A 1153433-nucleotide genomic window follows, 5' to 3' on the forward strand; every position below is an offset into this window, starting at 1 on the left:
GGGGTATTGCACCTCTGCCAGAGGTGTGGTATGCCACTCCCAGGTAAGGATGGAGTATGGACCAGGGCTCAGTTAGCTACACACATATACACTCCTCATTTCCGGGGGACAGCTCTACGGTGCTCCCATTAGTATGCAGGCACGACAGACCATGTCCCTGGCTGGAGTGGGGAGGGGGGGAACCCTAGTGATGTGGGAGCAGATAGGGGCTGGTTCCTGGGCATAGGAAGGAGCTCATTGGTTGCAGGTCACCTGGGCTCAGACACAGAGGAGGAGGTATATAAGGTGGGCACCATCTTAGTTCCAGAGGAGAAGAGAGGAGAGAAGTTCAGTCTGTGAGGAGAAAGTGAGAGTGGAGGAGGAGGGGAGCAGAGGCTCTGCTGGAGTTCTGCTCCAGAGCCAGGCCTAGGGACACGGGCCGGGCGAGAAGGAGAGAAGGAAAGGAACAGAACAGAAAGAGAAAGGAACCGAAGAGAAAGGCCCAGGAACACGAAGGAAGAAGGGACCCTAAGGACCCAGGAAATTACGGGTGACGGGTCAGGCAAGGAAAGGGTACCGGATCCCACGTTGGTGGAGGCGAATAATCCTCAGCCAAGAACCAGAGGTCGTGATCATATATTGGTGCGACCCTTTGCTAAACCTGGTAGGAAGGCACCATATAGGATAGCGGGAAACAGGGCCCACGTTTGCCCGCATAAATCCGCGGCAGCTGGACAGAAGTTTGGTCACTGGTGGGGCACGAGCCAGAGAGAGGACAGAAGGGGGTCCTGTGCCATGCTCCTGAATTGCCTGGGAGTTGACCGAGCCCCTCACTTGGTGGACGCAGCACGGCTTGGGCAGTCACTACCTGTACAGAAGTGGCTTGGAGTATACGAACTGTGAGTAAAAGACCCTGGACTGCAACACGTTGTCTTTGTGCTTCTTACTTCGCCAGCACTAACGGTACTGGGACTCCCTGCACCATCACCCCCACCATCTACCCCTCGCTGCCCTGAGGCTACACTCCTCCCGTGGGGAGTCATACTATTCCCTGCTGCACCCACAACACCAGCCTCAGTGGTCTACACTGCAGCGGCGGTTAGCCCTGACCGCAATCCACGGGTGGCGTAGTCGGACACTGCAAAACATAGTAGACTACCACTGGTCTGACCACCCTGAGCCACGGACGGGGTTGCCACTACTACCCCCATCACACTGAAGCCCAATTCCGAGTGCCCCGCAGCCCAGGGGGCGAGTCAGATGTATCACATACAAATCGGATTACAAAAATATTTACACACAGGTTGTAATGTAACAGAATAGGTAAAAAGCCAAAGGGGGGTGAATACTTTTACTCAAGCCACGGTATGTAACATATAAGACATCTATGAATTCAACAAAACAGATAGATCAGAGATAGATAGTTGATAGATCTCGGTCGCTCTCAGGGTTAATGTTGGTTCTGACGATACATTATTACATCACGGAACGTTCAGTCCTTCTTCCATAGAACTTATCTGAACTTTCTATATATTTACATGGAGACTTTATTGCGAGCGCCGAACATAAAGCTGTCAGGATGGGCCCGGCCATGTCTGAGCCCCGGCCAGCGTTCTGTCATCATGTCAGCTGTTGGCAGCACAGTCCGCACATTGTTCTCCGTATGTGGCCTCGGATTGTGTGATCCTGCAGATTTCATGTTCTTGTATCACATGAGCGTTTAATGGGACGCACATGTCATGTTCCTGCCATGGAAGGTCAGAAGCATTACGGGGCCACGCCGGCCGGTCACATCAGTTCATGGAGATAATCTGCAGGTGGCTCCACACTGCATTGGCCCAAACTTTCCCCCATTGCACCAAGGACTTACAGACCGTATCTGCCACTGAACAGGGTGGGGACAGTTGTACCTATCTGAAAGGGTTCACTTACTTTCATATCCCTTTTGGACAAGATGAGAGAAGCAGAGCCCACAGGAAAATGAAGATCTCTGGGGAGGTGGAAGGCCCCGGCAGGGCACTACATAGAATTTACTTGTGTACTATCAATAGGACTCTTCATACTTGGGAATAAAAGAAAACTTCCTAAAACAGATGAGTTTTCTCCTAAGTAAATACTTAATTTTTATTACACATTTATCTCCCCTTAAAGGTCAGAGCTAGTGGCAACTATGGGCGCACAATTACGGCATCACACAACCGGGTCACCCCTCCTCAGACCAGACACAAGACTGACGATGAGTGTCTTGGTCGACCATAGATGAGGGGTGTGGGGTGACAGAAGAAGTTTAGCAGTGAATTTACTGGAAAGATTCTTTCATTTCTGTGTTTATTGTTTTTTTTTTTTGTTATTTTTTATGGTTAGTTTGGAGAAATGTCATCTGTAGGAATTTTTTGGGAATCTGAAATCAATAAAATTGTCCGACGTTTACAGTAGTAAAAATTCCAACCTAATAACGAGATCAGTTCATCATCAGGGGGCAGTTTTATTACTTGTATCCCTGTTACATTTCTTCTTTTTTTTTTTGTGGCTATTTTTAAAGAGGATTTGTCCCTTGCCGTAAATCCCCTGGTGTAAACGCCGCCGTTCTCCTGAATCCGATGCTGTATTTCTTTTTTTTCTGCGTCTCTCCGTTCCTGAGATATGGATCCATCTTCTTTTTTATATAAATCTTGTATTGGGAGCCAAGAGGGCATGATCATCTACTCTTTTCTTTAGGCATATCTTGATGGCCACGCCCACTTGGCTATAAGAACAAGATTTATATGCAGGGAAAAGGAGGGCCATATCTCAGGAATGGAGAGGCGTAGAGACAAAAGAAAAACATCGCCAGATTCAGGAGAACAGCGGCAATTACACCAAGAAGTGACAGGCCTTATTAAACATACCTCAAAATTCCAGAACGTGCAAAAAAGATCTGGTACATGACTTTTCTTCAGTGTTGGACCTATTGTTATTCTGTTAAATATAATATCTTAAAATTTTTGATAATGTACTTTTTTTTTTTTTTTCATATCATAATGATCTGAATTAACCCCTTCATGCCGCCGCCTTTCTCCGTTTTTGCGTTTTCGTTTTTTGCTCCTCTTCTTCCATAACTTTTTTATTTTTCCGTTTTTGCGCGCCAAGCTGATGTTTTTATTGATACCATTTTGGAGTACTTACAATGTTTTGATCGCCCGTTATTGCATTTTATTGCAATGTTGCGGCGACCAAAAAAAACGTAATTCTGGCGTTTTGATTTTTTTTCCGTTACACCATTTACTGATCAGATTTATTCTTTTTTTTATATATTGATAGATCGGGCGATTCTGAGAGAAGCAATACCAAATATGTTTTAGATTTGATTTTTTTTTAATTGTTTTATTTTGAATGGAGCAAAAGGGGGTGATTTGATCTTTTATATTTTTTTAATTATTTTATTTTTAAAAAACTTTTTTTTTGCTTTTCACTGGCTTCAGTAATCTCCATGGAGAGAAGCTGCGATCATCAGATTGCCTGTGTGTAGCCGAAATGCTCACATGCTATGAGCGCCAGCCACTGGGTGGCGCTCATAGCATCGTGGCAATGACAACCTCAGGGGTCTCCTGCAAACCCATCGGCGACCCGCGGTCATGTAACACAGGCGCCGATGGGCAGGACTAGTGACGTCCTTCTGCCGCGGCCACGTTAAATGCCGCTGTCAGAGATTGACAGCGGCATTTAACATGTCAACAGCCGCGGGTGGATCGCAATTCCACCTGTGGCTGTTAGGGGCACATGATAGCTGTACAGATCAGCTGTCATGTCCCCGGAAATGTGCGGACTCATTGCCGGATCCTGCGCCAAAGCGGGAGACACGCCATACGCCATACATGTACAGGATCCACCATTCATAATTGATGATGTCACAGCTCACCTCCTCCTCCTGTACAATGACTGATAGCACCTCTGTATACAGTAGATAACACAGGATCCATCATTACTAATAGGTGATGTCACAGCTCTCCTTCTCCTCCTCCTGTGCAATGACTGATAACACCTCTATATACAGTAGATAACACAGGATCCACCATTCACAATAGGTGATATCACAGCTCACCTCCTTCTCCTCCTGTACAATGACTGAGAACACCTCTATATACAGTAGATAACACAGGATCCACCATTCACAATAGGTGATGTCACAGCTCACCTCCTCCTCCTGTACAATGACTGAGAACACCTGTATATACAGTAGATAACACAGGATCCACCATTCGCAATAGATGATGTCACAGCTCACCTCCTCCTCCTGTACAATGACTGAGAACACCTCTATATACAGTAGATAACACAGGATCCACCATTTACAATAGATGTCACAGCTCACCTCCTCCTCCTCCTGTTCAATAGGAGAAAAATTAGCTGCTGGTGTCGGGGGCACATGAGCTGTTGGTGTTGGGGGGGCCCATGAGCTGCCGGTGTCGGGGGGCCCATGAGCGGATGGCATCGGGGGGCCCATGACCTGCCGTCGTCAGGGGGGACACACGAGCTGCCGGCCGTCGGGGGGGACACACGTGCTGGCGGCGTCGGGGGACACACACGAGCTGCCGTTGTCGGGGGGCACACGAGTTGCCGTTATCGGAGGGCACACGAGCTGCCATTGTTGGAGGGCACACGAGTTGCCATTGTTGGAGGGCACACGAGCTGCCGGTGTCGGGGGGCACACGAGCTGCCAGTGTTGGGGGGCACACGAGCTGCCGGCGTCGAGGGGGGCACACGAGCTGCCGGTGTCGGGGGGCACACGAGCTGCCGGTGTCGGGGGGCCCATGAGCGGATGGTGTCGGGGGGCCCATGAGCTGCCGGCGTCGGGGGGGACACACGAGCTGCCGGTGTCTAGGGGGAGCACATTTTATTGATGGTATCATAAATTCACAGATGTACTTCCGTATAACATAATTCAAACCAAGTCTAAGAACAGAGTGAGCGTTTGAAACGTGTTTGGTCCTCATATTGTTTCCCCATGTTCCCACACATCCCCAGATTGTCAGGGTCTTGTTCTCCATTTTTTCTTCTTTTTTAATTGTCTCCAATAAAGAATATATATATTCTTATACGGTCCCTGGACTGGGAGCTGGATCACTCCTGCGTTCTTGGATTCATTGTACACCATGCAGTGGTGTTGATCCCGGGCTTCTATTCTGACTGAACTTCCCAAAAGATGAGTTGGTTCCGTTTTTTCTACTGCTCTATAGTGACAGAGAAGATGCCGCCATCACTCCGTGCTCTTGGTAGACGTGCACTTTTCCCACATGACAATAATACAAAACTCACATCTGCTGCATTTCTGAAGAAGAACCGGTGACAGTGACTCAGTGGCCAAGTGTCTCCTGATCTGACAACTGGACACCTATGGGGGGATTGTGAAGAGACAAGTGGTCATCACTCTCCATCCGGCATCCAGGCTCGTTCTTGGAAGAATGGAGAGAGATCGATGTTGAAATGTCTCACCAGCTTGTTCCTTCCAGGCGTAGAAGACTCGGTGCCGTCCTTACACATCATGGAGGTCATAGAAAATACTACATGTAGTAAAATCTTTGATGTGGGGTGTACTCATTTTTGCATCAACTAATTTGAGTAAAACTAGCGCTTTTGTAATGAAAGTTCTATTATTAACCTCACCGTCATGTTACGGGTTAGAAAATGTTCTATGAAACTCAGAATTGTTAAAATGATTAAAAATTCTTCTTGTGTTCAGTGAGATATTGATTAAAATCTTAATGTTCAAAGAGGGTGTACTCATTTATGCTGAGCACTGTAGCTATAAAACATTTATAAAAATAAGCTTCACTATAGAAATCTTACGAGACGAAGTAACTGATTGTAGACTTGGGACAGACAATGACTTTGAGGGGTTAATCTAAAAAGTAAAAAAATAGTCTCCGAGACTCGTGGCCACTTTTCATTTTTACACTTTTGCCTTTTTCTTCCGCCATAAGTTTTTTATTCATCCTCCGACATAAGCGCATGAGTTCATTTTTTTTTTTTTTTTTTGCTGGCTGAATGTCATCATATAATGTAGTGAAAAATGGAAAAAACAAGTCAAAAAGATCGAAACTGAAAAAAAAAACATCAATTCCGCCGTTGTTGGGTCTTTGGGGTTTTTTTAGTCGTTGTTTTTTTAGAAAGTTCACTTTTCATTAAAAATGACCCGGTAATTGCACTAACTATTTGTGATAAATATGCTGATATTTTATTAATTCGCACAATTACAAAGCATAGCCGGCTGATGGCTCTCTAACAATAGTGAGGGCCGACTGCTTGCCCTTTAAGAATAGAAAGAGCTGCCTGATGACCCTTGATTGCTTCTACAATACACTCAGCACTGTAGTATTGCAGTCTATTATATAATTACCAATCTCCTTCATGGATGTACTTTTACAGCAGACATCGGGGTCTTACGTACGGTAGGTCCTCCACTGCCATGATGACTCATTTGCACACTTTTTCAATCATGGTCTCAGGGACACAGAGTCATCTCTAACAACTGGGATGACAACCAGGTCCCCGTGATGGTGGGAGAAGACTCATGGATTTAATATCAGCATAGTCCATATGTAGAAATGGCGCAGACCTGTGAATGTGACTTGTCCACAGCTGGGAAAATGTTCCCGGGGAGAATCCTGAACATCTGCATCAGCAACCATCACTCAGGAGCTGTCACCAGGAGGAATCTGGAGGAGGTTACCAGAATGTCGCCTTGTGTTCCAGGAATACGGCATCTGCCATGGAAGTATCTGCTTCATTAATTGACGGCTTCCCCTCAATCTGCAAACTACAATAAATCTGGAGAAGGGAATTCTAAACACAATGTCACACGAAGCAATGTGCACAAAACACAAAAATATGGTAACAACATATATAGAATGCCCTAAAGAAATCTAAGGAGCTGCACTCACTATTCTGCTGGTGCAGTCACTGTGTACATACATTACATTTCTGATCCTAAGTTACATCCTGTATTATACCCCAGAGCTGCACTCACTATTCTGCTGGTGCAGTCACTGTGTACATACATTACATTACTGATCCTGAGTTACATCCTGTATTATACCCCAGAGCTGCACTCACTATTCTGCTGGTGCAGTCACTGTGTACATACATTACATTACTGATCCTGAGTTACATCCTGTATTATACCCCAGAGCTGCACTCACTATTCTGCTGGTGCAGTCACTGTGTACATACATTACATTACTGATCCTGAGTTACATCCTGTATTATACTCCAGAGCTGCACTCACTATTCTGCTGGTGCAGTCACTGTGTACATACATTACATTACTGATCCTGAGTTACATCCTGTATTATACTCCAGAGCTGCACTCACTATTCTGCTGGTGCAGTCACTGTGTACATACATTACATTACTGATCCTGAGTTACATCCTGTATTATACTCCAGAGCTGCACTCACTATTCTGCTGGTGCAGTCACTGTGTACATACATTACATTACTGATCCTGAGTTACATCCTGTATTATACTCCAGAGCTGCACTCACTATTCTGCTGATGCAGTCACTGTGTACATACATTACATTACAGATCCTAAGTTACATCCTGTATTATACTCCAGAGCTGCACTCACTATTCTGCTGATGCAGTCACTGTGTACATACATTACATTACAGATCCTAAGTTACATCCTGTATTATACTCCAGAGCTGCACTCACTATTCTGCTGGTGCAGTCACTGTGTACATACATTACATTACTGATCCTGAGTTACATCCTGTATTATACTCCAGAGCTGCACTCACTATTCTGCTGGTGCAGTCACTGTGTACATACATTACATTACTGATCCTGAGTTACATCCTGTATTATACTCCAGAGCAGCACTCACTATTCTGCTGGTGCAGTCACTGTGTACATACATTACGTTACTGATCCTGAGTTACATCCTGTATTATACCCCAGAGCTGCACTCCCTATTCTGCTGGTGCAGTCACTGTGTACATACATTACATTACTGATCCTGTACTGATCCTGAGTTACATCCTGTATTATACTCCAGAGCTGCACTCACTATTCTGCTGGTGCAGTCACTGTGTACATACATTACATTACTGATCCTGAGTTACCTCCTGTATTATACTCCAGAGCTGCACTCACTATTCTGCTGGTGCAGTCACTGTGTACATACATTACATTACTGATCCTGTACTGATCCTGAGTTACATCCTGTATTATACTCCAGAGCTGCACTCACTATTCTGCTGGTGCAGTCACTGTGTACATACATTACATTACTGATCCTGAGTTACCTCCTGTATTATACTCCAGAGCTGCGCTCGCTATTCTGCTGGTGCAGTCACTGTGTACATACATTACATTACTGATCCTGAGTTACATCTTGTATTATACTCCAGAGCTGCACTCACTATTCTGCTGGTGCAGTCACTGTGTACATACATTACATTACTGATCCTGTACTGATCCTGAGTTACATCCTGTATTATACTCCAGAGCTGCACTCACTATTCTGCTGGTGCAGTCACTGTGTATATACATTACATTACTGATCCTGAGTTACATCCTGTATTATACTCCAGAGCTGCACTCACTATTCTGCTGGTGCAGTCACTGTGCACATACATTACATTACTGATCCTGAGTTACATCCTGTATTATACTCCAGAGCTGCACTCACTATTCTGCTGGTGCAGTCACTATGTACATACATTACATTACTGATCCTGAGTTACATCCTGTATTATACTCCAGAGCTGCACTCACTATTCTGCTGGTGCAGTCACTGTGCACATACATTACATTACTGATCCTGAGTTACATCCTGTATTGTACTCCAGAGCTGCACTCACTATTCTGCTGGTGCACTCACTGTGTACATACATTATATTACTGATCCTGAGTTACATCCTGTATTATACTCCAGAGCTGCACTCACTATTCTGCTGGTGCAGTCACTGTGTACATACATTACATTACTGATCCTGAGTTACCTCCTGTATTATACTCCAGAGCTGCACTCACTATGCTGCTGGTGCAGTCATTGTGTACATACATTACATTACTGATCCTGAGTTACATCCTGTATTATACCCCAGAGCTGCACTTACTATTCTGCTGGTGCAGTCAGTGTATACATACATTACATTACTGATCCTGAGTTACATCCTGTATTATACTCCAGAGCTGCACTCACTATTCTGCTGGTGCAGTCATTGTGTACATACATTACGTTACTGATCCTGTACTGATCCCGAGTTACATCCTGTATTATACCCCAGAGCTGCACTCACTATTCTGCTGGTGCAGTCACTGTGTACATACATTACATTACTGATCCTGTACTGATCCTGAGTTATATCTTGTATTATACTCCAGAGCTGCACTCACTATTCTGCTGGTGCAGTCACTGTGTACATACATTACATTACTGATCCTGAGTTACCTCCTGTATTATACTCCAGAGCTGCGCTCGCTAATCTGCTGGTGCAGTCACTGTGTACATACATTACATTACATTACTGATCCTGAGTTACATCCTGTATTATACTCCAGAGCTGCACTCACTATTCTGCTGGTGGGGTCACTGTGTACATACATTACATTACTGATCCTGTACTGATCCTGAGTTACATCCTGTATTATACCCCAGAGCTGCACTCCCTATTCTGCTGGTGCAGTCAGTGTGTACATACATTACATTACTGATCCTGAGTTACATCCTGTATTATACTCCAGAGCTGCACTCACTATTCTGCTGGTGCAGTCACTGTGTATATACATTACATTACTGATCCTGAGTTACATCCTGTATTATACTCCAGAGCTGCACTCACTATTCTGCTGGTGCAGTCACTGTGTACATACATTACATTACTGATCCTGAGTTACATCCTGTATTATACTCCAGAGCTGCACTCACTATTCTGCTGGTGCAGTCACTGTGTACATACATTACATTACTGATCCTGAGTTACCTCCTGTATTATACTCCAGAGCTGCACTCACTATTCTGCTGCTGCAGTTACTGTGTACATACATTACATTACTGATCCTGAGTTACATCCTGTATTATACCCCAGAGCTGCACTCCCTATTCTGCTGGTGCAGTCAGTGTGTACATACATTACATTACTGATCCTGAGTTACATCCTGTATTATACTCCAGAGCTGCACTCACTATTCTGCTGGTGCAGTCACTGTGTATATACATTACATTACTGATCCTGAGTTACATCCTGTATTATACTCCAGAGCTGCACTCACTATTCTGCTGGTGCAGTCACTGTGTACATACATTACATTACTGATCCTGAGTTACATCCTGTATTATACTCCAGAGCTGCACTCACTATTCTGCTGGTGCAGTCACTGTGTACATACATTACATTACTGATCCTGAGTTACATCCTGTATTATACTCCAGAGCTGCACTCACTATTCTGCTGCTGCAGTTACTGTGTACATACATTACATTACTGATCCTGAGTTACATCCTGTATTATACCCCAGAGCTGCACTCACTATTCTGCTGGTGCAGTCACTGTGTACATACATTACATTACTGATCCTGAGTTACATCCTGTATTATACTCCAGAGCTGCACTCACTATTCTGCTGGTGCAGTCAGTGTATACATACATTACATTACTGATCCTGAGTTACATCCTGTATTATACTCCAGAGCTGCACTCACTATTCTGCTGGTGTAGTCAGTGTATACATACATTACATTACTGATCCTGAGTTACATCCTGTATTATACTCTAGAGCTGCACTCACTATTCTGCTGGTGTAGTCACTGTGTACATACATTACATTACTGATCCCGAGTTACATCCTGTATTATACTCCAGAGCTGCACTCACTATTCTGGTGGTGCAGTCACTATGTACATACATTACATTACTGATCCTGTACTGATCCTGAGTTACATCCTGTATTATACTCCAGAGCTGCACTCACTATTCTGCTGGTGCAGTCACTATGTACATACATTACATTACTGATCCTGTACTGATCCTGAGTTACATCCTATATTATACTCCAGAGCTGCACTCACTATTCTGCTGGTGCAGTCACTATGTACATACATTACATTACTGATCCTGTACTGATCCTGAGTTACATCCTGTATTATACTCCAGAGCTGCACTCACTATTCTGCTGGTGCAGTCACTGTGTACATACATTACATTACTGATCCTGAGTTACCTCCTGTATTATACTCCAGAGCTGCACTCACTATTCTGCTGGTGCAGTCACTGTGTACATACATTACATTACTGATCCTGTACTGATCCTGAGTTACATCCTGTATTATACTCCAGAGCTGCACTCACTATTCTGCTGGTGCAGTCACTGTGTACATACATTACATTACTGATCCTGAGTTACCTCCTGTATTATACTCCAGAGCTGCGCTCGCTATTCTGCTGGTGCAGTCACTGTGTACATACATTACATTACTGATCCTGAGTTACATCTTGTATTATACTCCAGAGCTGCACTCACTATTCTGCTGGTGCAGTCACTGTGTACATACATTACATTACTGATCCTGTACTGATCCTGAGTTACATCCTGTATTATACTCCAGAGCTGCACTCACTATTCTGCTGGTGCAGTCACTGTGTACATACATTACATTACTGATCCTGAGTTACATCCTGTATTATACTCCAGAGCTGCACTAACTATTCTGCTGGTGCAGTCACTGTGTATATACATTACATTACTGATCCTGAGTTACATCCTGTATTATACTCCAGAGCTGCACTCACTATTCTGCTGGTGCAGTCACTGTGTACATACATTACATTACTGATCCTGAGTTACCTCCTGTATTATACTCCAGAGCTGCGCTCGCTATTCTGCTGGTGCAGTCACTGTGTACATACATTACATTACTGATCCTGAGTTACATCCTGTATTATACTCCAGAGCTGCACTCACTATTCTGCTGGTGCAGTCACTGTGTACATACATTACATTACTGATCCTGAGTTACATCCTGTATTATACTCCAGAGCTGCACTCACTATTCTGCTGGTGCAGTCACTGTGTATATACATTACATTACTGATCCTGAGTTACATCCTGTATTATACTCCAGAGCTGCACTCACTATTCTGCTGGTGCAGTCACTGTGCACATACATTACATTACTGATCCTGAGTTACATCCTGTATTATACTCCAGAGCTGCACTCACTATTCTGCTGGTGCAGTCACTATGTACATACATTACATTACTGATCCTGAGTTACATCCTGTATTATACTCCAGAGCTGCACTCACTATTCTGCTGGTGCAGTCACTGTGCACATACATTACATTACTGATCCTGAGTTACATCCTGTATTGTACTCCAGAGCTGCACTCACTATTTTGCTGGTGCACTCACTGTGTACATACATTATATTACTGATCCTGAGTTACATCCTGTATTATACTCCAGAGCTGCACTCACTATTCTGCTGGTGCAGTCACTGTGTACATACATTACATTACTGATCCTGAGTTACCTCCTGTATTATACTCCAGAGCTGCACTCACTATTCTGCTGGTGCAGTCACTGTGTACATACATTACATTACTGATCCTGAGTTACCTCCTGTATTATACTCCAGAGCTGCACTCACTATGCTGCTGGTGCAGTCATTGTGTACATACATTACATTACTGATCCTGAGTTACATCCTGTATTATACCCCAGAGCTGCACTCACTATTCTGCTGGTGCAGTCAGTGTATACATACATTACATTACTGATCCTGAGTTACATCCTGTATTATACTCCAGAGCTGCACTCACTATTCTGCTGGTGCAGTCATTGTGTACATACATTACGTTACTGATCCTGTACTGATCCTGAGTTACATCCTGTATTATACTCCAGAGCTGCACTCACTATTCTGCTGGTGCAGTCATTGTGTACATACATTACATTACTGATCCTGAGTTACATCCTGTATTATACCCCAGAGCTGCACTCACTATTCTGCTGGTGCAGTCATTGTGTACATACATTACATTACTGATCCTGAGTTATATCCTGTATTATACTCCAGAGCTGCACTCACTATTCTGCTGGTGCAGTCACTGTGTACATACATTACATTACTGATCCTGTACTGATCCTGAGTTACATCTTGTATTATACTCCAGAGCTGCACTCACTATTCTGCTGGTGCAGTCACTGTGTACATACATTACATTACTGATCCTGAGTTACCTCCTGTATTATACTCCAGAGCTGCGCTCGCTAATCTGCTGGTGCAGTCACTGTGTACATACATTACATTACATTACTGATCCTGAGTTACATCCTGTATTATACTCCAGAGCTGCACTCCCTATTCTGCTGGTGCAGTCAGTGTGTACATACATTACATTACTGATCCTGAGTTACATCCTGTATTATAATCCAGAGCTGCACTCACTATTCTGCTGGTGCAGTCACTGTGTATATACATTACATTACTGATCCTGAGTTACATCCTGTATTATACTCCAGAGCTGCACTCACTATTCTGCTGGTGCAGTCACTGTGTACATACATTACATTACTGATCCTGAGTTACCTCCTGTATTTTACTCCAGAGCTGCACTCACTATTCTGCTGGTGCAGTCACTGTGTACATACATTACATTACTGATCCTGAGTTACATCCTGTATTATACTCCAGAGCTGCACTCACTATTCTGCTGCTGCAGTTACTGTGTACATACATTACATTACTGATCCTGAGTTACATCCTGTATTATACCCCAGAGCTGCACTCACTATTCTGCTGGTGCAGTCACTGTGTACATACATTACATTACTGATCCTGAGTTACATCCTGTATTATACTCCAGAGCTGCACTCACTATTCTGCTGGTGCAGTCAGTGTATACATACATTACATTACTGATCCTGAGTTACATCCTGTATTATACTCCAGAGCTGCACTCACTATTCTGCTGGTGTAGTCAGTGTATACATACATTACATTACTGATCCTGAGTTACATCCTGTATTATACTCCAGAGCTGCACTCACTATTCTGCTGGTGTAGTCACTGTGTACATACATTACATTACTGATCCCGAGTTACATCCTGTATTATACTCCAGAGCTGCACTCACTATTCTGCTGGTGCAGTCACTGTGTACCTACATTACATTACTGATCCTGAGTTACCTCCTGTATTATACTCCAGAGCTGCACTCACTATTCTGCTGGTGCAGTCACTGTGTACATACATTACATTACTGATCCTGTACTGATCCTGAGTTACATCCTGTATTATACTCCAGAGCTGCACTCACTATTCTGCTGGTGCAGTCACTGTGTACATACATTACATTACTGATCCTGAGTTACCTCCTGTATTATACTCCAGAGCTGCACTCACTATTCTGCTGGTGCAGTCACTGTGTACATACATTACATTACTCATCCTGTACTGATCCTGAGTTACATCCTGTATTATACTCCAGAGCTGCACTCACTATTCTGCTGGTGCAGTCACTGTGTACATACATTACATTACTGATCCTGAGTTACCTCCTGTATTATACTCCAGAGCTGCACTCACTATTCTGCTGGTGCAGTCACTGTGTACATACATTACATTACTGATCCTGAGTTACATCCTGTATTATACTCCAGAGCTGCACTCACTATTCTGCTGCTGCAGTTACTGTGTACATACATTACATTACTGATCCTGAGTTACATCCTGTATTATACCCCAGAGCTGCACTCACTATTCTGCTGGTGCAGTCACTGTGTACATACATTACATTACTGATCCTGAGTTACATCCTGTATTATACTCCAGAGCTGCACTCACTATTCTGCTGGTGTAGTCAGTGTATACATACATTACATTACTGATCCTGAGTTACATCCTGTATTATACTCCAGAGCTGCACTCACTATTCTGCTGGTGTAGTCACTGTGTACATACATTACATTACTGATCCCGAGTTACATCCTGTATTATACTCCAGAGCTGCACTCACTATTCTGCTGGTGCAGTCACTGTGTACATACATTACATTACTGATCCTGAGTTACATCCTGTATTATACTGCAGAGCTGCACTCACTATTCTGCTGGTGCAGTCACTATGTACATACATTACATTACTGATCCTGTACTGATCCTGAGTTACATCCTGTATTATACTCCAGAGCTGCACTCACTATTCTGCTGGTGCAGTCACTGTGTACATACATTACATTACTGATCCTGAGTTACCTCCTGTATTATACTCCAGAGCTGCACTCACTATTCTGCTGGTGCAGTCACTGTGTACATACATTACATTACTGATCCTGTACTGATCCTGAGTTACATCCTGTATTATACTCCAGAGCTGCACTCACTATTCTGCTGGTGCAGTCACTGTGTACATACATTACATTACTGATCCTGAGTTACCTCCTGTATTATACTCCAGAGCTGCGCTCGCTATTCTGCTGGTGCAGTCACTGTGTACATACATTACATTACTGATCCTGAGTTACATCTTGTATTATACTCCAGAGCTGCACTCACTATTCTGCTGGTGCAGTCACTGTGTACATACATTACATTACTGATCCTGTACTGATCCTGAGTTACATCCTGTATTATACTCCAGAGCTGCACTCACTATTCTGCTGGTGCAGTCACTGTGTACATACATTACATTACTGATCCTGAGTTACATCCTGTATTATACTCCAGAGCTGCACTCACTATTCTGCTGGTGCAGTCACTGTGTACATACATTACATTACTGATCCTGAGTTACCTCCTGTATTATACTCCAGAGCTGCGCTCGCTATTCTGCTGGTGCAGTCACTGTGTACATACATTACATTACTGATCCTGAGTTACATCTTGTATTATACTCCAGAGCTGCACTCACTATTCTGCTGGTGCAGTCACTGTGTACATACATTACATTACTGATCCTGTACTGATCCTGAGTTACATCCTGTATTATACTCCAGAGCTGCACTCACTATTCTGCTGGTGCAGTCACTGTGTACATACATTACATTACTGATCCTGAGTTACATCCTGTATTATACTCCAGAGCTGCACTAACCATTCTGCTGGTGCAGTCACTGTGTATATACATTACATTACTGATCCTGAGTTACATCCTGTATTATACTCCAGAGCTGCACTCACTATTCTGCTGGTGCAATCACTGTGCACATACATTACATTACTGATCCTGAGTTACATCCTGTATTATACTCCAGAGCTGCACTCACTATTCTGCTGGTGCAGTCACTATGTACATACATTACATTACTGATCCTGAGTTACATCCTGTATTATACTCCAGAGCTGCACTCACTATTCTGCTGGTGCAGTCACTGTGCACATACATTACATTACTGATCCTGAGTTACATCCTGTATTGTACTCCAGAGCTGCACTCACTATTTTGCTGGTGCACTCACTGTGTACATACATTATATTACTGATCCTGAGTTACATCCTGTATTATACTCCAGAGCTGCACTCACTATTCTGCTGGTGCAGTCACTGTGTACATACATTACATTACTGATCCTGAGTTACCTCCTGTATTATACTCCAGAGCTGCACTCACTATTCTGCTGGTGCAGTCACTGTGTACATACATTACATTACTGATCCTGAGTTACCTCCTGTATTATACTCCAGAGCTGTACTCACTATGCTGCTGGTGCAGTCATTGTGTACATACATTACATTACTGATCCTGAGTTACATCCTGTATTATACCCCAGAGCTGCACTCACTATTCTGCTGGTGCAGTCAGTGTATACATACATTACATTACTGATCCTGAGTTACATCCTGTATTATACTCCAGAGCTGCACTCACTATTCTGCTGGTGCAGTCATTGTGTACATACATTACGTTACTGATCCTGTACTGATCCTGAGTTACATCCTGTATTATACTCCAGAGCTGCACTCACTATTCTGCTGGTGCAGTCATTGTGTACATACATTACATTACTGATCCTGAGTTACATCCTGTATTATACCCCAGAGCTGCACTCACTATTCTGCTGGTGCAGTCATTGTGTACATACATTACGTTACTGATCCTGTACTGATCCTGAGTTACATCCTGTATTATACTCCAGAGCTGCACTCACTATTCTGCTGGTGCAGTCACTGTGTACATACATTACATTACTGATCCTGAGTTACATCCTGTATTATACTCCAGAGCTGCACTCACTATTCTGCTGGTGCAGTCACTGTGTACATACATTACATTACTGATCCTGAGTTATATCCTGTATTATACTCCAGAGCTGCACTCACTATTCTGCTGGTGCAGTCACTGTGTACATACATTACATTACTGATCCTGTACTGATCCTGAGTTACATCTTGTATTATACTCCAGAGCTGCACTCACTATTCTGCTGGTGCAGTCACTGTGTACATACATTACATTACTGATCCTGAGTTACCTCCTGTATTATACTCCAGAGCTGCGCTCGCTAATCTGCTGGTGCAGTCACTGTGTACATACATTACATTACATTACTGATCCTGAGTTACATCCTGTATTATACTCCAGAGCTGCACTCCCTATTCTGCTGGTGCAGTCAGTGTGTACATACATTACATTACTGATCCTGAGTTACATCCTGTATTATAATCCAGAGCTGCACTCACTATTCTGCTGGTGCAGTCACTGTGTATATACATTACATTACTGATCCTGAGTTACATCCTGTATTATACTCCAGAGCTGCACTCACTATTCTGCTGGTGCAGTCACTGTGTACATACATTACATTACTGATCCTGAGTTACATCCTGTATTATACTCCAGAGCTGCACTCACTATTCTGCTGGTGCAGTCACTGTGTACATACATTACATTACTGATCCTGAGTTACCTCCTGTATTATACTCCAGAGCTGCACTCACTATTCTGCTGGTGCAGTCACTGTGTACATACATTACATTACTGATCCTGAGTTACATCCTGTATTATACTCCAGAGCTGCACTCACTATTCTGCTGCTGCAGTTACTGTGTACATACATTACATTACTGATCCTGAGTTACATCCTGTATTATACCCCAGAGCTGCACTCACTATTCTGCTGGTGCAGTCACTGTGTACATACATTACATTACTGATCCTGAGTTACATCCTGTATTATACTCCAGAGCTGCACTCACTATTCTGCTGGTGTAGTCAGTGTATACATACGTTACATTACTGATCCTGAGTTACATCCTGTATTATACTCCAGAGCTGCACTCACTATTCTGCTGGTGTAGTCACTGTGTACATACATTACATTACTGATCCCGAGTTACATCCTGTATTATACTCCAGAGCTGCACTCACTATTCTGCTGGTGCAGTCACTGTGTACATACATTACATTACTGATCCTGTACTGATCCTGAATTACATCCTGTATTATACTCCAGAGCTGCACTCACTATTCTGCTGGTGCAGTCACTGTGTACATACATTACATTACTGATCCTGAGTTACCTCCTGTATTATACTCCAGAGCTGCGCTCGCTATTCTGCTGGTGCAGTCACTGTGTACATACATTACATTACTGATCCTGAGTTACATCTTGTATTATACTCCAGAGCTGCACTCACTATTCTGCTGGTGCAGTCACTGTGTACATACATTACATTACTGATCCTGTACTGATCCTGAGTTACATCCTGTATTATACTCCACAGCTGCACTAACTATTCTGCTGGTGCAGTCACTGTGTACATACATTACATTACTGATCCTGAGTTACATCCTGTATTATACTCCAGAGCTGCACTCACTATTCTGCTGGTGCAGTCACTGTGCACATACATTACATTACTGATCCTGAGTTACATCCTGTATTATACTCCAGAGCTGCACTCACTATTCTGCTGGTGCAGTCACTATGTACATACATTACATTACTGATCCTGAGTTACATCCTGTATTATACTCCAGAGCTGCACTCACTATTCTGCTGGTGCAGTCACTGTGCACATACATTACATTACTGATCCTGAGTTACATCCTGTATTGTACTCCAGAGCTGCACTCACTATTCTGCTGGTGCACTCACTGTGTACATACATTATATTACTGATCCTGAGTTACATCCTGTATTATACTCCAGAGCTGCACTCACTATTCTGCTGGTGCAGTCACTGTTTACATACATTACATTACTGATCCTGAGTTACCTCCTGTATTATACTCCAGAGCTGCACTCACTATTCTGCTGGTGCAGTCACTGTGTACATACATTACATTACTGATCCTGAGTTACCTCCTGTATTATACTCCAGAGCTGCACTCACTATGCTGCTGGTGCAGTCATTGTGTACATACATTACATTACTGATCCTGAGTTACATCCTGTATTATACTCCAGAGCTGCACTCACTATTCTGCTGGTGCAGTCATTGTGTACATACATTACGTTACTGATCCTGAGTTACATCCTGTATTATACCCCAGAGCTGCACTCACTATTCTGCTGGTGCAGTCACTGTGTACATACATTACATTACTGATCCTGAGTTACATCCTGTATTATACTCCAGAACTGCACTTACTATTCTGCTGGTGCAGTCATTGTGTACATACATTACATTACTGATCCTGAGTTACATCCTGTATTATACCCCAGAGCTGCACTCACTATTCTGCTGGTGCAGTCATTGTGTACATACATTACATTGCTGATCCTGTACTGATCCTGAGTTACATCCTGTATTATACTCCAGAGCTGCACTCACTATTCTGCTGGTGCAGTCACTGTGTATATACATTACATTACTGATCCTGAGTTACATCCTGTATTATACTCCAGAGCTGCACTCACTATTCTGCTGGTGCAGTCACTGTGCACATACATTACATTACTGATCCTGAGTTACATCCTGTATTATACTCCAGAGCTGCACTCACTATTCTGCTGGTGCAGTCACTATGTACATACATTACATTACTGATCCTGAGTTACATCCTGTATTATACTCCAGAGCTGCACTCACTATTCTGCTGGTGCAGTCACTGTGCACATACATTACATTACTGATCCTGAGTTACCTCCTGTATTATACTCCAGAGCTGCACTCACTATTCTGCTGGTGCAGTCACTGTGTACATACATTACATTACTGATCCTGAGTTACCTCCTGTATTATACTCCAGAGCTGCACTCACTATGCTGCTGGTGCAGTCATTGTGTACATACATTACATTACTGATCCTGAGTTACATCCTGTATTATACTCCAGAGCTGCACTCACTATTCTGCTGGTGCAGTCATTGTGTACATACATTACGTTACTGATCCTGAGTTACATCCTGTATTATACCCCAGAGCTGCACTCACTATTCTGCTGGTGCAGTCACTGTGTACATACATTACATTACTGATCCTGAGTTACATCCTGTATTATACTCCAGAGCTGCACTCACTATTCTGCTGGTGCAGTCACTGTGTACATACATTACATTACTGATCCTGAGTTACCTCCTGTATTATACTCCAGAGCTGCACTCACTATGCTGCTGGTGCAGTCATTGTGTACATACATTACATTACTGATCCTGAGTTACATCCTGTATTATACTCCAGAGCTGCACTCACTATTCTGCTGGTGCAGTCATTGTGTACATACATTACATTACTGATCCTGAGTTACATCCTGTATTATACCCCAGAGCTGCACTCACTATTCTGCTGGTGCAGTCATTGTGTACATACATTACATTGCTGATCCTGTACTGATCCTGAGTTACATCCTGTATTATACTCCAGAGCTGCACTCACTATTCTGCTGGTGCAGTCACTGTGTATATACATTACATTACTGATCCTGAGTTACATCCTGTATTATACTCCAGAGCTGCACTCACTATTCTGCTGGTGCAGTCACTGTGCACATACATTACATTACTGATCCTGAGTTACATCCTGTATTATACTCCAGAGCTGCACTCACTATTCTGCTGGTGCAGTCACTATGTACATACATTACATTACTGATCCTGAGTTACATCCTGTATTATACTCCAGAGCTGCACTCACTATTCTGCTGGTGCAGTCACTGTGCACATACATTACATTACTGATCCTGAGTTACATCCTGTATTGTACTCCAGAGCTGCACTCACTATTCTGCTGGTGCACTCACTGTGTACATACATTATATTACTGATCCTGAGTTACATCCTGTATTATACTCCAGAGCTGCACTCACTATTCTGCTGGTGCAGTCACTGTGTACATACATTACATTACTGATCCTGAGTTACCTCCTGTATTATACTCCAGAGCTGCACTCACTATGCTGCTGGTGCAGTCATTGTGTACATACATTACATTACTGATCCTGAGTTACATCCTGTATTATACCCCAGAGCTGCACTTACTATTCTGCTGGTGCAGTCAGTGTATACATACATTACATTACTGATCCTGAGTTACATCCTGTATTATACTCCAGAGCTGCACTCACTATTCTGCTGGTGCAGTCATTGTGTACATACATTACGTTACTGATCCTGTACTGATCCCGAGTTACATCCTGTATTATACCCCAGAGCTGCACTCACTATTCTGCTGGTGCAGTCACTGTGTACATACATTACATTACTGATCCTGTACTGATCCTGAGTTATATCTTGTATTATACTCCAGAGCTGCACTCACTATTCTGCTGGTGCAGTCACTGTGTACATACATTACATTACTGATCCTGAGTTACCTCCTGTATTATACTCCAGAGCTGCGCTCGCTAATCTGCTGGTGCAGTCACTGTGTACATACATTACATTACATTACTGATCCTGAGTTACATCCTGTATTATACTCCAGAGCTGCACTCACTATTCTGCTGGTGGGGTCACTGTGTACATACATTACATTACTGATCCTGTACTGATCCTGAGTTACATCCTGTATTATACCCCAGAGCTGCACTCCCTATTCTGCTGGTGCAGTCAGTGTGTACATACATTACATTACTGATCCTGAGTTACATCCTGTATTATACTCCAGAGCTGCACTCACTATTCTGCTGGTGCAGTCACTGTGTATATACATTACATTACTGATCCTGAGTTACATCCTGTATTATACTCCAGAGCTGCACTCACTATTCTGCTGGTGCAGTCACTGTGTACATACATTACATTACTGATCCTGAGTTACCTCCTGTATTATACTCCAGAGCTGCACTCACTATTCTGCTGCTGCAGTTACTGTGTACATACATTACATTACTGATCCTGAGTTACATCCTGTATTATACCCCAGAGCTGCACTCCCTATTCTGCTGGTGCAGTCAGTGTGTACATACATTACATTACTGATCCTGAGTTACATCCTGTATTATACTCCAGAGCTGCACTCACTATTCTGCTGGTGCAGTCACTGTGTATATACATTACATTACTGATCCTGAGTTACATCCTGTATTATACTCCAGAGCTGCACTCACTATTCTGCTGGTGCAGTCACTGTGTACATACATTACATTACTGATCCTGAGTTACATCCTGTATTATACTCCAGAGCTGCACTCACTATTCTGCTGGTGCAGTCACTGTGTACATACATTACATTACTGATCCTGAGTTACATCCTGTATTATACTCCAGAGCTGCACTCACTATTCTGCTGCTGCAGTTACTGTGTACATACATTACATTACTGATCCTGAGTTACATCCTGTATTATACCCCAGAGCTGCACTCACTATTCTGCTGGTGCAGTCACTGTGTACATACATTACATTACTGATCCTGAGTTACATCCTGTATTATACTCCAGAGCTGCACTCACTATTCTGCTGGTGCAGTCAGTGTATACATACATTACATTACTGATCCTGAGTTACATCCTGTATTATACTCCAGAGCTGCACTCACTATTCTGCTGGTGTAGTCAGTGTATACATACATTACATTACTGATCCTGAGTTACATCCTGTATTATACTCTAGAGCTGCACTCACTATTCTGCTGGTGTAGTCACTGTGTACATACATTACATTACTGATCCCGAGTTACATCCTGTATTATACTCCAGAGCTGCACTCACTATTCTGGTGGTGCAGTCACTATGTACATACATTACATTACTGATCCTGTACTGATCCTGAGTTACATCCTGTATTATACTCCAGAGCTGCACTCACTATTCTGCTGGTGCAGTCACTATGTACATACATTACATTACTGATCCTGTACTGATCCTGAGTTACATCCTATATTATACTCCAGAGCTGCACTCACTATTCTGCTGGTGCAGTCACTATGTACATACATTACATTACTGATCCTGTACTGATCCTGAGTTACATCCTGTATTATACTCCAGAGCTGCACTCACTATTCTGCTGGTGCAGTCACTGTGTACATACATTACATTACTGATCCTGAGTTACCTCCTGTATTATACTCCAGAGCTGCACTCACTATTCTGCTGGTGCAGTCACTGTGTACATACATTACATTACTGATCCTGTACTGATCCTGAGTTACATCCTGTATTATACTCCAGAGCTGCACTCACTATTCTGCTGGTGCAGTCACTGTGTACATACATTACATTACTGATCCTGAGTTACCTCCTGTATTATACTCCAGAGCTGCGCTCGCTATTCTGCTGGTGCAGTCACTGTGTACATACATTACATTACTGATCCTGAGTTACATCTTGTATTATACTCCAGAGCTGCACTCACTATTCTGCTGGTGCAGTCACTGTGTACATACATTACATTACTGATCCTGTACTGATCCTGAGTTACATCCTGTATTATACTCCAGAGCTGCACTCACTATTCTGCTGGTGCAGTCACTGTGTACATACATTACATTACTGATCCTGAGTTACATCCTGTATTATACTCCAGAGCTGCACTAACTATTCTGCTGGTGCAGTCACTGTGTATATACATTACATTACTGATCCTGAGTTACATCCTGTATTATACTCCAGAGCTGCACTCACTATTCTGCTGGTGCAGTCACTGTGTACATACATTACATTACTGATCCTGAGTTACCTCCTGTATTATACTCCAGAGCTGCGCTCGCTATTCTGCTGGTGCAGTCACTGTGTACATACATTACATTACTGATCCTGAGTTACATCTTGTATTATACTCCAGAGCTGCACTCACTATTCTGCTGGTGCAGTCACTGTGTACATACATTACATTACTGATCCTGAGTTACATCCTGTATTATACTCCAGAGCTGCACTCACTATTCTGCTGGTGCAGTCACTGTGTATATACATTACATTACTGATCCTGAGTTACATCCTGTATTATACTCCAGAGCTGCACTCACTATTCTGCTGGTGCAGTCACTGTGCACATACATTACATTACTGATCCTGAGTTACATCCTGTATTATACTCCAGAGCTGCACTCACTATTCTGCTGGTGCAGTCACTATGTACATACATTACATTACTGATCCTGAGTTACATCCTGTATTATACTCCAGAGCTGCACTCACTATTCTGCTGGTGCAGTCACTGTGCACATACATTACATTACTGATCCTGAGTTACATCCTGTATTGTACTCCAGAGCTGCACTCACTATTTTGCTGGTGCACTCACTGTGTACATACATTATATTACTGATCCTGAGTTACATCCTGTATTATACTCCAGAGCTGCACTCACTATTCTGCTGGTGCAGTCACTGTGTACATACATTACATTACTGATCCTGAGTTACCTCCTGTATTATACTCCAGAGCTGCACTCACTATTCTGCTGGTGCAGTCACTGTGTACATACATTACATTACTGATCCTGAGTTACCTCCTGTATTATACTCCAGAGCTGCACTCACTATGCTGCTGGTGCAGTCATTGTGTACATACATTACATTACTGATCCTGAGTTACATCCTGTATTATACCCCAGAGCTGCACTCACTATTCTGCTGGTGCAGTCAGTGTATACATACATTACATTACTGATCCTGAGTTACATCCTGTATTATACTCCAGAGCTGCACTCACTATTCTGCTGGTGCAGTCATTGTGTACATACATTACGTTACTGATCCTGTACTGATCCTGAGTTACATCCTGTATTATACTCCAGAGCTGCACTCACTATTCTGCTGGTGCAGTCATTGTGTACATACATTACATTACTGATCCTGAGTTACATCCTGTATTATACCCCAGAGCTGCACTCACTATTCTGCTGGTGCAGTCATTGTGTACATACATTACATTACTGATCCTGAGTTATATCCTGTATTATACTCCAGAGCTGCACTCACTATTCTGCTGGTGCAGTCACTGTGTACATACATTACATTACTGATCCTGTACTGATCCTGAGTTACATCTTGTATTATACTCCAGAGCTGCACTCACTATTCTGCTGGTGCAGTCACTGTGTACATACATTACATTACTGATCCTGAGTTACCTCCTGTATTATACTCCAGAGCTGCGCTCGCTATTCTGCTGGTGCAGTCACTGTGTACATACATTACATTACTGATCCTGAGTTACATCTTGTATTATACTCCAGAGCTGCACTCACTATTCTGCTGGTGCAGTCACTGTGTACATACATTACATTACTGATCCTGTACTGATCCTGAGTTACATCCTGTATTATACTCCAGAGCTGCACTCACTATTCTGCTGGTGCAGTCACTGTGTACATACATTACATTACTGATCCTGAGTTACATCCTGTATTATACTCCAGAGCTGCACTAACTATTCTGCTGGTGCAGTCACTGTGTATATACATTACATTACTGATCCTGAGTTACATCCTGTATTATACTCCAGAGCTGCACTCACTATTCTGCTGGTGCAGTCACTGTGTACATACATTACATTACTGATCCTGAGTTACCTCCTGTATTATACTCCAGAGCTGCGCTCGCTATTCTGCTGGTGCAGTCACTGTGTACATACATTACATTACTGATCCTGAGTTACATCTTGTATTATACTCCAGAGCTGCACTCACTATTCTGCTGGTGCAGTCACTGTGTACATACATTACATTACTGATCCTGAGTTACATCCTGTATTATACTCCAGAGCTGCACTCACTATTCTGCTGGTGCAGTCACTGTGTATATACATTACATTACTGATCCTGAGTTACATCCTGTATTATACTCCAGAGCTGCACTCACTATTCTGCTGGTGCAGTCACTGTGCACATACATTACATTACTGATCCTGAGTTACATCCTGTATTATACTCCAGAGCTGCACTCACTATTCTGCTGGTGCAGTCACTATGTACATACATTACATTACTGATCCTGAGTTACATCCTGTATTATACTCCAGAGCTGCACTCACTATTCTGCTGGTGCAGTCACTGTGCACATACATTACATTACTGATCCTGAGTTACATCCTGTATTGTACTCCAGAGCTGCACTCACTATTTTGCTGGTGCACTCACTGTGTACATACATTATATTACTGATCCTGAGTTACATCCTGTATTATACTCCAGAGCTGCACTCACTATTCTGCTGGTGCAGTCACTGTGTACATACATTACATTACTGATCCTGAGTTACCTCCTGTATTATACTCCAGAGCTGCACTCACTATTCTGCTGGTGCAGTCACTGTGTACATACATTACATTACTGATCCTGAGTTACCTCCTGTATTATACTCCAGAGCTGCACTCACTATGCTGCTGGTGCAGTCATTGTGTACATACATTACATTACTGATCCTGAGTTACATCCTGTATTATACCCCAGAGCTGCACTCACTATTCTGCTGGTGCAGTCAGTGTATACATACATTACATTACTGATCCTGAGTTACATCCTGTATTATACTCCAGAGCTGCACTCACTATTCTGCTGGTGCAGTCATTGTGTACATACATTACGTTACTGATCCTGTACTGATCCTGAGTTACATCCTGTATTATACTCCAGAGCTGCACTCACTATTCTGCTGGTGCAGTCATTGTGTACATACATTACATTACTGATCCTGAGTTACATCCTGTATTATACCCCAGAGCTGCACTCACTATTCTGCTGGTGCAGTCATTGTGTACATACATTACATTACTGATCCTGAGTTATATCCTGTATTATACTCCAGAGCTGCACTCACTATTCTGCTGGTGCAGTCACTGTGTACATACATTACATTACTGATCCTGTACTGATCCTGAGTTACATCTTGTATTATACTCCAGAGCTGCACTCACTATTCTGCTGGTGCAGTCACTGTGTACATACATTACATTACTGATCCTGAGTTACCTCCTGTATTATACTCCAGAGCTGCGCTCGCTAATCTGCTGGTGCAGTCACTGTGTACATACATTACATTACATTACTGATCCTGAGTTACATCCTGTATTATACTCCAGAGCTGCACTCCCTATTCTGCTGGTGCAGTCAGTGTGTACATACATTACATTACTGATCCTGAGTTACATCCTGTATTATAATCCAGAGCTGCACTCACTATTCTGCTGGTGCAGTCACTGTGTATATACATTACATTACTGATCCTGAGTTACATCCTGTATTATACTCCAGAGCTGCACTCACTATTCTGCTGGTGCAGTCACTGTGTACATACATTACATTACTGATCCTGAGTTACCTCCTGTATTATACTCCAGAGCTGCACTCACTATTCTGCTGGTGCAGTCACTGTGTACATACATTACATTACTGATCCTGAGTTACATCCTGTATTATACTCCAGAGCTGCACTCACTATTCTGCTGCTGCAGTTACTGTGTACATACATTACATTACTGATCCTGAGTTACATCCTGTATTATACCCCAGAGCTGCACTCACTATTCTGCTGGTGCAGTCACTGTGTACATACATTACATTACTGATCCTGAGTTACATCCTGTATTATACTCCAGAGCTGCACTCACTATTCTGCTGGTGCAGTCAGTGTATACATACATTACATTACTGATCCTGAGTTACATCCTGTATTATACTCCAGAGCTGCACTCACTATTCTGCTGGTGTAGTCAGTGTATACATACATTACATTACTGATCCTGAGTTACATCCTGTATTATACTCCAGAGCTGCACTCACTATTCTGCTGGTGTAGTCACTGTGTACATACATTACATTACTGATCCCGAGTTACATCCTGTATTATACTCCAGAGCTGCACTCACTATTCTGCTGGTGCAGTCACTGTGTACCTACATTACATTACTGATCCTGAGTTACCTCCTGTATTATACTCCAGAGCTGCACTCACTATTCTGCTGGTGCAGTCACTGTGTACATACATTACATTACTGATCCTGTACTGATCCTGAGTTACATCCTGTATTATACTCCAGAGCTGCACTCACTATTCTGCTGGTGCAGTCACTGTGTACATACATTACATTACTGATCCTGAGTTACCTCCTGTATTATACTCCAGAGCTGCACTCACTATTCTGCTGGTGCAGTCACTGTGTACATACATTACATTACTCATCCTGTACTGATCCTGAGTTACATCCTGTATTATACTCCAGAGCTGCACTCACTATTCTGCTGGTGCAGTCACTGTGTACATACATTACATTACTGATCCTGAGTTACCTCCTGTATTATACTCCAGAGCTGCACTCACTATTCTGCTGGTGCAGTCACTGTGTACATACATTACATTACTGATCCTGAGTTACATCCTGTATTATACTCCAGAGCTGCACTCACTATTCTGCTGCTGCAGTTACTGTGTACATACATTACATTACTGATCCTGAGTTACATCCTGTATTATACCCCAGAGCTGCACTCACTATTCTGCTGGTGCAGTCACTGTGTACATACATTACATTACTGATCCTGAGTTACATCCTGTATTATACTCCAGAGCTGCACTCACTATTCTGCTGGTGTAGTCAGTGTATACATACATTACATTACTGATCCTGAGTTACATCCTGTATTATACTCCAGAGCTGCACTCACTATTCTGCTGGTGTAGTCACTGTGTACATACATTACATTACTGATCCCGAGTTACATCCTGTATTATACTCCAGAGCTGCACTCACTATTCTGCTGGTGCAGTCACTGTGTACATACATTACATTACTGATCCTGAGTTACATCCTGTATTATACTGCAGAGCTGCACTCACTATTCTGCTGGTGCAGTCACTATGTACATACATTACATTACTGATCCTGTACTGATCCTGAGTTACATCCTGTATTATACTCCAGAGCTGCACTCACTATTCTGCTGGTGCAGTCACTGTGTACATACATTACATTACTGATCCTGAGTTACCTCCTGTATTATACTCCAGAGCTGCACTCACTATTCTGCTGGTGCAGTCACTGTGTACATACATTACATTACTGATCCTGTACTGATCCTGAGTTACATCCTGTATTATACTCCAGAGCTGCACTCACTATTCTGCTGGTGCAGTCACTGTGTACATACATTACATTACTGATCCTGAGTTACCTCCTGTATTATACTCCAGAGCTGCGCTCGCTATTCTGCTGGTGCAGTCACTGTGTACATACATTACATTACTGATCCTGAGTTACATCTTGTATTATACTCCAGAGCTGCACTCACTATTCTGCTGGTGCAGTCACTGTGTACATACATTACATTACTGATCCTGTACTGATCCTGAGTTACATCCTGTATTATACTCCAGAGCTGCACTCACTATTCTGCTGGTGCAGTCACTGTGTACATACATTACATTACTGATCCTGAGTTACATCCTGTATTATACTCCAGAGCTGCACTCACTATTCTGCTGGTGCAGTCACTGTGTACATACATTACATTACTGATCCTGAGTTACCTCCTGTATTATACTCCAGAGCTGCGCTCGCTATTCTGCTGGTGCAGTCACTGTGTACATACATTACATTACTGATCCTGAGTTACATCTTGTATTATACTCCAGAGCTGCACTCACTATTCTGCTGGTGCAGTCACTGTGTACATACATTACATTACTGATCCTGTACTGATCCTGAGTTACATCCTGTATTATACTCCAGAGCTGCACTCACTATTCTGCTGGTGCAGTCACTGTGTACATACATTACATTACTGATCCTGAGTTACATCCTGTATTATACTCCAGAGCTGCACTAACCATTCTGCTGGTGCAGTCACTGTGTATATACATTACATTACTGATCCTGAGTTACATCCTGTATTATACTCCAGAGCTGCACTCACTATTCTGCTGGTGCAATCACTGTGCACATACATTACATTACTGATCCTGAGTTACATCCTGTATTATACTCCAGAGCTGCACTCACTATTCTGCTGGTGCAGTCACTATGTACATACATTACATTACTGATCCTGAGTTACATCCTGTATTATACTCCAGAGCTGCACTCACTATTCTGCTGGTGCAGTCACTGTGCACATACATTACATTACTGATCCTGAGTTACATCCTGTATTGTACTCCAGAGCTGCACTCACTATTTTGCTGGTGCACTCACTGTGTACATACATTATATTACTGATCCTGAGTTACATCCTGTATTATACTCCAGAGCTGCACTCACTATTCTGCTGGTGCAGTCACTGTGTACATACATTACATTACTGATCCTGAGTTACCTCCTGTATTATACTCCAGAGCTGCACTCACTATTCTGCTGGTGCAGTCACTGTGTACATACATTACATTACTGATCCTGAGTTACCTCCTGTATTATACTCCAGAGCTGTACTCACTATGCTGCTGGTGCAGTCATTGTGTACATACATTACATTACTGATCCTGAGTTACATCCTGTATTATACCCCAGAGCTGCACTCACTATTCTGCTGGTGCAGTCAGTGTATACATACATTACATTACTGATCCTGAGTTACATCCTGTATTATACTCCAGAGCTGCACTCACTATTCTGCTGGTGCAGTCATTGTGTACATACATTACGTTACTGATCCTGTACTGATCCTGAGTTACATCCTGTATTATACTCCAGAGCTGCACTCACTATTCTGCTGGTGCAGTCATTGTGTACATACATTACATTACTGATCCTGAGTTACATCCTGTATTATACCCCAGAGCTGCACTCACTATTCTGCTGGTGCAGTCATTGTGTACATACATTACGTTACTGATCCTGTACTGATCCTGAGTTACATCCTGTATTATACTCCAGAGCTGCACTCACTATTCTGCTGGTGCAGTCACTGTGTACATACATTACATTACTGATCCTGAGTTACATCCTGTATTATACTCCAGAGCTGCACTCACTATTCTGCTGGTGCAGTCACTGTGTACATACATTACATTACTGATCCTGAGTTATATCCTGTATTATACTCCAGAGCTGCACTCACTATTCTGCTGGTGCAGTCACTGTGTACATACATTACATTACTGATCCTGTACTGATCCTGAGTTACATCTTGTATTATACTCCAGAGCTGCACTCACTATTCTGCTGGTGCAGTCACTGTGTACATACATTACATTACTGATCCTGAGTTACCTCCTGTATTATACTCCAGAGCTGCGCTCGCTAATCTGCTGGTGCAGTCACTGTGTACATACATTACATTACATTACTGATCCTGAGTTACATCCTGTATTATACTCCAGAGCTGCACTCCCTATTCTGCTGGTGCAGTCAGTGTGTACATACATTACATTACTGATCCTGAGTTACATCCTGTATTATAATCCAGAGCTGCACTCACTATTCTGCTGGTGCAGTCACTGTGTATATACATTACATTACTGATCCTGAGTTACATCCTGTATTATACTCCAGAGCTGCACTCACTATTCTGCTGGTGCAGTCACTGTGTACATACATTACATTACTGATCCTGAGTTACATCCTGTATTATACTCCAGAGCTGCACTCACTATTCTGCTGGTGCAGTCACTGTGTACATACATTACATTACTGATCCTGAGTTACCTCCTGTATTATACTCCAGAGCTGCACTCACTATTCTGCTGGTGCAGTCACTGTGTACATACATTACATTACTGATCCTGAGTTACATCCTGTATTATACTCCAGAGCTGCACTCACTATTCTGCTGCTGCAGTTACTGTGTACATACATTACATTACTGATCCTGAGTTACATCCTGTATTATACCCCAGAGCTGCACTCACTATTCTGCTGGTGCAGTCACTGTGTACATACATTACATTACTGATCCTGAGTTACATCCTGTATTATACTCCAGAGCTGCACTCACTATTCTGCTGGTGTAGTCAGTGTATACATACGTTACATTACTGATCCTGAGTTACATCCTGTATTATACTCCAGAGCTGCACTCACTATTCTGCTGGTGTAGTCACTGTGTACATACATTACATTACTGATCCTGAGTTACATCCTGTATTATACTCCAGAGCTGCACTCACTATTCTGCTGGTGCAGTCACTGTGTACATACGTTACATTACTGATCCTGTACTGATCCTGAATTACATCCTGTATTATACTCCAGAGCTGCACTCACTATTCTGCTGGTGCAGTCACTGTGTACATACATTACATTACTGATCCTGAGTTACCTCCTGTATTATACTCCAGAGCTGCGCTCGCTATTCTGCTGGTGCAGTCACTGTGTACATACATTACATTACTGATCCTGAGTTACATCTTGTATTATACTCCAGAGCTGCACTCACTATTCTGCTGGTGCAGTCACTGTGTACATACATTACATTACTGATCCTGTACTGATCCTGAGTTACATCCTGTATTATACTCCAGAGCTGCACTAACTATTCTGCTGGTGCAGTCACTGTGTACATACATTACATTACTGATCCTGAGTTACATCCTGTATTATACTCCAGAGCTGCACTCACTATTCTGCTGGTGCAGTCACTGTGCACATACATTACATTACTGATCCTGAGTTACATCCTGTATTATACTCCAGAGCTGCACTCACTATTCTGCTGGTGCAGTCACTATGTACATACATTACATTACTGATCCTGAGTTACATCCTGTATTATACTCCAGAGCTGCACTCACTATTCTGCTGGTGCAGTCACTGTGCACATACATTACATTACTGATCCTGAGTTACATCCTGTATTGTACTCCAGAGCTGCACTCACTATTCTGCTGGTGCACTCACTGTGTACATACATTATATTACTGATCCTGAGTTACATCCTGTATTATACTCCAGAGCTGCACTCACTATTCTGCTGGTGCAGTCACTGTTTACATACATTACATTACTGATCCTGAGTTACCTCCTGTATTATACTCCAGAGCTGCACTCACTATTCTGCTGGTGCAGTCACTGTGTACATACATTACATTACTGATCCTGAGTTACCTCCTGTATTATACTCCAGAGCTGCACTCACTATGCTGCTGGTGCAGTCATTGTGTACATACATTACATTACTGATCCTGAGTTACATCCTGTATTATACTCCAGAGCTGCACTCACTATTCTGCTGGTGCAGTCATTGTGTACATACATTACGTTACTGATCCTGAGTTACATCCTGTATTATACCCCAGAGCTGCACTCACTATTCTGCTGGTGCAGTCACTGTGTACATACATTACATTACTGATCCTGAGTTACATCCTGTATTATACTCCAGAACTGCACTTACTATTCTGCTGGTGCAGTCATTGTGTACATACATTACATTACTGATCCTGAGTTACATCCTGTATTATACCCCAGAGCTGCACTCACTATTCTGCTGGTGCAGTCATTGTGTACATACATTACATTGCTGATCCTGTACTGATCCTGAGTTACATCCTGTATTATACTCCAGAGCTGCACTCACTATTCTGCTGGTGCAGTCACTGTGTACATACATTACATTACTGATCCTGAGTTACATCCTGTATTATACTCCAGAGCTGCACTCACTATTCTGCTGGTGCACTCACTGTGTACATACATTACATTACTGATCCTGAGTTACCTCCTGTATTATACTCCAGAGCTGCGCTCGCTAATCTGCTGGTGCAGTCACTGTGTACATACATTACATTACATTACTGATCCTGAGTTACATCCTGTATTATACTCCAGAGCTGCACTCACTATTCTGCTGGTGCAGTCACTGTGTACATACATTACATTACTGATCCTGAGTTATATCCTGTATTATACTCCAGAGCTGCACTCACTATTCTGCTGGTGCAGTCACTGTGTACATACATTACATTACTGATCCTGTACTGATCCTGAGTTACATCTTGTATTATACTCCAGAGCTGCACTCATTATTCTGCTGGTGCAGTCACTGTGTACATACATTACATTACTGATCCTGAGTTACCTCCTGTATTATACTCCAGAGCTGCGCTCGCTAATCTGCTGGTGCAGTCACTGTGTACATACATTACATTACATTACTGATCCTGAGTTACATCCTGTATTATACTCCAGAGCTGCACTCACTATTCTGCTGGTGCAGTCACTGTGTACATACATTACATTACTGATCCTGAGTTACCTCCTGTATTATACTCCACAGCTGCACTCACTATTCTGCTGGTGCAGTCACTGTGTACATACATTACGTTACTGATCCTGTACTGATCCTGAGTTACATCCTGTATTATATTCCAGAGCTGCACTCACTATTCTGCTGGTGCAGTCATTGTGTACATACATTACATTACTGATCCTGAGTTACATCCTGTATTATACTCCAGAGCTGCACTCACTATTCTGCTGGTGCAGTCAGTGTATACATACATTACATTACTGATCCTGAGTTACATCCTGTATTATACTCCAGAGCTGCACTCACTATTCTGCTGGTGCAGTCATTGTGTACATACATTACATTACTGATCCTGTACTGATCCTGAGTTACATCTTGTATTATACTCCAGAGCTGCACTCACTATTCTGCTGGTGCAGTCACTGTGTACATACATTACATTACTGACCCTGAGTTACATCCTGTATTATACTCCAGAGCTGCACTCACTATTCTGCTGGTGCAGTCATTGTGTACATACATTACATTACTGATCCGGAGTTACATCCTGTATTATACCCCAGAGCTGCACTCACTATTCTGCTGGTGCAGTCACTGTGTACATACATTACATTACTGATCCTGTACTGATCCTGAGTTACATCCTGTATTATACTCCAGAGCTGCACTCACTATTCTGCTGGTGCAGTCACTGTGTACATACATTACATTACTGATCCTGAGTTACCTCCTGTATTATACTCCAGAGCTGCACTCACTATTCTGCTGGTGCAGTCACTGTGTACATACATTACATTACTGATCCTGTACTGATCCTGAGTTACATCCTGTATTATACTCCAGAGCTGCACTCACTATTCTGCTGGTGCAGTCACTGTGTACATACATTACATTACTGATCCTGAGTTACCTCCTGTATTATACTCCAGAGCTGCGCTCGCTATTCTGCTGGTGCAGTCACTGTGTACATACATTACATTACTGATCCTGAGTTACATCTTGTATTATACTCCAGAGCTGCACTCACTATTCTGCTGGTGCAGTCACTGTGTACATACATTACATTACTGATCCTGTACTGATCCTGAGTTACATCCTGTATTATACTCCAGAGCTGCACTCACTATTCTGCTGGTGCAGTCACTGTGTACATACATTACATTACTGATCCTGAGTTACATCCTGTATTATACTCCAGAGCTGCACTCACTATTCTGCTGGTGCAGTCACTGTGTATATACATTACATTACTGATCCTGAGTTACATCCTGTATTATACTCCAGAGCTGCACTCACTATTCTGCTGGTGCAGTCACTGTGCACATACATTACATTACTGATCCTGAGTTACATCCTGTATTATACTCCAGAGCTGCACTCACTATTCTGCTGGTGCAGTCACTATGTACATACATTACATTACTGATCCTGAGTTACATCCTGTATTATACTCCAGAGCTGCACTCACTATTCTGCTGGTGCAGTCACTGTGCACATACATTACATTACTGATCCTGAGTTACATCCTGTATTGTACTCCAGAGCTGCACTCACTATTCTGCTGGTGCACTCACTGTGTACATACATTATATTACTGATCCTGAGTTACATCCTGTATTATACTCCAGAGCTTCACTCACTATTCTGCTGGTGCAGTCACTGTGTACATACATTACATTACTGATCCTGAGTTACCTCCTGTATTATACTCCAGAGCTGCACTCACTATTCTGCTGGTGCAGTCACTGTGTACATACATTACATTACTGATCCTGAGTTACCTCCTGTATTATACTCCAGAGCTGCACTCACTATGCTGCTGGTGCAGTCATTGTGTACATACATTACATTACTGATCCTGAGTTACATCCTGTATTATACCCCAGAGCTGCACTCACTATTCTGCTGGTGCAGTCAGTGTATACATACATTACATTACTGATCCTGAGTTACATCCTGTATTATACTCCAGAGCTGCACTCACTATTCTGCTGGTGCAGTCATTGTGTACATACATTACGTTACTGATCCTGTACTGATCCTGAGTTACATCCTGTATTATACTCCAGAGCTGCACTCACTATTCTGCTGGTGCAGTCATTGTGTACATACATTACATTACTGATCCTGAGTTACATCCTGTATTATACCCCAGAGCTGCACTCACTATTCTGCTGGTGCAGTCATTGTGTACATACATTACATTGCTGATCCTGTACTGATCCTGAGTTACATCCTGTATTATACTCCAGAGCTGCACTCACTATTCTGCTGGTGCAGTCACTGTGTACATACATTACATTACTGATCCTGAGTTACATCCTGTATTATACTCCAGAGCTGCACTCACTATTCTGCTGGTGCAGTCACTGTGTACATACATTACATTACTGATCCTGAGTTACCTCCTGTATTATACTCCAGAGCTGCGCTCGCTAATCTGCTGGTGCAGTCACTGTGTACATACATTACATTACTGATCCTGTACTGATCCTGAGTTACATCCTGTATTATACTCCAGATCTGCACTCACTATTCTGCTGGTGCAGTCACTGTGTACATACATTACATTACTGATCCTGAGTTATATCCTGTATTATACTCCAGAGCTGCACTCACTATTCTGCTGGTGCAGTCACTGTGTACATACATTACATTACTGATCCTGTACTGATCCTGAGTTACATCTTGTATTATACTCCAGAGCTGCACTCATTATTCTGCTGGTGCAGTCACTGTGTACATACATTACATTACTGATCCTGAGTTACCTCCTGTATTATACTCCAGAGCTGCGCTCGCTAATCTGCTGGTGCAGTCACTGTGTACATACATTACATTACTGATCCTGTACTGATCCTGAGTTACATCTTGTATTATACTCCAGAGCTGCACTCATTATTCTGCTGGTGCAGTCACTGTGTACATACATTACATTACTGATCCTGAGTTACCTCCTGTATTATACTCCACAGCTGCACTCACTATTCTGCTGGTGCAGTCATTGTGTACATACATTACATTACTGATCCTGAGTTACATCCTGTATTATACTCCAGAGCTGCACTCACTATTCTGCTGGTGCAGTCATTGTGTACATACATTACATTACTGATCCTGAGTTACATCCTGTATTATACTCCAGAGCTGCACTCACTATTCTGCTGGTGCAGTCATTGTGTACATACATTACATTACTGATCCTGTACTGATCCTGAGTTACATCCTGTATTATACTCCAGAGCTGCACTCACTATTCAGCTGGTGCAGTCACTGTGTACATACATTACATTACTGACCCTGAGTTACATCCTGTATTATACTCCAGAGCTGCACTCACTATTCTGCTGGTGCAGTCATTGTGTACATACATTACATTACTGATCCGGAGTTACATCCTGTATTATACCCCAGAGCTGCACTCACTATTCTGCTGGTGCAGTCACTGTGTACATACATTACATTACTGATCCTGAGTTACATCCTGTATTATACTCCAGAGCTGCACTCACTATTCTGCTGGTGCAGTCACTGTGTACATACATTACATTACTGATCCTGTACTGATCCTGAGTTACATCCTGTATTATACTCCAGAGCTGCACTCACTATTCTGCTGGTGCAGTCACTGTGTACATACATTACATTACTGATCCTATACTGATCCTGAGTTACATCCTGTTTTATACTCCAGAGCTGCACTCACTATTCTGCTGGTGCAGTCACTGTGTACATACATTACATTACTGATCCTGAGTTACCTCCTGTATTATACTCCAGAGCTGCGCTCGCTAATCTGCTGGTGCAGTCACTGTGTACATACATTACATTACATTACTGATCCTGAGTTACATCCTGTATTATACTCCAGAGCTGCACTCACTATTCTGCTGGTGCAGTCACTGTGTACATACATTACATTACTGATCCTGAGTTATATCCTGTATTATACTCCAGAGCTGCACTCACTATTCTGCTGGTGCAGTCACTGTGTACATACATTACATTACTGATCCTGTACTGATCCTGAGTTACATCTTGTATTATACTCCAGAGCTGCACTCATTATTCTGCTGGTGCAGTCACTGTGTACATACATTACATTACTGATCCTGAGTTACCTCCTGTATTATACTCCAGAGCTGCGCTCGCTAATCTGCTGGTGCAGTCACTGTGTACATACATTACATTACTGATCCTGTACTGATCCTGAGTTACATCTTGTATTATACTCCAGAGCTGCACTCATTATTCTGCTGGTGCAGTCACTGTGTACATACATTACATTACTGATCCTGAGTTACCTCCTGTATTATACTCCACAGCTGCACTCACTATTCTGCTGGTGCAGTCATTGTGTACATACATTACATTACTGATCCTGAGTTACATCCTGTATTATACTCCAGAGCTGCACTCACTATTCTGCTGGTGCAGTCATTGTGTACATACATTACATTACTGATCCTGAGTTACATCCTGTATTATACTCCAGAGCTGCACTCACTATTCTGCTGGTGCAGTCATTGTGTACATACATTACATTACTGATCCTGTACTGATCCTGAGTTACATCCTGTATTATACTCCAGAGCTGCACTCACTATTCTGCTGGTGCAGTCACTGTGTACATACATTACATTACTGACCCTGAGTTACATCCTGTATTATACTCCAGAGCTGCACTCACTATTCTGCTGGTGCAGTCATTGTGTACATACATTACATTACTGATCCGGAGTTACATCCTGTATTATACCCCAGAGCTGCACTCACTATTCTGCTGGTGCAGTCACTGTGTACATACATTACATTACTGATCCTGAGTTACATTCTGTATTATACTCCAGAGCTGCACTCACTATTCTGCTGGTGCAGTCACTGTGTACATACATTACATTACTGATCCTGTACTGATCCTGAGTTACATCCTGTATTATACTCCAGAGCTGCACTCACTATTCTGCTGGTGCAGTCACTGTGTACATACATTACATTACTGATCCTATACTGATCCTGAGTTACATCCTGTTTTATACTCCAGAGCTGCACTCACTATTCTGCTGGTGCAGTCACTGTGTACATACATTACATTACTGATCCTGAGTTACATCCTGTATTATACTCCAGAGCTGCACTCACTATTCTGCTGGTGCAGTCACTGTGTACATACATTACATTACTGATCCTGAGTTATATCCTGTATTATACTCCAGAGCTGCAATCACTATTCTGCTGGTGCAGTCACTGTGTACATACATTACATTACTGATCCTGTACTGATCCTGAGTTACATCCTGTATTATACTCCAGAGCTGCACTCACTATTCTGCTGGTGCAGTCACTGTGTACATACATTACATTACTGATCCTATACTGATCCTGAGTTACATCCTGTTTTATACTCCAGAGCTGCACTCACTATTCTGCTGGTGCAGTCACTGTGTACATACATTACATTACTGATCCTGAGTTACCTCCTGTATTATACTCCAGAGCTGCGCTCGCTAATCTGCTGGTGCAGTCACTGTGTACATACATTACATTACATTACTGATCCTGAGTTACATCCTGTATTATACTCCAGAGCTGCACTCACTATTCTGCTGGTGCAGTCACTGTGTACATACATTACATTACTGATCCTGAGTTATATCCTGTATTATACTCCAGAGCTGCACTCACTATTCTGCTGGTGCAGTCACTGTGTACATACATTACATTACTGATCCTGTACTGATCCTGAGTTACATCTTGTATTATACTCCAGAGCTGCACTCATTATTCTGCTGGTGCAGTCACTGTGTACATACATTACATTACTGATCCTGAGTTACCTCCTGTATTATACTCCAGAGCTGCGCTCGCTAATCTGCTGGTGCAGTCACTGTGTACATACATTACATTACTGATCCTGTACTGATCCTGAGTTACATCTTGTATTATACTCCAGAGCTGCACTCATTATTCTGCTGGTGCAGTCACTGTGTACATACATTACATTACTGATCCTGAGTTACCTCCTGTATTATACTCCACAGCTGCACTCACTATTCTGCTGGTGCAGTCATTGTGTACATACATTACATTACTGATCCTGAGTTACATCCTGTATTATACTCCAGAGCTGCACTCACTATTCTGCTGGTGCAGTCATTGTGTACATACATTACATTACTGATCCTGAGTTACATCCTGTATTATACTCCAGAGCTGCACTCACTATTCTGCTGGTGCAGTCATTGTGTACATACATTACATTACTGATCCTGTACTGATCCTGAGTTACATCCTGTATTATACTCCAGAGCTGCACTCACTATTCTGCTGGTGCAGTCACTGTGTACATACATTACATTACTGACCCTGAGTTACATCCTGTATTATACTCCAGAGCTGCACTCACTATTCTGCTGGTGCAGTCATTGTGTACATACATTACATTACTGATCCGGAGTTACATCCTGTATTATACCCCAGAGCTGCACTCACTATTCTGCTGGTGCAGTCACTGTGTACATACATTACATTACTGATCCTGAGTTACATCCTGTATTATACTCCAGAGCTGCACTCACTATTCTGCTGGTGCAGTCACTGTGTACATACATTATATTACTGATCCTGTACTGATCCTGAGTTACATCCTGTATTATACTCCAGAGCTGCACTCACTATTCTGCTGGTGCAGTCACTGTGTACATACATTACATTACTGATCCTATACTGATCCTGAGTTACATCCTGTTTTATACTCCAGAGCTGCACTCACTATTCTGCTGGTGCAGTCACTGTGTACATACATTACATTACTGATCCTGAGTTACATCCTGTATTATACTCCAGAGCTGCACTCACTATTCTGCTGGTGCAGTCACTGTGTACATACATTACATTACTGATCCTGAGTTATATCCTGTATTATACTCCAGAGCTGCACTCACTATTCTGCTGGTGCAGTCACTGTGTACATACATTACATTACTGATCCTGAGTTACATCCTGTATTATACTCCAGAGCTGCACTCACTATTCTGCTGGTCCAGCCGCTCCCTCTCTCCTCACACACATATTATACATATATACAGAATAATAACTACCTACACCATGACATCTGGTCCGGTTACCAAACAAAAAATAACAATATAATAAACAATAACCGACAAATTATATACAAACTAATATATACATTCTTTTTTTTTTTTTTTTTAAATAAATAAAATAAATACTAACTATACAAATATATACAAGACAAAACAAAACCCCCCACACTGGAGCCCACCAGTCCCTCCCCGGCACTGACCTGAGAGCTGGTCCTGCGCCTCATGCCGCAGTCCATGTCCAACGTCCATAGGACAGATCAGGCAGTGCCAGTTTTTCACCCAAATAACCAGTGTCCCACAAGATGAACCCACCTCCCCCCTTTTCCCTCCACCCAACCTAACACCTCCACCCAAACCCATATATACAATATATACAGAAACAAACAATACAATAACCACAACTGACAAAGCCCAAGTTCGGCGCCTGCAGCCCTACATCACTGTCTACTGATCAATAAAACAAAAATCTATGGTGTCAGCAGCAGCCCACCACCAGGAGAGGAGATGACCAGACTAGGACACACTAAAAGAAAAGCCCCTCCAGAGGAGAGCGGCCCTCTGTGTGCCCAGTCTCTCATACTCCAGAGAGCGCACCTTCACCAGGTCACTGAGTATGGTCCTAAACACATAGTCCACTGGGAGGATTTTCCGCTGCGTCGATACTAAGCACCGTGCGTTCCACGTGTGATACCTAACCACTGCGCTAACTAGAAATAAGGTGCAGCGGTTCCGACCACCCAGGTCCCCGAATGCTTCATAGGCCCATTCCGCATAAGAGAGACCGGCCAGCCGGGGCCAGCCAATGGAGGCGCCCACCCTGTTGTACACCTCTGTGTTAAAGGGACAACAAAGCAGGAAGTGGTCCATGCTTTCAAGCATGGTACCACAATGCTCCCGAGGACAGTTCCTGTCCTCAGAGCTCCTACACTTCAGATTGTCCCTCACGCACAGTTTCCCATGGAAGCAGCGCCAAGCCAAGTCCCAAACCTTCGAGGGGATCCTGATAGAATTCAAAAGATGCAGACCCACCCCAAGATCCCGACTTGGGCAATCCCTGAGCGCCAGAGGCCTCTGAAAATGGGTCAACAGAACCCTTTTGTCAAGGAGCTTTCTTAGCAGAGTCCTGACCTCCCACATTCCCAGACCCCACCGGCGAATTACCTTCAGAACCACGGTAGCGTAAGCCGGGAGATGTCCATGCGGTGTGCGGAGATCCTTCACTTGCCCTCCTGTCTCCCATTCCTGGAAGAAAGGCTGAAACCATCCCTTACAGGAGAATACCCACGGAGGAGCCCTCTCTTTCCAGAGGTCTGCAATATTGATCTTAATGAAGGTATTCACAAGGAATACCACAGGGTTGACCATACCCAACCCTCCTAGTCTCCTCGTACGGTAAGTAACCTCCCTCTTGACCAGGTTCAGTCTATTCCCCCATAACAGTTGAAAGAACAAACTGTAGACCCGAGTCCAGAGAGGCTCTGGCAAGATGCACACACTGCCCAGATAGATCAGCAAAGGGAGCAGGTAAGTTTTGATCAGGTTTACCCTTTCCCTTAGGGTCAAAGACCAACCCTTCCATTGGTTCACCTTCTGAGTGGCGATCTCTAGCCTGCTGTCCCAATTTTGTTTGGGGTAATCCCCCTGGCCAAATTCGATGCAAAGAACTTTTGCAGAGACTTTGGGTTCTGGAAGGGTGTCCGGGAGATCAAAACCAGGATCTCCTCCTCCCAGCCAGAGACTCTCACACTTATCCCGGTTGATCTTAGACCCGGATGCCTCCGAGTAGCGATTTACCTCTGACATCAGCCATTCTGCCTCCCCATCAGAGGAAACAAAAACGGTGACGTCATCGGCATACGCCACCACTCTCAGAGTGGCTTCCGGTGCTGCCCAGTCCATCCCGATCCCAGCCAACGGTCCACGCTCCACCCTCCTAAGAAGTGGGTCAATCGCAAACACGTACAGTAGCGGGTTCAAGGGACAACCCTGGAGAACACCACACCCAACCTCAAAAGAGCTGCCAATCCAACCGTTCACAAGTGGGAAACTCTCTGCCCCAGCGTACAAGGTCTTAAGCCAATCAACAAACCCCCCCGGCAGGCCATACCTCAGAAGGATAGACCAGAGGTACTCATGATTAACCCGATCAAACGCTTTTGCCTGGTCCAATGACAGCATGTACCCCTTCCAGTGACCAGCCCTACCCTGCTCCACCGCCTCTCGGACACAGAGTACAGCACTAATTGTACTGCGGCCCGGAACAGAGCAATGCTGGGCCCCCGAAAGGAGCTGGGGTGCAAATTTCACCAGCCGATTAAACAGCACCTTTGCCAAAACCTTCCTGTCTGCATTGAGAAGCGCTATGGGACGCCAATTCTCAATGCAAGATGGGTCCTTACCCTTTGACAAGATGATCAGGGCAGACCTCCTCATTGACTTTGGCAGAGTGCCCGAGGAAAGACACTCATTGAATACCTCAGTCAAGAGGAGAACCAAGGCGTCCTTAAAGGTCTTATAGAATTCAGATGTTAAGCCATCCGGACCGGGAGATTTCTTCTGTGCAAGCCCTTCAATCGCCAACTTAACTTCCTCTTCCCTGATCATCTCTGTCAAAACGCCAAGAGAGGGGTCTACCCCTGGTTCGGGGACGGCTTCAGCCAGAAAAGCCGACATCTCATCCCAATCCAGATCCCTCTTCCCCAAGAGGTGCAAGTAGAAGGATCTGACGACCTCCAGGATCCCTGATCTGGATCTTTTCAGGGACCCTGCAGTGTCAACCAGTCCTGTAACAACTTTACTATTCACTGACATCTTGCAGTTTCTATAAGGGTCGGGCGAGCGGTACTTCCCGTAATCCCTCTCAAAAACCAAAGATGCGTGTCTATCATACTGACACCTCATTAGCAAAGATTTCACTCTGGAGATCTCCTCGCGGCTACCTCCAGTTGAGACAAGATGCTCGAGTTTCCTCCTCAGGCCCTGATACAGGCGGTACCTGTCCAGGCTCCTGAGGCTCGAGAGCTGGCGGAAGAATCTCGCCACCCTTTTCTTGAACATCTCCCACCACTCTGACTTACTACTACAAAGATCCAGTAAGGGTACCTGGCTCTGAAGAAAATCTTCAAAGGACTGTCTTATCTCCGCTTCTTCCAAGAGAGACGAATTGAGCCTCCAAAAGCCTCTTCCCATCCGGGGGGTCTCTGTAACATTCAGGGAAAACAAAATCAAACAGTGATCGGAGAACTCCACCTCAACAACAGATACTGCTGAAGAGACGGCTTCCTCCTTTAAATAAAACCTGTCTATCCTGGACCTACAGTTACCTCTATGATAGGTGAACCCCTCGTGGCCTGCTGTGTGCCGGATGTGGACATCCACCAGGCGAGCCTCACTAGCTATACTATTAAGGGCGACGCTATCATAAGTCAGCTTGTCTCTGGAACCTTCTCTATCCCGGGGCCTCGTGACAGTGTTGAAGTCCCCTCCAAAGACGACCTGCCGACTCGTAAAAAGGTAGGGCTTGATCCTCATAAAGAGACACTTCCAGTCCCATTTAGATTGGGGACCATAGATGTTAATGAGCCAAAGCTCTTGTCCCTTCATGAGGACATCTAATATCAGGCACCTCCCCATTTCTAACTCAATAACCCGTCGGCATTCTACCGGTGCGGTAAAAAGGACCGCCACTCCGCTATACGGCTCGGCCGCAAGAGACCAATAGGAGGGCCCGAGTCTCCACTCCCTCTTAGCTATAAACACCTCTGCCATATTTGGCAGCCTGGTCTCTTGCAAAAAGAAAATGTCAGCTTCAACCAGGCTGAGAAAATCAAAGGCCGCAAATCTAGCCATGTTTGACTTAATGCTGGCGACATTAATGGACGCCAGCGTCAACGGAGTGGGTACCGCCATCATTGGTGATTGAGTTAGATGGCTTTCTTCTTCCCACTCCCCTTATCCTCTGCCTCAGAGGAGGAATCCTTCCCCCTCTTTAATGACACAGAGGTGTCCATTCCCACATTTTTCCTTCTTTTTTCGTCCTCGTCTCCGGACTCTGGGCCAGTCCCTCCCCCCAAGGACCTTGCATCCCCAGGAGAAGGAGACTCGGCGCCCCCTGTAAGCTCCGCTGAAGCCGGAACCTCACCCTCGGCCTCCTCCTCAGAGGAAGAGATGTTATCAAGGGCTTGGAACCGGTTAGAAAGACCAACTAGAGGGGAGTCGGTTTTACCTTCCTTAGGTACCTTGGTCAGAGCGGGAGAAGATGTTTTATCTCCCTTCTTTCTCTTCTTTTTGGTGCCGAGCTTACGCTTGTGCTCTAGCCACCGCTTATTATCCTCATCCATACTTTCATAATGGGAGGATTCTGAAGCAGAGGCAGTTTCCTCCCTGTGGATCCTCCTGACCTCCTCATCCAACTCATCATCCCTCGGGGCCTCAGCAGCAACACTGGCATCCAGGACAGGGGCTGCCCCGGTAGTCTGGGGCTCGCCCCGCTCCCTCTCCTGTCTGCGCTTGTCTAGACGCCTCAGCTGGGCAGGCGTCTTTTTATTGCTTTTCTTCCCTGGCCCCTCAGCTCCCCCACCCCTGCTAGTCCCCTCTCCAGCAGAATCGGCCTCACGGCTTACTCCCACCGGGGTCTCGACTGCATTAGCAAAGGAGCGAGGACAACGGCTGAATGGGTGGCCTAACTCACCACACAGGTGGCACCTAATCTCCACACAAGAGGCGGCAAGATGGCCGACACCCCACACAACGCGCATTTCTGCACGGTGCAGTTTGCACTGAAGTGTGTGGGGTCGCCGCACCTGTGACAGAGCTTCGGTTGCCCCTGGTAGAAGACCAGGATACGATCCCTACCCAGGAAGGCAGACGATGGAATGTGGGCAACCGTACCACCTGAACGCTTAAGTTTTACCATAAACGTCCAGGCCCCTGACCAGATACCAAACTCGTCGCGGTTTTTCTTTGGCATCTCCACCACCTCTCCATACTGACCAAGCCACGTCATGATGTCATAGCAAGAAAGCGACTCGTTACGAGTCATCATGGTCACTTTCTTGATCTGTTTTTGGCGAGACACTGCCTGAACGGCAAAGTCTCACCAGCCGGGCTCATTTTTTGTCAACTCATAATTCGCCCAGAAGAGCTCAAGCCCCTCCGGCCGAACAAAGCTGACATCAAACTCAGGCGTGGAATAGGGATGTATCAAGGCGTAGATGTCAATCGCCTTGAAGCCCATCCTCAGCAGGAGCTCCACAACTTTAGACCTTGGCGGACATGCATCACTGCCCCTCCACCGAAGACGGACCACATTCCTACGCACACTGCCTGGCCCGGCTGTTGGGAGGGACCACACTGTATCTCCCCCTTTTTGCTCTCGGAAGGCCCCGAGGCCATGCCTCTCTATCCAGAAGGATAGATCAACCTCTCGACCCTCTACCATTAGTGATCTCTTCCCCTTCTTTAGAGCCTCCAGAAGTCGCCGTTGCAACATGCCGTCCCCAAAGCCCGGAGACGAGGAGGATGCCCTATTTGCCCCGGAGGTGATACTGGCATAACTCTGGACAGGTGTTGCCACCCCCGGGGGGGCAACAGGACCAGTGACCACATCAGCCCCAACAGTATCACCATTACCCACCTCCATCTCACCCTCCACCAAACCAGCAACCACACCACTAGACAATGAATTATCTTCATTCACCTCCACGACCACATTCATTCCTGCTGGACCAGTAACAATGGCGGATGACCTTTTGACCTCCGCATCAGGCACAAGGGGCTCAGTCACCTCCATAGAACTGGAGGCGACCTCACCCCCGGTCTTATGTGTGCCCTCCACATCATCGGTCGGTAATTTCCGCTGTTTGGCATTTGGTATAATGTGCCAGTGATCTCTAGCTGCAGTTAGGCGCCGCTGATCTTTAGCATCAGGATCTTCCGTACCAGCGACGCCAACAGAAAATAGCACTTTCGTGGGAGGACAGGAACGCTCAAGCCCCAACAGCGCCCCCTAACACTGCCGCCGCTTCTCAACTAAGTGATCAGCGGCAACAGCATTCAGAGGCGCCGAGGCTACCGGAGCTGCCCCCGACACCGGGCTGCTCCCCCCTCCCACTGAGGAGCGCACCACAGCATCGTGGCCGGATGGAACGCCCGCCGCCGGGCCGCCCTCACTGTCCAGCCTCTCGGCTGATGCACCTCCTGCTGCGTCCCCGCTACTACAAGCAGAGACGGAGCTCTGCGCCTCACTACCGCGCTCTGTAATCTCCCCGCGCCTTTGCACCGGATCCACAGCAGAACCCGGGCTGGGCTGGGCAACGGGGCTTATACAGCGAGCTTAGCCTGCCGCTGACTCAGGGGGTACAGGGAGGGGGGCATATACGTATCTTACCGCTTCCTGCAGCTTTGGCTTGGTCTTCTTTGCCTTTTTGTGGCCCCCAGGTGCCTCTTCTGGTAGATCGTCACCAAGATGGAAGTTTTGTAGGCACTCTGGGGACTCCAGGAGCTTAATCTCCGCCATTAGCGCCCCTCCCTGGCCGCTGCTGTCACTGTCCTCCCCAGAGCCGGCAGAACTGTGACCGGATGTCACTGTCGCCTGTCCTGCAGGGAGCTCGCTGCACGTGGCCTGCGGGTGACTTTGCAGGCTGCCAGGTGGGGCTTGCTGCTGGTCATCATCACTCTCATCATCTACCTGGCTCTCAGGCTGCAGCCCTATCTGCCTTTGCTCTCTGGTATCAGCCATTTCTCTGTAGCGGTCTTCATTTATAAGTTTTTCTTTGAAAGGACCACTCTGCTCCCTGATGGTGGCTTTCCTAAGTTCCAGGCGTGAATTTCACTGCTCAGTCTTTTTACCTCGGCTTGGAGTTTTGCCTTCCTTGATTTGGAGGCCCCCGCAGCTTTGGCGCTTGTGCAGCGCAGCTCCTCCCGGAGCCTCCTGATGAGCTTACTGGCATCTTCATACTCACGGAGGCGGATCATGACCCGGGAGAAATAGGTGGACACAGACTCCCGGGGTCCCTGCAGCGCCCATTCCACCTCAGGGAGGTCGGCCTCACCTCCGTGAGCACTCAGCTTTCCTCCGGAAGGAGCGCCATCTTGCACGCCGCTGTCAGGCTTTTCCTCCATGCTGGAAGCCTTGCGGCTTCTGGGGGTCTCCACAATCCCGGGGGGAGTAGGAGCCACATTGCTGCGACTCCTGGTGCAGCGTCTCACCCCCAAGTCCTCTGATGTGCAGGCCGGTTGCTGGTTTCTTCTGCCCCCCGCCGGCCTGGTTCGGGAAGCAGAAGCCTGGGACTTGGCTCCATCACTCATCCCAGAAACCCGCTCCCTCCCTGGGAAAGAGAGAGAGCAGGTCCCCAGGTGGAGAGGTGTTGGTTTCTCAGAGATCAGGAGCTCACAGCAGGATCTGCAGCCACCACACCCATAATCAGCACACTGACTAGCAGCTGATCAGAGCTGCACCCAGTATGCTGCTGGTGCAGTCACTGTGTACATACATTATATTACTGATCCTGAGTTACATCCTGTATTATACTCCAGAGCTGCACTCACTATTCTGCTGGTGCAGTCACTGTGTACATACATTACATTACTGATCCTGAGTTACCTCCTGTATTATACTCCAGAGCTGCACTCACTATTCTGCTGGTGCAGTCACTGTGTACATACATTATATTACTGATCCTGAGTTACATCCTGTATTATACTCCAGAGCTGCACTCACTATTCTGCGGGTGCAGTCACTATGTACATACATTACATTACTGATCCTGAGTTACATCCTGTATTATACTCCAGAGCTGCACTCACTATTCTGCTGGTGCAGTCACTGTGTACATACATTACATTACTGATCCTGTACTGATCCTGAATTACATCCTGTATTATACTCCAGAGCTGCACTCACTATTCTGCTGGTGCAGTCACTGTGTACATACATTACATTACTGATCCTGAGTTACATCCTGTATTATACTCCAGAGCTGCACTCACTATTCTGCTGGTCCAGCCGCTCCCTCTCTCCTCACACACATATTATACATATATACAGAATAATAACTACCTACACCATGACATCTGGTCCGGTTACCAAACAAATAATAACAATATAATAAACAATAACCGACAAATTATATACAAACTAATATATACATTCTTTTTTTTTTTTTTTTTAATAAATAAAATAAATGCTAACTATACAAATATATACAAGACAAAACAAAACCCCCCACACTCGAGCCCACCAGTACCTCCCCGGCACTGACCTGAGAGCTGGTCCTGCGTCTCATGCCTCAGTCCATGTCCAACGTCCATAGGACAGATCAGGCAGTGCCAGTTTTTCACCCAAATAACCAGTGTCCCACAAGATGAACCCACCTCCCCCCTTTTCCCTCCACCCAACCTAACACCTACACCCAAACCCATATATACAATATATACAGAAACAAACAATACAATAACCACAACTGACAAAGCCCAAGTTCGGCGCCTGCAGCCCTACATCACTGTCTACTGATCAATAAAACAAAAATCTATGGTGTCAGCAGCAGCCCACCACCAGGAGAGGAGATGACCAGACTAGGACACACTAAAAGAAAAGCCCCTCCAGAGGAGAGCGGCCCTCTGTGTGCCCAGTCTCTCATACTCCAGAGAGCGCACCTTCACCAGGTCACTGAGTATGGTCCTAAACACATAGTCCACTGGGAGGATTTTCCGCTGCGTCGATACTAAGCACCGTGCGTTCCACGTGTGATACCTAACCACTGCGCTAACTAGAAATAAGGTGCAGCGGTCCCGACCACCCAGGTCCCCGAATGCTCCATAGGCCCATTACGCATAAGAGAGACCGGCCAGCCGGGGCCAGCCAATGGAGGCGCCCACCCTGTTGTACACCTCTGTGTTAAAGGGACAACGAAGCAGGAAGTGGTCCATGCTTTCAAGCATGGTACCACAATGCTCCCGAGGACAGTTCCTGTCCTCAGAGCTCCTACACTTCAGATTGTCCCTCACACACAGTTTCCCATGGAAGCAGCGCCAAGCCAAGTCCCAAACCTTCGAGGGGATCCTGATAGAATTCAAAAGATGCAGACCCACCCCAAGATCCCGACTTGGGCAATCCCTGAGCGCCAGAGGCCTCTGAAAATGGGTCAAAGAACCTTTTTGTCAAGGAGCTTCCTTGGCAGAGTCCTGACCTCCCACATTCCCAGACCCCACCGGCGAATTACCTTCAGAACCACGGTAGCGTAAGCCGGGAGATGTCCATGCGGTGTGCGGAGATCCTTCACTTGCCCTCCTGTCTCCCATTCCTGGAAGAAAGGCTGAAACCATCCCTTACAGGAGAATACCCACGGAGGAGCCCTCTCTTTCCAGAGGTCTGCAATATTGATCTTAATGAAGGTATTCACAAGGAATACCACAGGGTTGACCATACTCAACCCTCCTAGTCTCCTCGTACGGTAAGTAACCTCCCTCTTGACCAGGTTCAGTCTATTCCCCCATAACAGTTGGAAGAACAAACTGTAGACCCGAGTCCAGAGAGGCTCCGGCAAGATGCACACACTGCCCAGATAGATCAGCAAAGGGAGCAGGTAAGTTTTGATCAGGTTTACCCTTTCCCTTAGGGTCAAAGACCAACCCTTCCATTGGTTCACCTTCTGAGTGGCGATCTCTAGCCTGCTGTCCCAATTTTGTTTGGGGTAATCCCCCTGGCCAAATTCGATGCCAAGAACTTTTGCAGAGACTTTGAGTTCTGGAAGGGTGTCCGGGAGATCAAAACCAGGATCTCCTCCTCCCAGCCAGAGACTCTCACACTTATCCCGGTTGATCTTAGACCCGGATGCCTCCGAGTAGCGATTTACCTCTGACATCAGCCATTCTGCCTCTCCATCAGAGGAAACAAAAACGGTGACGTCATCGGCATACGCCACCACTCTCAGAGTGGCTTCCGGTGCTGCCCAGTCCATCCTGATCCCAGCCAACGGTCCACGCTCCACCCTCCTAAGAAGTGTGTCAATCGCAAACACGTACAGTAGCGGGTTCAAGGGACAACCCTGGAGAACACCACACCCAACCTCAAAAGAGCTGCCAATCCAACCGTTCACAAGTGGGAAACTCTCTGCCCCAGCGTACAAGGTCTTAAGCCAATCAACAAACCCCCCCGGCAGGCCATACCTCAGAAGGACAGACCAGAGGTACTCATGATTAACCCGATCAAACGCTTTTGCCTGGTCCAATGACAGCATGTACCCCTTCCAGTGACCAGCCCTACCCTGCTCCACCGCCTCTCGGACACAGAGTACAGCACTAATTGTACTGCGGCCCGGAACAGAGCAATGCTGGGCCCCCGAAAGGAGCTGGGGTGCAAATTTCACCAGCCGATTAAACAGCACCTTTGCCAAAACCTTCCTGTCTGCATTGAGAAGCGCTATGGGACGCCAATTCTCAATGCAAGATGGGTCCTTACCCTTTGACAAGATGATCAGGGCAGACCTCCTCATTGACTTTGGCAGAGTGCCCGAGGAAAGACACTCATTGAATACCTCAGTCAAGAGGGGAACCAAGGCATCCTTAAAGGTCTTATAGAATTCAGATGTTAAGCCATCTGGACCGGGAGATTTCTTTAGGGCAAGCCCTTCAATCGCCAACTTAACTTCCTCTTCCCTGATCATCTCTGTCAAAACACCAAGAGAGGGGTCTACCCCTGGTTCGGGGACGGCTTCAGCCAGAAAAGCCGACATCTCATCCCAATCCAGATCCCTCTTCCCCAAGAGGTGCGAGTAGAAGGATCTGACGACCTCCAGGATCCCTGATCTGGATCTTTTCAGGGACCCCGCAGTGTCAACCAGTCCTGTAACAACTTTACTATTCACTGACATCTTGCAGTTTCTGTAAGAGTCGGGCGAGCGGTACTTCCCGTAATCCCTCTCAAAAACCAAAGATGCGTGTCTATCATACTGACACCTCATTAGCAAAGATTTTACTCTGGAGATCTCCTCGCGGCTACCTCCAGTTGAGACAAGATGCTCGAGTTTCCTCCTCAGGCCCTGATACAGGCGATACCTGTCCAGGCTCCTGAGGCTCGAGAGCTGGCGGAAGAATCTCGCCACCCTTTTCTTAAACATCTCCCACCACTCTGACTTACTACTACAAAGGTCCAGTAAGGGTACCTGGCTCTGAAGAAAATCTTCAAAGGACTGTCTTATCTCCGCTTCTTCCAAGAGAGATGAATTGAGCCTCCAAAAGCCTCTTCCCATCCGGGGGGTCTCTGTAACATTCAGGGAAAACAAAATCAAACAGTGATCGGAGAACTCCACCTCAACAACAGATACTGCTGAAGAGACGGCTTCCTCCTTTAAATAAAACCTGTCTATCCTGGACCTACAGTTACCTCTATGATAGGTGAACCCCTCGTGGCCTGGGGTGTGCCGGATGTGGACATCCACCAGGCGAGCCTCACTCGCTATACTATTAAGGGCGACGCTATCATAAGTCAGCTTGTCTCTGGAACCTCCTCTATCCCGGGGCCTCGTGACAGTGTTGAAGTCCCCTCCAAAGATGACCTGCCGACTCGTAAAAAGGTAGGGCTTGATCCTCGTAAAGAGACACTTCCGGTCCCACTTAGATTGGGGACCATAAATGTTAATGAGCCGAAGCTCCTGTCCCTTCATGAGGACATCTAATATCAGGCACCTCCCCATTTCTAACTCAATAACCCGTCGGCATTCTACCGGTGCGGTAAAAAGGACCGCCACTCCGCTATACGGCTCGGCCGCAAGAGACCAATAGGAGGGCCCGAGTCTCCACTCCCTCTTAGCTATAAACACCTCCGCAATATTTGGCAGCCTGGTCTCCGGCAAAAAGAAAATGTCAGCTTCAACCCGGCTGAAAAAATCAAAGGCCGTAAATCTAGCCATATTTGACTTAATGCTGGCGACATTAATGGACGCCAGCGTCAACGGAGTGGGTACCGCCATCATTGGTGATTAAGTTAGATGGATTTCCTCTTCCCACTCCCCTTATCCTCTGCCTCAGAGGAGGAATCCTTCCCCCTCTTTAATGACACAGAAGTGTCCATTCCAGCATTTTTCCTTCTTTTCTCGTCCTCGTCTCCGGACTCTGGGCCAGTCCCTCCCCCCAAGGACCTTGCATCCCCAGGAGAAGGAGACTTGGCACCCCCTGTAAGCTCCGCTGAAGCCGGAACCTCACCCTCAGCCTCCTCTTCTGAGGAAGAGATGTTATCAAGGGCTTGGAACCGGTTAGAAAGACCAACCAAAGGGGAGTCGGTTTTACTTTCCTTGGTCAGAGCGGGAGAAGATGTTTTATCTCCCTTCTTTTTCTTCTTTTTGGTGCCGAGCTTACGCTTGTTCTCTAGCCAACGCTTATTATCCTCATCCATACTTTCATAATGGGAGGATTCTGAGGCAGAGGCAGTTTCCTCCCTGTGGATCCTCCTGACCTCCTCATCCAACTCATCATCCCTCGGGGCCTCAGCAGCAACACTGGCATCCAGGACAGGGGCTGCCCCGGTAGTCTGGGGCTCGCCCCGCTCCCTCTCCTGTCTGCGCTTGTCTAGACGCCTCAGCTGGGCAGGCATCTTTTTATTGCTTTTCTTCCCTGGCCCCTCAGCTCCCCCACCCCTGCTAGTCCCCTCTCCAGCAGAATCGGCCTCACGGCTTACTCCCACCGGGGTCTCGACTGCATTAGCAAAGGAGCGAGGACAACGGCTGAATGGGTGAACTAACTCACCACACAGGTGGCACCTAATCTCCACACAAGAGGCGGCAAGATGGCCGACACCCCCACACAACGCGCATTTCTGCACGGTGCAGTTTGCACTGAAGTGTGTGGGGTCGCCGCACCTGTGACAGAGCTTCGGTTGCCCCTGGTAGAAGACCAGGATACGATCCCTACCCAGGAAGGCAGACGATGGAATGTGGGCAACCGTACCACCTGAATGCTTAAGTTTTACCATAAACGTCCAGGCCCCTGACCAGATACCAAACTCGTCGCGGTTTTTCTTTGGCATCTCCACCACCTCTCCATACCGACCAAGCCACGTCATGATGTCATAGCAAGAAAGCGACTCGTTACGAGTCATCACAGTCACTTTCTTGATCTGGTTTTGGCGAGACACTGCCTGAACGGCAAAGTCTCGCCAGCCGGGCTCTTTTTTTGCCAACTCATAATTCGCCCAGAAGAGCTCAAGCCCCTCCGGCCAAACAAAGCTGACATCAAACTCAGGCGTGGAATAGGGATGTATCAAGGCGTAGATGTCAATCGCCTTGAAGCCCATCCTCAGCAGGAGCTCCACAACTTTAGACCTTGGCGGACATGCATCACTGCACCTCCACCGAAGACAGACCACATTCCTACGCACACTGCCTGGCCCGGCTGTTGGGAGGGACCACACTGTATCCCCCCCTTTTGCTCTCGGAAGACCCCGAGGCCATGCCTCTCTATCCAGAAGGATAGATCAACCTCTCGACCCTCTACCATTAGTGATCTCTTCCCCTTCTTTAGAGCCTCCAGAAGGCGCCGTTGCAACATGCCGTCCCCAAAGCCCGGAGACGAGGAGGATGCCCTATTTTCCCCGGAGGTGACACTGGCATAACTCTGGACAGGTGTTGCCACCCCCGGGGGGGCAACCGGACCAGTGATCACATCAGCCCCAACAGTATCACCATTACCCACCTCCATCTCACCGTCCACCAAACCAGCAACCACACCACTAGACAATGAATTAGCCTCATTCACCCCCACCACCACATTCATTCCTGCTGGACCAGTAACAATGGCAGATGACATTTTGACCTCCGCATCAGGCACAAGGGGCTCAGTCACCTCCATGGAACTGGAGGCGACCTCACCCCCGGTCTTATGTGTGCCCTCCGCATCATCGGTCGGTAATTTCCGGTTTGGCATTTGGTATAATGTGCCGCTGATCTTTACCTGCTGTTAGGCGCCGCTGATCTTTAGCATCAGGATCTTCCGGACCAGCGACGCCAACACAAAATAGCACTTTCGTGGGAGGACCGGAACGCTCAGCCCCGACAGCCCCCTCACACTGCCACCGCTTCTCAACCAAGTGATCAGCGGCAACAGCATTCAGAGGTGCCGAGGCTACCGGAGCTGCCCCCGACACCGGGCCGCTCCCCCCTCCCACTGAGAAGCGCACCACAGCATCGTGGCCTGACGGAACGCCCGCCGCCGGGCCGCCCTCACTGTGCAGCCTCTCGGCTGATGCACCTCCTGCTGCGTGCCCACTACTACAAGCAGAGACGGAGCTCTGCGCCTCACTACCGCGCTCTGTAATCTCCCCGCGCCTTTGCACCGGATCCACAGCAGAACCCGGGCTGGGCTGGGCAATGGGGCTTATACACCGAGCTGAGCCTGCCCGCGACTCAGGGGGTACAGGGAGGGGGCATATACATAGCTTACCGCTTCCTGCAGCTTTGGCTTGGTCTTCTTTGCCTTTTTGTGGCCCCCAGGTGCCTCTTCTGGTAGATCGTCACCAAGATGGAAGTTTTGTAGGCACACTGGGGACTCCAGGAGCTTAATCTCCGCCATTAGCGCCCCTCCCTGGCCGCTGCTGTCACTGTCCTCCTCAGAGCCGGCAGAACTGCGACCGGATGTCACTGTCGCCTGTCCTGCAGGGAGCTCGCTGCACGTGGCCTGCGGGTGACTTTGCAGGCTGCCAGGTGGGGCTTCCTGCTGGTCATCATCACTCTCATCATCTACCTGGCTCTCAGGCTGCAGCCCCATCTGCCTTTGCTCTCTGGTATCAGCCATTTCTCTAAAGCGGTCTTCATTTATAAGTTTTTCTTTGAAAGGACCACTCTGCTCTAAGATGGTGGCTTTCCTAAGTTCCAGGAGATGAATTTCACTGGTCAGTCTTTTTATCTCTGCTTGGAGCTTGGCCTTCCTTGGTTTGGAGGCCCCTGCAGCTTTTGCGCTTGTGCAGCGCAGCTCCTCCCGGAGCCTCCTGATGAGCTTACTCGCATCTTCATACTCACGGAGGTGGATCATGACCCGGGAGGCATAGGTGGACACAGACTCCCGGGGTCCCTGCAGCGCCCAACCCCCCTCAGGGAGGAGCTTCTAGGAGTCTCCACAGTCCCGGGGGGAGTAGGAGCCACATTTCTGCGACTCCTGGTGGAGCGTCTCACCCCCGAGTCCTCTGATGTGCAGGCCGGTTGCTGGTTTCTTCTGCCCCCCGCCGGCTTGGTTCGGGAAGCAGAAGCCTGGGGCTTGGCTCCTTCACTCATCCCAGAAACCGGCTCCCTCCCTGGGAAAGAGAGAGAGCAGGTCCCCAGGAGGAGAGGTGTTGGTTTCTCAGAGATCAGGAGCTCACAGCTGGTGCAGTCACTGTGTACATACATTACATTACTGATCCTGCGCTGATCCTGAGTTACATCCTGTATTATCCTTCAGAGCTGCACTCACTATTCTGCTGGTGCAGTCACTGTGTACATACATTACATTACTGATCCTGCGCTGATCCTGAGTTACATCCTGTATTATCCTTCAGAGCTGCACTCACTATTCTGCTGGTGCAGTCACTGTGTACATACATTACATTACTGATCCTGCGCTGATCCTGAGTTACATCCTGTATTATCCTTCAGAGCTGCACTCACTATTCTGCTGGTGCAGTCACTGTGTACATACATTACATTACTGATCCTGCGCTGATCCTGAGTTACATCCTGTATTATCCTTCAGAGCTGCACTCACTATTCTTCTGGTGCAGTCACTGTGTACATACTGTAATGCACACGCCCGGGCTGAGCGGCGTGTGCGTGTGATTGTAGTGATTCCACTGTACCGTACCGGAGAGTGCCTGGAGGGGCGTAACTAAGTGTCTGCCCGACCCGACCAAGATCGCACGACGGCATACGACCCCAGTGCACCAGGGAGGAACCGAGCAGAGGTACCAGGGTCTACTCCAGGTCAGACTCCGGACACGGCTGTTGGCCCACACCGGGGAATACAGGAACTGGAAGGTTTAGGCTGGCACACTGGTATGCAGACGGGGAGGTACTGGCAGGTACAACAGGTTGGAGCACAGAGAGGATAGAACCCAGTACAGACTGGGACTTCTGGAACAGAACCGCAAAAGCGGTATACAAACACAGCAGGTTGAGAGCAAGACGAGGCCGCCAGGAGCGGAGCAAAGAGTCAGAGCAGAGCGAGGCTGCCGGAGCAGCGAGCAAAGGGTCTCAGCAGAGGGAGACTGCCGGAGCAGCGAGCAAAGGGTCTGAGCAGAGCGAGACTGCCGGAGCAGCGAGCAAAGGGTAAGAGCAGGGTAGGACTGCCGGAGCAGTGAGCAAGAGGAAACAGAGCGAGACTGCCGGAGCAGCGAGCAAAGGGTCAGAGCAAACTACCGGAGCAGCAATCTAGAGGGAGCAGGGCGAGACTGCCAGAGCAGCGAGCAAGAGGGAGCAGGGCGAGGCTGCCGGAGCAGCGAGCAAAGGGTCAGAGCAGAGTAGGACTGCCGGAGCAGCGAGCAAAGGGTCAGAGCAGAGTAGGACTGCCGGAGCAGCGAGCAAAGGGTCAGAGCAGAGCAGGACTGCCGGAGCAGCGAGCAAAGGGTAAGAGCAGACTGCCGGAGCAGCGAGCAAGAGGGCAGAGAGCAGAACGAGGCTGCCGGAGCAGTGAGAAAGAAGGAGCAGAGCGAGACTGCTGGAGCAGTGAGAAAGAAGGAGAGAGCAGAACGAGACTGCCGGAGCAGTGAGAAAGAGGGAGCTGAGCGAGACTGCCGGAGCAGTGAGGTAAAGGGAGAGAGCAGAACGAGACTGCCGGAGCAGTGAGAAAGAGCAGAGCAGGACGAGACCGCCTGGAGTGGTGAGCAAGAGCAGAGCAGGACGAGACCGCCTGGAGCGGTGAGCAAGAGCAGAGCAGTACGAGACCGCCTGGAGCGGTGAGCAAGAGCAGAGCAGGACGAGACCGCCTGGAGCAGTGAGCAAGAGCAGAGCAGGACGAGGCCGCCTGGAGCGGTGAGCAAGAGCAGAGCAGGACGAGGCCGCCTGGAGCGGAGAGCAAGGCAGAGCAGGGAGGACAGGGCTCTGTTCACACGGAACAGACAGGAAGGGAAAGGCAGAGCCAGATACCCACAGGGTACTTGCAGAGAAGTAGCGAGTGGACCACAAACTCACAAACGGAAGTACAGAGACAACAAGCAGGAGTTAGGTACGAGTTCAGACTCTGCAGAAAAAGGAAAGGAACGGACATAGAGAAAAAACAGGTAAAAGATAGGAGAGAGTTCAGACTGGAACTGAGTGTACGGAGGAGACCGACACTGCAGCGGAATACAGGAGCGGGTCTGGGAATACGGCCCCCAGAGAGGCGGGACGAACAGGCAAGGAGCGTGTTCAGACAGGACAGACAAGATACAGGAGCAGGTCTAGGTAATCGGCCCCTAGAAGGCGGGAGGAACAGGCTAGGAGCGTGTTCAGACGGGCGTGGAAATACAGCCTCCAGGATAGGCAGACAAGAGGCAAGGAACGTGTACAGACTGCAGGTTAGGGTACACAGATAGGACACAGTACAGACATGGGAACAGATACTGCAAGACAGGTAACATAGACAGGACCTGGCATGTCAGAGACAAAAGCCAACTGACAGGGCAAGATGCTCAGGCAGGGATTGATTGGAGCAGCTGGGTTAAATACCAGGTGACAGACAGCAATAGGCTGAGGACGCACAAGGGGTGTGACCCACAGCAGGTACAAAAAGCAGGAAGTGATCGGGCGCCGCCCTTAAGCAGCAGAAACAGACACAAACAGACAGCATGGAGGGAAGCCAGAGAGACATTCTCAAGTGCGCGCTTTTGCACAGTGGGAGATGGACCACTATGCAAAGACGCTGCCAGGTATGTTACACATACATTACATTACTGATCCTGAGTTACATCCTGTGTTATACTCCAGAGCTGTGCTCACTATTCTGCTGGTGCAGTCACTGTGTACACACATTACATTACTGATCCTGTACTGATCCTGAGTTACATCCTGTATTATACTTCAGGGCTTCACTCACTATTCTGCTTGTGCAGTCACTGTGTACTGTGAGTCACTGGTGTTATATACGAGGGGAGATATGTGTCACTTCGGTTGCTAGCCTGTGTGAACTGAAACCTACAAACTTTCTGCCAGCATGTTATATGCTGGGGGTTAACTCACTTAAAGGGTGTGTTTTTTTGTGAATAGCATAGAGGGTGGGAAGCCATTCACACTACCTCCCCTCAGGGTGTGGCTGAGCAAGTTTAAATGCTCGGTCCTGTTTTTTTTCTGTGTTGGTGAGTATGGAGAGACAAGTCTCCAGGCAGTGTAACTTCAGCTCAGAGAGGAGTTGAAGGTGCTGCAAATTGGTGCAGGGCGAACCGGCACACATATGGATTGTGTTACCATTTGTCTTTTGTTTTACCTTTATGCCAGCAAAGCTAAGTTTATTTTTGCTGAAGTCTGCAGTGCTTTATCCTGACATAATAAACCTGCAGACCAAACAGTTCCTGTGTCTACTTCCGACTGCAGCCGAGCGAGTCATCTTGCTACAATACATACATTACATTACTGATCCTGTACTGATCCTGAGTTACATCCTCTATTATACTCCAGAGCTGCACTCACTATTCTGCTGGTGCAGTCGCTGTGTACATACATTACATTACTGATCCCGAGTTACCTCCTGTATTATACTCCAGAGCTGCACTCACTATTCTGCTGGTGCAGTCACTGTGTACATACATTACATTACTGATCCTGAGTTACATCCTATATTATACTCCAGAGCTGCACTCACTATTCTGCTGGTGCAGTCACTGTGTACATACATTACATTACTGATCCTGTACTGATCCTGAGTTACATCCTGTATTATACTCCAGAGCTGCACTCACTAGTGTTGAGCGAGCACTAAAATGCTCGGGTGCTCGAAGCTCAGGCCGAGCTCACCGTGATACTCGGGTGCTCGACCCGAGCAACGAGCCCAATGTTATTCTATGGGAGACCCGAGCATTTTTGCGGCGGCACCCCCGGCAGTCTGTAGAAAGCCTAAAAAGTGCCCAAAACGAGAGTGACAGTGCTCAAATGACATGGGGATAGCACGGGGATCGCCCCAGGAAGCATTTCTGACCCCCAGGTCACTGCTGTCAACAACGTGGTCAGAGGTATTAAGCCACTTTTACGGGCTCACAAGAAAACGTTCAAAGACTTGTGTATAAGGTAAAATAAATAACCAAAAACAAAAATACTCCTCCACACCTTGGGCTATGTTCACAAGTAGCATTTTTCATGCTTTTTTGCACTTTTGTATTGCTTTCAACCGTGACAAATGCATTCACCGGGAAATGTCATTTTAACATTTTACAACCTTATCTGGCCATGTGCTGTGTGCTGAAAAGACATGGGGACAGCATGGGGAAGACCCCTGGAAGCATCTCTGACACCCAGGTCACTGCCTAAAAGTGTGCCCATCAGAAGTGATCCTTGCCGCATCAGAAGATGCAGACTTGCAACTATCCCCGTGCAAGTCCTTGTCCCAGGGCAGTGTTCAATTGTACCTCCCCCATTCCTTGCAATGCAAGCGCAAGTATGCAGCCTGCCCCCCACCCACCCCCAGGCTGCAATACCATACTGCTAGCTTGATTGCACTTGAAATTGGGTCTTTTAGGCATGTGGAGGCGGAATCTGGCCACCACGTCATGGCTGTGTCGGCGGCCTGGTATCCATACTCAGTCCCCAGCCGCCCGGCGGCCGGGTGTCCATGCTCGGTCCCCAGCCGCCAGGGGGCGGCCAAGTGTCTATACTCGGTCCCCAGCCGCCCCGCGGCCGGGTGTCCACACACGGTCCCCAGCCGCCTGGGGGCGGCCGGGTGTCCATAAGCGGTCCCTATTTGAAGGACAGCCTAACCACAAACATGTGGACAAGTGAATGTGGCCAGGGATGGTCCATCTCATGCCTTCACACTGGGTTAATATTGTGGAAGCCGGGACACAGTTGGACACTGGGATACAACACGTCCTCCAGACATAGAGGATTGCGGGTCCTGGGTCAATCAGGCTTCAACACAAAGTTCACAAGGTAGACAGCAGCAGTAGTCGGCCTCCTACACAACGAGTAAATTATTCATGATCATGAGGCCATCCATCTCCTTAGTTTTCTGATCCTTGGAATGCAAGCGCATGTATGTAGTAGCGGTTAGGCCTGAGGTGGTCAGTGTTTTGGCGCATATCCTACCTCCTCCGAGGATTGCTGGATATTTTTCTTGTACTATCCCAGTTCTATGACTCCCGTTAAAACAAAGCTTCAGGTGATGAATGATCGATGAGGTGGTGGCAAAGGAGAAAGAGCAGGAGGAACAGGGACCATTCACATCAATATCAGGCCAGTCAACCACACCTGTCTTGTAGGATATGTTTCTGTACCAAAAGGAGCGGTTCGGCTACACAGTTATAGGGCATACAGTGAGTGCAATGCTTACCAAAAATTTCGAGGCACTCCAATGCCCCTTGGAAGTGACATGGAGGTCAGAGGGCCTTAACTAAACCGCTTTTTCCATTTATAGCAACTGGGTCTCCTGTGCACTGTTGGCCTAAGCAGTGAATGGAAGGCTTTCCAAAAATTATGAGGAACTGCAATGGCCCTTGAAACAGACGTGGATTACAGCAAACTAAAAACCTTCTACCCATTATTGGGGACTGGGTCTCCCTTAGTGTTCGCCTATGCATTGAAAAGCAAAAGCTGACTAAAATTAGGAGGAAATGCAATGCCCGTTGGAAGAGTCATGGAGGTTAGAGTTAATTAAAAACAACATTTCAATGCCCCATGGAAGAGCTGTGAAGTTCAGAATGGTTTAACAAGACGGTTTTAATACCCCCTTGGAAGAGACGTGGAGGTCGCAGTAGCTTAACAAGACGGTTTTAATGCCCCTTGGAAGAGATATGGAGGTTGCAGTAGCTTAACAAGACAGTTTTAATGCCCCTTGGAAAAGTGGAGGAGGTCGCAGTAGCTTAACAAGACGGTTTTAATGCCCCTTGGAAAAGTAGTGGAGGTTGCAGTAGCTTAACAAGACGGTTTTAATGCCCCTTGGAAGAGACGTGGAGGTCGCAGTAGCTTAACAAGATGGTTTTAATGCCCCTTGGAAAAGTGGTGGAGGTTGCAGTAGCTTAACAAGATGGTTTTAATGCCCCTTGGAAGAGACGTGGAGGTCGCAGTAGCTTAACAAGATGGTTTTAATGCCCCTTGGAAGAGACGTGGAGGTTGCAGTAGCATAACAAGACGGTTTTAATGCCCCTTGGAAAAGTGGTGGAGGTCGCAGTAGATTAACAAGACGGTTTTAAGGCCCCTTGGAAGAGACGTGGAGGTCGCAGTAGAATAAAAAGACAATATCAATGCCCCTTGGAAAAGTGGTGGAGGTCACAGTAGCTTAACAAGATGGTTTTAATGCACCTTGGAAGAGACGTGGAGGTCGCAGTGGAATAGAAAGACAATATCAATGCCCCTTGAAAATGTGATGGAGGTCGCAGTAGCTTAACAAGACGATTTTAATGCCACTTGGAAAAGTGGTGGAGGTCGCAGTAGCTTACCAAGACGGTTTTAATGCCCCTTGGAAGAGACGTGGAGGTTGCATTAGCTTAAAAAGACGGTTTTAATGCCCCTTGGAAGAGACGAGGAGGTTGCAGTAGCTTATCAAGATGGTTTTAACAAAAACAGGACAATACAGAGATTTGAAATGTGGAACTGCAAAACCACAGTTATATTTTTCTGGCCTACACCAGACTCTTTTAAACAGATATATTGGTGTCTGAACAGTCACAGACACACTAAATTTTATTTTTTTCTGGCCCCTGAGACCTGGGGATAAGTCTAGCAATTTGACCAGCAGGAGCACACAGGACTGTAATGCAGCGTTTGCTGGTATAACCACTGCGTCTCCTATACAGCCTGACTGCCTGGTATCTGGGATGGATAATAGTCCTGAGAAGGACTGTTTGTTTGATTTGGCAGGCTTTACAGACCCTACACTAACTATTTCGGAGTATAAATCTCTCCCTAGCTCAGCAGCGCTGTCCCTACACTGTCTGATCCGGAGCGACTGTGTCCAAGATGGCGGCGCCCGGTTTTAAATACTCGAGGTGACGCTGTGCGGCCAGCCAATCACTGTAATGCCCACAAAGAACATGGCTGCGGCATTACAGTGACTGGCTGGCAATCCCTGCATGTTCATTGGCTCTGTAAAGAGCGCCAAACATGCAGGGCGGAGACCTGAGCTCCCGCCCGAGTAACCGGGAAATGCTCGGTGCTCGCTGAACATCCCGAGTAGTGAGATGCTCGGGCGAGTAACAAGCAGTGTCGAGCATGCTCGCTCAACACTAGCACTCACTATTCTGCTGGTGCAGTCACTGTGTACATACATTACATTACTGATCCTGAGTTACATCCTGTATTATACTCCAGAGCTGCACTCACTATTCTGCTGGTACAGTCACTGTGTCCATACATTACATTACTGATCCTGAGTTACCTCCTGTATTATACTCCAGAGCTGCACTCACTATTCTGCTGGTGCAGTCACTGTGTACATACATTACATTACTGATCCTGAGTTACCTCCTGTATTATACTCCAGAGCTGCACTCACTATTCTGCTGGTGCAGTCACTTGTTCAGGATCCTCATCTGATTACGAGCTATAAGGAGCGTCTCTCTGGAGGACCTGGCTTCTCCATGCATAGCAAAGACAGTCCGTTGATTTCTAGACATAGTGTGTAATTCTTCACTTCTCCTGCGGAGGTGCTGCAGGATGATTGATCTCTTGCTGCTGAGTTCTTGAATGTGATCAGTGGGATTCCGGAAATAGAACATTCAATGTTCTGCTTCTAATTTATGGACCCTCCTATCAAAAAGGGGATTGGAGCCTCCTTAACTGTTCATTGCCCATACAGTCTCATGAGATACAGAAATATATGGCCCGTACAGCCTTCCCTGGAAGGCGCAGGTTAGGGGGTGATTGTCTCGTTTTCTCTGTAGTGACAGCCCTGTAAACAGGGGCCGATGGCTGTAGAACCGGCATCATGACGGGCAGTTATGTCACTGTAATGTTCCACTTCTAGAACGTTTCGCCTGTCATCCTTGGATCAGAAGTCACCGCTCGGTTATTTCAATTAATCCTTCACTTACTGGTGAGTGCCCGGCGGCTGCGCCGAGGAAATTTTCGCTTACTGTTAATTTCAGAAACAAAACGTGAGAGAAAACGATGGAAATGTTTGGAAATTTATTTAAGTCATTAAACCCCCTGGGGGATCGACGCTGCGGCGAAACCTCCCAGGGAGTAATGTAAAGTAATCCGAAAAAACCCAAGGCTCGGCCTGCACAGCATGGAAGGGGCCTCAGCTAGAGGGCAGGAGACATGTCTGTAATTGCAAGCACCGGTGCTGATGCTGGCTGTCCCTCTGTTACTCCTCCTGGAAATGTAGAAATAGGCTGACAGCTCGGTGTTACAGGAGCTTCTCACAAAATGAAAATATCATTAAAAAGTTAATTTATTTAAATTCTTCAATACAAAAAGTGAAACTCATATATTACCGCATTTTTCGGACTTTAAGACGCACTTTTTTCCTCCAAAATTTTGGAGGAAAGTGGGGGATACATTTTATAGTCCAAACATATTTTCTGTGGGTGGTGGGGGGGCTGGGGGGAGAGGTAGCGGTGGAGGAGCGGGGCACAGGAGGCAGCAGCCACCTGCTGCAGTCTACGCTGTGCCCGCTGCTAAAGAAAATGAATATTCACTGCTCCCCACGCCCATGGGTTATAGTGAATATTCATGGTCTTTAATAGCAGGCACACAGACCGCCGAGCACAGCAGGAGCCGCACTGCGGTACAGTGTGCCGGCTGTTGAAGAGACTGAATGGTCACTGCTCCCCACGCACACAGTCCCAGCGTGGGGAGCAGTGACTATTCCGGCACAGCACTTCCCTGTTTGAGGGCCCTGGCAGGGACACCATGCACGGCTCACACAGTGAGAGTCTCGGCAGCAGAGAGGGACCCAGCGCTAGAGGAGGTGAGGATGATTGTTCATTTTTGTGTGCTCAGTGTGATGGGGATGAGGGGTCCCAAACATACCAGGATGGGGATCAAGGGGTGCCATGCATATGGGGATGGGGACCACGTATAACAGGAAGGAGGGGGGCATGTATATCAGGATGGGGGATATTAATAGAATTGGGGGACATTACCCCTATAACAGTGTCAGCAGCAGACCCCCTCCCCCATAACAGGGCATCATGACCACATTTTTTGCTCAATCTTTTTTTTCTATTTTCCTCCTCTAAAACCTCAGTGCGTCTTATGGTCCGAAAACTACGGCATATAGAGTCATTACAAACAGAGGGATCTATTTCAAGTGTTTATTTCTGTTAAAGGGGTCGTCCGGTACTTTTTTTAAGTTGCCCAATGTATTCAGCATGTGGGCATAAGTATCTCTGTAATTACCCCCTGGTGCTGTTTCTGCCTGTGAGCGGCGCTATCGCTGGCCGCTCACAGGCACGTGGCATCCGCTGACGTCACGACAAGTCCAGGCTGCAGCCGAGGGTCCCTCTTCCACGTTCCATCGGTGGCCGCTGGGCTGTGGGCGGGGTTATTCCCCTGCGTCATCCACCGCGCTCTCTGCCTCTCCCCATTCATTGGGAAAGCGCGCGGTGGATGCTGGGTGTGACGTGGGGGGTAACCCTGTCCACAACCCAGCAGCCACCGCGGGGACACCAGCGCTGAGTCACGCCTCACTTGTCGTGACGTCAGCGCCGGGTCACGTGCTGCTGTGAAGCCCAGCTGTGCTTGGTATCACAGGTCCTAGAAGGGTGTATTGAAGGATTTTTTTCCACAAGAGGCCCCATAATCATTCACACATCTCCGCCTTCCACCTCAGACCACCAGAGGGAGCTCCTTAGGGAGATATATAAGGGAAGGTGGAGCCAGGCAGCAGTTAGTCTAGACTGGAGTTGACAGAAAGCAAGTCTGTTGAGAGAGTTCCTGCAGTGCAAAAGCCTGAGAGAGGCCAGTCTGCAGTGGAGCACGTTCTAGACTCGGTTGCAGCTCAGAGAGGTGAGCTTTAGGTGTGCCGGCGCCATAAGATCGGTGAAACGCGGCATGCTGCCATTAGTGTGAGTAGCCTATTGAGGGTCCGAGTAGGCCGAAGGCGAAGGAGTAGAGAGTTAGTTCATAGGGGGCAGAGGAGCTTAATTAGCTCACCCCGAAGAAGAAGTAGTTACCGGACACCGGGTCCGAAGCTTGCCGGGATCTCCACGACCCAGTAAGATAAACCGGAATCCCTGGAGAACTACAGGTCCCAGGATCGCTAAAGTGCTGATACGTACCAGAGCCAGGAGACACATAGGCCCCGTAGGTCGGGAGCGTGCACTCCAAGAGAAGGCCCTACCACAAGGTCAGCCAGCGCAGGACAGAGACAGAGTTAGGCCTAGCTCCAGGCAGGTCAGAAACTTACTACGCAGCAGCCAGAACCAGGAGGCCCAAAACCTGCTCATCCGGACATACACCCTTCACCCTACAGTGCTCCGGGGAGTGCCTGAAATTCCACCAGTAAAAGGTACTGAAGTGACTATTGTGTCCGTCCCTGTTCTTGTTCTGGCCCGGCGGAGTCTCTTTGTCCTGCATCCCCGTTCTTATACTGCCCTGAGGCCCAGCTTCACCTGTGGGGAGCTATACCATCAAGCTGCCTTATCATCAGCCTAAGTGGACTGCGCAGCGCTGGTGATCCTCACCAGAAGCCACAGGTGGAGTCACGAACTCTTTTATAAATTTAACCAAAAACACCAACCCTTTTAAAGGAGAGGCCCAGGGTACGGGCCCGGGAGCCGACCACCGCGACATCCCTAAAGGCCAGGCTAAAGGCCCGGGTACCGAGTCATCCCCATCCCCCTGGGCTAGTCATCTCTCTACTTGGCGTCACGAATAGGATTGCATGCCCGCTGCAACGATGCCGTGTTTTGCCCATTGCCACCGGGTACTGTGCGCCTTTATTTTGGACTGTGTACGTAAAGTTGTGGTGAAGATAGCCGCCATTGTTGTGCATTTGAGCGAGAAGAAGGGCGTAACCGCGGGAAAATAAGGGGCATACCTGCAAAAGAGCGCGAAGTCCCGGACACGCCCCATGATCGACGTAAAAGCAGGGAGCGCCAGGTCCTGTACGGAGCGTCGCTGAACGCTCTGACGTAGGACGCAAGCGACACAAGGTCCTGAAGGCAACCGTCACCTGCGGAGCTGCGGCCTACCGGAAGAAAAACCAGAAGGTAGGCCACGGTTAACTAGGGGGACGCTAAGATGTCCGTCGAACAGCAGAACGCCGACCTAGCGGTCAACGTCCCTGAAGTCCAGCCCGCGCCCGATAATGGCCAGGCCGAAGCCGCCGCTCCACCAGCAGCGCCTGTAACACCTGTTATTCCTAAGACTTTACCGTACATTCCTGGAGCAAAGTGGCTCCCCCAGTACAACGGCAAACCAGATACCCTGTCTGGATTCAAGCGGAAGATATGTGGTATTTTGGACATGTACTCTATGACCGGCAAACAAAGAGCCGCCGTTGTATTAGGACAACTGACCGGTGCTGCGGAGCGGGAAGTGGAAACATGGTCGGCCACAGACCGGGAGACAGTGTCCGCAATATTCCAAAAACTACAGATTGTATTTGAGGACCTTACTGAGGCGGACCTCCGGATGAGGTTCTACAGCTGCTCCCAACAACCAGAGGACAATGTTCGCGACTATGCCTGGCGTCTCCAAGGGGCCCTGCGGGCTCTGAACCAGGTTAGTCCGACCAGCTTTGAGAGTGAGAACCGAATGCTGAAGGAACAGTTTGTCCGGGGACTGAGGTCTCCAGAGGAGAGCAGGACTGTGCGTTGGTGGTCCCTGGGTCATCCAGATGCCACCTTTGACAATCTTAAGGACATGGCTATAAAAGGACTGCAGCCCCTGGAAGCAAATGCCATCCAGCGTTACCAGGGTGGGGCTACCCCAGAGCCTGCAACACCCACCTTTTCTCCAGTGACTGCTGAAGCCAAAGTTCCAGCAACGTCCCCTAAAGATCTGGACAGTCTGCGCTCTGAGGTGCGTCAGCTGAGCAAAACCCTGACCACCGTGCTGAGTGCTCTGCAGCTGCGGATGGAGCCTGAGGAAGGAGGGAAGATCCTGCTGATGATAGCCCTGAGGATGTCCCCTGGATGCGGAGGAGGAGGAGGCCAACACCACCCTCGCCGAGGACCAGTGACCAACGCCGTCCACCGAGGGAACCAATCTGCTACCGATGTCGTAAGACCGGACACATCGCTCAGAATTGTCCTTTAAACGGGAAAACCCTGGGTCCGAGGGCCGCCACCCAGGAGTAGAGTCACCAGGCCCATCAGACTGGTACAACAGGTTCGTCGGAGGAAGACCTTTCCTGTCCATTGTGTTGGACGGGATCCCGATGCATGCCCTGCTGGACACAGGATCTCAGGTAACCATCATGCCTGAAGTCCTCTACAAGAGGTCCTGGTGCATGGACGATCTACGTCCGCCAGCTCCAAATGTGTCTGTATATGCTTCAAATGGACTCCCCCTTAACCTACTCGGGGTTAAGAATGTGACTGTAAAGGTTGGGAGAGTGGAGCTGAAGGACCAGGGACTAATTGTAGTGGAGACTAACCCTGATGACAGCAACCCATATATGGTACTAGGCACTAATGTTGTTGGTAACTGTTTGGGAGAGATTGTGTTCTTGCTCCAACAGATCACTGACACTGCCAGACCGAGACAGAGGAGGGCACTGCAGAGAGAGATCCGCGTCCTGATGTATCAACAGCAAGTAAGGCTAACAGACGGTGAAATCGGTAACGTGAGGGTAACAGACCCCATACCCATTGTGATCCCCCCAATGAGTGAAATGCTCATCTGGTGCAGAGCTGCCATAGGTCTTAGAGGACAGAGCTACCAGGCGGTAGTAGAACCCCTTTGCTCTGAGCACAGACCCACGCTCTTAACTGCCAGGGGAGTGGTAGATGTACGTAATGGGAGGGTGCCTGTCCGTCTTCTTAACCTAGGGGAAGATGAGGTCAAACTGCCACGTTATGCCACTGTTGCCAAATTACATGCTGTCAATAATAACTGCATCCACGAGGCTTAGTCCTTAACCTCACCAGATGAAGTAGAGGATAATGACCCTGCAACCCAGGTGGAGGATTGGTGTCAACAGCTCCATGTTGGGACAGACACCACTCCTGCCCATCAAAAACAGGGTGTACACCGGGTGGTTCAGGAATACTCGCAGGTGTTCAGTAAACATCCACTTGACTTCGGGAGGGTTAAGGGGGTTCAACATCATATCCCCACAGGCAACCATTCCCCAATCAAAGAACGTTATAGGCCTATACCCCCAGCTCACTACCAGAAGGCAAAAGAAATGCTGCATGACATGAGGAAGGCGGGAGTAATTAGGGATAGTTGTAGTCCCTGGGCAGCTCCCCTAGTGCTGGTTAGGAAAAAGGACGGGAGCATGAGAATGTGTGTAGATTACCGTCAAGTAAATCGCATTACACATAAAGATGCATACCCTTTACCACGCATAGAGGAGTCCCTAGCTGCCTTGAAGTCTGCAAATTACTTTTCTACCCTTGACCTCACTAGTGGGTACTGGCAAGTCGCTGTGGCTGAGGAGGATCGGGAGAAGACGGCCTTTACAACCCAGATGGGACTCTGCGAGTTCAACAGCATGCCGTTTGGACTCTGCAATGCCCCCGGAACGTTCCAGAGATTGATGGAGTGCTGCCTGGGACACCGCAATTTCGAGACTGTGTTACTATACCTGGATGACGTAATTGTGTACTCCAGAACGTACGAGGACCACTTGAAACACCTGGCAGAGGTATTTGAGTCACTGTCCCGGTACGGGATGAAGTTGAAGCCCTCAATGTGCCACCTGCTCAAGAAGAAGGTACAGTACCTGGGGCACATTGTCAGTCCGGAAAGGGTAGCACCAGACCCGGAGAAGGTCACAGCCACCCAGAAGTGGCCGGAGCCGAAGAACCTCAAGGAGGTGCGTCAGTTCTTGGGACTAGTCGGATACTACCGGAGGTTCGTAAGGGACTACACAAAGAAAGCAGCTCTTCTGCAAGACCTCCTGGTAGGGCAGTCCCCTAAAGGCAAAAATCCCCCATTCCACTGGGGTAAGGAGCAAGCGGAGTCATTTCAGGAGATGAAGGAGATCCTGACAGGTGATGAGATCCTAGCCTACCCTGACTACAGCCATCCGTTCCTGCTGTATACGGATGCCAGCAACGAAGGACTGGGAGCTGTCTTGAGTCAGAAGCAGAATGGGCAAGAGAAAGTCATCGCATACGCAAGCAGGAAGCTCCGTCCGACCGAGAGGAACCCAGAGAACTATAGCAGCTTTAAGCTGGAGTTCCTGGCCTTAGTCTGGGCCATCACTGAAAGATTCAAGCACTATCTGGCTTCCAGTAAGTTCACTGCCTTTATTGATAACAACCCCTTGACCCATCTTGAAACAGCTAAGTTGGGGGCTCTGGAACAACGATGGATGGCTTGGCTGTCAAACTACCAATTTACAATTAAATACCGGGCGGGCCGCAAGAACGCCAATGCCGATGCCCTGTCTAGGATGCCTCACCAGTCAGACACAGAAGAAGAAGTGGATGACTTGGAAGAGATTGAGCTACCTGCCTTTCACCGGAATGGGATGATCCATGAGCAATGGGTCTCCAGGAAGCCGCGTGAAAAGACGTTAAACCCCCTTCCTCATCACAGCTGGAAAGAGACCCAGGACAGCGACCCGGTTGTCAGCCGCATCAAACAGCTGATAACCCAAGAAGGTGCCTCCCTGGAGAAAGATGCGTCTCTGCAAGCAAAGCAGCTGTGGAACGAGAGAAGCCGGCTGTTTATCTACCGTGAGAAGCTGTGTCGGAGGTACGTTAATCCAAGAACCCATGAGATGGTATGGCAGATAGTGGTCCCGAAGACAGACATCCAGATGGTATTAGAGGCTTACCACGATCAGGCGGGGCACTTTGGCTGGAAAAAGCTGGAGACCCTGCTGAAATGTCGATTCTACTGGGTAGGAATGCGCAGCTCCATTGAGAGGTGGTGCCGGGACTGTGGACCCTGCGGCCTAAGAAGGAAAGACTTCAGCAGCCAGAAGGCACCCCTGCAACCGATCAAGACGACTCGACCTCTGGAAATCGTGGCCCTGGACCATGTAAAGCTGTCCCCCAGCAGGTCAGGGTACTCCTATGCTCTGACTATGATGGATCATTACTCACGTTTCCTGGTGGTCGCCCCTGTCAAAGACCTGACAGCAGAGACAGCAGCAAAGACGTTCCAAGCGTACTTCTGCAGACCCCATGGATATATGAATATCCTGAGCAAGTATTGACTGACCAAGGCCCGGCCTTTGAGGCTGAATTGATCAAAGAGTTCTGCCATCTCTACGGGTGTAAAAAGATCAGGACTACACCTTACCACCCACAAACTAACGGTCTCTGCGAAAAGATGAACAACATCATCATCGACCTGCTGAAGACCTTACCATTTGAGGAGAGAAACCAGTGGCCATACCTACTACCAGACCTAGTGGATCTGTACAATCATATACCAGTCAGTTCCACCAATTGCACTCCGGCGTATCTCATGCGGGCAAGGCCAGGAAAGCTGCCCATGGATTTGGAGCTTGGTGTTGTAGAACCTGAAGCTGATATGACAACTGAGGACTGGGACACCACCAGACAAGAGCAGTACAGAAGAGTACAAGCTTGTGTAAAGGACAGTCTTACTCGGGTGAGAGAAAAGCAGGAAATGCACTACAACAAAAACGCACCCGCAGAACCTTTCACACCTGGTGAAACAGTACTAAAAAGGAAAAGACGTAACCACAAACTTGATGACCAGTGGGAAAAAGACCCCTATACAGTGTTACCGTCAAGATTTGACAACAAAAAAACAGGCATAATCAGTCGTGATGGAGGAAAAACATCTTCTACAGTGTCCAGGGACAACTTAAAGTTGTGTCCAGACATACTCAAACCCCAAGATGAAGTGCCTCTCACAACCCAGGAAGAACCTAAAGAAAATGTGATCCACACTGACCTAGGAAACTTCCCAGCGGATTGGCCTCAAATAGGAGGTGCAGTAATCATTCCAGTACTCCAATTCTATGAACAACCAGAAAACCCTCCACAGCAAGTTGAACCTGTAAGTGCTGTAGAAGAGACAGCTCAAGAAGCATCCCCGGATGAAGGATCCCGGCAGGAGCAGAGCAAGAGGGCCCAGCCAATGGTACACTTGCCAGTCCAAGAGAGAGGTTAAGGCAGTTTTACAACATGGTTACACGTAGAACTGGTAGAGTAACTGAGGATACAGATACTGACACTCCACCAACCACAGCACTACGTAGGTCAGTACGCAGCACGAGAGGTAAACCCCCTGCTAGGTACACACAGTAGGTGATCAAAATTTCAGAGAATGTAGATAGTTACCCCTGGGGTATTGAGTATTAAATTGTAATGTACTGCATAACTGTTTATTTTCATGCATACGTTCATTAATTTGTGCTTTTTCCTACTAATTCTTTATTTGCATAATGAACTGCGTGGCTGAGGACTGTGTGCAGCCCAAAAACTCTCTATTGTATATAATTGTACTCCCTGGAGTGCCCTTTTAGGTGACCTCAGAAGGAAAACCTGTCTGGAGTGGCTTGTTTGGAGGTCCAACTCGGGATCTTCATGCCCTGCAGCCACCCCAGGGCCTACGTAGAGGGTTTAGGACAGGTCCCTCAAAACCACCAAAGTACTCTACCTTGTGAGATGGACATCCTTATTTGGAACCTCACCATAGGAGACTTGGATCCTGAGGACACTCTGTAATTGTTTTTGTTATGCAACGTTTAAGATTCGTGCCTCCCATAAAGGGAAGAATGTTCTAGTATTGCTTATGTTTCCTATTGTTACTGTTTTTTTATAAAATGTACTTCAGCCCGGGAGTGCTGAGATTAACTAGGGGGGAATGTGAAGCCCAGCTGTGCTTGGTATCGCAGGTCCCAGAAGGGTGTATTGAAGGATTCCTCCACAAGAGGCCCCCATAACCATTCACACATCTCCGCCTTCCACCTCAGACCACCAGAGGGAGCTCCTTTGGGAGATATATAAGGGAAGGTGGAGCCAGGCAGCAGTTAGTCTAGACTGGAGTTGACAGAAAGCAAGTTTGTTGAGAGAGTTCCTGCAGTGCAAAAGCCTGAGAGAGCTCAGTCTGCAGTGGAGCACGTTCTAGACTCGGTTGCAGCTCAGTGAGGTGAGCTTTAGGTGTGTCGGCGCCATAAGATCGGTGAAACGCGGCATGCTGCCGTTAGTGTGAGTAGCCTATTGAGGGTCCGAGTAGGCCGAAGGCGAAGGAGTAGAGAGTTAGTTCATAGGGGGCAGAGGAGCTTAATTAGCTCACCCCGAAGAAGAAGTAGTTACCGGACACTGGGTCCGAAGCTTGCCGGGATCTCCACGACCCAGTAAGATAAACCGGAATCCCTGGAGAACTACAGGTCCCAGGATCGCTAAAGTGCTGATACGTACCAGAGCCAGGAGACACATAGGCCCCGTAGGTCGGGAGCGTGCACTCCAAGAGAAGGCCCTACCACAAGGTCAGCCAGCGCAGGACAGAGACAAAGTTAGGCCTAGCTCCAGGCAGGTCAGAAACTTATTACGCAGAGACAAGAACCAGGAGGCCCAAAACCCGCTCATTGGGGAGGATCCGGACATACACCCTTCACCCTACAGTGCTCCGGGGAGTGCCTGAAATTCCACCAATAAAAGGTACTGAAGTGACTATTGTGTCCGTCCCTGTTCTTGTTCTGGCCCGGCGGAGTCTCTTTGTCCTGCATCCCCGTTCTTATACTGCCCTGAGGCCCAGCTCTACCTGTGGAGAGCTATACCATCAAGCTGCCTTATCATCAGCCTCAGTGGACTGCGCAGCGCTGGTGATCCTCACCAGAGACCACAGGTGGCATCACGAACTCTTTTATAAATTTAACCAAAAAACACCAACCCTTTTAAAGGAGAGGCCCAGGGTACGGGCCCGGGAGCCGACCACTGCGACATCCCTAAAGGCCAGGGTACCGAGTCATCCCCATCCCCCTGGGCTAGTCACTGCCTGTGAGCAGCCAAGGATAGCGCCGCTCACAGGCAGAACCCGCAATGTAAGCTAATTACAAATATACTTATGCCCACATGCTGAATACATTGGGCAATTTAAAAAAAGTCCAGGACAACTTCTTTAATGTTGATGATTATGGCTTACAGCCAATGAAAACACAAAAGTCATTATCTCAGTAAATTAGAATACTTTATAACAACAGCTGGAAAAATGATTTTAAAATCCAAAATGCCCTACTGAAATGTCTGTTCAGTAAATGCCTCAATACTTGGTTGGGCTCCTTGTGCATCAATTACTGCATCAATGCGGCAATGTGGCATGGAGGGATCAGCCTGTGGCTGCTGAGCTGTTATGGAAGCCCAGGTGGCTTTGATAGCCGCCTTCAGCTCGTCTGCATTGTTGGGTCTGGGGTCTCTCATCTTCCTCTTGACAATACCCCATAGATTCTCTATAATAGATTCTCTATGGGGTTAAGGTCAGGCGAGTTTGCTGCCAATCAAGCACAGTGATACTGTTGTGTGTAAACCAGGTATTGGTACTTTTGGCCGTGTGGACAGGGGCCAAGTCCTGCTGGAGAATGACATTTCCATCTCCAAAAAGCTTGTCGGCAGAGGGAAACATGAAGTGCTGTAAAATGTCCCGGTAGACGGCTGCGCTGACTTTGGTCTTGATAAAACACAGTGGACCTACACCAGCAGATGACATGGCCCCCAAACCATCACTGATTGTGGAAACTTCACACTAGACCTCCAGCAGCTTGGATTGTGGCCTCTCCACTCTTCCTCCAGACTCTGGGACCTTGATTTCCAAGTGAAATGCAAAATGTACTTTCATCTGAAAACAACACCTTGGACCACTGAGAACAGTCCAGGTCTTTTTCTCCTTGGCCCAGGTAAGACGCTTCTGGCGTTGTCTATTGGTGATGAGGGGCTTGACACAAGGAATGTGACGCGCCCCCTGGGCCGTGGGGGTACCCGGAGCCGGGCCTGTAGATGCTGGGGGTTGTAGTCACCGTGGCGGCGACCCGGTCCGTGACCAAGGGTGGTCAAACCAGGGGTAGCTTATGTATAGTCCGACTACGCCACCTGTGGAATGCGGTTATTGGGAACCGCCGCTGCGGAGCAGTCCACTGAAGCTGGTGGTATGTGCAGCAAGGTGATGTGACTCCCCACAGGAAGAGTGGAGCTTCAGGGCAGCGTGTATGGATGATGGTGGTGATAGTGCAGGGCGTTCTAGTGCTGTGAGTGCTGGCGCCGCAAGGAACACAGAGACAAGATGGTGCAGTCCCAGGGTCTTTACTCACGATTATAGCAGTTCCAGTTACAGGCGCCAGTGCAAGGCCCACGGCGTCCAGTGTTCATGCAGTGAGGGGCTCGGACGACCCTCAGATATCTCCAGAGTATTTATCAGGACCCCCTTCTGTGTGTCTTCTCTGGCCTCTCTCCTTGTACCTCACACCTAGCGGCACCTCTGTCCAGTGTCCTCGGGCTTTAGCGGGTGACGTGTGTTCCGTCCCCTGGGTCCAGTGTGGCTACTTTCCTAGTGGCTGGTGTGGGCGGCTTGCTTTACTTAAAGTCCTGCAGCCTCCGGTTCCCAGTTGAGCCCTGTAGTCTCTGCTGGTTGGGGGACCCGGTTCCCCTTCTCTGGCCTGACCCCTCTACCTCCTGGTAGCAGCGGGCATACGGGTGGCCTTCTGCACGGCCCGTACCCCTGGGGTCCCTTCTCTTCTTGTCCTGGAGCCTTCCTGCTCCCTCTTTCCTCTCTTCTCTCCTTTCAGGCTCAGGCCTCCTAACTAGGCCTGCCTGTGGAGCAGAGCTCGTACGGAGCCTCTGCCCCCTGTCTCCTCCTCACTACTCCTCCGACTGAACTCCACACCGATCTAAGATGGTGTACTGTTTTATACTCCTACTCCAGTGCTCCCAGGATCTACGTCCTCCACCCATCCACTACATAGTTCCCCCTCTCTAAGTGGTTCCTCCCCACTCCAGCCAGGAATCAGGGACTGTGCTCTCCCGTAGGAGCAATCTCGCCCTGTCCCCCGGAAATGTGGTGTAGTGGATGTAGTGTTAGGGTCCTGAGCCACACTCCATCATTACCTGGAAGTGAGATATCACACCTCTGGGTGAGATGCAGTACCTCTGTGGCGACCGAACCCTCAGGGGCGCCACAAATGCGACACTTGTAGCCCATGTCCTGGATACGTCTGTGTGTGGCGGCTCTTGAAGCAATGACTCCAGCAGCAGTCCACTCCTCGTGAATCTCCCCCAAATGTTTGAAAGGCCTTTTCTTAACAATCCTTTCCAGGCTGCAGCTATCCCGGTTGCTTGTGCAACTTTTTCTACCACACTTTTTCCTTCCACTGAACTTTCCATTATTATGCTTGGATACAGCACTCTGTGAACAGCCGGCTTCTTTAGCAATGACCTTTTGTGGCTTACCCTCCTTGTGGAGTGTGTCAGTGACTGCCTTCTGGACATCTGTCAAGTCAGCAGTCTTCCCCATGATTGTGGAGCCTACTGAAACAGACTAAGGGACCTTTTTAAATGCTTAGGAAGCCTTTGCAGGTGTTTTTTGTTAATTATTGTAATTTACTGAGATAATGACTTTTGTGTTTTCATTGGCTGTAAGCCATAATCATCAACATTAACAGAAATAAACACTTGAAATAGATCACTATGTGTGTAATGACTCTATATAATAGATCGCTCTGTGTGTAATGACTCTATATAATAGATCGCTCTGTGTGTAATGACTCTATATAATAGATCACTCTATGTGTAATGACTCTATATAATAGATCCCTCTGTGTGTAATGACTCTATATAATAGATCCCTCTGTGTGTAATGACTCTATATAATAGATCACTCTGTGTGTAATGACTCTATATAATAGATCCCTCTGTGTGTAATGACTCTATATAATAGATCACTCTGTGTGTAATGACTCTATATAATAGATCCCTCTGCGTGTAATGACTCTATATAATAGATCCCTCTGCGTGTAATGACTCTATATAATAGATCCCTCTGCGTGTAATGACTCTATATAATAGATCCCTCTGCGTGTAATGACTCTATATAATAGATCTCTCTGTGTGTAATGACTCTATATAATAGATCCCTCTGTGTGTAATGACTCTATATAATAGATCCCTCTGTGTGTAATGACTCTATATAATAGATCCCTCTGTGTGTAATGACTCTATATAATAGATCACTCTGTGTAATGACTCTATATAATAGATCGCTCTGTGTGTAATGACTCTATATAATAGATCCCTCTGCGTGTAATGACTCTATATAATAGATCCCTCTGTGTGTAATGACTCTATATAATAGATCCCTCTGTGTGTAATGACTCTATATAATAGATCCCTCTGTGTGTAATGACTCTATATAATAGATCCCTCTGTGTGTAATGACTCTATATAATAGATCCCTCTGTGTGTAATGACTCTATATAATAGATCCCTCTGCGTGTAATGACTCTATACAATAGATCCCTCTGTGTGTAATGACTCTATATAATAGATCACTCTGTGTAATGACTCTATATAATAGATCCCTCTGTGTGTAATGACTCTATATAATAGATCCCTCTGTGTGTAATGACTCTATATAATAGATCCCTCTGTGTGTAATGACTCTATATAATAGATCCCTCTGCGCGTAATGACTCTATATAATAGATCCCTCTGCGTGTAATGACTCTATATAATAGATCCCTCTGTGTGTAATGACTCTATATAATAGATCACTCTGTGTAATGACTCTATATAATAGATCACTCTGTGTGTAATGACTCTATATAATAGATCACTCTGTGTGTAATGACTCTAGATAATAGATCCCTCTGCGTGTATTGACTCTATATAATAGATCCCTCTGTGTGTAATGATTCTATATAATAGATCCCTCTGTGTGTATTGACTCTATATAATAGATCCCTCTGCGTGTAATGACTCTATATAATAGATCCCTCTGCGTGTAAGGACTCTATATAATAGATCCCTCTGCGTGTAATGACTCTATATAATAGATCCCTCTGCGTGTAATGACTCTATATAATAGATCCCTCTGCGTGTAATGACTCTATATAATAGATCCCTCTGTGTGTAATGACTCTATATAATAGATCCCTCTGTGTGTAATGACTCTATATAATAGATCCCTCTGTGTGTATTGACTCTATATAATAGATCCCTGTGTGTAATGACTCTATATAATAGATCCCTCTGTGTGTAATGACTCTATATAATAGATCCCTCTGTGTGTAATGACTCTATATAATAGATCCCTCTGTGTGTAATGACTCTATATAATAGATCCCTCTGTGTGTAATGACTCTATATAATAGATCACTCTGTGTGTAATGACTCTATATAATAGATCACTCTGCGTGTAATGACTCTATATAATAGATCCCTCTGCGTGTAATGACTCTATATAATAGATCCCTCTGTGTGTAATGACTCTATATAATAGATCCCTCTGTGTGTAATGACTCTATATAATAGATCCCTCTGTGTGTAATGACTCTATATAATAGATGACTCTGTGTGTAACGACTCTATATAATAGATCCCTCTGTGTGTAATGACTCTATATAATAGATCACTCTGTGTGTAATGCCTCTATATAATAGATCCCTCTGTGTGTAATGATTCTATATAATAGATCCCTCTGTGTGTAATGACTCTATATAATAGATCACTCTGTGTGTAATGACTCTATATAATAGATCCCTCTGTGTGTAATGATTCTATATAATAGATCCCTCTGTGTGTAATGACTCTATATAATAGATCCCTCTGTGTGTAATGACTCTATATAATAGATCCCTCTGTGTGTAATGACTCTATATAATAGATCCCTCTGTGTGTAATGACTCTATATAATAGATCACTCTGTGTGTAATGACTCTATATAATAGATCACTCTGTGTGTAATGACTCTATATAATAGATCCCTCTGTGTGTAATGATTCTATATAATAGATCCCTCTGTGTGTAATGACTCTATATAATAGATCCCTCTGTGTGTAATGACTCTATATAATAGATCCCTCTGTGTGTAATGACTCTGTATAATAGATCCCTCTGTGTGTAATGACTCTATATAATAGATCCCTCTGTGTGTAATGACTCTATATAATAGATCCCTCTGTGTGTAATGACTCTATATAATAGATCCCTCTGTGTGTAATGACTCTATATAATAGATCGCTCTGTGTGTAATGACTCTATATAATAGATCCCTCTGTGTGTAATGACTCTATATAATAGATCCCTCTGCGTGTAATGACTCTATATAATAGATCCCTCTGTGTGTAATGACTCTATATAATAGATCCCTCTGCGTGTAATGACTCTATATAATAGATCCCTCTGCGTGTAATGACTCTATATAATAGATCCCTCTGTGTGTAATGACTCTATATAATAGATCCCTCTGTGTGTAATGACTCTATATAATAGATGCCTCTGTGTGTAATGACTCTATATAATAGATCCCTCTGCGTGTAATGACTCTATATAATAGATCACTCTGTGTGTAATGACTCTATATAATAGATCCCTCTGCGTGTAATGACTCTATATAATAGATCACTCTGTGTGTAATGACTCTATATAATAGATCCCTCTGTGTGTAATGACTCTATATAATAGATCCCTCTGTGTGTAATGACTCTATATAATAGATCCCTCTGTGTGTAATGACTCTATATAATAGATCCCTCTGTGTGTAATGACTCTATATAATAGATCACTCTGTGTGTAATGACTCTATATAATAGATCCCTCTGTGTGTAATGACTCTATATAATAGATCACTCTGTGTGTAATGACTCTATATAATAGATCCCTCTGTGTGTAATGACTCTATATAATAGATCCCTCTGTGTGTAATGACTCTATATAATAGATCCCTCTGTGTGTGTAATGACTCTATATAATAGATCCCTCTGTGTGTAATGACTCTATATAATAGATCCCTCTGTGTGTAATGACTCTATATAATAGATCCCTCTGTGTGTAATGACTCTATATAATAGATCCCTCTGTGTGTAATGACTCTATATAATAGATCACTCTGTGTGTAATGACTCTATATAATAGATCCCTCTGTGTGTAATGACTCTATATAATAGATCACTCTGTGTGTAATGACTCTATATAATAGATCCCTCTTTGTGTAATGACTCTATATAATAGATCCCTCTGTGTGTAATGACTCTATATAATAGATCCCTCTGTGTGTAATGACTCTATATAATAGATCCCTCTGTGTGTAATGATTCTATATAATAGATCGCTCTGTGTGTAATGACTCTATATAATAGATCCCTCTGTGTGTAATGACTCTATATAATAGATCACTCTGTGTGTAATGACTCTATATAATATAGGAGATTCCCTTTTTGTATTGAAGAACTGAAATAAATTTACTTTTTTGATGATATTCTAATTTTGTGAGAAGCACCTGTATCTCCTTTACTGTACAGTCCAGTCCAATCCTAATGAAATGTGAAATGATAGCGGCCAGGTGTCAATTTTTGTCACACATTTCCAGGATGAATAACTGAGGAGCACCTTGTTTCTTATGAAAGGTGTATTCCATCAGAACATCCCTGACATGGGCCCTATTAAGGCATATAGATGTCATAGAGGGGCCCCAGCATGGAGAAATCAGCTGTGTGACAGGGCATTTGGGAGACTGCCTCAAATGATTAAGGTAGAGCACTATGGAAATTAGATGTTATTTAATAGCCTCCCTAGACCGCCAGGATATTAGATATCACTCCATAGGCTACCTAGGCCACCAGGCATATATATTATTCGGTTGCCTCCCTAGATCACTAAAATATTACATTATTAGATATTATTCTATAGCCTTCCTGACCACCAGGGATATCAGATATTACTCAATAGGTTACCTAGTCCACCAGGGACATAAGATACTACTCAATAGGTCACCTAGACCACCAGGGATATTAGATATTACTCAATAGGTTACCTAGACCACCAGGGATGTTAGATATTACTCAATAGGTTATCTAGACCACCAGGGATATTAGATACTACTCAATAGGTCACCTAGACCACCAGGGATATTAGATATTACTCAATAGGTTACCTAGACCACCAGGGATGTTAGATATTACTCAATAGGTCACCTAGACCACCAGGGATATTAGATACTACTCAATAGGTTACCTAGACCACCAGGGATATTAGATATTACTCAATAGGTTACCTAGACCACCAGGGATGTTAGATATTACTCAATAGGTCACCTAGACCACCAGGGATATTAGATACTACTCAATAGGTTACCTAGACCACCGGGATATTAGCTATTACTCCATAGGTTATCTAGACCACCAGGGATATTAGATACTACTCAATAGGTTACCTAGACTACCAGGGATATTAGATATTACTCAATAGGTTACCTAGACCACCAGGGATATTAGATATTACTCAATAGGTTATCTAGACCACCAGGGATATCAGATATTACTCAATAGGTTACCTAGACCACCAGGGACATTAGATATTACTCAATAGGTTACCTAGACCACCAGGGACATTAGATATTACTCAATAGGTTATCTAGACCACCAGGGATATCAGATATTACTCAATAGGTTACCTAGACCACCAGGGATATTGGATACTACTCAATAGGTTACCTAGACCACCAGGGATATTGGATATTACTCAATAGGTTATCTAGACCACCAGGGATATCATATATTACTCAATAGGTTATCTAGACCACCAGGGATATTAGATACTACTCAATAGGTCACCTAGACCACCAGGGATATCAGATATTACTCAATAGGTTATCTAGACCACCAGGGATATTAGATATTACTCAATAGGTCACCTAGACCACCAGGGATATTAGATATTACTCAATAGGTTATCTAGACCACCAGGGATATTAGATACTACTCAATAGGTTACCTAGACCACCAGGGATATCAGATATTACTCAATAGGTTACCTAGACCACCAGGGATATTAGATACTACTCAATAGGTTACCTAGACCACCAGGGATATTAGATATTACTCAATAGGTCACCTAGACCACCAGGGATATTAGATATTACTCAATAGGTTATCTAGACCACCAGGGATATTAGATACTACTCAATAGGTTACCTAGACCACCAGGGATATCAGATATTACTCAATAGGTTACCTAGACCACCAGGGATATTAGATACTACTCAATAGGTTACCTAGACCACCAGGGATATTAGATATTACTCAATAGGTCACCTAGACCACCATGGATATTAGATATTACTCAATAGGTTACCTAGACCACCAGGGATATTAGATATTATTTCATAGCCTCACTAGACCACCAGGGATATTAGATACTACTCAATATGTTACCTAGACCACCAGGGATATTAGATATTACTCAATAGGTTACCTAGACCACCAGGGATGTTAGATATTACTCAATAGGTTATCTAGACCACCAGGGATATTAGATACTACTCAATAGGTTACCTAGACCACCAGGGATATCAGATATTACTCAATAGGTTACCTAGACCACCAGGGATATTAGATACTACTCAATAGGTTACCTAGACCACCAGGGATATTAGATATTACTCAATAGGTCACCTAGACCACCATGGATATTAGATATTACTCAATAGGTTACCTAGACCACCAGGGATATTAGATATTATTTCATAGCCTCACTAGACCACCAGGGATAGTAGATACTACTCAATAGGTTACCTAGACCACCAGGGATATTAGATATTACTCAATAGGTTACCTAGACCACCAGGGATATTAGATATTACTCAATAGGTCACCTAGACCACCATGGATATTAGATATTACTCAATAGGTTACCTAGACCACCAGGGATATTAGATATTACTCAATAGGTCACCTAGACCACCATGGATATTAGATATTACTCAATAGGTCACCTAGACCACCATGGATATTAGATATTACTCAATAGGTTACCTAGACCACCAGGGATATTAGATATTACTCAATAGGTCACCTAGACCACCATGGATATTAGATATTACTCAATAGGTTACCTAGACCACCAGGGATATTAGATATTATTTCATAGCCTCACTAGACCACCAGGGATAGTAGATACTACTCAATAGGTTACCTAGACCACCAGGGATATTAGATATTACTCAATAGGTTACCTAGACCACCAGGGATATTAGATATTACTCAATAGGTCACCTAGACCACCATGGATATTAGATATTACTCAATAGGTTACCTAGACCACCAGGGATATTAGATATTATTTCATAGCCTCACTAGACCACCAGGGATAGTAGATATTATTCCATAGCCGCAGTAGACCACAAGAGATGTTAGAGATTACTTCATAGACTCCCTAGACCACCAGGGATAATAAATATTACTCCATAACCCCTTTAGACCACAAGGGATATTAGATATTGTAGCCTACACCACCATAGATATTATACACTACTCCATAGCCAACCTAGACCACAAGGGATTTTACATACTATACCTTAACCACACTAAATAATCTGGGATATTAGAGATTACTGCATAGCCTCCCTAGACCACCAGGGATATTAGATATAGCCTAACCCCCCTAGACCACCAGGGATATTATACAGTACTCTATAGCCACCATAAACTACTAGGAATAATAAATATCAGTATTAACCACATCATCACTTAAGACACCAGATGTTACTCCATAGTGCTGAGATCAAGACAGAACCATAATGTTTTTTGCCAATATTTTTGAAAATCACATCACAGCCGCAAGGTGTGAATGGCGCCTACAGATCCTACAGTCTTTTCAATGTGTAGTCACTTTCTCTTCCTATTTCTATGGCTGAGCGGTGACGTCTGTCACTATCCAGAAAGCCTTAACCTAGGAAGCCTGTCTCTTGGGGGTGCATCTGGGATTGGTAAATCCAACCCTACCATTGGGATTACCAGTGTTGCAGAGGTTGTGAATTGTAAAACTGCTTGCTTTATACTGCAGATTGTAACACTATGGCCGGCACCTCTGCAGGGTGTCCTTTTCCCCCTCCATGCAGGGACACTGACATACTCACCACCCCAGGCCTTTCGGCGTGGTCCCCGGCGTGCGTCCTGTCCTCGCTCCCCTGATCTTAAAAGCGCAGTGCACATATAGTTAATGCCCTCAGCTTGTGCTGTGAGGCATTTAGTAAAATTAGTACACCTGCAAGATGGCTACCAGCCAATTGAGAGAGTCCTCCTGTATAAAAGGCTCCCTCCCCATTAGGAGGTCACCGAAATAATAATATTCATTAGTGTTTCGTTTCTTCTACTAGTGAGTTGTTAGGTCCCCTGGTCCCGGTGTAGCCAGTGTCCTGAACCCGAATCCGTGGTCCAAGTGCAGCCAGTGCCTGAACCTGCTCCTCTGGTCCATGTGCAGCCTGAGCCTGAACCTGCTCCCCTGGTCTGTGTGTGGCCAGTACTTGAGCCTGCTCCCCTGATCTGTGTGCGGCCAGTACCTGAACCTACTCCCCTGGTCTGTGTGCGGCCAGTACCTGAACCTGCTCCCTTGGTCTGTGTGTGGCCAGTACCTGAACCTACTTCCCTGGTCTGTATGTGCGGCCAGTACCTGAGCCTGCTCCCCTGGTCTGTGTGCGGCCAGTACCTGAACCTGCTCCCCTGGTCTGTGTACAGCCTGAGCCTGAACCTGCTCCCTTGGTCTGTGTGTGGCCAGTACCTGAACCTACTTCCCTGGTCTGTATGTGCGGCCAGTACCTGAACCTGCTCCCCTAGTCTGTGTGCGGCCAGTACCTGAACCTGCTCCCCTGGGCTGTGTGCGGTCAGTACCTGAACCTGCTCCCCTGGTCTGTGTACAGCCTGAGCCTGAACCTGCTCCCCTGGTCCTTGTGCGGCCTGAGCCTGAACTTGGTCCATGTGCAGCCTGAGCCTGAACCTGCTTCCTTAGTCCTTGTGCGGCCTGAGCCTGAACCTGCTTCCCTGGTCTGTGTGCGGCTAGTACCTAAACCTGCTCCCCTGGTCCGTGTGTGGCCAGTACCTGAACCTGCTCCCCTGGTCTGTGTGCAGATGAACCTGAACCTACTCCCTTGGTCCATGCGCGGCCACAAAACCAGAACCTGCTCCCCTGGTTCATATGTTCCCGGTCTGCTAAAACCAGTCTCTGAATCAGCCTAATCTTAATAGACTGAACAGTGCCCTTTGTCCTTGATCAGTGTCAGCTATCCTGACCCCTGGGGTCAGCAGTGGCAGTACCGGCATCTGCCTAGGAGTGGTGCCTGGTGGCTACCTGCAGCCCAGCCTGTCTCCATCATCAGGAGCTCCAGTGAGCACCAGGTAGCCTCTTAGCTTCGCCCCTACCTAGACAGGCCCGGACCGTGGCACAGTAGGTCCACAAATCCTCTTGCGCCACTGTTGGGCGTAACACAGATGGACGGACCAGTCATATTGTAAAGACCGTTCCATACAGAATCTGTATATGAGCCCCTCAATGATGAACCCCGGGGGGGGCTACAATCCTATAAGAAGGTCCTGTGTCCCCTAAGCCTCAGACAGTGGGAGCAGCTTGACAGGAGCTGGATGACTCGATGGCTGGAGGAAGTCACCAATCTTGCCCCCGGTCTTCCCACCGGCTCTTGCATTGGAACATCTGATGCAGTAATTGTGTTATGTGCTGAGGACGGCACAGTTGTCGCACTCACTCCTAATTAATGGCACACATTTGTGTTTTTCTATAGGCCAGATGTGCATGGGTGAGAAGACATGTCCATCAATGAGTTATTCTACCAGCTGATGGCGGCAGATGGTGAGGTATGCACAGTGTTAATCTCATCCAGACCTCAGCATTGCATAAAACCGAAGAGCAGATTAATGAATGTACAGGACTGATTGTGCCTCAGGCTGATGGATCGTCCTGTGACCATACAGACATCCCACATATGCACAGCATTACTATATAGCAGCTCAGGAGATGACTCCTTATGGTTTATCTTTACTCATTACTTACAAAATTATCGAATTGAGTAATTTTGGGAAAAAAATGATAAAAATATTTTATGCTCACATACCAGTCTGATATGTCCAGGAACCGTCCTGATCTTCCAGCTTTGCAATTTGCCGTCCACGCTTTCTAAAAGGCTGGTTTCTCTTTATAAGTATTCTACCTGCACTTTAGGTGCTGGAACTTCTTTCCCTTCATTCCCCAGCATGCATTGCTTCTTCTTTTTTCCTGTGTCTGCCCCAAACTGAAAGTCCACGTGTCTGTTATGCCTGCATGCAGTTAGACAGCCAAAAGAATAGGAGCAAAGTAGCAAAGATCTGCACCCATTTCCTGTAGAAAGATGAAGACACATCTCGACTGCCTGTAGAGAAACAAAACCCTGCCTCTACTACCTGTAAAGAGACAAAGAACCTCCCCAATTTTCATTTGAAGGACAAAGACTATCCCCCACCTCCTGTAGAAAGACAGACCAGCCCACCACTTCCTATAGAGAAACAAACTCCTGCCCCCACTTTTTGTAGTTACACACAGACCTTCCCCCACTTCCTGTATAAAGACAAAGACCCGCCCCACTTCCTGTATAAAGACAAAGACCCGCCCCACTTCCTGTATAAAGACAAAGACCCACCCCATTTCCTGTATAAAGACAAAGACCAGCCCCACTTCCTGTATAAAGACAAAGACCTGCCTCACTTCCTGTAGAGAGACAAAGACCAACCCCCCTTCCTGTATAAAGACAAAGACTAGCCCCACTTCCTGTAGAGACACAAAGACCTGCCCCACTTCCTATAGAAAGACAAAGACCAGCCCCACTTCCTGTATAAAGACAAAGACCAGCCCCACTTCCTGTAGAGACACAAAGACCTGCCCCACTTCCTATAGAAAGACAAAGACCCGCCCCACTTCCTGTATAAAGACAAAGACCAGCCCCACTTCCTGTAGAGACACAAAGACCTGCCCCACTTCCTGTATAAAGACAAAGACCAGCCCCACTTCCTGTAGAGACACAAAGACCTGCCCCACTTCCTGTATAAAGACAAAGACCAGCCCCACTTCCTGTAGAGACACAAAGACCTGCCCCACTTCCTATAGAAAGACAAAGACCAGCCCCACTTCCTGTATAAAGACAAAGACCAGCCCCACTTCCTGTAGAGACACAAAGACCTGCCCCACTTCCTATAGAAAGACAAAGACCAGCCCCACTTCCTGTATAAAGACAAAGACCAGCCCCACTTCCTGTAGAGACACAAAGACCTGCCCCACTTCCTATAGAAAGACAAAGACCCGCCCCACTTCCTGTATAAAGACAAAGACCAGCCCCACTTCCTGTAGAGACACAAAGACCTGCCCCACTTCCTGTATAAAGACAAAGACCAGCCCCACTTCCTGTAGAGACACAAAGACCTGCCCCACTTCCTATAGAAAGACAAAGACCAGCCCCACTTCCTGTATAAAGACAAAGACCCGCCCCACTTCCTGTATAAAGACAAAGACCCGCCCCACTTCCTGTATAAAGACAAAGACCCGCCTCACTACCTATAGAAAGACAAAGACCAGCCCCGCTTCCTGTAGAGACACAAAGACCTGCCCCACTTCCTATAGAAAGACAAAGACCAGCCCCACTTCCTGTATAAAGACAAAGACCAGCCCCACTTCCTGTATAAAGACAAAGACCCGCCCCACTTCCTGTATAAAGACAAAGACCCGCCCCACTTCCTGTATAAAGACAAAGACCCGCCCCACTTCCTGTATAAAGACAAAGACCCGCCCCACTTCCTGTATAAAGACAAAGACCCGCCTCACTACCTATAGAAAGACAAAGACCAGCCCCGCTTCCTGTAGAGACACAAAGACCTGCCCCACTTCCTATAGAAAGACAAAGACCAGCCCCACTTCCTGTATAAAGACAAAGACCAGCCCCACTTCCTGTATAAAGACAAAGACCCGCCCCACTTCCTGTATAAAGACAAAGACCCGCCCCACTTCCTGTATAAAGACAAAGGCCCGCCCCACTTCCTGTATAAAGACAAAGACCCGCCCCACTTCCTGTATAAAGACAAAGACCCGCCCCACTTCCTGTATAAAGACAAAGACCCGCCTCACTACCTATAGAAAGACAAAGACCAGCCCCGCTTCCTGTAGAGACACAAAGACCTGCCCCACTTCCTATAGAAAGACAAAGACCAGCCCCACTTCCTGTATAAAGACAAAGACCAGCGCCACTTCCTGTATAAAGACAAAGACCCGCCCCACTTCCTGTATAAAGACAAAGACCCGCCCCACTTCCTGTATAAAGACAAAGACCCGCCTCACTACCTATAGAAAGACAAAGACCCGCCCCGCTTCCTGTAGAGACACAAAGACCCGCCCCACTTCCTGTAGAGACAAAGCAGCCTTATCCGTGTGCATGTATACAGTGCCTTATCTATCAGTAGAGCTGTCCTTAATTCCTTCACCCTTTAGTGTCAGGCTGTGTGCCCACAATGCGTTTTTTAAGCGTTTCCGCAGCGGCAAAAACGCTGCAGAAACGCTTAAAAAACTCATGGTAGAAGGTCTGCCAATGATAATCCGCATGTGCTGTGCACATGCTGCGGAAATTTCCGCTGCGGATCATCATTGCAGAAAAAAACGCAGCACTACCAATTATTTTGCGGAAGCACGGCGTTTTCACCGCCATTGACTTGCATTAGACCGCATGGATTACGCATCACTGAATATGTAGATGCGGATTCCACGCGTTTCAATGTGCGGATGGTACCCGGGTCTGGAGGACAGGAGACTCTCCTCCGGACCCAGGTACCATAGAAACTGCGAAAAAAAGAATAAAATAAAAAATAAATATATACTTACCTTCCGGCGGCCCGCGCTGTGCTCCTCCTTGCTTGGCTGCAGTTCGCGATGGAATGAAGGACCAGCGCTGATGTCAGAGTCATGTGACGGGTCACGCGACGCTGACGTCAGAAGGTCCTTCAATCCACCGCTGCCGGTTGCATGGATTTATATAGTGTGAAGTTGTCAAGCACTTTCCAAGTGATGCTAAAATCGCTTGTCAACCCGCATGAAGAAATGCAAGTAGAACGCTTCACATCCGCATGTCCCTGGCAGGAAAAACGCATGGACAATCCGCATGGACAATCCGCATGGACAATCCGCATGTACAATCCGCATGTACAATCCACATGCGTTTTTTCTGCCAGGGAGATGCAGAAACGCTCAGGAAAAAATCCTGAGCATTTCTGCATCGTGTGCACATAGCCTCAGTGAGATGACTCATGCCATACATATCAGAGGAAGATGATGGAAGTGGCCAGCATTGTCCACCTCAGGTGATTGTGGCCTGTGGTTTAATAACGAATGATTGTATTGATCGTGGGATGATCTTGGGCTTCCTGTAAAGCGTCGGATCTTTTAGTTTCATAATTAGTACAGGTTAGATCATGGAATCTAAGTGGGAAGACAAAGTAAAATTAAAAAAAAATACTTTTTTGCCCATACTCATTTTTCATAACTTAACCCCTTCACCCCCGGGCGATTTTCCTTTTTTCGTTTTCGTTTTCTCCTCTCCTCTCCTTCTTCCAAGAGCCCATAACTCTTATTTTTCCAGCCATATGGCCGTATGAGGGCTTGTTTTTTTGCGGGACAAGTTGTACTGTTGAATGACACAATACATTCTGCCGCATAGTGTACTGGAAAATGGTAAAAAAAATTCCAAGTGCTGTGAAATTTAAAAAAAAAAGTACAATTCCTCAAATAATTTTTTTGATTTTTTTATTTTCTATGTTCAGTATATAGTAAAGCTGACCTGGCAATATAATTCTCCAGGTCAGTACTAGAACAAAGATACCAAACATGTGTAGTTTTTTTTATTTAAGTCATGAAAAAAAAGCAGAAATTTGTGAAAAAAACTTTTTTGCTTTTGTCGCCATTTTCCGAGACCCGTAACATTCTCATTTTTTGGGATCTGGGCTGGGTGATCGCTTAATTTTTGCATCCTGTGCAAACTATTTTGGGGTAGATATAACGTTTTGATCACCTTTTATTGCAATGTTGCGGCAGCCAAAAAAACCTAACTCTGGCGATTTGATTTTTTTTTCGTTACGCCATTTACCGTTAGGATTAATTTATTTTATATTTTAATAGATTGAACATTTCTGAATGCAGTGATACCAAATATGTGTATTTTTTTTAATTGTTTTATTTTTAATGGGACAAAAGGGGGGATTTGAACTTTTGTGTTTTTTTATGTTTTTCATGTTTTTTTAAAACTTTTTTTTTTTTTTTTTTACTTTTTATTGAATTTAATAGTTCCCTTAGGAGACTCGAGGCTGCAATTGTCCAATGATCCCCTGTGCTACACATAGCAGGGCTTCAGCTGTCAAGACAACCCTTTGTCACCCTGTGATCACATGACAGGGGCGCCGATTGGTGGGATCAATGACATGCTTCCTGTCTGCGCGTGTTAAATACTGCTCTCAGGGATTGGCTGTTAGAGGCACTTGATGAGCGATTAATAATGATGAGCGAGCACTAAAATGCTCGGGTCGAGCAACGAGCCCAATGTAAGTCTGTGAGAAACTCAAGCATTTTTCTGGCAGCTCCCCCCGGCAGTCTGCAGAGCGCCTAAAAATTGCCCAAGTCGATGGGATTAATAACCAAAAACAAAAATACTCCTTGTCAGGAAAATATTAATGTCAGTAAAAAAATTTGTCAGGAATTCCAACACACAGACGAGACTACACCGGGGAGATCACGCAATATCTCGCCGTTGCTGTCACGCTGTACGTCTTTCGTCCAGAGTACGCGATCCAGACTACTCGCTACGTGGATATCAACAAGCGAACAGTGAGCGTATGGCATCACACCTCGGGGATTCCAAAGCCTTGTAATCCGTGTCCAACACCCTCCGTACGGTCACTGTCAGCTTCACAATAGCCCAATTATTATTAATATTCGCTGCCACCACCGGCCGAGTTTGAAATATAATACAGGCCTGGCCGGACGCCTGCGTTTTCGTAGCATATATGACTTCGGGGAAGGGAACGATTACAGAACAAAAGAAACAGAACTATTACATTTTATATTTAATCCAAAAGGGAGGCAGTGTTTAGGAAAAATATATACAAGGATGTTACAAAGGAGACATTAAAATACATAGGTAGTTATGACTCGCCCCCTGGGCCGTGGGGCACTCGGATCCGGGCAATAGGGGAACGATGGGAGTAGTAGTGGCAACCCGGTTCCGTAGCTCAGGGTGGTCAGGCCAGTGGTAGTCTGCTATGTGCTGTTGATAACGTCCGACTACGCCACCCGTGGATTTGCGGTAATTAGGAACTGCCGCTGCAGGGCAGACCGCTGGGGCTGGTGATGTAGGCAGCTGGGATGGTGTGACTCCCCATGGGAAGAGTGCGGCCCCAGGGCAGTGTAGTGGATGGTGGGAGTGATGGTGGTGAGAGTCCCAGTACCGATAGTGCTGGAGGAGCAAGGAGCACACAGACAACAGGTTGCAGTCCAGGGTCTTTACTAGAACAGGTAAACTGACCCACAAACAGTCCCGGCTAGGAGGGGACCTGGATGTCTGAGAGCAATTGGGAAATTGGCCCTGGTCAGGGTGAGGGTGTAGGCCTACCGTGCTTTCTGTGCTCCTTCTGGCTATCTCCTCCTTATAGGGTAACAGCCCACGTTTCCGAGCTTTCCGTGTACTCTCGCCTGTATGGCCTGCGATGTGGGTTCCTTTCTGCTCCCGGCTTGGTACGACTTTACTGGTCCCTTCTGTTGTGGCAGGGCCTCCAGGTTTCTTAGGCCAAGGAACATACAGTCCCCTGCGGACTGGTTATCTGCTGTGGGATGTGGAATCCTCCCAGCCTCAGACACCAAAGTCTGGTAAATTGTGTTCTTTGTCTGCCAAGACAGGCTCTCTTCGCCTCTTGTCTCTGGCTTGTGGCTCTCCTTCTGCCACACTTCCTCTTAGGTGCAATACAACTGTCTGTCCCTGCTCTGCTCTGGGACAAGTCTCAGTACTGAGACAGGTCGTCCAGTTCTCTCTAACCCTGCCCCCAGTTCCAGCTTTTATAGGGACAGCCTGCTCCCCCTACTGGCCTGTGACAGGAGGTATTGCATGCCAATGTTCCCCTGACTAGAGAACCTCCCCCTTGCTCTCAGACACAGCTTTATTATACTTGTGGCATCCAGGCCAGGGTGACACAGTTACATAAAATAAACAAGGTAAAAAGAAGATAACTTACACTATACGATCATGGAGACGATTCAATATAGGTGGGGGAGGGGCTCCCCAGTTGGATTATGCTGTTATTGAACAGGACCCGTTGCTTATAATTCTTATTCCCCGATGGCAATGAGTCCTCCTGTCTTCTCCATGGGTTCTCTTATACCTAAGGGGAGATCTGGCCACACGCCCCTGGTGGTGACATCATGTGGGCGGGTCTCCAGCCTGTACATTTTTATTAAAAATGCTAACTTCTGCGATGACTTATCGCTCGTTGATCGCAGAAGCTCACATACAGCGCCATTTATTCCCTTATGATTTACCTTTATTTAGAGACCACTCATCACATAGCTGCAGTCTGCTATTCTGGGTTTTTTGCGCTACAGCTCCCTGATTTTGCCTACAGCCCTGGAAAACTATCTATACATTCCTGGGTTGATTTGGTCACTAAACATATGGGTCTCGTTACTGTCGGACGTATGGAACTCATAATATTTCATAGTTCATATCGGAGTCAGCGCGTCTGCAAATTTCCCTTTGAGGCTTGGGAAGCAGCCTCACGGTTACACGCAAATTGGTGCAAGCCTGCGTTTTAATTACCTCCTGTGTCTTTCAGAGACAAGAGGCTTGCTTCCTAATAAAGTTATAAAACTCCTTGCCTGGCATTGTTTGCATAAGCTATTTCTCAGGTGTGTGCTAATTGGGGCTTTTGTGCTGAGCAAAATGTGACAGCTCAGTGCTGAAAAGTGGTAAGGGGAGTAAGGGAGGGGGTGAACATCTATGTCAGGAAAATATGGAAGAACATTTTACTGACATTGATATTTTCCTGACATCTCCCCCTCTTTGACATGGCGTAAGGGATGATTTACAGATCGTCCCTTTAAGCCCACCTCCTGGCCCACCCTTCCTGCTGATCCGACAAGCCGCAGATTCACTTGCCCACCGACCTGAGGGTCCAGCATTCCGATCACCCTGACTGGTTTGGGATACATTTTCTCTACACGTCTGACAGGCTATGGGTACCTTCCTCCTATACTCCTGACAGACAGGGGGACACACCTTCCTCCTACTCTGCCTGGTTATGCGGCCTACCTTTTTACCGGTCATCATTTTTACCTTGGAAGCTGCGCTCCCAAGAGGGGAACTATGACCGGCCATGTCACAGTCCGTCGTGACACTGGTCGTCGGCACGGGACCACTTTTCCTATGATCCCCGTGTTTCTCCCCATCCTTCCACATCACTTGTGGAGCTGTGCTAGTCATGGGGCAGCTACCACCGACCATGTTACCATCTGGCGTGACACTGGTCACCGGCACGAGATGACCTGCTTCCTGGTGTCTGTGCCTGCTCCCCTTGCCCCTAGCACTTATACTGGCTCGCTTTAGGGGATCTTCAGCAGAATCACCCCGCTTAGTGAGGCGGCTGAGTTTCCCTTTACCACAACACACACTTTTTTTAGACATCACCTTGACATTTTTGACAGCGGCATTACATGACATATCAGATCTGCGAGGATTGTCAGAGATGTATTGGGCAACCAACCGTCCCAGTTCAGTTCCCAATAGCACATTAGTGGGGAGATTCTCCAACACCCCCACTTCCCTTAATCCCCTCCCCGCACCCCAGTCCAGGAAAACTCGGGCCATCGGTATGGGACGGCGAACACCCCCAAACCCGGTGACAGTCAGGGTCTTCCCAGGAATGAGTTCCTCTGGTAACACAAACTCAGGGCGGATCAGGGTGCGTTCTGCGCCAGTGTCCTTAAGGCCGACAGTGATGGTGTTTCCCACTGTAACAGGTTGTAAGTTCTCCCGGGCCCAGCCAACCGCCCCACCCACAAAAAGAATGGCTACAGTAGGCCCTGGGGCCTCAGGTGTGGAGTCCATCTTCTGCCTCTCCGGGCAGACAAGGCTGATGTGACCCGTTTGGTCACAAGTATAGCACTTATGGGAGTCAAATGCAATCCAGGTGCTGGAAGATGGAGCAGAACCCACTGAGGACCTGCTGACTTGGACACTGGGGGTGGTTGTAGGCTTACCCCCTTTCCAGCTGGCGATGGCTGACTTCCGCACCTCTGGTGTGCGGTTGGCCTCATAGGTATCTGCGATCTGGACTGCTTTGGCTGCTTTCCTCGTCTCCCTGTCAAGCACAAACTGTCTCACCTCCACCGGGCAAAGATGAAGAAACTGGTCCTTCACCATCAGATCATTCAGGTTCTCGAAGGTTGTGACTGACAGTCCTCAGATCCACTGCACAAAGTTGGTTCTGAGCCCATCCACCAAATCACTGTAGCTATCATGGGGTCCACGTTGGAGGGCTCTGAACTTTTTCCAGTAAACCTCCGGAGTCAGCTGGTACTTTTTAATCAGGGCCTGCTTGACAGCCTCGTAGTCTCCATCTTGTTCCCGAGGGAGAGAAGCAAACACCTCCAGGACTTTTCCTCTAAGCCCGGGAGTCAAGTATCTTGCTCACTGGTCCGTGGGCAACTGGTACTGTCTGCAGGCCTTTTCAAAGCCTCGCAGAAATGTGTCCAAGTCCCCATCCTTTTCCATCACAGGGAAATGTTCAGGACGGGGTTTAAAGCAGTTGGCACTGTTGGACTCACGGGTCTGCATGGTGGATGGCTCCTTCTGAATCTGGGCTAGCTCCAGCTGGTGTTGTCGGTCAGCTTGTGCCTGGTGCTCCTCCCGGTCAGCTCGGGCCTGGCGCTCCTCTCGGTCAGCTTTGGCCTGTTGCTCAGCAGCCTCTCGGTCAGCTTTGGCCTGTTGCTCTGCTCGCTCCTGGAACTTCAGGATCAGCTGCAGTCATCTGTCACGATCATCTGTGGCGAGCTGCTCCAAGGCCATCTGCAGGTGGGGGTCCACACTACCCTGGCTGCGGGTATGGCTGGCAATCACAGGTGGGACCCCAGCAGCAGTGCCATCCGGACCTTGGCTGGCCACCCCATCATCAGGGCTCTGCTGTCGGACAGGCTCTGCATCACCTTGCAACAGTTCAGCAGTCATTTGGGCCTTGGTTTTGCCCGTGGGGTCAATCTGCCTCAGCTCACACAGGGCAGTGATAGTGGTCTTTGCCTGCTGGTGATACCAGGGCTCTCCACGTGTAGTCATTATTGCCAAATAAAAGATAGGACAGAAAAACAAGAGAAGGGAAGGGATGCAACTGCTACAAGTATAGTAATGTCCCAGATAAAAAATATTAAAACGCTGAGTCTGATTTCTTAAAACTTTGCACAGAATTCTCGCAAGAACCATGCAAGTTTTCAGTGACAGGAATGATTGCTCAATCCAGCCACTGATGTTCTGTAATATCCCACCGCTGCCACCAATTTGTCAAGATTTCCCACACACAGGCGAGACTACACCGGGGAGATCACGCAATATCTCGCCGTTGCCGTCACGCTGTCTTTCGTCTGGAGTCACGAGCACACGATCCAGACTACTCTCTACGTGGATATCGGCAAGCGACCAGTGAGCGTATGGCATCAAACCTCGGGAATTCCAAAGCCTGGAATCCGTGTTTAACGCCCTCCGTACTGTCACTGTCAGCTTCACGATAGCCCAATTATTCTTAATATTTGCTGCCACCACTGGCCGAGTTTGAAATATAATACAGGCCTGGCCGGACGCCTGCGTTTTGGTAGCGTATATGGCTTTGGGGAAGGGAATGATTACTGAACAAAAGAATCAGAACTATTAAATTTTATATTTAATCCAAAAGGGAGGCGGTGTTTAGGAAAAATATATACAAGGATGTTACAAAGGAGACATTAAAATACATAGGTAGTTACATAAAATAAACAGGGTAAATAGAAGATAACTTACACTATACGATCACGAAGACGATTCAATATAGGTGGGGGAGGGGCTCCCCAGTTGGATTATGCTGTTATTGAGCAGAATCCGTTGCTTATAATTCTTATTCCCCCCTGGCAATGAGTCCTCCTGTCTTCTCCATGGGTTCTTTTATACCTAAGGGGAGATCTGGCCACACGCCCCCGGTGGTGACATCTTGTGGATCGGTCTCCAGCCTGTACATTTTTATTAAAAACGCTAACTTCTGCAATAACTTATCGCTCATTGATCGCAGAAGCTCGCAAACTGCACCATTTTTTCCCTTATGATTTTATCTTTATTTAGAGACCACACATCACATAGCTGCAGTCTGCTATTCTGGGGTTTTTGCGCTACAACTCCCTGATTTTGCCTACAGCCCTGGAAAACTACCTATACATTCCTGGGCTGATTTGGTCACTAAACATATGGGTCCCGTTACTGTCGGACTTATGGAACTCATAATATTTCATAGTTCATATCGGAGTCAGCGCGTCTGCAAATTTCCCTTTGAGGCTCCGGAAGCAGCCTCATGGTTACACGTAAATTAGTGCAAGCCTGCGTTTTAATTACCTCCTGCATCTTTCAGAGACAAGAGGCTAGCTTCCTAACAAAGTTATAACACTCCTTGCCTGGCATTGTTTGCATAAGCTATTTCTCAGGCGTGTGCTAATTGGGGCTTTTGTGCTGAGCAAAATGGGAAAACTCAAGTGTTGAAAAGTGGTGAGGGGAGTAAGGGAGGAGGGTAAACATCTATGTCAGGAAAATATGGAAGAACATTTTACTGACTTTAATATTTTCCTGACACTCCTCCACACCTTGGGCGATGTTCACACTTAGCGTTTTTGATTCGTTTTTTTGCACTTTTGAATTGCTTTCAACCAAGACAAATGCATTCACCAGGAAATGTCATTTTTTAACATTTTACAACCTTATCTGGCCATGTGGTATGTGACACACCATCAGACACATCCTGTTTCATTTATGATGGAGGGACTCAGAAAGTCACAAAGCCTATTTTTATAGGGCCATCAGGCGGCCCTTACTATCCTTAAAGGGCCAGTAGTTGGCCCTCGCTATTGTTAAAGAGCCATCAGCTGGCTATTCTTTGTTGTTCCCATCATTAACAAGTGGGTCTCCAATAGTGTTATTGCGTATGCAGTGACTGCAAGGGTTGCCAAAAATTTGCAGGCACTCCAATGCCCCTTGGTAGTGACATAAATGTCGGAGAGCTTCCTAAAAACAATGTTCCCATTATTAGGAAGTGGGTCTCCCATAGTGTTTGCCTATGCAGTGAATGCAAAAGCTGCCAAAAATTTGGAGGCACTCCAATGCCCCTTGGAAGAGACGAAGAGGTCGGAGGGCCTCCTAAAAATAATGTTACCATTATTAGGAAGTGGGTCTCCCATTGTGTTTGCTTATGCAGTGAATGCAAAAGCATATTAGCTTCAGCACATCCTGTTGCCGGTTGGCCGAGGCAGTGCTGCAGTGCTTCCTGCAGTGCTTCCAGGGCCCACAATCCTCGGCGTCGGGAGGACGTGTTCCGTCCCACGGTCCGACTGGGTCCCGGCTTCCACTATGTTAACCCAGTGTACCGTCAGTGAGATGTACCGTCCCTGCCCACAAGCACTTGTCCACGTGTCCGTGGCTGGTGGACTTTCCCAGTAACTGCGTTGTTGAGGGCACAGCTTATGTTGTGGGACACGTACTCGTGTAATGCGGGGACGGCACACCGGCAGAAATAGTGGCGCCTGGGGACCAAGTACAGTGGGACGGCTACCGCCATAGACGTTGAGGAAAGCTTCCGTCTCCATGAGCCTAAAAGGCAACATTTTAAATGCAGTCGTGAAATGTGTGAATTTAGTAGTGTGGCATGTGGGGCACTGGCTGCGTATTTGTGCTTGCATTCCAAGGATTGGGGTAGGGACAACTGAACGCTGCGCTCGGACAAGTACGTGGACGTGCTTGCTGATGGTGCTAGTTGAGAGTGTGCAACGACAGGTGCATGGCATCTTCGCAGGCACCATGGACAGAAGATTGGCTTGCATGCACAACAGCGGAAGAACCAGTGGTGCCACCCGCAGACACTGTTCCTGGACCCTGGGGTTCGGCCCACTTAGTCGGGTGCTTTGCTGCCATGTGCCTGATCATGCTGGTGGTGGTCAGGCTGGTCGTTTTGCTACCCCTGCTGATGCTGGTCTTGAAGGTGGTGCAAACGGCCTTTTTGGGGTTTTCGGCAGAGTCTTTAAAAAACTACCAGACTCAGGAAGACCTAACAGTTGTACTGGCAACTTCCTTTGTGTTGGTGTTACGGGAAATGGTTGCCTGCCTTCTGTCTTCGGCCACCACACTGCTTCTTCCTGCCTGTTGGGGTGCTATGCCTCCCTCCCCCTGTGTGCTGCTGTCCTCGCTCTGCATGTCCTCCTGCCAGGTTGGGTCAGTTACTATATCATCCACCACCTCGTCTACCACTTCCGCACCCTGGTCCTCCTCCTGACTTTCTGGCAATTGTGTCTCATCATCGTCCACCTCTTGTGAGAGTTTCCCACCATCGCCTTCATGTGACTGTGGCTGCTCCAATATTTGGGCATCGCTACATGCGATCTCCTCTTGACTCGCTTGAAGCTGGCTGGGCGAGAGGCCCGAATCTATAAATGGAAAGTGAACAGCTCTTCAGAGTGTCCAAGTTTGGGATCAGTTGTTTCCGGGTACTCGGCATGGTGGGAGGAAGGAGGATCAGGGTGAGGAATATGCGGTCCCGACTCACAGCTACTGAGACTTGACCGTGTGGAAGACAGGGTGGTGGTGGTGGCTAAGTGACTGGAAGCATTATCTGCTATCCAACCAATAACCTTTTGACACTACTCTGTGTTTAATAGTGGTGTGCTGCGGTCCCCTATTAATTGGGACAGGAAGGTCGAGCACATAGGCGGATTATAATGAGGTCAATCCGGGCTACCGCCCGGGGCCCTGGGATGCCATGGGGCCCGGGGCTCCCAGGGGCCTGTGGCCGGATTGACCTCATTATAATGTGTGACAGGAGGGCCCGGGAGTCGGAAGATGGAATCTGCTCTGCTGTGTCCGGCGACGTTGCGAGGATGACTCACCAGCAACTGACTGTGTAAGTGCAGGAGAGGAGGCTCCGCCCACCTGCTCCGGCCTCCAGCAGAGCACAGAGCCAGATTACAGCATGGCCACTGCTCTCCCTGCCCCCTACCGGGGTCTGAATGTTACCTCTCCGCTCTCCCCCTCCTGCCCTGCAATTACACCAGAGCTCTGCAGTCGGGCCTCAAGAGGAGGGGAGGCCGCCCCACAGAGAAGATGGAAGAACCTGCATCATGTACAGAAAGGGTAAGTCCATGTGCAGTGTGTGTGTGTTATATGTGTGTATGTATGTATATGTGTGTGTGTGTATGTATCTATATCTATGTATTTGTGGACCATAAGAGGGGCTCACTCGCTGTCGTGGCCCAGGCTGCTTCCCCTGTGCAGGACCGCTGGCACTTCACCTGACATGGCCGTGAGCTGTGCGGCTGTGTCTGGTATTAATGACACTTCAGGGGCGACACTGCGCCTATAATTGTGCTTGTGTATTGCCCCTGCCGCGCCATTACTACCAGACACAACCCCACAGCGCATGGCCATGTCAGGTGAAGTGCCGGCAATCAAGCAGCGCCAGAGGTCCTACACAGATGCCGTAGAAGCAGCCCAGGCCCCAACGGCGAGTGGGCCCCTCTGATGGTCCAGGGCCATGTCTGTGACATGTGACGCGCCCCTGGGCCTGTGTCGCGCAGCGTTGCGCACGCGGGAGCTTACCCGGAGCCGGATCTCTTGAGGGTTGTAGTCTCGTGGCGGTGATCCGGTCCGTGCCCAGGGAGTCAGACTAAGTGGCGCTGTATCAGCGGTAGATGATGGATGACTACGCCACCCGTTGAATGCAGCTATGGAGCTGCCGCTGCAGGGCAGACCGCTGAGGCCGGTGGAAGGATGGTGCAGCGTGGATGGTATAACCCCCAACGGGAGGGGTATGGCCTCAGGGCAGCCGACGTGGATGATGGGGGTAGCAGGAACCACTCAGAGACGATGCGGTGTAGTTCAGGGTCTTTACTGGTGACAAGGATAGACCCTCCCGGAGTACTGGCTAGCGGTTGGGGCCTGGTCAGTCCTTGAGCAGATGGGATCTCCCCTGGCCAGGCGGAGTTGTAGGCCTCCCAAACTAACGATACTCTTCTGGCTACCTTGCTAGAAGCGGGTATAAGTAGCCCACGTCCCTGAGTGTACCGTGTGGTGCTCACCCGTATGGCCGGTGACTCGGGGCCTTCTAGTAGCTTCCGCTCCACGACAGCGGTGCTGGTCCCATGCGTGTGACCGTGCCTTCGGGTTTCTTGGCCAGAGGACCTGAAATCCCCTGCCTGACGGATTCTGCTGCTGGGTAGGAGTTAGTCCCCACAGCCTCGGACTCCGGGTCCGGTAAGAAATCTTCTCAGTCAGGGCGAGCTCTGCAGCTGCCAGCCCCTGACTCTTTGTAACACTGCTCCCACAGAGCTCCTGTTGTTTCTTCCTATGCTGCTTCTCTTCTCTACTTCTGGCATGGCCCAGGAGCTGGGCCCAGCCGGGGCCACAGCTCCCTGTCAGCCCTCCTGGCTGAACTCTCCCTCTGAACTCTCTAACCCTGCCTCCACCCCAGGTTTATATAGAGGAAGTCCTTCCCCTCCCAGGACTGGGCAGGAGGTGTGGCATGCATAGGATTCCTGACCAAGAGACCTCCCACCTGCTCTCAGACATAACATTGCATTACTGTGGAAACCAGACCCCTGGGGTGCCACATTCCCCCCTAGTGAAATTTAGTACTCCGGGACTAAACATATTTTTTTAGAAAGACATAACAGGGTATAACAATAATAATACAATAAGAAAAACACATAAAGGTGGTCACGGCATGTCCGCAACTGGGTGCAGTCTTTGAAGGAAACAAAGGTGTCCATTTCACCAAAACAGGGAGACGTAACCAGGTAGGGGTCTGTCCTGCCCCGAGTCCTTAACAGTCTTTAGTCCATTCCTGGGTTACGCTCCAACCATGTACAAAGGATTCCCGGTAAATCCACCAAAGACTCCCATAAATTACTAGAAACACATAATTATTTACAGGATATGGCCGCTCTCAGTCCTCGGCCAGTGGGGATAAGGATTGGCTGCTCACAGTCCTCAGCCTGGTAAGGGATAGGGGATGGCTGCTCACAGTCCTCAGCCTGGTAAGGGATAGGGACACACGGGGAACAATTCACTAATCCCAACGGGGACCATATTTTAATTAGCAGCAGTCCTTGTACCCTAACGGGTAACTATGTACAGCTCTTTATTCACGCTACTTCCCTTCAGTAGCTATGTCCTCTTTGTGCTCCCTCCTGAGGGTAGTCCTCAGACCCGTCCGGGTCCTCTTGGCTTTCCTCGTATTGGTAGTACTGCAGCTCCTCCTCGGTTAGCTGGGTTAGTATCTCTGCGACAGTCCTCCTCCCAGGTGGCCAGGACTTTACCTCCCTTTGGGCTGCCCCGGTTAATTGGGCCACCAGGATGCTCACTTTTTGCTCCTCTGTGAGGGGGTACACCTGGAAGAGGCTATCCAGCTTTTCTCTAAAGTCATGCAGGGTATGTGACTCCCCTGAGTACTGGGGTAGCCAGGCTGCCCCCGGGATATAGGGCATGGTGAAAGGCATGACCGCAACAGCGGTGGCGCTGGCGGGGGTTGAAGCGGTGAAGCTCTCCTGCGTATCCGGCATCCTTCTCCCCCCTAGTGGACCGTGGCCTACCTTGCGATGATCCTCTTCCGTAGGCCGCGGCTCCGCAGTGGATCGTCAGGGTTGAGGACCTTCCGTCGCGCTCCTGTGACGTCAGCGTCTGCTGGGCTCCTTCCAGGACCTTACGCGACGTCTGGACGTGAGGCGGGGCTTCAGTTCCCGCGCGCTTTTGGAGTCCACGCCCCTCTTCTTCCCGCGCGGCGTCTTCAAGATGGCGTCCAACGGCGGGAAAACTCCACGGAAGGCGGGAAGAAGGCTGAAAATGGCGCCGGATGGCGGGAATCTTCACCGATGGTGGGAAGAAGGTTGAAGATGGCGCCGGATGGCGGGAATCTTCACCACTGGTAAGTTTGAACAGTCTTTTTCAGGCACGCAGTACCCGGTGGTTGCGGGCACGAAATCCTGCCGACTACGCCAAAAGTTGACGCGCCCCTGGGCCTGTGTCGCGCAGCGTTGCGCACGCGGGAGCTTACCCGGAGCCGGATCTCTTGAGGGTTGTAGTCTCGTGGCGGTGATCCGGTCCGTGCCCAGGGAGTCAGACTAAGTGGCGCTGTATCAGCGGTAGATGATGGACGACTACGCCACCCGTTGAATGCAGCTATGGAGCTGCCGCTGCAGGGCAGACCGCTGAGGCCGGTGGAAGGATGGTGCAGCGTGGATGGTATAACCCCCAACGGGAGGGGTATGGCCTCAGGGCAGCCGACGTGGATGATGGGGGTAGCAGGAACCACTCAGAGACGATGCGGTGTAGTTCAGGGTCTTTACTGGTGACAAGGATAGACCCTCCCGGAGTACTGGCTAGCGGTTGGGGCCTGGTCAGTCCTTGAGCAGATGGGATCTCCCCTGGCCAGGCGGAGTTGTAGGCCTCCCAAACTAACGATACTCTTCTGGCTACCTTGCTAGAAGCGGGTATAAGTAGCCCACGTCCCTGAGTGTACCGTGTGGTGCTCACCCGTATGGCCGGTGACTCGGGGCCTTCTAGTAGCTTCCGCTCCACGACAGCGGTGCTGGTCCCATGCGTGTGACCGTGCCTTCGGGTTTCTTGGCCAGAGGACCTGAAATCCCCTGCCTGACGGATTCTGCTGCTGGGTAGGAGTTAGTCCCCACAGCCTCGGACTCCGGGTCCGGTAAGAAATCTTCTCAGTCAGGGCGAGCTCTGCAGCTGCCAGCCCCTGACTCTTTGTAACACTGCTCCCACAGAGCTCCTGTTGTTTCTTCCTATGCTGCTTCTCTTCTCTACTTCTGGCATGGCCCAGGAGCTGGGCCCAGCCGGGGCCACAGCTCCCTGTCAGCCCTCCTGGCTGAACTCTCCCTCTGAACTCTCTAACCCTGCCTCCGCCCCAGGTTTATATAGGGGAAGTCCTTCCCCTCCCAGGACTGGGCAGGAGGTGTGGCATGCATAGGATTCCTGACCAAGAGACCTCCCACCTGCTCTCAGACATAACATTGCATTACTGTGGAAACCAGACCCCTGGGGTGCCACACATGCAGGCGGCCCTGCACTGAGACATGCCTGAGGAGCTGCTGGACAGGACACTGTTATGTGTTTATAAGATATGTACGTATGCATGTGTCTGTGCGCATATCTGCGTACCGTGTACATGTGTGCGCATATCTGCATATCGCGCGTGCGCACGTGTGCTGGCCCGCCGTATCACAGCTAGAAGACACGGCCCTGTGTGCGGCAGTGTCTGCTAGCGTGACGTCATGCAGTGCGCCCTGCACCGCTTCTTACCACCATAGAGGAGCTGGACGACTGGAGCCGAGCAGGGGGACGGTGAGTGATGTGTCAATGTGTGCAGATATCATTGTGTGATATGTCTCTTTATATGTATTTTTGTGTTTCAAATGTGTTTATGGCTATGTGCCCACGATGCAGAAATGCTGCATATTTTTTCCGCTTCTCCCTGGCAGGAAAAACACAGGCGGATTTTACATGCATTTTTCCCGCCAGGTAGAAGCATTTGTCAAGCGTTTTTGCATGCGGGTTATCAAGCACTTTTCCAAGCGATTTTAGCATCACTTGGAAAAGTGCTTGACAACTTGGTCACACTATATAAATCCATGCAACCGGCATATATAGTGTGACCAAGTAATAGTTAAAAAAAAGAATAAGAATGGTAAAAAATAAAGATTATACTTACCTTCCGATGGCCCCCGGTCTCCTCAGCGATGCGTCCGGTGTGTTGGGCGGCTCACGGTGGTGTGAAAGGACGTTTCATGACGTCATTTAGTCATGTGACAGGTCACGCGAGAGCCGATGTCAGCTGTCGTGTGACCTGTCACATGACTAAATGACGTCATGGCAGGTCCTTTCACACCACCGCGACCCATACAACAGACAGGACGTATCGCTGAGGAGACCGGGGGCCATCAGAAGGTAAGTATAATCTTTATTTTTTTATTTTAAATTATTTTTTTTACAGGTACTATGGTACCCGGGTCTGGATGAGAGTCTCCTCTTCTCCAGACCCGGGTACCATCCGCACATTGAATCGCAGAATATCCGCATGTGCACATGTAGTCATACGGATATTAAGCAATTCAATGCAAGTCAATGGCGGCAATTACAGCACATGCGGATTATCATTGGGGACCATGGGGCACGTATTACCAAGCCTTTTTTCAGTGTTTTCGCTGCGGAAATTCCGTGGCAAAAACGCTTGAAAAACGCACAGTGGGCACGCAGCCTATGCGTGTATGTATTTGTCTTTGTATATGTTTGTTTGTGTGTGTGCGGCCTCCTGCTGCATCTGGGGGGGGGGGGGCGCTGTGCATCCTCCGGCTGTATCTGGGGGGGGGCATCGTGCATCCTCCAGCTGTATCTGGGGGGGTGCCGTGCATCCTCCGGCTGTATCTGGGGGGGGGGGTGCCGTGCTTCCTCCGGCTGTATCCGGGGGGGGGGGGCGCCGTGCTTCCTCCGGCTGTATCTGGGGGGTGGGGCCCCGTGCGTCCTCCGGCTGTATCTGGGGGGGGCACTGTGCGTCCTCCGGCTGTATCTGGGGGGGGCACTGTGCGTCCTCCGGCTGTATCTGGGGGGGGGGGGGCGCCGTGCTTCCTCCGGCTGTATCTGGGGGGGGGGCGCCGTGCGTCCTCTGGCTGTATCTGGTGGGGGGCGTCGTGCGTCCTCCGGCTGTATCTGGGGGGGGGGGGCGCCGTGCTTCCTCCGGCTGTATCTGGGGGGGGGGGCCGTGCGTCCTCCGGCTGTAGCTGGATTTTTAGCGCTGTAATATGGAAAGGACCTGGCTGTATTCTGCAGTGACAACAAGCAAATGGCGCAGAAAAACGGTGGATTGCTTATTAAGCAAATAATCAGGATTAAAAAAATTATTCCTGGCCCCTGAGACCTGGGCCTATTTCTAGAAATATCTAACAGCAGCAGCAGGCAGAAGTGTAATGGAGCCCCTTGTGCTATATGCTCTGCAGTCTGCTATATACCCTGCCTGCCTATATACACTGCCTGCCTGATATCTCTGCAGATGGATTAGTCCTCAGAAGGACTGTTAGTTGAGATGGATATGTGTCTATAATATAGTTTGCTATACCTACACTAACTAGAAACAAGCAAATCTCTCCCTAGCTCAGCAGCACCTCTCCCTACACTGTCTGATTGTGGAGTAGACTGTGACGAGCATGGCGGCGCCAGGTCTGATATACACCTGATGACGCTGTGCGGCCAGCCAATCACTGTAATGCCACAACCAACATGGCTACGGCATTACAGAGAGTGGCAGGCAATCCCTGCATGTTCATTGGCTCGCTAAAGAGCGCCAAACATGCAGGACGGAGACCCGAGCTCCCACCAAGCAACCCCGGAAATGCTCGACGAGCTCCGAGCATGTCAAGCAGTATGATGCACGGGCGAGCATTGTGCGGTAGCGGTCATGCTCGCTCATCACTAGTGATTAAATCAGCCATCAAGTGCGGGGAAAGATGCGGGCTAAGCGTGTGAGCCCGCATCAAAGGCAGGGACATGGCCGATGACGTAAATATACACCTTGATTTATGGAGCTCCCCATTAACCCTATATTCACTTTTTTTCTATATTTCTGGTCATCTGCTGCCTGTAAACAGGGGAAAGCCTCCTCTGGTGGAGAGAATGAGGTGGAGACCACCGGTCTTTTGATGTTTCTCAGTCCTGGGCACCATGTCTGATATCTGGCTGCAGTAACCACAAATTAAACAGTGTGAGCATTAGACCCTGCTTCCATTGGATGCGGCGACTTGATGGTATTTTCCTGATCTCGGCCCCTGACTGCTCCGTGGATGTATGTCATTTAATTAATTTCATCTCAATGTTCCATGACCACAATCAGACTCGGCGCTGACATCAATCATCACCTCGATCCAAATTACTCGTCCTTGATGCCTTGCAGTCGTCTGTGTGTCAGAATTCATTATCCAAGAGAATATATAATTACAAGGAAAATAACGAGATTCGGCCAGAATCCTCTTCATTTGAACAAAAGAACATGATCATGTTATGGAAAGCTAAAAAAGCTGACGATGTCTGTAGCCATTGCCCAAATCAAAAATAGTCACCCGAAGCCATTTGACTATCTCCTTTGAAGAGGTTGGAAAAGTCTGAAGACCTCTAAACTTTCCGAAAACTTTCTTTGACAATTGACTTTTGGGAGAGAAGCCACTGACTTGAATCAAGCTTTAGATGGGTATATTATGGCTTAACATCCCCTATGCGTTCTCAGAGAGGGTCCGTAGTTTGCTTGAAGTTTCGGGAACACACTTGATAGATGAGTGCATCTCAAAGACAATGACCATCTGGACACAATGGAATTATAAGCTTTCCAGTGATCTCACCTTGGACTATAGTTGTCGCATGGTGTCCACTGGCCACATGGGGTCAAATGGAAGAGAATTGGATGTGATCAGATGATACCAAGCATGGTCTAGCAGTGACCGTCTTGACTTTGAGATGTCTTTCAGATGAATTGAAGATTTTTGATGATTTTTTTTTTTTTTTATATTTTTTTCAAATTTTATATTTTTAAGAACATTTCTCAGAGTGGGTCCGTAGTTTGGGTCACGTTTCGTGAACACAACTTGATAGATGATTGCATCTCAAAGACAATGTGTTAATCCAGACTATAATGGGGGGCAATGGACCCATGACCATCTGGACACAATGGGAATATAAGCTTTCCAGTGGTCTCACCTTGGACTATACAACCCCTGGCAGAAATTATGGAATCACCAGGCTCAGAGGATGTTCATTCAGTTGTTTAATGTTGTTGAAAAAAATCAGATCACAGACATGGCACAAAACTAAAGTCATTTCAAATGGCAACTTAAGGGCTTTAAGAAACACTAAAAGAAATCAAGATTAAAAATGTGGTACTCAGTAAGGGTAATTATTTTCAGCCGAAGCAGAGGGAAAAAATTATGGAATCACTCAATTCTGAGGAAAAAATTATGGAATCACCCAGTAAATTTTCACTTCCAAAACTAAAACCTGCCTCAAATTAGATCTGCTCATTAGTCTGCATCTAAAAAAGGAGTGATCACACCTTGGAGAGCTGTTGCACCAAGTGGACTGACATGAATCATGGCTCCAACACGAGAGATGTCAATTGAAACAAAGGAGAGGACAACTCTTAAAAGAAGGTAAATCATCACGCAATGTTGCAAAAGATGTTGGTTGTTCACAGTCAGCTGTGTCTAAAATCTGGACCAAATACAAACAACATAGGAAGGTTGTTAAAGGCAAACATACTGGTAGACCAAGGAAGACATCAAAGCATCAAGACCCGAAACTTAAAGCAATATGTCTCCAAAACAGGAAATGCACAACAAAACAAATGAGGAACGAATGGGAGGAAACTGGAGTCAATGTCTGTGACCAAACTGTAAGAAACCGCCTAAAGGAAATGGAATTTACATACAGAAAAGCTAAACATAAGCCATCATTAACACCTAAACAGAAAAAAAACAAGGTTACAATGGGCTAAGGAAAAGCAATCATGGACTGTGGATGACTGGATGAAAGTCATATTCAGTGATGAATCGCGAATCTGCATTGGGCAAGGTGATGATGCTGGAACTTTTGTTTGGTGTCGTTCCAATGAGATTTATAAAGATGACTGCATGAAGAGAACATGCAAATTTCCACAGTCATTGATGATATGGGGCTGCATGTCAGGTAAAGGCACTGGGGAGATGGCTGTCATTACATCTTCAATAAAAAGTTTACATTGATATTTTGGACAGTTTTCTTATCCCATCAATGGAAAGGATGTTTGGGGATGATGACATCATTTTTCAAGATGATAATGCATCCTGCCATAGAGCAAAAACTGTGAAAACATTCCTTGAAAGAAGACACATAAGGTCAATGTCATGGCCTGCAAATAGTCCGGATCTCAATCCAATTGAAAATCTTTGCTGGAAGTTGAAGAAAATGGTCCATGACAAGGCTCCAACCTGCAAAGCTGATCTGGCAACAGCAATCAGAGAAAGTTGAAGCCAGATTGATGAAGAGTACTGTTTGTCACTCATTAAGTCCATGCCTCAGTGACCTCAAGCTGTTATTAAAGCCAGAGGTGGTGCAACAAAATACTAGTGATGTATTGGAGTGTTCTTTTGTGTGTTTGTTTTTCATGATTCCATAATTTTTTCCTCAGAATTGAGTGATTCCATAATTTTTTCCCTCTACTTGGTCTGAAAAAAATTACCCTTACTGAGTACCACAATTTTAATCTTGATTTCTTTTAGTGTTTCTTAAAGCCCTAAAGTTGCCATTTGAAATGACTTTAGTTTTGTGCCATGTCTGTGATCTGCTTTTATCAACAACATTAAACTGAATGCACATCCTCCGAGCCTGGTGATTCCATAATTTTTGCCAGGGGTTGTAGTTGTCATATGGTGTCCACTGACCACATGGGGTCATATGGAAGACAATTGGATTGATCAGATGATACCACGCCTGGTCTAGCAGTGACCATCTTGACTTTGAGATGTCTTTCAGATGAATTGAAGATTTTTGATGTTTTTTTAAAAATTTAAATTTTCCTATTTTTAAGAACAGTTTTGTTTCATCTTGTAATATTGTCTTGCTTCATTTGCTATAAATCTGAGCCCCGGTTACGTCGTAGTAATGTTCTTGGACACGGTGGTTGTGTGTTTTGCGGTTCTCCCGTCCCGGCCACATGTTTTCCATTTGTCAAGCTTCGATGATGGTCGTATAAACAGATGGACAGAAATCCACACACGGAGAAATGAATAGTTTTAAATCCAATTTAGATCTGGGCGGAATGTATTAATCACGCTCTGAAATAAAGCAGGTTTGTCGGAGGAGCTCGATCATTAAATCCAGGTTCAGTTAGAAATTTTACTCGTAGCTTTCAGTTGCACAATGCTTCAGGATGAATCTACGTTCCAGGATTAAAAAATTATTCCCAGAAGAAAAATTAATGCCACCTGCCCCCCAACCCTCCTTCACATATTGTCTTTGTTTTTCTTGGAAAGGTTTTGTTAGAAGAAAATCATCACTGGAGGGCACTGGTCTATACAGCCGACCTAATAAATCTGAGCTATATTGTACCCTACGTACAGCTGCACCATGTGGTGGCTATACCGTGCATTGCTATTCACATAGAAGTGTAACTATAGGGCACAGAGCATGTTTTTCACCTGTTCTGACTCCAGCACTGAGTCCCCCATCTTCCTCTTGCCTCTGCCACCCCCCTCTGTTCCTCTGCGCATTGGATTACTATGTTAACCCGGCACAATCTAGTGCCAACTCACTGCATGACTTGTGCAGGCTCCTGGATGCTGCCTGAGTATTCAGGTAGTTGGCATGGACATCATCAGACGCTGTGTTTCCTCCTTTTTGATGCTCTGCCAGGCCTTCACTGCGGTGGTTTTCAGTTGCTGTTTGTTTGTGGGCCTTTCTGTCTGAAGTTTAGTCTTTAACAAGTGAAATGCTCCTCAATTGGGTTGAGATCATGTGACTGACTTGGCCATTCAAGAATATTCCACTTCTTTGCTTTAATAAACTCCTGGGTTGCTTTGGCTTTATGTTTTGGGTCATTGTCCATCTGTAGTATGAAACGAAGACCAATCAGTTTGGCTGCATTTGGCTGGATCTGAGCACACAGTATGGCTCTGAATACATCAGAATTCATTCGGCTGCTTCTGTCCTGTGTCACATCATCAATAAACACTAGTGACCCAATGCCACTGGCAGCCATGCATGCCCAAGCCATCACACTGTCTCCGCCGTGTTTTACAGATGATGTGGTATGCTTTGGATCATGAGCTGTACCACGCCTTTGCCATACTTTTCTCTTTCCATCATTCTGGTAGAGGTTGATCTTGGTTTCATCTGTCCAAAGAATGTTCTTCCAGAACTGTGCTGGCTTTTTTAGATGTTTTTTTTAGCAAAGTCCAGTCTAGCCTTTTTATTCTTGATGCTTATGAGCGGCTTGCACTGTGTAGTGAACCCTCTGTATTTACTTTCATGCAGTCTTCTCTTTATGGTAGATTTGGATATTGATACGCCTACCTCCTGGAGAGTGTTGTTCACTTGGTTGGCTGTTGTGAAGTGGTTTCTCTTCACCATGGAGATTATTCTGCGATCATCCACCACTGTTGTCTTCCGTGGGCGCCCAGGTCTTTTTGCATTGATGAGTTCACCAGTGCTTTCTTTCTTTCTCAGGATGTATCAAACTGTAGATTTTGCCTCTCCTAATATTGTAGCTATTTCTCAGATGGGTTTTTTCTGTTTTTGCAGCTTAAGGATGGCTTGTTTCACCTGCATGGAGAGCTCCTTTGACCGCATGTTTACTTCACAGCAAAACCTTCCAAATGCAAGCTCCCCACCTCAGGTCAACTCCAGGCCTTTTATCTGCTTAACTGAGAATGACATAACGAAGGGATTGCCCACACCTGTCCATGAAATAGCCTTGGAGTCAATTGTCCAATTACTTTTGGTCCCTTTAAAAACAGGGTGGCACATGTTAAGGAGCTGAAACTCCTAAACCCTTCATCCAATGTTAATGTGGATCCCCTCAAATGAAAGCTGAAAGTCTGAACTTCAACTGCATCTGAATTGTTTTGTTTAAAATTCATTGTGGTAATGTCTAGAACCAAAATTAGAAAAATGTTCTCTCTGTCCAAATATATATGAACCTAACTGTACAGTTGAAACCAGAAGTTTCCATCCACTATATATAAAGACACATCTGCAGGTTTTTCTCAATATCTGACATGAAATTAGAATAAACCTTTCCCATTTTAGGTCAATTAGGATTATGCCATAATTTTTAATATTTGCCAAATGCCAGAATAATGAGAGAGGGAGAAAGAATGTCTTAAGGTATTTTTATTACTTACTGCAAAGTCAGAAGTTTCCATCCATTTCATTAGTATTTGGTCCCATTGCCCTTAAACTGAATGACTTGGGTGAAACGTTTGGGATTTCCTTCCACAAGCTTCTCACAATAGTTGGTCAGAATTTGGGCCGATTCCTCCTGACAAAACTGGTGTAACTGATCCCGGTCTGTAGGTCACCTTGCTCGCAGCCTTTTCAGCTTTGCCCATACATCTTCAATAGGATTGAGCCAGAGGCATAGCTAGGGGTTTTGGTTCAGGGGGGGCAAAACTTCTGAGTGGCCCCTAACCAGGTAACCCTGATTACAGGTATGGTGGCGCACCCAGATAGTGGATGTAGGAGAACTTCAGCAGATGACTGAAAATAATCTCTATACAAAGACCAGCACTGATATTACCGCCATATGGTGACATCAGTCCTGCAGAACATTTAAGAGATCACAGTACAGTTATATATAGTACCTTACAGCTGACGTTCTTTCTGATTAAATTGTTCACTTTTCCCATCTTTTCAATCTGGCCCAGACCGACACGACAACGTCTCCATCCAGGACTCAGAGTCTCAGGTCTGCAGAGATCACAACAAAGACACATTTGACTCCTTATGTGGCGCCCCAAGGGCTCGGTTGCCACAGGGGTATTGCACCTCAACCAGAGGTGTGATATTCCACTCCCGGGTAAGGATGGAGTATGGACCAGGGCTCAGTTAGCTGCATACACACACACCCCATTTCCGGGGGACAGCTCAACGGTGCTCCCATTTATGCAGGCACAACTGACCATGTCCCTGGCTGGAGTGGGGAGAGGGGAGAGAACCCAGTGATGTAGGAGCAGAAGGGGACGGTTTCTGTAGCATAGGAAGGAGCTCATTGGGTGCAGGTCACCTGAGCTCAGGCACAGAGAAGCAGATAAAAGGTGGGAGCCATCTTTAGAGTGGGTGTTGTTCCGAAGGGAGAGAGAGCTGACAGGGAGCCGAGGCTCAGCCTGAGCTCCGCTCCACGAGGCAGGCCTGGAGAGAAGGCCGGGGCCAGAGAGGAGAAGAGAAGAAGGAGAAGGAATGAAGGAGAAGAGACAGAGGAGTAGAAAGGCTCCAGAAACAAGAAGGCAGAAGGGACCCTAAGAGAGCAGAACGGACAGCAACCGTTGCAAACCCGCGTTATATCGGGTGAAGGGTCAGGCCGCGGAAGGGTACCGGATTCCCAAGTTGGTGGAGGTAAATCATCCCTCAGCCAAGAACCGGAGGTCGTGATCATTTATTGGTGCGACCCCCCGCCAAACCTGCTAGGAAGGCGCCATATAGGATAGTGGGAAGCGGAGGCCAACGCTTACCCGACACGGTCCGCGGTAGCTGGACAGAAGTTTGGTCACTGGTGGGGCACGAGAGGCCAGAGAAAGGACAGAAGGGGGTCCTGTGCCACACTCCTGAATTGCCTGGGGGTTGACCGAACTCCTCACCTGGTGGACGCAGCACGGCTTGGGCAGTCATTGCTGACAGAAGTGACTTGGATAACAACTGTGAGTAAAAACCCTGGACTGCACCATTGGACTCAGTGTGATTTCTGCTGCGCCTGCACCATCACCCCCAGCATCCACCTACATTGCCCTGAGGCTATACTCTTCCCGTGGGGAGTTATCCTACCCCTGTGCTGGACACCAACACCAGCCTCAGCGGTCTGCCTCGCAGCGGCGATTATCCTTGACCGCAATCCACGGGTGGCGTAGTCGGACATTCAAAACACTGATAAATAGACTGCCACAACATGGGTCTGACCGCCCTGAGCCACGGGATCGGGTTGCCTCTACTACCCCCAGCATCATACAGAAGCCCGGTTCCGGGTACCCCACGGCCCAGGGGGCGAGTCACTTACATTTCAGGCCCCGTCCCCATCTATTCCCAACCAGCACAAACCCCTCATCCTGCTGATCCCCCAATACTGAGCCGCTGCTGCTGTATGTGTCCCTATTACTGCTCCTGCTGTGTGCCCTCTAGATGGTAAAACAACCCTCTAGAATATAGTAATGCAGTGTGCAAGTGCCCTAGAAAACATTGCCAACATTTTGCCCCCTAGAAAGTAATAATGCCCTCTGTGTGCCCCTCTGACAGTCACAAAAACCTGAGTTCCCCTATAACGATAACTGCCCACTTAAGATTTAATAATGTCCTGAGTCTCCCCCTATGTACAGCTCCCCTCTACACAGTATAATGTTCTCCTATACACAGTATAATGCCCCCTCACTGTATAATACCCAACACACAGTATACTGGCCCCTTAGTAGCCTCCAAACTGATGTCTCTAACACTGTATGATGGTCCCCACTCTGTGCAAAGACCCCACATTATCTCCCAAACTGTATGACCCTAACTGTAATCCCCACACTGTACAAATAGCCTACATATAGTATAATGCCCCCCCATAGGCAGAGTCTGTAGTAAAATGCCCCCCCACAGGCAGAGTCTGTAGTATAATGCCCCCCCATAGGCAGAGTCTGTAGTATAATGCCCCCCCACAGGCAGAGTCTGTAATAAAATGCCCTCCCCCCATAGGCAGAGCCTGTAGTATAATGCCCCCCCACAGGCAGAGTCTATAGTATAATGATCCCCCCTTCCCATAGGCAGAGTCTGAAGTATAATTATCCCCCCCCCATAGGCAGGGTCTGTAGTATAATTATCCCCCTCATAGGCACAGTCTTGTAGTATAATGCTCCCCCCCATAGGCACAGTCTGTAGTATAATTCCCTCCCCCCCCATAGGCCGAGTCTGTAGTATAATGTCGTTGTCCCCCTCATAGGCAGTGTCTGTAGTATAATGCCCCTCCCTCATAGGCAGAGTCTGTAGTATAATGTCGTTGTCCCCCTCATAGGCAGAGTCTGTAGTATAATGCCCCTCCCTCATAGGCAGAGTCTGTAGTATAATGCCCCTCCCTCATAGGCAGAGTCTGTAGTATAATGTCGTTGTCCCCCTCATAGGCAGAGTCTGTAGTATAATGTCGTTGTCTCCCTCATAGGCAGAGTCTGTAGTATAATGTCGTTGTCCCCCTCATAGGCAGAGTCTGTAGTATAATGTCGTTGTCCCCCTCATAGGCAGAGTCTGTAGTATAATGCCCCTCCCTCATAGGCAGAGTCTGTAGTATAATGTCGTTGTCCCCCTCATAGGCAGAGTCTGTAGTATAATGTCGTTGTCTCCCTCATAGGCAGAGTCTGTAGTATAATGTCGTTGTCTCCCTCATAGGCAGAGTCTGTAGTATAATGTCGTTGTCCCCCTCATAGGCAGAGTCTGTAGTATAATGCCCCTCCCTCATAGGCAGAGTCTGTAGTATAATGTCGTTGTCCCCCTCATAGGCAGAGTCTGTAGTATAATGTCGTTGTCCCCCTCATAGGCAGAGTCTGTAGTATAATGTCGTTGTCTCCCTCATAGGCAGAGTCTGTAGTATAATGTCGTTGTCCCCCTCATAGGCAGAGTCTGTAGTATAATGTCGTTGTCTCCCTCATAGGCAGAGTCTGTAGGATAATGTTTCCCCCCCATAGGCAGAGTCTGTAGTATAATGTCCTCTCCATATGCAGAGTCTGTAGTATAATGCTCCCCCCATAGGCAGAGTCTGTAGTATAATGTGGCCCCCCCCATAGGTAGAGTCTGTAGTATAACGTTCCCTCCCATAGGCAGAGTACGTAGTATAATGTTACCCCCCCCCGCCGGCAAAAAATGAATAAGCACAATACTCACCTCTCCCCCTCGCTCCCTCGCTGCTCTGAGTGCCACGCCCGACCCGCACATCTTCAGAACAGCGGGCCGGGCGCCAAGTGATGACGTCGCTGACGTCAGTTGCAGAGGGGGGACTGATGGGAGAGGGAGCGTCGCGCTCCTTCTCTCATCAGTGAACATGCGGTGACGGATGGGGGGCCCAATGCTGCCACCGGGGGCCCCCCTCCTGCTCAAGGGCCACATAGTGGCCACCAGGCAGTGCAGGGACAAAGTCTCCCTGCTCTATCTGGAGTGTAACTGTATCGGCGGGCGTGCTGTGCATGCCAGATACAGTTACACTAGCATAGCTTCAGGTGGGCCCCCTCAGAGCTCTGGGCCTGGGACCACCGCCCCCTCTGCCCCACCGGTAGCTACGCTACTGGATTGAGATCAGGGCTTTGTGATGGCCACTCCAAAACATGGACTTTGTTATCCTTAAGCCACTTAGTTACCATTTTGGCAGTATGCTTTGGGTCATTATCCATTTGGAAGACCCATTTCCGCCCAAGCTTTAACTTCCTGGCTGATGTCTTGAGATGTTGCCTCAGTATTGCCACATAATCTTCTTTTCTCATGATGCCATCTATTTTGTGAAGTGCACCAGTCCCTCCTGCAACAAAACAACCCCACAACATGATGCTGCCACCCCTGTGTTTCACAGTTGGGATGGTGTTCTTAGGCTTCCACGCTTCTACCTTTTTCCTCCAAACATAGCAATGGTCATTATGCCCAAAAAGTTCAATTTTGTTTCATCAGACCACAGGACAGGACAGGTCTTTGTTCCTGTGTGCATTTGCAAACATTAATCTGTTTTTTTTTATGTTTCTTTTGAAGTAATGACTTTTTCCTGGCAGAGTGGCCTTTCAGCCAATGTTGATACAGTACTCGTTTCACTGTGGATATTGACACAATCTTACCAGCCTCCGCCATCATCTTCACAAGGTCTTTTGCTTTTGTCCTTGGGTTGATATGCACATGTCGAACCAAAGCCCGTTCATCTCTGGGACACAGAACCCATCTCCTTCCTGAACGGTATGATGATTCCCATCTTGTTTCTACTTGTGTATAATTGTTTGTACAGATGAACGAGGCACCTTCAGGTATCTTGAAATTGGACCCAGAGATGAGCCAGACTTGTGCGAGTCCATAATTCTCTTCCTGATATCTTGACTGATTTCTTTAGACTTTCCCATGATTGCTACACAAAGAAGCAGTGTGTTTCAGGTGTGCATTAAAATACATCCACAAGTCTCTAATTAACTCAGATGTTGCAGAAGCTTCCAAACACATGACATCATCACATGGGCAGTCCAGAATTGTTTAAAGGCATAGTAATCTTAGCGTATGTAAACTTTTGACTCTGCAGTAAATAATAAAAATGCCTTAAAACATTCTCTCTCTCTCTCATTATTCTGGCATTTGGAAAATATTAAAATTTATTGTAATCTTAATTGACCTAAAACGGGAAAGGTTTATTCAGATTTCATGTCAGATATTGAGAAAAACATGCAGATGTGTCTTTTTATATAGTGTTTGTAAACTTCTGGTTTCAACTGTAACTAAAACTTGGCATGTGCATATGTATTCGCCACTTTTGCTGTGAAGCCACTAAAAATTTCTGGTGCAAGCAATTCCCTTCATAAGTCCCATGCTTAGTGACAGGACGTCCACCTGTGTGCAATCTAATGTCACATGTCTGTCAGTATATACACTTTACCTTTTCTGAAAGGCCACAGAGGCTGCAACACCATTAAGCAAGAGGCACCACTAACCAAACAACACCATGAAGACCAAAGAGATCTCCAAACAACACTATGAAGACCAAGGAGATCTCCAAACACCACCATGAAGGCCAAGGAGATCTCCAAACACCACCATAAAGACCAAGGAGATCTCCAAACAACACCATGAAGACCAAGGAGATCTCCAAACAACACCATGAAGACCAAGGAGATCTCCAAACAACACCATGAAGACCAAGGAGATCTCCAAACAAGTCAGGGACAAAGTTGTTGAGAAGTACAAGTCAGGGTTGGGTTATAAAAAAAATATCCCAATCTCTGATGATCCCCCAGATAACCATCAAATCCATTATCATCAAATGGAAAGAACATGGTACCACAACAAACCTGCCAAGAGAGGGCCGCCTACGAAAACTCTCATCCCGGGCAAGGAGGTCATTAATCAGAGAGGCAGCACAGAGACCAAAGGTAACCATGAAGGAGCTGCAGACTTCCAACTAGAGACTGGAGTATCTGTCTATACCACCACAATAAGCCGTACACTCCATAAAGGAAGCCTTAATGGAAGACCTGTTGTTTTTTTTACACTTGATAAAGATGCCAGTACGGCATTGAAACGCGTAGTGGACAATACAGAACCTTTTAATGAAAGCAAGAAACTTCTTTCCAGTAGCGCAGCCAGTTTTTAAAAGTGTTTTTATTCTGTTTTGGTAATTTCCCTCTGGCGGATATTTCCCCCAGCCACGGGGCAGCGGCAGCTGGCTACCCAAACCTTTATAGTCTTCACACAACCACCCAAGGTGAGCAAACCTATTGTTTTTACTGTCTCCTATATTAGGGTTTTACCCTATTGTGCACTTCTCCCTTCACAATCACTGTTTATTTAATGGAAGAGTGGGCAGGTAAAAGCCTTTAGTTGCATCCAAAAATTGTAAGACTCGCTTTGAGTTTGCCAAAATACATGTGGGAGAGTCCCTAAATGTATGGAGGAAGGTGCTGTGGTCAGATTATGCCAAAATACATGTGGGAGAGTCCCTAAATGTATGGAGGAAGGTGCTGTGGTCAGATGAGACCAAAATTGAACTTTTTGGCCACCAAGGTAAACGCTGTGTCTGGCACCAAACAAACACAGCTCATCACCCCAAGATCATCATCCCCAAAGTGAAACATGGTGGCAGCATCATGCTGTGGGGATGATTTTTGGCAGCAGGGACAGGGAGAATGGTCTGAGTCGAGGGGAAGATGGATTTTGTGAAATACAGGGATATTCGTGAACAAAACCTGTTTCAGTCTGTCAGTGATTTGAGACTGGGACGGAGATTCACCTTTTAACAAGACAATGACCCAAAGCATACTGCTAAAGCAACATTAGAGTGGTTTAAGGAGAAACGTGTAAATGTTTTGAAGTGGCCGAGTCACAGCCCAGACCTAAATCCAGTTCAGAATCTGTGGTCAGACTTGAAGATTTCTATTCACCAAAGGAAACCATCTAATTTGAAGGAGCAGAAGCAGTTTTGCCTTGAGGAATGGGTAAAAATCCTAGTGGCAAGAGGTGGAAAGCTCATCGAGACTTATCCAAAGAGACTTGCAGCTGTAATTGCCTGCCGCAAAAGGAGGCTCTAAAAAGTACTGACTTTAGGGGGGTGAATAGTTATGCACACTGATGTTTTCAGTTATTTTGTCCTATTTGTTGTTTGCTTCACAATAAAAAGAAAATCAAATGTTCACAGTTGTCGGCATTCTCTTTACATGAACTGATGCAAAAAAACTGTGAAATTTTAGGGTGGAAGGTAGCAAAACATGAAAAATGCCAAGGGGGGGGGGGGTGTGTGAATATTTTCGCAAGCCACTATAAATGTTCCCGGTGATTATTCCTTCACATTGGATGGAGGAATTTTAGCTCATTTCTCCCTACAAAACAGCTTCACCTCTATTATATTGGTGGTTTTCCCCCATGATCTGCTCCCGTCAGCTCCTTCCACAACACTTCTATAGGATTACGGTCAGGACTGTAACTCGGCCGTTCCAGACCTTCACCTTTATCCTTCTGTAACCTTTCTTATGTAGAACGACTTGTGTCTTTGGGTTGTTGTCTTGCTGCAGGACCCACGTTCTCTTGAGATTCAGCTCATGGACAGATGTCCGACTCCTGACATTGTCCTTTAGAATTTTCCGAGAACATTCCTAATTCATTGTTCCATCACTGATGGCGTCCATCCTAACCCAGGTGCAGAAAAACATCCCAGACCCTCGTACTAAAACTGCTGCGATCACAGATGTAGGAGGTTTTGTTGTTTTTCACTCTACAACCATAATATTTCTCATTTAAATCAAAAAGCTCCATTTTGGTCTCTTCTCTTCTGGTTTGTTCCGGTGATCTTCAGTAAACTGCAGACAGGCAGCAGTGTTCTTTTGCAGAGCAGTGACTTTCTAGTTGCTGCCCTGCCCTGCACACCATTGTTATTCTGTGTCCTCGTGCTGGTGGGTTCGGGAATATTAACATTATCTAATGTGAGAGAGGCCTTTAGTTGCTTAGAGGTTTCCTTGGGTTCCTTTGTGACCTCACACACCATTATATGCCTTGCTTTTGGAGTGATCTTTGTTAGTCGACCACTCCTTGGGAGGGTAATAATGGTCTTGAATTTCCTCCATTTTTTCACAATCTGTCTGAATGTGGATTAATGGAATCCAAACTATTTAGAGATAGTTTTGCAACCTTTTCAGACTGATGAGCACCAACCACTCTTCTTCTGAGGTCCTCTGACATCTCCTTCGTTCGGCCCTGATACACAATCACAGATGTGTTGTGAAGATCTGACTTTGATAGATTCCTGCTATTTAAATAAAACAGGTCGCCCACTCACATCTGATTGTCATCCCATTGATTGAAAACACCAGACTCTAATTTCACCTTTAAATTATTTGCTAATCCTCACATAATTTTACCAGTCACATGTAATATTGGATCATTTTACTCAATAAAAAAGTGACATAGTCTGATATTTTCTACTCATTGTTTGATTTGGTTCTTTATCTCCTTTAATGTGGTCATAGTGTGACAGGTCCAACACAATGATTTACTAACTGGTTCTAATAGTTCAGTGGGTGGATGTCATTAATTCCTCATGATTCACATGTGTGCCTTTACCTCTGTATATTTAAAACTTTTTTGAATGCTTATTGTAAAATATCTTCAGCCATGACTAAGAACCATTTAATTATATCGGTTCGAAATGCGTAGGATCATGAAGCTATTTTTTTCTATTGGATTTTTTTTTTATCAAATTGAATTTTGATCTTATGAAATAAACTATTCACTAAGCTGCTGGTCACATGGACCCAGGACAAAAACGCAGCGTCGAGGACCTAAAAAACAGGATATGCTGGATGGTAAGCAAACAAGTGAAGCAGCAGGGCTCACTGGGAGCCACAGAGCTAGGAATTTAAACAAACACTAGAGAGCAGGTGAAGGGTTAAATGGCAGGTCTGAACCAGTCCCTAGATAGCAGTTTGAAATGCATGCAGCAAACAATGGGTTAAACGGCAGGTAGCAGTTGGCGCAGAATGCAGAAACCAGAGAAACTTGCAGAGATGACTGCAGGGTAATGTCAACAGTCTCTAAAGGCAGTTTGTAATACTTTCAGCAGTTTATCGGTTAACCAGCAGGTCTGAGGAGCATTACATGCAGATTGCAGAAAACACAGGAGATTACAGCAGAAGATAGACTGAGGTATAACAAGGAAGCAGTGAAACTCGACATGGAGCAGAGCAAAGAGCGTCAGCCACAGGGGAAGGCTCAAACCTTGAGTCAAGACAGGTGTGTAATATTTGACCCCGCTTTAAATTTTTGCAACATTAGACTTTTATTAGTTAATACTGTATGGGTAAACAAGTAGATATATAATTCCTTGCACAAATTCATATCCCTAGGTACAAAGCTGGAATTCAGTTGGAGATCTCATCAAATGGCTGCAGTTCAATAACATCCATCACAAGTCTCCGAAAGAAAAATAAGGCTCAGTATGTCCTATACACGTTCTGCAAGCGACGACAGTGATGTAATTAAATTCGAGTAAACTGTTTTGGAGGTATGACATCCATTGGGGAATTATTTTTTGTAAACCAGCTGCTCCGAGCTGACCACAAACGTCTCACTGTACCCAGAATATTTGGTCACGGTTGGCCAAGCCAAGGAGGCATTAGACCAATAATAACATGCAGATACATCACTGGTACAAAAACATTGCTTACATCTGTTCTATTTTCTGTAAAAGTCTGAGTAGCAAAGAAGGTATTTACCTCGAAGGCCGTGCACTCTGTGGATATACGTGAAATGATAAAATATGCCAAGAGCTTAACATCTGCCACCTTACTATTACTGATGAAAAATGCTTATGCACCAATAATACCACCACACAGTGAGTATATAGCGGTAGATAGCAGCTCTAGACACCATATAAGACATTACCGTACAGGTATATCCATAGAATCACAGATGAAGTCTCCTCTGATTGTAGTTATTTCCTTTCTTTCCATCCAGCCCAGACCTCTATGACAACTTCCTCCAGGAAACACTTGTGTTTGCAATTACCGTTTTCCATCTCCAAACTTCACATCCTGCTGAACACACAATTCTGTGTCTGTTGCTGGCAGCCATAAGTTGCCCACATAATGGCACTTGTCACTCAATAGTTGGCTTCTCAAAAATATCATCACATAGACAGCAGCCCCTATATATAATAGTGCCAAAAAGGGCCAAAGATACTGATTGTGCACCAAACAATAAAAGTATAATGTTTTGTACCCCACAAACTTTTTAATGCCTCTAAACAGTAAATGGTACTATTCTTAATGCCTCCCATAAAAGTGCCTCTAGAAAGTAATATTGCCCCTATGAAGCCTCGAAAAAGTAATAAAGTACCCCCTTAAAGTAACAATTCCCCTATGGGCACTCTGTAAAGTAGTAATTACCCCTTTCTGTCTTCCAGACATTATTAATGTGTAGAGTTTTCCCAATATGGTCTGTAAATGGGATTGGGGTAAGCTTTGGTTGTTGTGTATGTAGCAAACCCCTTTAAAAAGAGATGAAGGAATACCATATTACATAAAATAGGATGTAGTGGCCCTCGATGGTAGAGTGGCTCTCCACTCAGGGATAACTGTCACTGGTGTGTCAGGTCGCTCTTGATCCGGCTGTAGAAGGTCAATGCACTTGGTATTGCAGACGCCTTCTTGATTCCCTCATCTCTGTAGTATAGTTATATACTACTTCTTTTAGGACCCAGAAGCGACTTCCACCTTCTGCTGCTGATTGACACACCCTTGATGGGTAGCTAAATAGTCTCAGTTTCTCCAGAAAGTTGCCAGTGATAGTTCTATGTACCTCTGTGTAGGCTTGGTGCACCAGCAGTCGGCTAGTTTCTTCTCTGGTGACCTTGGAGGACAGTTGGCATTATTTCTTTGGTGTCTGCTCAAGCTAAGTGTATCCCCTTTGTTGTTTACCTTGTTGTCTTTAATTCATAGTAGGGCCTGACTAGTGCTGACTCTGTCCCCTCCCTATATAGGGACAAGCTCTAGGGACATTGAGGGCTTAGGTTCCTGCTCGGCGATAGGTGAGGAACCTATATAGGGACGGTAGGGTAGGCAGGGTGATATTAGATCTGCCTAGGGGTATCCACTCCCCCTTTCCCTAGTGTATGGGCTTCCTCCTCCTCTTCGCTTCGCGTTGAACTTAGTCTTTCCCTCACCTTGCGTGACAATGATGCAAGGATGAAGAAGTGCAAAGAATCGGTTCAACAGCCTCATTCACATATAGGCAACAAACTTGATGGTTACAACCATCTCACAGGAAGCAACAAGTTGATTTGGACACAGATCCTCCTTCTCTTTGTCACTTAGTGCTAATCACCACCTCTCTCACCTCTATTGGCGGCATTGCCCTGCAGGAATTTGGAGTTGTCCACTTTGCATAATCTTGTAGTCCATACTTCAGTTATCATGTCACAATTCTTCTCACTCGGGCACCAGTTTACAAGCCATGTCTGGCCTGAAACTCCTTCTTCCATACTTCATGGTCCTGATTAAACCCTTTAGTGCAGCTCAGTATGTGATGCTACTCATCCCCACTTGCTATCTAGCTGTGGCGCAGGATTTTCCCTCTGCATCGCTTCTCTCGTTTTCCTAAGTCGTTTGAAAGTGTCTGACTTGTACTAAAGTAAATGTTCTGGCTTATAAGCCTTCTGATATTCAACATAGAATATAAGGATACAAAATCCTTTCTATTGTAGACAGCACTGCTGCCAATCATTGAGGTCAGCCGCATGTGCTATCTACATCAGTATAACTGCTCAGCTCATTGATTGGCTGCAGTGCGGTTAACATGCCGTAACCTCTGCAGCCAAAGAACAGAGTCCATGACAGTGATAGAGACAGAGCGCTGGACCGGGAGAGGGTAAGTAGAGCTTAATTTATTAGTTAGTATATAACTGATCCTATGGGCTAAAAATACTCCTCCCCCTGCTTTGTTAAAGTGGTTGTCATCTTTCGAGTAATCAGAAGCTATATTTATTTTGTAGGCAGGACATCTTGTACTAGGCAATGGGCATCTTCGGAGTCGGAGCACAAAATAGTCATATCTTTCCCAGTAAACAAATCAATTTTGGAACAAATCAAGCCAGACATGTCACTCGGAGCAAGGATGACCAAGCTACGACTTGCCTATGTTGGACACATCATATGAAGAGGGCGATCACTGGAGAAGGACATCATGGTCTGAGGAATTGAAGGAACAAAGCGAAGTGGAAGACCAGCAACCCGATGGCTGGATACAATTAAGATAATGGTGGAGAAGACCTTGGTGGACCTATCTAGGCTTGTACAAGATCGATCTTCCTAAAGAGCGTTCATCCATCAAGTCGCCATGGCTCGAGATCGAGCTGAAGGCCATTAAATAATAATGATAGTTTTTCATCCAATGTCTGTATGTAAATACACTAACTGACTATGTGTGATAGAATAAACTCATATAATCACTTTACTTCCTGACTTGTAGATCAGGATGTAATAGAGGCAAATCCAATAACCACTAGACCACCAGGACTAATATGAAAAAAAAAAATGGCCACTGGGTTAAGAACTATCAAGAATGAACGCTGGCTTACTAAAATGTAATACTGAGCAAATGAATCACAAGGTATTGCCACCAGGACACCAGGAATAATAATGATGGGATTACTGGACCACCAGGGATGTATACTAAACTAAATCAATGTAAGTCCATAAAGAAGAGCATTTCTGTCTATGGGCACTAAATATGTGGATCAACAGGGGTGCAAAAGAACCACTCGACCACCAGGAATGGCTGACGTAAGAAGGATACTGTACAACTGGATCACCTGGAAGAAAAGCTATACGATATTTTGCCATTTTACCATTTTGATGAAACAGAAGGATTACCGTAGATACAGCAGTTCGATCTAAATAATGACAGGACAAGGGGTTCATAAAAAATGTTCTTTACTTTATTCCATATAATCACATTATCGCTGCATATTCCTCAGTATATAGTCTCGATTTGGCTCGGAAACATCTTCCCTCTGCACGAGCGACGGAAGTAAAAGACAAAAGAAGCTGTACCACGACCATACGGCCATACGACCATACGGCTGCCCACCACTGCGCCCTACTCCCTTCCCCGCTTGAGATAATATAGTCCTTCTATGGTCTTTGGTTTTCCATTAGTTTTCAATACATGAAAGTCAAAAAAAGAGAAAAGCGCAAAAAAAAAGAAACGTTCCTCAGATAAAACAAGTAGAGTAACTATCTGCTCAGTATTTTTTTGGTTCAGTTTTTTTTATGCATAGTGCTCAGTATTGCTTGCTAGGTTCTTGATAGAGGGGGCGATAAACGTCTTATATGTTGTATTTTACATGTAAATGGCGCTTTTTGTAGCTTAGCGTCAGCACCTCGAACCTCAGCCTTCATCCGTACCGATATAACCCAGTAGGTGCCATAACACTAAACGTGGAGAGGCTCCACCACACTGGGCACCATTGGCCTGGACATGGTTTCCCCAGATAATAGCAATGTGCCCTCTCTGAATATTTCCTTGGCGGCTTCATAAACAATAAATGGGATTGGAAGCGTTGAACGTCTTTGTTTTCCTCCTTATGAGCCTGAAGACAGTGAAGAAGCAAAGTCTCATCCAACGGTCGTCTGTAAAGGTCTCTCCGCGATGCTCGGGCCAAAAGACACAACATAAGATGCGGTGACTCTCCACGATTGGATCTGACGTCTCCATGATCAAGGTTCCAGTGTCTTCCACCTCGTTGCTCACTGTTTGATACAGGTCACACCGGCATCTTCCGCGTGGCCGCAGTTGGTTTTGCCCCAGGTGGAGAAAATGCACTGTAGGAGGGACTCTTCGGTTCCTTTACAGGCAACGTCATCCATCCAGATGCGTCCAGTGCCTACAAAAACAAAAACATAATTCACTGCTTATTCTTTTCTTGATGGTCGAGGGAAAAATACAATAATTAAACATTTTTCAAAAAATCTCTCTAAAAAAATGACTGGACGGATGAAAATCGGGGACCCTCAATGTCCTCTGTAATAAAGCAGTTACTAAAGTGTTGAGAGACGTTAGAAGCTTATTCACCCGTGTACTGACGGCCTGAGAACAAGAACTTATAACACCATTACAACACTTGAGGAATATATTATCCCTGTACTGTGACATCACTGTGTGTATTATCCCTGTACTGTGACATCACTGTGTGTATTATCCCTGTACTGTGACATCACTGTGTGTATTATCCCTGTACTGTGACATCACTGTGTGTATTATCCCTGCACTGTGACATCACTGTGTGTATTATCCCTGCACTGTGACATCACTGTGTGTATTATCCCTGTACTGTGACATCACTGTGTGTATTATCCCTGTACTGTGACATCACTGTGTGTATTATCCCTGTGCTGTGACATCATTGTGTGTATTATCCCTGTACTGTGACATCACTGTGTATTATCCCTGTACTGTGACATCACTGTGTGTATTATCCCTGTGCTGTGACATCGCTGTGTGTATTATCCCTGTGCTGTGACATCATTGTGTGTATCATCCCTGTGCTGTGACATCATTGTGTGTATTATCCCTGTACTGTGACATCACTGTGTATTATCCCTGTACTGTCACATCACAGTGTGTATTATCCCTGTACTGTGACATCACTGTGTGTATTATCCCTGTACTGTGACATCACTGTGTGTATTATCCCTGTACTGTAACATCACTGTGTGTATTATCCCTGTACTGTAACATCACTGTGTGTATTATCCCTGTACTGTAACATCACTGTGTGTATTATCTCTGTACTGTGACATCGCTGTGTGTATTATCCCTGTACTGTGACATCACTGTGAGTATTATCCCTGTACTGTAACATCACTGTGTGTATTATCCCTGTACTGTGACATCACTGTGTGTATTATCTCTGTACTGTGACATCACTGTGTGTATTATCCCTGTACTGTGACATCACTGTGTGTATTATCCCTGTACTGTGACATCACTGTGTATATTATCCCTGTACTGTGACAACACTGTGTATATTATCTCTGTATTGTGACATCACTGTGTGTATTATCTCTGTACTGTGACATCACTGTGTGTATTATCCCTGTACTGTGACATCACTGTGTGTATTATCCCTGAACTGTGACATCACTGTGATTATTATCTCTGTACTGTGACATCACTGTGTATATTATCCCTGTATTGCGACATCACTGTGTGTATTATCCCTGTACTGTGACATCACTGTGTGTATTAATTATCCCTGTACTGTGACATCACTGTGTGTATTATCTCTGTACTGTTACATCACTGTGTGTATTATCTCTGTACTGTGATATCACTGTGTGTATTATCCCTGTACTGTGACATCACTGTGTGTATTATCCCTGTACTGTGACACCACTGTGTATATTATCCCTGTACTGTGACAACACTGTGTATATTATCCCTGTATTGTGACATCACTGTGTGTACTATCCCTGTACTGTGACATCACTGTGTATATTATCCCTGTACTGTGACAACACTGTGTATATTATCCCTGTATTGTGACATCACTGTGTGTATTATCTCTGTACTGTGACATCGCTGTGTGTATTATCTCTGAACTGTGACATCGCTGTGTGTATTATCCCTGTACTGTGACATCGCTGTGTGTATTATCCCTGTACTGTGACATCACTGTGTGTATTATCTCTGTACTGTGACATCACTGTGTGTATTATCCCTGTACGGTGACATCACTGTGTGTATTATCTCTGTACTGTGACATCACTGTGGGTATTATCTCTGTACTGTGACATCACTGTGTGTAATATCCCTGTACTGTGACATCACTGTGTGTATTATCCCTGTACTGTGACATCACTCTGTGTATTATCTCTGTACTGTGACATCACTATGTGTATTATCCCTGTACTGTGACATCACTGTGTATATTATCCCTGTACTGTGACATCACTGTGTGTATTATCCCTGTACTGTGACATCACTGTTTGTATTATCTCTGTACCGTGACATCACTGTGTGTATTATCCCTGTACTGTGACATCACTGTGTGTATTATCCCTGTACTGTGACATCACTGTGTATATTATCCCTGTACTGTGACAACACTGTGTATATTATCTCTTTATTGTGACATCACTGCGTGTATTATCTCTGTACTGTGACATCACTGTTTGTATTATCCCTGTACTGTGACATCACTGTGTGTATTATCCCTGAACTGTGACATCACTGTGATTATTATCTCTGTACTGTGACATCTCTGTGTGTATTATCCCTGTACTGTGACATCACTGTGTGTATTATCCCTGTACTGTGACATCACTGTGTGTATTATCCCTGTACTGTGACATCACTGTGTATATTATCCCTGTACTGTCACATCACTGTGTATATTATCCATGTACTGTGACAACACTGTGTATATTATCCCTGTATTGTGACATCACTGTGTGTATTATCCCTGTACTGTGACATCACTGTGTGTATTAAGTATCCCTGTACTGTGACATCACTCTGTGTATTATCCCTGTACTGTGACATCACTGTGTGTATTATCCCTGTACTGTGACATCACTGTGTGTATTAAGTATCCCTGTACTGTGACATCACTCTGTGTATTATCTCTGTACTGTGACATCACTGTGTGTATTATCTCTGTACTGTTATATCACTGTGTATTATCTCTGTACTGTGACATCACTGTGTGTATTATCCCTGTACTGTGACATCACTGTGTTTATTATCCCTGTACTGTGACATCACTGTGTGTATTATCCCTGTACTGTAACATCACTGTGTGTATTACCTCTGTACTGTGACATCACGGTGTGTATTATCCCTGTACGGTGACATCACTGTGCGTATTATCCCTGTACTGTGACATCACTGTGTGTATTATCTCTGTACTGTGACATCACTGTGTGTATTATCTCTGTACTGTGATATTACTGTGTGTATTATCCCTGTACTGTGACATCACTGTGTGTATTATCGCTGTACTGTGACATCACTGTTTATTATCCCTGTACTGTGACATCGCTGTGTGTATTATCTCTGTACTGTGACATTGCTGTGTGGATTATCCCTGTACTGTGACATCACTGTGTGTATTATCTCAGTACTGTGACATCACTTTGTGTATTATCCCTGTACTGTGACATCACTGTGTGTATTATCCCTGAACTGTGACATCACTGTGTGTATTATCCCTGTACTGTGACATCACTGTGTGTATTATCTCTGTACTGTGACATCACTGTGTGTATTATCTCTGTACTGTGACATCACTGTGTGTATTATCCCTGTACTGTGACATCATTGTGTGTATTATCTCTGTACTGTGACATCACTGTGTTTATTATCCCTGTAGTGTGACATCACTGTGTGTATTATCCCTGTACTGTGACATCACTGTGTTTATTATCCCTGTACTGTGACATCACTGTGTATTATCCCTATACTGTGACATCACTGTGTGTATTATCCCTGTACTGTGACATCACTGTGTGTATTATCCTTGTACTGTGACATCACTGTGTATATTATCCCTGTACTGTGACATCACTGTGTGTATTATCCCTGTACTGTGACATCACTCTGTGTATTATTCCTGTACTGTGACATCACTTTGTGTATTATCCCTGTACTGTGACATCACTGTGTGTATTATCTCTGTACTGTGACATCACTATGTGTATTATCCCTGTACTGTGACATCACTGTGTATATTATCCATGTACTGTGACATCACTGTGTGTATTATCCCTGTACTGTGACATCACTGTTTGTATTATCTCTGTACCGTGACATCACTGTGTGTATTATCCCTGTACTGTGACATCACTGTGTGTATTATCCCTGTACTGTGACATCACTGTGTATTATCCCTGTATTGTGACACCACTGTGTGTATTATCCCTGTACTGTGACATCACTGTTTGTATTATCCCTGTACTGTGACATCACTGTGTGTATTACCCCTGTACTGTGACATCACTGTGTGTATTATCCCTGTACTGTGACATCACTGTGTATTATCCCGGTATTGTGACATCACTGTGTGTGTTATCCTTGTACTGTGACATCACTGTGTGTATTATCCCTGTACTGTAACATCACTGTGTGTATTATCCCTATACTGTGACATCACTGTGTGTATTATCTCTGTACTGTGACATCACTGTGTGTATTATCCCTGTACTGTGACATCACTGTGTATATTATCTCTGTATTGTGACATCACTGTGTGTATTATCTCTGTACTGTGACATCACTGTGTGTATTTTCCCTGTACTGTGACATCACTGTGTGTATTATCCCTGTACTGTGACATCACTGTGTGTATTATCCCTGTACTGTGACATCACTGTGTATTATCCCTGTACTGTGACATCACTGTGTGTATTATCCCTGGACTGTAACATCACTGTGTGTATTATCCCTGTACTGTGACATCACTGTGTGTATTATCCCTGTACTGTAACATCACTGTGTGTATTATCTCTGTACTGTGACATCGCTGTGTGTATTATCCCTGTACTGTAACATCACTGTGTGCATTTTCCCTGTACTGTGACATCACTGTGAGTATTATCCCTGTACTGTAACATCACTGTGTGTATTATAATAATAATAATAATAATAGTTTATTTTTATAGCGCCAACATATTCCGCAGCACTTTACAAATTTTAGGGGGGACTTATACAGACAATACAGAATAAGCATATCTCATATCGAACGGAGTGAGGGCCCTGCTCGCGAGCTTACAGTCTATGAGGAAGTGGGGGAGACACAAAAGGTAAAAAGTACATATATTGTATAATGCAGCCTTGATATACTGAATAGGATAAATAATAATACATGGACTGGTCGCCAGCCAGTATGTGTGCAGTCCTGACAGAGGCTTTTATGTGCATGGTTGGTTTGAACCCGAAGTTGAAAAAGATTTTAATATGGGGGAAAGCTGGGATGGACAGAGTGTGTTTAGGTGATACGCCAGTCTAAAGAAATGTGTTTTTAGGGTTCGCTTGAAACTGTGGGTATTGGTAATTAATCGAACTGTCCTGGGTAGTGCATTCCAGAGAATTGGCGCAGCACGCGAGAAATCTTGGAGACGGGAGTGGGAAGTTCGGATTATGGAGGATTTTAGTTTCAAGTCATTTGCAGAACGGAGGGCACGTGTAGGGTGGTAGACTGAGACAAGGGAGGAGATGTAGGGGGGTACTGAAGCATGGAGCGCTTTGTGGGTAAGCGTGATAAGTTTAAAACGAACTCTATATTGGATGGGCAACCAATGCAATGACTGGCACAGGGAAGAGGCATCTGAGTAGCGGTTGGCGAGGAATATGATCCTGGCTGCTGCGTTCAGGACGGATTGGAGAGGGGAGAGTTTAGTAAGAGGGAGACCGATTAGTAGAGCGTTGCAATAGTCAAGACGAGAATGAATAAGAGCGACAGTAAGAGTTTTTGCCGAGTCAAAGGTGAGAAAAGTCCTGATTCTTGAGATGTTTTTGAGGTGTAGATGACATGAACGAGCGAGTGATTTGATGTGAGGAGTGAAAGAAAGATCTGAATCAAAAATGACCCCAAGACAGCGGGCTTGTAGCTGGGGAGTAATGGTTGAGCCACAAACGGAGATGGCAATATCGGGCACAGGTAGATTAATGGAGGGAGGAAAGACGAGGAGTTCAGTTTTTGACAGATTCAGTTTTAGGTAGAGGGAGGACATAATGTTAGACACAGCAGAAAGACAATCACTGGTCTTTTGTAGTAATGCTGGGGTGATGTCTGGAGCAGAGGTGTATAATTGGGTGTCATCAGCATAGAGATGGTACTGAAAACCGAATCTACTGATTGTTTGTCCAATAGGAGCGGTGTATAAGGAGAAAAGAAGGGGGCCTAGGACTGATCCTTGAGGAACCCCGACAGTAAGAGGAAGGAGAGAGGAGGAGGAGCCGGCAAAAGACACAGAGAAGGAGCGGTCAGAGAGATAAGAGGAGAACCAGGAGAGAACCGTGTCCTTGAGGCCAATAGTGCGGAGCATAGTGAGGAGGAGCTGGTGATCCACAGTGTCAAATGCTGCAGAGAGATCCAGGAGAATCAGCAGGGAGTAGTGACCATTAGATTTAGCTGTTAGTAGATCATTAGAGACTTTAGTGAGGGCAGTTTCAGTAGAATGTAAAGAGCGGAAACCAGATTGTAAAGGGTCAAGAAGAGAGTTGTCTGAGAGATAGCGGATTAGACGGGAGTGGACCAGGCGTTCCAGGAGTTTAGAGATAAAGGGAAGATTGGAAACAGGTCTGTAGTTGGCCGTGCAGTTCTGGTCGAGGGATGGTTTTTTAAGTAATGGTTGTATGCTGGCGTGTTTAAAAGAAGAGGGAAAGATACCAGATGAGAGGGAAAGGTTGAAAATTTTAGTTAGGTGAGAGGTGACAGCTGGAGCAAGGGACTGAAGGAGATGTGAGGGAATAGGGTCGCTGGTGCAGGTGGTAGGGCGAGAAGATGCAAGGAGCCTGATCACTTCATCTTCCGTGACTGGTTCGAAGTCAGAAAATGAGCAAGATACAATGTGGCGGGGGGGAGCATGCATAACATTTGGGGATTGGGAGAAAATTTCCTGTCGGATATGGTCAATTTTTTCTTTGAAATAGTTAGCCAGATCGTCAGCGCTGAGGTCGGTGGTCGGGGCCTGTGCTGTTTGATTGAGGAGAGAATGAAACGTGTCAAAGAGTCGTTTAGGATTATTGGAAAGTGAGATGATGAGGTTGTTAAAGTAGGTTTGTTTGGAGAGGTGAAGGGCAGAGTTATATGTTTTCAGCATAAATTTATAGTGGAGGAAATCTTCGGGCAGATTTGATTTTCTCCACAGCCGTTCAGCGCACCTGGAGTACCTCTGGAGAAGACGTGTTTCAGGCGTGTGCCAGGGTTGTCGCCGTCTATGCCGAATTGTTCTTTGTGTAGGAGGTGCGGCTTCATCCAGGGCGCATAGCATTATTTTGTTATAATGCTTCAATGCAGATTCGGGACATGAGAGGGAGGAGATTGGGGCCAATGATGATTGCAACCTTTTTATAAATTTCTGGGTGTTAATGGCGCGTAAATTTCTATAAGTGTGGACGGTGGGAGTGTCTTGAGTAGAGTCACAGTTCTTGACAGAGAATGAAAGAAGATTATGGTCAGAGAGTGGAAGGGGAGAGTTAGTAAAGTCATGTACTGAGCAAAGCCGGGAGAAGATCAGGTCCAATGTGTTCCCGTCCTCATGTGTAGGAGAATTAGCAAGCTGTGAAAGGCCGAAGGAGGAGGTTAATGATAAAAGATGCGTGGCAGATGGGGAAAGAGGATCGCCAATTGGGATGTTAAAGTCTCCCATGATTATCGTGGGGATGTCGCAGGATAGAAAATTTGTAAGCCAGGCAGCAAAGTGATCCAGGAATTGACGGAGGGGACCTGGGGGGCGATAGACAACCGCCACTCGCAGGGAGAAGGGCCGGTAGAGTCTGACTGTGTGGGCCTCAAAGGACGGGAAGATAAGGGAGGGTACAGGGGGGATAACCTGAAAAGTACATTTTGTTGAAAGAAGCAGACCAACACCTCCACCTGATCTGTTGTCAGGTCGCGGGGTATGAGAGAAATGTAGGCCACCATAGGAGAGAGCTGCAGCGGCAGTGGTGTCCGACTGCTGGATCCAGGTTTCAGTGAGAGCCAGAAGGTTGAGGGAATTAGAGAGGAAAAAGTCATGGATGTAAGAGAGTTTATTACAAGCTGAGCGTGCATTCCAAAGGGCACAGTTGAATGAGACAGAAGATATGCAGGGAATATTAATGAGATTAGCAGGGTTTCTGAATGTAACAGGGAAAGAGTTAGTGTTATTATTACTGGAGGGTCCTGGGTTGGGAGAAATATCACCTGCGACTAATAGAAGGAAGATACAGAGAGTGAGCAGATGATTGAGTGATTTGTGAGAGCGTTTCCTGCGTTGTATGGTGGGAATGAATGGATCTGCGTGGTATAACATTGTGAAGAGAGCATGACAACTGTACATAGGAGAAGAGAGGAGTGAGGGATTAATATGGATGAAGTGTGCCGCATTTGTGGGAGAACGGTGAATGTGGATGATTGTAGCAACCAGAAAATAAATGGCACAGATACAAATGGTGAATACTGTTTGCCAAAAAGATGACCTGTAAGCAAGTTTGTTGGTTTGTCTTGCATGTCTTACCTGTCTCCTGCCCTGTCCAACTGCCATTTTCTAACTGCCAGGGCACTTTGCTAAATTATGCATAAATGCTATATGCATAAATGCTGCCCCTTAACTAAGTCTCAATATATAGGGACGTATCTGCTTAGATCTGCACAGATTTAACTCATTAACAATCAATCACTAGCTTAAAAGACAACAGGAGACCATAAAGTGCAGGGAAAAAAAACAAAACAAAAAACAGACTAGTAAACTCGGCATGGATCAATTATCCCTGTACTGTGACATCACTGTGTGTATTATCTCTGTACTGTGACATCACTGTGTGTATTATCCCTGTACTGTGACATCACTGTGTGTATTATCCCTGTACTGTGACATCACTGTGTATTATCCCTGTACTGTGACATCACTGTGTGCATTATCCCTGTACTGTGACATCACTGTGTGTATTATCCCTGTACTGTGACATCACTGTGTGTATTATGTCTGTACTGTGACTTCACTGTGTGTATTATCTCTGTACTGTGACATCACTGTGTGTATTATCCCTGTACTGTGACATCGCTGTGTGTATTATCCCTGTACTGTGACATCACTATGTATTATCCCTGTACTGTGACATCACTGTGTGTATTATCCCTGTACTGTAACATCACTGTGTGTATTATCCCTGTACTGTGACATCACTGTGTGTATTATCCCTGTACTGTAACATCACTGTGTGTATTATCTCTGTACTGTGACATCACTATGTGTATTATCCCTGTACTGTGACATCACTGTGTATTATCCCTGTACTGTGACATCACTATGTGTATTATCCCTGTACTGTAACATCACTGTGTGTATTATCCCTGTACTGTGACATCACTGTGTGTATTATCCCTGTACTGTAACATCACTGTGTGTATTATCTCTGTACTGTGACATCGCTGTGTGTATTATCCCTGTACTGTAACATCACTGTGTGTATTTTCCCTGTACTGTGACATCACTGTGAGTATTATCCCTGTACTGTAACATCACTGTGTGTATTATCCCTGTACTGTGACATCACTGTGTGTATTATCTCTGTACTGTGACATCACTGTGTATTATCTCTGTATTGTGACATCACTGTGTGTATTATCTCTGTACTGTGACATCACTGTGTGTATTATCCCTGAACTGTGACATCACTATGATTATTATCTCTGTACTGTGACATCACTGTGAGTATTATCCATGTACTGTGACATCACTGTGTGTATTATCCCTGTACTGTGACATCACTGTGTGTATTATCCCTGTACTGTGACATCACTGTGTATATTATCCCTGTACTGTGACATCACTGTGTATATTATCCCTGTACTGTGACAACATTGTGTATATTATCCCTGTATTGCGACATCACTGTGTGTATTATCCCTGTACTGTGACATCACTGTGTGTATTAATTATCCCTGTACTGTGACATCACTGTGTGTATTATCTCTGTACTGTTAGATCACTGTGTGTATTATCTCTGTACTGTGATATCACTGTGTGTATTATCCCTGTACTGTGACATCACTGTGTGTATTATCCCTGTACTGTGACACCACTGTGTATATTATCCCTGTACTGTGACAACACTGTGTATATTATCCCTGTATTGTGACATCACTGTGTGTACTATCCCTGTACTGTGACATCACTGTGTATATTATCCCTGTACTGTGACAACACTGTGTATATTATCCCTGTATTGTGACATCACTGTGTGTATTATCTCTGTACTGTGACATCGCTGTGTGTATTATCTCTGAACTGTGACATCGCTGTGTGTATTATCCCTGTACTGTGACATCGCTGTGTGTATTATCCCTGTACTGTGACATCACTGTGTGTATTATCTCTGTACTGTGACATCACTGTGTGTATTATCCCTGTACGGTGACATCACTGTGTGTATTATCTCTGTACTGTGACATCACTGTGGGTATTATCTCTGTACTGTGACATCACTGTGTGTAATATCCCTGTACTGTGACATCACTGTGTGTATTATCCCTGTACTGTGACATCACTCTGTGTATTATCCCTGTACTGTGACATCACTTTGTGTATTATCCCTGTACTGTGACATCACTGTGTGTATTATCTCTGTACTGTGACATCACTATGTGTATTATCCCTGTACTGTGACATCACTGTGTATATTATCCATGTACTGTGACATCACTGTGTGTATTATCCCTGTACTGTGACATCACTGTGTGTATTATCCCTGTACTGTGACATCACTGTGTATATTATCCCTCTACTGTGACAACACTGTGTATATTATCTCTTTATTGTGACATCACTGCGTGTATTATCTCTGTACTGTGACATCACTGTTTGTATTATCCCTGTACTGTGACATCACTGTGTGTATTATCCCTGAACTGTGACATCACTGTGATTATTATCTCTGTACTGTGACATCTCTTTGTGTATTATCCCTGTACTGTGACATCACTGTGTGTATTATCCCTGTACTGTGACATCACTGTGTGTATTATCCCTGTACTGTGACATCACTGTGTATATTATCCCTGTACTGTCACATCACTGTGTATATTATCCATGTACTGTGACAACACTGTGTATATTATCCCTGTATTGTGACATCACTGTGTGTATTATCCCTGTACTGTGACATCACTGTGTGTATTAAGTATCCCTGTACTGTGACATCACTCTGTGTATTATCCCTGTACTGTGACTTCACTGTGTGTATTATCCCTGTACTGTAACATGACTGTGTGTATTATCTCTGTACTGTTATCACTGTGTATTATCTCTGTACTGTGACATCACTGTGTGTATTATCCCTGTACTGTGACATCACTGTGTTTATTATCCCTGTACTGTGACATCACTGTGTGTATTATCCCTGTACTGTAACATCACTGTGTGTATTATCTCTGTACTGTGACATCACTGTGTGTATTATGCCTGTACGGTGACATCACTGTGCGTATTATCCCTGTACTGTGACATCACTGTGCATATTATCTCTGTACTGTAACATCACTGTGTGCATTATCTCTGTACTGTGACATCACTGTGTGTATTATCTCTGTACTGTGATATCACTGTGTGTATTATCCCTGTACTGTGACATCACTGTGTGTATTATCCCTGTACTGTGACATCACTGTTTATTATCCCTGTACTGTGACATCACTGTGTGTATTATCTCTGTACTGTGACATCACTGTGTGTATTATCCCTGTACGGTGACATCACTGTGTGTATTATCTCTGTACTGTGACATCACTGTGGGTATTATCTCTGTACTGTGACATCACTGTGTGTAATATCCCTGTACTGTGACATCACTGTGTGTATTATCCCTGTACTGTGACATCACTCTGTGTATTATCTCTGTACTGTGACATCACTATGTGTATTATCCCTGTACTGTGACATCACTGTGTATATTATCCCTGTACTGTGACATCACTGTGTGTATTATCCCTGTACTGTGACATCACTGTTTGTATTATCTCTGTACCGTGACATCACTGTGTGTATTATCCCTGTACTGTGACATCACTGTGTGTATTATCCCTGTACTGTGACATCACTGTGTATATTATCCCTGTACTGTGACAACACTGTGTATATTATCTCTTTATTGTGACATCACTGCGTGTATTATCTCTGTACTGTGACATCACTGTTTGTATTATCCCTGTACTGTGACATCACTGTGTGTATTATCCCTGAACTGTGACATCACTGTGATTATTATCTCTGTACTGTGACATCTCTGTGTGTATTATCCCTGTACTGTGACATCACTGTGTGTATTATCCCTGTACTGTGACATCACTGTGTGTATTATCCCTGTACTGTGACATCACTGTGTATATTATCCCTGTACTGTCACATCACTGTGTATATTATCCATGTACTGTGACAACACTGTGTATATTATCCCTGTATTGTGACATCACTGTGTGTATTATCCCTGTACTGTGACATCACTGTGTGTATTAAGTATCCCTGTACTGTGACATCACTCTGTGTATTATCCCTGTACTGTGACATCACTGTGTGTATTATCCCTGTACTGTGACATCACTGTGTGTATTAAGTATCCCTGTACTGTGACATCACTCTGTGTATTATCTCTGTACTGTGACATCACTGTGTGTATTATCTCTGTACTGTTATATTACTGTGTATTATCTCTGTACTGTGACATCACTGTGTGTATTATCCCTGTACTGTGACATCACTGTGTTTATTATCCCTGTACTGTGACATCACTGTGTGTATTATCCCTGTACTGTAACATCACTGTGTGTATTATCTCTGTACTGTGACATCACGGTGTGTATTATCCCTGTACGGTGACATCACTGTGCGTATTATCCCTGTACTGTGACATCACTGTGTGTATTATCTCTGTACTGTGACATCACTGTGTGTATTATCTCTGTACTGTGATATTACTGTGTGTATTATCCCTGTACTGTGACATCACTGTGTGTATTATCGCTGTACTGTGACATTACTGTTTATTATCCCTGTACTGTGACATCGCTGTGTGTATTATCTCTGTACTGTGACATTGCTGTGTGGATTATCCCTGTACTGTGACATCACTGTGTGTATTATCTCAGTACTGTGACATCACTTTGTGTATTATCCCTGTACTGTGACATCACTGTGTGTATTATCCCTGAACTGTGACATCACTGTGTGTATTATCCCTGTACTGTGACATCACTGTGTGTATTATCTCTGTACTGTGACATCACTGTGTGTATTATCTCTGTACTGTGACATCACTGTGTGTATTATCCCTGTACTGTGACATCATTGTGTGTATTATCTCTGTACTGTGACATCACTGTGTTTATTATCCCTGTAGTGTGACATCACTGTGTGTATTATCCCTGTACTGTGACATCACTGTGTTTATTATCCCTGTACTGTGACATCACTGTGTATTATCCCTATACTGTGACATCACTGTGTGTATTATCCCTGTACTGTGACATCACTGTGTGTATTATCCTTGTACTGTGACATCACTGTGTATATTATCCCTGTACTGTGACATCACTGTGTGTATTATCCCTGTACTGTGACATCACTCTGTGTATTATTCCTGTACTGTGACATCACTTTGTGTATTATCCCTGTACTGTGACATCACTGTGTGTATTATCTCTGTACTGTGACATCACTATGTGTATTATCCCTGTACTGTGACATCACTGTGTATATTATCCATGTACTGTGACATCACTGTGTGTATTATCCCTGTACTGTGACATCACTGTTTGTATTATCTCTGTACCGTGACATCACTGTGTGTATTATCCCTGTACTGTGACATCACTGTGTGTATTATCCCTGTACTGTGACATCACTGTGTATTATCCCTGTATTGTGACACCACTGTGTGTATTATCCCTGTACTGTGACATCACTGTTTGTATTATCCCTGTACTGTGACATCACTGTGTGTATTACCCCTGTACTGTGACATCACTGTGTGTATTATCCCTGTACTGTGACATCACTGTGTATTATCCCGGTATTGTGACATCACTGTGTGTGTTATCCTTGTACTGTGACATCTCTGTGTGTATTATCCCTGTACTGTAACATCACTGTGTGTATTATCCCTATACTGTGACATCACTGTGTGTATTATCTCTGTACTGTGACATCACTGTGTGTATTATCCCTGTACTGTGACATCACTGTGTATATTATCTCTGTATTGTGACATCACTGTGTGTATTATCTCTGTACTGTGACATCACTGTGTGTATTATCCCTGTACTGTGACATCACTGTGTGTATTATCCCTGTACTGTGACATCACTGTGTGTATTATCCCTGTACTGTGACATCACTGTGTATTATCCCTGTACTGTGACATCACTGTGTGTATTATCCCTGGACTGTAACATCACTGTGTGTATTATCCCTGTACTGTGACATCACTGTGTGTATTATCCCTGTACTGTAACATCACTGTGTGTATTATCTCTGTACTGTGACATCGCTGTGTGTATTATCCCTGTACTGTAACATCACTGTGTGCATTTTCCCTGTACTGTGACATCACTGTGAGTATTATCCCTGTACTGTAACATCACTGTGTGTATTATCCCTGTACTGTGACATCACTGTGTGTATTATCTCTGTACTGTGACATCACTGTGTGTATTATCCCTGTACTGTGACATCACTGTGTGTATTATCCCTGTACTGTGACATCACTGTGTATTATCCCTGTACTGTGACATCACTGTGTGCATTATCCCTGTACTGTGACATCACTGTGTGTATTATCCCTGTACTGTGACATCACTGTGTGTATTATGTCTGTACTGTGACTTCACTGTGTGTATTATCTCTGTACTGTGACATCACTGTGTGTATTATCCCTGTACTGTGACATCGCTGTGTGTATTATCCCTGTACTGTGACATCACTATGTATTATCCCTGTACTGTGACATCACTGTGTGTATTATCCCTGTACTGTAACATCACTGTGTGTATTATCCATGTACTGTGACATCACTGTGTGTATTATCCCTGTACTGTAACATCACTGTGTGTATTATCTCTGTACTGTGACATCACTATGTGTATTATCCCTGTACTGTGACATCACTGTGTATTATCCCTGTACTGTGACATCACTGTGTGTATTATCCCTGTACTGTAACATCACTGTGTGTATTATCCCTGTACTGTGACATCACTGTGTGTATTATCCCTGTACTGTAACATCACTGTGTGTATTATCTCTGTACTGTGACATCGCTGTGTGTATTATCCCTGTACTGTAACATCACTGTGTGTATTTTCCCTGTACTGTGACATCACTGTGAGTATTATCCCTGTACTGTAACATCACTGTGTGTATTATCCCTGTACTGTGACATCACTGTGTGTATTATCTCTGTACTGTGACATCACTGTGTATTATCTCTGTATTGTGACATCACTGTGTGTATTATCTCTGTACTGTGACATCACTGTGTGTATTATCCCTGAACTGTGACATCACTGTGTATTATCCCTGTACTGTGACAACATTGTGTATATTATCCCTGTATTGCGACATCACTGTGTGTATTATCCCTGTACTGTGACATCACTGTGTGTATTAATTATCCCTGTACTGTGACATCACTGTGTGTATTATCTCTGTACTGTTAGATCACTGTGTGTATTATCTCTGTACTGTGATATCACTGTGTGTATTATCCCTGTACTGTGACATCACTGTGTGTATTATCCCTGTACTGTGACACCACTGTGTATATTATCCCTGTACTGTGACAACACTGTGTATATTATCCCTGTATTGTGACATCACTGTGTGTACTATCCCTGTACTGTGACATCACTGTGTATATTATCCCTGTACTGTGACAACACTGTGTATATTATCCCTGTATTGTGACATCACTGTGTGTATTATCTCTGTACTGTGACATCGCTGTGTGTATTATCTCTGAACTGTGACATCGCTGTGTGTATTATCCCTGTACTGTGACATCGCTGTGTGTATTATCCCTGTACTGTGACATCACTGTGTGTATTATCTCTGTACTGTGACATCACTGTGTGTATTATCCCTGTACGGTGACATCACTGTGTGTATTATCTCTGTACTGTGACATCACTGTGGGTATTATCTCTGTACTGTGACATCACTGTGTGTAATATCCCTGTACTGTGACATCACTGTGTGTATTATCCCTGTACTGTGACATCACTCTGTGTATTATCCCTGTACTGTGACATCACTTTGTGTATTATCCCTGTACTGTGACATCACTGTGTGTATTATCTCTGTACTGTGACATCACTATGTGTATTATCCCTGTACTGTGACATCACTGTGTATATTATCCATGTACTGTGACATCACTGTGTGTATTATCCCTGTACTGTGACATCACTGTGTGTATTATCCCTGTACTGTGACATCACTGTGTATATTATCCCTCTACTGTGACAACACTGTGTATATTATCTCTTTATTGTGACATCACTGCGTGTATTATCTCTGTACTGTGACATCACTGTTTGTATTATCCCTGTACTGTGACATCACTGTGTGTATTATCCCTGAACTGTGACATCACTGTGATTATTATCTCTGTACTGTGACATCTCTTTGTGTATTATCCCTGTACTGTGACATCACTGTGTGTATTATCCCTGTACTGTGACATCACTGTGTGTATTATCCCTGTACTGTGACATCACTGTGTATATTATCCCTGTACTGTCACATCACTGTGTATATTATCCATGTACTGTGACAACACTGTGTATATTATCCCTGTATTGTGACATCACTGTGTGTATTATCCCTGTACTGTGACATCACTGTGTGTATTAAGTATCCCTGTACTGTGACATCACTCTGTGTATTATCCCTGTACTGTGACTTCACTGTGTGTATTATCCCTGTACTGTAACATGACTGTGTGTATTATCTCTGTACTGTTATCACTGTGTATTATCTCTGTACTGTGACATCACTGTGTGTATTATCCCTGTACTGTGACATCACTGTGTTTATTATCCCTGTACTGTGACATCACTGTGTGTATTATCCCTGTACTGTAACATCACTGTGTGTATTATCTCTGTACTGTGACATCACTGTGTGTATTATGCCTGTACGGTGACATCACTGTGCGTATTATCCCTGTACTGTGACATCACTGTGCGTATTATCTCTGTACTGTAACATCACTGTGTGCATTATCTCTGTACTGTGACATCACTGTGTGTATTATCTCTGTACTGTGATATCACTGTGTGTATTATCCCTGTACTGTGACATCACTGTGTGTATTATCCCTGTACTGTGACATTACTGTTTATTATCCCTGTACTGTGACATCACTGTGTGTATTATCCCTGTACTGTAACATCACTGTGTATATTATCCCTGTACTGTGACAACACTGTGTATATTATCCCTGTATTGCGACATCACTGTGTGTATTATCCCTGTACTGTGACATCAATGTGTGTATTAATTATCCCTGTACTGTGACATCACTGTGTGTATTATCTCTGTACTGTTACATCACTGTGTGTATTATCTCTGTACTGTGATATCACTGTGTGTATTATCTCTGTACTGTGACATCACTGTGTGTATTATCCCTGTACTGTGACATCACTGTGTGTATTATCACTGTACTGGGACATCACTGTGTGTATTATTCCTGTACTGTGACACCACTGTGTATATTATCCCTGTACTGTGACAACACTGTGTATATTATCCCTGTATTGTGATATCACTGTGTGTATTATCCCTGTACTGTGACATCACTGTGTATATTATCCCTGTACTGTGACAACACTGTGTATATTATCCCTGTATTGTGACATCACTGTGTGTATTATCTTTGTACTGTGACATCGCTGTGTGTATTATCTCTGAACTGTGACATCGCTGTGTGTATTATACCTGTACTGTGACATCGCTGTGTGTATTATCCCTGTACTGTGACATCACTGTGTGTATTATCTCTGTACTGTGACATCACTGTGTGTATTATCCCTGTACTGTGACATCGCTGTGTGTATTATCCCTGTACTGTGACATCACTGTGTGTATTATCTCTGTACTGTGACATCACTGTGTGTATTATCTCTGTACTGTGACATCACTGTGGGTATTATCTCTGTACTGTGACATCACTGTGTGTAATATCCCTGTACTGTGACATCACTGTGTGTATTATCCCTGTACTGTGACATCACTCTGTGTATTATCCCTGTACTGTGACATCATTTTGTGTATTATCCCTGTACTGTGACATCACTGTGTGTATTATCTCTGTACTGTGACATCACTATGTGTATTATCCCTGTACTGTGACATCACTGTGTATATTATCCATGTACTGTGACATCACTGTGTGTATTATCCCTGTACTGTGACATCACTGTTTGTATTATCTCTGTACCGTGACATCACTGTGTGTATTATCCCTGTACCGTGACATCAGTGTGTGTATTATCCCTGTACTGTGACATCACTGTGTGTATTATCCCTGTACTGTGACATCACTGTGTATATTATCCCTGTACTGTGACAACACTGTGTATATTATCTCTTTATTGTGACATCACTGTGTGTATTATCTCTGTACTGTGACATCACTGTGTGTATTATCCCTGTACTGAGACATCACTGTGTGTATTATCCCTGAACTGTGACATCACTGTGTGTATTATCTCTGTACTGTGATATCACTGTGTGTATTATCCCTGTACTGTGACATCACTGTGTGTATTATCCCTGTACTGTGACATCACTGTTTATTATCCCTGTACTGTGACATCGCTGTGTGTATTATCTCTGTACTGTGACATCGCTGTGTGGATTATCCCTGTACTGTGACATCACTGTGTGTATTATCTCAGTACTGTGACATCACTTTGTGTATTATCCCTGTACTGTGACATCACTGTGTGTATTATCCCTGAACTGTGACATCACTGTGTGTATTATCTCTGTACTGTGACATCACTGTGTGTATTATCTCTGTACTGTGACATCACTGTGGGTATTATCTCTGTACTGTGACATCACTGTGTGTATTATCCCTGTACTGTGACATCACTCTGTGTATTATCCCTGTACTGTGACATCATTTTGTGTATTATCCCTGTACTGTGACATCACTGTGTGTATTATCTCTGTACTGTGACATCACTATGTGTATTATCCCTGTACTGTGACATCACTGTGTATATTATCCATGTACTGTGACATCACTGTGTGTATTATCCCTGTACTGTGACATCACTGTTTGTATTATCTCTGTACCGTGACATCACTGTGTGTATTTTCCCTGTACCGTGACATCACTGTGTGTATTATCCCTGTACTGTGACATCACTGTGTGTATTATCCCTGTACTGTGACATCACTGTGTATATTATCCCTGTACTGTGACAACACTGTGTATATTATCTCTTTATTGTGACATCACTGTGTGTATTATCTCTGTACTGTGACATCACTGTGTGTATTATCCCTGTACTGAGACATCAATGTGTGTATTATCCCTGAACTGTGACATCACTGTGATTATTATCTCTGTACTGTGACATCACTGTTTGTATTATCCCTGTATGGTGACATCACTGTGCGTATTATCCCTGTACTGTGACATTACTGTGCGTATTATCTCTGTACTGTAACATCACTGTGTGTATTATCTCTGTACTGTGACATCACTGTGTGTATTATCTCTGTACTGTGATATCACTGTGTGTATTATCCCTGTACTGTGACATCACTGTGTGTATTATCCCTGTACTGTGACATCACTGTTTATTATCCCTGTACTGTGACATCGCTGTGTGTATTATCTCTGTACTGTGACATCGCTGTGTGGATTATGCCTGTACTGTGACATCACTGTGTGTATTATCTCAGTACTGTGACATCACTTTGTGTATTATCCCTGTACTGTGACATCACTGTGTGTATTATCCCTGAACTGTGACATCACTGTGTGTATTATCCCTGTACTGTGACATCACTGTGTGTATTATCTCTGTACTGTGACATCACTGTGTGTATTATCTCTGTACTGTGACATCACTGTGTGTATTATCCCTGTACTGTGACATCATTGTGTGTATTATCTCTGTACTGTGACATCACTGTGTTTATTATCCCTGTAGTGTGACATCACTGTGTGTATTATCCCTGTACTGTGACATCACTGTGTTTATTATCCCTGTAGTGTGACATCACTGTGTGTATTATCCCTGTACTATGACATCACTGTGTGTATTATCCCTGTACTGTGACATCACTGTGTGTATTATCCCTGTACTGTGACATCACTGTTTGTATTATCTCTGTACTGTGACATCACTGTGTATTATCCCTATACTGTGACATCACTGTGTGTATTATCCCTGTACTGTGACATCACTGTGTGTATTATCCCTGTACTGTGACATCACTGTGTATATTATCCCTGTACTGTGACATTACTGTGTGTATTATCCCTGTACTGTGACATCACTCTGTGTATTATTACTGTACTGTGACATCACTTTGTGTATTATCCCTGTACTGTGACATCACTGTGTGTATTATCTCTGTACTGTGACATCACTATGTGTATTATCCCTGTACTGTGACATCACTGTCTATATTATCCATGTACTGTGACATCACTGTGTGTATTATCCCTGTACTGTGACATCACTGTTTGTATTATCTCTGTACCGTGACATCACTGTGTGTATTATCCCTGTACTGTGATATCACTGTGTGTATTATCCCTGTACTGTGACATCACTGTGTATTATCCCTGTATTGTGACACCACTGTGTGTATTATCCCTGTACTGTGACATCACTGTTTGTATTATCCCTGTACTGTGACATCACTGTGTGTATTACCCCTGTACTGTGACATCACTGTGTGTATTATCCCTGTACTGTGACATCACTGTGTATTATCCCGGTATTGTGACATCACTGTGTGTGTTATCCTTGTACTGTGACATCACTGTGTGTATTAAGTATCCCTGTACTGTGACATCACTCTGTGTATTATCCCTGTACTGTGACTTCACTGTGTGTATTATCCCTGTACTGTAACATGACTGTGTGTATTATCTCTGTACTGTTATCACTGTGTATTATCTCTGTACTGTGACATCACTGTGTGTATTATCCCTGTACTGTGACATCACTGTGTTTATTATCCCTGTACTGTGACATCACTGTGTGTATTATCCCTGTACTGTAACATCACTGTGTGTATTATCTCTGTACTGTGACATCACTGTGTGTATTATGCCTGTACGGTGACATCACTGTGCGTATTATCCCTGTACTGTGACATCACTGTGCGTATTATCTCTGTACTGTAACATCACTGTGTGCATTATCTCTGTACTGTGACATCACTGTGTGTATTATCTCTGTACTGTGATATCACTGTGTGTATTATCCCTGTACTGTGACATCACTGTGTGTATTATCCCTGTACTGTGACATCACTGTTTATTATCCCTGTACTGTGACATCACTGTGTGTATTATCCCTGTACTGTAACATCACTGTGTATATTATCCCTGTACTGTGACAACACTGTGTATATTATCCCTGTATTGCGACATCACTGTGTGTATTATCCCTGTACTGTGACATCACTGTGTGTATTAATTATCCCTGTACTGTGACATCACTGTGTGTATTATCTCTGTACTGTTACATCACTGTGTGTATTATCTCTGTACTGTGATATCACTGTGTGTATTATCTCTGTACTGTGACATCACTGTGTGTATTATCCCTGTACTGTGACATCACTGTGTGTATTATCACTGTACTGGGACATCACTGTGTGTATTATTCCTGTACTGTGACACCACTGTGTATATTATCCCTGTACTGTGACAACACTGTGTATATTATCCCTGTATTGTGATATCACTGTGTGTATTATCCCTGTACTGTGACATCACTGTGTATATTATCCCTGTACTGTGACAACACTGTGTATATTATCCCTGTATTGTGACATCACTGTGTGTATTATCTTTGTACTGTGACATCGCTGTGTGTATTATCTCTGAACTGTGACATCGCTGTGTGTATTATACCTGTACTGTGACATCGCTGTGTGTATTATCCCTGTACTGTGACATCACTGTGTGTATTATCTCTGTACTGTGACATCACTGTGTGTATTATCCCTGTACTGTGACATCACTGTGTGTATTATCTCTGTACTGTGACATCACTGTGTGTATTATCTCTGTACTGTGACATCACTGTGGGTATTATCTCTGTACTGTGACATCACTGTGTGTAATATCCCTGTACTGTGACATCACTGTGTGTATTGTCCCTGTACTGTGACATCACTCTGTGTATTATCCCTGTACTGTGACATCATTTTGTGTATTATCCCTGTACTGTGACATCACTGTGTGTATTATCTCTGTACTGTGACATCACTATGTGTATTATCCCTGTACTGTGACATCACTGTGTATATTATCCATGTACTGTGACATCACTGTGTGTATTATCCCTGTACTGTGACATCACTGTTTGTATTATCTCTGTACCGTGACATCACTGTGTGTATTATCCCTGTACCGTGACATCAGTGTGTGTATTATCCCTGTACTGTGACATCACTGTGTGTATTATCCCTGTACTGTGACATCACTGTGTATATTATCCCTGTACTGTGACAACACTGTGTATATTATCTCTTTATTGTGACATCACTGTGTGTATTATCTCTGTACTGTGACATCACTGTGTGTATTATCCCTGTACTGAGACATCACTGTGTGTATTATCCCTGAACTGTGACATTACTGTGTGTATTATCTCTGTACTGTGATATCACTGTGTGTATTATCCCTGTACTGTGACATCACTGTGTGTATTATCCCTGTACTGTGACATCACTGTTTATTATCCCTGTACTGTGACATCGCTGTGTGTATTATCTCTGTACTGTGACATCGCTGTGTGGATTATCCCTGTACTGTGACATCACTGTGTGTATTATCTCAGTACTGTGACATCACTTTGTGTATTATCCCTGTACTGTGACATCACTGTGTGTATTATCCCTGAACTGTGACATCACTGTGTGTATTATCTCTGTACTGTGACATCACTGTGTGTATTATCTCTGTACTGTGACATCACTGTGGGTATTATCTCTGTACTGTGACATCACTGTGTGTATTATCCCTGTACTGTGACATCACTCTGTGTATTATCCCTGTACTGTGACATCATTTTGTGTATTATCCCTGTACTGTGACATCACTGTGTGTATTATCTCTGTACTGTGACATCACTATGTGTATTATCCCTGTACTGTGACATCACTGTGTATATTATCCATGTACTGTGACATCACTGTGTGTATTATCCCTGTACTGTGACATCACTGTTTGTATTATCTCTGTACCGTGACATCACTGTGTGTATTTTCCCTGTACCGTGACATCACTGTGTGTATTATCCCTGTACTGTGACATCACTGTGTGTATTATCCCTGTACTGTGACATCACTGTGTATATTATCCCTGTACTGTGACAACACTGTGTATATTATCTCTTTATTGTGACATCACTGTGTGTATTATCTCTGTACTGTGACATCACTGTGTGTATTATCCCTGTACTGAGACATCACTGTGTGTATTATCCCTGAACTGTGACATCACTGTGATTATTATCTCTGTACTGTGACATCACTGTGTGTATTATCTCTGTACTGTGACATCACTGTGTGTATTATCTCTGTACTGTGATATCACTGTGTGTATTATCCCTGTACTGTGACATCACTGTGTGTATTATCCCTGTACTGTGACATCACTGTTTATTATCCCTGTACTGTGACATCGCTGTGTGTATTATCTCTGTACTGTGACATCGCTGTGTGGATTATGCCTGTACTGTGACATCACTGTGTGTATTATCTCAGTACTGTGACATCACTTTGTGTATTATCCCTGTACTGTGACATCACTGTGTGTATTATCCCTGAACTGTGACATCACTGTGTGTATTATCCCTGTACTGTGACATCACTGTGTGTATTATCTCTGTACTGTGACATCACTGTGTGTATTATCTCTGTACTGTGACATCACTGTGTGTATTATCCCTGTACTGTGACATCATTGTGTGTATTATCTCTGTACTGTGACATCACTGTGTTTATTATCCCTGTAGTGTGACATCACTGTGTGTATTATCCCTGTACTGTGACATCACTGTGTTTATTATCCCTGTAGTGTGACATCACTGTGTGTATTATCCCTGTACTATGACATCACTGTGTGTATTATCCCTGTACTGTGACATCACTGTGTGTATTATCCCTGTACTGTGACATCACTGTTTGTATTATCTCTGTACTGTGACATCACTGTGTATTATCCCTATACTGTGACATCACTGTGTGTATTATCCCTGTACTGTGACATCACTGTGTGTATTATCCCTGTACTGTGACATCACTGTGTATATTATCCCTGTACTGTGACATTACTGTGTGTATTATCCCTGTACTGTGACATCACTCTGTGTATTATTCCTGTACTGTGACATCACTTTGTGTATTATCCCTGTACTGTGACATCACTGTGTGTATTATCTCTGTACTGTGACATCACTATGTGTATTATCCCTGTACTGTGACATCACTGTGTATATTATCCATGTACTGTGACATCACTGTGTGTATTATCCCTGTACTGTGACATCACTGTTTGTATTATCTCTGTACCGTGACATCACTGTGTGTATTATCCCTGTACTGTGATATCACTGTGTGTATTATCCCTGTACTGTGACATCACTGTGTATTATCCCTGTATTGTGACACCACTGTGTGTATTATCCCTGTACTGTGACATCACTGTTTGTATTATCCCTGTACTGTGACATCACTGCGTGTATTACCCCTGTACTGTGACATCACTGTGTGTATTATCCCTGTACTGTGACATCACTGTGTATTATCCCGGTATTGTGACATCACTGTGTGTGTTATCCTTGTACTGTGACATCACTGTGTGTATTATCCCTGTACTTTAACATCACTGTGTGTATTATCCCTGTACTGTGACATCACTGTGTGTATTATCTCTGTACTGTGACATCACTGTGTGTATTATCCCTGTACTGTGACATCACTGTGTGTATTATCCCTGTACTGTGACATCACTGTGTATATTATCCCTGTACTGTGACAACACTGTGTATATTATCTCTGTATTGTGACATCACTGTGTGTATTATCTCTGTACTGTGACATCACTGTGTGTATTATCCCTGTACTGTGACATCGCTGTGTGTATTATCCATGAACTCTGACATCACTGTGATTATTATCTCTGTACTGTGACATCACTGTGTGTATTATCCCTGTACTGTGACATCACTGTGTGTATTATCCCTGTACTGTGACATCACTGTGTGTATTATCGCTGTACTGTGACATCACTGTGTATATTATCCCTGTACTGTAACATCACTGTGTATATTATCCCTGTACTGTGACAACACTGTGTATATTATCCCTGTATTGCGACATCACTGTGTGTATTATCCCTGTACTGTGACATCACTGTGTGTAGTAATTATCCCTGTACTGTGACATCACTGTGTGTATTATCTCTGTACTGTTACATCACTGTGTGTATTATCTCTGTACTGTGATATCACTGTGTGTATTATCCCTGTACTGTGACATCACTGTGTGTATTATCTCTGTACTGTGACATCACTGTGTGTATAATCCCTGTACTGTGACATCACTGTGTGTATTATCACTGTACTGGGACATCACTGTGTGTATTATCCCTGTACTGTGACATCACAGTGTGTATTATCCCTGTATTGTGACATCACTGTGTGTATTATCCCTGTACTGTGACATCACTGTGTATATTATCCCTGTACTGTGACAACACTGTGTATATTATCCCTGTATTGTGACATCCCTGTGTGTATTATCCCTGTACTGTGACATCACTGTGTATATTATCCCTGTACTGTGACAACACTGTGTATATTATCCCTGTATTGTGACATCACTGTGTGTATTATCTTTGTACTGTGACATCGCTGTGTGTATTATCTCTGAACTGTGACATCGCTGTGTGTATTATCCCTGTACTGTGACATCGCTGTGTGTATTATCCCTGTACTGTGACATCACTGTGTGTATTATCTCTGTACTGTGACATCGCTGTGTGTATTATCCCTGTACTGTGACATCGCTGTGTGTATTATCCCTGTACTGTGACATCACTGTGTGTATTATCCCTGTATTGTGACATCACTGTGTGTATTATCCCTGTACTGGGACATCACTGTGTATATTATCCCTGTACTGTGACAACACTGTGTATATTATCCCTGTATTGTGACATCACTGTGTGTATTATCCCTGTACTGTGACATCACTGTGTATATTATCCCTGTACTGTGACAACACTGTGTATATTATCCCTGTATTGTGACATCACTGTGTGTATTATCTTTGTACTGTGACATCGCTGTGTGTATTATCTCTGAACTGTGACATCGCTGTGTGTATTATCCCTGTACTGTGACATCGCTGTGTGTATTATCCCTGTACTGTGACATCACTGTGTGTATTATCTCTGTACTGTGACATCACTGTGTGTATTATCCCTGTACGGTGACATCACTGTGTGTATTATCTCTGTACTGTGACATCACTGTGGGTATTATCTCTGTACTGTGACATCACTGTGTGTATTATCCCTGTACTGTGACATCACTGTGTGTATAATCCCTGTACTGTGACATCACTCTGTGTATTATCCCTGTACTGTGACATCATTTTGTGTATTATCCCTGTACTGTGACATCACTGTGTGTATTATCTCTGTACTGTGACATCACTATGTGTATTATCCCTGTACTGTGACATCACTGTGTATATTATCCATGTACTGTGACATCACTGTGTGTATTATCCCTGTACTGTGACATCACTGTGTGTATTATCCCTGTACTGTGACATCACTGTGTATATTATCCCTGTACTGTGACAACACTGTGTATATTATCTCTTTATTGTGACATCACTGTGTGTATTATCCCTGTACCGTGACATCACTGTGTGTATTATCCCTGTACTGTGACATCACTGTGTGTATTATCCCTGTACTGTGACATCACTGTGTATATTATCCCTGTACTGTGACAACACTGTGTATATTATCTCTTTATTGTGACATCACTGTGTGTATTATCTCTGTACTGTGACATCACTGTGTGTATTATCCCTGTACTGTGAAATCACTGTGTGTATTATCCCTGAAGTGTGACATCACTGTGATTATTATCTCTGTACTGTGACATCTCTGTGTGTATTATCCCTGTACTGTGACATCACTGTGTGTATTATCCCTGTACTGTGACATCACTGTGTGTATTATCCCTGTACTGTGACATCACTGTGTGTATTATCCCTGTACTGTGACATCACTGCGTATATTATCCCTGTACTGTCACATCACTGTGTATATTATCCATGTACTGTGACAACACTGTGTATATTATCTCTGTATTGTGACATCACTGTGTGTATTATCCCTGTACTGTGACATCACTGTGTGTATTAAGTATCCCTGTACTGTGACATCACTCTGTGTATTATCACTGTACTGTGACATCACTGTGTGTATTATCCCTGTACTGTAACATGACTGTGTGTATTATCTCTGTACTGTTATATCACTGTGTATTATCTCTGTACTGTGACATCACTGTGTGTATTATCCCTGTACTGTGACATCACTGTGTTTATTATCCCTGTACTGTGACATCACTCTGTGTATTATCCCTGTACTGTAACATCACTGTGTGTATTATCTCTGTACTGTGACATCACTGTGTGTATTATCCCTGTACGGTGACATCACTGTGCGTGTTATCCCTGTACTGTGACATCACTGTGTGTATTATCCCTGTACGGTGACATCACTGTGCGTGTTATCCCTGTACTGTGACATCACTGTGCGTATTATCTCTGTACTGTAACATCACTGTGCATATTATCTCTGTACTGTGACATCACTGTGCGTATTATCTCTGTACTGTGATATCACTGTGTGTATTATCCTTGTACTGTGACATCACTGTGTGTATTATCCCTGTACTGTGACATCACTGTTTATTATCCCTGTACTGTGACATCGCTGTGTGTATTATCTCTGTACTGTGACATCGCTGTGTGGATTATTCCTGTACTGTGACATCACTGTGTGTATTATCTCATACTGTGACATCACTTTGTGTATTATCCCTGTACTGTGACATCACTGTGTGTATTATCTCTGTATTGTGACATCACTGTGTGTATTATCCCTGAACTGTGACATCACTGTGTGTATTATCCCTGTACTGTGACATCACTGTGTGTATTATCTCTGTACTGTGACATCACTGTGTGTATTATCTCTGTACTGTGACATCACTGTGTGTATTATCCCTGTACTGTGACATCATTGTGTGTATTATCTCTGTACTGTGACATCACTGTGTTTATTATCCCTGTAGTGTGACATCACTGTGTGTATTATCCCTGTACTGTGACATCACTGTGTTTATTATCCCTGTAGTGTGACATCACTGTGTGTATTATCCCTGTACCGTGACATCACTGTGTGTATTATCCCTGTACTGTGACATCACTGTTTGTATTATCTCTGTACTGTGACATCACTGTGTATTATCCCTATACTGTGACATCACTGTGTGTATTATCTCTGTACTGTGACATCACTGTGTGTATTATCCCTGTACTGTGACATCACTGTGTATATTATCCCTGTACTGTGACATCACTGTGTGTATTATCCCTGTACTGTGACATCACTGTGTGTATTATCCCTGTACTGTGACATCACTTTGTGTATTATCCCTGTACTGTGACATCACTGTGTGTATTATCTCTGTACTGTGACATCACTATGTGTATTATCCCTGTACTGTGACATCACTGTGTATATTATCCATGTACTGTGACATCACTGTGTGTATTATCCCTGTACTGTGACATCACTGTTTGTATTATCTCTGTACCGTGACATCACTGTGTGTATTATCCCTGTACTGTGACATCACTGTGGGTATTATCCCTGTACTGTGACATCACTGTGTATTATCCCTGTATTGTGACATCACTGTGTGTATTATCCCTGTACTGTGACATCACTGTTTGTATTATAACTGTACTGTGACATCACTGTGTGTATTATCCCTGTACTGTGACATCACTGTGTATTATCCCTGTATTGTGACATCACTTTGTGTATTATCCTTGTACTGTGACATCACTGTGTGTATTTTCCCTGTACTGTAACATCACTGTGTGTATTATCTCTGTACTGTGACATCACTGTGTGTATTATCTCTGTACTGTGACATCACTGTGTGTATTATCCCTGTACTGTGACATCGCTGTGTATTATCCCTGTGCTGTGACATCATTGTGTGTATTATCCCTGTACTGTGACATCACTGTGTATTATCCCTGTACTGTGACATCACTGTGTGTATTATCCCTGTACTGTAACATCACTGTGTGTATTATCCCAGTACTGTGACATCACTGTGTGTATTATCCCTGTACTGTAACATCACTGTGTGTATTATCTCTGTACTGTGACATCGCTGTGTGTATTATCCCTGTACTGTAACATCACTGTGTGTATTTTCCCTGTACTGTGACATCACTGTGAGTATTATCCCTGTACTGTAACATCACTGTGTGTATTATCCCTGTACTGTGACATCACTGTGTGTATTATCTCTGTACTGTGACATCACTGTGTGTATTATCCCTGTACTGTGACATCACTGTGTGTATTATCCCTGTACTGTGACATCACTGTGTATATTATCCCTGTACTGTGACAACACTGTGTATATTATCTCTGTATTGTGACATCACTGTGTGTATTATCTCTGTACTGTGACATCACTGTGTGTATTATCCCTGTACTGTGACATCACTGTGTGTATTATCCCTGAACTGTGACATCACTATGATTATTATCTCTGTACTGTGACATCACTGTGTATATTATCCCTGTACTGTGACATCACTGTGTGTATTATCCCTGTACTGTGACATCACTGTGTGTATTATCCCTGTACTGTGACATCACTGTGTATATTATACCTGTACTGTGACATCACTGTGTATATTATCCCTGTACTGTGACAACACTGTGTATATTATCCCTGTATTGCGACATCACTGTGTGTATTATCCCTGTACTGTGACATCACTGTGTGTATTAATTATCCCTGTACTGTGACATCACTGTGTGTATTATCTCTGTACTGTTACATCACTGTGTGTATTATCTCTGTACTGTGATATCACTGTGTGTATTATCCCTGTACTGTGACATCATTGTGTGTATTATCCCTGTACTGTGACACCACTGTGTATATTATCCCTGTACTGTGACAACACTGTGTATATTATCCCTGTATTGTGACATCACTGTGTGTACTATCCCTGTACTGTGACATCACTGTGTATATTATCCCTGTACTGTGACAACACTGTGTATATTATCCCTGTATTGTGACATCACTGTGTGTATTATCTCTGTACTGTGACATCGCTGTGTGTATTATCTCTGAACTGTGACATCGCTGTGTGTATTATCCCTGTACTGTGACATCGCTGTGTGTATTATCCCTGTACTGTGACATCACTGTGTGTATTATCTCTGTACTGTGACATCACTGTGTGTATTATCCCTGTACGGTGACATCACTGTGTGTATTATCTCTGTACTGTGACATCACTGTGGGCATTATCTCTGTACTGTGACATCACTGTGTGTAATATCCCTGTACTGTGACATCACTGTGTGTATTATCCCTGTACTGTGACATCACTCTGTGTATTATCCCTGTACTGTGACATCACTTTGTGTATTATCCCTGTACTGTGACATCACTGTGTGTATTATCTCTGTACTGTGACATCACTATGTGTATTATCCCTGTACTGTGACATTACTGTGTATATTATCCATGTACTGTGACATCACTGTGTGTATTATCCCTGTACTGTGACATCACTGTTTGTATTATCTCTGTACCGTGACATCACTGTGTGTATTATCCCTGTACTGTGACATCACTGTGTGTATTATCCCTGTACTGTGACATCACTGTGTGTATTATCCCTGTACTGTGACATCACTGTGTATATTATCCCTGTACTGTGACAACACTGTGTATATTATCTCTTTATTGTGACATCACTGCGTGTATTATCTCTGTACTGTGACATCACTGTTTGTATTATCCCTGTACTGTGACATCACTGTGCGTATTATCTCTGTACTGTAACATCACTGTGCATATTATCTCTGTACTGTGACATCACTGTGCGTATTATCTCTGTACTGTGATATCACTGTGTGTATTATCCTTGTACTGTGACATCACTGTGTGTATTATCCCTGTACTGTGACATCACTGTTTATTATCCCTGTACTGTGACATCGCTGTGTGTATTATCTCTGTACTGTGACATCGCTGTGTGGATTATTCCTGTACTGTGACATCACTGTGTGTATTATCTCATACTGTGACATCACTTTGTGTATTATCCCTGTACTGTGACATCACTGTGTGTATTATCTCTGTATTGTGACATCACTGTGTGTATTATCCCTGAACTGTGACATCACTGTGTGTATTATCCCTGTACTGTGACATCACTGTGTGTATTATCTCTGTACTGTGACATCACTGTGTGTATTATCTCTGTACTGTGACATCACTGTGTGTATTATCCCTGTACTGTGACATCATTGTGTGTATTATCTCTGTACTGTGACATCACTGTGTTTATTATCCCTGTAGTGTGACATCACTGTGTGTATTATCCCTGTACTGTGACATCACTGTGTTTATTATCCCTGTAGTGTGACATCACTGTGTGTATTATCCCTGTACCGTGACATCACTGTGTGTATTATCCCTGTACTGTGACATCACTGTTTGTATTATCTCTGTACTGTGACATCACTGTGTATTATCCCTATACTGTGACATCACTGTGTGTATTATCTCTGTACTGTGACATCACTGTGTGTATTATCCCTGTACTGTGACATCACTGTGTATATTATCCCTGTACTGTGACATCACTGTGTGTATTATCCCTGTACTGTGACATCACTGTGTGTATTATCCCTGTACTGTGACATCACTTTGTGTATTATCCCTGTACTGTGACATCACTGTGTGTATTATCTCTGTACTGTGACATCACTATGTGTATTATCCCTGTACTGTGACATCACTGTGTATATTATCCATGTACTGTGACATCACTGTGTGTATTATCCCTGTACTGTGACATCACTGTTTGTATTATCTCTGTACCGTGACATCACTGTGTGTATTATCCCTGTACTGTGACATCACTGTGGGTATTATCCCTGTACTGTGACATCACTGTGTATTATCCCTGTATTGTGACATCACTGTGTGTATTATCCCTGTACTGTGACATCACTGTTTGTATTATAACTGTACTGTGACATCACTGTGTGTATTATCCCTGTACTGTGACATCACTGTGTATTATCCCTGTATTGTGACATCACTTTGTGTATTATCCTTGTACTGTGACATCACTGTGTGTATTTTCCCTGTACTGTAACATCACTGTGTGTATTATCTCTGTACTGTGACATCACTGTGTGTATTATCTCTGTACTGTGACATCACTGTGTGTATTATCCCTGTACTGTGACATCGCTGTGTGTATTATCCCTGTGCTGTGACATCATTGTGTGTATTATCCCTGTACTGTGACATCACTGTGTATTATCCCTGTACTGTGACATCACTGTGTGTATTATCCCTGTACTGTAACATCACTGTGTGTATTATCCCTGTACTGTGACATCACTATGTGTATTATCCCTGTACTGTAACATCACTGTGTGTATTATCTCTGTACTGTGACATCGCTGTGTGTATTATCCCTGTACTGTAACATCACTGTGTGTATTTTCCCTGTACTGTGACATCACTGTGAGTATTATCCCTGTACTGTAACATCACTGTGTGTATTATCCCTGTACTGTGACATCACTGTGTGTATTATCTCTGTACTGTGACATCACTGTGTGTATTATCCCTGTACTGTGACATCACTGTGTGTATTATCCCTGTACTGTGACATCACTGTGTATATTATCCCTGTACTGTGACAACACTGTGTATATTATCTCTGTATTGTGACATCACTGTGTGTATTATCTCTGTACTGTGACATCACTGTGTGTATTATCCCTGTACTGTGACATCACTGTGTGTATTATCCCTGAACTGTGACATCACTATGATTATTATCTCTGTACTGTGACATCACTGTGTATATTATCCCTGCACTGTGTCATCACTGTGTGTATTATCCCTGTACTGTGACATCACTGTGTGTATTATCCCTGTACTGTGACATCACTGTGTATATTATACCTGTACTGTGACATCACTGTGTATATTATCCCTGTACTGTGACAACACTGTGTATATTATCCCTGTATTGCGACATCACTGTGTGTATTATCCCTGTACTGTGACATCACTGTGTGTATTAATTATCCCTGTACTGTGACATCACTGTGTGTATTATCTCTGTACTGTTACATCACTGTGTGTATTATCTCTGTACTGTGATATCACTGTGTGTATTATCCCTGTACTGTGACATCATTGTGTGTATTATCCCTGTACTGTGACACCACTGTGTATATTATCCCTGTACTGTGACAACACTGTGTATATTATCCCTGTATTGTGACATCACTGTGTGTACTATCCCTGTACTGTGACATCACTGTGTATATTATCCCTGTACTGTGACAACACTGTGTATATTATCCCTGTATTGTGACATCACTGTGTGTATTATCTCTGTACTGTGACATCGCTGTGTGTATTATCTCTGAACTGTGACATCGCTGTGTGTATTATCCCTGTACTGTGACATCGCTGTGTGTATTATCCCTGTACTGTGACATCACTGTGTGTATTATCTCTGTACTGTGACATCACTGTGTGTATTATCCCTGTACGGTGACATCACTGTGTGTATTATCTCTGTACTGTGACATCACTGTGGGCATTATCTCTGTACTGTGACATCACTGTGTGTAATATCCCTGTACTGTGACATCACTGTGTGTATTATCCCTGTACTGTGACATCACTCTGTGTATTATCCCTGTACTGTGACATCACTTTGTGTATTATCCCTGTACTGTGACATCACTGTGTGTATTATCTCTGTACTGTGACATCACTATGTGTATTATCCCTGTACTGTGACATTACTGTGTATATTATCCATGTACTGTGACATCACTGTGTGTATTATCCCTGTACTGTGACATCACTGTTTGTATTATCTCTGTACCGTGACATCACTGTGTGTATTATCCCTGTACTGTGACATCACTGTGTGTATTATCCCTGTACTGTGACATCACTGTGTGTATTATCCCTGTACTGTGACATCACTGTGTATATTATCCCTGTACTGTGACAACACTGTGTATATTATCTCTTTATTGTGACATCACTGCGTGTATTATCTCTGTACTGTGACATCACTGTTTGTATTATCCCTGTACTGTGACATCACTGTGTGTATTATCCCTGAACTGTGACATCACTGTGATTATTATCTCTGTACTGTGACATCTCTGTGTGTATTATCCCTGTACTGTGACATCACTGTGTGTATTATCCCTGTACTGTGACATCACTGTGTGTATTATCCCTGTACTGTGACATCACTGTGTATATTATCCCTGTACTGTCACATCACTGTGTATATTATCCATGTACTGTGACAACACTGTGTATATTATCCCTGTATTGTGACATCACTGTGTGTATTATCCCTGTACTGTGACATCACTGTGTGTATTAAGTATCCCTGTACTGTGACATCACTCTGTGTATTATCCCTGTACTGTGACATCACTGTGTGTATTATCCCTGTACTGTAACATGACTGTGTGCATTATCTCTGTACTGTTGTATCACTGTGTATTATCTCTGTACTGTGACATCACTGTGTGTATTAAGTATCCCTGTACTGTGACATCACTGTGTGTATTATCCCTGTACTGTGACATCACTGTGTGTATTATCCCTGTACTGTAACATGACTGTGTGCATTATCTCTGTACTGTTATATCACTGTGTATTATCTCTGTACTGTGACATCACTGTGTGTATTATCCCTGTACTGTGACATCACTGTGTTTATTATCCCTGTACTGTGACATCACTGTGTGTATTATCCCTGTACTGTAACATCACTGTGTGTATTATCTCTGTACTGTGACATCACTGTGTGTATTATCCCTGTACGGTGACACTGTGCGTATTATCCCTGTACTGTGACATCACTGTGCGTATTATCTCTGTACTGTAACATCACTGTGTGTATTATCTTTGTACTGTGACATCACTGTGTGTATTATCTCTGTACTGTGATATCACTGTGTGTATTATCCCTGTACTGTGACATCACTGTGTGTATTATCCCTGTACTGTGACATCACTGTTTATTATCCCTGTACTGTGACATCGCTGTGTGTATTATCTCTGTACTGTGACATCGCTGTGTGGATTATCCCTGTACTGTGACATCACTGTGAGTATTATCTCAGTACTGTGACATCACTTTGTGTATTATCCCTGTACTGTGACATCACTGTGTGTATTATCCCTGAACTGTGACATCACTGTGTGTATTATCCCTGTACTGTGACATCACTGTGTGTATTATCTCTGTACTGTGACATCACTGTGTGTATTATCTCTGTACTGTGACATCACTGTGTGTATTATCCCTGTACTGTGACATCATTGTGTGTATTATCCCTGTACTGTGACATCACTGTATTTATTATCCCTGTAGTGTGACATCACTGTGTGTATTATCCCTGTAATATGACATCACTGTGTGTATTATCCATGTACTGTGACATCACTGTGTGTATTATCCCTGTACTGTGACATCACTGTTTGTATTATCTCTGTACTGTGACATCCTCTGTGAATTATCCCTGTACTGTGACATCATTTTGTGTATTATCCCTGTACTGTGACATCACTGTGTGTATTATCTCTGTACTGTGACATCACTATGTGTATTATCCCTGTACTGTGACATCACTGTGTATATTATCCATGTACTGTGACATCACTGTGTGTATTATCCCTGTACTGTGACATCACTGTTTGTATTATCTCTGTACCGTGACATCACTGTGTGTATTATCCCTGTACCGTGACATCACTGTGTGTATTATCCCTATACTGTGACATCACTGTGTGTATTATCCTTGTACTGTTACATCACTGTGTATATTATCCCTGTACTGTGACAACACTGTGTATATTATCTCTTTATTGTGACATCACTGTGTGTATTATCTCTGTACTGTGACATCACTGTGTGTATTATCCCTGTACTGTCACATCACTGTGTGTATTATCCCTGAACTGTGACATCACTGTGATTATTATCTCTGTACTGTGACATCTCTGTGTGTATTATCCCTGTACTGTGACATCACTGTGTGTATTATCCCTGTACTGTGACATCACTGTGTGTATTATCCCTGTACTGTGACATCACTGTGTGTATTATCCCTGTACTGTGACATCACTGTGTATATTATCCCTGTACTGTCACATCACTGTGTATATTATCCATGTACTGTGACAACACTGTGTATATTATCTCTGTATTGTGACATCACTGTGTGTATTATCCCTGTACTGTGACATCACTGTGTGTATTAAGTATCCCTGTACTGTGACATCACTCTGTGTATTATCACTGTACTGTGACATCACTGTGTGTATTATCCCTGTACTGTAACATGACTGTGTGTATTATCTCTGTACTGTTATATCACTGTGTATTATCTCTGTACTGTGACATCACTGTGTGTATTATCCCTGTACTGTGACATCACTGTGTTTATTATCCCTGTACTGTGACATCACTGTGTGTATTATCCCTGTACTGTAACATCACTCTGTGTATTATCTCTGTACTGTGACATCACTGTGTGTATTATCCCTGTACGGTGACATCACTGTGCGTATTATCCCTGTACTGTGACATCACTGTGCGTATTATTTCTGTACTGTAACATCACTGTGCGTATTATCTCTGTACTGTGATATCACTGTGTGTATTATCCCTGTACTGTGACATCACTGTGTGTATTATCCCTGTACTGTGACATCACTGTGTGTATTATCCCTGTACTGTGACATCACTGTTTATTATCCCTGTACTGTGACATCGCTGTGTGTATTATCTCTGTACTGTGACATCGCTGTGTGGATTATCCCTGTACTGTGACATCACTGTGTGTATTATCTCAGTACTGTGACATCACTTTGTGTATTATCCCTGTACTGTGACATCACTTTGTGTATTATCCCTGAACTGTGACATCACTGTGTGTATTATCCCTGTACTGTGACAACACTGTGTATATTATCTCTTTATTGTGACATCACTGTGTGTATTATCTCTGTACTGTGACATCACTGTGTGTATTATCCCTGTACTGTGACATCACTGTGTGTATTATCCCTGAACTGTGACATCACTGTGATTATTATCTGTGTACTGTGACATCTCTGTGTGTATTATCCCTGTACTGTGACATCACTGTGTGTATTATCCCTGTACTGTGACATCACTGTGTGTATTATCCCTGTACTGTGACATCACTGTGTATATTATCCCTGTACTGTCACATCACTGTGTATATTATCCATGTACTGTGACAACACTGTGTATATTATCTCTGTATTGTGACATCACTGTGTGTATTATCCCTGTACTGTGACATCACTGTGTGTATTAAGTATCCCTGTACTGTGACATCACTCTGTGTATTATCACTGTACTGTGACATCACTGTGTGTATTATAAGATAAGATAAGATAAGATATACTTTATTTATCCCGGAGGAAATTGCGGTATCACAGCAGCAGAACACAGATCTCGAACATGACACATATGATAACATAACATTTGGAATGCTTTAGACATTGCTTTTCAGACATTTGTTAAACACCCCCATAGCTGTTGGCACAAACGATCTCCTGTATTTTTCCTTTTTACACCTTAGTTGTATTAGGCGATTGCTGAATGTGCTCTTCTGTTTCGCAAACAGTTCATAAAGCGGGTGTGTGTTGTTGCCCATTATAGCTCTGCACTTCTTCTTAATCCTATCCTCTACCACCTCTTCAAAAGTCCCAAGCTGTAGGCCCACCGTCGCGCTAGCCTTCTTTATAAGTTTGTTGAGCTTGTTGGCGTCAGCAACACGCACACTGTTACCCCAGCAAATTATTGCCGCAAAGGTGGCAGTAGCCACAATGGATTGGTAGAACACCTCAAGCATTTTGCCACACACATTAAAAGACCTTAACTTCCTTAGGAAGTACAATCTACTCATCCCCTTCTTGTAGACCTTCTCCATGTGGCACTTCCAGTCTAGCTTGCTATCCAGGTAAACCCCCAAATATTTGAAACTGTCCACCATCTCCACATCCTGACCGTCAATGGTAACAGGTAGGCATACCTTCTTGCACCTTCCATAGCTCATCACCAACTCCCTGGTTTTCTTAACATTTAGTTCTAGATGGTTAGCCTGGCACCATACTACAAAGTCCGCAACCACCCTTCTATATTCCTCTTCATCCTGGTCCTTCCCAATACCGCCAACTATCACAGAGTCATCCGAGTACTTCTGGAGGTGACAACGGTCTGATTTATACTGAAAGTCAGCTGTGTACAATGTAAAGAGGAATGGCGACAGCACTGTTCCCTGCGGGGCTCCGACACTGCTCAGTACACTATCTGATGTAGCCGTCCCCCACCTAACAAACTGTGGCCTATCCGACAGGTAGTCAATTATCCAATTCACAAGTCCCTCATCCACCGCCATTTTAATCAACTTTCCACGCAGTAAGAGTGGCTGTAATGTGTTGAACGCACTAGAGAAATCAAAGAACAAAGCACGCACTGTGGTTCCATCATTGTCCAAAAAGGAATGTACTGTTTGTAGCAGAGACGCTACAGCATCGTCCACCCCCAGTCCCTGCCGGTACGCAAACTGAAGAGCATCAGTATGCGCCATCACCCTCGGACACAAGTGAGCAAGTACTATTCTCTCCAAGGACTTCATCGCATGCGATGTTAAGGCCACCGGTCTATAGTCCCCCGGGGAAGCCGGGAAGGTAGTCTTGGGAACCGGCACCAGGCAGGAAGTCTTCCAAAGCACTGGTACTCTCTTTGATTGTAAGCTCTGGTTAAAGAGATGCTGGAAGACAGTACACAACTCATTTGCACACACTCTGAGGACACGTGGACTGAGACCGTCAGGCCCTGCTGCTTTGCCAATGGCCAGCTTACTAAACTGGTCCCTCACGTCATTTTTGGAGACCGAGATAGGGATAATACACACAGGGATAATCACTGTGTGTATTATCCCTGTACTGTGACATCACTGTGTGTATTATCCCTGTACTGTGACATCACTGTTTATTATCCCTGTACTGTGACATCGCTGTGTGTATTATCTCTGTACTGTGACATCGCTGTGTGGATTATCCCTGTACTGTGACATCACTGTGTGTATTATCTCAGTACTGTGACATCATTTTGTGTATTATCCCTGTACTGTGACATCACTGTGTGTATTATCTCTGTACTGTGACATCACTATGTGTATTATCCCTGTACTGTGACATCACTGTGTATATTATCCATGTACTGTGACATCACTGTGTGTATTATCCCTGTACTGTGACATCACTGTTTGTATTATCTCTGTACCGTGACATCACTGTGTGTATTATCCCTGTACCGTGACATCACTGTGTGTATTATCCCTATACTGTGACATCACTGTGTGTATTATCCTTGTACTGTGACATCACTGTGTATATTATCCCTGTACTGTGACAACACTGTGTATATTATCTCTTTATTGTGACATCACTGTGTGTATTATCTCTGTACTGTGACATCACTGTGTGTATTATCCCTGTACTGTCACATCACTGTGTGTATTATCCCTGAACTGTGACATCACTGTGATTATTATCTCTGTACTGTGACATCTCTGTGTGTATTATCCCTGTACTGTGACATCACTGTGTGTATTATCCCTGTACTGTGACATCACTGTGTGTATTATCCCTGTACTGTGACATCACTTTGTGTATTATCCCTGTACTGTGACATCACTGTGTATATTATCCCTGTACTGTCACATCACTGTGTATATTATCCATGTACTGTGACAACACTGTGTATATTATCTCTGTATTGTGACATCACTGTGTGTATTATCCCTGTACTGTGACATCACTGTGTGTATTAAGTATCCCTGTACTGTGACATCACTCTGTGTATTATCACTGTACTGTGACATCACTGTGTGTATTATCCCTGTACTGTAACATGACTGTGTGTATTATCTCTGTACTGTTATATCACTGTGTATTATCTCTGTACTGTGACATCACTGTGTGTATTATCCCTGTACTGTGACATCACTGTGTTTATTATCCCTGTACTGTGACATCACTGTGTGTATTATCCCTGTACTGTAACATCACTGTGTGTATTATCTCTGTACTGTGACATCACTGTGTCTATTATCCCTGTACGGTGACATCACTGTGCGTATTATCCCTGTACTGTGACATCACTGTGCGTATTATTTCTGTACTGTAACATCACTGTGCGTATTTTCTCTGTACTGTGATATCACTGTGTGTATTATCCCTGTACTGTGACATCACTGTGTGTATTATCCCTGTACTGTGACATCACTGTGTGTATTATCCCTGTACTGTGACATCACTGTTTATTATCCCTGTACTGTGACATCGCTGTGTGTATTATCTCTGTACTGTGACATCGCTGTGTGGATTATCCCTGTACTGTGACATCACTGTGTGTATTATCTCAGTACTGTGACATCACTTTGTGTATTATCCCTGTACTGTGACATCACTTTGTGTATTATCCCTGAACTGTGACATCACTGTGTGTATTATCCCTGTACTGTGGCAACACTGTGTATATTATCTCTTTATTGTGACATCACTGTGTGTATTATCTCTGTACTGTGACATCACTGTGTGTATTATCCCTGTACTGTGACATCACTGTGTGTATTATCCCTGAACTGTGACATCACTGTGATTATTATCCCTGTACTGTGACATCTCTGTGTGTATTATCCCTGTACTGTGACATCACTGTGTGTATTATCCCTGTACTGTGACATCACTGAGTGTATTATCCCTGTACTGTGACATCACTGTGTATATTATCCCTGTACTGTCACATCACTGTGTATATTATCCATGTACTGTGACAACACTGTGTATATTATCTCTGTATTGTGACATCACTGTGTGTATTATCCCTGTACTGTGACATCACTGTGTGTATTAAGTATCCCTGTACTGTGACATCACTCTGTGTATTATCACTGTACTGTGACATCACTGTGTGTATTATCCCTGTACTGTAACATGACTGGGTGTATTATCTCTGTACTGTTATATCACTGTGTATTATCTCTGTACTGTGACATCACTGTGTGTATTATCCCTGTACTGTGACATCACTGTGTTTATTATCCCTGTACTGTGACATCACTGTGTGTATTATCCCTGTACTGTAACATCACTGTGTGTATTATCTCTGTACTGTGACATCACTGTGTGTATTATCCCTGTACGGTGACATCACTGTGCGTATTATCCCTGTACTGTGACATCACTGTGCGTATTATTTCTGTACTGTAACATCACTGTGCGTATTATCTCTGTACTGTGACATCACTGTGCGTATTATCTCTGTACTGTGATATCACTGTGTGTATTATCCCTGTACTGTGACATCACTGTGTGTATTATCCCTGTAATGTGACATCACTGTTTATTATCCCTGTACTGTGACATCGCTGTGTGTATTATCTCTGTACTGTGACATCGCTGTGTGTATTATCCCTGTACTGTGACATCACTGTGTATATTATCCCTGTACTGTCACATCACTGTGTATATTATCCATGTACTGTGACAACACTGTGTATATTATCTCTGTATTGTGACATCACTGTGTGTATTATCCCTGTACTGTGACATCACTGTGTGTATTAAGTATCCCTGTACTGTGACATCACTCTGTGTATTATCACTGTACTGTGACATCACTGTGTGTATTATCCCTGTACTGTAACATGACTGTGTGTATTATCTCTGTACTGTTATATCACTGTGTATTATCTCTGTACTGTGACATCACTGTGTGTATTATCCCTGTACTGTGACATCACTGTGTTTATTATCCCTGTACTGTGACATCACTGTGTGTATTATCCCTGTACTGTAACATCACTGTGTGTATTATCTCTGTACTGTGACATCACTGTGTCTATTATCCCTGTACGGTGACATCACTGTGCGTATTATCCCTGTACTGTGACATCACTGTGCGTATTATTTCTGTACTGTAACATCACTGTGCGTATTTTCTCTGTACTGTGATATCACTGTGTGTATTATCCCTGTACTGTGACATCACTGTGTGTATTATCCCTGTACTGTGACATCACTGTGTGTATTATCCCTGTACTGTGACATCACTGTTTATTATCCCTGTACTGTGACATCGCTGTGTGTATTATCTCTGTACTGTGACATCGCTGTGTGGATTATCCCTGTACTGTGACATCACTGTGTGTATTATCTCAGTACTGTGACATCACTTTGTGTATTATCCCTGTACTGTGACATCACTTTGTGTATTATCCCTGAACTGTGACATCACTGTGTGTATTATCCCTGTACTGTGACAACACTGTGTATATTATCTCTTTATTGTGACATCACTGTGTGTATTATCTCTGTACTGTGACATCACTGTGTGTATTATCCCTGTACTGTGACATTACTGTGTGTATTATCCCTGAACTGTGACATCACTGTGATTATTATCCCTGTACTGTGACATCTCTGTGTGTATTATCCCTGTACTGTGACATCACTGTGTGTATTATCCCTGTACTGTGACATCACTGAGTGTATTATCCCTGTACTGTGACATCACTGTGTATATTATCCCTGTACTGTCACATCACTGTGTATATTATCCATGTACTGTGACAACACTGTGTATATTATCTCTGTATTGTGACATCACTGTGTGTATTATCCCTGTACTGTGACATCACTGTGTGTATTAAGTATCCCTGTACTGTGACATCACTCTGTGTATTATCACTGTACTGTGACATCACTGTGTGTATTATCCCTGTACTGTAACATGACTGGGTGTATTATCTCTGTACTGTTATATCACTGTGTATTATCTCTGTACTGTGACATCACTGTGTGTATTATCCCTGTACTGTGACATCACTGTGTTTATTATCCCTGTACTGTGACATCACTGTGTGTATTATCCCTGTACTGTAACATCACTGTGTGTATTATCTCTGTACTGTGACATCACTGTGTGTATTATCCCTGTACGGTGACATCACTGTGCGTATTATCCCTGTACTGTGACATCACTGTGCGTATTATTTCTGTACTGTAACATCACTGTGCGTATTATCTCTGTACTGTGACATCACTGTGCGTATTATCTCTGTACTGTGATATCACTGTGTGTATTATCCCTGTACTGTGACATCACTGTGTGTATTATCCCTGTAATGTGACATCACTGTTTATTATCCCTGTACTGTGACATCGCTGTGTGTATTATCTCTGTACTGTGACATCGCTGTGTGGATTATCCCTGTACTGTGACATCACTGTGTGTATTATCTCAGTACTGTGACATCACTTTGTGTATTATCCCTGTACTGTGACATCACTGTGTGTATTATCCCTGAACTGTGACATCACTGTGTGTATTATCCCTGTACTGTGACATCACTGTGTGTATTATCTCAGTACTGTGACATCACTTTGTGTATTATCCCTGTACTGTGACATCACTTTGTGTATTATCCCTGAACTGTGACATCACTGTGTGTATTATCCCTGTAGTGTGACAACACTGTGTATATTATCTCTTTATTGTGACATCACTGTGTGTATTATCTCTGTACTGTGACATCACTGTGTGTATTATCCCTGTACTGTGACATCACTGTGTGTATTATCCCTGAACTGTGACATCACTGTGATTATTATCTCTGTACTGTGACATCTCTGTGTGTATTATCCCTGTACTGTGACATCACTGTGTGTATTATCCCTGTACTGTGACATCACTGTGTGTATTATCCCTGTACTGTGACATCACTGTGTGTATTATCCCTGTACTGTGACATCACTGTGTATATTATCCCTGTACTGTCACATCACTGTGTATATTATCCATGTACTGTGACAACACTGTGTATATTATCTCTGTATTGTGACATCACTGTGTGTATTATCCCTGTACTGTGACATCACTGTGTGTATTAAGTATCCCTGTACCGTGACATCACTCTGTGTATTATCACTGTACTGTGACATCACTGTGTGTATTATCCCTGTACTGTAACATGACTGTGTGTATTATCTCTGTACTGTTATATCACTGTGTATTATCTCTGTACTGTGACATCACTGTGTGTATTATCCCTGTACTGTGACATCACTGTGTTTATTATCCCTGTACTGTGACATCACTGTGTGTATTATCCCTGTACTGTAACATCACTGTGTGTATTATCTCTGTACTGTGACATCACTGTGTGTATTATCCCTTTACGGTGACATCACTGTGCGTATTATCCCTGTACTGTGACATCACTGTGCGTATTATTTCTGTACTGTAACATCACTGTGCGTATTATCTCTGTACTGTGACATCACTGTGCGTATTATCTCTGTACTGTGATATCACTGTGTGTATTATCCCTGTACTGTGACATCACTGTGTGTATTATCCCTGTACTGTGACATCACTGTTTATTATCCCTGTACTGTGACATCGCTGTGTGTATTATCTCTGTACTGTGACATCGCTGTGTGGATTATCCCTGTACTGTGACATCACTGTGTGGATTATCTCAGTACTGTGACATCACTTTGTGTATTATCCCTGTACTGTGACATCACTGTGTGTATTATCTCTGAACTGTGACATCACTGTGTGTATTATCTCAGTACTGTGACATCACTTTGTGTATTATCCCTGTACTGTGACATCAATGTGTGTATTATCCCTGAACTGTGACATCACTGTGTGTATTATCCCTGTACTGTGACATCACTGTGTGTATTATCTCAGTACTGTGACATCACTTTGTGTATTATCCCTGTACTGTGACATCATTTTGTGTATTATCCCTGAACTGTGACATCACTGTGTGTATTATCCCTGTACTGTGACAACACTGTGTATATTATCTCTTTATTGTGACATCACTGTGTGTATTATCTCTGTACTGTGACATCACTGTGTGTATTATCCCTGTACTGTGACATCACTGTGTGTATTATCCCTGAACTGTGACATCACTGTGATTATTATCTCTGTACTGTGACATCTCTGTGTGTATTATCCCTGTACTGTGACATGACTGTGTGTATTATCCCTGTACTGTGACATCATTGTGTGTATTATCCCTGTACTGTGACATCACTGTGTGTATTATCCCTGTACTGTGACATCACTGTGTATATTATCCCTGTACTGTCACATCACTGTGTATATTATCCATGTACTGTGACAACACTGTGTATATTATCTCTGTATTGTGACATCACTGTGTGTATTATCCCTGTACTGTGACATCACTGTGTGTATTATCCCTGTACTGTAACATGACTGTGTGTATTATCTCTGTACTGTTATATCACTGTGTATTATCTCTGTACTGTGACATCACTGTGTGTATTATCCCTGTACTGTGACATCACTGTGTTTATTATCCCTGTACTGTGACATCACTGTGTGTATTATCCCTGTACTGTAACATCACTGTGTGTATTATCTCTGTACTGTGACATCACTGTGTGTATTATCCCTGTACGGTGACATCACTGTGCGTATTATCCCTGTACTGTGACATCACTGTGCGTATTATTTCTGTACTGTAACATCACTGTGCGTATTATCTCTGTACTGTGACATCACTGTGCGTATTATCTCTGTACTGTGATATCACTGTGTGTATTATCCCTGTACTGTGACATCACTGTGTGTATTATCCCTGTACTGTGACATCACTGTTTATTATCCCTGTACTGTGACATCGCTGTGTGTATTATCTCTGTACTGTGACATCGCTGTGTGGATTATCCCTGTACTGTGACATCACTGTGTGTATTATCTCAGTACTGTGACATCACTTTGTGTATTATCCCTGTACTGTGACATCACTGTGTGTATTATCTCTGAACTGTGACATCACTGTGTGTATTATCCCTGTACTGTGACATCACTGTGTGTATTATCTCTGTACTGTGACATCACTGTGTGTATTATCTCTGTACTGTGACATCACTGTGTGTATTATCCCTGTACTGTGACATCATTGTGTGTATTATCTCTGTACTGTGACATCACTGTGTTTATTATTCCTGTAGTGTGACATCACTGTGTGTATTATCCCTGTACTGTGACATTACTGTGTGTATTAAGTATCCCTGTACCGTGACATCACTCTGTGTATTATCACTGTACTGTGACATCACTGTGTGTATTATCCCTGTACTGTGACATCACTGTGTGTATTATCCCTGTACTGTGACATCACTGTGTATATTATCCCTGTACTGTGACATCACTGTGTATATTATCCCTGTACTGTGACAACATTGTGTATATTATCCCTGTATTGCGACATCACTGTGTGTATTATCCCTGTAGTGTGACATCACTGTGTGTATTATCCCTGTACCGTGACATCACTGTGTGTATTATGCCTGTACTGTGACATCACTGTTTGTATTATCTCTGTACTGTGACATCACTGTGTATTATCCCTATACTGTGACATCACTGTGTGTATTATCTCTGTACTGTGACATCACTGTGTGTATTATCCCTGTACTGTGACATCACTGTGTGTATTATCCCTGTACTGTGACATCACTGTGTGTATTATCCCTGTACTGTGACATCACTCTGTCTATTATCCCTGTACTGAGACATCACTTTGTGTATTATCCCTGTACTGTGACATCACTGTGTGTATTATCTCTGTACTGTGACATCACTATGTGTATTATCCCTGTACTGTGACATCACTGTGTATATTATCCATGTACTGTGACATCACTGTGTGTATTATCCCTGTACTGTGACATCACTGTTTGTATTATTTCTGTACCGTGACATCACTGTGTGTATTATCCCTGTACTGTGACATCACTGTGTGTATTATCCCTGTACTGTGACATCACTATGTATTATCCCTGTATTGTGACATCACTGTGTGTATTATCCCTGTACTGTGACATCACTGTTTGTATTATCCCTGTACTGTGACATCACTGTGTGTATTATCCCTGTACTGTGACATCACTGTGTGTATTATCCCTGTACTGTGACATCACTGTGTATTATCCCTGTATTGTGACATCACTTTGTGTATTATCCTTGTACTGTGACATCACTGTGTGTATTTTCCCTGTACTGTAACATCACTGTGTGTATTATCCCTGTACTGTGACATCACTGTGTGTATTATCTCTGTACTGTGACATCACTGTGTGTATTATCCCTGTACTGTGACATCACTGTGTGTATTATCCCTGTACTGTGACATCACTGTGTATATTATCCCTGTACTGTGACAACACTGCGTATATTATCTCTGTATTGTGACATCACTGTGTGTATTATCTCTGTACTGTGACATCACTGTGTGTATTATCCCTGTACTGTGACATCACTGTGTGTATTATCCCTGTATTGTGACATCACTGTGTGTATTATCCCTGTACTGTGACATCACTGTGTATATTATCCCTGTACTGTGACATCACTGTGTATATTATCCCTGTACTGTGACAACACTGTGTATATTATCCCTGTATTGCGACATCACTGTGTGTATTATCCCTGTACTGTGACATCACTGTGTGTATTAATTATCCCTGTACTGTGACATCACTGTGTGTATTATCTCTGTACTGTGACATCACTGTGTGTATTATCCCTGTACTGTGACATCACTGTGTGTATTATCCCTGTACTGTGACATCACTGTGTATATTATCCCTGTACTGTGACATCACTGTGTATATTATCCCTGTACTGTGACAACATTGTGTATATTATCCCTGTATTGCGACATCACTGTGTGTATTATCCCTGTACTGTGACATCACTGTGTGTATTAATTATCCCTGTACTGTGACATCACTGTGTGTATTATCTCTGTACTGTTACATCACTGTGTGTATTATCTCTGAACTGTGACATCGCTGTGTGTATTATCCCTGTACTGTGACATCGCTGTGTGTATTATCCCTGTACTGTGACATCACTGTGTATATTATCCCTGTACTGTGACAACACTGTGTATATTATCCCTGTATTGCGACATCACTGTGTGTATTATCCCTGTACTGTGACATCACTGTGTGTATTAATTATCCCTGTACTGTGACATCACTGTGTGTATTATCTCTGTACTGTTACATCACTGTGTGTATTATCTCTGAACTGTGACATCGCTGTGTGTATTATCCCTGTACTGTGACATCGCTGTGTGTATTATCCCTGTACTGTGACATCGCTGTGTGTATTATCTCTGTACTGTGACATCACTGTGTGTATTATCCCTGTACGGTGACATCACTGTGTGTATTATCCCTGTACTGTGACATCACTGTGTGTATTATCCCTGTACTGTGACATCACTCTGTGTATTATCCCTGTACTGTGACATCACTTTGTGTATTATCCCTGTACCGTGACATCACTCTGTGTATTATCTCTGTACCGTGACATCACTGTGTGTATTATCCCTGTACCGTGACATCACTGTGTTTATTATCCCTGTACCGTGACATCACTGTGTGTATTATCCCTGTACCGTGACATCACTGTGTGTATTATCCCTGTACCGTGACATCACTGTGTGTATTATCTCTGTACTGTGACATCACTCTGTGTATTATCCCTGTACTGTGACATCACTTTGTGTATTATCCCTGTACTGTGACATCACTGTGTGTATTATCTCTGTACTGTGACATCACTATGTGTATTATCCCTGTACTGTGACATCACTGTGTATATTATCCATGTACTGTGAGATCACTGTGTGTATTATCCCTGTACTGTGACATCACTGTTTGTATTATCTCTGTACCGTGACATCACTGTGTGTATTATCCCTGTACTGTGACATCACTGTGTGTATTATCCCTGTACTGTGACATCACTGTGTATATTATCCCTGTACTGTGACAACACTGTGTATATTATCTCTTTATTGTGACATCACTGTGTGTATTATCTCTGTACTGTGACATCACTGTGTGTATTATCCCTGTACTGTGACATCACTGTGTGTATTATCCCTGAACTGTGACATCACTGTGATTATTATCTCTGTACTGTGACATCTCTGTGTGTATTATCCCTGTACTGTGACATCACTGTGTGTATTATCCCTGTACTGTGACATCACTGTGTATATTATCCCTGTACTGTCACATCACTGTGTATATTATCCATGTACTGTGACAACACTGTGTATATTATCCCTGTATTGTGACATCACTGTGTGTATTATCCCTGTACTGTAACATCACTGTGTGTATTATCCCTGTACTGTTATATCACTGTGTATTATCTCTGTACTGTGACATCACTGTGTGTATTATCCCTGTACTGTGACATCACTGTGTGTATTATCCCTGTACTGTAACATCACTGTGTGTATTATCTCTGTACTGTGACATCACTGTGTGTATTATCCCTGTACGGTGACATCACTGTGCGTATTATCCCTGTACTGTGACATCACTGTGCGTATTATCTCTGTACTGTAACATCACTGTGTGTATTATCCCTGTACTGTGACATCACTGTGTGTATTATCTCTGTACTGTGACATCACTGTGTGTATTATCCCTGTACTGTGACATCACTGTGTGTATTATCCCTGTACTGTGACATCACTGTGTATATTATCCCTGTACTGTGACAACACTGCGTATATTATCTCTGTATTGTGACATCACTGTGTGTATTATCTCTGTACTGTGACATCACTGTGTGTATTATCCCTGTACTGTGACATCACTGTGTGTATTATCCCTGTATTGTGACATCACTGTGTGTATTATCCCTGTACTGTGACATCACTGTGTGTATTATCCTTGTACTGTGACATCACTGTGTATATTATCCCTGTACTGTGACAACACTGTGTATATTATCCCTGTATTGCGACATCACTGTGTGTATTATCCCTGTACTGTGACATCACTGTGTGTATTAATTATCCCTGTACTGTGACATCACTGTGTGTATTATCTCTGTACTGTGACATCACTGTGTGTATTATCCCTGTACTGTGACAACACTGTGTATATTATCCCTGTATTGCGACATCACTGTGTGTATTATCCCTGTACTGTGACATCACTGTGTGTATTAATTATCCCTGTACTGTGACATCACTGTGTGTATTATCTCTGTACTGTTACATCACTGTGTGTATTATCTCTGAACTGTGACATCGCTGTGTGTATTATCCCTGTACTGTGACATCGCTGTGTGTATTATCCCTGTACTGTGACATCACTGTGTATATTATCCCTGTACTGTGACAACACTGTGTATATTATCCCTGTATTGCGACATCACTGTGTGTATTATCCCTGTACTGTGACATCACTGTGTGTATTAATTATCCCTGTACTGTGACATCACTGTGTGTATTATCTCTGTACTGTTACATCACTGTGTGTATTATCTCTGAACTGTGACATCGCTGTGTGTATTATCCCTGTACTGTGACATCGCTGTGTGTATTATCCCTGTACTGTGACATCGCTGTGTGTATTATCTCTGTACTGTGACATCACTGTGTGTATTATCCCTGTACGGTGACATCACTGTGTGTATTATCCCTGTACTGTGACATCACTGTGTGTATTATCCCTGTACTGTGACATCACTCTGTGTATTATCCCTGTACTGTGACATCACTTTGTGTATTATCCCTGTACTGTGACATCACTGTGTGTATTATCTCTGTACTGTGACATCACTATGTGTATTATCTCTGTACCGTGACATCACTGTGTGTATTATCCCTGTACCGTGACATCACTGTGTGTATTATCCCTGTACCATGACATCACTGTGTGTATTATCCCTGTACGGTGACATCACTGTGTGTATTATCCCTGTACTGTGACATCACTCTGTGTATTATCCCTGTACTGTGACATCACTTTGTGTATTATCCCTGTACTGTGACATCACTGTGTGTATTATCCCTGTACTGTGACATCACTCTGTGTATTATCCCTGTACTGTGACATCACTGTGTGTATTATCCCTGTACTGTGACATCACTCTGTGTATTATCCCTGTACTGTGACATCACTTTGTGTATTATCCCTGTACCGTGACATCACTGTGTGTATTATCTCTGTACCGTGACATCACTCTGTGTATTATCTCTGTACCGTGACATCACTGTGTGTATTATCCCTGTATCGTGACATCACTGTGTTTATTATCCCTGTACCGTGACATCACTGTGTGTATTATCCCTGTACCGTGACATCACTGTGTGTATTATCCCTGTACGGTGACATCACTGTGTGTATTATCCCTGTACTGTGACATCACTCTGTGTATTATCCCTGTACTGTGACATCACTTTGTGTATTATCCCTGTACTGTGACATCACTGTGTGTATTATCTCTGTACTGTGACATCACTATGTGTATTATCCCTGTACTGTGACATCACTGTGTATATTATCCATGTACTGTGAGATCACTGTGTGTATTATCCCTGTACTGTGACATCACTGTTTGTATTATCTCTGTACCGTGACATCACTGTGTGTATTATCCCTGTACTGTGACATCACTGTGTGTATTATCCCTGTACTGTGACATCACTGTGTATATTATCCCTGTACTGTGACAACACTGTGTATATTATCTCTTTATTGTGACATCACTGTGTGTATTATCTCTGTACTGTGACATCACTGTGTGTATTATCCCTGTACTGTGACATCACTGTGTGAATTATCCCTGAACTGTGACATCACTGTGATTATTATCTCTGTACTGTGACATCTCTGTGTGTATTATCCCTGTACTGTGACATCACTGTGTGTATTATCCCTGTACTGTGACATCACTGTGTGTATTATCCCTGTACTGTGACATCACTGTGTATATTATCCCTGTACTGTCACAACACTGTGTATATTATCCCTGTATTGTGACATCACTGTGTGTATTATCCCTGTACTGTAACATCACTGTGTGTATTATCCCTGTACTGTTATATCACTGTGTATTATCTCTGTACTGTGACATCACTGTGTGTATTATCCCTGTACTGTGACATCACTGTGTGTATTATCCCTGTACTGTAACATCACTGTGTGTATTATCTCTGTACTGTGACATCACTGTGTGTATTATCCCTGTACGGTGACATCACTGTGCATATTATCCCTGTACTGTGACATCACTGTGCGTATTATCTCTGTACTGTAACATCACTGTGTGTATTATCTCTGTACTGTGACATCACTGTGTGTATTATCTCTGTACTGTGATATCACTGTGTGTATTATCCCTGTACTGTGACATCACTGTGTGTATTATCCCTGTACTGTGACATTACTGTTTATTATCCCTGTACTGTGACATCGCTGTGTGTATTATCTCTGTACTGTGACATCGCTGTGTGGATTATCCCTGTACTGTGACATCACTGTGTGTATTATCTCAGTACTGTGACATCACTGTGTGTATTATCTCTGTACTGTAACATCACTGTGTGTATTATCTCTGTACTGTGACATCACTGTGTGTATTATCTCTGTACTGTGATATCACTGTGTGTATTATCCCTGTACTGTGACATCACTGTGCGTATTATCTCTGTACTGTAACATCACTGTGTGTATTATCTCTGTACTGTGACATCACTGTGTGTATTATCTCTGTACTTTGATATCACTGTGTGTATTATCCCTGTACTGTGACATCACTGTGTGTATTATCCCTGTACTGTGACATCACTGTGTATATTATCCCTGTACTGTCACATCACTGTGTATATTATCCATGTACTGTGACAACACTGTGTATATTATCCCTGTATTGTGACATCACTGTGTGTATTATCCCTGTACTGTGACATCACTGTGTGTATTATCCCTGTACTGTTATATCACTGTGTATTATCTCTGTACTGTGACATCACTGTGTGTATTATCCCTGTACTGTGACATCACTGTGTGTATTATCCCTGTACTGTAACATCACTGTGTGTATTATCTCTGTACTGTGACATCACTGTGTGTATTATCCCTGTACGGTGACATCACTGTGCGTATTATCCCTGTACTGTGACATCACTGTGCGTATTATCTCTGTACTGTAACATCACTGTGTGTATTATCTCTGTACTGTGACATCACTGTGTGTATTATCTCTGTACTGTGATATCACTGTGTGTATTATCCCTGTACTGTGACATCACTGTGTGTATTATCCCTGTACTGTGACATTACTGTTTATTATCCCTGTACTGTGACATCGCTGTGTGTATTATCTCTGTACTGTGACATCGCTGTGTGGATTATCCCTGTACTGTGACATCACTGTGTGTATTATCTCAGTACTGTGACATCACTTTGTGTATTATCCCTGTACTGTGATATCACTGTGTGTATTATCCCTGAACTGTGACATCACTGTGTGTATTATCTCTGTACTGTGACATCACTTTGTGTATTATCTCTGTACTGTGACATCACTGTGTGTATTATCCCTGTACTGTGACATCATTGTGTGTATTATCTCTGTACTGTGACATCACTGTGTATATTATCTCTGTACTGTGACATCACTGTGTTTATTATCCCTGTAGTGTGACATCACTGTGTGTATTATCCCTGTACTGTGACATCACTGTGTTTATTATCCCTGTAGTGTGACATCACTGTGTGTATTATCCCTGTACCGTGACATCACTGTGTGTATTATCCCTGTACTGTGACATCACTGTGTGTATTATCCCTGTACTGTGACATCACTGTTTGTATTATCTCTGTACTGTGACATCACTGTGTATTATCCCTATACTGTGACATCACTGTGTGTATTATCCCTGTACTGTGACATCACTGTGTGTATTATCCCACATTTAGACTGATCGAGCAGTTAGTGCGGTGGCTCTTTGAGTTGTAACATGAAGTTGTTGTAAATCATAGTGATTGCTGGGATTTCCATATCCTCCTAGTGATTTATGGGGGCTGCACATGCTCCAGATTTGTAACTCTGAGTTCTAGACTGAGTTCTGTTCATATTGGGCCAAGTCAGGAGGAACGTGTAGAAATATCATGGCTGACAAATTCTCAGACACCATCATTTCCGGTGCTGAGAGATGAACTGGAGGATGTACTGTACATAGCATAGAAGAAGACCGTATAGAAGAAAAAGGACAGGTGACAGAAGACGAGGTTCTCCTGCCCGGAGATGGAGCACATGATGACCCTGCCCCAGAGCACTGGTGGCGAGGACACTTTAATGCCAATGAAGCTTGTCCTTGGGTTCTCGTATTGAACACTTCTAGGGCAATGGACAACTGTGACCCATCTATGTCGGTCATAACTGGTCTGGAGGTTTTATGGTCTACAGTATATACTCAACTCTCCACCCATTATGCTTGTCTCTAGAGAGGGAATACATACTTTCCAAACGCTGAGTGTTCCGAAGTTGTAAGATAGTGTAGTATCATATCCTTAGAGGGTACAATTTTACTGCAATTTATGATGATGACAGGCCTAAGCTTAGAAGAATTGAGAAACACTGGTCTATAGAGCCACACAGGGCTTCGCTAGAAGAGTTGGCAAGATCCATGGTGATCGAAATTATTTTTACCCCCTTGTTCCATTCCATTAGTTCCAGAAATTCTCAAAACATTTGGCTTTTTTATTTTGTCCGGTTTGGTTTCATTCTTCTGATGGAGCTTTTCATGTGTAATGTACACAAACCCTGGCACGTACCCTGGCACACAAGGGCTGTGTTAGCTGGCATCGTTTTGCATTTCGGCACCTCTCTCGGACTGTGGAAGGGCAGAGGGAAACGTGTTTGTACGTGGGATTAATTGAGTCTTTCTTGTTGCCAGATCCTCAGACTAAACACAATTTATAGCAATTATTCTGAAGGAACGTGAGTACGAGAAAGTCAATAGATCCACTTATACAAAGAGCGGCCCGGCAACAGAAAATAATCCTACGACCAAAAATCAGTGTTACCCACCACATTTCATTCTCATGTTGAGATTTCATTTTAGCTGGGTATGAAATATTCCAGCCGAGGTCATGTAATATGCACATACAGTACAGTGAGAAACCCCTCAGAGAGCAAATGAATGGCTCCTGAATTCAGAAGACCCTCGTGGCCAAAAGTATTCATGGAAGTGGCTTCATTCTCCTCTGATCTTAGTGGGCAATTAGTATTTTCCAATAATGACCTGCAGGTATCGGCTCGTGCTTTGTGGGTGATGAAGCTTCAAGATGCCTCCTGTACAGAGAAACTAGTCGCAGGCATTGCTCAGGAGTGATTTTAGCCCATTCTTCCACACAAACACTCTTCAAATCCTGAAGGTCCCATGGTCCTTTTATGAACTATGAGCTTTAGTTCTTTCCATACATTTTCTATTGGATTCAGATCAAGTGATCGGCTCGGCCATTCAAGCAGCTTTATTTTCTTTCTCTGAAACCAATTGAGAGTTTCCTTGGCTGTGTGTTTGGGATCACTGTCTTGCTGAAATGTCCACCATTGTTTCATCTTCATCATCCTGAAAGATGGCAGCAGATTATTATCAGCATTGTCTCAGTGCATTTGTCCATTCATCCTCCCTTCAATCATATGAAGTTTGCCAGTGTCCTGCTGAAAAACAGCCCCACACCATGATGTTCCACCTCCACACTTCACTGTTGGTATGGTATTTTTCTGAAGTGATATGCAGTGTCTTTTGGCCTCCAAACATGGTGTGTATTATGGCATCCAAAGAGTTCAATTTTGGTCTCATCTGACCAGACTATATTCTCCCTGTATCTCACAGGCTTGTCTAAATGTTGTTGAGCAAACTGTAAACGCTCTTGAACATGCTTTTTGGTCAGCAATGGAGTCTTGTGTGGTGAGTGTGCATACAGGCCATGGAGGTTGCGTAGTAAGCGTGCATACAGGCCATGGAGGTTGTGTGGTGAGCGTGCATACAGGCCATGGAGATTGCGTAGTAAGCGTGCATACAGGCCATGGAGATTGCGTGGTGAGTGTGCATACAGGCCATGGAGATTGCGTGGTGAGTGTGCATACAGGCCATGGAGGTTGTGTGGTGAGCGTGCATACAGGCCATGGAGATTGCGTGGTGAGTGTGCATACAGGCCATGGAGGTTGTGTGGTGAGAGTGCATACAGGCCATAGAGGTTGTGTGGTGGGCGTGCATACAGGCCATAGAGGTTGCGTGGTGGGCGTGCATACAGGCCATAGAGGTTGCGTAATAAGCGTGCATACAGGCCATGGAGATTGCGTGGTGAGTGTGCATACAGGCCATGGAGGTTGTGTGATGAGCGTGCATACAGGCCATGGAGGTTGTGTGGTGAGCGTGAATACAGGCCATGGAGGTTGTGTGGTGAGTGTGCATACAGGCCATGGAGGTTGTGTGGTGAGCGTGCATACAGGCCATGGAGGTTGTGTGGTAAGCGTGCATACAGACCATGGAGGTTGTGTGGTGAGTGTGCATACAGGTCATGGAGGTTGTGTGGTGAGCGTGCATACAGGCCATGGAGGTTGTGTGGTAAGCGTGCATACAGACCATGGAGGTTGTGTGGTGAGTGTGCATACAGGTCATGGAGGTTGTGTGGTGAGCGTGCATACAGGCCATGGAGGTTGTGTGGTAAGCGTGCATACAGACCATGGAGGTTGTGTGGTGAGTGTGCATACAGGCCATGGAGGTTGTGTGGTGAGCGTGAATACAGGCCATGGAGGTTGTGTGGTGAGCGTGCATACAGGCCATGGAGGTTGTGTGGTAAGCGTGCATACAGGCCATGGAGGTTGTGTGGTAAGCGTGCATACAGACCATGGAGGTTGGGTGGTGAGCGTGCATACAGGCCATGGAGATTGCGTGGTGAGTGTGCATACAGGCCATGGAGGTTGTGTGATGAGCGTGCATACAGGCCATGGAGGTTGTGTGGTGAGCGTGAATACAGGCCATGGAGGTTGTGTGGTGAGTGTGCATACAGGCCATGGAGGTTGTGTGGTGAGCGTGCATACAGGCCATGGAGATTGTGTGGTAAGCGTGCATACAGACCATGGAGGTTGTGTGGTGAGTGTGCATACAGGTCATGGAGGTTGTGTGGTGAGCGTGCATACAGGCCATGGAGGTTGTGTGGTAAGCGTGCATACAGACCATGGAGGTTGTGTGGTGAGTGTGCATACAGGTCATGGAGGTTGTGTGGTGAGCGTGCATACAGGCCATGGAGGTTGTGTGGTAAGCGTGCATACAGACCATGGAGGTTGTGTGGTGAGTGTGCATACAGGCCATGGAGGTTGTGTGGTGAGCGTGAATACAGGCCATGGAGGTTGTGTGGTGAGCGTGCATACAGGCCATGGAGGTTGTGTGGTAAGCGTGAATACAGGTCATGGAGGTTGTGTGGTGAGCGTGAATACAGGCCATGGAGGTTGTGTGGTAAGCGTGCATACAGGCCATAGAGGTTGTGTGGTGAGCGTGCATACAGGCCATAGAGGTTGTGTGGTGAGCGTGCATACAGGCCATAGAGGTTGTGTGGTGAGCGTGCATACAGGCCATGGAGGTAGCGTAGTAAGCGTGCATACAGGCCATGGAGGTTGTGTGATGAGCGTGCATACAGGCCATGGAGGTTGTGTGGTGAGCGTGAATACAGGCCATGGAGGTTGTGTGGTGAGTGTGCATACAGGTCATGGAGGTTGTGTGGTGAGCGTGCATACAGGCCATGGAGGTAGCGTAGTAAGCGTGCATACAGGTCATGGAGGTTGTGTGATGAGTGTGCATACAGGCCATGGAGGTTGTGTGGTGAGCGTGAATACAGGCCATGGAGGTTGTGTGGTGAGTGTGCATACAGGTCATGGAGGTTGTGTGGTGAGCGTGCATACAGGCCATGGAGGTTGCGTGGTGAGCGTGCATACAGGCCATGGAGGTTGTGTGGTGAGCGTGCATACAGGCCATGGAGGTTGTGTGGTGAGTGTGCATACAGGTCATGGAGGTTGTGTGGTGAGCGTGAATACAGGCCATGGAGGTTGTGTGGTGAGCGTGCATTCAGGCCATGGAGGTTGTGTGGTAAGCGTGCATACAGGCCATGGAGGTTGTGTGGTGAGCGTGCATACAGGCCATGGAGGTTGTGTGGTGAGCGTGCATATAGGTCATGGAGGTTGTGTGGTAAGCGTGCATACAGGCCATGGAGGTTGTGTGGTAAGCGTGCATACAGACCATGGAGGTTGTGTGGTGAGTGTGCATACAGGCCATGGAGGTTGTGTGGTGAGCGTGAATACAGGCCATGGAGGTTGTGTGGTGAGCGTGAATACAGGTCATGGAGGTTGTGTGGTGAGCGTGCATACAGGCCATGGAGGTTGTGTGGTAAGCGTGCATACAGACCATGGAGGTTGTGTGGTGAGTGTGCATACAGGCCATGGAGGTTGTGTGGTGAGCGTGAATACAGGCCATGGAGGTTGTGTGGTAAGCGTGCATACAGGCCATGGAGGTTGTGTGGTAAGCGTGCATACAGGCCATAGAGGTTGTGTGGTGAGCGTGCATACAGGCCATGGAGGTAGCGTAGTAAGCGTGCATACAGGCCATGGAGGTTGTGTGGTGAGCGTGCATACAGGCCATGGAGGTTGTGTGGTGAGTGTGCATACAGGCCATGGAGGTTGTGTGGTGAGCGTGCATACAGGCCATGGAGGTTGTGTGGTAAGCGTGCATACAGGCCATAGAGGTTGTGTGGTGAGTGTGCATACAGGCCATGGAGGTAGCGTAGTAAGCGTGCATACAGGCCATGGAGGTTGTGTGATGAGCGTGCATACAGGCCATGGAGGTTGTGTGGTGAGCGTGAATACAGACCATGGAGGTTGTGTGGTGAGTGTGCATACAGGTCATGGAGGTTGTGTGGTGAGCGTGCATACAGGCCATGGAGGTAGCGTAGTAAGCGTGCATACAGGTCATGGAGGTTGTGTGATGAGCGTGCATACAGGCCATGGAGGTTGTGTGGTGAGCGTGAATACAGGCCATGGAGGTTGTGTGGTGAGTGTGCATACAGGTCATGGAGGTTGTGTGGTGAGTGTGCATACAGGTCATGGAGGTTGTGTGGTGAGTGTGCATACAGGTCATGGAGGTTGTGTGGTGAGCGTGCATACAGGTCATGGAGGTTGTGTGGTGAGCGTGCATACAGGCCATGGAGGTTGTGTGGTAAGCGTGCATACAGGCCATGGAGGTTGTGTGGTGAGCGTGCATACAGACCATGGAGGTTGTGTGGTGAGTGTGCATACAGGTCATGGAGGTTGTGTGGTGAGCGTGAATACAGGCCATGGAGGTTGTGTGGTGAGCGTGCATACAGGCCATGGAAGTTGAGTAGTAAGCGTGCATACAGGCCATGGAGGTTGTGTGGTGAGCGTGCATACAGGCCATAGAGGTTGTGTGGTGAGCGTACATACAGGCCATGGAGGTAGCGTAGTAAGCGTGCATACAGGCCATGGAGATTGCGTGGTGAGTGTGCATACAGGCCATGGAGGTAGCGTAGTAAGCGTGCATACAGGCCATGGAGATTGCGTGGTGAGTGTGCATACAGGCCATAGAGGTTGTGTGGTGAGTGTGCATACAGGCCATGGAGGTAGCGTAGTAAGCGTGCATACAGGCCATGGAGGTTGTGTGGTGAGTGTGCATACAGGCCATGGAGGTTGTGTGGTGAGCGTGCATACAGGCCATAGAGGTTGTGTGGTGAGCGTGCATACAGGCCATGGAGGTAGCGTAGTAAGCGTGCATACAGGCCATGGAGGTTGGGTGGTGAGCGTACATAGAGGCCATGGAGGTTGTGTGGTGAGCGTGCATACAGGCCATAGAGGTTGTGTGGTGAGTGTGCATACAGGCCATGGAGGTAGCGTAGTAAGCGTGCATACAGGCCATGGAGGTTGTGTGGTGAGCGTGCATACAGGCCATGGAGATAGCGTAGTAAGCGTGCATACAGGCCATGGAGGTTGTGTGGTGAGCGTGCATACAGGCCATGGAGGTTGTGTGGTAAGCGTGCATACAGGCCATGGAGGTTGTGTGGTGAGCGTGCATACAGGACATGGAGGTTGTGTGGTGAGCGTGCATACAGGCCATGGAGGTTGTGTGGTAAGCGTGCATACAGGCCATGGAGGTTGTGTGATGAGCGAGCATACAGGCCATGGAGGTTGAGTGCTGAGCGTGCATACAGGCCATGGAGGTTGTGTGGTGAGCGTGCATACAGGCCATAGAGGTTGTGTGGTGAGCGTGCATACAGGCCATGGAGGTTGTGTGGTAAGCGTGCATACAGGCCATGGAGGTTGTGTGGTAAGCGTGCATACAGGCCATAGAGGTTGTGTGGTGAGCGTGCATACAGGTCATGGAGGTTGTGTGATGAGTGTGCATACAGGCCATAGAGGTTGTGTGGTGAGCGTGAATACAGGCCATGGAGGTTGTGTGGTGAGTGTGAATACAGGCCATAGAGGTTGTGTGGTGAGCGTGAATACAGGCCATAGAGGTTGTGTGGTGAGCGTGCATACAGGTCATGGAGGTTGTGTGATGAGTGTGCATACAGGCCATGGAGGTTGTGCGGTGAGCGTGAATACAGGCCATGGAGGTTGTGTGGTGAGCGTGCATACAGGCCATGGAAGTTGAGTAGTAAGCGTGCATACAGGCCATGGAGGTTGTGTGGTGAGTGTGCATACAGGCCATGGAGGTTGTGTGGTGAGCGTGCATACAGGCCATGGAGGTAGCGTAGTAAGCGTGCATACAGGCCATGGAGGTTGGGTGGTGAGCGTACATAGAGGCCATGGAGGTTGTGTGGTGAGTGTGCATACAGGCCATAGAGGTTGTGCGGTGAGCGTGAATACAGGCCATGGAGGTTGCGTGGTGAGCGTGCATACAGGCCATGGAGGTTGTGTGGTGAGCGTGCATACAGGCCATAGAGGTTGTGTGGTGAGCGTGCATACAGGCCATGGAGGTAGCGTAGTAAGCGTGCATACAGGCCATGGAGGTTGGGTGGTGAGCATGCATACAGGCCATAGAGGTTGTGTGGTGAGTGTGCATACAGGCCATAGAGGTTGTGCGGTGAGCGTGAATACAGGCCATGGAGGTTGCGTGGTGAGCGTGCATACAGGCCATGGAGGTAGCGTAGTAAGCGTGCATACAGGCCATGGAGGTTGTGTGGTGAGTGTGCATACAGGCCATGGAGGTTGTGTGGTGAGCGTGCATACAGGCCATGGAGGTTGTGTGGTAAGCGTGCATACAGGCCATGGAGGTTGTGTGGTGAGCGTGCATACAGGCCATGGAGGTTGTGTGGTAAGCGTGCATACAGGCCATGGAGGTTGTGTGGTGAGTGTGCATACAGGCCATAGAGGTTGTGTGGTGAGCGTGCATACAGGCCATGGAGGTTGTGTGATGAGCGAGCATACAGGCCATGGAGGTTGAGTGGTGAACGTGCATACAGGCCATGGAGGTTGTGTGATGAGCGAGCATACAGGCCATGGAGGTTGAGTGGTGAACGTGCATACAGGCCATGGAGGTTGTGTGATGAGCGAGCATACAGGCCATGGAGGTTGAGTGGTGAACGTGCATACAGGCCATGGAGGTTGTGTGGTGAGTGTGCATACAGGCCATAGAGGTTGTGTGGTGAGCGTGCATACAGGCCATGGAGGTTGTGTGGTAAGCGTGCATACAGGCCATGGAGGTTGTGTGGTAAGCGTGCATACAGACCATGGAGGTTGTGTGGTGAGCGTGCATACAGGCCATGGAGGTTGTGTGGTAAGCGTGCATACAGGCCATGGAGGTTGTGTGGTGAGCGTGCATACAGGCCATGGAGGGTGAGTGCATTACTTATAATTTTCTTTAGGAACAATTGTACCTGCTGATTCCAGGTCTTTCTGTAGATCTCCACAGATGGTCCTTGGCTGTTGGACAGCTCTTCTAATCATTTTTTTTATTCCTCTGTCTGAAATCTTGTGGGGAGCACCTGGTCATGGCCAGTTTATGGTGAAATGATGGTCTTTCCACGTCCAGATTATGGCCCCAGCAGAGCTCACTGGAGCCTGTAACCAATGCCATCACTATTCTGGAGGAAATAACGGCACTACTGCTCCTCAAATGTATGCGCTTGAGGAAAGAACCAAAGTCCTGACTTCATGTAGGTGAAAACTTAAGGCCTGAAATGATGATAGAGAATGAAGAACTCGATGCAATAAGTTAAGATTTTATTTTGATCCGAGAAGAAAAGGTCCAATGTTTTGACCAAAAATGGTCTTTATTAAGGACATTTGTATTGCAGAGGAGCCGAGTATCAGGTAAGGTCATCTCGAAATACTAACAAGTATGAATTTTCGGATCCATTCACTGGATCAGGTCATAATAGTTCAAGTATTCACAGGAAGAGGCTAAAGGGGTCTTCCAGCTTCAATATTTGGCCTAACAATTGATACCTTCATGGTCAAGGGCTCCCTGCGGTCAATAGAAGGACTTCTTCAGTAGTTTCTCCAAGCATCTAAAATGTCCCTCCTCCAGAAATAATGTCTCCTGTAGATAGCCCAAGAATCATGACCAATTTATCCAGTCCTCGTAACTACAGAGTAGGCTTCTGGTTCGATTTGTTCAAGGTGTTTCTCATGGCAGCTTTGTCCCGTTGACTTCCGAAGTTTTTCTTGATCTCTACAAGAAGAATTAGTCCCTGGGGCAAGGAATGGAGCTCTGACCATGGAAGTTCAGCCACCACCGGGTCAGAGGTCTTTTTGAAAATCTCAAACGTTGGAAGATGACCTCATGTTGGTGAGCAGACCTTGAGTGACGTGTTCCCGAATGCTGCAGACAGATGTTCCATATAACTTGTCTTTAATCGTCATTCATGCCTTATAAGAAGACGTTGTAATGAGAAATGTATCAGCTCGTTACCGGCTCCCAGAATTAATGTGCCTGTCAACACTTTCCATCGGCCTCTTGGGAACGGAGCAGCGTTATGTTTATTAATTACGATTAATGGTAATAAACTCCGCTCCATCTGTGGCCAGCAGGTCTCATTACTGAGCCGTCACCAATCACTTAGTATAAACAGTCCTCGGATCAAGTCTCATTCTGTGCCAAAAAGGGAGAACTCATGGAAAGCGGCGGCTGGGAACGCATAACGGTGTCCGACCAGTAATGGTCTGAGATCCAGGGGGATTTTGTTGATGTTTAATTGTGATCCAAGTCCAGGAAAGTCCTAGAACCTCCTACTATTGGATCCCATTGTACAGGTGGTCCGGGTGCCCAAAGCATCCATCTGTACGAACACGGATGTATTACATGCAATTATGTGGCCCTCCTTGTGCCAGGTTGGTCAGTGAGGAGCTGACAGAGAGCTCACTTTGACAATGTTTTATTAATGAATGACCACATGAGAGACGCTCGAAGGCTCCGTGTCCATGAGCTTCATAGATGATTGAAGAGAATTCCACTGCCAGACTCCTCTGTCCTCCGACTCTTCCATCCGCTCCAGACTCCCCAGTCTTCTTCATACCCCACAAACTCCTCATACCTCTACAGACCCGTGTCCTCCTGCTCCAGACTACTCAGTTCTCCTTCTCAAGACTCCTCTGACCCTTCTATAGTCCAATGTCCCCTCAAGACGCCTCTGTTACCCTCTTCCAGATGCCTCTGTCCTCCTCCAAATTCCACTGTTCTGTCCAGACTCCTCTGTTCTCCTCCTCCATACTCCTGACTCCTCCATAGTCCAGTGTCCCCTCAAGACTCCTATTTTCCCAACCTCCAGACTTCTTTGTCACCTGTTCTTCTCCAGACTCCTATGTTCCCTCCAAACACATCTGTCCCCTGTAGACTCATCTTTTCCCTGAATACTCCTTTGTTCCTTCCAGACTTCTCTGTTCCCCTCCTCCAAACTCCATGGTCCCCTCCAGACTACTCTGTCCCTTCCAATCTCCTCTGTTCTGTCCAGACTCTTCTGTTCCCGCCAAACTCCATCGAGCCCACCAGACCCCTCTGTCTCCTCCAAACGCCCCTGTTCTCTCTAGACTCCTATGTTCCCTCCAAACTCCTCAGCTCCCTCCAGACCCTTTTTTTTCCTCCAGAACCGTATCTCCCTCCTACAGAAATCTCTGACCTCCTCCAGACCCTTTTGTCCTCTCCAGACTCCTCTGCTCCCAACAGTCTCCTCTGTCCCACTCTTCCAGAATCCTCTGTCTACCTCCTACAGAATCCTCTTTCCCTTCCAGACCCCTTTGTCCCCTCCAGACTCCTCTGTTCCCTTCAGAACCATGTCTCCCTCCTACAGAAACCTCTGACTTCCTCCAGTCCCCTTTGTCCCTTTCAGACCCTTTTTCTCCACTCCAAACTCCTCTGCCTCCAACAGTCTCCTCTGTCCCACTCTTACAGAATCCTCTGTCCCTTCCAGAACCCTTTGTCCGTTCCAAACTCCTCTGTCCCCCTCCTACAGAATCCTCCATCCCATCCAGACCCCTTTATCCCCTCCATACTCCTCTGTCCCCATTTTTTCTATAAAATACCTGTTTTTTTGCATTTTGGGAATAGATATAATAATGGGGTCATGTTGTGGTGTCGGTCTATGGTCAGCAAATTGGCCCAATGTGGCGGATTGATGGTTTTGTTTTGCAGAATTGATGCATGAACCCCAATATCTGCTCCTCCCGCATGGGGTGACAGGCACTATAGTGAGTACACAGGACGCCCGCGGGCCGCATACCGCGCAATTCATGGTGATTTGTATATTTAAAGCTGTAGCGGCCTCCTCTGTTTATAGTCATCAGATTGTAATCCAGATACGAGGAGCTGTAGAAAGCCGCCGGCCGCACTCGCTTGCGCGCCGCTGTCAGTCACCCGGGATTTGTTTGCAATCACCCACATGTTCAGCGCCAGATCCTTATCTGTGGAGCAAATCTCCGAGCGGCGCGGTTTACTATTTCCGCACGTGTCCAGACCACCAGTCAAACATGTGTATCTGCCATATGTGTGATATGCCATGCAACGCGCTCTATGGGTAGGGGGCCTGAACAGGGGGTCTTCGCTCATTCTGGTGACTCCACAGCACAGCGTATTTCAGGAGACGAGTGCGCTGGTCTTGTGTGTCAGTCTCTCAGGGGTTAATGTGATCTTTATTCTGCGCAGGATTCTTGTTCTCTCCTTGAAGTGCAGAAATCTAAGAAGAAAATTATAACCCGACGCATCCTGACGAGTAATTACATGAAGACCCGGGAGAAAGTAACGAGAGCTCCGAGCGCCGCGGCTCGTTACACGGAGGAAAACCCCCATAATGTGCTGCGCCGCTCCGCACCGCGGACCCTAATGACTCCCATCTGGTGGGAGGACACGGGCCGCACACTTATATAATAATGTATATGTATCCTGGATACCGCAGACTGCGGCCAGCTGTCAGATCACTACAGCCCGGCATCCGATAGTCCAGAAAGTCCAACAGCCCGGCATCCGATGGTCCAGAAAGTCCAACAGCCCGGCATCCGATAGTCCAGAAAGTCCAACAGCCCGGCATCCGATGGTCCAGAAAGTCCAACAGCCCGGCATCCGATGGTCCAGAAAGTCCAACAGCCCGGCATCCGATAGTCCAGAAAGTCCAACAACCCGGCATCCAATAGTCCAGAAAGTCCAACAGCCCGGCATTCAATAGTCCAGAAAGTCCTACAGCCCGACATCCAATAGTCCAGAAAGTCTTACAGCTCGGCACCCAATAGTCCAGAAAGTCCAACAGCTTGGCATCCAATAGTCCAGAAAGTCTGACAGCCCGGCATCCAATAGTCCAGAAAGTCCTACAGCTCGGCATCCAATAGTCCAGAAAGTCCTACAGCTCGGCACCCCATAGTCCAGAAAGTCCTACAGCCCGGCATCCAATAGTCCAGAAAGTCCTACAGCCCGGCATCCAATAGTCCAGAAAGTCCTACAGCCCGGCATCCAATAGTCCAGAAAGTCCTACAGCCCGGCACCCAATAGTCCAGAAAGTCTGACAGCCCGGCATCTGATAGTCCAGAAAGTCTGACGGCCTAGCATCAGACAATCCAGAAAGTCCAACAGGCCGTCTTCTGATAGTCCATAAAGTCCAACAGCCCGGCATCTGATACTCCAAAAGGTACAACAGCCCGGCATCTGATAGTCCAAAAGGTACAACAGCCCGGCATCTGATACTCCAAAAGGTACAACAGCCCGGCATCTGATACTCCAAAAGGTACAACAGCCCGGCATCTGATAGTCCAAAAGGTACAACAGCCCGGCATCTGATAGTCTAAAAGGTACAACAGCCCGGCATCTGATAGTCCAAAAGGTACAACAGCCCGGCATCTGATAGTCCAAAAGGTACAACAGCCCGGCATCTGATACTCCAAAAGGTACAACAGCCCGGCATCTGATAGTCCAAAAGGTACAACAGCCCGGCATCTGATAGTCCAAAAGGTACAACAGCCCGGCATCTGATAGTCTAAAAGGTACAACAGCCCGGCATCTGATAGTCCAAAAGGTACAACAGCCCGGCATCTGATAGTCCAAAAGGTACAACAGCCCGGCATCTGATAGTCTAAAAGGTACAACAGCCCGGCATCTGATAGTCCAAAAGGTACAACAGCCCGGCATCTGATAGTCCAAAAGGTACAACAGCCCGGCATCTGATAGTCTAAAAGGTACAACAGCCCGGCATCTGATAGTCCAAAAGGTACAACAGCCCGGCATCTGATAGTCCAAAAGGTACAACAGCCCGGCATCTGATAGTCCAAAAGGTACAACAGCCCGGCATCTGATAGTCCAAAAGGTACAACAGCCCGGCATCTGATAGTCCAAAAGGTACAACAGCCCGGCATCTGATAGTCCAAAAGGTACAACAGCCCGGCATCTGATACTCCAAAAGGTACAACAGCCCGGCATCTGATACTCCAGTACATCTGACAGGCAGGCACCTGATAGTCTGGAAAGCCCAGCAACTGATAATTTAGAAAGTCAGACAGACCGGCATCTGATAGTCCAGAAAGTCCTACAGCTTGACATCTGACAGTCCAGAAAGCCCTACAGCCTGACATCTGACAGTCCAGAAAGTCCTACAGCCTGACATCTGATAGGAAACCTGACATTTCATCAGCCGAGTACAGTAAATTCACAGAGTGAACCGTCAGAGTAGAATAGATAGAATAGATAGAATAAATAAATAGAAATATATCAGTGAGATGTATCATCATTGCAGGGCGTGTGTAGTTTACTGTACATGTATTTAGATAATAATAAAATAAATAAAAGATAAAACTGGCGTGGGGTCCCCCTTATTTTTATTAATCAGCTGAGGGAAAGCAGACAGCTGACAGCTGCTTTTAATAGTCTGGGAAGGGGACAATAAACATGGAGCTTCCTAGGCTATTCATAAGCTCACAGCTGTGTACTTAGCCTTTACTAGTTATTAAAAAGAGTGGACCCAAAAAAAAATAACGTGGGGTCTCCCTTATTTTTATTAACCAGCAAAGGCTAAGCAGACAGCTTTGGACTGATATTAATAGGCTAAGAAGGGGTCCTGGATATTGGCCCCCTCCCAGACTAATAACATCAGCCCTCAGCCGCCCTCGAAATGGCGTCCATTAGATGCGAAAATTCTTGTGCAAGCGGGCAATTGGCATTGCAATGTCAGATTTGAATAAAAAAATACCCATGACACTCTCCAACTTTTCTGGCTGGCTACTTTATATACGCAGATTTGAGGGTATTTTTAATAGAATAGTTAGCAAGTATCAAAGTGACCCCTCCCTGATGGGACTGTTATCTTTACTAATAAGTTTTTTTATAGAGTAGCCAAAAAGACAAACTACACTTTTCCTTTTTACCTTGGCCAAACTTGGCGGTCCGGTACACCTCCTCTGCTCCCTTGTAGCCCAGCATCCTGCACACCACATCCCCGTCCTTCTTATCCCAGCCGTCATCGCACACCGTACCCCAGCGCTTTTCGTGGTACACCTCAACGCGTCCTTCATGAGGACCAGATCCGTTCACCAGTCGTACCAGCCCTTCCTCAGCCGACCCTGGGGAAGAAAAACACAGAATTTTTGTTAGAAGGTGTGACGGATCAACCCCGTACTCCAGGATTTTGCCACATGGGGGTTGTCGTAGCGCCTATGCAGCTAATGGGACATAATGTTATAAAGTGGGGTGAATATTGTGGATCGCATATTGTTGAACATTCTGTTATGTGAGCGAAGCACTCCTGGCCCCCACCTTCCTGTGCTCACTTAGCAGTGGCAAACAGACAATGTGCTGATTAATGGGTTGTTGCATAACTACTGTCTGGGAGCCTACTGTGGGTATTATCTGGTGAGAACAATGGGTGCTAAAAATAGCCTGTGTGATTCCCTATAAAACCTGCTTGTGAGAATAAAAGTTAAGGTCATCTTGGAGACACTGTGCGATAGTCATATTTTATATATCCAAGTGTAAGAAAAGCCTTTCCATGTCAGGGGCCTGCAGAAGAAGATTGGACATCTGCGGATGGGGTAACTAACTCCCGTCACAAAAGGCTTTTATATAAAAGTTTTAGCACTGTTCATCCTGAGCTTCCTGGTTCATGATTGGGACTTTCAGTCTAGACCACCAGAGAATTAGCTAGTAACCCAATTTCTGCCTTAAATCACCAGAGATATTAACGTTTTCATTGCTCTAGACCACCAGTGACCTAACTATTAAAAAATGTCATTATCCTAGACCACCATGGACCTATTATTATTATTATTATTTCTATAGCGCCACTGATTCCATGGCGCTGTACATAAGGAGGGGTTACATACCAGATACAGATATCACAGTAGATGAACTAACAATGGTAGACTAAAATGGGGAAAAAAGGGAAAAAATCCTCCAGTGAAATAAAATTTTTTTTTTTTTTTTTTAAAAAATACGTTCTTTATTAATCCGTCATAGGAAGATTAAAAACATGCAAACATCTCTGTTCCTTGGATGTCCTAAAGGTGTTTGCATGTTTTTAATCTTCCTATGACGGATTAATAAAGAACGTATTTTTTTAAATACATTTTTTTTTTTTTCTTTTCGCTGGAGGATTTTTTCCCTTTTTTTTCCCCATTTTTGTCTTCACGCTCCTGACACGAGCGCCTCCGGGTCGAAGGTTACTGAGGATTTCCTAGATACCTGTTCCGACAACTGAATGGTGAGCTGACTTTCCATTTCCCCTCATACCCTCCTCTTTTCCGTAACAATGATAGACTGGTACGGAGGGAAGAGGACCCTGTCCTTGGGGGCTTACATTCTACAGGATGGTGGGGAAGGAGACAGTAGGTTGAGGGGTTGCAGCAGCTCCGGTGTTGAGGAGGCAGCGGGGTCATGGCAGGCTGTAGCTTTCTTGAAGAGATGGGTTTTCAGGTTCCGTCTGAAGGATCCGGATGTGGTGGATAATCGGACGTGTTGGGGCACAGAATTCCAGAGGATGGGGGATAGTCAGGAGAAATCTTGGAGGCGATTGCGTGAGGAACGAATAAGCGTGGAGGAGAGAAGGAGGTCTTGGGAGGACCGGAGGTTACGTGAGGGAATATATCGGGACATTAGTTCAGAGATGTACGGAGGAGAGAGGTTATGGACGGCTTTGTAGGTCAGTGTTAGTAGTTTGAACTGGATACGCTGGGGGAATGGGAGCCAGTGAAGAGATTTGAGAAGGGGGATAGCAGAGGAGTAGCGAGGCGAGAGATGAACGAGTTGTGCAGCAGAGTTGAGGATGGACTGGAGGGGTGTGAGAGTGTTAGCAGGGAGGCCACAGAGGAGGATGTTGCAGTAGTCCAGGCGGGAGATGATGAGGTCATGCACAAGCAGTTTAGTAGATTGAGGGTTGAGGAAAGGACGGATTCTGGAAATATTTTTGAGCTGGAGGCGACAGGAGGTGGGGAGAGCTTGGGTGTTTGGTTTGAAGGACAAGGCAGAGTCAAGGGTTACTCCGAGGCAGCGGATTGCCGGTACAGGGGAAAGTGTGATGCCATTTATTGTGATAGAAAGATCAGGTGGGAAAGATATGGGAGATGGAGGAAAGATGATGAATTTAGTTTTGTCCACATTGAGCTTGAGGAAGCGGGAGGAGAAGAAGGAGGATATGGCTGATAGACATGCTGGGATTCTGGACAGCAGAGAGGTGACATCTGGGCCAGAGAGGTAGATATGGGTGTCATCAGCGTACAGATGGTACTGGAAGCCATGGGAGTTTATGAGCTGTCCCAGGCCAAGGGTATAGATTGAGAAGAGTAGGGGTCCTAGGACAGAGCCTTGAGGGACTCCAACAGAGAGGGGGCGTAGTGAGGAGGTAGTGTGGGAGTGGGAGATGCTAAGTGTGCGGTTAGAAAGGTATGAGGAGATCCAGGATAGGGCAAGGTCTTTGACGCCAAAGGAAGAGAGGATCTGTAGTAGGAGGAAATGGTCAACTGTATGGAAAGCAGAGGACAGGTCAAGAAGAAGGAGTACAGAGAATTGTCTGTTAGCTTTGGCTGTAAGTAACTCATTGGTGATTTTGGTAAGGGCAGTTTCGGTGGAATGGTGGGGGCGGAAGCCAGATTGTTGGTTGTCGAAGAGAGAGTTAGATGAGAAATAGGAGGAAAATCCAACGAGTTTGGAGACAAATGGGAGCAGCGATATGGGGCGATAGCTGGACAAGGCGGTTGGGTCGAGGGATGGCTTTTTGAGGATGGGCGTGATTGTGACATGTTTGAAGGCAGCGGGGAAGGTACCAGAAGATAGTGATAGGTTGAAGAGATGGGTTAGGGATGGGATGAGTGTGGGAGTGAGGTTGGGGAGGAGGTTGGATGGGATGGGGTCGAGTGCACAAGTGGTGAGGTGGGATTTGGAGAGGAGAGAATTAAGGTCTCCTTCATTGATGTTGGAGATGGAGGTTATGGGGGAAGGGCAATGGTCTGGAAAACAAAGGGGTTGTGGTGGTCGGACAGTAAAGACTTGACGTGTTTGGTCAATCTTGTTTTTGAAGTGTCTGCCAAAGTCCTCAGCAGACATGACGGAGGTCGGAGGGGGCAGTGGAGGGCGGAGGAGAGAGTTAAAAATGTTGAATAAAAGTTTGAGGTTGTAGGATAAGGAAGATATGAGGGTTGTGAAGTAGGACTGTTTAGCAGAGGTGAGGGCTGATTTGAATGCGAGCGTTGCTTGTTTGAATGCAGTGAAGCCATCTCTAGAATGTGTTTTCTTCCAAAGCCACTCCGCAACCTTGGACGCTTGTCGAAGCTGTTTAGTGAGGTTGTTGTGCCAGGGTTGCCTGTTGGCTCGTCGTGCTCTGCCATGCATAAGAGGGGCAACCGAGCCAATAGCTGATGCGAGAGTGGCATTGTAGAAAGCAGTGGCGCTGTCTGTGTCATGAAGTGAAGATATGGATGTCAGTGGTAGAACAGAGTCAGAGAGTGTGTGAGTGTCTAGATGTGCAAGGTTTCTGCGGGTTGTGCTAGCTGCCGGACATGGGTGACAGGTGAGGAGAACAGGGATGAGAATGTGAGGAGATGGTGGTCAGATAGGGGTAGGGGGAAGGTTGTGAGGTTAGATAGGGAGCAGAGTCAGGTGAAGATGAGGTCTAGTGTGTGTCCCTCTGTGTGGGTGGCTGAGGAGGACCACTGAGTAAGTCTAAAGGATGAAGTAAGCGACAGGAGTTTGGATGCTGCTGACTGGCGAGTGTCAGTGGGGATGTGGAAATCGCCCATGATGGTTGTGGGAATGTCAGCAGAGAGAAAGTAAAGAAGCCAGGTGGAGAATTGGTCGATAAAGGCAGTGACTGAGCCTGGAGGTCGGTATATGACAGACACTTGGAGGTTGGAGGGACAGTAGATGCGGACGGAGTGGACTTCAAAAGAAGGGAGAGTAAGGGAGGGAAGAGGAGGAGTAGGGCTTAAGGGGCAGTTGTTAAAGAGGAGAAGACCCACTCCTCCACCATGTCTGTTACCAGGGTGAGGAGTGTGGGTGAAGGGGAGGCCACCGTAACAGCGCAGCAGGGGAGGCAGTGTCAGAGGGTGTTAGCCATGTCTCTGTGATGCCCAGGAAGGTGAGATGACGAGAGGTAAAGAGGTCGTGGACAAAATGGAGCTTGTTGCACACAGAGCGGGCATTCCACAGTGCTCCAGAGATAGGGAGCAGCGGGGTGCGCGTCAGGGGCACGGGTTTTGCATAGGAGAGGTTGCGATAGTTTGCAGTTGGTTTGAAGCAATAGGTGGGGGAATTGGTGGAAAGTGCACGCTGTTGGGGTCCAGGATTGGGAGATATGTCGCCAGCAGTGAGGAGAAGCAGAGAGAGGGAGAGCAGGTGGGAGAAGGAGAGTGTCCGGCTTGTTTTATGTTTTGGTAGGATAGATCTGAGGATGAGGAGCAGGTCTGCCGATGAGGTCAGGTGGGGTGGTAAGAGGGAAGGAGAGATGATTATTTGGTTAGAGGGTGCTGGGGTTTTGGGATAGCAAAGGAGTGAGGATTAGCGGTGCAAAGGCAGTAAGGGCATATGTAACCATAATGTCACTATAAATTTTACATTACATTTATTATAAATGTCATTATCCTAGGCCACCAATGACCTATTATAAATATCATTATCCTAACCCACCAGGGACTATTAGAACTCCCATTACCCTAGACCACCAGGGACCTATTATAAATGTCCTGGATTAATTATCCTAGAACGCCAAGGCTGTTTTCAATGTTCACTTAACTATTCTGGACCACCCAGGGCGCTTTTTTTAACTTTTTACTACTCTAGACCAACAGTGGTTTAACTATTAACCCTTTTACTGTTCTAGACCATAAACATTTCACATCCTAGACCACCAGGGATATTATTGCTAACCCTTTCACTGCCCTGGATAACCAAAGAGGTTATCAATAAGCACTTAACTATCTTTGACCACCAGGGGTGTTTTTTTTATTTTTTTTTTAAAACCGTTTTACTACCTTATGCCACCAGGGATATTATTATTATTATTATTATTATTATTATTAATTACTATCATCGTGGTTTTCAATGCTCTTGACCAACAAGGTATTTGCTTTTGATCACTACACTGGAGCACCCAAAGTGTTACTAATAACCACAATTCTTAAGCACCAGAGGTGTTTTAAAGCATTTTACAGCCATAGACCACCAGGGACATCATCATTATTAATTATTATTATTATTATTATTATTACTATAGTTCTCACTGACCTAGATCTTCAAGGATGTTATCAATAACCACTTCGCTATTCTTGATTACCAGAAGTATTTTTTTTAAACCATCTTACTGCACTAGACCACCAGGGATATTTTTATTAAACTTTTTATTGCTTTAGACCACCAGTGATTTAGTTTAATTATTAACAATTTCACTAACCTAAACCACCATGAAGTTATCAATAACCAGTTCCTTATCCTAGACCACCAGGGACGTTATCAGTAACCAGTTCATTATCCTAGACCACCAGGGACGTTATCAATAACAGTTCATTTTTCTAGACCACCAGGGACGTTATCAATAACCAGTTCATTATCTTAGACCACCAGGGACGTTATCAATAACCAGTTCATTATCTTAGACCACCAGGGACATTATCAATAACCAGTTCATTTTTCTAGACCACCTGGGATGTTATCAATAACCAGTTCATTATCTTAGACCACCAGGGACGTTATCAATAACCAGTTCATTTTTCTAGACCACCAGGGACGTTATCAATAACCAGTTCATTATCTTAGACCACCAGGGACGTTATCAATAACCAGTTCATTATCTTAGACCACTAGGGACGTTATCAATAACCAGTTCATTATTCTAGACCACCAGGAACGTTTTCAATAACCAGTTCATTTTTCTAGACCACCAGGGACGTTATCAATAACCAGTTCATTATTCTAGACCACTAGGAACGTTTTCAATAACCAGTTCATTTTTCTAGACCACCAGGGACGTTATCAATAACCAGTTCATTATCTTAGACCACCAGGGACGTTATCAATAACCAGTTCATTATGCTAGACCACCAGGGACGTTTTCAATAACCAGTTCATTTTTCTAGACCACTAGGGACGTTATCAATAACCAGTTCATTATCCTAGATCACCAGGGAAGTTATCAATAACCAGTTCATTATCTCAGTCCACTAGGGATGTTATCAATAACCAGTTCATTATCTTAGACCACCAGGGACGTTATCAATAACCAGTTCATTATTCTAGACCACCAGGGATGTTATCAATAACCAGTTCATTTTTCTAGACCACCAGGGACGTTATCAATAACCAGTTCATTATTCTAGACCACTAGGGACGTTTTGAATAATCAGTTCATTTTTCTAGACCACCAGGGACGTTATCAATAACCAGTTCATTATTCTAGACCACTAGGAACGTTTTCAATAACCAGTTCATTTTTCTAGACCACCAGGGACGTTATCAATAACCAGTTCATTATCTTAGACCACCAGGGATGTTATCAATAACCAGTTCATTTTTCTAGACCACCAGGGACGTTATCAATAACCAGTTCATTATCTTAGACCACCAGGGACGTTATCAATAACCAGTTCATTATTCTAGACCACTAGGGACGTTTTCAATAACCAGTTCATTTTTCTAGACCACCAGGGACGTTATCAATAACCAGTTCATTATTTTAGACCACCAGGGACGTTATCAATAACCAGTTCATTTTTCTAGACCACCAGGGACGTTATCAATAACCAGTTCATTATTCTAGACCACCAAGGACGTTATCAATAACAGTTCATTATCCTAGACCACCAGGGACGTTATCAATAACCAGTTCATTACTCTAGACCACCAGGGGTGATATTTGTTATCCCTTTCACTGTCGTAGACCACCGTATTGTTAGTAAATTGTCATTGCTCGAAATCTCTAGGAACGTAACTATTAGCCCCTGTACTGCCCTAGTACCACCAATGATACTATATTTAAACTTTTCATTGATCTAGACCACCAGGGACGTAACTAGTAACCAAATCATTACTCAATAGCATTAGGGATTTTAACTATTAAATCTCTTACTGCCCTTGACAACCTAAAATGCTAGGTTACCGTCTTAGACCATAAGGGATATTTTTTATACCAGTTTACTTCCCTAGGTGTCACGTCAGGTGTGGGAAAGACGTAGACTTAGAGGGAAAGGGAGCCCAGACATTAGGGAAAGGGGGAAGTGGAGACCTCCTAGTCTGATCTGGCGTCACCCTGTCTGAACTACTGTCCCTATATTGCCTCTTCACCAATCGCCGCACGTTTGCCTCGCCCTGTTTTTCCCTGGTGTATGGCTAAAGCTAGGGATGGGAGGAGATGAACACTAGTCAATCTCCACTAAACTCTATAGACTACAAGGTTGGACAAACAGGGGGAGATTGCTTAGCTTTAGATGACTGCAGATAAATGCGCACACGGACTCAAGCTCCAGAGAGGACGAAGTACTGCTCACAAATAGTAATGAATATCGCCGGCCCCTCCCTCTAGAACACACCAGGTATTCATACACTCAGGCCAGGGAGTTAATTAGCCAGAGGGAGGTAGCCGCTAGGTCCTAGAGACAGCCAGTCTCTATGAAGGTGTCTGTAATGCCAAACATAGAGATCTCCTGCAACCAACTGCAGGGCGACTGTCTGTCACCTCTGACTTACCCGTGACTCTAGGCCACCAGGGATACTGTTATTCAATTTTCATTGCTGTAAACAGCCAGGGACATAATTATTAATTATTTTACTGCCCTGAACAACCAGACACGTTATCACTTATACATTATATCACTTCACTTTCTTAGACCACCAGGGGTGTTTTTTTCAAGCCCTTCTACTGTCCTGGACCACCAGGGATGTTTTCTTTTAAGCCCTTTTACTGCCCAAGACCACCAAGGTGTTAATATTATTTTGTACACCACCAAAGTCTTTACTATTAATCATTTTACTGCCATAGGCCAAGAAGGTTGTTATCAATAGTCAGGTCACATCCTAGACCACCAGGGATATTATTATAAACCTTTCACTGCTCTAGACCACCAGGGACTTCACTATTAATACTTTTACTTCCCTAGACCAACAATTCTAGGTCAGTATACACACAGGTTTTTGAACCCTTCTACTGCCCTAGACCACCAGGAATATTATTAATCAATGTATTGCTGTCCTAGACCACCAGGGATGTTTCCATTAAAGGGTTTTCCAGCAGCAGACATTTATCCAGATGAATAATGGATAGACATGGACATGGTACTTATTGCAGGTAAGCGGGTGCACATGCCTTTCAGGATCTGTAGATGCCACAAGCTCAGCAGGAGCAATGATAGGTGAGGAGCCCTTTAAGGAGACCTATGCAGGGTATTGACCATCGGTATAATCAGGAACATGTACGAGCAGTAATGAGCCGCACTCATTGATTGGATGATGACGGACACATGGTTTGTATTAGACATTGGGGGAGGGGTGGACCCAGCTGGGAGCCATGTACATTGATTTTTCTGCTCGGGGTCATCGTGTCGCACAGCTGGGATTATACTTCGCCTCATTTACAGCTGATGTATTAGTCTGCGTCTAAAAAAACGGCACAAAAAAAGGTGTAAAAAACAAACAAAAGAAAAGGCAGCGGCGAGCGGTGAAGAGAAACTGATGCAACAATGTAACAAGATATCAGATCAATGTATCAATGACATGTCCTCATGATCCTAAAATAACAGGACACAAGTACAGCGGGATCACTGGCCAGTGACAGATGCTGTGTACGATCAGGGGCCGCATATCACCTCCCCATCAATATACAGGACGCTCATAATAATTATACTCCAGAGCTGCACTCACTATTCTGCTGGTGCAGTCACTGTGCACATACATTACATTACTGATCCTGTACTGATCCTGAGTTACATCCTGTATTATACTCCAGAGCTGCACTCACTATTCTGCTGGTGCAGTCACTGTGTGCATACATTACATTACTGATCCTGAGTTACCTCCTGTATTGTACTCCAGAGCTGCACTCACTATTCTGCTGGTGCAGTCACTGTGTGCATACATTACATTACTGATCCTGAGTTACCTCCTGTATTGTACTCCAGAGCTGCACTCACTATTCTGCTGGTGCAGTCACTGTGTACATACATTACATTACTGATCCTGTACTGATCCTGAGTTACACCCTGTATTATACTCCAGAGCGGCACTCACTATTCTGCTGGGGCAGTCACTGTGTACATACATTTCATTACTGATCCTGAGTTACATCCTGTATTATCCTCCAGAGCTGCACTCACTATTCTACTGGTGAAGTCACTGTGTACATACATTACATTACTGATCCTGTACTGATCCTGAGTTACACCCTGTATTATACTCCAGAGCTGCACTCACTATTCTGCTGGTGAAGTCACTGTGTACATACATTACATTACTGATCCTATACTGATCCTGAGTTACATCCTGTATTATACCCCAGAGCTGCACTCACTATTCTGCTGGTGCAGTCACTGTGTACATACATTACATTACTGATCCTGAGTTACCTCCTGTATTATACTCCAGAGCTGCACTCACTATTCTGCTGGTGCAGTCACTGTGTACATACATTACATTACTGATCCTGAGTTACATCCTGTATTGTACTCCAGAGCTGCACTCACTATTCTGCTGGTGCAGTCACTGTGTGCATACATTACATTACTGATCCTGAGTTACCTCCTGTATTGTACTCCAGAGCTGCACTCACTATTCTGCTGGTGCAGTCACTGTGTACATACATTACATTACTGATCCTGTACTGATCCTGAGTTACACCCTGTATTATACTCCAGAGCTGCACTCACTATTCTGCTGGTGCAGTCACTGTGTACATACATGACATTACTGATCCTGAGTTACCTCCTGTATATACTCCAGAGCTGCACTCACTATTCTGCTGGTGCAGTCACTGTGTACATACATTACATTACTGATCCTGAGTTACCTCCTGTATTATACTCCAGAGCTGCACTCACTATTCTGCTGGTGCAGTCACTGTGTACATACATTACATTACTGATCCTGAGTTACCTCCTGTATATACTCCAGAGCTGCGCTCACTATTCTGCTGGTGCAGTCACTGTGTACATACATTACATTACTGATCCTGAGTTACATCCTGTATTATACTCCAGAGCTGCACTCACTATTCTGCTGGTGCAGTCACTGTGTACATACATTACATTACTGATCCTGAGTTACATCCTGTATTATACTCCAGAGCTGCACTCACTATTCTGCTGGTGCAGTCACTGTGTACATACATTTCATTACTGATCCTGAGTTACATCCTGTATTATCCTCCAGAGCTGCACTCACTATTCTGCTGGTGAAGTCACTGTGTACATACATTACATTACTGATCCTGTACTGATCCTGAGTTACACCCTGTATTATACTCCAGAGCTGCACTCACTATTCTGCTGGTGAAGTCACTGTGTACATACATTACATTACTGATCCTATACTGATCCTGAGTTACATCCTGTATTATACCCCAGAGCTGCACTCACTATTCTGCTGGTGCAGTCACTGTGTACATACATTACATTACTGATCCTGAGTTACCTCCTGTATTATACTCCAGAGCTGCACTCACTATTCTGCTGGTGCAGTCACTGTGTGCATACATTACATTACTGATCCTGAGTTACCTCCTGTATTGTACTCCAGAGCTGCACTCACTATTCTGCTGGTGCAGTCACTGTGTGCATACATTACATTACTGATCCTGAGTTACCTCCTGTATTGTACTCCAGAGCTGCACTCACTATTCTGCTGGTGCAGTCACTGTGTACATACATTACATTACTGATCCTGTACTGATCCTGAGTTACACCCTGTATTATACTCCAGAGCGGCACTCACTATTCTGCTGGGGCAGTCACTGTGTACATACATTTCATTACTGATCCTGAGTTACATCCTGTATTATCCTCCAGAGCTGCACTCACTATTCTACTGGTGAAGTCACTGTGTACATACATTACATTACTGATCCTGTACTGATCCTGAGTTACACCCTGTATTATACTCCAGAGCTGCACTCACTATTCTGCTGGTGAAGTCACTGTGTACATACATTACATTACTGATCCTATACTGATCCTGAGTTACATCCTGTATTATACCCCAGAGCTGCACTCACTATTCTGCTGGTGCAGTCACTGTGTACATACATTACATTACTGATCCTGAGTTACCTCCTGTATTATACTCCAGAGCTGCACTCACTATTCTGCTGGTGCAGTCACTGTGTACATACATTACATTACTGATCCTGAGTTACATCCTGTATTGTACTCCAGAGCTGCACTCACTATTCTGCTGGTGCAGTCACTGTGTGCATACATTACATTACTGATCCTGAGTTACCTCCTGTATTGTACTCCAGAGCTGCACTCACTATTCTGCTGGTGCAGTCACTGTGTACATACATTACATTACTGATCCTGTACTGATCCTGAGTTACACCCTGTATTATACTCCAGAGCTGCACTCACTATTCTGCTGGTGCAGTCACTGTGTACATACATGACATTACTGATCCTGAGTTACCTCCTGTATATACTCCAGAGCTGCACTCACTATTCTGCTGGTGCAGTCACTGTGTACATACATTACATTACTGATCCTGAGTTACCTCCTGTATTATACTCCAGAGCTGCACTCACTATTCTGCTGGTGCAGTCACTGTGTACATACATTACATTACTGATCCTGAGTTACCTCCTGTATATACTCCAGAGCTGCGCTCACTATTCTGCTGGTGCAGTCACTGTGTACATACATTACATTACTGATCCTGAGTTACATCCTGTATTATACTCCAGAGCTGCACTCACTATTCTGCTGGTGCAGTCACTGTGTACATACATTACATTACTGATCCTGAGTTACCTCCTGTATTATACTCCAGAGCTGCACTCACTATTCTGCTGGTGCAGTCACTGTGTACATACATTACATTACTGATCCTGAGTTACATCCTGTATTGTACTCCAGAGCTGCACTCACTATTCTGCTGGTGCAGTCACTGTGTGCATACATTACATTACTGATCCTGAGTTACCTCCTGTATTGTACTCCAGAGCTGCACTCACTATTCTGCTGGTGCAGTCACTGTGTACATACATTACATTACTGATCCTGTACTGATCCTGAGTTACACCCTGTATTATACTCCAGAGCTGCACTCACTATTCTGCTGGTGCAGTCACTGTGTACATACATGACATTACTGATCCTGAGTTACCTCCTGTATATACTCCAGAGCTGCACTCACTATTCTGCTGGTGCAGTCACTGTGTACATACATTACATTACTGATCCTGAGTTACCTCCTGTATTATACTCCAGAGCTGCACTCACTATTCTGCTGGTGCAGTCACTGTGTACATACATTACATTACTGATCCTGAGTTACCTCCTGTATATACTCCAGAGCTGCGCTCACTATTCTGCTGGTGCAGTCACTGTGTACATACATTACATTACTGATCCTGAGTTACATCCTGTATTGTACTCCAGAGCTGCACTCACTATAGCTCTGGAGTATAATACAGGAGGTAACTCAGGATCAGTAATGTAATGTATGTACACAGTGACTGCACCAGCAGAATAGTGAGTGCAGCTCTGGAGTATAATACAGGATGTAACTCAGGATCAGTAAAGTAATGTATGTATACAGTGACCGCACCAGCAGAATAGTGAGTGCAGCTCTGGAGTACAATACAGGATGTAACTCAGGATCAGTAATGTAATGTATGTACACAGTGACTGCACCAGCAGAATAGTGAGTGCAGCTCTGGAGTACAGTGCTACATCCTGGACAGAGATAGGCTCTGATCGGCCATGTGATGTGGGTGCTGTATATGATTTGTACACATTGAGTTGAGTTATTTTATTATGTATGATGGGAACAGTCTAATATTTCCTGCTCTTATCTCTTGGCCGAGTCTCGGCATTAGACATCTTGGACGGTGCGGAGCCTTGGTGAGCGGCCAGAGACTGGACAGGAGAGAGCGCAGAGCTGGAGTGCGGGGCGGCGGCTCTCGGTATAACACTACTCTACAGATGTAGCAGAGCTGAGTTTGTCCCGTGTAGCACTTGTATTTGCCATCTCCCTCTATAGCATCTATAGTGTAACCTCATTATTAAACATTCGCCCAGAATTAGGGGGGATCTAAATGAAAGAAAGAAGCGTTGCTGGATCTCTGAATCTGCTCCGCTCCGCCGCTCTCTTGTTCCTTGCCAATAAGTGAAATGATGATGCTCACCCGACCACTGCAACCAATCACCAACTTCAGTGGTCACATGCTCTACTTCCAGTGAGACCAGTGATTGGCTGCAGCGGTCAAGTGACTATTGTACAAGATGTCATCACTTTTGGTACTGACATGTGGGTGCTGAAGTGGCCGAGATCCAAGTGGAAACGTCATGTGGAAACAAAGCCGCAGACAACTTTCTGACCCTTGGAAAGTATCGAAACGGGTCAGACTCTTTGTAGTTTTACTTTTAAATTTTATTTTTTTTTCTAAAACTAAAATGCAATAAATTCCAAACGACATAATATAATAAATCGGACCATTGTGCTCCAGCGCCGGTCACTGGGTGCATGACACAGAGACTCGATTTCCCACCAAATTCTTCAATACGGCACAATCTTCGATCAATTTGACACAAATGCAGAGATGCTCTTTATTTTTGCTCTTTTCCCTTTATTTGCACCTTTTTTTTTTAAAGTAAAATGTAGCGAGACCCTTTTAATTAGCTTTAAAATATCGCACTTTGGTTCTATATCGCTCTCGGATTCCATCGCCTCGGCACAATTGCGGAAAAACTTCGAGATATTTTGATGTCTCAAATGATGAAATAGCCGAAAACATCTAAGATCATGAAACCCGCGGGCACATTATGGAACAAAACTAATAAAAAAATGACAATGAGGGAAAAAAACGAGGGTAGGAATTAGAGCAAAAGCCGTCATGAATTTTGGCGCAATCTTAAAAATGCCCAAAAGGTGAAATATACTGACAGATCTGCCTTTGTTTTTGGCTTTTGCGCCTTCTTTGCTTTTTTTTTTTTACATTTTGCTACAAAAAGAAAACTCTTTAAAATGAGCAATTTATCAAAAAATTTTTTTTGCAAATTTGCCAACAATTTTTGAATCTGACTTTCCTCTTTTGTCCACGGAAGGTGATTGGCCGAGGTCCCAACTACACGTGAGGCCGAAGACTGTGATCGTCTTTCCAGAGTTTTCGTTTTATTCTATTTCAATTAGTAATAATTAATTACTAATTACAAACAATCATTTCCAGGCAAAAATTTTTGACCCCCCCCCCATTGTGTCTCATTTTTTTTATGTATCCCTATAGGGATAAATATATATTTTTATAAAAAAAAATTCTTATTTTTCCTTTTCTACAACTTTTCTACATTGCTGCTTTAACAGCTCTTCTGGTGAACAGATCACAAGTCTGATGTCAGCACCAGGCAGGGACTACTGGGCTTTGGTGGCCCATGAGGACCTGGACAAACATGGTCTATGTTTATTTAGTTGACGGTGGTGAAGACTCCTTCGAAAGGTTGGCCAGTCCTGAATGTTTCGGAAGTACCAGCTTCTATCTCTCTCTTGTAAAAGATGATGTCGGTAGGAAGGAGGATCGGACATGATGAATATCAAAGCCTAACTCATTTATCCTGGGCAGGTGTCCATCATCTCTCCTCCACATATGCTTGCTCAAGTAAATTGAGCGTGCATGTGTATGTGTGGTCAAGAGAGATAGCTGCCAAAAGAACGAGCATGCAATATGGCCGACAGCTAAACCCATGAATGACGTTAAAAATGACAACTGGTGACTAGTAACATATGAGGGAGAGGACCTTAGCCAAGTCTACCTAGGAGCCCAACCTTCCCATTCTTTGAAGGACAAGTTCTCATCCCAGGGGTCCATTACTCGGTGTCAGGGTGGTGTTGGGAAGTGGATGAAGCTATTTCAGGACCAAATTGAGCAGGGACCCCATAACGAATATAAAATATCCAGCAATGGAGATGGTGTCCTCTTCTATATCCATGTGGGGAAGTGGTGGGTGGACTCTTGAAGACGATCTCCTTCTGTCTAGACATGCACTACCCAGCTTAGTTTCTCCGTTAATGATTCTCAGGGTTAATCCCGTAGGACACCACCCGCAGGTTCTTAAAAAACAATATCTTATTGGATCAACAAGTTGTCCTGCCAAATTTTCTCGATTCGCCAACAGCTCGTAAAAGCGGTTTGCTTTTGGGATCTCTTCGGGACCAATAAAACTGTTTTATGTTGAGCTGCGCCAGCTCGGAGCCTGGGATAGAAGAACGTGCTCCCCGGTACAGGTGCAGCAGACCAGGGGGGGTATCCAGCAGCCGTAAAACCTGCCACAAAGGAACTTAATAAACCCTTCATCAGGGCTTTCCCGATAAGTGCAGAAGATTGACCTTGAGCCTACGGAGCTTCAATCTAAGCGATGAAACTCTTCCTGGAGGATTTCCTAATCACATCACGCTCCAAAGAACAGAAACTGGGAGAACATGTCCAACTTTTTTTTTTTAAATAAAGTTTCCTTTAACCCTTTTGCTGCTGGAGAATTTAGAACATTTTTCGACACAAATAAAACTGGACTTCTTAGTGTTGCTTCCCCCATCCATATATTTTTCTGATAGTAGTCACCGGACACACTGTGAAAATACCCCCCCAGCACAAATCACTCATTGCCGCCTTCGACATTTTGTAAAAAAAAAAAATCACGTTTGTGCCATATAGAGCCGGAAAAGTGCCAAAACTCCTAAAAATAAAAGTACAAGATGTGCAGAGTCCACACACAAAATCACCAGAAGGGAAGCGAGCAAAAACCTCTGCAATGCAGGTAAATGTTCATAGCAGCAAATGGCCAAACTGTGCACAGGGCGTGATTACATGTGCAAAACTGTGCAGCCCCTTTAATTGGGAAAGGTAAAGAATGGACATGTACTGGGTATGTCCTAAAATGGGGCATGGCAATAGGAGATGCAGAGATAGCAGCGACATTCAGGCCCCGGTGCCTATTCGGGGAGGGGAGGGCGGTTAGGTGGTGGTACAGCCCTTACAGGGAGGCAATGAGCTTGTTGGTTTCAACAGCTTCACAGGAGTCCACAGAACAGAGGTAGATAATTTGCAGAAGACTCTCAGTTCCCCTCTCTTAACGCCCACCCTATTCCAATGATGGTACTTTCTTGTGGGTGGTCTGGTCAAGGACAGGATACACCAGCAGCAGTGCAAACTTGAGCTCTTTTCATGCTCCTCTGTGGTCCTCACTAAGTACTGGGGTAGTGCACCAGATATAGAAAGTGCTACTCACCCCCACTTGCTGGCCAGCTATGATGCAGCCATTGCTGTCGATATGCTGCTGCACACATAATGACATAAACAGTAATACTATTTGTATTTGCACATTAGGTATCTGCTTATTATCTCCACCACAACAGGATCAACATTAACCTATTGCAACCAGTAAAGGATTCATCAGTTTCGAACAGTTCTGGACAACAACAACATCCATGCCTTGTTGACTTTTAGTGGAGGGGAGGTTGGTTAGGTGGTGGTACGCCCCTACAAATATCATACAGAATGTAGCAGCCATTGGTGGTAGAGGGTTTCCACACTGAGAGATAGAGAAAGGATCCAGGTCTACACAGATGGCAGCTTTACTTACAGGGAGCCAATGAGCTTGGTGGTTTCAACAGCTTCACATGAGGCAACAGAACAGAGGTAGGTAGTTTGCAGAAGACTCTCTGTTCCCCTCTCTCAACTCCCGTCCTATTCTAATGGTGGTACTTCCAGGGACAGACTACACCAGCAGCAGTGCAAATTTGCTCCTCTGTGGTCCTAAGTACTGGGGCAGTAGTGCACCAGATATAGAGAGTGCTACTCACCCCCACTTGCTGGCCAGCTATGATGCAGCCATAGCTGTTGATTTGCTGCCGTACATATAATGGCATATGATACTATTTATATTTACACATTAGTTATCTGCTTGTTATCTCCACCACAACATGATCAATATTAACCTATTGCAACCAGTAAAAGATACATCAGTTCCAAACAGTTCTGGACACAACAGTGATGTTTAGATGGCATGAGTCCTATATTTTTGCATGAGAGCGGTAGAACCATTTTAGTGTCCAAAAACCTCTTGGCCAAATACATAGACATCAGCATTACAAATGGCACAGGATAGGTGGGGAACCTTATGTAGCCTTTGTCTCAGTCCTAACATGCAAGGAAAACCCGTGGAGTCTCATCAGATTCTTCTTGTAAATATACACTGCTAATCATGTGACCCGGGCACATAGACCTTCTGATTGTGAGATATATTGACCATTGGTTCTATTCACTTGCAGTTACCAATGAAACCACCTGTCTCTGCAGTAGGGACTGGAGATGTACAGATTTGACGTCAATGTCTCCTTTAAGATAGCCATTTAACTTTTTTAATGGATCATGCATGTTAAAATTCAACATGCCCAATCTTTCTTTGCTGCTGGCTGATGTAGGGGAGGAATCATGGTGAGCCCCATGCATACCATTTCCCCACCTAAGACTCTTTGTACCAAAAACTGGGTCATGTGAGCCTTGCTTGGTCTTCTGACTGGCCAGATTAGCTCGCTCCATGGCCCCTTTAAGTAAACAAAATGAAAGGGGTCTGACCCAGTGACTTCATTTCCTTGTAGAAAATATCCATAAGACGTCAAACATACAAAAGAAATCAATTCGAGCCGGTTTCCTGAGCACGGCTGTGCCTTCTAGACGTTGGCACGGAGTCGGTGCCCGTATGTTCCACCATCTGTTAATGGAATTCTGATCAAACCTTGGAAGAACCGAACCTTTGTGAAAAGTTCCATTCCTTTCTTCCGTGTCCAGGTTATGGGGCCCGGGGTGTTATTAATCTCAGTGATACTATTACTATGTAGTGAGACCACATGATGTCACCCCCCCCCCCCGTAATAAACAGGAACGTCTCGTCTCATTTTCGATGTTCCTCTTCCGGAATGAACGGGTCTTGTTTTCTTATGACAGTTTTACTCATAATTTCCTTTGTCTGCCATAAACAAAGTTGTTGTTTTTTTCATGTTGGAAAGATCAATCGAGAATATTCTGATCATCGATCAGAGGAAAATCTAAGAGGGGTCCCGATAGCGCCACCACTGGAGAAATGAGGTATTACACCGCGCTCTCAGAAGTCAATGAGATGTGGATGCAGCACTGCTGACAATCGTTACTTCTAGTTGGCCTTACAATGAGTTTTCCCCGACATCTGCTACTATATAGACATATGGGCGATCCCATTGTAAAAAATGCTCAACGTAAAGTGAGGAGACGATTATAATTATATACAAACATGTCAGCGATCAGCCGGGGACTGGAAGACGCCAACATGGACTGAAGAAGACAGATGACGGGCAGGCGAGTGTTAATATTTAAAAACATTTCTGACCCCTTCCCAGGACCTTTGCACCCTGTAATGCAGCGGTGGGGAACCTGCCTGTCATGTCATTTCTATCACTAGTGGGTGCCATGTATTGTCACCAGAGGGCGCTGGGTGTTCTCATTTCTGGGCATTATTGTCACGTGTTTGTTGCCACTAGAGGGCGCTGTGTGCAATTGTCAATAATATGTATTGTCACTAGAGGGCGCTGTGTATTCTCATTTCTGGGGACTATTGTTACATGTTTGTGTAGCCACTAGAGGGCACTGTGCCTTCGCCCTTAAGGATGCTATTTGTCAGTAATATGTATTGTCACTAGAGGGCGCTGTGTGTTCACGCTTCAGGATGCTATTTTTTAGTAATATGTATTGTCACTAGAGGGCGCTGTGTGTGCTAATTTCTCGGCACTATTGTTACATAATCGTGTTGCCAATAGAGGGCGCTATATGATCTCCTTTCTGAACACTATTGTTACATATTCATATTGCCAATAGAGGGCGCTATATGATCTCCTTTCTGAACACTATTGTTACATATTCATATTGCCAATAGAGGGCGCTATATGATCTCCTTTCTGAACACTATTGTTACATATTCATATTGCCACTAGAGGGCGCTATATGATCTCCTTTCTGAACACTATTGTTACATATTCATATTGCCACTAGAGGGCGCTATGTGTTCTCCTTTCTGAACACTATTGTTACATATTCATATTGCCACTAGAGGGCGCTATGTGTTCTCCTTTCTGAACACTATTGTTACATATTCATATTGCCACTAGAGGGCGCTATGTGTTCTCCTTTCTGAACACTATTGTTACATATTCATATTGCCACTAGAGGGCACTGCGTGTTCACTCTTAAGGATGCTATTTGTCAGTAATATGTATTGTCACTAGGGGGCGGTATTGTCACATTTACATGCTGTGTGACACCACTAGAGGGCGCCGTGAGAGCAGATATTTTCGATGGCGTTCGGCTTCGGCGGTTTGGATCTGTTCACATCCGTTTTGTTTACTGCACTTGATTCCTAATAGAGGACAGGTTTTAATGACAAGTCGTCGTTCTTACAGAGAAAATATCCAGAACATTATAGTAGAAGTATTTTCTAATCCTCATGTCCCTGCTCTCCATGCACTGGTTTCCTGCTGAGCTTGTGCAGCAGACAATATGAACAAGTAAAGCTGCAGTGTAAAGCATGGGGAAGGGCAGCCTCAGTCACTGATGGGGCAGAACACGTATTTCAGACTACAATAGACATCCAACTTAGCTGGAGTCACTGATAAAAGCTGTGCTCTAATGGAGGATAGCTGCAGTGTAAAGCATGGGGCAGATAATTATTATTCATGTTACATATGAGCTGTAACAAGAAGGACTAAGTCTTCGAAAACTAGACCAGACCCAGGAGAATAGAAAGGACGATGGGGAGCAAACTTTGAGTTTTCCAGTCCAGGAATGAAAGTTGATAAGGTGAGAATTGTCACCACTAGGGGGCTCCACATTCTCCGCTGTGTAACACATGGACCTTACACTTGTGGTTTTTTGTTGGCAGAGAAGTTTCTTTTTTCCTAAAACTGAATTAAAATGTATAAAGATGACATTTTCCACAATGTAGATGAGTTTACATGTGGATTCTCTCATTACATGGTTATTATAGATATACGAGAAGGATTTGGGGGGGGGGGGAGAGAAGTGATGGAGGGAGGGGTCCACATCCCAGTTATTAAATCCAATCCTCCACTTGTAAGACAGTTGAAAATTACTTTTTTGCAGACCCACTTGCAGGGGCAGACAGTCACCCACCTGGACTGATGTCCATCGCCTACTGGTTTTTGCTGTGTGTCTATGAAGAGCGCTGAGTCCTGCTGACACTGCAGTGTGAGTAGCAGAGGGCTGGTTTCCCTCCACTCTGGGGTCAGTTGCAGAGGTCATGCAACTTACAGCAAAACTGCACATCTGAAGTTGTGTGTTTTTCCCAAAAGTTACAAAAAGGAGATCTGTGACTGTTTTGGGAAGAGGAAGTCGGGTCTACCCGTAAGGATAGGAGGAGAAGACTAGCCTGAGTGTAGGGGTGAGGAGTTTAGAAAGGGTGCCCCTTAAAGTAAAGAGGACTATTTTAGTCCAGGTGAAGGGCCGCTGAGCCGTATCACCAGAGTGGCCTGTGTACATGGACGCTGAGGAGCTGCCACAGAGTGTAAACCTGCCGGAGACGAGTGTGCACAAGCGCTGCCGGAGACAGTGAGAGGTGTCCGCGAAGTGGACGAAGCGGGGAGCGTCTACTGTTATTGAGTGGCCAAGAGAAGGATGATTTTTGGAGAACTGCAGAGACTTTTACCTACTGCTGCAATGTTAAAGCCAAGTTCTTCGCTTCTGCTGTTGACATCGCCACATCACCGGGAGAAGAATCTCCAGGCACTGCGGCCCTTTAAGTTATTGTACTTTAAAGGGAACCTGTCAGTAGGATCAAGTCTCCTAAGGCGTCTATATGGGCACGCAGGTCATAGGAAGCTGAATAAAATGATATCTTGATATATGCAATCCGATGCTTTATTCCAGAGAAATCCAAGTGTTTATTAATATGTAAATGAGCTGTTCAGATCTATTGGCCGGACATAGATCTCCCTGAGAATCTGCATCCAGAACTAAAGGGGACATTTCCAGCGTGAGACATGTAAATCAGGAGAGCAGACTGTCAGTCATTCCATGTCTAACACTGGTAAGGCCCCCTTTAGCTCTGGAGGCGGATTCTCGGGGAGATCTATGTTCCGCCCATAGATCTTAACAGCTCATTTACTTTGTATTTAGCTTCCTAGGTCCTACATTCCCATATAGACGACTCAGGAGGGTTGATCCTACTGACGGATTCACTTTAATCCAATTTTTTCTGAATATCAATCCGTTCTTAAAGGAGTCCTCATAATGTACAGCAGACTGGGTTAGGTCCCCAGTCACTTTTTTAGGCTGATTGGCGGGGGTGTTGGAGTTAGTCCCTCACCAACTAATATGAAAACCCCATTCTCGGTTCCGGGGAACACCTTTAAGGGGATTTCTATACCAGACTTGGATTCTCCTACCGAGAAAGTAAAGGAGATTGGAAAGCAAACCTCATAGTCAGAGTCCCAGGATGAAGTGTTTGGGTACGGTCACCAGTAGGGGGCTCCACATTCTCTGCTCTGTAATATACCTTATACTTCTGCTTTTTTGTTGGCAGAGAAGTTTCTTTTTTGCTATAACTGAATTAAAATGTATAAAGATGACATTTTCCACAATCTAAATGAGTTTCCATGTGGATTCCGTAATTAAATGGTTATATACTTTCATGAAAAAGATATTGTGTGGCCGGTTGTGTGTAGCGATGATGGGAGGGGTCCATGTGCTGGTCCTTAGATACCTTTCTACATATTGAGCACTTCTTGGAGGAATCTGGTCAGGAGAAACGGAGTTGGGAGAAGGAGACAGTAAGCAGGGAGGCTGATAATAGGGAGTCCGGAGAAGTAGACCGAGAGCCGGTGACGGCCGGAAGACAGGGAGTCAGAGGAGGAAGACAGGGAATCGGGGACAGCCGGGAGACACGTAGTTGGGAGAGGGAGCCAGACAGTCATGAGAGGAAGACAGAGAGCTGGTGGCGGCTGTGAGACAGTGAGTCAGAGGGGGAGATGGAGATAGGAAGTCTGGGGTGGCCGGAAGACAAGGGGTCAGAGGAGCGAGACAGAGAGTCAGCAGCAGCCAACAGAGTTAGGAAAAGGAGACAGGGAGCTGGCCGGGAGACAAGCAGTCAAAGGAGGGAGATAGGGAGCCAACGTTGGCTGGGAGACTAGAAGTCAAGAGAAGGAGATAGGGAGCCAACATCGGCTGGGAGACTGGGAGTCAAGGGAAGGAGATAGGGAGCCAACGTCAGCTGGGAGACTGGGAGTCAAGGGAAGGAGATAGAGAGCCAACATCGTCCAGGAGACTGGGAGTCAAGGGAAGGAGATAAGGAGCCAACATCGGCTGGGAGACTGGGAGTCAAGGGAAGGAGATAGGGAGCCAACGTCAGCTGGGAGACTGGGAGTCAAGGGAAGGAGATAGAGAGCCAACATCGTCCAGGAGACTGGGAGTCAAGGGAAGGAGATAAGGAGCCAACATCGGCTGGGAGACTGGGAGTCAAGGGAAGGAGATAGGGAGCCAACGTCAGCTGGGAGACTGGGAGTCAAGAGAAGGAGATAGGGAGCCAAGATCGGCTGGGAGACTGGGAATCAAGGGAAGGAGATAGGGAGCCAACATCGGCTGGGAGACTGGGAGTCAAGGGAAGGAGATAGGGAGCCAACGTCAGCTGGGAGACTGGGAGTCAAGGGAAGGAGATAGAGAGCCAACATCGTCCAGGAGACTGGGAGTCAAGGGAAGGAGATAGGGAGCCAACATCGTCTGGGAGACTGGGAATCAAGGGAAGGAGATAGGGAGCCAACATCGGCTGGGAGACTGGGAGTCAAGGGAAGGAGATAGGGAGCCAACGTCAGCTGGGAGACTGGGAGTCAAGGGAAGGAGATAGAGAGCCAACATCGTCCAGGAGACTGGGAGTCAAGGGAAGGAGATAAGGAGCCAACATCGGCTGGGAGACTGGGAGTCAAGGGAAGGAGATAGGGAGCCAACGTCAGCTGGGAGACTGGGAGTCAAGAGAAGGAGATAGGGAGCCAAGATCGGCTGGGAGACTGGGAATCAAGGGAAGGAGATAGGGAGCCAACATCGGCTGGGAGACTGGGAGTCAAGGGAAGGAGATAGGGAGCCAACGTCAGCTGGGAGACTGGGAGTCAAGGGAAGGAGATAGAGAGCCAACATCGTCCAGGAGACTGGGAGTCAAGGGAAGGAGATAGGGAGCCAACATCGTCTGGGAGACTGGGAATCAAGGGAAGGAGATAGGGAGCCAACATCGGCTGGGAGACTGGGAGTCAAGGGAAGGAGATAGGGAGCCAACGTCAGCTGGGAGACTGGGAGTCAAGGGAAGGAGATAGAGAGCCAACATCGTCCAGGAGACTGGGAGTCAAGGGAAGGAGATAAGGAGCCAACATCGGCTGGGAGACTGGGAGTCAAGGGAAGGAGATAGGGAGCCAACGTCAGCTGGGAGACTGGGAGTCAAGAGAAGGAGATAGGGAGCCAAGATCGGCTGGGAGACTGGGAATCAAGGGAAGGAGATAGGGAGCCAACATCGGCTGGGAGACTGGGAGTCAAGGGAAGGAGATAGGGAGCCAACGTCAGCTGGGAGACTGGGAGTCAAGGGAAGGAGATAGAGAGCCAACATCGTCCAGGAGACTGGGAGTCAAGGGAAGGAGATAGGGAGCCAACATCGTCTGGGAGACTGGGAATCAAGGGAAGGAGATAGGGAGCCAACATCGGCTGGGAGACTGGGAGTCAAGGGAAGGAGATAGGGAGCCAACGTCAGCTGGGAGACTGGGAGTCAAGGGAAGGAGATAGGGAGCCAACATAGTCTGGGAGCCTGGGAGTCAAGAGAAGGAGATAGAGAGCCAAAATCGTCCGGGAGACTGGGAGTCAAGGGAAGGAGATAGGGAGCCAATGTCGGCTGAGAGTCAAGGGAGGAGATAGGGAGCCAGCGGAAGGAGATAGAGAGCTAGGGGTTGCAGGGAGTTGGGGAGAGAGAGACAGGGAGTTGAGATGGGAGACAGGGAGTTAGGGAGGCCTGAGATATAGGGAGTCGCGGAAGGGAAACGGAGAGTCAGGGGAGGGAGACAGATATTTGGAGCTGGCCGGGAGACATCTTGTCCAACAATCCTTGAAGACATCTTGTCCATTGGCCACATGGAGTTTATGGCCAGAACTGAAATCAAAGAGCATCCAGAGCCCAGTGGTGGATCTCCATAGTCAACGGTCATGCTTGATATGTCTCTCACCGCAACAGTTGGGTCCCATTGCATAGATACCACCAAGTGTTAACAGGAGTCTGTCAGCCCCAAAATACAGGGATATAGGGTTGAAATCAAACTTGTCCAGTCCTTGTAGACATCTTGTCCATTGGTTACATGGACAATAGTTTGGTTCCTCCATATGGCCATAACTGAAATCAACGAACATCCAGACCCCAATGTTGGATCTCCATAGTTAACGGTCATGCTTGACACGTTTCTCACCCCAACAGTTGAGTCTCATAGTCTCCAATAGATACCTCCAAGTGTTAACAGGAGTCTGTCACCCCTAAAATACAGGGATATATGGTATATTGGAAATTCACCCTTATAAAAACCTGTCACTGGTGTAGTGATTGTAAAAATAACTGAATCCATAAACAAATGTGGAGTCTTCTCTGCACCCATGGAGTGGCTGTGAGCTGGGTGCACAGTTACACCCCTCAATTTGTGTCTTGCGCACCGCCCTATCTTTTGATGGACAGCTCTCACTTTTAGAATGACTGCTGCCCCACGTGTGTGCTCATACATACTGATATTGGCTGTGGTGGATGCACACACAGTGGTTGGGCGCACTCTGCTACATGGATCTCTGCGGATGCCACTGCCTATATTTCCTGGTGCACGAACGGTATCTGCAGAGAGGAACCAGGAAAGAGAACAAGCTCAGCCTCTTTGTGTGCACGCGGCCGGCATAGCCAATATCAGTCTACATAGCCAGTATAAGTTGGCACAGCTGATATCAGTCGGCACGGCCAATATCAGTCGGCACAGCTGATATCAGTCGGCACGGCCAATATCAGTCGGCACAGCTGATATCAGTCGGCACGGCCAATATCAGTCGGCACAGCTGATATCAGTCGGCACAGCTGATATCAGTCAGCACAGCTGATATCAGTCCACACACGCAGGGCAGTGGTCGCTCTAGGAGTGAGCGCTGTCCATCACAAGCTAGAGCAGTTCCCAAGATGCAAATTGAGAGAGCGTAACGGTGCACCTAGCACACGGCCCCACAATGGGTGCCCCGAAGTCCCTTCATTTGCAAATGGATTAAAACTTATTTTCACAAGCACTGCACCAGTAATAGGTACATGGATAGTAGGATTTCTATAGGGGTGAAGTCCCCGATATCATTGTATAGTAAGTCTAAAATGCATTTTGGAAGTGAGCGACTCCCTTTATCTCCATATCCAACCAAAACTGGTGGAAAGTGCCAACTACAGTCTCTAGTCTATGAAGACGTATGGCAGGCGCCATGTGTACTGGTATGTGTGATGTAACACATGGTGCCAATTTCATCACCACCAGGATGAGAGTCAGTGACTGATATGGACACGTGTTTTGTGGGTCCTGGACCAAAACTATTCAGAAAGCTGAACTTGAAACAAGTCCCATCCATTCCAGCACGCCGGCCCAGAAAAGCTCCAGGAGATGAGACATTCGTAAGGAGAAAACAGATGCCCATTTCTCGCTCCCGTGCTGTTTTCCGTTAGGGAAAGTGTCTGTTTTTCTCCTGCGAGGAGCGATCAACACAATGAGGTTCTGTTCACGGATGAAAAAATAATATCAGGATGGCTGCTGCGAAACGCGTTCACAGGGGAGGTGACCTCTCTCCTGTTACTGGATCCGATTACATGACTTAGGCTAAAGTTATGCACGCGTTTCGCTCTGGGCTCACTGCTCTGACACGTCGGCCTGCGGACATCAAGGAGACGACTGAGCCAGATAAATACTACAGACTAACATGACCCAAACGTAGCAAATAACGTGTGTGCTGATTAATTGTACTGACGCCGCGGATCTCCCGATACCTGTGTATTGCAGATTAATATTCATGACTCTCCTACTAATCTACAGAGCTCTGCACAACGGTGCACCGTCCGGTATCTCCACCATCATCCCAAGCTCCATCAGATTTACTCCGCCAAAGACCTATAGTGGTCACTGTCCAGATTACATCCTCTTCCAACTGAGTGCAGGAGCTCACTGCCCAAAGACATTACACTTCAGTCATCCGCCTGTAGAGTGTCAGCTCTTATGTGCAGGGTCCTCTCTCCTGTAGAGTGTCAGCTCTTATGTGCAGGGTCCTCTCTCCTGTAGAGTGTCAGCTCTTATGTGCAGCGTCCTCTCTCCTGTAGAGTGTCAGCTCTTATGTGCAGGGATCTCTCTCCTGTAGAGTGTCAGCTCTTATGTGCAGGGTCCTCTCTCCTGTAGAGTGTCAGCTCTTATGTGCAGGGTCCTCTCCTGTAGAGTGTCAGCTCTTATGTGCAGGGTCCTCTCTCCTGTAGAGTGTCAGCTCTTATGGGCAGGATCCTCTCTCCTGTAGAGTGTCAGCTCTTATGTGCAGGGTCCTCTCTCCTGTAGAGTGTCAGCTCTTATGTGCAGGGTCCTCTCTCCTGTAGAGTGTCAGCTCTTATGGGCAGGATCCTCTCTCCTGTAGAGTGTCAGCTCTTATGTGCAGGGTCCTCTCTCCTGTAGAGTGTCAGCTCTTATGGGCAGGATCCTCTCTCCTGTAGAGTGTCAGCTCTTATGTGCAGGGTCCTCTCTCCTGTAGAGTGTCAGCTCTTATGTGCAGGGTCCTCTCTCCTGTAGAGTGTCAGCTCTTATGTGCAGGGTCCTCTCTCCTGTAGAGTGTCAGCTCTTATGTGCAGGGTCCTCTCTCCTGTAGAGTGTCAGCTCTTATGGGCAGGATCCTCTCTCCTGTACAGTGTCAGCTCTTATGTGCAGGGTCCTCTCTCCTGTAGAGTGTCAGCTCTTATGTGCAGGGTCCTCTCCTGTAGAGTGTCAGCTCTTATGGGCAGGGTCCTCTCCTGTAGAGTGTCAGCTCTTATGGGCAGGGTCCTCTCTCCTGTAGAGTGTCAGCTCTTATGTGCAGGATCCTCTCTCCTGTAGAGTGTCAGCTCTTATGTGCAGGGTCCTTTCTCCTGTAGAGTGTCAGCTCTTATGTGCAGGGTCCTCTCTCCTGTAGAGTGTCAACTCTTATGTGCAGGGTCCTCTCTCCTGTAGAGTGTCAGATCTTATGGGCAGGGTCCTCTCTCCTGTAGAGTGTCAGCTCTTATGGGCAGGATCCTCTCTCCTGTAGAGTGTCAGCTCTTATGTGCAGGGTCCTCTCTCCTGTAGAGTGTCAGCTCTTATGTGCAGGGTCCTCTCTCCTGTAGAGTGTCAGCTCTTATGGGCAGGGTCCTCTCTCCTGTAGAGTGTCAGCTCTTATGTGCAGGCTCCTCTCCTGTAGAGTGTCGGCTCTTATGTGCAGGGTCCTCTCTCCTGTAGAGTGTCAGCTCTTATGTGCAGGGTCCTCTCTCCTGTAGAGTGTCAGCTCTTATGTGCAGGATCCTCTCTCCTGTAGAGTGTCAGCTCTTATGTGCAGGGTCCTTTCTCCTGTAGAGTGTCAGCTCTTATGGGCAGGATCCTCTCTCCTGTAGAGTGTCAGCTCTTATGTGCAGGGTCCTCTCTCCTGTAGAGTGTCAGCTCTTATGTGCAGGGTCCTCTCTCCTGTAGAGTGTCAGCTCTTATGGGCAGGATCCTCTCTCCTGTAGAGTGTCAGCTCTTATGTGCAGGGTCCTCTCTCCTGTAGAGTGTCAGCTCTTATGGGCAGGATCCTCTCTCCTGTAGAGTGTCAGCTCTTATGTGCAGGGTCCTCTCTCCTGTAGAGTGTCAGCTCTTATGTGCAGGGTCCTCTCTCCTGTAGAGTGTCAGCTCTTATGTGCAGGGTCCTCTCTCCTGTAGAGTGTCAGCTCTTATGTGCAGGGTCCTCTCTCCTGTAGAGTGTCAGCTCTTATGGGCAGGATCCTCTCTCCTGTACAGTGTCAGCTCTTATGTGCAGGGTCCTCTCTCCTGTAGAGTGTCTGCTCTTATGTGCAGGGTCCTCTCCTGTAGAGTGTCAGCTCTTATGGGCAGGGTCCTCTCCTGTAGAGTGTCAGCTCTTATGGGCAGGGTCCTCTCTCCTGTAGAGTGTCAGCTCTTATGTGCAGGATCCTCTCTCCTGTAGAGTGTCAGCTCTTATGTGCAGGGTCCTTTCTCCTGTAGAGTGTCAGCTCTTATGTGCAGGGTCCTCTCTCCTGTAGAGTGTCAACTCTTATGTGCAGGGTCCTCTCTCCTGTAGAGTGTCAGATCTTATGGGCAGGGTCCTCTCTCCTGTAGAGTGTCAGCTCTTATGGGCAGGATCCTCTCTCCTGTAGAGTGTCAGCTCTTATGTGCAGGGTCCTCTCTCCTGTAGAGTGTCAGCTCTTATGTGCAGGGTCCTCTCTCCTGTAGAGTGTCAGCTCTTATGGGCAGGGTCCTCTCTCCTGTAGAGTGTCAGCTCTTATGTGCAGGCTCCTCTCCTGTAGAGTGTCGGCTCTTATGTGCAGGGTCCTCTCTCCTGTAGAGTGTCAGCTCTTATGTGCAGGGTCCTCTCTCCTGTAGAGTGTCAGCTCTTATGTGCAGGATCCTCTCTCCTGTAGAGTGTCAGCTCTTATGTGCAGGGTCCTTTCTCCTGTAGAGTGTCAGCTCTTATGGGCAGGATCCTCTCTCCTGTAGAGTGTCAGCTCTTATGTGCAGGGTCCTCTCTCCTGTAGAGTGTCAGCTCTTATGTGCAGGATCCTCTCTCCTGTAGAGTGTCAGCTCTTATGTGCAGGGTCCTCTCCTGTAGAGTGTCAGCTCTTATGGGCAGGGTCCTCTCCTGTAGAGTGTCAGCTCTTATGGGCAGGGTCCTCTCTCCTGTAGAGTGTCAGCTCTTATGTGCAGGATCCTCTCTCCTGTAGAGTGTCAGCTCTTATGTGCAGGGTCCTTTCTCCTGTAGAGTGTCAGCTCTTATGTGCAGGGTCCTCTCTCCTGTAGAGTGTCAGCTCTTATGTGCAGGGTCCTCTCTCCTGTAGAGTGTCAGATCTTATGGGCAGGGTCCTCTCTCCTGTAGAGTGTCAGCTCTTATGGGCAGGATCCTCTCTCCTGTAGAGTGTCAGCTCTTATGTGCAGGGTCCTCTCTCCTGTAGAGTGTCAGCTCTTATGTGCAGGGTCCTCTCTCCTGTAGAGTGTCAGCTCTTATGGGCAGGGTCCTCTCTCCTGTAGAGTGTCAGCTCTTATGTGCAGGCTCCTCTCCTGTAGAGTGTCGGCTCTTATGTGCAGGGTCCTCTCTCCTGTAGAGTGTCAGCTCTTATGTGCAGCGTCCTCTCTCCTGTAGAGTGTCAGCTCTTATGTGCAGGGTCCTCTCTCCTGTAGAGTGTCAGCTCTTATGTGCAGGGTCCTCTCTCCTGTAGAGTGTCGGCTCTTATGTGCAGGGTCCTCTCTCCTGTACAGTGTCAGCTCTTATGTGCAGGGTCCTCTCTCCTGTAGAGTGTCAGCTCTTATGGGCAGGGTCCTCTCTCCTGTAGAGTGTCAGCTCTTATGGGCAGGATCCTCTCTCCTGTAGAGTGTCAGCTCTTATGTGCAGGGTCCTCTCTCCTGTAGAGTGTCAGCTCTTATGTGCAGGGTCCTCTCTCCTGTAGAGTGTCAGCTCTTATGGGCAGGGTCCTCTCTCCTGTAGAGTGTCAGCTCTTATGTGCAGGCTCCTCTCCTGTAGAGTGTCGGCTCTTATGTGCAGGGTCCTCTCTCCTGTAGAGTGTCAGCTCTTATGTGCAGCGTCCTCTCTCCTGTAGAGTGTCAGCTCTTATGTGCAGGGTCCTCTCTCCTGTAGAGTGTCAGCTCTTATGTGCAGGGTCCTCTCTCCTGTAGAGTGTCAGCTCTTATGTGCAGGGTCCTCTCTCCTGTAGAGTGTCAGCTCTTATGTGCAGGGTCCTCTCTCCTGTAGAGTGTCAGCTCTTATGTGCAGCGTCCTCTCTCCTGTAGAGTGTCAGCTCTTATGTGCAGGGTCCTCTCTCCTGTAGAGTGTCAGCTCTTATGTGCAGGGTCTTCTCTCCTGTAGAGTGTCAGCTCTTATGTGCAGGGTCCTCTCTCCTGTAGAGTGTCAGCTCTTATGTGCAGCGTCCTCTCTCCTGTAGAGTGTCAGCTCTTATGGGCAGGGTCCTCTCTCCTGTAGAGTGTCAGCTCTTATGGGCAGGGTCCTCTCTCCTGTAGAGTGTCAGCTCTTATGTGCAGCGTCTTCTCTCCTGTAGAGTGTCAGGTCTTATGTGCAGGCTCCTCTCCTGTAGAGTGTCAGCTCTTATGTGCAGGGTTCTCTCTCCTGTAGAGTGTCGGCTCTTATGTGCAGGGTCCTCTCTCCTGTAGAGTGTCAGCTCTTATGTGCAGGCTCCTCTCCTGTAGAGTGTCGGCTCTTATGTGCAGGGTCCTCTCTCCTGTAGAGTGTCAGCTCTTATGTGCAGGGTCCTCTCTCCTGTAGAGTGTCAGCTCTTATGTGCAGGGTCCTCTCTCCTGTAGAGTGTCAGCTCTTAAGTGCAGCGTCCTCTCTCCTGTAGAGTGACACTTCTTATGTTCAGGGTCCTCTCTCCTGTAGAGTGTCAGCTCTTATGTGCAGCGTCCTCTCTCCTGTAGAGTGTCAGCTCTTATGTGCAGGCTCCTCTCCTGTAGAGTGTCCGCTCTTATGTGCAGGGTCCTCTCTCCTGTAGAGTGTCAGCTCTTATGTGCAGGGTCCTCTCTCCTGTAGAGTGTCAGCTCTTATGTGCAGGGTCCTCTCTCCTGTAGAGTGTCAGCTCTTATGTGCAGGGTCCTCTCTCCTGTAGAGTGTCAGCTCTTATGGGCAGGGTCCTCTCTCCTGTAGAGTGTTAGCTCTTATGTGCAGGGTCCTCTCTCCTGTAGAGTGTAAGCTCTTATGTGCAGGGATCTCTCTCCTGTAGAGTGTCAGCTCTTATGTGCAGGGTCCTCTCTCCTGTAGAGTGTCAGCTCTTATGTGCAGGCTCCTCTCCTGTAGAGTGTCAGCTCTTATGTGCAGGGTTCTCTCTCCTGTAGAGTGTCAGCTCTTATGTGCAGGGTCCTCTCTCCTGTAGAGTGTCAGCTCTTATGTGCAGGGTTCTCTCTCCTGTAGAGTGTCAGCTCTTATGTGCAGGGTCCTCTCTCCTGTAGAGTGTCAGCTCTTATGTGCAGGGTCCTCTCTCCTGTAGAGTGTCAGCTCTTATGTGCAGGGTCCTCTCTCCTGTAGAGTGTCAGCTCTTATGTGAAGCGTCCTCTCTCCTGTAGAGTGTCAGCTCTTATGTGCAGGGTCCTCTCTCCTGTAGAGTGTCAGCTCTTATGTGCAGGGTCCTCTCTCCTGTAGAGTGTCAGCTCTTATGTGCAGGGTCCTCTCTCCTGTAGAGTGTCAGCTCTTATGTGCAGCGTCCTCTCTCCTGTAGAGTGTCAGCTCTTATGGGCAGGGTCCTCTCTCCTGTAGAGTGTCAGCTCTTATGGGCAGGGTCCTCTCTCCTGTAGAGTGTCAGCTCTTATGTGCAGCGTCCTCTCTCCTGTAGAGTGTCAGCTCTTATGTGCAGGCTCCTCTCCTGTAGAGTGTCAGCTCTTATGTGCAGGGTTCTCTCTCCTGTAGAGTGTCGGCTGTTATGTGCAGGGTCCTCTCTCCTGTAGAGTGTCAGCTCTTATGTGCAGGCTCCTCTCCTGTAGAGTGTCGGCTCTTATGTGCAGGGTCCTCTCTCCTGTAGAGTGTCAGCTCTTATGTGCAGGCTCCTCTCCTGTAGAGTGTCCGCTCTTATGTGCAGGGTCCTCTCTCCTGTAGAGTGTCAGCTCTTATGTGCAGGGTCCTCTCTCCTGTAGAGTGTCAGCTCTTATGTGCAGGGTCCTCTCTCCTGTAGAGTGTCAGCTCTTATGTGCAGGGTCCTCTCTCCTGTAGAGTGTCAACTCTTATGGGCAGGGTCCTCTCTCCTGTAGAGTGTTAGCTCTTATGTGCAGGGTCCTCTCTCCTGTAGAGTGTAAGCTCTTATGTGCAGGGATCTCTCTCCTGTAGAGTGTCAGCTCTTATGTGCAGGGTCCTCTCTCCTGTAGAGTGTCAGCTCTTATGTGCAGGGTCCTCTCTCCTGTAGAGTGTCAGCTCTTATGTGCAGGGTCCTCTCTCCTGTAGAGTGTCAGCTCTTATGTGCAGGGTTCTCTCTCCTGTAGAGTGTCGGCTCTTATGTGCAGGATCCTCTCTCCTGTAGAGTGTCAGCTCTTATGTGCAGGCTCCTCTCCTGTAGAGTGTCGGCTCTTATGTGCAGGGTCCTCTCTCCTGTAGAGTGTCAGCTCTTATGTGCAGGGTCCTCTCTCCTGTAGAGTGTCAGCTCTTATGTGCAGGGTCCTCTCTCCTGTAGAGTGTCAGCTCTTAAGTGCAGCGTCCTCTCTCCTGTAGAGTGTCAGCTCTTATGTGCAGGCTCCTCTCCTGTAGAGTGTCGGCTCTTATGTGCAGGGTCCTCTCTCCTGTAGAGTGTCAGCTCTTATGTGCAGGCTCCTCTCCTGTAGAGTGTCCGCTCTTATGTGCAGGGTCCTCTCTCCTGTAGAGTGTCAGCTCTTATGTGCAGGGTCCTCTCTCCTGTAGAGTGTCAGCTCTTATGTGCAGGGTTCTCTCTCCTGTAGAGTGTCAGCTCTTATGTGCAGGGTCCTCTCTCCTGTAGAGTGTCAGCTCTTATGGGCAGGGTCCTCTCTCCTGTAGAGTGTTAGCTCTTATGTGCAGGGTCCTCTCTCCTGTAGAGTGTAAGCTCTTATGTGCAGGGATCTCTCCCCTGTAGAGTGTCAGCTCTTATGTGCAGGGTCCTCTCTCCTGTAGAGTGTCAGCTCTTATGTGCAGGGTCCTCTCTCCTGTAGAGTGTCAGCTCTTATGTGCAGGGTCCTCTCTCCTGTAGAGTGTCAGCTCTTATGTGCAGGGTCCTCTCTCCTGTAGAGTGTCAGCTCTTATGTGAAGCGTCCTCTCTCCTGTAGAGTGTCAGCTCTTATGTGCAGGGTCCTCTCTCCTGTAGAGTGTCAGTTCTTATGGGCAGGGTCCTCTCTCCTGTAGAGTGTCAGCTCTTATGTGCAGCGTCCTCTCTCCTGTTGAGTGTCAGCTCTTATGTGCAGGGTCCTCTCTCCTGTACAGTGTCAGCTCTTATGGGCAGGGTCCTTTCTCCTGTAGAGTGTCAGCTCTTATGTGCAGGTCCTCTCTCCTGTAGAGTGTCAGCTCTTATGTGCAGCGTCCTCTCTCCTGTAGAGTGTCAGCTCTTATGTGCAGGGTCCTCTCTCCTGTAGAGTGTCAGCTCTTATGTGCAGGGTCCTCTCTCCTGTAGAGTGTCAGCTCTTAAGTGCAGCGTCCTCTCTCCTGTAGAGTGACACTTCTTATGTTCAGGGTCCTCTCTCCTGTAGAGTGTCAGCTCTTATGTGCAGCGTCCTCTCTCCTGTAGAGTGTCAGCTCTTATGTGCAGGCTCCTCTCCTGTAGAGTGTCGGCTCTTATGTGCAGGGTCCTCTCTCCTGTAGAGTGTCAGCTCTTATGTGCAGGCTCCTCTCCTGTAGAGTGTCCGCTCTTATGTGCAGGGTCCTCTCTCCTGTAGAGTGTCGGCTCTTATGTGCAGGGTCCTCTCTCCTGTAGAGTGTCAGCTCTTATGTGCAGGCTCCTCTCCTGTAGAGTGTCGGCTCTTATGTGCAGGGTCCTCTCTCCTGTAGAGTGTCAGCTCTTATGTGCAGGGTCCTCTCTCCTGTAGAGTGTCAGCTCTTATGTGCAGGGTCCTCTCTCCTGTAGAGTGTCAGCTCTTAAGTGCAGCGTCCTCTCTCCTGTAGAGTGACACTTCTTATGTTCAGGGTCCTCTCTCCTGTAGAGTGTCAGCTCTTATGTGCAGCATCCTCTCTCCTGTAGAGTGTCAGCTCTTATGTGCAGGCTCCTCTCCTGTAGAGTGTCGGCTCTTATGTGCAGGGTCCTCTCTCCTGTAGAGTGTCAGCTCTTATGTGCAGGCTCCTCTCCTGTAGAGTGTCCGCTCTTATGTGCAGGGTCCTCTCTCCTGTAGAGTGTCAGCTCTTATGTGCAGGGTCCTCTCTCCTGTAGAGTGTCAGCTCTTATGTGCCAAGTCCTCTCTCCTGTAGAGTGTCAGCTCTTATGTGCAGGGTCCTCTCTCCTGTAGAGTGTCAGCTCTTATGGGCAGGGTCCTCTCTCCTGTAGAGTGTTAGCTCTTATGTGCAGGGTCCTCTCTCCTGTAGAGTGTAAGCTCTTATGTGCAGGGATCTCTCTCCTGTAGAGTGTCAGCTCTTATGTGCAGGGTCCTCTCTCCTGTAGAGTGTCAGCTCTTATGTGCAGGGTCCTCTCTCCTGTAGAGTGTCAGCTCTTATGTGCAGGGTCCTCTCTCCTGTAGAGTGTCAGCTCTTATGTGCAGGGTCCTCTCTCCTGTAGAGTGTCAGCTCTTATGTGCAGCGTCCTCTCTCCTGTAGAGTGTCAGCTCTTATGGGCAGGGTCCTCTCTCCTGTAGAGTGTCAGCTCTTATGGGCAGGGTCCTCTCTCCTGTAGAGTGTCAGCTCTTATGTGCAGCGTCCTCTCTCCTGTAGAGTGTCAGCTCTTATGTGCAGGCTCCTCTCCTGTAGAGTGTCAGCTCTTATGTGCAGGGTTCTCTCTCCTGTAGAGTGTCAGCTCTTATGTGCAGGGTCCTCTCTCCTGTAGAGTGTCAGCTCTTATGTGCAGGCTCCTCTCCTGTAGAGTGTCGGCTCTTATGTGCAGGGTCCTCTCTCCTGTAGAGTGTCAGCTCTTATGTGCAGGGTCCTCTCTCCTGTAGAGTGTCAGTTCTTATGTGCAGGGTCCTCTCTCCTGTAGAGTGTCAGCTCTTAAGTGCAGCGTCCTCTCTCCTGTAGAGTGACACTTCTTATGTTCAGGGTCCTCTCTCCTGTAGAGTGTCAGCTCTTATGTGCAGCGTCCTCTCTCCTGTAGAGTGTCAGCTCTTATGTGCAGGCTCCTCTCCTGTAGAGTGTCGGCTCTTATGTGCAGGGTCCTCTCTCCTGTAGAGTGTCAGCTCTTATGTGCAGGCTCCTCTCCTGTAGAGTGTCCGCTCTTATGTGCAGGGTCCTCTCTCCTGTAGAGTGTCAGCTCTTATGTGCAGGGTCCTCTCTCCTGTAGAGTGTCAGCTCTTATGTGCAGGGTCCTCTCTCCTGTAGAGTGTCAGCTCTTATGTGCAGGGTCCTCTCTCCTGTAGAGTGTCAGCTCTTATGGGCAGGGTCCTCTCTCCTGTAGAGTGTTAGCTCTTATGTGCAGGGTCCTCTCTCCTGTAGAGTGTAAGCTCTTATGTGCAGGGATCTCTCTCCTGTAGAGTGTCAGCTCTTATGTGCAGGGTCCTCTCTCCTGTAGAGTGTCAGCTCTTATGTGCAGGGTCCTCTCTCCTGTAGAGTGTCAGCTCTTATGTGCAGGGTCCTCTCTCCTGTAGAGTGTCAGCTCTTATGGGCAGGGTCCTCTCTCCTGTAGAGTGTCAGCTCTTATGTGCAGGGTCCTCTCTCCTGTAGAGTGTCAGCTCTTATGGGCAGGGTCCTCTCTCCTGTAGAGTGTCAGCTCTTATGTGCAGCGTCCTCTCTCCTGTTGAGTGTCAGCTCTTATGTGCAGGGTTCTCTCTCCTGTACAGTGTCAGCTCTTATGGGCAGGGACCTCTCTCCTGTACAGTGTCAGCTCTTATGGGCAGGGTCCTCTCTCCTGTAGAGGGTCAGCTCTTATGTGCAGGTCCTCTCTCCTGTACAGTGTCAGCTCTTATGGGCAGGGTCCTCTCTCCTGTAGAGGGTCAGCTCTTATGTGCAGGTCCTCTCTCCTGTACAGTGTCAGCTCTTATGGGCAGGGTCCTTTCTCCTGTAGAGTGTCAGCTCTTATGTGCAGGTCCTCTCTCCTGTAGAGTGTCAGCTCTTATGTGCAGCGTCCTCTCTCCTGTAGAGTGTCAGCTCTTATGTGCAGGGTCCTCTCTCCTGTAGAGTGTCAGCTCTTATGTGCAGGGTCCTCTCTCCTGTAGAGTGTCAGCTCTTAAGTGCAGCGTCCTCTCTCCTGTAGAGTGACACTTCTTATGTTCAGGGTCCTCTCTCCTGTAGAGTGTCAGCTCTTATGTGCAGCGTCCTCTCTCCTGTAGAGTGTCGGCTCTTATGTGCAGGGTCCTCTCTCCTGTAGAGTGTCAGCTCTTATGTGCAGGGTCCTCTCTCCTGTAGAGTGTCAGCTCTTATGTGCAGGCTCCTCTCCTGTAGAGTGTCGGCTCTTATGTGCAGGGTCCTCTCTCCTGTAGAGTGTCAGCTCTTATGTGCAGGCTCCTCTCCTGTAGAGTGTCCGCTCTTATGTGCAGGGTCCTCTCTCCTGTAGAGTGTCAGCTCTTATGTGCAGGGTCCTCTCTCCTGTAGAGTGTCAGCTCTTATGTGCAGGGTCCTCTCTCCTGTAGAGTGTCAGCTCTTATGTGCAGGGTCCTCTCTCCTGTAGAGTGTCAGCTCTTATGGGCAGGGTCCTCTCTCCTGTAGAGTGTCAGCTCTTATGTGCAGGGTCCTCTCTCCTGTAGAGTGTCAGCTCTTATGTGCAGGGTCCTCTCTCCTGTAGAGTGTCAGCTCTTATGTGCAGGGTCCTCTCTCCTGTAGAGCGTCAGCTCTTATGTGCAGGGTCCTCTCTCCTGTAGAGTGTCAGCTCTTATGTGCAGGGTCCTCTCTCCTGTAGAGTGTCGGCTCTTATGTGCAGGGTCCTCTCTCCTGTAGAGTGTAAGCTCTTATGTGCAGGGATCTCTCTCCTGTAGAGTGTCAGCTCTTATGTGCAGGGTCCTCTCTCCTGTAGAGTGTCAGCTCTTATGTGCAGGGTCCTCTCTCCTGTAGAGTGTCAGCTCTTATGTGCAGGGTCCTCTCTCCTGTAGAGTGTCAGCTCTTATGGGCAGGGTCCTCTCTCCTGTAGAGTGTCAGCTCTTATGTGCAGCGTCCTCTCTCCTGTTGAGTGTCAGCTCTTATGTGCAGGGTCCTCTCTCCTGTACAGTGTCAGCTCTTATGGGCAGGGACCTCTCTCCTGTACAGTGTCAGCTCTTATGGGCAGGGTCCTTTCTCCTGTACAGTGTCAGCTCTTATGTGCAGGGTCCTCTCTCCTGTAGAGTGTCAGCTCTTATGTGCAGGGTCCTCTCTCCTGTAGAGTGTCAGCTCTTATGGGCAGTGTCCTCTCTCCTGTAGAGTGTCAGCTCTTATGTGCAGGGTCCTCTCTCCTGTAGAGTGTCAGCTCTTATGGGCAGGGTCCTCTCTCCTGTAGAGTGTCAGCTCTTATGTGCAGGGTCCTCTCTCCTGTAGAGTGTCAGCTCTTATGTGCAGGGTCCTCTCTCCTGTAGAGTGTCAGCTCTTATGGGCAGGGTCCTCTCTCCTGTAGAGTGTCAGCTCTTATGTGCAGCGTCCTCTCTCCTGTTGAGTGTCAGCTCTTATGTGCAGAGTCCTCTCTCCTGTACAGTGTCAGCTCTTATGGGCAGGGACCTCTCTCCTGTACAGTGTCAGCTCTTATGGGCAGGGTCCTTTCTCCTGTAGAGTGTCAGCTCTTATGTGCAGGTCCTCTCTCCTGTAGAGTGTCAGCTCTTATGTGCAGCGTCCTCTCTCCTGTAGAGTGTCAGCTCTTATGTGCAGGGTCCTCTCTCCTGTACAGTGTCAGCTCTTATGGGCAGGGACCTCTCTCCTGTAGAGTGTCAGCTCTTATGGGCAGGGTCCTTTCTCCTGTAGAGTGTCAGCTCTTATGTGCAGGGTCCTCTCTCCTGTAGAGTGTCAGCTCTTATGGGCAGGGTCCTCTCTCCTGTACAGTGTCAGCCCTTATGGGCAGGGTCCTCTCTCCTGTAGAGTGTCAGCTCTTATGTGCAGCGTCCTCTCTCCTGTAGAGTGTCAGCTCTTATGTGCAGGGTCCTCTCTCCTGTACAGTGTCAGCTCTTATGGGCAGGGACCTCTCTCCTGTAGAGTGTCAGCTCTTATGGGCAGGGTCCTTTCTCCTGTAGAGTGTCAGCTCTTATGTGCAGGATCCTCTCTCCAGTAGAGTGTCAGCTCTTATGTGCAGGGACCTCTCTCCTGTAGAGTGTCAGCTCTTATGTGCAGGATCCTCTCTCCTGTAGAGTGTCAGCTCTTATGTGCAGGGTCCTCTCTCCTGTAGAGTGTCAGCTCTTATGGGCAGGGTCTTCTCTCCTGTAGAGTGTCAGCTCTTATGTGCAGGATCCTCTCTCTCCTGTAGAGTGTCAGCTCTTATGTGCAGGCTCCTCTCCTGTAGAGTGTCAGCTCTTATGTGCAGGGTCCTCTCTCCTGTAGAGTGTCAGCTCTTATGTGCAGGCTCCTCTCCTGTAGAGTGTCAGCTCTTATGGGCAGGGTCCTCTCTCCTGTAGAGTGTCAGCTCTTACAGGCAGGGTCCTCTCTCCTGTAGAGTGTCAGCTCTTATGGGCAGGGTCCTCTCTACTGTAGAGTGTCAGCTCTTATGGACAGGGCCCTCTCTACTGTAGAGTGTCAGCTCTTATGGGCAGGGTCCTCTCTCCTGTAGAGTGTCAGCTCTTATGGGCAGGGTCCTCCCTCCAGTAGAGTGTCAACTCTTACAGGCAGGGTCCTCTCTCCTGTAGAGTGTCAGCTCTTATGGGCAGGGTCCTCTCTCCTGTAGAGTGTCAGCTCTTATGTGCAGGGTCCTCTCTCCTTTCGAGTGTCAGTTCTTATGTGCAGGGTCCTCTCTCCTGTAGAGTGTCAGCTCTTATGTGCAGGGTCCTCTCTCCTGTAGAGTGTCAGTTCTTATGGGCAGGGTCCTCTCTCCTGTAGAGTGTCAGCTCTTATGTGCAGGGTCCTCTCTCCTGTAGAGTGTCAGCTCTTATGTGCAGGGTCCTCTCTCCTGTAGAGTGTCAGTTCTTATGGGCAGGGTCCTCTCTCCTGTAGAGTGTCAGCTCTTATGTGCAGGGTCCTCCCTCCTGTAGAGTGTAAGCTCTTATGTGCAGGGTCCTCTCTCCTGTAGAGTGTCAGCTCTTATGTGCAGAGTCCTCTCTCCTGTAGAGTGTGAGCTCTTATGTGCAGGGTCCTCTCTCCTGTAGAGTGTCAGCTCTTATGTGCAGGGTCCTCTCTCCTGTAGAGTGTCAGCTCTTATGTGCAGAGTCCTCTCTCTCTCCAATAGAGTGTCAGCTTTTATGTGCAGGTGTGGCACCCTGCTACACACAGGTACCACGGGACCCAAAAGAGTACATGGACGGACTTCTCCACAAGAGGCCCTTAGTATACACAGACACCTCCACCCTTCCACCTCATACCACCAGAGGGAGCCCTGTTAGGGATATATATACAGGAGGGTGGAGTTAGGTAGGCAGAGTGTGCTGGCACTTGAGATCAGTGAAGAGGCAGCACCTGTTGAGCTGCTGTACTGAGGGCAATCCAAGGTCTAAAGCACGTGCTGAAGCCTGAGGGCCTAGAGGGTGGCCGAAGGCAAGGAGAGAGGAGTTAAGGGGGGCAGAGGAGCATCTTAAGCTTACCCCAGAACACAAGCCGGACACCGGGTCCGCGCCTACAGGGTCCTCTACGCCCAGTAGGAATAACCGGTATACCAGGAGGATTCCAGACCCCTGGTCAACCTCAAGCTACAAACATCTACAGAACTAGGAACCACGAAGGCCCCAGCGTCCAGGGATAGTGGTAGCCAGAGAAAAGTTCTTACTACCAAACAGACAGGTGAGAGAGTGAAACAGTACGGAACTAGGCCTAGTTCCAGGCTGGTCAGGAGCTTCAGAGAGAGAGAGGAAGAAACGGATCAGGAGGCCTACTACCTGCTCACTGGGGAGAGTCCAGAAGTACACCCTTCCTACTAAGTACCCTGGACCATACCTGCCGTCTACACCAGTAAAGGTACTGAAGCGAATCCCCTGTGTGCGGGCCTGTTATTCTCCACTGACCCGGCCGGGCCACCTCTCATCTGCATCCCTTCCATCAACCCTGCCCCGGGGCCCGCTCCGCTTGTGGGGAGCAGAAACACCTCAGCTGCCATCCCATCACCCCCCGGAGGTCTGCAGTGCTGGTACCCATTACCAGGGACCACAGGTGGTGTCACGAGACAAAACCGTTTATCATCCCTTCAAAAAACAACCCCCCTTTTAAGAGTGACCCAGGGTACGGGTCCGGGAGCCGACTGCCGTGACATCCCAAGAAGGTAAAGGCCTGGGTACCGAGTCTCCCCTATATCCCCCCTGGGCGAGTCACAGGGTCCTCTCTCCTGTAGAGTGTCAGCTCTTATGTGCAGGATCCTCTCTCCTGTAGAGTGTCAGCTCTTATGGCCAGGATCCTCTCTCCTGTAGAGTGTCAGCTCTTATGGGCAGGATCCTCTCTCCTGTAGAGTGTCAGCTCTTATGTGCAGGATCCTCTCTCCTGTAGAGTGTCAGCTCTTATGTGCAGGATCCTCTCTCCTGTAGAGTGTCAGCTCTTATGTGCAGGATCCTCTCTCCTGTAGAGTGTCAGCTCTTATGGGCAGGATCCTCTCTCCTGTAGAGTGTCAGCTCTTATGTGCAGGGACCTCTTACCTGTACAGTGTCAGCTCTTATGTGCAGGCTCCTCTCCTGTAGAGTGTCAGCTCTTATTTGCAGGGTCCTCTCTCCTGTAGAGTGTCAGCTCTTATGTACAGGGTCCTCTCTCCTGTAGAGTGTCAGCTCTTATGTGCAGGGTCCTCTTTCCTGTAGAGTGTCAGCTCTTGTGGGCAGGGACCTCTCTCCTGTAGAGCGTCAGCTCTTATGTGCAGGGTCCTCTCTCCTGTAGAGTGTCAGCTCTTATGTGCAGGGTCCTCTCTCCTGTAGAGTGTCAGCTCTTATGGGCAGGGACCTCTCTCCTGTAGAGTGTCAGCTCTTATGGGCAGGGACCTCTCTCCTGTAGAGTGTCAGCTCTTATGTGCAGGGTCCTCTCCTGTAGAGTGTCAGCTCTTATGTGCAGGGTCCTCTCTCCTGTAGAGTGTCAGCTCTTATGTGCAGGGTCCTCTCTCCTGTAGAGTGTCAGCTCTTATGTGCAGGCTCCTCTCCTGTAGAGTGTCGGCTCTTATGTGCAGGGTCCTCTCTCCTGTAGAGTGTCAGATCTTATGGGCAGGGTCCTCTCTCCTGTAGAGTGTCGGCTCTTATGTGCAGGATCCTCTCTCCTGTAGAGTGTCAGCTCTTATGTGCAGGGTCTTCTCTCCTGTAGAGTGTCGGCTCTTATGTGCAGGATCCTCTCTCCTGTAGAGTGTCGGCTCTTATGTGCAGGATCCTCTCTCCTGTAGAGTGTCAGCTCTTATGTGCAGGGTCCTCTCTCCTGTAGAGTGTCAGCTCTTATGTGCAGGATCCTCTCTCCTGTAGAGTGTCAGCTCTTATGTGCAGGGTCCTCTCTCCTGTAGAGTGTCAGCTCTTATGTGCAGGCTCCTCTCCTGTAGAGTGTCGGCTCTTATGTGCAGGGTCCTCTCTCCTGTAGAGTGTCAGCTCTTATGTGCAGGGTCCTCTCTCCTGTAGAGTGTCGGCTCTTATGTGCAGGATCCTCTCTCCTGTAGAGTGTCGGCTCTTATGTGCAGGATCCTCTCTCCTGTAGAGTGTCGGCTCTTATGTGCAGGATCCTCTCTCTTGTAGAGTGTCAGCTCTTATGTGCAGGGTCCTCTCTCCTGTAGAGTGTCAGCTCTTATGTGCAGGATCCTCTCTCCTGTAGAGTGTCAGCTCTTATGTGCAGGATCCTCTCTCCTGTAGAGTGTCAGCTCTTATGTGCAGGGTCCTCTCTCCTGTAGAGGGTCAGCTCTTATGTGCGGGGTCCTCTCTACTGTAGAGGGTCAGCTCTTATGTGCAGGGTCCTCTCTTCTGTAGAGTGTCAGCTCTTATGTGCAGGATCCTCTCTCCTGTAGAGTGTCAGCTCTTATGTGCAGGGTCCTCTCTCCTGTAGAGTGTCAGCTCTTATGTGCAGGATCCTCTCTTCTGTAGAGTGTCAGCTCTTATGTGCAGGGTCCTCTCTCCTGTAGAGGGTCAGCTCTTATGTGCGGGGTCCTCTCTACTGTAGAGGGTCAGCTCTTATGTGCAGGGTCCTCTCTTCTGTAGAGTGTCAGCTCTTATGTGCAGGGTCCTCTCTCCTGTAGAGTGTCAGCTCTTATGGGCAGGGACCTCTCTCCTGTAGAGTGTCAGCTCTTATGTGCAGGGTCCTCTCCTGTAGAGTGTCAGCTCTTATGTGCAGGGTCCTCTCTCCTGTAGAGTGTCAGCTCTTATGGGCAGGGACCTCTCTCCTGTAGAGTGTCAGCTCTTATGTGCAGGGTCCTCTCTCCTGTAGAGTGTCAGCTCTTATGTGCAGGGTCCTCTCTCCTGTAGAGTGTCAGATCTTATGTGCAGGGTCCTCTCTCCTGTAGAGTGTCAGCTCTTATGTGCAGGGTCCTCTCTCCTGTAGAGTGTCAGCTCTTATGTGCAGAGTCCTCTCTCCTGTAGAGTGTCAGCTCTTATGGGCAGGGTCCTCTCTCCTGTAGAGTGTCAGCTCTTATGTGCAGGCTCCTCTCCTGTAGAGTGTCAGCTCTTATGTGCAGGGTCCTCTCTCCTGTAGAGTGTCAGCTCTTATGTGCAGGGACCTCTCTCCTGTAGAGTGTCAGCTCTTATGTGCAGGGTCCTCTCTCCTGTAGAGTGTCAGCTCTTATGGGCAGGGTCTTCTCTCCTGTAGAGTGTCAGCTCTTATGTGCAGGATCCTCTCTCTCCTGTAGAGTGTCAGCTCTTATGTGCAGGCTCCTCTCCTGTAGAGTGTCAGCTCTTATGTGCAGGGTCCTCTCTCCTGTAGAGTGTCAGCTCTTATGTGCAGGCTCCTCTCCTGTAGAGTGTCAGCTCTTATGTGCAGGGTCCTCTCTCCTGTAGAGTGTCGGCTCTTATGTGCAGGGTCTTCTCTCTCCTGTAGAGTGTCAGCTCTTATGTGCAGGGTCCTCTCTCCTGTAGAGTGTCAGCTCTTATGTGCAGGGTCCTCTCTCCTGTAGAGTGTCAGCTCTTATGTGCAGGGTCCTCTCTCCTGTAGAGTGTCGGCTCTTATGTGCAGGATCCTCTCTCGTAGAGTGTCAGCTCTTATGTGCAGGGTCCTCTCTCCTGTAGAGTGTCAGCTCTTATGTGCAGGGTCCTCTCTCCTGTAGAGTGTCAGCTCTTATGTGCAGGGTCCTCCCTCTTGTAGAGTGTCAGCTCTTATGTGCAGGATCCTCTCTCCTGTAGAGTGTCGGCTCTTATGTGCAGGGTCTTCTCTCTCCTGTAGAGTGTCAGCTCTTATGTGCAGGGTCCTCTCTCCTGTAGAGTGTCAGCTCTTATGTGCAGGGTCCTCTCTCCTGTAGAGTGTCAGCTCTTATGTGCAGGGTCCTCTCTCCTGTAGAGTGTCAGCTCTTATGTGCAGGGTCCTCTCTCCTGTAGAGTGTCAGCTCTTATGGGCAGGGTCCTCTCTCCTGTAGAGTGTCAGCTCTTATGTGCAGGGTCCTCTCCTGTAGAGTGTCAGCTCTTATGTGCAGGGTCCTCTCTCCTGTAGAGTGTCAGCTCTTATGTGCAGGGTCCTCTCTCCTGTAGAGTGTCAGCTCTTATGTGCAGGGTCCTCTCTCCTGTAGAGTGTCAGCTCTTATGTGCAGGGTCCTCTCTCCTGTAGAGTGTCAGCTCTTATGTGCAGCGTCCTCTCTCCTGTAGAGTGTCAGCTCTTATGTGCAGGATCCTCTCTCCTGTAGAGTGTCAGCTCTTATGTGCAGGGTCCTCTCTCCTGTAGAGTGTCAGCTCTTATGTGCAGAGTCCTGTCTCCTGTAGAGTGTCAGCTCTTTTGTGCAGAGTCCTCTCTCCTGTAGAGTGTCAGCTCTTGTGGTTACCTGATTTCTATAGGCACCTTATATTTCTCCTGATCCTAGGATCTCAGTATGGAGCCATATTTAGGTTTTGTCACATATAGATATTTCATGTAATTTTCCTTTTAGTAGAACTAATATTAACCCGTTGTGTAGACCGTCATGTTTTAACAATTTAATAGTCGTTGATAACTGATACACATGCGACACTCATTGTCCGTCTCTCACCTAGTTCTCCTCTGTCTCCTTTCTCGCCCTTCAGTCCTCTTTGGCCAGTTTCACCTAAAAAGAAAAAAAAAACCATTTACTAAAAACACAACTTATCATCCTTGGTGACGTATGTGACGACACTTGATGTGTGATATATAAGAGATTTTCTCCAGTCAGGGGCGGCATTAGGGAGGGGCAAGATTGGGCAATTTCCCAAGTCTCCCACCCCGTGGGAAGCCCCCAGCGTCTACAACAGGAGCTCCGCTGCTGATAGTTATCAGTGTAGCTTCCGGTGTGGAGACTGCTTCAGGACCTTTTGTAACATCATGATCATTTGACTGGTAATGTGACTGTGATGTCACCACAGGTCCTGCACTCTGTGGGACTTCAGGACCTTTGGTGACTTCACGATCATGTGACCGGTCATATGACTGTGATATCACTACAGGCCCTCAAATCTGCTTGAATCTAAAGAACTGAGGAGGATATAAACTGGAGGTAAGTTCTCTATAGTCTGTGTGTGTGCCTCTGAGTGTATGTCTGTGCGTGTATCTGTCTCTCTGAGTGTGTATCTTTGTATGTGTGTCTGCGTGAAGATATCAGAATGTATGGACTCCTGGTATATATATGCATGTATGTACTCTTTGTATGCATGTGTCTGTATGAAGGTGCTCTGTGTATACATGTACGTCTATATGTATGTAATTGGTCTGTGCATACATACAGGTGCATCTCACTAAATTAGAAAAAAAGTTAATTTATTTCAGTTCTTCAATACAAAAAGTGAATCTCCTATATTATATAGAGTTATTACACACAGAGGGATCTATTATATAGAGTCATTACACACAGAGGGATCTATTATATAGAGTCATTACACACAGAGGGATCTATTATATAGAGTCATTACACACAGAGTGATCTATTATATAGAGTCATTACACGCAGAGGGATCTATTATATAGAGTCATTACACACAGAGGGATCTATTATATAGAGTCATTACACACAGAGTGATCTATTATATAGAGTCATCACACGCAGAGGGATCTATTATATAGAGTCATTACACACAGAGGGATCTATTATATAGAGTCATTACACACAGAGTGATCTATTATATAGAGTCATTACACGCAGAGGGATCTATTATATAGAGTCATTACACACAGAGGGATCTATTATATAGAGTCATTACACACAGAGGGATCTATTATATAGAGTCATTACACACAGAGGGATCTATTATATAGAGTCATTACACACAGAGGGATCTATTATATAGAGTCATTACACACAGAGGGATCTATTATATAGAGTCATTGCACACAGAGGGATCTATTATATATAGTCATTACACACAGAGGGATCTATTATATAGAGTCATTACACACAGAGGGATCTATTATATAGAGTCATTACACACAGAGTGATCTATTATATAGAGTTATTACACACAGAGCGATCTATTATATAGAGTCATTACACACAGAGGGATCTATTATATAGAGTCATTACACACAGAGGGATCTATTATATAGAGTCATTACACACAGAGGGATCTATTATATAGAGTCATTACACACAGAGGGATCTATTATATAGAGTCATTACACACAGAGGGATCTATTATATAGAGTCATTAAACACAGAGGGATCTATTATATAGAGTCATTACACACAGAGCGATCTATTATATAGAGTCATTACACACAGAGGGATCTATTATATAGAGTCATTACACAAAGAGGGATCTATTATATAGAGTCATTACACACAGAGCGATCTATTATATAGAGTCATTACACACAGAGGGATCTATTATATAGAGTCATTACACACAGAGGGATCTATTATATAGAGTCATTACACACAGAGGGATCTATTATATAGAGTCATTACACACAGAGTGATCTATTATATAGAGTCATTACACACAGAGTGATCTATTATATAGAGTCATTACACACAGAGGGATCTATTATATAGAGTCATTACACACAGAGGGATCTATTATATAGAGTCATTACACACAGAGCGATCTATTATATAGAGACATTACACAGAGGGATCTATTATATAGAGTCATTACATGCAGAGTGATCTATTATATAGAGTCATTACACACAGAGCGATCTATTATATAGAGTCATTACACACAGAGGGATCTATTATATAGAGTCATTACACACAGAGGGATCTATTATATAGAGTCATTACACGCAGAGGGATCTATTATATAGAGTCATTACACGCAGAGGGATCTATTATATAGAGTCATTACACGCAGAGTGATCTATTATATAGAGTCATTACACGCAGAGCGATCTATTATATAGAGTCATTACACACAGAGGGATCTATTATATAGAGTCATTACACACAGAGGGATCTATTATATAGAGTCATTACACACAGAGGGATCTATTATATAGAGTCATTACACACAGAGGGATCTATTATATAGAGTCATTACACACAGAGGGATCTATTATATAGAGTCATTACACGCAGAGGGATCTATTATATAGAGTCATTACACGCAGAGGGATCTATTATATAGAGTCATTACACGCAGAGGGATCTATTATATAGAGTCATTACACACAGAGGGATCTATTATATAGAGTCATTACACACAGAGGGATCTATTATATAGAGTCATTACACCCTGAGGGATCTATTATATAGAGTCATTACACCCTGAGTGATCTATTATATAGAGTCATTACACACAGAGGGATCTATTATATAGAGTCATTACACACAGAGGGATCTATTATATAGAGTCATTACACACTGAGTGATCTATTATATAGAGTCATTACACACAGAGGGATCTATTATATAGAGTCATTACGCACAGAGGGATCTATTATATAGAGTCATTATGCACAGAGGGATCTATTATATAGAGTCATTACACACAGAGGGATCTATTATATAGAGTCATTACACACAGAGGGATCTATTATATAGAGTCATTACACACAGAGCGATCTATTATATAGAGTCATTACACACAGAGGGATCTATTATATAGAGTCATTACACGCAGAGGGATCTATTATATAGAGTCATTACACGCAGAGGGATCTATTATATAGAGTCATTACACACAGAGGGATCTATTTCAAGTGTTTATTTCTGTTAATGTTGATGATTATGGCTTACAGCCAATGAAAACACAAAAGTTATTATCTCAGTACATTAGAGTAATTAACAAAAAACACCTGCAAAGGCTTCCTACGCGTTTAAAAAGGTCCCTTAGTCTGTTTCAGTAGGCTCCACAATCATGGGGAAGACTGTTGACTTGACAGATGTCCAGAAGGCAGTCACTGACACACTCCACAAGGAGGGTAAGCCACAAAAGGTCATTGCTAAAGAAGCTGGCTGTTCACAGAGTGCTGTATCCAAGCATATTAATGGAAAGTTGAGTGGAAGGAAATAGTGTGGTAGAAAAATGAGTACAAGCAACCGGGATAACCGCAGCCTGGAAAGGATTGTTAAGAAAAGGCCATTAAAAAAATTGGGAGAGATTCACAAGGAGTGGACTGCTGCTGGAGTCATTGCTTCAAGAGCCACCACACACAGACGTATCCAGGACATGGGCTACAAGTGTCACATTCCTTGTAACAAGCCACTCATGACCAATAGACAACGGCAGAAGCGTCTTACCTGGGCCAAGGAGAAGAAGACCTGGACTGTTCTCAGTGTCCAAGGTGCTGTTCTCAGATGAAAGTAAATTTTGCATTTCATTTGGAAATCAAGGTACCAGAGTCTGTTTCAGTAGGCTCCACAATCATGGGGAAGACTGCTGACTTGACAGATGTTCAGAAGGCAGTCATTGACACACTCCACAAGGTCCCAGAGTCTGGAGGAAGAGTGGAGAGGCCACAATCCAAGCTGCTGGAGGTCTAGTGTGAAGTCTCCACAATCAGTGATGGTTTGAGGGCCATGTCATCTGCTGGTGGAGGTCCACTGTGTTTTATCAAGACCAAAGTTAGCGCAGCCGTCTACCAGGACATTTTAGAGCCCTTAATGCTTCCCTCAAACGACAAGCTTTTTGGAAATGTCATTCTCCAGCAGGACTTGGCCCCTGTCCACACTGCCAAAAGTACCAATACCTGGTTTACACACAACTGTATCACTGTGTTTGATTGGCAGCAAACTCGCCTGACCTTAACCCCATAGAGAATCTATTATAGAGAATCTATGGGGTATTGTCAAGAGGAAGATGAGGGACACCAGACCCAACAATGCAGACGAGCTGAAGGCGGCTATCAAAGCCACCTGGGCTTCCATAACACCTCAGGAGGGCCACAGGCTGATCCCTCCAAGCCACATTGCCGCAGTAATTGATGCACAAGGAGCCCAACCAAGTATTGAGGCATTTACTGAGCAGACATTTCAGTAGGACAACATTTCAGATTTTAAAACAATTTTTCCAGCTGTTGTTCTAAAGTATTCTAATTTACTGAGATAATGACTTTTGTGTTTTCATGGGCTGTAAGCCATAATCATCAACATTAACAGAAATAAACACTTGAAATACAGTACAGACCAAAAGTTTGGACACACCTTCTCATTTAAAGATTTTTTCTGTATTTTCATGACTATGAAATTTGTACATTCACACTGAAGGCATCAAAACTATGAATTACCACATGTGGAATTATATACTTAACAAAAAAGTGTGAAACAACTGAAAATATGTCTTATATTCTAGGTTCTTCACAGTAGCCACCTTTTGCTTTGATGACTGCTTTGCACACTCTGGGCATTCTCTTGATGAGCTTCAAGAGGTAGTCACCGGAAATGGTTTTCACTTCACAGGTGTGCCCTGTCAGGTTTAATAAGTGGGATTTCTTGCCTTATAAATGGGGTTGGGACCATCAGTTGTGTTGTGCAGAAGTCTGGTGGATACACAGCTGATAGTCCTACTGAATAGACTGTTAGCTGCTTTTTTCTTGCCATAATACAAATTCTAAGTAAAGAAAAACGAGTGGCCATCATTACTTTAAAAAATGAAGGTCAGTCAGTCCGAAAAATTGGGCAAACTTTGAAAGTGTCCCCAAGTGCAGTTACAAAAGCCATAAAGCGCTACAAAGAAACTGGCTGACATGAGGACCGCCCCAGGAAAGGAAGACCAAGAGTCACCTCTGCTTCTGAGGATAGGTTTATCCGAGTCACCAGCCTCAGAAATCGCAGGTTAACAGCAGCTCAGATTAGAGACCAGGTCAATGCCACACAGAGTTCTAGCAGCAGACACATCTCTACAACAACTGTTAAGAGGAGACTTTGTGCAGCAGGCCTTCATGGTAAAATAGCTGCTAGGAAACCACTGCTAAGGACAGGCAACAAGCAGAAGAGACTTGTTTGGGCTAAAGAACACAAGGTATGGACATTAGACCAGTGGAAATCTGTGCTTTGGTCTGATGACTCCAAATTTAAGATCTTTGGTTCCAACCACCGTGTCTTTGTGCGATGCAGAAAAGGTGAACGGATGGACTCTACATGCCTGGTTCCCACCGTGAAGCATGGAGGAGGAGGTGTGATGGTGTGGGGGTGCTTTTCTGGTGACACTGTTGGGGATTTATTCAAAATTGAAGGCATACTGAACCAGCATGGCTACCACAGCATCTTGCAGCGGCATGCTATTCCATCCGGTTTGCGTTTAGTTGGACCATCATTTATTTTTCAACAGGACAATGACCCCAAACACACCTCCAGGCTGTGTAAGGGCTATTTGACCAAGAAGGAGAGTGATGGGGTGCTACGCCAGATGACCTGGCCTCCACAGCCACCAGACCTGAACCCAATCGAGATGGTTTGGGGTGAGCTGAACCGCAGATTGAAGGCAAAAGGGCCAACAGGTGCAAAGCATCTCTGGGAACTCCTTCAAGATTGTTGGAAGACCATTTCCGGTGACTACCTCTTGAAGCTCATCAAGAGAATGCCAAGAGTGTGCAAAGCAGTCATCAAAGCAAAAGGTGGCTACTTAGAAGAACCTAGAATATAAGACATATTTTCAGTTGTTTCACACTTTTTTGTTAAGTATATAATTCCACATGTGTTAATTCATAGTTTTGATGCCTTCAGAGTGAATGTACAAATTTCATAGTCATGAAAATACAGAAAAATCTTTAAATGAGAAAGTGTGTCCAAACTTTTGGTCTGTACTGTAGATCACTCTGTAATGACTCTATATAATATAGGAGTTTCACTTTTTGTATTGAAGAACTGAAATAAATTAAAATTTTGATGATATTCTAATTTTGTGAGACGCACCTGTATGTCTATGTATGTGCTCTGTATACATGTATATGTATGTGCTCTGTGTATAGATATTTGTGTGTAACATACTGGTGCAGCTTCAAGGAGCGCTGGGAGCCGTCTTTGTAGTGGAGGATAACAGGGGTCTGCAATGTCGGGAGCAAGGTTCATAAAGCACCTCGGTACAGAGAGATGGTGGAACTGACCAAGTCCCAGAACCCAAAGACTGCAGCATTGGCCAGCACAATGCCTACTTCGCCTACCCTGCCTGCAGTGCTGTTCCACATCTTGGTGAGGGGCCTCAGACATACCAGGTGACTTTGAACCGTGTCCAAGTGACAAGGCTTTGGGACTCAGGGAGTTTAGTGACCCTGGCAAGGGCCACACATCAACATGTGCTAGTCCCTGGGAAGGGGGTAGGGGTAAAGTGTATCCATGGAGATGCCGAGAACTGTCCCATGGCCGAGGTGGACATGCTCAGACTGTGGTTCTTTGTCCCACCAAGTGGGAGTGGTCAAGGACTTTCTGCATAATATCATTATTGGTTGAGATTTTCCATTACTCTGGGATTTATGGGTTAAAGCTGTAGCATCCAGCAGTCCAGTATGCCGCCAGGAGTCGGCTGTGGTAACATGGTCACATGATGCAAACGGTGAATATCCTTTCACTTTACTGAGAGGAGGATCTAGTGTGCTCAGCGCATGTGTAGCAGAGCTGTGCGTGAGGCTGTGTCTGCAGAGCAGTATGGTGCCAGTGCAAGTGTTGTATGCTTGCTTGTAGTCCTATTCTGGCTGCATGTTGTAGGCAAAGAGTGTCTTTACAATGTACAGGCGGCAGAGCCTGTGTGCGTGATGTGTAGGCGGCAGAGCCTGTGAGCGTGTTGTGCAGCTAGCAAAGGCCTATAAGCTCTGCTTGTTGGCAAATGGTGCACAGCCCCTGGCTTTGGGGAGAGGGGGCATATGTAGCAGAGCCAGGTAGGACAGGGTTAAGTTCTAGCTCTGCAGGATTTGATTAGATGCACCTGCCTAGCTTTTTTCTAGAGCCAGGGACTGTCTTCAATAGGTATGTCAGTCTGCTGGATGAAGCAGAGTTGAGTGTGCTGGAGCTGGTGAGTGACCAGCCAAAATGTGAGCTATAGCTGGGAGAGAGACATACCAGAGTCACGAGTCAGTCACTGCACAGTTCAGCTAGGAAAGCTGAGCAGTCTGTGTGTTGAAGCTGCTGCCTGTTCAGTGTGAACTGTACATGGAGTTGAATACTTCTGTTTAGCGCTGGAGGCTGCTGGAGCTCAGGCTGAAGATGATACTGAGATTGATGGGCTCGTGACTCTTCTGTGTATGAATTTTACTCCAGGAGAAAGGACTATAATCTGTTGGGGTGAGCGCACACTGACATATATGTACTGCTGAATGAACGGTTTATGCGCTGTAACACCTTTTAGTGCTCAGTAGAGGCTGTTTTTTGGGTTTTGAATCCCTTGGTGTTTTATGAAAGCAATAAAACTGCACCTGTTTGGACCTTGTGTGAACGCTACCTGAGAGCGGGAAACCCTACAATGTATATGTATGTGAGTGTATATATGTAACTATCTATAGACGGCCCGGTGTCACATTGCAATGATAGTTGCAGTAACTTTGTGACACAATCCCATTTTGCAATTCATAACTCCCCTGATTTTACTTTTTAACCTACAACTTAAAGGGGTTGTCGGGTCGCACTATCTTGAGGATCCTTTTTTTAGGATAGGTCATCAGTACGAGGCCGGTGGTGGTCTGACATCTGGCACCCCCAATGATCAGCTATTATTCACTATGGCGCGGCTGGATGTTAACACATTGAGCAGAAGTTCTCTTCGATGAGTAGCGGTTGTGGCCGGGTGCTGCAGTGTTTCTTTGAGTAGCAGCTGTTCTGCAGTAACCGGCAGAGGGCGCTACACATTGATTGGTGCTGCATTAACTCGTCACCTTCTGATTCCTTGTCTAATATATCGTATCAGGAAATTCAATATCTCCATCCATCTCCCGCCATGTATACAGCTGTCAGTACAATAATGGGTGCGTCTCCAGCATGTTCCTCTTGCGCACGGTCAGCGGTGATTATCTGGGGGAAGCATCCTGTTACATAACACAGAGAGTGTTGGGATATTTATTGGGGGCAGGGACTCCGCTGGAATGTGTAATTCCTCACATGGGACCCGGCTCCACTTCCTCCGTGGCGGGGCCGCGGGCCATTTATTTTATACTGCACTTGTTCCGTACAGTCTGGTGTAAGCCGTGATTCGCTAGGAATCATTCTTATTACAGACGTGGATTGCTAAGAACATTCCTTTAAGTATTTAAAGTGAACCGTCATCATTAGAGAAGAAGAATAGGGTCTATGTGCTTTCCCCTCTGTACCCACTAGTTATTTTGGTGTCCGTACAGTAATACCTGTAATATTAGTAATTAGTAAATATTAGCCTTTACTGCATGACCACCACAACCCCTCCATATATAAGACCACTGCTTCTCCCCCAAAACCTTCCTCCCCGCCATCACTGAAGGAGACCTTACTCATCTTCTCTCAAAATCGCACCTCCTCAACACTTGTGCACTTGATCCCATCCCATCCCACCTAACTCCCCATCCTTACCACCACTCTTATCCCGTCTATAACCTATCTCTTCAACCTATCATTAACTTCTGGTACCTTCCCATCTGCTTTCAAACATTCCATAATCACACCTATCCTGAAAAAGCCATCCCTTGAACAGAACCTCTTTGTCCAGCTATCCCATATTGCTGCTCCCGTTGGACTCCAAACTCCTCAAACAGCATGCCCCTGCTGAACTTTCTTCCCATCTCTCATATTGTTAGAACCTTGCTGTTAGGTTTTTTTTCCTTTGCTGGTCACATGACCTTGTTGGCCTATTTAATCCTGCTCCGCCCTTCTGGCTTTGCTGGACTTCATTGTATATCTACTTTCTAGCTAGCCTGTGCTCTGTATCTAACTCTGTTAGTTTGCTTGGTCTACGGACCTCTAGGTTCTATCTATTTTGTTTGTTCGTCTGTCTGCTACTATTTCTGTTAGGAGGTGTCCCATATTCCTCCCAGTCCTTAGTACTTGTAGGGATTCCCTCCCCAAATCTATAGGTCTCCGTACAGACTAGATTAGGACTTTAGCAGGTCTGATCGCAGGATCAGGTTCCCTGTTACATCGTAGGGATTCAGCTGAGTCCTATAGTAGGGACAGATCTCCTCTCTTTCCTTAGCTTTGGTAGCAGAACATAACAGTAAGTCCAGCCTGTAAATTCTCTAAGGAAAGATTCTTTTTTGTTCCATCATGGTGTCGGTTCAGGATTTGGCTAAACACCTGCAGGGACTCTCTCTGGAAGTGGCCGAGCTCCGTCAGCACGTGAGTAACTGTCCTGGAGCACATTTCTTGGAGCCTAAGGTATGTTTGCCGGATTTATTTTTTGGTGAACATCGAGAATTTTTTTCATTTAAAAATGCTTGCTTATTGTATTTTCGTTTGAGACCCAAGTCCTCTGGGGATGAATCCCAGCGCGTAGGGTTCATAATGTCACTTTTGCGCAAAGAGCCTCAGGAGTGGGCCTTTTCTTTGCAACCTAGTGATACATGCTTCAGATCAGTGGATAGTTTTTTTTCTGCTTTAGGACTATTATATGATGATCCTGACCGTGTGGCATCAGCTGAGACTGAGTTGAGACGTTTAAAACAAGGATCAGGTAATGTCGAAAAATATTGTACTCATTTTCGTCGTTGGTCCACTCAAACAGGGTGGAACGATTCTGCTCTGAAAAGTCTATTTCTTGCTGGGCTAAGTGAAAGGGTTAAAGACCTGCTAATTGCTTATCCTACACCTGAGGATTTGCAACAGGCTATGCAATTAGCTATACGGGTGGATAGAAGACTGCGTGCTAGGGTTAATGAGAGCAAATCCTCTGCTATGTCAGTTTCTGGTTATGATAATGTGTGTACTAACAGTGGTGAACCGATGGAGATTGGATCGGTGGCACCTCGCTCTCAAGAAAAAGACCGTCGTTTTTCAGAAGGCTTGTGTTTCTATTGCGGGAAATCTGGTCATTTGATTAAAGGCTGTGAGCTTCGTATGAAGAAAGAAAAAAAAATGGTCAGTCACGCCCGTATTGCCTGTTTAAATTCCAAGGGTATATTTTTAGCTGCTTCCACGATTGCTCAGGAAAAATTAATGGAATTTCGGGTGTTTGTTGATTGCGGGTCTACACTGAATGTAATTGATGGGGGATTCGTGGAAAAACTCAATTTAAAACCTGAACCTTTATCATCCCCCATTGCTGTGGTTTCTGTGGATGGCTCCCCTTTGAAGAATATTACTCTCAAGGTCAGTGAATTTCCTCTCACTATTAATGGTGTTCACCATGAGAAATTGGATTTGGTAGTTTTGAATAACTTGCCTTCTCCAGTAATATTGGGATTGCCCTGGTTAAAAATTCACAATCCTGTACTGGATTGGTCTACCAGTGAAATTAAATCCTGGAGCCATAAATGTTATGACAAGTGTTGTAACGGGCGTATTGCAGCTTTGGATAGGGGAGAATTGCCTGTTCCTATTCAGGATTTTTGGAGAGTTTTTTCTGAGAAGGAATCGCAGGTTTTGCCTCCCCATAGAGACTATGATTGTTCTATTGAATTTGTCCCTGGAGCGACTCTTCCTAAGAGTCGTTTATTTAACCTTACTATTCCTGAGAGGAAGGCTTTGGAGGAATACATACAGACAAGTTTGGCCGCCGGTCACATTAGGCCCTCTAAGTCTCCTGTGGCGGTTGGATTTTTTTTTGTAAAAAAAAAGGACGGCGGTTTACGTCCTTGTCTGGATTTTCGTGAGATTAACAAAATTACGGTACGCAATCCTTACCCACTGCCATTGATTCCTGATCTGTTTAACCAGTTATTGGGGGCCAAGTGGTTCTCTAAAATTGACCTTAAGGGGGCATACAATCTGTTGCGCATGAAGGAGGGTGATGAATGGAAGACTGCTTTTAACACTCCTGTGGGTCATTTTGAGAATCTGGTTATGCCTTTCGGTCTTACTAATGCTCCTGCATTTTTTCAGAATCTGATTAATGACATCCTTAGACCTTTGATCGGTAAAAATGTGGTTGTGTATTTGGATGACATTTTGATTTATTCGCCAGATCTGGAGTCTCATTGGCGGAGCGTGCGTGAGGTATTACAGTTATTAATGGACAATTCGCTTTTTGCTAAGCTGGAGAAATGTGAGTTCGCTGTACAGAGAATTAGTTTTTTGGGCTACATTATCTCCAGCGAAGGTTTTGAGATGGATCCGGTTAAGGTTCAGGCTGTGCAGGAATGGCCTAGGCCTATTGGTTTGAAATCGATACAGAGGTTTTTGGGTTTCGCCAATTACTATAGAAAATTCATAAAAAATTTTTCTAGTATTGTCAAACCTCTGACCGATCTCACCAGGAAAGGTGCTGATGCGGTTCAGTGGTCTTCTGAGGCCATTGAAGCTTTTGTGTATCTCAAGGAGAGGTTCACCTCTGCTCCCATCCTTATGCAGCCTGATGTTACTAGGCCGTTTTTGGTTGAGGTTGATGCTTCCTCTGTGGGGGTTGGCGCAGTATTGTCTCAGGATAACGGGGATGGATTACATCCCTGTGCATTTTTTTCAAAAAAATTTTCGGAGACTGAATTGAATTACGATATTGGTAATCGGGAATTATTGGCTATTAAACTCGCATTTGAACACTGGCGCCACTTCTTGGAAGGTGCGGAATTTCCCGTTCAGGTTCTTACGGATCATAAAAATCTGATATATCTTGACGCTGCCAAGCGCCTGAATGCCCGTCAGGCTAGGTGGGCACTGTTTTTCTCGCGGTTTAATTTCTCCGTTACTTACATCCCTGGTACTAAGAATGTTAAGGCGGATGCCTTGTCTCGCAGTTTTTCTCCCATAGTCGGTGCTGAGAAAGAGGAAAACATTTTACAAGAAGGTGTTGTGATAGCTGCTTTAGACTCCGTTTTGGAAGATGAGATTCTTAAAGCTCAGGAGAATGCCCCATCTAACACTCCTCATGGGAGGTTGTTTGTGCCTGGGACCTTTAGGAGAGATTTGTTTGTTGAGTGTCACGAATCTCGGTTGGCAGGTCATCCCGGAATCTCTGAGACCAAGAGACTGGTGGGTCGCAGTTTTTGGTGGCCTGGATGGCAGAAGGAAGTCATTAAGTGGGTGCGCCAATGTACTATATGTGCTAGATCTAAGTCCTCACATACTCCTGCTGCGGGGTTGCTTTGTCCTTTGGAGGTCCCCAGTGCTCCTTGGACACATTTGGCTATGGACTTTATAACTGACCTTCCCCCCTCTGAGGGTTTTACTGTCATCTGGGTGGTCGTGGACCGTTTTAGCAAGATGTGTCACTTGGTTCCCTTCGTCAAACTGCCCTGCGCTAAAACTCTCGCTAAGGCCTTTGTCAAGGAAATTGTCAGACTTCATGGCGTTCCTACTGACATTGTTTCTGATAGGGGTCCTCAGTTCGTGGCTCGTTTTTGGCGTGCCTTTTGTGACAGGTTGGGAATTCATTTGTCGTTTTCGTCCGGATATCATCCTGAATCTAATGGCCAGACAGAAAGGAAAAACCAGGATGTTGAGCAGTTCTTGCGTTGTTTTGTGGCAGACAATCAAGAGGGGTGGTCTGAGTTTCTGCCACTTGCCGAATTTGCTCTGAACAATCATACATCTTCTTCTGCTGGTTGTTCGCCTTTTTTTTGTTGTTCTGGGAGACATCCGTCGTTTGGGTCGTTCTCCAAGTTGGGATCTGCCGTGCCTGAGGAGGAGAATTTTTCCGGTGATTTGGAAAGAGTTTGGACGGATGTGCGTGGTAATCTTCAGGAGGCCAACAGAAAATCTAAAGACTACTTTGATAGGAAACGACAGGAGGTTTTGTTCGCTGTTGGTGACATGGTTTGGTTGTCCTCTCGGAATCTGCGGTTGAGGATTCCTTCTAAGAAATTGGGTCCCAAGTTTGTAGGGCCCTTTAAGGTGCTTCAGGTTGTCAACCAATCTGCTGTTAGGTTGGAGGTTCCTACCTCCTGGAGAATTAATCCGGTCTTTCATGTCTCTCTGTTAAAAAAAGCTGTTGTGTCGGATGGTGACGCCTCTGCCTCTGTTCCTCCGGTGGTGGAGGACGGGGAATATGAAATTTCTCGCATCCTTGACTCTAGACGGTATAGAGGTAGTTTGCAGTATCTTGTGGCCTGGAAAGGTTTCGGACCCGAGGATAACTCTTGGGTGAGGTCAGATGATGTTTCCGCGTCCAGACTTATCAGAGCGTTTCACAGGAGATTTCCTGATAAGCCTGGTCCTAGGGGATCCGGAGGATCCTCTTAGAAGGGGGGGTACTGTTAGAACCTTGCTGTTAGGTTTTTTTTCCTTTGCTGGTCACATGACCTTGTTGGCCTATTTAATCCTGCTCCGCCCTTCTGGCTTTGCTGGACTTCATTGTATATCTACTTTCTAGCTAGCCTGTGCTCTGTGTCTTGCTCTGTTAGTTTGCTTGGTCTACGGACCTCTATGTTCTATCTATTTTGTTTGTTCGTCTGTCTGCTACTATTTCTGTTAGGAGGTGTCCCATATTCCTCCCAGTCCTTAGTACTTGTAGGGATTCCCTCCCCAAATCTATAGGTCTCCGTACAGACTAGATTAGGACTTTAGCAGGTCTGATCGCAGGATCAGGTTCCCTGTTACATCGTAGGGATTCAGCTGAGTCTTATAGTAGGGACAGATCTCCTCTCTTTCCTTAGCTTTGGTAGCAGAACATAACACATATAACTCACTCCTTGACAACCTACAATCCGGCTTCCGTCCCCACCACTCCACTGAAAGTGCCCTGTTCAAACTTACTAATGACTTACTAACTGCAAAAGCTAACAGACAATTCTCCACACTCCTCCTTCTTGACCTGTCCTCTGCCTTCAACACAGTTGACCACTCCCTCCTAGTACAGATCCTCTCCTCCCTCGATATCACAGACTTTGCCCTATCCTGGATCTCCTCATACCTTTCTAAACACACATTTAGCGTCTCCCACTCCCACACTACCTCCTCATCCCGCCCCTCTCTCTGTTGGAGTCCCTTAATGCTTTGTCCTAGGACCTCTGCTCTTCTCCATCTATCCCCTTGGCCTGGAACAACTCAAAGTCCTATGGCTTCCAGTACCACCTGCATGCTAATGACACTCAGATCTACTTCTCTGGCCCAGACGTCGCCTCTCTGGTGTCCAGAATCCCGGTGTGTCTATCAGCCATATCCTCCTTCTTCTCCTCCCGCTTCCTCAAGTTCAATGTGCGACAAAACGGAACTCATCATCTTTCTTCCATCTCACCTAACTCCCTATCTGATCAGTCTATCACAATAAAATGACATGACGCTCTCCTCTGTACTGGAAGTCCGCTGCCTCTGAGTAACCCTCCACTCTGCCCTGTCCTTCACACGACACATCCAATATTTTCAGAATCCGTCCTTTCCTCAACGCTGAAACCACTAAAATGTTAGTGCCGCCCTCATCATCTCCCACCTGCACTACTGCAATATGCTCCTCTGTCGCCTCACTGCTAATACTCTCACACCTCTCCAGTCCGTCCTTAACTCTGCTGCAAGACTAATCCACCTCTCTCCTTGCTACTCCTCCACTTCAAATCCCTTCATTGGCTCCCAATTCCACAACGTATCCAGTACAAACTGCTAACAATGACCTACAAAGCCATCCATAACCTGTCTCATCCATATATCTCTGAACAGATCTCCCGATATCCTCCCTCACGTAATCTCTAGTCCTTGTCCTCCCAAGAGTTACTTCTCTCCTCCACACTTGTATGTTCTTCACCCAATCGCCTCCAAGACTTCTCCCAGGCTTCCCCCATCCTCTGGAATTCTGTGGCCCAACAAGTCCGATTATCCGCCACACTCGGAACCTTCAGACGGAACCTGAAGATCCATCTCTTCAAGAAAGCTACAGCCTTCAATAAGCCACCAGACCACCACCAGAGCTACCGCAACTCCAACCTACTGTCTCCTTCCCCACCATCCTGTAGAATGTAAGCCCGTGAGGACAGGGTCCTCTTCCCTCTGTATCAGTCTATCATTGTTAGTTTGTTCTCTGTAAGTGATATCTGTATTTTGTATGTAACCCCTTCTCATGTTCAGCGCCCGGGAATCAATGGTGATTGAAAATAAATAATAATAATAATAATAGTGTCAATATAATAATACAGTATCACTTTAATAGAACAAGCCAAACCAGTTTCCACATTGTGTAGTACCATTCACATCAGAGGTCATAGATATGGCACAGTGGCCAGGTGATAGTACCAGCGGCAGTACTTGTGCATACCATTCTGTGTACGGTGCTTATATAATGGTACAAGTCTCACATTACACAATTATTGTCCTTATAATTTAGTACCAGAAAGAGTAGATTTCGTCTATAGCCTTCATATAACAGTACTATTCATATTGGTCCTATATAAGTACCACTCACAGTACCCATGTGCATAATCATAGCATCTGTATAATAGTGCACATACTGTATAACAGTACAATTCTCTGCACCTACACGTATCACCCACAGCATCTATATAATACTACTCTTCATAGTGCACATATCACAGTACCTCTCACAATATCCATGGATATCATCCATAGCATCGGTATAACTATACTCTTCATAGTGCACATATAACAGTACCAGTCACAGTACCTGTGTGTATCTTGTGTTGCATCTGTGTAATAATACTCTTCACAGCGCATATATAACAGTACAAGTCACAGTATCTATGTATAATGCCATATAATGTCTATAATAATACTCTTCATAGAGCAGATACTGTATGAGAACCAGTCACAGTACCCATGTATAATATCTAGAGCATCTGTATAATATTACTCTTCACATTGCACAAATAACAGTGCCAATCAAAGTACTTATGAATATCATCCATAGCATCTGTATAAGTGCACATATAACAGTGCCAATCATAGTATCCATGAATGTTTGTCCCAGATCCGTGCTTTCCTTCTTCATCCCGGTCCGCTAAACTCTAGTGCTCCTTGTCGTGCTTTGCAGATGGCCCGGCGTGCACCCAAGTGATCATCTGCCTGGGCCTATATAAGGCTCACCGAGATACACACCTGTGTCTTAATATTAAGACTTCAGTGCTACTAAGACTCTGAGTTTGTCAGAACACCTTGACCTACTCTGTTGGCTGTCTGTGGTCTCCAGGACGTCTCCTGCCTGTCTGCGCTTTCCAAAATCCCGGCAGCCTGTCCGTAGTCTTCTGGACATTTTCTGGTTACCTACGGTTTCCAGCATCCCAGCTACCTATCCATGGTCTCCTGGACGTCTCCAGCCTGCCTCTAATTTTCAGCATCCCAGCAGCCTATATGGGGTCTACTGGACATCTTCTACCTTCCTACAGTTTGTAGCATCCCAGAAGCCTATCCGGGGTCTCCTGGACATCTTCTGCCTGCCTACACTTTGTAGCATCCCAGAAGCCTATCCGGGTTCTCCTGGACGTTTTCTGCCTGCCTACAGTTTCCAGCATCCCAGCAGCCTATCCGAGGTCTCCTGGACGTCTTCTACCTGCCTAAAGTTTCCAACATCCCAGCAGCCTATCTGAGGTCTCCTGGACGTCTTCTACCTGCCTAAAGTTTCCAACATCCCAGCAGCCTATCCGGGTTCTCCTGGACGTCTTCTGCCTGCCTACAGTTTCCAGCATCCCAGCAGCCTATCCGAGGTCTCCTGGACGTCTTCTACCTGCCTAAAGTTTCCAGCATCCCAGCAGCCTATCCGGGGTCTCCTGGGCGTCTTCTGCCTGCCTACAGTTTCCAGCATCCCAGCTGCCTTTCCGTGGTCTCCCGGATGTCTCTGGTCTGCCTGCGTCTTCCAGTAACTCTGCTACCTGTTTCTCGCATGCAACAACCACCTGCGGCACCGATACCTGTGTTCCATGTTTCCATCCGGATCTTGGGCCTAGAGGATCCACCTCACCTAGTGAGCCTAACAATATAATTTATAACATCTGTATAATTATATAACTCGCCCCCTGGGCGGCGGGGCACTCGGGACTGGGCTTCAGGGCAATGCTGGGAGTAGTAGTGGCGACCCGGTCTCGTGGCTCAGGGTGGTCAGACCAGTGGCAGTCCTTTATATGTTTTAGGTAATGTCCGACTACGCCACCCATGGATTGCGGCTATCATGAACTGCCGCTGCAAGGCAGTCCCCTGAGGCTGATGGTGTGTGCAGCTGAGTTAGTATAACTCCCCACGGGAAGAGTGTAGCCTCAGGGCAATGTAGTAGATGGAGGGGGTGATGGTGCAGGGAGTCCCAGTACCGTTAGTGCTGGTGAAGTAAGAAGCACAAAGACAACGTGTTGCAGTCCAGGGTCTTTTACTCACAGTTCGTATACTCCAAGCCAGTTCTGTACAGGTAGTGACTGCCCAAGCCGTGCTGCGTCCACCAGGTGAGGGGCTCGGTCAACCCCCAGGCAATTCCGGAGTATGGCATAGGACTCCCTTCTATCCTTCCTCTGGCTCGTGCCCCACCAGTGACCAAGCTTTTGTCCAGCTGCCGCGGATCTATGCGGGTAAACGTGGGCCCTGTTTCCCGCTATCCTATATGGTGCCTTCCTAGCAAGGTTTAGCAAGGGGTCGCACCAAGTGATGATCACGACCTCCGGTTCTTGGCTGAGGATTATTTGCCTCCACCAACTTGGGATCCGGTACCCTTTCCTTGCCTGACCCGTCACCCGTAATTTCCTGGGTCCTTAGGGTCCCTTCTGCCTTCTTGTTTCTGAGCCCTTCTGTTTCTCTGTCACTCCTCCTTCTTTCCTGTTCTGTCTTCTCCTCCTTCCCTTGGCCTCTTCTCCAGGCCCACTTCTCCTTCTCCTCCCAGGCTCCGGCCTTCACCCTAGGCCTGCCTTTGAGCAGAGCTCCTACAGAGCCTCTGCTCCCAGTCTTCTCCTCTCACTGTACTTCACCCAGAACTAAGATGGTGCCCACCTTTTATACCTTCCCTCTAGTGTGAGCTCAGGTAACCAGCACCCAATGAGCTCCTTCCTATGCTCCAGACACCGTCCCCTCCTGCTCCTACATCACTGAGTTTTCCTCCCCCCTCCCCACTCCAGCCAGGGACATGGTCTGTCGTGCCTGCATTACTGTATAAATGGGAGCACTGTAGAGCTGTCCCCTGGAAATGGGGTGTGTGTGCTGCATGCAGCTAACTGAGCCCTGGTCCACACTCCATCCTTACCCGGGAGTGGAATATCACACCTCTGGCAGAGGTGCAATACCCCTGTAGCAGCCGAGCCCTCGGGGCGCTACATTCCATTTCATATATAACAGTACCAGTCACAGTATACAGGTATGATATAGTATTTGTATAATATTACTTTTCAAAGTGCACACATAGCTGTGCCAGTCCCAGTATCCATGACTATTATACATTGCAGTCATACTCTAAGCAACTGGACGCTAATCACCTAGTTCTCTGTCTTTTACTTGACACATCCAGATAAGGACTTTTTTTCTTCAGGACATTTGGACCTTGAAAAGTCCATGTTTCACTTACAGTGGGTACGGAAAGTATTCAGACCCCTTTACATTTTTCACTCTTTGTTTCATTGCAGCCATTTGGTAAATTCTAGAAAGATCATTTTTTTCTCATTAAAGTCCACTCTGCACCTGATCTTGACTGAAAAAAACAGAAATGTAGAAATTTTTGCAAATTTATTAAAAAAGAAATACTGAAATATCACATGGTCATAAGTATTCAGACCCTTTGCTCAGACACTCATAGTTAAGTCACATGCTGTCCATTTCCTTGTGACCCTCCTTGAGATGGTTCTACTCCTTCATTGGAGTCCAGCTGTGTTTAATTAAACTGATAGGACTTGATTTGGAAAGGCGCACACCTGTCTATATAAGACCTCACAGCTCACAGTGCCTGTCAGACCAAATGACAATCGTGAGCTCAAAGGAACTGCCCAAGGAGCTCAGAGACGGAATTTTGGCAAGGCACAGATCTGGCCAAGGTTACAAAAGAATTTCTGCATTACTCAAGGTTCCTAAGAGCACAGTGGGCTCCATCATCCTTAAATGGAAGAAGTTTGGGACCACCAGAAGTCTAACTAGACCAGGCTGTACAGCCAAACTGAGCAATCGTGGGAGAAGAGCCTTGGTGAGAGAGGTAAAGAAGAACCCCAAGATCACTGTGACTGAGCTACAGAGATGCAGTATGGAGATGGGAGAATGTTACCCAAAGTCAACTATCACTGCAGACCTCCACCTGTCGGGCCTTTATGGCAGAGTGGCCCGACGGAAGCCTCTCCTCAGTGCAAGACATATGAAAGCCTGCAGAGAGTTTGCTCAAAAACACATGAAGGACTCCCAGACTATGAGAAATAAGATTCTCTGGTCTGATGAGACGAAGATAGAACTTTTTGGTGATAATTCTAAGCGGTATGTGTGGAGAAAACCAGGCACTGCTCATCACCTGCTCAATACAATTCCAATGTAACTGGAGAGGATCTGCAAGGAAGGATGGCAGAGGATCCCCAAATCCAGGTGTGAAAAACTTGTTGCATCATTCCCAAGAAGACTCATGGTTATACCAGCTCAAAAGGGGGCTTCTACTCAATACTGAGCAAAGGGTCTGAATATTTATGACCATGTGATATTTCAGTTTTTCTTTTTTAATAAATATGCAAAAATTTCTACATTTCTGTTTTCTTTCAGTCAAGATGGGGTGCAGAGTGTACTTCAATGAGGAAAAAATGAACTTTTTAGAATTTACCAAATGGCTGCAATGAAACAAAGATTGAAAAATTAAAAGGGGTCTGAATACTTTCCGTACCCACTGTATTCTAAGTGAGAGAACATTGGACAACTACTATATCCAGATGAAATTCTGAGCAGAAGCCAAGTGTTCTTTCTTCAGAACATGTGGAAGCCACAGCATCTTAAATCAAGACCACGCAATCTCATGGAGCTCTATAAAACGCTCTTCATTAAGTATTCCAGACCCCATCGCCCGTTTCATGCCCTCCTCTATATTGTTTAATCTTAAATATAAAAAAATTGTAATAAAAACGGAGCAGGAAATTCTTGAACTCAAAGACTCTGAGAAAGAATTGTTCTCGAGAGTCCTCCTCAGCTGCGTCCAATCCACCAAGACAGCATCGAGCCTCCAGCCCTGATGAGAAGCAGATGGGTGCTGCTCCAGTTATTAGATGCTACACATTTACGGAACGGTAATAAGTGCGGGCGGCACATGAAGAGCTGCAGCGAAGCCATTAACGAAGCTCATAAAGATCAGACAGAGTGGACATGTCTACCCATATTTAGATGGCTTGAAAATCCAAGAAGCCTTGAAAGAAGATATATTCTTGTGGCCATATTCCAAGAAGAAGACTAGCTATGGAGAATTTACCGTCATGCTCATCTTTGTGAGCCAAATGTTCAGGGCTAGCAAAATTTTTGAGGACCTTGATTTTCTCATGTTAGCATGGTGGCCCAATAGTCACTCTTGCCCAAGAAAGTATCATTTTTATGGACATACAATAGGACATGTATTAGGATTGTGTCCATTGGACAGATGTCAGTCAATTCTAGGATCTCCAGTCCTCACCTCCAGGGACCCATTGCAGTGCCATGTCCAGCTTCTACGGCAGGTGCACCCTAGTTTTGGACCTGATTTCTACCTACAATTATGTCAGTTTCAGCTCATTTTCATAAAATGTACTTTTACAAACTACTTATAAAAAAGGGTAATGCTCACCAATGCTCCACCATTCCTATACCGGTAATTCACCGGTTTCTTGTGAGGTTACCAGGCACGAGCGATGACGTGGCATGTCAACACCTGTACGTTCAAACCTTTCACTGGCTGTAATGGTGACATGTCGACACTACTGAGGTCTCCAGTGATTGGATGAAGCAGGCAAAAGTCATGTCGACACGTCGTCACTGGAGTTGGTGGGGTTTCCAGGAAAATGGCACATGAGATTTGTAAGTTGAGTGTTGAAAGCTGCTTCGAAAAAATGTCATGGGGTTGGATAACCCTTGTACAACTGCTGAAGCCAAAAGGTTCTTCGGTGCCATATGAGGAGACCGGTGCACATGACATATATTGCAGATTTTGCATTGAGGCCCAGGATGTGGCTCTTAGGCTCACAAGGTGAGGTGGATACTCCAAGCCCAAGGTCCAGGTGGGCACATAGGCCATGGGGGTCAGTACAGCAAATGGGTAAGGCACACAGGACACGGATACCTGGGATATTGGAAATCTCAGGCAGGTGGGAGATGTCCAGGAGACCATGGAAAGGCAGCAGAGATGATGGAAACCGTAGACAGGCAGGAGACGTGTAGGAGGCCATGGACAGGCAGCTGGGATTCTGGAAACTGAAGGGAGGTGCAGGAGATATCCAGGAGACCATGGTTTCCCGCTGGAATGCTGGAAACCACAGGCAGGCATGGGAGATGTCCAGGGGACCACGGACAGGCAGAGGAGGTGCTGGAAACTGTAGGCAGACAGGTAACATCTAGGAGATCATGGACAGGAAACCGGGATTCTGGACACCATAGACAGGCACAGAAGACATCCAGGAGACTGAAGGCAGGCAGCTGGGATGCTGGAAAATGCAGGCAGGTAGAAGACATTCAGAAGACTACAGACAGGCGGCAGAGCAGGTCAAGGTGCTTAGAGCAACTCAGAGTCTTAGAAGCACTGAAGTCTTAATACCATGACACAGGTGTGTGTCATGGTGAGCCTTATATAGGCCCAGGAGGATGGTCTTATGGAATCACGCTGGGCCATCTGCAAAGTCGGACATGGAGCACAACAGAGTCAAGCGGACCGAGGTGAGGGAAGCAAAGAACGGATCCGGGACAGGCTTGTATCAGTGGCACTGTGTAAGTTCAGTACTGCGGCTACATTTTATCATCTGGTATTTGACTAAAATTTCTTTGTTGAAAGTCAAATTTTTATCGACCTGTGTAAGATATTGGAGCATGAGTTTGAGCCCTTCAAAGATTTCTACGACCAGCTGGAAAGGTCAAGAACTCCACTTTGATTTGCGGTAATTAGAATTTGTGGGATTTTCCATAATGAAAATTGATTGGAGCGGTGAGTTCACCCTACTCCGCCTTCATCTCGTTTATGCTTGGCTTGTCAATGACAGAATTGTCAAACATGGGTAACGGGCATGGAGCTGATGAAAATCGTTAGGGTAAATGAGTAATGAGGCCCGGTATTGTACATGCAGAACATTGCTCCAATCAGTGTCCTGTATCGACTCACCCCAGAGCGAATACACAGTGTAGACATGATGGAGACATCGGATTAATCAGCTGCTCAGACGACATTCCTGGAAACCAACCCAACGATTCATCTCGCTAATTCATAGAACTGCAGAGTCCTGTGCAAAGGCAACATGAACTTTTCAATGACCTGTATTGCCTGGAGGTACAGGGGGGCATTCCGGCCAAAGGGAGTTTTATGGTGGTACAGGGGGGCACTCTGGTCAAAGGGAGTTTTATGGTGGTACAGTGGGGGCACTCTGGTCAAAGGGAGTTTTATGGTGGCACAGGGGGGCACTCTGGTGAAAAGGAGTTTTGCATCAAGTGTCCTGCTTCCTTCTGCTCGCACTCTCAACGAGTCTTCCTTAAATTGCACAGACACTGCATTACCTCAGTAGAAGGATGTGTGTGTCTGAGCAGTCAATGACCACAGATGGAGAAGCTACAGTAAGTTGTCCTGCAGCCTTCAGATTTATCTTATTTAACGGGCTTCAGCTCGATCTCCAGCCATGGAGACTTGATGGATGAACTATCTGTAGGAAGATCGATCTTGTACAAGCCTAGATAGGTCCACCATGGTCTTCTCCGCCGTTATCTTCATAGTATCAAGCCATCGGGTTGCTGTTCTTCCTCTTCGCTTTGTTCCTTCTATTCTTCCGACCATGATGTCCTTCTCCAGTGATCGCTCTCTTCGTATGGTGTGTCCAAAGTTGGCAAGTCGTAGCTTGGTGATCCTTGCTTCCAGTGACATGTCTGGCTTGATTTGTTCTGAAATTGATTTGTTTGTTCTTCTAGGTAACTTCTTCTAGACTACCATTAATCCTGACAGTAAGCCATTCCCTGCTCTAGACCACTAGGGCTATTATTATTAGCACGTTCACAGCTCTAGACTAACAGGAAAGTTATAATTTACTCATTCACAGCAGTAGACCACCAGGGATGTTATCATTTACTCCTTCACTGTCCCTGAAGATCCAGGTATGTTATTATTATTAGTACCTTCACTGCCCCAGACCACCAGGGATGTTATCATTTACTTTTTCATAGTCCTAGACAACCAGGGATCTTATCATGTACTCCTTCAATGCTCTAAGTTCCAAGTATTTTGTCATTATTATTACTTCACTACCCTAGACCATCAGTGATGTTACTCCTTTACAGACCATTAGAGATTTTACCATTACCTCCTTTACCGCTGTAGACCACCATGAATGTAACCAAAAATCTACGTACTGCACTATACTACCGTTATTAAGTTATTGCGTTATTAACATCTTCACTTCACTTCACTAGACCACCAGGGATATTATCAGTAAGGGTCAATTTGCACTGGCTGATAATTGGGAAGGCGCATTCATAAGAACACTCATTCCTGATTATCGGTCTGTCTAAACAAGGCAGCAATCCCCCAATAAGCTCATTCGTTAGTTGAGATTATTTTTTTTATATGCAGCCTAACTCCTTCCACACCCTGGACCACCAGGAAATTTAACACCAACGTCCCTCCATACTCAACAGACAGGGAGGTTATCACTAATGTCTTCCTTACCCTATACCACCAGGGAGGTTATCACTAATGTCTTTCCTACCCTACACCACCAGGGAGGTTATCACTAATGTCTTCCTTACCCTACACCACCAGGGATGTTATCACTAATATCTTTCCTACCCTACACCACCAGGGATATTATCACTAACACTTTCCCTATCACTATCTTGTTTATTATAAGACGAGCTGTCATTTTTTTTAGCCATTTTGCCAAACACGTATGTAGGAGTTACATTTGTAATCACTTTTTTATGGGTTTAACAGAGATAAAAAAAAAAAAAACATCTATTCCATTATCTGATTGCCGTAAATAATCTGTTCGTTGAGTAGTATGGGTTGTTACAATTACAGGGATACTGGTTTGTGATGTTTATTTTTAAGAAGTGCTAAAAGATTTGATTATCGTAAATGTTTTTCATAATTCGATTATATTTTACTCAAGATACACAATTATATAGAGATGTTTTGACATGAAGAGATACATCTCCAAATGCCAGTACATTATGCCTGTAATGAAGAAGAATACAATTTAGATCTTTAGGCAGAGAGGATCTTCCTATACTCTCCAGTGTAGCCTGTGGCTCACTGCTAGAGCTGCAGCCTGCCATGATACAGGTTCTGAGTTTGGATTTATTAACTAGATATAAAAGCATCTATTAAGTAGAGACATATGCCTGGACCCCTTACCCTAGTGTCTGGAGTCAGTGGAGAAGAGCCAAAAACAGAAAGGATACATCAGAAAAAAAAGAACACACGGGCTCAGCTTTCAAAATCAGGCTGGAATACAAAGAGGTCGACTTTAGACTATATATATTAGATTTTTGGAATTACTGGAAAGCCCCCATATAACTTATTACAATGGGAAATTATTACAGGCTTAATGATGAGTTATATAACTTTGCGATTAGGAGAAGTGATCGTACTCGGACGTTCCCTACATTCTCCCAGCCATTTAGGGGGTAAGATAACAAACACAACTTAAGGAGGACTTAACAAAACATCTTCCTTTACAAAAACAATTTACGTTTCCTATACACAAGGCAGACGCAATGTTTTACATTCACAATGAGCCCGGAGTCTGAATAAATAAGAAGGGAAGAAGGACCCGTGAGACCCGGCGCACCGATCTCCGTGCCTACTGTACAAACTGAGAGTCCTATTGTGCGGAAGACCAGAAAATATAAAAATATACACGCCTGACCCAGTTTTGCTTCCTCTGTTTGCTCCCAACGTCTGTAGATTCAGCACAGATCTGGCACCGGTATATACTGCCATATTGTATATGACGCGCCCCCTGGGCCATATTCTTTAGGGGAATACCCGGAGCCGGATCAGATGGGGGTTGTAGTCTCCGAGTGGCTGTGACCCGGTCCGTGCAAAGGGTGTCAAGCTCAGTGTGTGTGGCAGTCCTACAGATGTTATAAAGTTCTTTATGTCGACTACGCCACCCGTTGTATTGCGGTCACTACGGCCGCCGCTGCAGCAGGGTCCGCTGAGGCTGATGGTGTTGGTGCAGCTTTTGATAGTATAACCCCCAACGGGTGGGGTATAGCCTCAGGGGGTCAGGTGCAGAGGATGGGGGTTGTGGTGGTGCAGCGTAGATGTTAAGTAAAGACAGAGTCGGGTTGTGCAGTTTAGGGTATTTACTTACTGCTGATGTTCCGGTCACTCCAGCTTCAAGTGACCACCCGAGCCGTGCTGCGTCCACCAGGTCCTGGATCCAGCCAACCCCCAAGCAAGTCCGGAGCGTGACCCTGAGCCCTCCTTTCTGTCCTGTCTTCTGGCCGTCCCCACCAGGGATCCACCTAGGTCCAGCTCCCTCGGGCCTTCTGTTGGGAAACCCTTGGCCTTGGGTTCCCTGACCCTACACGTGGTTTGCCTTCAGGGTGGATGTGGTGGGTGGCCGTGGCAGATCCTGCCCACGGCCTCCGGTCTCTGGCTGAGGTGTGCTTGAGCCCCCACCAGTTTGGGATCCGGTACCCTTTTGCCAACTCTTCACCCTGGGTTTGTATATGGGTTCTCAGAGTTCCTGCTTGTTCTCTCTGGGTCCTGCTGACTCTCCTCTCTCACTCTCTCTGGGGCTGCTCTGCTCCTCTTCTGCTCTCTTCCTCTGGCTTCTCACAGACTGACTCCTCACAGACTGACCCTGATCTTAGATGGTGCCCACCTTAAATACTCCCTCTATGTGTGAGCTCAGGTGACCAGCACCCAATGAGCTCCTATCTTTACCCAGGCTGCTCCCCCTATCTGCCCCTACACTACTTGGGATGTACCACCCCCCTCCCACTCCAGCCAGGAACAGACTCGGTCGTACCTGCACATTACTAAGTGGGAGTACCGTTGGTCTGTTCCTCGGAAATGGGATGTGTGTAGTGCATGCAGCTCTCTGGGCTCAGTCCCACACTCCATCCTTACCCGGGAGTGGAATATCACACCTCTGGGTTGAGGTGCAATACCCCTGTAGCAGCCGAATCCTCAGGGTGCTACATTCCCCCCTGGTAAATCACAGCACGTCCTCGGGCTGTAAGATATAAAACAACACCAAACATACATTTTTGCATAAACAACATAATACAACATATAAAATAACATATATTAGCAGCATCATAAAACTTTTCATATAAAACATTCTCGTCGCCTCTGGCTCCTCCTCCGGTCACTGTGCAACGTGTGACCGGGTAAAGTGCGACAGTCTTTGGGACTCGTGGCTTTCCTATAAAACCAATAGGGGGCGCTTTAGGACGCGCAACTATTTACAAGGGATATGGCCGCTCTCAGTCCTCGGCCAGGTATTAGGAAGGGGATGACCGCTCTCAGTCCTCGGTCAGTGGGATTTAAGGGAAAAACGGGTAAACAGTTCACACTTGCTGGTCCCAACGGGGACTATATTATCAGCAGTAACAGTTCACTGTGCCCCAACGGGCAACTATATACAGCTTCTACTCCGCTGTACTTAACGACGACGTCCTCCTGCTCTTTCTTTGTGGTTACCTTTAGCTTCAGACCCGTCCGGGCACGTATGCTGGGCGAACAGGTCCTCACCCAGGTGCGGTACTTTAGGTGTTATGGGCGCGGTGGTGGTGGCGCCCGGGTTGCCCAGGCCTTGCGGCCAGGCCTGGGGCACCTGGAAAGTGAAGGGCACCGTAAGGACGGCGGCGCCCTGGGCTACTTGACCCTGCGACCAGGCCGGTGGCTCCGCGGAGGTAGGGGGCGCTGTTGGTATTGCGGCGCCCGGGGGTACTAGGCCTTGCGACCAGGCTGGTGGTACTTCCTGCTTGGTCACGCTCGGGGTCGAGGCGTGTGACGTCACAGGGGTCGCGGCTCCCGTTTGAGGCCTAGTCTGTGGCGGTGACGTTGCGGTTACGGGCACGGCAGGGGGTACTTCGGGCTCTGCGACGGGGAGCTGGGGCAGGCACGCGGTTTCCCGGTTTGGGGTAAAGACGTCCCCTTTACCTGCCTCCTTTCGTTCGGCTCCCTTCTCGGCGCCGTCTCCGGCCTTCAGCCCTCCTGCGCCATCCTCAGAGGCGGTCTGTCTCCTCGTCTCGGGTGGCGTGCTCCGCTGACGAGTTCTTGTCTGCTGGGCCATCTCACGGCTCCATTCTGCTAACGTCTCTCGCTGCACCCGGGCCATCCTCCGTGCGAGGCCCTCCAGCGCAGTCTGCGCACACTCCCGGTCTCGGGGGAGCTGTGCTAGGACCTCCACTAGGCCTAGTGGGGTCGTTGCTTCCAGCAGGCTCCTGACCAACGGGTCGGTGCTGCTCTGCTCTCCTCTCGTTGTCTCCAGCAGGCTCCTGGCCAGCGGGCCGGTGCTGCTCTGCTCTTCTCCCATCTCCGGGTAAGCTTCTTCTGGACTCAGCTCTAGGCTTCTTGTCTCCGGGTGCGCTCTCTCCAGACTGCTCCAAGCGACACCCATCTTTGCTCTCTTGTTCTCAGTCCTCCCACTTCGAAGGCGGTCCCGGGGCCACTTGGTGATTGTCAGCTCCAGGGGTAGTTCTTTCACGCTGACAGACACCTCTAGCATCACAGTCTCTGTTGGTGGGGGCGGTTTCCACTTTTGGCGCCATTTTCGGTCCTGGCCCACGATGGGAGGCGGCCTCTTGCCACCCTCTGGCACGCCCATAATGGCGTCCGCTCTTCCAAGGCGGGAAACCTTTGGAAATGGCGGGAATCGTCTCCCAGTGGCGGGAAACTCTGCAGATGGCGGGAAAACGCTGTTAATGGCGGACAACCGGCGGGAATCGATCTGTGATGGGGTCCGATGGCGGGGACCCTCCGGAACCGGCAGGAGACTTCTTTTTGAGGTAAACTTGTTCTTTTCTTCAGGCACGCAGTACCCGGGTGTTGCGGGCACGTGATCCTGCCGACTACGCCAAAGTTGACGCGCCCCCTGGGCCATATTCTTTAGGGGAATACCCGGAGCCGGATCAGATGGGGGTTGTAGTCTCCGAGTGGCTGTGACCCGGTCCGTGCCCAGGGTGTCAAGCTCAGTGTGTGTGGCAGTCCTACAGATGTTATAAAGTTCTTTATGTCGACTACGCCACCCGTTGTATTGCGGTCACTACGGCCGCCGCTGCAGCAGGGTCCGCTGAGGCTGATGGTGTTGGTGCAGCTTTTGATAGTATAACCCCCAATGGGTGGGGTATAGCCTCAGGGGGTCAGGTGCAGAGGATGGGGGTTGTGGTGGTGCAGCGTAGATGTTAAGTAAAGACAGAGTCGGGTTGTGCAGTTTAGGGTATTTACTTACTGCTGATGTTCCGGTCACTCCAGCTTCAAGTGACCACCCGAGCCGTGCTGCGTCCACCAGGTCCTGGATCCAGCCAACCCCCAAGCAAGTCCGGAGCGTGACCCTGAGCCCTCCTTTCTGTCCTGTCTTCTGGCCGTCCCCACCAGGGATCCACCTAGGTCCAGCTCCCTCGGGCCTTCTGTTGGGAAACCCTTGGCCTTGGGTTCCCTGACCCTACACGTGGTTTGCCTTCAGGGTGGATGTGGTGGGTGGCCGTGGCAGATCCTGCCCACGGCCTCCGGTCTCTGGCTGAGGTGTGCTTGAGCCCCCACCAGTTTGGGATCCGGTACCCTTTTGCCAACTCTTCACCCTGGGTTTGTATATGGGTTCTCAGAGTTCCTGCTTGTTCTCTCTGGGTCCTGCTGACTCTCCTCTCTCACTCTCTCTGGGGCTGCTCTGCTCCTCTTCTGCTCTCTTCCTCTGGCTTCTCACAGACTGACTCCTCACAGACTGACCCTGATCTTAGATGGTGCCCACCTTAAATACTCCCTCTATGTGTGAGCTCAGGTGACCAGCACCCAATGAGCTCCTATCTTTACCCAGGCTGCTCCCCCTATCTGCCCCTACACTACTTGGGATGTACCACCCCCCTCCCACTCCAGCCAGGAACAGACTCGGTCGTACCTGCACATTTCTAAGTGGGAGTACCGTTGGTCTGTTCCTCGGAAATGGGATGTGTGTAGTGCATGCAGCTCTCTGGGCTCAGTCCCACACTCCATCCTTACCCGGGAGTGGAATATCACACCTCTGGGTTGAGGTGCAATACCCCTGTAGCAGCCGAATCCTCAGGGTGCTACATATATTTATATAGTATTGTATATGGGCAAGTGCAAGGGGTGGAGGAACTGTCACACAATGCTGAAAGAATAATAGAAATTATCACAAGGAAACACTTTACCATATTACTAAACTTCAACTTTAACTCAACGCCAAATACTGCCCCTAATTTCAACCCTGAAATTGCAACATAAAGGAGGAAAAGTTACAGATTGATGGAAATCACCAGATTGAGATGTTACTAGTTTGCAAATCATATAAAAATGGAAACAAACTTTTGCAAAAATCTCGATTTATTCAGTCTGGAGTCTGAGCCACTTGCAGAAATCCCGGCACTTCCAGCCTCGACTTTTATCAGTGAGGTTATTAATGGTCGTCTGAGGGAGGTTCTGCCGCTGAATGCACTTGGGCAAATCATCAAGATCCGCTGCTGGCAGCTCCTGTGTAGTCACCGACCAATAATGTCCCGCATGTGGAGACAAGTCTGGAGACGTTGCCGCAAAGAACATGCGGCTTGGTGTTGTTGTGTCGAAATTGGCTCCTTGGACAAATTCACGTTTCCTCGTGAAGGCTTCCTCATGGCGTTGCCCATGTGCTCTCCAGAGCAGTCTCCGGCTATCATTGTGTCCCAGACCAAAGCGAGACTCATCAGTGAAGAGGAAACACCTCCATTCCAGCCACCATTGCCAGCTTGCTCTGCACCACGAGAGGTTTTGAGAGCAGCAACATGTCAGTGGGCACCTGTAGCCGGACGTCTGGTTCGTAGCTCAATGTCCTGCAGACGCCTTCTGTGGTTTACGTAGACATTGATCAAGGCCTTAGTGTTGGTATGTGACGTCTATTTCACTTGCAGTACAAAATGGATGACTACGCGGCATTCTTCTAATCTGAAGAGACTACATGGGCAATGTCATGAAGAGGACTTCACCAGGAAACGTCACACCAGTCCCACTCCTGGGATTATGGTGTGTGGTGGAATAATGTACTGTAGCCGGACCCCTCTAGTCTCCATTCCAGGTGCACTAACAGCTCGACAATGCATTGATTTGGTGGTGGAACCGCTGGTGCAGCCATTTCACCAAAGTGTCCCAGGAGCCATTGTTCATCACAAGAACCCCAGGCTGCATGTTGTTGGTGCTACTGTGAGCAGCCTACATGGCCTAGATGTCTTCCCAAGGCTGCAGAATCTCCGGACTTGTCGAGAACATCTGGGAAATCATTGGTCGGTGATTACACAGGAGCTGCCAGCAGCGGATCTTGATGATTTGCCCAAGTGCATTCAGCAGCAGAACCTTCCTCAGATGACCATTAATAACCTCAATGATAGCAGCCGAGGCTGGAGGTGCCGGGATATCTGCATGTGGCTCAAACTCCAGACTGAAAAAATCAATATATTTTGAAAATTTTGTTTCCATTATTTCATCACTTGTAGATCAGTAATGTCTCCATCCTGTGATTTCCATCATTCCAACACTTTTCCTTCTTGGTGTTGTAATTTCAAGGTTGAGTTGTATAATATATTAGAGCAGAAGAGAAATTATAGAAAATAATTTAAAAAATACATATATTTTTTTTTGTATTGTAATGTACGTATTTCATGGTAAACTTTCAGTAACTTCGCACTCAATGCCAGACGGCAGCTGCAAAAGCCATGTAAATATTATTATTTTTTTGCATAAAAAGAGAACTAAACACCTGTATGGAATTATTCAGATATGAATCAGTTGTAAGACCACATCTTACAAACAGGGTGCAATTTTGGGTACCAGACCCTTAACTTGACCCTAAAGTAAAAGTATTGTAGAGAAATCCTGGTGAAAAGCTTGACCCACATATTTCTAGTCTATCTTTCCATTTAGGGAATGACTCTGTTAGGTTTCTCTGATAAAGATCTGCACACACAGAACTTTATTTTAAATTATTTGCTCGAGAGGCCAAAGGAAGCTTCTCTTGGCCGGGCGTCATCTGGCAAGAAAAGATTTGCCACGAGGTCCAGGAATAATAACATTTCTCAAGTAAATAATAATTGTCAATTAATAACAAATCACTCAGTGTACAAACAATCCAATCCAATTTTCCTTCTCGCACGAATGACTCTCATTAGACCCTTTAAGCGGAAAGTTTTGTGGTTTCAATGAAAAAAAAAATTGCAAACGGCTCGTCGTTCCTTTCGATGTGAAGTTAATACTTTTGTTCCAGGATCTTCTGCTTTCTGTTAAAGGACAAATGGCCAGTGAGAACCTTTGTGGTTTCCAACTCGAAGAAGATTAGTGTTTTGTGGTATTGGGAATACGAGCGTCAAGTTCCAAAAAAAAGGTTTGAGGATTACGAGAGAACATTTGTGATGTGGAAAGAGGAGAGCCGTAATGTGGTTCTGCCGGAGAAGGAAGGGAGATGTTTTTATAATCCGCCGCATGAGATAGAATACAACATTTCAGTGGAAAAGACTTTTCTTCTCACCCTATGGGGTGTTTTGGACTCATGGAAATTTTTGTGGTTGGTGGCTAGACCACTATGTCGATCGAAGATTTATCTGCTCAACCTCCCCAAGCTGGCACGTTGGAGATGACAAATACTTTATTCTCCAGCGGGAGACTCCGCGGTTTGAGCTCATTGAACCTGTACACATGAATGAATTTATGGAGAAGACGTTATTGTCTCATCAGACATGAGAGCCCCCCCGCCATTATGTGCAAACCGGCGGTCTTCAGTTATGTCATGCGGATACTGGTGACCACAAAATGGTCTATAGTCATCACTCTCCAACCACATTCCCAATGACATGCCCGTTTCATCGGGGTTCTTGTCAACAATGGCGTCATGTCATAACAGGTGTTCACACAAAGTTTTGGAAACTCTTGAAAACGAAGACTCCTGCCATAAATCTCATTGATAGCGATGCCATGGTTGGTCAGGAAGAGCCCCTACTGTGTCTTGCTCAACGTGTCATTCCGTTATACATTTGGACAGGGCAGAAGTCGGATTTTCTGGGGTCATTTCAATGGAATCTATCTTTTAATAGTTTAGTTGCTGGTTAGATCAGTAAAGTCTTCCGACCTTTTTTGGGGGGTTTTGAGATTTGCTATTGAGCTCCTCTGCAATGTCTATCCTTTATCTACATCAAATACATGTAAATATGACTCCGTATGTTCATAACAGACAGACCCCTATTGGTATATACAGTAAGGGTAACTATAGTGGAGTCAAGGGTAGTAGTCGAACCTGGGTCCTGGTTCCTGAGAGGACCCAAAGGTCCCCTGCCATATATGAAGAGAGAGGGACAAGGCTGATGACTCTCCCGGGATGTCAAGGAGACTCACATGAAAACGATGAGATGCCCCAAAGTCCAGGAAGATCAAGTTGCGTGTGCTGATGCCCAGGAGCGAAGAGGATGGCCAGAACAGAGACAGACTGGTCTGAGGTCTGTATTATGGTGTGGTCTGTGTTATGGGGAAGTCTGGTCTACAGTTTATATTAAGAGGAGTCTGCTTGAAGTCCTAATTAAGGAGAACTGTATTTCTAAGGGTCTGGTCTACAGTCTGTGTCAGTTTAGGGTTTTGTTCTGCGATCTGAATTAGTTTAGTGGTCTGTGGTCTATATTAATTCAAGAAGACTAGTCTAGGGTCCATATTAGTTTACAGAGTCTGGTTTGGGCTCTGCATTAGTATACATGCATTATTAGTATATAGACCCCAAACCAGACCCCTTAAACTGATACAGACCTATAAACTAATACAGACCCCAGGCTTGTCTTCCTAAGGGTTGTGGTCAAGGGTCTGTATTAGATTAGGGGTTCTGGTTTGGATTTGTATTAGATCAGAGGTCTTGTCTGAGGTCTGGATTCGTTTATGGGTCTACTCTGGGGTCTGTATTAGTTTAGGGGGTCTAGTGAGTGGTCCGTATTTGTTTAGTGGGTCTGGTATCTGCATTTGTTAGTAAGGCCTGGTCTGGGTCTGTATAAGTTTCTGGGGTCTGTTTCTGTAGTCTGTATTTGTTTTAGGGGTATGATCTTGGACCTGGTCTCGAGTCTGTATTGGTTTAGGGGGTCTAATCTGGAGTCTCTATTAGTTTAGGGGGTCTAGTGAGTGGTCTGTATTTGTTTAGTGGGTCTGGTATCTGCATTTGTTAGTAAGGCCTGGTCTGGGTCTGTATAAGTTTCTGGGGTCTGTTTCTGTAGTCTGTATTTGTTTTAGGGGTATGATCTTGGACCTGGTCTCGAGTCTGTATTGGTTTAGGGGGTCTAATCTGGGTTTTTTAAAGATTAAGGAGTGTGGGTTGAGATGTAATCAAGGGGATCATATACAGTATTTGAGCTATAAACTCTGTAGGGTGTCCTATACGTAGGCTAAAATTTTTCACATTATTCCCTTTAGTTATCTACCTTATATACTTTCTCAATGTTTCCTTTCTCAGGTATAAGAAGACCCCATTATTATACGTGGCACATAGCAGGTTGGGGGTCCTGATACTGATTTTGCATTGGAGTCTGGTTACACCTCCGCGGGGGTTCACTAACTAAATAACGTTTTGAAAGCATATTCTGATTTCCTATTAGCTAATGAGGAAAGACGTCAACCTGTGAGCTTGGGCCAATATCACGGCTCCAAAGTGCTAATATGAAGGATGGTTTGTGCTGTGTTGTGACACATACAAGCTCTCGGTGTTGTTATATGGAGTCTCCATGTTCTTAGGATTTGTGCATTTGCCACATCTCCAATTACTGTGAGAGAAAATCCCCTGTTGTGTTATTCAATTCTAAATCTCCTGTGTATCAAGGAACACATTGTATTACTCAAAGCGGACCTGTGAAAAACTGTTCAGTTTTTGGTCTTATTTTATTTTCATCGCTCCCCTGAGTATTCTTTTTTTTTAATTTAAATCTGCTATACAGTTACAGAAGTATGAGCCTTTTTATTTGGTGTAAAATTTTTATTATCTTTACCAAGGTGGGGCATGGCTCACGGGATCCTCTGGGGCGTGGCTCATGGATCCTCTTGGGCGTGGCAAATGGGATCCTCTTGGAAGTGGCTCCACGGATACTCTTGGGTGTGGCTCACAGGATCCTCTTTGCTGTGGCTCACATGATCCTCTTGGGTGTGGCTCACAGGATCCTCTGGGGTGTGGCTCACATGATCCTCTGGGGTGTGGCTCACATGATCCTCTGGGGTGTGGCTCACATAATCCCCTTGGGTGTGGCTCCATGGGATCCTCTGGGGTGTGGCTCATGGGATCTTCTGGGGTGTGGCTCATGGATCCACTGGGGCGTGGCTCATGGGATCCTCTTGGGTGTGGCTAACGGGATCCTCTTGGAAGTGGCTCCATGGATAATCTTGGTTGTGGCTCACAGGATCTTCTTGGGTGTAGCTCACATAATCCTCTTGGGTGTGGCTCACATGATCCTATGGGGTGTGGCTCACATAATCTTCTTGGGTGTGGTTCCACTGGGGTGTGGCTCATGGGATCCTCTGGGGTGTGGCTCACGGATCCTCTGGGGCGTGGCTCATGGGATCCTCTTGGGCATGGCTTACGGGATCCTCTTGGATGTGGCTCCACGGGTACTCTTGGGCGTGGCTCCACAGATACTCTTGGATGTGGCTCACATGATCCTCTGGGATGTGACTCAAGGGATCCTCTTGGGTGTGGCTCGTGAGATCCTCTTTGGTGTGGCTCACGGGATCCTCTTGGGTGTGGCTCCACAGGATCCTCTGGGGCATGGCTCACAGATCCTCTGGGGCGTGGCTATTGTGATTCTCTGGGGCGTGGCTTGTGGGATCCTCTGGGTGTGGCTCACTGGATCCTCTTGGGTGTGGCTCACTGTATCCTCTGGGGTGTGGCTCGTGGGATCCTCTGGGGTGTGGCTCACGGGATCCTCTTGGGTGTGTATTTAATCTGATCTTTATTATCATCTTGTGAGCCACACCCTCTTGGTAAACAACATAAAAGGTAGTTCTAAATAAAAAGTCCCATATCTCTGGAACCGTATGGCAGATTTTCAAAAACCTGAAAACTCTGGGGCGCAACGGGAATAATGTAAGAGAAAAATCGTTTCACTTGGTGGGAGGTTCTCTTTAAAGGGAATATATCTTTGAATTTATATATATATATATATATATATATATATATATATACAGTACAGACCAAAAGTTTGGACACACCTTCTCATTTAAAGATTTTTCTGTATTTTCTTTACTATGAAAATTGTACATTCACACTGAAGGCATCAAAACTATGAATTAACACATGTGGAATTATATACTTAACAAAAAAGTGTGAAACAACTGAAAATATGTCTTATATTCTAGGTTCTTCGAAGTAGCCACCTTTTGCTTTGATGACTGCTTTGCACACTCTTGGCATTCTCTTGATGAGCTTCAAGAGGTAGTCACCGGAAATGGTTTTCACTTCACTTGTGCCCTGTCAGGTTTAATAAGTGGGATTCTTGCCTTATAAATGGGGTTGGGACCATCAGTTGTGTTGTGTTGAAGTCTGGTGGATACACAGCTGATAGTCCTACGGAATAGACTGTTAGAATTTGTATTATGGCAAGAAAAAAGCAGCTAAGTAAAGAAAAATGAGTGGCCATCATTACTTTAAGAAATGAAGGTCAGTCAGTCCGAAAAATTGGGAAAACTTTGAAAGTGTCCCCAAGTGCAGTTGCAAAAACCATCAAGCGCTACAAAGAAACTGGCTCACATGAGGACCGCCCCAGGAAAGGAAGACCAAGAGTCACCTCTGCTTCTGAGGATAAGTTTATCCGAGTCACCAGCCTCAGAAATCGCAGGTTAACAGCAGCTCAGATTAGAGACCAGGTCAATGCCACACAGAGTTCTAGCAGCAGACACATCTCTACAACAACTGTTAAGAGGAGACTTTGTGCAGCAGGCCTTCATGGTAAAATAGCTCCTACGAAACCACTGCTAAGGACAGGCAACAAGCAGAAGAGACTTGTTTGGGCTAAAGAACACAAGGAATGGACATTAAACCAGTGGAAATCTGTGGTTTGGTCTGATGAGTCCAAATTTGAGATCATTAGTTTCAACCACCGTGTCTTTGTGCGACGCAGAAAAGGTGAACAGATGGACTTTACATGCCTGGTTCCCACCGAGAAGCATGGAGGAGGAGGTGTGATGGTGTGGGGGGGCTTTGCTGGTGACACTGTTGGGGATTTATTCAAAATTGAAGGCATACTGAACCAGCATGGCTACCACAGCATCTTGCAGCGACATGCTATTCCATCCAGTTTGCGTTTAGTTGGACCATCATTTATTTTTCAATAGGACAATGACCCCAAACACACCTCCAGGCTGTGTAAGGGCTATTTGAACAAGCGGGAGAGTGATGGGGTGCTACGCCAGATGACCTGGCCTCCACAATCACTAGACCTGAACCCAATCGAGATGGTTTGGGGTGAGCTGGACCACAGAGTGAAGGCAAAAGGGCCAACAAGTGCTAAGCATCTCTGGGAACTCCTTCAAGATTGTTGGAAGACCATTTCCAGTGACTACCTCTTGAAGCTAATCAAGAGAATGCGAAGAGTGCGCAAAGCAGTCATCAAAGCAAAAGGTGGCTACTTCGAAGAACCTAGAATATAAGACATATTTTCAGTTGTTTCATACTTTTTTGTTAAGTAAATAATTCCACATGTGTTAATTCATAGTTTTGATGCCTTCAGTGTGAATGTACAATTTTCATAGTCATGGAAATACAGAAAAATCTTTAAATGAGAAGGTGTGTCCAAACTTTTGGTCTGTACTGTATATCCATTTCTATTAGAGGATAAAGCAACTTTTCAAAAAGTTTGTCTAAAATCTCCTGCTATCCTATGTTTACATAGGCAATACCGATTTCATAGGGGGTTGGGCTGATCCTTGTTTCTCAACAGGTAGTCGGCATGCCTTATCTCTACAAGAAGTGGGGGCGGGTCTTTGTCTCTCTACAGGAAGTGGGGGTGGGTATTTGTCTCTACAGGAAGTGGGGGTGGGTATTTGTCTCTACAGGAAGTGGGGGCGGGTCTTTGTCTCTCTACAGAAAGTGGAGGGGCCTGATCTCTATAGGAAATGGGCGGGCCTTATCTCTACATGAGGGTGGGTCTTTTTCCCTCTACCGGAAGTGGGGCGGGTCTAATCTATTTACAAGAAGAAGAATGGTCTTTGCCCCTCTGCAAGAAACCAAGGCGAGTCTTTGTCACACTCTAGGAACTGGGGAGGGTCTTATCTCTCTACAAGAAGAGTGGTCGTTGTCTCTTTACAGGGAGGAAGGGCAGCAATTTGTCTCTCTACAGGAAGTAAGGGCGGGATTTTGTCTCTCTACAGGAAGGAAGGGCGGGATTTTGTCTCTCTACAGGAAGGAATGGGGGGATTTTGTCTCTCTACAGGAAGGAAGGGGGGGATTTTGTCTCTCTACAGGATGAAAGGGCGGGATTTTGTCTCTCTGCAGGAAGGAAGGGCAGGATTTTGTCTTTCTACAGGAAGGAAGGGCGGGATTTTGTCTCTCTACAGGAAGGAAGGGCGAGATTTTGTCTCTCTACAGGAAGGAAGGCGGGATTTTGTCTCTCTACAGGAAGGAAGGGCGGGATTTTGTCTCTCTACAGGAAGGAAGGGCGGGATTTTGTCTCTCTACAGGAAGGAAGGCGGGATTTTGTCTCTCTACAGGAAGGAAGGAAGGGATTTTGTCTCTCTACAGGAAGGAAGGCGGGATTTTGTCTCTCTACAGGAAGGAAGGGCGGGATTTTGTCTTTCTACAGGAAGGAAGGGCGGGATTTTGTCTCTCTACAGGAAGGAAGGGCGGGATTTTGTCTCTCTACAGGAAGGAAGGGGGGGATTTTGTCTCTCTACAGGAAGGAAGGGCGGGATTTTGTCTCTCTACAGGAAGGAAGGGTGGGATTTTGTCTCTCTAGAGGAAGGAAGGCGGGATTTTGTCTCTCTACAGGAAGGAAGGGCGGGATTTTGTCTTTCTACAGGAAGGAAGGGCGGGATTTTGTCTCTCTACAGGAAGGAAGGGCGGGATTTTGTCTCTCTACAGGAAGGAAGGGGGGGATTTTGTCTCTCTACAGGAAGGAAGGGGGGGATTTTGTCTCTCTACAGGAAGGAAGGGGGGGATTTTGTCTCTCTACAGGAAGGAAGGGCAGGATTTTGTCTCTCTACAGGAAGGAAGGCGGGATTTTGTCTCTCTACAGGAAGGAAGGGCGGGATTTTGTCTCTCTACAGGAAGGAAGGACGGGGTTTTGTCTCTCTACAGGAAGGAAGGGTGAGATTTTGTCTCTCTACAGGAAGGAAGGGCGGGATTTTGTCTCTCTACAGGAAGGAAGGGTGGGATTTTCTCTCTCTACAGGAAGGAAGGGCGGGATTTTGTCTCTACAAGAAGGAAGGGTGGGATTTTGTCTCTCTACAGGAAGGAAGGGCGGGATTTTGTCTCTCTACAGGAAGGAAGGGCGGGATTTTGTCTTTCTACAGGAAGGAATGGCAGGATTTTGTCTCTCTACAGGAAGAAAGGGCGGTGAGTATTTGTCTTTCTGCTCATTCTCTCCCATATGTCAAACTACCTGACAGGCGGGCTTTTAGTTAGGGGTAGGCAAGCCATTAGATAGTAGCAGTAGCAATGCATGCTGGGAACTGAGGGAAATTAAGTTCCAGGACTTCTAGTGCGTGCAGAATATTAATAAAGAGAAACTGCCCCCTGGCAAGAAGTGGATGGCAAGTTACAAAGGATGCGAATAATAACCACCTATTTCTTACACATTCCTCACATGTATTAAAGCTGTCAAACAGTTGCAAATCATGCACACGGGAGCGATTTAACCTTATCACCGAGTAGCTATAAATACTCGGAGCTCGGCCCGAGCATACTCAGACAGAACATACTCGCTCAACACTAATAAAGAGGCATCAGTATGCGGAGTAGGTAAAGAGGCATGATCAGGTGTAGATAAAGAGGCATGAGTAGGCGGCGTAGGTAAAGAGGCACAGTAAAAGAGGCACGAGGTGGCAAAGATTAAGAGACATGAGCAGGCAATGGTAAAGAGACATGAACAGGTGTAGATTAAGAGGCATGAGAGAATAAAGAGGCATGAGCAGGCATAGATGTAGAGGCATGAGCAGGCGTAGATAAAGAGGCATGAGCAGGGGTAGATAAAGAGGCATGAGCAGGCGTAGATGAAGAGGCATGAGCAGGCATAGATGAAGAGGCATGAGCAGGAGTAGATGAAGAGGCATGAACAGGCGTACATAAAGAGGCATGAGCAGGCGTAGATGAAGAGGCATGAGCAGGTGTAGATAAAGAGGCATGAGCAGGTGTAAATAAAGAGGCATGAGGAGGCGTAGATTAAGAATCAGAAGGCGTGGATTAAGAGGCATGAGCAGGCATAGATTAAGAGGCATGAGCAGGCGTAGATAAAGAGGCATGAGCAGGCGTGGATTAAGAGGCATGAGCAGGCGTGGATTAAGAGGCATGAGCAGGCATAGATTAAGAGGCATGAGCAGGTGTAGATAAAGAGGCATGAGCAGGCGTAGATAAAGAGGCATGAGCAGGCGTAGATAAAGAGGCATGAGGAGGCGTAGATTAAGATGCATGAGGAGGCGTAGATTAAGATGCATGAGGAGGTGTAGATTAAGATGCATGAGGAGGCGTAGATTAAGATGCATGATGAGGCGTAGATTAAGATGCATGAGAAGGCGTACATTAAGATACATGAGGAGGCATAAATTAAGATGCATGAGGAGGCGTAGAGCCTCCGAGGATCATGCGACTCAGATCACTAGTCCAAGACTCCGGTCACTGGCGGCTTCTCAACACCCTTCTCCTGTTGACTGACAGGTCTATCTCTATGTCTGTGTATTTTTGTGTATATGGAGAGACTGGTCCGTCTATGGGAGTGAGGAAGAGAGAAGTAGGTGGATGAATGGGGCGAGCGCCGTGAGAAGTCTGCAAGGCACAATGTCAGCGAATACGCGAGGAGCAGGAATCAAGGAACGGACAAGTCCTTTGTCAACCTCTGCTGTGCATCCCAGTAATATGCAGCAGTAGTTGTCAGAAACTTGTATTTCAATGATCAAAGTGAAATAATTAATGGCTGCGACGTGTTACATCTAACGGTTTATTCATATCATTTCTAATCCAGGACTGCAGGCACAGAACCTTTGAGCGACCATGTTGCCCATAAATCCGTTTTTTTGCATATTGTGGCTTGGGAAATTCATGACATAATATGGTTGGACTTCCTGATGTTGAATGTTACATTCCTTCTAGTTAATACCAGATATAATGAGCTTTGCTGTCACCGTTCATTAGCATCAGTAACCATAGACTTCATTGGCTCGGTCCATTAAATAAATCTATTTCTTTGTTGACTCGGTGGAGGCAGAACGGTCGGATTAGTGAAGCCTGCCATCGTAACGCTCCATGTTGATTAAAAACAAGTGTCAGATTGGAAATGTGTCGAGCAGACGTCTCCTCACCCAACATCTCAGGAACCACACGAAAAGTTCATGACAAGATGTTGGCCAAGACCGTATCATTCCTCCTTCTTCATCTCCCGACTTGCCAAGAAACCCCAACCCTTACATCATCCGCATCCTGACGACTCCTTATCTGTGGGACCGTCCATCCCACCACCGATTAGACCTGCCAAACCCACTTACATCAGGCCCCCGGCTGGGTAGGAGCCTGTGTTTCCTCACATGTGGTCCGATTGATTATTTCTACAATGAAGCTGTTTATATTTCTTTCCTATTGGATTGTATTTATTTGCATTGGCTTCCATCCCGAGTGCTCATTTCCTTCACCTCGACCATTAAACTTTTCCTACGAACAGTTTGTTTGTTTCCTGCTCTGGACGGACGAATGTCAGAAACAAACATGAACACGATCGGAACTTGACACAACAGCAACGCTACGTAATAAATACGTCCTCGTATGAGATGGCATCAACATGGTCTTCATGCCGTCTGTGCCTACATTATGGTGTATTCACTACTCCAGCCCACCAGAGATATTCTCAATAAATCTTGTACTACCCTGTACCACCAGGGATTGTATCTATGTAAGGGTGTGACAGTTGACAGTTGGATGTGCATGACAGGAAGAAGTGGGGCGGCCATCTTGGTGGCAATGGGAAGTTACTAGACAGAGAGAGGAAAGGCAGATTAGGCCAGAAGGCCAGAAAAGTATGGAAAGCACGGGATAGTGAGAAAAAGCATGTGGGCAGCCGCCACTTCATTCAGCCTACGGCCCGAATCAGGTATGGACATGGGTACCTCTTTCATCTCCCAAAAAGGGGAGCCAGATGGGAGATCGACACAGAAGTGTGGGCCAGGAGGCATGAGAGCTGTAGAGCCAGGAAGAGCATCTCGCGAGCCAGAAGGACGAGAAACGAAAGGGAGAGAGCAAACTAACAAAATGGATACGTGCCATATAGTGATGAGCGAGTATGTTTTGTTAACTCTTTCGCTGAGCGAGCATCGAGTATTTACAGCTGCTCGGTGTTATGTGTGAATCGCTCCCATGTGCATGATTTGCGACTGTTTGACAACTTTAATACATGTGAGGAATGTGTAAGAAATAGACATTCCTCACATGTATTAAAGCTTTCAAAGAGTCGCAAATCATACACACGGGAGCGATTCAAACATATCACCGAGCACGCTATAAATACTCGGAGCTTAGCCCGAGCATACTCGGCGAAAGGGTTAACAGAACATACTCGCTCATCACTAGTGCCATACTGTAACTGCCATGGAAACTGTGAACTTGTTGAGTAAAGTTAATATATTAAAAATGGAAAAGGAGTCTGTCATTCATTGCGTGGAGGCATCTGAACCTGGGATCGTGGTACCTGTGGAGACTCCAGGGCAACAGTGAGTGTGATGCATTTCACCCACACCAAACGACAGATAAGACTTTATCTTTTATTTGTGGTGTGCTAGGGTGTGGGGGGAGAACAGCAACCCCTTGCCACGACTACCACCCTGCGCCCCTCACAAAATCAACCACATTCACTGCGCTAGCCCACTAGGGATGTTCCAATGAACCCTTGAGCAGTTATCACATCCCTATTGACCATATGTCTTGTCCAAACCATTTAATGTGTATAAGGGTGTCTGATATTTCTCAGACAGCAGATGATTAGATGAATGTTGGCTGAACCCGCCAAAGTGTTCGGGTGACACTCTAATGTGCGTGGGGGCGCTGCACCAGCCTGCTGATAGTCAGAGAAGTTTTCGATCCGGTATGTCCAATTTTGGACTACCCATTGTTCCGATTTTCCCAGAAATAAGCAGTTGCCATCGTTCTTATAGAGAACTCACAAGTTCTCGGCCGAGCGACACCTTCTGTATATGAGAGCGATGGTCAAGATGGCAGTTGGCTGAACATTTGGCCAAATGATCAGCAGGAGCAGCGTTTGGCCAACAGCCATCTAATGTGTATGGCCGGCTCTACTTCCATCTCAGCCGAGCTGGGGAGATGTTGGGAGGAATAACTACTGGCCAAACAATAGCTCAGCCAACGGTTTACGAAAACTTTTCTAGCTTCTTATTTTGCTGTTCTTGAGATGAAGGCCGAGAACAAATATGAGGTATGGAAGCTAATACCAATGTTATTTTCTCCCCTACAAATTACTATAAGAGCTGAAACCTCTTTATATTTGTGTACACGTGGCTGGGTGGTGACTACTTGGATAGATGTGGTCTTTTCTTTGACCCTTACACATGTGTGAACCTAGTAAAAGTGTCTACGTCAATAGAGAAAGGAAAATTCACAACAAATCATTGTTTTCAGGCAGGTCACTTCCACCCTGTGGATTTCCATACAGATGATAAAATTTGCTTGTATTCATTCATCGGCACGCCTAGAATCCGGAACTCCAGTGTTGTCCACTATCAGATACAGATGTACCACCTGCTGGGATACGATCCCGGGAGACACATCTGATGTTACAGTTCTCACTGAACCCAGAGTCTGGTCCTATCTGCTGATTCACTACTGAATACCCCATAACTCACATTTTATGTAGGACAGAAGCTAATCCAGCATCACTTAACCCATTGTTACACCAGTAACCATCAGCAATGGGCTACATCTCTAGGACTATTGTTTCCATGTTCCAGATCAAAGTTGGTGGAAACCCTAACCCTGTTCTGGACAGCAGACCATCTGACTCATTATACCAGCCAAAGGTTCTACAGGATGAAATCCAACATACCCAATCACTCCTCATAAGCAGTGACCCTGTGTTCTCGAGGGTCTGCAACAACAGTAACTCATCACATTTGGTTGCCCTTCAGACTGATTCCCAAACCTAGAATGCATAGTCAAAATATGGTCATACCGGTGCTTTATAAAGAGGTTAAATAATATTTCTTTCCTAATAGAGAACAATATTTTGTTGCCTTTAGCGGCAGCAGACTGGCATTGAGCTCTATCATTACTTTTTTACAATTACACCCAAATCAATCTCCATTGAAGACTCCACAAATACTGATCCATCCAAGGTATAAATTACATCTACATTTTTGCACCATTATATATATATAACCAGGGGAGGAGTCCTGAGGAGATACTTTGCATATTCCCACTGCATTTTGGGGTAAGTGAAGAGTCTCCGCGAGCTCAAACAACACTGGATTTTGGCTGTTGGAGCTGAAAAGAGGACATCGGTAAACCGGCGCGCGCATTTTGAAGCTTTTTTTTGAAGCTTTTTTTCACTGTTTTCAGAACATTAACAGTAAGAACATGGAAGAGTCCAGGAGCCATTTGGTGAGCCGCATATCCTGCTACATGTTCACAGACTTGCCAGTGGAAAAGCCAAACTTCACATGCCAGAAATGCAAGCTTGTGTCCCTGTTGGAGGAAAAGTTGCGAAATCTAGAAGAGAGGTTAACTACCTTGAAAATCATTAAGGAAGGTGAAGAGTTCTTAGACAGAGCAGAATTATCTCTTCATGATTCAGAAAGAGAAGAAATTCGAACTGCACCTGACGAAACAGAGGAATGGAAGCCTGTGACCCACAGAAGCAGGAGGATCGAGAGGCAGTCAGCACCCATACTGCTCAGGAACCAGTACCAGGCTCTCACGCAGGAGAACCATGAAGAAATACAGCAAGATAAGACTTTGCCAGCAATGAATAACCTTGTAAGCCCTCAGAATCCTCCTGGATGGAGAAAGAAGAATGTTGTGAAGAAAAAACGGAGAGTGGTGGTCATGGGGGATTCCCTGTTAAGAGGAACAGAGGCCGCTATCTGCAGACCAGACATAACCTCAAGAGAAATGTGCTGTCTTCCAGGAGCAAAAATTAAAGATGCGTCTGACAGGATATCAAGACTCTTCAGACCTACAGATCACTACCCATTCCTGCTAATACATGTGGGGACAAATGACACCGCAAGAAAGGCCCTGGAAACCATCTGCAGTGACTTTGAAGACTTAGGCAAGAAAGTGAAAGAATTGGGAGCGCAGGTGGTCTTCTCATCCATCCTCCCAGTGGATGGCCATGGAACAATGAGGTGGAATAAGATTCTACAGGTGAACAACTGGCTACGTCGATGGTGCCGTCAACAAGGATTTGGATTTCTGGATCTCGGAATGAATTACCTATACGATGGACTACTTGCTAGAGATGGGGTGCACCTTACGGAGACTGGAAAACATGTATTTGGAAGTCGCCTTGCTACACTCATCAGAAGAGCTTTATACTAGAACAATGTGGGAAGGGAAGCAAAAGGCCAGAAAAAGCCATACAGCTGACAAATACTATTGAGATCTCTGCTACTGGAAGTGAAAAGGAAGAACAAAGACAAAAAAATCTAAATAATAAAAGTATGGGAGGAAGAGAAACCAATCACAAACTAAAATGTTTTTATACAAATGCACAAAGCATGGGCAACAAACAAGGAGAATTGGAACTACTAATGCAGGAAAAGGAATATGATGTCATTGGAATCACTGAAACTTGGTGGGACGATACACATGATTGGAATAAAAGGCTAAAAGGATACAACTTATTTGCAAGAAACAGAATTGATAAACGAGGAGGAGGTGTCGCATTGTATGTTAGAAAAGCGTCTATCTGCACAGAGATTGAAGCTTCAGAGACTGGGAGTTCTGTGGAAACTGTTTGGGTAAGAATACAAGGAGAGAACAACAGAAAGGACACCATTGTAGGCATTTACTACAGGCCACCTGGGCAAGCTGAAGATATGGATGAACTCTTTATGTATCAAATGACCAAGTTCTCCAAAAAATATGACGTAGTGGTCATGGGAGATTTCAACTATCCAGACATTTGTTGGGAATCTCTCTCAAGTAAAACTAACAGGTCAAGCAAATTCTTATCCTCTCTTGCTGACAACTTTATCTTCCAAAAGGTAGGGGAGAAAACAAGGGGATCTGCTACTTTGGATCTAATCCTTATAAACAGGAAGGAAATGGTTGAGGAGGTAAAGGTGGCTGGGACCCTAGGAGGCAGCGATCATGCTATTATTGAATTTTGGATAACTAGAGGAGGAAGACATGTGAAGACTCAAACTTCAAGGTTAGATTTTAGAAAGGCAGATTTTAAGAGACTCAGAAAGAGAATAGGAGGGATCCAATGGCTGGATGTCCTTAAGGACAAAAATGTCCAGGAAGGATGGGAAATTTTTAAAAATGAGATTCTCAAAGCACAATCGTTAACAATCCCAAAAAGTAGGAAGAATGGGAAGCATTTAAGGAAACCAGGATGGATGAACACAGAACTTAAATACATGCTAAAAAGAAAGAAAGAAATGTTTATTAAATGGAAAGAGGGAGGCATATCTAAAGAAGATTATAATGCAGTCTGCAGATCCTGCAGGGCACGTATCAGATTAGCTAAAGCTGACAATGAATTAAGGCTTGCAAGAGATGTCAAAAGCAATAAAAAAGGATTTTGGGGGTATGTCAGAAGTAAAAGAAAAGTCAAAGATGCTATAGGATTTTTACAGAATGAAAATGGAGAAATGGTAAGAGAGGATGTTGAGAAGGCCGAACTTTTTAATTCCTATTTTGCATCTGTTTTCTCTCAGAAAGAAAATGTAACATCAACTGATCTTCACTGTCCTTTTAAAGGAATAGAGGAATCCAAGTTATCTGTAAACAGAAAGATTGTGAGGGAATATTTAGCTAACATAAATAAGTTCAAGTCTCCAGGTCCAGATGAATTACACCCCAGAGTACTGAAGGAGATCGTAGAAGAAATTTTAGAACCACTCTCCATAATCTTTGAAAATTCTTGGAGTACAGGAGAAGTCCCAGAAGACTGGAGAAGAGCAAATGTTGTTCCTATCTTCAAAAAGGGGAAGAAGGTGGACCCAGGGAACTATAGGCCGGTGAGTCTGACTTCTATACCAGGAAAGATCTTTGAACAAATTATTAAACAACATGTATGTAAGTGTAGCACCCTGAGGATTCGGCTGCTACAGGGGTATTACGCCTCAAGCCAGAGGTGTGGTATTCCACTCCCGGGTAAGGATGGAGTGTGGAACTGAGCTCAGTAGGCTGCATGCACTACACACATCCCATTTCCGGGGAACAGACCGATGGTACTCCCACTAGAGAAATGTGCAGGTACGACAGTGTCTGTTCCTGGCTGGAGTGGGAGGGGGGTGGAACATCCCAGTAGTGTAGGGGCAGATAGGGGGAGCAGTCTGGGTAGTGCTAGGAGCTCATTGGGTGCTGGTCACCTGAGCTCACACATAGAGGGAGTATATAAGGTGGGCACCATCTTAGGACAGGGTCTTTTGCAGAGTGAGGTCAGTCTGTCAGTCTTTTGTCAGAGTAGAGTCAGAGGAAGAGAGCAGAGGAGAAGAGCAGCTCCAAGGCCAAGAGAGAGAGAGAGGAGAAAGAAAGACCCAGAGGGGGAGAAAGAAGGAACTCCAAGAGCCCAAATTAGACCAGAGGGTGAAGAGTTGGCAACAGGGTACCGGATCCCAAGCTGGCAGAGGCTACAGCACACCTTAGCCAGGAACCGGAGGTCGTGGGCAGGATCGATCTGCCACGATCACCCACTAAATCCACCCGGAAGGCAGACCAGGAATAGGGTCAGGGAACCCAGAGACAAGGGTTTACCACCAAGAGGCCCGAGGGAGCCGGACATAGGTGGATCCCTGGTGGGGAAGGCCAGAGAAGAGGACAAGACAGAAAGGGAGCTCAGGACCACGCTCCAGAATCACCTGGGGGTTGGCCGAGTCCAGGACCTGGTGGACGCAGCACGGCTCGGGTGGTCACTCAAGGCCGGAGTGACCAGAACAACTGCAGTAAGTAAACAAACCCTGAACTGCACAGCCCGACTCTGAGTCTCATTTCCATCCCCGCTGCACCACCACAACCCCCATCCTCTGCAACTGACCCCCTGAGGCTATACCCCTCCCGTTGGGGGTTATACTACCTGAGCTGCACATACATCACCAGCCTCAGCGGACCCTGCTGCAGCGGCGGCCGTATTGACCGCAAATCAACGGGTGGCGTAGTCGACACAAAAGAACATCTAGTAACATCATAAGGACTGCCACACACTGAGCTTGACACCCTGGGCACGGACCGGGTCACAGCCACTCGGAGACTACAACCCCCATCTGATCCGGCTCCGGGTATCCCCAACAACACTGGCCCAGGGGGCGCGTCAACTTTGGCGTAGTCGGCAGGATAACGTGCCCGCAACAACCGGGTACTGCGTGCCTGAAGAAAAAGTTCATCGTTACCTTAAAAAGAAGTCTCCTGCCGGTTCCGGAGGGTCCCCGCCATCGGGCCCCATCACAGGTCGTTTCCCGCCGGTTGTCCGCCATTTGCAGCTTTTTCCCGCCATCCATGGAGTTTCCCGCCACTGGGAGACGATTCCCGCCATTTCCAAAGATTTCCCGCCTTGGAAGAGCGGACGCCATTATGGGCGTGCCAGAGGGTGGCAAAAGGCCACCTCCCATCGTGGGCCAGGTCGAAGAATGGCGCCAAAAGCGGAAACCGCGCCCACCAACAGAGACTGTGATGCTGGAAGTGTCCATCAGCGTGAGAGAACTGCCCCTGGAACTGAAGTCGCCCCGGGACCACCCTCGATGTGGGCGGAGACAGAAGAAGAGAACGAAGATGGGTGTCGCCTGGAGCAGTCTGGAGAGAGCGCACCCGGAGACAAGACGTCTGGAAGAGAGTCCAGAGAGAGCCTACCCGGAGATGGAGGGAGAGTCAGGCAGCACCGACCCAGTGGTCAGGAGCCTGTTGCAGGTCGCCACTCCAGAAGGCCTGCTGGAGATCCTAGCACAGCTCCCCCGAGACCGGGAGTGTGCACAGACCGCGCTGGAGGGCCTCACACGGAGGATGGCCCGGGTACAGCGAGAGACGTTGGCGGAGTGGAGCCGAGAGATGGCCCAGCAGACCGAAATCTGTCAGCGGAGCACGCCACCCGAGACGAGGAGACAGACCGCCTCTGAGGATGGTGCAGGAGGAGTGAAGGCAGGAGACGGCGCCGAGAAGGGAGCTGAACGGATGGAGGCAGGTAAAGGGGACGTCTCTACCCCGAGCCGAGAAACCGCGTGCCTGCCCCAGCTCCCCGTCGCAGAGCCCGAAATTCCCCCTGCCGTGCCCGTCGCTGCATCGTCACCGCCGCCGACTAGGCCTCAACCGGAAACTGCGGCCGCGACCCCTGTGACGTCACACGCCTAGACCTCGAGAGTGGCCAAGCAGGAAATACCACCGGCCTGGTCGCAAGGCCTAGTACCTCCGGGCGCCGCAATACCAACAGCGCCCCCTACCTCCGCGGAGCCACCAGCCTGGCCGCAGGGCCGAGTAACCACGGGCGCCGCCGTTCTTACGGTGCCCTTTGCCTTTAGGGTGCCCCAAGCCTGGTCGCAAGGCCTGGTCGACCCGGGCGCCACTACCATCAACGCGCCTTCAACATCTAGAGTGCCGCACCTGGGTGAAAATCTATTTGCCCAGCATACGTGCCCGGATGGGCAGCCCTTTATATGGCCACCGGAGTTTCACCATCCCCGACTCCGGAAAGAGAGACCCCTAGACGAACCCCTGATTCCGGCTCCGAAGCCTGTAAAGAGGACCTCGCCCCCGCTGGAGGAGGCACAGTTCGAGTGGGACCCCACCGGAGAAGACCTCATGGGGTTCACTCAGGAGACTCGGGCGGCCGCAGCAGAGCGTGCAGAGTGCTGCCGGCAGCAGCTCGAGGTCTTCGAGAGGGAGCGGAGAGAGAGGCGGGTCCGGGAACAGCAAGCGCAGATAAGGAGCGCGGAGCAGAAGAGCCGGGCCAGGAGGAATCCCCGTGCAGCTCATGGTCCCCCTTCCACCGGGACTGTGATAAAATTCAACATGCAGCACGGATGGGGCTTTATTAGAGACCATCAGACCCCCGGCGACGTCTTTGTAACCCGCAGAGACGTAGAAAGCCATCTGCCGGAGGGACACAGAGGTCGTGACCTGTACGTAGGGGACGAGGTCACCTTCACCCGGCACAAGTGTGCCAAAGGACCCTACGCCCTCCATGTGCATCGCCTGACGGAGGAGGAGCTGCAGTGTGGGGAGGAGCAAGAGGACCCGAACGGGTCTGAAGAATCTAAAGAAGGAGCAGGAGGACGCCGTCGTTGAAGTACGGTAGAGAGAGACTGTATAAAGTTACCCGTCAGGGTATAAGAACTGTTCTAGTTAAAATATAGTCCCCGTTGGGACCAGCCAAGAGTGAACTGTTAACCCCGTGTGTCCCTATTCCCACTGACCGAGGACTGAGAGCGGTCAATCCTCCCTAATACCTGGCCGAGGACTGAGAGCGGCCATATCCCCTTGTATATAGTTGCGCTTCCTAAAGTGCCCCCTACTGGTTTTATAGGAAAACCGTGTTTCTTCAAGAGACTGTCGCACTTTACCCGGTCACAAGTTGCACCGTGACCAGAGGAACCAGAAACAAGAATGTTTATATGAAAAGTTTATTGCTGCTGATGATGTTTTATATGTTTTATATGTTTATGTTTTATGAAAAAAAATGTATGTTTGTGGATGTTTATATCTTACAGCCCGAGGACGTGCTGTGATTTACCAGGGGGGAATGTAGCACCCTGAGGATTCGGCTGCTACAGGGGTATTACGCCTCAAGCCAGAGGTGTGGTATTCCACTCCCGGGTAAGGATGGAGTGTGGAACTGAGCTCAGTAGGCTGCATGCACTACACACATCCCATTTCCGGGGAACAGACCGATGGTACTCCCACTAGAGAAATGTGCAGGTACGACAGTGTCTGTTCCTGGCTGGAGTGGGAGGGGGGTGGAACATCCCAGTAGTGTAGGGGCAGATAGGGGGAGCAGTCTGGGTAGTGCTAGGAGCTCATTGGGTGCTGGTCACCTGAGCTCACACATAGAGGGAGTATATAAGGTGGGCACCATCTTAGGACAGGGTCTTTTGCAGAGTGAGGTCAGTCTGTCAGTCTTTTGTCAGAGTAGAGTCAGAGGAAGAGAGCAGAGGAGAAGAGCAGCTCCAAGGCCAAGAGAGAGAGAGAGGAGAAAGAAAGACCCAGAGGGGGAGAAAGAAGGAACTCCAAGAGCCCAAATTAGACCAGAGGGTGAAGAGTTGGCAACAGGGTACCGGATCCCAAGCTGGCAGAGGCTACAGCACACCTTAGCCAGGAACCGGAGGTCGTGGGCAGGATCGATCTGCCACGATCACCCACTAAATCCACCCGGAAGGCAGACCAGGAATAGGGTCAGGGAACCCAGAGACAAGGGTTTACCACCAAGAGGCCCGAGGGAGCCGGACATAGGTGGATCCCTGGTGGGGAAGGCCAGAGAAGAGGACAAGACAGAAAGGGAGCTCAGGACCACGCTCCAGAATCACCTGGGGGTTGGCCGAGTCCAGGACCTGGTGGACGCAGCACGGCTCGGGTGGTCACTCAAGGCCGGAGTGACCAGAACAACTGCAGTAAGTAAACAAACCCTGAACTGCACAGCCCGACTCTGAGTCTCATTTCCATCCCCGCTGCACCACCACAACCCCCATCCTCTGCAACTGACCCCCTGAGGCTATACCCCTCCCGTTGGGGGTTATACTACCTGAGCTGCACATACATCACCAGCCTCAGCGGACCCTGCTGCAGCGGCGGCCGTATTGACCGCAAATCAACGGGTGGCGTAGTCGACACAAAAGAACATCTAGTAACATCATAAGGACTGCCACACACTGAGCTTGACACCCTGGGCACGGACCGGGTCACAGCCACTCGGAGACTACAACCCCCATCTGATCCGGCTCCGGGTATCCCCAACAACACTGGCCCAGGGGGCGCGTCATAAGCACATGGATAAGAATGAAGTGATTAACCAGAGTCAGCATGGGTTTGTAACTAACAAGTCATGTCAGACTAACTTAATTTCCTTCTATGACAGAATCACTGACTGGGTGGATCAGGGAAATGCTGTAGATATAGTATATCTTGACTTCAGCAAAGCATTTGACAAAGTATCTCACACCATCCTTATTGAAAAAATGACCAAGTATGGAATGGACAAGGCAACTGTTAGGTGGATTCATAACTGGCTTAGTGATCGGACTCAAAGGGTGGTTGTAAATGGCTTCACATCCAGCTGGATGAATGTCTCAAGTGGGGTACCACAGGGCTCCGTCCTGGGACCTGTATTGTTCAACATCTTTATCAATGATTTAGATGAAGGAATTGAGGGTAAACTGATTAAATTTGCTGATGACACAAAGCTAGGAGGGATAGTTAATACTAGAGAAGAGAGAGAGAGGATTCAAAAAGACCTAAATAAACTGGAGCAGTGGGCAGCAACCAACAGAATGGTTTTTAACAAGGAAAATGGCAAAATACTACATCTGGGCAATAAAAATGAAAAAAGCATATACAGAATGGGAGGAATAGAGCTAAGCAACAGTACATGTGAAAAAGACTTAGGTATACTAATAGATCATAGACTGAACATGAGTCAACAGTGTGATGCAGCAGCAAAAAAGGCAAATACAATTCTGGGATGTATTAACAGAAGCATACAGTCTAGATCACGTGAAGTCATTATCGGTCTTTACTCCTCTTTGGTCAGACCTCATCTGGAATACTGTGTACAGTTTTGGGCACCACATTTTAAAAAAGACATAGACAAACTGGAGCAAGTTCAGAGAAGAGCGACCAGAATGGTGACTGGTCTGCAAACCATGTCCTATGAGGAACGGTTGCAGGATTTGGGAATGTTTAGCTTGTAAAAAAGAAGACTGAGAGGAGACTTAATAGCTGTCTACAAATATGTCAAGGGCTGTCACATTGTAGAAGGATCATCTTTATTCTCATTTGCACAAGGAAAGACTAGAAGCAATGGGATGAAACTGAATGGGAGGAGACACAGATTAGATATTAGAAAAAACTTTTTGACAGTTAGGGTGATTAATGAGTGGAACAGGCTGCCACGAGAGGTGGTGAGTTCCCCTTCAATGGACGTCTTCAAACAGAGGCTGGACAGACATCTGTCTGAGATGATCTAGTGAATCCTGCTTTGAGCAGGGGGTTGGACCAGATGACCCAGGAGGTCCCTTCCAACTCTACCATTCTATGATTCTATGATATATACACAACCTTACACAGTGACCCTCATCTCCCATTTTTCTTCCCATTTAGCTACTTACTAAAGGGCTTTCTGTAGAGATAAGATGCACATCAAGGCAGACGTAGACAAATCCAAAAGGAAAACTGAATGGCTGTAACCTGAACTGTGCACAAAAGGAATTGGGGGGCCACCATTTTCATGATACCCTGTGCATAAATCATGAAATCATGAAAGACCAAGGCAGGAAACCCCTTTAACTCAGCATGGTTCATCTGAAGTCCGCAGAACATGGTGATCAGAACTTTGAGGTTCTTGTATGTAACAGAAGAAAGTACAAATCCTTTATTCTTGTTAGCACTTATTCTTGTTCTTGTTAGCACTTAGAAGTGGTAATATTGGACCGAGCTCACAAAAAATCATTTCTCATCAGCTCATTGGAAATCAGAATATTTTTCCTTTTCAATGTGCTTGTAAGTGATCCTCTCAATCTACTAAAGATAGAAAACAGGTGGTACCTCAAGGGCATTCCAAGGGTTGTCCTGATTCATAGCTTATGAGGGAAGTCAACTGGCCCCAGTAAGAAATAGGTGGACACCATTTCTATAAAAAAAGTTGTCCAACACTTGGGGTTGGCTTCTCACACTTTTCCAAAGTCCTTGAAAACCAAAGGTCTCTCCATTTTATGGATTATGACAGGCAATACTCTTTGGGCAAATTAATCAAATTATCTCTCCTCTAGAAAGAAGAGTTCTGCATCTCCAAATACACTTATAGACCCATCTGAGTATGTGAATCTTTCTACTTGTGCGAATCCAGTACAGTCATGATTATCCATGGTCGATCACACGGACTGATGAAGGTCTGATGATTAGCCTTTAAAAAAAAAACTTGAAGAATCACTAGAAGTATTTTAACTTCATCTTTGGGGTGTGCAGAAGTTATATCTACGATTCAAGCTGTGTTGGGAACCTACAGTCTTTTTCACAGTGTCGGTCTTGTTGTAGATGTTGCATCAGGAGCTTCAAGTTACACATCTCAAGGACGTTTAGCAAAACGCTCAATGATGACTCATTTCTGGTCTACTCCAAGATAAGTTGATGATTCCTCTCCGCATACACCAGATACTACCATACATTTTACCTGTCCTGTACTCAAAACATACTACCTAACAATGCCCATAAAGTAGTTACCAACATATCCTCACCATAAAATAGTCATTTTTTTCCTCTGATGAGTTTTAATCATTTTTTTCCACTACCAAGTGTTATGGAGACCCTCTTTGGTTTAAGGAGAACTTTGGTTTAGACAGCAATGGGTCTTCACATTGCCAGTGAGATTCAAATTAAGATACTTCATCGATGAAGGGAGAGAGACAGAATACATGTGACCTTCATTGTCAGCAAGTAGAGTCTTCTGGTGTGGCAACATAGACTCACCAATTTATTAGCTAGACAAAAAAGCGGAACTTCATTGTTACATACAACTGAACAGACAACTGAAATAGCTTATCAGTAACAAACACATTTCCCTTTGCCCAACGTAAAAAACTTCTCAGAGACTTCACAGGAAACCAGTATCTTAGTCAGACATTTCACAATGTATGTCTTAAAACACTCAAGCAGACGTCAGAAATATAAATTGATTTTCTAATTTTCTAATTAATAATGATATCTAGGTATTAAAAATTAACCATAACACAAGTAAAAAAAAGTTTGTCAATCAAAAATGTAAAAAAAAAGTCTGATTTGTAGAACCCCAACTGGTCCTGAGAACAAGCTTGTGCTACTTTTCATAACTCCCCTACCTCGTCGTTGGTGGGGTAAGATGACTCAGCTGAACGTGACGACCAAACTTGTTATACAACACCGCAATCTTGGTCATGCAATATCTGAAAAATCCAAGAATTTCCCATTCCCTTTTTCCAGTAAGACTTTTATAAAAGCAGAAATGACATTAGCGAAGAATCCTAAAATTAAGGTGATACCTCCCGCTCAGCTCCATTCCGCTCCTCCGATCATCTCTGCTTCATATTAGCATCTGTTTATTTGAGGTCCAGTAAATACCAGATAGAAAGGAACAAAACTTCAGCATAAAACCAAAGTAAAAAAAGATGCCGCATTACTGAAGGAACCGGCACTGAACGCATCCATCACATGATCCAAATTCTCATCTATGACTTCTACAATAACTGGGGTAGAAGTCACCCGGAGAGCAACTTCATCATCGTTTCATGCCTTGCTGTTTATTATATGCATTTATTACTCTACTTCTTATACCCCCTCTATTTCTTGTACACCGCTGTGCAAAAGTTTTAGGCAGATGTGGAGAAAAATGCTGAGCAAGAAGAATACAAAACTAGCAGTGGAAATAGTTTATTTTTATCAATGAACTAAATAGAATGTGAATGAAGAAAAGAGAAATTTAAGTCATATCAATATTTGGTGACTGCCCGTCGCCTTCATCACTTCTTCTTGTCACTTGTACACGGATTTTGAAGGATCTCGGCAGGAGGTTTCTCCAAACATCTTGGAGACCTGACCCAAGATCTTCTGTGTATGAGGCTTGTGCGGATCCTTCTGTCTCTTCATGTGATCCCAGACAGACGGGATATTGGGAGATCAGGGCTCTGTGGGGCCGGATCATGACTTCCAGGACTCCTCATTATTAATGACATTGGCTGGATGTTGGGGGTCGTTGTTCGGTTGTAGAATAAATTTGGAGCCAATCAGATGATGGTATTACATAATGGTTAAGTATCTGCCTGGATTTCTCAGCATTGAGGACACCATTAATCCTGACCAAATACACAGCTGCACTTGCTGAAATGCAGCCACAAACTTGCAGGAGCCTCCACCATGCTTCACGGTTCCTGCAGAACCTCATTATTGTGTTGCTCTCCGGCCTCCGGGGAACAATCTGCTTCGGTTACAGCCGAATATTTCACATTATGACTCCTCAGTCCAGACCACCAGCTATTATTTTTCTGCACCCTGGTTCCTATGTTTTTTATGCTTAGTTAAGTCACTTTTCCTTGTTTCCATGAAGAAGGTCTGGTTTTGGCCACAATTCATCCATGAAGATGAGTTATGGCCAGACGTCTCGGGACAGTAGATGAGTGTAACTGGTCCCATTAGCTGCTGCCAGTTCTGACCTGATGGCACTGCTGGACATCTTCCAATTTGTAAGGGAATTAATATGATGTGTCTTTCATCTGCTGCACTAAGTTTCTTTGGCCGACTGCTTCATCTACAGTCCTCAACATTGTCCATTTCTTGGTGTCCTAAATACTGAGAAATACAGGCAGATACTTATCCATCATGTAATACCATCAGGGAGGCGTCTGATTGGTTCCAAATTTATTCTGCAGCCAGACAACGACCCCCAACATCCAGCCAATGTCATTAATAAGGAGGAGTCCTGGAAGTGATAATCCGGCCCCAAAAAGCCCTGATCTCCCATCATCCAGTCTGTCTGGGATCACATGAAGAGACAGAAGGATCCGCACAAGCCTCATACACAGAAGATCTGGGGTCAGGTCTCCAAGATGTTTGGAACAACCTCATTATCAAGTTCCTTCAAAAATTGTGCAAGTGATAAGTGATTGAGAAGAAGTGATGAAGGCAAAGAATGTATAGTTGATATAGAGGGGTATTTATATTCCATCATCTGTTCTCCTCTCCATTTCTTTCCTAATGCTACCTCTTTAACAAATTATGTCCACTGCTCTCATAGCCTGAGCCTATAAATGAAGTATTTGATGATCTCCCCTCCGTTTCAGGCCTGCCATACTGGCCTGCTTATTTTTACGAGGTGTCTGACGGTTCATAGTGGAACACACAGAAAACAGTCAAATTAAGAAACAAGAAAAGTCCCAGAGACATATCTACTGACGTCCTGAAATACCACAGTAATGACCAGGACCTGCCCACAGGGGAACCTCCTTCACCAGCTTCGACAAATTTTTCAAGAAATTAGATTTGCAGCAAATAAATTTGATGTGAATCGAAAAAAAAAATGCAAAAACTCCAGTAGACCCAAAAAGATGTGTGTAACACTCTGAGGTCTCCTACGGCTGCATCTAACCCCATTCAAGCTCTATTACACAAACACAGCCTTAGTGATGCCAACCATTATTGATAATATCCATTCTTCATTGCATTGCTGTCACACACTATTTGTATTGTTTATTCAGTGTTTTATGGGTTTTTCTCCTTTACTCTATTGCTGATAATGTCCTCTCACTATTCAGATTCACCACAAACTGGCTGCTGCATTCCCGATCTTGGCTTTTATACAGGCTATGATAGTGTCTCTTGATTGGTTGCAATATACAATGTGATGTAATAGATGTAGGGGATTTTGGAGAAGCCCACACAGCTGGGTATGAGGTCATGTCAGCTTTGTGTGACTTCTGTAAAGTGTAAATTAGCAGTGGGCGTTTTAAGTAATTTGCACAAAGCAAATCGTAAATTGATCAAATTTGCTGAATTCAGCAAATTTCCTAAAGATTCGACACACATTCGATTTGTACTGAACTGTTTCATCTCTAATACGAGTATAATAAAGGATCTCGGCACCATCATGGGCACGTAGATTGCAGGTGACCCGGTGATCGGTGGAATTTTGTGCTCAATGATGTAAGATTTTTGGTTATAAGTCCCCACCAAAAATAGTGGGATCTATGAACCAGATTGAATTTATGGGTTTCAGATGACTCAACTAAAGAGATATACTGTTTAGCAATATTAGACCTCCTTTCCGTGAGGATGATGGGAGACACAAGGGGCAAGTCCACATGGCATTACTTTTGGTGGATCATCACTAAGTTGCAAAGAGGGTTATTTTTTAAACACATATGACCGCACTCTTATAGATGTCCCTGATTACTAATTTAAGAGTAGGGCACTAATCCCAAACAGGGGAACGTAGTATGAGTTGCTATAATTTATAAAAAATTGCCTCTTTGAGCATTGATCGTAGATCAATCGGATTTGTTATTTCGGCACTTTTATGGCAGGCGACGGTGGTGAATGTCTGATCCCCTCCACCCCCTCTGGTTCATATTATCTGTTTCTAATCGGAGAGAGGAAGCTTTCACTCCGATGAGTTATGCTGGGTCGTTAAGGAAGATGGAATGAGGCTACATATTTTTTTTTCCCAGGTGGATTCTCTTCCATGTTCTCCAGCATTAAGCATTCTCCGGGGCATTTTACAGTCTCGAAAACTTTTTAGTTCACAAATTGCTCCAATTCAAACATTTTAAGTATCTGTCATATGACTCAGTAGGACTCAGATCACAGAGAGGAACCTAGAACTTCTCACATTTCATGATTCTCACGTATTCACCTGATACCTTACGAAGAAAACTCAATTGTTTGCAGGTTTCTCCCATAGAGTATTATTAGGTTGGCCTTCAGATACACAAACCCACTGGCGAATGAACACACTTTTCTTCAACTCATTAAGGATCATCACAGCCCTAAAAAGGTTCAATTGATAATTTCCACAAGGCCATTATTTTTTTTTTCTTCTCCTGGCTCATGACTTTTGTTTTTCAACTTTATCATCTAGGTAACTGGTCTGGAACACATTTGCCTTGGAGCTCAGGATCTTCAAGGTGAGGAGCACTTCAATTAAGAAGAAGGTATCTGGTCTTTGTTTTAGAAGATCCTTCTCCCAGATGGATAATGAGCCAAGGTTACTCAATGCATGCATGAATGTGTGGCACCCCAGGGGTCTGGTTTCCACAGTAATGTAATGTTATGTCTGAGAGCAGGTGGGAGGTCCTTTGGTCAGGGATCCTGTGCATGCCACACCTCCTGCCCAGTCTTGGGAGGGGAAGAACTTCCCCTATATAAACCCGGGGCTGAGGCAGGGTTAGGAGTCAAGGAGAGTAGAGATGAGAAACAGTCATAGGAAGAAACAGCAGAAGCTCAGTGGGAGCAATACTACTACGAGTCAGGGGCTGGCAGCTGCAGAGCTCGCCCTGACTGAGAAGCTTTCTTACCGGACCCGGCGTCCGAGGCTGTGGGGACTAACTCTTACCCAGCAGCAGAAGCCGACCGGCAGGGGATTTCAGGTCCTCAGGCCCAGAAACCCGAAGGCAAGGTCACACGCGTGGGACCAGCACCGCCATCGTGGAGCGGAAGCCATTAGAAGGCCCCGAGTCACCGGCCATACGGGTGAGCACCACACGGCACACTCAGGGACGTGGGCTACTTATATCCGCTTCTAGCAAGGTAGCCAGAAGAGTACAGTCAGTTTGGGAGGCCTACAACTCCGCCTGGCCAGGGGAGATCCCATCTGCTCAAGGACTGACCAGGCCCCATTCGCTAGCAAATACTCCGGGAGGGTCTATCGTTGTTACCAGTAAAGACCCTAAATTACACCGCACCGTCTCTGAGTGGTTCCTGCTACCCCCATCTTCCACGTCGGCTGCCCTGAGGCCATACCCCTCCCGTTGGGGGTTATACTATCACGCTGCACAATTCTACACCGGCCTCAGCGGTCTGCCCTGCAGCGGCAGCTCCATAGCTGCAAATCAACGGGTGGCGTAGTCGACACTCAAATAACACCTATCAAGACTGCCACACACTGAGTTTGACTCCCTGGGCACGGACCGGGTCCCCACCACTCGGAGACTACAACCCTCATCTGATCCGGTTCCGGGTAAGCCCCCGTGCGCGAGACGCTGCGCGACATAGCAGGCCCAGGGGCGCGTCAACTTTGGCGTAGTCGGCAGGATTTCGTGCCCGCAACCACCGGGTACTGCGTGCCTGAAAAGCAAAGACTGTTCAAACTTACCAGTGGTGAGGTTTCCCGCCATCTGGCGCCATCTTCTGCCTTCTTCCCGCCATCCGCGAAGTTTTCCCGCCATCCGGCGCCATCTTCGGCCTTCTTCCCGCCATCCGTGGAGTTTTCCCGCCATTGGACGCCATCTTGAGGACGCCGCGCGGGAAGAAGAGGGGCGTGGACTCCGAAAGCGCGCGAGAACTGAAGCCCCGCCTCACGTCCGGACGTTGCGTAAGGTCCTGGAAGGAGCCCAGCAGACGCCGACGTCACCGGAGCGCGACGGAAGGTCCTCAACCCTGACGATCTACTGCGGAGCCGCGGCCTACGGAACAGGATCATCGCAAGGTAGGCCACGGTCCACTAGGGGGGAGGAAGATGTCGGATGCGGAGGAGAGCTTCACTGCCTCAACCCCCGCCAGCGCCACCGCTGCTGCAGTTATGCCCTTCACCATGCCCTATATCCCGGGAGCAGCCTGGCTACCCCAGTACTCAGGGGAGTCACATACCCTGAATGACTTTAAAGAAAAGCTGGATAGCCTCTTCCAGGTGTACCCCCTCACAGAGGAGCAAAAAGTGAGCATCCTGGTGGCCCAACTAGCCGGGGCAGCCCAAAGGGAGGTAAAGTCCTGGCCACCTGGGAGGAGGACTGTCGCAGGGATACTAACCCGGCTGAGGGACACCTTTGATACCCGCACCTCAGCCGAGATTAAGCTTAGATTCTATGGGTGCAAGCAGCGAGCACATGAGAGTATAAGGGACTATGCACTAAACCTACAAGAGGCCCTGAGAGCCATTAAGCAGACCGACCCTGACGGCGTGGGAAACGAGGACAGGCTGTTGACCGAACAATTTATAGAGGGACTATATTGCAATGCCCACCGAACCCAGTTGCGGGCAATGGCCTTACAGGATCCTCATCTGGACTTTGCACAGTTCAAGGACAGAGCCATCCGGGTGCTCCGAGAACCGGCACCGGTTGGCGTTGTGACCCACAGGCACCCAGCTATCACTTACCACCAGGAGGCGGCGCCCTTGTCGGCAGGGCCTGTGGGGGCTGATGCGCAGGCTTTGAACAATGACCCGGCTCCAGACCTGCACCATCAGGTCCAAGAGCTAGCTAAAAGCGTTGCTGCGCTAACCCGAACTGTGCAGTCTTTACAGGTTTCCACCCCAGGGAAGATCCAGCTGGCATCCGGACCGGAGGACATCCCGTGGCGTCGACCAAGGAGGACCCCACCGGCCAGAGGAAGACCCAGTGACCGATACAGCGAAGATGGACGACCCATCTGCCGCCGCTGCAATCAACCCGGACATATAGCAAGGTACTGTTCTTTAAACGGGCACAACCTGGGGTAGAGGGCCAACCCTCAGGAAAAAGATCACCAGGCCCATCGAACTGGCGCGACAGATATGTGGGAGGACGTCCAGTCTTGCCTGTGGTACTGGATGGCATTCCTATGAGTGCCCTACTGGACACCGGGTCACAGGTCACCACCATCCCGTACGTGCTCTTTAAGCAGTACTGGAATGACTCGGATATTACCCGCTACCCTGACGACGACTTGAGTATCATCGCCAGCAATGGCCAGCCCGTGCCACAGATCGGATTTAAAGAGGTGACCATCAAAATCGGTAGAGTCGAACTGGCAGCACAGGGACTGATCATTGTAGATATTGACAAACATGAGAGTCACCCAAAAATAACTCTAGGAACTAATGTAATTGAAAATTGTCTTGCAGAGGTGATTTTCCTTTTACAGCAGGTTGCCAAGAACGCCAGCTCCGGCGAGCAGCGGGTGCTCCAGAAAGAGATCCGGGCACTGATGCGACGGCAACAGGTGGAACTCTCCGGCGGTGAGATTGGTAGCGTAAGAATGTGTGACCCTTTTCCTATTGCCATGCCCCCAAAAAGTGAAATGATGATTTGGTGCCGGGCAGCTATTGGTCTGAGAGGTAGGGATTACCAGGCAATGGTAGAACCAGTTTACTCGGACAGTAGGCCCACCATTTTGACAGCACGGGGGGTGGTTGATGTACGCCACGGGAGGGTGCCCGTTCGCATAATAAATATCGGGGAGAGGGAAGTGTACCTGCCCCGGTATGCCACGCTAGCCAAATTATATACCATTAACCAAAATTCTATACAATCTGTGGAACCCTTGCCTCCATCTCACCCGGAGGAAGGTAACGGCTCTAAGAAAAACATGGAGGACTGGTGTCAGCAACTACATCTGGGTACTGACTCCACTCCCGCACACCAGAAACAAGGAGTCTATCGGGTGGTTCAAGAGTACGAGAGAGTGTTCAGTAAACACCCGTTAGACTTCGGGCGAGTCAAGGGGGTAGAACACCACATCCCCACGGGAGACCATCCTCCTATAAAAGAGAGGTATCGACCCGTACCCCCTGCCCACTACCAACACGCCAAGGGGATGCTTAGAGACATGAAGGAGGCTGGGGTGATCAGGGATAGCTGTAGCCCCTGGGCAGCTCCACTAGTCTTAGTCAGAAAAAAAGACAACACCATGAGGATGTGTGTAGATTACCGGAAAATCAACCGTATCACACACAAGGATGCGTACCCCTTACCAAGGATAGAGGAGTCATTGGCTGCTTTAAGATCTGCTAACTTCTTCTCTACCTTGGATCTCACTAGCGGGTACTGGCAGGTTCCTGTAGCAGAGGCGGACCGGGAGAAGACCGCATTCACCACCCCGATGGGACTTAGCGAGTTCACCTGCATGCCGTTCGGACTCTGCAACGCACCAGGAACCTTCCAACGACTAATGGAGTGTTGTCTGGGCCACAGAAACTTCGAGACGGTCCTGTTGTACCTGGACGATGTCATCGTATATTCCAAGACGTATGAGGACCACCTAAAACACCTGGCGGAAGTGTTCGAAGCTCTGGCGAGTTACGGCCTAAAGGTGAAACCCTCCAAGTGTCACCTCCTGAAACCAAAGGTGCAGTACCTGGGACACGTGGTGAGCGCTGACGGAGTGGCTCCCGACCCTGATAAGATCACCGCAATTAAGGAATGGCCAAGCCCCTCCAGCGTAAAAGAAGTGCGGCAGTTCCTCGGGTTGGTAGGCTACTACCGAAGGTTTATTCCCGGTTTCACCAAAAAGGCAGCACCTATGCAGGACCTCCTGATAGGCCAGTCCCGGAAGGCCAAGAACCAGAAGCCGCCCTTCAAATGGGAGGAGCTGGAAGAAGAGTCCTTCCGCCAGCTGAAGATGGCCCTCACGGGGGACGAAATCCTGGCGTACCCGGATTATAGCCAGCCCTTTATCCTCTACACCGACGCCAGTAACATCGGGCTAGGAGCCGTACTGTCCCAGATCCAGCAGGGGAAGGAACGAGTAATCGCCTACGCCAGCCGAAAGCTGCGACCCACCGAAAGGAACCCCGAGAATTACAGCTCATTTAAGCTAGAGTTCCTGGCCGTAGTATGGGCAGTCACCGAGCGCTTTAAGCATTACCTCGCTTCTTCCCGGTTCACCGTGTACACGGATAACAACCCGTTGACACACCTGGACACGGCAAGACTCGGTGCCCTGGAACTGAGGTGGATGGCCCGTCTGTCCAACTACGAGTTCACAAATACCGGGCCGGACGCTCCAATACCAACGCGGACGCCCTGTCCAGGATGTCCAACCTGCCGGACGAAGGAGAAGATCCGGAGGGACTGGAAGAAGTTGAACTCCCTGCGTTCCACCGTCATGGGACTATCCAGTATTCCCACCGGGTAAGGAGTAAGCAGGCTGCTACGTTGAACCCCTTACCTCACTACAACTGGGCGGAAACGCAAGACAGCGACCCTGCCGTCCGACTGGTGAAGGAGATGCTGACTCGCCCGGAGGCTTGCCTTGAACCAGACGCTCCGGAGGAAGCCAAACAACTATGGGCAGAGAAGAGTCGACTGTTCCTTTACAAGGGGAAGTTGTGCCGCAGAATGGTTAACTCCCGGACGCATGAACTACTCTGGCAAGTAGTGGTGCCACGAAGAGACGCAGCCATGGTGATGGAGGCATACCACGACGGAGCTGGACACTTCGGGTGGAAGAAGCTGGAGTTCCTGCTGCGCGAGCGATTCCACTGGGTAGGCATGAGGGGAACCATTGAGAAGTGGTGCAGAGACTGTGGCCCGTGCAACCTGAGAAGGAAGGACCGTGCCAGCCAGAAGACTCCCCTGCAGTCCATCGTCACCCGGCAACCGTTGGAACTGGTAGCCTTGGATCATGTAAAACTGACCCCAAGCAGAAGTGGCTACGTCTACGCGTTAACCATCGTGGATCATTACTCCCGGTTCTTGGTTGTCGTCCCCGTCAAGGACTTAACGGCTCAAACAGCAGCTAGAGCCTTCCAGCAGCACTTCTGCCGTCCACACGGGTACCCGGACCAAGTGCTGACGGATCAGGGACCTGCCTTTGAAGCGGAGGTCTTCCAAGAATTCTGCACTCTGTATGGCTGCCGGAAGATAAGGACGACACCCTATCATCCGCAAACTAATGGACTTTGTGAGAAAATGAACCAGGTGGTGATAGATCTTCTAAAAACATTGCCCCTGGAAGAACGCAGTCTGTGGCCCGAGAGGTTGCCCGACCTAGTGGACCTATACAACCACATCCCGGTAGGTTACACTAACTGTACCCCGGCTTACCTGATGAGGGCAAGACCTGGTAAGCTACCTGTTGACCTGGAGATGGGAGTCCTGACACCCGAGGACACTTCACCAGAAGCAGACTGGGACACAGAGAGGCAGCAGCAGTACCGGAGAGTACAGGAGAGCGTGGAGCGAAGTCTCTGTCAGGCTAGGGAAAGACAAGAGAAAACTTACAACCAGTATGCTCCCGCTGTTCCCCTGGTACCCGGAGAGCAGGTCTTGAAGAGGAAGAGACGGCTCCACAAGTTGGACGACCAGTGGGAGAAGGACCCGTACACCGTACTGCCCTCAAGCCACGAGAACCCGAAGGTTTGTACCATCAGTAAAGACGGAGGGGAAACCACAGCCATTGTATCCCGGGATCACCTGAAGAAGTGTCCCGAACAACTGAGGAACCCTGAAGAGGAACAAGAAGACCATCGACCCGTAGAGGAAAGGGAAGATATGGTTAGTACTGTGCTCGGGGACTTCCCTCGGTCTTGGACTCAAGTCAATGGTGCAGTTGTGGTACCCGTACTCACCTTCCTCCAACCAGCATCCCAAGCACCTACGGAGCAACAGGTAGAGCTGGAAGAACAGCCGGTCCAGGAGGCAGAAGACCCCACACCCGCAGACCAGGAGGATCAACCCTCTGCTTGCAGTGAGCCTGCCATATCCCTAGTGAGCCAAAGAGCCGGTAGACAGCTGCCCAGTTTACCCTTGACAGCTCCTACACCCTGTAGTTCAGGGCTAGACAGTCAGCTCCGTAGGTCCACTAGGGCCACTAGAGGCCAGTTACCCGCACGTTGGAGGATTTGAAGTGTATAAATTGTTTTATTTATGTTTACCTGTGTATTGTTGCTTGTGTATAATTTTGTGTTTCTAGTTATTTGTAGGAGTCCTTGGTGGATTTACCGGGAATCCTTTGTACATAGTTGGAGCGTAACCCAGGACGGACTAAAGACTGTTAAGGACTCGGGGCAGGACAAACCCCTACCTGGTTACGTCTCCCTGTTTTGGTGAAATGGACACCTTGCTTTTCTTCAAAGACTACACCCGGTTACGGACATGCCGTGACCACCTTTATGTGTTTCTTCTTATTGTACTATTATTGTTGTTATATCTTGTTATGTTTTTCTAAAATATGTTTAGTCCCGGAGTACTAAATTTCACTAGGGGGGAATAAAGTTGACGCGCCCCTGGGCCTGCTATGTCGCGCAGCGTCTCGCGCACGGGGGCTTACCCGGAACCGGATCAGATGAGGGTTGTAGTCTCCGAGTGGTGGGGACCCGGTCCGTGCCCAGGGAGTCAAACTCAGTGTGTGGCAGTCTTGATAGGTGTTATTTGAGTGTCGACTACGCCACCTGTTGATTTGCAGCTATGGAGCTGCCGCTGCAGGGCAGACCGCTGAGGGCGGTGTAGAATTGTGCAGCGTGATAGTATAACCCCCAACGGGAGGGGTATGGCCTCAGGGCAGCCGACGTGGAAGATGGGGGTAGCAGGAACCACTCAGAGACGGTGCGGTGTAATTTAGGGTCTTTACTGGTAACAACGATAGACCCTCCCGGAGTACTTGCTAGCGAATGGGGCCTGGTCAGTCCTTGAGCAGATGGAGATCTCCCCTGGCCAGGCGGAGTTGTAGGCCTCCCAAACTGACTGTACTCTTCTGGCTACCTTGCTAGAAGCGGATATAAGTAGCCCACGTCCCTGAGTGTGCCGTGTGGTGCTCACCCGTATGGCCGGTGACTCGGGGCCTTCTAATGGCTTCCGCTCCACGATGGCGGTGCTGGTCCCACGCGTGTGACCTTGCCTTCGGGTTTCTGGGCCTGAGGACCTGAAATCCCCTGCCAGTCGGCTTCTGCTGCTGGGTAAGAGTTAGTCCCCACAGCCTCGGACGCCGGGTCCGGTAAGAAAGCTTCTCAGTCAGGGCGAGCTCTGCAGCTGCAAGCCCCTGACTCGTAGTAGTATTGCTCCCACTGAGCTTCTGCTGTTTCTTCCTATGACTGTTTCTCATCTCTACTCTCCTTGACTCCTAACCCTGCCTCAGCCCCGGGTTTATATAGGGGAAGTTCTTCCCCTCCCAAGACTGGGCAGGAGGTGTGGCATGCACAGGATCCCTGACCAAGAGACCTCCCACCTGCTCTCAGACATAACATTACATTACTGTGGAAACCAGACCCCTGGGGTGCCACAAATGCTTTGTAGGAAGATCGATCTTGTGTAAGCCTAGCCTCGTAGGTCACTAGGGTCTTCTTCGTCGTTATCATGATTGTATCAAGCCATCACGTTGCTGGTCTTCCTCTTCACCTTGTGTCTTCTATTCTTCTGACCATGATGTCCTTCTCCAACGATTGCTCTCTACAGATGATGTGTCCAAAGTAGGAAAATATTAATTAACTTTTTGAGATTCTTTTTCGGATCGTTGCCCTGCACAATAAAATCTTTGTAATTTTTGAAGAAATGTTTCTCCACAAGAAGAGACAATACCCCCTCCGAGGTCTCTCATACAGCCAAATCAGATCTCATGCTTCACATGGAGAAGGGGACACACCTCGAAAAGCGTGTCTTTGGCTTTTATACTAACTCATCTAGGAAGGCACGTTAAAGGGTTGATATTGACTTTTAGGATTGCTACTCCAGTGGGTGGTGCTACAGTTCAAGCCCTCTTCCTTTCTGAAGAAGTAATTTGCATATTTAATTTCCCAGAGGAGCATGGCATGGCCTATAAATCTCCTTACACTGGCATGTCAGGCATGTCACTCCCCATGAGGAGAGCTGTTACTCATTTAGACCCCTTCTTGAAAAATAATTTTTGAGAGTTTGGATTTTTTTGCAAAATAAAAAGAGAAAAAAAAAATCCCAAAAATGTGTTACGCAATGTATTTCCTTTTTTTTGTTTGGTAATTAGTACATTTATTTTGGGGCTCGTAATGGTTGCAATTTGTGCTACCAGTGTCTATGTCATCTTGTAAGGTTGCTCGTACAAACAGGTTAGAGGACAAGTGCAATGAAGTCAGTGATCAATAACTTCAAGATCAGGGTCCAAGAGCTCATAACCCCCAACCCAGGTTCCAACTCCTTCAATTATGGAAGGATCTTCTGAACCAAGAAGTGAAACTTCCTTCTGAACTAAAGTGCTCCTTAAAGATCCTGAGCCATCAATGCAAAATCTATCCAAAGGTCCTGCACTGATCATCTGGATCTGAGCTTCTACCCCCTTGATTTTTACATTAGGATCAATGTTGCAGTTGGAGCTTCACTTTAACTTCTGCACTCAAAGGTGGTGGCCCCACGAGGTCCTGAAGATCAGAAATTGGTAATTCCTTCCTCTGACTCCTCAATTCACCCTCCGTTGCTCCCCGTCCTGAGATTACCTGGCCTGGATTATTCTATAGGTCAGATATATCCCCTGTAAAGCCGAATCTTCCTTAAATAAGGTGAAAATGAAAAGATTCTTTCTACTTTTCGAAACATTTGGTTGATGCATAAATAAAATGTCCGTCACGTTTATCGCGGTACAATCCTCTCATTGTGAGAGCACAAAGTTGGCCGGGGAGTGGGTGACTTTTTGTTCTGCGGGGAGAGGTGTGGGCGAGAGCCAGAGACTCGGAGGATCAGCCATCTGCCCGGGTGTTTGTTTTTGCTCTCAGGTATCAGGGCTCACGCTGTGCTCCCCTGTCCTTGGCACTGCCCGCTCCAGCCTCCTCCATACCGGGACTCATTAATTCAATTTGCAGACTCTTGGTTCACCGGGAATGGTTTTGAAATTACCAAGATCTGAAATAACATAATCACAACCCAACGAGTTCCTGGGAAAATCACCAAAGATAAGAGACAAACCTGCTGTTAACGGGCACCGAGGGGGAGCGTGCCCCAGCGAGACGCTCTAATAACATGTCTGAGGGTCACGGATAAGAGCAAATATAAGGGGCACTGATCTGTGAGAGCTCAGTAATCATTGCTCCAAAGGAAATGGTGGAAACCATTGGAGGATGACTCGTGCCCCAAGTGTCAGTGCCACTATCCTGTACCCCGAGTGTCGTGTCATTACCATGTACCCCGAGAGTCAGTGTCATTATCCTCTACCCCGAGTGTCAGTACCATTATCCTGCACTCTGAGTGTCAGTGTCATTATCCTGTACCCCGAGTGTCAGTACCATTATCCTGCACTCTGAGTGTCAGTGTCATTATCCTGTACCCCGAGTGTCAGCGTCATTATCCTGTACCCCGAGTGTCAGCGTCATTATCCTATACCCTGAGTGTCAGTGTCATTATCCTGTACCCCAAGTGTTGTGTCATTATCCTGTACCCAGAGTGTCAGTGTCATTATCCTGTACCCCGAGTATCGTGTCATTATCCTGTACCCCGAGTATCGTGTCATTATCCTGTACCCCGAGTGTCAGTGTCATTATCCTATACCCTGAGTGTCAGTGTCATTATCCTGTACCCCGAATGTTGTGTCATTATCCTGTACCCAGAGTGTCAGTGTCATTATCCTGTACCCCGAGTGTCGTGTCATTATCCTGTACCCCGAGTGTCGTGTCATTATCCTGTACCCAGAGTGTCAGTGTCATTATCCTGTACCCCGAGTGTCAGCGTCATCATCCTGTACCCCAAGTGTCAGCGTCATTATCCTGTACCCCGAGTGTCGTGTCATTATCCTGTACCCCGAGTGTCAGCGTCATTATCCTCTACCCCGAGTGTCAGTGTCATTATCCTGTACCCCCAGTGACAGTGTCATTATCCTGTACCCCGAGGGTCAGTGTCATTATCCTGTACCCCGAGTGTCAGTGTCATTATCTTGTACCACGAGTGTCAGCGTCATTATCCTGTACCCCGAGTGTCAGCGTCATTATCCTGTACCCCGAGTATCGTGTCATTATCCTGTACCCCGAGTATCGTGTCATTATCCTGTACCCCGAGTGTCAGTGTCATTATCCTATACCCTGAGTGTCAGTGTCATTATCCTGTACCCCGAATGTTGTGTCATTATCCTGTACCCAGAGTGTCAGTGTCATTATCCTGTACCCCGAGTGTCGTGTCATTATCCTGTACCCCGAGTGTTGTGTCATTATCCTGTACCCAGAGTGTCAGTGTCATTATCCTGTACCCCGAGTGTCAGCGTCATCATCCTGTACCCCAAGTGTCAGCGTCATTATCCTGTACCCCGAGTGTCGTGTCATTATCCTGTACCCCGAGTGTCAGCGTCATTATCCTCTACCCCGAGTGTCAGTGTCATTATCCTGTACCCCCAGTGACAGTGTCATTATCCTGTACCCCGAGTGTCAGTGTCATTATCCTGTACCCCGAGTGTCAGTGTCATTATCTTGTACCACGAGTGTCAGCGTCATTATCCTGTACCCCGAGTGTCAGCGTCATTATCCTGTACCCCGAGTGTCAGTGTCATTATCCTGTACCCCGAGTGTCAGCGTCATTATCCTGTACCCTGAGTGTCAGTGTCATTATCCTGTACCCCGAGTGTCATTATCCTGTACCCCGAGTGTCAGTGTCATTATCCTGTACCCCTAGTGTCAGTGTCATTATCCTGTACTCCGAGTGTCAGCGTCATTATCCTGTACCCCGAGTGTCAGCGTCATTATCCTGTACCCCGAGTGTCAGCGTCATTATCCTGTACCCCGAGTGTCAGTGTCATTATCCTGTACCTCGAGTGTCAGTGTCATTATCCTGTACCCCGAGTGTCAATGTCATTATCCTGTACCCGGAGTGTCAGTGTCATTATCCTGTACCCCGAGTGTCAGTATCATTATCCTGTACCCCGAGTGTCAATGTCATTATCCTGTACCCCGAGTGTCAGCGTCATTATCCTGTACCCCGAGTGTCAGTGTCATTATCCTGTACCTCGAGTGTCAGCGTCATTATCCTGTACCCTGAGTGTCAGTGTCATTATCCTGTACCCCGAGTGTCATTATCCTGTACCCCGAGTGTCAGTGTCATTATCCTGTAACCCTAGTGTCAGTGTCATTATCCTGTACTCCGAGTGTCAGCGTCATTATCCTGTACCCCGAGTGTCAGCGTCATTATCCTGTACCCCGAGTGTCAGCGTCATTATCCTGTACCCCGAGTGTCAATGTCATTATCCTGTACCCGGAGTGTCAGTGTCATTATCCTGTACCCCGAGTGTCAGTATCATTATCCTGTACCCCGAGTGTCAATGTCATTATCCTGTACCCCGAGTGTCAGCGTCATTATCCTGTACCCCGAGTGTCAGTGTCATTATCCTGTACCTCGAGTGTCAGTGTCATTATCCTGTACCCCTAGTGTCAGTGTCATTATCCTGTACTCCGAGTGTCAGTGTCATTATCCTGTACCCCTAGTGTCAGTGTCATTATCCTGTACTCCGAGTGTCAGCGTCATTATCCTGTACCCCGAGTGTCAGCGTCATTATCCTGTACCCCGAGTGTCAGCGTCATTATCCTGTACCCCGAGTGTCAATGTCATTATCCTGTACCCGGAGTGTCAGTGTCATTATCCTGTACCCCGAGTGTCAGTATCATTATCCTGTACCCCGAGTGTCAATGTCATTATCCTGTACCCCGAGTGTCAATGTCATTATCCTGTACCCCGAGTGTCAGCGTCATTATCCTGTACCCCGAGTGTCAGCGTCATTATCCTGTACCCCGAGTGTCAATGTCATTATCCTGTACCCCGAGTGTCAGTGTCATTATCCTGTACCCCGAGTGTCAGTATCATTATCCTGTACCCCGAGTGTCAATGTAATTATCCTGTACCCCGAGTGTCAGCGTCATTATCCTGTACCTCGAGTGTCAGTGTCATTATCCTGTACCTCGAGTGTCAATGTCATTATCCTGTACCCCGAGTGTCAGTGTCATTATCCTGTACCTTGAGTGTCAATGTCATTATCCTGTACCCCGAGTGTCAGTGTCATTATCCTGTACCCCGAGTGTCAATGTCATTATCCTGTACCCCGAGTGTCAGCGTCATTATCCTGTACCCCGAGTGTCAGCGTCATTATCCAGTACCTCGAGTGTCAGCGTCATTATCCTGTACCTCGAGTGTCAGCGTCATTATCCTGTACCCCGAGTGTCAGCGTCATTATCCTGTACCCCGAGTGTCAGTGTCATTTTCCTATACCCAGAGTGTCAGCGTCATTATCCTGTACCCCGAGTGTCAGTGTCATTATCCTGTACCCCGAGTGTCAATGTCATTATCCTGTACCCAGAGTGTCAGCGTCATTATCCTGTACCCCGAGTGTCAGCGTCATTATCCTGTACCCCGAGTGTCAGCGTCATTATCCTGTACCCAGAGTGTCAGCGTCATTATCCTGTACCCCGAGTGTCAGCGTCATTATGCAGTACCTCGAGTGTCAATGTCATTATCCTGTACCTCGAGTGTCAGCGTCATTATCCTGTACCTCGAGTGTCAGCGTCATTATCCTGTACCTCGAGTGTCAATGTCATTATCCTGTACCTCGAGTGTCAGCGTCATTATCCAGTACCTCGAGTGTCAATGTCATTATCCAGTACCTCGAGTGTCAATGTCATTATCCTGTACCTCGAGTGTCAGCGTCATTATCCTGTACCCAGAGTGTCAGCGTCATTATACTGTACCCCGAGTGTCAGTGTCATTATCCTGTACCTCGAGTGTCAATGTCATTATCCTGTACCCCGAGTGTCAGCGTCATTATCTTGTACCCCGAGTGTCAGCGTCATTATCCTGTACCCCGAGTGTCAGCGTCATTATCCTGTACCCCGAGTGTCAGCGTCATTATCCTGTACCCAGAGTGTCAGCGTCATTATACTGTACCCCGAGTGTCAGTGTCATTATCCTGTACCTCGAGTGTCAATGTCATTATCCTGTACCTCGAGTGTCAGCGTCATTATCCTGTACCCAGAGTGTCAGCGTCATTATACTGTACCCCGAGTGTCAGTGTCATTATCCTGTACCTCGAGTGTCAATGTCATTATCCTGTACCCCGAGTGTCAGCGTCATTATCTTGTACCCCGAGTGTCAGCGTCATTATCCTGTACCTCGAGTGTCAGCGTCATTATCCTGTACCCAGAGTGTCAGCGTCATTATCCTGTACCCCGAGTGTCAGCGTCATTATCCAGTACCTCGAGTGTCAATGTCATTATCCTGTACCTCGAGTGTCAGCGTCATTATCCTGTACCCCGAGTGTCAGTGTCATTATCCAGTACCTCGAGTGTCAATGTCATTATCCTGTACCTCGAGTGTCAGCGTCATTATCCTGTACCCCGAGTGTCAGCGTCATTATCCAGTACCTCGAGTGTCAATGTCATTATCCTGTACCTCGAGTGTCAGTTTCATTATCCTGTACCCCGAGTGTCAATGTCATTATCCTGTACCCCGAGTGTCAGCGTCATTATCCTGTACCTCGAGTGTCAGTGTCATTATCCTATACCCAGAGTGTCAGCGTCATTATCCTGTACCCCGAGTGTCAGCGTCATTATCCAGTACCTCGAGTGTCAATGTCATTATCCTGTACCTCGAGTGTCAGCGTCATTATCCTGTACCCCGAGTGTCAGCGTCATTATCCAGTACCTCGAGTGTCAATGTCATTATCCTGTACCTCGAGTGTCAGCGTCATTATCCTGTACCCCGAGTGTCAATGTCATTATCCTGTACCCTGAGTGTCAGTGTCATTATCCTGTACCCCGAGTGTCAGTGTCATTATCCTGTACCTCGAGTGTCAGCGTCATTATCCTGTACCCCGAGTGTCAGCGTCATTATCCTGTACCCCGAGTGTCAGTGTCATTACCCTATACCCAGAGTGTCAGTGTCATTATCCTGTACCCCAAGTGTCAGTGTCATTATCTTGTACCCCGAGTGTTAGCGTCATTATCCTGTACCCCGAGTGTCAGTGTCATTATCCTGTACCCCCAGTGACAGTGTCATTATCCTGTACCCCGAGTGTCAGTGTCATTATCCTGTACCCCGAGTGTCAGCATCATTATCTTGTACCCCGAGTGTCAGCGTCATTATCCTGTACCCCGAGTGTCAGTGTCATTATCCTGTACAACGAGTGTCAGTGTCATTATCTTGTACCCCGAGTGTAAGCGTCATTATCCTGTACCCCGAGTGTCAGCGTCATTATCCTGTACTCCGAGTGTCAGCGTCATTATCCTGTACCCCGAGTGTCAGTGTCATTACCCTGTACCCCGAGTGTCAGCGTCATTATCCTGTACCCCGAGTGTCAGTGTCATTATCCTGTACCCCGATTGTCAGCGTCATTATCCTGTACCCCGAGTGTCAATGTTATTATACTGTACCCCGAGTGTCAGCGTCATTATCCAGTACCCCGAGTGTCAGCGTCATTATCCTGTACCTCGAGTGTCAGCGTCATTATCCTGTACCTCGAGTGTCAGCGTCATTATCCTGTACCTCGAGTGTCAATGTCATTATCCTGTACCCCGAGTGTCAATGTCATTATCCTGTACCCCTAGTGTCAGTATCATTATCCTGTACCCCGAGTGTCAATGTTATTATACTGTACCCCGAGTGTCAGCGTCATTATCCAGTACCCCGAGTGTCAGTGTCATTATCCTGTACCTCGAGAGTCAGCGTCATTATCCTGTACCTCGAGTGTCAATGTCATTATCCTGTAACCCGAGTGTCAATGTCATTATCCTGTACCCCTAGTGTCAGTATCATTATCCTGTACCCCGAGTGTCAATGTCATTATCCTGTACCCCGAGTGTCAGTGTCATTATCCAGTACCCCGAGTGTCAGTGTCATTATCCTGTACCCCGAGTGTCAATGTCATTATCCTGTACCCCTAGTGTCAGTATCATTATCCTGTACCCCGAGTGTCAATGTCATTATCCTGTACCCCGAGTGTCAGCATCATTATCCTGTACCTCGAGTGTCAGTGTCATTATCCTGTACCTCGAGTGTCAATGTCATTATCCTCTACCCCGAGTGTCAGTGTCATTATCCTGTACCTAGAGTGTCAATGTCATTATCCTGTACCCCGAGTTTCAATGTCATTATCCTGTACCCCGAGTGCCAGTGTCATTATCCAGTACCCCGAGTGTCAGTATTTTTATCCTGTACCCCGAGTGTCAATGTCATTATCCTGTACCCCGAGTGTCAGCGTCATTATCCTGTACCCCGAGTGTCAGCGTCATTATCCAGTACCCCGAGTGTCAGCGTCATTATCCTGTACCCCGAGTGTCAGCGTCATTATCCTGTACCCCGAGTGTCAGCGTCATTATCCAGTACCCCGAGTGTCAGTGTCATTATCCTGTACCTCGAGTGTCAGCGTCATTATCCTGTACCCCGAGTGTCAGCGTCATTATCCTGTACCCCGAGTGTCAGTGTCATTATCCTATACCCAGAGTGTCAGCGTCATTATCCTCTACCCCGAGTGTCAGTGTCATTATCCTGTACCCCCAGTGACAGTGTCATTATCCTGTACCCCGAGTGTCAGTGTCATTATCCTGTACCCCGAGTGTCAGTGTCATTATCTTGTACCCCGAGTGTCAGCGTCATTATCCTGTACCCCGAGTGTCAGTGTCATTATCCTGTACCCCGAGTGTCAGTGTCATTATCTTGTACCCCGAGTGTCAGCGTCATTATCCTGTACCCCGAGTGTCAGTGTCATTATCCTGTACCCCGAGTGTCAGCGTCATTATCCTGTACCCCGAGTGTCAGCGTCATTATCCTGTACCCCGAGTGTCAATGTCATTATCCTGTACCCCTAGTGTCAGTGTCATTATCCTGTACTCCGAGTGTCAGCGTCATTAACCTGTACCCCGAGTGTCAGTGTCATTACCCTGTACCCCGAGTGTCAGCGTCATTATCCTGTACCCCGAGTGTCAGTGTCATTATCCTGTACCCCGATTGTCAGCGTCATTATCCTGTACCCCGAGTGTCAATGTTATTATACTGTACCCCGAGTGTCAGCGTCATTATCCAGTACCCCGAGTTTCAGTGTCATTATCCTGTACCTCGAGTGTCAGCGTCATTATCCTGTACCCCGAGTGTCAGTGTCATTATCCTGTACCCCGAGTGTCAATGTCATTATCCTGTACCCCTAGTGTCAGTGTCATTATCCTGTACTCCGAGTGTCAGCGTCATTATCCTGTACCCCGAGTGTCAGTGTCATTACCCTGTACCCCGAGTGTCAGTATCATTATCCTGTACTCCGAGTGTCAGCGTCATTATCCTGTACCCCGAGTGTCAGTGTCATTACCCTGTACCTCGAGTGTCAGCGTCATTATCCTGTATCCCAAGTGTCAATGTCATTATCCTGTACTCCGAGTGTCAGCGTCATTATCCTGTACCCCGAGTGTCAGTGTCATTACCCTGTACCCCGAGTGTCAGTGCCATTATCCTGTACCCAGAGTGTCAGTGTCATTATCCTGTACCCCGAGTGTCAGCGTAATTATCCTGTACCCCGAGTGTCAGTGTCATTATCCTGTACCCCGAGTGTCAGCGTCATTATCCTGTACCCCGAGTGTCAGTGTCATTATCCTGTACCCCGAGTGTCAGCGTCATTATCCTGTACCCCGAGTGTCAGCGTCATTATCCTGTACCCCGAGTGTCATTATCCTGTACCCCGAGTGTCAGTGTCATTATCCTGTACCCCGAGTGTCAGTGTCATTATCCTGTACTCCGAGTGTCAGCGTCATTATCCTGTACCCCGAGTGTCAGCGTCATTATCCTGTACCCCGAATGTCAATGTCATTATCCTGTACCCCGAGTGTCAGTGTCATTATCCTGTACCCCGAGTGTCAGTATCATTATCCTGTACCCCGAGTGTCAATGTCATTATCCTGTACCCCGAGTGTCAGCGTCATTATCCTGTACCCCGAGTGTCAGCGTCATTATCCTGTACCCCGAGTGTCAGTGTCATTATCCTATACCTCGAGTGTCAGTGTCATTATCCTGTACCCCTAGTGTCAGTGTCATTATCCTGTACTCCGAGTGTCAGCGTCATTATCCTGTACCCCGAGTGTCAGCGTCATTATCCTGTACCCCGAGTGTCAGTGTCATTATCCTGTACCCCGAGTGTCAGCGTCATTATCCTGTACCCCGAGTGTCAGCGTCATTATCCTGTACCCCGAGTGTCAGTGTCATTATCCTATACCTCGAGTGTCAGTGTCATTATCCTGTACCCCTAGTGTCAGTGTCATTATCCTGTACTCCGAGTGTCAGTGTCATTATCCTGTACTCCGAGTGTCAGCGTCATTAACCTGTACCCCGAGTGTCAGTGTCATTACCCTGTACCCCGAGTGTCAGCGTCATTATCCTGTACCCCGAGTGTCAGTGTCATTATCCTGTACCCCGATTGTCAGCGTCATTATCCTGTACCCCGAGTGTCAATGTTATTATACTGTACCCCGAGTGTCAGCGTCATTATCCAGTACCCCGAGTGTCAGTGTCATTATCCTGTACCTCGAGTGTCAGCGTCATTATCCTGTACCCCGAGTGTCAGTGTCATTATCCTGTACCCCGAGTGTCAATGTCATTATCCTGTACCCCTAGTGTCAGTGTCATTATCCTGTACTCCGAGTGTCAGCGTCATTATCCTGTACCCCGAGTGTCAGTGTCATTACCCTGTACCCCGAGTGTCAGTATCATTATCCTGTACTCCGAGTGTCAGCGTCATTATCCTGTACCCCGAGTGTCAGTGTCATTACCCTGTACCTCGAGTGTCAGCGTCATTATCCTGTATCCCAAGTGTCAATGTCATTATCCTGTACTCCGAGTGTCAGCGTCATTATCCTGTACCCCGAGTGTCAGTGTCATTACCCTGTACCCCGAGTGTCAGTGCCATTATCCTGTACCCAGAGTGTCAGTGTCATTATCCTGTACCCCGAGTGTCAGCGTAATTATCCTGTACCCCGAGTGTCAGTGTCATTATCCTGTACCCCGAGTGTCAGCGTCATTATCCTGTACCCCGAGTGTCAGTGTCATTATCCTGTACCCCGAGTGTCAGCGTCATTATCCTGTACCCCGAGTGTCAGCGTCATTATCCTGTACCCCGAGTGTCATTATCCTGTACCCCGAGTGTCAGTGTCATTATCCTGTACCCCGAGTGTCAGTGTCATTATCCTGTACTCCGAGTGTCAGCGTCATTATCCTGTACCCCGAGTGTCAGCGTCATTATCCTGTACCCCGAATGTCAATGTCATTATCCTGTACCCCGAGTGTCAGTGTCATTATCCTGTACCCCGAGTGTCAGTATCATTATCCTGTACCCCGAGTGTCAATGTCATTATCCTGTACCCCGATTGTCAGCGTCATTATCCTGTACCCCGAGTGTCAGCGTCATTATCCTGTACCCCGAGTGTCAGTGTCATTATCCTATACCTCGAGTGTCAGTGTCATTATCCTGTACCCCTAGTGTCAGTGTCATTATCCTGTACTCCGAGTGTCAGCGTCATTATCCTGTACCCCGAGTGTCAGCGTCATTATCCTGTACCCCGAGTGTCAATGTCATTATCCTGTACCCCGAGTGTCAGTATCATTATCCTGTACCCCGAGTGTCAATGTCATTATCCTGTACCCCGAGTGTCAGCGTCATTATACTGTACCCCGAGTGTCAGCGTCATTATCCTGTACCCCGAGTGTCAGTGTCATTATCCTGTACCCCGAGTGTCAGTGTCATTATCCTGTACCTTGAGTGTCAATGTCATTATCCTGTACCCCGAGTGTCAGTGTCATTATCCTGTACCCCGAGTTTCAATGTCATTATCCTGTACCCCGAGTGTCAGTGTCATTATCCAGTACCCCGAGTGTCAGTGTCATTATCCTGTACCCCGAGTTTCAATGTCATTATCCTGTACCCCGAGTGTCAGCGTCATTATCCTGTACCCCGAGTGTCAGCGTCATTATCCTGTACCCCGAGTGTCAGTGTCATTATCCAGTACCCCGAGTGTCAGTGTCATTATCCTGTACCCCGAGTGTCAGTATCATTATCCTTTACCCCGAGTATCAATGTCATTATTCTGTACCCCGAGTGTCAATGTCATTATCCTGTACCCCGAGTGTCAGCGTCATTATCCTGTACCCCGAGTGTCAGTGTCATTATCCAGTACCCCGAGTGTCAGTGTCATTATCCTGTACCCCGAGTGTCAGTATCATTATCCTTTACCCCGAGTATCAATGTCATTATCTTGTACCCCGAGTGTCAGTGTCATTATCCTGTACCCCGAGTGTCAGTATCATTATCCTTTACCCCGAGTATCAATGTCATTATTCTGTACCCCGAGTGTCAATGTCATTATCCTGTACCCCGAGTGTCAGTGCCATTATCCTGTACCCCGAGTGTCAGTGCCATTATCCCGTACCCCGAGTGTCATTATCCTGTACCCCGAGTGTCAGTGCCATTATCCTGTACCCCGAGTGTCAGTGCCATTATCCTGTACCCCGAGTGTCATTATCCTGTACCCCGAGTGTCATTATCCTGTACCTCAAGTGTCAGTTTCATTATCCTGTACCCCGAGTGTCAATGTCATTATCCTGTACCCCGAGTGTCAGCGTCATTAACCTGTACCCCGAGTGTCAGCGTCATTATCCTGTACCCTGAGTGTCAGTGTCATTATCCTGTACCCCGAGTGTCAGTGTCATTATCCTGTACCCCGAGTGTCAGCGTCATTATCCTGTACCCTGAGTGTCAGCGTCATTATCCTGTACCCCGAGTGTCAGCGTCATTATCCTGTACCCCAAGTGTCAGTGTCACTATTCTGTACCCCGAGGGTCAGTGTCATTATCCTGTACCCCAAGTGTCAGTGTCATTATCTTGTACCCCGAGTGTTAGCGTCATTATCCTGTACCCCGAGTGTCAGTGTCATTATCCTGTACCACGAGTGTCAGCGTCATTATCCTGTACCCCGAGTGTCAGTGTTATTATCCTGTACCCCGAGTGTCAATGTCATTATTCTGTACCCCGAGTGTCAATGTCATTATCCTGTACCCCGAGTGTCAGTGTCATTATCCTGTACCCCGAGTGTCAATGTCATTATCCTGTACCCCGAGTGTCAGCATCATTATCCTGTACCCCGAGTGTCAGTGTCATTATCTTGTACCCCGAGTGTCAGTGTCATTATCCTGTACCCCAAGTGTCAGTGTCATTATCCTGTACCCCAAGTGTCAGTGTCATTATCTTGTACCCCGAGTGTTAGCGTCATTATCCTGTACCCCGAGTGTCAGTGTCATTATCCTGTACCCCGAGTGTCAATGTCATTATCCTGTACCCCGAGTGTCAGTGTCATTATCCTGTACCCCGAGTGTCAGTGTCATTATCCTATACCCCGAGTGTCAGCGTCATTATCCTGTACCCCAAGTGTCAGTGTCATTATCCTGTACCCCGAGTGTCAATGTCATTATCCTGTACCCCGAGTGTCAATGTCATTATCCTGTACCCCGAGTGTCAGTGTCATTATCCTGTACCCCGAGTGTCAGTGTCATTATCCTGTACCCCGAGTGTCAGTGTCATTATCCTATACCCCGAGTGTCAGCGTCATTATCCTGTACCCCAAGTGTCAGTGTCATTATCCTGTACCCCGAGTGTCAATGTCATTATCCTGTACCCCGAGTGTCAATGTCATTATCCTGTACCCCGAGTGTCAGTGTCATTATCCTGTACCCCTAGTGTCAGCGTCATTATCCTGTACCCCGAGTGTCAGTGTCATTATCCTGTACCCCGAGTGTCAGCGTCATTATCCTGTACCCCGAGTGTCAATGTCATTATCCTGTACCCCGAGTGTCAGCGTCATTTTCCTGTACCCCGAGTGTCAGTATCATTATACTGTACCCCGAGTGTCAGTGTCATTATACTGTACCCCGAGTGTCAGTGTCATTATCCTGTACCCCGAGTGTCAATGTCATTATTCAGTACCCCAAGTGTCAGTGTCATTATCCTGTACCCCGAGTGTCAGCGTCATCATCCTGTACCCCAAGTGTCAGCGTCATTATCCTGTACCCCGAGTGTCAATGTCATTATCCTGTACCCCGAGTGTCAGCGTCATCATCCTGTACCCCAAGTGTCAGCGTCATTATCCTGTACCCCGAGTGTCAATGTCATTATCCTGTACCCCGAGTGTCAGTGTCATTATCCTGTACCCCGAGTGTCAGTGTCATTATCCTGTACCCCGAGTGTCAGTGTCATTATCCAGTACCCCGAGTGTCATTATCCTGTACCCCGAGTGTCAGCGTCATCATCCTGTACCCCAAGTGTCAGTGTCATTATCCTGTACCCCGAGTGTCAGTGTCATTATCCTGTACCCCGAGTGTCAGTGTCATCATCCTGTACCCCAAGTGTCAGTGTCATTATCCTGTACCCCGAGTGTCAGTGTCATTACCCTGTACCCCGAGTGTCAATGTCATTATCCTGTACCCCGAGTGTCAATGTCATTATCCTGTACCCCGAGTGTTAGCGTCATTATCCTGTACCCCGAGTGTCAATGTCATTATCCTGTACCCCGAGTGTTAGCGTCATTATCCTGTACCCCGAGTGTCAATGTCACTATCCTGTACCCCGAGTGTCAGCGTCATTCTCCTGTACCCCAAGTGTCAGTGTCATTATCCTGTACCCCGAGTGTCAGTGTCATTACTCTGTACCTCGAGTGTCAATGTCATTATCCTGTACCCCGAGTGTCGGTGTCATCATCCTGTAACTCAAGTGTCAGTGTCATTATCCAGTACCCCGAGTGTCAGTGTCATTATCCTGTACCTTGAGTGTCAATGTCATTATCCTGTACCCCGAGTGTCGGTGCCATTATCCTGTAACTCAAGTGTCAGTGTCATTATCCTTTACCCTGAGTGTCAGTGTCATTATCCTGTACCCCGAGTGTCAATGTCATTATCCTGTACCCCGAGTGTCAGTGCCATTATCCTGTACCCCGAGTGTCAGTGCCATTATCCTGTACCCCGAATGTCAATGTCATTATCCTGTACCCCGAGTGTCAATGTCATTATCCTGTACCCCGAGTGTCAGTGCCATTATCCTGTACCCTGAGTGTCAGTGCCATTATCCTGTACCCCGAGTTTCATTATCCTGTACCCCGAGTGTCAGTGCCATTATCCTGTACACCGAGTGTCAGTGCCGTACCCCGAGTGTCATTATCCTGTACCCCGAGTGTCAGTGCCATTATCCTGTACCCCAAGTGTCAGTGCCATTATCCTGTACCCCGAGTGTCATTATCCTGTACCCCAAGTGTCATTATCCTGTACCTCAAGTGTCAGTGTCATTATCCTGTACCTCAAGTGTCAGTTTCATTATCCTGTACCCCGAGTGTCAATGTCATTATCCTGTACCCCGAGTGTCAATGTCATTATCCTGTACCCCGAGTGTCAGTGTCATTATCCTGTACCCTGAGTGTCAGTGTCATTATCCTGTACCCTGAGTGTCAGCGTCATTATCCTGTACCCTGAGTGTCAGTGTCATTATCCTGTACCCTGAGTGTCAGCGTCATTATCCTGTACCCTGAGTGTCAGCGTCATTATCCTGTGCCCCGAGTGTCAGTGTCATTATCCTGTACCCCGAGTGTCAGCGTCATTATCCTGTACCCTGAGTGTCAGTGTCATTATCCTGTACCCTGAGTGTCAATGTCATTATCCTGTACCCCGAGTGTCAGTGCCATTATCCTGTACCCTGAGTGTCAGTGCCATTATCCTGTACCCCGAGTTTCATTATCCTGTACCCCGAGTGTCAGTGTCATTATCCTGTACCCTGAGTGTCAGCGTCATTATCCTGTACCCCGAGTGTCAGTGTCATTATCCTGTAACCCAAGTGTCAGCGTCATTATCCTGTACCCCGAGTGTCAATGTCATTATCCTGTACCCCAAGTGTCAGTGTCATTATCCTGTACCCCGAGTGTCAGCGTCATTATCCTGTACCCGGAGTGTCAGTGTCACTATTCTGTACCCCGAGTGTCAGCGTCATTATCCTGTACCCCGAGTGTCAGCGTCATTATCTTGTACCCCGAGTGTCAGCGTCATTATCCTGTACCCCGAGTGTCAGTGTCATTATCCTGTACCCCGAGTGTCAATGTCATTATCCTGTACCCCGAGTGTCAGCGTCATTATCCTGTACCCCGAGTGTCAGTGTCATTATCCTGTACCCCGAGTATCAATGTCATTATCCTGTACCCCGAGTGTCAGCGACATTATCCTGTACCCCGAGTGTCAGTGTCATTATCCTGTACCCCGAGTGTCAGCGTCATTATCCTGCACCCCGAGTGTCAGTGTCATTATCCTGTACCCCGAGTGTCAATGTCATTATCCTGTACCCCGAGTGTCAATGTCATTATCCTGTACCCCTAGTGTCAGCGTCATTATTCTGTACCTCGAGTGTCAATGTCGTTATCCTGTACCCCGAGTGTCGGTGCCATTATCCTGTAACTCAAGTGTCAGTGTCATTATCCTGTACCCCGAGTGTCAGTGTCATTATCCAGTACCCCGAGTGTCAGTGTCATTATCCTGTACCTTGAGTGTCAATGTCATTATACTGTACCCCGAGTGTCAGCGTCATTATCCTGTACCCCGAGTGTCAGTGTCATTATCCTGTACCCCGAGTGTCAATGTCATTATCCTGTACACCGAGTGTCAGCGTCATTATCCTGTACCCCGAGTGTCAGTGTCATTATCCTGTACCCCGAGTGTCAATGTCATTATTCTGTACCCCGAGTGTCAATGTCATTATCCTGTGCCCCGAGTGTCAGTGCCATTATCCTGTACCCCGAGTGTCAGTGCCATTATCCTGTACCCCGAGTGTCATTATTCTGTACCCCGAGTGTCAGTGCCATTATCCTGTACCCCGAGTGTCAGTGCAATTATCCTGTACCCCGAGTGTCATTATCCTGTACCCCGAGTGTCATTATCCTGTACCTCAAGTGTCAGTGTCATTATCCGGTACCCCGAGTGTCAGCGTCATTATCCTGTACCCCGAGTGTCAGTGTCACTATTCTGTACCCCGAGTGTCAGTGACATTATTCTATACCTCGAGTGTCAATGTCATTATCCTGTACCCCGAGTGTCAACGTCATTATCCTGTACTCCGAGTGTCAGTGTCATTATCCTGTACCCCAAGTGTCAGTGTCATTATCTTGTACCCCGAGTGTTAGCGTCATTATCCTGTACCCCGAGTGTCCGTGTCATTATCCTGTACCACGAGTGTCAGCGTCATTATCCTGTACCCCGAGTGTCAGTGTCATTATCCTGTACCCCGAGTGTCAGTGTTATTATCCTGTACCCCGAGTGTCAATGTCATTATCCTGTACCCCGAGTGTCAATGTCATTATCCTGTACCCCGAGTGTCAGTGTCATTATCCTGTACCCCGAGTGTCAATGTCATTATCCTGCACCCCGAGAGTCAGCGTCATCATCCTGTACCCAGAGTGTCAGTGTCATTATCCTGTACCCCGAGTGTCAATGTCATTATCCTGTACCCCGAGTGTCAGCGTCATTATCCTGTACCCCGAGTGTCAGTGTCATTATCCTGTACCCCGAGTGTCAGCGTCATTATCCTGTACCCCGAGTGTCAGTGTTATTATCCTGTACCCCGAGTGTCAATGTCATTATCCTGTACCCCGAGTGTCAGCGTCATTATCCTGTACCCCGAGTGTCAGTGTCATTATCCTGTACCCCGAGTGTCAGTGTCATTATCCTGTACCCCAAGTGTCAGTGTCATTATCTTGTACCCCGAGTGTTAGCGTCATTATCCTGTACCCCGAGTGTCAGTGTCATTATCCTGTACCCCGAGTGTCAATGTCATTATCCTGTACCCCGAGTGTCAATGTCATTATCCTGTACCCCGAGTGTCAGTGTCATTATCCTGTACCCCGAGTGTCAGCGTCATTATCCTATACCCCGAGTGTCAGCGTCATTATCCTGTACCCCAAGTGTCAGTGTCATTATCCTGTACCCCGAGTGTCAATGTCATTATCCTGTACCCCGAGTGTCAATGTCATTATCCTGTACCCCGACTGTCAGTGTCATTATCCTGTACCCCGAGTGTCAATGTCATTATCCTGTACCCCGAGTGTCAGTGTCATTATCCTGTACCCCGAGTGTCAGCGTAATTATCCTGTACCCCGAGTGTCAGTGTCATTATCCTGTACCCCGAGTGTCAATGTCATTATCTTGTACCTCGAGTGTCAATGTCATTATCCTGTACCCCGAGTGTCAATGTCATTATCCTGTACCCCGAGTGTCAACGTCATTATCCTGTACCTCAAGTGTCAATGTCATTATCCTGTACCCCGAGTGTCATTATCCTGTACCCCGAGTGTCAGTGTCATTATCCTGTACCCCGAGTGTCAGTGTCATTATCCAGTACCCCGAGTGTCAGTGTCATTATCCTGTACCCCGAGTGTCAATGTCATTATCCTGTACCCCGAGTGTCATTATCCTGTACCCCGAGTGTCAGCGTCATTATCCTGTACCCCGAGTGTCAGTGTCATTATCCTGCACCCCGAGTGTCAGCGTCATTATCCTGTACCCCGAGTGTCAGTATCATTATACTGTACCCCGAGTGTCAGTGTCATTATACTGTACCCCGAGAGTCAGTGTCATTATCCTGTACCCCGAGTGTCAGCATCATTATCCTGTACCCCGAGTGTCAGTGTCATTATCCTGTACCCCGAGTGTCAATGTCATTATCCAGTACCCCAAGTGTCAGTGTCATTATCCTGTACCCCGAGTGTCAATGTCATTATCCTGCACCCCGAGTGTCAGCGTCATTATCCTGTACCCCGAGTGTCAGTATCATTATACTGTACCCCGAGTGTCAGTGTCATTATACTGTACCCCGAGTGTCAGTGTCATTATCCTGTACCCCGAGTGTCAGCATCATTATCCTGTACCCCGAGTGTCAGTGTCATTATCCTGTACCCCGAGTGTCAATGTCATTATCCAGCACCCCAAGTGTCAGTGTCATTATCCTGTACCTCGAGTGTCAATGTCATTATCCTGTACCCCGAGTGTCAGCGTCATCATCCTGTACCCCAAGTGTCAGCGTCATTATCCTGTACCCCAAGTGTCAATGTCATTATCCTGTACCCCGAGTGTCAGTGTCATTATCCAGTACCCCGAGTGTCAGTGTCATTATACTGAACCCCGAGTGTCAGTGTCATTATCCTGTACCCCGAGTGTCATTATCCTGTACCCCGAGTGTCAGCGTCATCATCCTGTACCCCAAGTGTCAGTGTCATTATCCTGTACCCCGAGTGTCAGTGTCATTATTCTGTACCCTGAGTGTCAGCGTCATTATCCTGTACCCCGAGTGTCAATGTCATTATCCAGTACCCCGAGTGTCAGTGTCATTATCCTGTACCCCGAGTGTCAGTGTCATTATCCTGTACCTCGAGTGTCAATGTCATTATCCTGTACCCCGAGTGTCGGTGCCATTATCCTGTAACTCAAGTGTCAGTGTCATTATCCAGTACCCCGAGTATCAGTGTCATTATCCTGTACCCGGAGTGTCAGTGTCATTATCCTGTACCCCGAGTGTCGTGTCATTATCCTGTACCCCGAGTGTCAATGTCATTATCCTGTACCCCGAGTGTCAGCGTCATTATCCTGTACCCCGAGTGTCGGTGCCATTATCCTGTAACTCAAGTGTCAGTGTCATTATCTTGTACCCTGAGTGTCAGTGTCATTATCCTGTACCCCGAGTGTCAGTGTCATTATCCTGTACCCCGAGTGTAAATGTCATTATCCTGTACCCCGAGTGTCAGCGTCATTATCCTGTACCCCGAGTGTCGGTGCCATTATCCTGTAACTCAAGTGTCAGTGTCATTATCCTGTACCCTGAGTGTCAATGTCATTATCCTGTACCCCGAGTGTCAGTGCCATTATCCTGTACCCCGAGTGTCAGTACCATTATCCTGTACCCCGAGTGTCATTATCCTGTACCCCGAGTGTCAGTGCCATTATCCTGTACCCCGAGTGTCATTATCCTGTACCCCGAGTGTCAGTGCCATTATCCTGTACCCCAAGTGTCAGTGCCATTATCCTGTACCCCGAGTGTCATTATCCTGTACCCCAAGTGTCATTATCCTGTACCTAAAGTGTCAGTGTCATTATCCTGTACCTCAAGTGTCAGTTTCATTATCCTGTACCCCGAGTGTCAATGTCATTATCCTGTACCCCGAGTGTCAATGTCATTATCCTGTACCCCGAGTGTCAGTGTCATTATCCTGTACCCTGAGTGTCAGCGTAATTATCCTGTACCCCGAGTGTCAGTGTCATTATCCTGTACCCCGAGTGTCAGTATCATTATCCTGTACCCCGAGTGTCAGCGTCATTATCCTGTACCCCGAGTGTCAGTGTCACTATTCTGTACCCCGAGTGTCAGCGTCATTATCCTGTACCCCGAGTGTCAGCGTCATTATCCTGTACCCCGAGTGTCAGTGTCATTATCCTGTACCCCGAGTGTCAGTGTCATTATCCTGTACCCTGAGTGTCAGCGTCATTATCCTGTACCCTGAGTGTCAGTGTCATTATCCTGTACCCCGAGTGTCAGCGTCATTATCCTGTACCCCGAGTGTCAGTGTCATTATCCTGTACCCCGAGTGTCAGTGTCATTATCCTATACCCTGAGTGTCAGCGTCATTATCCTGTACCCCAAGTGTCAGTGTCATTATCCTGTACCCCGAGTGTCAGCGTCATTATCCTGTACCCCGACTGTCAGCGTCATTATCCTGTACCCCGAGTGTCAGTGTCATTATACTGTACCCCGAGTGTCAGTGTCATTATCCTGTACCCCGAGTGTCAGCATCATTATCCTGTACCCCGAGTGTCAGTGTCATTATCCTGTACCCCGAGTGTCAATGTCATTATCCTGTACCCCGAGTGTCAGCATCATTATCCTGTACCCCGAGTGTCAGTGTCATTATCCTGTACCCCAAGTGTCAGTGTCATTATCCTGTACCTCGAGTGTCAATGTCATTATCCTGTACCCCGAGTGTCAGCGTCATCATCCTGTACCCCGAGTGTCAGCATCATTATCCTGTACCCCGAGTGTCAGTGTCATTATCCTGTACCCCAAGTGTCAGTGTCATTATCCTGTACCCCGAGTGTCAGTGTCATTATCCAGTACCCCGAGTGTCAGTGTCATTATACTGTACCCCGAGTGTCAGTGTCATTATCCTGTACCCCGAGTGTCATTATCCTGTACCCCGAGTGTCAGCGTCATCATCCTGTACCCCAAGTGTCAGTGTCATTATCCTGTACCCCGAGTGTCAGCGTCATTATCCTGTACCCCGAGTGTCAATGTCATTATCCTGTACCCCGAGTGTCAGCGTCATTATCCTGTACCCCGAGTGTCAGTGTCATTATCCTGTACCCCGAGTGTCAGTGTCATTATCCTGTACCTCGAGTGTCAATGTCATTATCCTGTACCCCGAGTGTCGGTGCCATTATCCTGTAACTCAAGTGTCAGTGTCATTATCCAGTACCCCGAGTATCCGTGTCATTATCCTGTACCCGGAGTGTCAGTGTCATTATCCTGTACCCCGAGTGTCGTGTCATTATCCTGTACCCCGAATGTCAGCGTCATTATCCTGTACCCCGAGTGTCGGTGCCATTATCCAGTAACTCAAGTGTCAGTGTCATTATCCTGTACCCTGAGTGTCAGTGTCATTATCCTGTACCCCGAGTGTCAGTGTCATTATCCTGTACCCCGAGTGTCAATGTCATTATCCTGTACCCCGAGTGTCAGTGCCATTAGACTGTACCCCGAGTGTCAATGTCATTATCCTGTACCCCGAGTGTCAGTGCCATTATCCTGTACCCTGAGTGTCAGTACCATTATCCTGTACCCCGAGTGTCAGTGCCATTATCCTGTACAACGAGTGTCAGTGCCATTATCCTGTACCCCGAGTGTCATTATCCTGTACCCCGAGTGTCAGTGCCATTATCCTGTACCCCAAGTGTCAGTGCCATTATCCTGTACCCCGAGTGTCATTATCCTGTACCCCAAGTGTCATTATCCTGTACCTCAAGTGTCAGTGTCATTATCCTGTACCTCAAGTGTCAGTTTCATTATCCTGTACCCCGAGTGTCAATGTTATTATCCTGTACCCCGAGTGTCAATGTCATTATCCTGTACCCCGAGTGTCAGTGGCATTATCCTGTACCCTGAGTGTCAGCGTCATTATCCTGTACCCCGAGTGTCAGTGTCATTATCCTGTACCCCGAGTATCAGCGTCATAATCCTGTACCCCAAGTGTCAGCGTCATTATCCTGTACCCCGAGTGTCAATGTCATTATCCTGTACCCCGAGTGTCAGTGTCATTATCCAGTACCCCGAGTGTCAGTGTCATTATACTGAACCCCGAGTGTCAGTGTCATTATCCTGTACCCCGAGTGTCATTATCCTGTACCCCGAGTGTCAGCGTCATCATCCTGTACCCCAAGTGTCAGTGTCATTATCCTGTACCCCGAGTGTCAGTGTCATTATTCTGTACCCTGAGTGTCAGCGTCATTATCCTGTACCCCGAGTGTCAATGTCATTATCCTGTACCCCGAGTGTCAGCGTCATTATCCTCTACCCCGAGTGTCAGTGTCATTATCCTGTACCCCGAGTGTCAGTGTCATTATCCTGTACCTCGAGTGTCAATGTCATTATCCTGTACCCCGAGTGTCGGTGCCATTATCCTGTAACTCAAGTGTCAGTGTCATTATCCAGTACCCCGAGTATCAGTGTCATTATCCTGTACCCGGAGTGTCAGTGTCATTATCCTGTACCCCGAGTGTCGTGTCATTATCCTGTACCCCGAGTGTCAATGTCATTATCCTGTACCCCGAGTGTCAGCGTCATTATCCTGTACCCCGAGTGTCGGTGCCATTATCCTGTAACTCAAGTGTCAGTGTCATTATCCTGTACCCCGAGTGTCAGTGTCATTATCCTGTACCCCGAGTGTAAATGTCATTATCCTGTACCCCGAGTGTCAGCGTCATTATCCTGTACCCCGAGTGTCGGTGCCATTATCCTGTAACTCAAGTGTCAGTGTCATTATCCTGTACCCCGAGTGTCAATGTCATTATCCTGTACCCCGAGTGTCAGCGTCATTATCCTGTACCCCGAGTGTCAGCGTCATTATCCTGTAACTCAAGTGTCAGTGTCATTATCCTGTACCCTGAGTGTCAATGTCATTATCCTGTACCCCGAGTGTCAGTGCCATTATCCTGTACCCCGAGTGTCAGTACCATTATCCTGTACCCCGAGTGTCATTATCCTGTACCCCGAGTGTCAGTGCCATTATCCTGTACCCCGAGTGTCAGTGCCATTATACTGTACCCCGAGTGTCATTATCCTGTACCCGAGTGTCAGTGCCATTATCCTGTACCCCAAGTGTCAGTGCCATTATCCTGTACCCCGAGTGTCATTATCCTGTACCCCAAGTGTCATTATCCTGTACCTCAAGTGTCAGTGTCATTATCCTGTACCTCAAGTGTCAGTTTCATTATCCTGTACCCCGAGTGTCAATGTCATTATCCTGTACCCCGAGTGTCAATGTCATTATCCTGTACCTCGAGTGTCAGTGTCATTATCCTGTACCCTGAGTGTCAGCATCATTATCCTGTACCCCGAGTGTCAGTGTCATTATCCTGTACCCCGAGTGTCAGCGTCATTATCCTGTACCCCGAGTGTCAGTGTCACTATTCTGTACCCCGAGTGTCAGCGTCATTATCCTGTACCCCGAGTGTCAGTGTCATTATCCTGTACCCCGAGTGTCAGTGTCATTATCCTGTACCCCGAGTGTAAATGTCATTATCCTGTACCCCGAGTGTCAGTGTCATTATCCTGTACCCCGAGTGTCAATGTCATTATTCTGTACCCCGAGTGTCAGCGTCATTATCCTGTACCCCGAGTGTCAGCGTCATTATCCTGTAACTCAAGTGTCAGTGTCATTATCCTGTACCCTGAGTGTCAATGTCATTATCCTGTACCCCGAGTGTCAGTGCCATTATCCTGTACCCCGAGTGTCAGTACCATTATCCTGTACCCCGAGTGTCATTATCCTGTACCCCGAGTGTCAGTGCCATTATCCTGTACCCCGAGTGTCAGTGCCATTATCCTGTACCCCGAGTGTCATTATCCTGTACCCCGAGTGTCAGTGCCATTATCCTGTACCCCAAGTGTCAGTGCCATTATCCTGTACCCCGAGTGTCATTATCCTGTACCCCAAGTGTCATTATCCTGTACCTCAAGTGTCAGTGTCATTATCCTGTACCTCAAGTGTCAGTTTCATTATCCTGTACCCCGAGTGTCAATGTCATTATCCTGTACCCCGAGTGTCAATGTCATTATCCTGTACCCCGAGTGTCAGTGTCATTATCCTGTACCCTGAGTGTCAGCGTCATTATCCTGTACCCCGAGTGTCAGTGTCATTATCCTGTACCCCGAGTGTCAGCGTCATTATCCTGTACCCCGAGTGTCAGTGTCACAATTCTGTACCCCGAGTGTCATCGTCATTATCCTGTACCCCGAGTATCAGTGTCATTATCCTGTACCCCGAGTGTCAGTGTCATTATCCTGTACCCCGAGTGTCAGTGTCATTATCCTGTACCCCGAGTGTCAGTGTCATTATCCTGTACCCTGAGTGTCAGCGTCATTATCCTGTACCCTGAGTGTCAGTGTCATTATCCTGTACCCCGAGTGTCAGTGTCATTATCCTGTACCCCGAGTGTCAGTGTCATTATCCTGTACCCTGAGTGTCAGCGTCATTATCCTGTACCCTGAGTGTCAGTGTCATTATCCTGTACCCTGAGTGTCAGCGTCATTATCCTGTACCCCGAGTGTCAGCGTCATTATCCTGTACCCTGAGTGTCAGTGTCATTATCCTGTACCCCGAGTGTCAGTGTCATTATCCTGTATCCTGAGTGTCAGCGTCATTATCCTGTACCCCAAGTGTCAGTGTCATTATCCTGTACCCCGAGTGTCAGCGTCATTATCCTGTACCCCGAGTGTCAGCGTCATTATCCTGTACCCCGAGTGTCAGCGTCATTATACTGTACCCCGAGTGTCAGTGTCATAATCCTGTACCCCGAGTGTCAGCATCATTATCCTGTACCCCGAGTGTCAGTGTCATTATCCTGTACCCCGAGTGTCAATGTCATTATCCTGTACCCCGAGTGTCAGCATCATTATCCTGTACCCCGAGTGTCAGTGTCATTATCCTGTACCCCAAGTGTCAGTGTCATTATCCTGTACCTCGAGTGTCAATGTCATTATCCTGTACCCCGAGTGTCAGCGTCATCATCCTGTACCCCAAGTGTCAGCGTCATTATCCTGTACCCCGAGTGTCAATGTCATTATCCTGTACCCCGAGTGTCAGTGTCATTATCCAGTACCCCGAGTGTCAGTGTCATTATACTGTACCCCGAGTGTCAGTGTCATTATCCTGTACCCCGAGTGTCATTATCCTGTACCCCGAGTGTCAGCGTCATCATCCTGTACCCCAAGTGTCAGTGTCATTATCCTGTACCCCGAGTGTCAGCGTCATTATCCTGTACCCCGAGTGTCAATGTCATTATCCTGTACCCCGAGTGTCAGCGTCATTATCCTGTACCCCGAGTGTCAGTGTCATTATCCTGTACCCCGAGTGTCAGTGTCATTATCCTGTACCTCGAGTGTCAATGTCATTATCCTGTACCCCGAGTGTCGGTGCCATTATCCTGTAACTCAAGTGTCAGTGTCATTATCCAGTACCCCGAGTATCCGTGTCATTATCCTGTACCCGGAGTGTCAGTGTCATTATCCTGTACCCCGAGTGTCAAAGTCATTATCCTCTACCCCGAGTGTCAGCGTCATTATCCTGTACCCCGAGTGTCGGTGCCATTATCCTGTAACTCAAGTGTCAGTGTCATTATCCTGTACCCTGAGTGTCAGTGTCATTATCCTGTACCCCGAGTGTCAGTGTCATTATCCTGTACCCCGAGTGTCAATGTCATTATCCTGTACCCCGAGTGTCAGTGCCATTATCCTGTACCCCGAGTGTCAATGTCATAATCCTGTACCCCGAGTGTCAATGTCATTATCCTGTACCCCGAGTGTCAGTGCCATTATCCTGTACCCCGAGTGTCAGTACCATTATCCTGTACCCCGAGTGTCATTATCCTGTACCCCGAGTGTCAGTGCCATTATCCTGTACCCCGAGTGTCAGTGCCATTATCCTGTACCCCGAGTGTCATTATCCTGTACCCCGAGTGTCAGTGCCATTATCCTGTACCCCAAGTGTCAGTGCCATTATCCTGTACCCCGAGTGTCATTATCCTGTACCCCAAGTGTCATTATCCTGTACCTCAAGTGTCAGTGTCATTATCCTGTACCTCAAGTGTCAGTTTCATTATCCTGTACCCCGAGTGTCAATGTCATTATCCTGTACCCCGAGTGTCAATGTCATTATCCTGTACCCCGAGTGTCAGTGTCATTATCCTGTACCCTGAGTGTCAGCATCATTATCCTGTACCCCGAGTGTCAGTGTCATTATCCTGTACCCCGAGTGTCAGCGTCATTATCCTGTACCCCGAGTGTCAATGTCACTATTCTGTACCCCGAGTGTCAGCGTCATTATCCTGTACCCCGAGTGTCAGAGTCATTATCCTGTACCCCGAGTGTCAGTGTCATTATCCTGTACCCCGAGTGTCAGTGTCATTATCCTGTACCCTGAGTGTCAGCGTCATTATCCTGTACCCTGAGTGTCAGTGTCATTATCCTGTACCCCGAGTGTCAGCGTCATTATCCTGTACCCCGAGTGTCAGTGTCATTATCCTGTACCCCAAGTGTCAGTGTTATTATCCTGTACCCCGAGTGTCAGCGTCATTATCCTGTACCCCGAGTGTCAGTGTCATTATACTGTACCCCGAGTGTCAGCGTCATTATTCTGTACCCCGAGTGTCAGCGTCATTATCCTGTACCCCGAGTGTCAGCGTCATTATCCTGTACCCCGAGTTTCAGTGTCATTATCCTGTACCCTGAGTGTCAATGTCATTATCCTGTACCCCGAGTGTCAGCGTCATTATCCTGTACCCCGAGTGTCAGTGTCATTATCCTGTACCCCAAGTGTCAGTGTCATTATCTTGTACCCCGAGTGTCAGCGTCATTATCCTGTACCCCGAGTGTCAGTTTCATTATCCTGTACCCCGAGTGTCAATGTCATTATCCTGTACCCCGAGTGTCAGCGTCATTATCCTGTACCCCGAGTGTCAGTGTCATTATCCTGTACCCCAAGTGTCAGTGTCATTATCTTGTACCCCGAGTGTCAGCGTCATTATCCTGTACCCCGAGTGTCAGTTTCATTATCCTGTACCCCGAGTGTCAATGTCATTATCCTGTACCCCGAGTGTCAGCGTCATTATCCTGTACCCCGAGTGTCAATGTCATTATCCTGTACCCTGAGTGTCAGTGTCATTATCCTGTACCCCAAGTGTCAGTGTCATTATCTTGTACCTCGAGTGTCAGTATCATTATCCTGTACCCCGAGTGTCAATGTCATTATCCTGTACCCCGAGTGTAAATGTCATTATCCTGTACCCCGAGTGTCAGTGTCATTATCCTGTACCCCAAGTGTCAGTGTCATTATCTTGTACCCCGAGTGTTAGCGTCATTATCCTGTACCCCGAGTGTCAATGTCATTATCCTGTACCCTGAGTGTCAATGTCATTATCCTGTACCCCAAGTGTCAGTGTCATTATCCTGTATCCCAAGTGTCAGTGTCATTATCCTGTGCCCCGAGTGTCAGTGTCATTATCCTGTACCCCGAGTGTCAGTGTCATTATCCTGTACCCCGAGTGTCAATGTCATTATCCTGTACCCCGAGTGTCAGCGTCATTATCCTGTACCCCGAGTGTCAGCGTCATTATCCTGTACCCCGAGTGTCAATGTCATTATCCTGTACCCCGAGTGTCAGTGTCATTATCCTGTACCCCAAGTGTCAGTGTCATTATCTTGTACCCCGAGTGTCAGCGTCATTATCCTGTACCCCGAGTGTCAGCGTCATTATCCTGTGCCCTGAGTGTCAGAGTCATTATCCTGTACCCCAAGTGCCAGTGTCATTATCCTGTACCCCGAGTGTCAGCGTCATTATCCTGTACCCCGAGTGTCAGTGTCTCTATTCTGTACCCCGAGTGTCAGCGTCATTATCCTGTACCCCGAGTGTCAGCGTCATTATCCTGTACCCCGAGTTTCAGTGTCATTATCCTGTACCCCGAGTGTCAATGTCATTATCCTGTACCCCGAGTGTCAGCGTCATTATCCTGTACCCCGAGTGTCAGTGTCATTATCCTGTACCCCAAGTGTCAGTGTCATTATCTTGTACCCCGAGTGTCAGCGTCATTATCCTGTACCCCGAGTGTCAGTTTCATTATCCTGTACCCTGAGTGTCAGTGTCATTATCCTGTACCCCTAGTGTCAGTGTCATTATCCTGTACCCCAAGTGTCAGTGTCATTATCTTGTACCCCGAGTGTAAATGTCATTATCCTGTACCCCGAGTGTCAGTGTCATTATCCTGTACCCTGAGTGTCAGTGTCATTATCCTGTACCCCAAGTGTCAGTGTCATTATCTTGTACCCCGAGTGTAAATGTCATTATCCTGTACCCCGAGTGTCAGCGTCATTATCCTGTACCCTGAGTGTCAGTGTCATTATCCTGTACCCCAAGTGTCAGTGTCATTATCTTGTACCCCGAGTGTAAATGTCATTATCCTGTACCCCGAGTGTCAGTGTCATTATCCTGTACCCCAAGTGTCAGTGTCATTATCTTGTACCCCAAGTGTCAGCGTCATTATCCTGTACCCCGAGTGTCAATGTCATTATCCTGTACCCTGAGTGTCAATGTCATTATCCTGTACCCCGAGTGTCAGTGTCATTATCCTGTACCCCGAGTGTCAGTGTCATTATCCTGTACCCGAGTGTCAGCGTCATTATCCTGTACCCCGAGTGTCAGCGTCATTATCCTGTACCCCGAGTGTCAGTGTCATTATCCTGTACCCCGAGTGTCAGTGTCATTATCCTGTACCCCGAGTGTCAGCGTCATTATCCTGTACCCCGAGTGTAAGCGTCATTATCCTGTACCCCAAGTGTCAGTGTCACTATTCTGTACCCCGAGTGTCAGCGTCATTATCCTGTACCCCGAGTGTCAGAGTCATTATCCTGTACCCCGAGTGTCAGTGTCATTATCCTGTACCCCGAGTGTCAGTGTCATTATCCTGTACCCCAAGTGTCAGTGTCATTATTTTGTACCCTGAGTGTCAGCGTCATTATCCTGTACCCCGAGTGTCAGCGTCATTATCCTGTACCCCGAATGTCAGTGTCATTATCCTGTACCCCAAGTGTCAGTGTCATTATCTTGTACCTCGAGTGTCAATGTCATTATCCTGTACCCCGAGTGTCAATGTCATTATCCTGTACCCCGAGTGTCAGTGTCATTATCCTGTACCCCGAGTGTCAGCGTCATTATCCTGTACCCCGAGTGTCAGTGTCATTATTCTGTACCCCGAGTGTCAGTGTCATTATCCTGTACCCCAAGTGTCAGTGTCATTATCTTGTACCTCGAGTGTCAATGTCATTATCCTGTACCTCGAGTGTCAGTGTCATTATCCTGTACCCCGATTGTCAGCGTCATTATCCTGTACCCCAAGTGTCAGCGTCATTATCCTGTACCCCGAATGTCAGTGTCATTATCCTGTACCCCAAGTGTCAGTGTCATTATCTTGTACCTCAAGTGTCAATGTCATTATCCTGTACCCCGAGTGTCAATGTCATTACCCTGTACCCCGAGTGTCAATGTCATTATCCAGTACCTCGAGTGTCAGTGTCATTATCCTGTACCCCGAGTGTCAATGTCATTATCCTGTACTCCGAGTGTCAGTGTCATTATCCTGTACCCCGAGTGTCAGCGTCATTATCCTGTACCCCGAGTGTCAGTGTCATTATCCTGTACCCCGAGTGTCAGTGTCATTATCCTGTACCTCGAGTGTCAGTGTCATTATCCTGTACCCCGAGTGTCAATGTCATTATCCTGTACCCCGAGTGTCAGTGTCATTATCCTGTACCCCGAGTGTCAGCGTCATTATCCTGTACCCCGAGTGTCAGTGTCATTATTCTGTACCCCGAGTGTCAGTGTCATTATCCTGTACCCCAAGTGTCAGTGTCATTATCCTGTACCCCAAGTGTCAGTGTGATTATCTTGTACCTCGAGTGTCAATGTCATTATCCTGTACCTCGAGTGTCAGTGTCATTATCCTGTACCCCGATTGTCAGCGTCATTATCCTGTACCCCGAGTGCCAATGTCATTATCCAGTACCCCGAGTGTCAGTGTCATTATCCTGTACCTCGAGTGTCAGCGTCATTATCCTGTACCCCGAGTGTCAGTGTCATTATCCTGTACCTCGAGTGTCAATGTCATTATCCTGTACCCCGAGTGTCAGTGTCATTATCCTGTACCCCGAGTGTCAGTGTCATTATCCTGCACCCCAGTGTCATTATCCTGCACCCCAGTGTCATTATCCTGCACCCCGAGTGTCAGTGTCATTATCCTGCACCCCAGTGTCATTATCCTGCACCGCGAGTGTCAGTGTTATTATCCTGCACCCCAGTGTCATTATCCTGCACCCCGAGTGTCAGTGTCATTATCCTGCACCCCAGTGTCATTATCCTGCACCCCGAGTGTCAGTGTCATTATCCTGCACCCCAGTGTCATTATCCTGCACCGCGAGTGTCAGTGTTATTATCCTGCACCCCAGTGTCATTATCCTGCACCCCGAGTGTCAGTGTCATTATCCTGCACCCCGAGTGTCAGTGTCATTATCCTGCACCCCAGTGTCATTATCCTGCACCCCGAGTGTCAGTGTCATTATCCTGCACCCCAGTGTCATTATCCTGCACCGCGAGTGTCAGTGTTATTATCCTGCACCCCAGTGTCATTATCCTGCACCCCGAGTGTCAGTGTCATTATCCTGCACCCCGAGTGTCAGTGTCATTATCCTGCACCCCAGTGTCATTATCCTGCACCCCGAGTGTCATTATCCTGCACCCCAGTGTCAGTTTGCTATTTTCTGACAGTGTCTGTGGAATCTTGGAACTTGTTAGTGTCAGATGAGATCCAGGGTTATATCCGGCCTGTAGATCGCTGCTACACTGGAAATACCTGAGAAATATGGCGCCTCCTGCTAGAAATAAAAGACTTGGACCCACAGTATTAGGTGTAAATGGACGACAAAGGGAAAACCTGATGAATGTCCCCAACGACAGGACGTGAGGGTCCCAGGACACAGCGGCCATGGCGCCCCACACTTACCTCACTGCCTTACATTCCAGCACGTCCTCCTCTTGGCTTCCAGTCACGGTGACCTAACGTTCCTGGCCACTACATCATGCTGGTTTGGCAAAAGATTTCTAGGTCGTTCTCCTTAATTCTATAAACATGTCGATATTTTAAGAAATCTGACTAATAGAATATTCCTGCCATGGAGACGGAGATGGGAATGAAATACGAGAGCAAAACAAGTATGAACTAAAATGGCAACAAGAAGCTGGAGGATGGTGGTGGCCAACACAAGGAAAAGGAGACTGAAAGGGATATCCCACCGAAAGAACGGAGGGTGGAGGGGTGCAGTATACAATCCAGCATTATACTCCAGAGCTGCACTCACTATTCTGCTGGTGCAGTCACTGTGTACATACATTACATTACTGATCCTGTACTGATCCTGAGTTACATCCTGTATTATACTCCAGAGCTGCACTCAATATTCTGCTGGTGCAGTCACTGTGTACATACATTACATTACTGATCCTGAGTTACATCCTGTATTATACTCCAGAGCTGCACTCACTATACTGCTGGTGCAGCCACTGTGTACATACATTACATTACACTACTGATCCTGTACTGATCCTGAGTTACATCCTGTATTATACTCCAGAGCTGCACTCACTATTCTGCTGGTGCAGTCACTGTGTATATACATTACATTACTGATCCTGAGTTACATCCTGTATTATACTCCAGAGCTGCACTCACTATTCTGCTGGTGGAGTCTCTGTGTACATACATTACATTACTGATCCTGAGTTACATCCTGTATTATACTCCAGAGCTGCACTCACTATTCTGCTGGTGCAGCCACTGTGTACATACATTACATTACACTACTGATCCTGTACTGATCCTGAGTTACATCCTGTATTATACTCCAGAGCTGCACTCACTATTCTGCTGGTGCAGTCACTGTGTATATACATTACATTACTGATCCTGAGTTACATCCTGTATTATACTCCAGAGCTGCACTCACTATTCTGCTGGTGGAGTCTCTGTGTACATACATTACATTACTGATCCTGAGTTACATCCTGTATTATACTCCAGAGCTGCACTCACTATTCTGCTGGTGCAGTCACTGTGTACATACATTACATTACTGATCCTGTACTGATCCTGAGTTACATCCTGTATTATACTGCAGAGCTGCACTCACTATTCTGCTGGTGCAGTCACTGTGTACATACATTACATTACTGATCCTGAGTTACATCCTGTATTATACTCCAGAGCTGCACTCACTATTCTGCTGGTGGAGTCTCTGTGTACATACATTACATTACTGATCCTGAGTTACATCCTGTATTATACTCCAGAGCTGCACTCACTATTCTGCTGGTGCAGTCACTGTGTACATACATTACATTACTGATCCTGTACTGATCCTGAGTTACATCCTGTATTATACTCCAGAGCTGCACTCACTATTCTGCTGGTGCAGTCACTGTGTACATACATTACATTACTGATCCTGTACTGATCCTGAGTTACATCCTGTATTATACTCCAGAGCTGCACTCACTATTCTGCTGGTCCAGCCGCTCCCTCTCTCCTCACACACATATTATACATATATACACAATAATAACTACCTACACCATGACATCTGGTCCGGTTACCAAACAAAAAATAACAATATAATAAACAATAACCGACAAATTATATACAAACTAATATATACATTCTTTTTTTTTTTTTTTTTTTTAAATAAATAAAATAAAATAAATACTAACTATACAAATATATACAAGACAAAACAAAACCCCCCACACTCGAGCCCACCAGTCCCTCCCCGGCACTGACCTGAGAGCTGGTCCTGCGCCTCATGCCTCAGTCCAACGTCCATAGGCCAGATCAGGCAGTGCCAGTTTTTCACCCAAATAACCAGTGTCCCACAAGATGAACCCACCTCCCCCTTTTCCCTCCACCCAACCTAACACCTCCACCCAAACCCATATATACAATATATACAGAAACAAACAATACAATAACCACAACTGACAAAGCCCAAGTTCGGTGCCTGCAGCCCTACATCACTGTCTACTGATCAATAAAACAAAAATCTATGGTGTCAGCAGCAGCCCACCACCAGGAGAGGAGATGACCAGACTAGGGCACACTAAAAGAAAAGCCCCTCCAGAGGAGAGCGGCCCTCCGTGTACCCAGTCTCTCATACTCCAGAGAACGCACCTTCACCAGGTCACCGAGTATGGTCCTAAACACATCGTCCACTGGGAGGATTTTCCGTTGCGTCGATACTAAGCACCGTGCGTTCCACGTGTGATACCTAACCACAGCGCTAACTAGAAATAAGGTGCAGCGGTCCCGACCACCCAGGTCCCCGAATGCTCCATAGGCCCATTCCGCATAAGAGAGACCGGCCAGCCGGGGCCAGCCAATGGAGGCGCCCACCCTGTTGTACACCTCTGTGTTAAAGGGACAAGGAAGCAGGAAGTGGTCCATGCTTTCAAGCATGGTACCACAATGCTCCCGAGGACAGTTCCTGTCCTCAGAGCTCCTACACTTCAGATTGTCCCTCACACACAGTTTCCCATGGAAGCAGCGCCAAGCCAAGTCCCAAACCTTCGAGGGGATCCTGATAGAATTCAAAAGATGCAGACCCACCCCAAGATCCCGACTTGGGTAATCCCTGAGCGCCAGAGGCCTCTGAAAATGGGTCAACAGAACCCTTTTGTCAAGGAGCTTCCTTGGCAGAGTCCTGACCTCCCACATTCCCAGACCCCACCGGCGAATTACCTTCAGAACCACGGTAGCGTAAGCCGGGAGATGTCCATGCGGTGTGCGGAGATCCTTCACTTGCCCTCCTGTCTCCCATTCCTGGAAGAAAGGCTGAAACCATCCCTTACAGGAGAATACCCACGGAGGAGCCCTCTCTTTCCAGAGGTTTGCAATATTGATCTTAATGAAGGTATTCACAAGGAATACCACAGGGTTGACCATACCCAACCCTCCTAGTCTCCTCGTACGGTAAGTAACCTCCCTCTTGACCAGGTTCAGTCTATTCCCCCATAACAGTTGAAAGAACAAACTGTAGACCCGAGTCCAGAGAGGCTCTGGCAAGATGCACACACTGCCCAGATAGATCAGCAAAGGGAGCAGGTAAGTTTTGATCAGGTTTACCCTTTCCCTTAGGGTCAAAGACCAACCCTTCCATTGGTTCACCTTCTGAGTGGCGATCTCTAGCCTGCTGTCCCAATTTTGTTTGGGGTAATCCCCCTGGCCAAATTCGATGCCAAGAACTTTTGCAGAGACTTTGGGTTCTGGAAGGGTGTCCGGGAGATCAAAACCAGGATCTCCTCCTCCCAGCCAGAGACTCTCACACTTATCCCGGTTGATCTTAGACCCGGATGCCTCCGAGTAGCGATTTACCTCTGACATCAGCCATTCTGCCTCCCCATCAGAGGAAACAAAAACGGTGACGTCATCGGCATACGCCACCACTCTCAGAGTGGCTTCCGGTGCTGCCCGGTCCATCCCGATCCCAGCCAACGGTCCACGCTCCACCCTCCTAAGAAGTGGGTCAATCGCAAACACGTACAGTAGCGGGCTCAAGGGACAACCCTGGCGAACACCACACCCAACCTCAAAAGAGCTGCCAATCCAACCGTTCACAAGCGGGAAACTCTCTGCCCCAGAGTACAAGGTCTTAAGCCAATCAACAAACCTCCCCGGCAGGCCATACCTCAGAAGGACAGACCAGAGGTACTCATGATTAACCCGATCAAACGCTTTTGCCTGGTCCAATGACAGCATGTACCCCTTCCAGTGGCCAGCCCTACCCTGCTCCACCGCCTCTCGGACACAGATTACAGCACTAATTGTACTGCGGCCCGGAACAGAGCAATGCTGGGCCCCCGAAAGGAGCTGGGGTGCAAATTTCACCAGCCGATTAAACAGCACCTTTGCCAAAACCTTCCTGTCTGCATTGAGAAGCGCTATGGGACGCCAATTCTCAATGCAAGATGGGTCCTTACCCTTTGACAAGATGATCAGGGCAGACCTCCTCATTGACTTTGGCAGAGTGCCCGAGGAAAGACACTCATTGAATACCTCAGTCAAGAGGGGAACCAAGGCGTCCTTAAAGGTCTTATAGAATTCAGATGTTAAGCCATCCGGACCGGGAGATTTCTTCAGGGCAAGCCCTTCAATCGCCAACTTAACTTCCTCTTCCCTGATCATCTCTGTCAAAACGCCAAGAGAGGGGTCTACCCCTGGTTCGGGGACGGCTTCAGCCAGAAAAGCCGACATCTCATCCCAATCCAGATCCCTCTTACCCAAGAGGTGCGAGTAGAAGGATCTGACGACCTCCAGGATCCCTGATCTGGATCTTTTCAGGGACCCCGCAGTGTCAACCAGTCCTGTAACAACTTTACTATTCACTGACATCTTGCAGTTTCTATAAGGGTCGGGCGAGCGGTACTTCCCGTAATCCCTCTCAAAAACCAAAGATGCGTGTCTATCATACTGACACCTCATTAGCAAAGATTTCACTCTGGAGATCTCCTCGCGGCTACCTCCAGTTGAGACAAGATGCTCGAGTTTCCTCCTCAGGCCCTGATACAGGCGATACCTGTCCAGGCTCCTGAGGCTCGAGAGCTGGCGGAAGAATCTCGCCACCCTTTTCTTAAACATCTCCCACCACTCTGACTTACTACTACAAAGATCCAGTAAGGGTACCTGGCTCTGAAGAAAATCCTCAAAGGACTGTCTTATCTCTGCTTCTTCCAAGAGAGACGAATTGAGCCTCCAAAAGCCTCTTCCCATCCGGGGGGTTTCTGTAACATTCAGGGAAAACAAAATCAAACAGTGATCGGAGAACTCCACCTCAACAACAGATACTGCTGAAGAGACGGCTTCCTCCTTTAAATAAAACCTGTCTATCCTGGACCTACAGTTACCTCTATGATAGGTGAACCCCTCATGGCCTGCGGTGTGCCGGATGTGGACATCCACCAGGCGAGCCTCACTAGCTATACTATTAAGGGCGACGCTATCATAAGTCATCTTGTCTCTGGAACCTCCTCTATCCCGGGGCCTCATGACAGTGTTGAAGTCCCCTCCAAAGACGACCTGCCGACTCGTAAAAAGGTAGGGCTTGATCCTCATAAAGAGACACTTCCGGTCCCATTTAGATTGGGGACCATAGATGTTAATGAGCTGAAGCTCTTGTCCCTTCATGAGGACATCTAATATCAGGCACCTCCCCATTTCTAACTCAATAACCCGTCGGCATTCTACCGGTGCGGTAAAAAGGACCGCCACTCCGCTATACGGCTCGGCCGCAAGAGACCAATAGGAGGGCCCGAGTCTCCACTCCCTCTTAGCTATAAACACCTCCGCCATATTTGGCAGCCTGGTCTCTTGCAAAAAGAAAATGTCAGCTTCAACCCAGCTGAGAAAATCAAAGGCCGCAAATCTAGCCATGTTTGACTTAATGCTGGCGACATTAATGGACGCCAGCGTCAACGGAGTGGGTACCGCCATCATTGGTGATTGAGTTAGATGGCTTTCTTCTTCCCACTCCCCTTATCCTCTGCCTCAGACGAGGAATCCTTCCCCCTCTTTAATGACACAGAGGTGTCCATTCCCACATTTTTCCTTCTTTTTTCCTCCTCGTCTCCGGACTCTGGGCCAGTCCCTCCCCCCAAGGACCTTGCATCCCCAGGAGAAGGAGACTCGGCGCCCCCTGTAAGCTCCGCTGAAGCCGGAACCTCACCCTCAGCCTCCTCCTCAGAGGAAGAGATGTTATCAAGGGCTTGGAACCGGTTAGAAAGACCAACTAGAGGGGAGTCGGTTTTACCTTCCTTAGGTACCTTGGTCAGAGCGGGAGAAGATGTTTTATCTCCCTTCTTTTTCTTCTTTTTGGTGCCGAGCTTACGCTTGTGCTCTAGCCACCGCTTATTATCCTCATCCATACTTTCATAATGGGAGGATTCTGAAGCAGAGGCAGTTTCCTCCCTGTGGATCCTCCTGACCTCCTCATCCAACTCATCATCCCTCGGGGCCTCAGCAGCAAGACTTGGCATCCAGGACAGGGGCTGCCCCGGTAGTCTGGGGCTCGCCCCGCTCCCTCTCCTGTCTGCGCTTGTCTAGACGCCTCAGCTGGGCAGGCGTCTTTTTATTGCTTTTCTTCCCTGGCCCCTCAGCTCCCCCACCCCTGCTAGTCCCCTCTCCAGCAGAATCGGCCTCACGGCTTACTCCCACCGGGGTCTCGACTGCATTAGCAAAGGAGCGAGGACAACGGCTGAATGGGTGGCACCTAATCTCCACACAAGAGGCGGCAAGATGGCCGCACCTGTGACAGAGCTTAGGTTGCCCCTGGTAGAAGACCAGGATACGATCCCTACCCAGGAAGGCAGACGATGGAATGTGGGCAACCGTACCACCTGAACGCTTAAGTTTTACCATAAACGTCCAGGCCCCTGACCAGATACCAAACTCGTCGCGGTTTTTCTTTGGCATCTCCACCACCTCTCCATACCGACCAAGCCACGTCATGATGTCATAGCAAGAAAGCGACTCGTTACGAGTCATCACGGTCACTTTCTTGATCTGGTTTTGGCGAGACACTGCCTGAACGGCAAAGTCTCGCCAGCCGGGCTCATTTTTTGCCAACTCATAATTTGCCCAGAAGAGCTCAAGCCCCTCCAGCCGAACAAAGCTGACATCAAACTCAGGCGTGGAATAGGGATGTATCAAGGCGTAGATGTCAATCGCCTTGAAGCCCATCCTCAGCAGGAGCTCCACAACTTTAGACCTTGGCGGACATGCATCACTGCCCCTCCACCGAAGACGGACCACATTCCTACGCACACTGCCTGGCCCGGCTGTTGGGAGGGACCACACTGTATCTCCCCCTTTTTGCTCTCGGAAGGCCCCGAGGCCATGCCTCTCTATCCAGAAGGATAGATCAACCTCTCGACCCTCTACCATTAGTGATCTCTCCCCCTTCTTTAGAGCCTCCAGAAGGCGCAGTTGCAACATGCCGTCCCCAAACCTCGGAGACGAGGAGGATGCCCTATTTGCCCCGGAGGTGACACTGGCATAACTCTGGACAGGTGTTACCACCCCCGGGGGGGCAACCAGACCAGTGACCACATCAGCCCCAACAGTATCACCATTACCCACCTCCATCTCACCCTCCACCAAACCAGCAACCACACCACTAGACAATGAATTATCCTCATTCACCTCCACCACCACATTCATTCCTGCTGGACCAGTAACAATGGCGGATGACCTTTTGACCTCCGCATCAGGCACAAGGGGCTCAGTCACCTCCATAGAACTGGAGGCGACCTCACCCCCGGTCTTATGTGTGCCCTCCACATCATCGGTCGGTAATTTCCGCTGTTTGGCATTTGGTATAATGTGCCGCTGATCTCTAGCTGCAGCTAGGCGCCGCTGATCTTTAGCATCAGGATCTTCCGGAGCAGCGATGCCAACACAAAATAGCACTTTCGTGGGAGGACCGGAACGCTCAGCCCCGACAGCCCCCTCACACTGCCGTCGCTTCTCAACTAAGTGATCAGCGGCAACAGCATTCAGAGGCGCCGAGGCTACCGGAGCTGCCCCCGACACCGGGCTGCTCCCCCCTCCCACTGAGGAGCGCACCACAGCATCGTGGCCGGATGGAACGCCCGCCGCCGGGCCGCCCTCACTGTCCAGCCTCTCGGCTGATGCACCTCCTGCTGCGTCCCCGTTACTACAAGCAGAGACGGAGCTCTGCGCCTCACTACCGCGCTCTGTAATCTCCCCGCGCCTTTGCACCGGATCCACAGCAGAACCCGGGCTGGGCTGGGCAACGGGGCTTATACAGCGAGCTGAGCCTGCCGCCGACTCAGGGGGTACAGGGAGGGGGGCATATACGTATCTTACCACCTCCTGCAGCTTTGGCTTGGTCTTCTTTGCCTTTTTGTGGCCCCCAGGTGCCTCTTCTGGTAGATCGTCACCAAGATGGAAGTTTTGGAGGCACACTGGGGACTCCAGGAGCTTAATCTCCGCCATTAGCGCCCCTCCCTGGCCGCTGCTGTCACTGTCCTCCCCAGAGCCGGCAGAACTGCGACCGGATGTCACTGTCGCCTGTCCTGCAGGGAGCTCGCTGCACGTGGCCTGCGGGTGACTTTGCAGGCTGCCAGGTGGGGCTTGCTGCTGGTCATCATCACTTTTATCATCCACCTGGCTCTCAGGCTGCAGTCCTATCTGCCTTTGCTCTCTGGTATCAGCCATTTCTCTAAAGCGGTCTTCATTTATAAGTTTTTGTTTGAAAGGACTACTCTGCTCCCTGATGGTGGCTTTCCTAAGTTCCAGGCGTTGAATTTCACTGCTCAGTCTTTTTACCTCGGCTTGGAGTTTTGCCTTCCTTGTTTTGGAGGCCCCCGCAGCTTTGGCGCTTGTGCAGCGCAGCTCCTCCCGGAGCCTCCTGATGAGCTTACTGGCATTTTCATACTCACGGAGGCGGATCATGACCCGGGAGGCATAGGTGGACACAGACTCCCGGGGTCCCTGCAGCGCCCATTCCCCCTCAGGGAGGTCGGCCTCACCTCCGTGAGCACTCAGTTTTCCTCCGGAAGGAGAGCCATCTTGCACGCCGCTGTCAGGCTTTTCCTCCATGCTGGAAGCCTTGTGGCTTATGGGGGTCTCAACAATCCCGGGGGGAGTAGGAGCCACATTGCTGCGACTCCTGGTGCAGCGTCTCACCCCCGAGTCCTCTGATGTGCAGGCCGGTTGCTGGTTTCTTCTGCCCCCCGCCGGCCTGGTTCGGGAAGCAGAAGCCTGGGACTGGGCTCCTTCACTCATCCCAGAAACCCGCTCTCTCTCTGGGAAAGAGAGAGAGCAGGTCCCCAGGTGGAGAGGTGTTGGTTTCTCAGAGATCAGGAGCTCACAGCAGGATCTGCAGCCACCACACCCGCAATCACCACACTGACTAGCAGCTGATCAGAGCTGCACCCAGCATGCTGCTGGTGCAGTCACTGTGTACATATGACGCGCCCCCTGGGCCAGTGCTGTTAGGGATACCCGGAGCCGGATCAGATGGGGGTTGTAGTCTCCGAGTGGCTGTGACCCGGTCCGTGCCCAGGGTGTCAAGCTCAGTGTGTGGCAGTCCTTACTGATGTTACTAAAGTTCTTTATGTCGACTACGCCACCCGTTGAATTGCGGTCACTACGGCCGCCGCTGCAGCAGGGTCCGCTGAGGCTGATGGTGTTTGTGCAGCTTCGGTAGTATAACCCCCAACGGGAGGGGTATAGCCTCAGGGGGTCAGGTGCAGAGGATGGTGGTTGTGGAAGTGCAGGGAAGATGGTAATGAGAGTCAGAGTCGGGTTGTGCAGTTCAGGGTTCTTTACTTACTGCTGTTCTTGTACCGGTCACTCCGGCCTTGAGTGACCACCCGAGCCGCGCTGTGTCCACCAGGTCCTGGACTCGGCCAACCCCCAAGTAGTTCTGGAGCGTGGTTCTGAGCTCCCTTTCTGTCCTGTCCTCGTCTCTGGCCTTCCCCACCAGGGATCCACCTATGTCCGGCTCCCTCGGGCCTCTTGGTGGTAAACCCTTGTCTCTGGGTTCCCTGACCCTATTCGTGGTCTGCCTTCCGGGTGGATATGGTGAGTGGCCGTGGCAGATTCTGCCCACGGCCTCCGGTCTCTGGCTAAGGTGTGCTGTAGCCTCCACCAGCTTGGGATCCGGTACCCTGTTGCCAACTCTTCACCCTTTGATTTAGTTTGGGCTCTCAGAGTTCCTTCTTTCTCCCCCTCTGGGTCTTTCTTTCTCCTCTCTCTCTCTGGGCCTTGGGGCTGCTCTGCTCCTCTGCTTTCCTCCACTGCTCTGCAAAAGACTGACAGACTGACCAGCCTTCTGCAAAAGACTCCTCTGCAAAGACCCTGTCCTAAGATGGTGCCCACCTTATATACTCCCTCTATGTGTGAGCTCAGGTGACCAGCACCCAATGAGCTCCTAGCTTTACCCAGACTGCTCCCCCTATCTGCCCCTACACTACTGGGATATTCCACCCCCCTCCCACTCCAGCCAGGAACAGACACTGTTGTACCTGCACATTTCTCTAGTGGGAGTACCATCGGTCTGTTCCTCGGAAATGGGATGTGTGTAGTGCATGCAGCTAACTGAGCTCAGTTCCACACTCCATCCTTACCCGGGAGTGGAATATCACACCTCTGGCTGAGGTGCAATACCCCTGTAGCAGCCGAATCCTCAGGGTGCTACATTCCCCCCTGGTAAATCACAGCACGTCCTCGGGCTGTAAGATATAAACATCCACAAACATACATTTTTTTTTTTTCATAAAACATAAACATATAAAACATATAAACATTATCAGCAGCATAAACTTTTCATATAAATAACATTCTTGTCTTCTGGTTCCTCCGGTCACGGTGCAACTTGTGACCGGGTAAAGTGCGACAGTCTCTCTTGGAATAAAACAGTTCCCTATAAAACCGGTAGGGGGCGCTTTAGGAAGCGCAACTATATATAAGGGAAATATGGCCGCTCTCAGTCCTCGGCCAGGTATTAGGGAGGAATGACCGTTCTCAGTCCTCGGTCAGTGGGAATAGGGACACACGGGATTCAGTTCAATCTGCTGGTCCCAACGGGGACTATATTTTAACTAGAACAGTTCTTATACCCTGACGGGTAACTTTATACAGTCTCTTCACTACCGTACTCAACGACGGCGTCCTCCTGCTCTTTCTTTGTGGACAGTTTCAGTTTCAGACCCGTCCGGGTCCTCTTGCTCCTCCTCACACCGCAGCTCCTCCTCCGTCAGGCGATGCACATGGAGGGCGTAGGGTCCTTTGGCACACTTGTGCCGGGTGAAGGTGACCTCGTCCCCTAAATACAGGTCACGACCTCTGTGTCCCTCCGGTAGGTGGGACTCAACGTCTCTCCTGGTCACGAAGACGTCGCCTGGGGTGCGGTGATCCCTGATGAAACCCCACCCATGCTGCAGATTGAACTTTATCACAGTCCCGATGGTACGGGGACCATGCGCTGCACGGGGGTCTCTCCTGGTCCGGCTCTTCTGCTCCGCGCTCCTTATTTGGGCTTGTTGTTCCCGGACCCGCCTCTCTCTCCGCTCCCTCTCAAAGACCTCGAGCTGCTGGCGGCAGCACTCTGCACGCTCCGCTGCGGCTGCCCGAGTCTCCTGAGTGAACACCATGAGGTCTTCTCCGGTGGGATCCCACTCGAACTGTGCCTCCTCCAGCGGGGGCGAGGTCCTCTTTACAGGCTTCGGAGCCGGAATCAGGGGTTCGCACATGGCCCTTGCTTTTTGCAGCTCCAGCTGGATGTATTCCTGGGGCCATACGAAGGGCTGCCCATCCGGGCACGTATGCTGGGCGAACAGGTCCTCACCCAGGTGCGGTACTTTAGGTGTTATGGGCGCCGTGGTGGTAGCGGCGCCCGGGTTAACCAGGCCTTGCGACCAGGCCTGGGGCACCTTGAAAGTAAAGGGCACCGTAAGAACGGCGGCGCCCTGTGTTACTTGGCCCTGCGACCAGGCCGGGGGCTCTGCGGAGGTAGGGGGCGCTGTTGGTATTGAGTCGCCCGGGGGTACTAGGCCTTGCGACCAGGCCGATGGTACTTCCTGCTTGGCCACGCTCGGGGTCGAGGCGTGTGACGTCACAGGGGTCGCGGCTTCCGTTTGAGGCCTAGTCTGCGGCGGTGACGTTGCAGCGACGGGCACGGCAGGGGGTACTTCGGGCTCTGTGACGGGGAGCTGGGGCAGGCACGCGGTTTCCCGGCTCGGGGTAGTGACGTCCCCTTTACCTGCCTCCATTCGTTCGGCTCCCTTCTCGGCGCCGTCTCCGGCCTTCAGTCCTCCTGCGCCATCCTCAGAGGCGGTCTGTCTCCTCGTCTCGGGTGGCGTGCTCCGCTGACGGGTTTCGGTCTGCTGGGCCATCTCTCGGCTCCACTCCGCCAACGTCTCTCGTTGCACCCGGGCCAACCTCTGTGCGAGGCCCTCCAGCGCAGTCTGTGCACACTCCCGATCTCGGCGGAGCTGTGTTAGGATCTCCAGCAGGCCTTCTGGAGTGGCGACCTGCAACAGGCTCCTGACCACTGGGTCGGTGCTGCCTGACTCTCCCTCCAGACGTCTTGTCTCCGGGTGCGCTCTCTCCAGACTTCTCCAGGCGACACCCATCTTTGTTCTCTTCTTCTGTCTCCGCCCACATCGAGGGTGGTCCCGGGGCAACTTTGTGATTGTCAGTTCCAGGGGCAGTTCTCTCACGCTGATGGACACTTCCAGCATCACAGTCTCTGTTGGTGGGGGCGGTTTCCGCTTTTGGCGCCATTCTTCGACCTGGCCCACGATGGGAGGTGGCCTCTTGCCACCCTCTGGCACGCCCATAATGGCGTCCGCTCTTCCAAGGCGGGAAATCTTTGGAAATGGCGGGAATCGTCTCCCAGTGGCGGGAAACTCCATGGATGGCGGGAAAAAGCTGCAAATGGCGGACAACCGGCGGGAAACGACCTGTGATGGGGCCCGATGGCGGGGACCCTCCGGAACCGGCAGGAGACTTCTTTTTAAGGTAACGGTGTACTTTTCTTCAGGCACGCAGTACCCGGTTGTTGCGGGCACGTTATCCTGCCGACTACGCCAAAGTTGACGCGCCCCCTGGGCCAGTGCTGTTAGGGATACCCGGAGCCGGATCAGATGGGGGTTGTAGTCTCCGAGTGGCTGTGACCCGGTCCGTGCCCAGGGTGTCAAGCTCAGTGTGTGGCAGTCCTTACTGATGTTACTAAAGTTCTTTATGTCGACTACGCCACCCGTTGAATTGCGGTCACTACGGCCGCCGCTGCAGCAGGGTCCGCTGAGGCTGATGGTGTTTGTGCAGCTTCGGTAGTATAACCCCCAACGGGAGGGGTATAGCCTCAGGGGGTCAGGTGCAGAGGATGGTGGTTGTGGAAGTGCAGGGAAGATGGTAATGAGAGTCAGAGTCGGGTTGTGCAGTTCAGGGTTCTTTACTTACTGCTGTTCTTGTACCGGTCACTCCGGCCTTGAGTGACCACCCGAGCCGCGCTGCGTCCACCAGGTCCTGGACTCGGCCAACCCCCAAGTAGTTCTGGAGCGTGGTTCTGAGCTCCCTTTCTGTCCTGTCCTCGTCTCTGGCCTTCCCCACCAGGGATCCACCTATGTCCGGCTCCCTCGGGCCTCTTGGTGGTAAACCCTTGTCTCTGGGTTCCCTGACCCTATTCGTGGTCTGCCTTCCGGGTGGATATGGTGAGTGGCCGTGGCAGATTCTGCCCACGGCCTCCGGTCTCTGGCTAAGGTGTGCTGTAGCCTCCACCAGCTTGGGATCCGGTACCCTGTTGCCAACTCTTCACCCTTTGATTTAGTTTGGGCTCTCAGAGTTCCTTCTTTCTCCCCCTCTGGGTCTTTCTTTCTCCTCTCTCTCTCTGGGCCTTGGGGCTGCTCTGCTCCTCTGCTTTCCTCCACTGCTCTGCAAAAGACTGACAGACTGACCAGCCTTCTGCAAAAGACTCCTCTGCAAAGACCCTGTCCTAAGATGGTGCCCACCTTATATACTCCCTCTATGTGTGAGCTCAGGTGACCAGCACCCAATGAGCTCCTAGCTTTACCCAGACTGCTCCCCCTATCTGCCCCTACACTACTGGGATATTCCACCCCCCTCCCACTCCAGCCAGGAACAGACACTGTTGTACCTGCACATTTCTCTAGTGGGAGTACCATCGGTCTGTTCCTCGGAAATGGGATGTGTGTAGTGCATGCAGCTAACTGAGCTCAGTTCCACACTCCATCCTTACCCGGGAGTGGAATATCACACCTCTGGCTGAGGTGCAATACCCCTGTAGCAGCCGAATCCTCAGGGTGCTACACATACATTACATTACTGATCCTGTACTGATCCTGAGTTACATCCTGTATTATACTCCAGAGCTGCACTCACTATTCTGCTGGTGTAGTCACTGTGTACATACATTACATTACTGATCCTGAGTTACATCCTGTATTATACTCCAGAGCTGCACTCACTATTCTGCAGGTGCAGTCACTGTGTACATACATTACATTACTGATCCTGAGTTACATCCTGTGTTATACTCCAGAGCTGCACTCACTATTCTGCTGGTGCAGTCACTGTGTACATACATTACATTACTGATCCTGTACTGATCCTGAGTTACATCCTGTATTATACTCCAGAGCTGCACTCACTATTCTGCTGGTGCAGTCACTGTGTACATACATTACATTACTGATCCTGAGTTACGTCCTGTATTATACTCCAGAGCTGCACTCACTATTCTGCTGGTGCAGTCACTGTGTACATACATTACATTACTTATCCTGTACTGATCCTGAGTTACATCCTGTATAAAACTCCAGAGCTGCACTCACTATTCTGCTGGTGCAGTCACTGTGTACATACATTACATTACTGATCCTGAGTTACATCCTGTATTATACTCCAGAGCTGCCCTCACTATTCTGCTGGTGCAGTCACTGTGTACATACATTACATTACTGATCCTGAGTTACATCCTGTATTATCCTCCAGAGCTGCACTCACTATTCTGCTGGTGCAGTCACTGTGTACATACATTACATTACTGATCCTGAGTTACATCCTGTGTTATACTCCAGAGCTGCACTCACTATTCTGCTGGTGCAGTCACTGTGTTCATACATTACATTACTGATCCTGAGTTACGTCCTGTATTATACTCCAGAGCTGCACTCACTATTCTGCTGGTGATGTCACTGTGTACATACATTACATTACTGATCCTGAGTTACGTCCTGTATTATACTCCAGAGCTGCACTCACTATTCTGCTGGTGCAGTCACTGTGTACAAACATTACATTATTGATCCTGTACTGATCCTGAGTTACATCCTGTATTATACTCCAGAGCTGCACTCACTATTCTGCTGGTGCAGTCACTGTGTACATACATTACATTACTGATCCTGAGTTACATCCTGTATTATACTACAGAGCTGCACTCACTATTCTGCTGGTGCAGTCACTGTGTACATACATTACATTACTGATCCTGAGTTACATCCTGTATTATACTACAGAGCTGCACTCACTATTCTGCTGGTACAGTCACTGTGTACATACATTACATTACTGATCCTGTACTGATCCTGAGTCACATCCTGTATTATACTCCAGAGCTGCACTCACTATTCTACTGGTGCAGTCACTGTGTACATACATTACATTACTGATCCTGAGTTATATCCTGTATTATACCCCAGAGCTGCACTCTCTATTCTGCTGGTGCAGTCACTGTGCACATACATTACATTACTGATCCCGAGTTACATCCTGTATTATACTCCAGAGCTGCACTCACTATTCTGCTGGTGCAGTCACTGTGTACTTAGATTACATTACTGATCCTGAGTTACATCCTGTATTATACTCCAGAGCTGCACTCACTATTCTGCTGGTGCAGTCACTGTGTACATACATTACATTACTGATCCTGAGTTACATCCTGTATTATACTCCAGAGCTGCACTCACTATTCTGCTGGTGCAGTCACTGTGTACATACATTACATTACTGATCCTGAGTTACATCCTGTATTATACTCCAGAGCTGCACTCACTATTCTGCTGGTGCAGTCACTGTGTACATACATTACATTACTGATCCTGAGTTACATCCTGTATTATACTCCAGAGCTGCACTCACTATTCTGCTGGTGGAGTCACTGTGTACAGACATTACATTACTGATCCTGTACTGATCCCGAGTTACATCCTGTATTATACTCCAGAGCTGCACTCACTATTCTGCTGGTGGAGTCACTGTGTACATACATTACATTACTGATCCTGTACTGATCCTGAGTTACATCCTGTATTATACTCCAGAGCTGCACTCACTATTCGGCTGGTGCAGTCACTGTGTACATACATTACATTACTGATCCTGAGTTACATTCTGTATTATACTCCAGAGCTGCACTCACTATTCTGCTGGTGCAGTCACTGTGTACATACATTACATTACTGATCCTGAGTTACATCCTGTATTATACTCCAGAGCTGCACTCACTATTCTGCTGGTGCAGTCACTGTGTACATACATTACATTACTGATCCTGAGTTACATCCTGTATTATACTCCAGAGCTGCACTCACTATTCTGCTAGTGGGGCTAAATTAAACCGGTAGTCTTGTTATCTGTCAGCACCTTGATGGCTGTTTCCTATAACCACTGTTGCTTGTTCATTGTGGTGGTCTTCAATAGCCCAGTATGTTCGGTCACATCCTACAACCTCTGCCTTTGATGCATAGAGAATATGAGCTGGCGCTGGTGTTTGAGTATCTACATTTTGCACTTTACTTGTTATTATGTTTGGATAAATGTCTTATTGGTTGTTGTCTGACTTGTCCCCCTTGGTGCCCCCTGCGACATCCCCCAATGCCACCGTTACCCTCCATCCTTTTTATACAATAAATGGTCCTTAATAAGCAAAATAAACATTTCCACATTAGACCTTGTATTTCAGTCTCAGACATTTGTGCAGTCAAATCTCCTTGGCACGGTAACTCCTTGGCAGACATCTTGGAGCATGGTACATACTCACTTAAGTCCACCTCCCTGTTAGTATTAATCTTCGTCTAGCTGCTTCGATCACAATTCCTTAAGTACCGGGAAGGCAGAGCTTATTGAACGTGTGCTCTCATATCTTGGAGGGAAAGCCAGACGTTCGGAGCCAGGAACGCCAAGATTTGCTTCATGCCATCTCAGGAACATTAGTATTAATTGCATCAATTTTACTTTTTGTCCAGGAACATTCTCAGATCCTCTGATCCCATTGTGTCATTATCAGCCTACTTCACCAGCCCAGATATTTTATTTGGTTACAAACTTTACTGAATTAACTGATTTTCTCAAGAAATGCATAAAAGAAAAAGAAATTCACTAACGCACAAACCAAAAGATCCAAAATTATCAGACAGATGTGGAGCTGCAAACACCTGTGTCTGTCTTATTCCACCTCATCAGAGCAATATGTGTTTTTTTTATTGATGCTCAGGCATGGAGAAAATGGAAGAACATACTAGAGACGAGCAAATCAATTCGAGATGAATCAAATTTGCTTAACGTGTTACAAAAAAAAGAACCTAATTTTTCTAACTCGCACTTTGAAAATCCAAAACGGTGGCCAGAATAGATTGTAGAAGGCCAGGAAAAATAAATTATACTCACCTTGCTGTTCACCTCTCTCACTGCTGCAGCTCTTGCCCGGTCCTTGACCAGCTGCGGTATCTTCTGATCTTGATGGTAGACAAAATCTACTTCCACATCTTCCTTCACTCTGCGCTGAGCTGAGTAGACTCGGACCATGCACATTGTGACCTCAAGCCGTGTGTGGCCCAAGATGCTGACGAGGAGCTGACGTGCATGGTCTATGCCTAGCACAGAGTAATAGAAGACACGGAAGAGGATGTCTCCTGCTGTGAAGATCAGAAGTGACCAGATCTAAAGGAGGCCAACGAATGACTGGATAGGGAGCTGCGGCATGGAGGAAGATGAGTGGCGAGAGGAGCTAAATTGTGTTTCCTGACCAAGTTTGAGTGAAAAGCTCAACAGAAATCTTTGCGAATCACTAGAATGTACACAAATAGTTATGCAACATGGTGTTGAAGGTTGACATCAACACCCTGGAAGATCAGAAGTGACCAGATCTAAAGGAGGCTAACGAATGACTGGATAGGGAGCTGCGGCATGGAGGAAGATGAGCGGCGAGAGGAGCTAAATTGTGTTTCCTGACCAAGTTTGAGTGAAAAGCTGAACAGAAATCTTTGCGAATCACTAGAATGTACACAAATAGTTATGCAACATGGTGTTGAAGGTTGACATCAACACCCTGGAAGGACAAGACAACCCAAGACTTGCTTTCTCCATTAGTGAAGCCTTTGATCATATTTGGCCTCTCTGTCCCTTCAGCCCCCAAAGATCCCATACTTGAAAGATATGGCAATTATGATCAACATGGTGCCAATCTGGAGATCGAGGTTCTCCATCAGCTGGATAAGTAAATGTTGCCAAGTTATGGGTATCTTGGAACATCACTCTCAAGAACCCACTAGGACGGAACCACAGAATGGGGAAAAACCCTGGAAACACCTGAAGAGGTTCTCACGGCTGGTCCATGTAAGTGGGAATAGTAGATTTCTTTTGAAGGTTATTTAAAAGCCTACGTTTATAAAACCATACGATTTTTATAAGAATAAATCCGCATATCAGGACCACCATGTCATCAGGCAGGAGGCGAGGAAGGTCCACGTCACCTGCACTCATCAAGGTCACCAACTTGATTTTTTATTTATTCTGCATAGCTCATCAAAAAATCACGGACAGTCGACATTTTTAAGGACATATCGTAAAACTGTAATAAATTACTAATATTTTTAGTGATACGTGTCTGCAGCAGAAAACCCCGATATACCGACATCAGCGGCATAAACTGAGTGGTAAAATGGCGAGAATTACAGCCATAATAATCCACACGAGCTTCTCCAGCTTCAAAAAAAAATCACGGACGCATCAAATGTTTATTATGGACAATGGAAAAAAAAAAAGCCTTATTTTATTTCTTAACGGACGGCAACCGGACACTAGGTCAAGTTCAGAAGGGGAAAAGAAGAAAGAAAAAGAAGACAACCTACCTCTAAGTCCACGGAGACCCATACTACCAGGAAGACCGATATCGCCCTGGTCTCCTTTCAGACCAGGCAATCCAGGAAGACCTCGCTCACCCGGAAGACCTGTCAAATATGAGAAGAAAGGAAAGAGTATGGGACAAGAAAGGAAGGAAGGATGGAAGGAAGGAAGAAGGAATGAAAGAAGGAATGAAGGGAGGGGGGGGAATGAAGGAGAAAAGAAAAGGAGTGAATGAGGGAAAGAGGGAAGGAAGGAAAAAGAGGAACAATGAATAAAGGAAAAGAAGTATGAAAGAAGGAAGGGAGAAAGTCAATAAAGCAAGGAAAGAAGAGAGGGAGAAAAGGACACATGGAGGGAAAAAGGGAAAGAAGGAGAGGAAGGAATGAATGGCAGGGGAGAGTAAAGGACAGGAAGGAGGGAGGGAAAGAGGGAAGGAAGCAAATAAAAAAGGGAGGAAGGAGGGAACATGTAAGAAAATGAAGGAGGGAACGATAGAAAGAATGAAGGAAAGGAGGGAGAAAAGGAAGAAAGGGAGAAAAGGAAGGAGGGAAGAAAGGGAAGAAGGGAATGAAGGATGGAAGTAAGTAAAGAAGAAATAAAGGAAGGAAGAAACGAAGGAAAGAATGAAGTGAGGAAGGATGGAAGGAAGAGAGGAAAAGAAGGAAGGAAAGTAGAATGGGAGGAACAAAAGTAAGGGGGGAAGGCAGGAGGGAAGGGAGAATAAAATAAGGAACCAGGAAGGAAGAAAAGGAATGTAAAGAAGAAAAGAGGGAAATGAAAAAAGAAAGAAAGAATAAATTAAAGAAAGCAAGGATAGAAAGAAATGAAGAAGAAGAAAGGGGTATGATTAGATACAGCCTAAACACTCTGACAAATATTTATTTGAAACAGAAATTAGTTCCTAAACGTTTTCACTGCACTTCTCCCACTCGTCTTGACAACTCATACATAGAAAATTACCCAACAGGTGGCGATGATGAGCACAAAAGAAAGCTCCTCCTGGGATAAAGATGTCCTGAATATAGTATCATCCAATCGCAAAACCATTTCCCCCATAATCAGTTTCACCTTTAGACTCCTGACATACAGTTGTGCTCAAAAGTTTACATACCCCGGCAGAATTTTTCCTTTCTTGGCCTTGTTTCAGAGAATATGAATGATAACTAACTTTTTCTCCACTCATGGTTATTGGATGGGTGAAGCCATTTATTGTCAAACTACTGTGTTTTCTCTTTTTAAATCTTAATGACAACCAAAAACATCCAAATGACTCTGATCAAAAGTTCACATACCCCAGTTCTTAATACCGTGTATTGCCCCCTCTAACATCAATGACAGCTTGAAGTCTTTTGTGGTAGTTGTGGATGAGGTTCTTTATTTTCTCAGATGGTAAAGCTGCCCATTCTTCTTGGTAAAAAGCCTCCAGCTCCTGTAAATTCCTGGGCTGTCTAGCATGAACTGCGCGCTTGAGATCTCCCCAGAGTGGCTCAATGATATTGAGGTCAGGAGACTGAGATGGCCACTCCAGAACCTTCACTTTGTTCTGCTGTAGCCAATGACAGGTCGACTTGGCCTTGTGTTTTGGATCGTTGTCATGTTGGAACGTCCAAGTACTTCCCAAGCGCAGCTTCCGGGCTGATGAGTGTAAATTTTCCTCCAGTATTTGCTGATGACGTGCTGCATTCATCTTTCCTTCAACTTTTACCAAGATTCATGTGCCTTTGTAGCTCGCACATCCCCAAAACATCAGTGATCCACCTCCATGCTTTACTATAGGAATGGTGTTCCTTTCATCATAGGCCTTATTGACCTCTCTCCAAATGTAACGTTTATGGTTGTGGCCAAAAAGTTCAATCATCACTCCAAATTTCCTTGTTCCAGAACTTTTGAGGCTTGTCTCTGTTCTGTTTGAGGTATTGTAGGCGAGATACTTTGTGGCATTTGCGCAGTAATGGCTTTCTTCTGGCGACTCGACCATGCAGCCCATTTTTCTTCAAGTGCCTCCTTATTGTGCATCTTGAAACAGCCACACCGCTAGATTTCAGAGTCCTGAATTTCAGCTGATATTATTTGTGGGTTTTTCTTTGCATCCTGAACAATTTTCATGGCAGATGTGGCTGAAATCTTTGTTGGTCTACCTGACCGTGGTTTGGATTTACAGTACTCCTGATTTTCCATTTGTTAATCACAGTTTGAACGCTGCTGACTGGCATTATCAATTCCTTGGATATATTTTTGTATCCCTTTCCCGTATTATACAGTTCAACTACCTTTTCCCGTAGATCCGTTGACAGTTCTTTTGCTTTCACCATGACTCACTATCCAGAAACGTCAGTGGCTGGATGAAAGATGTAAGAGTCTGCCTGGATCCCAGAAACTCACTCAGCTTTTATGCACACACACTGATTACAAGCAAACAGGTCACACATGAGAATGTTACCTTTAGTAGCCATTCAAACCCATTTGTATCAAACTCTGTTCATGTTATCAGGCCAAAATCACCAGGGTATGAGAACTTTTGATCAGGGTCATTTGGATGTTTTTGGTTGTCATTAAGATTTAAAAAGAGAAAACACAGTAGTTTGACAATAAATGGCTTCACCCAACCAATAACCATAAGTGGAAAAAAGTTTTTTTGTTATCATTCATATTCTCTGAAACAAGGCCAAGAAAGGAAAAATTCTGCCGGGGTATGTAAACTTTTGAGCAGAACTGTATGTAAGAGCTAAGAGTCACTTGTGAAGGATCCTATTTTGTCTCCGGTCCTCCATTATCACTTCGCTTTGGTGCTTATATTGATATATTATGTGCCACAAATCAGTGTCGGTACATAAATCTCACTGCATGTCAATGATGATAATATAGAAGCTGGGAAGAGAATTGACAAACATTATATAGAATAAGAATAACTTCCCGATGTCTGAGGGCGACTGATATGGCAGCAGCTGCCGATATATTTACAATGTGTTACACTAACAAGATCAGAAACACCAGAAAAGAGAGAAGAGGTGATAAGATCCTGTACAGGCAGAACAGGCGCAGAACACGGCACATTGCAGACAGTCTGTAATCAGGGATAGAAGAGTAATGTGGCCTCAGCTCCAGAGCCAGACACCAGCTGTGTGCATCCTGTATATAGCCAGGAGGATGGACAGAAGGGGAACTGCACCACAATATACTAATATAGCAGTTATATTCTTGTACATAGGGGTAGTATTATAGTAGTTATATTCCTGTACATAGGAGCAGTATTATAGTAGTTATATTCTTGTACATAGGAGCAGTGTTATAGTAGTTATATTCTTGTACATAGGGAGCAGTATTATAGTAGTTATATTCTTGTACATAGGAGCAGTATTATAGTAGTTATATTCTTGTACATAGGAGCAGTATTATAGTAGTTATATTCTTGTACATAGGGGCAGTATTATAGTAGTTATATTCTTGTACATAGGGGACAGTATTATATTAGTTATATTCTTGTACATAGGAGCAGTATTATAGTAGTTATATTCATGTACATAGGGGTAGTATTATAGTAGTTATATTCATGTACATAGGGAGCAGTATTATAGTAGTTATATTCTTGTACATAGGGGCAGCATTATAGTAGTTATATTCTTGTACATAGGAACAGTATTATAGTAGTTATATTCTTGTACATAGGGGCAGTATTATAGTAGTTATATTCTTGTACATAGGGGACAGTATTATATTAGTTATATTCTTGTACATAGGAGCAGTATTATAGTAGTTATATCCTTGTACATAGGGGCAGTATTATAGTAGTTATATTCTTGTACATAGGAGCAGTATTATAGTAGTTATATTCATGTACATAGGGGTAGTATTATAGTAGTTATATTCATGTACATAGGGAGCAGTATTATAGTAGTTATATTCTTGTACATAGGGGACAGTATTATAGTAGTTATATTCTTGTACATAGGGGGCAGTATTATAGTAGTTATATTCTTGTACATAGGAGCAGTATTATAGTAGTTATATCCTTGTACATAGGGGCAGTATTATAGTAGTTATATTCTTGTACATAGGAGCAGTATTATAGTAGCTATATTCTTGTACATAGGGGCAGTATTATAGTAGTTATATTCTTGTACATAGGGGACAGTATTATATTAGTTATATTCTTGTACATAGGAGCAGTATTATAGTAGTTATATTCATGTACATAGGGGTAGTATTATAGTAGTTATATTCATGTACATAGGGAGCAGTATTATAGTAGTTATATTCTTGTACATAGGGGACAGTATTATAGTAGTTATATTCTTGTACATAGGGGGCAGAATTATAGTAGTTATACTCTTGAACATAGCAGTATTATAGTAGTTATATTCTTGTACATAGGGGGCAGTATTATAGTAGTTATATTCTTGTACATAGGGAGCTGTATTGTAGTAGTTATATTCTTGTACATAGGGGCAGTATTATAGTAGTTATATTCTTGTACATAGGGAGCAGTATTATAGTAGTTATATTCTTGTACATAGGAGCAGTATTATAGTAGTTATATTCTTGTACATAGGGAGCTGTATTGTAGTAGTTATATTCTTGTACATAGGGGGCAGAATTATAGTAGTTATACTCTTGAACATAGCAGTATTATAGTAGTTATATTCTTGTACATAGGGGGCAGTATTATAGTAGTTATATTCTTGTACATAGGGAGCAGTATTATAGTAGTTATATTCTTGTACATAGGGAGCAGTATTATAGTAGTTATATTCTTGTACATAGGAGCAGTATTATAGTAGTTATATTCTTGTACATAGGGGACAGTATTATAGTAGTTATATTCTTGTACATAGGGGGCAGAATTATAGTAGTTATACTCTTGAACATAGCAGTATTATAGTAGTTATATTCTTGTACATAGGGGGCAGTATTATAGTAGTTATATTCTTGTACATAGGGAGCTGTATTGTAGTAGTTATATTCTTGTACATAGGGGCAGTATTATAGTAGTTATATTCTTGTACATAGGGGGCAGAATTATAGTAGTTATACTCTTGAACATAGCAGTATTATAGTAGTTATATTCTTGTACATAGGGGGCAGTATTATAGTAGTTATATTCTTGTACATAGGGAGCTGTATTGTAGTAGTTATATTCTTGTACATAGGGGCAGTATTATAGTAGTTATATTCTTGTACATAGGAGCAGTATTATAGTAGTTATATTCTTGTACATAGGGAGCTGTATTGTAGTAGTTATAATCTTGTACATAGGGGCAGTATTATAGTAGTTATATTCTTGTACATAGGAGCTGTATTATAGTAGTTATATTCTTGTACATAGGGGGCAGTATTATAGTAGTTATATTCTGGTATATAGGGGCAGTATTATAGTAGTTATATTCTTGTACATAGAGGGCAGTATTATAGTAGTTATATTCTTGTACATAGGGGCAGTATTATAGTAGTTATATTCTTGTACATAGGGGCAGTATTATAGCAGTTATATTCTTGTACATAGGAGCAGTATTATAATAGTCATATTCTTGTACATAGAGGGCAGTATTATAGTAGTTATATTCTTGTACATAGGGGCAGTATTATAGTAGTTATATTCTTGTACATAGGGGGCAGTATTATAGTAGTTATATTCTTGTACATAGGGGCAGTATTATAGTAGTTATATTCTTGTACATAGGAGCAGTATTATAGTAGTTATATTCTGGTATATAGGGGCAGTATTATAGTAGTTATATTCTTGTACATAGAGGGCAGTATTATAGTAGTTATATTCTTGTACATAGAGGGCAGTATTATAGTAGTTATATTCTTGTACATAGGGGGCAGTATTATAGTAGTTATATTCTTGTACATAGGGGCAGTATTATAATAGTCATATTCTTGTACATAGAGGGCAGTATTATAGTAGTTATATTCTTGTACATAGGGGCAGTATTATAATAGTTATATTCTTGTACATAGGGAGCAGTATTATAGTAGTTATATTCTTGTACATAGGGGGCAGAATTATAGTAGTTATATTCTTGAACATAGGAGCAGTATTGTAGTAGTTATATTCTTATACATAGGGGGCAGTATTATAGTAGTTATATTCTTGTACATAGGGGTAGTATTATAGTAGTTATATTCTTGTACATAGGGGTAGTATTATAGTACTTATATTCTTGTACATAGGGGCAGTATTATTGTAGTTATATTCTTGTACATAGGAACAGTATTATAGTAGTTATATTCTTGTACATAGGGGGCAGTATTATAGTAGTTATATTCTTGTACATATTGGGCAGCATTATAGTAGTTATATTCTTCTACATAGGGGGCAGAATTATAGTAGTTATATTCTTGTACATAGGGGGCAGTATTATAGTAGTTATATTCTTGTACATAGGTGGCAGTATTATAGTAGTTATATTCTTCTACATAGGGGGCAGTATTATAGTAGTTATATTCTTGTACATAGGGGGCAGTATTATAGTAGTTATATTCTTGTACATAGGGAGCAGTATTATAGTAGTTATATTCTTGTACATAGGGGGCAGAATTATAGTAGTTATATTCTTCTACATAGGGGGCAGAATTATAGTAGTTATATTCTTGTACATAGGGCGAAGTATTATAGTAGTTATATTCTTGTACATAGGGGGCAGTATTATAGTAGTTATATTCTTGTACATAGGGGGCAGTATTATAGTAGTTATATTCTTGTACATAGGGGCAGTATTATAGTAGTTATATTCTTGTACATAGGGGGCAGTATTATAGTAGTTATATTCTTGTACATAGGGAGCAGTATTATAGTAGTTATATTCTTGTGTATAGGGGCAGTATTATAGTAGTTATATTCTTGTACACAGGGGGCAGTATTATAGTAGTTATATTCTTGTACATAGGGGGCAGTATTATAGTAGTTATATTCTTATACATAGGGAGCAGTATTATAGTAGTTATATTCTTGTGTATAGGGGCAGTATTATAGTAGTTATATTCTTGTACATAGGGGGCAGTATTATAGTAGTTATATTCTTCTACATAGGAGCAGTAATATAGTAGTTATATTCTTGTACATAGGGAGCAGTATTATAGTACTTATATTCTTGTACATAGGGGCAGTATTATTGTAGTTATATTCTTGTACATAGGAACAGTATTATAGTAGTTATATTCTTGTACATAGGGGGCAGTATTATAGTAGTTATATTCTTCTACATATTGGGCAGTATTATAGAAGTTATATTCTTCTACATAGGGGGCAGTATTATAGTATTTATATTCTTGTACATAGGGGGCAGTATTATAGTAGTTATATTCTTGTACATAGTGGGCAGTATTATAGTAGTTATATTCTTCTACATAGGGGGCAGTATTATAGTAGTTATATTCTTGTACATAGGGGGCAGTATTATAGTAGTTATATTCTTGTACATAGGGAGCAGTATTATAGTAGTTATATTCTTGTACATAGGGGGCAGAATTATAGTAGTTATATTCTTCTACATAGGAGCAGTAATATAGTAGGTATATTCTTGTACATAGGGAGCAGTATTATAGTACTTATATTCTTGTACATAGGGGCAGTATTATTGTAGTTATATTCTTGTACATAGGAACAGTATTATAGTAGTTATATTCTTGTACATAGGGGGCAGTATTATAGTAGTTATATTCTTGTACATATTGGGCAGTATTATAGTAGTTATATTCTTCTACATAGGGGGCAGAATTATAGTAGTTATATTCTTGTACATAGGGGGCAGTATTATAGTAGTTATATTCTTGTACATAGGGGGCAGTATTATAGTAGTTATATTCTTGTACATAGGGGGCAGTATTATAGTAGTTATATTCTTGTACATAGGGACCAGTATTATAGTAGTTATATTCTTGTACATAGGGGGCAGAATTATAGTAGTTATATTCTTCTACATAGAGGGCAGAATTATAGTAGTTATATTCTTGTACATAGGGGGCAGTATTATAGTAGTTATATTCTTGTACATAGGGGGCAGTATTATAGTAGTTATATTCTTGTACATAGGGGGCAGTATTATAGTAGTTATATTCTTGTACATAGGGGCAGTATTATAGTAGTTATATTATTGTACATAGGGAGCAGTATTATAGTAGTTATATTCTTGTGTATAGGGGCAGTATTATAGTAGATATATTCTTGTACATAGGGGGCAGTATTATAGTAGTTATATTCTTGTACATAGGGGGCAGTATTATAGTAGTTAAATTCTTGTACATAGGGAGCAGTATTATAGTAGTTATATTCTTGTGTATAGGGGCAGTATTATAGTAGTTATATTCTTGTACATAGGGGGCAGTATTATAGTAGTTATATTTTTCTACATAGGAGCAGTAATATAGTAGTTATATTCTTGTACATAGGGGTAGTATTATAGTAGTTATATTCTTGTACATAGGGAGCAGTATTATAGTACTTATATTCTTATACATAGGGGCAGTATTATTGTAGTTATATTCTTGTACATAGGAACAGTATTATAGTAGTTATATTCTTGTACATAGGGGGCAGAATTATAGTAGTTATATTCTTCTACATAGGGGGCAGTATTATAGTAGTTATATTCTTGTACATAGGGGGCAGTTTTATAGTAGTTATATTCTTGTACATAGGGAGCAGTATTATAGTAGTTATATTCTTGTGTATAGGGGCAGTATTATAGTAGATATATTCTTGTACATAGGGGGCAGTATTATAGTAGTTATATTCTTGTACATAGGGGGCAGTATTATAGTAGTTATATTCTTGTACATAGGGAGCAGTATTATAGTAGTTATATTCTTGTGTATAGGGGCAGTATTATAGTAGTTATATTCTTGTACATAGGGGGCAGTATTATAGTAGTTATATTCTTCTACATAGGGGCAGTATTATAGTAGTTATATTCTTGTACATAGGGGGCAGTATTATAGTAGTTATATTCCTGTACATAGGGGGCAGAATTATAGTAGTTATATTCTTGTACATAGGGAGCAGTATTATAGTAGCTATATTCTTGTATAGGGGCAGTATTATAGTAGTTATATTCTTGTACATAGGGGGCAGTATTATAGTAGTTATATTCTTGTACATATTGGACAGTATTATAGTAGTTATATTCTTCATCATAGGGGGCAGAATTATAGTAGTTATATTCTTGTACATAGGGGGCAGTATTATAGTAGTTATATTCTTGTACATAGGGGGCAGTATTATAGTAGTTATATTCTTCGACATAGGGGGCAGTATTATAGTAGTTATATTCTTGTACATAGGGGCAGTATTATAGTAGTTATATTCTTGTACATAGGGAGCAGTATTATAGTAGTTATATTCTTGTACATAGGGGGCAGTATTATAGTAGTTATATTCTTGTACATAGGGGGCAGTATTATAGTAGTTATATTCTTGTACATAGGGAGCAGTATTATAGTAGTTATATTCTTGTGTATAGGGGCAGTATTATAGTAGTTATATTCTTGTACATAGGGGGCAGTATTATAGCAGTTATATTCTTGTACATAGGGGGCAGTATTATAGTAGTTATATTCTTGTACATAGGGAGCAGTATTATAGTAGTTATATTCTTGTGTATAGGGGCAGTATTATAGTAGTTATATTCTTGTACATAGGGGGCAGTATTATAGTAGTTATATTCTTCTACATAGGGCAGTATTATAGTAGTTATATTCTTGTACATAGGGGGCAGTATTATAGTAGTTATATTCTTGTACATAGGGGGCAGAATTATAGTAGTTATATTCTTGTACATAGGGAGCAGTATTATAGTAGCTATATTCTTGTATAGGGGCAGTATTATAGTAGTTATATTCTTGTACATAGGGGGCAGTATTATAGTAGTTATATTCTTGTACATATTGGACAGTATTATAGTAGTTATATTCTTCTACATAGGGGGCAGAATTATAGTAGTTATATTCTTGTACATAGGGGGCAGTATTATAGTAGTTATATTCTTGTACATAAGGGGCAGTATTATAGTAGTTATATTCTTCTACATAGGGGGCAGTATTATAGTAGTTATATTCTTGTACATAGGGGCAGTATTATAGTAGTTATATTCTTGTACATAGGGAGCAGTATTATAGTAGTTATATTCTTGTACATAGGGGGCAGAATTATAGTAGTTATATTCTTCTACATAGGGGGCAGAATTATAGTAGTTATATTCTTGTACATAGGGGGCAGTATTATAGTAGTTATATTGTTGTACATAGGGGGCAGTATTATAGTAGTTATATTCTTCTACATAGGGGGCAGTATTATAGTAGTTATATTCTTGTACATAGGGGGCAGTATTATAGTAGTTATATCCTTGTACATAGGGAGCAGTATTATAGTAGTTATATTCTTGTGTATAGGGGCAGTATTATAGTAGTTATATTCTTGTACATAGGGGGCAGTATTATAGTAGTTATAATCTTGTACATAGGGGGCAGTATTATAGTAGTTATATTCTTGTACATAGGGAGCAGTATTATAGTAGTTATATTCTTGTGTATATGGGCAGTATTATAGTAGTTATATTCTTGTACATAGGGGGCAGTATTATAGTAGTTATATTCTTCTACATAGGAGCAGTAATATAGTAGTTATATTCTTGTACATAGGGGTAGTATTATAGTAGTTATATTCTTGTACATAGGGAGCAGTATTATAGTACTTATATTCTTGTACATAGGGGCAGTATTATTGTAGTTATATTCTTGTACATAGGAACAGTATTATAGTAGTTATATTCTTGTACATAGGGGCAGTATTATAGTAGTTATATTCTTGTACATAGGGGGCAGAATTATAGTAGTTATATTCTTCTACATAGGGGGCAGTATTATAGTAGTTATATTCTTGTACATAGGGGGCAGTATTATAGTAGTTATATTCTTGTACATAGGGAGCAGTATTATAGTAGTTATATTGTTGTACATAGGGGGCAGAATTATAGTAGTTATACTCTTGAACATAGCGGTATTATAGTAGTTATATTCTTGTACATAGGGGGCAGTATTATAGTAGTTATATTCTTGTACATAGGGAGCTGTATTGTAGTAGTTATATTCTTGTACATAGGGGCAGTATTATAGTAGTTATATTCTTGTACATAGGAGCAGTATTATAGTAGTTATATTGTTGTACATAGGGAGCTGTATTGTAGTAGTTATAATCTTGTACATAGGGGCAGTATTATAGTAGTTATATTCTTGTAAATAGGAGCTGTATTATAGTAGTTATATTCTTGTACATAGGGGGCAGTATTATAGTAGTTATATTCTTGTACATAAGGGCAGTATTATAGTAGTTATATTCTTGTACATAGGGGGCAGTATTATAGTAGTTATATTCTTGTACATAGGGGGCAGTATTATAGTAGTTATATTCTTGTACATAGGGAGCAGTATTATAGTAGTTATATTGTTGTACATAGGGGGCAGAATTATAGTAGTTATACTCTTGAACATAGCAGTATTATAGTAGTTATATTCTTGTACATAGGGGGCAGTATTATAGTAGTTATATTCTTGTACATAGGGAGCTGTATTGTAGTAGTTATATTCTTGTACATAGGGGCAGTATTATAGTAGTTATATTCTTGTACATAGGAGCAGTATTATAGTAGTTATATTGTTGTACATAGGGAGCTGTATTGTAGTAGTTATAATCTTGTACATAGGGGCAGTATTATAGTAGTTATATTCTTGTACATAGGAGCTGTATTATAGTAGTTATATTCTTGTACATAGGGGGCAGTATTATAGTAGTTATATTCTTGTACATAGGGGCAGTATTATAGTAGTTATATTCTTGTACATAGGGGGCAGTATTATAGTAGTTATATTCTTGTACATAGGGGGCAGTATTATAGTAGTTATATTCTTGTACATAGGGAGCAGTATTATAGTAGTTATATTCTTGTGTATATGGGCAGTATTATAGTAGTTATATTCTTGTATATAGGGGGCAGTATTATAGTAGTTATATTCTTGTACATAGGGGGCAGTATTATAGTAGTTATATTCTTGTACATAGGGGGCAGTATTATAGTAGTTATATTCTTGTACATATTGGACAGTATTATAGTAGTTATATTCTTCTACATAGGGGGCAGAATTATAGTAGTTATATTCTTGTACATAGGGGGCAGTATTATAGTAGTTATATTCTTGTACATAAGGGGCAGTATTATAGTAGTTATATTCTTCTACATAGGGGGCAGTATTATAGTAGTTATATTCTTCTACATAGGGGCAGTATTATAGTAGTTATATTCTTGTACATAGGGAGCAGTATTATAGTAGTTATATTCTTGTACATAGGGGGCAGTATTATAGTAGTTAAATTCTTGTACATAGGGAGCAGTATTATAGTAGTTATATTCTTGTACATAGGGGGCAGTATTATAGTAGTTATATTGTTGTACATAGGGGGCAGTATTATAGTAGTTATATTCTTCTACATAGGGGGCAGTATTATAGTAGTTATATTCTTGTACATAGGGGGCAGTATTATAGTAGTTATATTCTTGTACATAGGGAGCAGTATTATAGTAGTTATATTCTTGTGTATAGGGGCAGTATTATAGTAGTTATATTCTTGTACATAGGGGGCCGTATTATAGTAGTTATAATCTTGTACATAGGGGGCAGTATTATAGTAGTTATATTCTTGTACATAGGGAGCAGTATTATAGTAGTTATATTCTTGTGTATATGGGCAGTATTATAGTAGTTATATTCTTGTACATAGGGGGCAGTATTATAGTAGTTATATTCTTCTACATAGGAGCAGTAATATAGTAGTTATATTCTTGTACATAGGGGGCAGTATTATAGTAGTTATATTCTTGTACATAGGGGGCAGTATTATAGTAGTTATATTCTTGTACATAGGGAGCAGTATTATAGTACTTATATTCTTGTACATAGGGGCAGTATTATTGTAGTTATATTCTTGTACATAGGAACAGTATTATAGTAGTTATATTCTTGTACATAGGGGCAGTATTATAGTAGTTATATTCTTGTACATAGGGGGCAGAATTATAGTAGTTATATTCTTCTACATAGGGGGCAGTATTATAGTAGTTATATTCTTGTACATAGGGGGCAGTATTATAGTAGTTATATTCTTGTACATAGGGAGCAGTATTATAGTAGTTATATTGTTGTACATAGGGGGCAGAATTATAGTAGTTATACTCTTGAACATAGCAGTATTATAGTAGTTATATTCTTGTACATAGGGGGCAGTATTATAGTAGTTATATTCTTGTACATAGGGAGCTGTATTGTAGTAGTTATATTCTTGTACATAGGGGCAGTATTATAGTAGTTATATTCTTGTACATAGGAGCAGTATTATAGTAGTTATATTGTTGTACATAGGGAGCTGTATTGTAGTAGTTATAATCTTGTACATAGGGGCAGTATTATAGTAGTTATATTCTTGTACATAGGAGCTGTATTATAGTAGTTATATTCTTGTACATAGGGGGCAGTATTATAGTAGTTATATTCTTGTACATAAGGGCAGTATTATAGTAGTTATATTCTTGTACATAGGGGGCAGTATTATAGTAGTTATATTCTTGTACATAGGGGGCAGTATTATAGTAGTTATATTCTTGTACATAGGGAGCAGTATTATAGTAGTTATATTGTTGTACACAGGGGGCAGAATTATAGTAGTTATACTCTTGAACATAGCAGTATTATAGTAGTTATATTCTTGTACATAGGGGGCAGTATTATAGTAGTTATATTCTTGTACATAGGGAGCTGTATTGTAGTAGTTATATTCTTGTACATAGGGGCAGTATTATAGTAGTTATATTCTTCTACATAGGAGCAGTATTATAGTAGTTATATTGTTGTACATAGGGAGCTGTATTGTAGTAGTTATAATCTTGTACATAGGGGCAGTATTATAGTAGTTATATTCTTGTACATAGGAGCTGTATTATAGTAGTTATATTCTTGTACATAGGGGGCAGTATTATAGTAGTTATATTCTTGTACATAGGGGCAGTATTATAGTAGTTATATTCTTGTACATAGGGGGCAGTATTATAGTAGTTATATTCTTGTACATAGGGGGCAGTATTATAGTAGTTATATTCTTGTACATAGGGAGCAGTATTATAGTAGTTATATTCTTGTGTATATGGGCAGTATTATAGTAGTTATATTCTTGTACATAGGGGGCAGTATTATAGTAGTTATATTCTTCTACATAGGAGCAGTAATATAGTAGTTATATTCTTGTACATAGGGGTAGTATTATAGTAGTTATATTCTTGTACATAGGGAGCAGTATTATAGTACTTATATTCTTGTACATAGGGGCAGTATTATTGTAGTTATATTCTTGTACATAGGAACAGTATTATAATAGTTATATTCTTGTACATAGGGAGCAGTATTATAGTAGTTATATTCTTGTACATAGGGGGCAGAATTATAGTAGTTATATTCTTGAACATAGGAGCAGTATTATAGTAGTTATATTCTTGTACATAGGGGGCAGTATTATAGTAGTTATATTCTTGTACATAGGGGTAGTATTATAGTAGTTATATTCTTGTACATAGGGGTAGTATTATAGTACTTATATTCTTGTACATAGGGGCAGTATTATTGTAGTTATATTCTTGTACATAGGAACAGTATTATAGTAGTTATATTCTTGTACATAGGGGGCAGAATTATAGTAGTTATATTCTTGTACATAGGGAGCAGTATTATAGTAGTTATATTCTTGTGTATAGGGGTAGTATTATAGTAGTTATATTCTTGTACATAGGGGGCAGTATTATAGTAGCTATATTCTTGTACATAGGGGGCAGTATTATAGTAGTTATATTCTTCTACATAGGGGGCAGTATTATAGTAGTTATATTCTTGTACATAGGCATAGGGGCAGTATTATAGTAGTTATATTCTTGTACATAGGGAGCAGTATTATAGTAGTTATATTCTTGTACATAGGGGGCAGAATTATAGTAGTTATATTCTTGTACATAGGGAGCAGTATTATAGTAGTTATATTCTTGTGTATAGGGGCAGTATTATAGTACTTATATTCTTGTACATATGGGGCAGTATTATAGTAGTTATATTCTTGTACATAGGGGGCAGTATTATAGTAGTTATATTCTTCTACATAGGGGCAGTATTATAGTAGTTATATTCTTGTACATAGGGGGCAGTATTATAGTAGTTATATTCTTGTACATAGGGGGCAGAATTATAGTAGTTATATTCTTGTACATAGGGAGCAGTATTATAGTAGCTATATTCTTGTATAGGGGCAGTATTATAGTAGTTATATTCTTGTACATAGGGGGGAGTATTATAGTAGTTATATTCTTGTACATATTGGACAGTATTATAGTAGTTATATGCTTCTACATAGGGGGCAGAATTATAGTAGTTATATTCTTGTACATAGGGGGCAGTATTATAGTAGCTATATTCTTGTACATAGGGGGCAGTATTATAGTAGTTATATTCTTCTACATAGGGGGCAGTATTATAGTAGTTATATTCTTGTACATAGGGGCAGTATTATAGTAGTTATATTCTTGTACATAGGGAGCAGTATTATAGTAGTTATATTCTTGTACATAGGGGGCAGAATTATAGTAGTTATATTCTTGTACATAGGGGGCAGAATTATAGTAGTTATATTCTTGTACATAGGGGGCAGTATTATAGAAGTTATATTCTTGTACATAGGGGGCAGTATTATAGTAGTTATATTCTTGTGTATAGGGGCAGTATTATAGTAGTTATATTCTTGTACATAGGGGGCAGTATTATAGTAGTTATAATCTTGTACATAGGGGGCAGTATTATAGTAGTTATATTCTTGTACATAGGGAGCAGTATTATAGTAGTTATATTCTTGTGTATATGGGCAGTATTATAGTAGTTATATTCTTGTACATAGGGGGCAGTATTATAGTAGTTATATTCTTCTACATAGGAGCAGTAATATAGTAGTTATATTCTTGTACATAGGGGTAGTATTATAGTAGTTATATTCTTGTACATAGGGAGCAGTATTATAGTACTTATATTCTTGTACATAGGGGCAGTATTATTGTAGTTATATTCTTGTACATAGGAACAGTATTATAGTAGTTATATTCTTGTACATAGGGGCAGTATTATAGTAGTTATATTCTTGTACATAGGGGGCAGAATTATAGTAGTTATATTCTTCTACATAGGGGGCAGTATTATAGTAGTTATATTCTTGTACATAGGGGGCAGTATTATAGTAGTTATATTCTTGTACATAGGGAGCAGTATTATAGTAGTTATATTGTTGTACATAGGGGGCAGAATTATAGTAGTTATACTCTTGAACATAGCAGTATTATAGTAGTTATATTCTTGTACATAGGGGGCAGTATTATAGTAGTTATATTCTTGTACATAGGGAGCTGTATTGTAGTAGTTATATTCTTGTACATAGGGGCAGTGTTATAGTAGTTATATTCTTGTACATAGGAGCAGTATTATAGTAGTTATATTGTTGTACATAGGGAGCTGTATTGTAGTAGTTATAATCTTGTACATAGGGGCAGTATTATAGTAGTTATATTCTTGTACATAGGAGCTGTATTATAGTAGTTATATTCTTGTACATAGGGGGCAGTATTATAGTAGTTATATTCTTGTACATAAGGGCAGTATTATAGTAGTTATATTCTTGTACATAGGGGGCAGTATTATAGTAGTTATATTCTTGTACATAGGGGGCAGTATTATAGTAGTTATATTCTTGTACATAGGGAGCAGTATTATAGTAGTTATATTGTTGTACATAGGGGGCAGAATTATAGTAGTTATACTCTTGAACATAGCAGTATTATAGTAGTTATATTCTTGTACATAGGGGGCAGTATTATAGTAGTTATATTCTTGTACATAGGGAGCTGTATTGTAGTAGTTATATTCTTGTACATAGGGGCAGTATTATAGTAGTTATATTCTTGTACATAGGAGCAGTATTATAGTAGTTATATTGTTGTACATAGGGAGCTGTATTGTAGTAGTTATAATCTTGTACATAGGGGCAGTATTATAGTAGTTATATTCTTGTACATAGGAGCTGTATTATAGTAGTTATATTCTTGTACATAGGGGGCAGTATTATAGTAGTTATATTCTTGTACATAGGGGCAGTATTATAGTAGTTATATTCTTGTACATAGGGGGCAGTATTATAGTAGTTATATTCTTGTACATAGGGGGCAGTATTATAGTAGTTATATTCTTGTACATAGGGAGCAGTATTATAGTAGTTATATTCTTGTGTATATGGGCAGTATTATAGTAGTTATATTCTTGTACATAGGGGGCAGTATTATAGTAGTTATATTCTTGTACATAGGGGGCAGTATTATAGTAGTTATATTCTTCTACATAGGAGCAGTAATATAGTAGTTATATTCTTGTACATAGGGGTAGTATTATAGTAGTTATATTCTTGTACATAGGGAGCAGTATTATAGTACTTATATTCTTGTACATAGGGGCAGTATTATTGTAGTTATATTCTTGTACATAGGAACAGTATTATAATAGTTATATTCTTGTACATAGGGAGCAGTATTATAGTAGTTATATTCTTGTACATAGGGGGCAGAATTATAGTAGTTATATTCTTGAACATAGGAGCAGTATTATAGTAGTTATATTCTTGTACATAGGGGGCAGTATTATAGTAGTTATATTCTTGTACATAGGGGTAGTATTATAGTAGTTGTATTCTTGTACATAGGGGTAGTATTATAGTACTTATATTCTTGTACATAGGGCCAGTATTATTGTAGTTATATTCTTGTACATAGGAACAGTATTATAGTAGTTATATTCTTGTACATAGGGGGCAGAATTATAGTAGTTATATTCTTGTACAAAGGGAGCAGTATTATAGTAGTTATATTCTTGTGTATAGGGGTAGTATTATAGTAGTTATATTCTTGTACATAGGGGGCAGTATTATAGTAGCTATATTCTTGTACATAGGGGGCAGTATTATAGTAGTTATATTCTTGTACATAGGGAGCAGTATTATAGTAGTTATATTCTTGTGTATAGGGGCAGTATTATAGTAGTTATATTCTTGTACATAGGGGGCAGTATTATAGTAGTTATATTCTTGTACATAGGGGCAGTATTATAGTAGTTATATTCTTGTACATAGGGGGCAGTATTATAGTAGTTATATTCTTGTACATAGGGGGCAGAATTATAGTAGTTATATTCTTGTACATAGGGAGCAGTATTATAGTAGCTATATTCTTGTATAGGGGCAGTATTATAGTAGTTATATTCTTGTACATAGGGGGGAGTATTATAGTAGTTATATTCTTGTACATATTGGACAGTATTATAGTAGTTATATGCTTCTACATAGGGGGAAGAATTATAGTAGTTATATTCTTGTACATAGGGGGCAGTATTATAGTAGCTATATTCTTGTACATAGGGGGCAGTATTATAGTAGTTATATTCTTCTACATAGGGGGCAGTATTATAGTAGTTATATTCTTGTACATAGGGGCAGTATTATAGTAGTTATATTCTTGTACATAGGGAGCAGTATTATAGTAGTTATATTCTTGTACATAGGGGGCAGAATTATAGTAGTTATATTCTTGTACATAGGGGGCAGAATTATAGTAGTTATATTCTTGTACATAGGGGGCAGTATTATAGAAGTTATATTCTTGTACATAGGGGGCAGTATTATAGTAGTTATATTTTTGTACATAGGGGGCAGTATTATAGTAGTTATATTCTTGTACATAGGGGGCAGTATTATAGTAGTTATATTCTTGTACATAGGGAGCAGTATTATAGTAGTTATATTCTTGTGTATAGGGGCAGTATTATAGTAGTTATATTCTTGTACATAGGGGGCAGTATTATAGTAGTTATATTCTTGTACATAGGGGGCAGTATTATAGTAGTTATATTCTTGTACATAGGGAGCAGTATTATAGTAGTTATATTCTTGTGTATATGGGCAGTATTATAGTAGTTATATTCTTGTACATAGGGGGCAGTATTACAGTAGTTATATTCTTCTACATAGGAGCAGTAATATAGTAGTTATATTCTTGTACATAGGGGTAGTATTATAGTAGTTATATTCTTGTACATAGGGAGCAGTATTATAGTACTTATATTCTTGTACATAGGGGCAGTATTATTGTAGTTATATTCTTGTACATAGGAACAGTATTATAGTAGTTATATTCTTGTACATAGGGGCAGTATTATAGTAGTTATATTCTTGTACATAGGGGGCAGAATTATAGTAGTTAAATTCTTCTACATAGGGGGCAGTATTATAGTAGTTATATTCTTGTACATAGGGGGCAGTATTATAGTAGTTATATTCTTGTACATAGGGAGCAGTATTATAGTAGTTATATTGTTGTGTATAGGGGCAGTATTATAGTAGTTATATTCTTGTATACAGGAGCAGTATTATAGTAGTTATATTCTTGTACATAGGGGCAGTATTATAGTAGTTATATTCTTGTACATAGGGGGCAGAATTATAGTAGTTATATTCTTCTACATAGGGGGCAGTATTATAGTAGTTATATTCTTGTACATAGGGGGCAGTATTATAGTAGTTATATTCTTGTACATAGGGAGCAGTATTATAGTAGTTATATTCTTGTGTATAGGGGCAGTATTATAGTAGTTATATTCTTGTACATAGGGGGCAGTATTATAGTAGTTATATTCTTGTACATATGGGGCAGTATTATAGTAGTTATATTCTTGTACATAGGGAGCAGTATTATAGTAGTTATATTCTTGTGTATACGGGCAGTATTATAGTAGTTATATTCTTGTACATAGGGGGCAGTATTATAGTAGTTATATTCTTCTACATAGGGGCAGTATTATAGTAGTTATATTCTTGTACATAGGGGGCAGTATTATAGTAGTTATATTCTTGTACATAGGGGGCAGAATTATAGTAGTTATATTCTTGAACATAGGAGCAGTATTCTAGTAGTTATATTCTTGTACATAGGGGGCAGTATTATAGTAGTTATATTCTTGTACATAGGGAGCAGTATTATAGTAGCTATATTCTTGTATAGGGGCAGTATTATAGTAGTTATATTCTTGTACATAGGGGGCAGTATTATAGTAGTTATATTCTTGTACATAGGGGGCAGTATTATAGTAGTTATATTCTTGTACATAGGGAGCAGTATTATAGTAGTTATATTCTTGTGTATAGGGGCAGTATTATAGTAGTTATATTCTTCTACATAGGGGGCAGTATTATAGTAGTTATATTCTTCTACATAGGAGCAGTAATATAGTAGTTATATTCTTGTACATAGGGGTAGTATTATAGTAGTTATATTCTTGTACATAGGGAGCAGTATTATAGTACTTATATTCTTGTACATAGGGGCAGTATTATTGTAGTTATATTCTTGTACATAGGAACAGTATTATAGTAGTTATATTCTTGTACATAGGGGGCAGTATTATAGTAGTTATATTCTTGTACATAGGGGGCAGTATTATAGTAGTTATATTCTTGTACATAGGGGACAGTATTATAGTAGTTATATTCTTGTAGATAGGGAGCAGTATTATAGTAGTTATATTCTTGTACATAGGGGGCAGAATTATAGTAGTTATATTCTTCTACATAGAGGGCAGAATTATAGTAGTTATATTCTTGTACATAGGGGGCAGTATTATAGTAGTGATATTCTTGTACATAGGGGGCAGTATTATAGTAGTTATATTCTTGTACATAGGGGGCAGTATTATAGTAGTTATATTCTTGTACATAGGGGCAGTATTATAGTAGTTATATTCTTGTACATAGGGAGCAGTATTATAGTAGTTATATTCTTGTGTATAGGGGAAGTATTATAGTAGTTATATTCTTGTACATAGGGGGCAGTATTATAGTAGTTATATTCTTGTACATAGGGGGCAGTATTATAGTAGTTATATTCTTGTACATAGGGGGCAGTATTATAGTAGTTATATTCTTGTACATAGGGAGAAGTATTATAGTAGTTATATTCTTGTACATAGGGGGCAGTATAATAGTAGTTATATTCTTGTACATAGGGAGAAGTATTATAGTAGTTATATTCTTGTACATAGGGGGCAGAATTATAGTAGTTATATTCTTCTACATAGGGGGCAGAATTATAGTAGTTATATTCTTGTACATAGGGGGCAGTATTATAGTATTTATATTCTTGTACATAGGGGGCAGTATTATAGTAGTTATATTCTTCTACATAGGGGGCAGTATTATAGTAGTTATATTCTTGTACATAGGGGGCAGTATTATAGTAGTTATATTCTTGTACATAGGGAGCAGTATTATAGTAGTTATATTCTTGTGTATAGGAGCAGTATTATAGTAGTTATATTCTTGTACATAGGGGGCAGTATTATAGTAGTTATATTCTTGTACATAGGGGGCAGTATTATAGTAGTTATATTCTAGTACATAGGGAGCAGTATTATAGTAGTTATATTCTTGTGTATAGGGGCAGTATTATAGTAGTTATATTCTTGTACATAGGGGGCAGTATAATAGTAGTTATATTCTTCTACATAGGAGCAGTAATATAGTAGTTATATTCTTGTACATAGGGGTAGTATTATAGTAGTTATATTCTTGTACATAGGGAGAAGTATTATAGTACTTATATTCTTGTACATAGGGGCAGTATTATTGTAGTTATATTCTTGTACATAGGAACAGTATTATAGTAGTTATATTCTTGTACATAGGGGCAGTATTATAGTAGTTATATTCCTGTACATAGGGGGCAGAATTATAGTAGTTATATTCTTCTACATAAGGGGCAGTATTATAGTAGTTATATTCTTGTACATAGGGGGCAGTATTATAGTAGTTATATTCTTGTACATAGGGAGCAGTATTATAGTAGTTATATTCTTGTGTATAGGGGCAGTATTATAGCAGTTATATTCTTTTATACAGGAGCAGTATTATAGTAGTTATATTCTTGTACATAGGGGGCAGTATTATAGTAGTTATATTCTTCTACATAGGGGGCAGTATTATAGTAGTTATATTCTTGTACATAGGGAGCAGTAATATAGTAGTTATATTCTTGTGTATAGGGGCAGTATTATAGTAGTTATATTCTTGTACATAGGGGCAGTATTATAGTAGTTATATTCTTCTACATAGGGGCAGTATTATAGTAGTTATATTCTTGTACATAGGGGGCAGTATTATAGTAGTTATATTCTTGTACATAGGGGGCAGAATTATAGTAGTTATATTCTTGAACATAGGAGCAGTATTATAGTAGTTATATTCTTGTACATAGGGGGCAGTATTATAGTAGTTATATTCTTGTACATAGGGAGCAGTATTATAGTAGCTATATTCTTGTATAGGGGCAGTATTATAGTAGTTATATTTTTGTACATAGGGGGCAGTATTATAGTAGTTATATTCTTGTACATAGGGGGCAGTATTATAGTAGTTATATTCTTGTACATAGGGAGCAGTATTATAGTAGTTATATTCTTGTGTATAGGGGAAGTATTATAGTAGTTATATTCTTCTACATAGGGGGCAGTATTATAGTAGTTATATTCTTCTACATAGGAGCAGTAATATAGTAGTTACATTCTTGTACATAGGGGTAGTATTATAGTAGTTATATTCTTGTACATAGGGAGCAGTATTATAGTACTTATATTCTTGTACATAGGGGCAGTATTATTGTAGTTATATTCTTATACATAGGAACAGTATTATAGTAGTTATATTCTTGTACATAGGGGGCAGTATTATAGTAGTTATATTCTTGTACATATTGGGCAGTATTATAGTAGTTATATTCTAATACATAGGAGGCAGAATTTTAGTAGTTATATTCTTGTACATAGGGGGCAGTATTATAGTAGTTATATTCTTGTACATAGGGGGCAGAATTATAGTAGTTATATTCTTCTACAAAGGGGGCAGTATTATAGTAGTTATATTCTTGTACATAGGGGGCAGTATTATAGTAGTTATATTCTTGTACATAGGGAGCAGTATTATAGTAGTTATATTCTTGTACATAGGGGGCAGAATTATAGTAGTTATATTCTTCTACATAGGGGGCAGAATTATAGTAGTTATATTCTTGTACATAGGGGGCAGTATTATAGTAGTTATATTCTTGTACATAGGGGGCAGTATTATAGTAGTTATATTCTTGTACATAGGGGGCAGTATTATAGTAGTTATATTCTTGTACATAGGGGGCAGTATTATAGTAGTTATATTCTTGTACATAGGGAGCAGTATTATAGTAGTTATATTCTTGTGTATAGGGGCAGTATTATAGTAGTTATATTCTTGTACATAGGGGGCAGTATTATAGTAGTTATATTCTTCTACATAGGGGCAGTATTATAGTAGTTATATTCTTGTACATAGGGGGCAGTATTATAGTAGTTATATTCTTGTACATAGGGGGCAGAATTATAGTAGTTATATTCTTGAACATAGGAGCAGTATTATAGTAGTTATATTCTTGTACATAGGGGGCAGTATTATAGTAGTTATATTCTTGTACATAGGGGGCAGAATTATAGTAGTTATATTCTTGAACATAGGAGCAGTATTATAGTAGTTATATTCTTGTACATAGGGGGCAGTATTATAGTAGTTATATTCTTGTACATAGGGAGCTGTATTGTAGTAGTTATATTCTTGTACATATAGGCAATATTATAGTAGTTATATTCTTGTACATAGGGGGCAGTATTATAGTAGTTGTATTCTTGTACATAGGGGTAGTATTATAGTAGTTATATTCTTGTACATAGGAGCAGTATTATAGTAGTTATATTCTGGTACATAGGGGCAGTATTATAGTAGTTATATTCTTGTACATAGAGGGAAGTATTATATTAGTTATATTCTTGTACATAGGGGGCAGTATTATAGTAGTTATATTCCTGTACATAGGGGCAGTATTATAGTAGTTATATTCTTGTACATAGGAGCAGTATTATAGTAGTTATATTCTTGTACATAGTAGCAGTATTATAATAGTCATATTCTTGTACATAGAGGGCAGTATTATAGTAGTTATATTCTTGTACATAGGGGCAGTATTATAGTAGTTATATTCTTGTACATAGGGGCAGTATTATAGTAGTTATATTCTTGTACATAGGGGTAGTATTATAGTAGTTATATTCTTGTACATAGGGGTAGTATTATAGTACTTATATTCTTGTACATAGGGGCAGTATTATTGTAGTTATATTCTTGTACATAGGAACAGTATTATAGTAGTTATATTCTTGTACATAGGGGGCAGTATTATAGTAGTTATATTCTTGTACATATTGGGCAGTATTATAGTAGTTATATTCTTCTACATAGGGAGCAGAATTATAGTAGTTATATTCTTGTACATAGGGGGCAGTATTATAGTAGTTATATTCTTGTACATAGGGGGCAGTATTATAGTAGTTATATTCTTGTACATAGGGAGCAGTATTATAGTAGTTATATTCTTGTACATAGGGGTAGTATTATAGTAGTTATATTCTTGTACATAGGGGTAGTATTATAGTACTTATATTCTTGTACATAGGGGCAGTATTATTGTAGTTATATTCTTGTACATAGGAACAGTATTATAGTAGTTATATTCTTGTACATAGGGGGCAGTATTATAGTAGTTATATTCTTGTACATATTGGGCAGTATTATAGTAGTTATATTCTTCTACATAGGGGGCAGAATTATAGTAGTTATATTCTTGTACATAGGGGGCAGTATTATAGTAGTTATATTCTTGTACATAGGGGGCAGTATTATAGTAGTTATATTCTTGTACATAGGGAGCAGTATTATAGTAGTTATATTCTTGTACATAGGGGGCAGAATTATAGTAGTTATATTCTTCTACATAGGGGGCAGAATTATAGTAGTTATATTCTTGTACATAGGGGGCAGTATTATAGTAGTTATATTCTTGTACATAGGGGGCAGTATTATAGTAGTTATATTCTTGTGTATAGGGGCAGTATTATAGTAGTTATATTCTTGTACATAGGGGGCAGTATTATAGTAGTTATATTATTGTACATAGGGGGCAGTATTATAGTAGTTATATTCTTGTACATAGGGAGCAGTATTATAGTAGTTATATTCTTGTGTATAGGGGCAGTATTATAGTAGTTATATTCTTGTACATAGGAGGCAGTATTATAGTAGTTATATTCTTGTACATAGGAGCAGTAATATAGTAGTTATATTCTTGTACATAGGGAGCAGTATTATAGTACTTATATTCTTGTACATAGGGGCAGTATTATTGTAGTTATATTCTTGTACATAGGAACAGTATTATAGTAGTTATATTCTTGTACATAGGGGGCAGTATTATAGTAGTTATATTCTTGTACATATTGGGCATTATTATAGTAGTTATATTCTTCTACATAGGGGCAGAATTATAGTAGTTATATTCTTGTACATAGGGGGCAGTATTATAGTAGTTATATTATTGTACATAGGGGGCAGTATTATAGTAGTTATATTCTTCTACATAGGGGGCAGTATTATAGTAGTTATATTCTTGTACATAGGGGGCAGTATTATAGTAGTTATATTCTTGTACATAGGGAGCAGTATTATAGTAGTTATATTCTTGTACTTAGGGGGCAGAATTATAGTAGTTATATTCTTCTACATAGAGGGCAGAATTATAGTAGTTATATTCTTGTACATAGGGGGCAGTATTATAGTAGTTATATTCTTGTACATAGGGGGCAGTATTATAGTAGTTATATTCTTGTACATAGGGGCAGTATTATAGTAGTTATATTCTTGTACATAGGGAGCAGTATTATAGTAGTTATATTCTTGTGTATAGGGGCAGTATTATAGTAGTTATATTCTTGTACATAGGGGGCAGTATTATAGTAGTTATATTCTTGTACATAGGGGGCAGTATTATAGTAGTTATATTCTTGTACATAGGGAGCAGTATTATAGTAGTTATATTCTTGTGTATAGGGGCAGTATTATAGTAGTTATATTCTTGTACATAGGGGGCAGTATTATAGTAGTTATATTCTTGTACATAGGAGCAGTAATATAGTAGTTATATTCTTGTACATAGGGGTAGTATTATAGTAGTTATATTCTTGTACATAGGGAGCAGTATTATAGTACTTATATTCTTGTACATAGGGGCAGTATTATTGTAGTTATATTCTTGTACATAGGGGGCAGAATTATAGTAGTTATATTCTTCTACATAGGGGGCAGTATTATAGTAGTTATATTCTTGTACATAGGGGGCAGTATTATAGTAGTTATATTCTTGTACATAGGGAGCAGTATTATAGTAGTTATATTCTTGTGTATAGGGGCAGTATTATAGTAGTTATATTCTTGTACATAGGGGGCAGTATTATAGTAGTTATATTCTTGTACTTAGGGGGCAGTATTATAGTAGTTATATTCTTGTACATAGGGAGCAGTATTATAGTAGTTATATTCTTGTACATAGGGGGCAGTATTATAGTAGTTATATTCTTGTACATATTGGGCAGTATTATAGTAGTTAAATTCTTCTACATAGGGGGCAGAATTATAGTAGTTATATTCTTGTACATAGGGGGCAGTATTATAGTAGTTATATTCTTGTACATAGGGGGCAGTATTATAGTAGTTATATTCTTCTACATAGGGGGCAGTAATATAGTAGTTATATTCTTGTACATAGGGAGCAGTATTATAGTACTTATATTCTTGTACATAGGGGCAGTATTATTGTAGTTATATTCTTGTACATAGGAACAGTATTATAGTAGTTATATTCTTATGTATAGGGGCAGTATTATAGTAGTTATATTCTTGTACATAGGGGGCAGTATTATAGTAGTTATATTCTTGTACATAGGGGGCAGTATTATAGTAGTTATATTCTTGTACATAGGGAGCAGTATTATAGTAGTTATATTCTTGTGTATATGGGCAGTATTATAGTAGTTATATTCTTGTACATAGGGGGCAGTATTATAGTAGTTATATTCTTCTACATAGGAGCAGTAATATAGTAGTTATATTCTTGTACATAGGGGTAGTATTATAGTAGTTATATTCTTGTACATAGGGAGCAGTATTATAGTACTTATATTCTTGTGTGTAGGGGCAGTATTATAGTAGTTATATTCTTGTATACAGGAGCAGTATTATAGTAGTTATATTCTTGTACATAGGGGCAGTATTATAGTAGTTATATTCTTGTACATAGGGGGCAGAATTATAGTAGTTATATTCTTCTACATAGGGGGCAGTATTATAGTAGTTATATTCTTGTACATAGGGGGCAGTATTATAGTAGTTATATTCTTGTACATAGGGAGCAGTATTATAGTAGTTATATTCTTGTGTATAGGGGCAGTATTATAGTAGTTATATTCTTGTACATAGGGGACAGTATTATAGTAGTTATATTCTTGTACATAGGGGGCAGTATTATAGTAGTTATATTCTTGTACATAGGGAGCAGTATTATAGTAGTTATATTCTTGTGTATAGGGCAGTATTATAGTAGTTATATTCTTGTACATAGGGGGCAGTATTATAGTAGTTATATTCTTGTACATAGGGGGCAGTATTATAGTAGTTATATTCTTGTACATAGGGAGCAGTATTATAGTAGTTATATTCTTGTACATAGGGGGCAGAATTATAGTAGTTATATTCTTCTACATAGGGGGCAGAATTATAGTAGTTATATTCTTGTACATAGGGGCAGTATTATAGTAGATATATTCTTGTACATAGGGGGCAGTATTATAGTAGTTATATTCTTGTGTATAGGGGCAGTATTATAGTAGTTATATTTTTGTACATAGGGGGCAGTATTATAGTAGTTATATTATTGTACATAGGGGGCAGTATTATAGTAGTTATATTCTTGTACATAGGGAGCAGTATTATAGTAGTTATATTCTTGTGTATAGGGGCAGTATTATAGTAGTTATATTCTTGTACATAGGGGGCAGTATTATAGTAGTTATATTCTTCTACATAGGAGCAGTAATATAGTAGTTATATTCTTGTACATAGGGAGCAGTATTATAGTACTTATATTCTTGTACATAGGGGCAGTATTATTGTAGTTATATTCTTGTACATAGGAACAGTATTATAGTAGTTATATTCTTGTACATAGGGGGCAGTATTATAGTAGTTATATTCTTGTACATATTGGGCATTATTATAGTAGTTATATTCTTCTACATAGGGGGCAGAATTATAGTAGTTATATTCTTGTACATAGGGGGCAGTATTATAGTAGTTATATTATTGTACATAGGGGGCAGTATTATAGTAGTTATATTCTTCTACATAGGGGGCAGTATTATAGTAGTTATATTCTTGTACATAGGGGGCAGTATTATAGTAGTTATATTCTTGTACATAGGGAGCAGTATTATAGTAGTTATATTCTTGTACTTAGGGGGCAGAATTATAGTAGTTATATTCTTCTACATAGAGGGCAGAATTATAGTAGTTATATTCTTGTACATAGGGGGCAGTATTATAGTAGTTATATTCTTGTACATAGGGGGCAGTATTATAGTAGTTATATTCTTGTACATAGGGGGCAGTATTATAGTAGTTATATTCTTGTACATAGGGAGCAGTATTATAGTAGTTATATTCTTGTGTATATTGGCAGTATTATAGTAGTTATATTCTTCTACATAGGGGGCAGTATTATAGTAGTTATATTCTTCTACATAGGAGCAGTAATATAGTAGTTATATTCTTGTACATAGGGGTAGTATTATAGTAGTTATATTCTTGTACATAGGGAGCAGTATTATAGTACTTATATTCTTGTACATAGGGGCAGTATTATTGTAGTTATATTCTTGTACATAGGAACAGTATTCTAGTACTTATATTCTTGTACATAGGGGGCAGTATTATAGTAGTTATATTCTTGTACATAGGGGGCAGTATTATAGTAGTTATATTCTTGTACATAGGGGGCAGTATTATAGTAGTTATATTCTTGTACATAGGGAGCAGTATTATAGTAGTTATATTCTTGTACTTAGGGGGCAGAATTATAGTAGTTATATTCTTCTACATAGAGGGCAGAATTATAGTAGTTATATTCTTGTACATAGGGGGCAGTATTATAGTAGTTATATTCTTGTACATAGGGGGCAGTATTATAGTAGTTATATTGTTGTACATAGGGGCAGTATTATAGTAGTTATATTCTTGTACATAGGGAGCAGTATTATAGTAGTTATATTCTTGTGTATAGGGGCAGTATTATAGTAGTTATATTCTTGTACATAGGCGGCAGTATTATAGTAGTTATATTCTTGTACATAGGGGGCAGTATTATAGTAGTTATATTCTTGTACATAGGGAGCAGTATTATAGTAGTTATATTCTTGTGTATAGGGGCAGTATTATAGTAGTTATATTCTTGTACATAGGGGGCAGTATTATAGTAGTTATATTCCTGTACATAGGAGCAGTAATATAGTAGTTATATTCTTGTACATAGGGGTAGTATTATAGTAGTTATATTCTTGTACATAGGGAGCAGTATTATAGTACTTATATTCTTGTACATAGGGGCAGTATTATTGTAGTTATATTCTTGTACATAGGGGGCAGAATTATAGTAGTTATATTCTTCTACATAGGGGGCAGTATTATAGTAGTTATATTCTTGTACATAGGGGGCAGTATTATAGTAGTTATATTCTTGTACATAGGGAGCAGTATTATAGTACTTATATTCTTGTGTATAGGGGCAGTATTATAGTAGTTATATTCTTGTACATAGGGGGCAGTATTATAGTAGTTATATTCTTGTACTTAGGGGGCAGTATTATAGTAGTTATATTCTTGTACATAGGGAGCAGTATTATAGTAGTTATATTCTTGTGTATAGGGGCAGTATTATAGTAGTTATATTCTTGTACATAGGGGGCAGTATTATAGTAGTTATATTCTTCTACATAGGGGCAGTATTATAGTAGTTATATTCTTGTACATAGGGGGCAGTATTATAGTAGTTATATTCTTGTACATAGGGGGCAGAATTATAGTAGTTATATTCTTATACATAGGGAGCAGTATTATAGTAGCTATATTCTTGTATAGGGGCAGTATTATAGTAGTTATATTCTTGTTCATAGGGGGCAGTATTATAGTAGTTATATTCTTGTACATATTGGGCAGTATTATAGTAGTTAAATTCTTCTACATAGGGGGCAGAATTATAGTAGTTATATTCTTGTACATAGGGGGCAGTATTATAGTAGTTATATTCTTGTACATAGGGGGCAGTATTATAGTAGTTATATTCTTCTACATAGGGGGCAGTAATATAGTAGTTATATTGTTGTACATAGGGAGCAGTATTATAGTACTTATATTCTTGTGTGTAGGGGCAGTATTATAGTAGTTATATTCTTGTATACAGGAGCAGTATTATAGTAGTTATATTCTTGTACATAGGGGCAGTATTATAGTAGTTATATTCTTGTACATAGGGGGCAGAATTATAGTAGTTATATTCTTCTACATAGGGGGCAGTATTATAGTAGTTATATTCTTGTACATAGGGGGCAGTATTATAGTAGTTATATTCTTGTACATAGGGAGCAGTATTATAGTAGTTATATTCTTGTGTATAGGGGCAGTATTATAGTAGTTATATTCTTGTACATAGGGGGCAGTATTATAGTAGTTATATTCTTGTACATAGGGGGCAGTATTATAGTAGTTATATTCTTGTACATAGGGAGCAGTATTATAGTAGTTATATTCTTGTGTATAGGGGCAGTATTATAGTAGTTATATTCTTGTACATAGGGGGCAGTTTTATAGTAGTTATATTCTTCTACATAGGGGCAGTATTATAGTAGTTATATTCTTGTACATAGGGGGCAGTATTATAGTAGTTATATTCTTGTACATAGGGGGCAGAATTATAGTAGTTATATTCTTGAACATAGGAGCAGTATTCTAGTAGTTATATTCTTGTACATAGGGGGCAGTATTATAGTAGTTATATTCTTGTACATAGGGAGCAGTATTATAGTAGCTATATTCTTGTATAGGGGCAGTATTATAGTAGTTATATTCTTGTACATAGGGGGCAGTATTATAGTAGTTATATTCTTGTACATAGGGGGCAGTATTATAGTAGTTATATTCTTGTACATAGGGAGCAGCATTATAGTAGTTATATTCTTGTGTATATTGGCAGTATTATAGTAGTTATATTCTTCTACATAGGGGGCAGTATTATAGTAGTTATATTCTTCTACATAGGAGCAGTAATATAGTAGTTATATTCTTGTACATAGGGGTAGTATTATAGTAGTTATATTCTTGTACATAGGGAGCAGTATTATAGTACTTATATTCTTGTACATAGGGGCAGTATTATTGTAGTTATATTCTTGTACATAGGAACAGTATTCTAGTACTTATATTCTTGTACATAGGGGGCAGTATTATAGTAGTTATATTCTTGTACATAGGGGGCAGTATTATAGTAGTTATATTCTTGTACATAGGGGGCAGTATTATAGTAGTTATATTCTTGTACATAGGGGCAGTATTATAGTAGTTATATTCTTGTACATAGGGAACAGTATTATAGTAGTTATATTCTTGTGTATAGGGGCAGTATTATAGTAGTTATATTCTTGTACATAGGGGGCAGTATTATAGTAGTTATATTCTTTTACATAGGGGGCAGTATTATAGTAGTTATATTCTTGTACATAGGGGGCAGTATTATAGTAGTTATATTCTTGTACATAGGGAGAAGTATTATAGTAGTTATATTCTTGTACATAGGGGGCAGTATTATAGTAGTTATATTCTTGTACATAGGGAGAAGTATTATAGTAGTTATATTCTTGTACATAGGGGGCAGAATTATAGTAGTTATATTCTTCTACATAGGGGCAGTATTATAGTAGTTATATTTTTGTACATAGGGGGCAGTATTATAGTAGCTATATTCTTGTACATAGGGGGCAGAATTATAGTAGTTATATTCTTGAACATAGGAGCAGTATTCTAGTAGTTATATTCTTGTACATAGGGGGCAGTATTATAGTAGTTATATTCTTGTACATAGGGAGCAGTATTATAGTAGCTATATTCTTGTATAGGGGCAGTATTATAGTAGTTATATTCTTGTACATAGGGGGCAGTATTATAGTAGTTATATTCTTGTACATAGGGGGCAGTATTATAGTAGTTATATTCTTGTACATAGGGAGCAGTATTATAGTAGTTATATTCTTGTGTATATTGGCAGTATTATAGTAGTTATATTCTTCTACATAGGGGGCAGTATTATAGTAGTTATATTCTTCTACATAGGAGCAGTAATATAGTAGTTATATTCTTGTACATAGGGGTAGTATTATAGTAGTTATATTCTTGTACATAGGGAGCAGTATTATAGTACTTATATTCTTGTACATAGGGGCAGTATTATTGTAGTTATATTCTTGTACATAGGAACAGTATTATAGTAGTTATATTCTTGTACATAGGGGGCAGTATTATAGTAGTTATATTCTTGTACATAGGGGGCAGTATTATAGTAGTTATATTCTTGTACATAGGGGACAGTATTATAGTAGTTATATTCTTGTACATAGGGAGCAGTATTATAGTAGTTATATTCTTGTACATAGGGGGCAGAATTATAGTAGTTATATTCTTCTACATAGAGGGCAGAATTATAGTAGTTATATTCTTGTACATAGGGGGCAGTATTATAGTAGTTATATTCTTGTACATAGGGGGCAGTATTATAGTACTTATATTCTTGTACATAGGGGGCAGTATTATAGTAGTTATATTCTTGTACATAGGGGCAGTATTATAGTAGTTATATTCTTGTACATAGGGAGCAGTATTATAGTAGTTATATTCTTGTGTATAGGGGCAGTATTATAGTAGTTATATTCTTGTACATAGGGGGCAGTATTATAGTAGTTATATTCTTGTACATAGGGGCAGTATTATAGTAGTTATATTCTTGTACATAGGGGGCAGTGTTATAGTAGTTATATTATTGTACATAGGGGGCAGTATTATAGTAGTTATATTCTTGTACATCGGGAGCAGTATTATAGTAGTTATATTCTTGTGTATAGGGGCAGTATTATAGTAGTTATATTCTTGTACATAGGGGGCAGTATTATAGTAGTTATATTCTTCTACATAGGAGCAGTAATATAGTAGTTATATTCTTGTACATAGGGAGCAGTATTATAGTACTTATATTCTTGTACATAGGGGCAGTATTATTGTAGTTATATTCTTGTACATAGGAACAGTATTATAGTACTTATATTCTTGTACATAGGGGGCAGTATTATACTAGTTATATTCTTGTACATATTGGGCAGTATTATAGTAGTTATATTCTTCTACATAGGGGGCAGAATTATAGTAGTTATATTCTTGTACATAGGGGGCAGTATTATAGTAGTTATATTATTGTACATAGGGGGCAGTATTATAGTAGTTATATTCTTCTACATAGGGGGCAGTATTATAGTAGTTATATTCTTGTACATAGGGGGCAGTATTATAGTAGTTATATTCTTGTACATAGGGAGCAGTATTATAGTAGTTATATTCTTGTACATAGGGGGCAGAATTATAGTAGTTATATTCTTCTACATAGAGGGCAGAATTATAGTAGTTATATTCTTGTACATAGGGGGCAGTATTATAGTAGTTATATTCTTGTACATAGGGGGCAGTATTATAGTAGTTATATTCTTGTACATAGGGGGCAGTATTATAGTAGTTATATTCTTGTACATAGGGGCAGTATTATAGTAGTTATATTCTTGTACATAGGGAGCAGTATTATAGTAGTTATATTCTTGTGTATAGGGGCAGTATTATAGTAGTTATATTCTTGTACATAGGGGGCAGTATTATAGTAGTTATATTCTTGTACATAGGGGGCAGTATTATAGTAGTTATATTCTTGTACATAGGGAGCAGTATTATAGTAGTTATATTCTTGTGTATAGGGGCAGTATTATAGTAGTTATATTCTTATACATAGGGGGCAGTATTATAGTAGTTATATTCTTGTACATAGGAGCAGTAATATCGTAGTTATATTCTTGTACATAGGGGTAGTATTATAGTAGTTATATTCTTGTACATAGGGAGCAGTATTATAGTACTTATATTCTTGTACATAGGGGCAGTATTATTGTAGTTATATTCTTGTACATAGGAACAGTATTATAGTAGTTATATTCTTGTACATAGGGGGCAGAATTATAGTAGTTATATTCTTCTACATAGGGGGCAGTATTATAGTAGTTATATTCTTGTACATAGGGGGCAGTATTATAGTAGTTATATTCTTGTACATAGGGAGCAGTATTATAGTAGTTATATTCTTGTGTATAGGGGCAGTATTATAGTAGTTATATTCTTGTACATAGGGGGCAGTATTATAGTAGTTATATTCTTGTACTTAGGGGGCAGTATTATAGTAGTTATATTCTTGTACATAGGGAGCAGTATTATAGTAGTTATATTCTTGTACATAGGGGGCAGTATTATAGTAGTTATATTCTTCTACATAGGGGCAGTATTATAGTAGTTATATTCTTGTACATAGGGGGCAGTATTATAGTAGTTATATTCTTGTACATAGGGGGCAGTATTATAGTAGTTATATGCTTGTACATAGGGGGCATAATTATAGTAGTTATATTCTTGTACATAGGGAGCAGTATTATAGTAGCTATATACTTGTATAGGGGCAGTATTATAGTAGTTATATTCTTGTACATAGGGGGCAGTATTATAGTAGTTATATTCTTGTACATATTGGGCAGTATTATAGTAGTTAAATTCTTCTACATAGGGGGCAGAATTATAGTAGTTATATTCTTGTACATAGGGGGCAGTATTATAGTAGTTATATTCTTGTACATAGGGGGCAGTATTATAGTAGTTATATTCTTCTACATAGGGGGCAGTATTATAATAGTTATATTCTTGTACATAGGGGGCAGTATTATAGTAGTTATATTCTTGTACATAGGGAGCAGTATTATAGTAGTTATATTCTTGTACATAGGGGGCAGAATTATAGTAGTTATATTCTTCTACATAGGGGGCAGAATTATAGTAGTTATATTCTTGTACATAGGGGGCAGTATTATAGTAGTTATATTCTTCTACATAGGGGGCAGTATTATAGTAGTTATATTCTTCTACATAGGGGGCAGTATTATAGTAGTTATATTCTTCTACATAGGGGGCAGTATTATAGTAGTTATATTCTTGTACATAGGGGGCAGTATTATAGTAGTTATATTCTTGTACATAGGGAGCAGTATTATAGTAGTTATATTCTTGTGTATAGGGGCAGTATTATAGTAGTTATATTCTTGTACATAGGGGGCAGTATTATAATAGTTATATTCTTGTACATAGGGGGCAGTATTATAGTAGTTATATTCTTGTACATAGGGAGCAGTATTATAGTAGTTATATTCTTGTGAATATGGGCAGTATTATAGTAGTTATATTCTTGTACATAGGGGCAGTATTATAATAGATATATTCTTCTACATAGGAGCAGTAATATAGTAGTTATATTCTTGTACATAGGGGTAGTATTATAGTAGTTATATTCTTGTACATAGGGAGCAGTATTATAGTACTTATATTCTTGTACATAGGGGCAGTATTATTGTAGTTATATTCTTGTACATAGGAACAGTATTATAGTAGTTATATTCTTGTACATAGGGGCAGTATTATAGAAGTTATATTCTTGTACATAGGGGGCAGAATTATAGTAGTTATATTCTTCGACATAGGGGGCAGTATTATAGTAGTTATATTCTTGTACATAGGGGGCAGTATTATAGTAGTTATATTCTTGTACATAGGGAGCAGTATTATAGTAGTTATATTCTTGTGTATAGGGGCAGTATTATAGTAGTTGTATTCTTGTATACAGGAGCAGTATTATAGTAGTTATATTCTTGTACATAGGGGCAGTATTATAGTAGTTATATTCTTGTACATAGGGGTCAGAATTAGAGTAGTTATATTCTTCTACATAGGGGGCAGTATTATAGTAGTTATATTCCTGTACATAGGGAGCAGTATTATAGTAGTTATATTCTTGTGTATAGGGGCAGTACTATAGTAGTTATATTCTTGTACATAGGGGGCAGTATTATAATAGTTATATTCTTGTACATAGGGGGCAGTATTATAGTAGTTATATTCTTGTACATAGGGAGCAGTATTATAGTAGTTATATTCTTGTGTATATGGGCAGTATTATAGTAGTTATATTCTTGTACATAGGGGGCAGTATTATAATAGTTACATTCTTCTACATAGGAGCAGTAATATAGTAGTTATATTCTTGTACATAGGGGTAGTATTATAGTAGTTATATTCTTGTACATAGGGAGCAGTATTATAGTACTTATATTCTTGTACATAGGGGGCAGAATTATAGTAGTTATATTCTTCTACATAGAGGGCAGAATTATAGTAGTTATATTCTTGTACATAGGGGGCAGTATTATAGTAGTTATATTCTTGTACATAGGGGGCAGTATTATAGTAGTTATATTCTTGTACATAGGGGGCAGTATTATAGTAGTTATATTCTTGTACATAGGGGCAGTATTATAGTAGTTATATTCTTGTACATAGGGAGCAGTATTATAGTAGTTATATTCTTGTGTATAGGGGCAGTATTATAGTAGTTATATTCTTGTAAATAGGGGGCAGTATTATAGTAGTTATATTCTTGTACATAGGGGGCAGTATTATAGTAGTTATATTCTTGTACATAGGGAGCAGTATTATAGTAGTTATATTCTTGTGTATAGGGGCAGTATTATAGTAGTTATATTCTTATACATAGGGGGCAGTATTATAGTAGTTATATTCTTGTACATAGGAGCAGTAATATCGTAGTTATATTCTTGTACATAGGGGTAGTATTATAGTAGTTATATTCTTGTACATAGGGAGCAGTATTATAGTACTTATATTCTAGTACATAGGGGCAGTATTATTGTAGTTATATTCTTGTACATAGGAACAGTATTATAGTAGTTATATTCTTGTACATAGGGGGCAGAATAATAGTAGTTATATTCTTCTACATAGGGGGCAGTATTATAGTAGTTATATTCTTGTACATAGGGGGCAGTATTATAGTAGTTATATTCTTGTACATAGGGAGCAGTATTATAGTAGTTATATTCTTGTGTATAGTGGCAGTATTATAGTAGTTATATTCTTGTACATAGGGGGCAGTATTATAGTAGTTATATTCTGGTACTTAGGGGGCAGTATTATAGTAGTTATATTCTTGTACATAGGGAGCAGTATTATAGTAGTTATATTCTTGTGTATAGGGGCAGTATTATAGTAGTTATATTCTTGTACATAGGGGGCAGTATTATAGTAGTTATATTCTTCTACATAGGGGCAGTATTATAGTAGTTATATTCTTGTACATAGGGGGCAGTATTATAGTAGTTATATTCTTGTACATAGGGGGCATAATTATAGTAGTTATATTCTTGTACATAGGGAGCAGTATTATAGTAGCTATATTCTTGTATAGGGGCAGTATTATAGTAGTTATATTCTTGTACATAGGGGGCAGTATTATAGTAGTTATATTCTTGTACATATTGGGCAGTATTATAGTAGTTAAATTCTTGTACATAGGGGGCAGTATTATAGTAGTTATATTCTTCTGCATAGGGGGCAGTATTATAGTAGTTATATTCTTGTACATAGGGGGCAGTATTATAGTAGTTATATTCTTGTACATAGGGAGCAGTATTATAGTAGTTATATTCTTGTACATAGGGGGCAGAATTATAGTAGTTATATTCTTCTACATAGGGGGCAGTATTATAGTAGTTATATTCTTCTACATAGGGGGCAGTATTATAGTAGTTATATTCTTGTACATAGGGGGCAGTATTATAATAGTTATATTCTTGTACATAGGGGGCAGTATTATAGTAGTTATATTCTTGTACATAGGGAGCAGTATTATAGTAGTTATATTCTTGTGTATATGGGCAGTATTATAGTAGTTATATTCTTGTACATAGGGGGCAGTATTATAATAGTTATATTCTTCTACATAGGAGCAGTAATATAGTAGTTATATTCTTGTACATAGGGGTAGTATTATAGTAGTTATATTCTTGTACATAGGGAGCAGTATTATAGTACTTATATTCTTGTACATAGGGGCAGTATTATTGTAGTTATATTCTTGTACATAGGAACAGTATTATAGTAGTTATATTCTTGTACATAGGGGGCAGTATTATAGTAGTTATATTCTTCTACATAGGGGCAGTATTATAGTAGTTATATTCTTGTACATAGGGGGCAGTATTATAGTAGTTATATTCTTGTACATAGGGGGCATAATTATAGTAGTTATATTCTTGTACATAGGGAGCAGTATTATAGTAGCTATATTCTTGTATAGGGGCAGTATTATAGTAGTTATATTCTTGTACATAGGGGGCAGTATTATAGTAGTTATATTCTTGTACATATTGGGCAGTATTATAGTAGTTAAATTCTTCTACATAGGGGGCTGAATTATAGTAGTTATATTCTTGTACATAGGGGGCAGTATTATAGTAGTTAAATTCTTGTACATAGGGGGCAGTATTATAGTAGTTATATTCTTCTACATAGGGGGCAGTATTATAGTAGTTATATTCTTGTACATAGGGGGCAGTATTATAGTAGTTATATTCTTGTACATAGGGAGCAGTATTATAGTAGTTATATTCTTGTACATAGGGGGCAGAATTATAGTAGTTATATTCTTCTACATAGGGGGCAGAATTATAGTAGTTATATTCTTGTACATAGGGGGCAGTATTATAGTAGTTATATTCTTGTACATAGGGGGCAGTATTATAGTAGTTATATTCTTCTACATAGGGGGCAGTATTATAGTAGTTATATTCTTCTACATAGGGGGCAGTATTATAGTAGTTATATTCTTGTACATAGGGGGCAGTATTATAGTAGTTATATTCTTGTACATAGGGAGCAGTATTATAGTAGTTATATTCTTGTGTATAGGGGCAGTATTATAGTAGTTATATTCTTGTACATAGGGGGCAGTATTATAATAGTTATATTCTTGTACATAGGGGGCAGTATTATAGTAGTTATATTCTTGTACATAGGGAGCAGTATTATAGTAGTTATATTCTTGTGTATATGGGCAGTATTATAGTAGTTATATTCTTGTACATAGGGGGCAGTATTATAATAGTTATATTCTTCTACATAGGAGCAGTAATATAGTAGTTATATTCTTGTACATAGGGGTAGTATTATAGTAGTTATATTCTTGTACATAGGGAGCAGTATTATAGTAGTTATATTCTTGTGTATAGGGGCAGTATTATAGTAGTTGTATTCTTGTATACAGGAGCAGTATTATAGTAGTTATATTCTTGTACATAGGGGCAGTATTATAGTAGTTATATTCTTGTACATAGGGGGCAGAATTAGAGTAGTTATATTCTTCTACATAGGGGGCAGTATTATAGTAGTTATATTCTTGTACATAGGGGGCAGTATTATAGTAGTTATATTCTTGTACATAGGGAGCAGTATTATAGTAGTTATATTCTTGTGTACAGGGGCAGTATTATAGTAGTTATATTCTTGTACATAGGGGGCAGTATTATAGTAGTTATATGCTTGTACATAGGGGGCAGTATTATAGTAGTTATATTCTTGTACATAGGGAGCAGTATTATAGTAGTTATATTCTTGTGTATAGGGGCAGTATTATAGTAGTTATATTCTTGTACATAGGGGGCAGTATTATAGTAGTTATATTCTTCTACATAGGGGCAGTATTATAGCAGTTATATTCTTGTACATAGGGGGCAGTATTATAGTAGTTATATTCTTGTACATAGGGGGCAGAATTATAGTAGTTATATTCTTGAACATAGGAGCAGTATTATAGTAGTTATATTCTTGTACATAGGGGGCAGTATTATAGTAGTTATATTCTTGTACATAGGGAGCAGTATTATAGTAGCTATATTCTTGTATAGGGGCAGTATTATAGTAGTTATATTCTTGTACATAGGGGGCAGTATTATAGTAGTTATATTCTTGTACATAGGGGGCAGTATTATAGTAGTTATATTCTTGTACATAGGGAGCAGTATTATAGTAGTTATATTCTTGTGTATAGGGGCAGTATTATAGTAGTTATATTCTTCTACATAGGGGGCAGTATTATAGTAGTTATATTCTTCTACATAGGAGCAGTAATATAGTAGTTATATTCTTGTACATAGGGGTAGTATTATAGTAGTTATATTCTTGTACATAGGGAGCAGTATTATAGTACTTATATTCTTGTACATAGGGGCAGTATTATTGTAGTTATATTCTTGTACATAGGAACAGTATTATAGTAGTTATATTCTTGTACATAGGGGGCAGTATTATAGTAGTTATATTCTTGTACATAGGGGGCAGAATTATAGAAGCTATATTCTTCTACATAGGGGGCAGAATTATAGTAGTTATATTCTTGTACATAGGGGGCAGTATTATAGTAGTTATATTCTTGTACATAGGGGGCAGTATTATAGTAGTTATATTCTTCTACATAGGGGGCAGTATTATAGTAGTTATATTCTTGTACATAGGGGGCAGTATTATAGTAGTTATATTCTTGTACATAGGGTGCAGTATTATAGTAGTTATATTCTTGTACATAGGTAGCAGTATTATAGTAGTTATATTCTTGTGTATAGGGGCAGTATTATAGTAGTTATATTCTTGTACATAGGGGGCAGTATTATAATAGTTATATTCTTGTACATAGGGGGCAGTATTATAGTAGTTATATTCTTGTACATAGGAAGCAGTATTATAGTAGTTATATTCTTGTGTATATGGGCAGTATTATAGTAGTTATATTCTTGTACATAGGGGGCAGTATTATAGTAGTTATATTCTTCTACATAGGAGCAGTAATATAGTAGTTATATTCTTGTACATAGGGTTAGTATTATAGTAGTTATATTCTTGTACATAGGGAGCAGTATTATAGTACTTATATTCTTGTACATAGGGGCAGTATTATTGTAGTTATATTCTTGTACATAGGAACAGTATTATAGTAGTTATATTCTTGTACATAGGGGCAGTATTATAGTAGTTATATTCTTGTACATAGGGAGCAGTATTATAGTAGTTATATTCTTGTGTATAGGGGCAGTATTATAGTAGTTATATTCTTGTATACAGGAGCAGTATTATAGTAGTTATATTCTTGTACATAGGGGCAGCATTATAGTAGTTATATTCTTGTACATAGGGGGCAGAATTAGAGTACTTATATTCTTCTACATAGGGGGCAGTATTATAGTAGTTATATTCTTGTACATAGGGGGCAGTATTATAGTAGTTATATTCTTGTACATAGGGAGCAGTATTATAGTAGTTATATTCTTGTGTATAGGGGCAGTATTATAGTAGTTATATTCTTGTACATAGGGGGCAGTATTATAGTAGTTATATTCTTGTACATAGGGGGCGGTATTATAGTAGTTATATTCTTGTACATAGGGAGCAGTATTATAGTAGTTATATTCTTGTGTATAGGGGCAGTATTATAGTAGTTATATTCTTGTACATAGGGGGCAGTATTATAGTAGTTATATTCTTCTACATAGGGGCAGTATTATAGTAGTTATATTCTTGTACATAGGGGGCAGTATTATAGTAGTTATATTCTTGTACATAGGGGGCAGAATTATAGTAGTTATATTCTTGAACATAGGAGCAGTATTATAGTAGTTATATTCTTGTACATAGGGGCAGTATTATTGTAGTTATATTCTTGTACATAGGAACAGTATTATAGTAGTTATATTCTTGTACATAGGGGCAGTATTATAGTAGTTATATTCTTGTACATAGGGGGCAGAATTATAGTAGTTATATTCTTCTACATAGGGGGCAGTATTATAGTAAATATATTCTTGTACATAGGGGGCAGTATTATAGTAGTTATATTCTTGTACATAGGGAGCAGTATTATAGTAGTTATATTCTTGTGTATAGGGGCAGTATTATAGTAGTTATATTCTTGTATACATGAGCAGTATTACAGTAGTTATATTCTTGTACATAGGGGCAGCATTATAGTAGTTATATTCTTGTACATAGGGGGCAGAATTAGAGTAGTTATATTCTTCTACATAGGGGGCAGTATTATAGTAGTTATATTCTTGTACATAGCGGGCAGTATTATAGTAGTTATATTCTTGTACATAGGGAGCAGTATTATAGTAGTTATATTCCTGTGTATAGGGGCAGTATTATAGTAGTTATATTCTTGTACATAGGGGGCAGTATTATAGTAGTTATATTCTTGTACATAGGGGGCGGTATTATAGTAGTTATATTCTTGTACATAGGGAGCAGTATTATAGTAGTTATATTCTTGTGTATAGGGGCAGTATTATAGTAGTTATATTCTTGTACATAGGGGGCAGTATTATAGTAGTTATATTCTTCTACATAGGGGCAGTATTATAGTAGTTATATTCTTGTACATAGGGGGCAGTATTATAGTAGTTATATTCTTGTACATAGGGGGCAGAATTATAGTAGTTATATTCTTGAACATAGGAGCAGTATTATAGTAGTTATATTCTTGTACATAGGGGGCAGTATTATAGTAGTTATATTCTTGTACATAGGGAGCAGTATTATAGTAGCTATATTCTTGTATAGAGGCAGTATTATAGTAGTTATATTCTTGTACATAGGGGGCAGTATTATAGTAGTTATATTCTTGTACATAGGGGGCAGTATTATAGTAGTTATATTCTTGTACATAGGGAGCAGTATTATAGTAGTTATATTCTTGTGTATAGGGGCAGTATTATAGTAGTTATATTCTTCTACATAGGGGGCAGTATTATAGTAGTTATATTCTTCTACATAGGAGCAGTAATATAGTAGTTATATTCTTGTACAAAGGGGTAGTATTATAGTAGTTATATTCTTGTACATAGGGAGCAGTATTATAGTACTTATATTCTTGTACATAGGGGCAGTATTATTGTAGTTATATTCTTGTACATAGGAACAGTATTATAGTAGTTATATTCTTGTACATAGGGGGCAGTATTATAGTAGTTATATTCTTGTACATAGGGGGCAGTATTATAGTAGTTATATTCTTGTACATAGGGGGCAGTATTATAGTCGTTATATTCTTGTACATAGGGAGCAGTATTATAGTAGTTATATTCTTGTACATAGGGGGCAGAATTATAGTAGTTATATTCTTCTACATAGATGGCAGAATTATAGTAGTTATATTCTTGTACATAGGGGGCAGTATTATAGTAGTTATATTCTTGTACATAGGGGGCAGTATTATAGTAGTTATATTCTTGTACATAGGGGGCAGTATTATAGTAGTTATATTCTTGTACATAGGGGCAGTATTATAGTAGTTATATTCTTGTACATAGGGAGCAGTATTATAGTAGTTATATTCTTGTGTATAGGGGCAGTATTATAGTAGTTATATTCTTGTACATAGGGGGCAGTATTATAGTAGTTATATTCTTGTACATAGGGGGCAGTATTATAGTAGTTATATTCTTGTACATAGGGGTCAGTATTATAGTAGTTATATTCTTGTACATAGGGAGAAGTATTATAGTAGTTATATTCTTGTACAGAGGGGGCAGTATTATAGTAGTTATATTCTTGTAAATAGGGAGAAGTATTATAATAGTTATATTCTTGTACATAGGGGGCAGAATTATAGTAGTTATATTCTTCTACATAGGGGGCAGAATTATAGTAGTTATATTCTTGTACATAGGGGGCAGAATTATAGTAGTTATATTCTTGTACATAGGGGGCAGTATTATAGTAGTTATATTCTTGTACATAGGGGGCAGTATTATAGTAGTTATATTCTTCTACATAGGGGGCAGTATTATAGTAGTTATATTCTTGTACATAGGGGGCAGTATTATAGTAGTTATATTCTTGTACATAGGGAGCAGTATTATAGTAGTTATATTCTTGTGTATAGGGGCAGTATTACAGTAGTTATATTCTTGTACATAGGGGGCAGTATTATAGTAGTTATATTCTTGTACATAGGGGGCAGTATTATAGTAGTTATATTCTTGTACATAGGGAGCAGTATTATATTAGTTATATTCTTGTGTATAGGGGCAGTATTATAGTAGTTATATTCTTGTACATAGGGGGCAGTATTATAGTAGTTATATTCTTCTACATAGGAGCAGTAATATAGTAGTTATATTCTTGTACATAGGGGTAGTATTATAGTAGTTATATTCTTGTACATAGGGAGCAGTATTATAGTACTTATATTCTTGTACATAGGGGCAGTATTATTGTAGTTATATTCTTGTACATAGGAACAGTATTATAGTAGTTATATTCTTGTACATAGGGGCAGTATTATAGTAGTTATATTCTTGTACATAGGGGGCAGAATTATAGTAGTTATATTCTTCTACATAGGGGGCAGTATTATAGTAGTTATATTCTTGTACATAGGGGGCAGTATTATAGTAGTTATATTCTTGTACATAGGGAGCAGTATTATAGTAGTTATATTCTTGTGTATAGGGGCAGTATTATAGTAGTTATATTCTTGTATACAGGAGCAGTATTATAGTAGTTATATTCTTGTACATAGGGGCAGTATTATAGTAGTTATATTCTTGTACATAGGGGGCAGAATTATAGTAGTTATATTCTTCTACATAGGGGGCAGTATTATAGTAGTTATATTCTTGTACATAGGGGGCAGTATTATAGTAGTTATATTCTTGTACATAGGGAGCAGTATTATAGTAGCTATATTCTTGTATAGGGGCAGTATTATAGTAGTTATATTCTTGTACATAGGGCGCAGTATTATAGTAGTTATATTCTTGTACATATTGGGCAGTATTATAGTAGTTAAATTCTTCTACATAGGCGGCAGAATTATATTAGTTATATTTTGTTGTACATAGGGGGCAGTATTATAGTAGTTATATTCTTGTACATAGGGGGCAGTATTATAGTAGTTATATTTTTCTACATAGGGGGCAGTATTATAGTAGTTATATTCTTGTACATAGGGGGCAGTATTATAGTAGTTGTATTCTTGTACATAGGGAGCAGTATTATAGTAGTTATATTCTTGTACATAGGGGGCAGAATTATAGTAGTTATATTCTTCTACATAGGGGGCAGAATTATAGTAGTTATATTCTTGTACATAGGGGGCAGTATTATAGTAGTTATATTCTTGTACATAGGGGGCAGTATTATAGTAGTTATATTCTTCTACATAGGGGGCAGTATTATATTACTTATATTCTTGTACATAGGGGGCAGTATTATAGTAGTTATATTCTTGTACATAGGGAGCAGTATTATAGTAGTTATATTCTTGTACATAGGGGGCAGAATTATAGTAGCTATATTCTTCTACATAGGGGGCAGAATTATAGTAGTTATATTCTTGTACATAGGGGGCAGTATTATAGTAGTTATATTCTTGTACATAGGGGGCAGTATTATAGTAGTTATATTCTTCTACATAGGGGGCAGTATTATAGTAGTTATATTCTTGTACATAGGGGGCAGTATTATAGTAGTTATATTCTTGTACATAGGGTGCAGTATTATAGTAGTTATATTCTTGTACATAGGGAGCAGTATTATAGTAGTTATATTCTTGTGTATAGGGGCAGTATTATAGTGGTTATATTCTTGTACATAGGGGGCAGTATTATAATAGTTATATTCTTGTACATAGGGGGCAGTATTATAGTAGTTATATTCTTGTACATAGGAAGCGGTATTATAGTAGTTATATTCTTGTGTATATGGGCAGTATTATAGTAGTTATATTCTTGTACATAGGGGGCAGTATTATAGTAGTTATATTCTTCTACATAGGAGCAGTAATATAGTAGTTATATTCTTATACATAGGGGTAGTATTATAGTAGTTATATTCTTGTACATAGGGAGCAGTATTATAGTACTTATATTCTTGTACATAGGGGCAGTATTATTGTAGTTATATTCTTGTACATAGGAATAGTATTATAGTAGTTATATTCTTGTACATAGGGGCAGTATTATAGTAGTTATATTCTTGTACATAGGGGGCAGAATTATAGTAGTTATATTCTTCTACATAGGGGGCAGTATTATAGTAGTTATATTCTTGTACATAGGGGGCAGTATTATAGTAGTTATATTCTTGTACATAGGGAGCAGTATTATAGTAGTTATATTCTTGTGTATAGGGGCAGTATTATAGTAGTTATATTCTTGTATACAGGAGCAGTATTATAGTAGTTATATTCTTGTACATAGGGGCAGCATTATAGTAGTTATATTCTTGTACATAGGGGGCAGAATTAGAGTAGTTATATTCTTCTACATAGGGGGCAGTATTATAGTAGTTATATTCTTGTACATAGGGGGCAGTATTATAGTAGTTATATTCTTGTACATAGGGTGCAGTATTATAGTAGTTATATTCTTGTGTATAGGGGCAGTATTATAGTAGTTATATTCTTGTACATAGGGGGCAGTATTATAGTAGTTATATTCTTGTACATAGGGGGCGGTATTATAGTAGTTATACTCTTGTACATAGGGAGCAGTATTATAGTAGTTATATTCTTGTGTATAGGGGCAGTATTATAGTAGTTATATTCTTGTACATAGGGGGCAGTATTATAGTAGTTATATTCTTCTACATAGGGGCAGTATTATAGTAGTTATATTCTTGTACATAGGGGGCAGTATTATAGTAGTTATATTCTTGTACATAGGGGGCAGAATTATAGTAGTTATATTCTTGAACATAGGAGCAGTATTATAGTAGTTATATTCTTGTACATAGGGGGCAGTATTATAGTAGTTATATTCTTGTACATAGGGAGCAGTATTATAGTAGCTATATTCTTGTATAGGGGCAGTATTATAGTAGTTATATTCTTGTACATAGGGGGCAGTATTATAGTAGTTATATTCTTGTACATAGGGGGCAGTATTATAGTAGTTATATTCTTGTACATAGGGAGCAGTATTATAGTAGTTATATTCTTGTGTATAGGGGCAGTATTATAGTAGTTATATTCTTCTACATAGGGGGCAGTATTATAGTAGTTATATTCTTCTACATAGGAGCAGTAATATAGTAGTTATATTCTTGTACATAGGGGTAGTATTATAGTAGTTATATTCTTGTACATAGGGAGCAGTATTATAGTACTTATATTCTTGTACATAGGGGCAGTATTATTGTAGTTATATTCTTGTACATAGGAAAAGTATTATAGTAGTTATATTCTTGTACATAGGGGGCAGTATTATAGTAGTTATATTCTTGTACATAGGGGGCAGTATTATAGTAGTTATATTCTTGTACATAGGGGGCAGTATTATAGTAGTTATATTCTTGTACATAGGGAGCAGTATTATAGTAGTTATATTCTTGTACATAGGGGGCAGAATTATAGTAGTTATATTCTTCTACATAGAGGGCAGAATTATAGTAGTTATATTCTTGTACATAGGGGGCAGTATTATAGTAGTTATATTCTTGTACATAGGGGGCAGTATTATAGTAGTTATATTCTTGTACATAGGGGGCAGTATTATAGTAGTTATATTCTTGTACATAGGGGCAGTATTATAGTAGTTATATTCTTGTACATAGGGAGCAGTATTATAGTAGTTATATTCTTGTGTATAGGGGCAGTATTATAGTAGTTATATTCTTGTACATAGGGGGCAGTATTATAGTAGTTATATTCTTGTACATAGGGGGCAGTATTATAGTAGTTATATTCTTGTACATAGGGGGCAGTATTATAGTAGTTATATTCTTGTACATAGGGAGAAGTATTATAGTAGTTATATTCTTGTACATAGGGGGCAGTATTATAGTAGTTATATTCTTGTACATAGGGAGAAGTATTATAATAGTTATATTCTTGTACATAGGGGGCAGAATTATAGTAGTTATATTCTTCTACATAGGGGGCAGAATTATAGTAGTTATATTCTTGTACATAGGGGGCAGTATTATAGTAGTTATATTCTTGTACATAGGGGGCAGTATTATAGTAGTTATATTCTTCTACATAGGGGGCAGTATTATAGTAGTTATATTCTTGTACATAGGGGGCAGTATTATAGTAGTTATATTCTTGTACATAGGGAGCAGTATTATAGTAGTTATATTCTTGTGTTTAGGGGCAGTATTATAGTAGTTATATTCTTGTACATAGGGGGCAGTATTATAGTAGTTATATTCTTGTACATAGGGGGCAGTATTATAGTAGTTATATTCTTGTACATAGGGAGCAGTATTATAGTAGTTATATTCTTGTGTATAGGGGCAGTATTATAGTAGTTATATTCTTGTACATAGGGGGCAGTATTATAGTAGTTATATTCTTCTACATAGGAGCAGTAATATAGTAGTTATATTCTTGTACATAGGGGTAGTATTATAGTAGTTATATTCTTGTACATAGGGAGCAGTATTATAGTACTTATATTCTTGTACATAGGGGCAGTATTATTGTAGTTATATTCTTGTACATAGGAACAGTATTATAGTAGTTATATTCTTGTACATAGGGGGCAGAATTATAGTAGTTATATTCTTCTACATAGGGGGCAGTATTATAGTAGTTATATTCTTGTACATAGGGGGCAGTATTATAGTAGTTATATTCTTGTACATAGGGAGCAGTATTATAGTAGTTATATTCTTGTGTATAGGGGCAGTATTATAGTAGTTATATTCTTGTATACAGGAGCAGTATTATAGTAGTTATATTCTTGTACATAGGGGCAGTATTATAGTAGTTATATTCTTGTACATAGGGGGCAGAATTATAGTAGTTATATTCTTCTACATAGGGGGCAGTATTATAGTAGTTATATTCTTGTACATAGGGGGCAGTATTATAGTAGTTATATTCTTGTACATAGGGAGCAGTATTATAGTAGTTATATTCTTGTGTATAGGGGCAGTATTATAGTAGTTATATTGTTGTACATAGGGGGCAGTATTATAGTAGTTATATTCTTGTACATAGGGGGCAGTATTATAGTAGTTATATTCTTGTACATAGGGGGCAGTATTATAGTAGTTCTATTCTTGTACATAGGGAGCAGTATTATAGTACTTATATTCTTGTACATAGGGGCAGTATTATTGTAGTTATATTCTTGTACATAGGAACAGTATTATAGTAGTTATAATCTTGTACATAGGGGGCAGTATTATAGTAGTTATATTCTTGTACATAGGGGGCAGTATTATAGTAGTTATATTCTTCTACATAGGGGGCAGTATTATAGTAGTTATATTCTTGTACATAGGGGGCAGTATTATAGTAGTTATATTCTTGTACATAGGGAGCAGTATTATAGTAGTTATATTCTAGTACATAGGGGGCAGAATTATAGTAGTTATATTCTTCTACATAGGGGGCAGAATTATAGTAGTTATATTCTTGTACATAGGGGGCAGTATTATAGTAGTTATATTCTTGTACATAGGGGGCAGTATTATAGTAGTTATATTCTTGTACATAGGGGGCAGTATTATAGTAGTTATATTCTTGTACATAGGGGGCAGTATTATAGTAGTTATATTCTTGAACATAGGGAGCAGTATTATAGTAGTTATATTCTTGTGTATAGGGGCAGTATTATAGTAGTTATATTCTTGTACATAGGGGGCAGTATTATAGTAGTTATATTCTTCTACATAGGGGCAGTATTATAGTAGTTATATTCTTGTACATAGGGGGCAGTATTATAGTAGTTATATTCTTGTACATAGGGGGCAGAATTATAGTAGTTATATTCTTGAACATAGGAGCAGTATTATAGTAGTTATATTCTTGTACATAGGGGGCAGTATTATAGTAGTTATATTCTTGTACATAGGGGGCAGAATTATAGTAGTTATATTCTTGAACATAGGAGCAGTATTATAGTAGTTATATTCTTGTACATAGGGGGCAGTATTATAGTAGTTATATTCTTGTACATAGGGGGCAGTATTATAGTAGTTATATTCTTGTACATAGGGGCAGTATTATAGTAGTTATATTCTTGTACATAGAGGGAAGTATTATAGTAGTTATATTCTTGTACATAGGGGGCAGTATTATTGTAGTTATATTCTTGTACATAGGGGCAGTATTATAGTAGTTATATTCTTGTACATAGGAGCAGTATTATAGTAGTTATATTCTTGTGTATAGGGGCAGTATTATAGTAGTTATATTCTTGTACATAGGGGCAGTATTATAGTAGTTATATTCTTGTACATAGGGGGCAGTATTATAGTAGTTATATTCTTGTACATAGGGGGCAGTATTATAGTAGTTATATTCTTGTACATAGGGAGCAGTATTATAGTAGTTATATTCTTGTGTATGGGGCAGTATTATAGTAGTTATATTCTTGTACATAGGGGGCAGTATTATAGTAGTTATATTCTTCTACATAGGGGCAGTATTATAGTAGTTATATTCTTGTACATAGGGGGCAGTATTATAGTAGTTATATTCTTGTACATAGGGGGCAGAATTATAGTAGTTATATTCTTGAACATAGGAGCAGTATTACAGTAGTTATATTCTTGTACATAGGGGGCAGTATTATAGTAGTTATATTCTTGTACATAGGGGGCAGAATTATAGTAGTTATATTCTTGAACATAGGAGCAGTATTATAATAGTTATATTCTTGTACATAGGGGGCAGTATTATAGTAGTTATATTCTTGTACATAGGGGGCAGTATTATAGTAGTTATATTCTTGTACATAGGGGCAGTATTATAGTAGTTATATTCTTGTACATAGAGGGAAGTATTATAGTAGTTATATTCTTGTACATAGGGGGCAGTATTATAGTAGTTATATTCTTGTACATAGGGGCAGTATTATAGTAGTTATATTCTTGTACATAGGAGCAGTATTATAGTAGTTATATTCTTGTACATAGTAGCAGTATTATAATAGTCGTATTCTTGTACATAGAGGGCAGTATTACAGTAGTTATATTCTTGTACATAGGGGCAGTATTATAGTAGTTATATTCTTGTACATAGGGGCAGTATTATAGTAGTTATATTCTTGTACATAGGAGCAGTATTATAGTTGTTATATTCTGGTACATAGGGGGCAGTATTATAGTAGTTATATTCTTGTACATAGAGGGAAGTATTATAGTAGTTATATTCTTGTACATAGGGGGCAGTATTATAGTAGTTATATTCTTGTACATAGGGGCAGTATTATAGTAGTTATATTCTTGTACATAGGAGCAGTATTATAGTAGTTATATTCTTGTACATAGGGGCAGTATTATAATAGTCATATTCTTGTACATAGGAGCAGTATTATAGTAGTTATATTCTTGTACATAGGGGCAGTATTATAGTAGTTATATTCTTGTACATAGGGAGCAGTATTATAGTAGTTATATTCTTGTACATAGGGGGCAGAATTATAGTAGTTATATTCTTGAACATAGGAGCAGTATTATAGTAGTTATATTCTTGTACATAGGGGGCAGTATTATAGTAGTTATATTCTTGTACATAGGGACCTGTATTGTAGTAGTTATATTCTTGTACATAGGGGCAGTATTATAGTAGTTATATTCTTGTACATAGGGGGCAGTATTATAGTAGTTATATTCTTGTACATAGGGGCAGTATTATAGTAGTTATATTCTTGTACATAGGAGCAGTATTATAGTAGTTATATTCTTGTACATAGGAGCAGTATTATAGTAGTTATATTCTTGTACATAGAGGGCAGTATTATACTAGTTATATTCTTGTACATAGAGGCAGTATTATAGTAGTTATATTCTTGTACATAGGAGCAGTATTATAGTAGTTATATTCTTGTACATAGGGACAGTATTATAGTAGTTATATTCTTGTACATAGGGGGCAGTATTATAGTAGTTATATTCTTGTACATAGGGGGCAGTATTATAGTAGTTATATTCTTGTACATAGGAAGCAGTATTATAGTAGTTATATTCTTGTGTATAGGGGCAGTATTATAGTAGTTATATTCTTCTACATAGGGGGCAGTATTATAGTAGTTATATTCTTCTACATAGGAGCAGTAATATAGTAGTTATATTCTTGTACATAGGGGTAGTATTATAGTAGTTATATTCTTGTACATAGGGAGCAGTATTATAGTACTTACATTCTTGTACATAGGGGCAGTATTATTGTAGTTATATTCTTGTACATAGGAACAGTATTATAGTAGTTATATTCTTGTACATAGGGGGCAGTATTATAGTAGTTATATTCTTGTACATAGGGGGCAGTATTATAGTAGTTATATTCTTGTACATAGGGGGCAGTATTATAGTAGTTATATTCTTGTACATAGGGAGCAGTATTATAGTAGTTATATTCTTGTACATAGGGGGCAGAATTATAGTAGTTATATTCTTCTACATAGAGGGCAGAATTATAGTAGTTATATTCTTGTACATAGGGGGCAGTATTATAGTAGTTATATTCTTGTACATAGGGGGCAGTATTATAGTAGTTATATTCTTGTACATAGGGGGCAGTATTATAGTAGTTATATTCTTGTACATAGGGGGCAGTATTATAGTAGTTATATTCTTGTACATAGGGGTAGTATTATAGTAGTTATATTCTTGTACATAGGGAGCAGTATTATAGTACTTACATTCTTGTACATAGGGGCAGTATTATTGTAGTTATATTCTTGTACATAGGAACAGTATTATAGTAGTTATATTCTTGTACATAGGGGGCAGTATTATAGTAGTTATATTCTTGTACATAGGGGGCAGTATTATAGTAGTTATATTCTTGCACATAGGGGGCAGTATTATAGTAGTTATATTCTTCTACATAGGAGCAGTAATATAGTAGTTATATTCTTGTACATAGGGGTAGTATTATAGTAGTTATATTCTTGTACATAAGGAGCAGTATTATAGTACTTATATTCTTGTACATAGGGGTAGTATTATTGTAGTTATATTCTTGTACATAGGAACAGTATTATAGTAGTTATATTCTTGTACATAGGGGGCAGAATTATAGTAGTTATATTCTTGTACATAGGGAGCAGTATTATAGTAGTTATATTCTTGTGTATAGGGGCAGTATTATAGTAGTTATATTCTTGTACTTAGGGGCAGTATTATAGTAGTTATATTCTTGTACATAGGGGGCAGTATTATAGTAGTTATATTCTTGTACATAGGGAGCAGTATTATAGTAGTTATATTCTTGTATATAGGGGCAGTATTATAGTAGTTATATTCTTGTACATAGGGGGCAGTATTATAGTAGTTATATTCTTATACATAGGGGCAGTATTATAGTAGTTATATTCTTGTACATAGGGGGCAGTATTATAGTAGTTATATTCTTGTACATAGGGGGCAGAATTATAGTAGTTATATTCTTGTACATAGGGAGCAGTATTATAGTAGCTATATTCTTGTATAGGGGCAGTATTATAGTAGTTATATTCTTGTACATAGGGGGCAGTATTATAGTAGTTATATTCTTGTACATATTGGGCAGTATTATAGTAGTTATATTCTTCTACATAGGGGGCAGAATTATAGTAGTTATATTCTTGTACATAGGGGGCAGTATTATAGTAGTTATATTCTTGTACATAGGGGGCAGTATTATAGTAGTTATATTCTTCTACATAGGGGGCAGTATTATAGTAGTTATATTCTTGTACATAGGGGGCAGTATTATAGTAGTTATATTCTTGTACATAGGGAGAAGTATTATAGTAGTTATATTCTTCTACATAGGGGGCAGAATTATAGTAGTTATATTCTTCTACATAGGGGGCAGAATTATAGTAGTTATATTCTTGTACATAGGGGGCAGTATTATAGTAGTTATATTCTTGTACATAGGGGGCAGTATTATAGTAGTTATATTCTTCTACATAGGGGGCAGTATTATAGTAGTTATATTCTTGTACATAGGGGGCAGTATTATAGTAGTTATATTCTTGTACATAGGGAGCAGTATTATAGTAGTTATATTCTTGTGTATAGGGGCAGTATTATAGTAGTTATATTCTTGTACATAGGGGGCAGTATTATAGTAGTTATATTCTTGTACATAGGGGGCAGTATTATAGTAGTTATATTCTTGTACATAGGGAGCAGTATTATAGTAGTTATATTCTTGTGTATAGGGGCAGTATTATAGTAGTTATATTCTTGTACATAGGGGGCAGTATTATAGTAGTTATATTCTTCTACATAGGAGCAGTAATATAGTAGTTATATTCTTGTACATAGGGGTAGTATTATAGTAGTTATATTCTTGTACATAGGGAGCAGTATTATAGTACTTATATTCTTGTACATAGGGGCAGTATTATTGTAGTTATATTCTTGTACATAGGAACAGTATTATAGTAGTTATATTCTTGTACATAGGGGCAGTATTATAGTAGTTATATTCTTGTACATGGGGGCAGAATTATAGTAGTTATATTCTTCTACATAGGGGGCAGTATTATAGTAGTTATATTCTTCTACATAGGGGGCAGTATTATAGTAGTTATATTCTTGTACATAGGGAGCAGTATTATAGTAGTTATATTCTTGTGTATAGGGGCAGTATTATAGTAGTTATATTCTTGTATACAGGAGCAGTATTATAGTAGTTATATTCTTGTACATAGGGGCAGTATTATAGTAGTTATATTCTTGTACATAGGGGGCAGAATTATAGTAGTTATATTCTTCTACATAGGGGGCAGTATTATAGTAGTTATATTCTTGTACATAGGGGGCAGTATTATAGTAGTTATATTCTTGTACATAGGGAGCAGTATTATAGTAGTTATATTCTTGTGTATAGGGGCAGTATTATAGTAGTTATATTCTTGTACATAGGGGGCAGTATTATAGTAGTTATATTCTTGTACATAGGGGGCAGTATTATAGTAGTTATATTCTTGTACATAGGGGTAGTATTATAGTAGTTATATTCTTGTACATAGGGAGCAGTATTATAGTACTTACATTCTTGTACATAGGGGCAGTATTATTGTAGTTATATTCTTGTACATAGGAACAGTATTATAGTAGTTATATTCTTGTACATAGGGGGCAGTATTATAGTAGTTATATTCTTGTACATAGGGGGCAGTATTATAGTAGTTATATTCTTGCACATAGGGGGCAGTATTATAGTAGTTATATTCTTCTACATAGGAGCAGTAATATAGTAGTTATATTCTTGTACATAGGGGTAGTATTATAGTAGTTATATTCTTGTACATAAGGAGCAGTATTATAGTACTTATATTCTTGTACATAGGGGTAGTATTATTGTAGTTATATTCTTGTACATAGGAACAGTATTATAGTAGTTATATTCTTGTACATAGGGGGCAGAATTATAGTAGTTATATTCTTGTACATAGGGAGCAGTATTATAGTAGTTATATTCTTGTGTATAGGGGCAGTATTATAGTAGTTATATTCTTGTACTTAGGGGCAGTATTATAGTAGTTATATTCTTGTACATAGGGGGCAGTATTATAGTAGTTATATTCTTGTACATAGGGAGCAGTATTATAGTAGTTATATTCTTGTATATAGGGGCAGTATTATAGTAGTTATATTCTTGTACATAGGGGGCAGTATTATAGTAGTTATATTCTTATACATAGGGGCAGTATTATAGTAGTTATATTCTTGTACATAGGGGGCAGTATTATAGTAGTTATATTCTTGTACATAGGGGGCAGAATTATAGTAGTTATATTCTTGTACATAGGGAGCAGTATTATAGTAGCTATATTCTTGTATAGGGGCAGTATTATAGTAGTTATATTCTTGTACATAGGGGGCAGTATTATAGTAGTTATATTCTTGTACATATTGGGCAGTATTATAGTAGTTATATTCTTCTACATAGGGGGCAGAATTATAGTAGTTATATTCTTGTACATAGGGGGCAGTATTATAGTAGTTATATTCTTGTACATAGGGGGCAGTATTATAGTAGTTATATTCTTCTACATAGGGGGCAGTATTATAGTAGTTATATTCTTGTACATAGGGGGCAGTATTATAGTAGTTATATTCTTGTACATAGGGAGAAGTATTATAGTAGTTATATTCTTCTACATAGGGGGCAGAATTATAGTAGTTATATTCTTCTACATAGGGGGCAGAATTATAGTAGTTATATTCTTGTACATAGGGGGCAGTATTATAGTAGTTATATTCTTGTACATAGGGGGCAGTATTATAGTAGTTATATTCTTCTACATAGGGGGCAGTATTATAGTAGTTATATTCTTGTACATAGGGGGCAGTATTATAGTAGTTATATTCTTGTACATAGGGAGCAGTATTATAGTAGTTATATTCTTGTGTATAGGGGCAGTATTATAGTAGTTATATTCTTGTACATAGGGGGCAGTATTATAGTAGTTATATTCTTGTACATAGGGGGCAGTATTATAGTAGTTATATTCTTGTACATAGGGAGCAGTATTATAGTAGTTATATTCTTGTGTATAGGGGCAGTATTATAGTAGTTATATTCTTGTACATAGGGGGCAGTATTATAGTAGTTATATTCTTCTACATAGGAGCAGTAATATAGTAGTTATATTCTTGTACATAGGGGTAGTATTATGGTAGTTATATTCTTGTACATAGGGAGCAGTATTATAGTACTTATATTCTTGTACATAGGGGCAGTATTATTGTAGTTATATTCTTGTACATAGGAACAGTATTATAGTAGTTATATTCTTGTACATAGGGGCAGTATTATAGTAGTTATATTCTTGTACATGGGGGCAGAATTATAGTAGTTATATTCTTCTACATAGGGGGCAGTATTATAGTAGTTATATTCTTCTACATAGGGGGCAGTATTATAGTAGTTATATTCTTGTACATAGGGAGCAGTATTATAGTAGTTATATTCTTGTGTATAGGGGCAGTATTATAGTAGTTATATTCTTGTATACAGGAGCAGTATTATAGTAGTTATATTCTTGTACATAGGGGCAGTATTATAGTAGTTATATTCTTGTACATAGGGGGCAGAATTATAGTAGTTATATTCTTCTACATAGGGGGCAGTATTATAGTAGTTATATTCTTGTACATAGGGGGCAGTATTATAGTAGTTATATTCTTGTACATAGGGAGCAGTATTATAGTAGTTATATTCTTGTGTATAGGGGCAGTATTATAGTAGTTATATTCTTGTACATAGGGGGCAGTATTATAGTAGTGATATTCTTCTACATAGGGGCAGTATTATAGTAGTTATATTCTTGTACATAGGGGGCAGTATTATAGTAGTTATATTCTTGTACATAGGGGGCAGAATTATAGTAGTTATATTCTTGAACATAGGAGCAGTATTATAGTAGTTATATTCTTGTACATAGGGGGCAGTATTATAGTAGTTATATTCTTGTACATAGGGAGCAGTATTATAGTAGCTATATTCTTGTATAGGGGCAGTATTATAGTAGTTATATTCTTGTACATAGGGGTCAGTATTATAGTAGTTATATTCTTGTACATAGGGGGCAGTATTATAGTAGTTATATTCTTGTACATAGGGAGCAGTATTATAGTAGTTATATTCTGGTGTATAGGGGCAGTATTATAGTAGTTATATTCTTCTACATAGGGGGCAGTATTATAGTAGTTATATTCTTCTACATAGGAGCAGTAATATAGTAGTTATATTCTTGTACATAGGGGTAGTATTATAGTAGTTATATTCTTGTACATAGGGGAGGTATTATTGTAGTTATATTCTTGTACATAGGAACAGTATTATAGTAGTTATATTCTTGTACATAGGGGGCAGTATTATAGTAGTTATATTCTTGTACATATTGGGCAGTATTATAGTAGTTATATTCTTCTACATAGGAGGCAGAATTTTAGTAGTTATATTCTTGTACATAGGGGGCAGTATTATAGTGGTTATATTCTTGTACATAGGGGGCAGTATTATAGTAGTTATATTCTTCTACATAGGGGGCAGTATTATAGTAGTTATATTCTTGTACATAGGGGGCAGTATTATAGTAGTTATATTCTTGTACATAGGGAGCAGTATTATAGTAGTTATATTCTTGTACATAGGGGGCAGAATTATAGTAGTTATATTCTTCTACATAGGTTGCAGAATTATAGTAGTTATATTCTTGTACATAGGGGGCAGTATTATAGTAGTTATATTCTTGCACATAGGGGGCAGTATTAGAGTAGTTATATTCTTGTACATAGGGGGCAGTATTATAGTAGATATATTCTTGTACATAGGGAGCAGTATTATAGTAGTTATATTCTTGTGTATAGGGGCAGTATTATAGTAGTTATATTCTTGTACATAGGGGGCAGTATTATAGTAGTTATATTCTTCTACATAGGGGCAGTATTATAGTAGTTATATTCTTGTACATAGGGGGCAGTATTATAGTAGTTATATTCTTGTACATAGGGGGCAGAATTATAGTAGTTATATTCTTGAACATAGGAGCAGTATTATAGTAGTTATATTCTTGTACATAGGGGGCAGTATTATAGTAATTATATTCTTGTACATAGGGGGCAAAATTATAGTAGTTATATTCTTGAACATAGGAGCAGTATTATAGTAGTTATATTCTTGTACATAGGGGGCAGTATTATAGTAGTTATATTCTTGTACATAGGGAGCTGTATTGTAGTAGTTATATTCTTGTACATAGGGGCAGTATTATAGTAGTTATATTCTTGTACATAGGGGGCAGTATTATAGTAGTTATATTCTTGTACATAGGGGCAGTATTATAGTAGTTATATTCTTGTACATAGGAGCAGTATTATAGTAGTTATATTCTGGTACATAGGGGCAGCATTATAGTAGTTATATTCTTGTACATAGAGGGAAGTATTATAGTAGATATATTCTTGTACATAGGGGGCAGTATTATAGTAGTTATATTCTTGTACATAGGGGCAGTATTATAGTAGTTTTATTCTTGTACATAGGAGCAGTATTATAGTAGTTATATTGTTGTACATAGTAGCAGTATTATAATAGTCATATTCTTGTACATAGAGGGCAGTATTATAGTAGTTATATTCTTGTACATAGGGGCAGTATTATAGTAGTTATATTCTTGTATATAGGGGGCAGTATTATAGTAGCTATATTCTTGTATACAGGAGCCGTATTATAGTAGTTATATTCTTGTACATAGGGGGCAGTATTATAGTAGTTATATTCTTGTACATAGGGAGCTGTATTGTAGTAGTTATATTCTTGTACATAGGGGCAGTATTATAGTAGTTATATTCTTGTACATAGGGGGCAGTATTATAGTAGTTATATACTTGTACATAGGGGCAGTATTATAGTAGTTATATTCTTGTACATAGGAGCAGTATTATAGTAGTTATATTCTTGTACATAGGGGCAGTATTATAGTAGTTATATTCTTGTACATAGAGGGCAGTATTATAGTAGTTATATTCATGTACATAGAGGCAGTATTTTAGTAGTTATATTCTTGTACATAGGAGCAGTATTATAGTAGTTATATTCTTGTACATAGGGACAGTATTATAGTAGTTATATTCTTGTACATAGGGGGCAGTATTATAGTAGTTATATTCTTGTACATAGGGGGCAGTATTATAGTAGTTATATTCTTGTACATAGGAGCAGTATTATAGTAGTTATATTCTTGTACATAGGGACAGTATTATAGTAGTTATATTCTTGTACATAGGAGCAGTATTATAGTAGTTATATTCTTGTACATAGGAGCAGTATTATAGTAGTTATATTCTTGTACATAGGGGCAGTATTATAGTAGTTATATTCTTGTACATAGGAGCAGTATTATAGTAGTTATATTCTGGTACATAGGGGCAGTATTATAGTAGTTATATTCTTGTACATAGAGGGAAGTATTATAGTAGTTATATTCTTGTACATAGGGGGCAGTATTATAGTAGTTATATTCTTGTACATAGGGGCAGTATTATAGTAGTTATATTCTTGTACATAGGAGCAGTATTATAGTAGTTATATTCTTGTACATAGGGGCAGTATTATAGTAGTTATATTCTTGTACATAGGAGCAGTATTATAGTAGTTATATTCTTGTACATAGGGAGCAGTATTATAGTAGTTATATTCTTGTACATAGGGGGCAGAATTATAGTAGTTATATTCTTGAACATAGGAGCAGTATTATAGTAGTTATATTCTTGTACATAGGGGGCAGTATTATAGTAGTTATATTCTTGTCCATAGGGAGCTGTATTGTAGTAGTTATATTCTTGTACATAGGGGCAGTATTATAGTAGTTATATTCTTGTACATAGGGGGCAGTATTATAGTAGTTATATTCTTGTACATAAGGGCAGTATTATAGTAGTTACATTCTTGTACATAGGAGCAGTATTATAGTAGTTATATTCTTGTACATAGGGGCAGTATTATAGTAGTTATATTCTTGTACATAGGAGCAGTATTATAGTAGTTATATTCTTGTATATAGGGGGCAGTATTATAGTAGTTATATCCTTGTACATAGGGGGCAGTATTATAGTAGTTATATTCTTGTATATAGGTACAGTATTATAGTAGTTATATTCTTGTACATAGGGGGCAGTATTATAGTAGTTATATTCTTGTACATAGGAGCAGTATTATAGTAGTTATATTCTTGTACATAGGGTCAGTATTATAGTAGTTATATTCTTGTACATAGGGGGCAGTATTATAGTAGTTATATTCTTGTACATAGGGGGCAGTATTATAGTAGTTATATTCTTGTACATAGGGGGCAGTATTATAGTAGTTATATTCTTGTACATAGGGAGCAGTATTATAGTAGTTATATTCTTGTGTATAGGGGCAGTATTATAGTAGTTATATTCTTTTACATAGGGGGCAGTATTATAGTAGTTATATTCTTGTGTATAGGGGCAGTATTGTAGTAGTTATATTCTTGTACATACGGGGCAGTATTATAGTAGTTATATTCTTCTACATAGGGGCAGTATTATAGTAGTTATATTCTTGTACATAGGGGGCAGTATTATAGTAGTTATATTCTTGTACATAGGGGGCAGAATTATAGTAGTTATATTCTTGAACATAGGAGCAGTATTATAGTAGTTATATTCTTGTACATAGGGGGCAGTATTATAGTAGTTATATTCTTGTACATAGGGGGCAGAATTATAGTAGTTATATTCTTGAACATAGGAGCAGTATTATAGTAGTTATATTCTTGTACATAGGGGGCAGTATTATAGTAGTTATATTCTTGTACATAGGGAGCTGTATTGTAGTAGTTATATTCTTGTACATAGGGGCAGTATTATAGTAGTTATATTCTTGTACATAGGGGCAGTATTATAGTAGTTATATTCTTGTACATAGGAGCAGTATTATAGTAGTTATATTCTGGTACATAGGGGCAGTATTATAGTAGTTATATTCTTGTACATAGAGGGAAGTATTATAGTAGATATATTCTTGTACATAGGGTGCAGTATTATAGTAGTTATATTCTTGTACATAGGGGCAGTATTATAGTAGTTATATTCTTGTACATAGGAGCAGTATTATAGTAGATATATTCTTGTACATAGTAGCAGTATTATAATAGTCATATTCTTGTACATAAATGGCAGTATTATAGTAGTTATATTCTTGTACATAGGGGCAGTATTATAGTAGTTATATTCTTGTACATAGGGGCAGTATTATAGTAGTTATATTCTTGTACATAGGAGCAGTATTATAGTAGTGATATTCTGGTACATAGGGGCAGTATTATAGTAGTTATATTCTTGTACATAGAGGGAAGTATTATAGTAGTTATATTCTTGTACATAGGGGGCAGTATTATAGTAGTTATATTCTTGTACATAGGGGCAGTATTATAGTAGTTATATTCTTGTACATAGGAGGCAGTATTATAGTAGTTATATTCTTGTACATAGGAGCAGTATTATAGTAGTTATATTCTTGTACATAGGAGCAGTATTATAGTAGTTATATTCTTGTACATAGGGAGCAGTATTATAGTAGTTATATTTTTGTATATAGTGGGCAGTATTATAGTAGTTATATTCTTGTATATATGGGGCAGTATTATAGTAGCTATATTCTTGTATACAGGAGCAGTATTATAGTAGTTATATTCTTGTACATAGGGGGCAGTATTATAGTAGTTATATTCTTGTACATAGGGAGCTGTATTGTAGTAGTTATATTCTTGTACATAGGGGGCAGTATTATAGTAGTTATATTCTTGTACATAGGGGGCAGTATTATAGTAGTTATATTCTTGTACATAGGGGCAGTATTATAGTAATTATATTCTTGTACATAGGAGCAGTATTATAGTAGTTATATTCTTGTACATAGGGGCAGTATTATAGAAGTTATATTCTTGTACATAGAGGGCAGTATTATAGTAGTTATATTCTTGTACATAGAGGCAGTATTATAGTAGTTATATTCTTGTACATAGGAGCAGTATTATAGTAGTTATATTCTTGTACATAGGGACAGTATTATAGTAGTTATATTCTTGTACATAGGGGGCAGTATTATAGTAGTTATATTCTTGTACATAGGGGGCAGTATTATAGTAGTTATATTCTTGTACATAGGAGCAGTATTATAGTAGTTATATTCTTGTACATAGGGACAGTATTATAGTAGTTATATTCTTGTACATAGGAGCAGTATTATAGTAGTTATATTCTTGTACATAGGGGAAGTATTATAGTAGTTATATTCTTGTACATAGGGGCAGTTTTATAGTAGTTATATTCTTGTACATAGGAGCAGTATTATAGTAGTTATATTATGGTACATAGGGGCAGTATTATAGTAGTTATATTCTTGTACATAGAGGGAAGTATTATAGTAGTTATATTCTTGTACATAGGGGGCAGTATTATAGTAGTTATATTCTTGTACATAGGGGCAGTATTATAGTAGTTATATTCTTGTACATAGGAGCAGTATTATAGTAGTTATATTCTTGTACATAGGGGCAGTATTATAATAGTCATATTCTTGTACATAGGAGCAGTATTATAGTAGTTATATTCTTGTACATAGGGGCAGTATTATAGTAGTTATATTCTTGTACATAGGGAGCAGTATTATAGTAGTTATATTCTTGTACATAGGGGGCGGAATTATAGCAGTTATATTCTTGAACATAGGAGCAGTATTATAGTAGTTATATTCTTGTACATAGGGGGCAGTATTATAGTAGTTATATTCTTGTCCATAGGGAGCTGTATTGTAGTAGTTATATTCTTGTACATAGGGGCAGTATTATAGTAGTTATATTCTTGTACATAGGGGGCAGTATTATAGTAGTTATATTCTTGTACATAGGGGCAGTATTATAGTAGTTATATTCTTGTACATAGGAGCAGTATTATAGTAGTTATATTCTTGTACATAGGGGAAGTATTATAGTAGTTATATTCTTGTACATAGGAGCAGTATTATAGTAGTTATATTCTTGTACATAGGGGCAGTATTATAGTAGTTATATTCTTGTACATAGGAGCAGTATTATAGTAGTTATATTCTTGTATATAGGGGGCAGTATTATAGTAGTTATATCCTTGTACATAGGGCAGTATTATAGTAGTTATATTCTTGTATATAGGTACAGTATTATAGTAGTTATATTCTTGTACATAGGGGGCAGTATTATAGTAGTTATATTCTTGTACATAGGAGCAGTATTATAGTAGTTATATTCTTGTACATAGGGTCAGTATTATAGTAGTTATATTCTTGTACATAGGGGGCAGTATTATAGTAGTTATATTCTTGTACATAGGGGGCAGTATTATAGTAGTTATATTCTTGTACATAGGGGGCAGTATTATAGTAGTTATATTCTTGTACATAGGGAGCAGTATTATAGTAGTTATATTCTTGTGTATAGGGGCAGTATTATAGTAGTTATATTCTTTTACATAGGGGGCAGTATTATAGTAGTTATATTCTTGTGTATAGGGGCAGTATTATAGTAGTTATATTCTTGTACATACGGGGCAGTATTATAGTAGTTATATTCTTCTACATAGGGGCAGTATTATAGTAGTTATATTCTTGTACATAGGGGGCAGTATTATAGTAGTTATATTCTTGTACATAGGGGGCAGAATTATAGTAGTTATATTCTTGAACATAGGAGCAGTATTATAGTAGTTATATTCTTGTACATAGGGGGCAGTATTATAGTAGTTATATTCTTGTACATAGGGGGCAGAATTATAGTAGTTATATTCTTGAACATAGGAGCAGTATTATAGTAGTTATATTCTTGTACATAGGGGGCAGTATTATAGTAGTTATATTCTTGTACATAGGGAGCTGTATTGTAGTAGTTATATTCTTGTACATAGGGGCAGTATTATAGTAGTTATATTCTTGTACATAGGGGCAGTATTATAGTAGTTATATTCTTGTACATAGGAGCAGTATTATAGTAGTTATATTCTGGTACATAGGGGCAGTATTATAGTAGTTATATTCTTGTACATAGAGGGAAGTATTATAGTAGATATATTCTTGTACATAGGGTGCAGTATTATAGTAGTTATATTCTTGTACATAGGGGCAGTATTATAGTAGTTATATTCTTGTACATAGGAGCAGTATTATAGTAGATATATTCTTGTACATAGTAGCAGTATTATAATAGTCATATTCTTGTACATAAATGGCAGTATTATAGTAGTTATATTCTTGTACATAGGGGCAGTATTATAGTAGTTATATTCTTGTACATAGGGGCAGTATTATAGTAGTTATATTCTTGTACATAGGAGCAGTATTATAGTAGTGATATTCTGGTACATAGGGGCAGTATTATAGTAGTTATATTCTTGTACATAGAGGGAAGTATTATAGTAGTTATATTCTTGTACATAGGGGGCAGTATTATAGTAGTTATATTCTTGTACATAGGGGCAGTATTATAGTAGTTATATTCTTGTACATAGGAGGCAGTATTATAGTAGTTATATTCTTGTACATAGGAGCAGTATTATAGTAGTTATATTCTTGTACATAGGAGCAGTATTATAGTAGTTATATTCTTGTACATAGGGAGCAGTATTATAGTAGTTATATTTTTGTATATAGTGGGCAGTATTATAGTAGTTATATTCTTGTATATATGGGGCAGTATTATAGTAGCTATATTCTTGTATACAGGAGCAGTATTATAGTAGTTATATTCTTGTACATAGGGGGCAGTATTATAGTAGTTATATTCTTGTACATAGGGAGCTGTATTGTAGTAGTTATATTCTTGTACATAGGGGGCAGTATTATAGTAGTTATATTCTTGTACATAGGGGGCAGTATTATAGTAGTTATATTCTTGTACATAGGGGCAGTATTATAGTAATTATATTCTTGTACATAGGAGCAGTATTATAGTAGTTATATTCTTGTACATAGGGGCAGTATTATAGAAGTTATATTCTTGTACATAGAGGGCAGTATTATAGTAGTTATATTCTTGTACATAGAGGCAGTATTATAGTAGTTATATTCTTGTACATAGGAGCAGTATTATAGTAGTTATATTCTTGTACATAGGGACAGTATTATAGTAGTTATATTCTTGTACATAGGGGGCAGTATTATAGTAGTTATATTCTTGTACATAGGGGGCAGTATTATAGTAGTTATATTCTTGTACATAGGAGCAGTATTATAGTAGTTATATTCTTGTACATAGGGACAGTATTATAGTAGTTATATTCTTGTACATAGGAGCAGTATTATAGTAGTTATATTCTTGTACATAGGGGAAGTATTATAGTAGTTATATTCTTGTACATAGGGGCAGTTTTATAGTAGTTATATTCTTGTACATAGGAGCAGTATTATAGTAGTTATATTATGGTACATAGGGGCAGTATTATAGTAGTTATATTCTTGTACATAGAGGGAAGTATTATAGTAGTTATATTCTTGTACATAGGGGGCAGTATTATAGTAGTTATATTCTTGTACATAGGGGCAGTATTATAGTAGTTATATTCTTGTACATAGGAGCAGTATTATAGTAGTTATATTCTTGTACATAGGGGCAGTATTATAATAGTCATATTCTTGTACATAGGAGCAGTATTATAGTAGTTATATTCTTGTACATAGGGGCAGTATTATAGTAGTTATATTCTTGTACATAGGGAGCAGTATTATAGTAGTTATATTCTTGTACATAGGGGGCAGAATTATAGCAGTTATATTCTTGAACATAGGAGCAGTATTATAGTAGTTATATTCTTGTACATAGGGGGCAGTATTATAGTAGTTATATTCTTGTCCATAGGGAGCTGTATTGTAGTAGTTATATTCTTGTACATAGGGGCAGTATTATAGTAGTTATATTCTTGTACATAGGGGGCAGTATTATAGTAGTTATATTCTTGTACATAGGGGCAGTATTATAGTAGTTATATTCTTGTACATAGGAGCAGTATTATAGTAGTTATATTCTTGTACATAGGGGCAGTATTATAGTAGTTATATTCTTGTACATAGGAGCAGTATTATAGTAGTTATATTCTTGTATATAGGGGGCAGTATTATAGTAGTTATATCCTTGTACATAGGGGGCAGTATTTAAGTAGTTATATTCTTGTATATAGGTACAGTATTATAGTAGTTATATTCTTGTACATAGGGGGCAGTATTATAGTAGTTATATTCTTGTACATAGGAGCAGTATTATAGTAGTTATATACTTGTACATAGGGTCAGTATTATAGTAGTTATATTCTTGTACATGGGAGCAGTATTATAGTAGTTATATTCTTGTATACAGGAGCAGTATTATAGTAGTTATATTCTTGTACATAGGAGGCAGTATTATAGTAGTTATATTCTTGTACATAGGAGCAGTATTATAGTAGTTATATTCTTGTACATGGGAGCAGTATTATAGTAGCTATATTCTTGTATACAGGAGCAGTATTATAGTAGTTATATTCTTGTACATAGGGGGCAGTATTATAGTAGTTATATTCTTGTACATGGGAGCAGTATTATAGTAGCTATATTCTTGTATACAGGAGCAGTACTATAGTAGTTATATTCTTGTACATAGGAGCAGTATTATAGTAGTTATATTCTTGTACATGGGAGCAGTATTATAGTAGCTATATTCTTGTATACAGGAGCAGTATTATAGTAGTTATATTCTTGTTCACAGGGAGCAGTATTATAGTAGTTATATTCTTGTACATAGGGGCAGTATTATAGTAGTTATATTCTTGTACATAGGAGCAGTATTATAGTAGTTATATTCTTGTACATAGGGAGCAGTATTATAGCAGTTATATTCTTGTACATAGGGGCAGTATTATAGTAGTTATATTCTTGTACATAGGAGCAGTATTATAGTAGTTATATTTTTGTACATGGGAGCAGTATTATAGTAGCTATATTCTTGTATACAGGAGTAGTATTATAGTAGTTATATTCTTGTACATAGGGGGCAGTATTATAGTAGTTATATTCTTGTACATAGGGAGCAGTATTATAGTAGTTATATTCTTGTACATAGGGGGCAGTATTATAGTAGTTATATTCTTGTACGTAGGGGCAGTATTATAGTAGTTATATTCTTGTACATAGGAGCAGTATTATAGTAGTTATATTCTTGTACATAGGGAGCAGTATTATATTAGTTATATTTTTGTATATAGGGGGCAGTATTATAGTAGTTATATTCTTGTATATGGGGGGCAGTATTATAGTAGTTATATCCTTGTACATAGGGGGCAGTATTATAGTAGTTATATTCTTGTACATAGGAGCAGTATTATAGTAGTTATATTCTTGTACATAGGGACAGTATTATAGTAGTTATATTCTTGTACATAGGAGCAGTATTATGGTAGTTATATTCTTGTACATAGGAGCAGTATTATAGTAGTTATATTCTTGTACATAGAGGGTAGTATTATAGTAGTTATATTCTTGTACATAGGGGCAGTATTATAGTAGTTATATTCTTGTACATAGGAGCAGTATTATAGTAGTTATATTCTTGTACATAGGGGCAGTATTATAGTAGTTATATTCTTGTACATAGGGGCAGTATTATAGTAGTTATATTCTTGTACATAGGAGCAGTATTATAGTAGTTATATTCCTGTACATAGGAGCAGTATTAAAGTAGTTATATTCTTGTACACAGGGAGCAGTATTATAGTAGTTATATTCTTGTACATAGGAGCAGTATTATAGTAGTTATATTCTTGTATATAGGGGGCAGTATTATAGTAGTTATATTCTTGTACATAGGAGCAGTATTATAGTAGTTATATTCTTGTACATAGGAGCAGTATTATAGTAGTTATATTCCTGTACATAGGAGCAGTATTAAAGTAGTTATATTCTTGTACACAGGGAGCAGTATTATAGTAGTTATATTCTTGTACATAGGAGCAGTATTATAGTAGTTATATTCTTGTACACAGGGGGCAGTATTATAGTAGTTATATTCTTGTACACAGGGAGCAGTATTATAGTAGTTATATTCTTGTACATAGGAGCAGTATTATAGTAGTTATATTCTTGTACATAGGAGCAGTATTATAGTAGTTATATTCTTGTACATAGGGTCAGTATTATAGTAGTTATATTCTTGTACATGGGAGCAGTATTATAGTAGTTATATTCTTGTATACAGGAGCAGTATTATAGTAGTTATATTCCTGTACATAGGAGCAGTATTATAGTAGTTATATTCTTGCACATAGGGGGCAGTATTATAGTAGTTATATTCTTGTACATAGGGGCAGTATTATAGTTGTTATATTCTTGTACATAGGAGCAGTATTATAGTAGTTATATTCTTGTACATAGGGGCAGTATTATAGTAGTTATATTCTTGTACATAGGAGCAGTATTATAGTAGTTATATTCTTGTACATAGAGGGCAGTATTATCGTAGTTATATTCTTGTACATAGGAGCAGTATTATAGTAGTTAAATTCTTGTACATAGGGAGCAGTATTATAGTAGTTATATTTTTGTATATAGGGGGCAGTATTATAGTAGTTATATTCTTGTATATAGGGGGCAGTATTATAGTAGTTATATCCTTGTACATAGGGGGCAGTATTATAGTAGTTATATCCTTGTACATAGGAGCAGTATTATAGTAGTTATATTCTTGTACATAGGAGCAGTATTATAGTAGTTATATTCTTGTACATAGGAGCAGTATTATAGTAGTTATATTCTTGTACATAGGGAGCAGTATTATAGTAGTTATATTTTTGTATATAGGGGGCAGTATTATAGTAGTTATATTCTTGTATATAGGGGGCAGTATTATAGTAGTTATATCCTTGTACATAGGGGGCAGTATTATAGTAGTTATATCCTTGTACATAGGAGCAGTATTATAGTAGTTATATTCTTGTACATAGGAGCAGTATTATAGTAGTTATATTCTTGTACATAGGAGCAGAATTATAGTAGTTATATTCTTGTACATAGGGAGCAGTATTATAGTAGTTATATTTTTGTATATAGGGGCAGTATTATAGTAGTTATATTCTTGTATATAGGGGGCAGTATTATAGTAGTTATATCCTTGTACATAGGGGCAGTATTATAGTAGTTATATTCTTGTACATAGGAGCAGTATTATAGTAGTTATATTCTTGTACATAGGAGCATTATTATAGTAATTATATTCTTGTACATAGGGAGCAGTATTATAGTAGTTATATTTTTGTATATAGGGGGCAGTATTATAGTAGTTATATTCTTGTATATAGGGGGCAGTATTATAGTAGTTATATCCTTGTACATAGGGGGCAGTATTATAGTAGTTATATTCTTGTACATAGGAGCAGTATTATAGTAGTTATATTCTTGTACATAGGGACAGTATTATAGTAGTTATATTCTTGTACATAGGAGCAGTATTATGGTAGTTATATTCTTGTACATAGGAGCAGTATTATAGTAGTTATATTCTTGTACATAGAGGGTAGTATTATAGTAGTTATAATCTTGTACATAGGGGGCAGTATTATAGTAGTTATATTCTTGTACATAGGAGCAGTATTATAGTAGTTATATTCTTGTACATAGGGGCAGTATTATAGTAGTTATATTCTTGTACATAGTAGCGGTATTATAGTAGTTATATTCTTGTACATAGAGGGCAGTATTATAGTAGTTATATTCTTTTACATAGGTGGCAGTATTATAGTAGTTATATTCTTGTACATAGGAGTAGTATTATAGTAGTTATATTCTAGTGCATAGGGACAGTATTATAGTAGTTATATTCTTGTACATAGGAGCAGTATTATAGTAGTTATATTCTTGTACATAGGAGCAGTATTATAGTAGTTATATTCTTGTAAATAGGAGCAGTATTATAGTAGTTATATTCTTGTACATAGGGGGCAGTATTATAGTAGTTATATTCTTGTACATAAGGAGCAGTATTGTAGTAGTTATATTCTTGTACATAGGGGCAGTATTATAGTAGTTATATTCTTGTACATAGGGGGCAGTATTATAGTAGTTATATTCTTGTATATAGGGGGCAGTATTATAATAGTTATATCCTTGTACATAGGGGCAGTATTATAGTAGTTATATTCTTGTACAAATGGAGCAGTATTATAGTAGTTATATTTTTGTATATAGGGGGCAGTATTATAGTAGTTATATTCTTGTATATAGGGGGCAGTATTATAGTAGTTATATCCTTGTACATAGGGGGCAGTATTATAGTAGTTATATCCTTGTACATAGGAGCAGTATTATAGTAGTTATATTCTTGTACATAGGAGCAGTATTATAGTAGTTATATTCTTGTACATAGGGAGCAGTATTATAGTAGTTATATTTTTGTATATAGGGGGCAGTATTATAGTAGTTATATTCTTGTATATAAGGGGCAGTATTATAGTAGTTATATCCTTGTACATAGGGGGCAGTATTATAGTAGTTATATTCTTGTACATAGGAGCAGTATTATAGTAGTTATATTCTTGTACATAGGGAGCAGTATTATAGTAGTTATATTTTTGTATATAGGGGGCAGTATTATAGTAGTTATATTCTTGTATATAGGGGGCAGTATTATAGTAGTTATATCCTTGTACATAGGGGGAAGTATTATAGTAGTTATTTTCTTGTATATAGGGGCAGTATTATAGTAGTTATATTCTTGTACATAGGGACAGTATTATAGTAGTTATATTCTTGTACATAGGAGCAGTATTATGGTAGTTATATTCTTGTACATAGGAGCAGTATTATAGTAGTTATATTCTTGTACATAGAGGGTAGTATTATAGTAGTTATATTCTTGTACATAGGGGGCAGTATTATAGTAGTTATATTCTTGTACATAGGAGCAGTATTATAGTAGTTATATTCTTGTACATAGGGGCAGTATTATAGTAGTTATATTCTTGTACATTGTAGCAGTATTATAGTAGTTATATTCTTGTACATAGAGGGCAGTATTATAGTAGTTATATTCTTGTACATAGGGGGCAGTATTATAGTAGTTATATTCTTGTACATAGGAGCAGTATTATAGTAGTTATATTCTAGTGCATAGGGACAGTATTATAGTAGTTATATTCTTGTACATAGGAGCAGTATTATAGTAGTTATATTCTTGTACATAGGAGCAGTATTATAGTAGTTATATTCTTGTAAATAGGAGCAGTATTATAGTAGTTATATTCTTGTACATAGGGGGCAGTATTATAGTAGTTATATTCTTGTACATAGGGAGCAGTATTGTAGTAGTTATATTCTTGTACATAGGGGCAGTATTATAGTAGTTATATTCTTGTACATAGGGGGCAGTATTATAGTAGTTATATTCTTGTATATAGGGGGCAGTATTATAATAGTTATATCCTTGTACATAGGGGCAGTATTATAGTAGTTATATTCTTGTACACAGGGAGCAGTATTATAGTAGTTATATTCTTGTACATAGGAGCAGTATTATAGTAGTTATATTCTTGTACATAGGAGCAGTATTATAGTAGTTATATTCTTGTACATAGGAGCAGTATTATAGTAGTTATATTCTTGTACATAGGAGCAGTATTATAGTAGTTATATTCTTGTACATGGGAGCAGTATTATAGTAGTTATATTCTTGTACATAGGAGCAGTATTATAGTAGTTATATTCTTGTACATAGTGGGCAGTATTATAGTAGTTATATTATTGTACATAGAAGCAGTATTATAGTAGATATATTCTTGTACATTGGAGGCAGTATTATATTAGTTATATTCTTGTACATAGGAGCAGTATTATAGTAGTTATATTCTTGTACATAGGAGCAGTATTATAGTAGTTATATTCTTTTACATAGGGAGCAGTATTATAGTAGTTATATTTTTGTATATAGGGGACAGCATTATAGTAGTTATATCCTTGTACATAGGGGGCAGTATTATTGTAGTTATATTCTTGTACACAGGGAGCAGTATTATAGTAGTTATATTCTTGTACATAGGAGCAGTATTATAGTAGTTATATTCTTGTACATAGGATCAGTATTATAGTAGTTATATTCTTGTACATAGGAGCAGTATTATAGTCGTTATATTCTTGTACATGGGAGCAGTATTATAGTAGTTATATTCTTGTATACAGGAGCAGTGTTATAGTAGTTATATTCTTGTACATAGGAGCATTATTATAGTAGCTATATTCTTGAACATAGGCGCAGTATTATAGTAGTTATATTCTTGTACATGGGAGCAGTATTATAGTGTTATATTCTTGTATACAGGAGCAGTATTATAGTAGCTATATTCTTGTACATAGGAGGCAGTATTATAGTAGTTATATACTTGTACATAGGAGCAATATTATAGTAGTTATATTCTTGTACATGGGAGCAGTATTATAGTAGCTATATTCTTGTATACAGGAGTAGTATTATAGTAGTTATATTCTTCTACATAGGGGGTAGTATTATAGTAGTAATATTCTTGTACATGGGAGCAGTATTATAGTAGCTATATTCTTGTATACAGGAGCAGTATTATAGTAGTTATATTCTTGTACATAGGAGCAGTATTATAGTAGTTATATTCTTGTACATGGGAGCAATATTATAGTAGCTATATTCTTGTATACAGGAGCAGTATTATAGTAGTTATATTTTTGTACACAGGGAGCAGTATTATAGTAGTTATATTCTTGTACATAGGAGGCAGTATTATAGTATTTATATTCTTGTACATAGGAGCAGTATTATAGTAGTTATATTCTTGTACATGGGAGCAGTATTATAGTAGCTATATTCTTGTATACAGGAGCAGTATTATAGTAGTTATATTCTTGTACATAGGGGGCAGCATTATAGTAGTGATATTCTTGTACATAGGGAGCAGTATTATAGTAGTTATATTCTTGCACATAGAGGGCAGTATTATAGTAGTTATATTCTTGTATATAGGGGGCAGTATTATAGTAGTTATATCCTTGTACATAGGGGGCAGTATTATAGTAGTTATATTCTTGTACACAGGGAGCAATATTATAGTAGTTATATTGTTCTACATAGGAGCAGTATTATAGTAGTTATATTCTTGTACATAGGGTCAGTATTATAGTAGTTATATTCTTGTACATAGGGTCAGTATTATAGTAGTTATATTCTTGTACATGGGAGCAGTATTATAGTAGTTATATTCTTGCATACAGGAGCAGTATTATAGTAGTTATATTCTTGCACATAGAAGCAGTATTATAGTAGTTATATTCTTGTACATAGGGGGCAGTATTATAGTAGTTATATTCTTGTACATAGGCGCAGTATTATAGTAGTTATATTCTTGTACATAGGGGACAGCATTATAATAGTTATATTCTTGTACATAGGAGCAGTATTATAGTAGTTATATCCTTGTACATAGGGGGCAGTATTATAGTAGTTATATTCTTGTACACAGGGAGCAGTATTATACTAGTTATATTCTTGTACATAGGGGGCAGTATTATAGTAGTTATATTCTTGTACATAGGAGCAGTATTATAGTAGTTATATTCTTGTACATAGGAGCAGTATTATAGTAGTTATATTCTTGTACATAGGAGCAGTATTATAGTAGTTATATTCTTGTACATAGGGGACAGCATTATAATAGTTATATTCTTGTACATAGGGAGCAGTATTATAGTAGTTATATTCTTGTACACAGGGAGCAGTATTATAGTAGTTATATTCTTGTACATAGGGGGCAGTATTATAGTAGTTATATTCTTGTACATAGGAGCAGTATTATAGTAGTTATACTCTTGCACACAGGGAGCAGTATTATAGTAGTTATAGTCTTGTACATAGGGGGCAGTATTATAGTAGTTATATTCTTGTACATAGGAGCAGTATTATAGTAGTTATATTCTTGTACATCGGAGCAGTATTATAGTAGTTATATTCTTGTACATAGGAGCAGTATTATAGTAGTTATATTCTTGTACATAGGAGCAGTATTATAGTAGTTATATTCTTGTACATAGGGAGCAGTATTATAGTAGTTATATTCTTGTACATAGGGGGCAGTATTATAGTAGTTATATTCTTGTACACAGAGGCAGTATTATAGTAGTTATATTGTTGTACATAGGGGCAGTATTATAGTAGTTATATTCTTGTACATAGGGAGCAGTATTATAGTAGTTATATTCTTGTACATAGGGGGCAGTATTATAGTAGTTATATTCTTGTACATAGGAGCAGTATTATAGTAGTTATATTCTTGTACATAGGAGCAGTATTATAGTAGTTATATTCTTGTACATAGGGAGCAGTATTATAGTAGTTATATTCTTGTACATAGGGGGCAGTATTATAGTAGTTATATTCTTGTACACAGAGGCAGTATTATAGTAGTTATATTGTTGTACATAGGGGCAGTATTATAGTAGTTATATTCTTGTACATAGGAGCAGTATTTTGATAGTTATATTCTTGTACATAGGGAGCAGTATTATAGTAGTTATATTGTTGTACATAGGGGCAGTATTATAGTAGTTATATTCTTGTACATAGAGGGCAGTATTATAGTAGTTATATTCTTGTACATAGGAGCAGTATTATAGTAGTTATATTCTTGTACATAGGGAGCAGTATTATAGTAGTTATATTTTTGTATATAGGGGGCAGTATTATAGTAGTTATATTCTTGTATATAGGGGGCAGTATTATAGTAGTTATATCCTTGTACATAGGGGGCAGTATTATAGTAGTTATATTCTTGTACATAGGAGCAGTATTAAAGTAGTTATATTCTTGTACATAGGAGCAGTATTATAGTAGTTATATTCTTGTACATAGGGAGCAGTATTATAGTAGTTATATTTTTGTATATAGGGGGCAGTATTATAGTAGTTATATTCTTGTATATAGGGGGCAGTATTATAGTAGTTATATCCTTGTACATAGGGGGCAGTATTATAGTAATTATATTCTTGTACATAGGAGCAGTATTATAGTAGTTATATTCATGTACATAGGAGCAGTATTATAGTAGTTATATTCTTGTACATAGGGGGCAGTATTATAGTAGTTATATTTTTGTATATAGGGGGCAGTATTATAGTAGTTATATTCTTGTACATAGGGGGCATTATTATAGTAGTTATATCCTTGTACATAGGGGGCAGTATTATAGTAGTTATATTCTTGTACATAGGAGCAGTATTATAGTAGTTATATTCTTGTACATAGGAGCAGTATTATAGTAGTTATATTCTTGTACATAGGGAGCAGTATTATAGTAGTTATATTTTTGTATATAGGGGCAGTATTATAGTAGTTATATTCTTGTATATAGGGGGCAGTATTATAGTAGTTATATCCTTGTACATAGGGGGCAGTATTATAGTAGTTATATTCTTGTACATAGGGGGCAGTATTATAGTAGTTATATTCTTGTACATAGGAGCAGTATTATAGTAGTTATATTCTTGTACATAGGGGCAGTATTATAGTAGTTATATTCTTGTACATAGTAGCAGTATTATTGTAGTTATATTCTTGTACATAGAGGGCAGTATTATAGTAGTTATATACTTGTACATAGGGGGCAGTATTATAGTAGTTATATTCTTGTACATAGGAGCAGTATTATAGTAGTTATATTCTTGTGCATAGGGACATTATTATAGTAGTTATATTCTTGTACATAGGAGCAGTATTATAGTAGTTATATTCTTGTACAAAGGAGCAGTATTATAGTAGTTATATTCTTGTAAATAGGAGCAGTATTATAGTAATTATATTTTTGTACATAGGGGGCAGTATTATAGTAGTTATATTCTTGTACATAGGGAGCAGTATTGTAGTAGTTATATTCTTGTACATAGGGGCAGTATTATAGTAGTTATATTCTTGTACATAGGGGGCAGTATTATAGTAGTTATATTCTGGTATATAGGGGGCAGTATTATAATAGTTACATCCTTGTACATAGGGGCAATATTATAGTAGTTATATTCTTGTACACAGGGAGCAGTATTATAGTAGTTATATTCTTGTACATAGGAGCAGTATTATAGTAGTTATATTCTTGTACATAGGAGCAGTATTATAGTAGTTATATTCTTGTACATAGGAGCAGTATTATAGTAGTTATATTCTTGTACATAGGAGCAGTATTATAGTAGTTATATTCTTGTACATAGGAGCAGTATTGTAGTAGTTATATTCTTTTACATAGGGAGCAGTATTATAGTAGTTATATTTTTGTATATAGGGGGCAGCATTATAGTAGTTATATCCTTGTACATAGGGGGCAGTATTATAGTAGTTATATTCTTGTACACAGGGAGCAGTATTATAGTAGTTATATTCTTGTACATAGGAGCAGTATTATAGTAGTTATATTCTTGTACATTGGAGGCAGTATTATATTAGTTATATTCTTGTACATAGGAGCAGTATAATAGTAGTTATATTCTTGTACATAGGAGCAGTATTATAGTAGTTATATTCTTTTACATAGGGAGCAGTATTATAGTAGTTATATTTTTGTATATAGGGGGCAGCATTATAGTAGTTATATCCTTGTACATAGGGGGCAGTATTATAGTAGTTATATTCTTGTACACAGGGAGCAGTATTATAGTAGTTATATTCTTGTACATAGGAGCAGTATTATAGTAGTTATATTCTTGTACATAGGATCAGTATTATAGTAGTTATATTCTTGTACATAGGAGCAGTATTATAGTCGTTATATTCTTGTACATGGGAGCAGTATTATAGTAGTTATATTCTTGTATACAGGAGCAGTGTTATAGTAGTTATATTCTTGTACATAGGAGCATTATTATAGTAGTTATATTCTTGAACATAGGCGCAGTATTATAGTAGTTATATTCTTGTACATGGGAGCAGTATTATAGTGTTATATTCTTGTATACAGGAGCAGTATTATAGTAGCTATATTCTTGTACATAGGAGGCAGTATTATAGTAGTTATATACTTGTACATAGGAGCAATATTATAGTAGTTATATTCTTGTACATGGGAGCAGTATTATAGTAGCTATATTCTTGTATACAGGAGCAGTATTATAGTAGTTATATTCTTGTACATAGGGGGTAGTATTATAGTAGTAATATTCTTGTACATGGGAGCAGTATTATAGTAGCTATATTCTTGTATACAGGAGCAGTATTATAGTAGTTATATTCTTGTACATAGGAGCAGTATTATAGTAGTTATATTCTTGTACATGGGAGCAGTATTATAGTAGCTATATTCTTGTATACAGGAGCAGTATTATAGTAGTTATATTCTTGTACACAGGGAGCAGTATTATAGTAGTTATATTCTTGTACATAGGAGGCAGTATTATAGTAGTTATATTCTTGTACATAGGAGCAGTATTATAGTAGTTATATTCTTGTACATGGGAGCAGTATTATAGTAGCTATATTCTTGTATACAGGAGCAGTATTATAGTAGTTATATTCTTGTACATAGGGGGCAGCATTATAGTAGTTATATTCTTGTACATAGGGAGCAGTATTATAGTAGTTATATTCTTGCACATAGAGGGCAGTATTATAGTAGTTATATTCTTGTATATAGGGGGCAGTATTATAGTAGTTATATCCTTGTACATAGGGGGCTGTATTATAGTAGTTATATTCTTGTACACAGGGAGCAATATTATAGTAGTTATATTCTTGTACATAGGAGCAGTATTATAGTAGTTATATTCTTGTACATAGGAGCAGTATTATAGTAGTTATATTCTTGTACATAGGGTCAGTATTATAGTAGTTATATTCTTGTACATGGGAGCAGTATTATAGTAGTTATATTCTTGCATACAGGAGCAGTATTATAGTAGTTATATTCTTGCACATAGAAGCAGTATTATAGTAGTTATATTCTTGTACATAGGGGGCAGTATTATATTAGTTATATTCTTGTACACAGGCGCAGTATTATAGTAGTTATATTCTTGTACATAGGGGACAGCATTATAATAGTTATATTCTTGTACATAGGAGCAGTATTATAGTAGTTATATCCTTGTACATAGGGGGCAGTATTATAGTAGTTATATTCTTGTACACAGGGAGCAGTATTATACTAGTTATATTCTTGTACATAGGGGGCAGTATTATAGTAGTTATATTCTTGTACATAGGAGCAGTATTATAGTAGTTATATTCTTGTACATAGGAGCAGTATTATAGTAGTTATATTCTTGTACATAGGAGCAGTATTATAGTAGTTATATTGTTGTACATAGGGGACAGCATTATAATAGTTATATTCGTGTACATAGGGAGCAGTATTATAGTAGTTATATTCTTGTACACAGGGAGCAGTATTATAGTAGTTATATTCTTGTACATAGGGGGCAGTATTATAGTAGTTATATTCTTGTACATAGGAGCAGTATTATAGTAGTTATATTCTTGTACACAGGGAGCAGTATTATAGTAGTTATAGTCTTGTACATAGGGGGCAGTATTATAGTAGTTATATTCTTGTACATAGGAGCAGTATTATAGTAGTTATATTCTTGTACATCGGAGCAGTATTATAGTAGTTATATTCTTGTACATAGGAGCAGTATTATAGTAGTTATATTCTTGTACATAGGAGCAGTATTATAGTAGTTATATTCTTGTACATAGGGAGCAGTATTATAGTAGTTATATTCTTGTACATAGGGGGCAGTATTATAGTAGTTATATTCTTGTACACAGAGGCAGTATTATAGTAGTTATATTGTTGTACATAGGGGCAGTATTATAGTAGTTATATTCTTGTACATAGGAGCAGTATTTTGATAGTTATATTCTTGTACATAGGGAGCAGTATTATAGTAGTTATATTGTTGTACATAGGGGCAGTATTATAGTAGTTATATTCTTGTACATAGAGGGCAGTATTATAGTAGTTATATTCTTGTACATAGGAGCAGTATTATAGTAGTTATATTCTTGTACATAGGGAGCAGTATTATAGTAGTTATATTTTTGTATATAGGGGGCAGTATTATAGTAGTTATATTCTTGTATATAGGGGGCAGTATTATAGTAGTTATATCCTTGTACATAGGGGGCAGTATTATAGTAGTTATATTCTTGTACATAGGAGCAGTATTAAAGTAGTTATATTCTTGTACATAGGAGCAGTATTATAGTAGTTATATTCTTGTACATAGGGAGCAGTATTATAGTAGTTATATTTTTGTATATAGGGGGCAGTATTATAGTAGTTATATTCTTGTATATAGGGGGCAGTATTATAGTAGTTATATCCTTGTACATAGGGGGCAGTATTATAGTAGTTATATTCTTGTACATAGGAGCAGTATTATAGTAGTTATATTCATGTACATAGGAGCAGTATTATAGTAGTTATATTCTTGTACATAGGGGGCAGTATTATAGTAGTTATATTTTTGTATATAGGGGGCAGTATTATAGTAGTTATATTCTTGTACATAGGGGGCATTATTATAGTAGTTATATTCTTGTACATAGGAGCAGTATTATAGTAGTTATATTCTTGTACATAGGAGCAGTATTATAGTAGTTATATTCTTGTACATAGGGAGCAGTATTATAGTAGTTATATTTTTGTATATAGGGGCAGTATTATAGTAGTTATATTCTTGTATATAGGGGGCAGTATTATAGTAGTTATATCCTTGTACATAGGGGGCAGTATTATAGTAGTTATATTCTTGTACATAGGGGGCAGCATTATAGTAGTTATATTCTTGTACATAGGAGCAGTGTTATAGTAGTTATATTCTTGTACATAGGGGCAGTATTATAGTAGTTATATTCTTGTACATAGTAGCAGTATTATAGTAGTTATATTCTTGTACATAGAGGGCAGTATTATAGTAGTTATATACTTGTACATAGGGGGCAGTATTATAGTAGTTATATTCTTGTACATAGGAGCAGTATTATAGTAGTTATATTCTTGTGCATAGGGACATTATTATAGTAGTTATATTCTTGTACATAGGAGCAGTATTATAGTAGTTATATTCTTGTACATAGGAGCAGTATTATAGTAGTTATATTCTTGTAAATAGGAGCAGTATTATAGTAATTATATTCTTGTACATAGGGGGCAGTATTATAGTAGTTATATTCTTGTACATAGGGAGCAGTATTGTAGTAGTTATATTCTTGTACATAGGGGCAGTATTATAGTAGTTATATTCTTGTACATAGGGGGCAGTATTATAGTAGTTATATTCTTGTATATAGGGGGCAGTATTATAATAGTTATATCCTTGTACATAGGGGCAATATTATAGTAGTTATATTCTTGTACACAGGGAGCAGTATTATAGTAGTTATATTCTTGTACATAGGAGCAGTATTATAGTAGTTATATTCTTGTACATAGGAGCAGTATTATAGTAGTTATATTCTTGTACATAGGAGCAGTATTATAGTAGTTATATTCTTGTACATAGGAACAGTATTATAGTAGTTATATTCTTGTACATAGGAGCAGTATTATAGTAGTTATATTCTTTTACATAGGGAGCAGTATTATAGTAGTTATATTTTTGTATATAGAGGGCAGCATTATAGTAGTTATATCCTTGTACATAGGGGGCAGTATTATTGTAGTTATATTCTTGTACACAGGGAGCAGTATTATAGTAGTTATATTCTTGTACATAGGAGCAGTATTATAGTAGTTATATTCTTGTACATAGGAGCAGTATTATAGTAGTTATATTCTTGTACACAGGAGCAGTATTATAGTAGTTATATTCTTGTACATAGGAGCAGTATTATAGTCGTTATATTCTTGTACATGGGAGCAGTATTATAGTAGTTATATTCTTGTATACAGGAGCAGTGTTATAGTAGTTATATTCTTGTACATAGGAGCAGTATTATAGTAGTTATATTCTTGTACATAGGCGCAGTATTATAGTAGTTATATTCTTGTACATGGGAGCAGTATTATAGTAGTTATATTCTTGTATACAGGAGCAGTATTATAGTAATTATATTCTTGTACATAGGAGGCGGTATTATAGTAGTTATATTCTTGTACATAGGAGCAGTATTATAGTAGTTATATTCTTGTACATGGGAGCAGTATTATAGTAGCTATATTCTTGTATACAGGAGCAGTATTATAGTAGTTATATTCTTGTACATAGGGGGTAGTATTATAGTAGTTATATTCTTGTACATGGGAGCAGTATTATAGTAGCTATATTCTTGTATACAGGAGCAGTATTATAGTAGTTATATTCTTGTACATAGGAGCAGTATTATAGTAGTTATATTCTTGTACATGGGAGCAGTATTATAGTAGCTATATTCTTGTATACAGGAGCAGTATTATAGTAGTTATATTCTTGTACACAGGGAGCAGTATTATAGTAGTTATATTCTTGTACATAGGAGGCAGTATTATAGTAGTTATATTCTTGTACATAGGAGCAGTATTATAGTAGTTATATTCTTGTACATGGGAGCAGTATTATAGTAGCTATATTCTTGTATACAGGAGCAGTATTATAGTAGTTATATTCTTGTACATAGGGGGCAGTATTATAGTAGTTATATTCTTGTACCTAGGGAGCAGTATTATAGTAGTTATATTCTTGTGCATAGAGGGCAGTATCATAGTAGTTATATTCTTGTATATAGGTGGCAGTATTATAGTAGTTATATCCTTGTACATAGGGGGCAGTATTATAGTAGTTATATTCTTGTACACAGGGAGCAATATTATAGTAGTTATATTCTTGTACATAGGAGCAGTATTATAGTAGTTATATTCTTGTACATAGGAGCAGTATTATAGTAGTTATATTCTTGTACATAGGGTCAGTATTATAGTAGTTATATTCTTGTACATGGGAGCAGTATTATAGTAGTTATATTCTTGTATACAGGAGCAGTATTATAGTAGTTATATTCTTGCACATAGAAGCAGTATTATAGTAGTTATATTCTTGTACATAGGGGGCAGTATTATAGTAGTTATATTCTTGTACATAGGAGCAGTATTATAGTAGTTATATTCTTGTACATAGGGGACAGCATTATAATAGTTATATTCTTGTACATAGGAGCAGTATTATAGTAGTTATATCCTTGTACATAGGGGCAGTATTATAGTAGTTATATTCTTGTACACAGGGAGCAGTATTATAGTAGTTATATTCTTGTACATAGGGGGCAGTATTATAGTAGTTATATTCTTGTACATAGGAGCAGTATTATAGTAGTTATATTCTTGTACATAGGAGCAGTATTATAGTAGTTATATTCTTGTACATAGGGGACAGAATTATAATAGTTATATTCCTGTACATAGGGAGCAGTATTATAGTAGTTATATTCTTGTACACAGGGATCAGTATTATAGTAGTTATATTCTTGTACATAGGGGGCAGTATTATAGTAGTTATATTCTTGTACATAGGAGCAGTATTATAGTAGTTATATTCTTGTACACAGGGAGCAGTATTATAGTAGTTATAGTCTTGTACATAGGGGGCAGTATTATAGTAGTTATATTCTTGTACATAGGAGCAGTATTATAGTACTTATATTCTTGTACATCGGAGCAGTATTATAGTAGTTATATTCTTGTACATAGGAGCAGTATTATAGTAGTTATATTCTTGTACATAGGAGCAGTATTATAGTAGTTATATTCTTGTACATAGGGAGCAGCATTATAGTAGTTATATTCTTGTACATAGGGGGTAGTATTATAGTAGTTATATTCTTGTACATAGGGGCAGTATTATAGTAGTTATATTCTTGTACATAGGGGCAGTATTATAGTAGTTATATTCTTGTACATAGGAGCAGTATTATAGTAGTTATATTCTTGTACATAGGAGCAGTATTATAGTAGTTATATTCTTGTACATAGGAGCAGTATTATAGTAGTTATATTGTTGTACATAGGGGACAGCATTATAATAGTTATATTCGTGTACATAGGGAGCAGTATTATAGTAGTTATATTCTTGTACACAGGGAGCAGTATTATAGTAGTTATATTCTTGTACATAGGGGGCAGTATTATAGTAGTTATATTCTTGTACATAGGAGCAGTATTATAGTAGTTATATTCTTGTACACAGGGAGCAGTATTATAGTAGTTATAGTCTTGTACATAGGGGGCAGTATTATAGTAGTTATATTCTTGTACATAGGAGCAGTATTATAGTAGTTATATTCTTGTACATCGGAGCAGTATTATAGTAGTTATATTCTTGTACATAGGAGCAGTATTATAGTAGTTATATTCTTGTACATAGGAGCAGTATTATAGTAGTTATATTCTTGTACATAGGGAGCAGTATTATAGTAGTTATATTCTTGTACATAGGGGGCAGTATTATAGTAGTTATATTCTTGTACACAGAGGCAGTATTATAGTAGTTATATTGTTGTACATAGGGGCAGTATTATAGTAGTTATATTCTTGTACATAGGAGCAGTATTTTGATAGTTATATTCTTGTACATAGGGAGCAGTATTATAGTAGTTATATTGTTGTACATAGGGGCAGTATTATAGTAGTTATATTCTTGTACATAGAGGGCAGTATTATAGTAGTTATATTCTTGTACATAGGAGCAGTATTATAGTAGTTATATTCTTGTACATAGGGAGCAGTATTATAGTAGTTATATTTTTGTATATAGGGGGCAGTATTATAGTAGTTATATTCTTGTATATAGGGGGCAGTATTATAGTAGTTATATCCTTGTACATAGGGGGCAGTATTATAGTAGTTATATTCTTGTACATAGGAGCAGTATTAAAGTAGTTATATTCTTGTACATAGGAGCAGTATTATAGTAGTTATATTCTTGTACATAGGGAGCAGTATTATAGTAGTTATATTTTTGTATATAGGGGGCAGTATTATAGTAGTTATATTCTTGTATATAGGGGGCAGTATTATAGTAGTTATATCCTTGTACATAGGGGGCAGTATTATAGTAGTTATATTCTTGTACATAGGAGCAGTATTATAGTAGTTATATTCATGTACATAGGAGCAGTATTATAGTAGTTATATTCTTGTACATAGGGGGCAGTATTATAGTAGTTATATTTTTGTATATAGGGGGCAGTATTATAGTAGTTATATTCTTGTACATAGGGGGCATTATTATAGTAGTTATATTCTTGTACATAGGAGCAGTATTATAGTAGTTATATTCTTGTACATAGGAGCAGTATTATAGTAGTTATATTCTTGTACATAGGGAGCAGTATTATAGTAGTTATATTTTTGTATATAGGGGCAGTATTATAGTAGTTATATTCTTGTATATAGGGGGCAGTATTATAGTAGTTATATCCTTGTACATAGGGGGCAGTATTATAGTAGTTATATTCTTGTACATAGGGGGCAGCATTATAGTAGTTATATTCTTGTACATAGGAGCAGTGTTATAGTAGTTATATTCTTGTACATAGGGGCAGTATTATAGTAGTTATATTCTTGTACATAGTAGCAGTATTATAGTAGTTATATTCTTGTACATAGAGGGCAGTATTATAGTAGTTATATGCTTGTACATAGGGGGCAGTATTATAGTAGTTATATTCTTGTACATAGGAGCAGTATTATAGTAGTTATATTCTTGTGCATAGGGACATTATTATAGTAGTTATATTCTTGTACATAGGAGCAGTATTATAGTAGTTATATTCTTGTACATAGGAGCAGTATTATAGTAGTTATATTCTTGTAAATAGGAGCAGTATTATAGTAATTATATTCTTGTACATAGGGGGCAGTATTATAGTAGTTATATTCTTGTACATAGGGAGCAGTATTGTAGTAGTTATATTCTTGTACATAGGGGCAGTATTATAGTAGTTATATTCTTGTACATAGGGGGCAGTATTATAGTAGTTATATTCTTGTATATAGGGGGCAGTATTATAATAGTTATATCCTTGTACATAGGGGCAATATTATAGTAGTTATATTCTTGTACACAGGGAGCAGTATTATAGTAGTTATATTCTTGTACATAGGAGCAGTATTATAGTAGTTATATTCTTGTACATAGGAGCAGTATTATAGTAGTTATATTCTTGTACATAGGAGCAGTATTATAGTAGTTATATTCTTGTACATAGGAACAGTATTATAGTAGTTATATTCTTGTACATAGGAGCAGTATTATAGTAGTTATATTCTTTTACATAGGGAGCAGTATTATAGTAGTTATATTTTTGTATATAGAGGGCAGCATTATAGTAGTTATATCCTTGTACATAGGGGGCAGTATTATTGTAGTTATATTCTTGTACACAGGGAGCAGTATTATAGTAGTTATATTCTTGTACATAGGAGCAGTATTATAGTAGTTATATTCTTGTACATAGGAGCAGTATTATAGTAGTTATATTCTTGTACACAGGAGCAGTATTATAGTAGTTATATTCTTGTACATAGGAGCAGTATTATAGTCGTTATATTCTTGTACATGGGAGCAGTATTATAGTAGTTATATTCTTGTATACAGGAGCAGTGTTATAGTAGTTATATTCTTGTACATAGGAGCAGTATTATAGTAGTTATATTCTTGTACATAGGCGCAGTATTATAGTAGTTATATTCTTGTACATGGGAGCAGTATTATAGTAGTTATATTCTTGTATACAGGAGCAGTATTATAGTAATTATATTCTTGTACATAGGAGGCGGTATTATAGTAGTTATATTCTTGTACATAGGAGCAGTATTATAGTAGTTATATTCTTGTACATGGGAGCAGTATTATAGTAGCTATATTCTTGTATACAGGAGCAGTATTATAGTAGTTATATTCTTGTACATAGGGGGTAGTATTATAGTAGTTATATTCTTGTACATGGGAGCAGTATTATAGTAGCTATATTCTTGTATACAGGAGCAGTATTATAGTAGTTATATTCTTGTACATAGGAGCAGTATTATAGTAGTTATATTCTTGTACATGGGAGCAGTATTATAGTAGCTATATTCTTGTATACAGGAGCAGTATTATAGTAGTTATATTCTTGTACACAGGGAGCAGTATTATAGTAGTTATATTCTTGTACATAGGAGGCAGTATTATAGTAGTTATATTCTTGTACATAGGAGCAGTATTATAGTAGTTATATTCTTGTACATGGGAGCAGTATTATAGTAGCTATATTCTTGTATACAGGAGCAGTATTATAGTAGTTATATTCTTGTACATAGGGGGCAGTATTATAGTAGTTATATTCTTGTACCTAGGGAGCAGTATTATAGTAGTTATATTCTTGTGCATAGAGGGCAGTATCATAGTAGTTATATTCTTGTATATAGGTGGCAGTATTATAGTAGTTATATCCTTGTACATAGGGGGCAGTATTATAGTAGTTATATTCTTGTACACAGGGAGCAATATTATAGTAGTTATATTCTTGTACATAGGAGCAGTATTATAGTAGTTATATTCTTGTACATAGGAGCAGTATTATAGTAGTTATATTCTTGTACATAGGGTCAGTATTATAGTAGTTATATTCTTGTACATGGGAGCAGTATTATAGTAGTTATATTCTTGTATACAGGAGCAGTATTATAGTAGTTATATTCTTGCACATAGAAGCAGTATTATAGTAGTTATATTCTTGTACATAGGGGGCAGTATTATAGTAGTTATATTCTTGTACATAGGAGCAGTATTATAGTAGTTATATTCTTGTACATAGGGGACAGCATTATAATAGTTATATTCTTGTACATAGGAGCAGTATTATAGTAGTTATATCCTTGTACATAGGGGCAGTATTATAGTAGTTATATTCTTGTACACAGGGAGCAGTATTATAGTAGTTATATTCTTGTACATAGGGGGCAGTATTATAGTAGTTATATTCTTGTACATAGGAGCAGTATTATAGTAGTTATATTCTTGTACATAGGAGCAGTATTATAGTAGTTATATTCTTGTACATAGGGGACAGAATTATAATAGTTATATTCCTGTACATAGGGAGCAGTATTATAGTAGTTATATTCTTGTACACAGGGATCAGTATTATAGTAGTTATATTCTTGTACATAGGGGGCAGTATTATAGTAGTTATATTCTTGTACATAGGAGCAGTATTATAGTAGTTATATTCTTGTACACAGGGAGCAGTATTATAGTAGTTATAGTCTTGTACATAGGGGGCAGTATTATAGTAGTTATATTCTTGTACATAGGAGCAGTATTATAGTACTTATATTCTTGTACATCGGAGCAGTATTATAGTAGTTATATTCTTGTACATAGGAGCAGTATTATAGTAGTTATATTCTTGTACATAGGAGCAGTATTATAGTAGTTATATTCTTGTACATAGGGAGCAGCATTATAGTAGTTATATTCTTGTACATAGGGGGTAGTATTATAGTAGTTATATTCTTGTACATAGGGGCAGTATTATAGTAGTTATATTCTTGTACATAGGGGCAGTATTATAGTAGTTATATTCTTGTACATAGGGGCAGTATTATAGTAGTTATATTCTTGTACATAGGAGCAGTATTATAGTAGTTATATTCTTGTACATAGGAGCAGTATTATAGTAGTTATATTCTTGTACATAGGAGCAGTATTATAGTAGTTATATTCTTGTACATAGGGAGCAGTATTATAGTAGTTATATTCTTGTACATAGGGGGCAGTATTATAGTAGTTATATTCTTGTACACAGAGGCAGTATTATAGTAGTTATATTGTTGTACATAGGGGCAGTATTATAGTAGTTATATTCTTGTACATAGGAGCAGTATTTTGATAGTTATATTCTTGTACATAGGGAGCAGTATTATAGTAGTTATATTGTTGTACATAGGGGCAGTATTATAGTAGTTATATTCTTGTACATAGAGGGCAGTATTATAGTAGTTATATTCTTGTACATAGGAGCAGTATTATAGTAGTTATATTCTTGTACATAGGAGCAGTATTATAGTAGTTATATTCTTGTACATAGGGAGCAGTATTATAGTAGTTATATTCTTGTACATAGGGGGCAGTATTATAGTAGTTATATTCTTGTACACAGAGGCAGTATTATAGTAGTTATATTGTTGTACATAGGGGCAGTATTATAGTAGTTATATTCTTGTACATAGGAGCAGTATTTTGATAGTTATATTCTTGTACATAGGGAGCAGTATTATAGTAGTTATATTGTTGTACATAGGGGCAGTATTATAGTAGTTATATTCTTGTACATAGAGGGCAGTATTATAGTAGTTATATTCTTGTACATAGGAGCAGTATTATAGTAGTTATATTCTTGTACATAGGGAGCAGTATTATAGTAGTTATATTTTTGTATATAGGGGGCAGTATTATAGTAGTTATATTCTTGTATATAGGGGGCAGTATTATAGTAGTTATATCCTTGTACATAGGGGGCAGTATTATAGTAGTTATATTCTTGTACATAGGAGCAGTATTAAAGTAGTTATATTCTTGTACATAGGAGCAGTATTATAGTAGTTATATTCTTGTACATAGGGAGCAGTATTATAGTAGTTATATTTTTGTATATAGGGGGCAGTATTATAGTAGTTATATTCTTGTATATAGGGGGCAGTATTATAGTAGTTATATCCTTGTACATAGGGGGCAGTATTATAGTAGTTATATTCTTGTACATAGGAGCAGTATTATAGTAGTTATATTCATGTACATAGGAGCAGTATTATAGTAGTTATATTCTTGTACATAGGGGGCAGTATTATAGTAGTTATATTTTTGTATATAGGGGGCAGTATTATAGTAGTTATATTCTTGTACATAGGGGGCATTATTATAGTAGTTATATTCTTGTACATAGGAGCAGTATTATAGTAGTTATATTCTTGTACATAGGAGCAGTATTATAGTAGTTATATTCTTGTACATAGGGAGCAGTATTATAGTAGTTATATTTTTGTATATAGGGGCAGTATTATAGTAGTTATATTCTTGTATATAGGGGGCAGTATTATAGTAGTTATATCCTTGTACATAGGGGGCAGTATTATAGTAGTTATATTCTTGTACATAGGGGGCAGCATTATAGTAGTTATATTCTTGTACATAGGAGCAGTGTTATAGTAGTTTTATTCTTGTACATAGGGGCAGTATTATAGTAGTTATATTCTTGTACATAGTAGCAGTATTATAGTAGTTATATTCTTGTACATAGAGGGCAGTAATATAGTAGTTATATACTTGTACATAGGGGGCAGTATTATAGTAGTTATATTCTTGTACATAGGAGCAGTATTATAGTAGTTATATTCTTGTGCATAGGGACATTATTATAGTAGTTATATTCTTGTAAATAGGAGCAGTATTATAGTAGTTATATTCTTGTACATAGGAGCAGTATTATAGTAGTTATATTCTTGTAAATAGGAGCAGTATTATAGTAATTATATTCTTGTACATAGGGGGCAGTATTATAGTAGTTATATTCTTGTACATAGGGAGCAGTATTGTAGTAGTTATATTCTTGTACATGGGGCAGTATTATAGTAGTTATATTCTTGTACATAGGGGGCAGTATTATAGTAGTTATATTCTTGTATATAGGGGGCAGTATTATAATAGTTATATCCTTGTACATAGGGGCAATATTATAGTAGTTATATTCTTGTACACAGGGAGCAGTATTATAGTAGTTATATTCTTGTACATAGGAGCAGTATTATAGTAGTTATATTCTTGTACATAGGAGCAGTATTATAGTAGTTATATTCTTGTACATAGGAGCAGTATTATAGTAGTTATATTCTTGTACATAGGAACAGTATTATAGTAGTTATATTCTTGTACATAGGAGCAGTATTATAGTAGTTATATTCTTTTACATAGGGAGCAGTATTATAGTAGTTATATTTTTGTATATAGGGGGCAGCATTATAGTAGTTATATCCTTGTACATAGGGGGCAGTATTATAGTAGTTATATTCTTGTACACAGGGAGCAGTATTATAGTAGTTATATTCTTGTACATAGGAGCAGTATTATAGTAGTTATATTCTTGTACATAGGAGCAGTATTATAGTAGTTATATTCTTGTACACAGGAGCAGTATTATAGTAGTTATATTCTTGTACATAGGAGCAGTATTATAGTCGTTATATTCTTGTACATGGGAGCAGTATTATAGTAGTTATATTCTTGTATACAGGAGCAGTGTTATAGTAGTTATATTCTTGTACATAGGAGCAGTATTATAGTAGTTATATTCTTGTACATAGGCGCAGTATTATAGTAGTTATATTCTTGTACATGGGAGCAGTATTATAGTAGTTATATTCTTGTATACAGGAGCAGTATTATAGTAATTATATTCTTGTACATAGGAGGCGGTATTATAGTAGTTATATTCTTGTACATAGGAGCAGTATTATAGTAGTTATATTCTTGTACATAGGGAGCAGTATTATAGTAGTTATATTGTTGTACATAGGGGCAGTATTATAGTAGTTATATTCTTGTACATAGAGGGCAGTATTATAGTAGTTATATTCTTGTACATAGGAGCAGTATTATAGTAGTTATATTCTTGTACATAGGGAGCAGTATTATAGTAGTTATATTTTTGTATATATGGGGCAGTATTATAGTAGTTATATTCTTGTATATAGGGGGCAGTATTATAGTAGTTATATCCTTGTACATAGGGGGCAGTATTATAGTAGTTATATTCTTGTACATAGGAGCAGTATTAAAGTAGTTATATTCTTGTACATAGGAGCAGTATTATAGTAGTTATATTCTTGTACATAGGGAGCAGTATTATAGTAGTTATATTTTTGTATATAGGGGGCAGTATTATAGTAGTTATATTCTTGTATATAGGGGGCAGTATTATAGTAGTTATATCCTTGTACAAAGGGGGCAGTATTATAGTAGTTATATTCTTGTACATAGGAGCAGTATTATAGTAGTTATATTCATGTACATAGGAGCAGTATTATAGTAGTTATATTCTTGTACATAGGGGGCAGTATTATAGTAGTTATATTTTTGTATATAGGGGGCAGTATTATAGTAGTTATATTCTTGTACATAGGGGGCATTATTATAGTAGTTATATTCTTGTACATAGGAGCAGTATTATAGTAGTTATATTCTTGTACATAGGAGCAGTATTATAGTAGTTATATTCTTGTACATAGGGAGCAGTATTATAGTAGTTATATTTTTGTATATAGGGGCAGTATTATAGTAGTTATATTCTTGTATATAGGGGGCAGTATTATAGTAGTTATATCCTTGTACATAGGGGGCAGTATTATAGTAGTTATATTCTTGTACATAGGGGGCAGCATTATAGTAGTTATATTCTTGTACATAGGAGCAGTGTTATAGTAGTTATATTCTTGTACATAGGGGCAGTATTATAGTAGTTATATTCTTGTACATAGTAGCAGTATTATAGTAGTTATATTCTTGTACATAGAGGGCAGTAATATAGTAGTTATATACTTGTACATAGGGGGCAGTATTATAGTAGTTATATTCTTGTACATAGGAGCAGTATTATAGTAGTTATATTCTTGTGCATAGGGACATTATTATAGTAGTTATATTCTTGTAAATAGGAGCAGTATTATAGTAGTTATATTCTTGTACATAGGAGCAGTATTATAGTAGTTATATTCTTGTAAATAGGAGCAGTATTATAGTAATTATATTCTTGTACATAGGGGGCAGTATTATAGTAGTTATATTCTTGTACATAGGGAGCAGTATTGTAGTAGTTATATTCTTGTACATAGGGGCAGTATTATAGTAGTTATATTCTTGTACATAGGGGGCAGTATTATAGTAGTTATATTCTTGTATATAGGGGGCAGTATTATAATAGTTATATCCTTGTACATAGGGGCAATATTATAGTAGTTATATTCTTGTACACAGGGAGCAGTATTATAGTAGTTATATTCTTGTACATAGGAGCAGTATTATAGTAGTTATATTCTTGTACATAGGAGCAGTATTATAGTAGTTATATTCTTGTACATAGGAGCAGTATTATAGTAGTTATATTCTTGTACATAGGAACAGTATTATAGTAGTTATATTCTTGTACATAGGAGCAGTATTATAGTAGTTATATTCTTTTACATAGGGAGCAGTATTATAGTAGTTATATTTTTGTATATAGGGGGCAGCATTATAGTAGTTATATCCTTGTACATAGGGGGCAGTATTATAGTAGTTATATTCTTGTACACAGGGAGCAGTATTATAGTAGTTATATTCTTGTACATAGGAGCAGTATTATAGTAGTTATATTCTTGTACATAGGAGCAGTATTATAGTAGTTATATTCTTGTACACAGGAGCAGTATTATAGTAGTTATATTCTTGTACATTGGAGCAGTATTATAGTCGTTATATTCTTGTACATGGGAGCAGTATTATAGTAGTTATATTCTTGTATACAGGAGCAGTGTTATAGTAGTTATATTCTTGTACATAGGAGCAGTATTATAGTAGTTATATTCTTGTACATAGGCGCAGTATTATAGTAGTTATATTCTTGTACATGGGAGCAGTATTATAGTAGTTATATTCTTGTATACAGGAGCAGTATTATAGTAATTATATTCTTGTACATAGGAGGCGGTATTATAGTAGTTATATTCTTGTACATAGGAGCAGTATTATAGTAGTTATATTCTTGTACATGGGAGCAGTATTATAGTAGCTATATTCTTGTATACAGGAGCAGTATTATAGTAGTTATATTCTTGTACATAGGGGGTAGTATTATAGTAGTTATATTCTTGTACATGGGAGCAGTATTATAGTAGCTATATTCTTGTATACAGGAGCAGTATTATAGTAGTTATATTCTTGTACATAGGAGCAGTATTATAGTAGTTATATTCTTGTACATGGGAGCAGTATTATAGTAGCTATATTCTTGTATACAGGAGCAGTATTATAGTAGTTATATTCTTGTACACAGGGAGCAGTATTATAGTAGTTATATTCTTGTACATAGGAGGCAGTATTATAGTAGTTATATTCTTGTACATAGGAGCAGTATTATAGTAGTTATATTCTTGTACATGGGAGCAGTATTATAGTAGCTATATTCTTGTATACAGGAGCAGTATTATAGTAGTTATATTCTTGTACATAGGGGGCAGTATTATAGTAGTTATATTCTTGTACCTAGGGAGCAGTATTATAGTAGTTATATTCTTGTGCATAGAGGGCAGTATCATAGTAGTTATATTCTTGTATATAGGTGGCAGTATTATAGTAGTTATATCCTTGTACATAGGGGGCAGTATTATAGTAGTTATATTCTTGTACACAGGGAGCAATATTATAGTAGTTATATTCTTGTACATAGGAGCAGTATTATAGTAGTTATATTCTTGTACATAGGAGCAGTATTATAGTAGTTATATTCTTGTACATAGGAGCAGTATTATAGTAGTTATATCCTTGTACATAGGGGCAGTATTATAGTAGTTATATTCTTGTACACAGGGAGCAGTATTATAGTAGTTATATTCTTGTACATAGGGGGCAGTATTATAGTAGTTATATTCTTGTACATAGGAGCAGTATTATAGTAGTTATATTCTTGTACATAGGAGCAGTATTATAGTAGTTATATTCTTGTACATAGGGGACAGAATTATAATAGTTATATTCCTGTACATAGGGAGCAGTATTATAGTAGTTATATTCTTGTACACAGGGATCAGTATTATAGTAGTTATATTCTTGTACATAGGGGGCAGTATTATAGTAGTTATATTCTTGTACATAGGAGCAGTATTATAGTAGTTATATTCTTGTACACAGGGAGCAGTATTATAGTAGTTATAGTCTTGTACATAGGGGGCAGTATTATAGTAGTTATATTCTTGTACATAGGAGCAGTATTATAGTACTTATATTCTTGTACATCGGAGCAGTATTATAGTAGTTATATTCTTGTACATAGGAGCAGTATTATAGTAGTTATTTTCTTGTACATAGGAGCAGTATTATAGTAGTTATATTCTTGTACATAGGGAGCAGTATTATAGTAGTTATATTCTTGTACATAGGGGGTAGTATTATAGTAGTTATATTCTTGTACATAGGGGCAGTATTATAGTAGTTATATTCTTGTACATAGGGGCAGTATTATAGTAGTTATATTCTTGTACATAGGGGCAGTATTATAGTAGTTATATTCTTGTACATAGGAGCAGTATTATAGTAGTTATATTCTGGTACATAGGGGCAGTATTATAGTAGTTATATTCTTGTACATAGAGGGAAGTATTATAGTAGATATATTCTTGTACATAGGGGGCAGTATTATAGTAGTTATATTCTTGTACATAGGGGCAGTATTATAGCAGTTATATTCTTGTACATAGGAGCAGTATTATAGTAGTTATATTCTTGTACATAGTAGCAGTATTATAATAGTCATATTCTTGTACATAGAGGGCAGTATTATAGTAGTTATATTCTTGTACATAGGGGCAGTATTATAGTAGTTATATTCTTGTACATAGGGGCAGTATTATAGTAGTTATATTCTTGTACATAGGAGCAGTATTATAGTAGTTATATTCTGGTACATAGGGGCAGTATTATAGTAGTTATATTCTTGTACATAGAGGGAAGTATTATAGTAGTTATATTCTTGTACATAGGGGGCAGTATTATAGTAGTTATATTCTTGTACATAGGGGCAGTATTATAGTAGTTATATTCTTGTACATAGGAGGCAGTATTATAGTAGTTATATTCTTGTATATAGGGGCAGTATTATAGTAGCTATATTCTTGTATACAGGAGCAGTATTATAGTAGTTATATCCTTGTACATAGGGGGCAGTATTATAGTAGTTATATTCTTGTACATAGGGAGCTGTATTGTAGTAGTTATATTCTTGTACATAGGGGCAGTATTATAGTAGTTATATTCTTGTACATAGGAGCAGTATTATAGTAGTTATATTCTTGTACATAGGGGCAGTATTATAGTAGTTATATTCTTGTACATAGAGGGCAGTATTATAGTAGTTATATTCTTGTACATAGAGGCAGTATTATAGTAGTTATATTCTTGTACATAGGAGCAGTATTGTAGTAGTTATATTCTTGTACATGGGGACAGTATTATAGTAGTTATATTCTTGTACATACGGGGCAGTATTGTAGTAGTTATATTCTTGTACATAGGGGGCAGTATTATAGTAGTTATATTCTTGTACATAGGAGTAGTATTATAGTAGTTATATTCTTGTACATAGGGACAGTATTATAGTAGTTATATTCTTGTACATAGGCGCAGTATTATAGTAGTTATATTCTTGTACATAGGAGCAGTATTATAGTAGTTATATTCTTGTACATAGGGGCAGTATTATAGTAGTTATATTCTTGTACATAGGGGCAGTATTATAGTAGTTATATTCTTGTACATAGGAGCAGTATTATAGTAGTTATATTCTGGTACATAGGGGCAGTATTATAGTAGTTATATTCTTGTACATAGAGGAAAGTATTATAGTAGTTATATTCTTGTACATAGGGGGCGGTATTATAGTAGTTATATTCTTGTACATAGGGGCAGTATTATAGTAGTTTTATTCTTGTACATAGGAGCAGTTTTATAGTAGTTATATTCTTGTACATAGGGGCAGTATTATAATACTCATATTCTTGTACATAGGAGCAGTATTATAGTAGTTATATTCTTGTACATAGGGGCAGTATTATAGTAGTTATATTCTTGTACATAGGAGCAGTATTATAGTAGTTATATTCTTGTACATCGGAGCAGTATTATAGTAGTTATATTCTTGTACATAGGAGCAGTATTATAGTAGTTATATTCTTGTACATAGGAGCAGTATTATAGTAGTTATATTCTTGTACATAGGGAGCAGTATTAGATTAGTTATATTCTTGTACATAGGGGGCAGTATTATAGTAGTTATATTCTTGTACACAGAGGCAGTATTATAGTAGTTATATTGTTGTACATAGGGGCAGTATTATAGTAGTTATATTCTTGTACATAGGAGCAGTATTTTGATAGTTATATTCTTGTACATAGGGAGCAGTATTATAGTAGTTATATTGTTGTACATAGGGGCAGTATTATAGTAGTTATATTCTTGTACATAGAGGGCAGTATTATAGTAGTTATATTCTTGTACATAGGAGCAGTATTATAGTAGTTATATTCTTGTACATAGGGAGCAGTATTATAGTAGTTATATTTTTGTATATAGGGGGCAGTATTATAGTAGTTATATTCTTGTATTTAGGGGGCAGTATTATAGTAGTTATATCCTTGTACATAGGGGGCAGTATTATAGTAGTTATATTCTTGTACATAGGAGCAGTATTAAAGTAGTTATATTCTTGTACATAGGAGCAGTATTATAGTAGTTATATTCTTGTACATAGGGAGCAGTATTATAGTAGTTATATTTTTGTATATAGGGGGCAGTATTATAGTAGTTATATTCTTGTATATAGGGGGCAGTATTATAGTAGTTATATCCTTGTACATAGGGGGCAGTATTATAGTAGTTATATTCTTGTACATAGGAGCAGTATTATAGTAGTTATATTCATGTACATAGGAGCAGTATTATAGTAGTTATATTCTTGTACATAGGGGGCAGTATTATAGTAGTTATATTTTTGTATATAGGGGGCAGTATTATAGTAGTTATATTCTTGTACATAGGGGGCATTATTATAGTAGTTATATTCTTGTACATAGGAGCAGTATTATAGTAGTTATATTCTTGTACATAGGAGCAGTATTATAGTAGTTATATTCTTGTACATAGGGAGCAGTATTATAGTAGTTATATTTTTGTATATAGGGGCAGTATTATAGTAGTTATATTCTTGTATATAGGGGGCAGTATTATAGTAGTTATATCCTTGTACATAGGGGGCAGTATTATAGTAGTTATATTCTTGTACATAGGGGGCAGCATTATAGTAGTTATATTCTTGTACATAGGAGCAGTGTTATAGTAGTTATATTCTTGTACATAGGGGCAGTATTATAGTAGTTATATTCTTGTACATAGTAGCAGTATTATAGTAGTTATATTCTTGTACATAGAGGGCAGTATTATAGTAGTTATATACTTGTACATAGGGGGCAGTATTATAGTAGTTATATTCTTGTACATAGGAGCAGTATTATAGTAGTTATATTCTTGTGCATAGGGACATTATTATAGTAGTTATATTCTTGTACATAGGAGCAGTACTATAGTAGTTATATTCTTGTACATAGGAGCAGTATTATAGTAGTTATATTCTTGTAAATAGGAGCAGTATTATAGTAATTATATTCTTGTACATAGGGGGCAGTATTATAGTAGTTATATTCTTGTACATAGGGAGCAGTATTGTAGTAGTTATATTCTTGTACATAGGGGCAGTATTATAGTAGTTATATTCTTGTACATAGGGGGCAGTATTATAGTAGTTATATTCTTGTATATAGGGGGCAGTATTATAATAGTTATATCCTTGTACATAGGGGCAATATTATAGTAGTTATATTCTTGTACACAGGGAGCAGTATTATAGTAGTTATATTCTTGTACATAGGAGCAGTATTATAGTAGTTATATTCTTGTACATAGGAGCAGTATTATAGTAGTTATATTCTTGTACATAGGAGCAGTATTATAGTAGTTATATTCTTGTACATAGGAACAGTATTATAGTAGTTATATTCTTGTACATAGGAGCAGTATTATAGTAGTTATATTCTTTTACATAGGGAGCAGTATTATAGTAGTTATATTTTTGTATATAGGGGGCAGCATTATAGTAGTTATATCCTTGTACATAGGGGGCAGTATTATAGTAGTTATATTCTTGTACACAGGGAGCAGTATTATAGTAGTTATATTCTTGTACATAGGAGCAGTATTATAGTAGTTATATTCTTGTACATAGGAGCAGTATTATAGTAGTTATATTCTTGTACACAGGAGCAGTATTATAGTAGTTATATTCTTGTACATAGGAGCAGTATTATAGTCGTTATATTCTTGTACATGGGAGCAGTATTATAGTAGTTATATTCTTGTATACAGGAGCAGTGTTATAGTAGTTATATTCTTGTACATAGGAGCAGTATTATAGTAGTTATATTCTTGTACATAGGCGCAGTATTATAGTAGTTATATTCTTGTACATGGGAGCAGTATTATAGTAGTTATATTCTTGTATACAGGAGCAGTATTATAGTAATTATATTCTTGTACATAGGAGGCGGTATTATAGTAGTTATATTCTTGTACATAGGAGCAGTATTATAGTAGTTATATTCTTGTACATGGGAGCAGTATTATAGTAGCTATATTCTTGTATACAGGAGCAGTATTATAGTAGTTATATTCTTGTACATAGGGGGTAGTATTATAGTAGTTATATTCTTGTACATGGGAGCAGTATTATAGTAGCTATATTCTTGTATACAGGAGCAGTATTATAGTAGTTATATTCTTGTACATAGGAGCAGTATTATAGTAGTTATATTCTTGTACATGGGAGCAGTATTATAGTAGCTATATTCTTGTATACAGGAGCAGTATTATAGTAGTTATATTCTTGTACACAGGGAGCAGTATTATAGTAGTTATATTCTTGTACATAGGAGGCAGTATTATAGTAGTTATATTCTTGTACATAGGAGCAGTATTATAGTAGTTATATTCTTGTACATGGGAGCAGTATTATAGTAGCTATATTCTTGTATACAGGAGCAGTATTATAGTAGTTATATTCTTGTACATAGGGGGCAGTATTATAGTAGTTATATTCTTGTACCTAGGGAGCAGTATTATAGTAGTTATATTCTTGTGCATAGAGGGCAGTATCATAGTAGTTATATTCTTGTATATAGGTGGCAGTATTATAGTAGTTATATCCTTGTACATAGGGGGCAGTATTATAGTAGTTATATTCTTGTACACAGGGAGCAATATTATAGTAGTTATATTCTTGTACATAGGAGCAGTATTATAGTAGTTATATTCTTGTACATAGGAGCAGTATTATAGTAGTTATATTCTTGTACATAGGGTCAGTATTATAGTAGTTATATTCTTGTACATGGGAGCAGTATTATAGTAGTTATATTCTTGTATACAGGAGCAGTATTATAGTAGTTATATTCTTGCACATAGAAGCAGTATTATAGTAGTTATATTCTTGTACATAGGGGGCAGTATTATAGTAGTTATATTCTTGTACATAGGAGCAGTATTATAGTAGTTATATTCTTGTACATAGGGGACAGCATTATAATAGTTATATTCTTGTACATAGGAGCAGTATTATAGTAGTTATATCCTTGTACATAGGGGCAGTATTATAGTAGTTATATTCTTGTACACAGGGAGCAGTATTATAGTAGTTATATTCTTGTACATAGGGGGCAGTATTATAGTAGTTATATTCTTGTACATAGGAGCAGTATTATAGTAGTTATATTCTTGTACATAGGAGCAGTATTATAGTAGTTATATTCTTGTACATAGGGGACAGAATTATAATAGTTATATTCCTGTACATAGGGAGCAGTATTATAGTAGTTATATTCTTGTACACAGGGATCAGTATTATAGTAGTTATATTCTTGTACATAGGGGGCAGTATTATAGTAGTTATATTCTTGTACATAGGAGCAGTATTATAGTAGTTATATTCTTGTACACAGGGAGCAGTATTATAGTAGTTATAGTCTTGTACATAGTGGGCAGTATTATAGTAGTTATATTCTTGTACATGGGAGCAGTATTATAGTAGCTATATTCTTGTATACAGGAGCAGTATTATAGTAGTTATATTCTTGTACATAGGGGGCAGTATTATAGTAGTTATATTCTTGTACCTAGGGAGCAGTATTATAGTAGTTATATTCTTGTGCATAGAGGGCAGTATCATAGTAGTTATATTCTTGTATATAGGTGGCAGTATTATAGTAGTTATATCCTTGTACATAGGGGGCAGTATTATAGTAGTTATATTCTTGTACACAGGGAGCAATATTATAGTAGTTATATTCTTGTACATAGGAGCAGTATTATAGTAGTTATATTCTTGTACATAGGAGCAGTATTATAGTAGTTATATTCTTGTACATAGGGTCAGTATTATAGTAGTTATATTCTTGTACATGGGAGCAGTATTATAGTAGTTATATTCTTGTATACAGGAGCAGTATTATAGTAGTTATATTCTTGCACATAGAAGCAGTATTATAGTAGTTATATTCTTGTACATAGGGGGCAGTATTATAGTAGTTATATTCTTGTACATAGGAGCAGTATTATAGTAGTTATATTCTTGTACATAGGGGACAGCATTATAATAGTTATATTCTTGTACATAGGAGCAGTATTATAGTAGTTATATCCTTGTACATAGGGGCAGTATTATAGTAGTTATATTCTTGTACACAGGGAGCAGTATTATAGTAGTTATATTCTTGTACATAGGGGGCAGTATTATAGTAGTTATATTCTTGTACATAGGAGCAGTATTATAGTAGTTATATTCTTGTACATAGGAGCAGTATTATAGTAGTTATATTCTTGTACATAGGGGACAGAATTATAATAGTTATATTCCTGTACATAGGGAGCAGTATTATAGTAGTTATATTCTTGTACACAGGGATCAGTATTATAGTAGTTATATTCTTGTACATAGGGGGCAGTATTATAGTAGTTATATTCTTGTACATAGGAGCGGTATTATAGTAGTTATATTCTTGTACACAGGGAGCAGTATTATAGTAGTTATAGTCTTGTACATAGGGGGCAGTATTATAGTAGTTATATTCTTGTACATAGGAGCAGTATTATAGTACTTATATTCTTGTACATCGGAGCAGTATTATAGTAGTTATATTCTTGTACATAGGAGCAGTATTATAGTAGTTATATTCTTGTACATAGGAGCAGTATTATAGTAGTTATATTCTTGTACATAGGGAGCAGTATTATAGTAGTTATATTCTTGTGCATAGGGGGTAGTATTATAGTAGTTATATTCTTGTACATAGGGGCAGTATTATAGTAGTTATATTCTTGTACATAGGGGCAGTATTATAGTAGTTATATTCTTGTACATAGGGGCAGTATTATAGTAGTTATATTCTTGTACATAGGAGCAGTATTATAGTAGTTATATTCTGGTACATAGGGGCAGTATTATAGTAGTTATATTCTTGTACATAGAGGGAAGTATTATAGTAGATATATTCTTGTACATAGGGGGCAGTATTATAGTAGTTATATTCTTGTACATAGGGGCAGTATTATAGTAGTTATATTCTTGTACATAGGAGCAGTATTATAGTAGTTATATTCTTGTACATAGTAGCAGTATTATAATAGTCATATTCTTGTACATAGAGGGCAGTATTATAGTAGTTATATTCTTGTACATAGGGGCAGTATTATAGTAGTTATATTCTTGTACATAGGGGCAGTATTATAGTAGTTATATTCTTGTACATAGGAGCAGTATTATAGTAGTTATATTCTGGTACATAGGGGCAGTATTATAGTAGTTATATTCTTGTACATAGAGGGAAGTATTATAGTAGTTATATTCTTGTACATAGGGGGCAGTATTATAGTAGTTATATTCTTGTACATAGGGGCAGTATTATAGTAGTTATATTCTTGTACATAGGAGGCAGTATTATAGTAGTTATATTCTTGTATATAGGGGGCAGTATTATAGTAGCTATATTCTTGTATACAGGAGCAGTATTATAGTAGTTATATCCTTGTACATAGGGGGCAGTATTATAGTAGTTATATTCTTGTACATAGGGAGCTGTATTGTAGTAGTTATATTCTTGTACATAGGGGCAGTATTATAGTAGTTATATTCTTTTACATAGGGGGCAGTATTATAGTAGTTATATTCTTGTACATAGGGGCAGTATTATAGTAGTTATATTCTTGTACATAGGAGCAGTATTATAGTAGTTATATTCTTGTACATAGGGGCAGTATTATAGTAGTTATATTCTTGTACATAGAGGGCAGTATTATAGTAGTTATATTCTTGTACATAGAGGCAGTATTATAGTAGTTATATTCTTGTACATAGGAGCAGTATTGTAGTAGTTATATTCTTGTACATAGGGACAGTATTATAGTAGTTATATTCTTGTACATACGGGGCAGTATTGTAGTAGTTATATTCTTGTACATAGGGGGCAGTATTATAGTAGTTATATTCTTGTACATAGGAGCAGTATTATAGTAGTTATATTCTTGTACATAGGGACAGTATTATAGTAGTTATATTCTTGTACATAGGCGCAGTATTATAGTAGTTATATTCTTGTACATAGGAGCAGTATTATAGTAGTTATATTCTTGTACATAGGGGCAGTATTATAGTAGTTATATTCTTGTACATAGGGGCAGTATTATAGTAGTTATATTCTTGTACATAGGAGCAGTATTATAGTAGTTATATTCTGGTACATAGGGGCAGTATTATAGTAGTTATATTCTTGTACATAGAGGAAAGTATTATAGTAGTTATATTCTTGTACATAGGGGGCGTATTATAGTAGTTATATTCTTGTACATAGGGGCAGTATTATAGTAGTTTTATTCTTGTACATAGGAGCAGTTTTATAGTAGTTATATTCTTGTACATAGGGGCAGTATTATAATACTCATATTCTTGTACATAGGAGCAGTATTATAGTAGTTATATTCTTGTACATAGGGGCAGTATTATAGTAGTTATATTCTTGTACATAGGGAGCAGTATTATAGTAGTTATATTCTTGTACATAGGGGGCAGAATTATAGTAGTTATATTCTTGAACATAGGAGCAGTATTATAGTAGTTATATTCTTGTACATACGGGGCAGTATTATAGTAGTTATATTCTTGTCCATAGGGAGCTGTATTGTAGTAGTTATATTCTTGTACATAGGGGGAGTATTATAGTAGTTATATTCTTGTACATAGGGGGCAGTATTATAGTAGTTATATTCTTGTACATAGGGGCAGTATTATAGTAGTTATATTCTTGTACATAGGAGCAGTATTATAGTAGTTATATTCTTGTACATAGGGGCAGTATTATAGTAGTTATATTCTTGTACATAGGAGCAGTATTATAGTAGTTATATTCTTGTATATAGGGGGCAGTATTATAGTAGTTATATCCTTGTACATAGGGAGCAGTATTATAGTAGTTATATTCTTGTACATAGGTACAGTATTATAGTAGTTATATTCTTGTACATAGGGGGCAGTATTATAGTAGTTATATTCTTGTACATAGGAGCAGTATTATAGTAGTTATATTCTTGTACATAGGGTCAGTATTATAGTAGTTATATTCTTGTACATGGGAGCAGTATTATAGTAGTTATATTCTTGTATACAGGAGCAGTATTATAGTAGTTATATTCTTGTACATAGGAGGCAGTATTATAGTAGTTATATTCTTGTACATAGGAGCAGTATTATAGTAGTTATATTCTTGTACATGGGAGCAGTATTATAGTAGCTATATTCTTGTATACAGGAGCAGTATTATAGTAGTTATATTCTTGTACATAGAGGGCAGTATTATAGTAGTTATATTCTTGTACATGGGAGCAGTATTATAGTAGCTATATTCTTGTATACAGGAGCAGTATTATAGTAGTTATATTCTTGTACATAGGAGCAGTATTATAGTAGTTATATTCTTGTACATGGGAGCAGTATTATAGTAGCTATATTCTTGTATACAGGAGCAGTATTATAGTAGTTATATTCTTGTTCACAGGGAGCAGTATTATAGTAGTTATATTCTTGTACATAGGAGGCAGTATTATAGTAGTTATATTCTTGTACATAGGAGCAGTATTATAGTAGTTATATTCTTGTACATGGGAGCAGTATTATAGTAGCTATATTCTTGTATACAGGAGTAGTATTATAGTAGTTATATTCTTGTACATAGGGGGCAGTATTATAGTAGTTATACTCTTGTACATAGGGAGCAGTATTATAGTAGTTATATTCTTGTACATAGGGGGCAGTATTATAATAGTTATATTCTTGTACGTAGGGGCAGTATTATAGTAGTTATATTCTTGTACATAGGAGCAGTATTATAGTAGTTATATTCCTGTACATAGGAGCAGTATTATAGTAGATATATTCTTGTACATAGGAAGCAGTATTATAGTAGTTATATTCTTGTACATAGGAGCAGTATTATAGTAGTTATATTCTTGTACATAGGAGCAGTATTATAGTAGTTATATTCTTGTATATAGGGGGCAGTATTATAGTAGTTATATCCTTGTACATAGGGGGCAGTATTATAGTAGTTATATTCTTGTACACAGGGAGCAGTATTATAGTAGTTATATTCTTGTACATAGGAGCAGTATTATAGTAGTTATATTCTTGTACATAGGAGCAGTATTATAGTAGTTATATTCTTGTACATAGGGTCAGTATTATAGTAGTTATATTCTTGTACATGGGAGCAGTATTATAGTAGTTATATTCTTGTATACAGGAGCAGTATTATAGTAGTTATATTCTTGTACATAGGAGCAGTATTATAGTAGTTATATTCTTGCACATAGTGGGCAGTATTATAGTAGTTATATTCTTGTACATAGGGGCAGTATTATAGTAGTTATATTCTTGTACATAGGAGCAGTATTATAGTAGTTATATTCTTGTACATAGGGGCAGTATTATAGTAGTTATATTCTTCTACATAGGAGCAGTATTATAGTAGTTATATTCTTGTACATAGAGGGCAGTATTATCGTAGTTATATTCTTGTACATAGGGGGCAGTATTATAGTAGTTATATTCTTGTACATAGGGGGCAGTATTATAGTAGTTATGTTCTTGTACATAGGAGCAGTATTATAGTAGTTATATTCTTGTATATAGGGACAGTATTATAGTAGTTATATTCTTGTACATAGGAGCAGTATTATAGTAGTTATATTCTTGTACATAGGAGCAGTATTATAGTAGTTATATTCTTGTACATAGAGGGCAGTATTATAGTAGTTATATTCTTGTACATAGGAGCAGTATTATAGTAGTTATATTCCTGTACATAGGGAGCAGTATTATAGTAGTTATATTTTTGTATATAGGGGGCAGTATTATAGTAGTTATATTCTTGTATATAGGGGGCATTATTATAGTAGTTATATCCTTGTACATAGGGGGCAGTATTATAATAGTTATATTCTTGTACATAGGAGCAGTATTATAGTAGTTATATTCTTGTACATAGGAGCAGTATTATAGTAGTTATATTTTTGTATATAGGGGGCAGTATTATAGTAGTTATATTCTTGTATATAGGGGGCAGTATTATAGTAGTTATATCCTTGTACATAGGGGGCAGTATTATAGTAGTTAAATTCTTGTACATAGGAGCAGTATTATAGTAGTTATATTCTTCTACATAGGAGCAGTATTATAGTAGTTATATTCTTGTACATAGGGAGCAGTATTATAGTAGTTATATTTTTGTATATAGGGGGCAGTATTATAGTAGTTATATTCTTGTATATAGGGGGCAGTATTATAGTAGTTATATCCTTGTACATAGGGGGCAGTATTATAGTAGTTATATTCTTGTACATAGGAGCAGTATTATAGTAGTTATATTCTTGTACATAGGGACAGTATTATAGTAGTTATATTCTTGTACATACGAGCAGTATTATGGTAGTTATATTCTTGTACATAGGAGCAGTATTATAGTAGTTATATTCTTGTACATAGAGGGTAGTATAATAGTAGTTATATTCTTGTACATAGGGGGCAGTATTATAGTAGTTATATTCTTGTACATAGGAGCAGTATTATAGTAGTTATATTCTTGTACATAGGGGCAGTATTATAGTAGTTATATTCTTGTACATAGGAGCAGTATTATAGTAGTTATATTCCTGTACATAGGAGCAGTATTATAGTAGTTATATTCTTGTACATAGGGAGCAGTATTATAGTAGTTATATTCTTGTACATAGGAGCAGTATTATAGTAGTTATATTCTTGTATATAGGGGGCAGTATTATAGTAGTTATATTCTTGTACACAGGGAGCAGTATTATAGTAGTTATATTCTTGTACATAGGAGCAGTATTATAGTAGTTATATTCTTGTACATAGGAGCAGTATTATAGTAGTTATATTCTTGTACATAGGGTCAGTATTATAGTAGTTATATTCTTGTACATGGGAGCAGTATTATAGTAGTTATATTCTTGTATACAGGAGCAGTATTATAGTAGTTATTTTCTTGTACATAGGAGCAGTATTATAGTAGTTATATTCTTGCACATAGGGGGCAGTATTATAGTAGTTATATTCTTGTACATAGGGGCAGTATTATAGTTGTTATATTCTTGTACATAGGAGCAGTATTATAGTAGTTATATTCTTGTACATAGGGGCAGTATTATAGTAGTTATATTCTTGTACATAGGAGCAGTATTATAGTAGTTATATTCTTGTACATAGAGGGCAGTATTATCGTAGTTATATTCTTGTACATAGGGGGCAGTGTTATAGTAGTTATATTCTTGTACATAGGGGGCAGTATTATAGTAGTTATATTCTTGTACATAGGAGCAGTATTATAGTAGTTATATTCTTGTACATAGGGACAGTATTATAGTAGTTATATTCTTGTACATAGAAGCAGTATTATAGTAGTTATATTCTTGTACATAGGAGCAGTATTATAGTAGTTATATTCTTGTACATAGAGGGCAGTATTATAGTAGTTATATTCTTGTACATAGGAGCAGTATTATAGTAGTTATATTCTTGTACATAGGGAGCAGTATTATAGTAGTTATATTTTTGTATATAGGGGGCAGTATTATAGTAGTTATATTCTTGTATATAGGGGGCAGTATTATAGTAGTTATATCCTTGTACATAGGGGGCAGTATTATAGTAGTTATATCCTTGTACATAGGAGCAGTATTATAGTAGTTATATTCTTGTACATAGGAGCAGTATTATAGTAGTTATATTCTTGTACATAGGAGCAGTATTATAGTAGTTATATTCTTGTACATAGGGAGCAGTATTATAGTAGTTATATTTTTGTATATAGGGGGCAGTATTATAGTACTTATATTCTTGTATATAGGGGGCAGTATTATAGTAGTTATATCCTTGTACATAGGGGCAGTATTATAGTAGTTATATCCTTGTACATAGGAGCAGTATTATAGTAGTTATATTCTTGTACATAGGAGCAGTATTATAGTAGTTATATTCTTTTACATAGGAGCAGTATTATAGTAGTTATATTCTTGTACATAGGGAGCAGTATTATAGTAGTTATATTTTTGTATATAGGGGCAGTATTATAGTAGTTATATTCTTGTATATAGGGGGCAGTATTATAGTAGTTATATCCTTGTACATAGGGGGCAGTATTATAGTAGTTATATTCTTGTACATAGGAGCAGTATTATAGTAGTTATATTCTTGTACATAGGAGCAGTATTATAGTAGTTATATTCTTGTACATAGGGAGCAGTATTATAGTAGTTATATTTTTGTATATAGGGGGCAGTATTATAGTAGTTATATTCTTGTATATAGGGGGCAGTATTATAGTAGTTATATCCTTGTACATAGGGGGCAGTATTATAGTAGTTATATTCTTGTACATCGGAGCAGTATTATAGTAGTTATATTCCTGTACATAGGGACAGTATTATAGTAGTTATATTCTTGTACATAGGAGCAGTATTATAGTAGTTATATTCTTGTACATAGAGGGTAGTATTATAGTAGTTATATTCTTGTATATAGGGGGCAGTATTATAGCAGTTATATCCTTGTACATAGGGAGCAGTATTATAGTAGTTATATTCTTGTACATAGGAGCAGTATTATAGTAGTTATATTCTTGTACATAGGGGCAGTATTATAGTAGTTATATTCTTGTACATAGTAGCAGTATTATAGTAGTTATATTCTTGTACATAGAGGGCAGTATTATAGTAGTTATATTCTTGTACATAGGGGGCAGTATTATAGTAGTTATATTCTTGTACATAGGAGCAGTATTATAGTAGTTATATTCTAGTGCATAGGGACAGTATTATAGTAGTTATATTCTAGTACATAGGAGCAGTATTATAGTAGTTATATTCTTGTACATAGGAGCAGTATTATAGTAGTTATATTCTTGTAAATAGGAGCAGTATTATAGTAGTTATATTCTTGTACATAGGGGGCAGTATTATAGTAGTTATATTCTTGTACATAGGGGCAGTATTATAGTAGTTATATTCTTGTACATAGGGGGCAGTATTATAGTAGTTATATTCTTGTATATAGGGGGCAGTATTATAATAGTTATATCCTTGTACATAGGGGCAGTATTATAGTAGTTATATTCTTTTACATAGGAGCAGTATTATATTAGTTATATTCTTGTACATAGGAGCAGTATTATAGTAGTTATATTCTTGTACATAGGGAGCAGTATTATAGTAGTTATATTTTTGTATATAAGGGGCAGTATTATAGTAGTTATATTCTTGTATATAGGGGGCAGTATTATAGTAGTTATATCCTTGTACATAGGGGGCAGTATTATAGTAGTTATATTCTTGTACATAGGAGCAGTATTATAGTAGTTATATTCTTGTACATAGAGACAGTATTATAGTAGTTATATTCTTGTACATAGGGGCAGTATTATAGTAGTTATATTCTTGTACATAGGGGGCAGTATTATAGTAGTTATATTCTTGTATATAGGGGGCAGTATTATAGTAGTTATATCCTTGTACATAGGGGGCAGTATTATAGTAGTTATATTCTTGTACATAGGAGCAGTATTATAGTAGTTATATTCTTGCACATAGGAGCAGTATTATAGTAGTTATATTCTTGTACATAGGGAGCAGTATTATAGTAATTATATTTTTGAATATAGGGGGCAGTATTATAGTAGTTATATTCTTGTATATAGGGGGCAGTATTATAGTAGTTATATCCTTGTACATAGAGGGCAGTATTATAGTAGTTATATTCTTGTACATAAGAGCAGTATTATAGTAGTTATATTCTTGTACATAGGGGGCAGTATTATAGTAGTTATATTCTTCTACATAGGAGCAGTAATATAGTAGTTATATTCTTGTACATAGGGGTAGTATTATAGTAGTTATATTCTTGTACATAGGGAGCAGTATTATAGTACTTATATTCTTGTGTGTAGGGGCAGTATTATAGTAGTTATATTCTTGTATACAGGAGCAGTATTATAGTAGTTATATTCTTGTACATAGGGGCAGTATTATAGTAGTTATATTCTTGTACATAGGGGGCAGAATTATAGTAGTTATATTCTTCTACATAGGGGGCAGTATTATAGTAGTTATATTCTTGTACATAGGGGGCAGTATTATAGTAGTTATATTCTTGTACATAGGGAGCAGTATTATAGTAGTTATATTCTTGTGTATAGGGGCAGTATTATAGTAGTTATATTCTTGTACATAGGGGGCAGTATTATAGTAGTTATATTCTTGTACATAGGGGGCAGTATTATAGTAGTTATATTCTTGTACATAGGGAGCAGTATTATAGTAGTTATATTCTTGTGTATAGGGCAGTATTATAGTAGTTATATTCTTGTACATAGGGGGCAGTATTATAGTAGTTATATTCTTGTACATAGGGGTCAGTATTATAGTAGTTATATTCTTGTACATAGGGAGCAGTATTATAGTAGTTATATTCTTGTACATAGGGGGCAGAATTATAGTAGTTATATTCTTCTACGTAGGGGGCAGAATTATAGTAGTTATATTCTTGTACATAGGGGCAGTATTATAGTAGATATATTCTTGTACATAGGGGGCAGTATTATAGTAGTTATATTCTTGTGTATAGGGGCAGTATTATAGTAGTTATATTCTTGTACATAGGGGGCAGTATTATAGTAGTTATATTATTGTACATAGGGGGCAGTATTATAGTAGTTATATTCTTGTACATAGGGAGCAGTATTATAGTAGTTATATTCTTGTGTATAGGGGCAGTATTATAGTGGTTATATTCTTGTACATAGGGGGCAGTATTATAGTAGTTATATTCTTCTACATAGGAGCAGTAATATAGTAGTTTTATTCTTGTACATAGGGAGCAGTATTATAGTACTTATATTCTTGTACATAGGGGCAGTATTATTGTAGTTATATTCTTCTACATAGAGGGCAGAATTATAGTAGTTATATTCTTCTACATAGAGGGCAGAATTATAGTAGTTATATTCTTGTACATAGGAACAGTATTATAGTAGTTATATTCTTGTACATAGGGGGCAGTATTATAGTAGTTATATTCTTGTACATATTGGGCATTATTATAGTAGTTATATTCTTCTACATAGGGGGCAGAATTATAGTAGTTATATTCTTGTACATAGGGGGCAGTATTATAGTAGTTATATTATTGTACATAGGGGGCAGTATTATAGTAGTTATATTCTTCTACATAGGGGGCAGTATTATAGTAGTTATATTCTTGTACATAGGGGGCAGTATTATAGTAGTTATATTCTTGTACATAGGGAGCAGTATTATAGTAGTTATATTCTTGTACTTAGGGGGCAGAATTATAGTAGTTATATTCTTCTACATAGAGGGCAGAATTATAGTAGTTATATTCTTGTACATAGGGGGCAGTATTATAGTAGTTATATTCTTGTACATAGGGGGCAGTATTATAGTAGTTATATTCTTGTACATAGGGGCAGTATTATAGTAGTTATATTCTTGTACATAGGGAGCAGTATTATAGTAGTTATATTCTTGTTTATAGGGGCAGTATTATAGTAGTTATATTCTTGTACATAGGCGGCAGTATTATAGTAGTTATATTCTTGTACATAGGGGGCAGTATTATAGTAGTTATATTCTTGTACATAGGGAGCAGTATTATAGTAGTTATATTCTTGTGTATAGGGGCAGTATTATAGTAGTTATATTCTTGTACATAGGGGGCAGTATTATAGTAGTTATATTCTTGTACATAGGAGCAGTAATATAGTAGTTATATTCTTGTACATAGGGGTAGTATTATAGTAGTTATATTCTTGTACATAGGGAGCAGTATTATAGTACTTATATTCTTGTACATAGGGGCAGTATTATTGTAGTTATATTCTTGTACATAGGGGGCAGAATTATAGTAGTTATATTCTTCTACATAGGGGGCAGTATTATAGTAGTTATATTCTTGTACATAGGGGGCAGTATTATAGTAGTTATATTCTTGTACATAGGGAGCAGTATTATAGTAGTTATATTCTTGTGTATAGGGGCAGTATTATAGTAGTTATATTCTTGTACATAGGGGGCAGTATTATAGTAGTTATATTCTTGTACTTAGGGGGCAGTATTATAGTAGTTATATTCTTGTACATAGGGAGCAGTATTATAGTAGTTATATTCTTGTGTATAGGGGCAGTATTATAGTAGTTATATTCTTGTACATAGGGGGCAGTATTATAGTAGTTATATTCTTCTACATAGGGGCAGTATTATAGTAGTTATATTCTTGTACATAGGGGGCAGTATTATAGTAGTTATATTCTTGTACATAGGGGGCAGAATTATAGTAGTTATATTCTTATACATAGGGAGCAGTATTATAGTAGCTATATTCTTGTATAGGGGCAGTATTATAGTAGTTATATTCTTGTTCATAGGGGGCAGTATTATAGTAGTTATATTCTTGTACATATTGGGCAGTATTATAGTAGTTAAATTCTTCTACATAGGGGGCAGAATTATAGTAGTTATATTCTTGTACATAGGGGGCAGTATTATAGTAGTTATATTCTTGTACATAGGGGGCAGTATTATAGTAGTTATATTCTTCTACATAGGGGGCAGTAATATAGTAGTTATATTCTTGTACATAGGGAGCAGTATTATAGTACTTATATTCTTGTGTGTAGGGGCAGTATTATAGTAGTTATATTCTTGTATACAGGAGCAGTATTATAGTAGTTATATTCTTGTACATAGGGGCAGTATTATAGTAGTTATATTCTTGTACATAGGGGGCAGAATTATAGTAGTTATATTCTTCTACATAGGGGGCAGTATTATAGTAGTTATATTCTTGTACATAGGGGGCAGTATTATAGTAGTTATATTCTTGTACATAGGGAGCAGTATTATAGTAGTTATATTCTTGTGTATAGGGGCAGTATTATAGTAGTTATATTCTTGTACATAGGGGGCAGTATTATAGTAGTTACATTCTTGTACATAGGGGGCAGTATTATAGTAGTTATATTCTTGTACATAGGGAGCAGTATTATAGTAGTTATATTCTTGTGTATAGGGGCAGTATTATAGTAGTTATATTCTTGTACATAGTGGGCAGTTTTATAGTAGTTATATTCTTCTACATAGGGGCAGTATTATAGTAGTTATATTCTTGTACATAGGGGGCAGTATTATAGTAGTTATATTCTTGTACATAGGGGGCAGAATTATAGTAGTTATATTCTTGAACATAGGAGCAGTATTCTAGTAGTTATATTCTTGTACATAGGGGGCAGTATTATAGTAGTTATATTCTTGTACATAGGGAGCAGTATTATAGTAGCTATATTCTTGTATAGGGGCAGTATTATAGTAGTTATATTCTTGTACATAGGGGGCAGTATTATAGTAGTTATATTCTTGTACATAGGGGGCAGTATTATAGTAGTTATATTCTTGTACATAGGGAGCAGTATTATAGTAGTTATATTCTTGTGTATATTGGCAGTATTATAGTAGTTATATTCTTCTACATAGGGGGCAGTATTATAGTAGTTATATTCTTCTACATAGGAGCAGTAATATAGTAGTTATATTCTTGTACATAGGGGTAGTATTATAGTAGTTATATTCTTGTACATAGGGAGCAGTATTATAGTACTTATATTCTTGTACATAGGGGCAGTATTATTGTAGTTATATTCTTGTACATAGGAACAGTATTCTAGTACTTATATTCTTGTACATAGGGGGCAGTATTATAGTAGTTATATTCTTGTACATAGGGGGCAGTATTATAGTAGTTATATTCTTGTACATAGGGGACAGTATTATAGTAGTTATATTCTTGTACATAGGGAGCAGTATTATAGTAGTTATATTCTTGTACATAGGGGGCAGAATTATAGTAGTTATATTCTTCTACATAGAGGGCAGAATTATAGTAGCTATATTCTTGTACATAGGGGGCAGTATTATAGTAGTTATATTCTTGTACATAGGGGGCAGTATTATAGTAGTTATATTCTTGTACATAGGGGGCAGTATTATAGTAGTTATATTCTTGTACATAGGGGCAGTATTATAGTAGTTATATTCTTGTACATAGGGAACAGTATTATAGTAGTTATATTCTTGTGTATAGGGGCAGTATTATAGTAGTTATATTCTTGTACATAGGGGGCAGTATTATAGTAGTTATATTCTTTTACATAGGGGGCAGTATTATAGTAGTTATATTCTTGTACATAGGGGGCAGTATTATAGTAGTTATATTCTTGTACATAGGGAGAAGTATTATAGTAGTTATATTCTTGTACATAGGGGGCAGTATTATAGTAGTTATATTCTTGTACATAGGGAGAAGTATTATAGTAGTTATATTCTTGTACATAGGGGGCAGAATTATAGTAGTTATATTCTTCTACATAGGGGCAGTATTATAGTAGTTATATTTTTGTACATAGGGGGCAGTATTATAGTAGTTATATTCTTGTGTATAGGGGCAGTATTATAGTAGTTATATTCTTGTACATAGGGAACAGTATTATAGTAGTTATATTCTTGTGTATAGGGGCAGTATTATAGTAGTTATATTCTTGTACATAGGGGGCAGTATTATAGTAGTTATATTCTTTTACATAGGGGGCAGTATTATAGTAGTTATATTCTTGTACATAGGGGGCAGTATTATAGTAGTTATATTCTTGTACATAGGGAGAAGTATTATAGTAGTTATATTCTTGTACATAGGGGGCAGTATTATAGTAGTTATATTCTTGTACATAGGGAGAAGTATTATAGTAGTTATATTCTTGTACATAGGGGGCAGAATTATAGTAGTTATATTCTTCTACATAGGGGCAGTATTATAGTAGTTATATTCTTGTACATAGGGGGCAGAATTATAGTAGTTATATTCTTGAACATAGGAGCAGTATTCTAGTAGTTATATTCTTGTACATAGGGGGCAGTATTATAGTAGTTATATTCTTGTACATAGGGAGCAGTATTATAGTAGCTATATTCTTGTATAGGGGCAGTATTATAGTAGTTATATTCTTGTACATAGGGGGCAGTATTATAGTAGTTATATTCTTGTACATAGGGGGCAGTATTATAGTAGTTATATTCTTGTACATAGGGAGCAGTATTATAGTAGTTATATTCTTGTGTATATTGGCAGTATTATAGTAGTTATATTCTTCTACATAGGGGGCAGTATTATAGTAGTTATATTCTTCTACATAGGAGCAGTAATATAGTAGTTATATTCTTGTACATAGGGGTAGTATTATAGTAGTTATATTCTTGTACATAGGGAGCAGTATTATAGTACTTATATTCTTGTACATAGGGGCAGTATTATTGTAGTTATATTCTTGTACATAGGAACAGTATTATAGTAGTTATATTCTTGTACATAGGGGGCAGTATTATAGTAGTTATATTCTTGTACATAGGGGGCAGTATTATAGTAGTTATATTCTTGTACATAGGGGACAGTATTATAGTAGTTATATTCTTGTACATAGGGAGCAGTATTATAGTAGTTATATTCTTGTACATAGGGGGCAGAATTATAGTAGTTATATTCTTCTACATAGAGGGCAGAATTATAGTAGTTATATTCTTGTACATAGGGGGCAGTATTATAGTAGTTATATTCTTGTACATAGGGGGCAGTATTATAGTAGTTATATTCTTGTACATAGGGGGCAGTATTATAGTAGTTATATTCTTGTACATAGGGGCAGTATTATAGTAGTTATATTCTTGAACATAGGGAGCAGTATTATAGTAGTTATATTCTTGTGTATAGGGGCAGTATTATAGTAGTTATATTCTTGTACATAGGGGGCAGTATTATAGTAGTTATATTCTTGTACATAGGGGGCAGTATTATAGTAGTTATATTCTTGTACATAGGGGGCAGTATTATAGTAGTTATATTCTTGTACATAGGGAGAAGTATTATAGTAGTTATATTCTTGTACATAGGGGGCAGTATTATAGTAGTTATATTCTTGTACATAGGGAGAAGTATTATAGTAGTTATATTCTTGTACATAGGGGGCAGAATTATAGTAGTTATATTCTTCTACATAGGGGCAGTATTATAGTAGTTATATTCTTGTACATAGGGGGCAGTATTATAGTAGCTATATTCTTGTACATAGGGGGCAGAATTATAGTAGTTATATTCTTGAACATAGGAGCAGTATTCTAGTAGTTATATTCTTGTACATAGGGGGCAGTATTATAGTAGTTATATTCTTGTACATAGGGAGCAGTATTATAGTAGCTATATTCTTGTATAGGGGCAGTATTATAGTAGTTATATTCTTGTACATAGGGGGCAGTATTATAGTAGTTATATTCTTGTACATAGGGGGCAGTATTATAGTAGTTATATTCTTGTACATAGGGAGCAGTATTATAGTAGTTATATTCTTGTGTATAGGGGCAGTATTATAGTAGTTATATTCTTCTACATAGGGGGCAGTATTATAGTAGTTATATTCTTCTACATAGGAGCAGTAATATAGTAGTTATATTCTTGTACATAGGGGTAGTATTATAGTAGTTATATTCTTGTACATAGGGAGCAGTATTATAGTACTTATATTCTTGTACATAGGGGCAGTATTATTGTAGTTATATTCTTGTACATAGGAACAGTATTATAGTAGTTATATTCTTGTACATAGGGGGCAGTATTATAGTAGTTATATTCTTGTACATAGGGGGCAGTATTATAGTAGTTATATTCTTGTACATAGGGGACAGTATTATAGTAGTTATATTCTTGTACATAGGGAGCAGTATTATAGTAGTTATATTCTTGTACATAGGGGGCAGTATTATAGTAGTTATATTCTTGTACATAGGGGGCAGTATTATAGTAGTTATATTCTTGTACATAGGGGGCAGTATTATAGTAGTTATATTCTTGTACATAGGGGGCAGTATTATAGTAGTTATATTCTTGTACATAGGGAGAAGTATTATAGTAGTTATATTCTTGTACATAGGGGGCAGTATTATAGTAGTTATATTCTTGTACATAGGGAGAAGTATTATAGTAGTTATATTCTTGTACATAGGGGGCAGAATTATAGTAGTTATATTCTTGTACATGGGGGGCAGAATTATAGTAGTTATATTCTTGTACATAGGGGGCAGTATTATAGTAGTTATATTCTTGTACATAGGGGGCAGTATTATAGTAGTTATATTATTCTACATAGGGGGCAGTATTATAGTAGTTATATTCTTGTACATAGGGGGCAGTATTATAGTAGTTATATTCTTGTACATAGGGAGCAGTATTATAGTAGTTATATTCTTGTGTATAGGGGCAGTATTATAGTAGTTATATTCTTGTACATAGGGGGCAGTATTATAGTAGTTATATTCTTGTACATATGGGGCAGTATTATAGTAGTTATATTCTTGTACATAGGGAGCAGTATGATAGTAGTTATATTCTTGTGTATAGGGGCAGTATTATAGTAGTTATATTCTTGTACATAGTGGGCAGTATAATAGTAGTTATATTCTTCTACATAGGAGCAGTAATATAGTAGTTATATTCTTGTACATAGGGGTAGTATTATAGTAGTTATATTCTTGTACATAGGGAGCAGTATTATAGTACTTATATTTTTGTACATATGGGCAGTATTATTGTAGTTATATTCTTGTACATAGGAACAGTATTATAGTAGTTATATTCTTGTACATAGGGGCAGTATTATAGTAGTTATATTCCTGTACATAGGGGGCAGAATTATAGTAGTTATATTCTTCTACATAGGGGGCAGTATTATAGTAGTTATATTCTTGTACATAGGGGGCAGTATTATAGTAGTTATATTCTTGTACATAGGGAGCAGTATTATAGTAGTTATATTCTTGTGTATAGGGGCAGTATTATAGTAGTTATATTCTTGTATACAGGAGCAGTATTATAGTAGTTATATTCTTGTACATAGGGGCAGTATTATAGTAGTTATATTCTTGTACATAGGGGGCAGAATTATAGTAGTTATATTCTTCTACATAGGGGGCAGTATTATAGTAGTTATATTCTTGTACATAGGGGGCAGTATTATAGTAGTTATATTCTTGTACATAGGGAGCAGTATTATAGTAGTTATATTCTTGTGTATAGGGGCAGTATTATAGTAGGTATATTCTTGTACATAGGGGGCAGTATTATAGTAGTTATATTCTTGTACATAGGGGGCAGTATTATAGTAGTTATATTCTTGTACATAGGGAGCAGTATTATAGTAGTTATATTCTTGTGTATAGGGGCAGTATTATAGTAGTTATATTCTTGTACATAGGGGGCAGTATTATAGTAGTTATATTCTTCTACATAGGGGCAGTAATATAGTAGTTATATTCTTGTACATAGGGGGCAGTATTATAGTAGTTATATTCTTGTACATAGGGGGCAGAATTATAGTAGTTATATTCTTGAACATAGGGGCAGTATTATAGTAGGTATATTCTTGTACATAGGGGGCAGTATTATAGTAGTTATATTCTTGTACATAGGGGGCAGTATTATAGTAGTTATATTCTTGTACATAGGGGCAGTATTATAGTTTGTATATTCTTGTACATAGGGGGCAGTATTATAGTAGTTATATTCTTGTACATAGGGGGCAGAATTATAGTAGTTATATTCTTGTGTATAGGGGCAGTATTATAGTAGGTATATTCTTGTACATAGGGGGCAGTATTATAGTAGTTATATTCTTGTACATAGGGGGCAGTATTATAGTAGTTATATTCTTGTACATAGGGAGCAGTATTATAGTAGTTATATTCTTGTGTATAGGGGCAGTATTATAGTAGTTATATTCTTGTACATAGGGGGCAGTATTATAGTAGTTATATTCTTCTACATAGGGGCAGTATTATAGTAGTTATATTCTTGTACATAGGGAGCAGTATTATAGTAGTTATATTCTTGTACATAGGGGCAGTATTATAGTAGTTATATTCTTGTACATAGGGGCAGTATTATAGTAGTTATATTCTTGTACATAGGAGCAGTATTATAGTAGTTATATTCTGGTACATAGGGGCAGTATTATAGTAGTTATATTCTTGTACATAGAGGGAAGTATTATAGTAGTTATATTCTTGTACATAGGGGGCAGTATTATAGTAGTTATATTCCTGTACATAGGGGCAGTATTATAGTAGTTATATTCTTGTACATAGGAGCAGTATTATAGTAGTTATATTCTTGTACATAGTAGCAGTATTATAATAGTCATATTCTTGTACATAGAGGGCAGTATTATAGTAGTTATATTCTTGTACATAGGGGCAGTATTATAGTAGTTATATTCTTGTACATAGGGGCAGTATTATAGTAGTTATATTCTTGTTCATAGGGGGCAGTATTATAGTAGTTATATTCTTGTACATATTGGGCAGTATTATAGTAGTTAAATTCTTCTACATAGGGGGCAGAATTATAGTAGTTATATTCTTGTACATAGGGGGCAGTATTATAGTAGTTATATTCTTGTACATAGGGGGCAGTATTATAGTAGTTATATTCTTCTACATAGGGGGCAGTAATATAGTAGTTATATTCTTGTACATAGGGAGCAGTATTATAGTACTTATATTCTTGTGTGTTTGGGGGCAGTATTATAGTAGTTATATTCTTGTATACAGGAGCAGTATTATAGTAGTTATATTCTTGTACATAGGGGCAGTATTATAGTAGTTATATTCTTGTACATAGGGGGCAGAATTATAGTAGTTATATTCTTCTACATAGGGGGCAGTATTATAGTAGTTATATTCTTGTACATCTGGGGCAGTATTATAGTAGTTATATTCTTGTACATAGGGAGCAGTATTATAGTAGTTATATTCTTGTGTATAGGGGCAGTATTATAGTAGTTATATTCTTGTACATAGGGGGCAGTATTATAGTAGTTATATTCTTGTACATAGGGGGCAGTATTATAGTAGTTATATTCTTGTACATAGGGAGCAGTATTATAGTAGTTATATTCTTGTGTATAGGGGCAGTATTATAGTAGTTATATTCTTGTACATAGGGGGCAGTTTTATAGTAGTTATATTCTTCTACATAGGGGCAGTATTATAGTAGTTATATTCTTGTACATAGGGGGCAGTATTATAGTAGTTATATTCTTGTACATAGGGGGCAGAATTATAGTAGTTATATTCTTGAACATAGGAGCAGTATTCTAGTAGTTATATTCTTGTACATAGGGGGCAGTATTATAGTAGTTATATTCTTGTACATAGGGAGCAGTATTATAGTAGCTATATTCTTGTATAGGGGCAGTATTATAGTAGTTATATTCTTGTACATAGGGGGCAGTATTATAGTAGTTATATTCTTGTACATAGGGGGCAGTATTATAGTAGTTATATTCTTGTACATAGGGAGCAGTATTATAGTAGTTATATTCTTGTGTATATTGGCAGTATTATAGTAGTTATATTCTTCTACATAGGGGGCAGTATTATAGTAGTTATATTCTTCTACATAGGAGCAGTAATATAGTAGTTATATTCTTGTACATAGGGGTAGTATTATAGTAGTTATATTCTTGTACATAGGGAGCAGTATTATAGTACTTATATTCTTGTACATAGGGGCAGTATTATTGTAGTTATATTCTTGTACATAGGAACAGTATTCTAGTACTTATATTCTTGTACATAGGGGGCAGTATTATAGTAGTTATATTCTTGTACATAGGGGGCAGTATTATAGTAGTTATATTCTTGTACATAGGGGACAGTATTATAGTAGTTATATTCTTGTACATAGGGAGCAGTATTATAGTAGTTATATTCTTGTACATAGGGGGCAGAATTATAGTAGTTATATTCTTCTACATAGAGGGCAGAATTATAGTAGTTATATTCTTGTACATAGGGGGCAGTATTATAGTAGTTATATTCTTGTACATAGGGGGCAGTATTATAGTAGTTATATTCTTGTACATAGGGGGCAGTATTATAGTAGTTATATTCTTGTACATAGGGGCAGTATTATAGTAGTTATATTCTTGTACATAGGGAACAGTATTATAGTAGTTATATTCTTGTGTATAGGGGCAGTATTATAGTAGTTATATTCTTGTACATAGGGGGCAGTATTATAGTAGTTATATTCTTTTACATAGGGGGCAGTATTATAGTAGTTATATTCTTGTACATAGGGGGCAGTATTATAGTAGTTATATTCTTGTACATAGGGAGAAGTATTATAGTAGTTATATTCTTGTACATAGGGGGCAGTATTATAGTAGTTATATTCTTGTACATAGGGAGAAGTATTATAGTAGTTATATTCTTGTACATAGGGGGCAGAATTATAGTAGTTATATTCTTCTACATAGGGGCAGTATTATAGTAGTTATATTTTTGTACATAGGGGGCAGTATTATAGTAGCTATATTCTTATACATAGGGGGCAGAATTATAGTAGTTATATTCTTGAACATAGGAGCAGTATTCTAGTAGTTATATTCTTGTACATAGGGGGCAGTATTATAGTAGTTATATTCTTGTACATAGGGAGCAGTATTATAGTAGCTATATTCTTGTATAGGGGCAGTATTATAGTAGTTATATTCTTGTACATAGGGGGCAGTATTATAGTAGTTATATTCTTGTACATAGGGGGCAGTATTATAGTAGTTATATTCTTGTACATAGGGAGCAGTATTATAGTAGTTATATTCTTGTGTATATTGGCAGTATTATAGTAGTTATATTCTTCTACATAGGGGGCAGTATTATAGTAGTTATATTCTTCTACATAGGAGCAGTAATATAGTAGTTATATTCTTGTACATAGGGGTAGTATTATAGTAGTTATATTCTTGTACATAGGGAGCAGTATTATAGTACTTATATTCTTGTACATAGGGGCAGTATTATTGTAGTTATATTCTTGTACATAGGAACAGTATTCTAGTACTTATATTCTTGTACATAGGGGGCAGTATTATAGTAGTTATATTCTTGTACATAGGGGGCAGTATTATAGTAGTTATATTCTTGTACATAGGGGACAGTATTATAGTAGTTATATTCTTGTACATAGGGAGCAGTATTATAGTAGTTATATTCTTGTACATAGGGGGCAGAATTATAGTAGTTATATTCTTCTACATAGAGGGCAGAATTATAGTAGTTATATTCTTGTACATAGGGGGCAGTATTATAGTAGTTATATTCTTGTACATAGGGGGCAGTATTATAGTAGTTATATTCTTGTACATAGGGGGCAGTATTATAGTAGTTATATTCTTGTACATAGGGGCAGTATTATAGTAGTTATATTCTTGTACATAGGGAACAGTATTATAGTAGTTATATTCTTGTGTATAGGGGCAGTATTATAGTAGTTATATTCTTGTACATAGGGGGCAGTATTATAGTAGTTATATTCTTTTACATAGGGGGCAGTATTATAGTAGTTATATTCTTGTACATAGGGGGCAGTATTATAGTAGTTATATACTTGTACATAGGGAGAAGTATTATAGTAGTTATATTCTTGTACATAGGGGGCAGTATTATAGTAGTTATATTCTTGTACATAGGGAGAAGTATTATAGTAGTTATATTCTTGTACATAGGGGGCAGAATTATAGTAGTTATATTCTTCTACATAGGGGCAGTATTATAGTAGTTATATTTTTGTACATAGGGGGCAGTATTATAGTAGCTATATTCTTGTACATAGGGGGCAGAATTATAGTAGTTATATTCTTGAACATAGGAGCAGTATTCTAGTAGTTATATTCTTGTACATAGGGGGCAGTATTATAGTAGTTATATTCTTGTACATAGGGAGCAGTATTATAGTAGCTATATTCTTGTATAGGGGCAGTGTTATAGTAGTTATATTCTTGTACATAGGGGGCAGTATTATAGTAGTTATATTCTTGTACATAGGGGGCAGTATTATAGTAGTTATATTCTTGTACATAGGGAGCAGTATTATAGTAGTTATATTCTTGTGTATATTGGCAGTATTATAGTAGTTATATTCTTCTACATAGGGGGCAGTATTATAGTAGTTATATTCTTCTACATAGGAGCAGTAATATAGTAGTTATATTCTTGTACATAGGGGTAGTATTATAGTAGTTATATTCTTGTACATAGGGAGCAGTATTATAGTACTTATATTCTTGTACATAGGGGCAGTATTATTGTAGTTATATTCTTGTACATAGGAACAGTATTATAGTAGTTATATTCTTGTACATAGGGGGCAGTATTATAGTAGTTATATTCTTGTACATAGGGGGCAGTATTATAGTAGTTATATTCTTGTACATAGGGGACAGTATTATAGTAGTTATATTCTTGTACATAGGGAGCAGTATTATAGTAGTTATATTCTTGTACATAGGGGGCAGAATTATAGTAGTTATATTCTTCTACATAGAGGGCAGAATTATAGTAGTTATATTCTTGTACATAGGGGGCAGTATTATAGTAGTTATATTCTTGTACATAGGGGGCAGTATTATAGTAGTTATATTCTTGTACATAGGGGGCAGTATTATAGTAGTTATATTCTTGTACATAGGGGCAGTATTATAGTAGTTATATTCTTGTACATAGGGAGCAGTATTATAGTAGTTATATTCTTGTGTATAGGGGCAGTATTATAGTAGTTATATTCTTGTACATAGGGGGCAGTATTATAGTAGTTATATTCTTGTACATAGGGGGCAGTATTATAGTAGTTATATTCTTGTACATAGGGGGCAGTATTATAGTAGTTATATTCTTGTACATAGGGAGAAGTATTATAGTAGTTATATTCTTGTACATAGGGGGCAGTATTATAGTAGTTATATTCTTGTACATAGGGAGAAGTATTATAGTAGTTATATTCTTGTACATAGGGGGCAGAATTATAGTAGTTATATTCTTCTACATAGGGGCAGTATTATAGTAGTTATATTCTTGTACATAGGGGGCAGTATTATAGTAGCTATATTCTTGTACATAGGGGGCAGAATTATAGTAGTTATATTCTTGAACATAGGAGCAGTATTCTAGTAGTTATATTCTTGTACATAGGGGGCAGTATTATAGTAGTTATATTCTTGTACATAGGGAGCAGTATTATAGTAGCTATATTCTTGTATAGGGGCAGTATTATAGTAGTTATATTCTTGTACATAGGGGGCAGTATTATAGTAGTTATATTCTTCTACATAGGGGGCAGTAATATAGTAGTTATATTCTTGTACATAGGGAGCAGTATTATAGTACTTATATTCTTGTGTGTAGGGGCAGTATTATAGTAGTTATATTCTTGTATACAGGAGCAGTATTATAGTAGTTATATTCTTGTACATAGGGGCAGTATTATAGTAGTTATATTCTTGTACATAGGGGGCAGAATTATAGTAGTTATATTCTTCTACATAGGGGGCAGTATTATAGTAGTTATATTCTTGTACATAGGGGGCAGTATTATAGTAGTTATATTCTTGTACATAGGGAGCAGTATTATAGCAGTTATATTCTTGTGTATAGGGGCAGTATTATAGTAGTTATATTCTTGTACATAGGGGGCAGTATTATAGTAGTTATATTCTTGTACATAGGGGGCAGTATTATAGTAGTTATATTCTTGTACATAGGGAGCAGTATTATAGTAGTTATATTCTTGTGTATAGGGGCAGTATTATAGTAGTTATATTCTTGTACATAGGGGGCAGTTTTATAGTAGTTATATTCTTCTACATAGGGGCAGTATTATAGTAGTTATATTCTTGTACATAGGGGGCAGTATTATAGTAGTTATATTCTTGTACATAGGGGGCAGAATTATAGTAGTTATATTCTTGAACATAGGAGCAGTATTCTAGTAGTTATATTCTTGTACATAGGGGGCAGTATTATAATAGTTATATTCTTGTACATAGGGAGCAGTATTATAGTAGCTATATTCTTGTATAGGGGCAGTATTATAGTAGTTATATTCTTGTACATAGGGGGCAGTATTATAGTAGTTATATTCTTGTACATAGGGGGCAGTATTATAGTAGTTATATTCTTGTACATAGGGAGCAGTATAATAGTAGTTATATTCTTGTGTATATTGGCAGTATTATAGTAGTTATATTCTTCTACATAGGGGGCAGTATTATAGTAGTTATATTCTTCTACATAGGAGCAGTAATATAGTAGTTATATTCTTGTACATAGGGATAGTATTATAGTAGTTATATTCTTGTACATAGGGAGCAGTATTATAGTACTTATATTCTTGTACATAGGGGCAGTATTATTGTAGTTATATTCTTGTACATAGGAACAGTATTCTAGTACTTATATTCTTGTACATAGGGGGCAGTATTATAGTAGTTATATTCTTGTACATAGGGGGCAGTATTATAGTAGTTATATTCTTGTACATAGGGGACAGTATTATAGTAGTTATATTCTTGTACATAGGGAGCAGTATTATAGTAGTTATATTCTTGTACATAGGGGGCAGAATTATAGTAGTTATATTCTTGTACATAGAGGGCAGAATTATAGTAGTTATATTCTTGTACATAGGGGGCAGTATTATAGTAGTTATATTCTTGTACATAGGGGGCAGTATTATAGTAGTTATATTCTTGTACATAGGGGGCAGTATTATAGTAGTTATATTCTTGTACATAGGGGCAGTATTATAGTAGTTATATTCTTGTACATAGGGAACAGTATTATAGTAGTTATATTCTTGTGTATAGGGGCAGTATTATAGTAGTTATATTCTTGTACATAGGGGGCAGTATTATAGTAGTTATATTCTTTTACATAGGGGGCAGTATTATAGTAGTTATATTCTTGTACATAGGGGGCAGTATTATAGTAGTTATATTCTTGTACATAGGGAGAAGTATTATAGTAGTTATATTCTTGTACATAGGGGGCAGTATTATAGTAGTTATATTCTTGTACATAGGGAGAAGTATTATAGTAGTTATATTCTTGTACATAGGGGGCAGAATTATAGTAGTTATATTCTTCTACATAGGGGCAGTATTATAGTAGTTATATTTTTGTACATAGGGGGCAGTATTATAGTAGCTATATTCTTGTACATAGGGGGCAGAATTATAGTAGTTATATTCTTGAACATAGGAGCAGTATTCTAGTAGTTATATTCTTGTACATAGGGGGCAGTATTATAGTAGTTATATTCTTGTACATAGGGAGCAGTATTATAGTAGCTATATTCTTGTATAGGGGCAGTATTATAGTAGTTATATTCTTGTACATAGGGGGCAGTATTATAGTAGTTATATTCTTGTACATAGGGGGCAGTATTATAGTAGTTATATTCTTGTACATAGGGAGCAGTATTATAGTAGTTATATTCTTGTGTATATTGGCAGTATTATAGTAGTTATATTCTTCTACATAGGGGGCAGTATTATAGTAGTTATATTCTTCTACATAGGAGCAGTAATATAGTAGTTATATTCTTGTACATAGGGGTAGTATTATAGTAGTTATATTCTTGTACATAGGGAGCAGTATTATAGTACTTATATTCTTGTACATAGGGGCAGTATTATTGTAGTTATATTCTTGTACATAGGAACAGTATTATAGTAGTTATATTCTTGTACATAGGGGGCAGTATTATAGTAGTTATATTCTTGTACATAGGGGGCAGTATTATAGTAGTTATATTCTTGTACATAGGGGACAGTATTATAGTAGTTATATTCTTGTACATAGGGAGCAGTATTATAGTAGTTATACTCTTGTACATAGGGGGCAGAATTATAGTAGTTATATTCTTCTACATAGAGGGCAGAATTATAGTAGTTATATTCTTGTACATAGGGGGCAGTATTATAGTAGTTATATTCTTGTACATAGGGGGCAGTATTATAGTAGTTATATTCTTGTACATACGGGGCAGTATTATAGTAGTTATATTCTTGTACATAGGGGCAGTATTATAGTAGTTATATTCTTGTACATAGGGAGCAGTATTATAGTAGTTATATTCTTGTGTATAGGGGCAGTATTATAGTAGTTATATTCTTGTACATAGGGGGCAGTATTATAGTAGTTATATTCTTGTACATAGGGGGCAGTATTATAGTAGTTATATTCTTGTACATAGGGGGCAGTATTATAGTAGTTATATTCTTGTACATAGGGAGAAGTATTATAGTAGTTATATTCTTGTACATAGGGGGCAGTATTATAGTAGTTATATTCTTGTACATAGGGAGAAGTATTATAGTAGTTATATTCTTGTACATAGGGGGCAGAATTATAGTAGTTATATTCTTCTACATAGGGGCAGTATTATAGTAGTTATATTCTTGTACATAGGGGGCAGTATTATAGTAGCTATATTCTTGTACATAGGGGGCAGAATTATAGTAGTTATATTCTTGAACATATGAGCAGTATTCTAGTAGTTATATTCTTGTACATAGGGGGCAGTATTATAGTAGTTATATTCTTGTACATAGGGAGCAGTATTATAGTAGCTATATTCTTGTATAGGGGCAGTATTATAGTAGTTATATTCTTGTACATAGGGGGCAGTATTATAGTAGTTATATTCTTGTACATAGGGGGCAGTATTATAGTAGTTATATTCTTGTACATAGGGAGCAGTATTATAGTAGTTATATTCTTGTGTATAGGGGCAGTATTATAGTAGTTATATTCTTCTACATAGGGGGCAGTATTATAGTAGTTATATTCTTCTACATAGGAGCAGTAATATAGTAGTTATATTCTTGTACATAGGGGTAGTATTATAGTAGTTATATTCTTGTACATAGGGAGCAGTATTATAGTACTTATATTCTTGTACATAGGGGCAGTATTATTGTAGTTATATTCTTGTACATAGGAACAGTATTATAGTAGTTATATTCTTGTACATAGGGGGCAGTATTATAGTAGTTATATTCTTGTACATAGGGGGCAGTATTATAGTAGTTATATTCTTGTACATAGGGGACAGTATTATAGTAGTTATATTCTTGTACATAGGGAGCAGTATTATAGTAGTTATATTCTTGTACATAGGGGGCAGTATTATAGTAGTTATATTCTTGTACATAGGGGGCAGTATTATAGTAGTTATATTCTTGTACATAGGGGGCAGTATTATAGTAGTTATATTCTTGTACATAGGGGGCAGTATTATAGTAGTTATATTCTTGTACATAGGGAGAAGTATTATAGTAGTTATATTCTTGTACATAGGGGGCAGTATTATAGTAGTTATATTCTTGTACATAGGGAGAAGTATTATAGTAGTTATATTCTTGTACATAGGGGGCAGAATTATAGTAGTTATATTCTTGTACATAGGGGGCAGAATTATAGTAGTTATATTCTTGTACATAGGGGGCAGTATTATAGTAGTTATATTCTTGTACATAGGGGGCAGTATTATAGTAGTTATATTATTCTACATAGGGGGCAGTATTATAGTAGTTATATTCTTGTACATAGGGGGCAGTATTATAGTAGTTATATTCTTGTACATAGGGAGCAGTATTATAGTAGTTATATTCTTGTGTATAGGGGCAGTATTATAGTAGTTATATTCTTGTACATAGGGGGCAGTATTATAGTAGTTATATTCTTGTACATATGGGGCAGTATTATAGTAGTTATATTCTTGTACATAGGGAGCAGTATGATAGTAGTTATATTCTTGTGTATAGGGGCAGAATTATAGTAGTTATATTCTTGTACATAGGGGGCAGTATAATAGTAGTTATATTCTTCTACATAGGAGCAGTAATATAGTAGTTATATTCTTGTACATAGGGGTAGTATTATAGTAGTTATATTCTTGTACATAGGGAGCAGTATTATAGTACTTATATTTTTGTACATATGGGCAGTATTATTGTAGTTATATTCTTGTACATAGGAACAGTATTATAGTAGTTATATTCTTGTACATAGGGGCAGTATTATAGTAGTTATATTCCTGTACATAGGGGGCAGAATTATAGTAGTTATATTCTTCTACATAGGGGGCAGTATTATAGTAGTTATATTCTTGTACATAGGGGGCAGTATTATAGTAGTTATATTCTTGTACATAGGGAGCAGTATTATAGTAGTTATATTCTTGTGTATAGGGGCAGTATTATAGTAGTTATATTCTTGTATACAGGAGCAGTATTATAGTAGTTATATTCTTGTACATAGGGGCAGTATTATAGTAGTTATATTCTTGTACATAGGGGGCAGAATTATAGTAGTTATATTCTTCTACATAGGGGGCAGTATTATAGTAGTTATATTCTTGTACATAGGGGGCAGTATTATAGTAGTTATATTCTTGTACATAGGGAGCAGTATTATAGTAGTTATATTCTTGTGTATAGGGGCAGTATTATAGTAGGTATATTCTTGTACATAGGGGGCAGTATTATAGTAGTTATATTCTTGTACATAGGGGGCAGTATTATAGTAGTTATATTCTTGTACATAGGGAGCAGTATTATAGTAGTTATATTCTTGTGTATAGGGGCAGTATTATAGTAGTTATATTCTTGTACATAGGGGCAGTATTATAGTAGTTATATTCTTCTACATAGGGGCAGTATTATAGTAGTTATATTCTTGTACATAGGGGGCAGTATTATAGTAGTTATATTCTTGTACATAGGGGGCAGAATTATAGTAGTTATATTCTTGAACATAGGGGCAGTATTATAGTAGGTATATTCTTGTACATAGGGGGCAGTATTATAGTAGTTATATTCTTGTACATAGGGGGCAGTATTATAGTAGTTATATTCTTGTACATAGGGGCAGTATTATAGTAGGTATATTCTTGTACATAGGGGGCAGTATTATAGTAGTTATATTCTTGTACATAGGGGGCAGAATTATAGTAGTTATATTCTTGTGTATAGGGGCAGTATTATAGTAGGTATATTCTTGTACATAGGGGGCAGTATTATAGTAGTTATATTCTTGTACATAGGGGGCAGTATTATAGTAGTTATATTCTTGTACATAGGGAGCAGTATTATAGTAGTTATATTCTTGTGTATAGGGGCAGTATTATAGTAGTTATATTCTTGTACATAGGGGGCAGTATTATAGTAGTTATATTCTTCTACATAGGGGCAGTATTATAGTAGTTATATTCTTGTACATAGGGAGCAGTATTATAGTAGTTATATTCTTGTACATAGGGGCAGTATTATAGTAGTTATATTCTTGTACATAGGGGCAGTATTATAGTAGTTATATTCTTGTACATAGGAGCAGTATTATAGTAGTTATATTCTGGTACATAGGGGCAGTATTATAGTAGTTATATTCTTGTACATAGAGGGAAGTATTATAGTAGTTATATTCTTGTACATAGGGGGCAGTATTATAGTAGTTATATTCCTGTACATAGGGGCAGTATTATAGTAGTTATATTCTTGTACATAGGAGCAGTATTATAGTAGTTATATTCTTGTACATAGTAGCAGTATTATAATAATCATATTCTTGTACATAGAGGGCAGTATTATAGTAGTTATATTCTTGTACATAGGGGCAGTATTATAGTAGTTATATTCTTGTACATAGGGGCAGTATTATAGTAGTTATATTCTTGTACATAGGGGTAGTATTATAGTACTTATATTCTTGTACATAGGGGCAGTATTATTGTAGTTATATTCTTGTACATAGGAACAGTATTATAGTAGTTATATTCTTGTACATAGGGGGCAGTATTATAGTAGTTATATTCTTGTACATGTTGGGCAGTATTATAGTAGTTATATTCTTCTACATAGGGGGCAGAATTATAGTAGTTATATTCTTGTACATAGGGGGCAGTATTATAGTAGTTATATTCTTGTACATAGGTGGTAGTATTATAGTAGTTATATTCTTCTACATAGGGGGCAGTATTATAGTAGTAATATTCTTGTACATAGGGGGCAGTATTACAGTAGTTATATTCTTGTACATAGGGAGCAGTATTATAGTAGTTATATTCTTGTACATAGGGGGCAGAATTATAGTAGTTATATTCTTCTACATAGGGGGCAGAATTATAGTAGTTATATTCTTGTACATAGGGGGCAGTATTATAGTAGTTATATTCTTGTACATAGGGGGCAGTATTATAGTAGTTATATTCTTGTACATAGGGGCAGTATTATAGTAGTTATATTCTTGTACATAGAGAGCAGTATTATAGTCGTTATATTCTTGTGTATAGGGGCAGTATTATAGTAGTTATATTCTTGTACATAGGGGGCAGTGTTATAGTAGTTATATTATTGTACATAGGGGGCAGTATTATAGTAGTTATATTCTTGTACATCGGGAGCAGTATTATAGTAGTTATATTCTTGTGTATAGGGGCAGTATTATAGTAGTTATATTCTTGTACATAGGGGGCAGTATTATAGTAGTTATATTCTTCTACATAGGAGCAGTAATATAGTAGTTATATTCTTGTACATAGGGAGCAGTATTATAGTACTTATATTCTTGTACATAGGGGCAGTATTATTGTAGTTATATTCTTGTACATAGGAACAGTATTATAGTAGTTATATTCTTGTACATAGGGGGCAGTATTATAGTAGTTATATTCTTGTACATATTGGGCAGTATTATAGTAGTTATATTCTTCTACATAGGGGGCAGAATTATAGTAGTTATATTCTTGTACATAGGGGGCAGTATTATAGTAGTTATATTATTGTACATAGGGGGCAGTATTATAGTAGTTATATTCTTCTACATAGGGGGCAGTATTATAGTAGTTATATTCTTGTACATAGGGGGCAGTATTATAGTAGTTATATTCTTGTACATAGGGAGCAGTATTATAGTAGTTATATTCTTGTACATAGGGGGCAGAATTATAGTAGTTATATTCTTCTACATAGAGGGCAGAATTATAGTAGTTATATTCTTGTACATAGGGGGCAGTATTATAGTAGTTATATTCTTGTACATAGGGGGCAGTATTATAGTAGTTATATTCTTGTACATAGGGGGCAGTATTATAGTTGTTATATTCTTGTACATAGGGGCAGTATTATAGTAGTTATATTCTTGTACATAGGGAGCAGTATTATAGTAGTTATATTCTTGTGTATAGGGGCAGTATTATAGTAGTTATATTCTTGTACATAGGGGGCAGTATTATAGTAGTTATATTCTTGTACATAGGGGGCAGTATTATAGTAGTTATATTCTTGTACATAGGGAGCAGTATTATAGTAGTTATATTCTTGTGTTTAGGGGCAGTATTATAGTAGTTATATTCTTATACATAGGGGGTAGTATTATAGTAGTTATATTCTTGTACATAGGAGCAGTAATATCGTAGTTATATTCTTGTACATAGGGGTAGTATTATAGTAGTTATATTCTTGTACATAGGGAGCAGTATTATAGTACTTATATTCTTGTACATAGGGGCAGTATTATTGTAGTTATATTCTTGTACATAGGAACAGTATTATAGTAGTTATATTCTTGTACATAGGGGGCAGAATTATAGTAGTTATATTCTTCTACATAGGGGGCAGTATTATAGTAGTTATATTCTTGTACATAGGGGGCAGTATTATAGTAGTTATATTCTTGTACATAGGGAGCAGTATTATAGTAGTTATATTCTTGTGTATAGGGGCAGTATTATAGTAGTTATATTCTTGTACATAGGGGGCAGTATTATAGTAGTTATATTCTTGTACTTAGGGGGCAGTATTATAGTAGTTATATTCTTGTACATAGGGAGCAGTATTATAGTAGTTATATTCTTGTACATAGGGGGCAGTATTATAGTAGTTATATTCTTCTACATAGGGGCAGTATTATAGTAGTTATATTCTTGTACATAGGGGGCAGTATTATAGTAGTTATATTCTTGTACATAGGGGGCAGTATTATAGTAGTTATATGCTTGTACATAGGGGGCATAATTATAGTAGTTATATTCTTGTACATAGGGAGCAGTATTATAGTAGCTATATACTTGTATAGGGGCAGTATTATAGTAGTTATATTCTTGTACATAGGGGGCAGTATTATAGTAGTTATATTCTTGTACATATTGGGCAGTATTATAGTAGTTAAATTCTTCTACATAGGGGGCAGAATTATAGTAGTTATATTCTTGTACATAGGGGGCAGTATTATAGTAGTTATATTCTTGTACATAGGGAGCAGTATTATAGTAGTTATATTCTTGTGTATATGGGCAGTATTATAGTAGTTATATTCTTGTACATAGGGGGCAGTATTATAATAGATATATTCTTCTACATAGGAGCAGTAATATAGTAGTTATATTCTTGTACATAGGGGTAGTATTATAGTAGTTATATTCTTGTACATAGGGAGCAGTATTATAGTACTTATATTCTTGTACATAGGGGCAGTATTATTGTAGTTATATTCTTGTACATAGGAACAGTATTATAGTAGTTATATTCTTGTACATAGGGGCAGTATTATAGAAGTTATATTCTTGTACATAGGGGGCAGAATTATAGTAGTTATATTCTTCTACATAGGGGGCAGTATTATAGTAGTTATATTCTTGTACATAGGGGGCAGTATTATAGTAGTTATATTCTTGTACATAGGGAGCAGTATTATAGTAGTTATATTCTTGTGTATAGGGGCAGTATTATAGTAGTTGTATTCTTGTATACAGGAGCAGTATTATAGTAGTTATATTCTTGTACAAAGGGGCAGTATTATAGTAGTTATATTCTTGTACATAGGGGTCAGAATTAGAGTAGTTATATTCTTCTACATAGGGGGCAGTATTATAGTAGTTATATTCCTGTACATAGGGAGCAGTATTATAGTAGTTATATTCTTGTGTATAGGGGCAGTATTATAGTAGTTATATTCTTGTACATAGGGGGCAGTATTATAATAGTTATATTCTTGTACATAGGGGGCAGTATTATAGTAGTTATATTCTTGTACATAGGGAGCAGTATTATAGTAGTTATATTCTTGTGTATATGGGCAGTATTATAGTAGTTATATTCTTGTACATAGGGGGCAGTATTATAATAGTTATATTCTTCTACATAGGAGCAGTAATATAGTAGTTATATTCTTGTACATAGGGGTAGTATTATAGTAGTTATATTCTTGTACATAGGGAGCAGTATTATAGTACTTATATTCTTGTACATAGGGGGCAGAATTATAGTAGTTATATTCTTCTACATAGAGGGCAGAATTATAGTAGTTATATTCTTGTACATAGGGGGCAGTATTATAGTAGTTATATTCTTGTACATAGGGGGCAGTATTATAGTAGTTATATTCTTGTACATAGGGGGCAGTATTATAGTAGTTATATTCTTGTACATAGGGGCAGTATTATAGTAGTTATATTCTTGTACATAGGGAGCAGTATTATAGTAGTTATATTCTTGTGTATAGGGGCAGTATTATAGTAGTTATATTCTTGTAAATAGGGGGCAGTATTATAGTAATTATATTCTTGTACATAGGGGCAGTATTATAGTAGTTATATTCTTGTACATAGGGAGCAGTATTATAGTAGTTATATTCTTGTGTATAGGGGCAGTATTATAGTAGTTATATTCTTATACATAGGGGGCAGTATTATAGTAGTTATATTCTTGTACATAGGAGCAGTAATATCGTAGTTATATTCTTGTACATAGGGGTAGTATTATAGTAGTTATATTCTTGTACATAGGGAGCAGTATTATAGTACTTATATTCTTGTACATAGGGGCAGTATTATTGTAGTTATATTCTTGTACATAGGAACAGTATTATAGTAGTTATATTCTTGTACATAGGGGGCAGAATAATAGTAGTTATATTCTTCTACATAGGGGGCAGTATTATAGTAGTTATATTCTTGTACATAGGGGGCAGTATTATAGTAGTTATATTCTTGTACATAGGGAGCAGTATTATAGTAGTTATATTCTTGTGTATAGTGGCAGTATTATAGTAGTTATATTCTTGTACATAGGGGGCAGTATTATAGTAGTTATATTCTTGTACTTAGGGGGCAGTATTATAGTAGTTATATTCTTGTACATAGGGAGCAGTATTATAGTAGTTATATTCTTGTGTATAGGGGCAGTATTATAGTAGTTATATTCTTGTACATAGGGGGCAGTATTATAGTAGTTATATTCTTCTACATAGGGGCAGTATTATAGTAGTTATATTCTTGTACATAGGGGGCAGTATTATAGTAGTTATATTCTTGTACATAGGGGGCATAATTATAGTAGTTATATTCTTGTACATAGGGAGCAGTATTATAGTAGCTATATTCTTGTATAGGGGCAGTATTATAGTAGTTATATTCTTGTACATAGGGGGCAGTATTATAGTAGTTATATTCTTGTACATATTGGGCAGTATTATAGTAGTTAAATTCTTCTACATAGGGGGCAGAATTATAGTAGTTATATTCTTGTACATAGGGGGCAGTATTATAGTAGTTATATTCTTGTACATAGGGGGCAGTATTATAGTAGTTATATTCTTCTACATAGGGGGCAGTATTATAGTAGTTATATTCTTGTACATAGGGGGCAGTATTATAGTAGTTATATTCTTGTACATAGGGAGCAGTATTATAGTAGTTATATTCTTGTACATAGGGGGCAGAATTATAGTAGTTATATTCTTCTACATAGGGGGCAGAATTATAGTAGTTATATTCTTGTACATAGGGGGCAGTATTATAGTAGTTATATTCTTGTACATAGGGGGCAGTATTATAGTAGTTATATTCTTCTACATAGGGGGCAGTATTATAGTAGTTATATTCTTCTACATAGGGGGCAGTATTATAGTAGTTATATTCTTGTACATAGGGGGCAGTATTATAGTAGTTATATTCTTGTACATAGGGAGCAGTATTATAGTAGTTATATTCTTGTGTATAGGGGCAGTATTATAGTAGTTATATTCTTGTACATAGGGGGCAGTATTATAATAGTTATATTCTTGTACATAGGGGGCAGTATTATAGTAGTTATATTCTTGTACATAGGGAGCAGTATTATAGTAGTTATATTCTTGTGTATATGGGCAGTATTATAGTAGTTATATTCTTGTACATAGGGGGCAGTATTATAATAGTTATATTCTTCTACATAGGAGCAGTAATATAGTAGTTATATTCTTGTACATAGGGGTAGTATTATAGTAGTTATATTCTTGTACATAGGGAGCAGTATTATAGTACTTATATTCTTGTACATAGGGGCAGTATTATTGTAGTTATATTCTTGTACATAGGAACAGTATTATAGTAGTTATATTCTTGTACATAGGGGCAGTATTATAGTAGTTATATTCTTGTACATAGGGGGCAGAATTATAGTAGTTATATTCTTCTACATAGGGGGCAGTATTATAGTAGTTATATTCTTGTACATAGGGGGCAGTATTATAGTAGTTATATTCTTGTACATAGGGAGCAGTATTATAGTAGTTATATTCTTGTGTATAGGGGCAGTATTATAGTAGTTGTATTCTTGTATACAGGAGCAGTATTATAGTAGTTATATTCTTGTACATAGGGGCAGTATTATAGTAGTTATATTCTTGTACATAGGGGTCAGAATTAGAGTAGTTATATTCTTCTACATAGGGGGCAGTATTATAGTAGTTATATTCTTGTACATAGGGGGCAGTATTATAGTAGTTATATTCTTGTACATAGGGAGCAGTATTATAGTAGTTATATTCTTGTGTACAGGGGCAGTATTATAGTAGTTATATTCTTGTACATAGGGGGCAGTATTATAGTAGTTATATTCTTGTACATAGGGGGCAGTATTATAGTAGTTATATTCTTGTACATAGGGAGCAGTATTATAGTAGTTATATTCTTGTGTATAGGGGCAGTATTATAGTAGTTATATTCTTGTACATAGGGGGCAGTATTATAGTAGTTATATTCTTCTACATAGGGGCAGTATTATAGTAGTTATATTCTTGTACATAGGGGGCAGTATTATAGTAGTTATATTCTTGTACATAGGGGGCAGAATTATAGTAGTTATATTCTTGAACATAGGAGCAGTATTATAGTAGTTATATTCTTGTACATAGGGGGCAGTATTATAGTAGTTATATTCTTGTACATAGGGAGCAGTATTATAGTAGCTATATTCTTGTATAGGGGCAGTATTATAGTAGTTATATTCTTGTACATAGGGGGCAGTATTATAGTAGTTATATTCTTGTACATAGGGGGCAGTATTATAGTAGTTATATTCTTGTACATAGGGAGCAGTATTATAGTAGTTATATTCTTGTGTATAGGGGCAGTATTATAGTAGTTATATTCTTCTACATAGGGGGCAGTATTATAGTAGTTATATTCTTCTACATAGGAGCAGTAATATAGTAGTTATATTCTTGTACATAGGGGTAGTATTATAGTAGTTATATTCTTGTACATAGGGAGCAGTATTATAGTACTTATATTCTTGTACATAGGGGCAGTATTATTGTAGTTATATTCTTGTACATAGGAACAGTATTATAGTAGTTATATTCTTGTACATAGGGGGCAGTATTATAGTAGTTATATTCTTGTACATAGGGGGCAGTATTATAGTAGTTATATTCTTGTACATAGGGGGCAGTATTATAGTAGTTATATTCTTGTACATAGGGAGCAGTATTATAGTAGTTATATTCTTGTACATAGGGGGCAGAATTATAGTAGTTATATTCTTCTACATAGAGGGCAGAATTATAGTAGTTATATTCTTGTACATAGGGGGCAGTATTATAGTAGTTATATTCTTGTACATAGGGGGCAGTATTATAGTAGTTATATTCTTGTACTTAGGGGGCAGTATTATAGTAGTTATATTCTTGTACATAGGGAGCAGTATTATAGTAGTTATATTCTTGTGTATAGGGGCAGTATTATAGTAGTTATATTCTTGTACATAGGGGGCAGTATTATAGTAGTTATATTCTTCTACATAGGGGCAGTATTATAGTAGTTATATTCTTGTACATAGGGGGCAGTATTATAGTAGTTATATTCTTGTACATAGGGGGCAGAATTATAGTAGTTATATTCTTGTACATAGGGAGCAGTATTATAGTAGCTATATTCTTGTATAGGGGCAGTATTATAGTAGTTATATTCTTGTACATAGGGGGCAGTATTATAGTAGTTATATTCTTGTACATATTGGGCAGTATTAAAGTAGTTAAATTCTTCTACATAGGCGGCAGAATTATATTAGTTATATTCTTGTACATAGGGGGCAGTATTATAGTAGTTATATTCTTGTACATAGGGGGCAGTATTATAGTAGCTGTATTCTTGTACATAGGGAGCAGTATTATAGTAGTTATATTTTTGTACATATGGGGCAGAATTATAGTAGTTATATTCTTCTACATAGGGGGTAGAATTATAGTAGTTATATTCTTGTACATAGGGGGCAGTATTATAGTAGTTATATTCTTGTACATAGGGGGCAGTATTATAGTAGTTATATTCTTCTACATAGGGGGCAGTATTATATTAGTTATATTCTTGTACATAGGGGGCAGTATTATAGTAGTTATATTCTTGTACATAGGGGGCAGTATTATAGTAGTTATATTCTTGTACATAGGGAGCAGTATTATAGTAGTTATATTCTTGTACATAGGGGGCAGAATTATAGAAGCTATATTCTTCTACATAGGGGACAGAATTATAGTAGTTATATTCTTGTACATAGGGGGCAGTATTATAGTAGTTATATTCTTGTACATAGGGGGCAGTATTATAGTAGTTATATTCTTCTACATAGGGGGCAGTATTATAGTAGTTATATTCTTGTACATAGGGGGCAGTATTATAGTAGTTATATTCTTGTACATAGGGGGCAGTATTTTAGTAGTTATATTCTTGTACATAGGGAGCAGTATTATAGTAGTTATATTCTTGTGTATAGGGGCAGTATTATAGTAGTTATATTCTTGTACATAGGGGGCAGTATTATAATAGTTATATTCTTGTACATAGGGGGCAGTATTATAGTAGTTATATTCTTGTACATAGGAAGCAGTATTATAGTAGTTATATTCTTGTGTATATGGGCAGTATTATAGTAGTTATATTCTTGTACAAAGGGGTCAGTATTATAGTAGTTATATTCTTCTACATAGGAGCAGTAATATAGTAGTTATATTCTTGTACATAGGGTTAGTATTATAGTAGTTATATTCTTGTACATAGGGAGCAGTATTATAGTACTTATATTCTTGTACATAGGGGCAGTATTATTGTAGTTATATTCTTGTACATAGGAACAGTATTATAGTAGTTATATTCTTGTACATAGGGGCAGTATTATAGTAGTTATATTCTTGTACATAGGGGGCAGAATTATAGTAGTTATATTCTTCTACATAGGGGGCAGTATTATAGTAGTTATATTCTTCTACATAGGGGGCAGTATTATAGTAGTTATATTCTTGTACATAGGGAGCAGTATTATAGTAGTTATATTCTTGTGTATAGGGGCAGTATTATAGTAGTTATATTCTTGTATACAGGAGCAGTATTATAGTAGTTATATTCTTGTACATAGGGGCAGCATTATAGTAGTTATATTCTTGTACATAGGGGGCAGAATTAGAGTAGTTATATTCTTCTACATAGGGGGCAGTATTATAGTAGTTATATTCTTGTACATAGGGGGCAGTATTATAATAGTTATATTCTTGTACATAGGGAGCAGTATTATAGTAGTTATATTCTTGTGTATAGGGGCAGTATTATAGTAGTTATATTCTTGTACATAGGGGGCAGTATTATAGTAGTTATATTATTGTACATAGGGGGCGGTATTATAGTAGTTATATTCTTGTACATAGGGAGCAGTATTATAGTAGTTATATTCTTGTGTATAGGGGCAGTATTATAGTAGTTATATTCTTGTACATAGGGGGCAGTATTATAGTAGTTATATTCTTCTACACAGGGGCAGTATTATAGTAGTTATATTCTTGTACATAGGGGGCAGTATTATAGTAGTTATATTCTTGTACATAGGGGGCAGAATTATAGTAGTTATATTCTTGAACATAGGAGCAGTATTATAGTAGTTATATTCTTGTACATAGGGGCAGTATTATTGTAGTTATATTCTTGTACATAGGAACAGTATTATAGTAGTTATATTCTTGTACATAGGGGCAGTATTATAGTAGTTATATTCTTGTACATAGGGGGCAGAATTATAGTAGTTATATTCTTCTACATAGTGGGCAGTATTATAGTAAATATATTCTTGTACATAGGGGGCAGTATTATAGTAGTTATATTCTTGTACATAGGGAGCAGTATTATAGTAGTTATATTCTTGTGTATAGGGGCAGTATTATAGTAGTTATATTCTTGTATACATGAGCAGTATTATAGTAGTTATATTCTTGTACATAGGGGCAGCATTATAGTAGTTATATTCTTGTAAATAGGGGGCAGAATTAGAGTAGTTATATTCTTCTACATAGGGGGCAGTATTATAGTAGTTATATTCTTGTACATAGCGGGCAGTATTATATTAGTTATATTCTTGTACTTAGGGAGCAGAATTATAGTAGTTATATTCTTCTACATAGGGGGCAGTATTATAGTAAATATATTCTTGTACATAGGGGGCAGTATTATAGTAGTTATATTCTTGTACATAGGGAGCAGTATTATAGTAGTTATATTCTTGTGTATAGGGGCAGTATTATAGTAGTTATATTCTTGTATACATGAGCAGTATTATAGTAGTTATATTCTTGTACATAGGGGGAGCATTATAGTAGTTATATTCTTGTACATAGGGGGCAGAATTAGAGTAGTTATATTCTTCTACATAGGGGGCAGTATTATAGTAGTTATATTCTTGTACATAGCGGGCAGTATTATAGTAGTTATATTCTTGTACATAGGGAGCAGTATTATAGTAGTTATATTCTTGTGTATAGGGGCAGTATTATAGTAGTTATATTCTTGTACATAGGGGGCAGTATTATAGTAGTTATATTCTTGTACATAGGGGGCGGTATTATAGTAGTTATATTCTTGTACATAGGGAGCAGTATTATAGTAGTTATATTCTTGTGTATAGGGGCAGTATTATAGTAGTTATATTCTTGTACATAGGGGGCAGTATTATAGTAGTTATATTCTTCTACATAGGGGCAGTATTATAGTAGTTATATTCTTGTACATAGGGGGCAGTATTATAGTAGTTATATTCTTGTACATAGGGGGCAGAATTATAGTAGTTATATTCTTGAACATAGGAGCAGTATTATAGTAGTTATATTCTTGTACATAGGGGGCAGTATTATAGTAGTTATATTCTTGTACATAGGGAGCAGTATTATAGTAGCTATATTCTTGTATAGGGGCAGTATTATAGTAGTTATATTCTTGTACATAGGGGGCAGTATTATAGTAGTTATATTCTTGTACATAGGGGGCAGTATTATAGTAGTTATATTCTTGTACATAGGGAGCAGTATTATAGTAGTTATATTCTTGTGTATAGGGGCAGTATTATAGTAGTTATATTCTTCTACATAGGGGGCAGTATTATAGTAGTTATATTCTTCTACATAGGAGCAGTAATATAGTAGTTATATTCTTGTACATAGGGGTAGTATTATAGTAGTTATATTCTTGTACATAGGGAGCAGTATTATAGTACTTATATTCTTGTACATAGGGGCAGTATTATTGTAGTTATATTCTTGTACATAGGAACAGTATTATAGTAGTTATATTCTTGTACATAGGGGGCAGTATTATAGTAGTTATATTCTTGTACATAGGGGGCAGTATTATAGTAGTTATATTCTTGTACATAGGGGGCAGTATTATAGTCGTTATATTCTTGTACACAGGGAGCAGTATTATAGTAGTTATATTCTTGTACATAGGGGGCAGAATTATAGTAGTTATATTCTTCTACATAGATGGCAGAATTATAGTAGTTATATTCTTGTACATAGGGTGCAGTATTATAGTAGTTATATTCTTGTACATAGGGGGCAGTATTATAGTAGTTATATTCTTGTACATAGGGGGCAGTATTATAGTAGTTATATTCTTGTACATAGGGGCAGTATTATAGTAGTTATATTCTTGTACATAGGGAGCAGTATTATAGTAGTTATATTCTTGTGTATAGGGGCAGTATTATAGTAGTTATATTCTTGTACATAGGGGGCAGTATTATAGTAGTTATATTCTTGTACATAGGGGGCAGTATTATAGTAGTTATATTCTTGTACATAGGGGGCAGTATTATAGTAGTTATATTCTTGTACATAGGGAGAAGTATTATAGTAGTTATATTCTTGTACATAGGGGGCAGTATTATAGTAGTTATATTCTTGTAAATAGGGAGAAGTATTATAATAGTTATATTCTTGTACATAGGGGGCAGAATTATAGTAGTTATATTCTTCTACATAGGGGGCAGAATTATAGTAGTTATATTCTTGTACATAGGGGGCAGTATTATAGTAGTTATATTCTTGTACATAGGGGGCAGTATTATAGTAGTTATATTCTTCTACATAGGGGGCAGTATTATAGTAGTTATATTCTTGTACATAGGGGGCAGTATTATAGTAGTTATATTCTTGTACATAGGGAGCAGTATTATAGTAGTTATATTCTTGTGTATAGGGGCAGTATTACAGTAGTTATATTCTTGTACATAGGGGACAGTATTATAGTAGTTATATTCTTGTACATAGGGGGCAGTATTATAGTAGTTATATTCTTGTACATAGGGAGCAGTATTATATTAGTTATATTCTTGTGTATAGGGGCAGTATTATAGTAGTTATATTCTTGTACATAGGGGGCAGTATTATAGTAGTTATATTCTTCTACATAGGAGCAGTAATATAGTAGTTATATTCTTGTACATAGGGGTAGTATTATAGTAGTTATATTCTTGTACATAGGGAGCAGTATTATAGTACTTATATTCTTGTACATAGGGGCAGTATTATTGTAGTTATATTCTTGTACATAGGAACAGTATTATAGTAGTTATATTCTTGTACATAGGGGCAGTATTATAGTAGTTATATTCTTGTACATAGGGGGCAGAATTATAGTAGTTATATTCTTCTACATAGGGGGCAGTATTATAGTAGTTATATTCTTCTACATAGGGGGCAGTATTATAGTAGTTATATTCTTGTACATAGGGAGCAGTATTATAGTAGTTATATTCTTGTGTATAGGGGCAGTATTATAGTAGTTATATTCTTGTATACAGGAGCAGTATTATAGTAGTTATATTCTTGTACATAGGGGCAGTATTATAGTAGTTATATTCTTGTACATAGGGGGCAGAATTATAGTAGTTATATTCTTCTACATAGGGGGCAGTATTATAGTAGTTATATTCTTGTACATAGGGGGCAGTATTATAGTAGTTATATTCTTGTACATAGGGAGCAGTATTATAGTAGCTATATTCTTGTATAGGGGCAGTATTATAGTAGTTATATTCTTGTACATAGGGGGCAGTATTATAGTAGTTATATTCTTGTACATATTGGGCAGTATTATAGTAGTTAAATTCTTCTACATAGGCGGCAGAATTATATTAGTTATATTCTTGTACATAGGGGGCAGTATTATAGTAGTTATATTCTTGTACATAGGGGGCAGTATTATAGTAGTTATATTTTTCTACATAGGGGGCAGTATTATAGTAGTTATATTCTTGTACATAGGGGGCAGTATTATAGTAGTTGTATTCTTGTACATAGGGAGCAGTATTATAGTAGTTATATTCTTGTACATAGGGGGCAGTATTATAGTAGTTATATTCTTCTACATAGGGGGCAGTATTATAGTAGTTATATTCTTGTACATAGGGGGCAGTATTATAGTAGTTATATTCTTGTACATAGGGGGCAGTATTTTAGTAGTTATATTCTTGTACATAGGGAGCAGTATTATAGTAGTTATATTCTTGTGTATAGGGGCAGTATTATAGTAGTTATATTCTTGTACATAGGGGGCAGTATTATAATAGTTATATTCTTGTACATAGGGGGCAGTATTATAGTAGTTATATTCTTGTACATAGGAAGCAGTATTATAGTAGTTATATTCTTGTGTATATGGGCAGTATTATAGTAGTTATATTCTTGTACAAAGGGGTCAGTATTATAGTAGTTATATTCTTCTACATAGGAGCAGTAATATAGTAGTTATATTCTTGTACATAGGGTTAGTATTATAGTAGTTATATTCTTGTACATAGGGAGCAGTATTATAGTACTTATATTCTTGTACATAGGGGCAGTATTATTGTAGTTATATTCTTGTACATAGGAACAGTATTATAGTAGTTATATTCTTGTACATAGGGGCAGTATTATAGTAGTTATATTCTTGTACATAGGGGGCAGAATTATAGTAGTTATATTCTTCTACATAGGGGGCAGTATTATAGTAGTTATATTCTTCTACATAGGGGGGAGTATTATAGTAGTTATATTCTTGTACATAGGGAGCAGTATTATAGTAGTTATATTCTTGTGTATAGGGGCAGTATTATAGTAGTTATATTCTTGTATACAGGAGCAGTATTATAGTAGTTATATTCTTGTACATAGGGGCAGCATTATAGTAGTTATATTCTTGTACATAGGGGGCAGAATTAGAGTAGTTATATTCTTCTACATAGGGGGCAGTATTATAGTAGTTATATTCTTGTACATAGGGGGCAGTATTATAATAGTTATATTCTTGTACATAGGGAGCAGTATTATAGTAGTTATATTCTTGTGTATAGGGGCAGTATTATAGTAGTTATATTCTTGTACATAGGGGGCAGTATTATAGTAGTTATATTATTGTACATAGGGGGCGGTATTATAGTAGTTATATTCTTGTACATAGGGAGCAGTATTATAGTAGTTATATTCTTGTGTATAGGGGCAGTATTATAGTAGTTATATTCTTGTACATAGGGGGCAGTATTATAGTAGTTATATTCTTCTACACAGGGGCAGTATTATAGTAGTTATATTCTTGTACATAGGGGGCAGTATTATAGTAGTTATATTCTTGTACATAGGGGGCAGAATTATAGTAGTTATATTCTTGAACATAGGAGCAGTATTATAGTAGTTATATTCTTGTACATAGGGGCAGTATTATTGTAGTTATATTCTTGTACATAGGAACAGTATTATAGTAGTTATATTCTTGTACATAGGGGCAGTATTATAGTAGTTATATTCTTGTACATAGGGGGCAGAATTATAGTAGTTATATTCTTCTACATAGTGGGCAGTATTATAGTAAATATATTCTTGTACATAGGGGGCAGTATTATAGTAGTTATATTCTTGTACATAGGGAGCAGTATTATAGTAGTTATATTCTTGTGTATAGGGGCAGTATTATAGTAGTTATATTCTTGTATACATGAGCAGTATTATAGTAGTTATATTCTTGTACATAGGGGCAGCATTATAGTAGTTATATTCTTGTAAATAGGGGGCAGAATTAGAGTAGTTATATTCTTCTACATAGGGGGCAGTATTATAGTAGTTATATTCTTGTACATAGCGGGCAGTATTATATTAGTTATATTCTTGTACTTAGGGAGCAGAATTATAGTAGTTATATTCTTCTACATAGGGGGCAGTATTATAGTAAATATATTCTTGTACATAGGGGGCAGTATTATAGTAGTTATATTCTTGTACATAGGGAGCAGTATTATAGTAGTTATATTCTTGTGTATAGGGGCAGTATTATAGTAGTTATATTCTTGTATACATGAGCAGTATTATAGTAGTTATATTCTTGTACATAGGGGGAGCATTATAGTAGTTATATTCTTGTACATAGGGGGCAGAATTAGAGTAGTTATATTCTTCTACATAGGGGGCAGTATTATAGTAGTTATATTCTTGTACATAGCGGGCAGTATTATAGTAGTTATATTCTTGTACATAGGGAGCAGTATTATAGTAGTTATATTCTTGTGTATAGGGGCAGTATTATAGTAGTTATATTCTTGTACATAGGGGGCAGTATTATAGTAGTTATATTCTTGTACATAGGGGGCGGTATTATAGTAGTTATATTCTTGTACATAGGGAGCAGTATTATAGTAGTTATATTCTTGTGTATAGGGGCAGTATTATAGTAGTTATATTCTTGTACATAGGGGGCAGTATTATAGTAGTTATATTCTTCTACATAGGGGCAGTATTATAGTAGTTATATTCTTGTACATAGGGGGCAGTATTATAGTAGTTATATTCTTGTACATAGGGGGCAGAATTATAGTAGTTATATTCTTGAACATAGGAGCAGTATTATAGTAGTTATATTCTTGTACATAGGGGGCAGTATTATAGTAGTTATATTCTTGTACATAGGGAGCAGTATTATAGTAGCTATATTCTTGTATAGGGGCAGTATTATAGTAGTTATATTCTTGTACATAGGGGGCAGTATTATAGTAGTTATATTCTTGTACATAGGGGGCAGTATTATAGTAGTTATATTCTTGTACATAGGGAGCAGTATTATAGTAGTTATATTCTTGTGTATAGGGGCAGTATTATAGTAGTTATATTCTTCTACATAGGGGGCAGTATTATAGTAGTTATATTCTTCTACATAGGAGCAGTAATATAGTAGTTATATTCTTGTACATAGGGGTAGTATTATAGTAGTTATATTCTTGTACATAGGGAGCAGTATTATAGTACTTATATTCTTGTACATAGGGGCAGTATTATTGTAGTTATATTCTTGTACATAGGAACAGTATTATAGTAGTTATATTCTTGTACATAGGGGGCAGTATTATAGTAGTTATATTCTTGTACATAGGGGGCAGTATTATAGTAGTTATATTCTTGTACATAGGGGGCAGTATTATAGTCGTTATATTCTTGTACATAGGGAGCAGTATTATAGTAGTTATATTCTTGTACATAGGGGGCAGAATTATAGTAGTTATATTCTTCTACATAGATGGCAGAATTATAGTAGTTATATTCTTGTACATAGGGTGCAGTATTATAGTAGTTATATTCTTGTACATAGGGGGCAGTATTATAGTAGTTATATTCTTGTACATAGGGGGCAGTATTATAGTAGTTATATTCTTGTACATAGGGGCAGTATTATAGTAGTTATATTCTTGTACATAGGGAGCAGTATTATAGTAGTTATATTCTTGTGTATAGGGGCAGTATTATAGTAGTTATATTCTTGTACATAGGGGGCAGTATTATAGTAGTTATATTCTTGTACATAGGGGGCAGTATTATAGTAGTTATATTCTTGTACATAGGGGGCAGTATTATAGTAGTTATATTCTTGTACATAGGGAGAAGTATTATAGTAGTTATATTCTTGTACATAGGGGGCAGTATTATAGTAGTTATATTCTTGTAAATAGGGAGAAGTATTATAATAGTTATATTCTTGTACATAGGGGGCAGAATTATAGTAGTTATATTCTTCTACATAGGGGGCAGAATTATAGTAGTTATATTCTTGTACATAGGGGGCAGTATTATAGTAGTTATATTCTTGTACATAGGGGGCAGTATTATAGTAGTTATATTCTTCTACATAGGGGGCAGTATTATAGTAGTTATATTCTTGTACATAGGGGGCAGTATTATAGTAGTTATATTCTTGTACATAGGGAGCAGTATTATAGTAGTTATATTCTTGTGTATAGGGGCAGTATTACAGTAGTTATATTCTTGTACATAGGGGACAGTATTATAGTAGTTATATTCTTGTACATAGGGGGCAGTATTATAGTAGTTATATTCTTGTACATAGGGAGCAGTATTATATTAGTTATATTCTTGTGTATAGGGGCAGTATTATAGTAGTTATATTCTTGTACATAGGGGGCAGTATTATAGTAGTTATATTCTTCTACATAGGAGCAGTAATATAGTAGTTATATTCTTGTACATAGGGGTAGTATTATAGTAGTTATATTCTTGTACATAGGGAGCAGTATTATAGTACTTATATTCTTGTACATAGGGGCAGTATTATTGTAGTTATATTCTTGTACATAGGAACAGTATTATAGTAGTTATATTCTTGTACATAGGGGCAGTATTATAGTAGTTATATTCTTGTACATAGGGGGCAGAATTATAGTAGTTATATTCTTCTACATAGGGGGCAGTATTATAGTAGTTATATTCTTCTACATAGGGGGCAGTATTATAGTAGTTATATTCTTGTACATAGGGAGCAGTATTATAGTAGTTATATTCTTGTGTATAGGGGCAGTATTATAGTAGTTATATTCTTGTATACAGGAGCAGTATTATAGTAGTTATATTCTTGTACATAGGGGCAGTATTATAGTAGTTATATTCTTGTACATAGGGGGCAGAATTATAGTAGTTATATTCTTCTACATAGGGGGCAGTATTATAGTAGTTATATTCTTGTACATAGGGGGCAGTATTATAGTAGTTATATTCTTGTACATAGGGAGCAGTATTATAGTAGCTATATTCTTGTATAGGGGCAGTATTATAGTAGTTATATTCTTGTACATAGGGGGCAGTATTATAGTAGTTATATTCTTGTACATATTGGGCAGTATTATAGTAGTTAAATTCTTCTACATAGGCGGCAGAATTATATTAGTTATATTCTTGTACATAGGGGGCAGTATTATAGTAGTTATATTCTTGTACATAGGGGGCAGTATTATAGTAGTTATATTTTTCTACATAGGGGGCAGTATTATAGTAGTTATATTCTTGTACATAGGGGGCAGTATTATAGTAGTTGTATTCTTGTACATAGGGAGCAGTATTATAGTAGTTATATTCTTGTACATAGGGGGCAGAATTATAGTAGTTATATTCTTCTACATAGGGGGCAGAATTATAGTAGTTATATTCTTGTACATAGGGGGCAGTATTATAGTAGTTATATTCTTGTACATAGGGGGCAGTATTATAGTAGTTATATTCTTCTACATAGGGGGCAGTATTATATTAGTTATATTCTTGTACATAGGGGGCAGTATTATAGTAGTTATATTCTTGTACATAGGGAGCAGTATTATAGTAGTTATATTCTTGTACATAGGGGGCAGAATTATAGTAGCTATATTCTTCTACATAGGGGGCAGAATTATAGTAGTTATATTCTTGTACATAGGGGGCAGTATTATAGTAGTTATATTCTTGTACATAGGGGGCAGTATTATAGTAGTTATATTCTTCTACATAGGGGGCAGTATTATAGTAGTTATATTCTTGTACATAGGGGGCAGTATTATAGTAGTTATATTCTTGTACATAGGGTGCAGTATTATAGTAGTTATATTCTTGTACATAGGGAGCAGTATTATAGTAGTTATATTCTTGTGTATAGGGGCAGTATTATAGTGGTTATATTCTTGTACATAGGGGGCAGTATTATAATAGTTATATTCTTGTACATAGGGGGCAGTATTATAGTAGTTATATTCTTGTACATAGGAAGCGGTATTATAGTAGTTATATTCTTGTGTATATGGGCAGTATTATAGTAGTTATATTCTTGTACATAGGGGGCAGTATTATAGTAGTTATATTCTTCTACATAGGAGCAGTAATATAGTAGTTATATTCTTATACATAGGGGTAGTATTATAGTAGTTATATTCTTGTACATAGGGAGCAGTATTATAGTACTTATATTCTTGTACATAGGGGCAGTATTATTGTAGTTATATTCTTGTACATAGGAACAGTATTATAGTAGTTATATTCTTGTACATAGGGGCAGTATTATAGTAGTTATATTCTTGTACATAGGGGGCAGAATTATAGTAGTTATATTCTTCTACATAGGGGGCAGTATTATAGTAGTTATATTCTTGTACATAGGGGGCAGTATTATAGTAGTTATATTCTTGTACATAGGGAGCAGTATTATAGTAGTTATATTCTTGTGTATAGGGGCAGTATTATAGTAGTTATATTCTTGTATACAGGAGCAGTATTATAGTAGTTATATTCTTGTACATAGGGGCAGCATTATAGTAGTTATATTCTTGTACATAGGGGGCAGAATTAGAGTAGTTATATTCTTCTACATAGGGGGCAGTATTATAGTAGTTATATTCTTGTACATAGGGGGCAGTATTATAGTAGTTATATTCTTGTACATAGGGTGCAGTATTATAGTAGTTATATTCTTGTGTATAGGGGCAGTATTATAGTAGTTATATTCTTGTACATAGGGGGCAGTATTATAGTAGTTATATTCTTGTACATAGGGGGCGGTATTATAGTAGTTATACTCTTGTACATAGGGAGCAGTATTATAGTAGTTATATTCTTGTGTATAGGGGCAGTATTATAGTAGTTATATTCTTGTACATAGGGGGCAGTATTATAGTAGTTATATTCTTCTACATAGGGGCAGTATTATAGTAGTTATATTCTTGTACATAGGGGGCAGTATTATAGTAGTTATATTCTTGTACATAGGGAGCAGTATTATAGTAGCTATATTCTTGTATAGGGGCAGTATTATAGTAGTTATATTCTTGTACATAGGGGGCAGTATTATAGTAGTTATATTCTTGTACATAGGGGGCAGTATTATAGTAGTTATATTCTTGTACATAGGGAGCAGTATTATAGTAGTTATATTCTTGTGTATAGGGGCAGTATTATAGTAGTTATATTCTTCTACATAGGGGGCAGTATTATAGTAGTTATATTCTTCTACATAGGAGCAGTAATATAGTAGTTATATTCTTGTACATAGGGGTAGTATTATAGTAGTTATATTCTTGTACATAGGGAGCAGTATTATAGTACTTATATTCTTGTACATAGGGGCAGTATTATTGTAGTTATATTCTTGTACATAGGAAAAGTATTATAGTAGTTATATTCTTGTACATAGGGGGCAGTATTATAGTAGTTATATTCTTGTACATAGGGGGCAGTATTATAGTAGTTATATTCTTGTACATAGGGAGCAGTATTATAGTAGTTATATTCTTGTACATAGGGGGCAGAATTATAGTAGTTATATTCTTCTACATAGAGGGCAGAATTATAGTAGTTATATTCTTGTACATAGGGGGCAGTATTATAGTAGTTATATTCTTGTACATAGGGGGCAGTATTATAGTAGTTATATTCTTGTACATAGGGGGCAGTATTATAGTAGTTATATTCTTGTACATTAGGGCAGTATTATAGTAGTTATATTCTTGTACATAGGGAGCAGTATTATAGTAGTTATATTCTTGTGTATAGGGGCAGTATTATAGTAGTTATATTCTTGTACATAGGGGGCAGTATTATAGTAGTTATATTCTTGTACATAGGGGGCAGTATTATAGTAGTTATATTCTTGTACATAGGGGGCAGTATTATAGTAGTTATATTCTTGTACATAGGGAGAAGTATTATAGTAGTTATATTCTTGTACATAGGGGGCAGTATTATAGTAGTTATATTCTTGTACATAGGGAGAAGTATTATAATAGTTATATTCTTGTACATAGGGGGCAGAATTATAGTAGTTATATTCTTCTACATAGGGGGCAGAATTATAGTAGTTATATTCTTGTACATAGGGGGCAGTATTATAGTAGTTATATTCTTGTACATAGGGGGCAGTATTATAGTAGTTATATTCTTCTACATAGGGGGCAGTATTATAGTAGTTATATTCTTGTACATAGGGGGCAGTATTATAGTAGTTATATTCTTGTACATAGGGAGCAGTATTATAGTAGTTATATTCTTGTGTTTAGGGGCAGTATTATAGTAGTTATATTCTTGTACATAGGGGGCAGTATTATAGTAGTTATATTCTTGTACATAGGGGGCAGTATTATAGTAGTTATATTCTTGTACATAGGGAGCAGTATTATAGTAGTTATATTCTTGTGTATAGGGGCAGTATTATAGTAGTTATATTCTTGTACATAGGGGGCAGTATTATAGTAGTTATATTCTTCTACATAGGAGCAGTAATATAGTAGTTATATTCTTGTACATAGGGGTAGTATTATAGTAGTTATATTCTTGTACATAGGGAGCAGTATTATAGTACTTATATTCTTGTACATAGGGGCAGTATTATTGTAGTTATATTCTTGTACATAGGAACAGTATTATAGTAGTTATATTCTTGTACATAGGGGCAGTATTATAGTAGTTATATTCTTGTACATAGGGGGCAGAATTATAGTAGTTATATTCTTCTACATAGGGGGCAGTATTATAGTAGTTATATTCTTGTACATAGGGGGCAGTATTATAGTAGTTATATTCTTGTACATAGGGAGCAGTATTATAGTAGTTATATTCTTGTGTATAGGGGCAGTATTATAGTAGTTATATTCTTGTATACAGGAGCAGTATTATAGTAGTTATATTCTTGTACATAGGGGCAGTATTATAGTAGTTATATTCTTGTACATAGGGGGCAGAATTATAGTAGTTATATTCTTCTACATAGGGGGCAGTATTATAGTAGTTATATTCTTGTACATAGGGGGCAGTATTATAGTAGTTATATTCTTGTACATAGGGAGCAGTATTATAGTAGTTATATTCTTGTGTATAGGGGAAGTATTATAGTAGTTATATTGTTGTACATAGGGGGCAGTATTATAGTAGTTATATTCTTGTACATAGGGGGCAGTATTATAGTAGTTATATTCTTGTACATAGGGGGCAGTATTATAGTAGTTCTATTCTTGTACATAGGGAGCAGTATTATAGTACTTATATTCTTGTACATAGGGGCAGTATTATTGTAGTTATATTCTTGTACATAGGAACAGTATTATAGTAGTTATAATTTTGTACATAGGGGGCAGTATTATAGTAGTTATATTCTTGTACATATTGGGCAGTATTATAGTAGTTATATTCTTCTACATAGGAGGCAGAATTTTAGTAGTTATATTCTTGTACATAGGGGGCAGTATTATAGTAGTTATATTCTTGTACATAGGGGGCAGTATTATAGTAGTTATATTCTTCTACATAGGGGTCAGTATTATAGTAGTTATATTCTTGTACATAGGGGGCAGTATTATAGTAGTTATATTCTTGTACATAGGGAGCAGTATTATAGTAGTTATATTCTAGTACATAGGGGGCAGAATTATAGTAGTTATATTCTTCTACATAGGGGGCAGAATTATAGTAGTTATATTCTTGTACATAGGGGGCAGTATTATAGTAGTTATATTCTTGTACATAGGGGGCAGTATTATAGTAGTTATATTCTTGTACATAGGGGGCAGTATTATAATAGTTATATTCTTGTACATAGGGGGCAGTATTATAGTAGTTATATACTTGAACATAGGGAGCAGTATTATAGTAGTTATATTCTTGTGTATAGGGGCAGTATTATAGTAGTTATATTCTTGTACATAGGGGGCAGTATTATAGTAGTTATATTCTTCTACATAGGGGCAGTATTATAGTAGTTATATTCTTGTACATAGGGGGCAGTATTATAGTAGTTATATTCTTGTACATAGGGGGCAGAATTATAGTAGTTATATTCTTGAACATAGGAGCAGTATTATAGTAGTTATATTCTTGTACATAGGGGGCAGTATTATAGTAGTTATATTCTTGTACATAGGGGGCAGAATTATAGTAGTTATATTCTTGAACATAGGAGCAGTATTATAGTAGTTATATTCTTGTACATAGGGGGCAGTATTATACTAGTTATATTCTTGTACATAGGGGGCAGTATTATAGTAGTTATATTCTTGTACATAGGGGCAGTATTATAGTAGTTATATTCTTGTACATAGAGGGAAGTATTATAGTAGTTATATTCTTGTACATAGGAGCAGTATTATAGTAGTTATATTCTTGTGTATAGGGGCAGTATTATAGTAGTTATATTCTTGTGTATAGGGGCAGTATTATAGTAGTTATATTCTTGTACATAGGGGCAGTATTATAGTAGTTATATTCTTGTACATAGGGAGCAGTATTATAGTAGTTATATTCTTGTGTATGGGGCAGTATTATAGTAGTTATATTCTTGTACATAGGGGGCAGTATTATAGTAGTTATATTCTTCTACATAGGGGCAGTATTATAGTAGTTATATTCTTGTACATAGGGGGCAGTATTATAGTAGTTATATTCTTGTACATAGGGGGCAGAATTATAGTAGTTATATTCTTGAACATAGGAGCAGTATTACAGTAGTTATATTCTTGTACATAGGGGCAGTATTATAGTAGTTATATTCTTGTACATAGGGGGCAGAATTATAGTAGTTATATTCTTGAACATAGGATCAGTATTATAGTAGTTATATTCTTGTACATAGGGGGCAGTATTATAGTAGTTATATTCTTGTACATAGGGGGCAGTATTATAGTAGTTATATTCTTGTACATAGGGGCAGTATTATAGTAGTTATATTCTTGTACATAGAGGGAAGTATTATAGCAGTTATATTCTTGTACATAGGGGGCAGTATTATAGTAGTTATATTCTTGTACATAGGGGCAGTATTATAGTAGTTATATTCTTGTACATAGGAGCAGTATTATAGTAGTTATATTCTTGTACATAGTAGCAGTATTATAATAGTCATATTCTTGTACATAGAGGGCAGTATTACAGTAGTTATATTCTTGTACATAGGGGCAGTATTATAGTAGTTATATTCTTGTACATAGGGGCAGTATTATAGTAGTTATATTCTTGTACATAGGAGCAGTATTATAGTTGTTATATTCTGGTACATAGGGGGCAGTATTATAGTAGTTATATTCTTGTACATAGAGGGAAGTATTATAGTAGTTATATTCTTGTACATAGGGGGCAGTATTATAGTAGTTATATTCTTGTACATAGGGGCAGTATTATAGTAGTTATATTCTTGTACATAGGAGCAGTATTATAGTAGTTATATTCTTGTACATAGGGGCAGTATTATAATAGTCATATTCTTGTACATATGAGCAGTATTATAGTAGTTATATTCTTGTACATAGGGGCAGTATTATAGTAGTTATATTCTTGTACATAGGGAGCAGTATTATAGTAGTTATATTCTTGTACATAGGGGGCAGAATTATAGTAGTTATATTCTTGAACATAGGGGCAGTATTATTGTAGTTATATTCTTGTACATAGGAACAGTATTATAGTAGTTATAATTTTGTACATAGGGGGCAGTATTATAGTAGTTATATTCTTGTACATATTGGGCAGTATTATAGTAGTTATATTCTTCTACATAGGAGGCAGAATTTTAGTAGTTATATTCTTGTACATAGGGGGCAGTATTATAGTAGTTATATTCTTGTACATAGGGGGCAGTATTATAGTAGTTATATTCTTCTACATAGGGGTCAGTATTATAGTAGTTATATTCTTGTACATAGGGGGCAGTATTATAGTAGTTATATTCTTGTACATAGGGAGCAGTATTATAGTAGTTATATTCTAGTACATAGGGGGCAGAATTATAGTAGTTATATTCTTCTACATAGGGGGCAGAATTATAGTAGTTATATTCTTGTACATAGGGGGCAGTATTATAGTAGTTATATTCTTGTACATAGGGGGCAGTATTATAGTAGTTATATTCTTGTACATAGGGGGCAGTATTATAATAGTTATATTCTTGTACATAGGGGGCAGTATTATAGTAGTTATATTCTTGAACATAGGGAGCAGTATTATAGTAGTTATATTCTTGTGTATAGGGGCAGTATTATAGTAGTTATATTCTTGTACATAGGGGGCAGTATTATAGTAGTTATATTCTTCTACATAGGGGCAGTATTATAGTAGTTATATTCTTGTACATAGGGGGCAGTATTATAGTAGTTATATTCTTGTACATAGGGGGCAGAATTATAGTAGTTATATTCTTGAACATAGGAGCAGTATTATAGTAGTTATATTCTTGTACATAGGGGGCAGTATTATAGTAGTTATATTCTTGTACATAGGGGGCAGAATTATAGTAGTTATATTCTTGAACATAGGAGCAGTATTATAGTAGTTATATTCTTGTACATAGGGGGCAGTATTATACTAGTTATATTCTTGTACATAGGGGGCAGTATTATAGTAGTTATATTCTTGTACATAGGGGCAGTATTATAGTAGTTATATTCTTGTACATAGAGGGAAGTATTATAGTAGTTATATTCTTGTACATAGGAGCAGTATTATAGTAGTTATATTCTTGTGTATAGGGGCAGTATTATAGTAGTTATATTCTTGTGTATAGGGGCAGTATTATAGTAGTTATATTCTTGTACATAGGGGCAGTATTATAGTAGTTATATTCTTGTACATAGGGGGCAGTATTATAGTAGTTATATTCTTGTACATAGGGAGCAGTATTATAGTAGTTATATTCTTGTGTATGGGGCAGTATTATAGTAGTTATATTCTTGTACATAGGGGGCAGTATTATAGTAGTTATATTCTTCTACATAGGGGCAGTATTATAGTAGTTATATTCTTGTACATAGGGGGCAGTATTATAGTAGTTATATTCTTGTACATAGGGGGCAGAATTATAGTAGTTATATTCTTGAACATAGGAGCAGTATTACAGTAGTTATATTCTTGTACATAGGGGCAGTATTATAGTAGTTATATTCTTGTACATAGGGGGCAGAATTATAGTAGTTATATTCTTGAACATAGGATCAGTATTATAGTAGTTATATTCTTGTACATAGGGGGCAGTATTATAGTAGTTATATTCTTGTACATAGGGGGCAGTATTATAGTAGTTATATTCTTGTACATAGGGGCAGTATTATAGTAGTTATATTCTTGTACATAGAGGGAAGTATTATAGCAGTTATATTCTTGTACATAGGGGGCAGTATTATAGTAGTTATATTCTTGTACATAGGGGCAGTATTATAGTAGTTATATTCTTGTACATAGGAGCAGTATTATAGTAGTTATATTCTTGTACATAGTAGCAGTATTATAATAGTCATATTCTTGTACATAGAGGGCAGTATTACAGTAGTTATATTCTTGTACATAGGGGCAGTATTATAGTAGTTATATTCTTGTACATAGGGGCAGTATTATAGTAGTTATATTCTTGTACATAGGAGCAGTATTATAGTTGTTATATTCTGGTACATAGGGGGCAGTATTATAGTAGTTATATTCTTGTACATAGAGGGAAGTATTATAGTAGTTATATTCTTGTACATAGGGGGCAGTATTATAGTAGTTATATTCTTGTACATAGGGGCAGTATTATAGTAGTTATATTCTTGTACATAGGAGCAGTATTATAGTAGTTATATTCTTGTACATAGGGGCAGTATTATAATAGTCATATTCTTGTACATAGGAGCAGTATTATAGTAGTTATATTCTTGTACATAGGGGCAGTATTATAGTAGTTATATTCTTGTACATAGGGAGCAGTATTATAGTAGTTATATTCTTGTACATAGGGGGCAGAATTATAGTAGTTATATTCTTGAACATAGGAGCAGTATTATAGTAGTTATATTCTTGTACACAGGGGGCAGTATTATAGTAGTTATATTCTTGTACATAGGGACCTGTATTGTAGTAGTTATATTCTTGTACATAGGGGCAGTATTATAGTAGTTATATTCTTGTACATAGGGGGCAGTATTATAGTAGTTATATTCTTGTACATAGGGGCAGTATTATAGTAGTTATATTCTTGTACATAGGAGCAGTATTATAGTAGTTATATTCTTGTACATAGGAGCAGTATTATAGTAGTTATATTCTTGTACATAGAGGGCAGTATTATACTAGTTATATTCTTGTACATAGAGGCAGTATTATAGTAGTTATATTCTTGTACATATTAGCAGTATTATAATAGTTATATTCTTGTACATAGGGACAGTATTATAGTAGTTATATTCTTGTACATAGGGGGCAGTATTATAGTAGTTATATTCTTGTACATAGGGGGCAGTATTATAGTAGTTATATTCTTGTACATAGGAAGCAGTATTATAGTAGTTATATTCTTGTGTATAGGGGCAGTATTATAGTAGTTATATTCTTCTACATAGGGGGCAGTATTATAGTAGTTATATTCTTCTACATAGGAGCAGTAATATAGTAGTTATATTCTTGTACATAGGGGTAGTATTATAGTAGTTATATTCTTGTACATAGGGAGCAGTATTATAGTACTTACATTCTTGTACATAGGGGCAGTATTATTGTAGTTATATTCTTGTACATAGGAACAGTATTATAGTAGTTATATTCTTGTACATAGGGGGCAGTATTATAGTAGTTATATTCTTGTACATAGGGGGCAGTATTATAGTAGTTATATTCTTGTACATAGGGGGCAGTATTATAGTAGTTATATTCTTGTACATAGGGAGCAGTATTATAGTAGTTATATTCTTGTACATAGGGGGCAGAATTATAGTAGTTATATTCTTCTACATAGAGGGCAGAATTATAGTAGTTATATTCTTGTACATAGGGGGCAGTATTATAGTAGTTATATTCTTGTACATAGGGGGCAGTATTATAGTAGTTATATTCTTGTACATAGGGGGCAGTATTATAGTAGTTATATTCTTGTACATAGGGGTAGTATTATAGTAGTTATATTCTTGTACATAGGGAGCAGTATTATAGTACTTACATTCTTGTACATAGGGGCAGTATTATTGTAGTTATATTCTTGTACATAGGAACAGTATTATAGTAGTTATATTCTTGTACATAGGGGGCAGTATTATAGTAGTTATATTCTTGTACATAGGGGGCAGTATTATAGTAGTTATATTCTTGTACATAGGGGGCAGTATTATAGTAGTTATACTCTTCTACATAGGAGCAGTAATATAGTAGTTATATTCTTGTACATAGGGGTAGTATTATAGTAGTTATATTCTTGTACATAGGGAGCAGTATTATAGTACTTATATTCTTGTACATAGGGGTAGTATTATTGTAGTTATATTCTTGTACATAGGAACAGTATTATAGAAGTTATATTCTTGTACATAGGGGGCAGAATTATAGTAGTTATATTCTTGTACATAGGGAGCAGTATTATAGTAGTTATATTCTTGTGTATAGGGGCAGTATTATAGTAGTTATATTCTTGTACTTAGGGGCAGTATTATAGTAGTTATATTCTTGTACATAGGGGGCAATATTATAGTAGTTATATTCTTGTACATAGGGAGCAGTATTTTAGTAGTTATATTCTTGTACATAGGGGGCAGTATTATAGTAGTTATATTCTTCTACATAGGGGCAGTATTATAGTAGTTATATTCTTGTACATAGGGGGCAGTATTATAGTAGTTATATTCTTGTACATAGGGGGCAGAATTATAGTAGTTATATTCTTGTACATAGGGAGCAGTATTATAGTAGCTATATTCTTGTATAGGGGCAGTATTATAGTAGTTATATTCTTGTACATAGGGGGCAGTATTATAGTAGTTATATTCTTGTACATATTGGGCAGTATTATAGTAGTTATATTCTTCTACATAGGGGGCAGAATTATAGTAGTTATATTCTTGTACATAGGGGGCAGTATTATAGTAGTTATATTCTTGTACATAGGGGGCAGTATTATAGTAGTTATATTCTTCTACATAGGGGGCAGTATTATAGTAGTTATATTCTTGTACATAGGGGGCAGTATTATAGTAGTTATATTCTTGTACATAGGGAGAAGTCTTATAGTAGTTATATTCTTCTACATAGGGGGCAGAATTATAGTAGTTATATTCTTCTACATAGGGGGCAGAATTATAGTAGTTATATTCTTGTACATAGGGGGCAGTATTATAGTAGTTATATTCTTGTACATAGGGGGCAGTATTATAGTAGTTATATTCTTCTACATAGGGGGCAGTATTATAGTAGTTATATTCTTGTACATAGGGGGCAGTATTATAGTAGTTATATTCTTGTACATAGGGAGCAGTATTATAGTAGTTATATTCTTGTGTATAGGGGCAGTATTATAGTAGTTATATTCTTGTACATAGGGGGCAGTATTATAGTAGTTATATTCTTGTACATAGGGGGCAGTATTATAGTAGTTATCTTCTTGTACATAGGGAGCAGTATTATAGTAGTTATATTCTTGTGTATAGGGGCAGTATTATAGTAGTTATATTCTTGTACATAGGGGGCAGTATTATAGTAGTTATATTCTTCTACATAGGAGCAGTAATATAGTAGTTATATTCTTGTACATAGGGGTAGTATTATAGTAGTTATATTCTTGTACATAGGGAGCAGTATTATAGTACTTATATTCTTGTACATAGGGGCAGTATTATTGTAGTTATATTCTTGTACATAGGAACATATTATAGTAGTTATATTCTTGTACATAGGGGCAGTATTATAGTAGTTATATTCTTGTACATAGGGGGCAGAATTATAGTAGTTATATTCTTCTACATAGGGGGCAGTATTATAGTAGTTATATTCTTCTACATAGGGGGCAGTATTATAGTAGTTATATTCTTGTACATAGGGAGCAGTATTATAGTAGTTATATTCTTGTGTATAGGGGCAGTATTATAGTAGTTATATTCTTGTATACAGGAGCAGTATTATAGTAGTTATATTCTTGTACATAGGGGCAGTATTATAGTAGTTATATTCTTGTACATAGGGGGCAGAATTATAGTAGTTATATTCTTCTACATAGGGGGCAGTATTATAGTAGTTATATTCTTGTACATAGGGGGCAGTATTATAGTAGTTATATTCTTGTACATAGGGAGCAGTATTATAGTAGTTATATTCTTGTGTATAGGGGCAGTATTATAGTAGTTATATTCTTGTACATAGGGGGCAGTATTATAGTAGTGATATTCTTCTACATAGGGGCAGTATTATAGTAGTTATATTCTTGTACATAGGGGGCAGTATTATAGTAGTTATATTCTTGTACATAGGGGGCAGAATTATAGTAGTTATATTCTTGAACATAGGAGCAGTATTATAGTAGTTATATTCTTGTACATAGGGGGCAGTATTATAGTAGTTATATTCTTGTACATAGGGAGCAGTATTATAGTAGCTATATTCTTGTATAGGGGCAGTATTATAGTAGTTATATTCTTGTACATAGGGGTCAGTATTATAGTAGTTATATTCTTGTACATAGGGGGCAGTATTATAGTAGTTATATTCTTGTACATAGGGAGCAGTATTATAGTAGTTATATTCTTGTGTATAGGGGCAGTATTATAGTAGTTATATTCTTCTACATAGGGGGCAGTATTATAGTAGTTATATTCTTCTACATAGGAGCAGTAATATAGTAGTTCTATTCTTGTACATAGGGGTAGTATTATAGTAGTTATATTCTTGTACATAGGGAGCAGTATTATAGTACTTATATTCTTGTACATAGGGGAGGTATTATTGTAGTTATATTCTTGTACATAGGAACAGTATTATAGTAGTTATATTCTTGTACATAGGGGGCAGTATTATAGTAGTTATATTCTTGTACATATTGGGCAGTATTATAGTAGTTATATTCTTCTACATAGGAGGCAGAATTTTAGTAGTTATATTCTTGTACATAGGGGGCAGTATTATAGTGGTTATATTCTTGTACATAGGGGGCAGTATTATAGTAGTTATATTCTTCTACATAGGGGGCAGTATTATAGTAGTTATATTCTTGTACATAGGGGGCAGTATTATAGTAGTTATATTCTTGTACATAGGGAGCAGTATTATAGTAGTTATATTCTTGTACATAGGGGGCAGAATTATAGTAGTTATATTCTTCTACATAGGTTGCAGAATTATAGTAGTTATATTCTTGTACATAGGGGGCAGTATTATAGTAGTTATATTCTTGTACATAGGGGGCAGTATTAGAGTAGTTATATTCTTGTACATAGGGGGCAGTATTATAGTAGATATATTCTTGTACATAGGGAGCAGTATTATAGTAGTTATATTCTTGTGTATAGGGGCAGTATTATAGTAGTTATATTCTTGTACAGAGGGGGCAGTATTATAGTAGTTATATTCTTCTACATAGGGGCAGTATTATAGTAGTTATATTCTTGTACATAGGGGGCAGTATTATAGTAGTTATATTCTTGTACATAGGGGGCAGAATTATAGTAGTTATATTCTTGAACATAGGAGCAGTATTATAGTAGTTATATTCTTGTACATAGGGGGCAGTATTATAGTAGTTATATTCTTGTACATAGGGGGCAAAATTATAGTAGTTATATTCTTGAACATAGGAGCAGTATTATAGTAGTTATATTCTTGTACATAGGGGGCAGTATTATAGTAGTTATATTCTTGTACATAGGGAGCTGTATTGTAGTAGTTATATTCTTGTACATAGGGGCAGTATTATAGTAGTTATATTCTTGTACATAGGGGGCAGTATTATAGTAGTTATATTCTTGTACATAGGGGCAGTATTATAGTAGTTATATTCTTGTACATAGGAGCAGTATTATAGTAGTTATATTCTGGTACATAGGGGCAGCATTATAGTAGTTATATTCTTGTACATAGAGGGAAGTATTATAGTAGATATATTCTTGTACATAGGGGGCAGTATTATAGTAGTTATATTCTTGTACATAGGGGCAGTATTATAGTAGTTTTATTCTTGTACATAGGAGCAGTATTATAGTAGTTATATTCTTGTACATAGTAGCAGTATTATAATAGTCATATTCTTGTACATAGAGGGCAGTATTATAGTAGTTATATTCTTGTACATAGGGGCAGTATTATAGTAGTTATATTCTTGTATATAGGGGGCAGTATTATAGTAGCTATATTCTTGTATACAGGAGCCGTATTATAGTAGTTATATTCTTGTACATAGGGGGCAGTATTATAGTAGTTATATTCTTGTACATAGGGAGCTGTATTGTAGTAGTTATATTCTTGTACATAGGGGCAGTATTATAGTAGTTATATTCTTGTACATAGGGGGCAGTATTATAGTAGTTATATTCTTGTACATAGGGGCAGTATTATAGTAGTTATATTCTTGTACATAGGAGCAGTATTATAGCAGTTATATTCTTGTACATAGGGGCAGTATTATAGTAGTTATATTCTTGTACATAGAGGGCAGTATTATAGTAGTTATATTCATGTACATAGAGGCAGTATTTTAGTAGTTATATTCTTGTACATAGGAGCAGTATTATAGTAGTTATATTCTTGTACATAGGGACAGTATTATAGTAGTTATATTCTTGTACATAGGGGGCAGTATTATAGTAGTTATATTCTTGTACATAGGGGGCAGTATTATAGTAGTTATATTCTTGTACATAGGAGCAGTATTATAGTAGTTATATTCTTGTACATAGGAGCAGTATTATAGTAGTTATATTCTTGTACATAGGGGCAGTATTATAGTAGTTATATTCTTGTACATAGGAGCAGTATTATAGTAGTTATATTCTGGTACATAGGGGCAGTATTATAGTAGTTATATTCTTGTACATAGAGGGAAGTATTATAGTAGTTATATTCTTGTACATAGGGGGCAGTATTATAGTAGTTATATTCTTGTACATAGGGGCAGTATTATAGTAGTTATATTCTTGTACATAGGAGCAGTATTATAGTAGTTATATTCTTGTACATAGGGGCAGTATTATAGTAGTTATATTCTTGTACATAGGAGCAGTATTATAGTAGTTATATTCTTGTACATAGGGAGCAGTATTATAGTAGTTATATTCTTGTACATAGGGGGCAGAATTATAGTAGTTATATTCTTGAACATAGGAGCAGTATTATAGTAGTTATATTCTTGTACATAGGGGGCAGTATTATAGTAGTTATATTCTTGTCCATAGGGAGCTGTATTGTAGTAGTTATATTCTTGTACATAGGGGCAGTATTATAGTAGTTATATTCTTGTACATAGGGGCAGTATTATAGTAGTTATATTCTTGTACATAGGGGCAGTATTATAGTAGTTACATTCTTGTACATAGGAGCGTATTATAGTAGTTATATTCTTGTACATAGGGGCAGTATTATAGTAGTTATATTCTTGTACATAGGAGCAGTATTATAGTAGTTATATTCTTGTATATAGGGGGCAGTATTATAGTAGTTATATCCTTGTACATAGGGGGCAGTATTATAGTAGTTATATTCTTGTATATAGGTACAGTATTATAGTAGTTATATTCTTGTACATAGGGGGCAGTATTATAGTAGTTATATTCTTGTACATAGGAGCAGTATTATAGTAGTTATATTCTTGTACATAGGGTCAGTATTATAGTAGTTATATTCTTGTACATAGGGGGCAGTATTATAGTAGTTATATTCTTGTACATAGGGGGCAGTATTATAGTAGTTATATTCTTGTACATAGGGGGCAGTATTATAGTAGTTATATTCTTGTACATAGGGAGCAGTATTATAGTAGTTATATTCTTGTGTATAGGGGCAGTATTATAGTAGTTATATTCTTTTACATAGGGGGCAGTATTATAGTAGTTATATTCTTGTGTATAGGGGCAGTATTATAGTAGTTATATTCTTGTACATACGGGGCAGTATTATAGTAGTTATATTCTTCTACATAGGGGCAGTATTATAGTAGTTATATTCTTGTACATAGGGGGCAGTATTATAGTAGTTATATTCTTGTACATAGGGGGCAGAATTATAGTAGTTATATTCTTGAACATAGGAGCAGTATTATAGTAGTTATATTCTTGTACATAGGGGGCAGTATTATAGTAGTTATATTCTTGTACATAGGGGGCAGAATTATAGTAGTTATATTCTTGAACATAGGAGCAGTATTATAGTAGTTATATTCTTGTACATAGGGGGCAGTATTATAGTAGTTATATTCTTGTACATAGGGAGCTGTATTGTAGTAGTTATATTCTTGTACATAGGGGCAGTATTATAGTAGTTATATTCTTGTACATAGGGGCAGTATTATAGTAGTTATATTCTTGTACATAGGAGCAGTATTATAGTAGTGATATTCTGGTACATAGGGGCAGTATTATAGTAGTTATATTCTTGTACATAGAGGGAAGTATTATAGTAGATATATTCTTGTACATAGGGTGCAGTATTATAGTAGTTATATTCTTGTACATAGGGGCAGTATTATAGTAGTTATATTCTTGTACATAGGAGCAGTATTATAGTAGATATATTCTTGTACATAGTAGCAGTATTATAATAGTCATATTCTTGTACATAAATGGCAGTATTATAGTAGTTATATTCTTGTACATAGGGGCAGTATTATAGTAGTTATATTCTTGTACATAGGGGCAGTATTATAGTAGTTATATTCTTGTACATAGGAGCAGTATTATAGTAGTGATATTCTGGTACATAGGGGCAGTATTATAGTAGTTATATTCTTGTACATAGAGGGAAGTATTATAGTAGATATATTCTTGTACATAGGGGGCAGTATTATAGTAGTTATATTCTTGTACATAGGGGCAGTATTATAGTAGTTATATTCTTGTACATAGGAGGCAGTATTATAGTAGTTATATTCTTGTACATAGGAGCAGTATTATAGTAGTTATATTCTTGTACATAGGAGCAGTATTATAGTAGTTATATTCTTGTACATAGGGAGCAGTATTATAGTAGTTATATTTTTGTATATAGGGGGCAGTATTATAGTAGTTATATTCTTGTATATATGGGGCAGTATTATAGTAGCTATATTCTTGTATACAGGAGCAGTATTATAGTAGTTATATTCTTGTACATAGGGGGCAGTATTATAGTAGTTATATTCTTGTACATAGGGAGCTGTATTGTAGTAGTTATATTCTTGTACATAGGGGGCAGTATTATAGTAGTTATATTCTTGTACATAGGGGGCAGTATTATAGTAGTTATATTCTTGTACATAGGGGCAGTATTATAGTAATTATATTCTTGTACATAGGAGCAGTATTATAGTAGTTATATTCTTGTACATAGGGGCAGTATTATAGAAGTTATATTCTTGTACATAGAGGGCAGTATTATAGTAGTTATATTCTTGTACATAGAGGCAGTATTATAGTAGTTATATTCTTGTACATAGGAGCAGTATTATAGTAGTTATATTCTTGTACATAGGGACAGTATTATAGTAGTTATATTCTTGTACATAGGGGGCAGTATTATAGTAGTTATATTCTTGTACATAGGGGGCAGTATTATAGTAGTTATATTCTTGTACATAGGAGCAGTATTATAGTAGTTATATTCTTGTACATAGGGACAGTATTATAGTAGTTATATTCTTGTACATAGGAGCAGTATTATAGTAGTTATATTCTTGTACATAGGGGCAGTATTATAGTAGTTATATTCTTGTACATAGGGGCAGTATTATAGTAGTTATATTCTTGTACATAGGAGCAGTATTATAGTAGTTATATTATGGTACATAGGGGCAGTATTATAGTAGTTATATTCTTGTACATAGAGGGAAGTATTATAGTAGTTATATTCTTGTACATAGGGGGCAGTATTATAGTAGTTATATTCTTGTACATAGGGGCAGTATTATAGTAGTTATATTCTTGTACATAGGAGCAGTATTATAGTAGTTATATTCTTGTACATAGGGGCAGTATTATAATAGTCATATTCGTGTACATAGGAGCAGTATTATAGTAGTTATATTCTTGTACATAGGGGCAGTATTATAGTAGTTATATTCTTGTACATAGGGAGCAGTATTATAGTAGTTATATTCTTGTACATAGGGGGCAGAATTATAGCAGTTATATTCTTGAACACAGGAGCAGTATTATAGTAGTTATATTCTTGTACATAGGGGGCAGTATTATAGTAGTTATATTCTTGTCCATAGGGAGCTGTATTGTAGTAGTTATATTCTTGTACATAGGGGCAGTATTATAGTAGTTATATTCTTGTACATAGGGGGCAGTATTATAGTAGTTATATTCTTGTACATAGGGGCAGTATTATAGTAGTTATATTCTTGTACATAGGAGCAGTATTATAGTAGTTATATTCTTGTACATAGGGGCAGTATTATAGTAGTTATATTCTTGTACATAGGAGCAGTATTATAGTAGTTATATTCTTGTATATAGGGGGCAGTATTATAGTAGTTATATCCTTGTACATAGGGGGCAGTATTTAAGTAGTTATATTCTTGTATATAGGTACAGTATTATAGTAGTTATATTCTTGTACATAGGGGGCAGTATTATAGTAGTTATATTCTTGTACATAGGAGCAGTATTATAGTAGTTATATACTTGTACATAGGGTCAGTATTATAGTAGTTATATTCTTGTACATGGGAGCAGTATTATAGTAGTTATATTCTTGTATGCAGGAGCAGTATTATAGTAGTTATATTCTTGTACATAGGAGCAGTATTATAGTAGTTATATACTTGTACATAGGGTCAGTATTATAGTAGTTATATTCTTGTACATGGGAGCAGTATTATAGTAGTTATATTCTTGTATGCAGGAGCAGTATTATAGTAGTTATATTCTTGTACATAGGAGGCAGTATTATAGTAGTTATATTCTTGTACATAGGAGCAGTATTATAGTAGTTATATTCTTGTACATGGGAGCAGTATTATAGTAGCTATATTCTTGTATACAGGAGCAGTATTATAGTAGTTATATTCTTGTACATAGGGGGCAGTATTATAGTAGTTATATTCTTGTACATGGGAGCAGTATTATAGTAGCTATATTCTTGTATACAGGAGCAGTATTATAGTAGTTATATTCTTGTACATAGGAGCAGTATTATAGTAGTTATATTCTTGTACATGGGAGCAGTATTATAGTAGCTATATTCTTGTATACAGGAGCAGTATTATAGTAGTTATATTCTTGTTCACAGGGAGCAGTATTATAGTAGTTATATTCTTGTACATAGGGGCAGTATTATAGTAGTTATATTCTTGTACATAGGAGCAGTATTATAGTAGTTATATTCTTGTACATAGGGAGCAGTATTATAGCAGTTATATTCTTGTACATAGGGGCAGTATTATAGTAGTTATATTCTTGTAAATAGGAGCAGTATTATAGTAGTTATATTTTTGTACATGGGAGCAGTATTATAGTAGCTATATTCTTGTATACAGGAGTAGTATTATAGTAGTTATATTCTTGTACATAGGGGGCAGTATTATAGTAGTTATATTCTTGTACATAGGGAGCAGTATTATAGTAGTTATATTCTTGTACATAGGGGGCAGTATTATAGTAGTTATATTCTTGTACGTAGGGGCAGTATTATAGTAGTTATATTCTTGTACATAGGAGCAGTATTATAGTAGTTATATTCTTGTACATAGGGAGCAGTATTATAGTAGTTATATTTTTGTATATAGGGGGCAGTATTATAGTAGTTATATTCTTGTATATGGGGGGCAGTATTATAGTAGTTATATCCTTGTACATAGGGGGCAGTATTATAGTAGTTATATTCTTGTACATAGGAGCAGTATTATAGTAGTTATATTCTTGTACATAGGGACAGTATTATAGTAGTTATATTCTTGTACATAGGAGCAGTATTATGGTAGTTATATTCTTGTACATAGGAGCATTATTATAGTAGTTATATTCTTGTACATAGAGGGTAGTATTATAGTAGTTATATTCTTGTACATAGGGGCAGTATTATAGTAGTTATATTCTTGTACATAGGAGAAGTATTATAGTAGTTATATTCTTGTACATAGGGGCAGTATTATAGTAGTTATATTCTTGTACATAGGGGCAGTATTATAGTAGTTATATTCTTGTACATAGGAGCAGTATTATAGTAGTTATATTCCTGTACATAGGAGCAGTATTAAAGTAGTTATATTCTTGTACACAGGGAGCAGTATTATAGTAGTTATATTCTTGTACATAGGAGCAGTATTATAGTAGTTATATTCTTGTATATAGGGGGCAGTATTATAGTAGTTATATTCTTGTACACAGGGAGCAGTATTATAGTAGTTATATTCTTGTACATAGGAGCAGTATTATAGTAGTTATATTCTTGTACATAGGAGCAGTATTATAGTAGTTATATTCTTGTACACAGGGAGCAGTATTATAGTAGTTATATTCTTGTACATAGGAGCAGTATTATAGTAGTTATATTCTTGTATATAGGGGGCAGTATTATAGTAGTTATATTCTTGTACACAGGGAGCAGTATTATAGTAGTTATATTCTTGTACATAGGAGCAGTATTATAGTAGTTATATTCTTGTACATAGGAGCAGTATTATAGTAGTTATATTCTTGTATACAGGAGCAGTATTATAGTAGTTATATTCCTGTACATAGGAGCAGTATTATAGTAGTTATATTCTTGCACATAGGGGGCAGTATTATAGTAGTTATATTCTTGTACACAGGGGCAGTATTATAGTTGTTATATTCTTGTACATAGGAGCAGTATTATAGTAGTTATATTCTTGTACATAGGGGCAGTATTATAGTAGTTATATTCTTGTACATGGGAGCAGTATTATAGTAGCTATATTCTTGTATACAGGAGCAGTATTATAGTAGTTATATTCTTGTTCACAGGGAGCAGTATTATAGTAGTTATATTCTTGTACATAGGGGCAGTATTATAGTAGTTATATTCTTGTACATAGGAGCAGTATTATAGTAGTTATATTCTTGTACATAGGGAGCAGTATTATAGCAGTTATATTCTTGTACATAGGGGCAGTATTATAGTAGTTATATTCTTGTACATAGGAGCAGTATTATAGTAGTTATATTTTTGTACATGGGAGCAGTATTATAGTAGCTATATTCTTGTATACAGGAGTAGTATTATAGTAGTTATATTCTTGTACATAGGGGGCAGTATTATAGTAGTTATATTCTTGTACATAGGGAGCAGTATTATAGTAGTTATATTCTTGTACATAGGGGGCAGTATTATAGTAGTTATATTCTTGTACGTAGGGGCAGTATTATAGTAGTTATATTCTTGTACATAGGAGCAGTATTATAGTAGTTATATTCTTGTACATAGGGAGCAGTATTATAGTAGTTATATTTTTGTATATAGGGGGCAGTATTATAGTAGTTATATTCTTGTATATGGGGGGCAGTATTATAGTAGTTATATCCTTGTACATAGGGGGCAGTATTATAGTAGTTATATTCTTGTACATAGGAGCAGTATTATAGTAGTTATATTCTTGTACATAGGGACAGTATTATAGTAGTTATATTCTTGTACATAGGAGCAGTATTATGGTAGTTATATTCTTGTACATAGGAGCATTATTATAGTAGTTATATTCTTGTACATAGAGGGTAGTATTATAGTAGTTATATTCTTGTACATAGGGGCAGTATTATAGTAGTTATATTCTTGTACATAGGAGCAGTATTATAGTAGTTTTATTCTTGTACATAGGGGCAGTATTATAGTAGTTATATTCTTGTACATAGGGGCAGTATTATAGTAGTTATATTCTTGTACATAGGAGCAGTATTATAGTAGTTATATTCCTGTACATAGGAGCAGTATTAAAGTAGTTATATTCTTGTACACAGGGAGCAGTATTATAGTAGTTATATTCTTGTACATAGGAGCAGTATTATAGTAGTTATATTCTTGTATATAGGGGGCAGTATTATAGTAGTTATATTCTTGTACACAGGGAGCAGTATTATAGTAGTTATATTCTTGTACATAGGAGCAGTATTATAGTAGTTATATTCTTGTACATAGGAGCAGTATTATAGTAGTTATATTCTTGTACACAGGGAGCAGTATTATAGTAGTTATATTCTTGTACATAGGAGCAGTATTATAGTAGTTATATTCTTGTATATAGGGGGCAGTATTATAGTAGTTATATTCTTGTACACAGGGAGCAGTATTATAGTAGTTATATTCTTGTACATAGGAGCAGTATTATAGTAGTTATATTCTTGTACATAGGAGCAGTATTATAGTAGTTATATTCTTGTATACAGGAGCAGTATTATAGTAGTTATATTCCTGTACATAGGAGCAGTATTATAGTAGTTATATTCTTGCACATAGGGGGCAGTATTATAGTAGTTATATTCTTGTACACAGGGGCAGTATTATAGTTGTTATATTCTTGTACATAGGAGCAGTATTATAGTAGTTATATTCTTGTACATAGGGGCAGTATTATAGTAGTTATATTCTTGTACATAGGAGCAGTATTATAGTAGTTATATTCTTGTACATAGAGGGCAGTATTATCGTAGTTATATTCTTGTACATAGGAGCAGTATTATAGTAGTTAAATTTTTGTACATAGGGAGCAGTATTATAGTAGTTATATTTTTGTATATAGGGGGCAGTATTATAGTAGTTATATTCTTGTATATAGGGGGCAGTATTATAGTAGTTATATCCTTGTACATAGGGGGCAGTATTATAGTAGTTATATCCTTGTACATAGGAGCAGTATTATAGTAGTTATATTCTTGTACATAGGAGCAGTATTATAGTAGTTATATTCTTGTACATAGGAGCAGTATTATAGTAGTTATATTCTTGTACATAGGGAGCAGTATTATAGTAGTTATATTTTTGTATATAGGGGGCAGTATTATAGTAGTTATATTCTTGTATATAGGGGGCAGTATTATAGTAGTTATATCCTTGTACATAGGGGGCAGTATTATAGTAGTTATATCCTTGTACATAGGAGCAGTATTATAGTAGTTATATTCTTTTACATAGGAGCAGTATTATAGTAGTTATATTCTTGTACATAGCAGCAGAATTATAGTAGTTATATTCTTGTACATAGGGAGCAGTATTATAGTAGTTATATTTTTGTATATAGGGGCAGTATTATAGTAGTTATATTCTTGTATATAGGGGGCAGTATTATAGTAGTTATATCCTTGTACATAGGGGCAGTATTATAGTAGTTATATTCTTGTACATAGGAGCAGTATTATAGTAGTTATATTCTTGTACATAGGAGCATTATTATAGTAATTATATTCTTGTACATAGGGAGCAGTATTATAGTAGTTATATTTTTGTATATAGGGGGCAGTATTATAGTAGTTATATTCTTGTATATAGGGGGCAGTATTATAGTAGTTATATCCTTGTACATAGGGGGCAGTATTATAGTAGTTATATTCTTGTACATAGGAGCAGTATTATAGTAGTTATATTCTTGTACATAGGGACAGTATTATAGTAGTTATATTCTTGTACATAGGAGCAGTATTATGGTAGTTATATTCTTGTACATAGGAGCAGTATTATAGTAGTTATATTCTTGTACATAGAGGGTAGTATTATAGTAGTTATAATGTTGTACATAGGGGGCAGTATTATAGTAGTTATATTCTTGTACATAGGAGCAGTATTATAGTAGTTATATTCTTGTACATAGGGGCAGTATTATAGTAGTTATATTCTTGTACATAGTAGCAGTATTATAGTAGTTATATTCTTGTACATAGAGGGCAGTATTATAGTAGTTATATTCTTTTACATAGGTGGCAGTATTATAGTAGTTATATTCTTGTACATAGGAGTAGTATTATAGTAGTTATATTCTAGTGCATAGGGACAGTATTATAGTAGTTATATTCTTGTACATAGGAGCAGTATTATAGTAGTTATATTCTTGTACATAGGAGCAGTATTATAGTAGTTATATTCTTGTAAATAGGAGCAGTATTATAGTAGTTATATTCTTGTACATAGGGGGCAGTATTATAGTAGTTATATTCTTGTACATAGGGAGCAGTATTGTAGTAGTTATATTCTTGTACATAGGGGCAGTATTATAGTAGTTATATTCTTGTACATAGGGGGCAGTATTATAGTAGTTATATTCTTGTATATAGGGGGCAGTATTATAATAGTTATATCCTTGTACATAGGGGCAGTATTATAGTAGTTATATTCTTGTACACAGGGAGCAGTATTATAGTAGTTATATTTTTGTATATAGGGGGCAGTATTATAGTAGTTATATTGTTGTATATAGGGGGCAGTATTATAGTAGTTATATCCTTGTACATAGGGGGCAGTATTATAGTAGTTATATCCTTGTACATAGGAGCAGTATTATAGTAGTTATATTCTTGTACATAGGAGCAGTATTATAGTAGTTATATTCTTGTACATAGGGAGCAGTATTATAGTAGTTATATTTTTGTATATAGGGGGCAGTATTATAGTAGTTATATTCTTGTATATAAGGGGCAGTATTATAGTAGTTATATCCTTGTACATAGGGGGCAGTATTATAGTAGTTATATTCTTGTACATAGGAGCAGTATTATAGTAGTTATATTCTTGTACATAGGGAGCAGTATTATAGTAGTTATATTTTTGTATATAGGGGGCAGTATTATAGTAGTTATATTCTTGTATATAGGGGGCAGTATTATAGTAGTTATATCCTTGTACATAGGGGGAAGTATTATAGTAGTTATTTTCTTGTATATAGGGGCAGTATTATAGTAGTTATATTCTTGTACATAGGGACAGTATTATAGTAGTTATATTCTTGTACATAGGAGCAGTATTATGGTAGTTATATTCTTGTACATAGGAGCAGTATTATAGTAGTTATATTCTTGTACATAGAGGGTAGTATTATAGTAGTTATATTCTTGTACATAGGGGGCAGTATTATAGTAGTTATATTCTTGTACATAGGAGCAGTATTATAGTAGTTATATTCTTGTACATAGGGGCAGTATTATAGTAGTTATATTCTTGTACATTGTAGCAGTATTATAGTAGTTATATTCTTGTACATAGAGGGCAGTATTATAGTAGTTATATTCCTGTACATAGGGGGCAGTATTATAGTAGTTATATTCTTGTACATAGGAGCAGTATTATAGTAGTTATATTCTAGTGCATAGGGACAGTATTATAGTAGTTATATTCTTGTACATAGGAGCAGTATTATAGTAGTTATATTCTTGTACATAGGAGCAGTATTATAGTAGTTATATTCTTGTAAATAGGAGCAGTATTATAGTAGTTATATTCTTGTACATAGGGGGCAGTATTATAGTAGTTATATTCTTGTACATAGGGAGCAGTATTGTAGTAGTTATATTCTTGTACATAGGGGCAGTATTATAGTAGTTATATTCTTGTACATAGGGGGCAGTATTATAGTAGTTATATTCTTGTATATAGGGGGCAGTATTATAATAGTTATATCCTTGTACATAGGGGCAGTATTATAGTAGTTATATTCTTGTACACAGGGAGCAGTATTATAGTAGTTATATTCTTGTACATAGGAGCAGTATTATAGTAGTTATATTCTTGTACATAGGAGCAGTATTATAGTAGTTATATTCTTGTACATAGGAGCAGTATTATAGTAGTTATATTCTTGTACATAGGAGCAGTATTATAGTAGTTATATTCTTGTACATGGGAGCAGTATTATAGTAGTTATATTCTTGTACATAGGAGCAGTATTATAGTAGTTATATTCTTGTACATAGTGGGCAGTATTATAGTAGTTATATTATTGTACATAGAAGCAGTATTATAGTAGTTATATTCTTGTACATTGGAGGCAGTATTATATTAGTTATATTCTTGTACATAGGAGCAGTATTATAGTAGTTATATTCTTGTACATAGGAGCAGTATTATAGTAGTTATATTCTTTTACATAGGGAGCAGTATTATAGTAGTTATATTTTTGTATATAGGGGACAGCATTATAGTAGTTATATCCTTGTACATAGGGGGCAGTATTATAGTAGTTATATTCTTGTACACAGGGAGCAGTATTATAGTAGTTATATTCTTGTACATAGGAGCAGTATTATAGTAGTTATATTCTTGTACATAGGATCAGTATTATAGTAGTTATATTCTTGTACATAGGAGCAGTATTATAGTCGTTATATTCTTGTACATGGGAGCAGTATTATAGTAGTTATATTCTTGTATACAGGAGCAGTGTTATAGTAGTTATATTCTTGTACATAGGAGCATTATTATAGTAGTTATATTCTTGAACATAGGCGCAGTATTATAGTAGTTATATTCTTGTACATGGGAGCAGTATTATAGTGTTATATTCTTGTATACAGGAGCAGTATTATAGTAGCTATATTCTTGTACATAGGAGGCAGTATTATAGTAGTTATATACTTGTACATAGGAGCAATATTATAGTAGTTATATTCTTGTACATGGGAGCAGTATTATAGTAGCTATATTCTTGTATACAGGAGCAGTATTATAGTAGTTATATTCTTGTACATAGGGGGTAGTATTATAGTAGTAATATTCTTGTACATGGGAGCAGTATTATAGTAGCTATATTCTTGTATACATGAGCAGTATTATAGTAGTTATATTCTTGTACATAGGAGCAGTATTATAGTAGTTATATTCTTGTACATGGGAGCAGTATTATAGTAGCTATATTCTTGTATACAGGAGCAGTATTATAGTAGTTATATTTTTGTACACAGGGAGCAGTATTATAGTAGTTATATTCTTGTACATAGGAGGCAGTATTATAGTAGTTATATTCTTGTACATAGGAGCAGTATTATAGTAGTTATATTCTTGTACATGGGAGCAGTATTATAGTAGCTATATTCTTGTATACAGGAGCAGTATTATAGTAGTTATATTCTTGTACATAGGGGGCAGCATTATAGTAGTTATATTCTTGTACATAGGGAGCAGTATTATAGTAGTTATATTCTTGCACATAGAGGGCAGTATTATAGTAGTTATATTCTTGTATATAGGGGGCAGTATTACAGTAGTTATATCCTTGTACATAGGGGGAAGTATTATAGTAGTTATTTTCTTGTATATAGGGGCAGTATTATAGTAGTTATATTCTTGTACATAGGGACAGTATTATAGTAGTTATATTCTTGTACATAGGAGCAGTATTATGGTAGTTATATTCTTGTACATAGGAGCAGTATTATAGTAGTTATATTCTTGTACATAGGGGGCAGTATTATAGTAGTTATATTCTTGTATATAGGGGGCAGTATTATAGTAGTTATATTCTTGTATATAGGGGGCAGTATTATAGTAGTTATATCCTTGTACATAGGGGGCAGTATTATAGTAGTTATATTCTTGTACATAGGAGCAGTATTATAGTAGTTATATTCTTGTACATAGGGACAGTATTATAGTAGTTATATTCTTGTACATAGGAGCAGTATTATGGTAGTTATATTCTTGTACATAGGAGCAGTATTATAGTAGTTATATTCTTGTACATAGAGGGTAGTATTATAGTAGTTATAATCTTGTACATAGGGGGCAGTATTATAGTAGTTATATTCTTGTACATAGGAGCAGTATTATAGTAGTTATATTCTTGTACATAGGGGCAGTATTATAGTAGTTATATTCTTGTACATAGTAGCAGTATTATAGTAGTTATATTCTTGTACATATAGGGCAGTATTATAGTAGTTATATTCTTTTACATAGGTGGCAGTATTATAGTAGTTATATTCTTGTACATAGGAGTAGTATTATAGTAGTTATATTCTAGTGCATAGGGACAGTATTATAGTAGTTATATTCTTGTACATAGGAGCAGTATTATAGTAGTTATATTCTTGTACATAGGAGCAGTATTATAGTAGTTATATTCTTGTAAATAGGAGCAGTATTATAGTAGTTATATTCTTGTACATAGGGGGCAGTATTATAGTAGTTATATTCTTGTACATAGGGAGCAGTATTGTAGTAGTTATATTCTTGTACATAGGGGCAGTATTATAGTAGTTATATTCTTGTACATAGGGGGCAGTATTATAGTAGTTATATTCTTGTATATAGGGGGCAGTATTATAATAGTTATATCCTTGTACATAGGGGCAGTATTATAGTAGTTATATTCTTGTACACAGGGAGCAGTATTATAGTAGTTATATTTTTGTATATAGGGGGCAGTATTATAGTAGTTATAATCTTGTATATAGGGGGCAGTATTATAGTAGTTATATCCTTGTACATAGGGGGCAGTATTATAGTAGTTATATCCTTGTACATAGGAGCAGTATTATAGTAGTTATATTCTTGTACATAGGAGCAGTATTATAGTAGTTATATTCTTGTACATAGGGAGCAGTATTATAGTAGTTATATTTTTGTATATAGGGGGCAGTATTATAGTAGTTATATTCTTGTATATAAGGGGCAGTATTATAGTAGTTATATCCTTGTACATAGGGGGCAGTATTATAGTAGTTATATTCTTGTACATAGGAGCAGTATTATAGTAGTTATATTCTTGTACATAGGGAGCAGTATTATAGTAGTTATATTTTTGTATATAGGGGGCAGTATTATAGTAGTTATATTCTTGTATATAGGGGGCAGTATTATAGTAGTTATATCCTTGTACATAGGGGGAAGTATTATAGTAGTTATTTTCTTGTATATAGGGGCAGTATTATAGTAGTTATATTCTTGTACATAGGGACAGTATTATAGTAGTTATATTCTTGTACATAGGAGCAGTATTATGGTAGTTATATTCTTGTACATAGGAGCAGTATTATAGTAGTTATATTCTTGTACATAGAGGGTAGTATTATAGTAGTTATATTCTTGTACATAGGGGGCAGTATTATAGTAGTTATATTCTTGTACATAGGAGCAGTATTATAGTAGTTATATTCTTGTACATAGGGGCAGTATTATAGTAGTTATATTCTTGTACATTGTAGCAGTATTATAGTAGTTATATTCTTGTACATAGGGACAGTATTATAGTAGTTATATTCTTGTACATAGGAGCAGTATTATGGTAGTTATATTCTTGTACATAGGAGCAGTATTATAGTAGTTATATTCTTGTACATAGAGGGTAGTATTATAGTAGTTATAATCTTGTACATAGGGGGCAGTATTATAGTAGTTATATTCTTGTACATAGGAGCAGTATTATAGTAGTTATATTCTTGTACATAGGGGCAGTATTATAGTAGTTATATTCTTGTACATAGTAGCAGTATTATAGTAGTTATATTCTTGTACATAGAGGGCAGTATTATAGTAGTTATATTCTTTTACATAGGTGGCAGTATTATAGTAGTTATATTCTTGTACGTAGGAGTAGTATTATAGTAGTTATATTCTAGTGCATAGGGACAGTATTATAGTAGTTATATTCTTGTACATAGGAGCAGTATTATAGTAGTTATATTCTTGTACATAGGAGCAGTATTATAGTAGTTATATTCTTGTAAATAGGAGCAGTATTATAGTAGTTATATTCTTGTACATAGGGGGCAGTATTATAGTAGTTATATTCTTGTACATAGGGAGCAGTATTGTAGTAGTTATATTCTTGTACATAGGGGCAGTATTATAGTAGTTATATTCTTGTACATAGGGGGCAGTATTATAGTAGTTATATTCTTGTATATAGGGGGCAGTATTATAATAGTTATATCCTTGTACATAGGGGCAGTATTATAGTAGTTATATTCTTGTACACAGGGAGCAGTATTATAGTAGTTATATTTTTGTATATAGGGGGCAGTATTATAGTAGTTATATTCTTGTATATAGGGGGCAGTATTATAGTAGTTATATCCTTGTACATAGGGGGCAGTATTATAGTAGTTATATCCTTGTACATAGGAGCAGTATTATAGTAGTTATATTCTTGTACATAGGAGCAGTATTATAGTAGTTATATTCTTGTACATAGGGAGCAGTATTATAGTAGTTATATTTTTGTATATAGGGGGCAGTATTATAGTAGTTATATTCTTATATATAAGGGGCAGTATTATAGTAGTTATATCCTTGTACATAGGGGGCAGTATTATAGTAGTTATATTCTTGTACATAGGAGCAGTATTATAGTAGTTATATTCTTGTACATAGGGAGCAGTATTATAGTAGTTATATTTTTGTATATAGGGGGCAGTATTATAGTAGTTATATTCTTGTATATAGGGGGCAGTATTATAGTAGTTATATCCTTGTACATAGGGGGAAGTATTATAGTAGTTATTTTCTTGTATATAGGGGCAGTATTATAGTAGTTATATTCTTGTACATAGGGACAGTATTATAGTAGTTATATTCTTGTACATAGGAGCAGTATTATGGTAGTTATATTCTTGTACATAGGAGCAGTATTATAGTAGTTATATTCTTGTACATAGAGGGTAGTATTATAGTAGTTATATTCTTGTACATAGGGGGCAGTATTATAGTAGTTATATTCTTGTACATAGGAGCAGTATTATAGTAGTTATATTCTTGTACATAGGGGCAGTATTATAGTAGTTATATTCTTGTACATTGTAGCAGTATTATAGTAGTTATATTCTTGTACATAGAGGGCAGTATTATAGTAGTTATATTCTTGTACATAGGGGGCAGTATTATAGTAGTTATATTCTTGTACATAGGAGCAGTATTATAGTAGTTATATTCTAGTGCATAGGGACAGTATTATAGTAGTTATATTCTTGTACATAGGAGCAGTATTATAGTAGTTATATTCTTGTACATAGGAGCAGTATTATAGTAGTTATATTCTTGTAAATAGGAGCAGTATTATAGTAGTTATATTCTTGTACATAGGGGGCAGTATTATAGTAGTTATATTCTTGTACATAGGGAGCAGTATTGTAGTAGTTATATTCTTGTACATAGGGGCAGTATTATAGTAGTTATATTCTTGTACATAGGGGGCAGTATTATAGTAGTTATATTCTTGTATATAGGGGGCAGTATTATAATAGTTATATCCTTGTACATAGGGGCAGTATTATAGTAGTTATATTCTTGTACACAGGGAGCAGTATTATAGTAGTTATATTCTTGTACATAGGAGCAGTATTATAGTAGTTATATTCTTGTACATAGGAGCAGTATTATAGTAGTTATATTCTTGTACATAGGAGCAGTATTATAGTAGTTATATTCTTGTACATAGGAGCAGTATTATAGTAGTTATATTCTTGTACATGGGAGCAGTATTATAGTAGTTATATTCTTGTACATAGGAGCAGTATTATAGTAGTTATATTCTTGTACATAGTGGGCAGTATTATAGTAGTTATATTATTGTACATAGAAGCAGTGTTATAGTAGTTATATTCTTGTACATTGGAGGCAGTATTATATTAGTTATATTCTTGTACATAGGAGCAGTATTATAGTAGTTATATTCTTGTACATAGGAGCAGTAATATAGTAGTTATATTCTTTTACATAGGGAGCAGTATTATAGTAGTTATATTTTTGTATATAGGGGACAGCATTATAGTAGTTATATCCTTGTACATAGGGGGCAGTATTATAGTAGTTATATTCTTGTACACAGGGAGCAGTATTATAGTAGTTATATTCTTGTACATAGGAGCAGTATTATAGTAGTTATATTCTTGTACATAGGATCAGTATTATAGTAGTTATATTCTTGTACATAGGAGCAGTATTATAGTCGTTATATTCTTGTACATGGGAGCAGTATTATAGTAGTTATATTATTGTATACAGGAGCAGTGTTATAGTAGTTATATTCTTGTACATAGGAGCATTATTATAGTAGTTATATTCTTGAACATAGGCGCAGTATTATAGTAGTTATATTCTTGTACATGGGAGCAGTATTATAGTGTTATATTCTTGTATACAGGAGCAGTATTATAGTAGCTATATTCTTGTACATAGGAGGCAGTATTATAGTACTTATATACTTGTACATAGGAGCAATATTATAGTAGTTATATTCTTGTACATGGGAGCAGTATTATAGTAGCTATATTCTTGTATACAGGAGCAGTATTATAGTAGTTATATTCTTGTACATAGGGGGTAGTATTATAGTAGTAATATTCTTGTACATGGGAGCAGTATTATAGTAGCTATATTCTTGTATACAGGAGCAGTATTATAGTAGTTATATTCTTGTACATAGGAGCAGTATTATAGTAGTTATATTCTTGTACATGGGAGCAGTATTATAGTAGCTATATTCTTGTATACAGGAGCAGTATTATAGTAGTTATATTTTTGTACACAGGGAGCAGTATTATAGTAGTTATATTCTTGTACATAGGAGGCAGTATTATAGTAGTTATATTCTTGTACATAGGAGCAGTATTATAGTAGTTATATTCTTGTACATGGGAGCAGTATTATAGTAGCTATATTCTTGTATACAGGAGCAGTATTATAGTAGTTATATTCTTGTACATAGGGGGCAGCATTATAGTAGTTATATTCTTGTACATAGGGAGCAGTATTATAGTAGTTATATTCTTGCACATAGAGGGCAGTATTATAGTAGTTATATTTTTGTACACAGGGAGCAGTATTATAGTAGTTATATTCTTGTACATAGGGTCAGTATTATAGTAGTTATATTCTTGTACATAGGGTCAGTATTATAGTAGTTATATTCTTGTACATGGGAGCAGTATTATAGTAGTTATATTCTTGCATACAGGAGCAGTATTATAGTAGTTATATTCTTGCACATAGAAGCAGTATTATAGTAGTTATATTCTTGTACATAGGGGGCAGTATTATAGTAGTTATATTCTTGTACAAAGGCGCAGTATTATAGTAGTTATATTCTTGTACATAGGGGACAGCATTATAATAGTTATATTCTTGTACATAGGAGCAGTATTATAGTAGTTATATCCTTGTACATAGGGGGCAGTATTATAGTAGTTATATTCTTGTACACAGGGAGCAGTATTATACTAGTTATATTCTTGTACATAGGGGGCAGTATTATAGTAGTTATATTCTTGTACATAGGAGCAGTATTATAGTAGTTATATTCTTGTACATAGGAGCAGTATTATAGTAGTTATATTCTTGTACATAGGAGCAGTATTATAGTAGTTATATTCTTGTACATAGGGGACAGCATTATAATAGTTATATTCTTGTACATAGAGAGCAGTATTATAGTAGTTATATTCTTGTACACAGGGAGCAGTATTATAGTAGTTATATTCTTGTACATAGGGGGCAGTATTATAGTAGTTATATTCTTGTACATAGGAGCAGTATTATAGTAGTTATACTCTTGCACACAGGGAGCAGTATTATAGTAGTTATAGTCTTGTACATAGGGGGCAGTATTATAGTAGTTATATTCTTGTACATAGGAGCAGTATTATAGTAGTTATATTCTTGTACATCGGAGCAGTATTATAGTAGTTATATTCTTGTACATAGGAGCAGTATTATAGTAGTTATATTCTTGTACATAGGAGCAGTATTATAGTAGTTATATTCTTGTACATAGGGAGCAGTATTATAGTAGTTATATTCTTGTACATAGGGGGCAGTATTATAGTAGTTATATTCTTGTACACAGAGGCAGTATTATAGTAGTTATATTGTTGTACATAGGGGCAGTTTTATAGTAGTTATATTCTTGTACATAGGAGCAGTATTTTGATAGTTATATTCTTGTACATAGGGAGCAGTATTATAGTAGTTATATTGTTGTACATAGGGGCAGTATTATAGTAGTTATATTCTTGTACATAGAGGGCAGTATTATAGTAGTTATATTCTTGTACATAGGAGCAGTATTATAGTAGATATATTCTTGTACATAGGGAGCAGTATTATAGTAGTTATATTTTTGTATATAGGGGGCAGTATTATAGTAGTTATATTCTTGCATATAGGGGGCAGTATTATAGTAGTTATATCCTTGTACATAGGGGGCAGTATTATAGTAGTTATATTCTTGTACATAGGAGCAGTATTAAAGTAGTTATATTCTTGTACATAGGAGCAGTATTATAGTAGTTATATTCTTGTACATAGGGAGCAGTATTATAGTAGTTATATTTTTGTATATAGGGGGCAGTATTATAGTAGTTATATTCTTGTATATTGGGGGCAGTATTATAGTAGTTATATCCTTGTACATAGGGGGCAGTATTATAGTAGTTATATTCTTGTACATAGGAGCAGTATTATAGTAGTTATATTCATGTACATAGGAGCAGTATTATAGTAGTTATATTCTTGTACATAGGGGGCAGTATTATAGTAGTTATATTTTTGTATATAGGGGGCAGTATTATAGTAGTTATATTCTTGTACATAGGGGGCATTATTATAGTAGTTATATCCTTGTACATAGGGGGCAGTATTATAGTAGTTATATTCTTGTACATAGGAGCAGTATTATAGTAGTTATATTCTTGTACATAGGAGCAGTATTATAGTAGTTATATTCTTGTACATAGGGAGCAGTATTATAGTAGTTATATTTTTGTATATAGGGGCAGTATTATAGTAGTTATATTCTTGTATATAGGGGGCAGTATTATAGTAGTTATATCCTTGTACATAGGGGGCAGTATTATAGTAGTTATATTCTTGTACATAGTAGCAGTATTATTGTAGTTATATTCTTGTACATAGAGGGCAGTATTATAGTAGTTATATACTTGTACATAGGGGGCAGTATTATAGTAGTTATATTCTTGTACATAGGAGCAGTATTATAGTAGTTATATTCTTGTGCATAGGGACATTATTATAGTAGTTATATTCTTGTACATAGGAGCAGTATTATAGTAGTTATATTCTTGTACATAGGAGCAGTATTATAGTAGTTATATTCTTGTAAATAGGAGCAGTATTATAGTAATTATATTTTTGTACATAGGGGGCAGTATTATAGTAGTTATATTCTTGTACATAGGGAGCAGTATTGTAGTAGTTATATTCTTGTACATAGGGGCAGTATTATAGTAGTTATATTCTTGTACATAGGGGGCAGTATTATAGTAGTTATATTCTTGTATATAGGGGGCAGTATTATAATAGTTATATCCTTGTACATAGGGGCAATATTATAGTAGTTATATTCTTGTACACAGGGAGCAGTATTATAGTAGTTATATTCTTGTACATAGGAGCAGTATTATAGTAGTTATATTCTTGTACATAGGAGCAGTATTATAGTAGTTATATTCTTGTACATAGGAGCAGTATTATAGTAGTTATATTCTTGTACATAGGAGCAGTATTATAGTAGTTATATTCTTGTACATAGGCGCAGTATTGTAGTAGTTATATTCTTTTACATAGGGAGCAGTATTATAGTAGTTATATTTTTGTATATAGGGGGCAGCATTATAGTAGTTATATCCTTGTACATAGGGGGCAGTATTATAGTAGTTATATTCTTGTACACAGGGAGCAGTATTATAGTAGTTATATTCTTGTACATAGGAGCAGTATTATAGTAGTTATATTCTTGTACATTGGAGGCAGTATTATATTAGTTATATTCTTGTACATAGGAGCAGTATAATAGTAGTTATATTCTTGTACATAGGAGCAGTATTATAGTAGTTATATTCTTTTACATAGGGAGCAGTATTATAGTAGTTATATTTTTGTATATAGGGGGCAGCATTATAGTAGTTATATCCTTGTACATAGGGGGCAGTATTATAGTAGTTATATTCTTGTACACAGGGAGCAGTATTATAGTAGTTATATTCTTGTACATAGGAGCAGTATTATAGTAGTTATATTCTTGTACATAGGATCAGTATTATAGTAGTTATATTCTTGTACATAGGAGCAGTATTATAGTCGTTATATTCTTGTACATGGGAGCAGTATTATAGTAGTTATATTCTTGTATACAGGAGCAGTGTTATAGTAGTTATATTCTTGTACATAGGAGCATTATTATAGTAGTTATATTCTTGAACATAGGCGCAGTATTATAGTAGTTATATTCTTGTACATGGGAGCAGTATTATAGTGTTATATTCTTGTATACAGGAGCAGTATTATAGTTGCTATATTCTTGTACATAGGAGGCAGTATTATAGTAGTTATATACTTGTACATAGGAGCAATATTATAGTAGTTATATTCTTGTACATGGGAGCAGTATTATAGTAGCTATATTCTTGTATACAGGAGCAGTATTATAGTAGTTATATTCTTGTACATAGGGGGTAGTATTATAGTAGTAATATTCTTGTACATGGGAGCAGTATTATAGTAGCTATATTCTTGTATACAGGAGCAGTATTATAGTAGTTATATTCTTGTACATAGGAGCAGTATTATAGTAGTTATATTCTTGTACATGGGAGCAGTATTATAGTAGCTATATTCTTGTATACAGGAGCAGTATTATAGTAGTTATATTCTTGTACATAGGGAGCAGTATTATAGTAGTTATATTCTTGTACATAGGAGGCAGTATTATAGTAGTTATATTCTTGTACATAGGAGCAGTATTATAGTAGTTATATTCTTGTACATGGGAGCAGTATTATAGTAGCTATATTCTTGTATACAGGAGCAGTATTATAGTAGTTATATTCTTGTACAAAGGGGGCAGCATTATAGTAGTTATATTCTTGTACATAGGGAGCAGTATTATAGTAGTTATATTCTTGCACATAGAGGGCAGTATTATAGTAGTTATATTCTTGTATATAGGGGGCAGTATTATAGTAGTTATATCCTTGTACATAGGGGGCAGTATTATAGTAGTTATATTCTTGTACACAGGGAGCAATATTATAGTAGTTATATTCTTGTACATAGGAGCAGTATTATAGTAGTTATATTCTTGTACATAGGAGCAGTATTATAGTAGTTATATTCTTGTACATAGGGTCAGTATTATAGTAGTTATATTCTTGTACATGGGAGCAGTATTATAGTAGTTATATTCTTGCATACAGGAGCAGTATTATAGTAGTTATATTCTTGCACATAGAAGCAGTATTATAGTAGTTATATTCTTGTACATAGGGGGCAGTATTATATTAGTTATATTCTTGTACATAGGCGCAGTATTATAGTAGTTATATTCTTGTACATAGGGGACAGCATTATAATAGTTATATTCTTGTACATAGGAGCAGAATTATAGTAGTTATATCCTTGTACATAGGGGGCAGTATTATAGTAGTTATATTCTTGTACACAGGGAGCAGTATTATACTAGTTATATTCTTGTACATAGGGGGCAGTATTATAGTAGTTATATTCTTGTACATAGGAGCAGTATTATAGTAGTTATATTCTTGTACATAGGAGCAGTATTATAGTAGTTATATTCTTGTACATAGGAGCAGTATTATAGTAGTTATATTGTTGTACATAGGGGACAGCATTATAATAGTTATATTCGTGTACATAGGGAGCAGTATTATAGTAGTTATATTCTTGTACACAGGGAGCAGTATTATAGTAGTTATATTCTTGTACATAGGGGGCAGTATTATAGTAGTTATATTCTTGTACATAGGAGCAGTATTATAGTAGTTATATTCCTGTACACAGGGAGCAGTATTATAGTAGTTTTAGTCTTGTACATAGGGGGCAGTATTATAGTAGTTATATTCTTGTACATAGGAGCAGTATTATAGTAGTTATATTCTTGTACATCGGAGCAGTATTATAGTAGTTATATTCTTGTACATAGGAGCAGTATTATAGTAGTTATATTCTTGTACATAGGAGCAGTATTATAGTAGTTATATTCTTGTACATAGGGAGCAGTATTATAGTAGTTATATTCTTGTACATAGGGGGCAGTATTATAGTAGTTATATTCTTGTACACAGAGGCAGTATTATAGTAGTTATATTGTTGTACATAGGGGCAGTATTATAGTAGTTATATTCTTGTACATAGGAGCAGTATTTTGATAGTTATATTCTTGTACATAGGGAGCAGTATTATAGTAGTTATATTGTTGTACATAGGGGCAGTATTATAGTAGTTATATTCTTGTACATAGAGGGCAGTATTATAGTAGTTATATTCTTGTACATAGGAGCAGTATTATAGTAGTTATATTCTTGTACATAGGGAGCAGTATTATAGTAGTTATATTTTTGTATATAGGGGGCAGTATTATAGTAGTTATATTCTTGTATATAGGGGGCAGTATTATAGTAGTTATATCCTTGTACATAGGGGGCAGTATTATAGTAGTTATATTCTTGTACATAGGAGCAGTATTAAAGTAGTTATATTCTTGTACATAGGAGCAGTATTATAGTAGTTATATTCTTGTACATAGGGAGCAGTATTATAGTAGTTATATTTTTGTATATAGGGGGCAGTATTATAGTAGTTATATTCTTGTATATAGGGGGCAGTATTATAGTAGTTATATCCTTGTACATAGGGGGCAGTATTATAGTAGTTATATTCTTGTATATAGGAGCAGTATTATAGTAGTTATATTCATGTACATAGGAGCAGTATTATAGTAGTTATATTCTTGTACATAGGAGCAGTATTATAGTAGTTATATTCTTGTACATGGGAGCAGTATTATAGTAGTTATATTCTTGTATACAGGAGCAGTATTATAGTAGTTATATTCTTGTACATAGGGGGTAGTATTATAGTAGTAATATTCTTGTACATGGGAGCAGTATTATAGTAGCTATATTCTTGTATACAGGAGCAGTATTATAGTAGTTATATTCTTGTACATAGGAGCAGTATTATAGTAGTTATATTCTTGTACATGGGAGCAGTATTATAGTAGCTATATTCTTGTATACAGGAGCAGTATTATAGTAGTTATATTCTTGTACACAGGGAGCAGTATTATAGTAGTTATATTCTTGTACATAGGAGGCAGTATTATAGTAGTTATATTCTTGTACATAGGAGCAGTATTATAGTAGTTATATTCTTGTACATGGGAGCAGTATTATAGTAGCTATATTCTTGTATACAGGAGCAGTATTATAGTAGTTATATTCTTGTACATAGGGGGCAGCATTATAGTAGTTATATTCTTGTACATAGGGAGCAGTATTATAGTAGTTATATTCTTGCACATAGAGGGCAGTATTATAGTAGTTATATTCTTGTATATAGGGGGCAGTATTATAGTAGTTATATCCTTGTACATAGGGGGCAGTATTATAGTAGTTATATTCTTGTACACAGGGAGCAATATTATAGTAGTTATATTCTTGTACATAGGAGCAGTATTATAGTAGTTATTTTCTTGTACATAGGAGCAGTATTATAGTAGTTATATTCTTGTACATAGGGTCAGTATTATAGTAGTTATATTCTTGTACATGGGAGCAGTATTATAGTAGTTATATTCTTGCATACAGGAGCAGTATTATAGTAGTTATATTCTTGCACATAGAAGCAGTATTATAGTAGTTATATTCTTGTACATAGGGGGCAGTATTATATTAGTTATATTCTTGTACATAGGCGCAGTATTATAGTAGTTATATTCTTGTACATAGGGGACAGCATTATAATAGTTATATTCTTGTACATAGGAGCAGAATTATAGTAGTTATATCCTTGTACATAGGGGGCAGTATTATAGTAGTTATATTCTTGTACACAGGGAGCAGTATTATACTAGTTATATTCTTGTACATAGGGGGCAGTATTATAGTAGTTATATTCTTGTACTAAGGAGCAGTATTATAGTAGTTATATTCTTGTACATAGGAGCAGTATTATAGTAGTTATATTCTTGTACATAGGAGCAGTATTATAGTAGTTATATTGTTGTAAATAGGGGACAGCATTATAATAGTTATATTCGTGTACATAGGGAGCAGTATTATAGTAGTTATATTCTTGTACACAGGGAGCAGTATTATAGTAGTTATATTCTTGTACATAGGGGGCAGTATTATAGTAGTTATATTCTTGTACATAGGAGCAGTATTATAGTAGTTATATTCTTGTACACAGGGAGCAGTATTATAGTAGTTATAGTCTTGTACATAGGGGGCAGTATTATAGTAGTTATATTCTTGTACATAGGAGCAGTATTATAGTAGTTATATTCTTGTACATCGGAGCAGTATTATAGTAGTTATATTCTTGTACATAGGAGCAGTATTATAGTAGTTATATTCTTGTACATAGGAGCAGTATTATAGTAGTTATATTCTTGTACATAGGGAGCAGTATTATAGTAGTTATATTCTTGAACATAGGGGGCAGTATTATAGTAGTTATATTCTTGTACACAGAGGCAGTATTATAGTAGTTATATTGTTGTACATAGGGGCAGTATTATAGTAGTTATATTCTTGTACATAGGAGCAGTATTTTGATAGTTATATTCTTGTACATAGGGAGCAGTATTATAGTAGTTATATTGTTGTACATAGGGGCAGTATTATAGTAGTTATATTCTTGTACATAGAGGGCAGTATTATAGTAGTTATATTCTTGTACATAGGAGCAGTATTATAGTAGTTATATTCTTGTACATAGGGAGCAGTATTATAGTAGTTATATTTTTGTATATAGGGGGCAGTATTATAGTAGTTATATTCTTGTATATAGGGGGCAGTATTATAGTAGTTATATCCTTGTACATAGGGGGCAGTATTATAGTAGTTATATTCTTGTACATAGGAGCAGTATTAAAGTAGTTATATTCTTGTACATAGGAGCAGTATTATAGTAGTTATATTCTTGTACATAGGGAGCAGTATTATAGTAGTTATATTTTTGTATATAGGGGGCAGTATTATAGTAGTTATATTCTTGTATATAGGGGGCAGTATTATAGTAGTTATATCCTTGTACATAGGGGGCAGTATTATAGTAGTTATATTCTTGTACATAGGAGCAGTATTATAGTAGTTATATTCATGTACATAGGAGCAGTATTATAGTAGTTATATTCTTGTACATAGGGGGCAGTATTATAGTAGTTATATTTTTGTATATAGGGGGCAGTATTATAGTAGTTATATTCTTGAACATAGGGGGCATTATTATAGTAGTTATATCCTTGTACATAGGGGGCAGTATTATAGTAGTTATATTCTTGTACATAGGAGCAGTATTATAGTAGTTATATTCTTGTACATAGGAGCAGTATTATAGTAGTTATATTCTTGTACATAGGGAGCAGTATTATAGTAGTTATATTTTTGTATATAGGGGCAGTATTATAGTAGTTATATTCTTGTATATAGGGGGCAGTATTATAGTAGTTATATCCTTGTACATAGGGGGCAGTATTATAGTAGTTATATTCTTGTACATAGGGGGCAGCATTATAGTAGTTATATTCTTGTACATAGGAGCAGTGTTATAGTAGTTATATTCTTGTACATAGGGGCAGTATTATAGTAGTTATATTCTTGTACATAGTAGCAGTATTATAGTAGTTATATTCTTGTACATAGAGGGCAGTATTATAGTAGTTATATACTTGTACATAGGGGGCAGTATTATAGTAGTTATATTCTTGTACATAGGAACAGTATTATAGTATTTATATTCTTGTGCATAGGGACATTATTATAGTAGTTATATTCTTGTACATAGGAGCAGTATTATAGTAGTTATATTCTTGTACATAGGAGCAGTATTATAGTAGTTATATTCTTGTAAATAGGAGCAGTATTATAGTAATTATATTCTTGTACATAGGGGGCAGTATTATAGTAGTTATATTCTTGTACATAGGGAGCAGTATTGTAGTAGTTATATTCTTGTACATAGGGGCAGTATTATAGTAGTTATATTCTTGTACATAGGGGGCAGTATTATAGTAGTTATATTCTTGTATATAGGGGGCAGTATTATAATAGTTATATCCTTGTACATAGGGGCAATATTATAGTAGTTATATTCTTGTACACAGGGAGCAGTATTATAGTAGTTATATTCTTGTACATAGGAGCAGTATTATAGTAGTTATATTCTTGTACATAGGAGCAGTATTATAGTAGTTATATTCTTGTACATAGGAGCAGTATTATAGTAGTTATATTCTTGTACATAGGAACAGTATTATAGTAGTTATATTCTTGTACATAGGAGCAGTATTATAGTAGTTATATTCTTTTACATAGGGAGCAGTATTATAGTAGTTATATTTTTGTATATAGGGGGCAGCATTATAGTAGTTATATCCTTGTACATAGGGGGCAGTATTATAGTAGTTATATTCTTGTACACAGGGAGCAGTATTATAGTAGTTATATTCTTGTACATAGGAGCAGTATTATAGTAGTTATATTCTTGTACATAGGAGCAGTATTATAGTAGTTATATTCTTGTACACAGGAGCAGTATTATAGTAGTTATATTCTTGTACATAGGAGCAGTATTATAGTCGTTATATTCTTGTACATGGGAGCAGTATTATAGTAGTTATATTCTTGTATACAGGAGCAGTGTTATAGTAGTTATATTCTTGTACATAGGAGCAGTATTATAGTAGTTATATTCTTGTACATAGGGGCAGTATTATAGTAGTTATATTCTTGTACATAGGAGCAGTATTATAGTAGTTATATTCTTGTACATAGGCGCAGTATTATAGTAGTTATATTCTTGTACATGGGAGCAGTATTATAGTAGTTATATTCTTGTATACAGGAGCAGTATTATAGTAATTATATTCTTGTACATAGGAGGCGGTATTATAGTAGTTATATTCTTGTACATAGGAGCAGTATTATAGTAGTTATATTCTTGTACATGGGAGCAGTATTATAGTAGCTATATTCTTGTATACAGGAGCAGTATTATAGTAGTTATATTCTTGTACATAGGGGGTAGTATTATAGTAGTTATATTCTTGTACATGGGAGCAGTATTATAGTAGCTATATTCTTGTATACAGGAGCAGTATTATAGTAGTTATATTCTTGTACATAGGAGCAGTATTATAGTAGTTATATTCTTGTACATGGGAGCAGTATTATAGTAGCTATATTCTTGTATACAGGAGCAGTATTATAGTAGTTATATTCTTGTACACAGGGAGCAGTATTATAGTAGTTATATTCTTGTACATAGGAGGCAGTATTATAGTAGTTATATTCTTGTACATAGGAGCAGTATTATAGTAGTTATATTCTTGTACATGGGAGCAGTATTATAGTAGCTATATTCTTGTATACAGGAGCAGTATTATAGTAGTTATATTCTTGTACATAGGGGGCAGTATTATAGTAGTTATATTCTTGTACCTAGGGAGCAGTATTATAGTAGTTATATTCTTGTGCATAGAGGGCAGTATCATAGTAGTTATATTCTTGTATATAGGTGGCAGTATTATGGTAGTTATATCCTTGTACATAGGGGGCAGTATTATAGTAGTTATATTCTTGTACACAGGGAGCAATATTATAGTAGTTATATTCTTGTACATAGGAGCAGTATTATAGTAGTTATATTCTTGTACATAGGAGCAGTATTATAGTAGTTATATTCTTGTACATAGGGTCAGTATTATAGTAGTTATATTCTTGTACATGGGAGCAGTATTATAGTAGTTATATTCTTGTATACAGGAGCAGTATTATAGTAGTTATATTCTTGCACATAGAAGCAGTATTATAGTAGTTATATTCTTGTACATAGGGGGCAGTATTATAGTAGTTATATTCTTGTACATAGGAGCAGTATTATAGTAGTTATATTCTTGTACATAGGGGACAGCATTATAATAGTTATATTCTTGTACATAGGAGCAGTATTATAGTAGTTATATCCTTGTACATAGGGGGCAGTATTATAGTAGTTATATTCTTGTACACAGGGAGCAGTATTATAGTAGTTATATTCTTGTACTTAGGGGGCAGTATTATAGTAGTTATATTCTTGTACATAGGAGCAGTATTATAGTAGTTATATTCTTGTACATAGGAGCAGTATTATAGTAGTTATATTCTTGTACATAGGGGACAGAATTATAATAGTTATATTCCTGTACATAGGGAGCAGTATTATAGTAGTTATATTCTTGTACACAGGGATCAGTATTATAGTAGTTATATTCTTGTACATAGGGGGCAGTATTATAGTAGTTATATTCTTGTACATAGGAGCAGTATTATAGTAGTTATATTCTTGTACACAGGGAGCAGTATTATAGTAGTTATAGTCTTGTACATAGGGGGCAGTATTATAGTAGTTATATTCTTGTACATAGGAGCAGTATTATAGTACTTATATTCTTGTACATCGGAGCAGTATTATAGTAGTTATATTCTTGTACATAGGAGCAGTATTATAGTAGTTATATTCTTGTACATAGGAGCAGTATTATAGTAGTTATATTCTTGTACATAGGGAGCAGTATTATAGTAGTTATATTCTTGTACATAGGGGGTAGTATTATAGTAGTTATATTCTTGTACATAGGGGCAGTATTATAGTAGTTATATTCTTGTACATAGGGGCAGTATTATAGTAGTTATATTCTTGTACATAGGGGCAGTATTATAGTAGTTATATTCTTGTACATAGGAGCAGTATTATAGTAGTTATATTCTGGTACATAGGGGCAGTATTATAGTAGTTATATTCTTGTACATAGAGGGAAGTATTATAGTAGTTATATTCTTGTACATAGGGGCAGTATTATAGTAGTTATATTCTTTTACATAGGAGCAGTATTATAGTAGTTATATTCTGGTACATAGGGGCAGTATTATAGTAGTTATATTCTTGTACATAGAGGGAAGTATTATAGTAGTTATATTCTTGTACATAGGGGGCAGTATTATAGTAGTTATATTCTTGTACATAGGGGCAGTATTATAGTAGTTATATTCTTGTACATAGGAGGCAGTATTATAGTAGTTATATTCTTGTATATAGGGGGCAGTATTATAGTAGCTATATTCTTGTATACAGGAGCAGTATTATAGTAGTTATATTCTTGTACATAGGGGGCAGTATTATAGTAGTTATATTCTTGTACATAGGGAGCTGTATTGTAGTAGTTATATTCTTGTACATAGGGGCAGTATTATAGTAGTTATATTCTTTTACATAGGGGGCAGTATTATAGTAGTTATATTCTTGTACATAGGGGCAGTATTATAGTAGTTATATTCTTGTACATAGGAGCAGTATTATAGTAGTTATATTCTTGTACATAGGGGCAGTATTATAGTAGTTATATTCTTGTACATAGAGGGCAGTATTATAGTAGTTATATTCTTGTACATAGAGGCAGTATTATAGTAGTTATATTCTTGTACATAGGAGCAGTATTGTAGTAGTTATATTCTTGTACATAGGGACAGTATTATAGTAGTTATATTCTTGTACATACGGGGCAGTATTATAGTAGTTATATTCTTGTACATAGGGGGCAGTATTATAGTAGTTATATTCTTGTACATAGGAGCAGTATTATAGTAGTTATATTCTTGTACATAGGGACAGTATTATAGTAGTTATATTCTTGTACATAGGCGCAGTATTATAGTAGTTATATTCTTGTACATAGGAGCAGTATTATAGTAGTTATATTCTTGTACATAGGGGCAGTATTATAGTAGTTATATTCTTGTACATAGGGGCAGTATTATAGTAGTTATATTCTTGTACATAGGAGCAGTATTATAGTAGTTATATTCTGGTACATAGGGGCAGTATTATAGTAGTTATATTCTTGTACATAGAGGAAAGTATTATAGTAGTTATATTCTTGTACATAGGGGGCGGTATTATAGTAGTTATATTCTTGTACATAGGGGCAGTATTATAGTAGTTTTATTCTTGTACATAGGAGCAGTTTTATATTAGTTATATTCTTGTACATAGGGGCAGTATTATAATACTCATATTCTTGTACATAGGAGCAGTATTATAGTTGTTATATTCTTGTACATAGGGGCAGTATTATAGTAGTTATATTCTTGTACATAGGGAGCAGTATTATAGTAGTTATATTCTTGTACATAGGGGGCAGAATTATAGTAGTTATATTCTTGAACATAGGAGCAGTATTATAGTAGTTATATTCTTGTACATACGGGGCAGTATTATAGTAGTTATATTCTTGTCCATAGGGAGCTGTATTGTAGTAGTTATATTCTTGTACATAGGGGGAGTATTATAGTAGTTATATTCTTGTACATAGGGGGCAGTATTATAGTAGTTATATTCTTGTACATAGGGGCAGTATTATAGTAGTTATATTCTTGTACATAGGGGCAGTATTATAGTAGTTATATTCTTGTACATAGGAGCAGTATTATAGTAGTTATATTCTTGTATATAGGGGGCAGTATTATAGTAGTTATATCCTTGTACATAGGGGGCAGTATTATAGTAGTTATATTCTTGTACATAGGTACAGTATTATAGTAGTTATATTCTTGTACATAGGGGGCAGTATTATAGTAGTTATATTCTTGTACATAGGAGCAGTATTATAGTAGTTATATTCTTGTACATAGGGTCAGTATTATAGTAGTTATATTCTTGTACATGGGAGCAGTATTATAGTAGTTATATTCTTGTATACAGGAGCAGTATTATAGTAGTTATATTCTTGTACATAGGAGGCAGTATTATAGTAGTTATATTCTTGTACATAGGAGCAGTATTATAGTAGTTATATTCTTGTACATGGGAGCAGTATTATAGTAGCTATATTCTTGTATACAGGAGCAGTATTATAGTAGTTATATTCTTGTACATAGGGGGCAGTATTATAGTAGTTATATTCTTGTACATGGGAGCAGTATTATAGTAGCTATATTCTTGTATACAGGAGCAGTATTATAGTAGTTATATTCTTGTACATAGGAGCAGTATTATAGTAGTTATATTCTTGTACATGGGAGCAGTATTATAGTAGCTATATTCTTGTATACAGGAGCAGTATTATAGTAGTTATATTCTTGTTCACAGGGAGCAGTATTATAGTAGTTATATTCTTGTACATAGGAGGCAGTATTATAGTAGTTATATTCTTGTACATAGGAGCAGTATTATAGTAGTTATATTCTTGTACATGGGAGCAGTATTATAGTAGCTATATTCTTGTATACAGGAGTAGTATTATAGTAGTTATATTCTTGTACATAGGGGGCAGTATTATAGTAGTTATATTCTTGTACATAGGGAGCAGTATTATAGTAGTTATATTCTTGTACATAGGGGGCAGTATTATAATAGTTATATTCTTGTACGTAGGGGCAGTATTATAGTAGTTATATTCTTGTACATAGGAGCAGTATTATAGTAGTTATATTCCTGTACATAGGAGCAGTATTATAGTAGTTATATTCTTGTACATAGGAAGCAGTATTATAGTAGTTATATTCTTGTACATAGGAGCAGTATTATAGTAGTTATATTCTTGTACATAGGAGCAGTATTATAGTAGTTATATTCTTGTATATAGGGGGCAGTATTATAGTAGTTATATCCTTGTACATAGGGGGCAGTATTATAGTAGTTATATTCTTGTACACAGGGAGCAGTATTATAGTAGTTATATTCTTGTACATAGGAGCAGTATTATAGTAGTTATATTCTTGTACATAGGAGCAGTATTATAGTAGTTATATTCTTGTACATAGGGTCAGTATTATAGTAGTTATATTCTTGTACATGGGAGCAGTATTATAGTAGTTATATTCTTGTATACAGGAGCAGTATTATAGTAGTTATATTCTTGTACATAGGAGCAGTATTATAGTAGTTATATTCTTGCACATAGTGGGCAGTATTATAGTAGTTATATTCTTGTACATAGGGGCAGTATTATAGTAGTTATATTCTTGTACATAGGAGCAGTATTATAGTAGTTATATTCTTGTACATAGGAGCAGTATTATAGTAGTTATATTCTTGTACATAGAGGGCAGTATTATCGTAGTTATATTCTTGTACATAGGGGGCAGTATTATAGTAGTTATATTCTTGTACATAGGGGGCAGTATTATAGTAGTTATATTCTTGTACATAGGAGCAGTATTATAGTAGTTATATTCTTGTATATAGGGACAGTATTATAGTAGTTATATTCTTGTACATAGGAGCAGTATTATAGTAGTTATATTCTTGTACATAGGAGCAGTATTATAGTAGTTATATTCTTGTACATAGAGGGCAGTATTATAGTAGTTATATTCTTGTACATAGGAGCAGTATTATAGTAGTTATATTCTTGTACATACGGAGCAGTATTATAGTAGTTATATTTTTGTATATAGGGGGCAGTATTATAGTAGTTTTATTCTTGTATATAGGGGGCATTATTATAGTAGTTATATCCTTGTACATAGGGGGCAGTATTATAATAGTTATATTCTTGTACATAGGAGCAGTATTATAGTAGTTATATTCTTGTACATAGGAGCAGTATTATAGTAGTTATATTTTTGTATATAGGGGGCAGTATTATAGTAGTTATATTCTTGTATATAGGGGGCAGTATTATAGTAGTTATATCCTTGTACATAGGGGGCAGTATTATAGTAGTTAAATTCTTGTACATAGGAGCAGTATTATAGTAGTTATATTCTTGTACATAGGAGCAGTATTATAGTAGTTATATTCTTGTACATAGGGAGCAGTATTATAGTAGTTATATTTTTGTATATAGGGGGCAGTATTATAGTAGTTATATTCTTGTATATAGGGGGCAGTATTATAGTAGTTATATCCTTGTACATAGGGGGCAGTATTATAGTAGTTATATTCTTGTACATAGGAGCAGTATTATAGTAGTTATATTCTTGTACATAGGGACAGTATTATAGTAGTTATATTCTTGTACATAGGAGCAGTATTATGGTAGTTATATTCTTGTACATAGGAGCAGTATTATAGTAGTTATATTCTTGTACATAGAGGGTAGTATAATAGTAGTTATATTCTTGTACATAGGGGGCAGTATTATAGTAGTTATATTCTTGTACATAGGAGCAGTATTATAGTAGTTATATTCTTGTACATAGGGGCAGTATTATAGTAGTTATATTCTTGTACATAGGAGCAGTATTATAGTAGTTATATTCCTGTACATAGGAGCAGTATTATAGTAGTTATATTCTTGTACATAGGGAGCAGTATTATAGTAGTTATATTCTTGTACATAGGAGCAGTATTATAGTAGTTATATTCTTGTATATAGGGGGCAGTATTATAGTAGTTATATTCTTGTACACAGGGAGCAGTATTATAGTAGTTATATTCTTGTACATAGGAGCAGTATTATAGTAGTTATATTCTTGTACATAGGAGCAGTATTATAGTAGTTATATTCTTGTACATAGGGTCAGTATTATAGTAGTTATATTCTTGTACATCGGAGCAGTATTATAGTAGTTATATTCTTGTATACAGGAGCAGCATTATAGTAGTTATTTTCTTGTACATAGGAGCAGTATTATAGTAGTTATATTCTTGCACATAGGGGGCAGTATTATAGTAGTTATATTCTTGTACATAGGGGCAGTATTATAGTTGTTATATTCTTGTACATAGGAGCAGTATTATAGTAGTTATATTCTTGTACATAGGGGCAGTATTATAGTAGTTATATTCTTGTACATAGGAGCAGTATTATAGTAGTTATATTCTTGTACATAGAGGGCAGTATTATCGTAGTTATATTCTTGTACATAGGGGGCAGTATTATAGTAGTTATATTCTTGTACATAGGGGGCAGTATTATAGTAGTTATATTCTTGTACATAGGAGCAGTATTATAGTAGTTATATTCTTGTACATAGGGACAGTATTATAGTAGTTATATTCTTGTACATAGGAGCAGTATTATAGTAGTTATATTCTTGTACATAGGAGCAGTATTATAGTAGTTATATTCTTGTACATTGAGGGCAGTATTATAGTAGTTATATTCTTGTACATAGGAGCAGTATTATAGTAGTTATATTCTTGTACATAGGGAGCAGTATTATAGTAGTTATATTTTTGTATATAGGGGGCAGTATTACAGTAGTTATATTCTTGTATATAGGGGGCAGTATTATAGTAGTTATATCCTTGTACATAGGGGGCAGTATTATAGTAGTTATATCCTTGTACATAGGAGCAGTATTATAGTAGTTATATTCTTGTACATAGGAGCAGTATTATAGTAGTTATATTCTTGTACATAGGAGCAGTATTATAGTAGTTATATTCTTGTACATAGGGAGCAGTATTATAGTAGTTATATTTTTGTATATAGGGGGCAGTATTATAGTAGTTATATTCTTGTATATAGGGGGCAGTATTATAGTAGTTATATCCTTGTACATAGGGGGCAGTATTATAGTAGTTATATCCTTGTACATAGGAGCAGTATTATAGTAGTTATATTCTTGTACATAGGAGCAGTATTATAGTAGTTATATTCTTTTACATAGGAGCAGTATTATAGTAGTTATATTCTTGTACATAGGGAGCAGTATTATAGTAGTTATATTTTTGTATATAGGGGCAGTATTATAGTAGTTATATTCTTGTATATAGGGGGCAGTATTATAGTAGTTATATCCTTGTACATAGGGGGCAGTATTATAGTAGTTATATTCTTGTACATAGGAGCAGTATTATAGTAGTTATATTCTTGTACATAGGAGCAGTATTATAGTAGTTATATTCTTGTACATAGGGAGCAGTATTATAGTAGTTATATTTTTGTATATAGGGGGCAGTATTATAGTAGTTATATTCTTGTATATAGGGGGCAGTATTATAGTAGTTATATCCTTGTACATAGGGGGCAGTATTATAGTAGTTATATTCTTGTACATAGGAGCAGTATTATAGTAGTTATATTCCTGTACATAGGGACAGTATTATAGTAGTTATATTCTTGTACATAGGAGCAGTATTATAGTAGTTATATTCTTGTACATAGAGGGTAGTATTATAGTAGTTATATTCTTGTATATAGGGGGCAGTATTATAGCAGTTATATCCTTGTACATAGGGAGCAGTATTATAGTAGTTATATTCTTGTACATAGGAGCAGTATTATAGTAGTTATATTCTTGTACATAGGGGCAGTATTATAGTAGTTATATTCTTGTACATAGTAGCAGTATTATAGTAGTTATATTCTTGTACATAGAGGGCAGTATTATAGTAGTTATATTCTTGTACATAGGGGGCAGTATTATAGTAGTTATATTCTTGTACATAGGAGCAGTATTATAGTAGTTATATTCTAGTTCATAGGGACAGTATTATAGTAGTTATATTCTAGTACATAGGAGCAGTATTATAGTAGTTATATTCTTGTACATAGGAGCAGTATTATAGTAGTTATATTCTTGTAAATAGGAGCAGTATTATAGTAGTTATATTCTTGTACATAGGGGGCAGTATTATAGTAGTTATATTCTTGTACATAAGGAGCAGTATTGTAGTAGTTATATTCTTGTACATAGGGGCAGTATTATAGTAGTTATATTCTTGTACATAGGGGGCAGTATTATAGTAGTTATATTCTTGTATATAGGGGGCAGTATTATAATAGTTATATCCTTGTACATAGGGGCAGTATTATAGTAGTTATATTCTTTTACATAGGAGCAGTATTATAGTAGTTATATTCTTGTACATAGGAGCAGTATTATAGTAGTTATATTCTTGTACATAGGGAGCAGTATTATAGTAGTTATATTTTTGTATATAAGGGGCAGTATTATAGTAGTTATATTCTTGTATATAGGGGGCAGTATTATAGTAGTTATATCCTTGTACATAGGGGGCAGTATTATAGTAGTTATATTCTTGTACATAGGAGCAGTATTATAGTAGTTATATTCTTGTACATAGAGACAGTATTATAGTAGTTATATTCTTGTACATAGGGGCAGTATTATAGTAGTTATATTCTTGTACATAGGGGGCAGTATTATAGTAGTTATATTCTTGTATATAGGGGGCAGTATTATAGTAGTTATATCCTTGTACATAGGGGGCAGTATTATAGTAGTTATATTCTTGTACATAGGAGCAGTATTATAGTAGTTATATTCTTGTACATAGGAGCAGTATTATAGTAGTTATATTCTTGTACATAGGGAGCAGTATTATAGTAGTTATATTTTTGTATATAGGGGGCAGTATTATAGTAGTTATATTCTTGTATATAGGGGGCAGTATTATAGTAGTTATATCCTTGTACATAGGGGGCAGTATTATAGTAGTTATATTCTTGTACATAGGAGCAGTATTATAGTAGTTATATTCTTGTACATAGGGACAGTATTATAGTAGTTATATTCTTGTACATAGGAGCAGTATTATAGTAGTTATATTCTTGTACATAGAGGGTAGTATTATAATAGTTATATTCTTGTACATAGGGGGCAGTATTATAGTAGTTATATTCTTGTACATAGGAGCAGTATTATAGTAGTTATATTCTTGTACATAGGAGCAGTATTATAGTAGTTATATTCTTGTAAATAGGAGCAGTATTATAGTAGTTATATTCTTGTACATAGGGGGCAGTATTATAGTAGTTATATTCTTGTACATAGGGAGCAGTATTGTAGTAGTTATATTCTTGTACATAGGGGCAGTATTATAGTAGTTATATTCTTGTACATAGGGGGCAGTATTATAGTAGTTATATTCTTGTACATAGGAGCAGTATTATAGTAGTTATATTCTAGTGCATAGGGACAGTATTATAGTAGTTATATTCTAGTACATAGGAGCAGTATTATAGTAGTTATATTCTTGTACATTGGAGCAGTATTATAGTAGTTATATTCTTGTAAATAGGAGCAGTATTATAGTAGTTATATTCTTGTACATAGGGGGCAGTATTATAGTAGTTATATTCTTGTACATAGGGAGCAGTATTGTAGTAGTTATATTCTTGTACATAGGGGCAGTATTATAGTAGTTATATTCTTGTACATAGGGGGCAGTATTATAGTAGTTATATTCTTGTATATAGGGGGCAGTATTATAATAGTTATATCCTTGTACATAGGGGCAGTATTATAGTAGTTATATTCTTGTACACAGGGAGCAGTATTATAGTAGTTATATTCTTGTACATAGGAGCAGTATTATAGTAGTTATATTCTTGTACATAGGAGCAGTATTATAGTAGTTATATTCTTGTACATAGGAGCAGTATTATAGTAGTTATATTCTTGTACATAGGAGCAGTATTATAGTAGTTATATTCTTGTACATGGGGGGCAGTATTATAGTAGTTATATTCCTGTACATAGTGGCTGTATTATAGTAGTTATATTCCTGTACATAGGGAGCAGTATTATAGTAGTTATATTCTTGTACATAGGGGGCAGTATTATAGTAGTTATATTCTTGTACATAGGACCAGTATTATAGTAGTTATATTCTTGTACATAGTAGCAGTATTACAGTAGTTATATTCTTGTATATAGGAGCAGTATTATAGTAGTTATATTCTAGTATATAGGGGGCAGTATTATAGTAGTTATATTCTTGTACATAGGAGCAGTATTATAGTAGTTATATTCCTGTACATAGGGCAGTATTATAGTAGTTATATTCTTGTACATAGGGGTCAGTATTATAGTTGTTATATTCTTGTACACAGGGGCAGTTTTATAGCTACACATGTATCAGATTACTGAATATGAGTTTCCAGTTAGAAAGGTCTATTTCTATGACAAATCAAAGACTTTTAGATGGAAACATTCTTAGATGATGATCATTAATCGGCAGTTTGTTGATTATTAATACAAAGGGTTTTCATCTGGACCATTGAACACCCCTAAAATGTACAATATTGTAAATTACAGTATATAGATGGACAGACGGACAGGTAGATAGATGGTAGTTCTTGTTCTCCTCCATGGACATGTATGTGGATGGTAAACCTCAGAGCGGTCATAGTTTGGGCAGGGTCACTGATAGTTTCCTCTTATTACTGCTGATTACTCGCGGGGTGAATGCCGTCTCCGATTCAGGGATCAGGATGGTTGATGTGAATCTCACATGTGGAAGCAGTTTAGTATTTGCTGTAATTTTACACAACGTTCAGATCACGCAGAGATTACGATGGACATGAAATGTTGGATTTCACATGAAATAAACAATGTGACGGGTCCAAGGATTAGTAACCGATAGAACGAGCAGCGAGACAAGATGTTAGTAATGAGCTACGGGAGGACGAGTGGTGGAAAGGCTGAAGATAAGGTGAATACAGAACGTCGGAGGTGTCCATAAGGGTTATGGACTTTTGAGGGACCTTTCTAGTCCCATCTACACGTGTTATTGTAGAATACAGTAAGGTATCGGTGAGCTGCATGTATCCTGATGTCTCTAGTATTTCATAAGACCGACCGGGCAAAGGCCCTCTTTTTCCCTCTTCCTTGGTCCTATGTGGACTTCACTCTTTCTACCCAACACCAATGTGGAATGGGCGATACCTTGGGTGGGCGGAGAGCCAAGTTCTTTGATATGCATAGACCCCGTCTTTCAGCCATACCACCCCCTTTGTATTGGACTAGGTTTAGGGTTTCCATACTCTTCTGCCCCCAAGGTTTCAGGGTATACTGGTTTACCAGAGTAAATTCAGGAAATCGATAGGGGTCTACATTTGGGCATGAGTGCGGCCAACTTCATTGTTATTTATAGGAAATTCGAAGCGCTGGTCAATTCATCAGCTCCTAGAAACTACACATGGACAGCATCTTCCATTGTTTAGTGTGGATGAAGGAAAAGGAGACCCAAGGCATCAAGTTATGGCATTGCCAACGTCAACCGAAGGTCTCAAAGTCAACTACGTAATAGATAAGTAGACATGTATCCAGAGGATAAATTCAGTACGTATTGGGGAGGTTTGGTCTGAGTCAGACTGATGCTAAAGGTAAGAGACTGGTTTTGTATTATGTATGCTGGTTTTGGACTTGTCTAATATCATACTGAAGACGGTTTTGTCCAACAAGAAGGTTCTGGAGGTTCCTCGATACACACAGATTGTTCAATATGATGGGAATTCAGCAAAAAAATTCCAGTTGTTGTTACCTCTTAACCCAGGAAGTCCAGAAACACCAGGTTCTCCTTCCATTCCTTCATGACCTTGGTCTCCCTTTGGCCCTGGTGGACCTAGAAAAGAAAGCAAATTGTGGGCACAGGTAAAGAATATTCAACGAAATGCCATGTTCCTTAGGTAATTCCTAGAAGGAACAATAGGTGTTTCACGTACGGATACATTGTAAATTTTTACAAAGATGTCCCCAATGGAACCAGTACTTAGATTTTGCAATTACAGTACACGGCATGTGGGATTAGGATTTTGCATATTTAAGTAATGCTCAATGATGCATTAAGCACCAACAATGAGCAGTAGGTGGTGCCTAAACCTCACAATTACAGTATATTGTATATACAATTATCACTGTAGTAACTTACTCACAAACCTGTGATCGTCCCTTTTTTTGCTACCAAAACTTTTCCCAATTTACATGGCTGGCCAGCTGGCCCTCTCCCCTGCCCATCTGCCTATTATCCCAAAACTTTCACAAAAAAAGTAATTACAATATTTAGAATTAGCATTAACCATAAAATCACCAAACTCTGCAACAGGGTGAAGAAATATCAGTATACCCTGCAGCAACATAAGAAATATATTAAGTTACATTAGCAACCTCTTCTGGGGTTCACGCTTTTATAAACGCAAAAGGTTTTCACACCTTCCCCGAAAACATTGGAAATGACTTCGCAGAATGAACGCTAGACTAACCATACAACAGCCTAGAACGGTCATACAAGACGCTCCCACGTTAACTTTTTTCATTCCATTTTTAATTTTTAATGTTTATTTTCGAACCCTCAAAAAGAAGTAGGTACAGTACACACAACCCACTGAAAGTAATAATGTTTGACACGGGTTCTAAGGGGTAGTGTCTCTCCTTGTGGAGAGTGACATGCCTGACATGCCAGTGTAAGGCGACTTATAGGCCATGCAATGCTCCTCTGGGAAATCCGACCTCTTGCATTGCATTGAAGAAGGGCAAACATCCCAAAACATGTGTCTGCAAATAGAGTATCTGTTTTGGCCTTTATCCTAAGTCATGTGATGTGAGGAGCTGGCCACAGACTAAAGAATATTGGACCAATGGACGTAGAGTGGAGTCGATGTCTCTAAGGGATATAGACTTTTTCCAGCACGGAGCACCGGTTACGTCAATCTTATTATTGTGTTTAATTAGAGATTTGCTTGCTTCTCAGTTTAAGGTGCACAAATCTCTCCTGGAAAGTGTTCAGCCTCTGGAATCAATGTTTCCATTCAGTGACAGTAAGCAGAGGAAGTCGTGCAGGCTGGATCTCATGTATACATAAGGCCTACATTAGCAATTCTGACCTGCATTTGGTGGGTGCATGTGTGTCTTTGTTCTTCTCGGCAGGGGTCATCCCTAATACACAACTCTGCAGACAGGCTGAAGACTGGGCTTCTGGAACATTCTGCATCTTTTGAGCTACCTGTAGTAAATGCTTAAAGGGGTGGGTGTTAGTATCTCAGCCCAACCATAGGGCTGATGCCAGGAGAGGTAGAACAATAAGCCACATGGTTAGTGCTGGACATTGAGCGGCAAGGATCTGTTGCTGAAGCTAGGTCCTGGTGCCTGTGTATGGATTGACCATGGAGATTGGAGGTCAGTTGCAGATGGAGCTGGATACACCTGCTACGGTTGTGGTATATGTCGTCTGTATTTGAAGAACTATCCTAAGGACTGTTGTTGCCGGCTGGAGCTGGATATACATGCTACGGTTGTGGTATATGTCGTCTGTATTTGAAGAACTATCCTAAGGACTGTTGTTGCCGGCTGGAGCTGGATATACATGCTACGGTTGTGGTACCTGTTGTCTGGATTTGAAGAACTATCCTAAGGACTGTTGTTGCCGGCTGGAGCTGCATATACATGCTATGGTTGTGGTACCTGTTGTCTGGATTTGAAGAACTATCCTAAGGACTGTTGTTGCCGGCTGGAGCTGGATATACATGCTACGGTTGTGGTACCTGTTGTCTGGATTTGAAGAACTATCCTAAGGACTGTTGTTGCCGGCTGGAGCTGGATATACATGCTATGGTTGTGGTACCTGTGGTCTGGATTTGAGGAACTATCCTAAGGACTGTTGTTGCCGGCTGGAGCTGGATATACATGCTACGGTTGTGGTACCTGTTGTCTGGATTTGAAGAACTATCCTAAGGACTGTTGTTGCCGGCTGGAGCTGGATATACATGCTATGGTTGTGGTACCTGTGGTCTGGATTTGAAGAACTATCCTAAGGACTGTTGTTGCCGGCTGGAGCTGGATATACATGCTACGGTTGTGGTACCTGTTGTCTGGATTTGAAGAACTATCCTAAGGACTGTTGTTGCCGGCTGGAGCTGGATATACATGCTATGGTTGTGGTAACTGTTGTCTGGATTTGAAGAACTATCCTAAGGACTGTTGTTGCCGGCTGAAGCTGGATATACATGCTACGGTTGTGGTACCTGTTGTCTGGATTTGAAGAACTATCCTAAGGACTGTTGTTGCCGGCAGGAGCTGGATATACATGCTACGGTTGTGGTACCTGTTGTCTGGATTTGAAGAACTATCCTAAGGACTGTTGTTGCCGGCTGGAGCTGGATATACATGCTATGGTTGTGGTACCTGTTGTCTGGATTTGAAGAACTATCCTAAGGACTGTTGTTGCCGGCTGGAGCTGGATATACATGCTACGGTTGTGGTACCTGTTGTCTGGATTTGAAGAACTATCCTAAGGACTGTTGTTGCCGGCTGGAGCTGGATATACATGCTATGGTTGTGGTACCTGTTGTCTGGATTTGAGGAACTATCCTAAGGACTGTTGTTGCCGGCTGGAGCTGGATATACATGCTACGGTTGTGGTACCTGTTGTCTGGATTTGAGGAACTATCCTAAGGACTGTTGTTGCCGGCTGGAGCTGGATATACATGCTATGGTTGTGGTACCTGTTGTCTGGATTTGAGGAACTATCCTAAGGACTGTTGTTGTTGGCTAGAGCTAGATACACTCTCTACAGTCATGGTATTCATTGTCTGGAGGAGCATAGGCTGTGACTGCAGACGATACCGGTGGTAGTTACAAAAGCTGTGGGCCAACCAAAAGTTGGGAGACAGCAGGTATCGCCTGTTACGGGGGCATTGGAACTACTGGCCCCGGGTTGGAATCTTGTGGACTGGGGGCATTGTATTTTGGCCATCTACCTGGAGTTGCTGTAATACCATGGATGTAAGGAATAAAAAAATAGTTGCATCATTAACCTGCCTAGCTGATTATTATAACCCACAACCTCTAATCTTCACATGTGGCAAGTCTCATTAAAGGGTCAAAATTGACATTTCAGGATTGCTCCTTTCAGTAGGTGGCACTTGAGCTCTAGTCATCTTCCATTCTGAAGAGGCAATTTGAAAAATGTTTGTCAGGATGTTTTTTTTTTGCATTATTTTTGGCTTTATAATTATCTTCTTTATGTAGAAACCTTCTCCTCCATCTACGATGTGCTTATTTGAACTTTCCCTCCCGTGTAACATAATCCCAGTCATTCCCAGAGAGTGAAGGTCAGAAGATGTATAGTGAAGGCATCTTGGCATCCTGGGATGGGAAATCTATATATAAAAAAAATTATTTATCAGAAAAACGCTCTTCACTTTCTCTTGTGGTCTTTTTGAATGTTGGGAAGTAAACAACGCTCCCTGACTGACGACAAGCCCCGTCATAATGTGAGCACCAAAGTGATGTCTCTGGCAGAACATCTGCAACCACAGCGTGCAGCAATCACAAGGGTTGGAAGAGTTTTGCTCCAGCTACGAATGCAGCGGGACGTTGGGGCGGGCGTGCACGGTGGTGAAGGGAGTATTATACAACGTCTACCATTGTAATCTCATATGGGGTGCGAATTGAGTCAGCAAGAAATGGAATGCGGTGTGGAATGGCTGCAAATGATAAGACAAGATGGGGACTTTATAAAGAGTTTTGGCTAAGGGCCTCCACCAACGTTCATCCAACCGGAGGTCTACCAGATCCGAAGCTGCCGGCAATGTACAAGAGTAACCCATATTCCAAAACCCGATCATCTCTCAACCTGAGTAAAAGCAGTTGCAAAAAGTTGACTTTTATTTGGAAGGACCGTCCTGTTTTGCGCTGGAACTAGAGGTTGACCAGTGGTGAACTCCTTTCACTAAGAGTTGTAGTGGCTTTTTTTGGTAAAGTGGTTCCCCAATCCGGGATGGCATATAAGAATCATCACCATCGGCCATTTCTAAAAATTCTCTCAATTCCCACATACATAAATGTCATTAACCTCGTCATCATCATCGACCTAGCCGTACGAGCGCTTATTTGTTGTGGAACGAGTTGTCGTTTCGAGTGATCTCATCCATTTTTTTCCATAAAATGCACCAAAAAATGAGAAAAAAAAATTCCAAGTGGGGTGAAACTGTGAACGTTTTTTGTTTTTTTTATTATTCCGCCATTGTACTTTTAGGTTTTGTTTTTACGGAGATCGTTGTTACAATTACGTCGATATCAGACCTGGACAGTCTTTTTTTTATGTATTCAAGTGGTGAAAAAAAAATTAGAACTTTGTAAAAAAAAAAAAAAAAAAAAAAAAAGTTGGTTTGTTTCTTTTTTAATAAATTTGCAAAAATTTCTACATTTCTGTTTTTTTTTCAGGCAAGATGGGGCGCAGAGTGGACTGTAATGAGAAAAAAAATGAACTTTTTAGAATTTACCAAATGGCTGCAATGAAACAAAGAGTGAAAAATTTCATGGGTCTGAATACGTTCCGTACCCACTGTATATATATATTTTTTCCAAAACATTTTTTATTACCTTTTAGTTAATTTCTAAGTCCCGCTAGAAGATATTACATAGATTGTGCTACAGTATAATACTGCAGTGCTTCACAATCTTCCCAACCTGATACTGGGCTTTATGGATGTTTCCAAGATGGTGGTGACAGAGGCTTTCAGAAGACCCCGCGCTTTCACGATTCCAGCCCACTGATCACATTGTAATTCTTTCTTTCTCCTGCGGGGGAGCTGCAGAGAAATTGAATACTTCCTGGCAATCAGATGAATTCATAGGAGTTTTGTGATCATCTTTATTGTCAAGTCAAGTGATCCATTCTAAAAAGTTGGGATTGTGCAAAGTGGAGAAACCCTTTCAGACTTCATGTCGTACCTCCAATGTGTCCGATGGATCTTTGAGACCTTTAGGTACCAGAATTGAGGAGCTTTTCTTCCCTCTTCCCCGGACGGAGGTCTCCGCAGATCCAATCAAATAAACTTTCAGTAAACAGCAATGAAATTCGACCTGATCAGCAGATAGAACATGTTTCGGAGGTGGACGCCATCCAACACGCGTCCTCGCCCTAAGAGCCTTCAGCATTTGGACACGCACAGCAGAAAGTAAGAAACAATCCAAGAAAAGCTAAAAAAATCATTGAGAAGTAAGGACGGAGAAAAAAAAAACCCCATCGCTCAGAGTCAGAGCTTTCATATAAAGGCTGATCCGCCACAAATCTCCGCTTTATCATCTTCGTGTAAATACAATAAAATCAGTTCACAACCCGGTTACCGAAACATGTGGAAGAAGTCTTGGCCCAGCTCAGGACGAAGGAGACGACGGTGGAGGCAGCAGACAAGGAGGGAGGTTATATAGATTTATGTAGTTTAAAGGATTTTTCCAAAAATTTCACATATCCCATAAGTGGGAATGTTGGTGCCTCGATGAACCACTACCGGAAATATGGAAGCTTCCATAACCTCACGTACCGATGATTGAGATTCGTGATGTTCTCCACCGAAGGATGTCCCATCGAGACTTGTGCTTGTCGCGCACGGTGTGGGAAAGACTAAGTGCAACACAAAGGGAAGAGGGGAAGGAAGCCCAGACGCTAGGGAAAGGGGGAGTGGAGACTTCCTAGGCTGATCTGATATCACTCTGACTTCCCTCTCGTCTCTATATTGGTCCCTCACCAATCACCGCACAAGAACCTACCCCTGTATTTCCCTAGCGCTTGGCCCTGAATAGGGAAGGGGGGATGAGCATTGGTCAGTCCCCACTAGAAACTAAAGACAACAAGGGAGACACACACGGGGAAAAGTAACTTAGCTTGAGCCGACTTCAGAGAGATTACACCAAACATCCTCCTAGCACCAGAGAGGAAGTAAGCAGACTGCACATGTGAAAGGAAACATGTGAATATCACCGGCACCACCCTGCAGCAAACAGAAAGTATTTAAACACCCAGGCCTGGGTGTTAATTAGAGGTAGCTGCTGGGTCCTAGAGTGAGACAGATTCAAGAAGGTGTCTTTTATGCTAAACGAAGAGATCTTCTGCAAACAACTGCAGAGCAACTGTCTGTCACATCTGACACACCCATGACAGTGCTCTTCTGCTCCATCTTAAAGATCAATTGGACAGGCCTATAATCGGGAAGGCGCATCTCTAGGAAGACTCCATTACTGACTGTCTAGACAGGCCGGAAATCACTTGAAGAATGAGCAAAACGTACGTTTGTGGGGTGAGATTATTTTAGGCAAGCCTTAAAAATCATCATTGTTAATACGATTGCTCTGTGTGCAAAGAACATAATTTTTCTCGGCAGCACAGCAGCCGGTATAAACAATATGTGCTGCCGAGAAAAATTATGTTCTTTGCACACAGAACAATCATATTAACAATCCCTGTATAAAAACGAGCAATAAATGGAACTAAGACTATGTTCACATGTTGCATTTTTGCTGCGTTTTTTTTTCATCCAAAGTAAAAGCTGCATTTTACAGCAGCAGCAAAAGCTCTGAGATTTCAGAAATCTTATGCACACACACTGGTTTTCTTTCCTGACTGATTTGAAAAGCTGCTTCGTTATTTAAAACTGCAGCACATCACTTTTTTCAGCGTTTCTGAGGCATTTTTTCACCCACAGAAAGCAATGGGTAAGTGCGGCTCTGTTACCTCTGCTCTGTACGGCTCTGCTATCTCTGCTCTGTACGGCTCTGCTATCTCTGCTCTGTACGGCTCTGCTATCTCTGCTCTGTGCGGCTCTGTTACCTCTGCTCTGTACGGCTCTGCTATCTCTGCTCTGTACGGCTCCGTTATCTCTGCTCTGTGCGGCTCTATTATCTTTGCTCTGTGAGGCTCTGCTATCTCTGCTCTGTGCGGCTCTGCTATCTCTGCTCTGTACGGCTCCGTTATCTCTGCTCTGTGCGGCTCTATTATCTTTGCTCTGTGCGGCTCTGTTACCTCTGCTCTGTACGGCTCTGCTATCTCTGCTCTGTACAGCTCTGCTATCTCTGCTCTGTACGGCTCTGTTACCTCTGCTCTGTGCGGCTCTATTATCTCTGCTCTGTGCGGCTCTGCTATCTCTGCTCTGTGCGGCTCTGTTACCTCTGCTCTGTACGGCTCCGTTATCTCTGCTCTGTACGGCTCTGTTATTTCTGCTCCATACAGCTCTATTATCTCTGCTCTGTACGGCTCCGTTATCTCTGCTCTTAATGGGTCTATTATCTCTGCTCTGTGCGGCTCTGTTATCTCTGCTCTTAATGGGTCTATTATCTCTGCTCTGTACGGCTCCGTTATCTCTGCTCTTAATGGGTCTATTATCTCTGCTCTGTGCGGCTCTGTTATCTCTGCTCTGTACAGCTCTGTTACCTCTGTTCTGTACGGCTCTGTTATCTCTGCTCTGTTTGGCTCTGTTATCTCTGCTCTGTACGGCTGTGTTACCTCTGCTCTGTACGGCTCCGTTATCTCTGCTCTGTGCGGCTCTGTTACCTCTGCTCTGTGCGGCTCTGTTACCTCTGCTATGTACAGCTCTCTTACCTCTGTTCTGTACGGCTCTGTTATCTCTGCTCTGTACGGCTCTGTTATCTCTGCTCAGTGCGGCTCCGTTATCTCTACTCTGTACGGCTCCCTTATCTCTGCTCTGTACGGCTCTGTTGTCTCTGCTCTGTATGGCTCCGTTATCTCTGCTCTGTACCGCTCTGTTACCTCTGCTCTGTGCGGCTCTGTTATCTCTGCTCTGTGCGGCTCTGTTATCTCTGCTCTGTGCGGCTCTGTTAGCTCTGCTCTGTACGGCTCCATTATCTCTGCTCTGTACGGCTCTGTTATCTCTGCTCTGTACGGCTCTGTTATCTCTGCTCTTAATGGGTCTATTATCTCTGCTCTGTGCGGCTCTGTTATCTCTGCTCTTAATGGCTCTATTATCTCAGCTCTGTGCGGCTCTGTTACCTCTGTTCTGTACGGCTCTGTTACCTCTGTTCTGTACGGCTCTGTTATCTCTGCTCTGTGCGGCTCTGTTATCTCTGCTCTGTACGGCTCTGTTATCTCTGCTCTGTGCGGCTCTATTATCTCTGCTCTGTACGGCTCTGTTATCTCTGCTCTGTACGGCTCTATTATCTCTGCTCTGTGCGGCTCTATTATCTCTGCTCTGTGCGGCTCTATTATCTCTGCTCTGTACGGCTCTGTTATCTCTGCTCTGTACGGCTCTGTTATCTCTGCTCTGTACGGCTCTGTTATCTCAGCTCTGTACGGCTCTGTTATCTCTGCTCTGTATGGCTCCGTTATCTCTGCTCTGTGCGGCTCTGTTACCTCTGCTCTGTACGGCTCCGTTATCTCTGCTCTGTGCGGCTCTGTTATCTCTGCTCTGTGCGGCTCTGTTATCTCTGCTCTGTACGGCTCTGTTATCTCTGCTCTGTGCGGCTCTGTTATCTCTGCTCTGTGCGGCTCTGTTACCTCTGCTCTGTGCGGCTCTGTTATCTCTGCTCTGTGCGGCTCTCTTATCTCTGCTCTGTACGGCTCTGTTATCTCTGCTCTGTGCGGCTCTGTTACCTCTGCTATGTACAGCTCTCTTACCTCTGTTCTGTACGGCTCTGTTATCTCTGCTCTGTGCGGCTCTGTTATCTCTGCTCTGTGCGGCTCTGTTATCTCTGCTCTGTACGGCTCTGTTACCTCTGCTCTGTACGGCTCCGTTATCTCTGCTCTGTGCGGCTCTGTTATCTCTGCTCTGTACGGCTCCGTTATCTCTGCTCTGTGCGGCTCTGTTACCTCTGCTCTGTGCGGCTCTGTTACCTCTGCTATGTACAGCTCTCTTACCTCTGTTCTGTACGGCTCTGTTATCTCTGCTTTGTACGGCTCTGTTATCTCAGCTCAGTGCGGCTCCGTTATCGCTACTCTGTACGGCTCCGTTATCTCTGCACTGTACGGCTCTGTTATCTCTGCTCTGTATGGCTCTGTTATCTCTGCTCTGTACCGCTCTGTTATCTCTGCTCTGTACGGCTCTGTTATCTCTGCTCTGTGCGGCTCTGTTACCTCTGCTCTGTACGGCTCTGCTATCTCTGCTCTGTACGGCTCTGCTATCTCTGCTCTGTGCGGCTCTATTATCTCTGCTCTGTGCGGCTCTATTATCTCTGCTCTGTGCGGCTCTGCTATCTCTGCTCTGTGCGGCTCTGTTACCTCTGCTCTGTACGGCTCCGTTATCTCTGCTCTGTGCGGCTCTGTTACCTCTGCTATGTACGGCTCTGCTATCTCTGCTCTGTACGGCTCTGCTATCTCTGCTCTGTACGGCTCTGTTACCTCTGCTCTGTGCGGCTCTATTATCTCTGCTCTGTGCGGCTCTGCTATCTCTGCTCTGTGCGGCTCTGTTACCTCTGCTCTGTACGGCTCCGTTATTTCTGCTCCGTACAGCTCTATTATCTCTACTCTGTACGGCTCCGTTATCTCTGCTCTTAATGGGTCTATTATCTCTGCTCTGTGCGGCTCTGTTATCTCAGCTCTGTGCGGCTCTGTTATCTCTGCTCTGTACGGCTCTGTTATCTCAGCTCTGTGCGGCTCTGTTACCTCTGCTCTGTATAGCTCTGTTACCTCTGTTCTGTACCGCTCTGTTATCTCTGCTCTGTACGGCTCTGTTATCTCTGCTCTGTGCGGCTCTGTTACCTCTGCTCTGTACGGCTCTGCTATCTCTGCTCTGTACGGCTCTGCTATCTCTGCTCTGTACGGCTCTGTTACCTCTGCTCTGTGTGGCTCTATTATCTCTGCTCTGTGCGGCTCTGCTATCTCTGCTCTGTGCGGCTCTGTTACCTCTGTTCTGTACGGCTCTGTTATTTCTGCTCTGTACGGCTCTGTTATCTCTGCTCAGTGCGGCTCTGTTATCTCTACTCTGTACGGCTCCGTTATCTCTGCTCTGTACGGCTCTGTTATCTCTGCTCTGTGCGGCTCTGTTATCTCTGCTCAGTGCGGCTCTGTTATCTCTGCTCTGTGCGGCTCTGTTATCTCTGCTCTGTACGGCTCTGTTATCTCTGCTCTGTGCGGCTCTGTTATCTCTGCTCTGTGCGGCTCTGTTACCTCTGCTCTGTGCGGCTCTGTTATCTCTGCTCTGTGCGGCTCTGTTATGTCTGCTCTGTGCAACTCTGTTACCTCTGCTCTGTGCGGCTCTGTTATCTCTGCTCTGTGTGGCTCTGTTATGTCTGCTCTGTGCAGCTCTGTTACCTCTGCTCTGTGCGGCTCTGTTATCTCTGCTCTGTACGGCTCTGTTATCTCTGCTCTTTGCGGCTCTGTTATCTCTGCTCTGTACGGCTCTGATATCTCTGCTCTGTGCGGCTCTGCTATCTCTGCTCTGTGCGGCTCTGTTACCTCTGCTCTGTACGGCTCCGTTATCTCTGCTCTGTACGGCTCTGTTACCTCTGCTCTGTGCGGCTCTGTTATCTCTGCTCTGTACGGCTCTGCTATCTCTGCTCTGTATGGCTCTGTTATCTCTGCTCTGTTTGGCTCCGTTATCTCTGCTCTGTGCGGCTCTGCTATCTCTGCTCTGTGCGGCTCTGTTATCTCTGCTCTGTGCGGCTCTGTTATGTCTGCTCTGTGCAACTCTGTTACCTCTGCTCTGTGCGGCTCTGTTATCTCTGCTCTGTGTGGCTCTGTTATGTCTGCTCTGTGCAGCTCTGTTACCTCTGCTCTGTGCGGCTCTGTTATCTCTGCTCTGTACGGCTCTGTTATCTCTGCTCTTTGCGGCTCTGTTATCTCTGCTCTGTACGGCTCTGATATCTCTGCTCTGTGCGGCTCTGCTATCTCTGCTCTGTGCGGCTCTGTTACCTCTGCTCTGTACGGCTCCGTTATCTCTGCTCTGTACGGCTCTGTTACCTCTGCTCTGTGCGGCTCTGTTATCTCTGCTCTGTACGGCTCTGCTATCTCTGCTCTGTATGGCTCTGTTATCTCTGCTCTGTTTGGCTCCGTTATCTCTGCTCTGTGCGGCTCTGCTATCTCTGCTCTGTGCGGCTCTGTTATCTCTGCTCTGTACGGCTCTATTATCTCTGCTCTGTATGGCTCTGTTATCTCTGCTCTGTTTGGCTCCGTTATCTCTGCTCTGTACGGCTCTGTTGCCTCTGCTCTGTACGGCTCCGTTATCTCTGCTCTGTACGGCTCCGTTATCTCTGCTCTGTACGGCTCTGTTATCTCTGCTCTGTGGGGCTCTGTTATCTCTGCTCTGTATGGCTCTGTTATCTCTGCTCTGTTTGGCTCTGTTATCTCTGCTCTGTGCGGCTCTGTTATCTCTGCTCTGTTTGGCTCTGTTATCTCTGCTCTGTGCGGCTCTGTTATCTCTGCTCTGTGGGGCTCTGTTATCTCTGCTCTGTACGGCTCTGTTATCTCTGCTCTGTGCGGCTCTGTTATCTCTGCTCTGTTTGACTCTGCTATCTCTGCTCTGTACGGCTCTGCTATCTCTGCTCTGTACGGCTCTGTTATCTCTGCTCTGTACGGCTCTGCTATCTCTGCTCTGTGCGTCTCTGTTATCTCTGCTCTGTACGGCTCTGTTATCTCTGCTCTGTGCGGCTCTGTTATCTCTGCTCTGTACGGCTCTGTTATCTCTGCTCTGTTTGGCTCTGTTATCTCTGCTCTGTACGGCTCTGCTATCTCTGCTCTGTGCGTCTCTGTTATCTCTGCTCTGTACGGCTCTGTTATCTCTGCTCTGTGCGTCTCTGTTATCTCTGCTCTGTGCGGCTCTGTTATCTCTGCTCTGTACGGCTCTGTTATCTCTGCTCTGTACGGCTCTGTTATCTCTGCTCTGTACGGCTCTGTTATCTCTGCTCTGTTTGGCTCTGTTATCTCTGCTCTGTACGGCTCTGTTATCTCTGCTCTGTGCGTCTCTGTTATCTCTGTTCTGTACGGCTCTGTTACCTCTGCTCTGTGCGGCTCTGTTATCTCTGCTCTGTGCGGCTCTGTTATCTCTGCTCTGTACGGCTCTGTTATCTCTGCTCCGTACGGCTCTGCTATCTCTGCTCTGTGCGTCTCTGTTATCTCTGCTCTGTACGGCTCTGTTATCTCTGCTCTGTGCGTCTTTGCTATCTCTGCTCTGTACGGCTCTGTTATCTCTGTTCTGTACGGCTCTGTTATCTCTGCTCTGTTTGGCTCTGTTATCTCTGCTCTGTGCGGCTCTGCTATCTCTGCTCTGTACGGCTCTGTTATCTCTGCTCTGTGCGGCTCTGTTATCTCTGCTCTGTGCGGCTCTGTTACCTCTGCTCTGTGCGGCTCTGTTACCTCTGCTCTGTACAGCTCTATTATCTCTGATCTGTGCGGCTCTGTTATCTCTGCTCTGTGCGGCTCTGTTACCTCTGCTGTGTGCGGCTCTGTTACCTCTGCTCTGTGCGGCTCTGTTATCTCTGCTCTGTGCAGCTCTGTTACCTCTGCTCTGTGCGGCTCTGTTATCTCTGATCTGTACGGCTCTGTTATCTCTGTTCTTTGCGGCTCTGTTATCTCTGCTCTGTACGGCTCTGTTATCTCTGCTCTGTGCGGCTCTGCAATCTCTGCTCTGTGCGGCTCTGTTACCTCTGCTCTGTACGGCTCCGTTATCTCTGCTCTGTACGGCTCTGTTACCTCTGCTCTGTGCGGCTCTGTTACCTCTGCTCTGTGCGGCTCTGTTATCTCTGCTCTGTGCGGCTCTGTTATCTCTACTCTGTACGGCTCCGTTATCTCTGCTCTTAATGGCTCTATTATCTCTGCTCTGTGCGGCTCTGTTACCTCTGTTCTGTACGGCTCTGTTATCTCTGCTCTGTGCGGCTATGTTATCTCTGCTCTGTGCGGCTCTGTTACCTCTGTTCTGTACGGCTCTGTTATCTCTGCTCTGTGCGGCTATGTTATCTCTGCTCTGTACAGCTCTGTTACCTCTGTTCTGTACGGCTCTGTTATCTCTGCTCTGTTTGGCTCTGTTATCTCTGCTCTGTACGGCTGTGTTACCTCTGCTCTGTACGGCTCCGTTATCTCTGCTCTGTGCGGCTCTGTTACCTCTGCTCTGTGCGGCTCTGTTACCTCTGCTATGTACAGCTCTCTTACCTCTGTTCTGTACGGCTCTGTTATCTCTGCTCTGTACGACTCTGTTATCTCTGCTCTGTGCGTCTCTGTTATCTCTGCTCTGTACGGCTCTGTTATTTCTGCTCTGTGCGTCTCTGTTACCTCTGCTCTGTGCGGCTCTGTTACCTCTGCTCTGTACGGCTCTGTTATCTCTGCTCTGTGCGGCTCTGTTATCTCTGCTCTGTACGGCTCTGTTATCTCTGCTCTGTGCGGCTCTGTTATCTCTGCTCTGTGCGGCTCTGTTACCTCTGCTCTCTGCGGCTCTGTTATCTCTGCTCTGTACGGCTCTGTTATCTCTGCTCTTTGCGGCTCTGTTATCTCTGCTCTGTACGGCTCTGTTATCTCTGCTCTGTTTGGCTCTGTTATCTCTGCTCTGTGCGGCTCTGCTATCTCTGCTCTGTGCGGCTCTGTTACCTCTGCTCTGTACGGCTCCGTTATCTCTGCTCTGTACGGCTCTATTATTTCTGCTCCATACAGCTCTATTATCTCTGCTCTGTACGGCTCCGTTATCTCTGCTCTTAATGGCTCTATTATCTCTGCTCTGTGCGGCTCTGTTACCTCTGTTCTGTGCGGCTCTGTTATCTCCGCTCTGTGCGGCTCTGTTATCTCCGCTCTGTACGGCTCTGTTATCTCTGCTCTGTGCGGCTCTGTTATCTCCGCTCTGTGCGGCTCTGTTACCTCTGCTCTGTACAGCTCTGTTACCTCTGTTCTGTACGGCTCTGTTATCTCTGCTCTGTTTGGCTCTGTTATCTCTGCTCTGTACGGCTCTGTTACCTCTGCTCTGTACGGCTCCGTTATCTCTGCTCTGTGCGGCTCTGTTACCTCTGCTCTGTGCGGCTCTGTTACCTCTGCTATGTACAGCTCTGTTACCTCTGTTCTGTACGGCTCTGTTATCACTGCTCTGTACGGCTCTGTTATCTCTGCTCAGTGCGGCTCCGTTATCTCTACTCTGTACGGCTCCGTTATCTCTGCTCTGTACGGCTCCGTTATGTCTGCTCTGTACTGCTCCGTTATCTCTGCTCTGTACGGCTCCGTTATCTCTGCTCAGTGCGGCTCCGTTATCTCTACTCTGTACGGCTCCGTTATCTCTGCTCTGTACGGCTCCGTTATCTCTACTCTGTACGGCTCCGTTATCTCTGCTCTGTACGGCTCTGTTATCTCTGCTCTGTACGGCTCCGTTATCTCTGCTCTGTATGGCTCCGTTATCTCTGCTCTGTACGGCTCTGTTATCTCTGCTGTGTGCGGCTCTGTTATCTCTGCTCTGTGCGGCTCTGTTATCTCTGCTCTGTGCGGCTCCGTTATCTCTGCTCTGTACGGCTCTGTTATCTCTGCTCTGTGCGGCTCTGCTATCTCTGCTCTGTGCGGCTCTGTTGCCTCTGCTCTGTGCGGCTCTGTTGCCTCTGCTCTGTACGGCTCTGTTATCTCTGCTCTGTGCGGCTCTATTATCTCTGCTCTGTATGGCTCTGTTATCTCTGCTCTGTACGGCTCTGTTATCTCTGCTCTGTACGGCTCCGTTATCTCTGCTCTGTGCGGCTCTGTTATCTCTGCTCTGTACGGCTCTGTTATCTCTGTTCTGTTTGGCTCTGTTATCTCTGCTCTGTGCGGCTCTGTTATCTCTGCTCTGTGCGGCTCCGTTATCTCTGCTCTGTACGGCTCTGTTATCTCTGCTCTGTGCGGCTCCGTTATCTCTGCTGTGTACGGCTCCGTTATCTCTGCTCTGTACGGCTCTGTTATCTCTGCTCTGTGCGGCTCTGTTATCTCTGCTCTGTGCGGCTCCGTTATCTCTGCTCTGTGCCGCTCTGTTATCTCTGCTCTGTACAGCTCCGTTATCTCTGCTCTGTACGGCTCCATTATCTCTGCTCTGTACGGCTCTATTATCTCTGCTCTGTGCCACTCTGTTATCTGTGCTCTGTACAGCTCTGTTATCTCTGCTCCATACGGCTCTGTTACTTCTGCTCCGTACGGCTCTGTTATCTCTGCTCAGTGCGGCTCCATTATCTCTGCTCTGTACGGCTCTGTTATCTCTGCTCTGTGCGGCTCTGTTATCTCTGCTCTGTACGGCTCTGTTATCTCTGCTCTGTGCAGTTCTGTTATCTCTGCTCTGTATGGCTCTGCTATCTCTGCTCTGTGCGGCTCTGTTATCTCTACTCTGTATGGCTCCGTTATCTCTACTCTGTACGGCTCTGTTATCTCTGCTCTGTACGGCTCTGTTATCTCTGCTCTGTGCGGCTCTGTTATCTCTGCTCTGTACGGCTCTGTTACCTCTGCTCTGTACGGCTCCAATATCTCTGCTCTGTGCGGCTCTGTTATCTCTGCTCTGTGCGGCTCTGTTACCTCTGCTATGTACAGCTCTGTTATCTCTGCTCTGTACGGCTCTGTTATCTCTGCTCAGTGCGGCTCCGTTATCTCTGCTCTGTATGGCTCTGTTATCTCTGCTCTTAATGGCTCTATTATCTCTGCTCTGTGCGGCTCTGTTATCTCTACTCTGTACGGCTCCATTATCTCTGCTCTGTACGGCTCTGTTATCTCTGCTCTGTAGGGCTCTGTTATCTCTACTCTGTACGGCTCTGTTATCTCTGCTCTTAATGGCTCTGTTATCTCTGCTCTGTGCGGCTATGTTATCTCTGCTCTGTGCAGCTCTGTTACCTCTGTTCTGTACGGCTCTGTTATCTCTGCTCTGTTTGGCTCTGTTATCTCTGCTCTGTACGGCTGTGTTACCTCTGCTCTGTATGGCTCCGTTATCTCTGCTCTGTGCGGCTCTGTTACCTCTGCTCTGTGCGGCTCTGTTACCTCTGCTATGTACGGCTCTGTTATCTCTGCTCTGTACGACTCTGTTATCTCTGCTCTGTGCAGCTCTCTTACCTCTGCTCTGTGCGGCTCTGTTATCTCTGCTCTGTACGACTCTGTTATCTCTGCTCTGTGCGTCTCTGTTACCTCTGCTCTGTGCGGCTCTGTTACCTCTGCTCTGTACGGCTCTGTTATCTCTGCTCTGTGCGGCTCTGTTATCTCTGCTCTGTACGGCTCTGTTATCTCTGCTCTGTGCGGCTCTGTTATCTCTGCTCTGTGCGGCTCTGTTACCTCTGCTCTGTGCGGCTCTGTTACCTCTGCTCTGTGCGGCTCTGTTATCTCTGCTCTGTGCGGCTCTGTTACCTCTGCTATGTACGGCTCTGTTATCTCTGCTCTGTACGACTCTGTTATCTCTGCTCTGTGCAGCTCTCTTACCTCTGTTCTGTACGGCTCTGTTATCTCTGCTCTGTACGACTCTGTTATCTCTGCTCTGTGCGTCTCTGTTACCTCTGCTCTGTGCGGCTCTGTTACCTCTGCTCTGTACGGCTCTGTTATCTCTGCTCTGTGCGGCTCTGTTATCTCTGCTCTGTACGGCTCTGTTATCTCTGCTCTGTGCGGCTCTGTTATCTCTGCTCTGTGCGGCTCTGTTACCTCTGCTCTGTGCGGCTCTGTTATCTCTGCTCTTTGCGGCTCTGTTATCTCTGCTCTGTACGGCTCTGTTATCTCTGCTCTGTTTGGCTCTGTTATCTCTGCTCTGTGCGGCTCTGCTATCTCTGCTCTGTGCGGCTCTGTTACCTCTGCTCTGTACGGCTCCGTTATCTCTGCTCTGCACGGCTCTATTATTTCTGCTCCATACAGCTCTATTATCTCTGCTCTGTACGGCTCCGTTATCTCTGCTCTTAATGGCTCTATTATCTCTGCTCTGTGCGGCTCTGTTACCTCTGTTCTGTACGGCTCTGTTATCTCTGCTCTGTGCGGCTCTGTTATCTCCGCTCTGTGCGGCTCTGTTACCTCTGCTCTGTACAGCTCTGTTACCTCTGTTCTGTACGGCTCTGTTATCTCTGCTCTGTTTGGCTCTGTTATCTCTGCTCTGTACGGCTCTGTTACCTCTGCTCTGTACGGCTCCGTTATTTCTGCTCTGTGCGGCTCTGTTACCTCTGCTCTGTGCGGCTCTGTTACCTCTGTTCTGTACGGCTCTGTTATCACTGCTCTGTACGGCTCTGTTATCTCTGCTCAGTGCGGCTCCGTTATCTCTACTCTGTACGGCTCTGTTATCTCTGCTCTGTACGGCTCCGTTATCTCTGCTCTGTACTGCTCCGTTATCTCTGCTCTGTACGGCTCCGTTATCTCTGCTCAGTGCGGCTCCGTTATCTCTACTCTGTACGGCTCCGTTATCTCTGCTCTGTATGGCTCCGTTATCTCTACTCTGTACGGCTCCGTTATCTCTGCTCTGTACGGCTCTGTTATCTCTGCTCTGTACGGCTCCGTTATCTCTGCTCTGTATGGCTCCGTTATCTCTGCTCTGTACGGCTCTGTTATCTCTGCTGTGTGCGGCTCTGTTATCTCTGCTCTGTGCGGCTCTGTTATCTCTGCTCTGTGCGGCTCCGTTATCTCTGCTCTGTACGGCTCTGTTATCTCTGCTCTGTGCGGCTCTGTTTCCTCTGCTCTGTGCGGCTCTGTTGCCTCTGCTCTGTACGGCTCTGTTATCTCTGCTCTGTGCGGCTCTATTATCTCTGCTCTGTGCGGCTCTGTTATCTCAGCTCTGTATGGCTCTGTTATTATTGTATGGCTCTGTTATTATTATCTCAGCTCTGTACGGCTCTGTTATCTCAGCTCTGTATGGCTCTGTTATCTCTGCTCTGTACGGCTCTGTTATCTCTGCTCTGTACGGCTCCGTTATCTCTGCTCTGTACGGCTCTATTATCTCTGCTCTGTGCGGCTCTGTTATCTCTGCTCTGTACGGCTCTGTTATCTCTGCTCTGTTTGGCTCTGTTATCTCTGCTCTGTGCGGCTCCGTTATCTCTGCTCTGTGCGGCTCCGTTATCTCTGCTCTGTGCGGCTCTGTTATCTCTGCTCTGTGCGGCTCCGTTATCTCTGCTGTGTACGGCTCCGTTATCTCTGCTCTGTACGGCTCTGTTATCTCTGCTCTGTGCGGCTCTATTATCTCTGCTCTGTGCGGCTCTGTTATCTCAGCTCTGTACGGCTCTGTTATCTCAGCTCTGTGCCACTCTGTTATCTGTGCTCTGTACGGCTCTGTTATCTCTGCTCCATACGGCTCTGTTACTTCTGCTCCGTACGGCTCTGTTATCTCTGCTCAGTGCGGCTCCATTATCCCTGCTCTGTACGGCTCTGTTATCTCTGCTCTGTGCGGCTCTGTTATCTCTGCTCTGTACGGCTCTGTTATCTCTGCTCTGTGCGGCTCTGTTATCTCTGCTCTGTATGGCTCTGCTATCTCTGCTCTGTGCGGCTCTGTTATCTCTGCTCTGTACGGCTCTGTTATCTCTGCTCTGTGCGGCTCTGTTACCTCTGCTCTGTACGGCTCTGTTATCTCTGCTCTGTGCGGCTCTGTTATCTCTGCTCTGTGCGGCTCTGTTACCTCTGCTCTGTACGGCTCTGTTATCTCTGCTCTGTGCGGCTCTGTTACCTCTGCTATGTACAGCTCTGTTATCTCTGCTCTGTACGGCTCTGTTATCTCTGCTCAGTGCGGCTCTGTTATCTCTGCTCTGTATGGCTCTGTTATCTCTGCTCTTAATGGCTCTATTATCTCTGCTCTGTGCGGCTCTGTTATCTCTACTCTGTACGGCTCCATTATCTCTGCTCTGTACGGCTCTGTTATCTCTGCTCTGTAATCTCTGCTCTGTACGGCTCTATTATCTCTGCTCTCTACGGCTCCGTTATCTCTGCTCCGTACGGCTCTGTTATCTCTGCTCTGTACGGCTCTATTATCTCTGCTCTCTACGGCTCCGTTATCTCTGCTTCGTACGGCTGTGTTATCTCTGCTCTGTACGGCTCTATTATCTCTGCTGTGTGCGGCTCTGTTATCTCTGCTCTGTGTGGCTCTGTTATCTCTGCTCTGTGCGGCTCTGTTATCTCAGCTCTGTACGGCTCTATTATCTCTGCTCTGTGCGGCTCTGTTATCTCTGCTCTGTGTGGCTCTGTTACCTCTGCTCTGTGCGGCTCTGTTACCTCTGCTCTGTGCGGCTCTGTTATCTCAGCTCTGTGTGGCTCTGTTATCTCTGCTCTGTACGGCTCTGTTATCTCTGCTCTGTGCGGCTCTGTTATCTCTGCTCTGTGCGGCTCTGTTATCTCTGCTCTGTACGGCTCTGTTATCTCTGCTCTGTACGGCTCTGTTACCTCTGCTCTGTACGGCTCTGTTATCTCTGCTCTGTGTGGCTCTGTTATCTCTGCTCTGTACGGCTCTGTTATCTCTGCTCTGTACGGCTCTGTTATCTCTGCTCTGTACGGCTCTGTTATCTCTGCTCTGTGCGGCTCTGTTATCTCTGCTCTGTGCGGCTCTGCTATCTCTGCTCTGTGCGGCTCTGTTAACTCAGCTCTGTACGGCTCTGTTATCTCTGCTCTGTACGGCTCTGCTATCTCTGCTCTGTACGGCTCTGTTACCTCTGCTCTGTGCGGCTCTGTTATCTCTGCTCTGTGCGGCTCTGTTACCTCTGCTCTGTGCGGCTCTGTTATCTCTACTCTGTGCGGCTCTGTTATCTCTGCTCTGTGCGGCTCTGCTATCTCTGCTCTGTACAGCTCTATTATCTCTGCTCTGTACGGCTCTGCTATCTCTGCTCTGTACGGCTCTGTTATCTCTGCTCTGTACGGCTCTGCTATCTCTGCTCTGTACGGCTCTGTTACCTCTGCTTTGTGCGGCTCTGTTATCTCTGCTCTGTGTGGCTCTGTTACCTCTGCTCTGTACGGCTCTATTATCTCTGCTCTGTACGGCTCTGCTATCTCTGCTCTGTACGGCTCTATTATCTCTGCTCTGTACGGCTCTGTTATCTCTGCTCTGTGTGGCTCTGTTATCTCTGCTCTGTGCGTCTCTGCTATCTCTGCTCTGTGCGGCTCTGTTATCTCTGCTCTGTACGGCTCTGCTATCTCTGCTCTGTACGGCTCTGCTATCTCTGCTCTGTACGGCTCTGTTATCTCTGCTCTGTACCGCTCTGCTATCTCTGCTCTGTGCGTCTCTGTTATCTCTGCTCTGTACGGCTCTGTTATCTCTGCTCTGTACGGCTCTGTTATCTCTGCTCTGTGCGGCTCTGCTATCTCTGCTCTGTGCGGCTCTGTTATCTCTGCTCTGTACGGCTCTGCTATCTCTGCTCTGTATGGCTCTGTTATCTCTGCTCTGTTTGGCTCCGTTATCTCTGCTCTGTGCGGCTCTGCTATCTCTGCTCTGTACGGCTCTATTATCTCTGCTCTGTATGGCTCTGTTATCTCTGCTCTGTTTGGCTCCGTTATCTCTGCTCTGTACGGCTCTGTTACCTCTGCTCTGTACGGCTCCGTTATCTCTGCTCTGTGCGGCTCTGTTATCTCTGCTCTGTGGGGCTCTGTTATCTCTGCTCTGTGGGGCTCTGTTATCTCTGCTCTGTACGGCTCTGTTATCTCTGCTCTGTTTGGCTCTGTTATCTCTGCTCTGTGCGGCTCTGTTATCTCTGCTTTGTTTGGCTCTGCTATCTCTGCTCTGTACGGCTCTGCTATCTCTGCTCTGTACGGCTCTGCTATCTGTGCTCTGTACGGCTCTGTTATCTCTGCTCTGTACGGCTCTGCTATCTCTGCTCTGTGCGTCTCTGTTATCTCTGCTCTGTACGGCTCTGTTATCTCTGTTCTGTACGGCTCTGTTATCTCTGCTCTGTTTGGCTCTGTTATCTCTGCTCTGTACGGCTCTGTTATCTCTGCTCTGTACGGCTCTGTTATCTCTGCTCTGTGCGTCTCTGTTATCTCTGCTCTGTACGGCTCTGCTATCTCTGCTCTGTGCGGCTCTGTTATCTCTGCTCTGTGCGTCTCTGTTATCTCTGCTCTGTGCGGGTCTGCTATCTCTGCTCTGTGCGGCTGTGTTATCTCTGCTCTGTACGGCTCTGCTATCTCTGCTCTGTGCGGCTGTGTTATCTCTGCTCTGTACGGCTCTGCTATCTCTGCTCTGTGCGGCTGTGTTATCTCTGCTCTGTACGGCTCTGCTATCTCTGCTCTGTGCGGCTCCGTTATCTCTGCTCTGTACGGCTCTGTTATCTCTGCTCTGTACGGCTCTGTTATCTCTGCTCTGTGCGTCTCTGTTATCTCTGCTCTGTACGGCTCCGTTATCTCTGCTCTGTACGGCTCTGTTATCTCTGCTCTGTTCGGCTCTGTTTTCTCTGCTCTGTACGGCTCTGTTATCTCTGCTCTGTACGGCTCTGCTATCTCTGCTCTGTGCGGCTGTGTTATCTCTGCTCTGTACGGCTCTGCTATCTCAGCTCTGTACGGCTCTGTTATCTCTGCTCTGTACGGCTCTGCTATCTCTGCTCTGTACGGCTCTGTTATCTCTGCTCTGTACGGCTCTGCTATCTCTGCTCTGTACGGCTCTGTTATCTCTGCTCTGTACGGCTCTGCTATCTCAGCTCTGTACGGCTCTGTTATCTCTGCTCTGTGCGTCTCTGCTATCTCTGCTCTGTACGGCTCTGTTATCTCTGCTCTGTACGGCTCTGCTATCTCTGCTCTGTACGGCTCTGCTATCTCTGCTCTCTTTATCTCTGTTGCATGCAGCTGTGGAATAAGCACAGTTCTGCTGCCTCATTGGGGGGCGCTGGTGACTCCGTCCGGCCAGGATCTGTTTTAAGCCTTTTGGCCGTCGTCTCCGTGTTCTGAATATTCAACATGAAATTGGGAAAACTGAACCATGGAAAGAAAATCTCCTGGCGGAAAAGACGAGGAGGAGACGACACCGGCTTCGTACTCGGTGGGAGAACTTTTCATTCTGATGGAAATAATGTAGAAGTTCTTCACCTAATTAGAAGCCGAGCAGCCAATAATCTGCTGACCTCTCCTTGCCTGGTTCCCCGGCCTATGGCCTCCACTGTGAATGCTGCAGAGTCCTGGAAACAGTAAGCATGTAGGTGCTGGACCCCGCCGCTTGGAACGAAATGTCGCCACTATTAGAATAGAATTAATTTGCACTTTATTGCATGAAATAAGTATTTGATCAACGAACCAACCAGCAGGAATTCTGCCTCTCACAGACCTGTTAGTTTTTCTTTAAGAAGCCTCCTACTCTGCACTCATTACCTGTATTAATTGCACCTGTTTGAACTCGTTACCTGTATAAAAGACACCTGTCCACACACTCAATCAATCACACTCCAACCTCTCCACCATGGCCAAGACCAAGGACACCAGGGACAAAATTGTAGACCTGCACAAGGCTGAGATGGGCTACAGGACAATAGGCAATCAGCTTGGTGAGAAGGCAACAACTGTTGGCGCAATTATTTGAAAATGGAAGAAACACAAGATGTCTGTCAATCTTTCTCGGTCTGTGGCTCCATGCAGGATCTCACCTCGTGGGGTAAAGATGATTCTGAGAAAGGTCAGGAATCAGCCCAGAACTACACAGGAGGACCTGGTCAATGACCTGCAGAGAGCTGGGACCACAGTCTCAAACATTACCGTTAGTAACACACTACGCCGTCCTGGGTTAAAATCCTGCAGGGCATGCAAGGTTTCCCTGCTCACGACAGCACATGACCAGACCTGTTTGAAGTTCGCCAGTGACCATCTGGATGATCCAGAGGAGGCATGGGAGAAGGTCATGTGGTCAGATGAGACTAAAATAGAACTTTTTGGTATCAACTCCACTCGCCGTGTTTGGAGGAAGAAGAATGAGTACAACGCCAAGAACACCATCCCAGCCATGAAGCATTGTGGGGGAAACATCATACTTTGGGGGTGCTTTTCTGCAAAGAGGACAGGACGTCTGCACCGTATTGAAGTGAAGATGGATGGGGTCACATTTTGGCTCAAAACCTCCTTCCCTCAGTAAGAGCGTTGAAGATGGGTCATGGCTGGGTCTTCCAGCATGACAATGACCCGAAACACACAGCCAAGGCAACAAAGGAGTGGCTCCATAAGAAGCATTTCAAGCTCCTGCAGTGGCCTAGCCAGTCTCCAGACCTGAACCCAATAGAAAATCTATGGAGGGAGCTGAAACTCAATGTTACCCAGCGACAGCCCCGAAACCTGAAAGATCTGGAGAAGATCTGTATGGAGGAGGGGGCCAAAATCCCTGCTGCAGTGTGTGCAAACCTGGTGAAGAACTACAGGAAACGTCTGACCTCTGTAATTGCAAACAAAGGTTTCTGCACCAAATATAAAATTCTGTTTTTCCATTGTATCAAATACTTATTTCATGCAATAAAATGCTAATTAATTATGTAAAAATCATACAATGTGGTTTTCTGGATTATTTTTAAATTCTGTCTCTCATTTTTTTTCTACCTCAATCTGTGTGCTGCCTCCATATTTTTGGATATATTATAGGACTGGTATGTACCTAGGTGGCTCTGCACCCAACTGTCTGCTAGTGCTGCTTTTTGTCTTGCTTTATAGATGTGACGCGCCCCCTGGGCCATATTCTTTAGGGGAATACCCGGAGCCGGATCAGATGGTGGTTGTAGTCTCCGAGTGGCTGTGACCCGGTCCGTGCCCAGGGTGTCAAGCTCAGAGTATGTGGCAGTCCTACAGATGTTACAAAGTTCTTGATGTCGACTACGCCACCCGTTGGATTGCGGTCACTACGGCCGCCGCTGCAGCAGGGTCCGCTGAGGCTGATGGTGTTGGTGCAGCTTTAGATAGTATAACCCCCAACGGGAGGGGTATGGCCTCAGGGGGTCAGGTGCAGAGGATGGGGGTTGTGGTGGTGCAGCGTAGATGATTAAAGACAGAGTCGGGTTGTGCAGTTCAGGGTGTTTACTTACTGCAGATATTCCGGTCACTCCGGCCTTGAGTGACCACCCGAGCCGTGCTGCGTCCACCAGGTCCTGGATTCAGCCAACCCCCAAGCAAGTCCGGAGCGTGTCCCTGAGCCCTCCTTCTTGTCCTTTCTTCTGGCCGTCCCCACCAGGGATCCACCTAGGTCCAGCTCCCTCGGGCCTTCTGTTGGGAGACCCTTGGCCTTGGGTTCCCTGACCCTACACGTGGTTTGCCTTCAGGGTGGATTTAGTGGGTGGCCGTGGCAGATCCTGCCCACGGCCTCCGGTCTCTGGCTGAGGTGTGCTTTAGCCCCCACCAGTTTGGGATCCGGTACCCTTTTGCCAACTCTTCACCCTGTGTTTGTATGTGGGTTCTCAGAGTTCCTTCTGTTTCCCCCTCTGGGTCTTTCTTGCTCCACTCTCACTCTCTCTTGGGCTGCTCTGCTCTTCTCCTCTGCTCTCTTCAGGTTACACTCTGACAGACTGACTGACTGACTGACCCTGATCTTAGATGGTGCCCACCTTAAATACTCCCTCTATGTGTGAGCTCAGGTGACCAGCACCCAATGAGCTCCTATCTTTACCCAGGCTGCTCCCCCTATCTGCCCCTACACTACTGGGATGTACCACCCCCCTCCCACTCCAGCCAGGAACAGACTCGGTCGTACCTGCACATTTCTAAGTGGGAGTACCGTTGGTCTGTTCCTCGGAAATGGGATGTGTGTAGTGCATGCAGCTTTCTGAGCTCAGTTCCACACTCCATCCTTACCCGGGAGTGGAATATCACACCTCTGGTTGAGGTGCAATACCCCTGTAGCAGCCGAATCCTCAGGGTGCTACATTCCCCCCTGGTAAATCACAGCACGTCCTCGGGCTGTAAGATATAAAACATCATCCAAACATACAATTTTTTTTTTTTCATAAACAACATAATAAAACATATAAAACATATATATTAGCAGCATCATAAAACTTTTCATATTAACATTCTTGTTTCTGGTTCCTCCTCCGGACACTGTGCAACGTGTGCCCGGGAAAAGTGCAACAGTTTCTCTTAGAAAAAAACTCGTGGCTTTCCTGTAAAACCAGTAGGGAGCGCTTTAGGACGCGCAACTATATACAGGGGATATGGCTGCTCTCAGTCCTCGGCCAGGTATTAGGGAGGAATGACCGCTCTCAGTCCTCGGTCAGTGGGATTTAAGGGATAAACGGGTAAACAGTTCACACACACTGGTCCCAACGGGGACTATATTAGCAACAGTTCACTGTGCCCCGACGGGCAACTATATACAGCTTCTGCTTCGCTGTACTTAACGACGACGTCCTCCTGCTCTTTCTTTATGGTTTCCTTTAGCTTCAGACCCGTCCGGGTCCTCTTGTTCTTCCTCCTCACACCGCAGCTCTTCCTCCGTCAGGCGATGCACATGGAGGGCGTAGGGTCCTTTGGCACACTTGTGCCGGGTGAAGGTGACCTCGTCCCCGATGTAAAGGTCACGACCTCTGTGTCCCTCCGGTAGGTGGGACTCAACGTCTCTCCTGGTCACGAAGACGTCGCCTGGGGTGCGGTGGTCTCGGATGAAGCCCCACCCATGCTGCATGTTAAACTTGATCACAGTCCCGGTGGTGCGGGGACTATGCGCTGCACGGGGGTCTCTCCTGGCCCGGCTCTTCTGCTCCGCGCTCCTTATCTGGGCTTGTTGTTCCCGGACCCGCCTCTCTCTCCGCTCCCTCTCAAAGACCTCGAGCTGCTGGCGGCAGCACTCTGCACGCTCCGCTGCGGCTGCCCGAGTCTCTTGAGTGAACCCCATGAGGTCTTCTCCGGTGGGGTCCCACTCAAACTGTGCCTCCTCTAGCGGGGGCGAGATCCTTTTTACGGGCTTTGGAGCCGGGATCAGGGGTTCACACATGGGCCTTGCCCTCTTTTGGAGCTCTTGTTCGTAGTACTCCCTGGGCCAGACAAAGGGCTACCCGTCCGGCCATGTGTGTTGGGCGAACAGATCTTCTCCCAGATGCGGCACTCTTGGTTTTATGGGCGCGGTGGTGGTGGCGCCCGGGTTGCCCAGGCCTTGCGGCCAGGCCTGGGGTATCTGGAAGGTGAAGGGCACCGTAAGGACGGCGGCGCCCTGGGCTACTTGGCCCTGCGACCAGGCCGGTGGCTCCGCGGAGGTAGGGGGCGCTGTTGGTATTGCGGCGCCCGGGGGTACTAGGCCTTGCGACCAGGCTGGTGGTACTTCCTGCTTGGTCACGCTCGGGGTCGAGGCGTGTGACGTCACAGGGGTCGCGGCTGCGGCTTCCGGTTGAGGCCTAGTCTGTGGCGGTGACGTTGCGGTTACGGGCACGGCAGGGGGTACTTCGGGCTCTGCGACGGGGAGCTGGGGCAGGTACGCGGTTTCCCGGTTTGGGGTAGAGACGTCCCCTTTACCTGCCTCCTTTCGTTCGGCTCCCTTCTCGGCGCCGTCTCCGGCCTTCAGTCCTCCTGCGCCATCCTCAGAGGCGGTCTGTCTCCTCGTCTCGGGTGGCGTGCTCCGCTGACGGGTCTCGGTCTGCTGGGCCATCTCACGGCTCCACTCCGCCAACGTCTCTCGCTGCACCCGGGCCATCCTCCTTGCGAGGCCCTCCAGAGCGGTCTGTGCACACTCCCGGTCTCGGGGGAGCTGTGCTAGGACCTCCACTAGGCCTAGTGGGGTCGTTGCTTCCAGCAGGCTCCTGACCAACGGGTCGGTGCTGCTCTGCTCTCCTTCTGTTGTCTCCAGCAGGCTCCTGGCCAGCGGGCCGGTGCTGCTCTGCTCTCCCTCCTCTGTTTCTAGCAGGCTCCTGGCCAACGGGCCGGTGCTGCTCTGCTTTCTCGCCATCTCCGTGTAAGCTCCTCCGATACTCTTCTCCAGGCTTCTTGCCTCCGGGTGCGCTCTCTCCAGACTGCTCCAAGCGACACCCATCTTTTCTCTCTTCTTCTCAGTCCTCTCACTTCGAGGGCGGTCCCGGGGCCACTTGGTGATTGTCAGCTCCAGGGGCAGTTCTTTCACGCTGACAGACACCTCTAGCATCACAGTCTCTGTTGGTGGGGGCGGTTTCCACTTTTGGCGCCATTTTCGGTCCTGGCCCACGATGGAAGGTGGCCTCTTGCCACCCTCTGGCACGCCCATAATGGCGTCCGCTCTTCCAAGGCGGGAAACCTTTGGAAATGGCGGGAATCGTCTCCCAGTGGCGGGAAACTCTGCAGATGGCGGGAAAAAGCTGTTAATGGTGGACAACCGGCGGGAAACGACCTGTGATGGGGTCCGATGGCGGGGACCCTCCGGAACCGGCAGGAGACTTCTTTTTGAGGTAAACTTGTTCTTTTCTTCAGGCACGCAGTACCCGGTTGTTGTGGGCACGTAATCCTGCCGACTACGCCAAAGTTGACGCGCCCCCTGGGCCATATTCTTTAGGGGAATACCCGGAGCCGGATCAGATGGGGGTTGTAGTCTCCGAGTGGCTGTGACCCGGTCCGTGCCCAGGGTGTCAAGCTCAGAGTATGTGGCAGTCCTACAGATGTTACAAAGTTCTTGATGTCGACTACGCCACCCGTTGGATTGCGGTCACTACGGCCGCCGCTGCAGCAGGGTCCGCTGAGGCTGATGGTGTTGGTGCAGCTTTAGATAGTATAACCCCCAACGGGAGGGGTATGGCCTCAGGGGGTCAGGTGCAGAGGATGGGGGTTGTGGTGGTGCAGCGTAGATGATTAAAGACAGAGTCGGGTTGTGCAGTTCAGGGTGTTTACTTACTGCAGATATTCCGGTCACTCCGGCCTTGAGTGACCACCCGAGCCGTGCTGCGTCCACCAGGTCCTGGATTCAGCCAACCCCCAAGCAAGTCCGGAGCGTGTCCCTGAGCCCTCCTTCTTGTCCTTTCTTCTGGCCGTCCCCACCAGTGATCCACCTAGGTCCAGCTCCCTCGGGCCTTCTGTTGGGAGACCCTTGGCCTTGGGTTCCCTGACCCTACACGTGGTTTGCCTTCAGGGTGGATTTAGTGGGTGGCCGTGGCAGATCCTGCCCACGGCCTCCGGTCTCTGGCTGAGGTATGCTGTAGCCCCCACCAGTTTGGGATCCGGTACCCTTTTGCCAACTCTTCACCCTGTGTTTGTATGTGGGTTCTCAGAGTTCCTTCTGTTTCCCCCTCTGGGTCTTTCTTGCTCCACTCTCACTCTCTCTTGGGCTGCTCTGCTCTTCTCCTCTGCTCTCTTCAGGTTACACTCTGACAGACTGACTGACTGACTGACCCTGATCTTAGATGGTGCCCACCTTAAATACTCCCTCTATGTGTGAGCTCAGGTGACCAGCACCCAATGAGCTCCTATCTTTACCCAGGCTGCTCCCCCTATCTGCCCCTACACTACTGGGATGTACCACCCCCCTCCCACTCCAGCCAGGAACAGACTCGGTCGTACCTGCACATTTCTAAGTGGGAGTACCGTTGGTCTGTTCCTCGGAAATGGGATGTGTGTAGTGCATGCAGCTTTCTGAGCTCAGTTCCACACTCCATCCTTACCCGGGAGTGGAATATCACACCTCTGGTTGAGGTGCAATACCCCTGTAGCAGCCGAATCCTCAGGGTGCTACAGATGAATAGATAGATAGATGGATAGATGGTGTCACAGGTGTGTCAGAAGTGACAGACAGTCGCCCCGCAGTTGGTTGCAGGAGATCCCTTTGTTTGGCATTACAGACACCTTCTTAGAAGCTGCCTCTCTAGGACCCAGCGGCTACCTTCCTCTTGCTAATTAACACCCTGGCCTGCGTGTATAAATACCTGCTGTTTGCTAGAGGGAGGTGTCGGCGATACTCACATGACGTCTTGTGAAGGCTCGGAGCAAGTGCATTACTTCTTCCTCTCTGGTGCTAAGAGGATGTGTGTTCATCTCTCTGAAGTTGTCTAAAGCTAAGCTATCTTCCCTTGTTTGTTTCCCCTTGTTGTCTTTAGTTGTCAGTGGTGATCGACTAGTGCTCATCCCCTCTCCTCCCTAGCCAGGGTCAAATGCCAGGGAAAGACAGGACGAGGTTCCTGTGCGGCCCCAATATAGGGACGTTATGGGAGACAGGGTGATATAAGGTCAGGCTAGGAGCTCTCCACTACCCCCTTTCCCTAGAGTCTGGGCCCCCTATTCCTCCTTCCCTTTGTGTTGCAGTTTGCCTTTCCTACACCTTGCGTGACAGATGGGTGGATGGATAGATGGATACATGGATGGATAGATAGACTGGCATTGGTCGGAGTTGATTTCTATATCTCTGGAGTATGACTCTCGATGGCTGAGGATTCTGGAGGTGACACATGTGCAGCAGCATCTGTCCTCCAGCTGGTACTCGCTCCTGTCCATCCTGTGCTATCCGCAGCCCCTACATCTCCTTATCTTGTACAACTTGTTCCGGCAGTGTTACCTCGGGTGACCCGGTGCAATCTCCTGATCTGATCCTTCTCCAGCCTTTAAAGATGCAATAGAGAGATGTATAACCAGTCCACCAATGCACCTTTATGTGGCGGTCTCTATAGTACCGTATTTTTACAGCACTGTACAATAACTGCTACTTTGGTGTCCCGGCCTGGAGTTTCTATAGTTTGGGGTAGTAATAAGAAAAACTTCAGAACTTTATAAAAAAAAAAAAGTGTTCGTCCCTCCGTTTTCCGACACCAGGAACTTTTTATCTTCCCACTTTTTTTGTTGTCTTTTATCGGGATCCCTTTGGGCACATACAAAGTTTTTATCACCTTTTATTTCTCTTTTTTGGTGAATGTGCAGCGACTGAAATTGCCAATTCTGACATTTTTATTTTTTCGTTTGTTTCATGGCGTTTACTGTACGGGTTCAATAATTTTATTATTTTAAATCGAACTTTTACTAAATTAATTTTCTTTTTTACTTTTTTCTTTAACCGAGTGATTCGCATTTTTATACTTTCATACTTGTTAAACATTTATAGATTTTTAAAACTTTTTTTTTTCTACTTTTCATAGATTTTTTTTTTTTTTTATTACCCCAGGAACTGGCGATTGTGCTATATAGATCAATGCTACAGTAGCTACAGTAGTGCAGCATATGGGGAGACTGATATTTCCCTATGAAGCTCGATCACAGGCTCGGCTTCATTGGAGTACGAAGATGGTTGCCACTTCTTTAAGACCTGGGCGATGTGGGCACCAATGGGACCCTGTGCACGTGCACACTGGCAATGAAGCCATTGAAGTACATGTGCAACCTGCCCAATACATGTGACCAAATGATATGACTCCTCCGGTTTTGACCTAGGTTAACAGACCTGGTGTCCATATCAATAACTAGAGGAGCCACCTGTATTAAGGCTGCGGGCCAGCCCCACTTTATGAAAAGTTTTAAAAAGGCTGGGCACCATGTTATCTGCTGTCCCCTCGTAAAGTGGATCCAGAAGACATGGACGACAGCTACAGCCAAACATTCCCCATCTGGAGTCTGACACGGCGCTGATAAGATCTGAGCACACCATGGCGTACATGTTTGACGGCCCAGGGCTATAAACATTGGACACGTTTCACTGGACCTGACAAAGCACCGAAAAAAAACATAAAAGCAGCAACTAATAGTCAGCAGACTTATTCCATCAGTAAAACAGCAATCTACACTTAAGTTGCCATTGCGGGTCTTGCAGACGTTCACATCTGAAGTGGTAGAGATGGAGGAATTAACTTGATTTCTATCCAAAATGCAAAACCCATCTTGGAAAACGTCCTCTACTGCCCCGGAGACAACTCGCTCTCCAGTGTTCCCATATGTGGGCTGCAAACGAGTTCAAGGTTTGGAAAAAAAATCCCAGAGCTGGAGGTTGTAGTAACAGTATTGGCGGCTAGGATCTCTCTACATCGGGGTCAGGTAAATACCAGACATCAACAATGCACTATCTGTAATGTATATTTAGTGCTTTAAGTATTTCTCTCCCTATCTCTACGGCTAAGCTCTGAGCTGTGACGTCCTCTAACTGTCCAGATTCACCCTAAAATGGCTGCTGCATTCCCTGCCTCGGCTTTTATACAGGCTATTATAGTTCATCCTGATTAGCTGAGCAATACCATGTAGTGTAGTAGCTGTACTATATTATGGAGAAGCCTGAGGTTATGTGAGCCTTCTCTGGCTGATGCAATCTTCTGCAAAAAGTAAAATGGTAGCAGTCATTTTGTGTGATACACACATGAATTATGTAAAATTGGGTTTGGACAATTCCTAAAAATTCAACACCAATTCAATTTGCATCAAATCAATTTGCTTATCGCTAGCAAATACCAACTGAGTCACCTGGATTCCTGATTAATTTAATTATACCTCCACCTCGTATGAAATCAGAGGCCCTCGAAAGCAATAATATAGGGTCATATAGATACATTATGAGGCCTTAGAAGCAGAAGAGTTTGTAGCATTGAAATAGATTGATGCTTGAGATTGCTGTGACTTCCTGCTGCGAGAGGAGAAAAGAGAACTGCCCCGGTCCATGTTTAAACAAAATAATCAGACTATTTTTGCCAAGTTAGAATATTAATCAGCTATCTGTAGGATAGGTAATAAATGTATGATGGGTGGGATTATGACTGCTTGGACCCTCCTCAATCACGAGAACAGAGGAACTGTGTTTTCCGAGTAAAATTAAGCTGTGCACCCATAAAAAGTGACTAGAGTGGTGGCCACACTTTCGCATTACCTCTATAGTCACTTACGGGACACGGAACCTCTGTTCTTATGATCAGTGGGGGGGTTAAAGAGGTTGGACCACCATTTATGACCCATTCTATGGATACGTGATGAGTGTTCTTCATGGGATAACTTCTTTAGGTTGGAGAAAGTATGATGAAGTAGCCTCATATGTAACTCTTAAAGAGCTGAGCACATGGCCACCATGCGGGCAACTCTCCATTCTCTTTCTCATGGGACATAAATGATTGAGTAACTGACATAAGACAATGACCTACCTCTCAATACTGTGATGTTTTTTAAGGCTATCGAGTGCTCCCAGTCTTTAAGCCGCAGATCCTCAGTCACGTTATTGATAAGGGCCATCTCATGCTTTAGCTGCTGCTCCATTACTATGTGAAGAAGTCTCGTCTTTCTGGTGTCTTCGGACACATTAGTGATGAGACCTTGAAGCTCCTGTATCCTTGAATGATGAATCCCTATGTCATAGGAAAATGTCCCATTCATAGCATTTAAGGTGACCATCAAGTCACCTAACTGTTCATTAAGTCCTTCCACTTTACTCGTCAACACCTTCAATATGGCGTCATGGTGACTCCATACATAATGACTAGTGTTAACTTCCGTAGACAGTCTATACATATCTAAGTTGTGAGAGTCAGTGACCTGGTTTAGGCTAACGCCGAGACCTGAGACCATCGTGTTCGTCTTGGAGGCCATGTCTTGGACACCATTGAGGTTCCGCTCAAGTTTCTGGATGGATTCTGTCAACTGAAACAATGAGTCTGTATGGTTCTGGAAGAGGTCTTGCAGCTTCCAGATATGGTCCATGAAGTCTCCCTTGAAGGTGATTTGCATGAGCTTAAATTGTAGATCTCTGTAGCTCTCATTCAGACGGTTGACATTGCTCATTAACACCTTCAGATCTTCTGGAGCGCTTTGAGGTCTTGATACTAAAACAAAGAAGAAACAAAGGCATGAAGAGCAATGAAGAAAATCATACAAACAAGAGCTGATCCCCTGCAGAAGTATTGGGCTACATGATAAACTCTGGCTACCTGCAGCCTCCACTGGAGGGAGCTAATGAGCTTTCTGAATACTGAATGAAAAAAATAAATAAAATAATAACAACAATATTAATAAAAATGTAATAAAATATGACTGATTGAAGGGGATTTTTTTTATCTGGGACATTTATGACTTGTCAATGTCGGAAAGATGCAGGTCCCAGCACTGGGACTGCGCATCCATCTTGAGAACAGGGCCCTTATAGTCCTATATGTTTCGATCAGGTTGTTCTGACCCAACCTCACATTAGCTTTGTGGCATGGCACTAGCATGGGAAAAGTATGTGAACCCCGGCCGCCATCCACGCCATATTGAGGTCCTGAGAGTCTACTATTCACAATATCCTCTTAGCTTCGGCAGGGAAGCTGGCCGCCTTCTGGATGTTTACTTGTCCTTCATATGATACTGATCCCTGGGGTACGGAACTCATTATATCCCCAATCAATGGCGCATCATCATGGCGTCCGAACATCCGAGGTTACTACTTCTACTTTGTTGTGAAGCCAAATTGATTAGGTTATTTAAGTTGAGATAGAAAAACACTGAAAAAAGGAAGAAAAGGCGAAATTCTTCAGAAACAAGGTCTGACCTAATACAAAGCAGGAGTCACGAGTCGGGGAGCCTGGCCAAGCTCCAGATACAATTAATGTATATCTTCTGTAGAGAAGGAGGCGATTTATAGGAGTGTTCCGGGCTCCGCTGATTTATTTTGGCCTGTCGGTGCTGGCCGGCTCTGTGCCTCCCGGATGCAGCATGTTATCCCCGCTCCTATACGCTTCTTATAGAAGGTGATCTGTATGTCCTCAAGGAGATCATAGGAGGAATCGGCCAATGTCAGCTGGTTGCGGTTCAGTCAGTCACATCTGTCAGATCTAACATGGCTGTAAAAGAGTTATAAAAAAAACCTGATCTCAGCTCGACGAGGATCCCATCAGTGAACCGAGACCCGAACGCCCATCCTAAGTCTCAGGTTTGCTGCTTTTGGGTCTTGGGGTGATGGGGATTCTTCTAATTACCATCTAACTGTGGCATCTAACTGTGCCACCGATTCCATCTAACCGCTCCATCTAATCGCACCATCTAACTGCTCCATCTAACCGCGCCATCCAACCGCGCCATGTAATCGCGCCTTCTAACCACTCCATCTATCTGTGCCACCGCATCATCTAACCGTGGCCTCTAACCGCGCCATCTAACCGCGCCATCTAACCGCGCCATGTAAACGCGCCATCTAACCGCTCCATCTAACCGCACCATCTAACTGCTCCATCTAACTGCTCCATCTAACCGCGCCATCCAACCGCGCCATGTAATCGCGCCTTCTAACCACTCCATCTATCTGTGCCACCGCATCATCTAACCGTGGCCTCTAACCGCGCCATCTAACCGCGCCATCTAACCGCGCCATGTAACCGCTCCATCTAACCGCTCCATCTAACCGCACCATCTAACTGCTCCATCTAACCGTGCCATCTAACCGCGCCATGTAAACGCGCCATCTAACCGCTCCATCTAACCGCACCATCTAACCGCACCATCTAACTGCTCCATCTAACCGCGCCATCTAACCGCGCCATCTAACTGCTCCATCTAACCGCGCCATCTAACCGTGCCATGTAAACGCGCCATCTAACCGCTCCATCTAACCGCACCATCTAACTGCTCCATCTAACCGCGCCATCTAACCGTGCCATGTAAACGCGCCATCTAACCGCTCCATCTAACCGCACCATCTAACTGTGCCACCGCATCATCTAACCGTGGCCTCTAACCGCGCCATCTAACCGCGCCATCTAACCGCGCCATCTAAACGCGCCATCTAACCGCTCCATCTAACCGCACCATCTAACTGCTCCATCTAACTGCTCCATCTAACCGCGCCATCTAACCGTGCCATGTAAACGCGCCATCTAACCGCTCCATCTAACCGTGCCATCTAACCATGCCATCTAACCGCTCCATCTAACCGTGCCATCTAACCATGCCATCTAACTGCTCCATCTAACCGCGCCATGTAAACGCTCCATCTAACCGCATCATCTAACCGCTCCATCTAACCGCTCCATCTAATCGCAGCATCTAAGTACTCCATCCAACCGTGCCTTCTAACTGCACCATCTAACCACTCCATCCAACCGTGCCACCTAACCGCTCCATCTAACCGCTCCATCTAATCGCAGCATCTAAGTACTCCATCCAAACGTGCCTTCTAACCACTCCATCTAATCGTGCCATCTAACCGCGCCATCTAACTGCTCCATCTAACCGCGCCATCCAACCGCGCCATGTAAACGCGCCTTCTAACCACTCCATCTAATCGCGCCATCTAATCACGCCATCTAATCGCGCCATCTAACCGCGCCATCTAACCACTCCATCTAACCGTGCCATCTAACCACTCCATGTAACCATGCCATCTAACCACTCCATCTAACCGTGCGATCTAACCACTCCATCTAACCGTGCCATCTAACCACTCCATGTAACTGTGCCATCTAACCACTCCATCTAACCGTGCCATCTAACCACTCCATCTAACCGAGCCATCTAACCACTCCATCTAACCGCTCCATCTAACCACTCCATGTAACCATGCCATCTAACCACTCCATCTAACCGTGCCATCTAACCATGCCATCTAACCACTCCATGTAACCGTGCCATCTAACCACTCCATCTAACCGTGCCATCTAACCACTCCATGTAACCATGCCATCTAACCACTCCATCTAACCGTGCCATCTAACCACTCCATCTAACCGTGCCATCTAACCACTCCATCTAACCGTGCCATCTAACCACTCCATGTAACCATGCCATCTAACCACTCCATCTAACCGTGCCATCTAACCATGCCATCTAACCACTCCATCTAACCGTGCCATCTAACCACTCCATCTAACCACTCCATCTAACCGCTCCATCTAACCACTCCATGTAACCATGCCATCTAACCACTCCATGTAACCGTGCCATCTAACCACTCCATCTAACCGTGCCATCTAACCGCTCCATCTAACCGTGCCTTCTAACTGCTCCATCTAACCGCGCCATCTAACCACTCCATCTAACCGCTCCATCTAACCGTGCCATCTAACTGCTCCATCTAACCATGCCATCTAACCACTCCATCTAACCATGCCATCTAACCGCTCCATCTAACCGCTCCATCTAACCGTGCCTTCTAACCGCTCCATCTAACCGTGCCATCTAACCACTCCATCTAACCGCGCCATGTAAACGCTCCATCTAACCGCATCATCTAACCACTCCATCTAACAGCTCCATCTAACTGCTCCATCTAACCGCTCCATCTAATCGCAGCATCTAACTGCTCCATCTAACCGCTCCATCTAACCCGCAGCATCTAACCGCTTCATCTAATCGTAGCATCTAACCACTCCATCTAACCGCTCCATCTAACCGCTTCATCTAATCGCAGCATCTAACCACTCCATCTAACCGCTCCATCTAACCGCTCCATCTAACCGCTCCATCTAACCACTCCATCTAATCGCAGCATCTAACCGCTCCATCTAACCACTCCATCTAACCGTGCCATCTAACCGTGCCATCTAACTGCTCCATCTAACCGCGCCATCTAACCGTGCCATGTAACCGCTCCAGTAGCATGTCACGGTCATTCTGCATCTATTCTGATGGATCATATCTCAAGGGCTCTCTAGAAAATAGTAACAACATGACAAGTATTTACTTGGACCTAGTAATAAAAAAGTACTTCCTGACAAAGATGGCGAAACGTTAAATAAATTAAATAAATTGTTTCAACTGATTTAATGGGATATTCCCTCAAAAAACGAGTTATTATCACCAATGCAGGGGATAGATGATAACTTGCCGATCACCAGCGATACCAGGATTGGGCTTTAAAACTTTGAGAATGGAGTTCTGCAGCCTTATGCTCGACCTCTGGTCCTTTCATTGTCTATGGAACTGCTGAGTCCAGTCCCATAGACCATGAGTGGAGTGGAGGCCGAGCATGAGCATCTCTGCTCCTTTCAGAATGAGGCTGCCGAGCTCCATTCTCGGGGTTCCACAACCTCAATCTTGGTATCTTGAGATGTGTATCATATAGATAGGGAATAACTTGTTTTTTTGGGGGGGAAATAACTCTTTAATAAAGGTCATTATACTAATGATGATAATGTGGGTGAGGAGGAATAGGTCACCACCATGCCAGGAGCTTGGTTTGATCACATCCCTTTTCCTCATTGGTGGAGCTATCATGATCTGGGCTCCTCCTCTTTACAGGCTTCTCAATAAACAAACAAGCAAACAATGTACAGCACAAAGAAGCCCAAGGTTCATATCAATTTTTTTTTATCCTACCTGAGATGAAAGTTGGAGTTTATGACGCTCCACCAAAAGGAGACCATTTATTACATCTGGTTACATCTTTGAACACAACAGCAAAGTAATGAGCAGATACGTGCCGTTGATATAAAGCTGATATGGACCCTAACATTAATTTGACCAGAATTTCTTTCCTCCTGAGTGGTACTAAAATACTTGGTAGATCTTCTCCCAATCCCGCAACATTTCTGCCCCTCGTGGGTGGTACTAACATACTTAGGACATCTCATCCCAATAGGCAGCAGACAAGAATGGGAAGCCCTCAGCATAGTTTGGTCATATTCTACTCCTCATGGGCGGTACTTACATACTTAGGACATCTCCTCCCATTAGGCAGTGTGAAGACACGGGGTCTTCCGTGGGGATACTACTACTCAGAAAACACAAGGTGAGGGTAAAACAGTGTGGCAATACTTTATTGAACCACAAAACGGAAATAAACACATAGAACAGTCCCCGCAAATACCCAAGATGGTACAATATTACACAGTCTCACCCTTCTGGTGACCCACCTGGGAATAGAACAGCGGCGACTTTGGGACTTCCAGAGCCGACTACCTTTTGGCGGGCCCCCACATACAGAAGGTATCGGCAAGCTTAGGAAGCTGACAGTCTATCGAAGTACAAGGCCAGGAGACCCAAGGGTCCCACCTTGGCCTCTCCGAGAGTTTCCATGGAGCCATATGACCGGCTGGCCCCAATCTGGCTTCTCCGAACGTCTCCATGGTTTCCAGGCGACGAAAGGGTCCCACCTGGCAACCCCAAACAACATATCCTTGGGGTCAGGTGACTTCATCCTCCCAATCTGGTCTCCCCAAATGTATCCATGGGCTTTCTGATCGTCAATGAAGCAGATCTGTATCTTTCCAGTCAGGGCTATATACCCTTAGGTTGGAATCATGTAGAAACCAAATTTGTGTCTCTTTGGATAAAGCCATGCTACCTAGCTGATGGTCTGAAGAGAGTCTGATCTTTGATTCTCCTTGTAAAGTCTCTTTCAATTCTCTGTTTCAAATCTGCCTGCTACAGAGGCATATGTTCCTTAAATAATTCACATTTGTTCTTTCAAGTACACATCCACAGGGCAAAGGTTAGGGAGGGTATTATTCCCAAGGGCTTAGGTCTCATTGTTTGAGCATTTAATCAATTTACATAGTTGGCATAGCAGGGGGCTCTTGTAAATCATCATCTAGATGGCTTTAGTACAATATGCAATTAGCATAGTAACAAACATCCTTGTTTCACCCGGAATCACTGTTCTTGACCAGCCAAAGAAACACACATACATTCACAAGTCAACCCAAAGATAATAGTGTATTTCTCTTGGCTTAACAAATCTAGATGTCTGGCTGGTTAAGATTAGAAGCTGCTTGGTCACAAGCAGCAAACAAAAAAAGGGAAGCCCTTTGCATATTCTGGTCACATTTCTACTCCTCATGGGTGGTACTAACATACTTAGGACATCCCTCAATAGGCAGAAAACAAAAAAGGGAAGCCCTCAACACAGTTTGGTCACATTTCTACTTCTCTTCGATGGTACTAACATACTTTGGACATCTCCCAATAGGTAGCAAATAAAAAAGGGAAGCCCTCAGCAAAGTTTGGCCACATTTCTACTTCTCTTCGATGGTACTAACATACTTTGGACATCTCCCAATAGGTAGCAAATAAAAAAGGGAAGCCCTCAGCAAAGTTTGGCCACATTTCTACTTCTCTTCGATGGTACTAACATACTTTGGACATCTCCCAATAGGTAGCAAATAAAAAAAGGGAAGCCCTCAGCAAAGTTTGGTCACATTTCTACTCCTCATTGGTGGTACTAACATACTTAGGACATCTCCTCCCAAAAGACAGCAAACAAAACAAAAGGAAACTTTCAGCAAACGTTAGTCACATTTCTACTCCTCATGGGCGGTACTACCACACATCACAATTAATTAGAAAGTAAGCCCATGGCCATCCTGTCCTTTTCTTTTAGATTTTGACTTTTTTTTATTTGGTCACCTCTTTAAACATTTTGGTAAATACTGGGTGTCCGTGAAGTCATGCTACTCCTGAGTCATGTGGATCTGTCTGGGGTTCAGCTATGGTTAACATGTTTATTCTACTTTTATGGCGTGTGATTGTCTTTTCCTAAATAACCATTTTACTCATAAGGCCGGGATATTGTTTTTGGACACTTGGTCGGCTCTATAATTTAAGGACATGTCAAGGAACTAACGTGGGCAAGAAAAAGTCATTAAAACCTACAAATGGATCTGAAAGTTAAGGAAAGTTGGAAACAAACTCATCATTTGGCGTCTAAAAGAAGATCTCAGCTGTATAAAAAATGGCCTCAAGCCCTTGAAATCTCATACAGTGATCGTGGTGGGATAAAATTAATGCCCCTCCATGAACACGAGCTTGGTTTCTAAATACGTCGAACATTCTCCTCGAAATAATTTTTCAGTATTTTTTTCACAGTCATTTATTTTACAAAAATAAGTAATAGGCTTGAAAAAAGGGAGATAGTTGGTTTATAGTTAATTTATATCAACAAATTAACTCTGGAGACGCTTTGTACTTGACACAGTCTGATGGCAAACACCTCAGCAGCACTTCCTTCACACAGACTCAATTCTCTGTGTAGCACAGCAAACATCCACCATGCTGGTCACATCACCTTCTCACTGTCACCTCTCTTGGCAGCTGGCACACTCTTGTGCCCTACTCACTAAGTTAACTCTTCACAGACCCTGACACACACACACACACCCTCGCACTTTTCTTTAGCTTTCTCTGATGGAGTAATCCAGTTATAAGCCTCTATGATCCCCTCTGAAATATCTAATCTTTGCCCAACTACACATTTTCCCTGACTCAGCGTTTCACACAGCAGCTCCGTGTGTTACCTCTTTATGCTCTGAAACCATCACTGCAGACATCGCTCCTGCTGCTCAGTGGCCCGCTGCCGCTGCCTGGGCATCTTGATAGTCTAATGGCAAATTTTACAATCCCTGGTGGTCTAGAGTAGTGAAATGGTTAATTTTATATTCTCAGGTGGTCTAGAGTAGTGAGATAGTTAATTTTACATTCCCTGGTGGTCTAGAGTAGTGAAATGGTTAATTTTATATCCCACAGTTCTTAAATGATTAACTTTACATTCTCTGGTGGTCTACAGTAGAAGCAATTTAATTCCACATAATCTGGTGGTCTAGAGTAGTGAAATGGTTAAAGGATTTGTCCCAGGTAGTTATACTGATGAGCGATCCTTAGGGTACGCCTGTACACCCCCTTTATATTTACATTCCCTGGTGGTCTGGAGGTGAGGAATGGTTCCTTCCCACTATGTGGCGCTGTACATTATACACAGGTTACCTTTTCATCTCTTGGTGTAGATTTGGACTGTTCCCAGGGTTTCATACTAGGGGCCCCCATTTAGTTTGGGGCCCTTGGCATTTGCCCTGGTGTACATCAGGTGATGGCTGCAGCCAATCGCCAGGAACACGATTCCTGTCCACAGTTCTATCAAACTGGAGCACAGAAAGAAGAGGCGCCGCATCAGCCAGGAATCTGTAATGTAGCCGGGCGCAGCGCCAAAGCCGCATAAACCCCAAAGTGTTATGTGATTTACTGAGATTGCCTTAACCCCTGCAGCCAGTCAGCGGGAAACTGACTAAACACATACAGATGTAGCAGAGCTGAGACTGACAAATAAACAAGAGCTAAGGCAGGTGTAGAAAGGTCACCGCTATCGGATACAGCAGAGCTGAGTGTGTTAGGTGCAGAGGGGTTAGAGCTTACCAGACTGTAAAGAGCCAAGCTTGTCAGGTGGAGCAGAGCTGAATATGTAGATGTAGTAGAGCTGAATATGTAGATGTAGCAGAGCTGAATATGTAGATGTAGTAGAGCTGAATATGTAGATGTTATAGAGCTGAGTTTGTCAGATGGAGCAGAGCTGAATATGTAGATGTAGTAGAGCTGAGTTTGTCAGGTGGAGCAGAGCTGAATATGTAGATGTAGTAGAGCTGAATATGTAGATGTAGCAGAGCTGAATATGTAGATGTAGTAGAGCTGAGTTTGTCAGGTGGAGCAGAGCTGAATATGTAGATGTAGTAGAACTGAGTTTGTCAGATGAAGCAGAGCTGAATATGTAGATGTAGCAGAGCTGAGTTAGTCAGATGGAGCAGAGCTGAATATGTAGATGTAGTAGAGCTGAATATGTAGATGTAGTAGAGCTGAGTTTGTCAGATGGAGCAGAGCTGAATATGTAGATGTAGCAGAGCTGAGTTAGTCAGATGGAGCAGAGCTGAATATGTAGATGTAGTAGAGCTGAATATGTAGATGTAGTAGAGCTGAGTTAGTCAGATGGAGCAGAGCTGAATATGTAGATGTAGTAGAGCTGAATATGTAGATGTTATAGAGCTGAGTTTGTCAGATGGAGCAGAGCTGAATATGTAGATGTAGTAGAGCTGAGTTTGTCAGGTGGAGCAGAGCTGAATATGTAGATGTAGTAGAGCTGAATATGTAGATGTAGCAGAGCTGAATATGTAGATGTAGTAGAGCTGAGTTTGTCAGGTGGAGCAGAGCTGAATATGTAGATGTAGTAGAGCTGAATATGTAGATGTAGCAGAGCTGAATATGTAGATGTAGTAGAGCTGAGTTTGTCAGGTGGAGCAGAGCTGAATAAGTAGATATAGTAGAGCTGAATTTGTCAGATGGAGCAGAGCTGAATATGTAGATGTAGTAGAGCTGAGTTTGTCAGGTGGAGCAGAGCTGAATGTGTAGATGTAGTAGAGCTGAGTTTGTCAGATGGAGTAGAGCTGAATATGTAGATGTAGTAGAGCTGAATATGTAGATGTAGTAGAGCTGAGTTTGTCAGATGGAGCAGAGCTGAATATGTAGATGTAGTAGAGCTGAGTTTGTCAGGTGGAGCAGAGCTGAATATGTAGATGTAGTAGAGCTGAATATGTAGATGTAGTAGAGCTGAGTTAGTCAGATGGAGCAGAGCTGAATATGTAGATGTAGTAGAGCTGAGTTTGTCAGGTGGAGCAGAGCTGAATGTGTAGATGTAGTAGAGCTGAGTTTGTCAGGTGGAGCAGAGCTGAATATGTAGATGTAGCAGAGCTGAGTTAGTCAGATGGAGCAGAGCTGAATATGTAGATGTAGTAGAGCTGAATATGTAGATGTAGTAGAGCTGAGTTTGTCAGATGGAGCAGAGCTGAATATGTAGATGTAGTAGAGCTGAATATGTAGATGTAGTAGAGCTGAGTTTGTCAGGTGGAGCAGAGCTGAATATGTAGATGTAGCAGAGCTGAATATGTAGATGTAGTAGAGCTGAGTTTGTCAGGTGGAGCAGAGCTGAATATGTAGATGTAGTAGAGCTGAGTTTGTCAGGTGGAGCAGAGCTGAATATGTAGATGTAGTAGAGCTGAATATGTAGATGTAGTAGAGCTGAGTTTGTCAGGTGGAGCAGAGCTGAATATGTAGATGTAGTAGAGCTGAGTTTGTCAGATGGACAAGAGCTGAATATGTAGATGTAGCAGAGCTGAGTTTGTCAGATGGAGCAGAGCTGAATATGTAGATGTAGTAGAGCTGAATATGTAGATGTAGTAGAGCTGAATATGTAGATGTAGTAGAGCTGAGTTAGTCAGATGGAGCAGAGCTGAATATGTAGATGTAGTAGAGCTGAGTTTGTCAGATGGAGCAGAGCTGAATATGTAGATGTAGTAGAGCTGAATATGTAGATGTAGTAGAGCTGAGTTTGTCAGGTGGAGCAGAGCTGAATATGTAGATGTAGCAGAGCTGAATATGTAGATGTAGTAGAGCTGAGTTTGTCAGGTGGAGCAGAGCTGAATATGTAGATGTAGTAGAGCTGAATATGTAGATGTAGTAGAGCTGAGTTTGTCAGGTGGAGCAGAGCTGAATATGTAGATGTAGTAGAGCTGAGTTTGTCAGGTGGAGCAGAGCTGAATGTGTAGATGTAGTAGAGCTGAGTTTGTCAGATGGAGTAGAGCTGAATATGTCGATGTAGTAGAGCTGAGTTTGTCAGATGGAGCAGAGCTGAATATGTAGATGTAGTAGAGCTGAGTTTGTCAGATGGAGCAGAGCTGAATATGTAGATGTAGTAGAGCTGAGTTTGTCAGGTGGAGCAGAGCTGAATATGTAGATGTAGTAGAGCTGAGTTTGTCAGATGGAGCAGAGCTGAATATGTAGATGTAGTAGAGCTGAGTTTGTCAGGTGGAGCAGAGCTGAATATGTAGATGTAGTAGAGCTGAGTTTGTCAGATGGAGCAGAGCTGAATATGTAGATGTAGTAGAGCTGAGTTTGTCAGATGGAGCAGAGCTGAATATGTAGATGTAGTAGAGCTGAATATGTAGATGTAGTAGAGCTTAATATGTAGATGTAGTAGAGCTGAGTTTGTCAGATGGAGTACAGCTGAATATGTAGATGTAGTTGAGCTGAGTTTGTCAGATGGAGTAGAGCTGAATATGTAGATGTAGTAGAGCTGAGTTTGTCAGGTGGAGCAGTGCTGAATATGTAGATGTAGTTGAGCTGAGTTTGTCAGATGGAGCAGAGCTGAATATGTAGATGTAGTTGAGCTGAGTTTGTCAGATGGAGCAGAGCTGAATATGTAGATTTAGTTGAGCTGAGTTTGTCAGATAGAGCAGAGCTGAATATGTAGATGTAGCAGAGCTGAATATGTAGATGTAGTAGAGCTGAGTTTGTCAGATAGAGCAGAGCTGAATATGTAGATGTAGTAGAGCTGAATATGTAGATTTAGTTGAGCTGAGTTTGTCAGATAGAGCAGAGCTGAATATGTAGATGTAGCAGAGCTGAATATGTAGATTTAGTTGAGCTGAGTTTGTCAGATAGAGCAGAGCTGAATATGTAGATGTAGTAGAGCTGAATATGTAGATGTAGCAGAGCTGAATATGTAGATGTAGTAGAGCTGAATATGTAGATGTAGTAGAGCTGAGTTTGTCAGATGGAGTAGAGCTGAGTTTGTCAGGTGGAGCAGAGCTGAATAAGTAGATGTAGTAGAGCTGAGTTTGTCAGATGGAGCAGAGCTGAATATGTAGATGTAGTAGAGCTGAATATGTAGATGTAGTAGAGCTGAGTTTGTCAGATGGAGTAGAGCTGAATATGTAGATGTAGTAGAGCTGAGTTTGTCAGATGGAGTAGAGCTGAATATGTAGATGTAGCAGAGCTGAATATGTAGATGTAGCAGAGCTGAATATGTAGATGTAGTAGAGCTGAGTTTGTCAGATGGAGTAGAGCTGAATATGTAGATGTAGCAGAGCTGAATATGTAGATGTAGTAGAGCTGAGTTTGTCAGGTGGAGTAGAGCTGAATATGTAGATGTAGTAGAGCTGAATATGTAGATGTAGTAGAGCTGAGTTTGTCAGGTGGAGCAGTGCTGAATATGTAGATGTAGTAGAGCTGAGTTTGTCAGATGGCGCAGTGCTGAATATGTAGATGTAGTAGAGCTGAATATGTAGATGTAGTAGAGCTGAATATGTAGATGTAGTAGAGCTGACTATGTAGATGTAGTAGAGCTGAGTTTGTCAGATGAAGAAGAGCTGAATATGTAGATGTAGTTGAGCTGAGTTTGTCAGATGTAGTAGAGCTGAATATGTAGATGTAGTAGAGCTGAGTTTGTCAGATGGAGCAGAGCTGACTATGTAGATGTAGTAGAGCTGAGTTTGTCAGATGAAGCAGAGCTGAATATGTAGATGTAGTAGCGCTGAGTTTGTCAGATGTAGTAGAGCTGAATATGTAGATGTAGTAGAGCTGAGTTTGTCAGATGGAGCAGAGCTGACTATGTAGATGTAGTAGAGCTGAGTTTGTCAGATGAAGCAGAGCTGAATATGTAGATGTAGTTGAGCTGAGTTTGTCAGATGTAGTAGAGCTGAATATGTAGATGTAGTAGAGCTGAGTTTGTCAGATGGAGCAGAGCTGAATATGTAGATGTAGTAGAGCTGAATATGTAGATGTAGTAGAGCTGAGTTTGTCAGATGTAGTTGAGCTGAGTTTGTCAGATGGAGCAGAGCTGAATATGTAGATGTAGTAGAGCTGAGTTTGTCAGATGCAGCACAGCTGAATATGTAGATGTAGTAGAGCTGAGTTTGTCAGATGGAGCAGAGCTGAATATGTAGATGTAGTAGAGCTGAGTTTGTCAGATGCAGCACAGCTGAATATGTAGATGTAGTTGAGCTGAGTTTGTCAGATGGAGCAGTGCTGAATATGTAGATGTAGTAGAGCTGAATATGCAGATGTAGTTGAGCTGAGTTTGTCAGATGCAGCAGAGCTGAATATGTAGATGTAGTAGAGCTGAATATGTAGATGTAGTAGAGCTGAGTTTGTCAGATGGAGTAGAGCTGAATATGTAGATGTAGTAGAGCTGAGTTTGTCAGATGGAGCAGAGCTGAATATGTAGATGTAGTAGAGCTGAATATGTAGATGTAGTAGAGCTGAGTTTGTCAGATGGAGTAGAGCTGAATATGTAGATGTAGCAGAGCTGAATATGTAGATGTAGTAGAGCTGAGTTTGTCAGATGGAGTAGAGCTGAATATGTAGATGTAGTAGAGCTGAGTTTGTCAGATGGAGTAGAGCTGAATATGTAGATGTAGTAGAGCTGAATAAGTAGATGTAGTAGAGCTGAGTTTGTCAGATGAAGCAGAGCTGAATATGTAGATGTAGTAGAGCTGAGTTTGTCAGATGGAGCAGAGCTGAATATGTAGATGTAGTAGAGCTGAATAAGTAGATGTAGTAGAGCTGAGTTTGTCAGATGAAGCAGAGCTGAATATGTAGATGTAGTAGAGCTGAGTTTGTCAGATGGAGCAGAGCTGAATATGTAGATGGAGTAGAGCTGAATATGTAGATGTAGTAGAGCTGAGTTTGTCAGATGGAGTAGAGCTGAATATGTAGATGTAGCAGAGCTGAATATGTAGATGTAGTAGAGCTGAATTTGTCAGATGGAGCAGTGCTGAATATGTAGACGTAGTAGACCTGAGTTTGTCAGGTGGAGCAGAGCTGAATATGTAGATGTAGTAGAGCTGAGTTTGTCAGATGGAGTAGAGCTGATTTTGTCAGGTGGAGCAGAGCTGAATATGTAGATGTAGTAGAGCTGAGTTTGTCAGATGGAGCAGAGCTGAATATGTAGATGTAGTAGAGCTGAATATGTAGATGTAGTAGAGCTGAATATGTAGATGTAGTAGAGCTGAATATGTAGATGGAGTAGAGCTGAATATGTAGATGTAGTAGAGCTGAATTTGTCAGATGGAGTAGAGCTGAATATGTAGATGTAGCAGAGCTGAATATGTAGATGTAGTAGAGCTGAATATGTAGATGTAGTAGAGCTGAGTTTGTCAGGTGGAGCAGAGCTGAATATGTAGATGTAGCAGAGCTGAATATGTAGATGTGGTAGAGCTGAGTTTGTCAGGTGGAGCAGAGCTGAATATGTAGATGTAGTAGAGCTGAGTTTGTCAGGTGGAGCAGAGCTGAATATGTAGATGTAGTAGAGCTGAATATGTAGATGTAGTAGAGCTGAGTTTGTCAGGTGGAGCAGAGCTGAATATGTAGATGTAGTAGAGCTGAGTTTGTCAGATGAAGCAGAGCTGAATAAGTAGATATAGTAGAGCTGAATTTGTCAGATGGAGCAGAGCTGAATATGTAGATGTAGTAGAGCTGAGTTTGTCAGGTGGAGCAGAGCTGAATGTGTAGATGTAGTAGAGCTGAGTTTGTCAGATGGAGTAGAGCTGAATATGTAGATGTAGTAGAGCTGAGTTTGTCAGGTGGAGCAGAGCTGAATATGTAGATGTAGTAGAGCTGAATTTGTCAGATGGAGCAGAGCTGAATGTGTAGATGTAGTAGAGCTGAGTTTGTCAGGTGGAGCAGAGCTGAATATGTAGATGTAGCAGAGCTGAGTTTGTCAGATGGAGCAGAGCTGAATATGTAGATGTAGTAGAGCTGAATTTGTCAGATGGAGCAGAGCTGAATGTGTAGATGTAGTAGAGCTGAGTTTGTCAGATGAAGCAGAGCTGAATATGTAGATGTAGTAGAGCTGAGTTTGTCAGATGGAGTAGAGCTGAGTTTGTCAGGTGGAGCAGAGCTGAATAAGTAGATGTAGTAGAGCTGAGTTTGTCAGATGGAGCAGAGCTGAATATGTAGATGTAGTAGAGCTGAATATGTAGATGTAGTAGAGCTGAGTTTGTCAGATGGAGTAGAGCTGAATATGTAGATGTAGTAGAGCTGAGTTTGTCAGATGGAGTAGAGCTGAATATGTAGATGTAGCAGAGCTGAATATGTAGATGTAGTAGAGCTGAATTTGTCAGATGGAGCAGTGCTGAATATGTAGATGTAGTAGAGCTGAGTTTGTCAGGTGGAGTAGAGCTGAATATGTAGATGTAGTAGAGCTGAATATGTAGATGTAGTAGAGCTGAGTTTGTCAGGTGGAGCAGAGCTGAATATGTAGATGTAGTAGAGCTGAGTTTGTCAGATGGCGCAGTGCTGAATATATAGATGTAGTAGAGCTGAGTTTGTCAGATGAAGAAGAGCTGAATATGTAGATGTAGTTGAGCTGAGTTTGTCAGATGTAGTAGAGCTGAATATGTAGATGTAGTAGAGCTGAGTTTGTCAGATGGAGCAGAGCTGAATATGTAGATGTAGTAGAGCTGAGTTTGTCAGATGCAGCACAGCTGAATATGTAGATGTAGTAGAGCTGAGTTTGTCAGATGGAGCAGAGCTGAATATGTAGATGTAGTAGAGCTGAGTTTGTCAGATGCAGCACAGCTGAATATGTAGATGTAGTTGAGCTGAGTTTGTCAGATGGAGCAGTGCTGAATATGTAGATGTAGTAGAGCTGAATATGCAGATGTAGTTGAGCTGAGTTTGTCAGATGCAGCAGAGCTGAATATGTAGATGTAGTAGAGCTGAATATGTAGATGTAGTAGAGCTGAGTTTGTCAGATGGAGTAGAGCTGAATATGTAGATGTAGTAGAGCTGAGTTTGTCAGATGGAGTAGAGCTGAATATGTAGATGTAGTTGAGCTGAGTTTGTCAGATAGAGCAGAGCTGAATATGTAGATGTAGTAGAGCTGAATATGCAGATGTAGTTGAGCTGAGTTTGTCAGATGCAGCAGAGCTGAATATGTAGATGTAGTAGAGCTGAATATGTAGATGTAGTAGAGCTGAGTTTGTCAGATAGAGCAGAGCTGAATATGTAGATGTAGTAGAGCTGAATATGTAGATGTAGTAGAGCTGAATATGTAGATGTAGTAGAGCTGAGTTTGTCAGATGGAGTAGAGCTGAATATGTAGATGTAGCAGAGCTGAATATGTAGATGTAGTAGAGCTGAGTTTGTCAGATGGAGTAGAGCTGAATATGTAGATGTAGTAGAGCTGAATAAGTAGATGTAGTAGAGCTGAGTTTGTCAGATGAAGCAGAGCTGAATATGTAGATGTAGTAGAGCTGAGTTTGTCAGATGGAGAAGAGCTGAATATGTAGATGTAGTAGAGCTGAATTTGTCAGATGGAGCAGTGCTGAATATGTAGATGTAGTAGAGCTGAGTTTGTCAGGTGGAGCAGAGCTGAATATGTAGATGTAGTAGAGCTGAGTTTGTCAGGTGGAGCAGAGCTGAATATGTAGATGTAGTAGAGCTGAGTTTGTCAGATGGAGCAGAGCTGAATATGTAGATGTAGTAGAGCTGAATATGTAGATGTAGTAGAGCTGAATATGTAGATGTAGTAGAGCTGAATATGTAGATGTAGTAGAGCTGAATATGTAGATGGAGTAGAGCTGAATATGTAGATGTAGCAGAGCTGAATATGTAGATGTAGTAGAGCTGAATTTGTCAGATGGAGCAGTGCTGAATATGTAGATGTAGTAGAGCTGAGTTTGTCAGGTGGAGTAGAGCTGAATATGTAGATGTAGTAGAGCTGAATATGTAGATGTAGTAGAGCTGAGTTTGTCAGGTGGAGCAGAGCTGAATATGTAGATGTAGTAGAGCTGAGTTTGTCAGATGGCGCAGTGCTGAATATGTAGATGTAGTAGAGCTGAATATGTAGATGTAGTAGAGCTGAGTTTGTCAGATGGAGCAGAGCTGACTATGTAGATGTAGTAGAGCTGAGTTTGCCAGATGAAGCAGAGCTGAATATGTAGATGTAGTTGAGCTGAGTTTGTCAGATGTAGTAGAGCTGAATATGTAGATGTAGTAGAGCTGAATATGTAGATGTAGTAGAGCTGAGTTTGTCAGATGGAGCAGAGCTGAATATGTAGATGTAGTAGAGCTGAGTTTGTCAGATGTAGTAGAGCTGAATATGTAGATGTAGTATAGCTGAGTTTGTCAGATGGAGCAGAGCTGAATATGCAGATGTAGTAGAACTGAGTTTGTCAGATGGCGCAGTGCTGAATATGTAGATGTAGTAGAGCTGAGTTTGTCAGATGGAGCAGAGCTGACTATGTAGATGTAGTAGAGCTGAGTTTGTCAGGTGAAGCAGAGCTGAATATGTAGATGTAGTAGAGCTGAATATGTAGATGTAGTAGAGCTGAGTTTATCAGATGTAGTAGAGCTGAATATGCAGATGTAGTAGAGCTGAGTTTGTCAGATGGAGCAGTGCTGAATATGTAGATGTAGTAGAGCTGAATATGCAGATGTAGTTGAGCTGAGTTTATCAGATGTAGTAGAGCTGAATATGTAGATGAAGTAGAGCTGAGTTTGTCAGATGGAGCAGAGCTGAATATGTAGATGTAGTAGAGCTGAATATGCAGATGTAGTTGAGCTGAGTTTGTCAGATGGAGCAGTGCTGAATATGTAGATGTAGTAGAGCTGAATATGCAGATGTAGTTGAGCTGAGTTTGTCAGATGCAGCAGAGCTGAATATGTAGATGTAGTAGAGCTGAATATGTAGATGTAGTAGAGCTGAATATGTAGATGTAGTAGAGCTGAATATGTAGATGTAGTAGAGCTGAGTTTGTCAGATGGAGTAGAGCTGAATATGTAGATGTAGTAGAGCTGAGTTTGTCAGATGGCGCAGTGCTGAATATGTAGATGTAGTAGAGCTGAATATGTAGATGTAGTAGAGCTGAATATGTAGATGTAGTAGAGCTGAGTTTGTCAGATGGAGCAGAGCTGACTATGTAGATGTAGTAGAGCTGAGTTTGTCAGATGAAGCAGAGCTGAATATGTAGATGTAGTAGAGCTGAATATGTAGATGTAGTAGAGCTGAGTTTGTCAGATGGAGCAGAGCTGAATATGTAGATGTAGTAGAGCTGAGTTTGTCAGATGTAGTAGAGCTGAATATGTAGATGTAGTAGAGCTGAGTTTGTCAGATGTAGTAGAGCTGAATATGTAGATGTAGTAGAGCTAAGTTTGTCAGATGGAGCAGAGCTGACTATGTAGATGTAGTAGAGCTGAGTTTGTCAGATGAAGCAGAGCTGAATATGTAGATGTAGTAGAGCTGAGTTTGTCAGATGAAGCAGAGCTGAATATGTAGATGTAGTAGAGCTGAGTTTGTCAGATGTAGTAGAGCTGAATATGCAGATGTAGTAGAGCTGAGTTTGTCAGATGGAGCAGAGCTGAATATGTAGATGTAGTAGAACTGAGTTTGTCAGATGGCGCAGTGCTGAATATGTAGATGTAGTAGAGCTGAGTTTGTCAGATGGAGCAGAGCTGACTATGTAGATGTAGTAGAGCTGAGTTTGTCAGATGAAGCAGAGCTGAATATGTAGATGTAGTAGAGCTGAATATGTAGATGTAGTAGAGCTGAGTTTATCAGATGTAGTAGAGCTGAATATGCAGATGTAGTAGAGCTGAGTTTGTCAGATGGAGCAGAGCTGAATATGTAGATGTAGTAGAGCTGAATATGCAGATGTAGTTGAGCTGAGTTTGTCAGATGGAGCAGTGCTGAATATGTAGATGTAGTAGAGCTGAATATGCAGATGTAGTTGAGCTGAGTTTGTCAGATGCAGCAGAGCTGAATATGTAGATGTAGTAGAGCTGAATATGTAGATGTAGTAGAGCTGAATATGTAGATGTAGTAGAGCTGAATATGTAGATGTAGTAGAGCTGAATATGTAGATGTAGTAGAGCTGAGTTTGTCAGATGGAGTAGAGCTGAATATGTAGATGTAGTAGAGCTGAGTTTGTCAGATGGCGCAGTGCTGAATATGTAGATGTAGTAGAGCTGAATATGTAGATGTAGTAGAGCTGAGTTTGTCAGATGGAGCAGAGCTGACTATGTAGATGTAGTAGAGCTGAGTTTGTCAGATGAAGCAGAGCTGAATATGTAGATGTAGTAGAGCTGAGTTTGTCAGATGTAGTAGAGCTGAATATGTAGATGTAGTAGAGCTGAGTTTGTCAGATGTAGTAGAGCTGAATATGTAGATGTAGTAGAGCTGAGTTTGTCAGATGGCGCAGTGCTGAATATGTAGAAGTAGTAGAGCTAAGTTTGTCAGATGGAGCAGAGCTGACTATGTAGATGTAGTAGAGCTGAGTTTGTCAGATGAAGCAGAGCTGAATATGTAGATGTAGTAGAGCTGAGTTTGTCAGATGAAGCAGAGCTGAATATGTAGATGTAGTAGAGCTGAGTTTGTCAGATGTAGTAGAGCTGAATATGCAGATGTAGTAGAGCTGAGTTTGTCAGATGGAGCAGAGCTGAATATGTAGATGTAGTAGAGCTGAGTTTGTCAGATGGAGCAGAGCTGAATATGTAGATGTAGTAGAGCTGAGTTTTTCAGATGGAGCAGAGCTGAATATGTAGATGTAGTAGAGCTGAGTTTGTCAGATGTAGTAGAGCTGAATATGCAGATGTAGTTGAGCTGAGTTTGTCAGATGCAGCAGAGCTGAATATGTAGATGTAGTAGAGCTGAGTTTTTCAGATGGAGCAGAGCTGAATATGTAGATTTAGTAGAGCTGAGTTTGTCAGATGAAGCAGAGCTGAATATGTAGATGTAGTAGAGCTGAGTTTGTCAGATGGAGCAGAGCTGAATATGTAGATGTAGGAGAGCTGAATATGTAGATGTAGTAGAGCTGAGTTTGTCAGATGGAGCAGAGCTGACTATGTAGATGTAGTAGAGCTGAGTTTGTCAGATGAAGCAGAGCTGAATATGTAGATGTAGTAGAGCTGAGTTTGTCAGATGAAGCAGAGCTGAATATGTAGATGTAGTAGAGCTGAGTTTGTCAGATGGAGCAGAGCTGAATATGTAGATGTAGGAGAGCTGAATATGTAGATGTAGTAGAGCTGAGTTTGTCAGATGGAGCAGAGCTGACTATGTAGATGTAGTAGAGCTGAGTTTGTCAGATGAAGCAGAGCTGAATAAGTAAATGTAGTAGAGCTGAGTTTGTCAGATGAAGCAGAGCTGAATATGTAGATGTAGTTGAGCTGAGTTTGTCAGATGGAGCAGAGCTGAATATGTACATGTAGTAGAGCTGAGTTTGTCAGATGGAGTAGAGCTGAATATGTAGATGTAGTAGAGCTGAATATGTACATGTAGTAGAGCTGAGTTTGTCAGATGGAGCAGAGCTGAATATGTAGATGTAGTTGAGCTGAGTTTGTCAGATGGAGCAGAGCTGAATATGTAGATGTAGTAGAGCTGAATATGTAGATGTAGTAGAGCTGAGTTTGTCAGATGGAGCAGAGCTGAATATGTAGATGTAGTAGAGCTGAATATGTACATGTAGTAGAGCTGAGTTTGTCAGATGGAGCAGAGCTGAATATGTAGATGTAGTAGAGCTGAGTTTGTCAGATGGAGTAGAGCTGAATATGTAGATGTAGTAGAGCTGAATCAGATGGAGCAGAGCTGAATATGTAGATGTAGTAGAGCTGAATATGTAGATGTAGTAGAGCTGAGTTTGTCAGATGGAGCAGAGCTGAATATGTAGATGTAGTAGAGCTGAATATGTAGATGTAGTAGAGCTGAGTTTGTCAGATGGAGCAGAGCTGAATATGTAGATGGAGCAGAGCTGAATATGTAGATGTAGTAGAGCTGAGTTTGTCAGATGGAGCAGAGCTGAATATGTAGATGTAGTAGAGCTGAATATGTAGATGTAGTAGAGCTGAGTTTGTCAGATGGAGAAGAGCTGAATATGTAGATGTAGTAGAGCTGAGTTTGTCAGATGGAGCAGAGCTGAATATGTAGATGTAGTAGAGCTGAATATGTAGATGTAGTAGAGCTGAATATGTAGATGTAGTAGAGCTGAATATGTAGATGGAGTAGAGCTGAATATGTAGATGTAGTAGAGCTGAGTTTGTCAGATGGAGTAGAGCTGAATATGTAGATGTAGCAGAGCTGAAAATGTAGATGTAGTAGAGCTGAGTTTGTCAGATGGAGTAGAGCTGAATATGTAGATGTAGTAGAGCTGAGTTTGTCAGATGGAGTAGAGCTGAATAAGTAAATGTAGTAGAGCTGAGTTTGTCAGATGAAGCAGAGCTGAATATGTAGATGTAGTTGAGCTGAGTTTGTCAGATGGAGCAGAGCTGAATATGTACATGTAGTACAGCTGAGTTTGTCAGATGGAGTAGAGCTGAATATGTAGATGTAGTTGAGCTGAGTTTGTCAGATGGAGCAGAGCTGAATATGTAGATGTAGTAGAGCTGAATATGTAGATGTAGTAGAGCTGAGTTTGTCAGATGGAGCAGAGCTGAATATGTAGATGTAGTAGAGCTGAATATGTACATGTAGTAGAGCTGAGTTTGTCAGATGGAGCAGAGCTGAATATGTAGATGTAGTAGAGCTGAGTTTGTCAGATGGAGTAGAGCTGAATATGTAGATGTAGTAGAGCTGAATCAGATGGAGCAGAGCTGAATATGTAGATGTAGTAGAGCTGAATATGTAGATGTAGTAGAGCTGAGTTTGTCAGATGGAGCAGAGCTGAATATGTAGATGTAGTAGAGCTGAATATGTAGATGTAGTAGAGCTGAGTTTGTCAGATGGAGCAGAGCTGAATATGTAGATGGAGCAGAGCTGAATATGTAGATGTAGTAGAGCTGAGTTTGTCAGATGGAGCAGAGCTGAATATGTAGATGTAGTAGAGCTGAATATGTAGATGTAGTAGAGCTGAGTTTGTCAGATGGAGAAGAGCTGAATATGCAGATGTAGTAGAGCTGAGTTTGTCAGATGGAGTAGAGCTGAATATGTAGATGTAGTAGAGCTGAATATGTAGATGTAGTAGAGCTGAATATGTAGATGGAGTAGAGCTGAATATGTAGATGTAGTAGAGCTGAGTTTGTCAGATGGAGTAGAGCTGAATATGTAGATGTAGCAGAGCTGAATATGTAGATGTAGTAGAGCTGAATTTGTCAGATGGAGCAGTGCTGAATATGTAGATGTAGTAGAGCTGAGTTTGTCAGGTGGAGCAGAGCTGAATATGTAGATGTAGTAGAGCTGAGTTTGTCAGATGGAGCAGAGCTGAATATGTAGATGTAGTAGAGCTGAATATGTAGATGTAGTAGAGCTGAATATGTAGATGTAGTAGAGCTGAATATGTAGATGGAGTAGAGCTGAATATGTAGATGTAGTAGAGCTGAATTTGTCAGATGGAGTAGAGCTGAATATGTAGATGTAGCAGAGCTGAATATGTAGATGTAGTAGAGCTGAATTTGTCAGATGGAGCAGTGCTGAATATGTAGATGTAGTAGAGCTGAGTTTGTCAGGTGGAGTAGAGCTGAATATGTAGATGTAGTAGAGCTGAATATGTAGATGTAGTAGAGCTGAGTTTGTCAGGTGGAGCAGAGCTGAATATGTAGATGTAGTAGAGCTGAGTTTGTCAGATGGCGCAGTGCTGAATATGTAGATGTAGTAGAGCTGAATATGTAGATGTAGTAGAGCTGAGTTTGTCAGATGGAGCAGAGCTGACTATGTAGATGTAGTAGAGCTGAGTTTGTCAGATGAAGCAGAGCTGAATATGTAGATGTAGTTGAGCTGAGTTTGTCAGATGTAGTAGAGCTGAATATGTAGATGTAGTAGAGCTGAATATGTAGATGTAGTAGAGCTGAGTTTGTCAGATGTAGTAGAGCTGAATATGTAGATGTAGTAGAGCTGAGTTTGTCAGATGGAGCAGAGCTGACTATGTAGATGTAGTAGAGCTGAGTTTGTCAGATGGAGCAGAGCTGAATATGTAGATGTAGTAGAGCTGAGTTTATCAGATGTAGTAGAGCTGAATATGCAGATGTAGTAGAGCTGAGTTTGTCAGATGAAGCAGAGCTGAATATGTAGATGTAGTAGAGCTGAGTTTATCAGATGTAGTAGAGCTGAATATGCAGATGTAGTAGAGCTGAGTTTGTCAGATGAAGCAGAGCTGAATATGTAGATGTAGTAGAGCTGAATATGCAGATGTAGTTGAGCTGAGTTTGTCAGATGGAGCAGAGCTGAATATGTAGATGTAGTAGAGCTGAATATGCAGATGTAGTTGAGCTGAGTTTGTCAGATGGAGCAGAGCTGAATATGTAGATGTAGTAGAGCTGAGTTTGTCAGATGGCGCAGTGCTGAATATGTAGATGTAGTAGAGCTGAATATGTAGATGTAGTAGAGCTGAGTTTGTCAGATGGAGCAGAGCTGACTATGTAGATGTAGTAGAGCTGAGTTTGTCAGATGAAGCAGAGCTGAATATGTAGATGTAGTTGAGCTGAGTTTGTCAGATGTAGTAGAGCTGAATATGTAGATGTAGTAGAGCTGAATATGTAGATGTAGTAGAGCTGAGTTTGTCAGATGTAGTAGAGCTGAATATGTAGATGTAGTAGAGCTGAATATGTAGATGTAGTAGAGCTGAGTTTGTCAGATGTAGTAGAGCTGAATATGTAGATGTAGTAGAGCTGAATATGTAGATGTAGTAGAGCTGAGTTTGTCAGGTGGAGCAGAGCTGAATATGTAGATGTAGTAGAGCTGAGTTTGTCAGATGGCGCAGTGCTGAATATGTAGATGTAGTAGAGCTGAATATGTAGATGTAGTAGAGCTGAGTTTGTCAGATGGAGCAGAGCTGACTATGTAGATGTAGTAGAGCTGAGTTTGTCAGATGAAGCAGAGCTGAATATGTAGATGTAGTTGAGCTGAGTTTGTCAGATGTAGTAGAGCTGAATATGTAGATGTAGTAGAGCTGAATATGTAGATGTAGTAGAGCTGAGTTTGTCAGATGTAGTAGAGCTGAATATGTAGATGTAGTAGAGCTGAGTTTGTCAGATGGAGCAGAGCTGACTATGTAGATGTAGTAGAGCTGAGTTTGTCAGATGGAGCAGAGCTGAATATGTAGATGTAGTAGAGCTGAGTTTGTCAGATGAAGCAGAGCTGAATATGTAGATGTAGTAGAGCTGAGTTTATCAGATGTAGTAGAGCTGAATATGCAGATGTAGTAGAGCTGAGTTTGTCAGATGAAGCAGAGCTGAATATGTAGATGTAGTAGAGCTGAATATGCAGATGTAGTTGAGCTGAGTTTGTCAGATGGAGCAGAGCTGAATATGTAGATGTAGTAGAGCTGAATATGCAGATGTAGTTGAGCTGAGTTTGTCAGATGCAGCAGAGCTGAATATGTAGATGTAGTAGAGCTGAATATGTAGATGTAGTAGAGCTGAATATGTAGATGTAGTAGAGCTGAGTTTGTCAGATGGAGTAGAGCTGAATATGTAGATGTAGTAGAGCTGAGTTTGTCAGATGGCGCAGTGCTGAATATGTAGATGTAGTAGAGCTGAATATGTAGATGTAGTAGAGCTGAATATGTAGATGTAGTAGAGCTGAGTTTGTCAGATGGAGCAGAGCTGACTATGTAGATGTAGTAGAGCTGAGTTTGTCAGATGAAGCAGAGCTGAATATGTAGATGTAGTAGAGCTGAGTTTGTCAGATGGCGCAGTGCTGAATATGTAGATGTAGTAGAGCTGAATATGTAGATGTAGTAGAGCTGAATATGTAGATGTAGTAGAGCTGAGTTTGTCAGATGGAGCAGAGCTGAATATGTAGATGTAGTAGAGCTGAATCAGATGGAGCAGAGCTGAATATGTAGATGTAGTAGAGCTGAGTTTGTCAGATGTAGTAGAGCTGAATATGTAGATATAGTAGAGCTGAGTTTGTCAGATGGCGCAGTGCTGAATATGTAGATGTAGTAGAGCTAAGTTTGTCAGATGGAGCAGAGCTGACTATGTAGATGTAGTAGAGCTGAGTTTGTCAGATGAAGCAGAGCTGAATATGTAGATGTAGTAGAGCTGAGTTTGTCAGATGAAGCAGAGCTGAATATGTAGATGTAGTAGAGCTGAGTTTGTCAGATGTAGTAGAGCTGAATATGCAGATGTAGTAGAGCTGAGTTTGTCAGATGGAGCAGAGCTGAATATGTAGATGTAGTAGAGCTGAGTTTGTCAGATGGAGCAGAGCTGAGTATGTAGATGTAGTAGAGCTGAGTTTGTCAGATGGAGCAGTGCTGAATATGTAGATGTAGTAGAGCTGAATATGTAGATGTAGTAGAGCTGAATATGTAGATGTAGTAGAGCTGAGTTTGTCAGATGGAGCAGAGCTGAATATGTAGATGTAGGAGAGCTGAATATGTAGATGTAGTAGAGCTGAGTTTGTCAGATGGAGCAGAGCTGACTATGTAGATGTAGTAGAGCTGAGTTTGTCAGATGAAGCAGAGCTGAATATGTAGATGTAGTAGAGCTGAGTTTGTCAGATGGAGTAGAGCTGAATATGTAGATGTAGTAGAGCTGAGTTTGTCAGATGAAGCAGAGCTGAATATGTAGATGTAGTAGAGCTGAGTTTGTCAGATGGAGTAGAGCTGAATATGTAGATGTAGTAGAGCTGAATATGTAGATGTAGTAGAGCTGAGTTTGTCAGATGGAGCAGAGCTGAATATGTAGATGTAGGAGAGCTGAATATGTAGATGTAGTAGAGCTGAGTTTGTCAGATGGAGCAGAGCTGACTATGTAGATGTAGTAGAGCTGAGTTTGTCAGATGAAGCAGAGCTGAATATGTAGATGTAGTAGAGCTGAGTTTGTCAGATGGAGTAGAGCTGAATATGTAGATGTAGTAGAGCTGAGTTTGTCAGATGAAGCAGAGCTGAATATGTAGATGTAGTAGAGCTGAGTTTGTCAGATGGAGTAGAGCTGAATATGTAGATGTAGTAGAGCTGAATATGTAGATGTAGTAGAGCTGAGTTTGTCAGATGGAGCAGAGCTGAATATGTAGATGTAGTAGACCTGAGTTTGCCAGATGAAGCAGAGCTGAATATGTAGATGTAGTTGAGCTGAGTTTGTCAGATGGAGCAGAGCTGAATATGTAGATGTAGTAGAGCTGAGTTTGTCAGATGGAGTAGAGCTGAATATGTAGATGTAGCAGAGCTGAATATGTAGATGTAGTAGAGCTGAATATGTAGATGTAGTAGAGCTGAGTTTGTCAGATGGAGCAGAGCTGACTATGTAGATGTAGTAGAGCTGAGTTTGTCAGGTGAAGCAGTGCTGAATATGTAGATGTAGTAGAGCTGAGTTTGTCAGATGGAGCAGAGCTGAATATGTAGATGTAGTAGAGCTGAATATGTAGATGTAGTAGAGCTGAATAAGTAGATGTAGTAGAGCTGAGTTTGTCAGGTGGAGCAGAGCTGAATATGTAGATGTAGTAGAGCTGAGTTTGTCAGATGGAGTAGAGCTGAATATGTAGATGTAGTAGAGCTGAGTTTGTCAGAGGAAGCAGAGCTGAATATGTAGATGTAGTAGAGCTGAGTTTGTCAGATGGAGTAGAGCTGAATATGTAGATGTAGCAGAGCTGAATATGTAGATGTAGTAGAGCTGAATATGTAGATGTAGTAGAGCTGAGTTTGTCAGATGGAGTAGAGCTGAATATGTAGATGGAGCAGAGCTGAATATGTAGATGTAGTAGAGCTGAGTTTGTCAGGTGGAGCAGAGCTGAATATGTAGATGTAGTAGAGCTGAATATGTAGATGTAGTAGAGCTGAGTTTGTCAGATGGAGCAGAGCTGACTATGTAGATGTAGTAGAGCTGAGTTTGTCAGATGGAGCAGAGCTGAGTTTGTCAGATGTAGTAGAGCTGAGTTTGTCAGATGGAGCAGAGCTGAATATGTAGATGTAGCAGAGCTGAATATGTAGATGTAGTAGAGCTGAATATGTCAGATGGAGCAGAGCTGAGTTTGTCAGATGTAGTAGAGCTGAGTTTGTCAGATGGAGCAGAGCTGAATATGTAGATGTAGCAGAGCTGAATATGTAGATGTAGTAGAGCTGAATATGTCAGATGGAGCAGAGCTAAATATGTAGATGTAGTAGAGCTGAGTTTGTCAGATGGAGCAGAGCTGAATATGTAGATGTAGTAGAGCTGAGTTTGTCAGATGGAGCAGAGCTGAATATGTAGATGTAGCAGAGCTGAATTTGTCAGATGGAGCAGTGCTGAATATGTAGATGTAGTAGAGCTGAGTTTGTCAGGTGGAGTAGAGCTGAATATGTAGATGTAGTAGAGCTGAATATGTAGATGTAGTAGAGCTGAGTTTGTCAGATGGAGCAGAGCTGACTATGTAGATGTAGTAGAGCTGAGTTTGTCAGGTGAAGCAGTGCTGAATATGTAGATGTAGTAGAGCTGAGTTTGTCAGATGGAGCAGAGCTGAATATGTAGATTTAGTAGAGCTGAATATGTAGATGTAGTAGAGCTGAATAAGTAGATGTAGTAGAGCTGAGTTTGTCAGGTGGAGTAGAGCTGAATATGTAGATGTAGTAGAGCTGAGTTTGTCAGATGAAGCAGAGCTGAATATGTAGATGTAGTAGAGCTGAGTTTGTCAGATGGAGTAGAGCTGAATATGTAGATGTAGTAGAGCTGAGTTTGTCAGATGAAGCAGAGCTGAATATGTAGATGTAGTAGAGCTGAGTTTGTCAGATGGAGCAGTGCTGAATATGTAGATGTAGTAGAGCTGAGTTTGTCAGGTGGAGCAGAGCTGACTATGTAGATGTAGTAGAGCTGAGTTTGTCAGATGGAGCAGAGCTGACTATGTAGATGTAGTAGAGCTGAATATGTAGATGTAGTAGAGCTGAGTTTGTCAGATGGAGCAGAGCTGACTATGTAGATGTAGTAGAGCTGAGTTTGTCAGGTGAAGCAGTGCTGAATATGTAGATGTAGTAGAGCTGAGTTTGTCAGATGGAGCAGAGCTGAATATGTAGATGTAGTAGAGCTGAATATGTAGATGTAGTTGAGCTGAGTTTGTCAGATGGAGCAGAGCTGAATATGTAGATGTAGTAGAGCTGAATATGTAGATGTAGTAGAGCTGAATAAGTAGATGTAGTAGAGCTGAGTTTGTCAGGTGGAGTAGAGCTGAATATGTAGATGTAGTAGAGCTGAATATGTAGATGTAGTAGAGCTGAGTTTGTCAGATGAAGCAGAGCTGAATATGTAGATGTAGTAGAGCTGAGTTTGTCAGATGGAGTAGAGCTGAATATGTAGATGTAGCAGAGCTGAATATGTAGATGTAGTAGAGCTGAGTTTGTCAGATGGAGCAGAGCTGAATATGTAGATGTAGCAGAGCTGAATATGTAGATGGAGCAGAGCTGAATATGTAGATGGAGCAGAGCTGAATATGTAGATGTAGTAGAGCTGAGTTTGTCAGGTGGAGCAGAGCTGAATATGTAGATGTAGTAGAGCTGAGTTTGTCAGATGGCACAGTGCTGAATATGTAGATGTAGTAGAGCTGAATATGTAGATGTAGTAGAGCTGAGTTTGTCAGATGGAGCAGAGCTGACTATGTAGATGTAGTAGAGCTGAGTTTGTCAGATGAAGCAGAGCTGAATATGTAGATGTAGTAGAGCTGAATATTTCAGATGGAGCAGAGCTAAATATGTAGATGTAGTAGAGCTGAATATGTAGATGTAGTAGAGCTGAGTTTGTCAGATGTAGTAGAGCTGAGTTTGTCAGATGGAGCAGAGCTGAATATGTAGATGTAGCAGAGCTGAATATGTAGATGTAGTAGAGCTGAATATGTCAGATGGAGCAGAGCTAAATATGTAGATGTAGTAGAGCTGAGTTTGTCAGATGGAGCAGAGCTGAATATGTAGATGTAGTAGAGCTGAGTTTGTCAGATGGAGCAGAGCTGAATATGTAGATGTAGCAGAGCTGAATTTGTCAGATGGAGCAGTGCTGAATATGTAGATGTAGTAGAGCTGAGTTTGTCAGGTGGAGTAGAGCTGAATATGTAGATGTAGTAGAGCTGAATATGTAGATGTAGTAGAGCTGAGTTTGTCAGGTGGAGCAGAGCTGAATATGTAGATGTAGTAGAGCTGAGTTTGTCAGATGGAGCAGAGCTGAATATGTAGATGTAGTAGAGCTGAGTTTGTCAGGTGGAGTAGAGCTGAATATGTAGATGTAGTAGAGCTGAATATGTAGATGTAGTAGAGCTGAGTTTGTCAGATGGAGCAGAGCTGAATATGTAGATGTAGTAGAGCTGAATCAGATGGAGCAGAGCTGAATATGTAGATGTAGTAGAGCTGAGTTTGTCAGATGGAGCAGAGCTGAATATGTAGATGTAGTAGAGCTGAGTTTGTCAGATGGAGCAGAGCTGAATATGTAGATGTAGTAGAGCTGAATCAGATGGAGCAGAGCTGAATATGTAGATGTAGTAGAGCTGAGTTTGTCAGATGGAGTAGAGCTGAATATGTAGATGTAGTAGAGCTGAGTTTGTCAGATGGAGCAGAGCTGAATATGTAGATGTAGTAGAGCTGAGTTTGTCAGATGAAGCAGAGCTGACTATGTAGATGTAGTAGAGCTGAGTTTGTCAGATGGAGTAGAGCTGAATATGTAGATGTAGTAGAGCTGAGTTTGTCAGATGGAGCAGAGCTGACTATGTAGATGTAGTAGAGCTGAGTTTGTCAGATGAAGCAGAGCTGAATATGTAGATGTAGTAGAGCTGAGTTTGTCAGATGGAGCAGAGCTGAATATGTAGATGTAGTAGAGCTGAATCAGATGGAGCAGAGCTGAATATGTAGATGTAGTAGAGCTGAGTTTGTCAGATGGAGCAGTGCTGAATATGTAGATGTAGTAGAGCTGAGTTTGTCAGATGGAGCAGTGCTGTAGAAAAGTTGTCAGACAAATAAAAGCCATATAGAAAGTTAACATTTGTCAGATGTAGCAGAGCTATGAATGTGGACTTGCAGAATTATGTTTGTCAGGAGCAGCGGTGCTGATATGTAGCAGAGCTGGGAAGAAATGCCAAGGTTTAGCAGTCAGATGCATCAGAGCTGTATTATTTGCAATGTCTATTGTAGTCTGAGATCCATCTCTGATTTTTTCAGTGGCTAAAGCTGCTACGCTGTCCCTCCTCCATGCTTTCCCCTGCAGCTCAGCTTTTTTCAGTGAGAATTCAGTGCAAGAACAGGATGATAATAAACTTAAACCGCCGGTAAGAAAACGCTCTGCTTCTCCGTAGTAGATTTAGTTTCCCTATTTTCAGGATCTCGGCTTGATGTCAGTGAATGAGAATCCTGATGTTATTGTTGATACTTTCTCAGAGCTGAAGGTTTGTTACAATTGTATCTCCAATGTGTGGCTGCCTGTTCCCAGCGCAGTATGCAGCACGGTAGCGGTCCGTGGATGGCGGTGGGTCAGGGACTTTTCGTGTTTTCTTATATAACGTGTCACGTGCGCGGTATAAATATTTCTGCTCTCTGTAATTGGGGCGGAAGCGTCCTGTGTATTTATGTGATACAGATGGCGAGTAATGGAGCTGACGGCCGAGCAGAGTCCTGGCCGCGGAGACCGCCCCCGAGGGGCACAGCATGTAAATCATTGTTATACCTCCGCCAGCGCACAGCGCCCGTCAGTCACCAGGGGGCGCCCTCACCCCCACACCTGCAGATCATTTCACCATCCACCCTGACCAGACATTTCATCCCTTGTGCTCGGGGGATGTTCTTGCTGTGTTGTGTTTTATCATCATTCTGCCTCCTTTTATCTTAAACTTGAGTCCTGACCCTTCTCTACTTCTTGTGGCAGCAGCCATGGTTTAGAGTCTTTGGAGCTATCAATGAGTGCCAATCACCCGGCTCCAGAGAAATTCATGGCCTCTGCTGTCTCCTCCCCCTCTCTGTGGCCCCTTCTGTCTCCTCCCCCTCTCTGTGGCCCCTTCTGTCTCCTCCCCCTCTCTGTGGCCCCTGCTGTCTCCTCCCCCTCTCTGTGGCCTCTGCTGTCTCCTCCCCCTCTCTGTGGCCTCTGCTGTCTCCTGCCCCTCTCTGTGGCCTCTGCTGTCTCCTGCCCCTCTCTGTGGCCTCTGCTGTCTCCTGCCCCTCTCTGTGGCCTCTGCTGTCTCCTGCCCCTCTCTGTGGCCTCTGCTGTCTCCTCCCCTTCTCTGTGGCCACTGCTGTCTCCTCCCCTTTTCTGTGGCCTCTGCTGTCTCCTCCCCTTCTCTGTGGCCACTGCTGTCTCCTCCCCTTTTCTGTGGCCTCTGCTGTCTCCTGCCCTTCTCTGTGGCCTCTGCTGTCTGCTCCCCCTCTCTGTGGCCCCTTCTGTCTCCTCCCCCTCTCTGTGGCCTCTGCTGTCTCCTCCCCTTTTCTGTGGCCTCTGCTGTCTCCTCCCCTTCTCTGTGGCCACTGCTGTCTCCTCCCCCTCTCTGTGGCCCCTTCTGTCTCCTCCCCCTTTCTGTGGCCTCTGCTGTCTCCTCCCCTTTTCTGTGGCCTCTGCTGTCTCCTCCCCTTCTCTGTGGCCACTGCTGTCTCCTCCCCTTTTCTGTGGCCTCTGCTGTCTCCTGCCCTTCTCTGTGGCCTCTGCTGTCTGCTCCCCCTCTCTGTGGCCTCTACTGTCTCCTCCTCTTTTCTGTGGCCTCTGCTGTCTCCTCCCCTTCTCTGTGGCCACTGCTGTCTCCTCCCCCTCTCTGTGGCCCCTTCTGTCTCCTCCCCCTTTCTGTGGCCTCTGCTGTCTCCTCCCCTTTTCTGTGGCCTCAGCTGTCTCCTGCCCTTCTCTGTGGCCACTGCTGTCTCCTCCCCTTTTCTCTGTCCTCTGCTGTCTCCTGCCCTTATCTGTGGCCACTGCTGTCTCCTCCCCCTCTCTGTGGCCTCTGCTGTCTCCTCCCCCTCTCTGTGGCCTCTGCTGTCTCCTCCCCCTGTCTGTGGCCCCTGCTGTCTCCTCCCCCTCTCTGTGGCCTCTGCTGTCTCCTCACCCTCTCTGTGTCCCCTGCTGTCTCCTTCCCTTCTCTGTGGCCCCTGCTGTCTCCTCCCCCTCTCTGTGGCCTCTGCTGTCTCCTCCCCCTCTCTGTGGCCCCTGCTGTCTCCTCCCCCTCTCTGTGGCCCCTGCTGTCTCCTCCCCCTCTCTGTGGCCTCTGCTGTCTCCTCCCCCTCTCTGTGGCCTCTGCTGTCTCCTCCCCCTCTCTGTGGCCTCTGCTGTCTCCTCCCCTTTTCTGTGGCCTCAGCTGTCTCCTGCCCTTCTCTGTGGCCACTGCTGTCTCCTCCCCTTTTCTCTGTCCTCTGCTGTCTCCTGCCCTTATCTGTGGCCACTGCTGTCTCCTCCCCCTCTCTGTGGCCTCTGCTGTCTCCTCCCCCTCTCTGTGGCCTCTGCTGTCTCCTCCCCCTGTCTGTGGCCCCTGCTGTCTCCTCCCCCTCTCTGTGGCCTCTGCTGTCTCCTCACCCTCTCTGTGTCCCCTGCTGTCTCCTTCCCTTCTCTGTGGCCCCTGCTGTCTCCTCCCCCTCTCTGTGGCCTCTGCTGTCTCCTCCCCCTCTCTGTGGCCCCTGCTGTCTCCTCCCCCTCTCTGTGGCCCCTGCTGTCTCCTCCCCCTCTCTGTGGCCTCTGCTGTCTCCTCCCCCTCTCTGTGGCCTCTGCTGTCTCCTCCCCCTCTCTGTGGCCTCTGCTGTCTCCTCCCCTTCTCTGTGGCCCCTGCTGTCTCCTCCCCCTCTCTGTGGCCTCTGCTGTCTCCTCCCCCTCTCTGTAGCCTCTGCTGTCTCCTCCCCCTCTCTGTGGCCCCAGCTGTCTCCTCCCCCTCTCTGTGGCCCCCGCTGTCTCTTCCCCCTCTCTGTGGCCTCTGCTGTCTCCTCACCCTCTCTGTGTCCCCTGCTGTCTCCTTCCCTTCTCTGTGGCCCCTGCTGTCTCCTCACCCTCTCTGTGGCCCCTGATGTCTCCTCACCCTCTCTGTGGCCCCTGCTGTCTCCTCCCCATCTCTGTGGCCCCTTCTGTCTCCTCATCCCTTTCTGTGGCCTCTGTTGTCTCCTGCCCCTTTCTGTGGCCCCTGCTGTCTCCTCCCCCTCTCTGTGGCCTCTGCTGTCTCCTCACCCTCTCTGTGGCCCCTGATGTCTCCTCACCCTCTCTGTGGCCCCTGCTGTCTCCTCCCCCTCTCTGTGGCCCCTTCTGTCTCCTCATCCCTTTCTGTGGCCTCTGTTGTCTCCTGCCCCTTTCTGTGGCCCCTGCTGTCTCCTCCCCCTCTCTGTGGCCTCTGCTGTCTCCTCCCCCTCTCTGTGGACCCCGCTGTCTCCTCCCCCTCTCTGTGGCCACTGCTGTCTCCTCCCCTTCTCTGTGGCCTCTGCTGTCTCCTCCCCTTCTCTGTGGCCTCTGCTGTCTCCTCCCCCTCTCTGTGGCCTCTGCTGTCTCCTCACCCTCTCTGTGGCCCCTGCTGTCTCCTTCCCTTCTCTGTGGCCCCTGCTGTCTCCTCCCTCTCTCTGTGGCCTCTGCTGTCTCCTCCTCCTCTCTGTGGCCTCTGCTGTCTCCTCCCCCTCTCTGTGGCCTCTGCTGTCTCCTCCCCCTCTCTGTGGCCTCTGCTGTCTCCTCCCCTTCTCTGTGGCCTCTGCTGTCTCCTCCCCCTCTCTGTGGCCTCTGCTGTCTCCTCCTCCTCTCTGTGGCCTCTGCTGTCTCCTCCCCCTCTCTGTGGCCTCTGCTGTCTCCTCCCCCTCTCTGTGGCCTCTGCTGTCTCCTCCCCCTCTCTGTGGCCTCTGCTGTCTCCTCCTCTCTCTGGCCTCTGCTGTCTCCTCATTCCTCTCTGTGGCCTCTGCTGTCTCCTCCCCCTCTCTGTGGCCTCTACTGTCTCTTCCCCCTCTCTGTGGCCTCTGCTGTCTCCTCCCCCTCTCTGTGGCCTCTGCTGTCTCCTCCCCTTCTCTGTGGCCTCTGCTGTCTCCTCCCCCTTTCTGTGGCCCCAGCTGTCTCCTCATTCCTCTCTGTGGCCTCTGCTGTCTCCTCCCCCTGTCTGTGGCCTCTGCTGTCTCCTCCCCCTCTCTGTGGCCTCTGCTGTCTCCTCCCCCTCTCTGTGGCCTCTGCTGTCTCCTCCTCTCTCTGGCCTCTGCTGTCTCCTCATTCCTCTCTGTGGCCTCTGCTGTCTCCTCCCCCTTTCTGTGGCCCCAGCTGTCTCCTCATTCCTTTCTGTGGCCTCTGCTGTCTCCTCCCCCTGTCTGTGGCCTCTGCTGTCTCCCCCCTTCTCTGTGGCCTCTGCTGTCTCCTCCCCCTCTCTGTGGCCCCTGCTGTCTCCTCCCCTTCTCTGTGGCCTCTGCTGTCTCCTCCCCCTCTCTGTGGCCTCTGCTGTCTCCTCCCCCTCTCTGTGGCCTCTGCTGTCTCCTCCCCCTCTCTGTGGCCCCTGCTGTCTCCTCCCCTTCTCTGTGGCCTCTGCTGTCTCCTCCCCCTCTCTGTGGCCCCAGCTGTCTCCTCATTCTTCTCTGCGGCCTCTGCTGTCTCCTCATTCCTCTCTGTGGCCTCTGCTGTCTCCTCCCCCTCTCTGTGGCCTCTACTGTCTCTTCCCCCTCTCTGTGGCCTCTGCTGTCTCCTCCCCCTCTCTGTGGCCTCTGCTGTCTCCTCCCCTTCTCTGTGGCCTCTGCTGTCTCCTCCCCCTTTCTGTGGCCCCAGCTGTCTCCTCATTCATCTCTGTGGCCTCTGCTGTCTCCTCCCCCTGTCTGTGGCCTCTGCTGTCTCCTCCCCCTCTCTGTGGCCTCTGCTGTCTCCTCCCCCTCTCTGTGGCCTCTGCTGTCTCCTCCTCTCTCTGACCTCTGCTGTCTCCTCATTCCTCTCTGTGGCCTCTGCTGTCTCCTCCCCCTTTCTGTGGCCCCAGCTGTCTCCTCATTCCTTTCTGTGGCCTCTGCTGTCTCCTCCCCCTGTCTGTGGCCTCTGCTGTCTCTCCCCTTCTCTGTGGCCTCTGCTGTCTCCTCCCCCTCTCTGTGGCCCCTGCTGTCTCCTCCCCTTCTCTGTGGCCTCTGCTGTCTCCTCCCCCTCTCTGTGGCCTCTGCTGTCTCCTCCCCTTCTCTGTGGCCCCTGCTGTCTCCTCCCCCTCTCTGTGGCCCCTGCTGTCTCCTCCCCTTCTCTGTGGCCTCTGCTGTCTCCTCCCCCTCTGTGGCCCCAGCTGTCTCCTCATTCTTCTCTGCGGCCTCTGCTGTCTCCTCCCCCTTTCTGTGGCCTCTGCTGTCTCCTCCCCCTCTCTGTGGCCTCTGCTGTCTCCTCCCCCTCTCTGTGGCCTCTGCTGTCTCCTCCCCCTCTCTGTGGCCTCTGCTGTCTCCTCCTCTCTCTGGCCTCTGCTGTCTCCTCATTCCTCTCTGTGGCCTCTGCTGTCTCCTCCCCCTTTCTGTGGCCCCAGCTGTCTCCTCATTCCTCTCTGTGGCCTCTGCTGTCTCCTCCCCCTGTCTGTGGCCTCTGCTGTCTCCTCCCCCTCTCTGTGGCCTCTGCTGTCTCCTCCCCCTCTCTGTGGCCTCTGCTGTCTCCTCCTCTCTCTGGCCTCTGCTGTCTCCTCATTCCTCTCTGTGGCCTCTGCTGTCTCCTCCCCCTTTCTGTGGCCCCAGCTGTCTCCTCATTCCTTTCTGTGGCCTCTGCTGTCTCCTCCCCCTGTCTGTGGCCACTGCTGTCTCCTCCCCTTCTCTGTGGCCTCTGCTGTCTCCTCCCCCTCTCTGTGGCCCCTGCTGTCTCCTCCCCTTCTCTGTGGCCTCTGCTGTCTCCTCCCCCTCTCTGTGGCCTCTGCTGTCTCCTCCCCTTCTCTGTGGCCTCTGCTGTCTCCTCGCCCTCTCTGTGGCCCCTGCTCTCTCCTCCCCTTCTCTGTGGCCTCTGCTGTCTCCTCCCCCTCTCTGTGGCCCCAGCTGTCTCCTCATTCTTCTCTGCGGCCTCTGCTGTCTCCTCCCCCTTTCTGTGGCCTCTGCTGTCTCCTCCCCCTCTCTGTGGCCTCTGCTGTCTCCTCCCCCTCTCTGTGGCCTCAGCTGTCTCCTCATTCCTCTCTGTGTCCTCTGCTGTCTCCTCCCCCTGTCTGTGGCCTCTGCTGTCTCCTCCCCTTCTCTGTGGCCTCTGCTGTCTCCTCCCCCTCTCTGTGGCCCCTGCTGTCTCCTCCCCTTCTCTGTGGCCTCTGCTGTCTCCTCCCCCTCTCTGTGGCCTCTGCTGTCTCCTCCCCTTCTCTGTGGCCTCTGCTGTCTCCTCCCCCTCTCTGTGGCCCCTGCTGTCTCCTCCCCTTCTCTGTGGCCTCTGCTGTCTCCTCCCCCTCTCTGTGGCCCCAGCTGTATCCTCATTCCTCTCTGTGGCCTCTGCTGTCTCCTCCCCCTCTCTGTGGCCTCTACTGTCTCTTCCTCCTCTCTGTGGCCTCTGCTGTCTCCTCCCCTTCTCTGTGGCCTCTGCTGTCTCCTCCCCCTCTCTGTGGCCTCTGCTGTCTCCTCCCCTTCTCTGTGGCCTCTGCTGTCTCCTCCCCTTCTCTGTGGCCCCTGCTGTCTCCTCCCCTTCTCTGTGGCCTCTGCTGTCTCCTCCCCCTCTCTGTGGCCCCAGCTGTCTCCTCATTCCTCTCTGTGGCCTCTGCTGTCTCCTCCCCCTTTCTGTGGCCTCTGCTGTCTCCTCCCCCTCTCTGTGGCATCTGCTGTCTCCTCCCCCTCTCTGTGGCATCTGCTGTCTCCTCCCCCTCTCTGTGGCCCCAGCTGTCTCCTCATTCCTCTCTGTGGCCTCTGCTGTCTCCTCCCCCTGTCTGTGGCCTCTGCTGTCTCCTCCCCCTCTCTGTGGCCTCTGCTGTCTCCTCCCCCTCTCTGTGGCCCCTGCTGTCTCCTCCCCTTCTCTGTGGCCTCTGCTGTCTCCTCCCCCTCTCTGTGGCCTCTGCTGTCTCCTCCCCTTCTCTGTGGCCTCTGCTGTCTCCTCCCCCTCTCTGTGGCCCCTGCTGTCTCCTCCCTTCTCTGTGGCCTCTGCTGTCTCCTCCCCCTCTCTGTGGCCCCAGCTGTATCCTCATTCCTCTCTGTCGCCTCTGCTGTCTCCTCCCCCTCTCTGTGGCCTCTACTGTCTCTTCCTCCTCTCTGTGGCCCCTGCTGTCTCCTCCCCTTCTCTGTGGCCTCTGCTGTCTCCTCCCCCTCTCTGTGGCCCCAGCTGTATCCTCATTCCTCTCTGTGGCCTCTGCTGTCTCCTCCCCCTCTCTGTGGCCTCTACTGTCTCTTCCTCCTCTCTGAGGCCCCTGCACAGCTCCCGCCCAGTCCTCTGCACAGCTCTCCACCCAGTACTCTGCACAGCTCCTCGCCCAGTCCTCTGCACAGCTCCCGCCCAGTCCTCTGCACAGCTCCCGCCCAGTCCTATGTACAGTGACGCGCCCCCTGGGCCAGTGCTGTAGTGCGGCGCACGTGTGCGCGGGGGAATACCCGGAGCCGGATCCGATGGGGGTAGTAGTCTCCGAGTGGCGGGGACCCGGTCCGTGCCCAGGGTGGTCAAACTAAGTGTGTGGCAGTCTTTGTAGATGTTGTTTAAGTGTCGACTACGCCACCCGTTGATTTGCGGCTCTGAGGCCGCCGCTGCAGGGCAGACCGCTGAGGCCGGTGATAGGGTTGCAGCAATGGTGGTATAACCCCCAACGGGAGAGGTATGGCCTCAGGGCAGCTGGTGCGGGTGAAGGAAGTGATAGAAAGGGCGTCCCGGTACCTTTAGTGCTGGTAGTACGATGGGACACAGAGACTGATGGCAGTTTTCAATGCTTTACTCACAGATGTTATCAGTGTCAGTCCTGCAGGTGATGACGACCCGAGCCGTGCTGCGTCCACCAGGTACGGGGCTCGACCAACCCCCAGGCAGTTCCAGAGTGTGACCTTGAACTCCTTTCTCCGTTCCTTTCTCTGGCCATCCCCACTAGGGACCCACCCATGTCCAGCTTCCTCGGGCCTTCTGGTGGCGAAACCTATCTCCGGTTTCCCTGACCCTATGTGGCGTGCCTTTGTGGTGAGTGTAGTGAGTGGTCGCGCCAAGACGTGGCCACGACCTCCGGTTCCTGGCTGAGGATAAGTGGCCTCCACCAGTTCGGGATCCGGTACCCTGATCTGCCAACCCTTCACCCGTTTTAGCTCACTCGTGGGATCTCAGGGTTCCCTCTTCCTTCATGTCTCTGGGCCTTTCTCCAGGTTCCATTCCTTCCTTGTTCCTTTCCTCTTGTCTTTCTCTCTCTTGCTCCCTTCAGGAGCAGCACCCAGACAGGGCTGCTGCTCCCTGTCACTACTCTTCTCCTCTTCTTCTGTCTAACTCCACACCCCCTAAGATGGTGCCCACCTTTTTATACTCCCACTGACACCCGAGCCCAGGTGACTAGCCACCAATGGGCTCCTTCCTATGCCCAGAGTCCCTCCCCTCTCTGCTCCTGCACCACTGGGCTATTCCTCCCCCCCTCCCACTCCAGCCAGGGACAGACGCTGTCGTACCTGCACATTCACCTAGTGGGAGTACCATTGATCTGTCCCCCGGAAATGGGATGTATGTGGTGCATGCAGCTGACAGAGTTCCAGTCCACACTCCATCCTTACCCGGGAGTGGAATACCACACCTCTGGTTCGAGGTGCAATACCCCTGTAGCAGCCGAGCCCTCGGGGTGCTACATTCCCCCCTGGTAAACCACAGCACGTCCTCGGGCTGAAATAGAGTAAAACAATTTTTAAAGTGTACGTACACATAAAACACATCAACTTTCATCCATCCCTTTATGGGAGGTTTTCTCAACAGCTGGCTAATGCCACCGGAACTCTTTTACAAAAACACTATGTAAAACTTTGGCATCATATCAAATTTCACATTAAGGCATTCTCAAATAAAACATTCTTGAATTCTCGGGTTCTTGGGATCTTGGGATCTGACCGCTCTCAGTCCTCGGTCAGGTTAGGGATTAGGGCATAAATAGGCAACAGTTCTCTTTCTGTCCCAACGGGGACCACACTCTTAGTGGAAACAGTCCCACAACAGTCCTTATACCCGGTCGGGTAACTATTCACATCTCCTCTTTTACCGTTTACGATTAACGGTGTGCTCCACACGCTCCTTTCTCTTCCTCAGGTTCAGACCCGTCCACTGTGCCCCTCCGGTAGGTGGGACTCTACGTCGCTCCTGTTTACAAACACCTGGCCTATGGTCTTCGGGTCTTGAATGATGCCCCAGCCACATGCCATGTGAAACTTAACAACAGTCCCGGTGACTCGGGGACCGTGAGCTGTATGGGGGGTCCTGGCGGGCCCCGGCTGGGGTGCAGCGCCCGCGGGCACTCGGCCTTTTAACCTGGCCGGTGACTTTCTGATCGTGCCCGATGTTGGGGAGCACGGTCCAGGGCGAGGCTCCGCTGCAGAGCTTGCTGCTGGAGGGCTGACTGCTGGTGATGGAGGCACGGCGGGTGGCGCGGCACCCAGAGCTTCGGGTTCCGCGGCGGGAGGTAGGGGCAGGTCCGCGGCCTCAGGGCCCGGAGTAACGGCGTCCCCCTTACTTGTCGTTGCAGCCTCCCCCGCGGCGTCGTCCTCGGCCTCCGATCCGCTTCTGCTGCCTCTCGGGATGGACGCGGTGCTGGATGGTGGCTGCGGCAGTGAAGCTCTCTTCCGTATCCGACATCCTCCTCCCCCCTAGTGGACCGTGGCCTACCTTGCGATGATCCTCTTCCGTAGGCCGCGGCTCCGCAGTGGATCGTCAGGGTTGAGGACCTTCCGTCGCGCTCCTGTGACGTCGGCGTCGCTGGGCTCCCTGCAGGACCTGACGCAACGTCCGGACGTGAGGCGGGGCTTCAATTCTAGCGGGCTTTCGGAGTCCACGCCCCTCTTCTTCCCGCGCGGCGTCCTCAAGATGGTGTCCAATGGCGGGAAAGCTCCACGGATGGCGGGAAGAAGGCAGAAGATGGCGTCGGATGGCGGGAATCGGCTCCAGATGGCGGGAAACGACTTCGGACGGCGGAAAACTTCACCACAGGTAAGTATAAAAGTCTCTTTTTTCAGGCACGCAGTACCCGGTGGTTGCGGGCACGTTATCCTGCCGACTACGCCAAAGTTGACGCGCCCCCTGGGCCAGTGCTGTAGTGCGGCGCACGTGTGCGCGGGGGAATACCCGTAGCCGGATCCGATGGGGGTAGTAGTCTCCGAGTGGCGGGGACCCGGTCCGTGCCCAGGGTGGTCAAACTAAGTGTGTGGCAGTCTTTGTAGATGTTGTTTAAGTGTCGACTACGCCACCCGTTGATTTGCGGCTCTGAGGCCGCTGCTGCAGGGCAGACCGCTGAGGCCGGTGATAGGATTGCAGCAATGGTGGTATAACCCCCAACGGGAGAGGTATGGCCTCAGGGCAGCTGGTGCGGGTGAAGGAAGTGATAGAAAGGGCGTCCCGGTACCTTTAGTGCTGGTAGTACGATGGGACACAGAGACTGATGGCAGTTTTCAATGCTTTACTCACAGATGTTATCAGTGTCAGTCCTGCAGGTGATGACGACCCGAGCCGTGCTGCGTCCACCAGGTACGGGGCTCGACCAACCCCCAGGCAGTTCCAGAGTGTGACCTTGAACTCCTTTCTCCGTTCCTTTCTCTGGCCATCCCCACTAGGGACCCACCCATGTCCAGCTTCCTCGGGCCTTCTGGTGGCGAAACCTATCTCCGGTTTCCCTGACCCTATGTGGCGTGCCTTCGTGGTGAGTGTAGTGAGTGGTCGCGCCAAGACGTGGCCACGACCTCCGGTTCCTGGCTGAGGATAAGTGGCCTCCACCAGTTCGGGATCCGGTACCCTGATCTGCTAACCCTTCACCCGTTTTAGCTCACTCGTGGGATCTCAGGGTTCCCTCTTCCTTCATGTCTCTGGGCCTTTCTCCAGGTTCCATTCCTTCCTTGTTCCTTTCCTCTTGTCTTTCTCTCTCTTGCTCCCTTCAGGAGCAGCACCCAGACAGGGCTGCTGCTCCCTGTCACTACTCTTCTCCTCTTCTTCTGTCTAACTCCACACCCACTAAGATGGTGCCCACCTTTTTATACTCCCACTGACACCCGAGCCCAGGTGACTAGCCACCAATGGGCTCCTTCCTATGCCCAGAGTCCCTCCCCTCTCTGTTCCTGCACCACTGGGCTATTCCTCCCCCCCTCCCACTCCAGCCAGGGACAGACGCTGTCGTACCTGCACATTCACCTAGTGGGAGTACCATTGATCTGTCCCCCGGAAATGGGATGTATGTGGTGCATGCAGCTGACAGAGTTCCAGTCCACACTCCATCCTTACCCGGGAGTGGAATACCACACCTCTGGTTCGAGGTGCAATACCCCTGTAGCAGCCGAGCCCTCGGGGTGCTACATACAGCTCCCGCCCAGTCCTCTGCACAGCTCCCCGCCCAGTCCTCTGCACAGCTCCTCGCCCAGTCCTCTGCACAGCTCCCACCCAGTCCTCTGCACAGCTCCCGCCCAGTCCTATGTACAGCTCCCGCCCAGTACTATGTACAGCTCCCGCCCAGTCCTCTGCACAGCTCCCGCCCAGTCCTATGTACAGCTCCCGCCCAGTCCTCTGCACAGCTCCTCTCCCAGTCCTCTGCACAGCTCCTCTCCCAGTCCTCTGCACAGCTCCTCTCCCAGTCCTCTGCACAGCTCCTCCCCCAGTCCTCTGTACAGCTCCTCGCCCAGTCCTCTGTACAGCTCCTCGCCCAGTCCTCTGCACAGCTCCCGCCCAGTCCTCTGCACAGCTCCTCGCCCAGTCCTCTGCACAGCTCCTCCCCCAGTCCTCTGCACAGCTCCTCCCCCAGTCCTCTGTACAGCTCCCCGCCCAGTCCTCTGCACAGCTCCCGCCCAGTCCTCTGCACAGCTCCCGCCCAGTCCTATGTACAGCTCCGGCCCAGTCCTCTGCACAGCTCCCCGCCCAGTCCTCTGCACAGCTCCTCCCCCAGTCCTCTGCACAGCTCCTCCCCCAGTCCTCTGCACAGCTCCTCTCCCAGTCCTCTGCACAGCTCCTCTCCCAGTCCTCTGCATAGCTCCTCCCCCAGTCCTCTGTACAGCTCCTCTCCCAGTCCTCTGCACAGCTCCTCGCCCAGTCCTCTGCACAGCTCCCCGCCCAGTCCTCTGCACAGCTCCTCTCCCAGTCCTCTGCACAGCTCCTCTCCCAGTCCTCTGCACAGCTCCTCTCCCAGTCCTCTGCACAGCTCCTCGCCCAGTCCTCTGCACAGCTCCCGCCCAGTCCTCTGCACAGCTCCTCTCCCAGTCCTCTGCACAGCTCCTCCCCCAGTCCTCTGCACAGCTCCTCTCCCAGTCCTCTGCACAGCTCCTCGCCCAGTCCTCTGCACAGCTCCCGCCCAGTCCTCTGCACAGCTCCTCTCCCAGTCCTCTGCACAGCTCCTCCCCCAGTCCTCTGCACAGCTCCTCGCCCAGTCCTCTGCACAGCTCCTCGCCCAGTCCTCTGCACAGCTCCTCGCCCAGTCCTCTGCACAGGTCCTCCCCCAGTCCTCTGCACAGCTCCTCCCCCAGTCCTCTGCACAGCTCCTCCCCCAGTCCTCTGCACAGCTCCTCGCCCAGTCCTCTGCACAGCTCCTCGCCCAGTCCTCTGCACAGCTCCCGCCCAGTCCTCTGCACAGCTCCTCGCCCAGTCCTCTGCACAGCTCCTCTCCCAGTCCTCTGCAGAGCTCCTCCCCCAGTCCTCTGTACAGCTCCCCGCCCAGTCCTCTGCACAGCTCCCGCCCAGTCCTCTGTACAGCTCCCGCCCAGTCCTCTGCACAGCTCCTCGCCCAGTCCTCTGCACAGCTCCTCGCCCAGTCCTCTGCACAGCTCCTCGCCCAGTCCTCTGCACAGCTCCTCGCCCAGTCCTCTGCACAGCTCCTCGCCCAGTCCTCTGCACAGCTCCTCGCCCAGTCCTCTGCACAGCTCCTCGCCCAGTCCTCTGCACAGCTCCTCGCCCAGTCCTCTGCACAGCTCCTCGCCCAGTCCTCTGCACAGCTCCTCTCCCAGTCCTCTGCATAGCTCCTCCCCCAGTCCTCTGTACAGCTCCTCGCCCAGTCCTCTGCACAGCTCCCGCCCAGTCCTCTGCACAGCTCCCCGCCCAGTCCTCTGTACAGCTCCTCGCCCAGTCCTCTGCACAGCTCCTCTCCCAGTCCTCTGCACAGCTCCTCGCCCAGTCCTCTGTACAGCTCCTCGCCCAGTCCTCTGCACAGCTCCCGCCCAGTCCTCTGCGCAGCTCCTCTCCCAGTTCTCTGCGCAGCTCCTCGCCCAGTCCTCTGTACAGCTCCCGCCCAGTCCTCTGCACAGCTCCTCGCCCAGTCCTCTGCACAGCTCCCCGCTCAGTCCTCTGTACAGCTCCTCGCCCAGTCCTATGTACAGCTCCCGCCCAGTCCTCTGCACAGCTCCTCCCCCAGTCCTCTGTACAGCTCCTCGCCCAGTCCTCTGCACAGCTCCTCTCCCAGTCCTCTGCACAGCTCCTCTCCCAGTCCTCTGCACAGCTCCCGCCCAGTCCTCTGCACAGCTCCTCCCCCAGTCCTCTGCACAGCTCCTCGCCCAGTCCTCTGCACAGCTCCTCGCCCAGTCCTCTGCACAGCTCCTCGCCCAGTCCTCTGCACAGCTCCTCGCCCAGTCCTCTGCACAGCTCCTCCCCCAGTCCTCTGCACAGCTCCTCGCCCAGTCCTCTGCACAGCTCCTCGCCCAGTCCTCTGCACAGCTCCTCGCCCAGTCCTCTGCACAGCTCCTCGCCCAGTCCTCTGCACAGCTCCTCTCCCAGTCCTCTGCACAGGTCCTCGCCCAGTCCTCTGCACAGCTCCCCGCCCAGTCCTCTGCACAGCTCCTCTCCCAGTCCTCTGCACAGCTCCCGCCCAGTCCTCTGCACAGCTCCTCGCCCAGTCCTCTGCACAGCTCCCGCCCAGTCCTCTGCACAGCTCCTCTCCCAGTCCTCTGCACAGCTCCTCCCCCAGTCCTCTGCACAGCTCCTCTCCCAGTCCTCTGCACAGCTCCCGCCCAGTCCTCTGCACAGCTCCTCTCCCAGTCCTCTGCACAGCTCCTCCCCCAGTCCTCTGCACAGCTCCTCGCCCAGTCCTCTGCACAGCTCCTCGCCCAGTCCTCTGCACAGCTCCTCGCCCAGTCCTCTGCACAGGTCCTCCCCCAGTCCTCTGCACAGCTCCTCCCCCAGTCCTCTGCACAGCTCCTCCCCCAGTCCTCTGCACAGCTCCTCGCCCAGTCCTCTGCACAGCTCCCGCCCAGTCCTCTGCACAGCTCCTCGCCCAGTCCTCTGCACAGCTCCTCTCCCAGTCCTCTGCAGAGCTCCTCCCCCAGTCCTCTGTACAGCTCCCCGCCCAGTCCTCTGCACAGCTCCCGCCCAGTCCTCTGTACAGCTCCCGCCCAGTCCTCTGCACAGCTCCTCGCCCAGTCCTCTGCACAGCTCCTCGCCCAGTCCTCTGCACAGCTCCTCGCCCAGTCCTCTGCACAGCTCCTCGCCCAGTCCTCTGCACAGTTCCTCGCCCAGTCCTCTGCACAGCTCCTCGCCCAGTCCTCTGCACAGCTCCTCGCCCAGTCCTCTGCACAGCTCCTCGCCCAGTCCTCTGCACAGCTCCTCGCCCAGTCCTCTGCACAGCTCCTCTCCCAGTCCTCTGCATAGCTCCTCCCCCAGTCCTCTGTACAGCTCCTCGCCCAGTCCTCTGCACAGCTCCCGCCCAGTCCTCTGCACAGCTCCCCGCCCAGTCCTCTGTACAGCTCCTCGCCCAGTCCTCTGCACAGCTCCTCTCCCAGTCCTCTGCACAGCTCCTCGCCCAGTCCTCTGTACAGCTCCTCGCCCAGTCCTCTGCACAGCTCCCGCCCAGTCCTCTGCGCAGCTCCTCTCCCAGTTCTCTGCGCAGCTCCTCGCCCAGTCCTCTGTACAGCTCCCGCCCAGTCCTCTGCACAGATCCTCGCCCAGTCCTCTGCACAGCTCCCCGCTCAGTCCTCTGTACAGCTCCTCGCCCAGTCCTATGTACAGCTCCCGCCCAGTCCTCTGCACAGCTCCTCCCCCAGTCCTCTGTACAGCTCCTCGCCCAGTCCTCTGCACAGCTCCTCTCCCAGTCCTCTGCACAGCTCCTCTCCCAGTCCTCTGCACAGCTCCCGCCCAGTCCTCTGCACAGCTCCTCCCCCAGTCCTCTGCACAGCTCCTCGCCCAGTCCTCTGCACAGCTCCTCGCCCAGTCCTCTGCACAGCTCCCGCCCAGTCCTCTGCACAGCTCCTCGCCCAGTCCTCTGCACAGCTCCTCCCCCAGTCCTCTGCACAGCTCCTCGCCCAGTCCTCTGCACAGCTCCTCGCCCAGTCCTCTGCACAGCTCCTCGCCCAGTCCTCTGCACAGCTCCTCGCCCAGTCCTCTGCACAGCTCCTCTCCCAGTCCTCTGCACAGCTCCTCGCCCAGTCCTCTGCACAGCTCCCCGCCCAGTCCTCTGCACAGCTCCTCTCCCAGTCCTCTGCACAGCTCCTCGCCCAGTCCTCTGCACAGCTCCTCGCCCAGTCCTCTGCACAGCTCCCCGCCCAGTCCTCTGCACAGCTCCCGCCCAGTCCTCTGTACAGCTCCTCGCCCAGTCCTCTGCACAGCTCCTCGCCCAGTCCTCTGCACAGCTCCTCGCCAATGTCATGACATGCGTCACCCCATCTCTTGAAACCCAGAGGCAAATGAAAAGACTGGAGGGAGCAAGCTGCGTAGACGACCGGGCAGGGAGCTGCGTAGACGACCGGGCAGGGAGCTGCATAGACGACCGGGCAGGGAGCTGCGTAGACGACCGGGCAGGGAGCTGCGTAGACGACCGGGCAAGGAGCTGCGTAGACGACCGGGCAAGGAGCTGCGTAGACGACCGGGCAAGGAGCTGCGTAGACGACCGGGCAAGGAGCTGCGTAGACGACCGGGCAGGGAGCTGCGTAGACGACCGGGCATGGAGCTGCGCAGATGACCGGGCAGGGAGCTGCGCAGAAGACCGGGCAGGGAGCTGCGTAGACGACCGGGCAAGGAGCTGCGTAGACGACCGGGCAGGGAGCTGCGTAGACGACCGGGCAAGGAGCTGCGTAGACGACCGGGCAGGGAGCTGCGTAGAAGACCGGGCATGGAGCTGCGTAGACGACCGGGCAGGGAGCTGCGTAGACGACCGGGCAGGGAGCTGCGTAGACGACCGGGCAAGGAGCTGCGTAGACGACCGGGCAGGGAGCTGCGTAGACGACCGGGCAAGGAGCTGCGTAGACGACCGGGCAGGGAGCTGCGTAGACGACCGGGCAAGGAGCTGCGTAGACGACCGGGCAGGGAGCTGCGTAGACGACCGGGCAAGGAGCTGCGTAGACGACCGGGCAGGGAGCTGCGTAGAAGACCGGGCATGGAGCTGCGTAGACGACCGGGCAGGGAGCTGCGTAGACGACCGGGCATGGAGCTGCGTAGACGACCGGGCAGGGAGCTGCGTAGACGACCGGGCAAGGAGCTGCGTAGACGACCGGGCAAGGAGCTGCGTAGACGACCGGGCAGGGAGCTGCGTAGACGACCGGGCAAGGAGCTGCGTAGACGACCGGGCAGGGAGCTGCGTAGACGACCGGGCATGGAGCAGCTTGGAGAACCAGCTGTGCAGAGGGACATGTGAGGGTCGGGGTGAAGTGAATATGATCTTTTTGTATGTGGGGTCCTGATGGGTTTAGCCGTCGGTGGGACACGAGACCCAACCCGAACTCTACACAAAGTCGCCCATCGCGCTGCTTTACAAATTCGAGGGCAACCTATGTGAGGACCATGTTATCATGTAAAGTGCTGCGGAATATGTTGGCACGATATAAATAATTATTAGTATTATTATTATGTCTCTGCCCTCCGGGCCCCGGCACGGCTGGACACCGGCATCTCCTGTGGGACACAGACCCCGGTAATTGCTCCGGATTAGGAGAGAGAAGCTATAAAAACAAGTGTGCGGTGGTCCGGCGCCCGGCAGAGGCGACGTCGCCCTGTCTGGCATTACTGATCTTAGGATATAATTGTGGTGGATTTTCAGAACACTTTAAATGAAGCGAGGAAGAACAAAAACCCATAAACTAAGGGAGAACGGCCCCTGGTTGTGCCAAGTGGGTCCGTAGAGTCATTTACCAGGACGGCAGGAGACGGCGGGATTATACTGCCAGGCATAGGGGGGACTGGAGCTTGGGATTTCTGAACTGGAACTGGTTAAGATTCACCGAGAACTGCCATATCTATCCCTCCCACCTGGTGGAGGGGCTCTGAGAGGTTCAGGGGCCCAACTACAAACTGGGCTCATTCCAAAACCTAAAATTTGAGCCAGAAGACAGAAGGATCACCATTCTTCCAATCTGGGCCAAGAGTGGGCGACATATGGTCGGAGAGTCCTATGTTGGCATGGCTGATGGGCTCTCGCCAAGAATTGACCCTTATGGTTATTGCTGTGTGGAATCCTCAGTTCTTAACCCCTTTATGTATATACCTGTCCTGGAGTAAGTCTAGATGTATGGAGCTGTGTTATACAGCCAGCATCCGCCGCCCACAACAGTGATCAGAGCTTTCTCCGATCATCAGCCCCTTAGATGCTTAGACTTAGACTTAATCAGTGACCACGGCATGTAAGATGTGCCATCCTAGTGGCATGTTCATTCCATCACTCCCACCACGGTTTGATTGTTGGGGGTCGATGGTCTGCCATGGCAGGTGGGAGTCCTGGTGAAAGTCCCCATCGCTGCCATCTTGGTCCTCCTGTGGCTGGGCTTCATAGAGGAAATGTATTTAACTATACACTCAAGTAATACAATATATACAGTACTACCAGCAATCAAACGATCACAGGTTCAAGTCCACTATGGAGAAGAAAAAATTAAGTGAAAAGTAAAAAAAAAAAAAAAGGAATAAGAAAATGTAAAAAAAAAAACTAATTGGAATCAGCCCTATTTACCCCAGTTAGGAATAAGAAAAAAATGTTTAGAAAAGCATATTCAGTAAAAGTCAGACCTAAGAAAATATACAATTATTTAACCCATAATAATAATAATAATAATAATTAAATCCAAAACCCAGACCAGGCTCCAAAATAAATACAAACCCTAGACTAGGGCCCAAAATAAATCCAGACCCCAGACCAGGCTCCAAAATAAATCCAGATCCCAGACCAGGACCCAAAATAAATCCAGACCCCAGACAGGGACCCAAAATAAATCCAGACCCCAGACAGGGACCCAAAATAAATCCCGACCCCAGACAGGGACCCAAAATAAATCCCAACCCCAGACAGGGACCCAAAATAAATCCAGACCCCAGACAGGGACCCAAAATAAATCCAGACCCCAGACAGGGACCCAAAATAAATCCAGACCCCAGACCAGGACCCAAAAAAAGAAATCCAGACCAGACTTCAAAAGAAATGCAGACCAGGCTTCAAAATAAATATAAAAATCAACACAGACCCCAGACCAGTCTATAGAATAAATTCACACCCAGACCAAGCCACAAAATAAATCCAGTCTCAGACTAAATCCCAAAAATCAATAAAGACCCCAAACCAGGCCCCACCTACCGTACATACGTAGACTAGATTAGGCCCCCAAACTAAATCCAGACTCCAGACCAGAAGTCAAAAATTCAGACCCCACCATAAATACAGACCCAAAAGAAAACCCTAAAATAAATAAACATTACAGACAAGACCCAAAATGAATTAGATCCCACAGAATAATCCAGAAAAATTACAGACGTAAGACAGCAATACAGATGAGAACCCCGGACTCAGGAAAAATACCATCAAAATAAATACCGATCCCGCACAAAACCCTAAAATAAAGAAAGACCCCGAGTGTCTAAAGCAACAGCAGGCAGCCCCTGAGACACGTGTCCTACTGCAGCCCCCCATGGATCCAATCAGATATACACCGCATAGGAAGTATGGCGGCCAGATGGCTCCTCACCCCCCCAGATAACATTATAGCTCCTCTGACACGTCGTCTTCGTGTTTTCTGTCTTGTTGATGTAACGATTGATCTCCACGACTCGTGCCGTGACCATCTATATACAGCTCTCTCTATATACAGCTCTCTCTATATACAGCTCTCTCTATATACAGCTCTCTCCGGCTTCTCCTCTGGTGTATGACAGTGTTTGGGGGATCACGTTCGCTCCCCTCGTTATAGGCGTTGTGTATCCGCAGCGGTAATTACAGGAGGATTTAGAAGGATGTGGACGGGAATGGATTTGGCGAGGAAACTATTTTAGGATATTCGAGCTCTGGGTGGTCCATAGAAATCGTACAATTATAAAGTCAACTGGCCGGAGAATCCTATAATGAGGTGCTCGGGTGAGCAGCCCTTCAATCTCTACGTGTCATAGGAACTATCTATGGACTGAAATACAAAAACTGAGCAACAAAAAAATGAAAAAAAAACTTCTAATGAAAAAATACAAAATGTAAATATAGTTCTTGGAACTTCAGAAAGAAGTTTAGGATCCACCGAGATGGTGACAATCAGAGTCTGCTGCCCACCAGTGTCTTCAACAAGCCCAACATAGGCGCTAAAAATGTAACCGCACCCCAAATGTCCAGCACTCAATCACTGGCCACTAATGTCTATTTCTTACAACCTTCTAGACTTTATGTGAGGTCCTCAGAATAAGATTATTCAGTGATTTTTTACTTTTTTTTACTTGTCTCTATTTCTGAGCTGAGATGTCATCTCACTACTCAGATTCACAGCTATCTGGCTGCTGCATTCCCTGCATCAGCTTTTATACTGGCTATGACAGAGCCTTCTGATTGGCTGAGCTACCACGTGATGTCAGAGTCATTATCAGGAAGCTGCGCACAAGGTTATGCGTTCCTTCTCTGACTCTTGCAATGTTCTGTAGTGGGTTCGTATTTGCTGGGTTCAGAGAATTCCTAAAAATTCGACTTCCAATAGTCTTCTTCCTCTCCGAAGAGGTAATTTGCATATAAAAATTCAAGACAGAATCGATTTAATTAATCTATAACAGTTACGGCTCTCAGAATAGGTTGGCACAACAATTTTTTTTAAAAAAATATATATATATATTTTTCAAAAGTGAAAAAAGTATTGGAACTAAATTAATAAAAAATAAATAAATGAATAAACATGAAATTGCCCTGATCACATCTAAAAGAAACATTTTTTATTGCATTACGTGTCCCTACAATAACACCATAAAAAATACAACTTAATGAAGAAAAATTTAATTATGGAGGAGATGGTGATAAACAAAATAAAATACACATTATAAGAGCCGGAACAGCAGCTAATGACAAACTCCTCTCCGCGGCTGTGCTCTGTATATGCCGGAACGCAGATGACGGAACATTAGCACGTAATGATTAAAGACATTTCTTCATCCATCAATATTGTCTTCGTTCATTGGGTTAAGAGCGGCTGTAGTGCTTTTAAATCTGTACACTTTTCTAACCATAATAAATTAGGATTAGGGATTAATTTACAGTTAGGTTTAAGGTTAGATTTACGGCTAGGGTTCACTTTAAGACTAGGGATTGGGATAAACTAAGTCAGTCTTAGGGATTGGGTTTGGTTTATGGCTAGGGGTTGGTTTAAGATTGGGGCTAGAGTTAATCTTAGGGATTGGGTTAGGGTTAGAGCTAGGGTTAGGTTTAGAGTTGGGGCTAGAGTTACTCTTAGGGATTTGGTTAGGGTTAGAGTTAGGGTTAGGTTTAGAGTTTGGGCTAGAGTTAGTCTTAGGGATTGGGTTAGGGTTAGAGCTAGGGTTAGGTTTAGAGTTGGGGCTAGAGTTAGTCTTAGGGATTGGGTTAGGGTTAGAGCTAGGGTTAGGTTTAGAGTTGGGGCTAGAGTTAGTCTTAGGGATTTGGTTAGGGTTAGAGCTAGGGTTAGGTTTAGAGTTGGGGCTAGAGTTAGTCTTAGGGATTGGGTTAGGGTTAGGTTTAGAGTTGAGGCTAGAGTTAGTCTTAGGGATTGGGTTAGGGTTAGGTTTAGAGTTGAGGCTAGAGTTAGTCTTAGGGATTGGGTTAGGGTTAGAGCTAGGGTTAGGTTTAGAGTTGGGGCTAGAGTTAGTCTTAGGGATTGGGTTAGGGTTAGAGCTAGGGTTAGGTTTAGAGTTGGGGCTAGAGTTACTCTTAGGGATTGGGTTAGGGTTAGAGCTAGGGTTAGGTTTAGAGTTGAGGCTAGAGTTAGAGCTAGGGTTAGGTTTAGAGTTGGGGCTAGAGTTAGTCTTAGGGATTTGGTTAGGGTTAGAGCTAGGGTTAGGTTTAGAGTTGGGGCTAGAGTTAGTCTTAGGGATTGGGTTAGGGTTAGGTTTAGAGTTGAGGCTAGAGTTAGTCTTAGGGATTGGGTTAGGGTTAGAGCTAGGGTTAGGTTTAGAGTTGGGGCTAGAGTTAGTCTTAGGGATTGGGTTAGGGTTAGAGCTAGGGTTAGGTTTAGAGTTGGGGCTAGAGTTACTCTTAGGGATTGGGTTAGGGTTAGAGCTAGGGTTAGGTTTAGAGTTGGGGCTAGAGTTAGTCTTAGGGATTTGGTTAGGGTTAGAGCTAGGGTTAGGTTTAGAGTTGGGGCTAGAGTTAGTCTTAGGGATTGGGTTAGAGTTAGGGCTAGGGTTAGGTTTAGAGTTGGGGCTAGAGCTAGTCTTAGGGATTGGGTTAGGGTTAGAGCTAGGGTTAGGTTTAGAGTTGGGGCTAGAGTTAGTCTTAGGGATTTGGTTAGGGTTAGAGCTAGGGTTAGGTTTAGAGTTTGGGCTAGAGTTAGTCAAAGGGTTTGGGTTAGAGTTAGGTTTATAGTTGGGGCTAGAGTTAGTCTTAGTAATTCGATCAGTTTTAAAGAAGTTGTCCACTACTTTTACATTGATGCCCTATTCAATTGAATGGGAGGCGGATGTGCAGTATACAGCGACGGCCACTGCCACTTGACGGCGGAGCCTCGCAGGTGAGCACTTCCAGCCGGAGGCCACCGCCGGCACCGAAAACAGGTTATCGGTGGGGGTGAAGCGTGCGGGACCCCGGCCGATCATACATACGGATAGGGCATCAATGGAAAAGTAGTGGACAACCCCTTTAAGGCTAGGGTTAGTCTAAGGGCATGGATTGGGTTAGGTTTAGAGATACGGTTAGGCTTAGGGTTGGGGTTAAGGTTAGTCTAAGGGATTGGGTTAGGTTTATGGTTAGAGTAAACCCTTTATGGTTAGAGTTAGTCTTAGGGTTAGAAATTGGGTTAGGGTAAGTCATTGGGTTAGAGTTAGGGCTAAAGTTACACTTAGGGACTGGGTTAGGGTTAGAGCTAGGGTTAGGTTTAGAGTTAGAGCTAGAGTTAGTCTTAGGCATTCGATTAAGTTTAAGGCTAGGGCTAGTCTAAGGCTAGGGATTGGGTTAGGGCGCTGCAGTGGAGATTTCATCCAGTGACGTGTACTCACCTCTGGCTGAAGTCACTGCCCTTGCGCCCAGATCTGTGATCACCAGTAATTACTATGATCTGAGCACCGCAATGACATGATTGCTCTGCTCAGATTGCCCTTGAGTCATGTATCTAATCCTATAATTTGTGATTGTCATAGAGAAAGATTAAAATCAATAAGACATCTCCAGGAAGGGCACATTCACCCTCGTCCTCTTCACATAGAACATCTAGGACAAGAGCTTACACTTCAAACTCTTTGAAACTGACCTCATTGGACATATGGGGTAGAGAGTACACTACATCTAGCTAGGAAGTGAGAAAACTCACTAAAACACCCTTTGAAGCCGGGACTCCTTGCCATGGACAGGTGATTAAAACAGGATATCTATTGTGGGAAAAAGACATAGAGTCTAAAATTTGTATATTCAAGAAGCCTGGGGTTTATTTGTTCCAGGGAGAATTGTGTTTTCCAAGATGAGCTTCCTTTCATGAAAGAATCTGTGGTATCCAGCTGGGCTCCATTGTCCGGATAAAAATATTGGGTTCGGTGTCAATCCGATCTTTACGAGATATAGATTTTCGGTGTCATATCAAAGGGACGGACAAGACGCATTAACTTACATCAGTGTGGGGCCACTAGCATCCCTTCAATTGAATAACGCACTGATAAATGATGCTATACCTGTCATATTTGTTCTCTATGTAACGATAAAATTGTGATAAGAAAGATGCCTGTGATCCCCAGGGGGCGGAGATGTTCTGGAAGTTGGGATCTAATAATTTTCTGAAACTGAAGCCATATTCCATGACAAGCCCTGTTATGAGTCACCAGAGGGGCGATAAACTTGTGTTAATAAAAGGCAAATGCCAAATTTTGGTCCTTGTCAATTCTTGTAGGTGCAGCTAACTGCGGTTCTGTCCATACTTCCCTCCATGAATCTGAAGCCATTATAGTGACTTCAGGTTTAGTAATTTTCTTTTGTTTATCCTCTTTATTTTCGGTAATTGTATATTGTATTGTTTGTCCCCTTTATAAAATATTTTGTATATTTTTTATAAACACTGCCTATCATTCTGGATTAAATACAAAATGTAATAGTTCTGTTCCTCTTGCTCTGTAAACCTTGCCACGAAGCCATACGCTACCTGTCAGGTGTCCAATCGGCCCGTATAAACGATTGGTGGGGGCAGCTAATAGTCTTTCTTGGGTTATTGTGAAGTTGGCAGTGACTGTACCAAGGTATATATATATTCCATGCTTTCGGTATATACAGTACACTCACGGTGAGTTCCCCAATAATCGGCCTGGTAGTGGAAACAGTCTGAGGCCTCCTCCATTAATCGTTGGTTAATTGTGTAATTGTCCTGAAGATAGGGGGCAGCAGAGAGCTGTTCATCAGAAAAAAGTAACAGCATGGTGGATCTGCCCGACTCCTCCGGCTGTGATCTTTGACAATGACACAGTCTGCTAAACTGTGAATGTAATTTGATCATGTGTGATATTATTCGTTGAGCCGTGTATCTAATCCTATTGTGTGTGATATTGTCTTCTGAGCCGTGTATCTAATCCTCTCCTGTGTGATACTGTCTTCTGAGCCGTGTATCTAATCCTCTCCTGTGTGATACTGTCTTCTGAGCCGTGTATCTAATCCTATTCTATGTGATACTGTCTGCTGAGCCGTGTATCTAATCCTATCCTGTGTGATACTGTCTTCTGAGCCGTGTATCTAATCCTATTCTATGTGATACTGTCTGCTGAGCCGTGTATCTAATCCTATCCTGTGTGATACTATCTGCTGAGCCGTGTATCTAATCCTATCCTGTGTGATACTGTCTGCTGAGCCGTGTATCTAATCCTCTCCTGTGTGATACTGTCTTCTGAGCCGTGTATCTAATCCTATTCTATGTGATACTGTCTGCTGAGCCGTGTATCTAATCCTATCCTGTGTGATACTATCTGCTGAGCCGTGTATCTAATCCTATCCTGTGTGATACTGTCTGCTGAGCCGTGTATCTAATCCTATCCTGTGTGATACTGTCTGCTGAGCCGTGTATCTAATCCTATCCTGTGTGATACTATCTGCTGAGCCGTGTATCTAATCCTATTCTATGTGATACTATCTGCTGAGCCGTGTATCTAATCCTATCCTGTGTGATACTGTCTGCTGAGCCGTGTATCTAATCCTATCCTGTGTGATACTGTCTGCTGAGCCGTGTATCTAATCCTATCCTGTGTGATACTATCTGCTGAGCCGTGTATCTAATCCTATCCTGTGTGATACCGTCTGCTGAGCCGTGTATCTAATCCTATCCTGTGTGATACTATCTGCTGAGCCGTGTATCTAATCCTATCCTGTGTGATACCGTCTGCTGAGCCGTGTATCTAATCCTATCCTGTGTGATACTGTCTGCTGATCCCTGTATCTAATCCTATTCTATGTGATATTGTCTGCTGAGCCGTGTATCTAATCCTCTCCTGTGTGATACTATCTGCTGAGCCGTGTATCTAATCCTATTGTGTGTGATATTGTCTTCTGAGCCGTGTATCTAATCCTATCCTGTGTGATACTGTCTGCTGAGCCGTGTATCTAATCCTATTCTATGTGATACTGTCTTCTGAGCCGTGTATCTAATCCTATTCTATGTGATACTGTCTGCTGAGCCGTGTATCTAATCCTATCCTGTGTGATACTATCTGCTGAGCCGTGTATCTAATCCTACCCTGTCTGATACTGTCTGCTGAGCCGTGTATCTAATCCTATCCTGTGTGATACTATCTGCTGAGCCGTGTATCTAATCCTATCCTGTGTGATACCGTCTGCTGAGCCGTGTATCTAATCCTATCCTGTGTGATACTGTCTGCTGATCCCTGTATCTAATCCTATCCTGTGTGATACTATCTGCTGAGCCGTGTATCTAATCCTCTCCTGTGTGATACTATCTGCTGAGCCGTGTATCTAATCCTATCCTGTGTGATACTGTCTGCTGATCCCTGTATCTAATCCTATTCTATGTGATACTGTCTGCTGAGCCGTGTATCTAATCCTCTCCTGTGTGATACTATCTGCTGAGCCGTGTATCTAATCCTATTGTGTGTGATATTGTCTTCTGAGCCGTGTATCTAATCCTATTCTATGTGATACTGTCTTCTGAGCCGTGTATCTAATCCTATCCTGTGTGATACTATCTGCTGAGCCGTGTATCTAATCCTATCCTGTGTGATACTGTCTGCTGATCCCTGTATCTAATCCTATTCTATGTGATACTGTCTTCTGAGCCGTGTATCTAACCCTATCCTGTGTGATACTGTCTGCTGAGCTGTGTATCTAATCCTCTCCTGTGTGATACTGTCTGCTGAGCCGTGTATCTAATCCTATTCTATGTGATACTGTCTTCTGAGCCGTGTATCTAATCCTATTCTATGTGATCCTTTTGCAATCCTTCAGGAGGAGCAGTGACATCACACACATGGAGCAGATCCCGCCCACATTTACTACAGTCATAAAGTAAGCTAGCACTACACTAGGGTTTCAGCAACTGCTCCCCCTAGTGTTTAAAAGTTGGAAATACCAAAACTTTTTAAATAATTTTTCACATTTTGTACCATTAAAAAAACTTTTATATATATTTTATATATATATATATATATATAAAAAAGTACTTTACATTTATTCAATTGCTGAAAAAAAAACAACATTTTTTGTTTATGACACATTCTCATGTAGGGTCTCTATCACAGACCCCCACGACGGAGATGCAGCGGCGCCATTTTTCAGTGCAGATGTCATTGTGATACGCAGAGGCAGGCGCACAGTTCAGCAGAAAGTCCACTGTGTATTTGCACCGTGGGAATTTTGCATTACTCTGCATTTCTGCTTTTTCGGACGTCCATATACATTACCATACATGCAAATATTCCTGGGAAATTAAAAGGGAAATAAGAGAGTTCCTACATTTCCAGCTTAACCCTGAGTATTAACGCTTCACTACTGTAAAGTGATGTGATGTGCTGCTAATATTTGGAAAATCTGTCACCAACTTTCCGCTGTTGCTTTATGATTTATTAATAAATGAATCATAAAGAGATTATTGTCTAATACACATCCAGAGACAACATTCTAACTGACCACTAGAGGGAGCTCAATGCATGCTATTTTACACTCTAAACTCAATGATAAAACAGTATACAGAGCGCTCCCTCTAGTGGAGGCTGCAGATAGCTAGAAATCTACTATGTAACTTTTGTCTGTGGAGGGGATTTAGTGCCACATAGAAGAAAAAGAGAACTCGTATCCCTACAAAAAAAAATCCAGGACATTAAAAGTAAAGAAAGATTGTGGACAATTCCTTTAAGAACATATCAATCCAGCAACATTACAAAAAAATTAACATTGCATAATAATGACCTGGATAAGTTTGGCTTTTAGAGAGATTCAGTGACAGCGAATCATACATACTGCACCCTAATGAGGTGCAGATCAGCTCCTTCAAAGTAATGAAAAGACTAAAACCCCCAAAACTATATAAACAGTCACTACTGAACCATCAAAGAGATCTGTGAAAATGAACGGATGAAAGGTATAAAAGTGCTTTTTTGACCCGTCTCTGAGGCTTTGTTTCCTCCATGCTTTATACTGCTGCTCTTCCAATGAAAATTGAAATTCTTTGTATCAGCACAAGCTCCTGATAAAACTACAGAACCTCTGAATCCGAAGGGACCAGGGCCAAGTAACATATATTTAGTATGTCACTGTGTCCAGAGAATAGGTGGAGCCCCCCCCGCAGGACTAACAGGGTGGAGCGGGATTCTTATCTCGCATCTTACACCATGTGGCAGTAATTATACCAGACTACAGCAACGTATCATGATCTGCTTTACTGGAAGACATAGCATATGGGGAATTTGGAGATTTCATAATATCGAAGGTGATTAAATATTTATAGTGATTATTCAGCATAAAAAAAAAAAAACATTTCACTACAAAAAGCAAAGAAAATATAAAAAACATAATATACATCATTAAAGGGCAAGTACTGAATGTCGTCATATCCACACCATGAATGCAAAGCTTCACAAAGTACTGCACAGTTCTAATATAATACTGCCCCTATGTACAAGAATATAACTACTATAATACTGCCCCTATGTACAAGAATATAACTACTATAATACTGCCCCCTATGTACAAGAATATAACTACTATAATACTGCTCCCTATGTGCAAGAATATAACTACTATAATACTGCCCCCTATGTACAAGAATATAACTACTATAATACTGCCACCTATGTACAAGAATATAACTACTATAATACTGCCCCCTATGTACAAGAATATAACTACTATAATACTGCTCCTATGTACAAGAATATAACTACTATAATACTGCCCCCTATGTACAAGAATATAACTACTATAATACTGCTCCTATGTACAAGAATATAACTACTATAATACTGCTCCCTATGTGCAAGAATATAACTACTATAATACTGCTCCTATGTACAAGAATATAACTACTATAATACTGCCCCATATGTGCAAGAATATAACTACTATAATACTGCCCCTATGTACAAGAATATAACTACTATAATACTGCCCCTATGTACAAGAATATAACTACTATAATACTGCCCCCTATGTACAAGAATATAACTACTATAATACTGCTCCCTATGTGCAAGAATATAACTACTATAATACTGCCCCTATGTACAAGAATATAACTACTATAATACTGCCCCTATGTACAAGAATATAACTACTATAATACTGCCCCCTATGTACAAGAATATAACTACTATAATACTGCTCCCTATGTGCAAGAATATAACTACTATAATACTGCCCCCTATGTACAAGAATATAACTACTATAATACTGCCACCTATGTACAAGAATATAACTACTATAATACTGCCCCCTATGTACAAGAATATAACTACTATAATACTGCTCCTATGTACAAGAATATAACTACTATAATACTGCCCCCTATGTACAAGAATATAACTACTATAATACTGCTCCCTATGTGCAAGAATATAACTACTATAATACTGCTCCTATGTACAAGAATATAACTACTATAATACTGCCCCCTATGTACAAGAATATAACTACTATAATACTGCTCCCTATGTGCAAGAATATAACTACTATAATACTGCTCCTATGTACAAGAATATAACTACTATAATACTGCCCCATATGTGCAAGAATATAACTACTATAATACTGCCCCTATGTACAAGAATATAACTACTATGATACTGCCCCCTATGTACAAGAATATAACTACTATAATACTGCCACCTATGTACAAGAATATAACTACTATAATACTGCCCCCTATGTACAAGAATATAACTACTATAATACTGCTCCTATGTACAAGAATATAACTACTATAATACTGCCCCCTATGTACAAGAATATAACTACTATAATACTGCTCCCTATGTGCAAGAATATAACTACTATAATACTGCTCCTATGTACAAGAATATAACTACTATAATACTGCCCCCTATGTACAAGAATATAACTACTATAATACTGCTCCCTATGTGCAAGAATATAACTACTATAATACTGCTCCTATGTACAAGAATATAACTACTATAATACTGCCCCATATGTGCAAGAATATAACTACTATAATACTGCCCCTATGTACAAGAATATAACTACTATGATACTGCCCCCTATGTACAAGAATATAACTACTATAATACTGCTCCCTATGTGCAAGAATATAACTACTATAATACTGCCCCCTATGTACAAGAATATAACTACTATAATACTGCCACCTATGTACAAGAATATAACTACTATAATACTGCCCCCTATGTACAAGAATATAACTACTATAATACTGCCCCTATGTACAAGAATATAACTACTATAATACTGCCCCTATGTATAAGAATATAACTACTATAATACTGCCCCCTATGTACAAGAATATAACTACTATAATACTGCTCCTATGTACAAGAATATAACAACTATAATACTGCCCCCTATGTACAAGAATATAACTACTATAATACTGCCCCCTATATACAAGAATATAACTACTATAATACTGCCCCCTATGTACAAGAATATAACTACTATAATACTGCTCCCTATGTGCAAGAATATAACTACTATAATACTGCTCCTATGCACAAGAATATAACTACTATAATACTGCCCCCTATGTACAAGAATATAACTACTATAATACTGCTCCCTATGTGCAAGAATATAACTACTATAATACTGCTCCTATGTACAAGAATATAACTACTATAATACTGCCCCCTATGTGCAAGAATATAACTACTATAATACTGCCCCTATGTACAAGAATATAACTACTATGATACTGCCCCCTATGTACAAGAATATAACTACTATAATACTGCCCCCTATGTACAAGAATATAACTACTATAATACTGCTCCTATGTACAAGAATATAACTACTATAATACTGCCCCTATGTACAAGAATATAACTACTATAATACTGCCCCTATGTATAAGAATATAACTACTATAATACTGCCCCCTATGTACAAGAATATAACTACTATAATACTGCTCCTATGTACAAGAATATAACAACTATAATACTGCCCCCTATGTACAAGAATATAACTACTATAATACTGCCCCCTATATACAAGAATATAACTACTATAATACTGCCCCCTATGTATAAGAATATAACTACTATAATACTGCCGCCCCTACGTACAAGAATATAACTACTATAATACTGCCCCCTGTGTACAAGAATATAACTACTATAATACTGCCCCCTATGTACAAGAATATAACTACTATAATACTGCCACCTATGTACAAGAATATAACTACTATAATACTGCCCCCTATGTACAAGAATATAACTACTATAATACTGCCCCCTATGTACAAGAATATAACTACTATAATACTGCTCCTATGTACAAGAATATAACTACTATAATACTGCCTCTATGTACAAGAATATAACTACTATAATACTGCCCCCTATGTACAAGAATATAACTACTATAATACTGCCCCCTATGTTCAAGAATATAACTACTATAATACTGCTCCTATGTACAAGAATATAACTACTATAATACTGCTCCTATGTACAAGAATATAACTACTATAATACTGCTCCTATGTACAAGAATATAACTACTATAATACTGCCCCTATGTACAAGAATATAACTACTATAATACTGCCCCTATGTACAAGAATATAACTACTATAATACTGCTCCTATGTACAAGAATATAACTACTATAATACTGCCCCCTATGTACAAGAATATAACTACTATAATACTGCTCCTATGTACAAGAATATAACTACTATAATACTGCTCCTATGTACAAGAATATAACTACTATAATACTGCCCCTATGTACAAGAATATAACTACTATAATACTTCCCCTATGTACAAGAATATAACTACTATAATACTGCTCCTATGTACAAGAATATAACTACTATAATACTGCCCCTATGTACAAGAATATAACTACTATAATACTGCCCCTATGTACAAGAATATAACTACTATAATACTGCCCCTATGTACAAGAATATAACTACTATAATACTGCTCCTATGTACAAGAATATAACTACTATAATACTGCTCCTATGTACAAGAATATAACTACTATAATACTGCCCCTATGTACAAGAATATAACTACTATAATACTGCTCCTATGTACAAGAATATAACTACTATAATACTGCTCCTATGTACAAGAATATAACTACTATAATACTGCTCCTATGTACAAGAATATAACTACTATAATACTGCTCCTATGTACAAGAATATAACTACTATAATACTGCTCCTATGTACAAGAATATAACTACTATAATACTGCCCCTATGTACAAGAATATAACTACTATAATACTGCCCCCTATGTACAAGAATATAACTACTATAATACTGCCCCTATGTACAAGAATATAACTACTATAATACTGCCCCTATGTACAAGAATATAACTACTATAATACTGCCCCTATGTACAAGAATATAACTACTATAATACTGCCCCTATGTACAAGAATATAACTACTATAATACTGCTCCTTGTAACGGGTCTGGGAGGCGGAACCTCTGAGCTACTATACAAGGGGGCGGTCCTTGTAAGGGAGCGGGTGGCGACCAGGGAAGACGGGCAGGAAGTCACAGCAGGTGACCGGGACAGTCTCTGATTGAACGGGCTGGAGGTCACGGCAAGTGACCGGGGCAGTCTCTGGATGAACGGGCAGATGGTCACGGCAAGTGACCGGGGCAGTCTCTGAATGAACGGGCAGATGGTCACGGCAAGTGACCGGGGCAGTCTCTGAATGAACGGGCAGATGGTCACGGCAAGTGACCGGGGCAGTCTCTGGATGAACGGGCAGATGGTCACGGCAAGTGACCGGGGCAGTCTCTGGGTAAAGGGTTGGTACGACCTGTGGCGGCTGATGATAGACGTGAGCTCCCAGGTGAGCAGGCGAGAGTCTCTGGATGAACGGGTGGTCACAGCATGTGACGGCGGAGCCTCCAGGAAGACCAACAGACAGGCGGCAGATGAGCGCTCCCAGGTGAGCGGGCAGAAGTCTCTGGACAGGCGGGTGGTCACAGCACGTGACGGCAGAGCCTCCAGGTAGGCTAGCAGACAGGCAGCAGATGAGCGCTCCCAGGTGAGCGGGCAGGAGTCACTGGACAGGCAGGTGGTCACAGCACGTGACGGCAGGGCCTCCAGGTAGGCTAGCAGACTGGTAGCAGATGAGCGCTCCCAGGTGAGCGGGCAGAAGTCTCTGGACAGGCGGGTGGTCACAGTACGTGACGGCAGAGCCTCCAGGTAGGCTAGCAGACAGGCAGCAGATGAGCGCTCCCAGGTGAGCGGGCAGGAGTCACTGGACAGGCAGGTGGTCACAGCACGTGACGGCGGAGCCACCAGGTAGGCTAGCAGGCAGGTAGCAGATGTGTGCTCCCAGGTGAGCAGGCAAGCTGGTCCATAGACAGACTGACAGGAGTTGGAAGGCAGACCGTCGGACCTCAGGCAAGCAGGCAGGTGGCTGAAGTGCGCTCCCAGGTGAGCGGACAGGCTGGTCCTTAGACAGACTGACAGGAGTAGTAAGGCAGACCGTCGGACCTCAGACTAGCAGGCAGGTAGCAGATAATCAGGCAGGAATAAGACAGCAAGCTGGCAGGAATCTGGCAGGTATCTGGCAGGTAACTGGCAACGGGACCTGAGGGCTGAAGCAGAGTAGTGAACAGTGCAACAACATTGCTCGGGCACCTCCATTTTGGAGGAGGTGCCTTATATATGGTGAAGTCCTCCGGCCATTGGCCGGGGACTCCTTAGGACGGCGCGCGCGGCCCCTTTAAGAGGGAGGGAGAGCGCGCACGCGCGCCCTAAGCACAGTGGCCGGGAAGGAGCGCGCGCTGCCAGCAGAGCGGGAGGAGGATGCCGGGCACGGAGCAGAGAGGTGAGGGGAACAGCGTCCCTGCCTAGCAGAGAGCAGGGACGCCGGCGCTACAGTACCCCCCCCTTTAGGCCCCCCCTTTTTTAGGCCAGACAGAAATTTAGCTAGGATAAGAGGGGCATGGATGTTCTCCTGGGGCTCCCACGTTCTCTCCTCAGGACCAAACCCCTTCCAATCTACTAGAAAAAAGGTCTTTCCTCTTACCCTTTTGGTGGCAAGAATGTTCTCTACCTCAAACTCGTCCTCAGCAGAAACCGGAGCAGGAGGCGTACCTGTAGACTTGGAAAAAGAGTTAAGTACCACAGGTTTGAGGAGAGATACATGGAAGGAGTTAGGGATCCGTAAGTTGGCCGGGAGTTTCAATTTATAGGCCACCGGGTTGATCTGACTGATGACCTCCAGAGGACCGATGAACCGAGGCCCTAACTTGTAAGAAGGTATCTTGAGTCGGACATATTTAGATGAGAGCCAGACTTTATCTCCAGGACGAAATTGTGGAGGATCCAGGCGTTTTTTGTCAGCGTGTCTTTTCATCCGTTCGGACGACTGAAGGAGTGCGGATCGGGTACTCTCCCAAATGGAGGAAAATTTGCTAACGAGAGATTCCGCAGCCGGGTTGTCCACAGAGGTGGAGACAGGAAAAGGAATCCGAGGATGCTGACCGAAGACTACAAAAAACGGGGATTTGGAGGAGGATTCGCTCTCGTGATTGTTAGAGAGAACTCGGCCCATGGTAGGAGATCCACCCAGTCTGAATGATGGGCATTAACGAAGTGCCGGAGGTAACTGGTCAGGTTCTGATTGATCCGCTCCACTTGACCATTGGACTGTGGGTGGTAAGCGGAAGAGAAGTCCAGGGTGACGTCTAGCAGTTTACAAGTGGCTCTCCAGAAACGTGAGGTGAACTGTACCCCACGATCCGACACGATGTGGAGGGGCAGGCCATGAAGACGGAAGATGTGGCGGATAAAGTCTTTAGCCAGCTCGGGTGCAGACGGGAGGGCTGGCAGGGGAATAAAGTGAGCCATCTTGGAAAAGCGATCAGCGACCACCCAAATGACCGTACAACCGGCGGAGACGGGGAGATCAGTTATGAAGTCCATAGCAATATGCTGCCAGGGGGCAGCAGGCACAGGAAGCGGAAGGAGGCGACCGGCTGGCAGGTGTCTCGGGACTTTGTTGCGGGCGCAGGACACACAGGCAGAAACAAAGTCTATTACGTCCTTGTGCAGGGTAGGCCACCAGTAGTGCCGGGCAATAAGCTGGAGGGTCTTTTTCTGACCGGCGTGGCCAGCTAGTTTAGACGAATGGCCCCAGTGTAGGATCTTCTTCCGATCAGGTACTGAAACAAACGTCTTACCGGGAGGGAGACGATTTAGACTCACGGGAGCCACCTGCATTACTCTGGCGGGATCGATGATATGTTTAGGTTCTTCCTCGAGATCGGACACCAGAAAGGATCGGGACAAGGCGTCTGCTTTGACGTTTTTGTCAGCCGGGCGAAAATGAAGAACAAAATCAAAGCGAGTAAAAAACAAGGACCACCGGGCTTGGCGCGGGTTAAGTCTCTGGGCATGCTGGAGGTAAGCCAAGTTCTTGTGGTCAGTGTAAATTATTACCGGGTGAAGAGCCCCCTCGAGTAGGTAACGCCACTGCTCCAACGCCAGCTTGATGGCCAATAACTCTCGGTCTCCTATGGAATAGTTGCGCTCAGAAGAGGAGAAGAGTTTGGAGAAGAAGCCACAAGTTACCATTCTCCCGGAAGATGATTTTTGAGTAAGTACCGCTCCGGCTCCAGAGGAGGAGGCGTCAACTTTCAGGAAGAACTGCTTGTTGCCGTCCGGGCGATGCAGCACCGGGGCGGAAGAGAAGGCCTGTTTTAGGGAAAGAAAGGCCTCCTCAGCTTCGGGCGGCCACTCTTTGGGATTAGTACCCTTACGGGTGAGCGCGGAAATTGGCGCAGTCCGGGAAGAGAAGTGTGGTATGAAGAGGCGGTAGTAGTTAGCGAAGCCCAGGAATCGCTGAATGGCCTTCAACCCCTCCGGTCGAGGCCATTTCTCGATGGCAGACAGTTTCTCTGGATCCATTCGTAGGCCGGTCTGAGAAATAATGTAGCCCAAAAACGGAAGCGAGGTCTGCTCAAAGAGGCACTTCTCATATTTAGCGAAGAGGTGATTCTGCCTGAGCCTGAGCAGGACCCGACGAACGTCCCTCCGGTGAGTCTGGAGATCCGGAGAGAAGACCAAGATGTCGTCCAGGTACACCACTACGCAGGAGTAGAGAAGGTCCCGGAAGATGTCATTGACCAACTCTTGAAAGACGGCAGGAGCGTTACAGAGACCAAAGGGCATTACCAGATATTCATAGTGGCCGTCCCGGGTGTTGAATGCCGTCTTCCATTCATCCCCCTGACGGATACGAACCAGGTTGTACGCCCCACGGAGGTCCAGTTTGGTGAAGATTCTAGCCCCCCTCAGACGATCAAATAACTCCGGAATGAGCGGAAGGGGGTACTTATTCTTCACCGTGATCTGGTTAAGGCCTCTATAGTCAATACAGGGACGGAGAGAGCCGTCCTTCTTTTTGACGAAAAAGAAGCCTGCTCCCGCCGGGGAGGTAGATTTCCGGATGAATCCCCTGGCCAGATTCTCCTCAATATATTCGGACATCGACCGGGTCTCAGCAGCGGATAATGGATAAATACGCCCACGGGGAGGAGTAGTACCAGGTAACAGGTCGATAGGGCAGTCGTATGGTCTATGAGGGGGTAGTGTCTCTGCTTCCTTTTTATTAAAGACATCAGCATAAGACCAATAAGGAATCGGAAGTCCAGGTAGATTAGCTGGGGTAGGAGAAGGACGGACGGGATGGACGGGAACCAGACAGGTCTTATGGCAGTCCTGTCCCCAGCGAAGGACTTCTCCGGTCTGCCAGTCAAGCACGGGTGCATGTCTCTCGAGCCAAGGTAGGCCTAGCAAGAGGGCGTGGGAGAGTCCAGGCAGAACATGAAAGGAGATACTCTCAGAATGCAGCATTCCCACCTGCAGAGTAATGGATTCGGTGATGAGTTGGATGGGGCGTGGTAAGAGACCCCCATCCACGGCAGCAACAGACAAGGGTACAGCCAGAGGTTTGGTGGGGATGCGGTATTTCTCTACCAGGGACTGTGAAATAAGATTCCCGGCTGCTCCAGAGTCAAGTTGGGCTAGTTCGAAATAACGATTCTCCCCGCAGATAATTGAGACTGACAGCAGCAGAGATGGAGAGGATTTATTCTTGTCTAGGTCGACCTCTCTGAGCGAACCTAGACACAGGCGTTTCCCGACCTCTCCGGGCAGGTACGGATCCGGTGCTCCTTACTGCCACAGTAGAAGCAGCTCCCCTCGGCACGGCGTAAGTCCTGACGGGTTTTGACTATCTTGGTCTGGTCGACCTGCATAGGCTCAGGAGAGTGTACCTGGGTAGAGACGGAGGGAGTGACGGGTTTCTGAAAAGTAGGAGCTAGACGTGGTAACCTCCTCTCACGGGTGACCTCTTTGGCACGCTCCTGGAAGCGTAGGTCAATCCGGGTGGCAAGAGTTATTAGGTCATCGAGAGTGGTAGGGATGTCCCGACCGGCAAGTTCATCTTTAATACGGCCGGACAGACCCTCCCAGAAGACGGATACCAGAGCGTCGTTATCCCAGGCCAGCTCCGAGGCAAGGGTACGGAACCGTATGGCATATTGGCCCACGGTGAGACTTCCCTGACGGAGGCGTAGCAGTGATGATGCGGATGAGGTCTTCCGTCCGGGTTCGTCGAAGACTTTCCGGAAAGCCGTGAGAAAAGCAGGCAAGTTGGACACCAGGGGGTCTCCTCTCTCCCATAGAGGATTTAGCCAGGCCAGGGCCTCCCCGGTGAGATGGGACATGATGAATGCAATTTTGGCTCGGTCGGAGTTAAACTGGTGGGACAATAGTTCAAAGTGCAGGGTGCACTGATTTATGAAGCCCCGAGCCTGGGCGGAGTTGCCTCCGAAGCGAGGAGGTGCAGAAAGCCGGGGTCCGGGGAAGGATACCATGGTATTAGTGGGCAGCGGAGCTGCCGGATTGCGAGACATGGCACTGGCGGAGGTTGCTGGTGGAGCAGTCAGAGTGTCCAGGCGAGTATTGACATTCCGCAGGTGACCCAGGATGGACTCCTGTTGGGACCTTTGACGGGACAGTTCATGACACAGGTCCGAGAGCGAGGGAGCTTGGGTGCCACCGGGTTCCATGGCCCGAGCAAACTGTAACGGGTCTGGGAGGCGGAACCTCTGAGCTACTATACAAGGGGGCGGTCCTTGTAAGGGAGCGGGTGGCGACCAGGGAAGACGGGCAGGAAGTCACAGCAGGTGACCGGGACAGTCTCTGAGTGAACGGGCTGGAGGTCACGGCAAGTGACCGGGGCAGTCTCTGGATGAACGGGCAGATGGTCACGGCAAGTGACCGGGGCAGTCTCTGAATGAACGGGCAGATGGTCACGGCAAGTGACCGGGGCAGTCTCTGAATGAACGGGCAGATGGTCACGGCAAGTGACCGGGGCAGTCTCTGGATGAACGGGCAGATGGTCACGGCAAGTGACCGGGGCAGTCTCTGGGTAAAGGGTTGGTACGACCTGTGGCGGCTGATGATAGACGTGAGCTCCCAGGTGAGCAGGCGAGAGTCTCTGGATGAACGGGTGGTCACAGCATGTGACGGCGGAGCCTCCAGGAAGACCAACAGACAGGCGGCAGATGAGCGCTCCCAGGTGAGCGGGCAGAAGTCTCTGGACAGGCGGGTGGTCACAGCACGTGATGGTAGAGCCTCCAGGTAGGCTAGCAGACAGGCAGCAGATGAGCGCTCCCAGGTGAGCGGGCAGGAGTCACTGGACAGGCAGGTGGTCACAGCACGTGACGGCGGAGCCTCCAGGTAGGCTAGCAGGCAGGTAGCAGATGTGTGCTCCCAGGTGAGCAGGCAAGCTGGTCCATAGACAGACTGACAGGAGTTGGAAGGCAGACCGTCGGACCTCAGGCAAGCAGGCACGTGGCTGAAGTGCGCTCCCAGGTGAGCGGACAGGCTGGTCCTTAGACAGACTGACAGGAGTAGTAAGGCAGACCGTCGGACCTCAGACTAGCAGGCAGGTAGCAGATAATCAGGCAGGAATAAGACAGCAAGCTGGCAGGAATCTGGCAGGTATCTGGCAGGTAACTGGCAACGGGACCAGAGGGCTGAAGCAGAGTAGTGAACAGTGCAACAACATTGCTCGGGCACCTCCATTTTGGAGGAGGTGCCTTATATATGGTGAAGTCCTCCGGCCATTGGCCGGGGACTCCTTAGGACGGCGCGCGCGGCCCCTTTAAGAGGGAGGGAGGGCGCGCGCGCGCGCCCTAAGCACAGTGGCCGGGAAGGAGCGCGCGCTGCCAGCAGAGCGGGAGGAGGACGCCGGGCACGGAGCAGAGAGGTGAGGGGAACAGCGTCCCTGCCTAGCAGAGGGCAGGGACGCCGGCGCTACACTCCTATGTACAAGAATATAACTACTATAATACTGCTCCTATGTACAAGAATATAACTACTATAATACTGCTTCTATGTACAAGAATATAACTACTATAATACTGCCCACTATGTACAAGAATATAACTACTATAATACGGCTCCTATGTACAAGAATATAACTACTATAATACTGTCCCCTATGTACAAGTATATAACTACTATAATACTGCTCCTATGTACAAGAATATAACTACTATAATACTGCCTCTATGTACAAGATTATAACTACTATAATACTGCCCCCTATGTACAAGAATATAACTACTATAATACTGCCCCCTATGTACAAGAATATAACTACTATAATACTGCTCCTATGTACAAGAATATAACTACTTTAATACTGCTCCTATGTACAAGAATATAACTACTATAATACTGCTCATATGTACAAGAATATAACTACTATAATACTGCTCCTATGTACAAGAATATAACTACTATAATACTGCTCCTATATACAAGAATATAACTACTATAATACTGCTCCTATGTACAAGAATATAACTACTATAATACTGCCCCTATGTACAAGAATATAGCTACTATAATACTGCTCCTATGTCCAAGAATATAACTACTATAATACTGCTCCTATGTACAAGAATATAACTACTATAATACTGCCCCTATGTACAACAATATAACTACTATAATACTGCCCCCTATGTACAAGAATATAACTACTATAATACTGCTATAATACTGCCCCTATGTACAACAATATAACTACTATAATACTGCCCCCTATGTACAAGAATATAACTACTATAATACTGCTCCTATGTACAAGAATATAACTACTATAATACTGCTCCTATGTACAAGAATATAACTACTATAATACTGCCCCTATGTACAAGAATATAACTACTATAATACCGCTCCTATGTACAAGAATATAACTACTATAATACCGCTCCTATGTACAAGAATATAACTACTATAATACCGCTCCTATGTACAAGAATATAACTACTATAATACTGCCCCTATGTACAAGAATATAACTTCTATAATACTGCCCCCTATGTACAAGAATATAACTACTATAATACTGCTCCTATGTACAAGAATATAACTACTATAATACTGCTCCTATGTACAAGAATATAACTACTATACTACTGCCCCTATGTACAAGAATATAACTACTATACTACTGCTCCTATGTACAAGAATATAACTACTATAATACTGCTCCTATGTACAAGAATATAACTACTATAATACTGCTCCTATGTACAAGAATATAACTACTATAATACTGCTCCTATGTACAAGAATATAACTACTATAATACTGCTCCTATGCACAAGAATATAACTACTATAATACTGCCCCTATGTACAAGAATATAACTACTATAATACTGCTCCTATGTACAAGAATATAACTACTATAATACTGCCCCCTATGTACAAGAATATAACTACTATAATACTGCCCCCTATGTACAAGAATATAACTACTATAATACTGCTCCTATGTACAAGAATATAACTACTATAATACTGCTCCTATGTACAAGAATATAACTACTATAATACTGCCCCTATGTACAAGAATATAACTACTATAATACTGCTCCTATGTACAAGAATATAACTACTATAATACTGCTCCTATGTACAAGAATATAACTACTATAATACTGCTCCTATGTACAAGAATATAACTACTATAATACTGCTCCTATGTACAAGAATATAACTACTATAATACTGCTCCTATGTACAAGAATATAACTACTATAATACTGCTCCTATGTACAAGAATATAACTACTATAATACTGCTCCTGTGTACAAGAATATAACTACTATAATACTGCTCCTGTGTACAAGAATATAACTACTATAATACTGCTCCTATGTACAAGAATATAACTACTATAATACTGCCCCTATGTACAAGAATATAACTACTATAATACTGCCCCTATGTACAAGAATATAACTACTATAATACTGCCCCTATGTACAAGAATATAACTACTATATTACTGCCCCCTATGTACAAGAATATAACTACTATAATACTGCTCCTGTGTACAAGAATATAACTACTATAATACTGCTCCTATGTACAAGAATATAACTACTATAATACTGCCCCTATGTACAAGAATATAACTACTATAATACTGCCCCTATGTACAAGAATATAACTACTATAATACTGCCCCTATGTACAAGAATATAACTACTATAATACTGCCCCCTATGTACAAGAATATAACTACTATAATACTGCTCCTATGTACAAGAATATAACTACTATAATACTGCTCCTATGTACAAGAAAATAACTACTATAATACTGCTGCAATGTACAAGAATATAACTACTATAATACTGCTCCTATGTACAAGAATATAACTACTATAATACTGTCCCCTATGTACAAGAATATAACTACTATAATACTGCTCCTATGTACAAGAATATAACTACTATAATACTGCCCCCATGTACAAGAATATAACTACTATAATACTGCCTCTATGTACAAGAATATAACTACTATAATACTGCTCCTATGTACAAGAATATAACTACTATAATACTGCTCCTATGTACAAGAATATAACTACTATAATACTGCTCCTATGTACAAGAATATAACTACTATAATACTGCCCCCATGTACAAGAATATAACTACTATAATACTGCCTCTAGGTACAAGAATATAACTACTATAATACTGCCCCTATGTACAAGAATATAACTACTATAATACTGCCCTCTATGTATAAGAATATAACTACTATAATACTGCCTCTATGTACAAGAATATAACTACTATAATACTGCTCCTATATACAAGAATATAACTACTATAATACTGCCCTCTATGTAGAAGAATATAATTACTATAATACTGCTTCTATGTACAAGAATATAACTACTATAATACTGCCTCCTATATGCAAGAATATAACTACTATAATACTGCCCCTATGTACAAGAATATAACTACTATAATACTGCCCCTATGTACAAGAATATAACTACTATAATACTGCCCCTATGTACAAGAATATAACTACTATAATACTGCTCCTATATACAAGAATATAACTACTATAATACTGCCTCCTAGCTGTGAGGACGTGTGTCAGTGGTTCTCCTGATGTCTGGAGCAAGCCCGGGGAGGGGCCTCCCTGGGCGGGTAAGCTCTCCAAGCAAGGCCCAGGCTTCCAGGCCTACACTGGGAGGAAACTCCCAAGCTCTTTCTAATGTGGATGCAAATCCCGAAGCGATCTCTGAGGAGAAGAAAGCTCCTAATGGAAGTAACAGCAGCAACAAGAAAGATGGAGTTTTGAAAGTGAGTAAAGTAAAGGAAGAAGGAAAAGCCATGGTTGTATGTAAGAAGGTGACAGTAAAGCAGTCGGCCATGTAGCTGCAGACTGTCAGAACATCAGGTGCAACCTCTGTGGTAAGATCGGCCACCCTCACCGGGACTGTCCAGACGCCTGGCACAACATCTGTAAGGACTTTCCTGATGAGGATTTGGTGGCGGGGGCAGAGATTCTGGAAGAGGAGGCTTTATTGTCAGAGGTCCACCACGGGTCCACTCAGGTACCACCAGAGCAGCAGCGCTCAGAGGGGGCACAGGGGAGCATGGAGGTCGTCCCTCAGGAGCAGCAGTCACAGGAAGGCGCTACTTCAGTATTACCATCTGTATCTGAAGGAAATAGCCAGAATCAGAGTAAAAGGAAGAAAAAGGACAGGACCTCCCGTAAACCTGAGGAGGAGCATGACACTGGCCAGAGTGCCAGGAGGAAGGTCCAGAGTTCTGCAGGAGTAATGGTCGTGTCTAATAGGTTTGATGTTCTGTCTAACGGGGATTTTGAGGATGAACTTAAAAAAATAGACGCAGAGTTTGATAGGGATGTAGAGGACTGTCCCCCGCCAAAGCGGAAGCCCTTACCTGTGGGCACTCAGGTAGAGACTGGTATGGAGACCGGTGGTGGACAGGACGACTCCGACCCAGATCTATGAGCTGTCAACCAGATAATGTCCGAACTCAGATAAAATCATGAGAAATTAGGAAGAGTCAGAAAAGTGTAAAGTTATGGAAGGATGTGTAACTGTGCTGAAATATGATGGTTTCTTTTACAAAGTGTTTATTTTTCATTTTTCCAACCACAGGTGTGGACTCTTTATAATGACTTTATATGTATAATCTAGAGATGTAACGAATGTATGTACAATTCAAGTGAATCTAGTTTTGTATTATTGCAGGAATTTTGTTAATTTTTAATTGTATTTGTTTGGTTTTTATAATAAAAATTGCCCCCTATGTACAAGAACATAACTACTATAATACTGCTCCTATGTACAAGAATATAACTACTATAATACTGCCCCTATGTACAAGAACATAACTACTATAATAGTGCTCCTATGTACAAGAATATAACTACTATAAGGCTGTGTTCACACGATGCGTATTTCATGCGTTTCCGCGGCGTTTTTGCAGTTGCGTAAACGCCGCGGAAACGCATGAAAAACGCATGGTAGAAGGGAAGCAATGTTCCCCAATGGAAATCCGCATGTGCTGTGCCCATGATGCGGATTTTTCCGCAGCGTTAACGCTGCGGTCAAAAATCCGCAGCATGTCAATTAATTTTGCGGAAACGCGGCGATTTCGCCGCCATTGACTTGCATTAGAACGCGCCAATTCCGCAAGACAGCATTTGTACTTGCGTAATTGGTGCGTTCTAATGTGCGGATGGTACCCGGGTGTGGAGGAGAGGAGAGTCTCATCCACACCCAGGTACCATTAAAAAAGCTGTAAAAGAAGAATAAAATAAAAAATAAATGTATTCTTACCATCTGTCGGCCCGCGCAGCGCTCCCGCTTGGTTCCCGGCACTTACAGTGAGTTGTAGGACCTGCGGTGACGTCAGAGTCATGTGACGGGTCACGTGACGCTGACGTCGGCAGGTCTTTCAATTCAAAGTTGCCGGCAGCCGGGAGAACAGATTGAGCAGGACAGCGCGGGCCATCGGAGGTAAGTATATACACTCTCTCGGGTCACACTATATAAATCCATGCTGTTTGCATGGATTTATATAGTGTGACCTAGTTGTCAAGCACTTTCCAAGTGATGCTAAAATCGCCTGGAAAGCGCTTGTCAATCTGCATGCGGAAACGCATGTGAATCTGCATGTGGATCCGCATGTATTCTGCAGGAAAAACGCATGCACAATCTGCATGCGTTTTTTCTGCCAGGGAGATGCAGAAATGATGCAGAAATTTTCTGCTTCATTTCTGCATCGTGTGCACATACCCTAATACTACTCCTATGTACAAGAATATAACTACTGTAATACTGCCCCCTATGTACAAGAATATAACTACTATAATACTACCCCTATGTACAAGAATATAACTACTATAATATTGCCCCCTATGGACAAGAATATAACTACTATAATACTGCTCCTATGTACAAGAATATAACTACTATAATACTGCCCCCTATGTACAAGAATATAACTACTATAATACTGCCCCCTATGTACAAGAATATAACTACTATAATACTGCCCCTATGTACAAGAATATAACTACTGTAATACTGCCTCCTATGGACAAGAATATAACTACTATAATACTGCTCCTATGTACAAGTATATAACTACTATAATACTGCTCCTATGTACAAGAATATAACTACTGTAATACTGCCCCCTATGTACAAGAATATAACTACTATAATACTGCCCCTATGTACAAGAATATAACTACTATAATACTGCCCCCTATGTACAAGAATATAACTACTATAATACTGCTCCTATGTACAAGAATATAACTACTATAATACTGCTCCTATGTACAAGAATATAACTACTATAATTCTGCCCCTATGTACAAGAATATAACTACTATAATACTGCCCCCTATGTACAAGAATATAACTACTATAATACTGCCCTCTATGTACAAGAATATAACTACTATAATACTGCCCCCTATGTATAAGAATATAACTACTATAATACTGCTCCTATGTACAAGAATATAACTACTATAATACTGCCCCCTATGTACAAGAATATGACTACTATAATACTGCCCTCTATGTACAAGAATATAACTACTGTAATACTGCCCCTATGTACAAGAATATAACTACTATAATATTGCCCTCTATGTACAAGAATATAACTACTATAATACTGCTCCTATGTACAAGAATATAACTACTATAATACTGCCCCTATGTACAAGAATATAACTACTATAATACTGCCCCCTATGTACAAGAATATAACTACTATAATACTGCTCCCTATGTACAAGAATATAACTACTATAATACTACTCCTGTGTACAAGAATATAACTACTATAATACTACTCCTATGTACAAGAATATAACTACTATAATACTGCCCCTATGTACAAGAATATATCTACTATAATACTGCTCCTATGTACAAGAATATAACTACTATAATACTGCTCCTATGTACATGAATATAACTAATATAATACTGCTCCTATGTTCAAGAATATAACTACTATAATACTGCTCCTATGTACAAGAATATAACTACTATAATACTGCCCCTATATACAAGAATATAACTACTATAATACTGCTCCCTATGTACAAGAATATAACTACTATAATACTGCCCCCTATGTAAAAGAATATAACTACTATAATACTGCTCCCTATGTACAAGAATATAACTACTATAATACTGCCCCCTATGTAAAAGAATATAACTACTATAATACTGCTCCCTATGTACAAGAATATAACTACTATAATACTGCCCCCTATGTAAAAGAATATAACTACTATAATACTGCCCCTATGTACGAGAATATAACTACTATAATACTGCCCCTATGTACAAGAATATAACTACTATAATACTGCCCCCTATATACAAGAATATAACTACTATAATACTGCCCCCTATGTACAAGAATATAACTACTATAATACTGCCCCTATGTACAAGAATATAACTACTATAATACTGCCCCTATATACAAGAATATAACTACTATAATACTGCCCCCTATGTACAAGAATATAACTACTATAATGCTGCTCCCTATGTACAAGAATATAACTACTATAATACTGCCCCCTATGTTAAAGAATATAACTACTATAATACTGCTCCCTATGTACAAGAATATAACTACTATAATACTGCCCCCTATGTAAAAGAATATAACTACTATAATACTGCCCCTATGTACAAGAATATAACTACTATAATACTGCCCCTATATACAAGAATATAACTACTATAATACTGCCCCCTATGTACAAGAATATATCTACTATAATACTGCCCCCTATGTAAAAGAATATAACTACTATAATACTGCCCCTATATACAAGAATATAACTACTATAATACTGTCCCCTATGTACAAGAATATAACTACTATAATACTGCCCCTATGTACAAGAATATAACTACTATAATGCTGCTCCCTATGTACAGGAATATAACTACTATAATACTGCTCCTATGTACAAGAATATAACTACTATAATACTGCCCCCTATGTACAAGAATATAACTACTATAATACTGCCCCCTATGTACAAGAATATAACTACTATAATACTGCTCCTATGTACAAGAATATAACTACTATAATACTGCTCCCTATGTACAAGAATATAACTACTATAATACTGCTCCTATATACAAGAATATAACTACTATAATACTGCTCCTATGTACAAGAATATAACTACTATAATACTGCCCCCTATGTACAAGAATATAACTACTATAATACTGCTCCTATGTGCTGATGTTTATAAAACAGTTTTTTTACATTGGAGCAGATAGACTTTGGATCCCTTTAGGCACCGTGGTCTAGATGTGCCATTTTCTCCACCTCCTGTCTGTGGTCGCCACCTTGGCTGCTAAATATGGGTTAAGGATCCCTATTCTACTGATGAGTAAAGGTTAGACCCGTAGCTAATATTTTTGGCTTAGTAGGAATACCCTACAGACATGGGACAATGGTTCCGGCTCATTCCAGTAAGAATGGTTGGAGGTTCATAGAAGGGGACGTCACTCACAGTTGGGCAGAATCCATAGATATAATTTCTGTCTGCCCCCTGTATCTAGATAAAGTGGTCTTGTTACAATCACCCACCAGCCGAGGTCATAGATGATCCATCCAGCACCGTGTATGGTCCCATGGTGGCAGCATTAGTAAATGTTCCCACACACTTTCTTTTGGCTCATGTTATGCTCCATATTTTCTTCCATTAACCACTTAAATAACCAAAAAAGAAAAAGTCTGTGCACAACATGGAAAAGGCGGTTCTGAGCCCCGGGCCGGGATCCAAGCCGCAGTCCTGCACACTAAAACAAACAGCCTAATAGAGAGCAGAGCCGCGTCCTCCGGTACTCGGCGAGCATGTGCCGCTCACACGTGGGCTCCGCGCTGCTGTTTATGGCAAATTAATGGTCGCCCTGTGATCACAGAACATTTATATAGAAATCCGGGCAAACCGACCCAGAAACATCGAAGAGGAATGTAACAAGTAACATGTGCTGCATATAAAAACCCCATTAATGGGGAACGTACTTAATAATGTGTCAATTGGAAGAATCAAGAATGAGGTCCCAGGGATCAAAGCCTGATAGAAAAAAATCTGGAGAAATGTACAGTCCCAATGTTTTTTTTTATTTATTTTTTATTTAAGTTTTAGGTGATTATTAAGAAGACATTGGGGTGATGATACAGGCAGAATAGACAAGGCACAATGGTCAGTAAGACTTCAGATAAAGGGTTAAGCAGAATGTCAAGGATGACACCGGAAACACCACGCAGAAGCCCCCCCCGCTGCCACCAACTGACAAAGATCAACAGCCCAGAAGGTCACGCAGATCCACACGCTGTTATTTTTGTCACAAACAGCTCCCTGCTGCCCCCTATCATCCGAACAATTACGTAATTGACTAGTGACTAACAGAGGAGGAACCAGGCCTTTTCCACTAATAGGCAAATTATTGGGAAACTAGCAGTGAGCGTATGGCATATACACCTCCAATTCCAATGCATAGAATATATGTATATACCCTCGGTATGGTCACTGCTAACTTCACAATAACCCAAGAAAGATTATTAGCTGCCACCACCAGTCGTTTTTATATAGGCTGACTAGAAGTCTAATTTATGGCTTTGGGGTGCGGTTTACAGAACAAAAGGAAAGGAACTATTAAATTTGATATTTAATCCAGAACGATGAGCAGTGTTTATAAAAATCTACAAAAGATTTTACAAAGGGGCCAAACAATACTGAATATACAATTACCTAAAATAAAACATGATTAACAAAAGAACTTACTACACCAATCACAGAGATGATTCAGCTAGCGAAGGAGAGCACTTCTATTGGAGACGTTCAGTGAACTGGATTTCTGCATACACCGATGTATATCTCTCTACAGAAACACAGATGATAATTCACCTTGACATTTTATCAGCACCTAAGTTACACCCACACACCTCCTCTTGATGACCTCACATGGGCCGGGTTTTGAGATGTTCTCAGCCTTTCAGGATTTTATTAAATTCTTAACTTATAAGATATCTTCACTCATGGTGATCTCAGAAGTTCGAGACCGCATCCATATTTTTATCGGGTTTTTACCTTTCCATAGAAAGTAAATATGACATGGCTAGTGTCAGTTATCTGCCCACTATTGATTTAGAGCTTATAGGTAGGTGTTAAGGTTATGAGAAAACATGCATATTATTCCCCGTTTAGCCCTGAAGCTGAAAAATGTATGTCCCATTGATAACGGATCGATACAAACCCCAATATTCATAACTTTTCACTGGTGCCTCAGCGTCTGCTAAAGATGTTGTGATGAATGTAAGCGCACCCTGGAGGTGGAGTGGCCACTGCTCCACTCTAACCAGGCATTTCAGAGCCTCATTTTTCGGTATAGGTTCTCTGATAAGGTGATTACCTGCCCGTATAGGAATTAACCTTTAAGCCCATTTCCATAGGGCATGAAGGCAAGCGGCACCAAAATGTAGGCAGTAGAGTTGGGTCAGGAATGGTCTAGTGTAGGGGTATGCTCTATACATAAGTGCACACACATTTTGGCAGCATCAGCATTTGTGAACAGCCCAAAGGTTGGTGCCTCAAGAGCTTGGAAGTGCAGAATGCCTTCCATAACATTCTGTTTGTACAGTCTAAGGCTGGAGCTTCCATGCAGGTAGAGCAGGATTCAGTGCAACCCCTGCTGCATGATTTGGACATATTCAATATCTCATTGCTGCAGTCCGGATGGGACACACAAGTGTGGAGCTTCCCCATCTATGTGCTCCTGCAACATGATTCCTTTGCAGGAAGGAATGAGCACACATTTCATGATGAAGAATCAAATGTTATAAAACCGGAAGCTGCTACAGTGTGGAATCAGGACAGAAACACAAAAGTAGCGAAGAGAAAGAATACAAAAAAAACTTGTGAAACAAAAAAGCCTTCAACCACGTCATAGTGACCTAAAATGGACAGTCCCCACATCTAGTGAAAACAAAAACCTGACCCGCACCTCCAAAAAGAATAAAGCAAGTGTGAGCAGGTGCAAACTGCTGTGACTGCATAATAACCAAACCAGTGAACACAGTAAGCGATGAGATGTCTGCCAACACTGAATATATAAGTATAATAGAGTCCATATATCATATAGTGTAGTCAGTGTTTGCAGACGTCTCAGCGCTTACAGAGTCGGCCGTGTTCTCTTTCTTTAGTGACGCCTCTATGCGCCTTTATAGGAACCAGGACACAGTATAATCAGGTGTACATCACCTGTATATTAATTTCATAGATGTGCCCTTTTTTGTCTACGAGTAAGAATGTATAATAAAAGAGAATCCATCACCTACAAAATGCATTTTAAATGGGCTATACAGTGTTGTAGGGAACTTAACCCCTATAACAACCATCCTAGCACTGTATCTCTTGCTGATAAAATGCCTGAGAAAATAACTTTCAATTCGTATGTAAATGATGCGGCTTCAGTGCACCCTTAGTGTGACCAAGAGTTTGGTTACTCCTCTGCTTTTTCATATTGGGGGCCTTCCCCCACTTCTGATTGACAGTGATTTCCTCCAAAACATACATTACATTACTGATTCTGTACTGATCCTAAGTTACATCCTGTATAATACCCCAGAGCTGCACTCACTATTCTGCTGGTGCAGTCACTGTGTACATACATTACATTACTGATCCTGTACTGATCCTGAGTTACATCATGTATTATACTCCAGAGCTGCACTCACTATTCTGCTGGTGCAGTCACTGTGTACATACATTACATTACTGATCCGGAGTTACATCCTGTATTATACTCCAGAGCTGCACTCACTATTCTGTTGGTGCAGTCACTGTGTACATACATTACTGATCCTGTACTGATCCTGAGTTACATCATGTATTATACTCCAGAGCTGCACTCACTATTCTGCCGGTGGAGTCACTGTGTACATACATTACACTACTGATCCTGAGTTACATCCTGTATTATACTCCAGAGCTGCACTCACTATTCTGCTGGTGCAGTCACCGTGTACATACATAACTGATCCTGAGTTACATCCTGTATTATACTCCAGAGCTGCACTCACTATTCTGCTGGTGCAGTCACTGTGTACATACATTATATTACTGATCCTGAGTAACATCCTGTATTATACTCCAGAGCTGCACTCACTATTCTGCTGGTGCAGTCACTGTGTACATACATTACATTACTGATCCTGAGTTACATCCTGTATTATACTCCAGAGCTGCACTCACTATTCTGCTGGTGCAGTCACTGTGTACATACATTACATTACTGATCCTGAGTTACCTCCTGTATTATACTCCAGAGCTGCACTCACTATTCTGCTGGTGCAGTCACTGTGTACATACATAACTGATCCTGAGTTACATCCTGTATTATACTCCAGAGCTGCACTCACTATTCTGCTGGTGCAGTCACTGTGTACATACATTACATTACTGATCCTGAGTTACATCCTGTGTTATACTCCAGAGCTGCACTCACTATTCTGCTGGTGCAGTCACTGTGTACATACATTACATTACTGATCCTGAGTTACATCCTGTATTATACTCCAGAGCTGCACTCACTATTCTGCTGGTGCAGTCACCGTGTACATACATTACATTACTGATCCTGAGTTACATCCTGTATTATACTCCAGAGCTGCACTCACTATTCTGCTGGTGCAGTCACTGTGTACATACATTATATTACTGATCCTGAGTAACATCCTGTATTATACTCCAGAGCTGCACTCACTATTCTGCTGGTGCAGTCACTGTGTACATACATTACATTACTGATCCTGAGTTACATCCTGTACTATACTCCAGAGCTGCACTCACTATTCTGCTGGTGCAGTCACTGTGTACATACATAACTGATCCTGAGTTACATCCTGTATTATACTCCAGAGCTGCACTCACTATTCTGCTGGTGCAGTCACTGTGTACATACATTACATTACTGATCCTGAGTTACATCCTGTGTTATACTCTAGAGCTACACTCACTATTCTGCTGGTGCACTCACTGTATACATACATTACGTTACTGATCCTGAGTTACATCCTGTATTATACTCCAGAGCTGCACTTACTATTCTGCTGGTGCAGTCACTGTGTACATACATTACATTACTGATCCTGAGTTACATCCTGTATTATACTCCAGAGCTGCACTCACTATTCTGCTGGTGGAGTCACTGTGTACATACATTACATTACTGATCCTGAGTTACATCCTGTATTATACTCCAGAGCTGCACTCACTATTCTGCTGGTGCAGTCACTGTGTACAATACATTACATTACTGATCCTGAGTTACATCCTATATTATACTCCAGAGCTGCACTCACTGTTCTGCTGGTGCAGTCACTGTGTACATACATTACATTACTGATCCTGAGTTACACCCTGTATTATACTCCAGAGCTGCATTCACTATTCTGCTGGTGCAGTCACTGTGTACATACATTACATTACTGATCCTGAGTTACATCCTGTATTATACTCCAGAGCTGCAGTCACTATTCTGCTGGTGCAGTCACTGTGTACAATACATTACATTACTGATCCTGAGTTACATCCTATATTATACTCCAGAGCTGCACTCACTGTTCTGCTGGTGCAGTCACTGTGTACATACATTACATTACTGATCCTGTACTGATCCTGTGTTACATCCTGTATTATACTCCAGAGCTGCACTCACTATTCTGCTGGTGCAGTCACTGTGTACATACATTACATTACTGATCCTCTACTGATCCTGAGTTACATCCTGTATTATACTCCAGAGCTGCACTCGCTATTCTGCTGATGCAGTCACTGTGTACATACATTACATTACTGATCCTGAGTTACATCCTGTATTATACTCCAGAGCTGCACTCACTATTCTGCTGGTGCAGTCACTGTGTACAAACATTACATTACTGATCCTGAGTTACATCCTGTATTATACTCCAGAGCTGCACTCACTATTCTGCTGGTGCAGTCACTGTGTACAATACATTACATTACTGATCCTGAGTTACATCCTGTATTATACTCCAGAGCTGCACTCACTATTCTGCTGGTGCAGTCACTGTGTACATACATTAGATTACTGATCCTGAGTTACATCCTGTATTATACTCCAGAGCTGCACTCACTATTCTGCTGGTGCAGTCACTGTGTACATACATTACATTACTGATCCTGAGTTACATCCTGTATTATACCCCAGAGCTGCACTCGCTATTCTGCTGATGCAGTCACTGTGTACATACATTAGATTACTGATCCTGAGTTACATCCTGTATTATACTCCAGAGCTGCACTCACTATTCTGCTGGTGCAGTCACTGTGTACATACATTACATTACTGATCCTGAGTTACATCCTGTATTATACTCCAGAGCTGCACTCACTATTCTGCTGGTGCAGTCACCGTGTACATACATTACATTACTGATCCTGAGTTACATCCTGTATTATACTCCAGAGCTGCACTCACTATTCTGCTGGTGCAGTCACTGTGTACATACATTACATTACTGATCCTGAGTTACATCCTCCATTATATTCCCGAGCTGCACTCACTATAAAGCCATTTGTTTTTGGATGCAGTCAGCACGCTTGCAGCTCTGGAGGATAGAACATCTATACATGTCAGTATATTTTGTGGGTATCTCCTTTCTGTAATCAGAGGACGACCTCTGACCATGGTGCTGAATTCAGCCCATGGCTCTTGAAAGATTTATGAAGGGTTAATACATGTTATAAGAAGAGGTAACAGGTCCTGTATATATTTGGTGCAGGTATTTGTTTTTTCCTTTACTGTGACTTTTACCTGGACACACTCCGGGCACAGGTGAGCTTCTCACTCAGAATGTATGGAAATAATAAGAGCGAAAGTTACCATCCTGCCACTTGTCATGTGACCTCTCCAAACTTCTAATTAAGTTGTTGTCCGGCTGCAAAATAAATTTTGAACCAATCAGACGCCCCTGATGGTATTGCATGATGGTAAGTGTCTGCCTGGATTTCTCAGCATTGCGGACTCCATTAATTCTGACCAAATCCCCAACTCCACTTACTGAAGTGCAGCCACAAACTTGCAGGAGCCTCCACCATGCCTCACTGTTCCTGCAGACCCTCATTATTGTGCCGCTCTCCGGCCTCCAGGGAACAATCTGCTTCTGTTATAGCCAAATGTTTCACATTGTGACTCCTCAGTCCAGTTGCTTTTATGTAGAAGGTTTTGAATTTTGGCCGCAATTCTTCCATGAAGATGACTTCTGGCCAGACTTCTCCAAATCGTAGATGGGTGCAGATGGTTCCATTTGTTGCTGCCAGTTCTGAACTGATGGCACTGCTGGATATTGTCTGATATTTATGGGAAGTAACTTGATGCGCCTTTCATCTGCTGCACTAAGTTTCCTTATTTGATCTCTGCGTCTACGTTCCTCAGTGTTGCCCATTTTGGTGTCCTCAATACTGAGAAATAAAGACAGATACTTAGCCATCATGTAACACCATCAGCGAGGCGTCTGATTGGCTCCAAATTTATTCTGCAGCCGGACAACGAATGACAAATGACAATTTGGCCAATATCATTAAGAACGAGGAGTCCTGGAGGTGATGATCTGGTCTCACAGAGCCCTGATCTCACATCATCCTGTCTGTCTGGGATCACATGAAGAGACAGAAGGATCCGCACAAGCCTCATACACAGAAGATCTGGGGTGAGGTCTCCAAGATGTTTTGAGAAACCTCCTGCTGAGTTGCTTCATAAACTAAATACAAGTGACAATAAGAAGTGATGGAGGCAACAGGCATCAGCAGATACTAATGATGGAGGCGACGGACGATCACTAGATACTGATGATGGAGGCGACGGACGGTCACCAGATACTGATGACATAAGCGATGCACGGTCACTAGTTTCTGATGATGGTGGCGACGTGCGGTCACCAGATACTGATGATGATGAAGGAGACGGGCGGTCACCAGATACTGATGATGGAGGCGACGGGCGGCCGACAGATACTGATGATGTAAGCGACGGGCGGTCACCAGATACTGATGATGGAGGCGGTGGACAGTCACCATATTCCGATGATGAAGGCGACAGGCGGTCACCAGATACTGATGATGGAGGCGACGTGCGGTCACCAGATACTGATGATTGAGGCGACGGACGGTCACCAGATACTGATGATGGAGGCTGTGAGGAGCTGCCCACTTACTAAAGAGTGATGAAAGGGTAGTTATCCGGCAACTCGTGAGTTGCCGGATAACTACCCTTTCATCACTGCCTAATAGTGTTGAGCCACCCCCGTAGTGTTCGAGTTCGGTTCGGTTCGTCGAACACCCGTGTGTTCGCCGAACTGTTCGTCGAACTGTTCGTCGAACACCTTCGAACACCGTTAAAACCAATGGCAGGCAAACAAAAACACATAGAAACACATAGAAAACACCTTCAAAGGTGTCCAAAAGCTGACAAACTGCTCAGAAGACACAACTAACACATGGAAAAGTGACAAGTACATATAGTCATGCGAAAAGAAAAGAGGTGGAGGAGTAAAAGGAGGGGGAGACACAGATATAGGCATGTCATGCCCTTCTAAAATCCAAAAAGTGAGAAGCCGAGACGGCCAGTCCGCTCCTGCCCGTGCCACCTCCGTGTCGCCGGGTTTGTGCCAGAGCCGCGGTGAACCCTGACGGCCAGCCCCCCTCTCCCAATACTGGTGCCTATCCGCTGGTGGGTCGAGAGAGCCCCCCTGTGGTGGAGGCAGCTCTAAGCTTTTTAATTTAAATTGTCCCTCTAATTTGAATGAATACACTTTAAATCCATTTACAAGGATCTATTGGAGGGCAAGTCTCATGCCAGCAGCCGCGTAATTCCAGCTCCAGTAGCGTCCACTAAAGCTGCTGCAGTTAAAAAGCTTTTATAAGGATCGAGCTCGGCTGTCCACCGCAAGGCATCCTAGTGCCAGTCCCAGCCCCTATGCCTTGGGGTGCCTCCTGATGCTCTTTACTAAGTATCCCGTGGTCCCGAAGCATTTCCTTTGAAAAAATTAAGTGTCCAAACTACAGGTGGTGTAGCTTGCTTAACAGCCGGGATAATCCGCTGACTAGCAGACACTGCTACTAGGCACAAAGTATTTCCTGGGCTAGATGCAGTTAAAAATTTGTAAGTAGATACTCTCGTTGGATGCTGAGAAAGCATTCCATAGAGTCTCCTGGCACGCCATATATGATTCTCTTAAAAAGCTTGGGGTAGGGGTCTAGGGGACCCTTTTATAGCCAAAATCACGGCCCTGTATCACAATACGTCACCTAGGCTGAAGATAAATGGAACTGTAGCACCGAGGGCTCGGTTGCTACAGACGTATTGCACCTCACCCAGAGGTGTGATATCTCACTCTCAGATAAGGATGGAGTGTGGATCAGGACCCGACACCTGCATGCATTACACCACATTGCCGTGGGGCAGGGCGACCAATATGCCCCTGAGATGGGCACGACAGTCCCTGTCCCTGGCTGGAGTGGGGGGAGGGAACACTGAGGAAGGTGAACCCTGCAGTGCAGGAGCAGGGAGGAAGCAGTTCCTGGGTGCATTGAGAAGGGAGTATAAAAGGTGGGCACCATCTTAGTTCAGTGCAGAGAAGTCTGAGCAGAAGTGGCAGGGAGCAGGGGCTCTGCATGAGCTCTGCTCCGGAGGCGGGCCTAGTAACAGAGGCCCAGGCCTGCAAGAGGGAGAAGGAAGGAAGAGGAGCGGAGAAGGCTCCAGGAACGAGGAATGAAGGGATCCCAGGGGTGCGGACGGGCGAGTCGCCACCGCACGCCCGAATCCACCTGCGTGGAGGGGTCAGGCCAAAGGGGGAGACCGGTCCCCGAACTAGTGGAGGCAGGAAACGACCCTCAGCTAGAAACCGGAGGCTCTGACATTTTATGTGGCGCAGCCCCTCGCTACACCCGCTAGGAAGGCACCACATAGGGTCAGGGAAACTGGCGCCAAGTTTACCAAGAGGAGGCCCGAGGCAGCCGGACAGAAGTGTTGGTAAGAAAGGCCAGACAAAGGACACACAAAGGGGGTCCTGTGAAGCGCTCCAAAGTTATCTGGGAGTTGTCTGAGCCCCTCACCTGGTGAGCACAGTACGACGTGGGCAGCTGTTACCTGCAGACGTGGTCTGGATAATAAGAACTGTGAGTAAAGGCCCTGAACTGCATCACTGACTCCGTGTCGTTACTGCTGCTGCCCTGCACCATCACCCCCATCCTCCGCATACACTGCCCTGAGGCTATACTCCTCCCGTGGGGAGTTATGCTACGCTCTGCTGCACCCACAACACCAGCCTTAGCGGTCTGCCCTGTAGCGGCGGTTCACTCTGACCGCAATCCACGGGTGGCGTAGTCGGACATTTAAACATCAAAACCACATAAATAGTTCCGCCACTGGTTTGACCGCCCTGAGCCACGGAACCGGATCGCCGCCACGAAGACTACAACCACCAGCATCCACCAAAAAGGGTCCGGCTCCGGGTGTCCCAAGGCCCAGGGGGTGCGTCAGAACATTTTCATCACCTTTCACAATCACCAATGGGACAAGGCAGGGATGTCCTCTGTCCCCTCTCTTATACATCCTAGTGACGGAGCACCTGCTTTCATCAATTCGTCATAACCCCAATATTAGGTGGATTGAGGTGGGAGGCACCGAGTACAAGTGCTCTCTATTTGCTGATGATGTCCTAGTATATATCACTCAATCACATATATCCATCCCTGCTGTTATGGCTGAAATAGATCACTTTGTTACATGGTCAAATTTTAAAATCAATGCAGCGAAGTCTGAGGCCCTCGATGTCTCCCTCCCTAAATCCATATAGGATTCCATCCAGTCCAACTTTCCCTTTGCCTGGCCCTCACAGGGTATCAAATACTTAGGAATTCCTATTCATAGAGACCTCTCCCATCTATGTTATCTTAATTTTGGGCCCTTTATTGAACAATTCCATACAGACCACGGTTGGCAAGTTGGAACTGTGAGATTCACTACGTGCACCACTGGTGTTTTGTGGAAAAGCACATGTAAGATTCTGCAACAGTCTCTGCTGATACTCCTGCATGCGTGCATCCCTTTCTATGGCAGGAATAATTTCTGCAAATTTACTTTTGTACCGGGGATCTAACAGTGTGGCAACCCAGTAGTCAGGATTATTTCTAATTCTCACAATTCGAGGGTCATGTTGCAGGTAGTGCAGCAAGAAGGCACTCATGTGTGTTGCGCATCCAGGAGCACCAAGTCCCTGTTGTGTTGGTGGCGAGGTAACAATCATGCTTCCTTCCTCTGTCCTCTCCCCCCAACCTCGCACAACAGAAATGTGATCAAGGTCTCCCTCATCTGATGAGTCTTCCATCAGTTCGTCCTCCACTTCTTCCTGGGCTCCTGCACCTTCCTCACTAGTTTGGCTGCTACCATGCGCCCTGGTAAAATCATCTCCCCCACCCTCACATGCCTGCCGCCCTGGTGCTGCCGACCGTCTGGACCTTGCAGATGTTAGCCCTTCCGCATACAACTCCTCCTCCTCTACTTCCTCCACCTCCTCTTGTGCCACCACCTGACTCCGAATTCTGTTTAACATGTGCTCCAGCATGTAAATCACCGGAATAGTCATGCTGATAATGGCATCGTCAGCACTAAACATCTTCGTCGCCATTTCAAAACTGTGCAGAAGGGTGCATAGGTCCCTGATCTGAGACCACTCCTCCAGCGTGATTTGCCCCACCTCTGAATCTCGTTGGCCCAGGCTATACGTCAGAACGTATTGCACCAGGGCTTGTCGGTGCTGCCACAGTCGCTGCAACATGTGCAGAGTTGAATTCCACCGGGTAGGCACATCGCATTTTAGCCGGTGAAGTGGCAGGCCCAACGACTTCTGTAGAGATGTAAGTCGCTGAGCTGCGGGATGCGAACGGCGGAAGTGAGCACACAGCGACCGTGCCCTCTGCAGAAGGCCATCTAGTCTGGGATAGTGGGCTAAAAATTGCTGGACAACCAGGTTCAACACGTGAGCCATACAAGGCACGTGTGTGACATTGCCCCGGCGAAGGGCCGCACCCAGGTTTGCAGCATTGTCGCACACGGCCTTCCCTGGTTTCAGGTCCAGTGGAGACAACCATTCATGAAATTGGTTCTCCAGAGCTGACCACAACTCCTCAGCTGTGTGACTCACATTTCCCAGACATTTCAATGTAAAAACCGCCTAATGACGTTGAGCCCTACTGCCAGCATAGTAAGGAGGTGTGCAGGATCCCTTCTGCGCAGTTAGAAAGCTTGTGGCATGACCAGACAGGCTTTGGGTGCAGGTGGAAGACCGAGAGGAGGTTGAGGAGGCAGAAGCAGTGGAGGAAAAATGACATAAAGAGGATTGACGCACAACTCGTGGGGACGGCAAGACTTGGACAGCAGCCCCTTGTCCTGCTGTCACCATAGTTACCCAGTGCCCAGTCAGCGACATGTAACGCCCCTGTCCATGCCTACTCGTCCAAGTGTCTGTGGTGAAATGCACCCTGTCACACACAGAGTTTCTCAAAGAAGCGGTGATGTTGTGTGCGACATGCTGGTGGAGTGCAGGCACACCTTTCTTTGAGAAGTAGTGCCGACTGGGCATCTGGTACTGGGGCACTGCGACGGACATAAGGTCTCGAAAATCCTCTGTGTCCACCAGGCGGAAAGGCAGCATTTCTGTAGCCAAGAGCTTGCAGATGGTGAAATTCAACCTCTTAGCTTTCTCATGGCTAGGAGGAAATGGTCTTTTACTTGTCCACATCTGAGGGACCGAGGGCTGGCTATTGTGCTTAGACGGGGTTGATAAGGGTGTCCCCGGCAAACTGCCGGTCTGTGAGGAAGATGCAGGCGGACATGTTAGGTTGCCTTGATCCAAAGGTGGTGCTATCGATGTGGGACAGCGCTCAAGACCAGCTGGTGTTACCACCTCCAAAGAAAATGATGACCTGCCAATCACGCTGGCTGTTGCGGGTAAAGAGGTGGCAGGTCTGCGCCCCAAAACAGGTGTGACTGCTGTCCCCCCAGTCACAGAGGATGAAGAGGCCGCAGATGCACAAGATATGGCAGACGGTGGTTGGCCCGGCCGGCTAGACCGCATTGTAGCACACTGAGCTTCCCACTGCAACTTATGCTTCATGTCCATGTGCCGGTTCATGCATGAAGTACTCAAACTATGTATTTTTTGGCCTCTACTTAGCTTTTGCTGACAAATGTTACAGATAACACGAGTTGGGTCATCTTTATCGATCTGAAAAAATGCCCAGGCTATGCAAGGCTTAGCACCCATGCGACCTGAAGAGCCACCACGACTTGTGGTGAGAGGCAGAGTTGTGTTTGAGGATGCAGTTGTTGACGTGCTTCCAGTACTACGTCTCTGTCCAGGAAGGCGCAACCTGACCTCGTCGTCACTAGCATCTTCCTCCACCTCCTCTGCTGACCTCATCTCTTGGCTGACTGTGGGTTGACAGTAAGTGGGATCTCCGACCTCATCATCATCACCCTGTGCGTTATCACACCCGTCGTCCTCAGAGCCAACCTGTTCCTGCCCTGACAAAAAACTAAAGTTGTCGCTCCAATCAGGTATTTGAGTCTTATCATCGTCTTCCTCATTGTCTCCACCAACAGGAGTTACAGTTTGGGAATGAGGGTCTACATTATGGTCAGAACCTTCTGCGTCTGGTCCTGGATCCGACTCATAAAGATTCTGGGCATCAGTGCAGATCATTTCCTCGTCTGGATTCACAGAAGCGCTGGAGTCGACCTCTGATTCCCAGGCTATAGTATGAGTAAACAGCTCTGCAGACTCAACCATCTGTTCTACCTCATACTCAGACGGGCAGCTGGAGATTTGGGAGCTGTGAGGAAGCAAGTGCGATTTGGGTGACACCTTTGAGGACTGGAGTATTTGTGATGTTGAAGTTGATGTGGAGGAGAGCCCACTTAAAGGAGCACTTGATATCCGTTGAAGCACCTGCTGTTTTTGTGCCTCATCTGGAATTTGTAGCGATTGGCGTGGCCGTAAGAAAGGGATCTTATCACATTGTCCGCTAAAAGAAGTAGACATTTTAGTTTGGCTGGAAGATGGTCTTTCTTCTGCACCTACCCCACGGAAACAACCTTTTTTCCCCTTCCCAACACGCCTATTCCCCTTTCCACCAGCAGCAGGCCTTTTTCCACTCATTTTGGTGGTTAACTAATTCACAACTCTGGAGTTGTTTGCACAAAAAAACAATGGATGGTAACCGAGCAGAGCTGAGTGGCCAAACTGTGGTATTAGGCCAAAACTATTGGCTGGGTTAGATGCAGAAAAAAATTATTTTTAATTTGCAACCTGATGGAGGTCAGTATAGATGGACTAATAGACCAAGTCCCACACACCGCTAGAAGCCCAAATATTTTTTCAGAGCTAGATGCAGAAAATTTTTTTATTCAATTTGCAACCTGATGGAGGTCAGTATAGATGGACTAATAGACCAAGTCCCACACACTGCTAGAAGCCCAAATATTTTTTCAGAGCTAGATGCAGAAAAAAAATATTTTTAATTTGCAACCTGATGGAGGTCAGTATAGATGGACTAATAGAACAAGTCCCACACACTGCTAGAAGCCCAAATATTTTTTCAGAGCTAGATGCAGAAAAAAATTATATTCAGTTTGCAACCTGATGGAGGTCAGTATAGATGGACTAATAGAATGATGCTATGCCCAAAAGATTTTACTTCACTAGGTGCAGTAAAAAAATTGGTATTCTATACACAGGTGGTATATCTTGCAACACAGATAGGCTACTCCACTGACTAACACACTCTGCAATAGGCCAAAAAGGATTAGCTTTGCTAGATTCAGCCAAATGCTGTGAAAAAAACTTGCACAGCACTGGCACAGACCTGCCTGGCAAAAACTGATAGGAACTGATGTAACCTAGTCCTGAAAAGGACTCCAATTACAATTAGTCTTTACTCCCACAATCTATCTATTTAAGAGCACAGACCTGCCTGATAAAAGTCGTAGGAAATGCTGTAACCTAGTCCTTAAAAGGACTGCAATCACAACTATTCCCTACTCCCAAGCTATCTGTATATTTGTGCGAAAATTGGCTTGAAATTAACAAGGTATAGCGCACACAGCAACAGCGGTGCCGTCTAACACGCAGCTGCAGCAGTGAGAAAATGGTGGCGACGGGGAAAATGGCTTGGTCTTATAGGGCAAGGACATGTGACATACACTGCCAATCACACATGCCCTTGCTTGTGTGAAAAAAAGCACTTCGCTCCGTGCGTGCGCTGCTGATAGGCTGACAGATTGCACCTCCCCACTTCAAATGCGGGAAAGAGAAAAAAAAATGGAGATCTTCATTGTTCCTGCAGAGATCCATCCCCTGCCCCTCCCCCCGCCCCGCTGTACACTCAAACTGCGTATTAACATTAATTTTCATCATTACTGAGAAAAAATCCAGTTATGATTTTGGTGCACGAACAGTTATCGAACATAACCTCGAACAGCCGAATTTTTCTCAAATTGTTCGTGTTCGCCGACCGGCTCGAACACCGCCCAAAACAGCTCGAATTTGAGATTGGCGAACAGTTCGAGTAGAACAACGCTCATCTCTACTGCCTAATGTCTCCCAGATGGGGATCTTTACAGTCCGAGCACCGTGCCTCATGAGAAAGTGGACCGAGTAGGCTGACCCCGATGAGCTGAAATATTTTTTCTACATTACCACTTACTAAAGACTATGAGACTTTTCCATCACGGAGCTCCGTTTCTGTTGATATTATTATTGTGTTTTATTAGAGATTTGTTTGCTGTGTTTTATTAATTTTCTGCTTGCTCATCAATTTACGTCTACTACTTTTACTTGTAAAGTGTCCAGCATTCCAGTAATCTCATTGGTATCTCAGGAGCCTTAAGCCATTGTTCAAAGAGCATATAGGCCCATTGTGTGAGTGTTGAAAGAAGATACGTCGACCACAGGGAGTCTCGCATGCAAAGACCAGAGAAAATACTACCACTAATTCACACTTAGCTTTGGGGGGAGGGTGAGAGCAGTTCTGCCCATTCAGGGGGCTGATCCCAGTGAAGGAGAAAAGAAGCCATATGTTTAGTGGGGAGTTGTGTGGAATGGCATCAAAGGAATAGGATCAAGACTGAGGACCTGGAAGGATGGTTGGATGCCTGGCATATGGTGTGTTGGAGATCAGTTACCGACTGGACTGGATAAACATGCTACAGTTGTGGGATCTGTCATTTGGATTTAAACTTTCTTAAAGGATTGTTGCTACTAGCGACCTGTGCTTCCATCTTTTACCTGTCGTCTGGAGGATCGGGGACTGTGATTACAGACTATACTGGCACAAAGGCAGTGGAACTGCCGTCCTGGGAAGGGGATCTTGTGGATTGAGACAATTGTATTTTGGACATTTACCTGGAATTGCTGTATTACCATGGATGTGAAGAATAAAATATTGTTACATCGTTAACCTGTGTAGGTGATTATTACAACTCACAATCTCAGATCTTTACAGAGGCGATGGGCAGTCAATAGATACTGATGATGAAGGCGATGGGCGGTCTCCAGATACTGATGATGGAGGCGACGGGCTGTCACCAGATACTGATGATGTAGGTGACGGGCAGTCACCAGATACTGATGATGGAGGCGACGAGTGGTCACCAGATACTGATGATGGAGGCGATAGACGGTCATCAGATACTGATGATGGAGGTGAGGGGCGGTCACTAGATACTGATGATGAAGGCGATGGGCGGTCTCCAGATACTGATGATGTAGGTGACGGGCAGTCACCAGATACTGATGATGGAGGCGACGAGTGGTCACCAGATACTGATGATGGAGGCGACGGGTGGTCACCAGATACTGACTATGGAGACGACGGGAGGTCACCAGATACTGATGATGGAGGTAACGGGCGGTCACCAGATACTGATGATGGAGACGACGGGCGGTCACCAGATACTGATGATGAAGGTGACGGGCGGTCACTAGATACTGATGATGAAGGCGATGGGCGGTCTCCAGATACTGATGATGTAGGTGACGGGCAGTCACCAGATACTGATGATGGAGGCGACGGGCGGTCACCAGATACTGATGATGAAGGTGAGGGGCGGTCACTAGATACTGATGATGAAGGCGATGGGCGGTCTCCAGATACTGATGATGTAGGTGACGGGCGGTCACCAGATACTGATGATGGAGGTGAGGGGCGGTCACTAGATACTGATGATGAAGGCGATGGACGGTCTCCAGATACTGATGATGTAGGTGACGGGCAGTCACCAGATACTGATGATGGAGGCGACGGGCGGTCACCAGATACTGATGATGGAGGCGACGGGTGGTCACCAGATACTGACTATGGAGACGACGGGAGGTCACCAGATACTGATGATGGAGGTAACGGGCGGTCACCAGATACTGATGATGGAGACGACGGGCGGTCACCAGATACTGATGATGGAGACTTTTGTGTTTTCATTGTCTATAAGCCATAATCATCAACATTAACAGAAATAAACACTTGAAATAGATCACTCTGTGTGTAATGACTCTATATAATAGATCCCTCTGTGTGTAATGACTCTATATAATAGATCCCTCTGTGTGTAATAACTCTATATAATAGATCCCTCTGTGTGTAATGACTCTATATAATAGATCACTCTGTGTGTAATGACTCTATATAATAGATCCCTCTGTGTGTAATGACTCTATATAATAGATCCCTCTGTGTGTAATAACTCTATATAATAGATCCCTCTGTGTGTAATGACTCTATATAATAGATCACTCTGTGTGTAATGACTCTATATAATAGATCACTCTGCGTGTAATGACTCTATATAATAGATCCCTCTGTGTGTAATAACTCTATATAATAGATCCCTCTGCGTGTAATGACTCTATATAATAGATCCCTCTGTGTGTAATGACTCTATATAATAGATCCCTCTGCGTGTAATGACTCTATATAATAGATCACTCTGTGTGTAATGACTCTATATAATAGATCACTCTGCGTGTAATGACTCTATATAATAGATCCCTCTGTGTGTAATAACTCTATATAATCCCTCTGTGTGTAATAACTCTAAATAATAGATCCCTCTGCGTGTAATGACTCTATATAATAGATCCCTCTGTGTGTAATGACTCTATATAATAGATCCCTCTGCGTGTAATGACTATATAATAGATCACTCTGTGTGTAATGACTCTATATAATAGATCACTCTGCGTGTAATGACTCTATATAATAGATCCCTCTGTGTGTAATAACTCTATATAATAGATCCCTCTGCGTGTAATGACTCTATATAATAGATCCCTCTGCGTGTAATGACTCTATATAATAGATCCCTCTGCGTGTAATGACTCTATATAATAGATCACTCTGCGTGTAATGACTCTACATAATAGATCCCTCTGTGTGTAATGACTCTATATAATAGATCCCTCTGTGTGTAATGACTCTATATAATAGATCCCTCTGTGTGTAATGACTCTATATAATAGATCCCTCTGTGTGTAATGACTCTATATAATAGATCCCTCTGTGTGTAATACCTCTATATAATAGATCACTCTGTGAGTAATGACTCTATATAACAGATCACTCTGCGTGTAATGACTCAATATAATAGATCCCTCTGCGTGTAATGACTCTATATAATACATCCCTCTGCGTGTAATGACTCTATAAAATAGATCCCTCTGCGTGTAATGACCCTATATAATAGATCCCTCTGCGTGTAATGACTCTATATAATAGATCCCTCTGCGTGTAATGACTCTATATAATAGATCCCTCTGCGTGTAATGATTCTATAAAATAGATCCCTCTGTTTGTAATGACTCTATATAATAGATCCCTCTGCGTGTAATGACTCTATATAATAGATCCCTCTGTTTGTAATGACTCTATATAATAGATCCCTCTGCATATAATGACTCTATATAATAGATCCCTCTGCGTGTAATGACTCTATATAATAGATCCCTCTGCGTGTAATGACTCTATATAATAGATCCCTCTGCGTGTAATGACTCTATATAATAGATCCCTCTGCATGTAATGACTCTATATAATAGATCCCTCTGTGTGTAATGACTCTATATAATAGATCCCTCTGTGTGTAATGACTCTATATAATAGATCCCTCTGTGTGTAATGACTCTATATAATAGATCCCTCTGTGTGTAATACCTCTATATAATAGATCACTCTGTGAGTAATGACTCTATATAACAGATCACTCTGCGTGTAATGACTCAATATAATAGATCCCTCTGCGTGTAATGACTCTATATAATACATCCCTCTGCGTGTAATGACTCTATAAAATAGATCCCTCTGCGTGTAATGACCCTATATAATAGATCCCTCTGCGTGTAATGACTCTATATAATAGATCCCTCTGCGTGTAATGACTCTATATAATAGATCCCTCTGCGTGTAATGATTCTATATAATAGATCCCTCTGTTTGTAATGACTCTATATAATAGATCCCTCTGCGTGTAATGACTCTATATAATAGATCCCTCTGTTTGTAATGACTCTATATAATAGATCCCTCTGCATATAATGACTCTATATAATAGATCCCTCTGCGTGTAATGACTCTATATAATAGATCCCTCTGCGTGTAATGACTCTATATAATAGATCCCTCTGCGTGTAATGACTCTATATAATAGATCCCTCTGCATGTAATGACTCTATATAATAGACCCCTCTGTGTGTAATGACTCTATATAATAGACCCCTCTGTGTGTAATGACTCTATATAATAGACCCCTCTGCGTGTAATGACTCTATATAATAGATCCCTCTGCGTGTAATGACTCTATATAATAGATCCCTCTGCGTGTAATGACTCTATATAATAGATCGCTCTGCGTGTAATGACTCTATATAATAGATCCCTCTGCGTGTAATGACTCTATATAATAGATCGCTCTGCGTGTAATGACTCTATATAATAGATCCCTCTGCGTGTAATGACTCTATATAATAGATCGCTCTGCGTGTAATGACTCTATATAATAGATCCCTCTGCGTGTAATGACTCTATATAATAGGTCGCTCTGCGTGTAATGACTATATAATAGATACCTCTGCGTGTAATGACTCTATATAATAGATCCCTCTGCGTGTAATGACTATATAATAGATCCCTCTGCGTGTAATGTCGCTATATAATAGATCCCTCTGCATGTAATGACTCTATATAATAGGTCCCTCTGCGTGTAATGACGCTATATAATAGATCCCTCTGCGTGTAATGACTCTATATAATAGGTCCCTCTGCGTGTAATGACTCTATATAGTAGATCCCTCTGCGTGTAATGTCTCTATATAATAGATCCCTCTGCGTGTAATAACTCTATATAATAGATCCCTCTGCGTGTAATGACTCTATATAATAGATCCCTCTGCGTGTAATGACTCTATATAATAGATCCCTCTGCGTGTAATGACTCTATATAATAGATCCCTCTGCGTGTAATGACTCTATATAATAGATCCCTCTGCGTGTAATGACTCTATATAATAGATCCCTCTGCGTGTAATGACTCTATATAATAGATCCCTCTGCGTGTAATGACTCTATATAATAGATCCCTCTGCGTGTAATGACTCTATATAATAGGTCCCTCTGCGTGTAATGACTCTATATAATAGATCCCTCTGCGTGTAATGACTCTATATAATAGGTCCCTCTGCGTGTAATGACTCTATATAATAGATCCCTCTGCGTGTAATGACTCTATATAATAGGTCCTTCTGCGTGTAATGACTCTATATAATAGATCCCTCTGCGTGTAATGACTCTATATAATAGATCCCTCTGCGTGTAATGACTCTATATAATAGATCACTCTGCGTGTAATGACTCTATATAATAGATCCCTCTGTGTGTAATAACTCTATATAATAGATCCCTCTGCGTGTAATGACTCTATATAATAGATCCCTCTGTGTGTAATGACTCTATATAATAGATCCCTCTGCGTGTAATGACTCTATATAATAGATCACTCTGTGTGTAATGACTCTATATAATAGATCACTCTGCGTGTAATGACTCTATATAATAGATCCCTCTGTGTGTAATAACTCTATATAATCCCTCTGTGTGTAATAACTCTATATAATAGATCCCTCTGCGTGTAATGACTCTATATAATAGATCCCTCTGTGTGTAATGACTCTATATAATAGATCCCTCTGCGTGTAATGACTATATAATAGATCACTCTGTGTGTAATGACTCTATATAATAGATCACTCTGCGTGTAATGACTCTATATAATAGATCCCTCTGTGTGTAATAACTCTATATAATAGATCCCTCTGCGTGTAATGACTCTATATAATAGATCCCTCTGCGTGTAATGACTCTATATAATAGATCCCTCTGCGTGTAATGACTCTATATAATAGATCACTCTGCGTGTAATGACTCTACATAATAGATCCCTCTGTGTGTAATGACTCTATATAATAGATCACTCTGTGTGTAATGACTCTATATAATAGATCACTCTGTGTGTAATGACTCTATATAATAGACCCCTCTGCGTGTAATGACTCTATATAATAGATCCCTCTGCGTGTAATGACTCTATATAATAGATCCCTCTGCGTGTAATGACTCTATATAATAGATCGCTCTGCGTGTAATGACTCTATATAATAGATCCCTCTGCGTGTAATGACTCTATATAATAGATCGCTCTGCGTGTAATGACTCTATATAATAGATCCCTCTGCGTGTAATGACTCTATATAATAGATCGCTCTGCGTGTAATGACTCTATATAATAGATCCCTCTGCGTGTAATGACTCTATATAATAGGTCGCTCTGCGTGTAATGACTATATAATAGATACCTCTGCGTGTAATGACTCTATATAATAGATCCCTCTGCGTGTAATGACTATATAATAGATCCCTCTGCATGTAATGACTCTATATAATAGGTCCCTCTGCGTGTAATGACGCTATATAATAGATCCCTCTGCGTGTAATGACTCTATATAATAGGTCCCTCTGCGTGTAATGACTCTATATAATAGATCCCTCTGCGTGTAATGACTCTATATAATAGATCCCTCTGCGAGTAATGACTCTATATAATAGATCCCTCTGCGTGTAATGACTCTATATAATAGATCCCTCTGCGTGTAATGACTCTATATAATAGATCCCTCTGCGTGTAATGACTCTATATAATAGATCCCTCTGCGTGTAATGACTATATAACAGATCGCTCTGCGTGTAATGACTCAATATAATAGATCCCTCTGCGTGTAATGACTCTATATAATACATCCCTCTGCGTGTAATGACTCTATAAAATAGATCCCTCTGCGTGTAATGACCCTATATAATAGATCCCTCTGCGTGTAATGACTCTATATAATAGATCCCTCTGCGTGTAATGACTCTATATAATAGATCCCTCTGCGTGTAATGATTCTATATAATAGATCCCTCTGTTTGTAATGACTCTATATAATAGATCCCTCTGCGTGTAATGACTCTATATAATAGATCCCTCTGTTTGTAATGACTCTATATAATAGATCCCTCTGCATATAATGACTCTATATAATAGATCCCTCTGCGTGTAATGACTCTATATAATAGATCCCTCTGCGTGTAATGACTCTATATAATAGATCCCTCTGCGTGTAATGACTCTATATAATAGATCCCTCTGCATGTAATGACTCTATATAATAGACCCCTCTGTCTGTAATGACTCTATATAATAGATCCCTCTGTGTGTAATGACTCTATATAATAGACCCCTCTGTGTGTAATGACTCTATATAATAGACCCCTCTGCGTGTAATGACTCTATATAATAGATCCCTCTGCGTGTAATGACTCTATATAATAGATCCCTCTGCGTGTAATGACTCTATATAATAGATCGCTCTGCGTGTAATGACTCTATATAATAGATCCCTCTGCGTGTAATGACTCTATATAATAGATCGCTCTGCGTGTAATGACTCTATATAATAGATCCCTCTGCGTGTAATGACTCTATATAATAGATCGCTCTGCGTGTAATGACTCTATATAATAGATCCCTCTGCGTGTAATGACTCTATATAATAGGTCACTCTGCGTGTAATGACTATATAATAGATACCTCTGCGTGTAATGACTCTATATAATAGATCCCTCTGCGTGTAATGACTATATAATAGATCCCTCTGCGTGTAATGTCGCTATATAATAGATCCCTCTGCATGTAATGACTCTATATAATAGGTCCCTCTGCGTGTAATGACGCTATATAATAGATCCCTCTGCGTGTAATGACTCTATATAATAGGTCCCTCTGCGTGTAATGACTCTATATAGTAGATCCCTCTGCGTGTAATGACTCTATATAATAGATCCCTCTGCGTGTAATAACTCTATATAATAGATCCCTCTGCGTGTAATGACTCTATATAATAGATCCCTCTGCGTGTAATGACTCTATATAATAGATCCCTCTGCGTGTAATGACTCTATATAATAGATCCCTCTGCGTGTAATGACTCTATATAATAGATCCCTCTGCGTGTAATGACTCTATATAATAGATCCCTCTGCGTGTAATGACTCTATATAATAGATCCCTCTGCGTGTAATGACTCTATATAATAGATCCCTCTGCGTGTAATGACTCTATATAATAGATCCCTCTGCGTGTAATGACTCTATATAATAGGTCCCTCTGCGTGTAATGACTCTATATAATAGGTCCCTCTGCGTGTAATGACTCTATATAATAGATCCCTCTGCGTGTAATGACTCTATATAATAGGTCCTTCTGCGTGTAATGACTCTATATAATAGATCCCTCTGCGTGTAATGACTCTATATAATAGATCCCTCTGCGTGTAATGACTCTATATAATAGATCACTCTGCGTGTAATGACTCTATATAATAGATCCCTCTGTGTGTAATAACTCTATATAATAGATCCCTCTGCGTGTAATGACTCTATATAATAGATCCCTCTGTGTGTAATGACTCTATATAATAGATCCCTCTGCGTGTAATGACTCTATATAATAGATCACTCTGTGTGTAATGACTCTATATAATAGATCACTCTGCGTGTAATGACTCTATATAATAGATCCCTCTGTGTGTAATAACTCTATATTATCCCTCTGTGTGTAATAACTCTATATAATAGATCCCTCTGCGTGTAATGACTCTATATAATAGATCCCTCTGTGTGTAATGACTCTATATAATAGATCCCTCTGCGTGTAATGACTATATAATAGATCACTCTGTGTGTAATGACTCTATATAATAGATCACTCTGCGTGTAATGACTCTATATAATAGATCCCTCTGTGTGTAATAACTCTATATAATAGATCCCTCTGCGTGTAATGACTCTATATAATAGATCCCTCTGCGTGTAATGACTCTATATAATAGATCCCTCTGCGTGTAATGACTCTATATAATAGATCACTCTGCGTGTAATGACTCTACATAATAGATCCCTCTGTGTGTAATGACTCTATATAATAGATCACTCTGTGTGTAATGACTCTATATAATAGATCACTCTGTGTGTAATGACTCTATATAATAGACCCCTCTGCGTGTAATGACTCTATATAATAGATCCCTCTGCGTGTAATGACTCTATATAATAGATCCCTCTGCGTGTAATGACTCTATATAATAGATCGCTCTGCGTGTAATGACTCTATATAATAGATCCCTCTGCGTGTAATGACTCTATATAATAGATCGCTCTGCGTGTAATGACTCTATATAATAGATCCCTCTGCGTGTAATGACTCTATATAATAGATCGCTCTGCGTGTAATGACTCTATATAATAGATCCCTCTGCGTGTAATGACTCTATATAATAGGTCGCTCTGCGTGTAATGACTATATAATAGATACCTCTGCGTGTAATGACTCTATATAATAGATCCCTCTGCGTGTAATGACTATATAATAGATCCCTCTGCATGTAATGACTCTATATAATAGGTCCCTCTGCGTGTAATGACGCTATATAATAGATCCCTCTGCGTGTAATGACTCTATATAATAGGTCCCTCTGCGTGTAATGACTCTATATAATAGATCCCTCTGCGTGTAATGACTCTATATAATAGATCCCTCTGCGTGTAATGACTCTATATAATAGATCCCTCTGCGTGTAATGACTCTATATAATAGATCCCTCTGCGTGTAATGACTCTATATAATAGATCCCTCTGCGTGTAATGACTCTATATAATAGATCCCTCTGCGTGTAATGACTATATAATAGATCCCTCTGCGTGTAATGACTCTATATAATAGATCCCTCTGTGTGTAATGACTCTATATAATAGATCCCTCTGCGTGTAATGACTATATAATAGATCACTCTGTGTGTAATGACTCTATATAATAGATCACTCTGCGTGTAATGACTCTATATAATAGATCCCTCTGTGTGTAATAACTCTATATAATAGATCCCTCTGCGTGTAATGACTCTATATAATAGATCCCTCTGCGTGTAATGACTCTATATAATAGATCCCTCTGCGTGTAATGACTCTATATAATAGATCACTCTGCGTGTAATGACTCTACATAATAGATCCCTCTGTGTGTAATGACTCTATGTAATAGATCACTCTGTGTGTAATGACTCTATATAATAGATCCCTCTGTGTGTAATGACTCTATATAATAGATCCCTCTGTGTGTAATGACTCTATATAATAGATCCCTCTGTGTGTAATGACTCTATATAATAGATCCCTCTGTGTGTAATACCTCTATATAATAGATCACTCTGTGAGTAATGACTCTATATAACAGATCGCTCTGCGTGTAATGACTCAATATAATAGATCCCTCTGCGTGTAATGACTCTATATAATACATCCCTCTGCGTGTAATGACTCTATATAATAGATCCCTCTGCGTGTAATGACCCTATATAATAGATCCCTCTGCGTGTAATGACTCGATATAATAGATCCCTCTGCGTGTAATGACTCTATATAATAGATCCCTCTGCGTGTAATGACTCTATATAATAGATCCCTCTGTTTGTAATGACTCTATATAATAGATCCCTCTGCGTGTAATGACTCTATATAATAGATCCCTCTGTTTGTAATGACTCTATATAATAGATCCCTCTGCATATAATGACTCTATATAATAGATCCCTCTGCGTGTAATGACTCTATATAATAGATCCCTCTGCGTGTAATGACTCTATATAATAGATCCCTCTGCGTGTAATGACTCTATATAATAGATCCCTCTGCATGTAATGACTCTATATAATAGACCCCTCTGTGTGTAATGACTCTATATAATAGATCCCTCTGTGTGTAATGACTCTATATAATAGACCCCTCTGTGTGTAATGACTCTATATAATAGACCCCTCTGCGTGTAATGACTCTATATAATAGATCCCTCTGCGTGTAATGACTCTATATAATAGATCCCTCTGCGTGTAATGACTCTATATAATAGATCGCTCTGCGTGTAATGACTCTATATAATAGATCCCTCTGCGTGTAATGACTCTATATAATAGATCGCTCTGCGTGTAATGACTCTATATAATAGATCCCTCTGCGTGTAATGACTCTATATAATAGATCGCTCTGCGTGTAATGACTCTATATAATAGATCCCTCTGCGTGTAATGACTCTATATAATAGGTCGCTCTGCGTGTAATGACTATATAATAGATACCTCTGCGTGTAATGACTCTATATAATAGATCCCTCTGCGTGTAATGACTATATAATAGATCCCTCTGCGTGTAATGTCGCTATATAATAGATCCCTCTGCATGTAATGACTCTATATAATAGGTCCCTCTGCGTGTAATGACGCTATATAATAGATCCCTCTGCGTGTAATGACTCTATATAATAGGTCCCTCTGCGTGTAATGACTCTATATAGTAGATCCCTCTGCGTGTAATGACTCTATATAATAGATCCCTCTGCGTGTAATAACTCTATATAATAGATCCCTCTGCGTGTAATGACTCTATATAATAGATCCCTCTGCGTGTAATGACTCTATATAATAGATCCCTCTGCGTGTAATGACTCTATATAATAGATCCCTCTGCGTGTAATGACTCTATATAATAGATCCCTCTGCGTGTAATGACTCTATATAATAGATCCCTCTGCGTGTAATGACTCTATATAATAGATCCCTCTGCGTGTAATGACTCTATATAATAGATCCCTCTGCGTGTAATGACTCTATATAATAGATCCCTCTGCGTGTAATGACTCTATATAATAGATCCCTCTGCGTGTAATGACTCTATATAATAGGTCCCTCTGCGTGTAATGACTCTATATAATAGATCCCTCTGCGTGTAATGACTCTATATAATAGGTCCCTCTGCGTGTAATGACTCTATATAATAGATCCCTCTGCGTGTAATGACTCTATATAATAGGTCCCTCTGCGTGTAATGACTCTATATAATAGATCCCTCTGCGTGTAATGACTCTATATAATAGATCCCTCTGCGTGTAATGACTCTATATAATAGATCACTCTGCGTGTAATGACTCTATATAATAGATCCCTCTGTGTGTAATAACTCTATATAATAGATCCCTCTGCGTGTAATGACTCTATATAATAGATCCCTCTGTGTGTAATGACTCTATATAATAGATCCCTCTGCGTGTAATGACTCTATATAATAGATCACTCTGTGTGTAATGACTCTATATAATAGATCACTCTGCGTGTAATGACTCTATATAATAGATCCCTCTGTGTGTAATAACTCTATATAATCCCTCTGTGTGTAATAACTCTATATAATAGATCCCTCTGCGTGTAATGACTCTATATAATAGATCCCTCTGTGTGTAATGACTCTATATAATAGATCCCTCTGCGTGTAATGACTATATAATAGATCACTCTGTGTGTAATGACTCTATATAATAGATCACTCTGCGTGTAATGACTCTATATAATAGATCCCTCTGTGTGTAATAACTCTATATAATAGATCCCTCTGCGTGTAATGACTCTATATAATAGATCCCTCTGCGTGTAATGACTCTATATAATAGATCCCTCTGCGTGTAATGACTCTATATAATAGATCACTCTGCGTGTAATGACTCTACATAATAGATCCCTCTGTGTGTAATGACTCTATATAATAGATCACTCTGTGTGTAATGACTCTATATAATAGATCACTCTGTGTGTAATGACTCTATATAATAGACCCCTCTGCGTGTAATGACTCTATATAATAGATCCCTCTGCGTGTAATGACTCTATATAATAGATCCCTCTGCGTGTAATGACTCTATATAATAGATCGCTCTGCGTGTAATGACTCTATATAATAGATCCCTCTGCGTGTAATGACTCTATATAATAGATCGCTCTGCGTGTAATGACTCTATATAATAGATCCCTCTGCGTGTAATGACTCTATATAATAGATCGCTCTGCGTGTAATGACTCTATATAATAGGTCGCTCTGCGTGTAATGACTATATAATAGATACCTCTGCGTGTAATGACTCTATATAATAGATCCCTCTGCGTGTAATGACTATATAATAGATCCCTCTGCATGTAATGACTCTATATAATAGGTCCCTCTGCGTGTAATGACGCTATATAATAGATCCCTCTGCGTGTAATGACTCTATATAATAGGTCCCTCTGCGTGTAATGACTCTATATAATAGATCCCTCTGCGTGTAATGACTCTATATAATAGATCCCTCTGCGTGTAATGACTCTATATAATAGATCCCTCTGCGTGTAATGACTCTATATAATAGATCCCTCTGCGTGTAATGACTCTATATAATAGATCCCTCTGCGTGTAATGACTCTATATAATAGATCCCTCTGCGTGTAATGACTATATAATAGATCCCTCTGCGTGTAATGACTCTATATAATAGATCCCTCTGCGTGTAATGACTCTATATAATAGATCCCTCTGCGTGTAATGACTCTATATAATAGGTCCCTCTGCGTGTAATGACTCTATATAATAGATCCCTCTGCGTGTAATGACTCTATATAATAGGTCCCTCTGCGTGTAATGACTCTATATAATAGATCCCTCTGTGTGTAATGACTCTATATAATAGGTCCCTCTGCGTGTAATGACTCTATATAATAGATCCCTCTGTGTGTAATGACTCTATATAATAGATCCCTCTGCATGTAATGACTCTATATAATAGATCCCTCTGCCTGTAATGACTCTATATAATAGATCCCTCTGCGTGTAATGACTCTATATAATAGATCCCTCTGCCTGTAATGACTCTATATAATAGATCCCTCTGCCTGTAATGACTCTATATAATACATCCCTCTGCCTGTAATGGCTCTATATAATAGATCCCTCTGCGTGTAATGACTCTATATAATAGATCCCTCTGCGTGTAATGACTCTATATAATAGATCCCTCTGCGTGTAATGACTCTATATAATAGACCCCTCTGCGTGTAATGACTCTATATAATAGATCCCTCTGCGTGTAATGACTCTATATAATAGATCCCTCTGCATATAATGACTCTATATAATAGATCCCTCTGCGTGTAATGACTCTATATAATAGATCCCTCTGCGTGTAATGACTCTATATAATAGATCCCTCTGCGTGTAATGACTCTATATAATAGATCCCTCTGCATGTAATGACTCTATATAATAGACCCCTCTGTGTGTAATGACTCTATATAATAGATCCCTCTGTGTAATGACTCTATATAATAGACCCCTCTGTGTGTAATGACTCTATATAATAGACCCCTCTGCGTGTAATGACACTATATAATAGATCCCTCTGCGTGTAATGACTCTATATAATAGATCCCTCTGCGTGTAATGACTCTATATAATAGATCGCTCTGCGTGTAATGACTCTATATAATAGATCCCTCTGCGTGTAATGACTCTATATAATAGATCGCTCTGCGTGTAATGACTCTATATAATAGATCCCTCTGCGTGTAATGACTCTATATAATAGATCGCTCTGCGTGTAATGACTCTATATAATAGATCCCTCTGCATGTAATGACTCTATATAATAGGTCGCTCTGCGTGTAATGACTATATAATAGATACCTCTGCGTGTAATGACTCTATATAATAGATCCCTCTGCGTGTAATGACTATATAATAGATCCCTCTGCGTGTAATGTCGCTATATAATAGATCCCTCTGCATGTAATGACTCTATATAATAGGTCCCTCTGCGTGTAATGACGCTATATAATAGATCCCTCTGCGTGTAATGACTCTATATAATAGGTCCCTCTGCGTGTAATGACTCTATATAGTAGATCCCTCTGCGTGTAATGACTCTATATAATAGATCCCTCTGCGTGTAATAACTCTATATAATAGATCCCTCTGCGTGTAATGACTCTATATAATAGATCCCTCTGCGTGTAATGACTCTATATAATAAATCCCTCTGCGTGTAATGACTCTATATAATAGATCCCTCTGCGTGTAATGACTCTATATAATAGATCCCTCTGCGTGTAATGACTCTATATAATAGATCCCTCTGTGTGTAATGACTCTATATAATAGATCCCTCTGCGTGTAATGACTCTATATAATAGATCCCTCTGCGTGTAATGACTCTATATAATAGATCCCTCTGCGTGTAATGACTCTATATAATAGATCCCTCTGCGTGTAATGACTCTATATAATAGGTCCCTCTGCGTGTAATGACTCTATATAATAGATCCCTCTGCGTGTAATGACTCTATATAATAGGTCCCTCTGCGTGTAATGACTCTATATAATAGATCCGTCTGCGTGTAATGACTCTATATAATAGGTCCTTCTGCGTGTAATGACTCTATATAATAGATCCCTCTGCATGTAATGACTCTATATAATAGATCCCTCTGCGTGTAATGACTCTATATAATAGATCACTCTGCGTGTAATGACTCTATATAATAGATCCCTCTGTGTGTAATAACTCTATATAATAGATCCCTCTGCGTGTAATGACTCTATATAATAGATCCCTCTGTGTGTAATGACTCTATATAATAGATCCCTCTGCGTGTAATGACTCTATATAATAGATCACTCTGTGTGTAATGACTCTATATAATAGATCACTCTGCGTGTAATGACTCTATATAATAGATCCCTCTGTGTGTAATAACTCTATATAATCCCTCTGTGTGTAATAACTCTATATAATAGATCCCTCTGCGTGTAATGACTCTATATAATAGATCCCTCTGTGTGTAATGACTCTATATAATAGATCCCTCTGCGTGTAATGACTATATAATAGATCACTCTGTGTGTAATGACTCTATATAATAGATCACTCTGCGTGTAATGACTCTATATAATAGATCCCTCTGTGTGTAATAACTCTATATAATAGATCCCTCTGCGTGTAATGACTCTATATAATAGATCCCTCTGCGTGTAATGACTCTATATAATAGATCCCTCTGCGTGTAATGACTCTATATAATAGATCACTCTGCGTGTAATGACTCTACATAATAGATCCCTCTGTGTGTAATGACTCTATATAATAGACCCCTCTGTGTGTAATGACTCTATATAATAGACCCCTCTGCGTGTAATGACTCTATATAATAGATCCCTCTGCGTGTAATGACTCTATATAATAGATCCCTCTGCGTGTAATGACTCTATATAATAGATCGCTCTGCGTGTAATGACTCTATGTAATAGATCCCTCTGCGTGTAATGACTCTATATAATAGGTCCTTCTGCGTGTAATGACTCTATATAATAGATCCCTCTGCGTGTAATGACTCTATATAATAGATCCCTCTGCGTGTAATGACTCTATATAATAGATCACTCTGCGTGTAATGACTCTATATAATAGATCCCTCTGTGTGTAATAACTCTATATAATAGATCCCTCTGCGTGTAATGACTCTATATAATAGATCCCTCTGTGTGTAATGACTCTATATAATAGATCCCTCTGCGTGTAATGACTCTATATAATAGATCACTCTGTGTGTAATGACTCTATATAATAGATCACTCTGCGTGTAATGACTCTATATAATAGATCCCTCTGTGTGTAATAACTCTATATAATCCCTCTGTGTGTAATAACTCTATATAATAGATCCCTCTGCGTGTAATGACTCTATATAATAGATCCCTCTGTGTGTAATGACTCTATATAATAGATCCCTCTGCGTGTAATGACTATATAATAGATCACTCTGTGTGTAATGACTCTATATAATAGATCACTCTGCGTGTAATGACTCTATATAATAGATCCCTCTGTGTGTAATAACTCTATATAATAGATCCCTCTGCGTGTAATGACTCTATATAATAGATCCCTCTGCGTGTAATGACTCTATATAATAGATCCCTCTGCGTGTAATGACTCTATATAATAGATCACTCTGCGTGTAATGACTCTACATAATAGATCCCTCTGTGTGTAATGACTCTATATAATAGATCACTCTGTGTGTAATGACTCTATATAATAGATCACTCTGTGTGTAATGACTCTATATAATAGACCCCTCTGCGTGTAATGACTCTATATAATAGATCCCTCTGCGTGTAATGACTCTATATAATAGATCCCTCTGCGTGTAATGACTCTATATAATAGATCGCTCTGCGTGTAATGACTCTATATAATAGATCCCTCTGTGTGTAATGACTCTATATAATAGATCGCTCTGCGTGTAATGACTATATAATAGATCCCTCTGCATGTAATGACTCTATATAATAGGTCCCTCTGCGTGTAATGACGCTATATAATAGATCCCTCTGCGTGTAATGACTCTATATAATAGGTCCCTCTGCGTGTAATGACTCTATATAATAGATCCCTCTGCGTGTAATGACTCTATATAATAGATCCCTCTGCGTGTAATGACTCTATATAATAGATCCCTCTGCGTGTAATGACTCTATATAATAGATCCCTCTGCGTGTAATGACTCTATATAATAGATCCCTCTGCGTGTAATGACTCTATATAATAGATCCCTCTGCGTGTAATGACTATATAAAGATCCCTCTGCGTGTAATGACTCTATATAATAGATCCCTCTGTGTGTAATGACTCTATATAATAGATCCCTCTGCGTGTAATGACTATATAATAGATCACTCTGTGTGTAATGACTCTATATAATAGATCACTCTGCGTGTAATGACTCTATATAATAGATCCCTCTGTGTGTAATAACTCTATATAATAGATCCCTCTGCATGTAATGACTCTATATCATAGATCCCTCTGCGTGTAATGACTCTATATAATAGATCCCTCTGCGTGTAATGACTCTATATAATAGATCACTCTGCGTGTAATGACTCTACATAATAGATCCCTCTGTGTGTAATGACTCTATATAATAGATCACTCTGTGTGTAATGACTCTATATAATAGATCCCTCTGTGTGTAATGACTCTATATAATAGATCCCTCTGTGTGTAATGACTCTATATAATAGATCCCTCTGTGTGTAATGACTCTATATAATAGATCCCTCTGTGTGTAATACCTCTATATAATAGATCACTCTGTGAGTAATGACTCTATATAACAGATCGCTCTGCGTGTAATGACTCAATATAATAGATCCCTCTGCGTGTAATGACTCTATATAATACATCCCTCTGCGTGTAATGACTCTATATAATAGATCCTTCTGCGTGTAATGACCCTATATAATAGATCCCTCTGCGTGTAATGACTCTATATAATAGATCCCTCTGCGTGTAATGACTCTATATAATAGATCCCTCTGCATGTAATGACTCTATATAATAGATCCCTCTGTTTGTAATGACTCTATATAATAGATCCCTCTGCGTGTAATGACTCTATATAATAGATCCCTCTGTTTGTAATGACTCTATATAATAGATCCCTCTGCATATAATGACTCTATATAATAGATCCCTCTGCGTGTAATGACTCTATGTAATAGATCCCTCTGCGTGTAATGACTCTATATAATAGATCCCTCTGCGTGTAATGACTCTATATAATAGATCCCTCTGCATGTAATGACTCTATATAATAGACCCCTCTGTGTGTAATGACTCTATATAATAGATCCCTCTGTGTGTAATGACTCTATATAATAGACCCCTCTGTGTGTAATGACTCTATATAATAGACCCCTCTGCGTGTAATGACTCTATATAATAGATCCCTCTGCGTGTAATGACTCTATATAATAGATCCCTCTGCGTGTAATGACTCTATATAATAGATCGCTCTGCGTGTAATGACTCTATATAATAGATCCCTCTGCGTGTAATGACTCTATATAATATATCGCTCTGCGTGTAATGACTCTATATAATAGATCCCTCTGCGTGTAATGACTCTATATAATAGATCGCTCTGCGTGTAATGACTCTATATAATAGATCCCTCTGCGTGTAATGACTCTATATAATAGGTCGCTCTGCGTGTAATGACTATATAATAGATACCTCTGCGTGTAATGACTCTATATAATAGATCCCTCTGCGTGTAATGACTATATAATAGATCCCTCTGCGTGTAATGTCGCTATATAATAGATCCCTCTGCATGTAATGACTCTATATAATAGGTCCCTCTGCGTGTAATGACGCTATATAATAGATCCCTCTGCGTGTAATGACTCTATATAATAGGTCCCTCTGCATGTAATGACTCTATATAGTAGATCCCTCTGCGTGTAATGACTCTATATAATAGATCCCTCTGCGTGTAATAACTCTATATAATAGATCCCTCTGCGTGTAATGACTCTATATAATAGATCCCTCTGCGTGTAATGACTCTATATAATAGATCCCTCTGCGTGTAATGACTCTATATAATAGATCCCTCTGCGTGTAATGACTCTATATAATAGATCCCTCTGCGTGTAATGACTCTATATAATAGATCGCTCTGCGTGTAATGACTCTATATAATAGATCCCTCTGCGTGTAATGACTCTATATAATAGATCCCTCTGCGTGTAATGACTCTATATAATAGATCCCTCTGCGTGTAATGACTCTATATAATAGATCCCTCTGCGTGTAATGACTCTATATAATAGATCCCTCTGCGTGTAATGACTCTATATAATAGGTCCCTCTGCGTGTAATGACTCTATATAATAGATCCCTCTGCGTGTAATGACTCTATATAATAGGTCCCTCTGCGTGTAATGACTCTATATAATAGATCCCTCTGCGTGTAATGACTCTATATAATAGGTCCCTCTGCGTGTAATGACTCTATATAATAGATCCCTCTGCGTGTAATGACTCTATATAATAGATCCCTCTGCGTGTAATGACTCTATATAATAGATCACTCTGCGTGTAATGACTCTATATAATAGATCCCTCTGTGTGTAATAACTCTATATAATAGATCCCTCTGCGTGTAATGACTCTATATAATAGATCCCTCTGTGTGTAATGACTCTATATAATAGATCCCTCTGCGTGTAATGACTCTATATAATAGATCACTCTGTGTGTAATGACTCTATATAATAGATCACTCTGCGTGTAATGACTCTATATAATAGATCCCTCTGTGTGTAATAACTCTATATAATCCCTCTGTGTGTAATAACTCTATATAATAGATCCCTCTGCGTGTAATGACTCTATATAATAGATCCCTCTGTGTGTAATGACTCTATATAATAGATCCCTCTGCGTGTAATGACTATATAATAGATCACTCTGTGTGTAATGACTCTATATAATAGATCACTCTGCGTGTAATGACTCTATATAATAGATCCCTCTGTGTGTAATAACTCTATATAATAGATCCCTCTGCGTGTAATGACTCTATATAATAGATCCCTCTGCCTGTAATGACTCTATATAATAGATCCCTCTGCGTGTAATGACTCTATATAATAGATCACTCTGCGTGTAATGACTCTACATAATAGATCCCTCTGTGTGTAATGACTCTATATAATAGATCACTCTGTGTGTAATGACTCTATATAATAGATCACTCTGTGTGTAATGACTCTATATAATAGACCCCTCTGCGTGTAATGACTCTATATAATAGATCCCTCTGCGTGTAATGACTCTATATAATAGATCCCTCTGCGTGTAATGACTCTATATAATAGATCGCTCTGCATGTAATGACTCTATATAATAGATCCCTCTGCGTGTAATGACTCTATATAATAGATCGCTCTGCGTGTAATGACTCTATATAATAGATCCCTCTGCGTGTAATGACTCTATATAATAGATCGCTCTGCGTGTAATGACTCTATATAATAGGTCGCTCTGCGTGTAATGACTATATAATAGATACCTCTGCGTGTAATGACTCTATATAATAGATCCCTCTGCGTGTAATGACTATATAATAGATCCCTCTGCATGTAATGACTCTATATAATAGGTCCCTCTGCGTGTAATGACGCTATATAATAGATCCCTCTGCGTGTAATGACTCTATATAATAGGTCCCTCTGCGTGTAATGACTCTATATAATAGATCCCTCTGCGTGTAATGACTCTATATAATAGATCCCTCTGCGTGTAATGACTCTATATAATAGATCCCTCTGCGTGTAATGACTCTATATAATAGATCCCTCTGCGTGTAATGACTCTATATAATAGATCCCTCTGCGTGTAATGACTCTATATAATAGATCCCTCTGCGTGTAATGACTATATAATAGATCCCTCTGCGTGTAATGACTCTATATAATAGATCCCTCTGCGTGTAATGACTCTATATAATAGATCCCTCTGCGTGTAATGACTCTATATAATAGGTCCCTCTGCGTGTAATGACTCTATATAATAGATCCCTCTGCATGTAATGACTCTATATAATAGGTCCCTCTGCGTGTAATGACTCTATATAATAGATCCCTCTGTGTGTAATGACTCTATATAATAGGTCCCTCTGCGTGTAATGACTCTATATAATAGATCCCTCTGTGTGTAATGACTCTATATAATAGATCCCTCTGCGTGTAATGACTCTATATAATAGATCCCTCTGCCTGTAATGACTCTATATAATAGATCCCTCTGCGTGTAATGACTCTATATAATAGATCCCTCTGCCTGTAATGACTCTATATAATAGATCCCTCTGCCTGTAATGACTCTATATAATACATCCCTCTGCCTGTAATGGCTCTATATAATAGATCCCTCTGCGTGTAATGACTCTATATAATAGATCCCTCTGCGTGTAATGACTCTATATAATAGATCCCTCTGCGTGTAATGACTCTATATAATAGACCCCTCTGCGTGTAATGACTCTATATAATAGATCCCTCTGCGTGTAATGACTCTATATAATAGATCCCTCTGCGTGTAATGACTCTATATAATAGATCCCTCTGCGTGTAATGACTCTATATAATAGATCCCTCTGCGTGTAATGACTCTATATAATAGATCCCTCTGCGTGTAATGACTCTATATAATAGATCCCTCTGCGTGTAATGACTCTATATAATAGATCCCTCTGCGTGTAATGACTCTATATAATAGATCCCTCTGCGTGTAATGACTCTATATAATAGATCCCTCTGCGTGTAATGACTCTATATAATAGATCCCTCTGCGTGTAATGACTCTATATAATAGATCCCTCTGCGTGTAATGACTCTATATAATAGATCACTCTGCGTGTAATGACTCTATATAATAGACCCCTCTGCGTGTAATGACTCTATATAATAGATCCCTCTGCGTGTAATGACTCTATATAATAGATCCTTCTGCGTGTAATGACTCTATATAATAGACCCCTCTGTGTGTAATGACTCTATATAATAGATCACTCTGCGTGTAATGACTCTATATAATAGACCCCTCTGTGTGTAATGACTCTATATAATAGATCCCTCTGTGTGTAATGACTCTATATAATAGATCACTCTGCGTGTAATGACTCTATATAATAGACCCCTCTGTGTGTAATGACTCTATATAATAGATCCCTCTGCGTGTAATGACTCTATATAATAGATCCCTCTGCGTGTAATGACTCTATATAATAGACCCCTCTGCGTGTAATGACTCTATATAATAGATCCCTCTGCGTGTATTGACTCTATATAATAGATCCCTCTGCGTGTAATGACTCTATATAATAGATCCCTCTGCGTGTAATGACTCTATATAATAGATCCCTCTGTGTGTAATGACTCTATATAATAGATCCTTCTGCGTGTAATGACTCTATATAATAGACCCCTCTGTGTGTAATGACTCTATATAATAGATCACTCTGCGTGTAATGACTCTATATAATAGACCACTCTGTGTGTAATGACTCTATATAATAGATCCCTCTGTGTGTAATGACTCTATATAATAGATCACTCTGCGTGTAATGACTCTATATAATAGACACCTCTGTGTGTAGTGACTCTATATAATAGATCCCTCTGTGTGTAATGTCTCTATATAATAGATCCCTCTGCGTGTAATGACTCTATATAATAGATCCCTCTGCGTGTAATGACTCTTTATAATAGATCCCTCTGTGTGTAATGACTCTATATAATAGATCCCTCTGTCTGTAATGACTCTATATAATAGATCCCTCTGTCTGTAATGACTCTATATAATAGATCCCCCTGTGTGTAATTGTGGCACCCCAGGGGTCTGGTTTCCACAGTAACAGCAATGTTATGTCTGAGAGCAGGTGGGAGGTCTCTTGGTCAGGGATCCTGTGCATGCCACACCTCCTGCCCAGTCCTGGGAGGGGAAGAACTTCCCCTATATAAACCTAGGGCTGAGGCAGGGTTGGAGAGTAGAGAAGAAGTAGAGACAGAGAAGAGAAGCAGATCTAGGAAAAGAACATCAGGAGCTCTGTGGGAGCAGTGCTATAAGGAGTCAGGGGCTGGCAGCTGCAGAGCTCGCCCTGACTGAGAAGCTATCACCGGGCCCGGAGTCCGAGGCTGTGGGGACTAATCTTTACCCAGCAGCAGAAACCGCCCGGCAGGGGATTTCAGGTCCTCTGGCCAAGAAACCCGAAGGCATGGTCACACGCGTGGGACCAGCACCGCCGTCGTGGAGCGGATGCCACTAGAAGGCCCCGAGTCACCGGCCATACGGGTGAGCACCACACGGTACACTCAGGGACGTGGGCTACTTATACCCGCCTCTAGCAAGGTAGCCAGAAGAGTACAGTCAGTTTGGGAGGCCTACAACTCCGCCTGGCCAGGGGAGATCCCATCTGCTCAAGGACTGACCAGGCCCCGATCGCTAGCCAGTACTCCGGGAGGGTCTATCTTTATCACCAGTAAAGACCCTGAATTACACCGCATCGTCTCTGAGTGATTCCTGCTACCCCCATCATCCACGTCGGCTGCCCTGAGGCCATACCCCCCCCGTTGGGGGTGATACTATCACGCTGCACAATCCTACCACCGGCCTCAGCGGTCTGCCCTGCAGCGGCAGCTCCTTCGCTGCATTCAACGGGTGGCGTAGTCGTCCAACATCTACCGCTAATACATCGCTGCTCAGTTTGACTCCCTGGGCACGGACCGGGTCACCGCCACGAGACTACAACCCTCAACAGATCCGGCTCCGGGTAAGCTCCCGTGCGCGCGATGCCGCGCGACGAAGGCCCAGGGGCGCGTCAACTTTTGGCGTAGTCGGCAGGATTTCGTGCCCGCAACCACCGGGTACTGCGTGCCTGAAAAAGACTGTTCAAACTTACCAGTGGTGAAGATTCCCGCCATCCGGCGCCATCTTCTGCCTTCTTCCCGCCATCCGCGAAGTTTTCCCGCCATCCGGCGCCATCTTCTGCCTTCTTCCCGCCATCCGTGGAGTTTTCCCGCCGTTGGACGCCATCTTGAAGACGCCGCGCGGGAAGAAGAGGGGCGTGGACTCCGAAAGCGCGCGAGAACTGAAGCCCCGCCTCACGTCCGGACGTTGCGTAAGGTCCTGGAAGGAGCCCAGCAGACGCCGACGTCACAGGAGCGCGACGGAAGGTCCTCAACCCTGACGATCCACTGCGGAGCCGCGGCCTACGGAAGAGGATCATCGCAAGGTAGGCCACGGTCCACTAGGGGGGAGGAAGATGTCGGATACGGAGGAGAGCTTCATTGCCTCAACCCCCGCCAGCGCCACCGCTGCTGCAGTCATGCCTTTCACCATGCCCTATATCCCGGGAGCGGCCTGGCTACCCCAGTACTCAGGGGAGTCACATACCCTGCATGACTTTAGAGAAAAGCTGGATAGCCTCTTCCAGGTGTATCCCCTCACAGAAGAGCAAAAAGTGAGCATCCTGGTGGCCCAATTAACCGGGGCAGCCCAAAGGGAGGTAAAGTCCTGGCCACCTGGGGGAAGGACTGTTGCAGGGATACTAACCCGGCTGAGGGACACCTTTGATACCCGCACCTCAGCCGAGATCAAGCTTAGATTCTACGGGTGCAAGCAGCGAGCACACGAGAGTATAAGGGACTATGCCCTGAACCTACAAGAGGCCCTGAGAGCCATTAAGCAGACCGACCCTGACGGCGTGGGAGACGAGGACAGGCTGTTGACTGAACAATTTATAGAGGGTTTATATTGCAATGCCCACTGAACCCAGTTGCGGGCAATGGCCTTACAGGACCCTCATCTGGGATTTGCACAGTTCAAGGACAGAGCCATCCGGGTGCTCCGAGAACCGGCACCAGGTGGCGTTGTGACCCACAGACGCCCCACTACCACTTACCACCAGGAGGCGGCACCCTTGTCGGCAGGGCCTGTGGGAGCTGATGCGCAGGCTTTGAACAATGACCCGGCTCCAGACCTGCACCATCAGGTCCAAGAGCTAGCTAAAAGCGTTGCCGCGCTAACCCGAACTGTGCAGTCTTTACAGGTTTCCACTCCAGGGAAGATCCAGCTGGCATCCGGACCGGAGGACATCCCGTGGCGTCGACCAAGGAGGACCCCACCGGCCAGAGGAAGACCCAGCGACCGATACAACGAGGACGGACAACCCATCTGCCGCCGCTGCAATCAACCCGGACATATGGCAAGGTACTGTCCTTTAAACTGGCACAACCTGGGGTAGAGGGCCAAACCCCAGGAAAAAGATCATCAGGCCCATCGAACTGGCGCGACAAATATGTGGGAGGACGTCCAGTCTTGCCCGTGGTACTGGATGGCATCCCCATGAGTGCCCTACTGGACACCGGGTCACAGGTTACCACTATCCCGTACGTGCTCTTCAAGCAGTACTGGAATGACTCGGATATCACCCGCTACGCTGACGACGACTTGAGTATCATCGCCAGCAATGGTCAGCCCGTGCCACAGATTGGATTTAAAGAGGTGACCATTAAAATCGGTAGAGTCGAATTGGCGGCACAGGGACTGATCATTGTAGACATTGACAAGCGCGAGAGTCACCCAAAGATAACTCTAGGAACTAATGTAATTGAAAATTGTCTTGCAGAGGTGATTTTCCTTTTACAGCAGGTTGCCAAGAACGCCAGCTCCGGCCAGCAGCGAGTGCTCCAGAAAGAGATCCGGGCACTGATGCGACGGCAACAGATAGAACTCTCCGGTGGTGAGATTGGTAGCGTAAGAATGTGTGACCCTTTTCCTATTGCCATGCCCCCAAAAAGTGAAATGATGATTTTGTGCCGGGCAGCTATTGGTCTGAGAGGTAGAGATTACCAGGCAATGGTAGAACCAGTTTACTCAGACAGTAGGCCCACCATTTTGACAGCACGGGGGGTGGTCAATGTACGCCATGGGAGGGTGCCCGTTCGCATAATAAATATCGGGAAGAGGGAAGTGTACCTGCCCCGGTATGCCACGCTAGCCAAATTGTATACCATCAATCAAGATTCCATACAGTCCGTAGAACCCTTGCCTCCATCTTCCCCGGAGGAAAGTAACGGCTCTAAGGAAACAATGGAGGACTGGTGTCAGCAACTACATTTGGGTACTGACTCCACTCCCTCACACCAGAGACAGGGAGTCTATCGGGTGGTTCAAGAGTACGAGAGAGTGTTTAGTAAACACCCGTTAGACTTCGGGCGAGTCAAGGGGGTAGAACACCACATCCCCACGGGAGACCATCTTCCCATAAAAGAGAGGTATCGACCCGTACCCCCTGCACACTACCAACACGCCAAGGGGATGCTTAGGGACATGAAGGAGGCTGGGGTGATCAGGGATAGCTGTAGCCCCTGGGCAGCTCCACTAGTCTTAGTCAAAAAGAAAGACAACACCATGAGGATGTGTGTAGATTACCGGAAAATCAACCGTATCACACACAAGGATGCGTACCCCTTACCAAGGATAGAGGAGTCTTTGGCTGCTTTAAGATCTGCTAACTTCTTCTCTACCTTGGATCTCACTAGCGGGTACTGGCAGGTTCCTGTAGCAGAGGCGGACCGGGAGAAGACCGCATTCACCACCCCGATGGGACTTAGTGAGTTTACCTGCATGCCGTTCGGACTCTGTAACGCACCAGGAACCTTTCGACGATTAATGGAGTGCTGTCTGGGCCACAGAAACTTCGAGACGGTCCTGTTGTACCTGGACGATGTCATCGTATATTCCAAGACTTATGAGGACCACCTGAAACACCTGGCGGAAGTGTTCGAAGCTCTGGCAAACTACGGCCTAAAGGTAAAACCCTCCAAGTGTCACCTCCTAAAACCAAATGTGCAGTACCTGGGACACGTGGTGAGCGCTGACGGAGTGGCTCCCGACCCTGATAAGATCACCGCAATTAAGGAATGGCCAAGTCCCTCCAGTGTAAAGGAAGTGCGGCAGTTCCTCGGGTTGGTAGGCTATTACCGCAGATTCATCCCCGGTTTCACCAAAAAGGCAGCTCCTATGCAGGACCTCCTGATAGGCCAGTCCCGGAAGGCCAAGAACCAGAAGCCGCCCTTCAAATGGGAGAAGTTAGAAGAAGAGTCCTTCCGCCAGCTGAAGATGGCCCTCACGGGGGATGAAATCCTGGCGTACCCTGATTACAGCCAGCCCTTTATCCTCTACACCGACGCAAGTAACATCGGGCTAGGAGCCGTACTGTCCCAGATCCAGCAGGGGAAAGAACGAGTAATCGCTTACGCCAGTCGAAAACTGCGACCCACCGAAAGAAACCCTGAGAATTACAGCTCATTTAAGCTAGAGTTCCTGGCAGTGGTGTGGGCAGTCACCGAACGCTTTAAGCACTACCTCGCTTCTTCCCGGTTCACCGTGTACACAGATAACAACCCGTTGACACACCTGGACACGGCAAGACTCGGTGCCCTAGAGCAGAGATGGATGGCCCGTCTGTCCAACTACGAGTTCACAATCAAATACCGGGCAGGACGCTCCAATACCAACGCGGACGCCCTGTCCAGGATGCCAAACCTACCGGACGTAGGAGAAGATCCAGAGGGATTGGAAGAAGTCGAACTCCCCGCGTTCCACCGTCATGGGACTATCCAGTATTCCCATCGGGTAAGGAGTAAGCAAGCCGCTACGTTTAACCCCTTGCCTCACTACAACTGGGAGGAAACGCAAGACAGTGACCCTGCCGTCCGACTGGTGAAGGAGATGCTCACTCAGCCAGATGCCCGCCTTGACCCAGACGCTCCGGAGGAAGCCAAACAACTGTGGGCTGAGAAGAGTCGACTGTTCCTTTACAAGGGGAAGTTGTGCCGCAGAATGGTTAACTCCCGGACGCATGAACTAATCTGGCAAGTAGTGGTGCCACGAAGAGACGCAGCCATGGTGATGGAGGCATACCACGACGGGGCTGGACACTTCGGATGGAAGAAGCTGGAGTTCCTGCTGCTCGGGCGGTTCCACTGGGTAGGCATGAGGGGAACCATCGAGAGGTGGTGCAGAGACTGTGGCCCGTGCAACCTAAGAAGGAAGGACCGTGCCAGCCAGAAGACCCCCCTTCAGTCCATTGTCACCAAGCAGCCGTTGGAACTGGTAGCCTTGGATCATGTAAAACTGACCCCAAGCAGAAGTGGCTACGTCTACGCGTTAACCATTGTGGATCATTACTCCCGGTTCTTGGTTGTCGTCCCCGTTAAGGACTTAACAGCTCAAACAGCAGCTAGAGCCTTCCAGCAGCACTTCTGCCGTCCACACGGGTACCCGGACCAAGTGCTGACGGACCAGGGACCTGCCTTTGAAGTGGAGGTCTTCCAGGAATTCTGCAATCTGTATGGCTGCCGGAAGATAAGGACAACACCCTATCATCCGCAAACTAATGGACTTTGTGAGAAAATGAACCAGGTGGTAATGGATCTTCTGAAAACGTTGCCCCTGGAAGAACGCAGTCTGTGGCCTGAGAAGCTGCCCGACCTGGTGGACCTATATAACTACATCCCTGTAGGTTCCACCAACTGTACCCCGGCTTACCTAATGAGGGCAAGGCCTGGTAAGCTACCTGTTGACCTGGAGATGGGAGTCCTGACACCTGAGGACACTTCACCGGAAGCAGACTGGGACACAGAGAGGCAGCAGCAGTACCGGAAAGTACAGGAGAGCGTGGAGCGAAGTCTCTGTCTCGCTAGGGAAAGACAAGAGAAAAATTACAACCAGTATGCTCCCGCTGTTCCCCTGGTACCCGGAGAGCAGGTCTTGAAGAGGAAGAGACGGCTCCACAAGTTGGACGACCAGTGGGAGAAGGACCCGTACACCGTACTGCCCTCAAGCCACGACAACCCAAAGGTTTGTACCATCAGTAAAGACGGAGGGGAAACCACAGCCATTGTATCCCGGGATCACCTGAAGAAGTGTCCCGAACAGCTACGGAACCCAGAAGGAGAGCAAGAAGACCCTCGACCCATAGAGGAAAGGGAAGATATGGTTAGTACTGTGCTCGGAGACTTCCCTCGATCCTGGACTCAAGTCAATGGTGCAGTTGTGGTACCCGTCCTCACGTTTCTCCAACCAGCATCCCAAGTGCCTACGGAGCAACAGGTAGAGCTGGAAGAGCAGCCGGTCCAGGAGGCAGCAGACTCCACACAAGCAGAACAGGAGGATCAACCCTCTGCTCATAGTGAGCCTGCCGTACCCCTAGTGAGCCAAAGAGCCCGTAGACAGCTGCCCAGTTTACCCTTGACAGCTCCTACACCCTGTAGTTCAGGGCCAGACAGTCAACTCCTTAGGTCCACTAGGGCCACTAGAGGCCAGTTACCCGCACGTTGGAGGATTTGAAGTGTTTCAATTGTTTTATTTGTGGTCACCTGTCTGTTACTTGTAAATAATTATGTGTTTCTAGTTATTTTTAGGAGTCCTTGGTGGATTTACCGGGAATCCTTGTACAATTGGTTGGAGCGTAACCCAGGAATGGACTAAAAGACTGTTAAGGACTCGGGGCAGGACAGACCCCTACCTGGTTACGTCTCCCTGTTTTGGTGAAATGGACACCTTTGTTTTCTTCAAAGACTGCACCCGGTTGCGGACACGCCGTAACCATCTTTATGTGTTTTTCTTATTGTATTATTATTGTTTATACCTTGTTATGTTTTTCTAAAAATATGTTTAGTCCCGGAGTACTAAATTTCACTAGGGGGGAATGTGGCACCCCAGGGGTCTGGTTTCCACAGTAACAGCAATGTTATGTCTGAGAGCAGGTGGGAGGTCTCTTGTTCAGGGATCCTGTGCATGCCACACCTCCTGCCCAGTCCTGGGAGGGGAAGAACTTCCCCTATATAAACCTAGGGCTGAGGCAGGGTTGAAGAGTAGAGAAGAAGTAGAGACAGAGAAGAGAAGCAGATCTAGGAAAAGAACATCAGGAGCTCTGTGGAAGCAGTGCTATAAGGAGTCAGGGGCTGGCAGCTGCAGAGCTCGCCCTGACTGAGAAGCTATCACCGGGCCCGGAGTCCGAGGCTGTGGGGACTAATCTTTACCCAGCAGCAGAAACCGCCCGGCAGGGGATTTCAGGTCCTCTGGCCAAGAAACCCGAAGGCACGGTCACACGCGTGGGACCAGCACCGCCGTCGTGGAGTGGACACCACTAGAAGGCCCCGAGTCACCGGCCATACGGGTGAGCACCACACGGTACACTCAGGGACGTGGGCTACTTATACCTGCCTCTAGCAAGGTAGCCAGAAGAGTACAGTCAGTTTGGGAGGCCTACAACTCCGCCTGGCCAGGGGAGATCCCATCTGCTCAAGGACTGACCAGGCCCCGATCGCTAGCCAGTACTCCGGGAGGGTCTATCTTTATCACCAGTAAAGACCCTGAATTACACCGCATCGTCTCTGAGTGATTCCTGCTACCCCCATCATCCACGTCGGCTGCCCTGAGGCCATACCCCTCCCGTTGGGGGTGATACTATCACGCTGCACAATCCTACCACCGGCCTCAGCGGTCTGCCCTGCAGCGGCAGCTCCTTCGCTGCATTCAACGGGTGGCGTAGTCGTCCAACATCTACCGCTAATACATCGCCGCTCAGTTTGACTCCCTGGGCACGGACCGGGTCACCGCCACGAGACTACAACCCTCAACAGATCTGGCTCCGGGTAAGCTCCCGTGCGCGCGATGCCGCGCGACGAAGGCCCAGGGGCGCGTCATAATGACTCTATATAATAGATCCCTCTGTGTGTAATGACTCTATATAATAGATCACTCTGTGTGTAATGACTATATAATAGATCCCTCTGTGTGTAATGTCTCTATATAATAGATCCCTCTGTGTGTAATGACTCTATATAATAGATCCCTCTGCGTGTAATGACTCTATATAATAGATCCCTCTGTGTGTAATGACTCTATATAATAGATCCCTCTGTGTGTAATGACTCTATATAATAGATCCCTCTGTGTGTAATGACTCTATATAATAGATCCCTCTGTGTGTAATGACTCTATATAATAGATCCCTCTGCGTGTAATGACTCTATATAATAGATCCCTCTGTGTGTAATGACTCTATATAATAGATCCCTCTGTGTGTAATGACTCTATATAATACATCCCTCTGTGTGTAATGACTCTATATAATAGATCCCTCTGTGTGTAATGACTCTATATAATAGATCCCTCTGTGTGTAATGACTCTATATAATAGATCCCTCTGTGTGTAATGACTCTATACAGTCATGGCCAAAAGTATTGAGAATGAGACAAATAGTAATTTTTCCAAAGTTTACTGCTTCATTTTTTGTAATGGCAATTTGCATATACTCCTGAATGTCAAAGAGTGATCAGCTTAACAGCAATTACTGTACTTGCAAAGTCAATATTTGCCCAGAAAATGAACTTTAACCCCCAAAACACATTTCAACATCATTGCAGTCCTGCCTTAAAAAGAGCAGCTAACATCGTTTTAGTGATTGATCCATTAACACAGGTGTGGGTGTTGATGAGGACAGGGCTGGCGATCAATCAGTCATGATTAAGTAAGAATGACATCACTGGACACTTTAAAAGGAGGCTGGTTCTTGGTATCATTGTTTCTCTTCAGTTAACCATAGTTATATCTAAAGAAACACGTGCAGCCATCATTGCACTGCACAAAAATGGCCTAACAGGGAAGAGTATCGCAGCTACAAAGATTGCACCTCAGTCAACAATCTATCGCATCATCAAGAACTTCAAGGAGAGAGCTTCCATTGTTGTCAAAAAGGCTCCAGGGCGCCCAAGAAAGACCAGCAAGCACCAGGACCGTATCTTAAAACTGTTTCTGCTGCGGGATCGGACTACCAGCAGTGCCGAGCTTGCTCAGGAATGGGAGCAGGCTGGTGTGAGTGCTTCTGCACGCACTGTGAGGCGGAGACTCTTTGAGCAAGGGCTGGTTTCAAGGAGGGCAGCAAAGAAGCCACTTCTCTCCAGAAAAAACATCAGGGACCGACTGATATTCTGCAAAAGGTACAGGCAGTTGACTGCTGAGGACTGGGGCAAAGTCATTTTCTCTGATGAATCCCCTTTTCGATTGTTTGGGACATCTGGAAAACAGCTTATTCGGAGAAGAAGAGGTGAGCGCTACCACCAGTCTTGTCTCATGCCAACTGTAAAGCATCCTGAAACCATTCATGTGTGGGGTTGCTTCTCAGCCAAGGGAATCGGCTCACTCACAGTCTTGCCTAAAAACACAGCCATGAATAAAGAATGGTACCAGAATGTCCTCCAAGAGCAACTTCTCCCAACCGTCCAAGAGCAGTTTGGCGCCCAACAATGCCTTTTCCAGCATGAATGGAGCACCTTGCCATAAAGCAAAGGTGATAACTAAATGGCTCATGGAACAAAACATAGAGATTTTGGGTCCATGGTCTGGAAACTCCCCAGATCTTAATCCCATTGAGAACTTGTGGTCAATCATCAAGAGACGGGTGGACAAACAAAAACCAACAAATTCTGGCAAAATGCAAGCATTGATTATGCAAGAATGGACTGCTGTCAGTCAGGATTTGGTCCAAAAGTTGATTGAGAGCATGCCAGGGAGAATTACAGAGGTCTTGAAGAAGAAGGGGCAACACTGCAAATATTGACTTGCTGCATTAACTCATTCTAACTGTCAATATAACCTATTGGTCCTCATAATATGATTGCAATTATATTTCTGTATGTGATATAAACATCAGACAAACACTAATAAAAACCAGAGGCCAGCAGATCATGTGAAAATATAATTTTGGTGTCATTCTCAAAACTTTTGGCCATGACTGTATAATAGATCACTCTGTGTGTAACGACTCTATATAATAGATCCCTCTGCGTGTAATGACTCTATATAATAGATCCCTCTGCGTGTAATGACTCTATATAATAGATCCCTCTGCGTGTAATGACTCTATATAATAGATCCCTCTGTGTGTAATGACTCTATATAATAGATCCCTCTGCGTGTAATGACTCTATATAATAGATCCCTCTGTGTGTAATGACTCTATATAATAGATCCCTCTGTGTGTAATGACTCTATATAATAGATCCCTCTGCGTGTAATGACTCTATATAATAGATCCCTCTGCGTGTAATGACTCTATATAATAGATCACTCTGCGTGTAATGACTCTATATAATAGATCCCTCTGTGTGTAATGACTCTATATAATAGATCCCTCTGCGTGTAATGACTCTATATAATAGATCCCTCTGTGTGTAATGACTCTATATAATAGATCCCTCTGTGTGTAATGACTCTATATAATAGATCACTCTGCGTGTAATGACTCTATATAATAGATCACTCTGTGTGTAACGACTCTATATAATATAGGAGATTCCCTTTTTGTATTGAAGAACTGAAATAAATTAACTTTTTGATGATATTGTAATTTAGTGAGATGCACCTGTATTATCTATCTATTATCTATCTATATATTATCTATTCTCTATCAATTATCTATCTATTATCTATCTATTATCTATTATCTATCTGTTATCTATTATCTATCATCTATCTATTATCTATCTATTATCTATCTATTATCTATTATCTATCTGTTATCTATTATCTATCTATTATCTATCTATTATCTATTATCTCTCTATTATCTATCTATTATCTCTCTATTATCTATCTATTATCTATCATCTATCTATCATCTATCTATTATCTATTATCTATCTATCTATTATCTATCTATTATTTATATATTATCTATCTATTATCCATCATCTATCTATTATCTATCTATTATCTATCTATTATCTATCATCTATCTATTATCTATCTATTATCTCTCTATTATCTATTATCTATCTATTATCTATCTATTATCTATTATCTATCTATTATCTATTATTTATCTATTATCTATTATTTATCTATTATCTATCATCTATCTATTATCTCTCTATCTATTATCTATCTATTATCTATTATCTATCTATTATCTATCATTTATATATTATCTATGATCTATCTATTATCCATCATCTATTATCTCTCTATTATCTATTATCTATCTATTATCTATCTATTATCTATCTATTATCTATTATTTATCTATTATCTATTATCTATCTATTATCTATCTATTATCTATCTATCTCTATCTATTATCTCTCTATCTATCATCTATCTATTATCTATCTATTATCTATCTATCTATTATCTATCTATTATCTATCTATTATCTATTATCTATCTATTATCTATCTATCTCTATCTATTATCTCTCTATCTATTATCTATCTATTATCTATCTATCTATCATCTATCTATTATCTATTATCTATCTATTATCTATTATCTATCTATTATCTATCATCTATCTATCATCTATCTATCATCTATCTATTATCTATCTATCTATCTATTATCTATCTATTATCTATCTATCATCTATCTATCTATTATCTATCTATCTATCTATAATCTATCTATTATCTATCTATTATCTATCATCTATCTATTATCTATCTATTATCTATCTCTCTATCTATTATCTATCATCTATCTATTATCTATCTATCTATCTATCTATTATCTATCTATCTATTATCTGTCTATTATCTATCATCTATCTATTATCTATCTATTATCTATTATCTATCTATTATCTATCTATTATCTATCTATCTTATCTATCTATTATCTGTCTATTATCTATTATCTATCTATTATCTATCTATTATCTATCTATTATCTATTATCTGTCTATTATCTATTATCTATCTATTATCTATCTATTATCTATCTATTATCTATTATCTGTCTATTATCTATTATCTATCTATTATCTATCTATTATCTATCTATTATCTATTATCTGTCTATTATCTATTATCTATCTATTATCTATCTATATATCTCTTTATCTACATATAATTAGAAAAATAAAGAAAATGAGGCCCCTCTGTGTGTGAGAATGTAGGTGTAAATCACAAGGTCCTGGCAACTGGATCTGCTTGTAAAAAAAACAATGTTACAATTTACTTCTTATTAAAAATCCTCACTGTTCTCAAGAACAAAGGAATATTTTTATTTTATGGTCTAGTCTACCAGGTGGCCGGTTTTCTAGGCATGAAGCGAACACTTGCAAGTGCTGCCCTGAAGCCGGCCAGATCGCAGGTGCTCCTCCAGTACTGTGGGAACTCAGCTGCGTCTGCTTGAGCACAGGAGAGTGCACAGTCTGTGCCAGAGGTGCAACCATGCTGCTGTCAGTCATCAGGAGCGGTGCAACCGTGCTGCTGTCAGTCATCCGGAGCGGTGCAACCATGCTGCTGTCAGTCATCAGGAGCGGTGCAACCATGCTGCTGTCAGTCATCAGGAGCGGTGCAACCATGCTGCTGTCAGTCATCAGGAGCGGTGCAACCATGCTGCTGTCAGTCATCAGGAGCGGTGCAACCATGCTGCTGTCAGTCATCAGGAGTGGTGCAAGCAAGCTCAGCACCCCCTGGCAAGCAGAGGCAGAGGATAAGTGCGCCCCTGAACAAGCCCGGTAAAAGGAGTGTGCCAGCCCTAAAGAAGATAAACAGCAGAGAGATAAATTCTAGCTGGAATTTTACTGACTGGCTTAAACTACAGCAGTATGGCTAGACATACAAAAAAGACTATTACCAGCAGGAAATACCAGCAGCGGGACAAAATATAAAGCAGCACCCGAAAGGTGATAGGGCAGACAAATGAAAAACACCTGTGTAATGCTAAACAGACTGCAGCCAGGATAACAGAGCCTAAACACAGGGAGAAAAAGGTGTGTCTGCTGTGGTTCAGTGGACAGAGAAGCCAAACACAGAACATACGCTCAAGGGTTCGAACCCAGGAATATGACAGTACCCCTCCTTCTACGAGGGGCCACTGGACCCACAGAGATCCCCAACCGATGATGCTGCTGACAGTACTCGCTCAATACGTGACCCACATGTAAATCTTAAGAACCTCTGTAAAGCTTTAAGATTAGTAGGACCCAATCAAAGACCTTAACGGGATCCTCAAAATCCTGAATAAAGTCTGGAAGAGGAGATTACATATATGACAGGGATTTAGATAACCAAAACTTCCCCCAAGACTTAACCTCGCAAGTCTCCCAATTGATGGTGGGATTGTGTTTCAGCAACCTGAGTCAATAAATGAAGAGCTAACTACAACCAGTAGTATGCATGAGAGATACCCTCTAACTTTTAGAATCTGTGTCCTTACATATTAATGACTCATTTCTTTCTCTTCAGCTTTAAGAAATGCATTATTGTATCTGAAACACTGAATCATTACATGACCCGTTCGACCACAGTGTAGATGGAAACGAGCCGGTGTTTCAGGTTGAATTCCTTCCTTGGACTCTCCGCAGGCCCCAATTTCCATTGGTTCTTCAGCCTCAATACGACGAGAGGGAGAAGTCACAAAAACACCCTTGAATGTTTCCTTATCCTTAAGGTGTCTGTCCAAGCGCACTGACAGTGACATGGCCTCATCAACAGAGAGGAAATATAAACCATCATATCTCGTATCTGACTAGAAAGACCCTTGAAAAATTGACTGTGTAGAGCTGAGTCATTCCAGGAGGTTTCCACTGCCCAGTGTCTGAACTGAGAACAGCAGTCCTCCACACGACGATTTCCCTGAACCCACCTGCGGAACATTTAGCAATAGTAACTTTATCGGAGTCATGAATGAGCCTGAAAGGCCGTAGAGTACGTCACATTCCTCCTAAAGAACAGGAGGGCAGAGCAAAGTGTGAATTACATATAAAAGGGAAAGTGTGCTGAAAAAAGGAAAGATCCCAGAGTGAGTAAAGTAAACCACGAAATACAAAATAAAGTATTAAGTACGTACTGTTAGATAATATGCCGCCTACGTCCTAAAAAGAAACAGAAGATAGGTGCAGAGTACAGAACAGAAACAGCAAAGAGATAAACCCTAGCTGGAATTTCACTGAATGATCTTAAACTACATCAGAATGGCTGAACATGCAAATGAGACTATCACCAGCAGGAAATACCAGCAGGTGGACAGAATATAAAGCCGCACCCAATAGGTGATAGGGCAGAAAAATGAAAAATACCAGTGTTATGCTAAATAGCATACCTGGAGAAAAGGTGTATCTTCTGTGGCTCGGAGGACAGAGAAGTCGACCACAAAAAAACAGGATCAAGGGTTCGGATCCCGGAACATGATAGTAGTGCTGTTAATCTCCAGAGAGGGAGGCAGGGACATGCAAAACTAGTGGATGGAAGGATGCAATGAGCATCTCGGCCACATCAATTGTGCACCGAGTGAGAATATCTGATTTTTCTGCAGAAAAATCTATCTTTCTGTCTTCAGCTTCTACAGAACAAAAGCAGCGATTAGAACAGAGAAGGTGCAAGTGTTATGGGGTTAATATCCTCTACAAAACCATATACTTAGTTTATGATGTCAGTGTGGACTGGCACTCCCTATAAGCATGGCCTTCAAGCTACTTTCCCTCATATTCTCGGATTTAGAAGGAATGTGATTTTTCTATGTGTATTGGAATGGTATATTTTATTGTCTCGGGTGACTATCACTGGTCTAGGATTGTTGTCTCCGGAATATTCTTACCACCATGTACAGTTGTTTGCTTTGGGAAGTTCCCATTTATACTGACTCCATATTTTATCAATTAGAAGAAAATTATTTATGTTTTCAGTACATGGGGCAGAATATATCACATCCATAAGTGTATCCAAAGATTGTGTATTCAACAGCGGAATCTAAAGAATGATACATAACTGGAAACTGTCCAATACAGCAAGCATAAGATTACATTAGTTATATTCATAGGAGCAATATTATAGTAGTTATATTGTTGTACATAGGGGGCAGTATTATAGTAGTTATATTGTTGTACATAGGGGGCAGTATTATAGTAGTTATATTCTCGTACATAGGGGCAGTATTATAGTAGTTATATTCTTGTACATAGGAGCAGTATTATAGTAGTTATATTCTTGTACATAGGGGGCAGTATTATAGTAGTTATATTCTTGTACATAGGGGGCAGTATTATAGTAGTTATATTCTTATACATAGGGGGCAGTATTATAGTAGTTATATTCTTGTACATAGGGGCAGTATTATAGTAGTTATATCCTTGTACATAGGGGGCAGTATTATAGTAGTTATATTCTTGTACATAGGGGACAGTATTATAGTAGTTATATTCTTGTACATAGGAGCAGTATTATAGTAGTTATATTCTTGTACATAGGGGCAGTATTATAGTAGTTATATTCTTGTACATAGGGAGCAGTATTATAGTAGTTATATTCTTGTACATAGGGGCAGTATTATAGTAGTTATATTCTTGTACATAGGGGCAGTATTATAGTAGTTATATTCTTGTACATAGGGAGCAGTATTATAGTAGTTATCTTCTTGTACATAGGGGCAGTATTATAGTAGTTATATTCTTGTACATAGGGGCAGTATTATAGTAGTTATATTCTTGTACATATGGGCAGTATTATAGTAGTTATATTCTTGTACATAGGAGCAGTATTATAGTAGTTATATTCTTATACATAGGAACAGTATTATAGTAGTTATATTCTTGTACATAGGGACAGTATTATAGTAGTTATATTCTTGTACATAGGGAGCAGTATTATAGTAGTTATATTCTTGTACATAGGAGCAGTATTATAGTAGTTATATTCCTGTATATAGGGGGCAGTATTATAGTAGTTATATTCTTGTACATAGGGGGCAGTATTATACTAGTTATATTCTTGTACATAGGAGCAGTATTATAGTAGTTATATTCTTGTACGTAGGAGCAGTATTACAGTAGTTATATTCCTGTATATAGGTGGCAGTATTATAGTAGTTATATTCTTGTACATAGGTGCAGTATTATAGCAGTTATATTCTTGTACATAGGGAGCAGTATTATAGTAGTTATATTCTTGTACATAGGAGCAGTATTATAGTAGTTATATTCTTGTACGTAGGAGCAGTATTACAGTAGTTATATTCCTGTATATAGGGGGCAGTATTATAGTAGTTATATTCTTGTACATAGGGGACAGTATTATAGCAGTTATATTCTTGTACATAGGGAGCAGTATTATAGTAGTTATATTCTTGTACATAGGGGCAGTATCATAGTAGTTATGTTCTTATACATAGGGGGCAGTATTATAGTAGTTATATTCTTGTACATAGGAACAGTATTATAGTAGTTATATTCTTGTACATTGGTGCAGTATCATAGTAGTTATATTCTTATACATAGGGGGCAGTATTATAGTAGTTATATTCTTGTACATAGGAACAGTAGTATAGTAGTTATATTCTGGTACAGAGGGGGCAGTATTATAGTAGTTATATTCTTTTACATAGGGGGCGGTATTATAGTAGTTATATTCTTGTACATAGGAACAGTATTATAGTAGTTATATTCTTGTACATAGGAGCAGTATTATAGTAGTTATATTCTTGTACATAGGGGGCAGTATTATAGTAGTTATATTCTTATACATAGGGGGCGGTATTATAGTAGTTATATTCTTGTACATAGGAACAGTATTATAGTAGTTATATTCTTGTACATAGGAGCAGTATTATAGTAGTTATATTCTGGTACATAGGGGGCAGTATTATAGTAGTTATATTCTTATACATAGGGGAATGTATTATAGTAGTTATATTCTTGTACATAGGAACAGTATTATAGTAGTTATATTCTTGTACATAGGAGCAGTATTATGGTAGTTATATTCTTGTACATAGGGGGCAGTATTATAGTAGTTATATTATTGTACATAGGGGGCAGTATTATAGTAGTTATATTCTTGTAGATAGGGGACAGTATTATAGTAGTTATATTCTTGTACATAGGAGCAGTATTATAGTAGTTATATTCTTGTACATAGGGGGCAGTATTATAGTAGTTATATTCTTGTACATAGGGGACAGTATTATAGTAGTTATATTCTTGTACATAGGAGCAGTGTTATAGTAGTTATATTCTTGTACATAGGGGGCAGTATTATAGTAGTTATATTTTTGTACATAGGAGCAGTATTATAGTAGTTATATTCTTGTACATAGGAGCAGTATTATAGTAGTTATGTTCTTGTACATAGGGGGCAGTATTACAGTAGTTATATTCTTGTACATAGGGGACAGTATTATAGTAGTTATATTCTTGTACATAGGAGCAGTATTATAGTAGTTATATTCTTGTACATAGGAGCAGTATTATAGTAGTTATATTCTTGTACATAGGGAGCAGTATTATAGTAGTTATATTCTTATACATAGGGGGCGGTATTATAGTAGTTATATTCTTGAACATAGGAACAGTATTATAGTAGGTATATTCTTATACATAGGAGCAGTATTATAGTAGTTATATTCTTGTACATAGGAGCAGTATTATAGTAGTTATACTCCTGTATATAGGGGGCAGTATTATAGTAGTTATATTCTTATACATAGGAGCAGTATTATAGTAGTTATATTCTTGTACATAGGGGCAGTATTATAGTAGTTATATTCTTGAACATAGGGGCAGTATTATAGTAGTTATATTCTTGTACATAGGGAGCAGTATTATAGTAGTTATCTTCTTGTACATAGGGGCAGTATTATAGTAGTTATATTCTTATACATAGGGGGCGGTATTATAGTAGTTATATTCTTGTACATAGGAACAGTATTATAGTAGTTATATTCTTGTACATAGGAGAAGTATTATAGTAGTTATATTCTTGTACATAGGGGGCAGTATTATAGTAGTTATATTCTTATACATAGGGGGCGGTATTATAGTAGTTATATTCTTGTACATAGGAACAGTATTATAGAAGTTATATTCTTGTACATAGGAACAGTAGTATAGTAGTTATATTCTGGTACAGAGGGGGCAGTATTATAGTAGTTATATTCTTATACATAGGGGGCGGTATTATAGTAGTTATATTCTTGTACATAGGAACAGTATTATAGTAGTTATATTCTTGTACATAGGAGCAGTATTATAGTAGTTATATTCTTGTACATAGGGGGCAGTATTATAGTAGTTATATTCTTATACATAGGGGGCGGTATTATAGTAGTTATATTCTTGTACATAGGAACAGTATTATAGTAGTTATATTCTTGTACATAGGAGCAGTATTATAGTAGTTATATTCTGGTACATAGGGGGCAGTATTATATTAGTTATATTCTTGTACATAGGAACAGTATTATAGTAGTTATATTCTTGTACATAGGAGCAGTATTATAGTAGTTATATTCTTGTACATAGGGGGCAGTATTATAGTAGTTATATTCTTGTACATAGGGGGCAGTATTATAGTAGTTATATTCTTGTAGATAGGGGACAGTATTATAGTAGTTATATTCTTGCACATAGGAGCAGTATTATAGTAGTTATATTCTTGTACATAGGGGGAAGTATTATAGTAGTTATATTCTTGTACATAGGTGACAGTATTATAGTAGTTATATTCTTGTACATAGGAGCAGTGTTATAGTAGTTATATTCTTGTACATAGGGGGCAGTATTATAGTAGTTATATTTTTGTACATAGGAGCAGTATTATAGTAGTTATATTCTTGTACATAGGAGCAGTATTATAGTAGTTATATTCTTGTACATAGGAGCAGTATTATAGTAGTTATATTCCTGTATATAGGGGGCAGTATTATAGTAGTTATATTCTTGTACATAGGGGGCAGTATTATAGTAGGTATATTCTTATACATAGGAGCAGTATTATAGTAGTTATATTCTTGTACATAGGAGCAGTATTATAGTAGTTATATTCCTGTATATAGGGGGCAGTATTATAGTAGTTATATTCTTGTACATAGGTGCAGTATTATAGTAGTTATATTCTTATACATAGGAGCAGTATTATAGTAGTTATATTCTTGTACATAGGGGCAGTATTATAGTAGTTATATTCTTGAACATAGGGGCAGTATTATAGTAGTTATATTCTTGTACATAGGGAGCAGTATTATAGTAGTTATCTTCTTGTACATAGGGGCAGTATTATAGTAGTTATATTCTTGTACATAGGGGCAGTATTATAGTAGTTATATTCTTGTACATAGGGGCAGTATTATAGTAGTTATATTCTTGTACATAGGAGCAGTATTATAGTAGTTATATTCTTATACATAGGAACAGTATTATAGTAGTTATATTCTTGTACATAGGGGCAGTATTATAGTAGTTATATTTTTGTACATAGGGAGCAGTATTATAGTAGTTATATTCTTGTACATAGGAGCAGTATTATAGTAGTTATATTCCTGTATATAGGGGGCAGTATTATAGTAGTTATATTCTTGTACATAGGGGGCAGTATTATAGTAGTTATATTCTTGTACATAGGAGCAGTATTATAGTAGTTATATTCTTGTACGTAGGAGCAGTATTACAGTAGTTATATTCCTGTATATAGGGGGCAGTATTATAGTAGTTATATTCTTGTACATAGGTGCAGTATTATAGCAGTTATATTCTTGTACATAGGGAGCAGTATTATAGTAGTTGTATTCTTGTACATAGGGGCAGTATCATAGTAGTTATGTTCTTATACATAGGGGGCAGTATTATAGTAGTTATATTCTTGTACATAGGAACAGTATTATAGTAGTTATATTCTTGTACATTGGTGCAGTATCATAGTAGTTATATTCTTATACATTGGGGGCAGTATTATAGTAGTTATATTCTTGTACATAGGAACAGTAGTATAGTAGTTTTATTCTGGTACAGAGGGGGCAGTATTATAGTAGTTATATTCTTATACATAGGGGGCGGTATTATAGTAGTTATATTCTTGTACATAGGAACAGAATTATAGTAGTTATATTCTTGTACATAGGAGCAGTATTATAGTAGTTATATTCTTGTACATAGGGGGCAGAATTATAGTAGTTATATTCTTATACATAGGGGGCGGTATTATAGTAGTTATATTCTTGTACATAGGAACAGTATTATAGTAGTTATATTCTTGTACATAGGAGCAGTATTATAGTAGTTATATTCTTGTACATAGGGGGCAGTATTATAGTAGTTATATTCTTGTACATAGGGGGCAGTATTATAGTAGTTATATTCTTGTAGATAGGGGACAGTATTATAGTAGCTATATTCTTGTACATAGGAGCAGTATTATAGTAGTTATATTCTTGTACATAGGGGGCAGTATTATAGTAGTTATATTCTTGTACATAGGGGACAGTATTATAGTAGTTATATTCTTGTACATAGGAGCAGTGTTATAGTAATTATATTCTTATACATAGGGGGCAGTATTATAGTAGTTATATGTTTGTACATAGGAGCAGTATTATAGTAGTTATATTCTTGTACATAGGAGCAGTATTATAGTAGTTATATTCTTGTACATAGGGGGCAGTATTACAGTAGTTATATTCTTGTACATAGGGGACAGTATTATAGTAGTTATATTCTTGTACATAGGAGCAGTAATATAGTAGTTATATTCTTGTACATAGGAGCAGTATTATAGTAGTTATATTCTTGTACATAGGGAGCAGTATTATAGTAGTTATATTCTTATACATAGGTGGCGGTATTATAGTAGTTATATTCTTTAACATAGGAACAGTATTATAGTAGTTATATTCTTATACATAGGAGCAGTATTATAGCAGTTATATTCTTGTACATAGGGGCAGTATTATAGTAGTTATATTCTTGTACATAGGGAGCAGTATTATAGTAGTTATATTCTTGTACATAGGGGCAGTATTATAGTAGTTATATTCTTGTACATAGGGGCAGTATTATAGTAGTTATATTCTTGTACATAGGGAGCAGTATTATATTAGTTATATTCTTGTACATAGGGAGCAGTATTATAGTAGTTATATTCTTGTACATAGGAGCAGTATTATAGTAGTTATATTCCTGTATATAGGGGGCAGTATTATAGTAGTTATATTCTTGTACATAGGTGCAGTATTATAGTAGTTATATTCTTATACATAGGAGCAGTATTATAGTAGTTATATTCTTGTACATAGGGGCAGTATTATAGTAGTTATATTCTTGTACATAGGGAGCAGTATTATATTAGTTATATTCTTGTACATAGGGGCAGTATTATAGTAGTTATATTCTTGTACATAGGGGCAGTATTATAGTAGTTATATTCTTGTACATAGGGAGCAGTATTATAGTAGTTATATTCTTGTACATAGGAGCAGTATTATAGTAGTTATATTCCTGTATTATAGGGGGCAGTATTATAGTAGTTATATTCTTGTACATAGGTGCAGTATTATAGTAGTTATATTCTTATACATAGGAGCAGTATTATAGTAGTTATATTCTTGTACATAGGGGCAGTATTATAGTAGTTATATTCTTGTACGTAGAAGCAGTATTACAGTAGTTATATTCCTGTATATAGGGGGCAGTATTATAGTAGTTATATTCTTGTACATAGGGGACAGTATTATAGCAGTTATATTCTTGTACATAGGGAGCAGTATTATAGTAGTTATATTCTTGTACATAGGGGCAGTATCATAGTAGTTATGTTCTTATACATAGGGGGCAGTATTATAGTAGTTATATTCTTGTACATAGGAACAGTATTATAGTAGTTATATTCTTGTACATTGGTGCAGTATCATAGTAGTTATATTCTTATACATAGGGGGCAGTATTATAGTAGTTATATTCTTGTACATAGGAACAGTAGTATAGTAGTTATATTCTTGTACATTGGTGCAGTATCATAGTAGTTATATTCTTATACATAGGGGGCAGTATTATAGTAGTTATATTCTTGTACATAGGGGCAGTATTATAGTAGTTATATTTTTGTACATAGGGAGCAGTATTATAGTAGTTATATTCTTGTACATAGGAGCAGTATTATAGTAGTTATATTCCTGTATATAGGGGGCAGTATTATAGTAGTTATATTCTTGTACATAGGGGGCAGTATTATAGTAGTTATATTCTTGTACATAGGGGCAGTATTATAGTAGTTATATTTTTGTACATAGGGAGCAGTATTATAGTAGTTATATTCTTGTACATAGGAGCAGTATTATAGTAGTTATATTCCTGTATATAGGGGGCAGTATTATAGTAGTTATATTCTTGTACATAGGGGGCAGTATTATAGTAGTTATATTCTTGTACATAGGAGCAGTATTATAGTAGTTATATTCTTGTACGTAGGAGCAGTATTACAGTAGTTATATTCCTGTATATAGGGGGCAGTATTATGGTAGTTATATTCTTGTACATAGGTGCAGTATTATAGCAGTTATATTCTTGTACATAGGGAGCAGTATTATAGTAGTTATATTCTTGTACATAGGAACAGTATTATAGTAGTTATATTCTTGTACATTGGTGCAGTATCATAGTAGTTATATTCTTATACATAGGGGGCAGTATTATAGTAGTTATATTCTTGTACATAGGAACAGTAGTATAGTAGTTATATTCTGGTACAGAGGGGGCAGTATTATAGTAGTTATATTCTTATACATAGGGGGCGGTATTATAGTAGTTATATTCTTGTACATAGGAACAGTATTATAGTAGTTATATTCTTGTACATAGGAGCAGTATTATAGTAGTTATATTCTTGTACATAGGGGGCAGTATTATAGTAGTTATATTCTTATACATAGGGGGCGGTATTATAGTAGTTATATTCTTGTACATAGGAACAGTATTATAGTAGTTATATTCTTGTACATAGGAGCAGTATTATAGTAGTTATATTCTGGTACATAGGGGGTAGTATTATATTAGTTATATTCTTGTACATAGGAACAGTATTATAGTAGTTATATTCTTGTACATAGGAGCAGTATTATAGTAGCTATATTCTTGTACATAGGGGGCAGTATTATAGTAGTTATATTCTTGTACATAGGGGGCAGTATTATAGTAGTTATATTCTTGTAGATAGGGGACAGTATTATAGTAGTTATATTCTTGTACATTGGAGCAGTATTATAGTAGTTATATTCTTGTACATAGGGGGCAGTATTATAGTAGTTATATTCTTGTACATAGGGGACAGTATTATAGTAGTTATATTCTTGTACATAGCAGCAGTGTTATAGTAGTTATATTCTTGTACATAGGGGGCAGTATTATAGTAGTTATATTTTTGTACATAGGAGCAGTATTATAGTAGTTATATTCTTGTACATAGGAGCAGTATTATAGTAGTTATATTCTTGTACATAGGGGGCAGTATTACAGTAGTTATATTCTTGTACATAGGGGACAGTATTATAGTAGTTATATTCTTGTACATAGGAGCAGTATTATAGTAGTTATATTCTTGTACATAGGAGCAGTATTATAGTAGTTATATTCTTGTACATAGGGAGCAGTATTATAGTAGTTATATTCTTATACAAAGGGGGCGGTATTATAGTAGTTATATTCTTGAACATAGGAACAGTATTATAGTAGGTATATTCTTATACATAGGAGCAGTATTATAGTAGTTATATTCTTGTACATAGGAGCAGTATTATAGTAGTTATATTCCTGTATATAGGGGGCAGTATTATAGTAGTTATATTCTTGTACATAGGTGCAGTATTATAGTAGTTATATTCTTATACATAGGAGCAGTATTATAGTAGTTATATTCTTGTACATAGGGGCAGTATTATAGTAGTTATATTCTTGAACATAGGGGCAGTATTATAGTAGTTATATTCTTGTACATAGGGAGCAGTATTATAGTAGTTATATTCTTGTACATAGGAACAGTATTATAGTAGTTATATTCTTGTACATTGGTGCAGTATCATAGTAGTTATATTCTTATACATAGGGGGCAGTATTATAGTAGTTATATTCTTGTACATAGGAACAGTAGTATAGTAGTTATATTCTGGTACAGAGGGGGCAGTATTATAGTAGTTATATTCTTATACATAGGGGGCGGTATTATAGTAGTTATATTCTTGTACATAGGAACAGTATTATAGTAGTTATATTCTTGTACATAGGAGCAGTATTATAGTAGTTATATTCTTGTACATAGGGGGCAGTATTATAGTAGTTATATTCTTATACATAGGGGGCGGTATTATAGTAGTTATATTCTTGTACATAGGAACAGTATTATAGTAGTTATATTCTTGTACATAGGAGCAGTATTATAGTAGTTATATTCTGGTACATAGGGGGTAGTATTATATTAGTTATATTCTTGTACATAGGAACAGTATTATAGTAGTTATATTCTTGTACATAGGAGCAGTATTATAGTAGCTATATTCTTGTACATAGGGGGCAGTATTATAGTAGTTATATTCTTGTACATAGGGGGCAGTATTATAGTAGTTATATTCTTGTAGATAGGGGACAGTATTATAGTAGTTATATTCTTGTACATTGGAGCAGTATTATAGTAGTTATATTCTTGTACATAGGGGGCAGTATTATAGTAGTTATATTCTTGTACATAGGGGACAGTATTATAGTAGTTATATTCTTGTACATAGCAGCAGTGTTATAGTAGTTATATTCTTGTACATAGGGGGCAGTATTATAGTAGTTATATTTTTGTACATAGGAGCAGTATTATAGTAGTTATATTCTTGTACATAGGAGCAGTATTATAGTAGTTATATTCTTGTACATAGGGGGCAGTATTACAGTAGTTATATTCTTGTACATAGGGGACAGTATTATAGTAGTTATATTCTTGTACATAGGAGCAGTATTATAGTAGTTATATTCTTGTACATAGGAGCAGTATTATAGTAGTTATATTCTTGTACATAGGGAGCAGTATTATAGTAGTTATATTCTTATACAAAGGGGGCGGTATTATAGTAGTTATATTCTTGAACATAGGAACAGTATTATAGTAGGTATATTCTTATACATAGGAGCAGTATTATAGTAGTTATATTCTTGTACATAGGAGCAGTATTATAGTAGTTATATTCCTGTATATAGGGGGCAGTATTATAGTAGTTATATTCTTGTACATAGGTGCAGTATTATAGTAGTTATATTCTTATACATAGGAGCAGTATTATAGTAGTTATATTCTTGTACATAGGGGCAGTATTATAGTAGTTATATTCTTGAACATAGGGGCAGTATTATAGTAGTTATATTCTTGTACATAGGGAGCAGTATTATAATAGTTATCTTCTTGTACATAGGGGCAGTATTATAGTAGTTATATTCTTGTACATAGGGGCAGTATTATAGTAGTTATATTCTTGTACATAGGGGCAGTATTATAGTAGTTATATTCTTGTACATAGGAGCAGTATTATAGTAGTTATATTCTTATACATAGGAACAGTATTATAGTAGTTATATTCTTGTACATAGGGGCAGTATTATAGTAGTTATATTTTTGTACATAGGGAGCAGTATTATAAAAGTTATATTCTTGTACATAGGAGCAGTATTATAGTAGTTATATTCCTGTATATAGGGGGCAGTATTATAGTAGTTATATTCTTGTACATAGGGGGCAGTATTATAGTAGTTATATTCTTGTACATAGGAGCAGTATTATAGTAGTTATATTCTTGTACGTAGGAGCAGTATTACAGTAGTTATATTCCTGTATATAGGGGGCAGTATTATAGTAGTTATATTCTTGTACATAGGTGCAGTATTATAGCAGTTATATTCTTGTACATAGGGAGCAGTATTATAGTAGTTATATTCTTGTACATAGGGGCAGTATCATAGTAGTTATGTTCTTATACATAGGGGGCAGTATTATAGTAGTTATATTCTTGTACATAGGAACAGTATTATAGTAGTTATATTCTTGTACATTGGTGCAGTATCATAGTGGTTATATTCTTATACATAGGGGGCAGTATTATAGTAGTTATATTCTTGTACATAGGAACAGTAGTATAGTAGTTTTATTCTGGTACAGAGGGGGCAGTATTATAGTAGTTATATTCTTATACATAGGGGGCGGTATTATAGTAGTTATATTCTTGTACATAGGAACAGAATTATAGTAGTTATATTCTTGTACATAGGAGCAGTATTATAGTAGTTATATTCTTGTACATAGGGGGCAGTATTATAGTAGTTATATTCTTATACATAGGGGGCGGTATTATAGTAGTTATATTCTTGTACATAGGAACAGTATTATAGTAGTTATATTCTTGAACATAGGAGCAGTATTATAGTAGTTATATTCTGGTACATAGGGGGCAGTATTATAGTAGTTATATTCTTATACATAGGGGGCGGTATTATAGTAGTTATATTCTTGTACATAGGAACAGTATTATAGTAGTTATATTCTTGTACATAGGAGCAGTATTATAGTAGTTATATTCTTGTACATAGGGGGCAGTATTATAGTAGTTATATTCTTGTACATAGGGGGCAGTATTATAGTAGTTATATTCTTGTAGATAGGGGACAGTATTATAGTAGCTATATTCTTGTACATAGGAGCAGTATTATAGTAGTTATATTCTTGTACATAGGGGGCAGTATTATAGTAGTTATATTCTTGTACATAGTGGACAGTATTATAGTAGTTATATTCTTGTACATAGGAGCAGTGTTATAGTAATTATATTCTTATACATAGGGGGCAGTATTATAGTAGTTATATGTTTGTACATAGGAGCAGTATTATAGTAGTTATATTCTTGTACATAGGAGCAGTATTATAGTAGTTATATTCTTGTACATAGGGGGCAGTATTACAGTAGTTATATTCTTGTACATAGGGGACAGTATTATAGTAGTTATATTCTTGTACATAGGAGCAGTAATATAGTAGTTATATTCTTGTACATAGGAGCAGTATTATAGTAGTTATATTCTTGTACATAGGGAGCAGTATTATAGTAGTTATATTCTTATACATAGGTGGCGGTATTATAGTAGTTATATTCTTTAACATAGGAACAGTATTATAGTAGTTATATTCTTATACATAGGAGCAGTATTATAGCAGTTATATTCTTGTACATAGGGGCAGTATTATAGTAGTTATATTCTTGTACATAGGGAGCAGTATTATAGTAGTTATATTCTTGTACATAGGGGCAGTATTATAGTAGTTATATTCTTGTACATAGGGGCAGTATTATAGTAGTTATATTCTTGTACATAGGGAGCAGTATTATATTAGTTATATTCTTGTACATAGGGAGCAGTATTATAGTAGTTATATTCTTGTACATAGGAGCAGTATTATAGTAGTTATATTCCTGTATATAGGGGGCAGTATTATAGTAGTTATATTCTTGTAGATAGGTGCAGTATTATAGTAGTTATATTCTTATACATAGGAGCAGTATTATAGTAGTTATATTCTTGTACATAGGGGCAGTATTATAGTAGTTATATTCTTGTACATAGGGAGCAGTATTATATTAGTTATATTCTTGTACATAGGGGCAGTATTATAGTAGTTATATTCTTGTACATAGGGGCAGTATTATAGTAGTTATATTCTTGTACATAGGGAGCAGTATTATAGTAGTTATATTCTTGTACATAGGAGCAGTATTATAGTAGTTATATTCCTGTATATAGGGGGCAGTATTATAGTAGTTATATTCTTGTACATAGGTGCAGTATTATAGTAGTTATATTCTTATACATAGGAGCAGTATTATAGTAGTTATATTCTTGTGCATAGGGGCAGTATTATAGTAGTTATATTCTTGTACGTAGAAGCAGTATTACAGTAGTTATATTCCTGTATATAGGGGGCAGTATTATAGTAGTTATATTCTTGTACATAGGGGACAGTATTATAGTAGTTATATTCTTGTACATAGGGGCAGTATCATAGTAGTTATGTTCTTATACATAGGGGGCAGTATTATAGTAGTTATATTCTTGTACATAGGAACAGTATTATAGTAGTTATATTCTTGTACATTGGTGCAGTATCATAGTAGTTATATTCTTATACATAGGGGGCAGTATTATAGTAGTTATATTCTTGTACATAGGAACAGTAGTATAGTAGTTATATTCTGGTACATAGGGGGCAGTATTATAGTAGTTATATTCTTATACATAGGGGGCGGTATTATAGTAGTTATATTCTTGTACATATGAACAGTATTATAGTAGTTATATTCTTGTACATAGGAGCAGTATTATAGTAGTTATATTCTTGTACATAGGGGGCAGTATTATAGTAGTTATATTCTTATACATAGGGGGCGGTATTATAGTAGTTATATTCTTGTACATAGGAACAGTATTATAGTAGTTATATTCTTGTACATAGGAGCAGTATTATAGTAGTTATATTCTGGTACATAGGGGACAGTATTATAGTAGTTATATTCTTATACATAGGGGGCGGTATTATAGTAGTTATATTCTTGTACATAGGAACAGTATTATAGTAGTTATATTCTTGTACATATGAGCAGTATTATAGTAGTTATATTCTTGTACATAGGGGGCAGTATTATAGTAGTTATATTCTTGTACATAGGGGGCAGTATTATAGTAGTTATATTCTTGTAGATAGGGGACAGTATTATAGTAGTTATATTCTTGTACATAGGGGACAGTATTATAGTAGTTATATTCTTGTACATAGGAGCAGTGTTATAGTAGTTATATTCTTGTACATAGGGGGCAGTATTATAGTAGTTATATTCTTGTACATAGGAGCAGTATTATAGTATTTATATTCTTGTACATAGGAGCAGTATTATAGTAGTTATATTCTTGTACATAGGGGGCAGTATTACAGTAATTATATTCTTGTACATAGGGGACAGTATTATAGTAGTTATATTCTTGTACATAGGAGCAGTATTATATTAGTTATATTCTTGTACATAGGAGCAGTATTATAGTAGTTATATTCTTGTACATAGGAGCAGTATTATATTAGTTATATTCTTGTACATAGGGGGCAGTATTATAGTAGTTATATTCTTGTACATAGGAGCAGTATTATAGTAGTTATATTCTTGTACATAGGAGCAGTATTATAGTAGTTATATTCTTGTACATAGGGGGCAGTATTACAGTAATTATATTCTTGTACATAGGGGACAGTATTATAGTAGTTATATTCTTGTACATAGGAGCAGTATTATAGTAGTTATATTCTTGTACATAGGAGCAGTATTATAGTAGTTATATTCTTGTACATAGGGAGCAGTATTATAGTAGTTATATTCTTATACATAGGGGGCGGTATTATAGTAGTTATATTCTTGAACATAGGAACAGTATTATAGCAGATATATTCTTATACATAGGAACAGTATTATAGTAGTTATATTCTTGTACATAGGGGCAGTATTATAGTAGTTATATTCTTGTACATAGGGAGCAGTATTATAGTAGCTATATTCTTGTACATAGGAGCAGTATTATAGTAGTTATATTCCTGTATATAGGGGGCAGTATTATAGTAGTTATATTCTTGTACATAGGGAGCAGTATTATAGTAGTTATATTCTTGTACATAGGAGCAGTATTATAGTACTTATATTCTTGTACGTAGGAGCAGTATTACAGTAGTTATATTCCTGTATATAGGGGGCATTATTCTAGTAGTTATATTCTTGTACATAGGTGCATTATTATAGCAGTTATATTCTTGTACATAGGGAGCAGTATTATAGTTGTTATATTCTTGTACATAGGAGCAGTATTATAGTAGTTATATTCTTGTACGTAGGAGCAGTATTACAGTAGTTATATTCCTGTATATAGGGGGCAGTATTATAGTAGTTATATTCTTGTACATAGGGGACAGTATTATAGCAGTTATATTCTTGTACATAGGGAGCAGTATTATAGTAGTTATATTCTTGTACATAGGGGCAGTATCTTAGTAGTTATATTCTTATACATAGGGGGCAGTATTATAGTAGTTATATTCTTGTACATAGGAACAGTATTATAGTAGTTATTTTCTTGTACATAGGTGCAGTATCATAGTAGTTATATTCTTATACATAGGGGGCAGTATTATAGTAGTTATATTCTTGTACATAGGAACAGTATTATAGTAGTTATATTCTTGTACATAGGGAGCAGTATTATAGTAGTTATATTCTTTTACATAGGGGGCGGTATTATAGTAGTTATATTCTTGTACATAGGAACAGTATTATAGTAGTTATATTCTTGTACATAGGAGCAGTATTATAGTAGTTATATTCTTGTACATAGGGGGCAGTATTATAGTAGTTATATTCTTGTACATAGGGGGCAGTATTATAGTAGTTATATTCTTGTAGATAGGGGACAGTATTATAGTAGTTATATTCTTGTACATAGGAGCAGTATTATAGTAGTTATATTCTTGTACATAGGGGGCAGTATTATAGTAGTTATATTCTTGTACATAGGGGACAGTATTATAGTAGTTATATTCTTGTACATAGGAGCAGTGTTATAGTAGTTATATTCTTGTACTTAGGGGGCAGTATTATAGTAGTTATATTCTTGTACATAGGAGCAGTATTATAGTAGTTATATTCTTGTACATAGGAGCAGTATTATAGTAGTTATATTCTTGTACATAGGGGGCAGTATTATAGTAGTTATATTCTTGTACATAGGGGGCAGTATTATAGTAGTTATATTCTTGTAGATAGGGGACAGTATTATAGTAGTTATATTCTTGTACATAGGGGACAGTATTATAGTAGTTATATTCTTGTACATAGGAGCAGTGTTATAGTAGTTATATTCTTGTACATAGGGGGCAGTATTATAGTAGTTATATTCTTGTACATAGGAGCAGTATTATAGTAGTTATATTCTTGTACATAGGAGCAGTATTATACTAGTTATATTCTTGTACATAGGGGGCAGTATTACAGTAATTATATTCTTGTACATAGGGGACAGTATTATAGTAGTTATATTCTTGTACATAGGAGCAGTATTATAGTAGTTATATTCTTGTACATAGGAGCAGTATTATAGTAGTTATATTCTTGTACATAGGGAGCAGTATTATAGTAGTTATATTCTTATACATAGGGGGCGGTATTATAGTAGTTATATTCTTGAACATAGGAACAGTATTATAGCAGTTATATTCTTATACATAGGAACAGTATTATAGTAGTTATATTCTTGTACATAGGGGCAGTATTATAGTAGTTATATTCTTGTACATAGGGAGCAGTATTATAGTAGTTATATTCTTGTACATAGGAGCAGTATTATAGTAGTTATATTCCTGTATATAAGGGGCAGTATTATAGTAGTTATATTCTTGTACATAGGGAGCAGTATTATAGTAATTATATTCTTGTACATAGGAGCAGTATTATAGTACTTATATTCTTGTACGTAGGAGCAGTATTACAGTAGTTATATTCCTGTATATAGGGGTAGTATTCTAGTAGTTATATTCTTGTACATAGGTGCATTATTATAGCAGTTGTATTCTTGTACATAGGGAGCAGTATTATAGTTGTTATATTCTTGTACATAGGAGCAGTATTATAGTAGTTATATTCTTGTACGTAGGAGCAGTATTACAGTAGTTATATTCCTGTATATAGGGGGCAGTATTATAGTAGTTATATTCTTGTACATAGGGGACAGTATTATAGCAGTTATATTCTTGTACATAGGGAGCAGTATTATAGTAGTTATATTCTTGTACATAGGGGCAGTATCATAGTAGTTATATTCTTATACATAGTGGGCAGTATTATAGTAGTTATATTCTTGTACATAGGAACAGTATTATAGTAGTTATCTTCTTGTACATAGGTGCAGTATCATAGTAGTTATATTCTTATACATAGGGGGCAGTATTATATTAGTTATATTCTTGTACATAAGAACAGTATTATAGTAGTTATATTCTTGTACATAGGGAGCAGTATTATAGTAGTTATATTCTTTTACATAGGGGGCGGTATTATAGTAGTTATATTCTTGTACATAGGAACAGTATTATAGTAGTTATATTCTTGTACATAGGAGCAGTATAATAGTAGTTATATTCTTGTACATAGGGGGCAGTATTATAGTAGTTATATTCTTGTACATAGGGGGCAGTATTATAGTAGATATATTCTTGTAGATAGGGGACAGTATTATAGTAGTTATATTCTTGTACATAGGAGCAGTATTATAGTAGTTATATTCTTGTACATAGGGGGCAGTATTATAGTAGTTATATTCTTGTACATAGGGGACAGTATTATAGTAGTTATATTCTTGTACATAGGAGCAGTGTTATAGTAGTTATATTCTTGTACTTAGGGAGCAGTATTATAGTAGTTATATTCTTGTACATAGGAGCAGTATTATAGTAGTTATATTCTTGTACATAGGGGGCAGTATTATAGTAGTTATATTCTTGTACATAGGGGACAGTATTATAGTAGTTATATTCTTGTACATAGGAGCAGTATTATAGTAGTTATATTCTTGTACATAGGAGCAGTATTATAGTAGTTATATTCTTGTACATAGGGGCAGCATTATAGTAGTTATATTCTTGTATATAGGGGCAGTATTATAGTAGTTATATTCTTGTACATAGGGAGCAGTATTATAGTAGTTATATTCTTGTATATAGGGGCAGTATTATAGTAGTTATATTCTTGTACATAGGGGCAGTATTATAGTAGTTATATTCTTGTATATAGGGGCAGTATTATAGTAGTTATATTCTTGTACATAGGGAGCAGTATTATAGTAGTTATATTCTTGCATATAGGGGCAGTATTATAGTAGTTATATTATTGTACATAGAGGGCAGTATTATAGTAGTTATATTCTTGTACATAGGGGACAGTATTATAGTAGTTATATTCTTGTACATAGGAGCAGTATTATAGTAGTTATATTCTTGTACATAGGGGGCAGTATTATAGTAGTTATATTCTTGTAGATAGGGGACAGTATTATAGTAGTTATATTCTTGTACATAGGGGACAGTATTATAGTAGTTATATTCTTGTACATAGGAGCAGTGTTATAGTAGTTATATTCTTGTACATAGGGGGCAGTATTATAGTAGTTATATTCTTGTACATAGGAGCAGTATTATAGTAGTTATATTCTTGTACATAGGAGCAGTATTATACTAGTTATATTCTTGTACATAGGGGACAGTATTATAGTAGTTATATTCTTGTACATAGGAGCAGTATTATAGTAGTTATATTCTTGTACATAGGAGCAGTATTATAGTAGTTATATTCTTGTACATAGGGAGCAGTATTATAGTAGTTATATTCTTATACATAGGGGGCGGTATTATAGTAGTTATATTCTTGAACATAGGAACAGTATTATAGCAGTTATATTCTTATACATAGGAACAGTATTATAGTAGTTATATTCTTGTACATAGGGGCAGTATTATAGTAGTTATATTCTTGTACATAGGGAGCAGTATTATAGTAGTTATATTCTTGTACATAGGAGCAGTATTATAGTAGTTATATTCCTGTATATAAGGGGCAGTATTATAGTAGTTATATTCTTGTACATAGGGAGCAGTATTATAGTAATTATATTCTTGTACGTAGGAGCAGTATTACAGTAGTTATATTCCTGTATATAGGGGGCAGTATTCTAGTAGTTATATTCTTGTACATAGGTGCATTATTATAGCAGTTATATTCTTGTACATAGGGAGCAGTATTATAGTTGTTATATTCTTGTACATAGGAGCAGTATTATAGTAGTTATATTCTTGTACGTAGGAGCAGTATTACAGTAGTTATATTCCTGTATATAGGGGGCAGTATTATAGTAGTTATATTCTTGTACATAGGGGACAGTATTATAGCAGTTATATTCTTGTACATAGGGAGCAGTATTATAGTAGTTATATTCTTGTACATAGGGGCAGTATCATAGTAGTTATATTCTTATACATAGTGGGCAGTATTATAGTAGTTATATTCTTGTACATAGGAACAGTATTATAGTAGTTATATTCTTGTACATAGGTGCAGTATCATAGTAGTTATATTCTTATACATAGGGGGCAGTATTATATTAGTTATATTCTTGTACATAGGAACAGTATTATAGTAGTTATATTCTTGTACATAGGGAGCAGTATTATAGTAGTTATATTCTTTTACATAGGGGGCGGTATAATAGTAGTTATATTCTTGTACATAGGAACAGTATTATAGTAGTTATATTCTTGTACATAGGAGCAGTATAATAGTAGTTATATTCTTGTACATAGGGGGCAGTATTATAGTAGTTATATTCTTGTACATAGGGGGCAGTATTATAGTAGTTATATTCTTGTAGATAGGGGACAGTATTATAGTAGTTATATTCTTGTACATAGGAGCAGTATTATAGTAGTTATATTCTTGTACATAGGGGGCAGTATTATAGTAGTTATATTCTTGTACATAGGGGACAGTATTATAGTAGTTATATTCTTGTACATAGGAGCAGTGTTATAGTAGTTATATTCTTGTACTTAGGGGGCAGTATTATAGTAGTTATATTCTTGTACATAGGAGCAGTATTATAGTAGTTATATTCTTGTACATAGGAGCAGTATTATAGTAGTTATATTCTTGTACATAGGGGGCAGTATTATAGTAGTTATATTCTTGTACATAGGGGACAGTATTATAGTAGTTATATTCTTGTACATAGGAGCAGTGTTATAGTAGTTATATTCTTGTACTTAGGGGGCAGTATTATAGTAGTTATATTCTTGTACATAGGAGCAGTATTATAGTAGTTATATTCTTGTACATAGGAGCAGTATTATAGTAGTTATATTCTTGTACATAGGGGGCAGTATTATAGTAGTTATATTCTTGTACATAGGGGGCAGTATTATAGTAGTTATATTCTTGTAGATAGGGGACAGTATTATAGTAGTTATATTCTTGTACATAGGGGACAGTATTATAGTAGTTATATTCTTGTACATAGGAGCAGTGTTATAGTAGTTATATTCTTGTACATAGGGGGCAGTATTATAGTAGTTATATTCTTGTACATAGGAGCAGTATTATAGTAGTTATATTCTTGTACATAGGAGCAGTATTATACTAGTTATATTCTTGTACATAGGGGGCAGTATTACAGTAATTATATTCTTGTACATAGGGGACAGTATTATAGTAGTTATATTCTTGTACATAGGAGCAGTATTATAGTAGTTATATTCTTGTACATAGGAGCAGTATTATAGTAGTTATATTCTTGTACATAGGGAGCAGTATTATAGTAGTTATATTCTTATACATAGGGGGCGGTATTATAGTAGTTATATTCTTGAACATAGGAACAGTATTATAGCAGTTATATTCTTATACATAGGAACAGTATTATAGTAGTTATATTCTTGTACATAGGGGCAGTATTATAGTAGTTATATTCTTGTACATAGGGAGCAGTATTATAGTAGTTATATTCTTGTACATAGGAGCAGTATTATAGTAGTTATATTCCTGTATATAAGGGGCAGTATTATAGTAGTTATATTCTTGTACATAGGGAGCAGTATTATAGTAATTATATTCTTGTACATAGGAGCAGTATTATAGTACTTATATTCTTGTACGTAGGAGCAGTATTACAGTAGTTATATTCCTGTATATAGGGGTAGTATTCTAGTAGTTATATTCTTGTACATAGGTGCATTATTATAGCAGTTATATTCTTGTACATAGGGAGCAGTATTATAGTTGTTATATTCTTGTACATAGGAGCAGTATTATAGTAGTTATATTCTTGTACGTAGGAGCAGTATTACAGTAGTTATATTCCTGTATATAGGGGGCAGTATTATAGTAGTTATATTCTTGTACATAGGGGACAGTATTATAGCAGTTATATTCTTGTACATAGGGAGCAGTATTATAGTAGTTATATTCTTGTACATAGGGGCAGTATCATAGTAGTTATATTCTTATACATAGTGGGCAGTATTATAGTAGTTATATTCTTGTACATAGGAACAGTATTATAGTAGTTATATTCTTGTACATAGGTGCAGTATCATAGTAGTTATATTCTTATACATAGGGGGCAGTATTATATTAGTTATATTCTTGTACATAAGAACAGTATTATAGTAGTTATATTCTTGTACATAGGGAGCAGTATTATAGTAGTTATATTCTTTTACATAGGGGGCGGTATTATAGTAGTTATATTCTTGTACATAGGAACAGTATTATAGTAGTTATATTCTTGTACATAGGAGCAGTATAATAGTAGTTATATTCTTGTACATAGGGGGCAGTATTATAGTAGTTATATTCTTGTACATAGGGGGCAGTATTATAGTAGATATATTCTTGTAGATAGGGGACAGTATTATAGTAGTTATATTCTTGTACATAGGAACAGTATTATAGTAGTTATATTCTTGTACATTGGTGCAGTATCATAGTAGTTATATTCTTATACATAGGGGGCAGTATTATAGTAGTTATATTCTTGTACATAGGAACAGTAGTATAGTAGTTATATTCTTGTACATTGGTGCAGTATCATAGTAGTTATATTCTTATACATAGGGGGCAGTATTATAGTAGTTATATTCTTGTACATAGGGGCAGTATTATAGTAGTTATATTTTTGTACATAGGGAGCAGTATTATAGTAGTTATATTCTTGTACATAGGAGCAGTATTATAGTAGTTATATTCCTGTATATAGGGGGCAGTATTATAGTAGTTATATTCTTGTACATAGGGGGCAGTATTATAGTAGTTATATTCTTGTACATAGGGGCAGTATTATAGTAGTTATATTTTTGTACATAGGGAGCAGTATTATAGTAGTTATACTCTTGTACATAGGAGCAGTATTATAGTAGTTATATTCCTGTATATAGGGGGCAGTATTATAGTAGTTATATTCTTGTACATAGGGGGCAGTATTATAGTAGTTATATTCTTGTACATAGGAGCAGTATTATAGTAGTTATATTCTTGTACGTAGGAGCAGTATTACAGTAGTTATATTCCTGTATATAGGGGGCAGTATTATGGTAGTTATATTCTTGTACATAGGTGCAGTATTATAGCAGTTATATTCTTGTACATAGGGAGCAGTATTATAGTAGTTATATTCTTGTACATAGGAACAGTATTATAGTAGTTATATTCTTGTACATTGGTGCAGTATCATAGTAGTTATATTCTTATACATAGGGGGCAGTATTATAGTAGTTATATTCTTGTACATAGGAACAGTAGTATAGTAGTTATATTCTGGTACAGAGGGGGCAGTATTATAGTAGTTATATTCTTATACATAGGGGGCGGTATTATAGTAGTTATATTCTTGTACGTAGGAGCAGTATTACAGTAGTTATATTCCTGTATATAGGGGGCAGTATTATGGTAGTTATATTCTTGTACATAGGTGCAGTATTATAGCAGTTATATTCTTGTACATAGGGAGCAGTATTATAGTAGTTATATACTTGTACATAGGAACAGTATTATAGTAGTTATATTCTTGTACATTGGTGCAGTATCATAGTAGTTATATTCTTATACATAGGGGGCAGTATTATAGTAGTTATATTCTTGTACATAGGAACAGTAGTATAGTAGTTATATTCTGGTACAGAGGGGGCAGTATTATAGTAGTTATATTCTTATACATAGGGGGCGGTATTATAGTAGTTATATTCTTGTACATAGGAACAGTATTATAGTAGTTATATTCTTGTACATAGGAGCAGTATTATAGTAGTTATATTCTTGTACATAGGGGGCAGTATTATAGTAGTTATATTCTTATACATAGGGGGCGGTATTATAGTAGTTATATTCTTGTACATAGGAACAGTATTATAGTAGTTATATTCTTGTACATAGGAGCAGTATTATAGTAGTTATATTCTGGTACATAGGGGGTAGTATTATATTAGTTATATTCTTGTACATAGGAACAGTATTATAGTAGTTATATTCTTGTACATAGGAGCAGTATTATAGTAGCTATATTCTTGTACATAGGGGGCAGTATTATAGTAGTTATATTCTTGTACATAGGGGGCAGTATTATAGTAGTTATATTCTTGTAGATAGGGGACAGTATTATAGTAGTTATATTCTTGTACATTGGAGCAGTATTATAGTAGTTATATTCTTGTACATAGGGGGCAGTATTATAGTAGTTATATTCTTGTACATAGGGGACAGTATTATAGTAGTTATATTCTTGTACATAGCAGCAGTGTTATAGTAGTTATATTCTTGTACATAGGGGGCAGTATTATAGTAGTTATATTTTTGTACATATGAGCAGTATTATAGTAGTTATATTCTTGTACATAGGAGCAGTATTATAGTAGTTATATTCTTGTACATAGGGGGCAGTATTACAGTAGTTATATTCTTGTACATAGGGGACAGTATTATAGTAGTTATATTCTTGTACATAGGAGCAGTATTATAGTAGTTATATTCTTGTACATAGGAGCAGTATTATAGTAGTTATATTCTTGTACATAGGGAGCAGTATTTTAGTAGTTATATTCTTATACAAAGGGGGCGGTATTATAGTAGTTATATTCTTGAACATAGGAACAGTATTATAGTAGGTATATTCTTATACATAGGAGCAGTATTATAGTAGTTATATTCTTGTACATAGGAGCAGTATTATAGTAGTTATATTCCTGTATATAGGGGGCAGTATTATAGTAGTTATATTCTTGTACATAGGTACAGTATTATAGTAGTTATATTCTTATACATAGGAGCAGTATTATAGTAGTTATATTCTTGTACATAGGGGCAGTATTATAGTAGTTATATTCTTGAACATAGGGGCAGTATTATAGTAGTTATATTCTTGTACATAGGGAGCAGTATTATAGTAGTTATCTTCTTGTACATAGGGGCAGTATTATAGTAGTTATATTCTTGTACATAGGGGCAGTATTATAGTAGTTATATTCTTGTACATAGGGGCAGTATTATAGTAGTTATATTCTTGTACATAGGAGCAGTATTATAGTAGTTATATTCTTATACATAGGAACAGTATTATAGTAGTTATATTCTTGTACATAGGGGCAGTATTATAGTAGTTATATTTTTGTACAAAGGGAGCAGTATTATAGAAGTTATATTCTTGTACATAGGAGCAGTATTATAGTAGTTATATTCCTGTATATAGGGGGCAGTATTATAGTAGTTATATTCTTGTACATAGGGGGCAGTATTATAGTAGTTATATTCTTGTACATAGGAGCAGTATTATAGTAGTTATATTCTTGTACGTAGGAGCAGTATTACAGTAGTTATATTCCTGTATATAGGGGGCAGTATTATAGTAGTTATATTCTTGTACATAGGTGCAGTATTATAGCAGTTATATTCTTGTACATAGGGAGCAGTATTATAGTAGTTATATTCTTGTACATAGGGGCAGTATCATAGTAGTTATGTTCTTATACATAGGGGGCAGTATTATAGTAGTTATATTCTTGTACATAGGAACAGTATTATAGTAGTTATATTCTTGTACATTGGTGCAGTATCATAGTGGTTATATTCTTATACATAGGGGGCAGTATTATAGTAGTTATATTCTTGTACATAGGAACAGTAGTATAGTAGTTTTATTCTGGTACAGAGGGGGCAGTATTATAGTAGTTATATTCTTATACATAGGGGGCGGTATTATAGTAGTTATATTCTTGTACATAGGAACAGAATTATAGTAGTTATATTCTTGTACATAGGAGCAGTATTATAGTAGTTATATTCTTGTACATAGGGGGCAGTATTATAGTAGTTATATTCTTATACATAGGGGGCGGTATTATAGTAGTTATATTCTTGTACATAGGAACAGTATTATAGTAGTTATATTCTTGTACATAGGAGCAGTATTATAGTAGTTATATTCTGGTACATAGGGGGCAGTATTATAGTAGTTATATTCTTATACATAGGGGGCGGTATTATAGTAGTTATATTCTTGTACATAGGAACAGTATTATAGTAGTTATATTCTTGTACATAGGAGCAGTATTATAGTAGTTATATTCTTGTACATAGGGGGCAGTATTATAGTAGTTATATTCTTGTACATAGGGGGCAGTATTATAGTAGTTATATTCTTGTAGATAGGGGACAGTATTATAGTAGCTATATTCTTGTACATAGGAGCAGTATTATAGTAGTTATATTCTTGTACATAGGGGGCAGTATTATAGTAGTTATATTCTTGTACATAGGGGACAGTATTATAGTAGTTATATTCTTGTACATAGGAGCAGTGTTATAGTAATTATATTCTTATACATAGGGGGCAGTATTATAGTAGTTATATGTTTGTACATAGGAGCAGTATTATAGTAGTTATATTCTTGTACATAGGAGCAGTATTATAGTAGTTATATTCTTGTACATAGGGGGCAGTATTACAGTAGTTATATTCTTGTACATAGGGGACAGTATTATAGTAGTTATATTCTTGTACATAGGAGCAGTAATATAGTAGTTATATTCTTGTACATAGGAGCAGTATTATAGTAGTTATATTCTTGTACATAGGGAGCAGTGTTATAGTAGTTATATTCTTATACATAGGTGGCGGTATTATAGTAGTTATATTCTTTAACATAGGAACAGTATTATAGTAGTTATATTCTTATACATAGGAGCAGTATTATAGCAGTTATATTCTTGTACATAGGGGCAGTATTATAGTAGTTATATTCTTGTACATAGGGAGCAGTATTATAGTAGTTATATTCTTGTACATAGGGGCAGTATTATAGTAGTTATATTCTTGTACATAGGGGCAGTATTATAGTAGTTATATTCTTGTACATAGGGAGCAGTATTATATTAGTTATATTCTTGTACATAGGGACCAGTATTATAGTAGTTATATTCTTGTACATAGGAGCAGTATTATAGTAGTTATATTCCTGTATATAGGGGGCAGTATTATAGTAGTTATATTCTTGTACATAGGTGCAGTATTATAGTAGTTATATTCTTATACATAGGATCAGTATTATAGTAGTTATATTCTTGTACATAGGGGCAGTATTATAGTAGTTATATTCTTGTACATAGGGAGCAGTATTATATTAGTTATATTCTTGTACATAGGGGCAGTATTATAGTAGTTATATTCTTGTACATAGGGGCAGTATTATAGTAGTTATATTCTTGTACATAGGGAGCAGTATTATAGTAGTTATATTCTTGTACATAGGAGCAGTATTATAGTAGTTATATTCCTGTATATAGGGGGCAGTATTATAGTAGTTATATTCTTGTACATAGGTGCAGTATTATAGTAGTTATATTCTTATACATAGGAGCAGTATTATAGTAGTTATATTCTTGTACATAGGGGCAGTATTATAGTAGTTATATTCTTGTACGTAGAAGCAGTATTACAGTAGTTATATTCCTGTATATAGGGGGCAGTATTATAGTAGTTATATTCTTGTACATAGGGGACAGTATTATAGTAGTTATATTCTTGTACATAGGGGTAGTATCATAGTAGTTATGTTCTTATACATAGGGGGCAGTATTATAGTAGTTATATTCTTGTACATAGGAACAGTATTATAGTAGTTATATTCTTGTACATTGGTGCAGTATCATAGTAGTTATATTCTTATACATAGGGGGCAGTATTATAGTAGTTATATTCTTGTACATAGGAACAGTAGTATAGTAGTTATATTCTGGTACATAGGGGGCAGTATTATAGTAGTTATATTCTTATACATAGGGGGCGGTATTATAGTAGTTATATTCTTGTACATATGAACAGTATTATAGTAGTTATATTCTTGTACATAGGAGCAGTATTATAGTAGTTATATTCTTGTACATAGGGGGCAGTATTATAGTAGTTATATTCTTATACATAGGGGGCGGTATTATAGTAGTTATATTCTTGTACATAGGAACAGTATTATAGTAGTTATATTCTTGTACATAGGGGGCAGTATTACAGTAATTATATTCTTGTACATAGGGGACAGTATTATAGTAGTTATATTCTTGTACATAGGTGCAGTATTATAGTAGTTATATTCTTATACATAGGAGCAGTATTATAGTAGTTATATTCTTGTACATAGGGGCAGTATTATAGTAGTTATATTCTTGTACGTAGAAGCAGTATTACAGTAGTTATATTCCTGTATATAGGGGGCAGTATTATAGTAGTTATATTCTTGTACATAGGGGACAGTATTATAGTAGTTATATTCTTGTACATAGGGGCAGTATCATAGTAGTTATGTTCTTATACATAGGGGGCAGTATTATAGTAGTTATATTCTTGTACATAGGAACAGTATTATAGTAGTTATATTCTTGTACATTGGTGCAGTATCATAGTAGTTATATTCTTATACATAGGGGGCAGTATTATAGTAGTTATATTCTTGTACATAGGAACAGTAGTATAGTAGTTATATTCTGGTACATAGGGGGCAGTATTATAGTAGTTATATTCTTATACATAGTGGGCGGTATTATAGTAGTTATATTCTTGTACATATGAACAGTATTATAGTAGTTATATTCTTGTACATAGGAGCAGTATTATAGTAGTTATATTCTTGTACATAGGGGGCAGTATTATAGTAGTTATATTCTTATACATAGGGGGCGGTATTATAGTAGTTATATTCTTGTACATAGGAACAGTATTATAGTAGTTATATTCTTGTACATAGGAGCAGTATTATAGTAGTTATATTCTGGTACATAGGGGACAGTATTATAGTAGTTATATTCTTATACATAGGGGGCGGTATTATAGTAGTTATATTCTTGTACATAGGAACAGTATTATAGTAGTTATATTCTTGTACATATGAGCAGTATTATAGTAGTTATATTCTTGTACATAGGGGGCAGTATTATAGTAGTTATATTCTTGTACATAGGGGGCAGTATTATAGTAGTTATATTCTTGTAGATAGGGGACAGTATTATAGTAGTTATATTCTTGTACATAGGGGACAGTATTATAGTAGTTATATTCTTGTACATAGGAGCAGTGTTATAGTAGTTATATTCTTGTACATAGGGGGCAGTATTATAGTAGTTATATTCTTGTACATAGGAGCAGTATTATAGTATTTATATTCTTGTACATAGGAGCAGTATTATAGTAGTTATATTCTTGTACATAGGGGGCAGTATTACAGTAATTATATTCTTGTACATAGGGGACAGTATTATAGTAGTTATATTCTTGTACATAGGAGCAGTATTATAGTAGTTATATTCTTGTACATAGGAGCAGTATTATAGTAGTTATATTCTTGTACATAGGAGCAGTATTATATTAGTTATATTCTTGTACATAGGGGGCAGTATTATAGTAGTTATATTCTTGTACATAGGAGCAGTATTATAGTAGTTATATTCTTGTACATAGGAGCAGTATTATAGTAGTTATATTCTTGTACATAGGGGGCAGTATTACAGTAATTATATTCTTGTACATAGGGGACAGTATTATAGTAGTTATATTCTTGTACATAGGAGCAGTATTATAGTAGTTATATTCTTGTACATAGGAGCAGTATTATAGTAGTTATATTCTTGTACATAGGGAGCAGTATTATAGTAGTTATATTCTTATACATAGGGGGCGGTATTATAGTAGTTATATTCTTGAACATAGGAACAGTATTATAGCAGATATATTCTTATACATAGGAACAGTATTATAGTAGTTATATTCTTGTACATAGGGGCAGTATTATAGTAGTTATATTCTTGTACATAGGGAGCAGTATTATAGTAGTTATATTCTTGTACATAGGAGCAGTATTATAGTAGTTATATTCCTGTATATAGGGGGCAGTATTATAGTACTTATATTCTTGTACATAGGGAGCAGTATTATAGTAGTTATATTCTTGTACATAGGAGCAGTATTATAGTACTTATATTCTTGTACGTAGGAGCAGTATTACAGTAGTTATATTCCTGTATATAGGGGGCATTATTCTAGTAGTTATATTCTTGTACATAGGTGCATTATTATAGCAGTTATATTCTTGTACATAGGGAGCAGTATTATAGTTGTTATATTCTTGTACATAGGAGCAGTATTATAGTAGTTATATTCTTGTACGTAGGAGCAGTATTACAGTAGTTATATTCCTGTATATAGGGGGCAGTATTATAGTAGTTATATTCTTGTACATAGGGGACAGTATTATAGCAGTTATATTCTTGTACATAGGGAGCAGTATTATAGTAGTTATATTCTTGTACATAGGGGCAGTATCTTAGTAGTTATATTCTTATACATAGGGGGCAGTATTATAGTAGTTATATTCTTGTACATAGGAACAGTATTATAGTAGTTATTTTCTTGTACATAGGTGCAGTATCATAGTAGTTATATTCTTATACATAGGGGGCAGTATTATAGTAGTTATATTCTTGTACATAGGAACAGTATTATAGTAGTTATATTCTTGTACATAGGGAGCAGTATTATAGTAGTTATATTCTTTTACATAGGGGGCGGTATTATAGTAGTTATATTCTTGTACATAGGAACAGTATTATAGTAGTTATATTCTTGTACATAGGAGCAGTATTATAGTAGTTATATTCTTGTACATAGGGGGCAGTATTATAGTAGTTATATTCTTGTACATAGGGGGCAGTATTATAGTAGTTATATTCTTGTAGATAGGGGACAGTATTATAGTAGTTATATTCTTGTACATAGGAGCAGTATTATAGTAGTTATATTCTTGTACATAGGGGGCAGTATTATAGTAGTTATATTCTTGTACATAGGGGACAGTATTATAGTAGTTATATTCTTGTACATAGGAGCAGTGTTATAGTAGTTATATTCTTGTACTTAGGGGGCAGTATTATAGTAGTTATATTCTTGTACATAGGAGCAGTATTATAGTAGTTATATTCTTGTACATAGGAGCAGTATTATAGTAGTTATATTCTTGTACATAGGGGGCAGTATTATAGTAGTTATATTCTTGTACATAGGGGGCAGTATTATAGTAGTTATATTCTTGTAGATAGGGGACAGTATTATAGTAGTTATATTCTTGTACATAGGGGACAGTATTATAGTAGTTATATTCTTGTACATAGGAGCAGTGTTATAGTAGTTATATTCTTGTACATAGGGGGCAGTATTATAGTAGTTATATTCTTGTACATAGGAGCAGTATTATAGTAGTTATATTCTTGTACATAGGAGCAGTATTATACTAGTTATATTCTTGTACATAGGGGGCAGTATTACAGTAATTATATTCTTGTACATAGGGGACAGTATTATAGTAGTTATATTCTTGTACATAGGAGCAGTATTATAGTAGTTATATTCTTGTACATAGGAGCAGTATTATAGTAGTTATATTCTTGTACATAGGGAGCAGTATTATAGTAGTTATATTCTTATACATAGGGGGCGGTATTATAGTAGTTATATTCTTGAACATAGGAACAGTATTATAGCAGTTATATTCTTATACATAGGAACAGTATTATAGTAGTTATATTCTTGTACATAGGGGCAGTATTATAGTAGTTATATTCTTGTACATAGGGAGCAGTATTATAGTAGTTATATTCTTGTACATAGGAGCAGTATTATAGTAGTTATATTCCTGTATATAAGGGGCAGTATTATAGTAGTTATATTCTTGTACATAGGGAGCAGTATTATAGTAATTATATTCTTGTACATAGGAGCAGTATTATAGTACTTATATTCTTGTACGTAGGAGCAGTATTACAGTAGTTATATTCCTGTATATAGGGGTAGTATTCTAGTAGTTATATTCTTGTACATAGGTGCATTATTATAGCAGTTATATTCTTGTACATAGGGAGCAGTATTATAGTTGTTATATTCTTGTACATAGGAGCAGTATTATAGTAGTTATATTCTTGTACGTAGGAGCAGTATTACAGTAGTTATATTCCTGTATATAGGGGGCAGTATTATAGTAGTTATATTCTTGTACATAGGGGACAGTATTATAGCAGTTATATTCTTGTACATAGGGAGCAGTATTATAGTAGTTATATTCTTGTACATAGGGGCAGTATCATAGTAGTTATATTCTTATACATAGTGGGCAGTATTATAGTAGTTATATTCTTGTACATAGGAACAGTATTATAGTAGTTATATTCTTGTACATAGGTGCAGTATCATAGTAGTTATATTCTTATACATAGGGGGCAGTATTATATTAGTTATATTCTTGTACATAAGAACAGTATTATAGTAGTTATATTCTTGTACATAGGGAGCAGTATTATAGTAGTTATATTCTTTTACATAGGGGGCGGTATTATAGTAGTTATATTCTTGTACATAGGAACAGTATTATAGTAGTTATATTCTTGTACATAGGAGCAGTATAATAGTAGTTATATTCTTGTACATAGGGGGCAGTATTATAGTAGTTATATTCTTGTACATAGGGGGCAGTATTATAGTAGATATATTCTTGTAGATAGGGGACAGTATTATAGTAGTTATATTCTTGTACATAGGAGCAGTATTATAGTAGTTATATTCTTGTACATAGGGGGCAGTATTATAGTAGTTATATTCTTGTACATAGGGGACAGTATTATAGTAGTTATATTCTTGTACATAGGAGCAGTGTTATAGTAGTTATATTCTTGTACTTAGGGAGCAGTATTATAGTAGTTATATTCTTGTACATAGGAGCAGTATTATAGTAGTTATATTCTTGTACATAGGAGCAGTATTATAGTAGTTATATTCTTGTACATAGGGGGCAGTATTATAGTAGTTATATTCTTGTACATAGGGGACAGTATTATAGTAGTTATATTCTTGTACATAGGAGCAGTATTATAGTAGTTATATTTTTGTACATAGGAGCAGTATTATAGTAGTTATATTCTTGTACATAGGGGCAGCATTATAGTAGTTATATTCTTGTATATAGGGGCAGTATTATAGTAGTTATATTCTTGTACATAGGGAGCAGTATTATAGTAGTTATATTCTTGTATATAGGGGCAGTATTATAGTAGTTATATTCTTGTACATAGGGGCAGTATTATAGAAGTTATATTCTTGTATATAGGGGCAGTATTATAGTAGTTATATTCTTGTACATAGGGAGCAGTATTATAGTAGTTATATTCTTGCATATAGGGGCAGTATTATAGTAGTTATATTATTGTACATAGAGGGCAGTATTATAGTAGTTATATTCTTGTACATAGGGGACAGTATTATAGTAGTTATATTCTTGTACATAGGAGCAGTATTATAGTAGTTATATTCTTGTACATAGGGGGCAGTATTATAGTAGTTATATTCTTGTAGATAGGGGACAGTATTATATTAGTTATATTCTTGTACATAGGGGACAGTATTATAGTAGTTATATTCTTGTACATAGGAGCAGTGTTATAGTAGTTATATTCTTGTACATAGGGGGCAGTATTATAGTAGTTATATTCTTGTACATAGGAGCAGTATTATAGTAGTTATATTCTTGTACATAGGAGCAGTATTATACTAGTTATATTCTTGTACATAGGGGACAGTATTATAGTAGTTATATTCTTGTACATAGGAGCAGTATTATAGTAGTTATATTCTTGTACATAGGAGCAGTATTATAGTAGTTATATTCTTGTACATAGGGAGCAGTATTATAGTAGTTATATTCTTATACATAGGGGGCGGTATTATAGTAGTTATATTCTTGAACATAGGAACAGTATTATAGCAGTTATATTCTTATACATAGGAACAGTATTATAGTAGTTATATTCTTGTACATAGGGGCAGTATTATAGTAGTTATATTCTTGTACATAGGGAGCAGTATTATAGTAGTTATATTCTTGTACATAGGAGCAGTATTATAGTAGTTATATTCCTGTATATAAGGGGCAGTATTATAGTAGTTATATTCTTGTACATAGGGAGCAGTATTATAGTAATTATATTCTTGTACGTAGGAGCAGTATTACAGTAGTTATATTCCTGTATATAGGGGGCAGTATTCTAGTAGTTATATTCTTGTACATAGGTGCATTATTATAGCAGTTATATTCTTGTACATAGGGAGCAGTATTATAGTTGTTATATTCTTGTACATAGGAGCAGTATTATAGTAGTTATATTCTTGTACGTAGGAGCAGTATTACAGTAGTTATATTCCTGTATATAGGGGGCAGTATTATAGTAGTTATATTCTTGTACATAGGGGACAGTATTATAGCAGTTATATTCTTGTACATAGGGAGCAGTATTATAGTAGTTATATTCTTGTACATAGGGGCAGTATCATAGTAGTTATATTCTTATACATAGTGGGCAGTATTATAGTAGTTATATTCTTGTACATAGGAACAGTATTATAGTAGTTATATTCTTGTACATAGGTGCAGTATCATAGTAGTTATATTCTTATACATAGGGGGCAGTATTATATTAGTTATATTCTTGTACATAGGAACAGTATTATAGTAGTTATATTCTTGTACATAGGGAGCAGTATTATAGTAGTTATATTCTTTTACATAGGGGGCGGTATAATAGTAGTTATATTCTTGTACATAGGAACAGTATTATAGTAGTTATATTCTTGTACATAGGAGCAGTATAATAGTAGTTATATTCTTGTACATAGGGGGCAGTATTATAGTAGTTATATTCTTGTACATAGGGGGCAGTATTATAGTAGTTATATTCTTGTAGATAGGGGACAGTATTATAGTAGTTATATTCTTGTACATAGGAGCAGTATTATAGTAGTTATATTCTTGTACATAGGGGGCAGTATTATAGTAGTTATATTCTTGTACATAGGGGACAGTATTATAGTAGTTATATTCTTGTACATAGGAGCAGTGTTATAGTAGTTATATTCTTGTACTTAGGGGGCAGTATTATAGTAGTTATATTCTTGTACATAGGAGCAGTATTATAGTAGTTATATTCTTGTACATAGGAGCAGTATTATAGTAGTTATATTCTTGTACATAGGGGGCAGTATTATAGTAGTTATATTCTTGTACATAGGGGACAGTATTATAGTAGTTATATTCTTGTACATAGGAGCAGTGTTATAGTAGTTATATTCTTGTACTTAGGGGGCAGTATTATAGTAGTTATATTCTTGTACATAGGAGCAGTATTATAGTAGTTATATTCTTGTACATAGGAGCAGTATTATAGTAGTTATATTCTTGTACATAGGGGGCAGTATTATAGTAGTTATATTCTTGTACATAGGGGGCAGTATTATAGTAGTTATATTCTTGTAGATAGGGGACAGTATTATAGTAGTTATATTCTTGTACATAGGGGACAGTATTATAGTAGTTATATTCTTGTACATAGGAGCAGTGTTATAGTAGTTATATTCTTGTACATAGGGGGCAGTATTATAGTAGTTATATTCTTGTACATAGGAGCAGTATTATAGTAGTTATATTCTTGTACATAGGAGCAGTATTATACTAGTTATATTCTTGTACATAGGGGGCAGTATTACAGTAATTATATTCTTGTACATAGGGGACAGTATTATAGTTGTTATATTCTTGTACATAGGAGCAGTATTATAGTAGTTATATTCTTGTACATAGGAGCAGTATTATAGTAGTTATATTCTTGTACATAGGGAGCAGTATTATAGTAGTTATATTCTTATACATAGGGGGCGGTATTATAGTAGTTATATTCTTGAACATAGGAACAGTATTATAGCAGTTATATTCTTATACATAGGAACAGTATTATAGTAGTTATATTCTTGTACATAGGGGCAGTATTATAGTAGTTATATTCTTGTACATAGGGAGCAGTATTATAGTAGTTATATTCTTGTACATAGGAGCAGTATTATAGTAGTTATATTCCTGTATATAAGGGGCAGTATTATAGTAGTTATATTCTTGTACATAGGGAGCAGTATTATAGTAATTATATTCTTGTACATAGGAGCAGTATTATAGTACTTATATTCTTGTACGTAGGAGCAGTATTACAGTAGTTATATTCCTGTATATAGGGGTAGTATTCTAGTAGTTATATTCTTGTACATAGGTGCATTATTATAGCAGTTATATTCTTGTACATAGGGAGCAGTATTATAGTTGTTATATTCTTGTACATAGGAGCAGTATTATAGTAGTTATATTCTTGTACGTAGGAGCAGTATTACAGTAGTTATATTCCTGTATATAGGGGGCAGTATTATAGTAGTTATATTCTTGTACATAGGGGACAGTATTATAGCAGTTATATTCTTGTACATAGGGAGCAGTATTATAGTAGTTATATTCTTGTACATAGGGGCAGTATCATAGTAGTTATATTCTTATACATAGTGGGCAGTATTATAGTAGTTATATTCTTGTACATAGGAACAGTATTATAGTAGTTATATTCTTGTACATAGGTGCAGTATCATAGTAGTTATATTCTTATACATAGGGGGCAGTATTATATTAGTTATATTCTTGTACATAAGAACAGTATTATAGTAGTTATATTCTTGTACATAGGGAGCAGTATTATAGTAGTTATATTCTTTTACATAGGGGGCGGTATTATAGTAGTTATATTCTTGTACATAGGAACAGTATTATAGTAGTTATATTCTTGTACATAGGAGCAGTATAATAGTAGTTATATTCTTGTACATAGGGGGCAGTATTATAGTAGTTATATTCTTGTACATAGGGGGCAGTATTATAGTAGATATATTCTTGTAGATAGGGGACAGTATTATAGTAGTTATATTCTTGTACATAGGAGCAGTATTATAGTAGTTATATTCTTGTACATAGGGGGCAGTATTATAGTAGTTATATTCTTGTACATAGGGGACAGTATTATAGTAGTTATATTCTTGTACATAGGAGCAGTGTTATAGTAGTTATATTCTTGTACTTAGGGAGCAGTATTATAGTAGTTATATTCTTGTACATAGGAGCAGTATTATAGTAGTTATATTCTTGTACATAGGAGCAGTATTATAGTAGTTATATTCTTGTACATAGGGGGCAGTATTATAGTAGTTATATTCTTGTACATAGGGGACAGTATTATAGTAGTTATATTCTTGTACATAGGAGCAGTATTATAGTAGTTATATTCTTGTACATAGGAGTAGTATTATAGTAGTTATATTCTTGTACATAGGGGCAGCATTATAGTAGTTATATTCTTGTATATAGGGGCAGTATTATAGTAGTTATATTCTTGTACATAGGGAGCAGTATTATAGTAGTTATATTCTTGTATATAGGGGCAGTATTATAGTAGTTATATTCTTGTACATAGGGGCAGTATTATAGTAGTTATATTCTTGTATATAGGGGCAGTATTATAGTAGTTATATTCTTGTACATAGGGAGCAGTATTATAGTAGTTATATTCTTGCATATAGGGGCAGTATTATAGTAGTTATATTATTGTACATAGAGGGCAGTATTATAGTAGTTATATTCTTGTACATAGGGGACAGTATTATAGTAGTTATATTCTTGTACATAGGAGCAGTATTATAGTAGTTATATTCTTGTACATAGGGGGCAGTATTATAGTAGTTATATTCTTGTAGATAGGGGACAGTATTATAGTAGTTATATTCTTGTACATAGGGGACAGTATTATAGTAGTTATATTCTTGTACATAGGAGCAGTGTTATAGTAGTTATATTCTTGTACATAGGGGGCAGTATTATAGTAGTTATATTCTTGTACATAGGAGCAGTATTATAGTAGTTATATTCTTGTACATAGGAGCAGTATTATACTAGTTATATTCTTGTACATAGGGGACAGTATTATAGTAGTTATATTCTTGTACATAGGAGCAGTATTATAGTAGTTATATTCTTGTACATATGAGCAGTATTATAGTAGTTATATTCTTGTACATAGGGAGCAGTATTATAGTAGTTATATTCTTATACATAGGGGGCGGTATTATAGTAGTTATATTCTTGAACATAGGAAAAGTATTATAGCAGTTATATTCTTATACATAGGAACAGTATTATAGTAGTTATATTCTTGTACATAGGGGCAGTATTATAGTAGTTATATTCTTGTACATAGGGAGCAGTATTATAGTAGTTATATTCTTGTACATAGGAGCAGTATTATAGTAGTTATATTACTGTATATAAGGGGCAGTATTATAGTAGTTATATTCTTGTACATAGGGAGCAGTATTATAGTAATTATATTCTTGTACGTAGGAGCAGTATTACAGTAGTTATATTCCTGTATATAGGGGGCAGTATTCTAGTAGTTATATTCTTGTACATAGGTGCATTATTATAGCAGTTATATTCTTGTACATAGGGAGCAGTATTATAGTTGTTATATTCTTGTACATAGGAGCAGTATTATAGTAGTTATATTCTTGTACGTAGGAGCAGTATTACAGTAGTTATATTCCTGTATATAGGGGGCAGTATTATAGTAGTTATATTCTTGTACATAGGGGACAGTATTATAGCAGTTATATTCTTGTACATAGGGAGCAGTATTATAGTAGTTATATTCTTGTACATAGGGGCAGTATCATAGTAGTTATATTCTTATACATAGTGGGCAGTATTATAGTAGTTATATTCTTGTACATAGGAACAGTATTATAGTAGTTATATTCTTGTACATAGGTGCAGTATCATAGTAGTTATATTCTTATACATAGGGGGCAGTATTATATTAGTTATATTCTTGTACATAGGAACAGTATTATAGTAGTTATATTCTTGTACATAGGGAGCAGTATTATAGTAGTTATATTCTTTTACATAGGGGGCGGTATAATAGTAGTTATATTCTTGTACATAGGAACAGTATTATAGTAGTTATATTCTTGTACATAGGAGCAGTATAATAGTAGTTATATTCTTGTACATAGGGGGCAGTATTATAGTAGTTATATTCTTGTACATAGGGGGCAGTATTATAGTAGTTATATTCTTGTAGATAGGGGACAGTATTATAGTAGTTATATTCTTGTACATAGGAGCAGTATTATAGTAGTTATATTCTTGTACATAGGGGGCAGTATTATAGTAGTTATATTCTTGTACATAGGGGACAGTATTATAGTAGTTATATTCTTGTACATAGGAGCAGTGTTATAGTAGTTATATTCTTGTACTTAGGGGGCAGTATTATAGTAGTTATATTCTTGTACATAGGAGCAGTATTATAGTAGTTATATTCTTGTACATAGGAGCAGTATTATAGTAGTTATATTCTTGTACATAGGGGGCAGTATTATAATAGTTATATTCTTGTACATAGGGGACAGTATTATAGTAGTTATATTCTTGTACATAGGAGCAGTATTATAGTAGTTATATTCTTGTACATAGGAGCAGTATTATAGTAGTTATATTCTTGTACATAGGGGCAGCATTATAGTAGTTATATTCTTGTATATAGGGGCAGTATTATAGTAGTTATATTCTTGTACATAGGGAGCAGTATTATAGTAGTTATATTCTTGTATATAGGGGCAGTATTATAGTAGTTATATTCTTGTACATAGGGGCAGTATTATAGTAGTTATATTCTTGTATATAGGGGCAGTATTATAGTAGTTATATTCTTGTACATAGGGAGCAGTATTATAGTAGTTATATTCTTGCATATAGGGGCAGTATTATAGTAGTTATATTCTTGTACATAGAGGGCAGTATTATAGTAGTTATATTCTTGTACATAGGGGACAGTATTATAGTAGTTATATTCTTGTACATAGGAGCAGTATTATAGTAGTTATATTCTTGTACATAGGGGCAGTATTATAGTAGTTATATTCTTGTACATAATGAGCAGTATTATAGTAGTTATATTCTTGTACATAGGGGCAGTATTATAGTAGTTATATTCTTGTAAATAGGGGCAGTATTATAGTAGTTATATTCTTGTACATAGGGGCAGTATTATAGTAGTTATATTCTTGTACATAGGGGCAGTATTATAGTAGTTATATTCTTGTACATAGGGGCAGTATCATAGTAGTTATATTCTTGTACATAGGAAGCAGTATTATAGTAGTTATATTCTTGTACATAAGAGCAGTATAATAGTAGTTATATTCTTGTACATAGGGGGCAGTATTATAGTAGTTATATTCTTGTACATAGGGGGCAGTATTATAGTAGTTATATTCTTGTAGATAGGGGACAGTATTATAGTAGTTATATTCTTGTACATAGGAGCAGTATTATAGTAGTTATATTCTTGTACATAGGGGGCAGTATTATAGTAGTTATATTCTTGTACATAGGGGACAGTATTATAGTAGTTATATTCTTGTACATAGGAGCAGTGTTATAGTAGTTATATTCTTGTACTTAGGGGGCAGTATTATAGTAGTTATATTCTTGTACATAGGAGCAGTATTATAGTAGTTATATTCTTGTACATAGGAGCAGTATTATAGTAGTTATATTCTTGTACATAGGGGGCAGTATTATAGTAGTTATATTCTTGTACATAGGGGACAGTATTATAGTAGTTATATTCTTGTACATAGGAGCATTATTATAGTAGTTATATTCTTGTACATAGGAGCAGTATTATAGTAGTTATATTCTTGTACATAGGGGCAGCATTATAGTAGTTATATTCTTGTATATAGGGGCAGTATTATAGTAGTTATATTCTTGTACATAGGGAGCAGTATTATAGTAGTTATATTCTTGTATATAGGGGCAGTATTATAGTAGTTATATTCTTGTACATAGGGGCAGTATTATAGTAGTTATATTCTTGTATATAGGGGCAGTATTATAGTAGTTATATTCTTGTACATAGGGAGCAGTATTATAGTAGTTATATTCTTGCATATAGGGGCAGTATTATAGTAGTTATATTCTTGTACATAGAGGGCAGTATTATAGTAGTTATATTCTTGTACATAGGGGACAGTATTATAGTAGTTATATTCTTGTACATAGGAGCAGTATTATAGTAGTTATATTCTTGTACATAGGGGCAGTATTATAGTAGTTATATTCTTGTACATAATGAGCAGTATTATAGTAGTTATATTCTTGTACATAGGGGCAGTATTATAGTAGTTATATTCTTGTAAATAGGGGCAGTATTATAGTAGTTATATTCTTGTACATAGGGGCAGTATTATAGTAGTTATATTCTTGTACATAGGGGCAGTATTATAGTAGTTATATTCTTGTACATAGGGGCAGTATCATAGTAGTTATATTCTTGTACATAGGAAGCAGTATTATAGTAGTTATATTCTTGTACATAGGAGCAGTATTATAGTAGTTATATTCCTGTATATAGGGGGCAGTATTATAGTAGTTATATTCTTGTACATAGGTGCAGAATTATAGTAGTTATATTCTTATACATAGGAGCAGTATTATAGTAGTTATATTCTTGTACATAGGGGCAGTATTATAGTAGTTATATTCTTGAACATAGGGGCATTATTATAGTAGTTATATTCCTGTACATAGGGAGCAGTATTATAGTAGTTATCTTCTTGTACATAGGGGCAGTATTATAGTAGTTATATTCTTGTACATAGGGGCAGTATTATAGTAGTTATATTCTTGTACATAGGGGCAGTATTATAGTAGTTATATTCTTGTACATAGGAGCAGTATTATAGTAGTTATATTTTTATACATAGGAACAGTATTATAGTAGTTATATTCTTGTACATAGGGGGCGGTATTATAGTAGTTATATTCTTGTACATAGGAACAGTATTATAGTAGTTATATTCTTGTACAAAGGAGCAGTATTATAGTAGTTATATTCTTGTACATAGGGGGCAGTATTATAGTAGTTATATTCTTGTACATAGGGGGCAGTATTATAGTAGTTATATTCTTGTAGATAGGGGACAGTATTATAGTAGTTATATTCTTGTACATAGGAGCAGTATTATAGTAGTTATATTCTTGTACATAGGGGGTAGTATTATAGTAGTTATATTCTTGTACATAGGGGACAGTATTATAGTAGTTATATTCTTGTACATAGGAGCAGTGTTATAGTAGTTATATTCTTGTACATAGGGGGCAGTATTATAGTAGTTATATTCTTGTACATAGGGGACAGTATTATAGTAGTTATATTCTTGTACATAGAAGCAGTATTATAGTAGTTATATTCTTGTACATAGGGGCAGTATTATAGTAGTTATATTCTTGTACATAGGGAGCAGTATTATAGTAGTTATATTCTTGTACATAGGGGCAGTATTATAGTAGTTATATTCTTGCACATAGGGGCAGTATTATAGTAGTTATATTCTTGTACATAGGGGCAGTATTATAGTAGTTATATTCTTGTACATAGGGGCAGTATTATAGTAGTTATATTCTTATACATAGGGGCAGTATTATAGTAGTTATATTCTTGTACATAGGAAGCAGTATTATAGTAGTTATATTCTTGTACATAGGAGCAGTATTATAGTAGTTATATTCTTGTACATAGGGGCAGCATTATAGTAGTTATATTCTTGTATATAGGGGCAGTATTATAGTAGTTATATTCTTGTACATAGGGAGCAGTATTATAGTAGTTATATTCTTGTATATAGGGGCAGTATTATAGTAGTTATATTCTTGTACATAGGGGCAGTATTATAGTAGTTATATTCTTGTATATAGGGGCAGTATTATAGTAGTTATATTCTTGTACATAGGGAGCAGTATTATAGTAGTTATATTCTTGCATATAGGGGCAGTATTATAGTAGTTATATTCTTGTACATAGAGGGCAGTATTATAGTAGTTATATTCTTGTACATAGGGGACAGTATTATAGTAGTTATATTCTTGTACATAGGAGCAGTATTATAGTAGTTATATTCTTGTACATAGGGGGCAGTATTATAGTAGTTATATTCTTGTAGATAGGGGACAGTATTATAGTAGTTATATTCTTGTACATAGGGGACAGTATTATAGTAGTTATATTCTTGTACATAGGAGCAGTGTTATAGTAGTTATATTCTTGTACATAGGGGGCAGTATTATAGTAGTTATATTCTTGTACATAGGAGCAGTATTATAGTAGTTATATTCTTGTACATAGGAGCAGTATTATACTAGTTATATTCTTGTAGATAGGGGGCAGTATTACAGTAATTATATTCTTGTACATAGGGGACAGTATTATAGTAGTTATATTCTTGTACATAGGAGCAGTATTATAGTAGTTATATTCTTGTACATAGGAGCAGTATTATAGTAGTTATATTCTTGTACATAGGGAGCAGTATTATAGTAGTTATATTCTTATACATAGGGGGCGGTATTATAGTAGTTATATTCTTGAACATAGGAACAGTATTATAGCAGTTATATTCTTATACATAGGAACAGTATTATAGTAGTTATATTCTTGTACATAGGGGCAGTATTATAGTAGTTATATTCTTGTACATAGGGAGCAGTATTATAGTAGTTATATTCTTGTACATAGGAGCAGTATTATAGTAGTTATATTCCTGTATATAAGGGGCAGTATTATAGTAGTTATATTCTTGTACATAGGGAGCAGTATTATAGTAATTATATTCTTGTACATAGGAGCAGTATTATAGTACTTATATTCTTGTACGTAGGAGCAGTATTACAGTAGTTATATTCCTGTATATAGGGGGCAGTATTCTAGTAGTTATATTCTTGTACATTGGTGCATTATTATAGCAGTTATATTCTTGTACATAGGGAGCAGTATTATAGTTGTTATATTCTTGTACATAGGAGCAGTATTATAGTAGTTATATTCTTGTACGTAGGAGCAGTATTACAGTAGTTATATTCCTGTATATAGGGGGCAGTATTATAGTAGTTATATTCTTGTACATAGGGGACAGTATTATAGCAGTTATATTCTTGTACATAGGGAGCAGTATTATAGTAGTTATATTCTTGTACATAGGGGCAGTATCATAGTAGTTATATTCTTATACATAGTGAGCAGTATTATAGTAGTTATCTTCTTGTACATAGGGGCAGTATTATAGTAGTTATATTCTTGTACATAGGGGCAGTATTATAGTAGTTATATTCTTGTACATAGGGGCAGTATTATAGTAGTTATATTCTTGTACATAGGAGCAGTATTATAGTAGTTATATTTTTATACATAGGAACAGTATTATAGTAGTTATATTCTTGTACATAGGGGGCGGTATTATAGTAGTTATATTCTTGTACATAGGAACAGTATTATAGTAGTTATATTCTTGTACAAAGGAGCAGTATTATAGTAGTTATATTCTGGTACATAGGGGGCAGTATTATAGTAGTTATATTCTTATACATAGGGGGCGGTATTATAGTAGTTATATTCTTGTACATAGGAACAGTATTATAGTAGTTATATTTTTGTACATACGAGCAGTATTATAGTAGTTATATTCTTGTACATAGGGGGCAGTATTATAGTAGTTATATTCTTGTACATAGAGGGCAGTATTATAGTAGTTATATTCTTGTAGATAGGGGACAGTATTATAGTAGTTATATTCTTGTACATAGGAGCAGTATTATAGTAGTTATATTCTTGTACATAGGGGGTAGTATTATAGTAGTTATATTCTTGTACATAGGGGACAGTATTATAGTAGTTATATTCTTGTACATAGGAGCAGTGTTATAGTAGTTATATTCTTGTACATAGGGGGCAGTATTATAGTAGTTATATTCTTGTACATAGGGGACAGTATTATAGTAGTTATATTCTTGTACATAGAAGCAGTACTATAGTAGTTATATTCTTGTACATAGGGGCAGTATTATAGTAGTTATATTCTTGTACATAGGGAGCAGTATTATAGTAGTTATATTCTTGTACATAGGGGCAGTATTATAGTAGTTATATTCTTGTACATAGGGGCAGTATTATAGTAGTTATATTCTTGTACATAGGGGCAGTATTATAGTAGTTATATTCTTGTACATAGGGGCAGTATTATAGTAGTTATATTCTTATACATAGGGGCAGTATTATAGTAGTTATATTCTTGTACATAGGAAGCAGTATTATAGTAGTTATATTCTTGTACATAGGAGCAGTATTATAGTAGTTATATTCCTGTATATAGGGGGCAGTATTATAGTAGTTATATTCTTGTACATAGGTGCAGTATTATAGTAGTTATATTCTTATACATAGGAGCAGTATTATAGTAGTTATATTCTTGTACATAGGGGCAGTATTATAGTAGTTATATTCTTGAACATAGGGGCATTATTATAGTAGTTATATTCCTGTACATAGGGAGCAGTATTATAGTAGTTATCTTCTTGTACATAGGGGCAGTATTATAGTAGTTATATTCTTGTACATAGGGGCAGTATTATAGTAGTTATATTCTTGTACATAGGGGCAGTATTATAGTAGTTATATTCTTGTACATAGGAGCAGTATTATAGTAGTTATATTCTTATACATAGGAACAGTATTATAGTAGTTATATTCTTGTACATAGGGGGCGGTATTATAGTAGTTTTATTCTTGTACATAGGAACAGTATTATAGTAGTTATATTCTTGTACATAGGAGCAGTATTATAGTAGTTATATTCTGGTACATAGGGGGCAGTATTATAGTAGTTATATTCTTATACATAGGGGGCGGTATTATAGTAGTTATATTCTTGTACATAGGAACAGTATTATAGTAGTTATATTCTTGTACATACGAGCAGTATTATAGTAGTTATATTCTTGTACATAGGGGGCAGTATTATAGTAGTTATATTCTTGTACATAGGGGGCAGTATTATAGTAGTTATATTCTTGTAGATAGGGGACAGTATTATAGTAGTTATATTCTTGTACATAGGAGCAGTATTATAGTAGTTATATTCTTGTACATAGGGGGTAGTATTATAGTAGTTATATTCTTGTACATAGGGGACATTATTATAGTAGTTATATTCTTGTACATAGGAGCAGTGTTATAGTAGTTATATTCTTGTACATAGGGGGCAGTATTATAGTAGTTATATTTTTGTACATAGGAGCAGTGTTATAGTAGTTATATTCTTGTACATAGAAGCAGTATTATAGTAGTTATATTCTTGTACATAGGGGGCAGTATTACAGTAGTTATATTCTTGTACATAGGGGACAGTATTATAGTAGTTATATTCTTGTACATAGGAGCAGTATTATAGTAGTTATATTCTTGTACATAGGAGCAGTATTATAGTAGTTATATTCTTGTACATAGGGAGCAGTATTATAGTAGTTATATTCTTATACATAGGGGGCGGTATTATAGTAGTTATATTCTTGAACATAGGAACAGTATTATAGTAGTTATATTCTTATACATAGGAGCAGTATTATAGTAGTTATATTCTTGTACATAGGGGCAGTATTATAGTAGTTATATTCTTGTACATAGGGAGCAGTATTATAGTAGTTATATTCTTGTACATAGGGGCAGTATTATAGTAGTTACATTCTTGTACATAGGGGCAGTATTATAGTAGTTATATTCTTGTACATAGGGAGCAGTATTATAGTAGTTATATTCTTGTACATAGGAGCAGTATTATAGTAGTTATATTCCTGTATATAGGGGGCAGTATTATAGTAGTTATATTCTTGTACATAGGTGCAGTATTATAGTAGTTATATTCTTATACATAGGAGCAGTATTATAGTAGTTATATTCTTGTACATAGGGGCAGTATTATAGTAGTTATATTCTTGTACATAGGGGGCAGTAATATAGTAGTTATATTCTTGTACATAGGGGCAGTATTATAGTAGTTATATTCTTGTACATAGGGGCAGTATTATAGTAGTTATATTCTTGTACATAGGGAGCAGTATTATAGTAGTTATATTCTTGTACATAGGAGCAGTATTATAGTAGTTATATTCCTGTATATAGGGGGCAGTATTATAGTAGTTATATTCTTGTACATAGGTGCAGTATTATAGTAGTTATATTCTTATACATAGGAGCAGTATTATAGTAGTTATATTCTTGTACATAGGGGCAGTATTATAGTAGTTATATTCTTGTACGTAGGAGCAGTATTACAGTAGTTATATTCCTGTATATAGGGGGCAGTATTATAGTAGTTATATTCCTGTACATAGGGGACAGTATTATAGCAGTTATACTCTTGTACATAGGGAGCAGTATTATAGTAGTTATATTCTTGTACATAGGGGCAGTATCATAGTAGTTATGTTCTTATATATAGGGGGCAGTATTATAGTAGTTATATTCTTGTACATAGGAACAGTATTATAGTAGTTATATTCTTGTACATTGGTGCAGTATCATAGTAGTTATATTCTTATACATAGGGGCAGTATTATAGTAGTTATATTCTTGTACATAGGAACAGTAGTATAGTAGTTATACTCTGGTACATAGGGGGCAGTATTATAGTAGTTATATTCTTATACATAGGGGGCGGTATTATAGTATTTATATTCTTGTACATATGAACAGTATTATAGTAGTTATATTCTTGTACATAGGAGCAGTATTATAGTAGTTATATTCTTGTACATAGGGGGCAGTATTATAGTAGTTATATTCTTATACATAGGGGGCGGTATTATAGTAGTTATATTCTTCTACATAGGAACAGTATTATAGTAGTTATATTCTTGTACATAGGAGCAGTATTATAGTAGTTATATTCTGGTACATAGGGGGCAGTATTATAGTAGTTATATTCTTATACATAGGGGGCAGTATTATAGTAGTTATATTCTTGTACATAGGAACAGTATTATAGTAGTTATATTCTTGTACATAGGAGCAGTATTATAGTAGTTATATTCTTGTACATAGGGGGCAGTATTATAGTAGCTATATTCTTGTACATAGGGGGCAGTATTATAGTAGTTATATTCTTGTAGATAGGGGACAGTATTATAGTAGTTATATTCTTGTACATAGGAGCAGTATTATAGTAGTTATATTCTTGTACATAGGGGGCAGTATTATAGTAGTTATATTCTTGTACATCTGAGCAGTATTATAGTAGTTATATTCTTGTACATAGGAGCAGTATTATAGTAGTTATATTCTAATACATAGGGGGCGGTATTATAGTAGTTATATTCTTGAACATAGGAACAGTATTATAGCAGTTATATTCTTATACATAGGAACAGTATTATAGTAGTTATATTCTTGTACATATGGGCAGTATTATAGTAGTTATATTCTTGTACATAGGGAGCAGTATTATAGTAGTTATATTCTTGTACATCGGAGCAGTATTATAGTAGTTATATTCCTGTATATAGGGGGCAGTATTATAGTAGTTATATTCTTGTACATAGGGGGCAGTATTATAGTAGTTATATTCTTGTACATAGGAGCAGTATTATAGTACTTATATTCTTGTACGTAGGAGCAGTATTACAGTAGTTATATTCCTGTATATAGGGGGCAGTATTATAGTAGTTATATTCTTGTACATAGGTGCATTATTATAGCAGTTATATTCTTGTACATAGGGAGCAGTATTATAGTTGTTATATTCTTGTACATAGGAGCAGTATTATAGAAGTTATATTCTTGTACGTAGGAGCAGTATTACAGTAGTTATATTCCTGTATATAGGGGGCAGTATTATAGTAGTTATATTCTTGTACATAGGGGACAGTATTATAGCAGTTATATTCTTGTACATAGGGAGCAGTATTATAGTAGTTATATTCTTGTACATAGGGGCAGTATCATAGTAGTTATATTCTTATACATAGGGGGCAGTATTATAGTAGTTATATTCTTGTACATAGGAACAGTATTATAGTAGTTATATTCTTGTACATAGGTGCAGTATCATAGTAGTTATATTCTTATACATAGGGGGCAGTATTATAGTAGTTATATTCTTGTACATAGGAACAGTATTATAGTAGTTATATTCTTGTACATAGGGAGCAGTATTATAGTAGTTATATTCTTTTACATAGGGGGCGGTATTATAGTAGTTATATTCTTGTACATAGGAACAGTATTATAGTAGTTATATTCTTGAACATAGGAGCAGTATTATAGTAGTTATATTCTTGTACATAGGGGGCAGTATTATAGTAGTTATATTCTTGTACATAGGGGGCAGTATTATAGTAGTTATATTCTTGTACATAGGGGACAGTATTATAGTAGTTATATTCTTGTACATAGGAGCAGTATTATAGTAGTTATAAGCTTGTACATAGGAGCAGTATTATAGTAGTTATATTCTTGTACATAGGGGCAGCATTATAGTAGTTATATTCTTGTATATAGGGGCAGTATTATAGTAGTTATATTCTTGTACATAGGGAGCAGTATTATAGTAGTTATATTCTTGTATATAGGGGCAGTATTATAGTAGTTATATTCTTGTACATAGGGGCAGTTTTATAGTAGTTATATTCTTGTATATAGGGGCAGTATTATAGTAGTTATATTCTTGTACATAGGGAGCAGTATTATAGTAGTTATATTCTTGCATATAGGGGCAGTATTATAGTAGTTATATTCTTGTACATAGGAGTAGTATTATAGTAGTTATATTCTTGTACATAGGAGTAGTATTATAGTAGTTATATTCTTGTACATAGGAGCAGTATTATAGTAGTTATATTCTTGTACATAGGGGGCAGTATTATAGTAGTTATATTCTTGTACATAGGGGACAGTATTATAGTAGTTATATTCTTGTACATAGGAGCAGTATTATAGTAGTTATATTCTTGTACATAGGGGCAGTATTATAGTAGTTATATTCTTGTACATAGGGAGCAGTATTATAGTAGTTATATTCTTGTACATAGGGGGCAGTATTATAGTAGTTATATTCTTGTACATAGGGGCAGTATTATAGTAGTTATATTCTTGTACATAGGGAGCAGTATTATAGTAGTTATATTCTTGTACATAGGAGCAGTATTATAGTAGTTATATTCCTGTATATAGGGGGCAGTATTATAGTAGTTATATTCTTGTACATAGGTGCAGTATTATAGTAGTTATATTCTTATACATAGGAGCAGTATTATAGTAGTTATATTCTTGCACATAGGGGCAGTATTATAGTAGTTATATTCTTAAACATAGGGGCATTATTATAGTAGTTATATTCTTGTACATAGGGAGCAGTATTATAGTAGTTTTCTTCTTGTACATAGGGGCAGTATTATAGTAGTTATATTCTTGTACATAGGGGCAGTATTATAGTAGTTATATTCTTGTACATAGGAGCAGTATTATAGTAGTTATATTCTTGTACATAGGAGCAGTATTATAGTAGTTATATTCTTATACATAGGAACAGTATTATAGTAGTTATATTCTTGTACATAGGGGCAGTATTATAGTAGTTATATTCTTGTACATAGGGAGCAGTATTATAGTAGTTATATTCTTGTACATAGGAGCAGTATTATAGTAGTTATATTCCTGTATATAGGGGGCAGTATTATAGTAGTTATATTCTTGTACATAGGCGGCAGTATTATAGTAGTTATATTCTTGTACATAGGAGCAGTATTATAGTACTTATATTCTTGTACGTAGGAGCAGTATTACAGTAGCTATATTCCTGTATATAGGGGGCAGTATTATAGTAGTTATATTCTTGTACATAGGTGCATTATTATAGCAGTTATATTCTTGTACATAGGGAGCAGTATTATAGTTGTTATATTCTTGTACATAGGAGCAGTATTATAGTAGTTATATTCTTGTACGTAGGAGCAGTATTACAGTAGTTATATTCCTGTATATAGGGGGCAGTATTATAGTAGTTATATTCTTGTACATAGGGGACAGTATTATAGCAGTTATATTCTTGTACATAGGGAGCAGTATTATAGTAGTTATATTCTTGTACATAGGGGCAGTATCATAGTAGTTATATTCTTATACATAGGGGGCAGTATTATAGTAGTTATATTCTTGTACATAGGAACAGTATTATAGTAGTTATATTCTTGTACATAGGTGCAGTATCATAGTAGTTATATTCTTATACATAGGGGGCAGTATTATAGTAGTTATATTCTTGTACATAGGAACAGTATTATAGTAGTTATATTCTTGTACATAGGGAGCAGTATTATAGTAGTTATATTCTTTTACATAGGGGGCGGTATTATAGTAGTTATATTCTTGTACATAGGAACAGTATTATAGTAGTTATATTCTTGAACATAGGAGCAGTATTATAGTAGTTATATTCTTGTACATAGGGGCAGTATTATAGTAGTTATATTCTTGTACATAGGGGGCAGTATTATAGTAGTTATATTCTTGTACATAGGGGACAGTATTATAGTAGTTATATTCTTGTACATAGGAGCAGTATTATAGTAGTTATAAGCTTGTACATAGGAGCAGTATTATAGTAGTTATATTCTTGTACATAGGGGCAGCATTATAGTAGTTATATTCTTGTATATAGGGGCAGTATTATAGTAGTTATATTCTTGTACATAGGGAGCAGTATTATAGTAGTTATATTCTTGTATATAGGGGCAGTATTATAGTAGTTATATTCTTGTACATAGGGGCAGTATTATAGTAGTTATATTCTTGTATATAGGGGCAGTATTATAGTAGTTATATTCTTGTACATAGGGAGCAGTATTATAGTAGTTATATTCTTGCATATAGGGGCAGTATTATAGTAGTTATATTCTTGTACATAGGAGTAGTATTATAGTAGTTATATTCTTGTACATAGGAGTAGTATTATAGTAGTTATATTCTTGTACATAGGAGCAGTATTATAGTAGTTATATTCTTGTACATAGGGGGCAGTATTATAGTAGTTATATTCTTGTACATAGGGGACAGTATTATAGTAGTTATATTCTTGTACATAGGAGCAGTATTATAGTAGTTATATTCTTGTACATAGGGGCAGTATTATAGTAGTTATATTCTTGTACATAGGGAGCAGTATTATAGTAGTTATATTCTTGTACATAGGGGCAGTATTATAGTAGTTATATTCTTGTACATAGGGGCAGTATTATAGTAGTTATATTCTTGTACATAGGGAGCAGTATTATAGTAGTTATATTCTTGTACATAGGAGCAGTATTATAGTAGTTATATTCCTGTATATAGGGGGCAGTATTATAGTAGTTATATTCTTGTACATAGGTGCAGTATTATAGTAGTTATATTCTTATACATAGGAGCAGTATTATAGTAGTTATATTCTTGTACATAGGGGCAGTATTATAGTAGTTATATTCTTGAACATAGGGGCATTATTATAGTAGTTATATTCTTGTACATAGGGAGCAGTATTATAGTAGTTTTCTTCTTGTACATAGGGGCAGTATTATAGTAGTTATATTCTTGTACATAGGGGCAGTATTATAGTAGTTATATTCTTGTACATAGGAGCAGTATTATAGTAGTTATATTCTTGTACATAGGAGCAGTATTATAGTAGTTATATTCTTATACATAGGAACAGTATTATAGTAGTTATATTCTTGTACATAGGGGCAGTATTATAGTAGTTATATTCTTGTACATAGGGAGCAGTATTATAGTAGTTATATTCTTGTACATAGGAGCAGTATTATAGTAGTTATATTCCTGTATATAGGGGGCAGTATTATAGTAGTTATATTCTTGTACATAGGGAGCAGTATTATAGTAGTTATATTCTTGCATATAGGGGCAGTATTATAGTAGTTATATTCTTGTACATAGGAGTAGTATTATAGTAGTTATATTCTTGTACATAGGAGTAGTATTATAGTAGTTATATTCTTGTACATAGGAGCAGTATTATAGTAGTTATATTCTTGTACATAGGGGGCAGTATTATAGTAGTTATATTCTTGTACATAGGGGACAGTATTATAGTAGTTATATTCTTGTACATAGGAGCAGTATTATAGTAGTTATATTCTTGTACATAGGGGCAGTATTATAGTAGTTATATTCTTGTACATAGGGAGCAGTATTATAGTAGTTATATTCTTGTACATAGGGGCAGTATTATAGTAGTTATATTCTTGTACATAGGGGCAGTATTATAGTAGTTATATTCTTGTACATAGGGAGCAGTATTATAGTAGTTATATTCTTGTACATAGGAGCAGTATTATAGTAGTTATATTCCTGTATATAGGGGGCAGTATTATAGTAGTTATATTCTTGTACATAGGTGCAGTATTATAGTAGTTATATTCTTATACATAGGAGCAGTATTATAGTAGTTATATTCTTGCACATAGGGGCAGTATTATAGTAGTTATATTCTTAAACATAGGGGCATTATTATAGTAGTTATATTCTTGTACATAGGGAGCAGTATTATAGTAGTTTTCTTCTTGTACATAGGGGCAGTATTATAGTAGTTATATTCTTGTACATAGGGGCAGTATTATAGTAGTTATATTCTTGTACATAGGAGCAGTATTATAGTAGTTATATTCTTGTACATAGGAGCAGTATTATAGTAGTTATATTCTTATACATAGGAACAGTATTATAGTAGTTATATTCTTGTACATAGGGGCAGTATTATAGTAGTTATATTCTTGTACATAGGGAGCAGTATTATAGTAGTTATATTCTTGTACATAGGAGCAGTATTATAGTAGTTATATTCCTGTATATAGGGGGCAGTATTATAGTAGTTATATTCTTGTACATAGGCGGCAGTATTATAGTAGTTATATTCTTGTACATAGGAGCAGTATTATAGTACTTATATTCTTGTACGTAGGAGCAGTATTACAGTAGCTATATTCCTGTATATAGGGGGCAGTATTATAGTAGTTATATTCTTGTACATAGGTGCATTATTATAGCAGTTATATTCTTGTACATAGGGAGCAGTATTATAGTTGTTATATTCTTGTACATAGGAGCAGTATTATAGTAGTTATATTCTTGTACGTAGGAGCAGTATTACAGTAGTTATATTCCTGTATATAGGGGGCAGTATTATAGTAGTTATATTCTTGTACATAGGGGACAGTATTATAGCAGTTATATTCTTGTACATAGGGAGCAGTATTATAGTAGTTATATTCTTGTACATAGGGGCAGTATCATAGTAGTTATATTCTTATACATAGGGGGCAGTATTATAGTAGTTATATTCTTGTACATAGGAACAGTATTATAGTAGTTATATTCTTGTACATAGGTGCAGTATCATAGTAGTTATATTCTTATACATAGGGGGCAGTATTATAGTAGTTATATTCTTGTACATAGGAACAGTATTATAGTAGTTATATTCTTGTACATAGGGAGCAGTATTATAGTAGTTATATTCTTTTACATAGGGGGCGGTATTATAGTAGTTATATTCTTGTACATAGGAACAGTATTATAGTAGTTATATTCTTGAACATAGGAGCAGTATTATAGTAGTTATATTCTTGTACATAGGGGCAGTATTATAGTAGTTATATTCTTGTACATAGGGGGCAGTATTATAGTAGTTATATTCTTGTACATAGGGGACAGTATTATAGTAGTTATATTCTTGTACATAGGAGCAGTATTATAGTAGTTATAAGCTTGTACATAGGAGCAGTATTATAGTAGTTATATTCTTGTACATAGGGGCAGCATTATAGTAGTTATATTCTTGTATATAGGGGCAGTATTATAGTAGTTATATTCTTGTACATAGGGAGCAGTATTATAGTAGTTATATTCTTGTATATAGGGGCAGTATTATAGTAGTTATATTCTTGTACATAGGGGCAGTATTATAGTAGTTATATTGTTGTATATAGGGGCAGTATTATAGTAGTTATATTCTTGTACATAGGGAGCAGTATTATAGTAGTTATATTCTTGCATATAGGGGCAGTATTATAGTAGTTATATTCTTGTACATAGGAGTAGTATTATAGTAGTTATATTCTTGTACATAGGAGCAGTATTATAGTAGTTATATTCTTGTACATAGGGGGCAGTATTATAGTAGTTATATTCTTGTACATAGGGGACAGTATTATAGTAGTTATATTCTTGTACATAGGAGCAGTATTATAGTAGTTATATTCTTGTACATAGGGGCAGTATTATAGTAGTTATATTCTTGTACATAGGGAGCAGTATTATAGTAGTTATATTCTTGTACATAGGGGCAGTATTATAGTAGTTATATTCTTGTACATAGGGGCAGTATTATAGTAGTTATATTCTTGTACATAGGGAGCAGTATTATAGTAGTTATATTCTTGTACATAGGAGCAGTATTATAGTAGTTATATTCCTGTATATAGGGGGCAGTATTATAGTAGTTATATTCTTGTACATAGGTGCAGTATTATAGTAGTTATATTCTTATACATAGGAGCAGTATTATAGTAGTTATATTCTTGTACATAGGGGCAGTATTATAGTAGTTATATTCTTGAACATAGGGGCATTATTATAGTAGTTATATTCTTGTACATAGGGAGCAGTATTATAGTAGTTTTCTTCTTGTACATAGGGGCAGTATTATAGTAGTTATATTCTTGTACATAGGGGCAGTATTATAGTAGTTATATTCTTGTACATAGGAGCAGTATTATAGTAGTTATATTCTTGTACATAGGAGCAGTATTATAGTAGTTATATTCTTATACATAGGAACAGTATTATAGTAGTTATATTCTTGTACATAGGGGCAGTATTATAGTAGTTATATTCTTGTACATAGGGAGCAGTATTATAGTAGTTATATTCTTGTACATAGGAGCAGTATTATAGTAGTTATATTCCTGTATATAGGGGGCAGTATTATAGTAGTTATATTCTTGTACATAGGCGGCAGTATTATAGTAGTTATATTCTTGTACATAGGAGCAGTATTATAGTAGTTATATTCTTGTACGTAGGAGCAGTATTACAGTAGTTATATTCCTGTATATAGGGGGCAGTATTATAGTAGTTATATTCTTGTACATAGGTGCAGTATTATAGCAGTTATATTCTTGTACATAGGGAGCAGTATTATAGTAGTTATATTCTTGTACATAGGAGCAATATTATAGTAGTTATATTCTTGTACGTAGGAGCAGTATTACAGTAGTTATATTCCTGTATATAGGGGGCAGTATTATAGTAGTTATATTCTTGTACATATGGGACAGTATTATAGCAGTTATATTCTTGTACATAGGGAGCAGTATTATAGTCGTTATATTCTTGTACATAGGGGCAGTATCATAGTAGTTATGTTCTTATACATAGGGGGCAGTATTATAGTAGTTATATTCTTGTACATAGGAACAGTATTATAGTAGTTATATTCTTGTTCATTGGTGCAGTATCATAGTAGTTATATTCTTATACATAGGGGGCAGTATTATAGTAGTTATATTCTTGTACATAGGAACAGTAGTATAGTAGTTATATTCTGGTACATAGGGGGCAGTATTATAGTAGTTATATTCTTATACATAGGGGGCGGTATTATAGTAGTTATATTCTTGTACATATGAACAGTATTATAGTAGTTATATTCTTGTACATAGGAGCAGTATTATAGTAGTTATATTCTTGTACATAGGGGGCAGTATTATAGTAGTTATATTCTTATACATAGGGGGCGGTATTATAGTAGTTATATTCTTGTACATAGGGACAGTATTATAGTAGTTATATTCTTGTACATAGGATCAGTATTATAGTAGTTATATTCTGGTACATAGGGGGCAGTATTATAGTAGTTATATTCTTATACATAGGGGGCGGTATTATAGTAGTTATATTCTTGTACATAGGAACAGTATTATAGTAGTTATATTCTTGTACATAGGAACAGTATTATAGTAGTTATATTCTTGTACATAGGGGGCAGTATTATAGTAGTTATATTCTTGTACATAGGGGGCAGTATTATAGTAGTTATATTCTTGTAGATAGGGGACAGTATTATAGTAGTTATATTCTTGTACATAGGAGCAGTATTATAGTAGTTATATTCTTGTACATAGGGGCAGTATTATAGTAGTTATATTCTTGTACATAGGGGACAGTATTATAGTAGTTATATTCTTGTACATAGGGGATAGTATTATAGTAGTTATATTCTTGTACATAGGAGCAGTGTTATAGTAGTTATATTCTTGTACATAGGGGCAGTATTATAGTAGTTATATTCTTGTACATAGGAGCAGTATTATAGTAGTTATATTCTTGTACATAGGGGGCAGTATTACAGTAGTTATATTCTTGTACATAGGGGACAGTATTATAGTAGTTATATTCTTGTACATAGGAGCAGTATTATAGTAGTTATATTCTTGTACATAGGAGCAGTATTATAGTAGTTATATTCTTGTACATAGGGAGCAGTATTATAGTAGTTATATTCTTATACATAGGGGGCGGTATTATAGTAGTTATATTTTAGAACATAGGAATAGTATTATAGTAGTTATATTCTTATACATAGGAGCAGTATTATAGTAGTTATATTCTTGTACATAGGGGCAGTATTATAGTAGTTATATTCTTGTACATAGGGAGCAGTATTATAGTAGTTATATTCTTGTACATAGGGGCAGTATTATAGTAGTTATATTCTTGTACATAGGGGCAGTATTATAGTAGTTATATTCTTGTACATAGGGAGCAGTATTATAGTAGTTATATTCTTGTACATAGGAGCAGTATTATAGTAGTTATATTCCTGTATATAGGGGGCAGTATTATAGTAGTTATATTCTTGTACATAGGTGCAGTATTATAGTAGTTATATTCTTATACATAGGAGCAGTATTATAGTAGTTATATTCTTGTACATAGGGGCAGTATTATAGTAGTTATATTCTTGTACATAGGGAGCAGTATTATAGTAGTTATATTCTTGTACATAGGGGCAGTATTATAGTAGTTATATTCTTGTACATAGGGGCAGTATTATAGTAGTTATATTCTTGTACATAGGGGCAGTATTATAGTAGTTATATTCTTGTACATATGAGCAGTATTATAGCAGTTATATTCTTATACATAGGAGCAGTATTATAGCAGTTATATTCTTATACATAGGAACAGTATTATAGTAGTTATATACTTGTACATAGGGAGCAGTATTATAGTAGTTATATTCTTGTACATAGGAGCAGTATTATAGTAGTTATATTCCTGTATATAGGGGGCAGTATTATAGTAGTTATATTCTTGTACATAGGGGGCAGTATTATAGTAGTTATATTCTTGTACATAGGAGCAGTATTATAGTACTTATATTCTTGTACGTAGGAGCAGTATTACAGTAGTTATATTCCTGTATATAGGGGGCAGTATTATAGTAGTTATATTCTTGTACATAGGTGCAGTATTATAGCAGTTATATTCTTGTACATAGGGAGCAGTATTATAGTAGTTATATTCTTGTACATAGGAGCAGTATTATAGTAGTTATATTCTTATACGTAGGAGCAGTATTACAGTAGTTATATTCCTGTATATAGGGGGCAGTATTATAGTAGTTATATTCTTGTACATAGGGGACAGTATTATAGCAGTTATATTCTTGTACATAGGGAGCAGTATTATAGTAGTTATATTCTTGTACATAGGGGCAGTATCATAGTAGTTATATTCTTATACATAGGGGGCAGTATTATAGTAGTTATATTCTTGTACATAGGAACAGTATTATAGTAGTTATATTCTTGTACATAGGTGCAGTATCATAGTAGTTATATTCTTATACATAGGGGGCAGTATTATAGTAGTTATATTCTTGTACATAGGAACAGTATTATAGTAGTTATATTCTTGTACATAGGGAGCAGTATTATAGTAGTTATATTCTTTTACATAGGGGCGGTATTATAGTAGTTATATTCTTGTACATAGGAACAGTATTATAGCAGTTATATTCTTGTACATAGGAGCAGTATTATAGTAGTTATATTCTTGTACATAGGGGGCAGTATTATAGTAGTTATATTCTTGTACATAGGGGGCAGTATTATAGTAGTTATGTTCTTGTAGGTAGGGGACATTATTATAGTAGTTATATTCTTGTACATAGGAGCAGTATTATAGTAGTTATATTCTTGTACATAGGGGGCAGTATTATAGTAGTTATATTCTTGTACATAGGGGACAGTATTATAGTCGTTATATTCTTGTACATAGGGACAGTATTATAGTAGTTATATTCTTGTACATAGGGGGCAGTATTATAGTAGTTATATTCTTGTACATAGGAGCAGTATTATAGTAGTTATATTCTTGTACATAGGAGCAGTATTATAGTAGTTATATTCTTGTACATAGGAGCAGTATTATAGTAGTTATATTCTTGTACATAGGGGGCAGTATTATAGTAGTTATATTCTTGTACATAGGGGACAGTATTATAGTAGTTATATTCTTGTACATAGGAGCAGTATTATAGTAGTTATATTCTTGTACATAGGAGCAGTATTATAGTAGTTATATTCTTGTACATAGGGGGCAGTATTATAGTAGTTATATTCTTGTACATAGGGGACAGTATTATAGTAGTTATATTCTTGTACATAGGAGCAGCATTATAGTAGTTATATTCTTGTACATAGGAGCAGTATTATAGTAGTTATATTCTTGTATATAGGGGCAGTATTATAGTAGTTATATTCTTGTACATAGGGAGCAGTATTATAGTAGTTATATTCTTGTATATAGGGGCAGTATTATAATAGTTATATTCTTGTACATAGGGGCAGTATTATAGTAGTTATATTCTTGTACATAGGGAGCAGTATTATAGTAGTTATATTCTTGTACATAGGAGCAGTATTATAGTAGTTATATTCCTGTATATAGGGGGCAGTATTATAGTAGTTATATTCTTGTACATAGGGAGCATTATTATAGTAGTTATATTCTTGTACATAGGGGCAGTATTATAGTAGTTATATTCTTGTACATAGGGAGCAGTATTATAGTAGGTATATTCTTGTACATAGGTGCAGTATTATAGTAGTTATATTCTTGTGCATAGGGGCAGTATTATAGTAGTTATATTCTAGTACATAGCGGGCAGTATTATAGTAGTTACATTCTTGTACATAGGGGCAGTATTATAGTAGTTATATTCTTGTACATAGGAACAGTATTATAGTAGTTATATTCTTGTACATAGGTGCAGTATCATAGTAGTTATATTCTTATACATAGGGGGCAGTATTATAGTAGTTATATTCTTGTACATAGGAACAGTATTATAGTAGTTATATTCTTGTACATAGGGAGCAGTATTATAGTAGTTATATTCTTTTACATAGGGGCGGTATTATAGTAGTTATATTCTTGTACATAGGAACAGTATTATAGCAGTTATATTCTTGTACATAGGAGCAGTATTATAGTAGTTATATTCTTATACATAGGGGGCAGTATTATAGTAGTTATATTCTTTTACATAGGGGCGGTATTATAGTAGTTATATTCTTGTACATAGGAACAGTATTATAGCAGTTATATTCTTGTACATAGGAGCAGTATTATAGTAGTTATATTCTTGTACATAGGGGGCAGTATTATAGTAGTTATATTCTTGTACATAGGGGGCAGTATTATAGTAGTTATGTTCTTGTAGGTAGGGGACATTATTATAGTAGTTATATTCTTGTACATAGGAGCAGTATTATAGTAGTTATATTCTTGTACATAGGGGGCAGTATTATAGTAGTTATATTCTTGTACATAGGGGACAGTATTATAGTCGTTATATTCTTGTACATAGGGACAGTATTATAGTAGTTATATTCTTGTACATAGGGGGCAGTATTATAGTAGTTATATTCTTGTACATAGGAGCAGTATTATAGTAGTTATATTCTTGTACATAGGAGCAGTATTATAGTAGTTATATTCTTGTACATAGGAGCAGTATTATAGTAGTTATATTCTTGTACATAGGGGGCAGTATTATAGTAGTTATATTCTTGTACATAGGGGACAGTATTATAGTAGTTATATTCTTGTACATAGGAGCAGTATTATAGTAGTTATATTCTTGTACATAGGAGCAGTATTATAGTAGTTATATTCTTGTACATGGGGGGCAGTATTATAGTAGTTATATTCTTGTACATAGGGGACAGTATTATAGTAGTTATATTCTTGTACATAGGAGCAGCATTATAGTAGTTATATTCTTGTACATAGGAGCAGTATTATAGTAGTTATATTCTTGTATATAGGGGCAGTATTATAGTAGTTATATTCTTGTACATAGGGAGCAGTATTATAGTAGTTATATTCTTGTATATAGGGGCAGTATTATAATAGTTATATTCTTGTACATAGGGGCAGTATTATAGTAGTTATATTCTTGTACATAGGGAGCAGTATTATAGTAGTTATATTCTTGTACATAGGAGCAGTATTATAGTAGTTATATTCCTGTATATAGGGGGCAGTATTATAGTAGTTATATTCTTGTACATAGGGAGCATTATTATAGTAGTTATATTCTTGTACATAGGGGCAGTATTATAGTAGTTATATTCTTGTACATAGGGAGCAGTATTATAGTAGGTATATTCTTGTACATAGGTGCAGTATTATAGTAGTTATATTCTTGTGCATAGGGGCAGTATTATAGTAGCTATATTCTAGTACATAGCGGGCAGTATTATAGTAGTTACATTCTTGTACATAGGGGCAGTATTATAGTAGTTATATTCTTGTACATAGGGGGCAATATTATAGTAGTTACATTCTTGTACATAGGAGCAGTATTATAGTAGTTATATTCTTGTACATAGGGGCAGTATTATAGTAGTTATATTCTTGTACATAGGAGCAGTATTATAGTAGTTATATTCTTGTACATAGGAGCAGTATTATAGTAGTTATATTCTTGTACATAGGAGCAGTATTATAGTAGTTATATTCTTGTACATAGGGGCAGTATTATAGTAGTTATATTCTTGTACATAGGAGCAGTATTATAGTAGTTATATTCTTGTACATAGGAGCAGTATTATAGTAGTTATATTCTTGTACATAGGGGCAGTATTATAGTAGTTACATTCTTGTACATAGGGGCAGTATTATAGTAGTTATATTCTTGTACATAGGGGGCAATATTATAGTAGTTACATTCTTGTATATAGGAGCAGTATTATAGTAGTTATATTCTTGTACATAGGGGCAGTATTATAGTAGTTATATTCTTGTACATAGGAGCAGTATTATAGTAGTTATATTCTTGTACATAGGGGCAGTATTATAGTAGTTATATTCTTGTACATAGGAGCAGTATTATAGTAGTTATATTCTTGTACATAGGAGCAGTATTATAGTAGTTATATTCTTGTACATAGGAGCAGTATTATAGTAGTTATATTCTTGTACATAGGAGCAGTATTATAGTAGTTATATTCTTGTACATAGGAGCAGTATTATAGTAGTTATATTCTTGTACATAGGAGCAGTATTATATTAGTTATATTCTTGTACATAGGAGCAGTATTATAGTAGCTATATTCTTGTACATAGGGGGCAGTATTATATTAGTTATATTCTTGTACATAGGAGCAGTATTATAGTAGCTATATTCTTGTACATAGGGGGCAGTATTATAGTAGTTATATTCTTGTACATAGGGGCAGTATTATAGTAGTTATATTCTTGTTCATAGGAGCAGTATTATGCTAGTTATATTCTTGCACATAGGAGCAGTATTATAGTAGTTATATTCTTGTACATAGGAGCAGTATTATAGTAGTTATATTCTTGTATATAGGAGGCAGTATTATAGTAGTTATATTCTTGTACATAGGAGCAGTATTATAGTAGATATATTCTTGTACATAGAGGGCAGTATTATAGCAGTTATATTCTTGTACATAGGAGCAGTATTATAGTAGTTATATTCTTGTACATAGGAGCAGTATTATAGTAGTTATATTCTTGTATATAGGAGGCAGTATTATAGTAGTTATATTCTTGTACATAGGAGCAGTATTATAGTAGTTCTATTCTTGTACATAGAGGGCAGTATTATAGCAGTTATATTCTTATACATAGGAGCAGTATTATAGTAGTTATATTCTTGTACATAGGAGCCGTATTATAGTAGTTATATTCTTGTATATAGGAGGCAGTATTATAGTAGTTATATTCTTGTACATAGGGGCAGTATTATAGTAGTTATATTCTTGTACATAGGGGGCAGTATTATAGTAGTTATATTCTTGTACATAGGGGGAGTATTATAGTAGTTATATTCTTGTACATAGGAGCAGTATTATAGTAGTTATATTCTAGTACATAGGAGCAGTATTATAGTAGTTATATTCTTGTACATAGGAGCAGTATTATAGTAGTTATATTCTTGTACATAGGGAGCAGTATTATAGTAGTTATATTCTTGTACATAGGGGCAGTATTATAGTAGTTATATTCTTGTACATAGGGAGCAGTATTATAGTAGGTATATTCTTGTACATAGGAGCAGTATTATAGTAGTTATATTCTTGTACATAGGGAGCAGTATTATAGTAGTTATATTCTTGTACATAGGGGCAGTATTATAGTAGTTATATTCTTGTACATAGGGGGCAGTATTATAGTAGTTACATTCTTGTAAAAAAAATTACACATCCAGGCTTTAATCTTTCCTGTCTGTTGGTTTGGGCAGCATGAATTAACTGACAGGTTCCTTTTAATGATGCACAGTGCACAATCCCCCATTTTTGGGAAGAAATCCTGGATATATTATCATTATTATTGTTATTATTATTTAATGGCCTTCGGCTTGATCTCGAGCCATGGTGACTTGATGGATGAACGCTCTGTTGGATGACCAATCTTGTACAAGCCTAGATAGGTCCACCATGGTCTTCTCCGCCGTTATCTTGATAGTCTAAAGCCATCGGGTTGCTGTTCTTCCTCTTCGCTTTGTTCCTTCTATTCTTCCGACCATGACGTCCTTCTCCAGTGATCGCTCTCTTCGTATGATGGTGATCCTTCCTCCAGTGACATGTCTGGCTTGTTTGCTCTTCTTGCTATCCATGATATTTGATCACATTTTTCTCCACCTTTCGAAGGCGTCGATTCTTCTTCTGTCTTGTTTCTTTATCTTCCAGTTTTCGCATCCATATGTTATTACAGAAAAAAACAGACTATGTACGAGCCGTGTCTTTCACTGATGACGCTAGTAAGTAGGCTGGTGTTTTCCATAGTAACATATGGATGCGAAACTTGGATACATAGTATTATTCATGTTTTATTTTTCTGAGAAACTGTCAACACCACGCGGGATCCCTGCTGTGACAGGCATGGCCTCCGGTGTGTCACTACACTCACCCGCGCTGCGTCAGTGCTTCCCTTCCCTGTTTCCAGCAGGGCTTCCAGTCATGTCCCTAGGGCACGCCTGCATGGGCTCCCGCCCTCTTAAAGGGTCAGCGCGTGCTATTACACCCTCAGCCAATGGCTGTGGGACATTACATATATATTGCTTCCTTCCCGCTGGGGAGGTGCCTGAGAAACCTTCCTGTTCTGCAGTGTAAGTTGTTAAAGGTTGCGGAAAAGTCCTCAGTGCAAATCCTGCTAGCTGCACTCTGGTGCAGATTCTGATTCTGCCTGCTGCACTGTGGTGCAAATCCTGCTTGCTGCACTCTGGTGCAGATCCTGCCTGCTGCACTCTGGTGCAGATCCTGCTTGCTGCACTCTGGTGCAGATCCTGCCTGCTGCACTCTGGTGTAAATCCTGCCTGCTGCACTCTGGTGCAAATCCTGCCTGCTGCACTCTGGTGCAAATTCTGCCTGCTGCACTCTGATGCAAATCCTGCCTGCTGCACTCTGGTGCAAGCTCTGCCTGCTGCACTCTGATGCAAACCCTGCCTGCTGCACTTCGCTACAAACACAGCCCGCTGCACTCCAGTGTAACCCAGCCTGCTGTACCATCCAGTCTGTCCTACTGGGTCCAGCTGCTGCGCGGCCGTTGGTCTGTCCTGGAGTGGCACCTGGCGTTCATCGGGAGCTAAGTCTAACCTCACCATCACAGGCTCTAGTGAACAGTTCGGTGCTCGCTTAGTCATGCACCTCCAGGCTCTCCGCGGTCTGTGGCACAGTGGTTCCACAAACTACGTCTGTGACAGTTTGCTCAGGCCATGGACCCCGCTGGACCCTGGATCCCGCCTGATCAGACCATGTACCAAGAGCTCTGCCGACAGAAAGGCGTACAGGAAACGTTGTTGATGCATTTGCAGTCCCTGACTACGAAGTTGGAGGCCTTAAACATCTCTCCAGAGTTCCCTCATTTTCAAGCAGCCGTGTCTTCTCCGGAAACTTCTCAGACTGTTTGCTTAATTCGAGGTTCAGGCCCCCGACTCGCAGCTCCACCACGCTTTGACGGCAATCCGAAGCTCTGCCGCAGGTTCATCAATCAGTGCCGGCTACATTTTAAACTTCTTCCTCACCACTTCCCGTCGGACCGAACAAAGGTAGCATTCCTTATGTCGCACCTTGGAGGTGAGGCCCTGGCGTAGTTGAACTCATTATGGGAGAGAGAGGACCCGATCATCTCCAATTTGCCGGTATTCTTGGAGGCTTTTCGCAAAGTAATGGGCCTGGGCCAACCACCTCTTCAGCTTCCGCTCTCCTCTTTTTACGTCAGTCCAATTCATCTGTGGGACAATATGCGGTACGCTTCCGCACTCTGGCGTCCAAACTCGGATGGAATAACGAAGCTTTGGTGGCGACATTCTTGGGGGGGCTTTCTGGAAACATTAAAGATGAGCTAGCCAGTCGAGACCTACCAACTACCTTTGACGACCTGATCTCCCTCGCCATCCGTATAGACCTTCGTTTCTGACAGCGTGCTCATGAGGTGGCACGTGAAAGAGGATCGCGGTGCCTGGCTCCGTCCTTTCAAAGGCTGCTTGTTCCTTTGCCCTCCCCTGTCGAGGCCTCACCTGAACCCATGCAGGTCGACCGCTTTACCCTCACCAGTCAGCAACAGAGAGATCGCCACGCTAAAGGCCAATGCGTGTATTGCGGAGACATGGGCTACTTTATTCGCGCCTTTCCGGAGAAGCCAGAAAACTCCAGCATCTAGGGTCGGTAGGAGAGGCCTCCCTAGACGGAAAAGACACCTCTCAATCCCTGACCCTTACTGTGGCTGTGACAACCGGTGAATCCCAGATTATTGAAACAGCGTATTTGGATTCCCGGGCAGCAGGAAATTTTATCCTCCAGGCAGTAGTGGATTGCTTCCAAATCCCAGTTCGTCCGCTCCAAAACCCTCTGGCTATAACATCTGTCGATGGAAGAACTCTTCGGGAGACGGTTCGTCTGGCTACTGAACCGCTTGAGGTCTGTATTGGGATGCTTCATACTGAGAAGATAGTCTTTTATGTTCTTTCGCACATGTCTCATGCTTTTCTCTTAGGCCTAACCATGCTACGACTGCACGAACCTGTGTTGGACTGGAAGACTGGAGAGGTGCTCCACTGGGCACATTCCTGTCATGAGAATTGTCTGGCTCCAGTACGTCCGGCTAAGGCCCCATCTTCTCCAGCATTGCTGCCAGGTTTGCCGTCTGCCTATTGGTCCTTTGCCGATGTATTAGAGAAAAAGGAAGCAGAGACTTTGCCGCCCCACAGGCCGTATGACTGCCCTATCGACTTGATTCCCAGATCTACACCCCCTAGAGACCGAATTTACCCTATGTCCCCAGCTGAGACTCAAGCTATGTCGGACTACATTCAGGAGAATTTGGACAGGGGGTTCATTCAGAAGTCCTCCTCTCCTGCTGGGGCCGGGTTTTTCTTCGTTAAAAAGAAAGACAGATCACTCCGACCCTGTATAGACTATCGGGGCTTCAACCAGATCACGGTGAAAAATAAATACCCTATCCCACTAATCCCTGAGTTGTTTGACTGATGAAGAGGTGCCAGGATCTTCACCAAATTGGATTTAAGAGGCGCCTACAATCTAATCCGCATTCGCTGGGGAGACGAGTGGAAGACGGCCTTCAACACCAGGGACGGACATTATGAATAGCGAGTGATGCCCTCCGGTCTCAGTAATGCACCCGCCGTTTTTCAAGAGTTCGTCAATGATATCTTCCGGGACCTGCTTTATTTCTGCGTTGTTGTGTTTCTGGACGATATTTTGGTATTTTCCACGGATGTGGCCTCCCACAGACGAGCGGTTCGGCAAGTTCTTCAGCGTCTTAGGGAGAATCGACTCTACGCCAAGTATGAGAAATGCGTTTTTGAACAGTTCACCCTTCCCTTCTTGGGTTACATTATCTCAGATACCAGACTCAAGATGGATCCTGAGAAAGTCTCTTCCATCCTTAAATGGCCGCTGCCCGTTGGAGTCAAAGCAATACAGAGATTCCTTGGTTTTGCTAACTATTATCGACAATTCATTCCTCACTTCTCCACTCTTCCCGCTCCCATCTCTGCCTTGACCCGAAAAGGAGCCAATCCAAAGAACTGGTCCTCTGAGGCTGAGAAAGCCATCCGCTCCCTTAAACGGTCCTTCTCCACCGCTCCCGTTCTGCATCGTCCAGAGTTGAACAAACAGTTCTTCCTAGAGGTGGACGCATCCTCGTTAAGGGCTGGGGCTGTGCTCACTCAGAAATCGTCCCCGGGTCTCCGGCTATCCTGCGGTTTCTTCTCTAAGGCCTTCTCGGCTCCAGAGCGTAACTACTCCATTGGTGACCGGGAGTTACTCGCCATTAAGATGGCTTTGGAAGAGTGGCGATACCTGCTGAAGGGCGCAGTCTATGCAGTGGTCATTTACATGGACCATAAGAACCTTCAGTCCGCCCAGAGATTTAATCCACGCCAGGCCAGGTGGTCTATGTTTTTTTGTCCGGTTTAATTTTTTGTTACATTTCAGGTACGGTGACAAGAATGTCAGAGCTGATGCCCTCTCTCGCTCATTTCTCTCCAGAGACCAAGAGGAGGATCCTCAATTTATCATCGAACGGTTCAAGATGGTTACTGTCGCTCCAGTCAGCCTGTCGTGAATTCCCCCAGGAAAAACCCTTGTGGCTGAATCCGAGAAGGAGCGAGTTTTGTCATGGGGCCACTCGTCCAAGGTGGCTGGTCACGCGGGACAAAGGAAGACGCTACAATTGATTTCTCGCCACTACTGGTGGCCATCCATGTGGAGGGAGATCTATGCTTACGTGGCTGCCTATCCGATTTGTGCCCGCAATAAAATCCCCAGATGACTTCCCACCGGTTCTCTCCTGCCGTTACCCGTGCCATCCAGTCCATGGCAGCACATAGCAATGGACTTCATTACAGAACTGCCAGTTTCCGAGGGTTGCATCTGGATATCGTCTTGGATTTCTCCTCAGTCCAATTGGCAAGTGGAGCGTGTCAACCAGGTCCTGGGCAACTACCTGAGACACTACGTCAATGCCCACCACAATGATTGGGTGAAATTACTTCCCTCGGCTGAGTTCTCGTACAACAATCACGTTGGTGAAGCCTCGGGAGAGTCTCCTTTCTACATTGTTTTCGGTCGGCAACCCGAGGTTCCCCTTTCGGCGACGGTTACTTCTGATGTTCCAGCAGCAGATGTCCTCTTCAAGGATTTTGTAAAGTTGTGGGAGGACACCAAAGCCACTCTAGAAGCTTCCTCCACCCGTATGAAGAGACATGCAGACAAGAGGCGCCTGGACCCTCCGTGCTTCCGCCCTGATGACAAGGTATGGCTCTCGGCCAGGTACGTCCAGCTGAAAGTTCCCTCTTACAAGTTGGGTCCTCATTTTAACGGTCCTTTCAAAGTACTGAAGCGGATCAACGAGGTCTCCTATAAACTAAAGTTGCCTCCTTCATTATGGATTCCGAATTCTTTTCACGTATCTCTGCTGAAGCCGGTCATCCTGAGCTTCTTCTTCAAGGATCCTAGTACCACACCCGCACCAGCCGCCTCGAATGATGTTTTTGAGGTGGAGAACATCTTGGCCATGAAGAAGGTGAGAGGCAAGACCTTCTTCCTTGTCGACTGGAAGGGATTTGGTCCTGACGAGAAATCCTGGGAGCCTAAGGAGAACATTCACGCTCCGATTCTCCTCCAAAACTTCCTTGATGGCCTGAAGAGGAGGGGGTGTAAAGGGGGGGTACTGTTAGCACCACGGCGGATCCCTGCTATGACAGGCAGGGCCTCTGGTGTGTCACTTCACTCACCCGCGCTATGGTCGGTGCTTCCCTTCCCCATGCTCTGCCTGTTTCCAGCAGGGCTTCCAGCCATGTCTGCCTGTGCGCGCTCCCGCCCTCTTAAAGGGTCAGCGCGTCCACTTGCTATTACGTCCCCAGCCAATGGCTGTGGGGCAGTACATATATATTGCTTCCTCCCCACCAGGGAGGTGCCTGAGAAACCTTCCTGTTCTGCAGTCTAAGTTGTTAAAGGTGCAGATCCTGCCTGCTGCACTCTGGAGCAAATTGCCTGCTGCACTCTGGAGCAAATCCTGCCTGCTGCACTCTGGTGCAAATACTGCCTGCTGCACTTCGCTACAAACCCATTCCGCTGCACTCCGGTGTAAGCCCAGCCTGCTGCACCATCCAGTCTGTCCTACTGGGTCCTGCTGCTGTGCGGTCATTGGTCTGTCCTGGAGTGGCACCTGGTGTTCATCGGGAGCCACGTCTATCCTCACCATCACAGGCTCTAGTGAACAGTCCGGTGCTCGCTTAGTCACGCACCTCCAGGCTCTCCGGGGTCCGTGGCACAGTGGTTCCACAAACCACGTCCGTGACAGAAATCCATGTCACAGAACACGATTATCCGGTTTAGCATGATGTAACTAACATTGAAATTCGTGCTGAATAATTCCGTTTACATCTGATTAGTTCTTCTGTCCTTTGTGATCTGATGGTTCTTTTGGTTCTTTTGTTTTTTGCTTATACTTTGTCATTTCATTGAAGCTTTTTTTTTTATGAATTAAATAACATGTGAAGGAAAGGAAATCACATTTACAGGATGTCCGTCTCGCTACCACATCCCGTTTGCTAATTTTAGAAGGAAATTGTTGCCAGAAAGTTACAAATTAAGTTTTATCTTCTGTTCGGATGATGAAGAAAATAAAAGAAAGATGCAAACTGAGGACTGAAATATTTATTCTCTTACAGAGCCGCATCCATAACTTTTCTCGCGGACACTTAGAATCTATTATGTTCTTTTTTTATGATTTTCACAGGAAACCGCTTTATTTTGAGGGGTACAGCTCCCAGACCCCCAGAAAACATCGGAATATGGAGGACACAACAGGAGAAATATACTGGAATAAATTTCCACCTAAGTAACACATGGATCCGGGCTGCAGCTCTTGCGCTCTGGCAGAAAAGGAAATAATGAAAACTTTAATTATTCTTTGTTACGGTTCTTTAAAAATTGGGCTAAAACCAGGAAATTTGCAAATAGTTTAATTCCCAGACAACAAGCTTGTTTTACAGCTCAGCATATATGCATTTAACTCCTTAGGGTGACCTCGGTGATTGGGGCGAAAGGTTACATAAACTGAAGAGCAGCATTGGATGAATGACGTGGTCCGGAGTTTGGTAAAAACCAGGCCAAACACAACGATGACAGAGCCAAATCGTAAATGAGCTTGCACAACATTACACATCTCTACATGAAGAAAATAAAAAATACTCAGCTCTATCAGGCCCGTCCGCACTACACATATCCAACAGATCTCGTGTAGCAAGTTCACGCAAAAGTAAACCAAAGTGTCATCAAAAGATTTCTAAATTCCATTGAGTTTCTAGAATTCGATTTTTTCTTTCTCGAAGTAACTTTCTATATCATTTAGATTTTTTTTTAGAATCTAAAAAGTTGCACAATTTGGAGATGATTAATTTTTAACACACTATACTGCAAGAAAAAGTATTAGGCAGGAGTGGAAAAAATGTTGCAAAGTAAAAATGCTTTCAAAAATAGGTCATACATTCATATATCACAGCAAGACCGAGTACAGCAGCAAGACACAAGGTAGTTATACTGCACTAGAAAGGTGTCTCCCAGGAAAAGATTTCACTGCACATTGGGGTTTTCAGGTTGTGCTATTCTAGCCCTTTTAAAGAATCAGCAAGAAATGGTCAATGTTGAGAAGCGTAGACACAGTGGTGGCGAAGGAAACTTGGTGTTCCAGATGAAAGACACATTGTGACGACACAGTATTTCTTCTTAATTATGTCAGACATAAATTCTGTAGGTCCAGATTGATTGACCATTGAATTTATGTGTTTCTTTCTTTGGTTGGTCAAGACACGTGGACTTTTGTCATGAGTCTGAATCTTGACTCCTCTTGCAGGTTGATTTGATATTTGTTAATTGATGAATGGCTGCTTTTTACATCTTATATTAGCTCCTACAGTTTATTGTACTGCTATCTTTGCAAGACAGGAACACAGGGTCACTGAAGAGTGATGTTTGCTAATATGTTGATTATTCATTATACCAGGCCATGCAGTTTGTTGACTTGCATTGTTTGAGTATTTAAAATTTGCAAGTCACCATTGGGGGATGAACTGTGGATGCTCAAACAATGCGAGTTAATATCACCACCCCTTTCTCTTGACCTGTGGATGTTGGCTTGAATGACTATATAAAGGGGGTCTCTGCCTCTGTTCCAGGTGATTCTACAGGTTGTCAGCTTAGGGGACCCCAGCCCCAGCTGGAGGAATACATATTTGCTCTATTGACCATTGCTGAACTCTCAGAGACGTTTTGAAGAAATACAGGTCGGGACAATCAGGTCACCTGGCCACATACCTCACTGCTCTCGGTTAGTTTCCTAAGCTTGTCGTTACCTCCTCTCTGTGGGTGCTCGCCAAAACCGTGGTGCCACTAGTGGGGGTTGTCAGCCCAGGAAGCCCCAAAATCGCAGCAGCTCTAATCCCGGCGACCTGGCAGAAGAGTGGAACTCGGTAATTTGCACCATCTTGGGTATTTGCTAGGACTGTTTTATATGTTATTGTTTGCTGGTGGTTCAATAAATTATTGCCACACTGTTTTACTCTCACCCTGTGTTGCCTGAGTAGTATTCTGTCCACGGTAAAAGAGAGTGGGCATTTAGTGGTATGAGCCCTTGTCCTTGTGGTCTTTCTAAAGACAGCCAGGCCAGCGGACAAGAGCACCAACAGACCCTCGTGTCTTCACACACATCATGCTTATTTTCCTTAGAAATTGGAAGATGTCCAGCAGTGCCATCAGCTCAGAACTGGCAGGAAGCAGTGAGACTAGAAACAACCAGCTGCTGTTCAGAGAAGTCTCTCCATAAGTGGTCTTCATGAAACATTTGTGGCCAGAAAAGCAAACTATGTTTGTTGTTCTCCGAAGGCTGAAGAGCGGCACAATAATGAGGGTCTGCAGGAACAGGGGAGCACGGTGGAGGGTCCTGCAAGTTTGTGGCTGTACTTCAGCAAGTGGAGTTGGGAATTTGGTCAGTCTTAATGGTGTCCTCAATGCTGAGAAATCCAGGCAGATGCTTGCCTATTATGTAATACCATCAGGGAGGCGTCTTATTGGCTCCAAATTTATTCTGCAGCCGGACAACGACCCCCAACATCCAGCCAATGTAATTAATAACGAGGAGTCATGGAGGTGATGAACCGGCCCCACAGAGCCCTGATCTCACATCATCCAGTCTGTCTGGGATCACATGAAGAGACAGAAGGATCCGCACAAGCCTCATACACAGAAGATCTGGGGTCAGGTCTCCAAGATGTTCGGAAAAACCTCCTGCCGAGATCCTTCATAACCTGTGTACAAGTGACGAGAAGAAGTGATGAAGGTGTCGGGCGATCACCAGATACTGAGGATGGAGGCGACGGGCGGCCACCAGATACTGATGATGGAGGTGATGGGCGGTCACCAGATACTGATGATGGAGGTGATGGGCGGTCACCAGATACTGATGATGAAGGAGATGGGCGGTCACCAGATACTAATGACTTAAACGACGGGCGGTCACCAGATACTGATGATAGAGGCGTTGGGTGGTCACCAGATACTGATGATGGAGGCGACGGGTGGTCACCAGATACTGATGATGGAGGCGACGGGTGGTCACCAGATACTGATGATGGAGGCGACAGGTGGTCACCAGATACTGATGATGGAGGCGACGTGCGGTCACCAGATACTGATGATGGAGGCGACGGGTGGTCACCAGATACTGATGATGAAGGAGATGGGCGGTCACCAGATACTAATGACTTAAGCGTTGTGCGGTCACCAGAAACTGATGATAGAGGCGACGGGCGGTCACCAGAAACTGATGATAGAGGCGACGGGCGGTCACCAGATACTGATGATAGAGGCGTTGGGCGGTCACGAGATACTGATGAGGGAGGCGACAGGTGGTCACCAGATACTGATGATGGAGGCGACATGCTGTCACCAGATACTGATGATGGAGGCGACAGGTGGTCACCAGATACTGATGATGGAGGCGACGTGCTGTCACCAGATACTGATGACGGAGGCGACGGGTGGTCATCAGATACTGATGATGAAGGAGATGGGCGGTCACCAGATACTAATGACTTAAGCGTTGTGCGGTCACCAGATACTGATGATAGAGGCGACGGGCGGTCACCAGATACTGATGATGGAGGCGACGGGTGGTCACCAGATACAGATGATGGAGGTGACGGGCAATCACCAGATACTGAGGATGGAGGCGACGGGCGGTCACCAGATACTGATGATGGAGGTGACGGGCGATCACCAGATACTGATGATGGAGGCGAAGGGCGGTCACCAGATACTGATGATGAAGGAGATGGGCGGTCACCAGATACTGATGATGGAGGTGATGGGCGGTCACCAGATACTGATGATGGAGGTGATGGACGGTCACCAGATACTGATGCTGGAGGCGACGGGCGGTCACCAGATACTGATGATAGAGGCGACGGGCTGTCACCAGATACTGATGATGGAGGTGACGGGCGATCACCAGATACTGACGATGGAGGCGACGGGCGGTCACCAGATACTGATGATAGAGGCGTTGGGCGGTCAGCAGATACTGATGATGGAGGCGACGGGCGGTCACCAGATACAGATGATGGAGGTGACGGGCGATCACCAGATACTGAGGATGGAGGCGATGGGCGGTCACCAGATACTGATGATGAAGGAGATGGGCGGTCACCAGATACTGATGATGGAGGCGATGGGCGGTCACCAGATACTGATGATGAAGGAGATGGGCAGTCACCAGATACTAATGACTTAAACGATGGGCGGTCACCATATACTGATGATAGAGGCGACGGGCTGTCACCAGATACTGATGATGGAGGTGACGGGCGATCACCAGATACTGAGGATGGAGGCGACGGGCGGTCACCAGATACTGATGATGAAGGAGATGGGTGGTCACCAGATACTGATGATGAAGGAGATGGGCGGTCACCAGATACTAATGACTTAAGCGTTGTGCGGTCACCAGATACTGATGATAGAGGCGACGGGCGGTCACCAGATACTGATGATGGAGGCGACGGGTGGTCACCAGATACAGATGATGGAGGTGACGGGCGATCACCAGATACTGAGGATGGAGGCGACGGGCGGTCACCAGATACTGATGATGGAGGTGACGGGCGATCACCAGATACTGATGATGGAGGCGACGGGCGGTCACCAGATACTGATGATGAAGGAGATGGGCGGTCACCAGATACTGATGATGGAGGTGATGGGCGGTCACCAGATACTGATGATGGAGGTGATGGGCGGTCACCAGATACTGAAGCTGGAGACGGCGGGCGGTCACCAGATACTGATGATAGAGGCGACGGGCTGTCACCAGATACTGATGATGGAGATGACGGGAGCTCACCAGATACTGAGGATGGAGGCGACAGGCTCTCACCAGATACTGATGATGGAGGCGACGGGCGGTCACCAGATACTAATGATGGAGGTGACGGGCGATCACCAGATACTGAGGATGGAGGCGACGGGTGGTCACCAGATACTGATGATGAAGAAGATGGGCGGTCACCAGATACTGATGATGGAGGTGATGGGCGGTCACCAGATAGTGATGCTGGAGGCGACGGGCGGTCACCAGATACTGATGATAGAGGCGACGGGCTGTCACCAGATACTGATGATGGAGGTGACGGGCGATCACCAGATACTGAGGATGGAGGCGACGGGCGGTCACCAGATACTGATGATGAAGGAGATGGGCGGTCACCAGATACTGATGATGGAGGCGACGGGCGATCACCAGATGCTGATGATGGAGATGACGGGAGCTCACCAGATACTGAGGATGGAGGCGAGAGGCTCTCACCAGATATTGATGATGGAGGCAATGGGCGGTCACCAGAAACTGATGATGGAGGTGACGGGCGATCACCAGATACTGAGGATGGAGGCGACGGGCGGTCACCAGATACTGATGATGAAGGAGATGGGCGGTCACCAGATACTGATGATGGAGGCGACGGGCGATCACCAGATACTGATGATGGAGACGACGGGAGCAGACCAGATACTGAGGATGGAGGCGACAGGCTCTCACCAGATACTGATGATGGACGCGACGGGCGGTCACCAGATACTGATGATGGAGGTGATGGGTGGTCACCAGATACTGATGATGAAGGAGATGGGCGGTCACCAGATACTAATGACTTAAATGATGGGCGGTCACCATATACTGATGATAGAGGCGTTGGGCGGTCACCAGATACTGATGATGGAGGCGACGGGTGGTCACCAGATACTGATGATGGAGGCGACGGGTGGTCACCAGATACAGATGATGGAGGCGACAGGTGGTCACCAGATACTGATAATGAAGGAGATGGGCGGTCACCAGATACTAATAACTTAAGCGATGGGTGGTCACCAGATACTGATGATAGAGGTGTTGGGCGATCACCAGATACTGATGATAGAGGCGTTGGGCGGTCACCAGATACTGATGATGGAGGCAACGAGTGGTCACCAGATACTGGTGATGGAGGAGACGGGCGGTCACCAGATACTGATGATGGAGGCGACGGGAGGTCACCAGATACTGATGATGGAGGCGACGGGCGGTCACCAGATACTGATGATGGAGGCGACGGGTGGTCACCAGATACTGATGAGATTTAGATTTCTTTTTTCATTCACTTCTTACTTCTTCACTCCTCTCTTTATTCTCACTGCTTAATTTCTCTTTTCGTCACTCTGGCCTCCACTTCTATTACTTTGCATTGTATTAATTGTAGACTGTGAGCCCTCGCGGACAGGGTCCTCGCTCCTCCTGTACCAGTCGCTGTCACATTGTGTTCAAGATTATTGTAATTGTTCTTGTATTATACCCCTTTTTCACATGTAAAGCGACATGGAATAAATGGCGCTATAATAATAAATAATAATAATAATTGATACAAATACACTATTAACACTTTTATTATGAAAGCTTCCTACTTTGCAGCATTTTTTTCCACTTGCCAAAAACTTTTGTATAGTATTGTATCTTTGTATATTATTCTGATATAGAGCTCCAATTGTGCTGTGTTATTATTGTCCTCAATGTATAATACTGTACGCAGTCAGCTCCCCCTAGTGGCGATTGCATGCAGACAGGATTTTGTCATGCAACTTTCTATTTTTGAGAGACTCTAAGCTCTGTATCGGAAAAATAAGGCGGCAACTGCGTTTTAAGTAGGTTGGTGGAACCTCTTGTGTGCCAGCGTTTGTTTAAGCTACTTTGGCTGTGGGTGATAATTTGCAGCGAGACAGATGCTGGACTGTCAGCTCTCCTCTTCTGACACATGGGGGATAAAGGAGGGGTGAAGTTGGGCTTGGAAGAAATGGTTAATATTTTCATTATTTCTCAATATTTCCCTGACAGTGATCCTTGCTCCGAGTGCCATGTCTGGCTTGATTTTTTCCAAAATGTATTTCTTTAATCTTCTTGCCATCCATGGTATTGATAACATCCTTCTCCAGCACCACATTTCTAAGGCGCCAATTCTTCTTCTGTCTTGTCCTTTTCATCTGGGTTTTGCATCCGTATGTTAACAAAGGAAAGACTAAATTATGTACAAGTCGTGTCTTCGTCGCCAGTGAAATGTCTCCTCTACAGACACTGAACCAGAAGGTATTCAGTACTTGTGAAGTCACTTTCGGCATCCCTTGTTGTTCCCAGTTTATACTCCATAAACTCATTTTCATTGTGGGTCTTGCAAAGTTATTTCACCCCCTCCCCCCACAAAAATAGCAAGTTACCCCCTATCCATAGTAGGGGGGAATAAATTACTGATCACTGTGTCCGCTGAGACCCCCAGAAATCGCGAGGTTGGGGTTTTTCAGGCCAATGTGGAATGCGGCGGAGTTGTGAATAGTCTCCAATCTGTTCATTATCAATGGGACTGCCGAAGAAACTTTTCTCATATTGCAAGAAGCAGAGGTCGAAGTGTTTGAGGGCCTCATTCACTTGCCAAGGCATGTGTCATGTGGGAACAGGTTACTGGCATTGAGTTGATTTCTTTAGTTAAAGAAATAGGTTCACATAAAACTTCTGGACCTGAGCTGCTGGTTGATGCTGTGACTTTCTACTGGGAGAGGGAGGGAGAGCTGCTTCTTTCACTTCATGTCTTCAACGCCACTCCATATGTTCTTGGCAAACTCCTTAGAAGCTGTGATCGCTAGTGAAAGTAGAACGTAAGGGCTTACCCAGCCGAGATTGAAGTTCCAGAAAACTCTGTCACCAGGTATCTCAGTGGGAAGTTGGAAAGACATTACAGAGAGTGATGCACCGATGGCAGAAGAACGCATAATTGTTGTGTAGCCTGTGAGCTGGGGGAGCCTGGTGCTTAACGACTCCACACCCCACCAGCAGCCTGGTGTTGGCCACTTCTCCTGACATCCACTGTCTAAGTAGGGTTGAAGTCAGGGGGATCTGAATGGAGTTAACACCTGCAGCAATTCAAGTGAGCTCTGATAGCAGCAGTTTAACCCTTTGGATGTTGACATATTGAAGTGGTTAGACAGGGAAGGCCCTATGTCAAGAAGGAGGCACCAGATTGCCTTGTTGTGGGTTTTTAGGAGTGCGGTGATGCCAGGCAGCTTCCGAAAGGGCCCTATATTCCATCATGCCATTGTAGATACCATTAATGATGCTCAACCAGAGTGGAAGACAAGTGGCTCTCAGGAAAACTGGACTCACAAAACCTTGCAGGATTCAACATGAAGGGAAAAAGACAGATTATTGAAATGTTTGTAATACTTATTCAATTCTCTAGATATGATATGGACCTTTTAGATGCAGCCAGGAGACTATCTTTCATGATTGCAGCCTTGGAGTAATTCATTGTGACCTTCATGCTTCATGCTCTTAAATATCCATATTTCATGGTTTTCCAGGAGCGAGGGGCTGTTCCCTCTCTTAAAGCTGTCATGAGAGTGGGATACCGCTAACCAGCTGCAGCCATTTACAGGAACATCTGCTTTGTGTAGATCACTTACGTCAAACTCAAGTTACAAAGTGATGTACCGGCAACGACTGCCAAGACACAGAGCAGAGTCACTGCCGACTCCACCCTGATCTTTTGTATCAGCAGGACCCTCAAATGATGGATTAACTTCTCAAGTTGGGTCAGTCGTGTACTCTACAATTTACGACTAAGAAGATAAGTCCTGATTATGTCCATTAACAGCCATTCCAGAAAGGACTCGGTTCGAAGCCAAACTGGCACAAAATTTGGTTCTCCAGTTACGGACATCCTTCTCTTGATTGACGTGGTTATAGCCCATTATCTGATAAAGACAACATGTTTATATTACATATCACAACCCCAATAACACTGTCCATTCCCGACACCTCATTAAAGGTTCATTAGCAGTGGCGAAAATGATGGTCCATGTTTTATAACTCATTCTATTTCTTGCCAAGTGGCGAGAACATTTCATATAGTCATCCCCATAAACACGGCCTTCTTAAGGAGATCATGACCCAAAGCCAGAAACATGACCCTAATTAGAAAGGTGGTATTGAAGATGGTGGCTTTCAAGAAGGCGAAGAATTGGTATTGTCACCGGAAGTTTATTGTATGATGGGATGTTCTGTGGATCGGTGTGGAAGGTGGGGAAGCCTATAGCCCGAGAAAAAAACCTGCCAAGTACGTATGTGTATGGTATTATATTTCTCTATGGTGACACACACGGCATTCTTTGGTCAGAAATATTTGACAAAAAATACTTCCGTTGGCAGAACCATCTCCCGGTGTGAAAAGAGTCTATCCTGAAGGTGCCACAACTTTCCATCCTGGAGCAAAAGGGCTAAGGGTGTTCACAACGGAGGTCCATATACATCTAGCAAATCTCCTATTCATGAACGTCTCCATAAACACCTACTCCGGAGGAGGAGCGGGTGGTATCCTTACATCTGGAATTACACCTGCTACTCTATAAAAAGTTACCCTGATGAGAAGATCTTGGACTGCAAACCACGTTGTCTTCTCAATGACTTTCCTTTTGTTTTTCTGGTCGTAGCCTGCGGCGTGTACCCAATCAGAAATATGTGAGCTCTAATTCGCGTGATCGTCCGATGGCGAAATGTGCCAAGACCTCAGCCGGTCTCATCTCGTCATAATCATTTCAGAAATATTATTTAAGTTGAGTAAAATGTGGGAACTTCTTCCGAGCTCGAGACGCTGCCAAAGGTTTTCCATGATATTAGGTCATAAATTACCAACATACGGTCAAGGGGGCCGTTATCCGCCCATCAGTGATGGATGCACTGGAGACACAATGGGCCTCGCTGCTCCGGAGCCATCGGTTGTGATATCAGATCGTAACCATTTACTATGACTTATGAGGGCGATGAGACATTATTCAGCCTCTGTGGCGGATAATAAATCGCCATTGACAAGGAATTCTCCGAGAAATGAATATTAGATGATTTATTGCTGACAAAACTCATTATGGACATAAATTAGGAGCCGTAAACGAGGCTTTAATTCTGTTTCGTAAGCTTGTAGGTTTAACCCCTTATAGTTATGGCATTGTGATCGATTGGGAGTACTGGACAGGCCCATGTGATCTCTTTCTCGGGACAGTGGTGATTGACCGCCCGCCACCAGCTGAGACCGGAGATAGTTTAACCCTTGTGATTCAATAACGATCAAGTAGAGGCGACTCGCTTGTCCCATTGATCGTCAACAACTAATTGCCCTTCCTGCTTGGGTAATTTTTCATTTTTGCGCTTTCCTTTTTCTCCTCTTCTTCCAAGAGCCGTAAATTTTCACTTTTCTGTATCCATAGACATATGAGAACTTTTTTTTGTTGTAGTTTTGGATGTCACCATTAATTTTATGATGTAATGCTCTGAAATATTCCAAAAAAAAATCCAAGTGCGGTGAAATGGCAAAAAACTAGGCAATTCCTTTATTGTTTTTCTGTTGTTTTTTTTCTACAGATTTCATTATCCGATGAGCTGGAAACAGTTACGGTAATACCAAACTTGTTTAGTGTTTTTTTATTTACTTGGGGGAAAAAAAAGCATAAAAAAAAAGTTTTATACCACCACATTCTCAGACTCGTAACTTTTTTATTTTTCCATCGAGCGCTGTAAGATCTTGCTTTTCACGTGGCGAGCTAACGGGTTTATTAATACCAATTTGGTGTAGAGATGATGTTTTGATTGCTTTCAATTGCGCTTTTTTTAGGAAGACGGGAAGACCAAAAAATTACAATTCTGAGTTTTATTTTTTTTTTGCCTTTACCTTACAGGTTAATTCATTTTATATATTCATAGACTGGACTTTTATGGATGCGTTAATACCAAAAAAGTTTATTTTCTAGTTATTTATAATTAAGAAGTGAAAATGATGGGGATACAAATTTTGATTTTTTTGTACTTATAAATTTGCAAAATATTTTTTAGACACGTTATTGGACTTGAACCTGCAATTGTTTTATTACTAGTTCTATGTACTACGATTCTACGGTATTGCAGCACACAGTAAAAATGATGTTCTCCTATTAAACCCATGCTGGACTTCACAGGAAGACAACGTGGCAGCCATATGTAACATTAGTGACATGGCTCGGTTTGGGGAGTCAATCTTCTGATCTGTTTCTCCATGATCGGTTCCCCTGTCTGCTGAGCTATTGCCTTTTCTTCCCTGTCCAAATGCTGATGGTTCCAATTGTCTTTGTTCCCCCTTCTTGGTTTGCTCATCTCCAGTTGTTTTTCATTTTCCCATTTTGGTCTGCCCTATCACATTCTGGGTTGGGTTTTATATGTTCATCCTTCACTGCACTTCCTTGCTGGCTATACCTCTAGGTGGACTTGTGTTTAGGAGTTCCAGCCTATCAGCTACGGGGTTTACCTTGCTTGGTAAACACCAGTTGAAATCCGGCAGTAAGTCTGTTTGTTTTTCTTCCCAGTTCCTCTTACTTTCACCTTTTTAAGTTTCTGGGAGGTTATACTTATTCCGTTTACTTTTAACTCTCCTTAGCTTTCCCTCTCTACCCTATTTGAATATGTTTTAATATTCTCACCCTGGATTTTCGTATCTTCCTGCACACTTTCTTTCCTATTGTTGGCAGAGTGTTGCAGCCTACCCTCTGGTTCCTCAGCAGACACGAGAAACCCCTCGATGGCCTTTTAAGATGCCAGATCCAAGGTGGTATTTTTGAGTTGTGTGGCTAGGGTCTTTCTAGTCTGTACAGGGATCAGTTGGGTGAGGGTGCAGCATCTCCTTGTAGTAGGTCTTCCCTTTTTTTGTTACCCATGAGTGTGCGTTACGTTCCTAACAATTAGCAGTTCCCTGGCTGGCATCACAACCCATGAGTACCCTGTAATGGTAACACATGATTCCTTGGGGGTGGGCCTGTGAGCACCGCCCCTTGATTAAAAAAAAAGAAAACATAAAAATTAGCACTAAATAAAAAAGTGCATGTCTCTTGGATATTAAAAAAAAAAAAAGTGAATACTCAGGGGAGCAATGGGAATAAAATAAGGACGAAAACGGAATACTTCTGACCTGGTGACAGGTGATCTTTATGTAGTTAAACAGCAGCGATCGGAGCTGGCTATGGCCACTGCTGTCAGAAACAGCTGGTATCTGGCCAGTATGGTGCAGGCCCTGCACCTGATTTGTGATATACATGTACGTCCCATGTCCAAAAGGGGTTAACCCCTTAATGACTAGGCAATTTGGAGGTCCAAGGGCCAGATACAATTTATTAGTATGTTTTAGTCTTTGCATTCTCGATCATAGAACTTTTTCATTTTTACATTAGTATAGCTGAATGTATTGTTTTTTTTTATCATGTTTTACTGTAGTTTTTACTTAATTCATCGCGCTCACGATATTTACTACGCTCACTGCGTGGTGTACAGGAGATGTGACTGTTTTCTATGGGTCAGGGTGATTACAGGAATACCTAATTGAGGCTGGGACTGCGAGCTGATGTGCCGTGTGGCTGCAAATCATAGACAAGTGGCATAACCAAAACTGTTTTGTAATTTGTCTGCGACTTCTATTTTATAGCTGCCATTTTTTGCAAAAAAACAGAATTGCCAAAGTGCAGACAAGTGGCAGAAAAGTCGTAGACATGTTACGGACAAGTGGCAGAAAAGTCGCAGACAAGTTTCAGACGAGTGGCAAAAAAGTCGCAGACGAGTTTCAGTCGAGTGGCAGAAAAGTCGCAGACGAGTGGTAGTGCCATGTAACTTGCTTTGAAGTTTATGCCAAGTGAGTCATGTGCAACCTGCGATAGAAAGTCCAACACATTTGGAAACACAGATGCGACACTACGATTTCAACGTCGTGTGACACATGGTGCCTTATATGCTTTTTATTTTTTATATTACTTTTTGATCAATTTTATTCCGTTTAATGAAAAATAGAAATGAACTAAAAACAGCAATTCTGATACTTTTTTTTATTTAATTTTTTTTAATAATCTAATAATTATGTTTCCTTTTTCTTCTTTTTAGACAAAGTATTTTATTGGAAAGGTTTTTAGTGTTTCCTTTTCATCTCTTTTGTGTAAACATTCTGTGTAATGTTCTTTTATCATGTTCTCACTTTGACCATTAGCGGTTGTATCCCCGACTACATGGATCTCTGGTCATTTTCATCCATGTCTCGGCCGAGGCATTAACATACATGATTGTGTAATTTGTTATTCTTCCGACGTGGCCGAGGAGTTGATATAAAGTGCAAACTAATAGCACAGAAACATCAAAGCCAAGAACATATTAAGTCATGATTAATAAAAGAAACAGTCAAGATGCCGCGGTTCTGCTGCACGGCCTCAGCCTCCTCGAGCTCGCCGCCTCAGTCTCAGGATTTCTCATTAGTTTATTTAGTGTAAATTATGGATTAATGGCCTCTAGATGCAATATTCTCCTCAATGGTCAACGATGGCATCGTACATCTGCACTGGATCACACAGCACATGGGTGGGGGGGTTATATGTTATAATAAGGTCCTAATAGCATGATATGTTTTAAATATATGAACTCTCCAAGCCGGTGGTCCCAGGCTGTGGTCCCAGAATAGTCACCAATTGGTGCAGGCTGTAACTGTAACGTAGCCAGGAATGGAGCTATGGGTCATCAAGAAGAAGTGCGAAAACCTGGAAAACTAGGAGGTAGAGGCACCGCTCACCATCTCCAAGGAGGGAGGTAGCAGGAATCCAGAAATGAATCCAAGAGGAGGGACGCTCCCTACATACTTGGATGCACCTTTCCTATATATTAGGATGCATACTTCCTTTGTACTTGGATGTACACTCCTTATATACTTAGACACGCACTCCCTGGTTACTTGAATGTACACGCTCTATATACTTGGATGCACGCTCCCTATATACAGTGGGGAAAATAAGTATTTGATACGCTGCCGATTTTGCAAGTTTTCCCACCTACAAATAATGGAGAGGTCTGTAATTTTTATCGTAGGTCACTTCACCTGCGAGAGACAGAATCTAAAAAAAAAAATTAATTTGCATGAAATAAGTATTTGATACAATAGAGAAACAGAACTTAATATTTGGTACAGAAACCTTTGTTACAATTACAGAGGTCAGACGTTTCCTGCAGTTCTTGACCAGGTTTGCACACACAGCAGCAGGGATTTTGGCCCCTTCCTCCATACAGATCTTCTCCAGATCTTTCAGGTTTCGGGGCTGTCGCTGGGTAACATTGAGTTTCAGCTCCCTCCATAGATTTTCTATTGGGTTCAGGTCTGGAGACTGGCTAGGCCACTCCAGGACCTTTAAATGCTTCTTATGGAGCCACTTCTTAGTTGTTCTGGCTGTGTGTTTCGGGTCATTGTCATGGTGGAAGACCCAGCCACGACCCATCTTCAATGCTGTTACTGAGGGAAGGAGGTTGTTGGCCAAAATCCTGTGATACATGGACCCCATCCATCCTCCCTTCAATACAGTGCAGTCGTTTTATCCCCTTTGCAGAAAAGCACCCCTAAAGTATAATGTTTCCCCCACCATGCTTCACAGTTGGGACCGTGTTCTTGGGGTTGTACTCATCCTTCTTCTTCCTCCAAGCACGGCGAGTGGAGTTGATACCAAAATGCTCTAATTTGGTCTCATCTGACCACATGATGTTCTCCCATGCCTCCTCTGGATCATGCAGATGGTCATTGGTGAACTTCAAACGGGTCTGGTCATGTGCTGGCGTGAGCAGGGGGACCTTGCGTGCCCTGCAGGATTTTAATCCAGGACGGCATAGTGTGTTATTAACGGTAATGTTAGAGACTGTGGTCCCAGCTCTCTTCAGGTCATTGACCAGATCCTTCCATGTAGTTCTGGGCTGATTCCTGACCTTTCTCGCAATCATCCTTACCCCATGAGGCGAGATCTTGCGTGTAGCCAAAGACCGAGGAAGATTGACAGTCATCTTGTGTTTCTTCCATTTTCTAATAATTGTACCAACAGTTGTTGCCTTCTCACCAAGCTGCTGCCTATTGTCCTGTAGCCCATCCCAGCCTTGTGCAGGTCTACAGTTTTGTCCCTGGTGTCCTTAGACAGCTCTTTGGTCTTGGCCATAGTGGATAGGTTGGAGTGTGATTGATTGAGTGTGTGGACAGGTGTCTTTTGTACAGGTAACGAGTTCAAACAGGTGCAATTAATACAGGTAATGAGTGCAGAGTAGGAGGGCTTCTTAAAGAAAAACTAACAGGTCTGTGAGAGACAGAATTCTTGCAGGTTGGTCGGTGATCAAATACTTATTTCATGCAATAAAATGCTAATTAATTATGCAAAAATCCTACAATGTGATTTTCTGTTTTTTTTTTTTAGATTCTGTCTCTCGCAGGTGAAGTGACCTACAGTAAAAATTACAGACCTCTCCATTCTTTGTAGGTGGGAAAACTTGCAAAATTGGCAGCGTATCAAATACTTATTTTCCCCACTGTATATGGATGAAGGCTCTCTACACACACACGTGTCCTGGCACAAGTCCCTATAGTTTCAGTCTACCATCCTGGTGAGCTGCACACAACCACTGCTGCGCACAGTGTGGAGTCACCATTCCCGAGGGGGATCCTCGTCTTTGTTAGAATAAACGCAGATTGCATAACAATAATTAGAAGGAGCCCCCCACGCCAGAGCAGCTGGGAGCGATTACAGCTGACACCAGGGATCATTAGTGGCCGGCTAGTTGCATATTTGTTCAGGAAACCATTGCTGCTTTAATTACTAAATTACATATCTGAGGGAAACATAAATTCCAGAGGAAAAAAAAAAATGGTGTCAACAAATGATGGGTATACATATATACGTCAGACGCTATCAGACGCTATAGAGTAACGTGGTTGTTAAGAGAGGGACTAGTGAGTACATTATTCCAACATCCTTACATTATAAAACTCCTATAGTGTAAAGTTAATGAGCAATTCTGATCCAATTACCCAGTAACGAAAACAATTTAATTTACTGGTGAATCATTGATTTATTCTAACTGTAATACCCTGTCTGACCAGCGGGGTTGCTGTCACCAGAGAGCATCTCACTGAGAGCACAAAGCAGGTGTAGTGCGATACTCTACAGCGCCACCTAGTGGTAGAAGTATTACATGCAGGTTTTTTTTTCACCAAACGCAATGTTCACTGACCGATCAGCATAATACCAACTTTATATCAGTATATGATATTTAAATCCACACAATCCACAATTACATCTAGACTTGATACTTTTCACAGCTGGGAATTTGCAACAATGTATCCAGTTTAGACAATGCTCTAACATATCAGCAGCACAAATCTCTATCGAGCTATGATAGTTTGTTACAATGTATCAGCGCTGCTAAAATACAGAATGGGCCATTTATATGGATACAGCTAAATAAAATGGGAACGGTTGGTGATATCAACTTCCTGTTTGTGGCACATTAGTATATGGGAGGGGGAAAACTTTTCCAGATGGGTGGTGACCATGGCGGCCATTTTGAAGTCGGCCATTTTGGATCCAACTTTATTTTTTTCAATGGGAAGAGGGTCATGTGACACATCAAACTTATTGAGAATTTCAGAAGAAAAACAATGGTGTGTTTGGTTTTAACGTAACTAAGCAAGTTGGATCCAAAATGGCCGAATTCAAAATGGCCACCATGGTCACCACCCATCTGGAATAGTTTTCCCCCTCCCATATACTAATGTGCCACAAACAGGAAGTTGATATCACCAACCATTCCCATTTAACTTAGGTGTATCCATATAAATGGCCCACCCTGTATATCTGATCTGGAGTTCAGCTGGATTGTATTAAATGGATGCAACCAGGCACGGACTGGCCCACAGGGAAAGTGGAGAATCCTCCAGTAGGCCGCCCCTCGGAAGGAGTGCTGATGATTAGGGATGAGCAGACCCGTGGAAGTTTGGGTTCTGGTACCCGACCCGAACTTTATAACAAAGTTTGGTTCAGGCACTAGAACTGTACCCGACCTTGAACTAGAACCCAAACCCCAATGGGGACCCGAACTTTTGAACTGTAAAATTCTCTCTCCTCCCGGACTTCTCTCAGAACTTAGAAATTCAACGGAGTTCTGGGAGAAGTCCATGATCGGTGATTATCACAGGACACTAACTGTCCGGTACCGACCCCGGACTTTTAAGTTTGGGTTCGTCCATCTCTACTGATGATCAGCGCTAGTACATTTGATTCACAACTTGCAGAAAAATGTATCATCCGATCATTCATGAAACAAGCTAGCCAAATCACTATTACATAGAAGCAAAAATACAGTTGTGTACTAAGATCAGGTTATTTGTGAATGGACCGCAAGAATCAATGTTACTGGTGCGCCGTCGCCAACCCAGTCCGACACTGGATGTAACTGTAACAAACACTTCAGCTGTGAGATACTTTACGTTAGGGTTCGGTGTGTGAATATTAGATGAAAGCAGGCAGACATAGGAGAGGGATTGAAGCACAAAATTATGATAGAAAGTTTTAGAACTTTTCTAAAGAAAAAATAAACCCAAATTTCTGCTACAATGTATCAGCTGCCAGTGTCGGCGTCTGTTCTTCATTCTGCGTTATGGTTTCTACCTGGTAAGTTGATATTACACAGCAGCCGCTGGAGTCTTCTGGGTCATGTCCTCCGCCATAAAGGTAAATATAAATCATGGTGAGCGACGCTACATGAACTGCTAATGAGGTATCGATGGGTTGTAAGATTCCAATGAGAAGAGGAAGATAAACTCCCTGTTCTGAAAGGCGATGAAGACCCAGAACCGTGGAGAACGCCGTGATGTCACCTCTCAAAGCTCCCAGCCAGATCATCTATAAAACCTCGGGAGGAGTGGAGACGTCAGCTGTCTTATAGTGATTGTACGGACAGTAAAACATGTTATGTGTTCAGGTTTCTACATAATTTACAATACGGGATTTCACGCCCCCTGAAGAAGGCAGCGCCGAAACGCGCGTTGGGGTGGACACGAGGCCCTTCTGTGAGTCCCCACATCCTGAGGTCTTGTATGTAGGTATGATAGCTATTTACTGCTATACATTATACAATTAAATTGATTACTATCCAGTGACTATCAATGCACTTGCCACTTTTGCGATACCCTAGACACCTAAAATCCTAAAATCTATACGAATCTGACCTCAGTGTTTATCTGTGGGTCACTCATTGTTAGTGCACATGGCTATAGAGCCTTATGTGATTTTCACAGAATGGGCTTCATTTGTCCCGTATTATGATGAATTTTTATAGTGTATGTGTTTTGCGCCGCTTGTATCAGATGTCTGCATTGGACTTTACATTGATGTAATAAAAGTATATTTTTATATTTAGAAACATATCTTTTGGGGTTTTTAATCGTTGGTGTTCCTCTATGATTATATATTAGTCTCGATTTTACCCTTGCTATTATAATATCCACAGGTGCAACTTACCGTTTGTCATGCATTGATTAGCATAAACATGCACCAGTTGAAAAGTATTATAATACGGGAATTCAGTAATTTAAGCTGAGTCTTTCAAAGACAACCAGTCATTTGCCATAAATATGTAACCTGGTGTAAAAGCCGCTGTTCTCCTGAATCCGGCGATGTTTTTCTTTTCTTCCTGCGCCTCTCCATTCCCGAGATAGGGCCTCCTGTTCCCAGTATATAAATCTAGCCTTGTTAGCCAACTAGGTGTGAACCTCAGCTCTTCTCTGTGGGTGTGTCCTTGAGAACCACACCTACTTGGCAGTTAATTTACAGTATATCCAGGAAAGAGATGGCCATAGCTCAGGAACGGAGAGGCGCAGGAAGAAAAGAAAAACATCGCCGGATTCAGGAGAACCGTGGCTTTTACACCAGACAAAAAACAAACAAACACATATTTAAGGCAAGTTACAGGTCCTGTTTAAAGGGATTGTCCACTTTGGAAAATTTCCCAATGAAAGTGATCACAAAGCGTTCTTGCCCTGGGACCCTCGTCGATCAGCTTTGTGAGGACAGAGCAGCAAGTATTCCGTTTTCCTGCAGCTCCCCCACAGGGGAAATGAAGTATTACACAGTGCCAAATGAAAAGAATAGCATGTCCATGTAGCGTATGGAAGCGCAGAGTCCTCCAGAGAAAGACTCTTTTTTTCTAACAGATTTGATTGACCGACAGGCGGTGCCTTAAAGTTGACGACTGATTTTGTGTTCTAGTTTTTAGCTCGGAGAAGTAGTCAGTCCCACAATGATTGGAGTGGTAGTTCAGGAGAATTTTTGTTAAAGTGCACACAATATATTAGACTGGAGCCAGCTCTTGGCCTAAGTGGCTCCACGTCACCTCGGCCCCCGATCCCCTGACACCAGCAGCCATCGCCCGGCTCCTCGCTTTGTTACTCTGCAGATGGTTGTGATGTCTCCGGGGATTACTCACCCCAGCATCGCCGGCTACATCCCGAAATAATGACTAAAGAATAGGAGGGAGGACTGTGAGGCCGTAATCAGTGAAGGACGGCGCCACATGCCACAAGGGCTTACAATGTGTCACTGCGGGCAGGACTGTCACACGGTGTCATCTCACACTGTGCTGGATTAATAGTTCACAGTGTCCCCATTATCAGTGCCAATCATTGTGCCCAGTAACAGTGCCAGGTAAAGTGCTCCAAAATAGTGTTTATTCCAGTGTCCTCATAACAGTGACGCCATAGCGCTACACAACAGTGCTCATCATAAGGTCATCATAACAGTGCCAGCTGTAGTGCCACATTACAGTACCAGTCATAGTGCCCCATAACAGTGCCAGCTGTAGAGCCCCATTACAGTACCAGTCATAGTGCCCCATAACAGTGCCAGCTGTAGAGCCCCATTACAGTACCAGTCATAGTGCCCCATAACAGTGCCAGCTGTAGAGCCCCATTACAGTACCAGTCATAGTGCCCCATAACAGTGCCAGCTGTAGTGCCCCATTACAGCACCAGTCATAGTGCCCCATAACAGTGCCAGCTGTAGAGCCCCATTACAGTACCAGTCATAGTGCCCCATAACAGTGTCAGCTGTAGTGCCCCATTACAGCACCAGTCATAGTGCCCCATAACAGTGCCAGCTGTAGTGCGCCATTACAGTAAAAGTCATAGTGCCCCATAACAGTGCCAGCTGTAGTGCCCCATTACAATACCAGTCATAGTGCCCCATAACAGAGCCAGCTGTAGTGCCACATTACAGCACCAGTCATAGTGCCCCATAACAGTGCCATCTGTAATGCCACATTACAGTACCAGTCATAGTGCCCCATAACAGTGCCAGCTGTAGTGCCCCATTACAGCACCAGTCATAGTGCCCCATAACAGTGCCAGCTGTAGTGCCACATTACAGCACCAGTCATAGTGCCCCATAACAGTGCCAGCTGTAGTGCCACATTACAGCACCAGTCATAGTGCCCCATAACAGTGCCAGCTGTAGTGCCACATTACAGTACCAGTCATAGTGCCCCATAACAGTGCCGGCTGTAGTGCCACATTACAGTACCAGTCATAGTGCCCCATAACAGTGCCAGCTGTAGTGCGCCATTACAGTACCAGTCATAGTGCCCCATAACAGTGCCAGCTGTAGTGCGCCATTATAGTACCAGTCATAGTGCCCCATAACAGAGCCAGCTGTAGTGCCACATTACACTACCAGTCATAGTGCCCCATAACAGTGCCAGCTGTAGTGCCACATTACACTACCAGTCATAGTGCCCCATAACAGTGCCAGCTGTAGTGCGCAATTACAGCACCAGTCATAGTGCCCCATAACAGTGCCAGCTGTAGTGCGCAATTACAGCACCAGTCATAGTGCCCCATAACAGTGCCAGTTGTAGTGCCCCATTACAGTACCAGTCATAGTGCCCCATAACAGAGCCAGCTGTAGTGCGCCATTAGAGCACCAGTCATAGTGCCCCATAACAGTGCCAGCTGTAGTGCTCCATTACAGTACCAGTCATAGTGCCCCATAACAGAGCCAGCTGTAGTGCGCCATTACAGCACCAGTCATAGTGCCCCATAACAGTGCCAGCTGTAGTGCCACATTACACTACCAGTCATAGTGCCCCATAACAGTGCCAGTTGTAGTGCCCCATTACAGTACCAGTCATAGTGCCCCATAACAGTGCCAGCTGTAGTGCGCCATTACAGCACCAGTCATAGTGCCCCATAACAGTGCCAGCTGTAGTGCCACATTACACTACCAGTCATAGTGCCCCATAACAGTGCCAGCTGTAGTGCCACATTACACTACCAGTCATAGTGCCCCATAACAGTGCCACCTGTAGTGCCACATTACACTACCAGTCATAGTGCCCCATAACAGTGCCAGCTGTAGTGCCACATTACACTACCAGTCATAGTGCCCCATAACAGTGCCAGTTGTAGTGCCCCATTACAGTACCAGTCATAGTGCCCCATAACAGTGCCAGCTGTAGTGCCACATTACAGCACCAGTCATAGTGCCCTATAACAGAGCCAGTTGTAGTGCCACATTACACTACCAGTCATAGTGCCCCATAACAGTGCCAGCTGTAGTGCCACATTACACTACCAGTCATAGTGCCCCATAACAGTGCCAGCTGTAGTGCCCCATTACAGCACCAGTCATAGTGCCCCATAACAGTGCCATCTGTAGTGCCACATTACAGCACCAGTCATAGTGCCCCATAACAGTGCCAGCTGTAGTGCCACATTACAGCACCAGTCATAGTGCCCCATAACAGTGCCAGCTGTAGTGCCACATTACAGCACCAGTCATAGTGCCCCATAACAGTGCCAGCTGTAGTGCCACATTACAGTACCAGTCATAGTGCCCCATAACAGTGCCGGCTGTAGTGCGCCATTACAGTACCAGTCATAGTGCCCCATAACAGTGCCAGCTGTAGTGCGCCATTATAGTACCAGTCATAGTGCCCCATAACAGAGCCAGCTGTAGTGCCACATTACACTACCAGTCATAGTGCCCCATAACAGTGCCAGCTGTAGTGCGCAATTACAGCACCAGTCACTGTAGTGCCACATTACAGCACCAGTCATAGTGCCCCATAACAGTGCCAGCTGTAGTGCCACATTACACTACCAGTCATAGTGCCCCATAACAGTGCCAGTTGTAGTGCCCCATTACAGTACCAGTCATAGTGCCCCATAACAGAGCCAGCTGTAGTGCGCCATTACAGCACCAGTCATAGTGCCCCATAACAGTGCCAGCTGTAGTGCCACATTACAGCACCAGTCATAGTGCCCCATAACAGAGCCAGTTGTAGTGCCACATTACACTACCAGTCATAGTGCCCCATAACAGTGCCAGCTGTAGTGCCACATTACACTACCAGTCATAGTGCCCCATAACAGAGCCAGCTGTAGTGCGCCATTACAGCACCAGTCATAGTGCCCCATAACAGTACCAGCTGTAGTGCCACATTACACTACCAGTCATAGTGCCCCATAACAGTGCCAGTTGTAGTGCCCCATTACAGTACCAGTCATAGTGCCCCATAACAGTGCCAGCTGTAGTGCGCCATTACAGCACCAGTCATAGTGCCCCATAACAGTGCCAGCTGTAGTGCCACATTACACTACCAGTCATAGTGCCCCATAACAGTGCCAGCTGTAGTGCCACATTACACTACCAGTCATAGTGCCCCATAACAGTGCCACCTGTAGTGCCACATTACACTACCAGTCATAGTGCCCCATAACAGTGCCAGCTGTAGTGCCACATTACACTACCAGTCATAGTGCCCCATAACAGTGCCAGTTGTAGTGCCCCATTACAGTACCAGTCATAGTGCCCCATAACAGTGCCAGCTGTAGTGCCACATTACAGCACCAGTCATAGTGCCCTATAACAGAGCCAGTTGTAGTGCCACATTACACTACCAGTCATAGTGCCCCATAACAGTGCCAGCTGTAGTGCCACATTACACTACCAGTCATAGTGCCCCATAACAGTGCCAGCTGTAGTGCCCCATTACAGCACCAGTCATAGTGCCCCATAACAGTGCCATCTGTAGTGCCACATTACAGCACCAGTCATAGTGCCCCATAACAGTGCCAGCTGTAGTGCCACATTACAGCACCAGTCATAGTGCCCCATAACAGTGCCAGCTGTAGTGCCACATTACAGCACCAGTCATAGTGCCCCATAACAGTGCCAGCTGTAGTGCCACATTACAGTACCAGTCATAGTGCCCCATAACAGTGCCGGCTGTAGTGCGCCATTACAGTACCAGTCATAGTGCCCCATAACAGTGCCAGCTGTAGTGCGCCATTATAGTACCAGTCATAGTGCCCCATAACAGAGCCAGCTGTAGTGCCACATTACACTACCAGTCATAGTGCCCCATAACAGTGCCAGCTGTAGTGCGCAATTACAGCACCAGTCACTGTAGTGCCACATTACAGCACCAGTCATAGTGCCCCATAACAGTGCCAGCTGTAGTGCCACATTACACTACCAGTCATAGTGCCCCATAACAGTGCCAGTTGTAGTGCCCCATTACAGTACCAGTCATAGTGCCCCATAACAGAGCCAGCTGTAGTGCGCCATTACAGCACCAGTCATAGTGCCCCATAACAGTGCCAGCTGTAGTGCCACATTACAGCACCAGTCATAGTGCCCCATAACAGAGCCAGTTGTAGTGCCACATTACACTACCAGTCATAGTGCCCCATAACAGTGCCAGCTGTAGTGCCACATTACACTACCAGTCATAGTGCCCCATAACAGTGCCAGCTGTAGTGCCCCATTACAGTACCAGTCATAGTGCCCCATAACAGAGCCAGCTGTAGTGCCACATTACACTACCAGTTATAGTGCCCCATAACAGTGCCAGCTGTAGTGCCCCATTACAGCACCAGTCATAGTGCCCCATAACAGTGCCAGCTGTAGTGCCACATTACAGTACCAGTCATAGTGCCCCATAACAGTGCCGGCTGTAGTGCGCCATTACAGTACCAGTCATAGTGCCCCATAACAGTGCCAGCTGTAGTGCGCCATTACAGCACCAGTCATAGTGCCCCATAACAGTGCCAGCTGTAGTGCCATATTACAGTACCAGTCATAGTGCCCCATAACAGTGCCAGCTGTAGTGCCACATTACAGCACCAGTCATAGTGCCCCATAACAGTGCCAGCTGTAGTGCCACATTACACTACCAGCCATAGTGCCCCATAACAGAGCCAGCTGTAGTGCCACATTACAGTACCAGTCATAGTGCCCCATAACAGTGCCAGCTGTAGTGCTCCATTACAGTACCAGTCATAGTGCCCCATAACAGTGCCAGCTGTAGTGCGCCATTACAGCACCAGTCATAGTGCCCCATAACAGTGCCAGCTGTAGTGCGCCATTACAGCACCAGTCATAGTGCCCCATAACAGTGCCAGCTGTAGTGCCCCATTACACTACCAGTCATAGTGCCCCATAACAGTGCCAGCTGTAGTGCCATATTACAGTACCAGTCATAGTGCCCCATAACAGTGCCAGCTGTAGTGCCATATTACAGTACCAGTCATAGTGCCCCATAACAGTGCCAGCTGTAGTGCCCCATTACAGCACCAGTCATAGTGCCCCATAACAGTGCCAGCTGTAGTGCCACATTACAGTACCAGTCATAGTGCCCCATAACAGTGCCGGCTGTAGTGCACCATTACAGCACCAGTCATAGTGCCCCATAACAGTGCCAGCTGTAGTGCCATATTACAGTACCAGTCATAGTGCCCCATAACAGTGCCAGCTGTAGTGCCACATTACAGCACCAGTCATAGTGCCCCATAACAGTGCCAGCTGTAGTGCCACATTACAGTACCAGTCATAGTGCCCCATAACAGTGCCGGCTGTAGTGCACCATTACAGCACCAGTCATAGTGCCCCATAACAGTGCCAGCTGTAGTGCGCCATTACAGTACCAGTCATAGTGCCCCATAAGAGAGCCAGCTGTAGTGCCATATTACAGTACCAGTCATAGTGCCCCATAACAGTGCCAGCTGTAGTGCCACATTACACTACCAGTCATAGTGCCCCATAACAGTGCCAGCTGTAGTGCCACATTACAGTACCAGTCATAGTGCCCCATAACAGAGCCAGCTGTAGTGCCATATTACAGTACCAGTCATAGTGCCCCATAACAGTGCCAGCTGTAGAGCCCCATTACACTACCAGTCATAGTGCCCCATAACAGTGCCAGCTGTAGAGCCCCATTGCACTACCAGTCATAGTGCCCCATAACAGTGCCAGCTGTAGTGCTCCATTACAGTACCAGTCATAGTGCCCCATAACAGTGCCAGCTGTAGTGCCCCATTACACTACCAGTCATAGTGCCCCATAACAGTGCCAGCTGTAGTGCCACATTACAGTACCAGTCATAGTGCCCCATAACAGTGCCAGCTGTAGTGCCACATTACAGTACCAGTCATAGTGCCCCATAACAGTGCCAGCTGTAGTGCCACATTACAGTACCAGTCATAGTGCCCCATAACAGTGTCAGCTGTAGTGCCACATTACAGTACCAGTCATAGTGCCCCATAACAGTGCCAGCTGTAGTGCCACATTACAGTACCAGTCATAGTGCCCCATAACAGTGCCAGCTGTAGTGCCACATTACACTACCAGTCATAGTGCCCCATAACAGAGCCAGCTGTAGTGCCCCATTACACTACCAGTCATAGTGCCCCATAACAGTGCCAGCTGTAGTGCTCCATTACAGTACCAGTCATAGTGCCCCATAACAGTGCCAGCTGTAGTGCCCCATTACAGTACCAGTCATAGTGCCCCATAACAGTGCCAGCTGTAGTGCCACATTACACTACCAGTCATAGTGCCCCATAACAGAGCCAGCTGTAGTGCTCCATTACAGTACCAGTCATAGTGCCCCATAACAGTGCCAGCTGTAGTGCCCCATTACACTACCAGTCATAGTGCCCCATAACAGTGCCAGCTGTAGTGCTCCATTACAGTACCAGTCATAGTGCCCCATAACAGTGCCAGCTGTAGTGCCCCATTACACTACCAGTCATAGTGCCCCATAACAGTGCCAGCTGTAGTGCCACATTACAGTACCAGTCATAGTGCCCCATAACAGTGCCAGCTGTAGTGCCACATTACAGTACCAGTCATAGTGCCCCATAACAGTGTCAGCTGTAGTGCCACATTACAGTACCAGTCATAGTGCCCCATAACAGTGCCAGCTGTAGTGCCACATTACACTACCAGTCATAGTGCCCCATAACAGAGCCAGCTGTAGTGCCACATTAAAGTACCAGTCATAGTGCCCCATAACAGTGCCAGCTGTAGTGCCCCATTACACTACCAGTCATAGTGCCCCATAACAGTGCCAGCTGTAGTGCCACATTACACTACCAGTCATAGTGCCCCATAACAGAGCCAGCTGTAGTGCCCCATTACACTACCAGTCATAGTGCCCCATAACAGTGCCAGCTGTAGTGCTCCATTACAGTACCAGTCATAGTGCCCCATAACAGTGCCAGCTGTAGTGCCCCATTACAGTACCAGTCATAGTGCCCCATAACAGTGCCAGCTGTAGTGCCACATTACACTACCAGTCATAGTGCCCCATAACAGAGCCAGCTGTAGTGCTCCATTACAGTACCAGTCATAGTGCCCCATAACAGTGCCAGCTGTAGTGCCCCATTACACTACCAGTCATAGTGCCCCATAACAGTGCCAGCTGTAGTGCTCCATTACAGTACCAGTCATAGTGCCCCATAACAGTGCCAGCTGTAGTGCCCCATTACACTACCAGTCATACTGCCCCATAACAGTGCCAGCTGTAGTGCCACATTACAGTACCAGTCATAGTGCCCCATAACAGTGCCAGCTGTAGTGCCACATTACAGTACCAGTCATAGTGCCCCATAACAGTGTCAGCTGTAGTGCCACATTACAGTACCAGTCATAGTGCCCCATAACAGTGCCAGCTGTAGTGCCACATTACACTACCAGTCATAGTGCCCCATAACAGAGCCAGCTGTAGTGCCACATTAAAGTACCAGTCATAGTGCCCCATAACAGTGCCAGCTGTAGTGCCCCATTACACTACCAGTCATAGTGCCCCATAACAGTGCCAGCTGTAGTGCCACATTACACTACCAGTCATAGTGCCCCATAACAGAGCCAGCTGTAGTGCCCCATTACACTACCAGTCATAGTGCCCCATAACAGTGTCAGCTGTAGTGCTCCATTACAGTACCAGTCATAGTGCCCCATAACAGTGCCAGCTGTAGTGCCCCATTACAGTACCAGTCATAGTGCCCCATAACAGTGCCAGCTGTAGTGCCCCATTACAGTACCAGTCATAGTGCCCCATAACAGTGCCAGCTGTAGAGCCCCATTACACTACCAGTCATAGTGCCCCATAACAGTGCCAGCTGTAGTGCCACATTACACTACCAGTCATAGTGCCCCATTACAGTACCAGTCATAGTGCCCCATAACAGTGCCAGCTGTAGTGCCACATTACAGTACCAGTCATAGTGCGCCATAACAGTGTCAGCTGTAGTGCCACATTACAGTACCAGTCATAGTGCCCCATAACAGTGCCAGCTGTAGTGCCACATTACACTACCAGTCATAGTGCCCCATAACAGTGCCAGCTGTAGTGCCACATTACAGTACCAGTCATAGTGCCCCATAACAGTGCCAGCTGTAGTGCCACATTACAGTACCAGTCATAGTGCCCCATAACAGTGTCAGCTGTAGTGCCACATTACAGTACCAGTCATAGTGCCCCATAACAGTGCCAGCTGTAGTGCCACATTACACTACCAGTCATAGTGCCCCATAACAGAGCCAGCTGTAGTGCCACATTAAAGTACCAGTCATAGTGCCCCATAACAGTGCCAGCTGTAGTGCCCCATTACACTACCAGTCATAGTGCCCCATAACAGTGCCAGCTGTAGTGCCACATTACACTACCAGTCATAGTGCCCCATAACAGAGCCAGCTGTAGTGCCCCATTACACTACCAGTCATAGTGCCCCATAACAGAGCCAGCTGTAGTGCCACATTAAAGTACCAGTCATAGTGCCCCATAACAGTGCCAGCTGTAGTGCCCCATTACAGTACCCGTCATAGTGCCCCATAACAGTGCCAGCTGTAGTGCCACATTACACTACCAGTCATAGTGCCCCATAACAGAGCCAGCTGTAGTGCCCCATTACACTACCAGTCATAGTGCCCCATAACAGTGCCAGCTGTAGTGCTCCATTACAGTACCAGTCATAGTGCCCCATAACAGTGCCAGCTGTAGTGCCCCATTACAGTACCAGTCATAGTGCCCCATAACAGTGCCAGCTGTAGTGCCCCATTACAGTACCAGTCATAGTGCCCCATAACAGTGCCAGCTGTAGAGCCCCATTACACTACCAGTCATAGTGCCCCATAACAGAGCCAGCTGTAGTGCCACATTACACTACCAGTCATAGTGCCCCATAACAGTGCCAGCTGTAGTGCCACATTACAGTACCAGTCATAGTGCCCCATAACAGTGCCAGCTGTAGAGCCCCATTACACTACCAGTCATAGTGCCCCATAACAGAGCCAGCTGTAGTGCCACATTACACTACCAGTCATAGTGCCCCATTACAGTACCAGTCATAGTGCCCCATAACAGTGCCAGCTGTAGTGCCACATTACACTACCAGTCATAGTGCCCCATAACAGTGCCAGCTGTAGTGCCCCATTACAGTACCAGTCATAGTGCCCCATAACAGTGCCAGCTGTAGAGCCCCATTACACTACCAGTCATAGTGCCCCATAACAGAGCCAGCTGTAGTGCCACATTACACTACCAGTCATAGTGCCCCATTACAGTACCAGTCATAGTGCCCCATAACAGTGCCAGCTGTAGTGCCACATTACACTACCAGTCATAGTGCCCCATAACAGAGCCAGCTGTAGTGCCCCATTACAGTACCAGTCATAGTGCCCCATAACAGAGCCAGCTGTAGTGCCACATTACACTACCAGTCATAGTGCCCCATAACAGAGCCAGCTGTAGTGCCACATTACACTACCAGTCATAGTGCCCCATAACAGAGCCAGCTGTAGTGCTCCATTACAGTACCAGTCATAGTGCCCCATTACAGTACCAGTCATAGTGCCCCATAACAGTGCCAGCTGTAGTGCTCCATTACAGTACCAGTCATAGTGCCCCATTACACTACCAGTCATAGTGCCCCATAACAGTGCCAGCTGTAGTGCCCCATTACAGTACCAGTCATAGTGCCCCATAACAGTGCCAGCTGTAGTGCCACATAATAATGACTTTATTACAGTGCCAGTCATAGTGCTGTACGACATTATATAATACCGTACTATATAGCAGTGCCTGCCAGCTTCTTTAGTAGCCGAGCAGACAGAATCTCACCTGATAGGATTAGGTACGTCATGTCAGTAAGCATTATCACATATCACAGGCTTAGATACAGTAGCTCAGCAGCACATTATAGGATATAGATATTCAGAGATATTACAATGATGGGGGGTGTAGTTATTTTACTCACTTTGCTGGTGCTCAGGTCACTTTCCCATGTCCCCTTACATATATTCGCTGTGTAATCCCAGCCTCATACACCGCTTCAGGGGGCCACAGTAATGGGGTCTGGGGCGAGCAGACGGACAACACTGAGAGGTTTCAGAACTTTGGAATCCGGTGGTTTCAGTAGATTTAGGAAATTTAAAAAGGATCAGTCACCAGATTGCACAATACAAACTGCTTGCATTATTAAATAGATCTATTAGACCTGATGATACTTTTGAATTTACTGTGAAAATCCATGTCAGAATGCCCTTATGATATCTTTGCAAACGTTTACTGACCCAACATTGAAATGGGCAATTTTTCAAGTGCAAAAACTTTAAAAAAGGATTATGTAGCCATTATGACGTGGATTATTAAAGCAAGTACACCAGCTTCACTTTCCTGGATTCCACAAAAAACGCCTTAACAGAAGTTCTCTGCTTTGGATAATTCCCCTTTTTCAATAGGGCCCCTAGTGCTAAAATCAACTGTCTGTCCGGCCGCTGGGTCCCCCAAGGATCACCTGTAATCTAGAGACTAAGGAAGAAGTTTTTGATTTCACAGCAGCGCCCCCCACAGTTAACATAAACCATTACACCGTTCTCATTGAAATCCATTAGACAATTGCTGGCCACGGAGGGCTGACGGTATATTCAGGTATATTCATACAGAATCCGAAGAGTGCAGTAAGGACTCTACTAAAACAGTAGTCATCACAGCAGTCACATGTGGTCATCACCTGTTGTCATCATTGTATTGGTCAACTTCTAACTTTTAATCTATCCAGGGACCTCACCTGCCAAGATGAACACTCCAACAAGGATGAGGAAGACCAGTAAGTAGAGTCCGACCACTGCGTACTTCAGAGCTGCGATCGACCCCAGCTGCCCGCAGCGCCGTGATTTCCTTCCATTTGTTGGACCTGCAGATAAAGAAAAGGCATTATCTATCCATACCATAATGGTAGCCGGTGGCCATACATGTGTGAGGTGGTTGACCGCTTGCTGTGTTCCCCCCCGAAGACATTAAATGCTACTGTGGTACAGAATATGTAGGATGTTATTAATGTTTTGTTCCTGACCTGATGTGTTTTCTTGCGGTAACAAGTGTTAATTTTCCTGTGGGCTGCAGTACTAACCAACGGCCAAAAGATGTCACTGTCTTCCTTTCCACTCTTGTACAGAACTGGTTGAAAGTTTAAGTTCTGCCCAGCGACAGATAACAGGGACAGAGTTAACTGTAAGGACGGCCCATAGTGGGTAGGAGCATTGGGAATCTCTGGTTAGTTTCAGAAACAGGAAACAGTTAGCGAAGTGGAGTCTGGAGTGAGGATCTAAAGAACAGAGCTCATGTGAAGTGAGCTGAGAGGCACAAGGCGGTAAGAATCATTAAGGAACTGTAGACGCGACTGAGATCCAGTTCAGCAGGCAAGTGGGTGAAACCTATTTGCGGGAGGATTAAAGGAAGAAGTGAGTCCAGTGTTGGCCAGACGTGGGAGGCCCTATATAGAAGGGTCTTGCCCAGCTGAGGACACGGTAGAGGGAACACGGCTCCAAGGGAGACCCTTGTTAACAGATCACATGCGGCTGTTTGGGTGCGGGGTTCACAGCGTAACATATCGACCCGTGTGTCCCTGCATCGTGAAGATGGAGGTTTATCTGATTTGCTCTGCTGGTTTACCGTCCACATGTAAAGTGCTGTCGACTGAAACCGATAAGAATGCACCTCTGTATGCGACAGAAGAAGTTGTAAAGTGTACACCCCTGCTGCCATGTGCACCTAAGTGTGTTTCCTAATGTCCTTGTCTTGAAGTCTAATGAACCTGGTGAGAAGTGCAATGGGACTGGCCTGAAGGTGAAGGTACCAGTAGCAACACTGCTAGCATACACACACATCCAGAACGCTCGTTTTGTCTGTAACGTGCCAGGGTGTCGGACTCATGTCGGACTCACCAAAGGCTACCACCTTAGGCACCGTTACGCATGTGTAAATTGGGCAGTAATGAATCAAATTTGTTAAGAAAAATGGCAAAACTTTTGGAATTCCCAAAAATTAATTGCATTGCTCTCTTGCTGTCCTTATAAAGTCTCTGCAGCAGCTTTCCAGTCCTCCCGAGTCGTCTTCGGTTCTTCTTGCCTCCTTGAGGCATGTGGCCACACCACTGGTAAAGCCAATCACTGGCCTCAGTGTCAGAAGAACCCAAGACCGACATGGAGGACAGGTGAGCATTAAATGTTTAATTACATTTAAACCCCTCACCTCCACCCTGTTTATTGTTCTTCTGGGTCTGTAGAGACCTCACTGCACAAGAAACATCTTTTGAAGAACTTTCGATTCAAAACTAATCTGCTCGAAATAAATTTTGAGAGATTTGTTATTTGGAATTGAGGATGGACGGCTTCAATTTCCATTATCTGCCAATCAAATTGGCTCAACTTTGATCATATATCTTAGCTAGAAAAATCCCCGATGATAAACTGATCGCAGGTTATCCTACCCCTGCGATCATCAATGATCAGAGCAGGCACCACCACTGGAGAACCAGAGAACTACATGGTAGGTGCACCATCACTGGAGAACCAGAGAACTACATGGTAGGTGCACCACCACTGGAGAACCAGAGAACTACATGGTAGGTGCACCATCACTGGAGAACCAGAGAACTACATGGTAGGTGCACCATCACTGGAGAACCAGAGAACTACATGGTAGGTGCACCATCACTGGAGAACCAGAGAACTACATGGTAGGTGCACCATCACTGGAGAACCAGAGAACTACATGGTAGGTGCACCATCACTGGAGAACCAGAGAACTACATGGTAGGTGCACCATCACTGGAGAACCAGAGAACTACATAGTAGGTGCACCATCACTGGAGAACCAGAGAACTACATGGTAGGTGCACCACCACTGGAGAACCAGAGAACTACATGGTAGGTGCACCATCACTGGAGAACCAGAGAACTACATGGTAGGTGCACCATCACTGGAGAACCAGAGAACTACATGGTAGGTGCACCATCACTGGAGAACCAGAGAACTACATGGTAGGTGCACCACCACTGGAGAACCAGAGAACTACATGGTAGGTGCACCATCACTGGAGAACCAGAGAACTACATGGTAGGTGCACCATCACTGGAGAACCAGAGAACTACATGGTAGGTGCACCATCATTGGTGCATTGGATCCTCCAGAACAAAAGATGCCCTTTGGGTTTTCTGAATTAGAACACCTCTTTAAGGTCCAATCTCCTATAGTTGAGATTCACTCTTGCATGTTCCCAGCTATGAAGCTGGGGATATTCAGGATCGGAGCCCCAGACATTGCTCAGCTCCATATGTTATGCCCTAATGTAATCAAATCTAATGTAGCACATATTAGTTCTGCCTGTATCCCGAGCGCTAAATCCCTTCATCTGAACTTCATTATCAAATAATGAAAATTCCCAAAGAGTGAAACGCGTGGTGTAAATGTAATATGCCGCTATTGTTTCGACTTGATTGAATTAAATAATGGAGCTGATACAGGAAATAAAATATCATTAGAAAGTCAAATCTCTGCGGCTCTCGTTCCTCGCTCTTAATAGATTGGCCAACCTATAAAACGCGTCGGGTAAAAATGAAAAACCAAAAGACCACAAAAGGGAAACAGATGTAGAGCTCGGAATAAAAAAAAAAAAAACCTCAGTAAATTGTGGTTGGGACGTATTTCCAATTTTAATCTACAAAAGATGTCCAGAATTCCAACCTGAAATATATGGAGACACCTTCCATGAGCCGTATATTACACCGGTGACAGCAGAGGAGGCTGCGCACGTCTCATATCTGCCTATACGTGTGATCGGACGTCCCATAAATCTGCTGACAGTCACATAACGTCCCAATTATTGAGCCCCCCCTGATGACCCCTATAGAAAATGTACACAGTATGTATCAATCAGCCATTGCTAAGGTTCCCTTACTCTCGTATAAAGGGTCTGTGGATTGAAAAAAAACGTATAAAACGTGTTTATAAAAGGATGTAAAATAAAGAAAAAACATTGTAATGGATCAAGGTTGGCATCAGATATGTATGGTGAATGGACGGACATATGGTCCATGACGAGACCTCCGTAAAAGTCATCTCCTGTTGCTCAAAAGTGAGTATGGGTGGGTGCACACTGGCATTAATGGAGACCCCTGATCACTAGTGATTGAGCAGCTCAGATCACTAAATCACAATCACATCCTTCTCTCCCCTGGCATCATCCGGAGACCCCCTTACACATTAGCTGTTGGCCAATCCTGCTGATATTGGTGGCTTTGGTTGACAGACTATAGGATATGAATGGCCTCCTGACATTTTCCCCCCGACGCATGATGTCTAGGGAGGGAAGGATCTGGCTCATCAGACTTCCAATGGCCGACCCTTTTGTTCTCTGTGAGATTTGCCACTGCCAGAGAAGTCAGGACCAGGCTCCTATTGAGAACACACAAAGCGTTCCTGTGTACGGAGGATGCAGGAACAATTGTCGGCTGACAGCTTTCTATTGTGTATGGGGCTTTACATGGGAAGACCAATAGACCAGACAAGAAGACTGTATCCTACGACATTCCTACAAAAACATTGTTTCTCATGTAAAACAGTAAGATGTAATGCAGTATACATATGTAGCACCCTGAGGATTCGGCTGCTACAGGGGTATTGCACCTCAACCCAGAGGTGTGATATTCCACTCCCGGGTAAGGATGGAGTGTGGAACTGAGCTCAGAAAGCTGCATGCACTACACACATCCAATTTCCGAGGAGCAGACCAACGGTACTCCCACTTAGAAATGTGCAGGTACGACCGAGTCTGTTCCTGGCTGGAGTGGGAGGGGGGTGGTACATCCCAGTAGTGTAGGGGCAGATAGGGGGAGCAGCCTGGGTAAAGATAGGAGCTCATTGGGTGCTGGTCACCTGAGCTCACACATAGAGGGAGTATTTAAGGTGGGCACCATCTAAGATCAGGGTCAGTCAGTCAGTCTTTGCAGAGGAGTCAGTCTGTGAGAAGCAGTGGAAGAGAGCAGAGAGCAGAGCAGCCCCAGAGAGAGAGAGGAGAGAAAGAGAGACCCAGAGGGGGAAACAAGAAGGAACTCTGAGAACCCACATACAAACCTAGGGTGAAGAGTTGGCAATAGGGTACCGGATCCCAAACTGGTGGGGGCTAAAGCATACCCCAGCCAGAGACCGGAGGCCGTGGGCAGGATCTGCCACGGCCACCCACCACATCTACCCTGAAGGCAAACCACGTGTAGGGTCAGGGAACCCAAGGCCAAGGGTCTCCCAACAGAAGGCCCAAGGGAGCTGGACCTAGGTGGATCCCTGGTGGGGACGGCCAGAAGAAAGGACAAGAAGGAGGGCTCAGGGACACGCTCCGGACTTGCTTGGGGGTTGGCTGAATCCAGGACCTGGTGGACGCAGCACGGCTCGGGTGGTCACTCAAGGCCGGAGTGACCGGAATATCTGCAGTAAGTAAACACCCTGAACTGCACAACCCGACTCTGTCTTTAATTAACATCTACGCTGCACCACCACAACCCCCATCCTCTGCACCTGACCCCCTGAGGCCATACCCCTCCCGTTGGGGGTTATACTATCTAAAGCTGCACCAATACCATCAGCCTCAGCGGACCCTGCTGCAGCGGCGGCCGTAGTGACCACAATCCAACGGGTGGCGTAGTCGACATAACGAACTTTATAACATCTGTAGGACTGCCACATACTCTGAGCTTGACACCCTGGGCACGGACCGGGTCACAGCCACTCGGAGACTACAACCCCCCATCTGATCCGGCTCCGGGTATTCCCCTAAAGAATATGGCCCAGGGGGCGCGTCACATACAGTATACAGCGCTGTGCAAAAGTGCAAAAGTCAGGGGTAGAAGATAGGCTGGAAAGTAAGAAGCTTTCAAACATAGAAGAGTTAATAGTTTATTATTAGCAATTAACAACATGAAAAGGAAACAAAAGAGAAAGGTAAATCACATCAATACTTGGTGACCGCCTGTCGCCTCCATCATCAGTATCTGCTGACCGCACATCGCCTCCATCATCAGTATCTGGTGACCGTCCGTCGCCTCCATCATCAGTATCTGCTGACCGCCCGTCGCCTCTATCATCAGTATCTGGTGACCGCCCGTCGCCTCCATCATCAGTATCTGGTGACCACCCGTCACCTCCATCATCAGTATCTGCTGACCGCCCATCACCTCCATCATCAATATCTGGTGACCGCCTGTCGCCTCCATCATCAGTATCTGGTGACCGCCCGTCGCCTCCATCATCAGTATCTGGTGACCGCTCAACGCCTCTTTCATCAGTGTCCGGTGACCGCCCGTCGCCTCCATCATCAGTATCTGGTGACCGCTCAACGCCTCTTTCATCAGTGTCCGGTGACCGCCCGTCGCCTCCATCCTCAGTATCTGGTGACCGCCCGTCGCCTCCATCCTCAGTATCTGGTGATCGCCCGACACCTCCATCACTTCTGCTCGTCACTTGTACGCAGTTTATGAAGGATCTCGGCAGGAGGTTGTTCCAAACATCTTGGAGACCTGACTCCAGATCTTCTGTGTATGAGGCTTGAGCGGATCCTTCTGTCTCTTCATGTGATCCCAGACAGACGGGATGATGTGAGATCAGGGCTCTGTGAGGCCGGATCATCACCCCCAGGACTTCTCATTCTTAATGACATTGTCTGGATGTTTGGGGTCATTGTCTGGCTGCAGAATAAATTTGGAACCATTCAGATACCTCCCTGATGGTATCACAGGATCTGCCTGAACGTCTAATAAGACACCCCCTTTACCATTTATTGACCACCAGGAATAATTAATTAGACAATAATCCACCTTTCCGAGCTCTGTAGTGGCTGATGTTGTCCGAGAAGTGTTCAGTTAGTATGAGAAGAGGAGAATAATGCAGGGACCAGACACCTTTGATGGTGGCTTATCTCCCATGGGAACAAAGGACTGTGCAAGTTTAAATCCAACATGCCCGATCTTACTTTCCCTGACATTGACCATTGGGGCAGTGTAAGGACTTACAGAAACGAGAGAGTTCAGCTGACTTTCCAATGATGTGTATGAACACCTTAAAATCCTGATAGAAGGGGTCCTGGACCCTATAAGGTGACCCTCTATTTGCCAAAATGTAATCGTTGCTCGCATGCTTAAGTATATTTTTGGATTTTTTGGAGCGATTCTTTCAGTTTTTCCAGCACTTTTGTGTTGATATTATGGCGCCCCTGAGGGTTCAGTCGCCACAGGGGTACTGCACCTCAGAACGAGGTGTGGTATCTCCTCTACCAGGTAAGGATGGAGTACCTCACAGGATCCCAACCACACACTCAACACTACACCACTCCAGTTCTGAAGGGGGCCTAAAGCACCATAGTGCTGCCCATGGCCTGAATGGAGGAGTTGGGGGGAACCAAAGTTAGGGGGAACCACGTAGTGAGTGAGGGTGGAGGAAGCACTTAATTAGAATCATATATAACTGGAGGCCATCTTTATAACAAGGTCTTTGGTCGTGGGTCTTTGGGACGGCAAGTCAGCACAAGGCTGCAGCCGGCTGAGAGGTCCACGGTTCCCGGTCTCAGGCCTCGAGACAGGGGGTTGGGGCAGAGTTATAACAGGCTCTGTCCCCGGTCAGAGTCCAATCAAGTAGGCCCAGGAGGGGAGCAGAGGAGATAGGCTCCACAGACGAAAGGATCTCAGGGGGTGCGGACGGAGCGGAGTCGCCACCTGCATACCTTATTCTGGCCCAGCCAGAGAGACCCTGCCGCAAAAGGGGGTACCGGTCCCCGATTATCTGACTTTGCACTTCACGTCTCTGTCGGAAAAGTCCGGAGGCTTATGTGGATCCCAGGGGGATACAGAGGGAGCGGAGTTGCCACCTGTATGCCCTAATCTGAGTTTATCCAGAGGGACCCGGCCTTACGCCACGTTCTCACCACAAGTCACCAAAAAGGGCACCCAGTCGGTCCGGGAGCTACACGTTACCCATAAGGGACATCGCAGTACCCATACGAGATTCAGTGGGGGACACAAGGCGGGAGAAGTTCAACAAGAGAGGAACACACTAGAGCGGGGGTCCTGTTAAGCGCTCTTGAACTACCTGGAGTGTGCTGAACCCCACCCTGGCGGCCGCAGCTCGCCGTGTGACAGCAGAGAGAAGCTCTGAGCTGACAAAGCACCACCGTGAGTAAAGACTTGGATGACTTCAACTACTGCCTCTGTCTGTTCTTTCCTCCCTGGCTCTGCACCCGCCGACGCTCTATTCTACACCCTCTCTCTACGCTGCCCTGAGGCCCCGCTCCATCTGTGGGGAGTCGTACCAACTAAGCTGCCTAAACACTGGCCTCAGAGGACTGTTGCAGCGCTGGTGATCTTCACCAGACACCACAGGTGGCGTCACGAACATTCCCCTATCCCATATAACTTTCCCCCTTCTTTTAAGCGTGACCCCAGGGTACGGTCCCGGGAGCCGGCCACCGCGACATCCCCCGAGATCAGGCAACAACAAGGCCCGGGCGCCGAGTCGTCCCCATCCCCTGGGCACGTCAATATGTCATTACTAGATGCCAGTCATTTTGTAGAGCACCTCTAGAGAAGAAATAGTAGAGTTAATTTCAGAATGGTGGGCTCCTTCCAGAGTGTCTATCTCTATAATGAGGACTATCTAGTCCATCTTTCGTCTGATGAATCCATTGGTAATTTTCAGTAAAAGGAATCTTGGTGTTCTTTTTGCCTCTAGATATGGGCCCCAATACTTATAGGGCCCCTGTGCACCTACGGGATGTTGATCTCTGCATATAGTCCTGGCCAAACAGTCAGCCTCTATTCGGTGCAGCAGGTGGACGCTAATACAATACCCAGCTAAACAGTCAGATCTTGATGCAGCTGTGAAATTCGACTCAACACCTGTAGATTGACTTCTCCATCACGTTCGATAGTCGTATAGCAACCGAGACTCTGGTTCTCCTCGTTGTCCCCCTAAGACCTTGGGCTATAATAGTGTTTACACATCAGCAGCGATCGTATCCATTATAACGAGGCGTTTAATAGAAAATGAAGATAATTGGAGAAAATTATTAGGTCACTGGATCCTCTGGGGTAACCTAAGATGAGATGAACGGGGTCTGCGCTCAGTCGTTGTGCCAAACCCTCCTAATATTTGGACGGAGCGTGCTGTGTGTAATGTGATCCCGAGCTCCAGAGACCCCTGGAAGAGCAGAAGGAACATTACAAAAGTTCTCAACCCAACAATAAAACTCCACACGTGTTCCTGTGTTTTCCTACAAGCCCGATCTACACAACGCGCTCTTCGTATATTACCCATTGTATCCACCCGTTCCTCCAACTATGTGACATCGCATGATTAATGGGAAACAGCCCGCTTCTTATGGGATGAAAACATTTATACAGCTGGCAACTTGGCATTTGTAGCCTTGTGTTGGAGGTCCAAGAAGACGTGCACCTTGGCACAGGAGTCAGATCTCATGGGAAGAGGTGGTTTCTCTAGGAACTCATGATCGAAATATCCCTCTTAGTCAACCAGTGAACTCGAATGACATTGAACAATCTCAACGGCTCCGGCAGCCAAAACAAAACACGTAACTGCTGCCATAGAGCAAAAAAAAAAAAATGATCTCCAGGTTATAGGAATGTATCCCGACCTGTCACCACATGGAAATGTCTTCCAGATATCTACGTATCCCTCAAATGAAGACGTTGTATCCCGAGGAGCTTCTCCGGCCTTTGCAGGTGCTCCATCCATCTTGGCCAATGTCTTTGGCACCTTGGGATCGAATGTGATTGCTTAGAGTTGCTGCCCATAACCACAATCCCACACATGAGTAATTCCTTTCCCACAATGGTCACTTTATAAGTGGTGTGAGAGACTATTCTCCGGGATGGGTGTGGACGCTGTATCCATTGGCATGTGTCTTTATCTAGGCTTGCATGCTCTAGAGTTTTTGCTATAAATTTAATAAGACATCTTGTTTTAGGAATGACCTGATCATCGGCCATGGACAGATTTATCCAAAGAAATGCACCGGGTCACGGCCACCCACTAGCTAGATTTTACAATTTGCAGTCAATATGCTTTATTTAGGGGTCCAATTTACAGGACTAAACCAAGTTATCAGGCTCATAAATTCTGCAGGTGACCAAAATATTAAGGCTCCAAAGCATCACATTAATGGAGTTCTTCAGCTCTGTGATGAAAGTCTGCAGTCACTCTATGAGTGTGGTCAGTGTAAGAGCAGGGGGTAACATGACCGCAGCTATAGCTTTCACACACTTCCGATCACTAGAGGCAGTATTACAGTGGTTATATTCTTGTACATAGAGGCAGTATTATAGTAGTTATATTCCTGTACATAGGGGCAGTATTATAGAAGTTATATTCTTGTACATAGGAGCAGTATTATAGTAGTTATATTCTTGTACATAGGAGCAGTATTATAGTAGTTATATTCTTGTACATAGGGGCAGTATTATAATAGTTATATTCTTGTACATAGGAGCAGTATTACAGTGGTTATATTCTTGTACATAGGGGCAGTATTATAGAAGTTATATTCTTGTACATAGGAGCAGTATTATAGTAGTTATATTCTTGTACATAGGAGCAGTATTATAGTAGTTATATTCTTGTACATAGGGGGCAGTATTATAGTAGTTATATTCTTGTACATAGGAGCAGTATTATAGTTGTTATATTCTTGTACATAGGGGGCAGTATTATAGTAGTTATATTCTTGTACATAGGAGCAGTATTATAGTAGCTATATTCTTGTACATAGGAGCAGTATTATAGTAGTTATATTCTTGTACATAGGGGGCAGTATTATAGTAGTTATATTCCTGTACATAGGGGCAGTATTATAGAAGTTATATTCTTGTACATAGGAGCAGTATTATAGTAGTTATATTCTTGTACATAGGAGCAGTATTATAGTTGTTATATTCTTGTACATAGGAGCAGTATTATAGTAGTTATATTCTTGTACATAGGGGGCAGTATTATAGTAGTTATATTCTTGTATATAGAAGCAGTATTATAGTAGTTATATTCTTGTACATAGGAGCAGTATTATAGTAGTTATATTCTTGTACATAGGGGGCAGTATTATAGTAGTTATATTCTTGTACATAGGGGGCAGTATTATAGTAGTTATATTCTTGTACATAGGGGCAGTATTATAGTTGTTATATTCTTGTACATAGGGGCAGTATTATAGTAGTTATATTCTTGTACATAGGAGCAGTATTATAGTAGTTATATTCTTGTACATAGGGGGCAGTATTATAGTAGTTATATTCTTGTATATAGGAGCAGTATTATAGTAGTTATATTCTTGTACATAGGAGCAGTATTATAGTAGTTATATTCTTGAACATAGGGGGCAGTATTATAGTAGTTATATTCTTGTACATAGGAGCAGTATTATAGTAGTTATATTCTTGTACATAGGGGGCAGTATTATAGTAGTTATATTCTTGTATGTAGGAGCAGTATTATAGTAGTTATATTCTTGTACATAGGAGCAGTATTATAGTAGTTGTATTCTTGTACATAGAGGGCAGTATTATGGTAGTTATATTCTTGTACATAGGAGGCAGTATTATAGTAGTTATATTCTTGTACATAGGAGCAGTATTATAGTAGTTGTATTCTTGTACATAGGAGCAGTATTATAGTAGTTGTATTCTTGTACATAGGAGCAGTATTATAGTAGTTATATTTTTGTACATAGGAGCAGTATTATAGTAGTTGTATTCTTGTACATAGATGGCAGTATTATAGTAGTTATATTCTTGTACATAGAGGCTGTAGCATCGGCGTCTCTGCCCCCTGACAGGCAGAGACGCCGTCCCCCTTACCGCCGCGCTCCTGGCCCGGCGTCTTCCGGCTCTCCTGTTGCTGCTACTGCTGGCGCGCAGCTTCCCGGGCATTGTGCTTAGGGCGCGCTTGCGCATGCTCCCTCCCTCTTAAAGGGGCTGCGCGCGCCATCCTAAGGAGTCCCCTGCCAATGGCCGGAGGACTTCTCATGTAAAAGGCACCTCCTCCAAAATGGAGGTGCCCAGGCAAGGTTGTAGCTCTGTGTTCTAACTCTGCTTCAGCCCTCAGGTCCCGCTGCTAATCTGACTACCAGTCCAGTCCGACAGCCTGACTACCAGTCCAGTCCGCCAGCCTGACTACCTGTCTCCGCCAGCCAAGTACACTCTTCAGCCCGACGGTCTGCCTACGGTCCAAACCCACCAGTCTGTCTATGGGCCAGGCTTGCCTGCCTACCCGGAGAACGTACCAGTTACCTGCCGTGCCTAGCAGCCAGCCTACCTGGAGGCTCCTGCCAGTTACCCGTGGTTTCTGCCAGTCCGTCTACCCAGTTCACCCGTCAGCCTGCCTGCCGTGCTCTTCTGCTGTACCGGTCAGTCCCTGCCTTCTGACCCATGGGAGTCACCTGCTCTCATACAAGGACTGGTCCAGAGTAGCACCTGGTTCCTCTGCTCGGTCCTTCTCCGGTTCACGGAGTCGATTGAGCCGCCGTGCGACCTTGGTCAGTCCGAGTTGATACCTAGTTACACCCCTCTGGTCCCTCCTTGCACCGCAGCACAGAGCTTCCACCACCCGGATCCATAACAGTTTGCACGGCCATGGAACCCGGAGGCCCCCCGGGCTCCTTCGCTTGCTGACCTGTACCAGGAGGTTTCTCGTCAGAGATCCCAACAGGAAACCATCCTGACCTACCTGCGGTCTGTCAACTTTCGCCTGGACACGCTGTCCGTCCCACCTGTGAGGCAGTATTATAGTAGTTACATTCTTGTACATAGGGGCAGTATTATAGTAGTTACATTCTTGTACATAGGGACAGTATTATAGTAGTTATATTCTTGTACACAGGGGCAGTATTATAGTAGCTATATTCTTGTACATAGGGGCAGTATTATAGTAGCTATATTCTTGTACATAGGAGCAGTATTATAGTAGTTATATACTTGTACATAGGAGCAGTATTATAGTAGTTATATTCTTGTATATAGGGGGCAGTATTATAGTAGTTATATTCTTGTATATAGGGGGCAGTATTATAGTAGTTATATTCTTGTACATAGGGACAGTATTATAGTAGTTATATTCTTGTATATAGGGGGCAGTACTATAGTAGTTATATTCTTGTACATAGGGGCAGTATTATAGTAGTTACATTCTTGTACATAGGGACAGTATTATAGTAGTTATATTCTTGTACACAGGGGCAGTATTATAGTAGCTATATTCTTGTACATAGGAGCAGTATTATAGTAGCTATATTCTTGTACATAGGGGCAGTATTATAGTAGTTATATTCTTGTACATAGGAGCAGTATTATAGTAGTTATATTCTTGTACATAGGAGCAGTATTATAGTAGCTATATTCTTGTACATAGGGGCAGTATTATAGTAGTTATATTCTTGCACATATGAGCAGTATTATAGTAGTTATATTCTTTTACACAGGAGCAGTATTATAGTAGTTATATTCTTGTACATATGAGCACTATTATAGTAGTTATATTCTTGTATATAGGGGGCAGTATTATAGTAGTTATATTCTTGTATATAGGGGGCAGTATTATAGTAGTTATATTATTGTACATAGGAGCAGTATTATAGTAGTTATATTCTTGTACATAGGGGCAGTATTATAGTAGTTATATTCTTGTACATAGGAGCAGTATTATAGTAGTTATATTCTTGTATATATGAGCAGTATTATAGTAGTTATATTCTTGTACATAGGGGCAGTATTATAGTAGTTATATTCTTGTACATAGGAGCAGCATTATAGTAGTTATATTCTTGTACATAGGAGGCAGTATTATAGTAGTTATATTCTTGTACATAGGGGGCAGTATTATAGTAGTTATATTCTTGTACATAGGGGCAGTATTATAGTAGTTATATTCTTGTACATAGGGGGCAGTATTATAGTAGTTATGTTCTTGTACATAGGGGCAATATTATAGCAGTTATATTCTTGTACATAGTGGGCAGTATTATAGTAGTTATGTTCTTGTACATAGGGGGCAGTATTATAGTAGTTATGTTCTTATATATAGAGGGCAGTATTATAGTAGTTATGTTCTTGTACATAGGGGGCAGTATTATAGTAGTTATGTTCTTATATATAGGGGGCAGTATTATAGTAGTTATATTCTTGTACATAGGGGCAGTATTATAGTAGTTATATTCTTGTACATAGAGGGCAGTATTATAGTAGGTATATTCTTGTATATAGGGGCAGTATTATAGTAGTTATATTCTTGTACATAGGGGCAGTATTATAGTAGTTATATTCTTGTACATAGGAGCAGTATTATAGTAGTTATGTTCTTGTACATAGGGGCAGTATTATAGTAGTTATATTCTTGTACATAGTGGGCAGTATTATAGTAGTTATGTTCTTGTACATAGGGGGCAGTATTATAGTAGTTATATTCTTGTACATAGTGGGCAGTATTATAGTAGTTATATTCTTGTACATAGGGGCAGTATTATAGTAGTTATATTCTTGTACATAGGAGCAGTATTATAGTAGTTATATTCTTGTATATATGAGCAGTATTATAGTAGTTATATTCTTGTACATAGGGGCAGTATTATAGTAGTTATATTCTTGTACATAGGAGCAGCATTATAGTAGTTATATTCTTGTACATAGGAGGCAGTATTATAGTAGTTATATTCTTGTACATAGGGGGCAGTATTATAGTAGTTATATTCTTGTACATAGGGGCAGTATTATAGTAGTTATATTCTTGTACATAGGGGGCAGTATTATAGTAGTTATGTTCTTGTACATAGGGGCAATATTATAGTAGTTATATTCTTGTACATAGTGGGCAGTATTATAGTAGTTATGTTCTTGTACATAGGGGGCAGTATTATAGTAGTTATGTTCTTATATATAGAGGGCAGTATTATAGTAGTTATGTTCTTGTACATAGGGGGCAGTATTATAGTAGTTATGTTCTTATATATAGGGGGCAGTATTATAGTAGTTATATTCTTGTACATAGGGGCAGTATTATAGTAGTTATATTCTTGTACATAGAGGGCAGTATTATAGTAGGTATATTCTTGTATATAGGGGCAGTATTATAGTAGTTATATTCTTGTACATAGGGGCAGTATTATAGTAGTTATATTCTTGTACATAGGAGCAGTATTATAGTAGTTATGTTCTTGTACATAGGGGCAGTATTATAGTAGTTATATTCTTGTACATAGTGGGCAGTATTATAGTAGTTATGTTCTTGTACATAGGGGGCAGTATTATAGTAGTTATATTCTTGTACATAGTGGGCAGTATTATAGTAGTTATGTTCTTGTACATAGGGGGCAGTATTATAGTAGTTATGTTCTTATATATAGAGGGCAGTATTATAGTAGTTATGTTCTTGTACATAGGGGGCAGTATTATAGTAGTTATGTTCTTATATATAGGGGGCAGTATTATAGTAGTTATATTCTTGTACATAGGGGCAGTATTATAGTAGCTATATTCTTGTACATAGAAGGCAGTATTATAGTAGGTATATTCTTGTATATAGGGGCAGTATTATAGTAGTTATATTCTTGTACATAGGAGCAGTATTATAGTAGTTATATTCTTGTACATAGAGGGCAGTATTATAGTAGTTATATTCTTGTACATAGGGGGCAGTATTATAGAAGTTATATTCTTGTACATAGGAGTAGTATTATAGTAGTTATATTCTTGTACATAGAAGCAGTATTATAGTAGTTATATTCTTGTACATAGGGGGCAGTATTATAGTAGTTATATTCTTGTACATAGGGGGCAGTATTATAGTAGTTATATTCTTGTACATAGGAGTAGCATTATAGTAGTTATATTCTTGTACATAGAAGCAGTATTATAGTAGTTATGTTCTTATATATAGGGGGCAGTATTATAGTAGTTATATTCTTGTACATAGGAGCAGTATTATAGTAGTTATATTCTTGTACTTAGAGGGCAGTATTATAGTAGTTATGTTCTTATATATAGGGGCAGTATTATAGTAGTTATATTCTTGTACATAGGAGCAGTATTATAGTAGTTATATTCTTGTACATAGGGGGCAGTATTATAGTAGTTATATTCTTGTACATAGGAATAGTATTATAGTAGTTATATTCTTGTACATAGAAGCAGTATTATAGTAGTTATATTCTTGTACATAGTGGCAGTATTATTGTAGTTATATTCTTGTACATAGGAGTAGTATTATAGTAGTTATATTCTTGTACATAGGAGCAGTATTACAGTAGTTATATTCTTGTACGTAGGGGGCAGTATTATAGTAGTTATATGATTGTACATAGGGGGCAGTATTATAGTAGTTATATTCTTGTATATAGGAGCAGTATTATAGTAGTTATATTCTTGTACATAGGAGCAGTATTATAGTAGTTATATTCTTGTACATATGGGCAGTATTATAGTAGTTATATTCTTGTACTTAGGGGCAGTATTATAGTAGTTATATTCTTGTACATAGGAGCAGTATTATAGTAGTTATATTCTTGTACATAGGAGCAGTATTATAGTAGTTATATTCTTGTACATATGGGCAGTATTATAGTAGTTATATTTTTGTACATAGGGGCAGTATTATAGTAGTTATATTCTTGTACATTGGAGCAGTATTATAGTAGTTATATTCTTGTACATAGGGAGCAGTATTATAGTAGTTATATTCTTGTACATAGGAGCAGTATTATAGTAGTTATATTCTTGTACATAGGGGCAGTATTATAGTAGTTATATTCTTGTACATAGGGGGCAGTATTATAGGAGTTATATTCTTGTACATAGGAGCAGTATTATAGTAGTTATATTCTTGTACATAGAGAGCAGTATTATAGTAGTTATATTCTTGTACATAGGAGCAGTATTATAGTAGTTATATTCTTGTACATAGGAGCAGTATTATAGTAGTTATATTATTGTACATAGGAGCAGTATTATAGTAGTTATATTCTTGTACATAGGAGCAGTATTATAGTAGTTATATTCTTGTACATAGGAGCAGTATTATAGTAGTTATATTCTTGTACATAGGAGCAGTATTATAGTAGTTATATTCTTGTACATAGGAGCAGTATTATAGTAGTTATATTCTGGTACATAGGGGCAGTATTATAGTAGTTATGTTCTTGTACATAGGGGGCAGTATTATAGTAGTTATATTCTTGTACATAGCGGGCAGTATTATAGTAGTTATGTTCTTGTACATAGGGGGCAGTATTATAGTAGTTATGTTCTTATATATAGGGGGCAGTATTATAGTAGTTATTCTTGTACATAGGGGGCAGTATTATACTAGTTATATTCTTGTACATAGGGGCAGTATTATAGTAGTTATATTCTTGTACATAGGGGCAGTATTATAGTAGTTATATTCTTGTACATAGGAGCAGTATTATAGTAGTTATGTTCTTGTACATAGGGGCAGTATTATAGTAGTTATATTCTTGTACATAGTGGGCAGTATTATAGTAGTTATGTTCTTGTACATAGGGGGCAGTATTATAGTAGTTATATTCTTGTACATAGTGGGCAGTATTATAGTAGTTATATTCTTGTACATAGGGGCAGTATTATAGTAGTTATATTCTTGTACATAGGAGCAGTATTATAGTAGTTATATTCTTGTATATATGAGCAGTATTATAGTAGTTATATTCTTGTACATAGGGGCAGTATTATAGTAGTTATATTCTTGTACATAGGAGCAGCATTATAGTAGTTATATTCTTGTACATAGGAGGCAGTATTATAGTAGTTATATTCTTGTACATAGGGGGCAGTATTATAGTAGTTATATTCTTGTACATAGGGGCAGTATTATAGTAGTTATATTCTTGTACATAGGGGGCAGTATTATAGTAGTTATGTTCTTGTACATAGGGGCAATATTATAGTAGTTATATTCTTGTACATAGTGGGCAGTATTATAGTAGTTATGTTCTTGTACATAGGGGGCAGTATTATAGTAGTTATGTTCTTATATATAGAGGGCAGTATTATAGTAGTTATGTTCTTGTACATAGGGGGCAGTATTATAGTAGTTATGTTCTTATATATAGGGGGCAGTATTATAGTAGTTATATTCTTGTACATAGGGGCAGTATTATAGTAGTTATATTCTTGTACATAGAGGGCAGTATTATAGTAGGTATATTCTTGTATATAGGGGCAGTATTATAGTAGTTATATTCTTGTACATAGGGGCAGTATTATAGTAGTTATATTCTTGTACATAGGAGCAGTATTATAGTAGTTATGTTCTTGTACATAGGGGCAGTATTATAGTAGTTATATTCTTGTACATAGTGGGCAGTATTATAGTAGTTATGTTCTTGTACATAGGGGGCAGTATTATAGTAGTTATATTCTTGTACATAGTGGGCAGTATTATAGTAGTTATGTTCTTGTACATAGGGGGCAGTATTATAGTAGTTATGTTCTTATATATAGAGGGCAGTATTATAGTAGTTATGTTCTTGTACATAGGGGGCAGTATTATAGTAGTTATGTTCTTATATATAGGGGGCAGTATTATAGTAGTTATATTCTTGTACATAGGGGCAGTATTATAGTAGCTATATTCTTGTACATAGAAGGCAGTATTATAGTAGGTATATTCTTGTATATAGGGGCAGTATTATAGTAGTTATATTCTTGTACATAGGAGCAGTATTATAGTAGTTATATTCTTGTACATAGAGGGCAGTATTATAGTAGTTATATTCTTGTACATAGGGGGCAGTATTATAGAAGTTATATTCTTGTACATAGGAGTAGTATTATAGTAGTTATATTCTTGTACATAGAAGCAGTATTATAGTAGTTATATTCTTGTACATAGGGGGCAGTATTATAGTAGTTATATTCTTGTACATAGGGGGCAGTATTATAGTAGTTATATTCTTGTACATAGGAGTAGCATTATAGTAGTTATATTCTTGTACATAGAAGCAGTATTATAGTAGTTATGTTCTTATATATAGGGGGCAGTATTATAGTAGTTATATTCTTGTACATAGGAGCAGTATTATAGTAGTTATATTCTTGTACTTAGAGGGCAGTATTATAGTAGTTATGTTCTTATATATAGGGGCAGTATTATAGTAGTTATATTCTTGTACATAGGAGCAGTATTATAGTAGTTATATTCTTGTACATAGGGGGCAGTATTATAGTAGTTATATTCTTGTACATAGGAATAGTATTATAGTAGTTATATTCTTGTACATAGAAGCAGTATTATAGTAGTTATATTCTTGTACATAGTGGCAGTATTATTGTAGTTATATTCTTGTACATAGGAGTAGTATTATAGTAGTTATATTCTTGTACATAGGAGCAGTATTACAGTAGTTATATTCTTGTACGTAGGGGGCAGTATTATAGTAGTTATATGATTGTACATAGGGGGCAGTATTATAGTAGTTATATTCTTGTATATAGGAGCAGTATTATAGTAGTTATATTCTTGTACATAGGAGCAGTATTATAGTAGTTATATTCTTGTACATATGGGCAGTATTATAGTAGTTATATTCTTGTACTTAGGGGCAGTATTATAGTAGTTATATTCTTGTACATAGGAGCAGTATTATAGTAGTTATATTCTTGTACATAGGAGCAGTATTATAGTAGTTATATTCTTGTACATATGGGCAGTATTATAGTAGTTATATTTTTGTACATAGGGGCAGTATTATAGTAGTTATATTCTTGTACATTGGAGCAGTATTATAGTAGTTATATTCTTGTACATAGGGAGCAGTATTATAGTAGTTATATTCTTGTACATAGGAGCAGTATTATAGTAGTTATATTCTTGTACATAGGGGCAGTATTATAGTAGTTATATTCTTGTACATAGGGGGCAGTATTATAGGAGTTATATTCTTGTACATAGGAGCAGTATTATAGTAGTTATATTCTTGTACATAGAGAGCAGTATTATAGTAGTTATATTCTTGTACATAGGAGCAGTATTATAGTAGTTATATTCTTGTACATAGGAGCAGTATTATAGTAGTTATATTATTGTACATAGGAGCAGTATTATAGTAGTTATATTCTTGTACATAGGAGCAGTATTATAGTAGTTATATTCTTGTACATAGGAGCAGTATTATAGTAGTTATATTCTTGTACATAGGAGCAGTATTATAGTAGTTATATTCTTGTACATAGGAGCAGTATTATAGTAGTTATATTCTGGTACATAGGGGCAGTATTATAGTAGTTATGTTCTTGTACATAGGGGGCAGTATTATAGTAGTTATATTCTTGTACATAGCGGGCAGTATTATAGTAGTTATGTTCTTGTACATAGGGGGCAGTATTATAGTAGTTATGTTCTTATATATAGGGGGCAGTATTATAGTAGTTATTCTTGTACATAGGGGGCAGTATTATACTAGTTATATTCTTGTACATAGGGGCAGTATTATAGTAGTTATATTCTTGTACATAGGGGCAGTATTATAGTAGTTATATTCTTGTACATAGAGGGCAGTATTATAGTAGTTATATTCTTGTACATAGAGGCAGTATTATAGTAGTTATATTCTTGTACATAGGAGTAGTATTATAGTAGTTATATTCTTGTACATAGAAGCAGTATTATAGTAGTTACATTCTTGTACATAGGGGGCAGAATTATAGTAGTTATATTCTTGTACATAGGGGGCAGTATTATAGTAGTTATATTCTTGTACATAGGAGTAGTATTATAGTAGTTATATTCTTGGACATAGAGGGCAGTATTATAGTAGTTATATTCTTGTACATAGAGGGCAGTATTATAGTAGTTAAATTCTTGTACATAGGGGCAGTATTATAGTAGTTATATTCTTGTACATAGGAGTAGTATTATAGTAGTTATATTCTTGTACATAGAGGGCAGTATTATAGTAGTTATATTTTTTTACATAGGGGGCAGTATTATAGTAGTTATATTCTTGTACATAGGAGTAGTATTATAGTAGTTATATTCTTGTACATAGAAGCAGTATTATAGTAGTTATGTTCTTATATATAGGGGGCAGTATTATAGTAGTTATATTCTTGTACATAGGAGCAGTATTATAGTAGTTATATTCTTGTACATAGGGGCAGTATTATTGTAGTTATATTCTTGTAAATGGGGCAGTATTATAGTAGTTATATTCTTGTACATAGGAGCAGTAATATAGTAGTTATATTCTTGTACATAGGGGGCATTATTATAGTAGTTATATTCTTGTACATAGGGGGCAGTATTATAGTAGTTATATTCTTGTACATAGGGAACAGTATTATAGTAGTTATATTCTTGTACATAGGGGGCAGTTTTATAGTAGTTATATTCTTGTACATAGGAGCAGTATTATAGTAGTTATATTCTTGTACATAGGAGCAGTATTATAGTAGTTATATTCTTGTACATAGGGGGCATTATTATAGTAGTTATATTCTTGTACATAGGGGGCAGTATTATAGTAGTTATATTCTTGTACATAGGGAACAGTATTATAGTAGTTATATTCTTGTACATAGGGGGCAGTTTTATAGTAGTTATATTCTTGTACATAGGAGTAGTATTATAGTAGTTATATTCTTGTACATAGAAGCAGTATTATAGTAGTTATGTTCTTATATATAGGGGGCAGTATTATAGTAGTTATATTCTTGTACATAGGAGCAGTATTATAGTAGTTATATTCTTGTATATAGGGGGCAGTATTATAGTAGTTATATTCTTGTATATAGGGGGCAGTATTATAGTAGTTATATTCTTGTACATAGGGACAGTATTATAGTAGTTATATTCTTGTATATAGGGGGCAGTACTATAGTAGTTATATTCTTGTACATAGGGGCAGTATTATAGTAGTTACATTCTTGTACATAGGGACAGTATTATAGTAGTTATATTCTTGTACACAGGGGCAGTATTATAGTAGCTATATTCTTGTACATAGGAGCAGTATTATAGTAGCTATATTCTTGTACATAGGGGCAGTATTATAGTAGTTATATTCTTGTACATAGGAGCAGTATTATAGTAGTTATATTCTTGTACATAGGAGCAGTATTATAGTAGCTATATTCTTGTACATAGGGGCAGTATTATAGTAGTTATATTCTTGCACATATGAGCAGTATTATAGTAGTTATATTCTTTTACACAGGAGCAGTATTATAGTAGTTATATTCTTGTACATATGAGCACTATTATAGTAGTTATATTCTTGTATATAGGGGGCAGTATTATAGTAGTTATATTCTTGTATATAGGGGGCAGTATTATAGTAGTTATATTATTGTACATAGGAGCAGTATTATAGTAGTTATATTCTTGTACATAGGGGCAGTATTATAGTAGTTATATTCTTGTACATAGGAGCAGTATTATAGTAGTTATATTCTTGTATATATGAGCAGTATTATAGTAGTTATATTCTTGTACATAGGGGCAGTATTATAGTAGTTATATTCTTGTACATAGGAGCAGCATTATAGTAGTTATATTCTTGTACATAGGAGGCAGTATTATAGTAGTTATATTCTTGTACATAGGGGGCAGTATTATAGTAGTTATATTCTTGTACATAGGGGCAGTATTATAGTAGTTATATTCTTGTACATAGGGGGCAGTATTATAGTAGTTATGTTCTTGTACATAGGGGCAATATTATAGTAGTTATATTCTTGTACATAGTGGGCAGTATTATAGTAGTTATGTTCTTGTACATAGGGGGCAGTATTATAGTAGTTATGTTCTTATATATAGAGGGCAGTATTATAGTAGTTATGTTCTTGTACATAGGGGGCAGTATTATAGTAGTTATGTTCTTATATATAGGGGGCAGTATTATAGTAGTTATATTCTTGTACATAGGGGCAGTATTATAGTAGTTATATTCTTGTACATAGAGGGCAGTATTATAGTAGGTATATTCTTGTATATAGGGGCAGTATTATAGTAGTTATATTCTTGTACATAGGGGCAGTATTATAGTAGTTATATTCTTGTACATAGGAGCAGTATTATAGTAGTTATGTTCTTGTACATAGGGGCAGTATTATAGTAGTTATATTCTTGTACATAGTGGGCAGTATTATAGTAGTTATGTTCTTGTACATAGGGGGCAGTATTATAGTAGTTATATTCTTGTACATAGTGGGCAGTATTATAGTAGTTATGTTCTTGTACATAGGGGGCAGTATTATAGTAGTTATGTTCTTATATATAGAGGGCAGTATTATAGTAGTTATGTTCTTGTACATAGGGGGCAGTATTATAGTAGTTATGTTCTTATATATAGGGGGCAGTATTATAGTAGTTATATTCTTGTACATAGGGGCAGTATTATAGTAGCTATATTCTTGTACATAGAAGGCAGTATTATAGTAGGTATATTCTTGTATATAGGGGCAGTATTATAGTAGTTATATTCTTGTACATAGGAGCAGTATTATAGTAGTTATATTCTTGTACATAGAGGGCAGTATTATAGTAGTTATATTCTTGTACATAGGGGGCAGTATTATAGAAGTTTTATTCTTGTACATAGGAGTAGTATTATAGTAGTTATATTCTTGTACATAGAAGCAGTATTATAGTAGTTATATTCTTGTACATAGGGGGCAGTATTATAGTAGTTATATTCTTGTACATAGGGGGCAGTATTATAGTAGTTATATTCTTGTACATAGAGGGCAGTATTATAGTAGTTATATTCTTGTACATAGGGGGCAGTATTATAGTAGTTATATTCTTGTACATAGGAGTAGCATTATAGTAGTTATATTCTTGTACATAGAAGCAGTATTATAGTAGTTATGTTCTTATATATAGGGGGCAGTATTATAGTAGTTATATTCTTGTACATAGGAGCAGTATTATAGTAGTTATATTCTTGTACTTAGAGGGCAGTATTATAGTAGTTATGTTCTTATATATAGGGGCAGTATTATAGTAGTTATATTCTTGTACATAGGAGCAGTATTATAGTAGTTATATTCTTGTACATAGGGGGCAGTATTATAGTAGTTATATTCTTGTACATAGGAATAGTATTATAGTAGTTATATTCTTGTACATAGAAGCAGTATTATAGTAGTTATATTCTTGTACATAGTGGCAGTATTATTGTAGTTATATTCTTGTACATAGGAGTAGTATTATAGTAGTTATATTCTTGTACATAGGAGCAGTATTACAGTAGTTATATTCTTGTACGTAGGGGGCAGTATTATAGTAGTTATATGATTGTACATAGGGGGCAGTATTATAGTAGTTATATTCTTGTATATAGGAGCAGTATTATAGTAGTTATATTCTTGTACATAGGAGCAGTATTATAGTAGTTATATTCTTGTACATATGGGCAGTATTATAGTAGTTATATTCTTGTACTTAGGGGCAGTATTATAGTAGTTATATTCTTGTACATAGGAGCAGTATTATAGTAGTTATATTCTTGTACATAGGAGCAGTATTATAGTAGTTATATTCTTGTACATATGGGCAGTATTATAGTAGTTATATTTTTGTACATAGGGGCAGTATTATAGTAGTTATATTCTTGTACATTGGAGCAGTATTATAGTAGTTATATTCTTGTACATAGGGAGCAGTATTATAGTAGTTATATTCTTGTACATAGGAGCAGTATTATAGTAGTTATATTCTTGTACATAGGGGCAGTATTATAGTAGTTATATTCTTGTACATAGGGGGCAGTATTATAGGAGTTATATTCTTGTACATGGGAGCAGTATTATAGTAGTTATATTCTTGTACATAGAGAGCAGTATTATAGTAGTTATATTCTTGTACATAGGAGCAGTATTATAGTAGTTATATTCTTGTACATAGGAGCAGTATTATAGTAGTTATATTATTGTACATAGGAGCAGTATTATAGTAGTTATATTCTTGTACATAGGAGCAGTATTATAGTAGTTATATTCTTGTACATAGGAGCAGTATTATAGTAGTTATATTCTTGTACATAGGAGCAGTATTATAGTAGTTATATTCTTGTACATAGGAGCAGTATTATAGTAGTTATATTCTGGTACATAGGGGCAGTATTATAGTAGTTATGTTCTTGTACATAGGGGGCAGTATTATAGTAGTTATATTCTTGTACATAGCGGGCAGTATTATAGTAGTTATGTTCTTGTACATAGGGGGCAGTATTATAGTAGTTATGTTCTTATATATAGGGGGCAGTATTATAGTAGTTATTCTTGTACATAGGGGGCAGTATTATACTAGTTATATTCTTGTACATAGGGGCAGTATTATAGTAGTTATATTCTTGTACATAGGGGCAGTATTATAGTAGTTATATTCTTGTACATAGAGGGCAGTATTATAGTAGTTATATTCTTGTACATAGAGGCAGTATTATAGTAGTTATATTCTTGTACATAGGAGTAGTATTATAGTAGTTATATTCTTGTACATAGAAGCAGTATTATAGTAGTTACATTCTTGTACATAGGGGGCAGAATTATAGTAGTTATATTCTTGTACATAGGGGGCAGTATTATAGTAGTTATATTCTTGTACATAGGAGTAGTATTATAGTAGTTATATTCTTGGACATAGAGGGCAGTATTATAGTAGTTATATTCTTGTACATAGAGGGCAGTATTATAGTAGTTAAATTCTTGTACATAGGGGCAGTATTATAGTAGTTATATTCTTGTACATAGGAGTAGTATTATAGTAGTTATATTCTTGTACATAGAGGGCAGTATTATAGTAGTTATATTTTTTTACATAGGGGGCAGTATTATAGTAGTTATATTCTTGTACATAGGAGTAGTATTATAGTAGTTATATTCTTGTACATAGAAGCAGTATTATAGTAGTTATGTTCTTATATATAGGGGGCAGTATTATAGTAGTTATATTCTTGTACATAGGAGCAGTATTATAGTAGTTATATTCTTGTACATAGGGGCAGTATTATTGTAGTTATATTCTTGTAAATGGGGCAGTATTATAGTAGTTATATTCTTGTACATAGGAGCAGTATTATAGTAGTTATATTCTTGTACATAGGGGGCATTATTATAGTAGTTATATTCTTGTACATAGGGGCAGTATTATAGTAGTTATATTCTTGTACATAGGGAACAGTATTATAGTAGTTATATTCTTGTACATAGGGGGCAGTTTTATAGTAGTTATATTCTTGTACATAGGAGCAGTATTATAGTAGTTATATTCTTGTACATAGGAGCAGTATTATAGTAGTTATATTCTTGTACATAGGGGGCATTATTATAGTAGTTATATTCTTGTACATAGGGGCAGTATTATAGTAGTTATATTCTTGTACATAGGGAACAGTATTATAGTAGTTATATTCTTGTACATAGGGGGCAGTTTTATAGTAGTTATATTCTTGTACATAGGAGCAGTATTATAGTAGTTATATTCTTGTACATAGGAGCAGTATTATAGTAGTTATATTCTTGTACATAGGGGGCATTATTATTAGTGTTGAGCCACCCCCGTAGTGTTCGAGCTCGGTTCGGTTCGTCGAACACCCGTGTGTTCGCCGAACTGTTCGTCGAACTGTTCGTCGAACACCTTCGAACGCCGTTAAAAACAATGGCAGGCAAACAAAAACACATAGAAACACATAGAAAACACCTTCAAAGGTGTCCAAAAGCTGACAAACTGCTCAGAAGACACAACTAACACATGGAAAAGTGACAAGTACATATAGTCATGCGAAAATAAAAGAGGTGGAGGAGTAAAAGGAGGGGGAGACACAGATATAGGCATGTCATGCCCTTCTAAAATCCAAAAAGTGAGAAGCCGACATGGCCAGTCCGCTCCTGCCCGTGCCACCTCCGTGTCGCCGGGTTTGTGCCAGAGCCGCGGTGAACCCTGACGGCCAGCCCCCCTCTCCCAATACTGGTGCCTGTCCGCTGGTGGGTCGAGCGAGCCCCCCTGTGGTGGAGGCAGCTCTAAGCTTTTTAATTTAAATTGTCTCTCTAATTTGAATGAATACACTTTAAATCCATTTACAAGGATCTATTGGAGGGCAAGTCTCATGCCAGCAGCCGCGTAATTCCAGCTCCAGTAGCGTCCACTAAAGCTGCTGCAGTTAAAAAGCTTTTATAAGGATCGAGCTCGGCTGTCCACCGCAAGGCATCCTAGTGCCAGTCCCAGCCCCTATGCCTTGGGGTGCCTCCTGATGCTCTTCACTAAGTATCCCATGGTCCCGAATCATTTCCTTTGAAAAAATTAAGTGTCTAAACTACAGGTGGTGTAGCTTGCTTAACAGCCGGGATAATCCGCTGACTAGCAGACACTGCTACTAGGCACAAAGTATTTCCTGGGCTAGATGCAGTTAAAAATTTGTAATTAGATACTCTCGTTGGATGCTGAGAAAGCATTCCATAGAGTCTCCTGGCACGCCATATATGATTCTCTTAAAAAGCTTGGGGTAGGGGTCTAGGGGACCCTTTTATAGCCAAAATCACGGCCCTGTATCGCAATACGTCACCTAGGCTGAAGATAAATGGAACTGTAGCACCCTGAGGGCTCGGTTGCTACAGAGGTATTGCACCTCACCCAGAGGTGTGATATCTCACTCTCAGGTAAGGATGGAGTGTGGATCAGGACCCGACACCTGCATGCATTACACCACATTGCCGTGGGGCAGGGCGACCAATATGCCCCTGAGATGGGCACGACAGTCCCTGTCCCTGGCTGGAGTGGGGGGAGGGAACACTGAGGAAGGGGAACCCTGTAGTGCAGGAGCAGGGAGGAAGCAGTTCCTGGGTGCATTGAGAAGGGAGTATAAAAGGTGGGCACCATCTTAGTTCAGTGCAGAGAAGTCTGAGCAGAAGTGGCAGGGAGCAGGGGCTCTGCATGAGCTCTGCTCCGGAGGCGGGCCTAGTAACAGAGGCCCAGGCCTGGAAGAGGGAGAAGGAAGGAAGAGGAGCGGAGAAGGCTCCAGGAACGAGGAATGAAGGGATCCCAGGGGTGCGGACGGGCGAGTCGCCACCGCACGCCCGAATCCACCTGCGTGGAGGGGTCAGGCCAAAGGGGGAGACCGGTCCCCGAACTAGTGGAGGCAGGAAACGACCCTCAGCTAGAAACCGGAGGCTCTGACATTTTATGTGGCGCAGCCCCTCGCTACACCCGCTAGGAAGGCACCACATAGGGTCAGGGAAACTGGCGCCAAGTTTACCAAGAGGAGGCCCGAGGCAGCCGGACAGAAGGGTTGGTAAGAAAGGCCAGACAAAGGACACACAAAGGGGGTCCTGTGAAGTGCTCCAAAGTTATCTGGGAGTTGTCTGAGCCCCTCACCTGGTGAGCACAGTACGACGTGGGCAGCCGTTACCTGCAGACGTGGTCTGGATAATAAGAACTGTGAGTAAAGGCCCTGGACTGCATCACTGACTCCGTGTCATTACTGCTGCTGCCCTGCACCATCACCCCCATCCTCCGCATACACTGCCCTGAGGCTATACTCCTCCCGTGGGGAGTTATGCTACGCTCTGCTGCACCCACAACACCAGCCTCAGCGGTCTGCCCTGGAGCGGCGGTTCACTCTGACCGCAATCCACAGGTGGCGTAGTCGGACATTTAAACATCAAAACCACATAAATAGTTCCGCCACTGGTTTGACCACCCTGAGCCACGGAACCGGGTCGTCGCCACGAAGACTACAACCACCAGCTTCCACCAAAAAGGGTCCGGCTCCGGGTGTCCCAAGGCCCAGGGGGTGCGTCAGAACATTTTCATCACCTTTCACAATCACCAATGGGACAAGGCAGGGATGTCCTCTGTCCCCTCTCTTATACATCCTAGTGACGGAGCACCTGCTCTCATCAATTCGCCATAACCCCAATATTAGGTGGATTGAGGTGGGAGTCACCGAGTACAAGTGCTGTCTATTTGCTGATGATGTCCTAGTATATATCACTCAATCACATATATCCATCCCTGCTGTTATGGCTGAAATAGATCACTTTGTTACATGGTAAAATTTTAAAATCAATGCAGCGAAGTCTGAGGCCCTCGATGTCTCCCTCCCCAAATCCATATAGGATTCCATCCAGTCCAACTTTCCCTTTGCCTGGCCCTCACAGGGTATCAAATACTTAGGAATTCCTATTCATAGAGACCTCTCCCATCTATGTTATCTTAATTTTGGGCCCTTTATTGAACAACGCCATACAGACCACGGTTGGCAAGTTAGAACTGTAAGATTCACTACGTGAACCGCTGGTGTTTTGTGGAAAAGCACATGTACACTGCGTTCCAAATTATTATGCAAAAAGTGTTTAGGAGTGATAAGGGAAGAATTTGTTTGTTTGTCAGTTAAACTCATTGATGGTGATGTGTGTCAGGGCTCTTTATATCACTGTAAGTAATTGCAGACACCTGTGCTAATTAGTTTGGCAGGTGTGTCCAATGAAAGGCAAGACTACTTAAGAAGGCTGTCTCACATTATTAAGCAGCCTACATTTTCTGCCAAAATGGGAAAGAAAAAGGATGTGTCGGCTGCTGAGAAGCAACAAATTGTGGAGTGTTTAGGTCAAGGCATGACTACAATCAACATTGTGCGATGATCAGGATGAATTGTCTTGGCAATCAAGAAGTATGTAGCTGATTCACAGTACACACGTGTGCGTGCTGATAAGGGCAAATTGAGGACTCTTTCCTACAGGCAATTACGTCAGGTTGAAAGAGCAGCGGCAAAAAAGCCTTGTCATAGCAGCAGACAAGTTTTTGAAGCTGCTTGTGCCTCCAACGTCCCCCGAACAACAAGATGCAGGGTCCTTCAGAGGTTTGCAGCTGTGCATACGCCATCCTGTCGACCTCCTCTATCCACTTCACACAAGCAGAAACGGCTCCAGTGGGCCAAACATTACATGAAGACTGATTTCAAAACAGTTTTGTTCACGGATGAGTGCCGTGCAGCGCTCGATGGTCCAGATGGATGGAGTGGAGGATGGCTGGTTGATGGACACCCCACGCAAACACGGCTACAGCGCCAACAAGGAGGAGGTGGAGTAATGTTTTGGGCTGGAATCATGGGGAGAGAGATTGTCGGCCCCTTTAGGATCCCTGAAGGCGCTAAAGATGAACTCCATAATGTATGTGGATTTTCTCAAACAGCACTTCCTGCCATGGTTCAAGAAGAAGAACCGTGTATTTCACAGCAAGATCATTTTTCTGCATGATAATGCACCATCTCATGCTGCACATAAAACATCTGCATCTCTGGCTGATATGGGCATAAAAGGGGACAAACTTATGGTGTGACCCCCATGCTCCCCTGACCTCTACCCCATTCAGAACCTTTGGAGCATCATTAAAAGGAGTGTCTATGATGGCGGGAGGCAGTTCACATCTAAGCAACAGCTCTGGGAGGGTATTCTGTCCTCATGCAAAACAATTGAAGCAGAAACCATCCAAAACCTGACAAATTCAATGGACGAGAGAGTTCAGAAGCTCCTTTCGAACAAGGGGTCCTATGTGAAAATGTAACATCACCTAGAATAAAGTTTTGAGTTGAAAACTGTTTGATTTCAGTTTCTAACAACCTGCTAATGCTTATAATTTCAAAAATGACCATTTTTTTGGTCTTTATTAAAATGAAAAGGTTGATCGAAAAGTTTGGGGGATCTAAGAGTGTGGCAACCCAGTAGTCATGATTACTTCGAATTCTGACAATATGAGGGTCATGCTGCAGGTAGTGCAGCAAGAAGGCACTTATGTGTCTTGCGCATCTCGGAGCCCCAAAATTATTTTCCGGGCTAGATGCAGCTAAAAATTATTTTTAATTTTAAATCTGGTGAAGCTTATTATAGATGGCCTAATAGGATCAGTGCTGCACACTGCTACAAAGCCCAAATTATTTTCCAGTCAAGATACAGATAAACATGATTAGTAATTTGAAAGCTTAAAACGGTTGGTAGGGTGATTTTAACCAATCATCAAGCTTTTACTCTCCCCAGGATGACACAGGGGTAGAAAAGTCGTTTCGGATCCATGATTTGTTCATCTTTATGAACGTGAGTCTGTCTACATTATCAGTGGAGAGCCGCGTGAGCTTATCTGTCAGCACACCACCAGCAGCGCTGAACACACGTTCAGACAGAACGCTGGCTGCGGGGCATGACAAGATCTCCAAGGCGTAAGTGGCTAGCTCCGGCCATTTATCCAGATTGGAAGCCCAAAAAGAGCAAGGGTCCAGTGACACAGTCGTGGCTTCAATGTTTACTTGGAGATACTCCTGTACCATCGTCTCTAGGCGTTGACTATGTGTCAGACTTCTTGTCTCCTGTGGCCTTGCAAAGGATGGGCTAAAAAAGTGGTGAAATGATTCCGCAAAATTGATGTTACCAGCAGATACTGTGGTTCTGTTACGGTTTGAGTGCTGAACACTTGACGGTCCCACGGTTGGCAAGTTGGAACTGTGAGATTCACTACGTGCACCACTGGTATTTTGTGGAAAAGCACATGTAAGATTCTGCAACAGTCTCTGCTGATACTCCTGCATGCGTGCATCCCTTTCTATGGCAGGAATAATTTCTGCAAATTTACTTTTGTACCGGGGATCTAACAGTGTGGCAACCCAGTAGTCAGGATTATTTCTAATTCTCACAATTCGAGGGTCATGTTGCAGGTAGTGCAGCAAGAAGGCACTCATGTGTGTTGCGCATCCAGGAGCACCAAGTCCCTGTTGTGTTGGTGGCGAGGTAACAATCATGCTTCCTTCCTCTGTCCTCTCCCCCCAACCTCGCACAACAGAAATGTGATCAAGGTCTCCCTCATCTGATGAGTCTTCCATCAGTTCGTCCTCCACTTCTTCCTGGGCTCCTGCACCTTCCTCACTAGTTTGGCTGCTACCATGCGCCCTGGTAAAACCATCTCCCCCACCCTCACATGCCTGCCGCCCTGGTGCTGCCGACCGTCTGGACCTTGCAGATGTTAGCCCTTCCGCATACAACTCCTCCTCCTCTACTTCCTCCACCTCCTCTTGTGCCACCACCTGACTCCGAATTCTGTTTAACATGTGCTCCAGCATGTAAATCACCGGAATAGTCATGCTGATAATGGCATCGTCAGCACTAAACATCTTCGTCGCCATTTCAAAACTGTGCAGAAGGGTGCATAGGTCCCTGATCTGAGACCACTCCTCCAGCGTGATTTGCCCCACCTCTGAATCTCGTTGGCCCAGGCTATACGTCAGAACGTATTGCACCAGGGCTTGTCGGTGCTGCCACAGTTGCTGCAACATGTGCAGAGTTGAATTCCACCGGGTAGGCACATCGCATTTTAGCCGGTGAAGTGGCAGGCCCAACGACTTCTGTAGAGATGTAAGTCGCTGAGCTGCGGAATGCGAACGGCGGAAGTGAGCACACAGCGACCGTGCCCTCTGCAGAAGGCCATCTAGTCTGGGATAGTGGGCTAAAAATTGCTGGACAACCAGGTTCAACACGTGAGCCATACAAGGCACGTGTGTGACATTGCCCCGGCGAAGGGCCGCACCCAGGTTTGCAGCATTGTCGCACACGGCCTTCCCTGGTTTCAGGTCCAGTGGAGACAACCATTCATGAAATTGGTTCTCCAGAGCTGACCACAACTCCTCAGCTGTGTGACTCACATTTCCCAGACATTTCAATGTAAAAACCGCCTGATGACGTTGAGCCCTACTGCCAGCATAGTAAGGAGGTGTGCAGGATCCCTTCTGCGCAGTTAGAAAGCTTGTGGCATGACCAGACAGGCTTTGGGTGCAGGTGGAAGACCGAGAGGAGGTTGAGGAGGCAGAAGCAGTGGAGGCACTTTGACATAAAGAGGATTGACGCACAACTCGTGGGGACGGCAAGACTTGGACAGCAGCCCCTTGTCCTGCTGTCACCATAGTTACCCAGTGCCCAGTCAGCGACATGTAACGCCCCTGTCCATGCCTACTCGTCCAAGTGTCTGTGGTGAAATGCACCCTGTCACACACAGAGTTTCTCAAAGAAGCGGTGATGTTGTGTGCGACATGCTGGTGGAGCGCAGGCACACCTTTCTTTGAGAAGTAGTGCCGACTGGGCATCTGGTACTGGGGCACTGCGACGGACATAAGGTCTCGAAAATCCTCTGTGTCCACCAGGCGGAAAGGCAGCATTTCTGTAGCCAAGAGCTTGCAGATGGTGAAATTCAACCTCTTAGCTTTCTCATGGCTAGGAGGAAATGGTCTTTTACTTGTCCACATCTGAGGGACCGAGGGCTGGCTATTGTGCTTAGACGGGGTTGATAAGGGTGTCCCCGGCAAACTGCCGGTCTGTGAGGAAGATGCAGGCGGACATGTTAGGTTGCCTTGATCCAAAGGTGGTGCTATCGATGTCGGACAGCGCTCAACACCAGCTGGTGTTCCCACCTCCAAAGAAAATGATGACCTGCCAATCACGCTGGCTGTTGCGGGTAAAGAGGTGGCAGGTCTGCGCCCCAAAACAGGTGTGACTGCTGTCCCCCCAGTCACAGAGGATGAAGAGGCCGCGGATGCACAAGATATGGCAGACGGTGGTTGGCCCGGCCGGCTAGGCCGCATTGTAGCACACTGAGCTTCCCACTGCAACTTATGCTTCATGTCCATGTGCCGATTCATGCATGAAGTACTCAAACTCTGTATTTTTTGGCCTCTACTTAGCTTTTGCTGACAAATGTTACAGATAACACGAGTTGGGTCATCTTTATCGATCTGAAAAAATGCCCAGGCTATGCAAGGCTTAGCACCCATGCGACCTGAAGAGCCACCACGACTTGTGGTGAGAGGCAGAGTTGTGTTTGAGGATGCAGTTGTTGACGTGCTTCCAGTACTACGTCTCTGTCCAGGAAGGCGCAACCTGACCTCGTCGTCACTAGCATCTTCCTCCACCTCCTCTGCTGACCTCATCTCTTGGCTGACTGTGGGTTGACAGTAAGTGGGATCTCCGACCTCATCATCATCACCCTGTGCGTTATCACACCCGTCGTCCTCAGAGCCAACCTGTTCCTGCCCTGACAAAAAACTAAAGTTGTCGCTCCAATCAGGTATTTGAGTCTTATCATCGTCTTCCTCATTGTCTCCACCAACAGGAGTTACAGTTTGGGAATGAGGGTCTACATTATGGTCAGAACCTTCTGCGTCTGGTCCTGGATCCGACTCATAAAGATTCTGGGCATCAGTGCAGATCATTTCCTCATCTGGATTCACAGAAGCGCTGGAGTCGACCTCTGATTCCCAGGCTATAGTATGAGTAAACAGCTCTGCAGACTCAACCATCTGTTCTACCTCATACTCAGACGGGCAGCTGGAGATTTGGGAGCTGTGAGGAAGCAAGTGCGATTTGGGTGACACCTTTGAGGACTGGAGTATTTGTGATGTTGAAGTTGATGTGGAGGAGAGCCCACTTAAAGGAGCACTTGATATCCGTTGAAGCACCTGTTGTTTTTGTGCCTCATCTGGAATTTGTAGCGATTGGCGTGGCCGTAAGAAAGGGATCTTATCACATTGTCCGCTAAAAGAAGTAGACATTTTAGTTTGGCTGGAAGATGGTCTTTCTTCTGCACCTACCCCACGGACACAACCTTTTTTCCCCTTCCCAACACGCCTATTCCCCTTTCCACCAGCAGCAGGCCTTTTTCCACTCATTTTGGTGGTTAACTAATTCACAACTCTGGAGTTGTTTGCACAAAAAAACAATGGATGGTAACCGAGCAGAGCTGAGTGGCCAAACTGTGGTATTAGGCCAAAACTATTGGCTGGGTTAGATGCAGAAAAAAATTATATTCAGTTTGCAACCTGATGGAGGTCAGTATAGATGGACTAATAGAATGATGCTATGCCCAAAAGATTTTACTTCACTAGGTGCAGTAAAAAAATTGGTATTCTATACACAGGTGGTATATCTTGCAACACAGATAGGCTACTCCACTGACTAACACACTCTGCAATAGGCCAAAAAGGATTAGCTTTGCTAGATTCAGCCAAATGCTGTGAAAAAAACTTGCACAGCACTGGCACAGACCTGCCTGGCAAAAACTGATAGGAACTGATGTAACCTAGTCCTGAAAAGGACTGCAATTACAATTAGTCTTTACTCCCACAATCTATCTATTTAAGAGCACAGACCTGCCTGATAAAAGTCGTAGGAAATGCTGTAACCTAGTCCTTAAAAGGACTGCAATCACAACTATTCCCTACTCCCAAGCTATCTGTAGATTTGTGCGAAAATTGGCTTGAAATTAACAAGGTATAGCGCACACAGCAACAGCGGTGCCGTCTAACACGCAGCTGCAGCAGTGAGAAAATGGTGGCGACGGGGAAAATGGCTTGGTCTTATAGGGCAAGGACATGTGACATACACTGCCAATCACACATGCCCTTGCTTGTGTGAAAAAAAGCACTTCGCTCCGTGTGTGCGCTGCTGATAGGCTGACAGATTGCACCTCCCCACTGCAAATGCGGGAAAGAGAAAAAAAAATGGAGATCTTCATTGTTCCTGCAGAGATCCATCCCCTGCCCCTCCCCCCACCCCGCTGTACACTCAAACTGCGTATTAACATTAATTTTCATCATTACTGAGAAAAAATCCAGTTATGATTTTGGTGCACGAACAGTTATCGAACATAACCTCGAACAGCCGAATTTTTCTCAAATTGTTCGTGTTCGCCGAACGGCTCGAACACCGCCCAAAACAGCTCGAATTTGAGATTGGCGAACAGTTCGAGTAGAACAACGCTCATCTCTAATTATTATAGTAGTTATATTCTTGTACATAGGGGGCAGTTTTATAGTAGTTATATTCTTGTACATAGGGGGCAGTATTATAGTAGTTATATTCTTGTACATAGGGGGCAGTATTATAGTAGTTATATTCTTGTACATAGGGGCAGTATTATAGTAGTTATATTCTTGTACATAGGAGCAGTATTATAGTAGTTATATTCTTGTACATAGGGGGCAGTATTATAGTAGTTATATTCTTGTACATAGGGGGCATTATTATAGTAGTTATATTCTTGTACATAGGGGGCAGTATTATAGTAGTTATATTCTTGTACATAGGGGGCATTATTATAGTAGTTATATTCTTGTACATAGTGGGCAGTATTATAGTAGTTATATTCTTGTACATAGGAGCAGTATTATAGTAGTTATATTCTTGTACATAGAGAGCAGTAGTATAGTAGTTATATTCTTGTACATAGGGAACAGTATTATAGTAGTTATATTCTTGTACATAGGGGGCAGTTTTATAGTAGTTATATTCTTGTACATAGGGGGCAGTATTATAGTAGTTATATTCTTGTACATAGGAGCAGTATTATAGTAGTTATATTCTTGTACATAGGGGGCAGTATTATAGTAGTTATATTCTTGTACATAGGGGGCATTATTATAGTAGTTATATTCTTGTACATAGTGGGCAGTATTATAGTAGTTATGTTCTTGTACATAGAGGGCAGTATTATAGTAGTTATATTCTTGTACATAGTGGGCAGTATTATAGTAGTTATGTTCTTGTACATAGGGGGCAGTATTATAGTAGTTATGGTCTTATATATAGAGGGCAGTATTATAGTAGTTATGTTCTTGTACATAGGGGGCAGTATTATAGTAGTTATGTTCTTATATATAGGGGGCAGTATTATAGTAGTTATATTCTTGTACATAGGGGCAGTATTATAGTAGTTATATTCTTGTACATAGAAGGCAGTATTATAGTAGGTATATTCTTGTATATAGGGGCAGTATTATAGTAGTTATATTCTTGTACATAGGAGCAGTATTATAGTAGTTATATTCTTGTACATAGAGGGCAGTATTATAGTAGTTATATTCTTGTACATAGGGGGCAGTATTATAGTAGTTATATTCTTGTACATAGGGGCAGTATTATAGTAGTTATATTCTTGTACATAGAAGGCAGTATTATAGTAGTATATTCTTGCACATAGGAGTAGTATTATAGTAGTTATATTCTTGTACATAGAAGCAGTATTATAGTAGTTATATTCTTGTACATAGGGGGCAGTATTATAGTAGTTATATTCTTGTACATAGGGGGCAGTATTATAGTAGTTATATTCTTGTACATAGAGGGCAGTATTATAGTAGTTATATTCTTGTACATAGGGGGCAGTATTATAGTAGTTGTATTCTTGTACATAGGAGTAGCATTATAGTAGTTATATTCTTGTACATAGAAGCAGTATTATAGTAGTTATGTTTTTATATATAGGGGGCAGTATTATAGTAGTTATATTCTTGTACATAGGAGCAGTATTATAGTAGTTATATTCTTGTACTTAGAGGGCAGTATTATAGTAGTTATGTTCTTATATATAGGGGCAGTATTATAGTAGTTATATTCTTGTGTATAGGGGCAGTATTATAGTAGTTATATTCTTGTACATAGGAGCAGTATTATAATAGTTATATTCTTCTACATAGGGGGCAGTATTATAGTAGTTATATTCTTGTACTTAGAGGGCAGTATTATAGTAGTTATGTTCTTATATATAGGGGCAGTATTATAGTAGTTATATTCTTGTACATAGGAGCAGTATTATAATAGTTATATTCTTCTACATAGGGGGCAGTATTATAGTAGTTATATTCTTGTACATAGGAGTAGTATTATAGTAGTTATATTCTTGTATATAGGAGCAGTATTATAGTAGTTATATTCTTGTACATAGGAGCAGTATTATAGTAGTTATATTCTTGTACATATGGGCAGTATTATAGTAGTTATATTCTTGTACTTAGGGGCAGTATTATAGTAGTTATATTCTTGTACATAGGAGCAGTATTATAGTAGTTATATTCTTGTACATAGGAGCAGTATTATAGTAGTTATATTCTTGTACATAGGGAGCAGTATTATAGTAGCTATATTCTTGTGCATAGGAGCAGTATTATAGTAGTTATATTCTTGTACATAGGAGCAGTATTATAGTAGTTATATTCTTGTACATAGGAGCAGTATTATAGTAGTTATATTCTTGTACATAGGAGCAGTATTATAGTAGTTATATTCTTGTACATAGGAGCAGTATTATAGTAGTTATATTCTGGTACATAGGGGCAGTATTATAGTAGTTATATTCTTGTACATAGGGGGCAGTATTATAGTAGTTATATTCTTGTACATAGGGGGCAGTATTATAGTAGTTATATTCTTGTACATAGGGGCAGTATTATAGTAGTTATATTCTTGTACATAGGGGGCAGTATTATAGTAGTTATATTCTTGTACATAGGGGCAGTATTATAGTAGTTATGTTCTTGTACATAGGGGGCAGTATTATAGTAGTTATATTCTTGTACATAGCGGGCAGTATTATAGTAGTTATGTTCTTGTACATAGGGGGCAGTATTATAGTAGTTATGTTCTTATATATAGGGGGCAGTATTATAGTAGTTAATCTTGTACATAGGGGGCAGTATTATAGTAGTTATATTCTTGTACATAGGGGGCAGTATTATAGTAGTTATATTCTTGTACATAGAGGGCAGTATTATAGTAGTTATATTCTTGTACATAGGGGGCAGTATTATAGTAGTTATATTCTTGTACATAGGAGTAGCATTATAGTAGTTATATTCTTGTACATAGAAGCAGTATTATAGTAGTTATGTTTTTATATATAGGGGGCAGTATTATAGTAGTTATATTCTTGTACATAGGAGCAGTATTATAGTAGTTATATTCTTGTACTTAGAGGGCAGTATTATAGTAGTTATGCTCTTATATATAGGGGCAGTATTATAGTAGTTATATTCTTGTATATAGGAGCAGTATTATAATAGTTATATTCTTCTACATAGGGGGCAGTATTATAGTAGTTATATTCTTGTACTTAGAGGGCAGTATTATAGTAGTTATGTTCTTATATATAGGGGCAGTATTATAGTAGTTATATTCTTGTACATAGGAGCAGTATTATAATAGTTATATTCTTCTACATAGGGGGCAGTATTATAGTAGTTATATTCTTGTACATAGGAGTAGTATTATAGTAGTTATATTCTTGTATATAGGAGCAGTATTATAGTAGTTATATTCTTGTACATAGGAGCAGTATTATAGTAGTTATATTCTTGTACATATGGGCAGTATTATAGTAGTTATATTCTTGTACTTAGGGGCAGTATTATAGTAGTTATATTCTTGTACATTGGAGCAGTATTATAGTAGTTATATTCTTGTACATAGGAGCAGTATTATAGTAGTTATATTCTTGTACATAGGGAGCAGTATTATAGTAGCTATATTCTTGTACATAGGAGCAGTATTATAGTAGTTATATTCTTGTACATAGGAGCAGTATTATAGTAGTTATATTCTTGTACATAGGAGCAGTATTATAGTAGTTATATTCTTGTACATAGGAGCAGTATTATAGTAGTTATATTCTTGTACATAGGAGCAGTATTATAGTAGTTATATTCTGGTACATAGGGGCAGTATTATAGTAGTTATATTCTTGTACATAGGGGGCAGTATTATAGTAGTTATATTCTTGTACATAGGGGGCAGTATTATAGTAGTTATATTCTTGTACATAGGGGCAGTATTATAGTAGTTATATTCTTGTACATAGGGGGCAGTATTATAGTAGTTATATTCTTGTACATAGGGGCAGTATTATAGTAGTTATGTTCTTGTACATAGGGGGCAGTATTATAGTAGTTATATTCTTGTACATAGCGGGCAGTATTATAGTAGTTATGTTCTTGTACATAGGGGGCAGTATTATAGTAGTTATGTTCTTATATATAGGGGGCAGTATTATAGTAGTTAATCTTGTACATAGGGGGCAGTATTATAGTAGTTATATTCTTGTACATAGGGGGCAGTATTATAGTAGTTATATTCTTGTACATAGAGGGCAGTATTATAGTAGTTATATTCTTGTACATAGGGGGCAGTATTATAGTAGTTATATTCTTGTACATAGGAGTAGCATTATAGTAGTTATATTCTTGTACATAGAAGCAGTATTATAGTAGTTATGTTTTTATATATAGGGGGCAGTATTATAGTAGTTATATTCTTGTACATAGGAGCAGTATTATAGTAGTTATATTCTTGTACTTAGAGGGCAGTATTATAGTAGTTATATTCTTGTACATATGGGCAGTATTATAATAGTTATATTCTTGTACTTAGGGGCAGTATTATAGTAGTTATATTCTTGTACATAGGAGCAGTATTATAGTAGTTATATTCTTGTACATAGGAGCAGTATTATAGTAGTTATATTCTTGTACATAGGGAGCAGTATTTTAGTAGTTATATCCTTGTACATAGGGGGCAGTATTATAGCAGTTATATTCTTGTACATAGGAGCAGTATTATAGTAGTTATGTTCTTATATATAGGGGCAGTATTATAGTAGTTATATTCTTGTACATAGGAGCAGTATTATAATAGTTATATTCTTCTACATAGGGGGCAGTATTATAGTAGTTATATTCTTGTACTTAGAGGGCAGTATTATAGTAGTTATGTTCTTATATATAGGGGCAGTATTATAGTAGTTATATTCTTGTACATAGGAGCAGTATTATAATAGTTATATTCTTCTACATAGGGGGCAGTATTATAGTAGTTATATTCTTGTACATAGGAGTAGTATTATAGTAGTTATATTCTTGTATATAGGAGCAGTATTATAGTAGTTATATTCTTGTACATAGGAGCAGTATTATAGTAGTTATATTCTTGTACATATGGGCAGTATTATAATAGTTATATTCTTGTACTTAGGGGCAGTATTATAGTAGTTATATTCTTGTACATAGGAGCAGTATTATAGTAGTTATATTCTTGTACATAGGAGCAGTATTATAGTAGTTATATTCTTGTACATAGGGAGCAGTATTATAGTAGTTATATTCTTGTACATATGGGCAGTATTATAATAGTTATATTCTTGTACTTAGGGGCAGTATTATAGTAGTTATATTCTTGTACATAGGAGCAGTATTATAGTAGTTATATTCTTGTACATAGGAGCAGTATTATAGTAGTTATATTCTTGTACATAGGGAGCAGTATTATAGTAGTTATATCCTTGTACATAGGGGGCAGTATTATAGCAGTTATATTCTTGTACATAGGAGCAGTATTATAGTAGTTATATTCTTGTACATAGGAGCAGTATTATAGTAGTTATATTCTTGTACATACGAGCAGTATTATAGTAGTTATATTCTTGTACATAGGAGCAGTATTATAGTAGTTATATTCTTGTACATAGGAGCAGTATTATAGTAGTTATATTCTGGTACATAGGGGCAGTATTATAGTAGTTATGTTCTTGTACATAGGGGGCAGTATTATAGTAGTTATATTCTTGTACATAGCGGGCAGTATTATAGTAGTTATGTTCTTGTACATAGGGGGCAGTATTATAGTAGTTATGTTCTTATATATAGGGGGCAGTATTATAGTAGTTAATCTTGTACATAGGGGGCAGTATTATAGTAGTTATATTCTTGTACATAGGGGCAGTATTATAGTAGTTATATTCTTGTACATAGGGGCAGTATTATAGTAGTTATATTCTTGTACATAGAGGGCAGTATTATAGTAGTTATATTCTTGTACATAGAGGCAGTATTATAGTAGTTATATTCTTGTACATAGGAGTAGTTTTATAGTAGTTATATTCTTGTACATAGAAGCAGTATTATAGTAGTTACATTCTTGTACATAGGGGGCAGAATTATAGTAGTTATATTCCAGTACATAGGGGGCAGTATTATAGTAGTTATATTCTTGTACATAGGAGTAGTATTATAGTAGTTATATTCTTGGACATAGAGGGCAGTATTATAGTAGTTATATTCTTTTACATAGAGGGCAGTATTATAGTAGTTATATTCTTGTACATAGGGGCAGTATTATAGTAGTTATATTCTTGTACATGGGAGTAGTATTATAGTAGTTATATTCTTGTACATAGAGGGCAGTATTATAGTAGTTATATTTTTTTACATAGGGGGCAGTATTATAGTAGTTATATTCTTGTACATAGGAGTAGTATTATAGTAGTTATATTCTTGTACATAGAAGCAGTATTATAGTAGTTATGTTCTTATATATAGGGGGCAGTATTATAGTAGTTATATTCTTGTACATAGGAGCAGTATTATAGTAGTTATATTCTTGTACTTAGAGGGCAGTAGTATAGTAGTTATATTCTTGTACATAGGGAGCAGTATTGTAGTAGTTATATTCTTGTACATAGGAGTAGTATTATATTAGTTATATTCTTGTACATAGAAGCAGTATTATAGTAGTTATATTCTTGTACATAGGGGCAGTATTATTGTAGTTATATTCTTGTAAATGGGGCAGTATTATAGTAGTTATTTTCTTGTACATAGGAGCAGTATTATAGTAGTTATATTCTTATACATAGGAGCAGTATTATATTAGTTATATTCTTGTACATAGGGGGCATTATTATAGTACTTATATTCTTGTACATAGGGGGCAGTATTATAGTAGTTATATTCTTGTACATAGGGGCAGTACTATAGTAGTTATATTCTTGTACATAGGAGCAGTATTATAGTAGTTATATTCTTGTACATAGGAGCAGTATTATAGTAGTTATATTCTTGTACATAGGAGCAGTATTATAGTAGTTATATTCTTATACATAGGGGCAGTATTATAGTAGTTATATTCTTGTACATAGGAGCAGTATTATAGTAGTTATATTCTTGTACATAGGGGGCATTATTATAGTACTTATATTCTTGTACATAGGGGGCAGTATTATAGTAGTTATATTCTTGTACATAGGGAACAGTATTATAGTCGCTATATTCTTGTACATAGGGGGCAGTTTTATAGTAGTTATATTCTTGTACATAGGGGCAGTATTATAGTCGTTATATTCTTGTACATAGGGAGCAGTATTATAGTAGTTATATTCTTGTACATAGGGGCAGTATTATAGTAGTTATATTCTTGTACATAGGGAACAGTATTATAGTAGTTATATTCTTGCACATAGGGGGCAGTTTTATAGTAGTTATATTCTTGTATATAGGGGCAGTATTATAGTAGTTATATTCTTGTACATAGGAGCAGTATTATAGTAGTTATATTCTTGTACATAGGGGCAGTATTATAGTAGTTATATTCTTGTACATAGGAGCAGTATTATAGTAGTTATATTCTTGTACATAGGGGGCATTATTATAGTAATTATATTCTTGTACATAGGGGCAGTGTTATAGTAGTTATATTCTTGTAAATGGGGCAGTATTATAGTAGTTATATTCTTGTACATAGGGGGCATTATTATAGTACTTATATTCTTGTACATAGGGGGCAGTATTATAGTAGTTATATTCTTGTACATAGGGAACAGTATTATAGTCGCTATATTCTTGTACATAGGGGGCAGTTTTATAGTAGTTATATTCTTGTACATAGGGGCAGTATTATAGTCGTTATATTCTTGTACATAGGGAGCAGTATTATAGTAGTTATATTCTTGTACATAGGGGCAGTATTATAGTAGTTATATTCTTGTACATAGGGAACAGTATTATAGTAGTTATATTCTTGCACATAGGGGGCAGTTTTATAGTAGTTATATTCTTGTATATAGGGGCAGTATTATAGTAGTTATATTCTTGTACATAGGAGCAGTATTATAGTAGTTATATTCTTGTACATAGGGGCAGTATTATAGTAGTTATATTCTTGTACATAGGAGCAGTATTATAGTAGTTATATTCTTGTACATAGGGGGCATTATTATAGTAATTATATTCTTGTACATAGGGGCAGTGTTATAGTAGTTATATTCTTGTAAATGGGGCAGTATTATAGTAGTTATATCCTTATATATAGGGGCAGTATTATAGTAGTTATATTCTTGTATATAGGGGGCATTATTATAGTAATTATATTCTTGTACATAGGGGCGGTATTATAGTAGTTATATTCTTGTACATAGGGGCAGTATTATAGTAGTTATATTCTGTTAATGGGGCAGTATTATAGTAGTTATATCCTTATATATAGGGGCAGTATTATAGTAGTTATATTCTTGTACATAGGGGCAGTATTATAGTAGTTATATTCTTGTATATAGGGGCAGTATTATAGTAGTTATATTCTTGTATATAGGGGCAGTATTATAGTAGTTATATTCTTGTACATAGGAGCAGTATTATAGTAGTTATATTCTTGTATATAGGGGCAGTATTATAGTAGTTATATTCTTGTACATAGGGGCAGTATTATAGTAGTTATATTCTTGTATATAGGGGCAGTATTATAGTAGTTATATTCTTGTACATAGGGGCAGTATTATAGTAGTTACATTCTTGTACATAGGAGCAGTATTATAGTAGTTATATTCTTGTACATAGGGAGCAGTATTATAGTAGTTATACTCTTGTACATAGGAGCAGTATTATAGTAGTTATATTCTTGTACATAGGAGCAGTATTATAGTAGTTATATTCTTGTACATAGGGGGCAGTATTATAGTAGTTATATTCTTATACATAGGGGGCAGTATTATTGTAGTTATATTCTTGTACATAGGGACAGTATTATAGTAGTTACATTCTTGTACATAGGTGCAGTATTATAGTAGTTATATTCTTGTACATAGGGGCAGTATTATAGTAGTTATATTCTTGTATATAGGGGCAGTATTATAGTAGTTATATTCTTGTACATAGGAGCAGTATTATAGTAGTTATATTCTTATACATAGGGGGCAGTATTATTGTAGTTATATTCTTGTACATAGGGACAGTATTATAGTAGTTACATTCTTGTACATAGGTGCAGTATTATAGTAGTTATATTCTTGTACATAGGGGCAGTATTATAGTAGTTATATTCTTGTATATAGGGGCAGTATTATAGTAGTTATATTCTTGTACATAGGAGCAGTATTATAGTAGTTATATTCTTATACATAGGGGGCAGTATTATTGTAGTTATATTCTTGTACATAGGGACAGTATTATAGTAGTTATATTCTTGTACATAGGAGCAGTATTATAGTAGTTATATCCTTGTACATAGGAGCAGTATTATAGTAGTTATATTCTTGTACATAGGAGCAGTATTATAGTAGTTATATTCTTGTACATAGGAGCAGTATTATAGTAGTTATATTCTTGTATATAGGGGCAGTATTATAGTAGTCATCGTGTACAATGAGGTGTTAAATAGCAACCTGTCCTATAATATCTTCCCTCAGGTTTAATATCCATCTAGATGAAATTATTGGAGACATAATAAGATTAAAAGCTGTAATTGATGGTTATTATTCTTGAAGCATCTGATAATAAACTTAAGTTTCATACAAATCCCAGATTAAATTATTCATATATTCCGCTGCCAAACATGACGTTGGGGAGGGAGGTTTTACAGATAATAAAGCAGATCTCCACATTACAGCATTGTATGGTTTGGCGGCAGTTAAACCCTCGATCCACTTAGTCAATGACCTCACTGCCGATAGAGTCTGAAATGGATACAACATATAACGTAGCGTCGTGCTGTGATCGCTGGGCCGGGTGTTCACAGCTTCAACACATTTTCTGGATCTGTCTTCAATCAGATCAGTTTATGTAACACGTATCGACATCGGTGGAGATTTAACCCAGAAAAAGCTGAATATCTTCACTGCATCCACACTAAATCACTGTCATATTTGAAAAGGAATTTTCCAAAGTGGGGAAATAAATTGCTTGACCCTGGAAATAGTTATAGAGAATGCACAGGTGTCAAACTGCATCAAACACTGAATTCTGCCTTAAAAACACATCACAGTGTCATTTTTCCACCCATATTTCTGCCCTTGCGTCTTGTGTCGCTCACAGATATGTTCCTTTGCAGCAGCACACCGTGTGGTCAGACAGGGTATTGCAAGCATACTTGTAAAAAAATAAATAAATAAATAAATTCATAAATATTAAAAAAAAAATGTAAAAAATCTCTATTTATTTTTAATAATTTGCTTGTTCCTTACATGATCGGCTGCTTGTTTAAACTGCAAGATTACCGTGAAACGAGTACAGAATTATCATTTACCATAATTATGTGTCGCAAACATGCTAGTTAACGCAGTGGTTTCCTTCTGCAACACTATGCATATAAATTATGCTTTCTGATTTTTTTTTATACAGCAAGTGAAATGAATATTGAACACGTCACCAATTTTCTAAGTTGAATCTATTTCTAAAGGTGCTAATGACATGAAATTCTCACCAGATATCAGTAACAACCCATCTAATCCACGTGAAGAAATTATCATAGATGTCCATATATTATGTGTAATAATGAGAAATGAAGCAGGGAAAAAAATATTGAACACATGACGAAAAAGAGTTGCAAAAATGCCATGAAAAGTCCTGACACCGGCTGAGATCTATCAGTAATTAGAAAGCAATCCTGCCAGTTAGTGAAAAATAATATCAGCTGGTTCATCTGATGCCTATAAAAAGGTGCCTCATTACCAAGGTGCCACACAAGAAACATCTCACGATGGGTAAATCCAGTGAGCTGTCTCAGGACCTTCACAACCTTATTGTTGCAAAACAACCTGATGGCATTGGTTACAGAAGAATTTCTAAAGTACTGAAAGTTCCAGTGAGCACTGTTGGGGCCATAATCTGGAAGTGGAAAGAACATAATTTCACCATAAACTGGCCACAACCAGGTTCTCCCCTCAAGATTTCAGACAGAGGAATGAAAAGAATTATCAGAAGAGTTGTTGAAGAGCCAGTGACACCTGTGGAGAAAGGCCTGGAATCAGCAGGTATATGTGTTTCAAAGATATCTATAAGTAATGCACGCAACCTCCATGGCCTGTATGCACGCTCACCACACAACCTCCATGGCCTGTATGCATGCTCACCACGCAAGACTCTAATGCTAATCAAAAAGCATGTTAAAGTGTATTTACAGTTTGCTAAACAACATTGATAAGCCTGTGAGATACTGGGAGAATATAGTCTGGTCAGATGGGACCAAAATTGAACTATTTGAATGCCATAATACACACCATGTTTTTAGGCCAAAAGGCACTGCATATCACCCTAAAACACCATACCAACAGTGAAGTGTGTAGGTGGGAACATCATGGCATGGGACTGGTTTTCAGTATACATCACTGGTAAACTTCATGTAATTGAAGGAAGAATGAATGGACAAATGTATGAAGACATTCTTGATAAAAATCTGCTGCCATCTTTCAGGATGATGAAGATGAAACGAGGGTGGACATTTCAGCAAGACAGTGATCCCAGTCACACAGCCAAGGAAACTTTCAATTGGTTTCAGAGGAAGAAAATAAAGCTGCTAGATTTCCCGAGCTGATCACCGGACCTGAATCCAAGAGAAAATGTATGGAAGGAACTAAAGCTCAGAGTTCAGAGAAGGAGTCCACGGGACCTTCAGGATGTGAAGAGTGTTTGTGGAAGAATGGGCCAAAATCACACCTGAGCAATGCCTGCGACTACTTTCTCCATACAGGACGCGTCTGGAAGCTTCATCACTAGTGATGAGTGAGTATGTTCTGTTAACCCTTTTGGCGAGCTTGCTCGGGTGCTCGCTGAGTATCTTCAGCGTGCTCGGGTGTTATGTTTTAGTCATGCCTGTGTGCATGATTTGCGGCTGTTTGACAGCTTTAATACATGTGAGGAATGTCTAAGAAACAGGCATTCCCCACATGTATTAAAGCTGTCAAACAGTCGCAAATCATGTGCACGGAGTGACTGAAACATACAGTGAAGGAAATAATTATTTGATCCCTTGCTGTTTTTGAAAGTTTGACAACTGACAAAGACATGAACAGTCTATAATTCTAAGGGTAGGTTAATTTTAACATTGAGAGATCGAATATCTGACATCTGAAAACTGACACTTTGTTGTTGTTTTTTTGTGTGTTGTTTTTGGGTTTGGATTTTTTCTTCTATTCTCCCTTGGTACGGGCTCAGTTGCAGAACTCACAGAGCGGCTGCGCAGTCTGTCTCTGGAAGTGAATGACCTCCGGTGTGAGGTTCAGCAACAGTATCAGCGGTTACAGGTCGCCAATGTGGGGTTCTCTGCAGGTAGGCCTGTCCAGCCTGAACCCAAGGTTGCCCTCCCGGACAGGTTTTCAGGAGGTAGGGACAAGTTTTTTTTTGTATTCAAGGAGGCCTGCAAACTGTATTTTAAACTTCGTCCCTACTCCTCCGGTAATGAGGAGCAACGGGTTGGTATTGTGATCTCTCTACTGCAGGGCGATCCTCAGTCGTGGGCGTTTTCTTTACCACAGGACTCGGTTTGTCTCCAATCTGTGGAGGTTTTTTTGGGGGCCCTGGCCTTCATCTATGATCACCCTGACCTAGTCGCCATGGCTGAGTCTAGGCTACATCGCCTTCAGCAGGGGAATCGGTCAGTGGAAGCATACAGTTCGGAATTCCATAGATGGACGGATTCCAAATGGAATGACTCAGCCCTCAGAAGTCAATTTTGTGAGGGTCTTACTGAAAGGTTGAAAGATGCCTTGGCAGTATATGAAACCCCTCAATCCTTGCGGGCTGCCATGTCATTGGCCATGCATCTTGATAGGCGGGTGAGACCACCTTCTCCGGGGCCTTCTTGTCGGAGTTATGTACCTCTGCCAGGGGAGTGGTCTGGCGGTGAACCAGTGCAGGGGGAGGTGGTGGAACCCATGCAGTTAGGGGGGGCTTTTACATCATACATTTCCCCGGAGATTTGCAAGAAAAAAGGTGTATTTTTTTGTGGGAAAAAGGGACATTTTATTGGGACCTGTCCTTCAATTCCTAAACAAAAGGAGACTCGATTAACTCTTTGTAGTCTGGAGTTGGATAAGCAAGGGTTGCATTTGTTGCCAACCTGCAGTTCCTGGTTTGTCCTGAGAGCAGAGGTGGTGCTAGAGAGCAAAACCGAGAAAATTTCTGTGTTTGTTGACAGTGGAGCCGGAGTCAGCATGGTTGATGCTGAGTTTGTGAAAACTCATGGTCTTGCTTGCTGTACTTTAGCTGAACCTATTTTCATCTTCACTATTGACTCAGCGCCACTTGCACAGAAAGCATTTACTCAGATTGTACATAATGTAAAACTGAGGGTGGGGTCAGTTCATTGTGAAATAACCCCTTGCTATGTCCTGGACAGTCTTCCCACCCCAATCGTTTTGGGTCTCCCCTGGCTGGTGAAACATATTCCGTTGGTTGATTGGCATGCCATGGAGATCATTGAAAGGGGAGATTACTGCCATGAGAACTGTTTAGATATTTCCCTTGCTACTGTCTCTACGAAAATATTACCTGCTTTTCTGTCTGGTTTTGAGGACGTTTTTTCTGAGAGGGGGTGTCAGGATTTGCCTCCTCATCGTGCTTATGACTGTCCTATTAACCTGACCACAGGGCTAAACTACCAAAGTCCAGACTGTATAATCTTTCTGGCCCTGAGAGACGAGCCATGAAGGATTTCATTGTGGAAAGTCTGGAGAAGGGACACATTAGGCCCTCATCTTCGAGTGCGGTGGCAGGGTTCTTCTTTGTGAAGAAAAAAGATGGCGGTCTACATCCCTGTTTAGATTTCTGGGAATTAAATCAAATTACCATCTGTCATCCATACCCTGTTCCTCTGATTCCTGATTTGTTCAGCCTGGCTGTAGGAGATAAGGTATTCTCCAAGATGGATTTAAGGGGAGCCTACAATCTGGTTAGAATCAGAGAAGGGGACGAATGGAAAACAGAGCTCCTGAAGAGGAACGTTTTGCTTCGTCGCTCTCCTCGGTATGGCAGGGTGTTCTGAGTAATTTAAAGATCATGGGAGACAGTTATAAACGTATGGCTGACAGAAAACGCATGCCAGGTCCAGACCTGAATGTGAATGACTTTGTGTGGTTGTCTACAAGGAATATAAGATTGAAAGTTCGTTCTTGGAAGCTAGGACCTAGGTTTATTGGTTCCTATAAAATAACTGCTGTCATTAACCTAGCAGCGTTCCATCTTGAACTTCCTCAGGCCCTTAAGGTCCACAACATGTTCCACAAGTCCTTACTCAAGAACTGCGTGGAACCTCTTGAGGCCTCACCTCTACCACCGCCTCCAGTAATGGTTGATGGTAATCTGGAGTTTCAGATTTCAAGGATTGTAGATTCTCGTCTTCAACGTCGTTCCCTACAATACCTGGTGGACTCTAAGGGTTATGGTCCAGAGGAGAGGATGTGGGTTTTAGCATCAGAAGTGAATGCTCCCAGGTTGGTTCATTCATTCCACACCTCTTATCCTGAGAAACCTGGTCCTGAGTGTCCGGAGGTCACTGGTAGAGGGGGGTACTGTCACGGGTGTGTCAGAAGTGACAGACAATCACCCTGCAGTTGGTTGCAGGAGATCTCTTGATGAAGACACGTCCTCTTAGCACCAGAGAGGAAGAAGTACTGCACTAGCTCCAAGCCTTCACAAGGGGTCATGTGAGTATCGCCGACACCTCCCTCTAGCAAACAGCAGGTATTTATACACCCAGGCCAGGGTGTTAATTAGCAAGAGGAAGGTAGCCGCTGGGTCCTAGAGAGACAGCTTCTAAGAAGGTGTCCGTAATGCCAAACGAAGAGATCTCCTGCAACCAACTGCAGGGCGACTGTCTGTCACTTCTGACACACCCGTGACAACTACATAAATGGTCCCCATGTGGTGTTGTGTATCTGGATCCTCTATAGCTGCAGTAAAAAACTCCTATACTGCTCACTTTTATTGATTTGCTTTTTCACATTGCCCAATTCCCAACTCCCCCACGCAGCAGATACAATGACTTGGAGGAAACAATAGACGGGACCCCTTTCATCACCGACCTCTTACATGGTGGTTACATTACATATCCTAAAAAGCTATTACTTTAATTTTCATAATGATCTCATCCCGTAAATTGCCAGAGCCTAGCAGCATATTGTATGTAGCCCCATTGTTTTGTCTTAAAAGCTAAATGTAAAATAAATGATCCCCCTGAAATAATAATAATAATAACCTCACCGGAAAAATGTAGGCTCCCAAAACAAACATTTTTTTTTTTTTTATGAAACATAAACCATTCTTTTACTTTAACATAAAATGAAAGAAATGTGAACTATACGACCTCCGAACATCTAATATGGAGGCCGAAGTCAACAGTAAACAGCGTCTTGGGCACCTTCCTCCAGATGCCTCCAAATCCGAGAGAATGGACTTCTTGGCACTCGTCGGATATGGATCTGACTAAGTATCTTGTATTTTTTTGCTTGTACAGCTGCAGATTGAGCCTTGGAGGGGGCGGGATGCGGCAAACCAAGCCAAGTCCTCCTTTGTTCTCCGAGGACCTGATATAAGTGCTAATGTCAGTAAAATATTGCCGTTACCCCTATTATGGAAGGACGGGTCCATCTGTTTCTCTGCAAGGAAATTACCTGAGCAATGAAGAAATAATAAATAATTGCAACCAGATAAGGTGAGATCTCGTGAGAGTCACGTGCTGCTGAAATCACCTTTAAAGTTTATTCGGGGACACACGGATACAAAGATAGAAAGACTGGACACAAAACTGAAAATGTATATATATCTACTGTCTTCCCCGTTCCAGAAACATTCAACTATTATTCAAAAAATTTCATGGCCAAACCACAAAAACAAGACTACGGTGGGGAAGACAAGAGGATATCTGGCGGAGACGAAGACTCGCGTGTTACAATTAGCAAAACACGACGGAGGAAAGGAAGAAGCTGATTTCATCCCCCCCCCCGTAATCCCTCGTAGGAAGGAACATTTACAGGAAGATGTTTCTACGCCCCTGACATGTAAGATCCACGAGTGTGAAAAGTGCGGAGACTGAGCCGAAAAAGGAGGTGAAAAGATGAAATGTTCTTCCAAACCTTCATAAAAAGGGGCGTCTGGAATCACAAGGGTTATAAAGAGGGAATGTAGAGAGGGGGCGACTACTACAGAGTCCAAACTGAACTCATACAGAACATGCTGGCGGGGGTCCTAGGTATGAGAGAGATGGATAGCAGATAGAAGAAAGATAAATAATAGCTAAATAATAGATAGTAGATGATAGATGGATAATAGATAGATAATAGATAGATAATAGATAATTGATAGATAGATGATAGATAACAGATAGAGGGATAGATAGATGATAGATAATAGATAGATGATAGATAATAGATAGATGATAGATAATAGATAGATAATAGATAGATGATAGATGAATAATAGATAGATAATAGATAATAGATAGATAATAGATAGAGAGATAGATAGATAATAGTAAATAGATAGATGATAGATAACAGATAGAGGGATAGATAGATGATAGATAATAGATGATAGATAGATAATAGATAATATATAGATAATAGATAGATAATAGATAGATGATAGATAGATAATAGATAATAGATAGATGATAGATAATAGATAGATGATAGATAGATGATAGATAATAGATAGATAATAGATAGATAGATAATAGATAGATGATAGATAATAGATATAAAATAGATGATAGATAATAGATAGATAGATAATAGATAGATAATAGATGATAGATAATAGATAGATAGATAATAGATAGATGATAGATAATAGATAGATAATAGATGATAGATAATAGATAATAGATAGATAATAGATATAGATAGATAATAGATAGATGATAGATAATAGATAGATAATAGATAGATGATAGATAGATAATAGATAGATAATAGATAGATGATAGATAATAGATAGATAATAGATAGTAGATAGATGATAGATAGTATAGTAGATAGATAATTAGATAGTATAGTAGATAGATATATAAGTGAATCCATTTGATGCAAATTGAATTTGTGTTGAGTTTTTGAGGTCTTTTCGTCAGGCACGGTGTAACACAAAATCTGCACGCTTCTTCAGAAGTGGCTTTTGTTCCATAAAGATGGGGTACATTCAGGTATCCTTTATTTTGATACAGGAAAAATATGTATATTTGTGCTAAAGCCACTTCTGAAGAAACGTGCAGCTTTCGTGTTATACTATGCCTGATGAAGAGACCTGAGTAGTCTGGAAAGCTTGCAACTTGTTACCATCTTTTCACTTAGCCATTAAAAGGTATCAACCGCTGAGGACTCTCAAATCCGAACATTTTTCTATCTACTGGCTAACACGCTACAAAGATATATATTTTTCCTGCATTTTTGGGGAATTTGCTGGACTCGGTGAAATCAAGGAATTTTCCATTTTCTTTGCGACCCATGTGTGGTACAACAGCAGTAGTGAAGAAAATGAGAGTAGTAGTCAGTGAATAATACAGGTATTCAATTGATAGGTGAAGTGAGAGATAGGAGAGGAGCCAGCAGCAGTGACTGGCCACAACAGTGATTATATTATAGCGCAGTTGCTGCATTTCGATTACACTTTTTTAGTTATTCTTCATGCAGAAGCAACCCAACAATATTGCTGAAAGAATAATGATCTGAACTGAGTGTCAGAGAAAGTGTGCACGTCACAACCTACTCCACTGAGCCTTTACACACCTGTCATATATTAGTCTAATTAGACGTACATACACACCACACTATGTACATTGTATCTCTTGTTTATTGCCTTTTGGGACGGGTGCAAAACTTAAAATACAAAAGAGGATTTAAAAAAATCCAGACATTTAACTGCTACTGTCTACCTAAGTGTGCGTGTCACAAACTACTGCTTTTTTCCACATCTTTTTTTATTAGTAACATCTTAAGTCTGCTCACATCACACCAATACTGTGCCGGATGACACTGCTGTTGTTTGGTTGTGTACGTACCTAGCATTTCTTGTTCAGTCATTTTTGGGAAGGGGGAAATTGTGGCTGAAAACCGTTCATTCCAGTGTAGTAAAAATGTAGGGTCAAAGAAAGAGTGGCAATGAAAATTTAGAAGGTATTAGGAAAGAATAAACCCTGTGCACACAATGGCATCTGGCTGGCAGGACTACTAATACTGCGACTGGCACCATTCATTTGAGCAGTAGTACTAACAAATTAAGGCACAATTGTCCTCCTTTTCCTCCAGCAAGCATATTGGTGTAGAGGAAGCTCAGGGTGTTATGGAATATATGGCATTTCTAATGTTACCTCTGACAGTGACACTGTCAGTTTGAGTCAGTGTTATGCAGAGTCCTACTCTCCTGCCTCCCTTACAGTTAATCCTGTACACAGTGGACTTTTAATTCCACCAATGACACCTCTATCTGTTCTGCCTCTTAGTTCCCCTAAGTCACAGCAATCTGAGGACTGAGGAAGATATTTCACAACAATAATTCTTTCAGTAGATATATTGGATGAGATGAGCAGTCAGCCTATGTACTCAGGTGACAGAAGGCCAGAAGTGGTAGAGGACATGATTCAAATGCCAAGCTGTTGTCATCTGGTGTGGTCCGGTCACTATCAATGGTAGTACAACTTTGAGTCAGGGCAAATCTGGAGGTGGGAATCAAGAGGGGGCATTAGGATCAGGAAATTTCTCACAATAAGGCAACGGTCAGCTGAGCTAGGGATGATGATTCTGTGCTGGACAAACCAATGGAACCAGATGGGGTGGCGAGGAGATGATGCCAGCAGAGGAGGAAGGTGGCAGCGAGTGGACCTGATGTTTGACCAAATGAGACATCTAGGAAAATATCAAAAAAGGACCATCACATCCGTAGATAAAAATCTTCAATCTTTATTAAATCATATTAAAAACAGACCATGAGTGAAAACAGGCATGGTTAGGTACTGTGGGATATGCAACAATCGGACGGAACAGGTAAGAAATCATCATAAATGCAGATAAAGCATATAACATATATTACAATGTTATAGTAGAAATAAGATCAAATAAGGAAAAAACTAATAAATAATCATGATGTCGTTTCTATAATTCATGCTTTTTGGCATTTTGGTGTCTAATCTAATAATCCGGAAGGCTTCTCTTAGAAGGAGAACCTTGTACCTTTACCTTTTGTCAGCGGTTGTGTACTGATGCATGTTCACGATGAGAATGGCAGCACACATTTTCGCACGGTGAGGCTTTTCTTTCTTTTTTCTATTGGATAGATCTTCCGGAGATGGATCTGCTGTTTCATCAGTCAGATCTGGAGCAGGTGATGATGCCATGACTGCTGTTGGTGGAGAGGGCTCAACAGTGTATGAAAGCTGAGGTGGTGGTCATGGTGGTGGCGAATCCAATGTGAGGGCATCTTTTGGTTTGGGAATTCTTTATCACATTGCCAAAGGACCAATCTATTGCATTGTTGGAAAATAATTCGGGTCCATCCTCGCACATATTGACTAGAAATTACATCCCTCCATCAGCACATGAAACGGCATCACCTGCCCATGTGGGGAATGCAAGCTGATCAGTAAGATGAGCAAGGATCAATCAGTCCTCCTTCTTCTCATGATTGTCTTTCTGGTAACCAGTCTGAACCCATAAGTAGTGCCTTGTCTTTGATAATCGCCCCATCATCATCATCCTTACCATACTGTTCTTCATCTCCCTCCATTGCACCGTCAGCTAGCCAAATGTCTTCCCATGAAACATGCATCCAGTTGGCCTTTTGAGTGGAACTCCCACATGTACAAGTTCACCATAATCACTGTCAAACCACATGGTCATGGTGTGAGATCAGATGCCTAGCCACCATTATTTCTTGAAGAAAGCCATCTCTTCTTTGTACCCTCACATGGTGGAGACTGTTTTCTGCTCCTTGGAATTGACTTTGTGCCACCAGGTGAACTCCACCGTCAACAGCAGCAGTTACAGCCGGAGACTTTATACATCTTGCATTGTCTATTGGGTCAAGGCTCATTGATAGCTAGTGATACCTCCAAACCAGGCGACACTCATGTCCACATTCTCTCCCAAGCATCTCCAGAAGAACGTGCACGTTGACCTATCTTACGTGATGAAGAATGGCCACCGGGATCGGCAGCAACAGTGGAGTGTGACCTAACCACCGGCTGATTTGCGACATTGGATGGAATTCCCTAACACATATGTTGCAGCATTTATACGAACAACATAAGGCGACTGATAATATGCGGCATAGAAACTGGAGCTTGTGTTACTTTGAGATCCACCATCATCAGGTGATGACTCAAATCGTCTATTGAGACTCTTCAAAGAGGGTATAAAATTTGTCAAAAGGGAAAACTGTGACATCAGCGATGCCATTCCCTTATTATATTGGAAAAATGTTTGATACAACAAGGCATGGCGGACGAAGAGCAGCTTATAAAAGTTCCCCGGCCGCCCGGGGTCTACTGGGGCCTCATGCAGCTTCTCATAAATTTTTAACAAACCGTAGCGTATGGGTCTCCCCTTGCTGTTTCACATTGTTTTAGAAATGCTTTCTTTGGGGTGTGGTGGGCAAGAAAATATGGCATTCTTATGTATTTTATTGCCAAATATAGTTTTGTCACATTTTAAAAAAATAAGTCATTGCTTCCATGATTACTCATTTACCATCATCCTCAGTTATTTTTTTTTAAAAAATAGGATTTTTCGAGTTTTCAATGGTGCAAGTTTCCCTCGTAGGACCCTGCCCAGGATCAGGTCCCTTTGCAGGGCTGAAAAAGAAATCCCCCGATAGACCCCAGGCAGGGCGGACAAGACAGCAAGTAACACTAGAAGGCAGGATCATCATGTATTGATACATTGTATCTTCTGCTCTCTCATTTGCATACACTCCTGTGTATCGTTACATTGTATCTTCTGGTCACTCATTTGCATATACTTCTGTGTATCGTTACAATGTATGTTGTGTCCCCTCATTTCCATACACTCCTGTGTATCATTACATCGTATCTTCTGCTGCCTCATTTGCATACCCTCCTGTGTATCGTTACAATGTATGTTCTGGCCCCTGATTTGCATACACTCCTGTGTATAGTTACATTGTATCTTCTGGTCACTCATTTGCATACACTCCTGTGTATCGTTACATTGTATCTTCAGGTCTCTCATTTGCATACCCTCCTGTGTATTGTTACATTGTATCTTCTGCTCTCTCATTTGCATACACTCCTGTGTATCGCTACATTGTATCTTCTGCTCTCTCATTCGCATACACTCCTGTGTATCGTTACATTGTATCTTCTGTTGTCTCATCTGCATACACTCCTGTGTATCGTTACATTGTATCTTCTGTTGTCTCATCTGCATACACTCCTGTGTATCGTTACATTGTATCTTCTGCTCTCTCATTTGCATACACTCCTGTGTATCGTTACATTGTATCTTCTGTTGTCTCATCTGCATACACTCCTGTGTACCGTTACAATGTATGTTCTGGCCCCTCATTTGCATACACTCCTGTGTATCGTTACATTGTATCTTCTGCTCTCTCATTTGCATACACTCCTGTGTATCGTTACATTGTATCTTCTGCTCTCTCATTTGCATACCTTCCTGTGTATCGTTACATTGTATCTTCTGCTGCCTCATTTGCATACACTCCTGTGTACCGTTACAATGTATGTTCTGGCCCCTCATTTGCATACACTCCTGTGTATCGTTACATTGTATCTTCTGCTCTCTCATTTGCATACACTCCTGTGTATCGTTACATTGTATCTTCTGTTGTCTCATTTGCATATACTCCTGTGTATTGTTACATTGTATCTTCTGCTCTCTCATTTCCATACCTTCCTGTGTATCGTTACAATGTATGTTGTGTCCCCTCATTTGCATACACTCCTGTGTATCGTTACAATGTATGTTCTGGCCCCTCATTTGCATACACTCCTGTGTATAGTTACATTGTATCTTCTGGTCACTCATTTGCATACACTCCTGTGTATCGGTACATTGTATCTTCTGCTCTCTCATTTGCATACGCTCCTGTATATCGGTACATTGTATCTTCTGCTCTCTCATTTGCATACACTCCTGTGTATCATTACATTGTATCTTCTGTTGTCTCATTTGCATACCCTCCTGTGTATTGTTACATTGTATCTTCTGGTGCCTCATTTGCATACCCTCCTGTGTATCATTACATTGTATCTTCTGTTGTCTCATTTGCATATACTCCTGTGTATCGTTACAATGTATGTTCTGGCCCCTCATTTGCATACACTCCTGTGTATCGTTACATTGTATCTTCTGCTCTCTCATTTGCATACCCTCCTGTGTATCATTACATTGTATCTTCTGTTGTCTCATTTGCATATACTCCTGTGTATCGTTACAATGTATGTTCTGGCCCCTCATTTGCATACCCTCCTGTGTATCGTTACATTGTATCTTCTGATCTCTCATTTGCATACCCTCCTGTGTATCGTTACATTGTATCTTCTGCTCTCTCATTTGCATACCCTCTTGTGTATCGTTACATTGCATCTTCTGCTCTCTCATTTGCATACCCTCCTGTGTATGGTTACATTGTATCTTCTGCTCTCTCATTTGCATACCCTCCTGTGTATTGTTACATTGTATCTTCTACTCTCTCATTTGCATACCCTCCTGTGTATGGTTACATTGTATCTTCTGCTCTCTCATTTGCATACCCTCCTGTGTATTGTTACATTGCATCTTCTGCTCTCTCATTTGCATACCCTCCTGTGTATGGTTACATTGTATCTTCAGCTCTCTCATTTGCATACCCTCCTGTGTATGCTTACATTGTATCTTCTACTCTCTCATTTGCATACACTCCTGTGTATCGTTACATTGTGTCTTCTGTTGTCTCATTTGCATACCCTCCTGTGTATGGTTACATTGTATCTTCTGCTCTCTCATTTGCATACCCTCCTGTGTATGGTTACATTGTATCTTCTGCTCTCTCATTTGCATACCCTCCTGTGTATCATTACATTGTATCTTCTGCTCTCTCATTTGCATACCCTCTTGTGTATGGTTACATTATGTCTTCTGTTGTCTCATTTGCATACCCTCCTGTGTATCGTTACATTGTATCTTCTGCTCTCTCATTTGCATACCCTCCTGTGTATAGTTACATTGTATCTTCTGCTCTCTCATTTGCATACACTGCTGTGTATCATTACATTGTATCTTCTGCTCTCTCATTTGCATACCCTCCTGTGTATCGTTACATTGTATCTTCTGCTCTCTCATTTGCATACCCTCCTGTGTATAGTTACATTGTATCTTCTGCTCTCTCATTTGCATACCCTCCTGTGTATGGTTACATTGTATCTTCTGCTCTCTCATTTGCATACCCTCCTGTGTATGGTTACATTGTATCTTCTACTCTCTCATTTGCATACCCTCCTGTGTATGGTTACATTGTATCTTCTGCTCTCTCATTTGCATACACTGCTGTGTATCATTACATTGTATCTTCTGCTCTCTCATTTGCATACCCTCCTGTGTATCGTTACATTGTATCTTCTGCTCTCTCATTTGCATACCCTCCTGTGTATAGTTACATTGTATCTTCTGCTCTCTCATTTGCATACCCTCCTGTGTATGGTTACATTGTATCTTCTGCTCTCTCATTTGCATACCCTCCTGTGTATAGTTACATTGTATCTTCTGCTCTCTCATTTGCATACCCTCTTGTGTATGGTTACATTGTGTCTTCTGTTGTCTCATTTGCATACCCTCCTGTGTATCGTTACATTGTATCTTCTGCTCTCTCATTTGCATACCCTCCTGTGTATCGTTACATTGTATCTTCTGCTCTCTCGTTTGCATACCCTCCTGTGTATAGTTACATTGTATCTTCTGCTCTCTCATTTGCATACCCTCCTGTGTATGGTTACATTGTATCTTCTGCTCTCTCATTTGCATACCCTCCTGTATATGGTTACATTGTATCTTCTGCTCTCTCATTTGCATACCCTCCTGTGTATTGTTACATTGTATCTTCTGCTCTCTCATTTGCATACCCTCCTGTGTATGGTTACATTGTATCTTCTGCTCTCTCATTTGCATACCCTCCTGTGTATTGTTACATTGTATCTTCTGCTCTCTCATTTGCATACCCTCCTGTGTATTGTTACATTGTGTCTTCTGTTGTCTCATTTGCATACCCTCCTGTGTATTGTTACATTGTATCTTCTGCTCTCTCATTTGCATACCCTCCTGTGTATTGTTACATTGTATCTTCTGCTCTCTCATTTGCATACCCTCCTGTGTATTGTTACATTGTGTCTTCTGTTGTCTCATTTGCATACACTCCTGTGTATCATTACATTGTATCTTCTGCTCTCTCATTTGCATACCTTCCTGTGTATCGTTACATTGTATCTTCTCTTTCATTTGCATACCCTCCTGTGTATGGTTACATTGTATCTTCTGCTCTCTCATTTGCATACCTTCCTGTGTATCGTTACATTGTGTCTTCTGTTGTCTCATTTGCATACCCTCCTGTGTATTGTTACATTGTATCTTCTGCTCTCTCATTTGCATACCCTCCTGTGTATTGTTACATTGTGTCTTCTGTTGTCTCATTTGCATACCCTCCTGTGTACACTGTTCCATTGTATCTGGGGTCATTTGCATATGGTGATGCCTGTGCTCCTGGACTTCGTCTTCTCGCTGTCAGCTGTCTGGCGTTCTGCTCCTGGTTTGTGGTATTTAGGGAGAGAACGATGGATTTTTAATTTCTGGATTTTTCTTCTTAATCTGTGTTTTGGGAGTGAAGTTCCCGAGTTCCCAGGAAGATTAGCGAGGAATGTTCTTTATGTTTCCTGTTGGCCTCTTATTTCCCTAACGAGACTGAGAGACGATGATTATAATATTACATTATACAGTAAATCCCAAACTCAGGGCAAATATACAAAGGATCCCAGTATATACGGGACCGGGGCTGAGGTAGAGGGGCTTCCCGCATATCACCTGCATATGCCATCACATACTAATCATGGAGGATGACTCCTGGACCCCTGATTGTCTCATTGCAACCCCTTTATGGTGGGGAGGGCAACAGACCTGGTGGCCAGGAGGAGATAACACTTGGTTCCCTTCCTTCTCCAAATTAACGGTGGTCTCGGTATTACATACAGCTATGGTGGTGCATAGTGACAATAGCTGTGTGACAGCAGCACAGAATATTTCAGGAGAGGAGGGTACTCATCTCTAGGAAGGTCACAGGCATGAAGATACATTTTGGAATTAGCAAGTTGTCCAGACGCTCCTGATTCATTGACAGGCGTACGCTTCTTACATAACGCATGTCTGACTCCAGCATGCCCCATCATCAAGACAGGTGTGTACATCGTCAGTCTTGATGAATCTGGGTCAAGAAGTTCAATTTTGGACATACTCAGTTTCGGACAGAGAGAGGACATAATGTTACAGACAGCGGACAGGCGAAAACAGGTAACAGTAATGCTAGGGAGATGTCAGGAGAAGAGGTGTATAATTGGGTGTCATGAGTAGAGATGAGCAAACAATTTCAATGTTCGGTTCGAAAAAAGTTCGCCGAAGAAATAGAAATTCACCGAATTTGTTCGTCGAACATTCCCGAACACCATAGGAGTGAATGGGGGGAACCAAAAAAATGCATATACGACACCTACAAACGGGCCCAAAAGCTGCCAAAACACATCAAATTAGGTGTAGACAGCAGGGAAGTGCCATCAATTGACCCAGAGTACAAGTACTATAATTATTATTAATATGACAGCGACATTTATTCCGTGGCGCTTTACATGTCAAAAGGGGTCACCGACTGGTACAAGAGGAGAGAGGACCCTGCCTACAAGGGCGCACAAACAATCTGCAAGGGATGGGGGAGGATACAGTAGGTGAGGGTAGAGCTAGTCATGCAGCGGTATGGTGGAATGATGGTTACCGCAGATTGTACGCTTGTCACAAGAAGTGGGTCTTCTGCTTCCTTTTCAAGGTTTCCACAGTAGGCGACAGTCTGATGTGTTGGGGTACAGCAATACACAGTAGGGGAGATGCACTGGACAAATCTTGTATGCGATTGTGACAAGAGATAAGAGAGAAGTAGAGAAGGAGATCTTGGAAGGATGGGAGACTGCGTGCAGGTAACTAGTATAGGGAGACTCTGTCACACATGTATGGAGGAAACAGGTTTTCGATGGCTTGGTATGCCAGGCTTGGTAGAAGGGAGACTACAGAGCAGAAGCTTGTAGTAAAAAAGGTGGGAGATGATGAGGGCGTGCACTAGTGTTTTTCTATATTCATGGTTGAGGAATGTGCGGATCCCCGAGATACTTTGGAGTTGGAGACAGCAGCAAGTGGAAAGGGCTTGGATCTGACGTTTGAAGGACAGATCAGAGTCAAGCTTGCGGGACTGGAGAGAGTGAGCAGCCATTCACTTTGATGGATAGGTCAGTTGGGGGAGATGAATGAGATGGTGGAAAGATGATGCATTCGGTTTTATCCATGTTAACTTTTACAAATCTAGCAGAGAAGAAAGATGAAATACAGGACACACATTGTGGGATTCTGGTTAGTAAGGAGGTGATATCGGGTCCAGAGAGGTAGATCTGTGTGTCATCAGCATAGAGGTGATACTGAAAGCCGTGAGACCATGAGCTGTCCCAGGCCGAAGGTGTAGATGGAGAAGAGCCTGGGTCCCAGAACATTACCCGTACCCTCCCCAGTGCATTTACTGGGAAGGACCGCCTAACCACAAACACGTGGACAAGTGAATGTGGCCAGGGACGGTACAGAGCCAGTCCACAGCTTGCCGGTGAGAGTTGTATTTCACCACAGCCATATTCTTTAGCTTGGTGAAAGGACTTGGGAAACCGTATCTACTCCAGCTGTCATTTCTCCCAGGAAGTCCTCTAATGCAGCTTCTTGCATAAGCAATGGCCGCCCTTCCAACATCAGCTCACACTTCTCGTTGGTGCTTAGCCACAGACAAAAATCTTTCTTTACGCCTTGAATTTAATCACTACAGAGTTGGCCTAATCTGCAATGTGTTTTGAGAAATAACGTGCATAAGCAAAGCCACGGTTTAGGCCACTGAAGGTCATTAAGCGAAACTCATACAGCTTTCCAACAGACTCAAAGAGGGGTATCAAGACTTCCAAGACAGGCAAGACTTCCCTGTCCTCCCCAAGAGGACGACTGTCCATGTTTTCCTCCTCATCCTCCTGCTCATTATCACCCAATCCGCATTGAGATGAGATGAGGCTGGGCTGCATAGTTCCTTGCTCCGCCTGCAATGTCTCCTCTTTAACTGTGAGCAGCGAGCAATTCAGAAGACAGAGAAGCGGGATGGTGACACTAGTTATGGCATCATCGCCACTCACCATCTTGGTGGAGTCCTCAAAGTTTTGGAGGACGGCACAGATGTCAGACATCCATGCCCACTCATCAGCTCTTACGTGCGGAGGCTGACCTGAATGTCAATGGGCGTGTTGAAGCTGGTACTCAACAACTGCCCTCTGCTGCTCACAAATCCTTCCTAGCATCTGCAACGTTGATTTCCAACATGTGGTGACATCGCACAACAGTCGGTGAGCTGGAAGCTGCAAACGCTGCTGAAGCACTGCCAGGGTGGTGGAAGCTATAACTGACTTTCTCAAATGGGCACACACGCGTTGTACTTTCATAAGCAGCTGTGGCAGATCTGGGTAGGTTTTGAGAAATCGCTGAACCACTTAGTTGAGCACATTTAGTGCTGTCTCATTAATAATGTGTAACCCTGTATGGCGAACAATATCAGCACTGAAAAATTAAAAGATGAAATATAGCCTGCTTTATATACCACGGTACTAAAAAAAACTATTTCAATTCTATCTTGTGTACCCCTGTGACACAAATATCTGCACCTAAGAACTAATTTCACTAGAGTAGAACTAGTATAATGGTGACTGATAACTCTTCAACTACAGCCAAACCCATTGGAGACCCAATCAGAATACTCCACATTTACAAAAATTAGTGGCAGACACCATCAAAGTGGCATTGATTTCGCCAGAGGAGAAGTGGTTTAACGGAGACAGAAACCTCTTCCACTACAGCCAAATCCAATAGATGGAGACCCAATCAGGATTCTCCACATTTCCAAAATTTAGTGGCAGACACCAGCAAAGTGTAATCAATTTCACTACAGTAGAAATAGTGTAAATAAGACCCACACCTCTTCCAGGACAGCCAACCCAGGAGATGTTCACATTTCCCTAAATGAGGGCCTAACACCACCAAAGTGGCATCAATTTCATCAGACTACAAGTAGTTTAACGAAGATCCAAACCTCTCCCACTACAGCCAACCCAATGGATGGAGACACAATCAGGATTCTCCACATTTCCCAAAATTAGGGCCTAAAACCTACAGCAGCAGCAAGAGCAGGCACAGAAGCTATATGACAGACTGCAATTCCGCGAGATCAATGCAGCACACTAAAAATTACAAAATCACCTACTCTGTACAGTCTGCAATTGGGGTAAAAAAGTCCTTGTAGATCCATGACTTGTTCATCTTGATGAAAGTTAGGCGGTCTACACTTTCATGGGACAGCCGGCTGCGCTTATTCATCAAGACACCACCAGCAGCGCTGGAGACACGTTCTGAGAGAACGCTGGTTGCGGGGCATGATAAAACCTCCAAGGCGTGACAGGTGAGCTCAGGCCATTCATCCATTTTTGAAGGTCAAAATGTAAAAGGGTCCAAATCCTTCCTGATGGTATTCATATTAAGCTCTAGATACTCCTCCACCATCCTCTTCAGTCATTCACCACGTGCCAGACTTGTACTCTGTTGTGCTGGTGCACGAGGTGGTCTAAAAAATGTGTGAAAGGACTCACAGAAATTGCTTCTGCCACTTACTCTGCTGCTGCTAATGTTTTGGTGTTGACAAACTGACGTGCCGGAGGTTGAAAGACTACAGCTGCGATGCACACAGTGTGCCTCACTGCTATCTTGGGGAAAAGATCTATTAAGGTTGCTTAAAAGCTTGTTTCGATACTCCAACATAAGCGGGTCCCTTTCCAGAGCGGGAAGCATCTGGCAAAATTGACTCTTATAACGTGGATCTAACAGAGTGGCAACCCAGTTGTCAGCATTATTTTGAATCCTAACTATACGGGGATCATGTTGCCAATAGTGCATCAAGAAGGCACTCATATGTCGGGCTCTTCCAGGAGGTCCAAAGCCAGGCTGTATTGTTGGCTGCTTAACACTGATGCTTGTTTCCTCCGTCCCCTCCTGCCAACCACGTTCAACCGAGAAGGGTTGATTATCCTCTTCATCCTCTGACAGCTGCTCACTCATCACCTCTTCCTCCTCCATTACTTTGCTCGGCTTTGCACCTTCACTAACAGTTTGCCTGGTATCACCAAACCCCCTCGATCGCAGGAATCCACTGTCACTTGGCATTCGCCTGTGTGACGACAGTCTGGAACTTTGAGACATTCTTATCCCTTCCGCATCCTCCTCTTCTTCTGGGACCACCGCCTCCTGCCGCTGGTTATTCAAAGTGTGCTCCAGCATGTAGATGACCAGAGTAGTGATGCTGATGATGGCATCATCACCGCTAACCAGTTTAGTAGCCATTTCAAAACTGTGCAGAAGGGTGCAGAGGTCCTTAATCTGTTCCCACTCCGTAAACGTGATATGCCCCACGTCCATACTGCGTTGGCCAAGGCTAAAAGACATGACATACTGCGTCAGAGCTCGTTGCTGCTGACACAGTCGCTGCAACATGTGTACAGTGGAATTCCACTGTGTCGGCACATCGCAGATCAACCTGTTAACTGGCATGGACAAAGACCTCTGTATCGATGAAAGTCGATGACATGAGGGGTGCGAACGGCGGGAGTGAGCACACAGCTTCCATACTTTGTGAAGCAGCTCATCCAGGCCAGGATAGTGGTGGAGAAATCGCTGTACCACCAGGTTGAGGACGTGAGCCATGCAAAGCACGTGTGTGAGCTTGCCTCGGCCTAGGGCCACTAACAGGTTCGTACCGTTATCGCACATGGCCTTCCCTGGCTCTAGGTTCAGCGGAGACAGCCATTGCTCAAACTGAGCCTGGAGAGCTGTCCACAACTCTTCATCTACATGACTGCAATCTCCAAGGCATATTAATTTTAAGACTGCCTGATTGCAGAGTATGGAGGTGGTGTGTATTCGCTCTGCACCCTTGGAACGTGTTTCTTGTTAAGGCAGAGTTTGAGCACGCAGGTGGAGGCCCTAGAGGAAGTGGAGGACGCAGAAGCAGTGGAGGAAGTGGGAAATACAGAGGTTTCCTCTGCAAGCCTTGGGGATTCCAAGATTTGTGGAGCAGCCCATACCCCGCCTGCCCCCACAGCCACCAGTGTCACCCAGTGCCCAGTCAGTGAGATGTAACGCCCTTGGCCATGCTTACTCGTCCAGGTGTCTGTAGTGAAATACACACTGACAGACGTAGATTTAGACAAGGAATGGGTGATGTTGTCTGCGACAAGCTGGTGTAGTGCAGGCGCAGCTTTCTTAGAGAAGTAATGGCGACTGGGCCACATTACTGGTACTGCAGGACTGCGACGTCCATCAACTTTCGGAAACTGTCTGTACCTACCAGGCAGAAAGGCAGCATTTCCGTGGCCAACAGATTGGAGATGGTGGAGTTCAACCTCTTAGCTTTGTCATGTGTACGATGAAACAATCTTTTACGTGACCACAACTGCGGGACCGAGGGCTGGCTAAGGTGCTGAGAGAGGGCAGAGTCTGGTGAACTGGAAAAACTGGTGGACCGTGAGTGAGGTGCAGGTGCAGATGTTACGGTGGATTGAGAAACATGCTGTGTGCTCGGTGAAACAAACACAGCAGGAGTATCCGCTTCCATTACAGCTGACGGGCTCTCACTCAGCCTGACTGGAGCGGGTAAAGAACCTGAGTTTCTGCGATGGGAGACCTGCGTGACAATACTTGGCACAGTAACAGAGGAGGAGGAAGAAGCAGCGGATGCATGTGAACGTTCATGCATGTAGTAGTCAAATTATTGCAGTTTTTCCCTCTACTGAGTTTTTTATTCCAAAGTTTGCAGATAACATGAGTTGGCTCATCCTTTGTGGTGACAAAAAGGCCCATGCTAGGCAACCCTTACCGCCCCTGCGAGCTGCAGAGCCGTGACCGCTGCTGGCCACAGCCACGGTTGTGGCTAAGGATGCAGTGCTCCTCGTGCTTGCATCACTCCATGTCTGCGCCGTAGGGCGAAATGTAACCTCCTCGTCTTCCTCCTCCACCTCCTCAGATGAGCTACTTGGCTGCGTGACTCTAAGTTCACACCAAGTAGGATCTTCAACCTCATCATCATCCAATGTGTTATCCCATTCCTCGCCCTCAGAGTAACCCTTCTCCTCTTGTGGCCTGACTGCACTGTACAGTCCGCATCAGCCTCAGGCATCTGAGTCTCATCGGGATCACCTCCCTCCCCTGCGGTTAACGTCTGGTGATGAGGGTCAGAAATCTGCTCAGATCCTACTTCGTCCTGTCCCGAATCCAAGCTAAAAAAATTTTGGGCATCGGTGCAGATGCTTTCCTCCTCTTGACTCTGTGACTGTTTGGAGTACACTTCTGATGCCCATGGTATAGAATGGGTGAACAGTTCTACAGACTCGCCCATCTGTGGTTCGCTACAGTCAGTTGGGCAGTTGGACTGTTGCGACGCAGGGGGAAGCAAGGGTAATTGGGGCGCCACCTCTGTGGACTGTACTGCGTGTGATGTTGAGGTGGAGGAAGAAGAGGTTGCCATCCACTGGAGCAACTGCTCTTTCTGGCCCTTATCAACAAGTTGTATCGCTGTGGGGCTGCCAAAGAAAGGGAGTAGAGTAGGCCGTCCACTAACATAAGTTGTCAGTTGTCTTTGGACAGGACCTGTTTGTGTTGGTTTAGTGCTTTCACTAACATTACCAACTACCCCACGTATACCTTGAACACCAAGCCTATTCCCCCTTCCATCACGACCTCTCTTTTTCCCACTCATGTTGCTCAGATACTGTGGTAGGAGCACGCTATTAACTAAAGAAAAATTTGTTTTTTTCCTCTGCAACAGCTCTTCACACACCTGGATTTCAGCGACACTAAATGACAAGGTCAGATTTGGCCTGCTGTATAACGTTACTAACAGACAAAAGAAATTTTTTAGTGTGGATGAGGCCGATAAAACCTACGAGATATTCTCCAAACAATTTCAAACTGAGATGTCCTCTGTTCTATCACGTTAGTAACAGAAGAAAGTATATTTTTACTGTGGATGAGGCCTGTATATCATAAAAGATATGATATGAACAATTTCAAACTGAGATGTCCCCTGCTGTATAACGTTAGCAACAGAAGAAAGTATTTTTTTTTGTATGGATGAGGCCTGTATAACATAGGAGATATTCTCCAAACTATTTCAAACTGAGATGTCCCTGCTGTATCACATTAGGAACAGAAGAATTTTTTTTTTACTGTGGATGAGGCCAGTATAACATAGAATATATGCTCCAAAATATTTCAAACTCAGATCTAGCCTGCTGTATCACGTTACTCAGAGCAAAAAATATATTTTTTGTTACTCTGCATAAGCTCTGTGTACAGCTGAATTTGACCGCCACTGATGTAGTAGCTGGCTTGTAGCACAGTGTATCACGTTTGTCACACGAAAATATATTTTTTGGACTGGGCCTAGTAAGAGAAAAAATGTATTTTTTTTAACTCTGAAACCAGGTGAAGTTCAACGCCACTCAAGTAGTATCTGTCTTTTAGCAGACTGGATCACGTTTGTATCACAAAAAAAACTTTTGTGGACTCTGCCTGCCAACCAAAAAATATATTTGTTTTACTGTGCATACAGCTGCATTTCACCCACCAAAAAAAGGTAAAACTGGGCTAACACAGCTTGCACTATCACATTAGCAACAGAAAAAAAAGTTTTTTGTTCTCTGCAATCAGAAGCTCTGCAGACTCTGCATAGAGCAGAATTTCAACCCCACAAAATAAAAAGGTGGGCTGCACTAGCTTGCTTGATCACATTAGCAAGTGCAAGAATAGATTGAAGGTATACTCCTGCATGGAGCTCTATACCAGCGGTGCACAACGCTGTTCTATGGCATGGGCCCTGCTCTTTCTGTCATAATCTCAGTACTTGCACAAGAAAACAAAAAATGTGCTGCACCATCGATTACAGAGGTACACAGGCCAGGAATTATCTACACTATCTGACTTCCACACAAGCGCACATCTATCTAGCTAATATCTGTCATTACACAGGAGAACACTGAGCTGCGTCTGTCTCCAGCAGTGACATGGATATAATGGCGCTGAGGGAACATGTCCGCTTTTTATATAGGGAGGACATGTGATTTCAGCAGCTAATTGCAGAAGTCCTTATGTCTGGACAGTATAGATGCTTCCCGCGCTCTGATTGGCTGGCTGCACTTTCCTGACTTAAAGTTACGGCCTAAAAAAAAAAAATTGTGCCACTGATCTGACCTGTTCTGAGCTGTCCACAGCCCCCACACTCAGCAACCACGTCTCCCCGCTCAGCATGCACTTGCACTATGCTAGAAAAACTGTTCAAAACGCTGTGGTTGCCCCGTATTCGTGTTCCCGCGTTTATTCGTTGAACAATTTCCGATTTTAACAAATTTTGCTCGTCTTTCCGACCACGAATCTGAATGTGCCGAATTTAAAACTTTAGAACATTCGCTGAGCAAATTCGCTCAACACTAGTCATGAGAATAGTGATGATGCTGGAAACCAAATCTACTGATGGTTTGTCAAATAGGGTCGGTGTACAGAGAGAAAAGGAGGGGGCCTAGGACTGAGCCCTGAGGGACCTCAACAGTAGGAGGAGGGGACCTAGGACAGAACCCTGACGGACCTCGACAGTAGGAGGAGGGGACCTAGGACTGAGCCCTGAGAAACCCCAACAGTAAGGAGAAGAGGAGGAGACCTATGACTGGACCCTAAGAAACCTCGACAGTAAGAGGAGGGGGCATAGGACTGAGCTCTGACGGACCTCGACAGTAGGAGGAGGGGACCAAGGACTGAGCCCTGAGAAACCATAACAGTAAGGGGAAGAGAAAACCTATGACTGGACCCTGAGGAACCTCGACAGTAAGAGGAGGGGGCATAGGACTGAGCCATGATGGACCTCAACAATAATAATAATAATAATAATCTTTATTTTTATATAGCGCCAACATATTCCACAGCGCTTTACATACATTATAGGCTCTGTCCCCAATAGGGCTCACAATCTAGATTCCCTATCAGTATGTCTTTGGAGTGTGGGAGGAAACCGGAGGAAACCCACGCAAACACAGGGAGAACATACAAACTCCTTGCAGATGTTGTCCTTGGTGGGATTTGAACCCAGGACCCCAGTGCTGCAAGGCTGCAGTGCTAACCACTGAGCCACCGTGCTGCCCAGTAGGAGGAGGGAACCTAGGACTGAGCCCTGAGAAACCCCAACAGTAAGGGGAAGAGGAGACCTATGACTGAACCCTGAGGAACCTCGACAGTAAGAGGAGGGGGCATAGGACTGAACCCTGAGGAACCTCAACAGTTGGAAGAGAGGGCATAGGACTGAGCCTTGAGGAACCAGACAGTAATAGGAGGAGGTCTAGGACTGAAGCCTGAGGAACCCCGATGGAGGGGACTTAGGACGGAGTCCTGAGGAAACCCAACAGTAAGGAGAAGAGGACAGAACGTAGAAATGAACCCTGAGGAACCTCAATAGTTGGAGGAGAGGACATAGGACTGAGCCCTGAGAAACCCCAACAGTAAGGGGATGAGGAGGAGACCTATGACTGGACCCTGAGGAAACATGACAGCAAGAGGAGGGGGCATAGGACTGAACCCTGACGGACCTCGACAGTAGGAGGAGAGAACATAGGACTGAGTCCTGAGAAACCCCAACAGTAAGGGGAAGAGGAGGAGAACTATGACTGAACCCTGAGGAACCTCAACAGTAAAAGGAGGGGGCATAGGACTGAACCCTGAGGAACTTCAATAGTTGGAGGAGAGGACATAGGACTGATCCTTGACGAACCAGACAGTAAGAGGAGGGGGTCTAGGACTGAAGCCTGATGAACCCCGATGGAGGGGACTTAGGACTGAGCCCTGGGGAAACCCAACAGTAAGGAGAAGAGGAGAGGACCTAGGAATGAACCCTGAGGAACCTCAACAGTTGGAGGAGAGGACATAGGACAGAGACCTGAGGAACCAGACAGTAAGAGGAGGGGAGGAACCCTGACAGTAAGAGGAGGGGACCTAGGACTGGACCCTGAGGGACCTCAACGGTAGGAGGAGGGGACCTAGGACTGAGCCCTGAGAAACCCCAACAGTAAAGGGGAAGAGGAGGAAACCTATGACTGGACCCTGAGGAACTTTGACAGTAAGAGGAGGGGGCATAGGAATGATCCCTGAGGAACCTCGACGGCAGGTGGAGGGGACCTAGGAATGAACCCTGAGGAACCCCAACAGTAAGAGGAGGGGACCTAAGAATGAACCCTGAGGAACCTCAACAGTTGGAGGATAGGACATTGGACTGAGTCCTGAGGAACGCCAACAGTAAAGGGAAAAGGAGGGGATCTAGGACTGAACCCTGAGGAACTTATGAACATGGACGACTATCCCTGAGAAATACATACCAGTGAAATGGGTGAGATCCACACATTTTCCTTCTCCCGCCGCCTCCCAGAATGTAAGCTTGCGAGCAGTGACTGTTTAAACTGTCTTAAATTCTATTGAATTTATTGTCTGTACATATCCCCACTTAATTGTAAAGTGCTGCGGAATATGTTGGCGCTATATAAATAAAAATTATTATTATAAAATGATTATTTGTTATTTTTGAGCGCTTGTTTATTAGCATGTATGTTATCTAACCGTCTGGACATTACATGTGAAGAGATATGACATTTCTGAATATAAGAGTTTATTGTGTCTGTGATATATAGCTCTTAATGTCCTGAGGTTAGCAGGGTCTTTTTTGGTTAAGGTTCTCGGGTCTATGGCAATTGAGGCCAATATTTTTTATAATAACAAGTAAAAGTTAAGTTTTAAGAGAATCCTCAAGGCTGTATCTGGTGAACCCTAAGGAACTCTAACAGTAAGAGGTAGGGATCTATTGCTGAATCCTGAGGAAACATGACAGTAAGGGGAAGAGAATGAGAAGAAGATCCAGCAGAAGATATAGCGAAGGAGTGGTCAGAGAGGTAGGAGGTGAACCAAGAGAGAGTGTAATCCACAAAACCAACAGAGTGGAGAATATTGAGGAGGAGCTGGTGATCCGTGAGGTCAGATGCTGCAAGGAGATCCAGGAGAATCAGCAGGGAGCAGTGACCATTAGATTTAGCCGTTAGTAGATCATTAGAAACTTTAGTAACAGCAGTTTCTGCAGTTTACTGATAACTTTTCCACTTATTATCAGGAACTTCAGAAACCCCATAAACTACTGCACCAGGCGCCAAATATTTCTTGGTGGTCCGGCCGCTCCCACCTGGTTATAATCAGGAGATGAAGTGTTAAACCTACAGAAGGCGATACCGCCAAGATAGAGATGAAAGAAAAACCACAAGTTCTGCGTAATGTCAGGTCCAAACCTGAAAACCAGAACCAAGAAAACCCTATTTTTGCGCCAATGGACGGATCTGTGGAATTTACAGAAATTAGATCCCAATCATTGGAGCCAAATATAAGGGAGAGAAATCTACGAGCTGCTAGAAGTAATATGGGAACCTACAGTGTGCTACACAACGTGCCCAAAATATGGGCCACAAAGGTCTATCACTTGAAATCTCAGAATCCCTGCTGCCTGTCAATGACTAGAAACCTTTCTCTTTAGATTTATCTTCTCACACTGGAGTTTCCATCCATGCAGTCAAGACTGGAGTTTAACCTTGGTGGTCTCGGGTAATTAGGATGGAATTATACTCCTCAGGGGCGAGTCAATAGGAATGATATTAAACCCCTTTGGGATGGAATTACACTCCTCAGGGGCGAGTCAATAGGAATGATATTAAACCCCTTTGGGATGGAATTACACTCCTCAGGGGCGAGTCAATAGGAATGATATTTAACCCCTTTGGGATGGAATTACACTCCTCAGGGGCGAGTCAATAGGAATGATATTTAACCCCTTTGGGATGGAATTACACTCCTCGGAGTCGAGTCAACAGGAATGATATTAAACCTTTTTGGGATGGAATTATACTCCTCAGGGGCGAGTCAATAGGAATGATATTAAACCCCTTTGGGATGGAATTACACTCCTCAGAGGCGAGTCAATAGGAATGATATTAAACCCCTTTGGGATGGAATTACACTCCTCGGAGTCGAGTCAACAGGAATGATATTAAACCTTTTTGGGATGGAATTATACTCCTCAGGGGCGAGTCAATAGGAATGATATTAAACCCCTTTGGGATGGAATTACACTCCTCAGGTTCGAGTCAACAGGAATGATATTAAACCTTTTTGGGATGGAATTATACTCCTCAGGGGCGAGTCAACAGGAATGATATTTAACCCCTTTGGGATAGAATTACACTCCTCGGGGGCGAGTCAACAGGAATGATATTTAACCCCTTTGGGATGGAATTACACTCCTCAGGGGCGAGTCAACAGGAATGATATTTAACCCCTTTGGGATGGAATTACACTCCTCTGGGGCGAGTCAACAGGAATGATATTTAACCCCTTTGGGATGGAATTACACTCCTCAGGGGCGAGTCAACAGGAATGATATTAAACCCCTTTGGGATGGAATTACACTCCTCAGGGGCGAGTCAGTAGGAATGATATTAAACCTTTTTGGGATGGAATTACACTCCTCAGAGGCGAGTCAACAGGAATGATATTAAACCCCTTTGGGATGGAATTACACTCCTCAGGGGCGAGTCAACAGGAATGATATTAAACCCCTTTGGAATGGAATTACACTCCTCGGAGGTGAGTCAACAGGAATGATATTTAACCCCTTTGTGATGGAATTATACTCCTCAGAGGCGAGTCAATAGGAATGATATTAAACCCCTTTGGGATGGAATTTCACTCCTCGGGGGCGAGTCAACAGGAATGATATTTAACCCCTTTGGGATGGAATTACACTCCTCAGGGGCGAGTCAACAAGAATGATATTTAACCCCTTTTGGGATGGAATTACACTCTTCAGGGGCGAGTCAACAAGAATGATATTTAACTCCTTTGGGATGGAATTACACTCCTCAGGGGCGAGTCAACAAGAATGATATTTAACCCCTTTGGGATGGAATTACACTCCTCAGGGGCGAGTCAACAAGAATGATATTTAACCCCTTTGGGATGGAATTACACTCCTCAGGGTCGAGTCCATAGGAATGATATTTAACCCCTTTGGGATGGAATTACACTCCTCAGGGGCAAGTCAACAAGAATGATATTTAACCCCTTTTGGGATGGAATTACACTCCTCAGGGGCGAGTCAATAGCAATGATATTAAACCCCTTTGGGATGGCATTACACTCTTCAGGGGCGAGTCAACAGGAATGATATTTAACCCCTTTTGGGATGGAATTACACTCCTCGGGGGCAAGTCAATAGGATTGATATTTAACCCCTTTGGGATGGAATTACACTCCTCGGAGGCGAGTCAACAGGAATAATATTAAACAATTTTGGGATGGAATTACACTCTTCAGGGGCGAGTCAATAGGAATGATATTAAACCCCTTTGGGATGGAATTACACTCCTCAGGGGCGAGTCAATAGGAATGATATTAAACCCCTTTGGGATGGAATTACACTCCTCAGGGGCGAGTCAATAGGAATGATATTAAACCCCTTTGGGATGGAATTACACTCCTCAGGGGTGAGTCAATAGGAATGATATTAAACCCCTTTGGGATGGAATTACACTCCTCAGGGGCAAGTCAATAGGAATGATATTAAACCTTTTTGGCATGGAATTACACTCCTCAGGGGCGAGTCAACAGGAATGATATTTAACCCCTTTTGGGATGGAATTATACTCCTCGGGGGCAAGTCAATAGGATTGATATTTAACCCCTTTGGGATGGAATTACACTCCTCGGAGGCGAGTCAACAGGAATAATATTAAACAATTTTGGGATGGAATTACACTCTTCAGGGGCGAGTCAATAGGAATGATATTAAACCCCTTTGGGATGGAATTACACTCCTCAGGGGCGAGTCAATAGGAATGATATTAAACCCCTTTGGGATGGAATTACACTCCTCAGGGGCGAGTCAATAGGAATGATATTAAACCCCTTTGGGATGGAATTACACTCCTCAGGGGCGAGTCAATAGGAATGATATTAAACCCCTTTGGGATGGAATTACACTCCTCAGGGGTGAGTCAATAGGAATGATATTAAACCCCTTTGGGATGGAATTACACTCCTCAGGGGCAAGTCAATAGGAATGATATTAAACCTTTTTGGCATGGAATTACACTCCTCAGGGGCGAGTCAACAAGAATAATATTAAACTTTTTTGGGATGGAATTACACTCCTCGGGGGCGAGTCAACAAGAATAATATTAAACCCCTTTGGGATGGAATTACACTCCTCAGGGGTGAGTCAATAGGAATGATATTAAACCTTTTTGGGATGGAATTACTCTCCTCAGGGGCGAGTCAACAGGAATGATATTTAACCCCTTTTCACAGCAGCCAATTTTCATTTTTGTGCTTTTGTTTTTTCCCCTCTTCTTCCAAAATCCATAACTTTTATCTGTAGACATCACCGGATGAGGGCTTGTTTTTCTTTGTGGGACGAGTTGTAGTTCTGAATGACACCATTCACTTTACCGTATAATGAACTGATAAAACATTAACATTTGGGGTTAAATGGTGAAAAAAAAAATTGTAATTCTGTCATCATTGCTCATGTTTTTCGTTGTTGTTCAGTTGCAGCAATAACAAATTTATAGTATTTTTCTACATTTAATTGCTTTTAAAAATTCACCCCACATGATCTCACTTGACCCTTTTCTTTTTTGGAAGATTTTGTCCTTTTGGCGAGAGCTGGAGGTGATGGTAAAAAAAAATTAAAAAAAAGGTCCATTCCTGGGCTGAGCCCTAATACAACAGTCCCAGAACTTTCCCCGTGGTGGGGCTGCGTACACTATCTTGGACAACTCCCTGCTAAATACAGTGCTCAGCTCCGCTGACATATGTAACTGCTCCGAGCCAATGCCAAAAATAAATTGGATTTACATGAAAACCTTCTGCCAACCTGAATACGGCCGAACATCTATCAAGTGGCGTTTTCTTCCTCGCTGTATTTTCTCGTGGACGTGAGGAGCGCGGCTATGTCAGAGGAGCTAATGTAAAATAAATGACACTATTAAATTATGTCTCTGCTCGTACCCAGCAAAGTTATGGATCCTGCACCGCCGTCTGTTTCCACTTACGCGGCAATGTCGGAGATGGAACACCCGGCCTGAGTCACCGCGTGCGATGTGTACGCTGCCGGTGTAAGGCATGGACCTCAACTACAAAGGGTGGAGAAGTAAATATCGCTGCCAGGCCCTGGTGCATTAAGGGGCCTCAGGCCACAAAAGAAGACATCACACGCTGATACAGATCCTCAAAGCCCTTGATTCGGATGAGCATCAGTAATGCAGCACGAACATATGACTTTGATGCGTTGGGGGCGTCCGGTTGGAAAAACAGAAGATGTAGAGAGCGGCTGGCAAGTTGAATAGTGGTCCACTTAGAAAGCAGAGGCTTAGAACAGGGAGACTAAGGAGGCAGAATCAAAAAATAGTGGCACAACAGAGTCTATCACAATGCGGAACAGTGATATAGCAGAGCCCAGCACTGTAGCAGAGTTCAGTATTTCAGGAGATGCACTGTGGCTATGTGGCGGAGAACAGCGATGTCGCAGAGCTGACTAGGTTTAGGAGACTCATTGAGGTGTTATAATAGGGCCTAGCAATGTAGAAGAGTTCATTAGATGAGGACATTCACTGTAACATTATAGCAGAGACGAGTGAGGTAGCAGGGGTGAGTAGATTAGGAGACTCACTGTAGCGATGTAGCAGACATCAGCAATATAGCAGGGATGGGTAAGACATGGTTTTTCATTTGGTTTGGAATGCAAAGGCCAAGGGGGCATAACGTCAGAGGTGTGCACCCTCGAGAACAGAGAAGAAGAGGAAGCAGCACCCAATGCTGGATCCAGGAGAGGTGAGTAACATTTGGAATAAAGACTTCAATCTCGCATTTTCTTCATCCTAAGGACCCAGATGTTTTCTACAAGCCTCCACCTGAATCCCATTCAGCACCGGTTCTCCAGTATTGTGCTGGTTTTATCCTGAAACTATAAGATTTTTAGTGCATTTTTTTCTAAATGCATGCTCCTAGTGGGAGGGGCCTAAACAAGTCTGTGTAGCCAATAGGAAGCCTTTTATATATCAGAGAAAGCTACACTTGACCTTGAAAGGGGTATAGTAGTGGGTGAGAACGCTCTGGGCTTCAGTATTAGCTTAATTACTATGTACATGTGTCCCTCGTCCTGCTTTTAAAAGTTTGAAGGTAAGACCCTGTGCACTTTTTGGGGTGTGGAATGGAATGTGGGGGATAATTAAAACTTTTGTTATGGGGGGCCCTGTGATTTTTTTTGTGTGTCATTGCTTCAGGGACATCCTGGAGGCTCCAGGAAAGAGGTGAAAACCTCCTGGGTAAATCTACGAGGCACCACAGATGCCTTTCAGGATCTCCTGGAAAGCAACGTTCCTTGCTGTGCGTGGTACCGGGATACTCCATCATCAGACTAACCTTTAGGGTGCAGTCAAGCGGCCGTATTACTCACCCGAGGATCGCATCACATTCCTCGGACTGGCTGTCGGCTATCCTGACCTGAGCATGACGGCGTGTTTTTCTATGCACCTGTCACGCTCAGGTCAGGATAGCCGACAGCCAGTCCGAGCATTGCGATGCTATCTTCGCGCAAGTAATATGGCCGGCTGACTGCGCCCTTAATGTTCAGATGTATATTTAGGGGGTGGAAAAGGGTATGTGACATGTAAAAGGGTGTAACAAGTATAGGTCATCCATAGCTAAACCCAATGGGTCCCATTGTGGTGGGGCTCCATGACCAAATCAGGACCTGGTTGGCCAGACTGGCAGACGGATGTACTTTCTATTTTAAAGGAATTCTCCAGCTTTATAAAACACGCATACACAAAAAAATTGATATGTGCCAACTCCAAATTTTTGACCCCTTTTGGCCCAAAATACTGGAAATTTATTGAGATTTGATTAAAAAAATGGGACCGCCCTGGCAAATTTGCTATATTTTGGGCCAAAAGGGGGCAGGATTTTCACGAACCTCATCACTAAATTGGAGGTACTGGGTAGTCTCAAATGTTCCTGAGTTTCCATCACCGATGTTAACAACAAAGGAAGGCACAGTAGTGCTATGGAAGATGGATAAATGGTAGATGGGGGGTCCCTGGGGCCCACCCTTAGACATGAATATCACTGCCACATGCACAGAACAGAATTCACAAATTGCATTTTTTTTGTAGTTTTTTTTAAAGGGGAAGCGCTTGAGTAAATGGTACAGTTGATGGATCAAGTGCCTGCTGAGGCCTGAACATCGAGTATTAATTTGGAGGTCTGCAAATAATATAAATAACTGTGGAATGAGGTCAGTGGTGAGACGCAGGGTATAAATAGCCGCCGTGTCAGACGCTGCTGGCTTCACTCATGTTTACACCAGACCAGCTCGCCCTGTTCCTGAATGGCCGACGTGGGCGCTGCGATACAGGTCCGTGTGCATCCAGAGGACACAGCTCTTCTCTAGGTGTCTAAGGGCTGAAGATTTCTTTTTTTTTGGCCTCAGCAGTGATTTTCACACTTTTTGCAGCCTGGAGTCGAGTACACGGCCCCCTTTATGTGAATTATTGCATAACGTTAACCAGATCCACATCAACGTAATGACAGCCCTAGAAAGATAGCTCGATCTGATGAAGCATGGGGATCTGCACGAGGGGGCCGAGACCCTCATATCAGCCATATGACGCAAGTGGTAGAAATGTTATCAATAACTTATGGAGATCTGCACCTATCAGGTCACTCAAAATAAGATGATGTGGAAGGAACCTGAAAAGGAAAAGGGGCCAACTTCAGGCGTTGCAGAAAATATTATTTATGGCTTTTGATAAGTCTACAAATTATAATAATGCTTTAAATAAAAAAAATAATTATTATTTATGTGCAGTACCACTCCTGACCACATGGTGAGCTGTTCAGAATAAGTAATGCTGAGCATAAGGCATTTCCATACAAGCAAAGGTGGGAGAATACTTTTACACTCCACCTAGTGGTGGTAGACATATTTCCAGAAAAAATTTGATTTTCTACTCTGCAAGACATTTTGTGATGCCTTTTCTAAAATAACCACATGTAGAATAATCAATTCCATCACCAGCCAGTACAGTAGAAAGGGCAGAATTATTTCCCATTGTGATTTATGGAGCCATGGACTCATGGAGCCATAGCTAGTTCCTGATGAAGGACCACCAGCAAGGAGCACCTTATACCTCCCAATCACTCTCCCCTTTACAGGTTTGGATCCAACTCTGTTCTACATCCCTTATGTAACCCACTAATGCTACACTACCAAATTGGTGAATTTGGCTAATTAACTCTTTGTGGAGTCACGTGATCTTATTAACCCTAACTCTCTATTTTGAGAAGTGAGGCCTGGCTGACTCTCGGTCTTAGACAATGAACATCTCTATTGACGTCCATACATACAGTACATTTGATGCCCAATCATGATAAATTTATTTATGATATGAAAAAAAAAAAAAAATATATATATATATATATATATATATATATATATATATATACAGTGCCTACAAGTAGTATTCAACCCCCTGCAGATTTAGCTGGTTTGATAAGATGCAAATAAGTTAGAGCCTTCAAACTGCAAACGAGAGTAGGTTTTATGAACAGAAGCATAAATCTTACAAACCAAAAAGTTATGTTGCTCAGTTGAATTTTATTAAATTTTAAACATAAAAGTGTGGGTCAATTATTATACAACCCCTATGTTTAATATTTTGTGGAATAACCCTTGTTTGCAATTACAGCTAATAATCGTCTTTTATAAGACCTGATCAGGCCGGCACAGGTCTGTGGAGTTATCTTGGCCCACTCCTCCATGCAGATCTTCTCCAAGTTATCTAGGTTCTTTGGGTGTCTCATGTGGACTTTATTCTTGAGCTCCTTCCACAAGTTTTCAATTGGGTTAAGGTCAGGAGACTGACTAGGCCACTCCAACACCTTGACTTTTTCCCTCTTGAACCAGCCCTTGGTTTTCTTCGCTGTGTGCTTTGGGTCGTTGTCTTGTTGGAAGATGAAATTACGACCCATCTTAAGATCCTTGATTGAGGAGCGGAGGTTCTTGGCCAAAATCTCCAGGTAGGCCGTGCTATCCATCTTCCCATGGATGCGGACCAGAAGGCCAGGCCCCTTGGCTGAGAAACAGCCCCACAGCATGATGCTGCCACCACCATGCTTGACTATAGGGATGGTATTCTTGGGGTCGTATGCAGTGCCATCCAGTCTCCAAACGTCACGTGTGTGGTTGGCACCAAAGATCTCGATCTTGGTCTCATCAGACCATAGAACCTTGAACCAGTCTGTCTCAGAGTCCTCCAAGTGATCATGAGCAAACTGTAGATGAGCCTTGACATGACGCTTTGAAAGTAAAGGTACCATACAGGCTCGTCTGGAACGGAGACCATTGCGGTGGAGTACGTTACTTATGGTATTGACTGAAACCAATGTCCCCACTGCCATGAGATCTTCCCGGAGCTCCTTCCTTGTTGTCCTTGGGTTAGCCTTGACTCTTCGGACAAGCCTGGCCTCGGCACGGGAGGACACTTTCAAAGCCTGTCCAGGCCATGGAAGGCTAACAGTAGTTCCATAAGCCTTCCACTTACGGATGATGCTCCCAACAGTGGAGACAGGTAGGCCCAACTCCTTGGAAAGGGTTTTGTACCCCTTGCCAGCCTTGTGACCCTCCACGATCTTGTCTCTGATGGCCTTGGAATGCTCCTTTGTCTTTCCCATGTTGACCATGTCTGAGTGCTGTTCACAAGTTTGGGGAGGGTCTTAAATAGTCAGAAAAGGCTGGCAAAAGAGATCTTTAATCCACACATGTGAAGCTCATTATTCTTGGTGCCTGAACTACTTCTTAATACTTTAGGGGGACCAAACAGAATTCTTGTGGTTTGAGGGGTTGAATAATAAATGACACTCTGAATTAACTTTTAACGTTTTTAAAAAAAAAAAAAAATTTGCTGCAGTGCATTTCCCACTTCCAGGCTGATCTACAGTACAAATGTCACAATGCCAAGTTAATTCCGCATGTGTCAACCAGCTAAATCTGCAGGGGGTTGAATACTACTTGTAGGCACTGTATATACACTTTTTTTTTAATGAGAACCCCTATTTGTGGCCATTATCAAAATCCACACTTGCATGTGAAGCTGATTTCCATAAAATTCCCTTAGAAGGTCTTTTGGAGGTCTTTATTTGGTCTAAGCGGTCACTGTTGGGTCAACATCAGTTTGGAAGACCATCAGTACTTACATCCTTCACATAGATTCATCTTGGACAGATTTTTCCCATCAAACGTTTCCTCGAATATTGAACCATTTTCTTTTTCATCAAATGTATGTAGGTACATGGCTTTATTGTCCATGGTGGCTCCTTAACGCTACCTAGAATGGAAAATAGACATAGATTAGACATTCCTGCGTGATGATCCTGTACGATAACTTCACATGTAAAGATCGCCAGAAGAAAAGACAACGGACTACATGACATAATGAAGGAGAGAGAAACATTTCGGCAATCGGCCAACGTTAACGATACATCAAGAGACTCGTCAAAAAACTCCACAGACAAAACTTCAAATTAGTGGAGTTTCCTGGAAATTTGGGATGTTTTTAAGGGCCATGCTGAATCTTCTTCTATAAATCTAGTGCCACTGGCCAAGCGTTGACTTCTATAGGTCATAATTATGATAGGGTAAGATTCAAGCCGTCCTTCGGGTTCCATGTGTTAAGGGAAAAATGGAAGTCTATGGCTCAAACCAACATCGAGAATGAATACAGATTAGTTCTTACTTCAGCCCAAGGACCAAACTGTGACGATGACCCAGACTAAGGTTATAGACTGAAGACTTTAGGACCAAGAGCACACCCACCATTTGACGGTTATAGACCAAGTTTAGGTTTAGGACCAAGAGCTCAACCACCATCTGATGGTTATAGACCAAGTTTAGGTCTAGGACCAAGAGCTCAACCACCATCTGACGGTTATAGACCAAGTTTAGGTTTAGGACCAAGAGCTCAACCACCATCTGACGGTTATAGACCAAGTTTAGGTTTAGGACCAAGAGCTCAACCACCATCTGACGGTTATACACCAAGTTTAGGTTTAGGACCAAGAGCTCACCCACGATCTGAAGATTATAGACCAAGTTTAGGTTTATGACCGAGAGCTCAACCACCATCTGACGACTTCATGTCCACTCGCGAGTCAGTGTGAAGGAAGATGAGAATTTGATTAGTCCTAGGCTGTTCTCATGTCTTTGCCAAATTATGTTTTTTGTACCAATTTTCCAAAACTTTTGCAACGATTTAATGAAAATGATGGAAAAAAAGATTTCATTTCAACACAACGACAAACATTTAGAGAGATGCGATATCTGACAGGTTACTTAATTATTTTTGACTTAATTATTCTTGAATTTGCACACATCCAAAAACCACAGTGAAGTTACATGCCGTAATTTCTTCTTACAGCGCGCTAAGATTAGGTTAGAAACATGTGATTTGTGCCAGAAATAAACCCAGGAATGCCGTTGTTTTGTCAGAATTTCGAAAATTGTGTTACAAAAAATAGAAAATTCTGAAGATTTGAGCGCTGTTTTCGCAATTGTTAAAATACAAGCAACAATTAAAAAAAGTAAAACAGTAACTACGGAAATCCGAGTATTCATAAAATTGAGCAGTTGGGTGAGGTTTTCGTATTATTTTTAAATTAATTAATGGAGAACATATCTCATGTGAGCAAAGGAATAACATGAACGTGTAAATGATGAAGGATAGGGGATATTATATTGAAATAAAATATCTTTACATTCCAAAAATGTTACAAAAAATAATAATTGCAGTGAGATTACACCTGTATAAGAAGTAAGTGGTGCCAAAACATGTACTGCTTTCAGTTAAGAGTTTAGGGAATATGGAATTCACTCAACCAGGAAGTATTATCTATATATATAATCGTCTTATCCCGTCTGTCTGTCTGTCTGTCCAGGAAATCCCGCGTCGCTCATTGGTCCGACAGCGACCAATCAGCGCCGGGGGATTTCTAAAAAAAGATGGCGGCCGTTAGCGGCTCATCTGCGGGACGGAGCTGAGCGGCGATGCAGCCGGGAGATGAGCGCCACGAGGCGCTCATCTCCCAGTCGGTACCAGCAGAAGGACCTCGACCGCCGGACCCATCTGCGGGACGGAGATGCAGCCGGGAGATGAGCGGCGCGAGGCACTCATCTCCCGGCCGGCAACAGCAGAAGGAACCCGACCGCCGGACCCATCTGCGGGACGGAGATGCAGCCGGGAGATGAGCGGCGCGAGGCGCTCATCTCCCGGCCGGTATCAGCGGAAGGTCGGGATACTTCTGCTGCGAGCGCCCGCGATGTCCCGGGTTCTCGCAGCGTAAGTAGCCGCACAGGCAGCGCCGCTCCCCGGTCCTCACCAAGACGATTCGATTATTGGTCGCGGTCTTCGGACCCGACCAATCACTGATCTTAGCGCAAAACCTAAACACCGCTGTGCTGATTGGTCGCCGACGCTGCCCGCGACCAATCACCGATTTGGGCGCCAAATTTAAATATCGGCCGCGACCAATCACCACAGCGGTGTTTAAATGTGGAGCCAAGATCGGTGATTGGTTGCGGCCGATATTTAAATTTGGCGCCCAAATCGGTGATTGGTCGCGGCCGATATTTAAATTTGGCGCCCAAATCGGTGATTGGTCGCGGTCAGCGTCCGCGACCAATCAGCACAATAGTGTTTAACTTTGGCGCCAAGATCAGTCATTGGTCGCGGGCCAAGACAGCGACCAATCACCGATTTGTGCGGCAATTTTAAATAGCGTCCGCGACCAATTGGATGTCAGCGCTGCTGCCTGTGCGGATACTTCCGCTGCAAGAACCCGGGACATGAGCGGGCGCTCGCAGAAGAAGTATCCGGACTCGCAGCGCCGCTCCCCGGTCCTCCCTTCACACCCTAGCCGCTGATGTCCCCACAGTATCATGGTGTTACAAAGGTCCGGACATTGTGTTAAAAATCGCTGATTGGTCGCTGACGCTGCCCGCGACCAATCACCTATTTGGGCGCCAAGTTTAAATATCGGCCGCGACCAATCAGCACAGCGGTGTTTAAATGTGGAGCCAAGATCGGTGATTGGTCGCGGCCGATATTTAAATTTGGCACCCAAATCGGTGATTGGTCGCGGGCAGCGCCATCGACCAATCAGCGATTTTTAACACAAATGTCCGGACCTTTGTAACACCATGCGGATACTGTGGGGACATCAGCGGCTAGGGTGTGAAGGGAGGACCGGGGAGCGGCGCTGCGGGTCGGGATACTTCTGCTCCGAGCGCCCGCTCATGTCCCGGGTTCTCGCAGGGGAAGTATCCGCACAGGCAGCGCCGCTGACATCCATGCGGCTAGGGTGTGAAGAGAAGAAGGGGGAGCGGCGCTGACATCCAATTGGTCGCGGCCGCTATTTAAATCTGCCGCACAAATCGGTGATTGGTCGCGGTCTTGGCCCATGACCAATCACGGATCTTGCCGCAAAAGTTAAACACTACGGTGCTGATTGGTCGCGGACGCTGCCCGCGACCAATCACCGATTTGGGGGCCACATTCAAATATCGGCCGCGACCAATCACCGATCTTGGCTCCACATTTAAACACCGCTGTGCGAATTGGTCGCGGACGCTATTTAAATGTGGCGCCAAAATCGGTGATTTGTCGCGCCCAGCGTCGGCAACCAATCAGCACAGCGATATTTAAATGTGGAGCCAAGATCGGTGATTGGTCGCGGCCGATATTTAAATTTGGCGACCAAATCGGTGATTGGTCGCGGGCAGCGTCCGCGACCAATCAGCACAGTACTGTTTAACTTTGGCCGCAAGATCAGTGATTGGTCGCGGGCCAAGTCGGCGACCAATCACCGATTTGTGCAGCACATTTAAATAGCGGCCGCGACCAATTGGATGTCAGCGCCGCTCCCCGGTCCTCCCTCACGCCCTAGCCGCATGGATGTCAGCGGCGCTGCCTGTGCGGATACTTCCGCTCCGAGAACCCGGGACATGAGCGGGCGCTCGCAGCAGAAGTATCCCGACCCGCAGCGCCGCTCCCCGGTCCTCCCTTCACACCCTAGCCGCTGATGTCCCCACAGTATCCGCATGGTGTTACAAAGATCCGGACATTTGTGTTAAAAATCGCTGATTGGTCGCTGGCGCAGCCCGCGACCAATCACCGATTTGGGCGCCAAATTTAAATATAGACCGCGACCAATCACCGATCTTGGCTCCACATTTAAACACCGCTGTGCTGATTGGTCGCCGACGCTGTAAGCGACCAATCACCGATTTTGGCGGCACATTTAAATAGCGTCCACGACCAATCAGTACAGCGTTTAAATGTGGAGCCAAGTTCGGTGATTGGTCGCGGCCGATATTTAAATTTGGCGCCCAAATCGGTGATTGGTCGCGAGTAGCGCCAGCGACCAATCAGCGATTTTTAGCACAAATGTCCGGACCTTTGTAACACCATGCGGATACTGTGGGGACATCAGCGGCTAGGGTGTGAAGGGAGGACCGGGGAGCGGCGCTGCGAGTCCGGATACTTCTGCTCCGAGCGCCCGCTCATGTCCCGGCTTCTCGCAGCGGAAGTAGCCGCACAGGCAGCGGCGCTCCCCGGTCCTCACTAATACGATTCCGCTCCCCGCTCCTCACTAATACGATTCGCTGATTGGTCGCGCTCTCCACACCCGACCAATCAGTGATCTTGGCGCTAAAGTTAAACACCGCTCTGCTGATTGGTCGCGGCCGCTGCCCGCAACCAATCACCGATCTTGCCGCCACATTTAAACACTGCTGTGCTGATTGGACGCGGACGCAGGACGCGTCCAATCAGCGAGATTGGCGCCAAATTTAAACAACGCTCTGCTGATTGGTTGCGGACTCCAGCCGCGACCAATCAACGAGATTGGCGCCAAATTTAAGCAACACTCTGCTGATTGATCGCGGTCGCTGGCCGAGATCAATCAGCAGTATTGGCGCAAAATTTAAACACCGCTCTGCTGATTGGTCGCGGTTGTCGGCCGTGACCAGTCAGCAGTATTGGCGCCAAATTTAAACCTCACTCTGCTGATTGGTTGCAACCACCGGCCGCGACCAATCTGCGTTTTTTGTGCCAAAATTAAACAACGCTCTGCTGATTGGTCACGGTCGCCGGCCGCGACCAATCAGCAGCATTGGGGCCAAATGTAAACCCCGCTCTGCTGATTGGTCGCGTCCGCCAGCCGCGAACAATCAGCGAGATTGGCGCCAAATTTAAACACCTCTCTGCTGATTGGTCGCGGTTGTCGGCCGTGACCAATCAGCAGCATTGGCGCCAAATGTAAACCTCACTCTGCTGATTGGTCGCAACCACCGGCCGCGACCAATCTGCGCTTTTTGTGCCAAATTTAAACACCGCTCTGCTGATTGGTCGCGGCCGGCGACCAATCAGCGATTTTGGCGCCAAATTTAAACCCCGCTCTGCATCACTCTGCTGATTGGTCGCGGTCGCCGGCCGCGACCAATCAGCACTATTGTCGCCAAATTTCAACACCTCTTTGCTGATTGGTCGCGGTCGCGACTAATCAGCGATTTTGGTGCCAAATTTAAATAGTGCACTGCTGATTGGTCGCGGCCGCCATCCGCGACCAATCAGCGAGATTGGCGCCAAATTTAAACAACGCTCTGCTGATTGGTCGCGGTCGCCGGCCTCGACCAATCAGCGATTTTGGCGCCAAATTTAAACAACACTCTGCTGTTTGGTCGCGGCCGGCGACCAATCAGCAATTTTGGCGCCAAATTTAAACCCCGCTCTGCATCAATCTGCTGATTGGTCGCGGTCGCTGGCCGCGACCAATCAGCACTATTGTCGCCAAATTTAAACACCTCTTTGCTGATTGGTCGCGGTCGCGACTAATCAGCGATTTTGGTGCCAAATTTAAACACCGCACTGCAGATTGGTCGCGGTCGCCGGCCTCGACCAATCAGCGATTTTGGCGCCAAATTTAAACAACGCTCTGCTGATTGGTCACGGTCGCCGGCCTCGACCAATCAGCGATTTTGGCGCCAAATTTAAACAACACTCTGCTGTTTGGTCGCGGCCGGCGACCAATCAGCAATTTTGGCGCCAAATTTAAACCCCGCTCTGCATCAATCTGCTGACTGGTCGCGGTCGCTGGCCGCGACCAATCAGCACTATTGTCGCCAAATTTAAACACCTCTTTGCTGATTGGTCGCGGTCGCGACTAATCAGCGGTTTTGGTGCCAAATTTAAACACCGCACTGCTGATTGGTCGCGGCCGCCATCCGCGACCAATCAGCGAGATTGGCGCCAAATTTAAACAACGCTCTGCTGATTGGTCGCGGTCGCCGGCCTCGACCAATCAGCGATTTTGGCGCCAAATTTAAACCCAGCTCTGCATCGCTCTGCTGATTGGTCGCGGTCGGCGGCCGCGACCAGTCAGCAGTATTGGCGCCAAATTTAAACACCACTCTGCTGATTGGTCGCGACTAATCAGCGATTTTGGTGCCAAATTTAAACATGCTCTCCAATCCTCACTAACACGGTTCGCTGATTGGTCGCGGCCGCCGCCCGCGACCAATCATCGATGTTGCCGCCAAATTTAAACACCGCTTTGCTGATTGGTCGCGGTTGCCGAACGCGACCAATCAGCGATTTTGGCCCCAAATTTAAACACAGCTCTCCTGATTCCGCCCGGTCGGCCGCATACCTATTCTAGAATACCCGATGCATTAGAATCGGGCCACCATCAAGTAGTAGTTATATTCTTGTACATAGGAGCTGTATTATAGTAGTTATATTCTTATACATAGGAGCTATATTATAGTAGTTATATTCTCGTACATAGGGGGCAGTATTATAGTAGTTATATTCTTGTACATAGGGGGCAGTATTATAGTAGTTATATTCTTGTACATAGGAGAGGTATTATAGTAGTTATATTCTTGAACATAGGGGGCAGTATTATAGTAGTTATATTCTTGTACATAGGGGGCAGTATTATAGTAGTTATATTCTTGTACATAGGGGGCAGTATTATAGTCGTTATATTCTTGTATATAGGAGCAGTATTATAGTAGTTATATTCTCCTACATAGGAGCAGTATTATAGTAGTTTTATTCTTGTACATAGGGGCAGTATTATAGTAGTTATATTCTTGTATATAGGGGACAGTGTGATACTAGTTATATTCTTGTATATAGGAGGCAGTAGTATAGTAGTTGTATTCTTATACATAGGAGCAGTATTATATTAGTTATATTCTTGTACATAGGAGCAGTATTATAGTAGTTATATTCTTGTACATAGGAGCAGTATTATAGTAGTTATATTCTTGTATATAGGGGCAGTATTATAGTAGTTATATTCTTGTACATAGAGGCAGTATTATAGTAGTTATATTCTTGTACATAGGAGCAGTATTATAGCATTTATATTCTTGTACATAGGAGCGGTATTATAGTAGTTAGATTCTTGTACAAAGGAGCAGTATTATAGTAGTTATATTCTTGTACATAGGAGCAGTATTATAGTAGTTAAATTCTTGTACATAGGAGCAGTATTATAGTAGTTATATTCTTGTACACAGGGAGCAGTACAATAGTAGTTATATTCTTGTACATAGGAGCAGTATTATAGCATTTATATTCTTGTACATAGGAGCAGTATTATAGTAGTTAGACTCTTGTACATAGGGGCAGTATTATAGTAGTTATACTCTCGTACATAGGGGCAGTATTATAATAGTTATACTCTTGTACATAGGAGCAGTATTATAGTAGTGATATTCTTGTACATAGGAGGCAGTATTATAGTAGTTATATTCTTGAATATAGGAGCAGCATTATAGTAGTTATATTCTTGTATATAGGGGGCAGTATTATAGCATTTATATTCTTGTACATAGAGGCAGTATTATAGTAGTTATATTCTTGTACATAGGATCAGTATTATATTAGTTACATTCTTGTATATAGGGGGCAGTATTATAGTAGTTATATTCTTGTACATAGAGGCAGTATTATAGTAGTTATATTAATGTACATGGGAGCAGTATTATAGTAGTTATATTCTTGTATATAGGGGGCCGTATTATAGTAGTTATATTCTTGTACATAGAGGCAGTATTATAGTAGCCATATTCTTGTACATGGGAGCAATATTATAGTAGTTATATTCTTGTATATGGGGCAGTATTATAGTAGTTATATTCTTGTACATAGAGGCAGCATTATAGTAGTTATATTCTTGTACATAGGAGCAGTATTATAGTAGCTATATTCTTGTACATAGGAGCAGTATTATAGTAGTTATACTCTTGTACATAGGGGCAGTATTACAGTAGTTATACTCTTGTTCATAGGGGAGAGTATTATAGTAGTTATACTCTTGTACATAGGAGCAGTATTATAGTAGTTATATTCTTGTACATAGGAGGCAGTATTATAGTAGTTATATTCTTCTATATAGGGGGCAGTATCATAGTAGTTATAGTCTTGTACATACAGGCAGTATTATAGTAGTTATATTCTTGAATATAGGAGCAGTATTATAGTAGTTATATTCTTGTATATAGGGGGCAGTATTATAGCATTTATATTCTTGTACATAGAGGCAGTATTATAGTAGTTATATTCTTGTACATAGGATCAGTATTATAGTAGTTACATTCTTGTATATAGGGGGCAGTATTATAGTAGTTATATTCTTGTACATAGAGGCAGTATTATAGTAGTTATATTAATGTACATGGGAGCAGTATTATAGTAGTTATATTCTTGTATATAGGGGGCCGTATTATAGTAGTTATATTCTTGTACATAGAGGCAGTATTATAGTAGCTATATTCTTGTACATGGGAGCAATATTATAGTAGTTATATTCTTGCATATGGGGCAGTATTATAGTAGTTATATTCTTGTACATAGAGGCAGCATTATAGTAGTTATATTCTTGTACATAGGAGCAGTATTATAGTAGCTATATTCTTGTACATAGGAGCAGTATTATAGTAGTTATACTCTTGTACATAGGGGCAGTATTACAGTAGTTATACTCTTGTTCATAGGGGAGAGTATTATAGTAGTTATACTCTTGTACATAGGAGCAGTATTATAGTAGTTATATTCTTGTACATAGGAGGCAGTATTATAGTAGTTATATTCTTGTATATAGGGGGCAGTATCATAGTAGTTATAGTCTTGTACATAGAGGCAGTATTATAGTAGTTATATTCTTGAATATAGGAGCAGTATTATAGTAGTTATATTCTTGTACATAGGGGGCAGTATTATAGTAGTTATATTCTTGTACATAGGAGAGGTATTAAAGTAGTTATATTCTTGAACATAGGGGGCAGTATTATAGTAGTTATATTCTTGTACATAGGGGGCAGTATTATAGTAGTTATATTCTTGTACATAGGGGGCAGTATTATAGTCGTTATATTCTTGTATATAGGAGCAGTATTATAGTAGTTATATTCTCCTACATAGGAGCAGTATTATAGTAGTTTTATTCTTGTACATAGGGGCAGTATTATAGTAGTTATATTCTTGTATATAGGGGACAGTGTGATACTAGTTATATTCTTGTATTTAGGAGGCAGTATTATAGTAGTTGTATTCTTATACATAGGAGCAGTATTATATTAGTTATATTCTTGTACATAGGAGCAGTATTATAGTAGTTATATTCTTGTACATAGGAGCAGTATTATAGTAGTTATATTCTTGTATATAGGGGCAGTATTATAGTAGTTATATTCTTGTACATAGAGGCAGTATTATAGTAGTTATATTCTTGTACATAGGAGCAGTATTATAGCATTTATATTCTTGTACATAGGAGCGGTATTATAGTAGTTAGATTCTTGTACAAAGGAGCAGTATTATAGTAGTTATATTCTTGTACATAGGAGCAGTATTATAGTAGTTATATTCTTGAACATAGGAGCAGTATTATAGTAGTTATATTCTTGTACACAGGGAGCAGTACAATAGTAGTTATATTCTTGTACATAGGAGCAGTATTATAGCATTTATATTCTTGTACATAGGAGCTGTATTATAGTAGTTAGACTCTTGTACATAGGGGCAGTATTATAGTAGTTATACTCTCGTACATAGGGGCAGTATTATAATAGTTATACTCTTGTACATAGGAGCAGTATTATAGTAGTGATATTCTTGTACATAGGAGGCAGTATTATAGTAGTTATGTTCTTGAATATAGGAGCAGCATTATAGTAGTTATATTCTTGTATATAGGGGGAAGTATTATAGCATTTATATTCTTGTACATAGAGGCAGTATTATAGTAGTTATATTCTTGTACATAGGATCAGTATTATATTAGTTACATTCTTGTATATAGGGGGCAGTATTATAGTAGTTATATTCTTGTACATAGAGGCAGTATTATAGTAGTTATATTAATGTACATGGGAGCAGTATTATAGTAGTTATATTCTTGTATATAGGGGGCCGTATTATAGTAGTTATATTCTTGTACATAGAGGCAGTATTATAGTAGCCATATTCTTGTACATGGGAGCAATATTATAGTAGTTATATTCTTGTATATGGGGCAGTATTATAGTAGTTATATTCTTGTACATAGAGGCAGCATTATAGTAGTTATATTCTTGTACATAGGAGCAGTATTATAGTAGCTATATTCTTGTACATAGGAGCAGTATTATAGTAGTTATACTCTTGTACATAGGGGCAGTATTACAGTAGTTATACTCTTGTTCATAGGGGAGAGTATTATAGTAGTTATACTCTTGTACATAGGAGCAGTATTATAGTAGTTATATTCTTGTACATAGGAGGCAGTATTATAGTAGTTATATTCTTCTATATAGGGGGCAGTATCATAGTAGTTATAGTCTTGTACATAGAGGCAGTATTATAGTAGTTATATTCTTGAATATAGGAGCAGTATTATAGTAGTTATATTCTTGTACATAGGGGGCAGTATTATAGTAGTTATATTCTTGTACATAGGAGAGGTATTATAGTAGTTATATTCTTGAACATAGGGGGCAGTATTATAGTAGTTATATTCTTGTACATAGGGGGCAGTATTATAGTAGTTATATTCTTGTACATAGGGGCAGTATTATAGTCGTTATATTCTTGTATATAGGAGCAGTATTATAGTAGTTATATTCTCCTACATAGGAGCAGTATTATAGTAGTTTTATTCTTGTACATAGGGGCAGTATTATAGTAGTTATTTTCTTGTATATAGGGGACAGTGTGATACTAGTTATATTCTTGTATTTAGGAGGCAGTATTATAGTAGTTGTATTCTTATACATAGGAGCAGTATTATATTAGTTATATTCTTGTACATAGGAGCAGTATTATAGTAGTTATATTCTTGTACATAGGAGCAGTATTATAGTAGTTATATTCTTGTATATAGGGGCAGTATTATAGTAGTTATATTCTTGTACATAGAGGCAGTATTATAGTAGTTATATTCTTGTACATAGGAGCAGTATTATAGCATTTATATTCTTGTACATAGGAGCGGTATTATAGTAGTTAGATTCTTGTACAAAGGAGCAGTATTATAGTAGTTATATTCTTGTACATAGGAGCAGTATTATAGTAGTTATATTCTTGTACATAGGAGCAGTATTATAGTAGTTATATTCTTGTACACAGGGAGCAGTACAATAGTAGTTATATTCTTGTACATAGGAGCAGTATTATAGCATTTATATTCTTGTACATAGGAGCTGTATTATAGTAGTTAGACTCTTGTACATAGGGGCAGTATTATAGTAGTTATACTCTCGTACATAGGGGCAGTATTATAATAGTTATACTCTTGTACATAGGAGCAGTATTATAGTAGTGATATTCTTGTACATAGGAGGCAGTATTATAGTAGTTATATTCTTGAATATAGGAGCAGCATTATAGTAGTTATATTCTTGTATATAGGGGGAAGTATTATAGCATTTATATTCTTGTACATAGAGGCAGTATTATAGTAGTTATATTCTTGTACATAGGATCAGTATTATATTAGTTACATTCTTGTATATAGGGGGCAGTATTATAGTAGTTATATTCTTGTACATAGAGGCAGTATTATAGTAGTTATATTAATGTACATGGGAGCAGTATTATAGTAGTTATATTCTTGTATATAGGGGGCCGTATTATAGTAGTTATATTCTTGTACATAGAGGCAGTATTATAGTAGCCATATTCTTGTACATGGGAGCAATATTATAGTAGTTATATTCTTGTATATGGGGCAGTATTATAGTAGTTATATTCTTGTACATAGAGGCAGCATTATAGTAGTTATATTCTTGTACATAGGAGCAGTATTATAGTAGCTATGTTCTTGTACATAGGAGCAGTATTATAGTAGTTATACTCTTGTACATAGGGGCAGTATTACAGTAGTTATACTCTTGTTCATAGGGGAGAGTATTATAGTAGTTATACTCTTGTACATAGGAGCAGTATTATAGTAGTTATATTCTTGTACATAGGAGGCAGTATTATAGTAGTTATATTCTTGTATATAGGGGGCAGTATCATAGTAGTTATAGTCTTGTACATACAGGCAGTATTATAGTAGTTATATTCTTGAATATAGGAGCAGTATTATAGTAGTTATATTCTTGTATATAGGGGGCAGTATTATAGCATTTATATTCTTGTACATAGAGGCAGTATTATAGTAGTTATATTCTTGTACATAGGATCAGTATTATAGTAGTTACATTCTTGTATATAGGGGGCAGTATTATAGTAGTTATATGCTTGTACATAGAGGCAGTATTATAGTAGTTATATTAATGTACATGGGAGCAGTATTATAGTAGTTATATTCTTGTATATAGGGGGCCGTATTATAGTAGTTATATTCTTGTACATAGAGGCAGTATTATAGTAGCTATATTCTTGTACATGGGAGCAATATTATAGTAGTTATATTCTTGCATATGGGGCAGTATTATAGTAGTTATATTCTTGTACATAGAGGCAGCATTATAGTAGTTATATTCTTGTACATAGGAGCAGTATTATAGTAGCTATATTCTTGTACATAGGAGCAGTATTATAGTAGTTATACTCTTGTACATAGGGGCAGTATTACAGTAGTTATACTCTTGTTCATAGGGGAGAGTATTATAGTAGTTATACTCTTGTACATAGGAGCAGTATTATAGTAGTTATATTCTTGTACATAGGAGGCAGTATTATAGTAGTTATATTCTTGTATATAGGGGGCAGTATCATAGTAGTTATAGTCTTGTACATAGAGGCAGTATTATAGTAGTTATATTCTTGAATATAGGAGCAGTATTATAGTAGTTATATTCTTGTATATAGGGGGCAGTATTATAGTAGTTATATTCATGTACATAGGATCAGTATTATAGTAGTTACATTCTTCTATATAGGGGGCAGTATTATAGTAGTTATATTCTTGTACATAGAGGCAGTATTATAGTAGTTATATTAATGTACATGGGAGCAATATTATAGTAGTTATATTCTTGTATATAGGGGGCAGTATTATAGTAGTTATATTCTTGTACATAGAGGCAGCATTATAGTAGTTATATTCTTGTACATAGGAGAAGTATTATAGTAGCTATATTCTTGTACATAGGAGCAGTATTATAGTAGTTATACTCTTGTACATAGGTGCAGTATTACAGTAGTTATACTCTTGTTCATAGGGGAGAGTATTATAGTAGTTATACTCTTGTAAATAGGAGCAGTATTATAGTAGTTATATTCTTGTACATAGGAGACAGTATTATAGTAGATATATTCTTGTATATAGGGGGCAGTATCATAGTAGTTATAGTCTTGTACATAGAGGCAGTATTATAGTAGTTATATTCTTGAATATAGGAGCAGTATTATAGTAGTTATATTCTTGTATATAGGGGGCAGTATTATAGCATTTATATTCTTTTACATAGAGGCACTATTATAGTAGTTATATTCTTGTACATAGGATCAGTATTATAGTAGTTACATTCTTGTATATAGGGGGCAGTATTATAGTAGTTATATTCCTGTACATAGGAGCAGTATTATAGTAGTTATATTCTTGTATATAGGGGGCAGTATTATAGTAGTTATACTCTTGTACATAGGAGCAGTATTATAGTAGTTATATTCTTGTACATAGGAGGCAGTATTATAGTAGTTATATTCTTGTATATAGGTGGCAGTATTATAGTAGTTATATTCTTGTACATAGAGGCAGTATTATAGTAGTTATATTCTTGAACATAGGAGAAGTATTATAGTAGTTATATTCTTGTATATAGGGGGCAGTATTATAGTAGTTATATTCTTGTACATAGAGGCAGTATTATAGTAGTTATATTCTTGTACATAGGAGAAGTATTATAGTAGTTATATTCTTGTATATAGGGGGCAGTATTATAGTAGTTATATTCCTGTACATAGGAGCAGTATTATAGCAGTTATATTCTTGTATATAGGGGGCAGTATTATCGTAGTTATATTCTTGTATATAGGGGGCAGTATTATAGTAGTTATATTCTTGTACATAGAAAAAGTATTATAGTAGTTAAATTCTTGTACATGGGAGCAGTATTATATTTATATTCTAGTATATAGGGGGCAGTATTACAGTAGTTATATTCTTGTACATAGAGGCAGTATTATAGTAGTTATATTCTTGTACATAGAGGCAGTATTATAGTAGTTATATTCTTGTACATAGGAGCAGTATTATAGTAGCTATATTCTTGTACATAGGAGCAGTATTATAGTAGTTATACTCTTGTACATAGGGGAAGTATTATAGTAGTTATACTCTTGTACATAGGGGCAGTATTATAGTAGATATATTCCTGTACATTGGAGCAGTATTATAGTAGTAGTATTATAGTAGTTATATTCTTGTACATAGGGGCAGTATTATAGTAGTTATACTCTTGTACATAGGGGCATTATTATAGAAGTTATACTCTTGTACATAGGGGCAGTATTATAGTAGTTATATTCCTGTACATAGGAGCAGTATTATAGTAGTATTATTATAGTAGTTATATTCTTGTACATAGGGGCAGTATTATTATAGTCATATTGTTGTACATAGAGGCAGTATTATAGTAGTTATGTTCTTGTACATAGGAGCAGTATTATAGTAGTTGTATTCTTGTACATAGGAGCTGTATTATAGTAGTTATATTCTTGTACATAGGAGGCAGTATTATAGTAGTTATATTCTTGTACACAGGAGGCAGTATTATAGTAGTTAGATTCTTGTACATAGGAGCGGTATTATAGTAGTTAGATTCTTGTACATAGGAGCGGTATTATAGTAGTTATATTCTTGTATATAGGGGGCAGTATTATAGTAGTTATATTCTTGTACATAGAGGCAGCATTATAGTAGTTATATTCTTGTACATAGGAGCAGTATTATAGTAGCTATATTCTTGTACATAGGAGCAGTATTATAGTAGTTATACTCTTGTACATAGGGGCAGTATTACAGTAGTTATACTCTTGTTCATAGGGGAGAGTATTATAGTAGTTATACTCTTGTACATAGGAGCAGTATTATAGTAGTTATATTCTTGTACATAGGAGGCAGTATTATAGTAGTTATATTCTTGTATATAGGGGGCAGTATTATAGTAGTTATATTCTTGTACATAGAGGCAGTATTATAGTAGTTATATTAATGTACATGGGAGCAGTATTATAGCATTTATATTCTTGTACATAGGAGCAGTATTATAGTAGTTATATTCTTGTACATAGGAGCAGTATTATAGTAGTTATATTCTTGTACACAGGGAGCAGTACTATAGTAGTTATATTGTTGTACATAGGAGCAGTATTATAGCATTTATATTCTTGTACATAGGAGCAGTATTATAGTAGTTATACTCTTGTACATAGGGGCAGTATTATAGTAGTTATACTCTCGTACATAGGGGCAGTATTATAACAGTTATACTCTTGTACATAGGAGCAGTATTATAGTAGTTATATTCTTGTATATAGGGGGCAGTATTATAGCATTTATATTCTGGTACATAGAGGCAGTATTATAGTAGTTATATTCTTGTACATAGGATCAGTATTATAGTAGTTACATTCTTGTATATAGGGGGCAGTATTATAGTAGTTATATTCTTGTACATAGAGGCAGTATTATAGTAGTTATATTAATGTACATGGGAGCAGTATTATAGTAGTTATATTCTTGTATATAGGGGGCCGTATTATAGTAGTTATATTCTTGTACATAGAGGCAGTATTATAGTAGCTATATTCTTGTACATGGGAACAATATTATAGTAGTTATATTCTTGTATATAGGGGGCAGTATTATAGTAGTTATATTCTTGTACATAGAGGCAGCATTATAGTAGTTATATTCTTGTACATAGGAGCAGTATTATAGTAGCTATATTCTTGTACATAGGAGCAGTATTATAGTAGTTATACTCTTGTACATAGGGGCAGTATTACAGTAGTTATACTTTTGTTCATAGGGGAGAGTATTATAGTAGTTATACTCTTGTACATAGGAGCAGTATTATAGTAGTTATATTCTTGTACATAGGAGGCAGTATTATAGTAGTTATATTCTTGAATATAGGGGGCAGTATCATAGTAGTTATAGTCTTGTACATAGAGGCAGTATTATAGTAGTTATATTCTTGAATATAGAAGCAGTATTATAGTAGTTATATTCTTGTAAATAGGGGCAGTATTATAGCATTTATATTCTTGTACATAGAGGCAGTATTATAGTAGTTATATTCTTGTACATAGGATCAGTATTATAGTAGTTACATTCTTGTATATAGGGGGCAGTATTATAGTAGTTATATTCTTGTATATAGAGGCAGTATTATAGTAGTTATATTAATGTACATGGGAGCAGTATTATAGTAGTTATATTCTTCTATATAGGGGTCAGTATCATAGTAGTTATAGTCTTGTACATAGAGGCAGAATTATAGTAGTTATATTCTTGAATATAGGAGCAGTATTATAGTAGTTATATTCTTGTATATAGGGGGCAGTATTATAGCATTTATATTCTTTTACATAGAGGCAGTATTATAGTAGTTATATTCTTGTACATAGGATCAGTATTATAGTAGTTACATTCTTGTATATAGGGGGCAGTATTATAGTAGTTATATTCCTGTACATAGGAGCAGTATTATAGTAGTTATATTCTTGTATATAGGGGGCAGTATTTTAGTAGTTATATTTTTGTATATAGGGGGCAGTATTATAGTAGTTATACTCTTGTACATAGGAGCAGTATTATAGTAGTTATATTCTTGTACATAGGAGGCAGTATTATAGTAGTTATATTCTTGTATATAGGGGGCAGTATTATAGAAGTTATATTCTTGTACATAGAGGCAGTATTATAGTAGTTATATTCTTGAACATAGGAGAAGTATTATAGTAGTTATATTCTTGTATATAGGGGGCAGTATTATAGTAGTTATATTCTTGTACATAGAGGCAGTATTATAGTAGTTATATTCTTGTACATAGGAGCAGTTTTATAGTAGTTATATTCTTGTATATAGGGGGCAGTATTATAGTAGTTATATTCCTGTACATAGGAGCAGTATTATAGCAGTTATATTCTTGTATATAGGGGGCAGTATTATCGTAGTTATATTCTTGTATATAGGGGGCAGTATTATAGTAGTTATATTTTTGTACATAGAAAAAGTATTATAGTAGTTATATTCTTGTACATGGGAGCAGTATTATATTTATATTCTAGTATATAGGGGGCAGTATTACAGTAGTTATATTCTTGTACATAGAGGCAGTATTATAGTAGTTATATTCTTGTACATAGAGGCAGTATTATAGTAGTTATATTCTTGTACATAGGAGCAGTATTATAGTAGCTATATTCTTGTACATAGGAGCAGTATTATAGTAGATATACTCTTGTACATAGGGGCAGTATTATAGTAGTTATACTCTTGTACATAGGGGCAGTATTATAGTAGATATATTCCTGTACATTGGAGCAGTATTATAGTAGTAGTATTATAGTAGTTATATTCTTGTACATAGGGGCAGTATTATAGTAGTTATACTCTTGTACATAGGGGCATTATTATAGAAGTTATACTCTTGTACATAGGGGCAGTATTATAGTAGTTATATTCCTGTACATAGGAGTAGTATTATAGTAGTATTATTATAGTAGTTATATTCTTGTACATAGGGGCAGTATTATAATAGTCATATTCTTGTACATAGAGGCAGTATTATATTAGTTATATTCTTGTACATAGGAGCAGTATTATAGTAGTTATATTCTTGTACATAGGAGCTGTATTATAGTAGTTATATTATTGTACATAGGAGGCAGTATTATAGTAGTTATATTCTTGTACATAGGAGGCAGTATTATAGTAGTTAGATTCTTGTACATAGGAGCGGTATTATAGTAGTTAGATTCTTGTACATAGGAGCGGTATTATAGTAGTTATATTCTTGTACATAAGAGCAGTATTATACCATTTATATTCTTGTACATAGGAGCAGTATTATAGTAGTTATACTCTTGTACATAGGGGCAGTATTATAGTAGTTATACTCTCGTACATAGGGGCAGTATTATAGTAGTTATACTCTTGTACATAGGAGCAGTATTATAGTAGTTATATTCTTGTACATAGGAGGCAGTATTATAGTAGTTATATTCTTGTATATAGGGGGCAGTATTATAGTAGTTATATTCTTGTACACAGAGGCAGTATTATAGTAGTTATAGTCTTGTATATAGGGGGCCGCATTATAGTAGTTATATTCTTGTACATAGAGGCAGTATTATAGTAGCTATATTCTTGTACATGGGAGCAGTATTATAGTAGTCATATTCTTCTATATAAGGGGCAGTATTATAGTAGATATATTCTTGTACATAGAGGCAGCATTATAGTAGTTATATTCTTGCACATAGGAGCAGAATTATAGTAGCTATATTCTTGTACATAGGAGCAGTATTATAGTAGTTATACTCTTGTACATAGGGGCAGTATTACAGTAGTTATACTTTTGTTCATAGGGGAGAGTATTATAGTAGTTATACTCTTGTACATAGGAGCAGTATTATAGTAGTTATATTCTTGTACATAGGAGGCAGTATTATAGTAGTTATATTCTTGTATATAGGGGGCAGTATCATAGTAGTTATAGTCTTGTACATAGAGGCAGAATTATAGTAGTTATATTCTTGAATATAGAAGCAGTATTATAGTAGTTATATTCTTGTATATAGGGGCAGTATTATAGCATTTATATTCTTGTACATAGAGGCAGTATTATAGTAGTTATATTCTTGTACATAGGATCAGTATTATAGTAGTTACATTCTTGTATATAGGGGGCAGTATTATAGTAGTTATATTCTTGTATGTAGAGGCAGTATTATAGTAGTTATATTAATGTACATGGGAGCAGTATTATAGTAGTTATATTCTTCTATATAGGGGCAGTATCATAGTAGTTATAGTCTTGTACATAGAGGCAGAATTATAGTAGTTATATTCTTGAATATAGGAGCAGTATTATAGTAGTTATATTCTTGTATACAGGGGGCAGTATTATAGCATTTATATTCTTTTACATAGAGGCAGTATTATAGTAGTTATATTCTTGTACATAGGATCAGTATTATAGTAGTTACATTCTTGTATATAGGGGGCAGTATTATAGTAGTTATATTCCTGTACATAGGAGCAGTATTATAGTAGTTATATTCTTGTATATAGGGGGCAGTATTTTAGTAGTTATATTTTTGTATATAGGGGGCAGTATTATAGTAGTTATACTCTTGTACATAGGAGCAGTATTATAGTAGTTATATTCTTGTACATAGGAGGCAGTATTATAGTAGTTATATTCTTGTATATAGGGGGCAGTATTATAGAAGTTATATTCTTGTACATAGAGGCAGTATTATAGTAGTTATATTCTTGAACATAGGAGAAGTATTATAGTAGTTATATTCTTGTATATAGGGGGCAGTATTATAGTAGTTATATTCTTGTACATAGAGGCAGTATTATAGTAGTTATATTCTTGTACATAGGAGCAGTATTATAGTAGTTATATTCTTGTATATAGGGGGCAGTATTATAGTAGTTATATTCCTGTACATAGGAGCAGTATTATAGCAGTTATATTCTTGTATATAGGGGGCAGTATTATCGTAGTTATATTCTTGTATATAGGGGGCAGTATTATAGTAGTTATATTCTTGTACATAGAAAAAGTATTATAGTAGTTATATTCTTGTACATGGGAGCAGTATTATATTTATATTCTAGTATATAGGGGGCAGTATTACAGTAGTTATATTCTTGTACATAGAGGCAGTATTATAGTAGTTATATTCTTGTACATAGAGGCAGTATTATAGTAGTTATATTCTTGTACATAGGAGCAGTATTATAGTAGCTATATTCTTGTACATAGGAGCAGTATTATAGTAGATATACTCTTGTACATAGGGGCAGTATTATAGTAGTTATACTCTTGTACATAGGGGCAGTATTGTAGTAGATATATTCCTGTACATTGGAGCAGTATTATAGTAGTAGTATTATAGTAGTTATATTCTTGTACATAGGGGCAGTATTATAGTAGTTATACTCTTGTACATAGGGGCATTATTATAGAAGTTATACTCTTGTACATAGGGGCAGTATTATAGTAGTTATATTCCTGTACATAGGAGCAGTATTATAGTAGTATTATTATAGTAGTTATATTCTTGTACATAGGGGCAGTATTATAATAGTCATATTCTTGTACATAGAGACAGTATTATATTAGTTATATTCTTGTACATAGGAGCAGTATTATAGTAGTTATATTCTTGTACATAGGAGCTGTATTATAGTAGTTATATTCTTGTACATAGGAGGCAGTATTATAGTAGTTATATTCTTGTACATAGGAGGCAGTATTATAGTAGTTAGATTCTTGTACATAGGAGCGGTATTATAGTAGTTAGATTCTTGTACATAGGAGCGGTATTATAGTAGTTATATTCTTGTACATAAGAGCAGTATTATACCATTTATATTCTTGTACATAGGAGCAGTATTATAGTAGTTATACTCTTGTACATAGGGGCAGTATTATAGTAGTTATACTCTCGTACATAGGGGCAGTATTATAGTAGTTATACTCTTGTACATAGGAGCAGTATTATAGTAGTTATATTCTTGTACATAGGAGGCAGTATTATAGTAGTTATATTCTTGTATATAGGGGGCAGTATTATAGTAGTTATATTCTTGTACACAGAGGCAGTATTATAGTAGTTATGGTCTTGTATATAGGGGGCCGCATTATAGTAGTTATATTCTTGTACATAGAGGCAGTATTATAGTAGCTATATTCTTGTACATGGGAGCAGTATTATAGTAGTCATATTCTTGTATATAAGGGGCAGTATTATAGTAGATATATTCTTGTACATAGAGGCAGCATTATAGTAGTTATATTCTTGCACATAGGAGCAGTATTATAGTAGCTATATTCTTGTACATAGGAGCAGTATTATAGTAGTTATACTCTTGTACATAGGGGCAGTATTACAGTAGTTATACTCTTGTTCATAGGGGCAGTATTATAGTAGTTATACTCTGGTACATAGGAGCAGTATTATAGTAGTTATATTCTTGTACATAGGAGGCAGTATTATAGTAGTTATATTCTTGTATATAGGGGGCAGTATCATAGTAGTTATAGTCTTGTACATAGAGGCAGTATTATAGTAGTTATATTCTTGAACATAGGAGCAGTATTATAGTAGTTATATTCTTGTATATAGGGGGCAGTATTATAGCATTTATATTCTTGTACATAGAGGCAGTATTATAGTAGTGATATTCTTGTACATAGGATCAGTATTATAGTAGTTACATTCTTGTATATAGGGGGCAGTATTATAGTAGTTATATTCCTGTACATAGGAGCAGTATTATAGTAGTTATATTCTTGTATATAGGGGGCAGTATTATAGTAGTTATATTCTTGTATATAGGGGGCAGTATTATAGTAGTTATACTCTAGTATATAGGAGCAGTATTATAGTAGTTATATTCTTGTACATAGAGGCAGTATTATAGAAGTTACATTCTTGAACATAGGAGAAGTATTATAGTAGTAATATTCTTGTATATAGGGGGCAGTATTATAGTAGTTATATTCTTGTACATAGAGGCAGTATTATAGTAGTTATATTCTTGTACATAGGAGCAGTATTATAGTAGTTATATTCTTGTATATAGGGGGCAGTATTATAGTAGTTATATTCCTGTACATAGGAGCAGTATTATAGCAGTTATATTCTTGTATATAGGGGGCAGTATTATCGTAGTTATATTCTTGTAAATAGGGGGCAGTATTATAGTAGTTATATTCTTGTACATGGGAGCAGTATTATAGTAGTTATATTCTAGTATATAGGGGGCAGTATTATAGTAGTTATATTCTTGTACATAGAGGCAGTATTATAGTAGTTATATTCTTGTACATGGGAGCAGTATTATAGTAGTTATATTCTTGTATATAGGGGGCAGTATTATAGTAGTTATATTCTTGTACATAGAGGTAGTATTATAGTAGTTATATTCTTGTACATAGGAGCAGTATTATAGTAGTTATATTCTTGTATATAGGGGGCAGTATTATAGTTGTTATATTCCTGTACATAGAGGCAGTATTATAGTAGTTATATTCTTGTACATAGAGGCAGTATTATAGTAGTTATATTCTTGTACATAGGAGCAGTATTATAGTAGCTATATTCTTGTACATAGGAGCAGTATTATAGTAGATATACTCTTGTACATAGGGGCAGTATTATAGTAGTTATACTCTTGTACATAGGGGCACTATTATAGTAGATATATTCCTGTACATTGTAGCAGTATTATAGTAGTAGTATTATAGTAGTTATATTCTTGTACATAGGGGCAGTATTATAGTAGTTATACTCTTGTACATAGGGGCATTATTATAGAAGTTATACTCTTGTACATAAGGGCAGTATTATAGTAGTTATATTCCTGTACATAGGAGCAGTATTATAGTAGTATTATTATAGTAGTTATATTCTTGTACATAGGGGCAGTATTATAATAGTCATATTCTTGTACATAGAGGCAGTATTATATTAGTTATATTCTTGTACATAGGAGCAGTATTATAGTAGTTATATTCTTGTACATAGGAGCTGTATTATAGTAGTTATATTCTTGTACATAGGAAGCAGTATTATAGTAGTTATATTCTTGTACATAGGAGGCAGTATTATAGTAGTTAGATTCTTGTACATAGGAGCGGTGTTATAGTAGTTAGATTCTTGTACATAGCAGCGGTATTATAGTAGTTATATTCTTGTACATAAGAGCAGTATTATACCATTTATATTCTTGTACATAGGAGCAGTATTATAGCAGTTATATTCTTGTACATAGAGGCAGTATTATAGTAGCTATATTCTTGTACATGGGAACAGTATTATAGTAGTTATATTCTTGTATATAAGGGGCAGTATTATAGTAGATATATTCTTGTACATAGAGGCAGCATTATAGTAGTTATATTCTTGTACATAGGAGCAGTATTATAGTAGCTATATTCTTGTACATAAGAGCAGTATTATAGTAGTTATACTCTTGTACATAGGGGCAGTATGACAGTAGTTATACTCTTGTTCATAGGGGCAGTATTATAGTAGTTATACTCTAGTACATAGGAGCAGTATTATAGTAGTTATATTCTTGTACATAGGAGGCAGTATTATAGTAGTTATATTCTTGTATATAGGGGGCAGTATCATAGTAGTTATAGTCTTGTACATAGAGGCAGTATTATAGTAGTTATATTCTTGAACATAGGAGCAGTATTATAGTAGTTATATTCTTGTATATAGGGGGCAGTATTATAGCATTTAGATTCTTGTACATAGAGGCAGTATTATAGTAGTTATATTCTTGTACATAGGATCAGTATTATAGTAGTTACATTCTTGTATATAGGGGGCAGTATTATAGTAGTTATATTCCTGTACATAGGAGCAGTATTATAGTAGTTATATTCTTGTATATAGGGGGCAGGATTATAGTAGTTATATTCTTGTATATAGGGGGCAGTATTATAGTAGTTATACTCTAGTATATAGGAGCAGTATTATAGTAGTTATATTCTTGTACATAGAGGCAGTATTATAGAAGTTATATTCTTGAACATAGGAGAAGTATTATAGTAGTTATATTCTTGTATATAGGGGGCAGTATTATAGTAGTTATATTCTTGTACATAGAGGCAGTATTATAGTAGTTATATTCTTGTACATAGGAGCAGTATTATAGTAGTTATATTCTTGTATATAGGAGGCAGTATTATAGTAGTTATATTCCTGTACATAGGAGCAGTATTATAGCAGTTATATTCTTGTATATAGGGGGCAGTATTATCGTAGTTATATTCTTGTATATAGGGGGCAGTATTATAGTAGTTATATTCTTGTACATGGGAGCAGTATTATAGTAGTTATATTCTAGTATATAGGGGGCAGTATTATAGTAGTTATATTCTTGTACATAGAGGCAGTATTATAGTAGTTATATTCTTGTACATAGGAGCAGTATTATAGTAGTTATACTCTTGTACATAGGGGCAGTATTATAGTAGTTATATTCTTGTACATAGGGGCAGTATTATAGAAGTTATACTCTTGTACATAAGAGCAGCATTATAGTAGTTATACTCTTGTACACAGGAGCAGTACTATAGTAGTTATATTCTTATACATAGGGGCAGTATTATAGTAGTTATATTCTTGTATATAGGGGGCAGTATTATAGTAGTTAAATTCTTGTACATAGAGGCAGTATTATAGTAGTTATATTTTTGAACATAGGAGCAGTATTATAGTAGTTATATTCTTGTATATAGGGGGCAGTATTATAGTAGTTATATTCTTGTACATAGGAGCAGTATTATAGTAGCTATATTCTTGTACATACGAGCAGTATTATAGTAGTTATACTCTTGCACATAGGGGCAGTATTATAGTAGTTATACTCTTGTACATAGGGGCAGTATTATAGTAGTTATACTCTTGTACATAGGAGCAGTATTATAGTAGTTATATTCTTGTACATAGGAGCAGTATTATAGTAGATATATTCTTGTATATAGGGGGCAGTATTATAGCATTTATATTCTTGCACATAGAGGCAGTATTATAGTAGTTATATTCTTGTACATAGGAGCAGTATTATAGTAGTTATATTCTTGTATATAGGGGGCAGTATTATAGTAGTTATATTCCTGTACATAGGAGCAGTATTATAGTAGTTATATTCTTGTATATAGGGGGCAGTATTATAGTAGTTATATTTATGTATATACAGGCCAGTATTATAGTAGTTATACTCTAGTACATAGGAGCAGTATTATAGTAGTTATATTCTTCTACATAGGAGCAGTATTATAGTAGTTATATTCTTGTACATAGGAGGCAGTATTAGAGTAGTTATATTCTTGTATATAGGGGGCAGTATTATAGCAGTTATATTTTCGTACATAGATGCAGTATTATAGTAGTTATATTTTTGTACATAGGAGCAGTATTATAGTAGTTATATTCTTGTACATAGGAGCAGTATTATAGCAGTTATATTCTTGTACATAGGAGCAGTATTATAGTAGTTATATTCTCGTACATAGAGGCAGTATTATAGTAGTTATATTTTTGTACATAGGAGCAGTATTATAGTAGTTATATTCTTGTACATAGGAGCAGTATTATAGCAGTTATATTCTTGTACATAGGAGCAGTATTATAGTAGTTATATTCTTGTACATAGAGGCAGTATTATAGTAGTTATATTCTTGTACATAGGAGCAGTATTATAGTAGTTTTACTCTTGTACATAGGGGCAGTATTATAGTAGTTATACTCTTCTACATAGGGGCAGTATTATAGTAGTTATTTTCTTGTACATAGGAGCAGTATTATAGTAGCTATATTCTTGTACATAGGAGGCAGTATTATAGTAGTTATATTCTTGTATATAGGTAGCAGTATTATAATAGTTATATTCTTCTACATAGAGGCAGTATTATAGTAGTTATATTTTCGTACATAGGAGCAGTATTATATTAGTTATATTCTTGTATATAGGGGGCAGTATTATAGTAGTTATATTCTTGTACATAGAGGCAGTATTATAGTAGTTATATTCTTGTATATAGGGGAAGGATTATAGTAGTTATATTCTTGTATATAGGGGGCAGTATTATAGTAGTTATATTCTTGTATATAGGGGAAGTATTATAGTAGTTATATTCTTGTATATAGGGAGCAGTATTATAGTAGTTATATTCTTGAACATAGGGAACAGTATTATAGTAGTTATATTCTTGTACATAGGGGGCTGTATTATAGCAGTTATATTCTTGTACATAGGGGGCAGTATTTTAGGAATTATATTATTGTACATAGGAGCAGTATTATAGTAGTTATATTCTTGTACATAGGGAGCAGTATGATAGTAGTTACATTCTTGTACATAGGGGGCAGTATTATAGAAGTTATATTCTTATACATAGGGGGCAGTATTATAGTAGCTATAATCTTGTACATAGGATCAGTATTATAGTAGTTATATTCTTATACATAGGGGGCAGTATTATAGTAGCTATATTCTTGTACATAGGATCTGTATTATAGTAGTTATATCCTTGTACATTGGGGCAGTATTATAGTAGTTATATTTTTGTACATAGGAGCTGTATTATAGTAGTTATATTCTTGTACATAGAGGCAGTATTATAGTAGTTATATCCTTGTACATAGGAGCAGTATTATAGTAGTTATATTCTTGTACTTAGGAGCAGTATTAAAGTAGTTATATTCTTGTACATAGGAGGCAGCATTATAGTAGTTATATTCTTGTATATAGGGGACAGTATTATAATAGCTATATTCTCGTACATAGAGGCAGTATTATAGTAGTTATATTTTTTACATAGGAGCAGTATTATAGTAGTTATATTCTTGTATATAGGGGGCAGTATTATAGTAGTTATATTCTTGTATATAGGAGCAGTATTATAGTAGTTATATTCTTGTATATAGGGGGAAGTATTATAGTAGTTATATTCCTGCACATAGGAGCAGTATTATAGCAGTTATATTCTTGTATATAGGGGCAGTATTATCGTAGTTATATTCTTGTATATAGGGGGCAGTATTATAGTAGTTATATTCTTGTACATGGGAGCAGTATTAAAGTAGTTATATTCTAGTATATAGGGGGCAGTATTATAGTAGTTATATTCTTGTACATAGAGGCAGTATTATAGTAGTTATATTCTTGTACATGGGAGCAGTATTATAGTAGTTATATTCTTGTATATAGGGGGCAGTATTATAGTAGTTATATTCTCGTACATAGATGCAGTATTATAGTAGTTATATTTTTGTACATAGGAGCAGTATTATAGTAGTTATATTCTTGTACATAGGAGCAGTATTATATCAGTTATATTCTTGTACATAGGAGCAGTATTATAGTAGTTATAGTCTCGTACATAGAGGCAGTATTATAGTAGTTATATTTTTGTACATAGGAGCAGTATTATAGTAGTTATATTCTTGTACATAGGAGCAGCATTATAGCAGTTATATTCTTGTACATAGGAGCAGTATTATAGTAGTTATATTCTTGTACATAGGGGCAGTATTATAGTAGTTATATTCTTGTACATAGGAGCAGTATTATAGTAGTTTTACTCTTGTACATAGGGGCAGTATTATAGTAGTTATACTCTTGTACATAGGGGCAGTATTATAGTAGTTATACTCTTGTACATAGGAGCAGTATTATAGTAGCTATATTCTTGTACATAGGAGGCAGTATTATAGTAGTTATATTCTTGTATATAGGTAGCAGTATTATAATAGTTATATTCTTCTACATAGAGGCAGTATTATAGTCGTTATATTATTGTACATAGGAGCAGTATTATAGTAGTTATATTCTTGTACATAGGAGGCAGTATTAGAGTAGTTATATTCTTGTATATAGGGGGCAGTATTATAGTAGTTATATTCTCGTACATAGATGCAGTATTATAGTAGTTATATTTTTGTACATAGGAGCAGTATTATAGTAGTTATATTCTTGTACATAGGAGCAGTATTATAGCAGTTATATTCTTGTACATAGGAGCAGTATTATAGTAGTTATATTCTCGTACATAGAGGCAGTATTATAGTAGTTATATTTTTGTACATAGGAGCAGTATTATAGTAGTTATATTCTTGTACATAGGAGCAGTATTATAGCAGTTATATTCTTGTACATAGGAGCAGTATTATAGTAGTTATATTCTTGTACATAGGGGCAGTATTATAGTAGTTATATTCTTGTACATAGGAGCAGTATTATAGTAGTTTTACTCTTGTACATAGTGGCAGTATTATAGTAGTTATACTCATGTACATAGGGGCAGTATTATAGTAGTTATACTCTTGTACATAGGAGCAGTATTATAGTAGCTATATTCTTGTACATAGGAGGCAGTATTATAGTAGTTATATTCTTGTATATAGGTAGCAGTATTATAATAGTTATATTCTTCTACATAGAGGCAGTATTATAGTAGTTATATTTTTGTACATAGGAGCAATATTATATTAGTTATATTCTTGTATATAGGGGGCAGTATTATAGTAGTTATATTCTTGTACATAGAGTCAGTATTATAGTAGTTATATTCTTGTATATAGGGGAAGTATTATAGTAGTTATATTCTTGTATATAGGGGGCAGTATTATAGTAGTTATATTCTTGCACATAGAGGCAGTATTATAGTAGTTATATTCTTGTATATAGGGGAAGTATTATAGTAGTTATATTCTTGTATATAGGCAGCAGTATTATAGTAGTTATATTCTTGAACATAGGGAACAGTATTATAGTAGTTATATTCTTGTACATAAGGGGCAGTATTATAGCAGTTATATTCTTGTACATAGGGGGCAGTATTTTAGGAGTTATTTTATTGTACATAGGAGCAGTATTATAGTAGTTATATTCTTGTACATAGGGAGCAGTATGATAGTAGTTACATTCTTGTACATAGGGGGCAGTATTATAGAAGTTATATTCTTATACATAGGGGGCAGTATTATAGTAGCTATAATCTTGTACATAGGTTCAGTATTATAGTAATTATATTCTTATACATAGGGGCAGTATTATAGTAGTTATATTCTTGCACATAGGAGCAGTATTATAGTAGTTATATTCTTGTACATAGGGCAGTATTATAGTAGTTATATTCTTGTACATAGGGGCAGTATTATAGTAGTTATATTCTTGTACATAGGGGGCAGTATTATAGTAGTTATATTCTTGTACATAGGAGCAGTATTATAGTAGTTATATTCTTGTACATAGTAGCAGTATTATAGTAGTTATATTCTTGTACATAGGAGCAGTATTATAGTAGTTATATTCTTTTCCCTTGGGGCAGTATTATAGTAGTTATATTCTTGTACATAGGAACAGTATTTTAGTAGTTATATTCTTGTACATAGGAGCAGTATTATAGTAGTTATATTCTTGTACATAGGGAGCAGTATTATAGTAGTTATATTCTTGTACATAGGAGCAGTATTATAGTAGTTATATTCTTGTGCATAGGGAGCAGTATTATAGTAGTTATATTCTTGTACATAGGAGCAGTATTATAGTAGTTATATTCTTGTACATAGGAGCAGTATTATAGTAGTTATATTCCTGTACATAGGATCAGTATTATAGTATTTATATTCTTGTACATAGGAGCAGTATTATAGTAGTTATATTCTTGTACATAGGGGCAGTATTATAGTAGTTATATTCTTGTATATAGGAACAGTATTATAGTAGTTATATTCTTGTACATAGGAGCAGTATTATAGTAGTTATATTCTTGTACATAGGAAGCAGTATTATAGTAGTTATATTCTTGTACATAGGGGGCAGTATTATAGTAGTTATATTCTTGTACATAGGGGCAGTATTATAGTAGTTATATTCTTGTACATAGGGAGCAGTATTTTAGTAGTTATATTCTTGTATATAGGAGCAGTATTATAGTAGTTATATTCTTGTATATAGGAACAGTATTATAGTAGTTATATTCTTGTACATAGGAGCAGTATTATAGTAGTTATATTCTTGTACATAGGAAGTAGTATTATAGTAGTTATATTCTTGTACATAGGGGGCAGTATTATAGTAGTTATATTCTTGTACATAGGGGCAGTATTATAGTAGTTATATTCTTGTACATAGGGGCAGTATTATAGTAGTTATATTCTTGGACATAGGGAGCAGTATTTTAGTAGTTATATTCTTGTATATAGGAGCAGTATTATAGTAGTTATATTCTTGTACATAGGGGCAGTATTATAGTAGTTATATTCTTGTACATAGGAGCAGTATTATAGTAGTTATATTCATGTACATAGGGGCAGTATTATAGTAGTTATATTCTTGTACATAGGAGCAGTATTATAGTAGTTATATTTTTGAACATAGGAGCAGTATTATAGTAGTTATATTCATGTACATAGGGGTAGTATTATAGTAGTTATATTCTTGTACATAGGGAGCAGTATTATAGTAGTTATATTCTTGTATATAGGAGCAGTATTATAGTAGTTATATTCTTGTACATAGGAGCAGTATTATAGTAGTTATATTCTTGTACATAGGAGTAGTATTATAGTAGTTATATTCTTGTACATAGGTGGCTGTATTATAGTAGTTATATTCCTGTACATAGGGGTCAGTATTATAGTAGTTATATTCTTGTACATAGGGGCAGTATTATAGTAGTTATATTCTTGTACATAGGAGCAGTATTATAGTAGTTATATTCCTGTACATAGGGGTCAGTATTATAGTAGTTATATTCTTGTACATAGGGGCAGTATTATAGTAGTTATATTCTTGTACATAGGGGTCAGTATTATAGTAGTTATATTCTTGTACATAGGGGCAGTATTATAGTAGTTATATTCTTGTACATAGGAGCAGTATTATAGTAGTTATATTCTTGTATATAGGGGCAGTATTATAGTAGTTATATTCTTGTACATGGGAGCAGTATTATAGTATTTATATTCTTGTACATAGAAGCAGTATTATAGTAGTTATATTCTTGTACATAGGAGCAGTATTATAGTAGTTATATTCCTGTACATAGGGGTCAGTATTATAGTAGTTATATTCTTGTACATAGGGGCAGTATTATAGTAGTTATATTCTTGTACATAGGGGGCAGTATTATAGTAGTTATATTCTTGTACATAGGGGCAGTATTATAGTAGTTATATTCTTGTACATAGGGGCAGTATTATAGTAGTTATATTCTTGTATATAGGGGCAGTATTATAGTAGTTATATTCTTGTACATAGGAGCAGTATTATAGTAGTTATATTCTTGTACATAGGGGCAGTATTATAGTATTTATATTCTTGTACATAGAAGCAGTATTATAGTAGTTATATTCTTGTACATAGGGGCAGTATTATAGTATTTATATTCTTGTACATTACATAGGGGTCATCACTATGTACTATGTAGAGCCATAGACTGATTTGTGCTCTATGATGTCATCACAAACTCTGTAACTCGATCATTTTATTAAGAGTTGTTTACTTTTTGTTATATTTCTTGTTATATATAAATTGAGTTTTTCCTCGTTATATAGTTACGGAGCTGGGATGAGATGAGATCTTTATACTTGGCGTGGTGGGCACATCGCGGACGTTGTTTGTTTAAAGATCGAAATTCAATTTTCTTCTATTTCTAAATCTGTTTATTTTTAGCTTTTCCTGAATCAGCCGACAAGAAAAACCTGGGTGAAAGCCGGGGCCCTAGGGGAGTAGAGGGCCCCTGGCGATCTGGATGTACTTGAAGGCCATTGTGACTCCAGTCCTATCGATAATGTCCCTCTCTCCCATGATGCTTTGCTTTCAATATGGTGTAAGCTTTGAGCCACAGGCCAATGCTGCGGAGTCGACCTCGAGGATATAGAGGTATATAGACCGCGAGCAGAGAAGAAGAGGAACCTGAGGGTGAGGTGGGACATTATAGACCAAGAACATTGAACGAGACCCTTAGTGATGATGTCAATGGGACACACCAGTTGCCATGGCACCAAATGTGGCTTAGTGATGTCATTGGTCCACTCCAGTAACCATGGGAACCTGAGACATGCCTTAGTGATGTCATTGGGCCACAGCAGTCGCCATGGCACCCGTAGAAGTGGCTTATGATGTCATTGGTCTACACCGGTGGCCGTGGGAACTGTAGACCATGAGCAGAGAGACACTGCTGAGCAGCAGAAGGACCGAGCAGGTCCCCGGCAAGTAACTACGTGGTAACTAAGCCAAAATGAAAGGAAATGAGAGCGAAATTCCTGAGAATTCCTCGGACACCACGAATAATATTAATCTGTGAGATATTCCAGCTGAGAAGCTCCCACACGAGGACGCGGCCATTGTCATGTTGTTACAGCTGAACTGACGGATAAAGTGATGAGGATATGAATGAAAATCAATATGGAGGAGCGAGAGTGGCTGACCCCGGGGACGGGGGCGTCACAGAGAGAGCGCTGGTGACCCCAAATAATGTGAGGGGTCTATATCCCAGACGTAGATGATAAGAAATCCTCTACAAAAGCGAGAACAGGACTCCATAGTGTTATTAATACTGACCTAAAATCAATGAATAGAGAGAGTCCTAAAGGGACAATGCATGTGTGTGTGAGCGCCCCCATAGTTCTATATATTATACCCTTATAATAGTTATAAACCTGTCTAAATAACATTATAATCCTGTACCCCAAGTATCAGTGTCATTATCCTGTACCCCGAGTGTCAGTATCATTATCCTGTACCCCGAGTGTCAGTGTCATTATCCTGTACCCCAAGTGTCAGTGTCATTATCCTGTACCCCAACTATCAGTGTCATTATCCTGTACCCCAAATGTCAGTGTCATTATCCTGTACCTCAAGTGTCAGTGTCATTATCCTGTACCTCAACTATCAGTGTCATTATCCTGTACCCCGAGTGTCAATGTCATTATTCTGTACCTCAAGTGTCAGTGTCATTATCCTGTACCCCGAGTGTCAGTGTCCTTATCCTGCACCTCGAGTGTCAGTGTCATTATCCTGTACCCAGAGTGTCAGTGTCATTATCCTGTACCCCGAGTGTCAGTGTCCTTATCCTGCACCCCGAGTGTCGGTGTCATTATCCTGTACCCCGAGTGTCAGTGTCATTATCCTGTACCCAGAGTGTCAGTGTCATTATCCTGTACCCCGAGTGTCAGTGTCATTATCCTGTACCCCGAGTGTCAGCGCCATTATCCTGTACCCCAAGTGTCATTATCCTGTACCCCGAGTGTCAGTGTCATTATCCTGCACCCCAAGTGTCAGTGTCATTATCCTGTACCCCGAGTGTCAACATCATTATCTTGTACCCCAAGTGTCAGCGTCATTATCCTGTACCCCGAGTGTCATTATCCTGTACCCCGAGTTTCAGTGTCATTATCCTGTACCCCGAGTGTCAGCGTCATTATCCTGTACCCCTAGTGTCAGTGTCATTATCCTGTACCTCGAGTGTCAGTGTCATTATCCTGTACCCCGAGTGTCAGTGTCATTATCCTGTACCCCAAATGTCAGTGTCATTATCCTGTACCTCAAGTGTCAGTGTCATTATCCTGTACCTCAACTATCAGTGTCATTAGCCTGTACCCCGAGTGTCAATGTCATTATTCTGTACCTCAAGTGTCAGTGTCATTATCCTGTACCCCGAGTGTCAGTGTCCTTATCCTGCACCTCGAGTGTCAGTGTCATTATCCTGTACCCAGAGTGTCAGTGTCATTATCCTGTACCCCGAGTGTCAGTGTCCTTATCCTGCACCCCGAGTGTCGGTGTCATTATCCTGTACCCCGAGTGTCAGTGTCATTATCCTGTACCCAGAGTGTCAGTGTCATTATCCTGTACCCCGAGTGTCAGTGTCATTATTCTGTACCCCGAGTGTCAGCGCCATTATCCTGTACCCCAAGTGTCATTATCCTGTACCCCGAGTGTCAGTGTCATTATCCTGCACCCCAAGTGTCAGTGTCATTATCCTGTACCCCGAGTGTCAACATCATTATCTTGTACCCCAAGTGTCAGCGTCATTATCCTGTACCCCGAGTGTCATTATCCTGTACCCCGAGTTTCAGTGTCATTATCCTGTACCCCGAGTGTCAGCGTCATTATCCTGTACCCCAAGTGTCAGTGTCATTATTCTGTACCCCGAGTGTCAGCGTCATTATCCTGTACCCCGAGTGTCAGTGTCATTATCCTGTACCCAGAGTGTCAGTGTCATTATCCTGTACCTTAAGTGTCAGCGCCATTATCCTGTACCCCAAATGTCATTATCCTGTACCCCGAGTGTCAGTGTCATTATCCTGCACCCCAAATGTTAGTGTCATTATCCTGCACCCCAAATGTTAGTGTCATTATCCTGTACCTCGAGTGTCAACGTCATTATCTTGTACCCCAAGTGTCAGCGTCATTATCCTGTACCCCGAGTGTCATTATCCTGTACCCCGAGTGTCATTGTCATTATCCTGTACCCTGAGTGTCAGTGTCATTATCCTGTACCCCGAGTGTCAGTGTCATTATCCTGTACCCCGAGTGTCAACGTCATTATCTTGTACCCCAAGTGTCAGCGTCATTATCCTGTACCCCGAGTGTCATTATCCTGTACCCCGAGTGTCATTGTCATTATCCTGTACCCTGAGTGTCAGTGTCATTATCCTGTACCCCGAGTGTCAGTGTCATTATCCTGTACCCCGAGTGTCAACGTCATTATCTTGTACCCCAAGTGTCAGTGTCATTATCTTGTACCCCGAGTGTCATTATCCTGTACCCCGAGTGTCAGTGTCATTATCCTGTACCCCAAGTGTCAGTGTCATTATCCTGGTCCCCGAGTGGCATTATCCTGTACCCCGAGTGTCAGTGTCATTATCCTGTACCCCGAGTGTCAGTGTCATTATCCTGGTCCCCGAGTGTCATTATCCTGTACCCCGAGTGTCAGTGTCATTATCCTGGTCCCCGAGTGTCAGCGTCATTATCCTGGTCCCCGAGTGTCATTATCCTGTACCCCGAGTGTCAGCGTCATTATCCTGTTCCCCGAGTGTCAGTGTCATTATCCTGGTCCCCCAGTGTCATTATCCTGTACCCCGAGTCTCAGTGTCATTATCCTGTACCCCGAGTGTCAGCGTCATTATCCTGTACCCCGAGTGTCAGCGTCATTATCCTGCACCCCGAGTGTCATTATCCTGTACCCCGAGTGTCAGTGTCATTATCCTGCACCCCGAGTGTCATTATCCTGTACCCCGAGTCTCAGTGTCATTATCCTGTACCCCGAGTGTCAGTGTCATTATCCTGGTCCCCGAGTGTCATTATCCTGTACCCCGAGTGTCAGTGTCATTATTCTCTCACATCTCTTTGTTACAATTATATACATTCCAGACTGATACATTGTGACGAACTCCCAGAGCAGGCAGAGGTCTGTGCAGCTGCCACTGCTGCTGATGAGTTTGGCTCACAGAGGATTGCCTAGACTGGATGCAATTGTAACAACCCCCCAGCTGTGAGAATATTAGGTATATCCAGGCTTTGTAGGAGATGCTTTCATTCTCTGCATAATCCCTATTAGACAGATGCAGAATTTTCCATGTAACGATGATTACCATTGATGTAAATGTGGAGGAGCCTTTTTACGCTTCGGGGTAAGTGGAGGCGAGATGCTCGCGCACTTGTACGGAGCGCAGCTCTGAAGCCGGCACCTGCTGCACATGATGACAGCTCGTATTACAGCGCTCGCTCCGGCTGCAGCACATTACAGCTCCTCGTCCCATATCTGCCTCCTATGCATTTAGTCCCCATCTCCCATGACATACTGATAGGGAATCTAGATTGTGAGCCCCGATGGGGACAGCGACAATAATGTATGTAAAGCGCTGCGGAATATGTTAGCGCTATATAAAAATAAAGATTATTATTATTATTATTTATTATCATGCACTTACATTGCATGCAGTGCTCACCTGCAGAGCCGGATGTGATCCCAGGTCCCTGCTGCGCTGTATAGTCCTATGTGGGGTCCCAGGCTGCAGTCCGGGGGGCCACTGAGCCTCTGCTGATGCCTTTACTGTAATCTCCTCCGCAACTCTTCTGACAAACTTTCTGACTGCTGGAATTTGTAAGAAGTTGAGTTTTGCGGTCACCTTGTTTTGCAGAAGGGTGAAAAAAAAGGGGGTTTATTCCTTATTTGACAGATCGGACAATGAAACCTCCCCCTTAAACCAAAAAAAAAAAAGCTTGTATTGATGAGTCCTTAAAATGTGCAGATCCAGAAATCATATGTTCAACTTCAGACCAAAGTTCATGGAGAACTGTCCCATCAGCCCAGGAAGACACTGCCCTCTAGTGGAGCTTTTCTATCACAACAAGGAAAGTTTGAACTCCAGTGAGGTCTAAAGAGAAGGTAAAGTTCACTGCTACAATTCTTGGTCTCCATCAGATCACTGAAGGGTTCTGTGTTATTTGCCTCTGAGATGTTAGCAGAAGTTCCTGCTCATCCTGTAACCTGCTCGATGTGGCCGCCATTACTTGCTGAAAGAAGCACTGCCATATCTGCGATGCTCTGCGTGCCCTGACCCCTTTCTTTCATAGCTATGATGCTCTGTGTGTCCTGACCCCTTTCTATCATAGCTGCGATGCTCTGTGTGTCCTGACTCCTTTCTATCATAGCTGTGATGCTCTGTTTGTCCTAACACCTTTCTATCATATCTGTAATGCTCTGCGTGTCCTCACCCCTTTCTATCATAGCTGTAATGCTCTGTGTGTTCTGACCCCTTTCTATCATACAGTACAGACCAAAAGTTTGGACACACCTTCTCATTTAAAGATTTTCTGTATTTTCATGACTATGAAAATTGTGCATTCACATTGCAGGCTTCAAAACTATGAATTAACACGTGTGGAATTATATACTTAACAAAAAAAAGTGTGAAACAACTGAAAATATGTCTTATATTCTAGGTTCTTCAAAGTAGCCACCTTTTGCTTTGATGACTGCTTTGCACACTCTTGGCATTCTCTTGATGAGCTTCAATAGGTAGTCACCGGAAATGGTCTTCCAACAATCTTGAAGGAGTTCCCAGAGATGCTTAGCACTTGTTGGCCCTTTTGCCTTCACTCTGCGGTCCAGCTCACCCCAAACCATCTCGATTGGGTTCAGGTCTGGTGACTCTGGAGGCCAGGTCATCTGGCGTATCACCCCATCACTCTCCATCTTGGTCAAATAGCCCTTACACAGCCTGGAGGTGTGTTTGGGGTCATTGTCCTGTTGAAAAATAAATGATGGTCCAACTAAACGCAAACCAGATGGAATAGCATGCCGCTGCAAGATGCTGTGGTAGCCATGCTGGTTCATTATGCCTTCAATTTTGAATAAATCCCGAACAGTGTCACCAGCAAAGCACCCCCACATCATCACACCTCCTCCTCCATGCTTCACGGTGGGAACCAGGCATGTAGAGTCCATCCGTTCACCTTTTCTGTGTCACACAAAGACACGGTGGTTGGAACCAAAGATCTCAAATTTGAACTCATCAGACCAAAGCACAGATTTCCACTGGTCTAATGTCCATTCTTTGTGTTCTTTAGCCCAAACAAGTCTCTTCTGCTTGTTGCCTGTCCTTAGCAGTGGTTTCCTAGCAGTTATTTTACCATGAAGGCCTGCTGCACAAAGTCTCCTCTTAACAGTTGTTGTAGAGATGTGTCTGCTGCTAGAACTCTGTGTGGCGTTGACCTGGTCTCTAATCTGAGCTGCTGTTACCTGCGATTTCTGAGGCTGGTGACTCGGATAAACTTATCCTCAGAAGCAGAGGTGACTCTTGGTCTTCCTTTCCTGGGGCGGTCCTCATGTGAGCCAGTTTCTTTGTAGCGCTTGATGGTTTTTGCAACTGCACTTGGGGACACATTCAAAGTTTGCCCAATTTTTCGGACTGACTGACCTTCATTTCTTAAAATAATGATGGCCACTCGTTTTTCTTTACTTAGCTGCTTTTTTCTTGCCATAATACAAATTCTAACAGTCTATTCAGTAGGATTATCAGCTGTGTATCCACCAGACTTCTGCACAACACAACTGATGGTCCCAACCCCATTTATAAGGCAAGAAATCCCACTTATTAAACCTGACAGGGCACACCTGTGAAGTGAAAGACATTTCTGGTGACTACCTCTTGAAGCTCATCAAGAGAATGCCAAGAGTGTGCAAGGCAGTCATCAAAGCAAAAGGTGGCTACTTTGAAGAACCTAGAATATAAGACATATTTTCAGTTGTTTCACACTTTTTTGTTAAGTATATAATTCCACATGTGTTAATTCATAGTTTTGATGCCTTCAGTTTGAATGTACAATTTTCATAGTTATGAAAATACAGAACAATCTTTAAATGAGAAGGTGTGTCCAAACTTTTGGTCTGTACTGTATCTGTGATGCTATGTGTGTCCTGACACCATTCTATCATAGCTGCAATCCTCTGTTTGTCCTGACACCTTTCTATCATAGCTGTGATGCTGTTTGTCCTGACACCTTTCTATCATAGCTGCAATGCTCTGTGTGTTCTGACCCCTTTCTATCATATCTGTGATGCTATGTGTGTCCTGACACCTTTCTATCATAGCTGCGATGCTCTGTGTGTCCTGATACCTTTCTATCATAGCTGCGATGCTCTGTGTGTCCTGACACCTTTCTATCATAGCTGTAATGCTCTGTGTGTTCTGACCCCTTTCTATCATATCTGTGATGCTATGTGTGTCCTGACACCTTTCTATCATAGCTGTGATGCTCTGTGTGTCCTGACTCCTTCCTATCATAGCTGCGATGCTCTGTGTGTCCTGACTCCTTTCTATCATAGCTGCGATGCTCTGTGTGTCCTGACACCTTTCTATCATAGCTGTGATGCTCTGTGTGTCCTGACTTCTTCCTATCATAGCTGCGATACTCTGTGTGTCCTGACTCCTTTCTATCATAGCTGCAATGCTCTGTATGTCCTGACACCTTTCTATCATAGCTGTAATGCTCTGTGTGTTCTGACCCCTTTCTATCATAGCTGCGATGCTCTGTGTGTCCTGACACCTTTCTATCATAGCTGTAATGCTCTGTGTGTCCTGACACCTTTCTATCATAGCTACGATGCTCTGTATGTCCTGACACCTTTCTATCATAGCTGTAATGCTCTGTGTGTTCTGACCCCTTTCTATCATAGCTGCGATGCTCTGTGTGTCCTGACACCTTTCTATCATAGCTGTGATGCTCTGTGTGTCCTGACTACTTCCTATCATAGCTGCGATGCTCTGTGTGTCCTGATCCCTTCCTATCATAGCTGCGATGCTCTGTGTGTCCTGACACCATTCTATCATAGCTGCAATGCTCTGTTTGTCCTGACACCTTTCTATCATAGCTGTGATGCTGTTTGTCCTGACACCTTTCTATCATAGCTGCAATGGTCTGTGTGTTCTGACCCCTTTCTATCATATCTGTGATGCTATGTGTGTCCTGACACCTTTCTATCATAGCTGTAATGCTCTGTGTGTTCTGACCCCTTTCTATCATATTTGTGATGCTATGTGTGTCCTGACCCCTTTCTATCATAGCTGTGATGCTCTGTGTGTCCTGACCCCTTTCAATCATAGCTGCGATGCTCTGTGTGTCCTGACACCTTTCTGCCATAGCTGTGATGCTCTGTGTGTCCTGACCCCTTTCTATCATAGCTGCGATGCTCTGTGTGTCCTGACTCCTTTCTATCATAGCTGTGATGCTCTGTGTGTTCGAATCTCTTCCTATCATAGCTGCGATGCTCTGTGTGTCCTGACACCTTTCTGCCATAGCTGTGATGCTCTGTGTGTCCTGACCCCTTTCTATCATAGCTGCGATGCTCTGTGTGTCCTGACACCTTTCTATCATAGTTGCGATGCTCTGTGTGTCCTGACACCTTTCTATCATAGCCGTGATGCTCTGTGTGTTCTGATCCCTTCCTATCATAGCTGCGATGCTCTGTGTGTCCTGACTCCTTTCTATCATAGCTGCGATGCTCTGTGTGTCCTGACACCTTTCTATCATAGCTGCGATGCTCTGGGAGGCCTGACACCTTTCTATCATAGCTGTGATGCTCTGTGTGTCCTGACACCTTTCTATCATAGCTACGATGCTCTGGGGGGCCTGACCCCTTTCTATCATAGTTGCGATGCTCTGTGTGTCCTGACCCCTTTCTATTATAGCTGCGATGCTCTGTGTGTCCTGAGACCTTTCTATCATAGTTGCAATGCTCTGTGTGTCCTGACCCCTTTCTAGCATAGCTGTCATGCTATGTGTGTCCTGACACCTTTCTATCACAGCTGTGATGCTCTGTGTGTCCTGACACTTTTCTATCATAGCTGTAATGCTCTGTGTGTCCTGACACCTTTCTTTCATAGTTGCGACGCTCTGTGTGTCCTTACCCCTTTCTAGCATAGCTGTCATTCTATGTGTGTCCTGACACCTTTCTATCATAGCTGCGATGCTCTGTGTGTCCTGACCCCTTTCTAGCATAGCTGTGATGCTCTGTGTGTCCTGACACCTTTCTATCATAGCTGCGATGCTCTGTGTGTCCTGACACCTTTCTATCATAGCTGCGATGCTCTATGTGTCCTGACACCTTTTTCTATCATTGCTGTGATGCTCTGTGTGTCCTGACACCTTTCTATCATAGATCCAATGCTCTGTGTGATCTGACACCTTTCTATCATAGCTCCAATGCTCTGTGTGATCTGACACCTTTCGACCATAGCTCCAATGCTTTGTGTGTCCTGACCCCTTTCTATCACAGCTCCAATGCTCTGTGTGATCTGACCCCTTTCTATCACAGCTCCAATGCTCTGTGTGATCTGACTCCTTTCTATCATAGCTCCAATGCTCTGTGTGTCCTGACACCTTTCTATCATAGTTCCAATGCTCTGTGTGATCTGACACCTTTCTATCATAGCTCCAATGCTCTGTGTGTCCTGACACCTTTCTATCATAGCTCCAATGCTCTGTGTGATCTGATACCTTTCTATCATAGCTCCAATGCTATGTGTGTCCTGACACCTTTCTATCATAGCTCCAATGCTCTGTGTGATCTGACCCCTTTCTATCATAGCTCAAATGCTCTGTGTGATCTGACCCCTTTCTATCACAGCTCCAATGCTCTGTGTGATCTGACTCCTTTCTATCACAGCTCCAATGCTCTGTGTGATCTGACACCTTTCTATCATAGCTCCAATGCTTTGTGTGATCTGACACCTTTCTATCATAGCTCCAATGCTCTGTGTGTCCTGACACCTTTCTATCATAGCTCCAATGCTCTGTGTGATCTGACCCCTTTCTATCATAGCTCAAATGCTCTGTGTGATCTGACTCCTTTCTATCATAGCTCCAATGCTCCGTGTGATCTGACCCCTTTCTATCACAGCTCCAATGCTCTGTGTGATCTGACTCCTTTCTATCATAGCTCCAATGCTCTGTGTGATCTGACCCCTTTCTATCATAGTTCAAATGCTCTGTGTGATCTGACCCTTTTCTATCACAGCTCCAATGCTCTGTGTGATCTGACTCCTTTCTATCACAGCTCCAATGCTCTGTATGATCTGACACCTTTCTATCATAGCTCCAATGCTTTGTGTGATCTGACACCTTTCTATCATAGCTCCAATGCTCTGTGTGATCTGACCCCTTTCTATCACAGCTCCAATGCTCTGTGTGATCTGACTCCTTTCTATCATAGCTGCAATGCTCTGCATGTCCTGACCCCTTTCTTGGGAAAGCCAGCAGCCAAAGCTGTTGGCTGTCCCTCCATGTGTGTGGGAGTAATTTGACGTTGGATACTGCCTATGTGTCTCAATTGCTCCCATCTGTGCAACGCCATGGAGGATAGACATGGCAGCCTTCCGAGATGGAAGAGGGTTCAACTATATGGTCCTTTCCTAGAGTCAGGATGGGGGCTTCTTGTAGTAATGTGTTCTCTGGAGGGGCAATGGTTGAGCTCCTTCTGAATAGGGATTTCAGGGCAGTTGACATACTGTATACACCCTGATACATCAATATTACTCCCCAATCTTCAACATCAGTTTCGTTCATGTGTGTCCTGACCCCTTTCAATCATAGCTGCGATGCTCTGTGTGTCCTGACACCTTTCTGCCATAGCTGTGATGCTCTGTGTGTCCTGACCCCTTTCTATCATAGCTGCGATGCTCTGTGTGTCCTGACACCTTTCTATCATAGCTGTGATGCTCTGTGTGTTCTGATCTCTTCCTATCATAGCTGCGATGCTCTGTGTGTCCTGACACCTTTCTGCCATATCTGTGATGCTCTGTGTGTCCTGACCCCTTTCTATCATAGCTGCGATGCTCTGTGTGTCCTGACACCTTTCTATCATAGTTGCGATGCTCTGTGTGTCCTGACACCTTTCTATCATAGCCGTGATGCTCTGTGTGTTCTGATCCCTTCCTATCATAGCTGCGATGCTCTGTGTGTCCTGACTCCTTTCTATCATAGCTGCGATGCTCTGGGGGGCCTGACACCTTTCTATCATAGCTGTGATGCTCTGTGTGTCCTGACACCTTTCTATCATAGCTGCGATGCTCTGGGGGCCTGACCCCTTTCTATCATAGTTGCGATGCTCTGTGTGTCCTGACACCTTTCTATCATAGTTGCAACGCTCTGTGTGTCCTGACCCCTTTCTAGCATAGCTGTCATGCTATGTGTGTCCTGACACCTTTCTATCACAGCTGTGATGCTCTGTGTGTCCTGACACTTTTCTATCATAGCTGTAATGCTCTGTGTGTCCTGACACCTTTCTTTCATAGTTGCGACGCTCTGTGTGTCCTGACCCCTTTCTAGCATAGCTGTCATTCTATGTGTGTCCTGACACCTTTCTATCATAGCTGCGATGCTCTGTGTGTCCTGACCCCTTTCTAGCATAGCTGTGATGCTCTGTGTGTCCTGACACCTTTCTATCATAGCTGTGATGCTCTGTGTGTTCTGATCTCTTCCTATCATAGCTGCGATGCTCTGTGTGTCCTGACACCTTTCTGCCATATCTGTGATGCTCTGTGTGTCCTGACCCCTTTCTATCATAGCTGCGATGCTCTGTGTGTCCTGACACCTTTCTATCATAGTTGCGATGCTCTGTGTGTCCTGACACCTTTCTATCATAGCCGTGATGCTCTGTGTGTTCTGATCCCTTCCTATCATAGCTGCGTTGCTCTGTGTGTCCTGACACCTTTCTATCATAGCTGCGATGCTCTGGGGGGCCTGACACCTTTCTATCATAGCTGTGATGCTCTGTGTGTCCTGACACCTTTCTATCATAGCTGCGATGCTCTGGGGGCCTGACCCCTTTCTATCATAGTTGCGATGCTCTGTGTGTCCTGACACCTTTCTATCATAGTTGCAATGCTCTGTGTGTCCTGACCCCTTTCTAGCATAGCTGTCATGCTATGTGTGTCCTGACACCTTTCTATCACAGCTGTGATGCTCTGTGTGTCCTGACACTTTTCTATCATAGCTGTAATGCTCTGTGTGTCATGACACCTTTCTTTCATAGTTGCGACGCTCTGTGTGTCCTGACCCCTTTCTAGCATAGCTGTCATTCTATGTGTGTCCTGACACCTTTCTATCATAGCTGCGATGCTCTGTGTGTCCTGACCCCTTTCTAGCATAGCTGTGATGCTCTGTGTGTCCTGACACCTTTCTATCATAGCTGCGATGCTCTGTGTGTCCTGATCCCTTTCTATCATAGCTGTGATGCTCTGTGTGTCCTGACACCTTTCTATCATAGCTGCGATGCTCTGTGTGTCCTGACACCTTTCTATCATAGCTGCGATGCTCTATGTGTCCTGACACCTTTTTCTATCATTGCTGTGATGCTCTGTGTGTCCTGACACCTTTCTATCATAGATCCAATGCTTTGTGTGATCTGACACCTTTCTATCATAGCTCCAATGCTCTGTGTGATCTGACACCTTTCTACCATAGCTCCAATGCTTTGTGTGTCCTGACCCCTTTCTATCACAGCTCCAATGCTCTGTGTGATCTGACTCCTTTCTATCATAGCTCCAATGCTCCGTGTGATCTGACCCCTTTCTATCACAGCTCCAATGCTCTGTGTGATCTGACTCCTTTCTATCATAGCTCCAATGCTCTGTGTGTCCTGACACCTTTCTATCATAGTTCCAATGCTCTGTGTGATCTGACACCTTTCTATCATAGCTCCAATGCTCTGTGTGTCCTGACACCTTTCTATCATAGCTCCAATGCTCTGTGTGATCTGACACCTTTCTATCATAGCTCCAATGCTATGTGTGTCCTGACACCTTTCTATCATAGCTCCAATGCTCTGTGTGATCTGACACCTTTCTATCATAGCTCCAATGCTCTGTGTGATCTGACCCCTTTCTATCATAGCTCCAATGCTTTGTGTGTCCTGACCCCTTTCTATCATAGCTCCAATGCTCTGTGTGATCTGACCCCTTTCTATCACAGCTCCAATGCTCTGTGTGATCTGACACCTTTCTATCACAGCTCCAATACTCTGTGTGATCTGACTCCTTTCTATCATAGCTACAATGATCTGCATGTCCTGACCCCTTTCTTGGGAAAGCCAGCAGCCAAAGCTGTTGGCTGTCCCTCCATGTGTGTGGGAGTAATTTGACGTTGGATACTGCCTATGCGTCTCAATTGCTCCCATCTGTGCAACGCCATGGAGGATAGACATGGCAGCCTTCCGAGATGGAAGAGGGTTCAACTATATGGTCCTTTCCTAGAGTCAGGATGGGGGCTTCTTGTAGTAATGTGTTCTCTGGAGGGGCAATGGTTGAGCTCCTTCTGAATAGGGATTTCAGGGCAGTTGACATACTGTATACACCCTGATACATCAATATTACTCCCCAATCTTCAACATCAGTTTCGTTCATCCATAGGGCCTAGCCTCTTTTGATCTAACTATAAGCTTGTGAAGGAGGAGCCTCGTTGGCGAGACTTCGCTGTACAAAAAATATCTTGTCAGAATGAGGTGAAGAAAGTCACCACTTTGACCTGTAATGAGCCACTTTCTTGTATGGACATAATTACATGACTAAGTCGCTATAGAGAAGTGATGAAGGTCCCAAAAAGAACCAGGATGAGTTTGCCATCTGGTCGAGAGCCTGGAATTTCATGATAAAGTTGAAATGTTTGGGCAGTTCTGTCACCCACATTCCTTCATCAGCATTTCTGGCACTTCTGTAATAAGAAGCAGTGAATTTCCTGAAGAACTCTTGCAGGATGTGCCATTAATGAGGAAAGACTGCCATCTGCTGGCAAGGCGAAATCAAGCGGAACCAAATTGTGCTGGAAGATTTGCAGGGGAGTGACTTCGGGTGCTGGACCTGATCAGGTGACCCACAGGAAGGACTTCCTTGATATAAAAGCCCTGCGCACCAAACCACAGACAGATTTAGCGCCAAGCAAGAGAGCAAACATGCTCCAGAGACACCACTGAGACCAGCATGGCAGGCCTTAGCAGGAAGTCTGCGCCATCCAGGTGCCAGTCACCACCTGGCAAGGTCCGGATCCCCTGCAGGAGAGCTCCAAGTTCCATCTACGCTGGTCAAGACCGGGATCCTATGTCGCCTATCAAGAACCGAGGCCTAGTCCTCACCGCCCAGAGCCTAAGAGACTTCCGCCGATGGTCAAGTCGAGAAGAGCCGTGAGGAGACTGTGCCAGGAGAGGCACCCCCATGATTGCAGAGGAACAGCAAGAGTGAGCAGGGCCGTCACTTCCTGCTATCACTTACAGTACCGGGGTCGGCTGAGACTAGGATTTGAGCTTGGGAGGGGGCCGTTTGGTGCATGGGAGGCTCAAAAACCTGGTGGCCCCGGCTAGGGCCAGAGCTGCAGAGAGAATGTACGTGGTAACTCTGACGACTGGACGCACCACCTTTGGGGAAAGAACATTACCTCAAATACTTTCTTTGCTATTCAAATATTATTGTTATTAGTTCTACTGTTGATTTGCCTTGTTACTAACACTAATTATTTAAAGTCATTGCTGTATATAAATTAGGTTATATCAAACTCTGACTGTTTTCCGCCTCTTGATCTCTGTGTGTTTCATCCTGACACCTGTATTACACTTCTACCAAGGACAACCCAAGCTCTGCCATAGGTGTGGTGAACCCACACATTTAAGCACCAATTGCCTTGTGCAGAAGTATGCTTTATGTGCGGAATAAGTCATCTCACTGCAACCTGTGGAGAGATTAGGTGTCACCTGTGTGGTGACTTGGGGCGCCCGATCAGTCACTGTCCTTGAACTTTTACCAACGCTGTTGTGGGACTGATGGGAGGGAGCCGAGAGGTTGCTTCCACTGAGTTTAGCAATGGCAATGATGAAGGGGCCGCGGAAGAAGAGCAAAATAAGTTGCCCTCAAAGTTGAGGCCTCTTGAGAACTGTCGAAGGAGTAAAGAGCTTGAGGGGACCCAATTTTGGGTTGATTGAAGGACGACAAGGCCACATTCTCCAGTTCCACCTTTTAAAAAAAATATGATTGGTGACAGTAGGAAGTAGCTAGCGTAAAAGGGGGAGGGGGATGAAATAAGTACCTGCACTGGGAAAGAAAAAGTTAAGGAACAGAAAACCAGCTCCCTTTGCCACTAGTTGCAGCAGTGGTTCATACACCTGGGTGGGAGCACCGGATTTTTACAGTTTTGCATACATAGCCTTTCCAATCAGTTCTACAGATGGGCAAACCCAAACGGTAAAATTCAGGGGCTGTACCGAACACCTAGTGTCTGTGCACGGACTCCGAACACGGACTTCTCCCTGAAGTCTGTGTTACTGCTCGGGTTCGGCAGCCCAAACATCCGTTGTTTCCCACGCTGTCATCTGTGTGACAGCGCGAGTAACCCCGGTTCTGATCAGTGGTAAGTTTGTTACCGCCAGTCAGAGCACTGCGGTTCCCACGCTGTCAGATGACAGCATGTGAGCCAGCAGCTCTTACCAGCAGTAAAAAGGTTACCGGCAGTCACAGGCTTCGGCTGATGAGAGTACTACTCATAAGTATATGGCTGGTCTCGCTGCTAGCAGCGAGAGCAGTTATGGCTGATGAGTATTCACCAGCCGACGCCTGTGCTATAAATATATAATAAAAAAAAAAATAGCGTGGGTTCTCCTCTATTTTTGATAAACAGCGCAGGTAAAGCTGACAGCTGCGGGCTGCAATCCTCAGCTGTCAGCTTTAACATGGCTGGTTATCAAAAATATAAGGGGTTTCACGTCGTAGTTTTTACTTATTTAAATAATTTAAAAAATGGGGTGGGGTCCTCCCCATTTTTGACAACCAGCCAAACTAAAGTAGACAGCTGGGGGCTGATATTCTCAGACTGGGAAGGGGCCATGGGTACTGGCCCTCCCCAGCCTAAAAATAGCAGCCCACAGTCGCCTCAGAAAAGGCGCATCTATAAGAAACACTCCCCACCCTCTGGTACTTGAACCAAACTTTTTTTAAATGTTCAGCCGAACCCGATCATCCATGGGTTCGCCCATCACTGATTCAGTCCCAAGCCCGCCATAACATTTCTTGCTCTGGTGAGGAGGCTCAGGCTAGGTTCCAAATGTAGCGGTGTGCAGGCCTCTGGGTGGTGCCGAGTCTCAATATTCAGGGGGTGAGGCTGGCCTGGAGTCTGGGGATGAGGATGAAGGCTGTCCTGTCAGGGAGGAACATGAGAGGGATGGATACTTCTGTCTCACTCAAGTGTAGATGTGGTTCTTCCTCTGATGGTGACAGACAGGCGGATGGGAAAAAGAAGGCTGCCTAACTGAATCACCCTAGATGGTGGCATTTACTCCATTGACAATTAATGTTACCAACATTATGTGAAACGTGGCCTTTGATTTTCTCGCTTGAGTTGAGGCCGATATATGAATTTTGCAGGAGACCAAGTTGCCAAATTCATCTGCAGTCCATTTTGCAGAAAGTGAGTGGAGACTTGGGCCCTCCTATTGGAATCTTGAGGTCAGTGTCGGACAGGGGTGCCAATGGCCAACCGGTAACATTGACTCTTGGGGCCCACTGTTAAGCTACATTCAAATGTTACATTGCCCTCAATCACACATTTCTCTCTAAATAATAATACACTGGGTAGTTTGTTTAATGATTGATGAGATGTTGCTTCTATCTGTAGATGGTGAATGAGTGTAGTGTGAAAGCTACTGCTTATATAGGGATAAGGGTCCAATCCTGCACAGGGGACCATTGGGGGATTCTCCTGTTACCCTGTGGGCTTTTCCAGATCTGCTTGAGGCCGAGCCGTATAGCGGAGTGGCGGTCCTTTTTACCGCACCGGTAGAATGCCGACGTGTTATTGAGTTAGAAATGGGGAGGTGCCTGATATTAGATGTCCTCATGAAGGGACAGGAGCTTCGGCTCAATAACATCTATGGTCCCCAATCTAAATTGGACCGGAAGTGTCTGAGGATCAAGCCCTACCTTTTTACGAGTCGGCAGGTCGTCTTTGGAGGGGACTTCAACACTGTCACAAGGCCCCGGGATAGAGGAGGTTCCAGAGACAAGCTGACTTATGATAGCGTCGCCCATAATAGTATAGCTAGTGAGGCTCGCCTGGTGGATGTCCACATCCGGCACACCGCAGGCCACGAGGGGTTCACCTATCATAGAGGTAACTGTAGGTCCAGGATAGACAGGTTTTATTTAAAGGAGGAAGCCGTCTCTTCAGCAGGTTCTGTTGCTTAGGTGGAATTCTCCAGCCACTATTTAATTTTGCTTTTTCTGAATGTTAGGCCTTCTTCAGACGTCATGAGCATACCGCATACCGCAGGTCAGGGGCCCGCTCGCTGCATCGAGTCATTCTGCTGATGCAGAATTGTCAGTCAGATGGATTGTGGCATGGAACAGTATGTCGGACAGGTGAGGGATATTGTGTTTTTTTATTTTTTATTTTTTTTTTTTTACGGGAACAATGACTTCAGGGAATTAGGTGTGAAGGTGAGTATAATGTTTTTTATTTTATTCTTATTTTTACACTTGTTGTAGACAGTGGGGGCAGAATACAACTTTCAACATTGTCCTCTGCTGGTGCTGATCGCAGCGCAAGCAGGGGACACTGATGGCAGATGCCTTCAGCACCCGGCGCCGGGGAACAGCGCAAACTGTACCGCTGATTCCCAGGCGCCGATACCTGTGATACTGATGTGGCACATGGGCGGCACACAGTTGCCAAATGTATGCCACACAGGTACACACGGATACACATATCTCCGGTACTGATCTTTCCAGTACCGGAAATATCTAGATGTGTGAAAGAGGCTTTACAGAGATTCACCCCAATGGGAAGAGCCTTTTGGAGACTGAATTCGTCTCTCTTGGAAGAAGCGGAGATAAGACAGTCCTTTGAGGATTTTCTTCAGAGCCAGGTACCCTTACTGGATCTTTGTAGTAGTAAGTCAGAGTGGTGGGAGATGTTCAAGAAAAGGGTGGCGAGATTCTTCCGCCAGCTCTCGAGCCTCAGGAGCCTGGACAGGTATCGCCTGTATCAGGGCCTGAGGAGGAAACTCGAGCATCTTGTCTCAACTGGAGGTAGCCGCGAGGAGATCTCCAGAGTGAAATCTTTGCTAATGAGGTGTCAGTATGATAGACACGCATCTTTGGTTTTGGAGAGGGATTATGGGAAGTACCGCTCGCCCGACCCTTATAGAAACTGCAAGATGTCAATAAATGGTAAAGTTGCCACAGGACTGGCTGACACTATGAGATCTTTGAAAAGATCCAGATCAGGGGTCCCGGAGGTCATCAGATCCTTCTAAGTATGTCCCCCATCCTGGTGAGTGTCCCTCATTCTGCTGCTGTTCTTTAATGCATACAAAAAAATAAACAATTATACTCCCTCCACTCCCCCGCCGCTCGCTGTCCTCCTCTGAAGCCGACAGCTGACTTCACCATGTGACAGGGGTGCATGATGTCTCTGCCATATGCCCCCAGTCACGTGCACGCCAATGTCAGCTGCTGGCCTCTGATTGGCCGATAGCGTGTATTGCAGCGCATGGACTTGGCAGGTCTCTGCGCCGCAATGCACTTCAGCTGAATGTGCAGCCAAGGACACACATCCAATGGAAGTTTGCACTGGCTAAGCCGGGACCCTCACCAGCACGGGCCCAGTTTCGGTCACGACCTCTGTGACAGCGATCGTCGTGCCCCTGCCGGCCATGCTCACAGCAGGGCGCCCGTCTCTGGCTATGGGTCTCTGGGCAGGTGCCCAGTCTTACCCCCTAATACCAGCCCTGTCCACCAATCATGCAAAAGACTGTATAGAAGAGCACATTCTGGCAAGAAGTCATGCAAAAGACTTTGTAAAAGAGCGCATCCCGCAAGCGGAAGTGCTCAGCTCAATACCTCGTCGTGAGTCTAAAAAATGCCCCAGTGGCCGGAGTGAAAACTGCAAGATTTTAATTTTTTTTTATTCTTAATAAAAATTGTGATATGAACCAAAATATTACCAAAATATAAAACAAATATATATATATATTTTTTAAATTACTTCAATACCAAAAATGAAGTTGTAGTATAATAAGGGATAGTAACATAGAGCTAGTCTCCGGAGAACTTTCACATCTGTTAAATGGAGCCAGTTTACAGGAGATATTAGGGACTGATCCTCCCTTGTGACTGTGTTTGTTCTTGTCTGCCCAACTGGGTCCAGTCTTTGGGTGGAGAGGTAGATGTTGCCTGAGGCTTCCTGAGCGTCAGATTACATCTTCCACTTCCCAACTTCCAGTGTTACTTGTCATCGTGTTGTGGTGACATCACTGATTTTTGCCTTGGACCGTGAGACCTATCAACCGTGTCCTACTCTTACCCTTCTATGTGATGATTCTTTAGGATATCACAGGGCCACCATCAAATATTTAAGAGTCCATATAGCAAGACTGACCATAGCCCCAGAAGAAGATGGTCCTGAGTCGTAAGCAAGATAGAGGAAGCTCAGAGCAATCCGCGGGAAGCATAGTTAGCTGGACTGGCCCCTGGATAAACTCCTTAAATGTCTCCCACCAGTAGAATAAAAAGAAATGCAGCCGGGATATTACTAATTATGTTCCAGCACGCAACATGAATTGTCTCTTCTCCATTTGGTCTCTTTCAGGACGTTCTTCTTGTCTTTTACGTTCCACCTTATAGGATTTCTTGCTCCTATATAACATCTTGATGGTGTGACGTCACTACGACATCATTGAGCTTCACAAAAATGGTACTGTGTTTCCACAGGAGCGGTTCGGAAAAAATACGTAGAGGTTGGGAATGAGTAGCTGATTATGGACAGAACTATATCTTTCAATTTCAGTTACGTGAAGGAAGAGTACGCCCCATAATCACAGATTCTGAACATGGGGCCCATAGCTCAAACACACAGGTTAAACTGCCAAGCCTGTGTCCACAATCCAATGGTCAGAACTATTTAGCCAATAAAACAAACACAGACTATTTTTGGATTTTTTGTCATATTTTTTATTGTTAAATTTGATCATTCTACTTGAAAGGATGAAGGAACCTAAAATGAATTTATTGGCAGAAGAGAAAAGTCGAACCGGTCAACCATTTATGAATTAACAGACTTACATGCTAAGTGCATTGAGTGATTGGACAGTCAAAGATGGCTCGGCCCCTCTGGGCCTCTTTCTTCACCATGACAGAATGGCACAAGTTGAATATAATACAAGGTGAATAGACCTTGTATTACTGAGAAAGACCGGCGAAACGCGCGTCGGGGCGCATTCCTTCCCATCTGTGCCATCCTGGGGTTCTCTGAGATTCGTGGGCTCCTCTCTTCTGACCATTCTGGGTGAGTGAAACTGTTCAGGACTTTGGGAACTCATTGGGACATTACTGAAACTCATCCCTCGCTTTTGATATGTATCATTGTGGTTACACTTTTGTACAACATGAGACCTCACCTCTTGTCACTAGGCATTATTTGTGATTTGCACATATTTTCTATTAGGTATTTATTATGAGGCTTCTGTTATTTTATGAGGGGATGAGCCCTCTAATTGTCCCATATTTATTCCCCCTTTCTATTTATTGATTTATACTTGCCCTTGGTCACATATTTATGCATTTAACAACTGTGATTGTCTTGCCCTCCCAGGGATTCCCCATTCTCCGGCACCTTGCACCTTACTCCCCTACTTTTTGTGACTTTGTATATTTTAATACTCGGAATTTATCTACTAATAAAACTTTATTCATTGTGCCAAATTACTCATTTTGTTCTCCTTTTTCAAAGGTGAATATAATTTAAGGTGAATCTGGAAATGGAGCGACGTGGTTCTGGGATGGACAACATTTAGCACAGCTGGGAGGAACTTTACACCAAGTCCAAAAACTTCTGAGCAGAATGAAAATTTAGGAAAACCTTCTGTGGGCAGAAAGGAATATTCATGAAGATTTTTTTTTTGACCACTGTGTCTTCCTCAGTAGAAGACTTTCTCAAGATAGGTATTGAGGAACATCCCTGTTGGGTCGACTTTCTCTCTGATGCTTTTGAATTTGCCGAATGCTGGATACATCTTCTCAAAATCCTTACGAGTGCAAGTATGGGCCTGTGAATGAATGAAAACGGTGCGGGTCATACTAGAGACATGGGGGGTCTTACCAGGTCTGCTGAATTTAAACATGGAAACTAGCAAAAATTGGTCAGAAATGAGAATCCAAAAACATTATGAAGGATTTTCCAAAAATTTGGATGGCCCGGGAGCATCTGTTTCATATCTATCAGCCGTACCTTAGCCCAGTGGGGTCGTCCTCCAACTTGTTTCATAATCTTCTCATATTCTGACCAGTAATCCTGGTGCGGAACGTCTTTCCCGTATGGCCTAAGGGGAAGAATTATTAGTTAGTTCGAAATTCCCCACGTCCTGGACTTAAAGTTATGTGACAGTATGGCTTCTACCTTGTAATGGCACGTATTGTGCCAGGTTGGCAAATGCATCAGCTCTGGCTTCAGAAGCTGGCCAAAAACATTAAGTGTCTGTTGACCAAATGCTCTGCTGTCCCCTTTCGAACAAGATCATGGAATGATCACGCCGAAGTTGGAGGGCTCTGCTTCATTCTAGTTTCCAATTTTCAAACACAAATAACTAATGACAGAGGCATAAAGGCCTGAGACAGCTTTCCCCTTTATTGAATATTGTAGTGGTCTACAAGACTCCATCAGTTTTACTCCCTGCCCCATATAACAATAAAATAATAAACATCAACTGGCAGTTCTCGTGCAGACGTCAGCAAGTTTTCTCCAAGATTTGCTGATATTATGCTTCGCTGATTTTTGTCCTGTACCTGTACAAACAATGAAGCATGTTACTGCCTCCACCATGCTCCATGATGGGGATGTTGTATCCACCATGCTCCATGATGGGGATGTTGTATTCTTGGTGGTGACATTTGGCTGTATTAAACTATAGAATCTAGTGATGAAAGAAACTGCTGAAATTCGACTTGGCAGATCTTCCCAAATTTGTTCCGAATTTATTTGCTGTGAATTGATTGTGATTTTTTTTTTTCTCTCACAGGATAGTAAATGTAGGTTTAAAAAAACAACAACTTACATTGCCGCACCGCCCCGCTCCACTTCGGTCTGCTCTTCTAGCTACTTCTCCCACCGCGTCCGTGTGCCATCTGCCCCTCCACACTAGACCTCATGCAATGTCTCGCTGTTGGGATGACTCACGTTACAACACTATGAGTCAACATCATGACGTTTTGAAATCCTGCCGGCATGAAAGGGCTGAATATACTGGGACGAGACAGGAGAAGAAGCCTAAAGACCAGAGGGAAGCAGATAGAGGCTGCGCGGCTAGAGAGCTCAGGGCCGGGGTTCGGTGAACATATATTTTTTTTATTTTCTCACTTTTATTTATCTCTTTCCAGCTCTTTAGAATTCATCCATTTTTCAAGATTTTCACAAAGTGATTCTCCGAAATTTGAATTCATCCGAGTCTATGAATTTTGGGAAATTCGCATTGAGTTCAATTAGTTTAATGGCAGCTTTTGGCACTTGAGATCCAAGTCTCTTACATGAACTTTGGGCAAATTTGTAGCTGAGAAGTTTCCGCTTAGGAACTGGAGAAGCCCCCAGACCCACAGAAGATTCTAACTCAATCACTCGTTAAGGACTTTAGACCTCTGCCAAAAATTGGATACCCCAAATTGCAAGCTCAATGTTTTGTCCATTGAAAGGAGTGGCCGTAAAAAAAAAAATGCTGCCCAATTATAACCTAGTCCCACCATAGGACTGAGGACTTGCTGCTATACACTGCTTTTCCTGTAGGGGGGAAGTAAATGAACATAAAGTTAACATTTCATTAGATTCCCAATAGGGGGCGCCCTATATGTAATGTGCTCCAGGATGTCATGCATACAGCTGTCTCACCTGTACATAATGATGTTCATGTAGCAGCTGTCTCGCTGGTAGCATGGACTCAGCAGGATGTCATCGCCCTTGGCAAATCGAACCTCCACTGGGAAATGCGCCACCACCTGTGGATTCCTCTCCAGCCAGGACTTCAGCTGCAGTAAGGCCTCTTGAGTCTTTTCTCTAAAAAATATATATTCTCATTACTGGAGTAACATAAAATATTGTCCTACAATGTAGTGTGGGAGGGGAGATGACAACTGATCTTAGCACATTTCTGCATTCCTGATTGTCAATGAGCTGTGTATGCAAATGGCAGACTACGGGGTCTTTGTTAGGGCTCCCTGTGGTTGCAGTGTGGAGCGCCAAGGGGGTGATGGAGCTACTTACAAACACCTTAGATGGCAATGTTTTGTCCACAGCATCTAAGGGGGTTAAAGACTCAGATCAGCATAGTGTTTGATATAGCCTGCCGGAGCTGAGCGTTTTCTATATTACATACACAGCAGCAACGACAAGTGCCGGCACAAACCCAGCTCCTGAGTCCGCACCATCACTGCTCCATAATAGTACGGCACTTTGTGAGAATTACCGGTTCACTGTGACACACTGTTGCAATGCAAGAGGGGAAGTGGTTAACTGACATGTTTCTGTAAAACATCCCTTTACGATGGAGTTAAAGGGGTTGTCCAGTAAATAAAGGATAAATAATAACTTATAGATCGGCGGGGGTCTGACCGCTGGATCCTGCACTGAGTGGAGCGGCGCTGCACATGTCCCCTCTGGAACGGCACTCCGCTTTATCTAGCAGCCCCATGGATAATGAATGGAGCAGCGGTCAGACCCCTATCGATCAGTAAGTTATCACGCATCCTATGAGAAAGGCTTTTTGAATGTAATTTTTTTTCCTTATTGTTGTGTTTTTTCTTTCTTACTTTTGCCCCTGAGGAAGCCTCATCTCACGGAGGAGATACGTGTGGGGTTTATTCCCTATCTTTGCCCCCACGGGGGTATCCACATGTCTTTTCTTTATTTGACCACCATTTTTGTCTTCACATGGTATGGCGGCGATCTGACATACACAGTGCTGCTCACCATTATTGGCACCCCTTCATTTGTTTCATAGATTAATACATTTCCATTTATTTCTGAAGATATTGTACAAAGTTATATCCTCAGGATTTTTTAGTTATTTGTCCAAAGTAATACGACAATAAAACATTGGTTTTCAACTTAAATGTTGCACTTTCAAAGAAAAAACTGAATAAACAGCATGTGCAGCAATAAAGGCCCCCCTAATTAATACCTGGTTGCCCACCCTTTGGCATTGCTGACAGCCTCCAGATGTTTCTTGTAGCCATCTATAAGATTCTTGCACTTCTCAGCTGGAATTTTCTTCCTTTGCAGTTTGTTCAAGCTCTTGAATGTTTGCCGGGTTATTTTTCCCAATGGCAGATTTCAGCTCACCCCAAAGATTTTCAATGGGATTGAGGTCAGGACTCATTGCTGGCCATTTTAAAACAATCCATTTTTTCTTTTTCAACCATTCTTGTGTACTTTTGGATGTGTGCTTTGGGTCATTGTCTTGCTGGAGGACTCATGATCTTCAACTAAAACCAAGTTTTCTTATACTGGGAAGGACATTTCGCTCTAAAATCTCTTGATAATTCTCTGATTTCATGATTCCTGTGATATGGTGAGGGCCTCCAGTACCAGACGCAGCAAAGCAATCCCACAGCATTATGGATCCTCCACCATGCTTAACTGTTAGTAAGGTGTTCTTATTTTTATAAGCTTCATTGCGCCGTCTGTAAACAAACTGTTGCTTTGCATTGCTCTATTTTTGTTTCATTGTTTATTATTGCAAAAGTGATCCCTTTTTGTGGCTTACTTCTTTTCAAATGTGGTACTGTACTTTTCTTTCTCTCTAGTTAATGTAGTAAAGGAAATCTGTTACTAAGTTTTGCTATGTAATCTGAGAACAGCATAATGTAGGGGCTGAAACCCTGATTCCAGCGATGTGTTACTTCCTAGGCTGTTTTACTGTTTCAATATAATCAGTGTTTTATCAGCAAGAAATTATCACTGCAGGATTAGGTATCTCGTGCCTCCTGGTCCAACCACGCCCGCGCACTGATACAGTGTATACAGGAAGCTGCCAATCAGTGGTGGGGGCAGGGATATACACAGGTCAGCATTACAAGCTCTGCTAGATTTGCAGTTGATAAAAGCGTGATTTTATCACAACTGCTGCACCCAGTAAACTGATACATTGCTGTAATCAGGGTCTCTGTCCCTACATCATTGTGCTGTCAGATTACATAGCAAAAACCTGGTGACAGAATTCCTTTAAACTTTTATTGTTTTTTTTTTTTGCTTTTTTATTAAAATGCACTGGAGTACCTTCATTGTCCAATTCATAGCCGTGTATGTCAAATTCAGACGGCTATATGGACACACCTGTGAAAAATTGTTAACTCAAGACAGTGATATGGGCCTATGCTAGACCCAGGGTGGTTCTAAGAAAGCGTCAAGATGCAAAAGCTCTCAATGAGGGATACAATCAGGGTGAATGTAAAAATAATATTAATATTACTAAAAATGTCTACTACTTCAATAAATTGTCAAAAATATTCTGTCCCCTATACTCACATGGGAATCGCCCAGTCCTGCACGTGCTGCTTAAACAGACAGTCAAAGTTAAATACTTTGTAGCTGACATCCACACGATCGCTCCTACCGGCAAACAGGAGCCAGAAGAAAAAACGATTTATCCCAGGGAGCAGTCGTGGAATAAAAGTGCTGAAAACAGAGAATAATAGAGGAAAATCAAAGGAATAACAAAAGCAGTGTCTCAACAGCAAAAAAAAAGACATATCACATATAGTGGCATAAATAGTAGTCATATTCTTGTACATAGGGGGCAGTATTATAGTAGTTATATTCTTGTACATAGGAGCAGTATTATAGTAGTTATATTCTTGTACATAGGAGCAGTATTATAGTAGTTATATTCTTGTACATAGGGGGCAGTATTATAGTAGTTATATTCTTGTACATAGGAGCAGTATTATAGTAGTTATATTCTTATACATAGGAGCAGTATTATAGTAGTTATATTCTTGTACATAGGGAGCAGTATTATAGTAGTTATATTCTTGTATATAGGGGGCAGTATTATAGTAGTTATATTCTTGTGCATAGGGAGCAGTATTATAGTAGTTATATTCTTGTACATAGGGGGCAGTATTATAGTAGTTATATTCTTGTACATAGGGGGCAGTATTATAGTAGTTATATTCTTGTACATAGGGGGCAGTATTATAGTAGTTATATTCTTGTATATAGGGGGCAGTATTATAGTAGTTATATTCTTGTGCATAGGGAGCAGTATTATAGTAGTTATATTCTTGTACATAGGGGGCAGTATTATAGTAGTTATATTCTTGTATATAGGGGGCAGTATTATAGTAGTTATATTCTTGTGCATAGGGAGCAGTATTATAGTAGTTATATTCTTGTACATAGGGGGCAGTATTATAGTAGTTATATTCTTGTACATAGGAGCAGTATTATAGTAGTTATATTCCTGTACATAGGGGCAGTATTATAGTAGTTATATTCTTGTACATAGGAGCAGTATTATAGTAGTTATATTCTTGTCCATAGGGGGCAGTATTATAGTAGTTATATTCTTGTACATAGGGGCAGTATTATAGTAGTCATATTCTTGTACATAGGGGGCAGTATTATAGTAGTTATATTCTTGTACATAGGGGGCAGTATTATAGTAGTTATATTCTTGTATATAGGGGGCAGTATTATAGTAGTTATATTCTTGTGCATAGGGAGCAGTATTATAGTAGTTATATTCTTGTACATAGGGGGCAGTATTATAGTAGTTATATTCTTGTACATAGGGGGCAGTATTATAGTAGTTATATTCTTGTACATAGGAGCAGTATTATAGTAGTTATATTCTTGTACATAGGAGCAGTATTATAGTAGTTATATTCTTGTACATAGGGGGCAGTATTATAGTAGTTATATTCTTGTACATAGGAGCAGTATTATAGTAGTTATATTCTTATACATAGGAGCAGTATTATAGTAGTTATATTCTTGTACATAGGGAGCAGTATTATAGTAGTTATATTCTTGTATATAGGGGGCAGTATTATAGTAGTTATATTCTTGTGCATAGGGAGCAGTATTATAGTAGTTATATTCTTGTACATAGGGGGCAGTATTATAGTAGTTATATTCTTGTACATAGGGGGCAGTATTATAGTAGTTATATTCTTGTACATAGGGGGCAGTATTATAGTAGTTATATTCTTGTATATAGGGGGCAGTATTATAGTAGTTATATTCTTGTGCATAGGGAGCAGTATTATAGTAGTTATATTCTTGTACATAGGGGGCAGTATTATAGTAGTTATATTCTTGTATATAGGGGGCAGTATTATAGTAGTTATATTCTTGTGCATAGGGAGCAGTATTATAGTAGTTATATTCTTGTACATAGGGGGCAGTATTATAGTAGTTATATTCTTGTACATAGGAGCAGTATTATAGTAGTTATATTCCTGTACATAGGGGCAGTATTATAGTAGTTATATTCTTGTACATAGGAGCAGTATTATAGTAGTTATATTCTTGTCCATAGGGGGCAGTATTATAGTAGTTATATTCTTGTACATAGGGGCAGTATTATAGTAGTCATATTCTTGTACATAGGGGGCAGTATTATAGTAGTTATATTCTTGTACATAGGGGGCAGTATTATAGTAGTTATATTCTTGTATATAGGGGGCAGTATTATAGTAGTTATATTCTTGTGCATAGGGAGCAGTATTATAGTAGTTATATTCTTGTACATAGGGGGCAGTATTATAGTAGTTATATTCTTGTATATAGGGGGCAGTATTATAGTAGTTATATTCTTGTGCATAGGGAGCAGTATTATAGTAGTTATATTCTTGTACATAGGGGGCAGTATTATAGTAGTTATATTCTTGTACATAGGAGCAGTATTATAGTAGTTATATTCCTGTACATAGGGGCAGTATTATAGTAGTTATATTCTTGTACATAGGAGCAGTATTATAGTAGTTATATTCTTGTCCATAGGGGGCAGTATTATAGTAGTTATATTCTTGTACATAGGGGCAGTATTATAGTAGTTATATTCTTGTACATAGGAGCAGTATTATAGTAGTTATATTCTTGTACATAGGAGTAGTATTATAGTAGTTATATTCTTCTACATAGGAGCAGTATTATAGTAGTTATATTCTTGTACATAGGGGCAGTATTATAGTAGTTATATTCTTGGACATAGGAGCAGTATTATAGTAGTTATATTCTTGTACATAGGGGGCAGTATTATAGTAGTTATATTCTTGTACATAGGAGCAGTATTACAGTAGTTATATTCTTGTATATAGGGGGCAGTATTATAGTAGTTATATTCTTGTCCATAGGGGCAGTATTATAGTAGTTATATTCTTGTACATAGGGGGCAGTATTATAGTAGTTATATTCTTGTACATAGGTGCAGTATTATAATAATTATATTCTTGTACATAAGGGCAGTATTATAGTAGTTATATTCTTGTACATAAGGGCAGTATTATAGTAGTTATATTCTTGCACATAGGGGCAGTATTATAGTAGTTATATTCTTGTACATAGAGGCAGTATTATAGTAGTTATACTATTGTACATAGGAGCAGTATTATAGTAGTTATATTCTTGTACATAGGAGCAGTATTATAGTAGTTATATTCTTGTACATAGGAGCAGTATTATAGTAGTTATATTCTTGTACATAGGAGCAGTATTATAGTAGTTATATTCTTGTACATAGGGAGCAGTATTATAGTAGATATATTCTTGAACATAGGAGCAGTATTATAGTAGTTATACTATTGTACATAGGGGCAGTATTATAGTAGATATATTCTTGAACATAGGGGCAGTATTATAGTAGTTATATTCTTGTAAATAGGAGCAGTATTATAGTAGTTATATTCTTGTACATAGGAGCAGTATTATAGTAGTTTTATTCTTGTACATAGGGAGCAGTATTATAGTAGTTATATTCTTGAACATAGGGGCAGTATTATAGTAGTTATATTCTTGTACATAGGGGGCAGTATTATAGTAGTTATATTCTTGTATATAGGGGGCAGTATTATAGTAGTTATATTCTTGTGCATAGGGAGCAGTATTATAGTAGTTATATTCTTGTACATAGGGGGCAGTATTATAGTAGTTATATTCTTGTACATAGGAGCAGTATTATAGTAGTTATATTCTTGTACATAGGAGCAGTATTATAGTAGTTATATTCCTGTACATAGGGGCAGTATTATAGTAGTTATATTCTTGTACATAGGAGCAGTATTATAGTAGTTATATTCTTGTACATAGGAGCAGTATTATAGTAGTTATATTCCTGTACATAGGGGCAGTATTATAGTAGTTATATTCTTGTACATAGGAGCAGTATTATAGTAGTTATATTCTTGTCCATAGGGGGCAGTATTATAGTAGTTATATTCTTGTACATAGGGGCAGTATTATAGTAGTTATATTCTTGTACATAGGAGCAGTATTATAGTAGTTATATTCTTGTACATAGGGGCAGTATTATAGTAGTTATATTCTTGCACATAGGAGCAGTATTATAGTAGTTATATTCTTGTACATAGTGGGCAGTATTATAGTAGTTATATTCTTGTACATAGGGGCAGTATTATAGTAGTTATATTCTTCTACATAGGAGCAGTATTATAGTAGTTATATTGTTGTACATAGGGGCAGTATTATAGTAGTTATATTCTTGGACATAGGAGCAGTATTATAGTAGTTATATTCTTGTACATAGGGGGCAGTATTATAGTAGTTATATTCTTGTACATAGGAGCAGTATTACAGTAGTTATATTCTTGTATATAGGGGGCAGTATTATAGTAGTTATATTCTTGTCCATAGGGGCAGTATTATAGTAGTTATATTCTTGTACATAGGGGGCAGTATTATAGTAGTTATATTCTTGTACATAGGTGCAGTATTATAATAATTATATTCTTGTACATAAGGGCAGTATTATAGTAGTTATATTCTTGTACATAAGGGCAGTATTATAGTAGTTATACTATTGTACATAGGAGCAGTATTATAGTAGTTATATTCTTGTACATAGGAGCAGTATTATAGTAGTTATATTCTTGTACATAGGAGCAGTATTATAGTAGTTATATTCTTGTACATAGGAGCAGTATTATAGTAGTTATATTCTTGTACATAGGGAGCAGTATTATAGTAGATATATTCTTGAACATAGGAGCAGTATTATAGTAGTTATACTATTGTACATAGGGGCAGTATTATAGTAGATATATTCTTGAACATAGGGGCAGTATTATAGTAGTTATATTCTTGTAAATAGGAGCAGTATTATAGTAGTTATATTCTTGTACATAGGAGCAGTATTATAGTAGTTTTATTCTTGTACATAGGGAGCAGTATTATAGTAGTTATATTCTTGAACATAGGGGCAGTATTATAGTAGTTATATTCTTGTACATAGGGAGCAGTATTATAGTAGTTATATTCTTGTACATAGGGAGCAGTATTATAGTAGTTTTATTCTTGTACATAGGAGCAGTATTATAGTAGTTATATTCTTGTACATAGGAGCAGTATTATAGTAGTTATATTCTTGTACATATGAGGCAGTATTATAGTAGTTATATTCTTGTACATAGGGGGCTGTATTATAGTAGTTATATTCTTGTACATAGGAAGAAGTATTATAGTAGTTATATTCTTATGTATAGTGGCAGTATTATAGTAGTTATATTCTTGTACATAGGAGCAGTATTATAGTAGTTATATTCTTGTACATAGGGGGCAGTATTATAGTAGTTATATTCTTGTACATAGGGGGCAGTATTATAGTAGTTATATTCTTGTACATAGGGGCAGTATTATAGTAGTTATATTCTTGTACATAGGAGCAGTATTATAGTAGTTATATTCTTGTACATAGGGGCAGTATTATAGTAGTTATATTCTTCTACATAGGAGCAGTATTATAGTAGTTATATTGTTGTACATAGGGGCAGTATTATAGTAGTTATATTCTTGGACATAGGAGCAGTATTATAGTAGTTATATTCTTGTACATAGGGGGCAGTATTATAGTAGTTATATTCTTGTACATAGGAGCAGTATTACAGTAGTTATATTCTTGTATATAGGGGGCAGTATTATAGTAGTTATATTCTTGTCCATAGGGGCAGTATTATAGTAGTTATATTCTTGTACATAGGGGGCAGTATTATAGTAGTTATATTCTTGTACATAGGTGCAGTATTATAATAATTATATTCTTGTACATAAGGGCAGTATTATAGTAGTTATACTATTGTACATAGGAGCAGTATTATAGTAGTTATACTATTGTACATAGGAGCAGTATTATAGTAGTTATATTCTTGTACATAGGAGCAGTATTATAGTAGTTATATTCTTGTACATAGGAGCAGTATTATAGTAGTTATATTCTTGTACATAGGAGCAGTATTATAGTAGTTATATTCTTGTACATAGGGAGCAGTATTATAGTAGATATATTCTTGAACATAGGAGCAGTATTATAGTAGTTATACTATTGTACATAGGGGCAGTATTATAGTAGATATATTCTTGAACATAGGGGCAGTATTATAGTAGTTATATTCTTGTAAATAGGAGCAGTATTATAGTAGTTATATTCTTGTACATAGGAGCAGTATTATAGTAGTTTTATTCTTGTACATAGGGAGCAGTATTATAGTAGTTATATTCTTGAACATAGGGGCAGTATTATAGTAGTTATATTCTTGTACATAGGGAGCAGTATTATAGTAGTTATATTCTTGTACATAGGGAGCAGTATTATAGTAGTTTTATTCTTGTACATAGGAGCAGTATTATAGTAGTTATATTCTTGTACATAGGAGCAGTATTATAGTAGTTATATTCTTGTACATATGAGGCAGTATTATAGTAGTTATATTCTTGTACATAGGGGGCTGTATTATAGTAGTTATATTCTTGTACATAGGAAGAAGTATTATAGTAGTTATATTCTTATGTATAGTGGCAGTATTATAGTAGTTATATTCTTGTACATAGGAGCAGTATTATAGTAGTTATATTCTTGTACATAGGGGGCAGTATTATAGTAGTTATATTCTTGTACATAGGGGGCAGTATTATAGTAGTTATATTCTTGTACATAGGGGCAGTATTATAGTAGTTATATTCTTGTACATAGGAGCAGTATTATAGTAGTTATATTCTTGTACATAGGGGCAGTATTATAGCAGTTATATTCTTGTACATAGTAGCAGTAATAGTAGTGGAGATTCTTGCTGGGTGTGTGGACATATGCTGTGGGGACGCTATGCCCTTGCAGGCCACATGGAACAGATGGCTTGAGTTAACCAGGACCAGATGTTTGACAGTTCAATAAGGGAGACAGCCAGTCAAAAATAAGCTTTTTACTTAAGGATTAGTGTTGAGCGAGTATGTTCTATTAACCCTTTCGCTGAGTATGCTCGGGTCGAGCTCCGAGTATTTATAGCTGCTCGGTGATATGGTTGAATCGCTCCCCTGTGCATGATTTGCAACTGTTTGACAGTTTTATTACATGTGAGGAATGTCTGTTTCTTACACATTCCTCACATGTAATAAAGCTGTCAAACAGTCACAAATCATGCACACGGGAGCGATTCAACCATATCACCGAGCAGCTGTAAATACTCGGAGCTCGGCCCGAGCATACTCGGAACAGAACATACTCGCTCAACAATATTAAGGATAACTGTGAAGGGATTATGTACAGGAGATAGTGGGTACATATCTTGATGAACGTTTCCTTTACGATACAGAGCATTTTCACACACAGGTCCTTCCTCTTTCCTCTTATTCATTCTCTGTATTCATTGTTCCTCACTACTTCACCACAACCCAGCTCGACACTACAGTCCTGTTTAGCAAAAGTCCTTTACTCGACCAGCGGTTCCGTGTCTTCTTCCCCCTTAGGGGATCTATGTTGCCAATATGGCCAGTACTTATCTTCTCTAGTGCTGATGCTCTGGAATTCCCGCTCAGGACGCTCTCAGGACGCTCTCCTCATCTCGCGTACTCGGTCCTGTTTGTGCCCGTTACCTTCAAGTGTTATAAACTCTATGCCTTTAAGCTAGGCGTCCTCTTCCAGTACCCATTTCTTGAAAATCACTCTGTCTCTGAGTCACTTCTACTCCGGATATCGCTATCTCTTTCCTCTCGGTCTCCTCCCACTTAGGGACATGTAAGAATGCGGCACTGCTCACTTTGGACCTTAGGTTCTTTCTCTATGGACTCCAGGCCCTATCTGCCTCACTACCAGGATCTCCTCTATGATCTTGCTACATATCCGCTCCCTCTCTGGGCTAGTCCCAACTCTTAACTCCACCAATACCTAGTCACTACCTGTTGCTGCGTAGAACACAACTCTATTACCAACTCTATTATGATGAGCTGCTGCTAATCCATAAAGCCCTGGCACTTTACAGAAAGATCGTGTCCCAGTCCCAATGTGCTCTCCGGTGTGGGGTGTAGCACACTCATTGGTAAGCCGCAGGCCTTCACTGGCTACAGAATTAATTAGCACAAAAAGGATATATAGATCCATTAGCTGTACACAAGGAGCATTCCAATTTAATCCAAAAAATTTTTAATACCAAAACAGTTCCTCCTTTTACTATATTAAGAAAATCATCTGAAGTAGTCATATAGTAGTTAATTATATATAGTATTTTATTTAACACAGCAAGCAAAACCAATTAAAAATGTACTGCCCCTAAAAAATCCCAATTAAAACCAATAGGCAGTGGGGCCTACAAACAACCTTATGACATACAGATAAGTATATATATACCATTATATAGGTATCAGAAAGAGGAGGAGAGCTCAGCATATCTTCGCAAAAAAGTGTCTTTATTTAAACATGTATAGAAAAATAAGTATTTAAACCAGACAAAGTGTCGGTAAAAAATGACTGCATAGGAACATACTGAAACATCAGATAGATATATTAATGGGACAATGATTATAGCCCTATGGTATGGATAGAATTGCACAATTACCCAAGGCAAATCATAAATCATAAATATAGTAGAAGCAATAAATATGCTATATATGATAAAAGCATTCCACTTGAATAGAAAAAAAGAGGTACCATTAATGTAACAAGGGGAAACATTGCCATATATCAAGGGGGTGCACCAACATATACCTAGTGCCAGGGCAAAATATATGATGAAAAGTATGTTTACCTGTAGAAAATTCTCACAGTCAGAGTGGAGAGAAAGGGGAGAGAGGAAAGGGTGGTAGTAGCACGGAGCCCGACGCGCGTTTCGCGGTAAGATCGCTTTCTCAAGGGCGGGTGATATTTTCATAACTATTATGTGGCTTGTTCTGTACCATTATGTAGGTGTACATTATTGTATACAGTTCAAATTGCCATATGATAAATACACATAATAAATAAGTTTCTAAGGCCAGTTGGGCACCGGCTTAGACAGTATATAGTTAATCACAGACCATATGCCATAGTGATAGCCCCACACAGCCCAGCACCCCTACGCGCATTTGGCGTGTTTGCTTCCTCAGGGTGTTTGCTCCCTATCACTATGCTATCGGGCACTTCTTATTTCTTGTTTCCTTTATACAGCACATTTTCAGCATTACTGTCCGTTCCTCTTGGACTATCTCCACGTTCACTGGCTCTGGCAGCCCCAGGGATTTCCCGTCCAGTTCCGCAGTACATCTGCATCATTCCGCCGTGATCTGTTATCTTCCCTAAACGCGGTTCCACGTCCATCATCCCTTGTATGTCAGATCATAAGGCACTCTTCGTAGTACTTGTAACGAGCCTTGAGCTCCGGACGTTGCAGGAATGTCCGCAAGGAATTCCAATAAGGCCTCCCACTTTCCCAGAGGATAAATTATTGCTGTCACTATCAGCCCACTGCCACCTGAACTTGACTTTGATTAACGAATTTCCCTATCTGACTCCTATGAGGAGCAGCCCCTTTTTACTGGGGCTTGCCCCTCCCACTATGGGCTAATCCTGAACTTAACTTTACATTGTCTTATGGTCATCACCAAACTATAGTTACCATATTATCCTATGCATATTATACCTACAATGCCTATCACACTATCATATGTCCTACATCTTAATCTATATCTTACCCTATGAAGTCTTATGCTGTACACTATGCACATTACTATATCACAGTCTATATCACAATACACACTAAAACCGATGGACATAGTTCACATTTCACAATATATGTATAAAAACGTATGACACGATTTACATGATCAGGCTGTGATTACACCACGTCAACCGTGGGTCTCTGGCTTTCTCCAGTTTACTGCCCCATTGACAGAACATCAACAGTCTCAGGGCACATATACAGCCCTGTGTCTACATTGCATGCACAGAAGGAGCAGGAGGAGCTGCTCCTTCTGTGCATGCAGTCTGATAGGCAAGAAAGGAGATGAGAGGATGGTTCAATACTTCCATCAGTACCTACCCACCTCCACCTTTTATCTAATATGTGTTCTTCACTCCAAGCTGAGCTGTGTGTGTGTGTTGTGACTGTTGTAGGTGGGCTGATTGTGTGTTGTGTCTGTTGTAGCTTCTCTGTGTGTTTGTTGTGACTATTGTAGCTGGGCTGAGTGTGTGTTGTGACTGTTGTAACTAAGCTGAGTGTGTGTTTTGACTGTTGTAACTGGGCTGAGTGTGCGTTGTTACTGTTGTAGCTTCTCCGCATGTGTGTTGTGACTGTTGTAGCTTCTCTGTTTGCGTGTTGTGTCTGATGTAGCTGGGCTGTGTATGTGTTGTGTCTGTTGTAGGTTCTCTGTGTGTGTGTGTGTGTGTGTGTGTATGTGTGTGTGTGTGTGTGTGTGTGTGTGTTTTGACTGTTGTAACTGGGCTGAGTGTGTGTTGTGACTGTTGTAGCTGGACTGAGTGTGTTTTGACTGTTGTAACTGGGCTGAGTGAGTGTTGTTACTGTTGCAGCTTCTCTGTGTGTGTTGTGACTGTTGTAGCTGAGCTGAGTGTGTGCTGTGACTGTTGTAGGAAGGCTGCGTATGTAGCAGAGCTGTGTGTGTCTGTAGATCAGTAACCATACCTTAATCACTCCAAGCTGAGCTGTGTGTGTTGTGTCTATTGTAGCTGGTCTGTGTGTGACTGTTGTAACTGGGCTAAGTGTGTCTTGTGACTGTTGTAACTGGGCTGAGTGTATGTTGTGAATGTTGTAGCTTCTATGTGTGTGTTGTGACTGTTTGTAGCTGGGCTGAGTGTGTGTTGTGGTTGTTGTAGCTTCTCTGTTTGTGTGTTGTGTCTGATGTACCTGGGCTGCGTATGTGTTGTGTCTGTTGTAGCTTCTCTGTGTGTTTGTTGCGACAGTTTTAGCTGGGCTGAGTGTGTGTTGTGACTGTTGTAACTGGGCTGAGTGTGTTTTGCGATTATTGTAGCTCCTCTGTGTTTGTTGTGACTGTTGTAGCTGGAATGAGTATTTGTTGTGACTGTTGTAGCTTCTCTGTATGCTGTGTCTGTTGTAGCTGGGCTGCATGTGTGTTGTGTGTAGCTTCTCTGTGTGTTTGTTGTGACTTTTGTAGCTGGGCTGAATGTGTGTTGTGACTGTTGTAGCTTGGCTGATCATGTGTTGTGACTGTGATAGCTGGGCTGTGTATGTAGCAGAGCTGTTTGTGTATGTAGATCTATAACCACACCGTAATCACTCCAAGCTGAGCTCTGAGTGTGTTGTGTCTATTGTAGCTGGTCTGACTATTGTAACTGGGCTGAATTTGTGTTGTAGCTGGGCTGTGTGTGTGTTGTGACTGTTGTAGCTGGGCTGAGTGTGTGTGGTGACTGTTGTAGCTGGACTGAGTGTCTGTTGTGACTGTTGTTGCTGCGCTGAGTGTGTGTTGTGTCTATTGTAACTGGACTGAGTGTGTGTTGTGACTGTTGTAGCTGGGCTGCGTATGTAGCAGTATGGAGCTGTGTGTGTATGTAGATCTGTAACCACACTGTAATCACTCCAAGTTAAGCTGTGTGTGTTGTGTCTATTGTAACTGGGCTGAGTGTGTGTTGTAACTGGGCTGAGTGTGTGTTGTGACTGTTGTAGCTGGGCTGAGTGTGTGTTGTGACTGTTGTAGCTGGACTCAGTTTGTGTTGTGACTGTTGTAACTGGGCTACATATGTAGCAGAGCTGTGTGTGTGTATGTAGATCTGTAACCACACCATAATCATAGGCAGAGCCGCAGATCGAGCTGTGAGGAGAGAGAACAAACACCTGCAGAGGAGAATAGAGAATTTCAACTAGAACAAAAGGGTGGGATGGTATAAAAAAGGCTATAGTTCACATTAGCTTTACCATTTTGCAGATGAAACAACAGACAAGAGAGAGATAGCCCCTGCAGAAAGATGAGAAACCAGAAAGTAACAAGGAAGGGAAGAGAGGGGTGCAAGGATGGGGAGTGGATACTTAATGCAGCCTGCTAAACTAGTGACACCCCCGTTCCCGCTGCACTAGGATGTAAACAGGTAGAGCTGCGGACTGAAAGGGACTATACGGAAATAAGAAACAAAATATCACAGTTTCTGGTAGGTAGCCGCTAAGCAACATGGATAATAGGAAACATTTTTATTTTTAGACCTTTTTACTAAACCGGAAGACTCCTTTATGCCACACTTGATGAGAAACAAGGCTGAAATCTACACAGTCTCTTACTGAAAGTCTAAAAGTCTTTACTGTTTCACTACAGATTTTGCAAGAAGCCAGAATTCTACCAAATTGGCCACCAGCTCTTGGGGGAATGTGCCACTATGGGTCTACTCTAAGCTCAGGTTCACCACGTTGCTCCAGCGTTACGTGTAACCTTGCTCTGAGCACGCTCTCCTATATGGACGCCCCTCATCCTCGCCATAGTGTATCTGACAATGGCACGGTTTGGTGGCCTCGCTTCACCCATTGTGGTCGTCGGACTGCAGACTGTTCGACTGATTTCATATGTTCTCATCAGAACAGTTGAAGTATTATAAAATGGAACATGACATTTACGCTAAGCTTTCCCCGCGGGGCGACCATCAGATTTAGCGGTCATCTGGTGAAACAGATGTTACTGTCCCCAGGCCGATAAAACATGTAAATGTCTGAGAGATCCCGCGTTGATTATAGCGATACGGAGAAATACTCATGTCTCCTGGGGATGGGACGCGGCATGATCCTCTCCACAGGCACAAATCTATCAGAGAAGGAACAGGTTCGCTTGTTTAACTTCGTGTTACCGACTGGCATTAAATATGATTTAAAGGGCAACTCCAGCTCAGATAAATGCTGCCTTACTGGTTTTCCTCCAGCACTACCGCCATCATCATGATCGATCAATTGACCTTCAATTAATTGAACACAGGGAGAACACCGAATATGCATCTTAGAGGGGTATTTCCATATGTGTATATTATTCCATTTATCTCATCTATGGAATGAAGGGCCCTGTTTTGCTCTGCTGGAAACACAGGACGCTGTGCCTGTGCGACTCTCTCCATTCACTTCTATGGGAGTTCGGAAATGTGTCACCTCAGGACCTGCAGTAATCTGGTGCAGCTACAGGAGGATTGGAGAGCTTCCTGCGCCTTTGCAGTTTTCTCCATTACCTCCAATGAAAGTTCCAAAATTATTTGCATTGGCATCTCTTTCATGCCTGCAGGCAGGCGGGCTCAATTCTCAAAATAGGTGTCGTTTATGGGAGAGGGGCCCACATTTGCCAATTTGCCACATATTTATTTCATATATGTCTAGGATGGGATACCCCTTTAAAGTATTCATGCACTATAGATAAACTGAACTAGATGGTTATTCCTGTTGACCTGTAGCTCTCAGATGACAGCTGCTCTCCATGATGACCAGGAGGACAGTGGATCTAATGACAGTCGCTCTCCTTGATAACCAGGAGGACAGTGGCTCTAATATGACAGCAGCTCTCCTTGATGACCAGGACGACAGTGGCTCTAATATGACAGCCGCTCTTCTTGATGACCAGAAGGGCAGTGGTTCAATATGACAGCCGCTCTCCTTGATAACCAGGAGGACAATGGCTCTAATATGACAGCCGCTCTCCTTGATAACCAGGACAGTGGCTCTAATATGACAGCCGCTCTCCTTGATGACCAGGAGGGCAGTGGCTCTAATATGACAGCCGCTCTCCTTGATAACCAGGAGGGCAGTGGCTCTAATATAACAGCCGCTCTCCTTGATAACCAGGAGGGCAGTGGCTCTAATATGACAGTCACTCTCCTTGATAACCAGGAGGACAGTGGCTCTAATATGACAGCCACTCTCCTTGATGACCAGGAGGGCACTGGCTCTAATATGACAGCCACTCTCCTTGATGACCAGGAGGACAGTGGTTCTAATATGACAGCCGCTCTCCTTGATAACCAGGAGGACAGTGGCTCTAATATGACAGCCGCTCTCCTTGATAACCAGGAGGACAGTGGCTCTAATATGACAGCCACTCTCCTTGATGACCAGGAGGGCAGTGGCTCTAATATAACAGCCGCTCTCCTTGATAACCAGGAGGGCAGTGGCTCTAATATGACAGCCGCTCTCCTTGATGACCAGGAGGACAGTGGTTCTAATATGACAGCCACTCTCCTTGATAACCAGGAGGACAGTGGCTCTAATATGACAGCCGCTCTCCTTGATGACCAGGAGGACAGTGGTTCTAATATGACAGCCGCTCTCCTTGATAACCAGGAGGACAGTGGCTCTAATATGACAGCCGCTCTCCTTGATAACCAGGAGGGCAGTGACTCTAATATGACAGCAGCTCTCCTTGATAACCAGGAGGACGGTGGCTCTAATATGACAGCCGCTCTCCTTGATAACCAGGAGGACAGTGGCTCTAATATGACAGCTGCTCTCCTTTATAACCAGGAGGGCAGTGGCTCGAATATGACAGCTGCTCTCCTTTATAACCAGGAGGGCACTGGCTCTAATATGACAGCCGCTCTCCTTGATAACCAGGAGGGCAGCGGCACTCGGATGAGAGTCGCTCTCCTCGATAACCAGGAGGGCAGTGGCTCTAATATGACAGCCACTCTCCTTGATGACCAGGAGGGCAGTGGCTCTAATATGACAGCCGCTCTCCTTGATAACCAGGAGGACAGTGGCTCTAATATGACAGCCGCTCTCCCTGATAACCAGGAGGACAGTGGCTCTAATATGACAGCCGCTCTCCTTGATGACCAGGAGGGCAGTGGCTCTAATATGTCAGCCGCTCTCCTTGATAACCAGGAGGTCAGTGGCTCTAATATGACAGCCGCTCTCCTTGATAACCAGGAGGACAGTGGCTCTAATATGACAGCCGCTCTCCTTGATAACCAGGAGGACAGTGGTTCTAATATGACAGCCGCTCTCCTTGATAACCAGGAGGAGAGTGGCTCTAATATGACAGCCGCTCTCCTTGATGACCAGGAGGACAGTGGCTCTAATATGACAGCCACTCTCCTTGATGACCAGGAGGGCAGTGGCTCGAATATGACAGCCGCTCTCCTTGATAACCAGGAGGGCAGTGGCTCTAATATTACAGCCGCTCTCCTTGATAACCAGGAGGGCAGTGGCTCTAATATGACAGCCGTTCTCCATGATAACCAGGAGGGCAGTGGCTCTAATATGACAGCCGCTCTCCTTGATAACCAGGAGGGCAGTGGCTCTAATATGACAGTCGCTCTCCTTGATAACCAGGAGGACAGTGGCTCTAATATGACAGCCACTCTCCTTGATGACCAGGAGGGAACTGGTTCTAATATGACAGCCAGTCTCCTTGATGACCAGGAGGGCACTGGCTCTAATATGGCAGCCGCTCTCCTTGATAACCAGGAGGACAGTGGCTCTAATATGACAGCCGCTCTCCTTGATAACCAGGAGGACAGTGACTCTAATATGACAGCAGCTCTCCTTGATAACCAGGAGGACAGTGGCTCTAATATGACAGCCGCTCTCCTTGATAACCAGGAGGACAGTGGCTCTAATATGACAGCTGCTCTCCTTCATAACCAGGAGGGCAGTGGCTCTAATATGACAGCTGCTTTCCTTTATAACCAGGAGGACAGTGGCTCTAATATGACAGCCGCTCTCCTTGATAACCAGGAGGACAGTTGCTCTAATATGACAGCCGCTCTCCTTGATAACCAGGAGGGCAGTGGCACTCGGATGACAGTCGCTCTCCTTGATAACCAGGAGGGCAGTGGCTCTAATATGACAGCCACTCTCCTTGATAACCAGGAGGACAGTGACTCTAATATGACAGCTGCTCTCCTTTATAACCAGGAGGACACTGACTCTAATATGACAACAGCTCTCCTTGATAACCAGGAGGACAGTGGCTCTAATATGACAGCCGCTCTCCTTGATAACCAGGAGGACAGTGGCTCTAATATGACAGCAGCTCTCCTTGATAACCAGGAGGGCAGTGGCTCTAATATGACAACTGCTCTCCTTGATAACCAGGAGGACAGTGGCTCTAATATGACAGCCGCTCTCCTTGATAACCAGGAGGACAGTGGCTCTAATATGACAGCCGCTCTCCATCATAACCAGGAGGACAGTGGCTCTAATATGACAGCCGCTCTCCTTGATAACCAGGAGGGCAGTGGCTCTAATATGACAGCCGCTCTCCTTGATGACCAGGAGGACAGTGGCTCTAATATGACAGCCACTCTCCTTGATGACCAGGAGGGCAGTGGCTCTAATATGACAGCCGCTCTCCTTGATAACCAGGAGGACAGTGGCTCTAATATGACAGCCGCTCTCCCTGATAACCAGGAGGACAGTGGCTCTAATATGACAGCCGCTCTCCTTGATGACCAGGAGGGCAGTGGCTCTAATATGTCAGCCGCTCTCCTTGATAACCAGGAGGTCAGTGGCTCTAATATGACAGCCGCTCTCCTTAATAACCAGGAGGACAGTGGCTCTAATATGACAGCCGCTCTCCTTGATAACCAGGAGGACAGTGGTTCTAATATGACAGCCGCTCTCCTTGATAACCAGGAGGAGAGTGGCTCTAATATGACAGCCGCTCTCCTTGATGACCAGGAGGACAGTGGCTCTAATATGACAGCCACTCTCCTTGATGACCAGGAGGGCAGTGGCTCGAATATGACAGCCGCTCTCCTTGATAACCAGGAGGGCAGTGGCTCTAATATTACAGCCGCTCTCCTTGATAACCAGGAGGGCAGTGGCTCTAATATGACAGCCGTTCTCCATGATAACCAGGAGGGCAGTGGCTCTAATATGACAGCCGCTCTCCTTGATAACCAGGAGGGCAGTGGCTCTAATATGACAGTCGCTCTCCTTGATAACCAGGAGGACAGTGGCTCCAATATGACAGCCACTCTCCTTGATGACCAGGAGGGAACTGGTTCTAATATGACAGCCAGTCTCCTTGATGACCAGGAGGGCACTGGCTCTAATATGGCAGCCGCTCTCCTTGATAACCAGGAGGACAGTGGCTCTAATATGACAGCCGCTCTCCTTGATAACCAGGAGGACAGTGACTCTAATATGACAGCAGCTCTCCTTGATAACCAGGAGGACAGTGGCTCTAATATGACAGCCGCTCTCCTTGATAACCAGGAGGACAGTGGCTCTAATATGACAGCTGCTCTCCTTCATAACCAGGAGGGCAGTGGCTCTAATATGACAGCTGCTTTCCTTTATAACCAGGAGGACAGTGGCTCTAATATGACAGCCGCTCTCCTTGATAACCAGGAGGACAGTTGCTCTAATATGACAGCCGCTCTCCTTGATAACCAGGAGGGCAGTGGCACTCGGATGACAGTCGCTCTCCTTGATAACCAGGAGGGCAGTGGCTCTAATATGACAGCCACTCTCCTTGATAACCAGGAGGACAGTGACTCTAATATGACAGCTGCTCTCCTTTATAACCAGGAGGACACTGACTCTAATATGACAACAGCTCTCCTTGATAACCAGGAGGACAGTGGCTCTAATATGACAGCCGCTCTCCTTGATAACCAGGAGGACAGTGGCTCTAATATGACAGCAGCTCTCCTTGATAACCAGGAGGGCAGTGGCTCTAATATGACAACTGCTCTCCTTGATAACCAGGAGGACAGTGGCTCTAATATGACAGCCGCTCTCCTTGATAACCAGGAGGACAGTGGCTCTAATATGACAGCCGCTCTCCATCATAACCAGGAGGACAGTGGCTCTAATATGACAGCCGCTCTCCTTGATAACCAGGAGGGCAGTGGCTCTAATATGACAGCCGCTCTCCTTGATGACCAGGAGGACAGTGGCTCTAATATGACAGCCACTCTCCTTGATGACCAGGAGGGCAGTGGCTCTAATATGACAGCCGCTCTCCTTGATAACCAGGAGGGCAGTGGCTCTAATATGACAGCCGCTCTCCTTGATAACCAGGAGGGCAGTGGCTCTAATATGACAGCCGTTCTCCATGATAACCAGGAGGGCAGTGGCTCTAATATGACAGCCGCTCTCCTTGATAACCAGGAGGGCAGTGGCTCTAATATGACAGCCGCTCTCCTTGATAACCAGGAGGGCAGTGGCTCTAATATGACAGCCGCTCTCCTTGATAAGCAGGAGGGCAGCGGCACTCGGATGAGAGTCGCTCTCCTCGATAACCAGGAGGGCAGTGACTCTAATATGAAAGCCACTCTCCTTGATGACCAGGAGGGCAGTGGCTCTAATATGACAGCCGCTCTCCTTGATAACCAGGAGGACAGTGGCTCTAATATGACAGCCGCTCTCCCTGATAACCAGGAGGACAGTGGCTCTAATATGACAGCAGCTCTCCTTGATGACCAGGAGGGCAGTGGCTCTAATATGACAGCCGCTCTCCTTGATGACCAGAAGGGCAGTGGCTCTAATATGACAGCCGCTCTACTTGATAACCAGGAGGACAGTGGCTCTAATATGACAGCCGCTCTCCTTGATAACCAGGAGGACAGTGGCTCTAATATGACAGCCGCTCTCCTTGATAACCAGGAGGACAGTGGCTCTAATATGACAGCCACTCTCCTTGATAACCAGGAGGGCAGTGACTCTAATATGACAGCCGCTCTCCTTGATAACCAGGAGGGCAGTGGCTCTAATATGACAGCCGCTCTCCTTGATAACCAGGAGGACAGTGGCTCTAATATGACAGCCGCTCTCCTTGATAAACAGGAGGACAGTGGCTCTGATATGATAGCCGCTCTCCTTCTTAACCATGAGGACAGTGGCTCTAATATGGCAGCTGCTCTCTTTGAAAACGAGGAGGGCAGTGGCTCTAATATGACAGCCACTCTCCTTCTTAACCATGAGTACAGAGGCTCTAATACGGCAGCCGCTCTCTTTGAGAACCATGAGGGCAGTGGCTCTAATATGACAGCCACTCTCTTTGATAACCAGGAGGGCAGTGGCTCTAATATGACAGCCGCTCTCCTTGAAATCCAGGAAGGCAGTGGCTCTAATATGACAGCCGCTCTCCTTTATAACCAGGAGGGCAGTGGCTCTAATATGACAGCCGCTTTCCTTGATAACCAGGAGGGCAGTGGCTCTAATATGACAGCCGCTCTCCTTGATGACCAGGAGGGCAGCGGCTCTAATATGACAGCCGCTCTCCTTGATGACTAGGAGGGCAGTGGCTCAAATATGACAGCCGCTCTCCTTGATAACCAGGAGGGCAGTGGCTCTAATATGACAGCCGCTCTCCTTGATAACCAGGAGGGCAGTGGCTCTAATATGACAGCCGCTTTCCTTGATAACCAGGAGGGCAGTGGCTCTAATATGACAGCCGCTCTCCTTGATGACCAGGAGGGCAGTGGCTCTAATATGACAGCCGCTCTCCTTGATAACCAGGAGGGCAGTGGCTCTAATATGACAGCCGCTCTTCTTGATGACCAGGAGGGCAGTGGTTCTAATATGACAGCCGCTCTCCTTGATAACCAGGAGGGCAGTGGCTCTAATATGACAGCCGCTCACCTTGATAACCAGGAGGGCAGTGGCTCTAATATGACAGCCGCTCACCTTGATAACCAAGAGGGTAGTGGCTCTAATATGACAGCCGCTCTCTTTGATAACCAGGAGGGCAGTGGCTCTAATATGACAGCCGCTCTCCTTGATAACCAGGAGGGCAGTGGCTCTAATATGACAGCTGCTCACCTTGATAACCAAGAGGCTAGTGGCTCTAATATGACAGCCGCTCTCTTTGACAACCAGGAGGGCAGTGGCTCTAATATGACAGCCGCTCTCCTTGATAACCAGGAGGGCAGTGGCTCTAATATGACAGCAGCTTTCCTTGATAACCAGGAGGACAGTGGCACTAATATGACAGCCACTCTCCTTGATGACCAGGAGGACAGTGACTCTAATACGACAGCCGCTTTCCTTGATAACCAGGAGGGCAGTGGCTCTAATATGACAGCCGCTTTCCTTGGTAGTAAGGAGGACAGTGGCTCTAATATGACAGCCGCTCTCCTTTATAACCAGGAGGGCAGTGGCTCTAATATGACAGCCGCTCTCGTTGATAACCAGGAGGGCAGTGACTCTAATATGACAGCCGCTCTCCTTGATAACCAGGAGGGCAGTGACTCTAATATGACAGCCGCTTTCCTTGATAACCAGGAGGGCAGTTGCTTTAATATGACAGCCGCTCTCCTTGATAACCAGGAGGGCAGTGGCTCTAATATGACAGCCGCTCTCCTTGATAACCAGGAGGGCAGTGGCTCTAATATGACAGCCGCTCTCTTTGATAACCAGGAGGGCAGTGGCTCTATTATGACAGCCGCTCTCCTTGATAACCAGGAGGGCAGTGGCTCTAATATGACAGCCGCTTTCCTTGATAACCAGGAGGACAGTGGCTCTAATATGACAGCCACTCTCCTTGATGACCAGGAGGACAGTGGCTCTAATATGACAGCCACTCTCCTTGATAACCAGAAGGGCAGTGGCTCTAATATGACAGCCGCTTTCCTTGATAACCAGGAGGGCAGTGGCTCTAATATGACAGCCGCTTTCCTTGGTAGCCAGGAGGACAGTGGCTCTAATATGACAGCCGCTCTCCTTGATAACCAGGAGGACAGTGGCTCTGATATGACAGTCGCTCTCCTTAATAACCAGGAGGGCAGTGGCTCTAATATGACAGCCGCTCTCCTTGTTAACCAGAAGGGCTGTGGCTCTTAGATGACAGACGATCTCCTTGATAACCAAAATGGCAGTGGCTCTAATATGACAGCCACTCTCTTTGATAACCAGGAGGGCAGTGGCTCTAATATGACAGCTGCTCTCCTTGATAACCAGGAGGGCAGTGGCTCTAATATGACAGCCACTCTCGTTGGTAACCAGAAGGGCAGTGGCTCTAATATGACAGCCGTTCTCTTTGATAACCAAGAGGGTAGTGGCTCTAATATGACAGCCGCTCTCTTTGATAACCAGAAGGGCAGTGGCTCTAATATGACAGCCACTCTCCTTGATAACCAGGAGGGCAGTGGCTCTAATATGACAGCTGCTCTCCTTTATAACCAGGAGGGCAGTGGCTCTAATATGTCAGCCGCTCTCGTTAATAACCAGGAGGGCAGTGACTCTAATATGACAGCCGCTCTCCTTGATAACCAGGAGGGCAGTGACTCTAACATGACAGCCGCTTTCCTTGATAACCAGGAGGGCAGTTGCTTTAATATGACAGCCGCTCTCCTTGATAACCAGGAGGGCAGTGGCTCTAATATGACAGCCGCTCTCCTTGATAACCAGGAAGGCAGTGGCTCTAATATGACAGCCGCTCTCTTTGATAACCATGAGGGCAGTGGCTCTATTATGACAGCCGCTCTCCTTGATAACCAGGAGGGCAGTGGCTCTAATATGACAGCCGCTTTCCTTGATAACCAGGAGGACAGTGGCTCTAATATGACAGCCGCTCTCTTTGATAACCAGAAGGGCAGTGGCTCTAATATGACAGCCACTCTCCTTGATAACCAGGAGGGCAGTGGCTCTAATATGACAGCTGCTCTCCTTTATAACCAGGAGGGCAGTGGCTCTAATATGACAGCCGCTCTCGTTAATAACCAGGAGGGCAGTGACTCTAATATGACAGCCGCTCTCCTTGATAACCAGGAGGGCAGTGACTCTAACATGACAGCCGCTTTCCTTGATAACCAGGAGGGCAGTTGCTTTAATATGACAGCCGCTCTCCTTGATAACCAGGAGGGCAGTGGCTCTAATATGACAGCCGCTCTCCTTGATAACCAGGAAGGCAGTGGCTCTAATATGACAGTCGCTCTCTTTGATAACCATGAGGGCAGTGGCTCTATTCTGACAGCCGCTCTCCTTGATAACCAGGAGGGCAGTGGCTCTAATATGACAGCCGCTTTCCTTGATAACCAGGAGGACAGTGGCTCTAATATGACAGCCGCTCTCCTTTATAACCAGGAGGACAGTGGCTCTAATATGACAGCCACTCTCCTTGATAACCAGGAGGGCAGTGGCTCTAATATGACAGCCGCTTTCCTCGATAATCAGGAGGGCAGTGGCTCTAATATGACATCCACTTTCCTTGGCAGCCAGGAGGACAGTGGCTCTAATATGACAGCCGCTCTCCTTGATAACCAGGAGGACAGTGGCTCTGATATGACAGTCGCTCTCCTTAATAACCAGGAGGGCAGTGGCTTTAATATAACAGCCGCTCTCCTTGATAACCAGGAGGGCTGTGGCTCTTAGATGACAGACGATCTCCTTGATAACCAGAAGGGCAGTGGCTCTAATATGACAGCCACTCTCCTTGATAACCAGGAGGGCAGTGGCTCTAATATGACTGCTGCTCTCCTTTATAACCAGGAGGGCAGTGGCTCTAATATGACAGCCGCTCTCGTTGATAACCAGGAGGGCAGTGACTCTAATATGACAGCCGCTCTCCTTGATGACCAGAAGGGCAGTGGCTCTAATATGACAGCCGCTCTACTTGATAACCAGGAGGACAGTGGCTCTAATATGACAGCCGCTCTCCTTGATAACCAGGAGGACAGTGGCTCTAATATGACAGCCGCTCTCCTTGATAACCAGGAGGACAGTGGCTCTAATATGACAGCCACTCTCCTTGATAACCAGGAGGGCAGTGACTCTAATATGACAGCCGCTCTCCTTGATAACCAGGAGGGCAGTGGCTCTAATATGACAGCCGCTCTCCTTGATAACCAGGAGGGCAGTGGCTCTAATATGACAGCCGCTCTCCTTGATAAACAGGAGGACAGTGGCTCTGATATGATAGCCGCTCTCCTTCTTAACCATGAGGACAGTGGCTCTAATATGGCAGCTGCTCTCTTTGAAAACGAGGAGGGCAGTGGCTCTAATATGACAGCCACTCTACTTCTTAACCATGAGTACAGAGGCTCTAATACGGCAGCCGCTCTCTTTGAGAACCATGAGGGCAGTGGCTCTAATATGACAGCCACTCTCTTTGATAACCAGGAGGGCAGTGGCTCTAATATGACAGCCGCTCTCCTTGAAATCCAAGAGGGCAGTGGCTCTAATATGACAGCCGCTCTCCTTTATAACCAGGAGGGCAGTGGCTCTAATATGACAGCCGCTTTCCTTGATAACCAGGAGGGCAGTGGCTCTAATATGACAGCCGCTCTCCTTGATGACCAGGAGGGCAGTGGCTCTAATATGACAGCCGCTCTCCTTGATGACTAGGAGGGCAGTGGCTCAAATATGACAGCCGCTCTCCTTGATAACCAGGAGGGCAGTGGCTCTAATATGACAGCCGCTCTCCTTGATAACCAGGAGGGCAGTGGCTCTAATATGACAGCCGCTTTCCTTGATAACCAGGAGGGCAGTGGCTCTAATATGACAGCCGCTCTCCTTGATGACCAGGAGGGCAGTGGCTCTAATATGACAGCCGCTCTCCTTGATAACCAGGAGGGCAGTGGCTCTAATATGACAGCCGCTCTCCTTGATGACCAGGAGGGCAGTGGTTCTAATATGACAGCCGCTCTCCTTGATAACCAGGAGGGCAGTGGCTCTAATATGACAGCCGCTCACCTTGATAACCAGGAGGGCAGTGGCTCTAATATGACAGCCGCTCACCTTGATAACCAAGAGGGTAGTGGCTCTAATATGACAGCCGCTCTCTTTGATAACCAGGAGGGCAGTGGCTCTAATATGACAGCCGCTCTCCTTGATAACCAGGAGGGCAGTGGCTCTAATATGACAGCTGCTTACCTTGATAACCAAGAGGCTAGTGGCTCTAATATGACAGCCGCTCTCTTTGATATCCAGGAGGGCAGTGGCTCTAATATGACAGCCGCTGTCCTTGATAACCAGGAGGGCAGTGGCTCTAATATGACAGCAGCTTTCCTTGATAACCAGGAGGACAGTGGCACTAATATGACAGCCACTCTCCTTGATGACCAGGAGGACAGTGACTCTAATATGACAGCCGCTTTCCTTGATAACCAGGAGGGCAGTGGCTCTAATATGACAGCCGCTTTCCTTGGTAGCCAGGAGGACAGTGGCTCTAATATGACAGCCGCTCTCCTTTATAACCAGGAGGGCAGTGGCTCTAATATGACAGCCGCTCTCGTTGATAACCAGGAGGGCAGTGACTCTAATATGACAGCCGCTCTCCTTGATAACCAGGAGGGCAGTGACTCTAATATGACAGCCGCTTTCCTTGATAACCAGGAGGGCAGTTGCTTTAATATGACAGCCGCTCTCCTTGATAACCAGGAGGGCAGTGGCTCTAATATGACAGCCGCTCTCCTTGATAACCAGGAGGGCAGTGGCTCTAATATGACAGCCGCTCTCTTTGATAACCAGGAGGGCAGCGGCTCTATTATGACAGCCGCTCTCCTTGATAACCAGGAGGGCAGTGGCTCTAATATGACAGCCGCTTTCCTTGATAACCAGGAGGACAGTGGCTCTAATATGACAGCCACTCTCCTTGATGACCAGGAGGACAGTGGCTCTAATATGACAGCCACTCTCCTTGATAACCAGAAGGGCAGTGGCTCTAATATGACAGCCGCTTTCCTTGATAACCAGGAGGGCAGTGGCTCTAATATGACAGCCGCTTTCCTTGGTAGCCAGGAGGACAGTGGCTCTAATATGACAGCCGCTCTCCTTGATAACCAGGAGGACAGTGGCTCTGATATGACAGTCGCTCTCCTTAATAACCAGGAGGGCAGTGGCTCTAATATGACAGCCGCTCTCCTTGTTAACCAGAAGGGCTGTGGCTCTTAGATGACAGACGATCTCCTTGATAACCAAAATGGCAGTGGCTCTAATATGACAGCCACTCTCTTTGATAACCAGGAGGGCAGTGGCTCTAATATGACAGCTGCTCTCCTTGATAACCAGGAGGGCAGTGGCTCTAATATGACAGCCACTCTCGTTGGTAACCAGAAGGGCAGTGGCTCTAATATGACAGCCGTTCTCTTTGATAACCAAGAGGGTAGTGGCTCTAATATGACAGCCGCTCTCTTTGATAACCAGAAGGGCAGTGGCTCTAATATGACAGCCACTCTCCTTGATAACCAGGAGGGCAGTGGCTCTAATATGACAGCTGCTCTCCTTTATAACCAGGAGGGCAGTGGCTCTAATATGACAGCCGCTCTCGTTAATAACCAGGAGGGCAGTGACTCTAATATGACAGCCGCTCTCCTTGATAACCAGGAGGGCAGTGACTCTAACATGACAGCCGCTTTCCTTGATAACCAGGAGGGCAGTTGCTTTAATATGACAGCCGCTCTCCTTGATAACCAGGAGGGCAGTGGCTCTAATATGACAGCCGCTCTCCTTGATAACCAGGAAGGCAGTGGCTCTAATATGACAGCCGCTCTCTTTGATAACCATGAGGGCAGTGGCTCTATTATGACAGCCGCTCTCCTTGATAACCAGGAGGGCAGTGGCTCTAATATGACAGCCGTTTTCCTTGATAACCAGGAGGACAGTGGCTCTAATATGACAGCCGCTCTCTTTGATAACCAGAAGGGCAGTGGCTCTAATATGACAGCCACTCTCCTTGATAACCAGGAGGGCAGTGGCTCTAATATGACAGCTGCTCTCCTTTATAACCAGGAGGGCAGTGGCTCTAATATGACAGCCGCTCTCGTTAATAACCAGGAGGGCAGTGACTCTAATATGACAGCCGCTCTCCTTGATAACCAGGAGGGCAGTGACTCTAACATGACAGCCGCTTCCTTGATAACCAGGAGGGCAGTTGCTTTAATATGACAGCCGCTCTCCTTGATAACCAGGAGGGCAGTGGCTCTAATATGACAGCCGCTCTCCTTGATAACCAGGAAGGCAGTGGCTCTAATATGACAGCCGCTCTCTTTGATAACCATGAGGGCAGTGGCTCTATTCTGACAGCCGCTCTCCTTGATAACCAGGAGGGCAGTGGCTCTAATATGACAGCCGCTTTCCTTGATAACCAGGAGGACAGTGGCTCTAATATGACAGCCGCTCTCCTTTATAACCAGGAGGACAGTGGCTCTAATATGACAGCCACTCTCCTTGATAACCAGGAGGGCAGTGGCTCTAATATGACAGCCGCTTTCCTCGATAACCAGGAGGGCAGTGGCTCTAATATGACAGCCACTTTCCTTGGCAGCCAGGAGGACAGTGGCTCTAATATGACAGCCGCTCTCCTTGATAACCAGGAGGACAGTGGCTCTGATATGACAGTCGCTCTCCTTAATAACCAGGAGGGCAGTGGCTTTAATATAACAGCCGCTCTCCTTGATAACCAGGAGGGCTGTGGCTCTTAGATGACAGACGATCTCCTTGATAACCAGAAGGGCAGTGGCTCTAATATGACAGCCACTCTCCTTGATAACCAGGAGGGCAGTGGCTCTAATATGACTGCTGCTCTCCTTTATAACCAGGAGGGCAGTGGCTCTAATATGACAGCCGCTCTCGTTGATAACCAGGAGGGCAGTGACTCTAATATGACAGCCGCTCTCCGTGATAACCAGGAGGGCAGTGACTCTAATATGACAGCCGCTTTCCTTGATAACCAGGAGGGCAGTTGCTTTAATATGACAGCCGCTCTCCTTGATAACCAGGAGGGCAGTGGCTCTAATATGACAGCCGCTCTCCTTGATAACCAGGAAGGCATTGGCTCTAATATGACAGTCGCTCTCTTTGATAACCATGAGGGCAGTGGCTCTATTATGACAGCCGCTCTCCTTGATAACCAGGAGGGCAGTGGCTCTAATATGACAGCCGCTTTCCTTGATAACCAGGAGGACAGTGGCTCTAATATGACAGCCACTCTCCTTGATGACCAGGAGGACAGTGGCTCTAATATGACAGCCACTCTACTTGATAACCAGGAGGGCAGTGGCTCTAATATGACAGCCGCTTTCCTTGATAACCAGGAGGGCAGTGGCTTTAATATGACAGCCGCTTTCCTTGGTAGCCAGGAGGACAGTGGCTCTAATATGACAGCCGCTCTCCTTGATAACCAGGAGGACAGTGGCTCTGATATGACAGTCGCTCTCCTTAATAACCAGGAGGGCAGTGGCTCTAATATGACAGCCCCTCTCCTTGTTAACCAGGAGGGCTGTGGCTCTTAGATGACAGACGATCTCCTTGATAACCAGAAGGGCAGTGGCTCTAATATGACAGCCACTCTCTTTGATAACCAGGAGGGCAGTGGCTCTAATATGACAGCTGCTCTCCTTGATAACCAGGAGGGCAGTGGCTCTAATATGACAGCCGCTCTCGTTGGTAACCAGAAGGGCAGTGGCTCTAATATGACAGCCGTTCTCTTTGATAACCAAGAGGGTAGTGGCTCTAATATGACAGCCGCTCTCTTTGATAACCAGGAGGGCAGTGGCTCTAATATGACAGCCGCTCTCCTTGATAACCAGGAGGGCAGTGGCTCTAATATGGCAGCCACTTTCCTTGATAACCAGGAGGACAGTGGCTCTAATATGACAGCCACTCTCCTTGATAACCAGGAGTGCAGTGGCTCTAATATGACAGCCGCTTTCCTTGATAACCAGGAGGGCAGTGGCTCTAATATGACAGCCGCTCTCCTTGATAACCAGGAGGGCACTGGCTCTAATATGACAGCCACTCTCGTTGATGACCAGGAGGACAGTGGCTCTAATATGATAGTCGCTCTCCTTGATAACCAGGAGGACAGTGGTTCTTAGACCGCAGCCGCTCTCCTTGATAACCAGGAGGGCAGAGCCTCTAATATCACAGCCGCTCTCCTTGATAACCAGGAGGGCTGTGGCTGTAATATTACAGTCGCTCTCCTTGATAACCAGGAAGACAGTGGCTCTAATATGACAGTCGCTTTCCTTGATAACCAGGAGGGCAGTGGCTCTAATATGACTGTCACTCTCCTTGATAACCAGGAAGGCAGTGGCTCCCAGATGACAGTCGCTCTCCTTAATAACCAGGAAAGCAGTGGCTCTTAGATGACAGCCAATCTCCTTGATAACCAGGAGGACAGTGGCTCTAATATAACAGTTTGTTCTCCTTGATAACCAGGAGGGCAGTGGCTCTAATATGACAGCCACTCTCCTTAATAACCAGGAGGACAGTGGCTCTAATATAACAGTGTGACGCCCAGCTGCGCTTGGTATCACAGATCCTAGAAGGGTGTATTGATGGATTCCTCCACAAGAGGCCCCCATAACCATTCACACATCTCCATCTTCCACCTCAGACCACCAGAGGGAGCCCGTTAGGGATAGATAAATAGCGAAGGTGGAGCCAGGCAGCAGTCAGTCTAGTCTAGACTGGAGTCGAGAGTTGGAGTCAGAGTCTAGTTCAGTCTGGTTTAGCAGTGAGTCCAGTACAGTCTGAGAAGAGTTACCTCAGAGGACAAAAGCCTGTTCCAGCTCCTGCATTTGCTATCCTGCAGTGGAGCTTATCCAGATCAAGACTCCGTGTAGCTCAGAGAAATGAGCTTTAGGTGTGCCAGCGCCATAAGATCGGTGAAGCGCGGCAAGCTGCCACTAGTGTGAGTAGGCTAGTGAGGGCCCGAGTAGGCCGAAGGCAAGTGGAGAGTTAGTACATAGGGGGCAGAGGAGCTTAACTAGCTCACCCCGAAGAAGTTACCGGACACAGGGTCCGAAGTTTACCGGGATCTCTATGACCCAGTAAGGCATAACCGGAATCCCTGGGGAACTACAAGTCCCAGGATCGCTAAAGAGCTGATACGTAACAGAGCCAAGAGACTCATAGGCCCCGCAAGCTGAGGAGCGTGTACTCCAAGGAAAGGCCCTACCACAAAGTCAGCCAGCGCAGGACAGAGACAAAGTTAGGCCTAGCTCCAAGCAGGTCAGAAACTTACTACGCAGAGGCAAGAAGCAGGAGGCCCTACACCCGCTCATTGGGGAGGATCCTGATATGCACCCTTCACGCTACAGTGCTCAGGGACGTGCCTGAATTTCCATCAGTAAAAGGTACTGAAGTGACTATCGTGTCTGTCCCTGTTCTTGCTCTGACCTGGCTCGGACTCGCCTGCCCTGCATTCCCCGTCATACTCTGCACTGAGGCCTAGCTCCACCTGTGGGGAGCTATACCATTGAGCTGCCTTATCATGGGCCTCAGTGGACTGCGCAGCGCTGGTGATCCTCACCAGAAGCCACAGGTGGCGTCACGAACTTTCTTAAAGTTAACAACCATAAACGCCTTTTTAAGGAGCAACCCCCAGGGTAAGGGCCCGGGAGCCGGCCACCGCGACATCCCTAAAAGGCCAGGCTGAAGGCCTGGGTACTGAGTCATCCCCATTCCCCTAGGCGAGTCATCTCCAACTGGCATCACGAACAGGATAGCGTGCCCGCTGCAACGACGAAGTGTTATGCCCATTGCCACCGGGTACTGTGCGCCTTTATTCTGACCTGTGTACGTAAAGTTGTGGTGAAGGTTGCCACCATTGTTGGGCTGCCGAGCGAGAAGAAGGGCGTAACCGCGGGAAAATTACGGGTGTACCTGCAAAAGAGCGCGAATCTCCGGACACGTCCTACAAATCGACGTCAAAGCAAGAAGCGCCAGGTCCTGTGAGGAGCGTCGCTGAACGCGCTGACGTAGGACGCAGGCGACGCAAGGTCCTGAAGACAACCGTCACCTGCGGAGCTGCGGCCTACCGGAAGAAATACCAGAAGGTAGGCCACGGTTAACTAGGGGGGCGCCAAGATGTCCGATGAACAGCAGAACGCCGACTTGCCGGTCAATGTCTCTGAGGTTCAACCCGCGCCTGATGAGGAGCAGGCCGAAGCCGCCGCTCCACCAGCAGCGCCTGTAACACCCGTAATTCCTATGACTTTACCGTACATTCCTGGAGCAAAGTGGCTCCCACAGTACAGCGGCAAACCAGATACCCTGTCTGGATTCAAACGGAAGATATGTGGTATCTTAGACATGTATTCTATGACCGGCAAACAAAGGGTCGCCGTTGTATTAGGACAACTGACCGGTGCTGCGGAGCGGGAAGTGGAAACATGGTTGGCCGCAGACCAGGAGTCAGTGTCCGCAATATTTCAAAAACTACAGACTGTCTTTGAGGACCTTACTGAGGCGGATCTCCGGATGAGGTTCTACAGCTGTTCCCAACAACCGGAGGACAATGTTCGGGACTACGCCTGGCGTCTACAGGGGGCCCTGCGGACTCTGAACCAGGTTAGTCCAACCAGCGTTGAAAATGAGAACAAAATGCTGAAAGAACAGTTTGTCCGGGGACTGAAGTCTCCAGAGGAAAGCAGGACTGTGCGTTGGTGGTCCCTGGATCATCCAGATGCCACCTTTGACAATCTTAAGGACATGGTATAAAAGGACTACAGCCCCTGGAAACAAATGCCATCCAACATTACCAGGGTGGGGCTACCCCAGTGCCTGCTACACCTACCTTGTCCCCAGTGGCTGCTGAAGCTAAGGTTCCAACAACGTCCCCTAAAGAACTGGACAGTTTGCGCTCTGAGGTGCGTCAGTTGAGCAAAACCCTGACCACTGTGCTGAGTGCCCTGCAGCTGCGGACGGAGCCCGAGGAAGGAGGGAAGATACTGTTAGCCGATAGCCCTGAGGATGTCCCCTGGATGCGGAGGAGGAGGAGACCAACACCACCCTCGCCGAGGACCAGTGACCAGCGCCGTCCACAGAAGGACCCTGCCTGCTACCGCTGCCGCAAGACCAGACACATCGCCAAGAATTGTCCTTTAAACGAGAAAACCCTGGGTCCGAGGGCCGACACCCAGGAGTAAACTCACCAGGACCATCAGACTGGTACAACAGGTTCGTCGGAGGAAGACCTTTCCTGTCCATTGTACTGGACGGGATCCCGACGCACGCACTGCTGGACACAGGATCTCAGGTAACCATCATGCCTGACGTCCTCTACAAGAGGTTCTGGTCCATGGACGACCTACGTCCGCCAGCTCTGAATCTGTCTGTATATGCCTCAAATGGACTCCCCCTTAACCTGCTAGGGGTTAAGAATGTGACTGTAAAGGTGGGGAGAGTGGAGCTGAAGGACCAGGGGCTAATTGTAGTAGAGACTAATCCTGATGACACCAATCCGTATATGGTACTAGGCACTAATGTTGTTGGTAACTGTTTGGGAGAGGTTGTATTCTTACTCCAACAGATCGCCGACACAGCCAGACCAAGTCAGAGAAGGGCGCTACAGAAGGAGATCCGCGTCCTGATTTATCAACAGCAAGTAAGGTTAACAGACGGTGAAATCGGTAACGTGAGGGTAACAGACCCCATACCCATTGTCATCCCCCCAATGAGTGAAATGCTCATCTGGTGCAGAGCTGCTATAGGTCGTAGAGGACAGAGCTACCAGGCAGTAGTAGAACCCCTTTGCTCTGAGCACAGACCCACGCTCTTAACCGCCAGGGGAGTGGTAGATGTACGCAATAGGAGGGTGCCCGTCCGTCTTCTCAACTTAGGGGAAGATGAGGTCAGACTGCCACGTTATGCCACTGTTGCCAAATTACATGCTGTCAATAACAACTGTATTCACGAGGCGGAGTCCTTAAACTCACCAGATGAAGTGGAGGATAATGACCCTGCAACCCAGGTGGAGGATTGGTGTCAACAGCTCCATGTTGGGACAGACACCACTCCTGCCCATCAAAAACAGGGTGTACACCGGGTGGTTCAAGAATACTCGCAGGTGTTCAGTAAACATCCACTTGACTTCGGGAGGGTTAAGGGGGTTCAACATCATATCCCCACAGGCAACCATTCCCCAATCAAAGAACGTTATAGGCCTATACCCCCAGCTCACTACCAGAAGGCAAAAGAAATGCTGCATGACATGAGGAAGGCGGGAGTAATTAGGGATAGTTGTAGTCCCTGGGCAGCTCCTCTAGTGCTGGTTAGGAAAAAGGACGGGAGCATGAGAATGTGTGTAGATTACCGTCAAGTAAATCGCATTACACATAAAGATGCATACCCTTTACCACGCATAGAGGAGTCCCTAGCTGCCTTGAAGTCTGCAAATTACTTTTCCACCCTTGACCTCACTAGTGGATACTGGCAAGTAGCTGTGGCTGAGGAGGATTGGGAGAAGACGGCCTTCACCACCCCGATGGGACTCTACGAGTTCATCAGCATGCCGTTTGGACTCTGCAATGCCCCCGGAACGTTCCAGAGATTGATGGAGTGCAGCCTGGGACACCGCAACTTCGAAACTGTGTTACTTTACCTGGATGACGTAATTGTGTACTCCAGAATGTACGAGGACCGCTTGAAACACCTGGCAGAGGTATTTGAGTCACTGTCCCGGTACGGGATGAAGTTGAAGCCCTCAAAGTGCCACCTGCTCAAGAGGAAGGTACAGTACCTGGGACACATTGTCAGTCCGGAAGGTGTAGCACCAGACCCGGAGAAAGTCACAGCCATCCAGAAGTGGCCGGAGCCGAAGAACCTCAAGGAGGTGCGTCAGTTCTTGGGACTAGTAGGATACTACCGGAGGTTAGTAAAGGACTACACAAAGAAAGCAGCTCCTCTGCAAGACCTCCTGGTAGGGCAGTCCCCCAAAGGCAAAAACCCTCCATTCCATTGGGGTAAGGAGCAAGCAGAGTCGTTTCAGGAGATGAAGGAGATCCTGACAGGTGATGAGATCCTAGCCTACCCTGACTACAGCCAACCGTTCCTGCTGTATACGGATGCCAGCAACGAAGGCCTGGGTGCTGTCTTAAGTCAGAAGCAGAATGGGCAAGAGAAAGTCATCGCGTACGCAAGCAGGAAGCTCCGTCCGACTGAGAGGAACCCAGAGAACTATAGCAGCTTCAAGTTGGAGTTCCTGGCTTAGGTCTGGGCCATCACTGAAAGGTTCAAGCACTATCTGGCTTCCAGCAAATTCACTGCCTTTACTGATAACAACCCCTTGACCCATCTTGAAACAGCTAAGTTGGGGGCTCTGGAACAACGATGGATGGCTCGGCTGTCAAACTACCAATTTACAATTAAATACCGGGCGGGCCGCAAGAACGCCAACGCCGATGCCCTGTCTAGGATGCCTCACCAGTCAGACACAGAAGAAGAAGTGGATGACCTGGAAGAGATAGAGCTACCTGTCTTTCACCGGAGTGGGATGATCAATGAGCAACGAGCCTCCAGGAAGCCGCGTGAAAAGACGTTAAACCCCCTTCCTCACCACAGCTGGAAAGAGACCCAGGACAGCGACCCGGTTGTCAGCCGCATCAAACAGCTGATAACCCAAGAAGGTGCCTCCCTGGAGAAAGATGCGTCTCTGCAAGCAAAGCAGCTGTGGAACGAGAGAAGCCGGCTGTTTATCTACCGTGAGAAGCTGTGCCGGAGGTACGTTAATCCAAGAACCCATGAGATGGTATGGCAGATAGTGGTCCCGAAGACAGACATCCAGATGGTATTAGAAGCCTACCACGATCAAGAGGGGCACTTTGGCTGGAAAAAGCTAGAGACCCTGCTGAAATGTCGATTCTACTGGGTAGGAATGCGCAGCTCCATTGAAAGGTGGTGCCAGGACTGTGAACCCTGCGGCCTAAGAAGGAAAGACTTCAGCAGCCAGAAGGCACCCCTGCAACCCATCAAGACGACTCGACCCCTGGAGATCGTGGCCCTGGACCATGTCAAGTTGGCACCCAGCAGGTCAGGGTACTCCTATGCTCTGACTATGGTGGATCATTACTCACGTTTCCTGGTGGTTGCCCCTGTCAAAGACCTGACAGGAGAGACAGCAGCAAAGATGTTCCAAGCGTACATCTGCAGACCCCATGGATATCCTGAGCAAGTATTGACTGACCAAGGACCGGCCTTTGAGGCTGAATTGTTCAAGGAGTTCTGCCATCTCTACGGGTGTAAAAAGATCAGGACTACATCGTACCACCCACAAACCAACGGTCTCTGTGAAAAGATGAACAACATCATCATCGACCTCCTAAAGACCATACCACTTGAAGAGAGAAACCAGTGGCCATACCTACTACCAGACCTAGTGGATCTGTACAATCATATACCAGTCAGTTCCACCAATTGCACTCCGGCGTATCTCATGCGGGCAAGGCCAGGAAAGCTGCCCATGGATTTGGAGCTTGGTGTTGTTGAACTTGAAGCTGATATGACCACTGAGGACTGGGACACCACCAGACAAGAGCAGTACAGAAGGGTACAAGCTTGTGTCAAGGACAGTCTTACTCGGGTGAGAGAAAAGCAGGAAATTCAATACAACAAAAACGCACCAGCAGAACCTTTCACACCAGGTGAAACAGTACTAAAAAGGAAAAGATGTAACCACAAACTTGATGACCAGTGGGAAAAAGACCCCTACACTGTGCTACCGTCAAGATTTGACAACAAAAAGACCTGTATAATTAGTCATGATAGAGGAAAAACATCTACAACAGTGTCAAGGGACCACTTAAAGTTGTGTCCAGAATTAATGAAACCCCAAGAAAAAGTGCCTCTCACAATCCAGGAAGAACCTAAAGAAGCGGTGATACACACTGACCTTGGAGACTTCCCAGCTGATTGGCCTCAGATAGGAGGTGCAGTAATTATTCCAGTACTCCAATTCTATGAACAGCCAGAAAACCCTCCACAGCAAGTTGTACCTGTAAGTGCTGCAGAAGAGCCAGCTCAAGAAGTATCCCCGGATGAAGGATCCACGGCAGGAGCAGAGCAAGAGGGCCCAGCCAATGGTAGACTTGCCAGTCCAAGAGAGAGGTTAAGGCAGTTTTACAACATGGTTACACGTAGAACTGGTAGAGTAACTGAGGATACAGATACTGACACTCCACCAACCACAGCACTACGTAGATCAGTACGCAGCACGAGAGGTAAACCTCCTGCTAGGTACACTGAGTAAAGTAGCAAAATTTCAGGGAGTGTAGATAGTTACCCCTGGGGTATTGAGTATTAAATTGTAATGTACTGCATAATTGTGTATTTCCCATGCAAATGTACATTATTTTGTGTTTTGCTTATTTTTGAACAGTTTAAGTGATATGGACACTTTGCCTATTTACTTCTTTATTTACCAAAGAACTTTGTGGCTGAGGACTGTGTGCAGCCCAAAAACTCTTTATTGTATATAATTGCAGCTCCCTGGAGTGCCCTTTTAGGTGACCTCAGAAGAAAAACCTGTCTGGAGTGGCTCTTTTGGAGGTCCAACTCGGGATCTTCATGCCCTGCAGCCACCCCAGGGCCTACGTAGACGGTTTAGGACAGGTCCCTCAAAACCACCAAAGTACTCTACCTTGTGAGATGGACATCCTTCTTGGGAACCTCACCACAGGAGACTTGGATTCTGAGGACACTCTGTAATTATTTTGTTATGCAACGTTTAAGATTAGTGCCTCCCATAAAGGGAAGATTGTTCTTGTATTGCTTATACTTCCTATTGTTACTGTTTTTTATAAAATGTACTTCAGCCCGGGAGTGCTGAGTTTAACTAGGGGGGAATGTGAAGCCCAGCTGTGCTTGGTATCACAGATCCTAGAAGGGTGTATTGAAGGATTCCTCCAAAAGATGCCCCCATAACCATTCGCACATCTCCACCTTCCACCTCAGACCACAAGAGGGAGCCCGTTAGGGATAGATAAATAGGGAAGGTGGAGCCAGGCAGCTCAGTTCCTCTGGAGAGTTCAGCAAGTTCAAACCTGAATGCAGAGTCGAGCTCAGTTAGTCTAGACTGGAATTGACAGAAAGCAAACCTGTTGAGAGAGTTCCTGCAGTGCAAAAGCCTGAGAGAGGCCAGTCTGCAGTGGAGCACGCTCTAAACTCAGTTGTAGCTCAGAGAGGTGAGCTTTAGGTGAGCCGGCGCCATAAGATCGGTGAAGCACGGCAAGCTGCCGTTAGTGTGAGTAGCCTATTGAGGGTCTGAGTAGGCCGAAGGCGAGTAGAGAGAGTTAGTTCATAGGGGCAGAGGAGTTAACTAGCTCACCCCGAAGAAGCAGTTACCGGACACCGGGTCTGAAGCTTACCGGGATCTCCATGACCCAGTAAGATAAACCAGAATCCCTGGAGAACTACAAGTCCCAGGATCGCTAAAGTGCTGATACGTACCAGAGCCAGGAGAAACATAGGCCCCGTAGGTCGGGAGCGTGCACTCCAAGAGAAGGCCCTACCACAAGGTCAGCCAGCGCAGGACAGAGACAAACTTAGGCCTAGCTCCAGGCAGGTCAGAAACTTATTACGCAGCAGCAAGAACCAGGAGGCCCAAAACCTGCTCATTGGGGAGGATCCGGACATACACCCTTCACCCTACAGTGCTCCGGGGAGTGCCTGAATTTCCATCAGTAAAAGGTACTGAAGTGACTTTTGTGTCCGTCCCTGTTCTTGCTCCGACTCGGCTGAGTCTCCTTGTCCTGCATCCCCGTTCTTATACTGCCCTGAGGCCCAGCTCTACCTGTGGGGAGCTATACCATCAAGCTGCCTTATCATCATCCTCAGTGGACTGCGCAGCGCTGGTGATCCTCACCAGAAGCCAAAGGTGGCGTCACGAATTCTTTTATAAACTCAACCAAAAACACCAACCCTTTTACAGGAGAGGCCCAGGGTAAGGGGCCAGGAGCCGACCACTGCGACATCCCTAAAGGCCAGGCTAAAGGCCCGGGTACCGAGTTATCCGCATTCCTCTGGGCTAGTCAATAACCAGGAGCTGTGGCTCTAATAAGACAGCTGATCTCCTTGATAACCAGGAGGTCAGTGGCTCTCGGATGACAGTCGTTCTCTCTGATAACCAGGAGGGCAGTGGCTCTTAGATGACAGCCGCTCTCCTTGATAACCAGGAGGGCAGTGGCTTTAATATGACAGCCACTCTCATTGATAACCAGGAGGGCAGTGGCTCTAATATGACAGCCACTCTCCTTGATAACCAGGAGGACAGTGGCTCTAATATGACAGTCGCTCTCCTTGATAACCAGGAGGACAGTGGCTCTAATATGACAGCCGCTCTCCTTGATAACCAGGAGGGCAGTGGCTCTAATATGACAGTCGCTCTCCTTGATAACCAGGAAGACAGTGGCTCTAATATGACAGTCGCTCTCCTTGATGACCAGGAGGACAGTGGCTCTAATATGACAGCCGATCTCCTTGATAACCAGGAGGGCAGTGGCTCTAATATGACAGTCGCTCTCCTTGATAACCAGGAGCACAGTGGCTCTAATATGACAGTCGCTCTCCTTGATAACCAGGAGGGCAGTGGCTCTAATATGACAGTCGCTCTCCTTGATAACCAGGAGGACAGTGGCTCTAATATGACAGCCGCTCTCCTTGATAACCAGGAGGACAGTGGCTCTAATATGACAGCCGCTCTCCTTGATAACCAGGAGGACAGTGGCTCTAATATGACAGCCGCTCTCCTTGATAACCAGGAGTGCAGTGGCTCTAATATGACAGCCGCTTTCCTTGATAACCAGGAGGACAGTGGCTCTAATATGACAGCCGCTCTCCTTGATAACCAAGAGGGCAGTGGCTCTAATATGACAGTCGCTCTCCTTGATAACCAGGAGGGCAGTGGCTATAATATGACAGCCGCTCTCCTTGATAACCAGGAGGACAGTGGCTCTAATATGACAGCCGCTCTCCTTGATAACCAGGAGCTGTGGCTCTAATACGACAGCCGCTCTCCTTGATAACCAGGAGGACAGTGGCTCTCGGATGACAGTCGTTCTCTCTGATAACAAGGAGGGCAGTGGCTCTTAGATGACAGCCGCTCTCCTTGATAACCAGGAGGGCAGTGGCTATAATATGACAGCCACTCTCATTGATAACCAGGAGCTGTGGCTCTAATATGACAGCCGCTCTCCTTGATAACCAGGAGCTGTGGCTCTAATATGACAGCTACTCTCCTTGATAACCAGGAGGACAGTGGCTCTAATATGACAGCCGCTCTCCTTGATAACCAGGAGGACAGTGGCTCTAATATGGCAGCCGCTTTTCTTGATAACCAGGAGGACAGTGGCTCTAATATGACAGCCACTCTCCTTGATCACCAGGAGGACAGTGGCTCTAATATGACAGCCGCTCTCCTTGATAACCAGGAGGACAGTGGCTCTAATATGACAGCCGCTCTCATTGATAACCAGGAAGGCAGTGGCTCTAATATGACAGCCGCTCTCCTTGATAACCAGGAGGACAGTGGCTCTAATATGACAGTCGCTCTCATTAATAACCAGGAAGGCAGTGGCTCTAATATGACAGTCGCTCTCATTAATAACCAGGAGGGCAGTGGCTCTTAGATGACAGCCGCTCTCCTTGATAACCAGGAGGGCAGTGGCTCTAATATGACAGTCGCTCTCATTAATAACCAGGAGGGCAGTGGCTCTTGGATGACAGCCGCTCTCCTTGATAACCAGGAGGACAGTGGCTCTAATATGACAGCCGCTCTCCTTGATAACCAGGAGGGCAGTGGCTCTAATATGACAGTCGCTCTCATTAATAACCAGGAAGGCAGTGGCTCTTAGATGACAGCCGCTCTCCTTGATAACCAGGAGGGCAGTGGCTCTAATATGACAACCGCTCTCCTTGATAACCAGGACGGCAGTGGCTCTAATATGACAGCCGCTTTCCTTGATAACCAGGAGGGCTGTGGCTCTAATATGACAGCCGCTCTCCTTGATAACCAGGAGGACAGTGGCTCTAATATGACAGTCGCTCTCATTAATAATAAGGAAGGCAGTGGCTGTTAGATGACAGCCGCTCTCCTTGATAACCAGGAGGACAGTGACTCTAATATGACAGCCGCTCTCCTTGATAACCAGGAGGACAGTGGCTCTAATATGACAGCTGCTCTCCTTGATAACCAGGAGGACAGTGGCTCTAATATGACAGCCGCTCTCCTTGATAACCAGGAGGACAATGGCTCTAATATGACAGCCGCTCTCCTTGATAACCAGGAGGACAGTGGCTCTAATATGACATCCGCTCTCCTTGATAACCAGGAGGACAGTGGCTCTAATATGACAGTCGCTCTCGTTGATAATCAGGAGGTAAGTGGCTCTCGGATGACAGTCGTTCTCTCTGATAACCAGGAGGGAAGCGGCTATTAGATGACAGGTGCTCTCATTGATAACCAGGAAGGCAGTGGCTCTAATATGACAGCCGCTCTCCTTGATAACCAGGAGGGCAGTGGCTCTAATATGACAGCCGCTCTCCTTGATAACCAGGAGGGCAGTGGCTCTAATATGACAGCCGCTCTCCTTGATAACCAGGAGGGCAGTGGCTCTAATATGACAGCCGCTCTCCTTGATAACCAGGAGCTGTGGCTCTAATATGACAGCCACTCTCCTTGATAACCAGGAGGACAGTGGCTCTAATATGACAGCCGCTCTTCTTGATAACAAGGAGGGCAGTGGCCCTAATATGCCAGCCGCTCTCCTTGATAACCAGGAGCTGTGGATCTAATATGACAGTCGCTCTCCTTGATAACCAGGAGGACAGTGGCTCTAATATGACAGTCGCTCTCCTTCATAACCAGGAGGGCAGTGGCTCTAATATGACAGCCACTCTACTTGATGACCAGGAGGACAGTGGCTCTAATATGACCGTCGATCTCCTTGATAACCAGGAGGGCACTGGCTCTAATATGACAGCCACTCTACTTGATGACCAGGAGGACAGTGGCTCTAATAAGACAGCCGCTCTCCTTGATAACCAGGAGGGCAGTGGCTCTTAGATGACAGCCGATCTCCTTGAAAACCAGGAGGACAGTGGCTCTAATATGACAGCCGCTCTCCTTGATAACCAGGAGGACAGTGGCTCTAATATGACAGTCACTCTCCTTGATAACCAGGAGTGCAGTGGCTCTAATATGACAGCCGCTCTCCTTGATAACCAGGAGGGCAGTGGCTCTTAGATGACAGCCGCTCTCCTTGATAACCAGGAGGGCAGTGCCTCTAATATGACAGCAGCTATCCTTTATAACCAGGAGGACAGTGGCTCTAATATGACAGCCTCTCTCATTGATAACCAGGAGGGCAGTGGCTCTAATATGACAGCTGCTCTCCTTGATAACCAGGAGGGCAGTGGCTCTAATATGACAGCTTCTCTCCTTGATAACCAGGAGCTGTGGCTCTAATATGACAGTCGCTCTCCTTCATAACCAGGAGGGCAGTGGCTCTAATATGACAGCCGCTCTCCTTGATAACCAGGAGGGCAGTGGCTCTAATATGACAGTCGCTCTTCTTGATAACCAGGAGGGCAGTGGCTCTTAGATGACAGCCGATCTCCTTGAAAACCAGGAGGACAGTGGCTCTAATATGACAGATGCTCTCCTTGATAACCAGGAAGGCAGTGGCTCTAATATGACAGCCGCTCTCCTTGATAACCAGGAGGACAGTGGCTCTAATATCACATCCGCTCTCCTTGATAACCAGGAGGACAGTGGCTCTAATATGACAGTCGTTCTCCTTGATAACCAGGAGGACAGTGGCTCTAATATCACATCCGCTCTCCTTGATAACCAAGAGGACAGTGGCTCTAATATGACAGCCTCTCTCATTGATAACCAGGAGGGCAGTGGCTCTAATATGACAGCTGCTCTCCTTGATAACCAGGAGGGCAGTGGCTCTAATATGACAGCCTCTCTCCTTGATAACCAGGAGATGTGGCTCTAATATGACAGTCGCTCTCCTTCATAACCAGGAGGGCAGTGGCTCTAATATGACAGCCGCTCTCCTTGATCACCAGGAGGGAAGTGGCTCTAATATGACAGTCGCTCTTCTTGATAACCAGGAGGGCAGTGGCTCTTAGATGACAGCCGATCTCCTTCAAAACCAGGAGGACAGTGGCTCTAATATGACAGACGCTCTCCTTGATAACCAGGAAGGCAGTGGCTCTAATATGACAGCCGCTCTCCTTGATAACCAGGAGGACAGTGGCTCTAATATGTCAGTCTCTCTCCTTGATAACCAGGAGGGCTGTGGCTCTAATATGACAGCCGCTCTCCTTGATAACCAGGAGGGCTGTGGCTCTAATATGACAGCAGCTCTCCTTGATAACCAGGAGGACTGTGGCTCTAATATGACAGCCGCTCTCCTTGATAACCAGGAGGACAGTTGCTCTAATATGTCAGTCGCTCTCCTTGATAACCAGGAGGGCTGTGGCTCTAATATGACAGCCGCTCTCCTTGATAACCAAGAGGACAGGGGCTCTAATATGACAGCCACTCTCCTTGATAACCAGGAGGACAGTGGCTCTAATATGACAGCCGCTCTCCTTGATAACCAAGAGGACAGTGGCTCTAATATGACAACCACTCTCCTTGATAACCAGGAGGGCAGTGGCTCTAATATGACAGCCACTCTCCTTGATAACCAGGAGGTCAGTGGTTCTAATATGACTGCCGCTCTCCTTGATTACCAGGAGTATAGTGGCTCTAATATAACAGTCGCTCTCCTTGATAACCAGGAGGGCAGTGGCTCTAATATGACAGTCGCTCTCCTTGATAACCAGGAGGACAGTGGCTCTAATATGACAGCCGCTGTCTTTGATAACCAGGAGGACAGTGGCTCTAATATGACAGCGGCTCTCCTTGATAACCAGGAGGATACTGGCTCTAATATGACAGCAGCTCTCCTTGATAACCAGGAGGACAGTGGCTCTAATATGACATCCGCTCTCCTTGATAACCAGGAGGACAGTGGCTCTAATATGACAGTCGCTCTCGTTGATAACCAGGAGGTCAGTGGCTCTCGGATGACAGTCGTTCTCTCTGATAACCAGGAGGGTAGCGGCTCTTAGATGACAGCCGCTCTCCTTGATAACCAGGAGCTGTGGCTCTAATATGACAGCCGCTCTCCTTGATAACCAGGAGCTGTGGCTCTAATATGACAGCCACTCTCCTTGATAACCAGGAGGGCAGTGGCTCTAATATGACAGCCGCTCTCCTTGATAACCAGGAGGGCAGTGGCTCTAATATGTAAGTAGCTCTCCTTGATAACCAGGAGGACAGTGGCTCTAATATGACAGTCGCTCTCCTTGATAAACAGGAGAACAGTGGCTCTAATATGACAGCCGCTCTCCTTGATAACCAGGAGGGCAGTGGCTCTAATTTGACAGCCGCTCTCCTTGATAACCAGGAGGGCAGTGGCTCTAATATGACAGCCGCTCTCCTTGATAACCAGGAGCTGTGGCTCTAATATGACAGCCACTCTCCTTGATAACCAGGAGGACAGTGGCTCTAATATGACAGCCGCTCTTCTTGATAACAAGGAGGGCAGTGGCCCTAATATGCCAGCTGCTCTCCTTGATAACCAGGAGCTGTGGATCTAATATGACAGTCGCTCTCCTTGATAACCAGGAGGACAGTGGCTCTAATATGACAGTCGCTCTCCTTCATAACCAGGAGGGCAGTGGCTCTAATATGACAGCCACTCTACTTGATGACCAGGAGGACAGTGGCTCTAATATGACCGTCGATCTCCTTGATAACCAGGAGGGCATTGGCTCTAATATGACAGCCACTCTACTTGATGACCAGGAGGACAGTGGCTCTAATAAGACAGCCGCTCTCCTTGATAACCAGGAGGGCAGTGGCTCTTAGATGACAGCCGATCTCCTTGAAAACCAGGAGGACAGTGGCTCTAATATGACAGCCGCTCTCCTTGATAACCAGGAGGGCAGTGGCTCTTAGATGACAGCCGCTCTCCTTGATAACCAGGAGGGCAGTGCCTCTAATATGACAGCAGCTATCCTTGATAACCAGGAGGACAGTGGCTCTAATATGACAGCCGCTCTCCTTGATAACCAGGAGGACAGTGGCTCTAATATCACATCCGCTCTCCTTGATAACCAGGAGGACAGTGGCTCTAATATGACAGTCGTTCTCCTTGATAACCAGGAGGACAGTGGCTCTAATATCACATCCGCTCTCTTTTATAACCAGGAGGACAGTGGCTCTAATATGACAGCCTCTCTCATTGATAACCAGGAGGGCAGTGGCTCTAATATGACAGCTGCTCTCCTTGATAACCAGGAGGGCAGTGGCTCTAATATGACAGCCTCTCTCCTTGATAACCAGGAGCTGTGGCTCTAATATGACAGTCGCTCTCCTTCATAACCAGGAGGGCAGTGGCTCTAATATGACAGCCGCTCTCCTTGATAACCAGGAGGGCAGTGGCTCTAATATGACAGTCGCTCTTCTTGATAACCAGGAGGGCAGTGGCTCTTAGATGACAGCCGATCTCCTTGAAAACCAGGAGGACAGTGGCTCTAATATGACAGACGCTCTCCTTGATAACCAGGAAGGCAGTGGCTCTAATATGACAGCCGCTCTCCTTGATAACCAGGAGGAAAGTGGCTCTAATATCACATCCGCTCTCCTTGATAACCAGGAGGACAGTGGCTCTAATATGACAGTCGTTCTCCTTGATAACCAGGAGGACAGTGGCTCTAATATCACATCCGCTCTCCTTGATAACCAAGAGGACAGTGGCTCTAATATGACAGCCTCTCTCATTGATAACCAGGAGGGCAGTGGCTCTAATATGACAGCTGCTCTCCTTGATAACCAGGAGGGCAGTGGCTCTAATATGACAGCCTCTCTCCTTGATAACCAGGAGATGTGGCTCTAATATGACAGTCGCTCTCCTTCATAACCAGGAGGGCAGTGGCTCTAATATGACAGCCGCTCTCCTTGATAACCAGGAGGGAAGTGGCTCTAATATGACAGTCGCTCTTCTTGATAACCAGGAGGGCAGTGGCTCTTAGATGACAGCCGATCTCCTTCAAAACCAGGAGGACAGTGGCTCTAATATGACAGACGCTCTCCTTGATAACCAGGAAGGCAGTGGCTCTAATATGACAGCCGCTCTCCTTGATAACCAGGAGGACAGTGGCTCTAATATGTCAGTCTCTCTCCTTGATAACCAGGAGGGCTGTGGCTCTAATATGACAGCCGCTCTCCTTGATAACCAGGAGGGCTGTGGCTCTAATATGACAGCAGCTCTCCTTGATAACCAGGAGGACTGTGGCTCTAATATAACAGCCGCTCTCCTTGATAACCAGGAGGACAGTTGCTCTAATATGTCAGTCGCTCTCCTTGATAACCAGGAGGGCTGTGGCTCTAATATGACAGCCGCTCTCCTTGATAACCAGGAGGACAGGGGCTCTAATATGACAGCCACTCTCCTTGATAACCAGGAGGACAGTGGCTCTAATATGACAGCCGCTCTCCTTGATAACCAAGAGGACAGTGGCTCTAATATGACAACCACTCTCCTTGATAACCAGGAGGGCAGTGGCTCTAATATGACAGCCACTCTCCTTGATAACCAGGAGGTCAGTGGTTCTAATATGACTGCCGCTCTCCTTGATTACCAGGAGTATAGTGGCTCTAATATAACAGTCGCTCTCCTTGATAACCAGGAGGGCAGTGTCTCTAATATGACAGTCGCTCTCCTTGATAACCAGGAGGACAGTGGCTCTAATATGACAGCCTCTGTCTTTGATAACCAGGAGGACAGTGGCTCTAATATGACAGCCGCTCTCCTTGATAACCAGGAGGATACTGGCTCTAATATGACAGCAGCTCTCCTTGATAACCAGGAGGACAGTGGCTCTAATATGACATCCGCTCTCCTTGATAACCAGGAGGACAGTGGCTCTAATATGACAGTCGCTCTCGTTGATAACCAGGAGGTCAGTGGCTCTCGGATGACAGTCGTTCTCTCTGATAACCAGGAGGGTAGCGGCTCTTAGATGACAGCCGCTCTCCTTGATAACCAGGAGCTGTGGCTCTAATATGACAGCCGCTCTCCTTGATAACCAGGAGCTGTGGCTCTAATATGACAGCCACTCTCCTTGATAACCAGGAGGGCAGTGGCTCTAATATGACAGCCGCTCTCCTTGATAACCAGGAGGGCAGTGGCTCTAATATGTAAGTAGCTCTCCTTGATAACCAGGAGGACAGTGGCTCTAATATGACAGTTGCTCTCCTTGATAACCAGGAGGACAGTGGCTCTAATATGACAGCCGCTCTCCTTGATAACCAGGAGGGCAGTGGCTCTAATTTGACAGCCGCTCTCCTTGATAACCAAGAGGGCAGTGGCTCTAATATGACAGCCACTCTCCTTGATAACCAGGAGGGCAGTGGTTCTAATATGACAGCCGCTCTCCTTGATTACCAGGAGTATAGTGGCTCTATTATAACAGTCGCTCTCCTTGATAACCAGGAGGGCAGTGGCTCTAATATGACAGTCGCTCTCCTTGATAACCAGGAGGACAGTGGCTCTAATATGACAGCCGCTGTCTTTGATAACCAGGAGGACAGTGGCTCTAATATGACAGCCGCTCTCCTTGATAACCAGGAGGATACTGGCTCTAATATGACAGCAGCTCTCCTTGATAACCAGGAGGACAGTGGCTTTAATATGACATCCGCTCTCCTTGATAACCAGGAGGACAGTGGCTCTAATATGACAGTCGCTCTCGTTGATAACCAGGAGGTCAGTGGCTCTCGGATGACAGTCGTTCTCTCTGATAACCAGGAGGGTAGCGGCTCTTAGATGACAGCCGCTCTCCTTGATAACCAGGAGCTGTGGCTCTAATATGACAGCCGCTCTCCTTGATAACCAGGAGCTGTGGCTCTAATATGACAGCCACTCTCCTTGATAACCAGGAGGGCAGTGGCTCTAATATGACAGCCGCTCTCCTTGATAACCAGGAGGGCAGTGGCTCTAATATGTAAGTAGCTCTCCTTGATAACCACGAGGACAGTGGCTCTATTATGACAGTCGCTCTCCTTGATAACCAGGAGGACAGTGGCTCTAGTATGACAGCCGCTCTCCTTGATAACCAGGAGGACAGTGGCTCTAATATGACAGCCGCTCTCCTTGATAACCAGAAGGACAGTGGCTCTAATATCACAGTAGCTCTCATTAATAACCAGGAAGGCAGTAGCTCTAATATGACAGCAGCTCTCCTTGATAACCCGGAGGACAGTGGCTCTAATATGACAGCAGCTCTCCTTGATAACCAGGAGGACAGTGGCTCTAATATGACATCCGCTCTCCTTGATAACCAGGAGGACAGTGGCTCTAATATGACAGCCGCTCTCCTTGATAACCAGGAAGTCAGTGGCTCTATTATGACAGTCGCTCTCCTTGATAACCAGGAGGACAGTGGCTCTAATATGACATCCGCTCTTCATGATAGCCAGTAGGACAGTGGCTCTAATATGACAGTCACTCTCCTTGATAACCAGGAGGTCAGTGGCTCTCGGATGACAGTCGTTCTCTCTGATAACCAGGAGGGCAGTGGCTCTATTATGACAGCCGCTCTCCTTGATAACCAGGAGGGCAGTGGCTCTAATATGACAGCCGCTCTCCTTGATAACCAGTAGGGCAGTGGCTCTAATATGACAGCCAGTCTCCTTGATAACCAGGAGGGCAGTGGCTCTAATATGACAGCCGCTCTCCTTGATAACCAGGAGGGCAGTGGCTCTAATATGACAGCTGCTCTCCTTGATAACCAGGAGGGCAGTGGCTCTAATATGACAGCCGCTCTCCTTGATAACCAGGAGGATATTGGCTCTAATATGACAGCCGCTCTCCTTGATAACCAGGAGGACAGTGGCTCTAATATGACAGCCGCTCACCTTGATAACCAGGAGGACAGTGGCTCTAATATGACAGCCGCTCTCCTTGATAACCAGGAGGGCAGTGGCTCTAATATGACAGCCGCTCTCCTTGATAACCAGGAGGGCAGTGGCTATAATATGACAGCCGCTCTCCTTGATAACCAGGTGTGCAGTGGCTCTAATTCGACAGCCGCTCTCCTTGATAACCAGGAGGACAGTGGCTCTAATATGACAGCCGCTCTGCTTGATAACCAGGAGGGCTGTGGCTCTAATATGACAGCCGCTCTCCTTGATAACCAGGAGGACAGTGGCTCTAATATGACAGCCAGTCTCTCCTTGATAACCAGGAGGGCAGTGGCTCTAATATGACAGCCGCTCTCCTTGATAACCAGGAGGACAGTGGCTCTAATATCACAGTAGCTCTCATTAATAACCAGGAAGGCAGTAGCTCTAATATGACAGCAGCTCTCCTTGATAACCCGGAGGACAGTGGCTCTAATATGACAGCAGCTCTCCTTGATAACCAGGAGGACAGTGGCTCTAATATGACATCCGCTCTCCTTGATAACCAGGAGGACAGTGCCTCTAATATGACAGCCGCTCTCCTTGATAACCAGGAGGTCAGTGGCTCTATTATGACAGTCGCTCTCCTTGATAACCAGGAGGACAGTGGCTCTAATATGACATCCGCTCTTCATGATAACCAGTAGGACAGTGGCTCTAATATGACAGTCACTCTCCTTGATAACCAGGAGGTCAGTGGCTCTCGGATGACAGTCGTTCTCTCTGATAACCAGGAGGGCAGTGGCTCTATTATGAAAGCCGCTCTCCTTGATAACCAGGAGGGCAGTGGCTCTAATATGACAGCCACTCTCCTTGATAACCAGGAGGGCAGTGGCTCTAATATGACAGCCGCTCTCCTTGATAACCAGGAGGACAGTGGCTCTAATATCACATCCGCTCTCTTTGATAACCAGGAGGACAGTGGCTCTAATATGACAGCCTCTCTCATTGATAACCAGGAGGGCAGTGGCTCTAATATGACAGCTGCTCTCCTTGATAACCAGGAGGGCATTGGCTCTAATATGACAGCCTCTCTCCTTGATAACCAGGAGCTGTGGCTCTAATATGACAGTCGCTCTCCTTCATAACCAGGAGGGCAGTGGCTCTAATATGACAGCCGCTCTCCTTGATAACCAGGAGGGCAGTGGCTCTAATATGACAGTCGCTCTTCTTGATAACCAGGAGGGCAGTGGCTCTTAGATGACAGCCGATCTCCTTGAAAACCAGGAGGACAGTGGCTCTAATATGACAGACGCTCTCCTTGATAACCAGGAAGGCAGTGGCTCTAATATGACAGCCGCTCTCCTTGATAACCAGGAGGAAAGTGGCTCTAATATCACATCCGCTCTCCTTGATAACCAGGAGGACAGTGGCTCTAATATGACAGTCGTTCTCCTTGATAACCAGGAGGACAGTGGCTCTAATATCACATCCGCTCTCCTTGATAACCAAGAGGACAGTGGGTCTAATATGACAGCCTCTCTCATTGATAACCAGGAGGGCAGTGGCTCTAATATGACAGCTGCTCTCCTTGATAACCAGGAGGGCAGTGGCTCTAATATGACAGCCTCTCTCCTTGTTAACCAGGAGATGTGGCTCTAATATGACAGTCGCTCTCCTTCATAACCAGGAGGGCAGTGGCTCTAATATGACAGCCGCTCTCCTTGATAACCAGGAGGGAAGTGGCTCTAATATGACAGTCGCTCTTCTTGATAACCAGGAGGGCAGTGGCTCTTAGATGACAGCCGATCTCCTTCAAAACCAGGAGGACAGTGGCTCTAATATGACAGACGCTCTCCTTGATAACCAGGAAGGCAGTGGCTCTAATATGACAGCCGCTCTCCTTGATAACCAGGAGGACAGTGGCTCTAATATGTCAGTCTCTCTCCTTGATAACCAGGAGGGCTGTGGCTCTAATATGACAGCCGCTCTCCTTGATAACCAGGAGGGCTGTGGCTCTAATATGACAGCAGCTCTCCTTGATAACCAGGAGGGCTGTGGCTCTAATATGACAGCCGCTCTCCTTGATAACCAGGAGGACAGGGGCTCTAATATGACAGCCGCTCTCCTTGATAACCAGGAGGGCTGTGGCTCTAATATGACAGCAGCTCTCCTTGATAACCAGGAGGGCTGTGGCTCTAATATGACAGCCGCTCTCCTTGATAACCAGGAGGACAGTTGCTCTAATATGTCAGTCGCTCTCCTTGATAACCAGGAGGGCTGTGGCTCTAATATGACAACCGCTCTCCTTGATAACCAGGAGGACAGGGGCTCTAATATGACAGCCACTCTCCTTGATAACCAGGAGGACAGTGGCTCTAATATGACAGCCGCTCTCCTTGATAACCAAGAGGACAGTGGCTCTAATATGACAACCACTCTCCTTGATAACCAGGAGGGCAGTGGCTCTAATATGACAGCCACTCTCCTTGATAACCAGGAGGTCAGTGGTTCTAATATGACAGCCGCTCTCCTTGATTACCAGGAGTATAGTGGCTCTAATATAACAGTCGCTCTCCTTGATAACCAGGAGGGCAGTGGCTCTAATATGACAGTCGCTCTCCTTGATAACCAGGAGGACAGTGGCTCTAATATGACAGCCGCTGTCTTTGATAACCAGGAGGACAGTGGCTCTAATATGACAGCCGCTCTCCTTGATAACCAGGAGGATACTGGCTCTAATATGACAGCAGCTCTCCTTGATAACCAGGAGGACAGTGGCTCTAATATGACATCCGCTCTCCTTGATAACCAGGAGGACAGTGGCTCTAATATGACAGTCGCTCTCGTTGATAACCAGGAGGTCAGTGGCTCTCGGATGACAGTCGTTCTCTCTGATAACCAGGAGGGTAGCGGCTCTTAGATGACAGCCGCTCTCCTTGATAACCAGGAGCTGTGGCTCTAATATGACAGCCACTCTCCTTGATAACCAGGAGGGCAGTGGCTCTAATATGACAGCCGCTCTCCTTGATAACCAGGAGGGCAGTGGCTCTAATATGTAAGTAGCTCTCCTTGATAACCACGAGGACAGTGGCTCTATTATGACAGTCGCTCTCCTTGATAACCAGGAGGACAGTGGCTCTAATATGACAGCCGCTCTCCTTGATAACCAGGAGGACAGTGGCTCTAATATGACAGCCGCTCTCCTTGATAACCAGAAGGACAGTGGCTCTAATATCACAGTAGCTCTCATTAATAACCAGGAAGGCAGTAGCTCTAATATGACAGCAGCTCTCCTTGATAACCCGGAGGACAGTGGCTCTAATATGACAGCAGCTCTCCTTGATAACCAGGAGGACAGTGGCTCTAATATGACATCCGCTCTTTTTGATAACCAGGAGGACAGTGGCTCTAATATGACAGCCGCTCTCCTTGATAACCAGGAAGTCAGTGGCTCTATTATGACAGTCGCTCTCCTTGATAACCAGGAGGACAGTGGCTCTAATATGACATCCGCTCTTCATGATAACCAGTAGGACAGTGGCTCTAATATGACAGTCACTCTCCTTGATAACCAGGAGGTCAGTGGCTCTCGGATGACAGTCGTTCTCTCTGATAACCAGGAGGGCAGTGGCTCTATTATGACAGCCGCTCTCCTTGATAACCAGGAGGGCAGTGGCTCTAATATGACAGCCGCTCTCCTTGATAACCAGTAGGGCAGTGGCTCTAATATGACAGCCAGTCTCCTTGATAACCAGGAGGGCAGTGGCTCTAATATGACAGCCGCTCTCCTTGATAACCAGGAGGGCAGTGGCTCTAATATGACAGCTGCTCTCCTTGATAACCAGGAGGATATTGGCTCTAATATGACAGCCGCTCTCCTTGATAACCAGGAGGACAGTGGCTCTAATATGACAGCCGCTCACCTTGATAACCAGGAGGACAGTGGCTCTAATATGACAGCCGCTCTCCTTGATAACCAGGAGGGCAGTGGCTCTAATATGACAGCCGCTCTCCTTGATAACCAGGAGGGCAGTGGCTATAATATGACAGCCGCTCTCCTTGATAACCAGGTGTGCAGTGGCTCTAATTCGACAGCCGCTCTCCTTGATAACCAGGAGGACAGTGGCTCTAATATGACAGCCGCTCTGCTTGATAACCAGGAGGGCTGTGGCTCTAATATGACAGCCGCTCTCCTTGATAACCAGGAGGACAGTGGCTCTAATATGACAGCCAGTCTCTCCTTGATAACCAGGAGGGCAGTGGCTCTAATATGACAGCCGCTCTCCTTGATAACCAGGAGGACAGTGGCTCTAATATCACAGTAGCTCTCATTAATAACCAGGAAGGCAGTAGCTCTAATATGACAGCAGCTCTCCTTGATAACCCGGAGGACAGTGGCTCTAATATGACAGCAGCTCTCCTTGATAACCAGGAGGACAGTGGCTCTAATATGACATCCGCTCTCCTTGATAACCAGGAGGACAGTGCCTCTAATATGACAGCCGCTCTCCTTGATAACCAGGAGGTCAGTGGCTCTATTATGACAGTCGCTCTCCTTGATAACCAGGAGGACAGTGGCTCTAATATGACATCCGCTCTTCATGATAACCAGTAGGACAGTGGCTCTAATATGACAGTCACTCTCCTTGATAACCAGGAGGTCAGTGGCTCTCGGATGACAGTCGTTCTCTCTGATAACCAGGAGGGCAGTGGCTCTATTATGAAAGCCGCTCTCCTTGATAACCAGGAGGGCAGTGGCTCTAATATGACAGCCACTCTCCTTGATAACCAGGAGGGCAGTGGCTCTAATATGACAGCCGCTCTCCTTGATAACCAGGAGGATAGTGGCTCTAATATAACAGCCGCTCTCCTTGATAACCAGGAGGAGTGTGGCTCTAATATGACAGCCGCTCACCTTGATAACCAGGAGGACAGTGGCTCTAATATGACAGCCGCTCTCCTTGATAACCAGGAGGGCAGTGGCTCTAAAATGACAGCCGCTCTCCTTGATAACCAGGAGGGCAGTGGCTATAATATGACAGCCGCTCTCCTTGATAACCAGGTGTGCAGTGGCTCTAATTCGACAGCCGCTCTCCTTGATAACCAGGAGGACAGTGGCTCTAATATGACAGCCGCTCTGCTTGATAACCAGGAGGGCTGTGGCTCTAATATGACAGCCGCTCTCCTTGATAACCAGGAGGACAGTGGCTCTAATATGACAGCCAGTCTCTCCTTGATAACCAGGAGGGCAGTGGCTCTAATATGACAGCCGCTCTCCTTGATAACCAGGAGGACAGTGGCTCTAATATGACAGCTGCTCTCCTTGATAACCAGGAGGACAGTGTCTCTAATATGACAGCTGCTCTCCTTTAAAACCAGGAGGACAGTGGCTCTAATATGACAGCTGCTCTCCTTGATAACCAGGAGGTCAGTGGCTATAATATGACAGCCGCTCTCCTTGATAACCAGGAGGACAGTGGCTCTAATATGACAGCCACCCTCCTTGATAACCAGGAGGGCAGTGGCTCTAATATGACAGCCGCTCTCCTTGATAACCAGGAGGACAGTGGCTCTAATATGACAGCTGCTCTCCTTTATAACCAGGAGGGCAGTGGCTCTAATATGACAGCCGCTCTCCTTTATAACCAGGAGGACAGTGGCTCTAATATGACAGCCGCTCTCCTTGATTACCAGGAGGGCAGTGGCTCTAATATGACAGCCGCTCTCCTTGATAACCAGGAGGGCAGTGGCTATAATATGACAGCCGCTCTCCTTGATAACCGGGAGGGCAGTGGCTCTAATATGACAGCCACTCTCCTTGATAACCAGGAGGGCAGTGGCTCTAATATGACAGCCGCTCTCCTTGATAACCAGTAGTGCAGTGGCTCTAATATGACAGCCACTCTTCTTGATAACCAGGAGGGCAGTGGCTCTAATATGACAGCCGCTCTCCTTGATAACCAGGAGGGCAGTGGCTATGATATGACAGCCCCTCTCCTTGATAACCAGGAGGACAGTGTCTATAATATGACAGCCGCTCTCCTTGATAACCAGGAGGGCAGTGGCTCTAATATGACAGCCGCTCTCCTTGATAACCAGGAGGGCAGTGGCTCTAATATGACAGCTTCTCTCCTTGATAACCAGGAGGGCAGTGGCTCTAATATGACAGCCGCTCTCCTTGATAACCAGGAGGATAGTGGCTCTAATATGACAGCCGCTCTCCTTGATAACCAGGAGGACAGTGGCTCTAATATGACAGCCGCTCTCCTTGATAACCAGGAGGGCAGTGGCTCTAATATGACAGCCGCTCTCCTTGATAACCAGGAGGGCAGTGGCTCTAATATGACAGCCGCTCTCCTTGATAACCAGGAGTGCAGTGGCTCTAATATGACAGCCGCTCTCCTTGATAACCAGGAGGACAGTGGCTGTAATATGACAGCCGCTCTCCTTTATAACCAGGAGGGCTGTGGCTCTAATATGACAGCCGCTCTCCTTGATAACCAGGAGGGCAGTGGCTCTAATATGACAGCAGCTCTCCTTGATAACCAGGAGGACAGTGGCTCTAATATGACAGCTGCTCTCCTTGATAACCAGGAGGACAGTGTCTCTAATATGACAGCTGCTCTCCTTTATAACCAGGAGGACAGTGGCTCTAATATGACAGCCGCTCTCCTTGATAACCAGGAGGACAGTGGCTCTAGTATGACAGTCGCTCTCCTTGATAACCAGGAGGATAGTGGCTATGATATGACAGCCGCTCTCCTTGATAACCAGGAGGACAGTGGCTCGAATATGACAGACGCTCTCCTTGATAACCAGGAGGGCAGTGGCTCTAATGTGACAGCCGCTCTCCTTGATAACCAGGAGGGCAGTGGCTCTAATATGACAGCCGCTCTCCTTGATAACCAGGAGGACAGCGGCTCTAATATGACAGCTGCTCTCCTTTATAACCAGGAGGGCAGCGGCTCTAATATGACAGCCTCTCTCCTTTATAACCAGGAGGACAGTGGCTCTAATATGACAGCCGCTCTCCTTGATAACCAGGAGGGCAGTGGCTCTAATATGACAGCCGCTCTCCTTGATAACCAGGAGGGCAGTGGCTATAATATGACAGCCGCTCTCCTTGATAACCAGGAGTGCAGTGGCTCTAATATGAAAGCCGCTCTCCTTGATAACCAGGAGGACAGTGGCTCTAATATGACAGCCGCTCTCCTTGATAACCAGGAGGGCAGTGGCTCTAATTTGACAGCCGCTCTCCTTGATAACCTGGAGGGCAGTGGCTCTAATATGACAGCCGCTCTCCTTGATAACCAGGAGGACAGTGGCTCTAATATGACAGCCGCTCTCCTTGATAACCAGGAGGGCAGTGGCTCTAATATGACAGCCGCTCTCTTTGATAACCAGGAGGGCAGTGGCTCTAATATGACAGCCGTTCTCCTTGATAACCAGGAGGACAGTGGCTCTAATATGACAGCTGCTCTCCTTTGTAACCAGGAGGGCAGTGGCTTTAATATGACAGCTGCTCTCCTTTATAACCAGGAGGACAGTGGCTCTAATATGACCGCCGCTCTCCTTGATAACCAGGAGGGCAGTGGCTCTAATATGACAGCTGCTCTCCTTGATAACCAGGAGGGCAGTGGCTCTAATATGACAGCTGCTCTCCTTGATAACCAGGAGTGCAGTGGCTCTAATATGACAGCCGCTCTCCTTGATAACCAGGAGGGCAGTGGCTCTAATATGACAGCCGCTCTCCTTGATAACCAGGAGGACAGTGGCTCTAATATGACAGCTGCTCTCCTTTGTAACCAGGAGGGCAGTGGCTCTAATATGACAGCTGCTCTCCTTTATAACCAGGAGGACAGTGGCTCTAATATGACCGCCGCTCTCCTTGATAACCAGGAGGGCAGTGGCTCTAATATGACAGCTGCTCTCCTTGATAACCAGGAGGGCAGTGGCTATAATATTACAGCCGCTCTCCTTGATAACCAGGAGGACAGTGTCTCTAATATGACAGCTGCTCTCCTTAATAACCAGGAGGACAGTGGCTCTAATATGACAGCCGCTCTCCTTGATAACCAGGAGGACAGTGGCTCTAATATGACAGCCACTCTCCTTGATAATCAGGAGGACAGTGGCTATAATATGACAGCCGCTCTCCTTGATAACCAGGAGGACAGTGGCTCTAATATGACAGCCGCTCTCCTTGATAACCAGGAGGGCAGTGGCTCTAATATGACAGCCGCTCTCCTTGATAACCAGGAGGGCAGTGGCTCTAATATGACAGCCGCTCTCCTTGATAACCAGGAGGACAGTGACTGTAATATGACAGCTGCTCTCCTTTATAACCAGGAGGGCAGTGGCTCTAATATGACAGCCGCTCTCCTTGATAACCAGGAGGGCAGTGGCTCTAATATGACAGCCGCTCTCCTTGATAACCAGGAGGGCAGTGGCTATAATATGACAGCCGCTCTCCTTGATAACCAGGAGTGCAGTCGTTCTAATATGACAGCCGCTCTCCTTGATAACCAGGAGGACAGTGGCTCTAATATGACAGCCGCTCTCCTTGATAACCAGGAGGGCAGTGGCTCTAATATGACAGCAGCTCTCCTTGATAACCCGGAGGACAGTGGCTCTAATATGACAGCCGCTCTCCTTGATAACCAGGAGGGCAGTGGCTCTAATATGACAGCCGCTCTCCTTGATAACCAGGAGGGCAGTGGCTATAATATGACAGCCGCTCTCCTTGATAACCAGGAGTGCAGTGGCTCTAATATGACAGCCGCTCTCCTTGATAACCAGGAGGACAGTCGCTCTAATATGACAGCCGCTCTCCTTGATAACCAGGAGGACAGTGGCTCTAATATGACAGCCGCTCTCTTTGATAACCAGAAGGGCAGTGGCTCTAATATGACAGCCGCTCTCCTTGATAACCAGGGGGGCAGTGGCTCTAATATGACAGCCGCTCTCCTTGATAACCAGGAGGGCAGTGGCTATAATATGACAGCCACTCTCCTTGATAACCAGGAGGACAGTGGCTCTAATATAACAGCTGCTCTCCTTTGTAACCAGGAGGGCAGTGGCTCTAATATGACAGCCACTCTCCTTGATAATCAGGAGGACAGTGGCTATAATATGACAGCCGCTCTCCTTGATAACCAGTAGGACAGTGGCTCTAATATGACAGCCGCTCTCCTTGATAACCAGGAGGGCAGTGGCTCTAATATGACAGCCGCTCTCCTTGATAACCAGGAGGGCAGTGGCTCTAATATGACAGCCGCTCTCCTTGATAACCAGGAGGACAGTGGCTGTAATATGACAGCTGTTCTCCTTTATAACCAGGAGGGCAGTGGCTCTAATATGACAGCTGCTCTCCTTTATAACCAGGAGGACAGTGGCTCTAATATGACAGCCGCTCTCCTTGATAACCAGGAGGGCAGTGGCTCTAATATGACAGCCGCTCTCCTTGATAACCAGGAGGGCAGTGGCTATAATATGACAACCGCTCTCCTTGATAACCAGGAGTGCAGCCGCTCTAATATGACAGCCGCTCTCCTTGATAACCAGGAGGACAGTGGCTCTAATATGACAGCCGCTCTCCTTGATAACCAGGAGGGCAGTGGCTCTAATATGACAGCCGCTCTCCTTGATAACCAGGAGTGCAGTGGCTCTAATATGACAGCCGCTCTCCTTGATAACCAGGAGGACAGTGGCTCTAATATGACAGCCGCTCTCCTTGATAACCAGGAGGACAGTGGCTCTAATATGACAGCCGCTCTCCTTGATAACCAGGAGGGCAGTGGCTCTAATATGACAGCCGCTCTCCTTGATAACCAGGAGGGCAGTGGCTCTAATATGACAGCCGCTCTCCTTGATAACCAGGAGGGCAGTGGCTATAATATGACAGCCGCTCTCCTTGATAACCAGGAGGACAGTGGCTCTAATATAACAGCTGCTCTCCTTTGTAACCAGGAGGGCAGTGGCTCTAATATGACAGCTGCTCTCCTTTATAACCAGGAGGACAGTGGCTCTAATATGACCGCCGCTCTCCTTGATAACCAGGAGGGCAGTGGCTCTAATATGACAGCTGCTCTCCTTGATAACCAGGAGGGCAGTGGCTATAATATGACAGCCGCTCTCCTTGATAACCAGGAGGACAGTGTCTCTAATATGACAGCCGCTCTCCTTGATAACCAGGAGGGCAGTGGCTATAATATGACAGCCGCTCTCCTTGATAACCAGGAGGTCAGTGGTTCTAATATGAGAGCCGCTCTCCTTGATAACCAGGAGGACAGTGGCTCTAATATGACAGCCGCTCTCCTTGATAACCAGGAGGGCAGTGGCTCTAATATGACAGCCTCTCTCCTTGATAACCAGGAGGGCAGTGGCTATAATATGACAGCCGCTCTCCTTGATAACCAGGAGGACAGTGGCTCTAATATGACAGCCGCTCTCCTTGATAACCAGGAGGTCAGTGGTTCTAATATGAGAGCCGCTCTCCTTGATAACCAGGAGGACAGTGGCTCTAATATGACAGCCGATCTCCTTGATAACCAGGAGGGCAGTGGCTCTAATATGACAGCCGCTCTCCTTGATAACCAGGAGGGCAGTGGCTATAATATGACAGCCGCTCTCCTTGATAACCAGGTGTGCAGTGGCTCTAATTCGACAGCCGCTCTCCTTGATAACCAGGAGGACAGTGGCTCTAATATGACAGCCGCTCTCCTTGATAAACAGGAGGACAGTGGCTCTAATATGACAGCCGCTCTCCTTGATAACCAGGAGGGCAGTGGCTCTAATATGACAGCCGCTCTCCTTGATAACCCGGAGGACTGTGGCTCTAATATGACAGCTGCTCTCCTTGATAACCAGGAGGGCAGTGGCTCTAATATGACAGCCGCTCTCCTTGATAACCAGGAGGGCAGTGGCTATAATATGACAGCCGCTCTCCTTGATAACCAGGAGTGCAGTGGCTCTAATATGACAGCCGCTCTCCTTGATAACCAGGAGGACAGTCGCTCTAATATGACAGCCGCTCTCCTTGATAACCAGGAGGACAGTGGCTCTAATATGACAGCCGCTCTCCTTGATAACCAGAAGGGCAGTGGCTCTAATATGACAGCCGCTCTCCTTGATAACCAGGGGGGCAGTGGCTCTAATATGACAGCCGCTCTCCTTGATAACCAGGAGGGCAGTGGCTATAATATGACAGCCGCTCTCCTTGATAACCAGGAGGACAGTGGCTCTAATATAACAGCTGCTCTCCTTTGTAACCAGGAGGGCAGTGGCTCTAATATGACAGCCACTCTCCTTGATAATCAGGAGGACAGTGGCTATAATATGACAGCCGCTCTCCTTGATAACCAGTAGGACAGTGGCTCTAATATGACAGCCGCTCTCCTTGATAAGCAGGAGGGCAGTGGCTCTAATATGACAGCCGCTCTCCTTGACAACCAGGAGGGCAGTGGCTCTAATATGACAGCCGCTCTCCTTGATAACCAGGAGGACAGTGGCTGTAATATGACAGCCGCTCTCCTTTATAACCAGGAGGGCAGTGGCTCTAATATGACAGCTGCTCTCCTTTATAACCAGGAGGACAGTGGCTCTAATATGACAGCCGCTCTCCTTGATAACCAGGAGGGCAGTGGCTCTAATATGACAGCCGCTCTCCTTGATAACCAGGAGGGCAGTGGCTATAATATGACAGCCGCTCTCCTTGATAACCAGGAGTGCAGTCGCTCTAATATGACAGCCGCTCTCCTTGATAACCAGGAGGACAGTGGCTCTAATATGACAGCCGCTCTCCTTGATAACCAGGAGGGCAGTGGCTCTAATATGACAGCCGCTCTCCTTGATAACCAGGAGTGCAGTGGCTCTAATATGACAGCCGCTCTCCTTGATAACCAGGTGGGCAGTGGCTCTAATATGACAGCCGCTCTCCTTGATAACCAGGAGGGCAGTGGCTATAATATGACAGCCGCTCTCCTTGATAACCAAGAGTGCAGTGGCTCTAATATGACAGCCGCTCTCCTTGATAACCAGGAGGACAGTGGCTCTAATATGACAGCCGCTCTCCTTGATAACCAGGAGGACAGTGGCTCTAATATGACAGCCGCTCTCCTTGATAACCAGGAGGGCAGTGGCTCTAATATGACAGCCGCTCTCCTTGATAACCAGGAGGGCAGTGGCTCTAATATGACAGCCGCTCTCCTTGATAACCAGGAGGGCAGTGGCTATAATATGACAGCCGCTCTCCTTGATAACCAGGAGGACAGTGGCTCTAATATAACAGCTGCTCTCCTTTGTAACCAGGAGGGCAGTGGCTCTAATATGACAGCTGCTCTCCTTTATAACCAGGAGGACAGTGGCTCTAATATGACCCCCGCTCTCCTTGATAACCAGGAGGGCAGTGGCTCTAATATGACAGCTGCTCTCCTTGATAACCAGGAGGGCAGTGGCTATAATATGACAGCCGCTCTCCTTGATAACCAGGAGGACAGTGTCTCTAATATGACAGCCGCTCTCCTTGATAACCAGGAGGGCAGTGGCTATAATATGACAGCCGCTCTCCTTGATAACCAGGAGGTCAGTGGTTCTAATATGAGAGCCGCTCTCCTTGATAACCAGGAGGACAGTGGCTCTAATATGACAGCCGCTCTCCTTGATAACCAGGAGGGCAGTGGCTCTAATATGACAGCCTCTCTCCTTGATAACCAGGAGGGCAGTGGCTATAATATGACAGCCGCTCTCCTTGATAACCAGGAGGACAGTGGCTCTAATATGACAGCCGCTCTCCTTGATAACCAGGAGGTCAGTGGTTCTAATATGAGAGCCGCTCTCCTTGATAACCAGGAGGACAGTGGCTCTAATATGACAGCTGCTCTCCTTGATAACCAGGAGGGCAGTGGCTCTAATATGACAGCCGCTCTCCTTGATAACCAGGAGGGCAGTGGCTATAATATGACAGCCGCTCTCCTTGATAACCAGGTGTGCAGTGGCTCTAATTCGACAGCCGCTCTCCTTGATAACCAGGAGGACAGTGGCTCTAATATGACAGCCGCTCTGCTTGATAACCAGGAGGGCTGTGGCTCTAATATGACAGCCGCTCTGCTTGATAACCAGGAGGGCTGTGGCTCTAATATGACAGCCGCTCTCCTTGATAACCAGGAGGACAGTGGCTCTAATATGACAGCCAGTCTCTCCTTGATAACCAGGAGGGCAGTGGCTCTAATATGACAGCCGCTCTCCTTGATAACCAGGAGGACAGTGGCTCTAATATGACAGCTGCTCTCCTTGATAACCAGGAGGACAGTGTCTCTAATATGACAGCTGCTCTCCTTTAAAACCAGGAGGACAGTGGCTCTAATATGACAGCTGCTCTCCTTGATAACCAGGAGGTCAGTGGCTATAATATGACAGCCGCTCTCCTTGATAACCAGGAGGACAGTGGCTCTAATATGACAGCCACCCTCCTTGATAACCAGGAGGGCAGTGGCTCTAATATGACAGCCGCTCTCCTTGATAACCAGGAGGACAGTGGCTCTAATATGACAGCTGCTCTCCTTTATAACCAGGAGGGCAGTGGCTCTAATATGACAACCGCTCTCCTTTATAACCAGGAGGACAGTGGCTCTAATATGACAGCCGCTCTCCTTGATTACCAGGAGGGCAGTGGCTCTAATATGACAGCCGCTCTCCTTGATAAACAGGAGGGCAGTGGCTATAATATGACAGCCGCTCTCCTTGATAACCGGGAGGGCAGTGGCTCTAATATGACAGCCACTCTCCTTGATAACCAGGAGGGCAGTGGCTCTAATATGACAGCCGCTCTCCTTGATAACCAGTAGTGCAGTGGCTTTAATATGACAGCCACTCTTCTTGATAACCAGGAGGGCAGTGGCTCTAATATGACAGCCGCTCTCCTTGATAACCAGGAGGGCAGTGGCTATGATATGACAGCCCCTCTCCTTGATAACCAGGAGGACAGTGTCTATAATATGACAGCCGCTCTCCTTGATAACCAGGAGGGCAGTGGCTCTAATATGACAGCCGCTTTCCTTGATAACCAGGAGGGCAGTGGCTCTAATATGACAGCTTCTCTCCTTGATAACCAGGAGGGCAGTGGCTCTAATATGACAGCCGCTCTCCTTGATAACCAGGAGGATAGTGGCTCTAATATGACAGCCGCTCTCCTTGATAACCAAAAGGACAGTGGCTCTAATATGACAGCCGCTCTCCTTGATAACCAGGAGGACAGTGGCTCTAATATGACAGCCGCTCTCCTTGATAACCAGGAGGGCAGTGGCTCTAATATGACAGCCGCTCTCCTTGATAACCAGGAGGGCAGTGGCTCTAATATGACAGCCGCTCTCCTTGTTAACCAGGAGTGCAGTGGCTCTAATATGACAGCCGCTCTCCTTGATAACCAGGAGGACAGTGGCTGTAATATGACAGCCGCTCTCCTTGATAACCAGGAGGGCTGTGGCTCTAATATGACAGCCGCTCTCCTTGATAACCAGGAGGGCAGTGGCTCTAATATGACAGCAGCTCTCCTTGATAACCAGGAGGACAGTGGCTCTAATATGACAGCTGCTCTCCTTGATAACCAGGAGGACAGTGTCTCTAATATGACAGCTGCTCTCCTTTATAACCAGGAGGACAGTGGCTCTAATATGACAGCCGCTCTCCTTGATAACCAGGAGGACAGTGGCTCTAGTATGACAGTCGCTCTCCTTGATAACCAGGAGGATAGTGGCTATGATATGACAGCCGCTCTCCTTGATAACCAGGAGGACAGTGGCTCGAATATGACAGACGCTCTCCTTGATAACCAGGAGGGCAGTGGCTCTAATGTGACAGCCGCTCTCCTTGATAACCAGGAGGGCAGTGGCTCTAATATGACAGCCGCTCTCCTTGATAACCAGGAGGACAGCGGCTCTAATATGACAGCTGCTCTCCTTTATAACCAGGAGGGCAGCGGCTCTAATATGACAGCCGCTCTCCTTTATAACCAGGAGGACAGTGGCTCTAATATGACAGCCGCTCTCCTTGATAACCAGGAGGGCAGTGGCTCTAATATGACAGCCGCTCTCCTTGATAACCAGGAGGGCAGTGGCTATAATATGACAGCCGCTCTCCTTGATAACCAGGAGTGCAGTGGCTCTAATATGAAAGCCGCTCTCCTTGATAACCAGGAGGACAGTGGCTCTAATATGACAGCCGCTCTCTTTGATAACCAGGAGGGCAGTGGCTCTAATTTGACAGCCGCTCTCCTTGATAACCTGGAGGGCAGTGGCTCTAATATGACAGCCGCTCTCCTTGATAACCAGGAGGACAGTGGCTCTAATATGACAGCCGCTCTCCTTGATAACCAGGAGGGCAGTGGCTCTAATATGACAGCCACTCTCTTTGATAACCAGGAGGGCAGTGGCTATAATATGACAGCCGTTCTCCTTGATAACCAGGAGGACAGTGGCTCTAATATGACAGCTGCTCTCCTTTGTAACCAGGAGGGCAGTGGCTCTAATATGACAGCTGCTCTCCTTTATAACCAGGAGGACAGTGGCTCTAATATGACAGCCGCTCTCCTTGATAACCAGGAGGGCAGTGGCTCTAATATGACAGCTGCTCTCCTTGATAACCAGGAGGGCAGTGGCTCTAATATAACAGCCGCTCTCCTTGATAACCAGGAGGGCAGTGGCTCTAATATGACAGCTGCTCTCCTTGATAACCAGGAGTGCAGTGGCTCTAATATGACAGCCGCTCTCCTTGATAACCAGGAGGGCAGTGGCTCTAATATGACAGCCGCTCTCCTTGATAACCAGGAGGACAGTGGCTCTAATATGACAGCTGCTCTCCTTTGTAACCAGGAGGGCAGTGGCTCTAATATGACAGCTGCTCTCCTTTATAACCAGGAGGACAGTGGCTCTAATATGACCGCCGCTCTCCTTGATAACCAGGAGGGCAGTGGCTCTAATATGACAGCTGCTCTCCTTGATAACCAGGAGGGCAGTGGCTATAATATTACAGCCGCTCTCCTTGATAACCAGGAGGACAGTGTCTCTAATATGACAGCTGCTCTCCTTAATAACCAGGAGGACAGTGGCTCTAATATGACAGCCGCTCTCCTTGATAACCAGGAGGACAGTGGCTCTAATATGACAGCCACTCTCCTTGATAATCAGGAGGACAGTGGCTATAATATGACAGCCGCTCTCCTTGATAACCAGGAGGACAGTGGCTCTAATATGACAGCCGCTCTCCTTGATAACCAGGAGGGCAGTGGCTCTAATATGACAGCCGCTCTCCTTGATAACCAGGAGGGCAGTGGCTCTAATATGACAGCCGCTCTCCTTGAAAACCAGGAGGACAGTGACTGTAATATGACAGCTGCTCTCCTTTATAACCAGGAGGGCAGTGGCTCTAATATGACAGCCGCTCTCCTTGATAACCAGGAGGGCAGTGGCTCTAATATGACAGCCGCTCTCCTTGATAACCAGGAGGGCAGTGGCTATAATATGACAGCCGCTCTCCTTGATAACCAGGAGTGCAGTCGCTCTAATATGACAGCCGCTCTCCTTGATAACCAGGAGGACAGTGGCTCTAATATGACAGCCGCTCTCCTTGATAACCAGGAGGACAGTGGCTCTAATATGACAGCCGCTCTCCTTGATAGCCAGGAGGGCAGTGGCTCTAATATGACAGCCGCTCTCCTTGATAACTAGGGGGGCAGTGGCTCTAATATGACAGCCGCTCTCCTTGATAACCAGGAGGGCAGTGGCTATAATATGACAGCCGCTCTCCTTGATAACCAGGAGGACAGTGGCTCTAATATAACAGCTGCTCTCCTTTGTAACCAGGAGGGCAGTGGCTCTAATATGACAGCCACTCTCCTTGATAATCAGGAGGACAGTGGCTATAATATGACAGCCGCTCTCCTTGATAACCAGTAGGACAGTGGCTCTAATATGACAGCCGCTCTCCTTGATAACCAGGAGGGCAGTGGCTCTAATATGACAGCCGCTCTCCTTGATAACCAGGAGGGCAGTGGCTCTAATATGACAGCCGCTCTCCTTGATAACCAGGAGGACAGTGGCTGTAATATGACAGCTGCTCTCCTTTATAACCAGGAGGGCAGTGGCTCTAATATGACAGCTGCTCTCCTTTATAACCAGGAGGACAGTGGCTCTAATATGACAGCCGCTCTCCTTGATAACCAGGAGGGCAGTGGCTCTAATATGACAGCCGCTCTCCTTGATAACCAGGAGGGCAGTGGCTATAATATGACAGCCGCTCTCCTTGATAACCAGGAGTGCAGTCGCTCTAATATGACAGCCGCTCTCCTTGATAACCAGGAGGACAGTGGCTCTAATATGACAGCCGCTCTCCTTGATAACCAGGAGGGCAGTGGCTCTAATATGACAGCCGCTCTCCTTGATAACCAGGAGTGCAGTGGCTCTAATATGACAGCCGCTCTCCTTGATAACCAGGAGGGCAGTGGCTCTAATATGACAGCCACTCTCCTTGATAACCAGGAGGGCAGTGGCTATAATATGACAGCCACTCTCCTTGATAACCAGGAGTGCAGTGGCTCTAATATGACAGCCGCTCTCCTTGATAACCAGGAGGACAGTCGCTCTAATATGACAGCCGCTCTCCTTGATAACCAGGAGGACAGTGGCTCTAATATGACAGCCGCTCTCCTTGATAACCAGGAGGGCAGTGGCTCTAATATGACAGCCGCTCTCCTTGATAACCAGGAGGGCAGTGGCTCTAATATGACAGCCGCTCTCCTTGATAACCAGGAGGGCAGTGGCTATAATATGACAGCCGCTCTCCTTGATAACCAGGAGGACAGTGGCTCTAATATAACAGCTGCTCTCCTTTGTAACCAGGAGGGCAGTGGCTCTAATATGACAGCTGCTCTCCTTTATAACCAGGAGGACAGTGGCTCTAATATGACCGCCGCTCTCCTTGATAACCAGGAGGGCAGTGGCTCTAATATGACAGCTGCTCTCCTTGATAACCAGGAGAGCAGTGGCTATAATATGACAGCCGCTCTCCTTGATAACCAGGAGGACAGTGTCTCTAATATGACAGCCGCTCTCCTTGATAACCAGGAGGGCAGTGGCTATAATATGACAGCCGCTCTCCTTGATAACCAGGAGGTCAGTGGTTCTAATATGAGAGCCGCTCTCCTTGATAACCAGGAGGACAGTGGCTCTAATATGACAGCCGCTCTCCTTGATAACCAGGAGGGCAGTGGCTCTAATATGACAGCCTCTCTCCTTGATAACCAGGAGGACAGTGTCTCTAATATGACAGCCGCTCTCCTTGATAACCAGGAGGGCAGTGGCTATAATATGACAGCCGCTCTCCTTGATAACCAGGAGGTCAGTGGTTCTAATATGAGAGCCGCTCTCCTTGATAACCAGGAGGACAGTGACTCTAATATGACAGCCGCTCTCCTTGATAACCAGGAGGGCAGTGGCTCTAATATGACAGCCTCTCTCCTTGATAACCAGGAGGGCAGTGGCTATAATATGACAGCCGCTCTCCTTGATAACCAGGAGGACAGTGGCTCTAATATGACAGCCGCTCTCCTTGATAACCAGGAGGACAGTGGCTCTAATATGACAGCCGCTCTCCTTGATAACCAGGAGGGCTGTGGCTCTAATATGACAGCTGCTCTCCTTGATAACCAGGAGGGCAGTGGCTCTCGGTATGCCGCCGCTCCTCTTAATCACAAGTAATGAAGTGGCTGTAATATGTCAACCGCTCCCATTCATAGCAGCAGGAAATAACATGGCTCTGAGATGACAGTCGCTCCTCTTTATTGCATGAAATCACTGTCAGCCGGTCTTATTGGTGATGGAATAAAGTGGGTCTTAGACAGCAGATGCTTATTTATAGCAGGGAATAGAGGGGCTCTTTAATTAGAGTCTATAAATGAATAGAAGAACTATGGGAACTGTAGCCATCTGCATTAGTAATCTGCCCTAGTGGCAAGAAATCATCTGTGCTGCACAGAAATGAGCAAGATAATGAGAAAGAAACATTTTGATTTTTTTTTTTCAACTCAGAAAACACTTTTAATGCCATGTTCACACGTTCAGTATTTTACATCAGTATCTGTAAGCCAAAATCAGGAGTGTAACAATCAGAGGAAAAGTATAATAGAAACACGTCATCACTTCTGCAGTTTTCACCCATTCCAGGTTTTGGCGTACAAATACTGAACGTGTGAATGGTGCCTAAGAAATCCTCTAGGAGGAAAACATTGCAGGAGAGGTTAATAAATCTGAATATGAAATGTAATATAAAAGGTAATTCCTAATGACTTCAGTGACAGTGCACTGACTGAACACTAGATGGCAGCATTAAACTAGTAATAAATATCTGTGATCAGTCGCAATATCAACCAGATCTACGACAGTAGCAGGGACCAAAGTTGCCAAAGTTAAAAAATTTCAGGACAGTATGTAAAAATAATGCAGTGCTGAGTATGTCCAGTTTACAATTTTTACACAGATATAATCTACGCGCAATACATACTGCATAATGCTGAACACCTGCACTCACTATTCTGCTGGTACATATAGGTGGATCCAGAAATATTTGGACAGTGACCCAAGCTTTGGCATTTTAGCCGTTTACCCAAATATATTCCAGATCCAGCTCTATAATCAATATGGGCTTAAAGTGCCGACTCTCAGCTTTAATTAGAGGGTCTTCACATCCTAATTAGGGTAGAGGTTTAGGATTTACAGCTCTTTAATATGTAGCTGCCTCTTTTTAAAAGGGACCAAAAGTAATTGGACAATTATCTCAAAAGTTCTTTAATTGGCTGTATGGGCTTTTCCCTTGTTTATCCATCATCAATTAAGCAGTTAAAAAGTCTGGTGCTGATTCCAGGTGTGGCATTTGCATTTGGAAGCTGTTGCTGTGAACCCACAACGTGAGGTCAAAGGAGTTCTCAAGAGAAAAACAGACCAACATTAGGCTGAAAAATGAAGAAATCCATCAGAGAGATAGCAGAAATGTTAGATGTGGCCAAATCAACAGATTGGTAAATTCTACAAAAATACAGTGGACTGGTGAGCTTGGGAACTGAAAAAGGCCTGGACGTCCACGAAGGACAACATTGGTGGATAATCACAGAATCCTTCCCATGGTGAAGAAAATCCCCTTCACAACATCCACCCAAGTGAAGACTCCCCAGGAAGTCGCTTCTTCAGTATCTAAGTCCACCATAAAGAGAAGACTTCATGAGAGCAAATACAGAGGGTTCACCACAAGGTGCAAACTATCAATCAGACTGAAAAATAGAAAGGCCAGAATAGACTTTGCCAAAAAACATCTAAAGAAGCCGCCCAGCTCTGGAAAAGCGAAACTAAGACCAACTTGTACCAGAATGATGGGAAGAAGAAAGTCTGGAGAAGGCGTGGAGCGGCTCCTGATCCTCGGCACATCCTGTGTAACACATGGTGGAGGCGGTGTAATAGCGCGGGCATGCATGGCTTCCTATGGCACCGAGTCACTAGTGGTTACCGATGATGTGACTAAAGACAGAAGAAGCCGGATGAATCCTGTGTATACAGTACAATACTTTCTGCTCAGACTCAACCAAATGCAGCAAGGATGATTGGACGACGCTTCACAGGACAGACGAACAATGACCCAAAACATCCAAATTGGATTTCAGAAAGGCAGATTTTAAGGGACTCAGAAAGAGGATAGGAGGGACCCAATGGCTGGATGCCCTTAAGGACAGAAATGTCCAGGAAGGATGGGAAATTTTGAAAAATGAGATTCTCAAAGTACAATCGTTAACAATCCCTAAAAGAGGGAATAATAGGAAGCATTTAAGGAAACCAGGATGGATGAACACAGAACTTAAAACACATGCTAAAAAGGAAGAAAGAAATGTTTATCAAATGGAAAGAGTGAGGCAAATCTAAAGAAGAATATACTGCTGTCTGCAGAACCTGCAGGGCACGTATCAGGTTAGCTAAAGCTAACAATAACAATGAATTATGGCTTGCAAGAGATGTCAAAAGCAATAAGAAAGGATTTTGGGGATATGTCAAAAGTAAAGGAAGGTAAGTAGGAGTTTTTTTTTCTATATGTGATGAACAGCGGTGCCGGCAGGAGGGGTAAGCATATATATTGATTGGGGGCAGCATATATACAAGGATTGGGGGCAGCAGACATACAAGGATAGAGGCATATACCAAGATGGGGGTGAGTACATTCTTTATTTCTGTGGTCTCATACCCCTGCTCCTTCCTGTGGCTGCTCTATGCTGCCCTCACCTGCTCTCTGTATGAGTTGTTTTCTCTAAACTAAAACCTCAGTATTCAGGTTAATTTGCCGTGTTGGCACTTGGCGATAAATAAGTGGGTTTTGGGTTGCAGTTTGGGCACTCGGTCCATAAAAGGTTCGCCATCACTGACAAAACTGATCCTGAGTTACATCCTGTATTATTCTCCAGAGCTGCACTCACTATTCTGCTGGTGCAGTCACTGTGTACATACATTACATTACTTATTCTTTACTGATCCTGAGTTACATCCTGTATTATTCTCCAGAGCTGCACTCACTATTCTGCTGGTGCAGTCACTGTGTACATACATTACATTACTGATCCTGAGTTACACCCTGTATTATACCCCAGAGCTGCGCTCACTATTCTGCTGGTGCAGTCACAGTGCACATACATTACATTACTGATCCTGAGTTACATCCTGTATTATACTCCAGAGCTGCACTCACTATTCTGCTGGTGCAGTCACTGTGTACATACATTACATTACTGATCCTGTACTGATCCTGAGCTACAACTTGTATTATACTCCAGAGCTGCGCTCACTATTCTGCTGGTGCAGTCACTGTGTACATACATTACATTACTGATCCTGTACTTATCCTGAGTTACATCCTGTATTATACTCCAGAGCTGCACTCACTATTCTGCTGGTGGAGTCACTGTGTACATACATTACATTACTGCTCCAGAGTTACATCCTGTATTATACTCCAGAGCTGCACTCACTATTCTGCTGGTGCAGTCACTGTGTACATACATTACATTACTGATCCTGAGTTACATCCTGTATTATAGTGCAGAGCTGCACTCACTATTCTGCTGGTGCAGTCACTGTGTACATACATTACATTACTGATCCTGTACTGATCATGAGTTATATCCTGTATTATACTCCAGAGCTGCACTCACTATTCTGCTTGTGCAGTCACTGTGTACATACATTACATTACTGATCCTGAGTTACCTCCTGTATTATACCCCAGAGCTGCACTCACTATTCTGCTGGTGCAGTCACTGTGAACATACATTACATTACTGATCCTGAGTTACATCTTGTATTATACTCCAGAGCTGCACTCACTATTCTGCTGGTGCAGTCACTGTGTACATACATTACTGATCCGGTACTTATCCTGAGTTACATCCTGTATTATACTCCAGAGCTGCACTCACTATTCTGCTGGTGGAGTCACTGTGTACATACATTACATTACTGATCCTGTACTGATCCTGAGTTACATCCTGTATTATACTCCAGAGCTGCACTCACTATTCTGCTGGTGCAGTCACTGTGTACATACATTACATTACTGATCCGGTACTTATCCTGAGTTACATCCTGTATTATACTCCAGAGCTGCACTCACTATTCTGCTGGTGGAGTCACTGTGTACATACATTACATTACTGATCCTGTACTGATCCTGAGTTACATCCTGTATTATACTCCAGAGCTGCACTCACTATTCTGCTGGTGCAGTCACTGTGTACATACATTACATTACTGATCCTGAGTTACCTCCTGTATTATACTCCAGAGCTGCACTCACTATTCTGCTGGTGCAGTCACTGTGTACATACATTACATTACTGATCCTGAGTTATATACAGTATTATACTCCAGAGCTGTGCTCACTATTCTGCTGGTGCAGTCACTGTGTACATACATTACATTACTGATCCTGAGTTACATCCTGTATTATACTCCAGAGCTGCACTCACTATTCTGCTGGTGCAGTCACTGTGTACATACATTACATTACTGATCCTGTACTGATCCTGAGTTATATCCTGTATTATCCTCCAGAGCTGCACTCACTATTCTGCTGGTGCAGTCACTGTGTACATACATTACATTACTGATCCTGAGTTACATCCTGTATTATACTCCAGAGCTGCACTCACTATTCTGCTTGTGCAGTCACTGTGTACATGCATTACATTACTGATCCTCAGTTACATCCTGTATTATACTCCAGAGCTGCACTCACTATTCTGCTGGTGCTGTCACTGTGTACATACATTACATTACTGATCCTGTACTGATCCTGAGTTATATCCTGTATTATACTCCAGAGCTGCACTCACTATTCTGCTTGTGCAGTCACTGTGTACATACATTACATTACTGATCCTGAGTTACCTTCTGTATTATACCCCAGAGCTGAACTCACTATTCTGCTGGTGCAGTCACTGTGAACATACATCACATTACTGATCCTGAGTTACATCTTGTATTATACCCCAGAGCTGCACTCACTATTCTGCTGGTGCAGTCACTGTGTACATACATTACATTACTGATCCTGAGTTACATCCTGTATTATACTCCAGAGCTGCACTGACTATTCTGCTGGTGCAGTCACTGTGTACATACATTACATTACTGATCCGGAGTTACCTCCTGTATTATACTCCAGAGCTGCACTCACTATTCTGCTGGTGCAGTCGCTGTGTACATACATTACATTACTGATCCTGAGTTACATCCTGTATTATACTCCAGAGCTGCACTCACTATTCTGCTGGTGTAGTCACTGTGTACATACATTGCATTACTGATCCTGAGTTACCTCCTGTATTATCCTCCAAAGCTGCACTCACTATTCTGCTGGTGCAGTCGCTGTGTACATACATTACATTACTGATCCTGAGTTACATCCTGTATTATACTCCAGAGCTGCACTCACTATTCTGCTGGTGCAGTCACTGTGTACATACATTACATTACTGATCCTGAGTTACATCCTGTATTATACTCCAGAGCTGCACTCACTATTCTGCTGGTGCAGTCACTGTGTACATACATTACATTACTGATCCTGAGTTACATCCTGTATTATGCTCCAGAGCTGCACTCACTATTCTGCTGGTCCAGCCGCTCCCTCTCTCCTCACACACATATTATACATATATTCACAATAATAACTACCTACACCATGACATCTGGTCCGGTTACCAAACAAATAATAACAATATAATAAACAATAACCGACAAATTATATACAAACTAATATATACATTCTTTCTTTTTTTTTTTTTTTTTTAAATAAATAAAATAAATGCTAACTATACAAATATATACAAGACAAAACAAAACCCCCCCACACTGGAGCCCACCAGTCCCTCCCCGGCACTGACCTGAGAGCTGGTCCTGCGCCTCATGCCTCAGTCCATGTCCAACGTCCATAGGCCAGATCAGGCAGTGCCAGTTTTTCACCCAAATAACCAGTGTCCCACAAGATGAACCCACCTCCCCCCTTTTCCCTCCACCCAACCTAACACCTCCACCCAAACCCATATATACAATATATACAGAAACAAACAATACAATAACCACAACTGACAAAGCCCAAGTTCGGCGCCTGCAGCCCTACATCACTGTCTACTGATCAATAAAACAAAAATCTATGGTGTCAGCAGCAGCCCACCACCAGGAGAGGAGATGACCAGACTAGGGCACACTAAAAGAAAAGCCCCTCCAGAGGAGAGCGGCCCTCCGTGTACCCAGTCTCTCATACTCCAGAGAACGCACCTTTACCAGGTCACCGAGTATGGTCCTAAACACATCGTCCACTGGGAGGATTTTCCGCTGCGTCGATACTAAGCACCGTGCGTTCCACGTGTGATACCTAACCACTGCGCTAACTAGAAATAAGGTGCAGCGGTCCCGACCACCCAGGTCCCCGAATGCTCCATAGGCCCATTCCGCGTAAGAGAGACCGGCCAGCCGGGGCCAGCCAATGGAGGCGCCCACCCTGTTGTACACCTCTGTGTTAAAGGGACAACGAAGCAGGAAGTGGTCCATGCTTTCAAGCATGGTACCACAATGCTCCCGAGGACAGTTCCTGTCCTCAGAGCTCCTACACTTCAGATTGTCCCTCACACACAGTTTCCCATGGAAGCAGCGCCAAGCCAAGTCCCAAACCTTCGAGGGGATCCTGATAGAATTCAAAAGATGCAGACCCACCCCAAGATCCCGACTTGGGCAATCCCTGAGCGCCAGAGGCCTCTGAAAATGGGTCAACAGAACCCTTTTGTCAAGGAGCTTCCTTGGCAGAGTCCTGACCTCCCACATTCCCAGACCCCACCGGCGAATTACCTTCAGAACCACGGTAGCGTAAGCCGGGAGATGTCCATGCGGTGTGCGGAGATCCTTCACTTGCCCTCCTGTCTCCCATTCCTGGAAGAAAGGCTGAAACCATCCCTTACAGGAGAATACCCACGGAGGAGCCCTCTCTTTCCAGAGGTTTGCAATATTGATCTTAATGAAGGTATTCACAAGGAATACCACAGGGTTGACCATACCCAACCCTCCTAGTCTCCTCGTACGGTAAGTAACCTCCCTCTTGACCAGGTTCAGTCTATTCCCCCATAACAGTTGAAAGAACAAACTGTAGACCCGAGTCCAGAGAGGCTCTGGCAAGATGCACACACTGCCCAGATAGATCAGCAAAGGGAGCAGGTAAGTTTTGATCAGGTTTACCCTTTCCCTTAGGGTCAAAGACCAACCCTTCCATTGGTTCACCTTCTGAGTGGCGATCTCTAGCCTACTGTTCCAATTTTGTTTGGGGTAATCCCGCTGGCCAAATTCGATGCCAAGAACTTTTGCAGAGACTTTGGGTTCTGGAAGGGTGTCCGGGAGATCAAAACCAGGATCTCCTCCTCCCAGCCAGAGACTCTCACACTTATCCCGGTTGATCTTAGACCCGGATGCCTCCGAGTAGCGATTTACCTCTGACATCAGCCATTCTGCCTCCCCATCAGAGGAAACAAAAACGGTGACGTCATCGGCATACGCCACCACTCTCAGAGTGGCTTCCGGTGCTGCCCGGTCCATCCCGATCCCAGCTAACGGTCCACGCTCCACCCTCCTAAGAAGTGGGTCAATCGAAAACGCGTACAGTAGCGGGCTCAAGGGACAACCCTGGCGAACACCACACCCAACCTCAAAAGAGCTGCCAATCCAACCGTTCACAAGCGGGAAACTCTCTGCCCCAGCGTACAAGGTCTTAAGCCAATCAACGAACCCCCCCGGCAGGCCATACCTCAGAAGGACAGACCAGAGGTACTCATGATTAACCCGATCAAACGCTTTTGCCTGGTCCAATGACAGCATGTACCCCTTCCAGTGGCCAGCCCTACCCTGCTCCACCGCCTCTCGGACACAGAGTACAGCACTAATTGTACTGCGGCCCGGAACAGAGCAATGCTGGGCCCCCGAAAGGAGCTGGGGTGCAAATTTCACCAGCCGATTAAACAGCACCTTTGCCAAAACCTTCCTGTCTGCATTGAGAAGCGCTATGGGACGCCAATTCTCAATGCAAGATGGGTCCTTACCCTTTGACAAGATGATCAGGGCAGACCTCCTCATTGACTTTGGCAGAGTGCCCGAGGAAAGACACTCATTGAATACCTCAGTCAAGAGGGGAACCAAGGCGTCCTTAAAGGTCTTATAGAATTCAGATGTTAAGCCATCCGGACCAGGAGATTTCTTCAGGGCAAGCCCTTCAATCAACAACTTAACTTCCTCTTCCCTAATCATCTCTGTCAAAACGCCAAGAGAGGGGTCTACCCCTGTTTCGGGGACGGCTTCAGCCAGAAAAGCCGACATCTCATCCCAATCCAGATCCCTCTTCCCCAAGAGGTGCGAGTAGAAGGATCTGACGACCTCCAGGATCCCCGATCTGGATCTTTTCAGGGACCCCGCAGTGTCAACCAGTCCTGTAACAACTTTACTATTCACTTACATCTTGCAGTTTCTGTAAGGGTCGGGCGAGCGGTACTTCCCGTAATCCCTCTCAAAAACCAAAGATGCGTGTCTATCATACTGACACCTCATTAGCAAAGATTTCACTCTGGAGATCTCCTCGCGGCTACCTCCAGTTGAGACAAGATGCTCGAGTTTCCTCCTCAGGCCCTGATACAGGCGATACCTGTCCAGGCTCCTGAGGCTCGAGAGCTGGCGGAAGAATCTCGCCACCCTTTTCTTGAACATCTCCCACCACTCTGACTTACTACTACAAAGATCCAGTAAGGGTACCTGGCTCTGAAGAAAATCCTCAAAGGACTGTCTTATCTCCGCTTCTTCCAAGAGAGACGAATTGAGCCTCCAAAAGCCTCTTCCCATCCGGGGGGTCTCTGTAACATTCAGGGAAAACAAAATCATACAGTGATCGGAGAACTCCACCTCAACAACAGATACTGCTGAAGAGACGGCTTCCTCCTTTAAATAAAACCTGTCTATCCTGGACCTACAGTTACCTCTATGATAGGTGAACCCCTCGTGGCCTGGGGTGTGCCGGATGTGGACATCCACCAGGCGAGCCTCACTAGCTATACTATTAAGGGCGACGCTATCATAAGTCAGCTTGTCTCTGGAACCTCCTCTATCCCGGGGCCTCGTGACAGTGTTGAAGTCCCCTCCAAAGACGACCTGCCGACTCGTAAAAAGGTAGGGCTTGATCCTCGTAAAGAGACACTTCCGGTCCCACTTAGATTGGGGACCATAAATGTTAATGAGCCGAAGCTCCTGTCCCTTCATGAGGACATCTAATATCAGGCACCTCCCCATTTCTAACTCAATAACCCGTCGGCATTCTACTGGTGCGGTAAAAAGGACCGCCACTCCGCTATACGGCTCGGCCGCAAGAGACCAATAGGAGGGCCCGAGTCTCCACTCCCTCTTAGCTATAAACACCTCTGCCATATTTGGCAGCCTGGTCTCTTGCAAAAAGAAAATGTCAGCTTCAACCCGGCTGAGAAAATCAAAGGCCGCAAATCTAGCCATATTTGACTTAATGCTGGCGACATTAATGGAAGCCAGCGTCAACGGAGTGGGTACCGCCATCATTGGTGATTGAGTTAGATCGCTTTCTTCTTCCCACTCCCCTTACCCTCTGCCTCAGAGGAGGAATCCTTCCCCCTCTTTAATGACACAGAGGTGTCCATTCCCACATTTTTCCTTCTTTTCTCGTCCTCGTCTCCGGAATCTGGGCCAGTCCCTCCCCCCAAGGACCCTGCATCCCCAGGAGAAGGAGACTCGGCACCCCCTGTAAGCTCCGCTGAAGCCGGAACCTCACCCTCGGCCTCCTCCTCAGAGGAAGAGATGTTATCAAGGGCTTGGAACCGGTTAGAAAGACCAACCAGAGGGGAGTCAGTTTTACCTTCCTTAGGTACCTTGGTCAGAGCGGGAGAAGATGTTTTATCTCCCTTCTTTCTCTTCTTTTTGGTGCCGAGCTTACGCTTGTGCTCTAGCCACCGCTTATTATCCTCATCCATACTTTCATAATGGGAGGATTCTGAGGCAGAGGCGGTTTCCTCCCTGTGGATCCTCCTGACCTCCTCATCCAACTCATCATCCCTCAGGGCCTCAGCAGCAAGACTGGCATCCAGGACAGGGGCTGCCCCGGTAGTCTGGGGCTCGCCCCGCTCCCTCTCCTGTCTGCGCTTCTCTAGACGCCTTTTTATTGCTTTTCTTCCCTGGCCCCTCGGCTCCCCCACCCCTGCTAGTCCCCTCCCCAGCAGAATCGGCCTCACGGCTTACTCCCACCGGGGTCTCGACTGCATTAGCGAAGGAGCGAGGACAACGGCTGAATGGGTGACCTAACTCACCACACAGGTGGCACCTAATCTCCACACAAGAGGCGGCAAGATGGCCGACACCCCCACACAACGCGCATTTCTGCACGGTGCAGTTTGCACTGAAGTTTGTGGGGTCGCCGCACCTGTGACAGAGCTTCGGTTGCCCCTGGTAGAAGACCAGGATACGATCCCTACCCAGGAAGGCAGATGATGGAATGTGGGCAACTGTACCACCTGAACGCTTAAGTTTTACCATAAACGTCCAGGCCCCTGACCAGATACCAAACTCGTCGCGGTTTTTCTTTGGCATCTCCACCACCTCTCCATACCGACCAAGCCACGTCATGATGTCATAGCAAGAAAGCGATTCGTTACGAGTCATCACGGTCACTTTCTTGATCTAGTTTTGGCGAGACACTGCCTGAACGGCAAAGTCTCGCCAGCCGGGCTCATTTTTTGCCAGCTCATAATTCGCCCAGAAGAGCTCAAGCCCCTCCGGCCGAACAAAGCTGATATCAAACTCAGGCGTGGAATAGGGATGTATCAAGGCGTAGATGTCAATCGCCTTGAAGCCCATCCTCAGCAGGAGCTCCACAGCTTTAGACCTTGGAGGACATGCATCACTGCCCCTCCACCGAAGACGGACCACATTCCTACGCACACTGCCTGGCCCGGCTGTTGGGAGGGACCACACTGTATCCCCCCCTTTTTGCTCTCGGAAGGCCCCGAGGCCATGCCTTTCTATCCAGAAGGATAGATCAACCTCTCGACCCTCTACCATTAGTGATCTCTCCCCCTTCTTTAGAGCCTCCAGAAGGCGCCATTGCAACATGCCGTCCCCAAAGCCCGGAGACAAGGAGGATGCCCTATTTGCCCCGGAGGTGACACTGGCATAACTCTGGACAGGTGTTGCCACCCCCGGGGGGGCAACCGGACCAGTGACCACATCAGCCCGAACAGCAACACCATTACCCACCTCCATCTCACCCTCCACCAAACCAGCTACCACACCACTAGACAATGAATTAGTCTCATTCACCCCCACCACCACATTCATTCCTGCTGGACCAGTAACAATGGCGGATGACATTTTGACCTCTGCATCAGGCACAAGGGGCTCAGTCACCTCCATAGAACTGGAGGCGACCTCACCCCCGGTCTTATGTGTGCCTTCCACATCATCGGTCGGTAATTTCCGCTGTTTGGCATTCGGAATAATGTGCCGCTGATCTTTAGATGTTGTTAGGCGCCGCTGATCTTTAGCATCAGGATCTTCCGGACCAGCGACGCCAACACAAAATAGCACTTTCGTGGGAGGACCGGAACGCTCAGCCCCGACAGCCCCCTCACACTGCCGTCGCTTCTCAACTAAGTGATCAGCGGCAACAGCATTCAGAGGCGCCGAGGCTACCGGAGCTGCCCCCGACACCGGGCTGCTCCCCCCTCCCACTGAGGAGCGCACCACAGCATCGTGGCCTGATGGAACGCCTGCCGCCGGGCCGCCCTCACTGTCCAGCCTCTCGGCTGATGCACCTCCTGCTGCGTCCCCACTACTACAAGCAGAGACGGAGCTCTGCGCCTCACTACCGCGCTCTGTAATCTCCCCGCGCCTTTGCACCGGATCCACAGCAGAACCCGGGCTGGGCTGGGCAACGGGGCTTATATAGCGAGCTGAGCCTGCCGCCGACTCAGGGGGTACAGGGAGGGGGGCATATACGTATCTTACCGCCTCCTGCAGCTTTGGCTTGGTCTTCTTTGCCTTTTTCTGGCCCCCAGGTGCCTCTTCTGGTAGATCGTCACCAAGATGGAAGTTTTGGAGGCACACTGGGGACTCCAGGAGCTTAATCTCTGCCATTAGCGCCCCTCCCTGGCCGCTGCTGTCACTGTCCTCCCCAGAGCCGGCAGAACTGCGACCGGATGTCACTGTCGCCTGTCCTGCAGGGAGCTCGCTGCACGTGGCCTGCGGGTGACTTTGCAGGCTGCCAGGTGGGGCTTGCTGCTGGTCATCATCACTCTCATCATCCACCTGGCACTCAGGCTGCAGCCCCATCTGCCTTTGCTCTCTGGTATCAGCCATTTCTCTAAAGCGGTCTTCATTTATTAGTTTTTCTTTGAAATGACCACTCTGCTCCCTGATGTCAGCTTTCCTCAGTTCCAGCAGGTGAATCTCGCTGGTCAGTCGCTTTACCTCGGCCTGGAGTTTAGCCTTGCTCTGTTTGGAGGCCCCCGCAGCTTTGGCGCTTGTGCAGCGCAGCTCCTCCCGGAGCCTCCTGATGAGCTTACTGGCATCTTCATACTCACGGAGGCGGATCATGACCCGGGAGGCATAGGTGGACACAGACTCCCGGGGTCCCTGCAGCGCCCAACCCCCCTCAGGGAGGTCGGCCTCACCTCCGTGAGCACTCCGCTTTCCTCCGGAAGGAGCACCATCATGCACGCCGCTGTCAGGCTTTACCTCCATGCGGGAAGCCTTGCGGCTTCTAGGGGTCTCCACAGTCCTCTGATGTGCAGGCCGGTTGCTGGTTTCTTCTGCCCCCCGCCGGCCTGGTTCGGGAAGCAGAAGCCTGGGGCTTGGCTCCTTCACTCATCCCAGAAACCAGCTCTCCCTCCGGGAAAGAGAGAGAGCAGGTCCCCAGGTGGAGAGGTGTTGGTTCTCAGAGATCAGGAGCTCACAGCAGGATCTGCAGCCACCACACCCGTAATCAGCACACTGACTAGCAGCTGATCAGAGCTGCACCCAGTATGCTGCTGGTGGAGTCACTGTGTACATGCATTACATTACTGATCCTGAGTTACATCCTGTATTATACTCCAGAGCTGCACTCACTATTATGCTGGTGCAGTCACTATGTACATACATTACATTACTGATCCTGAGTTATATCCTGTATTATACCCCAGAGCTGCACTCACTATTCTGCTGGTGCAGTCACTGTGTACATACATTACATTACTGATCCTGAGTTACATCCTGCATTATACCCCAGAGCTGCACTCACTATTCTGCTGGTGCATTCACTGTGTACATACATTACATTACTGATCCTCAGTTACATCCTGTATTATACCCCAGAGCTGCACTCACTATTCTGCTGGTGCAGTCACTGTGTACATACATTACATTACTGATCCTGAGTTACCTCCTGTATTATACCCCAGAGCTGAACTCACTATTCTGCTGGTGCAGTCACTGTGAACATACATTACATTACTGATCCTGAGTTACATCTTGTATTATACCCCAGAGCTGCACTCACTATTCTGCTGGTGCAGTCACTGTGTACATACATTACATTACTGATCCTGTACTGATCCTGAGTTACATCCTGTATTATACTCCAGAGCTGCACTCACTATTCTGCTGGTGCAGTCACTGTGTACATACATTACATTACTGATCCTGTACTGATCCTGAGTTACATCCTGTATTATACCCCAGAGCTGCACTCACTATTCTGCTGGTGCAGTCACTGTGTACATACATTACATTACTGATCCTGTACTGATCCTGAGTTACATCCTGTATTATACTCCAGAGCTGCACTCACTATTCTGCTGGTGCAGTCACTGTGTACATACATTACATTACTGATCCTGTCCTGATCCTGAGTTACATCCTGTATTATACTCCAGAGCTGCACTCACTATTCTGCTGGTGCAGTCACTGTGAACATACATTACATTACTGATCCTGTACTGATCCTGAGTTACATCCTGTATTATACTCCAGAGCTGCACTCACTATTCTGCTGGTGCAGTCACTGTGTACATACATTACATTACTGATCCTGAGTAACATCCTGTATTATACTCCAGAGCTGCACTCACTATTCTGCTGGTGCAGTCACTGTGTACATACATTACATTACTGATCCTGAGTTACATCCTGTATTATACTCCAGAGCTGCACTCACTATTCTGCTGGTGCAGTCACTGTGTACATACATTACATTACTGATCCTGAGTAACATCCTGTATTATACTCCAGAGCTGCACTCACTATTCTGCTGGTGCAGTCACTGTGTACATACATTACATTACTGATCCTGAGTTACATCCTGTATTATACTCCAGAGCTGCACTCACTATTCTGTTGGTGCAGTCACTGTGTACATACATTACATTACTGATCCTGAGTTACATCCTGTATTATACTCCAGAGCTGCACTCACTATTCTGCTGGTGCAGTCACTGTGTACATACATTACATTACTGATCCTGAGTTACATTCTGTATTATACTCCAGAGCTGCACTCACTATTCTGCTGGTGCAGTCACTGTGTACATACATTACATTACTGATCCTGAGTTACATCCTGTATTATACTCCAGAGCTGCACTCACTATTCTGCTGGTGCAGTCACTGTGTACATACATTACATTACTGATCCTGAGTTACATCCTGTATTATACTCCAGAGCTGCACTCACTATTCTGTTGGTGCAGTCACTGTGTACATACATTACATTACTGATCCTGAGTTACATCCTGTATTATACTCCAGAGCTGCACTCCCTATTCTGCTGGTGCAGTCAGTGTGTACATACATTACATTACTGATCCTGAGTTACATCCTGTATTATACTCCAGAGCTGCACTCACTATTCTGCTGGTGCAGTCACTGTGTACATACATTACATTACTGATCCTGAGTTACATCCTGTATTATACTCCAGAGCTGCACTCACTATTCTGTTGGTGCAGTCACTGTGTACCTACATTACATTACTGATCCTGAGTTACATCCTGTATTATACTCCAGAGCTGCACTCACTATTCTGCTGGTGCAGTCACTGTGTACATACATTACATTACTGATCCTGAGTTACATCCTGTATTATACTCCAGAGCTGCACTCACTATTCTGCTGGTGCAGTCACTGTGTACATACATTACTTTACTGATCCTGAGTTACATCCTGTATTATACTCCAGAGCTGCACTCACTATTCTGCTACTTTTTACTGTCATAAAGAAACTGTATCACTTGTGTGAAGCTATTTCCGCTCTTCTAATGTGTGTGGATATAACATGTAGAACGCCTCCTTTAGAAATCCTCCTCTGCCCTTGTCTGTACTTGTGTATTTGTGGGGGTCTCCATCACGGACCAGTCCTGAGTTTCCCCCATGTAGTCGCCATCGCGCTGCAGAATTCATCCTCTGCTCTCACTGTAAATCTTGATGTTAAATAAATAATAATATCTCATTATTGCAGAAGTTCCTTTTAAAACCAGTGGTGCAATTTTCATTGTCCCCCACTAGGGGGCCATCACTGCTTGTATCACCAAGGGAAAATTCCAAACTGAAAAGTTGTAGATGAAGGAAAGTGTAACAGGCTTAGTTAGATACAGAGGTCAAAAAGCAGTATCACATGTGATAGGATTAGATACACAGCTCAGCAGACAGTATCACACAGGAGAGGATTAGATACACGGCTCAGCAGACAGTATCACACAGGAGAGGATTAGATACACGGCTCAGCAGACGGTATCACACAGGAGAGGATTAGATACACGGCTCAGCAGACAGTATCACACAGGATAGGATTAGATACATGGCTCAGCAGACAGTATCACACAGGATAGGATTAGATACACGGCACAGCAGACATTATCACCCAGGATAGGATTAGATACACAGCTCAGCAGACAGTATCACACAGGAGAGGATTAGATACACGGCTCAGCAGACAGTATCACACAGGAGAGGATTAGATACACGGCTCAGCAGACAGTATCACACAGGATAGGATTAGATACATGGCTCAGCAGGCAGTATCACACAGGATAGGATTAGATACACGGCTCAGCAGACAGTATCACACAGGATAAGATTAGATACACGGCTCAGCAGACAGTATCACACAGGATAGGATTAGATACATGGCTCAGCAGGCAGTATCACACAGGAGAGGATTAGATACACGGCTCAGCAGGCAGTATCACACAGGATAGGATTAGATACACAGCTCAGCAGACAGTATCACACAGGAGAGGATTAGATACACGGCTCAGCAGACAGTATCACACAGGATAGGATTAGATACACGGCTCAGCAGACAGTATCACACAGGATAGGATTAGATACACGACTCAGCAGACAGTATCACACAGGGTAGGATTAGATACACGGCTCAGCAGACAGTATCACACAGGAGAGGATTAGATACACGGCTCAGCAGACAGTATCACACAGGAGAGGATTAGATACACGGCTCAGCAGACAGTATCACACAGGAGAGGATTAGATACACAGCTCAGCAGACAGTATCACACAGGAGAGGATTAGATACACGGCTCAGCAGACAGTATCACACAGGATAGGATTAGATACACGGCTCAGCAGACAGTATCACACAGGAGAGGATTAGATACACGGCTCAGCAGACAGTATCACACAGGAGAGGATTAGATACACGGCTCAGCAGACAGTATCACACAGGATAGGATTAGATACGCGGCTCAGCAGACAGTATCACACAGGATAGGATTAGATACACGGCTCAGCAGACAGTATCACACAGGATAGGATTAGATACACGGCTCAGCAGACAGTATCACACAGGATAGGATTAGATACACGGCTCAGCAGACAGTATCACACAGGAGAGGATTAGATACACGGCTCAGTAGACAGTATCACACAGGATAGGATTAGATACACAGCTCAGCAGACAGTATCACACAGGAGAGGATTAGATACATGGCTCAGCAGACAGTATCACACAGTATAGGATTAGATACACGGCTCAGCAGACAGTATCACACAGGACAGGATTAGATACGCGGCTCAGCAGACAGTATCACACAGGACAGAATTAGATACACGGCTCAGCAGACAGTATCACACAGGACAGGATTAGATACACGGCTCAGCAGACAGTATCACACAGTATAGGATTAGATACACGGCTCAGCAGACAGTATCACACAGGATAGGATTAGATACAGGGCTCAGCAGACAGTATCACACAGGATAGGATTAGATACACGGCTCAGCAGACAGTATCACACAGGATAGAATTAGATACACGGCTCAGCAGACAGTATCACACAGGACAGCATTAGATACGCGGCTCAGCAGACAGTATCACACAGGATAGGATTAGATACACGGCTCAGCAGACAGTATCACACAGGATAGGATTAGATACACGGCTCAGCAGACAGTATCACACAGGAGAGGATTAGATACACGGCTCAGCAGACAGTATCACACAGGAGAGGATTAGATACACGGCTCAGCAGACAGTATCACACAGGATAGGATTAGATACACGGCTCAGCAGACAGTATCACACAGGAGAGGATTAGATACACGGCTCAGCAGACAGTATCACACAGGACAGGATTAGATACACGGCTCAGCAGACAGTATCACACAGGAGAGGATTAGATACACGGCTCAGCAGACAGTATCACACAGGATAGAATTAGATACACGGCTCAGCAGACAGTATCACACAGGACAGGATTAGATACACGGCTCAGCAGACAGTATCACACAGGATAGGATTAGATACACGGCTCAGCAGACAGTATCACACAGGATAGGATTAGATACACGGCTCAGCAGACAGTATCACACAGGAGAGGATTAGATACACGGCTCAGTAGACAGTATCACACAGGATAGGATTAGATACACAGCTCAGCAGACAGTATCACACAGGAGAGGATTAGATACACGGCTCAGCAGACAGTATCACACAGTATAGGATTAGATACACGGCTCAGCAGACAGTATCACACAGGAGAGGATTAGATTCACATCTCAGCAGACAGTATCACACAGGAGAGGATTAGATACACGGCTCAGCAGACAGTATCACACAGTATAGGATTAGATACACAGCTCAGCAGACAGTATCACATAGAATAGGATTAGATACACGGCTCACCAGACAGTATCACACAGTATAGGATTAGATACACGGCTCAGCAGACAGTATCACACAGGACAGGATTAGATACGCGGCTCAGCAGACAGTATCACACAGGATAGGATTAGATACACGGCTCAGCAGACAGTATCACACAGGAGAGGATTAGATACACAGCTCAGCAGACAGTATCACACAGGAGAGGATTAGATACACGGCTCAGCAGTCAGTATCACACAGGATAGGATTAGATACACGGCTCAGCAGACAGTATCACACAGGAGAGGATTAGATACACAGCTCAGCAGACAGTATCACACAGGAGAGGATTAGATACACGGCTCAGCAGACAGTATCACACAGGATAGGATTAGATACACGGCTCAGCAGACAGTATCACACAGGATAGGATTAGATACATGGCTCAGCAGACGGTATCACACAGGAGAGGATTAGATACACAGCTCAGCAGACAGTATCACACAGGAGAGGATTAGATACACGGCTCAGCAGACAGTATCACACAGGATAGGATTAGATACACGGCTCAGCAGACAGTATCACACAGGAGAGGATTAGATACACAGCTCAGCAGACAGTATCACACAGGATAGGATTAGATACACGGCTCAGCAGACAGTATCACACAGGATAGGATTAGATACACGGCTCAGCAGACAGTATCACACAGGATAGGATTAGATACACGGCTCAACAGACGGTATCACACAGGAGAGGATTAGATACACGGCTCAGCAGACAGTATCACACAGGAGAGGATTAGATACATGGCTCAGCAGACAGTATCACACAGGAGAGGATTAGATACACGGCTCAGCAGACAGTATCACACAGGATAGGATTAGATACATGGCTCAGCAGACAGTATCACACAGGATAAGATTAGATACACGGCTCAGCAGACAGTATCACACAGGAGAGGATTAGATACACAGCTCAGCAGACAGTATCACACAGGAGAGGATTAGATACACGGCTCAGCAGTCAGTATCACACAGGATAGGATTAGATACACGGCTCAGCAGACCGTATCACACAGGAGAGGATTAGATACACAGCTCAGCAGACAGTATCACACAGGAGAGGATTAGATACACGGCTCAGCAGACAGTATCACACAGGATAGGATTAGATACACGGCTCAGCAGACAGTATCACACAGGAGAGGATTAGATACACAGCTCAGCAGACAGTATCACACAGGAGAGGATTAGATACACGGCTCAGCAGACAGTATCACACAGGATAGGATTAGATACACGGCTCAGCAGACAGTATCACACAGGAGAGGATTAGATACACGGCTCAGCAGACAGTATCACACAGGATAGGATTAGATACACGGCTCAACAGACGGTATCACACAGGAGAGGATTAGATACACGGCTCAGCAGACAGTATCACACAGGAGAGGATTAGATACATGGCTCAGCAGACAGTATCACACAGGAGAGGATTAGATACACGGCTCAGCAGACAGTATCACACAGGGTAGGATTAGATACACGGCTCAGCAGACAGTATCACACAGGATAGGATTAGATACACAGCTCAGCAGACAGTATCACACAGGATAGGATTAGATACATGGCTCAGCAGACAGTATCACACAGGAGAGGATTAGATACATGGCTCAGCAGACAGTATCACACAGGAGAGGATTAGATACACGGCTCAGCAGACAGTATCACACAGGATAGGATTAGATACACGGCTCAGCAGACAGTATCACACAGGGTAGGATTAGATACACGGCTCAGCAGACAGTATCACACAGGGTAGGATTAGATACACGGCTCAGCAGACAGTATCACACAGGAGAGGATTAGATACACAGCTCAGCAGACAGTATCACACAGGATAGGATTAGATACACGGCTCAGCAGACAGTATCATACAGGATAGGATTAGATACACGGCTCAGCAGACAGTATCACACAGGAGAGGATTAGATACACGGCTCAGCAGACAGTATCACACAGGATAGGATTAGATACACGGCTCAGCAGACAGTATCACACAGGATAGGATTAGATACACAGCTCAGCAGACAGTATCACACAGGGTAGGATTAGATACACGGCTCAGCAGACAGTATCACACAGGATAGGATTAGATACACGGCTCAGCAGACAGTATCACACAGGAGAGGATTAGATACACAGCTCAGCAGACAGCATCACACAGGATAGGATTAGATACACGGCTCAGCAGACAGCATCACACAGGAGAGGATTAGATACACGGCTCAGCAGACAGTATCACACAGGAGAGGATTAGATACACGGCTCAGCAGACAGTATCACACAGGATAGGATTAGATACACGGCTCAGCAGACAGTATCACACAGGATAGGATTAGATACACGGCTCAGCAGACAGTATCACACAGGATAGGATTAGATACACGGTTCAGCAGACAGTATCACACAGGGTAGGATTAGATACACAGCTCAGCAGACAGTATCACACAGGATAGGATTAGATACACGGCTCAGCAGACAGTATCACACAGGGTAGGATTAGATACACGGCTCAGCAGACAGTATCACACAGGGTAGGATTAGATACACGGCTCAGCAGACAGTATCACACAGGATAGGATTAGATACACGGCTCAGCAGACAGTATCACACAGGGTAGGATTAGATACACGGCTCAGCAGACAGTATCACACAGGATAGGATTAGATACACAGCTCAGCAGACAGCATCACACAGGAGAGGATTAGATACACGGCTCAGCAGACAGTATCACACAGGAGAGGATTAGATACACGGCTCAGCAGACAGTATCACACAGGAGAGGATTAGATACACGGCTCAGCAGACAGTATCACACAGGAGAGGATTAGATACACGGCTCAGCAGACAGTATCACACAGGATAGGATTAGATACACGGCTCAGCAGACAGTATCACACAGGATAGGATTAGATACACGGCTCAGCAGACAGTATCACACAGGATAGGATTAGATACACGGTTCAGCAGACAGTATCACACAGGGTAGGATTAGATACACAGCTCAGCAGACAGTATCACACAGGATAGGATTAGATACACGGCTCAGCAGACAGTATCACACAGGGTAGGATTAGATACACGGCTCAGCAGACAGTATCACACAGGGTAGGATTAGATACACGGCTCAGCAGACAGTATCACACAGGATAGGATTAGATACACGGCTCAGCAGACAGTATCACACAGGGTAGGATTAGATACACGGCTCAGCAGACAGTATCACACAGGAGAGGATTAGATACACAGCTCAGCAGACAGCATCACACAGGATAGGATTAGATACACGGCTCAGCAGACAGTATCACACAGGGTAGGATTAGATACACGGCTCAGCAGACAGTATCACACAGGATAGGATTAGATACACGGTTCAGCAGACAGTATCACACAGGGTAGGATTAGATACATGGCTCAGCAGACAGTATCACACAGGAGAGGATTAGATACACGGCTCAGCAGACAGTATCACACAGGATAGGATTAGATACACGGCTCAGCAGACAGTATCACACAGGATAGGATTAGATACACGGCTCAGCAGACAGTATCACACAGGATAGGATTAGATACACGGCTCAGCAGACAGTATCACACAGGATAGGATTAGATACACGGCTCAGCAGTCAGTATCACACAGGATAGGATTAGAGACACAGCTCAGCAGACAGTATCACACAGGATAGGATTAGATACACTGCTCAGCAGACAGTATCACACAGGGTAGGATTAGATACACGGCTCAGCAGACAGTATCACACAGGGTAGGATTAGATACACGGCTCAGCAGACAGTATCACACAGGATAGGATTAGATACACGGCTCAGCAGACAGTATCACACAGGAGAGGATTAGATACACGGCTCAGCAGACAGTATCACACAGGAGAGGATTAGATACACGGCTCAGCAGACAGTATCACACAGGATAGGATTAGATACACGGCTCAGCAGACAGTATCACACAGGATAGGATTAGATACACGGCTCAGCAGACAGTATCACACAGGATAGGATTAGATACACGGTTCAGCAGACAGTATCACACAGGGTAGGATTAGATACATGGCTCAGCAGACAGTATCACACAGGATAGGATTAGATACACGGCTCAGCAGACAGTATCACACAGGATAGGATTAGATACACGGCTCAGCACACAGTATCACACAGGAGAGGATTAGATACACGGCTCAGCAGACAGTATCACACAGGATAGGATTAGATACACGGCTCAGCAGACAGTATCACACAGGGTAGGATTAGATACACGGCTCAGCAGACAGTATCACACAGGGTAGGATTAGATACACGGCTCAGCAGACAGTATCACACAGGAGAGGATTAGATACACAGCTCAGCAGACAGTATCACACAGGGTAGGATTAGATACACGGCTCAGCAGACAGTATCACACAGGATAGGATTAGATACACGGCTCAGCAGACAGTATCACACAGGAGAGGATTAGATACACAGCTCAGCAGACAGCATCACACAGGATAGGATTAGATACACGGCTCAGCAGACAGTATCACACAGGGTAGGATTAGATACACGGCTCAGCAGACAGTATCACACAGGATAGGATTAGATACACGGTTCAGCAGACAGTATCACACAGGGTAGGATTAGATACATGGCTCAGCAGACAGTATCACACAGGAGAGGATTAGATACACGGCTCAGCAGACAGTATCACACAGGATAGGATTAGATACACGGCTCAGCAGACAGTATCACACAGGATAGGATTAGATACACGGCTCAGCAGACAGTATCACACAGGATAGGATTAGATACACGGCTCAGCAGACAGTATCACACAGGATAGGATTAGATACACGGCTCAGCAGTCAGTATCACACAGGATAGGATTAGAGACACAACTCAGCAGACAGTATCACACAGGAGAGGATTAGATACACGGCTCAGCAGACAGTATCACACAGGGTAGGATTAGATACACGGCTCAGCAGACAGTATCACACAGGATAGGATTAGATACACGGCTCAGCAGACAGTATCACACAGGAGAGGATTAGATACACGGCTCAGCAGACAGTATCACACAGGGTAGGATTAGATACACGGCTCAGCAGACAGTATCACACAGGATAGGATTAGATACACAGCTCAGCAGACAGTACCACACAGGATAGGATTAGATACACGGCTCAGCAGACAGTATCACACAGGATAGGATTAGATACATGGCTCAGCAGACAGTATCACACAGGATAGGATTAGATACACGGCTCAGCAGACAGTATCACACAGGATAGGATTAGATACACGGCTCAGCAGACAGTATCACACAGGATAGGATTAGATACACGGCTCAGCAGACAGTATCACACAGGAGAGGATTAGATACACGGCTCAGCAGACAGTATCACACCTGGTATGATTAGATACACGGCTCAGCAGACAGTATCACACAGGAGAGGATTAGATACACGGCTCAGCAGACAGTATCACACAGGAGAGGATTAGATACACAGCTCAGCAGACAGTATCACACAGGAGAGGGTTAGATACACGGCTCAGCAGATAGTATCACACAGGAGAGGATTAGATACACGGCTCAGCAGATAGTATCACACAGGAGAGGATTAGATACACGGCTCAGCAGACAGTATCACACAGGATAGGATTAGATACACGGCTCAGCAGACAGTATCACACAGGAGAGGATTAGATACACGGCTCAGCAGACAGTATCACACAGGAGAGGATTAGATACACGGCTCAGCAGACAGTATCACACAGGAGAGGATTAGATACACGGCTCAGCAGACAGTATCACACAGGAGAGGATTAGATACACGGCTCAGCAGACAGCATCACACCTGGTAGGATTAGATACACGGCTCAGCAGACGGTATCACACCTGGTAGGATTAGATACATGGGTCACTGTCTCTTAAAGCCTTTGCTTCCAGCTGATTAAAGCTTCTGACTATTTGGATCCACTATGGAGCAGTCCTAACCCATGGGGATGAAGTCATCATCCTCCCAGCTGCTGCTGCACCTCTTTAAGAATAGAAAAGAAGTTTTTTTTTTGTCAATAATTGCAAACATCTACTTATCGATTCTTTCTCAACAAGGGCAATATGCCACACCGCAGCTGCAGCAGAACTTCTTTGCGCAAATAACAGCCAATCTTTACAAACTGACATGACGACTCCACCTTTTCTATACAAAGCTGCTGAAGAACCTCTTTAAAGGAAGAGAGAGCTTCCTAGCAGTCACTATTGAGTGTTGAGTCCAGCGCGCGTCCTTTAGAAGCCGATTATATGAAAAAAATGGTCACGTCGTCGCTAATGTATATGCAAGTAAAATAACGGAGGGAGACGAGAGGGGCTGACAGCTGTCACACAAGACACCAGGTTCTACCCCGTGCCGCTGCGGCCGCCGCACTCGCTGCGCATTGTTAATAATACGGATCTCACAAAGTTCCTTTGAAAAGTCATTAAGGTTCAGTCCGTCGACTAAAGGCAGCGAGGTCCTTTCATGTCTCGGAGCCTCTGCCGCTCCTTTGTCTGCAGAGCTTTCTGATCCGTCTTCTCTCGGCTCCTGTTTCTTTTTCGACATCTTTGAAACAAGAACTCTTATCCCAATAAAGACACTAGAAGCAGGGGCCAAAACGCGTCAGCGCCACCGGGGCCTGGAGCTGAAGACTACACCCCCTCAGGTGGTCAGAACAGTCCTAAGTCTCTTAGGACAACCAGGATTTCCGAATCCTCCTTGAGTTGTAGCTGAAGACCGAAACGCGTTACAAGAAACAAGGCATGAAATCATTTAGTGGCTAAATGTATCATGAAAAGAACTAAAACGGATAAAGCCTTAAAGGGATTTCATATCAATGGGAAATTGCTAATGATGATGTGACCTACGGGAGATTGCACGGAGATCAAAAACACTGATGTCAGCCGGGGGAACAGTTGGTTAAAGATGCCAATTTGCTCGCCCGGTTACCGAGCATCTGTCATCTAGGAGGACACGGGCGATCTACCGGATAAACAAATATTCAGTTCTTTACCAGAAAGCCAATCTGTGAAGGCTACTTACAACTGTGGTCTTCAGTGACAAATGTCATGGCCCACCTGGTGAGGTGGGGTCCCGAAACCATAAGTCAGGGTGAACAGCACGGACCACAGGCATTGATGCAGCAGAAATGAAAAGGCTGGTCGGGACTTGGAGCAGTAAGGATCAGTAGAGATGGATTTTCTGGAGGGCATGAGGATCAGCTGAGCAGGAAATCTCAGACAGGCACCTTAAGATAGCAGAACCAAGACGGCAGAAAACACCTTGCACCTGCAGAGCAAAGTGTGTAGTCATTTTCCTTGGAACAGCAGAGATTAATGTGTGGACAGCACCTTGGAAGAGCAGAACTGTGAAGACCGTTGTAGGGACACGGGGTCAGTGGGTGCTCTCGTCCGCTGGCCCAGCCGCCTTTAGAAAGACAACGTGGACCAGGGCTCATCCCCAACTGAACGCCCGAACTCCTCAACCGTGGGCGGAACACTACTCAGACAACACAGGGTGAGGAAATCACAATATTAAGGCTTTATTGGATCCCCAACAACTAACAGCATATAACACATAACCAGCACAGCACAAATTGTAACAGGCAACAGAGTCTCACCCTTCCGCTGGCTCACCAGGGTTTTAAATTCTTTGTATCTCAGATCGATCTTCCAGGACTATTTACTCCAAACCAGTGGTCCCCTTCTTTTGGCAGGCTCCCGCCCAGAAAGAAATAATGCCGAAGTTTGGAACTGAGACAGCACGGAAAAGTCTGTAACCAGGTGACCGAAATGTGCCAACCTGGGTTGCGTCCTAGGCGGTCATTGTTCTCCCATTCGAATCCGAAGATCCTAAATTAGCTGCCTGTCTTCAAGCTAGTGCACCTGCAGTCGGGACCGACATCCCTAGGCTGAGGGCAGTAGACAAAAATCTCATGGTCAACTGTACAGTCCTCCTGATATACCCTCAGCCCTCATTGCAGGATACCGGGGACTTCACGATTGGTGGAATAAGACTGTCTTTTCATTGGCTGGATCTCAAGTCCCATATAACCATTCTTTGGTCGTATTGCAGTCCAGGCAAGGGAGAGCCACATACTGATTGATATAGTCCTACAATGGAATGCTAGTAGGAGACATTCGGTTTGCAAGTTATGACATTAGAACAATGGTGGCTGAGGCAATTTACATAGAGTCAACAATCCACATGGTAATACAATGGCATTCTAACAGGATTAAATTCCTCTGACCTTACAGAAGAGAGATAATTGCATTACCTATGTTAACATCACCAACATCAACAAGACTCTAGAAACAATGGGTATACAAAATAGTGTCCAACTAGATTGTAAGAACTTAACCCATGAGTGGCATATTACGAGTTCGCCACAAAATACCAAATTGTCCGGATAAATAAGAAATCATCCTATGTTGTATATAAAAGGGGTCCATTTCGTCACATTCCTCCCCCTTCTTATTTAGCCAGACATGATAGGCTTCCGATCATCCTTCTCAACCTGTCGGGACAGTCCATCCACATTTCCATGGTTCTTGCCCTGTTTATGTGAGATGGAGAAATTGTAGGATTGTAACGCCAGACTCCACCTAAGCAATCGCTCGTTGTCCCCAGCAGTGCGGTTTAGCCAACTCAATGGATTGTGGTCAGTGAGGACTGTAAATTCATTGCCATAGAGGTAGGGCTGCAATTTTTTTAGGGCCCAGACTATGGCCAGGCATTCCTTTTCTATGGTGGCATAGGCCCTCTCTCGGTCCAACAGTTTCCGGGAGAGATACGCTATCGGATGTTCCTCGCCGTCAGCCACCACTTGGCTAAGTACCGCTCCTAGTCCTGTGTCTGATGCATCTGTTTCATAGAATCATAGAATCGTAGAGTTGGAAGGGACCTCCTGGGTCATCTGGTCCAACCCCCTGCTCAAAGCAGGATTCACTAGATCATCTCAGACAGATGTCTGTCCAGCCTCTGTTTGAAGACGTCCATTGAAGGGGAACTCACCACCTCTCGTGGCAGCCTGTTCCACTCATTAATCACCCTAACTGTCAAAAAGTTTTTTCTAATAACTAATCTGTTTGGACAATGAACCTACGTCGGAAGTCAGGCGCAGTCAGAACCGGGTTCTGGGCTAGCCGGTCTTTCAACTGGAGGAACGCAGCTTTACATTCTGGGGTCCAGATAAGATTGCGGGCATATTTTTTGGTTGTGAGGTTGGTGAGCGGTTTTGCTACGGTGCTGTAATTGGGGATAAATTTTCTATAATAGTTTGCGGTGCCCAAAAACGCGCTGACCTGTTTTTGGTTGACTGGGCGTGGCCACTGGGTAATTGCTTCTACTTTTGCTAGTTCTGGACGAATGCACCCACTTCCCACCCGATGTCCCAGGTATAACACCTTGGCCATCCCCATTTGGCATTTGTCAGGTCGGATGGTGAGCTGGGCTTTGGCTACCCTTTGCAGCACCTGGGACACGTGCTGAAGATGCTCTTCCGAGGTGTCGCTGAAGATAGCGATGTCATCCAAATAGGCCTGGGCATACCCCTGACATCCCTCTAGTAAATGGTCCACCATCCTTTGGAAGGTAGCCGGGGCATTCTTCATCCCAAAAGGCATGCTGGTGAACTCATATAGGCCAAAAGGGGTCATGAAAGCTGATTTCTCTTGAGCCTCTCTTGTGAGTGGGATCTGCCAGTATCCGTTGCTCAGATCGAGGGTGGATATAAACCGAGATCCCCCCAACCGATCTAGTAGTTCATCCACCCAGGGCATGGGGTAGGCATCCGTAACTGTGATCTCATTGAGCCGTCTATAGTCCACACAGAAACAAGTACTCTTGTGCTTTTTTGGCACCAGTACAACACTGGAAGCCCATGGGCTTTGGGAGGGGACAATGACTCCCATGTTTAACATGTCATCCACCTCGGCCTTCATCATTGCCAACACCGGTGGTGTCACTCGGTAGGCGGGTTGGCGTAGTGGAGTGGATACCCCTGTGTTGACATGATGCCGGACCAGAGGTGTTCGACCGGGCAAGCTCGTGAACAGGGATTCATATGGGCTGAGTACGTCTGATAACTGTTGCTTCTGTGATGGACACAGCTGTTCCCCCAGTGATACATCTTTTACCCCCATGTCCCTTTTGAAGTCCACTAATAGGTCTGGGATCTGGTCTATATCAGGGTCATCTAAATCGGGACAACAAACTGCTAAGTTGGTGACCTCTCTTTCCTCATAAGCTTTTAGCCTGTTAACATGGTAGGTACGCTCACGAACCCCTGCTCGGTCCAAGGCCACGGTGTAGTCAGTATTGCCACATTTCCTGGTAATGGTAAATGGACCCGCCCACATGGCTTGCAGCTTGTTTTTTTGTACCGGTACGCGTACTAGGACCTTCTGTCCACAGGCAAATTCTCGGAGTCGGGCAGCGCGGTCATAACATCGTTTTTGCCTTTCCTGAGCCACTTCTAAGTTCCCGTAGGCTAATGCCATGAGGTGCCTCATCCTTTCCCTAAATTTTTGAACATAATCTAGGATGGGAACCTCTTCTGTGGGGAAGGTGCCCTCCCAACTTTCTTGTACCAGCTCTAATGTCCCCCGTACTTTTCGGCCGTACAGCAATTCGAAGGGGGAGAACCCGGTAGAGTCCTGCGGCACCTCCCGGTAAGCAAAAAGGAGCTGCTGCAGGTTTTTTTCCCAGTCCCCTCCCTCGGCCTCTACATAACGGCTAATGAGCTGTTTCAGGGTTCCACTGAAGCGCTCACACAATCCATTTGTTTCAGGATGGTAGGGGATTGTGCGCATGGGGCAGACTCCATGTTTCTCCCAGAGGGTCTGAATCAGTTCGCTTTGGAACTGTGGCCCCTGGTCAGTTAATACTACCTGTGGACACCCTACTCGGCTAAAGATGTCCAGTAAAGCTTGAACCACATGTTCTGCATCTATGGAAGCCAAGGCAGTGGCTTCTGGGTAGCGAGTGGCAAAGTCTACCAGGGGGAGGATGAATCTTTTCCCGCTGCGGCTGGGGATGGCTAAGGGGCCTACTAAATCAATGGCAACTCTCTGGAACGGCTCCCCTATCAAAGGCATGGGTTGGAGTGGGGCCCGACATGGGGCTCCGCCCATACGTTGACACACTGGACAAGAGGCACTGTAGTTCTTCACTTCTTGAGTGACCCTTGGCCAAAAAAAACTACGCAACAGGCGGGCCCTGGTCTTATTGGTCCCCATGTGCCCAGCTGTGGGAACATCATGAGCTAAGCGCAGTAGTTGGGGTCGGTATTGCTGGGGTACCACAAGCTGATGTACACGGGTCCAAGGTCTTTCTGGGCAGGATGCAGGCTTTTCCCGATATAAAAGGCCTCTTTCCCATCTATACACCTCCCCCTGATTTCCTCCCCCAGGTTGGGCAGCCGCACTACGGATACTCTCTAGGGTGTGGTCTGTCAGTTGGGCTTCCCTGAACTCCTTAAGATCTATCTCCCCCCAGTCAATGGCCACAGTTTGGTTTGATGTACTCACATTTGTTGGCTCAGAAGAGGAGGCTGAAGACGGCGGGGGTGGGTTATCCTCAGATGGGTTGGTAGAAAGATCTGCACACGGTTAATTCTTGGCTTGGCTGCGGGTGATGGCGGTGACGAAATGGCTGGATAATCCTTGTCCTAGGTCGTTTCCCAAAAGGACAAGGGTTGGGAGGCCGACCATGAGCCCCACTTCAACCTCTTCCTGGTCAGTTCCCCAGTCCAACTGCACTCGTGCCAGAGGGATGTTTGATCGCTGGCCCACAGCCACGGAGATGGTCACTTGGTGGCCTGGTAAATGATGTTCGGCGGGAACAATATCTGGGCTAACCAGGGTGATTGAGGATCCAGTGTCTTGAAGTCGCTGAGCCGGTATTCCACCAACCTTGACCGTCTGTATGTGGCGATTGAGGTTGGCTGGGGTACGGTGTCCGGCCTGCCGCAAGGTGTGGATCGGGTAAATCACTTCCTCAGCTGCTGGTGTTTCGTGGGGGTAGTATCCTCCAGGCCTCGCTGGTTCATCTCTGCATATGTTGACTGTTTGAGCTGGCAGACGGGCTCCAGGCATGGGGCCCCGGTTTTGAAGACACACTTTGGCCATGTGTCCAAGGTGCCCACACGTGTAACAGCGTCGTGGGTTAGGCAAATCACGGGCCCTGTTGGTAAGCCTTTGCCCTGTTGGGGCTTCTGTGGCATAGGGAGTTAGTCCAACACGGGAGTCTGGAGGTCGCTGGGATCCATGGTTGAGAAACCTCCTGGGATCAGTGGGTCTATTGGGTCTCCAGCTGGGTCGGTTGGCTGTAAATTCGTCAGCCAATCGGGCTGCTTGCTCGGGGGTGTCGGGCTTCCGGTCCGCCACCCATTCTCGTACTTCCGGGTCCATCTTTTCCATAAGCTGTTCGAGTACTATCATGTCCGGGTGGACAGCAGCAGAGTGGGTAGTCCGACCATCAAGCCAGCGGTTACAGTGTCATCGGAGCTGACTGCCCAATTCGACGTAGGAGACACCCTGGCGAGCCATAGTCCGGAACTTAATGCGATATCTCTCAGGGGTTATGGCAAAAAGGGTCAACAGATTGTCCTTAATAATTCCATAGTCCAAGCAATCCTGAGGCCCAAGTGATCGGACAGCCTCCTGGGCCCGACCAGGCAAACTTGTCCACAGGTATCTGGGCCACTCAGCTGTGGGCACCCTGTGCATACTCATCATCACCTCAAAGTTTTGCAAGTGTTCATCAATCTCCGTGCTGGATTTATTCATCACTGGTACGTCACTGTAGCGAAGATTAATTCCTTGGTGGCGGTCTATTGTGGAGGTGGGCGCTGGTGGTAAGGAAATTGGAGCTCCAAACACTGCTTGTAAAACACCAGCCCTTTCTTCTCTTGAAGCTTCAGGCCCCAAGGCAGCCAACCATTCCTTGGCTTGTTCTGCTGGGGATTGGGTGGTTTCCAGATTGTCACGGGACCCAGGATGAGACACATGGTGGACATCCTCGGGTACAACGTCGACGGGGTCCTCATCGTCCTCCACCTCATTCTGGATCTCCCAATCGACCAATTTCTGGATCAAAACCGCCCGAGTGTCAGCGCTCCTGTATTCAACATTTCGTCTCTGGTACATATCCTGTAGCATCCATTTACTGCTGCGGTCATATCTTCTCTCCGGCCCTTGTCCCATGGCTGAGCTGGTGGGGTTGGACATGGCAGTGTCCGAAACCTGAATGTCTCACCTGTGGCTTGCTGGGTATGCTTATATGCCTCCACGGTTGTTGAGCCCCTGGACGGTTTCCACAAACACCAGTCCCCTGTAGCTCTCCTGGATAAACCAGGCTGAGTAGTGTCCCACCGCTGCCATCAATTGCAGGGACACGGGGTCAGAGGGTGCTCTTGTCCGCTGGCCCAGCCGCCTTTAGAAAGACAACGTGGACCAGGGCTCATCCCCAACTGAACGCCCGAACTCCTCAACCGTGGGCGGAACACTACTCAGACAACACAGGGTGAGGGAATCACAATATTAAGGCTTTATTGGATCCCCAACAACTAACAGCATATAACACATAACCAGCACAGCACAAATTGTAACAGGCAACAGAGTCTCACCCTTCCGCTGGCTCACCAGGGTTTTAAATTCTTCGTATCTCAGATCTTCCAGGACTATTTACTCCAAGCCAGTGGTTCCCTTCTTTTGGCAAGCACCAACCCAGAAAGAAATAATGCTGGAGTTTGGAACTGAGACAGCACGGCAAAGTCTGTAACCAGGTGACCGAAATGGGTTGCGTCCTAGGCGGTCATTGTTCTCCCATTCGAATCCGAAGATCCTAAATTAGCTGCCTGTCTTCAAGCTAGTGCACCTGCAGTCGGGACTGACATCCCTAGGCTGAGGACAGTAGACAAAAATCTCCTGGTCAACTGAACAGTCCTCCTGATATACCCTCAGCCCTCATTGCAGGATACCGGGGACTTCACGATTGGTGGAATAAGACTGTCTTTTCATTGGCTGGATCTCAAGTCCCATATAACCATTTTTGGTCGTATTGCAGTCCAGGCAAGGGAGAGCCACATACTGACTGATATAGTCCTACAATGGAATGCTAGTAGGAGACATTTGGTTTGCAAGTTATGACATTAGAACAATGGTGGTTGAGGCAATTTACATAGAGTCAACAATCCATATGGTAATACAATGGCATTCTAACAGGATTAAATTCCTCTGACCTTACAGAAGAGAGATAATTGCATTACCTAGATTAACATCACCAACATAAACAAGGCTCTAGAAACAATGGGTATACAAAATAGTGTCCAGCTAGATTGTAAGAACTTAACCCATGAGTGGCATGTTACGAGTTCGCCACGAAATACCAAATTGTCCGGATAAATAAGAAATCATCCTATGTTGTATATAAAAGGGGTTCATTTCGCCACAACCGTGTCCAGCAGCAGCATAGCCATGTAGCCAGACAAGTCTATAATGCAACAGAGCCGAATGTATGGTCTGGTGAGATTTGAGAGAGTCATATAGGGTGACAGTTACCTTACAGTGGTAGAACCGAGTGTGCAGACTGCATCTCAGAATAATAGAGCTGAATCAGTAGACAGGCACCTTAAAATAGCAAGGTCAAGACTGCAGACAGCACCTTGCAGCTGAAGAGCAATGTATGTAGTCATTTACCTTGGCACAGCAGAGGTGAATGGGTAGGCAGCACCTTGGAACAGCAGATCTGTGAAGACCGTGTCCAGCAGCAATATAGCCAAGTAAAGAGACAAGTCCATGATGCAACAGAGCCGAATGTATGGTCAGCACCATTGGATTTGAGAAAGTCATATATGGTGACCGTTACCTTACAGTAGTAGAACTGAGTGTGCGGACTGCATCTCAGAATAATACAGCAGAGTCAACAGACAAGCATCTTGATGTAGCAGAGCAGAGTGTGTAGGCAGCACCTAGACACAGTAGAGCTGCGATGGCAGACAGGCACTTGAACTATAGAGCTGAAATGGTAGATAGGCACCTTGAAGTAGCAGAGCTAAGTGCGCGGGCAGCACCTTGGAACGTCAGAAGCAACCTTTGTAAAAAATGCATCAGAGCCTAGAGATGACAGAGCTGGTTCAGTCAAGTGGTACAGCTCAGAGACGTCGCCTGATAGCACAGTGTGCTACCTAAATCCCCAGAGGGGGCATGTATCCGCCTCAATGTGCCTGAAAAGGCAGGTCAGGCTACATCGTCAATTTTAGACTTTTGTCCAAAAAGTTCCCTGAGGCTCCATAATAGGTCAGAGTTCCCCATCGAGGTATGGCACAGTTCAGGTTGCAACATCATCTTTATCATCTTTCCATTTTTCAACATTAAGGATCCATCAACTTTCCATCCTTGATCTGGCTGCTCTAGGAACTTTCCATCTATAGGCATCCTCAACTTTTGAGTCTGGAAACTTCCTCAAGGCTCACTCACATGTGTAATTTACTAGTCGATTTTCTCCATCAAGGCTTAGGCAAGGTAAAGTTGCCATTTTTGGTCTCAGAACATTTTGTCACCAGTTTTCTTGCCCCATTAACTTTGTATCTTTAAAAATTTTTCCTTATTTGGTCTGAAAACGTCCTTGATGTTCCATCAAAAATTAGTTTGCAGGTCTGTTTGGCCCACCAAGGTTTCGGTATGGTTTTATCTGGACGTTCAATACATTTTTCATATTTAATAAACGTTTCCATTTTCAGGCTGGAAATGTCCTGGAGATTCCACAACAGGTCAGGCTTCATCATTGGTACTACTTTATTGACCAGAAAGTTCCTTGAAGCTCCATCATAGGTCAGTTTTAGCCATTAAGGTTTAGGCACGTATCAGGTTGCATCATCAACTTTCCATGTTTGATCTCAGCACTCCCTAAAGGCTTCATCACAATCATTCATTGTCTTATGAAGGCTTCCACCCTATCAACTTTACAACTTTAAACAACTTTGAATAGTTGTTCTGGAAAGCTTTCTTGGGACTTCACTGGAGGTCTCTGCTCCATCGAAGAACCAGACCCAGACACGGTTCTGTTTGGTTGCTTAATCAACTTTCCTATTTTGATCCAAAAAATTGTCTCCAGGCTTTACCATGGGTCAGGCTGCATTATCGCATTTATATTTTCCTCTTGAAACTCAAAGCTTTATCAAAGGCTAGTTCGGAGGGTCTATTAGTCCTACCAAAACTTAAGCCACCCAAACACATTTTGGTCAGACTGATCCTTTTATTCTCCTGGGAGATAAGTTGCCATTACAGGTGTCTGACAAATCAACTCTCCCTACTTCAAAAAATGTGAATGTTCTCCTAGCTGAATCTTCATGTGTATCGGGGAATCAGGAGACATAGCCATCGGGTGCATGCTCTTTTGACTGACAGCCATCTCATTTATGGGCACCTTTTTGGAAGGATTTAGGTTGCATTTTCAATGCTCTATTTTTGGTTTGAAAACTTCTGAAGGGCTTTTTTTTGTTGGTTTATTTGCCAAATCAAGGCTTATCTCCAATCAACTTATGGTTGCAAAATTTTCTCAAAGCTCCATCACACATCTGGTTACATCATCAGCTTTACATTTTTGTCCAGTAAACGTTCTTCAAAGCTCCATTATATATCAGGTCTCAGATCTGTTTGCCCCATCGGGACTTAGGCACGGTTCTCTCTTTTGTTTGGTTGCTTGACTAACTTTCCATTTTTGAGAAACTTCCCAACTGTGGTCTCGAAACATCCTCAAGACTCCATCACCATGGTCTCTGTGTGGTCCATCAAGGCTAAGTCATGGTTCTGTCCAGTTGCTTGATCAACTTTCCACCTGTGGTCCATTTGCTTTACCAAGGCTGCTTCCCTTATATTGTAAATTTACCCGTCCAGACCTGTTTTCCTTCTGTCGTCCATCCGGTGAAAATCAAAGCTCTTTACTTGAAGGTGTTCTTAAGGACCCTCTTTTACAACTACGGTGTTTCTTCCTATCACACAAGGGTCCATCTTGGGTAATGACATTTCCCGACACGATACTCAAAATTATGGTATTCAGTTTGTACGGTGCCAGATAGTTGAATAGGAGACAGATAATTTCTAAACAATCAGCTGCCAGAATAAATACACATGACAGTCAGGGCTCTAACTATCACTTGAGGAGGCAAAATAATATTAATTTCCACACATTAAACACAGACACGGTACTTTATGTTGTCATCAATCCCGGTGGATATAATTCTTCTGGTGATGGCTGCGGCTGTCGGAGCCGATCCTAATCCAGCACAATAGAAAACGCTGCCCCTGAATCACGGTGACATTATATCCTGAAGATACGACGAGCTCCTCCGTATCCTACATCATCACTGGGAGCAGGAGTGACATTAATGATCCGGGGTTATAGATGGAGCCATCATTTACTGTACAATATGAGGTGGATGACTGGAGACGCTGAGTAATAACCAACACATGGCGCAGACCTTCTAGAAAGAAATATGGTCCCGATACAGAGGATTAGAAGGTAAAAGGATTTATAGGAAAGTACGTAAAACTGTGGATGAAATTCAGCAGCAAGAATCGATTAGAGAATTTTTGACTTGTTCGTGAAAATTACATAAAACAAACGCAACAATGTAACTTTTTTTCAGTTCCTTTTTTCAGTTCCTTTTATTTCCCTTACTCTCTCATAGAATCCTAGAATGTTAGAGTTGGAGGGGACCTCCAGGGTCCTCATGTCCCACCCCCGGCTCAATGCAGGATTCACTAAACCAGATGTCTGTCCAGCCTCTGCTTGAAGACTTCCATTGAAGGAGAACTCACCACCTCTCGTGGCCGCCTGTCCCACTCATTGATCACCTTCACTGTCAAAAAGTGGTTTCTAATATCTAATCTGTATCTTCTCCTTTTCAGTTTTATTCCATTGCTTCTCGTGTTTCCATCGCTCTACAGTGTGACAGCCCTTCAGATATTTGTAGACAGCTATTAAGTCTCCTCTCAGTCTTCTTTTTTTGCAAGCTAAACAGTCCCAGATCCTCTAACCGTTCCTAGTAGGACATACAGTAGTTTGCAGTCCGCTCACCATCCTCGTAGCTCTTCTCTGAACTTGCTCCAGCTTCTTCATGTCATTTTTAATATGTGCCCAGAACTGGACACAGTATCCCAGATGAGGTCTGACCAAGGAGGATGAGTGGGGGGTAATTACTTCACGTGATCTAATCTCTATGCTTCTCTTAATACATCCCAGAATTGTGTTTGCCTTTTTTGCTGCTGCATCACGCTGTTGATTCATGTGCAGTCTGTGATCTATTAGTATACATAAGTTTTTTCACACGTGCTGTTGCTTAGTTCTATTCCTCCCATTCTCTAGATGTAATTTTCATTTTTCTTGCCCAGATGTAGACTCTTGCATTTCACTCTGTTAAATCCCATTCTATTAGTCTCTGCCCATTGGTCAAGCTCATCTAGATACTTGTGAATCCTTTCTCTGTCTTCTCTAGTGTTAGCTATCCCTCCTAGCTTTGCATCGTCTGCAAATTTGATTAGTTTACCTTCAGTTCCCTTATCTAGATCATTTATAAAAATGTTAAAAAACAGTGGGGCCAGGACAGAGCCTTGTGGTACCCCGCTGGAAACACTCTTCCAATTGGATGTGCACCAATTATTACCACTCTGAGTACAGTCACTGAGCCAGTTATGAATCCACCTAACAGTTGTCTTGTCCATTCCATACTTGGTATTTTTTTTCAATATGGATGGTATGAGATACTTTATCAAATGCTCTGATATCTTTCCTTCCTTCTTATTTTCCTTACTTCTTTCATCCTTCCTCCTTTCATCCTGTCTTTCTTTCTTTCTCGTGAAATTGAGCTACAAACAATCATTTCAGCCACAATGTAACCATTCAGGAAAACCTGGGTCATATTACCATTTTTTTTTTTAAAGAACATTTTAGAACCATTTATCCTACGCCCGGTGTCATTAAACGAGTATGATCGCTATCGGTTTCATGTGATGGAGCGTAGGAGAGCGTTCTCATTCGGTCTAGTCCACGCTCCCATCACGGTTGGACCTCCACCGAAAATAATATTTCTGGTATATCTGATGGATAAGCTGTACATGTAACTAGATGGAATGTCCCTTTAAGTCCTTCTGCTGATGGCTTTCTTCTTTGAGACTTTGTGTCAGCTTCTTGTGTCTTCTAGATTCCCGGTGATGATGAGTCATGTGGAATATTCCGAAGGGAATCCATCATCTCAGGAGCTCACGTGTAGTGATGAGCGAGCACTAAAATGCTCGGGTCGAGCAAATTGGAATACTCGGGTGCTCGACCCGAGCAACGAGCCCAATGTAAGTCTATGGGAAACTCAAGCATTTTTCAGGCGGCTCCCCCCGGCGGTCTGCAGAGGGCCTAAAAATTGCCCAAATCGATGGGTACAGTGCTCAAATGACATGGGAACAGCATGGGGAAGACCCCTGGAAGCATCTCTGACTCCAAGGTCACTGATGTCAGAGTATTACGCCACTTTTACGGACTCACAATAAAACATACAAAAACGAAACCAAAATGGATTTTCCTGGGAAACATGTTAAGGAACATCCTTTCCAGGGTAATGACTTGTATATAAGGTAAAATAAATAACCAAAAACAAAAATACTCCTCCACAACTTGGGCTATGTTCACACGTAGCGTTTTTGATGCGTTTTTGCACTTTTGCATTGCTTTCAACCAAGACAAATGCATTCACCAGGAAATGTCATTTTAACATTTTACAACCTTATCTGGCCATGTGGTGTGTGACATCATCAGACACATGCATACAGTGCTGAAAAGACATGGGAACAGCATGGGGAAGACCTCTGGAAGCATCTCTGACTCCCAGGTCACTGCCTAAAAGTGTGGTCATCATAATGGATCCTTGGCGCATGCGAAGATGCCTCCCGCCATGCACCTGTCGTTGCAGACTTGCAACAATCACCGTCTACGTCCTTGTTCCACTGCAGCGTTCAGTTGTCCCTACCCCATTCCTTGGAATGCAAGCGCAAGTATGCAGCCAGCCACCCACCCACCCACAGGCTGCAAAACTATACTGCCAAATTTTTGACAGCTGCTTGCACTTAAAATGTGGCCTTTTAGGCTCGTGGAAGCGGAAGCTTTTCATAACCTCATGCCGGCGGTGGCCGGGTGTCCATACTCCCCAGCGTCCACTATATTTCCCGGTATCGCCTCCGCCTTCCACAAGCACAGGTCCCACAACATTACCCATGCCCTCCCCAGTGCACTTACTGGGAAGGACCACCTAACCACAAACACGTGGACAGGTGAATGTGGCCAGGGACAGTACGGAGCCAGTCCACAACTTTTTTTTGCTGAGAGTTGTATTTAGCTCGGTGAAAGGACTGGCATAGAGGGAAACCGTATCTACCCTGGGTGTCATTTCTCCCAGGAAGTCCTCTAAAGCTGCTTGCACTTGAAATGTGGCCTGAACATTACTGCTGGTACTTTTCTGTGGGAATTTGCTTGCCTCCTACCAGCCTGGAATATTTCCCGCAAACTATGGTAGGACGTCATGGTATTAGCACTGCCCCCAGTACCAGTAGCGAAGCCATCCCAATTTCCTTCTCAAGAATTTTATTTGGTAGACTGAGTGGCTGCCCAAATACATTTTCTCACAAAGGAGCTGAAGATAGAGTGGCAGTAGGTGCAAGTTTCTCCAGACTGTTAGATATCAGAGGGTGAACGGCAGCACATTGGATCAGTGGTTAGCACTGAAGCCTTGCACCACTGGGATCCTGGGTTCAAATCCCAGCAAGGACAACATCTGCAAGGACTTTGTATGTTCTCCCCGTGTTTGCGTGTGTTTCCTCCTCAGTAAAAATAGAGTGTCCGGTAACCTTCCCACACAGTTTTCTTAGCCAGGACTGCTTCTCAGCAGGGTTGGACGGTCCCACAAGAGAATCCTCTGGTGTGCCTTGGCTTCTACCTCAGGAGAGTTCATGATAGCGCAAACTTTGCAGCTGCTATGGGGCTCTTGAGCGGGTGAGAAAGGTTAGCCCTCAGAATCAAATCCTCTGGTGGGCACAATGTTTTTCAATCTGAAACAGCTTCTCAGTGGGAGTTGTATTTCACCACAGCCATATTCTTTAGCTCGGTGAAAGGACTGGCATAGAGGGAAACCGTATCTACCCCGGCTGTCATTTCTCCGTCACCAGGTTCCGCCCATTGTCACACACGACCATGCCTGGCTGTATGTTCAGCGGTGAGAGCCACAGATCAGGCTGCTGTGTTACAGCTTTCAACAACTCTGCAGCACTGGGTGGTTTGTCAATTAAGCATTAAGCATGTTATCTTCAGCACAGCCTGTTGCCGCTTGGCCAAGGCAGTGCTGCAGTGCTGTCAGCTTGTGACTGATGTGGTCATTTCGGAGATGGAGGAGGAGGTGCAGGAGCTGAACAATGTGATTACATTGAGGTTAAATTGGTGACGCTGTTTTTTATACTAAAGAAAGATCCTATTGTTTTGGTTTTTTTACGTTATTTTTTAAGACAAATGCATTCACCGGGAAATGTCATTTTAACATTTTACAACCTTATCTGGCAATGTGGTGTGTGACACATCATCAGACACATCCTGTTTCATTTATGATGGAGAGACTCTGAAAGTCATAAAGCCTATTTTTATAGGGCCATCAGACGGCCCTTACTATTCTTAAAAGGCCAGCAGTCGGCCCTCACTATTGTTAGAGAGCCAACAGCCGGCTATGCTTAGTTGTTCCCATTATTAACAAGTGGGTCTCCTATACTGTTATTGCGTATCCAGTGACTGCAAAAATTTGGACGCAACCCAATACCCCTTTGAAGAGACATAGAGGAGGGTCTCAGTAAACAAAAATGTTCCCATTAGAAAGGAGCGGGTCTCCTATAGTGGTAATGCCCATGCTGTGACTGCAAGGGCTGCCAAAATTTGTGAAAAAACCCACTAAGAATTTAAAGACACACAGAGCAGGGCCACAGTAACAAGGTACGACATGTTCCCATTAGAAAGGAGAGGGTCTGCTATACAGTTATACGGTAAGCAGTGAGTCCAACGGCTGACCAATTTTAGGAAAAACCCTACTAAGAAATTAAAGACACAGAGCAGGGCCACAGTAACGACAAATTCCCATTAGAAAGGAGAGAGTCTCCCATAGTGTTGGCCTGTGTAGTGATTGCAAGGGCTGCCAAAAATTTGGAGGCACTTCAATGACCCTTGGAAGAGACATGGAGGAGGGCCTCATAAAAAAATGTTCCCATTAGAAAGGAGCGGGCCTCCTATACTTGTAATGCCCATGCACTAAGTGTATGGGCTGACAAACATTTACCCCTGGGGGGTATACATGAACATACTGTATAAAAAATTTTTTTTACGGGCATCAGAAACACCCTTTAAAAAATTATGTGGGTGTTGCATCACGGACCACGGTCACCCTGGTGATATGGTGGTGGAGGATAAGGGGAAGGAGGAGGACAAGAGCAAATAGCCAAAATCAGGAAGCGTATACCCATGTGTGGGTGTGAAAAGGTGCATGGGAATACACCTCCCAAGAAAAGACAGTGGATTGGAGTTTATGTTACACTGCTATCATTCGGTGGTGTTGAGAAGTCTGGCCCAATCCAGCCCTTGTTCATTTTTATAAGAGTCAGCCTGTCAGCATTTTCAGTTGACAGGCAGATGCGCTTATCAGTTATAATTCCACCAGCGGCACTAAAAACCCGCTCTGATAAAACGTTGGCGGCAGGGCAGGCCAGGACCTCCAAGGCATAGAGAGCCAGTTCATTCCACGCATCCAGCTTGGATACCCAATATTTATAAGGCACAGCGGAATCACGGAGGACGTTGGTACGGTCTGCAAGGTACTCCCTCAGCATCTTCCCAAACTTTGCACTCCTTGTGAGAGTACCCCGCGCCTCAGGGCCTGTGCGATGGGAGGGTCTGAGAAAACTCTCCCAGAACTTTGACAGTGTTCCCCTGCCTCTGCTGGATTGAAGTTGTGTCTCTCTCGCCTGTACTCCTTGGTTGTCCAACGAAGTGTAACCTCTGCCACCAGCGTTTTCAGATGGGAATTTCTTTAATAGTTCCGCAACAAGGGCCTTCTGGTACAGCCCCATTTTTGTAGACCTGTCCGCCTCAGGAATAAGAGATATAAAGTTATCCTTGTAGCGTGGGTCTAGAAGTGTCACCAACCAGTAATGACTGTGACCCAAAATTTTGAGAACACGAGGGTCATGGGAAAGGCAGCGTAACATAAACTCAGCCATGCGTGCCAGACTACTAACAGGCAAGACTTCTGTGTCCTCACCAAGAGGATGACTGACCATGCTCTCCTCCTCCTCCTCTCTGTCCTCTGGCCATCCACGCTGAACAGACGGTATGACAGCTGTGCAGGTAGTACTGTCTATAGTGCATGAAACTAGCTTCCTTCCTTCCTCCTCCTCTTCCTCATTGTCGCCCAATCCACGTTGGGATGAGATGAGGCTGGGCTGTGTGTAATCACCCTGTGTGGCTCCTTGCTCCATCTCATTGTGCTCCGCCTGCAATGCATCCTCTTTGATAGTGAGCAGAGAGCGTTTCAGAAGACAGAGAAGCGGGATGGTGACGTTAATTATGACGTCAACGCCGCTCACCATCTTGGTGGAGTTCTCAAAGTTTTGGAGGATGGTACATATGTCTGACATCCATGTCCACTCCAGAGGTCTTATGTGTGGAGTCTGAACTGTATACCGACGGCCTTGTTGATGCTGGTACTCAACAACTGCCCTCTTTGGCTCACAAATCCTTCCCAACATCTGCAGTGTAGAGTTCCAATGCGTAGGGACATCACACACCAGTCTGTGAGCCGGAAGCTGCAAACGTTGCTGATGCACGGCAAGGGCGGCGGTAGCTGTAGCTGACTTTCTAAAATGGGCACACAGGCGGCGTACTTTAACAAGCAGATCCGGCAGCTCCGGGTAGGTTTGAGAAACCGCTGAACCATGAGGTTAAGCACATGGGCCAGGCATGGTACGTGTGTGATCTCGCCTCGCCTCAGAGCCACCACCAGGTTCCGGCCATCGTCACACACGACCATGCCTGGCTGTAGGTTCAGCGGTGTGAGCCACAGATCTGCCTGCTCTTTCAGAGTTGTCCACAACTCTTCAGCATTGTGCGTTTTTTCACCTAAGCATATTAGCTTCAGCACAGCCTGTTGCCGCTTGGCCGAGGCAGTGCTGCAGTGCTTCCAGCTTGTGCCTGATGTTGTCATTTCGAAGATGGAAGCTGAAGAGGAGGAGGAGGCTGATGAGGATGAGGTGCAGGAGCTGTAGACTGTGGGGGCAACCCTGATTGACCTAGGGCCCGCAATCCTTGGCGTCGGGAGGACGTGTTCCGTCCCAAGATCTAACTGGGTCCCGGCTTCCACTATGTTAACCCAGTGTGCCGTCAGCAAGATGTACCGTCCCTGCCCACAAGCACTTGTCCACGTGTCCGTGGTTAGGTGGACTTTACCGGTAACTGTGTTGTTGAGAGCACGGCTAATGTTTTGGGACACGTGCTTGTGTAATGCGGGGACAGCACACCGGGAGAAATAGTGGCAGCTGGGGACCGAATACCGAGGGATGGCCGCCATCAGGTTGTGGAATGCTTCCGTCTCCACGAGCCTAAAAGGCAACATCTCGAGCGCAAGCAGTCGTGAAATGTGAGAATTTAGTAGTGTGGCCTGTGGGGCGTTGGCTGCATATTTGCGCTTGCTTTCCAAGGACAACTGAATGCTGCGCTGGGAAAGGACATGCACGTGCTTCCTGATGCTGCTGCTTGAGAGTGTGCAACGACAGGTGCAGGGCAGGAGACATCTTCGCATGCACCATGGACGGGATTGGTTTGCATGCATAACAGCGGAAGAAGCAATGGTGCCACCCGCAGACACTGTTCCTGGACCCTGGGGTTCGGCCCACAAAGTCGGGTGCTTTGCTGCCATGTGCTTGATCATGCTGGTGGTGGTCAGGCTGGTCGTTTTGCCACCCCTGCTGATGCTGGCCTGGCAGATGGTGCAAATGGCCTTTTTGGGGTTATCGGCAGAGTCTTTAAAAAACCACCAGACTCGGGAAGACCTAACAGTTGTACTGGCAACTTTCTTCGTGCTGGTGTTACGGGGAACGGTTGCCTGCCTTCTGTCTGCGGCCACCTCACTGCTTCTTCCTGCCTGTTGGGGTGCTCTGCCTCCCTCCCCCTGTGTGCTGCTGTCCTCGCTCTGCATGTCCTCCTGCCAGGTTTGGTCAGTTACTATATCATCTACCACCTCGTCTTCCACCTCCGCACCCACCTCTGCACCCTCCTCCTGACTTTCTGACAATTGTGTCTCATCATCGTCCATCTCTTGTGACAATTTCCCATCGTCGCCTTCGTGTGACCGTGGCTGCTCAAATATTTGGGCATCGCTACACACGATCTCCTCTTGCCCCGCTTTAAGTGGACCGGGCTAGAGGCCCGAATCTATAAATGGAAAAGTGAACAGCTCTTTGGAGTGTCCAAGTGTGGGATCAGTTGTCTCTGGGTACTCGGCATGGTGGGAGGAAGGAGGATCAGGGTGAGGAATATGCGGTCCAGACTCACGGCTACTGAGACTTGACCGTGAGGAAGACAGGGTGGTGGTGGTGGCAAACTGACTGGAAGCATTATCCGCTATCCAACCAACAACCTTTTGACACTGCTCTGGGTTCAATAGTGGTGTGCTGCGGTCCTCTAGAAATTGGGACAGGAAGGTCAGGCGAGAAGATGTGGGTGTTTGTTGTGGCACAATTTCGGCTTGCCCACGGCCTTGTCCTTGGCCTCTGCATGCACCATCACCATCACATCCAGTTCCCCGTCCCTTGCCACGTACCTTGTCCATTTTAAATGGAGGACAATATCTTCCACGCTCACTACAAATGACTGAGTTTGGAGCGAACTTATATGTGATCCGTGTGATGGAGAAAACACAGTTTTAAATACCTGGCCTGTAGGTAAGTAGTTTGACCAGCAAACTGCGGTGAATTGCTTCAATGACACACTAAAGGAAATTTTTAATGGAGGCCAGAAATGGCAGTATTTTCTGACAACGTATATGTAATGCATTTGACGGAGAAAACTCAGTTTTACATAGCTGGATTTCTAGCGCTGTAATATGGAAAGGACCTGGCTGTATTCTGCAGTGCCAACAAGCAAACGGCGCAGAAAAATGGTGTTCTCTGGATTGCTTTTTAAGCAAATAATGAGGATTAAGATCCAAAGAAAATTATTCCTGGCCCCTGAGACCTGGGCCTTTGTATAGAAATATCTAACAGCAGCAGAAGGCAGAACTGGAATGGAGCCTCTTGTGCTATATGCACTGCAGTCTGCTATATACACCGCCTGCCTATACACCCTGCCTGCCTGATATCTCTGCAGATGGATTAGTCCTCAGAAGGACTGTTTGTTAAGATGGATATGTGTAATGAACGTTTTTTCTCCCTACACTACCTAATACACAACCAAATCTCTCCCTAGCTCAGCAGCAGATCTCCCTACTCTGCCTGATCCGGAGTGACTGTGACGAGCATGGCGGCGCCAGGTCTGATATAGACCTGATGATGCTGTGCGGCCAGCCAATCACTGTAATGCCCACAACCAACATGGCTACAGCATTACAGTGCATGGCAGGCCATCTCTGCATGTTCATTGGCTCTGTAAAGAGCGCCAAACATGCAGGGCGGAGACCCGAGTTCCCGGGCACGCACCGAGCAGTAGCGAGCATGCTCGCTCATCACTACTCACGTGTCCAGCGTGAATTTACAGACCTCTCATCACCATAGGAAAATATGTCCCGGAGCCATGGAGCTCAGTTTTGATTGATCAGTCATCCATTGCCCATCAAGTCACACACCGCACAGATGAAGCTCTCAGATAAATCCGCCGTCTGGCTCCACCGGCCTCATATCTGTCTCTGCCAACAGCTCCACACATTAATATCTCCATGTGTCACCTTGTTAGGAGTAGAGAAGAGACAACCCCAACTTAAAAGTTTGGCGTTCTTACGGGACTGTTAGTTTCCGGTGCTAAACACCGAACACGGACGTTCGTTGCAATCTTCGGAGTGCCGGAGGAAGTCCGTTGCAATCTTCGGAGTGCCGGGGGAAGTCCGTTGAAATCTTCGGAGAGCCGGGGGAAGTCCGTTGCAATCTTCGGAGTGCCGGGGAAAGTCCGTTGCAATCTTCGGAGTGCCGGTGGAAGTCTGTTGCAATCTTCGGAGTGTCGGGGGAAGTCCATTGCAATCTTCGGAGTGTCGGGGGAAGTCCGTTGCAATGTTCAGAATTCCGGGGAAAGTCTGTTGCAATGTTCAGAATTCCGGGGAAAGTCTGTTGCAATGTTCAGAATTCCGGGGGAAGTCCATTGAAATGTTTACAGTTCTTGGGGAAGTTCGTTGCAAGGCTCATAGTCCCGGGGGAAGTCCGTTGCAATCTTCGGAGTGCCGGGGGAAGTCCGTTGCAGTCTTCGGAGTGCCGGGGAAAGTCCGCTGCAATCTTCGGAGTGCCGGTGGAAGTCTGTTGCAATCTTCGGAGTGTCGGGGGAAGTCCATTGCAATCTTCGGAGTGTCGGGGGAAGTCTGTTGCAATGTTCAGAATTCTGGGGGAAGTCCATTGAAATGTTCACAGTTTGGGGGGGAAGTCCGTTGCAATCTTCGGAGTGCCAGGGGTAGTCCGTTGCAATCTTCGGAGTGTCGGGGGAAGTCCGTTGCAATCTTCGGAGAGTCGGGGGAAGTCCATTGAAATGTTCACAGTTTGGGGGGGAAGTCCGCTGCAATCTTCGGAGTGCCAGGGGAAGTCTGTTGCAATCTTCGAAGTGTCGGGGGAAGTCCGTTGTAATCTTCGGAGTGCCAGGGGAAGTCTGTTGTAATCTTTGGAGTGCCAGGGGAAGTCTGTTGTAATCTTTGGAGTGCCAGGGGAAGTCCGTTGTAATCTTCGGAGTGCCAGGGGAAGTCTGTTGTAATCTTTGGAGTGCCAGGGGAAGTCCGTTGTAATCTTTGGAGTGCCAGGGGAAGTCCGTTGCAATCTTCGGATTGCCAGGGGAAGTCTGTTGCAATCTTCGGAGTGTTGGGGGAAGTCTTTTGCAATCTTCGGAGTGTCGGGGGAAGTGTGTTGAACTGTTCACAGCTCCGGGGGAAGCCCATTGCAGAGAGAGAGATTATTTTTTCTTACCCAGACCCAAAATTTGGGTCGCCATTGTTTTCAATGGGGTTCGGGTTCAAGTTAGGGTACAGTTCTGGTACCTGAACTGAACTTTGGAATAAAGTACCGAACTTCCACGTGTCTGTTCATCCCTAGTTATGAGATCTTTTATCTAATATCTCTACCTGTCTATGTATCTAATATCTTATATCTGACTCTTATTATTCCATATCTCTCTATTATATCCATCATCGATCTCATATATAACTCAGATCTAGCTTTTATATCTGTATCTCAAATCAATGTCCGACTTATTTATCTGTCTACCAGATACTTTGGAGCTCGCATGGCTTTGTGCCGGATTGTATGCACCTGTTTGGCTGAAACACTTGAACTCAGTAATTCGGAGGAGGGTCTCGGTGGGTTTGGTGGATGATCTTATAACTACTGACGGCATATAATGGTGACTCCATTAGCCGCTGATCACTGGGGGAAACTTTAGGTTCAAAGATGAGATAAAAGCTCAAAAATCATCAAAAGACGAGATCTGAATATTTTAGTGGGATCATTATATCCTATAATAACCGCAGAGATCGTGCAGACAAGTCATTAAAGGATTCATGTGGGGGAGGGGCGGTTTATCAAAATGGGGATTCGTATACAGTGCAGCCATTGTACGGTCAGGACAGTCCACCTGCCGGCTCTCTATGAAGGGTTAATGCCCCTAATAGATATACCGGCCCCTGAATGGTCACACAATGCAGGACCATGATTCTTTGCAATAAAGTGCGGTATATTCAGTGCTGGTAATAATGTCTTCGCTATTCAGAGACACTGTCCTAGATTTCTCGCACTTTGTGGGTTAAAAACTGATTTGCTCTGCAGCCAGGAAGAGGTTAATTGCAACTGGCTTGTCAACATGGGGGGCACTTATACTATGGGGCAGTACAAGCTACAGTACAGAGCTACCGGCACCGAGGCGGCAAGTGTTATGGGCACGACGACTATCCGGGGACTGTGGCTGGAATATGTATGGGGGCACTGCGGATGTCATATTATTGGGGTACTGTGGCTGGAATATGTATGGGGGCACTGTGGATGTCATATTATTAGGGTACTGTGGCTGGTATATGTATGGGGGCACTGTGGATGTCATGTTATTGGGGTACTGTGGCTGGTATATGTATGGGGGCACTGTGGATGTCATGTTATTGGGGTACTGTGGCTGGTATATGTATGGGGGCATTGTGGATATCATGTTATTGGGGTACTGTGGCTGGTATATGTATGGGGGCACTGTGGATATCATGTTATTGGGGTACTGTGGCTGGTATATGTAGGGGGTACTGTGCATATTATAGTTATTGGGGCACTGTGGCTGGTATATGTAGGGGGTACTGTGCATATTATAGTTATTGGGGCACTGTGGCTGGAATATGTATGGGGGCACTGTGGATGTCATATTATTGGGGTACTGTGGCTGGTATATGTAGGAGGTACTGTGCATAATATAGTTATTGGTGCACTGTGGCTGGTATATGTAGGAGGTACTGTGCATATTATAGTTATTGGGGCTCTGTGGCTGGTATATGTAGGGGGCACTGTGCATATTATAGTTATTGGGGTACTGTGGCTGGTATATGTAGGGGGCACTGTGCATATTATAGTTATTGGGGCTCTGTGGCTGGAATATGTATGGGGGCACTGTGGATGTCATATTATTGGGGTACTGTGGCTGGTATATGTAGGAGGTACTGTGCATATTATAGTTATTGGGGCTCTGTGGCTGGTATATGTAGGAGGTACTGTGCATATTATAGTTATTGGGGTACTGTGGCTGGTATATGTAGGGGGTACTGTGCATATTATAGTTATTGGGGTACTGTGGATGGTATATGTAGGGGGCACTGTGCATATTATAGTTATTGGGGCTCTGTGGCTGGAATATGTATGGGGGCACTGTGGATGTCATATTATTGGGGTACTGTGGCTGGTATATGTAGGAGGTACTGTGCATATTATAGTTATTGGGGCTCTGTGGCTGGTATATGTAGGAGGTACTGTGCATATTATAGTTATTGGGGTACTGTGGCTGGTATATGTAGGGGGTACTGTGCATATTATAGTTATTGGGGTACTGTGGATGGTATATGTAGGAGGTACTGTGCATATTATAGTTATTGGGGTACTGTGGCTGGTATATGTAGGGGGTACTGTGCATATTATAGTTATTGGGGCACTGTGGCTGGTATATGTAGGAGGTACTGTGCATATTATAGTTATTGGGGCTCTGTGGCTGGTATATGTAGGGGGCACTGTGCATATTATAGTTATTGGGGTACTGTGGCTGGTATATGTAGGAGGTACTGTGCATATTATAGTTATTGGGGCACTGTGGCTGGAATATGTATGGGGGCACTGTGCATATTATAGTTATTGGGGCTCTGTGGCTGGAATATGTATGGGGGCACTGTGGATGTCATATTATTGGGGTACTGTGGCTGGTATATGTAGGAGGTACTGTGCATATTATAGTTATTGGGGCTCTGTGGCTGGTATATGTAGGAGGTACTGTGCATATTATAGTTATTGGGGTACTGTGGCTGGTATATGTAGGGGGTACTGTGCATATTATAGTTATTGGGGTACTGTGGATGGTATATGTAGGGGGCACTGTGCATATTATAGTTATTGGGGCACTGTGGCTGGTATATGTAGGGGGTACTGTGCATATTATAGTTATTGGGGCACTGTGGCTGGTATATGTAGGAGGTACTGTGCATATTATAGTTATTGGGGCACTGTGGCTGGAATATGTATGGGGGCACTGTGGATGTCATATTATTGGGGTACTGTGGCTGGTATATGTAGGAGGTACTGTGCATATTATAGTTATTGGGGCACTGTGGCTGGTATATGTAGGAGGTACTGTGCATATTATAGTTATTGGGGCTCTGTGGCTGGTATATGTAGGGGGCACTGTGCATATTATAGTTATTGGGGTACTGTGGCTGGTATATGTAGGGGGCACTGTGCATATTATAGTTATTGGGGCACTGTGGCTGGTATATGTAGGAGGTACTGTGCATATTATAGTTATTGGGGCACTGTGGCTGGAATATGTATGAGGGCACTGTGCATATTATAGTTATTGGGGCTCTGTGGCTGGAATATGTATGGGGGCACTGTGGATGTCATATTATTGGGGTACTGTGGCTGGTATATGTAGGAGGTACTGTGCACATTATAGTTATTGGGGCTCTGTGGCTGGTATATGTAGGAGGTACTGTGCATATTATAGTTATTGGGGTACTGTGGCTGGTATATGTAGGGGGTACTGTGCATATTATAGTTATTGGGGCACTGTGGCTGGAATATGTATGGGGGCACTGTGGATGTCATATTATTGGGGTACTGTGGCTGGTATATGTATGGGGGCACTGTGCATATTATAGTTATTGTGGCTCTGTGGCTGGTATATGTAGGGGGTACTGTGCATATTATAGTTATTGGGGCACTGTGGCTGGAATATGTATGGGGGCACTGTGGATGTCATGATATTGGGGCACTGTGGCTGGAATATGTATGGGGGCACTGAGGATGTCATATTATTGGGGTACTGTGGCTGGAATATGTATAGGGGCTCTGTGGATGTCATGTTATTGGGGTACTGTGGCTGGTATATGTAGGAGGTACTGTGCATATTATAGTTATTGGGGCACTGTGGCTGGTATATGTATGGGGGCACTGTGCATATTATAGTTATTGGGGCACTGTGGCTGGTATATGTATGGGGGCACTGTGGATGTCATGATATTGGGGCACTGTGGCTGGTATATTTAGGGGGCACTGTGGATGTCATATTATTGGGGTACTGTGGCTGGTATATGTATGGGGGCACTGTGGATGCCATGTTATTGGGGTACTGTGGCTGGCATATGTAAGAGGTACTGTGCATATTATAGTTATTGGGGTACTGTGGCTGGTATATGTAGGGGGCACTGTGCATATTATAGCTATTGGGGTACTGTGGATGGTATATGTAGGAGGTACTGTGCATATTATAGTTATTGGGGTACTGTGGCTGGTATATGTAGGGGGTACTGTGCATATTATACTTATTGGGGCTCTGTGGCTGGTATATGTAGGAGGTACTGTGCATATTATAGTTATTGGGGCACTGTGGCTGGTATATGTAGGAGGTACTGTGCATATTATAGTTATTGGGGTACTGTGGCTGGTATATGTAGGAGGTACTGTGCATATTATAGTTATTGGGGTACTGTGGCTGGTATATGTAGGGGGTACTGTGCATATTATAGTTATTGGGGCACTGTGGCTGGTATATGTAGGAGGTACTGTGCATATTATAGTTATTGGGGTACTGTGGCTGGTATATGTAGGGGGTACTGTGCATATTATAGTTATTGGGGCACTGTGGCTGGAATATGTAGGAGGTACTGTGCATATTATAGTTATTGGGGTACTGTGGCTGGTATATGTAGGGGGTACTGTGCATATTATAGTTATTGGGGCACTGTGGCTGGTATATGTAGGAGGTACTGTGCATATTATAGTTATTGGGGTACTGTGGCTGGTATATGTAGGGGGTACTGTGCATATTATAGTTATTGGGGCACTGTGGCTGGAATATGTATGGGGGCACTGTGGATGTCATATTATTGGGGTAAAGTGGCTGGTATATGTATGGGGGCACTGTGCATATTATAGTTATTGGGGCTCTGTGGCTGGTATATGTAGGGGGTACTGTGCATATTATAGTTATTGGGGCTTTGTGGCTGGCATATGTAGGGGGTACTGTGCATATTATAGTTATTGGGGCACTGTGGCTGGAATATGTATGGGGGCACTGTGGATGTCATATTATTGGGGTACTGTGGCTGGTATATGTATGGGGGCACTGTGGATGTCATGTTATTGGGGTACTGTGGCTGGTATATGTATGGGGGCACTGTGGATGCCATGTTATTTGGGTACTGTGGCTGGTATATGTAGGAGGTACTGTCCATATTATAGGTATTGGGGCGCTGTGGCTGGTATATGTATGGGGGCACTGTGCATATTATAGTTATTGGGGCACTGTGGCTGGTATATGTATGGGGGCACTGTGGATGTCATGATATTGGGGCACTGTGGTTGGTATATTTAGGGGGCACTGTGGATGTCATGTTATTGGGGTACTGTGGCTGGTATATGTATGGGGGCACTGTGGATGCCATGTTATTGGGGTACTGTGGCTGGCATATGTAGGAGGTACTGTGCATATTATAGTTATTGGGGCACTGTAGCTGGTATATGTATGGGGGCACTGTGCATATTATAGCTATTGGGGTACTGTGGATGGTATATGTAGGAGGTACTGTGCATATTATAGTTATTGGGGTACTGTGGTTGGTATATGTAGGGGGTACTGTGCATATTATAGTTATTGGGGCACTGTGGCTGGTATATGTAGGGAGTACTGTGCATATTATAGTTATTGGGGTACTGTGGCTGGTATATGTAGGGGTACTGTGCATATTATAGTTATTGGGGTACTGTGGCTGGTATATGTAGGGGGTACTGTGCATATTATAGTTATTGGGGTACTGTGGCTGGTATATGTAGGGGGTACTGTGCATATTGTAGTTATTGGGGTACTGTGGCTGGTATATGTAGGGGGTACTGTGCATATTATAGTTATTGGGGTACTGTGGCTGGTATATGTAGGGGGTACTGTGGATGTCATATTATTTGGGCACTGTGGCTGGTATATGTAGGGGGAACTGTGCATATTATAGTTTTTGGGGTACTGTGGATGGTATATGTAGGGGGTACTGTGCATATTATAGTTATTGGGGTACTGTGGCTGGTATATGTAGGGGGAACTGTGGATGTCATGTTATTGGGGCACTGTGAATGATATATGGATGGGAACACTAAGGATGTCATGGATGGCGGCTGCTTTCCATTACTAGGCCGGTTATTGGGGAACTCACAGTGAGTGAATGGTATATACACTTCTGATTCCAACACATGGCACATATATATACAGAGACTACAAGTAGTATTCAACCCCCTGCAGATTTAGCTGGTTGACACATGCGGAATTAACTTGGCATTGTGACATTTGTACTGTAGATCAGCCTGGAAGTGGGAAATGCACTGCAGCAAATATTGTTTTTGCTTTTTTTTTTGTTTTTTTTTTAAAAAGTGAAAAGTTAATTCAGATTGTCATTTATTATTCAACCCCTCAAACCACAAGAATTCTGTTTGGTCCCCCTAAAGTATTAAGAAGTAGTTCAGGCACCAAGAATAATGAGCTTCACATGTGTGGATTAAAGATCTCTTTTGCCAGCCTTTTCTGACTATTTAAGACCCTCCCCAAACTTGTGAACAGCACTCAGACATGGTCAACATGGGAAAGACAAAGGAGCATTCCAAGGCCATCAGAGACAAGATCGTGGAGGGTCACAAGGCTGGCAAGGGGTACAAAACCCTTTCCAAGGAGTTGGGCCTACCTGTCTCCACTGTTGGGAGCATCATCCGTAAGTGGAAGGCTTATGGAACTACTGTTAGCCTTCCACGGCCTGGACAGCCTTTGAAAGTGTCCTCCCGTGCCAAGGCCAGGCTTGTCCGAAGAGTCAAGGCTAACCCAAGGACAACAAGGAAGGAGCTCCGGGAAGATCTCATGGCAGTGGGGACATTGGTTTCAGTCAATACCATAAGTAACGTACTCCACCGCAATGGTCTCCGTTCCAGACGAGCCCGTAAGGTACCTTTACTTTCAAAGCGTCATGTCAAGGCTCGTCTACAGTTTGCTCATGATCACTTGGAGGACTCTGAGACAGACTGGTTCGAGGTTCTATGGTCTGATGAGACCAAGATCGAGATCTTTGGTGCCAACCACACACGTGACGTTTGGAGACTGGATGGCACTGCATACGACCCCAAGAATACCATCCCTACAGTCAAGCATGGTGGTGGCAGCATCATGCTGTGGGGCTGTTTCTCAGCCAAGGGGCCTGGCCATCTGGTCCGCATCCATGGGAAGATGGATAGCACGGCCTACCTGGAGATTTTGGCCAAGAACCTCCGCTCCTCCATCAAGGATCTTAAGATGGGTCGTAATTTCATCTTCCAACAAGACAACGACCCAAAGCACACAGCCAAGAAAACCAAGGCATGGTTCAAGAGGGAAAAAGTCAAGGTGTTGGAGTGGCCTAGTCAGTCTCCTGACCTTAACCCAATTGAAAACTTGTGGAAGGAGCTCAAGAATAAAGTCCACATGAGACACCCAAAGAACCTAGATAACTTGGAGAAGATCTGCATGGAGGAGTGGGCCAAGATAACTCCACAGACCTGTGCCGGCCTGATCAGGTCTTATAAAAGACGATTATTAGCTGTAATTGCAAACAAGGGTTATTCCACAAAATATTAAACATAGGGGTTGTATAATAATTGACCCACACTTTTATGTTTAAAATTTAATAAAATTCAACTGAGCAACATAACTTTTTGGTTTGTAAGATTTATGCTTCTGTTCATAAAACCTACTCTCGTTTGCAGTTTGAAGGCTCTAACTTATTTGCATCTTATCAAACCAGCTAAATCTGCAGGGGGTTGAATACTACTTGTAGGCACTGTATATACCCCGGTACTGTCACTGTCAACTCCACAATAACACAAAAAAGGAACCACTAATAGTTGCCACCGCCATCGTTTAAGCCGGCCAATTGGACGCCCGTTGCAGTTAGCGTATGGCTTCAGGGGTGCGGTTTACAGAGCAAGAGGAACAGAGCTATTACATTTTATATCCTCCAATCAGGAAAAATAGGCAGTATTCATAAAAAATATATAAGATGATACAAAATGGGAACAAAACCATGTGGTGTATACAATTACATGTAATAAAAAGGAATAACGAAAGATAATTACTAAACCTGTGTCACGGAAATGGCTCAGAGCTTAGCGGAGGGAAACACTCTGACTAGGAAAATGGACAGAACCACAGCGAACTTATGTCTTCCAGAATTAACAACGACAGAGACCGAAACTTTCATTTTTATTGGAGCAATGCTACACCCACATACCTCCCCTTGGTGAGCTGATGTGGGGACTGATTGTGGGATGTGCTAGGTCTTTCACAATTCCAGGAGATCCCCAACTTACAGGATATCTTCGCTCCTGGAGGTTCCAGGTGATAGATATAGTCGTTATGTTTCTCATAGTGATTTTATCTTTACATAGAGAAGAAATATGACCAGGAGAGCATCATCCATTGGAGCGTTATTAAGTTGTATGGATTCTGTCGGCCTTAGAAAGATTATTTTGATCAGAGAAAGCTTATGCTTGAGAAGCGTAATTCCTCACCTCTGATAAAACAAATCTCAGACTTGGTGTCTTCTTCTCAAAGCATTTCTTAGCTGTAATTACCTGACCACTGCAGGAGGTTCCTACTTCAATTGAAGAGTCAGCTCTCTCTCTCTCTACTTCTTATGTTTTAATTCGTTTTTCTTTTCCCAGCCACAATTAATCCCATATGTTCGATGCGAGAGTGATATGTCCTCTCTTCGGAGATGTCTCATGGATTTTTGTCCATATAATAATTGTCACGGTACAACGCCCTACAGCCACACGAGCGCATCCTGTGCCCTACCTCATCCAGAGAAGGAACTCCAACACGTAATATCCCACAAAACAATCCCAAAACCAGTTGGCCTTGGAGGACGGAGGCTGCAGAGAAAAAAAATCACAAATTATAAGACCGATGTGGACTCCACATGTTATACAGTCCATGCAGAACAATACATTGTATCTCCACACTGCAGAATTAAAAATCACTTCCATTTACTTTTTCTTCTAGTGTTTTCAGGATTTTTAGTACTTGCATATGACTTATACTCTAGTTACAGCCAAAGCTGCATGGAGGTAGAAACATTACATCGCTCATAATGCATCACAGCAGGAAACGTTGTATTAAAGACACTGAATAAATGGTGGGAATCAGGATAGGAGAAGAGAAGCAGAATAGAAAGAGCGCAGCATTACAATCGAGGCTCTGCCGACCGATGATAATCACCGCGAGACATCCACAGATAGAGAAAAGAGACAGCAGAGACGTACAGGGAATCCATCAGAGAGCAGCGCGGATACACAACCCCAACACTGATACCTTGTCTGTACGGTCCTGGTAAAAGACACTGACGCTCTCCGTGTGAGGAAACCATAAGAAGCGGAAATATTCCGAAGAGTTTAAGTGTTTGTCAAGATTATCCAGAACCTGCAACCAGACGAGAAAAAATGTTACAAATGGATATATTATTCTATATAAGGGCAGTATTATAGTAGTTATATTCTTGTACATAGGGGGCAGTATTATAGTAGTTATATTCTTGTACATAGGAGCAGTATTATAGTAGTTATATTCTTGTACATAGGGGCAGTATTATAGTAGTTATATTCTTGTACATAGGGGGAAGTATTATAGTAGTTATATTCTTGTACATAGGGGCAGTATTATAGTAGTTATATTCTTGTACATAGGGGGCAGTATTATAGTAGTTATATTCTTGTACATAGGGGGCAGTATTATCGTAGTTATATACTTGTACATAGGGGCAGTATTATAGTAGTTATATTCTTGTACATAAGAGCAGTATTATAGTAGTTATATTCTTGTACATAGGGAGCAGTATTATAGTAGTTATATTCTTGTACATAGGAGCAGCATTATAGTAGTTATATTCTTGTACATAGGGGCAGTATTATAGTAGTTATATTCTTGTACATAGGAGCAGTATTATAGTAGTTATATTCTTGTACATAGGGGCAGTATTATAGTAGTTATATTCTTGTACATAGGGGCAGTAGTATAGTAGTTATATTCTTGTACATAGGAGTAGTATTATAGTAGTTATATTCTTGTACATAGGGAGGAGTATTATAGTAGTTATATTCTTGTACATAGGGAGCAGTATTATAGTAGTTATATTCTTGTACATAGGGGCCGTATTATAGTAGTTATATTCTTGTACATAAGGGCAGTATTATAGTAGTTATATTCTTGTACATAGCAGTATTATAGCAGTTATATTCTTGTACATAGGGGCAGTATTATAGTAGTTATATTCTTGTACATAGGGGGCAGTATTATAGTAGTTATATTCTTGTACATAGGGGGCAGTATTATAGTAGTTATATTCTTGCACATAGGAGCAGTATTATAGTAGTTATATTCTTGTACATAGGGGCAGTATTATAGTAGTTATATTCTTGTACATAGGGGGCAGTATTATAGTAGTTATATTCTTGTACATAGGGGGCAGTATTATCGTAGTTATATACTTGTACATAGGGGCAGTATTATAGTAGTTATATTCTTGTACATAAGAGCAGTATTATAGTAGTTATATTCTTGTACATAGGGAGCAGTATTATAGTAGTTATATTCTTGTACATAGGAGCAGCATTATAGTAGTTATATTCTTGTACATAGGGGCAGTATTATAGTAGTTATATTCTTGTACATAGGGAGTATTATAGTAGTTATATTCTTGTACATAGGGGCAGTATTATAGTAGTTATATTCTTGTACATAGGAGCAGTGTTATAGTAGTTATATTCTTGTACATAGGAGCAGTATTATAGTAGTTATATTCTTGTACATAGGAGCAGTATTATAGTAGTTATATTCTTGTACATAGGGAGCAGTATTATAGCAGTTATATTCTTGTACATAGGAGCAGTATTATAGTAGTTATATTCTTGTACATAGGGGGCAGTATTATAGTAGTTATATTCTTGCACATAGGACCAGTATTATAGTAGTTATATTCTAGTACATAGGGGGCAGTATTATAGTAGTTATATTCTTGTACATGGGGGCAGTATTATAGTAGTTATATTCTAGTACATAGGGGGCAGTATTATAGTAGTTATATTCTTGTACATAGGGGGCAGTATTATAGTAGTTATATTCTTGTACATAGGGGGCAGTATTATAGTAGTTATATTCTTGTACATAGGGGGCAGTATTATAGTAGTTATATTCTTGTACATAGGGAGGAGTATTATAGTAGTTATATTCTTGTACATAGGGAGCAGTATTATAGTAGTTATATTCTTGTACATAGGGGCCGTATTATAGTAGTTATATTCTTGTACATAAGGGCAGTATTATAGTAGTTATATTCTTGTACATAGCAGTATTATAGCAGTTATATTCTTGTACATAGGGGCAGTATTATAGTAGTTATATTCTTGTACATAGGGGGCAGTATTATAGTAGTTATATTCTTGTACATAGGGGGCAGTATTATAGTAGTTATATTCTTGCACATAGGAGCAGTATTATAGTAGTTATATTCTTGTACATAGGGGCAGTATTATAGTAGTTATATTCTTGTACATAGGGGGCAGTATTATAGTAGTTATATTCTTGTACATAGGGGGCAGTATTATCGTAGTTATATACTTGTACATAGGGGCAGTATTATAGTAGTTATATTCTTGTACATAGGGGCAGTATTATAGTAGTTATATTCTTGTACATAGGGAGTATTATAGTAGTTATATTCTTGTACATAGGGGCAGTATTATAGTAGTTATATTCTTGTACATAGGAGCAGTGTTATAGTAGTTATATTCTTGTACATAGGAGCAGTATTATAGTAGTTATATTCTTGTACATAGGAGCAGTATTATAGTAGTTATATTCTTGTACATAGGGAGCAGTATTATAGCAGTTATATTCTTGTACATAGGAGCAGTATTATAGTAGTTATATTCTTGTACATAGGGGGCAGTATTATAGTAGTTATATTCTTGCACATAGGACCAGTATTATAGTAGTTATATTCTAGTACATAGGGGGCAGTATTATAGTAGTTATATTCTTGTACATGGGGGCAGTATTATAGTAGTTATATTCTAGTACATAGGGGGCAGTATTATAGTAGTTATATTCTTGTACATAGGGGGCAGTATTATAGTAGTTATATTCTTGTACATAGGGAGCAGTATTATAGTAGTTATATTCTTGTACATAGGGGCCGTATTATAGTAGTTATATTCTTGTACATAAGGGCAGTATTATAGTAGTTATATTCTTGTACATAGCAGTATTATAGCAGTTATATTCTTGTACATAGGGGCAGTATTATAGTAGTTATATTCTTGTACATAGGGGGCAGTATTATAGTAGTTATATTCTTGTACATAGGGGGCAGTATTATAGTAGTTATATTCTTGCACATAGGAGCAGTATTATAGTAGTTATATTCTTGTACATAGGGGCAGTATTATAGTAGTTATATTCTTGTACATAGGGGGCAGTATTATAGTAGTTATATTCTTGTACATAGGGGGCAGTATTATCGTAGTTATATACTTGTACATAGGGGCAGTATTATAGTAGTTATATTCTTGTACATAAGAGCAGTATTATAGTAGTTATATTCTTGTACATAGGGAGCAGTATTATAGTAGTTATATTCTTGTACATAGGAGCAGCATTATAGTAGTTATATTCTTGTACATAGGGGCAGTATTATAGTAGTTATATTCTTGTACATAGGGAGTATTATAGTAGTTATATTCTTGTACATAGGGGCAGTATTATAGTAGTTATATTCTTGTACATAGGAGCAGTGTTATAGTAGTTATATTCTTGTACATAGGAGCAGTATTATAGTAGTTATATTCGTGTACATAGGAGCAGTATTATAGTAGTTATATTCTTGTACATAGGGAGCAGTATTATAGCAGTTATATTCTTGTACATAGGAGCAGTATTATAGTAGTTATATTCTTGTACATAGGGGGCAGTATTATAGTAGTTATATTCTTGCACATAGGACCAGTATTATAGTAGTTATATTCTAGTACATAGGGGGCAGTATTATAGTAGTTATATTCTTGTACATGGGGGCAGTATTATAGTAGTTATATTCTAGTACATAGGGGGCAGTATTATAGTAGTTATATTCTTGTACATAGGGGGCAGTATTATAGTAGTTATATTCTTGTACATAGGGGGCAGTATTATAGTAGTTATATTCTTGTACATAGGGGGCAGTATTATAGTAGTTATATTCTTGTACATAGGAGCAGTATTATAGTAGTTATATTCTTGTATATAGGGAGGAGTATTATAGTAGTTATATTCTTGTACATAGGAGCAGTGTTATAGTAGTTATATTCTTGTACATAGGAGCAGTATTATAGTAGTTATATTCTTGTACATAGGAGCAATATTATAGTAGTTATATTCTAGTACATAGGGGGCAGTATTATAGTAGTTATATTCTTGTACATGGGGGCAGTATTATAGTAGTTATATTCTAGTACATAGGGGGCAGTATTATAGTAGTTATATTCTTGTACATAGGGGGCAGTATTATAGTAGTTATATTCTTGTACATAGGGGGCAGTATTATAGTAGTTATATTCTTGTACATAGGGGGCAGTATTATAGTAGTTATATTCTTGTACATAGGAGCAGTATTATAGTAGTTATATTCTTGTATATAGGGAGGAGTATTATAGTAGTTATATTCTTGTACATAGGAGCAGTATTATAGTAGTTATATTCTTGTACATAGGGGGCAGTATTATAGTAGTTATATTCTTGCACATAGGGGGCAGTATTATAGTAGTTATATTCTTGTACATAAGGGGCAGTATTATAGTAGTTATATTCTTGTACATAGGAGCAGTATTATAGTAGTTATATTCCTGTACATAGGGGGCAGTATTATAGTAGTTATATTCTTGTACATAGGGGGTAGTATTATAGTAGTTATATTCTTGTACATAGGGGTAATTTTTATTATAAAAACCAAACAAATACAATTAAAAATTAACAAGATTCCTGCAGTAATAAAAAACTAAATTCACTTGAATTGTACATACATTCGTTACATATCTAGATTATTCATATAAAGTCAATATAAAGAGTCCACACCTGTGGTTGGAAAAATGAAAATTAAACACTTTGTAAAAAGAAATCATCATATTTCAGCACAGTTACACATCCTTCTGGGCTGTGTGCCCACGATGCATTTTTTATGCTGCAGAATTTCCGCAGGGTAAAAGCTTGGGAAACGCTTGGTAAACCTTCCCTCATGGTCTTCAATGCAATTCCGCACTTTCAATGCCCATGCTGCGGATTTTTCCACAGCGTTTATGCTGCGCTCAAAAATCCGCAGCATGTCCATTAATTTTACGGAAGCGCAGCGTTTTCGCCGCCATTGACTTGCATTAGAAAGCGCCAATTCCGCAAGACTGCATCTGTACTTGCGTAATTGGCGCATTCTAATGTGCAGATGGTACCCGGGTGTGGAGGACAGGAGACTCTCCTCCACACCCAGGTACCATAAAAAAAAGAATAAAATAAAAAATAAAGATTATAATCACCTTCCGATGGTCCCCGGACTCCTTCTCTTCGCTTGCCGACAGATCGCGCAGGACTGAAGGACCTGCGCTGACGTCATAGTCATGTGACGGCAGGTCTTTTCAGTACCGTGATCTGACAGCAGCCAGCACAGGAAAGCAGCAAGTCTCGGGGGCCATCGGAAGGTAAGTATCAGTTTATTTTTTTATTTTTTACCATACTTTTGGTCACACTATATATGCCGGTTGCATGGATTTATATAGTGTGACCAAGTTGTCAAGCACTTTCCAAGTGATGCTAAAATCTCTACCCGCATGCGGAAATGCATGTGAAGAACGCTTCACATCTGCATGTCCCTGGCAGGAAAAACGCATGTACAATCCGCATGTACAATCCGCATGTACAATCCACATGCACAATCCGCATGTACAATCCACATGTACAATCCACATGCGTTTTTTCTGCCAGGGAGATGCAGAAACGCTCAGGAAAAAAATGGGGAGCATTTCTGCATCGTGTGCACATAGCCTGACTTTACACTTTTCTGACTCTTCCTAATTTCTCATGATTTTATCTGGGTTCGGACATTATCTGGTTGACAGCTCATAGATCTGGGTCGGAGTCGTCCTGTCCACCACCGGTTTCCATACCAGTCTCTACCTGAGTGCCCACAGGTAAGGGCTTCCGCTTTGGCGGGGGACAGTCCTCTACATCCCTATCACACTCTGCGTCTATTTTTTTAAGTTCATCCTCAAAATCCCCGTTAGACAGAACATCAAACCTATTAGACACGACCATTACTCCTGCAGAACTCTGGACCTTCCTCCTGGCACTCTGGCCAGTGTCATGCTCCTCCTCAGGTTTACGGGAGGTCTTGTCCTTTTTCTTCCTTTTACTCTGATTCTGGCTATTTCCTTCAGATACAGATGGTAATACTGAAGTAGCGCCTTCCTGTGACTGCTGCTCCTGAGGGACGACCTCCATGCTCCCCTGTGCCCCCTCTGAGCGCGGCTGCTCTGGTGGTACCTGAGTGAACCCCTGGTGGACCTCTGACAATAAAGCCTCCTCTTCCAGAACCTCTGCCCCCGCCACCAAATCCTCATCAGGAAAGTCCTTACAGATGTTGTGCCAGGCGTCTGGACAGTCCCGGTGAGGGTGGCCGATCTTACCACAGAGGTTGCACCTGATGTTCTGACAGTCTGCAGCTACATGGCCGACTTCCCCGCACAGGCTGCACTTCACCACTGTACAGGTATTCGCCAGGTGACCCGCCTTGCCACATTTGAAGCACTTTCTGGGCTGGCCGGGGTAGAAACATACACCCTTCTCCCTCCCAATAAAGAAGGAGTTGGGTAGGTGGGCAGTGATGTTATTACACTGGCGCAGCTTCACCAGGACCTTCCACCCACCGGTCCAGATACCATCGTTATCTCTGCTTCTGGTGAGGTCAGAGACGAGGTCGCAATGCCTCCGGAGCCACACCACAATGTCCTGCGGGGGAACAGACTCATTCCAGAAGATGACATTAACCGTAACCGTGGATCTGGCTTAGAGATGGGCATAAAACTGAACTTACTCCAGCCCTCAGCGTCTCTGAACTTGGGGAAATTGGCCCAGAATCTGTCCAGATCTGACATGAGCTTAAAGCTGACATCATAGCCCTGCCTGTCTGGTAGATTAATTACCGCCCAGATGTTAACTGGCGCAAACCCCATCTGGTGGCACAGGAGCTCCCTGACCACAAACCTCCTGTCCGGCAGATCCTCCTTGGCACCTCTGTGCCTGAAACGCACGACGTTCCTCCGTTTAAACGCCTGGCCGGTATAATTAGCGCCAGAGGTAAAGGATGGAGCGCCACGGCTCCAGGCATTACTGGAGGGAACTTGCGGGGTCACACTGGGCTGACTAACAGGGTAAGGGTCTGCTGCAGGGGGACCTTGTGTGCTGGGAATTAAAGGAGGAAAATCACAGACATTATCATGCACATTGTTATCAGCAACATCAATGTCATTATCATACTGCGCCATGTCCACCACAGATTCTGTGCTCCCTCCAGCCCCCGACCCCACAGATACAGTATGATTATCCCCAGCACGAGAGCCCTGCTGGGCACCACCAGAAACTAATGACACATGTCCACTGTCCGGCTGCTGTGCTGGGGCATCCTGGGACTTGTGGTACCACAGCTGTACCCTGCACTCCATGCTCTTGCTTGGGATCTGCCGCAGGCTGTTGCGGCTCCTGGTGCAGTCCCTTTTGGAACAAGAAGCTTGCGGGTTGCAGCACTGGCCGCACCTGCTTCTGGGGCCCACCTGGGACAATATCTGGCTGCGAATCAGCAGAGTACTGCCCGTACAACACAGACTGTTCCTGGTTCCTGTAAGTCTCTGCCAGGGGCCCCATCCTCTCGAACACACAGTCTATGTCCTTCACCACATTTGCCAGCTCTACACCCAGTGAGTTCAGCCTCCGGTCATACACGGTGTGATACCCGGGATCCTCAGCCTTTACTTTATATACACAGTCTATTGATACCTGTATTAGCTGCTTCTGCTGCTGTAACACACCCAACCTCCTGGGATCCTGCCTTCAGCGAGGTCTCTAGTTGCTTGGACCTAGATGTCTCCTTGGTTTTTACCACCATTGGTTTCGTGGCTCCAGGCTCCACAGCACTATTACTGCTGCCACCTGACTGGGACCTCGTGTGTCTAGAGCGCGCCATGCTGGTCACCACATGCTTCTGCTGCAGGTTCTCCGGGAGAGTGTAACATCCCTGGCGGCGTGCTTGCATGGTGCACCACCTCCCACCATGCAAGACTGCAATCTTACCTGTCAGTCCATGCTGCACTCTTTTACCTGCTGTGTCCATGTCTCTTGTCTGATTGCTTAGGGCATCGGCGCGGCTTTCTGCTTGTTTCTTATAGCTACTGTGTGCACAGTCTTAATGCGTCCCCAGCCTATTGCTGTGAGTCACTGGATACTTAAACCCACTCCACCCAGTAGGAGATGCCTGAGCAACACTTTCACTCAGTTTGTCCTTTGCAACTGAGGTGCCAGGTCCTGTCCTGACTCTAGTCTGTCCGCCACCCTGGGGGCTGAGTACCCAGGGCCTTTTCCTGTACCTGTGACTTCTAGTCTGTTTCCGCCACCCTGGGGGCCGAGTACCCAGGGCCGCTGCCTGTATCTCTGACTTCTAGTCTGTTTCCGCCACCCTGGGGGCTGAGTTCCCAGGCTCGTTCCTGTATCTTGTTCCCGATTCAGTTCCTGTCTGAACAGTGTTCTAGCCCGTTACTTGTTTCTCTCTATGTCCGTACCTTCCCTTTGCCTGCAGCGTCTGAACCTGCACTTAACTCCAACTCGTTGTCTCTGTACTTCTGTTTGTGAGTTTTGTGTCCACTCGCTACTTCATTGTTAGTACCATATGTGTATCTGGTTCTGCTTGTCCCCTTTCCCTGCTTCCGTATCTACCTCCTGTGTTCTAACCATCTTCCTGTATTTTCCAGTCTGTTCCATGTGAACAGAGCCCTGTCCTGTCTGCCTTCACTTTCTGCTCTGTTCTGCTTGTTCACCGCTCCGGTGGCTCCGCTCTGTTCCGCTTGTTTACCGCACCTGCGATTCTGTTCTGCTCTGCTTGTTCACCGCTCCGGCGGTTCCGCTCTGCTTCGATTGTTTACCGCACCTGCGGTTTTGCTCCGCTCTGCTTGTTCACTGCACCTGCCGTTTTGCTCTGCTCTGCTTGCTCACCGCACCTGCGGGTTTGCTCTGCTCTGCTTGTTCACCGCACCTGAGGTTTTGCTCCGCTCTGCTTGTTCAACGCACCTGCGGTTTTGCTCCGCTCTGCTTGTTCACCGCACCTGCGGTTTTGCTCCGCTCTGCTTGTTCACCGCACCTGCGGTTTTGCTCTGCTCTGCTTACTCACCGCACCTGCGGTTTTGCTCCGCTCTGCTTGTTCACCGCACCTGCGGTTTTACTCCGCTCTGCTTGTTCTCTGCACCTGTGGTTTTGCTCCGCTCTGCTTGTTCTCCGTACCTGTGGTTTTGCTCCGTTCTGCTTGTTCACCACAGCTGCCGTTTTGCTCCGCTCTGCTTGTTCACCGCACCTGCGGTTTTGCTCCGCTCTGCTTGTTCACCGCACCTGCGGTTTTGCTCCGCTCTGCTTGTTCACCGCACCTGCTATTTTGCTCCGCTCTGCTTGTTCACCGCTCCTGAGGTTTTGCTCTAGTAGTCCACCGCACCTGCGGCTCTGTTCCTGTATCCCAGTCTGTACTGGTCCCTATCCAGCCTGCGTTCATACCTGCCAGTATCTGCCTGTCTGCATTCCAGCCGTGCCTACCAGCACCCGCCTGTCTGCATACCAGTCGTGCCTGCCAGTACCCACCTGTCTGCATACCAGCCGCGCCTGCTAAGTACCCACCTGCCGTCATACCAGACATGCCTGCCAGTACCCACCTGTCTGCATACCAGCTAACCTGCCTGTTCCTGCATTCCCCGGTGTGGGTCAACAGCTGTGACCGAGGTCTGACCTGGAGTAGCACCGGGTCCCTCTGCTCGGTTCCTCCCTGGTTCACGGAGTCGACTGAGCCGCCGTGCGACCTTGGTCGGACCGGGTTGATACTTAGTTACGCTCCTCCAGGCACTCCTCGGTTCATGGTACAGTGGGTTCACTAATCACGCTCACGCCAGTCAGTCCGGGCGCGAGCGTAACAGAGGGTCTGTCTGTCCAGAGATGTTCTCCTCTGCCTGCTTGGAGTGAGCTGCACACTTGAGGCCGGTGATGGGATCTGCCTCACCTCCTGGCCAACAAGCTGCTATCCTCCATTCAGTTTCCCAACAGTAGATTCCTTTTGGATCCTTCCTAATTGCACTTCACTCTGCTTGCCTTGGCTGGCCGACTGCTTTATTGTGACCTTCTTACATACGACCACGGCTTTTCCTTCTTCCTTTACTCACTTTCACAACTTCATCTTTCTTGTTGCTGCTGCTGTTACTTCAATTAGGAGCTTTCTTCTCCTCAGAAGTCACTTTGGGATTTGAATCCACATTAGAAAGAGCTTGGGAGTTTCCTCCCAGTGTAGGCCTGGAAGCCTGGGCCTTGCTTGGAGAGCTTACCCGCCCAGGGAGGCCCCTCCCCGGGCTTGCTCCAGACATCAGGAGAACCACTGACACACGTCCTCCCAGCTACGAGGCAGTATTATAGTAGTTATATTCTTGTACATAGGGGCAGTATTATAGTAGTTATATTCTTGTACATAGGAGCAGTATTATAGTAGTTATATTCTTGTACATAGAGGGCAGTATTATAGTAGTTATATTCTTGTACATAGGGGGCAGTATTATAGTAGTTATATTCTTGTACATAGGGGCAGTATTATAGTAGTTATATTCTTGTACATAGGGAGCAGTATTATAGTAGTTATATTCTTGTACATAGGGGCAGTATTATAGTAGTTATATTCTTGTACATAGGGGGCAGTATTATAGTAGTTATATTCTTGTACATAGGAGCAGTATTATAGTAGTTATATTCTTGTACATAGGGGCAGTATTATAGTAGTTATATTCTTGTACATAGGAGCAGTATTATAGTAGTTATATTCTTGTACATAGAGGGCAGTATTATAGTAGTTATATTCTTGTACATAGGGGGCAGTATTATAGTAGTTATATTCTTGTACATAGGGGCAGTATTATAGTAGTTATATTCTTGTACATAGGGGGCAGTATTATAGTAGTTATATTCTTGTACATAGGGGCAGTATTATAGTAGCTATATTCTTGTACATAGGGGGCAGTATTATAGTAGTTATATTCCTGTACATAGGAGCAGTATTATAGTAGTTATATTCTTGTACATAGGGGCAGTATTATAGTAGTTATATTCTTGTACATAGGAGCAGTATTATAGTAGTTATATTCTTGTACATAGGGGCAGTATTATAGTAGTTATATTCTTGTATATAGGAGCAGTATTATAGTAGTTATATTCTTGTACATTGGGGCAGTATTTTAGTAGTTATATTCTTGTACATATGGGCAGTATTATAGTAGTTATATTCTTGTACATAGGGGCAGTATTATAGTAGTTATATTCTTGTACATAGGAGCAGTATTATAGTAGTTATATTCTTGTACATAGGAGGGCAGTATCATACTAGTTATATTCTTGTACATAGGGAGCTGTATTATAGTAGTTATATTCTTGTACATAGGAGCAGTATTATAGTAGTTATATTCTTGTACGTAGGGGGCAGTGTTATAGTAGTTATATTCTTGTATATAGGAGCTGTATTATAGTAGTTATATTCTTGTACGTAGGGGGCAGAATTATAGTAGTTATATTCTTGTACATAGAGGGCAGTATTATAGTAGTTATATTCTTGTACATAGGGGGCAGTATTATAGTAGTTATATTCTTGTACATAGGGGCAGTATTATAGTAGTTATATTCTTGTACATAGGGGGCAGTATTATAGTAGTTATATTCTTGTACATAGGGGGCAGTATTATAGTAGCTATATTCTTGTACATAGGGGGCAGTATTATAGTAGTTATATTCCTGTACATAGGAGCAGTATTATAGTAGTTATATTCTTGTACATAGGGGCAGTATTATAGTAGTTATATTCTTGTACATAGGAGCAGTATTATAGTAGTTATATTCTTGTACATAGGGGCAGTATTATAGTAGTTATATTCTTGTATATAGGAGCAGTATTATAGTAGTTATATTCTTGTACATTGGGGCAGTATTTTAGTAGTTATATTCTTGTACATATGGGCAGTATTATAGTAGTTATATTCTTGTACATAGGGGCAGTATTATAGTAGTTATATTCTTGTACATAGGAGCAGTATTATAGTAGTTATATTCTTGTACATAGGAGGGCAGTATTATACTAGTTATATTCTTGTACATAGGGAGCTGTATTATAGTAGTTATATTCTTGTACATAGGAGCAGTATTATAGTAGTTATATTCTTGTATGTAGGGGGCAGTGTTATAGTAGTTATATTCTTGTATATAGGAGCTGTATTATAGTAGTTATATTCTTGTACGTAGGGGGCAGTATTATAGTTGTTATATTCTTGTACGTAGGGGGCAGTATTATAGTAGTTATATTCTTGTACATAGGGGGCATTATTATAGTAGTTATATTCTTGTACGTAGGGGGCAGTGTTATAGTAGTTATATTCTTGTACGTAGGGGGCAGTATTATAGTTGTTATATTCTTGTACGTAGGGGGCAGTATTATAGTAGTTATATTCTTGTACGTAGGGGGCAGTATTATACTAGTTATATTCTTGTACATAGGGGCAGCATTATAGTAGTTATATTCTTGTACATAGGGGCTGTATTATAGTGGTTATATTCTTGTACATAGGGGCAGTATTATAGTAGTTATATTCTTGTACATAGGGGAAGTATTATAGTAGTTATATTATTGTACATAGGAGCAGTATTATAGTAGTTATATTCTTGTACATAGGGGCAGTATTATAGTAGTTATATTCTTGTACGTAGGGGGCAGTATTATAGTGGTTATATTCTTGTACATAGGGGCAGTATTATAGTAGTTATATTATTGTACATAGGGGCAGCATTATTGTAATTATATTCTTGTACATAGGGGCAGTATTATAGTAGTTATATTCCTGTACATAGGGGCAGTATTATAGTAGTTATATTCTTGTACATAGTGGGCAGTATTATAGTAGTTATATTATTGTACATAGAAGCAGTATTATAGTAGTTATATTCTTGTACATAGGAACAGTATTATAGTAGTTATATTCTTGTACATAGGGGCAGTATTATAGTAGTTATATTCTTGTATATAGGAGCAGTATTATAGTAGTTATATTCTTGTACATTGGGGCAGTATTTTAGTAGTTATATTCTTGTACATATGGGCAGTATTATAGTAGTTATATTCTTGTACATAGGGGCAGTATTATAGTAGTTATATTCTTGTACATAGGAGCAGTATTATAGTAGTTATATTCTTGTACATAGGAGGGCAGTATTATACTAGTTATATTCTTGTACATAGGGAGCTGTATTATAGTAGTTATATTCTTGTACATAGGGGCAGTATTATAGTAGTTATATTCTTGTATGTAGGGGGCAGTGTTATAGTAGTTATATTCTTGTATATAGGAGCTGTATTATAGTAGTTATATTCTTGTACGTAGGGGGCAGTATTATAGTTGTTATATTCTTGTACGTAGGGGGCAGTATTATAGTAGTTATATTCTTGTACATAGGGGGCATTATTATAGTAGTTATATTCTTGTACGTAGGGGGCAGTGTTATAGTAGTTATATTCTTGTACGTAGGGGGCAGTATTATAGTTGTTATATTCTTGTACGTAGGGGGCAGTATTATAGTAGTTATATTCTTGTACGTAGGGGGCAGTATTATACTAGTTATATTCTTGTACATAGGGGCAGCATTATAGTAGTTATATTCTTGTACATAGGGGCTGTATTATAGTGGTTATATTCTTGTACATAGGGGCAGTATTATAGTAGTTATATTCTTGTACATAGGGGAAGTATTATAGTAGTTATATTATTGTACATAGGAGCAGTATTATAGTAGTTATATTCTTGTACATAGGGGCAGTATTATAGTAGTTATATTCTTGTACGTAGGGGGCAGTATTATAGTGGTTATATTCTTGTACATAGGGGCAGTATTATAGTAGTTATATTATTGTACATAGGGGCAGCATTATTGTAATTATATTCTTGTACATAGGGGCAGTATTATAGTAGTTATATTCTTGTACATAGGGGCAGTATTATAGTAGTTATATTCTTGTACATAGTGGGCAGTATTATAGTAGTTATATTATTGTACATAGAAGCAGTATTATAGTAGTTATATTCTTGTACATAGGGGGCAGTATTATAGTAGTTATATTCTTGTACATAGGAGCAGTATTATAGTAGTTATATTATTGTACATAGGGGCAGTATTATAGCAGTTATATTCTTGTACATAGGGGCAGTATTATAGTAGTTATATTATTGTACATAGAAGCAGTATTATAGTAGTTATATTCTTGTACATAGGGGGCATTATTATAGTAGTTATATTCTTGTACGTAGGGGGCAGTGTTATAGTAGTTATATTCTTGTACGTAGGGGGCAGTATTATAGTTGTTATATTCTTGTACGCAGGGGGCAGTATTATAGTAGTTATATTCTTGTACGTAGGGGGCAGTATTATAGTAGTTATATTCTTGTACGTAGGGGGCAGTATTATAGTGGTTATATTCTTGTACATAGGGGCAGCATTATAGTAGTTATATTCTTGTACATAGGGGCTGTATTATAGTAGTTATATTCTTGTACATAGGAGCAGTATTATAGTAGTTATATTCTTGTACATAGGGGCAGTATTATAGTAGTTATATTCTTGTACGTAGGGGGCAGTATTATAGTAGTTATATTCTTGTACATAGGAGCAGTATTATAGTAGTTATATTCTTGTACATAGGGGGCAGTATTATAGTAGTTATATTCTTGTACATAGGGAGCAGTATTATAGTGGTTATATTCTTGTACATAGGGGCAGTATTATAGTAGTTATATTATTGTACATAGAAGCAGTATTATAGTAGTTATATTCTTGTACATAGGGGCAGTATTATAGTAGTTATATTATTGTACATAGGTGCAGCATTATAATAATTATATTCTTGTACATAGGGGCAGTATCATAGTAGTTATATTCTTGTACATAGGGGCAGTAGTATAGTAGTTATATTCTTGTACATAGTGGGCAGTATTATAGTAGTTATATTATTGTACATAGAAGCAGTATTATAGTAGTTATAATAATAATAATAATAATAGTTTATTTTTATAGCGCCAACATATTCCGCAGCACTTTACAAATTTTAGGGGGGACTTATACAGACAATACAGAATAAGCATATCTCATATCGAACGGAGTGAGGGCCCTGCTCGCGAGCTTACAGTCTATGAGGAAGTGGGGGAGACACAAAAGGTAAAAAGTACATATATTGTATAATGCAGCCTTGATATACTGAATAGGATAAATAATAATACATGGACTGGTCGCCAGCCAGTATGTGTGCAGTCCTGACAGAGGCTATTATGTGCATGGTTGGTTTGAACCCGAAGTTGAAGAAGATTTTAATATGGGGGAAAGCTGGGATGGACAGAGTGTGTTTAGGTGATACGCCAGTCTAAAGAAATGTGTTTTTAGGGTTCGCTTGAAACTGTGGGTATTGGGAATTAATCGAACTGTCCTGGGTAGTGCATTCCAGAGAATTGGCGCAGCACGCGAGAAATCTTGGAGACGGGAGTGGGAAGTTCGGATTATGGAGGATTTTAGTTTCAAGTCATTTGCAGAACGGAGGGCACGTGTAGGGTGGTAGACTGAGACAAGGGAGGAGATGTAGGGGGGTACTGAAGCATGGAGCGCTTTGTGGGTAAGCGTGATAAGTTTAAAACGAACTCTATATTGGATGGGCAACCAATGCAATGACTGGCACAGGGAAGAGGCATCTGAGTAGCGGTTGGCGAGGAATATGATCCTGGCTGCTGCGTTCAGGACGGATTGGAGAGGGGAGAGTTTAGTAAGAGGGAGACCGATTAGTAGAGCGTTGCAATAGTCAAGACGAGAATGAATAAGAGCGACAGTAAGAGTTTTTGCCGAGTCAAAGGTGAGAAAAGTCCTGATTCTTGAGATGTTTTTGAGGTGTAGATGACATGAACGAGCGAGTGATTTGATGTGAGGAGTGAAAGAAAGATCTGAATCAAAAATGACCCCAAGACAGCGGGCTTGTAGCTGGGGAGTAATGGTTGAGCCACAAACGGAGATGGCAATATCGGGCACAGGTAGATTAATGGAGGGAGGAAAGACGAGTAGTTCAGTTTTTGACAGATTCAGTTTTAGGTAGAGGGAGGACATAATGTTAGACACAGCAGAAAGACAATCACTGGTCTTTTGTAGTAATGCAGGGTTGATGTCCGGAGCAGAGGTGTATAATTGGGTGTCATCAGCATAGAGATGGTACTGAAAACCGAATCTACTGATTGTTTGTCCAATAGGAGCGGTGTATAAGGAGAAAAGAAGGGGGCCTAGGACTGATCCTTGAGGAACCCCGACAGTAAGAGGAAGTAGGGAGGAGGAGGAGCCGGCAAAAGACACAGAGAAGGAGCGGTCAGAGAGATAGGAGGAGAACCAGGAGAGAACCGTGTCCTTGAGGCCAATAGTGCGGAGCATAGTGAGGAGGAGCTGGTGATCCACAGTGTCAAATGCTGCAGAGAGATCCAGGAGAATCAGCAGGGAGTAGTGACCATTAGATTTAGCTGTTAGTAGATCATTAGAGACTTTAGTGAGGGCAGTTTCAGTAGAATGTAAAGAGCGGAAACCAGATTGTAAAGGGTCAAGAAGAGAGTTGTCTGAGAGATAGCGGATGAGACGGGAGTGGACCAGGCGTTCCAGGAGTTTAGAGATAAAGGGAAGATTGGAAACAGGTCTGTAGTTGGCCGTGCAGTTCTGGTCGAGGGATGGTTTTTTAAGTAATGGTTGTATGCTGGCGTGTTTAAAAGAAGAGGGAAAGATACCAGATGAGAGGGAAAGTAAAAGAAAATGTCAAAAGTAAAAGAAAAGTCAAAGATGCTATAGGATTTTTACAGGATGAAAATGGAGAAATGGTAAGAGAGGATGTTGAGAAGGCCGAACTTTTTAATTCCTATTTTGCATCTGTTTTCTCTCAGAAAGAAAATGTAACATCAACTGATCTTCACTGTCCTTTTAAAGGAATAGAGGAATCCAAGTTATCTGTAAACAGAAAGATTGTGAGGGAATATTTAGCTAACATAAATGAGTTCAAGTCACCAGGTCCAGATGAATTACACCCCAGAGTACTGAAGGAGATCGTAGAAGAAATTTTAGAACCACTCTCCATAATCTTTGAAAATTCTTGGAGAACAGGAGAAGTCCCAGAAGACTGGAGAAGAGCAAATGTTGTTCCTATCTTCAAAAAGGGGAAGAAGGTGGACCCAGGGAACTATAGGCCGGTGAGTCTGACTTCTATACCAGGAAAGATCTTTGAACAAATTATTAAACAACATGTATGTAAGTACATGGATAAGAATGAAGTGATTAACCAGAGTCAGCATGGGTTTGTAACTAAGAAGTCATGTCAGACTAACTTAATTTCCTTCTATGACAGAATCACTGACTGGGTGGATCAGGGAAATGCTGTAGATATAGTATATCTTGACTTCAGCAAAGCATTTGACAAAGTATCTCACACCATCCTTATTGAAAAAATGACCAAGTATGCAATGGACCAGGCAACTGTTAGGTGGATTCATAACTGGCTTAGTGATCGGACTCAAAGGGTGGTTGTAAATGGCTTCACATCCAGCTGGATGAATGTCTCAAGTGGGGTACCACAGGGCTCCGTCCTGGGACCTGTATTGTTCAACATCTTTATCAATGATTTAGATGAAGGAATTGAGGGTAAACTGATTAAATTTGCTGATGACACAAAGCTAGGAGGGATAGCTAATACTAGAGAAGAGAGAGAGAGGATTCAAAAAGACCTAAATAAACTGGAGCAGTGGGCAGCAACCAACAGAATGGTTTTTAACAGGGAAAAATGCAAAGTACTACATCTGGGCAATAAAAATGAAAAAAGCATATACAGAATGGGAGGAATAGAGCTAAGCAACAGTACATGTGAAAAAGACTTAGGTATACTAATAGATCATAGACTGAACATGAGTCAACAGTGTGATGCAGCAGCAAAAAAGGCAAATACAATTCTGGGATGTATTAACAGAAGCATACAGTCTAGATCACGTGAAGTCATTATCGGTCTTTACTCCTCTTTGGTCAGACCTCATCTGGAATACTGTGTACAGTTTTGGGCACCACATTTTAAAAAAGACATAGACAAACTGGAGCAAGTTCAGAGAAGAGCGACCAGAATGGTGACTGGTCTGCAAACCATGTCCTATGAGGAACGGTTGCAGGATTTGGGAATGTTTAGCTTGCAAAAAAGAAGACTGAGAGGAGACTTAATAGCTGTCTACAAATATGTCAAGGGCTGTCACATTGTAGAAGGATCATCTTTATTCTCATTTGCACAAGGAAAGACTAGAAGCAATGGGATGAAACTAAATGGGAGGAGACACAGATTAGATATTAGAAAAAACTTTTTGACAGTTAGGGTGATTAATGAGTGGAACAGGCTGCCACGAGAGGTGGTGAGTTCCCCTTCAATGGACGTCTTCAAACAGAGGCTGGACAGACATCTGTCTGAGATGATCTAGTGAATCCTGCTTTGAGCAGGGGGTTGGACCAGATGACCCAGGAGGTCCCTTCCAACTCTACCATTCTATGATTCTATGACTCTATGATTCTATGAAAGGTTGAAAATTTTAGTTAGGTGAGAGGTGACAGCTGGAGCAAGGGACTGAAGGAGATGTGAGGGAATAGGGTCGCTGGTGCAGGTGGTAGGGCGAGAAGATGCAAGGAGCCTGATCACTTCATCTTCCGTGACTGGTTCGAAGTCAGAAAATGAGCAAGATACAATGTGGCGGGGGGGAGCATGCATAACATTTGGGGATTGGGAGAAAATTTCCTGTCGGATATGGTCAATTTTTTCTTTGAAATAGTTAGCCAGATCGTCAGCGCTGAGGTCGGTGGTCGGGGCCTGTGCTCTTTGATTGAGGAGAGAATGAAACGTGTCAAAGAGTCGTTTAGGATTATTGGAAAGTGAGATGATGAGGTTGTTAAAGTAGGTTTGTTTGGAGAGGTGAAGGGCAGAGTTATATGTTTTCAGCATAAATTTATAGTGGAGGAAATCTTCGGGCAGATTTGATTTTCTCCACAGCCGTTCAGCGCACCTGGAGTACCTCTGGAGAAGACGTGTTTGAGGCGTGTGCCAGGGTTGTCGCCGTCTATGCCGAATTGTTCTTTGTGTAGGAGGTGCGGCTTCATCCAGGGCGCATAGCATTATTTTGTTATAATGCTTCAATGCAGATTCGGGACATGAGAGGGAGGAGATTGGGGCCAATGATGATTGCAACCTTTTTATAAATTTCTGGGTGTTAATGGCGTGTAAATTTCTATAAGTGTGGACGGTGGGAGTGTCTTGAGTAAAGTCACAGTTCTTGACAGAGAATGAAAGAAGATTATGGTCAGAGAGTGGAAGGGGAGAGTTAGTAAAGTCATGTACTGAGCAAAGCCGGGAGAAGATCAGGTCCAATGTGTTCCCGTCCTCATGTGTAGGAGAATTAGCAAGCTGTGAAAGGCCGAAGGAGGAGGTTAATGATAAAAGATGCGTGGCAGATGGGGAAAGAGGATCGCCAATTGGGATGTTAAAGTCTCCCATGATTATCGTGGGGATGTCGCAGGATAGAAAATTTGTAAGCCAGGCAGCAAAGTGATCCAGGAATTGACGGGGGGGACCTGGGGGGCGATAGACAACCGCCACTCGCAGGGAGAAGGGCCGGTAGAGTCTGACTGTGTGGGCCTCAAAGGACGGGAAGATGAGGGAGGGTACAGGGGGGATAACCTGAAAAGTACATTTTGTTGAAAGAAGCAGACCAACACCTCCACCTGATCTGTTGTCAGGTCGCGGGGTATGAGAGAAATGTAGGCCACCATAGGAGAGAGCTGCAGCGGCGGTGGTGTCCGACTGCTGGATCCAGGTTTCAGTGAGAGCCAGAAGGTTGAGGGAATTAGAGAGGAAAAAGTCATGGATGTAAGAGAGTTTATTACAAGCTGAGCGTGCATTCCAAAGGGCACAGTTGAATGAGACAGAAGATATGCAGGGAATATTAATGAGATTAGCAGGGTTTCTGAATGTAACAGGGAAAGAGTTAGTGTTATTATTACTGGAGGGTCCTGGGTTGGGAGAAATATCACCTGCGACTAATATATTCTTGTACATAGGATCAGTATTATAGCAGTTATATTCTTGTACATAGGAGCAGTATTATAAGTTATATTCTTGTACATAGGGGGCAGTATTATAGTAGTTATATTCTTGTACATAGGAGCAGTATTATAGTAGTTATATTATTGTACATAGAAGCAGTATTATAGTAGTTATATTCTTGTATATAGGGGGCAGTATTATAGTAGTTATATTCTTGCATATAGGAGCAGTATTATAGTAGTTATATTCTTGTACATAGGAGCAGTATTATAGTAGTTATATTCTTGTACATAGGAGCAGTATTATAGTAGTTATATTCTTGTACATAGGGGCAGTATTATAGTAGTTATATTCTTGTACATAGGGGCAGTATTATAGTAGTTATATTCTTGCATATAGGAGCAGTATTATAGTAGTTATATTCTTGTACATAGGAGCAGTATTATAGTAGTTATATTCTTGTACATAGGAGCAGTATTATAGTAGTTATATTCTTGTACATAGGAGCAGTATTATAGTAGTTATATTCTTGTACATAGGGGCAGTATTATAGTAGTTATATTCTTGTACATAGGAGCAGTATTATAGTAGTTATATTCTTGTACATAGGGGCAGTATTATAGTAGTTATATTCTTGTACATAGGGTCAGTATTATAGTAGTTATATTCTTGTACATAGGGGACAGCATTATAGTGGTTATATTCTTGTACATAGGATCAGTATTATAGTAGTTATATTCTTGTACATAGGAGCAGTATTATAGTAGTTATATTCTTGCACATAGGAGCAGTATTATAATAGTTATATTCCTGTACATAGGGGGTAGTATTATAGTAGTTATATTCTTGTACATAGGAGCAGTATTATAAGTTATATTCTTGTACATAGAAGCAGTATTATAAGTTATATTCTTGCACATAGGGGGCAGTATTATAGTAGTTATATTCTTGTACATAGGAGCAGTATTATAGTAGTTATATTCTTGTACATAGGATCAGTATTATAGCAGTTATATTCTTGTACATAGGAGCAGTATTATAAGTTATATTCTTGCACATAGGGGGCAGGATTATAGTAGTTATATTCATGTACATAGGGGCAGTATAATAGTGGTTATATTCTTGTACATAGGGCAGTATTATAGTAGTTATATTCTTGTACATTTTGAGAAGTATTATAGTAGTTATATTCTTGTACATAGGAGCAGTATTATAGCAGTTATATTCTTGTACATAGGGGCAGTAATATAGTAGTTATATTCTTGTACATAGGGGCAGTATTATAGTAGTTATATTCTTGCATATAGGAGCAGTATTATAGTAGTTATATTCTTGTACATAGGAGCAGTATTATAGTAGTTATATTCTTGTACATAGGAGCAGTATTATAGTAGTTATATTCTTGTACATAGGAGCAGTATTATAGTAGTTATATTCTTGTACATAGGGGCAGTATTATAGTAGTTATATTCTTGTACATAGGAGCAGTATTATAGTAGTTATATTCTTGTACATAGGGGCAGTATTATAGTAGTTATATTCTTGTACATAGGGTCAGTATTATAGTAGTTATATTCTTGTACATAGGGGACAGTATTACAGTGGTTATATTCTTGTACATAGGATCAGTATTATAGTAGTTATATTCTTGTACATAGGAGCAGTATTATAGTAGTTATATTCTTGCACATAGGAGCAGTATTATAATAGTTATATTCCTGTACATAGGGGGTAGTATTATAGTAGTTATATTCTTGTACATAGGAGCAGTATTATAAGTTATATTCTTGTACATAGAAGCAGTATTATAAGTTATATTCTTGCACATAGGGGGCAGTATTATAGTAGTTATATTCTTGTACATAGGAGCAGTATTATAGTAGTTATATTCTTGTACATAGGATCAGTATTATAGCAGTTATATTCTTGTACATAGGAGCAGTATTATAAGTTATATTCTTGCACATAGGGGGCAGGATTATAGTAGTTATATTCGTGTACATAGGGGCAGTATAATAGTGGTTATATTCTTGTACATAGGGCAGTATTATAGTAGTTATATTCTTGTACATTTTGAGAAGTATTATAGTAGTTATATTCTTGTACATAGGAGCAGTATTATAGCAGTTATATTCTTGTACATAGGAGCAGTATTATAAGTTACATTCTTGTACATAGGGGCAGTATTATAGTAGTTATATTCTTGTACATAGGAGCAGTATTATAGTAGTTATATTCCTGTATATAGGGGCAGTATTATAGCAGTTATATTCTTGTATATAGGAGCAGTATTATAGCAGTTATATTCTTGTACATAGGGGCAGTGTTATAGTAGTTATATTCTTGTACATAGGGGCAGTATTTTAGTAGTTATATTCTTGTACATAGGAGCAGTATTATAGTAGTTATATTCTTGTGTATAGGAGCAGTATTATAGCAGTTATATTCTTGTACATAGGGGCAGTATTGTAGTAGTTATATTCCTGTACATAGGAGCAGTATTATAGTAGTTATATTCTTGTACATAGGAGCAGTATTATAGTAGTTATATTCTTGTACATAGGAGCAGTATTATAGTAGTTATATTCTTGTACATAGGAGCAGTATTATAGTAGTTATATTCTTGTACATAGGAGCAGTATTATAGTAGTTATATTCTTGTACATAGGAGCAGTATTATAGTAGTTATATTCTTGTATATAGGAGCAGTATTATAGCAGTTATATTCTTGTACATAGGGGCAGTATTGTAGTAGTTATATTCCTGTACATAGGAGCAGTATTATAGTAGTTATATTCTTGTACATAGGAGCAGTATTATAGTAGTTATATTCTTGTACATAGGAGCAGTATTATAGTAGTTATATTCTTGTATATAGGAGCAGTATTATAGCAGTTATATTCTTGTACATAGGGGCAGTGTTATAGTAGTTATATTCTTGTACATAGGGGCAGTATTATAGTAGTTATATTATTGTACATAGAAGCAGTATTATAGTAGTTATATTCTTGTACATAGGGGCAGTATTATAGTAGTTATATTATTGTACATAGGTGCAGCATTATAGTAATTATATTCTTGTACATAGGGGCAGTATTATAGTAGTTATATTCTTGTACATAGGGGCAGTATTATAGTAGTTATATTCTTGTACATAGTGGGCAGTATTATAGTAGTTATATTATTGTACATAGAAGCAGTATTATGGTAGTTATATTCTTGTACATAGGGGGCAGTATTATAGTAGTTATATTCTTGTACATAGGAGCAGTATTATAGTAGTTATATTATTGTACATAGAAGCAGTATTATAGTAGTTATATTCTTGTATATAGGGGGCAGTATTATAGTAGTTATATTCTTGTACATAGGAGCAGTATTATAGTAGTTATATTCTTGTACATAGGAGCAGTATTATAGTAGTTATATTCTTGTATATAGGAGCAGTATTATAGCAGTTATATTCTTGTACATAGGGGCAGTATTGTAGTAGTTATATTCCTGTACATAGGAGCAGTATTATAGTAGTTATATTCTTGTACATAGGAGCAGTATTATAGTAGTTATATTCTTGTACATAGGAGAAGTATTATAGTAGTTATATTCTTGTATATAGGAGCAGTATTATAGCAGTTATATTCTTGTACATAGGGGCAGTGTTATAGTAGTTATATTCTTGTACATAGGGGCAGTATTATAGTAGTTATATTATTGTACATAGAAGCAGTATTATAGTAGTTATATTCTTGTACATAGGGGCAGTATTATAGTAGTTATATTATTGTACATAGGTGCAGCATTATAGTAGTTATATTCTTGTACATAGGGGGCAGTATTATAGTAGTTATATTCTTGTACATAGGGGGCAGTATTATAGCAGTTATATTCCTGTACATAGGAGCAATATTATAGTAGTTATATTCTTGTACATAGGGGGCAGTATTATAGTAGTTATATTCTTGCATATAGGAGCAGTATTATATTAGTTATATTCTTGTACATAGGAGCAGTATTATAGTAGTTATATTCTTGTACATAGGAGCAGTATTATAGTAGTTATATTCTTGTACATAGGGGCAGTATTATAGTAGTTATATTCTTGTACATAGGGGCAGTATTATAGTAGTTATATTCTTGCATATAGGAGCAGTACTATAGTAGTTATATTCTTGTACATAGGAGCAGTATTATAGTATTTATATTCTTGTACATAGGAGCAGTATTATAGTAGTTATATTCTTGTACATAGGAGCAGTATTATAGTAGTTATATTCTTGTACATAGGGGCAGTATTATAGTAGTTATATTCTTGTAGATAGGAGCAGTATTATAGTAGTTATATTCTTGTACATAGGAGCTGTATTATAGTAGTTATATTCTTGTACATAGGAGCAGTATTATAGTAGTTATATTCTTGTACATAGGAGCAGTATTATAGTAGTTATATTCTTGTACATAGGGGCAGTATTATAGTAGTTATATTCTTGTACATAGGGTCAGTATTATAGTAGTTATATTCTTGTACATAGGGGACAGTATTATAGTGGTTATATTCTTGTACATAGGATCAGTATTATAGTAGTTATATTCTTGTACATAGGAGCAGTATTATAGTAGTTATATTCTTGCACATAGGAGCAGTATTATAATAGTTATATTCCTGTACATAGGGGGTAGTATTATAGTAGTTATATTCTTGTACATAGGAGCAGTATTATAAGTTATATTCTTGTACATAGAAGCAGTATTATAAGTTATATTCTTGCACATAGGGGGCAGTATTATAGTAGTTATATTCTTGTACATAGGAGCAGTATTATAGTAGTTATATTCTTGTACATAGGATCAGTATTATAGCAGTTATATTCTTGTACATAGGAGCAGTATTATAAGTTATATTCTTGCACATAGGGGGCAGTATTATAGTAGTTATATTCGTGTACATAGGGGCAGTATAATAGTGGTTATATTCTTGTACATAGGGCAGTATTATAGTAGTTATATTCTTGTACATTTTGAGAAGTATTATAGTAGTTATATTCTTGTACATAGGAGCAGTATTATAGCAGTTATATTCTTGTACATAGGAGCAGTATTATAAGTTATATTCTTGTACATAGGGGCAGTATTATAATAGTTATATTCCTGTACATAGGGGCAGTATTATAGTAGTAATATTCTTGTATATAGGAGCAGTATTATATTAGTTATGTTCTTGCACATAGGAGTAGTATTATAGTAGTTATATTCCTGTATATAGGGGCAGTATTATAGTAGTTATATTCTTGTATATAGGAGCAGTATTATATTAGTTATGTTCTTGTACATAGGAGTAGTATTATAGTAGTTATATTCCTGTACATAGGGAGCAGTATTATAGTAGTTATATTCTTGTATATAGGAGCAGTATTATAGTAGTTATATTCTTGTACATAGGAGTAGTATTATAGTAGTTATATTCCTGTATATAGAGGCAGTATTATAGTAGTTATATTCTTGTATATAAGAGCAGTATTATAGTAGTTATATTCTTGTACATAGGAGCAGTATTATAGTAGTTATATTCTTGTATATAGGAGCAGTATTATAGCAGTTATATTCTTGTACATAGGGGCAGTATTATAGTAGTTATATTCTTGTATATAGGAGCAGTATTATAGCAGTTATATTCTTGTACATAGGGGCAGTGTTATAGTAGTTATATTCTTGTACATAGGGGCAGTATTATAGTAGTTATATTCTTGTACATAGGGGCAGTATTATAGTGGTTATATTCTTGTACATAGGGGCAGTATTATAGTAGTTATATTCTTGTATATAGGAGCAGTATTATAGCAGTTATATTCTTGTACATAGGGGCAGTATTATAGTAGTTATATTCTTGTATATAGGAGCAGTATTATAGCAGTTATATTCTTGTACATAGGGGCAGTGTTATAGTAGTTATATTCTTGTACATAGGGGCAGTATTTTAGTAGTTATATTCTTGTACATAGGAGCAGTATTATAGTAGTTATATTCTTGTACATAGGAGCAGTATTATAGTAGTTATATTCTTGTATATAGGAGCAGTATTATAGCAGTTATATTCTTGTACATAGGGGCAGTATTGTAGTAGTTATATTCCTGTACATAGGAGCAGTATTATAGTAGTTATATTCTTGTACATAGGAGCAGTATTATAGTAGTTATATTCTTGTACATAGGAGCAGTATTATAGTAGTTATATTCTTGTATATAGGAGCAGTATTATAGCAGTTATATTCTTGTACATAGGGGCAGTGTTATAGTAGTTATATTCTTGTACATAGGGGCAGTATTATAGTAGTTATATTCTTGTACATAGGGGCAGTATTATAGTAGTTATATTCTTGTATATAGGAGCAGTATTATAGTAGTTATATTCTTGTACATAGGGGCAGTATTATAGTAGTTATATTCTTGTACATAGGGGCAGTATTATAGTAGTTATATTCTTGTACATAGGGGCAGTATTACAGTAGTTATATTCTTGTACATAGGGGGCAGTATTATAGTAGTTATATTCTTGTACATAGGGGTAGTATTATAGTAGTTATATTCCTGTACATAGGAGCAGTATTATAGTAGTTATATTCTTGTACATAGGAGCAGTATTATAGTAGTTATATTCTTGTACATAGGAGCAGTATTACAGTAGTTATATTCTTGTACATAGGGGGCAGTATTATAGTAGTTATATTCTTGTACATAGGGGCAGTATTATAGTAGTTATATTCTTGTACATAAGAGTAGCATTATAGTAGTTATATTCTTGTACATAGGAGCAGTATTATAGTAGTTATATTCTTGTATATAGGAGCAGTATTATCTATCTATATAATTGTCTTATCCCGTCTGTGTGTCTGTCTGTCCTGGAAATCCCGGGTCGCTGATTGGTCCGGCCCCGGCCAATCAGCGACGCGGGATTTCAGAAAAACATGGAGGCCGTTAGCGGCTCATGTGCGGCACGGAGGTCAGCGGCGATGCAGCCGGGAGATGCAGCCGGCTGCTCGCAGCATAAGTCCCCCGACCGCAGGCGCCGCTGACCTACATGCGGCTATCGTCGGAAGATCAGCGGCTACGGCCGCTTATCTCCCGAGGACAAGTGTGACGCCCCTCCCCTCCTCCCCTCTCCTCCCCTCCCCTCTCCTCCCGTCCCTCCCCTCCCCTCCTCTCCTCTCCCCTCCCCTCTCCTCCCCTCCCCTCTCCTCCCGTCCCTCCCCCCGCTCGATCAGGACCCCGGCACCCGGCGTCATACTTTCCCCTCCCCTCCCCTCCTCTCCCCTCCCCTCTCCTCTGCTCCCGTCCCTCCCCCCGCTGGATCAGGACCCCGGCACCCGGCGTCATACTTACCCCTCCCCGTGCCTGCGCAGCAGCTCCTGTGTCTTCCGCTGATGCTCTGTGACGCCTCAGGTCAGAGGGCGCGGTGACGTCATTAGACCGCGCTCTCTCCTGACCGGTCACAGCGCACAGCGTGAAGATGCCGGCTGCGCTCGAGTCCAGAGAAGCAGTGAGTTGAGTATTGGATTTTATTTTTTTTTGTATGGGGCCATAGGGGACCTCCATGGGGCACTATGGGGGGATGGGACATCCTGCATGGGGTATTATATAGGGGGGATGTGACAGCCTGCATGGGGCATTATATGGGGGGAGGAGTGACATCCTGCATGGGGCATTATATGGGGGAGAGGTGACATCCTGCATGGGGTATTATATGAGGGAGAGGTGACATCCTGCATGGGGCATTATATAGGGGGGATGTGACTTCCTGCATGGGGCATTATATGGGGGAGAGGTGACATCCTGCATGGGGTATTATATAGGGGGGATGTGACAGCCTGCATGGGGCATTATATGGGGGGAGAGGTGACATCCTGCATGGGGCATTATATGGGGGGAGAGGCGACATCCTACATGGGGCATTATATGGGGGAGAGGTGACATCCTGCATGGGGTATTATATAGGGGGGATGTGACAGCCTGCATGGGGCATTATAAGGGGGGAGAGGTGACATCCTACATGGGGCATTATATTGGGGGAACAAGTGACATCCTGCATGGGGTATTATAAAGGAGGGTCGGGAGACATATGCTAGAATACCCGATGCGTTCGAATCGGGCCACCATCTAGTAGTAGTTATATTCTTGTACATAGGAGCAGTATTATAGTAGTTATATTCTTGTACATAGGGGGCAGAATTTTAGTAGCTATATTCTTGTACATAAGGAGCAGTATTATAGAAGTTATATTCTTGTATATAGGAGGCAGTATTATAGTAGTTATATTCTTGCACATAGGGGGCAGTATTATAGTAGTTATATTCTTGTACATAGGAGCAGTATTATAGTAGTTATATTCTTGTACATAGGAGCAGTATTATAGTAGTTATATTCTTGTACATAGGGAGCAGTAATATAGTAGTTATATTCTTGCACATAGGAGCAGTATTATAGTAGTTATATTCTTGTACATAAGGAGCAGTATTATAGAAGTTATATTCTTGTACATAGGGGCAGTATTATAGTAGTTATATTCTTGTACATAGGAGCAGTATTACAGTAGTTATATTCTTGTACATAGGAGCAGTATTATAGTAGTTATATTCTTGTACATAGGAGCAGTATTATAGTAGTTATATTCTTGTACATAAGGAGCAGTATTATAGTAGTTATATTCTTGTACATAGGGGCAGTATTATAGTAGTTATATTCTTCTATATATGGGCAGTATTATAGTAGTTATATTCTTGTATATAGGAGCAGTATTATAGTAGTTATATTCTTGTACATAGGGGGCAGTATTATAGTAGTTATATTCTTGTACATAGGGGGCAGTATTATAGTAGTTATATTCTTGTACATAGGGGGCAGTATTATAGTAGTTATATTCTTGTATATAGGGGGCAGTATTATAGTAGTTATATTCCTGTACATAGGGAGCAGTATTATAGTAGTTATATTCTTGTACATAGGGGCAGTATTATAGTAGCTATATTCTTGTACATAGGAGTAGTATTATAGTAGCTATATTATTGTACATAGGGGGCAGTATTATAGTAGTTATATTCTTGTACATAGGGGCAGTATTATAGTAGTTATATTCTTGTATATAGGGGCAGTATTATAGTAGTTATATTCTTGTACATAGTGGGCAGTATTATAGTAGTTATATTCTTGTACATAGGAGCAGTATTATAGTAGTTATATTCTTGTACATAGGGGGCAGTATTATAGTAGTTATATTCTTGTACATAGGAGGCAGTATTATAGTAGTTATATTCTTGTACATAGGAGCAGTATTATAGTAGTTATATTCTTGTACATAGGGGGCAGTATTATAGTAGTTATATTCTTGTACATAGGAGGCAGTATTATAGTAGTTATATTCTTGTACATAGGAGGCAGTATTATAGTAGTTATATTCTTGTACATAGGAGCAGTATTATAGTAGTTATATTCTTGTACATAGGGGGCAGTATTATAGTAGTTATATTCTTGTATATAGGGGCAGTATTATAGTAGTTATATTCTTGTACATAGTGGGCAGTATTATAGTAGTTATATTCTTGTACATAGGGGGCAGTATTATAGTAGTTATATTCTTGTACATAGTGGGCAGTATTATAGTAGTTATATTCTTGTATATAGGGGGCAGTATTATCAGTTATATTCTTGTTAATATAAAATACATAGAAAATATTAAATATTGGAATACTAGAATAATCCGATAAATATAACATTAGACTTGACTTACACGCCAGCTCCATTTATTTAATTGAAGCTTTTTATTGAAAAATCTTAACAGAACTTACTGTCATGTACAATATATAATGTGGATAAATACATCTATACCATTAATTTAGAATCCATCAGCTTTAATTCTGATAATGCAGGATGTCAGTAATGGGGGGGATGGACGGTGTATGAAGACCCTGCAGGCAGCCGTTAAATGCTTCTATATGTTCCCCCATACTGATACATCTCCTTCAAGGAAAAGAGCATCTGTCCTTTCTTCTTTAGGGTACTATACATTTGCTCGGCATCTGTCTTCCCAGCAGGCAGTGCATCACTATGGAGACTGGCGATGTAATACACGGAGATTTGTAATGTCCGGATGATTTACAAGGATTCTGACAAATGTCTCAGCCATTTTAAATATTGCTACCTTGTTGCTGATTGTATCGATGCAGAGAAAGCAGATTTGTTACCACTTCTATGATTGCCGGGCACAGAAAGGGAATTATATTGATCCATGTTACCTCGTATTTATTTGTTCAAACCTTCAAGTGGAAAAGAAACAAAGAAAAGAGAAAACAAACAAACAAACAAACAAACATTCCGTTCTTCTTCCATCACAATATTTGTTTTTCCTTAATCATTTTTTTTTTCTATCGCTGCCAATTTCATTTTTGCACTTTTGCTTCTTTTTTTTTTTTTTTTCCTTCCCCTCTTCCAAGAACAATAACAGTTTTAGGTTTTTTTTATGGAAAGATATGTATATATATATATATATCATATAATGTACTTAAAAATGAGAAAAAAAAATAGATATATTGAAAAAATGCAAATCCTTCATTGGTCTTTAAGTTTCGTTTTCCAGCATTCAATTTGCTTTACAGTTGACTTGATGTCATGATTCAGTGTGATTTTGGCGATACTCATTTTTTATTATTTGTTTTAAATAATAAAATAAATGGGAAATTAAATTTGATTTGTCTCTTCATTTACTGCCACCCGCAACTTCTTTATTTTTTTCATCGATAAAGCCCTTTTTTTTTTTTTTGCGGTAAGCTGCAGTTTTTAATGGTATTATCTTGTGGAACAAATGGTGTTTTGATTGCTTTTTATTACATCTCTTGGCAGAGGGGCAGCAGTTTATTCTTTATTATGGCATTCACCTAATGGGCTCAATAACTCTATACTTTCATAGATCGCAATTACAGATGCAGCGATGCCAAATATGCTTTTTTTATTTTGAACTAATCAAAAGAGGCTGCTGCAGCTTTATCAGTAGCCAGAGCCCAAATCCCCTGATGAAGCTGCAGCAGCGGCGAAACATATCAATAGATTGCTAAGGGGGGGTTTATTTTCCTTACAGCTTTCTCATCAATATTGGCTAGGCTGTGCTGCAGATATACTAGCAACACCCACAGTGTATGCCCAGTGCATTATTGCCTCTATAGCCAAATGCATTTAGCTGAATGGCTAAACTTTTATATTAAAAAATATTATATACAACTTTATACTGGAATGCTGTAGACATAAAGTTGAGTCCAGAAACATTTGGCCAGTTATCGGATCTTTGTGATTTCAGCTCTGCAGGCCACTATTTTTTATTTAAAATGAAACAACTGAGATGCAATTGAAGTGGAGACTTTCAGGTTTAATTAAAATAGATAAACAAAAATTTCCTGTGAAGTATTTAGGAATTGCAGCCATTTTCCTACAAAGCCTCCTCATTTCAGGGGCTCAATCGTAATTGGACAAATTAACTTTACCATAAATAAAATGTTCATTTTTAACCCTTTGTAGAGAAGTCTTTGCAGCAATGACGGCCTGAAGTCTGGAGACCATGGCCTTCACCATCGCTGCTCTCCTCCGGGGTGAGGCTTTGCAGCAATGACGGTCTGAAGTCTGGAGACCATGGCCTTCACCATCGCTGGTCTCGTCCGGGGTGAGGCTTTGCAGCAATGACGGCCTGAAGTCTGGAGACCATGGCTTTCACCATCGCTGGTCTCCTCCGGGGTGAGGCTTTGCAGCAATGACGGCCTGAAGTCTGGGGAGCATGGCCTTTACCATCGCTGGTCTCCTCCGGGGTGAGGCTTTGCAGCAATGACGGCCTGAAGTCTGGAGACCATGGCTTTCACCATCGCTGGTCTCCTCCGGGGTGAGGCTTTGCAGCAATGACGGCCTGAAGTCTGGGGAGCATGGCCTTTACCATCGCTGGTCTCCTCCGGGGTGAGGCTTTGCAGCAATGACTGCCTGAAGTCTGGAGACCATGGCTTTCACCATCGCTGGTCTCCTCCGGGGTGAGGCTTTGCAGCAATGACGGCCTGAATTCTGGAGACCATGGCTTTCACCATCACTGGTCTCCTCCGGGGTTAGGCATTGCAGCAATGACGGCCTGAAGTGGGGAGACCATGGCTTTCACCATCGCTGGTCTCCTCCGGGGTGAGGCTTTGCCGCAATGACGGCCTGAAGTCTGGAGACCATGACCTTCACCATTGCTGGTCTCCTCCGGGGTGAGGCTTTGCAGTAATGAAAGCCTGAAGTCTGGAGACCATGGCTTTCACCATCGCTGGTCTCCTCCGGGGTGAGGCTTTGCAGCAAAGACGGCCTGAAGTCTGGAGACCATGGCCTTCATCATTGCTGGTCTTCTCTGGGGTGAGGCTTTGCAGCAATGACGGCCTGGAGTCTGGAGACCATGGCTTTCACCATCGCTGGTCTCCTCCGGGATGAGGCTTTGCAGCAATGACGGCCTGAAGTCTGGAGAACTTGGCCTTCACCATTGCTGGTCTCCTCCAGGGTGAGGCTTTGCAGCAATGACGGCCTGAAGTCTGGAGACCATGGCTTTCACCATCGCTGGTCTCCTCCGGGGTGAGGCTTTGCCTCCTTTACTGCAGTGACTTCCATTTGTGGGTCTTTCTGCCTTAAGTTATGCTGTGAAATGCGGCTCGATAGGGTTAAGATCTGGTGATAACTCGGCCTTTGCAGAATATTTTACTTCCTTCTTCGCAGGATGTTTTGGGTCATTGTCCGTCTGTCCTGTGAAGCATCGTCCAATCAACCTTGCTGCTTGTGGTTGAATATGAGCAGAAAGTATCGCCCTGTACACACAGGATTCATCCGGCTGCTTCTGTCTTTAGTCACATCATCAGTAACCACTAGTGACTTGGTGCCATAGGAAGCCATGCATGCCCGCGCCATCACACCGCCTCCACCATGTGTTACACAGGATATGCCGAGGATCAGGAGCCGCTCCACGCCTTCTCCAGACTTTCTTCTTTCCATCATTCTGGTACAGGTTGATCTTAGTTTTGCTTTTCCAGAACTTAGCTGCTTTTTTAGAAGTTTTTTGGCAAAGTCTAATCTAGTATTTCTATTTTTCAGGCTGATTGATGGTTTGTACCTTGTGGTGACCCCTCTGTATTTCTCTAATGAAGTCTTCTCTTTATGGGAGACTTAGATATTGAGACACCTTCTTCCAAGAGAGTGTTCTTCATATGGGTGAATGTTGTGAAGGGACTCTTCACCATGGGAAAGATTCTGTGATCATCCACCACTGTTGTCTTCCAAGGATGTTCCAAGCTCACCAGGGTGCTCCTTTTTTTGCAGAATGTACCAAACTGTTTGTCAGCTCCTGAAATATCTGCTATCTCTCTGATGGCTTTCTTCTTTTTTTGTCAGCCTAATGATGGTCTGTTTATCTTCCATTGAGAGGTCGCATGTTGTGGGTTCACAGCAACAGTTTCTAAATGCAAATGCCACACCTGGAATCAGCTCCAGACCTTTTACCTGCGTAATTGATAATGGATTAACAATGGAAAAGCCCATGTTGCCAATGAAAGAGATTTTGAGATAATTGTCCAATTACCTTTGGTTCATTTAAAAAGAGGCAGCTACATATTAAAGAGCTATAATTCCTGAATGCTTCCTCCAATTAGGATGTGAATGCTCTCAAATTAATATTGGTTATAGAACTGGATCGTGAATATATTTTGGTAAACAGCTAAAATGCCAAAACTTAGGTCCAGAAATATTTGGACAGTGACACAACTGTAGGTAATACTAAGATATTATGTTTCTACTTATGTGGGTAGAGCAAGCTGCAGCTTTTAATCTTCTCATGAGCAATGGAAGTAATATTAAAGGTAGTGGAAATAACATTTATATATTAGGGTTTTTTTTTGTTTTTTTTTTTTAGTTGGTGGAAGATAGATTTTTTTTGTCCAATAAGACAAAGATCCTTTCCTTTTTGTCGAGGCGGTGTTAAAAAGGTATGGAAGAGATCTGCAGGGGTGGGATTAAGGAGCAGAGGCAGTCGCTTGAAAAACAGGAGGTGTAGCTATGGCAGAAATAATTGAAAGGTGAATCAAGTGTCCAGTTTTAGAGAAGGCACCCACTGCTGTAACAGGCTACTAATATCACTTACAGCTTTTCTGGTACACTGCTGTTATGATACTGTAGCCACTCACTGGGGAAAATAGGTAACACACTAAAAACTGCGACTGACCCTGCCGGTTCCTGTACAGGCTAGAGATCCTGACCCCGCAGTCCCTAGTGGTTCCTGCATGAGCTGAGATAGCCCTAACCAATGCTGTCCGAAAGGCTGTCAAGCACTTCACGTTCCTCCTAAAGAACCGGAGGGCAGAGTAGAGTGTAAATTACCTACAACAGTGAAAGTGTGCTGAAAAAAGGAAAGATCCCAGAGTGAGTAAAGTAAACAACGAAATACAAAATAAAAGGATTAAGTATGTACTGCTAGAGAATATGCCTCCTACTCCCTAAAAAGAAATGGAAGATAGATGCAGGGAAAAGAACATAAACAGCAGAAAAATAAACCCTAGCTGGTCTTTTACTGACTGGCTTCAACTACAGCAGTATGGCTGGAAATCCAAATGAGACCATCAACAGCATGAAATACCAGCAGGGGGAAAGTATATAAATCCGCACCCGAAAGATGATAGGGCAGACAAATGAGAACACCTGTTACCCTAAAAGACTGAAGCAAGGATAACAGAAACTAAACACCCGAAGAAAAGGTGTATCTGCTGTGGCTCGGCAGAAAGGGAAACCGATCCCAAAGCATAGGCTCAAGGGTTCGAACCCAGACACATGACAACTGCAGTAATTCAGGAGGTTATAGGGGGTGACAGGGCACAGATTATTAAGTAACCATTGTAGGTAAAAACCAGTATTATAGGTTGTACTTTGTAGAAAGGTGTCCCGTTTTCACACTGGGGCGCACAATTTGCACAGGAGTATCGGTCAATGTAGTTTTGGTGTTTTGCGCTTTCCTGGAAAGATTTTCATTAACCAGAGCACGTCCTGACATCTGGAGAACATCATAGCAGAAATAATCTGGCTTATCGGCCAGATCTGAATCTTAATTAAATTTCTTCTGCAGATTAGGCTTTTTAGCTATTTAGGAGGTGTGAATTTTACAATAGCAAGAAGCCGGGTCTAGCAGTAATAATAGAAGATATATGGTGCATACAGGGCCGTGTACAGAACCAGGCATTGAGGCTGGAGGTATAATCACTCAATGGCTACATGTAAAAAATAGTGATAAAGTGTGACAGCATAATAGCACAATACATAGTGCTTCTATAATAACGCCATACAGTGCACAAATAAACCATCCATATATGAAAAGTGTGAAAATGATGCATTACAGGGGTGCTCATAGAGCAGAGGAAGCAAAATTAAAGTTATACCCCCATATCAATAGTTCTTGCCCCTACTTTTGTATTTCTCCGTTTGGAAGAAAAAGGAAGTGCAACCATCAAGCCGATTTCCCCCTTCTGAGACAGGTCTGACTTAAGGGGGTGCGCTGTCCAGATTTACACTGACTGTGTATCTAATTCTTCTGCATGAGCCCCATTGCGGGCGCAGGAGCTGACCCTCCAATTTTCTGTTTGCTTCATCATTTCCAACTTGGGTGCGGCACAGTCTTGTGTCAGCACCGAATCAGAGCTGGAATTGAAGGGGGCTGACGAGAAAGCTTCCACAGCTAAGCCAGCCCCCTTCTGAAGAAAATGTAAGGGGCTGGCTTTGCATCACAGGAAATTCACCCTTGGACCAGAATTATAGTTGCACATAAGAAAGCACTAGGCACAATGCCAGGAGGCTGCTAGAGGAATGTAAAGCCATCACGTCTGGTGGCAATGGATCCTGCCATAGAGTCTGGTGGAGACAGAAAAATGGTTGAGGTCATGATTTTTGTGGACAAATGATGATAATGGGTTTGTGCACGCTGACAACTCCAACCCAAAACCTTTCCGATTAATTGGAAACCCAACATCAGTGACCAACAACCCCGACGATCCGGAACTATGGTCCGAAATCTTACAAACCTGCTCTTTCCAGACAAAAATAAAGAAAATTAGTTGCATGTTAATGCCAATACTTCTGAAATGTAATCCTTAAGAAGGTGATACGTTTATGTTCAGGGGTGCACATACTTTTTGCCTATACAATGTAGTCTTTACCTGCTACATGAAATATTGGACTGACTCTGATCTGAATAAAGGAAAAAGCTGCCGGTGGATGTCGGAGAGAGGAAAGAAGGAGCAGAACGTTCATCAATTGTCCCCTGAAATGTATGTGTACTGTGTTGTGTGGAGGAAATGAAGAGCAGCTCCGGAGGACGACATCTGCACAGCAAAGCCACTGCTCATCCGGTGAGCGGAGGTTTATTCTGTCATTGTAGTACAGCACAAGCTCGTTGGTAATGGGGATGGCAGCACAGAGCTGACGGATGCAGATGTTTTTTTTTGATTGTCCAATCTTGGAAAAATTGCAATTTTCACAATGGCCACAAGAGCAAAAGCAACACACTTATTTACTGTCACTCGTCAGCTTTGCTGTATAGAAAGGGACGTAATAAGCAGAGCCATCTCGTCATCATTAAAGCTTGGGCAAGTGAATGACAGCTCTGCGGCAGTATGATAACACTATATACACAGGCGAGGCTCTCTACGCAGCTTCGATGTCAATTTTTGGGTCTCCGGGAGGAGAACTGGACTCCATCTTCACAGCCTGGACGCTGATATTTTTCCGTTGTTGGCTCCTAGACATTGCAACTGGCTGAAAGATTTATGCTCTGAAAAAGGGGAATATATTGATATCTCCCGTTAGATAATTCTTTGGACTTTCTTTTGGACTTTGGTGGACTTTTTGTGCGCGATGAGTTGACCATACTTGCCTCATGGTCTCCATACTTTTCTGAAGACCAACAATGTCACCATCAATGTGAATGTTGAAGCCCACCAGGACTCCTCGGTAGCCAAGTGAGAAGCACTACAACCATGTTCTTCCTTACTTTTCCTCCTGACTGGAGATATCCCCAAGATGACCAGCTTAGAAAAAGAACAAGCTCCCGTTACTCGATCGGGGGCGGCGTCCTTTATGCCATATGTGTCTGTGTAAAAATTCAAATTTTTGGAAAATAACGTTTGTTTGGTCCAAAGGAATAGGAGGGAACAAAATGGCATCCGGGACCGTCCATAATCCCTGTGGGTTTGGCCACTGATTGACAATACGTGGACCTTCTCAGGCTGGATCAGTTGTGGTGACAAGTCCTATCGATGCATCACCAAACCCTACGGTGCTGATATCCCTTTAAGACTAGGACGTAATCTTGACAGACACCTTGAGAACATTTATTTTTTCTCCCGTGAGACCCCGATCCTCCTTGATCCCGGGGGTTCATCTCTCTGGATATATTTTAATCGCACATTCGCTGCTTCTGAAACTTAAAGTTGTACAAAGAGTGTGAGAGATAATGTGCAAGGAAATCTGGAGAGAAGAGAAGCGCGGGGGGATTAACCTTCAGACGCCCGGAATTATCTAGATACATGGAAGCCTTTTATCATCATGGCAGGCGGGGCGCCCCTGGGGTATATGGTCCTGCCAATCACAGAACTGCACTCACAGCCAAAACTAATCCAAAACTTTTCCATCAAAGTTATATTTGCCTTACAGACTTTGAATTTTACCTCTTATGCTCCAGTCACATCCAAAGCTGCATTCTAAACCCTATGTTCTATGCTAAGAGTAAATGTAGTATTGTATGCCAGCTGATAAAAGGAAGGACCAGCCATGAAACGCATAGACAGCCTAGGTGGTTCCCCTATCCGACTGATAAAAGTGGGTCCCGCATATGATATCCCTTTATCCTCACGGGTGATTTTCCTTTCATTTGTCCAATTTGACTGGTAAAAACTGGGGGGGCGCTGTTGCTTTCTTATCAAATTAAATTATTTGCTGCCACCGGTGGTGAAAAGCAATACTACAAGTTACAAATACTGTAAACTGTAAATTTAAGGAAACTGTTTTGCCAATGTCAGATTGCAACTTGAATCCCCAATCGGAGATCTAGAATATTCCATCCCTTTCTCCAGCAATTTTCATTATAAATGCTAAATCCCCTTTAAATCATACACGGCAGGCTGGATTATTAATGGAGCGTTTTAGAATTAATTGGGATGTACGACACCTCACTGTCCTAAAAGTGAGAAGAGTGGGGCAGTGGGGAGACTTGTGGGAAGATTCAGCTGTATAAACATTTCTATTAATGCAGAGAGAAGGTTCGACATCCTACAGGGAATTAATTAGGGCTGCGCGGCGTCCGACCTTGGGAACAGTTTGCAGCATTTTTTTTCCACGGATGTCTTGGTATAATCTCCCTGAGATTTCTTTATCTTAAATACTACAAGCGCGCTTCCCCTTTAATCTACGTAAACGAGTACAACATTTTCTATTTGTATAAAAGACATTTCTTGGTGACAAATAATTAAATATAAGGAAGAAAAATCAACACGATGGCCGCGATTCATCAAAGCTTTTACATCAAGAAAAAGCTCTGAAAAATCTCAAAAATTTGGTGCAACACGAGGCTAGGCTAAAGTTTTGCAAACTTTTAGCATTTTTACGCCATTTGCTCCCAGTCCCGACAAAGTGGGTGGTACAGACACAGCAGGGGCGGTACAGGCACAGCAGGGGCGGTAAAGGCACAGCAGGGGCGGTACAGGTAGAGCTGGGGCGGTACAGGCAGAGCTGGGGTGGTACAGGCAGAGCTGAGGTGGTACAGGTAGAGCTGGGGCGGTACAGGCAGAGCTGGGGCGGTACAGGCAGAGCTGGGGCGGTACAGGCAGAGCTGGGGCGGTACAGGCAGAGCTGGGATGGTACAGGCAGAGCAGGGGCGGTACAAGCAGAGCAGGGGCGGTACAGGTAGAGCTGGGGCGGTACAGGTAGAGCTGGGGCGGTACAGGCAGAGCTGGGGCGGTACAGGCAGAGCTGAGGTGGTACAGGCAGAGCTGGGGCGGTACAGGCAGAGCTGGGGCGGTACAGGCAGAGCTGGGGCGGTACAGGCACAGCAGGGGCGGTACAGGCAGAGCTGGGGCGGTACAGGCAGAGCTGGGGCGGTACAGGCAGAGCAGGGGCGGTACAGGCAGAGCAGGGGCGGTACAGGCAGAGCAGGGGCGGTACAGGCAGAGCAGGGGCGGTACAGGCAGAACTGGGGCGGTACAGGCAGAACTGGGGCGGTACAGGCAGAGCTGGGGCGGTACAGGCAGAGCTGGGGCGGTACAGGCAGAGCTGGGGCGGTACAGGCAGAGCTGCGGCGGTACAGGCACAGCAGGGGCGGTACAGGCAGAGCTGGGGCGGTACAGGCAGAGCTGGGGCGGTACAGGCAGAACTGGGGCGGTACAGGCAGAGCTGGGGTGGTACAGGCAGAGCTGGGGTGGTACAGGCAGAGCTGGGGTGGTACAGGTAGAGCTGGGGCGGTACAGGCAGAGCAGGGGCAGTACAGGCAGAACTGGGGCGGTACAAGCAGAGCTGGGGCGGTACAGGCAGAGCTGGGGTGGTACAGGCAGAGCTGGGGCGGTACAGGCAGAGCTGGGGCGGTACAGGCAGAGCTGGGGCGGTACAGGCATAGCAGGGGCGGTGCAGGCACAGCAGGGGCGGTACAGGCAGAGCTGGGGTGGTGCAGGCACAGCAGGGGCGGTACAGGCACAGCAGGGGCGGTATAGGCAGAGCTGGGGTGGTACAGGAAGAGCTGGGGCGGTACAGGAAGAGCTGGGGCGGTACAGGCAGAGCTGGGGCGGTACAGGCACAGCAGGGGCGGTACAGGCAGAGCTGGGGAGGTACAGGAAGAGCTGGGGCGGTACAGGCGTGGGGTGTGAAAAAGCTGAAAGTCGTAAAATGTTTGTATTACTCTACATTGTCAAAAAGTTTTGCGACTTTTCACAATGATTTTGGACAGAATTCTGTCGTAATAGCTATAATGAATCGTGGTCAAAGTGTCTCCATATTAGTGACACAGCAGTAACCTACAGTGGCCCCATAACAGTGCTGCTACAGCAACAATGCCCCATAACAGGGAGAGTCACTGTGCGATGATATAAATGCCACTAACAGTGCCCCAAAACAGTGCTGCTACAGCCAAAGAGCCCCCTAACAGTGCCACTACAGTCACAGAGCCCCGTAACAGTGCCACTGCAGTCACAGAACCCCCTAACAGTGCTGCTACAGCCACAGTGCCCCATAAAAGTGCCGTTAGAGCCACAGAATGCCCAGTAACAGTGCCGCTACAGCAAGTGTCCCACAACAGTGCTGCTACAGCCTCAGTGCCCACTAACAGTGCCGCTACAGCTACAGTGTCCTAAAACAGTGTCGCTAGAGCCACAGTGCCCCATAACAGTTCCGCTACAGCCACAGTGCCCCCTAACAGTGCCGCTACAGCCACACTGCCCAGTAACAGTGTCTCTACAGCCTCAGTGCCCAATAACAGTGCCGCTACAGCCACAGTGCCCAGTAACAGTGCCGCTACAGCCACAGTGCCCAGTAACAGTGTCTCTACAGCCACAGTGCCCAGTAACAGTGTCTCTACAGCCACAGTGCCCAGTAACAGTGTCTCTACAGCCACAGTGCCCAGTAACAGTGTCGCTACAGCCACAGTGCCCCATAAAAGTGCCGCTACAGCCACAGTGCCCCATAAAAGTGCTGCTACAGCCACAGTGCCCCCTAACAGTGTCTCTACAGCCGCAGTGCCCCCTAACAGTGTCTCTACAGCCACAGTTCCCAGTAACAGTGTCTCTACAGCCACAGTACCCAGTAACAGTGCCGCTACAGCCACAGTGCCCAGTAACAGTGCCGCTACAGCCACAGTGCCCAGTAACAGTGCCGCTACAGCCACAGTGCCCAGTAACAGTGTCGCTACAGCCACAGTGCCCAGTAACAGTGTCTCTAAAGCCACAGTGCCCAGTAACAGTGCCGCTACAGCCACAGTGCCCAGTAACAGTGCCGCTACAGCCACAGTGCCCAGTAACAGTGCCGCTACAGCCACAGTGCCCAATAACAGTGCTGCTACAGCCACAGTGCCTCGTAACTGGGTAGATCTGGTCATGCAGCGGTGGTTACTGCAGGTTGTAGGCTTGTCGGAAGAGGTGGCTCTTCAGGTTTCTTTTTAAGGCTTCCATGGTAGGTGAGTGTCTGATGTGTTGGGGTACAGAGTTCCAGAGCAGGGGGGAAGCACGGGAGAAATCTTGTATGCGATTGTGGGAGGAGGAGATAAGAGGGGAGTAGAGAAGGAGATCTTGTGAGGATCGGAGGTTGCGTGCAGGTATGTACCGGGAGACTAGGTCACAGGTTGTGGGTGGCTTTGTATGTCATGGTTAGGGTTTTGAACTGGAGTTTCTGGGCAACAGGGAGCCAGCGCATGGATTGACAGAGCGGAGAGGCCAGGAATAGCGAGGGGACAGGTGGATTAGTCGGGCAGCAGAGTTTAGGATAGATTGGAGGGGTGCGAGAGTGTTAGAGGGGAGGCCACAGAGCAGGAGGTTACAGTAGTCAAGGCGGGAGATGATGAGGGCGTGCACTAGTGTTTTTGCAGATTCATGGTTGAGGAGTATACGGATCCGGGAAATATTTTTGGAGTTGTTGTTGGCAGGAAGTGGAAAGGGCTTGGATATGTGGTTTGAAGGAGAGATCAGAGTCCAGGGTTATCCCGAGGCAGCGAGCCTGAGGGACTGGGGAGAGTGGGCAGCCATTGACGTTGATAGATAGGTCAGTTGGGGGGGTTGAATGAGACGGTGGAAAGATGATGAACTCTGTTTTATCCATGTTGAGTTTTAGAAATCTGGCAGAGAAGAAGGATGAAATAGCGGACAGACATTGTGGGATTCTGGTTAGTAAGGAGGAGATATCGGGTCCAGAGAGGTAGATCTGTGTGTCATCAGCATAGAGGTGATAATGAAAGCTGTGAGACTCTGAGCTGTCCAAGGCCAAAGGTGTAGATGGAGAAGAGCAGAGGTCCTAGAACTGAACCTTGGGGGACACCGTCAGATAGGGGGCGAGATGAGGAGGTGGTGTGTGAGTGGGAGACACTGTCCGGTCTGTTTGGTATGAAGAGATCTAAGATAGGGCCAAGTCCGTGATGCCAAGAGATGAGAGAATCTGTAGTAAGAGGGAATGGTCCACTGTGTTGAAGGCAGATGACAGGTCCAGGAGGAGGAGGACAGAGTAGTGTCGCTTGGATTTGGCGTTTAGTAGGTCGTTGATGACTTTTGTTAGGGCAGTTTTGGTCAAATGATGCTCTTGGAAGCCAGAATGTAAGCGTTCAAAGAAGGAGTAGGAGGAGAGGTGGGAGCCAGTTCAAGATGAACGTGTTGTTCCAGGAGTTTTGAGGCACAGGGGAGAAGTGATATGGGGCAATAGTTAGACACAGAGGATGGGTAGAGGGAGGGCTTTTTGAGGATGGGTGCATGTGATTGAGGCATGTTTGAAGCATGAGGGGAAGACACCAGTTGTTAGTGACAGGTTGAAGAAATGTGTTAGGGTTGGGATGAAGACTGTGGTGAGGTTTGGGATGAGGTTGGACGGGATTAGGTCAAGTGCACATGTGGTGAGATGTGATCTGGAGAGTAGAGAGGAAAGTTGATCTTCCGTGATGGCGGAGAAATTGGTTTTAGAGGAGGAGGGCTGAGTAGTTTAGGCAAAAACTTTGTCTGACGTTATCAATCTTCTGCTTGAAGAATGAGGCAAAGTCTTCAGCTGAGATGAGAGGATAAGGAGGAGGTGCTGGGGGAGGGAGGAGAGAATTGAAAGTGTTGAATAGCTTTTTAGGGTTGTGAGACAGGGAGGATATGAGAGATGAGAAGTAGGTTTGTTTTACTGCAGTGAATGTGGACTTGAATGTAGTGAGGGACTGTTTGAATGCAATGAAGTGCTCGTTGGAGTGGGACCTTTTCCATCTCTGCTCAGCAACCCTGGAAGCCAGTCTCAGTTCTTATATACAGAAGATGCCCAGGTTATACCAACTGTACATATATAATTATATACAGAAGATGCCCAAGTTATACCAGCTGTAGACATATTATATACAGAAGATACCCAGGTTATACCAGCTTTACATGTAGAATTATATACAGAAGATAACCAGGTTATACCACCTGTACATGTATAATTATATCCATAAGATGCCCAGGTTATACCAGCTGTACATACAGAATTATATGTAGAAGATGCCCAGGTTATACCTGCTGTACCTATATAATTATATATAAGAGATGCCCAGGTTATATCAAATCACATAGAGCTTTTTTTTTGGGTTAAGCCTACCATTTTCTATAACTGCTCCTTTTTTGCCATAGCTGAGAAATATCAGGATGTGTGTAGAAGGAGACGTAGTGGAGTAAATGGAGATAATGGAGTATTCTATGGAATCCACAGATACATTAGCAGGACATATTACGCCACGTGACACAGTTTGTATAACTCTTTCTTAGGTCGTGGAAGCGTGCGGAGCCTCAGACATTTATCTCATTAGTAGTGTTGAGCATTCCGATACTGAAATATCGGGTATCGGCCGATATTCGCGGTATTGGAATTCCGATACTTAATTCCGATACTTTTACAATATCGAATACCGGAATCGGAAGTTCCCATAATGCCTGCGCTCTGCAGTGTCTCTGAAGGATGACAAGCTGGATGGCAGCGCTCAGCTGCGATCCAGCCTGTCATCAGAATGCCATCCCAGCATGAGAGAATTCTCCTGATTGTTTAAAAGCCGGCGCGCGGTAAAAAGCCGCCGGCTTTTAAACAATCACACAGCCCCATACTGCTTCCCCGCAGCCTCCCACCCCGATCCTCTGCTCCCCTCGCCACCTCCCATCCCGATCGTAAGTTAGGACAGGGCGGGGAGCACAGCACCAAGGAGCGGGGAGCGAAGAACCCGGGCGGGGAAGCCGGCAGTGAAAAGACTTCACCGCCGGCTTTCCCGTTCTGTGTTGCGCTTTCCCGCCGGTTATTTCAAATGAACAGCTGAGGTATCAGGTGATGCCGATCAGCTGTTCATTTGAAGTCGCCGCGGTGCCCTCAGACGGTTCATGTGAGTTCATGCTTGACTGCATTGCATGAACTCACAAGAACTTTCCCACGGCCGCACAGGTCAGCCTCACCTCCCAGATGATCAGACCGGTCATGATTGGTGTGTGCGCGGTGTGTGGGGTGTCTGTGCGGTGTCTGCGGGTGTGTGCGGTGTCTGTGAGATGTCTGCGGGTGTGTGCGGTGTCTGTGCGGTGTCTGCGGGTGTGTGCGGTGTCTGTGCGATGTCTGCGGGTGTGTGCGGTGTCTGTGCGATGTCTGCGGGTGTGTGCGGTGTCTGTGCGATGTCTGCGGGTGTGTGCGGGTGTGTGCGGTGTCTGTGCGATGCCTGCGGGTGTGCGCGGTGTCTGTGCGATGTGTGCGGGTGTGTGCGTGCAGGCAGACATAGGCCGATGTGACACTACTACTCCCATCGGCCTATGTCTGTCCCCCGTCCACTCGTGCCAGCAGGATCAGCTCGATGGGAGCAGTAGTTCCCATCAGCCTGATCCTGCTATTTAAATTGCCCTACTGTGTCCCCAATAAATGTTAAATACATGTCATTGGTGGCCAGTGGTTGCCTACAATAAATTAGTTTATACATTACCTGTCCCCGCCAATCGCCACCTAAAATAAAGTAAAAAATAAAAAAACTACACCTATACTCACCTAGACACCTAATTCCCCGAAGCCATCGATCTCCTGTAATAAAATATAAAATAATAAACCACAACCTTATCCTTACCCCTCCGTAGTAGTCCACGAGTGTCCCACGAAGATCTCCAGTTCAGAGCAGCCACATAGAATGTGACCGCTCTGAACCGCTGCCGCCGCTAGAATGACGGGGCCGTAAGGGTTCACCGGAGTTCAGGCAGCGCTGCTCCGGTTAGCTCCTTTACGGCCCTGCTGTATCGTGAGAAATTCCCACGGTACAGCAGTGCCGTAAAGGAGGTCTCCGGAGCTGCGCTGCCTGAATGCACTCCGGTGACCTCAGTCAGGGGCTCCCGCTGCCGGGAGCGGACGTGTTCCCGGCAGCGTGAGCTTACAGCAGCCATGCACAGCTGTCACCATCTCCAGATATGACAGCTGTGCATGGGAGATCAGCGCAGGAACGTGGACAGGTAACTATTTTTTTTTAGTAAACTAAGAATTAAATAAAATGGTGTGTTTTATTTCAAATAAATTATTTTTTTCTGGGTGTAGTGTGTGTTTTCTTTTTAACACTTTGTAGGTTAGTAATGGGGGTGTCTTATAGACGCCCATCATTACTAACCTGGGCTTCATGGCAGCTGGTGCTGACATGAACCCCAGCCCCATTACCCCCTGCCACCGCTACAGGGCAGTGGGAAGAGCGAGGCTAAGTGCCAGAATTGGCGCATCCTATGGATGCGCCATTTCTGGGGCGGCTGACGGCTGGTGTTTCTAGCCTGGGAGGGGGCCAATATTCATGGCTCCCTTCCTGGACTATTAATATCAGCCCCCAGCTGTCTGCCTAGCCTTTGCTAGCTATTAAAATAGGGGGGACCCCACGTCATTTTTTGGGGGGGGTCCAGCATTTTAATAGCTAGTAAAGGCTATGTATTCAGCTGGGGGCTGATATTAGTGGCCGGGGAAGCTCCGTGGGTATTACCCCCTTCCCAGGCTTCAAACATCTGCCCCAGCCGTCTGCTTAACCTCCGCTAGAGACTAAAATTAAGGGGAACCCCACGCCAATTTTTTTTTAAATAAATCCTTTATTTTAACACTAAATGACAAGTACAGTAATCAACACTATCACTGTACTTCTTATATATGTGGCTGACATGTTTCTATCTATCTAATCTATGTGTGATGCTCTATTCTTTCTATTCTAAATTGTCGGGTACCGATGCTGAATTGCCGGCCGGCTTTTTTAAAGAGACGGTGCATGAAAACACTAATATTTTTTTAAATAAATCCTTTACACTAAATGACAAGTACAGTAAGCAACACTATCACTGTACTTCATATATATGTGACTGACATGTTTCTATCTATCTAATCTATGTGTGAAGCTCTATTCTGTCTGTTATAAATTGTCGGGTACAGATGCTGAATTGCCGGCCGGCTTTTTTAAAGAGACGGTGCATGAAAACACTATTATTTTTTTTAATAAATCCTTTGCACTAAATGACAAGTACATTAAGCAACACTGTCACTGTACTTCATATATATGTGACTGACATGTTTCTATCTATCTATCTAATCTATGTGTGAAGCTCTATTCTTTCTGTTGTAAATTGTCAGGTACCGGTGTATGCGCTGATGAATTGCTGGCTTTTCATGTAATACATTCTACATTATTCTTAGTTGTTTTACTTCATGTAGAATTAACCTACAAGGAAAGAAAGGGTTTATTTTCATTCCGATATTTGTGTCCCATTGACTTGCATTGGTTTCCGGTATCGGAATCGGCGATATCCGATACTTTTTGAGTATCGGTCCGATCCAATCCGATACGATATTTCCTGGTATCGGAAGGTATCGCTCAACACTACTCATTAGGGATTTCTCAATAAATCAATATTTTGATTCCATGGTTTGTGTAAGAGATTTTCTTACTTGATACGTATTTTATACATAGTGGGCAACATTATAGTATTGCAGGGATCCACGCTCTGTGGCAGCTAGTAGCGTTCACACAGGCACAAGGTTCTTGTATCAAACAGTGAGCGGTTTATTAAATGTCCATAAAAAGTTAACAACTCAAAAATCAAAATAGTCTTTCCCCGGCATAAAAGGTATAACAAAACCAAAATAGTCCATAAAGCAATACACAACAGCCCATGCAGATACACAACAGAGTCTGAACCATGTCATAAGGTCTTTCCACCGCTCACTCCCACACACACAGACCATTATAGAGCAGCTCAGCTGCCATTTTATATCAGCTGCAAAGCCTAGATAGAAAAAATGGGAGCAGCCAGTCCCACCCAGCTCTCCAGCCTGCTCCTAAAACCTGGATCCAAAATCCGGGGGAGGCCTTCTCTCTGGATTTCACATCACCGAGGCTAGGCACTTCGGTGACACATACAGTCCACTTTACCCCATTCCTTTTCAACAGCAGTTACAGTATATTCTTGTACATAGGGGGCAGTATTATAGTAGTTATTATTATTATTTATTATTATAGCGCCATTTATTCCAATAATTGTGAACAATACAAGTCAGCGACTGGTACAGGAGGAGAGAGGACCCTGCCCCTGAGGGCTCACAATCTACAAAGATATATTAGTTATATTTAGTAGTAGTTATATTCTTGTACACAGGGGCAGTATTATAGCAGTTATATTCTTGTACATAGGAGCAGTATTATAGTAGTTATATTCTTGTACATAGGGGGCAGTATTATAGTAGTTATATTCTTGTACATAGGGGCAGTATTATAGTAGTTATATTCTTGTACATAGGGAGCAGTATTATAGTAGTTATATTCTTGTACATAGGGGCAGTATTATAGTAGTTATATTCCTGTACATAGGGAGCAGCATTATAGTAGTTATAATCCTGTACATAGGGGCAGTATTATAGTAGTTATATTCCTGTAAATAGGGAGCAGAATTATAGTAGTTATATTCTTGCACATAGGGGCAGTATTATAGTAGTTATATTCCTGTACATAGGGAGCAGCATTATAGTAGCTATATTCTTGTACATAGGGAGCAGTATTATAGTAGTTATATTCTTATACATAGGGGCAGTATTATTGTAGTTATATTCTTGTACATAGGGGGCAGTATTATAGTAGTTATATTCTTGTACATAGGAGCAGTATTATAGTAGTTATATTCTTGTACATAGGAGCAGTATTATAGTAGTTATATTCTTGTACATAGGGAGCAGCATTATAGTAGTTATATTCTTGTACATAGGGGCAGTATTATAGTAGTTATATTCTTGTACATAGGGGGCAGTATTATAGTAGTTATATTCCTGTACATAGGGAGCAGCATTATAATAGTTATATTCTTGTACATAGGGGCAGTATTATAGTAGTTATATTCTTGTACATAGGAGCAGTATTATAGTAGTTATATTCTTGTACATAGGGAGCAGCATTATAGTAGTTATATTCTTGTACATAGGGGCAGTATTATAGTAGTTATATTCTTGTACATAGGGGGCAGTATTATAGTAGTTATATTCTTGTACATAGGAGCAGTATTATAGTAGTTATATTCCTGTACATAGGGAGCAGCATTATAGTAGTTATATTCTTGTACATAGGAGCAGTATTATAGTAGTTATATTCTTGTACATAGGGGGCAGTATTATAGTAGTTATATTCCTGTACATAGGGAGCAGTATTATAGTAGTTATATTCTTGTACATAGGGGCAGTATTATAGTAGTTATATTCTTGTATATAGGGGGCAGTATTATAGTAATTATATTCTTGTACATAGGGGCAGTATTATAGTAGTTATATTCTTGTACATAGGGGCAGTATTATAGTAGTTATATTCTTGTACATAGGGAGCAGTATTATAGTAGTTATATTCTTGTACATAGGGGCAGTATTATAGTAGTTATATTCCTGTACATAGGGAGCAGTATTATAGTAGTTATAATCTTGTACATAGGGGTAGTATTATAGTAGTTATATTCCTGTACATAGGGAGCAGCATTATAGTAGTTATATTCTTGAACATAGGGGCAGTATTATAGTAGTTATATTCCTGTACATAGGGAGCAGCATTATAGTAGCTATATTCTTGTACATAGGGAGCAGTATTATAGTAGTTATATTCTTGTACATAGGGGGCAGTATTATAGTAGTTATATTCTTGTACATAGGAGCAGTATTATAGTAGTTATATTCCTGTACATAGGGAGCAGCATTATAGTAGTTATATTCTTGTACATAGGGGCAGTATTATAGTAGTTTTATTCTTGTACATAGGAGCAGTATTATAGTAGTTATATTCCTGTACATAGGGAGCAGCATTATAGTAGTTATATTCTTGTACATAGGGGCAGTATTATAGTAGTTATATTCTTGTACATAGGGGGCAGTATTATAGTAGTTATATTCTTGTACATAGGAGCAGTATTATAGTAGTTATATTCCTGTACATAGGGAGCAGCATTATAGTAGTTATATTCTTGTACATAGGAGCAGTATTATAGTAGTTATATTCTTGTACATAGGGGGCAGTATTATAGTAGTTATATTCTTGTACATAGGGGGCAGTATTATAGTAGTTATATTCTTGTACATAGGAGCAGTATTATAGTAGTTATATTCTTGTACATAGGGGGCAGTATTATAGTAGTTATATTCCTGTACATAGGAGCAGTATTATAGTAGTTATATTCCTGTACATAGGGGGCAGTATTATAGTAGTTATATTCTTGTACATAGGGGCAGTATTATAGTAGTTATATTCTTGTACATAGGGGGCAGTATTATAGTACTTATATTCCTGTACATAGGGAGCAGTATTATAGTAGTTATATTCTTGTACATAGGGAGCAGTATTATAGTAGTTATATTCTTGTACATAGGGGGCAGTATTATAGTAGTTATATTCTTGTACATAGGAGCAGTATTATAGTAGTTATATTCCTGTACATAGGGAGCAGCATTATAGTAGTTATATTCTTGTACATAGGGGCAGTATTATAGTAGTTATATTCTTGTACATAGGGGGCAGTATTATAGTAGTTATATTCTTGTACATAGGGGGCAGTATTATAGTAGTTATATTCTTGTACATAGGAGCAGTATTATAGTAGTTATATTCTTGTACATAGGGGCAGTATTATAGTAGTTATATTCTTGTACATAGGGGGCAGTATTATAGTAGTTATATTCCTGTACATAGGGGCAGTATTATAGTAGTTATATTCTTGTACATAGGAGCAGTATTATAGTAGTTATATTCTTGTACATAGGGGGCAGTATTATAGTAGTTATATTCTTGTACATAGGGGGCAGTATTATAGTAGTTATATTCCTGTACATAGGGGGCAGTATTATAGTAGTTATATTCTTGTACATAGGGGGCAGTGTTATAGTAGTTATATTCCTGTACATAGGAGCAGTATTATAGTAGTTATATTCTTGTACATAGGGGGCAGTATTATAGTAGTTATATTCTTGTACATAGGGGGCAGTATTATAGTAGTTATATTCTTGTACATAGGAGCAGTATTATAGTAGTTATATTCTTGTACATAGGGGCAGTATTATAGTAGTTATATTCTTGTACATAGGGGGCAGTATTATAGTAGTTATATTCCTGTACATAGGGAGCAGCATTATAGTAGTTATATTCTTGTACATAGGGGGCAGTATTATAGTAGTTATATTCTTGTACATAGGAGCAGTATTATAGTAGTTATATTCTTGTACATAGGGGCAGTATTATAGTAGTTATATTCTTGTACATAGAGAGCAGTATTATAGTAGTTATATTCTTGTACATAGGGGGCAGTATTATAGTAGTTATATTCCTGTACATAGGGAGCAGTATTATAGTAGTTATATTCCTGTACATAGGGAGCAGCATTATAGTAGTTATATTCTTGTACATAGGAGCAGTATTATAGTAGTTATATTCTTGTACATAGGGGGCAGTATTATAGTAGTTATATTCTTGTACATAGGGGGCAGTATTATAGTAGTTATATTCTTGTACATAGGAGCAGTATTATAGTAGTTATATTCTTGTACATAGGGGGCAGTATTATAGTAGTTATATTCCTGTACATAGGAGCAGTATTATAGTAGTTATATTCCTGTACATAGGGGGCAGTATTATAGTAGTTATATTCTTGTACATAGGGGCAGTATTATAGTAGTTATATTCTTGTACATAGGGGGCAGTATTATAGTAGTTATATTCCTGTACATAGGGAGCAGTATTATAGTAGTTATATTCTTGTACATAGGGAGCAGTATTATAGTAGTTATATTCTTGTACATAGGGGGCAGTATTATAGTAGTTATATTCTTGTACATAGGAGCAGTATTATAGTAGTTATATTCCTGTACATAGGGAGCAGCATTATAGTAGTTATATTCTTGTACATAGGGGCAGTATTATAGTAGTTATATTCTTGTACATAGGGGGCAGTATTATAGTAGTTATATTCTTGTACATAGGGGGCAGTATTATAGTAGTTATATTCTTGTACATAGGAGCAGTATTATAGTAGTTATATTCTTGTACATAGGGGCAGTATTATAGTAGTTATATTCTTGTACATAGGGGGCAGTATTATAGTAGTTATATTCCTGTACATAGGGGCAGTATTATAGTAGTTATATTCTTGTACATAGGAGCAGTTTTATAGTAGTTATATTCTTGTACATAGGGGGCAGTATTATAGTAGTTATATTCTTGTACATATGAGCAGTATTATAGCAGTTATATTCTTGTACATAGGGGGCAGTATTATAGTAGTTATATTCTTGTACATAGGGGGCAGTATTATAGTAGTTATATTCCTGTACATAGGAGCAGTATTATAGTAGTTATATTCTTGTACATAGGGGGCAGTATTATAGTAGTTATATTCTTGTACATAGGGGGCAGTATTATAGTAGTTATATTCTTGTACATAGGAGCAGTATTATAGTAGTTATATTCTTGTACATAGGGGCAGTATTATAGTAGTTATATTCTTGTACATAGGGGGCAGTATTAAAGTAGTTATATTCCTGTACATAGGGAGCAGCATTATAGTAGTTATATTCTTGTACATAGGAGCAGTATTATAGTAGTTATATTCTTGTACATAGGGGCAGTATTATAGTAGTTATATTCCTGTACATAGGGAGCAGTATTATAGTAGTTATATTCCTGTACATAGGGAGCAGTATTATAGTAGTTATATTCTTGTACATAGGAGCAGTATTATAGTAGTTATATTCTTGTACATAGGGGCAGTATTATAGTAGTTATATTCTTGTACATAGGGGGCAGTATTAAAGTAGTTATATTCCTGTACATAGGGAGCAGCATTATAGTAGTTATATTCTTGTACATAGGAGCAGTATTATAGTAGTTATATTCTTGTACATAGGGGCAGTATTATAGTAGTTATATTCCTGTACATAGGGAGCAGTATTATAGTAGTTATATTCCTGTACATAGGGAGCAGTATTATAGTAGTTATATTCTTGTACATAGGGGGCAGTATTATAGTAGTTATATTCTTGTACATAGGAGCAGTATTATAGTAGTTATATTCTTGTACATATGAGCAGTATTATAGTAGTTATATTCTTGTACATAGGGGACAGTATTATAGTAGTTATATTCTTGTACATAGGAGCAGTATTATAGTAGTTATATTCTTGTACATAGGGGCAGTATTATAGTAGTTATATTCTTGTACATAGAGAGCAGTATTATAGTAGTTATATTCTTGTACATAGGGGCAGTATTATAGTAGTTATATTCTTGTACATAGGGGGCAGTATTATAGTAGTTATATTCCTGTACATAGGGAGCAGTATTATAGTAGTTATATTCTTGTACATAGGGAGCAGTATTATAGTAGTTATATTCTTGTACATAGGGGGCAGTATTATAGTAGTTATATTCTTGTACATAGGAGCAGTATTATAGTAGTTATATTCCTGTACATAGGGAGCAGCATTATAGTAGTTATATTCTTGTACATAGGGGCAGTATTATAGTAGTTATATTCTTGTACATAGGGAGCAGTATTATAGTAGTTATATTCTTGTACATAGGGGGCAGTATTATAGTAGTTATATTCTTGTACATAGGAGCAGTATTATAGTAGTTATATTCTTGTACATAGGGGCAGTATTATAGTAGTTATATTCTTGTACATAGGGGGCAGTATTATAGTAGTTATATTCCTGTACATAGGGGCAGTATTATAGTAGTTATATTCTTGTACATAGGAGCAGTATTATAGTAGTTATATTCTTGTACATAGGAGCAGTATTATAGTAGTTATATTCTTGTACATAGGGGGCAGTATTATAGTAGTTATATTCTTGTACATATGAGCAGTATTATAGTAGTTATATTCTTGTACATAGGGGGCAGTATTATGGTAGTTATATGCTTGTACATAGGGGGTAGTATTATAGTAGTTATATTCCTGTACATAGGAGCAGTATTATAGTAGTTATATTCTTGTACATAGGTGGCAGTATTATAGTAGTTATATTCTTGTACATAGGGGGCAGTATTATAGTAGTTATATTCTTGTACATAGGAGCAGTATTATAGTAGTTATATTCTTGTACATAGGGGCAGTATTATAGTAGTTATATTCTTGTACATAGGGGGCAGTATTATAGTAGTTATATTCCTGTACATATGGAGCAGCATTATAGTAGTTATATTCTTGTACATATGAGCAGTATTATAGTAGTTATATTCTTGTACATAGGGGGCAGTATTATAGTAGTTATATTCTTGTACATAGGAGCAGTATTATAGTAGTTATATTCTTGTACATAGGGGCAGTATTATAGTAGTTATATTCTTGTACATAGAGGGCAGTATTATAGTAGTTATATTCTTGTACATAGGAGGCAGTATTATAGTAGTTATATTCTTGTACATAAGGGGCAGTATTATAGTAGTTATATTCTTGTACATATGAGCAGTATTATAGTAGTTATATTCTTGTACCTAGGAGCAGTATTATAGTAGTTATATTCTTGTACATAGGGGGCAGTATTATAGTAGTTATATTCTTGTACATAGGGGCAGTATTATAGTAGTTATATTCTTGTACATAGGGGCAGTATTATAGTAGTTATATTCCTGTACATAGGGGGCAGTATTATAGTAGCTATATTCTTGTACATAGGGGCAGTATTATACTAGTTATATTCTTGTACATAGGGGGCAGTATTATAGTAGTTATATTCTTGTACATAGAGAGCAGTATTATAGTAGTTATATTCTTATACATAGGGGGCAGTATTATAGTAGTTATATTCCTGTACATAGGGAATTGGCAGCGTAATCTCATTATGTGATTCTGTGACTCCGCTGACTTTCGTACTTAGCTTTGTGATACCGGATGAGTTTATATTCTGTAACATCATTCATATCTGGAGCATTTACAGAAATTTCTTTGAAGTCTTCGGTAGAAACTATTGATCAGGACGTTGTTTATGACGAACTCCGGAATTATTTGAGATTAAGAAAACATTGATCCATTCACAAGAGACCACCAAACCCAATATCAGCGATCAGGTTCCCGGTTCCTGCGCAGCCAGTGAGATGACACAGAGAGAACGGCCGGATAGTGGCGGGCGGACGGATAATGGCGAGCGGCCGGATAGTGGCGAGCGGCCGGATAATGGCGAGCGTCCGGATAGTGGCGAGCGGCCGGATAATGGCGAGCGTCCGGATAGTGGCGAGCGGCCGGATAATGGCGAGCGTCCGGATAGTGGCGAGCGGCCGGATAGTGGCGAGCGGCCGGATAGTGGCGAGCGGCCGGATAGTGGCGAGCGTCCGGATAGTGGCGAGCGGCCGGATAATGGCGAGCCGCCTGTCTGCTACTGAACTCAACAACAAAGATATATTCACAAAACTGTGAGGATATCATCATTACCTCTTGCAGGGTGGAGGATTGCTGTATCTCCTGCAGGTGGAAGGCAGCCGTGCATTGCAGAGTGACCGTGAGAATGACCCCCAGAGACCCCAGGTGAAGTCTGGCTGCTTGGAAAAGTTCGACATTCACTGAGTCCGAGCACTCGAAGATCTCGCCCGTAGACGTCATCAAGGTCAGAGCCACAACCTGCGTATAATGAAGAGTCATGTAAAGCCCAGCCGTGGGAACAGTCTTTTGATTTCAGTGGTGTAATACTTCATTTTTCCTGTGGGGGCACTGCAGGGAAATTAAACACATGCTGTCGGGTTCTATCACAAGTGACTGTAGCAGGATACTTTGTTTCTTCAGACAACCCCTTGGCCAATGTTAAGAAGAGTCAGACTTGGTGCAGATTTGCGGTAGAGAATGTCGCATTAATGGATGAAATCCACGGTGAATCCACAGTGCAATCAGCTACAAAATCTGCTAATACAGTGTCCAATCCACAGTTAGTCTCCTACCTGAGTAGCCAGGATGCCGTGAGTGATGCCGGTGTTGTGGGTCCCCGTTCCGATAACTCCACCTGCTGCAACTTCAGATATAGCCCCGATGCTGCAGAATAAATGAGGGTGGAGATGTTATGATGTTTCCCATACGCAGCACACACAGACATAGGGGATTTCTGATCTCCGGTCTCTATGTAGTACATGTTCAGAAACAGCAGCACTGGGGACATTATACAAGGTGCTGAAAGGTGTAGCTGTGAATCCAGCTCTGGGGTGAGAAAACTAAGAATGGTGGACATTGTACAACGGTATACAGCAATGAATCCAACTCTGGGATGAGCGACAGCACTTACTATAAAGCAGCAAAATGGAGAACATTATTCAGAAGTACTGAGCATTGTAGCTGTAAATCCAGCCCTGGTCTGAAATAAAGATTTACTATAAAGCTACAGCAGTTCTGAGCAGTGTTGCCATCAAAGCAGCTCTGTGGTAAGATAAAAGTCTTACTACAAAGAATTATCATCATGGAGAACATTATTTATCAGAACTGAGCATTATAGCTTTGAATCCAGCTCGGAGGTGAGAAAACCACAGCATGGTGAATACTCTACAACAGTACAGAGCGGTGAATTGAACTCTACAACACTTACTAAGAAGTAACAGCATCGAGGACATTATACAGAAGTACTGAGTGCTGTAGCTGTGAATCCATCCCTTGGATGAAATAAAGATTTGCCAGAAATCTGCAGCGTGTAAGTCATTCTACAGCAGTTCTCAGCAATGCTGCCTTGAATCCAGCTCTGTAGTTAGATACAACACTTACTAGAAAGCATCATCATCATGGAGAACATTTATCAGTGCTGAGCAGGGTATCTGTGAATCCAGCTCTAGAGTGAGAAAACTACAGCATAGTAGATATTTTAGAGCAGTATATAGAGCGATGAATCCAACTCTACAACACATAGTAAAAAGTAGCAGCATCGAAGACATTATACAGTAGTACTGAACACTGTAACTGTGAATCCAGCCCTGGGTTGAAATAAATATTTACTAGAAAGCTGCAGCATGTAGGGAATTCTGTTCTGAGCAATGTTGTTGTGAATCCAGCTCTGGGGTGAGATAAAACACTTGCTAGAAGGCAGCAGCATAATGGAAAACACTATATAGCAGAACTGAGTAGTGTAGCTGTGAATGCAGCTCTGATGTGCAACAAAACACTTACTAGAAAGCAGCAGAAGCGAACTGTATATCTCTCTGGACTTCTCAACTCTCTTCTCAATAGTCAGCTGAATTTCCCCTTTCAGTTCAGAATATTCAGAAGGAATATGAAACATGTACAATGTCAATCGTCAATCACCCCGATCACTCCACGAGCCGTCTGGTCTAATATCCTTATTTATTTGATGATGGATCCCTGTCAGCTCTCAGGCACCAGGATCCTATATTTCACTATAACCCCTACTGGTTCAGGGTCTGTTAGTAGCGGACAGCTTATAAGTTGCTACCGCCTGAATTTGTGAGCGCAGCTCTGGATGTGATTGGAGTGATAGACATGATTTGCAACTAAGCAATCCGCAGCCTGAGGATCTCCAGGTATTTAGAGACTACAGCTCCCATCATGCCGTGACAGCCTATATACCCTCACAGCTCCTGCTGGTTCAGTGTCTGTGCTGTGTGAGAGCTGGTGAGAGTAGTGCGCTCCGTGGTCTGATACCTTCCAAGTAGCCACCTGCTGACATTTTACTGCAGCTTTGGATGTGATTGTAGGAGAAGACATGTTAATCATTCATTACGTGGTATGTTACCTGTGGCCGTATACTTTTTGGCAGACCACAGATCCCATCATTCCTTATTGGAACATGCTGGGACTTGTAGTATTCCAACAGAGAAGTGATCTGGACTTATAAATGACATTCAAAGATGAAACTAAACCTTATAACATCTTTACACGGAGGTTTCTGCCATTCCGTCTGCTCGACCCAAACTTATTAGTGATGTGAAATAGTGACATATGGCTAAGCCGCCGATCGGAGGATCACAGCGCGCATCCATATTCATCCGTCTGCAGCGGCCGCGCCGTGTCACCTCCGCTCCCCCGAGAGGCAGAACCTCATCCTCAGGTGCTGGCGGTGACCTTCATGGCTCCATCACACGTCAGCAGCAATTAATGTCTCGTGAGTATAAGCAGCTGCGCCGCGTCTCCTGGGACCGGACAGTAATCAGCGCACAGCGCCGTGTCCGCACATCACGTCCTCGAGTAATGACCCGAGCTACTGAGACGATCTCCACCGGGGGGAGAAAGAGAAATACTCCCCGCAAGGTCAGCGCACTCCTCTCCTGAAATACTCTGCGCTGCTGGGGACGCTGCATCTGTATGTAACTAGTGTTAGGAGGGCGGTTGCAAACAACTTTATTATAATGGAACGCAACCGACCCCGGGGTCCGCGATGCAGCCTGGTGGACTGCTGCCGAACACTTTCCGGGTGAAAAGGAAAGCAACCAACTTAAATGATAAACCCCTCCGTGTTACCGCACACTGGAACGGGTATAGCAAGTCGCACTATCTCCGTTAGCAGCACGAGAGATAGGCGGTGAAAAACTATCTGTAGTCCTGTTACAGCACAGGGACTACACTGGCGGCGCTAGGATGCGTGTGTGACTACGCCGACGGGTACACGTGCCTCCAGCCGGCGTGCCACCGGACTGCAGGGTACAACTCCACGTGGCAGACAGGCGATAACCGTGGATAGGACGTCTGCAGGCTGCTCGGGGTGATAGACGACCCCTTTGGCAGAGCCAGACTGCAAGACGAAGCTACCTGCCTATTTCCACTAGCCTGCCTATAGAAACTACGTGGAACACAGTCATCCACACAACAGCATCACTTGCTCAATGATCAGAGCGCGCCGCCATGTTTGTGGGCGGGCTTTTTAAAGACTAAGCCCTGCCCACCGTCGCACCATTGGTGACGCCACCCGTGGACCAATCAGGCGGTGCCAGGTCACCGGGTCAGGTGGTCGCCAAACCACCAATCACGGTCCGCCAGGTCACAGACATGCTCAGTGCGGACAATCCTGGACTTTGGCTCCAACAGCCCTGTCTACCTATGCTTAACATTGCTAGGCACAAATTCCTGAGAGACAATCTGTACATCTCGTGGACCAGCTAGGAGTTGGGGCTGATGATGATGCTGAGCAGCATCAGCCCTGGCTGGACTGGAATGGGAGTCCACAGAAGGTTCTGGACCCATTTCAAATCCAGCAACAGCCTAACAACTAGTCAGCAACCTCCCACATGATCAGCACACTCCTCTCCTGAAATACTCTGTGCTGCTGAGGACACTGCATCTGTGTGTAACTAGTCTGCTGCCTCCCAAAAGATAAGTACACTCCTCTCCAGAAATACTCTGTGCTTCTGTATGTAACTAGTCTGTGATCTCCCACAAGATCAGTGCACTCCTCTCCTGAAATACTCTGTGCTTCTGTATGTAACTAGTCTGTGATCTCCCACAAGATCAGTGCACTCCTCTCCTGAAATACTCTGTGCTTCTGTAGGTAACTATCAGTCTGTGATCTCCCACAAGATCAGTGCACTCCTCTCCTGAAATACTCTGTGCTGCTGAGGACTCTAATCCTTTTTATTATGTATGACAATCTGTGACCTCCCACAAGATCAGAATATTCATCTCCTAAAATACTCTGTGCTGCTGGGATTCCTGCTCCTTGCACCATGCAGCTGGAGGACATTGCTCTTTTCCCTATGTACTACTAGTCACTGATCTTCCCAACAAGATCTGAAATCCTCTGTGCTGCTGGAGGGTCCTTCTCCTTTCACCTTGCAAATTGTCCATCTGTAATTTGCCCCCATTTCCCTCCGGTCACTTGTAGCTCACAAAATCAGCGCACTCCTCCCCTGCTGCCGTGATTTCTCGCCCCATAATCTTGACTTCACGTTAGTTCTTCTTCTTTTGTCCATTTCAAAGAAATTGCAGAAATGAAAATTTCGTGGGGAATGTCCAGATTAAGAAATACTGGCTGCTTTCCCCCAGAAACAGCGCCACACCTGTGCACAGGTCGTATGTGGTATTACAAGTCAGCTTAATTTAGCTCAAAGGAGCTGGGCTGTAATCCCATGCACGTCCTGAGGACAGGTGTGGCGCTGTTTCTTTAAGAGAGAAGTCATGTTTTGCTAAACCTGGAGAAGCCCTTTACATATCGGACTCTGGTGTCCTGTGCTATCATTCCTAATACAATGTATTGGGTAGAGCACAGCCCTGGCTCCCGGCCCTCGCAGCCTCGGGGAAAGATTTTTGGCAGCCATCGCCTGCATTTCATCTCCCGTAACGAGAGACAAGCAGAAAAGTTCTGTTATTCCACGAGAGTCGAAAACTTTCAGAAACTTTTCATGTTTCAGAAAAGGAAAAATAAAGAGAAAATGTAATAAAACAAGAAAAAAAGAAACAGAAAAGCGAAAACAATCAACATGAAAATAGATGAATACAAGAGATGAGAAGGCAAAACGAGACAAAACTAATAACCCCCTCAGGTCAATCAGCGCTGCTCCGGAAATTGTCAAAAATATTCTGTCTGGCTTTTAAGTGAAGCGCTGGCCCTTTAAATCTATACCATAAAAGTCAATTCGGTCACATAAATCTCATGCATAGGGGAAGCCCATGTAACAGAGCAAACTGCACACTATGTCTGGGGGTCATAGATACAACTACCATTTATTAGTCTGGGAGGATATGGTTAATAAACGTTATTTCTGGTGGTTTAAGAGTTAATGATAACATTCTTATTAATGGGGAGAGGGTTAATATATACTGTATGGTGACTGGTGGATCAATGTGAATAAGGGTTTAATAAATCTTTACGTTCACAAATTATCCAACAAACCATAGCGGTTAAGACTTAACATCCACTATCCCTGGTGGTCAAGGGCGGATGAGAAGATGGCATTTACTATCCCTGGTGGTCAAGGGCGGATGAGAAGATAGCATTTACTATCCCTGGTGGTCCAGGGCGGATAAGAAGATGGCATCTACTATCCCTGGTGGTCCAGGGTGGATGAGAAGATGGCATCTACTATCCCTGGTGGTCAAGGGCGGATGAGAAGATGGCATCTACTATCCCTGGTGGTCAAGGGCGGATGAGAAGATGGCATCTACTATCCCTGGTGGATCAGAAGATGGCATCTACTATCCCTGGTGGTCCAGGATGGATGAGAAGATAGTAGCTACTATCCCTGGTGGTACAATGTGGATGAGAAGATATCATCTACTACGCTGGTGGTCAAGGGCACATGAAAAGATGGCATCTACTATCCCTGGTGGTATAGGGTGGATGGGAAGTTAGCAGCTACTATCCCTGGTGGCCCAGGGTGGATGAGAAGATAGCATCTACTATCCCTGGTGGTCTAGGGTGGATGGAAAGTTAGCATCTACTATCCCTGGTGGTATAGGGTGGATGGGAAGTTAGCAGCTACTATCCCTGGTGGCCCAGGGTGGATGAGAAGATAGCAGCTACTATCCCTGGTGGTACAAGGTGGATGAGAAGATGGCATCTACTATCCCTGGTGGTCAAGGGCGGATGAGAAGATGGCATCTACTATCCCTGGTGATCCAGGGTGGATGAGAAGATAGCATCTACTATCCCTGGTGGTCTAGGGTGGATGAGAAGATAGCATCTACTATCCCTGGTGGTCTAGGGTGGATGAGAAGATAGCATCTACTATCCCTGGTGGTCTAGGGTGGATGGAAAGTTAGCATCTACTATCCCTGGTGGTATAGGGTGGATGGGAAGTTAGCAGCTACTATCCCTGGTGGCCCAGGGTGGATGAGAAGATAGCAGCTACTATCCCTGGTGGTACAAGGTGGATGAGAAGATGGCATCTACTATCCCTGGTGGTCAAGGGCGGATGAGAAGATGGCATCTACTATCCCTGGTGATCCAGGGTGGATGAGAAGATAGCATCTACTATCCCTGGTGGTCTAGGGTGGATGAGAAGATAGCATCTACTATTCCTGGTGGTCTAGGGTGGATGAGAAGATAGCATCTACTATTCCTGGTGGTCTAGGGCGGATGAGAAGATAGCATCTACTATCCCTGGTGGTACAGGGCGGATGAGAAGATGGCATCTACTATCCCTGGTGGTCAAGGGCGGATGAAAAGATGGCATCTACTATCCCTGGTGGTACAGGGTGGATGAGAAGATAGCATCTACTATCCCTGATGGTACAGGGTGGATGAGAAATCAGCATCTACTATCCCTGGTGGACGAGAAGTTAGCATCTACTATCCCTGGTGCTCTAGGGTGGATGAGAAGATCGCATCTACTATCCCTGGTGGTCTAGGGTGGATGGGAAGATAGCATCTACTATCCCTGGTCGTCTAGGGTGGATGGGAAGATAGCATCTACTATCCCTGGTGGTCTAGGGTGGATGGGAAGTTAGCATCTACTATCCCTGGTGGTCTAGGGTGGATGAGAAGTTATCATCTACTATCCCTGGTGCTCTAGGGTGGATCAGAAGATAGCATCTACTATCCCTGGTGGTCTAGGGTGGATGGGAAGATAGCAACTACTATCCCTGGAGGTCTAGGGTGGATGGGAAGTTAGCATCTACAATCCCTGGTGGTCCAGGGTGGATGAGAAGATAGCATCTACTATCCCTGGTGCTCTAGGGTGGATGAGAAGATAGCATCTACTATCCCTGGTGGTCTAGGGTGGATGGAAAGTTAGCATCTACTATTCCTGGTGGTACAGGGTGGATGGGAAGTTAGCATCTACTATCCCTCGTGGTACAGGGTGGATGAGAAGATAGCATCTACTATCCCTGGTGGTACAGGGTGGATGAGAAGATAGCATCTACTATCCCTTGTGGTACAGGGTGGATGAGAAGATAGCATCTACTATCCCTGGTGGTACAGGGTGGATGAGAAGATAGCATCTACTATCCCTCGTGGTACAGGGTGGATGAGAAGTTAGCATTTACTATCCCTGATGGTCCAGGGTGGATGAGAAGTTAGCATTTACTATCCCTTATAGTCCAGGGTGGAAGAGAAGTTAACATTTACTATCCCTGATGGTACAGGGTGGACGAGAAGATAGCATCTACTATCCCTGGTGGCACAAGGTGGATGAGAAGATGGCATCTACTATCCCTGGTGGTCAAGGGCGGATGAGAAGATGGCATCTACTATCCCTGGTGATCCAGGGTGGATGAGAAGATAGCATCTACTATCCCTGGTGGTCTAGGGTGGATGAGAAGATAGCATCTACTATTCCTGGTGGTCTAGGGTGGATGAGAAGATAGCATCTACTATTCCTGGTGGTCTAGGGCGGATGAGAAGATAGCATCTACTATCCCTGGTGGTACAGGGCGGATGAGAAGATGGCATCTACTATCCCTGGTGGTCAAGAGTGGATGAGAAGATAGCATCTACTATCCCTGGTGGTCTAGGGCGGATGAGAAGATAGCATCTACTTTCCCTGGTGGTACAGGGTGGATGAGAAGATAGCATCTACTATCCCTGGTGGTACAGGGTAGATGAGAAGATAGCATCTACTATCCCTCATGGTACAGGATGGATGAGAAGTTAGCATTTACTATCCCTGATGGTCCAGGATGGATGAGAAGTTAGCATTTACTATCCCTGGTGGTACAGGGTGGATGAGAAGATAGCATCTACTATCCCTGGTGGTACAGGGTGGATGAGAAGATAGCATCTACTATCCCTCGTGGTACAGGGTGGATAAGAAGATAGCATCTACTATCCCTCGTGGTACAGGGTGGATGAGAAGTTAGCATTTACTATCCCTGATGGTACAGGGTGGACGAGAAGATAGCATCTACTATCCCTTGTGGTCTAATGTGGATGAGAAGATAGCATCTACTATCCCTGGTGGTACAGGGTGGATGAGAATATGGCATCTACTATCCCTGGTGGTCAAGGGCGGATGAGAAGATGGCATCTACTATCCCTGGTGGTACAGGGCGGATGAGAAGATGGCATCTACTATCCCTGGTGGTCTAGGGCGGATGAGAAGATAGCATCTACTATCCCTGGTGGTACAGGGCGGATGAGAAGATGGCATCTACTATCCCTGGTGGTCTAGGGTGGATGAGAAGATAACATCTACTATCCCTGGTGGTACAGGGCGGATGAGAAGATGGCATCTACTATCTCTGGTGGTCTAGGGCGGATGAGAAGATAGCATCTACTATCCCTGGTGGTCTAGGGTGGATGAGAAGATAGCATCTACTATTCCTGGTGGTCTAGGGTGGATGAGAAGATAGCATCTACTATTCCTGGTGGTCTAGGGCGGATGAGAAGATAGCATCTACTATCCCTGGTGGTCAAGAGCGGATGAGAAGATAGCATCTACTATCCCTGGTGGTCTAGGGTGGATGAGAAGTTAGCATTTACTATCCCTGATGGTCCAGGGTGGATGAGAAGATAGCATCTACTATCCCTCGTGGTACAGGGTGGATGAGAAGATAGCATCTACTATCCCTCGTGGTACAGGGTGGATGAGAAGTTAGCATTTACTATCCCTGATGGTCCAGGGTGGATGAGAAGTTAGCATTTACTATCCCTTATAGTCCAGGGTGGATGAGAAGATAGCATCTACTATCCCTTGTGGTCTAATGTGGATGAGAAGATAGCAGCTACTATCCCTGGTGGTCCAGGGTGGATGAGAAGATGGCATCTACTATCCCTGGTGGTCTAGGGCGGATCAGAAGATGGCATCTACTATCCCTGGTGGTCCAGGGTGGATGAGAAGATGGCATCTACTATCCCTGGTGGTCAAGGGCGGATGAGAAGATAGCATCTACTATCCCTGGTGGTCAAGGGCGATGAGAAGATAGCATCTACTATCCCTGGTGGTCTAGAGCAGATGAGAAGATGGCATCCACTATCACTGGTGGTCTAGGGTGGATGAGAAGATAGCATCTACTATCCCTGTTGGTCAAGAGCAGATGCGAAGATGGCATCTACTATCACTGGTGGTCTAGGGTGGATGAGAAGATAGCATCTACTATTACTGGTGGTCTAGGGTGGATGAGAAAATAGCATCTACTATCCCTGATGGTCCAGGGTGGTGAGAGGTCAGCATCTGGTATCCCTGGTGGTCCAGGGTGGTGAGAGGTCAGCATCTGGTATCCCTGGTGGTCCATTTTCCTCCTTATCCTGCTCTATTTGTAACTTGTGCAGACATTTCTCTGGCATTATTATTACTCTGCAGTCTGTGCAGCGTGCAGAGGCAGTCCACTGTATGGTTCATGTTCTGTACATGACGACGCTCCCTGTACCCTGTGCTGTTACTATTGAGGCATACAGGCTTGTGTTCACACTGTGCAGATATTTTTGTGTTCCGTATTCTTCTAGCGTGTAGGGTACGTGTGGAGCGCAGCGCCTCCAGGCTCCGGCTGTGCAGACATTACCGGCTCCGGCTGTGCAGACATTACCGGCTCCGGCTGTGCAGACACTACCGGCTTCGGCTGTGCAGACATTACCGGCTCCGGCTATGCAGACATTACCGGCTCCGGCTATGCAGACATTACCGGCTCCGGCTGTGCAGACATTACCGGCTTCGGCTGTGCAGACATTACCGGCTTCGGCTGTGCAGACACTACCGGCTCCGGCTGTGCAGACATTACCGGCTCCGGCTGTGCAGACATTACCGGCTTCGGCTGTGCAGACATTACCGGCTTCGGCTGTGCAGACATTACCGGCTCCGGCTGTGCAGACATTACCGGCTCCGGCTGTGCAGACACTACCGGCTCCGGCTGTGCAGACATTACCGGCTCCGGCTGTGCAGACATTACCGGCTCCGGCTGTGCAGACATTACCGGCTCCGGCTGTGCAGACATTACCGGCTCCGGCTGTGCAGACACTACCGGCTCCGGCTGTGCAGACATTACCGGCTCCGGCTGTGCAGACATTACCGGCTCCGGCTGTGCAGACATTACCGGCTCCGGCTGTGCAGACATTACCGGCTCCGGCTGTGCAGACATTACCGGCTCCGGCTGTGCAGACACTACCGGCTCCGGCTGTGCAGACATTACCGGCTCCGGCTGTGCAGACATTACCGGCTCCGGCTGTGCAGACATTACCGGCTTCGGCTGTGCAGACATTACCGGCTCCGGCTGTGCAGACATTACCGGCTCCGGCTGTGCAGACACTACCGGCTCCGGCTGTGCAGACATTACCGGCTCCGGCTGTGCAGACATTACCGGCTCCGGCTGTGCAGACATTACCGGCTCCGGCTGTGCAGACACTACCGGCTCCGGCTGTGCAGACATTACCGGCTCCGGCTGTGCAGACATTACCGGCTCCGGCTGTGCAGACATTACCGGCTCCGGCTGTGCAGACATTACCGGCTGTGCAGACATTACCGGCTCCGGCTGTGCAGACACTACCGGCTCCGGCTGTGCAGACATTACCGGCTCCGGCTGTGCAGACATTACCGGCTCCGGCTGTGCAGACATTACCGGCTCCGGCTGTGCAGACATTACCGGCTCCGGCTGTGCAGACACTACCGGCTCCGGCTGTGCAGACACTACCGGCTCCGGCTGTGCAGACATTACCGGCTCCGGCTGTGCAGACATTACCGGCTCCGGCTGTGCAGACATTACCGGCTCCGGCTGTGCAGACATTACCGGCTCCGGCTGTGCAGACACTACCGGCTCCGGCTGTGCAGACATTACCCGCTCCGGCTGTGCAGACATTACCGGCTCCGGCTGTGCAGACATTACCGGCTCCGGCTGTGCAGACATTACCGGCTCCGGCTGTGCAGACATTACCGGCTCCGGCTGTGCAGACACTACCGGCTCCGGCTGTGCAGACACTACCGGCTCCGGCTGTGCAGACATTACCGGCTCCGGCTATGCAGACATTACCGGCTCCGGCTGTGCAGACATTACCGGCTCCGGCTGTGCAGACATTACCGGCTCCGGCTGTGCAGACATTACCGGCTCCGGCTGTGCAGACATTACCGGCTCCGGCTATGCAGACATTACCGGCCCCGGCTGTGCAGACATTACTGGCTCCGGCTGTGCAGACATTACCGGCTCCGGCTGTGCAGACATTACCGGCTCCGACTGTGATGGCGCCGCCGTCCGTCTCCCTGTTAATCATACACTTTGATCTCTTCCCTATTATGTCGCGATGTTGTGTAGCGTCGGTATACGGATCTCCAGGAGGCGAGCGCGGTGACACCGATCTCAGATTAACGGATCCTGAGAAGTGACAGCCGATCAATGCAAAGGAGGCGAAGACGTGACAGCACCATCACAGCCGCCGAGGAAAGTGACAGCGAGCGCCGACAGCTGCCGACGAGACAGTGACACGTTCCAGAGACGGAGATCCCTGAGCAAGCGGGAAACAGCGAGATACCCACGATCCACCAGTGCTCAACACATGTATACACGTAATGTCACCGGCAGTCCTATGTAACACCACAGATAACAGCGATAACTCTCTGAGTACAGATAATGTAGTAGATGTCACCTGCAGTCCTATGTAACACTACAGATAACACAGTGATAACTCTCTGAGTACAGATAATGTAGTAGATGTCACCTGCAGTCCTATGTAACACCACAGATAACACAGTGATAACTCTCTGAGTACAGATAATGTAGTAGATGTCACCTGCAGTCCTATGTAACACCACTGATAACACAGTGATAACTCTCTGAGTACAGATAATGTAGTAGATGTCACCTGCAGTCCTATGTAACACCACAGATAGCAGCGATAACTCTCTGAGTACAGATAACGTAGTAGATGTCACCGGCAGTCCTATGTAACACCACAGATAACACAGTGATACCTCTCTGAGTACAGATAATGTAGTAGATGTCACCTGCAGTCCTATGTAACACCACAGATAACACAGTGATAACTCTGAGTACAGATAATGTAGTAGATGTCACCTGCAGTCCTATGTAACACCACAGATAACACAGTGATAACTCTCTGAGTACAGATAATGTAGTAGATGTCACCTGCAGTCCTATGTAACACCACAGATAACACAGTGATAACTCTCTGAGTACAGATAATGTAGTAGATGTCACTTGCAGTCCTATGTAACACCACAGATAACACAGTGATAACTCTCTGAGTACAGATAATGTAGATGTCACCTGCAGTCCTATGTAACACCACAGATAACACAGTGATAACTCTGAGTACAGATAATGTAGTAGATGTCACCTGCAGTCCTATGTAACACCACAGATAACACAGTGATAACTCTCTGAGTACAGATAATGTAGTAGATGTCACCTGCAGTCCTATGTAACACCCCAGATAACACAGTGATAACTCTCTGAGTACAGATAATGTAGTAGATGTCACCTGCAGTCCTATGTAACACCACAGATAACACAGTGATAACTCTCTGAGTACAGATAATGTAGTAGATGTCACCTGCAGTCCTATGTAACACCACAGATAACACAGTGATATCTCTCTGAGTACAGATAATGTAGTAGATGTCACCTGCAGTCCTATGTAACACCACAGATAACACAGTGATAACTCTCTGAATACTGATAATGTAGTAGATGTCACCTGCAGTCCTATGTAACACCACAGATAACACAGTGATAACTCTCTGAGTACAGATAATGTAGTAGATGTCACTTGCAGTCCTATGTAACACCATAGATAATACAGTGATAACTCTGAGTACAGATAATGTAGTAGATGTCACATGCAGTCCTATGTAACACCATAGATAATACAGTGATAACTCTGAGTACAAATAATGTAGTAGATGGCACCTGCAGTCCTATGTAACCCCACAGATAACACAGTGATAACTCTCTGAGTACAGATAATGTAGTAGATGTCACCTGCAGTCCTATGTAACACCACAGATAACACAGTGATAACTCTCTGAGTACAGATAATGTAGTAGATGTCACCTGCAGTCCTATGTAACACCACAGATAACACAGTGATAACTCTCTGAGTACAGATAATGTAGTAGATGTCACCTGCAGTCCTATGTAACACCACAGATAACACAGTGATAACTCTCTGAGTACAGATAATGTAGTAGATGTCACCTGCAGTCCTATGTAACACCACAGATAACACAGTGATAACTCTCTAAGTACAGATAATGTAGTAGATGTCACCTGCAGTCCAATGTAACACCACAGATAACACAGTGATAACTCTGAGTACAGATAATGTAGTAGATGTCACCTGCAGTCCTATGTAACACCACAGATAACACAGTGATAACTCTGAGTACAGATAATGTAGAAGATGTCACCTGCAGTCCTATGTAACACCCCAGATAACACAGTGATAACTCTCTGAGTACAGATAATGTAGATGTCACCTGCAGTCCTATGTAACACCACAGATAACACAGTGATAACTCTCTGAGTACTGATAATGTAGTAGATGTCACCTGCAGTCCTATGTAACACCACAGATAACACAGTGATAACTCTGAGTACAGATAATGTAGTAGATGTCACCTGCAGTCCTATGTAACACCACAGATAACACAGTGATAACTCTCTGAGTACAGATAATGTAGTAGATGTCACCTGCAGTCCTATGTAACACCACAGATAACACAGTGATAACTCTCTGAGTACAGATAATGTAGTAGATGTCACTTGCAGTCCTATGTAACACCACAGATAACACAGTGATAACTCTCTGAGTACAGATAATGTAGATGTCACCTGCAGTCCTATGTAACACCACAGATAACACAGTGATAACTCTGAGTACAGATAATGTAGTAGATGTCACCTGCAGTCCTATGTAACACCACAGATAACACAGTGATAACTCTCTGAGTACAGATAATGTAGTAGATGTCACCTGCAGTCCTATGTAACACCCCAGATAACACAGTGATAACTCTCTGAGTACAGATAATGTAGTAGATGTCACCTGCAGTCCTATGTAACACCACAGATAACACAGTGATAACTCTCTGAGTACAGATAATGTAGTAGATGTCACCTGCAGTCCTATGTAACACCACAGATAACACAGTGATATCTCTCTGAGTACAGATAATGTAGTAGATGTCACCTGCAGTCCTATGTAACACCACAGATAACACAGTGATAACTCTCTGAATACTGATAATGTAGTAGATGTCACCTGCAGTCCTATGTAACACCACAGATAACACAGTGATAACTCTCTGAGTACAGATAATGTAGTAGATGTCACTTGCAGTCCTATGTAACACCATAGATAATACAGTGATAACTCTGAGTACAGATAATGTAGTAGATGTCACATGCAGTCCTATGTAACACCATAGATAATACAGTGATAACTCTGAGTACAAATAATGTAGTAGATGGCACCTGCAGTCCTATGTAACCCCACAGATAACACAGTGATAACTCTCTGAGTACAGATAATGTAGTAGATGTCACCTGCAGTCCTATGTAACACCACAGATAACACAGTGATAACTCTCTGAGTACAGATAATGTAGTAGATGTCACCTGCAGTCCTATGTAACACCACAGATAACACAGTGATAACTCTCTGAGTACAGATAATGTAGTAGATGTCACCTGCAGTCCTATGTAACACCACAGATAACACAGTGATAACTCTCTGAGTACAGATAATGTAGTAGATGTCACCTGCAGTCCTATGTAACACCACAGATAACACAGTGATAACTCTCTAAGTACAGATAATGTAGTAGATGTCACCTGCAGTCCAATGTAACACCACAGATAACACAGTGATAACTCTGAGTACAGATAATGTAGTAGATGTCACCTGCAGTCCTATGTAACACCACAGATAACACAGTGATAACTCTGAGTACAGATAATGTAGAAGATGTCACCTGCAGTCCTATGTAACACCCCAGATAACACAGTGATAACTCTCTGAGTACAGATAATGTAGATGTCACCTGCAGTCCTATGTAACACCACAGATAACACAGTGATAACTCTCTGAGTACTGATAATGTAGTAGATGTCACCTGCAGTCCTATGTAACACCACAGATAACACAGTGATAACTCTGAGTACAGATAATGTAGTAGATGTCACCTGCAGTCCTATGTAACACCACAGATAACACAGTGATAACTCTCTGAGTACAGATAATGTAGTAGATGTCACCTGCAGTCCTATGTAACACCACAGATAACACAGTGATAACTCTCTGAGTACAGATAATGTAGTAGATGTCACTTGCAGTCCTATGTAACACCACAGATAACACAGTGATAACTCTCTGAGTACAGATAATGTAGATGTCACCTGCAGTCCTATGTAACACCACAGATAACACAGTGATAACTCTGAGTACAGATAATGTAGTAGATGTCACCTGCAGTCCTATGTAACACCACAGATAACACAGTGATAACTCTCTGAGTACAGATAATGTAGTAGATGTCACCTGCAGTCCTATGTAACACCCCAGATAACACAGTGATAACTCTCTGAGTACAGATAATGTAGTAGATGTCACCTGCAGTCCTATGTAACACCACAGATAACACAGTGATAACTCTCTGAGTACAGATAATGTAGTAGATGTCACCTGCAGTCCTATGTAACACCACAGATAACACAGTGATATCTCTCTGAGTACAGATAATGTAGTAGATGTCACCTGCAGTCCTATGTAACACCACAGATAACACAGTGATAACTCTCTGAATACTGATAATGTAGTAGATGTCACCTGCAGTCCTATGTAACACCACAGATAACACAGTGATAACTCTCTGAGTACAGATAATGTAGTAGATGTCACTTGCAGTCCTATGTAACACCATAGATAATACAGTGATAACTCTGAGTACAGATAATGTAGTAGATGTCACATGCAGTCCTATGTAACACCATAGATAATACAGTGATAACTCTGAGTACAAATAATGTAGTAGATGGCACCTGCAGTCCTATGTAACCCCACAGATAACACAGTGATAACTCTCTGAGTACAGATAATGTAGTAGATGTCACCTGCAGTCCTATGTAACACCACAGATAACACAGTGATAACTCTCTGAGTACAGATAATGTAGTAGATGTCACCTGCAGTCCTATGTAACACCACAGATAACACAGTGATAACTCTCTGAGTACAGATAATGTAGTAGATGTCACCTGCAGTCCTATGTAACACCACAGATAACACAGTGATAACTCTCTGAGTACAGATAATGTAGTAGATGTCACCTGCAGTCCTATGTAACACCACAGATAACACAGTGATAACTCTCTAAGTACAGATAATGTAGTAGATGTCACCTGCAGTCCAATGTAACACCACAGATAACACAGTGATAACTCTGAGTACAGATAATGTAGTAGATGTCACCTGCAGTCCTATGTAACACCACAGATAACACAGTGATAACTCTGAGTACAGATAATGTAGTAGATGTCACCTGCACTCCTATGTAACACCACAGATAACACACTGATAGCTCTCTGAGTACAGATAATGTAGTAGATGTTACCTGCAGTCCTATGTAACACCACAGATAACACAGTGATAACTCTGAGTACAGATAATGTAGAAGATGTCACCTGCAGTCCTATGTAACACCCCAGATAACACAGTGATAACTCTCTGAGTGCAGATAATGTAGTAGATGTCACCTGCAGTCCTATGTAACACCACAGATAACACAATGATAACTCTCTGAGTGCAGATAATGTAGTAGATGTCACCTGCAGTCCTATGTAACACCACAGATAACACAATGATAACTCTCTGAGTACAGATAATGTAGTAAATGTCACCTGCAGTCCTATGTAACACCACAGATAACACAGTGATAACTCTCTGAGTACAGGTAATGTAGTAGATGTCACCTGCAGTCCTATGTAACACCACAGATAACACAATGATAACTCTCTGAGTACAGATAATGTAGTAAATGTCACCTGCAGTCCTATGTAACACCACAGATAACACAGTGATAACTCTCTGAGTGCAGATAATGTAGTAGATGTCACCTGCAGTCCTATGTAACACCACAGATAACACAATGATAACTCTCTGAGTACAGATAATGTACTAGATGTCACCTGCAGTCCTATGTAACACCATAGATAACACAGTGATAACTCTCTGAATGCAGATAATGTAGTAGATGTCACCTGCAGTCCTATGTAACACCACAGATAACACAGTGATAACCCTCTGAGTGCAGATAATGTAGTAGATGTCACCTGCAGTCCTATGTAACACCATAGATAATACACTGCTTCATATGTAATGTGTATAGTTCCTGCCATATATTGAGCAGTGCAGTGGCGGGCCACTAGTTGCAGCAGACCACGTGGCCGCTAAGGGGTCCGTGAGACTGGGGGGCCCGCTGCTGGCTCCCTTCCCTCTGACTTTCAAATATATCCGCATCTTGGGTGCAGATACAGCTGAACGCAGTGATGTAGGAGGGGGCCGACGGCTGACGCTCCATCATTCTCCCTGTGCGTCTGATGTCTCAGCACCATAGGTGCGATGATGTCATTACATTGCGACCACTGTGCTGAGCAGTGCAGACCACATGCTGCAGAGAACGGAGCAGCGGGGGAGCGGGGAGTCGTTTTTTTCAATCAATGAGCACTTTATGGGGCCATCATACGATCTGGAGGGCTATTTGTGGTGGCCATCATACTGTGTGGAGGGCTATTTGTGGGGCCATCATAGTATGTGGAGGGCTATTTGTGGGGCCATCATACTGTGTGGAGGGCTATTTGTGGGGGTCATCATGCTGTGTGGAGGGCTATTTGTGGGGCCATCATGCTGTGTGGAGGGCTATTTGTGGGGCCATCATACTGTGTGGAGGGCTATTTGTGGGGCCATCATACTGTGTGGAGGGCTATTTGTGGGGGCCATCATACTGTGTGGAGGGCTATTTGTGGGGGCCATCATGCTGTGTGGAGGGCTATTTGTGGGACCATCATACTGTGTGGAGGGCTATTTGTGGGGCCATCATACTGTGTGGAGGGCTATTTGTGGGGGTCATCATGCTGTGTGGAGGGCTATTTGTGGGGCCATCATGCTGTGTGGAGGGCTATTTGTGGGACCATCATACTGTGTGGAGGGCTATTTGTGGGGCCATTATGCTGTGTGGAGGGCTATTTGTGGGACCATCATACTGTGTGGAGGGCTATTTGTGGGGGCCATCATGCT

The 1153433-nt window shown here is 42.0% G+C and overlaps 2 protein-coding genes across 4 annotated transcripts in view; both read right to left on the reverse strand.

The window, feature by feature from the left end:
- Positions 1–125012: 125012 nt before the first annotated feature.
- Positions 125013–938295, reverse strand: SCARA5 (scavenger receptor class A member 5). 2 transcript variants are annotated; one of them, XM_073673833.1, is made up of 9 exons: positions 938037–938295; positions 902016–902146; positions 821140–821265; positions 591664–592338; positions 559628–559708; positions 355351–355449; positions 238669–238722; positions 194319–194513; positions 125013–125959 (listed from the first exon to the last, which is right to left on the reverse strand). In XM_073673833.1, the coding sequence occupies exons 2-9, from the start codon at positions 902125–902127 to the stop codon at positions 125823–125825; spliced, it is 1479 nt and encodes a 492-aa protein (XP_073529934.1). In that variant the 5' UTR covers positions 902128–902146; positions 938037–938295; the 3' UTR covers positions 125013–125822. The 2 variants fall into 2 exon arrangements, with proteins under 2 accessions (XP_073529934.1, XP_073529933.1); XM_073673832.1 differs by having other exon boundaries at positions 125014–125959; positions 938055–938293.
- Positions 938296–953621: 15326 nt separating this feature from the next.
- LOC141258753 (L-gulonolactone oxidase-like) overlaps positions 953622–1153433 on the reverse strand; it is a 421305-nt gene continuing 221493 nt past the window's right edge. For both annotated transcript variants that reach the window (XM_073673834.1, XM_073673835.1), the window contains exons 5-12: positions 1135267–1135357; positions 1134767–1134952; positions 1079921–1080028; positions 1079405–1079481; positions 959155–959304; positions 956521–956685; positions 954874–954964; positions 953622–954691 (exon numbers count right to left, since the gene is read on the reverse strand). In XM_073673834.1, coding sequence (XP_073529935.1) covers positions 954563–954691; positions 954874–954964; positions 956521–956685; positions 959155–959304; positions 1079405–1079481; positions 1079921–1080028; positions 1134767–1134952; positions 1135267–1135357 — 997 coding nt within the window. In that variant the 3' untranslated portion in view covers positions 953622–954562. The remainder of the gene's footprint in view (positions 954692–954873; positions 954965–956520; positions 956686–959154; positions 959305–1079404; positions 1079482–1079920; positions 1080029–1134766; positions 1134953–1135266; positions 1135358–1153433) is intronic.

The sequence above is a fragment of the Phyllobates terribilis genome, unplaced genomic scaffold (genome assembly GCF_046119375.1).
Source record: "Phyllobates terribilis strain yellow unplaced genomic scaffold, ASM4611937v1 Scaffold_3__8_contigs__length_932513732, whole genome shotgun sequence".
Lineage (NCBI taxonomy): Eukaryota > Metazoa > Chordata > Amphibia > Anura > Dendrobatidae > Phyllobates > Phyllobates terribilis.

Excerpts from the sequence above, each read along its gene's own strand:
- SCARA5 (XM_073673833.1), bottom strand. The coding sequence starts at position 902,127 with ATGGACAATAAAGCCATGTACCTACATACATTTGATGAAAAAGAAAAT. Across the intron at positions 592,339-821,139 it reads TGGAGTGTTCATCTTGGCAG|TATCAAGACCTCAAAGCGCT; the intron begins GTGAGGTCCCTG and ends TCTTTGTTTTAG. Across the intron at positions 238,723-355,350 it reads GGGTCTCCGTGGACTTAGAG|GTGAAACTGGCCAAAGAGGA; the intron begins GTAGGTTGTCTT and ends TTTTCTTTTTAG.